The sequence below is a fragment of the Phlebotomus argentipes genome, unplaced genomic scaffold, assembly GCF_947086385.1.
Source record: "Phlebotomus argentipes unplaced genomic scaffold, Phlebotomus argentipes genome assembly contig_2, whole genome shotgun sequence".
NCBI classification, from domain to species: Eukaryota; Metazoa; Arthropoda; class Insecta; order Diptera; family Psychodidae; genus Phlebotomus; species Phlebotomus argentipes.
This window is the reverse complement of record NW_026776162.1, coordinates 415,698-1,513,277: the sequence shown is the minus strand read 5'-3', so window position 1 is coordinate 1,513,277 and position 1,097,580 is coordinate 415,698. Positions and strand designations below refer to the sequence as shown.

The 1,097,580-nt window shown below is 43.0% G+C and overlaps 106 protein-coding genes, 8 long non-coding RNA genes and 1 other non-coding gene across 171 annotated transcripts; 58 read left to right on the top strand and 57 right to left on the bottom strand.

Moving 5' to 3' along the window:
• Positions 1 to 12,246: 12,246 nt before the first annotated feature.
• On the top strand, positions 12,247 to 72,820 carry LOC132263782 (protein couch potato). The gene is made up of 9 exons (XM_059763766.1): positions 12,247 to 12,442; positions 55,718 to 55,795; positions 55,951 to 56,004; positions 56,102 to 56,164; positions 58,734 to 58,878; positions 60,964 to 61,112; positions 63,518 to 63,753; positions 66,604 to 66,832; positions 67,736 to 72,820. The coding sequence occupies exons 1-9, from the start codon at positions 12,350 to 12,352 to the stop codon at positions 67,784 to 67,786; spliced, it is 1,098 nt and encodes a 365-aa protein (XP_059619749.1). The 5' UTR covers positions 12,247 to 12,349; the 3' UTR covers positions 67,787 to 72,820.
• A 2,044-nt stretch (positions 72,821 to 74,864) lies between these two features.
• On the top strand, positions 74,865 to 75,881 carry LOC132264593 (SPRY domain-containing protein 7). Its single transcript, XM_059764842.1, has 2 exons — positions 74,865 to 75,122; positions 75,180 to 75,881. Exons 1-2 carry the CDS (start codon positions 75,020 to 75,022, stop codon positions 75,698 to 75,700), a joined length of 624 nt encoding a protein of 207 aa, XP_059620825.1. The 5' UTR covers positions 74,865 to 75,019; the 3' UTR covers positions 75,701 to 75,881.
• Positions 75,882 to 76,081: 200 nt separating this feature from the next.
• On the bottom strand, positions 76,082 to 83,623 carry LOC132264781 (heparan-sulfate 6-O-sulfotransferase 2). Its single transcript, XM_059765099.1, has 4 exons — positions 83,118 to 83,623; positions 82,760 to 83,008; positions 79,684 to 80,417; positions 76,082 to 79,464 (listed from the first exon to the last, which is right to left on the bottom strand). Exons 1-4 carry the CDS (start codon positions 83,304 to 83,306, stop codon positions 79,329 to 79,331), a joined length of 1,308 nt encoding a protein of 435 aa, XP_059621082.1. The 5' UTR covers positions 83,307 to 83,623; the 3' UTR covers positions 76,082 to 79,328.
• An 8,263-nt stretch (positions 83,624 to 91,886) lies between these two features.
• Positions 91,887 to 121,201, top strand: LOC132263680 (connectin-like). Its single transcript, XM_059763581.1, has 4 exons — positions 91,887 to 92,430; positions 114,319 to 115,174; positions 115,541 to 115,757; positions 119,643 to 121,201. Exons 2-4 carry the CDS (start codon positions 114,326 to 114,328, stop codon positions 120,113 to 120,115), a joined length of 1,539 nt encoding a protein of 512 aa, XP_059619564.1. The 5' UTR covers positions 91,887 to 92,430; positions 114,319 to 114,325; the 3' UTR covers positions 120,116 to 121,201.
• Positions 95,638 to 97,982, bottom strand: LOC132264481 (uncharacterized). The gene is made up of 3 exons (XM_059764709.1): positions 97,640 to 97,982; positions 96,929 to 97,560; positions 95,638 to 96,868 (listed from the first exon to the last, which is right to left on the bottom strand). The coding sequence occupies exons 1-3, from the start codon at positions 97,871 to 97,873 to the stop codon at positions 95,686 to 95,688; spliced, it is 2,049 nt and encodes a 682-aa protein (XP_059620692.1). The 5' UTR covers positions 97,874 to 97,982; the 3' UTR covers positions 95,638 to 95,685.
• Positions 121,202 to 134,744: 13,543 nt separating the features above from the next.
• LOC132264545 (T-related protein) lies at positions 134,745 to 141,617 on the top strand. Of its 4 annotated transcripts, none has more exons than XM_059764787.1 (8): positions 134,745 to 135,295; positions 137,905 to 138,106; positions 138,805 to 138,925; positions 139,088 to 139,231; positions 139,341 to 139,752; positions 139,813 to 139,917; positions 140,299 to 140,659; positions 141,044 to 141,617. In XM_059764787.1, exons 2-8 carry the CDS (start codon positions 137,910 to 137,912, stop codon positions 141,279 to 141,281), a joined length of 1,578 nt encoding a protein of 525 aa, XP_059620770.1. In that variant the 5' UTR covers positions 134,745 to 135,295; positions 137,905 to 137,909; the 3' UTR covers positions 141,282 to 141,617. The 4 variants fall into 4 exon arrangements, with proteins under 4 accessions (XP_059620770.1, XP_059620773.1, XP_059620769.1 ...); XM_059764790.1 differs by having other exon boundaries at positions 134,745 to 135,632; positions 139,353 to 139,752; XM_059764786.1 differs by having other exon boundaries at positions 134,745 to 135,632.
• A 41,028-nt stretch (positions 141,618 to 182,645) lies between these two features.
• On the bottom strand, positions 182,646 to 192,453 carry LOC132264772 (connectin-like). The gene is made up of 3 exons (XM_059765088.1): positions 191,776 to 192,453; positions 191,498 to 191,714; positions 182,646 to 187,491 (listed from the first exon to the last, which is right to left on the bottom strand). Exons 1-3 carry the CDS (start codon positions 192,448 to 192,450, stop codon positions 187,043 to 187,045), a joined length of 1,341 nt encoding a protein of 446 aa, XP_059621071.1. The 5' UTR covers positions 192,451 to 192,453; the 3' UTR covers positions 182,646 to 187,042.
• A 14-nt stretch (positions 192,454 to 192,467) lies between these two features.
• Positions 192,468 to 235,617, bottom strand: LOC132264771 (uncharacterized). The gene is made up of 3 exons (XR_009468547.1): positions 235,150 to 235,617; positions 206,829 to 206,904; positions 192,468 to 192,643 (listed from the first exon to the last, which is right to left on the bottom strand). It is a non-coding gene; the product is annotated as an uncharacterized LOC132264771 (long non-coding RNA).
• A 379-nt stretch (positions 235,618 to 235,996) lies between these two features.
• LOC132263627 (nuclear RNA export factor 2) lies at positions 235,997 to 242,341 on the bottom strand. The gene is made up of 3 exons (XM_059763470.1): positions 241,599 to 242,341; positions 239,719 to 241,502; positions 235,997 to 236,173 (listed from the first exon to the last, which is right to left on the bottom strand). Exons 1-3 carry the CDS (start codon positions 242,244 to 242,246, stop codon positions 236,050 to 236,052), a joined length of 2,556 nt encoding a protein of 851 aa, XP_059619453.1. The 5' UTR covers positions 242,247 to 242,341; the 3' UTR covers positions 235,997 to 236,049.
• A 59-nt stretch (positions 242,342 to 242,400) lies between these two features.
• On the top strand, positions 242,401 to 244,096 carry LOC132263688 (ubiquitin-associated protein 1). The gene is made up of 3 exons (XM_059763594.1): positions 242,401 to 243,681; positions 243,741 to 243,892; positions 243,956 to 244,096. The coding sequence occupies exons 1-3, from the start codon at positions 242,634 to 242,636 to the stop codon at positions 244,079 to 244,081; spliced, it is 1,326 nt and encodes a 441-aa protein (XP_059619577.1). The 5' UTR covers positions 242,401 to 242,633; the 3' UTR covers positions 244,082 to 244,096.
• Positions 244,097 to 244,470: 374 nt separating this feature from the next.
• On the bottom strand, positions 244,471 to 245,734 carry LOC132263746 (ubiquitin-like protein 7). Its single transcript, XM_059763691.1, has 2 exons — positions 245,544 to 245,734; positions 244,471 to 245,482 (listed from the first exon to the last, which is right to left on the bottom strand). Exons 1-2 carry the CDS (start codon positions 245,692 to 245,694, stop codon positions 244,557 to 244,559), a joined length of 1,077 nt encoding a protein of 358 aa, XP_059619674.1. The 5' UTR covers positions 245,695 to 245,734; the 3' UTR covers positions 244,471 to 244,556.
• Positions 245,735 to 245,845: 111 nt separating this feature from the next.
• Positions 245,846 to 248,005, bottom strand: LOC132263651 (ATPase family AAA domain-containing protein 3A homolog). Its single transcript, XM_059763544.1, has 2 exons — positions 247,704 to 248,005; positions 245,846 to 247,626 (listed from the first exon to the last, which is right to left on the bottom strand). The coding sequence occupies exons 1-2, from the start codon at positions 247,900 to 247,902 to the stop codon at positions 246,056 to 246,058; spliced, it is 1,770 nt and encodes a 589-aa protein (XP_059619527.1). The 5' UTR covers positions 247,903 to 248,005; the 3' UTR covers positions 245,846 to 246,055.
• Positions 248,006 to 248,239: 234 nt separating this feature from the next.
• Positions 248,240 to 249,811, bottom strand: LOC132264837 (pre-mRNA-splicing factor 38B-like). The gene is made up of 3 exons (XM_059765165.1): positions 249,623 to 249,811; positions 248,870 to 249,107; positions 248,240 to 248,812 (listed from the first exon to the last, which is right to left on the bottom strand). Exons 1-3 carry the CDS (start codon positions 249,646 to 249,648, stop codon positions 248,240 to 248,242), a joined length of 837 nt encoding a protein of 278 aa, XP_059621148.1. The 5' UTR covers positions 249,649 to 249,811.
• A 198-nt stretch (positions 249,812 to 250,009) lies between these two features.
• Positions 250,010 to 252,098, bottom strand: LOC132263767 (female-specific protein transformer). The gene is made up of 4 exons (XM_059763726.1): positions 251,868 to 252,098; positions 251,645 to 251,796; positions 251,039 to 251,097; positions 250,010 to 250,977 (listed from the first exon to the last, which is right to left on the bottom strand). The coding sequence occupies exons 2-4, from the start codon at positions 251,793 to 251,795 to the stop codon at positions 250,375 to 250,377; spliced, it is 813 nt and encodes a 270-aa protein (XP_059619709.1). The 5' UTR covers position 251,796; positions 251,868 to 252,098; the 3' UTR covers positions 250,010 to 250,374.
• Positions 252,099 to 252,313: 215 nt separating this feature from the next.
• Positions 252,314 to 256,530, top strand: LOC132263610 (uncharacterized). 3 transcript variants are annotated; one of them, XM_059763457.1, is made up of 7 exons: positions 252,314 to 252,687; positions 252,872 to 252,982; positions 253,236 to 253,300; positions 253,370 to 254,287; positions 254,352 to 254,656; positions 254,719 to 255,864; positions 255,925 to 256,530. In XM_059763457.1, exons 3-7 carry the CDS (start codon positions 253,238 to 253,240, stop codon positions 256,049 to 256,051), a joined length of 2,559 nt encoding a protein of 852 aa, XP_059619440.1. In that variant the 5' UTR covers positions 252,314 to 252,687; positions 252,872 to 252,982; positions 253,236 to 253,237; the 3' UTR covers positions 256,052 to 256,530. The 3 variants fall into 3 exon arrangements, with proteins under 3 accessions (XP_059619440.1, XP_059619431.1, XP_059619424.1); XM_059763448.1 differs by lacking the exons at positions 252,314 to 252,687; positions 252,872 to 252,982 and adding an exon at positions 252,994 to 253,167; XM_059763441.1 differs by lacking the exons at positions 252,314 to 252,687; positions 252,872 to 252,982 and adding an exon at positions 252,994 to 253,173.
• A 47-nt stretch (positions 256,531 to 256,577) lies between these two features.
• Positions 256,578 to 258,370, bottom strand: LOC132264549 (polycomb group RING finger protein 3). The gene is made up of 4 exons (XM_059764794.1): positions 258,151 to 258,370; positions 257,750 to 257,902; positions 257,384 to 257,676; positions 256,578 to 257,321 (listed from the first exon to the last, which is right to left on the bottom strand). Exons 1-4 carry the CDS (start codon positions 258,260 to 258,262, stop codon positions 257,196 to 257,198), a joined length of 684 nt encoding a protein of 227 aa, XP_059620777.1. The 5' UTR covers positions 258,263 to 258,370; the 3' UTR covers positions 256,578 to 257,195.
• A 31-nt stretch (positions 258,371 to 258,401) lies between these two features.
• Positions 258,402 to 259,690, bottom strand: LOC132264548 (cyclin-J). The gene is made up of 2 exons (XM_059764793.1): positions 259,498 to 259,690; positions 258,402 to 259,440 (listed from the first exon to the last, which is right to left on the bottom strand). The coding sequence occupies exons 1-2, from the start codon at positions 259,618 to 259,620 to the stop codon at positions 258,481 to 258,483; spliced, it is 1,083 nt and encodes a 360-aa protein (XP_059620776.1). The 5' UTR covers positions 259,621 to 259,690; the 3' UTR covers positions 258,402 to 258,480.
• A 78-nt stretch (positions 259,691 to 259,768) lies between these two features.
• LOC132264547 (ubiquilin-1) lies at positions 259,769 to 262,645 on the top strand. The gene is made up of 4 exons (XM_059764792.1): positions 259,769 to 259,926; positions 260,191 to 261,147; positions 261,209 to 261,665; positions 261,725 to 262,645. The coding sequence occupies exons 1-4, from the start codon at positions 259,837 to 259,839 to the stop codon at positions 261,799 to 261,801; spliced, it is 1,581 nt and encodes a 526-aa protein (XP_059620775.1). The 5' UTR covers positions 259,769 to 259,836; the 3' UTR covers positions 261,802 to 262,645.
• Positions 262,646 to 267,021: 4,376 nt separating this feature from the next.
• Positions 267,022 to 269,575, top strand: LOC132264699 (uncharacterized). Its single transcript, XM_059764984.1, has 4 exons — positions 267,022 to 267,295; positions 267,546 to 267,783; positions 267,846 to 267,931; positions 268,708 to 269,575. Exons 1-4 carry the CDS (start codon positions 267,022 to 267,024, stop codon positions 269,280 to 269,282), a joined length of 1,173 nt encoding a protein of 390 aa, XP_059620967.1. The 3' UTR covers positions 269,283 to 269,575.
• A 1,017-nt stretch (positions 269,576 to 270,592) lies between these two features.
• On the bottom strand, positions 270,593 to 272,962 carry LOC132264836 (titin-like). The gene is made up of 2 exons (XM_059765163.1): positions 270,844 to 272,962; positions 270,593 to 270,771 (listed from the first exon to the last, which is right to left on the bottom strand). Exons 1-2 carry the CDS (start codon positions 272,960 to 272,962, stop codon positions 270,755 to 270,757), a joined length of 2,136 nt encoding a protein of 711 aa, XP_059621146.1. The 3' UTR covers positions 270,593 to 270,754.
• A 3,611-nt stretch (positions 272,963 to 276,573) lies between these two features.
• On the bottom strand, positions 276,574 to 277,564 carry LOC132264835 (uncharacterized). Its single transcript, XM_059765162.1, has 2 exons — positions 277,473 to 277,564; positions 276,574 to 277,402 (listed from the first exon to the last, which is right to left on the bottom strand). Exons 1-2 carry the CDS (start codon positions 277,562 to 277,564, stop codon positions 276,574 to 276,576), a joined length of 921 nt encoding a protein of 306 aa, XP_059621145.1.
• A 495-nt stretch (positions 277,565 to 278,059) lies between these two features.
• LOC132264834 (protein ELYS homolog) lies at positions 278,060 to 285,406 on the top strand. Its single transcript, XM_059765161.1, has 6 exons — positions 278,060 to 278,230; positions 278,335 to 278,458; positions 278,518 to 280,726; positions 280,786 to 282,154; positions 282,211 to 285,098; positions 285,157 to 285,406. The coding sequence occupies exons 1-6, from the start codon at positions 278,149 to 278,151 to the stop codon at positions 285,259 to 285,261; spliced, it is 6,777 nt and encodes a 2,258-aa protein (XP_059621144.1). The 5' UTR covers positions 278,060 to 278,148; the 3' UTR covers positions 285,262 to 285,406.
• Positions 285,407 to 285,438: 32 nt separating this feature from the next.
• On the top strand, positions 285,439 to 287,964 carry LOC132265034 (ATP-binding cassette sub-family F member 2). Of its 2 annotated transcripts, none has more exons than XM_059765440.1 (3): positions 285,439 to 285,512; positions 285,851 to 287,606; positions 287,676 to 287,964. In XM_059765440.1, the coding sequence occupies exons 2-3, from the start codon at positions 285,864 to 285,866 to the stop codon at positions 287,808 to 287,810; spliced, it is 1,878 nt and encodes a 625-aa protein (XP_059621423.1). In that variant the 5' UTR covers positions 285,439 to 285,512; positions 285,851 to 285,863; the 3' UTR covers positions 287,811 to 287,964. The 2 variants fall into 2 exon arrangements, with proteins under 2 accessions (XP_059621423.1, XP_059621422.1); XM_059765439.1 differs by having other exon boundaries at positions 285,444 to 285,605.
• Positions 287,907 to 288,592, bottom strand: LOC132265036 (probable trafficking protein particle complex subunit 2). Its single transcript, XM_059765442.1, has 2 exons — positions 288,381 to 288,592; positions 287,907 to 288,318 (listed from the first exon to the last, which is right to left on the bottom strand). Exons 1-2 carry the CDS (start codon positions 288,468 to 288,470, stop codon positions 287,986 to 287,988), a joined length of 423 nt encoding a protein of 140 aa, XP_059621425.1. The 5' UTR covers positions 288,471 to 288,592; the 3' UTR covers positions 287,907 to 287,985.
• Positions 288,593 to 288,614: 22 nt separating this feature from the next.
• On the top strand, positions 288,615 to 290,650 carry LOC132265035 (cyclin-dependent kinase 7). The gene is made up of 2 exons (XM_059765441.1): positions 288,615 to 288,778; positions 288,857 to 290,650. Exons 1-2 carry the CDS (start codon positions 288,725 to 288,727, stop codon positions 289,820 to 289,822), a joined length of 1,020 nt encoding a protein of 339 aa, XP_059621424.1. The 5' UTR covers positions 288,615 to 288,724; the 3' UTR covers positions 289,823 to 290,650.
• Positions 290,651 to 290,770: 120 nt separating this feature from the next.
• Positions 290,771 to 317,735, bottom strand: LOC132265033 (phospholipid-transporting ATPase ID). Of its 5 annotated transcripts, none has more exons than XM_059765434.1 (17): positions 317,633 to 317,735; positions 304,413 to 305,119; positions 299,224 to 299,282; positions 298,927 to 299,139; positions 297,978 to 298,514; positions 297,680 to 297,898; positions 297,362 to 297,610; positions 296,314 to 296,550; positions 295,461 to 295,751; positions 295,222 to 295,395; positions 294,730 to 295,159; positions 294,515 to 294,665; positions 292,942 to 293,243; positions 292,660 to 292,883; positions 292,267 to 292,596; positions 291,829 to 292,197; positions 290,771 to 291,754 (listed from the first exon to the last, which is right to left on the bottom strand). In XM_059765434.1, the coding sequence occupies exons 2-17, from the start codon at positions 304,444 to 304,446 to the stop codon at positions 291,515 to 291,517; spliced, it is 4,059 nt and encodes a 1,352-aa protein (XP_059621417.1). In that variant the 5' UTR covers positions 304,447 to 305,119; positions 317,633 to 317,735; the 3' UTR covers positions 290,771 to 291,514. The 5 variants fall into 5 exon arrangements, with proteins under 5 accessions (XP_059621417.1, XP_059621416.1, XP_059621420.1 ...); XM_059765433.1 differs by lacking the exon at positions 317,633 to 317,735 and adding an exon at positions 308,292 to 308,753; XM_059765437.1 differs by lacking the exon at positions 317,633 to 317,735 and adding an exon at positions 308,292 to 308,753 and having other exon boundaries at positions 294,554 to 294,665.
• A 53-nt stretch (positions 317,736 to 317,788) lies between these two features.
• LOC132265311 (regulator of nonsense transcripts 1 homolog) lies at positions 317,789 to 322,190 on the top strand. The gene is made up of 4 exons (XM_059765906.1): positions 317,789 to 317,931; positions 317,993 to 318,188; positions 318,262 to 321,375; positions 321,443 to 322,190. The coding sequence occupies exons 2-4, from the start codon at positions 318,018 to 318,020 to the stop codon at positions 321,503 to 321,505; spliced, it is 3,348 nt and encodes a 1,115-aa protein (XP_059621889.1). The 5' UTR covers positions 317,789 to 317,931; positions 317,993 to 318,017; the 3' UTR covers positions 321,506 to 322,190.
• A 101-nt stretch (positions 322,191 to 322,291) lies between these two features.
• LOC132265315 (cell division control protein 45 homolog) lies at positions 322,292 to 324,118 on the top strand. The gene is made up of 2 exons (XM_059765911.1): positions 322,292 to 322,728; positions 322,785 to 324,118. The coding sequence occupies exons 1-2, from the start codon at positions 322,387 to 322,389 to the stop codon at positions 324,111 to 324,113; spliced, it is 1,671 nt and encodes a 556-aa protein (XP_059621894.1). The 5' UTR covers positions 322,292 to 322,386; the 3' UTR covers positions 324,114 to 324,118.
• Positions 324,119 to 324,630: 512 nt separating this feature from the next.
• On the bottom strand, positions 324,631 to 326,745 carry LOC132265312 (zinc finger protein 236-like). The gene is made up of 2 exons (XM_059765907.1): positions 325,236 to 326,745; positions 324,631 to 325,174 (listed from the first exon to the last, which is right to left on the bottom strand). The coding sequence occupies exons 1-2, from the start codon at positions 326,603 to 326,605 to the stop codon at positions 324,634 to 324,636; spliced, it is 1,911 nt and encodes a 636-aa protein (XP_059621890.1). The 5' UTR covers positions 326,606 to 326,745; the 3' UTR covers positions 324,631 to 324,633.
• Positions 326,746 to 326,827: 82 nt separating this feature from the next.
• LOC132265316 (transcription initiation factor TFIID subunit 8) lies at positions 326,828 to 327,886 on the bottom strand. The gene is made up of 2 exons (XM_059765912.1): positions 327,678 to 327,886; positions 326,828 to 327,622 (listed from the first exon to the last, which is right to left on the bottom strand). The coding sequence occupies exons 1-2, from the start codon at positions 327,814 to 327,816 to the stop codon at positions 326,862 to 326,864; spliced, it is 900 nt and encodes a 299-aa protein (XP_059621895.1). The 5' UTR covers positions 327,817 to 327,886; the 3' UTR covers positions 326,828 to 326,861.
• A 10-nt stretch (positions 327,887 to 327,896) lies between these two features.
• Positions 327,897 to 330,035, top strand: LOC132265313 (gastrula zinc finger protein XlCGF57.1-like). Its single transcript, XM_059765909.1, has 2 exons — positions 327,897 to 329,045; positions 329,109 to 330,035. The coding sequence occupies exons 1-2, from the start codon at positions 328,028 to 328,030 to the stop codon at positions 329,924 to 329,926; spliced, it is 1,836 nt and encodes a 611-aa protein (XP_059621892.1). The 5' UTR covers positions 327,897 to 328,027; the 3' UTR covers positions 329,927 to 330,035.
• Positions 330,036 to 330,142: 107 nt separating this feature from the next.
• Positions 330,143 to 332,164, bottom strand: LOC132265314 (probable asparagine synthetase [glutamine-hydrolyzing]). The gene has a single exon (XM_059765910.1). The coding sequence runs from the start codon at positions 332,103 to 332,105 to the stop codon at positions 330,399 to 330,401; it is 1,707 nt and encodes a 568-aa protein (XP_059621893.1). The 5' UTR covers positions 332,106 to 332,164; the 3' UTR covers positions 330,143 to 330,398.
• Positions 332,165 to 333,044: 880 nt separating this feature from the next.
• Positions 333,045 to 391,551, bottom strand: LOC132263774 (protein trachealess). Its single transcript, XM_059763754.1, has 14 exons — positions 391,324 to 391,551; positions 380,650 to 380,682; positions 373,934 to 373,981; positions 345,789 to 346,027; positions 341,702 to 341,778; positions 341,530 to 341,619; positions 338,299 to 338,452; positions 337,767 to 337,888; positions 336,360 to 336,431; positions 335,790 to 335,983; positions 335,620 to 335,726; positions 334,940 to 335,550; positions 334,606 to 334,867; positions 333,045 to 334,529 (listed from the first exon to the last, which is right to left on the bottom strand). Exons 1-14 carry the CDS (start codon positions 391,491 to 391,493, stop codon positions 334,045 to 334,047), a joined length of 2,664 nt encoding a protein of 887 aa, XP_059619737.1. The 5' UTR covers positions 391,494 to 391,551; the 3' UTR covers positions 333,045 to 334,044.
• Positions 391,552 to 392,790: 1,239 nt separating this feature from the next.
• Positions 392,791 to 484,227, bottom strand: LOC132263550 (klarsicht protein). Of its 5 annotated transcripts, none has more exons than XM_059763361.1 (21): positions 483,944 to 484,227; positions 472,565 to 472,631; positions 458,670 to 458,837; positions 446,082 to 446,273; positions 445,873 to 446,017; positions 445,278 to 445,790; positions 444,351 to 444,605; positions 444,127 to 444,288; positions 410,647 to 410,886; positions 408,099 to 408,239; positions 407,372 to 408,037; positions 407,020 to 407,196; positions 406,309 to 406,854; positions 405,577 to 406,240; positions 405,181 to 405,500; positions 403,790 to 403,895; positions 400,784 to 400,953; positions 398,444 to 398,739; positions 397,391 to 397,610; positions 395,639 to 396,036; positions 392,791 to 394,499 (listed from the first exon to the last, which is right to left on the bottom strand). In XM_059763361.1, the coding sequence occupies exons 6-21, from the start codon at positions 445,440 to 445,442 to the stop codon at positions 394,112 to 394,114; spliced, it is 4,914 nt and encodes a 1,637-aa protein (XP_059619344.1). In that variant the 5' UTR covers positions 445,443 to 445,790; positions 445,873 to 446,017; positions 446,082 to 446,273; positions 458,670 to 458,837; positions 472,565 to 472,631; positions 483,944 to 484,227; the 3' UTR covers positions 392,791 to 394,111. The 5 variants fall into 5 exon arrangements, with proteins under 5 accessions (XP_059619344.1, XP_059619353.1, XP_059619362.1 ...); XM_059763370.1 differs by lacking the exon at positions 483,944 to 484,227 and adding an exon at positions 483,328 to 483,403; XM_059763379.1 differs by lacking the exon at positions 458,670 to 458,837.
• Positions 484,228 to 484,330: 103 nt separating this feature from the next.
• Positions 484,331 to 487,254, top strand: LOC132263756 (eukaryotic translation initiation factor 4H-like). 2 transcript variants are annotated; one of them, XM_059763712.1, is made up of 4 exons: positions 484,331 to 484,592; positions 484,828 to 485,327; positions 485,408 to 485,677; positions 486,229 to 487,254. In XM_059763712.1, the coding sequence occupies exons 1-4, from the start codon at positions 484,561 to 484,563 to the stop codon at positions 486,369 to 486,371; spliced, it is 945 nt and encodes a 314-aa protein (XP_059619695.1). In that variant the 5' UTR covers positions 484,331 to 484,560; the 3' UTR covers positions 486,372 to 487,254. The 2 variants fall into 2 exon arrangements, with proteins under 2 accessions (XP_059619695.1, XP_059619685.1); XM_059763702.1 differs by having other exon boundaries at positions 485,396 to 485,677.
• A 1,475-nt stretch (positions 487,255 to 488,729) lies between these two features.
• On the top strand, positions 488,730 to 490,898 carry LOC132263314 (UDP-glucuronic acid decarboxylase 1). The gene is made up of 5 exons (XM_059763018.1): positions 488,730 to 488,928; positions 489,003 to 489,524; positions 489,843 to 490,162; positions 490,450 to 490,716; positions 490,774 to 490,898. The coding sequence occupies exons 1-5, from the start codon at positions 488,868 to 488,870 to the stop codon at positions 490,888 to 490,890; spliced, it is 1,287 nt and encodes a 428-aa protein (XP_059619001.1). The 5' UTR covers positions 488,730 to 488,867; the 3' UTR covers positions 490,891 to 490,898.
• A 396-nt stretch (positions 490,899 to 491,294) lies between these two features.
• On the bottom strand, positions 491,295 to 496,589 carry LOC132264825 (uncharacterized). The gene is made up of 4 exons (XM_059765152.1): positions 496,449 to 496,589; positions 494,715 to 495,498; positions 491,849 to 492,745; positions 491,295 to 491,775 (listed from the first exon to the last, which is right to left on the bottom strand). Exons 1-4 carry the CDS (start codon positions 496,587 to 496,589, stop codon positions 491,312 to 491,314), a joined length of 2,286 nt encoding a protein of 761 aa, XP_059621135.1. The 3' UTR covers positions 491,295 to 491,311.
• Positions 496,590 to 497,376: 787 nt separating this feature from the next.
• On the bottom strand, positions 497,377 to 526,366 carry LOC132265471 (uncharacterized). 7 transcript variants are annotated; one of them, XR_009468578.1, is made up of 11 exons: positions 526,190 to 526,366; positions 511,321 to 512,671; positions 508,610 to 509,939; positions 503,191 to 503,279; positions 502,368 to 502,601; positions 501,583 to 502,309; positions 501,360 to 501,521; positions 501,218 to 501,294; positions 500,610 to 500,896; positions 500,400 to 500,544; positions 499,509 to 499,601 (listed from the first exon to the last, which is right to left on the bottom strand). XR_009468578.1 is itself a non-coding variant. In XM_059766196.1 (10 exons), exons 3-10 carry the CDS (start codon positions 509,936 to 509,938, stop codon positions 499,590 to 499,592), a joined length of 2,655 nt encoding a protein of 884 aa, XP_059622179.1. In that variant the 5' UTR covers position 509,939; positions 511,321 to 512,671; positions 526,190 to 526,366; the 3' UTR covers positions 497,377 to 499,589. The 7 variants fall into 7 exon arrangements, 5 of the variants coding, with proteins under 5 accessions (XP_059622179.1, XP_059622178.1, XP_059622175.1 ...); XM_059766196.1 differs by lacking the exon at positions 500,610 to 500,896 and having other exon boundaries at positions 497,377 to 499,601; positions 500,400 to 500,424; XM_059766195.1 differs by lacking the exons at positions 500,400 to 500,544; positions 500,610 to 500,896 and having other exon boundaries at positions 497,377 to 499,601; positions 511,321 to 511,377; positions 511,768 to 512,671.
• A 94-nt stretch (positions 526,367 to 526,460) lies between these two features.
• Positions 526,461 to 528,057, top strand: LOC132265474 (transcription factor Ouib-like). Its single transcript, XM_059766198.1, has 3 exons — positions 526,461 to 526,702; positions 526,768 to 527,536; positions 527,597 to 528,057. The coding sequence occupies exons 1-3, from the start codon at positions 526,580 to 526,582 to the stop codon at positions 528,055 to 528,057; spliced, it is 1,353 nt and encodes a 450-aa protein (XP_059622181.1). The 5' UTR covers positions 526,461 to 526,579.
• A 10-nt stretch (positions 528,058 to 528,067) lies between these two features.
• Positions 528,068 to 530,382, bottom strand: LOC132265473 (protein O-mannosyl-transferase TMTC4). Its single transcript, XM_059766197.1, has 3 exons — positions 530,238 to 530,382; positions 528,247 to 530,176; positions 528,068 to 528,186 (listed from the first exon to the last, which is right to left on the bottom strand). Exons 1-3 carry the CDS (start codon positions 530,274 to 530,276, stop codon positions 528,068 to 528,070), a joined length of 2,088 nt encoding a protein of 695 aa, XP_059622180.1. The 5' UTR covers positions 530,277 to 530,382.
• Positions 530,383 to 530,528: 146 nt separating this feature from the next.
• LOC132264506 (uncharacterized) lies at positions 530,529 to 532,355 on the top strand. Its single transcript, XM_059764745.1, has 2 exons — positions 530,529 to 531,552; positions 531,614 to 532,355. The coding sequence occupies exons 1-2, from the start codon at positions 530,854 to 530,856 to the stop codon at positions 531,776 to 531,778; spliced, it is 864 nt and encodes a 287-aa protein (XP_059620728.1). The 5' UTR covers positions 530,529 to 530,853; the 3' UTR covers positions 531,779 to 532,355.
• Positions 532,356 to 532,471: 116 nt separating this feature from the next.
• Positions 532,472 to 534,861, bottom strand: LOC132264490 (ESF1 homolog). Its single transcript, XM_059764720.1, has one exon. It carries the CDS (start codon positions 534,788 to 534,790, stop codon positions 532,739 to 532,741), a length of 2,052 nt encoding a protein of 683 aa, XP_059620703.1. The 5' UTR covers positions 534,791 to 534,861; the 3' UTR covers positions 532,472 to 532,738.
• Positions 534,862 to 534,923: 62 nt separating this feature from the next.
• On the bottom strand, positions 534,924 to 536,270 carry LOC132264499 (dnaJ homolog subfamily B member 14-like). Its single transcript, XM_059764733.1, has 4 exons — positions 535,563 to 536,270; positions 535,384 to 535,487; positions 535,156 to 535,319; positions 534,924 to 535,096 (listed from the first exon to the last, which is right to left on the bottom strand). The coding sequence occupies exons 1-4, from the start codon at positions 536,190 to 536,192 to the stop codon at positions 534,978 to 534,980; spliced, it is 1,017 nt and encodes a 338-aa protein (XP_059620716.1). The 5' UTR covers positions 536,193 to 536,270; the 3' UTR covers positions 534,924 to 534,977.
• Positions 536,271 to 536,348: 78 nt separating this feature from the next.
• Positions 536,349 to 541,906, bottom strand: LOC132264775 (BAG family molecular chaperone regulator 3). Of its 5 annotated transcripts, XM_059765091.1 has the most exons (10): positions 541,829 to 541,906; positions 541,110 to 541,233; positions 539,935 to 540,069; positions 539,640 to 539,815; positions 539,052 to 539,345; positions 538,700 to 538,950; positions 538,426 to 538,636; positions 537,638 to 537,871; positions 537,061 to 537,186; positions 536,349 to 536,999 (listed from the first exon to the last, which is right to left on the bottom strand). In XM_059765091.1, the coding sequence occupies exons 1-10, from the start codon at positions 541,900 to 541,902 to the stop codon at positions 536,777 to 536,779; spliced, it is 1,848 nt and encodes a 615-aa protein (XP_059621074.1). In that variant the 5' UTR covers positions 541,903 to 541,906; the 3' UTR covers positions 536,349 to 536,776. The 5 variants fall into 5 exon arrangements, with proteins under 5 accessions (XP_059621074.1, XP_059621076.1, XP_059621077.1 ...); XM_059765093.1 differs by lacking the exon at positions 537,638 to 537,871; XM_059765094.1 differs by lacking the exon at positions 539,052 to 539,345.
• Trnaq-cug (transfer RNA glutamine (anticodon CUG)) lies at positions 539,468 to 539,539 on the top strand. The gene has a single exon. It is a non-coding gene; the product is annotated as a tRNA-Gln (tRNA).
• Positions 541,907 to 541,972: 66 nt separating the features above from the next.
• Positions 541,973 to 546,035, top strand: LOC132264559 (structural maintenance of chromosomes protein 6). Of its 2 annotated transcripts, none has more exons than XM_059764806.1 (4): positions 541,973 to 542,104; positions 542,248 to 542,376; positions 542,465 to 545,589; positions 545,843 to 546,035. In XM_059764806.1, exons 2-4 carry the CDS (start codon positions 542,305 to 542,307, stop codon positions 545,871 to 545,873), a joined length of 3,228 nt encoding a protein of 1,075 aa, XP_059620789.1. In that variant the 5' UTR covers positions 541,973 to 542,104; positions 542,248 to 542,304; the 3' UTR covers positions 545,874 to 546,035. The 2 variants fall into 2 exon arrangements, with proteins under 2 accessions (XP_059620789.1, XP_059620788.1); XM_059764805.1 differs by having other exon boundaries at positions 542,456 to 545,589.
• Positions 546,036 to 546,156: 121 nt separating this feature from the next.
• LOC132264560 (endothelin-converting enzyme homolog) lies at positions 546,157 to 552,249 on the bottom strand. The gene is made up of 9 exons (XM_059764807.1): positions 551,690 to 552,249; positions 549,439 to 549,505; positions 549,217 to 549,311; positions 548,267 to 548,816; positions 547,094 to 548,196; positions 546,983 to 547,031; positions 546,717 to 546,915; positions 546,493 to 546,657; positions 546,157 to 546,434 (listed from the first exon to the last, which is right to left on the bottom strand). The coding sequence occupies exons 1-9, from the start codon at positions 551,742 to 551,744 to the stop codon at positions 546,261 to 546,263; spliced, it is 2,457 nt and encodes an 818-aa protein (XP_059620790.1). The 5' UTR covers positions 551,745 to 552,249; the 3' UTR covers positions 546,157 to 546,260.
• A 3,441-nt stretch (positions 552,250 to 555,690) lies between these two features.
• Positions 555,691 to 557,719, bottom strand: LOC132264824 (vertebrate ancient opsin-like). Its single transcript, XM_059765151.1, is given in 4 exon segments — positions 555,691 to 556,182; positions 556,491 to 556,718; positions 556,951 to 557,083; positions 557,208 to 557,719. Coding segments are annotated over 4 exon segments (1,146 nt in total). The 3' UTR covers positions 555,691 to 555,909.
• A 1,645-nt stretch (positions 557,720 to 559,364) lies between these two features.
• Positions 559,365 to 568,885, top strand: LOC132263508 (UDP-glucosyltransferase 2). Its single transcript, XM_059763296.1, has 8 exons — positions 559,365 to 559,716; positions 564,947 to 565,016; positions 565,083 to 565,150; positions 565,547 to 565,730; positions 566,866 to 567,162; positions 567,760 to 568,186; positions 568,322 to 568,559; positions 568,624 to 568,885. Exons 2-8 carry the CDS (start codon positions 564,948 to 564,950, stop codon positions 568,883 to 568,885), a joined length of 1,545 nt encoding a protein of 514 aa, XP_059619279.1. The 5' UTR covers positions 559,365 to 559,716; position 564,947.
• A 716-nt stretch (positions 568,886 to 569,601) lies between these two features.
• LOC132263498 (sensory neuron membrane protein 1) lies at positions 569,602 to 572,490 on the bottom strand. Its single transcript, XM_059763284.1, has 5 exons — positions 572,325 to 572,490; positions 571,958 to 572,263; positions 571,651 to 571,902; positions 569,932 to 570,614; positions 569,602 to 569,863 (listed from the first exon to the last, which is right to left on the bottom strand). Exons 1-5 carry the CDS (start codon positions 572,442 to 572,444, stop codon positions 569,605 to 569,607), a joined length of 1,620 nt encoding a protein of 539 aa, XP_059619267.1. The 5' UTR covers positions 572,445 to 572,490; the 3' UTR covers positions 569,602 to 569,604.
• A 661-nt stretch (positions 572,491 to 573,151) lies between these two features.
• Positions 573,152 to 573,623, bottom strand: LOC132264823 (cuticle protein LPCP-23-like). The gene is made up of 2 exons (XM_059765150.1): positions 573,615 to 573,623; positions 573,152 to 573,547 (listed from the first exon to the last, which is right to left on the bottom strand). The coding sequence occupies exons 1-2, from the start codon at positions 573,621 to 573,623 to the stop codon at positions 573,152 to 573,154; spliced, it is 405 nt and encodes a 134-aa protein (XP_059621133.1).
• A 1,255-nt stretch (positions 573,624 to 574,878) lies between these two features.
• Positions 574,879 to 575,491, bottom strand: LOC132264820 (uncharacterized). The gene is made up of 2 exons (XM_059765148.1): positions 575,477 to 575,491; positions 574,879 to 575,400 (listed from the first exon to the last, which is right to left on the bottom strand). The coding sequence occupies exons 1-2, from the start codon at positions 575,489 to 575,491 to the stop codon at positions 574,879 to 574,881; spliced, it is 537 nt and encodes a 178-aa protein (XP_059621131.1).
• A 2,791-nt stretch (positions 575,492 to 578,282) lies between these two features.
• Positions 578,283 to 579,138, top strand: LOC132264723 (MAGE-like protein 2). Of its 2 annotated transcripts, XM_059765016.1 has the most exons (3): positions 578,283 to 578,408; positions 578,466 to 578,768; positions 578,828 to 579,138. In XM_059765016.1, exons 1-3 carry the CDS (start codon positions 578,397 to 578,399, stop codon positions 578,981 to 578,983), a joined length of 471 nt encoding a protein of 156 aa, XP_059620999.1. In that variant the 5' UTR covers positions 578,283 to 578,396; the 3' UTR covers positions 578,984 to 579,138. The 2 variants fall into 2 exon arrangements, with proteins under 2 accessions (XP_059620999.1, XP_059620998.1); XM_059765015.1 differs by having other exon boundaries at positions 578,283 to 578,768.
• A 1,139-nt stretch (positions 579,139 to 580,277) lies between these two features.
• Positions 580,278 to 581,085, bottom strand: LOC132264819 (larval cuticle protein A3A-like). The gene is made up of 3 exons (XM_059765147.1): positions 581,074 to 581,085; positions 580,659 to 581,001; positions 580,278 to 580,597 (listed from the first exon to the last, which is right to left on the bottom strand). Exons 1-3 carry the CDS (start codon positions 581,083 to 581,085, stop codon positions 580,278 to 580,280), a joined length of 675 nt encoding a protein of 224 aa, XP_059621130.1.
• A 5,717-nt stretch (positions 581,086 to 586,802) lies between these two features.
• LOC132264818 (organic cation transporter protein-like) lies at positions 586,803 to 588,848 on the top strand. The gene is made up of 3 exons (XM_059765146.1): positions 586,803 to 587,150; positions 587,433 to 588,103; positions 588,162 to 588,848. The coding sequence occupies exons 1-3, from the start codon at positions 586,803 to 586,805 to the stop codon at positions 588,808 to 588,810; spliced, it is 1,668 nt and encodes a 555-aa protein (XP_059621129.1). The 3' UTR covers positions 588,811 to 588,848.
• Positions 588,849 to 588,962: 114 nt separating this feature from the next.
• On the top strand, positions 588,963 to 589,777 carry LOC132264736 (mitochondrial pyruvate carrier 2-like). Its single transcript, XM_059765033.1, has 3 exons — positions 588,963 to 589,167; positions 589,246 to 589,286; positions 589,365 to 589,777. Exons 1-3 carry the CDS (start codon positions 589,080 to 589,082, stop codon positions 589,611 to 589,613), a joined length of 378 nt encoding a protein of 125 aa, XP_059621016.1. The 5' UTR covers positions 588,963 to 589,079; the 3' UTR covers positions 589,614 to 589,777.
• A 2,377-nt stretch (positions 589,778 to 592,154) lies between these two features.
• On the top strand, positions 592,155 to 595,138 carry LOC132264735 (kelch-like protein 18). Its single transcript, XM_059765032.1, has 4 exons — positions 592,155 to 592,541; positions 592,607 to 592,737; positions 592,806 to 593,737; positions 594,307 to 595,138. Exons 1-4 carry the CDS (start codon positions 592,410 to 592,412, stop codon positions 594,825 to 594,827), a joined length of 1,716 nt encoding a protein of 571 aa, XP_059621015.1. The 5' UTR covers positions 592,155 to 592,409; the 3' UTR covers positions 594,828 to 595,138.
• Positions 595,139 to 597,812: 2,674 nt separating this feature from the next.
• Positions 597,813 to 614,316, top strand: LOC132263407 (tachykinins). 3 transcript variants are annotated; one of them, XM_059763177.1, is made up of 7 exons: positions 597,813 to 598,197; positions 610,873 to 611,152; positions 611,561 to 611,672; positions 611,729 to 612,355; positions 612,484 to 612,556; positions 612,644 to 612,745; positions 613,649 to 614,316. In XM_059763177.1, the coding sequence occupies exons 2-7, from the start codon at positions 610,884 to 610,886 to the stop codon at positions 613,669 to 613,671; spliced, it is 1,206 nt and encodes a 401-aa protein (XP_059619160.1). In that variant the 5' UTR covers positions 597,813 to 598,197; positions 610,873 to 610,883; the 3' UTR covers positions 613,672 to 614,316. The 3 variants fall into 3 exon arrangements, with proteins under 3 accessions (XP_059619160.1, XP_059619152.1, XP_059619143.1); XM_059763169.1 differs by having other exon boundaries at positions 612,641 to 612,745; XM_059763160.1 differs by having other exon boundaries at positions 612,484 to 612,745.
• Positions 614,317 to 614,835: 519 nt separating this feature from the next.
• LOC132263391 (anoctamin-4) lies at positions 614,836 to 619,456 on the bottom strand. 3 transcript variants are annotated; one of them, XM_059763140.1, is made up of 6 exons: positions 619,373 to 619,456; positions 618,974 to 619,211; positions 618,786 to 618,869; positions 618,287 to 618,638; positions 617,656 to 617,991; positions 614,836 to 617,586 (listed from the first exon to the last, which is right to left on the bottom strand). In XM_059763140.1, the coding sequence occupies exons 1-6, from the start codon at positions 619,374 to 619,376 to the stop codon at positions 615,496 to 615,498; spliced, it is 3,105 nt and encodes a 1,034-aa protein (XP_059619123.1). In that variant the 5' UTR covers positions 619,377 to 619,456; the 3' UTR covers positions 614,836 to 615,495. The 3 variants fall into 3 exon arrangements, with proteins under 3 accessions (XP_059619123.1, XP_059619116.1, XP_059619130.1); XM_059763133.1 differs by lacking the exon at positions 619,373 to 619,456 and having other exon boundaries at positions 618,974 to 619,292; XM_059763147.1 differs by lacking the exons at positions 618,786 to 618,869; positions 619,373 to 619,456 and having other exon boundaries at positions 618,974 to 619,292.
• Positions 619,457 to 619,478: 22 nt separating this feature from the next.
• LOC132263381 (peptidyl-prolyl cis-trans isomerase NIMA-interacting 4) lies at positions 619,479 to 620,459 on the top strand. Its single transcript, XM_059763120.1, has 2 exons — positions 619,479 to 619,635; positions 619,698 to 620,459. The coding sequence occupies exons 1-2, from the start codon at positions 619,560 to 619,562 to the stop codon at positions 620,009 to 620,011; spliced, it is 390 nt and encodes a 129-aa protein (XP_059619103.1). The 5' UTR covers positions 619,479 to 619,559; the 3' UTR covers positions 620,012 to 620,459.
• Positions 620,146 to 621,250, bottom strand: LOC132263370 (E3 ubiquitin-protein ligase sina-like). The gene is made up of 2 exons (XM_059763109.1): positions 621,139 to 621,250; positions 620,146 to 621,078 (listed from the first exon to the last, which is right to left on the bottom strand). Exons 1-2 carry the CDS (start codon positions 621,172 to 621,174, stop codon positions 620,146 to 620,148), a joined length of 969 nt encoding a protein of 322 aa, XP_059619092.1. The 5' UTR covers positions 621,175 to 621,250.
• A 311-nt stretch (positions 621,251 to 621,561) lies between these two features.
• LOC132265350 (abl interactor 2) lies at positions 621,562 to 627,606 on the top strand. The gene is made up of 5 exons (XM_059765957.1): positions 621,562 to 621,795; positions 623,185 to 623,524; positions 624,469 to 625,194; positions 625,945 to 626,196; positions 627,018 to 627,606. The coding sequence occupies exons 2-5, from the start codon at positions 623,189 to 623,191 to the stop codon at positions 627,123 to 627,125; spliced, it is 1,422 nt and encodes a 473-aa protein (XP_059621940.1). The 5' UTR covers positions 621,562 to 621,795; positions 623,185 to 623,188; the 3' UTR covers positions 627,126 to 627,606.
• A 75-nt stretch (positions 627,607 to 627,681) lies between these two features.
• On the bottom strand, positions 627,682 to 628,169 carry LOC132265351 (uncharacterized). Its single transcript, XM_059765958.1, has 2 exons — positions 627,891 to 628,169; positions 627,682 to 627,828 (listed from the first exon to the last, which is right to left on the bottom strand). The coding sequence occupies exons 1-2, from the start codon at positions 628,050 to 628,052 to the stop codon at positions 627,682 to 627,684; spliced, it is 309 nt and encodes a 102-aa protein (XP_059621941.1). The 5' UTR covers positions 628,053 to 628,169.
• A 262-nt stretch (positions 628,170 to 628,431) lies between these two features.
• Positions 628,432 to 632,200, bottom strand: LOC132265348 (isoleucine--tRNA ligase, cytoplasmic). The gene is made up of 3 exons (XM_059765954.1): positions 631,969 to 632,200; positions 629,804 to 631,908; positions 628,432 to 629,741 (listed from the first exon to the last, which is right to left on the bottom strand). The coding sequence occupies exons 1-3, from the start codon at positions 632,082 to 632,084 to the stop codon at positions 628,510 to 628,512; spliced, it is 3,453 nt and encodes a 1,150-aa protein (XP_059621937.1). The 5' UTR covers positions 632,085 to 632,200; the 3' UTR covers positions 628,432 to 628,509.
• A 68-nt stretch (positions 632,201 to 632,268) lies between these two features.
• On the top strand, positions 632,269 to 635,211 carry LOC132265349 (WD repeat-containing protein 3). The gene is made up of 2 exons (XM_059765955.1): positions 632,269 to 632,604; positions 632,664 to 635,211. Exons 1-2 carry the CDS (start codon positions 632,447 to 632,449, stop codon positions 635,188 to 635,190), a joined length of 2,685 nt encoding a protein of 894 aa, XP_059621938.1. The 5' UTR covers positions 632,269 to 632,446; the 3' UTR covers positions 635,191 to 635,211.
• Positions 635,212 to 635,291: 80 nt separating this feature from the next.
• Positions 635,292 to 639,306, top strand: LOC132265336 (eukaryotic translation initiation factor 2 subunit 3-like). Of its 2 annotated transcripts, XM_059765937.1 has the most exons (4): positions 635,292 to 635,467; positions 635,725 to 635,899; positions 638,022 to 639,132; positions 639,192 to 639,306. In XM_059765937.1, the coding sequence occupies exons 1-4, from the start codon at positions 635,402 to 635,404 to the stop codon at positions 639,262 to 639,264; spliced, it is 1,425 nt and encodes a 474-aa protein (XP_059621920.1). In that variant the 5' UTR covers positions 635,292 to 635,401; the 3' UTR covers positions 639,265 to 639,306. The 2 variants fall into 2 exon arrangements, with proteins under 2 accessions (XP_059621920.1, XP_059621919.1); XM_059765936.1 differs by lacking the exons at positions 638,022 to 639,132; positions 639,192 to 639,306 and adding an exon at positions 636,287 to 637,869.
• Positions 639,307 to 639,397: 91 nt separating this feature from the next.
• Positions 639,398 to 640,376, bottom strand: LOC132265341 (ATP synthase subunit O, mitochondrial). The gene is made up of 2 exons (XM_059765942.1): positions 640,267 to 640,376; positions 639,398 to 640,105 (listed from the first exon to the last, which is right to left on the bottom strand). Exons 1-2 carry the CDS (start codon positions 640,294 to 640,296, stop codon positions 639,503 to 639,505), a joined length of 633 nt encoding a protein of 210 aa, XP_059621925.1. The 5' UTR covers positions 640,297 to 640,376; the 3' UTR covers positions 639,398 to 639,502.
• Positions 640,377 to 641,545, bottom strand: LOC132265340 (G1/S-specific cyclin-E-like). Of its 2 annotated transcripts, none has more exons than XM_059765940.1 (2): positions 641,450 to 641,545; positions 640,377 to 641,367 (listed from the first exon to the last, which is right to left on the bottom strand). In XM_059765940.1, the coding sequence occupies exon 2, from the start codon at positions 641,350 to 641,352 to the stop codon at positions 640,450 to 640,452; it is 903 nt and encodes a 300-aa protein (XP_059621923.1). In that variant the 5' UTR covers positions 641,353 to 641,367; positions 641,450 to 641,545; the 3' UTR covers positions 640,377 to 640,449. The 2 variants fall into 2 exon arrangements, with proteins under 2 accessions (XP_059621923.1, XP_059621924.1); XM_059765941.1 differs by having other exon boundaries at positions 640,377 to 641,361.
• A 106-nt stretch (positions 641,546 to 641,651) lies between these two features.
• Positions 641,652 to 666,490, bottom strand: LOC132265342 (sex-regulated protein janus-A-like). The gene is made up of 3 exons (XM_059765944.1): positions 666,397 to 666,490; positions 666,038 to 666,214; positions 641,652 to 641,955 (listed from the first exon to the last, which is right to left on the bottom strand). Exons 1-3 carry the CDS (start codon positions 666,470 to 666,472, stop codon positions 641,735 to 641,737), a joined length of 474 nt encoding a protein of 157 aa, XP_059621927.1. The 5' UTR covers positions 666,473 to 666,490; the 3' UTR covers positions 641,652 to 641,734.
• LOC132265337 (arrestin homolog) lies at positions 643,001 to 665,645 on the top strand. Its single transcript, XM_059765938.1, has 6 exons — positions 643,001 to 643,790; positions 651,944 to 652,479; positions 653,788 to 654,079; positions 658,883 to 659,266; positions 664,459 to 664,614; positions 664,798 to 665,645. Exons 2-6 carry the CDS (start codon positions 652,376 to 652,378, stop codon positions 665,452 to 665,454), a joined length of 1,593 nt encoding a protein of 530 aa, XP_059621921.1. The 5' UTR covers positions 643,001 to 643,790; positions 651,944 to 652,375; the 3' UTR covers positions 665,455 to 665,645.
• On the top strand, positions 666,477 to 667,770 carry LOC132265338 (geranylgeranyl transferase type-2 subunit beta). Its single transcript, XM_059765939.1, has 3 exons — positions 666,477 to 666,559; positions 666,619 to 667,083; positions 667,157 to 667,770. Exons 1-3 carry the CDS (start codon positions 666,557 to 666,559, stop codon positions 667,685 to 667,687), a joined length of 999 nt encoding a protein of 332 aa, XP_059621922.1. The 5' UTR covers positions 666,477 to 666,556; the 3' UTR covers positions 667,688 to 667,770.
• A 32-nt stretch (positions 667,771 to 667,802) lies between these two features.
• LOC132265460 (transmembrane protein 256-like) lies at positions 667,803 to 669,078 on the top strand. The gene is made up of 3 exons (XM_059766170.1): positions 667,803 to 667,997; positions 668,071 to 668,355; positions 668,414 to 669,078. Exons 1-3 carry the CDS (start codon positions 667,914 to 667,916, stop codon positions 668,555 to 668,557), a joined length of 513 nt encoding a protein of 170 aa, XP_059622153.1. The 5' UTR covers positions 667,803 to 667,913; the 3' UTR covers positions 668,558 to 669,078.
• On the bottom strand, positions 669,047 to 685,252 carry LOC132265459 (E3 ubiquitin-protein ligase TRIP12). The gene is made up of 10 exons (XM_059766169.1): positions 684,913 to 685,252; positions 678,235 to 678,379; positions 677,415 to 678,130; positions 673,081 to 676,471; positions 672,796 to 673,018; positions 672,546 to 672,723; positions 670,942 to 672,477; positions 670,689 to 670,877; positions 670,126 to 670,327; positions 669,047 to 670,064 (listed from the first exon to the last, which is right to left on the bottom strand). Exons 2-10 carry the CDS (start codon positions 678,287 to 678,289, stop codon positions 669,604 to 669,606), a joined length of 6,951 nt encoding a protein of 2,316 aa, XP_059622152.1. The 5' UTR covers positions 678,290 to 678,379; positions 684,913 to 685,252; the 3' UTR covers positions 669,047 to 669,603.
• Positions 685,253 to 685,382: 130 nt separating this feature from the next.
• Positions 685,383 to 686,952, bottom strand: LOC132264644 (zinc finger protein 182). Its single transcript, XM_059764911.1, has 3 exons — positions 686,215 to 686,952; positions 685,941 to 686,138; positions 685,383 to 685,882 (listed from the first exon to the last, which is right to left on the bottom strand). The coding sequence occupies exons 1-3, from the start codon at positions 686,897 to 686,899 to the stop codon at positions 685,428 to 685,430; spliced, it is 1,338 nt and encodes a 445-aa protein (XP_059620894.1). The 5' UTR covers positions 686,900 to 686,952; the 3' UTR covers positions 685,383 to 685,427.
• Positions 686,953 to 687,208: 256 nt separating this feature from the next.
• LOC132264817 (coiled-coil domain-containing protein 39) lies at positions 687,209 to 690,254 on the top strand. The gene is made up of 4 exons (XM_059765145.1): positions 687,209 to 687,427; positions 687,484 to 689,742; positions 689,805 to 689,956; positions 690,032 to 690,254. The coding sequence occupies exons 1-4, from the start codon at positions 687,212 to 687,214 to the stop codon at positions 690,252 to 690,254; spliced, it is 2,850 nt and encodes a 949-aa protein (XP_059621128.1). The 5' UTR covers positions 687,209 to 687,211.
• Positions 690,255 to 690,260: 6 nt separating this feature from the next.
• LOC132264518 (uncharacterized) lies at positions 690,261 to 691,985 on the bottom strand. Its single transcript, XM_059764756.1, has 4 exons — positions 691,843 to 691,985; positions 691,416 to 691,560; positions 691,090 to 691,356; positions 690,261 to 691,026 (listed from the first exon to the last, which is right to left on the bottom strand). Exons 2-4 carry the CDS (start codon positions 691,526 to 691,528, stop codon positions 690,540 to 690,542), a joined length of 867 nt encoding a protein of 288 aa, XP_059620739.1. The 5' UTR covers positions 691,529 to 691,560; positions 691,843 to 691,985; the 3' UTR covers positions 690,261 to 690,539.
• Positions 691,986 to 693,957: 1,972 nt separating this feature from the next.
• LOC132264716 (uncharacterized) lies at positions 693,958 to 694,414 on the bottom strand. The gene is made up of 2 exons (XR_009468541.1): positions 694,252 to 694,414; positions 693,958 to 694,187 (listed from the first exon to the last, which is right to left on the bottom strand). It is a non-coding gene; the product is annotated as an uncharacterized LOC132264716 (long non-coding RNA).
• Positions 694,415 to 698,170: 3,756 nt separating this feature from the next.
• On the bottom strand, positions 698,171 to 698,701 carry LOC132264704 (uncharacterized). Its single transcript, XR_009468540.1, has 2 exons — positions 698,479 to 698,701; positions 698,171 to 698,414 (listed from the first exon to the last, which is right to left on the bottom strand). It is a non-coding gene; the product is annotated as an uncharacterized LOC132264704 (long non-coding RNA).
• Positions 698,702 to 700,641: 1,940 nt separating this feature from the next.
• Positions 700,642 to 701,215, bottom strand: LOC132264615 (uncharacterized). Its single transcript, XR_009468538.1, has 2 exons — positions 700,937 to 701,215; positions 700,642 to 700,872 (listed from the first exon to the last, which is right to left on the bottom strand). It is a non-coding gene; the product is annotated as an uncharacterized LOC132264615 (long non-coding RNA).
• Positions 701,216 to 702,312: 1,097 nt separating this feature from the next.
• On the bottom strand, positions 702,313 to 703,106 carry LOC132264624 (uncharacterized). Its single transcript, XR_009468539.1, has 2 exons — positions 702,621 to 703,106; positions 702,313 to 702,556 (listed from the first exon to the last, which is right to left on the bottom strand). It is a non-coding gene; the product is annotated as an uncharacterized LOC132264624 (long non-coding RNA).
• A 1,925-nt stretch (positions 703,107 to 705,031) lies between these two features.
• On the top strand, positions 705,032 to 705,471 carry LOC132264566 (uncharacterized). The gene is made up of 2 exons (XR_009468535.1): positions 705,032 to 705,178; positions 705,243 to 705,471. It is a non-coding gene; the product is annotated as an uncharacterized LOC132264566 (long non-coding RNA).
• Positions 705,472 to 706,538: 1,067 nt separating this feature from the next.
• LOC132264565 (uncharacterized) lies at positions 706,539 to 706,997 on the top strand. Its single transcript, XR_009468534.1, has 2 exons — positions 706,539 to 706,703; positions 706,768 to 706,997. It is a non-coding gene; the product is annotated as an uncharacterized LOC132264565 (long non-coding RNA).
• A 2,496-nt stretch (positions 706,998 to 709,493) lies between these two features.
• Positions 709,494 to 710,648, top strand: LOC132264592 (uncharacterized). The gene is made up of 3 exons (XR_009468536.1): positions 709,494 to 709,623; positions 709,681 to 710,359; positions 710,424 to 710,648. It is a non-coding gene; the product is annotated as an uncharacterized LOC132264592 (long non-coding RNA).
• Positions 710,649 to 718,821: 8,173 nt separating this feature from the next.
• LOC132264591 (pair-rule protein odd-paired) lies at positions 718,822 to 739,306 on the top strand. 2 transcript variants are annotated; one of them, XM_059764840.1, is made up of 4 exons: positions 718,822 to 718,895; positions 719,024 to 720,066; positions 737,302 to 737,471; positions 738,180 to 739,306. In XM_059764840.1, exons 2-4 carry the CDS (start codon positions 719,166 to 719,168, stop codon positions 738,630 to 738,632), a joined length of 1,524 nt encoding a protein of 507 aa, XP_059620823.1. In that variant the 5' UTR covers positions 718,822 to 718,895; positions 719,024 to 719,165; the 3' UTR covers positions 738,633 to 739,306. The 2 variants fall into 2 exon arrangements, with proteins under 2 accessions (XP_059620823.1, XP_059620822.1); XM_059764839.1 differs by having other exon boundaries at positions 718,861 to 720,066.
• Positions 739,307 to 753,723: 14,417 nt separating this feature from the next.
• LOC132264821 (replication factor C subunit 1) lies at positions 753,724 to 757,140 on the top strand. Its single transcript, XM_059765149.1, has 3 exons — positions 753,724 to 753,878; positions 753,954 to 756,104; positions 756,166 to 757,140. The coding sequence occupies exons 1-3, from the start codon at positions 753,870 to 753,872 to the stop codon at positions 757,084 to 757,086; spliced, it is 3,081 nt and encodes a 1,026-aa protein (XP_059621132.1). The 5' UTR covers positions 753,724 to 753,869; the 3' UTR covers positions 757,087 to 757,140.
• Positions 757,141 to 757,251: 111 nt separating this feature from the next.
• On the top strand, positions 757,252 to 790,964 carry LOC132264099 (FERM, ARHGEF and pleckstrin domain-containing protein 2). Of its 2 annotated transcripts, none has more exons than XM_059764185.1 (15): positions 757,252 to 757,367; positions 760,817 to 761,339; positions 771,545 to 771,652; positions 771,977 to 772,199; positions 772,370 to 772,493; positions 772,597 to 772,840; positions 772,903 to 773,063; positions 773,147 to 773,221; positions 774,702 to 774,814; positions 775,150 to 775,265; positions 775,342 to 775,531; positions 788,809 to 788,955; positions 789,048 to 789,913; positions 789,981 to 790,397; positions 790,460 to 790,964. In XM_059764185.1, the coding sequence occupies exons 2-15, from the start codon at positions 761,148 to 761,150 to the stop codon at positions 790,781 to 790,783; spliced, it is 3,300 nt and encodes a 1,099-aa protein (XP_059620168.1). In that variant the 5' UTR covers positions 757,252 to 757,367; positions 760,817 to 761,147; the 3' UTR covers positions 790,784 to 790,964. The 2 variants fall into 2 exon arrangements, with proteins under 2 accessions (XP_059620168.1, XP_059620158.1); XM_059764175.1 differs by having other exon boundaries at positions 771,974 to 772,199.
• Positions 790,965 to 791,139: 175 nt separating this feature from the next.
• LOC132264160 (charged multivesicular body protein 2a) lies at positions 791,140 to 794,202 on the bottom strand. Of its 2 annotated transcripts, XR_009468526.1 has the most exons (3): positions 793,527 to 794,202; positions 793,109 to 793,468; positions 791,140 to 792,969 (listed from the first exon to the last, which is right to left on the bottom strand). XR_009468526.1 is itself a non-coding variant. In XM_059764265.1 (2 exons), exons 1-2 carry the CDS (start codon positions 794,076 to 794,078, stop codon positions 793,307 to 793,309), a joined length of 714 nt encoding a protein of 237 aa, XP_059620248.1. In that variant the 5' UTR covers positions 794,079 to 794,202; the 3' UTR covers positions 792,981 to 793,306. The 2 variants fall into 2 exon arrangements, 1 of the variants encoding a protein (XP_059620248.1); XM_059764265.1 differs by lacking the exon at positions 791,140 to 792,969 and having other exon boundaries at positions 792,981 to 793,468.
• A 61-nt stretch (positions 794,203 to 794,263) lies between these two features.
• LOC132264152 (protein windbeutel) lies at positions 794,264 to 795,173 on the top strand. Its single transcript, XM_059764254.1, has one exon. It carries the CDS (start codon positions 794,336 to 794,338, stop codon positions 795,107 to 795,109), a length of 774 nt encoding a protein of 257 aa, XP_059620237.1. The 5' UTR covers positions 794,264 to 794,335; the 3' UTR covers positions 795,110 to 795,173.
• A 491-nt stretch (positions 795,174 to 795,664) lies between these two features.
• On the bottom strand, positions 795,665 to 799,912 carry LOC132264126 (uncharacterized). The gene is made up of 5 exons (XM_059764216.1): positions 799,769 to 799,912; positions 797,706 to 799,437; positions 797,492 to 797,635; positions 796,789 to 797,095; positions 795,665 to 796,727 (listed from the first exon to the last, which is right to left on the bottom strand). The coding sequence occupies exons 2-5, from the start codon at positions 799,174 to 799,176 to the stop codon at positions 796,442 to 796,444; spliced, it is 2,208 nt and encodes a 735-aa protein (XP_059620199.1). The 5' UTR covers positions 799,177 to 799,437; positions 799,769 to 799,912; the 3' UTR covers positions 795,665 to 796,441.
• Positions 799,913 to 799,925: 13 nt separating this feature from the next.
• Positions 799,926 to 819,836, top strand: LOC132264142 (small ribosomal subunit protein uS9m). Its single transcript, XM_059764241.1, has 7 exons — positions 799,926 to 800,089; positions 800,164 to 800,370; positions 800,427 to 800,600; positions 800,658 to 800,988; positions 801,055 to 801,170; positions 819,463 to 819,625; positions 819,706 to 819,836. The coding sequence occupies exons 1-7, from the start codon at positions 799,997 to 799,999 to the stop codon at positions 819,795 to 819,797; spliced, it is 1,176 nt and encodes a 391-aa protein (XP_059620224.1). The 5' UTR covers positions 799,926 to 799,996; the 3' UTR covers positions 819,798 to 819,836.
• LOC132264791 (uncharacterized) lies at positions 802,484 to 813,037 on the top strand. Its single transcript, XM_059765114.1, has 4 exons — positions 802,484 to 802,972; positions 803,062 to 805,919; positions 809,225 to 809,360; positions 809,705 to 813,037. The coding sequence occupies exons 1-4, from the start codon at positions 802,845 to 802,847 to the stop codon at positions 812,571 to 812,573; spliced, it is 5,991 nt and encodes a 1,996-aa protein (XP_059621097.1). The 5' UTR covers positions 802,484 to 802,844; the 3' UTR covers positions 812,574 to 813,037.
• LOC132264111 (transient receptor potential channel pyrexia-like) lies at positions 814,861 to 819,292 on the top strand. Of its 2 annotated transcripts, none has more exons than XM_059764196.1 (2): positions 814,861 to 815,465; positions 815,574 to 819,292. In XM_059764196.1, the coding sequence occupies exons 1-2, from the start codon at positions 815,329 to 815,331 to the stop codon at positions 818,416 to 818,418; spliced, it is 2,982 nt and encodes a 993-aa protein (XP_059620179.1). In that variant the 5' UTR covers positions 814,861 to 815,328; the 3' UTR covers positions 818,419 to 819,292. The 2 variants fall into 2 exon arrangements, with proteins under 2 accessions (XP_059620179.1, XP_059620188.1); XM_059764205.1 differs by having other exon boundaries at positions 814,862 to 815,465; positions 815,543 to 819,292.
• Positions 819,823 to 821,467, bottom strand: LOC132264134 (probable arginine--tRNA ligase, mitochondrial). The gene is made up of 2 exons (XM_059764229.1): positions 821,338 to 821,467; positions 819,823 to 821,279 (listed from the first exon to the last, which is right to left on the bottom strand). The coding sequence occupies exons 1-2, from the start codon at positions 821,383 to 821,385 to the stop codon at positions 819,864 to 819,866; spliced, it is 1,464 nt and encodes a 487-aa protein (XP_059620212.1). The 5' UTR covers positions 821,386 to 821,467; the 3' UTR covers positions 819,823 to 819,863.
• A 72-nt stretch (positions 821,468 to 821,539) lies between these two features.
• LOC132265362 (phosphatidylinositol-binding clathrin assembly protein LAP) lies at positions 821,540 to 838,349 on the top strand. 11 transcript variants are annotated; one of them, XM_059765977.1, is made up of 16 exons: positions 821,540 to 822,077; positions 827,978 to 828,120; positions 828,200 to 828,275; positions 828,703 to 828,723; positions 828,965 to 828,991; positions 829,919 to 830,143; positions 830,225 to 830,555; positions 831,372 to 831,489; positions 831,997 to 832,297; positions 832,486 to 832,581; positions 833,188 to 833,244; positions 835,164 to 835,386; positions 835,628 to 835,730; positions 836,139 to 836,228; positions 836,640 to 836,881; positions 836,949 to 838,349. In XM_059765977.1, exons 1-15 carry the CDS (start codon positions 821,954 to 821,956, stop codon positions 836,853 to 836,855), a joined length of 2,151 nt encoding a protein of 716 aa, XP_059621960.1. In that variant the 5' UTR covers positions 821,540 to 821,953; the 3' UTR covers positions 836,856 to 836,881; positions 836,949 to 838,349. The 11 variants fall into 11 exon arrangements, with proteins under 11 accessions (XP_059621960.1, XP_059621964.1, XP_059621957.1 ...); XM_059765981.1 differs by having other exon boundaries at positions 831,324 to 831,489; positions 835,254 to 835,386; XM_059765974.1 differs by having other exon boundaries at positions 831,324 to 831,489.
• A 15,784-nt stretch (positions 838,350 to 854,133) lies between these two features.
• Positions 854,134 to 873,950, top strand: LOC132264812 (uncharacterized). Its single transcript, XM_059765139.1, has 7 exons — positions 854,134 to 854,312; positions 864,733 to 864,784; positions 869,679 to 869,945; positions 870,007 to 870,497; positions 870,557 to 871,021; positions 871,070 to 871,402; positions 871,466 to 873,950. Exons 1-7 carry the CDS (start codon positions 854,134 to 854,136, stop codon positions 873,948 to 873,950), a joined length of 4,272 nt encoding a protein of 1,423 aa, XP_059621122.1.
• Positions 873,951 to 876,779: 2,829 nt separating this feature from the next.
• LOC132264811 (diacylglycerol kinase eta) lies at positions 876,780 to 925,894 on the top strand. Its single transcript, XM_059765138.1, is given in 13 exon segments — positions 876,780 to 876,896; positions 882,777 to 882,887; positions 908,679 to 908,759; positions 916,906 to 917,342; positions 917,833 to 918,238; positions 918,301 to 918,855; positions 918,901 to 919,096; positions 919,188 to 919,416; positions 919,488 to 919,947; positions 920,004 to 920,399; positions 920,459 to 920,647; positions 920,720 to 921,167; positions 921,227 to 925,894. Coding segments are annotated over 13 exon segments (5,121 nt in total). The 3' UTR covers positions 922,723 to 925,894.
• Positions 905,115 to 906,221, bottom strand: LOC132264595 (uncharacterized). Its single transcript, XM_059764844.1, has 3 exons — positions 906,081 to 906,221; positions 905,592 to 905,972; positions 905,115 to 905,525 (listed from the first exon to the last, which is right to left on the bottom strand). Exons 1-3 carry the CDS (start codon positions 906,145 to 906,147, stop codon positions 905,230 to 905,232), a joined length of 744 nt encoding a protein of 247 aa, XP_059620827.1. The 5' UTR covers positions 906,148 to 906,221; the 3' UTR covers positions 905,115 to 905,229.
• Positions 925,895 to 926,015: 121 nt separating the features above from the next.
• Positions 926,016 to 926,969, bottom strand: LOC132264696 (pyridoxine/pyridoxamine 5'-phosphate oxidase-like). The gene is made up of 3 exons (XM_059764982.1): positions 926,864 to 926,969; positions 926,646 to 926,802; positions 926,016 to 926,578 (listed from the first exon to the last, which is right to left on the bottom strand). The coding sequence occupies exons 1-3, from the start codon at positions 926,910 to 926,912 to the stop codon at positions 926,053 to 926,055; spliced, it is 732 nt and encodes a 243-aa protein (XP_059620965.1). The 5' UTR covers positions 926,913 to 926,969; the 3' UTR covers positions 926,016 to 926,052.
• Positions 926,970 to 927,225: 256 nt separating this feature from the next.
• Positions 927,226 to 931,418, top strand: LOC132265022 (GTPase HRas). The gene is made up of 4 exons (XM_059765417.1): positions 927,226 to 927,824; positions 929,211 to 929,351; positions 930,332 to 930,447; positions 930,545 to 931,418. The coding sequence occupies exons 1-4, from the start codon at positions 927,686 to 927,688 to the stop codon at positions 930,719 to 930,721; spliced, it is 573 nt and encodes a 190-aa protein (XP_059621400.1). The 5' UTR covers positions 927,226 to 927,685; the 3' UTR covers positions 930,722 to 931,418.
• A 732-nt stretch (positions 931,419 to 932,150) lies between these two features.
• Positions 932,151 to 933,495, bottom strand: LOC132265021 (large ribosomal subunit protein uL29m). Its single transcript, XM_059765416.1, has 2 exons — positions 933,383 to 933,495; positions 932,151 to 933,309 (listed from the first exon to the last, which is right to left on the bottom strand). Exons 1-2 carry the CDS (start codon positions 933,457 to 933,459, stop codon positions 932,637 to 932,639), a joined length of 750 nt encoding a protein of 249 aa, XP_059621399.1. The 5' UTR covers positions 933,460 to 933,495; the 3' UTR covers positions 932,151 to 932,636.
• Positions 933,496 to 933,625: 130 nt separating this feature from the next.
• LOC132265020 (uncharacterized) lies at positions 933,626 to 934,719 on the bottom strand. Its single transcript, XM_059765414.1, has 2 exons — positions 934,421 to 934,719; positions 933,626 to 934,357 (listed from the first exon to the last, which is right to left on the bottom strand). Exons 1-2 carry the CDS (start codon positions 934,610 to 934,612, stop codon positions 933,626 to 933,628), a joined length of 924 nt encoding a protein of 307 aa, XP_059621397.1. The 5' UTR covers positions 934,613 to 934,719.
• Positions 934,720 to 934,751: 32 nt separating this feature from the next.
• On the top strand, positions 934,752 to 938,385 carry LOC132265019 (exocyst complex component 8). The gene is made up of 2 exons (XM_059765413.1): positions 934,752 to 934,900; positions 934,974 to 938,385. The coding sequence occupies exons 1-2, from the start codon at positions 934,846 to 934,848 to the stop codon at positions 936,974 to 936,976; spliced, it is 2,058 nt and encodes a 685-aa protein (XP_059621396.1). The 5' UTR covers positions 934,752 to 934,845; the 3' UTR covers positions 936,977 to 938,385.
• A 1,002-nt stretch (positions 938,386 to 939,387) lies between these two features.
• Positions 939,388 to 940,285, top strand: LOC132264810 (transcription factor Sp7-like). Its single transcript, XM_059765137.1, has 2 exons — positions 939,388 to 939,449; positions 939,529 to 940,285. The coding sequence occupies exons 1-2, from the start codon at positions 939,388 to 939,390 to the stop codon at positions 940,256 to 940,258; spliced, it is 792 nt and encodes a 263-aa protein (XP_059621120.1). The 3' UTR covers positions 940,259 to 940,285.
• A 736-nt stretch (positions 940,286 to 941,021) lies between these two features.
• LOC132265017 (protein groucho) lies at positions 941,022 to 1,025,526 on the bottom strand. Of its 6 annotated transcripts, none has more exons than XM_059765407.1 (16): positions 1,024,495 to 1,025,526; positions 982,217 to 982,311; positions 981,655 to 981,718; positions 966,432 to 966,476; positions 954,483 to 954,620; positions 953,169 to 953,201; positions 944,055 to 944,258; positions 943,896 to 943,997; positions 943,493 to 943,549; positions 943,110 to 943,307; positions 942,786 to 943,039; positions 942,470 to 942,719; positions 942,152 to 942,410; positions 941,869 to 942,033; positions 941,602 to 941,801; positions 941,022 to 941,517 (listed from the first exon to the last, which is right to left on the bottom strand). In XM_059765407.1, exons 1-16 carry the CDS (start codon positions 1,024,528 to 1,024,530, stop codon positions 941,410 to 941,412), a joined length of 2,208 nt encoding a protein of 735 aa, XP_059621390.1. In that variant the 5' UTR covers positions 1,024,531 to 1,025,526; the 3' UTR covers positions 941,022 to 941,409. The 6 variants fall into 6 exon arrangements, with proteins under 6 accessions (XP_059621390.1, XP_059621391.1, XP_059621393.1 ...); XM_059765408.1 differs by having other exon boundaries at positions 943,110 to 943,304; XM_059765410.1 differs by lacking the exon at positions 1,024,495 to 1,025,526 and adding an exon at positions 983,128 to 983,404 and having other exon boundaries at positions 982,217 to 982,312.
• A 203-nt stretch (positions 1,025,527 to 1,025,729) lies between these two features.
• Positions 1,025,730 to 1,041,713, top strand: LOC132265026 (protein fem-1 homolog CG6966). Its single transcript, XM_059765426.1, has 6 exons — positions 1,025,730 to 1,026,281; positions 1,036,458 to 1,036,818; positions 1,038,734 to 1,038,952; positions 1,039,392 to 1,040,215; positions 1,040,316 to 1,040,555; positions 1,041,043 to 1,041,713. The coding sequence occupies exons 1-6, from the start codon at positions 1,026,195 to 1,026,197 to the stop codon at positions 1,041,226 to 1,041,228; spliced, it is 1,917 nt and encodes a 638-aa protein (XP_059621409.1). The 5' UTR covers positions 1,025,730 to 1,026,194; the 3' UTR covers positions 1,041,229 to 1,041,713.
• On the bottom strand, positions 1,041,707 to 1,042,851 carry LOC132265027 (metaxin-1 homolog). The gene is made up of 2 exons (XM_059765427.1): positions 1,042,707 to 1,042,851; positions 1,041,707 to 1,042,628 (listed from the first exon to the last, which is right to left on the bottom strand). The coding sequence occupies exons 1-2, from the start codon at positions 1,042,782 to 1,042,784 to the stop codon at positions 1,041,726 to 1,041,728; spliced, it is 981 nt and encodes a 326-aa protein (XP_059621410.1). The 5' UTR covers positions 1,042,785 to 1,042,851; the 3' UTR covers positions 1,041,707 to 1,041,725.
• Positions 1,042,852 to 1,042,900: 49 nt separating this feature from the next.
• LOC132265029 (methyl-CpG-binding domain protein 2) lies at positions 1,042,901 to 1,046,152 on the top strand. Its single transcript, XM_059765429.1, has 2 exons — positions 1,042,901 to 1,043,107; positions 1,045,515 to 1,046,152. The coding sequence occupies exons 1-2, from the start codon at positions 1,043,031 to 1,043,033 to the stop codon at positions 1,045,996 to 1,045,998; spliced, it is 561 nt and encodes a 186-aa protein (XP_059621412.1). The 5' UTR covers positions 1,042,901 to 1,043,030; the 3' UTR covers positions 1,045,999 to 1,046,152.
• On the top strand, positions 1,046,088 to 1,047,193 carry LOC132265028 (large ribosomal subunit protein bL19m). The gene is made up of 2 exons (XM_059765428.1): positions 1,046,088 to 1,046,203; positions 1,046,275 to 1,047,193. Exons 1-2 carry the CDS (start codon positions 1,046,146 to 1,046,148, stop codon positions 1,047,138 to 1,047,140), a joined length of 924 nt encoding a protein of 307 aa, XP_059621411.1. The 5' UTR covers positions 1,046,088 to 1,046,145; the 3' UTR covers positions 1,047,141 to 1,047,193.
• On the bottom strand, positions 1,047,184 to 1,053,723 carry LOC132265025 (zinc finger MYM-type protein 4). Of its 2 annotated transcripts, none has more exons than XM_059765423.1 (7): positions 1,051,855 to 1,053,723; positions 1,049,252 to 1,051,789; positions 1,048,607 to 1,048,781; positions 1,048,202 to 1,048,538; positions 1,047,852 to 1,048,109; positions 1,047,682 to 1,047,781; positions 1,047,184 to 1,047,606 (listed from the first exon to the last, which is right to left on the bottom strand). In XM_059765423.1, the coding sequence occupies exons 1-7, from the start codon at positions 1,053,300 to 1,053,302 to the stop codon at positions 1,047,432 to 1,047,434; spliced, it is 5,031 nt and encodes a 1,676-aa protein (XP_059621406.1). In that variant the 5' UTR covers positions 1,053,303 to 1,053,723; the 3' UTR covers positions 1,047,184 to 1,047,431. The 2 variants fall into 2 exon arrangements, with proteins under 2 accessions (XP_059621406.1, XP_059621408.1); XM_059765425.1 differs by having other exon boundaries at positions 1,047,682 to 1,047,778.
• Positions 1,053,724 to 1,054,020: 297 nt separating this feature from the next.
• On the bottom strand, positions 1,054,021 to 1,054,892 carry LOC132265031 (short coiled-coil protein B). 2 transcript variants are annotated; one of them, XM_059765432.1, is made up of 3 exons: positions 1,054,780 to 1,054,892; positions 1,054,594 to 1,054,705; positions 1,054,021 to 1,054,523 (listed from the first exon to the last, which is right to left on the bottom strand). In XM_059765432.1, exons 2-3 carry the CDS (start codon positions 1,054,637 to 1,054,639, stop codon positions 1,054,183 to 1,054,185), a joined length of 387 nt encoding a protein of 128 aa, XP_059621415.1. In that variant the 5' UTR covers positions 1,054,640 to 1,054,705; positions 1,054,780 to 1,054,892; the 3' UTR covers positions 1,054,021 to 1,054,182. The 2 variants fall into 2 exon arrangements, with proteins under 2 accessions (XP_059621415.1, XP_059621414.1); XM_059765431.1 differs by lacking the exon at positions 1,054,780 to 1,054,892 and having other exon boundaries at positions 1,054,594 to 1,054,772.
• Positions 1,054,893 to 1,055,014: 122 nt separating this feature from the next.
• Positions 1,055,015 to 1,058,903, top strand: LOC132265030 (cysteine-rich hydrophobic domain-containing protein 2). The gene is made up of 2 exons (XM_059765430.1): positions 1,055,015 to 1,055,535; positions 1,057,078 to 1,058,903. Exons 1-2 carry the CDS (start codon positions 1,055,414 to 1,055,416, stop codon positions 1,057,454 to 1,057,456), a joined length of 501 nt encoding a protein of 166 aa, XP_059621413.1. The 5' UTR covers positions 1,055,015 to 1,055,413; the 3' UTR covers positions 1,057,457 to 1,058,903.
• A 2,683-nt stretch (positions 1,058,904 to 1,061,586) lies between these two features.
• LOC132264671 (G protein-activated inward rectifier potassium channel 3) lies at positions 1,061,587 to 1,074,804 on the top strand. Of its 2 annotated transcripts, XM_059764948.1 has the most exons (8): positions 1,061,587 to 1,061,996; positions 1,064,611 to 1,064,858; positions 1,071,354 to 1,071,468; positions 1,071,994 to 1,072,524; positions 1,072,614 to 1,072,928; positions 1,072,987 to 1,073,092; positions 1,073,156 to 1,073,401; positions 1,074,486 to 1,074,804. In XM_059764948.1, the coding sequence occupies exons 2-7, from the start codon at positions 1,064,611 to 1,064,613 to the stop codon at positions 1,073,380 to 1,073,382; spliced, it is 1,542 nt and encodes a 513-aa protein (XP_059620931.1). In that variant the 5' UTR covers positions 1,061,587 to 1,061,996; the 3' UTR covers positions 1,073,383 to 1,073,401; positions 1,074,486 to 1,074,804. The 2 variants fall into 2 exon arrangements, with proteins under 2 accessions (XP_059620931.1, XP_059620932.1); XM_059764949.1 differs by lacking the exons at positions 1,061,587 to 1,061,996; positions 1,064,611 to 1,064,858 and adding an exon at positions 1,068,282 to 1,068,622.
• A 543-nt stretch (positions 1,074,805 to 1,075,347) lies between these two features.
• LOC132264808 (G protein-activated inward rectifier potassium channel 3-like) lies at positions 1,075,348 to 1,076,953 on the top strand. The gene is made up of 4 exons (XM_059765130.1): positions 1,075,348 to 1,075,514; positions 1,075,567 to 1,075,841; positions 1,075,910 to 1,076,672; positions 1,076,806 to 1,076,953. Exons 1-4 carry the CDS (start codon positions 1,075,348 to 1,075,350, stop codon positions 1,076,951 to 1,076,953), a joined length of 1,353 nt encoding a protein of 450 aa, XP_059621113.1.
• On the top strand, positions 1,076,742 to 1,079,819 carry LOC132264703 (G protein-activated inward rectifier potassium channel 3-like). 2 transcript variants are annotated; one of them, XM_059764990.1, is made up of 5 exons: positions 1,076,742 to 1,077,138; positions 1,077,836 to 1,078,110; positions 1,078,531 to 1,079,319; positions 1,079,377 to 1,079,503; positions 1,079,583 to 1,079,819. In XM_059764990.1, exons 1-4 carry the CDS (start codon positions 1,076,972 to 1,076,974, stop codon positions 1,079,427 to 1,079,429), a joined length of 1,284 nt encoding a protein of 427 aa, XP_059620973.1. In that variant the 5' UTR covers positions 1,076,742 to 1,076,971; the 3' UTR covers positions 1,079,430 to 1,079,503; positions 1,079,583 to 1,079,819. The 2 variants fall into 2 exon arrangements, with proteins under 2 accessions (XP_059620973.1, XP_059620972.1); XM_059764989.1 differs by having other exon boundaries at positions 1,076,743 to 1,077,138; positions 1,079,377 to 1,079,488.
• A 91-nt stretch (positions 1,079,820 to 1,079,910) lies between these two features.
• Positions 1,079,911 to 1,081,697, top strand: LOC132264702 (G protein-activated inward rectifier potassium channel 3-like). Its single transcript, XM_059764988.1, has 2 exons — positions 1,079,911 to 1,081,130; positions 1,081,189 to 1,081,697. Exons 1-2 carry the CDS (start codon positions 1,080,005 to 1,080,007, stop codon positions 1,081,356 to 1,081,358), a joined length of 1,296 nt encoding a protein of 431 aa, XP_059620971.1. The 5' UTR covers positions 1,079,911 to 1,080,004; the 3' UTR covers positions 1,081,359 to 1,081,697.
• The last annotated feature ends 15,883 nt before the right edge of the window (positions 1,081,698 to 1,097,580 follow it).

Below are 1,097,580 nucleotides of genomic sequence, written 5' to 3'. Positions count from 1 at the left end.
CATTGAAGACACCATTGAGCCTCTGGGACGAATCATATGTGTCTTGGAGAGACAATTGAGGGAGAAAAAAATATACTGAACTACTCAGACTGAGTTGCTGTTACAACCCTCCCACCCAGTTTCGTGGACGCCACATTTTCAGGCTCTAACCTCACCAGCAAAAGTTCACCCGGGTCACGCTGCCAAGGGCACGGCGGAAGCCTCTCTGGCCAGGGAGACTTTGGCGGTGTGGTCACGAGGGATTGAGGAGACAGTGAAAAGCATCAGGATTGCAAAATGAAGTATGATTATCGCTTTCTTCCCCTTATGTACGTACATAGCGAATACGCATTAATGTCACTTTATCAACATGTATGTAGGCATTGCGGAATGTGTTCTTGGAAGCGTTAGCAAGGTAGAATACTGGCGAAAAAACACTGGAATCGACATTTAATTTAGCCTTCACATCGGCTCCGGCCAGGAGGCTGTCATTAAAGGAAGTTGGTGAGTTTAATTTTCGTGTGTACTTCTTCTCAAAATACTCTGTACTCGATGTTTTTATTTATATCCCGCATAAAGAGTAGAGTGACTCACATTTTGGGATGGAATTTAAAGTAATCGGAGTGCTACCATATTTACCAAAATTCGTGGTGAAGCTTTTATTTCAGCTTTCTTCCTCTCGCTTTTCTTATGTGCGTTCATATGTACTTTCTCGTGTATACACACTCATGTGTTCAACAAATACACTATTTTCACTGCGTTTGTGTGAAAATTAATGACTCGCAAGGTGTGGATCGATAAGGCGCCTCGTGAATACGACCACACGTCGTCCTCGAGGTGTCAAAGGGGTCATAGGGTGGAAACGTGTCGATGATACATAATTCACGCTCACTGTGGATAATTGAAAGCCTTGTTGGACTCTCAAAAGTGAGATGAATTCTGTGAAAACGCTCAAGTCGTGTCGTGCTCTTTTATTGATGAACTCCACCTGGCGCCCAGGGGAATGCAGGGGTGTGTGAGTTTGTTGATCGATATTGTTGCGAGGGAATTGATTAAGCACTCTTCCCATATACCAATGAATTTTTGACTTTTATTGTTCAAACCGTGCGAGGCGTTTTTCGTCACGATATCGACTCGAAGCTTTTATTTATTCAAGTGTGCTTCCGCTTCCATGGCAAAGGCAACACAACACCCAAATACAGGCGCGAGGTGCCATGAAATCATATATTCACTCATTGCGTATTTATGATTTTTTCCAGCATTTCATATAATTATACACACGAATAACGAATGCTATTTTTTCTTATGGGAATTTTCGATCCTGCTTGTTTTCTCCGTGCTGTAATCCGTTCTATTATAATTATGCCATGCCGACTCAAGGAGTATTTACGTTTCATTTTTCTCTCGGATAGAAGGAACAGAAAATTTCGAGTTATGTTAATAGCGCAAATACACTTCCCTTATGTACATGCGACATTGCGAGCACAATTTCTCCACAAATATATGCTTTTTAGTAAAATGATATTGCCAATTAAAGTAGGTCTGAAATAATACGATTCGCCTTTAAGAGATTCGATATTTGGAAGGCATTTGCCAATGTAGGAATAAGAGATATATCGAGAGCTTTGGGTAATCCTTTAAATTTTTTCTTATCCTTTCTTCATGTTTTTTTCTACGTAAATTTAGACGCAACTCTTCGATTTGGTTCAAAAAAAATATCATCTGTTTTGATTAAGAATTCATATAAATCGTTCTAAGTAAAGCCGGGTAAACAAGAGAGATTATTAAAGTCGATCAACCAAAGGCTCCTAATCTAGTGCTAAAATCCTGTGAGATTGCATTTAAACCGCCACTATTCAGCCTTGTCCTGGTTCTATTTGTGGGCGACATACGGCGCATTAAAAGATATTAATAACATTTATGTTGGAAGTGTATATCATATTTTTTATTACCATGGATTTTTAGGCATAAATAGAAAGTCACGCAATAAGTTATGTTAAATTTACCCCTAAAATATCAGGGTAAACCATAAACCTTTATAGGTGTGTCATTCTGTATATCTTTATAAATGAGGGAAAACAGAATCAAAGTAGCTTCAAGATCGCGATCTTCAACTGTAATAATTCATTTAGGCATGAATTCTGTGAATTGCGATGTGAAATGGCAAAGCTGTGTTAGCAACGTAGTGCCTTTTATTGCGGTATTCAAATATTCTTAGAAAGAATTGATATAGAAGCTTATTGCCCCTATTAAGTGATGGTTTCCCTCATTGCCACCCAATAAACAGCAACTCTTTATTCAGAATCAAAGAGTCAATTGCCAACTCTATTACGGAAATATATACTGTATGTGCATTTCGGTGTGCCAACGACTATCTGTATATCGAAGAGTCTCTTTACCGCCGATATCTGTTGTTCTCTTTCTCTGCACTTTCTCACCTGAGCGCCTTCCGCAAACACATACAACACAAACACACTTCCAACACGCCGAGCAAGACGTTCGGCTGTGCAGCGGTTCGGCGTTGAGTGCGAGCAAGAGAGTGTGGCTATAGAAACACTGTGTGTGAGAGAGAGACGAGCGTATGAGAGCGCGCACTTACACAGTGTCCACATGAATATTGTATAGGGGCTTCGTAGAGAATATACTCCGTGTTACATTTCTATCCAAAATCCGCCTCGTCTTCCCTATTTCTATATAGTAACCTGCTGTTGTCGATTCAATATTGAAACACCTTTTGTTCCAGCTGACACCGCGCCAGCGCATTTACCCGACAGCACCACCATTTTACAGCCTTGACCGAATTTACGCGATTTATACGCTTCTTAAGGTATTTCAATGCAACTCAAAGCTTTCTACCACCGAATTTACATGTACTAGAGCTGAATCAGAGGTTCTAACAAGTATTTTGGGATATGTAGGACACTTAAGTCGTGAATATTTGCAGCACTCTCTATTACAATTACTCTTCATAATTCCCATGCAGCCATGTACACGAGAAATCTATTGATACACATCAAAATCTATAAAAAAAAAACTCAGTCTCATCCGTTTTTTTAACAATCAAAATTGACGCTTCTGACTTGTCACATCAAGGTGTAACTCAATTGAATGTGACAAACTTTTGCGCGCAGTGCAAAGCCGTGTATAATGGGAAATTGCTCAAAAGCTTTTCCTTGTCGGTGTTTAATTGTTCCACCAATACGCCCCTCAACAGCCTAGAGACGGAGAGGTAATCTTTGTGTTTGATGAGAGGCGAGAGCTTTTCGAGAGCCACACGCTAGAGCGTCATCGCAAGCGAAGTTGCGTGCGACTCACTCATTGCTCTAGGCGCTCTAGCCCTAGAGTGTTGCAACATGGAGAAATTGCGCGAAAGAGACACGCGCTGACTTCTCTTTTCAGTTCTTGAATGTGTCAGTTCTAGCATGAGTGTGTATATGGTGTGCTCTGTCGCACGCCCAGGTGGGAAACGACTCTGGGCATTCTTGCTGACGGCACAGAATCGGAAATTCAGTCTACTGTCAGCAATCGAGGGAATCACAACGCGCACTAAATTTTGCAAACGAATCTACATTGAATTTTTAAACTAAAACTTTACCTGTAGGCAAAAAGGCATAAAGAGTTGAGACTTTCACGCAAATCACTGTTAAGTCTTTAACCGCAGAACAACCAGCAATTTTGAAAAATTCTATGCAAGATCGTGTAAAGAACTTTATCAGTGTCGCACGTTTCAATTTCGCGTGAGAAGCTTTCTTCGTTAACCGCAAATTATTCTTTCCTTTTCGTTTCTTTTCTGGAGAACTTGAGAGTACATTATTCTGCGCAGTGAATATTTTCGACGCTTTAAGAGCCGCAGGAGTTACAAGAAAAGTGTGGAATTGTGTGGGAATATTCTACCTGTGTGAAAAGAATCTGTGTGCTGTGAAAGCTCTCTAACTGCAGGAGAATTAGATGATATTCAAAAGAGGCAGCAATCTCTGAAGAAGCAGTAGGAAAAAATCTGTCGAGAAGGGATTTGCGCAAGTTTGTAGACTCTCTAAATTGTTGGAACTTTTTTTGTATTCAACTCTGTCGTAAAGATCGCTGTGTTCTTAAGTGACAAATATATATAATTTTCACGGATATCACTCACATAAAAGATTACATAACCGTGTGTTCTAATAAGATTTTTACAAGTGATGGAATAAAATTGTGCTTTATTGTAATTTAGCGGTGTGTGAAAGAAAGCGATAGAAGGTTTTTTGTGTTTATTTTCTGAGAACCCAAGTGGAAGAAGAAGAATAAGAACCACAAACCTTCACAGCAATCTGCAAAAGGTGTGTGATCATTTTCTATTAAGCAACTGTGTGAGAAATTGTTCTTAGAATTATGCCTTTTCCCTTGTTCTTTTGTCTCAAGCCCATTATGCTCCCATTTCACACCATAAGATCACAAGAGATGGTCTCTTCATGCTCAGTGTTTGTACTCAGCACGAAGCGATTCTGTGATGAAATCTCGCTTTTTCACTTGCCTCACTAACCGTTCTTTTACATTTGAATGTATGTATCATGTATGCTACATACAGTATGCACGGATTATTCTGCAACAACCCTTGACATTATCTTTCGTGGAACAAAATGTCCAAAGAAATATATTCAGGGAAATTTGCTCCAATTGAGATCTACAGAGATTAGACGATACATATTCCAATTATTCTTCGGCTTTTTTGCATTTTTTTCTCTTTGCTGTGTATTTGAAATAATTATAATAAATAAAATAAGAGTCTCTGAATTGGGTAATATCGCATTAAACACGTATGTAGCATATCTGGTAAGCGAATGAATTAATCATGATATTATCTTCAGCACATTTTTGATGTGAAGCCATAGTACTTTTTTCATATATATTACTTGTTAGAAACCTCTAAATGTGCTCTCTTTGTGAATAAAACGAACGTGGCAAAATAAAGAGCCATAATTTGCAAGTCTTTTGAAAATGATGTTTTTATCCTCAAGAAAGATTTATAGAACTGAGCAACTTTCTCAAATTGATCAACCTAGAGTCGTGTAAAGGTTTATGAACCTTAAACCTTTTGTAGTTCGGGTTAGTAACCTTTGTTGGAACATCGACGATGGATTCTGTAAAAGTTAATAATTCCAGTAAAATATCTAACGGAAACAATCGTAATTGTTCCAGTTCAGTCGAATGTTGTGAAAAAAAAGTAGCACTTTTTCCCTCAGTTTCTCTCAGACTATGAAAATTTTTGCACAAGGCAAATTAATTACTACAAAGAGGAGAAAGAGAAGAAGAAAGAGAGTAGATGTATACACCGAGTACATACATTGCGATTGAGGCAGTAAGGGAAACATGTACAATTCGTAAACTTTATAGCAATGAAAATTCAACATTTTCCAGTGTATTGTACTCATTGTACCTCAGCTCAATCACAACACGAATTGCAATAGTGAAATAAAACAGGCCACGTTCGCATTCTTGCAAGCACAAAAAAACATATTGGAGGCAAAGATTTCAATTAATTTCGATCAAAAAGTCATCTTCCCCAAGAGCATAAGTACAAAACTGGCGCTAATATATCTCGCGTCTCGGGAGTGACCGATGGGAATGTAAAGTATATAAGAAAAGAAGAAAAAAAAAGAGAATTACCAATCAAGAAAAAATGCCTCTCACTCGCTACTCGAAGGGCCGTGTAGCCGAGTAATAAAAAGAGCAATTTCTAAATAAATAAATAATAAAAATAGAGTTATTGTTGTTTCGCATTTTGTGTTGCCAGGGAAACAAATAACACCCGAAACTATTACATTAAATTGGAGTTCTTTTATGCTCAACCACGCACACAACCATGAATTTCACCACCGTCACAGGGCAACGAAAAGTCGAGCTGTTGAGTTCATTGGTGGTGTTCGTATGTGAAACATCAAAAATCTATTTGTAATAGATAATAGGAGTAATTGAGGCAAGACTAGTGATGTTAGTGGATTGGATAGAGTCGAAATAGTATTGTACGTGAGTATCTTTTTTGTTCTCCAGCCTCTATCATCATTATTCCTCTCCTCTTCCGAGTCCGCTGAAATACACGTCGAAGAATGAGTTATTTCAGGTGTTCTCTCGGTGTGCCATATGGTGGTTTGAGAAAACGTACTCAAGTGTGTATAAAACTAACATTGCTTCATGGAAAATTTTTGTGATATTCATATGGGGAGACGATCAATAAGTGTGATAAAAGCTCCCGTGGCTCAAGCGCTGCTAAAATTGAACGCACGAGAGAAACAAGAGAAGAACTGATAATAATACATTGAACTCATAATAGAAGACGTAGCTTTTTTCCCTAACAGACAAATTTGCAGAATCAACACGAAATTGTGAACATCATTGAGCACATTCTACCAACACAATGCATTAGAAGGCGTAATAAAGTTTCCTGCGGAGCACTGAAAGATTATTTGCATGAAGCACATAATGATGTCGGGGACAGACCTTTTCTTTCAGTTGCGTGATGGCGTCTAATTGAAAATGATAATTAAAGTAATTGAAGACGATGGGCTACATTAGATTAACAATAAAATTATTACTCTATTTGACACGATGTTGTACTAGGAGAGTGATTCGCAAATAGGGTGAATTTCTAAATATAACTCCTTTCAACACTCTGCATTATCACATTGAAGGAGAGAGGTTTATTACTCGAAAATGATAATAGCGACACATGACTGTGTTCAATCCCTTCTCACCATTTCTCTGAGAAGCCATCTTTGAGAATGGAGATGTGGAAATGGAATTTGTTGTTATGAGAACACGCGCATTTCACAATGATCCACATAAAAGCAGAAAACATCTTCCGTGATTCTCTTCTGTTTTCTCATCATTTTGCAATAATAAGCTACATTATCTAGGAAACAGAAAATATTCCCTTGCGTACAATAGGCACCTGGAAGTCTTTGTTATAACGATGCTGCTGAGGAGTTATGCGAAATCGACGGAATGGGATAAGATGCGCTCTCAATCATTGGTAAAATCAATACAATGATGTTACCCGATACACTAAAACAATTATTTATTTCTCTGTTGATTAAAACCGCTGTGGATTTCACAGAGATATTTCATACACAATGTACCAAGTGGCTGTACACACATTAATTGACTAGATTGAACGAAAAATATGAACTCATGCGAGATGAACTGGTAAAATCATTGAACTCTGAAGTCAGACAATAATATTTGGCTTTTTTATTCATATGTATATATCTAACGATAATTGCAGATCATTCTCAAGGAAAAAAAAGTTCTTTGAGACACCATTTTTTTTGGTGAATCATGCACGAGCTTTTGATTATAAAACGCAACACGATTCTTGGCTAAATGTCATGATTTATTGAAAATTTGGTGAAAACTAGCAAAATTCATTCAATCCTGAGCTTTCTTATAAGAAGCTCATATAAATATAACTCATTTTTAGGACATTTTGAATACTTTCAGCCCAATTTTGGTCAATAAAACGAAATTCAGTCAAGCCATAATATACGATGTGATTTATTAACGCATGGCTCCCTTTCATACTGACTCGCAGAGAATTCACCCTCAAGCCCCAATTTAACTTCAACACAAATTTACCCATTTTCCGAACGTATTCATACACATTTAATTGCGACAAATTGGTGATATTCAGTTAAACTTTTCCTCTATACAAAAACATCCAATTTCGGAACAAAACCATGCAACACATTAACTTCAGTGTACAGAACCTGATGGAATGAAAAGAATTTTATTTTACTGTGAAAGTCATGCGAAGACGTCTTAGCATAACTATAACTTAACCCAACCTACTCGTAATGTAAGTAGTACAGCATCAATTTTAAAGCATCTCCTACAAAACGCGCCTCATTCGCACTTCGCACGTCGCTTATTATTCCCAGACTTGAACAAATATGTATATACAATACAATCTTTCTTTTTTCACCGCAGACTCATGTGAAAAATTTATGTGAAAATTGCCTTTTGACACGATACAAGTAAAAAAGCCCATTGAAAGTTGTTTGGGAAGAAAAATTTCGTAGAATTGCGGCGTCCATTGTGCCGCCACACTGGTGGAGAAGTTAACTAGCTTTCAATTACAATGGCAAGAATTTCCATCATGGCGGCTGTTTGGAAGTGCCGCAAGTCTTAGTCGGTGTACTGGGCGAGTTGCATAGCTACATCATATTTCTGCCTAACTCGATAACTTTTTATTGGATTGACTATATAGATTGGCAGATATGTATGCCAATGCTTGAGTCTATCCTGTGAAAACTGGTAGATATAAAATCAATATTATATACTCGCAATGCATGTAACTAATGCTAGTGTTCAAGTTTTCCTCGACACCAAACAGAGGGTAGGCAAGAGGAGGAAACCACTCTCAATCTATTTTTCTTACACAACCATAAACACTTTTAGGACATGATTGGAATTGACAAGAAGCTCTCCGTTGGAGATTAGTGTTCATGTGGAGGACTCTCGGGCGCGACAGGGTGGCCAATATCGTAGACGATCAGTTACATATGGAGCCAATTATAATCGTCCTCTGCAGTGGCAACTTTTGCCCAAACCTAAGAGAGAGAATCGTTGCTCGCCTGTGGGCGGGGAGCAATCTCGTTTTGGCTGCCATAGTCGTGAAAATCTCCCTAAGGAGGGCCAAGAGAAGATAACTCGGGGAGTGTAATGAAAATTCTTTCAAGTCTCATTCTCGGCATCATCCACGTGTGTGTGCTGGCAAGACACTTTGCCGCCTCTCCGGAGTGCGAGATCCTAAGAAGTCGGGCAACATTCTGTTGGGCAATAAAAAGCTTCAGCGTGCGAGAGGGAGGGCATAAAGTGTTTGTGTTTATTCTTTTGAAAAAAAAGGGCCCGAGAGTGTGAGTTTTATCGTTGACCCTTCTGCGTGTCACTGCTTCCTTGGGCTGGGAGGTGGGCGGCTGCGTAGGTGGGGGGAAATCAATGGGAACAAGCACGAAATAAAACCATATTTATTCCATTTGGAATGACTCCATCTAGCCCCACTTTCACACCATAGAGAAACCATCATTGGCTATCCAGAAAACCGGAGAGAAAGTGAACCATGAGGAACGAAGATGTGGAGGAAGACCTCATTGCAGTGGAGCTTATCGCACTATTTCGGTCACGTTCCGAGGATACACAGAATATGGCACACACTAGACTCTCCATTCTATGGCATGGCTTTACTGTCAGCTACTCCTTAAGCTTTTACTCGCATTTCGCATTGAACTCTTAAAGTGCTAACGATTTGGGGGCTTTTGATGCGTGTGCAGAAGCGCAAAATGCTTAGATTAGCAATCCTCCCAAATATTTAATTCCATCCTCTTCTTTTACACTCTGCCCCTGGGCACTCTAAGCACTTCTTTCAAGAGCATCCTAGACAAATATGTCTTATTCTGCAGTAAAACTCTTCTTGGGAGCTAAGAAAAGAAGAGAGTTTTGGGATTGTTTATAGAGTATACAAGAAGGAATGCTAACATACAATGTAACGAATATGTGTATCGAATACATAATACGGTATGTAAAGTATTGCGTAAAACCACAATGTACTTACTAATCAAACTATGTGACTTCTCTGTGTGCTTTTATATCAAGATGCTGAGAAAATATTGAATTTCGTAAAAAATCTTACTCTGTCTCTTTAAATTAAGGCAAATTGTATTTCTTTAACACAACACAAGCTGTCAAATGCTCAGTACGAGTCTTAATGTGCTTAAGAAATGGCACAATTCAAAAGAAATGTGTTGGTTAGAGACTTGCACTGTCTCTCAGAGATATATATTGTGTTTGACTATAACTTTTCGGGACGAGTCTGAAACGAAAAGTTATAGCTTAGCAGCTTAGTATTTGTGACCGCGTGAAAGTTTTGTGGGTATTAAAATGACAAAAGTGTTCATCTTCATGCTCACCTTTTGCAGATCAAATAAAAAATATATATCCAGAATTCCTCCGGAATAACTTTCCATAATGAAGTGATATAGGGTAGAATAAATCTGACTACATACATCACGGTGGCAGTTTTTCTTCTCTGTGTGTCAAACAGTCGTAAATCAAATAAATAAAATTCAAGGATCAAATTCTGTTGACCTTTAGAATTCCACTTGTACGGCGCGGTTGACTTTTCTTCCATCCCCGCACGAAGTCTGAATTGAAAAGACCCCCCATTTCACTATGGTTTCTCAATCCCATACCTTTGGAATATACAATTTTGTGTAGCAAATAAAGAAATGCTTCGTCAAGCTACAATTTGACAAATGGAAAATATCCCTCTTGGTGGCACTTTAGAGAGGATGAATTTCGTTGTGGGCAAAATGTGTGACACTGACACGAAACGACGCGACGGCTATTTTCTTTTCCGATGCGAAAGAAAAGGGATGTGTAAAGAAAAGGGTGTCGATGAAGCTGGACTACTTCCTGCGCTCCGTGCTCTCTTGACGGGTGAAGGATGGAAAGAATCGAGAAAGCCCCCGTGGTTAACCACTTTAGCATAGCAGACACATAGTATAAAAAGTTTATGCGAATGAAAAGTTTCCGAAATACGTTATATAACCACTTGAAATCTCAGAGTCAGGTGACAAATGAAGGGGTTAGAGAGAGCTACTCAATTCCATGTTATATGGAAACATTCCGAGGTATATTTTTCAATAGAAGAGAAATGAGGACAAATCATAATTATTCCTTCTTTGCGTGCTAATTGTAGCAATACAGCGACTGGATTCATTAGTTTATGTGAATATTTCATGACATTCCATATTAAGAGGTCACACAATATTAGCTGTGAGATTGTCCCAAAGCAACCCTTCAGCTTCTTGAAAAGCTCTGCTGGCAAATTTCTACAACTCTGCGGAATACCGCAGCTCAAATTATATCTCTTCTCTCAAAATATCTCCCGAGAGTCGTGCACATGTACAGAGACACTTCCAACAAACACAATTTCATCGCGATAATTTGATTTTAATTGAGATCCACGAGATCCAGAGGAGAGGCGAAAAAGACAACATTTGTCATCTAATTATATAGTGTCTGCATGTCCACACAAATTGTGAATTGACGTGGGGACAGAAAGTCGAGAACTAGCCGCCCACGAAGGCATTTTTTCAATTAATCACCAACACATGGAACAGCACCGAGAATGCCCATTTACGCTACTCCATTGTGTTGATATGCATATACTTTTGGTGTGACCATATCGTCATCTTGCACAACCAACTCACTATTCTGATCCGCAACAATAGTAAATTCATATACAGTCAATCTCGAACAGAGAATACCCTTCTCTATTGATTGATGGCTTTTTCAATTATTCCAATTGAAATATCCCATGTATTCCTCCATTTCTTACTAATCAATACATTAAAGCATTCCATGATCTCCGCTCTCTGCGAGCTTCGTGGAATATATCGTATTTTTAATCTTCACTTTTCTCTCTCCTTGTGAATTTTTTGGATCTGTCAATATTGCGTGATTTGGAGAGGAACGGAGCATCCGATTCTTAATAATTTGTTGTATACGGTTGCACTGAATGAACGTAATAGAGTGTATTACTTGTGAATGATTGTATCGAGACAGGTTTTCTCTCGCCCCAGAAGCTGCATGCTGAAGAAATTAGCCAGATGTGTTTCTTAATAAACATCACACGTCACTTTTTGAGGTGGAGGAAGGAATCAGCTGATCTGCTCAATGAGAGTGAAAAATAAAACCAAGTTCTCTCGATGATTTTCTCTCTGTGTTTAAAGTTTTGTCATGTCTCTCTGTATTATTATGTCTGTTCAAGGTGAGAGAGAAACCTGAGTCAGAACTCGGACGTCATGAATTGCTTTTGAGCTCTGTCCTCTTAGTCCAACCAACGCGATCGAGCTCTGTAGCGTGAAGAGTACATCAAATTGAATTAAATGCACGGTGTTGTTTTTTTTTTCTGTGGGCTCTGGGAGTTGTAGGTGGAGACAATCAATGATGGTGTTGATCGAGTAACTGACGTGTGGTTGTTTGTTGTACCTTTGCAGAATCGGCACATGGTGTTCGGTTCAGACACGATTACATAAAAACGATCACCATTTCGTCGTCCGCGGTCAAACGAAGGCCAGCGCCGCCAGTTCCGCCATCGAGCGTACCACAGGTGGTGTTGTCACCTAAGAGACTTCGCCAGACACCCCATCAGATCATCAATTCACCAGTTGGGCCGTTTGCCGTGACGCAAGCACACCTCGTTGTCCACCATCCTCAGCAAGGTATCGTGGGTCAAGTGGCGGCAACGGCAGTTCAGGGGGAGAACCATCAGCTGACGAATCCTACGCAATCGCCTGTAATTCCTTCAGTTCCATTGTCCGCAGAAACAGCAGCAACGATGGAGAATCCGATGGGCCAAATGACGCCGATAGCTCCGCTGGCTCTGTCCCAGAGCATGGACTCCGTCAATACGGCTACTAATGAGGAAGAGGTGAGCCAATCCTATTAACTGATTTATTACTTATTTATTTGTAATATCATTTATTTAATGCCGTGTTGCTTGATGCGTGAAAAAATTACCGGCAAACAATCAAATTAAGTATTTAATCATCTGTGCTGATTCGACGAGGAAATATGTATGTGCGTATGTACACTAATTTGTGGCGTATTCTGGATAATCATACTGAACTGCAGGGGCTGCACCAAACGTTGATATAATAAATGCAAAGGGTCGAAATATTTTACTCGCATATTTGTGCTGCCAGTCGTTTTTAATGGTATTACATCGAGAGAATTGCTAGCAACAAATTTAACTCGCACACTCATTTATGGAGAGGATTATTGTGACAAATTATTGTTATTTATCATGCAATTAGTGGTGAAATTATATTACAAATGTTGTTCAGTTTACATTGAAAAATATCCAGCAAAATCACATTTCAAATTATAGTTGAATGCCGAAGAAACTCAGTGAAAAGCTATGTGCTAATTCTGGCATCGGAAAAATAATTTGAACCTACCATAAAGCACTCCTACTCTCGCAAGTCCGAATGTGGTATGGTTTCAAGAAGTCTTAATTTATCTGATGAGCGATCAATTTACGTTGTATGATCTATACTTGAATTGAACGATGAGAACAATCGCGATTATATGAATGCAAATCAGATTCTCTCTATGCGCCAACATGCTATAATGCTGCTCAAGGTTGCCTTTTAACGTGAGCAACGTATTGTTTCAATTTCTAAGTTGAGGAGTTAATAAATCAATCAATTTTCAATTTCCATTTTGGCTAATAAAGACTTTCATCTTTGAAACGGTTAGACTATGGTTTAACCTAGAATTTTATACAAAAACTCTATTCGTGAGTGAGTTGGCTGGCGTGTCTCTAGAGCCATAAATTCATGTTGGCTACCACAAAAATGAATTTTGCAGTACGCGAGGGAGAGAGAAATAAAAGCAAGATATCTTCCCATCATGTGTGTGTCAATGTTTAAGAAGAAGACAGATAGAATTGCGATCGCGCTGAGACGGAAACAGGGACACGATGAGAAGTGTGCAGAGGAATGAAATAAGAACATGAAGTGTATCTGAAGACATATGAAAGACAAAACAAACCATTGATGAAGTGAAAATTTATCCATCTCCAATGTGAAGTAGGGGATTTATCTTCCCATGAGCGTGAAAATGCTATTTAAATATATTCATATATACAATAATACATACTTCTGCAAAAACATATATACGGTTGCTTATTTTCTATGTTTTTCACCGGCATGTTCTACTATCATTGTTTTAATACTCATGTTACATTGTGACTGTCTTGTCACAATGAGAAACGTGGAAATGTGTGTTACTTATATGTGTTGTATGCCTCTTGGCCATATTATTTCCTCTAAAAAGGTATAAAAACTGAGTGAGAAGATAATTCAAAGAGCAGGACGGACAATTGAACAGGTGAAGAGCACAAACTTCATGAGTTTCATTTGGCAGACGCTGGGGTATTTTAATTTTATATCCGCACCTCTCTTTCTGTCGCACTCAAACACGCTGATGGATTGTAATAATGGAAAAAAAGAAAAAATAGGGGAAAGGAATAAGCCGAGCACCTGACATTGAAACAATATAAAACTCTAACATGAGGGCTTGCTCAATTGTGGAAGAGGAAGGAGCCAGTGGCCAAACTTCGGGTCAGTGATCTTCCCTATACAGACAGAGTAATTCCAAGTGAAATTTCGTATATGCCGTGTGTATCTATGCGCGAATGCATACATACAGCATTAGTGAATGGAATGATTTATTGTACACTTTCAAGTGCTGGGAAGCTTAATTTTTTCCTATAATTCTATTTCTCAAAATTGAATCGGTTTACCTTTTCTTGGGCATTTTAATTTCTCTCCACCTCAAATTTATTCACGTTACGCCCTCTTCCGGAGATATCGTCAATTAGAGTCGCATGAAAATAATTTTTCTCTCTCAATTATTCCCAATTAACAAGTTGATGGTAAGCGTAATTTTTCGCTTTGGGGGAAGAGTGTGCTTAGAAGAGTTTGTTTTCTTCTTTTTTTTATCATTCTGCAATGAATGTTATATGAGATTCAAATGATTAACCAGAAGTACGTATAGAACATGTTTAATACCGTTTTTATTATTCAAATACTAATTAATTTTCATAATGAAAAGAAAGAGTTGATAGAGATAAAACATTTCAAGAGATTTGCAGATAAGCACGTTTGAGAGATGAAGTATTCTCTGTAGAAGAGTCGCTTCTTACACATTTCTCTTTTTTCTTTCTTTTCTTGTCATGCTAAAATGGAGCAAGACATTTCTTTTTAGAGTGTTTCTTCAGTTTTTTTTCTCTTCTTCTTCTTATTTAGTCATTCAATCTCTTTTGGCAAAGCTGCATTGTTTTTATTTTTAACCTGCTCTAAGTTCTCCAGTCTTGGCGTCTTGAAACCAACAAGGGAAGGGTGGTTAAGTAGGGTGGGTGAATTAATCGCATAAAAAATGATAGTGCATAGTTGTGCTAACTCTCTGCAATTTGTCATTGGGATTTATTGGTGCAGCGTGTAATTTGCATTTTAATACGGCTTCCACAAGCAACGTCTGCAGAGAAAGACATATTCATTTAATATGATATTAAAGTTGTGTGAAATATCACACATAGGAGGAATTATAGGACAGTGTACTAATTTTTGGCACTTTTTTCACTGCTTCGGGGGTATTTTTGCAAGCTTTTATTGAGATGTAAATTCTCTTACGCAATATGGCTATAATATTGAGAAACATTCCGACTTAGGGACACAGAAAAGTGCTGTCGTCAATGTGTCATCTGGTAGGCATTAGGCAAATAAACTATAACAGATTTGCGGTATTTCTCGTGCAATTAAATAATAAATGACCTAACAATTAGTGTGATGTTGTATTTTTGCGTACAATTCGACATATTGAACAAGAATGCTGCAATGATTTCCTGTGCAACGGAGAGTGTTTTGAGATCTAAAAGCGTGAGAGATGAGAGCAAAAAAGCTGAAATGACGAATTCGGAGCAATTTCATAATTCCACACGCGAAGAGTGCATTACCAATGTAGCGGGGTTGATGTGAGACGCAATGTGACAAATTTATAAAGGCTAATAGAATGTTTTGAAACCATTCCAAATTATAATAATTATTTTAAATGTCACGATGTATAGTGAATATTCCTGTCTTTCGCAGAGTCACTGAGACTATGTACTGGAAATTTATAAAACTTCATAATATAAAATGTATTTCAATTTTAAATTAATTTTTCAAATTGCATAAAACGAGATTGAGTACGATGGAGTCGCTAAAATATTTGCTATATTTCTGAAATGAAGCGAGAAGCTGTTTTTTTGGCATTACAAAGAATTGAGGTGGAAAATAAAATAAATAAGCAAGTTCTTAGCGAATGTTTGCTTATGTGCTTCAATCAGATTTAATTTATGGAATGTTTTGCACTTTCTCATCATGGGGATGGTGAATTTGCATAGTTATTTTGTTGGTTTGTCTACACCTCTGGAAATTATCCATATATGCTGAATTTTGATTCATGTGCAGAATAATTTCCACTTCAATTCCACTATCACCTCACAAATATATAAACTTTTCACATAATATACATACCTCATGCTTTTGCATTTGCTGCGGCTTCCCTGGTATGATTATTATCATGTTAGTTTCATGTTTAATTTTAATTATATCTGCGCCGTAGAGCGTTGGAGTGAGCGTGAGAAGAGGATAGATATTCTAGAACACATGGATACGCACGTCGTTCAATGATCATTCAGAAAACACCATGAATCGGCCCAGGCGCGATTGTGTGCTGCCAAGCCAGTGATGCCACACCAAGAACCTATCGTGGTGGTGGTAAATTCTGTACAGAGTAGTGTTTTTCGTATTAATTAACTCGAAAATGTCTATGTGCCATCACTGATTAATCGCTTAACCTTTTCTCATAGTCCAATTTTGATGATGCTCCTCGCCAATTATTTTCTCACGTCAGCACAAACTCTTGAATTTACTTCCACCCAGCATCAACTTATTTCACTCCCCAGACAAGCGTCTAAGGATAAATTAGGAGAAGACACGCATATATAATTTTGGATTTGAGATGGTGGTCATGAAGGACTCCCTCCACTTGCCTGAATTTCCGTTATGGAGAAACTTGCAATTTCATTTAATTACATTTAGCGTGAACTTTCACCTTATTCACTCACACCTTCTCATTATTCTCTGTGTGTGTGTCTTTCTCTCACTCAACAATCACTCTACCTCATCAGTGAAATGTTCTTTACCAAATTGAAGGCAACACATGGTCAGAGCTTCCATAGCCGACAGTACATGGCGAAGGCTATGTGCACAGTGCGGATTTTTGCCTAATAAGATCTTTGGAAATTCTCTATATGAGCTGATGGAGTTTCTTTTACCAGCCCACAAAATCCACCATGTTCTGGGCATATGTGGAAGAAGTTCTACCATCTACTGTCGGTTTTATTGAGGGAGACAGGTCAGAGGAGGGAGAGGAAAAAGTACGCTCTTGTAATTCCTCGTACATTGCCATCAGTAAAAATCTATTGGCCTGTACCGACAATTCGTTCTTGTTTGTGTAACTCCGGGTCAATTATTAATCGCTGCAGTCTTCGGTGTGGAGAATTTTTCTTCTTAATTTTATTACCGGAGTTACTCGGCTAGAGAGTCGAAGGACGTGACAAGCAACGAAATGTTGTAAGAGCTTGCTCTGCAATTATCCTAAATTTCACCCTTCTGCCACGAAAGTTGGTGAGAAGTGGATAGATTGTTTCACTGAAGTGAACAAGAAATGTCATATTGTGCATAATGCACACAATACATAGAGTTTAAAGTACAATGCGCTGTTGGTAGGGTGAATTGGAAATAAAACTATGAGCCGCCGATGGCCCAACCCAACCCCATCGTGCATTTAGAATTTCATTGGTTTCGCCGCATGAATACCATTTTCATGGTCCAATGCTCCAATTCTCAGTGCCTAGCCAAAGTGATGGCGCACCTTTTCCGCTTCCTCACCGGATTCTATTCAGAATGCTTTTTTTCCATACACATCTCCGCAACCAGAAGCACATATGTACATTCACATAGGTGTATCGTCCCAGATGATTGCCTCCAAAATCATATTCCGGGATCCACCCAAACTTTGCCAGTGACCGAGAAGAAAGTCACATGCGAAACGTCGACTTTAGCCCGGATCATTCCGTCAAGAGGGTATTTCTCGGGGTTGAAAGCAAATTGCAGAGGAAAGCCTTATGATACCATGGCAGGATATTTGTGTATGGTATTTTCAAGTTTCGAGGGTTCGAAATTCAGTTACCAATCGATTTAGGGTATATGTATGTAATTTTACTCACCGAAAACTTCACACAGAATTAAATTTCAATTGGATGTTGAGCGAAATCCAGTGAATCAGGATAAATTGCATTAAAGATATGGGCAAAGCTCAAAAGACCATCTATGACGGAAAGATACGTGAGAAAGGTGAAGTGGAGAGAATGTCAGGTGATGAAAAATTTAGATGTCTTCTAGTGTGTATCTTAAAATGGAACTTCTGGAGCAGATTAATTTTTTCAAAGTTTTAGATTCTCAACCACAACATTTTAACACACCCAAATCAGCACTACGGTGTGTTGAGTCGCCCTTTTCCTATTTGAAGTCTCTATATTACCAAGTTTCCATATAATCTGCCGTACAGCACAAATCTACACTTATTCACCCCTTGTGAATACATTTGAGAGACGGGAAAGAGAGGAAAATCAGTCATGGAATCGAAAATTAAATCATTTCTATTCAAACACACACACGAGGCTGAAGGAAGTGTTTCGAAGGGGGTTTCTTTTATTGAATTTCCACCCATTTCACTTCCACTTTCATTTCTTTCCGGGAGTAGAAGTTCCTTCCAATTGGAAGGTGGAATTTGCGGGAGTTACAAAGGAGAAATCAACCTAAATTGACACCAACAGTCTCATCAGTTGTTCCGTTTATCTTTCTTCTGCTTTTTTTTCTCGAGAGAATTTATAGGCTATGTGGTTTATTCGTTGGTAGGACAAAAAAAAACATCCCAAGGGAACATTGTCCTGTGTATATGTTTGTTTCTCAGACTGTGTCCTCAAACTCCATAATGAGTAGAAATTCACCATTAATGGGGAATGAGTCTTAATGGAAGGAAAGTCGTTTTCCACCTCTTCTCTCTCTCTCTGACTCAATGCTCGCTCTCTTTCTCACGGTGGAGAATTATCTTGGCTGAAAATATTTATTTCCTCCACTCAATTCTCACGTGAAATTGCTTCCAATCAAATATGCAAGTGGAAGCTGTCGGTAATTGTTTCGTTCGTGTCTCAAGTGAATGGGAGGTGGAGTGAGTCGCATTGTGCTTTGGAGCCACCCACAAAAAGTTCCGCGCGCATGGAATGAGAGAAGAGCAGTGGGAAAAAGGGAATAAGAGAGTGATAAAAACACAATTGCAATTTCTAACTACCATGTTCGTGTTCGCAGTGTTTGTGAGGCAGATTGATTCAATTGGCTCACAGCGGATAAGCTTACAACCCACCTTTTCAGCAGCACTTTTCAACCACCACTGAGAAATTGCCTGACAAAAATACGGGAAATAGCGTCCAAATAGTGATCTTTTATTTCCACTATTCTGTCACTCTAAGGATATCAATCGCCTCTGATCTGTGTGTGTGTGTGTGTGACTGAAATGGTGACACATCAGCATAAGAGGGTAAATCGCGGGAACAGAGTGTTCTGCTTCTTCTCTGTGAAGTTCAAGCAATTGACTTCTCCAGGGGAATAAATGCATGCGTTATTAAAGAGATGAAAATTACTGTGCTTCTTTTGAATGCAGAGTACCTCAGAAGAATTGATGTGTTTTTTTTTGAAGTGAGAAGTTTTGTACTATTTGGTGCATGACACACAACTGGAGCACAGTTTTCATCATGGCAACAATGAAAAGAGATTTAACAACTTTATGCTTCTAGAACTGAAAGCCATGCCACTTCTCAGACTTGGCGGAGCAAAATTCCCACTTTAATGTTATTCACTCAATTATTTATGCATTCAATTGCATATTTATATATGCATTTTTTTAGGCCTCCGCCGTCAAGTTCGTGGCGTTTCTATTCATCTGTCGCGTAAACATTTTTTTCATCGGTTTTTCTTGAGGGTTTATTTGCTACGGCGGCCAATGTGTTGATATTTTTTTATATAGAAAGATGAGCCCAGTTTACCTGAAAAAGCACAGCTTTAAAAAGTTGAAGTCTTTAATTAAGTTAAATTAATCAATTACGAGACAGCGAGAAAACACTTTGAGCTTCTTGGAAATCTTGGAATAATTCATGAAGGGGACTGACTGTTGGATTTAGGAAATTAAGGTGTCAGACCTTCTCAAATGTGTCTTTGGGGTGTCAGCTCTAATTTGATAATTGATGAAATTGATGAAGGATTGACAATTGAGTGTCCACAGGAAGTAAAGTCTTATCCGCACGTAAAGTGGACGAGGGCATAATGAAGTCCCCAGGGAATATGAAAATTTTTAGGTCATCTTCCTCTGTGATAAATTGTCCTTTCTCGTATGGTGAATACTGAAGTAGCGGTTGTTGATTTTCTCCATAAAGATTTTCTCCCTTTTGGCTGGGTATTTAATAAAAAAAGCGGAAGCTTTCACTAAGCTTTTCTCGCGTTTTTTCCCTTCTTATTCTAAAGATGCTCTGTGTGACAAGTGTGGAAAATTATATGTTTCCGTCATTCAACAACTCAATAACACTAACAACGTGTAGCTGTCTTCCCGGAGAGGAATTTTTCCACCCTTTTTATCATTCAGTTACCACCCACAACTTTGCTCCATCCATTTTGCCTCACCCCCCAGATCCCATATTCCTTTTCTCTTTCTGTGTGCACATTTTCCATCCTTCGCATTCGCAACATTCCTCAGCGAAGGACTCTTCCGTCTGTACAGACGCTCCTCAACGTCATGAAGCATTGCTATGGCAGCCATTCTGGGCGCCCCGAGTCAGAGGGGTGGAAAGGATGTTTGCAAAAATGAAAGGAGTTTCAACCTCCGGAGCTGGCAAAATAGTTTGCATTTCGATAAATTTGATTTTGTGCGACGAGGCAAGCAGAGGGAGGAATGATCTTGAGAAATGTATTTTAGTTTCTGAATTTATAATGCAAACTTTCATTTATATTTCACGTGTTACGTATAGAGCGATGTACAAAGATATATCTATATTTATTTGCACAACTATGGCGAGAATACAATGCACTCTAAGAATATTACAAATGTATCTGCGTATTTCCCTGGAAACACATCAAAGCAAGGAAAACTGCACGCCAATATGATTGTTAATTTCAGTTATGCCCTTATGATGGCAAACGAAAGTAGAAATTTATTAATACACTTGGCGTTCGGCGCTTCGCATTTTTGAGGCGTGTATGTTGCTATGAGTGTGACATTTTGAATTATTATTGAAATTGAGTGTAGTTGTATGAGCACTAAGGCTCCAGTGTGAAGAGGAAAGAGATTAATTGAAAGTGATCAATTTATCGCAATGAAATGTATGAATATGCTAAGAGAACGTGTGCATTTGTGTGGAAGCTTCAAATTTGGGGGTCATGCGTAAGTTTAACTGAATATGCAATTGATTTATTTATTGAGATATCCACAAAGATAGACTTATCCACACAAATATTGATGAATATGATCAATCCAGAAGGGCCTGAGCTTCTCAATTGTCGTGAGTGCATTCAATGGCATAGTAAATTAATATTTCGCCAATATTCTCATGTACAGGATGAAGATTCTACCTCTTTCTATACTCATATGCCACTGTCGATCTGTGGTGATAGGATGGTAAAGCGCACAAATTGAATCAGTCAAAGCTGCACAGAATGCAGAGATATTGCCAGAATATGCAGTAATCAGATTATATGTGGTGGTGTCAGCAAAATTGTGTGATTACAGGCCCGAGTGATGTTATGCATCTGGCCATTGAGAATTTTCGCAGTGCTTGGGGATTCGGAGCTTTGTGAATACAGATTGGCCGCGCAGCCACTTTTGGTCGATGAGTGACAAATATTTTGAATTATATTTCACATCAATCTTCCATGCCTGAAGAATATCCCGTGCACTCCATGGCATTTCCCTTGGTCTGTGCTTCTTCCTTCTTCATTTCCTCATTCCCCACCCGCTCATGTCCTACGTTCAATTCCCGCTGGGTGTGTCTGTTCCGAAGGGAAACACTGTCTGGTTTACCGCCTCACAAATGAGGCACAAATAAATTTTCTGCAAAAACAGTGACAATTTGAAATTGAGTTGACGGCAGAATGAGATGGGCAGAGAGAAAAAGCTCATCGTCATTTTATGCTGATGGCACCCCAGAAGAGAGCAACCAGCACAGCAAAATGTGCTCACCAAGCGTACTTCCGGTAGACATTATGTTCAACAATGTGCTTGACAATAATGCACGTAATATATGTTAGTTATTGTTCAACCGGAGAAAAAAATGCGACGCGCCTGAAATGCTATTAAATACCAATTAAGCTCTGATTGTCTAACATTTCATACCACAATTCTTCGAGCGCAGCAACACGTCATGCAAATGTACAGTGATTGAAATACATCAGAACTCAAATAAGCCTTCAGCAGATTTTTTTTTGCTCAAGAATTGCTAGAAATCTCCGTGACACATGATATGGCAGAATTTTTTCTTTATTGCCTTACTAACTTTTCAATTAGGAATAAAAGCTTGCGTCCGTGCATAGCATAATACAAGCCTTATCACGCGTTCTTTTATGTCTGGAATTGAATTTCACATGGAGCAGAAAGATTGCGTAGTATGAGTGCTTATGTATTGTGATATTGTTTCATGCTGAGAGATTTTTATACCCAGCACAGAATTGAGTACAGATAAAGTTTAACATAAAATGGAAATATTTCCAATGACGAATGCTTGAGTAGTTTTGCATCGCATAACTCTTCAAATTTCCTTGTGCTTCTCCCGTCTAAAGTACTTGAGATATCTTTCATGGGACTTTATCCCTCAACTAGCAGACATAAATTTCTCCCGATTTCGTGCTTATAGTGCTTCTGTCAATGTCTGTTGTCTTCCTCACACGCCCAAGACATTCTCTTTCGCCATACTCGTAAAACATTGAACAATCTTCATTTCAATGATAGTGTCCGAACATGCAGATTCTAGCAGATGAAAGTACACGAGATTTTCTACTTGAATGACTTGAAGCAACATGCAGAAATTTTCTCCTAAATTTCCTCGGAAAAAAAGTGTCGAATTTTTCGACAAAACTTTTCCAATATACAAAGTAAAGTTGCAAATTTTTGATCGTGCCACGTAACTAAATTGTTCTTCTTCATTTTCCTTCACTCCAAACATCTTTTGTATCCTTCAGCTTTTTCTCTGGACTTCAATTTTGTTTCGGTTCAATTGCATTTACTATGTAGAATCTACTTGTGCAATATCAATGAAATTTCCACTACTGTTCGGATGAAAAGCTTTAAATATGGCACCGCGCTGTGATAAAGAATAGCAGCAGAACAGAAGAATTGTTATTCACATTTATTTCTTGATTTTATTGTGATGTATTGCAGAAATCAATTTAAAAATTCCTGATTTTCAATTCACAAAGGAAAAAAATTTCATTATCATCGATTCTCTTCATAGAATCCAACAGAAAATAGTGTACATATTGCACATCTTCGAAACCCTTGATGCATACAATCGAGAGCGCCTTCGCGAACCTTTTCTCTGGCAAAAGAGCATGTTCGTATGGTGATTGATGCTCATATCCGAGCCCTCCTGCAATATCTAACAAAGTCTGTCTAGGTGTGCTTGTATTAGCGAGACTTCTCCAGTCCATTATTCACTCACATGTACCCAAAGTTGTGCGGTGATATTCAAGAGTTGGGAGCTCTGCTTGGCTGCCCATGCGAATCGGGCACTTTTTTCGCTCAACAAAAGAGCTCTTCTCTTGAGCACGAAAACCCATAACCAGACCCGGTAATCGACAAATCGTTGATTCTCCCACAAAACTGCACCTCTATCCTGAGATCCATACCATTTTCCCGGGAGTCATTCGTTCTGGTTGAAACAAAGCAACGTACATAACGTCTCCTTATGTTCAATGCTCACACTCATACAATTGACAAAATTCATGGATTTCATGAATTATTGGGTTTTCATATGAAAACTCACACTTTGAAAATTTCGTGCACATTTCCACATGCTGGCGTCAAATGAAAATGCCGCCCTTAATAATAATTCAACCTCGCAACCCACGTTTGCATGTCCGTTGAAATCACTGAAGTTGAAGAACTCTTGATACAACAATATGTATGTAGGTATGAATGAAAATAAACTGCAAAGTCTTTTTAATTTATCTTCTCATTACTCCGAAAATAGAACAGCTATGATTCCATTTCGTCTGTCGGAATATAAGACTTATGTATAAAATGTAAATGATTCATTCGTGTATGTAAAGCAATAACTGGAATTATAGGCAAAAATCAATTAACTCGTGGAATTAGACAGAGAAATTTACCTATGAAATTTCTCGTATAATGTGAAGACGTGTAATGTGAAAGAAAGGAGAGAATATTGTGTACCTTCGCTTTATTTTCTTTAGCGCTTACATCTCAAGTGATCTGTTGTTGATTCTTCTATCGTGTAGCTCTATATGAACGCGAAGAAAAATGCCACAATTCACGAGAGTGAATTGAACACGTCAGAGCAATGGTTGAGGAAGCAGACTGAAAGACGATCGTTTTGATTGTAATGGTGAAGGTGAATTGGAGAAAAAAGAATCGATCAGAGAAAATGAAGAACAAATTGAGCAAACGTGAAATTAACTCTCAAATCATGATCCGATACAAGTCGCATCATTGGCGAAACTCGAGTGGCACGATTTGTATCATCAGAGTTACGAAAAGCATATCTAATTTGACTGGGATATGAGAGCAGTGGAGTGATTTTTAAAAATTAATTATTACATGTATTTTTGTCCACACTCGTCGCTTTTTTTAAATTAACAATTCCTTTCTGTTTCTTCTAGGTAAGTGAAACCTGAACCTGAGATGATTTGCGCAGAGAAGAAATGCTGAGAAAGATAAGATGTTGCAATAATGATGACAGACTTTTACGTTCAAACAACACACAAAATTCTTTCAGGTTAGTTTAGAAGTATGAAACTAACAATGAGGAAAGCAGCATAATAAGCAAAATTTGATTTCACTTCATTTATAAAGTTACTGGTGGTGAGAGTACAAAACAGCGTTATCGCTGCTGTGCACAGTGTTTGCAAAAATTACAGCGATAATTCTTCGCGAATCGCATGTTTTCTGAAGAGGCTCTTAGATGTGATTTTTTTTCACAGCTGCTGTGTTTATGCAGAAATTGAAAATGCTGTTAAAGGAGCAATTGTGTAAAATTGAAAATCATTTCTTTAATATAATAACATTGAATTAAGTGGATAAATTGATGGGAATTATTTTCAAACTAAACTCTGTATTGTATTCTAAGTTTTGCGGAGGAAAATCATATTTCATACAAACATTAACAAGCCAAGAATCTTATCACGTTCCTCGCTCTTTTCTCGTTGTTAATACCAATATCATAAAACACTAAAATATTTTGAAGGTTAGACTTTGTCATATCATCGAAAGAAAAGACAATATAACAAAAGTTTTGAACATTGAATTTACTGGAATTAATAATATAGAAATTTCTGAACTTTGTCAAAGCAAAACCCAAACGATGCTGGAACATGTCTATTCTCAAGCATATCCCGCATTGCTACCAGTAATGCTCTATTTGCAGATGCAAGTTCAAAGTCAGTGACAGGAAGTTGGATTCTCGATAAAGAATTGTTGTTGCTCTCAAACAGTACATGAAATTCACTAATGATTTGAAAAATCAAACTCCCAAAAAAGTTTATAATAATCCAGTGATAAATTGGGTTTAGCAGGAATTGCATTTTTCGTAAATGCTAAGCCGTCGGTGAAGTCATATTAATTGCGTGCTTTAAATTGCTAACTTGCAAAATCAGTGAGCAGAAATTGTGTGCCACTGTGAATGACCACAATTTTTTTTTCTTCATAATAATATCACCACGTCATAATCATTCCGGTTGGAGTAGCATCAAGGCTGTTTGTTTAGCGATTTTTCATTGTTATCCAACTTTTTCTCTCACTTCCTTTTATTCTCACGTGTCTGAGTTATGCAATTTTGCGACCAAAGAAAAGCGCGATGACGAGAAGGAGGCGAAACCAAAGCTGGATGTCTGACAGTTGATACTGACACAGACGTATATTTCCACACATAAGTCACGAATTGTGACAATATTTTCTCTAATGAGACGCACATTGTTAATGACTAAACAGTCAATCAATTCACAATGCCTTGATTATAGGTCAACATTGCGAACATATGTAAGTACTAGACATTCGTCAGTTAATTGGTCTTCCTGTTGTGTGTTTACAACAGTATCACACTAGCTTGGACATCGATAAGCACCTCTTTGCATAGCTTATGTGGGAGTTGGGTTTTTGACGACAGGTCGAAATAAATTCCAGTGAAGCTTCGAATTCTGCCTCTCTGTGCTTTTCTCGTCCTCACGTGAGATTTGCATTTACATTGCGCGAAAGAAGTGTTTAATTTCAATTGGTAATACAATTCGTAGTGTGATAGCTCGTTGGGAAGATTGGGAACTCTATTATTTATTTCCTCCGGTGCTGAATATGGCGGAACAGCGTATTCCTCAACCAATTTGCTACACATTTAATATATCCATTTTTATGCTGCACACAGCGTTTCAAGGCATTCGTATATTGCGTCACGGATTGTCTCTCGTGAGTGAAGCAAAATAAAAACGCCAAGGGAACGACAGTAGCCAAATAATGTATATGTTAAGTTGGGATGAAAGATGTAGCAAGAAAGGGAAATAAAAAATGAGGAGAAATGGAAGCGAGATAAGTGAAAAAATCACTTTTATTATACTATACTCTTCCAGTTGTAATGAAATGCAAATATAAAGGATGTAATTCTGTACATAGGTTTCTATGCACATAACTATGCGAATTATTCACCATCATTCCATGTCCTCTTCATCTGTCGTCTTGTATTTAATTTTGCATTTGATTCTTGTTTGAGAATCTGCATATTTGAAGCATGATGTGCAGCACATCGTTGCTAACCAAAAATTAGAGAAAGTTCTTTTGTCATGCAGTCTTCTTGACTATGGATGAGGTTTGTGATAAAAAATGAAAGCACTTCAAATATGCACATTGAGGTCTTTCAATAAATTCTGTCTATTGAACGAATGAATGCTTGAATAAAAGAATAGGTAATGATATTTTCTTGACAATTATTGAACAAGTCAGTGAAGTATATAAAAATGTGTATTGGAAAACAGTCTGCATTAGTAAATAATATTGCTTCATATATAATATCCAATACTTTTTCCTCTCTTCCTGCCATATTGCAATTGCGTGATATAGGCAAATATTTCTGCTTATTGTTCAGCATGAATGCATCAATATAAGTACATATGTGTATATATATTTTTGAAATTGACGACAGGAAGAATGAGCAATATGTGCTGGCGATGCAAAGTTTGAAAAAGAAATGCTCTTCAATGTGCAATAGTTTTGAAAATGTAAGGTGAATTTGGAATAATTAACTCTATATGCATTTAAATTGAATCCATACCATCATTGTGATCGATTGAGTGGCCTCGTTTCTAGAATCAAAAAATAACTTTGACGTAGAATGAAATATTTCAATCAAAATTTACTTTAAACTCTGCGTTGTGGTTGCCTTCCAGCGATTCAATTTATTTAGATCTGGAGTGCGCGTTCTACTGACAAAGCGAGTTTGACTGTTAAAATGAGATTTGGGTGGTTTTACATCGTGTTGATATACATTAAGTATATACACATGGAATTGACTGAAACTGACGATCAATCAATCAGGCTGAATAAGAATCAATATGAGGTATGTGGTGAGCTTACAGTATGATGAATAATGGATGAAGCGGCAAATACGATATTTGCTATTTCTAATTTAACTAAGTAATGATACGAGAAAAATTTATTTTCCAACTCCGGATTTGTTTGCAGAAAACTTTTATCTTTGCGTTTCCTCGAGGAAAATACTCAAATTCTAGCAATATTATCTTATCTTCCTCGGTTGTTGAATCTATTGCGGAAGTTGAATAGACGTCGGAGCAGAGAAATAAGTAGCACTTTGAAGAAAATATTGAGAAAATGGGTGTAAATGGGAGAAAAATTTCTATATTAAAATTCTTCTTCATCGACACCCGCGTAGTCATTGTGACTCGTTGGAAATATTGCGTTGGAGTAAAAGTTTCTACCAAAGAAAAATTCTATAACTAACTTCTTCATTGATGTCGGGGGAAGTATAAAAATGAAATTCTCCTCACCGTTTGATCATTTTTCTCGCTGTGCAAAAAGGGAGAGCAAAGTCCTCTGTTTGTATCGCTCTATGCTTCTAGCGATTCAGAAGTTGTTAAACTTGTGGCGCCACATCAGAGGGTGGAATTCAACGAGTCAGGTTTCCTCTTTGGTACTTTTCACACTAGAAAGATCCTCAAGTTCTATTCAGCGAAATTCTCTGCTAATTGCGAAAAGGAATTTACGATGCAAATAGTCGCAGAAGAATTCCGCGAATAAAATTGTTTTCAACCACCTCTCAACTCAGAAATATTTCACATCCGCGACTTTGGAAAATTTCATGAAAATCTAGTAGAGGCAAATTATTTGTAGTATTATCGAAATGTTTCAAACATTCTCCCCTCTGCCCAGGTAAATGCTTCAAAGCTCCTTTTTAAACGGATTTATTGAGTAAGAAGCGGATTCAGGGAAAAACATCTCAGTGCACCACTAAACTTACATAAATTCCGACTTTTCGCTGTGTTAACTTTTTTTATTTGCCCTTAACCCTCACTTTGCAGTTCGTGCTTTGTGGCAAAGGAACACACCTACATTTCTCATCCTCCGGCGCTTTTGTGTGTTAGATGAGAAAACCTATCTTTTTGATCATCGTTTGCTTCCACCATTGACACTGCATATCCATGGCTTGTTGTGAAAAATACACACGTTGAAAGCAAAATACACACATTTAAAGTATGTTGATGGGGATGGCGAATAGGGGAGAAAAAGCCCTCGGAAAATTCATGTTATGTGGGGTTACACTGAGATTTTCCGCTTTCAACTGAGCATTCTCGCTGGGATGCTCTTCGCTTGCGAGCTTACATGCGGGTGACTCTGCGAGGGATGATGAAGTGGCAGAAGCGCTTGGAAAATGAAAAGTGTTCATGGGATTTTTCTATTATTATTATTCCCGAAATGGACTTCTTCGTCCATTTTAAATTTGAAAAGGTTGGAAGCTAAAATCACAATCATTTTCACTGGTTTATGTAACGCAAATTTTGATGAATCAATGTTTGAAATGTTTATCTCTAGAAGAAGCGATTTAACTTTTTGCTTCACTCAATTTGTATCACCTTCAGCAATTAATTAATTAACTCACGAGCAAGCACCATTTGCAGCTCACACTTTTAAGAAGGGTTAATTTCACCTTCGACACTTTGGGTCTCTTCGGGTCGAATAATATATGAAAATCATCTCAGGAATTGAGTAATTTCTCAAGCTCAGCCAGACAGATTCTGGAGACACAATTACACAGCAAATTCTTCGCCTAATGATCCGTGCATGAAACTCTAATAGGTTGGGATGTTTAACTCGACATTATTCGTTATAAGAACTGTATAGTATAGAACACATCACATGTGAGCAGATATTCTCTCACTATTTCGGCTTCGAAAGGGTTGGGAGGAGTCGCGAAGAAGGGGTAAAAGCTATTTGACTTCTCATTACATCTGTTGGTCTTGATTTAAATTACTTTTTCATCACTGAGCATTGAGAGATCCCAGAAATATTCTATGAAATTGTTGCAATGCATTCGCAGAGAGTGATTCCAATAAATCCAATATGTTTTTGTCGTGAAGGGTAGAATAGAAGGGTGTTATTATTATTTTTATGGAATTCTACCGCATTTATTCGACACAAGGAAGTGAAGGTTATCTCCGGCTGAAAAGCGATTTACAAAGTTCGCCTGCTGATCCACAGTATTGAGGCAAGTGTAAGATGGATTTTATGACATTCTGCTGATCATATCGGGATTATACTTGGCTTCCTTGACTTTCTCACCCTCAATCTTTGTGCTTCGCCTTATCCCTGCTTACAAATGCATGAATCGAGGTTCAAAATTATGAATTATAATTGGTGATTAAGAAGGGGCGTGAAAGTGTTTTCCATGTACATACTAAATTTCCTTGCGCTTGTATCAACAGAGGGAGAAGGTCAAATTGCGAAGGAGGACAGATCCCAGTGGGGAAAATGATGGCACGAAGAAAGCTTCATCACATAAAAGCTCACAATCCCATCCGTAAATCATGCAACACGAGAGAGATGGTGAATATGTTTTGAGAAATTTTACGATCACTTTCATCACCGTGCCTGTGCTTTGTGTTATACACATACATATTTTTGGCATGACAAAAGTTCAGACTGTGGTCATCACGTCCTCTCATCCTTATTGCCATCAACACCATTATTGCCACATTATTGTGATTACTAAGTAAGTTGAGGCTTGGGTGTGGAGATGAGAAAGCGAGTGGGGAAAGGGAGAGAAAGAGAATAGATTGTATGAAGCTATATCATCAACCCCTTCATCTTAATTTATTTAGACAGTGAAAATGGCGCTGCAGATTTTATACTCATATTCTTCCGACACGAATTAAACCAAAGTATTCCCATGGATTCTCATCATGCAGTATGAATTTATTCGCTTCCCATCTGAAGGTTGTCAGGTTAATAATTACTTAATAAATTAAATTATTTGGGAATAATTATCACGCGTTTCTCAAAATATGCTGAGATTGAAGCGCAAACTAAATGAAAATGATTTTTTAAGGTAAACAAGCAGAAAGCGATTTTTTAGGCGTAGCATGAGATTAATATGAATCAAAATATGTGGATAAAAGCTTTCCAGAAACTTGTTTGTCCGCTCATTCAGCCATTCTGAAGGAAATTATATGTAGTTGGTTTGTTATTTTCGAAAGTTCCGTTCTTCGGTGGTGAATTTCATGGCAAGTTTCATGGCAAAAGCTCGTAAAATCAGCTTTGCGGTTATTCTCTGAAATTGAAATTGATCCATTTTCATTTCGGAAAGGGTCAAAATATTCCAAATCAGAGAACTTTGAGTTAATTTGCAATTGCTCGTTCGACTCCATTTGGACTTCATTCCATATTTTGTCACTCATGTTTGCTGCATTTAAAAACCACACGAAATGGCATCGTTCTGCTAATTGGGATTGGGTGGATGTAGTTTCACTATAGTGAGAAAGCCCTTTTCACTGGGATATTGCGATTAGTGAAATTATCATAGCTAATTATGACGATACGTAATTGAATTTAATGGATTCCGCGTCTGTAATTAATGTACTTTGTACACACTTTTGCGTACCTCTAAAACTCTTTTTCACAAGTCATTAAATTGTTGATACAAATGTGACAATCCAATAAAATGATCCACTAATTAACCTCTGTCAATGTCATTTAATTTTATTCTGTGTAACAAACATTTTCATGTTGTCGTCCGTCATCATTACTTGTTTTTCGTTTGTCCTGTCTTCAATGCAGCCAATATAGTGCTTACAATTTATTCATATCCTACACAGTTGATTGTGGGTTTGGGAATCAATCAAAATAGTCCAAACCAAATATATGAATAAAGTTCTCATCAAATCCAGTGAATTTAAATTGTTATTTATTTTTTGTTACCCCTACTGTGTGTCTCTATATTGAAGTTTTTTTTTTCCTCGCACTTTTTAATGTAAGGAAACACGTAAGTATACTTTAAAAGAGCTTAAGGCAAAATATGGTTGACATGCAAAGTATAGAGGTATCAAATAATAAAACGCGAGTTCAGAATGAGGGTAAATCGTAAAGCAAATAAATTTGAGTACGGAGAAAAAGTCTCATTTTTTTTCATTGACCTAAATTGCTTATGATTGCATAATTTATTGCTTTCATGAGTGATTTGCGCCTTTCTTGAAGGGTGACATGACATAGAAAAATGGAGAAATGGAAGAGTGTGTCCCTTTAAGTCCCTGGAGACTCTTTTTTTCTATCGTGGCAATGACGAAAACAATTTTTTTGCGATGTAGCTTTTTCACTTGCTGGGCGAACATGTGGATAGAGGCTGTTCATCTGATGGATCGCAGAAGTACGAAGGGGCTGCAATGCAGATACTGCTTGTGAAGCAATTTCCATTTCTCATGGACTTTCATCCAATATGGCTCAAGAGGGATTTTGTCATTTTTGAAATCGCGCCTTGGTGTATCTCCAGTCATTCATATCACTCAACTACACCGGCGTGGCGCTTCAACCCTTGTGCATGACCCTCTATGAGTTGTCCTCTCTGTATGGTGAATGGGGGAATATTCCATCTTGCAGCAACCGCATATGGAGTTGTTGATATTCTCTTTTTCCCAATGTCGTTTCAATGGCACTTACCACCACCTGTCCGCGTCACTCCTTCGGAATAAAAAGGCCAGAAAGAAGGGTCAGTTAGCAAAAAATTCTCATGTCTGCTCCCCAAAATGGGTGCTGCAGTGGGCAAGTGAGAAAAAAGCAGCATAGTGATATATGGATCCCAAGAACTCAAACAATCTTTCCCTTTCACGTGTTTCACGTTCTGTCGTGACAGGGAGAAAAGGTGAAAATGTGTGGTGAAGATGAAAAACATTTCCATAGAACGTCAAATAAAAAATATCTCTTGACGTGCATGGAAAGAAGCAAGCTACAGATTGAAATAGGAAAACATGATAAATGTAAAAATCTGACGAAAGAATCTGCGGGGTTTCGTGTGCGCTTGCACTATGTTTAGACGTGTTAAAAGTGGTTATAAGGTAGTTTTTAATGAATTAGACAGACAGTCTGTTTTAGTGTGTGAGATTCTGGTGTACAAGTGTGGGAATTAATGAAATTTTGCCCAATATAAATTTACAGGATCCATTGTGAGTTTGTAAATCACACGTTCTGGGTAGGAGAGGGTTTCTCATTTCAATTTCCGCAGCAATGTGTGAAGACAGGTCCCTTCAGGACGAGCTACGACCCACAGAAGGTGCGAAGGTAGACCATTAGAGTCAATTCCTCGAGTGGCCCACATATTGTTGTGTACTCGGTGGTTGTATGCACAAAGCGTCTCGAGAAGCACCGACTCGCCCCCAGAGATCCCAAACAGCCATGGCGAGCGGCTGAATATTTTATTAAATGTGTTACATTTTGATAGGGTGGAAGGGTGTGTGAGTGTACAATATCGTTGAATTTAGACCGATCTCATGTGTTACCCACTCGTATCGCCGCCCCAAAAGCATACGCTCTCTGTGTGTCTCCACATGGGAAAGTTGCTGTGCATTATTGAGCACTGGTGTTGTACCATTCTTGTTCCACATGCTTCATACTCTCGTGCCTTCTGTATGCCTGCCACATCGACTGCCTATCCACCAGGGAATTTCACTGGGAGCACTTACTGCAGCCGAGGAAGGTGTATTGTACAATTTCTTCATGAATATTTACATTGAAAGTGTTGGGAAAACTCCTTCGTGGGAATGTCAGCCAGGAGACTCTATATAGCTGAGAACTTACATATTAGGAGGGTAGGATAGGGTTGATTTTAAGTGGAATAAGGATAGCTGAGAGAAGAAATATCACGGTTATACTAAAATACGACACCAAAACCACTATAATATTCAATTAATATTATGAAATGCGTCTTGGGAATTTTCCTCTTCACTTTTCTACAATGTAGCGCGTGGTAAATTCCGAATGGCTATACCCCATTTCAATTCCCACGTTTTCGTTGTGAAGGTAGAGATTTTGAATTCGCCGAAATTAATTTATTTGACACAATATTAAAAAGTCTGGGATAATAATTTGCAATTATAGTCGCTGACTGGAATGCTGTGTCAATATCTGAAATGGCTGTTGTGAGAGTTCAAAGATCGAAAACTAACTCGTCTTATTTGTATACTTATACTCAAATAAATATTGAGGTATAAGTGGTGCTAGCAAACTTTGTGCAGAGTGTAAGATGCCGGTGTGATGTTTTGAGAAGATTCTCTTAACTCCAACATCCACCAGGGAGTGTTGAAAAGTTGTCCACAATCTATGTTAGTGTTTGCGTTTTCCTGGAGAAATGAAATTGTCATGTCGGGAATGGGAAAATTGAGGAAAGGGTGTTTTCGGGTTGATGTGGAAGCCAGGAGCAAATAACGTTTTCGGTAAAACTGATGTATGATGAGAATGTATCACGCCCCAGAGGAAATCACAACAGGGATTGTGGGTTCAATCAGTTTGGTGTTTGTTGATGGGAAACTTGGAAAACTGCAAAACTTGAAAATGATTGTAACATAGGTCGATAAAGTGATGCTAAAGGGATTTACCGTGTGAAATACATTACATCACATTCAAAAATGAGCCACGAGCTCCTATCGTAGGGTGAAAAACAGAAGGTGACAAACCTTTCTGAAACGACACTGACACGGAATCCATTTGGAAAATTAAATTTTCCAAAAACACATTATATACACATGCGATACGTATATGAATATGTGTTTGTGTATGGCAGAAGAAATGAGAGCGCCTTTGGAAAAGTCTTCCACGTCAATCCCTCTCAACTTATCACTCTCTCTCCGACGTAAAGTATTATATGCCCCACATCAAAAATACAATAGCGAGCAAATTTGGATATGGCAGTGAAAGAGTGGCCTGAGCGGATAGAGTTAGTGGAAGAGAAACTGGAGACATTGCGATTCCAATTGGTCAGCATATTCTATGCTATCAATTCAAGCTGAAAGAAGGCATTAGGCCGGAGACTTTAAATTATAAAAGTCCCATAGTGTTCTATCACAGAGGCAAAACTTAATTGTGTTGAGTTAGTTGGGAGTCATTATCAAAGAGAAGGGACCAAATTCAAATGTGTTATCCACCTGCTTTTTAGTATATGCCTTATCTATTCAATAGGCTCAGTCATCCTTCGTCATCAGTCCCCTTATAATACAACGGAAAGGTACAGCAGCATGTATGGGTGAATAATATCTACCATCTCTCCTTATCCGTCCAATTAATACCTAATTTATAATTCAGCAACTTCACACTAGAGAGACTCATGCTGGAGAGTTTAATTTTGCCCTTTCATTCCCTCTGGTGAGCTCAGTGGTGCGCTTGTTTCATAAAGTGATTGCAGGGATCAGTAAGTCCATTTTATAATTCATGACGCGCATGAATAAAAAGAATCAAAGGATTTATGTTACAAGTATATACTGTGAATTTGAAGTGTGTGTTATTTTATAGGAAAAAATGCCAGTGAAATAATATTTTTTTGTTGCATTCAGAGGATTTTCAAAAACATCATACATATTGTATGTGTAGCAATTAGTACTAACAAGAAGCTCTAATTAAAATCGACTTTCACGTGATGCATTAAAGGCGATATAATGAATGTTGCCCATGCACATTGAAGGATATATTGGTATGGGTGGCGCGGCATTATTGCTGTTGTGCCTAGTTGCATGCAACTAATGCAACACTCTGTCATCCCTCAAAAGCATACATGAACTTGGTCAGCCGATCCTCACGCAGTCACACATATTACTCTCTTTGTCTCACTTAGGAGTTACCTGGGGCCAACATAGTAATGTGCAGAAAGGGTTGTGGATTTTGGATTGGATAAATCGCCAGAACTCGCTGTCCGCTCGACTGGTTATTGATTGGGGTTATGCATATGTATGTCCATATATGCAGTGTGGGCAGCTCGGTTATCCAGAGAGCGCGTCATTCTGACCATAGAAATCCTCCGACGTTGTCTCATCATGAATTTTTTATGTGTTTGTGTGTGTGAGTGAGGGGTAATGCAAATGTGGGTGTGTGTGTGTGAAAGTGGGTGGGGAATTGTTTTTCGCCCGAAATGACAAATATGCATGGAGAATAATGCGAATTTAATTTAAATTGCACCCGAAAGCTTTCTGGATGCAATTTAGCAAAATCTCATATTTGTGATGCTGTGAATTCACTGTAATAATTAACCACTCTTCATCCATTATTACCTCCTGGAACAGTCACTCTTACTGATGGGATCAATTAAACGATATTCGTATTTCAATATTTCATTACATCGATAATGTAATGTGTGACATCACCAGTATCTTAATGCACTGTGGACTTCAACTTGCACAGACAGGAGGTGAGACTTCAGGGGACAACTCTGGCGCCTGTCTGTCGTGACAATACAGACACCACCCACAATTCAGTCCACATAAATAATAATATACCGTACGACTGAAGGGATAGATTTGTGGAGTTCTCTTCTGTCCTCTTTGCCATATTCAATGGAAAATTGCGGAAAAGAGTGTATTTTCTGGCGATAGCGCAATTGTATTTTTGAATGTGAAACATTCTTGTACAGTACAAAATCCATGGTAATCAAAAATTCTGCAATTGAATTTAATTTTGCGATGTTCTAAGCAAGTCATTTCCGGACTTACCCTCACCTATCTCCTCGTTTTGAGATATTGCGGAAAAATTACCCAACTTTGTAATAACATTTACTAAAGACTTTTTCAACGAGGGAAGAGAAAGAGAAAAAAGTGAACTTTTCCCACGATGTAGCCTAAAGTTGAGGATACTGGTAATGGTGAACTTGTGGTACTACAAAATGGATATGGGATGGATAATGGGACATTTTGAGGGTGTTTTGCGCCATCACCATCACACATGGGCCAGCACTTGAGTCACCTTGTTGGGGCTTATAATGTTCTGAAATTTGCATAATGTGATTATCACACTTTTTTCCTCTATATTAATTCACCACAAGAGCTGGGGACCGCTGAAGTTGGATACTTTCCGCCATCACGAAGAGTTTCCGCGCGTTAAACCACGGGTCGCGAGAGAATATTTAGTTGAAAATCACATTTTATCTCCACTTGCTGGAGTTCAAGAATGATTGTGTACTGCAATGGAAGAATAGGAAACAAATATATACATATTTCATTCTCCTCGTGGAAGTATTGCCAATCCACCCACTTTAGCCCATCAACAAGAATGCAGACAGGATACTTGGCGCCACGAAGCGCATTTATTCACTCCACCCTCGAGTGTGTCCCGGTCTATGGAATAGAAATAGAGGAATGGAAAAGAAAGCGACAGATTCTTCGTCTTTGTAAACTTTTCCTTATACAATATCTAATTTTTTTTAACACTCTTTTTGCAGAAGTTTGTTGGACAAATAGCATAAGAAATCAATATTATAGTTTCGGATCTCATAAATTTTGTGTAATAATATCTAAAAACATAAAAACATTCTGTGTCTTGAATTTTTGGTAATGTGAAACTTGAAATTTTTCACTTCTTCAAGTATATCTAGAGTAAAAAAGCATTTCACACCTTTCGTGATAGATACAAATCGTATTTGCTTATAGCCTATAGAGTGCAATATATAGGTTAAAATGAATGTCACTCTCTCCATCTCCATCTTTCATCGATCAGCAGGCGTGACCCATTAACTGCAAAAGGGTGGGTCATTTGCGATTGGGGATAAAAAAAGGTGGCTTCCGAAAAGGTTGTGTTCACAGAGTAATTTATTTAATGCTCGTTTATACTGCATATTCACCGCCTAGGATTATTGCAGTCTAGCTCACACAACTTGGTGAGGTTCTCCTGTTCTGTTTTCCCATTTAGAGATAGAGACTTAGTTTGAAAATTCACATAACATGACGAGGGAGGATTTTAACTTTTGCAAACAAAGAGAACGGTTAAAAGTGCAAAATGGATAAAATGTCAAGTGCTTTTCCACTCAATCGCCAGTGAATGAATGTGTCAGTTATTGGACAGAAATCTGTGGAAAACAGCAAAATCGCTTTAGATATTATCCCATTGACCGATGGTCAGATCAGTGCACGACAGTCTGCGTTAACACTAATTTTTTGTGACAAGATTAACTCCTGGATAGAGGAGTGATTTAGAGAATTGAACCACTTTACGACATTGAATATATTTTGGCACTTATTTCTCCATTAACTTATCAATTATTAATCCTTCGGTCATGACCTGTTATGCAATACTTTGTGTATTCCACGCAAATGGCAGGCAAAATATAGATTCATCTGTCTGAAGTCTAATGGCACAACGCTGTTCCAGTTCATCTCTATGAATAATTTAGGCGAATGCATCTGAAATAGTTCCGCCACCCTTCACTGTGTTTATTTACTCAAATTTTCCATCCACAACCCACTTCATCTCTCGCCCTTTGCCGTTCACCCCGCCGCAGCGCTATGCAATGCCTCTCACCCGAGCGGAGCATCATTTTCCACCGTTTTCACAATCATCACGTGCAATGTGGCAGTTCTGAAAAACAGTACAGCACCCAAAAAGTAGCTATGCTTGCCACACGTTCGTTCGGTTTTTCTTCCATTTTGCTTAACAAATGTCATGCGATTCTTTTTCGTATTCACCGTGTGTGTATTGTAAATTCACCAATGATCTTAAACTAGACGCTATCTAAACAAATGCTAATTGGGCATATGTACAATGAAATTTATTTAATAGCGACAATGTGGTGTCTTGTTCCGTAATTTTATCAATATTGACATAAACAGCACATAGCAAACATATTAGACATTCAGCGCAACAGCTTCAGTCGCAACTGTAGAGCCCCAATTTAAATAATAACACAGTCACTCATTTTCCTCGGGAAGATGAAGAGATGAAATATTAAAATGTATGTATATAGTCTGATGCTTCTTACAAACTATCCATCGCGCTATTGAAGTGTTGAATGCGAGGGCACATACATAAATTAAGGATGTTGTGTGTGATGTGGGCAAATAATTGTGTCATTCATGCTCAACTGACATGCATTGCATTGACTGTTGTGTGCATATAACTTCCAGTAAATATGGAAGGCAAATACCTTTCGCCTTAATACAGTCATAGAGTGATTCACCCCCGAGAATGGGGATGAACGGTGGCCAAATGGTTGGTTAAACATCAAGCTGATGGGCGTGGGTGTCTGAGAATGTATTTAAATCAATACGGAAACTCTCACGATTCCCTCTGCATATCAATTTCTGCACTCCACGCATTCATATCTCAACAATGTTCTCTGGGGAGTATTAGGCGTCTCCACGGGTGATGCCAACACCTGGCGCCTCCATCACAACTAGCAAGTCTCTCGGAAAATAACTGAATCGTCTCTAATAGCCGGATACGCAGTGCAAATTAGAGTCAGTAGACAAGCCATAGTAGAGGAGGAATTTAGAATCAACTCATTGGCCAATCGAATGTATGGAGGGAGGCACACTTATAAATTTTCCATTTGTCATGCGGCATCCGACAAATCGCCAAAGCATTTCACGTTAATGGTGCATCTGACGTCAATTAAACACACTGTGTGTGATATATTTGTGGAAAAGTCATATGTAAGAACAGGTGTCACATTTGGGTCAATTGCTAAGGCATTTTAGAAAGTGAGTTTGGGAAGAAAGATGTATGACGCGCGAAAGGGAGGGAATGTATTAATTTGAAACGTGGTGGAATAGCTGAAAGATCCCTTGATGTAATAAAATATACATACGTGTATTTAACCTCGTTTATCATTGGCAGAGATACATGTATGTGCATTAGCATGAATAAATCACATTATCTATGCGCCAAGATATCGGTGAGTTTAACTATTGCTTTTGATGCAAAATTCATGGTGGGGACATGAATGAAATTGACAATATGACTCAAAGAGCCCAACATTCATAATTGATTTCATGACAACAGCGAAGAGTCAAGGGATACCTCCCTGTTGACCACACATAGCACTCTCGACTTCTGACAATTCGGCTCTTGTTTTCACATCAGGAACAGACTTTGTGATTAAATTAAAACCCTCCATCAATTTTTGAATTATCTCGCACTGGAAGCATCTAAACCCGGTCTACACACACATATCAAAATTTCGTGAAAAGGCAATGTAACTTTTATCTCTCATTTTCACATAAACTACTTCCTTTCAGGTCGATTACCCCACAACCTTTGGGATGGAGAGGGAGGGCACAAATCGGTTTTTCACATTGGCTGAAGTTAAGATGTGTGCATCGAACTGACTTACATTTACGTATAGGAAAGACCCTTTTCATACACAACCAATGTTATCAATTCACCTTTCTCAGCCATTCCAGCATATATACATAAATACTCAATGTGAAATCCCCAATATCACTTTGGTCCATCAGACACACCTGTCTATCGCTCTGGGGCACGTACTTGAATGGAAAAATATGACTTCCATCCCATATGTAGCATGTTTCTCACATTTTCCGCCGCTCCGTCTTTCCATCGTCCCTGAAAGATTCACCCCAGTCTTTTACAGTTGAATGTGAAAAATACATTTGATAGCATTCCGAATGGGGAATTCAGAAAGAAGTGAATTGAAACATTTTTCTCTCTGTGGCATCCATTTCATGCAAGTGTAATAAAATTTTTTCACCTCTCTCAAAAATGTTCCTCAATCAAGCACAACATGCACTGCACATCAACCAATTTTAAATTTGGCTATATATAGAAGAGAAATTGCCGCATTGTGTTAGCGACACTGGGCGAGTATGAAACTGCGTGAAGGGTAGTTTTGTACAATCACTCAGACTGAAGTATTTCATAAAGAATATTGCGAAAAGCAGGTTCAATTAGGATTTCTTGTAGTGAATGGAAACAGTTATGCTCCATTCCCATGATGATTTGCATAAATCATCAGGAATTTGGATTGTTTGATCGATGGCAATTCAAGCGGTTCGAAATGTTCTCTATTGGTGTCTGATTTCCACCCCTGCGCAAAATTTCTTGCTTGGCTTCGCTCAGGCTATTTTTTGGATGGTGATATGGGTGACACGGTTAAGGCGCAAAGTGCGGAGCTTCGGGAGGGTGGAAAGCAAATGCTGCAAATTGCTAAGCGTCACTTTGAGGGTTGGCGCTGTGGGCTTACCGCGAGCACCGCAAGTATTTCGTAAATGTTTCCAACTCTCTGCAACCATAAATATGTTAAGAATCTTGCACTTTCTCAACACTCTGCTCCCCATGTTACCGCAAATATTCCCATTTCCACGTCGCGGCCCATGAATTGGTGGTATAAATGGGAGACGATTAGAATGACAATCTACGGAATACCTTCTGCACTAATTTGCTCTAAATGCTCTTCACTCGTCGCTGCCATAAATTATACGCTCTGCTCCTTCGGAACATGGTGGATTTTTGCTGAATGTGGACAAAATAATATCCCCACAGAATAACGTAAATAATGAGATCGTTAGATGACGTGATTAATTGTTAAGAGGTCACCCCTGGAGACGCTATTGGGGCGGCGGGGGGACAACTGTCGAGAGCTTCAAGTATTTGCTATTCAGATCCAGTTGACACATTATGTATTAAGTTTTATAGGAAGCAAGGAAAGTCGCCGCACTGATTTCTCGTCGAGGGAATGTTGTATTTATTTACGTGGATGAAGAGCTTCGCCATGAAAATGGTACACCCCAAAATGACTAAGTTAAACACAAGACAACAGAAACCCTCGAGAGCATTTCACCGTCATGGCAAAGATTTATGGATTCGAAGCTTTACCCCGACTCTGGGAGCATCCTTCAAACTTTCAACGTGAGGGATGAAAAACAAGCTGGAATTTCAAATTTGAATTGAGTGAAAATTCCACAGAGAAAGCCCATTCGACAACCATGAAAAATATCTCACTTAGTTTCGCCATTTTCGCTCCCTCCCACCCCATAATTGTTCTCTCCACATCGCGTCAGCCCCTCACGTCAAACTCACAAACGTGCCGCGGATGGCAGATTTTGCAGTGCTGCTCGCAGAGGTTGTGGGAAGAAAAACCCTCCTTCGCGAGGCGACGTGGGTTCGAGAAAGAAATCTCCTATTTATTTACTTATCTCGTTTGACATTTTGGAATTCAGTGCGCAATTATTTCTCATCAACTGAGTTGTTAGAATCATGTTGACTTTGGTCGCATTGTACTATTCCGCACTCCAACCCTCACCATCGCTACATTCCGCGAATTCCTGCACATTTTTCCACACCATCTCGTCCCTGGTGAGCACTCTCAATGTCGCCATGGGAGTTCGAAGAACAGAGGAGGAAAATGGGACGGATAATGAATTACAAGAGGTGGCATCTTTAGCCCTCTCGCTGCTTTAGTGGTGATTTGTGTGCAAAATTTCACCATCTCAATACTCAATATGCCGTCTTAAGTCCTTGCTAACTTCCTTTCAGTACACTCTTTCTCAGCATTTCTATCGATTGAAAGTACATGTACAGTATAATGATACTTTAAACAACATTTTAACGTGACATTTTTACATCTTCTCTTTCCAGGTAATGTAATCCAATACTTTTGAGAGACACTTCCGCCGGAAATGTTCGACTTTCCTCCCTGTCCTTCGTGCTCTCCGTTTTCGTCGTGTGCGAAACACTCGAATCAAAAGTACAAATGGATTATGTGTAAGTCTGTCCAAGTTGTTGACAACAAACTCAATATACCAATCGTCGATGTTCCCAACTGGATAAGCTTTTGCGATGCGAGCTCAGAGTGCTAAGGGAAATAAATGATTGCGTCTCGTAAGTGCTTTAGATTTCCGAAAGCTCCATCATTTCTCGTTGCTGGACACGATGTTGTGGTCAATGGATGACAAACTATAAACATTTTATTATTCCATCATCACTGAGAATTGGATAAACAAGAAAAGTTTAGGGCTTGTGGAAGGGGATGAAAATGGACACACAGATGGAGTCAAATGTTGATTTGAATGCTCCTTAGCATCCTATCAAGTGAACACCTCAATTATTCAAATCATATGTACAATTTGTCTCAAATGTACAGAATAATGGGAAACCCTTGGCTTGTGACAAGCATAATTTCAGACGCTTCATGTGCCTCTACTTCCTCTTGAAATTTACACCCGCACATTAGCATTATTGCAGAGTGTGTCTGAGGGCTGCAGGGAATAGAGGGTGTTAATTTGGGTATGAAGCGACTTGAAAAAAAAATCCGTACTTTATGTGTGTCTCTTTGATGCCCAGTCAACAGAGCAAATTTGCCAGATTTCGTTGATTAAAATTCACCATGCTATGAAACTGAGGCAATAATTAGTCGGATGCTGGACGAGTGAACATCAAATTCAATTGATAACGAGAACAGTCAATGTCAATTTACATACATACATGGGGGGATCCACAGTGTTTGTGTATAGCATTCATGCGCACTGCGCTAGGAAAATGGGAAAAAATTAAATATCCAACATTTGTCGACGACATGGGTGCAAATTATTGAATTGCCTAATTTTTTTCATGCTGTCGCTCTTCTGATGATGATTAAAATTTCAAAAATACACACGTGCTGCTGTAACCGTCGTCCCACACCGCGCTGCTCCGCGATTATGGGCGGCAAGTTTTTCAATGGCGAAAGTCCTCAACCTCCTGTGAAACTGCCGGCAATGCGACAAAGTACTACATTGCCAAATTGACACAGTTGGAGTTGTTACAGTTAATTGAATCACCCTCTGGTGCAAATGCACTCCCTGATTCCGCGTCTGTGAGGTTTTGGTGGGTGGATGAGTTCTGTGTGAAATGAAATTTCTACTGCTGGTTTGTTTTTTTTTGCTGCAATATTTGAACACTACATATGCATATTATTGATTAAAATTCATAGTACATTTTGTACCTTTTCCGCAATTAAATTTGCGACATTCTCTGCAGCAAGGTAACTTGGCTATTGAATGTGTGATTAAATTAATTTGGCATGGGTTATTAGGAAAAACTTTCGTGTTAAATCAGTTTGGGAAAGGTTGTCTCTATTGAAATCACACATAATTGACTGGTGGATTCAACTAACCACAAATGTCTCTCACCCAAGACATTACTGGGAATTTGTAATAAAAGTGGTGGGAATGTGAAATTGGTCATGGCATGTGAGAAAGTTTTACGGAGCATCCTGGCAGGCGTCAAGTCTCTCTTTGGGTAGCATAATGCATTTTCATCATTCATCAAGAGTGATGAAATTCTAATTCTCCGAGCAATATCTGTCCAGGTGTGAATGTGTATAATCCCTATTTCTTACCTCTTGTAAACACAAGTGAAAATTGTCTGCACAACAAACACCTTGTTGGCAAAATCATTCTCTTGGCTCATGTCAGAGGAACAACACAGTATTACCATCGCTTTGGATAAGAGCAGAGGAGAACCAGTGGTTTGTGTTCACTTCAAACGAACCATTTTACACCATCCCATCCCTTCTGATGAATAGCGTCATCATATTCTAAACACAAAACCACGCCACTTGTATGCCACATGTATACTTCCACATATATGTGCTACATATGTATTCTTGTTGGAATAACATTAAAGTCTTTGGCGTGAGGATCAGAGGTTATATGTGTGTGAAGTGGAAATTCAGGGAATGGGAGATGGAAGGGTTTGTCGAGACGATGGAATCCCCAAACCATATCGCATCTTACAGCGGGTGTTGTATGAGACCGAGATGAGAATCAAAATAATACCATGAGAACCAGAAACCAAGTGACAAGACGATGAATGAGAACTTTTGGCGATGCTCTTCCCAGTTGAGGAAGAAAGGTCTGGGCTTTTTACTGCTTGCTTAAGAGAAACTTTCAAGTGTGCACAGCACTTATTTGCCCATACACACTCTGGATAGGCTAAAGTACGCAATGGCTTAAGCATTTCAAGCACATATGTATCAAAATACGTTTGTCGTTTGTATTAAATGTGGGCAAAGCATTTGCTCAATTAAAATCCAAATACCATAAAGACACACATTGAATGCAAAGCTTTATGAACAGGAAGGCATTGTTACCTTGGCTCGGATATATCATTTCAATGTTTGCTTGTATTCAAATTCCTGTTCACTCTGAGTCTACTCCATTACAAATCATTACCATCTTATAGATAGAGTCCATCTTTCTCATATCCTCGAAAGCTTGGCATTCTGGGAGCGCTTGCATTTCCTTATGCTACTCTGAGCATCGATGTTGGCTCACATTTTGTATGTCAAACGATGAATGAACTGTTTGTTTGTACAACATTCATGGCATATAAATCTCCACATTGAGTATCAATTCTGTTCTGGGCTTTCTCAATTTATCCCATCTTTCGCTTCGGAATGTCCGATAACATTTTGACAGCATTTGAAAGTCAGTGTGATTGTCAAAAATATTGCAACGTGTTTGTCGATTTTTTAACATAAGAGTGGAAAAAACGACTGTGGTATAAAATAGCTTCCTATCTACAAATCGAAATTCTTTTGCCACCCCATGAATCCCATCAATTGACTCACCAGAACATAAATGGAGCGAAGTAGGACAAGAGGGAAAAAGAGAGGAGAATAATAATTGAGATTGAGTTGGTGGTTATGTTGTTTTCGCTATTCTACATCCATAGCCAGAGCACAAAAGGTCTTTTGCTTTGGCTACACTTCACGTTGGTGGATGGAAAAATTTATCCTTTTAACGCGTGACTCCCCCATAAATCACAAGACACTTCACTCTCACGGTGACTGTGTGTAATGGAAATTGGCAGATTCTATTCATTTGCACATGCGTCTCTGAAGTGGCGAGGAGACAGTGTTTTAAAATAATATAGCTAGTCCGGGTTGAGTTTTCCGGAGGGAATGCACCATTTTCAACAGTCACTCCCCTTCTTGCCTAATGACTCCATCAGTAAATTCAGAGCCAGTGAAGGAAGATGCTTAAAGGTCAGAGTCTGAGAGCGCCACAGGCAGAATTGAAACGACCCCTGCAAATTTTCAGTGTTGGTTCATCATTGTGATCCGAGTTCAAGGATAGCCTCCGGGGATGTGAATGCAAACTGTGTGTAAAGTGGAGTGTCATCCAGGGTGACTTTCGCCCAGTGCGGAAGAGAGTATATGGCAAACAAGTGGGTTGGCATGAATGAGTTGGGGGCGGCAGACGAATTGACGTGACAATTAGCTTTTCGCAAACATGAGAATAGAGTTGAATACGTGATTTATTTGCACGGGATCCTCTCAATGCTCTCCAAATGCGCCAAATCCATGCTGAGCCGTGAGGAATTTAGCTCGCATCACAGCATTAATTTAATCATGATCCGGTGAAGAGCAAAGCATTAACACTCCTCTTCAATGTAAACAAAATGTGCGCAAAAAAGAATTAAAAAATAGAGAATAGTTGAAACGTACATACAGTGCCAAACCAGAATGCATTCGCAGAAAAATGGGTGGTCATAAAGGTTAAGTGGGTGATTATGCTACAATTGCATGCACGTTTTTTCTCACCCAACTTCATCATATAATGCATGTGCGAAATATAACGAAGTCGAGAATTATTCTGACATCATGAATAATAAATTTGGCATATGAAGTCTATGAAGTTGTTGTTATATTTATTTATACCCATTTTTTGACCGCATCAATAATTGATATTTTAATTGAATGCGAAAATGTGTATTCATTCTGACATGAAACCACTTCAACTGGGAAATCGACACGCAATTTTACATTTACATTCATCCGCACAATGCACTCATATGACACAATATCAAGTTACTTTAATTATTATAAAGTTACCACCGAAAAATGCCACATTTTTGATACTGTCAAAGCACATTGTGCAACATATTGAAAATGTTAAACGATCGTAATAATTTTGTGAGTTTGCAAACGAGACGACGTGTCTTTTGATAGCTGCGCGTCGAGGTCGTGAGTTAAAAATTGAAACGATACGCTTTCAACATACCTATATGACGAACTACCAAGCATTCCACCACCGGAATCTCACCCTTATTTTGCCAGTGAAACAGGCTGAAAGGAAACGTGAAACTTTTAAGTTTCAAACAAACCTCCTCTCGTATATACGCTCCGCACAAAAGCACAAGTATCACCCACCCACCCAAGTTTCATTACGTCTAGTGTATGTTATTTTTCGACGGATACTTGATGATGTTCACGTCATGAGAATATTTCCTAAGACTCTCTTTTTCGCTTCAACAAATTCTCGTGGACCGCTTTGGAAAAGTTAAGTGAATGTAAAGAGAAATACCGCGCGAGAGAAGTTTGATTTTAATTTACCAAATTAATTCATTTAACTTTCTTAGATGGTAAAGTAATCGCAAAACGGAAGGCATCATCATGCTTACTTTCAAAATTGCACACACGTTCATAGAAATGGAATTTATACCTTCCTGGAATATTATCAGTTGCCTTATTGCACAAATGTAGTGCAGAACGTGAACTGCAAGTCAAGCCATTAAAATAATCTCTCTCTCTGTGATTTATTTTCTAAAATTCGAACACTTCAGCATATCTAAGCGATAGCATGCATATGTAATACTAAATTTTACGATATAATGTGTAGAATGTATTTCGCTTTAAGGTTGTACAAAACCCTCTAAATTAGCAAATAATATTTTTCCTCGTTATCCTTAGTAATGTTAGTGATTCAATCCACCGTCCTCCTCGGCTTACACTGTACGTAGTATCCGTGGTACATGTGAGCTATTATCATAAAACCACGCTCCATAGGTGATGCTGAAGGGGCGTGTGTATGTCGGCTGTTGAATTTCAAACAGTCACCCGGATATTGGACATTAAGGATTCTGTACTAGTTCCCAAAAATCAATTTGTTATGCTGCTTTGGTGAGAGCGGATAAAACCTTCCCCGTATACATAATATTCAGTGAAAGCTCATCCACTCAGCTCTTCAATTGCGTACAAAGGAGCAGCATCATATCCGCAATTACCATTTGGCAGTGTCAGTGTACATTGGCGGAGTGAATTGAGCAATTTTAATGGGAATAAACCAATATAAGTAAAGCAAAATTTCGTCCCTAAAATGATGATGCGTTTGTGTGTAATGGCGGAATGTGAACATTAGGAGGCATTCGTGTGGAATGAAGGTCCCTCGAAGGACCTTCGACGGATTACTCATCTCTAATGGGCAAAAACGACCGCCACCTAGGCGATCACCCCAATGTTTTATTTTCACACACGCGGTCAGAAGGGCGTTGAACGTAAGAAAAACTAGACGGCATTTGTGTGACAGCAATTTAATAAATTAATTCGGATGGCCGGTGCGTGAGCACAACATCATCATCGCTGGAAATTGCTCTGGTGGTCGCGTGATAAGACTGTGTATCCTGACCAAAAGCCACCGTCATGAGCTTTATTAATCAAGCATTCTCTTTTTCTTTGAGTATTATTCCTTTCTTGCACATCAACTTACACACGCAGGCATTAAATAGTAATTCCTCGGCCCACGACTGGGTGAAAACAAAATATTTAACATTAAACTTATCCTTAAAAAATGCGGTACAAAGGGTAGCAGTGTTGGTATAATGAAGTAAGATTATTATTTCTCATTATTTATTGTTTGTGCTCGGCTCACGGCGAATAGTATAGTGAAGTAATGGAAGGAGGATGAAAGTGAAGGGAGAGAGAGTGTAGAGTAGATTAATGTTGTTTATGATTCTTAGCTCCAAACACGCGCTTTTCTATATATACATATTTCCTATATATGTATACACATAATGAAATGACGCCAGCGCTTTCACAGAGCTTTTTATACGTACTGCCATATAATTCTCCGGCCCGGCTTGGATGAATTTTCCATGGGAGTTTTGAGCAATTAATTCACTCGCAGGAAAGCCAGTGGAATGGCTGAGGAGAAATAGCCTTGTGTTTATTAAGTGAAAATTAAATAGATTTAATTTAATTAATTTCACCTCCGCACCACACCCCTGAAAGGGGGAACGTGGGGGTGGGGTGAAAGAGAAAAAAAAACTTAGGTCGAGAGGAAGATTGTCGTCGCCATTCAGTTCGGATCGCATTTCCTGGGCCTCTTTCTCACCTACACAAAACAATTTATGCGCCCAACTCCAATTCATCCGCCAAAATGGCCTCTTTTCACAAATTATTGCTTCCACACGAGACGACAAATTTCCCGCTCGCTTGCGAGAAAAACTCCTTATCGCCACATCGGCATAATATCGTATGATTTGGCACTATAAATGTTGTGTTGGCTGTTCTTCTCATGCCACTTCCATTACATCCGCACGTGGCACGGCATTTCTTAATTTTCTTCAAATTTTCTCCCCAATTTCCCACAAGAGAAGTATCGTGTGTGTGTCATTAATAAAAAATCTATAAATTAAGAAAGTCTATATTGCTCCGCTGCGATACTAAAATATTCGGAGAATTATTTAAGTATGTAAATTAGAGTGAATATTTAACTCCGTTTTGGGGTGGATGGTCGAGCTTTTAGCACGCATTCTAATTTATAGATCACGTGATATGACACGAATTTATGGTGGAGCCTCTGCACCCACCGCACGCCATAAGGAACAGGCCAATGAACAGAGTGGGTGGTTTCTTGGGGGAGTGTGGGGGAGAGTAGCGTGTAACTTTCGTGCCTTATAATTTCTACCACCCGAACCATTTGCCATCACCGAGCGTGAAATTCTCAATGACTCGTTCATAATTTACTTTCGCAAGAAAGTTAATACATATATAGTGCGCTGAGCAACCCTGCAGAGCTCCGAACGTACGCTTAATAACTGCATTCTATATGTACATACATGAGTATATACCGTGTTTCAATATTTTATCATTAATTGTTGGCAAGGGAGTATTTCAAAAAATTACCAAAGTATGAGATTTTTGTGCGGAGTCTTTACAACATGCTGTGGAGCAAAAGATAATACAAACTTCTTTTCATAACACTTGACCACCTTAATTTCATCTTATCTGCTGAGCAATTCGCCACAGAACACTTCTGCAACAAAATTTGAGCAACTAGAACAAAAGAGTCTGAAAGAGTGCAGAGTAAAAATTCTGCAAGAACAACTTTTGATAAACAGTTGGCGAGTGACGAAGTTAAATGAAGTGAAAACATTTAGAATGTTAAATTTTTTCCCACGATTTTTCTCGCCCACGCGAAAGTGACAGAGAGACGAATGTGGCTTCGAGGGAAATAATGAGAGTATATCAGAAGTATAATTTCCCATGAAATATGCAACTCGTGCACTTCTCCCACTGTCGAGCTTTTGTACATAGTAAACTTAAATTACATGAGACTCCCCGCTCGATGCCTTCAAGGAGACTTTTGCTCTGTAACAAGACATCTCACTCGGGGTCTCTGGGTGAGACCAGGGGGTTTTATATTAAATTTCTTCCTGACACCCCCGAGCTTCCGTCCGCAGGTTCTACTATAACGTATAATGAAATTGTCTGGGAGGTGATTGCAATTTCACAATGCCTTAACACAGTCAAAACTGTAAATTGCATGAGCATATAGTCCACACTCCGCACTGCATTCAATACTTTCCCATTCAACACGTGGAAAGTGCCCAAGAAATGTCATCGTAGAGTTTGCACACAGACTTAATATTCAACGACAGAATTATTATGCATCACGCACTGACAAATTGCCCATTGAAATTAACGCTACACGCTTTTCTCTATTATGCGCTTTCTTGCATCACATGTGGAGCATGGGCATCGCCCGTTGGGAAATGTTAGACAGAGTAGAGCCATTTTCTATGAGAATCATTAGTATCCTCAATGGTCTGTCTTTATGGTTTTTACGAAGCTTTTAGTGCTCTGTGGGTGAGATCGGACCCGGCTGAGCTCGTTGGAAGACGGCAGAAGTGCATTTACTAAATATCTCTCGCCCCATTTACATTGGAGCCCCTCCAAATGACACGGAGAAGCATCTCGAGCACACTGCAAGAGTCCCATATGGTTTTATGCAACAATTACCGCTCATTTGGGTTTAATCTTCCACATCCAGAATCGTGAGTGAGCAAGAGTTTTAAGTGAGTGCACAAGGATAGGACAAATTCAAGGTTGCCATTGAAAGTTTCGTGCACTTGCGTTTGCAGTATGCATTATGCGTGGTTTTTCTCTGTTTATTTGAAAGCATCATGAAAAGCTGCAGCGCTGAGACTTTCACTCCGCAAACAATAACGGCGAAGAAACTTAAAAAAAAAAATAACCACGATAATACTTCCAACTCTCTCGAGAGGTGGTTAATAATTTGGTAGATTATCGAGTGGATGCTCTTCGCATCCTTTCAGTCCACAACTTTTTTACCCCACACCATCAATCTCTGAAAGCACCGTCGTCGACACCTCGCCGGAATTTTTGCTCATCTTCCTGCCGCTGGAAATTATTAAGCCAGCTCTTTTGGGGCATTTTAGGTGCGGAGTTGTTTCACGGCACAAATGCTTATTAAATATTCAATGCGCTGGATTTTTGAACACGTCCATAAAACTTCCTGGGTGCTTCACTTACATATGCAGCGACTCTCGAATGTAGTCCGCCGGAATTTTTCCTGCTAACGTTGTGAATTTTGAACAAAGCTTTAAATAGTCATATCTCGTGCACTTATTTCACATGGAGAAGTGCTCTTTGTCTTTTAAACATGTGCATAATTATTATATTCCATACATTGCAATTTAAACCAGGCAAGCATTTAAACACATATTAAAATTTATTTGCAGCAGTTGAATCATTTTTTTCTCACTTTTCCTGATGCTCAAGAACAGAAGCAATTCATCCTCACTGAAATGCAGAGTGATGGTGAAGCGCTGGAATAAATCTATGAAAATTTAATCACATTGTAAATTGTGATTAATTTTTCAGAATGATGATTTAGGTGAATTTCCCTGAACACAGATTTTAATACATTTTTCTACGAGGCGTAGAATTATAGGGTAAAACGTCTTCTTTGTTTAATGCTGTCGTGCTTTCGTGAGGTTTCTTCACTCTTCCGCTGTTTGATTATAGAGAATGCATGGTTCTTTCTGAGGAAAGAAATTGCACAAGTGAAATTCTCCTGTCTTTATCTTTTATTCACATGAGAGCCATTTAATGCGGCTTTTGGGAGAATATTCAATGTGAATGTGCTTTTGAATGAATTTGACGTTATTGCGAAATCAGACTCAAGTTGTTCTTAACCTTTTTGGTTGGTTTTCATCAGACATATATAGATGTATACACAAGATATGAGTTCATATATGCACAACCTTTGGCTATTTATAAATAGGATTTCTCTCATACGCCTCGGTGGGTGAAATTTGAAGTGAATTTGAGCAAAATATAAAATATTTTTCAGCGCCGAACCGCAAGAAGGCGGCAGACAAGAGAGAGAAAAGCTCAGTAAAGTGACTTTCCGGTGTCTCGGTGCATTGAGCTTCTCACATCAACAATATCGTATACGAACATACATACATATATTGGGCGAGACGTACGAGCCAAAGGGACTCCGGCACGGCATCGACTTCTTGGTGTGAGATCTATAAATCCCAAACTGAACCGTTTCGTTGGTATGTTGGGGATAAAAGTTTGTGTACTGTGGCGAATACCATGAGTCTCTCGTCATAAATTAGAGCCCAAGAATCTTACGTGTATGTACAAAATTGAGACACAAAACTGCAGTATGTACACAATTGTACATAAACATACAGTCTACATATGTACAATCTGACCGCCCTAAATTCTCTCACTATTTATTAGTATGTTTTGTCCTTTAGTTTTTTTTCCACTAAGGACATTAACGTAATAGGATCTTAACGGAAACTAAGTTAGACACAAGGTTGGGCATTATATTTATACATATTTACACATGAGACTTCGTATGTCACATCTACTATCCGTAACATCCTCATGTGGGTGTGAAAAATCCAGACTCCTTCTTTTGGGGATACAAAAGCAACATCTTGTGTTTTTGCAAGAATACATCTCATAGCGAATGCCAAAATTGTTATATGCGCACATCCATTTAAAGTCTGTGTAAAGTTGTGTTGTTCCAATGGAAAGATCCTATTCCATCCGTGTTTACTCACCTCCTCATCCCTTGGCGAGAACACCGAAGGGACATCCTCTGCCAAGCATGTCGGAATACGAAATATGTGCAAGACAATGGTATCTGAATTGTTCTATATTGACTCACTGAAGGAGTCTTCCCAAGTGGATGTAAAATGTACATATTTTCTTCTTCAACACTGCGGGATTTGCTTTTATGTTAGGCAAGAAGCATCCCCAGTAGTCAAGGGTAGAATATACTTACATGCATTTCTTACTTTACTCTTTCTGATCTGTCACCTTTCACTGTTGCTTTATCCGTCACACTGGGCTCTGGAATAATCTGTTATCGTGCTCTAAAAAGATGAAAATTATGAAGCATATGTACGTCTGAGGTGAAAAGTAGGAAGGAAGCAAACAAAAAGCGTACCCAATGTAGATGGAGTTAATGAGAGGATTTGCCAAACATCTGCATTTTCTATAGGAGACTGGATTAATTCAACTTTCAAGTACGAATGGGGGTTGAAACTAATTTCCACTTCGTGTTACAATTCGTGGTTTTATCACAGCGACGTGCCGTTCTTCTTCCAACTGAATGCAGGGAAATAGCGATGATTCTGAGATTAAATTAAGAGTGAAAAAGACTGTGGAGGAGGAAGAATTTCCAATTAGATTACAAAAATAATAAGAAATTAAGCAGAATTCCTTGATTGTGATTTAAAAATTCACTTTAAGAATCAGAAAAGGCGGCGAGAAGCTATAAAGTGTACAACTTGTAAAATATTTACACTGTCTCCTGCATGGCTTCTTTGACTCTTGAGCATTCACGGTTGATTCACCGCAGAGCAGGTGGGATGGGAGTCGCCCGCCGCCCAAAGAAAAAGTCACGAATAACCCCTGTAGCCATGCAGTGTACAGGATCAGGGTTTTCTTATGTGGTTTATTTGGTGTCGGTATTATATGATCATCGGGAAGGTGACACTCGATCCCATAGTGACTCACTAGAGGGGTTTATAAATACGTGTACACAGCTATGCATCTCACATGTTCAATTCCCCTCTTCTCCGTGCATAGCCGGGTTTATTTTTCCACTTTGTTCGCGATTTATTCCTCTAAATCTCGCATTTCCAAGCCCACATCGAGCAATATCTTGGATTTTCACCGTCTACTTTTCGACCACAGATACAGCACTTAATTAGGATTGTTCATTCTCTCTATAAGATTAAAATATATGCCTACTAAAATCTTCTATGTACATGATGTAAGTTATAGTAGTGTGCATTGAGGTACAGCACATCCGTGTTTGCCACTAGCAACTTTCTCAACCGTAAAATTACTTCCTAATTAAATCTAATTATCATTTATAATTCCAACACATATACACACATAGCCAAAAACTGGCGGATGCTTGCTTATAAATTCATTAAATTCACGTCTGGGATCGTTAATGTGGAAAATTGTACCGATTAACCATTATTGCGCCGTTCGTGTAAGGGAACAATATTGTAAGTCAAATTTCACCACTTTATTTTCCTTATTGATTAGAAACATGCTTAGACGAAGGGACTTTTAAATTATACAAGCACTCAATCTCACAATGTAACAGCTTGTAAGTAGAATTGATTTGTCCAAATGCTAATTTTCTCCCAAAACTCACTCATTCGAAACTGTGGGGCAAAATCTCCTTGAAAATTTCTAAACTCTTCTCGTATCCAATTGCAAGTGTCAGAATGTCAATTGAGAATGTCAAGAGAGCATGACACCCGCCAGAAAAGTTTCTTTTGAGCGAAAGCAGTGAATTTCGCAGCTAAAGAAAGCCAAACATGGAAGTTTGAACGAAATCAATTATTCTTCTATTTAAATGGTAATCTAAGAAATTGTATTCTTATGCAAAATCTAGTTACGTACACTCTGACTCCTCCACCCACTTCACTGACAAATATTATTTGCTGGGAGGAGATAATACACTTACACAGACTGTACTGTGGAAAAAGTATAAAGTACTGAGAAATTGCTGAAAATTCGGGTGAAATGCATGAGAAAGGGAGACTTTCTTCTCAGCTATTTGTATTAACATATTTACATATTCATTAAGACATGCGACAAGCAATTGATTTTCATAAAGTCGTGCGCAGCGAACGCAAAATCCTTTGGGTGTGAGAATTGTATATTGTTAGGGCCATAAAAGGATATTCGCGCGTTTCGTGAGGCACACAAAATAATGTTGTATACTATGTTGATATGGGTGTATTTGACCCCATTGACTTCTATTTTGGATCAATCACATGTAAGCCTGAAATGTGCCAACATTTAATAACATTGTGTGAAAATTTTTCAATATTTAATGTGTACGAATTGTGGCATTTGCAGGAAAAAGATAAAATTATGTACTCATGTAAATTTATTGAAGCACCGCGCTCGTCTCTATTGCCCAAACACATATAGTCAGAATGAAAATGAAGCATGCTCTATCTACGTGGAATCTTCCTGATGCCTCGACATTGTATGTGGAAGAAGAGTTTTTATTTTGCTTTCGAACTGGTGCACAGGTAGATAAATAACCACGCTGGAGTTCAGCCACTTTTCCCAATGGGAAGTTCACCCCGCGCTGAAAAGACGCGGTGAAATTCAATCAATTTTTCAACTTTATGAAAGTACAAACACTTTTCCACGTGTTTCCGATGGCGAAAGATTACTCTCACTGGCAAACTGATTAGTGGGGAACTTTCATCACCATGACAGCTTGAATGTTTTACACTCGGAAATTCCGCAAATAACATCAGTTATAATCCCATTTAATTTTAAACCCCTGACTACATCCTCATTCGCCAATTTAGAATTTTAAATGATTCCACCATTTGATGTGTGGTGAGTGCATAAAACGTTGCATGTTTACCCAGTGCAACTCAACATAAAATATTTTAATGGATGTTATATTGGAAGTTTCGCCAATTTCTAGTACACAACATATACCTGAGGCCACGGTGAAATGTCCAAATTTTAGCACAATTTAATGCTCATGAAAAATGCTTAAATGCATGCGCGTTGCGCAGAATTTCATAAAAAAATACATAAACTTTGTGAATCAAAGGGTCATATTTCAGTTTCAAAGCGAATAAAATGTCATTGAAGGACTGAAAGAAAGTCGAACATGAAAGCGTTTATTGTTTGTCACTCCCAATTAATTTGTATGATTCCATTGAATAACATCAAAACTGTCTTTTGCAGGTCCGAACTCTATTTGTCAGTGGATTACCGATGGATGCAAAGCCAAGAGAATTATACTTGTTATTTAGAGCTTATGAGGTACTAAATTCAATTTATATACTACATTACATTAAAACTAAATTAATTTGAACAATAACATTGATCTGGCTGATGCCTGTCTACTGGCTGGCATAAAATTTATTTAATAGTTGCCATTTAACTTCAAAATTGTGTATTCTGAACTGTTTTTGTAGGGTTACGAGGGGTCTTTACTGAAAGTAACCAGTAAGAATGGGAAGACAGCTTCGGTAAGTGTGAAAAGCTAAGAAGTTTAATCATGTCCACTGTAAAACTACTTATTGTGAACAATTACTCAATTACTACCTGTATACTGCATTTCTTTAGCCGGTTGGTTTCGTCACATTCCACACGAGAGCCGGAGCAGAGGCAGCTAAGCAGGACTTGCAGGTAAAATATTCCATCCTCACCTTCGCAATCATCCTACGAATCACTGAAATCACCATAGACACAATCACATATATACATATTTACCGAAGACTACATTATCAAACCTACATGCCAAAAATGCTAAGAAATAAACCTATAGTTGCAAGACATATGAAACTGAAATCAAGAAAATCCAAATCACTGGGATGTTTTGGTAGATTTTATCATTAATTTGTACCTTTTTCTTTATATTCTAACACTCTAAGTGAGAATAAAGGCGTCTTGAAACACCAAAATGGAAGTAAATCAATGAAAGTGTTTTCACTGTACTTTTGATAGTTATTGTGTGGTAAAAATGTGATAATCCACCAAAGATCAATAAAATATTTTACCATTCCAAATTACGCAGATGAAAATTTTCCAAATTGGCAAAAAATGAGAGAGAAAAAAAAATCATTGACTCAATCCATCTGTCAATATACTTATTAATTAAAATAATTTATGAAACACGTTCATTGAATTTTTCCCTCCACTCATGACAATTATGTGATATTCTATAAAAATGTATCATAATTAATTGATTTTTTGCTGGTTTCACTTATTAGTTGGTGGCACTTTTCAATTCACAGAAATATTTCATTTTAAATACTCTTCCCCTTCCCATCCCACACTCCCCTGTTCCAGTCATTGTGTTTGTGACTTATGGATTTCACAGAAAAAAAATATATTATTGCATAAAGCATTAATTTATTTGACAAATAAAGAGAGAAAAAATCACTTTTAAAATTTTATCCCACATTTCAAATATCAATTAATTTTTTGCCATCTGTCCTCGTGAAATCAGAGGATAAATTGGCTAGATGATAATTAATGGAATCGTGGATGAATCACAGTCAAACTTATACAAATTATAATTGAAAATCCCCTGCAAAGCTCTTTCTCTTCTTCCGAAAGCTCGCGTTTTTACTACCGTTACTGATATTCTCTTTTGTGAGGCTTTTCATTAAATTTAAATCTCATTTTCTATTTAGCCAGAGAGTGAAACACCAAACGAAAATGTTCTCCTTCCACAAGTTTTGCTGGCCAGTAAAAAAGGCATTTTAAATTAGTGAAATTTATGTTGATTTTCGCTCTTTCCCATCGTGTTGTATTCATCAAGGTGGAAAAAAAGGATCTCACAAAAAGTATGATGAAAAGGTATAATCTGCAATCTTTGGGGGGTGAAAACATTGCATTTATGTGATTCGCTTAGACCCTAGAAAGCTGAACTAGCCGATCACATTACACATGCATGTGAAATCCTCGGATATTTGTTTATTTTTCCGTGATATCTCTCAATCCAGGATCTCATGCACTGTCGATTTGCATTTTGCTGGCTGAAAAATGATGACGTGATGAAGGATTTGCGAAATCGCAGCGATTTTATTATTTCGCAGTTTGATTCGCCCTCAACCTCCACACATCCTGGCTTTCCACCTAAACCGCTCATGTTTTATTCCCTCCGCGGCGCGCGTCTCACGTGCACTAGTGTGCACGAATAGTGGGCGACAATTTGATTTTTGATCGATATAATAGAGCATTTAGAAGCTACACACAACCTTGCGTGAAATGCGCTGTGTTGCAGAGAATAAAGTAATACGTTTTTAATGGTGAATCGTGAGTCACCTGACTATGTACACCTGTTTCATGGGTGGTTCAGCCCTCTGTGTCCGTCCCCGAACCTATTTGCCGTCAAAACTTTTATGCTGTCGATGACAAAAGAGGGAAATTATAGTGAGAATGGAAAATTTCTCGTTGGAAATGTTTTTAGGCTACCATTCGCTGTGTGCTGGAAATTGAAAAAAAAATCTGTGGAAATGTATAAAATTAATGAACACAACAGCAAGCCACCCTCGCGAACGGAATGATTGATGAAAGTCCAGCGCCGCGATTTGCTTCTCAAATGAATATTGCATTGAAATTTTCATTCTTGCAGCAACAAATTAATCCAATTTAGCCAATATCCTTTTTATAGGTAGTGGATGTTGGAAATTATGGGTTGTCTTGGGTGTCAAACATCGGGGTAGATACTAAATAATGAAATTGCTAGCTGTGCTGCCCTACAACTACTTACGAAACCATCATCAATTCTCAATCTCGAGGCCAATCGATCCAAACGCCCTCTTCTCTCCTTCCCGGTCGACCGGTTTTCCTCACTTCCATTTTCACTCTACCATATTTTTTCTGTCAGTGGAACTTCCGACAGCATTTGAGCGGAAAAAGAGATCTCACACTACCACTATGATTGTCCATTTTAGTAATGAACTAATAGACTTTCACCCCCTGAGCGAAAATCCACCCAAAAATAGGAATGTGTCAAGACACTCGGAGGAAGAGCAAGAGAAGTGAAAAATGTTGAAGACGAAAATATAAAAAAGAAAGGGGAGAACATACAAATTTTGATGAATTCTTCTCAAGAATTGCGATAAAAGAACCTGTGATGCCTATAAAGTTTCTAATACTGTGGAATGAGATAAAATATATACATATAAACTGAATTTCTCTATTATTTCTGTCACTCACGCACACGATTCACACCAACCAATTGCAGCAAGGTGTTCGCTTTGATCCCGACATGCCCCAAACCATTCGCTTGGAATTCGCCAAGAGTAATACGAAAGTGAGCAAACCAAAACCACAGCCTAATACAGCGACAACAGCCGCACATCCTGCATTGATGCACCCACTTACTGGACGTAAGTACCCCACCGACTTTTCTCGTTTTTTTCTTTTTCCATCATTTGGTTTTTGTATAGAAAGGACACCACAGAATCCACCTATATTTGCCCACCCTACAGAGCAAACTTCTTCACTAGCCTTTAACCTCTTGATTGGCTCATCCCTCACCTGCAGCATATCCTCCGCTACTGCCGATATCTTATGTACAAGTGCATTTCAATAGGGGAATTTGTTATGTGACTCCCACAAGTCAATGACGACAGATATCTTAGAGAGTCGCAATACTGAAAGTGTTGAAGCATAACTTCAACTTAAATTAAATTTCATTTGCTAGAAAGACTTCTCGAAGTAGGGCAATATCTGCGAAAAGGCACTGGTCTACTTTAGCTGTAAATTGTTTTATGATCATACTTGTAAGAACAAAAAGTGAACTTCAGCCAAAACTCATTTTAAGTTACACTATCTTCCAGAAATGCATAATCACTGGCAAGTTTCTGTGTCGTGATTAGGTGACAAACTATCTTGTCTGGATGGATTAGGGTGAAGCTATCTCGGAAATCGACTGAAAACTATTAATTTTATCTCCGGTGCTAAACTTATTTAGTATGTTTGATCATAAAATGAATTACATGCCAAAATTGATAAGTTACTTGCAGTCATTCTTCGAGAATCACCAACATCGAGTGTCAAAGTGACCAATGAGTGACTTCATAAAGGAGTTCCGTTCCGAACGGTTCTTGATTCACGCTATGTGACTGAGATAAGGTTCAGGTGTCGTAATTAAGACAATGGCGAAGGTGACTGACATGTAATTTATCAAGCACGCACATCAGGCCTGAGTTCTTCCTTCCTTGACTACTGTGTACAGAAAAAATGGCTTATATTGCACCCAAAATGCTACATATGTATATGTTCCTAACTGAAAGAAGAGGAGTCACGAGGCAGAGTGTAAATAGCCTTGGTGGTGCTCAACAAACGCATCCCATTCACCCATTGAAATGATATTGCAAGGCAAGATGGCACATTGGAGCTGGTTTGGGTGAAAAGTGATGAAAGGATATGGCGAGAAGTTTTAATTTCTTCGCCACATTTTTACCCCTTCACACTTCCACCATACTTTTTCCTCAGTCCCTGTCTTCTGGCTGAAATATAGCTCAGAGGCAACACTTGTAGCTAAACTGGCGAAGGGAAAAAAAAGTGGAGAAACTGAGGGGGACATGAATCAATTGGCGGCATTGTGGCGTCTCAGCTGCCGACATTTTCCTCGCATTCCCCTTTTTTTGCTCGAAACACTTTGCCATGCTCTCTGATTGTTAGACGCCTCGAGGATGACCCGTCCCTCCACCAACACCTAGACCACAGACGACAAGGACTTTTCTCATTTTCCAAATGCTGACAGTTCCGCACAGGAAAAAAGTTCTTCCCCGCCGTGATGGCCACAATTTGTATCACTTTCGCAAACCGGGGAGAGGAAAGAAAATCATTGCTTAATTGGAATAACTTTGAATTATCTGCGCGAAGTGTTATTACATTTGATTGGGGAATTTGCACTTCCACGCTCCATTGTCTATAAATGCGCTGCATTCCTCTTGCCTATATACTGGAACTATTAGGCATTGATTGAAAATAAACATCGCTCGCGGAATCTACTTTGTAATGTTTTTTTTTTTTAGATGAATCCCCAGTAATCTGTGCAGCACTTAAAAAAAGAAACAAATGTTCCAAATTAACATATTGTGAGTTTTCTTGCTGCAGCAGCTTTGCAATTATTGTGCATAGTTTTCGTGACTCACCCATCCGGAAAAGTGGAAGAGAGGGAAATAAACTTCCAAACTCCTGTCAAAAATTTATTAATAACTTTTTCCACCCGACGAAACAACTCCGAGACTTCTCCAGGTTTGCCTTGCATCAACATATCTCTCGTGCAATCTTCGCCAAAGTGTGAAATCTCCTTCCCCCGTGAGCTTTAATTGCTAGTTGCGTTTGCGAAAGCGCTGGGAGGCACACGAATGGTGTGCAAATGAAGATTTTGTCAGACACAGAGGGATGTCTCGAGTGTCGCAGTGAGAATTTAATTAATATCCGGATTATTTTTGTTGCAGATTTGGGAACACCGTTCTTTCCGGGGGGACCCGAGCTTTGGCACCATCCGCTAGCTTACTCAGCCGCCGCCGCAGCAGCTGAACTACCCGGCGCCGCGGCCCTGCAGCATGCCACGTTGGTTCATCCGGCTCTGCATCCTCAAGTGCCGGTGAGGTCTTACCTTTGACTAAATCCAGAAAAGGTCCTCGAGCAACCAATGCACCAAGTAAGTACTTATTGTGCTGTACCAGAAAAAAAGCTCCCATTTCACACTCATTTCGGTGACTTAAAGTGCACTTCGTCCTGTGTTCAGTGTCACAAGGAAGAATTTACAATATAAAATAGCTGCTTTCGCACTCACGCCACCCACTGCGCAACACATATTGTGGCAAAAAGCCACCACTGAGAGAGAAAATTGTGAAAAAAATGTATTCACTTCCGTTTTTCAATTTGTAAATTTGTATATATTTTGCTCTTTATCAGGTTATATATCTCTTGCACTCGTGGTAAATGCTTTTTATCTACTCTCGGTCTCAGTTTTTTTCCATTTGCTCCATGTACAAAACAAAGGTATGGAGAATCGACAGATTTGTAGAAGGAGAAATGTAGAATATTACAATTTTCTCCTTCTCTGCACTTCAGGAAATGCTCAATAAATGAATATCGAGAAGACTTTTGTTTCATCCCTGGACGAAGAGGATTCTTGAATTATTTCCAGTCAATTTCGCTCAATTAAATTACATGCTTAAATTTAATTTCTTTCAGAATATCAAATACAGAACTTTTACAAAACACGATGGAAGAGTTCATTTAATATTCAATAATGCTCTGTGGGCAATATTTGAATCGATGTTTATCAATTGGCCTTTGGGAAATGAATGAAAATTTCCCCACACGCCATCAAAATGCATTTGTGTGAATATTTAGTGAGCTGTTTGCAATTTGAGTACGCTTTCGGGAGAAGCGAGAATAGAGATTGATGCATTCTTTAGAATTGCAGAAATACTGAAATGATTGTGCGTGCGCAGAGAGCTTTCCTCTGATGTGCAAATGTTTAACAAGCACATAATTGAAATTCATGAAAGGGAATTTTTATAGCCAGTCAATTCGACGCCTCGGCACGCCGTCAATGGGACTGGGGCTTAAGGTGGAGAGCACATAAAATGTCTTTTATGAAACAATCATTGTTCGCGTTGTTGCGGGTGAAATGAAAATGGGTCAACAATTGTGATTATGCAGACTTTTTTTTCCTTTCGTGTCCAGCAATCAATGGACGGCGAATTGGGTGCAGAGCGCGTTGCGAAGGGGAGGAACGGCATATTCAATCGCTATCATTAGTGGAATTATCGTTCCGCTCCGGCCATATGAATGTGGTGAGAAATGGTGAAACATTGACATTTTATCCTTCAATAAATACACACTCTTGTTCGATTCGCCAACAAGAGACGCACGAGGAATGACAGAGAGGAGATATATGAATGTATTGAACACTGAAGGACGAACATGGGTGGAAAAAAAAGATATAGAGATCCCGTCGAAATGGACTCATGGCAAGAAGTAAAATAGCACAAGAGCGAATAAATAAATAGCAAAAATGATTGCGTGTTTCACATCATTGTCGGAGCACCAAAAGGCGTAACATTTGTGATGTAGAACACATGTAAAGTGAATGAGCTTTCAAATGGGAACGCGCAGCGGCCCAGTGTAATTCTGTAGGGGGTTGGAGTGGGATAGGGGGTGTCTAATGGCGGGCTAGAAAGTGATATATTTCATTCTACATTTTCTGTTTGGTACATAGTGTTATAGGCTTTCGAGCACGCATTAGTGGAAATTTGTCACACGCTGAAGAACGACCAGGCGACCCCATTGACCTTTGGAGCTTATTAAAAATACCATTCAGGTGATTCACGTACACAAATACGTTCTGACGTCAAGTACATTGCATTCACGCGATTCACAAATTTGCCAACCTTGCGTTGATCTTATGAACATTTTGTGTCTGTGAAAGGGTGTTGAGAATTGAAAAGAAACAAATATTTTTCAAAATTGTGGCATTAGCTGCACGACTCCTCGGCAGACATTTCAATAGTAGCACCTTCCAGTTTCTCACCTTCTTGAAATATTACGGATTCCTAAGCATTGGAAAGCAGGGAAAAGTGTACTTTCGTAGGAGTGTATTTACGAATTTCTCTGCAGTGCAGAAACAAGTTATTATATATTTCACTTGGGGGCGAAACTATCCACATTCCTCATGGTGGTCCCTCTATATCATGATTTTAATGAAAATTCTAATCCACCTCCCCGCTGTGAGTGGGTAGTATTTTAAAATGAGATACGATTGCAATGGGTCTGGACTGTTGGAAGTACAGCTCAATTCAGGATTTGTCCTCTGAAGGACCATGTTTGACTTTTGCTCATGAAAAAGCAATGTGATGTCATCTCGACCGCATATATGTACGCTCATCTGGGACAGGGGTGGCTATTGTGTGGAACTGGGAGCTTTTGTGCTGGTACTATCCAAGCATGACAATGTTTGCAAAATGATACAATGGTTCTCTATATGTGACTTTGCAGCCTCAAATGCCTATGCCTCATCCAGCAGCTCTTCATCCAGCCTCAATCCATGTCTCAGCTGGTCTCCCGGCCGGCCATTTCTTACCCAGCCCAGCTCTCGCTAGTCCCGTGGGCTCCAGCGGTGGCTCACAGCCACCTAATCCACCCCTCGCCGCTAATGCACCCTGCTCCACGCTGTTCGTCGCGAATCTTGGACAATTTGTCTCCGAGCACGAACTCAAAGAACTCTTCGCTAGGTAAGTTTTATCGCATCTGACACATCCCATTATTATCCCCCGTAATCCCTCGAAAGAGACCATCTAACCAAATAATATCTTTTTGTCATTCTACAATATCTATACTTCCACGCACCTTTATACATATGTGTCACACCCAGTAATGAACTTTTATTTTAATCTCATATGTTATATTGTAAAAGTGATACAAAACATAAAATTTAATGCCGGAATGACTATGAAGCAACAACTCACACCCACACATTCAATAAATTGAACGTTCAATGTAGTAAAAGCACATGTCCTAAAGTCCACCAAGTTTCTTCACTGTTTTTTTTCCATTACACGTATTTGAGGGACGAAATTTTGAAAAAAAAAAATCCACACAATTTGCAGGAAATTTATTCAATCTTAATGTTCTCATATCACGCAAAAGAATTTTTGAGAGTAAAAATAATAGCACATAAGAAATTCCGTAGGAATTTTGACTATAATAAGGGTGATATTAAGATATATACATATTTCTCATAACATTTTATTAATTACACCAGCACAATTGCGGTAACAATTTATTGCTCTAAATTACTTTTATTTCTCCGCGAGACTCCCCAAAAGAACTCCCCAATCATAATATCTTCTTTTTCGCTAGAATAAAAATATACAATTTTAATTTGCATAAAACAATTATACATACCGCTATCCTGAAGGTAATTCTTAATAACTTCCGATATTGCTGTCCCACAGAAAATTCCTAAGGAGAGCAGAAATAGCGTGGGTTTAGTGTGGGAAAAGGTCGCTGGGGTTTTTTGTCGGAAGGGTGGCTTGTGGAATTCCGTGGAATTCACACCAAAATGGAGTCACAGCGAAATAAGTGGTGGTTTAGAATGAAAATTGATGTGACCCAAAAAACTTGGTGCATTTCGTTGAGGTGTAAGCGGTCAGACGTCTTCGTGCTTTTTACCCAATCTTCAGTGTCTTCATACTGCAATGTCACTCAATATATACCGAAGAATTCAGCTTTTCACGTCACATCTAATACAATAAAAGGGGTACTCAGAGCATTTATAACACATTGAGGTACATTCACATTTAAAAGCTCTTTTTTGGAGGGTTTCGACCGAAAATAATCGGCTTTCCAATCGTTTGTTAGAACAAAAACGCTAGTCAATTGTCGAGGGAAAAACATTTATTGACAAAGCAACATTTTCATGGGGTTCATATAAACCAATACAAATACGTTCATGTGTACTCGAAGGACTTCATCTATAGCTTCATCCATGTTTATGATTATTATTATTATATAATTCTTCTCCTCACCCACACGTCCTCTTCAAATGAAAATTTCCATAATGGGAAAAACATGTACCATCAATTTTCACACGTCACGGAAATCACACAATTATATAGCTGTCTCAGGGGAGAACGTGAGAGTGGTGGCAAAAAGCATACCAAATATATTCAAAAAAAAAGAAACCTCTCGCAGAATTGTTTTCTCCTTCTTTCTCCTCTTTTTTGTTCAGTTTTCGCGCGACAAGAAATAGACGAAAGAATGACTCTTTCTCTCTGCAAATTCGCTTTTCTGGCTCACCTCACATTTTCACAACTGAATATATTGAAGGGTAAAAAGCCACGAACGGAACTCGAATAAAAAATACTCATCATTAATAATTTTTCCGTGGAAAAAAATGAGAGTGTGATGCAATCGCTTCATTAGTAACAAAATAATCTCCCATTTCTCACCCACGGCCAATTTTCCATTGTAATTTGCTACTATTTGGATGTGTGATGTTGTATTTTACGCGGAAATTCACATGCTTGTCGTGTGTGAGACTGTTTCTACAGTTACTATGTGCGCCTATAGTGAAATAATATATTTGAAAGCCGCACATCATCATACAACATCACCCTTCAGTCAGTTTTCCGCTCCGAGAAATAATGCCAGATATCTGATGCTCCGCTGGAAAATCAACCCCATTTCAATCACATATTATCGCAAATTTCTATTCTAGATATAGCTCAAAAAATGACTCCACAGAAAATATATATACACTAGATATTGGATTAAAAATCTCGGACGAGAAGACTAATGGATTTCGATTACATTAAATATTGATGAGAAGCATTTTCAGATTCAGTTGAATTCTGCAGTTTCCCTTCGTAACTTTTAATTGATTGACACTTTGAAGAATTGACAGACAAATTGACTACGACCTTTAAACAAATTATTATGGGTTTGTGCTATATATAGAAAAGATGCGAAAGAAAAGCAGGGAAGTGATAAAAGAGAGAGGAAAAGCACGTCCTCATAATGGTTTTCTTTATAAGTCACTGTCACGGATTGACAATTAAGGGTTGGAAAAGAGCGAGAATTTTTCTTTTCATTGTGGTCAACTATGAAGGTGCAAATTTGCTGCCAATGAAATTCATTGATTAGAGTATTAACACATAATTTCCAATGCATTCGTTATTATCCATTATCCGTTGAAATTTAATAAAAAAGCCAATGATGTGTTTGAAGTGTTTAATTGCATTTAAACCTGCATATGATTAATTTTCAATTCGCTACTTTGCATTGTGGTGACATTTCTATTTTGGACCATTCATAATGAATAATAAAACTTATTGTGAAGTCAATTTATATTATATGTTGCCACAATTATTATTAGGCTCCACACACACACACACACACACACACACACACACACACCACAATTATCTAAACACAAAATTCACGAAAACAGTAGGAGATTTGGTGGAAAAGGACTTTAGACAATATCATAAATCTGATAATAGTACCCTAAAGAATCTCTTGAAGATTTAATTTCGTTTCTTTGGATTACTGTGATTTTATTATACTGATATTATGCACAGTTTGCCTGGCTTTTGTCGCCTCCGAATGCACTCAAAAGGTTCACAACCGGGTAGCATTCCCGTAGCATTTGTTGAATTCAAAGATTCCGGCTGCGCAGCCGGCGCTATGGCCGCACTCCAAGGCACCTTCCTTCTGTCATCAGACCGTGGGGCCATTCGTATTGAGTATGCCAAGTCGAAAATGGCCATCACGGACCCGACGGCACCGCAGTTTTATGCATTCAGAGAAGTATGTTTGTTTGTTCGTATGTATTCTTCATTCTTTGTCTTTCATGAATGTTTGGTACACACTCTTCCTCATATTGTGATGTCTCTATATTCACCCATTCACAAATTGCAAGTCAGTGATAATGTATGAGTACCAACTGTGTAAGGTAGAAATATTTCGTAGAACTCCTTCTCGATCTGATTAGCAAAGAGATCGACTTACAGAACTCCTGATGATAGTCTATCAGGAACGAAGTAAGTTGTTGGCCTCAAAGAAGAATCTACACGCATTAGGAAACCCGCAAATAATAAAGTTCCAATAATTACAGCGTTCGAGTTTGAGGGAAAATCTCAACTTCAACTTAATGACTCGTAAAAGTTTTCCCGTTGGAAGTTTCTTTTTTTCCAACCAAACATGTTATTAAATATTTGGTTGAGAATAAATGAAAGCAAAACTTGATAATTCTTCTTTGAAGTCGACACAAAGTGATCCTATTCAGTGTGAATCCTTAACCAGAGTATAAGTAAATAATATGAGATGAGGATATATTTCTCGCACTGTGGATAAAAGTGGATTTGCACTCCTTATCAGCACCTCATCACTGAGTAACTTGTCTTTGAATTCTACATAACAATCTCGTACTAGCTCACTTATCTCACAATCATAGAATTAAATGCATTCAATGTGTTTCCTTTTGATCATTTTCACTGCTTTCACATAGCGAACATGAGAGGTAAAGTCTCATGGAACATGATATATATATATAAATATAAATATAAATATATTTCTTTAAACCTATGAAGATATGTAGTCATTACATATAGTGATCGTCTCTCTTCAGCCTGTGGTTTATTTTATAGTAATATATTTAATATTTCTCTCTCTTCCTCGCCATTGTCACACTAAAATCACACCGTGAATCAGGGGAGCGGGACTGGAAGCAAGAATGGATCATGTAATAGGGAAGAAAAATGAGCGAGACATGAACACGTACTTGATGGCCTCCACCTGACCACCTTCATCGAATGTCTATGCAGTTCCCGTTGCGGCGAGACAAAGACCACCACAGCATCCTCCCCATATACGGGTATGAGGAACAAAAGCACCCCCAATCAGACTCCAATGGGGCCCGCTGGGGCGCTATTGAACTTCGACTGGGGCTTTCCGGAAACGAGTGTACCGTGGGACTATTCCTCAAGCAAAATATCTACAGCAACACCAAAAACAACCCAAATTAATCTAAAGAGACACTCTGTTGTTTACTAACACTCTGTGTTATAAATCTCTTTAACTTATATATCTGAATCCTTCTTTTGTATAATGTTATTTTGCTTATATTATATGAAGAAGGGACAACATGTTAATGGTGTGATCATACCGAAGAGATACAAATAATTGTAATTTTTATGCAATAACATCTTAGCTAATATGATTCAAGATTTTTTTTTTTAAGTATTTAAGTAATATTTTATGAGAAATTTAATATATTTTTTAATTTATTGACAAATACCAGTAAAGATGGGCAGGAAAACCATAAAAAATGCATGTATGAAGCTCTTTAGGCAAGATGAAGCAAAGTCTGAGGGTCAACGTTGCCAGGAAATCGCAAAATTTCTTGAAGGGCTTCGTCTTACACTTGACATTGCGATCAAGTGGATGGACACACTGCTAAGGATGGCAAGGAAGAAACTATCAATCAGCCTCTGAAGGTTGTCATATGATTTGTAGAGGCAAAATTCTTATGAAAAATTAACCTTTTTGTGCTATATGGAAAATGAAAAAAAAAATCCCATGATTTCTACTAAAAAAAAAAACGAAGATATTTATTGAATATGAACGCATCCTGGCAATTTTTATACCATTGACAGTGATGTGTGAGCAGAAAAGACATTATGAATGTAGGTGAGAAGGTCAGAGAGGTTATGAGAGAAGATAAACTTATACATTACCTTAAATTGTCTATTGTATAGCTTAACCAAATGTGCCCTATAATGAAGAACTAAGAAATGAGAGAAAAAGTGTTAATTAAGCAGTCTTTAATGTGTACATTTTTAGTATAGAAGAAAAAAAAACTTTATGATGGGGAAACAGTGAAAAACACCACGAAAGTGGCTCATTTCATAATTTATTTAGAGAAAAAAAAAGTTGCGATTGTAGCATGGCAAGATCCCTAAAAATATATGGTTTCAGAGCTATTGGGAATGTTCATTTTCTTCAAAAAATATTACACCTATTTCTCAAGCACTCCCTCCAATATGACAAAATATATACAACATAAAAACAAATTGACGGATAAAGAGTTTTTAACAATTAATAAAGAAAAAATTAGTGGGGAAAATACAGTGAATGCAAATGAATGGTCAATTCTGTCAATAAATAATATGAAATTTCTGAGCAATAAATTTTAATAAAAAAAATTGTCATATCACTACCACTATTGAGCTCTAAAGAGAGTAATTATTAAGTGTTGTAAGATCTTATCTGAAGAAATTACCTCTAAACCTATCTTCAAATGATTGTATTTTCATTTATTTATTTCACTGTGAGGAAAAAGGAAAGTCTTAGTTCGCTACCAAGAGAATCTCTTAACATAAGAGACATTAGAGCAGTCTAGGAAAAAATAAGCGGGCGGTTAAGGAACAATGTAGAGGTGAAGAATATAAATTCATATTGCATGTTCTTGTTTAAACTCTTTTTTTTTAAGAAAATATTGAGAAAAGCGTTAAATGTAAATAAGTATGAAATTAGTAAGGAAAAAGTGCACCCAGTTGAACTACAGCATTTTATATTAATATTGAAAGATAAACCAATAGAGACGAAATGCTCACTGGATTTCAACACTTTTCTACCCTGAAGAACATCTCAATGGGAAGGAATGAAAATTCCGAGAGCATTTCAGATATTAGAAATGTTTATTATTTAACATTTATAGTACCATGTGCATAGAGAAATGCTTCAACCAAACAAAATAGGGAAGAAATACAAGGAAGAGAATCATGAGATGGAAGTTCCTGAAAGATGATATAAGAGGTATCAACAGGAAAGAAAGAGATGATTTTGTCATGAAGAGTAAAACGAAATAACCAGATTTTAACTCTAGATTGTAAGAAATTATTAGGAAAATTTACTTTTAGAATTGATAAATGTATATCTAGAGCTTATTATCTTCAAAAAAAGAATTTTCTCTATACCTAAAATAAAAGGAATACCTCTTCTTGCGTCTTTCATGCAGAAACCCAAGCAGTTGTGTGTGAGTCCAATTTATTGTTTGGACGCGATAAGACGATTAGGATGATGACTTTTTCAAAAAGCTTACCCGAAACAATATTTAATGTATATTGTATTTAACCAAAGTCTCTTTAGCTTTTAAGTGCTTTTAAAACAGAACATCCCAAAAGTAGTTACTTTTTTACAAACTTTTGGGTGGCAACAATTTTCAGTGGCAGTAAGAAAATGTTTTATTTTTTTTCCTTTTATGACTCTGAGAATAGTTTATTTTTAGTGTCTTAATTTCTTGACATAAGAACATAATCAATGTGAATAGTAATAGACGATATTTAGCAATTTTTCTATTAAGGGCGTTAAGATATATTGGAGTGCAGAAAAATACGTGATGTGATATTTTCATTGAGAGGAGAAGTTAATTGTATAACATAACAACTCAAATCCAAAGACAAACAATTTTCATAAATACACAGTACACGTACATTTTAATGAAAATATTCCATCACACTTTTTAGCAATTATTCGTAGACAGGAAAGTGTATGGTTTAATGGGCAGACGTAAGATAACAATTAAGGAGAAGAGACATATTAATAACAAGATCTTGTAATGGCATAATACATCTATAATAATCCCACTATCCTTAACTTGATGTACTGAAAACAGGAGGGAAAAGTTAGTGTAATGAAGGATGCAGGTGAATATTTTGGGGAAAAATCGCGTGATTAAGAGGATGAAGGAATAAAAATTGGCATCAAATTGCAACAGTTTCACGCTATAAAACACCTTCTCATCTTCAGTTTTATGGGAGGAAACATAAAATTCCTTTCAAGAAAAATTAGATGACGGCAATTAAGTTCGTAAATCCATTTAGAGAGGTGAAAAATATTCTCTACAAACATTTGAAAAATCTACCGGCTGTGTTGGGTCAAGGTTTTCGAGCATACATAATAATGCATCGTTTCTTTATTTCTTACAAAAAAAATTTGTACATTTGCTTCTCGCGTCAAATTTTAATTTTTTCATACAAAAAGCAAGACTGAATAGTAATGCGAAATAATTCAGTTCGTGATAATGATTTGTTTTAATTGATATGTTTTATATGCTGTCATAATTTGATTTTCGAGAAAGTTCAAATTGATTTCTTTTCAACCTTGTCCCAACGTGAAAATATGAACAATATTGTGAAGAAGCGCTTGAAGAGATGACAAATGATTTCCCCTGAAGTAAATAAATAAATAAATGTATCTGACACTAAGAAGAAGAAGAAGAAAGAAGGAAAATGGGAGAAATATAATGTGTAATTAAAGTTTAATCATTCCGTCCAATTCAGTGTGTAGTCGCCGGGTTTTTACACCGGCCAATGATGAATTAATCAATTCAAATTAATTATTATAATAGTCGTAAAAGATGTGAAAGAGATGGAAACCGCTGCATACGTGTGTGTGTATGTTAAATGTAAGGCGTAGAATGGAGGAAAGGTAGTGAAGATGAGATAATGATAAAATATTGTATAATTTAAGAAATATTTAATAACAAGATCAAGGAACTTGTGAAAGAAACACACATGAAATATTAAATAATGGGAACTTCAAAGATACATATCAACTTTTTTGGTTTTAAAAGTTTTTTAAAGAGGAAAATTTGTAAGACAAAAGATGGTGAAATGAATATTTATACACATTATACGATATCTTATATTCTACTTTATGTATTACTGTAACACAAAAGAAAAGAAGAGAAGAAAGAATGAGAAGGATAAAAGAACGATGACAGTAATTTGAAAAAAAAATGAGGGAAAAGAAAAAATTCCAGTGAATTGAGATGGATTTAGCATTATTCTAAAATGAAAAAAAAAATTATAGTGAAAAGTTCCAATATGATAGCGGCAATGTGGATGAGCAAAATTATATGAAATTGTAATGGCAAAAGCGAAAAACAGCGAAGAAATTTCTGAGAAACTATTGCGTGTCATTTTAAACCTATTGTGATACAATCAAGGAAAAAGTAATACACGAAGGAATGCAAAATCTACACCATCATAAGACAGCAACAGTCGAGAAAAAAAATACAAGAAAGGCGAGTAAAAAACACTTGGAAATCACACATAGTTAATATGATATTACCTAACTAAAATGATAGAATAGCGTCTCTGTCAAAGAAGGAGCATTATATAGTGAATAATAATGAATCATTATGGTGAGAAACATTTTTGATGAACAATTGAAACATATCAATTCGTGCCCGATCATATTATGAAATTATTACAACTAATTATACTAAAAGGAAGCCGAGATAGTGAGAGAAAAACAGGATGTGTAAGAGATGGAATAATGAAAATAAATAGATGGAATAGTGAAAAAGCTATTATACAACATATTTATTATTGATAAAAAGAAATCTGTATCTTTTGAACGGCTAAAAATATATATTATTATATAGAATTTAAGCATTGATGTAATTTTGATGAGAAAGAGAAGGAATAAATTAATTATCAGCAGCAACAAAAAAAGAAAAGTAAAAAATGATTAAAGAATCTAGAGAAAACACAACAAAATTATTAAAAAATATATTATATACGAGAGAGACAGCAGTAAAACAATTCATCCAATTCATATACTAAATATTAAATTATGTAATTGACAAGATGGTGAAACATATTTCTTATGAATGATGAAAATATGCTAAATTTTGTTCAAAGATGCATAAATAATGAACAAGAAATCTCATTTAGAAAAAGGCAGACAATTACCAAATGATAAAAATAAAGAAGAAAATGTCAAGTATTCATTGGACTTTTTAATTTCTTTCACCAACTTCTTGAGGTCTTGTCTTGTTCTTTACCAGTTTCTGTACTTGTAGAAGTACTCTGTCAAATATACGACCCCTTTCTTTGTATACGTTGACGATAAAAGTTATAATTCACTGAAATTATTTCAAGGTAATGAGAATACAATATGGCGTTTAAAGTGACAGAAGTAAATAAAAATGAAATATGTACACGTAAGGCTCTCTTGGAAATAAGAACTATTACAATTAAATCAATGATATGAACAAAAAAAAAATGTTTAAAAATATATATTATTATCTTATTGAATTAAAGACGGGAAATGAATCAATTGACATGAACAGAATTTAACATAATAAATAAATGCATGACTGAGGATCATATTTCAGTGCTTAGAAAAATTCTTTTACGACAATCCTTAAGCCGACGAAGAAAGCTTCACTTTTCCCGAAATTTAATTTCTATTATGATAACATTTTGTGAAATGTGATCCTTCTTATTTAATTGAAGAAAAAAAAGGAACAGCAGAACACGTTTTTCAGTGAAAAAACATTTGCGTGTGAATCTTGCGATTATCTACAATTAGTTTATGGTATAAATAAAATACAGCAGTAGTACAATCTGACTTAAGATATTGATTTGTGCAGCAATTAAAAGTATAGCAAAATTAATCTCGTTGGTTCTCTCAATAAAGCAAACCAATGCAATAAATAACGATAAGGGGTGGAAAATTGATAACACGATTCTCCCGAGATAAACCCTTTGTTATCATCATCACACTTGTTTTTTTATTCACCGGAAAAGAAAAATCATTCACGCATTAAATGCAGCACAAAAAGTTTCTCTAACCAAAAAGAAAAAGAATAACAGAAGACTATAATTTTTATTATTGTAATTGCTATAAATTATTTAATTTATCTTAACCTAGTCAAATAAAAAAAAATTAATTACCAAAAGACATCAAGTGACTTATCGCAAAGTATTGTTGTAAAATCATTAATTTGCCAAGGGCAATTCACAGACGAAATGTCAGATTCTGTCAATTTAAATATTCCTAAATTTAATTTAAGAGAGAAGAGAAAAAAAAACAACATTGATTTGTATAATCTGAATTACACGGAAGAGTACTTTGAATGCAACATTTGGTACTTTGAAAATTATTGCTGCTAGAATCATAAACATAAAAAATTAAGGAATAAAATTGATGATTGTAATAACTGACTCAGTTGTTTATATATTTTTCGATTTATTATATTTTCAGCAATTTTTGGGCAACTTTGTCACTTTATTTTCTTTGTCATAATTTTGCAAAAGCACTTCGGCAAAACGTTTTCTTTATTTATCCTTGGTGTGTCGTTTTTTTTTCTTACAGAATCGTTTCTACGTTGCATTGCATTATTTTTCGAAGTAATTCGGATGGTTGATATTTTGAAAAATCTCTATGATAATCCCTAATCTCGTAAAAAAGTGAAAAGTCAGAATAGTGTTATAGGCAAACAAGAAAAGAAGTAAAGTGAAGACAAACGACTACCACAAATTCAATTCAGAACGGAATGGCCTTACATTATTTAAAAAAAAATTCTTTCAATTAATAAGGATGGTATAATAGTAATTGAATTATAAACAAAGTATAAAACGATAAAATAGCGATAATAAATCCAGTCCCTATTGCACGACCGACATGTTAGAAGAACATCAATTACAATTCACACGCGCAATTGAGGATTATTAAACTGTTTATAAAGAAGAAGCAGGTATAGCATTCCAAGAGTAAGAAAAACAAGGCATACATAAAGGTTTATTTGGAGTATGATTGTATTACCTGATAGAAGTACTTTATTCATTAGCTCTATTAACATTGTATAGGGTCCAAAAATGGGGAAATAAAGATATTAACACAAAAACAGTTCCTTTTTTCTAGAATGATTTGATGATTTGTCTGTTTATTCGAGACTCTCGTTAGATTCAACTTTCCCGCCCTTTCTTGCACGATCGCAACCAGTGCCTCTGGTGGCGAGCATTAGCGGCTTTTGTCTTTCGTTAAGTGGCATAACCTCATCTGCAAAGTGAAAAGACAATGTTTTGGGGCTGATTTTCATGCATCTCTGCATATTTTCACCTGTTTTGCACCCCTAGACACCCCGTGGGCGGGCTAAGAGGCATTTTCAGTGATCTCGTGGCATTAGATAGCTTCCGTATGTTTTGTTGTTTGCGCAATTGTTTGGGGGATGCTTTTGCCACTCAGACGGTCACTGTGCGCCCCCGGGAGAACCTCATCCACCTAGACACCACTCACATGGGTAAGCAGACTCACTGAGAGCCCCTTTGTGCGTTGGTAACACGATTTGCTTCTGCAGGCCACGAAGTTGTGATAGTGAAGAACGGCCAGAGAGTCTGCGGTTCGGGCGGCGTCTTGGCCACGGCGCCCCTCGTGCAGTCCAAGTCGTACTTCGAGGTGAAGGTGCAGCAGAGCGGCCACTGGTCCGTGGGTCTGGCCACGCGCAACACAGATCTCAACAGGCCCAGAGGAGGCTTGGACGCCGAGTCGTGGTGCCTGGGGTCGGACAACATCATCTGGCACGGCGATCAGGAGGTGTACCGGCTGCAGGAGAAGCCGCCGGAGGCGGAGCCGAAGGAGGTGGAGACGGGGAGTCTGCCCGCCGAGGGGGACACAATTGGCGTGGCATTCGATCACGTTGAGCTGAATTTCTACCTGAACGGACGGAATCTGGAGGTGCCGATGCTCAATGTCCGGGGAACTGTTTACCCTGCGCTCTTTGTCGACGACGGCGCCGTGCTGGACATCCTCCTGGACAACTTCAGCCACGCGCCGCCGCCGGGCTTCGAGAAGATCATGCTGGAGCAGTCACTCCTCTAGATGACGCCACAATCATCGTGTCACGAGCTTTACCTGTGCATTTCAGCCTCTCTTCACATTCTCTAAACTGCTAAAATCATTTACATCACATTCCTTGACTTTCCTATCAAATTCCTGGCGGGATTCTTAACAACATTGTTAATTGAGTGAGGAAGAGTATTAAATTAAAACTTATTTTATGTGCGTACAACGTGTTTTTACCTCTTGTTCCATCTTCTGAGCGTGCAAGAAAGATATTCTGGCTCTCCATCACTGCAGAAAGTTTCAACACGAGAACTGCTTGCAGAGAAAACACTTGAGATAACACTGCTATTTCAAGGAAAAGCGAGGCAAAGACTTGTTAGGAAGCTGAATTCAGTTGACGATCACAAAAAACACAGGTTTTCTTCAAATTCTTACAATTTATTTACACTTTTATCGTTTTAAAAAGAGGAATTCTTATAGCAAATTGGGTAAAATGATTTGTTTGCTCCAACAAATCTCACTAAAATAAATTTACATCTAATACAATGACTCATCTTTCATTACAATCCATACTAAAAATAACTTTTCATACTTGGAAAGTATATATAAAATTTTATAATATATAAGTATATGTAAATGACCAGAAAATCTTATCGAACATTCATACAATCTTCAGCCAATTGAATCTACACAGACTCAATAGAGAAAAGAAGGAGGGAGACTCTGAATTGGAAGGATAAATTTTCCCATCACGCTTTGTGAGTGCAAAATCGATTAGTCATTTTATTCCCTTGTCAAATTGCGATAAAGAATTTCTTTTCCTCAGCAAAAAAAAACTCACTGATTGAACGCTGTAAGAAAGTGAAATTTTCCGGCATACACAAGAAATGCTTGTACGCGAACTACACAAACTCATTTGAATGCTGTGTTGATTATCAGAAAAATACACTCGCGACGCTCACAAGTCACACGCAAATTTCTAATTATTAATTAAAATGTCAAGTCGAGGTCAGACGGCTGACAAAGTGATTGAATAATTAGGCACAAAATACCATTAACACTGTCATTCACTCATTTTTCAATTAAACCCTCTTTTTTCATACATTTCGCTGACCTGTACAGTCGCATGGCGGTTTTTTTTGCGAACTCTTGCATTTCAATTTCTGATAAGACATCATTTCCCAATCCGTTTTCACAAGTTTTTTCCCCGTCTTTCGGGTCGACACAGGTTATCTAGTCTAAAAATACAATTTTGCAATGTATTTAGAAGAATTCATGACTGCAGAAATCTATGCAAATGTGATGAAAATCAAAAAATTAATCCATGAGCGAGCTTAGTAGACGGAGGAAAAATTACTCAATAATATGCACAAGTTCATGAATATTCTAAATCATAAAGCTCAATAGATTGATTTAATATTAAACTGCCCACGGCTATTTGTGTTCAAACATTTTCACACTTCATAGAGAGATTTTCCTGGAATTGGCGAAACGAGCGAAAATATTTATACGAATAATATTGTGATAAAAAGTAACGTCGATAACAGGGAATGACTGTGTAAATATCGCTTCAAAAGAATTGTGTATATTTATAAAATGATAGTGAGACTTTTATAAATGAGCCTAGAAATTGGCGGGAAGAGTTTGTCACTGGGATTTCAGAGAGACTCAAGTTGTTAGGCAGAGAATCTTCAACCACTTCGCCCTCTTAATAAATTCACAGTCAGTTTGATTCAATTAAGACTTTCATATCGAGTCAATTAGCTGCGATGTGAGAAGCGAATTCTGGGAATGGGCAACGCCGTAATCTTCCCCATCAACATCCGAAGATGCTGTTTGCTCTTGAGAGGCCTAGAGAATGGCGGCAATTGTGTGTTATTGCGGAGAAAGACGCGCCTCAGATCGGAAGCGAGAGTCGCTTTTACACCACGGAACGAATGGCAAAACAAGGGGACGAGAGTTCAAGTGGCATTGCCATAGAATAAACCGCTCTTTTGTCTTCCTTTTTTTTCTCTCTTTGTCATTCAACACGCGCATTTATACGTATTTTTCAGCAGTTGGAGAAATTCACGGATTTTGTGGTAGATTTACTCTTTATGGCAAAAATTAAATTAGTGCAACTGTACGAAGGACACAAAGAGAAGGAAATACACAAGTTGAACCCTCTTATGAATTGCGAGAGTAATTAAAAGAGTATAAAATACGTAAAAAGGGGGATGCAAGAGAGAAGATAAAGCCTTCGGCGAGACCATGATTTTCTCTAATGAGTCTCTTTTAATTGCCATGATTCCAAATTAACCGACTGTAATATTTTCGAGAGGGCGCAAATTTTCAACCTCTAAAATCTCATTCAGTTACAATAATTATATAGAGATGTATTTTGTTTTGCATTTCAGATCTGTTGAATATGTACAACCTATGTATAATTAAAAAAAAATGTTCGCATGTCAAAGGAAATTCATTAAAAAAAAACAAAAAGTTATCTAAAACTACTCATAATCTCATTAATTCTGCATTTCACACTACAATTTGTTTGTTGAACATTGTTCTCAACTCTATAAAACCTTTCTTCTACGTGGTTGTATTTTATTTCATTCACAATATTTTTTGCATTTATTCTCTACAAACTTTCTTTTAAATTTTAATCACCTGATAGAAAATGGTAATGAAATACTCATACTTCTATTCCTACATCTGGCTTCGTACTCCGTTATTATTGTCACCCCTCTAAAAGTATAGCCTACATTAAATCCCAAATGCAACATCACTCAATAATATTATTTGTATAAAGACGTCAATTTGCACACTTTCTTCGTAATTGTTACTGCTCATGGTGAAAAAATATTCTCCTCCTCCTATTGAGTAAATTTCATTCGGTCATCGTTGTTTGCTAGTTATGCTGTTGTTAATCTCACCCAATCTAAATGGCTAATAATAATGGCTGTGATGGAGAGTTGTGCGAAAAGAATTGAGACAAATTGCGCCCAGTATTTATGTCCCACAGAATGCGGTTCAATGCGCCAAAGTGTCTCTCGCATGTGTTATTTAATTTCACATAAAAATAAATGGCAATTTTATGTAGTCAAACACTGGTGGCGATGTTGCTTCAATAAAAGAGGCCTCAATAGGTTCCATTTTCATCATTGTATCAAATTAGTGCTTGTGTGTTTTTCAATATCTCTTCCTACAACTATATTATTACATAGTAACACATCCTCCCATTCATTTGTACACATTCACACTCACTTCGTCGTGTCTCTTGTGTTACTTCCTAACAATATACCTTATAGCAATATGCGTATCAACTGAATATTCTTCGTTCTATTCTCATTATGTATATTTTTACATTACATTATCTTCTTTTTGGCTTGAAAAATATAAATTGAATGAGAAGCTCTCTCTCTCTCTCTCCCTCTCCGTTCATGCAAGCGGACAAATAAACGCCGTCACATAAATTAATGTTGTTCCGGTGCACAGATAGTGTCAAACCATCTTCCGCACACTTCCCATTCAATTCTAAGACGTGATAGTTCAATAAATAGAAATCTACTCTTAAAAAATATACCTTCTCCTCAAAGCTGCTCTCGTTTCGGTGAAGTTGTTAGTCGCCCGATAAAATATCACTGTGGTTGCCACGGAGGTCTGGTGTCAGTAATCACTGCCCTTATTGCTGCTCTGTGCTTGTATCCTCAATATTGCTGTCCCAGTTAAACTCTGTCACACCATTTCGCATTCCTAGGTTGCCCAAGTGTGCAAATCTCACTTCAAAGTCCACATCTTTGGCCTTTAGCTTCTCAAATCTGTGGAATAAAGGTGGAGACAAGAGGCAAATTGAGCCCATTTGTAGAGAGGGTGAAAGCACTTGAACGGGAAAATCCCATAGAGGACATTCAATGTGAGTTTATAAGCACAAATTGGCTAAATGGTTGAAATTGCATGCGGGGACAATCTCTTCCTGTCGCTCTTTGTACGTAAATTCTACTATATATCGCCATGGAGGCTGGCATGACTTCACTCACCTTTGGAAGAGGAGCCTTTTGGCAAAGGCATAGAGTTCAATGTCAAGTGAATTAAGCTGCTCAATTCGCCTCTTCTGCTCCGGGCTCAAATCATTCATTGTCGTCGTCGATACGGTTGTATTGTGCTGCTCAAAGGGTATGGCAAAGCGCAGATTGAATGTCTCCTCGAAGATGTACTGGGAAATCTTCTGATACTCTGTCAGCCCGAAGTACGCCATGGAGGCGAGATTCCTCTTTGCACTCGCCAGCATCACGCGGTCTCGCTCGTCGGCCGGCATTGAGGACTTGTTGTAGCAGCCAACAAGCGCCAAATCCGAAAGCATTCGCGTCTGTCGATTTGCTGCTAAATTGCTTTCGCACGCCGCAAACTCATCCAGCTGCACATCCATCCAGTTCTCCCCAGAATAGCAAGCAGGCAGCTCTGCCGCACTCGCCTGTCTGCCCAGGCACCAGTGACGCGACGTCTTCCACGTCGCGCCGCGCTGGACATGCCTGAACTCACTCAGGTACCGCGCAATCGGCTCCCGCAGCAGTGACACGTAGAAGTAGCGCCTCTTCGTCGTCTCACCCTCATTCTTGTCCAACTCCTGATCCACACAGCTCGTCAGCTCCGTCCAGTCGGCATGAAGGCCACACTTCCAGCCCGTTGAGTAGCGCGAGAACAGCCAAATCTCATTGCGATGCGGCCGAAAGCAGTGGCAGCGCTTTTTTCGCCTTTGACACGTGCACGGACGCTGAAATGAAGAGTCGAAATTCATTAAAACAAAAACAATCCCCCATTTGAGCTCTGGTTAGTCGTGTGAGTTCAGTAACACAATTCTCGCCGGAAAATGCTGATTTCCTCACGCGAGGAATTTCTCTCTCGAACAATAGTCGCATGTCGAGCGCCACAAAATCTGCACACAAGTGCACGCAAAAGTGTTAAGCATTATGCGCGATATTTTGATAGCTAATCAATATTTATTGAATTATTTGTCAAAAATTGAAAACAGGCTGCAAAACAGGGGTGAATGCCATTAAACTTTCACCCCATCAAACCGCTGCGCAGCGTGAAAATTCACCCGAACACCATTTATGGCGCTTCAGACAATTTATTTCACGCTAAGCCTATATAGACAAAGCATCATTACCGCGCTTTCGGCACATTTAACTCGCAAAAAAGGTCCATTGCAGGAGCTCTCTGGACGCCCCAAATGCCAGCAATTACGCCAATCGAGAGGATAATGAGATAACAGAAGAGGTATGAAATGACAGTCCGTTAATTTTTAAGTCCTTCGCGTGGCCCAAATTCACAGCGGATGATGAGATTTTTTCGCAGACGAGAAAAGAGAAGAGTTTGCTTTCAGCAAACCACAATCCTCTTTCACGAATTTCGTACAAAATATTCACTTTGAAGCCTTTTGTAAAAGCTGTTAATGTTTTCTGCTATGAAGAAATACTTCAGTGTTTATTTGTACAAACATAAAATGCACAACTGGAGATTCTACCAAAGGAATTACATTCTTTTCAGCACAAACTTGAGAAACATGGGGTGAAATTTTCGTGATAAAACACCCAATATTTCACCTCATTAGTTGTGTATTTACAATCAAACGTGTCTAGTTCCCCCTCAATCTTGCCCTTGACTCACTTCTCAATCATTAGCAAGTCTAAAGAGAGCGCAATAGAAGGCACAGAAACGTTGGCGTCGCCGTGATTTTGCAATGTATAAATCACTCAGCTTTACCTAAAGTAAACGTTAACACGGCAATTTGACTGAGAATTTCCTTCGGGAAAGCATAGCGTAAGAGCTTCTCCAGCATTTCCCTTTGGAAGTTGGTCAACAACACCAAAACACAAATCAAAACACCCAGAGTGGATGCAATGTAAAGCTCAGCAGAGTTTATGTAACTCATGAGCTGTGGCGCAATTATTCTTAATTCTTCAGAGCGCTTAAAATTAAATAAAGAACGTTATTTTGTTTATTTTACCATGTGATCTAGTAATAAAAAATAGCGCAACATTAATAAATTGGAGCATTTCCCCCGGTGTTCTTCACCACTAATATATATTTATTTTGGGAAAAAGGCAGAAGCGCGCAATGGGAAAATTTCTATATCATCGCCAGGCCGAGTCACAAAAAGATTTACTTTTATCCCAGGAAAGTCAGCATAGATGGCATAAAAAATTCACGTCAACCTCGTGGATTTTCCCGCTAAGGAAAAGACAGAAGCACTGCGGGTGTGCTGAGGAGTGTTAAATTTACTTTTATGACCCTCAATCCCTCCGCCATATACACATCATTTTGAAATGCGGTGAATTTCCATGCGAACCTTCAAGATATTGACATGAGAGTTTATATTATTTCTTCATATCCTCATCTCTCCTTCACACTTTGTCTATTTCTGTCCATAAAGTCACATCGTGTCGATTTGTTTGGTATTCTTTGTGCGCCGAGCCTCTCAATGGGAAATGTGCATTCGGAGAATGCAACCGACGAGCCGCTTCTATTAAAAACCCATTCGTCTTTATCACGCACATTTTCGTCCAAGAGATGCCAAAACTTTAGGCGGTAATTAGTGAAAATTTTACACCTCCCAACGAGGTCAGAGATCACTTGGGAGAATCTTCGCGTGCACTCTGCATTTATCTTCAGCTTTAATGAAGGGGGAAATTGTGAAAATTACACCTAGATTTGCCAGGAAATGCTGAATCCTGGGGCGACGACAAGCGCGCCTTAAAAGAATGGTTGGAGAGACAATAAAAGCCACTCGCGTGAATTACTAAATGCTCCTCTCGCTCTTCCGTGTCTTTCCTCACACTTTGCAGCTGATCATCGGATGTTTTATGGTATTTGTGCCTTGAATTCTAATTTATCATCATGCAGAGCCGCCAGGGAGGCGGGAAAGGAGGCCGCCAAGAGCCACAATCGAGGGTGGAGAATCACTGCAGAGCCCAAAGCCGCACAAGCTCAGCCGTCCAGAGACAGGCAGAGGAGAATTATTTTGCGCTCCAATGATTTGACACCACATGCAAATGAGACTCGCGCCGTTCCCTCTTCTCCAGGGGCCCGTAAATACATCCGCGCGATACTCACTTTGAGGTCCAGGTCACGTACGAGGTGCTTGCCGAAAGATGTGCCGCCGGTCTTCTGGATGTGCAGGAACACCATCACATCGTGCGCGTCCATATCGAATTGGAAGTCGTCGTCATTGAGGACCTCCTCGTAACTCAATCCCGGATTGTTCAGCTGCATCGGCGACTTTCCAATCGAGTTCGCTGCGTCTGACGTGAGTGCGGAGACTTCCGAGCTCATCATCATCTCCTTCTTGGTCAGAGCGCACACCTGAGATGGTAAATATTGACTGCTGAGCATCACAGATTCACGCGAGTCACTCGAAAGTGATATTAGGAACCCCTCGGGAATGGTTAACGCTCAAGACTCGAAATCTTACTTGGTCATTGCAGAAGTATCCGAAGATGACCATTCCGGCGATGGCGAGGAATACGCAGGCAATCACAATGGATCGCTGGCGCGAGCGGGGCTCCATCTTCGTGATTTCGTAGAGTCCCTCGGGCAGAATCAGGGCGAAGTCACTGCCTACTTGAACTGAGACACTCTTCTTCATGTCCAGGGCCACCATAATCGCCCCACGGACGACTCATTTATCCGCACGGGAAGCTGTCCACAGTCACTTTCATGGCACTCCGCGGGCCTCGGCGCGGCTCACGCGTCCGCGGGGCGCTTCGTGAGCGCCAGGCGACGCTCCAGCACTCACACTCGCGCACTCACGAGCTCACTTGGGGCCGTCTGTTTGGTCTATTTGCGTATCGCGACTCAGGACGACGCGGGCTCTGATGTAGGCATCGCTGAAGCCACTGCACAGCACCTCTATAAATAAATACTTTCGGTTTTAATGAGAGAAATGCGACTGCGAGCGTATCAGAACGCAAATGAAGTAAATACGATATGGAGCAAAAGCAGCCTTTGCTTCTGACGTTCCAACGTCAGAATAACCATAATGTCCCTTTCTCTACTCCCAACCGTTTCCTCTAGAGGGCGCTCGGCAAACTCTTGCTCCGGTGTAGCGAAGACAAGCACCGAGAGATGGCGCATGTTAGTTTCGTTAAATTTATCCGAGACACATTTGCCTTTGGAGACTTTCTGGCGGATTTACGAATTTGCAGTTTGGGCGCAAATGATCAAAGATTATATTAATACATATTGTTGTATGTTACTTGAAATTTGAGCTACTTAGTAAGTTTACTTACTACATGGAATTATTTGGTTTAAAGCCAATTTTATAGTCAGAAAGTGATACTTATAAGAAATTGTTTGTGATAGATCAGAAATTCGGCTTCAATAAATCCCCTCACTTAATATTTACATGAATTCTAATCATGTCTTCAATGCCACCTTTCTTTTAATCTCGACAAGTTTCACCTATTTTCCAACAACAAAATCATCATGATATATTTGTGTTTGTGTCGAATCCACAGAAAACATCAAAATGATGTTATAATTTGCTGCCAGAAGCTGTAGAAAGGCTCTATTTTGACAATTATGTTACCTGTAGTTGTAAATATGTGGGAAAACGACTGCGAACCGCCTCAAAACAGGCAGACGAGTATCCCTGAAGGTGCATCATGAGATTCTGTAATTGCTTGCCATGGCAACCAGACAGGGGTGCTTCCTGCAGACGCACAAACAGGGCAGAAGCCACCGGAAATCCGTAAATTGAATTTCTCCCAGCGCGCGTTTCTGAAGCGCGCAAAATTCATGTAACCCCTTCATCATGAGCAATTTCACCCTTGGCAGATTGATTGGCAAAAAAAAGAGAGAAACCACGCCCGGTGGCATTTTCCACTCATTGTCAATGCTGGGGAATTAAGTGTGTGACACACCTACCAATTTGGGATGGAGCTGGAAGAGAACGCACAAAAGATTTTGAGAAAAAATCACTACGAATTGGTCCATTAGGCGAAACTCCCTATGGCAATTTGCATATAGGAGAGAAAGAAGGGGTTTTTCAACTACTTGTCGCCCTTCAATTCAATTGACTTCCCTGTGACGAAGAGTGGCAAAATCATATCTCAGTCTGTGAATTTTTAACGCTAAATTCAATTAAATTAAACGAAGCAAAAAATTACTCATTCGCCACGCTTGAAGAAATCCCGCGCATAAATCTCTGTGCTGAGTTCAAAGTGATCTGCCACTTCTGTTGGGGAAAATCTGTGTCTAGAGAGGATAATTTCACTGGGAAAGTACTGAAAAGTCACAAAATTTCACCACGTCTTTTCTCATATTTCTGACAACGCCGCAGGATTGTTTGTACGGCCGGAAGTTAGAGGTCTGCTTGGTGCTCAACTTGACTTCCGATTATGCCTTCCAAACACACCGTAATCACCGCACTTATTCTCACTTACTGGACGAGGAAGTACTCAAGAAAAACTAGTTGACAGGAATAAAAGAAACTTTCACAATAGAATTCACAATGATTTTCTAGTTTAAACTTTTCTCATATAATTTCCTCGCACTTTGCCTGAAATATCACGTAATTGTGAGTTTTTTCCTGTATATTTATTGCAACGATTAGAGCACTTTTTCATGGCGTTCGCCATCAACGCATACAGTTGTGTACAATTCGCATTATGCTAAAATAATCCCTCGCCTGTCTGTCTTCCTTCCTCGCACAATCACAGGCCGGAAATGGACTTTCTCCACGATAGGAAATTGAAGATTCTGCGTGCATTGCGGCGGCAGATCGGAAAAGCTGATAGTGATTGATTGATTGCGCGGTTGGTGATATGCAACTCTCGAGGGCTCACCTTTTCGCGTAGACCAGCGTGACTGGGAGCCACACCAAGTGGAAGTTTTCTATTTTAATTAAATAATTAACCTTTTGTGGATCCAGCACGTGGAAAAGTCAATGTTCACAATGGGGATTTTGAAGTCTGCAGAGCGGAAGAAAATTGAGGAGGTGCTTTCTCATGGGTCGGCATGAATGGTTAACCTCTTTTGTCTCAAGTACACATCACAACCCTCTCCACGCGGCGAGCCGTCTTTTCTTCAGCGCGCGAATCGCGCCTCACCTCAGCCAGAAAAGTGCGGTTTTATTGTTTACCGCGGAGAGAAAACCCCAGCAAACACGTAAAAAAAGTCTACTTTTTCTGCTCTCCAGCTTGCGCTTAATGGAATTTTTTGGTGTGTCCTCAGGAGCCATTGAACCACGAGGGGTGAAACAGAAACTCAATATCTAGCCGACGGTGAAGTGTGCAAAAAAGTTGCATTGAGTTTGATTATAGTCAATGGAGAAGTGGTTTTGCGGTACATAAACGACATTCACCAATACTTCACTCATGATGCCATAATTTGGATTAAGACAGTGTGGCGAGAGCGAGATGAGTGAGAGGAAGTTTCAGGGACGATAATCATAGTGGAAATCCCTGCGGCAAACACCAACAACATGTATGGCAGCCTGGCTTTCGCCTGTCTTATCCTTCCGGGCATAAAATATTTTTCCAGACATAATATTGACTCACAGACGGATTATCGAGTCAGTGTCTCAGGGTGGGTCCTCCAGGAGGGTTTCTGGTCGATTGATGGGGGAGTTGTGGCTAATCTGGTGGCATTAGCGATTGATTGTGGACAAATTTTCATAGAGCTGCAGAAATCCCCTCGGTAATAGTGGGCTTTTAGCATATGTATTCTGAGAATCACAAGAACGCAATAGAATCCCCTCGGAATAGCATAGCTCTTAGCTCGAAACTCTCTGTCCGCAATTCCCCTCACGAGAGCAGCATAGGGAATATTCATCTAAACATTCCTCCAGAGCGCAGAAACTATGTAATGATGCTTGATCCTCTCCTAATGGTCTCAACTCTCAAATACTTGGCGAATCCCAAAAGTGCTCGCAGCATCGGCAGCAAAAGTGTACTCACTCCCACATATATTAAATTATGTACGAAAAGTCATTAGCAATTATGTAAACAAGCAATTGTTGACATTAGGCATACCTGCCACAAATTAAAATGTTGATTTAATTTTTAATTAAATCCCTGTCTGTAATCAATTTAATTGAATTTCATGAGAACCATGATTTACGAAGTGCAACGCGAATCATTTAGGAGTGTTGCACTTTCATAAAACTTTTTGATTAATTAATGCAACTATGAAACAATAGCGCGATCATGTATGAATATGTGCATAAATATTCTGACTGGAAAAACTGGTAGAAATTCCATTTGTGAATAAGCTGGCACAACTTTTGCTAGTACGCAATAGTAATCTATGCTTATGTGCTATTTGTGAACATACATATGTAATTAGTACAGTTTCTCCAACTGCAATGTTTGTATACACTTGAGTTTCTGATAAAATAATTAGCAAATTTCACCCCCAACATTATTATCATGCCTCAGGCAGCTGTCATCAGCATCATCTACTCTCATTTGCCCTCAATTTCTGCCCGTGGGCAAATGTTTCTGTTAAGTTTAATTCATTTCAGTGCTGTTTTGCGAATGCCAATTATTTCACCGCTCAGCAGTGAATTAGAGAGTGCAGCCTTTGCTCTTTTCCCACCTTCGCAAAATACGTATATTTGGGTGAACCTGTGCTGCCGCATAGAAATGGAAACAGATTCCCGGAAATGTCTGGCGAAAGGCGAATGTGCGTTGATTAATTTTCATCAAACAAGGAAGTCATCCATGTAAATATTTATGATCGGTCCTTGTGTTGGTTCTTTTGTCCCAATTTCGGTGTCATATTGCAAAATATTTGCTAAACCCCCAGCCAACAGCAAACATATTGAGTGGAATACTTCGTGTGCCTGTGCTGATACAAAAGGCGGAGAGGAAATAACACCTAAAATAAAATTGTATTGGCATTATGTATGGGGCGGCACGGGGGACTTTCTAGGGGACTCTGAAGACACAAAGGATTCCGATAGGATCTCAAGTCCCCAAAGCAATTTCCTCTCCACAAGAAAGTATGGTTACATTTCAAATTCGTCTACTATAGAGGGACGAAAAAAGTGTAATGGAAAGTTATTTTTAAAAATACTATATCTCACTTCTTTCTTTCTTTTCAATTGATACAAAACATCCACGCGCGCGTGCAAAATGATTTAGTAGCACGTTAATTCGGTGAAACACGCGACAGCATTTGCTGCAAGAGCTTCCACAACTTTGTAGTCGGCAACGAATGCATCGCAGAACTCCTGTGCAGCAGGTTCTCTGACGTAATTTAACTTGTCATCCATAAATCATACAAAGGGCACTCGCTTCCTGACTGTGTGAACCGTCCTTTCGTGATTGTCCTTAACATTGCATTTCAATTTTCTCCACAGGGATCCTCGGTTTACGCGCAATCAGCCTCCTTTCACGTCTTTGTGTGAAAGCTTTCTGCATTTCACACGCCTCGCTGACATTCCAAATGTGGTGAGATGGAAGAAAATTGAATTCACTTCACGAGACCCTTTTGCGAATTACTCAGGGAACATGTACGCGTCACGGACGTGAAAACAATTAAAAAGCTTTGTACAGGATGCGAATGAGAAAAATGCACAAATTGCATATAAGAAATTCATTAAAACACAGAGAAAGTGTGGATAAGGGGATAAATTACGGGGAAATTTTAATTAAAAATCAACAGAAGATGCCAAAGTCTTCGATTAATTCTCTCAAGCGGTGAATTCTCCTTTTTTCCTACGAAATTCGCTACCGTTTCATCAGTTTTTTCTTCTCCCCATGCAGAAGCTCCTTCGTTTGCTTTCAATATCAATTTGGTGACATACATAGATTGTAATGAATTCTTCAAGAAAAAAATCAAACTGTGAACTGACTTAGGGAGAAAATGTATTGACAAAAAATAGTACAAATTTTCAGCGAAAAATAATAATCCAATTTTACCATTTTAGCGCTACATAGAATGACGAATGTCTGATGCAGAACGTTTTCTAGATCACATTGGAGCTATATAGCTTTTTCCTCCGCGACCAATTCAACGGGGCATCGGAAAAAGCATTGTGCTCTCGGTAAAATAAATGAATTAATTAAATAAACTTGTCCATTACAATGACACATACCATTTTAATTAGATTTTTTAAGCAGGAAAACACACCGCAAACGCGTAAATATACATTATGCACAGTTTATTATTATTTCATTTCTCTTTTACTGAACACACATAAAGGAAAATAGAGTCCCAAAATTAAATAGTGACACGGAAACTTGTGTCGCAAATTTCCTTGCTAAAACTGGGTAATTTTCTTTTGTAAATTCGAGATTTTCAGTTTATTTTTTTATTACTCCGACTAAGAAAATTTTGTCATTAGAATGTATATAAAGAAGAATGTCATTATCATGTGTCCTTTTTAGTCGATAGAAGAGAGGTGCAAATTGTAAGATGTTTTCCCAAAGATAATAAATTCCACACGAAAATAGACACAAATGAAAATGAATGGAAGATGTGTGATGGACGTTGTTTTGCAACATATTTACATAAGGAATTTGGTGAAAAAATGTTATTTAGAGATTTTACATAAATATGCGAGCAAAGAGGATTTGTATTTGTACTACGAGGAAATATGCATGCATTCCTTGAAGATCAAGAGAGGAAGGATATGTAGAATCCCATTAAAATTAACTAAACGGCAGCAGAAACGCGTTTCAATGTATGTTAATTTGAAATTTCAAATTGTTCAGAAACGAGATTAACCGAAACAATTTGTTTCTGAGATTGCGTAATATGTGCTCACGTGCCTTTGAGCGGGAAAGAGAGAGATGTATGAAATGAAGCTCGAGTGTAAGAGCAAAACACGGTGAATAAATTTGTTAATCGTGAGAAAAACAAGTTGATATGTACGGCAATGATAATAATTAGATGGCAGGGAAGCAAGGGATGAAGAAGCGCATTTTCTCATGTTGAACAAACAAGACGCTGTTTCAGTGTAATCCAATTAAAATGTGTGAGTGTGTTTACATATCTATGTGTTTAGTTTAAACAACGTCTGGAGGATTCAAACTTTGAGATTAATATAAGATAATTTTGCTCCGTACTGCCGTACTACTTTTGCGAAACATTGAAATGCGACACAAAGAGGGAGAATGCACAATTCCCGCCTGGGCAAAGAAGTTCAACTCATGAGATTGCACAATTTTCGTTACATACGAGCATAGATTTCATATGGTGACTGACTTCCGCTGAGAAAAATGCGTTTTATGACTTCGTAACAGCAATGGAACAGCAGCACTATCTATTGTAAATTTGCGATTAAATAGTGAATTTGCTCACATTACACTTCCTGTGGTAATTATCCTAATGTTTGCTCGTGAGAAAGCAGATCTGAGGCCACGAGAGCCAGGAAGAGCGCGAGCTTTCAGCATCACATGTCTCTTCATGGAACACACACGATAATTAAACAACCTGCTTTATGATATCAATAAAATTTTAATTACTACACATTCTCCCTGGTTTTAACCCCGAAGTCGGGGTGTAAGCGATATTATTTTGCGGAATATGAGTATGTATACAAGCAATGAGAATGGCAGGTGATATAAAAATGAAAACCACCACACCGTAATACAATTTATGCACCAGACGAAGCACAAATTTTCATTTAACTCCAATTAATGTGGGACATGCACTACATAGTTTCAAGAGTGGCAAGTATTGGGGGCGAACGGGTGAGAAGAAAATGAGGATTATGGACAGGATGAGACAGTGAACCCATTTGCAAGGTGCTGTGTCTGTGGAATATGATGTGCTCTCCCGCTGCAGAATCACTATGTGCACACAGTTTATGTGCATAACACAAAATACCAAAATATTATTGATGTTGCACTAGAATAAACTTTATCTTTCTCCCATGTTTACATCATCCGTGTCTGAAGTTTCCCCAAATTCATGTGCTCTTCAAGCTCTCAACGAGAATTGTCGTCACATCCAAGGGTTAACTCACTAAGCCATTCAACATCGAAGGTCTAATTTACCTCTTTATGCAGCTAATGAAAATTCCCAATTACTCAACTCTCATGTGTCAAGAGAGTAAGATATGTATAATTGACAGTGACTGAGAACAGTATTATTAGCGAAAGTTTTCCTCAATATCATGTTCCGCGTGTTATGTTAAGAAGCTGTTTTAGTGCTGATTACAAACAAAACTTAGGAGAGGAATCACTGTGATTATGCAATTTTTAAAATGGAATTAAAAAAAAGTTTATGAGAAAATCTTCGTGGTTAGTGAGATTTCTTTGAGTATTAAACATGGCTTCATAGAAAGAATTTGCTTAAGGCTGAGAGTTTCTGGGGAAAGAAACAGAGAAATTAAAGAGAATATATAGAGCGGATATTTGATTAAACTAGAAGCTTTTTATTGTCTGCTGAAATTGAGTTTTTTGCATTATTTTGGAGCATCTTTGAAAATCTGAAACACGTGCCTCATTTCCGAGAGCACAATGCCGCGTAATTGTTTTTTTTGTGAATAAATAATCGCGATGAGCGAGTTCAATTAACCCCCAGTCAGCTTCAGTGGGGTTTTAGAATACCGGGCATGATGTACGTTCAATTTACTTGTAATTAACAGATCCGCCAGACCGAGCTCCTGGTGGTAATGGGCAAACTTCAGTGAAACTTGTGTGACAATAAATTCCACTGAAGATAATTAATTTGCCAAGTTGCATTTTGCTGAAACCGAGGTTGAAACCGTTTGTCGAGTTGTCTTCTTGCGGCATCCGCGCGAGCTTTGATGTCAGCAACAGATTGAGTGTGGAGATGGTGGAAAATTTTTAAATATGAACACCGCCAGAGAGTAGCGAAATTCGCAGTGTATGAATTTACCTTTTTGCCTCTGAAATATACGGGGAAATATTTTGGCGGACTCTCTCGCGCTCTCTCCGATTTTGCCGGAGTGGCGCACTTGACTGTCATCCTTCTTCGGATGGGAACTGAAAGTAGGAAATTGTGACGAGTGACCGAAACTTGTTGAGCTCTGCCCAACTGCGCAAACCCCTATTTTTGTGATTTACGGCACAAATTTTCGTTTCGCATAAATGTTTATTTTAGCGAAGCTATCATGGGACACAGCGAGCACGTTCGCTCTCTCTCTCGCTCTCTGTAATCACCCCTTGGACGGGCAGGGAAGGTCTGCGCACTTGCAGAATGGTGGGTAAGAAGCAAGATCGAGGAGCTTTATGATGTCCCAGTTTAGTACTCTCGGAGTGGCGGAAACGGATGGTGTGTAAATTGAGTGCACCACTTGGTGTTAATATCTTGTTCGGCGGGCAATACTGAAATTTGTATTCGGCACTGTCTATACAATTCCCTCTGACGCCGCCACCCGCCGAAATCCTGGTCAGGTTCGCTGGGGTGCGCGATTTTGGGCGGAAGTGAAGTTCATCCCCTTCGCAAACTCGCGTCTGTTCACTCGGTGGCGGGAAAGAATTATGAATTTTTCACTCACCCCGCGGGCGGTAAGTGAGAAGAATATCGACAACCCCTTCCTCATTTGGCGATGGCGCATAAAACCACCAAATTGTGGCGCGTGAAGTAACAGAATATTAAAAAGTGGTCGCTACCGTTGAACTGTGTTGAGACAAGGGGTGGCGAAATTCTCCTAAGTGGCTGTACGTCGAAGCAGCGCAAAGGCAGAACAGTATATAGTGTGGTGCGATTTATCCCGGCAATTAGCACTTATCGCACAGACAGGACAACACCGGGAAATAGGATTTATCTGGAGCGGAAATTAATTGCCAAATACGACTAGTACGGTAGGTTCAACAGCCAATTGAACAATCTACTTTTATTGATTTATTTTTACACATTAGCAAGGCACAAATGCCATTTAATTATGTTTGGCCATTCACACCGAGAAGCTCCTATATACTGACTGCGAAAATGTTTACCAGCATGTTCAGGTGACAGCGAGGCGTCCCACACCGCGCTTCAGCTGTACAAAACTTGGGGGTGGGACTTTTCCACCCTCGACTGCGGGAAAGTTATATTCTCTCTCCGAAATAGACCAATTTGATGTGTTCAAAATCAAATTATATGAATCAGGCACAGCATATTTTCCACTTTCTCACGCGCGGCTGAGGCGGACCTGAAGGATCCACTACAATTTCCAGGGGGTGTGCAAAATGGGATACTGTCAAATCATTCAATGGTCCATTAGGTTGATCGGTTTGTTCGATGGCCAGAAAAAATACATCCCCCATCGATAGCCTCGCTCGCCCTCATGAAAACACCATTGCTGCATTAATTTAATTTACCTCATATTGTTTTATCAGGACATCGTGCTGGCCGATGAGCCGCCCAGATAGTTGTAGGCATGCACATAAATTTTCCCCCAATTCATCCAAACACGCGCGATGCTGGCATTTGAGATTTATGCAAAAATCCACAAACAGGGCCTCGCCATACGCACATCTGCTGAGGAAGCACACCCACGCCCTTGTCTCACACCCATTGATGGGAAAGCCATTTATCAAAATGAGTTTTTTCCCCCGATCAGATGCGTGAGATGCCAGAAACGCAAAGCCGTAGGCTCCAAAGCATATATTAATGGGTCAAGTGGGCATCTTTGATGTGCCAAAGAAACCCTTGACGCACAGGGCATTCCTGAGACTCTTTGTTATTAGTCAAAGTGTGGCTTTCGAATGTGCCTCAAAGGCGCTTTAGCTGCGCCCAATGTGATTCTGCGCAATAGGTTAGAAGAACCGCAACAAGTGGCAATTTTGTAGCTAATATATGTAATTACACACAAAACATATATAATAAAACTCATATTTACTTACATATATATGTGCAGCTAGCGAAAATGTATCATGCCACATATTTGAGTGAAGCTCGAAGGTTCCAGAAAAATATTTCTCATGTAGTAATACAAACAGAATTAATTGATTGCATCCTCGCGAATCCTGCAACTCTTCTCTTCTGTGACACTAATTAAATTCTTGCAAGTGTTGCAAGGATATCTTGTTTCGCTTATTTATTTTCTCAAGACGGATGTCTGGAGTACTGAAAATTCCACCCAGTATTATCCAACTTTTACAAATTACCCTAGATAAGCCACGGCACAATGCTGGGAGATGGAGTAATTTCTCTGGGAAACTATTCTCAAAACGACGAGATAATTCCACAGTAAAGTGCTTTGATTTCTCGGTGTCACTTTCAATTATCCACCTCGACTGTTGACATCTTGTGCGATTCAGGGGAAATGAAGAGTCATATGTTTGTCACCGGAGGGCAATTGATGTATTTTCTCTTATCACTTGGCTGAACAAGGGCGGAGGTTATCTGCCATAAACCACAAACTTCATCAGCTACACCTCTAACCTCATATGTAATTTATTATTGGTTTCCCGATACAAATAGAAAACGGCACCTTTCATCGTCTATCCCACTCCTGACTCGGTTAACTGACACAATATTTCACTTAGCACGCAGAGAAAGCGTACATGTCAGCTGTAAATGGTCCCAAAGAGTGAGAATGTGTCTTCGAGAGCGCAGCAATTGATTGTTCCCCATTCAGGATGGCCCGGTGGTGTTGGAGAAATGAGCATAACTCATTTCTGGGCAATTGCTTTTCTATCTCTAATTGAAAATCTTAATAGCGAAATACTCTCTTTGCAGCCACAACAAGGCCAATCCAGGCCACAATGGCTTCATAGTAGGTAGAAAAGGGAATTGATGTGGGAGAAATGTAGTGATTTTCACCCTACGAGTGTAAATAACAATCTCTTGCTATTCATCAGTGTACGAAGAGTGAAAGAATATCATATACACACGCATGTATACACTTGTGAACCAATTAAGAGCTTTCCAAAGCTCTCTTGGCTGGCTATTGAATTATATTCCACGAGACATTTACACCCAGGTGATCCGCTGAAAATTGTGGGTGGAAATTAAAAGAATATCACCAATAATTAGGTAATTACACAGCTCTAATTACCAATGAATTGGTGCTTTGGAATTTATAGACTAAAGCTCAATTGACACTGATCGTGTGTCAGAGTGTGTAATTTTCCAGCCGCTCACCCCACTTTAGGCGATGAACCTTGGCACAGCACAGAATGGAGTGTGGGTGAACATAAGATTACATTTATGTGTAATGTGAAGCCATGCCCTGACTTGCTTTTAAGCTCTCCGCATCATACCTTGTGTGTATTTAAAATTAAATTATAGTATATCTTACCGGGAGGGTTTTTCGTCGTCGTCCCATCGCTAATTTATGTGCATGGAACGACGTGGAAAGAGAGCAAAAGTTGTACCCTCCGGCGAGGAAGCATTTCAAACAAGAAACTCATACTCCCGAGGGACTTATTTTGCGCCGAAATGAAACATAAATATGTTAATTCACGAAAACTTTTTAATTGTTACTTTTAATCACAATGAAGAACCATATCCTGCATTTTCCCTCTTCTCCCATTCACTCAGAAAGAGAGAGGTATCTCTCTACTTAATATTTAATCAATTTCTCTCACCCAGTGAATGATGTACTTTTGTCACCCTTGAAAAATAAATAAAACTATACAATTGCTTTTGCGGTAGTTTTCCTCGAAGTTATTATTCTCTTGTGCAAACTAAGCACAACACATCAACTCGATTTGTGTCCCTGAAACGCAAATGAGATGGAAAAAAGCTTCTACGGTGTTGCTTCTTCCTTATGATAATGCATAAAGTGATTAAGAAAAGTGGAAGATCCACTTTAAAGATTCAATTGCTCATTTTATACTAAAATCAATATCGTGAGCGCTGTTAATCCCACGACCGCTTCTGCCTGTCTCATTGAATGCGCAAAATAGAGGTGACCAATGGCTGTGCAGAAGTTTTGGATGTCTGCCAAATTCTCTTCAATCGCTATTTTCAATATCGGTTGCCTTTAAATTGCATCTGCTGCGCATTTCAGTCCATTTCTTTTATGCTGTAACGCAAGATTGAATATGAAGACCGTGAGTGAAGGAGTGAAAAATATATTTCCGTGCAAAAATTGATCAATGTATATTTTCTTTTTAATACTATTCCTATTTCTCAACGGGAACTACAATAAAGCTTTTACCGCGCTCTGAAGAGTTGTTGCTACTGCGTCCCGGAGTTTCAGCGATGGAGTCGAGCCTTTCATCATGTAAGAACTTGGCGATGTTGGCTTTTGGATAGGAACTCACGCTGGAGGATGGCATTGAGCATCGCCGTCCATAGATGCACTCTGGCCTCCTTGGTATTTGCTGCCTCGGGTTGCTTCGCGGCGGTGAGCAGAGATGACTGATGTACTTGGAGGCGTGCTGATTGTTCTTCAGGAGGAGCGACTCGATTTCCTGAACCGTGGGCCGATTGTGTGGCGCGTGAGTCAGAGGTGACCATGTGTGCTGATGGTAGTAGAGCGAAGCCATCGGGCCTTGAGTCAGTCTTCTCACAATTTCCGCCCTGACGCCCTGGCCGCGATTATCAGTCTGAGCCTCAAAGCCGGCGATCTCTTCGGCCAGTTTCTGTCGCAGTAATGTGGTGTCCGCCGCCTGGCACGTTTTGTTGTAGTCGCGCGCGATCTTCACGTCGTGCTTCCAGAAGTTGCGGTAGTTTTGTGTGGCGATGGGGGCTACTTCTTTAATGCGCAAGAAGATCACGCCCATCAGGTACACGGAGATCACATTAGTGATGGTGACACACATGCTGATGGATCCCATGATGGCCACCTCGATTGACTGATGATTGGAGTAGTAATTGGTCTTGATGATGGAGTTGTAGCGCTCTCCATCGGCCTCGTAGATCTTGTACAGGCACGCTAGGGCCCACATGAGGCCAGAATTCACGGCTGGAGGCAAGAGTGAGGCTGAAATGGCCACGCCAGCCAGCGAGCCCATGTTCTCTCCCAAGATGCCGATCGCCACGGCGGCCCCTGACGGGAGGGCTATGAGAATACCCACGAGCAGAGAGTGTAGTTCACATCGACTCAGCATTTCCTGCGTGAGACCCTCGCCCAGCCCGTATCGACTGTCGACACTGCAAATTATCATTCCAAAAACGAAACCCACAAGAGTGGCCATCAAGATGCCCAGCAGCTCATTGACAATGCCCAGACGTTGAAGTTTCCTATTCTTGATCACAGTGCCGAAAGTGGCGGCTATTATTGGGCCCATGAGTGGCGAGATGAGCATGCTGGCGGCCAGGAAGAGGGGATTGTCCTCAACAAGTCCGAATCCGGCCAGGATGCTGTAAAAAAAAAAACCACATGTGAGCTTCACAGTAGCATTTCTCCGTGATCAAACTTACGATGCAATGACAATGAGGGAGACAAAATCAAATCGCAGTTCTGCATTGTAGCGCACTTCTTCCACCAGTTGAGCCACATTGAATCGTGCCGTCATGGAAGAGACAAAGCGTTCCCAGGCGCCTTCTTTCTGCATGTCGTCTTCCACAGCGTCATCAGAGTCAGTGGCTGGCGTCGTCGCCGAGGCATTAAAGAAGTAGCACGGCATGAGGGAGAACGTGGAGCCTTCTCGGGTGCCAATTCCCCACTCCAGGAGCGTCTGCTTGATGCGGTCACACTTCTGGCCAATCTCTACAGTGAAGGTCACCTGTATCTTCTGACCGCCGACGAGTTTCGTCCATGTGGCGTTCTCGATCTTCGCGCGCTGCAACAACTCCCGGACAACTGTCTCCATTGGGGAGTTCAAAGGGATGTCCAGAGTAGCCCAATTGGTGCTCTTCATCTTCACGGCTTGAGTGCGCTTTCTCCTCATTGTCGACTTCCGGAAGGACGAGAAGAAGCCCTCAGTGCGACTGGGCAGATTAATTGCCGGCGTATTTGTCTGTGTAGTCTCACCATCCACCCTCAACAGATCTTCCTTTGATGAGATGCTCTCCTCAAGTGCTGCTGACTGGAGACTCTGAATTATATTAGTCTGTGGAGCGTATAAAGGGAAAATAATAATGGCACGGGCAATCTTCTCATCAGTAAGAAGTGACAGGAAATTCTCTTACCGATTCTTTATTGGTTTTATAATCCGGCGCCCGCAAAGGTGTGGACGCTTGAGAGCTTTGCGTCTTCGAGAGCATCTCCTTCTCCTCGGCTTCCGTGGGGAAGCAAATCATGAAATTAAATCCATCCATGGCACGGATTGACAAAGACTGGGATTGCTCACAAAACACTGACGGACGACAAGGCAAAATGGTCTGCAGATTGATGTGAAGTCTAACAGTAATCTCTGTCGGCATTATTCCCGCTCACTTTTCGTGTACACTCAGGCAAAAGAGAGGCAGTGAAAGAATAAATTGAAATATTACACTCACTGATAGGCGATTAATCGTGCTAATCTAGCAGTGGCATTGCATGGGATGCCTGAACTGACCACTCGGCTGTCAGCAATTAACTCTAGATTAACGAAATTAGCCACATAAATCATGCCTCGAGAAAGAGTCGAGAAAGCCTTGTCCAAGTACTCGCCCGGCGCTCTCGCTATGTAATTCAAAAATACATTACACACAATTACATTACGCAATTCATACACACATACAATACATTGCACACGACTCCTTCGAGATTTGTCCAAGTTAGAAAATATCTTATGGCTTTTATTTGAAGTATTTGCAAAGATTGAATTCATTTCATGCCTAGAGATTTTTCATGCGATGACGATGTGGAAAGGAATCTGTTTGATGCTCCGAATACATTTGATCCAACCAATTGTGCGGTTCTGGGAGAGCTTTACTGGGAAGCGCGAGAAAAGCTCCCTTTTCAATTTTCAATCATTCTCACACACCCAGCCGGAACCATATGAGATGAGCCCAGTGGATTTTTTTCCACAGGAAAGTGAAAAAAGAAACAATATTTGGATTTTATTTTCCTCTTTCAGCACTATTCAGAAAAAATACACATTCGACGGTCTATAAAATGCAGTTGCATATAAATGAGATAGAGGTTGGACAGAAAATATCCAGTGTTGGAGTTTTTGCTGTGCGAGAGGTTGGTTTCAGTGGTATATGCAGGATGAAACTGAAAACTGTTCTCTCAGGTCACTTCATTTTCCAGCGTATTTGGATGGAAAATTACACAACAAATCTATAAATAACTGGGTGTGAAAATGGTAAAAATGCTTCAGTAATTTGGGTTTTGGGAATCATGATGTTTTATAAAGCATTTGGCAAAGGCAAAACTAGGGTTTACACTCTTGTAATCCACCCTTAACACTCCTAAATTACAGCATCAATGACAAGATAACACTTATCGAAGTGCTACTGGCTCCATCCAAAGTCCACTCGCATCTTCCTCCCTTTTTCAGTAATCCACACTTTTAAGCATTCCCCAGAGTTCGCATTTATTGACTTAATCCCCAAACCTAAGCACCCCCTTCCGATGACACACACGCAACAAATCTAGTCAAATATTTGCTTCACGCTCCCTCACCCTGTGGCAATCCCAGACCAAGAATTCTCCCTGGGTTGTGGGTCGAAAAGCTCACTCTGTGCTTTAGGCACGTTCCTGTGTCGGAGAAAATCTTTTATATGGAGCTTTTCTTTTTCATCCTCTCTCCTTGTCCTGGAATTATACCCCGAAAATACTGCATGAAACACCTGCAAAATTGCCTCGAGGATTTTCCCATTCCCATGCCCAAACCAACCACCCACGCCAGTCATGCTTTAGTCTTGAAGAATGTATCTTTTGCCTTGCTTACACATTTTCACTTGCATGAGAGTTCCATCAATTCAATCTGCCAGACAAGCTATGTCCAGTCCCGCATGCGTCGCAGGATATTGTCGAAGCCTTCGCAGAGCGAAAAAATCGATGAGAACCTTCATTCGAAAAAAAGGGGAAATTATCTTCTGGCTCAATGGAAGTCTTCAGGTTATTATGCAAATTCATATAGTTTCCCACTAATGCCTATCAATGTGCTCTGCACCATCTGCTTAAGTGGGAATTTGAATTTCATATTAATAGGATGAAATTCACTGGATATAATTCCCTCTTGACCGCCCCACAATATCCCTGGCATCATTATGAGTTATCTTGAGCCATGTGGATTTCGGATGACCAAAAGCGGAGAGGGTCAGAAAAGTGGCTTGGGCGTAAAGTTTTGGCATGTGGCGAAAGTGCGTTCGTGTTTATCTAAGAAGCTTACAACCGGAAGACCATCATTTTGTCATAATGAAATTCTCTTGTGGTTTGCCTCGATGTCTAAGAAATGAGGGGGTTAAGGGGTTGGCGGACGTGGCAAAAAGTAGCCTCACAAAGGAAGCTCATTATTGTTGGCTTTCGTGTTAAATGTGCGGAGGCCGAAAGGATAATAATCTGTTTCTTAGATCAAAATGGACGGACGACAAGGGAACTGGTTGCATCTATTATCCTTCATCGCCCACTTTCCCCATTGAGTTTTTTTTCTCCTGTCCTTCTCAGCTAGAACAAAAACTCTCCCACAAAAATACGAGTCAAGTAGATGGAAAGACGTTCTGCATACAACTTACCCAGAGAAAGCAGAATAAGATGTGAGAGAGATATTGGGAAAAATTGCTAGGAAAACACAGGCCAGTAACTGTTATTTTTATATTGATTCTGACACCCAAAATCTCGATTTTATTTTAACAGATGTTTTTATCGGGCCTTCGTGTTTTAGATTTATGCCGTCGTCCCTCACTTTAGTCGAATGGGGCTGGAAAAAAAGTCGAGGGGCAACCATGTAGAAAGGCCGCCACCCTCTCTTCTGGCCCCCGCCTTGGGATGAAGAATGAAAGGATCTCACGGAAGAAGAGCTTCACTCCGGGAGGAAAATCTTACACGAGGCGATTGAACACCGGGCATGATGTATTGAGGTCTCCTTCAACTTTTTGCCATCAATTCTTTGGGCTAAAAAAGTCAACATGGGAAAAGTGCCTAAAATTATTTATTGAGTCAACATAATAAAATGTCCTAAGATAATATTTGGAAATGGTTACAATCTATTGCCCGGGGTGTTTATATTAACAGACCATGCAATAATCAGAGGTGTAATCGAATAATATGATTCAGGATACACTATGAAAGTGGCAATATTCGGTGTATATTTGATTAAAAAGCATAATATCTTTGAATTTTCCGACGAAATACGACTTGTCATTGCGCATTTAATGATTTTTCGGGAAATATTTAGTACGTCCGGAAGGCAATAAAAGCTTCATTCATATCTGAATTTTATTGTTAAAAGAAACTCCACATAACACATAAAAATTCTCTCTGCTCGTGACTGATGTGTTTAACATGGAGGAAAAATGTTCTTTCAAACCCCAAAAATCCTTTAATGCTGCGTTCACAAATAAGCCCTCCCTTTAAGAGACATCCAGTGCGAAAAAGGCAAAATCCACTCCATATAGACATTCATAAATTCAAGCAATTGTTTATTAAAATTTACATTTATACACGAAATGCAATTTCACATTATTTATATCCACAGTCAAAAGTATCTTCATGGTCTTTCTCTTGCACTGGGTACAATAGAGACGAAATTTATGCCTCGCGTATTCCCATGTGAAATTTACATCTATTTTATGTTCTTGTTTATTATTTGGAAAAATACATAAAAAAAGTATGAACGATCTTCCCCATGTTAATTCTCCCTGCAAGTACTATATGAAGATTTTAATTTCAACACACATTCACGGACAATTACTCCGCACAGACACCAAAGTTGAGAATGAAAGAGCTTTCTCGGGGGTGGAAATCAATAGAAATTTGCACTGCGGCGTTGTTGCTCAGATCCGAGAGTGGGGTGACTACATGAACAAGGAGGTAAGCAATTCTGGGTATGAAGTGATCATGTCTATATTGGTCATTTGAAGCTTCATGGGGTGTAATGGAATATTGTCTTACACATTACTTAAATATTTCACAAGCAATCAATGGCAGAAAGCTCCCAACATTTTTGGGCTCTCCTTTGCTTGCGAGCGGTTTTCTCATGTACCAGTATAATATTGAGGGCCTGACGAAAGGACCAAATGGGCGTATTTATGTGCTGAGATATTGAATAGGAATTCCATGAGAAATGCCACAAAAGCCAGAGGTTTGTCTTTATATTGTTCTGCTCTAATTACACTTCTTCTATTTATTATTTTAATGAAAACTTTAGCTAGATTTCTTGGCATTCCATCCATAAAATTCTCCATCGAAGAAAAACTCGTCTTGGAAACACTCCTTATTCCACTCGTTCTTCCGCACACTATGTACTTTTTGTTGCCACTCATAAATACTACAATTTATCGAATGAAAACCAGCAGATAAAAACTTCACAGAGATATTAACTAAATGATATAGAGACGATCACAAGAGAAACAAAAGTTTTTTCACACATAACGAGCTGTTTTTGTCTATATTATGAGAAAGTGAAATATATTTCTTTATTATTGCAATTTTTTTCAGCGATAGAAATGCCGAATGAATACATTTGTACACTATTATCTTGTATTTGAATGCATCGCAACCACTCTGAAAATCGTATAAAATATCTTGAAAGCTTTATCAATAGCGAATTTCAATCCCTATAAATATGCCATAAATAAATACACGTAGTTCCACAATAAAATGACAAGTATAGCAAATGGATTATTCGTGGATAGAGAATACTTCCGTGACATGAAATTGCGAAAAAAATATCGTATAGAAAAAGAAGACACGAAAGCGAACTCTCATGTCTTGTCGCCCACAAAACATTCATCATTACAAGCATGTCATGTATTGCAAGATAAATCTGATAATGATCTATACACATACAATGGTGTATGTACACAAGTGTTGTTTAGCTTTGGGCGAAGCACGGAAATTCTTCAAACATCGCACCGGGAAAAGGAGTACAACATAAAGTGTGGAATGAATATAATACTTACTGCGTGGTTACTGAATGAAAAGTCTCTAAAAGTCAATTGAAATTGATCACTCAATATTTCTCATAGACTCAAGTGAATTTTCACCTCATCACCCACGTTTTCCTCTTTCATAGCACGTTGGATATTCAACACGCGCTGTCAAAGGACGCGGGGTCAGGATTGAAAGATGAGGATGGCAAAAATTGAGGGTGTTGAAAATTTATGCTCATATATATATTTATGTATTCGGCAGCATTTCGCAATATCGATAGGAGTGAGGAAAGGCTCAGAGTATCGCAAGTGGATGTTGACATCGAATTCAAAGCGAGGATGGCGGAATGGGTTGGCAGAACAACGGAAGTCAGTCGACAGTTCGAACAAACGATAGATGATAAAATCAAAATCCAACCCTCACATCCACTCTGAATTCGTCGCGCTGAGAAAACTCCTTCCATTTCTTTTGATCTTTCACGTGCAGAGCGCATTTCTTGTCTTCTGACTTCAATTAAAATAGCGAGATTTTAATTATTTCCCTTGTGTTCGAATGTAAATATCTAGCAATATTCTTTCTGACTGTGACAAAAAGAATCTGTAGTGATTTCCTCGCCACATAATTTACACTGCGATTTCAACGACACTCGATAAGCTCAAGAGCAGTTTATGAAAAAAATCTGTGATAAATTGAAAATTCTCAACAGATGTGATCACTGGTTTGGATTAATTAATTGATATCGGGATCAACTTTTTTAATTGTATTGAAAATTGTAAATATTTAACTATGCAAAAAGTTCCAAATTTGTTAAACAGATTATCACATGAATTTTATGTTGGATTTTCAAGGATCGAAATTAAATTAATTGAGTTGTCAGATATTCATGAAAAACATGGAAACAGTTTCGCTGAACCTTTTATACAAGAAAACTGTATAAGATTAGCAGTGCTTTTCTCCAGACTTGTGATAAAAATACTTCTCTTTTCAGTTTGGCAAAGATATTTTCAACTTTGCCGTTTTTTCTCTCTTTCAACTTCATCGGTATTATATATAGGAAAATCGAAGCTCTCGCGCTGAGTTCCTTACGAGAAGCTCTGTGAGACAGGATAAATTCTCGTGGATTTATGAATAAGAAGATAAAGAAAAGGAATGTAGTATACTTTCTTGCCTTTGCAATTCACGTCGCTACTGAGTTTTTTCCCCGTTGTGCAAAGGATTCAGCAACATTTATTAATCTCATATCAAAAATTTATTCAAAAGGACGACCACACTTTGACCATCAGCAAATTCCTTCCACATTTCATCCATGCGTCCTTTCATTTTGAACGCTCTAGAATATGGATTGATGATATGTTTTTGACCCAAAACACAGATGAAATAATCTTTCCTCAAAGTGCATTTTCCGGGAAGCCCACATTATGTAGGTCATGCTATAAAACATGTAAAATTGGATGAGGGAATTTGTGTCCTGCCACTGAATTCTTTAGAGTTTTGGCGTTCATCAGCTGATCACACGCTTTGATTTTCACAAAGCGTTTCATATCACTGTAAAAACACATGTGGCATCTGTGGCATTTCCATTGTGATTACATGGCCCAGAAATTTACATAGGAATACATAGAAAGTGGCAAATATGAGAGAGCAAATCTCGTGATTTCGCAAATTGTCCGTCTTTCGGAGTGCCAATTGGAGTTGATTAGACACACAATCTCATCCTATCGCAAACTTTCAGTGGAGGCAGAAAGGCACGAGTTAGCAAATTAGTTGTGAAATTGGTGGAATAATGTATCAAATGGTTTGATTTCTCAAACTCACACTTCATCGTTGCATTTACTCAAGCAATTGACTGCGAAGTAGACCTGTATAAGTACAGCCAATCTCAGATTTCGGTTGAAGATTGCAATTTCTCAACTGTACGTCTTAATGGAATTGGGTCATTTAATTATCGACTAATTGAATTTCGCCCTCCGTGTGGTATTTCTGATATTTCCTCTCTCTCCCCATCGCTTTTCTTGTACGACCCAATTATGACAAATATTTCATAATGGATTCATTTGCTCTTCAATTTTCACTGAATTGCACTTTCTCTGCTCTTTTTCACTCACTCTTCCACTCTCGAGTTTCGCTGCGATGATTTTGTTAAGACAAGAAGCAATGAAGAATTGTGATATAAATTAATTAACAATAACAATATATAGAGTTCAATTGTGATTTCGCCAAGCGATGCAACTTTAAATATAGTACATATACGAGCGTGGAGCGTCCAATGATACAATCTTCTTCAGTAAAAAGTAATTTCCTGTTTTCACTTTGGCCTGCCACCCACTTGGGTGGCACAAACAGCAGCAATTTGACGTCAAATATTCACCGAGATCCATTCGTGGGGCTTAGAATTCCCAAATATTACTACATCAAGCCTTATATTTGCTACTAACATATCAGAAGAGAGGATGTTTACCTTTTTACTGTTATTATTATTTTCGGTGAAAAGTTTTCAAATTCAATTTCGCCTTTAATATCGACAATGTGCCTGTTCGCCGTACTAACTTTTTTCATTGCCTCTCTTGGCTTCTCTTTGACGCTCGCACACCCATTTCAGCATGAAGAAGAATAACAACATATTCTCATTCTACCCTATGTGAAGGGCTACATACAAAAAGCCCTCGTCTTCAAGGATTCTTATCACGGTGTTTGATAAATGACGCGTAGGAAAAAATATTTACTCTTCTTGCAAAAAAAGCACAACAATTTTTTATTCCCAATTTCACACTGAGAATTGTGAAGGGTTATGTTATGTTTTTGACCAAAATGCTATATATACACAAATGTAAGATTATAGTTGAACATCCAATTCAATATAGAGCAAAAAGTTGCATTATTTCTCTTTGTGCTTGAATTCCGCACATAAACTAGCAAAAACACAAAATGGATTTCGCATCATGTTGAACTAAAAGGACTCTTTTCATTCCCTGCTTGGCAGAATAAAGTTGTTCATCATTGTGGCAAATTAAGAATTTCCAACACTATTCAACCCACCTGAGAGGTGAAGCGTGGAAAATGATTTATGTTCCCTTAAACACGAAAGTGGAAAGGGGTTGAGAGTTAAATTACATTTTCTTACAGATGATTCCATTTATGATATTTTCAAGTCGAGGTGCTCTTCTTTTTGTGACACGACACACTCCTTCCATCTAGGAGCTTTTTCCTTGCTCCACAGTCGAGGGAGAGTGAGAGAGAGAGAGAGAAAGATACTGTGCTTTTCGGGTGAAGACAAGTTATCTCAAATGTGCTTCCTTGAATTCCCATTCTCAACGGTTTGGCCTTCACGCAGCATACATTTGTCTTATGATTGATACCCTCGAGCTTTATTTGTTCGTGATGGATCTACATTCATGCGAACTCCTGTCGTCAAGATTTAAGGTGTGCAAGTAGATAGAAGGAGAAAACAGATGGAAAGATTGCCCTTATACTTTAATTTTTAAAATATAAAGTCCATTTATTATGTACATTAGTAAGCACAACACCATGTATTCTTGAATACTTAATTTCTGAAATTTTCGAATGAATAATCATTGGGACAGGCCATTGTGAAATAATAATGAATGTTACGAAACACATCAATTTCTTCAGCCTAATCCCTCCTCACACAGGATGGTCCGAACGAAATTCCTCGCAACGATTTTTTTTTCTTGTATATATCAAGGGTAGAAAAATTAATTTCTTCGCCCTAACCCTGGGTCGCACCCTTCACACTAGATCTTTTGATCCGTCCGTTCAATTTAATTCACGTATACGGCCAGGGTGAAAAATGCCCAAAATCCTTTAAAACGAAAATTGCCACATTTTCTCTTCTCATCTCCTCAGTTTCGTCATTTTTCTTCCAACGTTTCTGTGACACTTTTCTACGATTTCAGATTGTTTTTTCCCCCTCTCTCTCACTCTTCATCCATATCGAGCGCAATCCAATCATTTAAGTGGAAATTTTATGGGTAAAATTTGAAAATGTGAAATTGAATTTCCAACTTGACTGGAATGAATTATTGTTTCATTCGCGGGAATTGAGTCGAGGAGTATTGGTTAATTCCTCTTGCGTTCTGGCCATGGTGGAGTGTTTATTAAGCGAAAAGTGTTTCCTTATTTCTTCATTTACATGGCGGAAAGGCACCGTTTTGAGGTAGACTGGGAGCGAGCCGTGGGAAAAGTTCAAACGATAAATCAGCCCGGAATCACATCATTCCACTTTACCATGCGTCACTCCATTGGCACACGCCATACCTTTTCCCATCAGGCCACCCGCTCAGCCCTTCAAAGACTCTCTGGCACTGTCGCTGGCAACGCAAGAAGGACGGCGAGGAGAGAGGCCATAGGTAAATAAAAAAGAGCAAATGGCCCTAGGTTGTCCGGATCAGGCCATTAGCTGTTTACCGGGGAAATCTGTTGCAATAGCCCGACAATTCGATCAGTTCGAGCATACAGCCTCCGGGACTCAACTCACGTGTGATTCATGCACTCGGATAGTGCTCAGTGGGTGAATATCGCAAAGTAGTTGTCGTCCAACATTTCCAGTCGCTATTATGCCACGATGTTTTGCAGCAAATGCAGAGAGCTGCCCCGAGATATCATTTGTACATATGTACATCGCACAATGGTGTATGATATTTGATATTTTCAATTTGCATACACTCATTTTGCAGCCAAGTGTAAAATTACGGGGAATTTCTCAACATCGTCATGGGGACAATGATATGAACTTGCACATTACAGCCCCAAACAATGTATCTACCCTCAACATCGGTGGATGGCTTACCATAATAGCGCACTCAATTGAAATTTTGTGCTTGTACATCACACTTTCTATTTTCATAAATTTCACAGCTCCTGCATAGAAAGAAAGTATTATTGTGTCATGTGCAATTAAAGCCACTTGGACGGTAAAATTCATCCTCGCCGCATCGCTTAAACTTCACTTCTCTTTTTTGCACATCGTCAATTCATTTCAGAGAGACACACAAGAATATACCACTTTCCCAGGTGCAATTTCTGACCTCTCAAAACTACACAATGCTGAATTGCACCTCACATTGGAAAGGTGAGCGAATTAATTTCTACCTTTCTCTTCGTTTTGTTCTTTATCCTGCCCACGAAAAGAATTGTGATGGAGTTGAAATATATTCAGTTGAAGAGGGAGAATGGGAAGCGTTGTGCTTTGCCACATCGCTTAAGCATGAATGGGAATTCTTTGCCACAGGAAATATTTCAAACTCACTGCACGCCGCGTTGTACCATCGCCATGGAAATCTTTTTGCCTAGACTGGGCGATACAAGGAGGCGAGACAGTGGGCCGCGGCGGAGAAGCTCAGCGGAATGAGTTTAATGGAATTGAACAAAAGGACTTGTGACCGGAAACAGCCTCAAACCTCAAAGCTCTCCCACTTTCGCCTTGGCGCTCGGGAGTTTGCTGTGTGAAGACATCCTCTCCGGGGCTCGGGCGTGCCTCCACTTGACTTTTAACATTATTGCAAATGAGGAAAATAACAAGTAAGTGTACTCGGAAGAGCACGTAGAAGCTTTTTTCCTGCCACGCGGAAGAAATTGCGATGAATTGAGAAAAGCCCCCCCGTTCTTGCATCAATATTTTCTCACAAGATGAACTACTTTGCGTGCCACGGGGATGCCGCCCCACGGGATGTGGCGCAAAATTGTATTTGACGTAAGATAAGGATGCTGAGAGGTCAAGAGAAGTATAAATTTAAATATTTTCGAAGAGGAGCTTCAGTCAAACTGTAGCACATTTTATTCTTTTTTCCCTCAGCCAACCGTCCTATCGTCCTCCATAGGGCATGAAAACATTGTAGGAAGGTAAATTTAATGAGATTTCGATTAAACTCCTTTAGGGCATTCCACTCTCATGATCTCTTCTTTGGCTCATAAGCGCAAAGTCTCGTTCCAGCGCAAAACCCCAGGAGAAAAAAAGAATTAGCAATGGAAAAAAGGATTAATACACCATAGTTGCTTCAACTTAAAACTGGAGCGATTAAAACTTCTGTGTAACTCCATTTAATTATCCTCATGGGGAAGTGAGTTTTAGCGTATTTATGTCCGGAGCTTTACTCTCGTTAGGACTGGAATTGAAATATCTGGCCAGTCGAGCTGTATTTTAGCGAAAAGGCAAATTGTATTTATTACACCCTGAATTATGGCTCGCTCTTCCTTTTTCTCTCTTTCAAGAAAATAATAAACATTTAACGGGTGTTTCAATATTTTATTAAGATGAATACACTGTACACATAGCTATACAAACATGGATATAGCGCTCGCTTGGAAGTATGAGTATCGATGCGCGTAAAGCGAATATAAAACAGTTCGTTTCGACCGATGTGGGTGTTAAGGAGCAAAGAGATACTCTCACTTTCATGATCCTATGGATCCTTTGCATATTTAATAGTAATACAAAGAGGCAAGTTAACTCACAGCTTCCTCTCCGTCTTTAGGTTGATTTTCTCCACTTTTGAGTCTTCTGCACCAACCCAGGCAAACAGCATTGGGGAGTAGCAATCCCATTAAGTTGAAATGAGAAACGAAGTGGGTTGCAACTTATAGTTTAAGATGTTGGCTGGTGGAAAGTCATAAGTTTGAACCTCTTCTCATATATACAGATATGTAAAATTCACTATATGATGTTGTGCTTGAAAGGGTTCGGAGTTTCGCCATATTTTAAAGAGAAAACCGACTTATTATAAAGAAATAGTGTCTTGCGTACATTATTAATTTTTCAATTTTTACAAAAAAATCTCCAACATTCGGTGGCTTGAGTTACTCAGTTAAGACTTTGTAGGAGAAAAGCCCATTGTAATATGTGCGCGGCAATGAGTTGTGAGTGAATTTCGAAAGTAAACCAACCCCAGGAACTGGAAAATATATGAGTTCCTCACTTATTACGTCTAGAGCCCACATATTCCTGTGCTCTCGCCGGGGATAGTATGGGGAAATCACAAGGAAAGAGATGAAGACAGGTTTGGTGAAAATAATGCGGGAAATTTCATTGTCATGACGAGAAAACCTCATGATATAGACAACCCCAATTTGCATAGCTCCAAGTGTGTGCTCGCTGCGAGGAAAAGTTTTGTCATTTTCTCATTTAGACTTTTACTCCATCTGTTCCATAATCGCACAGAGGCGATGCTGTACCTTCGAAATTTCAAGATTCACCAAGACTTACAGATAATTGGATGTACTTGACTTAAGAATGTTGTGCAATTTCACGCAAAAATATACGAATTTCACGTACTCCCCCGGAAAAGGCTCGTTAGCTAGGAAGAACTTACTTTGTGATGGAATGAAAGCTCTCATATCATGTCAGGTTTCAATAAAGCTCCATCAAATCATGACTCGAAGCGAGACGGGGCCGTGCAAATTGGCTGGTGAATTTTTGCGGATTTGAAACACGAAAACCCTGAGTTGGGCTTGGCAAAGCTGAGAGCTTCCGCGCTATATAAGTTCACATACCAAGTTTCAAGTGCCTCGGAATTCGGCATAATGAGAGTCTTACGTAAGCTCTCTATTCTGTGGGAATCTGATAAGAGAATTTTGATGACTCCCCAAACTTGGAGCACGTACAAGAGGAAATGTTCACATATTGAGCTATTTGTGATTTTTTTCGGCATGACTTTCACTGGCTTGAGCATAATTGAACAAGAGAACGGGAAAGAAGTGAAATTTTTGATGTATCGCGAAGAAATTCCTCAAGCGGTAACTCCCAGTATAAAATTCTTGCTGAAATCGTTGGAAAAAAATATTGAACAATTTCATTCAAAGAGTAATTGGCATGAAAGTAAATAATATGCTGAAACATTATATAAATTTTAAACCTCGAACATAATTCAGAGAAGCTTCGGCACATCCAATAGCGAATGTGATATTTGTTGTTCATTCCAGAACGAAAGTTTCTCATCAATTCACAGGAATCTTCGTGTATGCTGGTCGCTATAAATGTGGGCTGCCGCGCCCCATATCATTGACTGTGATTGATTCTAATTAAATTTGGTAATGAGCAAATCCGGGCCCAAGAAACTGATGCACAAATTACATATTTTCCTGGAAAATCCCCTTATTAATTAAATGGAACGCCACTCTGTCGAGTGGTGAATATCCGTATTATTTGTATCTGCCACTGTGTGGCATTCCCACATTGTATACGTTCACTGATAATTCATCACCACTCACCACATGCTCGCCTGAAATGGAAACTCCCGTGGTGCTCAAAGAAGCTCACGCGCAGGTGAGATGTCTGTGGGTTTTCATCATTTCACGCTCTGAGATTTCCTTCGATCTTATTAGTGTGGATAAATTGGAATCAAAAGGCAGAAATCCAAGTGTCACTGTCTATTTACTCACTCATGGCGTGCCCGACTCTCCTGTTTCGGTGTCAGGGTAAGTTTGCTTTGGTTAACGCTACGCTGAATCACAGCTCAATACGTCAAGCCCATACACTATTAAGAATTCTATAACTCATAGAATGTGTGATATTTAATACACAGCCCAGGGAGCATAAAGGCAGGTGAAATTTGAGATGAGGAAAATGAAAATGGCGAAATGCGCTGTGCAAATGTTTGACACCACGAACAATTGTCAATTTTTGCTCGCGCAGAATACTATTTCTCACTGTGTATTTGGGGCGATTGTGTGGAGCGTGTGCTCACTGAGATTGAAATGACGCGGAAGGTTCACGTGACAAATTAGGTGAATTGGATGAGGTACGAAGGTGTCGAGTGTTTACCACTGAATTACATGGAGTTCGCCACAGATGAATTGCCTAAATAAACTTATTTGCACATTGTGGAAAAATCCATTGTAAATTTACACTCATTACTTTTACAATTTAAACAGACACACACAGCGTATTGTGTACCTTCTGCCAACAGGAAAATTATCCTTCTTGTTCACATAAATTATTATATCCAACCATCGCCATCAATCTACCCTTCTCGCTCTCTCACCTCCAGTTCATACACTCTGAGCACTCCTAATGGTGACTCTTATACAGTAAACGACGGGGCTTTTCTCACACTTTTCACCGCACAAAGCACTCCGAAAAAAGGTACGACTATAGCACGGTGTATTTCGTGAGCGGGGAAACTTTCTCATCTTCTATTCCTCATTTGTTGTTTCATCCCATTGTTCAGGGAAAAGACTCTCGCGCGCCAGGGAACTAGACAAGAAATACTAAGCTATGTCTTTACCCACCTCATCGATACAACATACATCTTCATATATATACGCACATGTACATATAGGGCGGAGGCACACAATGGTAACACACTAAGAATGAAGGGAGAGATTCTTTTGTATGATACATCAAAACTTTCTTCAAACTTAACTGCAAAGATCGCTGTCCTACACTCCTAACTATTTATAATGGTGTGTATGGGAGCTAAATATGAGCTCTCTGAACCATTCAACATCGTTTGGAATTCAGTACATGTATGGAGAAGGATTTTCAAACTTCCGCCACAAACTTTTCCACGTCCGTTCTCGATTCACTGAAAATGAGCGTAAATAAATACATGAGGAGCGCCAAGAGAGATTTTCACCCCCTGAAACTCAGTTTGGGAGGGTGAAAGTGCAAGGAAATATGACACACATGCCAATCTTCAGCCATCATGTATCGCAATTGTTGCTATTTGGCTAAGGCATTCGGGCTTACTTACTGCAAAATCTCATTGCAAGAAGATAAAACGGCGGAGAAATAGGTTGTTACGAGCAATTTCATGGTACAACTCAAAAACCTTACCCCCTTTTTGCAACCCTCTTTACACAATATAAATTTTAGCTCGGTTCGTCAGAAATTGCGCAATAAAAACGGTATTGTAATTAATTTTCTTCTGTAATTTCGAAAATTCCTTAAGACGAGGGAGCGAATCCGGTTCCTTCGCGTGAAGAAGCTAAATTTATTCAGTCCTGTTAATTATTTGCATTAAATATTGCCAAATAGTGGCGTACAATTTCCCACATAATTCTTTCTACACCATAAACAAGATTCTCTTGGCGAGAAAATGATGGTGCTGGAAAAGGTGAGAGTGGAAAATTCACGAGCTTTTATCAGCCATATAATATCATACATTCTCCCATATTTATGGTTAGAAGAACTGGTGTGTTTGTTTTGCGCTTGTACTTGCCACAATTAAATATTGAATGTGCTTTACGATTGTTGTATGAATGAGAGCACTTTAATGTTAATGTGGGTGCTCCAAATAGTTTTGTGGCATGTCACGGAGAGCGTTACAGTCCGACGATTCTGGAACCATTTATGCTTTTGTCCGAGTGGCGCGGCTGTCTTCTGCACAAATGCTGTTGGAATTGAAAGCAGACACCTGAATAGGGTGAAACTGGGCGAGCAAGCGAGATTCTCATCTCTCTTTTTTTCCATTATGAAACAATCATAAGCTAAAATATAATTCTAAGAAAATCTACTTGTATTAGCGGAAACTTCTGAATGCTAATGCGAAGCAATTTCGTTTTTCCAATTTGCCCAGTTGGATCCTTTGATCTCATTTGCGAATAAGGGGAGAACGCATAAGACGCAGAGAATTCCGTAGCAAGCGTAGAAGCTGGTAATCCACAAAGACATGAAAATTCTTGATTACTCACCAGTTGAGAGGAGATGAAAAACTCAATGTTTAGCAATGTCACCACGTGAGAAAAAAGGCAAATTATATTTTATGAAATAAAGAGTGTAACGCGTAAGAGTACAAGCACTATCTAATCACTTTTTCAAGGATCTGTTCAGCATTAAGAACAACGCTTGGTTCACTTTCGTATCGCAGGTCCTAGTGTAGAAAGCTTCGAATGAAAAATGGCTACAGGTGCACTTAGCATGGTCGTTAAATACGAGCGCAAAAAGGATGGCAAAAGTGCTGAATGTTGAATTCATCGCAACTTAAAGTCGATGTTTTCTTTAATTGTGCCCATCCATCTGTTATGTAAACCGCGAAGAATCGTGTTCTGAATGAAAACTCCCAGCTTAAAATACTGAACGTAAGATGATGAAAACTCGTCCAGTGAAGATGATCCACTCAAGAGTGGAATGCAAAACTTTTGATTCACTATGCGAATCGCATAAGATTTTCATCATCACTGTGTGGAATAGGTCAATTGATAAAGTTCTGATTGAAGTGTATATACTGTATCGCAATTTTCAAGTTAATTCTATAAAAGTTTCCACTTGTAGACGCTTTAAATTGCAATGTGTGAACATTATTTCACCTCAATTTGCCATGCATCTTTTATTAACCAGCCGTGAATGAGTTTTACACTCACTCCATGGACTCTGACCTGCTATTGATGCTTTAAATTAATTACCCATTCAAAACGAAAGCTCTCCGAGCACAGCGGGGACCTCATGAAAGTCCCCCACACGTGTAAAGTGAGAATTCAACGTAATTAAATATGCTCCTTTTGAATTTTAAATATGAATGTCTGGGTCGAGTCATAAGCTCTTCTCAAGTGAGAAACTCAGTAAAATTCTGTATAATTATGCGCATTTTCAGAGGTAATCTGCCATGGATGCCGGATGCTTACCCCAAAAATTGTCCCTCCGCCGTGGTTTTCCGTAATTTTCCAGTGGAGTGTGTGCATTAGGGTAATTTATTTGTGTACATGCGAGCAAATGGATACGCTTTTAATGATTCTATTGAACCGATTTTAATCAATATTCACCAGTTTGCCTGTTCTTCAATATCCATTGAAATATTCTAAACAATTGCACAGTAAAACAATTATGAATTTAATTAAATAACCTTCTGATGATTGATTACTCATAGAATCTCTCTGTTTTTCATTCCAGGATTAGTATGTGGCTGCCGCAGTTTAGGTGGATCTTGGTGCTGGTGATAAGCTTACGCTTAGTAGATGGAGTGCCAGGGACGAAGACGCTAGCCGGCAAGAGAGCCAAGACATCGGTTTCATCTCAGAGGCCCACGCGAACGCCCATCGTGCCGGATCTGTGCTCCAAGGCGCCGGACATGAAGGTCATTTGCCACTGCAGCAGCGATACTCGTCATCTGGTGACCAAGGCGGATTGCTGGGTCCTGGGATCCGACCTCTCGCGCAAGGACCCCATTTGGGCGGCCTTCTATGCACACACCTCCATCACAGATGTGAAATTCATTGCATTCGCTGCAGGCAATCTGACCTATGTGCCAAGTCGCGCCATCCGGATCCTGTCCATCCTGTCCAAGCTCAGTATCTCATTTACGCAGATCACAGAGATAGACGCCTATGCACTGTCCAACGCTACGCACTTGGCCAAGGTGGAGTTCACCAACAACACACAGCTGCGAACGCTGAGGAGGTTCGCCATTGCCAACCACCCCGTCCTGTTTGATGTCAATTTAGAAGCCAACCAAATTAGCCTGATCGAGGCGCAGGCCCTCGCGAATCTGCCTCATCTGGAAGTAGTGCGATTGGGCTACAACAACATCACTCTCCTGCCCGATGATGTGTTTGACACACTGGGAAAACTCCAAGAACTCCACGTGCAGCATAATCAAATTGCTCAATTGTCTCGGGAGGTCTTCAAGGGCCTGGGAAGTCTCCTCAAACTCGATCTCTCGGCTAACAATCTCACCTTTATAGGAAACACCGTTTTCGCTGAGTTGTGGAGTCTTCAGGAGCTCTCAATGCAAAACAACAAAATTCAGGTAAAGCCCCATTTCTCTAAACGTTCATAAACACCCTTTTCATCGAAAGATGAATGATAGATTCTCTACAAATCGTGTAAATTGCCAAGACAATTGTGAATCTATCCTTTGAGAGTGAATTTGCAGGAAATCATGCACACTACATATTCCATCTCTATTGCATTTTCCCGTGGTGGGCAATTTGCTGTGGTGAAGAAAGAGGATTCTGGGTGGGGAAGGCAAAAAGTTTGACTGTGCTTCGCTCTCAGAGTTCCTCACATTTGCAATGCAGTGACAATTTCGCCTCATGTTGATGGTGTCAAAAGACAGTCGTGCAATTTGCATGCAGTATCATACTTACACTTTCGGATTTGTCTGTGTTTGCAGCAAATATCCGAGAGAGCTTTCGATGGCCTGAACAATCTGCATACACTGCAGCTGCAGCACAATCGTCTGATCGCACTTCACAATGGCATATTCACCGTCGTACCTGCCCTGAATTCCTTGAATTTGCTAGATAATCAACTTGAGACACTCTCTTTTGAGAATCTCCATCCAATCTTTGACAACCTCCTGCGACTCAACAGTGAGCTGAACATCGATGGTGAGTCTTGATCTGATTTCATATGTGATAATTGTGATCCATATCTTCGACAGCATGGTCCTTATTTCCCAGAATTCCTCTATGTGTTCCCATCATTCCTCTGTCTTCACATGCCGAGAAGCTGCAAACTCAATAAGTCGAGAAAAAGTTTCAATTGAATTTGAAAAGAAACTTGGGTGACATAACTCTTTCAGCAAAGGCGCCACTCTCTTCTGCTAGATATCTCCTCTCGAGGGACTTTTCTCCATTTGTAAGGCAATTTTTCCGCACTTTTTCATTAGCCATATCAAAGTCAAACACATTCCCCGTGACTCCTCACTAGGGAAACCTTTATGGTCTAACAGAGAGGTGAGAAAAGAGGAAATGACGTTCTTCGTGGAAAATTTTCAATTTGAACCAAGAGTGAAACTCGTTTCACCCACATTATGCACTCAACGAATTTGCGGTGAGCTTTCAGCCGTGCAAAAGCTTTGAACCATAACTCTCTTCACTCAGGCACTTTAATGTGGCAAAATTGATGGCATATAGCAGTATGAGGTCACTGTTGGCCAGAAGAATGGGCCAAAGGTTACCAGCAGTGAAAGGAAATTGTCAAGTGAAAAATTGTGTGTCTTCGTCCTGTCATTCGGGATCTCCTTTGACTTGGCAAAAATTGTTAGTGCTACACGTGTGTGTATTCTAACTTGATTGTAAAAACTCTTTATCAGTCTCGTGAAAAGGCTCACTGTTACCCTTCCTTCTCGGTGAACAAAGAGTGGTTTAAGCAGCCAAAGCGTATGATAGGTAGAGCGGACGAGAGATTTGTTCTGCCCACTAATGGATGGCTCTACTGGGAAAATTGTGTACAGAAGAGAATTTTTATGGTGACTTGCGGCAATGTTTGGTGAATCGTCAACGTGTAGAAGAGCACGTTCCTCGTGTATTTCGCGAGCAAATGTTATTTGAAGCCCCTTTCCCACCAGAAATACCAGAAATCACCGCCCATGGCCACCCCTCGCACACGACACTATATAAATTTCGCCATATTCGAGCTTTCAGCCACGGCTCTCCATATATACGTACTCTGTACCAGAATATCCCAATAGCTGAATAACATTTCACATGGTAAATGTAATATTTGTAAGAAGAGCAAATCAAGCGTATAGCATGGAAAATTCTCTGTTTCTCCTTTATTTTTTTCCGCCCTCGCCAGGTTTTTTCTGCAAAAAATTACCCCTCACGCCCGCCCAACTCGCACACTGAGTTGGAATATGTATATGCAAAGATCCCTAAATGGCAATGGAGAAATATATTCATACCGCCAAATGCTGGAAAACACGAAGGCGGGGGCGAACAAGTTGGCTTGTTTGGGGTTGTCGAACTGAAAGTGTTCCAAATATCAACTCAAAGGGTGGGAAAAGATCGAATTTCAAAGTTTTCACTACTTGTTTGTGATGTAGATTTCTCAATTGATAGTTTCGTCTTTGAATTTCCCATATGATCATGTATATTGGTGGGTACAAAAAACGCTACATGTAGAATAAAAAATACATTCATTGCATATTTCTGCACTACGTTTTGCATAATACACACTAAACACTTGTTGGCACATGAGGCGAGCTTAAAAGCTTTTACACTCGACAGTACATAAAGCCGCAAAAATACTGATGCAGAAGCACACTCTTGCGAAGGAAACCGGATTTTCCAATATCATAATGAAAAGGTTTTTTTCTTTATGTCTTTTCCTTCCTCCAATTCTGCTTTTTGTCATTCAGCACCTCCATCTTCGAGCGCTCCCTCCCCATGTTTTCGCAATACTTCTTGAGTCAATAAGGGAAGTTCTGTGTGGGGAATAAAATTTCACATATTGAAGTGCGATAGGGGATGAGTTGGAAAAATATCACTCACCATTTTCAATAAGAGAGCACGATTTTTTTCCGGGTAAGAGGATTCAGTCAGGACTGGCTGAATGATAGAGTGTGAGAAAATCAGAGCTAATTATTTTAATCGACAGTTATCGTGGAGTGAGTGAGGAAAATACAATGTTTTTTTTAGACTAAAGTTCAATATGATACCATCATAAATAGACTACAAATACATTTTTTTTTCCAGGGGATTGTCAAAAGTAATAAATTAATCGATTATTGAAGTGCTTGACAACATATCAACTCAAACAGATTGTCAATTCAATGGGATTCTGTAGCATTGCTGACTCTGACACAGCGGCATATGGCGAGGAAAAAATCAATCCCTCTCTGGAGGGGTTTTTCACGAATGCATCAACCAGAGAGACTCAAGGGGTAAATTTTGGCCCAGATTTTCCGCATCAAAAACTTTTCCATTCAACTTTAATGGTCTTATTACTCAGGAGAATAACCTGATCAAATCCATATTTTACACCTTTTGTGAGGCATCACATCTCACGAGAGTGTTGTCTTCAGCTTTTCTCTTTTGCCAGACATTAGCGGGGATTTCACAGTTTACTCTCGATTGGCATGAAAATTTGATTTCATGGGACTTTCGTGTAAAAGGTTTTCAAGCTATGAATTTAAAATGTGACTTTCTATATTTCAAACAAACACCCAATCAGTCGTCTGTGAGCTGTTTTTCCGAGGCGTAATCTAATTAGAGAGGAAAAGCCATATTCATCAGCATTAAAATTTATCACTTGAGAGGGTGTATCTTTTACATTAGCCCCTTGAATTGTTTTCACACATCCACTTACGTTAGTCGCCACCCCTTTGATGGGCTGATTATTAGAGGCGGTGGGAGGGAGAGATATTTGATTGATGAGTGTGGAACGTGTCTATGGCAAAGTACTCTCATGATACCTCTAATGTTTCTCTGCAATTTTCACCTTTCCTCCATTTACCCTCTCATGAGAGAGCGCATGTGAAATCTGAGTTTCCACCCACTCCAGAGCGAGGAATCTCCATAGCTCCCACATTTTGTAATTCACCCAAAATAATAATACATCGCTCGGTGTGGCTTTTGTGAGGAGATTTAGAAATTCTCTCCGGAAGAATGAGTTGGGGTGTCGTACATTGTATTTGTTTTTTCCTCCCCCGCAACCCCGGAACAGCCCTTTTTGTTTCTTGGAAAGCACATCCACTCTCTTTTCAATTTCGTGGATTCGGCAGGAAAAAAGAGTAGGAAATTCCTTATAAGCGATCTCGCCGGGGATTTGAGTTGGATGCTGTGCGCTCTGTTACTCGAATGAGAGCGACGGGCGTATTATTACCTGCCGACAAGAGGAAACCATGCGTGATGCACAAGAGATAGGCATATTGCTTCAAAAGCGCGCCTGTTTGTGGCTTGAGGGTGAATTTTCTCCATGTGAATGAGGATGGCACGATTGCATTTTCGACGGCGGTTTTTTTCAAAACTTTTTCCCTCCCTCATCCACACAAAATACTTTTCCACCCTCGAGACTTGCTTTTTTTCCTTGGGTAGAAAAAAAAACTTTTATCCACCTTTCATCTCGCCCACCCGCACTCACACCCGGGACCTCTTCACCCCCATCGGCCGGAGGAAATATCTCGAGTTACATGCGTTTAATATTTTATTAGAAAGGTACATTGGTGCGCTTCCGAGCATATGCCACGTGGATTCCATCGCCTGGAGCTGAGAGGGTGAGCCAGCGGGGTGTCCCGGGGTGAGATCCTTCTGAAAGGAGAGTAACACGGGTAGATTGAAATTCACCCTCCTGTCATCCACTTTAACCTCTCAAAATTTCCACTCTCCTCCTGCAACGTCGAATCGAAGGCGTGAGACGCGGGCTCAAAGGTGAAAATTTGCAGTTAAATTCCCTTCCCCGATCCAACATTCACCAAATCGCCAGCGACTTCCCCAGAATCTACATAAGCGCATGAATATTTCCTTCTCTTTGAACTTGTCTCATTGCAGAGAACAAATTCATATGCGACTGTCGTCTGGCGTGGATGTTTGATCTGAGGAATAACACAAACAACACGAAGCTGCGACTGTCGCTGCGTGACCTGGAATGCACGTTGGACCCGTCGAGAACATCAATTCAGGTGGTTTCGCGTGGGAAGGCCAAAGACGAGTACTACACAGAGGAGGAAGACACTGTGGAGGCCAACGAGGTGGTGATACCCAAGAGTCATATTGACGATCAGGGACCGCGCGCTGTGCGTCTGCTGAGCCTGAGGAAGAATCAACTGCCGTGCCATCAGGAGCTGCAGTTTCCCACGGAATTGCCCAAACCGCAAGAGTCGATTAAAGTGATCCCGAACGACGAGTTGCAGCAGACAACGTCGAACGCAACAGAAGCACCAGAATTGGCCGCCGGCCTTGCCATCATCATTGTGTCAATCCACATTGTCATGCCACCTCTAATACCATCCGTCATCAATTAACACCCAACATGTCCGTGACCCAGTCGGACGGAGTGAATGTGTGGCAAATCGGATTTAGCGCAGCATTATTATAATCAGTGAATTATATCAAAATGGGGAGAAGTTTCGAGCTCTACTGAGCCATCTAAGTGTCTATCCCTCTCATGACCATTTCCATAAGTCTTTCGCAACCCCTCAAAACCCGAGCCCCAATAGTTGTATGTATGTTCAGACGCAGTGGCGAATGGCGATGATGTTTTCCATCACAGCGCCAGAGTGTTGGTTCATTCCGAGGCATCATCCAATTTACCGCGTTCCCGATTGTCGTTCGAGAATGTGAGGGTGGGTGGGATGTTTAAATATCAATTCGATTTGTTGTTGAATGGCTATGGATGTGATTTCTGGCCGGGATGGTCCCCAAAGTGGTTGTTTACTGACAAACTCCCTATTGCTGTTGCAACATCAACAAATCTTCATACCCAAAGTGTGTCTCCAGTACCGAAGAAAACCCTCGTCTAATGATGCAAAATCCATGAACTTTAGGATTAATCATACAATGCAGTTGTATTCACTCCCTGAGTACTCTTGTGTGGCATCAATTTGGTGAAAAAAAAAATGAATTGACAAAAAGCTCCGCAACATGGTTTCCCAGCCATCAATAACGGAATTCGATGCACAAGAGTACAGGAAATAAATTATAAATTGATGAGAAAAAAAATAAAAAAATAAATGTGAGTGTACCTATAATCAGTATTAATTATTAAGGAAGATAAAAATTGAAATTAAATATTTGTGATTTTAAATTTATAAATAAAAGTAGTAATTATAGTTAAAATATGTAACAGATAAGAGTATACAACATGATCTAAAACCTACCTTGCTTTTTCTCACCCCTTCACATACATATGTATACACAGACGCAGCGAGAAGAAGGAAAAATAAGAAGACCCTTCTGGACGAGGTTAAGCCCTCTTCCGAGGGGTATAATGTGGTGAATTTATGGGACAGCAGAATAAATCGGAGCTTGAAATTGAAATCGATATTCGGCCAGTAAATTATGGGCGAGGGGCATTCAACTTACCAAACTCCTGGCAACACATTCAGAGACACGCCATTTCGGTTCTTGCCGCTCCATCATATTGAATACTCTGCAGAAGGTAAATTATTTAAAATGTGTACTCGTGTCTGTCTCACTCCGCCCCAACCCAGCCGACATTGCCGTATAATGAGGAATGGTGTCATCAAAAATACATCAGAGGCAACTCCAGTGTCCGTTCGGTGAGTAAATTACTCCATCGTGATGGAAAAATGATCAGAGGAGGTGAGACAATTGCACAGAGGTATAAATTTAACTTGGTGCTTCGTGTGTTTATCATTAAGAATTTATAGGGTCGGAATCGCTGCCAAAATCCCACTTAATTCGTCCATGTTCCATCGTGTTGTCTGGCGACTGCAATGGATGCTGAAATGTTGCTTAATGGGTCGAAATCTCCTACTCGAAAGCACGTCAAATCTAATCTGTGCTGCTCCCTTAATGTAAAAATCAATGCAAATATAGCAAAATTAATGTAATAATATGATTCTGTATCGAGTGAATATGCATATTGAATATGCCTGTAGTGTTAAATCACCTCACGTCGGACAGATAATAGCACTTTGTACGCGGTCGTTGTCTGATGGGAAAAGTCTACATTGTGTAATTCTATCAACTCTGTACGCGACACTGGTCGCTAATGGTCCACCCCTAAATCTCTGCAGCTTCAGAGTGGAAGAGAAACTTCCTCGATGGAAATACTGCAGAGATTTTTTGTCGTCCTATGGCGGCTTTTAGTCTGCCTCTGATTTCGTCCATCCACTTTCCGCCCGATCGTGTTTAGCTTTCCCAGCATGTCCCTTCCAGGAAAATGAGCCCGTGCAAACTTCCGTAATTATTTTTTTCGCGTCTCGCTGTGGTGCCTTGAGTTGCGGCGGTACAATTCACTATCAGCCATGGCGGATTAGTGGCGAGAGCCGCACATAGGAGAAAAAATGTCACATATTGAGGGCTGCAGCGCAAAGACAGGCACACAGTGTGCTCACAGAGGGGGTGGCAGGGCGTCAACCCCCGGCCTGTAAGCACAGTGTCGCGTGCTACAAGCTAATCAAGCTAATGCATGACACATCGATTTAATTTATAGACTGTTGCGTTAACATACCGCCAACTTTAGTGTACTCTGTCGCCGTCGATTGGCCTAAATGTGAGGGATGAGTTGGGGCGGTGGAGTCCGTCTCCGATACGAATTCTCCCCACACCGAAACATACAACCTGTTACGGAGATGCATGTTTTCCTCCTGCTGGACTTTCCTCGGTGTAATTTATCGCGGTGAAAAACAATTTATTTATTAAATTATTCATTCGAAAATTGTGCAAAACGCTCAGACAAAAAAGTCATCCACCCTGTCAGGTATGGTTAAAAGAGTAGAAGCTTTCGTGTGGAAATTATAGGACACTGGTGTTATGTAATAAAAGCTCTGTGGAATGAAGTTCTCCGGCAGAAATCGTGGCTCACGCTAAAACCTATGCCGCGTGAGCAATAAAAATTTTATAATTGATCCTAAATTATCCCCTGAATTTCTCACAATTCATACACCGCGTATGATTCGAACTCACGCATTCATCCGAGAGCTTTTCCATGTAATTGCCAGAGTGTCCACTCGTGAATTAAGTGTAATGATACGGGGGTTAATTTCAGATGGGGTGCACCAATGCGAATGAACTCAGCTTTTCAATGGACAAGAGAGGAGGGTGAATTCCGTAAAGAACTTTGCATGATCAGAGAACATTTCTCACAGCATTTGGGAGTATGGTATTTCTGAGGAAAAGCCATTACGCAGATAAATATCCGAAATAATTGCTGCTCATAAGTCACAGCAACAATCAACTGAGAATAGGAATTATTGTTGAGAAGTGAGGGCTAGAGTTCATAAATATTGACCAACCAATCCATTTCGGAAGAGAAATCCATATATTTTCCTTTTAAATAACAGATTTTTATTTATCCGCACCACAATAAATTGTCCACTAATGATTATTGCATCAAAATGAAATTGGAACCGTATTTGGCTACGCTATGGTCTTCAACTTTATCGTTTAACCTTTTTTTCCAAGTACAATAGCGAGGGTTGCTACATGAGATTTAAGGGGAAGAATTCTGATTTGCATTTCTGTCTGGTATGATTTTAGGGAAAAAAGTGACCACAGCTATTCTGAGCTCTGCTCCGGGGCATAATTCTGCCAGAGATGTACAGAAACTGATGATTATGTGCCCTCCTCATAATCCTTTCAGTTTGTCAGCACCAGATCTGGACTGCGAAGTGAACAGAGACGCCCAAGGCTGTCGGCAGGAGACTGAGGAACAACAGCCAATACAGTGAAGGAGAATGAAAGGAAAAATTTAATTAAATTCCTCCACGTACGATAGAGCACATGCAGATACGCAATTATCGAGCCTACGGTAGAAAGCACAAAATTAATCAATCGATAAGTGTTCTATTTAATTAATTATTTCTACACCATTCGCAGGTGAATTGTGTGGCAATTTTTACTCACAGATAAATTAGTCTCTGGAGTGGGAGAGCGCCATAATCATTGATAGAGACCGTAGAGACACTTGAAAGTTAAGTATGGGCACAATTTGTAAGTACAGGCGATATTTTTCCCGCAACTTTAGTATTGTTCGCAGATAAATTTATGTTAAATTACAGATAATCCTTGTTGGAATTAAAAGCTTATCCACTGTATCTCTCAAAATTAGTGGAACTTCTGCAATACATATTTTTTAAAAGTTCCTCGCAACCCTCAATTAATCACCGAGTACTTTTGGCAAAAGTGTTCAAAAATAGCTTCTGCCCAAAAACTCAAAAGGGTTGAAAATTAAAGTCATTGTGGGATATTCCGTTGGGAAATGAGAAAATGGACCGTCCATTAATGTGTGGCACCTCAGGAATTCACCAAAACTGTAATCCCTCTGTGTAAATAAATCTATGGAACTTGCATAAGGAGAGTCACTCGTTTATTTTCACACATTTCCATGATATTACAATATACTAACATCAATGCAAGAAAATTTGGGACTCGGGAGAGACTAAAATTGACGCAAACCACGCCCGTTCCATTGCTCCTCCCACTCGAGAGTTGTCCTCAATCTCAAGGCTTAAAACAGTTTGGCATGATTTTGACTCATGAATATTGGGCGTATTTGAGAATATTATGATTGCCGAGCTGACTTAAGAGGTCGAATTTTATTGGCTTGCCAACGGGCTTCCTCAAATTGCATTGCCAAAATTTTTCTTCAAAATCAATCCTCATGTTCGCATTTTTGACGAGCATAATAAAAGTATTATGGGTGGAAATTTTTACACACACACACCCACATCACGACTTGAGTCCACGGCCATGCGAGAGGAAGCGGTGAATTCAGTGTAACACGATAAGACGGAGGTGATGACCCCATTTTAATGACACTTTCCACTTCACTCCACGGATAAATTCAACCATTTTATATGCGGGGGATCATTTTGTTGAAAACATGAAACTTACCCTTTGCCGGGTGGCCGGAGAGAAAAATATCACATATGTCCATCAGGAAGGGCGATTCGAGTCGTGCCGCAGGAAAACTGCCAGACAATCTAATCATCCTCGGAGGCATGCAAATGTGCCCATTTTCCGGGGTTTCCCATTAAACATTTCACCCTGACGTCTTTTCACACTTCACCCCGTTCCTCCCCATCAACCTCACACCATCGCTTTCGCCCGATCTCCAGGAATTCCCTCCTTTTTTCCATCCACCGCCACTCCTGGCATTACATGAACATCAAAATGCGGCAATATTCGGTTTTGATGCGCCATAAAATAGAAAATTATACATTTGCGTCTCTATCTTCGCTCACACTCACATCACCCACACTATAAAAAGTTGGAATAGGGCTATAAAATTGCCAGAAAACATATTCGCTTTAATTGCTCCTTTCTCTACATTCATCACATCACACAGAACATGCGACAATTCCGCTCTACTTTCAATACTACAACCCATGATGAGCGCCACACACTCTTCAATTTCGTCATGATGATTAAATTACTTGTCCAGCCACCTTTGAGTCATGTCACGTAGAAAATTAAAGATAGACGTCACGTTTTTCATTTTTTAGGGTTAGACCAAAATAGTTTCTTCCTCAACATTTGCACCATACATATATTCAAGGCCGAAGCTCGTGAGATTCCAGGGCAAACATTGGGAAAAATCGAAATATTATTACACAAGTCCAAAATAGCAAATATGACTTTCCCAATCGGTTGCGATCGATTGAAGTGTCGCGCGCTACAAGTAATAAATTTCAATTCTCCTCGTGCGAATCTTTACAGTATCATAACACCCACTTCTCTTGTTCAACAACTGTATCTCGCCTGTGAAATCATCCCCCGGGGCCGCTTCCATGCGCCGCCCCCCTCAGCCCGACGAAAAAGGCGTCAGAGCAGACATTACCGAATCCGCCCTCATGGGAGAGAGTCAAGATATGTATAGCACAAGAAGGGCACAGAGAGAAAAAAACAATAAATTCTGACCCTGTCGATTCCGCACGATTTGTGAATTTTTGTTATTTAATTTTATTGTGACTAGCTTGCAAATTATAATCTTCGGGAGAATCATATTTCACTGTATCTCCGTTTATCCTTGATTGTCTTGGGACTGTACATACTTTACACAATCCACTCAAATGAAAAATTAATAGAAAAGGTTACTTTTCTCAACAAACAGGCAAATACTTATGACACACTTGGCGTATTTCCAGCTGAATTGTCAACTGAAATATTCTGACAGTGTGCCCACTTTCCAGGAATTTCTCCAGCTTAAAAGACATGTCCAATAAATCACTCGGACTAGCAAACTCTCTCGGTTGAGGTGGAAAAAAGCTCCGCTTGAAAACGTTTCAATTATTTGATAGAGTGAAAGGAGGATGAGTAAACAGTGGGTATAAAAGTGAAGACACATTATGGATTCAATGGTGAAGAGGCGACAGAGTAATTAATATGAGGTTTTTCACCTTTCACCCACTTTATAGTATTCGCTGACCAAAATCAGCTACCGTGGGAAAAAGTTTTCTGTTTTCTGTCCACATTTATACCAAGAACTAATTAGGAAACTAATTACGTCACATCACCTACACTCTTATATTTAGAATTTTGTATTTTTAATTGAATTAAACTTGTCGCATGTCCATCGCATATCTCATTACAATCTGAATGCGCAAGGATTACATTCATCAAATATCTACAAGCGTGAGAAGCGTCCGTCTTCTTTAACAAATCATTAAATCATCACGAGAGCGAAGGAAAGACGGCCAAGAATAATTTCTAATAACTTTAATGACGTCCCTATTCAGCTTTCCTCTATTGATGGCATATCCACGAGCGAAGACAGCAAAAAATGAGCCGCGTAACATTTTTTTCTATGGGGCAAAAGTTCTCTTTCATTGGGATCGTCCATTAATTTTATTGAGTCACTGGAGCGAATGGCGTGTATGTTGCGAAGAAGCAAAGCTATCTCAAATAAATTAATTAAAAGAACCTTTTGAATATTGAGATTATTTTAACACTCTATTGAGATAGTGGACAGACTGGGTGGAAAACGGCTTCTGTGCTGTGATTTTGTGTTTATTTTATAGCTCTTCCATGATGGAATATTATTAGTTTTCGCATCAAATTCTCGAGTGAATAGTTGCTCATTTGAGACAAGTTTTACGCATTAAAAGTCTCTCTGTCTCATGGATGATGTACAAACATTGATTTTCTCAAGTGTTCCAGAATTATGTTGTCACTGTTTCGTAGATTTTACCCTCAAACAAGTGGAGCATCATTTGCATGTCATCCATTCATTTCATGGGAAAGTTAGTAAATTAATTGTATACTTTCTGGAATTTTCTCATTTAGAATATTTTAATTGCATGAAATATTTGCCGGACGTTGCTCAGATCAAAGGGATGCGAGGACACATGTATCCGTTCGCTGCAAGGAGTCATTGCTTTGTGGTTTTGCTGAAGGGCCACTAAATGTTTGCATTCATCAAATACCTGACAAACAATGTCTTCCGGAGGCATCTGGAATTCTGAATATGAACGCTCCTGCTCTCCCACCTCATGCGGGCCGACCATGATCCTGATGGAGAGGTCTTGTCGGATGGGAAATGGATGGGCTGTGTTAATCAGAATGGGGCCTAATTGATTTTTGATGAAGGATTCTCCAAATTCAAGTCTCTCTTCCATCCTGGAGATGAATTTTTAATTAATGATGGTAACATTCTCTCATTGATTTTGTCGTCACATTATGTATCCGTCCCCTTTGCTGTTTTGGGCGTCAATTGGCGCACCCGAGAGAGAGAGAGAGCAAATTAATTTGCCAAACGATGAATACCACAAATTCGGCGGCTACGCCAAGTTCCACTTCTCTCCCCCGAAATATAATTATGTCGGGGATTGTCTCACCCGGAGGCCGCCATGGTGAGCTTATCGCGATTGCCAAACCAGAAATGTAACACTGTATATACTGTCGGGTATGATTAAAAGCACGGAGACATTCCCAAATGACGCCCAATGTGGATTTCATGTATGGTTTTGGCTTTTTATGTGGGCCGCCTATCTGTGTCTGTCTCTCCATATCAAGTTCACTCCTTCACACCGCAAGCTCATGAATAATCACCAGCAGAGCACATACGGTGAAGCTTACAAAGCTCCAGAGGGGCAATCAGAGGAGCTTTTTAAGGGCGCTGCGGCAAGACGACAAACTCTCAAAGAGACTTTCAGTGAATGCTATTGATATTCTAATTCACCCAGCCAGCATTTCGCCTCACTCCGTTGTATTCCACACGTTCCACACCATTTGCATTTGGATATCAAAGCACTCACATGTGGTTTTACGATTTCACGAAAAATCATGATGTATGATGTATATATAATGCACTTTGTACAATATTCAGGCCTCGTTCACAGCTTGCCGCTGTAAATCTCGAATAAACAACTAATCGATTCATGCCAGAAAAGTTTCAGTCTCATTGGTTTTTATGTCATCGGAGTTGATAAAGAAGTTGCAAAGCGATTCCAGTGTGTCCGTGAGCAAATGTACCAGACGATGTGGAGAGACGGAAGTGGCTTTTTAGTGATCCCATTTTCGATTTACAACACGCATTACGGTTCACCCTTTTTCTCAACTCCTGCGAGGCAAATACCTTACGATTTTCCCAGTCTGTATGCGGTTTCACGAAATAGAGCAGAGAACGTTCCATGTACAAATTTCACCATTCTTCCGCCCGTCGCATCTGGAATGGGGTGAACATTTGCAAATTTGCTCAGTGATAACAAATTTGTCGATTTCATGTCGGCATTATCGGGCGATACTCATCAAATTGATATTTCCTCGCGATACACAATTCTCTCTGTTGCTTCTGCTGATGCCACTTGAAAATACGGCAGAAAAGCGCCGTAAGAAAAAGCTCAGCATGCGAGGAGCTTTCGCAGAACCGTGCAAATACACGATTCCACATAACAACCCCTTCTTATTCCACGATGAAGTGGCTCTGAGGCACAATTTGTTGATTCGATCGAGATGAGTTGGAATACTTGGTTGGATACATTTTCCCTCTTTTTCACCTGGCAAACTTTCAACGACCATAAATGAAAAATAAACACGTTATGTTTTTACATCGTATACCAATGTTTATTTTGCCACCAACAATTAATATGTGCGTTGATAAAAAAAGATCTATCACCCTCAACGGCTTTTCCGCTCCGCGGACGCTTCGCTGCCATGCAATTCTGTAGCCAGCGCGAACTGTCTGGAGCAAAAAATCATTGCAGAACAAATTACCCAACAATTATATATGTAGGAAGTGGCCTGTAAAAAGAATTAATCACTTAATTCACACGAAAGGGGTAGACAGAAGAACGCGGGAGAATTGAATCGATGGGAGCTTTTAAGCTCTCCCATGATACTTTTTTCTGAGTTGTACTACCGAGTAGATGCATATGTACATCTATAGATTGCTCGCCTTTCATGCCTGAGATAATGCCATATCTCTTCTGAATCCAGGCTATGCTCTTTACGCTGTAGTGAAGTTCCTGCATTTATTAAAGTTTCGAGTGCTCTCGACGAATCTCAGAGAGAAGCACTGTTTCGAATTATTCCAAATTTTGCTTTTATCATAAAATACTGGGTGAAAGCATAAATCGTCAGAAATCGAAAGAGATTTAAATTCTACTTCCTCGTGTAATAAAAACTCACTGAGGCATATTTTCGCTCTCACTATGTTTATTACAGTCATTATTATATGCAAGAGTCGACAAAAAAGTTCCAGGCGTGCTAGTAAGCGTCCGTATTTAGCATCTGAGCAGAGGGTGGGCCATATAAACAGCGTTAGTCAATAATTTCTCCCACTAGACACATAAATCGAAGCATAAGCGAAGAAAATTCACAAAGTTGAATCCTTCCATGTTCGTAGTGTTATTTACATTATGCCTGCTGGCATTTTCCCATTCCAACAAACGTACATGACACGATGTTTGAAGGGAGAAAAGTCAAATACGATTTCAATGCGTCACTTTTCATAATTCATTTCCACGTTTTTTCTCACCACCCCGCAAACACGGCCCACCTCGCGACCCACTAGACACAATTTTCCAAGAGTCAAATTACTTTTTTCATTGCCCTCACCTCGTGTCGAAAAATGAGTCTCTGCGGTGGTGTGGAAAATGAGAAAAAATGCGAAGAAACATTTTCCCACCGAGTCATTCTGGAAACATTTCCAATTACAGAATTATTTTCATTGAGACACTTTGTCACTGAATTAAAATTCAACGGGGACTTTTACGAGTGCGATGAAAACACAAAAAGCTCTTTATGTGTTTAACAGCATCGTTAGAAAAATGAGGGAGGGGAGGGGATTTTCCTGCCCGTCTTCCAGCACGAGTGCTTCCTGTTGGGGAATTTCCCACACTTGTGACCTAACTACTTCTTCAATAAAATAATTTTCACCAACATTTTGCCACCCACGACGCTTTTGCCATTCTCATTGCTTTCTGAGCTTTCGCAACTTGTGATTCAGACGAGAAATTGCGAAGGAAAAAGTCCTACATTTCTCTGTGGAATTCTTTTTCTAATTATTGAATTAATCGTGGAAGAAATTGTCGATTGACACAGAGAGACATTTTGCCGTCGGCATCGGAGTGTGATTTTGATTACATATTATGACTTCGTTTGACTAGTGCCAATGAGTATTGGAAATTGATTTTGCAGACTTATCACATCGAGTGACTTGATAAAATCACCCTTTCAATCTCCAAGAGAATAATGAATGCAATTACTTTGATAGAAATTCTTGCATTCAGCGCTTCTTTCAATATCGCTCGTCAGGGTGTAGTTACTTTGCAAGAAGCACTCGCGAATGGCATTTTCTTCAAAAGACACATACACACACCTTCGAGCAATTCTTTCGCTGCCATCTGTCCTTATTCCCCATGCGCGCTGTCGAACAGTGAATTTTTGCCATAAGATTGCCATGCTTTGATGCATAAAGATAACATCGCTTTGCAGCGTAAAGCAGGAAATAGAAATGGATGTAAAAATTTCCGAAATACCTCTCACCTTCTGTCAGAGTTGAGGCTATGAATATTTAGATAGCGAGATGGCCCCCATGCACGTGAATTTTTGTGGTGCCACGGCTCTAATATGCAATATTTGTGGTGCTCTCGATATAAAAAGCTCCGCATCACATATTTGCATCATCATCGTCGTCATCGTGTCACATCTCGTCGACGTCGATAAAATTTATAGTGCACATCACCCATAAATCCCCCTTGTAATACCATCGCAAAAGGATGACGCCGCCGGGGTGAGTGAAAAGAGAGCGAGAGTGTGAGCTTTCCGCCCGCGAAATACCTTTAAAGGCCTATATGTATAGAATCATTTGGACTTTTGTGAGTCGTGAAAGCAATTAAAAGTTATTTCTCTGGCGATAAGCGAAATGTTTTGTGGGATTTCTGACTATTCCATGTGGCCAAGGGAGTAATTCTCATGCTTCGAATCATGTCGATTGGGGGAGTAAATAGAATATTTATGAGATACAATTTTATTTCACTGGCAACATCCACCCTTTCGCCCTCAAACCCACACACAGCCAGGCACGCTATATTGTGCTGGGCTGGTGGGGCTCCGTAAGTGATTCACTATCTACCCTATGGGGGCCCTTTGAGGACTGAACCTGCAACCCCACCCATGCACGTGACGGTGAAAAGCGCAGAAATTTACGATGGCGATAATACGCAAGGACGCGACAAGGAACAGACCGCAGAGACCATCAATGTGACGAGTTTGAATTGATCGACTTTCATATAAATGCGTTGTAATGTGCGGGCCATTTTTTAGCCGCGTGTATATGGCACACAAATATAATAATATCGTGCATATGAAATTGTGGTTATACGCGCATTCTCATATCAACATGTGCGGGGCGACTTCTTTTGCAATTTATAGCTTCCGTCACAAGGTAAATACCACGCATAGAGTCAATAAATTTTCAGCATTTTCCACTCTCGTCATCCATCCTACTTCGCACAACGCCCCAACCCCAATGTTGGGGGTGGTTGATGGGAAAAAATTGCCCGAGCCACAATCCATCAGTTTCACTTGCAAGCCACCCAGCACGCACCCAGCTTGGATGCACTCTTTTTGTCCATCACTCATGAGCTTTCACCTGCACTGAACAACCCAATAAATCCGACGGTGACTCGCTCTGCTCCTCAGCGCTCCAGGAAAATCCAACTTTGTCGCGGACAATTGCTCAAAAAGCACAGCGATTATGCAGTAAAAATCGCTGGAGGAAATGTTCTATGCAATTTATTAACTCTTCCGTCTTCCTAGCTTGTTCCTCATGCCTGTATTTCGGTGCAATGGACAGGATGTCCATTGGGAATTAACCACGAAAGAATATGAGAGTGTCCTACTCAAATTCCTGAGTAAATGAAGGAACAACACCGACATTTGTAGGCTTCTCTGAGGATGAGAATCTCTGAATTCAATATTCAATTCTATTTCTGAGACTAAAGCCATTCCACTTTGCATTGATAAAGACGGAACTCTATAATACCGAAGAGATTGATTGAATCTCCAGTGAAGCCTGGAGGAAATGGCAAGGAAAAATTATTGTGGAAAACACAGGGAAATTCAATTAAAGTTCAATATAGTTCGTGTGAAGTGAGAGAATGAGAAGAAGGGAGACTTCTTGACCGCAGCGAGAATTGAATGAGTTCAAATGGCTATTGAGTGGGGAAGTGTGCTCAATTGAGACGAGAGCATTTTCCATGAAGTATCCCCAGTATTTTCCTCAATATCACGGCGAGAGAGACAAAGTGGCGGCAAAACTGAGAGTATGTCGAGGAGCAATGGTGAAAGAGAGCACCAGACAGACTCAGTGGCAACTCATGAAAGCCCTACAATTGACTGCGAAGGGAGATTTATGAATTTTCTCCCAATTGTCAGCAATGGGGTGAAAAGTTTCCCCGTCGCTCGCCGCACACTGACCATCCGGGGAAAACACAATTAAAGACGGATACGAACACAGCGTGTGTGTGGGATTCCCTTGTCCACATGCGAAGCACTTCGAGACTCGTCCAGGTGAAAGCTCATTGAGAAAGCAGAGCAAGAAAGAAATATAAATTAATTGAGTGGAAAGGAATTCATGAATCATTCCCAAATTCAGGGAGAAACACTCCTGTGGTCCAGCATGAAAAAGCTCTCCAAGTCTTGTTTTGAGAGTCACCTTCACAAATCACTCCTATTCCATGTTTGACTTTCGTTTGCGAGATTCCTTCCATAACGTGAAAATACTCTGCCAGGACCTTTTTCTCGTTTCAGCATTATAAATAAAGTATGACGTGACATCGCGTCCAAGTGAAATATATACAATTCGAAAATGCGTCTTGTTTCTGGGGCACCTCGATTAGTCTCTAAATTTTGGTGGGGATTCGAGGTTTCCGTGTTGCTGAGATTTGGTGGAAAAAAAATGCGGCAAAATGAGGAAGATTGATTAAATTAAAAGCTGTTATGAGTTATACCTTGGCGGCGGTCTTTGATTTTTAGGCCTCCACCTTTCCTCCGTTTGTCCATGAGTCGCGCACAGTGCAATTTCTCTTCGCCACGAGTGCATATACACTGTGAGAAAATTATTAATTTGTCTCGACATCGCAGTCTCCCCGAAAAGGGATCGTGGCAGGAATGGCTCGAGTGTGTGAGCAAATCATCTCCCACATACGAAGATTGCCTCCACTATGTTGGGTTTTATTTGTTGTGTCAGATACAACCGGAGATGTCCAATAAAAATATTATTGTCGGCACCTTTTGATGCTGGGTGTGCAATAAGAGAACCGAGGCACACACCGATGAATTCTTGGGTAGAACATCTCTACAACAATGAGTTTACCTGGGATGTATAATTTTTCTGGTTTTGCCTTGCCACGGGAGAGCAAAAAATATTTACAGTGTTATTGCTGTGCATTAATTTTTACAACATAGTCCCGAAACCTCTCAAACGCATTAATTCATTGATGTGGTTCCAGGGTCAAAACTCGCCGAGGGGAATCGTGGTCAGGGTGAGAGTGGAAACTCCGAGGCAATTAAAGTCCTTCAGCGGCGGAGGGTGGAAATTCTGGCCTTTAAATCTCGACTTCAACTTTGTCTTACCTTGGTGCTCAAGGAGTCTTGCCAGCCACTTACATAAACAACCTGACCATCTCTGAGCCGCAGAATTTCCCATTTGCACTCCATTTCGAGTGGGAAATGCTGATGAGTTGATGCACTTGAATCACTGACTTCTATAGGGACTCTGCCAGCGTTGAGGGACCTGAGCAGCGTTGCAGAGAATTTTTTCCAGGCACTCAGCTCAAAGATGGAATCTTTGACTCACTGCCATGAGGTAAACACTGCGGCCATCTCAGGACGGCGGCGATGCTTGGGCACAGTCTGAAAGGCGGGACTTGGCCGATTGGACCAGAGGTTGTCTGTGTGAGAGATGTTTGCATAACAAACTTACCTCACAAGAGGCAGCCATCAGTTGAGCAAATACATCGATTTCCTCCTCTTTTTTGCACCTCTCCATGTACCTTTCCAGAGAGATCGTAGGAGAGGTCAACATTGCCATGCCTTTGCCGCACTTTTTATCTTCACGAAACCCAACGTCTTTGAGATGTTGCTGGAAGGATTCCGATGCGGTCCTTCTCTACACGAGCCTCGAGGGCTGTCGAGAAAGCCTGAACACCATAAGTTTGCTAATGGATAGAGTTGTGGGCATCCCAGCATCCGTCGCTGACCTCATCTCATCTCGATGCCGCGCATCTTCAAAGGTGGACCATCCCTGGTGCCCTGACGTCACTCCGTCCACCGACCAATGGTCACGGTGCTGGAGATCGACAATCAGGTAAGAAGATCGTGCGGAGAAAAGATGTGATATACCGAAACAGTGCTCCGGGCAACCTCAGATCGTTCTGTCCAGCCTCCTCCGCGAGCGCCGTCGTCCGTGAGTGGGAATGAGAGGTCCTCTGTTTGCTTAGTCATGAGTGATCTCATGAGGGAGGGAAAAATGGTCGGAGCATCTCTTGGGCAAATTGGACATTAAAGCTGAACTATATTGTTTTGTTCAATTGGCGTTTGAGTGCGAACTTAAGCGCGGCACTTAGCGCTGGTGCATAAAAAAATCTAATAATTGCTTGAATTAACAGAAAAGTGTTTAAATTTCGTCCGGCATTAAAAAGACAATTTTGATGTCATTTTATCCTGATGTGTATTTAACAAAAAAGTGTGCTTTTTTTCTCTCTGTGGAAAATCGTGGTGTATATCAAACATTTGTGGACACAGAGTCAATTGTGGGGACTTTTTGCCTCCGCGACAGTGTGTACATTTTGCAGTGAAGATCACAACTGCTGAATCTCTTATTTCTAATGCAGCAAAATAAGATATTCCCGACAGTTTCCTTTGCGGGGTGACGCGCGTGAAAAGTCATTGGACAATTTGGCGATTTCGCACGACCATCTGGCGCGCGATGGTCTCAATGGTCGCGATAATAGTGTGATGATTGTGGGAAAATAGGTGCTTTTTCACACGACACCCGCGCACTTTGTGTGGTATTTATAAAAGAAAATATTTGACAAACTTGTACTAATTAATTACTGTGTGCTTAAATACATTTTGTGGTGCTTCATGTTGCCATTACCACTTCGGGCACATTAACAGTTTTGCTAATCAAGTCCTAATCGCCTTTATTATGTGATTTATAAACATTGCCATAGCAAATCCTCCCGCTTGCGGCCATTCGTGTGATCAATCAACTCTCAATCTGCACGAAGGGATAACCTCTTGGCTCCTCCTGTGCCAAGTAGACATCGAGAAGTCCTCGCAGAAGCAATAAAACCAATAGCGTATCACATTTTTTTCATCCCTCAGCCGGGCCCACTTGAGTTGGTAAGTGGATTTTGTTCTGCTGATGGATGGTCAATTGAGAGATGAGTTACTTTTTCTCTTAGTGCGAATTTGCCAATTTCATCAATCCGCACTCCCTGAACTTTAATTCACTTTTCCCACTGCCATAAACTCATCCACGGCGTTTAAGATATTTGCTGGTCTTTTACTGTGAGAGAATGGCACAATTTATCAAGGTGTAGAGTTAAGATTCTGAGCTTTCTGCTCTGAGATTCTCATGGAAACCACTTTGGGATGGATTAAAGACAAAGCTTAAAGTCCTAATGCGCATTCCTAATACGAGTTTGTTGAAAATTGTGAGAAACAGGAAAGATATTCGATTAATTCTTGTCCTCTTCTTCAAAATATAAAAGCAGACCTTAAGTCATGAGCTCTAAAGCTGTTACAACACACAATAAGACGCTGAAATTTCTAATTCAGATACATAACCCATCAATATTGTGCCTTTTGAATGCAATACCTGCGAATCATCGCTTTTCTCGTGAATCAGAGGTAAGAAAAGTCTCTCATCGCTTATTGTGTTTTATTGGACCGTCGGTGGAGGCTCCAATGCTGCAAAACACCCGTCTTCAGAGATGCTTTTAATGACTTTATTATTATTGGTGTGAGGAGCTGCCTGAAAATAATTTACCACTCAGCTTCGGTTTTTTTCTGTTCCCTAAAAGAGACCTTTATGGCGGGGCAACAAAATTGTTACTAGCAAGCATTTCGTCTCGAATTTCTTTCTTCTCACCTTCACCGCAATTTCCCATACGAAATACATCACCTTTGCTGTCTTCGGTGACATTTTGGTCGTGGGTCGTCGTGTTTCAACCTTTCCCAGTGCGCGGTGAGATCGCGAATCAATCTGGGCCACAAAATGGTCATACTTCCCATTATCGCCATGTCGCGATGGGCGATAGACAAATTGAAGCTCAAGGCACTCCAGTGGCCACACAGTGAGGTGGAGTAACTCTTGTGCGCTGTGTTGGGCAAAAAAGTGGAGATGTCGGGTGTCGTCAGTGACTCTAGCCGTTGCCCAACAGACCTCCACATACGTCCATTTTACAATAAATATGTACTATGTACACAGAGCGAACGGTTTCCAGGGAATGTATGATTTTAAATATTAAGTCAAGAGTGAAGAAATAAAATAAGACGGAACACAAATGCGTCTCCACATCACTCGGCAAACTGTACACATGATCCATAAACATAAAAGTCACGAATAAATGAGGAAAATAAACAGAATCTTAATAAAGTCCACGGCGTGTGGTAAATGATGTTTTTCTCTTGAATTTATTTTCGATTTTCAGAAATAATTCCCCGATTTTTTGCTGGCCATCGCTGTGGCCGTCTCGCTCTCACGGCCTGGACCGCCAGTCACCACCCATCTCTGTCAATGCTCGGAGAGTGACTGTATTTGATTGTTTCTTAATAATTCAGACACGATTTGTCCACAAACACGGGGCCAGAGCGCGCAAAAACGTCACGCCAGCAAATACAGAAAGTCCCTCGTGCGTCGTGACTCTCTGACTCATGGGGAAATGTTCGCCAGTGTTTGAGGAAAATCTTGCATTCAATTTTTCACTTTGTCACAATTATCAGACCACCAACACCGCTGCACATGTATCTGATTCCGAACACGCAGCAAAAGCTTGAAAGTTAACGCAAAAGTGCAGAAAGTTCTGTCATGAATAAAACATAAAGTGCTCTCTTAATTTAAGAGATTTACCATTAAATGGACTGAATCAACCGCAGTATTGATTTTGAGAGCTGTCCTGGAAAAAAACCCGCGAATTCCCTTGTATGCACATAAATTGTCGCTCTTGTCGTCTTATTTCAATTCTCCCCAGCAAATCCGCTGATTTTACAAACCAGAAGAATGCAATAAAAAATCATCACCAGGATTAGTGAACAAAGAACCAGCAGTAATTCACAGATCTTTGTCTTCCAATACTTTTTACCATTTCCGCGCCATAGCTTAAAAACCCATGTCTGCATACATAATCTCACCGTTTAATATTTGCTGAATAAACAGCATTACAATGGGAGAGAGAGAGAGAAGAGAAGGATGAAGCTTTCCAACCAACTAGAGTGTAAATTTATTAAATATTAGAAAATATGAGAAAACACTCGAGCGCCGAATTTGACGATTTTTGTGTGTGCTTTGGACATTTTTTTTGTGGAAAAAATACTCTCTTCTGCAGTTTAATTGCTAGTGCAATAGCTCAAGCTCTCTTTGCTATAAATTCGTTCTCTTTGGCGCTGGCAGGAGGAATGGCCACATCACATATTTTATCTGCAATTGAGCCCCTCAATGGCGCGAACGGGGGTGCAAGCTCCAGCTCCGGTGGATCACACAGCAATCGCAGTCCGGATATCGAGCGCAACTTGAACGTGACTCTGGACGACCGAGAATTGTGGCTGCGATTCCAAAATCTTACTAATGAAATGATTGTCACGAAGAATGGGAGGTAAGTCTTGCAAGTGATAGAAAATAAATTGTCAAGCAAATTGCATAGGGAAAATGTAAGAAAAGGGAACTGAAATGGATTTTCATGGCAACCTATTTGGCAGCATTGCATAAAAAGAGTAATAAAAAAATCCGATAAACTATAATATGATTGACAATTTTGACTGGGGAAAAATGAAGAGAAAAATTTGAACTAGTAGAAAAGCACGAAAAGCATTAATATTGTTATTTCATTTTGAACTGTGAAACACAGAAAACGGCCGTGAATGTTAGGTAACAAATAAAACAAATATTAGATTAAATGCGAATGTATATTTTCTCATCGCATGGAAGAGAGAGAGTTCGGTCCCGACAAAATGTGTACAATGATAAGAGGAATGGAGGTGGAGCTGAACATCGATAAAAATATCGCGACTGCTAAACAGCTCCCTTTTTGCCATTGACCAAACTATTATTGCATTGTTCTTCTATGGTTGTTAGTAAGGAATTGTTAAATGAACAAAAATACGCGAGGCGTTAATTGATGAAACCAATGCATTTATTTGCCGGGTACTTGGCAGTCTCACTATAATTTCCTTCTTCAATGCCCCGTGGAGAGAAATTATAGCATCATCTAATCAGCGTGAGACTTTTTCACCCACACAGCGCATTTGGCCTATGCGATGTTCACTTCTGAGATATATCTTCCACTCCTTTCAGGCGCATGTTTCCCGTTGTTAAGGTGACTGCAACTGGACTCGATCCGGCTTTTATGTACACAATACTCTTGGAATTCGTGCAGATCGACAATCATCGCTGGAAGTACGTGAATGGCGAATGGGTAAGAGGCACATTGCAATATTACACGGCGTCGTCAATTAGCGACAAATGCAAAAATTCTGCTAATTGGCAAGTCATTCGAATGTTGTTATTTTTGCTTGTTTTCCTTACCGCATAAGCGCAAACACACTCTGCACAGCTCTTTTTCTCACCACTCCAACAGGTGCCCGGCGGAAAAGCAGAAGCACCACCCTCCAATCCCATTTACGTGCACCCCGAGTCGCCCAACTTTGGGGCTCACTGGATGAAAGAGCCCATTTCATTTGCTAAAGTGAAGCTAACCAACAAAACCAATGGCTCTGGACAGGTAGCGTTTTAGTAATTAAATAGAATCTAAAGAGTAATTGAGTCTTGTGCTTTTGAGCAGGAATCACTAGAAAGCGCTTATGGTTAAAATACGTGAAATTGCTTCGAAGAACTCATTGCAGATAATGTTGAACTCCCTCCACAAGTACGAGCCGCGAGTGCACCTAGTCCGAGTAGGCTCTGAGCAGCGTCGCGTCGTGACGTACCCTTTCCCAGAGACGCAATTCATCGCGGTGACTGCTTATCAGAACGAAGAAGTGACGTCGCTCAAGATCAAATACAATCCCTTCGCGAAGGCCTTCCTGGACGCCAAGGAGCGCCCAGATGTGGTGTACTCTCGGGAGAACACCACCTATGGCTGGTTCCTGCCGCACGGATCCTACACGAGTCCGCAGACTCCGATCGCCACGTGTGAGCGATACACGGGCAGAAGCAGTCGAAATGCCCCGTACACAACCCAGCGACCCAGATCCATCACTAACAGCACTTCATCGCCACCGCCGCCGCCGCCTCCAGTTTCAGGTACACTCTTACTCAATTGCCACCCCGAAGATCCCCTTTCACGCACTCTTTGTCATCCAGTTGACAACACTCCGGCGGTTTTCCCGGCGTATCCAACGAGTTGGCCATCAACAAGTACACCCTCTTACTGGAATCCCGGGAATCCCAGCAGCCCCATAGCAGTTGGTGAGTGCATTTCACGCCCCACCGTAATGGGAATGTGCCAAATGGAGTAATTTGCAAAAAAGGGCGAACAATAACGGGTGAAATATACAAATCATCAACTGTAATATTTATTTTTGCATGACACTCGGTATTTACATAAAGGAATTATGCAAATTTTGGGGATGCGCAATATTTTTGGGGGATCCGCATTTCAAAGTGAATTTATCGAATTTATTTTCAATATATAATCGTTACAGTTCAGTGAATTTGCCGTAATGAGGCACGATAAAATATTGATAATTAGGGAAATTGACACTTTTACTGTTGGCTTTCCCACGATAATGCACATTGTAGGCGGTGCAATTGTGGGATCGGCGCAAATGACATGCTTCTCGCTTTCAGCTGTTTCTCAGGCCACTTCGCCCACGCCGTCGGGCGGCTCGCCAGGCTATGTATCATCGCCAGGCAGCTACACCACCCATCACCTCACGCCCCACAATCAATACATCGGCGCGTCGCCCGCCGACGGCTATCAGCCGGCCGGAGGCTCGCCGACGCCCCTGTACACTTCCTCGTACCAAGTGTACCACCCAACGCCGGCCGTGTCGCCGTCTCACCAGCTCTACGGGAATGTCCTCAACGCTCCGACCATCACCAATCTCGGCTACTCCTCCACTTGGCACAGCGGGGGCGATTATGGCGTCTTCCAGAACTCCTACCACTACCAAGCGCCCGAGTATGTGCCTCTAATTGGGGAGCTAGAGTGAGTGTTTGCCAGTATTAAGTAAACAGTGAGCGCAGAGATTGTATATTCTGACATGTTTTCGAATTTCGCGGACTTGTTATCAACAAATTTGGTTAAACATAAATCGAATTAGCCTTCCTTCAAGTGTGTATGTGTATGTATGTCAAGTACATATGCCACTTTTGCAAATTATTTTATGTGAAAAGCTTTCAAAACTCCTAAAGCATGACCCACATTTGTAAAATTATTTCTACTATTCCTTTAAATGTCTTGAACACCGTATTAAATTTCAAACATTTTAGAGAACAACGAAAAAGACACTGCGCTCCTGTACACTTACCATAATCTTGATGGACATATATGTCAGATACATTGTCTGCTTTTTGTGATTTGCACTCCCAGGACGTACCAGCCACCGCCCAGCGATGCTACTCCAGAAACACCCAAGGAAGAGCCACCAATTTATGGCGGAGGAAACCATCACGCGAGTGCAGAGTCTGTCTTGCAGCTCAAATGCGAGAACCACTCACCAGAGAGCGGAAAGACCGATTTGGCCACAGCCAGCTCCACCACTGGAAATCAGGTCCCCACATCCAGCAGCAGCTGGACCCCTCTCACGCCCCCCCAGTCCCACATATGAGACTGCCGTCGTAAGCGCATTATAGAAATCAATTCTCAAATGGAAGTGTCTTCAGTACACAATCTGTGTTGGACGCTGAGGATGCAAAGACCCCTAGAAATCCTCCCTCATCAGCAGCATTGCACGAACGTCCAAGCGCGCCGTGACATTATAGAGCAAAGATAGATGGAGAAAGTTGTACCAATATTGCATATTTGTTTAATGAAATGATATTTAGTAAATGCCGTAATGCAGAATCTGTCACAAAGTTCAATTTGATTGCATGATGATAATTTCAGGGGAGGCATTTCAAATTGAATGCCCTCTTTGAACTCTTTCACAGTACTTTTTTTCACATCCATTGGACGGCAGACTTGCTCATTAGCCTTGTCATTAGCTGCAAAAGTCACTCATGTGAAAGATGAAACCCTAACACAACATACATACATACTCGTGTAAATATATACGATGTTACATGTGTAATAATTAACAATTTTAATTAACTTCTCTCCTGAGTGAGAACGTGATTGAAAGACTCATCACATGGGTGTTTTTTTTTCAGTAAACTTCCAACGATTCTTCCCTACCCAAGACACTATTGAAGCTTTTGCAAGCTCACTCGAGAGGCGCATAAATTGTGATTTCCTCACACACCAAAATACTGCTAATAAGAGAAATCTGATTCATGGGTAGCATACATACATATATCGACCATTCCTCGTTTCTCATTGAGAAACTTTTCCATCAACTCTTCGGAATATTACATCCTTTCTTGTATGACTTTCGCAACATGTCTAATGTTAATAATATTCGAGAGGGAAAGAGAGAGAGAGAGGGACCAAGAGTATTGGATACGATGAGTTGAAGTTTTCTGCACAAACTTCCTTCCGGCTGTTCACCTTGTATGTGAATATGTATGTACAATTCGAAAGCTCTGTGTTTCCCTTTCGAAATTAAACACAAAGCACATTGAAGATGCTCGCTCTTTTCCCATCCACCTCTATATCTTGATTACTGGAGGGTAAATATGCGTTGATGTACTCAAAATTACTTAGAAATATTACTAATAGCATCGCAGAACCAAAGCACAATATGAGCAGTTTTCTCCCAAGAACCGCGGTATGCAAATGGACAAATATCAAGAATGGAACAAATGCAAAAAAGTCAATTGTAAATGCAGAAAAGTGGATTTTGCAGAGCGCATCGAGATTTATGCAAACATAATGCATTACTACATTCTCTCTGGGGATTATTTGAGATCCCCTGGAGCTCTTAAATATTTGACAAAATGTATGTGATTTTTCTACCAACTGTGTCAGCAGCGGCGGAAAAAATGGATGAGCACGGGGTGAAGAATACCCAGCGACTGATCCTCCAGTGTTGAAGGGAGAAAAATTGCATCGCATTTATTATATGGTGGAAAACAGCGTAGCGCGAAGGGGTGTGAGGAATTGGAGCACCAAGGCGAACATGTTCTCTGGGAGCTTCCTCATCAAATTGCTATTTGCATCATGGAGAATAGAACACATTATCTCCCCACCATCCAGCGGACGCGCCCATGGAACTTTTCTCACGTGAAAGTTTATTTATGTATCCACCACCAAACGAAATCTTCCTCGAGAGCAAATTGAAAAGTTCCTCTATGTGCGAGTTAGAGAAAAATCACACCATTTCATATCCTGATAGCTCAACTCTATATGAGAAAAACGAAAGTTATACAGACTAGAGTTGTTTTTCCCCCAGCGCAGAGATATGCTATCCTTTTGAAGAATCAAATTCACCAACTTCTCCGCTTGTTCTTTGTCCCAACTCTGTGTTATGTAGAAAGTTTCTCCCACAATTGTGGTAGAATTGAAATGGTTCAGCAAACACTTAACTATCACTTCAAATGTATTAATTGCAAAATTTCATAAACAAATATTTTGCAAAAAGTGAGAAATCGCTTCGAAATCTCTTATCAGTTCTTCCTTTGCAGCGTGTTTCTTCACAAAGCGCTTCCCCGAGCAGCTCGTCTCTTCTGCACATTTATTCCCACACTTTCCACCCACATCATAGCTGTCAGCGCGAGCTTTTCCGGCAGGGCTCTTGTGTGTAATGTGCGGCCGGGAGGAAAAGTGCGGCTCCTCATCCGTGACTCACCGAAGGCGACACATTGCGTTTGCGATAACTGTCATGTCGCTGAAAGTCGAGGAATATTTTATGAGAGCATGTTGAATGCGCCTCATCAGGGTGTCTTTTGTGAAAGATAAACGCTCCGTGGTGTACTTGAGGGATGCGCCAACAAGTGTTTCCCTGGGAAATGCGAGGGAAAAAATGTTCGTGACTATTTATTCAGAGGCAAATGACGGAAATAACCTCGGAGAGAATGGACGAGGAAGGAGAGACTCTGTGCATATTCGTCTAAAAAATATAAACAAGTAGTCGAGAGTCATTAATTAAAGGAGTCTTCTCTTTATTTATACAATACTCCACATCTCATGGGGTGGAACTGTGTTTGCTCAGGGGCGAAAAGCACCCAGAAACGCTGTTTGCATTTCAAAAGATTAATTGAGGTCTTTTTTGCACTTTCACCGCACTGTCATCCAGTGTGTATTTAAGAAAACGCCTTTATTTCACCTCGAAGTAGTGCACAAAATCATGGCAACTTGCTAGGAAAAGCGTACTAGAGCTTGTATGAAAAGCCATTTTGCAGGTTTACAATCAATTTCCGTTTTTTTTTTGCACAATATACACTCTTTGGGATGGCACAAAGTTACAAATTGCATTAACAATATCTCAAATGAAATCAATTTGTCAGTCCATAAAATCACATCAGTGTGTCCATATTTATTGAGTCCCTTTGATTTCTTTTTCAATAACCCAAATTACACTGTGACTGCTCGGAAATGACAATTCACTTAATTGAACAATTTGGACGCTGCATTTGTCCATTCAATTCTCATACAGGGAATATTCAAGCAAAATACACTTTTCCATTATCGAATTGGACTTTTATGCCTGACTTTATTGCATTGCTGAATTCGTTACGGAAAAGCCTCTTTGAATACATTTTCATATTTGTAAAATGTGACTTTTTTACAGTCCATGAAAATCACACCATTTAATTACTATAGAAATAAATGACAGTTTTGATACGGTTATTGTATTAATTTTTACAATAGGGAAAAGCTCCCTTGAAAGGCCAATTTTTAACAGAAAAAATGTGTATGAAATGATGACATTTTAAATGTGTATAGAGTTACCTTAAAACACACATTTTACACTTTTCAATCGTGGAAAAAATTATTGTTATTTATATTACATTTTGTCACAATATTAACTAGAGATGCTGAATACGCCCATTCAGAGGCCACGCCCACTTGTTAGAAATATTCCATTTATTACACTTCAGGTTCTAAATTGTATTAAAAAGTGTTCATTTCCGTCTGAATTCTAAAAGAGCCTTATCGTTCCCAGACTTAAATACAAGCCTAACAAAACGAATATGCAATTGCTAATTTAAACTAACATAGATAGTATTATGAGCCATAAACATTGTAATTAATTTCAACGTGAGTAATGTGACAATAGCATAAGCATAAAAGTAAATTAACGTGGAGGCGGCGAATAAAATATTATAGAAAACTGTGCGAGCTCGGCGCAATAAATGTGTAGAAGCCCTGGAATGAGGGCTGATGCGGGGTGTGGGTCAAGACACGCATTTCCATGGTTGACACGAAATTCCCCATTGCTGCTCACTAGACGCTCATGGAGTTGTACATAAAATACCAACTCGGGGAGATGGATTGTCCCCAATGTGAGCCACAGACAATTATAATTTAATACATGCGAATCGCATGAATGGCTACTGCGGTGGAAGGAAGCTCGAGGTGAAGCTCACCGGAAATAGCATTAGCAGAACCGGAGTGTGTGTTTTTGGTCGGAAACACTGCTGCTGAAGGATGAATTCCTTCTGGGCCACCCTCACATGGGCATTGCTCGCAAGTACAAACAATTCCCCATTTAATTGTGTGCTCCAGATCAAATGAAAGTACAAATTGTCTGTATGCAGAGTGTCAATATTTGAAAAATTATCCCCGAATGTCCAATGGCAAATCGCTTAGCAAAATTAATTATCGGCCAAGTGGATGTCAGAAGCATATTTATACTGCCCAAGTGTCCTATAACCCACTTCCTGCATTGAATTATTATAAAATTAATTTGCAAAACGTGAAACACATTCGGTAAGCACAGCCTCACACCTCTAATGATTCATATGCGGAAGAGAGCAAATATTCCGGTTAAACTATTTTGGCCGGGATCATTTTTAATTTCTAATTCCTAAAATTCATTATACGGACTTTATTTTTGGACTGTGCAAATATTGAAGTCTATTTACATATTTAGATGGAAATTTGCAGAATATAATTACTCATGTGCACATTTCAAATTCTACAAATTGAACGTACACAGCTATGAAAAGTCAATTAATTAACTTCAACAGCTTTAAGAACAAATTCCCTTGATTCTATACAATGAATACACTTCCATGCAATGGAATCCTTCGTCTCTTTGTAAAGCTGAGAGTATTCTGCAGAACCTGTGAAATGTTGAAAATGTTGTCTTCTGAGACTTGTCGTGTGACTCTACGCTATTTTAGTGAATAAAAAGGAAAGAACTAGTGCAATGAGAGGATCCATTAGACTTAACTTCCAGGTCAATGAATTTTACTCCAAAATATCGACATTGTGCTACCCAATGGTTGGCGTGTCGATGGGAATTTGACAGTTGGAATGTCTTAGAGAAACATCTTGAATTCCAGACATGAAGTGTGCTCAAATGAGCGACAGTAAATATCGACGGAGTTGTTGCATTAAGTCACTGTGCGGATATCTTTGGGGCTGCCTTGCTGTCGAGATGTCGTTGAGCACGCAAATGGACAATTTCTCTTCAGTTGCTCAGCGTCGTTTATTCGAGCTCATTGAGGCACAATACATAAGTCAGAGAGAGGATCCTGTGTGCCGGATACTTATTGGTGACTTTAAGGGCCTCTAAATCACAATATTTATCTACACTCCAAAGCGATTCGCCACTTCAATGAGCCCCGGCGCTCTTTTAAGTATCATACCAAGGAGTACCATCGATGATGAGACCTTCACCTCAAACACCCCTCTTGCGTCCCTCAGTCGCCAGCGGGCGAGAAAATCTGCCGAGGACACCCTCATATTGTGCCACGGCTCAGAGTGGAGTGCCAGAGTGCACAAATGGCTTATAGATTTGGAGGAGATATGAAATATTGAGTCACTTATTGCTTCCGGCAAAGCCACTTGCTATTGTGCAATTTGAATTAATATCATCGACGCCTCCGGGAGGCCTCACCACCCAAGTCACGAGGATTTACATAAAAACGACACTGTATGCGTGCGATATGAGCAATTTCAGCCACCCTCGACATCGTCTGTTATGCCATCTTACAGTCTCTCCTCGCCTGTTGACCGTGTTGCTGGCTCACTGGCATAATCTAATAATGCCACCCATGCAAATATTCATTTAGTTACGTGATTTACAATGGCTTTTTCGAGGTTTCAACCCTCCACGTGCCATAAAGAGGACAAAGAGTCACCGAGGCGGCTCAAATGATCCATAGAAAGATTATATCAACTATGGATGAGTGTCTTTCCGGAAATTCCTTCGATGAAACTTGTGATCGTGATAGAATTTAAAGAAATTCCCACGCAATTTTGTCGAGGCTTTAAGTTTGGAAATGCAAATGAGGCCAAACAAGTTGGGGTTCCCAGGGCAGAAAAAGACGAGTTGGAGGACAAACTTTGTATAGTTGGGAGAAGTGCTCACAAAAGTCTAATAGTCACTGTGTGAATGGCTTCGAAATTCCCTTCCGTGGACGCCCCTCGATGGTTTGTGCGAATGGAAGGGTGGGTGGGTGTGATAAGAAGGGATCACAAATTCAATGACGCACCGAATTTTCACACCCTCAAGAGCAGCACCACGACCACGCGCCGAAGGAGGGCAAAACAAACTGAGTGTGGAGAAGTTTCTTGTTGGAAATGGCATGGAAACGAAACAGCATCGACCTTCTGAATTATTTACTCTTGCAAATGATTTATTGATACTCCAAAGTCGCCCCATCTCAATGTAAAATGGCATGAAACACCATATTTCAGAGGTACATTTTTGCCCAAATGCTCAAGTCATACGCCAGACTACATTACTCCAAACTGTCGCTGCCAAGTGAAGGGGTAACGCAGCAGAACTTATGATGAGTCAGTCAACTACCAGTCAAACCCCACCGTCATATACAACAAGGTATAGTGCGGGATGCTCAGGGTGACGCAAATCGATCTGCGCTTTTGAGATACCGCCACACCCTCCGTTCTCATCCATTTCAGTGATTATCGAGCTCTGAGTCTGGTGGAAAGTTTTGCAATCATTTATGCCAAATGAAAATGACTTGAACGATGAGAAATGATGTCTGCCACATTTCACATGCAAAACATTTGGGAATAAGGCGTGTATGTGAAGCAACTCCGAAGGGGCTAATGGTTCGGCACCGAAATTCAATTTTAACATCCCTCCGGGGAGAAATTTGAGTGATCAAGATGAATTTTGATGATATTCCACCATCTAATGAATTTTCACCATGTCCAGGCATGACAATTGCGCATTAAGACGGAACCTGTTGAATATTCTACCTCAGCACAAAGTAATTTCATCTCCTACAATCAGCGAGCAAATGGAGACATGTTAGAGCCTAAACCGTGCAGCTTCTTTTCACCCAGTAATTGGACGAAGTCGAGGCTCGGAAGCACTGCAGACACACCCCAACTCTCCCACTTGAGCGCGAAAATTGCATCAACCTGCCGTTCGCAGTGTGATTTTTTAATTTAAAATGCCATATTGCAATTATGCCGGCAACACTCTTGCCTCTCCACCCCACGCTTTCATCCCTGTGTGCCGAGAGAGGAAGTCTTGCAGCCCCCATGAGAACACTCTCTACGAGAATTTCCTCTGTTACTTGCGTGCGATAAAAAGTGTGCAGGAGGACTGTGAAATTTATTCAAAGGCAAAGGAGATGCGCCTTCCTCAATGTACTCACCTCCTTGTATAGTGTACACGCCTTGAGTGAACGCATGAGCGACACGAATTTTTATTAAGCACATTAATTTCCCCGTGTTTACCCTCGATAAATATGGTCGAAGGAGGAAATCTTGGCAAAAGAAATATATTGTTATTATGCTAAAATATGCACTGCACGGAGCAATTGAGTTCGTTTAGCACTTGAAAATGAGCCGATGAAGAAGTATCCTGGGGGAAATATTTTAATTGTGTTTTGCATGTTATTATATTCCTCACCCTGTTATCGCGAAAGAGGCAAAATTGAGTGTTTCCTGTCATGGGTGAGGTAAGAATGGTGAAGTGACTTCCTCGGCACGACAAATGGCAGAGGAGTTTGAGCTTTTGCTTTCAGACACTGGCCATGAGATGAATCCAGACGTCTCTCAGCCGGAAACTGCTCAAATTCAATTTGTCCTGAAGCCAGCCCTCTTCTTCGGCGCGCAAAATATATACACCAGCCCTAAAATTGCAATATGTCGAAGTGTTTCGAGCCACGCCCTTTCAATCCTCAGCGAACCCCATGTCAACCGTCGTGGCGTTTGCAAACTGGAAAAAATAGGGATTTCGCTGCAGTATCAAAATTCGTTGACATGTTTGTAGGAATCGTAAAAATTTTTGTTAATTCCATTTTTGTTTCATTTCATCCAGAAACTTTCCTTTCCCTGTGCTTTGCAGAGCATCTAACAATGAAGAACTACACTTCGATGCTTTGTCAAAGCCTACAATGAGAGCAAAAAATTGTTTGAAACATTTGTTTTTCACATCCAGTTTGAAAACTCCTTCATCCCCACCTTTAATCGCTAGCGTTTGGGGTTATTTCAGTGTATTTGTGTTTTGCATAAGGCTCATCCCACGTCATCACAACATTGGTTCAACTAGGAATTTGCCAGAGTGTATCCGACGGATATAAGAGAGCCAATAAAGTTGATATTTGGTGTAGTTTAATCACAATAAACTTTCTGCTACACATTCTATATTCTGACTGTGGGTGTGGCGTGGGTGAAATTCTATGAAAATTTCCCACACATTTTCCCATGATGATTAATTACCTTTCCTCACCCTCAGCACTCCTTTCTCATCTTCATCGCTCCATTATCCATTTCGGAGCCCACAAAAATTATTCAAAATTAATTAAGGCCAATATTGGTGTGCCGTATCATCGGTCAATGTTCAATATAGGTGAATAAATTGCTATGATAAGGCGGGAAGAGGATGATGGCGGTTTGATATCGAAGGATTATGTCATTAGCCTGAGTGAATACTTGAACTTCTCCAATTTCGACAGATGCTCATCGCACCAGACAATGAAGACAATCTTCCTTCATTAGCCGCAATTGGAGCTTCATGATCATCGTCACTGTGCTAACAAGATCCTTAAATCCAGAAATTGTGTCATCAGCTCCGCTCGTTGTCTTCTTTGCTGCCCTTATGATTATGATTTCCATGCGGACATCAAGGATAAACTTGAGCCTCTCCCCTGTCTTTCCATGTAATTTTCAATTCATTCCTTTTTTAATACACCCCTCTTACAATCTAATAAGACATCATGCACAAAAACAAGACAATGAACATTTCCTTTTTCTTCACAAACTCTTGGAGAATAATAGTTCATCACACTAATGACAATCAATATGACTGTATAAAATAACTTAATTCCACAGCGGAAGAAATATGAAATCTTTCATCTGAAGTTGAGTATTCCCTTTGTCTTTATACTTTTTAATTAAAATGGTTAAAGTGGGTTAAAATATAGCTGAAAGAATATCTGCAAAAGTGTCTTATTCACAACTCATCAAGCAAAAATCCCACTGAAAATTTAATTGGTTCTCCCAGTAATTGCTACACACTAATGGAAATTTACGTAACACCCATAAACTTTAACATTCTGGACTGAACAAGAGGACTTATTCAGTTCCTCTGTAACTCCATCTAATTTCCCGTTCCAGTACGAAACTTTCGGTAGTTTATGGTGAGAGCAATTGGGAAGCCATTCTAAATGCATAATGCAAGAAGGCCAGTTTCTCAAATTGCACTCAGTCAATGAAAGATGTCTTCTATTTCGCATAATCTGTAAGTTTGTAAGTAAAAGAACTAAAGTGTAATTAGTAGAGTAATTTATATACTTATAGCATTTTAAAACTCCTGGTTTTATTGACATTTGATGTGTTTCCTGATTTCTTACTATTTTGCCTTGTCAATGTTAAACTGTAGTGAGAAAATTGCTCACGTATCGAATGGAATTAGTAAACGTAAGAGGAAAATCAGCATGAAACTTGCTCTCTCGCTCTACTTGTGTAATAAACTTAACGTTATTGAAACGTTGAGGGAATATGATATAGGAAACAGAAGATTAAGCACAAAATTAAATCATATGCATATGAATGTGCATATTTGTTTATTTACCTACATATGTAACATACATATATTCCTAATAAATAATGATCTTATTTACACATGAGACGGCATTATGGATTCCCTAATGAAATATTGAATTTAAATAGCAAGAATTTCTCTGTCAATTTGTTATCTTAATTTCATTTTCATGAAACTTCCTATCGAATCTCTTCCCATGTTATTCCAGAAGCCAATAAATTATTGCAAATGTCACTGGTAGTTATGAAAATTAATTGCTGTACGGTTTAATGTATATAAATCAGTTTTCCTTATCATCTTCACTGTGATAGCACTTTAAGTGAAGCCACTAAATTTTCATATCCGCTTTATCACTTTCAGAAGGAACAAGTGTCGTGGATAATGAGCAATTCTCATATTCAGATGCTTCAGGGAAATTAATCAAATATTTCTATATAATATTTATAAGAAAAGTGCATAGAAATAGTAATGAAATTTTGTTTTATTGTCTTGTTTACTTTTGTGTAGCACACTTTTTCACCCCATAATGCATTTTCACTCTGATAGAGTAAGTTATTTTCAAATTGAACTCCACACTGCTGCAACTAACAAACTTCAATTCCATTCAATAACAATTTGTTGAAAGGGATGAACGAAAGCACTGAGAGCTGCTAAAACTTAACTCTGAGAGGAGTGCAGTGCTCACACTACTTCATTGAGACTTTATCAATTCACAACTGCTCTAAAATCTCTTGAGCTTTTTACTGACTTTGGGGAGTTTAAAGCTCCTCGTAATGCAATGGACTTAGGGCAATTATTTGCTAGGTCACTCAATATTCTGAATATTTAACGATGAAAGAGAATCGTATAATGTCTATTTTCAAACGTGGTGAAATTGCATTTATTTTGAAGCTACAGCAATTTGAAAAGTTCTCATGCATTTAACAAAGCTGATGGACGAAAAAGCTGCTGCGTGAAACTATACGCTCCCATTTAACTTCTGAACTCCCACACCTGAACCTCAGATGAGGGTGGAAAGTTCCCGCAAAACACCACACACACACACACAGACAAATAATGTGGTGCTTTTTCCTCCGCAGCCATCATCCAAATTGTATTGTCTGCACACAGAAAAAAAACTTATACATCTCGCATTAAAATATATTTCCATTATTTGCTAGCCTCTGCCACAATCCACGTGAAAGCTTTAGGAGTTTCGTGAAAGTTTGCGATACGAGAGTGGAAGTTTTTCCACCCACAACCACCCATCGGCTCACATTCTCATTTCCACGGAAGCTCTTGTCAGAAATGGGCTTTAGGTCTTCGCACATTCCTAATATTTCACGGCAATTTTATCAATTACTCAGTAGCCTTTGTGCAGTGAATATTGCAACGAATTGCCACACCAATGTGTGAAAATCCTTTGAAAATTTTATCACTTGCGAAGCAGTTTCCCAAACATATAGAGAAAAAAACGCTGTACATAAGATTATATATACATTATGTGTAAAAAAAAAAAACAAAATAAAAATATAATCTCGCAATATTTACTCCAATTATTCTGTGAAACTTTTCGCACTTTTCATCAAGACGCTTCTGTATGCGAAGTTTGCAAACAATCCCCATTCCACTGCCTGCGAAAAAAGTTCTGTGGGATTCAGTTTATTATGCAGGTGAATTCAAGAGAAGCGTGTATGGGTCAGAGGACACTCTGTTCGCAAGAAAAAAAAGAAAAGGAGCGAGACCTTCGCGGAAGGCCTGCACAGCCTAGAGTAATTTTATCCATGTTGGGTAAGAATTCTTCACAAGAGTCTTGACCTTTGGCCTTGTTGATCTCATGTCAATATTATCAAAGGTTTAACTATGTTATATGTCTTCAGGTGATAAAAAATGTATAGATTAGATGGTATCCAAGCATACGTGTGACAACGGATTTGGGATTTACTGTACAAATAACGCTGATGCTTCTTTTGTTTATCAATCGATGGCAAAAACACGTCTTAAGACAAAAACTCTCCAGTGTATAGAAAAAGTTTTGCAGCGACGAAAAATTTTACAAGTTTTTTTTCCACATGCCATGAAAATAGTGAGGAGGATGTTTGTTCTGAAATTTTACGCGTGTAGTCACGTTTCCTAGACTTTCGCTGGGAGATTTCTCCGGATGAAGTCAGTGCCAAAGGGATGATAGGACTACAAAAAATAAATGCCACCCCACACGGAGAAATTGCCAAACATGCTCGTGAAGGCATGTCGAAAACAACTGCCATGCGAAACTATTATTTTCCATTCTTCCACCCAATCGCAATCGGATAATTTTCCTCACATTATTTACAATGTGCGATTCGTGACCAATTGGCAGTGATGAAATGTGACTCTTGTGCGTGCGAGGAAGTTGCAGGGCATCACTTTGTCAACATCCTTCCGCCACGAGGGTGAAGATGAAAAGGATGAGTGGGAATGAGAATTGCCTCGGATTTTTGTCAAGTAATTTACGCACTTTGTGTGATATTTACTTCCCCATTTGCTGTATTTCATATGTGATGCCACAGATGAACACCCTCAGGAAGAGCCTTCGATGGCAAGCACGAACGAAGTGTGGCGGAATATAATTCAAGTGAAACGGATGGGAAAAGATTTATATGGCATCTTTATTCTCAACTACATCGAATATATTATAACATTCACATTGTAAAACAATTCAACTTTCACGAGCACGAGAACGGAATGCCGAAGATGGTGGTTAGGCGGCTGCTAAAGTACACTGTGGAGTGCTCGAAATCATTGTAGAAAAATTTCAATCACGCTTGTACTTACGTAATAGTGTTATGCTTTTCATCTTACAAATCTCAGTCTTGGATGGAACTGTGCTTTCCTCGCGAACCAGCGCGAGTTTCCCAGCTGAATATACATAAACTGTGCAAAGGAGTTGAAATAAGAGAGAGCTGCCAAGAGTGGAATGAAGCCAGTCTTTAGGCGAGAATTCTCTGAGCGATTCAGAGAGAGAGGAGGAAATCTTAAATACACATAAAATTGGACTTTTATTTATAGCTAAAAGAGAGCATGTATTTCCACCTAATTTGCACCAAAATGGCATTCCTTTTCATGATTTCTGCTGCAGCAAATTTGAATCAATAATTCATTATTGCCGAAGAGTCGTTGGAAAAGACGTACGATGACAGAATTTCAAGGGGGATCTCTGTTAAGTCAATGGCACAGAGGAATGTTTAGGGTATGCTTTGTTTGTGTGACAGAGTCTCTAAAATAGAAATGTGACTGTAAATTGTTGCACGTTAAATTTGATTTATTGCCATTTATTCCACGAATTGTATTCTGCGAGACAATTTGAAAAGAAGGGTAGAAAGAAAAACAAACTATACGAGCAGAAAATCTCCCATTAAATATGAGAAAGGCTACTATTCAAATGAGTGGAGAGAATATCATGACATGCTTAATTCCTCAGTGGCCAATAAATTATCAAACATATTATCTCCTTCTGATGGCATATCTTCGGGAAACGATCTCAGAATGATGTAGGCGCTTTGCCAAATTACAAAATGTCCTGACATGGTCACTTTCATATCTCCTCATTTGCAAACTTTTTATGGCAATTAGAAAAGAGATTACATTGCTAAATTTGTATAACATTTCATTCCCAAAACTTTCATGTCGAATTACCAGCTGTTTTTCAAACTAAGATAGAGGTTTAACACAATCATGGGACCAAATGACCAACCCTGACAAAACTTTATATGCGCCAATAAAATTGTTACATCATTACAACAATAAACAGCGACCTATTTCTAAAAGGGGGCAAAAAAGCAATAATATTTCCGATATTTATGTGAATTAATATCATTTGATGCTCGCTGCGATATCAAAGAGGTTTTTGGGAGAAACATGTGAATACTTTCGCATGCTTAGTAGTTTCTTAGACTATAGCGAATATAGTTCCGTGTCATGTCTGGAGGTTTTGGAAAGCGAGACGCACATCAGGATGAAATCTCTGATTTCGCCTGTTGAATAAAATATGGTGAAGCAGCGCAGGACGGATATGGTGAGATGGATAAATGTACACCAAGATTTTTCTATCTCTTCATACACTCTCTGGTTATTATTTATATGGATGGGCCCAGGGAGACGGGGAGGAAAAATGTGACGGTGGAAAGTGGATATAAAAGTGAATGAGAAACACCCCAATTTATTTCTTACACGAGCGTCACGGAAAAAATTACATAATCAGATGCTCCACTCTTGAGATTTATTGTGACCGCTCCTTTGCATTTTAATGAGACACCACAATAATTCTATAATGAAGATGTTACGGTGCGTATATTTTCCGGCTCGACAGACGGACGCAGGGTGCTGTGATGGGTGTGGAAGGGCGGTGGGGACTTGGGAAAAGATGAAATTGTGAAAATCGAGCCAAAAATAGGGGCAGTTTGCCGAGTCATCATTATCCAACTATCCATTTCCATCCGCTTTTCCCACACTAAATGGAGGGTCTCTTGCCGCAGGAGATAAAACACATCTGTCCAAAGTTTTATTTTGCATATTATGGTTTATGATGGTGACTATATCATCTGAATTTGCTCCCTCCGGAAACACCTACAACCCACTGTCTGAATTTGTGAACACCCACCCAAAACTACCACGTAATGTCCGAGTGGATAGAGGTGGCCCTCGGCACACAACTTCTGAAGAGCTTTCAGAAATGTATGAAATGTTGATGAATGTTTCATGAGCTCCGACTTCGCCGGCACCGTCAGGACATTTGGCTCTCCTCTCTCTCTCTCCCATCCAGCAATGGAGGATGTAATTTTCGTAAAATTTCATTGCTTTCCCACAAAAATTACCATTCCTACTGCAAATTGGAATTTTTGCCATTCTGGCGTCATTCGTGTGTATTTTCAGGATGAGGTGAGAGATTTCAGTGGAGAATTCCACTGTCACAGTTTCCCAGCTTTCCGCCCACAGGAGGTCAGAGGACAAAAAACTCAGCTTTCCCGTGGAGAATGTGAGCTAAATGAATTTTTTACTTAATTAGAAATTAATGTCTGACACGGAGGTACATTGTGACTGGATAAATCATTTTTGAGCTCAGCTCCAGGAGATCGATATTGTGCAATTTTGACTCCGGACAAACGAGAAACTTGTGGACAAGCCATATATTTGTATTTAGGGGTTGAGAGGACAGAAATATGATGTACATCTGAGGCGAAGGAGAATAACAACCTTTTCATCGGAGTGCCTGGGGCATTTGGGTATAGGGAAGGAGAGAGTGAGGTTTGAGGAATTCCACTAAGATGCTAAAAGCTTTCTGAGCTGTTGTCCATTGAGAGGTGTTGTTGCCTGGCGGAAGAGACTGGAAGAATAAAACCCACCAGAGGTTTGTTACATGTTTCTCCAGCCATGAGATAAGTCTGCTCTGTGTTTGGACCACGTCTTGTGCCTTCCAATCTGTCGGAGTGCATCTCAGTATGAAAGCCAGGGAAATCGTCCTGGCATTGTTGCAAGCCAAATTGGGCCGGGAGAGGGTTGGGGTGGCTGCTGCCCCGAGGATGGGTCAGAGAGATGCACTTGTTTGTATACTAACGAAATTTTTTCTCCCATTAGTCCAAAGTTCAGTGGATTGGAAGAACAAGCGAGCAGTAGGAATCTTTGTGTTCAAATAAGGCGAACGCTGGAAAAGTTATTACTCTGTGTCATGAATAGAATGGAGAAGATGTTCAAGGGAGAATTCTCTCGATAAAGAAAATATTCAATAAATATTGAAGGAGAAATGATTCACATTTCATCTCCATCTTACCATGTCGTCCTTTATCTGCACATCATACTTCCTCAACTTCCCTGTCACAGTCACTACATTGGTGGCTTTCCTGCAGATCAAAGTGGAGTGAGATGGCACAAAAGCACTGACAAATACACGCCGTGAAAGATGAAAGGTCAGGAAAGAAATTACACACACAACAGTCAGATGATGACGTATTGGTCAGAGAATGAGATCTCATAGTCTGTCTTCTGTATTCATCTATATCCCCAGTCAATTGTCAGACTTGGCAAGATTTTGAGCATGTAACACTAATATATTTCACAAAGAAATGTCTCAGTATTTAATGGTCTTTGCATGGACAAAAGCAGCTGTAGTGGGAATTTGCATAAAAGACTTTTTATATCGAAAAAATATGTGACATCACGTAAATCCTTCTTTAATTATGCAGCAAGATACTTTTAAAATGATGTAGGACCATAAAAACACTAATTAGGGTTCCCCATTATGTCGCTTTTTGTTAGTTAATACTTTAGGATTGAATTTATGTTGCTGTTATATTAATTCAGAAGACTCTTAAAGAAATGACAAAGCATCGTTGGATAGGATAAAGTTCTTTTATACGCGTTGTACTGCAATATTTGCAATAATTACTATTAGCCTCATGGTTACTATACTAACTTTTGATCATCACTAACTTGTAAATGCTTGATGTGTGCTAAACAGTAAAGCTGCTGCTTTGAGTTTTGTTAATGAGACAATTTCATAGCAATTGAAAAAAATCACACGATGAAAAGCAACTCCTTTATACAGAAAATTTTCCTGTGACGTGTTTATTTCAATTTAATTTAAACTTTTGCAGAACTCATGGGGAATATGAGCTCTCGACGTGGCAACGTTCCATCCACCCCAGTTCCGTTCTGGAGTGTATGATGCAAAGGTCTGTGGGGTGGTGACGGTGCAGGGGAGAGAAATGGCACACCTGTTTTGTTGGGCAGATGAGGCAAGCTCAGAGTATCATGAATTTGGGCTTTGTGCCTCCCACGCGTAAAATAATGGGGGAGGATGGAGAAATGTGGCGCGTAAATTTTTGCGCGCCACCCCCAAACCCCAGTGAACTTGTAGCTTGACATTGAATATGCTGAAAGTCTCGTTTTTCGCCGTAGCCGCGAAAGGCAAAAGGGAAAGAGAAGGAAATTTGTTGGCAAGACAGACTTTTGCTGGTGCGTGAATGATGAAATTCATGAGAGGAATGTTGACAGACGCTTTGTGTGAATGTGGCGCCCCTTTCATTAAATTGACTGACACACCTACTTTTAAATAAAATCAACGTGAGAGAGAGACAACGCGGGGGGAGCGACTCCACCATGGCAAATGGCATTTTGAGAATCGCGTCATTTCCTGCCACCATCAATTCTGCCTTCATTCCAGCCATTGCCAAGTGATTTCGCTGCAGGAATACCCAATAATTCTGCACAACTGCGACAATTCACCTACATATCTCATCATCCAACCCCCACGATTCATCTGCCGAGAGAAAATGCTGATGCCTACAATGAAGTCGTTTCCTGCCAACATAAGAAGCAGGCAATGGGGATTTACATGCGAATTTCCTCTCCAGCAGAGATTGAATGAAGTATAGTATATAAAAAGGAGCATTATTTGAGGTATTCGCCACAAATGAGATTTCCTTTGTATATTACAATTTGCTGGTTGTGAGATTTTCCCCGACAAGGCTGTTAGAAAAAAAAGCCGAATCCGAAGACCCGCAATGAGAAGCACTCCTATACATATAACAATTTAAATAACTCTCTATGTGAGCTCGTTTCTCCTTGCAACAGAGTCACATCGCTGGGGTTGTGACTCTGGCTGGCGGAGGAAAGGAGCGGAAAATGAGTGGGAAATCGTATGAAGGGAAAAATGTGAATTCCAAACGGGGCAATTTAAATAATTCCAAATTTGCATTTCCCACCCTTTGTAATTGCACACTCAAGCTATGATCGTATCTCGAAGCAAAAGTGCGCCATCCGAATTAAAGAGTTAATAGACTCGTTACCACTGACGTGGCGTCCCCTTCAGTTCCTGCATGGAAAGCAGAAATTGATAAATCATTGACGGAAGATTAACCCTTGCAATGAGATGCAGTTCTCTTAACTTCTCATGAAATAATAATACTAATTTCCGTGTGCGGAAAATGGATATTGGGGCTATTTGTGCAACTCAATTTTACCTCCAGGCCAATCAAGGAAAGTGCCATGAATTTTAATTAAAGGCGATCTGCGAAACAGAGCAGGAAAAGGGCAATAACACCCAAAAAAACACAATGTTTTAGATTCATTGCATTAAAACGAGGTATGGAATAATGGTATTTTTATACAATGCAATTTCTGCTGTTGGAAAAAGGCATTATTTTCAATTTCATTTCATGCGTGAATGAGGCAATTTTGATGAAAAAATCCACATTCAAATTCAAAAGTGCCCCATTTTACCGACAAAGTGATCCAAATTGCATGTCTGAACAACGCAATTTTCATTAAATCCAATGCATATTAAAATTAAAGCTTTACAATGCTTTTTTTTCCACACATAACAAGCATACGGCAGTGACATCAACATGAAGAATGTAATTAATATGAGAGGAAAAAACAGGTAATATTGTGCAGCATTGTGAAATAAAATATCAAAAGTGAATTTGATGAATACCATTAGTTGATTAATGGCGATTGAAAGTAACGAAGTATTTCATCAATTTCAATTTAATCATTCACTTACGTGTGAACATCATCAAACACCATCACGAGCTGCAAGTTAGAATAAATCAGGACCAAACAAGGAGTCACAGAGGTGAAAATCATCACATGCTTGCCATTCAGCCGAGGTGAATATAAATTGACTCTTCGTGTGAGCATTATAGAAATCACGTGGCACTTCTTTCGTCTCGGAAACTTTCCACAAAACTCACTCGAAGGACTTTTGCTATGTACATTGATATCTGCTACGGAGACTTGAACTTGAGACTTCCAGTGAGTAAAATTTATCCACCTGACGACGCACTCACTTCAAGGGTAAATTAAGGCAGAGAGAAAAGTGAGTATTCAAAGAAGTTTTCCCAGGAAAACCCTTAAATACAGTATTCTACAGCTGTCTTAGTTATCACGTGGACATATTTTGCAATACATGAACTTTCAGTACAAGTCACTCAGCTGAATAATTTATGTTGTTCGATCCGATTGCTTGTGGCCGTCTAGAATTTATTTCGCATTAAATGGGAAAATCGACGATGTGTTAAAATAGGATCAAGCATTCATAAACTCACTCAAGCGAGTTCTATGGACTTGCCTTTGCCTTTCCCTACTGTTCGCCAAGAAATTTTACCATTTTCCACCCGTTTTTCCTTGCTTGCACTCTCGATTCAATTTTGCAATAAATTCTGAAACGCTGGCAGACTATCAATACTCTTTATCTCTTCTAGGTTCATTTGCTGCATTTATTCGGCAATTTATTGTTGGCACCCAAAAATACCTCCCTTGCTTGATATCAAAGGGCTGGAATGAGGAACACGTGTTTCTCCGTTACACGAAAGCGTTTAATATTCAAATAGAGTAAGCATTAATTAATATAGATAATTGGTAAAAGTTTAATGTTGCTTAATTCGGACACTCTGGGAAAATTCCTCTCATCTCACAATATATGCATAGATATGAAGTAATAATGTAAGTGATTTCCAAGGGGTTTTTCATTGTGTACACCTTTAGCTGAATCTTCAGATAGCTAATCAAGGATAATGGAGGCTTAGGAGGAGATATTAATTAACACTGTGTTCGTCTTACAAACACCATCACGCTAAATTGCCTCTTTTAGCCAAATTATTTAGAATTTCAGCCTGGCGATAGATATACAAATTGACGATATAAAGAAATCGGCTTTGTCTCTGTTTCAAAAACTCAAGGAGGGCAATAGTTTTGACCTGAATTTTCACTCACGATAAGAAGTTGAAGGTAGATGAGTGGAAGATTGTAAAATTCGCGAGCGTCCTTCTTGTCTGGGTGTGAGAAATGAGTTTGACAAAAGATTTACTCAAAGACAAATATATCCAAAGAAGTGGATGATAACTTCCCCTCTTCCTTCCACCCTCCCCTCTCTCTCTCTCTCCCTCTCTCTCTGGTTCGAAATAGATTGGGCAGCGGCGAGAGGAGATGAAAGAAATTTGGAGTCTTTTCTTCCTTTTGTCTCATCAACCATTCACTTCGCCCACTGTTTGCGTCGTATGACATTCCCCATGAAAGGATCCCTCATTTCCGCTCTCTGAATAATTGACGGCAAACGACTTCAAGAAGAGATAACTTTCAGCATTAAATCCCCCAACTTGTTTTCTCTGTATTCGCCATCAACCCTCTGGAGATGTCTCGGGCTGATTCACCCAAGGATTCACCCGATGCAGCATCCGTGGGGTATTTAGTGTAAAAATGGGACAAGGGCACGAAACATTAGCGAAGTGCTTCGCACTTGTGAAATCCACAACGGAGGCAGAAATAACTTTCTCCTCGTGAAATATCACTGCGAATTTCTTTCTTCAGCCCGAGTGTGAGTCAAATTGAAATTTGCAAATTTGATTACGACGTGCTAAATCCGCAAGATCCGTAATCTGTCGATATTTCCCAGTGTTGGAACCCCTTTTCTGCGGAGAATGCCATAATTGAGAAGCCACAGTGAAAATTGGCACCCCCACGAATCACCCTATCAGAGAGCGCAACCCCAGGAAATTCTGTTTGATTTTTGTCTTATCGACTCTGTATGAGTTTCAGCGTGTTATATGGTTTATCGCTGATGTTTATATTTTGTGGAATCATGTCACGAAAATTCGCTTACACGGCACAAAGGTGAGGGGATGGAAATTCCACCCCTGAGCACACGCAAGGAACTTTGTCAGAAAAAGCTCGTAAGATGAAAATTGGCGCACGCACATGAAAAAGGGGAGAAACTTGCGCATCAATAAATCATACAGAGAGTAAATAATTAAGCAAGAGCCGTGAGTACGATGCGTATATTCTCCGAAATAACTTACCAATGCACGACACGGTGGCTTTCACCGCCCCTTTCTTGTCTCTCGAGACTCCCTTTGACATCGCCACTTTGAGTGGCGAAAAGTTTGCAAATTTTCTATCCCAAGCAGTTTTTTCTTCACCTCCACGACCTCATAATAACATCGTATGCGCAATAAAAGATGGAGTAATATGAAAATTCTTTGGAGAAATTTCATCACTGCCTCGCCTGAATACAAATTTGCGATGAAATGAAAAATAAGGAAGTAAATATTGGCATAAAGGAGCAAAAATCAATAAATTAAATTCATTTACAATTGCAAAAAATTATTAATCTTCAATTGTTGAATTATTTACGCCCTCTGTATATAGAAAGTTTTACATACAACCTTTGCGGTTGAAACATTTTCTTTTTCAAGATTGAGAAAGCGTTCGCATTGAAATTTTTGAGGCAGAAAGTACGCGTAAACTTTTAAATGGCGAAAAGAGAGAGCTTTATGTCAATTCCTGCTTATTCGCCTCTTTTTTACTCTTCACTCAACAATACTTAGCCGTGCGCAGTCTTTTAGTGGAATGAGTTTGTACGCTATTTGTACAGCTCTTTTTTGTCTCCTTCCACGCCGAGAGCACAACTCACCGGAAAAATCCTCTGTGGAGTAGAAAGAAAAGCCCCAACATGAGAAATGTGGGATGGACAGAATGTTGAAAAGTTGTAAATAAAAGAATAACCACAGGTAAAGGGAGACTGTCAAGAAAACTTTCTGTGCAGCAACAATTTATCCGATATGCAGGTGAAGCGTCTACTAACATTTTGCCTGTTGTCCGTCGTACTTCCCGCTGGAAGTGGACAAAAGTTCTGGCTACAAGTTCTTAATTTGTCACTCATTTTTTGCACTTACTTGCATTTACTGGGTCAAATTGCAGAGTGCAGAGTAGTCACTGTATAATTTTGGCTTACACGTTGCGAATGATGAAGTTTTAACTGCACTCAGAGCTCATTAATAATTTATACACCCCGTAAAGACTTCGATCCAGTCGAAATGTTAATTCATGAGGGCTTCTTTTGTGGACTCATGTCGTCATTTCGTGTTACAGGTGAATTGCAGACGATGAGCAGAAGCCCCAAAGTGGAGCTAATACTTCCAAAATTTATTTCTCACTGCTTTTCAGTTCCCCTGCAGAAAAATAATTCCCATCCAGAGCTGTCCGTGTCAGCCTCTCATGGGGATCCTGAGGACAGACAGAGGCATCAGAGCGACGCTTCAGCCTCATTCATATATCATTTCAAAACTGGAAACATCTCATACATACATAGATTACCTTATGGGTCTTCTGTAGACGCTACTTTTCCAAACGAAAAGTGACACAGCCAACGTCCGACATGAATAGTATTTTACGAGAAATGGCTTTCTTGCGGTTTACGAGAGATAAACCATAAATGTGTTGTAGTCCTCAAACTTCCATCCGACACTGTACAAACTGTGGCACCCTCCTGAGCCACCATGAGTATGAAATATTCAATGGAAAATGACATTTGACCCCACTAGGGAATGTTGTCTGCGAAGGCCACATATGTATTACATGTAAAACATTATTACAAAATTGAGTTTAAAAATTGTCTCCTCATCTTTTGGCGCACGGAGTGGAAATGGTGGAAAATGCATTGCTAATGGCAGAATAGGATCACGGCACATAAGATGGTATAAAATATCGCAGAGAACAAACAAAAGAGCGTACAAAATTCATCTTATATAAGTGTGTAATGCACATGGTTTAAAAGGCCTTCACGGTGCATTTTGTCTCGGTATTTACAGGGGAGTTGGAGCAATTTCAATTAAGCACATACATTGCGAGGAAGTAATGCAGTTTGTTAGGGGATTCCAGGTGCGATTCAATCATCAGACGGAAATGAATTGGCGTAAAGCTCAGCTTGGATAATAGCAAGAATCGTAGTTCAGCGACGCAGACTGAGAGCTTTTGGATGGGCTGGATGTGTTCTTGGTGAATGGCGGAGAGCTCATGTATAGATGAAATTCCACGGTAAATTGCACCGCAATTGTTCGTGGAGGCCTTTAGCGCTCGTCCGGACGTGGGGCAGATTGGGGAATGTTTGAGTGTTGTTTGAAGTGGCACAAGTGCTGGTATTGGCGAGTGTAGATTATTGAGGTAACAGGTTGCCACGATATTCGCGCTCAGGAGCCTTACCACCCCAATCCTCCTCTACGGTTTACTCAGCCGCTCGTGTATGCAGCGTCCCACGGCCTGGGTGAGGGTATAAATTATCCAGGCACCCAGACAGCGAGTCCCACTATTCAGTGCACCCCGGACTGCGCCTGGTAACAAGCCCCGGACCGACCGGATGGAGTGAGAGCATGTGAATGTGTAGCTTCTGCATTAGCTTGATTACTCAGTGGCACGCAATAAATTCCCTCGGGAATTCATTCTTGTTTATTTATTTTTTGCCCAAATGCAAAATAACTCCCAATATTTCGCAGTTCACCGAGCCCGAGGACAAGCTCTCTCTCTCTCATGCAATTTTCCGTGCTCTTGCATCCCAAACAATCACAACATATCCCGCAATCATATCTCAATAAAATTGACCTCACAATACAATATCATTCGCTGCAGAATCACCCCAAATGGGAAGATGTTTCCGAGAAAGTGTTTCCACTCTCAGATAATTCAATTAAGTCGCTTCTGCGATTTCTAATTAAATTAAAATTCATTATATTCTCTTTGTGCGATTTCATGCAAACGTCCCACCCTCGACCTTGCCAATATATGGAAATGAGGACACCCAGAGAGCATGGAAATCACATGAAAATTCTCGGTGAATTTTGATTGAGAATTCTCCTCAATTGCTCTCCCTTTTCCTCTTCTAATCTTCAATAGCATGCCTTCAATTTGGCACTGAAGAAATGGCAGCAACATGAATTTTCATGAAGAGAGTTGATAACTTGAGAGTGTTGAGCAAAAAAAATATATGCAATATTTCATTCGAGTCAAGACAATTTGCATGATTTAATAGTCACTTGTTAGAAATTCGACTTGATTTCTGTCATGGACACCTCTTAATCATGCTTCCAATACAGCACAATTGATCGGAAATGCATCCAGAGCAATTACATTATTAACTGTGATTGATAACCAATTGATAATCAATCAATTTGATTGAAATTTGTCCAAATAATTCTATCACTCGTGATGTGTGTAAAATTGAAAAGTGTAGGTTATATATATAATATGTTGAGAATTGGGGTTTATGAAACTGCACTTTGTCATATGCAAACACCATGTCACATTAATATAACACCCATATATTCACCTCTTTGTGTCCCTCTTTATTTGTCATACCCATACAAAAAGGCCTCTATATTGCCTTCTAGGCATTCATCCGTCAAACAACGAGCTGATTAATTAAAATATTCAGACTCCACACGAGGTGCAATAAAGGTTCAGATATTGCCAATTCGCATGTGTAATTAAGGATGAATACCATTCGAATTCATTATTAAGAAACAGACGAAGTTAATGTTTCTCTTTCGCCGATCGGAATGCACTGAAAATCATCAAATACACAGTACAGAAATGGAATAAGGAAAATATAAGGTGATGCAAGAAAATTTGCGATTGTACATTTTTTTCCTTTCATCATTCCGACATTGAAGTTTGTGCCATTTTCTCCGCTTTTGAACTCTTCTTTTCAGCTCCTATCGAGCATAAATCTAACGTCCTTTCTGCTTCATGATTAGATTTTATTTCCCGCTTTTCTCCATTCCTTGTCCTCCTCCATAATTTTGCTCTTCTCCGCTTCCTCTATTCAGTGCTCTGCTTGCGGTGTATTTTTTGCTCCTTCCATCATTCTCGATGCCTCATAACGTAATAATATCAAACCACCATCGGCTGGATTTTTCACTCCCTCATCAATCCTGCAGGAGTCATCATCAGAGCTTTCACTCGCCAAGAATCGCCTTTTGTGCTTCTGCTCTCTCGCAAAGCCATGCTGAAAATGCCTAATTTATTTCCCATTAATTTTTCCTCTGTATTGATTAATTTCAAACAATCAAATATTATTATGCATGTGCGAGCACAAAAAGCTCTTTTATCATCACTCCTCTCTAAATATCTATTCACGTCGACTAATGAGCGGCGACAGTTGAAAAAATTCCTTTTCACTCGTTTAACATTCACACAATTTAGCGAATCATGCGAAAGGCCACAAAATGACGTATTCAACACATGCGATCACCTCGCATTCATCCTTTCTATGGCAGTCGCCAGGAATGACAAAAGGATTTAATTGAGAAACTGTTGCAGTTTGTCAAATTTTCCAGCAAATTCTCCACTGCAGAATTCACGGTAATTACATAGTTTGGGGTCGACGCATTAAATGTATGAGTTTATAGACAGAAAGCTCGTGTTATATGAAGCACATGCATATGCACATAATTGACATACATATTATGAAGGCTTCAGCCAAGCCACTAACAATGGATTTTAGTCGGAAAGTCCGGTCAAGCAAAAGTTTAATTGAATATTATAAAATGAATGGCACTCACTTCGAAAATCCAATTAATTGACCCTCTCACTGCTGCACAAGTCACTTTTTGGCAGGGGCTATTTATCTCCTAATGCAGAGCCAAATTTAATTACTTCACCCTTCAATTGCCACAGGGAATAATATTCCATGTAAATGAAAATATGTATTTTATGCATGACGGTATGGTATATTTAGAAACAGTCTTGCAATAATTAACAGACATATTTTATCGACCCCTAAACATGTCTATAAAACAATGTGCATTTTTCGAGAAGGTCATTAAATTTGTAGAGGGCAAAATTATGAGAGATTATAAAAAAATCAAATGCTATGTAACTTAAAACTATTCATATAAAACAGCGGATAATTGCAAAGTTTCGTTACTCACAATTCCCAAAGCTCTCTTCTTGTGTGCTCAGTTCGGGAAGACTAAGCGTACATATTTTCACCAGAGGGTTCGGGGGAAAATATCATAAATGCTATGTTGTGCTTTCCCAAGCCAACTCTTCTGCCATTGGGTGGCGCGAGAAGCGGGAGTGAGTATGAAAATTGCGAGAATTATACCATCAAATCCAGAATTTCTCATGTCCACATTCTCAAAATATATTCATTTCGGCTCCCATCCACCCACTACTCATCTTCACCCACTGTGTAATCCAAATCCCCCGGAATTTGCTAACATTATGTCCTAAAGCAACAACAAGCAGTAGTAAAATTATGGAACGGCAAAATTTTAAACAATTTCGCTGTCGAAATCATGGAAATGAAAAGACTCACCAAGATTCACTTGACAAAACTTTCCATTCCATTTTCATCACACCGGTGAAAAATTCATGAGAGTGAACATAAAGTTACGCAAGTTCATATAGATTTCCATCTCTTCGACACTTTTCATCCAAGTACATATTTGAAGAGTGCGGAACGAGTGGAGAAAAAAAAGACATACAAAAGAACATTTATGACAATGAGGATGGAAATCAAAGAGATATGAAAGTTCTCCTCCCTCTCAATTGCATACATCTCAATGGGATGCCTCTGCATTTTCAGTATCAAAGCTTCACTTGGTAATGCGGACATCACTGGAAGATTAAGATGAAATTTTGTTGCAATCTCAGAGATTTACAGTTGAATTGCAAAAGGGAAAAACTCGGTATAAAGAGAGAAAATTGCATCAGGAATAATGGAAATTTCTTCATCATACACTATTTCTTTCTCTTGGACCTCAGCATTTCACATTATACACCCTTATCGTGTTCCTTTTGGTGTCTCCTCTGTTTAATTGCAATGTGAATTGATCAACATAAATTTCCCAGGCAACAGCAGCGAAAGCGACAATCAAGTCCTTGGACGGACGGAGCTTTTACACTTGCATTTGAAGAAAATGAGCGAAAAAGGACGCTCCCTGGGCGTATGTCGACAACGTCCCCTCCCATTTCATGTACTGCAGAAAAGATGTCATGTGGAATGCTGCTGGATGGCAGAGCTTTTGCTCCACATGAGCTTTTGCACAATCCATTTTCCGCCAAAGGCGAGGTCAATGCAAAATCATGTGAGTAAATCAGAAAAGAAGTTTCTCGGAAATTTTCTGCATTCAAAAACCCATTTTTGGGACTTTAAACTTTAACTTGTTTGCGGTGACGATGGGCTTAAGAAGTTCATTTATAGTTGTGCCATGTTTTTGCGGCTCGTGAGAAAATTACACAACCCTCAAAGCTCTAACATGGCCACATGAAGTCCCTGAGCTTTTTACTTGCTCCACTCCACATTTTCAAACCAAGAGTTGCTGTGTGGATTTTTTGCACTTCATGTAACCCATAAACAAGCTTTCCCTGGTCACAAGTGCGCATCTTTTCAGCACTCACTGTCGCCCATGTTTCCCAACCCTCAAGTTCCTCATGATGATGACACAGTCGCACAAGATAGAGTTCACGATGAATTAATTTGTGCTCCATTGAGTCGTCTGTCATCTCGACGCCCTGAGACACACGACAAGGGGAGGGCGCACAATGAAAGATTACATTGGAGTGAAGCGCCGGATGAAGCTATAATAATTTTCGATTAAAAATATATAATGTTAAGCAATACAATATAATCTCCAGTTGAGTGGAAAGAACATGAAAGAGAATTAATTCACGTTCCAGCTAAACCACCCCTGGGCTTGGCACTGGCTGGGTCGTATATTGCTGGCAGTGTTCACAGTTGGGGGAGGCAAAGATGATACACAAAACAGTTTCCATTTGTAAGTGTCGCAAACATTTACTCTAGCGGTTGGATTTGGATTGCTTTCGGATATTTCACCACAAACAGACAATGAAGATGGGGTATTTGAGGATTAGTGCGATAACTGCTTTTCAGGAAGTTTTCCCTTGCAAATATCTGCTTGAGAATTTCACCCATCATATTACTCTTATATTTGCCACCACTTCCAGATTCTGTATTCTGAGCTATTCACTTTTGTGTCCGCATGGAAAATTCATCAGTGCGCCCAAACCAGATTAGGGCGGATGGAATGAATTTATGTATCGCAGGTGCACAAATTCACTCAACATTTTAGCATAGGTGCAAAATTTTAATTTACCTCACATGAAATACAGCCAAATTGATGAATTAATGGCAGTGAAATACGTTTGGATCGATGATTGAAATGCTAAACTTTCAGATTTTAATAAACACGTCAGTCCAGATAATTGGTTTTAAAATACGCTCTTAAACAGACATTATTTCCAGTAAATTCAACTGAAACACGTGTAATGGCAGTGAGTGAGACTCTAAGTGGTCAGAGATTGTTTCCAGCTTTCACTGATATTGGAAACTCCCATTGCTGCATCGCCGCTCTGATACCATCAATTTTAATTTGTGCCATATCACTTTCCAGGGGTTTGTTATTCAGCAAAACTCAGTAAAATAATATTTTTCGTTCTTGAATTATGAAAACTGTTAAGGCTGATTTACCTTAAATGTAGAAAAGTAGAGGTTAGAATGTTGTTTGTGCGCCCTGACCAGAATATCCGGCCAGAAGCGACTACAATCCTGCGGATTTCAGCGGGTTTACGTGGCCGTGCACGTTTGCGTGCTAGAGTGAAAAAATTAAGTAAATTCAACACTACACAAGTTTAATTTCACTTTATGTGACATTTCAGGCCAAGTGCTGGACAAAGACTCCAGAATCTTCTTCGCCCGCTCCTGCTGGAGTGTTGTCAGTCCGCGATTGGTCGGCGAGCTAAATGACGCAATCCGGTCTAAATGGTGGCGGGAATTTGAATCAAGTTGCCTCACTTCAGGCGCGGACAAAAACTATCCAGCAAACATGCATTTCATTAATGTACATATCATTTATTTTATTTATTTCCTTTCAGCGGAAGTGAGGAAATTAAATTACTGATAGGAGTAGTGAGACAATTTCAACTAACACTTGACTGACTTCCCTGAATGCAAAATTCAAGTCAAATTTCATTTCAAAATACACTCAGAGAGAGATTGAAATTAAATACATTTCGTGGTGAATGCCTATTCATTTGCAAGTGATATTTTATATTTAATTGCATACCGCGAAAGGCTTTCCAGTGAATATTACTAATTAGGCTTCAACTTAACACATTTCCGATTTCATTATTGATATCGTTTCTTCATTAATTTCGCTTGAAGTCATGATTCTTTGTTCGAAATGATGTCCAAAGGAACTGAAGTTCATTCATTTATATTAGAATATTTGAGCAAATTGTACGAACGCCATTCTATGGAGGAAACTCAACGAGTTTCACTTGATTAATTTTCACTGTTGTCAACATGCAGTGCAGCTAGAAAATTAAGTTAAGTTTTCCCCATACAACTGCAGTGCATTGGAATTTGATTCCTCTGCAGCCGAGCTAGCCAGTTGAGGTGTTCTCGCGTCATCTCCCCCGGGATGGTATCTCTCGAAGAATTGCTTTTTTGCACCTCTATGGCCTCTATCTGTGTCACAGTGACTGAGAGTGCTGGCGGAAAAACTGGGTGAATTCCCACGAGAAGAAAATGAGTTTTCTCCCAGCCGTGTAGGTGGGGGGCGAAAGCGGGTGGAGAGTGCAATTAGAAAAATATGCCAATTTTCATAAATAAATTAGGCAACAACTCGCGTGGTGGAATCTAGCCAAGTGCACAAGGGGATAGAATTACTGCGCTATGCTTTTTTTCATTGCAACTAGCATTTTAATATGTGTTTTCTAATTTTCCGGCGCTCTTATCGTGCATTCTTTTAAACTTTTTCCGCTAGTATCATGGCTTCCCATTTTCTTTGCGACTCTCATTACATTTCATAGAGTGGATTTTGACTGCCTCAAGGACACCATCATCCACGGCTGTATTCCCATGAAAAGCGCCCGCCTAATAAACAAATCATGATTTATTCACTTGGTAGAGACTATAAAATTCACGTCACAGTATATTTCACACCGCTTCCCCTCACTTGCTACTTTGTCGTTCATTTACGAGGGGTGGTTTTGAGGCCCTGTGAGTGTGTGTGTGTGTAAAAATATGATGAGGAAAATGTGTGCAATATTGGAGCTTTGGAAGTCAGGGTCTGAGTGGCTCCAAATGACGCCACAGAGAGGAGCCTCCAAAGGGAGTTCGTGTGTAGATGACAGAAAGTGATACATGCAATGTTGGTTTCTCATAATTATTCGATGAAGGAAAGCGCTCCGCCAAGGGTTGCGTCTCCAGAATACACCTCATCACAACACCACATAGCGAATTACATTTATCTGCTACCACAATTCACTCTTGCTGCGTCTCCTGACGCATTCACCACCACTTTGCTCCCGTACAGAGTTGATGATCACCCAGTTAGATAACGATGGTGGAACTTCTGGAAACTTATTCATTATGGAGTTAAGCGATTTGTCATGAACTTATGACGGCTAATAAGGAATCTGAGAGAAGTCATAAATTAAAATAAAAATGATGCAACTTTCCATTGAAAATGAAAGCTTTCCTGAATGTTGTAAAATCATATCTTTGAGGAGTACTAAATTCAAATGAAATCTCACAAGTTTTCATAGAGAAAACACTTCCTCACTTAAGTATGTTGAAGAAGTGTAAGAACAAATACTCGTTCAATGAGTTTATTGTCTTCTAAACTATATCGAAGTCACTTATAGTGCACAACTTTTGTATGGATGAGTGAGAATTGCGCAAAAAATACTTGGCAAAAGTGCTAGTCGAGTGAGATAACACAGAGTCGGTCTCTGGACACGTCTCTGATCAACTCTGGAATGGTAATATATTGCACGCCTCACCTCCACGTGGAGCAGAAATTATTTATAAAGGATGATATTGCCTGAGGAGTGGTGAGAAGTTCCCTCTTGTTGTGCCCTGAAATGCATGATCTCAGAGCACGAGTGACAACAGGGTAAATTTTCCAGTCGATTTGCTTGGTCGCGAAGGGCTTTCCGCATTGATTTTTTGTTGGAGTCTTTTGTTTTTCATCCCCTCGGATTCCTTGACTGAACCCACCCCTCGTGTAAATCATGTGAGCGTAAATAATTAACAAGGTCACATCGGGTGTGTGTGGAAGTCGAGCACGAAACGCGTTTATGTGCCTTAAATACTTTCCTTGTGGAGTCCTCAACGCCAACAACAATCCAAACCACTCAAGTAAAATGCTCCTTGTTGGGCTGAATTGGATGGCATCGTAAAGGGTGGCTGCGTGTGTCTTCATTGTCAGGCCGGGAGCTGGAGATGGATGAAATCTTTTCTTGCAAACCCACCCACACCCCCTCGCATGGCGAATGATATAGTATGGAGAGGGGTGGGTCGGATAGATTCGTGTTTTAGTGTAGTGTGGTTGGCTGTTGCGTTATTTTCATACCACCCACCCGGCCACCCTCTCGGCCCCAGAAACATTGTTTGCACACGCCAGAGTGATATATGCCGGGGCACTTTGTCTACCGGGTTGCGAGGGTGCGAGGAAGTGGAATGTTCAGGGGGATGAAATTGAGTTGCCACCCTCGGGGCGAGCTCAGGCTCTAGAATCGTATAAATGGAACGAAATGAGATAGCGAGGAAATTGTATAATAGAAATGAAAATTTAATAAAACGGCAATAGAGACACACGGAAGCGGTTATTTAATTCCTCCGCTTGGTCTTCATCAGTGCACTGCATAATATGTATTTGAATATCTCCACCCCCTCGCACACAATCCTCTGGGCCAGCACTGTCGTGTGCATGAAAGCTCCTGATCGGCCCGCGGGGAAATACATGAAAAAGCCAGCAAAATTTAATACATTCAGATATTCTTTTGGGGTAGTTTTTATGCACTCTGGAGGGATTTTTCTGCTACAAAGTGGGGGAGAAATCTGTAATGTACCATAGTAAATTCAGTTTGTGGAGTCTGTTCTTTGATTAATTAGCAATTCTGCATAGACTTTAACATTTAAAACTTAGACATGAAGAGTTGAAATCTCTGAATTCTAAACTTTATCTTGTAAAATTATATGTAGGTGAATCTGAGGTTCGCATGCTCTATTCAATGTATGAGACTTTATCTCCGACTTAAATATGCCACGAGAGAAGAATTATTGTGATGCACCTAAAAGATGGGTGGTTCACCCTCTTATTCTTCCAAACACCCCAGAGAAGTGCGCCGCATCTGATTACACTGTGACTCACTCCCCCGGAGGGATGAACTGCATACTGTGCGGACTGCAGTCCAAGAGGAGATTTCCACGGGAACATCATTCACCGTCGCCAATTTTCATTATCTCCCATGAGGATGCGAAGAGCCTCAAAAGTGGCTCCGAGAATTGTGGGCATTAGGCAAGATTTTGTCACAGAGTGTAAATTGAAAGGGAATATGCGAGGGTGGGCCGTTTCTGCTTATATCCCTTTCTTCACCCCCTTTTTATGTGACACCCCACGCCACAGGCCTCACAAGGAGTGTGAGGATGCTATTGTGCCCCGGATGGCGGAGACAGGAAAAAGAAGGGAGTACGGTAATGTGTTCAAAGTTGGAAAATGAAAAGATGCTCAGAAAAATTCATTTCCGTAATTGTAGACATTTTTCCTCACTCACGTTTCGTCTTTTCCTGCGTCACCGCGGGATCCTTTTCCCCTATTGTCGTGCTGGTATTTCCTATTTCCACCCGACGGAATTTATATTAATGAAAAAAACACTAGCCGTGAGAGGGAATGTTTCACTATTATTTTCGTTTTACATCCAGCCCTCTTCTGAGGTGCAACTTGGTTTTGTTCTTGTTGCACGAAAGTAGATAACAATTAAACTCACTTCAGGCTCTCGCCGCTCTTCTTGCTTGAGTATCTGGGTTACGAGATATAATGTATGTAAGCATATGGCTTCCCAGGTAGTGTGTAAATTTGAAAATAAATATTCATTTAAGCACTACATATAATAAACAAATATCACCCATGAAGTTCACCTCAGCTGCATTGAACCAGACGCCGCATGAACGCAGAGTTCCATGGGGGGAATTGCATGAGGGGAAAAGTTCACCCGACCGCCCTTCGGTACAGGGTTAATGCATGCAGAAAATAGTGCAAGTTGACACGGGCAGAGTTGAGAAGAGCGGCATTTGGAAAATACATAATGAAAATTTATGCTCTCGCTAGAGCCACTGAGCAAGTGACTCTCCTTTTTTCCACTACATTGTTGCTGTGCGGATGGCAACGGAGTCTGTGTTGTTCTATGTTGTTGCATATTCGACATGTTTTTGGTGCTCAAAGTGTCAAGTTTCATACATGAAATGATGTTACTTGCTCTCCCAGCACATGAAAGAAATAGTATAATGGTGTAGTGTGTGCATTATCATATTCATTTATTTATTTTTGAATGTCTTTAGCAATTGTTCTATAAAGTGTTCTGTTTCCTATGAATTTTCCAGGAATATCTTCGAGAAAAAGGCAAATTTTTAATCTACAGACCCCAAGAAAACATATCAGAACTTGACATTCTCATGTGCAAGCTAGCAAGTCATAATATTGCGCCTGAGATTTTGTACATATTCTCATAAGAGTGTGCTTAAGAATTTAATAAAAAATCCACCCTAGTCACTCAACAAATTTGCCGGGTAGTTTGCAAAATGATGCCCATTATGACGGAATATTGCCTGGAATTTGTTGTTCACATGAGGTGAAGCAGCATTCTTCGACACGGAGAATTTCAAAAGCTCTCTCCCCAGGCTCGAGAAAGTTGCACCGTGTCGGTGGCTGGAAAATTAATTACGTCAATGTGTCGAATGAAGACGAGAGGCGAGAATGACTCCTGGGGGATGGAACAGGAGTCACACAACACCTCCGCCAGGACCTCACCGTTGGATGATCACGACGGGATGCGGGAAATAGTTGTGAAACATTCCTGAACTCCCGCCGGGCGTTGAAAATGTGTCTACGGAAATTTTGGGAGCTTCGCTTCTGGGTGCGAAGCGAATTATGCATTAATCTAATATATTCATTAATTGGACTGTGTGTGTAAAGCAAGTTCAAGAGTGGCGGAATTCCGTGATAATCATAATTTACTAGTCACGACCTGGAAGGATGATTTTCCAGCCATGTGATGGTTGCAGTGTCGAGGCATATATGCATGAGAGCCTGCGTCAATATAGCAGATTCTCCGCTCCGTGAATAGATAATTATGTAGATTAGGGAAGTTACAAAATAGCAATTTATACACTTGAACGTTGGGTGTCATTAAGTCAAGAGCCGGCAGTATTTCTTTCAGGTTTAAACGTATCGTCATGAGCTTGCGTCATTCGGGAAAATATGCAATTAATTTTCCCACTATGAGAGTAATTAAATTCATAGAACTTTGGCTTTTACATCAAATTGGATCAATATTTCCAGTTAAGCATTGAAAAAACCAAAAATTATGTGTGAATTTAAGGGAGATTCTATTGAGAAAAGTGACAGACGCAGTAAAGTATATAAATAGAAAAATTCATGGTTATAAAAAGAATTCTCTCTATTTGGGCATATTTTGCATGTAAACTCACTTCATAAATTGCAATGACAATAATTGTTTGTAATGACAAACCCCTAAATATATATCACAGGGGATAAACTAACAGAAAATTGTACAAAAGCAGCAAATATTTGGGACATGACTCCACACCCCATTTTCATTTCATCCACACTCTATGGCAGGGTTGGATATAAAAAAAAGCTCCCCACGTGAAAACCCCCCCCAAAAAAGCTCTATCCATTTGTTGCTGTTTTCTGCGGTATAGATTATTTTTTTCGTCCAGAATCAGCCCACAAAATTCATCGCCATGACGTCGGCAAAATATGAATGTTTATTGAGTGTTTCTGACCCACAAAGCCATCCAGTGGTCAGGAAAAATATCGCCACAAAATCTACAGAGGGTTAAAATAATGCGAAATAATCAAAAACATTGCTAAAAATGCAAAACAAGGAACATCCACACATTCTCTCTGTGTTCATTAGGTGGCTTATTTTAGGGGAGAACGGGTGGCAAAAACATATTCTGACCACCCTTCTGAATTTCCATTATTATTCTCATATTTACGCACATTTGCAAATTCGCATGGAAATCTCCATAATTTTCACCATGAAGAGTGACAGTTGGAGCATGGAATATAAACCCCCAAAACAGTCTCAATAATAACTGTTGTGCTATGTCACTTTTCATGCCATTATACACCCGGCCAGTGCTGATATCAAGGCTAATGTGATACCACGTGTATGCGAGTGGCAGAGATAAATTCAAGATCATATTGTTATAATCAAAATTAAATTGTTGCAACATTCTCACAAGATAATTAAACTGAATTTTCCACAGACATACAGAATTCAGCGAAAGAATGTCCAATTGTTATACAAAGGTACAGCATAATCATCGAGTTTATTCCCAATATTTGTGGCGCATTGACGCCTATAATTAATGATACAATGTGAACCACAATACTTGCAGACTGCATATTTGCATAAATTATCCGTCCTATTACGCATTCTTGCCCAAACACACCCCAAATGGTCATCAATACTGCACCATAAACTCGTCCTTGTCGAGCAATCAGCCCATGCTCGCACCTTTCGCCCGCAGCAAACACTGTGATGGATAGTGCATTTAATCTCACGTGCGTTTTAATTGCAAATTATGTAATTCAATTGCAAATTCCAAACACACCACTAATTGAATCCACTTGCCAACGAGCTACTTTGCGAAGTAACTCATTATGAAGCTCTCGCATACGTCTAAAATTTATATCCGTATTTAAAATCTCTGCTAAAAACCCCTCATTGGGGATTTTGTGCAGCATCGCAAGGGATGGGGAGTGGATGTGTGGGTTCAGCACCACGCCCAAGAATGCAACTTTTAATGATCTCCCAGCATTTTCATTGAAAAATTAATTTCTACTTCGAAATTTTGTGTAGCTTCATAAAAATGCGGATTATGCTTTTCTCCTGCAAATTCAACATAGTGTAATTATTATAAAAATCGTACGTGACAATTTTACCTCATTAGAGCTTTTAACTTCTCGTTTGATAATTCATATCAGGAAGTTTTCAACACATTTGCTCCATCATCCGCTTAATGTAGACAGTTTAAGAACTATACTATACTAGTTTTATTATTTCGCGTCTTCGATTCGCAACTTTATTGATTAGACTCGATTGTGCACGAGTCTTCTAGGATGTCACAATAAGCTCCAGAATAATTCCTACTCAGCTCCAAAATTGACAACACTTCAGATGAGGGATTAAATGGCTCAATCAACTCCCGTTTATGCAATTGATGTTCTCCAGAAAAGCGCAAACTTTTCTCCCATGCGTAAAAGAAATTAATACATACGTGAGCAATAAAATGAAATCCCATGAAGTCGGAAAACTTAGTCCTGCTCGTCGTGCTATTAATATTTATCGTTTTGCACTTGTATGATGAGCGAGTCCACTAAATTCTGTCCATGTCTAAAATAGTGCAATATACATATATTGGTACACGAGGAGACAGAAATTTTAGAAAGTTTTGCCGAGTCGCCTGAATGTGATTTGCTTTGGCAAGGATAAACTCAAATTAGATTTTGGTTAGATTCTATTAATTTTTCTATAGATATTCGTTGCCACAATATTTTCTCCCTATCGTCGTTCGTTCCGTTGGAAAATTCTCGTATCTTGGTTGAGAATGTGGAAAACTGACTATATTATTTTGGAAGTTGTTGGCTGAGATTTGCATTATTTAGTTAGGAAGAAAACTGGTTTAGTTCCTTTTTTCTCACTCTCTGTTTCTCTCTCTTTCTCTCTTCTTTGGCACTTTTGTTATTATTTCACCACCCACTGCAAGCCCACCCTTTTGGCACATTCTCGCATGGAGAGTTTCCCCAAGATTTTCACCGCATGGCAGAAATAAAATTTTACCTCCCTTTTTTATGGCATGACTCAAGAAAAACTCCAGAATTGAGCATGAAAAACGCAGAGATGTGCTTTTCGCATTGTGCACGAAATTGCTGTTCCGCATATCTGTCCCTTCATCAGTGCAATCAAACAGAATTTTTCCATTCTGGCACATCAGAGACCAATTTGAGCGCTATATCGTTAACTTACCGTATTTTTAATGATCTGCAATCCAGGAACGTGAAAGGAGTATGGAAAAGACAAGATGGGAATTTGTGCACGATCTCTAATCCGAAAAATGTGGGACTGAACGTGCTGTGAATTCTCAAATGGCACACATGTTGTTTTAGGGAAATTTCTTCATTGACTTCCCGATTGAATAAAGTCATATATAATTTGCCATAGGTGAAATACCTGACGAGAGACACAGAGAGCATTGGAGAGAAAACCCTCGCGGGAGCATTTCACCCTCAAATTACTGTTTTTTACGATACACAAGGTAAAATAAAGTATTTATGCCCAGTTATTATAAGATTTTATACACCCTTTTGTGTGGCTATAAATTTATATTGACGAGTAGGTTAAGAACGCGAAATGATACAGTAAAAGAAAGTTACTCGCTGAATATGGTTTGTGTGTAAAATTGCGTGAAGCCTTGCTGAGCTGCAGTCAATTGTGATTCTTTGCATCAGAACAGCTACAGTCATTTGAGTTTTTATTGATGAACCAATTCTCTCTAGTGTTCGAATGGAAAATCCATGTTATTTGCAGTTTGATAAATTCAATTTCCATTCAATTAAAGTATTTAGGAATTCGAAATGAATTTTTTGCAGACAATAGCTGTGAATTGAGCTAAATATGTGGGATTCTTTAAACCACACCGCGAACACCTCACCACTCTCAAGCTCTTTTCACTCCCATCAGTTAAGCGGATTGGAGGAGAATATCGACGCGCTGGAGTGTGCAATAAAGGGATATTGCAGCGGAATTGAATTCAATGGATTTCCCTGGGATTCACGTGAATGGATATACGGAAGAGCTGCTATTGGGATGAAGGAATAAAAGCCGGGCACATTACCAAACACTATCTACTTAATCAGCCAGCATTTTATATATTTTTCTGCCAATTAACAAGACCTTCTTTTGCCAGCTGAGGAAAATCCCAACAACTTCCTCTCACAGATAAATCCTTCCACTCGGATTTTTCCACCACTTCCAACAGCATCGGAGAAAAAGTTGTCTTTGGCACTTGGAAATTCCTTGTCGCCCGTTTGAATATTTGCCAAGAAACTTTTTACTCAGCGAGTGCAAAATAGGGGATGAATTGTTTTCAAGTGCGTACTAAAGTCACATTCATACAATACATAAACTTGAGCAGAAGAATAGGTACAAGTGAAAACTTTCCGCATTTAGGATGAAGATTTTCTTCTGCCAACTGAAAAGCCTTGTGTGTCAAGTGGTGTGAGATGTAGTTTGAGGGGTGGTATTTATATTAAATTTATGCTCCCAATGCATCTTACCAATCACTGAGAAAATCTCTCTCACTTCGAGGAATCGTCACTCTAAAATTCTCTAAGATCGTAAATGCTTTGCAACATCTTGCCCCAATCGAGAAGCATTCAAGGCTCAGTTCAATGCAAACGAGATGCTGTATCGCCCAAGCGGAGAACTTGCTCTCCTACACCAGCTGCCCATCGTTCGTATGTAATTTGATAAATTATTCACTACATAAGACGACACAGTTGAGTGCCATAAAAACCGGAGAAGCACTTAATATCACTTCGTCGTCAAAAGGAACGCTCGTTTGGGCGGTAAAAGGAGCGAGACAGAGTCTTCATTTCACTCCACGCTTCGCCCAAAACATCTTCATCACTTGCAATTTTGTGCTTCCATATCACTCGAAGAATTGTTTCAATTGATCTTTTTATGCCTTATCCCTTTTGCTGTCACGACTAAATGACATGCGAAAACTCATGATATATTTTGAATATTTCACCATCAGCTTTCTTTTCCCAATAAATTCCCGTTCGACTTCATATCTGAAATATTATACAGTTCTAAGGAAACTTTTTATTGATGATTTACATGGATTTTATATGACCTTCGTTATTTTTGAGGCAGTTTATTTAAATTTCCGATCAGAAATTAAATACATATTCTATCGATTTTTTTTTATTCCTGAGCAAACTTTCCTCAACTGTGTATCGCAATGAACGAAGAGACGTCACAATCCGTTTTTTTTTGCATCAAAGTTTAACTTCGCACTTATCGTATATACAATTGACACGCCAGAACTTTTCCGAGATGCCAGGACAATTCATCGCAGAGTAATTCTCGTGAGATGTCTGTATGCACTTTTCAGCATAACACAATGCAATCCAAGAGACAGGGTTTACTTCCTCCTTTAGGTAGGAAACATATTTTTCACTCCTTTCCAGCTCTCACACTCAGCGGAAGTTTTTCACCAAACTTGGAGAGACGTTGGCTGAATGTCTCACAAATGAATTTCTCCCATGAATAAATCACATGGGGATGAAATAACAAGAGGAAAATTCGTGATATGCCACTATGGGTGGCAGATGTGAAGCTGAGAAAAATCCACCAGATGATGCCTGTCCACTGAAAAATATCCTCAACCACCCCTGAATTCCACCCTCACGCCCGGCACTCGACGTCTTTTGCGGCGAAATCCATGCAAACGATCACGCAATCATCGCTCAGGAACGCCACTCTCGAGCCATACAATTAAGTGCGATATGGGATGAAAAATTACACGAAATTAACAGACTGTGCGTCCTCTCTTCGCATTTACATAATATTTTATTACTGCCAGCACTATGGATCGCTGCGAGGGTGCGAATGGCTGTGCAAAGCGAATTGAAACTTATCTAGGTTGGGATGAAGATAATTGAGAGGAATTTCACCCACCAGCAATATCAGATAAGCGATTCACACTAAAAGTGTCAGGATGTGAATTCACACTATCGTGTAATTTCGTGGAATTTCCACTCTATTCCACGCTTCTGGATAAAGAATTCCTCACTGAAGGAATTCGCATCCACTATGTATAATGGGCTGAAAACACGGCCTTTGAAGATCGATACATCAGGTAGAAATAGAAAGGGTGAAAAGCCAATTTTCCAGCGAAAGATTGAGGAATTCCATCAAAGCAGCATAAATTATGAAAGGATATTTCATTGATTTGTTTTTACTGATACAAAACGAAGCATTCCTACCTTGCAGTGAGAATAATGACGTGAAGAATTGGCAAAATTAAAGCCATTTCCGCACGTAAATTGTCCACCAGTGATGAAAGATGAATAAAATATGATTGCGTGATCTTAATCCCTCATGATACATCTTGCTTCCTTCCAACTCTGAATGCGAGGGCATTTCATTTCTTTTATTGCTCTCGCCCACCCGCCAAATCGTGGTTCTCACGCTCGCTGTCCACGAAAATGAATACTATAGCAGATATATATAGCAGCAATTGAATGTGCGGGGGTGAGTTTTGCTGAAATGCCACAGTGTGAGCGAGATACGGAATAAAAAAGCGAATGGCCTGAGCGGGAAGCCCATCAAATTATTTTAAATAAACGACGAGCGCCTGTAATTTATGAAAAATAGCCACCCAAAGTCGCCTCCTTAAGTCTCCAATGAGCGTGGCACCTTTTATGAGCTCATTTCGCAGCTGGAGGCGACGCTTCCGGAAGGCGATGCTGTTCTTGGCAATGTCATCAGCTCGGCGGGTGTCACAGAGCGTCTCACCGACCGTGCGAGCGTACGAGGAATTGCATAAAATTTCGATATTTTAATACTTAAGGGATTACCGTTTGTTTTCCTACTCCAGATAAAATATTTCACTCTTCCGGACGCCTTTCAGCATGGGCATGACGCAGGGGAAGAAGCTGGAAAATAATAAAACTCAAATCCGCAGAATTCTCCCTTTTGTAATTCCTCTGGCGCCTTCACTTCAGCATTTTATTGCTGGTCGTTTTTCTGCCCTTCCACGTCCACTTTTTGCACCCAAGCAACATTCCTTTTCCCTATATCATTGATCATCGATTTAAAAGTGAAACATTCCACAAGAGAAAGGATGAAAAATTCCCACCGAAACGCAATAAGGCGATAATCAGAAGCAATTTCCAGGACCCTAGGGCCCTGAAATTGATTGTGAAGAATTGTACATAGGGCGCGATTATAATCATGAGATTGTTTAAAGTGTCAATTGGGATGTTATTTATGACGGGCCGAAGGATAGGCCGGAAAACCGATGGCGTAAATTTAGCATCTATATTTATTGCGTGTCTCTCAAGATAGAAAGAATCTACCTCAAATCTATCAGCTATCTACTATAAAATTTAATGGATCATTGACAATTTCAGTATAATTAAATTTAAGTTCGTATACAAGTCATGACTGTCCATCCAGAGTGCAATGTTAATCATTGAGCAGTTATTTTAAACATTCAGTCTGCAATATCAATTAGCGAAATGCAGTTTTCACCCTTCAATTAAGTAATTATAGTAATTTATAAATTGAACCATATTTAGAGACAAATATATTTCACCTTTCTGCCTTCGGGGACACGATTGAACACAGCCAATTTTTTGTGATAAAAAATATCTGAACACTGCAAAAAGCGAGGGTGATAAATTATGGGCAATTCTGGGTGCGGTAGAAAACACGAAAGACGTATTCAATTGCCCTTACATGGGTAAACATTGACTGTAGTGCAGAAACGCTAAAAGCCACCCGCGCTGGAGCTACGCATTGAGGCTCATTCAGGAGCTATCCATCATTAGATCGCAGCCACGAATCAGAAATCCGGAGTCGAACACGACAATATGGCATGAATCACGGAACAAACATGGGCCACTTGTCTAGATTGAGCGTGGATAAATCATATTTTGTTTATACACACAAGTCAATGAAGGTCGCGTGGGAAGAAGTGCCATCAGAGGGACAATTTTCAAGCTGCAGAAAGGAGCCGAACAACTCCTGTGGTGGAGGAAATTGGAAACCATAATAGCTTCCCTTTTTCTTATCGATTGCCAATTATGTGTGTCGATTTATATGAGCTCCATATCCCACACACATCACCTCCACAGCACAGGCTCCCATTTCTCTGCCACTCACCACTGGATAAATGCACGGAAATTGTGAAAATTTCTACCTGTTTAGCAGCAAATTAATAACAATTAAAGTGACAGCTTGTTGCTTTCACTCTCATTTTCTTCACAAATGTTCCTTTTTATTAGTTCTTTCTTCATGTTTTTTTTTATACAAATTCACGATGATATATGTAGGTACAGTAAGTCAGCTGAAAAATACTCAATGAAATGAATATTAATACCATTATTCAAATTAAGGGTGGTTTTCTATTCTAGCTGTGATTCGCCGTTCCTAAACTCGTGATTACGGAAATTACATTGTATTGTATGCCAAAATGTTCTTAAATATCTTAATAAACTGGTGTTATCAGCTAATTTCATTTATAATTAATCCTTACAGTGAGTGTTAGTATTTAGTTTACCATTCCTTCCTTAATCTTTTTACGCTATGTTTATGTGAGAGTGAACTTGATTGCAGGAAAATTGTCAGTAAAGTAATGGAAATTGTAAGGAGAAATTCGACATTCTTAATTTATAAATAAATATATTTAGAAATAATTGACAAAATTTGTCCATTCTATTATGGATGTGTGTTCTATTAGTTCCAAAAGTTATTCTATTATTCTCATTTTAAGCTACAATTATAGTTTTTCTCTTCAGATATTCATAATTATACTTGACAAAATAGAAACTTATTTATTATGTATGGTATTTTCTCAATATCTCTCCTATTGATTCAGTGATAAAGTGTCCTAATGTATTCATCAATCGATCTCCACATTAAACTTTCATAATATACCTTCACATTCACCTAAAAAAGTTTCCTTTTTGGTCATTTTCACCATCTCTCTGTCGACGTTCTAGAGTGTACACAGATAAAGTAGGAGGAAAAGCACGTCGACTAAAGAGAGAAAAAATGCTTTCCTTACGCAAATTGGGTATAAAAAATATTAGTCATTTGTATCACTCAATTGTACTCACATCAAAATACAACATGACACAATCCTCCTTCCGTTGTGGAAAATATTCACTCCTCTCATCATCCTCTCTTACCCTAATTTAGCACTACCAGTGGCTTATGATATAAGTTATGATCGCTACTAGAATTCTCGTTAGACTACAGCTTATGAAAAGTCATAATGTGATGGCAAATAGCGCAATATTCTATAGACATCCTCTCCTAAATCATTCCTTTTCCCGCTTCTTATGAATAAAACTGATGTGTCGTCACGCAGAATGCTAAACCTTAATTCCATTAACATATACCTTATCGCCTCACTAATGAACTCTTTTTACACTTGACCTATAAAATTATTACGATAGAAATTGATTGCTGAAGAAATTGTGGGCAACTGAAGCGAAAATCTGACACAAATGTCTTCCTTTCTCCACGCAATGCCTCAAATTCCTTCCCCTTTCTCTACACAGACTTTAATTATTTACAAAGTCTCTAATTTACTTTCATAGGTCTGATTTTAATCCATATTTCTTTTCATCATCACTCACATCGTACTGTAATAGGGGAAGTCTTCTATGCTAAACTTATCCCGCTTAATGCATAATATATGTCTAATGCTGTTGCGTGTCTTTTTTTTCAAACTGTCTCTCTTCCTCAATTGATGCACGCGTTCCGAAGAATGCTCGAAGTCGTCTGAGGAAATTGTTAGGATTGCTGTTGTGTGAAATTTTCATATTTTTCCGACAAGACTCACGCAGTGGTATTTAGAAAATTCGTGAAATTTATTACACATCTTATATAGCTCTTTCACCATAATGCCTCACAGTATTTTTCCCCCAATTGACGATATGGGAATAAAAGTGAGGGAAATGAGAACGGAAGGCAACAGACAATTACTATCCGTGCACTCACTGGCATATAATCCCTCACTCTCTTTCTCTCTCTCGGTACAATCACACGGAAATTGTAGCGCATGACAGTACAAAACGGGAAGAGAATCTTTCAGTGAGAGGAAAAAATCTATTAAAGAATTTCCATTCAATTGGTATCGCCGCGTCTTTTATCCATCAGCCACAAGGCTTAATCGCGTGCCACTTTATTTCACTTTCACACTGGGTGAAATTCAATGGAAAATCCGCAGAATGTAGGCGACAGTCGATGAGGAGAAGATATGCAAAATATCAATGAGAATCACCCATCTACAATTTTTTTTCTTCTTCCTCCTCCTCCTCCTTCAAGAGGGGAGACCCCGAATATCACGCACTTTCACTCTCATTCACCCACAATGAATATGTAATGCTTTCATATTTCACCGCCTAACAAGGATCTCCTTGCCATTCACCCTCGCCGAGGTAAAGACACAGCCCAAGGATGTATAGCAGAAGTGAAGAATTCGGTGTGGCGCCAGAGGACAGTGACGACAGTGACACATTTTGGAAAGTTTCGAAAGCCAGCTTAATCGCCGACTAATGATACCTCATGAAGAAGTAAGACTTTCTGCTACAAAAATACATCTTCTCCCCTCCCTTTCCACTTGTGAAGCCGATGAAACACTTCGCTTTTCCATGTGTTTTCGGAAATAACTTGAGCAGCTAAAGTAGGTTGAACTTACTGTGAATAAATTAAATATGAATTACAAGAAAAAGGCTAGAAAGTAAGGGTTTGACAGAATGATTTCATTTAGCGGGAAAAATCGAAGAAATACTCATTATATTAATAGTGTATTCATTGAGATCATTATCAAACGCACAAAGGTATTCACAATAACCTCAGCACGGTTATTATTATTATTCAATGTGCACATGTATTGTATATAAATCAGGAGACACATCAATTATTTTTCAATTTAGGGGCGCGTGCGTTCAGTCAAAGTTTCACTGAATTGTATAGTCTTAAGCGCGACAATTACGCATATATGTAAAGGGAATTACAGTAATAGACAGTGAGTGATCCTTTACCATTCATTAACAAGGGCATCGACACATTTTCCGCCAGACTCTCTGACATTCATAGAAATTCACCACCCTTGCTGCCTTAATAATGACTTTGAAGAGTCCTTTATTCATCTTGCGTATTTTCCTTTCAGCACAGATATCATAAAAATCATATAAAAGGCGTGAGGAAAAAAATCTGGGTCACTCACAATCTAACAATAGATAAAATAAATTGAATTTCATTTCTTCCACTTATCCCCTGACTCACACAGTGACCAAAAGGATTTTCAGTGCACCGCCCATAAGTTACTCTTCAGTCATTATTAATTCCATTCAAGGCATTCACTCTAAATGATTGATTCCTGAGAGCTATTTTTAGGCCAACTCAATAAGGGCGACAACAACCTGTATTCATTGCAAATTCAACTCGAAATTTTCCATCTGCTGAACAATTTTCTCGGAAAATCCTCCGCACTACTTCAGGGCAAACTTGCCAGCCGGAAATTCTCCTTTCACCGCCGCCACAACCCCCAGAGGGTCTCCACCGACGCTGAGGAATAATGATGGTGAAGCTCGGGTAATTATAAATGACATTTCCATGTTTTCCCAAAATCATCGCATGTATGGGCGGGCTTTTGCAGGAACGGAGATGGGAGGATTTGATATTTTGACAAGACATGACGCGTGGTGTTATTGAAAGTATAGTATGTACACATGAGATGAGCATGTTTGCGAAATTAAATCCAAAGCCACAATATTCAAATAGCTCAAGAGATTTTGCAGTCACTAAGTCTTGCTATTCACCCTCTTGCCAGGCTACCAAATAAGACGTAATTTTCCTCAACGGGCCTTTTTCCATCCCCGTAGCGGATTAATTGATGAATTTCTTCTCATTTACATGCATCGCAACTGTCTGTGAAATTGATTGTTTCATTATTTCAATTCCCTTCCTCCTCTATCCCGATAGATCTGTACAATATTCACCATTTCCACGCTTTTGCATCTGTATGGGTAAAATGATGGAAAATGAGTTAAATCCCATACAGTTTTTTTGCGTTCACAGTTTTCTTCACACAGCGACAGAAGCTCATTTTTCATTCATCAACCCAAAGTAGCACAATGTGGATTTCCTTGCTAAATACCTCACTTTTCTAGGTTTCATCCTCACTCGTAATCCCTTTTCGTCTCTGGTGGAAATATAGGGGAGATTTAGTTGAGTGCAATCCTTTTTTTTCATGCTGAAAAAGTGCTGAAACTTAAATTTCTACATACATATATTGAAATATCTACTATTAATTCCAAATTATCTTCTATAGCTTTGATAAATAATTTCCTGGTCAATCATTTTCTCTTCTCCTTTATCCTTTTCGCACACAATACAGATATATTTTTATTTTATAGACTTTTTGGCATATCGCGCATAGATTCATTCCAGTGACAAGAAGCACCATCAGAAGGAAAGATCAGACACATCGACGGAGACAATGCGATAGAGTGACAATGGTCTTGATGGGATGAGCTTTAGATGAAGAATGTCTGAGGACAGTAAAATAATTTAAGTCTACCTACTTGATCAGCGATTACTATGTACAAAGATCAGCTGCAGGTTTGCCGAAGCGGAAATTAGCAGAGCATGGCCACCATTACTGTCTGCAGACTGATAAGCGAGGCGGCCAAGAGTGTCCAGGAAGCGGCGCTCGAGTGGAGCCCCAAGTCAACCATTCCGATGGACTCCCTGGAGAGCGGGACTTCAGTGGGATCGCTCAGCTCCTCTGGACAGGGAAGATTCTCAGCACCGAAGTCCAGAACTTGCACTTTGCGGCCAACATCGATGTCTCGTTGCTCGAAAGCGAAGGTATCGCCCTGATTATCGTAGCCGGCGTCATCGTAGTAGTCTCCATTTCGGTCGTTCTTCTCCTTCACCGTATTCGAAAAGATTTCCTCGGGCACGCTGTTCCTGTCGTACAACATGCAATCCACCTCCTTCAGACTGCGTGCCAGTTCATGGTTTGTCGTGCGATTCTTCAGATCGTAGATCCACATTAGTCGACAGTCACAGACGAATCGGTTATCTGCAGATTGCAAAAGAAAGAAAAACATCAGTCTCTCCCTGCTATTTCGCCGTACAGAACTTTGCGTGCAATATTTCGGGAAATTTATGACCTGCGAGTATCCCTCAATTTGTGCACAGAAGCGGAAACACGGGGAAGGATTAATTGAAAAAAAAAGAGGACAAATATTCTGTAGCGGCAGGAAGCGGGAAAAAAAAACACGATGGGAATTTCACTAATGAGATCGCAGACAAAAATATTACAGCGTGTCCCCGTCCAATTCGTTTGGGTAAAATCCTCTTTCTACTCGCGATGTGGTACTTCATCTTCGTGAAGCTTTTCCGCACACCAAAATGAGCCTTTCCATTTCCTATCCTAACAGCAATATATGAGCATGTATTTTCACAACAATTTCTGGTGTAACTCTCTTGTCCTGCAGGATGAACGGCTTCACCCCGTTTCGCAAGGACGAAGCGCAAGCAAAGGAAGCCGGCAAGGAAAAAGTGAAGCAACTTCTTTGATTGAATTAGAACACGCTTTTGCAACTTTTAATTAGACAAACTCATGAGATTGAGTGAATCGCGAGCTGAGGCGTGCACAGCGAGCATGAGGAGACAATAGACGGCATTTTATCACCTCCCACGCCCCAGCTTTCGTGCGGTGTGAGGAAGGTGAAATGAAGACACCATCGAGCAGCACTTTGCTCGCGCTGCCTGCTTATGCTGCTGGGGGGTGTTCAGCAGCCCACCCCAGAAGATAATTACCATTTGAGACAACGGAGCGACGCTGCCAAGCAAACACTGAGACGGAGAGTTTTCATGGTGTCACACAACTTGATTGACTGATCTTCCGGCGTAAATTTCATGCCACTTGTTACCCTCGGCAACACACAAAATAATTATTATAAATTTTAACAAACTGCAAATGAACCTTTTCACTTCATCTTCCTCAACTTCCATCTGCACTTCACTTCGCTCTCGCGCAACCCGATAAGCATACCCATGAGAAATAAGAGCTTTAAGAATGTGCACAGAGTTGAAGCTCAAGCAGTTGCAGCAAAAAGACATACAATTGCTTGGCTATATAGAGCGAGATTAACTTACTCAAACGCTAGAGTGCTTCTTATTTTGAGCTCTTACAAAATTCTGCAACTTTTTACAACACGAGAAGTCGAATAATTTACGTGTGAAGGAAAGCATTTCAATGAAGTATATTTTTTTAGTATTACTAAACAATCTGCGTTTCAATGTGAGTTCATACGTCACTGAATTTCCTGCTTTAACTTTCTCCACGCCGAGAAGACTTTGCATGTCTTGCAAAACTGTGAATGATGGGAGAAACATCGGGAAGATTACCAGAAACAAACAGCACGATGATGAATTTTAAGAAGAGCATCAGAGCGAATGGTGGAAATTCATTCAAAGTTTGTCCTACATATCCTGTTTAATAAGATATACATGCGGCTTTAGCTGCTCCCTCCACAGTCCCCGAATTGTTGTTGTGCCTCACATGCCTCATCGGAATTGCTTCGTGGCTTTGAGTACTTCCAAAAACACAAACTTCTGACATCATTTTCTACACTTCACTAGCAACATAGGCATGCTGACCAGAAACTCTCGGGAGATGAGAAAATTAATTTGGCATTGTTCTAGGTCAAGTTAGATGCCAAAAGAACTTCAAGTCGCATGAGAAATCTGCATAAACTCACATCGTAAAATCAATTACAAATTTCCAATTAATTTGTTCGCATAAATATCAACCATGCATAACAAAATCGTTTTCGGCGAATATTCTTTGCATAAATTGTAGAGGAAGTGCTTTTTTCGCTTCGAAATTGAAGCATTCTTCTAGCGTTTTATCTTGCCAGAATCTTCCTTGTGAAAATTCCAGAGATCCCCATTGAGATAGGAAAACAGTGCTTTCACCCATTTGAAATGCTGGCAAACGACAGAGAGAAGGAGGGAAAATTGTACTCCGTCTCTTCAACAATTTACAAATTTTCTCCCATCAAATGCTATTGCGGAATGTAATAGTTTCCCGAGGGTGTAATTGAAGTGGAGCATCGAGTTTTTCCTCGAAGGAAATACATATTCTTCAACGAATATCCATTCCACCTTTGGCAAGGCGAGAACGCGAAGCGACGGTCGACAGGGTGGATTTGAACAGAAAATCCCAAAACGCTGAATGGTGAAAATCTTTCAGGAATTCGCCCTGACAGAATATTGTAAGCTATAAAATCGATTACATGAGTCGCCAATCTTCCCATCATCCGCCTTTTTCACTCTGTCTTCATTTCCATGTAACTTTCATGCATGATATCACTTCTCGTTAACCATTTCTCCCGATGTTTCGGTTGATGACTATTTTCTATTCACTTTAAAGTAGACTTGCGAGTTCTGGTGGTTTCTCTTTTTCTTTTTTAATTTCAGCCCTTTGGCAAGTCTCCCAATCTCCCTAATACTCAATTACACAGTGTCCGAGAGTGGCGTTGGCTCCACGCCCAGTGAACTACCCCTTGGCAGCGTCTAGCGGATCAATGCGCGCACTTGGAGGACATAAATTTCAGCGACACCGATGCCAAATCATCAGACGTCCACGTAAATTCGGCAGATAACCCACAGCGGAGCATCAGATACCATGCCTTGCCACGGATGCGGCGGAGCGAAAGGAGCGGCCAACGAAGAGCCGTCCCGAGAGCATTATTATCGCAACGACGTGTCACCCGCAGGTAAGATGCTATCTCTGACGATAAACAGACGGCCTAACGATCCATTCCGGATGTTCACCTTCAGCAACAGTCAATTTTCGTGTCGTCGCCACGGCATGCGAATTGTATGGCAGGCGCACTGCGGGCGATTCCACGCGAGGGAGGGAAAGTTTCAGGGAATTTTCACGAGGGCCATTCCAAACACCCCCGGACGGATGCTCAATCGATCGATTTGTGAAAATTTGCATCTCAAAGAAAAATAGGTAATATCTGTAATGGCGAATGTATACCTACAATTGAGCAGTGGCGCACAGGGGATAAATTACCTCCGGCGCGACTGGCAGGGAATAATTTGAAATCCCATCATCGTCTCCCCTGTCTTTTCCCATTATATGTATTATTTTATATACCTTTTGCTCGTGTAACTTTTCAAAAGTGACTTTTCATTGCTTTTTTTGAACTTTTCAAAACGATCGTTTGACTTGTGAGATTTCAAAAATTTCCTCATCTCCCAATATTTCACGGAACTTTTGCAATATTCTGAAAATATGTAGCTTTCCCGGGTATTTTTCCCACATTCCCAAAGACAATGAGGAGCAAGACAGTTTTTCTTGCCTGTTGTGCGGAGTTGGGGTGGTGAAGGAGCCGAAAGGTGGAAGTAGAAATGAAAGAGAACGGTTGATGAAGAGACCAAAGTAAACACACAATCAGATTGTATCGCAGGAAGATGAGGAGGGAGAAAGAGTTCCCTGAGGACAGGCCAATTAAAATTATAAAATAAACTCATATTGCAATACATAAGCGAAATTTTTGGCCGCATTTTTCCCTTGGAGAAATCCACCCCAAAATCATCCCCTCAGCATTGTTATTGTTTGAACATTTAACACACCACTTGATACACGGTAAGCAAACATTGTCTAGAAACGTGCGGAGATATTATTTCACCCCTTTTGCTGGAGCTTTTTGCGTCCCAGCAAAAACCCATCATGAGGTTGAACTCTTCTGCTATTTGCCGGCAAGCAGAGGTAAATCTCTCGCCCATAAATGGAATTGTCTGGCTGCCCTCAATTAATGTCCACCCCCATTTCAAACGCTCTCTCTCGCCTATGCCAACCTCGCACCCATTTTGCACCATCAACACTTCATTCTCTTGCACTCTCGGCCGCTTTTTTCGACGGCGCGAGAGAGAGAGAGCTTTATTTGTCGCCATGGGCAGCCTGTGAGTGCGACACTGCAATTTTTCATCGTTGCGTGCAAACAATGGGATTCAATTAAAATGGACATGCTGTGGGCAAAGTGGAGAAGAGTTGAGAAACTCACCAGAAATCCCGAGCACGCTGTCAACACCCAGCAGGTTGTCCCAAATGGGAAGGAAGTTGTTGTAAGTGAGCGTTTCCAGTTTATTGTCGTTGAGATAGAGAGACTTTAGGGCCGGCACCACCGTGAAGACGCCCTTCTCCAGTGACACGAGGTGATTGTGGCTCAGCTTGAGCAATTTCAGATTGTTGAGTCCATCGAAGGCCCTTTCGGAGATTTTCTGTTTAAGGGAAAACATACTGAAATTTTTCATACATTTCAAACAACCGCAAATTCTTTACCTCAATGCGATTGCTGTCCAGATACAATTCCTCGAGACTCCACAGCTCGGCGAACACGGTGTCGCCCACAAAGGTGATGTGATTGCCAGAGAGATCGAGCACATTGAGGTTGCCGAGTCCTTTGAACACCTCTCGGCTGAGGATAGCAATCAAGTTGTACTGGAGATAGAGCTCAGTCAATTTGCCCAGGTGGATAAACACCTCATCATGTAGACTCGTGATATTGTTATAGCCCAGAAGCAATCGCTCCAGATTGGGCAGATTGCTGAATGCGTGTCTGTCGATGTCCATGATTTCATTGAACTTCAGATTTATCTCCACGAGGGCGGGAAGGTGGACGAATGCGTGCCTCCGCAGAGCGTACATGCTGCAGTTCTTGAACTCCACCCGCGTAAGATGACTCCTGTTGGATAGCGTATAGCTTCCTATCTCCGGCACCTCAGCATATTGCACGGAGAAGTCCTTCAGATTGGGCAAGTGGTGGATGATTTCCGTTGGAATGTGGGTCAAATTGCCGGGCTTGTACACGCTAAACTTGAGCGTCTCGATGGACGTGTGCGCATAGAAGGCGTCCCAAATGGGGTCCGAGCGCGGCACTTCGGGATTGAAGATCCAGCAATCGGCGCCGAGAAGCTCGCTGTTATTGCCGTGTGTGCAGTGGCACACGAGCTTCATTTTGGGGTTCTTCTCGCACAAATTCACACTGGTCATCGTCGTGGCGGGCGGAGGGAGGGTTGGTCTCTCCCATTTCGCTTCAATGTCCCACTTCACCTCCCTGTCCCTCACCCTGTCCCTGTGTTTACCTTCAATCAGACACGCTCCAATGGCCAAAATGAACACCAGATTCCTCCAACTCCCCATGTTGATCCTGCAAAAACAGAGAAAAGAGCAAATTTTCATGCATATTAATGAATATGAATTTCAACTCGTTCAAAGGGTAAATAAGTCGACTTGACAAGGTAAGATTTTTCTAATACAGAGTCCAAATTTGAAGTGGAAGCAATATAGAATTATATTCTCTAAATCGAACTAAACGAGTTCTCGGTAATGTACTTTATTCAGGCAACTTCTCTATGAGGAAATCACCACTTCTCAAGGCTACATATCACATCGTAACACTCTAGAAACAATTAGACTAATTATAATAGGCCTAACTTTTTAATAACATCAGCAATACAGTAGATGGTGTGTAGATAAACTTTCAGAATCTCTTTGTAATCCCGGGAAAAACTTTATTTTCTCAACTTGTAGTTCGCCAAGAGTGAAGGAGAGAAATGAGAGAATTCTTTCATGAACTTTTTAATCACTCCCGATCCAAGAATCGTATTTCTTTGTTTGCCAAATGGCACGTTTAAGTAATTTTCACGTGTATCGATGCCATTGGTGAGCGGTGAGGAGGGAAATAAAAAGAGTGATGAAAATACATGGGAGAAAATCACACTGTAATTAGGAAAGTTTTTGTCACCCTCTGATTTCCCTAATTGAACAACTCACAGTTCTCCCATGCGAACTCCAATCCTGGGATGCAATTAGAGTTTTCTGAATTATAACGATGTCAGGACGGGGAATTATCATCAATAATTACCCAGTTAGCTCAATTATTGCTCTACACTTTCTCTTATGCCTTCTCTGTGCTTTGCTGGCCTCCCTCTTCGCCACTCATTAATTGTCTTCAAGCAGAAATAATTGCAATAAATTTCCATCTTTTTTCTCCCTGAGCAGACACTCCCGCCGGAGCTTTTATGACTTCCATTACTTTTTAAAGGCACATCGTGAAACATTCTTGCGGAGAAGCGCCCAGGAACGGTGTCACAATGTATTAGTGACGGAGGGAAAAGCGTCTGGAGACATCCACTTATTGAAATTTAAAGTGACGAAAGATGCCTCACTTGAGTGATGCACTGTACTGTATGTAGCAAAACCCACTCTGCCCAATTGACTTCCGTCTCATGTCGCCGCCTCGACATGTCCAAAACGACGTCCATTGGAAGGGAAAAGCCTCACGTTCGGTGGCCTCAAAATGCCTGGCAGGGGATCGTCCTGGAATTACATGGTCTGACACAGCAACAAAACTATACCATTTCAGGGACATGATGAACACTTTTTGCCACCCCACTGCTGAATGCATCCCCAGGGGATTAAGTTTAATATTTTTTCACCAACACGGCAATTGAAAATGCTACTACTTTGAACCAATTGTCAATAGTTTTGCCATCTCCCAAAGTTTACCATTCTGAATATTTCATGCGACGTCTGTCGTGTGCAGTGGATATTATACAGACAGAAGAGGAGCACCATTGCTGGCGAAATTGTGATAGAAAATAGAAATAATGTGAAAATATTTTATTCACTTTGAATTTTTCAGCCGAAGGATTTGCATTTTGCTGCAGAAAATACATATATTACGGCAATATTGCTCGGGAGAGGGGAAAAAATACACTACACAAATTTTCCATTAGTCAACCAATGTACAGAGTAGCTTTTCAGGGTTATTCTGTGTCATACAGCTTTTACGTTCACCCTCGGAAAAAGGATTCAAATCCGTTGTGGGCTTCTTCAAATATTTACGCCTTTTTTTTAGAATATAAATCCTCTGGACGCCACGTGAAAACCATCCCAGTGAAATTAATGATTTCCGCCCTGCATTTTCAATCACGCTGATTTTCACTCTTTCATCTCGAATAAATCAATACGAGAGTGTAGCTAAATTTCCGGTGATATCAAACAGCGAAACGTGTAATGTACAAATTTTACTTCGCGTAATATCACCCAGCAAAGCATGCACAACTCGGCCAATCCCGACGTGGCTTCCGACCCGCTCAAGGCATTTCCTTGCCCCAATTCAAATGTCCTCTGGTGACATATGCAAACGTGCCCTCAGGAGAATAACAGAGAATTGTAATTTGATTTGCAATTCACATTTCGGTGAGAGCCTCCAACATTCTAAATCATCCACTCGCAGTGAAAGTTTCAAAAGTTTAATCTCACAGCCATACTAAGAGTTTTCACTTGGGCTGCCTGCGTGTGTGGGAGTGTGTAAATTTCTCAGAACACCCCTCGTGCCGTCACCCCTGCACACTTTTCACTTTTGTTATGTATGTAATATCCTAATGATATGCTGAATTAAAGCTTTCAGAATTACCTCACTCAAATAACAAAATTACGAGCGTATGGCGAGGTTGTGCCCCGGCGAAACTTTATAGCGCTCACCGAATTCACCATTCCATCATGCATCGTCGAAGTCGACCACCCACTCTCTGCCCAATTCATGCCAAGGGGAGCATAACCTAATTTTACGATCCAGAGTTTTGTTGTGCAAAATTTTCAAATACTCCTGACCACATGCAATCACTTGCTGCTCAATGCAATGCTCCGAAGGTCTGGCAAAATTCATATAAAAGAATTCACACTCAGAGCAGATCTACTCGACTGGCTTCGCCCAGATATTCCCCCCTTGGCGAAAGCCCACGAGCGAGGACTGTGTATGTGTGTGTGTGAGATGGGACGCGAGAGCCCCTCATGTGTGTGATGGTTTAATGTGGAATAATAAGAAGGGATTCTGGGCTGAAAGTTGAGGCTGGCGTGAAATGAGATCTCCACAGAATGGCTCTATTCATTCAGTGTTGAGTACACCGCGGCGGCTCAGTGGGTGGGATGATAAAGCTTCCATGAGGCAAAGTTTCACCGGAAGTTTTCATATTGTACATAGCCCGAATACAGAATAAGGCTTTTCCCCCACATCTCACATACGAAGTTCAACTTATGGGTGTGTGTGTGTGTGTGATTTCAGAGCGAAATGATATGGTATTGAAAGCCTCTCCTGTGCTTAATCCATCTACACTTTGCGATTTTTCACCTCCCACACCGCCCACGTTGGAAAATTTAATCTTACTGAACAAATTAGTCCTCTGCACGAGAAACCCCATTAGAGCGCCAGGCAGCAGTGTTGTGCAGGTGAGGAGCAGCCCCGAAAAGCCTTCGCCTTGACACACTTTTCACCGTCAAGAAGGTGAGATGCTTTCCTTTGATTTCCATCCCAACTTGCGAAAATAACTTTTCCCAGTCATACTCAAAATGTATTCCACTCGTGGTATTTAATCACATGTCATGCGATTCCCTTCAACACATGCTAAGCATTCAACAATTTCGCCACCCTCGCATTTCGGGCCGAGCATAGAGACACTCTGATTGAATGGAATACATATGACGACAGTGCTCAGAGATATTATATATTTACCCGCTCACTCAGATATTCACGAAATTCCATTCAAGCAAAAAGTTTCATTATCGAATTCACGAAAGTTTCATCTATTTCCAGAATTTTCCGTATATTCATTAACTTCCAAGCCATTGCAACAAATACGTCGAATTTTCACCTATTTTGATATTGATAAACTCCAGTTTCGTCTTATACAATTCAATTTGAATAGTAAGATGTGATTCAATGGATTCAAAGGAGAAAAATTGAATTGCATTTCAATAAAATTTCTCAGAAAATATTGACTTCTCCCGCCAATCTTAATAAAGTCTGACTTTTCCTTCAGCATTTCTCATTTTGAGACTAAATATTTAATGAAGATACTCATTAATATTGTAAAATGATAAAGTCTCTGACAAATGTGTGTAAAATTTAATTATAAATTCAACTTTAAAAGCAAACCAATTAAAATGCGATATAACATTGTAAGAGTTCAACGAAAAGGTAATCTTTATGTAGCACAATTTAGTGCAACAGCAACTTGTAGGACCGCCAGCACGTCGAAATGGGGCTCTAAAGTTAATGCAGAGCGAGAAATCCTGTATCGCGAATAAAAATCCACCGAAGGGATAAGTTTTATAGCCAATTTGAAGTAGGTGAAGCGAAAAGGAACGAGCAATTCCACGCGAGAGCTGAGAAAAATCTGTTGTCAATTTAGTCACGTGGAAAACATAGACTTCGGTTTGTGACAAAGTACAAATAATAGGAATCGACTTGAAAATTTCCATCGTCAACAAAGTGTGTCATTAATTCTCAGTTCATGGTCAATCGGCAAAAGAATAATTGCCATTCATCTGAGTTCCTATCCATTCAAGCATCCCCAGCGATAGTGGCTACTTTTGGACACATGAGCAGTGGACGATTCCACTTCAGAGGTCAATTAATGTGGCTACAGGAACAGTCGGAAATTATGGAGAATATCGGACACAGGCACGTCCGAAACTCATTGAGCTGGCGTGCCTTTCCTTTTCATCCGTCCCTGGCCTGGGGAGCACAATCAGCTCGAGAGATATTACCTTAAAGCTCCTTCGCTCCCCTCGCACACACACATCAATTGCCATTCAATTCAAATGGGCTCCAGCTATATTTTAGGGATAAAATAGGTCAATTGTGGATCTCAGAGCCAGCCTCTCTCCGGCTCCCCATTCCTCCTCATCAGCAGGAGAACTTGATAGATTAATATGGATCGGAAGTGAGGGCAAAACAATGCCCGAAAAATACTTTTTCTGCAATAAATTCAATAATAGGGGAGCAGAAATTAAGGGGTTACATCTAAGAGATGAGACTAATCCTCTAATTTCAAGCTTAATATCTTATCTCATAACTCTAGGACATAATGAAAGAATCCCTCGTAACTTAATAGAGTAGTAAAATATAAAATTTTAAATGGTTTTATATACTCCACATTTCACATTTCTTTGCCACACATTTCCACCCTCTAACATTCATTTTATAGCTTCCTCTGAGGAAATTTTCTTCACTCCACTTCCACTTGCGCTTCTGGCGAAAGGACGCAAGATCCTGGTGGAAAATGACAGCTAGCTCTCCGAATGTATTGCTTAAGCAACCACAGAATTATGCCAGACATGCAGTCATCGATTTCTTTTGCATGCCACTTTTTCGGGGTACTTTATCGAAAAATGCTCCACCCACCCAAAAAAGGGGGTGGAACTCAAATAAAGATAGTTTATTTTTGGGAATTTAAAGCGCCGTATTGCGGTAACCCACATTTGCGAATAAATATAAATCTCTGTAAATCTACAAATTATGTTAATACCCCTGACAATACTTTTGCACATTCTGCCATGTAAGCCATCCCACATCGCGACCAATATCGATTCGGTGGGTGGCAAGAGGGGCTTCCAATTTGTACATTTTCATGGCAATTTTAGCGTAAAAATACAATTAAATTAGTTCCATGTTCGACTCTTTTGTGCCACGAGGGCGGGAAAAATTCCCAATACATTTGCACACGTTCTTCCACAGTCAGAGAGCAAGTTTCGCCTCATTGGGTCTTATGCAGACACACTGAAATTGCAACACGTCGTCGGATGTTTTCACGGGGAAATTTTGTGGTACGCTAGAGATGTCTCTATGGCACTATTTTATACCCACTTTCATTCGTGATATAGTTTCTGCGATGTGTATATATTTTGTCTATGTTGGGTGCTAAAGCGTATCTCACTTATCGATCTTGCAGTCACAGCACTTCTGCTCCACCAGCAACCAAGCCAGCAACACACTCTCTCCCTCAACTCACGGACAACGTGCAAAAAAGCCAACACCCCACAATTGTCAGAACCACTTTTTGTCCTCAACTTGTGTACTCTCCTGGCTTGGGATGCAATGATATTTATTTTTGCAGGCAAGGTGGTAAAAACGAGGTGTTGTCACACTTTGGAAGAGCTCGGGAGCTGCGTTTTGCTCCTGCACTTCTTCGGTGCACAAGAATGGATGTGCAACGTAAATAGACAGTCGACATTTAACACTTGCTCCATTCACTTTCGGGTAGTCACAGAAGAGCAGAGATTCCTTATGTAACTCAATCATGTAATCAGCCATTGACGTCGGTGTCACAATAGCAAGCGAATTGTAGTGAAAAATTACTTTTTAACACACTTCTGCGGAACTTCAAGAACGTCTCAAGAATACAGCAATCAATATAAAGCGCTATTTTCCTCCTCTCGTTTGAAAACTGAGCTGCGCTGTGAGGAAAGGATGATGGATGTATATTTGCATAAACAATGAAAGCTCCACACACACAATAAACTTGTTCTCTAGCATACGATGGACACTTTAGCTTCGGCTTGAGCCATTCTGCAATAGCTGAGGAACCCACACAATTACATACCATGAGTGGATAATGATATGCTAACATTAGAAATTACAAAATTTACCGTCCTTTTGAAATGGTAAACAAGTTGCTTGGATGGTTGAAGGGTGAACAAGAAAAGGATGATGTAGTGAAAGAGATTTCATAAGAAAATCCACTGCTATATATTCTCTCCCTTTCACTCTGTTGTTAAATATAAATAATTTAATGCCGGTTCCTTGTCCTCTCGAGAATGGATGAATGGAAAATGGCTAGAAACCCCACTTAGGCAAACAAATCTTCACCAAGGCATCCTCGTCAAGGGTGATGATTGTCAAAGTGGCGAAATTATACAATCTATTCTCTCGGCAATCCTCAATACACGTCCCTTTTCTCTGGGCATTCACACCATCAATTGTTTCAAGATTTATGCCTCTTCACATATGAAATATTTTCCTCAGCCAACCCGGCCTCGGACAATTCCCTTTTCCCACCCCACAACCCCATCTTCGGGAGTGGAGAAAGTTCATGCACCCACTTTGACAATGTAATGCTCAGAGAGAAGTGGCAACATTGTGTGAGTGTTTATGTGATTCTCCGGAGAAACGAAAGGGGTGGTAAATAATATTCATGTCATAATAAAATAAGCACGCGACGATATGAACTCCACGTCTGTCCCTTGATGGCAAAGTGATAATTGTACGTGAAATAAGGCGCATGAATCACGACGTGGAGACACACAAATTCATACGAGATGAACTCCATCAACTTTATATGCCCATCATCTCGACATTGTCTCATCTCTCAAGATTCAATTGAGGTAGAACATGAGAGCGTGTGTGTCACCAATAAATTCCCGCTCTTCTCTAATAGGGGCAATTTTTCACGTTCTTCAGCCACCGTCTCAACATTATTGGATTAGAACTCTTTCGGGTGGTGGGAGGAAAAAATTCAGTCACAGATATAAACCGAGTATTCTCATGCTAAGGCCATTTCGGAAATTTATCGACACGAGTTCTGTAAAGTAGCGGCGCCCAAAGGGTTGGGGAGCAAAGTGTGATGTTAGTGCCAGTAAGATGGATTTAATTTTCAATTCTGTTTTATTGAGGATTATTCCTCTTTATCCAGTGAGAAAATTTATGCGACTTCTTGTTTCAGTCCCTTGAGGCAATTGATTCTGTCTGCAAAATGTGGAACTCTGTGAATTCGTACTTCGACTGCTTTCGCAAAACCCTAAACTTTCGTTCAACTGTCTTGTTGAGTATGTCTGACCCACAGGTTCACAGATTGACAAACTCAAAACTTGTGTAACTTTGACAAAATCTGTACAACATATACACACACTGCACGATCTCTACATTGCCAAATGTCGCTCTCAGCTGAGTGATTTTGCACAAGTGACGATGTTGAACGCTTCAGGACTTCTCCTTATGGCTATGTACATGTACCCAAGTAGTATTGCGATTGTAGATCCAACAGAGAGGCATAGAGAGATCAAGATGATGAGGATTTGCGCCCCTTTCCTCGACACTCTCGACGAGATGAATGACACAAACTTCCACTTTTCATATCTTTTGTTTTCCTACGTGGGCGGCGCTCAAGGGGTGGCACAGTGGGTGGCGTGTGTATGCGGATGTTTGTGAATATGATCACATTCCTCCGTGTATATGGCATCATCAATGCAGTGCCATCCGCAAACTCATATATTTCGGGACGTCTCATCCGCCCTGTGGTCGGGCGGAAGATGCTGAGGACAAGTTGGCAATCAGTGTATGAGAAAGACCACATTTGAGCGGTATGTTGGGGCTGGTGGGTGTCTCGAAAATCCCTCAGAAATGGTATTTCATGTAAGAGATCTTCCTTCTGGGGATTCTGCCATTGTTGTCCTTCCCAGTGTCTCGGGATGTGAATGTGGGCTTGCCCTGGACGGATGGATGGCAACACATAAGCAGCACAACAAATAAATATACACAAGTATCTCTGAGGCGCTTACCTCGGTGTGTTTCGGACTTGGGCGGTGGTGCTGAGGAATTTCGGGTGTGAGGTGAATCATAAGCGACGAATTGTTGTGTTTCTTGGTCTCAGGGATTAGATAATATGTACTGGTATCACAATGCTCGCATCATCCGTGCTCACTCATCTATAGGTCACACCATTGACGGAGAGGAAAGCCTCCCCATGGGGAGAGGCTGGAGTCATGCGGTGGAAGGCTACCCGGCATTAAGGGTGAATGATGGTGTTGTAGTCTGTGCAAACGATTCCATATGGTCACAATTCAGTGAATTTCTCCATCATTGAATAGAAGGGATAAACACAATTGTTGTGATTCCATCCAAGGGTTCTCCTTTGATTCCATCAACATTCAGTTCTCGCCCCCGACAACACTTTCTAAGCACCATCGCTCTTCTGCCACACGAGACAATCTCAAGTGGATAAAGTCCGATGCAGTGATTTTGCGCTACCCACCATTCATATATACTGTTTCATTTTTTCCACATCATTCCCACTTCCAGCCACCGCGTCTTCTGAAGACCAAAGCCATCGACGAGATGCGGAGCGTGGAAATTTGGAAACAGAAGAACGAAGTGCGCTTCATTGATTCTCTTTTTTCGCTTAATCCTCATTTGTATAACAAGTGCCATTGGCTGATGCTTGCAACTGTTTCCTGGCGATAAGGGGTGCAAATTAAGGCGCCTCTTTATGCAAATGCCTTCCATCCAAATATTTATTTTTAACAATTCGTATACACACAGTCTTCGGTAATTCTGACTTGCATGAGTGGTGTGAGAGATAAAAGAAAAGTGTGAGGGTGAATTAATCCTGTCAGAGAAGAAATCCCTCAAAGCGCCACCACTTTTCAATGCACCACAACGCAATGAATACATATATTATATAATGATGCGAAGAAGGGCACAATGGAAGACAATCTCGTGCAGCTTAAGACAAACACGAGTCAGAAGCTGTTGCAGTAAGCGATCGATGAGAAACTGAAATCATCTTGTTACTCACTATGTTACCCATTATTGCTACGTGATCCCCAACATTCGCCTCGTCATTCAACAGTATTAATAACTCTTAGAAATCCCTCCCCAACTCCACCACTTTGTTACCATTGAGACAACTTTAATATAAATTATGTATTGAGTGGAATGTGTAAGGGGGCCACAAGTACATAGAATATTGATTTGCTTTGCTACATATTACGAAACATTTTCCATGTAATGTGCTGTTAAATTGAAACGATTGATTTGTGTCACATGAAACGGAAGTGAAACATAAAAATTTCCTCGGCATTAGTTGCAAATTGAAGTCAAAATTGAAGGGTATATAAAATAGCCATTTCAACATAGAAATATCCATTATAAGCATTTCTCTGCAGAAATCATCACGGAAATGAGCTTTGAGAATGGCAAATTGGGTGTTCACAAAGTGGCAAAATATTCACTCAATTCACTTTCAATGTCAATAGTTTTCCTCAAATATTCCACTCTCTGTCAACATGCTTTCAAATATATTTCAGAAAATTGAAAATTCTGCCTTTAGTTTGCATGGTGCGCACCATCAAACAGATGCTGGGTGTTGGAAGGAAAGCAGCAGCATAAAAAACTGTATTTATTTTCAAACTTAAAAAACATTGTTGTGAAAAAACGTTCCGCTTAAGCAAACTTCCCCGTGAAGCTCATCCGTAAACTCCATTTAACACTCCTTCAACAACAACTCGGGAAAATAATTAAGCAGTAAGGCGATAATAATCTCGCTAATCCCGGATTACATATCAATTCCCTCTCCCATCAACTGTGTTTATTTTCAATCAATTCTCAGAGGCTGTTGAAAACTCTTTCCACAGAAAATGTCTGACACGATGTTTCTGATCTCGAATTGGGACCGGCAAGAGTTGTGGCTTGAAAATGCTGGTGCATGCAGGAAACTTTGCTCTGTCAAGTCGTCAAAGAACACATAGCATCTGCTCAATGAGCATGGCCTTCCGGTGTGCTTCTATTCCATATGCCATTGTGGCTGCATTGAAATGCAGTGCACAAAGTAGAGAAACGATCGCACGAGACGCAACGTATCAATTGAACAGTGATAGGAAAGAAGTGTGATATTTGCGGATTTTATGCTTTGCTCCAAAAATCCTCTTAAAGTTCTGTGCATTAACTGGGGAATTTAAAATAGAATTATGGATGCTTTTGTACCTTCGCCAAAATGTCAAGTCATTCCCTGTCAGAAGAGCCCAAAGCAAAATTGGTCTGGATTGCGATGCTGAGATTAATTGTATTATTGCAGGTCTGACGCGTTGCCATTGCTCTTGCTGCGGCGCGTGCACTGAACAGATTCCAAGTTTCCTCTGCAACATCACTATTGATTGACATGCAGACATGCACATATTTTATAACCCATTCCATCGGTTTCACGTGTATAGAAATCGATTCACAATGTTCTATCTGTGGCTCAGGGAACACGCCAAATCAGGTGGAAAGGGGCGACCCAGTAGCAACTTGATGTGTCACTCCCACCATTGCCAACTCAACATGTAACAATGAACTGGTAATTGGGCTTGTCACAATCCCGATGGTGGATTTTCGAGAAAATTGAGTCTTGATTTGAATAGTGTGTTCCTCTCTGCCTCAGATAGATTTTGACGGCGACAGTAAAATATTCCCTCCAACCCATGGATTCTCCGATGTTTCATTTCCGTCTCATCCACAAAGTGTGCTTCACGCAAAGCACTCCAGCGGCGCGCCAGTGAAAATGATCTTTCCACCATCGAGACAAGCAATAGCGACTAAATCGCCTCTTGTTGTCCTATTTTTCCACCATCTCGAGAAAAACATTACTCGATATGATTGAATCAAAACATACCTGAGACGCCCAGTAACTCCATCCCCGACAACTTCCGTGCCTGTTCCCCTTTTCGCCGCGAGATCTCGTTAAATTCCTCGCGAATTGTGTATTTTTCCAACGAGATTTCCCCAGCAATCATCCCACGAGCAGAGTAATGTCACTCCCGATACGCTTCTTTCGGGGAATTCGGGAAATTCAGCCACCCACTTTCTCTCTCCCCGTCATATTTATTAGCTTCGAGGCCTCGATAATTTTCCATTCGACGTACATACAAAAGAAATTTCCGCAGTCTTTGTTGTAGCTCCATCACATAGCGAAATCGATTATGATTAATTTTTCTCCCATTTTTTTTAATCCACCCCAACATTAGACAACAAAGCGGGATCAACGAGTGGCTGCAATCGCTCTGTGAACTAATTTTTATCCACCCAGACTTTATCCTCTCGCCCTCGTGGATTGCCGCCCAGCCCCAGCGCGGTGGGTGGTAAATTGATTATTTATCGAGGCATGTCCATAAAACACAGGTCGGCGGAAGGAGAGGAAAGGGTGCGCTGTGTGTGGGTGGAATGAGGCGTGCCTCTCGCTCTTTACCGCTGCTTGTAGGGAAATATGCCAAAAAAGATTATCAGAAAATTGTATTTTATCGTGGAAATCTGTTCGCCCGTGGAGAATATTTAGGTCATGAAAATTTGAATATAAAATGCATAAATCATCATCCTGGGGGTCTCTTCTCCCAATGATTTCTGTGTGTGCGAGCTTCCGCTTCAATGGTTGGTGCTCGCGCGTTCTCTACACCTCTCCATGCATAGTAGTAAAAAGCCCAGGAATAACGTGTTGAGGGGATGGCAACTGACACGATCCTGAATCGAAAACACCCAACATTATTAGGGGATTATGCATTTTATCCCGCGAAATCTCTGCACAACCTAAATTGTTTTTTTTTTCACTGTGCAGCGAATTGCTGTCATTTGCGGAACTTGTCCGCCCCGAAGCTCCCACCCTAAATTGAAAACACAACTGCGAGTGCCAGCCTGTCTGAATGTGCTCTCGCAAATACCACAGGAAGTTGTTAAATCTGACAATATTTTGAATATGGTGATGATTTAGAAGTCACACGGGTGACCCGTGAGCCATTTTTTCTCACCCACGCCGAGAAGATGGGGCGCTTCCACTTAAATTGATTTCATTTTTCATGGCACCATTGCCAGCGCCACAGGAGCCGCACGGCATTACTCTTTTCAGTCCCGGCGATGTGCCAGGAAATGCGTATATCTTCCTCCCGTGCGCCTTTATCCCGGCAGGCCTCCACTTTTTTTCAACCACTCTCTGAGTGTGTGATGTGGCTCATTTATCCTCCAGCGGCCACAAGGACTGTGCATATAAAGGGCCCAGAGTGGGTGAGAGAAAGAGAGAAATTTTGGGGATGAAAGAATAGAATATTAGCGAGATTATGGGATTACTGCTGGCACAGTTAAGCTAGAATTATTATTCACTTTATATGATGTTGCCATCTAAACATCCCCCAGTCGCTCCGAATTGTTTCCAAGATTAGTTTAAGTGGTTGTTACAATGGCATATAAATTTGCTCGAGATAATCACGGGGTTTCCTCCTCTTGTTTGTCGGCATTCCCATTCGATTGATGCCCTTCTTCCGTCTTCCTCATATGCACTTCCACAGCATTGGGGCCGTAATTGCTACAATGGAGAAATTAATGTGGGAGGCGAAAAGTGGCGAAACTCTTTTCTCAATTGGACTATCGATTGGCTTTGCCCAATTAACTCTATACTTTCTATCTGATTATCCAGAGGTTTATTATCACAATCATGCATACTTTCAACTCAAACTTTCCTAGAAATTGAAATTAAATCTCACGCATGGTTTTACATCATTTTCGTCATTATTCTTGCAATGATACAAATTAAATAGTGCAAACAAATGCATTGGAAGTTGAAATGCAATTTGAGATATTATGAAAATTTGTTTGGAAATGCGTGAAACCGGCTTTTACCCTCGCATTATGTGTATATACTTTGAAATTGCACAAAAGCACGAATTCCGGAATAGCGCAACACCAACAAATGGACGGTATAATTGAGTATTGAACAAAATAGATAAAAAAAGCACGTGATAAAAGCTCCCATTGACAAATCTCGTGTTGGTTTGGAACAATGAGGTCAAGCGACATTCATCTCTTATCGTGTGTGTTTTCCAACAGGATGCGGAATGGCAAAAAAGCTCTGTCATTCCCACACCAAAAACCACGGTATTATATTTCCAATTAGTATAAAAGCATATTTACAGTTGCATTCTACAAATTCAATCATTTCTTTTCAAATCAAATGATAAATCATTAAATCACCAGAACTTTCAGACATAGTTTGCATTGCACAACTCAAGTAAGCTATGCGGAAACTTTTTTAATTTATATAAATCCACACACGACGTTTGGGGGATTTTTTTCCTGTGTAGGCAAAACAAAATAAAGTTGCTGCGAGAGAAGACGTCTTCGCAGTTCTCCTCCACAAACGAGTTATGTATAGACTTCAATCTTGTTATTAAATTGTAATCCATTTTAATAGTGAATGTGGAAAAAAGAGTGCGGAAAGAAGATCTGAGAAGATGCTCGAGGAGGTGAAACGCTTCAACACGGAAAAAATGCAAGAGAAACTGTGAAAAGAAGTTGAGGAATTACACGAAGATTGTGTTTTTGAGCTCTATCATTTTCCCATTTGCCACGAGTGAGGGATTCAAGGAAAAATACACCCTAGAGAAGTTTCTTTCAAAAGAATTTCCTCTTCACTTTCACGCTCTCTCTCTCTCTCTCACTGGCGCTTTTCACACCCAGAGAATGGGTATGTTTCTTGTGCACCGACATTATACATTTTATTCGCATTAATCAAGTTTCAACAGTATCCCTTTCTATGATAAAAAAAAAGCTGAGCGATTTTGTAATTCTGCCATGATTTTTTCTCCGTATTCATTTTAAACACCCTCGCAATTCTTTCCCAATTCTTCTGCGTGCATGCGAAATAGGAGGAAAAACAACCCCTCAGAATGACAGTAAAAAAACACTGCGTGGAGTTCGTCGAAAAGGGAAAAAATTGCACATGGAGGGAGTGACTAATATTTAATTTTACCTGCAAGATTTGCACAACACTGTGTGGGCTGCGAATCCAATTGCTGGGGATGCCAAATAAATTTAATGTCCGTAATCTGTGGAGGAAATTAGACATAAAACTATTATTATTCTTGTCACCGCGATACCAAATGTGTAAACACAGTGTATTTCATCCGCAAAACCACCTTCGTGCCCAAATTTTCACCCATATTCACTGTATCTGTGACGCCAATCTATCTCCCATAGTGTCAGAATGAATTATGGACAGTTTCGTTGAAATTGAGCATATGTTTTACGGTGGATTGTGCCAATTAAATACACAGTGACTCTTGCAAATCACGTGAATTCATCCACTGATATTTCACGCGGAATCAATCCGATCTGCAGTGTTGTCATGATTTCACCAGATGACACACCGAGAGTGGGACAGAAAATCAATTGTTCATGTGGACTTTTTACACGAGTCACTGGATAAAGTCACCTGGTGGGCGAGATTCCAGGATGGAAGCCCTAAATGTGCCACAAGGGTCACTCATCGAGCAACTGAGGGCCATGCAGGGCAAAAAGTAAGTGTCTGCCTCATTAGAAAATGCCGGGAACAGGGCGAAGGTGTTGTGGGGGGCCCCGGAAGCGGCGTGAGTACCAACAGATGGTCGGTCAGCCGCCATGTGACTCAATTCAATTTGACAGGCAAGACGGCCTCTTTTATGCCTTGCACTCGCTGTTGTCTACCGGCGGCATTATTAATTCCACGCTGAGTCAGCGGGTGGCAAGCAGGAAATGAGGAGAATGAGATTGAAAGTGACTAAGAAATGTTGGCCATTTGAGTCACATTATTCGCAGCGCCGGTGGAATTACAATTAAAAGAGACCACCTGACACAATTCACGGAGGTAAATCTTTGAAGTTGCTGGTCGAAAAGCAATTATGGAATTGAAATTGATATCATATTTAATGCATGCATTATTGGATTCCTTCTTTCTCCAACAGCATGTAAAGAAATGCAAGAAAAAACGATTGCCCGGAACCGATATTCTACACTCACTCACGAAGGTATCGGATTTCACAGAAGAAGAACGATATATGCATTATTCCCGGAATACTCTCAATCAACTCCCTTACCAACTATTTGACTACACAATATCTTTCCTCCGTCCTCAGCCCAAATGGCCCTCCATGGACACGACTGTGCAGCGAAAATGGGTGGCTTGGGAGGGAAAAAGTTTGACTTTGTAATAGAAAACGGGGCCGAGATTTGGGAAAAGTATGCCTTTTGTCCAGTGAGAAATCAATCCGTTTTCCGGACTGGTGAAAAATCTGCTGTGTTTGTTGATTTTGCGCCATTGTACACACACGAGTCCCACGGAGGCGCCAACAAGGAAAGGCCGGAGAGGCGGGAAAATGGAAAATAGGCGACCGGAGACGATTCTCGTGGGCAATAAATCACGCCATTATTGTTAGTGTTTCGTTGATGTCGTGCTGCTTCAATGACTTCCATTCTTTATTTTTATTTGACAGCTGAATGGTGCCATTTTCCGGATTTTTCCCGCCAATCACACTCACACATTCCCACCATTTGAAAGTTAAGGAATTTACCCAGCTGTGAGAGTGCCATAGTCTTTCGTCGAGGGTGATAACAGTACAACTGACACAACTTCTCATTTTCTGTGTTTCTTTTATTGTTCTTAACGTTCCAAGGAGAAGGTAAGAAATCACTCTCATCTCATTGTGGTTGTCATTCATCAACTCTGGCTGAAACGAGCGCTGCTCTTGCTTTAAAGCGCTCTCAATAGTCTGCCACTTAATTTGACTAAAGAGTTGTAAGAGTATTTCCGTGCATAAAGGAGGTAAATTCATCTATACACTGTCTAATTCTCCCGTGGCGTATCTCACGAAGCACCCTTATATCCACTTATGGCAATTTATTAGCGTGGCAGCGAATTGATTTTAAAATTCGACGGAAATGTGTGCGCACCTGTTGTCGGAACTAATCAATACGGGCCCGCGAACTGCTCTCTGCACTTCCTGCAGCAGTGCCACTCAGATGGAGTGGCTTGTTAGAGCTGGGGATGCATCCGCTACAGGGGAGAGAATCCTCCATATTATGGAGAAACCTGGAGTGGCTAAAGTGGTGAAAATTTCCGTAGCATTCACTCAAAGGCATCGGGCGAGGGAATCAATTGAGAGCGCTCAAGTGGAAACTCCACCACCCATATTTCACTCTTTGACTGCTGCACAAACAAGCGAGGGAGGAAAATTGCAAAAATGCAATTTATATAGTGCAAGTCATCGGCTTTGCCATTCGCTCGCCTCCACGTGGCCCAGCAAGATGCCGCGTCACTTCTGCACTGTCATTGCACACCATTGAAAGGGCTGTATTTGTGAATTTGTCCCTTGGGAGCCATGAGAGGAATTAATATGCATGCACACGGGGCATCGAGGTGGACACTTTAATTGTATTTTGATAAACAATTTTCCCAGTCCCGCGAGGCCAATGCGAAATTTTGACTGCCGAAATTGGTCTCAACAGTCAAATTCACACCACTTCGGTATCTCATTTTAATCTGCACTCCGGGTGGGGTGCCAATGTAATTTCCCAGCGGAGAAGAAATCCCTCTCTTTGGCCGATATCAATTCAAGGGAAATTGCATCGTTGGACAAATTTCAGGTCAAAGAGAGGCACACATGCAATGAAACTGCACACCATGGAATTTTTCATTTCCCTCCAATATTGCAGGAAACAATTAACTTTTCAGCGGGACAGCGGAGGGTCTCTGGAATATATGACGAGACTTTTCCCACATACAACCAAACTTCCATCGCACAAACGTATATAGGGCTCCTTCCATGGGAATTCTTCAAATTGTGGCGCGAAAGGAGCAATTTAACATTAATTACGGAGCAATATAGCGGAAAATGTTCTATTGAAGCACATGAAATATTGCAATGTACAATGGATTAAGGCAAAATGGGTGCAATTTATGACATAAAGCAATTACAAGACCACGCTTTTATGTCTTATTTTATAAAAGTTTCTCAACCCCTAAAACACCGGAACATTAGCAAAATGTCTGCAATATATTTCTCCAGAGCGTTTTCATGAATTGATTCGGGAAAAAGACAGAAGCTATATATGTAGCTATTCAGTAAATTTTGTCCATTGCGCAAAACTTGAAATTCTGATCGGTTCTGGAGTTGCCGGCCGCAAAATTTCGTCTGCTGTGCATTGTGCCAATTGAAAATACATCACACATCCAATATTACCTAAGCTCAATCCATGTGCGATTCCCATGGAAGATCGCCCAGAGGCAATTACGACATTCATTGTTGTGTCGTTTCATCTGCAGTTTACGGGTGGTACCAAATCACATTATTGTGCCATTCAGTGCGGAAATCATCCAAGAGGTTCGCATTAGGGTGGCGATTTTCAATTGGAATTGCCAATGATTTATTGGGAAGAGAATGTGCACCACACACGCGGTAAGCCATTCAAATGCGGGGCAACAGAAAAAGAATTGAGGAGAGGCACGAAATCCTCAACAGGATATGACTTGGACTGAATGTGACTGAGCAACAAATACACTTGGCGATGTGCAGAAGAATTGAAGCACTTCCAGTCTCACAAAAAGACTCTCAAATCTCTAGAGGAAGGAAGAGAGTGAATGGGAAAAACTGACCTGCACCAACATTCGAGTCCTCGTCCGAAGGCAATAATAATTCCTGTCGTGACATCTGGCGAGCGATTGAATATGAAAATAAGGAGTTGATTAGGGATGAGGCCATCGAGAGCAAAATTACCAGCCCCTCTTGACTCACTTTAGTTCATCTCTATTGACATCATTTGGCCAGTGGACAAATATCACATGACAGATTCTTAAATAATCATTTACGAATGCGCTGAGCTGAAGTCTCTCACTCGAGGAATGCTCGTCTGGCAATCGTGCACAAAGAGGAAGCGGAGAAAAAATCCGTCTCTTGACTGTGTGCAGGATCAAATGGAGGGATTTACCTGGACATTCGAGAGGGATCAAATGAGCATTGACGATAAAAGAGTGTAATTCTATCGCTCTGCCATTATTTCTCACCATTGGTTCTGCTCTCAGAAATGCATGTGAGAGGTATAAATAGTGAACAAATTGCCATTGCCTCACTTTCAACTTTCCCATCGCATGGCTGTTTGAGTCCCAAACACCCGTGGCAGCATCTGTAGTCCATTGGCAGCTCAAATATATTATTTTCACGAGAATCTCGAAACGCTTCTGCAGAGCAGCATTGCATCCATGGAGAGAAAACTTCTTCAGGGCATGAATGCATCACTCAACTTCTGTTGCTATCAATTAAAATTGTTCATAGAACACGTATAGGTATGTGTGTGTGTGTGTATTCTCGAGATGATTTGAAAATTGGAACCAATTTTCTAGAGTGAACTAATTCGGAGCGCGTCGAATAGGTCTGAGGGTAACATGAGAAGCCGGCTACGACTCTTCATATTCAATATCTCCGGAGGTACTTTTCGCACACAGGAGCAAGCAGGGTCGAGAGGAGGTGGAAACTTTTCAAAGCAAACCCATTATGAGGAGATCGCATGGGAAAGAAGGCCTTTTCATCCTCACAATTTGCCCATCACATGGGCGACTTTATAATTTATATTCAGGTCTTTCATTCAACTACACTAATGCTCTGTCTCCCACAATAAACCTCACACAGTCCCACTCCCATCCAATCAGCCAGGCTCAGGGATTCCCATAAAAACGCCAAGGCGGGAGGAATAAAATCGATACTTGAGCCAGACTTTTGATATGATGTAAAGAGGCACTGAGGGGAATAATGTAATACATTTTCAATACACTGTCACACGATAAATCTTCTCTTGAGCCTCACCTGCACGGCACAAGTAGTAAAATTTGTGGATGGGAAGCCGAAAGTAGAATTCACACACTAAAACAGACTCCTCGTCACAGTGCTCTGTATCCATCCGAAAGCGGATTGAGGGGTGTGTATTAAAAATTCAGCATTTGTGGCCATTCGGCCATCATGTTGGCCCTTAACAAACATAATCCCAATCCACCTTTCCCGCCCATTGAGGCAAATCCCCACATAATTCGCGATAGCGAACAAACTAATTTTTTGCCATCATCTCACATAATCCTTTTTTGCCCTATACGCGTAAAACGGAGCGTCTGCCAACCGCACAGATTCTGCGGCACGGCGAGACCTCGACTTGCAAAGTTTTTCCCAACTTTTTCACCACATCTGTGTGACACCTTCTGTGAACCACTCACTTGGATGCAATAGGTGTAATTACTTCTGAAAATTGCAGTCATTATCCACCCTCTCGGGCGTCTCTGCCAATCCTCGTGTTACACTGTCGTACAAGAATATCTCGTATTCTGACAATCCTTTATCCCTCCTCGAGGCCCACAAATCAACCACATAGCGATAAAGCTCCAGCGAAATCCTAATTCACCTGAATAGCGCTGCCAATAAAAACGTATCAATCCGGCCAAACGATAAATTATAGTTGGACACTTTTGGCAGTGCAGTGTAACTAGCGATGTGAACAAGAGAAGCACCTTTTGCAGAAAGTACTGCTGTTTTTCCCACTTCATAACGCCATTGTCTTGTTCCACCCAATCTCCCGCTGAACCACGAAAATGTGTATTTAAACCACCCAGGGAAGGGGTGTAGTGTGCCGTGGGTGAGACTTTAAATCCAAGAGGATCAGTAATTTGTGTTAGGTTTGACAACACTGCACCTGAGCGCCAAAGTCCACCCGCCGCCACATAACAAATGACTGGCGTCCTCCTGCCACTGCACAGAGATGGGATTGGAAGGCGCATATACAGCGTGCTGCTTCAAATGGGACAAATATAATTATTTACATCACTGGATTTAGCAGGAGTTTGCCTGAGAAGCATCACCTCACACCACATCAATTCCGCCCCTCAATTTTGATCCACCAAAAGCTCCTGCGAAATTATGTATCGCATCCTGGAGTTCTAGCCTCATCCCTGAACATATATCTGGGCAGAGCTCATATATTACACTTGCCACTACAACGCATAAATAATGCCGTTTTGATAATGCTGCTCGTTTTAAATTAATTTGATAAATTGCTCCTTATCTCATTAATGAAGGAATTGCTCTTCATACATTCCCAAGTCGCGAGCCTGTCTCGCTCAGGGAGTGTGCATTAGGGGAGAGACGCAAAAAATAGCGGATACATGTACATATCTGCGCGCGAGAGCGAATTGGATGTGTAGAATGGGCGAAGTATTTAATGGGGGTGAGTCTTTATACGGTGTCGTCAGTGGAAAATTGAATAAGAGAAGCAGGAGGAAGATTTTTCACCAAGAACACACCATAAATTTCCCACCCAGCCAGTGAAATACGACGAAAATAGTCGACAATAAAAATATTTAAGGCACATTTTCCGCATTCACCCAACACGGTACTAAATTGCACTCTACACACAGTCCCAGAGCGCTTCTCCTGTTGTCGGAAGGGACGCCCAGGTTGGGAGATAGCAAGGGGCATTTATGAGGTGAATTCACCGGCGAAAGCTCCATGCATGTATAGAGAGTTATGAGAATATTTTAAATTTTTGCCAAAAATTTCAGCATGCTTCACAAATATGTGCTATGGGTAATTTTGACTCGGTAAATTCCAATTTATTCACATTAACACATTCGCAAACTTTTCCGCACATAGTTGCCCCTTGGAAAGCCCAGGGTTCGCAGGGGTTGTGCGAAAAAAAAACCCTGGCGGATGAGCTTCTAAGTAGAACTATAGTGGATTTTTGTCTTCATTTGTAGCTGTCGCATACGGTGTAAAATCGTAAAATTATATGACAAACAGCCACGAGACACACATATTCCGCCCCTTGGGAGAGCCAAGCGCTTGCCATCTCATCTATCCGCCCGCCATTCGCCGGTTTAACCCATGAAAATAAAACTCACGGAGCTCCTGGGCACACCGGGGCACAAACCATGGAAATTGCGTTATAAACTTTCGCGAATGAGTTGGTTAAAAATTTATCAAATATACAGCGGCGGCGAACAAAAATGCACAAGGGGCTGGTTTTGAATGCGTGAAGAAGAAGTGGAGGTGAGTTGAGGAAAAATTGTGAAAAATTTAATTTTCCACTTTTGTGAGTAGCACAAGTTCCAGCCTCACTCTTTTTTCCGCGCTCTCTCTCTCCTCTCGTGAGGCTCCTCTGCAAGCGCCACCCACTGATTTGCCGCCACCGCATTTTCCCCCCATTGACTACCGCAAGGTGATTGTATTCAACCAGTTATAACAATATAATAAGCATGGAGAATACATGGGTTGTATTCATAGGGAAAACTCAAAAAGGGCTTCATTGTTTTCCCGCGAAACACAGGAATAGATTTATGAATACAACAAAGACCCACCCCTCGGGCGATCCACCCCAGTCTCCATCGCACTACCCCGTGATATGCTCGCAACGAGCGCAGGAGGACCGGGGAAGTATGATGGGAAAATATTTCTCTCTTTCTCTCTATTTTTCTACATATTATAAAAGGAGGAAAACATCTCACTAACGGAAAACATATGAATTTTCTTGTGTTAAAAGAAAACACCTTTTTGTACATATTTGCGAAAAATCACTCAAAACAATAACACGTGAAATTAATAAGTAATGCTTTGGATGTAGTATGGCTGCCAGTGTGGTTTGAAAATCCAATTGATTTTACAATATATTGTTGAAAATTTACCACTGTGGACTTACACAATTTTACTCCTCTTCAAATATTTATGTTGCAATCGACCTGGGTATAATTGTGTTTATGGAAAACATTTAATTTTTAACAAAGCTCATGAGCCAATTTATTGGTCAAACTAAATTAATAACCACATTGATCAAATATGCCAAAGAGCGAACATTTACGCATCAATGCTTAACGAGTTAATTCAACCGGCTTTCCCGTGAGCAATCTGCCAGTATATGTGTATATAGAATATGTGTGTAGCATGAAAGATATTCTAGGCAAGTGCCTGGCCATTCGTACGATATGTAGGTTCTTGCGAAAATGCTGCTGGGTTAAATTGAGAATGCAGGGTGCATGCAGAAGCACTGTATTACGGAAATGGCGATGACCTAATTACAATTTTTACAGCATGTTCCGGGCGAGACTTCATCCCGGGCGGACAATATTGAGAAATATGGCCAATACTGGGAGGATGCCACCCACGATGTCTTGACGATGCATCCCTCCCATGAGCCGTAATATATTTCCGGATGGGATGCACACCATAACTCACTGACACTCCTCGTGCACGCTCAGCAGAATGGCAGTCTGCCGAGTGCGTTTCCCCCTCGCGCAACAACGGAACAAAGCTCCGCATATTGGAGATTGAAAAAAGCTCTCCTCGAACTTTGCTGTCGCGTCGCTGCATGAAATTTTATTATTTCAACTGCCGCCATTGCAAATACCCCCGAGAAGCTGCTGAATATTTACAATTGTTGCTACAAGGGTTAAAAATTTATCTCGCTATTTTTACTACACTTCCTCCAAAGTGTACGGGCGAGGATTGAGGCGAAAAAAGGACGAATTGGTGGGGTTATTGAGACACCAGAAGTATCGAATAAATATTGAATGAAGCACCAAATAAATATCAAGGGTGAAGAGACACAAAACCCATTGGGGGGAGTCTTAAATTTCTCACCCACAATCCTTTATCACCTTCCGAACTCAACTGTGGGCGCCATGAAAAAAGGCATGATTGAAAGACGATCTCACGAGGATTTTTCCCAGAAACTCTCCTTGTCGGCTTGTTTCACTTTTGCACATATAGAAATTTCGGCGGATACAGTCAAATATTGACTGTGTCTATATTTAGACAAAGGGCATTATTGTATAGCTCACGTGTATGCATACATATTGACAGTGTCAAGCGAAGAACGAAGGGTTGTTTTTGCAACTTCTTTCATCTCAAATGATACACAATTTGTGCTGAAATGAAATGTTACATCGCTTCTGTCTCAGAAGTTGTAGAACGTAGAAAAGTGGTTGTTTTATGTCCCGCATTCGTCTATCACATTTCTATTCACATATTGTTATGATGATCCTGACTTGAGGAGCGCAAAATTAAAGAGAATTGCCAAGAAATCATTGAGGGAAATTCCTCACGGCACTCTGTCCCACTGCCAACGCCATCATTTCTATTCTCCACGACCCCATGCGAGGGAGAAAGGAGTCACCGAAGCATACCCTCCTATTTTCCAGAGAGGGAAAGAGAGATGATAAATTCGATTGGCACAACAATCAATTTATTCAGCGAAATGGAAAATATTTTCTCATGCTGTGGTGACTTCCATTGGCACAAACTATGTTATGTGAATTTCATCCCCCGCAATTGCCACGCGGGGGGTGGCAAATAAACAGGCACAAATCGAGGCATCATGAGAAAAAAAAGCCACAAATTTAATCTTAAAGCATATCACTTTAGTTGTATATTCTCTGCCAATTCTAAGAATTTCAGGCTGTGCCGAGGATAAAAAAGACTCGATATGCCGACGTGTTCTATTTTTAGACACATTCCTTCTCCTCTGCTTCACATCTTGCAAATTGCGAAAATTAAAATAAAATTCCCATCACAGCGAAAAAATATAATCTTTTAACTTTACACTCGAGTGATTTTTAAACAATACGCAAAAAGCTTACAGTGTTGCTTTATACACACTCTCGAGAGATTTTCGCGGATTTTCAAATTTATTACAACATTGCTGATCATACTTCACAAATAGAGAATTCTCCACCCGCTCCAGCTCTAAAATATTCGCAATAAAGAGCAAAGTATGGTAAACTTTAGCAACTTTGGCGAAGAGTTGAGCAAATCAAAATTCCTGAAAAGTAAACTCCGTGTATAGTTTGCGCGGAAGGGATCGTTTGCCCAAGGATGAACTATGCTCAGAATGACTTGTGTGTACATCGCACGGAAAATTTATTCAGGATAATTATCCAACCATTTATCAATGTTATTGATGACTTTGTGGATAAAACGGTGGAAAATGTGCAAAATCACGACGCCTGCAACAAATTTAAAGTGTAAATGGGGTAAATTCGCCATCGTCGCTCACAACCGATGCCATATTTTCAATACACACTCTCTCACTTTCCCCGCGTGTGGGATTTTCACACAATCCCCAGCGTGCTCCATCACAGGAGCTCGAGTGGGCGGAGGACATGTGAAAAGATTATTTGCCACTTTGACGTGATGTGCCGAACGAGAGTCCCTGGCAGAAGGGCCCTCAGTCCTCCAGCATCGAGGATATTCCCGAGCAAACACACAAAAGTGCGAGAAGGCGTTTATGATTTCCAATATTAGATGGATTGGCGCCAAAAGGGGAGGCTTTTTCTATCTCCGGTGCCGTCTTTGAAATTTCATGCTTCACAAGATTGAGCAACTTTTCGACCCACAAGCAAAAGATTCTTTCTCACTTAAAGAGGCCCAGGGAAAATCTCATTCAGATCACACAGTGGCGAAAGTAGAAATTTGGGCAGTAAATCCACATCTCTTCATTCCCAACGTCAATAGTTTCCTGGAACTTATGAAATACCACGATGAGACAGACGGAAAATTCATCGTATCTATGCTTAGAGATTTCCCAGAATCTGGGAAAGTCCTACTTGCATTTTCTCTACTGTACATTCATAAGAAGCACCGCTCAAAGTCGCTCCGCGAACCCTCATATGACAGACATAATATTAAATGCCCTTTCAGCTTTGACTTATATCCCTCCATCTCGGGCTGAGCGGAAGATGTACGTGGATCCCCAAACTAGATATGATAGCGACGACTGCCAGGAAATTACAAGGGAGGCAATTCACAATTGCCTTCCTTTGTGCGCGTCTTAACGCCAGAATATGCTCATGCCGAAACGACTCTCGGGAGAAATTCACATAAGGTTAAAAATTCATTATATGGAAATACCATTGAATTTTCCAAATAATTCAACATATTTTCGTATGCAGAGATATATCATGACTTATTAATAAATTTTATTTCCTGCAAAATTCACGTATGACAGCGGCTTGAAATATTCAAGAGAGTGACAAATCAATTTTAATCCTAATTTTGAAATGAGTCAAATGTGCATTTAATTTTTAAATATTACATTACACAAAGATTTAATGAGTTTTTTTTTCTTGTATCAATGGAAAAGTTATTTCCTGACATCTGCCAACAGCCCACACTTGAAATGGGCATTCTGAGTGAATATTCACCATTGCTTCTGCCATTCTGTGTCCTTTTCGTAATGCATGAAATTTTGCTGCCAGCCATGGAATTACTCCAACCATAGGGGGAGCCCATTAAGCTTTCAGTTTGGCAATGACAAGTGCAAAATCGCCAGCCACCCACATTTAAAGTCCCACCCCTTTCGCCCTATGGGTGAAAATCAGCTCACTCTCTCACACACGGTTCGGGCTTTTAAATGTCAGAGGAAATGAATATCATTTGGATTATGTGTCGTTCACTTTTCGACGCTATCAGTGCATTTTTCGGGACGTCCTCATCAATTTACCCACCCCGTGGGGTGCGGCGTGCCGGGGAGCTGCTCCACCATCCGGCCATCTGGGGTGTGAGGGATGAAATTCGATGCGCTGTGCACCAATTTGCGAAATAGCGTGCGCCAGCGATTCCCACACCCAGAAGCATCTCCGCCATAGGAAAAACTCCCTGCATAATCCATGCATTCGAGAGGAGCCACCCGCTGACTCCCTCAGCGTCTGCTTTCAATTTATTTATTAAATATTTCATGCAATCTCTCCCCTCGCCGTGAACTTGGTGCACATTAAATCATTCACTCCTGCCGGTGATACCAGCGATCGTGGTGAGTCAGGAAGTGTTGAATGCAAATTTGCTCAACAATCGCACACATTTACACAATAAAATCCCATCCTCGAAGAAATTCAATTCCATTCACTCACACGGGGAATTATTCACAGCCAGGGGTGATGTTTACTCACAAGGTGTACGCAGATTTGGGGAAAGGAGGAAAAACTCAATGGAAAAATGTTTCCATCTCGAGGAGATGTTTCCAACCGGAAATCTCTGTGTCGCTCTCGGCGAAACTTACTCCCTTACGTGAGGAAAAATATAAATTTAATTTTGTGACAGTTGTAAACCAACAATACGGGTAAAAAGGCATTCTGTACATAAAATATACAAAATTGAAAATATTGTTATATAAAAAGGAGTGTTTACACTAAAGTCATAGTGCGCGAAGACGCAATATTCAGTTCAAGCATAGGTCTTTGATGTACAATATTCCTTACTAAAAGTGTATGGGGAAGCGACGAAGGGTTTCTCCTGCACAAAATGTGTGCCTGAGTTTATGTTAATTAAATCATCTGTGCTCAACATGTATTCCTCTCCATATACCAACCATATTCCCTTCCTCAGCTTCAAAAGAGATTAAAGTGGGATGAAGCAGAGAGTGCACGATGAAAGATAAAAGTCTTTGATTACGATGCCGATGACGGTCCATCAATTTGCAAATGAGCTGAAAAATTCACACACAAAACGTCAAACTGTAGAGAATTCTTTAAGCGCAACACTATCATATTCCACGCGAAGTAAAATCAATCGAAAATGTGGAGTGAGCTGTCATGGTAGCTCGTGAGCTGTATTGAAAGTGTATCCATTCTATATTTATTCTATTAAATGTCTTTGCGAGTGAGCTTGAAGGAAAAGTTCATAAAATTAATAATGAAGAGATCGATCCATTTCATTTAAACTAAAAGTTGAAGTTTTATGTACACTATGTCTCCATTTCTATTGCTTTTTTCTGTGTACATAGGCACCAAGAGACAGCCCTTCTGGTTCACCCCTCGAGACGAGGCGAGCCTTCTATAGTTAAGTAAGTCAGCAAAGTTGTGAAACTTTTATTCCATTCCGTTTCTTCATTTTATCTTCGACCTTAGTGGTATATATTCCTGTTGAAGCTCCTCTTTGTTCTCGCCAACAATTTTGTCTCAGAAAACCATTATAAATATATACTCATGCTCAGTGTATAGATTTGGAGACTCTGGCTGGAGAGCATTTTCAGAAATGATAAAACTTTTATCGTTGATTTACTTTTCCTCTATTTGTAATTCCTCGAATTGTCATCAATTGAGGCAATCAAATTGTCTTATGAAAACAGGGCGGCGCTCATTCTTTTTAAATTAAAAGTTATGGTAATGTTTCCTCAACGCTCCCATTGTCATTTGGCGCGCTTATGAATGTCTCGCTCTCTGTCTTCACGCAATTCAATTGAAAGACCGCACAAAGTCAAACATCTCATGCCATCAGAGCAGAAGAGGCACAGAATAAAAAAGAATGTACCAGAAGGAGTCAATTAATCACGATTAGTACAATCATGAATTTCACTTCTTCTCTGTGGCCCACATGTAAATGACTCCACGCGTACTTTACTGAATATTTCATCTCACAGAGGGAATGATCTTTTCCTCAAACAGACCTTTTTCTCTTCCGCTTTCCCACACACCTCTCGATAGCTATAACGCTTCCTCTTGTTCTGCTTTTACCCTCGACTTTCCTCGCGAGAATTTATTTACCGACTTGTTTATCTGCAAATTACGGGAATTTTGAGACTGTGAGTCATGGAAGCACTGTCAGTGGAAAACTTTATTTTAATGAGCTTTCCATTCCAATTTATTATCATTGGAAACTTTCTCTTGCGAGCTTAATTCTCACGATACACTTTTTAATGCCATTCATATTGTATATAAAATATTTTTACCTCCTCGAGGCGTTAATACAATTTTTTTTCCTATTTTGAAATCAAAACACTTCGAGTGTCTGTTAAATTAGTCAGTGCGAGGAAGCAGAAGTCCGACAAATACCGATCGCATAAAAGCAGATTTAGGAGTTTAGTTTCACAACATTTCGATGTTTTGGTTAATCCCGTTTGACATGACAACTGATTAGATATTGAATTATTAATAATTCTGCTCCTCATCTTGACACTAGCTGATTAATGTTGGTGGTTCGTGGCGACGTCAGAAAGCTCCTCCTTAATTGACCGTTGATGTTTGTCCACTGGCCAATTTGTGTCTCTACGTAAATAGCTGTAGTGATTAATTAAATTCGGGAACAGAGCAAATAAGCAAGTATTTGTGTTTGTCAATATTGCTCTGTACTAATCACTCTCTCCAAGTTTACCTTTCTGTTTGAGAGCACAACATTGTTTTTCTATAACAATTATACCAATAAAAAGTGTCCTTTCAGAGCATTAGTGACAATCAGTTTCTATCGCCACATGTTTACAATGTGTCCGTACTTTTGGCATAAATTGCACACACATTACTACTCTCCATGTCGGATTTACATGTTGTAATCTCTGTGCTTATATTTATGTGATTTTGTACATTTCGCTAATGAGAACGTTCATTTTGGTATTAAATCCTCACCGCTAATCTCGATTTAGAGCCAATTTCAGAGTGGTTTTTCATTCATTCGTAAATTAAAGCATAAAACCAAACATTCCCCAATTTGACAAAATAAGTCAATTCTCTGTTAGCACTTTGGTGAAACGCTCGCCTTTCACATCCTCAATATTGGTACATATATTTACCATAATAACGCTTTCATGTGAATTTATGGCACCAGAGAATGTTTACACTCTGACCATTAATACAGCAAATGTGACTGGGTTTTGCTGTGAGTGACTTCGTTTATTTGAAATCACAAATACGTGGGGTCGGTGTATGTGAGTGGCATTACACGAGGCTTAAATTTTCATCCATTCCTCACTCTTCCTCGTCACTCCTAATGGACGCAGAGCTCTAAGCGCGCGAAATTCGAGCCTCACAGAGGCTGCAAAAATGTTTTGCACAGCATTTTGTGTTGCGGAAACATTTTTCCACTAGACGTTTTGTTGTCTAAAACTTTTCCACTATAGTTTCCCATAGCAGAATTTCTGCAAAATGTAAATATTCAGCGTCGGTTCGGTTACAGTTTTAGCGGCTCTCGGGGAGTTTATTTAAAGCAAATGTGTGGTTTATGAATATTTTTTCCCCTTTCGGGACCGGATTTTTATTCCTCTTCCCACCCATCCAAGGCATATCCTTAATATGTTATGGATAAAACTCCGTCGTGTCCCCCATTCGATGCTGGCTTTCTCGCTTGTATACCTTTTTTTTCGCTTCCAAGCTTGCGAAAAAAATGTACATATACTTTGTATTTAATCCAGGCAAACACGGCTAGAGAATGAGTTATTCCGGTGTTTGAGTGTGTACAATTGAGAAAAATATTACATCCTCATCTTGGATTATCACTGAGCCTCGCCGTTTTTCTTGCTCTACGCCTTTTTTTGTCTATTCAAAGGGTTTCTCGCTGTGCTAGCATTTTTTACTGCATAACAAACCGTCTAATTTCGATGCGATATGTGAAAAGCGGACAAATTTTCACTGATTTTACAGCGAAAGTGCTGAGGAAATCTGAAATTTCGTTGAGTATCGCTGATTGGTGTGAAATGTAAAAGTTTTCTCAATTGCATCATCAGGCGATATACGTGCCATTCCCTTTTCCACACACGCGCTGTCCTGGTGGAATGAACTATTATAGGATGACTCAACTGGACGCAACTCATTAGCAAATGTAATTTCAGGGAATTGCTGAGACTGTCTGTTTCGCCAATGACACATTTCCAGGCCCATAAACTCCGTTCCGATGCAGTAAATTGTTCCTCGCCAATAAACATTCCGCCATGGTTAGCAATATATATCTATGATTTAAGTGTCTTGCAGATACATTTTATTTGAATTGTATCGCAATGGCGAGAACGGAGTTGTATGGTGGATGGCGTAAGTATTTCTTGAGCGAGGGCAAATATTTACTTAATCTCAAATTGTGTGGAGCACGCTTAGTGCAATAAAATTTTACTTTTGAGCAATTAAATGTCGTGGCAGAAATTGCAAATGAAGGAACATTGCCAAGTTAAAGTGGGTGAAAGGAGAAATTGTCTGTGTCTTTGGCTTAATTGCGGCCATAGTGAATAGTCGAGGAAACTGCAAAAAGCTCGCCTCTTGTTTGCTCCCACAATTTCAAGGGTGAATTAATCAACAGCGCAATATTATGTCGTAATTGCCAGCACACGACCATCAGACATGATCGTGGCAAATTGATTAATTCCGCCACTTTGGACAATTCCTCATCTGAAATACACGCTCTCGGTGGACGCCGAATGTTGGCTGTATGCAAATATTGGGATGTACATTACATATTTTGCCTCTGCGTCGCGCGCCCTATTTGAATATTTCCGCAAATAAAATTCCATTTATATGAAATTCACGTGATATTTCATGAAGTGAAAGCTTAATTTCTCATATAAAGAGCCCCTGAATGGGAAACGAAAATCACCCCAAACTGTGAATGTTGACTTGTAAAGAGGGGAAAAGCTCTCTATTAAAATTGTGTGTTTATGTGTAATGAATTCATTTTTGGCTGACTTTTATAGTTGAACTGCAGAAATTTAAGTACTCTTCGGCATATCAATTTTTATATCAACATTTTTCCGCTCCGCTATATTTCATCCATGTAATTGATGTCATTGTTCCTTGATTCATTGGCCTCACTATGTATGTAATTCATTCATTGAGAAACTGTGAGTGCGGAAAGTGTCATAATAAATTCATTTTGCCGCAGTACTGCATTTCAAAAGGGGCGAGCCAGCAATCTGAATGGAAAAGGTGTTAAATGTAAATTCAAGAAATCAGACGATTAAGAGCCTTTCACAGGCAATTTGCCCACAATAAATACTTCGAGATTGCGCCTTAACCAATTTACACGCCAAACCATGACCTCTCCTCTCGCTCTGTCTGTTGTTTCCTGCTCAACCCCAACCCTCGAACGCACGGAGTCTGCATTATTGTTTGCCTCACGAGCACAATTACTAACTGTGGCAGCTGCTGCCACCAGCAAGGGTTCGCAGAGTCTATGTTTGCGCAGAAGAAATCACCAGCCAAGAAATGATATTTTAAAAATTATTCACTGGAAGCACTCTCTCGGCATTGAGCTTGTGCCGAGGGGGTTGGGAAAAAGCTGACGAGGGGATATGGAATTATATGAAAATGCTCGGGGCTTCTCTGTGGTTTTCCGGACATTCAGCACTTCCATTGAGAATATGACGGCACTCGTTGGGAAATTATACAGTACCAATAATAGTCTTATATTAATAAAGGAGAACCCCACATGACTAATACACCACTTGATGCCTTTGGGCCTAGAGACACTCCCCGGAGATGAGAGAGAGCGAGACGAGGCCACTCAGGCCAGATGACGAAATGCCTTCAAGGGATGGTTTTAGCAAAAACTCATCTCACGCCAGAAGCAGACAATGTGACTACAAAGCGTACAAAGCAGAAGTGCAGAGACCGAAATCATTTTAACACACTATACGTATGATACGTGATTAAAGAAGTTGAAAAAAGATTGCCAGAAAATCGAAGAAGCATTGCGCACACACACAAACTTTCCCAATAATCAAAATCATTGCATAGTAATTGTTATTTCCGAGCGAACGGACAGAAAAGCATTTGCTTCTCAAACAACACCATGAATACGTTTCTAATGAGAATTTGCAGAGTCACAAGAGTCTTGGCAACATCCACCCGCATCCTTCCAGATATTCCCACACCACGCATCTCCTCGATATTCCCAGGAGTGTTTGCACGTCGCACAGTAGATGCGAAGAGCTCGCCAAGAGACCGACAGTGGGAGCCATTTGAGCTGGCAAATGGTGAACTCTCCTCTGGGTGTGTGAATCAAACATTAAAATGTGATGAGCGCACTGACGAAATATTTGAAATGAAGTGCAAATGAAAATTGAACCCTGTATCCCCGATGGAGGGTGGAAAGTCATTCGGGGCGTGGGTGGGCAGGGGGAATTGAAGGGGGTGCACGGCCCAGAGACGCCCCATCGTTGACTGTGCGGCCGGGAAAAATACCCACGCCGAGAGTATTGAAGATGGCTGGCCGATTCCTATCAAATATTGATGAGGGGTTGGAAAAAATTAAGATTATACGAGATGGGATCGAGTCTAGTGCGGTGAATTTCGGGCCCGCAGCAAAGGATGGGAGCTTTGCTGAATAATTCCAATAAGTTTACCTTTACACTTATGTGGAAATGCTCATTCTTTTGTCATCCCTGCCCTCCTCCGTGCAATTTCACCCTAGCATTTGAGCACCTCTCCTCTGCTTTTCTCTCTCTCTATAAATATTAAATATTTTCCTTTCCTTCATTATTTCGATTGCCAGACACGAAAGAATGGCGATGGTGGGTAAATATGTGTAGCGCACTCGGGGCATTCCTTTAGTAGCAGCGTCTTGGGAACAAAGGAGCTGCCCCATGACGCCCAACGGGGGTGAAGAAGTGGAATTTATGAAATTTATATCATTTCTACACTACAATATTACTCAGTCGGATTATTATCCTAAATAGAATTCCTGACGCACAGAGACAAACAAATTCTTACGCGCCGAAGATGTTTTACTCCATTAACAGCGTTTGCATTTACTTCCATCCTCATCCCTGCACAGAGGCAAACAAAGAGCGCGCGGACGCGGAGATGCATTTGAATTCTCTCAAAAATGGGAATTCAAGGGAAGTTCGTGGATACTTTATGAGAGATGACGAGGTTAAGACCATCTCTAAACATATCCCCTATTATTTCAGGAAGTCAGGAGGGAAGAAGTAAAACCCACAGCGAAGTTCCACCGTCGAAATTTATCATTCCAACTCTAGACAAGGGAATATACAAAACAATAAAATGCACTCCTTTTCCGTTTTCTTTCCACCCCTGCTGACTATTTCCCTGAACATCACATCCATGATACCGTCTTTATGACTGTCGGGCAGAGAAAAAAAGGCGCACCGGTGGAAAAATCGTGGTGGAATGACGAAAATAGGAATGATAAAAGCCAAAGTACGTTTGGAGCGCACAGAAAAACGACACAATATAAACTTCGATAACCTCTACATATGTTAACACAGCAAATCAATTGGAAAATTGTGTGTTTTGTTTGTGGCACGCACAACCTCATGGCATAAATGGTGGTGGTGAAAAAGAATCCGAGAGAAAGCACGGGGAAAGTCAGACAGATTACATGGAATAATATTGGGAGAGAAAAAAGTCGAATCTATAAACCACAGAGATAAAAGTATGTTTTATTTCAATTCCACGCCACACAGAGGCAACTTGATTCAATTATGCGTCTCCTCCTTTAGACTTCTGATGCACCCTCGCACTGGAGAAATCAATGGAGAAGGTTCGAGAGTCGCGTATGGATGAGATGACGATATATCAGGGCACGAGGAAGTGATACTGAATGTGCAGCATCTCACTGGAGTATAAATTATAATAATTCCGCCTCTATCCCTCTCACAATCTCGCTCAATTAGTTCACAAATCTCGGGTGAAGAGGAAAGGCAAAAAATCACTAATAACCAGCAATAATGATAACATTAGAGAGTGTCAGAAGGAATGGAGGCTGTGCAGAGTGTTGAGGAAAAGGAGTAAAAATAGATTATTTATTTTCTTTTCCATTCATCCCAAACCCAAAACCATCACCCAGACCGGCTCTTTTCAATGCCACGCCGAGATTTCCAGGCAAATCTTGCGTAGGGTAATTATGAGCGTTTCTCTCTCCATTATTTATGGTATAAAACGCCATAAGACCAGAGTCTTTTATCGATAAGTTAACTCATTAAATATAGCCAGAGGGTGGGAGCGAAGGGATTCGTCAACACCAGACAGCCGCTCAAGAATTTATAAATATCCAGCGTGAAAAGTAAATTGATGAATAAATAAATAAAGGCACAATTGTCGCCACAGAATCTCCACAAATTTACTCACACAATGCGGCGAGACCATTCAGAGGTTTTCTTGAGAAGTTTTGTAGCGAGACTGCCACAGAAATGCCATTGAGATGGAGAGGATGAAAAGACTCGTTGAGACCATTGAGATGAGAAATTAAGTGATATTTGAAATGTGCTCAAGTAAATTTTCCAGGTTGAGAACACACACTTGAGACAGTGACCGAGAGCAATGTCTTAATTTCACTTCTTTGTTCGCGAGCGCAGCTGCAGTGGAGCAAAGTTTCGCTTATTTAATTGATTTGCTTGAGTTTCAAATGTTTCAAACTCCCAAGCAGAGCCTCTTCACGTGAAACTTGCGCCTCAGGCGAAGAGGAGCAAATGCAATGGGTTCAGTAGCCATTTGATGAGGAATAAACAGTTTAACCCGAGAGAGTCTTTCGCTGTTTATTACAATCAAAAGAAAATTGCATGAATGTCGCGATGCTGAGCTCTACCCACATAATCATATTTATCATCACATCCACCAGCATTTTGCTCCATCATTTGCGGAGACAGCGCTTAGAGGGGGGAAAGACGCAAATGGGAGATGCAGATGCTGAGAAGTACTGAGCAAGTACAATTGATATGATTTACTTCCCATCAACACACAGCATGTCAGCAACCAACAGTGCACAGCAACTTCAGAGCCTCATCAATCATACCGAGATTTTAAATGGAATTGAAAGCAAAACAGCATTCCTCATCCTACACCCATTTCTCGATGACTTCCCATCCCTTTCACACCCTCACAGGGAATCTCGATCAATTCCACTCTTTCAACTGGTTGAAGGCAACCACCCAAAAACTCCTAGCTTCACCACATTGGACTGAGTGGTAAATCTCAATTGTGGGCCTCAGAGCTCAGATGCCTCGCATTAATTCTACAATTATCTTCTACTTGGCAGGAAATTCAATTTACCCAAAAGACATTTTATTGCTGCCACTGAAAACAATTCTCAACTTCCAGCAATTTGTGCGTCTTTTAATTTAACAGATTGCTCAGAGCATTACCCCGGGGTGGTTAAGTGGGATAACGCCATCAAAATACCACTGCAGAAACGTATTGACGGAAATCACATTGACAGCACAACTCCAGCTCATCTTCTGTGCCATGCAAATTCAACCAAAACTCATTGCACTGCTATAATTTATAAATTGACACAAATCATTTGGAAATTTCTGTTAAAATTACCGTTGATCAATTTGCAATTAATCCAAAATAGAGATATGCTAATGAAATCACAATTCTTTACAGAGATGTCCAATAAATTTTAAACGACCAAATTGACAGTAAAATCGCGGATGAAATGAGAAGTTCATAATTAACGATTCTAAGTTGAAATACCGTCAGAGAATGGTTCGAGAGTTGAGTGGTGAAATTCATTATATCTCTATATGCTCTTAATTGCCACACCCATCCATTGCTGACAAGGTGAAAAGTTGCCCAATAAAAAGTTACCTGTTTTCCACAACACCCGCAACCCACATCCAAGCCCACATTTCATTACAAACACAGGAAACAGTAAAACTTTCAGCTCGGAAGAAAAAAGCGCTTCCATCAGCGAAATACCAAAAAATTCGAAGCGGAATTAGAGGAATGCGAGACTTTAAACCATAAATCCGTGTTTTCCCTTTAAGTCAGTAAATTTTGCTATTAGTTTTCAACACTGGCCACAGTTAAATATCAATTTTGAAAATTTCATTTGACATGGGGAATATTTTAAAAGTTGAAATTAAACGTAAATTGAATAAAACATGATGCAATATAAATGAGCTTTTCACTAAATATGTCCACATTTAATTATTCACTGGCAGTTTTATGTGCTTTTTGAACAAATATCAGTTAATTAAAATAAAGAACCTCAAAATGAATATAATTGGCATCACATCGCGTGAAATATATGATGAATTTTACATAATCCTTGTTCAAAAGTAGATGAATACAAATTTTCTCATTATTTCCTGTCTTTCACTTGAAATTCATTGTACTTCGTTCACACTCTCAAGATTTTTCCTTGATTTAAGCACTGCCTCAACACTCGAGGAAATTCAAGAGTGCAAAAATTGATTTTTATAACTTTTTTTTTTCACAGAAAATAATTAATTCCTGGACATGAGAAAAATTGGTTTTTCCTCGTGCATTTGACATTTTTTCTGTAACATAATCAAGGATTGTCACTACAGCTTTCTGTGGATTAAAAGCAGACTATTCAAATTGAGTTCAATTGAAAATAATGTTTTTACCTCACAATCACGTTATTAAAATATTCAGTAGTCATTTGCCAATTGATAAGACTGATTGCGGGTTGTTTGAATTAAATGCTGTGAATAATAATATGCATGGGGAGAATTATGGATATTTTCATACATAATCACTGTAGTTTTTTTTCAAATTAAGCTCCCGCACCGCAAACACACCCCCGATCTAGTGGTAATTCAGTGAATGTATGTGATTTATTGCCGCGATCCCCAATGGGAAGTGAATGATTGAAAAATACCAATGTTGTCAGTGATTGTGATAATTGAAATCACTAATTTTCAAATAATTCTCTATTCACTGCATTAATAACAAATTGACATTTCCATGCATGAATTTCCCCCACTCGCAGTTCAGTAATGAGTTTGAAAAACCACAATTACTCATCAGTGACACGTATTATGTTATGTTTTATATGCATTTCCGAAGTGGCAAACAATTTAGGTGGGTAATTTCGGTCGCCCCGGGCGCGGTTTTCCTCCACCCAACCTATACATATGCCTGATTTTTCACTCTCATTGTTTTCCCTTCCCTCCGCCCCATATTTGCCGTTAAATTACAACCTGACTATTTATTTAGTGGTATTTCTGCTCTCACTCGTGTGGTATTCTCGTGATGTTATTTATTATTCTAATTGGACTTATTACGACAAACACAATCATATATACAGTTTCGGTGATTTCGGCCCCTAAAATCGTTCTACGCGACCAGTATGGTCAGTGGCGGAGGGAAAAAATATGAATTGATTGGATTACATTAGAGGTCCCTGACTCGCAACGGGGGTTGGTGCTCATCAGGGACTCCCGAGCCACCCCTTGTCTGTGGCTGATGAAATTGTTGATGTGGGGAAATCAATCAGTGTCAATGTGTGGTTCACATAATGAACAAAATTGCTTATCTAATGCATAATGTTGCTGGATAATATAATTCACAATGAGAGAGCCAGCAAGTGACTTTCACGTGATAACAAAATTTAGTGGTTTCATCAGTTTTCTATCAGCAAAGTACCATTTTCCAATACACGTCTCTCACAATTTAACCTATTTTTGAGACAGCTCAGAAAAAAAAGACTGAAGGCGAAATGACTAATTCAGCAGTTCATCAAATGATGAGGGTTGAAAGGCAACAAATAGAATGTATAAAAGATAGGATGTTTTTTTTTAAAGAAACACATTAACCAATGAGAAAAAGTTGAATTACGCGTAAAAAACATCGTGAAATAAAGCAGAAATTCACGTTAATTTAAGGATTTCAAGAGTAATAAACCTCTTATTACAATGCCAATGTGTGAGCGTAAATTCCGTGGCAAAGAAGAAAGGTTTCCAAATGAAAGAAGACTAAAGACACATTCAATTCAATATAATAATATCCTCCAGCTCTACTTAAAGCATGAACATTTTTCCAAAGAGCCTTTCTATTAAGAGATCCTTCGAGGAAAATCTGATGGACAAAAGTATTAGTCACCAGTGACAACGCGGAGCCGAATAGCGTGCTTGGGAATGATGAGAGGAAGCAAACTATCCCTCATGATCCGAAAAAACCAAAGAGGATAAAGTGTGGATGGACTAAAATGGAAAACAAGTGGAAAACGCTTGAGAATCACTATTTCAAAAGCGCGCCAGCACAATATTTTCATCCTCGAGGGGATTTTATTTAAGGGACAAAGCTGTTCAATGAGCTTTCAACTTTAAATAAAATTTCACTCTTATGAAGTGTCAAATTGTATAACAAACACTTTTCTTTGGGTCTCCTCGTCCTTGTGAGGGCGAAGAAAAGGAGTGCGGTTCCGGCACAAGGGAAAAAGGGTCAAAGCTTCGAATTCCCACATCAATAAGGAGCTTCATGTAGTTTTCTTGTCTTGTCCATTTTGTCCCTTTTTTCCCACCAGCGTCATCATCATCATCATCCACCCGAACGAGCGGGTCCACCGGTCAAAAAGGACACTTTTCTCCCTTCAATTCAACTCCCCGACGAGGATAGACTTTTCGCCTCGTATTTTGGTTATTAAAAGCAAAGTTTTCCATCTGTGCCACCTCCCATTCCACCTGCCCCAATTCCCATTGAGACGCACAGAGTCGATGTGGAATTCCGGCCAGGAGACAAGGAGGATGACGTGAAAATCGAGCATGAGGGAAAAAGTTTTCTTCATTCCTTCTCCATTTGACCTGTTTTGCGGGGGGGGGGGGGAAACGGTGAAGTATCTTCGGCCGGGGAAGTGTGAGGAAAATTCCCATCGTGGCAACTAATAGAAAATAATCTGCTATGGTGGGAAATAAAATGTAAAAGTCAGCATTTAAACGATTCCAATTTGCAAGGAAACATCTTTCCAGGAATTTAATGTGCAAAAATAATTAATCCCTCGAAATTTCTGCAAAGAACAGCGCAAAGGTGACTTTTCACAGCGATGAGGGGATTTAGAGAGGAACAGCATAAAGTTGTGTCAAAAACTAATTGGTTTGCTAAGAGAGTAATGCAAAAATTAGAATTAATATCAATACATTCTGCACCAAAACACCTCACGCAGTTTCTCCCTTATTGTGCGCACAACGCATTCCGTCACAGCTATAACAACGGGTGGTTCGACAAACCATACATTGAGACATTCACTCCGGGTGACATTTATCACATCCCTGTTTATCCTTCAGCGCTGATCACTGGGGCGAAAGGAGATGGTAAAAGCGGAATGAAGACCCGGGAATACACATGACAATTTTTACCATTTCTTCTACCTCCATTCACATCTTCCTCCATCATCCCTGTAGCCAGTCGGAGTTTGAGCATATTAAAAATGAAAATGGGGTTTGTGTGAGAAAAATACCAATTTTCTCGTGGTAACGGCAAAGACACAGGATTACCGTGCCCGATGGGGAAGAAATTTCAAATCCCTTTTCTAAAAAGATTCCCTCTCGCTCCATGCCTCTGTGATTTTCCCTCTTTGTCCTTTAGCCTCGGATCTCACCTTTTTTATTACTCCAAACTTTACATTTAGAGACTGCAGAGGCATATTTTCCCCACACGCAAGAGAAGAGAATGGGTGAGTGTAAATCAGGTGGAAAAAGAGACATTTTCGCCGAGGAAAAGCATCGAGAGCCATGATTTTTGGGGCTCTTTTTTCCAGCAAGAGGTGCTAATTAACTTATCACTGGGTGGTTCGTAAAATGAGTTTAGTGTCTAATGAGTAGGATTTCATGGACATCCCCTTTTCACTGTGCGATTGTAAAGAAAATACAAATAGCTGTGCCACCATCGGGAGGGTTGGGCTTGAGATCTGGACCATACGGCTGGCCAATTTTTGGGATAAATGAGTTGTTGATTAATGATGTCTTCATCATCATTTTAATAAATGATGCGTCATTATTTTCAAGCAGCTGCGTCCTGATTGACGATTTTTCTCACGCGGTCATCCCCTGTTTTTTTTGTTCTTTTCTCTTCCCTTGCCAATATCCGAGGCACACAAACACCCAATCATGAACCCTGCCACCACCCTCTTGGCCGCAGGAGATGGAGAAATCATCAGGGACTGTGTAAACTTAAACTTCCTGATTGGGGTCCATATTCCATGGGAAATATGTCAGAAAAAGCAACATTTGATTGACCATTTAAGCAAGGGTTTTCTCTTGATCACTTTCTCACATCCATCCCCTTGTGTCCCCAGACCACCCCCGCGCCCGAGTGTGATTTGTGTTGAGAGGTACATTTTGCTCCCTTTCGTCGTCCCACTATTATCCACACAACATCCATCAAGAGGCTCAAGAGGGCAAAAACAGCTAATGACGGAATCAGTGTTCGGATTTGTTTGGCACTCAAATTAAATTGTTTGACGATCCGCTCGTTTGGCCCCCCGAACGCTTATTATCCGTGGTGGACAGGGCGGGAAGGGTGAAAGTGGCAGAAAGCAAGAGAGTTCTCAGGAAAGTTACGCCGCCCCCCTTGAAAAGGGATGGCAATCGTCACTCCTCCATCCACTTGATGAAGTGATGAATTCCCCTTGTATCCTCTCAAGAATAAGGGTTGGGCATTTTGCAGTGGAAACTACATAAAACATTCCCCAAACACAAGTTACAGCGATGCTGCTCTACTCACATACACCTTCGAAGCGCACAGTATCAAACCGCAACCACAGGGACAGCATTATAGCCATTAGGCAAAGAAATTAAAGTCCCATTTTATTTCCCAGGCAAAAAAAAGCAAACTCTAGCCAAGTTACCAGCAACTCTAGCGATCGATAAGGCCTCGCAATTCATTAGTTGCGTGAAATTTTCGAGACTTGTGAATGTAGCACGACATGAGAGCCACCCTCAAACCCCTTTCGCATTGTCCAAACAGAGCCGGGAGTGAGTCAACATGGCGATTTGATGGGTCAGAGACTCTTTTGATGGCCATTCCGCCCGATGAGGTGTGTTTCATTGCGTTTTATTGCGTCTCCCATTGCCCAGTCGTGTCCTAGGGGGATGGAAAAAGGTCAGAACCCACACACGAAGGGTGGCCCATTTAGCTCAATTTCACACGAATCAAACAATCAAGTAATTATAACTATTGACGAGATTTTCCACTGTCACTCTTCAGCAATCACAAGACGCCCGAGAGACCAGATTGGAAGATTGTCAATCATTGTCCACAGCGCGACGCCAATAAAACGCTCTCGCATTCCTCAGGCCCATGAGGCACATAAAAGCAAGTCAAGTATGAAATTAATTTATCAACATATAAATAATAATGCGTCACCCGCGATGAAAATCCAGAAAATCTCCTACATAAGCAAGCTTTTTCGCTCCTCACCGTTTCGCGCCATAAACAACGGAATTGGGTCTTTGTTGCTTCCTTCTTCCTCGATCGTATAATGCACAATGGTCGGCCTGTCTTTGGCACAGGGGCTAAGAACAGTCCAAGCTGGAGTTTTGATCTCCAGTTTGTAGTATATGAGACAGATATGTTCCATCAAATGAAACGTAAGTTAAAAGTTCTTTTCTGCGTAATTTTCAAAATTATTTCTCTATCTTCAGTATGATAATTGTATAAAAACGTTAATATTCTAACAAAAAGGCAAATTTTTAGCTTTAATTGATCTTCTTGTGCAGTTTTCATCAAATTCCAAGTTATTTTATTGCATGAAACTAAAATTCAGACATTTGAGGAGAAAAAAAAGTGTTATTCATAAATGGTCAAGACATTCAATACCTCTGAATATAAATCGAGAAAGTTTCAATCCAACTAGAATCAGTTGCTTTACAAGAAACTATATCAAAGTTTCGAATTTTTCTAAAAGAAAAAATCCGAATGAAACATTCCTTACCTGAATTTCAATAAACATTACATACGATTTGGCAAAAGCCACCCCCGACTGACAACCTCCACAAATCGCAACTGTGCTGGCGCCCCTCGACGCCGCTGATTCATAACCGAGAAAACGGAGTCTCGGGGGACTTCCTACCCATTGTGTGTAGTTTCTCCCTTTATGATTTTTTATCCACACTTTCACGGCGCACCGGCGGCAATCTGACCGCGTAATGTTGAGTCATTAGAAGCCAATTAAATTGTGAGAATGCCACCAGATTGCGATGGAGCCTTGAGTGGCAGAAAAAATGGATGATGGAAATAAATTGAAAAATTTCCACCCCTCGTCACAATGGAAGACAAATATTGGTGGAGTTGTGAATGGAGAGACTATGCGTGGGCGGACGCTCTCCTTCCGGGAATTGCGAGGTGTGAGAAAGTGTGGGAAAAAGCTCCGGAATCAATTCATACACACACTCACACGCCGGCGAATTTCTCTCGCCCAGAGCGTGGCACAAGTGCGTCATGGGGTGGGAGAGATGCATTGAGAGAAAAATTTTGATACACACACACCCGCCCGATGGGTGGACGGGCGCTGAGAGACGCACAATGAGATTCTCCAAACAATAGAGTAAACGATAACAATAACATCCCCTTCTGTTACACCCACATTGTTGTATTATTACCAATAAATAGTGGCCCGAATCAGAAAATCAATTCAATTTATATTATTTATCGCTCATAAATCATTAGCAGGGGTGGTCAATTGCGGAAAAATGCTTGTGCAGCAGAGTCAAAGAGTGGCAATTCGCCCCCACCCAAGCCCACAATGTAAAGTCAACAATTGCCGGCAATTAGCGCAAATGGCAGGAGTGCCGATTAAATGTAGCGTTAGCATTGATCCCAGCAATTGTCTCACCTGCGAAAGAGCTTCTGGCTGTCCTCAAGTGTTGCCAATTACCCGGGAAAAGGTGTACGAATCCCACACTTGCCTTTTCTCAGCAATTAATTCAACTCACACACACACTGCGGTCCACCTCTTGCTCGAGATGAGTTCTTCAGCGAAGAGGGTGATTTTTCACTGTGCTTCAATGCCCCAGAAATAGAAATTTCCACCCAAGACGCTGTACTGTCTTACGGTGAATTGTGACCGTCAATTGATATTAATTGGGTGCTATTTTTTAAAAAACACTCGCTGACGATGGGCTCAAGTGTTCTGAACGTCCACCATCAATATAAATATCCTCACTGTTAAATTATATCCACTCACTAATTCACACACTTTCACTCTGCCAGGAAATCCAGCGCGTTCCGGGACGCGAACTTTACGTAAAGTGCCTCGAGAGGAGTCGGGAGCGGAGCAACTTGCCTAGTCTGCGCCTCAGAGACAACTGACACGGCTTCCAAATGGTGCATAAAATTGTTGATTCGCCGGAGTCGAGTGGTGCTCCGCCACATATGGCTCTTCCATCCACTATATACAAGGAAACTGTCGGCTCTCTCGCGCGCTCTCTCCCCGTTCGCTCTCGCTCTCTCGTGCGAGTGTGTTTATGAATTGCCGCCGGAGCAAATAAAACTGTTGAGACTCCTGTCAAGGATTCAAACGTGGTTACAAAAGATCACTCGCCATCCCTCAAGACACCCTAACTGCTCTCTCTTTCTCTCTCACTCTTTCTCGCCCTTCCGCTCTCGCGGCTCTCTCGAAGGGGAAAAGTCTGCGCAAGGCGGGCCATTCAACAAGTATCCTCAGAAGTATCCCGAAGAGAGAAACAGGGGAAACACAGTCTTCCACTTCAAAATCCCTTTTAATCCCCTCCACTCAGTGCGATGCATTCTTCGCGGGGTTGGCAATGAAGCCCTTGGCGGGAATCTTGTTCTCCTCATAGAGACTCACAAACACCTCCAGAGCCAGCTTGAAGTCCCAATTCACCCTTGTCAGACACCTGAAACGACCACAACAATCCACTATTAATCTCCACTGAGATTTGGCACAGCAATCTTAATTAATAATGCATATTATTATGGCATACAATAAGCATTGTTACTATTTATGTGTATATTGACACTTCTCGAGATAGTGCGCAAGATAAAGGAAAGCCACTGACCATTGAATTGAAAATTATCAAACAAAGATATCAATTGCTAAAGTAGATTAATCCCGGGAAGTACGTTATATCAAATTTTTGACTTTATTCATTCATTTGATGGGACAAAAATCCAAATGTACATACAATAATCCTTTAGCACTTGTTGGCAGAGGGAAATAATTATTTTTATTATTGATGGAATTATAAGTCCCATTGGAAAGCTTTTCAGTATAGTATAAATATCGTCTATTTTCAACCACTGCGCATCAGTAATATTCCGAATTTTACCTAAGTGATTACCTGCCGCGTAAATACATCTTAAAACCCGCAATTATGGGCCTAAAAGAACTTATTATAATTCTGTCTATCCTTCCGATAGTTTTGTGTGATCTGACATTTGAGACTTACGAGGGATTACTGCACTACCAATCAGATAAAATTGTATTCGTTGGCAAGGAAATGGTAAGATGCCTAATAGATAATTTACAAAATATGTACTGCTGAGTCTAATAACCATTTTTTAGCTTTCTTGGTATCAAGCAGATAAAGAATGCAAGAAGCATCAAATGAGTCTGATTACAATTAGGTCACAAGAGGAAAATAACTTCCTTGTCAATCTTATGAAAGGACGCTGGATAGGAGATTCTAACAGTGCTGGGGAGACAGGACCGTGGATTGGTGCATATGATTATCACGAAGAAGACGGACAATATCTTTGGGTAGAGACTGGAGAGCCCGTCAAATACACTAACTGGGCTCCAGACCAGCCCGACAACTATAATGGTGTTGAGCATTGTGCTCATTTTTGGAAACGTTGGATGTGGAATGATCATCCGTGCACTAATAAACAGTTCTTTATATGTCAGCGAAAATTGAACTAACTTTCAAATTAAGAAAAACATTTCCCCTTAGAGCTGTATAGGTACAATATGAAGAATAAAAATAGCATGACTTTCAAAATATCTATAAGAGTTTCAAACTAAGATTTTCACATTTCCCTGATAATGTACATTTTAATGAAATGCAAAAAGCTCTCTTAATACTTATATAAAGTCGCACTTCTCGAGATATGGCAAGATAAAAGAAATATCTGAAAATAGCCATTACGTTATCGAATGCAAATACAGGGAATCTATTCAGATAATCAAAAAAAAACAACAATTTATCGAATTATTGACTCACATAAATCATTTACTGCGATTAAAATTCCCATTAGAGAGCTTAAAATGTACCAAATCCACTTCTAAACTCCGCCCTACACAATTATATAAAAAAAATTGACTAATCTTCCCCAAGAAGCTTATCAATATAGTATAAATACCTATTTTTTCAACGAGTGCGCATCAGTAATATTCGAAATTTTACGGAACCAAATACTTGTCGTGTTAAGAGTTTTAAAGATCCGCAATCATGAACCTGAAGGGACTTATAATTTTGTCTATCCTACCGATAGTTTTGTGTGATATGACATTTGAATCTAACGATGGATTACTACACTATGGATCAGATAAAGTCATATTTGTTGGCAAGGAATTGGTAAGTAGTGTAATAAATATTGTTTAGAAAATATTACTGAATCTAATTACGATTTTAGCTGACTTGGTATCAAGCCGTCAAAGAATGTGGGAAGCATGAAATGAGTCTGATTTCAATTAGATCGCAAGAGGAAAATAACTTCCTTGTCAATCTTATGAAAGGACGCTGGATAGGAGATTCTAACAGTGCTGGGGAGACAGGACCGTGGATTGGTGCATATGATTATCACGAAGCAGACGGACAATATCTTTGGGTCGAGACTGGAGAGCCTGTCAAATACACTAACTGGGCTCCAGGCGAGCCCAACAACCGCAATGGTGTTGAACATTGTGCTCATTTTAGGCAGCTTTGGATGTGGAACGATTCATTGTGCACTAACTCTAAGAAATACTTTATATGTCAACGAAATTTGAAATAGCCCTCACATTAGGAGAAATATTTTCCTCTTAAAAACTGTATACAATATGAAGAATACAAAAATTGAATGACTTTCTAAATGTCTGTAAGTGCTTTTTAAAATCAAGTTTTCCTTAAACCCATAAAAAAAGGCTTCATCACGAGTCCGTAATAATAAATTTTAATATGAAATCATTGCTTATTTAACTTAAATTTTCCTTAAATTATTAAACACAATACATTACTCAGACTAGGTAGTCTTAATAATCTTCTGCACTGTTTTTTCGTACTGAATTCTACTTTTGTACATAAATTATCTGTTTATAAGCAATTATTTTTTCGATAAGTTGCTTATCACATGCATGAGCAAAATGAATTCAATAATCATGAAAACAAAAGTTTACGTTTTTATTTTGATTAGGGGATTTCCAATAAAATGTGATTTTTTTCATATGACCGAAAAATGCTTATCAGCAGCTGAATACAAATACCGTCTATTTTCAGCAACTTAATGTCAGTTATATTCAGAATATTTTTGGGGAAAGTGCTGTTCAAAGAGCTCTGAGAATCCTCAATCATGGGTCTGAAAGAACTACTAATTCTTTCTATCATACCAATCGTTTTGTGTGAATTGAAATTTCAGACAAACGATGGAATTCTATACTATCAATCAGACAAGATTGTCTACATCGGCAAAAACAGGGTAAGAAATTAGATTCTTGTGGATTTGTGTAATATCACATAGTAACCAATATATGGTAATTACAGCTCAATTGGTTTCAAGCTCAAAGAGAGTGCAAAAAGTATGGAATGAGTCTGGCTTCTGTGCGGTCGGAGAAACAGCAAAATTTACTCGTGGATCTCATCAAAGGATCCTGGATAGCAGAACCGGAGAATGTTGGAGTGTTCGGACCGTGGATTGGTGGATACGGTTACGATGATGATAAGAAGTGGCGCTGGATAGAAACTGGTGAGCTCATGCAGTTCACCCATTGGCTGCCGAATGAACCCAATAGTTATTCAGAATCGGAATTCTGTGTTCACATTAAATACTCAAAGTGGAATGATGCAGAATGCAACGGAGAGAAATACTACATTTGCGAGCGCAATCTCATCCAACAGTGTTGAAGAAAAATTACAAGAGAACATTGATAAAAATTATCACCGAGTAAAGCTGAATAAAATGAATAAATGCTAATCACTTCCTAAAGTTATATTGGATTTGTTAAAAAATTGAGTTTTTTTTTTTCAAACAGCGAACGTCCTTAGATATCCCTTTAAAAATATAATTACTCTTTATCCATTCCGAAGTCCAGTCAAGCGCATTCATATTGTATAAATGCGAAATACCAACTATTTTCGACGACTTATCACCAGTAATATAGACACAATATTGGAAAGGATATTCTGGACATCATTTTGGCAATGGCATCCCTAACGAACATAAGTTAAATTAAAAAAAAACTCACCTTCTGCTCCATCCTGGCTTTAAATTCGTGCATTCACTGTACATGAGGGTGATTTCCTTCTCTTCCTCCTCTGTGATCTCCTTTGGCTTCTCCTGCACTTCTTGTGGCACTTTGAATGCATTCTGTGTCTGGATTATGGTTGGATTGAAGACGTTCAGCTTCTCATTCACAATAAAGTAGCGCACTCCTCCGCCAAATAATCCGCAATCTTCCTCGATTGGGCGCAAAATGAAGGTTCTCGAGAAGCCCAGCGTGAGCTCCTTGTCCAGCAGACTCTGGATCTGCTCCCTGAACATCCCGTACACCGTGATGACGGCCATCTCACTGGTGTAGATCGGCACCTCCACACCGAAGCTTGCACGATCGTGTTCCGTGGGCGGAAGCTTACAGAACGCGTCATAAATTGCACTCCAGCCAACATACACGAGATGATTCTTCTGCCTGTAATTGGCCACGTTCAGGATATTGCGCGAAAGTGTTGTGTAATGTTGCCACTTTTGCCTCTGCATCGTCATCATCTTGATCTTGGTGAAATCCGTGCCCACAGTGACAATGGCACGCTTCGAGTAGAGATCCTTGAGATTCCCACGATGCAACGAGTCATACACACTAAAGTACTGAGTCACAAACTGCGTGACGAAGCTGTAGCAGTCCAGATTGCACACCCAATTTCTGTAGCCGTTCGTCACATCGTCATTCGCCACATCCACGCCGTCGAGCGTCTTCAGGCCAGAGAAAACACCTCGCACGGCGCTGATGTACTGCAAGGAGCTCGTGTACTTCTTGCACAGTGGATTACCATTCAGTTTCAGATTCGTAATGTTCGCACTGTTGATTATAAAGATATCCTCCAGATTGGCAATTTTGTTATTGCTGAGATCCAGCGTCTGGGCGGAGAGCAGCAGCAGCACGTCCTTTATAGATGTGATCTCATTGTCATTCAACAAGATCGTGTTGACACGGGCCGATAAGCGACCCATGCGGCACGCAAAGAGCGTCGTGATGGCCTGCGGATTGCGCAGTTCGTACACAAAATCGTGCTTATCCATCGCAACGGCATAATTGCTGAGATCCAGCGTCATCTTGGCGTCATCCACTCGCTCCTGGAGCGATTTCTCAATCGCCACCTCATACCTAATCACGTCCAGCTTCTTTGTAGCAATGACATTGAGCCGAAACTCCACTTGGAGCGTCACATTCGCCTCTGGAATGGTGAGCGTCATGTTGTTCTGGTATATCTCGTGCATTACGTTGAAAGAGTCGAGCAGATAGAAAGTGTCTGCGCGATCGCCATAGATGTAGTGATATGGGAAGCAATTGCTCTTCACGTTCAGCGCATATAATCCGTTCATGATGTCCCGACGCGAGTAGCAGCCATTGTGAATAATCATCACGAAGTGCCACAAATTGTTGTTGAACTGCATAAAGTTGAGATTGATCCCGGCTTTGCAGTGAACACCAGACGTGGGAAAGTGGAATGTGGGATCGGCCAACTGAACGCACAAGGAATTGTCTGGTGCCGGAACTTTGTTGGAAGACGACGAAGAAGACTGAATTATGGTGTCACTTCGCTTCTCATTGATGGGCATCCGACCCAAGGCATTAATACTAGCCTGGATTCTGTGAGTCTCCGGAATTCCGTGACCTTTCTGAGGTATGAAAATGACAGTGTTATTGCAGCGCTCGACGTTCGGCAGGATATCCTTCACAATCCTTAACTTGTAGTTGCAGCAGAGATTCCTGATTTTCAGCGGTGCCAAAGATTCCAGCGATTCGGCAGGAAACTGAAAAAATGATCGGTAAAAATATCGCAGATTGATATAAATCCAATATAAGGAGGAAATAAGACACGAAAGGAATTTTGCGAATAAAATACTCACAGTATTGTTGGTAATGTCCAAATGCTCGAAGTAAAAATCCTGCAGTATCTGAAGAGGCTTCAAATCCTGCAAGTTGTTCCTGTACAAGCGCATCTCGATGGTGTATGAGAGAGGAATTGAGGAATCCTTGATGAATTTGCACACCTTCTCGAAGTTTCCCGGGAAGGAGAGGCGAAACACGATGTTTTTGAGCTTCTTGTCCTGATCCAAGGCTGATAAATTATACGCGACCTTCTTGCTCATTTCCGTACATCGACTCTTCAGCACTTCCGCCACAATTCTGTCCGGATCTGGATGGCTCATCTCAATCTTCGCCACATTCAAGTAAATCAGGATGTCTCCGGAGCCCCCATTTCCAATAAGCTTCAGCTTGTTGCGCATCAGATCATTTAATGCCCGCACACAATCGCGTATGTAGAATATATACTCGTGCCCAAATTGCCGGAAGTACACAGGGATGAAGGACCCCGTGACGATAGTGGAGAGGGCATCGATTACATCAAACTTCTTCCCCTCGCCGCGCACATCAACTATTATCTTGTGCCAGTAGTTGAACAGGATATCATTCGGATCGAGCTTGAAGGCATCCAAATTGTCCGGCGAGTAGATTTTCTGGAAGGACGTATCCTCCACTATATTTGAGCTCATTCTCACACTCTTACCGTCTGTTTGTTCAGATATTTATCAATTTTCCGGCCAATTTTCCGTGGAAGAAACCCGAGACGCGCGAAGTATAACCTCACTTTTCTCCCGACAAACGTCACTTCGAGTGTCCCAGAGTGTCCCAAAAAGGCCTATGCAGTAAATGTCAGCTGGTTATTGTCAGTGTCTCACCAGAGAACAATTTTTCCACACAGAGAAAATCTGAGAAAAAGGAGTTTTTTGAGTCATAATTGAATTAGAGGGCGAAATCTTCCCTCGCCAAATGTGATAGACATAGTGAGTAAGCGCGTGTAGTTGGAGATAATGCGTTTTCCCTAGTTTTTCCGTGCAATTTCGTGTGTACATAAGCAGAGAGAGAGAAAGAGAAGCAGGATGTCGCAGAGTCCCCCGAACTATATTGACGGGGTTCCCGTGAAGATTTCCGAGAACTACCGGCCCCCGCCCATCATTCACTTGCCACAGCCAACGCGGCATCGCCTAGAGCGACGGGAGCAGCCGACCGTGACGAGGGAGTACGAGTTCACCCTGGAATTGAGTGTTCTGGCCAAGATTGCGGAGTGGCGAACAGCTCGCGACCGGGAGGACACGGTGCGGCGCGAGAGGATGCTGACGCGCGAGCAGGAGCGCCGCAGGATGCTGGAGGAGAGACAGAAGGCTCTGCTGACGCAGGTGTCTTACCCAAGTGCCGAGGACTTGTCCTCGGAGGATGAGCTGCCCGGGGAGACGACCCAGGTGGTCACAGAGAGGCATTCCACGCCCCAGGGCCACTTCAGTCCACCCACGAACTTCGACACAATCCTCATGCCCACAGTGCTGCCGGAGTCCACTTGCCAGGGGACAAAGCGCGCCCCAAAGTCCCCGTACAGCGCCAAGATCAACTACAGTGACTTCGAGAGCGACACTTCCAGTCCCTTCGACAACCTCGAGCTCAAGACAATCAACGATCTGGACATCCTGGCGCAAGTGCTCAAGGGCACAGTCAGTCTTGAGGACACCACCAATGAGAGCACGGAAGCGCCGCAGAATCGCGTGGCGCTGGAAAATGTGCAGAACTCTAACGACAGCTTCGCTCAAACCCTCGCCCAGGTGTCCTACGACATGGACAACATCTCCACGCAAGTGTACGCCACTCCGGCTGTCCAGCAGCCACAGTATCTCAACTACCAGACGGACAACTACGTGTATCCCGCGTATGGGGCGCTCATGAACGGGGGCTACTACTACAGCAGCTACGGGAACCCCAACGCTTTCACAGCCTATCCGCAGCCGCCGCCGCAGCCCGCAGAGAGCGCCCCCGATCGCCTCAAGTCCAAGAGCGTGCCCGACATCGCCCAGGAGCTGAGCAGCGAAGTGCAGAGGCACTCGGAGAAGCGGCGCATCAGGAACAACAGTCAGACTATAGAGAGTCCATGTGAAGACGGTGAGTGCCCTTTGAGACGCTCCTTGGCGGAGGAGTGCTGATGGTTTGCGTGCTTTCAGAGCCGAAGAACACGAGGAAGAGCCACAAGAGTGAAACCTTCACGCAATTATCCAAGTCGTCGCAGAAACTGGCTGCGACTATCAGCACAATGGGATTTCCCCTAGACAGGGTCTCGCGAGTGACTCAGGCGCTGGGGAATGACGACAAGAAGGTGAGCTGTCCAGTGGCCGATAAGGCATCTCTTTGCTAATCGCACGTGTTTCTCCCCCGCCAGATTGTCGATCATCTGATACCACTAAGTGAACTTCTGGATTTGGGATTCGAGGAGGCGAAAATCTCTGAGGCACTCCTAAAGTTTGATAATAACAAGGAACGCGCACTGGATTTCCTTATCTCATAGTGTGAAATCCGGGCTTTTTTCTATACACCCAAAATTATTCAAAGTGCGCATCGCTTATGCTAGTGAACTTTTCGTTCTAATCAAATCATGAGCAGTATTTGTTGTATATTTATTACTCATTTCACACACTTATTATTGTTTCTGTATAATCCAAAAAAAGAAAGAAAGAAGAGAAATTCCTGAATTTCCTTGTGCACTCAAGATTATCTCGCGTGAAAAAGCTGAAAATGCAGCACGATTTGTTAGGATATATATATATTGATGAAAATGAGCGATTTTACTCCTTTCGGGCAACGGGAACTTAAAGCTGAGAGTCTTTTTCTACCAAAAACACTAGTCGTCAGAGGATTATGTGCGGGAAGAGAGGAGCGCAGGGAGGGAGAATGTTGTACATGAGAAAGTCATTCCCAAAATGTGTGGTACTTGACGAGAATATACTGAGCAGCAAGATTAGAATTTCAATTGGCATTTTCTATTACAATTCATCACTGAACACGAGATTGATGGCCGCCTCCACGTCACCGTTGCACACCTGCAGCGCCTGCAGATTCACCCTGTCGTCCAGGAAGCCCATCTCGCGCATCCTCTGCAATTCAGCGGCGAACTGCTGCGCCGGAGGCACTGCCTGGCCCGTGGCTGGAGATTCTGAGGACGCTTGCTGACTCCCAGGCGCGGTGCCGATGCGCGACAGTACGTCATTGAGCATGCTGGTGGAGATGGGCGCAGCTCGAGAACTGGTTGAGGGTCCAGGGGTGGGATTTTGCTCGCCAGACTCGGCGTTCTCGTCCAAATTCCGCTGTGCGATGTTCGAGAGGGAGTTCCGGGATGTGTATTCAGTCGCCAGTGCCAAGGCAGCGCCCAATTGCTGCCGTGTAATGCGTCTTGGGGTGTTCCTGTTCTCGTATGACGTGGCAGGAGAGGGCAGAATGCTGTCTGAACCCGACGAGGAGTCCGACAGCTGATCATCTCCGGCGTAAGCCTCCTGAGGAGTGTCGCTCTTGGCCTTCTCGGCGCCCTTCAGCACTTTCGCGATCATCGGAGCCGCCTCAACGAGAATACTGTAGTTCTCGAGGATCTTCTCGAGATTCTCAGGGTCCTGCATTGAGGACAGAAGGATGGGATCCCGCAGGAAGGCCAGAGCGCCGAGATTGCTGTAGAAGCCTGGAAACTGATCCAACACTTCTTGCAGCACCTCTGGTCGCGAGATGCGCTGGAAGTGGCTGCTGAGGAGTGTCTGGAACTGTGTCACAATCTTCTGTTTCTGCTCCGGCGTAATAGTGGGGCGCTTCGGGGGACTTTTCTGTGGCGCCTTCTGCATTGCATGAATCGTCACACCTGGCTTCACACCTTGACTCTCCAAACTCAATCCATCACAGATTGGTCGTCCGCAGTAGATCAATTCTGCAAGACATTTGCTACAGTTTTATTTCTGCAATTAATTCATTTTAATGGGAAATCTCACCGATATCTTTGGTGGGAATTTTCACCTTCTTGGCCACGGCAATCTTCAGAGAATCACAGTTTAATGATAGAATCACATCATTTACCGCAAATCTCTCATAAGATGCGTAGGTTTCCACGGGGAATCTCAGTCCGACGTACACGGAAACCATTTTCACAGGATTTTCCTTTATTTCACAGTGAAATATGCTTGTTCTTTGTCGGAAAACAACAATGACCCAGCGACTTTTCTCAAATAGGCCTTTACGACAGGCGTAGGTGGCGCCACACTCGAAGTTGTCCCAAAAACAAAATAGGCCTTGATCTACTTTCCCGCGCTTTTTATTACCCGCATTTTTTCCCACTAGCTTTTCCTTATCACTCCGGCATGCACTTTTTGTCTACACTGGGGCAGGTCAGGGACACTCCAGGAGCCACCAGCTGAAGGAAGTTTAATATAAATTTCCCATAGATTCAGCTGCAGATGGCGAATGTTGAGGTTATCGGGAGGAATTTTCCCGTCGCAAACATGGTCTATTGCGGCTGTCCTTTCCCGCCGGTGATGGACTTGTGATCTCCCTTCTCCTGCTCAGACAGCCAAGCCATCTTCTGCCTGTGCTGATGAACAGCCTCTTCGCACTTGTCTAGCACCATCTTCTCTGTCAACACGCCGTCTTCTGAGCAATAGAGTGCCGCCTGCCAGGCAACACCAAGCTTCGAGATCTCTCGTCCGGACATCCCCTCGCAGAGTTTGGCCATTTGGCTGCAAATGGCACCGTAGTCGAACTGCTCCACCTTGAAGCGCCTCTTGCCCACGGCCGCCGGCTCCAGAACGAACTGATCAAAGTAGAGACGCATAAGGCGCTCCCTCTCCTCCAATCCAGGCAGCGTGAACTCCACCATCTCATCCAGGCGATCGTTGATGGCATAGTCAAACTGCTCTGGCGTGTTACTGGCCAGGATCAACATGAACTTGTAGTTTTGCTCACTTGTGCGATACAGGAAAGCGTTTAGGGAAGCTCTCAGGTCCTCTGAGATGCGCTCTGATGATCGCTTCCGCAGAAAGGCATCCGCTTCGTCGACAAACAGCAGCAGACCGCGTCCAGAAGTGTGTGCCCAGTCGAAGACCTTGTGAATCGCCGTCACTCCATCTCTTCCCATGGGCGCCACATCGCCGCCAGTCATTATGGCATAATCCATGCCAGAGTGATTGGCCAACTTTTTCGCGAACATGGTCTTTCCCGTGCCCGGAGGTCCGTGCATCAGGATGTTGCGGTAGAATCCTTTGTTTTGGCGAGTGTTCTTCGTGGCGATGGCAATATCTCTCAGCCTCTCCTCCAGCTTAGGCTCAAGAATCACGCCCTGCAGGGCATCGGCTGGTTTGCTGCGGAAGCGCTTCAGCAGATGTATTGGATGCCGAACGGCCTCCAAAAGCGAGAAGCGAGAAGTCTCTCCCACGAGCGAGGGCTTCCCAATGCGCGCCTCTACGTAGCGCGCAGCCACACCAGTGGCGCCTTTCGCTGAATAAATGCCCAGCGCAAGGAGGGAGAGTCCTCCGGCAGCTGTTGCCACCTTCTGCCAGTCATTCAGCATCGCCTGGGCGCCGGCACCCAGCACAGATCCGGCCGTCTTGATGCCCTCCAGCACTGTGGCGCGATGCTCTTGCGCCTTGAGACGGATCTGCTCGAGATTGATGTCCCTATTCTCCCTGTCTACCTTCGCCTTCGCCCTCAGTTCCGCCTCCAGCAGCTTCAACTTGTTCTTCTCCTTCATCTCAATCTCATGCTCGATCGTGGCGCGGCGCATTGCCTCCTGCTTGGCCACGCTCTCTTCTTGCTTCCGCAGATTCTCATCCTGCACGCGCTGTTGCTGTGCCAGCTGCTCCTCGTACCGCTTCCTCGCCAACTGGTCTTGGTACTGCGCCCGCTGCTGCTGATGCTTCGTCTCCTCCGACAGCAGCTTCCGTCGCTCTTCGTAGTCCACGCGCTTCTGCTCTACCTTGGCAGTCTCAATATGGGCCTCATACTCCTTCGCCTTCACCTGCAGCTCCTGCTGCCGTGTGTTCTCCTGCATCTTGGACAAGTCCAGCGCCGCATGAGCGTGCTCTGCAATGGGATTATGCAACAATGAGGTTATGTTGTGTCTTAAAACTGCCCCGTTTTCCGTCCTAATTCCCACTTACTGGACTTCTCCAGGGTCTTGGCAGCTTCGGCGGCTCTCTCCAGAGCCGAGGAGTCGAATCTGTAGGCCTCCATGGCTTTTCTCTCAGCCCGGCTGAGGCCGAGATCTGGCGCCGGGCCAGCAGCGTTCCCGCCCTGTTCCGGAGGACCTCCATCGCCGGCCGGCGGAGGTTGGCCTCTCGATCCAAAGAACCACGACATTCTGTCGCCTTGCAGGTGAACAACTAGAGAAAAACTTGCGGAAAATTTTTCACGTGTTGCGAAAGCGACTGACAATTGTACACTGCTAGAAAATGGACTACGAACCCCATGCGTACACTGTAATCGCATCTCACACCACGAAAACGTTGAAAAGAAATAAAACGATAAAATACATAAATTTTAGGTCGGAATAAATTTCATTTATTGATTCAATTGAACTCCAGCAAAATCAAGCAACACTTTTAAGACTTTATTTAACTTTATGCGCTTAGCTTGGTGCTTGTTGAGGTGCGAATTTTACAAAATATGCATAATTTATTTTAATAAGTTCGGCAGTTTATGGTTTCTTCGGTGCATTTGCACGGAAGCTTTGCGAGGATGGGAAGGGTGGGAAACAAGGTCGCTGCACTTCAGGCTGCACAGGCTGATCAGAAGACATTCTTGGTCTGGGGAAAAATTCATAGTTATGCGCTCGCACAGTGTTAGATGGGTTTGATGCAAGGGGAAAGGGGGGTCGGCCCTCCTCCCAGCCAGGATCGTAGTACTCATACAAAATGCCATCGCGAACGAAAGGAGGCGGATAAAACGGAATGGGAACTTCGATGGTTTTCGTTCGAACTTCAGTCCGAACAGGAGATCGACTTCTCTCATCTCGTTCCGCACTGCAGCATCTGTCGCAGCATCTGGCCTGCTCCTTAAGCCGCATCCGTTCGCGAACGGGATCCGTGAAGTACGGCACGGGAGACGCAGTCCTTGTTTGTCGCCGCGCAGATCGACGGCTGCGACGTTGTCGACGATCTCGGCTCCGACTTCGCGTCCTTGATCGTTTCCTGCGCGATTCTCTCCTTCTACGTGACGATTTAAAAGATGCCTTCTTCTCTCCATCAGATGCGTCTGTCGCCCAGGAATTCTGAAAAATTCTCAATTAAAATCTGTGTAAATTAAATAAAATCACAGTTCTACTTACTGAAGACGCGGATTTCGATCGCGTCCTGCGGTGCCGTCCCCGACTGTTGTCTCTTCTCTGAGCTTTACTTCCATCTGCTTTCCGGCGCTCCTGATCGGGATGGGTTTCCAAACCGTCGGAAGAACGTTCCCGTGGCTTTGGCCGTTGAGGAGATCGACGAGTCCTGTATTGCTGAGGATAATCCTTGCTCGTCTCACGACTTCGACTCTTTGTTCGTGTGCGCGGAGATTTCTCATGTCTGTTAATATGAATTGAGAAAAAGATGAAAAACTCTGATTACTGAAGATTTCCTCTTTTTTACGCATGTCTCTGAGCTCATTAGCAACATTTTAATCGATAGATCAAACGGTTGATTGAAGAAATCCCAGAAAATGTTGATTGCAGAATTTTTTGTATTATTTGAAGATTCGATTCAATACGAGAAAATAAATTTAAGGTAATAAATGACAAAGGAGGAAAAATATTATACCGAGAATTGTTCACGATTATTGATATAAAAAGATTTGATAATTTTCCTTGAAAATCACTTCACGAAACGCGAAATAATTAATTGTTGATTGAAGACGCCTGCAAAAGGTTGTTGATTGTAGAATTTCAATTCACGTTCAGGATATAAATTATTTATGATAAATATGAGGATAAACATGAATTTCAGAGAAAAATTCATTTTTCCTGTGGAATCTTTAGCAGCAACCCTTAAAGATAAGTGTAAATTCAGCTTTTCCATGAAACAATCAAGAAGCCGTTATTTACCTTTCGTTTTTGGGATTCTTCTCCATTTCTGTCTTCCTGCACTGAAAAACTCGATTCTGCTTTTTATTTAGCGAGTATAGTAAAGTCACTAATAACTACGGAGTGAAATTTGCACAACTTTATGGATCTTTTTGCTGTTTGAAAACAAATTCTGAATTTCTCATGTACGCGCCGCAAGCGTCTGTGCGATAATGAAGATCAAAAAGACGCGCTTCTTGAGGAATTTCCAAGCCTAGCACACCACCAAGCGGTGAACATTTGAGCTAACATCCCAGCTGAACTTCTTCCACCCTTTCTTGCAGATGACAGTCGAGTGAAAATTTCAAAAATTTCCTTTCCTTTAAGAATCTTTTATCATGCAACGCTCATGCAATAATGAACTGATACTTCTGATAAAGATGTATAATTTTATTTCTTTTTATATGGCTTTTGACATATATATTTTGCTCTACCTTAATTTCAGTCGAATCTTTACTTTAAAGCAAACGGTATAAAATAAATCGAAAGAAATAAAAAATTAATTTTTTGGCTAAATGCGTAAAATCTAAAATTTTGATAGACAACCATCGCAATAGTGGTTACTTTTTCGGGTTCTTAAGGAATTTCTTCCCTTGACCAGCAATCTAAAAAAAAATAAAACAGTTAAGATAAAAGTCCTTGGACCATCAACTAATGACTGAATGGTCCGTAGAAAGCATAGCTGTGAGCCTAAAGTAAAGTCCCGCCCTCAGTCCTTACAATTCCTTTAGCATTCAGTGCTGCCTGTGATTTCGCGGGGGAGGGAATCTTTGGAAGGGAGGTGGGGGCATTCCAGGCCTGCTGGAGCGCTGTTGGAACTGATCAAACGGCTCCATCACATAGGGCGAGGGTTGATAGTAGTTGGGCGGTCGCATGGGATGTGGCATCATTGGCCTGGGAGCGTGGCCTGCGGGCCAAGTGGGATCATACCACGGATACATGGAACTCATGGGGCCGTCGGGATAGAACGGCGGATAGACGGGAACGGGGATTTGGATGATTTTCGTGGTTTCTCGAACTGGAGTTCTGCTCCTTCTGCGTCGTCTCTCGCGACTAGAGCTTCTTCTCCGACTCCTGCCCTCATCGCGGTAGCCGTACTTCTGCCTTAGGCGATCCCGCTCACGATTAGGATCCGAGTAATAGGGCACAGACTCACGCGGAGGCGACACGGTCCTTGGCCGTCGCCGTGGAGAAGGTGAGCGTTTTCTGCGCTGCCGATGATCCTCCTGGCTCCTGCTCCGACTCTTTGAGCGTCTCCGATGAGTTTCCTCCCTTTTGCGTGTGGTTCTCAGAGATCTCTTCCTCTCGCCATCAGACTCTTCCGTCTCCGAGGAGCTCTATAGTTATTTATCTTTACCATAAACTTGTAAATGAGTGGCAAAATCAAGTTCTACTCACTGAGGAATCTCTCCTCTTTGAAGCATCTCTACGATGCCGAAAAGATTCTCTGCGATCACCTGTGGGATTTCATTGCACATTTACATACAGACTCTTAGCGAAAAAAGTCCCTGAGATAGCAAAAATTAGAAAAATTTTAGCTGTTTCGTTTACAACGCGAATCTAACCAAAGATTGTTGCTTGAAGAAATCATCAGGAACATGTTGATTGATGAATTTGTTGTTCGAAGAGCAAATTAGTATTTGTCTTGATTGAAGATTGCCTGATTCGCCATTGAAATCCTGCAAATATACAATGAAAAAATTACGGAATTTCTTAACTTACATCAATGCGACTGCACGCGTCTGCATGTTTTTAGCTGCTTCTGCCTCCGCTGGTCAGCATGTTGACTCGTCGGTTTGTCTCCTTGGATCTTCGGATCAGGCATTCTGAGTTGCTTGAAGATTGTTTTCTTAAAGATTCTCTAGACTTGTGAATTTCATCCAAAATCTCAACTATTTCTCAATTGGATTTGGACGATACTCATCAAATCGTTCGCGTGCTTAATCCGCATTACGACTCGTCCGCGTGATTGGTGTTCCTATGTTGCGACTGATAAAAGCATACCCGTCCGTCTGTGTTGCAGGACGTCTCGGGCATCCCGAGAGTTCCGGGCAGTGAAACTGTCCTCCGTTCGCGATGATCCTGGGCGACTTCCATTCTTGATGATGTCATCACGTGTTGATGGATGTCTGCTCGCTTCCCTCTTTGTGGCCATCCTGCCAGATGAATCACGTAATCCTTGTAAAATACAACGTATTTATGGGGAAATTCCACAAGCCATGCTCACCTTTCGCCACTATTTATTTTGCCACTTCTTTGCCTTCCTGCACTGCTGAACTCAATTTCTTCAGCGTCGTAGCACGCTACGTGTACTCACTACCAACTGCACGAGAGGATTGAGATGGGTTTCTGAGTATGTCAGAAGGTAATTACAAATCTCTGTCGCGTCTCGCCTAATTGTTCGGAGAATTCCTTTGATGCACACGCCAGAGCTTCAGCGCCCCCAAGCGGTGAGCATGGAATCCAGCCGACAACCCGGCATACCGAGTCCACACATTACGCATATGAGTACGTGGATACTTTGGGACGATAAAAATTCCGAGAATAAATAGTATTTCATACAAATTCTGGTAATTTTACATAAACACATAAGGAACCGAAGTGATATTCCGCCTAGATTTGCCAATGAAAGTAAGTTGAAGCAACGGCAAAATATTTGCAATAATTTTATGGAGCACCCGAGCGCCTCTACTGCTGGGTGAAACATATGCTTCTGTGACAGTGAAGGTGCGGGTTGTGAAGAACTGAGTGCACATATAAATGCATTTTTCACCACAAAATACTCCAAAAGAATGATCCAATTCTCTACAAAATCGCGCTCAAAGTCCATCAGCTTCGTGTGCAGTGTGAAAGAGTGAAAAATCAGCGATATTAGGTGCACAGTGAGAGATTGAAAAGAGGGTGCCTTTCATGGCCACCAGACTTGTCACACATTCATATTTGCACTTTTTCCCTTCCCCTGAATCTCTGAACTTTTTTCTCTCTCGACGCTATTTATACATCATCGCAGTGATAAATAATCACTTGGGGGACATTTTGTCTGTGTGGTAAGTCAATTTCTGTGCATTATCGGGTCATTTTGGCTCTGCTGACAATGGCGGAGGTGTTTCCGGAAGACTGGGTGGAGAAACGTGGGGATTTCTTGGCCGGGAGGCGCCCTTTCTGCCTCCAATAGCAGCCAGCTTTGACCTAGTGCACGGCTTATTGTTGATTTGTGGCTTTCATTTGCAGATAAGGTCTGTTTCCTCGTAAATTGGGAGAGAGAAAACGCGCTCTTTTGACAAAAGTGCCAAATTCCGTCGCCTCTGGAGATTCTGCGGATCAGCAAAGTGAGACTTCCAGGTCAGTTTGTGTGTGTGTAAATGAGGGCATAGTCTCTGCTGTGTCCCAAGTCCTGTGCTGAGCGATGGAGAATGCTGAGGAATCAAATCGCACGCGCGACCGTGATTCTCTGAGCGTCTCTTTGCGGAATTTCCTCAATGTTGCCTTCCAATCAACAACCGTGGACACATCTGTAGCATCAGAACGTCCAGGTTAATCTCACAACATTGCCAGAAGTGCAGCAATCTCATGCCCTTTGAACTCCTCTCCACAGATATGGACTGTGATCGCCTGTTTGCCGAGCCGATCGACGACGGCATCCCGGATCCGGTGTTCTTGGTGAGTCCCCTCAAAATGCCACTTGACAGAGTCCACGCATGCTGACACGGGGATGTTCTCCACTTTCAGGCCGACTACCAAGCAAACGCGAGACTCAATCATGATCTTATCCAACCGCCGATGTCGAATGTTTACCCAGCATATCAGAATCTGAGTGTAGTTGGGGCCAATTGTGAGATTCTCACATCCGACTCCGTGCCACCGACGTCCATCATGCAGCCGGACTCGTCAACATCCGCCGTCGCTGACTTCTATCGTGATCCCTTTCCACTAGAGTGGTCTCGTTTGACGCCATTCTGCCCGGAACAGAACTTCCCGCCTCAGGAGGAGACAGTCACGGAGTCCGCGGTGAATGTGCGCCGCCGGCGCGCCTCTCCGGACAATACACTGGAGAATCCCACTCCTTGCAAGGTGGCCAACACAAATGCCGGACCTTCGGGCATAAAGTATGAGAACGATGTGTCTCTGGAGGTAAAGAGGGAGCCGTACAGCTGTGCTGAGTGCTTCCCGGAGAACACATCGCGCGACAATGCAGAGAGTCAGAATATGGAAGCGCAGCCCAAAGCAGAGCAGAACAGAGGCGATTCGCCGATAATGTTCTACACAGTGCCGAATACGCAGCCGGGCCCTTCTGGCTTCGTGGCTGAACCTGTGGCTGGACCCAGTGGAGTGCAGAATCATGCGGGCTCGCTGGGCGGAAATACCAAGCACGGCGGTGTGATCCGGAAGATCGGGAGTTGGTATGATGACTCGAGTTGCGATGAATCGGAGAATGAGGGCGAGAGAATGCGCATTCAGCCGTCCTCCTCCTCAAGATCTGTAATTGTGACCAATGAAGCGGCCGTCCAGACAACATCTGACGCCACTCAAGCCACATCTGGCGCTCCTGAATCTGTACCCATTCTCTCAGCTCCTGATCTCTCCCTCGATTGCCTGTACGATTCCAGTGGTGATGAGAGTGATGTGGTGCTCGTCATGCCGGACAATGTGAGTGAGACATTGTTTTTGGATCTTAGTCTATTTTTACTCACTGCTTGGTGTATCTTTGCAGCCTCCAATTGATCTTACGGGTGACTCGGATGAGGAGGATCTGTCTTATGGCATGATTCATCCGGAGCAGATGAGTATGCGTCCCAGAACTGTGGACAGTGGACGAAGAGCACCAGCGAGAGTTCCAGAATATGCCAATTTGCAATCTGGAAGCAGTCAGTCGGGCAGCAATGATGCCCCACCAGCCAGAGTGTTCAATGACTATCCACTGTCTTATTCTATGGGAATGCAGCAGGACGACACTGACTACAATGTGGATTACTACTCGCCAAATAGGCGCCCAACGATGCGTCTGAGGGCTATCCAGTGAGAATTGCACACTCGCAGTTAAAACGAATGAGATTCACAATGATAAATTCTCTTTTCAGACAACGCCTTGACCATTACAGAGCAAAAAAATTTTTGCCTTGTACGCATCTTCCGCTGACCAGTTCCAATGATCCCGTGCTCAGTAACTACAATGAGAGAGAGATTGAGCGTCCGGCGACACCACCGCCGTACATAAGAATCTCTCCGCCATCGCCGCAAGAGTACAACTCACCAAATTCCACCATTTACGTGATTTCTGACTCGGAATCACAGTCATCGAATGTGCTTCGCATCCCAGGCCAGGCGACTACCGAGGATCCACCCAGGAATGCCAATCCGTCGGGCAGCGGATCGAGCTCGTTCAATGTGATGGAGCGACCGGCGAGGACGGGACAGATGGGCGGTGTGGTGTCATCTACTCAGCAGCCCATCATGTCGCCCAGCACGCAGCAACAACCCTCGACTGTGTTGTTCCGGCTGTTCAATCGCTCAAACGGCGTGCAGGGCGGTTGCCATCCGCTGCTCGATCACAGGTACAGTCGCATGGGCACGAGGCAGTCGTCGCCGTACCACAGCAACTGCATCCGCCCGCCGCCGTATGCGCCGCACGAGAATCTGTGGTGTCGCCAGCAGAATACGCAGGAGCTCCACAGACGCCTCATGACGCCCAGCAATTGCGTGAGTGGCCATCGGCAGACGGCGTCGCGTCCACAGTGTGGCTGCAACGAGAGCCGAGGGAGTTTCCTCTATCCGCGCCGCCGCAGGACGTCGTATCCGGCGACGATGGAGCAATCGCAGCCGCCGCAGCAGCAGCAGCAGCAGCAACTCCTGCCGCCCTTCCCCATACGCTCCTATCGCGATCACCGCGTGTGGCAGGAGTTCGTAAGGGCGCGCGAGCGGCACGTGTACCACCACATGTACCACTATCCATCCGATGAGGCGGCCGGGCCGCAGCTGCACGTGAGCATCGGATTGCGGCCCGACAGGGACACGCATCCGCTGCTCTCGCGGCTGAATCAGTTTGTGCGTGTGATCGAGGCGCGCGGCCTGGCGGGCAGCAATCGCGGCGCCACGCAGGAGGTCATCGAGCGCAACACGTTCCCGCACAAGTACAAGCGCGTGCCCAGGTCCACGGATGGCGATGAGGACAACACAGAGAAGTGCACCATCTGTCTTTCTCAGTTTGAGAACGACAATGATGTCAGGTGAGCTGAATGGACATTTCTGCCCATCGCGAAAAGGGTACAATAATGAGATATTTCCAGGCGTCTTCCCTGTATGCACCTCTTCCACATGGACTGCGTGGATCAGTGGCTGGTGACGAACAAGCACTGCCCAATTTGTCGTGTCGACATCGAGACTCACTTGAGCAAGGACATGACTACCATTTGACCGCATCTTCACAATCTATTCTTCCCTGATTAATGCGCCTTTTTGTCTACTCCGCAGAAGAGCGAGAGGAGGAGTGAATTGATCTGCCTTCCATAGTCATGGGATTTTGGAGATTTATCAAAGATTAAGTGTGTTTGTCGTACGTGCGAGTGTGTGTGTGTGTGTGTGTGTGTAAGGAAAAAAGACACGCGGCGAGAGAACGTGGTGTGCGCTATCAAAATGGAACAAATTATGTTAACATGTTAAATTTTCTATGATTTCCTGGAAATGAAAAAAAGTCGATTGCGGAGTGGGAGATTTTGCGGGATGAACATTATTTTTGTTAAGGGGAATATATATCTCTATTTGTTCAACGGGGGAGAGAGAGTATAAGAGTAAAGCACTATATGATTAACGATTTGGGGATGATAAGTGCCATACATATATATATATATATGAAGAATATTTAGAGAACGAAATAAACATTTTCTCCAGATAAACACTGTTTTTTTTACGAATAAAAATGTATTTCTTATATTTAAATCTCTGTACTCGAAACTTTTCCATAATAATTTATATCTTTGTTCTATTAATTAATCCTAACACTTTCTCTTTGTTGTTCTTCTCCACTGTTGTGTGTTCTTCGACATAATCTACATTATTCAATCCTTTTGCACAAAACATATATCTTTTCACGGATCGGGGAATCAGACAAAAACTCACTATTTTCCTTATTAACCATCTCTATAGAAAACTACACTTTCCATTTCTTGTATTGTTCTTCCCATTTTCCACCAGTTTTTTTATCATTTCCATTCAGAGAATTAATTACAGAGAAAGAAAGTCTCAACACGAAAGAAAATCTTATCAAATTGTTCTTCATCCTTTTTCTCTATCTATATGCATATAAAAAAAGAAAGAAAATTACACGAATAATCCTTTTCATAATTGGACACAATCAGGGACACGAATACTTGAAAAATTTATCATAATGCATGAATTCATACAATTACATAATAATTAATAATAGCAATGAAGACATAATGTACAATTTGGGGACACGATAAGGGATGATGACGGGGATTTGAGTGGGATTTCTGGGGGGTGCGGAAATGAGATCTGAGGACGCGGGGGTGCATTAGGAGGGTAGTTTCAAGTGGTGACTCTACAGCTCTATCCTAGGTCTGTACTGCAGCCGAAGGGGCGGATCCCGAAATCGCCATCGCGTGACGTAGACAAATTTGAGGGTGTGATCCTTCCCCAGGAGCTCGTCATTGCACAGAATGTCCACCTGAAACGACGATCGACAGGACATAAAGTCTCCTGCTCGTTAATTCTGTGCCGGATACTCACCTCTCTGTATTTGTCCATCCCATTCAACACCTTCTTGGCCACGAACTTCTTCAGGTGCGTGATTGTGGCCTGAGAGCTGCATCTGATGAAGCGCCTCTTGAGATTCTTCAGATTGTTGCTGATGCACTCCAGACACACGTTCACCTGCTCGTCCTGACGATGGTAGTCGGACTCGGCGTGCGCCTCATTCGCCTTGTCCGTCCCACTCTCCTCCAGTTCATGGTTCTGTGGCAGGTCTTTCGGGCACGGCAGATTTCTCGCCTTGTAGAACTCCCTCTCGCGCCGCATCTCATCTGCAATGCACCGCAGTCGTCGAATTAGCATATAATAGGCAATTTCTGGGCATGGGCTGTGCGAAATACTCACTGTCCTGCAGATTGGGGACCAATTTGTACACAATGTCTTGCATCGTCCGATCGAAGCTGATGTACTGAAGCGGATGTGACTGGTGGATGACATTGCCGCAAGTGGGGCATGTGTTGTTCTCCTCCAAGTGCTTCACCAGGCAACTCTTGCAGACTTCCGGAAAGGAGAATCACCCAGAAAGTGGCATTAGATTGAATTGAAAGTTACATCATGGGAGTCCTTATTAAACATAACCTCAATAACAAATTGTTATTGACATTTTAACACTGATCCACCACTCTCTCTGCCCAGGAAACACTCCAAAACCCTGCCCAAGAGTCCCAGGAAGAGGGATTGCGTGCAATTAGGCCAGGAAGTGGCGTGAAAGTTGGGGAAAAGTGACTAAATATGGGGCCACTTACAAGTGTGGAGGCATTCCGTGACTGTGGTGGCATCGATGAAGTATCCCCGGCAAATTTTGCATGTGATGTGACTATTGAGAGTCTTTAATTTGATTTTCCTCTCCATAATCATATCACACCTAGTTATTGCACTGTTTTTCGCAAAATTTTCTCTCTTGCTGCATGAATTTTGTCAACACCACAAAAAACTCTGTGACGTTTCCATCAGAGGCCTATTCAGCTGTACTAAAAGGCTATTCGTGGCGACTCCGCGCCTTTTATTGAACGAGTAATGTGTAATTCACGAATTTTCACATAATTTACATCATATGGAACAGATAAGACTCTTGCCTACTCATCTACAGACATAGATTCATCACTGGTGCCGTCCAGATCAACGGAAATGCAAGATGAAATGTTTGATTGGTCCACGTCGGACATTTCGAACGAAAGAGGATCGCTCACAGGATCCGGGGATTCCGATGTGGAGAAGTATGCGGAATCCGAAGAGTAGATGACGTCATCAGAGGACACCTGAGGTACTTCATAGAGGGAGATGATCTTTGAGGCGCACTGGATAAGATCAGTCATCCTATACTGGGTGATTTCCGCCAGCAGCGGCGTCCAGATGTCGGACAGATTGAGAATTGTGCGCACAGCAAGGATGCACGCAGCGGCAATTCTCGACGGAATCTCTTGGACCAGCCAGACATCCTCCAGTGTGGCGTCCAGGAGTTGGATCAGCAGTAAGTTGGCATTCTCGAGGTATTTAGTGAAAGCGGTGAATCCAGATGAAACCTTCTGTTCGTCAAAATCTTGGCCCGTGACTAGAGCACAAGCGAAGTAATCCACAAATGTAACCGCTGTGGGAATGACCAGCTTGAAATTCATCATTCGCATAATCGCAAACTCCGCCTGAGCATAGCTCGAGATGCTGGTGGGATTCTTGAGGCCGAGGTACTTATCGAAGTCAGGAATTGTTGGTATTAACGAATCTCTATCCTCCATCTTTGCCGCCAGAATGAGGCAAACTCCAGCAATGAATTTCAGAGCGTGGTGCGGAATGTTGTACTTGTCCACGAACATATCCATCAAGTACACTCCCAAGTGGAGGGCATTCCTGCTCAGGCTCTCATGAGCTGAGATGTGTCTCATTAATGCCAGCAGATAAGATCTCTGCTCCCGGAAGTTGATCGTCTCTGCAAAGTTTCGCATCATGATTGGACGATTCTCTTGTTCAGACACCTTTGTCGCCTCAAAAATATCCTTCTCGTAGTCAATATTCCACCATATCCTCACATTCTCCGGCGCCTGAACAGAAACCGAAAAGATCAGGCAACTTTCTAGGCGAAATGCTACAGTTCTCACCTCATTGAAGGCATCTTTGTACACTTTCCCTCGCTGTGTCATTTGCTTCTTTCGGATCTTCCATATGCGCAACCAATTTCTATGATATTTGTAATGCGACTTTGCAATTCTGCTGCGATGCATTTTTGTTTTGGATTCTTTTCACACTTGCACCAGCCGCACCAGCACGAGAAAACTACGCCATGTTGGAAACGCATGGAGAATGTTTTGGCGGCTTCGCAGTTTTTTCGAACACTTCGCGAATTCTAGCAGTGTTCCGGGAATCTGGGCCTGCGGGTTGCCACACGCGAGGCGGTGTCATCCAATGTCAGACGAAAAATTTTCCTCCACAATTGCACAATGGCGGAGTGTAAGAAAATTACTGTAATTGTGAAGACTCCAAAGGAGAAAAAGAACATTGAGTGTGACGAAAATGCCGACATCAAGGAGGTGAGTAGGCGGACGAGTGATTTTGGCGCGTGGCTGGTGGATTAGTTGAGAAAATGCAATGCCTCTGCCAGCCCTCCGTGATTACAAACAGTTTTTGATTGTGACGTCTGCATGGGCCTTCCAGCCTTCTAGAAGTATCTGCACTCTTGTCGACAGACACCCCGAAGAGCAGTTGGGGGCTCTAGGGAGGGCAGCAAGGGCGTGTGGGGGTGGATTTCGTGGTGTTTCATCAGCTACTGATGCACTGGGATTGTTTCTTTGCAGTTCAAAGCACTCGTGGCGGAGAAGTTCGAGTCAGAACCGGAACTGCTGTGCTTGATTTTCGCCGGGAAGATCATGAAGGACGGGGACACACTGAAGGCGCACAACATCAAGGATGGCATGACGGTGCACCTGGTGATCAAGGCGCCGCCGCGCTCCGAGTCCGAGCAGCAGGCGCCGCGACGTCCGCCGGCCGATGTGAATGCCACGCCGTTTGGACTGAACCAGCTGGGCGGCTTCAGCGGCATGGATGCCCTGGGTGTGGGACAGGGTACCTTCATGGACCTCCAAGCGCGCATGCAGAACGAGATTATGACCAATCCCGAGTTGATGCGCAACATTCTGGACAATCCGCTGGTGCAGCAGATGATGAACAACCCCGATACCATGCGGCAGCTTATCACGTCCAATCCTCAGATGCAGGACTTGATGCAGCGCAATCCGGAGATATCGCATATGCTGAACAATCCTGAGTTGCTGCGCCAGACCATGGAATTAGCGCGCAATCCCTCGATGCTCCAGGAGCTGATGCGAACACATGATCGTGCCATGTCCAATCTCGAGAGCGTGCCCGGCGGCTACTCAGCACTGCAGCGCATCTATCGTGAGATTCAGGAGCCCATGCTGAACGCCACCACGGAGCAATTCTCGCGAAATCCCTTCGCCGGCCTCGTGGACGGCAACACGTCGGGCCCGAATCCGCAGCAGGGCACGGAGAATCGCGAGCCGCTGCCAAATCCCTGGGGTGGCGCTGGCGGACAGCGTCCTGGCGCCGGACAGACGACTGGCAATGCAGCACCAGCGAGTGACGCATCGCCAGGGATTCTGAACTCGCCGGCCATGCAGAGTCTCTTGCAGCAGATGAGCGAGAATCCCGAGCTCATGCAGAACATGATCAATGCGCCCTACACACGTGACATGCTGCGCGCAATGTCTGCCGACCCCAACTTGGCGGCCAATGTGAGTTTGTCCACTAAATGTTTATCATAGCACTGTAATTCACGCTCCCACTCTCTTGCAGATGATCAACCAGAGTCCCCTGTTGGCCAACAATCCACAGCTGCAGGAGCAGATGCGGCAGATGATGCCCAACTTCTTGCAGCGCATGCAGGATCCCGAGGTGCAGTCCATGATGACCAATCCGCAGGCGCTCAATGCCATCCTGCAGATCCAGCAGGGCATGGAGCAACTGCGCGCCGCAGCGCCGGGCCTTGTGGGCTCCATGGGCATTCCACCGCCGCCGCCGGGTGGCATTCCGGACACCACGGCGACGCCCAACTCAACACCCACGACAGGAGTCATACCGCCTAGTCCGACTGCGGCCCACAATCCGCAGCTCTTCAGCGAGTTCATGTCTCGAATGCTAAACGGCATGGCCAGCGGCGCGAATCCCAACCAGCCGCCCGAGGAGAGGTACTCCACGCAACTGGAGCAGCTGACTGCGATGGGATTTGTCAACAGAGAGGCCAATCTTCAAGGTGAGTCGACATGATGTCTTATTGAATTCGAATCTTATTGGATAATTTCTCTCTCGCAGCACTCATTGCAACATTTGGGGACATCAATGCGGCGGTTGAACGACTCCTGGCTCTGGGTCAATTGTCTCTGAGCTAACGCGCTATTCAGAAGACCAGTCAGAGTGACAGTGCAAGAAGAAGTGGGAATAATTGAGAAACTGAGTGTGAGGGAAACCGTACGAAGAAAAGAGGAAACCAAAATTGGAACATATAGCCACTGATAAGAACACAATTTTCTGTCCTATTTGAACATATTTCCGTCTGACGAGTGTTAAATTTTCCTCATTTATTCCCCCCCTCCGCCCTGAAGGAGACATTTCGAGGGTGTTTTAAGTAAAGAATATGGGAAGCAAAAATAACTAATAGCGAAGACATACCCAAATTGCTAAAAAAAGAAGAAGAAGAGATAAACATTTAATGGTTTTTTGTGCACCATTTCATTTGCGTGAAATGCTATAATAAAAATTTCTGTATTTGTCAGTTTGCAACTTCTTGAATGAATCAAAATCTTGTCTGCTTTCTTATTTGCATTATTTTGGAGTTTTAGAGATCTTAATCGAGAAAATTTTATCTTTATCTAAATGAATGATTCACGATAAAATTACCAAATCAAGCGTTAACTTAAATGCAAATTTCATACTTTAGTTATAATTAAACACACAAAATCAAGAAAAGAAATATGAATGTCTGTATTATGAGAAAACAATATTATAACACATGAGAAAAAAAAAACATGCAAATTTATCAGCAAGTAAATGTTAGTTGAAAGATAAAAATAAATTCTTGACAAGTGTGCGCTAGAAAAGAATATAAAAAAAAAACTTGGTATATTGGGACATGATAGTGGAGAAAAAAGGATGAAAAATTACACAATATGATTATGTTATCATTCCAAGAGAATACAAAGAATGAGAGAATATAATCTACATGAGATATTGCAAGATTGTCGCGTATCAATATTCCAACTTTACTCTCAACTCTAGTTTGTTGGCTGGAACATCACAACACTCAGCGTCTCTAGAAAATCTTTTGGAAAATTTAATAAAATATCCTAAAACAAAAATATTGGATAATTGGAGTTTCATATCGCTCTCAAAGGGCGCGAGTATTGAAGAGCTTCTGCAGGTAAATATCTAATGCTGAGATTTTCTCAGAGCCAGGGCGCTGGGAACCTCAGGAGTGCGCGAGAGAGAGAGGCTGGAGAGATTAGGAGAGTCTCTTGCAAGGTGGGAATTTAAAAACCGTTGATACGCGACCCTTTGCGTAAGCCATACAACAAACACATGCAGGAGAGTCGCTATGGAATTTCATAGTCACTTCCAGCAAAATCCACGCTGAACGCAACAGAAGAGGACAGGCATGTGTTGAATAGAAGGAGAGGCCAATTGACTGGGTGAGCGTTGCTTTTAAGACATCGAGTCGCAGCAGTTTATAACCGGTCTGTCTCCGTTGAAGATTGTGGCGTGGATTTGAGACCAACAACAGTCACTCGCGTCCCTGAGGTGGGCTCCACAGAGGCAGGAGGAGAGAGGCTGGACTCCTGAGACTTTGGGAAAGTCATCCTGGGAAAAGCAACCACTGACCAGGTGAGATTTTGTGCGAAAAACACACGAGATTGCGATGAGTATTCGGATGGGAGGAAAATACCTGTTTTCCCCCTGGACGTGGCGTATTCTTCGTTCACCCTTCCGATCATTCTTCATCTTCCCAGACGGGCCCGTGTGTGACGCGAGAATAAATCCAAGAGTAACTCCTCAATCGCACAATTTTTCTGTGGGTGTTGCTCAAACTGAAATGCTTGTCTTTTATGTGTGATCCTCAATCGCACCTCATGACGACTCTTTCTTCACCTTCAAGACTCCGGAATTCTTTGTAAATACAAGTCTCTCTCTTCTTTTTGTCTCTCTCCTTTCAGAGATTGCCAACAGACAAATACCAATCATCGTGAGAGACGCAAAAACAAGAACATACTCCAGTGATCCTCAGGAGTGACTTTGTGAAGGAGAAAATGGCCAAAAGTGTACCTGATCTTTAAGTTTAAAAACGACGACGGTGCGCAGAGAATATCACAAAAGGCAAAGGAGAAAAAGTGATCAAGTGAATTCTTAAACTTTGCTCTGTGTGTGCGTGAATTCTGTGTGCTTCGCGAGAGACGAAAAAGCGCCCCAACAATAAACACACCCGGGAAAAGAGAGCACAAAATGCGATTACATTAAATAGAGATCGAGTGATCATCACCTGGAATGCGGTAAGTGATCATTTCGCCATCCATCTGCGATCAATTGGGCAAAATTGCACACCATTTGCGTGCTTCTCTCCTCAACACTGCAAAAGGTCAAGTCTCTTGAGACTCACTGCACAACATGTGAAAATTCCCATGTGAAACATCCCGAAAAAACACCAGCCAAATGGAATTCCTTTGTAGATCACCGTCTTTCATCGTTGTCACAATAGCGGAAGTATAAGAAATTCCCGAGAGAGAGAAAAAAACACCCTGAAAATGGCAGAATTTGGCGGAAGATGGAAATTCAGTGTTTCTTATCAACATTCCTCAAAGTGTGTCTCTCTTGGGCATCTGGCTTTTTCATTCTCAACATCACACATGAGCCAAGTGTGTGTGTTCAGATTGTGCTGACTTGGATGATCATCGAGTGCCTGAGAATGATGGAAAGGTGGAGAAGAGAACCTAGAACACTAACCGGTTGCCGGTCAAAGATACCAAACACACACTTAATGATCCCACTCTCCTGCCATCGCTTCTTCCTCCCCTCCTCATCCCGACGTGCTGTTGTTTAGTTGTTTGCGCGCGCAATCTTTTGCAATCCGGCGACCGCGATCACTCAAAAACTCTCTCGCATGCGCATCACCCAAAAACCATCACACAAACACTCACGTCAATTGCAATTGAGAGAAATCCCAGACGATTTCCACAGAATTGCTGTGCATTTTCTCCCAAGTGAAATCCCCAAGAAGATGCAATGAAGACAAGCACTTCTGCATGATACCTCAATTTCCGTTGCCTTTCCGTGTCTCCCTTCCTCTCTCTCGCTCTCCATCGAGAAGACCCCCAACAACACTTCATGTGGACTCTTGTGCAGCTTCTGACTTCATTTCACGCAAGACATTTTTCTTTTTCACCGAGGGCGCTCACTAAATTACACTCAATTGGCGATAATCACCTTAATTCACTTCGTGGAATCACCTATTAGGCTCTTAGCTATGATTTAGCCTCAATAGAACAGTTTGGTTTAGCGTCCCATTGAGACAATGAGAAATTAACATTTCCAGAGTGGGCACTTTTTCACCGTCTCGAACATATCTTCGGAGAAGTTAATTGGGTTTCTGGGAGATTATAATATTTCAAGTTCTGGCGCTCTATTCGGAGAAATAAACAGAAATGAGACTTTTCTCTACCTTTTTTCTGATATAATCAATATAATCTGACATTTTGTATGAAGAAATTTTTCCCTTTTCTTTTCTCAAATCTACTTCTGACTCTTGAGCAATGCCTGAACTTTGTTGTTTCACGAATTTTTTCAATTTACTGAAAACAAACCATAAAAATTAAAAGCTCATCCCTTCAAGTGTGCTTCTTTATGTGGACATTTGAATACAGAAAATCAAAGCAAATAGAAGAAAATGTGAGCAAAATAACTTGTGAGTGAGAATGAAACGGGATTTGTGCAATTGCAGATCTAATAACACCATGTCCTCTCTCACTCTGTCCACTTTTCATCTCATTCACTCAACAATTAGTGCAGAAGACATTTTTCATGGATTTCATGCAGAGCTGAGCGGAAGTTTGCAAACATGCTATTTTTCTTCCCTCCTGTGGGAGGTTTCTATATTAAATTCTGCCAAGAATGCATGAAGGCAATCTCTTGCAATTAATCTAGAACATACCGGATATTGAGATGTTGTCTCATTTCTTGCACTGCTTGAGAGAAAGAAAGAATGCTGATGGGAACATTCTCAAGGAAATTCCAGTGAAGTGTGGGTGAGAGAATAAATCAAGAAGTGTAGGAATGAAGAAATTGTCACGGTTTTAATACATCATTGGATGATGAAGGTCTCTCTCTAAAATCACCACTTTTCCGTTATGCATTCGTTACATTTGTTTACACATGAAAAGGTGGTTTTTTTCTGAGGGCAACTTCCTTTCACGCATTTCAGTTATTTCGTCCCATTTTCACTTTTTTCCTCTCCCTCTCGTATTAAACGCTTTACATGCTATATGTGGAGTCACCAGACCACGTCTGGAGATAGTTTCCGCATCGTGTGGCACATTTAAACGCCTCCTTTCTGGTGTCCACTCAATTGCCATTCTTAATATTTCCTACACACGTCCACTTGGAATTCATTATGTTGGAAGGGGTGCACTATTGACCATTCGTAGTCTTCGTGATCATCAATTAGGCAAATCTCCCGAGAATGACCGCAATGAGAAAACAGTTGTACGACGTGGGCTTTTTTCGCATAGTCGCATTCATGAACTATTTGAAGTTGAAACTGGATACACAACTATAATTGCTCGCATGTTGATGCAATTGTCGCCACAATTCACTGTCTTCCACGCTCGGCGGGTTTTTGTGAGCATTGTAAGATAATTGAAGATGACAAACATGCTTATGAAGAAAGTTAAACATTTGCTTGATAGGCTTTTCTGGGTCAAACCTTTTGTCAGAAATTTCCCCCTAAATATTATTCTCGCCTTGCCAATCTGTCGGCAATTTCCAGAGGATCGTCACAGTGAACAGGTGAATAGTATTAAATTATTACCCGTGCTCGCACTGGTTGCCATTGCCCGAGAGTCGTATTCCCTGAAGCAGGTGCTGTTTCTGGCAATTCCCTTATTTCCCTCTTTGGCCAACTGTCTGCACACGTTGACTCCTTCTCGCTCACGCAGCGTTTCACCTGCAGGAGCCCACTCTGGGTGTCTCACTCGCTTCCTCTGCACTTTTCCTAGTTTGGGAAGTTGAATCACCATGGCAGACGGTAATGCAACTCAGCGTTTTGTCTGTCCACGGCCGCGCGACGTCTCTGGAAAAATAGAGAAATAGGAGAAGAAGAAAAGAATTCGCGCGAGTGATTAACTGTGAGACCACGGAATGAAGTATCTTTGAACTCTGTGACCTCGCATCTTGGCTTGATTCACATCGGCATTCTCATTTTCTTCACCTTTCTCCGCTTGCATTGCAGATATTCACCAGTTTACGTGATCAGTGATCAACCACGTGTGGACCCGAGCTTACGGAAGCTCACATCTTTCTCGGCCCATCCCCTCAGAAGATGGTAGTTGTCTCGGCGGCTGGAAGATATGCTGAAGCACATGCCGCCAGGTGCGGGACAATCGCGAACTGCGCGTGGTAACATCACCAGCAGTCGCCCACCGCAGCCCCTCAATGTGAGCGCCCTGTCCACTACGGGGCCGCCGAAGCTCCTCGCCAACGGCGGGCCGCCGCCACGGATGTCCTCCATGATCAACACAACTCCGCTCACGTCCGTCTCCTCCACGAACAACCTCCTCACGAACAACCGCGACCGCATCGGCGCCAGAGAAGCGCTCACGAGTCTGGGATTACTCTGCTTAGGTGAGTCTCCAATTTGCTCTCACTCTCAACTTCCCAATTCTCATCTGTTCAGTGCTCAAGTACTCAACCGATCCAATGACACAATTTCTTGAGAAAGCATTTTGTAAATGTTTTTCCCTGGGCAAAATTCAAATACAATTTAAGCGCAAAGTTTCGCAACAATAACTATGCTGCATAATCACTTTTATGTGACAGCAAAGAAACCACAGATCAATTCAGAGAATAAATGGACTCTTTCTTCTGCACACAGTTTCGCTGCTGCTTGCCCTACTCTCGCTGATTTTCCTGCTGAAAATCTCACCGGGAGGACGCGATCCACTACCGCCACCCGGGCCCACAGCCCCAGAGGACTACGCCATTGTCTACGACGTCACCCTAGCCCTGTGCGCCCTCTCGCTCTCCCTCAACCTCTGCTGTCTCCTCGTCTGTGCCATCCAGTTTCTCTTCGCCGTCAAACTGGTGCGAGCTCCAGCCACAGTCTCGGGACGGTGAGTAGGATTAGTGAAATCCCAAAGCTTGAATGCCACACTAATTCCTCTATTCTTTGCAGTGGCAACAAATACCTTCAGAAATCCAGTGTCAGCAGAGTTTGTGCTGTTGGGGGATTTTTCATATCAATTCCCATATTTTTAACAGGTAAATTCTCAACAAATTGCCTTTAAGAGCGCCACAGAAGAGCCTCGCCATCATAAATCACCCTCAATTCCTTCCGCTTATTGACTCAAAACACCCTGACACCGATAAAAGTGTATCCATATAAATTCCACACAGACTGTGTCCTCATGCGTGCACATGAAATCAGGTAGAATTTTGTCCTCCTTCCTTGAAAAGCCCTAAGATTCTCCCACGGCTTGTCGCCAAGGAAGACTGAAGCGCAATAATATCATTTACAATTTCCGCCCAGTGCATAAAATTATGCACACGGAGAGCTCGTTTTGTGTAGACCGTGGCCTTGTCGAGTGTCTCATGAGATGTTTTCACTGTGCATGGGAAAGTGATTGGAACAGGTCAGTGATCGCAACTGCTTCAGATAATAATAATCACACCCCCGAGGGGATGTTCATTGACGGAGAATTGCACGGTGTATTGCAGGATAAATCAATTTGCCATCTCTCGATCAAGTTGCGCGATCAAGGGCAATTTGGAGCAATCATTCTGAGAGATATTAAAGTGACTCTCGCAGTCATAATTGAAATGTATACTCACTGACTTGAACAGGTTGTTCTTTTGCCCATGATTGCTGTACGGATGAAGAATACTCGCGCAATAGAAACGAGAAAGTGTGAGCCAAGGCTTTACCTTGAGATTTCTGCCGCGATAGAGTTTTTGCAATTCATCAGAGATGTGAAAATTAGAAAAATCAAAACTTAACTGGAAAAGATATGCGACTTTTGTCTTCTTCTTCTCAACAGGTATCATTTTATACACATTCACGCAATTCCACTCGACTCCCGCGATCGTCACGAGCATACTCATTGGCGTGGGCATCGTGTTCTGCGGCGGAGCCATGGTTCACAACGTATTCGTGTGGCAGAAGGAGAAGACGATCTGCGTAAGGCAGCAGGCACCCCTGAATCTCAATCTCACCCTCTCTCCGCCCATCAGTGCAATCACGCCGCCCATGCAGTTTCTCAATCACACCGGCGGCAGTCACCAGACGCCCGTGAGCAATGGCAATCACATCCACCTCAATCACAGCAATCACACGCCGCTCACGCACACGTCGCAACTCAGCCAAGTGACTCCACTCACGCCCGTCACGCTCAATCAGTCCCACCTGTCCAGCTTCAACCACTCCTTCTTGCCGTCCTACGGACTCAGGGCGGCCACAGCAACACCGCCCACGCCCAAAGTGAGCGCCACGGCGGCCCTGCTCGGCGGTCGAGATGCCAGCGGCTCCGTGAGTCCTGGCATGCCCACCGGAAACCTCGACCTCAGCACCGTTACATCAGCAAATTCGCCCCACGAACTCTCAACCCTCGTCTGAGAATCAAATTCCTCAGCCATCCAGTGAGTGGTGATGAGAAAGAGGACACAAATCAGTGAGCATTCTTTATTATCGCGCGCCTCTTCAGTTGTGTACAAAACAGTGTGTATAAAAATGTGTTTTTTATGTAAAAATTCTTTAAAGAGAAACGAACAGAAATTGCCGAGTTGATCTAAACTCACTTTTAACGTAGACACAGGAAGACACTGAATATTACTTTCACTGTACTCTAGGTAATTTATTATTATTTGATATTAGTGTAATCAATTGTATTCATCTTTTCGATAGAAAAACGGATCTAAACGAAAGAGTTTTGATTTCTGGGACTTTGTGGGCAATTCCACTGCTGAATTGGCATTGCTAATCTCCTCTTCCGCTTCTTTCTTAGAGAGAGAACCAGCCGGAACAAAGTGGATCTTGGAATTAGGGCCATAAAGTGCATTGGCCGGCTGACGACGGAATGACGTGGTGAATTGCTCTTCGTACTCAGCAGCCGTCGCAGGATCTGGCTCAGGAACGGAGTGAATTTCCTTCTGCTTCTCCTCATGGACGATATCATCCTCCAAGATTAGATCTCCATAGGCAAATTCCTTGCTGAAGTTCTCTATTCCTGACGTGTCCTTTGGAAATGGCTTGACTATCGGCTGGAAGAATATCTTGGACTTACTATGTTCCTTATCTTTTTGCTGTTCCTTCAGAACATCTGTAAGAAGAGCGATAACTTCACGAAGCAACTTTGCCTTGTCAGAGGTGACACAGCAAGAACAGACGCACATATCCTTGTGGTCTTTGAGCATAAAACCAGCATTTGAAATGCCAGAATCTCCTTTTGTTTCATAATTTTTCGACATAAACTCCGCACTGTTAATTTCACTCAGTTTCTGAATGTTGTCTTCATACGTGTTGAAAATGTTGTTACTTTGTTGCATTCTCTTTTTCCTGACGTAATCCTTACTGCCCGAGAACATGCTCAGAGGGTCCAAAGAGCGATATTTAAGGTTCTTCCTAGATTGAAGTAACAAAAACTTACACTTTCACACAATAAAAGGGACTAAAAAGAAGATTATAATCACTTACAAAGCTTTTTTCTCGAGATTATTAACTTTTTCATCGACTGTTTGATATGATTCCACTGAGAGTAGTCCAGCAGCAACAATGCTTAGAAGAAAGAAGATCTTAAATTTCACTTCGTACATATCAAATATTGTATTGTACTTCACACTCTTTCACCACGAATAAGAAGAAAGAAAATGACTGAAATTATTCGCAAAATAACATTTATATAGACTACTGAATGGCAACATTGCTGATGGAGAAGTTTTAAAATTCCAAAAGTAGGTTTTATTTGCCAAACACAACATTCAACTCAATACACAAATGACTTCTTAACAAATTATGTACAAGGTCACCAAAATTAACATCCTCTGTTGATTACATGAATGAAAATACAGTCATCATCCAGGAAAAGATTATTAGTAGCGTGGTCTTCCTGAAACAAATATTTCATTTTTAATTCCACATATTCATCATAACTAAACTTATTTCATTCAAAGCAACTAACCTTCAACCATTTCCACTTCCTCTTCGTACTCTGGATCTTCGAAAACATTGTAGTTTTTCTTGATATATTCCTGGACTGTTTCCTTGATTCGCTTCTTCTTATCGAACTCTGATTCCTCAGGAATAAAACCAGGATATTTCTTATAAACACGGTAATCAATATCGTCATTCTTGATAGCGGGTTTATATTCCAGATGAGAATACCCATCCTCAGAGTGCGGCAAAATCGGGATATTCTCAGGTTTAACATAAGAAGTAGGTTTGTCATGCCAACTATGAACTGGCGGAAGCATTGCAGATGGTTTCAACATCTCGTGTTCCGAGAATTTCGCGGGAATGGGTTTCACCTCCTCATGATAGACAGGCACACTGGAAACCACCATAGGCTTATGTTCGACGTGATCCTTTATGGGAACTCCGGAGTGACCCTTTGTGGGATGGCTGGGACTCTGGCTCTCGTATTCCTTGACTTGGTAGGGAACAGGGGCTGGTTTCACTGCTGGCTTCTCCATCTCGTGTTCCGGGAATTTCGCAGGAATGGGTTTCACCTCCTCATGATACACAGGCACACTGGAGATCACCAAAGGCTTCTGCCCTACGTGATCCTTTATGGGAACTCCGGAGTGACCCTTTGGGGGATGGCTGGGACTCTGGCTCTCGTATTCCTTGACTTGGTAGGGAACTGGAGCTGGTTTCACTGCTGGCTTCTCCATCTCGTGTTCCGGGAATTTCGCGGGAATGGGTTTCACCTCCTCATGATAGACAGGCACACTGGAGATCACCAAAGGCTTCTGCCCTACGTGATCCTTTATGGGAACTCCGGAGTGACCCTTTGGGGGATGACTTGGACTCTGGCTCTCGTATTCCTTGACTTGGTAGGGAACTGGAGCTGGTTTCACTGCTGGCTTCTCCATCTCGTGTTCCGGGAATTTCGCGGGAATGGGTTTCACCTCCTCATGATAGACAGGCACACTGGAGATCACCAAAGGCTTCTGCCCTACGTGATCCTTTATGGGAACTCCGGAGTGACCCTTTGGGGGATGACTTGGACTCTGGCTCTCGTATTCCTTGACTTGGTAGGGAACTGGAGCTGGTTTCACTGCTGGCTTCTCCATCTCGTGTTCCGAGAATTTCGCGGGAATGGGTTTCACCTCCTCATGATAGACAGGCACACTGGAAACCACCATAGGCTTATGTTCGACGTGATCCTTTATGGGAACTCCGGAGTGACCCTTTGGGGGATGGCTGGGACTCTGGCTCTCGTATTCCTTGACTTGGTAGGGAACTGGAGCTGGTTTCACTGCTGGCTTCTCCATCTCGTGTTCCGGGAATTTCGCGGGAATGGGTTTCACCTCCTCATGATAGACAGTCACACTGGAGATCACCAAAGGCTTCTGCCCTACGTGATCCTTTATGGGAACTCCGGAGTGACCCATGGGAGGGTGGCTGTGACTCTGGCTCTCGTATTCCTTGACTTGGTAGGGAACTGGAGCTGGTTTCACTGCTGGCTTCTCCATCTCGTGTTCCGGGAATTTCGCGGGAATGGGTTTCACCTCCTCATGATACACAGGCACACTGGAGATCACCAAAGGCTTCTGCCCTACGTGATCCTTTATGGGAACTCCGGAGTGACCCTTTGTGGGATGGCTGGGACTCTGGCTCTCGTATTCCTTGACTTGGTAGGGAACTGGGGCTGGTTTCACTGCTGGCTTCTCCATCTCGTGTTCCGGGAATTTCGCAGGAATGGGTTTCACCTCCTCATGATAGACAGGCACACTGGAGATCACCAAAGGCTTCTGCCCTACGTGATCCTTTATGGGAACTCCGGAGTGACCCTTTGGGGGATGACTTGGACTCTGGCTCTCGTATTCCTTGACTTGGTAGGGAACTGGAGCTGGTTTCACTGCTGGCTTCTCCATCTCGTGTTCCGGGAATTTCGCGGGAATGGGTTTCACCTCCTCATGATACACAGGCACACTGGAGATCACCAAAGGCTTCTGCCCTACGTGATCCTTTATGGGAACTCCGGAGTGACCCTTTGGGGGATGACTTGGACTCTGGCTCTCGTATTCCTTGACTTGGTAGGGAACTGGAGCTGGTTTCACTGCTGGCTTCTCCATCTCGTGTTCCGGGAATTTCGCGGAATGGGTTTCACCTCCTCATGATAACAGGCACACTGGAGATCACCAAGGCTTCTGCCCTACGTGATCCTTTATGGGAACTCCGGAGTGACCCCTTGGGAGGGTGGCTGTGACTCTGGCTCTCGTATTCCTTGACTTGGTAGGGAACTGGAGCTGGTTTCACTGCTGGCTTCTCCATCTCGTGTTCCGGGAATTTCGCGGGAATGGGTTTCACTTCCTCATGATAGACAGGCACACTGGAGATCACCAAAGGCTTCTGCCCTACGTGATCCTTTATGGGAACTCCGGAGTGACCCTTTGGGGGATGACTGGGACTCTGGCTCTCGTATTCCTTGACTTGGTAGGGAACTGGAGCTGGTTTCACTGCTGGCTTCTCCATCTCGTGTTCCGGGAATTTCGCGGGAATGGGTTTCACCTCCTCATGATAGACAGGCCACTGGAGATCACCAAAGGCTTCTGCCCTACGTGATCCTTTATGGGAACTCCGGAGTGACCCTTTGGGGGATGGCTGGGACTCTGGCTCTCGTATTCCTTGACTTGGTAGGGAACTGGAGCTGGTTTCACTGCTGGCTTCTCCATCTCGTGTTCCGGGAATTTCGCGGGAATGGGTTTCACCTCCTCATGATACACAGGCAGACTGGAGATCACCAAAGGCTTCTGCCCTACGTGATCCTTTATGGGAACTCCGGAGTGACCCTTTGGGGGATGGCTGGGACTCTGGCTCTCGTATTCCTTAACTTGGTAGGGAACTGGAACTGGTTTCACTGCTGGCTTCTCCATCTCGTGTTCCGGGAATTTCGCAGGAATGGGTTTCACCTCCTCATGATAGACAGGCACACTGGAGATCACCAAAGGCTTCTGCCCTACGTGATCCTTTATGGGAACTCCGGAGTGACCCTTTGGGGGATGACTTGGACTCTGGCTCTCGTATTCCTTGACTTGGTAGGGAACTGGAGCTGGTTTCACTGCTGGCTTCTCCATCTCGTGTTCCGGGAATTTCGCGGGAATGGGTTTCACCTCCTCATGATACACAGGCACACTGGAGATCACCAAAGGCTTCTGCCCTACGTGATCCTTTATGGGAACTGCAGAGTGACCCATGGAAGGGTGGCTGGGACTCTGGCTCTCATATTCCTTGATTTGGTAGGGAACTGGAGCTGGTTTCACTGCTGGCTTCTCCATCTCGTGTTCCGGGAATTTTGCGGGAATGGGTTTCACTTCCTCATGATACACAGGCACACTGGAGATCACCAAAGGCTTCTGCCCTACGTGATCCTTTATGGGAACTCCGGAGTGACCCATGGGAGAGTGGCTGTGACTCTGGCTCTCGTATTCCTTGACTTGGTAAGGAACTGGGGCTGGTTTCACTGCTGGCTTCTCCATCTCGTGTTCCGGGAATTTCGCGGGAATGGGTTTCACCTCCTCATGATACACAGGCACACTGGAGATCACCAAAGGCTTCTGCCCTACGTGATCCTTTATGGGAACTCCGGAGTGACCCTTTGGGGGATGACTTGGACTCTGGCTCTCGTATTCCTTGACTTGGTAGGGAACTGGAGCTGGTTTCACTGCTGGCTTCTCCATCTCGTGTTCCGGGAATTTCGCGGGAATGGGTTTCACCTCCTCATGATAGACAGGCACACTGGAGATCACCAAAGGCTTCTGCCCTACGTGATCCTTTATGGGAACTCCGGAGTGACCCTTTGGGGGATGGCTGGGACTCTGGCTCTCGTATTCCTTGACTTGGTAGGGAACTGGAACTGGTTTCACTGCTGGCTTCTCCATCTCGTGTTCCGGGAATTTCGCGGGAATGGGTTTCACCTCCTCATGATACACAGGCACACTGGAGATTACCAAAGGCTTCTGTCCCACATGATCCTTTATGGGAACTCCGGAGTTACCATGGGAGGGTGGCTGTGACTCTGGCTCTCGTATTCCTTGACTTGGTAAGGAACTGGGCTGGTTTCACTGCTGGCTTCTCCATCTCGTGTTCCGGGAATTTCGCGGGAATGGGTTTCACCTCCTCATGATACACAGGCACACTGGAGATTACCAAAGGCTTCTGTCCCACATGATCCTTTATGGGAACTCCGGAGTGACCCATGGGAGGGTGGCTGTGACTCTGGCTCTCGTATTCCTTGACTTGGTAAGGAACTGGGGCTGGTTTCACTGCTGGCTTCTCCATCTCGTGTTCCGGGAATTTCGCGGGAATGGGTTTCACCTCCTCATGATACACAGGCACACTGGAGATTACCAAAGGCTTCTGTCCCACATGATCCTTTATGGGAACTCCGGAGTGACCCTTGGGAGGGTGGCTGTGACTCTGGCTCTCGTATTCCTTGACTTGGTAAGGAACTGGGGCTGGTTTCACTGCTGGCTTCTCCATCTCGTGTTCCGGGAATTTCGCGGGAATGGGTTTCACTTCCTCATGATACACAGGCACACTGGAGATTACCAAAGGCTTCTGTCCCACATGATCCTTTATGGGAACTCCGGAGTGACTCATGGGAGGGTGGCTGTGACTTTGGCTCTCGTATTCCTTGACTTGGTAAGGAACTGGGGCTGGTTTCACTGCTGGCTTCTCCATCTCATATTCTGGCAAATTGCCAGGAATAGATTTATATTCTGAATGATGGGCTGGACCACTCATAGCTATTGATGGCTTGTGTGAGCCATGTTCTTTTATCGGTACACCGTGATGCCCTGAGACTTTTACTTCATCAGGGATATAAGGGGTACCAATTATAGATGGTTTATGTAATTTTACTGGTAATTCAGCAAATGCCGAATGCTCAAGATTTTTACTGGAATGGACTAAATTCGACAGATGGTTAAACTGTTTTATGATTTCTTCCAAATCTTCCTTTTTGGCACAATTAGAACATCCACATGAATCCTTATGAATTTCTCCAACGTCCGATTGGACTTGTTTCATTAAATAACTGAGCTTTTCCGTTTTTTGACCATCATGAACTACACTATCACAATCACCTTTGCCTCCGACAACTGTGAACAAAACGGAAAGAGGAACTCTCTTTACACGTGCTAATTCTATCAACTCTTCATTATTTACAGGATCATTTGCGTTGTGAAGGGATATCCTAGAAAATAGTAGAATTTTAGACACTGTGTTCCATTAGCACTTCACAACATTTACTAACTCACCTCTCAAAATCAACACTATCCTCATTCCCTCCTAAATTACTTTTGATTGTTGCTAGAATAATCACAAAATTAAGCACTCTTCTCATCTTCAGTTACCTTAGGAGACACTCTCAAGAAATAACTAAAGAGCCCATTTCATACCTCTATTTATAATGATAAAAAGCTGGCTCAAGAAAATTTCCATTGTTTTAAAACTGGTGCACTTTCTCTGCTATTTTTTGAAATATCTTCACAACAGAAACCGCATTCTGCTGTCCAGCCAAATAAAAGCCAAGGACTACATAACACCCTCTGATAATGTATACCTCCGTGACATTGTGTTTTTTTTCCACGTAATATTTATCTTGTAGCTACTATGAATCAACATGTTGTTTAAGTAAAATACACAATGTTTGAAAATTTCTACTTATATTTCCATTAAACAATCAGTAGCTGGTGTGTGTGCTTTCGGCAATAACGCGCTTCTTTGGTATTTTTGTGTAGTATTTTGATCTGATGTAGTCCATAACAGCATCCTTTATCCTCTCTCGTTGATCGTATTCTGACTCGCCAGGACTCAGATCGTGCTCAGAATTAATTCTGTGAATCATGGCCATTTCCTTGATGTCCTGTGGGCTAAATTCCCCGGTGAAGAGTGAGTAGTGAGGATATGCTTCTGTCTCAGGAACCTGTCGGATCTTTGGTTGATTATGTAGATGCTTTTCATATGTGGGCTGGGCGAATGGATATGGATCCCATGGATTGGAAGCAAAAGAGCTAATAAGGCTTGATTTCGCATCTGTGATCCCAGATGCTTTCGCATACTTTCCATTGTTCAGTTCTTCAGAAGACATAGACCATAATTGCTTCCCCATCTTGATCTCTTCCTCTGATTTGTCCACGTTTATCCGACCGTCAAGAGTTGGAGTATATGCTCGACTTGGACGCAGCTTCTCAAAAGGATCTTCATATTGCGTTGCAGGAATTTCCTTTGGTTGTTCCTCAGTTGGAGTCTTTTTCTTGGATTTCTTGCACTTGCAGCTCTTTTTTTCATTTATAATTGTAATCTGTGGGAATTTGGGTGAACCTTGTGAATTCGTATCGCCTGTGTGAATCAGCTTCTTAATCACTTCCTTCCCCTCATTATCATAGCTCATGTCAATGATTTTGGGAGCGTCGGTATTTTTGCTGCTTTGATCATTCTCATAGCTGAGAAAGATCGAAAGTGGATCTCTCTTGAATCGCGTTGGGTCGTCGATCCAATTCAGAAGGTCCCTAGTAAAAAAAAACACAAAATTTAATACTACAGGAGCTGGTGAATTCCATCTCGTGATAGTTGACTTACATTATGAAGGGATCCCAGATGTCGTAGCCATCATCAGCTTCAAGGGCATATCCACTTACCAAGAAGGGTAAGACCAACAGGAGGATCCTCATCTTCACAGAAATCCCAGAAATCACTTCAGAGTTTCCACAACTTCACTTCATAAACATCCAAAGACAGACTGACTCTCCGGCATCATCTTGTATACTTTATACCCGATGAATATTTTGAACATTCATGTGAATTAGAAAATAGGATTTCCGTGTTTTCCCAGGGAAGCACGTTCGCCCCGTGAGAAATTCATCGCAATGGACGAATGGAGGGAAAAGTTTGATAACAATTCATTTATTGTGCTCATATTGAAAAATATTTACTCTATGACTCACCTCGTCTCTCTTTTCGTTTTGATTTCAACTTAATGGTCCATAAATAATTTTTTAAAAGATAATTCCGAGATAATTCACAAGAAATTGCACAGATCACAACAGGATCACAAAAAAATATTTTCTTCTTTCAACAGCCCTTTTGATTGTGGCGTTCCGGAAAAGCGAATAGGCCTCTTTCATGCTTTTTCGACAATGAGGTGAAGAAGAAGAAAAAACCGGGAGAGTATCGTGACGCTTTGCCGTGAGTCTTGTGGATAGTTTTCTCGTGAAATTTAGAGTTTTCCACATGATTTAGGGATTCTGTGCGAAAGATGGAGCTTTCTGTAAAGACTTCTACAAAATTTGGCAATAATGTGTTGTTGGAAGACAGACTTGAAGGGGAAAATGGGTTTGGTAAGTTTTTGGGTAAACTTCCAAAGATGCTGTAAATAAATTTATTTTCTAGTGACTGCCCTTTAATTTTTACACAATTCTCTCATCTTCACTGTTCATTGCAGAGAGACTGAGTGGAATCACCCGAAATGGGAAGCTGTGCTGGCTGGCTAAAGGACCTCTCTTTGAGGTTAGATCTCTGACGACCGGGAGCAAGATTTCTAGATATAACTTCCAAAAGGTCCTCAGGTATGTTTCCTTGTCATTCTTGGCGAAATCATTGGCTGTATATTACGATTTCCTTTCAGATCTTTGACCCTCAGCATTACTTGTGTTACTGAGATCGATGTTCCGGAGGTGAACACTGTCGTACTGGCGATTGGGCTGAAGACTTCTGCCTTTGCTGGCGTTATATGCCTGTATTCAGTGCTCGGATCGCGTCCACTGCAACTAATCAGCATTGACGATGGCATTGAAAGTTGTGCAGGCATTCAGGTGGACCACTTGAGCAATATCCTCTCGACTTTTGACGGATGTCTGGCCGTGGGCACGACTTCTGGTCATGTGGTGCTGATAAATCTCAACTTGATGGTGTTTAAAGTCAGTCTGTTTGCCTACAATCAGCACATTCTGTGCCACATCGATCCCACGCCCTGCATCGTGATTCCTGCAGAGAGCTCAGCCGAAGAGATGGAGATGCTATTTGAGCAAGCTTCCAGAGAGAAGGTCTTCTTTGGCGTCGAGCTGGCCGTGGAAGATGATGCTTCGGCTGTTGTCTCTCTCCTGGATCTGCCGGATCTTGTGATGCTCGTTACGGGATATGTGGACGGGTCGTTGATGCTGTATAATCTTCAGAAGCTGGAGGGAATTCACAAAGCTTTCCCGCCAAAGAGTGATTGTCCATTGATGAAGCTGGCTTTTATGGAGCCCGCTGATGATCCTCGAGGACATGTGTACATCTGGGCGCTGCACACATGGACAAATCTCCCGATTGCCGTGATGCATTCGGTGACTATTGAGCAGAGAACCGACGAAACGAATTCCATGGTGTACAAGTACTTCAAATCCAGCCGACCCTGTCTCACCATGTTGAATTACTCAGAGGAGCTTTACCCGGTGGAGAGCCAGAGCTTCAGCCGCCATTTGACACCTGAAGATCCCATGTCGAGTATTTGCATGCTCTCGTGGGGATCTCAAGACGGCGGAGGGAAGATTCTGATCTTTGACCTGAATCAGTGGTACAAGGAGAAGATGCCAGACTACTTGGAGTGGAATGAGAAAGTGAGCTACCTGGCAATCTTCCCTACGACGGGCGAGCCTGTGCTCAATGTGTGGCTCGATGAGAGTTCAGTGATGACGTTCAATTCCATCCAGCGCCCTGAGGAGCACTTCTATCCCAACTCTCTCACCTTCGACTGTGTCTGTGTGTCAGATATTGGGAGTACTCAATACAACTGGCCAGGACTGCAGAACAGAGTGCTGGAGAACTTTATGACATACGGACCGAAAGCCATTCTGGAGCCCGATGAGTGCTTCAAAGAGATGCTGGAGGCTGTCCTCCTGCCGCAATTCACCGAGTTCAAGCATTCGGAGAACTCTACACTCACGGCCAAAAGAGATCTGCTGCTCTCAATTGCGCTGGAGTACAATTGCGTAGGCATCTTGAGGGAGTGTGCCAAAGTGTGGGCGGACGGAAGTCACCTGGGTCGTCAGCCATTCGAGGGTCTGTCCCTGTCCACGCTGACGGAGTGGATTTGGCAGCGAGTCGGCGCCATTCGGGAGTGCTGTGAGAATCTCTGCGAATCCCTCTTTGATTTCTCAGGCAGACGCCTTGACAGTCGCTCCACGGAGACATTGGCTCACTGCACACGCCAGCTGAGACTCCTGGCAGAGCTCATGGAGATGATCATCAACTTTTGCTCCGAGTACATTCCATACGATGTCAAAGAGACACTCAATGAGCAGCTGAAGATGATGCAAGCCTCGGCTGACTATCACGAAGTGATTCAGTGGCTACACAATATGGGACTCCTGCCAGAGGGAAACTGGTCGTCCTCGTCGAAAGCATGTGAAGCAACTGCCATTCCCTATCCATATCCCATCTTGAGGAGTTTCTACGAGAAGCAGAGGATCAAATTCAGCAATTTGACGAAGAAGGGAACGTACCGCAGTGGAAAGTACAGCGACAGTCTCATCTATATCGACGCGTTCATTGAGGAGGAGTGCTGTGGTGCATTTCTGAGGAGGAAATGGCACGTGAGTGGAGACGATGGTCTCTATCCACTGTCATCCCTCCGCAAAATGACTAACATCTTCCTCCTGAGTGAGATTCCTGTGGAGAACAAGTATGCGCTCTTCATGTATCTGTTCCTGGATCTGGACATGACAATGAAGAATGAGGAGAAGTATGCTGGAATCATTCGGAATCTCATCAAGTTCCCGGCAGTCTTCAAGATGAACACATCAACCATTAAGATAACGCAGGCCTTCTGGAAACTCGATCACGGTGATCTTGAGGTATGACTTCTCACTGTATTTGCAGTGATCCACTTCTCAATGTGTATTTATCCTTTCAGGGCGCTCTTGAAGACTTGGTCTCACCACTCGGCCAGGGAACTTACTTGTCGCAATGGCAGAGGGAATTGCTGATTGAGTGCCTCCTTGTGCAGGACAATCTGTGTCTGGCACTGCGTGCTCTTCAGGCACCAGGACCGCCGATTTCTCCGCTCCTGGAGATGCGAACGCTCTTGTCGAATAAGATGGTCTGCGATGCCTTCCAGCTGCAGAAAAATAGCGGCGATCCCTGCTTCATGTGGGAGTTCTTCAAGCAGTGCTGGGAGTTTAAGCTCTTGGGTCAGATCCTTAGTCTGGCTCTCACAGATGTCGAAGGGGAGATTCTGTGCTTATTCCTGAAGACTACTAATTCAGCTTTGGCCAGCAATCTGCGGTTTACCTATCTACTGCAACGCTCAAAGTACATGGAGGCTCTGGCTCTGTTGGCGGAATTGAAGGAGAAGCAGGGACTGCAAGGGATGTTCGACACAGAGACACCTTGTCTCGTAATGGAGGCATACAATTCAACCATGACGCCGATGGTGCGGGATCTCTCGCAATTGGTGATGAAGCAGCATGGAAAGGTGCAACACAAAATCACCGATCCGGTGCCATTGAGCAGTAGTTTGATCAAAGAGCGTCAGAGCTTGGAAGGCGGGATTTACAACAAGTCGGCGGCCGCCGTTGAGGATGCCACTCTGTCGTGGTTGTTCCAAGCGAAGACCAGCAATAATCTGACCAGTGCACCGTTTGTGCGAAAGCCCATCCAGGAGTTTCTGCTGAAGCCGGAGAGCAAGGTCGTTTATCCACGTGTAATTGAGGGTTCGCAGAAGAGGAAGCTGGAGAGAGAGTCTCCGATGAGTGGAGAAAACGAGGGAGGAGTGAAGAAGTACCGATTAGATGAGCCGTCACGTCATCTCACCACGTTCGTGCAGAAGAGTCGAGCTAGTGAATTTGCAGACAGTATGCACAAGCAGATCAACAAAGTCCAGGAGATTATTAACACTACTCAGAGTGGTTCGACAGTGGCGCAAACATCTCTGAAGTTTTTCGAAGTGGAAACTGCAGTGAAGCCACTTGAGGAGTCAATGGATGTTTCGCCAAAGTCCACATCTTTCTTGGGAGCAACTCCGCGACCATCAATCAGACAAACCACATTTGATCATTCAACGGCTTCTGTTACTTCTGTCCAGGAATCCTCTGTGGATGAATTCTTCTCGCCAAACACTTCGAGAGTGGAGGAGAAATCGTATGAATGGCCAAAAGCAAGGAAATCTCTGCGATCTCTCTCGCCACAAGAGACTAATAAAGAGCCTGAAGTTATGGAGACACATGAGGGAGCGCAGGAAGAAGCTTTGGTGGAGAACAAAGAAGTCGTTGAGATTGTGGAAGGTATCCTTTCTTTTGAAAATTTACTATAGCGTTTTGTTCTGAACTCTCTGTTTTAGTTTCAGGATCTGATCGAGCGGAGATGAGTATTCCTGAGATTGTCATCACCTGTGAAGACGACGAAGTTGCTGAAGAGGCCAAAGAAGAGGAAGTTGTTGAAGTGGCCAAGAAAGAGGAAGCTGTTGAAGAGGCCAAGGAAGATGATCTTGGAGAATCGTCAATGCAGTCTGAGGAGAAGGAAGAGAGTGAGGATGACACTCCGCCGCCACCGAAGAGACTCCTTCTCAATCCAGCCGTGAGGTTTGCCCAGAAGCATTTGCAGAAGATTCTATCCAACACAAGGTCGTCCGATTCGGAAGAGGAGGAAGAAGAGCAGGAGCAACTTGGTAGTGGTGAAGAAGAGGTGGACGAAGAGTCAGCCGAGGAAGGTACAGAAGAAGAGAATGGGGAGGAGATAATTGAGGGAGAAGAGGACGATGATGAGGAGGATGAGAGTGGATCCGAGGACAGTGAGAGTGACGAAGAAGCCGAGCAAGTTGCGAAGGCGTATAAGTTTTTTCATGAAGATGATGATCAGCTAAAGGAGAAATCATCGGGGGAGAGTGATTACATAGTGTCAGATGAGGAAGAGATGCAAGAGGTGGTGCAGAAGTCAGTGCCGATGAGAGTGCCAATTATCAGTGATGAAGTGATTGATATTCTGGATAGTTCTGAGGATGAGGATCGTCATTTTGAACAGGAGGTCAGACACACGGTTGAGGAGACAGATGAACTGAATATTCAGGAAGAGCCACAGGCTCCCAATCAGGAGATCCAGTCGCATGAGTTGTACGCCAATTTGGAGATTGAAGAGGAAGAGTCTCAAGGCTCGAAGGATGCTCTCAACTATGCACTGCTTATTGAGAGCCCTTCTGAAACTCAGGGAGAGTCTAATCAAACGCCTGTGGTGGAGGATATGGTAGAGATGCACAACCAGGCAGTGCTCATGACAACAGTCTCTTCGTACAGTGAGTCATTCGAAGTGAGAGAAGTGAATTCAGCTGAGGAGACGCACAACAGGGCAGTTTTGATGGACACTGTCTTCTCGCCGGCCGATTTGGAGCCAATTGAGGAGGAGCCATCGATGGAAGTGCTGAATACTGGAACGCTTATCACGACGGTTTATCCCAATGAGGTGTCGCAAGGCATGTTTCCCGAAGAGGCGCCGTCAGTGGCTGAAGAATCCACGCTGAATGAGATGGAGAAGGGAATTATCTATGATGAAGAAGATGAGGAAGATATTTCCTTCAAATCTTGCACACAAGTGGAGAGCAAAAGTGACATTCAGGAGGAACGGTCTGAAGTGGATCAAGCGGTGTCTATTCAAGATCACCCTCTGACAATAGAACCAGTGCAGGGAACTTCCAAACTGGAGGAAAACACAGAAACGGTTGAAGGTCCTGAAGGTGAGAAGATGGAGGTATTTGAAGTTATTCCTCCGCCTAAGTTTGCTTATCAGACAACAGAAGAGATTAGTAGTGTACAGGAAGCAGTTGTGGGTGAAGTTGCAGTTAATCTTGTTCAAGAAGAGCGAAAAGAGGTCTTTGAAGTAATTCCTCCCCCGAAATTTGCTTATCTAACAACGCAAGACGACAAGGAGTCTCTTGGACAGTCGAAAGCTGTGAAACTGAGTGTTGACGCCGTTCAAGAAACTCCTGACACAACTTCAGTTGATCTCGAACACCCTGAAGGTCATGATGACCACCAAGAAGCCATGGAAGTTGATCCTTCTCCTGAAACTATTGACCAAGAAATGGAAGTCGATAATGAAAAGATTCAAGAGACTGATAAACCTTCAGACCCTGTGAAATTGGCTGATGACGCCGTCCCGGGAGATCATCATCAGGAAATTCCTGACACGACATCGAAGGAAGTAGAATTGAGTGAAAATCCTGGCCCTTCAAGGGAAAAAGTGGAGGACAAAATCGAGTCAGAAAATGACGAAGTCAAAGTGAGCGGACCAGTGCGAAAGAACAAAGGCAGAGTCGCTTCATCTAGCAAGGGAAGGAAGAGATCGTCATCCACGGAGGAGGTGCAAGCGAAGGAGACCGTAAAAAGAAATACTCGAGCTGCTTCTGTGCCCAAGATGTCTATTATTCCGGAGGAGATTTCTCAGGATGAGACCGTGGACGTGAAGGAGGTTGAGCCGAAGGTGAAGACAACGCGCTCAAGATCCAGGGCTACTTCTGAGAGCAAGGAAATCGCTCCAACGAGAGTGATGACCAGAAGGCGCTCCTCTGTCTTGGAGGAGACTGAGAGTCCTGCAAATCCTCGCAGTACCAGAGCGCGTTCGAAGCCTCCTCAGGAGAATGTGGATAGTCCAGGGCCAGCGTCCAGGATGCGTAGGGCACAAAGTGAGGATCCTGAAGTGAAGAGATCCACTAGAGCACGATCCAAGACGCCATTGGGAACTCCGGAGAAGGAAGAAGCAAAGCGCACCCCGGCGAAGCGCGCACGCTCAAGGCTGGGATCGACTTCCTCTGTTGATGTCCAGGATGATACTCCTTCCAAGAACCTTCGAAGCCGCGCTCGCTCGACTGATCAGGTGAATTCTGAGGATGAATCGAAAGTGGACACAAGTGGTGTGACGAAGAGACGCAATATCAGGGCATCTTCGAAGCAGCCAACGGAGCCAGACATCCAAGAGGAGGATTCTGAGGATGTGCCGGAGTACACTCAGACTCGGCGACTGACTAGGAAGCAACTGGCTCTCATGCAGAAGGTGTCCAAGGCTGCTCCAGCATATCCAGTGAGGAAACTAAGAGGGAGGAAGGCGTCTGCTGCAGGAGATGATAACGGGAGTGACCAGGAGTCAGTCCAGAGCGAGAAGTCCACTCCTGAATCTGTGAAATCAAAGAGCAGTCGCATCAGCAAGTCTTCGCGTGGCAAACGGGCAGCTAGTGTCGAGGTAAAAATCTACCTTTTACTTTCTCCTTTTGGTGTCTAATAAACTTGTTATTTTTTAGTCTACCAAGTCCAGCGTAAGCACTGAAAGCAAGACGCGAGGGCGAAAGGCTGCCAAGGTGTCGGCTGATGATGCTCCAACGCGCTCCCTCAGGACCAGGAAGTAAGCCAGAGAGAAAGCCAGGAGCCAAAGCATCTGAAAAAATTTTCTGTGGGATGAGTTTCTGTATCTGAATTTGAATGAATACTTTATTATGTGACTTGTATCTGAATTTGCCGCCATTAAATTGTTGAACATTCCGAAAGGCCTATTCGAGATTCGGGTTGCCAGATTGTGGATGGCGTGTGGCAGTGACAGAGGGAAAATTCCACAGAATCCACGTGAAAATTTAATATATTTATTTTAGCCAATAATTAGGTAATTCCGCGCAAAGAACTCTTTGTGAAAAGCGTGTTAAGTGTTTCCTGGGTGTCTTGGCCACTGTTTTATATAGTTTTCCTATTCGTAAAGGTACTGTGAGACGCTCTGTTGGATCAATAATTTTTTTCACCAAATTCGGCGTGAAAATTCCATCGATTAGCTCAGAAGTCTTCTTCCCACACATTTTGTGCATCCTGAGCTTCTGATTGTGTGATTGGGGTCAATGAAATTTGGTGGGGTGGTGTGGTTTGAGATCTGAGAGTTGAGAGAGGAGCAAAAGCAACGCCACAAAGGAGAATCCTAACCTAATTTTCTGTCTGTCCGGATCTCTGTAGACTCGTCTGGAGAATGCCGTCTGAAGCGAAGAAACGCGAGGCGCAGCGCAAGAAGGAGGCCGCGAAGAATCGTCAGAAGGCTGGTCAGTCGGGCTCCGGTGGGGCGGACAAGAAGGAGCCCTCGCCGCCGAATGGGAGCACGTCGAATGGCACGGTGACTGAGATGACGGAAGAGGAGCGCCTGTGTGCGAAGTTGGACGAGGAGGCGCGCATCAGCGCGGACGCGAGAGCCTGTACCGGCACCATGGCCCTCCATCCGCGCTCCAGGGACATCAAGCTGGCCAACTTCTCCATCACTTTCTTTGGCTGTGAACTGCTGCAGGACACGATGCTGGAACTCAATTGTGGCCGTCGCTATGGGATCATCGGGCTTAATGGGTGCGGCAAGTCCTCGCTGCTGTCAGTACTGGGGAATCGCGAAGTGCCCATTCCGGATCACATTGACATCTTCCATCTGACGCGCGAGATTCCGGCCAGCACCAAGTCTGCGCTGCAGTGCGTGATGGAGGTGGACGAGGAGCGCATTAAGTTGGAGAAATTAGCCGAAGATCTGGCCCAGTGTGAGGACGATGAGTCCCAGGAGCAATTGATGGATGTGTACGATCGCCTGGATGACATGTCGGCGGACCAGGCGGAGCCGAAAGCAGCTCGCATCCTGCACGGCTTGGGATTCACGAAGGAGATGCAGCAGAAGCCGGCTAAGGACTTCTCTGGTGGCTGGCGGATGAGAATCGCCCTGGCGAGGGCACTGTACGTGAAGCCTCATCTCCTGCTGCTGGACGAGCCGACGAATCACTTGGATCTGGACGCGTGCGTGTGGCTAGAGGAGGAGCTGAAGTCCTACAAGCGAATCCTCATGATAATCTCCCACTCGCAGGACTTTCTCAACGGCGTGTGCACAAACATCATTCATATGACGAAGAAGCGACTCAAGTATTACACTGGCAACTATGAGGCTTTCGTGAAGACGCGCATGGAGTTGCTGGAGAATCAGATGAAGCAGTACAACTGGGAACAGGATCAGATAGCGCACATGAAGAACTACATTGCACGCTTCGGACACGGATCGGCCAAGTTGGCGCGCCAGGCGCAGTCCAAGGAGAAGACGCTGGCTAAGATGGTGGCGCAAGGACTCACGGAGAAGGTGGTGGACGACAAGACGCTCAACTTCTACTTCCCCTCGTGCGGGAAGATTCCGCCGCCCGTAATTATGGTTCAGAATGTGAGCTTCCGCTACAGCGACGCTTCGCCCTACATTTACAAGAATCTTGAGTTTGGCATTGACCTGGACACGCGGATCGCACTGGTGGGACCCAATGGGGCCGGCAAGAGTACGCTGCTGAAATTGTTGTACGGGGATTTGGTGCCGTCGGCGGGCATGATTAGGAAAAATTCCCACTTGCGCATCGCGCGCTACCATCAGCACTTGCATGAGCTGCTGGACTTGGACGTGAGTCCGCTGGAGTACATGATGCGGGCGTTTCCGGAGGTGAAGGAGCGCGAGGAGATGCGTAAGATCATCGGGCGGTATGGGCTGACGGGGCGCCAGCAGATTTGTCCCATGAGGCAGCTGTCGGATGGCCAGAGGTGCCGCGTGGTGTTTGCCTGGCTGGCTTGGCAATCGCCGCATCTGCTGCTCCTGGACGAGCCGACTAATCACTTGGACATGGAGACAATTGACGCGCTGGCGGATGCCATCAATGACTTCGAGGGCGGAATGGTGCTGGTCAGCCACGACTTCAGGCTCATCAATCAGGTGAGTTGACGCTGAATACTCTGGAGAAAGTAGAGAGCAATGACATCACTGTTTTTCTTCACTTTACAGGTGGCCGAGGAAATTTGGGTGTGCGAAAACACAACTGTAACCAAGTGGAAGGGGAACATCCTGGACTACAAGGATCATCTCAAGTCCAAGATCCAGAAGGATGGCGAGAAGCGCGAAGGAAGCCGCAAGAAGTAGATTGCCAGCCGTCTCAAATAACTTGCACATATTCTCTATTTCACCGCTAGATTTTAACCCGTTTCCACGAGGATCTTTGAGAAAACAGGATTATAATTTATTTGGAATAGTGTCACGAGCGCAGATGTTCAATAAATTCCGCTTGGAGTTAGAAGTTGATCAGTTCCCCCAGACCTCAGGAAACCAGGTACTTTCGCCCGAACAGCTGGGCCTTCTTGTCGAACATCGCCGAGCGGATGGGCGTGTTCTTCGTGTAGAAGGGGTTCATGGAGTGCTTAATGTAGCTCTCGTACATCTCCATGAAGAAGGTCTTTATGCCCTCGTCGTTCCGCGTGTCGTGCACCATCAGGAATCTCATGTGACTGGCCGTGACGAAGGCAGAGACGAACCACTGATTGAATTTGTCTATCGACTTGATGTACATGTTGTTGGTCTTCCACTTGTGCTCATCCACAAGATCCAAGGCGGCGTGAGCGATGAATTGATTCAGATGCCGATGATCTTCCTTCTGCAGCGAGTCAAAGAAATCAATTTGATACTGGTTTGGAATAACTCTCACTTCTCGCTTACCTTCTGTTCTTTGTTGGAACTGGCAAACTCCATCTCGAAGATGGGATTGTCATTGTGGCCCACAATGGCAAAATAGTAGTTGCTAGACATTGTTCTTTGAGATTCTCACTGGTTTCCTGGAGACTCCTGACCAGCTGACAAAGTGGGACATCAACAATGATGACAGCGCCACTTTCGTTAAGTTTTGTACGAGTGATTCAGTCGCGACATCTGAATGTGAACACATACAATTGACTTGTCGTCCGGGAGCATCGCATATCCGCATGTTGATGTTCTTGAGAAACTGCCACAGCTTCCTATAAATTGCAGATCTTGTGTGATTAGAGGTGTTTTAGGTAATTGCAATGGAGGTGAGGCAGAATAAGTATGAGAAATTGGACTTTCTGGGCGAGGGTCAGGTGAGAAACCCATTTAATCCCCTGTTGGCAACACCCGAACGAAGTTGATGGAGTTCTTCTCTTCTACTTGCTGTCCAGTTCGCCACAGTGTACAAGGCACGCGATGTGGACACTGATCGCATAGTGGCTGTGAAGAAGATCAAGATTGGCAGTCGCGAGGAGGCGCAGGATGGCATCAACAGGACGGCCTTGAGGGAGATTAAGCTTCTCCTGGAATTACACCATGAGAACGTGATCGGATTGCTCGACGTCTTTGGCCACAAGTCCAACGTATCCCTCGTGTTCGACTTCATGGACACAGACCTGGAGGTGATCATCAAGGATACGGGAATCATGCTCACGCCGGCCCATGTGAAGGCATACATGATCATGACACTGCGCGGCCTGGAGTATCTGCACGAGAATTGGATCCTTCATCGAGATCTGAAGCCCAACAATCTACTGGTGAATGCGGATGGCGTGCTGAAGATTGGCGATTTCGGTCTGGCCAAGTTCTTTGGCTCGCCCAATCGAATAAACACCCATCAAGTGGTCACGCGGTGGTACCGGTGTCCGGAACTGCTGTTTGGCGCCCGGCAGTACGGCACTGGCGTGGACATCTGGGCAGTGGGATGCATTCTGGCGGAATTGCTGCTGCGCATCCCCTTCCTGCCCGGCGACACCGACCTGGATCAGCTCTCGAAGATCTTCCAAGCTCTGGGGACACCCACTGAGGAGAACTGGCCCTCCGTCAACACACTCCCGGACTTCATGCAGTTCAAACCGATGCCCGGGACGCCGCTGAGGCACATTTTCACGGCCGCGGCGGATGATTTGCTGGATCTGGCCGAGAAGCTGCTCGCTCTGTGCCCGGCCAACCGATGCACGTGCACAGAAGCTCTGCAAATGCCTTACTTCACCAACAAACCCGCTCCCACGGTGGGATCCAAGCTGCCCCTGCCGACCTCACTCACGCAGAAGACCGCCGATGAGAAGCCCAACCTCAAGCGGAAGCTCGCCAGTTCAGTCACTGAAGGCAGCGTCCCGAAGAGGCTCCAATTTTGACGACAATACGCTTAAAACCAGTGATTATTCTTGCTATACGGAAATTTATAGAGATGATCATTTGGAGAATTGCTGTTCTCATAGTATTCCACATTGATACTGTTTCAGGAGAAAAAAATAAAACATTCTTACTTCTTGGACATGTTTTTTTTTATCCACCAGAAAATCTCTGTTACAAAAAAACAGGTATAATAAAAAATAAACAGAGAAAAAGAGCAGTAAATTGTTTAAGTACCACTTTCAGTGCATTCAGATATCTCTTAAGTATTTTACGTTATCATCTAAAATATCTAAATTTACCTATAAGTAGTATATTTCTTTTATTTGGTTCGGCATCTAATTTGATTCTCTTGTCATTTATCTCCATTTCCTCCTTCACTTGTTAAAAAGCTACTATTTCTTCATAAATTCACTTTACATATTGGATCGTTCCTGACATGAAAACATGGTGCAATGTTTCATAAATACACTTCTTGATTTTTTTTTTAATTACTCATGGGGTTTTTTGCAGGGCTAATTTACGATGCGTAATATAGTAACTTTCAATAGACTCTCCTACAGATATTCCTTGCAACTTCATTAGTTAATTGGTAACATGGATTAGAGGGGCGCATTTTGCACAAAAAATCGAGAGATATTAGCTCAAAATTGGCTGCTATTTTGACCTCAATCGCACCCCGCCTGGTATATAAATATCCTTTTTTTTTGTAATAAAGAAAAGAAATTTCATCAACATTCATAGAGATTCTCTAAACATGCTCTTCTTAATTTTTGCTTCAATAAATATTCTCTCACTTTCTCACGATGCGCATTTTCGCTAAAAGGCCAAATGTTTCACTTAGAGTACGTTCTTTACATGTTTCTGTTTGTTCATCTTTCAAACCTTGCGTTCCTAATATTGATTTCATATTAAATAAGGAAAATCCTGGCAAATAGAAAATAAAGATCTGTTGAAATTATGTATGTAACATTTAATAATTCCTCACTTATTCTTTAATCGCTTCCGTTTCGCTTATAAAAGAACAACAATTTGCCAAGTAGCATCAACTGTTTTCAATTCCTGAGTAAACACTATTTCGTGTTTGAGAGATATTCTCAAAAAGAAAGGAATTTCTCATTGTTCCTGTTCCTCTTTACAATCAAGTATCATCATCATAAAGAGCAAATACTTCATGTTTTCTCTAATACCTAATAACAACTTATACAAGGCTTCTTCAGAGTGACTTCTATTCTTAAAGGATTTCTCGATTTCTTCTCCTCTCTCTCTCTCTCTCTCGTGAAGGCGTGAAGGGAAATACATTTTTTGTGAGAAGTGTGTGTGTGTGGGTGTGTGAGACTTGACAATAAATAATTCCACATTTCATGTATGCAATATAAAAGGAAAAATATCTATCCTACATCTTCTCCTTTGCCACATAATTCTGTATTTCATTATTAAAAACCACTAGATAGAAAAGTAATGTACAAGTAACAAAAATAAGCTTCTTCAGCGCTTCTCTCACTACAAACTAAAATCACAAAAGAGAGTTTAACCTCGCCATTATATACAGCGATTAACCATAAAGACGATAGAGAAAGTTATTAAGTTCCCCCCTTCAAAATGTGGAGCTCTAGAAAACTACCTCCAATTTCCCATCCCAGAAAGTGTGTGTTTATGTGTGTGTGTGTGTATGTGACAAAGCGTATACAAAACTACAAATTTATGGTATCCAAGTCCTGACAAGGAGCTCGTGGACTAGCGTCGCCGCCGTTGGAACTGCCCGGCAGATTCACATGCTGCTGCTGTTGCTTGCTGTGATTGTTGTGATTCACCGAGTCCTGATGGTTGATCGCGTGCTGCTTCCGACTGCTGCCCAATCCCAGCGGAAAGGCGAAGTCCTGTGGCAGTTTTCGCATAATCTTCCCAGATGTGATAAGTCGCCCAAAGCCCTCCTGCAAGACATCATCACCCAAAAGCATTACCATCCATTCGTGGCAAACACTGGCGAGACGCGAAGTGTACTCACCTGGTGTGCAAATGCATAGCCTGATCGCAGAGATCGTCTTGCTCGTCGCGCTGACGGTGTTCTGAGCACATCTGTCGACTGTCTGGATCGCATCTGGGCCATTCGCTGCTTCAGTCGCACCTTGTCCGACAGACTTGGGTACACATCGACGAAGTAGAAGCGGAACGCCATCACGGGCACCATCAGCATCAGCACAGAGATGAGAGTGGTGAACCAGAACGTGGGCTCCTTCATCGCTTGTGTCAAGGATCCCACATACGGACCGCCAATTACGTAGTTGTAGAAGTAGTCCAGCACAAAGTACGTCACGACGCTGCCCCACACCATGATGTGATTGAACACTGTCCAGTACGAAGTGTCCAGGGCAATCTGCAAGGCAGTGAGTGAAATCCTACTCTCACATTTCCACGAACACAATAAGGAAGTTCATCTTCTTACCTGCGCCGTGTTGTCCAGAATGAGAATGGTCGCCACCACGGAGCCCAGAAGCATGTGATCACTGAGAACGAAGCCATCGGGCGACACTCCATCCTTGTACGTTCCGTAGGGAATGAGAAAGAGGACGAGTGAGCTGAAGATACCGTGCAGAACGCTCCGGATGAATTCGGTGGTGTTGAACAGAGAGTTCATGATTCCAGGCGTGTAGAGTTTGGGATACTCAAGGCTGTTCTTATCCGACACGTCCTGCTCAAAGACACCCAAAGCCAACACTGGGAGTGATGTGTAGAACAGATTGTACACGGAGATGAACATTGGATCGAACACCGTCTAAAAAAAGGCAATTCAGCAGTTTAGTTGAATGACAAATTTCCATCGTATATTGCGTCTAACCTGTGCGCTGAAGCCACAGAAGAAGGCGAACCAGAAATGGCACAAGGTAAAGGCAAAATTCTTGTAGAAAAAATATCGCAGGAATTTGCACATGCGATAGTATGACCATCTGCCGTGGACGAGTAGGAGGCGTTCCAGGTAGCGAAACTGGGCGATCGAGTAGTCACTGGCCAGGACCGCTTGCATTCCCTCCTGACCCGAAATGCCGACACCAATGTGGGCAGCTGCAACAGAAGAATCATTTATCCAGCAAATCAAAGAAATCTTCCCACTCAAACCCACCTTTGATCATTGAAACATCATTAGCGCCATCCCCGATGGCCAAAGTGACGGCATTTTTGGCACGTTTTATCAATTCGATGACCATGGCCTTCTGCAATGGCGTGACACGACAACAGATCACGGCTTTGCAGTTGGACGCAACGTCCAGGAAGCGATCCTCCAGTTCCGGTGACAAACAATGCACCAGAGAGTGTCCATTGATCACAATGGCGAAACCCGTATTCTCATCGAGGTCCGTCGCACCCGTCGAAGTTGCCGCCGGTCCCTTTTCACCCCCATCGAAGATCTGATCGCACTCAGCACTGCAAAGACAACCACACAAACGCCCAATAAGACTCATAAACATACCCACTTCTCAATCTCTCTACAAATTCTCAACAAAAACTAGTGATTTGTGCACGCAAAAAGGAGTTAGTCTAGGCGTTAAGAGAGAGAGAGATAAAACAACAACATCACAAAAAAGTGTCTCTGTGGATTATTAGATCAACAACATAAAATCAACAACACTACAAATCACTCGGATTTGAACAGAAGAAACACAAAAGAGACCAAGGAAAAGATACAACATAGAAAATTATATGAAACACATAGAGAAAAAAAAAACTGTTAAATGATGTATGGAAAAAGTAATATAAAGCCAGAAATTTCTACTTCCTACGAGAACTCACTTTCTTTTCTCTCTAAATACTTTTTTTTGGGCATACCAAGCAGACGAATAGAGAGGACCACAAGGTTTTCCTTTTTCTCATCATCATCATCATAAAGAAATGTAATCTCTAATATTTTCTGCCACTAAATTATTAACACTCTATTTCATTATTCACCACTATTGAAAGGGGGAAAAAGAGCGAAACTACATCACATTTCTCCAAATGGAGGAGAGTTAATAGTACAAGAAGAATATCTTTACCTCAGGGAGAAATTTGTCTTTCTCAGTTTCTATCGACTATATGATTAGATTACCAGGAAGAGATTGTGTTAGAGTACATTGAGGAAAGTGGCAAATTTGTCAGTGTTTTAGGACTTTGTTTCAAGTGCTCTCTGTGAGTTATATTTTGTGTGTCTCGTGTATGGTGTAAATAATAAGTAAAAAAGACTGTTTTCTTCCGCTAATCGCAACATTCCTGATTTTAAATTATATACAAAACTAAGAAAGTAATTTTTTTTCAAATAAAGCTTCCTAAGGACACGAATGCGCTATTGAATGCCTCTTGCGGCATTCAATAGCACAAATATTCGTGTGTTGTTCTACATCGCATATTAAAAGCGCAATAAATCACGTTCTGTTGCATTCTGATTGTTAAATTAAAAATAAACTGTGTTTGTGTGAAGGAGTCTGCAAAGAGCATTCCTGCGAGGTGTTCAATCTCCTGGAATGCTCTTCACCGTAAAGACAGCACACAGAAGGAGATTGAGGAGCGCTGGATATTAATCTACATTGTGGAACTAAAGGAATTTCAGAGCATCTACTGCCACTATCTACTAGTCAGGAGCGAGGGAATTAATTCTGCAAGAGCTAAGAAGAGTCTCTTGATTCGGCAATAAAGTCGTGGTCTTTCGAAGGCCTCTCTACCTGTCTGGTGCGCCCCTATTTCGCTTATTTGAGTCCCACCTAAAAGTGACGACGGAGATTGCGGGTGGAGCTGCATTGTGGCGTAGATTTTCAATGGTCACAGTGGAGTTGTTTCCACCATTTGCAGTGGCGATGTTATTGTGGTAGACGCCTAAAAAGACAGAATTGCACTATAGATTATCATTGCAATGAGGATGAGATCAAGAGTGTCTTACCACCCGGATGATAGGTGTTGATTATCTTGATGGATTCCTTGAACTTCCTGAGTTGCTGCTCCACCTCGTCCAGTGTCACACCGTCCACCACAAACACGTCCACCAGTTCGTCGGTCAGCAATTGGCATGAGTAGCCAATATTGATGGCCGTCTCTTGCTTGTCACCAGTCAGCACCCAAATCTTTATGCCCGCCGTCTGCAGATTGGCAATGGTCTGTGGCACTCCATCCTGCAATTTGTCCTCAATCGCCGTGACGCCCACCAGCATCATGTCACACTCAATCTCCTCATAAATTGCGCCCAATTTGTCCTCTCGCCCGTCCATCGACAGTGCGGCCTCCTGTTGACGTGCTCGCCATCCATTGAAGAACTCCTGATCCAAATACCTCTCGGCCAGCACCAGCGTTCTAAGACCCTCCCCGGCGAACTTCTGCAAAGGCAATCAACAGTCATCGATTCGCTGCCATTCACCACATCCCCCGTTCAACTCACATTCAAATGTTCCTGCGTCCTCGCCTTCATTTCAATCTGATCCGGTCCCAATCTATCGTATATCACATTGTCAGCTCCCTTGCAGAGAAGCAGTATTTTATTGTTGCGTCGAACAATCACGGACATTCGCTTCCTAACATTATTAAAATCTAAAATGCTCAACAACTCGTACTCCTGCAACGACATCATTTCCTCCAATTAAACACTCTCATCTCATTCGAAAGACGCTCAGAACTCACCTCAACGCTCCCTTTGATTTCAATAGTTATCGTATTTGGTGTTCGGTGTTTGAAGACAAAGCCAAAATTCCTCGCCGCCGAGACGAGGGCCGATTCATCGGGACTCTGAGCTTGATACTCAAGACGTCCATTCTTATCCTCAGGCATCACAGTGTGACACAGAGCGAGCAATCGGAAAAATTTGTGCACATTCTCCTCATCAATCTTCACGGCGTCCAACAGATTCTGGTCATACCACTTGAATTCTGGCTCAAACTCAGGATTAAAGGAGAAATCTATGGGATCTGCAACCTGAAATTGCGAAATAAATCATTAGACTTCTTATTAGACAGGCATTTAGACACACACAGCAAGAGTTATTTCTTGTAAGAAGCTAATTTTGACTGTGAATCGATAGAGTTTTGTCGTATTCTGTGCAACTGAAAAGCAAATTGGTCTTCAGAGAGAAACACAAATACAAAAACAGATGTTAAACAGAAATTGTTTGAAGGATAAGATAAATTATATCATTTATTGTTGACTGATTGAAATTGTGCATGGAAAAGTGTGTATATACTTTGTGCATAAATATTTCAGTGTCTTTCATCCTTTCTCTCTCTCTCTCTCTTTCAGATCTATAAATACAATTTCTACAAATTTATTTACAATCAATATTATGAATTATCATTGCATAATTGGGACAATCTACAGAATGGCCATGGAATCGCACATATCTTCACCTTTTCAATCAATCAATTTGTGTATCTCGATTCACAAAAAAATCTTCAGGCAGAAAAATCTCATGATTTTAGAAACAGAAACACAAAGACAAGAAAATTCTCTTGGAGAAAAACAATTCATAATCATGCATTACATGCACTCCCTCGTGGTGATTGAGTCCAGAATTGGGGATTGTGTGCGTAAAAGTGTCGTTTGGATTGTAATTGATTTGCAGAGGCAATTTGGGTTGGTGTGAATGCTGACGATTGTTGTTGTGCACCACATTTGCCGATGCCTTGCGGTACTTGGCCGCCATCCTCGCACCAACAACTTGCGATGCCTTTCGCCCACCGCATGCCACCACAATTGACGCTCCGCCCGCGAATGGGGGCTGCGCGATGTGTGTTGTGAAGGGAGATTGGACCATTTGATTTAATTGGTTATGCCATTGTGTGTCCCAGGACATTAAAACAACACCCAGAGATCGAGTTTTTGTATGTGCAGTGTTGGTGGATCCAAGAAGTGAAGAAAGGAGAGACATTTGTTACATTTGTGTTTGTTTTTTACACAGAGGACAACAAATAACACACACTCTAAAGCCACTCACTATTCTCCTCAAGTTTCCACCCATTCAGCATAAAATCTGTTCTACTTTGTCCACTTATTATAAATAAATAAACAAACTGTCTAATAACGTTTTTCAAAGTGATAAAAAATTAAATTAGATAATTCAACATAAACAAATAGTTAAAAAATATCAATATGAACTACTGCTTATCAAGCTTCTATCAAGAAACGCAAGAAACTATGTATGTACAGTTCAAAATCACTCAAATTCTGCTTTCAATACTTATGCATATTGATTCACAAAGAAATACATTGTAAGGCGAAAAACAAACCATGTAAATTAAGAATAAATCTATTCTAATTGTTGCTATCAACGATAATTACTCCATGTTTTTTTTCTCCCTAACAAAACACAATACAACTCTCCTCTCGATATCAATCTACTGATCAATCTCTCTCTTTCTCTTTCTCTCTATTAACATTCCCTTGAACCAGTGAGAATCAATGAATTTTTTCTCACAATACTAAAAACTAGACTAAAAAAACATCATATCAATTCCACGAACGAGAAACACAACTGAATCGAACTTGTGCATAGAATTAATTGCAGTAAGAAGTGATGTTTTCATACTCACATCAGCCAAATCGACAATTTCACCCGTTCTCGTGTCCACAACATCACCATATGACTTGCCATTGATGCTGCACTTGTTGAACGTCATAATATTCTGCGTGAGTGTCCCTGTCTTGTCTGAGAAGATGTACTGAATCTGTCCCAGCTCCTCATTCAGCGTCGTTGTCCTCGCCTTGGCCGACGTGTTGGTCTTCTTGTGGTGCATCTTCTCGTCCCAATTTATCAGGAATGACTGGGCAAATCTTATTACCTGCAAACGTACACAAATCATTCAGATCTCATTGAATTGTAAACAAGAAAATGCGAACACTCTCTTTACCTCTACTGAAACGTAGAGAGATATTGGCACAACCGTATTTAAAACGATAGCATATGAAAAAAATACTAGTAAACCAATCACGGTGGCTCCTTGAATTGTACCATTGGGAATAATAGACGGCCACGGTAGGTACTTCTGGAAATACTGTCCAACGAGTCCTTCCCATATTGCACAAGCGACGGTACAGAAAGCACAAATGGAGAGGAGAAAAAACACAATCTGCAAGCAATATAGAGAGATGCATTAGATTTGAAGCTTCATAGAAAAAGCACGTGTCCACTCATCACCATATACTTACACCAATAATAATAAAATTGAGTAATCTATCGATGCTTGTACTTTTAAATTTGGTCTTTCCCGAGTTCTGCATCAGCTTCGTATCCTTGCCGGCAAACACTACAACTCCATAGCACCACTGCGTATTCCTGAGGACGCATCCGCGCAGCAGAATCTTCTCATTGTCCAGCGAAAACTTCTGTCCCTTCCACATCAGTGTCCCCTCGAACTTGTTCAGCAGATTATTTGGCGGCTCACACACGATCTCCCCGTTAAACTTCCCCAGCAATTCATCGTGCTGACTCATCTCTGCCGTCTCCACGAGGCACTGCTTGCACTTCAGATTCGTCTCACCATCCAACTCTGCCGTCTCGATGAAGCACAGCCCGTTGGGCTCACTCGATGACAGCAGCAGAATGTCCGCGGCGACAAACTGATTGTTCTCCATCCGGATGATGTCGCCCACTTGCACTCCTGACCATCGCTCATCCACCAGCTTGCCATTTCGCAGTGTCTTCGATTTGCGATTGTTCACATGCGAATCCGACATGTGTCGTTGCTGCCAGAGAAAATCAAGCACACAGACAAAAGGAATCAGTCCACAATGTTTCACCTTCTCATGCAGGATCATAAAACAGATCAGCCTTGAGACTAGAGAAACTTTTAGGGCGCCTCGCGAGCACATTTAAGAGCTCATAAAATTATCCAGTAAAACTTATTGGTTCCTCACAAGTGAAAACAATGTGAAGACATTGTATGGAGAATCCACTAAAAATTTGAGTAAATGTTGAATTTACACGATTTTTCAACTAAAAAACCCAACCCTGGAACGTTTTACTACTCTATCTTTGAGTATTTTATGATTTATCCATTTGCAAAACTCATACCTAATTGCACCGTTTGCATTGTCTGCTTTTATGATTTTTGTTGAGCACATATTTGCTCTCAATTCCATCAAAATATATACTCACAATATCGTCATATGCATCCTTCACCGCTGTCAGCATCAATACACCAATTAGCGGTATCGCCGTGGTTATTGGCGTCAATGATGATATTGCGGGTATCAATTGGAGTACCAAGAGACAGAGGAAATAAAAATTGGCAAGACGTTGAAATTGCTCCAAGAGATTCAATGGTAGAAACGTGAGAAGTGTATATTTGGACGTTTTGATGTAATTATTCTATAAGAGAGGCAAGAAAGAACAAGAAATAAGACGTTGAGAAATCAATCTCTCAACAATGTGTTTAATAATATATGTACTTACAGCGTATTTGAATTGTGAATTGTATTCTCTATCGTTTGCTCGTATTCTACGTTCGTTTTCTGGAAAGACAAGAGAGGAGGGCAGGTGTTAGAGATTTCGGCCTTTTCGTCTTGAAACTTTAACTGCTCATTTGAAGGTGGAGCTCATGAATATGTTATCACGATTGGTGGGGTTTCATCAGCTGTGAGGGAGTTAAAGAATAAATTGCTGTGCGTATGTGTACCGCTAAAGAGAAATGGTCGAAAGTATGATGACACCAGAGATGGTCTCTCCGGTGCTGAACGCCCCTCGCCACTGCCTGCCGACTTGCTGGTGCGCCTGATGACGCCGAGCTTCCCCAGGACAGACACCACGGACATCCTGAGTCGCCCCGGGGGCGGTGGGCCAGTGGACAGAGTTGACGTGGCACTTGGTGGATGCATTCGCGAGTCGCCCGTCCTCTCGCGCTCCTCCTTGGACACTATGCGCCCGGCAAACTTCACCACACCCGCCGGTTCTGGCGAGTAATTGACATCAGACTCGGAAATGTGACCGGCCGCAGCCCCACGCAATGACGTGAGACTCGAGAGGCTGCCACAGCTCTGAGTCTTGGACTTGCGACGACCCATTTTGCGGAATCGTTTCTTGCGACTCGGCGCCGCCGACTGACACGCTCTCAGGTCATCCTCCTCCGTCGTCTCCTCACCGCCGCCTCCACTCCCATCGCCACGGATCTCCAGCACCTCCAACTCCACCGTGTCATCCACAGCCTTCGACGATGAGCTCAGCATTCTCTCGCCCCCGACTCAGGCACTCACGCCCATCACACTTCACACTCACTGCCCTTGTCCCTCGACTCGGGATTCGCGGTACACTTAGTCTGAGCCTCTCTCTAGGAGTCCTGTCATCTCTCTCATTCACTCTGTCACTTCCGTTGCCCCACTGCGCGGTCGATTGCCAGGATGATAATTGAGATTAAGTTCTGAGAATGACTGAAGATTTACACACCATACGGGAGAACCTCTGACGATTTATAAACCTCACTGATAAGCAGTCACAAGGTAATTACAGAGGCTTTAATATTGATTTTCCTAGTAGGCAATTCCAAGTCCACTCATGTCTGCCAGCGTCTGTGCCTCAGTCCGCACGAAGAAATGTATTCATTTGAACTTTCTTCGTCTCTCATTAATATTTCATCAAAAGTTGCGTAACAATTTTCACCGCAATTCATAGCGGCAAATTGCACTGAGCAAAGCTAAAAGTCCTCATCTTGGCCAAAACTTCAATCATGTAATTTCTCTCTTTCTTCACTTTATCTATTTAGTTGAGGGCAAATAACACAATTTCCAAGAATATCTCCTCACAACAAACATATACAAATTACTGCTATCCTCTCTCTAATTCATGCAATTTGAGTGGCGGGGCTCGGCATTTCTTTTACTTATTCATCCCACCTTTCGCCCAAATAATTATAAATTTGATACACTAGCACAGCATTTTTTATATCGTGTCCTTGTTGTTGATACAAAATCCCACCCACACGTGTCAATCACACGTTTGTGTCACGCTTATTTCTCCTTGTTACACATTTACCCCCGCTGAACCCTCAAAGCCATGAACCCTAAAACTCTCCTCTCAAGACAGTCAAGGAAAGATGTAGTCAACGAACAGCAATTGCAACTTTATTGTTGCAAAGACAGATTGAGGAATCATCATTACAAACATGCTTTCCTGTCGCCGCATGTAAAAAGGGTGCATAAGAGTAAGTGAAGCGCTGGAAATCGTCGCACTTTGCTGTATTTCTCACATAAATTTTTCAGTAGGAGATTTATCGAAGGCTATTTATTCAAACCCCTCGTTCGTTATGTTCCTTTCGCTCTGTTTCCCTTCTGAATTTTATTCCTCCACCTGTCCTTCCTCATTGTGTCATGCTAAAACAATGTGTCCAGAGTTGATTAAGTGTGATTATCAGCTTCGCAAAAGTCTGCACTCTATTAAGGATAGCGTGTGTGTGTCCTTATCTCAAAGTCCAAAAAAGCTTGACAAACACACACCACAAATCCATCGTGAAATTTTCTCCCAACAATACAAAAAGCACACATTCTCTCTGTCACACTCACACAATTTCCTCGGGAAAGTGTTTTCGGTGAGTAAAATCGATAGGAAACACGTTCGACTCGCGAGCAACATATTTTTTATATTCATCCACCCCACACGCCCCCCTAATTCCTCAATTTCGTGTCATCATTCTCTCCCAATTCCACCGCCACTGAGCTATTTGGGGGAATTTTTCACACAACATTCCCATCATCCAATGACTTCCTCTCCGCGTTCCTCCTTTCTGTCTCCATTCCCACCAATTGGAAGGGTGAATTTATGCAAGAGGAAAATTACTTCATTCACAGTTCAATAAACTTGTCATGAATGATTTTTCGTCCTCTCACTTTCACATTCATTGTACACAAGGAACTACAGAGTGCCATGAGGATGAGAGTTGAAGGGCGACAATGTCAGGAAATACAACATCATTGTTGCAAAATACAGACACACAAACTTTTTTTTTGGGCGTGTGCCCAAAAACATCTCCCCAAAATGTCCTTGTGCATAAGTAATTCTTCTGTTGTACAGCGGAAGAGAGCGAAAAAGCGAGGGAGTTTGAGGACAATGTGCGTCTCTGCCATAGAAACGGAGAAAATATTGATGTATCTCGCGCGATGAGAGAATAATCTCCTCGTCACGCAGTTTCTCGCATGCCAGACAGCACGCCTGGATGGGAGAAATGGCACTCAACCCTATTAAATAATATAGATTTGATTGCCTCGCTGCTCCATTTGGTCAAGTCAATAATTGTGATTGAATTCACTCTCAGTCTCCACCCGTCATATTTCACCCATTCAACTCTCACACTCCTGAAACGAGAGAGCCCAAAAGTGGGGTGGCAGAGAATTGATGGCCATTACAATTTCCTCGATATTGAGCTAATTGATACGATTTCCACTCAACTTGTGCACACACACACGTCGTTTTCATAAAGAATTTCTCTTACATCTGAGAGAAAGAAACAGTGACGACACAGTTAAAGGTGAAACCTCCGCAAATTCTCTCTGTGGGGGTGTAAAATCGATAAAACAATCCTTAGTAAAGTCTTAGTGTTTCTACCCATCAGACAGAAAGTACCCAAAAGTCTCATATAAAAACTCTATAAGAATCTTCAGTCATTCCCCTTCTAAATCTCATTTTCTGGTACTAAAAACATTCAAATGGACATTCTATCACCACCTCAGAGTTCACAGAAATCCAAAATATTGCACATTTCCACTCAAATTTCCTCCCGTTTCACATCACTTGTGGATTACTAGCAGGAAAATATAGCTCAGAAATTAAGACAGACTCGAAGAGAAATGATTCGGAAAGAAAATTGGTCACTCTGCAGAGACTTCTTGAGACGATACAAACACGAGAGCGTAAGGAAAACTGACAAGACTCTCACTGTCTCTAGCCCTTTTCACTCTGTGGCCTTTCCAGGCTCCCCGAATCACACCACGCGAGTGCACGCACACTCAGCTTTGGGGTTGATTTGGGGAAAATGGAAATTTCACTGACTCATTCGTCACATATGGATTTTTGGGTCACATTCGCTCATCTTACTCATATCAATACAATTCAATTGCTTCACAAGTCTTAACAAACTAGAGAACATTTACTTTGAATTATTCTCATAAAAATTTCGTCAAGTCATGAGTAATTTTTTGAAAAATAATCCAGAAATATCTACCCCTCAATATCCACGTGGACTTCCATCTCAATCACTTGCCATGGAAAGCAAGAGCATGTGAAAGAGACAATGAGATAGTCAGAATTTCCTTGGAAGTTCTTGGAAAGTAAATAAAGTTCCATGCGACTCCGTCACAATTGCGCAAGCTCGTGGAAATGCGAGCAGCCCTTCTCAACTTTCACAGTGCAACTTTACTGAGAACCTTCACCCTGTACTTTGCATACAAGATCAACAAAACACTGTCAACTCAGCAGTGTGAAACTTCACTTTTTCCTGCCGAATATTATTAACTTGTTTACTCTGACACATTCATCAAATTCATTGAGTGACGAGCATCTTGAGAAATTCTCAGAACAGAAAATCTCTCACTATCAATTATTCCCACAAGTGTCTCACACGTTGGAAAAAAAACTTTCAATGGGAGGAGAAAATCAATATGCACGTCTACTGGTATATCGACATTGGAAATTCCTAGCTAAATCAATCGTCCTATTAAATTTCATGACTTATCATTCATCTTTAAGCTGCGATATTATCAAATATGCGAGTTTATGCTTAAGTAATCGAAGTATTTCCGAAATAAATAGTCAAACTCAAGGATTTTAATGCATTGTCAATGCTATACGCTATCGTGAATGATAATGAATTTCACTCAATGTGCATAACTACATAATTTCAACATGTTAAACAAGAAAATCATTTCAAATATCAAGGTGATGGTGTCACTTAAATGTCTCAATTTCACTTTCAAAACACCAAACAATCTGTCCCTAAACTACGTTATGAAATATTCAAAATCTCTTACAAATACATATGAATTAAGTATTAATTCAAGTACCGCACTCTTGACTCAGTTTTCTAATTCAAAATGCGTTGTTTGTTTTGGACACATTCATATTCCGCGCATAGAGCATAAGTTTTGGAAATATTCAAAACACTCTTTCACCTCCGCAGAAGATCATAACCGAGCATAATGCTAATTCTACTGCGTAGTGTTGAAAAGGTCTGTCAGAGTGGAAAATCATCTTCAATCAGTCAATCTCATATACTGTTTAAGTGTTTTGAGAAAAGAAAAGCCACTGAATTATGATGTGGTTTTCACTCTCTCAGACACTCGCTTCACTCGAAATTCGGTGCTATTTAAAAGCCCCCCCATTTTACAATTATCTCTCTCTCTCGTGGTCGCCACGCTTGTTAATTGTATGATGGTTTTTGTGCCGAGAAAATATGGTGAAATTAATTAGAAACAGATATTAAAGACAATGTAATTTGTTTCACTTCATGTTCAAAAATATTCTTGTTTTTATCGCTCAGTCTGTCTGACCGGCGATCAGCACAGTATTTCATAACGAAAGCCTACCAGACTCTTGGACACACACTTCGAGCGGTACAGCACAGCAAAAAAAGAGGATAAAGAGGTGAAGTTTATACTCACGCTGCTGAATTGGAGCCTGAACTTTCTTTCCCATGTTGTGGTTGACGCACTCGAACTCGGTGGGAACTCTGGTGGTTCTTGAATGTCTCTCGTCACAATTGAGGCACGCACTTATTTCTTATTTGTCTTACAGACTACAGCATATGAGGAACTATATTTTTGCAAATTTCTTCACTTCGCCCTAAACACACGAACTTGATCCCACGAGAAGGAAAAAGAAACTAATAGTCCACAAAGTGCACTGCACCAACTGATAGAAAGGGAAATTATATAAGTAAACTCAATCTTCACGCTAAGGACACTTAGTTAAGACACTTGATTGATCGATTGCGTTCTTTGACGTGCACTTTCACAGAGAATCCTTGCACTCAGGCTCTTCTTATGGTCCTCCCACAGTGGTGACATTTGGAACACCCGCACTCACGATCAATTGGCCAACTTGAGGATGGTGGATTCGGTGTGCAGAGTGGCCAATATGTACAGCTTCTTCCTCAGCTCCGCTTTGGCATTCAATGGAATGATTTGTGAACCACGCCTCGTCCCCAATGATCGCGCTGTGACTTTCGTGTGGCTACTCTTGCTCCTCCACAGATGATGTCGTCGCTCGGGATCGAAGCAATAGGCCAATGGCCAATGCTGGATGGGTGGAATTCTCAGTGGATACAACCACCCTTCCATCAGAGATTCAGAAATTCGCCCAAAGGCTCCTGCAAGACACACAAAATCAACACAACAATCAGTTACAATTGATCACGCGCCACAATTGATTTCAATTGAGCAAATTGATATCTCAAATACCATACGAAAAAAGTGTATTGCCAGCAATATTCTCGTGTCATTTGCTTCCAATTACAATAAAACCAACACGTAATTTTTTTCCCTTTATTGATTCCTGGATTGAAAGTAGCGCATTGCTTTATTGACTCTTTTTGCATCACGAGTGCCTCCATTCTATTTTCACACCCATTTAAATACGATATGACCATGAAATTGGGTGATATGCCATCCCTACAATCAGGAACTGCCACCAACTTGTGCTTCGGCGACGGTGTCAGACCATCAGGTGAAATGCAAAAGGATGACCACGACTGCTGGCGACATGTGAAGGTCGTTCGCATGATTTATAATTTACCGTGAAACATGGAAAAGTGGTGGATCGGTGAGAGATTCGGTGTGGAGTGACCGTAACACCTTCCAGAGGTGTGTCTGTTCTTAGAAAGGATTATCGAAAAGCCATTCCCATCTAATTGCTAACATTTACGGACTTTGGGACACATGCAGTGTGGAAATTATTTGGCCAATGACTGGAAAACTTTCAAAACACTTCACTCACTTTGTCTTTCCTTAAAGACTTGGGCAATTATGAGGCAACAAATTAACTCTGAGGACTGTTGAGAATTGAGACTCCCAATAAGAAACTTTCATAATAATGCTCATGAGTTACATTATGTCTGGCGTACTGAAGTATTCAGTGGCTGTTGATAGGAAAATCACATAGCTCGCGGGGAACCTCTGACAGATGCGTAGCTCTTTTTTGCCAATCAACCATCATGTTGCGTCTTTCACTATTTTCAGTCTGAGCCACTGTCTATTACATGCTGCGTGGACAAACAGCCCAAATCTAGTTCATGGTCGTGATCCATTGAAAGTTGCTTTGGTGGGAGAGATTTGGGTCCAAATGAAATATCAAATGGTGCACACAAATTACACTGAAATCACGCGAAAAATTGTACCTCCGGCACAGGAATAAACATGCGAAGCACACACAAAAAATACTTGAGAATATTCCACTCAATTGACTCTCAAACACCCACCTTATTAGATATTCCAACACGATAAGACAGTCATTAGTGATAATTGTGCCCATAAAGAGTAAATATGTGATGTGCTATCAACATTATCAGTCTTATCTGAAAACAATCAAATGCGACAACACGTTTTTTCTCCATTGAGGGCCTCATAATTTCTTATACACAGAATAAACATAAATTGATGAAATTTTCCACCGTAATTTATTGCAGAGGATTTCCATAAGGACGAAGACACTTGATAAAAAAAATCCATGAAAAGACTGCTGATGAATCACAGAAAAAAACCACACGAAACAAACACACACACACTTCATAATGCCAGATGATTTTTGGGTGTGGATGGATGAGAACAGATAAATTGTTCAAATTTTCAGTGAAAAAACAAACTTTGAGAGTTTCACTCTTCGGACTTTGATGACTTTTCAACGAAACTTCTAATTCAATAATTGTTTCTTAGAATAACAAATACACGAAAGAGTTTTGGTGAGGGGAAAAAAACACCAACTTTATATCGACTCAAGAGCATATCAATAAGAAATCCTTTCCTTAAAACCGAATAAAGCAATACTAAGGAATGAATTATCAATCAGACGTGATAAATGCAACTAATAGAAAATTTATTAGCACCAGCCACAGCACTTCTCCAATGCATTTTTTAACAATGTGAAGTGTGTGGTTTTGACTCTCAGTCGTGAGTACTTTATTCCCATGCCTCTTACCACCTTTTGCATTCAATTCTCCGCATCTTCATCATTTCATTGCAACTGCAATTCCCAAGTTAATATTTTATTATGTGAATTTTTGCAGCACTTTCTCAGTCAAACGATCAAATTTATTCATCGGGCACAGCGCAAAGTCTTATTCCCTATTTCAATAATGTTAGTGTCATTAGAGATTGCTACATTCCTTCAACACCACAACACTTGATCTTGCAATTGAAAACATGAGAAAATATTAATGGCTAAAATTGCTTATACAAAAAACATCAATCTTGTCGTGTCAATTACACTTCACGAGGTCATGTATCTCACCAGCTCAGGTGAGAGTGAATGAGAAGTCTCATTAAAATTGATTTGTCTCGCAATTGCAATAGGAAAGCGCTAATTGTGAGAGAATACTCGATATTCGTCGGTTTTGTGTGTTAATTTTGCAATTTATTCATTCCCCGCATTTGTGAGCATGAAAATAGGATCAACAGCTTTTTCCTCACTCGTGAAAATACATTAAGTACACACTTTATGTCTGGTTTGGGCAGAATAAGAAGATGAAAAAAAAGTTATGGTATTTCTTTCACCTCTCTTGTTTATGCTACGAATTCGAGTCTGGGTGATAAAACGACTTGGATGAGAGCAAATAAAATCTCATTTGTTGGGATTTGCACGTTTTCCTGTCAGTAAAGAGATGACAGAATTGTTTAATTTTTGTATGATTTCATCATAACCACATGTATTATACAGCATTCTTCTCCATATCAGACACTGACTCACACGCGACAGGAAATTCCAGAAGATCCCAATCACCTAGTGCCCTTCTCTAGTCACCCAACAATATATGGGACAAGTGCATCGGGGATAATTTAACTGATTACATTACGTACAGCGCAAGCTATCGAAACCTGATCAGCATCAGGAGAAAATTTCCAATAATAATTCATTCAACAATCTAATATACATAACAGCTTTAATATCATATTCCCTGACCATTTGCTGCAATTTTTATTCTTCCCATTTTTTTTTCTTCAAATTATTGCACACAAAGTGAACACAATTTTGTGCCTTTTTGCCATTGTACAACTGACTCTCTATTTCACCTCCAAACCATGAATAACAAATTAGACTCAATGGCACGTTATGCAGAATGCATTACAGAAGGATTAAGTGAATTAAAATATGAATTGCTGCAATTGTTGGCCGTATTGAAAGCCACAGAAATCCTCAAAATACACGCACTCTCGCTATTTTCACTCGATAATGGAGACACACACGTTACTTTTTGCACAGCAAAAATTATATCATGAGGTACTGTTAAGAGACTTTTCAAGAGAATTATATATTAAATCATAACTGACCGATGTGAATAATTTTGCACGATTTTGGCGTGTCTCAAGTGCCCCTCTTCGCCGCTGTCGAAAAGTCCCCAACACATTGGAATTGCGGTGAGAAAGAACGTCACCATTGAATTTCACTTTTTTACAAAATATCCGGATTGTCTTTCTCGCGATGTTAACCAAGATGCTGAATAAAAATGTACATCATTGATAAAGTGTGTGGATACTGTGGCACTTTCTTGCAGGATACACAGACAATTCTAACCAGAATATCACTCTCTACAGTATTTATTATTATTCTTAACAGTTTCTGAGACCGTTTCTGCCGCGTGAACAGGAACAGCAGCAAACAATCGCGCCTTCCGTGCAATCCAACAATCCGCGTCAGACTGATGTCACTCCACACTGATCGAACCGCAACAAGCTCACTCTCTGCCCACCCACCGTCCCGCGCCTCCCCTCCTTCTCACGTCAAAAGCAAAACACCAGAGAGCAAAAAAAACTATACACACAACACTATACAGTGTCCATAAGCTTACAAAATGCCATACTACACAAATCCACCAGGCATTCCATACCATCGTCTCACTCATGCTCACTTGCCTCTGCCATACAACACCTCATATTCCCGGCCTTCTTTTCGCTGCCCTAACTTACAAATCATTGGCACAGCGACGCGACCGCCAAAGCGCCGCGATATCCACAAACACACGCGAGACCCCCAACATGGAGTGTACGAACACCCTAGCAAAAACCTATATTATGATGCAACTGCAAGTTCAAGATTCAATTTCAAATGTTCTGCTTCTCCCTCTATACCTTGCACTTTCGTGGCCACATTCTCACACTCATCTATCATTCAGCGCGGAAGCAATTGAACAGCGAAACATCAAATATTGTATATGTACTTTCAAATGCACATTCCAAGGGGATTTTCTGCACATACTCAGGTCGAATTTCGGTCAGTACAGCAGTCATTTTAACTTTTTCCCATTCAGTCGTAAGAAAAACATATTGTAGATTTTTACATGACCCACTTAAGAAAATACTGATAGCGTTTAGGAATGAATAAACTCTTTGAAGCACTTTTCCGGAGGAGATAAACGATAAAAAAATGTTTGAGCATTCAAATTGGAGTTCAAAATGATAATTTTTGGAGAATTTTTCAAGAATCGAAAAACAAAAATTAGTAAAAATATAAATTTAATATTTTTGCTACGGCAAAAATAGGTAATATAAGTGATCATCTTTCACTAAATCATTCCTATTTGACCGAAGAACTCCCGTGAAAACTCGCTAGATTATCCCCATGTTATTGCCCTCGTATATTTGGGAATCCCACGACAGTATATTTAGGGGGAGCAAAGAGGGTTATAATGGAAAAGCCGACGTATTGCCCTTTTCGTGACACATTTTGTAAGTGTTCATGTTGAACAAGTGAAGGGCACACACGGAGCACCGGGGAATTGAAAAGTTTTATCACTGGGGAAGGGTAGTGCTTTCACCTGGTAATTTCTGATATCACTTCCCACGCACTGTCAGCCCATTTGATGTCGTGACAGTTGAAGTTTTCCTCTCTTTCTCCCTTTTTTCATTCATCGGAAAAGCATTGGTGTATTACACAACTCGGGAATTGAGTGCTAAAGAACGGGAAACCCAGAAGTATGATATAAAAAAAATTCTCACGCATAGCAAAAATCTGCACACGAAAAAGCGGTCAGGTGGGGATCATGTGAAATACAGAGGGAGGTTTTGTTAATAAGTAGGGCAAAAGTTGTCCATGACACACAATCATGGGTATAGAAAAGGGAATAAAGAATTTTCCTCAGCAGAAATCCTTCACACTCTGTGCATTCTCATAGAATTTCCTCGTCTGTGGCCTTCCTGGCGATGGCTAAGAAAATTGCGCCTAATTAGCTTTGTTAATTGATATGATTGCACCTTAATTGGACGCGATGATGCACTTATTATAGGGTTTTACTATTTCTCAGCAGATAGTCTTATCTAATCAACTCTGACCACTCACCATCGGAGTGAGCATTAAAGTTTCTTTTCATGGTATCGCCCAGGTGGATAAAAATAGCAAAAGGACACACAAAGTACCCAGAGCATCTCCCCAATTTTCCCCTACCCCTGCTTTCTTCTCTGCCTTTCTTCCTCCCCGTCAGGATATCTTTTCTTTAATAATGTCAGAAAACGACATTTTCCTCTCTATCGCCAGATAGTTTTTCCACCTTTTATGACCCACCAAGAGGCCTTTAATGATAAATCGATTGAGCTCACCCGATATATTGTTTCATTCATCAACACACCCTTTTCAGCTGTCGAAAACATCATAAGTACTTCCACATTAGCTCATTTTCTTCCACAATTTTCCCTGTCACCACGTCAATGCTCAGTCTTATGACCAGAAAATACCATTATAATCCTCTTATATGTGTGCATATGTATCCATCCTGTGTGTATATAATGAACAGAAAAATGAAGGTGTTTAATGATGCAATTGGGTCGTTGAGTAATTCTTTTTGAATTACACCCGAGTCTAATCGCGATAGAGCAAAAATTGGGAAAAAAGAGAATCTCATTTCTCAACTCTAACCAATCACCATTAGTAACAACAATATTTCTCTTTCTTCCATTGTAAATACTGGTTTCACCATTACTCCGTTCATATGTATAGTGAATTCTAACACAGTTAAAATTTTATCATCCCCTCATGAACATTAATAACAATCGTCGCCCTAACAATTTTCTCAATTTTCATGAGCGGAAAACGAAGATATTGACACTTCCCATCATGGAGAAGACAAACCAAGTATTGTTTAATTTAATTAATCATACACATTACAGTTTCCACATTCGGCGGAAATATAATTTAATTAGGGGTTAATTGCGCTAATAGATATCAATTTACAGGAAATGCCTACACAGAATCCATCAATTATCTACTCTTTTTTTCAACTCGCCAGTCACTCGTGGAAGTTTTGCAAAGATCCCACATAAAATTAGCATATTGAAGAATTCTTTTTTTTCCACTCACTGGAAAACCTCAACTTGTGGTAATAATGTCATGGTGCTGGGTAGAAAATGTTTATGACTAAGAGGAAAAATGACTGCAAGACCGTGCAATAAACATGTGCGGATTTATAGACAATAAATACAATTTACATGGTAATTAATGTAGAGTAGAGTACAGTGTTAAGTGATAAGAAATATCACAAGTCAACAATAGAATTCTTGTGACTTTATGAAAAATAATAGGCATTTTGCTCATATTGTTTTCACGCGTCACTGGCAAAACTCTCAACTATGCAAAGAACTTTTCCACACACTCACGCCCTCTCCTTTGCTTTTTCTCTTATGGTGAAAACGAACGTAAAGGGGTGATACTCAAGACGCCAAAATATTATGGTTAAATTGCTATTTGAATAAATTACACACAGAGTTTCTCAACAGCCACCCAATATCAGCCATATTATGTAAAATTTTACTATGTATGACCCCACATAAGACGCCCCAAATGGACTCCTTCTTTATCGATTGCACGCCACAATTTAGTCCTTTCCCCATCCAGTGGCTCATTCAACCACGACACCAAATCACAAAATCCACAAAATTATTTTCACGACAGAACACACCCTTTTCTAAGCAAGCAAATGCTGAACAGTGGCACACGTGCCACCCCAAAGTGAGTGGGAAGGTGAAGAATAAATCTACAATCTCACCATCATTATACATTAATAACTGTGATGGAGGACTTTCGCTCATATGTTCAATGACGCTCCGTCGCTACTTCTTTCGCATAGTCTTCAGATGTGACAAAATGCAGTTAGGACGAACTTTCGCAGGCCATCGTCATAATAAAGGCACACACGTGAGGATTTTCCATAAGTGGCATTACATGGCGTGATTTCCCAACCTACACGTTTCTCCTTGACCGAACACACACACACTGACCACGATGAAAAGGACAAGGTAATGCGAAACTCACAGCGGAGATTATGAATAAATTGTTAGAACTATGCAGACGATTGCAAAATCCAGCATGGACGAGTCAATGCTGAGCTACATCAAGGGACACAAAGCGCTAGGACAAAAAAAAACCTCAGCTAAAAAGGTGTGGCAGAAGTCATTTCATTCTCGAAATCATGTGGAATCATTTAGAGAAGATTTGGCGACACACCTCAGATCAGATAGCGCAGCCACAGATTATTTGTCATTTTAATTAGTCCAATTTTTTGCCCTCGCACCCAATCTTCATTACTCTGACGTCCTTCGCACAGAACGCTCTTTTCAACAACGCAAATTCCATTCATTCTGCATCTTTCTTCCGCCAAGTCGAAAATCCAAATGACCCAACACATTATTATTCGGCTCTCCCCGCGCACAACTAATATTTGTGAATATACGATTTTTTCCCCACGACGTATAAGCATTTTCTCGCTTCTCTCAAATATGCGTAGCAATTCGTCACGTCCTTGATATTTAATAATTTTGTAGTTCGCATTGTACAACAAGCGCCACCCAAGGAGGTGGAGGAAAGAGAATTAATAATCAAACTGACTTATGTATGTTTTCGATGTTTTCCTTACTCACTGGAACGGAACTTGAGCTTCAATGCATGATTTACATACCAACAAATGAACTCAGTTAATAGTCCAAAACATAAAATTTACTCGCGTCGCGAGCCAATACAGTCTAAATGCCCATCGCGTTGAGATTTGATGGGACAATTAGGAAGGCGCAAAAATGGTTGTTCCATTTTTCGTGTCATCTTCCAATAAGCCTTCCTCATAAAAAGGAGTGAGGAAATGTTTATGGGTTGAACGATAAAAAGCTTTCTCTGTGTCATTTTACGCTCTTTCCATTTAATTAATTCCTCATCTATCGTCTCTACACACTCACACTCCTTTTGTCAGTCCCACCAAATCGCAGTTCAAGGCTCCATCCGCCACAAATTATATAATCCCAAGAACTGATAGTAAATGCCTCGACCTCCACACTTTGTCTGCCACGCATTTTCAGGAGGGTGGGCCAAACAACAAAAAAAAGAACTACGACAACATTAATGACTACTGAAAGGAAATTGTGCGCCAATTTTCTCATTCATCCATTTTCTATTATGTCTTTCCCATTCCTCTCTTCTCTCTCCCCCGCTTCTCTCTGGCTCACTCAAATACGCCTAAGATATCAAATTGTCTCTTCCCGTTTTTGTATATATAATCAATCGATTTGAACGGTGTATTTTTTCGTCCTCCTCAAACACCGAAATCTACAATCTTCTCGAAATTTCGTAGAGAATCACTCCCACTCTCATTCCTTGAGCAGCATTTATGTACACACATAGCAAGAAATAATAGAATATTGGTTGGCATAAAACTGTGAAATGCTGTTGGAATATTTCGTTTCAACTTTCATTAGAATTCGTAAAATAATCAATAAGAACGAAAATTACACAGACAGGCCTTCGATGGGGTTTTCTCTCTCTCTATCAGTCGATTTTCTGGTGCTCGAGTAGAACTTGACATTGAGTAACTTCAATAAATAATAATGAATGGTTAATGCACAACGTGGAAGCAACATTGATTCATCAACATACCAAGAAAGAACTTAATTACAAGTATCAACTATTGATGAGTAATTGTGGTTTTCCTGTTTTTTTCGCTGCATTTCAACCTCCTTAACACCCCCATTCCTCCACCCCAAATCTCTCTTGTCGGCGAAATCCATTAATTCTCTAGATCTTCCGCCCAGATAAATGATTGATTATGTCAATTTTTTTACCTACCAATAAATCTACATAGGTTTATTCTTGTCCAATACACTCCCATTCAATTTCATTTCCCGTCATCCCTCGCAGTATAATAAGTAAAAACGATTCGACTGGTTTTCTGCGTCTTCCAGAAACGATAAAAATTAATTAGTTATATAACTTTTGCTCCTAGTGTATCACTTTTTTTTTCTTCTCGTGAATCACAGTCTGCATTGAGCTTAGAGCGTCTTTTATTGCACACTGATAAAAAGTCTGGTAAATTACAGAAGCGTCCAAAAAAGCACATAGTCACGTTTTCCTCGCCCATTGTTATTTTTGTCCAAATAGTCGAAGGCCCGCGAGGAGCTGAATACATTTCATTGTTTGCGCCTTTCTGTATAATTCATTTTTGCGTTTTTTCCCCCTTCTCTCACTCTCCGAAATGAGCTTTTAAAGTGACACCATCGAAAGTCAACAGGTTGACTTGGAATATTAATGTGATTGCGACAATGTTGAATTTCGAGGCGCATCGCAATACGTCTCGATGGTCAATTGATGGTAACTCTTCAGTTTAGATGAAGATTTTCTTTTATTTTCTATATCAAGTAGGTTTTTTTTCTACTCTGTCATCATGAAATATTTTATGAATCGATGTCACTTGTGGGAACAAGAAACCCTCCAAACAAATAATATTAAACACCATTTCCACCCCGCGCCCAGTCACTCCGCATAATTGCAATAAACTCCAGCGATTATTGCTCTGTCACCAAACAACTTGTCTGTGACATCATTTCCCTTCTTCTCTATTTCTTTATGGCTGCTATTTAGAGCTCACATGGCCCTGAAATTGAATTTTTTGAGACAACACGAAAGACATTGAGGGATTGTGCAAAACTGTACCAATACTACGTCGTCCAATGTGTATTTTCCCCCCGTTTGTTTCTTATGTCGCTTATGCTAAGACCATCAAACAGGTGCGAGAAGAAAAGTCACCTCCTTTCGTGTCCATTCTCTCAAACACCTCTTTGTCAGAATTCTTAAGGTCAAACAGCACGCAACGATGAATTTCTAATTCAAAAGTGGACTTTAGCAAAGCATGGATCATTAATGCTGAATAGAGATATTTGAGTAGCGGTGCAGATATGTGTTATTCAAAAATTAAACATTTGCAGCTTTTCTCTTCGGCTCTGATCATTTTAATAAATTTTCAGCGACAGACCGCATGGAGATGCATAGAAATTGACGGTAATAGCGAGAGAGCAAGAGCATTTGGGATGGTGCCACGTGACTGACATTCCAAAACCCCCCAATGGAGTGAATTGAGTAACATAATCACAAGATAAGTATATATATTTTATATACTGTATATTGAAAATGAAAAAATCAAGTTTCCCCACATTCACTTTTAAAGTCCACCAATGCATCTGCAACACAACAAATGACTGCTGACGAGGCAAACTTAAGCTCCAAGAGGCGAGCAAAACAACAAGAAGAGCCATTCACGTAAGATCACCGTGCGAGATATTAAATTAAGTGGATGGTGAACTCCTCAGCTGTGTTTGTACAAAGTCGCATTCACAGTCTTTGAACAAATGCTCCGTCTATAATACTATATACACACAGACCAATTGGTAGTGGATCCACGTCGAAGCAGCGGAATCTCGGCGTATTTGCACCGTGTACAACAAAACTGTTGGATGTTCAGCGTACACGCCTCTCCTTGGCCACCACAGAACGGTATTCCGTCACGAGTGCACGTGAACTCGCGATCATCGCGCACCGGATTATCGAACAAGGAATTTGATAGTGAATTCCCCGAAGCCAAGGATGTTTCATGCTGTGGATAAGCTACGAGAGGAAATGCCATAATCTCGGCAATATTTATCAGAGAAATGTGCAATGGTGAATTTTCTTGTAAAAAATTTATCTTTCAGTGCTCACTGTAAGCTCGATTTCTCATGAAGAGACTGTTCAACTTGTTGCTTGGGAAGGATATTCACGAATGCTACATAATTCTGAGAATCAATGAGGCGCACATTATAGTCATAAAAGCCCCTCGACACGCATGATTCAATGAGCAACTGCTACAACCATTACATCATCTCCTCCATTCATCAGCTGCGGCCAAAGTGTTGGCGTCATCGCGTTAATTATAAATTTTCATTTAATGTGAGCCTCCCAGAATGTGCACATCTCTCACTCTCTCCCTCTCACAGTACAGTGGCAAGGTGTCAAGGGCTCTTTGTGCCCTGAACACAGATTGATTTCTTCATCATCTCACGCGATGAGATAAATTTTCTCATGCTCATGAGCAAGATCATCTAGTCCATTTTTCCACGACAAAGTGTGTGCATTCTGTGAAACCCATTATTTTATTGTTTTTCCTCTCTGTGCTTTTGGCACAGAGAATAGAAATACCATCGCTTTATGTAAATGATCGTGAGATGAAGCGTACCCACGAAGGCAGGAAAGACAAAGTCACTTCACGAGACATTTAGCATTAGCGTATTGATTCCGCAATGTGTAACTTTCTGGCAGAAGAGATGTGGGAAGTATGCGACAACAGTAGCGAATTGAGAGAATTCAATGGTTAATTGAATATAAATGAAGATTGATGCTGAACTTTGAGACTCTCAATTCGAACAAACTAATGCTTTTGTGACTTCCAGGAAGTGTGAAAGGGAGTCTTTGCTCTAAAGAACTTGAACTGTGTTTTGTACAAGGTTTTGTTGGGAATTGTCTTTGCGTTTAATAGCTTTCAACCTCTAAAAACCAAACAATTAATTAAATTCAGTCAAATTATGATCACCATTATTGTCCTAATTGGCATTCTTAATTTGATATCATGACCAAGACCCCAATTTGGGCGTCAAGATTAAGAACAAGAGATCAAAAAGACAAATAATCTCACGATCCAGATTTAATAATTTTCTTGATATTCGATTATGCACTAAATAGCGCCCCAGCTTAATTTTCTGCGCGAATTCGTCATAAATACACCCCGCAAATGACAGTCATTTTCACGTGAGCAAATAATTGAATACAATTATTTTGCTTCATCTCTTCCGCTCTCGTGGGAAGGACAAATACTCGAGAGTTGGGGAACATCTGCAGAGAGGCAATTTTAATTTTAATTTACCACACATTTTGCCAATTACGCAAACACGTCGTCTTTTTTTCAGGCCAACAATTACACAAAACGTCAGAGAGGGTGGGAGAGTCGCAGCATCAGCAAATTCACTGAATTTTCTCACTTTTCGCCCCGCAGCCACACGAGAAACCCACCACGGACCACGCAGAGGAGTTGTACAGTCAGTATCTTGGGCGAGATTCGGAGAAATAAGCCAGAATCACTGGTTTTGGGTGGGTTTTTTCTCTGGCACGGCCAAAAATAGTTCCCATATTCGCCATTTATTTATGTTCTCGCGCGAATTCCGAAAAACAATGCAACATATGATTTGATCGTGTGCGAGAGCGAGATGACTACACGTGTGCTGACTGTGCAACAGGCGATTCAACTTTCCATGCGCTTTTCGCCCACTTTCACTGCTCTTTCCCGGGATTTTCCACCACCCACTCCCGTGAGATGAAGTAAGGATTACACACTGACCTGTTATTAGAGATTCCAAGTGGAGTATCCAGGATTTTCTCGCGAAATTCACTCCACCACACTTGACACCCAACACACCATCATCGTTGTTTATTTAGCATGAAGTTGGCTGCACATTCACCCACCCACATGGCAACCCCTCAATCGGGTCACACACACTTGCTGGTGGATTCCCGATTCGTCAAACATCGTCATCGCACTTGACGTGAGGAGCGAAAATTTTTGTCCCTGGATGAAAAATCACATTTTCCCAACGAGAAAACTCGAGATTCGCGGAAGAAATCGTCTTTGTGAAACCTGTAAGTATTATCTTGGGTGGGGACGGTGTGCAATGGCTAGAGTGACGGTGGATAATTGCAGGAGAACGCGCAAATAGTTGGCCAGGATGAGTGTGGATACGTACGGACCGAATTCCCAGAGCTTGACTTTTCTGGACACAGAGGAGGATCTTATTGGAGCGGATACGCAGGGCACGGACTTCGATTTTCGGGATTTCACCGTGCCTTCGCAGAGTCAGACGCAGGGATCTCAATTGGACAACTTGGTCGGCGGTCAGGTGGTTTGACAGTTCAATCTCACACACGCGTTCCGGAAAACTGATATTCTCTTTCTTCTCCCCAAATTCACAGGTAAATGGCTTTGGAAAGCGCTTGGAGATCGGCGGCAAAGTGTCCGCATTGGTGTCGGGGATGAACGATCTGCAGTTCGAGGAGGAAGATGACGATGCCTTCCTCTCCAATCAAGATCTTCCGCCGCATGCCTGCAAGTACTGCGGCATCCACGAGCCTAGCACCGTGGTGATGTGCAACATCTGCAAGAAGTGGTTCTGCAACGGACGCGGCAGCACTTCCGGCTCCCACATCGTGAACCACCTGGTGAGGGCGAAGCACCGCGAGGTGACACTGCACAGCGATGGTCCTCTGGGTGAGACAGTGCTGGAGTGCTACTCGTGCGGTGTCCGGAATGTCTTTGTGTTAGGCTTCATTCCCGCCAAGGCGGATTCTGTGGTGGTGCTGCTCTGCCGACAGCCATGCGCCGCCCAGAACAGCCTCAAGGACATGAATTGGGATCAGGAACAGTGGAAGCCGCTGATTGCGGATCGATGCTTCCTCTCCTGGCTCGTGAAGGTGCCCACGGAGCAAGAACAGATGCGAGCGAGACAAATTTCAGCAGCACAGATTAACAAGCTCGAGGAGTTGTGGAAGGACAACGTGGAGGCGACATTTCAGGATTTAGAGAAGCCAGGCATTGATAAGGAACCGGCGCAGGTTCAGTTGCGCTACGACGATGGCTATCAGTACCAGAATGTCTTTGGGCCACTCGTGAAGCTCGAGGCAGACTATGATAAGCGCCTGAAGGAGTCCCAGACGCAGGAGAACATTGAAGTGCGCTGGGACGTGGGACTGAACAAGAAGACCATCGCGTACTTCACGCTGGCCAAGAGTGATGGCGACATGAAGCTGATGCACGGTGATGAGTTGAAGTTGCGCTACGTTGGCGAGCTGCACAAGCCCTGGTTCGGCGTTGGTCATGTGATAAAGGTTCCCGACAACTATGGCGAAGATGTGGGACTGGAGCTGAAGCACAGCCTTCAGGCGCCCACAGAGTGCACTTCCCACTTCTCCGTGGACTTTATCTGGAAGGGTACGTCGTTCGATCGCATGCAAATGGCTCTGAGGAAGTTCGCCGTTGATGATAACTCCGTGTCGAACTACATCTACTCCCGCCTGTTGGGTCATGGACGTCACGATGGATCTGACGAGGTGACATTCCGCTGCACAAATCTTCCCAAGCACTTCAGTGCTCCCAATTTGCCGGATCTGAACAGATCCCAAGTGTATGCTGTGAAGCATGCCGTTCAGCGTCCGCTCAGCCTGATTCAGGGCCCGCCGGGAACTGGAAAGACCGTGACCAGCGCCACGATTGTCTACCAGTTGGTGCGTCAAAATGGAGGACCAGTTCTGGTTTGTGCTCCTTCCAATACGGCTGTGGATCAGCTAACGGAGAAGATCCATCGGACCAATTTGAAAGTGGTGCGCGTGTGTGCCAAGAGTCGCGAGGCCATCGACTCTCCCGTGAGCTTCCTAGCACTACACAATCAGATACGCAACATGGAGAGCAATCTGGAATTGCAGAAACTTCAGCTGCTCAAGGATGAGACGGGTGAATTGAGCTCTTCTGATGAAAAACGCTACAGGACGCTGAAGAAGGCTGCGGAGAGAGAACTTCTGGAGGCAGCTGACGTGATTTGCTGCACTTGCGTGGGTGCTGGAGATCCTCGCTTGGTGCGCATTAAGTTCAACTCCATCTTGATTGATGAGAGCATGCAATCCACGGAGCCCGAGTGCATGGTTCCCGTGGTGCTGGGCGCCAAGCAACTCATCCTGGTGGGCGATCATTGTCAGTTGGGCCCCGTGGTGATGTGCAAGAAGGCCGCCAAGGCGGGTCTGTCGCAGAGTCTCTTCGAGAGGCTGGTGGTGCTGGGAATTCGCCCATTTCGTCTGGAAGTGCAGTACAGGATGCATCCGGAATTGTCGCAGTTCCCGTCCAATTTCTTCTACGAGGGCAGTCTGCAGAATGGCGTGTGTGCGGATGAGCGGAAGTACAAGGTGGAGTTCCCATGGCCACAACCGGACAGGCCGATGTTCTTCCTTGTGACGCAGGGTGCCGAGGAGTTGGCGGGCTCTGGAACGTCATATCTGAATCGCACAGAGGCGTCCAATGTGGAGAAGATCACCACGAGATTCCTGAAGGCAGGCATTCGACCGGATCAGATTGGCATCATCACACCGTACGAGGGCCAAAGGGCTTATCTGGTGCAGTACATGCAATACCAGGGCAGTCTGCACTCGAAGCTATATCAGGAGATCGAGATTGCGAGTGTTGATGCGTTCCAGGGTCGTGAGAAGGACTTCATCATAATGTCGTGTGTGAGATCCAATGAGCACGAGGGCATTGGCTTCCTCAATGATCCGAGGCGATTGAATGTGGCTCTCACGAGGGCCAGATATGGTATCATCATCGTGGGCAATCCTAAGGTGCTCTCGAAGCAGCCACTGTGGAATCATCTTCTGAACTTCTACAAGGAGAAGAAGGTTCTGGTCGAGGGATCGCTTAACAATCTGAAGGAGTCTTTGATACAGTTTGCCAAGCCGAAGAAAATTGTGAACACGCTGAATCCAGGATCGCACTTCATGTCCAATGTTATGTACGATGCCAAGGATGCCATGGCAGCGGGATCGATTTATGACAAGTCCAGCAACTTCTCCATGAATCAATTCCAGCCGAATCAGCAGCCGCCGATTGGCTATGGCGCCATTGGTAGCGGACATTCACGTGGTGGACAAGTGGACATGTTCTCGAGGACGCATGACTCCATCAGCTACATTTCACCCGAGAGGGCGGCCATGAATAACATCCCTGTGCCCGTGGGAATGTTCATGAACATGACGAACATCCCGCCGAGATTCTATCAACACCAGCAGGCGATTCAGGCGGCCAAGCAGGGACGTCGCAAGGGAACACTTCCCAATGGACCGACCGGAATGTCTGTAGCGTCAGGAAGTGCCCGCGTGTCGAAGCCACGCAACTCCAGCCAGGGAGGAGCGCCTCTGACACAGGGCATGTCGCAGGGCATGAGCCAACCGGGCTTCTGTCTCTCGCAGCCGGGAGATCTCTCGCAGGACTACATGGGTGACTACCAATCGCAAATGGATGGAATTCTGAGCCAGGACTATCTCCATGTGAGTAAAGTTGTTGTTTAGGGATGTGTAACTGATTCTAATGGAAATGCTCGTGTGTCCTTTGCAGAGCCAGGGAGCTGATCGCATGAACTTCGGCGGCGTGAACAGTCAGTACACGCAGCCCTACTGATAATGAGTTCCTGAGGCCGGGAGCAGAAGATCAAAAGGATTTCTACATGGTCGTGGTTTAAAAGCATAAACATGAGGATACAAGTGAGCCCGAGAATAGCGAAGAGAATATGAATTAACGCGCGCTGATGAATGTTGACTACCAAAAGTACCATACGAAGATGACGATGAGAGACTGCTGAATCAGGGAACTCAGACAGAGTGGGTGACAACAGGTGTTCGCGGGAACACACGGGAAGCTCGTGAAATGGATGATGAGATGATGCCCGAGATTCAGTGGGACTTGCTGCAGGAGGAGTCCAACACCTTCAACGCGGAAGGATTTACGATATGATGGTCGTCACACCATCGCTAAATGGGCGACATGACTATCGTTGTGAGACGTTAGTTTAACTCCCTATCTCCCCCCAAATCCTTCTACACACTACACGCGAACTATTATTGGATTTATTATTGAGAAATCACGACTGGCACTTCTAAATGGCACATTAATTTCCCACTCTCCGGGGAGATGATGAACCGCAACTTCTCCCACGGTGAATTCTTCTATGCTTACCCCCTTTTAATTTGATCATACCCTCACTTTTTGGCCGATACCCTTGCTGGCAGATTATTCGTAGATCACATGAAATTTTTGTTAATTGAAATCAATGAAATAAAGATGCTTTTCTTTGAACATTAAATAATTTCTTTAAAATCCAGTGTTTGTTCGTTTCTTTCGTCAAGTCGCCATCATCAGGTGAGTTTCTGGGATTTTGGCGGGCTGAGTGACACATAACCTCCAGAAAAAAGTCAGTGGACGATAAATGTTGCATTAGTGTGTTATTTCTTGTCCAGTCTTTTAGCAAATTGACCTCTAAATGAGCCAGTCGTGAGGTGGAGATGTTTATTGACGACCTGGGAAGGGATTTCTACGGTCGCCTGGTGGGGAAGCGCGTCCTGGTCATCGTGAACTACGACATTGATGCCCTTTGTGCCAGTCGCATCCTGCAAGCTCTCTTCCAGAATGACCACATTCTGTACTCGATTGTGCCCATTATGGGCATCTCGGGACTCCAGCGCACGTACACTGAACACAGGGAGGACGCCAAAAACATCCTCCTGGTCAATTGCGGTGGTTGCATTGACATTCTGGAGACGCTGCAACCGGAAGAGGATGCGACTTTCTTCATCTGTGACTCTCACCGTCCCTACGACGTGTGCAACATCTACAACGATGGCCAGGTGAGATTCCTCACGAGTTTCCTGGGCAGCTTCTGATCCTCTATTTTGTTTTTCAGATCAAAATTCTGGGGAAACCGAGTGAAGACGAAGGCATTCCGGAGTTTGAGACCATCTTCAGGGACTCTGACTCTGAGGAGAGTGACAGCGAGAATGAGGATGAGGAGGAGGGCGAACAGATGACTAGGATGCAGAAGTTCGAGGCGAAGATGGAGAAACAGCGTCAGAGGAGAGTTTGGGAGACTGACAGGAATCGCATCATGTTCGAGTACAGTCAATTCAGCTACTATGGCCGCAGTTCGGCTCTGCAGCTCTTCGAGTTGGCGTGGAGGCTGTCCAAGGATTCCCTGGACATCCTCTGGTGGGCCATCGTAGGCGTCACTGAGCAGCTCGTGATGGGGAAGATCGAGAGTGCCGCGTACACGCTGGAATGTAATCAGATTCAGTCTCACGTCTCGCGATTGACCAACAAAGCTTCTGACAACACCATCCAGACTGCCGTGAGGATAACCTTCGAGAACGACCTGCATCTGGCCATGTACAGGCATTGGAGCGTGCAGGATTCTCTGCGTCACTCCATTTACTCCGCCTGCAAGATGCGACTGTGGACGCTACACGGCGAGAAGCGCCTACAGGAGTTGCTGGTGGAAATGGGCTTGCCACTGGTGCAGGCCCGCCAGACCTTCTCCTCGATGGATCTGGTGCTGCGCCAGGAGTTCTACGGGATGATCGAGAAGCTGGCGGAAAAGTACGATCTCACCGATCTCATCTACGGTTCCTTCACACTCCACTACGGCTACCGTCATCGATACAGCGCCGCCGATTATGTGTACTCCCTGCTGGCCAATCTGGAGTCTGTGGGCGCTGATCGGCTGCCGGAGCAGTGCTTCCTCGAGGCCATGGACAGTCTAGAGCGCGTAAACCGCGGCAAACTGCACGGGGGCATTGAACGGGCGAAGCAGCTTCTCGTGGGCATCCTGAGACATGTGCAAGGCCACCTGGAGATGCGGCAGGTGCGCTCGGCCGGTCCCTTCCTCTATTACACCCTCACCGAGGAGAGCAACCTCTTCTGCTGTCCTTACAGCCTCACACTCCTCACCCAGTTCATCCTGCGCGCCCACGTGTCGGCCTCCCGCAGCCGGCGCGCCCCCGACATGCCGCTCGTGGCCAGCTGTCCCGTAGACGTGGAACGAGGTATCTGCCTCATGATCGGCATCCCGCCGACGCGAGAGGATTCACCCAAGAACCTCTTCGGTCGCGCCTTCGAGCAGGCCGCCCTCAAATCCTCCGCCACCATCTCGCCCGACTTCTTCGACACAGCCTGCATCCAGATCAAGCGAGACGATCAGCAGCGCTTCCTGGACGCCCTCACGGTACTGCTAAGTTAATTGCATTTCATAGCTCTACATAGTATAATATAATTCTCATCCTTCGTACATGATCTTTATATAAAAATATTCTGAATTGTTGTTTTGTGTGTATAATATAATGCACTCTACTGACTATTTTTTTTCCTTAACACTCTCGAACCAAAACAGAAGAAGAAAGATCGCAAAAATGCAAATAAAACCTCTCATTCTAAACCACAAAAGTATTTCAAGTTGAGAAATCTTACAAAATATTGCTTAATGTGAGTATAAATTGAGAAATTCACTAAATACAAGATAATTCATCCACTCTCAATTCATAATTCGTCATCTTATGGGGCAAAACACCTCGAAAACCAACACTATAATTCTTAATCGGTAAGTCTTTTCAGGCTCTACGTGAGGCTTGAACGTGGAAATATTCGCTCAAAACACAAGGAAGGAGGGCCAATTGTTGGAATGGACAGTGTGATAAAGTGTTATCATTGCTAAAGCGGGAAAACCCTGGGAATTGGAAACTGACACACTCACCAGAAGAAAATCACACCACGGACATTTGGGGTTCTGGCTGGGGCACGCTCTGCACGACGCCCAGGCGCATGGAGCAATTCGCCATGTGGCGCGAAACTGCAGTTTTGTTCTTGAACGACGAATTGCAGAGCGGACAGACCAGCGGATTCCCGGCATTGCCAAAGGTCAGAGGCCCGTGAACCTTGACATGCTTGGCGCAGTTGCTGGCATCGGAGAAGGGCTTTCCGCACACGTGGCACTTGTGGGGCTTCAGGCCCAAATGGCGGTAAGTGTGTGACTTGAATTCATCCCGCCGGCTGAACTTGCGATGGCAGATGTCACACTCCAGACCCTTGAAGGCGGGATCAGCCAGCTGGTGCCTCGCCATGTGGCGCTTGAGATCGTAAGAGCGATCGAAGGCGCGCGAGCAAACGCTGCACACGTGTGGCTTAGGGATGGGCTCCACGTCCTGTCGATGGCGCCGATTGTGCTTGTACAGATCTCCTGACGACACGAAGCTGAAGGTGCAGCCAGGATGAGTGCACTTGAATGGCTTCACGCCGGTGTGAGTTCTGAAACAATAATTTCGGTTATATTCTCGCGATTCTCAACAAATCATATTGCAATGCGCACCTAACATGTCGCGTTAGATCTCCAGTCGCTGTGAAGGATCGCCCACAGATTGCGCAGGATTTGGACTTCTCCTTCGTGTGAACCCTCATCATGTGCGGTCCCAGAGAGTATCTCCTGGAGAACGCAGCTCCGCAGATCTTGCAAGAGTACTTCTTACCCTCCCCAGAATCTGCACCCTTGCTCGTGTCATTCTTTCCGCTCGCCAAAAACTTCTCCACATTGGCCTCCATTAGTGGCAAGGTGACAACAGTCGAATTGCCAGACATTTGGTCAATTATGGAGATTTCCGTGACCTTCTTCAGCTTCTTGGCTGCGCGAGTTCTCTCCGTTTGACTCTCAGCGATACTCTTTAGCTCCAGTAGTTGCGGAGAGCGCTTGAGATTTCTCTTGGGACGCCCCGGGGCTTCCTTCTCTTCCTCTTGTGATGCCTGCTGTTCCTCTTCGTCATCATCAATCACATCCACAAGATAGGGAGTGTCATCTTCATCATCATCGGCAGCTGCCACGAATCGTGACATGTCAGTCTCATCAAATTCCAGCTTCAGGTCCATTTCGTCACTCTTAGAGCGATCCTCCTCATTAGACGCATCCTGGGAAACTGAGGAACTCGTCTCCTCCTCAGCAAGTCCTAGGATTATCTTTCCTTTTGAAGGCTTTGACTGCTTTCCACGCGATTTCCCGTTGTCCGGACGCTTCTTGATCTTCATCGTGAGCATCCTCGTGGAAGAAACTTCGTAATCCTCCTTGCTGCTCTTCTTGGGCGCCTTTTCAGGCACCTCCTCGTCAATCTGATGAGCTTTCGCCAAGTGTCTCTTGAACCACACATCCATCTTAAAAGTCAATTCACACTTCGGACACTTTAGCTTCTTCACTGTCTCTCTGGACCGCTTCTGGCGCTTCCTCGCCAGAGCGCTGGGCCCATGAAAGAGTTGCTTGTGCGAGTTGAGACTGGACTCGCGGGAGAAGGTGCTGCTGCACTGGTCACACGCGTACACGTTGGCAATCCACCTCCCTGGACTCACTTTGTTCCTCCTCCTCCGCTGTCTCCTCTTCGGCTCACTTTCACCACAATTGTCCTCAATAACAGTCTCTTCTCTCACCGACACTTCGTCCACACAATTCTCAATGCCGCTGTCACTGGAACTCGTGGCGTCCTCCTGCTTCAGGCTGCTCCCGGTCAACTCTCCTGTCTGCTCCTCGTCCTCGGGGAAGATTTCCACTGGCCCCACGTACAGGGTCTGCACTTCATCTCCTATCTCAATGGTGATTTCACTCAGGCTCACCTCCTCGTCCGCATCCAGGACGCGCTTGTTTACACTCTGTTGGACCTCCGTTTTCTCATCTTTGCGCGTCATTGCCGTCACATCCATGCTTCAGTTTCGCCCGCGAGACCATCACACACGCAAGGGTGATCAAATGTACACACTCAAGAAGCGAAAAACAGGTAAATTCTCTGAAAATTGCAGGGAACTCGCGAGATAGGCGTCCACCAGCAACAGGTAGCTGTCAAGATTGTATTGTTTTCCTGCTTCTTATTGGATTCCTCCAGGTGGCGCACTCGCCTTTCGTCCAGTTAGACCAGTTGGAAACGATAAAGCAAAACAGAAAGGGATTTTTGGGATTCTTTTATTCGCTTCCCAGGACTCTGCCCTCTGAGAGCTTCATTCTCTTGGGTACAATTGCTGCCCTCAAATAGGGATTATCAATGTTGGGATTGTTGGCCTGGCTGGGAGTCGGTTCAGCCTCTGTCTCTTCGATTTTCACTTCCTTCGGCTCCTTGACTTCGCCCTCATCATCATCGTCGTCCTCCAGTTCCTTTGCAGGCGCCGCTGGCACGTCTTCTGTCCTATTGGCCACTTGGTAGTGATACTCCAGCTCTTCAAAGTCAAACACTTGGTCGGTGGGATTGAGAGCAGCCAAATAGGAGGGATGTGCAGGCTTGCAGGCAATCAGTGGAAACATGTTGTCCTCCACATTGAATAGACTGTGAATATCACTGGTCTTAGCCAGAAACTTTGTCAGCGCCTTTTCCACGTCCTTCTTCTGCGTGGCCGCTTTCTCCCGGATCGCCTCATACTCTGTCACGGGCTGTTTGTGGGTCGGCGTCCGGATGTAGGCATGAGGATCCGGCAGTGGCGGCAGATGGTTGGGAATGTGCGAAGGATGGGCATTCTTCGTGCCTGCCTGGAGAAGATTCAACTGCTTCTGGGCAGAGACTTGCTGTGGTGAAGGAATTACGTGTCTTCCGTCTCGCCTGGCGAATGCCTCAAGGCCCTGAATGGAGATTCCCATGTTGATAAGGGCTATAACAACGTCTCCAATCACAGGGATTGTACGTCCAGACAACTCGCAGTAGTTTCGGGAAGACTGTCCGATCTCTGAGAGCACTGAAATTACAAGAAATTAGTGGTAATTCAGAGAAAACCATAGGGAAACACTCACAGCTTTGACACATTTCAGAAAGCGTCTCCAAACACTCTTTATCTGCAGAATCAAAGCCCGCCTCGGCAAGTGCGCTAGAAATTGCCATGTAGAGATACTTTCTGCGCGGATCAGGCACGGTAGTCTCTGGTTTTTCCATGGTTTTTCACTCAAAAACTATCCGGAGAAAATCCCACACGCCGATCAAAACAAACAGGACAAGAGACAAACGCAGCAAACTTCACTCTCGTCTAAATGTCATTGTAATTATTTTGTGTCTCGTTGTGTGTTTACAAAGTTTTCCGTAATTTCTCGTTTTCGTCTGAATTTTCCACAAACCTGTGTGAGAAGTGGCCCCCGAGGAGCGCCCCATGTCAATGGAGCCGAGTGCGGTGCAGGACCCCTTCGGTGGGGCGTGTCGGGTGTGCCTGGCGAAGAACACCCAACTCTCGACTCTCTTCGAGGTGTTGATTGTCCGGAAGCTGGGAGAGATGACGCTTTCTGACATGATCTTTCTGCTGTGCGGACTGAAGATCGATGCCAGTGACGGATTGCCGGGAACTGTGTGTGGGAACTGCCGAATGAGCTTGCTGGCGGCCTTTGAGTTTCGTCTGCTGTGTCTGCAGTCTGATGAGGACATGAGGATGCTTTTGTACAAGAAGGAGATGACTGAGGAGGTGCAAACTGTGGTACAGATCGAGGAGCAGCACAATGTGGTTGAGTTGTCACCGGAGATGAAGGAGGAGATGCAAGACGCGGTTGAAGATGAGAGCCAAGACATGAGAGATGATGGGCCTGAAGAGGAAGACACCAAGGAGGAAATAGAGGTCAACGATCTGCCAGAGCTCGTGCCTATTAAGTCCGCAAAGAGGAAACGGAAGAATGCAAAGCGGGAGCACGTCTGTCCTGTGTGCAAGAAGGTTTTTGACAAGGCCTATCGTCTTCTTCGGCATGCCAACATCCACAATGCCGAGGGGAAACCGTTTGAGTGCCCAGAGTGCAAGCAGAGATTCGCTTCTGAGAGCAATCTCGTGCGCCACCAGATCGTCCACTCCAATCTCATCAATGAGACCATGACGATCGTGAATGAGCGGCCAAAGAGCTTCCAGTGCTTCCAGTGCAATCGTGTGTTCCAGAAGCAGGAATCTCTGGCATCGCACATGAAGACGCACAAGGAGAAGATGCAAGAGATAGAATTCAAGTGCGAATACTGCCCCAAGAAGTTCGCCAAGCTGAACTTCCTCACGCGCCATGTCAAGTCACACGAAGAGTGCAAATCACACAAGTGCAACATTTGTGGGAAGACTTTCGCCCTCGGAGGTCTCCTCATTGACCACATCAACAAACACAAGGGACTGAAGCCGCACGTCTGCGAGATCTGCAACAAGAGTAAGGATTGGGGGGATTGAAGAAATCACTGGTGATCTAATTAACGCCTTTCTCAACTTTCAGGCTTCCAGCAATCGTGCACACTGAAAGATCACATGCGAATCCACAGTGGAGACACTCCTTATCTCTGTTCCGAGTGCGGGAAAGCCTTCAACAATGGCAGCAATCTTCGGCAACACCTCATCCGCCATTCGGGCGTGAAGCCTTTCGCCTGCACGCTGTGTCCCAGTCGATTCAGCTGCAAAGGTGGCCTCAAATCCCACTTGACCACGCACTCGGGCCTCAAGCCTTACGTCTGCGACAGCTGTGGCCACTCCTTCACCAAGCCCTACTCTCTGGTGAAGCACAAGAGGATTCACACGGGCGAGCGACCGTACAGCTGCGAAGTGTGCGAAATGCGCTTCAACTCTTCGGATCACGTGAAGCGCCACATGCGAACGCACACGGGCGAGAAGCCCTACAAATGCAAGTTCTGCGAGCGCGCCTTTGCTCAGAGTAACGATCTGGTGAAGCACATGAGATCTCATGTGGGAGATAACACGTATCAGTGCAATCAGTGCACCAGATCTTTCAGGCTCTACAGCGAGCTGAGATTGCACATCCGCGAGCACTTTGTCCAGGGTGAGATCCCGTCAGACGCCTTGGTGCAAAAGTCCAATAGGGGCGTGAATGCGCTTCCTCAAGTGGAGGGCGAGGAGCCGCTCACGCTGAGACTCAACGATGCCCAGACGTTCCTCGTGTCGCCGGAACCGGAGAAGCAGGCTCTTGCCAGTGTCGTTCCGGAAGTCATGCCTCCGTTGACGATCAAGGATCCAGAGAGATTCTACCATCCCACCACCCAAGTGGTTCTCGTAAATCTCCCGCCCGTGCCGAAGGACTGATCGCACATCTGAGTCTCTGGGATAACAAGTGAGCATGTATGATTGTCTTTTATATACAATACCGTGTAAGATATATTTTGCAAGAGAATCTACAATTTGCCATATACAATGAGAGTTTTATATGTAGTATGCTAAGGAATTCCCTTTTGATGATGCCTTGTTTAACCGGTTAATGAAAAAATTTTCCACTGCCTCACAATCTCCGGATGATAATGTTCTGAACTTTTTCTGCCCTCTCTGAATACCATCGTGCAAGATCACCAGCTAATCCAGATGCGACTGGAAATCAGTCAAAATATTGTTCTATTTTTTCCTCCTCGTATCAATGAACTCTCTTCTCTTTCCCTCCAAATATGCTTTTGGGCAGAAGCTCATGGGATTAAGATAAAGCGCCTTGAATGAGGTCAGTTCTATTATGTAATTTTTATTGAATATTAGCGTGATTGTGATAATAAATTTGAAGGAATGAAATTCATGCATGAGCTGCAATGTGGACGGCCTGGGCGCGTCCTGAGGGATCCGCTGAACAGCCCCAGTCCGTGCGCGGCACCCATTTCATGACGGTGTGAGCGAAGGATTCGGCGGGGAAGATCTCCTGAAAGATCTGTCGGTAGAAGAAAGCCTCTTTCGTGACTGGTGTGTTGATGGGGAAGATCTCCTCGGCATTCTCGAGCTCCTGATCGTCCACATGCGCCGCGGAGAAGGATTTGATGGTGTCAATCCATTGGTAGCCCACTCCGTCTGAAAACTGCTCCTTTTGGCGCCACAGCACTTCGTGTGGCAGATAGTTGTCTCTGAAGGCTGCCCTGAGGATGTACTTCTCGATCTTGGGATTTTCCACGGGCTTCCCATTCTCCAGAGTCTTGCGCGAGATCATCTGATCTGTGGCGGCCGGCATTCGATCTTCGGGACGAATGTTCATGGCGAAGTTGACGAACTCCGTGTCCAGGAAGGGCACTCGCAACTCCAAGCCCCACGCCATTGTAGATTTGTTGGCTCGCAGGCAGTCTGCGAGGTGGAGACACCGCACTCTGGTCACCGTTTCTTCGTGGAAATCCCTGGCATTGGGCGCTCGGTGGAAGTAGAGATAGCCGCCGAAGATCTCATCTGCTCCCTCTCCAGAGAGCACCATCTTCAAGCCCTCGCTCTTGATGAAGCGCGAGAGCAGGTACATGGGAATACTGGCGCGAATGGTGGTGATGTCGTAGGACTCGAGGTGGCGAATGATGTCAGGAATGCAGTCCAGTCCGTCCTCGATCGTGAAATAGACTTCAGTGTGATCGCTGTTGATGTAATCCGCCACCATTCGGCTGTACTTGAAGTCTGGTGCACCGCGAAGGCCTACGCTGTAGGTCTTGAGGCGGAAGTTGGGATCTCTCTCACGCATGATCTTCGTCGCGATAGAAGCGATCAGGCTGGAGTCCACTCCGCCCGACAGGAGAGCGCCAAATGGCACGTCACACTGCAAATGCGAGCGCACGGCATTCTCGAGTTTTTTCCTCAGCAGAGTCAAGTTGGACTGGTGAGTGGGAATGGTGGTGATCCACTTGGGAGTGTAGAATTGCTCAAAGACCAGACGATCGGGTGTGCCATGACAAAGTGTGCCCGGCGGGAAGGCTTTCACATCACGGCAAACACCCACGAGACACTTCATCTCACTGGCCACCCAAAGATTGCCCTCCTCATCCTTGCCCAGATACAGCGGAATAATTCCAATGGGATCCCTGGCAATCAGAATACTCTTCTTGGTGCGATCATACAGCACAAAAGTGAACATCCCGGTGATTTGATGCAGAAGGCTACGACCAAAGTCCTCATAGAGTCCAATGATCACATCTGAGTCACTTCTGGGCACGTATGAAGTTTTCCTGCGCCGGGAGATCTCCTTGGCAATTTCCAGGTAGTTGTAAATCTCTCCATTGGCCGCGAGAATCACTTCTCCTGTCGAAGACTTCATGGGTTGGGCGCCAGTTCGGATGCCCAGCAATGCTAGACGTTCCTGCACGATCGCCACTCCGTGTTCAGGCACAAGAACCACTCCCGTATGGTCAGGTCCTCGATGTCTCTGGCAGCCAGACTGTCGATAGACAAACTCTCTGAGGGACTCCTTGCGCCCAGATGCACTCCTGGGCAGCTTGACTGTACCAGTTCTGGAGAAAACCGCAAATATTCCACACATCTTCAAAGTCTTTCACTGCTTTCACTGCACGTCCGAACCCAACGCTTTCTGATGCAACACTGAACATCAACAGAGAGAGACTGGTGTATTTTATAGCTCTCCGATGGCTGATACTCGTGTGGCTAATGACACCGAATTGCTGAGAGCGTAAATAAGAAAATTGAAGGCGCATCCCGCTGATCGAGACCATTAGTCCACACAAAAGCCGGCGACGCTCTTCCCAGTTTTCCTCTCTCTGTATTGTGAGAAAGTGTCTGATGTAATAGTGGACCCGATTTCAGCGATAACGACTTACCTGAATTCCCTCTCCCATCGTCTTTCTTCTCTGCCCTTCCGCTTTTCCTCTTCACGATCAGTGCACGGTTAATTAATTCTGGGGTCGTGTTTTGGCGGGGAAAATAAGATGTTGAGCATTTTGTGCGTGTGTGATCATTGGGGAATTTGGAAGGTTCTGAGGCCCTAAAAAATTCAATTATACCTCATTTATGTGCATCGATGTGGAAAGGAATTTGCATAAATATTCTGAGCCTTATAGATTTAATCAGTTCTCAAGTACTGTATTGGAAAATACAGACTAAAAAGCAGAAAACTTTTAATTAAAATTGCCATTGTGTTGGTAAGTATTCCCGAAAAGCAACTCATGAATTTTCTAGGTCAGTTGTCTCATTATATTCGCCAACATTTCTCAAAATAAAGCATATTCCTTTCGACTCTTGCGAAGCGTGTGTCATTCTTCAAATACGCTGAATATTGATTATGCGCTGACTTCGCAGTAGGAAAAGCTGTAGGAAAAATAATCAAAACATCTCTAAATCATGTTTACAAACTGTTACACGCGACCAACTGATAACGTGGAATTGGTGATTTTTTTCATTCATTGACTGCAGAAAATAAAGAATTACGTGTAGATTTTACTCATAAGTAGAATAATCTTTTATATTATTATGTTCAAGTACAGAAATTTCTCTATGTAATTGTCTTTTTACAAAAATCCCTCCTTATCATTACAAGACCCAAAGAAAAAAGTGTTCAACAGAATCGCTGCTTTATGTGTGTATTTTATTGCACATTATCTTTTAAATTTTTTTCACCTCTTCTAAGTCCTAATCAATAATTTTATTATAGAAACATGAACAAGAAGTAATACTAAGAGTTGGAATTTTTCCTTCTTTCTGAATGTTACATTATTCCATGTCTAATTATCTACTGCTTTTTTTACCATTAATCTAACTTTAATTTTGTCTCTGTCATTTTTTTGGGAAGAAGCTGAAAGTGGAATGGAAAATTTCTGTGAACAATATTTACACACAAATACACATTTTTTCCATCTCTTTGAGACACATTCTATCGCTCGCCCAAATTTACCTTAGAATACTTTAAGGGAAATTGTTCTATGCTAAAGAAAGTACGAGTATTAACTTCCATCAATATCAGAGAGTTGAGAGTTTGTACACAAGTATAAATAAGTCATCGGAAAGTCCATTACAAGTTTTAAGAGAACATTTGCCTTCTCTATGCAGTTTAAGATTAATATGATATGCTTCTATGTCTTCAAGTAACTCCTATAGTTAAGGTATTCTTCCTAATCTACTGATTATAGATCAAATTAAATGTCTTGGAGGATTCTCAAGATAATTACTTTTATAGCCTGTGTCTATACACAATTCTTAAGCTTTATACAATGTAATTTACTGCTCCGCTTCTGCAATTCTCATCTTTCGATGGGGCGCGGGCGGTATCTCGAGGAGGATCGTGAATCGCATCGTAAATTGGCACTGGGAGAGACTGTCAGTATTCCTGTGATCCTCCTCAGACACCCCCGGAAACTCATTCACAACATAGGGAGGATTCTGAGTATTTTCGGGGGAAATCTTCGGGCTCTAGCCTAGAGCGCCTAGAGCGCAGCTTAGAGATCGAGAAAGGAGTGCCGCGGCGGTTTCTACGACGGTGTGGAGTACCAGCCGGCCGCCGGGGCGCCCTTGTGGTAGAGATGGAAGCCTGTGTGATGGGGGAAGTACTGGGATTGATCCAGTGAGCCATACGCCTCGATTGAGTTGGCCGCGGCCGCGTGGTGCATCGCCGCGGCGGCAGAATAGGGCTGCGGCTTCAGGGGCAGAGGAGGGGCCGCCGGATCGGAGGTGGAGTACTGGCTCCTCAGGGCCTCTCCGTAGTCGAATCCCGTCGAGGTGGGATGAATGGCGGGAGCCTTGTTGGCTGCTGGATTGGAGTCTCGTGGCGACACCGACGAGGGCGGCGTCATGGCGTTGTGGTAGTCCATGGAGGCCGGATATCCACCGTAGCTGGAGACGAGATTGCTGAAGGCATCACTGGGCTTCTGAGCGCCGTGGCCGTGCAGCAGGAATTGATTGTCGAAGGAGGATTCGCTGCCTGGAGGAGTAGGAAGAGGGCCCGTCTGGGCTGCGTCTGAAATGTAGGAGTCTTCAATTAGACGATTGGATATCTGCTGGCCAGAGAGATGAAATGCCGTGCCCATTCTCACCTGTGTAGAAGACGCCCGAGGGCGCTGGTCGCGTGGTGGCACGGATGACGCTCTCCCGGTTGGCGTAGAGCTGCCTGAGGAGCGCCGTGGCGGGCATGGGCGAGGTCTGCTGGTGGAAGTGATGGTTGTGATGGCCAATCCACTGGATCGTGCTTCCCTTGTCCTGTTGCTGCTGCTGCTGCTTCAGCAGGGCGTCCGTGCTGAAGTCCGTGGTGGACTGCGCGGGCAGATGCTTCGACATGGCATTCTCCAGGTTCTTCACCTACAATATCGTGAACTGTAACACCCCAAGTGCTCGGCGGCACCTCAGCGGTGTGGCACTCCATGCACTCACCGAGCTCTCGCTGTGTTCCTCCGCGTGCCGATGGCCCTCCGGATTCGCGATGGGCAGCACAGCGGCCGGCGCGGGATCAGTGGGCAGACTCTCCACCTCCTCCGTGCGATGTTTCCGCTTCTGGCCTCGCCTGGGCGCCGGGATGCTCAACAGTGGCGTCGTGGCGTCCTCTGCCGGAGCCACCTTGTCCACAGCGATGGATGTCGCGTTGTTGGGAGCAGTTGCACCTGAGCCAGCATTGGCATGCGTCCGGGCACGGGTTCGCGGCTCAGGTGTTTCGGGCTTGGGGGATTTTTGGGGATCATTGGGGCGATTGGCCGAAGGCCCAGGTTGGCCGTCATTCGAGGGATCTCCGCCTGGCGATCTGGCGCCATTGTCGTTGGTCACCTCCTCGCGCTTTATCGTCTCCATGCCGTTCTCCATCTGGCAGCAATCCAGGATCATGTTGGCGTACTCCTTTGTGCTGATGACGTAATTCACGCAAATTATGTTCTGCTCGTCAGCATTCTTTGAGCTGCAAACAACCGTGGCGCACGTTTGAACCCACGTGAATCCTCCGTTCTTATTCATCAATCGCCAGTAGTGAGTGAGGACTTGTCCTTTATTGATCACTGTTACGGAAGTCAGAGATTACTCAGTTTGAAGAGTTGGAAAACGAGCTAAAGGTTATCTATACTCACAATCAACGTGACATTTTCTAAGTTTATTACCATCCTCAGCATGGCAGAGAGTATACAAGTTCTTCCCAGTTATTTCCTCAGCTGTGTAGTCCAGCAAATCAGAGACTCTGCAAGCGAAAGCAGGTAATTAGAATCATAAGAATTGTTGACCATCTCTAGAAAGCACTCACTTGGGTTCACAATGCGCTATTCGGAAGTCAAAGTTGATCCTCGTGACGAACATGTCGGACTCGAGGCGTATCTCGTGAACTGAGGGCGGCGGGAGGGCAATCGCGAGGGCCACCATGCCCAGAAGAGGCGGTTGTGGCTTCCTTGTGTGCGAGAACGTGTACTGGGGCCTCAGGCGGCAGAGCATAAGAACCACCTGGAAAGAAGAAGATAAGGACGAGCGTGAAGGTGATTTCTCGGAGTCCGTGCAGACATCGTCTAGCTAAGAAGTATGTCCAATTGGAACAGTCAACAACAAACAGCGACTAAACGCTTCATATCATATTCGATACTGATCAATTAACCCAGTCGTGTTTCTCATTCTCAAAACTCATTTCTCCTCACGAGCCGAGAAGGCTCCAGAGGATGACATCGTAAAGAGATGATATTCTCCAGAACAACAGAAAACAATCAGAAGGGAACAAAAGAGTCAAAATAAGAGCGATTCGACAAATTTGGCATTTTTTTTCGATTGATTCTGAACTTGTGGAAAATTCCGATACTTGCACAAAACTGATTTAATTGATACGTACCGAATAGTGGGACGCTGTCGATTTACCAACTTTGCCACTGTTGTGAATTGGCTTATCGGAATCCTCGCTTACCTGCAGATGGAGACCTCTTGTCAGTTTCTGTACAATTTTTCTTCAATACAATAAGAAAAACCTACAATTCAGGGGTTTTTGTACCCCCCCTAAAAACGAACAGCAAATTGAAGAACCGACAATGTTTAGGTGCTTTTGCCTTCTAATTAGATCATTCCAGACACAGCTCAGCACTTTTCAATGCAATTCACACTGCATTCCCCATTGGAGAAGTGCTCCAACTGAGCATTCTCATCCACTTTGGCGCAATTGTGATGTTGAGAATGGGAGAAAAGGTGTGGAAGAGGGGGAAAATCAATATGGTGCAAAAATGGTAATGCAGCGGAAGAGAAAAGGGATGCGCTTGTAAAATTCGTGTGCGGGTGTAAGCAAATTTTTATCGTTGCCTGTAAAATTTTGTTGCAAAGCATTTGCGAGTCAATAAAAATATTTGCAGAGCATTTTATCGACACCCATTTGCCATCATCATTCCGATAAAATGTTGCTCATAGTCATTGTCGAAGTTCTCCTCTAGGAGTTAATGTGTGAGAGAGATTCTGCGAAAGGGTGGACGCTAGGGGTGGAAATTTGAATTTATAAAGTTGCACCATCATCAATCAGTCGCTCTCAGGAGAGCCCCTCGAGTGGGAACGATAAATAAGCCCTACTATACAGCTTCTTGTGCACTTGCTGAATTTTTCTGCAGACCTCCTTCGCCCGGAGAATTTGTGTGACAGCCACATCTGAGCCAGACTCGAGGTCTTTTTGGGCGTCTCGTGGTCGTTTCTTATGCTCCTGCCACCACCTTGTACACCATAGTCGCAATCTACCGCCAAATCTTGCACGTCATAACAATAAAACACCTACTTTACGTTGTTAACTCGTTTCGCCCCGCGCGGACGATGGTAGCCTCGAGGAGCGTTATCCCCGCATTGAAAAACAAACAAACAGTGGAGGAAGTCTCTCTGGATGACTGTGGATCGCCTTTTCGAAACCCACCAGAGCGAATGGGGAAGATAAACAGCCACCGAATCTCGCCCTGAGATCTCGGCTTTCTGGGGAAACTCTCACTCTGGATGTAATTCAATCTCATCCTTCTCGGCTGTGACAAATCTTTTGGCGGGCAAATTTGTCTTGCAACACACTGAGATTGAGTTGTATGATCTCGTGAATTTCAGTAGCAAAAAGACTTTATATTGCTCCTCCATGTCTGTGGCGCAGAGAAAACACATTTGAGAAGAAGAGATGAATATTAAGAATGCCTGAGAATTGCGGCTGAAATCTGCGAAATCTCTCATATGCAGAGTATGACGTTATCCTTTTCGGGACTATAGATTACTCTAGAACTTGTCTTACCCTGTATCCTGACGACTTGAAGTGGCATCCTCGCTTGGTGAGCGTTGACTTCATCCGCACGCAGAAAGCTCTGTCGTATCCCTTGAATGCGCTATTTGAGTTGAGCGTCATTGAAGCGGACACTGCAAAGGAAAATCCATCATTCAATACCTGATATATTAATTCAAATTAATCGCAGTTGATGAGGATGACAATTCCGATCGGGAAGATATCCAAAAACTTGAAAACAACGTGAGAACTCCGCTTGGGCTTTCACATGGGCGCAATAAGATTGAGTCATGATGACGCGATGAGGTGTGAATTACCAGGTTCGGGAAGGAGGTGGAACCCATACCGATCAGCGGCGTGACTAATTTCCAACACTGATGATAGAGTATTTTGGGATCATTGAGTGAAATCATTATAATTTGACCATCTTCCCGATTGCGCGACCTCAATGAGACGGAATCATTTCACGCTCATTTCCAACACGCGATGCAGCGTGAAAGATGACTCCCGGCTAAATACGACTCACCGTCAGGATTATTGGTACCTTGTGAGCCACCGCCCTCGTCAGAGCCGCCCGAGGCCGGAGACGCGAGGCCGCCCTGTCCGGCGGATGCGAGACTCAGTCCAAATTGCTCAGCCACTTCCGCATGATCGCTGTGGTGGACGTAGTCGAATATACTGCTTCCTGTCATTTCCACCTGCAAAGAGAGCGCAAGCGAGGCGATCAGTTTGGCGAAGGCGCGGAGCCCCAAAAGGAATTCGCTATTGACACACTTCATGCCCGCCAATTGAACATCCACAATCAATTGGCCAAGTCGGGCAGCGCGATTGGCTTTTCTGTGTCAATTGACACTCTGTATGCAAAGTCCGTCTTCCCGAGTTATTTTGTTATTTGACTCTTGAGTCAAGACGAAAAAAAGCACCACACATTAAACTTGAAGATTGGGCGCGATGGCCAAGATGGCACCAAAATGACGCCTGGCCTGAATGAGAATCACCTCGCCTGGGAGTGGATGCTTCTCCCTCTCTTGCCCTATGTAACTTTCTCAGGTGTCTCTCGGCATTTCTCAACTGTCGGAATTTTTACTTCTTTTCCCATATGCCGCCCCCGAGATACAACCAAGCCAACAATTATAAATGTGTGATTTTACTCACGTAGCAATTTTATAGATTCACCAGAGAGAAAGACGAATAAACAAAGCATTTCACTGTGTGCCGCGGAGGGCGGTAAAAATTTCTTAAATTGTTCAATAAGGAGAGAAGAAGCCTCTCTTGCTAGACATAAGGCTCAAGAGGCAAGTCATTTAGCGTTCCAGCGCGCTGAATTATCCAGAATTTACCAAAACATGTTCGCAAGACTTGTCGCAAGACAAAAAAATCTCAACTTTCTGAGAAATAATTGTATTATGGCCATTACTATTTGCTAGTCTGTAAACAGCTCATGTGACATGCCCCTGATATCTGCCTTCGACGGTTCAAGTGAATATTTCCCATAAACCGCGAGTGTGCGGGTGGAGGCGGTGAGGCTTTTTCGACGCCTATTTTCATATTAATTCATTCACCAACTGCACAAGCACCCGGTCACGTTCATCCAGTGTGATGTTTTACGATTTCTCATAACACTTTTCTCTCCGCAAGCATAACTCTTCGCGCCGAAGGAGCACCACCAGGCACCTCCATCGCGCGATGGCGTCAGAATTAATTAGTTTAACGGAAAAAAACGACAAGAAGAAAATTTATTGGTGAAACACTGTGTTGCTCTTGTTGGGCAATTCAGCGACCAAAAATAATCAGCAATTGCTCAAAGACAATCGCCTGGGTAATTCTGTATTGTGAAATCATTCAGCTTTTGGGCATATAGTGGTGAATTAATTGTGGTCAAATAAAACAGACATTTGATTAGCAGAAAATTAAATCGCCAGCAAAACTCGCAAAGGAATAAAATATGTACACATTTCGCAATTACTGCCATTTGTCGCATTGATATTGGAGTGGGTAAATTTTTTTTACTCCGTTCGGACGAGAGATAATGACTGCGGAGTGTAAATAGAGGGACACTTTTTTGGGGACTCTCGGGAATGACAAAAAAGAGACAGGCGGAGCTTTAGAGGAGAAAGTTGAGCTTGCTATTGGCCATAAACGGCGGAAATTGTGGGAACACACCATTTGAAGTAAATGAAATTATTCGTGGAAAACGCATGCGTACGACTTTATGCTAGAGCATTTACCTCTGGGCTTTGGTGTACATAAAAGCACAATTGTCGCATGAAGATAAATAGTTGGAATTACAAGGGAAATTTTCTCATAAATATTGCGCGAAATTTGCATGATATCTCTGGCAAAGCTTTTCCGCTCCGCAGGCGATTATCGCCAACATTTTCTCTCTCCGTCGCCTGGTTTTTCCGGGGGGCTTCTTGTGACCCAAAATGCAAATTAGGTGTAATTTTGAGGTGCTCAGTGACTCTGAAGATGTGCAGAAGGGAAAAAAACTGGCGAAGCAAGTGAAATATTTGCTGAAGAGGGTGAAAAATGCCCTCTATAGTTTCCCTCTGACGTTCTGTCGAGTTTTTCGTATTGATTTCTGCACTTGGACTCACGTGTCCTGAATCTCGAATGAGGCAGACGATGGGATAATTAAAAAAGAACCTCCTTTTGTTGCCCAGACCAGTTGGTTGTTAAAAATTTCACCAGATTTTACATCGGACGTTATTTTCACCGAAGCTTCAGAGTAATTTGTCACGCAAATTTTAATATCGATGCGCCATGCGGCTGGAATGACACAAGGGCTGAAGATGAGTCTGTATGATTCGCACGACGATTGTCCGACAAGAAGACCCGCAACATTTTGAACCAGTTTTACTTGAATTTAAATGATTTGAGCAATTTTTCCAAGCTTTCCCCGCTTAAGAGCCTGCAATCATCAACCTATGTTTAATTCAGCAAATCGAAATGGACGAAGTTTACCACATTCTTTGGGCATTCTTCGCCACATGCGAGTGCGAAATAGTTGGTGTTCTCTATCCATTGGGATCCTCAACATTTGGTAATGTATGTACCCCAAAGAATCTATCTCTCATCTCATATGGCAAAGCCCCCAAATGGGTGAATCCACCCCCAAATTCGCATCGGAGTCGCGTCTCTCTTGGCGATAGGGTGGAATTCCAGTCACGTTCGCACCGCTGCGTGCCACCCATTCGTAATTTCCCACCCGAGAGTCCTTCCACTTCCCCTCTCCGCGCCGACGATCCCCCGGCCGCCCCCAAGATGGAATCAACACATCCCAGAGACGCTTTCCGAGGCGAATTTTCCACGGAGCTTCCAATTTCCACTGCTGTATTATGACTTTCTGACGCGAAAGAAGGCGCACACAGGCGAGAAAAATGGGGATGATGGTGGGAAATGTGAGAGCTTTCGGAGAGCGCTTTTAGCATCTCCACCACGGGTGAAAGTCACAGTGAGAATGGGATGAAAATGGAAATTATATTGTACTTCAAAATTCACCGTGGCGTGGAAAATTTCCCTCTGCATCACACATCTTGACGCTGACATTTTCGCTCAAGAAGCTTAGGAGAAAAACTCCGCCACTCTCGATAATTGCAGGCATTTTCCTTGGAAGCTGCTATACATCAATTCACTAGAGATTTCTAGGGAAATTTTCTTGATAAAGATGGTAGGAGCTCGATTTTGTGTGCTTCTATATTAACACTTTCCCCGCGGCGAGAAAGTTAAAGGGAAGAAGAGGATTAATTGGACACAATGGCGGGAGATGACTCACCTGTGATAGTCCTAAGTATATTGAAACTGTTTCCGAAATGTACAAAAATCTACCGTCGGCAGCTACAGCTAATGCAAAACCATCCAGTGACTGTGAATAAGAAAGAACAATGTCCAAATCGCGATTTAAAGCATGTTTTATCGCAAGACTTTTCGCTGATAGATTTAATCACCTGCAGAATGTGAGTCCCTTGGTGTTGCTCAAATAAATCTAAAGCTAATCCCGCTGGTGTTCGCCTCGAGGAAGCACCTGAAACGAAGAAAATGCTTTAGTACTCCTTACATGGTAAAGTGAATAAAATTTTTGCCCATAAAATCACCCCTTAAAATTCCACGCGCTGCCGAAGGCGGAGGTCGAGAATCCCATTTAATCCTGATTGGCTTATTGTGTGTCAATCGACCCCGGAAATAAGACCGATAATAATAATATAAATGAGAAAGTGCTCAAAGGGTTGTGTTTTCATTTCTCCTCGCTCGAGGGTGGCAAATACAAGCGCTTATTGCTTCTCTGCACCTTATTTAGTGGGGTCATGAAGTTCTGGTGCATTGTGCATTAAATGAAAATGACCACAGGCGACACTCTGGGCAATGGACTGTCTGCAATTCTCACCATCTCTGATGGAATAACAAGGGGCTGCTCTTGGTTGATTGTTGATTATTTTCTCGCATTCAAGCATGTCTTTCTTGATGAACCTCTCCAAGAGAATTCATACTAAAGGAATGCCCTAATTTGTCCTCTCTGAATATGCGATTGAGACAATAAATTACAATCGTGCAAATTATTCACGAGACTCGCACAATATTGTGCGATACATAAATTATATGTTCTTTGCATATGATAAATGTCACCATCCCCTAAGTATATCTACGCCCATTCCAAACCCACGAAGAAGAGAGATGAAATATTGGAGATTTCTCGATCGAGGCAATTCATCATTTAATAGCATGATAAATATTTAATTTCGTACCAATATTATCTTTTGGGCAATATATAATAAAAAGAAAGAGACGTGCAATAACGCTCACCCCATAAGCGCTTCTTGCATAAGCGTATAATTCAGTACACACGGGGAAAAGAGTGTAATTTGGTGGAGGAAGGCAGAAATTGCAACAAATGAGAGTAAATTACTAATTTATACAATATGAATTTCCACAAATCCCCATGCATGCAGTTGAATTGAGCATAAAAGAGGCTTCCCTCCTTGCAATTGTTGATGATTGTGTCATAATCATGGATATTTTGCCGCCAAAATGCCACACTGCGAGCAACGCCTCACCCTTCAGGACCAGCTCGAACGCACACCACACAGATCTTTAATCGAATTTCAATGTCTGTGACAGCCAAAGACTCACCCTTCACATCATTGGACTCAATCCTTCATCGAGAAAATGTCAGAGCATTTCCAGGAAAGAGCTTCAAGGTGAAATTTAGTGGAAAGTTTTCGCAATAAGTTAAAATGATGGTTCAGTCCCTCATTCGAAATCAACGATAAATTGTGTCTATGTGAAATGATGGAAGATGCCCCGAAGGAGTGCAACAGAAGCATCTTTCTGATTTATCCAATTTCCACATGACTTGATCTTTTAGAAGTCACCCTGATGGATGATTTCGGGACGATATTTGCATAATTTGCACTCGAAAATCACCCATGACAAGTGACTCCGAGAGGAAAACAATATTGTCAGCGATTTTTCATTTGACTCCCGAAGGCAATGGAGTTGGGATGAGACAGAATCACAATTGTACCTTCTGGAGGAATTCACATGGAAATTGGCATGAATTTGACAGAATTTTCCCTCAACTCAAAACCAAATTCCTATCCCTAATCTCTCAAATGATATCGCGAACAAGAGGAAAACTTCTGACCAGGAAAATCAACCGCAAACATCCTGCCACCACCCAATCATCCCCTTTCCCCACCCTCCTGCCGAGAAGGCAGTGAATCGAACGCGATAAAAGGCGAAAGAGTGGAGGATGGCTCATGTACAAAATGGTTGAAGACGCATTGTTTAAAATTCAGTCAGTGCCCCGTGAAAACAAAAACCCCAACGAAATACTAATGGGCTCCGCATTGTTTCTTCACTGGTATCGCACATATCTTTTGTTGTCCTCTTGTCTCTCAAGCGCAGCTCCCACCAACTTTTCCCTGCGCAACTGACTTATTTGTGAATTTATGATTTTCTCCAGGCTGTTGCCAGTCGGTCCGGATGGGGAGAGAAGTGGCTGGGAGCCAGTGCCACAGGAGGTGCAAGAATTTTCAGTATGGCCAATCGTTTCACCAACAGCTTTGCCTCCCCAACTAGAGAGCTTTGAAAAGTGAGGGGTTCGTCGTAAATGTTTAATTATTTCTTTATTTGATATGTAATAAAACATCCTTGATCGTTGAATACAAAACTGATAAAGTGTTTTTTGAAACTCCAATTCAAAATTAATTATTCGTCATTATACGAGTGCGCAGCTATAATTATTCTCATCACTCAATTAGCATTCACTGACAAATACGTCTTAATCACTTTTCAATGATCATTGACAATATCATCTGAAGAATGCTATTGGAATGGTCATGCGTCCGTGGTGAAACACATTGAAAACTATGCACTTGACACCCCTCGGCCATCGGCGAGGGGCGATTCATTGAGAAACTCACACTCTTGCCATTTCCAGACTGCCTGGAATGAGCAATTATAAGAGAAGCGCAGAGTTTTTCTTCTCCCAAGCATAATTGACATTCTGGCGATGGCATGAGCTTTCAGCCACGTATGCAAATACACACAGAGTGTATAAATCTCCGCAATTGCGAGTCTCTTATTTTGAGAGTAAATCCCGCGGAAATTGATCTATTTGGTCATGTGATTATGGGTGCACGCACATGTCAACAATGTAATAAATTCTGCGGCACAAAAGTGATGACACAATTTGAGTCACCCCTCGACAAACAGGTGCTAATAAAATTAGCAGAGTCACAATTTGATTAATTAGACATTGGCCTACCGATGATACCAAAGAGCCCCTCGCGAAGGGTTCTCTTTCATCCCCGAAAGTGGATTAGCGTGGGACAGAATTTGAATAGCTCTCGGCGAAAGGGTGTGTTCGCCTCAAAGGCAAAATTTTGCCCAAAATACACCCACGTAGAATGTTAATTGGTCGCCGCAAGAGAATTTTCTGTGGAAAGTTTGATTAAATTCGCGCGGGGGCAATTTTGATTAAATATCAACTGCCTGTGATACTCCTTGGAAATAAATCATCCTACTTTGGAGGCAATAAATTGTGAGATATTGCCCATAATATTTCATGTCACATGAGACTGAAACATCTGTTTTGGCGGTTGGACAACTTCCTTGGCCAAGGCGAAAAATCATCCCACACACGTATATGAACAACTCCCCACCGGAAACTCCCCAAGAAAGTCTGTGTGTCCAATTAGACTTTATTTATCTCGCATGTCGAGCGGGGAGAGAAAGAGAATTTTATCATGCCACTCCAAGTCAATTCCTTTGTCCAAATGTTTCTCTTTGCATCATCTCGAGACAGTTCTTCATCCCCCACAGAAGGGAAGACTGATTGACATAATTTGGTAGGAAAATAAATTTTGCACCAAACTCTCTCCTGTGAATGAAAATATTTTGCACTCTCATGGTGAAAAGAGGGGACTTTAAATCTAATTTGGCCCTCTTCTTCATATAATACACACTCACTCACGCCAGGGTTTTTTTTTAGGAATGGGTGTGCAGAACAACCCTTATTGCACCCCGAAACAGCGCGTTATCATCTCAGTTGGACGACAGACAAGCACCCCTGGAACATCATCGTTTTGCCTGTTGTGTCGAAGTGTTGAAATCACATTATGTCGAACATTTTTTGGGGAGTTTCATCCGCCCTACCATCAATGCAACACGGAAAGTGTGTGTAATTCTTGGGCAATTTGGATGTTGATTGCGTTGAGAGGATTCTCATGGATTCCCCAGTCAAATTTATCGTTCATCTATACACTTTCCAACTCTAAAAAGGACCTTGTGCCAAATGTGGAGTGAAATTCTGGCGCAACAATAATTCCCTGATGATTGCGGGTGGAAAATTGTGAGACAGGGGTGGTATTCTGTGTATGAAAATAATGTGGTCAATTAGGAGGTTTTGTGGAAAAGTCGCATTCGTTAAATTTACCTCCCACACCACTGGCTAATTCAATTTATTAGGGCCTCTTTTGGGTTAAATTCAATTGGAAAGTTTAAACGAATTTCTGCGCATTTGTGCGTACTCACCTTTGAGAACTTTACTGCTGGTTGACGCTTCCCGACTCCATGGCGGATCACCAGTGCCTGAAAAGTCTCTCAATTTCAGGTAACTAATTGTCAGTCTTATGATTGATGCCTTGTCCAGTTGGCTGGTGATGGCTGCTGGAAGTGGTAGCATTTTGGCTAATTCATAGAATTCGTAGTTCTCTTTGCCACGGCGGGATCTCGCGGCATCTCGAGACTTCTCCTTCCTCAGCTCCAGAATGCTGTTGTGAGAGAGACAGAGAGATTTTCTTCATTAGTCCCCAAGTCCGGTGTCAAATCAGACGTTTTAGGTCTACACAGTTTTATATAGTATTGTACTTCTAATGAAAATCCCTCCCATTCGCCATCTCGAAATTTATTGGGTAAGAATTGCAAGAGAGAATCTCATGTGCGGTGGAATGTCTGGAGATATGATTCTGGGTGTCAGCTGAATCTGAGAGCGATAAGTCATACGTGTGCCTCTGACTATGAGCCGTGAAATAGCCAGAATAAATCAAAATCGATCCAGAATACGGGTTTGATTTATCGCTGGTGCATGGTCGAAGGCTGTGGGGTTAAAGTCTTCTTTTTCTCTCCTCTATTCTTCTCTGTGCCTTCTCACCATCTAATTCCCAATCTCGCCATCACAAGATGTTCTCTTTCAATTCCTCTCCCGCGTGTTGATTGTGTTTGCCAATGTGGCCAATGAACTTCATCATCATTTGGACAATTGACCGGCACCGAGGGGCCGGGCTGGATTCACAGAAGCCGGAAGTTAATCAAGTGTACATTTGTGTGGATGGCAGAGACACGCACTGAGGCGTTACCATCTGACCGCTGGATTAGAATGGTTTGATTGATCAGCGCGAGATTCCATGTCTTTGTTGCAATTTTAATGCCCCGACTAAACACCCCCAAATTACCCATCCTTCGACGGTCTACTGATTGGAATAAATTCAATACAATCGATTTTTCTCCGGAATTCAAGCCAAAGGGACGTCTCGTCACCCTCGCGCTGTTTGGCCATTTCAGGTGCAGGATTACAAGGAGGATTCTCGCCCATCTGGCCATCTGATGAAAAGGCCGTGCGAGAGCGTAAATTCGATCAAGAGAAGCCACCACAAAAAATTCCACCCCACTTGTGAAATAAAATATCAATTCATATTTCATATGACGGTCATATTTCACTCCTTAAATAAAAGTTGTGTCCCACTGACGGGGGATTTCTCACACCCACCCTCCCGAAGAGGGTGAATTCCACGGCAGACGGACGGCCTCTCGGGGGAATTTCCATGTGAGTTAGTCAGGCAATTTGGTCAATTTGACCCAAAAGAATCACCCTCGGCCAGAGTCACAAAGTTCATGTAAATATTGATGGGTGTCTCTCTCGATGGGAAACTCAAAGTGGACAGGAGACTTCATTGAACATTTTTCTTCACGGCGAAAATTCGTTTTTTGCACTTCGGAAAATTTCCTCTTAAATATTGAAAGTCGAAGGAAAGCTCGCTGGGAGATGAAAAGGCCTCACGAGGGGGACAAAATGGGGCCTGATCGAAATGTTGTGTGCTAATACAATTAAACCTTTGCGAGTCCTCGGGGACACGGAATTCTTTATGGCACTTCCTTTGGCTGTGCGTGCAAGAAAGTGGAAAGTGTCATCTTCATTTCAAGACCCACCAGAGCATGAGCATAACATTTTCTGTCCAGTCAGCTCCCAGGCAGCACTCGGGCTGCAATAAAATCCCTCCCGAGGGACTCTGCGACATCCGAGCGGGTGATGATGACTTGATGGAAGGAAGCCATATCCTTCAAAATTATTGCCGGATAATGCGTTCTCCGGTCCACTCTTCGCCTCACTCTCGCTCCCTCTCCCCCTCATCGTGCAGGAGGACCCAAGTGTGAAGGGTAAATGGAATTTGTTCTGACGAAGGCACAGATGATTGTCTTGCGGGGGAATTACTCCTCAGGCCCCTTTTCACACCCTTCAATCAGCGCGGTCCAGGAGACGATTTACCCACACAGGAGGAATTCCGTGTGCAAGAGCATCTCGGCAATTTGAGCAATCGCGGATATCTCACCGAGCACCGGCGTAATGATGGGTTATTTGGGCTCACCTGGCCGCACAATGCTCATTTGTAATTTCGCACTCGGTGCATCTGTTCCCGCGCAGCGGATCTGTGGGGCCTTTATTAAAGGCCATGATGGGAAATGATGACGAAGAAGTGCGCAAATGTAATCAATTTCATCACCAGAGCGAAATTAAAATTTCCATTTGGGAAAATTCTTCCCACTCATCTGTCTTCAATTGAGTTTCTCGTGAATTGCACGGGGAAAATCACTGGCATTTCATCGATGGTCAGACTTAATGGAAACACACTGTGAATTGATTACTGTGAGAGTCACGAGGAAGAGAAAGTCTATTTAAATATGAATGTACAAAGAGTGACTAAGAAGAGAATGCGAATTCAATCTTCTAAGTTAAGAGATGTTTTGTTAGTCTCCCAAAAACAAAACTGAAGTGAAATGTAGCTCACAATATAAGGAAAAGTGGCGCGAAATAGTGACTCACAGGATAATTAATATCTTTAACGTGTATTTCTACAAGATCACACGATGACGCATTCAGATGTCATTCATATATCAGAGGCGGAAGAACAAGAAAGCCCAAAAGCTCATGATCGTCAAAGAAACCGCCATGATCGCGATAAAACGAGAGTCTGATGAATGAACATGAGGACTCTGCTCGAAAATGCAAAAATATGAATGAAATTTTCACTCAGCTGAAATCTCACGATCCCACTGAGAACCATAAAGACTCTAATTGGCAATTTAATTGTAAAGTACGCGAGGAAATCCAGTTCCTTTTCGACAAAAAACTCATGAGTGAGATTTAACAAAAATACCTGGATTTCTCGAGACTTTCTGGGCTAAATTTCTAACTTTGAGCCAGCGCACAGACAAAAAAGCAAGACAGAAATGTTGAAAAATGTGCCGCAACTGATTTTAATCTGTTGGAAACAAATTTTCTGTCCACTCGCATGGAGAAAAAGATGTGATGAAAGAGCCAAAAACCGCAGTCTTTTTGCCAGCTACTTTTCTTACGTGAACGATATAAATAAAAATAGTGGAAATAATAATATTTCATTGTCTTTTTTCTTGTCTTCAGACACCATTTTTGTGCGGTGGACTGACTGGAAAAATAAAATGATCTTTTTCTCGTGCTTTATCTGAATGCACAGTTTCTCTTTTTGAAACATTAGAAAGAAAATAAGACCATTGACAAATGTGAAACTGGAAAATTTTTGAAGACCTCATTTGAAAAGTATCAAATGAAACTTGCTTCGTTAAACTCCCTCACTTTTGCTATTTTAGTCAGATTTTACCAAACTCTGCGCGAGGGTGGAAAATGTCATCCAATTATCAAAGAAAATCTTTCGTCTGTGGCAAAAAGGGGAGGAAATCCTCCAGGATGCTCCCGTGACTCCTTTTAATTAGCCGTATCGCTCAGAGTCTCCCGGGACAAGTTAATAAATTCGTGTCAGATACCCAAGTGCGATCCCAATAAATACTTAATGGTGTTAATAAGCAAGTATATTCCTGGGCAATTTTAGGGGCGAGCCTCATGAATAATTATGCTATATACGGATCTCTGTCATTTTTGCAATAAGCACAATAATCAGAAAATATTGTGTTTCTCGCCATTCGGGTAGTCATTTCATCAACTCTCTTCTCTCCATCCACGCTCAATTAATGGTGATTTATTTTATTTCAGGTGTGGATTCTCCGTGTCTCGTTGATCAAAATGAGAGATGACTCAACACTTCGAGGTGGCAAATCAACGGACGGAGGCTCTCCAATGCGAGGGCATGAAAAAGGAGTGAGATTTGTGACCAGTAATTAATTCATGGGCCGCTCAGTGGCGATCTTTTTGGGATTCCGGGCGTTCTGATCTAATTTCACGGCCCGTTGATCGATGACGCTGCTCGATCTCCCCACAGTAGCTCCCTTTTTTGTGCGCCCCGCGACGGCTCCCTCAATGATTTGGTGGATTATTGCTGAGGTATGTGATGATATCGAGTGAATGTGAAATGAATTTCCATTGTTACCGTTCGTCAAGAGACACGATTTGCTTGACTTCTAGATGCGAGATCGCACTTCGTCCACATAAAGCCTCTTTAAAGTTCAGTGTGTAAAGTCAGAGCAATTTTATCTCTAAACTAGTCGCAACTCTTTCACCGAAATTGCGCCACTTCGCGGTTCTGAGGTCTGGTCTTTACCACCACATCTCCCCAATTTAATTCATTCTTTGGCGTCTCATGAATGGACTGAGGTGTAGATCAAGGTGAAAAAAGCACGATTTGGGTAAACATGTTTCTCGTTACTTAGACATGGTTTTATTGAAAAATTCTCAGTGAAGAGTTCACATTCCTCGCGGGACAGGTTCGAGTGAAAATGAAAATAACGATTCCATTCATGAGGAAGCCAGTCTCAAAATTGGATCATTCCTGAGAATGAGAGTCTCTAATCTCATTTTCACTCTTCCGCCGATGAAAGAAAGAAAAAAAAACCATAAGTCCCCTCTTATTATCTGCGATGATTCCAAGAGGGAAGATCTCTGGTAAAAGTTGAGTAAATGACTGTCATCAATATTGTAACATAGCGTAGAGTTGAGGACAAAAAGGTTGTCACCTAAAAGAAATTTTCAACAATACTAATTCCATGTTGAGGTATTTTGTCAACATCGCACGGTTAAAGAGGAATTTCGTGCTGAAAATCACTCAATTAGAAGTGATTTCGCCCTTGATGGTCTGATTAATATCACGGAATTAATATCCTGACAGAAGTGATGGGAAATTTTACCGAAATCCCTTTCTACATATTCTCTGCGGGACTAGAAGGGGTGACTCTGGCAATTTCTCGGGATTTTATGCCTATTTTGCCAATAATACCTCTCGCGTATCAGTGTTTAAAATCAGCTCTTGGCTCTTTACATTAAAAATTCCCTCATTGTCACACGATAAATTTATGAGGCTCCTTCCCATATGTTTCAGTCCTTTCACTCTCGGAGATTTTGTGAGTCCCTCGAGAGACTGACCAGCCCTTCTTCGGGGCTGTGTACCGAGGGAGTCCGGCAAAAAAACACATCACGGTTGGGGGAGAGAAAAAACAGCCCCGAGGTAAGGATCTGGCGTTATTGAAATCTTCTATTTGTCCTCGAATCGTTCTGGATGCATTCAAAGTGCTCTTAAGTAGTTTTCCCGGACTTGTCCACACACACACACAGTCTTTGCCAAATGGGGTGGTAAAGAGATTATTGGCCCACTTGAGAGATTCACGAAGTGCGCAAAATTAATTCTCAGACAATTGCCTCTTCGCTCCAATGGTGAAGACAGAGGAGAAAATTGGGAAGAACCACAGGAATTTCTCCTCTTTCGTCCACCAATTTCACGAATAATTTTCCCATGCGACTGAAAATTGTGCCTTTCGATAGGGTTACGCTTAAGTGAATTTTCTGATAGAGTTGCCACAAATTTTTTCGTCCCGTTCATCTTCATGGGAATCTCATGTGAAGATTTCCATGCAAGTTCCGCTTCAGTTGCAGCTTTAAGACACTGGGAGATGTCTCAATTTGTCCCATTCAGACACAATTTGGTTATTAGTTGTTAGACAATCATGCGCGAAGGCAGTTGCATTGCGGAGCACGGATCTTCTCGTCAGCATAGATAGACACTTGAGATGATCAGCACTGCTGCCAATAGCAACGCCTGTGCAGGCCAGAAGGGAGTTAGCTTAACAATATGGATTAATAAAAGCAAAAAATGAAAAGAACTCAGGATTGAAGAAGCATGACAACGTGCCCAGGTTCGATTATCTGCTGATTGGAGTGGATCGCCGAGTTGGGGTGTTGATTGGGCAACTGTTTGTAGGGTACAGCACACAGTTCCTGAGTCGGTACCAACCAGGAGTGTGTGAAGGACGGTCCCGCCATGCTCATCCCGATGGCACCCATGCCCATCGGCGCGCCCGGGACTCCGCCAGGCGCCTGCCGCTGGTATCCTCCGTAATCCATCGCGACAGCCTGGTAGGGCAGCATGATGCAGCCTTCGTCTGCTAATTGACACACTTCTCGTCACTTGGGGGTGTGGGACTGCCCAACTTGGTCAAAGTCTTGCGATTTTTTTTCCCTCGCCTGGTCTTGAAATCACGCGCGCATGTAACACGTACGAGTCCACTGGGGTGCTCACGTCGCCTTGTCAGACACCACACGCGCCAGGCACCCTTCCTACTTAGCGGTAGTGTAGGCAGGGAGAGTCTTCGACAGGGCCCGGGATTCACACGGACGACCACGGAGAGCCTGGGTGGCTCAGCTGATCCGGAGCAGTGGAAAAACAAGGCAGAGGCACACACACTCCCCGACAGGAGACACTTCCGGCCCTCACCCCCAAAGTCTCTCTCTCTCTCAGGGCTCACACGAAGCTGGGCGACTGGGTACGTGCGAAGTGAGACGCGTCACAGGAGTCACTGTTCAAATGGGATAGAGCACCAGTCTTACTATGGTTGTACACTGACCGAATATGAAATCAGCATCACGCGCCGGATTGAGTGTGGCGTTCCGTCTCTGTCGCACCCCAGGCAGGCCGAGTCTGGCAGCACTGCTTCTTGGGTTAAAGCAACTCCGACGAGCATCACCAATGGGCGGGACGTGACTGCTGGATGGCCACGAATAGTATCGCGTACTCCCGATTCATGTGTACGTGATTGGCTTCGAAATGATGCCACGCCTCGACGGGAAAATCGATCAACAAGTTGCTACCCAAGGAGCACGACAGAGAGGGCATCATGTGGGGGATTTTCGCGCGAGTGGGTGGACGGGATCCCGCGCGCGCGACCCGAAGATGGATGGCCCGGCCAACAATGGACGACCAAGGGTGTCTGCCTAGCTCCAGGAGCCGCATCCCCTGCACGCACGGCCCAGGAGAGCCCCAGACGGACCGGGGGTGGCTCTGGAGCACGTTCGCTGGCAGTTGCGTATGCTGGTCGAATTTAAATGGGTGCCTAAAGATGGGGGGTGGACGGGCGGGCGCGCGTGTGTGTGAAAATCATATTCCCAACTGCACGGATTTTTATTTATGAATGAAATGGCACTTTCCCGCACAAATAGACGGAGTGTGTGTGTAGCCAAAGTACGTGAAGAATTTGTGAATTCTGGCCACCACACGTCGGTCACCCAGTCGATTTGTCTGGCGGAGTTCTGCGGGAAAGGGAGAGAGAAAGTCCATCGCCAGGTTTTTCTTCAAACACACGTTGAACAATGAGCGCACGTCTCAATAGTTTGTTCGGAGGCACGGATGGGGCAAAAAGTTTGTGGCCACCGAGAAATGGGCCAAGAGATGAGATGAGATGATGCGCGCAACCAAGGACACCGGACGATCACGACCGCGCCAGTGGCGGGATGGCCAATGAACCTGCTGACCAACTTCCGAAGGGACTCTGCCAGAGTTGAGAAGATGCCTGACCACACGTGCGACCACAGACCCGTGCCAGAGGGAGGGTCAGGTTTCGAGGCACACACGCACTTGAGGTGTCCCAGAGGAGTAGCACGACGCCCTCATTTTCCACACGGTTTACTCCTCAGCGGGACACTAACCTACAACCTCTCTTAGGCGGTGCCTAATTGACTTAAAAGAATACCACTATATGTTGAGCAGGGAAATTCGAAACCACATAATTGTAGGTTCAAATGCATCTTAATATTCCTGCTTTGTGACTTAAATATCTCCCCTCGCAGACGCTGTGGTTCAATCCACAGAAAAACAATTATTCAGGAGCCAAAATGTAATTGTTGTGCCTCATAAAACCCCGTGAAACCACTCCTCCCCTCAAGCCAGAGCCTTCACACCGAACCCTGACCTATAGAGCGACCTGTTTTGCATAATTTGTATTGAATTCATAGTCTTGAAGCGATTAAGAGGCAGAAGGGTTGTGGATCTCCTTTGTGCCACTTGCCACAATCTCTGTCGCTCTGGGATTGGGGTTGAAAAGGGGTCGCTCGTCTCATACACTGTAATTGACTTTATTGTTTTAGGCAAATTTCATTCGACACAGCAAAATCAAGTTAATCAAATATTTCCGTCTCGCTAACATTATTGCTCACAGGATTCGCATACGATCTTCTTCGAAAGCTTGTGATTTAATTTATACTCCAGAATTCGGGATGGAGAAACAAAGCGTTTGGGAGGCTTTAGTTCTGATGTAAAAAGAGAGTTCGGATGTTTTGGCATCAGTGTATAACTCTGTGCGAATAGGGAAAGGAGGTGAGATTGGGATGGGTGATAAGGACAAGAATTACACATGCAACCATTATTATCCTTGTGGGTGCTCCGCTTATGAGATAATCTTGCGTCGTATTTGCTCTATCTCGAATTCACTTAAAGTTCACTCCCAGAAATTACATATCGCACATATTTTAATTCGCCGGGCCTCTCGTATGACACAATAAATTTCTAAATATAGCGGATGTACTAAATTAGAATATCTTAATTTGATCTCTGCCTTGAACTCCCCACACTTCCGCCCCACCGTCGAATCCGGGGATGGCCCTTAAATTAACTGAGAGAGACTCTTTTATTTTGTGCACGCAACAAACAAATTGGCTTAAGTTTGCGCATTCATTTCGGGAAGCCGAAGAAGGGAATTTTTGTGTGTGCGAATCATTAAATATTTATCAGATTTCACCCCATTCTTCGGCCCTCGAGATAGTGCAGATAAATAAATAAAGATTCCGAGAGGACAGATTCGAACAAAAATCGCACAGATTTCCCAATTTTCCCACTTTCCCGATCGCTTCTGTGCCACTCGATGGAAAAATGAATATTTTCCCACCCCCCTGAGGACACCCTCTCGACTCCTTCTGCCACCTCATCGAATATCTGGCAATTTTGGCAAATAATCCCACTGCTTGTTTGCAGTTGGGGCGAGTGTCACCGAAGATTTTGCAAGGTTGGAAAAAATGGCAAGAATTTTTGCACTCGTTAGATTGTTTGCATATAGCGTTAGATGGATTTATCAATTGGGTATTTTCTGACGGTGAAAGTAACTTGCAAAAAAAATTCCCAATCCCGCCATTGAGAATATAAGATTAAAAGAAGCGAACAAGGGTGAGGGTGTGAAAAGGCACTTTTCATTTGCTTCTAAAATCCCACTTGTCACTCTTAATGAAGTTAAATTTCTTTTAGAGCTCCTCGATGGCTTGTTTTTGGTCTAGCGCAGAAAAAAGTCTTCTCAATTGAGCCAATTTGTCTCAATAATTTTCTCGCCCATCCCCCAAAACTCTGCGGCCTTTTGATATTATCAAGTCAATGCATAATTTTTTCATCCCACACATTTGCATATTTTTCAGATCATGAGAGAAAGGCGACGAGGAAAAGTTCAATTTTACTTTGTGCTGGGATTTTTTCCTCATTAGCACAAAATTCCAATGAGTTGAGAATGGGCGGGAGTTGTACCCTTTCGTCGGGGAACGTTGCGCCTCAAATTGACACAACATTTAAAAGTTTTCCTCTGTGGCCGCGAAGGTTCATCTTGCACCTCATTTATTATTCACCACCACATCTCACCAGTGACTTCTTCTGCTGCCCATGGACTTGGTCGAATGTCACCGTTTCCGACATCCTGTCATAAATTCTTCACAAGACACCGCACCTCCAGCAAAGCTACCCAAAAACCCCACGCATGGCGAAGAGAATGGAGTCAAGGATTCATTTGAGTCCAATTCCATCAGAAGCCAATTGAGTCACTCGCGCATATTTTGCCAATGACACTCCCCATCAGTGTATATCCTCAACACTTTTTTTTCCTAACGCCAACTTTTCCACAGAAAAACAGTGCCATAGAAGAGAGAGAGAGAAGTGGAAAAAAACGCTGATGCGAATTATTGATTCAGGTGAGGACTTGCGAGGCACATAAAAGCTCACCAATCGATAGAGATGGGAAGAAAGTCTGTGGGGGACGCTTAGTGGCATTCAATTTCGTAACTCTTAAAATATTACAATGTATTCTCTAGCATTTTGCTCAATAATAAATTAAATTGAAATAATAAAATTGACCAATACGCATGACGTGCTGAAAACTTGCAGTGAATACCAATTTGGATTCCGATTAAGTGATTTCGAGGGGTGAGGCGCTCGACAAATTCAGTCACTTTGCAGAAGTTTGTGCAAGATGATTTGACCATTTGAGCTCCCCTTGATCGCATCGACCTGGAAGACAGTGCGAGGTGTTCAAAAGTGGGAGCAATAATTTTCTCTTGGAAGTGACATCAATCAAAATGCGAAGTTCCTTTTTCACACAAACAATCTCTTGAGAGACTGAAGAGGTGAAGGCGAGCTTGAGGGATGAATGGCACCCTCAATTTCGTCCTTATCGCTTTCATCGCGCTCTGTCCTTTCACTTTACGTGTAATTTTTGATGCGCTCGATTCTCTGGCGAGGATGCGAGGATTCCGGGAGGTGAAGCTATTAAGATTGTAATCATTAATTTCTGATTTAATTTATATGACACTGCGCCAAGGATTTATGTCATAATTCTCAACATCTCCACCCGAGATACCATCGTCCTGTGCCCAAAATTCTCACTCTTCCTCCACTTTTTTTATCGCTGAATTCGTGTGAAAGGGATCTTCCTTTCACTTGACTTTTTTTTCCTCCGCCTTTCCGAGGAAGACACCCTCACCCAAATGGACTCGAAGAGTTCAGAGGGAAATTACTCCGAATGCCAATTCCCTTTCGCATCATTGCAATATGAAAATACTTTCACGGACTATCAATTACCTCAGCATTGGAGAGGGAGTGGCAAGCTTAGGGATGACCAGTGAGCATTTCATGCGAATTATCCTTTGAACGGGAAAATAATCCCGGGACAAAAAAAGCAGAGGAAATCGGGTGAAAATTTCCACCAAGCAAGTTAGACGCATTTTCTAGAGGAAAAAGGGTGTCGTCGCACTCTTCAACCCTCAACAGAATATAAATCTTTTCGATCACATGACTGGACATTGATGACTTGACGGATTTGTGTGATGTGAATGGGAAATATTCTTATTTTCCCATCCTTCATCGATGCTTTTCTCATCTCAAAGGAGTCAAGGAAAAATTCCTCATGGGATTTTCTTTAAAAATTCTCCCTAAGATTCATGCTTTCTACACCAATTAAGATGTTAAGACACACAGAATATTATACTTCTCCACTTCATTCTCACCTTGTATTTATCTCTGCATCTTAATCTTACATCTTTTCTTCATATTCTTTTTGCAGTGCTGACCAAGAATCGCCTCAGAACCGTGTAAAGTCGCTTTGAATGTTCTTTTAGCACATTAAAATACCTCCTGATGCATCATACCAGATAAAGAACGAACATTTTACTGTCGTGAGGACAATTTTGGTCTGCCTAACTTTATTTCCGACAGGATTTCATGAGGATTCATCCCAGAGTGAAAGGTGAAGTTTTACAGCTCCGCAAGCCATAGAGAAATCTAACGTCAACAAAAACAAATCGTAAAATGTGAAAAGTCAAAAGTTCAACAAGCATGAGGACCGAAGTGATGGTGGAAAAAAAACGAACAATAAAACGAAACAGACACAGAACATAAAATTGTGGGACATAATCATTTTGATTTTGCATCATTTTTATGACTCTCATCTCCAGGTAGATCTCCGGAGGAAGAGTTTTAATTTGAAAAAATGGAACCCTCGAGTCCCTTTTAATGCCTTTCTTACCTTCTCGGGGAAATTATGAAATTGACACCATCCTCGCTTTCTTTTCTTTGGCTCTGAGTTCTTCAGGTGTTTATGGACTTGAATGAATGGTTTGGAGACAGCAAACGAGACAGTAGCCACGCGAAGAGATTAATTTAGGAGAAATTTTATTGTAACATCAGAGATGATGATAATCGAGCAATTTCTTTTATTTGTTATGTGTGTCTTCGAAGAAATTAAATGAGATAACGCAGTGGATTTTATTACATTTCACGTGTTTCATCTACTGAATTTATGCAATGCAGAGAATGCTCAAGAACAGAGTTGAGATGAAGGCAGATTAAAAATCTTTACTTTGCAGCGGTTTTCCGACATAGAATCCAATTTAAGACACTGTTCAATGGAGTCTTGGTACAAAAATAATGAAAATTGACTATTGATTTATCTCGAATCTCATCTATACGAGGCCAAATGCCCGATTATCAACTCTATTCCCCGCAGGGCTCTATGGAAAATGACTAAAGTTATGTTCTGAATGGTGTGGCGAGAAGAAGAAAGAAATTATGAATGAGATTTTGTGGGCGAGATTAGGTAGAACAAATGAAATGTTTCAAGATATTTTTTGGCTTCTGGCTCATGAGTGTGTCTCATATGAGCAATTTATTCACTGAGCGTTCTCCATCTCGTATCAACCAAAATTATTTATAGTGGTGCTTTTATACGAAAAGGAAGTCGTTTACAGTTTCTTCTATGTCTTCTTCAGCATATTGTTTTCACGGGAGGCACAATTATTTAAATTAGGACTTAATACCGAGAAAAACATTTTTCTCGATATGTTTTTGTGGTTGGGTTTTTTTTTCTCTGCGTCTAAAGGGGAGAATATAAGGGATTTTCGTTCAGTGGTAAATTATCATTGAATGAACCACCATGAAATTTTATATGGGCGGGAAATCATCAAATTGATCGTCATTTAAGCCTGAAGGAGAGGCGTTTTTACCATTGTGTGGAGTGGGTGAGAGCGCCTTTATGCCCTTTAAATATAGTGGAAAAATAAAACACCCTCGCGCAGTTCTACCTTCTTGTCCCAATAAATTTTACGCCAGAGGCTTCAGTGAGAAATGGCGAGGGTTGTTTGCAAAATTCTTGTTTTACATTTTACAGAAAACACTCCACACCATTTGTTTCGCTGTCTTTTGGCTGTTGTGCGGGTGTGAGGAGCATATTGTGACCATAAATTTAATGATTCCAATATCGAGACCGAAAACAACCCTCTTTATTGGCAAGAGATACTTTCAATCCCTACAATAAGCACAGGTGGTTTTAAAAGACAACATTTGTGCGACAATTTCACGAAAAAATATTGCAAAAGACAGAGAAAGGCGAGCATTTGGTGGCTGGGAAAATCCCGAATTTCCATTTTTTGCCACCCCCTTTCCTCTGTTGTCTCATGGGAGAAAAATCACCACAGAAGAAAATACTCTACCCATCGCTCTGGCAGATGGGGGAAATTTAAATTTCCACCTTCCGCGGCATCACGCTTTTTATTAGGGAATGATGGAGAGAAAATAAAATATTTCCAAATATAAATCTCTTCAGTGTTCCCTTGGGGGTGATACTCAAAACCCAAGGAATGCCGGAGGACTCGAAGAAAGGTGTCTTTCAGACTCGCTTTCAGACAGAGATGAGCACTAAAGCGCGTCGTCCTTCTTTCCGGTGGAAAACAGGCTAATTTCTATGCTCAGCAGAGGAGGGTTGGAAAATATCCACAGTCACCAAGGAAGGGTTGAGGCTAATTTGCAATTTGCATTGTATTAAAAATTGCGTGAAACATATTTTTGTGAATAGCACTATTAGGAGCCAAAGAGGGACACATTTCTCTAATGTCACCCAAACAGCCTCTGTTAATTAAAGTCTCCTCCAATACTTCAACCCCTTGCCTTTTTTCTGCGACCTCTGAGTGGATCTGATGGCGGGGTGGAAAGGTGGCGTAATTCAGGGAATGTGTATTCGCATCTCGAATGGTTTTCGCGTTAAACGACGCAGAACAGGAAAGATATCAGCATAAAAAGACAATTTTAAATCGCTAATAAGACATCCACCCTTCACCTCTAACTTGACTTTTTTTCTATTCCCGCACCCTCACCCCAATTGCCAATTTTCCATCAATTTTTAACCCCTTTTAGCTGGATTTGTACAACATTCTGTTTCTCTGGTGGGAGGCTTAAGGGGGTTTATCACATCTCGCAGATATTGCGGATAGAGAGAGAAGTCAAGGCAAAGCCTCAAAATCTGGGCACAAGAACAGTTTTATGAGCAGCCCTTTGGCATCTCGGTAAGCGATTGCAGCAAAAAAATTGGCAAATAACACACCTCATAAAATTCGACATGCATGCTAAAGTCTTTAACATGTCCCTGGGCGGTACTTTTCCCCGTCGCTCGAGGGTGAAAGCGGTAGAAAAAAGCGCGGGATTTGCTTATGCGGATTGTCAAGTGTGGGTGAGGGAGACTTTTGAATTATGCGCGACCCCCTGGAGAAAATCCCCTCAAGTGCCCAGAGCGAAATTCATCGTTTTATTGTTGAACTTTCTAGACTTAATTGCTCCACCCTCGCGCCTGACTCTGGGCGACCATTAATTCTGGGCGAAAAGAGTTTTCCCGGCATTGTGCGATGCGCTTATGAGATATGGATCTTATGGATGTCTCACGGCGTAAAAAATGAATTCAAACGACCAATTTAGTGTTGCCCTAATTGTTTGATAACTGCCAGTTTGAGCCATTTTGCCAAACATCTCCATTGTTGATCACAATCATGAAGACCATTAAGGAATGATTGAGTGTCTTGAGAAAGGGGTTGTGCTTTAGCATCACGGATCGCCTTAAATTTAAGGAGATTTTTGCGAAAAATGTCTCTCCACCACCATTGATTTCTCCCCTATATATTTCAAGAAGGAAAATCCCTGAGAATAAAAAGTGATTCCGAGTACAAAATATGACATTCCATCATTTGTCTGTGTCCACGGAGGAAAAATGTACCATCGAGATGGATGGAATTAAAAGAATAATTTTGTGATTTTCCTCTGGCCACAGGCGACACAATCCCTCCCGATCGCCCCCTTTTTCCGCCCTCCCAAACATTTATTAGGAGGGATTTCACGAGCAATATTTGACTCTTGACATATTTTTGATGCAATTTATCATCCTCAAACAGTGCGTGGCGACTCTGCCACGAGGAAGGAATCGCATAAGTAGTTTATTTAGAAACGGAAGGTCACCCCCTTTTGGCATCCTTCCACGCATTCTGATGGTCTGAATTATGCAGAGAGGAGTCTCTGCCAAACAATCGCCCGGAGATGATTTCTTGGCGGAAACATCATGAGAAAATTATCTCTGTCTGGAATGAGAATCGAGTCTCAGAGCGATAATAAAAAGAATTCGTAAGAAAGCCTCCTTCGTTCTGCACTGTAAATTACCTGAAGATAAATGGGCGTGAAAATTACACTTGTTTCTACGCTTTCCACTGCCTGAGAGGAAAATGATTAACGAGCCACCCCCCAAACATTCTCAATGGAAGCTTGCCTTACCCTCAAAGCGATGATTTATTTTAAATACAGTTGTCATCGTTTTAATTATGTGCGACAATAGCGAGGGGCTTCGCGGAGTGTGTAAAAGAATTTACCAGTGATAATTTTTTCCAGCGCCTCTTTATTCCGCCCTCAGAGCAAAGAGTCGTGATAAATGACAGGAAAAATATTCCTATGGTACTTTTTCGAGCCATTTCGCACGCAAAAGTGTGAGTTTGTGACGTTTTTGTCAACTCCCAAATTGGTTGAGGGTGAAAAATTGCCTGACTTTATTGCATTTTTTGCCGAAAATATTTGTTTTACACGACACGATGACAAATGCATTCATTGCAATTCCTCTTATTGGTATTTTTACACTCCTTTTTAAGCATTCGATTAGATATTGAAGTGGTAATTGCAGTAAAAAGTGATGTTATAACAGAATTCTCATTGGAGTCGAACAGTTTTGGCGCAAATGCGCCTCGGCTAAAAGTGTCCACGCTGAGTGGTGAATTTTTTGCCTTTCTTCTTGCAACTTCTTTCTCTCTCTTCGCACGGGAAGTTGGGAAGGGAGTGAGTTATTGGCAATTTTTCATGGATCCCGAGGAACTCGCTGTAATTGCAAGTACATCAGAGTCACGTGTGCTTTGGCGAAATGGATACAACACGGAAATAATGGGGAATTTCTTACTCAATTTCATCGCAAGATGATTCCACCTGTTTCGAACACTCTGTTCGTCAAATTCAATTAGTTTTTCACAGCAAGAGCGAACAGAGTATTCTGGGTCAGGATTTCTCATCCAATCAAGAAGTTCTGCTATTCAATTCGGAGCTGCAAATAAATTGAGAAATCGCCACTGATGTCTTATTTATTAGTATACATGCAGCGCGCACCACCAAGAAGTGACACAGTACCTTTCACATGCTCATGACTTTCTGCTTAATAATATTATTAATTTCACACAATGTTCCGGGCACAACAAGTCTCGAATCCCGCTGTGAGATTGACAAATTGACGAAGTGTCCGCGTGGCAAAATGACTGCACAACATAGTGTTTTCAATTTCACGCCACGAAAGAGAGCCTCTCTGACCCAAATCCCTTTCACACAGACTCTGATTAGGTTGTTTCCTCGTGTGAGAAATTAATTGCAGCACTACCAATAAATTACGCTAACTCTGCTGATGGGTGTTGAGGAAGAACTGCGAAATGGACAGTGAAATATGCCGATGCTGCACTTGCGATCGACGTGTGGCCAAAATGCATTTCTTCCTCTTCAGCCAATAGGCTTGCTGCTTTGCATGAAATTTTGAGACTAGAAATAGCTCAATGAAAAAGAAAATCTAAGCAGTAAGTGAATTATCTCACCAGGATTTCGCTGAATTGAAAGTTATCCTTGACACTGTGGCTTTGTGATCTTTTCCAATGTTTCAGCGAAACCTATCATTCCTGGTCAGGTGCAGGCCGACAATGTAAACAGCACTCCAACACATCACTTTAATGGCTCAATAAAGGCTGGGAACTTGCGAGAGGTGGAAAATTCACTTGTATCGTATTTGTTTTCGCGATCTCCGAGTGAGAGGAGATTTTGTCTCTCACCTTTTTTCATATGCGCGTTCGAAGCATTGCCCGCTCATATTTGCCCTCCTTGAACTGCAGGATATAAATAAAGCCGATAGTTGCCGGTCAAAACACAGCGCGCGAGAAAATAATTATTGAAATGGATTATCTCGATTGCGCCTCAACTCCTTATGGGTGCTGTTGGTTGGGGAAGACATTGGAAATCACTGGGTAGAAGTCGTGATTTAACGCCTCAGAGATTCCTCATCTACACACCTTCCTCAAAATGCCATAGCTCTTGGAAATCTGGGCGCGGAGGAAAAGGAATTCAGTTCGCACGCAATTTTTCTTCTCCGCACCGAACTTGCTTGACTCTCTAATTTGCACACTTCTCAGACGAATTAATAATTAAAATTATTACAGATGAGATGTGTGCCCTTTTTTCCATGCCGCCCGACTTATAAAAGAAAAGAGAATGTAAGCGCGTCTGGTTGGAAAAAAACGGGAAAAGTACGATAAATTTTCTCACTGTGCGGAGCTATTAAAAAGTATGAGAGTCGGAGATTGCAATAGTCATAGTGTATGCTCTATCTAATCTTGATTTGACCCTTCTAATAAAAATTCACCCTCCGGGCTTCCACCCTTCGGAAGATGCGCATGTAAAATTCCCTCCAACTATGACCCAAAAGTGGCCATAAAGATAAGATGTGGTCACTCAAATATTCCCTATCTATTCCACGCGATATGGCCTGAAAAAGTGAAAGAAGATTCAACCTTGCCGCAAACTCCCGTGGCAGATGCTACTTGATAGCACCCAAATCGAATTGCTTATTGTTATTATCAGTATTGATGGTCTTTTTTGGCCCTTGCCAACAAATTACTCCTTACGCAAATTCACAGGGTGACTCCGCACGCCTCTCCCCGATCAATTTGCCATCCGAACAAACTCACACAAATTCTCATCACTAGTTGATTAAATAAATTGACATCGATGTTTTTGCCGCTTGTCGATCTCGCCGAGCAGCAAAAACGCTCGCAAGGGAATATTTTGGCGGAAGAATTTGTTAAAACAAGAATTCATCGACTTCCAACGGAGCCCCAAAGACAATGGTTGGGAAAGAGAATTTAATAAGAGATGTGATGCGGTGCTCTTAATAAATTCAACATGTGTCTTTAACAATTAATAATGTAAACTCGTTTCTGTGCGTCACCCTTTCATTTGAATTGCAAAAGTAATTTTCGTATACGAAATAATTCCATTTCACATTTATGATTATTTACCCCGAAACTTTTGTATCTCTTTTCTCTGCCACTCTTTTTTTCTCTTCATCCCGGTTCCAACAACGCATCCTCGGCACTTTTGGGATGTTGGAAAATTGAGAAAGGGAGGTGATGGACTCTTTTTTATTGCGGTCCGATCACACTAAAAAATTCATATTGAACCACACGCAAAAACTCTCAAAGCCGCAGATGGTCGAGCAATCATTTTGAATTATTGATTTGAGAAACTCACAGACATTCAATTCAATGATGGGGTCAAAATTGAGATCCTTTCATAAGAGTTCTTTTAGCATACTCACAGATGAATTAGTCAAGTTACTCACAATTTTCTGGTTCAATTAATTTACAATCAACAATGCTCGTCAGTTTATGAGCTTAAAGTCTGACAAAGCGAGCGAAGCACACACTTATTAAATTATGGGAAATGAAATGGAACAGTTGATCCTGTCGCTTCTCCTGGAGGATTCACCGAAATCGTTCCCACAAGACAGGGAGAAAAGTGCTCTCAAGCCCGTAAAAATTCTATATATCGAGTTATACCCAAAGAATCACATTCAGTATTTATGTTGACCATCGTGGAGGTCAATTCAGATGGAGTAATTTCATTGCGGGGTCGTTCCTTAACCTTTTCCCTGCCCTCGCAACATCTCTGGGCCACCCCGAGATGCAGGAAAGATGGAACTCCTCACTTGGGGAGGGGAATAAAGATGAGATGATGATGATTCCACAGAGGGAGCCCGAGATGATCATCTCTCTGTGAGTGTATTTGGAGGCAAATAAAATGTTTATTGCTCAACCATTGAATGGTTATCGACTGAATAAATGCATTTTCACCAGAACACCACTCTCCAACCCTCAAAAATCACCCCCCACCCCTGCTCGGTGGAATAATTTGGTCATTCCGAGAGATGGGGGTGAATTAAACAAACACACCACATATTTGGGGTCGTAAATCATCGGCCTGTGTGGCGAAATATTGCAATTAATTTCGAATAGAGGAGCAAACAAAGTGTCAACCAATCATTCCCGGGGCTCCAGTGGCCGGATGTGAGCCTCAATCCTGGCCACATGTGGCTTTTATGGCACTCACATTGCGCCCAAAATGCCCTCCCACACATTGCGTATGAAAATTATCCCTCGCCTGAGAGTAATTAGAAGAGACGCAATGTAATTTGTCCCAAAGAGCACACCTTTGTCATAGTCAGAATGACTCCATCAAGGGAAATTGCGGTGAGATTCCTTTTGAGCTCCACAATCGCCTGACAAGACAGCAAAAAAATACGCCAGAGATAAAAAAGCGTATGAATTTCTAATGCTCCATGATCAAACACTTGTGGTTTTTGTGGGATTTGTTATTCTTACTTATTTAGCATCCCCGCGATGATTTTCACACCCGCAAACGCCGAGGGTTGGAATTTGTTTGCGCCCCGATGGAAGGGTGAATTTATAAATTTTCCATGTCCTCAGCAAACACTCGAGGGCTCTTCGGAGATGATTCTCGCAGCGAGAGGATGTGGGAATTGCCAATGTCTTTTGACCTCCTTGGCGCTCATCCTTGTGGTGATCATGATAATGGATTGTGTTAATGTTTACCAATGTAATCCGCTTTTTTATTGTCTCTGGAATCCTTGTGATCATTTTTCAGCCATGTAGACTTTGTCTGCCCTCGAGGCGTCTTCGTGAGCATACTAAAACCCTAATTTTGCTACTGTCCACCAAATGCTCTTGTAAGGGAAGGGGCGAGAGAGAGAGAGAGAGTGAATTCTTGGGGTCTGTAATCTTTTTTTATTACTGCAAAATCCCAATTTTGTATTCAAAGTCTTGCTCATCGCGAACAGTCCACGTCTCACTGGTTTGCGCCACAAAATGTCACATTCGTCACCGAATTTGTCTTCTTAGCTCTTCTCCCATTCTTAGCGCACGCGGCATTTCGCCCAAGAATTCTCCATCATTTCAGCATTCGCCCAAAAATATGTTTATTTAAATGCGTCGCATTTGTTAACCCTTCTTCATCACATCTCCTCACTTATTCCGCCATGCACTTTTCTTTCTCTCTCTCCCTCTTTCTCTATTTTTCAAGTCGTAAATCTTACTTGGTGTGTATTATTAAAAATTCCCTTTGAATTCTTCTATAGCGCCCAACTCACCATTTTTCCCGCCCCATCCATTCGCGCCTGGAAATTCTTTCACTTCTTTCACAATTCCCTTCTCATCCCATGCATAGACATGCCATCGTCCAATGTGGCTCACACAAAAGATGCAAAAATGGAGTGAAATGAACATAAAAATAAAATTAACAGCACTAAAATTTAATTTGAAAACATTAACAATCCGGTGCGCGAGGGTGGATTTTGCGCCATTCTGACACTCTGGGAGGAAATTGTCTCAACACTTAATTTCCTCCGTGTACTGACTTTTTTATGTAAATTCACTTTACACTTGACACCCATTCCATCACTTTGAGAGGGTGTCTTTGTGCTTCAGACTCACTCCTGAGACAATTTGTTTGCCTCTAATCCGCACACTCCGACAGGATTAATTCAAATTCCCCCTTTTCGCGGTCAAATCCCATGAAATATGCTGCATGCACTCAAAACAACCCCTAAATAAGAAACATTTCATGCTTAAAACATGGGTTTACTGTCCGATTTCACGTTTTATTTCACTATCTTGACCCAAAAAGAAGACCTAAGAATTAAACCCACTGTGTTTGCAGCGCAGAAATGCCTCTCTCTGGACCTCCTTGTGAGCTCCTTTGTGGTTAGAAATATCATCATGAGACGGTAATAAAGCTTTCCCACCTTCTGGGCGGTGTACTTTAGCTCTCAGCTCAACACATTTTCAGGCGTTTCACCCCACATGAGCACCTCAAGTGAGGAAAATTGCTGGTGAAGTGCAAAATCTTGTAAGTGAGCCACAGTCACACATCGAAAGACGACTAAGGGCAACATCTTGAGGGATTATATTTATAGGTTATGTTAATTTTAACGAGTTTCCACCCTTGTGGATGGGGAGTGAATCCAAGGAGATTTAGCTGGGTGGAAGGATGACTGATGGAATGATTTCTCGGCTGAGATTTTACCCAGCAATGGTCACAATTTTCTTTAATGATCCGCACTGTGTGTCCTCAATGGCTTAATTAAGGGCTTTGCGATGCTTTTACAGTGGAAAAGTTCCAAGAGACTCAATTAAATTCCTCTAGAGAGACATTTCTGTGATTTTCACTACTCATCTTCGCCCTCTCGGAGATGCGTCAGGAGCCGGAATATCTCGAGTGGGTGGGAATCAATAAGAAAATGTCATCTCGTTTTTTCCTCTTCCACCTCGATATTCATTATTAACATTCTCACACTCTGGCTTCCATCATTTGGAAATGGTGTGTGGATGGAAGAATCTCAGATATCTCGGAGAGACATTCTGGCTAAACCAACCCCGCCATACAATTTCCACCGAGGAAGAAGAGCCCAAGAGGCATCGCCCATAAGGGCGAAGAGACTCTCTCTCTCTCTCTTTCTCTTCTCCTTATTATTCCAAAAGTACAAAATTGAATACGTGACGCTCACATTCAGCCCACACACCCAATTCCACCACCCACAAGAGCTGCCATCCCACCGGAATAGGATTCGAATCCAATCGGATAATTCGGATGCAGTGCTCGTGGCTGACATTTGATTTCCCGGATATGGTATCATCCTCACCAGAGAGTCACTCTCTGCACGGCAGTGTGGGAAGATTGTGGCGCCGAATTCTCAGATGGCACTTAGCCGGAGGTGGGGATTGTGCATATTAAGAATGGCGGGTGGGAAATGAGGGCTGCTAAAGGTGGGAGTGTGTGATCTTATTTGTCATATCATTTATCAGAAATTGGCATCGCAGCACTTCAATGCCATGACTCTCCTTCATTGTCTCGACACAGTGATTTTCTAATGCATAAATTTGCAATCAAATCTCATCTTGACTGAGGATTCAATCGCACAAAATTGGCACCTCCAGCCCTCATTTGGCGGCGCACAACCGCCCGCAAGAGATGGAATTTTTCCCGGGTCGCGCTATTCCCTGCCACTGTCGGGAGGAATTAAAAGGAAAGTATTCGAGGTGGGTTTTTGAGGTGGCTAAAAAATCCAATTATAACCTGCAGCTTCACATTTATAGAAAGCTGGAATATGGGGGAAAATCGCGTGAGGGTTGCTCATTCTATTGCCACATTGTAATTTATAGCAATTAAAATTACACCAATTAAGTTGAGTTTCATCTCAAGAAATCAGAGTTGATCATTCAGGAGTTTGCGAATTGAGTAGATTCAAGAAAGTTCTACTCAAGAAAATCACGCACTTTGTGAAGAGTGTTTAGGTTGGACAAAAATAAATAACGACCTGCTTTTGAGAAGTAACCGCAATTCTAAAATAAAACTACTCTGTAAGATTTTTGTGTCACTCAACAATATTCAAGCTTCTTGAGCATCTGCGTAATTCACGAATCTATGACGATTTTGACACTCTCAACTCCGATTCTTGGAACCACTTGGGAGCTTCTCGGAAGCCGGCGAAATTTTATCTGGAGAAGATCGCAGATGATCAGTGGGCAAAAGGAGATTCCTGAGATAGTCTTTCCGCCACATCGCCAGCCTCTGGCTATCCGCGGGCACGGAAGAGCCGTGGCGGGAACACGCAAAATAAATCTAATATGTAAATGAGTTATGTTTACCGCCGCCGCAGCCAGAGAGTCTCTTGACTGGGCAAGGGCCAGGGGGACGCGAGAAGGTGTGTAAACTCTGTGGCGATGAGTGTAAAAAAGGTAATATAATTGAAAGGCAAATAAATTGAACAAACATTGGTAAATTGGATTGACCTGCTTCTTCCATTTAACTCCCATTTGGCGGTGGCACGACAAGAAAGTCACACAGCTTAAATTAGCCTTTTCTTCGTGCCACTCTCACTCCTGCTTTTAATTGCACACCGAACCGAAAGGATTGGTCAGGGATGCAGCCTCTGCCGTGACCATTGAGGAGGCTGACGAGGAGGATGGCTAACATGACTTTTCAATTCTCCAAGCACGCGATTAAAGTCTACAGACTCCTTTTTTCCTCGAGGGGTGAACCCTCACTTGTTGCTACACTTTTGGGGAGGAATTCCTTCGGGATTAACCCTCGGGGCATCGAGTTTCTTTTTTTTGTGGCACTCCCAAGAATCTTTCTCTCCTATTAATCTGCTTCAACTAATTTACATTTGCTCTTCTACTTTCGTCGCTCAAATGCCCAATTGTCTAGCACACCATTAAGTCGATTTGTTAGGCACTTTTTCCCGACTCACCTTCAGAAGGTCTCTCAGGCAGAGAAGGTGAATGAATGGAAAAAAGTGCTGGCAAATTTGTAGCCGGGAGAAGGCTGAATTTTTCCGCTATAAAATCCACCAGTGTGGGTATAATAAAAATCAACGATTTTAATGAAAGACCAAACATCAACCCCTCGAGGAAGAATGAAGAGGAGGTGAAGGAAAAAATGCCGAAGCCGATCTCCCCTGTGCAGGGCCCTCTTTGGCCCGAGGGTGCGATGCAGAAGGAGGGCACATCCAGGGCTTCAAACTGAGGAGGAAGTGAATGTCAATGGGAGTGCGGAAGACGGAGGATGGGGAATGGGGAAAAAATGAGAAGGTAGCCCAGGAAACAAATGAATAGACACGATTCGATCGGAATGCCAATGAGCTTTTATATGTCGCTTTTCTTCTCCTGCACTTTCTTTGCACAGACTCTTCGCCTCTCCTCGGCTATGCGATGTTCTTTTTCTGCGATGAAGCCAACAACCAAAAAAAAAGGTGAGGAATCGAGAGAGGAGACTTTCTACAAGAATCCACATCAATTTTACATCTTCCTGCTCGTGCTGCAGAGAAGACAAACGTGCATTTATCATGTCATTTTGCATATTATAGGTTTGCCCTAGGAAAAACTGTGCGATGCAGTGGCTAAAATTGGCACGAATGTAAGATTCTTTGCCGAATTGTGTGTCTCATTAGCAAACGGGCATCAGAAACACTCCGCCGTGTCTGGGAAAGGCCAGTTTCTTCCTGGGCCAGAAATTAATCAACCCGTCTTAGCAAATTAAGCAATATGATTTCTTGCACGCGGTGGACTGACGTGAAAAATTCCTACGGCCGGGTGGAACAGGATGCTGGAAGCCTGAGAAGAAGTGCAGTTGAGAGAGTGTCACTGGGAAGCGGGCAAACAGTGCAAGAGAATGCCCTGGCAATTAGTACGATGTCTTAAATGCATTTTTAAGCAAATCTGCGCGTCGCATTTGAGTCCGCGCAGTGACGGAATAAAAAGTCCCCATCCCAACTGGAGACTCCACAAGAAGCCCCCACCTTCTGAGGAGCTCCGCGGGGGCAAAAAGCATTCCCTTTGGCCGCGTAGAATTTCCAGTTTCAAATGATAAATTATTGCCGCGTAGTGAACTAATTAGGTTTAATTAAATGGGGAAGAGATTTTAACGTTTTATTGCCACATGAGCATCGATGACTTTTGCGACTCCGGCACATTGATATTTTATTCAATCGCCGATGACGATAAAAACTCGTTAGGAGCGCTCCGACATCGCGGAGAGAGGAGAATTTCATTAAAAATTGATGAAATGATTAAATAATTTGCTGATGCCACAAGAACTCCTTTTACACGATCACAATTTTCCGGGAGTTTCTTCACCGCCTTTTGCCGATGACTCTCTTTATTTCCTACCAACCGCGACATGCACTTTATGTTAATATGCCAATGGGAATAAATGCGCACACTCGTGGATGCTTTTTTCTTCAATTAGAGAGGAAATTATGAAGATGAGCTTTTTTCTCTCAACACACACACACCAGATTGAAATTCAATTATTCACTGTGACAGAGTTTGATAAATTGTACTGTCAATGCTCACATTAAGTATAGCCATAGATTAAATGTATTTTTGTGATATTTTCCCAATTAAGAAATTTCTGATTTGGCACAAAATCTCATCACCTCGCCATCGTCCACAAGAGTGACACGGGAAAAAAGCCCTTCATCAGACATTCTTGCCATGCGACAAGGTGGAACAATAAAAGATGAATTATAATAATATGATTGGGAGTGTTTTTCCTGGCGAACTTGTGAATTTCTGCTGACAGAAGCCCTCCAGACTTTAGGGGACGAGAGGGCGAGTTGAAAAATATGGAAGATGAAGGACAAAACAGAAGTGAAGAAAACTCAGTGAGATGACATTAAAGTGATGGGTTCTTCTCCGTGCGTTCCGTTTTTTTTCCCTCTCGCTTAATGCATTTTATTCGGTGCATTTCATACCCGCGTTGCTGGATGGCAAAGAAGGGCTTTAGTGTCTCCCGAGAGTTGTGCATCACAACAAAATTTATTGTGTCGATCTGTTATAAAATTTAATTGAACACCACATTAACATTTTACAACAAATGAGCTTTGTTTTTGACGTTTTGCGTTATTGATTGACCTGTTTTCATTCGCAGTTTTTATTGCCCATCGCACCCAATGTGGTGGCACCAGCGCGAATATTCAACAGCCCAGGGATGACAGCCGAGGAGGACAGCGCATCCACAGGGGATCATTCGCCATGCGAACTGACGAAGGCACACACCTGCAGGACAGTGTCTCCGCGTCCATCCCTGCGCGTCTCGCGATCGATCGCGATCGATTGATCTGCTGTGGAATTTCTAGCGGCCCAAGAGTCGTGCATCGCGTTGTATAACAATATATAAAAATTTAATAATATTAATTGTCGCATTTAAAACGACCAAACAGAATGCTCGAAATTCCTCCTCTTTTATACATTTAATGGGAATTGCAGCAGTATTTATTCCCTCATGCTCGTCGCGCTCATCGCCGATGACAATTGAAGGCATATAACATACTCTCTTGAAGCTGAGGGATTACCGCGAGAACAATTCGCGGCGTCGATGATGCCCTTATCGACGGCATTTCGCAAACGTGTTCTCCACCAGCCATCACATAAAAGGAATATCGATGATTTTTATATCGAAATCTCTCAGCATCGGAGACTCTCTTAATAACGCGCGACGGTGGAAATGGCGCGCTTTAAATGTCTCGAAGAATGCTGTTCTTGATGTGAAATGAAGAAATATCATTTTTTGCCCACATTGCGCTCCCCCTCCGTCCACGCATTCCCTCTCTGACAGTGCAACAAAGGGCAACACTTTGCGACATCAGATTACCATTTAACACTTTTCAATTCCTCAGGAGCGATTTATTGAAATTGCCAATTCAACGACACGTGCTTTTTCCGCCTCAGCCTCGGGAGGGTTGCATCAATTTCATTCATTCCAGAAGCTGTATTTCGAATGGTTTTCTATCAGTGCAAATGAGAAATCGATATCCGCTTAGTGACTTCTAGTAAACACAGACGTGTGAGATTGAATTAAGCCATATTCGCCCTGAGACACAGGAATCTCTGCCATGGCGAGACTCCTCACATTAGACGCCCAATCGCGTCCGGGTGGTCTGCGCGAATTCTCTAATTTTCATCTTCGCACTGCCGAGAGACCTCAAGCTCTGTGATTGACTCGTGAGCCCACCGGAGTTTGTCTTTGCAATGCAAATTTCATGTCCTAATTCGTCGGTGTTCCCCGAAGAGGAGATAATTAAGTTTTCTGCGAATTAATTGCCTGTGTGTGTCTTCATTTTCTCATGCGAGTGATAAGAATGCGAAAGAAGATCGCGGGAAATGTCTCCAAGGAATTTCCATGATATCGCCGAGGAGATAGAAGGAAATCACTTGCGAGAATCTCCTGATGGATGCCATAAATAAGCCAATGCTTGGCGGTTTTTTTTACTCGTATTTCTGCTGCATGGCCAGTGTTGTATATATGGCTTCGCTATAGGAGTTTTCTAATTGTTTCATGTTTAGTGATTCTGTGGCGTGCATTTATTATGAAACAATATAGAAATTAGCTGTCATTTGTTGATCGAACATTCATCATAAACAACTTCCAACTAGACGTGATGATCGACTGGAGTTGATGCATAAATTTCACGCGATTCTTTAGCAGGTGCTGGAGAAAGATGGAGATTTCTCAGCATCTCTCTCCATCGCATTCTTCTATGAGGCACCGCAAGAGGCGGAGGAGGAGGCTGACAAGCTGGTAAATCAATGATGGACTATCTAGGAACCTAACGACCCTCTCCAATAAGTTCTGCGGATCGTCGAGAAGGAAGTGTTGCACAAAGATCAATGTTTTGGGGATGAGATGATCCTTAAGTTTACTATTTATCATCCCCCTTGATTGTCTTCGCCTGCCTACATGATTATACATTATGGGTATGATCGGTCGCTCAGCAACGGTTGCACCTTATGCGCTGCCATGGAAGATAACAAATCTGCACTTGAGAGAAAAATTGCAACTTGTTCCATTTTTTCCCATCTCGTGCCCGTATTAATTTTTCATATGGCTCCACTGTGAGCCTGAGCGAGATGGGAGGCCCGGACAAAGGGTCACGGCATAAGATGCTCAAGTGAGATCACTTAGGCCTCTTTCTTGTCTTCCTTCAATCATAACCATTGTGTCTCGATCGCTGATCAATCGCTAATGGAGGTCGATTAGTTCTGCAGTTGCGCCATAGAGCCCGGTCACATTGGATTCCATGGAACGGACAAGACACCGTCTCAAGACAATATGATGGCTCTTCCCTTGAATTGTGACCCGGGCAAAAACGGCGGATAATTAAATTTGCCGAGGCATTGCTCAAATTCTACACGCTCCTCATCCCATGAGGGTAATTTCGAGGGATTCTCCGGGGCATCGAGCACGGTGGCCAATTGCAGAGGGTTGAGAAAAAGTTAACTTATGCAAATGGAAAGCGGAATCGGATGGAAATCCCCGCACTCGTGGCTCGACTCTCAAATCTCTGGCATTATCCCGCAACTGACCACCGACGATGACCACACGGTGTGGCTTACATTCGAGTCCTGTGGCGCGCTTTTGGTCTTTGGTGTGACTTACCGAGCATTGACCGAGGTTGGATTGCCCACGTCGTCCATCGAGGGTTTCCTGCATGGAAGAGAAGAGCAGAGACAGAATTAGTTGATATTCTGCTGTGGCCAAAGTGGAATTAGAGAGCATTCTTGCATTTGATCGACCAGTCCAATGCAAAGTAATAGATTAATGTGAAATTACACGAGGGGTAAATTGGTGGATCCATATCGATGGAGCAGCACTTCTGTGTGGTGAATCGATAAGAAGTGGCACATCATGATCTGAAGAACAGCACCGCAGTTCGGGTTTAATGCCAGCCACACGAGTGAGAGGGATTATTGTGAATGAATTAGGAGAGCGGGTCTGACATCGCACCAACAAATCATGCCACAAATTAACAATTATACACTTGCAGCGGACCAATTGCCAGGGAAGCACACGAGCAACTGGAGATGCAATGAACCCCAATCGAACCAATAATGACAGAGTACTCCATCATTTATCAATTACTGTGCGTGCAATTCACTCTTTCTTACGCTGCCCAGTGGAATTCACTTGCAGATTAGCGCAATTCCTCATCAATTCCTCACAATTCACAATCAATTACACACCACTATTCATCTCTTGCCATCGTCTTCGACCCCTTCGCCAGTGCGTCTCACCCAGCGGAAATTTATTGAATCACAGACACACCTTCTGGAACTTTTCACCTCATGGCAAGGATTCCCGGTCGGTAATTATCACTGGACAGCCTCTTCACTCCATCCAGATGCTTCCTCCGCGGAGTTCACGGCGTGAATGCCACGGTTCTGGCAGCTGATGAGCGTAAGTCGGCAGCCCTCTTGAAAATATGCCCCGAGGGGGTGCAATTGCCTTGTAAGTTTTCAACCCAGAAACACGACACACTTTCCCACCCTCTTCACGCACACAGAACGGAAACATGCCCTCTCTCAGTCATATGCACAACACGCTGGCGATGGAAATCAAGACGATCTGCCGAATTCATCATCAAAATATGATTTTTATGCGGAAAATCCAATCTCGTCTCCACGAGAAGATTATTTTCTAATCTAAATCTTAAGCTCTTCTCTCCACACCCATGGATGGTATAAATTGAGCATGAATCCCCATCTTGATATTTAGTCAATTGGATATTTATACTTAATTACATATTAAAGATAATATGCCTCAAACTGGGAGGGAAATTGTGCCATCTAATTTTTGCACAATCCAACATGAGAGGGTGACTTTCCACCCTCGCCTTTCCTCATTATGTGTGTATGTCTACCATGGGCTGGGCATGTTGAACAAGGGAAGCATTTAACAAAAACGACTACAACGCCTCTGACGACATATAAATCCCTCGCACAAAGAGAGAAAAATTGGCGGGAAACTTCGCCTCACGAGAATGTCAATTAATGCAAAATTTCACACATATTTCTTCCGTCAGCTCCGGGATTTATAAAGCAATTGAAAGTCACTTTCCGAGGGCAATATCTCTCGATTGGGCGAACATCGGAAGAAAAATCACCCCCAACAGGTTGAGTATATCACGGGGCGGAAAAAAGACAGTTCAGTGACTCTGGTGTGGCGGGAAAAAAAGAGAAATGCCTCTCCTCCACCTGGAATAAATCTCAATTTGGGCGCTTTACGACCACCTCGGCGCCCATAAAAAGTACTTATTCAGGAGATGCCACAACCACAGTTGAGCATAATCCTCTGGGTTGACTCAAACCACCCACAGAAAGTGTTTCACATCTCGAGAGAGAATTATTGCCATGCTAGATGAGATAATTAGGTTGCATTTACAGCAGTGAGACTAGCAATTATAGAGGGATGAACTTCTCATAAAACTTTCTATATGACTCATCATTCATAATCTACAATATGTTTTTCCCCGCAACTCTGGACTGTTCGAAATCTCCATGCTGAATTTATTATGTCTATTTTTCAATACACTTGTATTTGTCAGCTTTATTAATCACTCAAGCCCCCATTTTGGCGCATGATGGATGCTGATGTGACATTTTGACACTCTGCCATTCCGCCGATGGACAGACTCCGGAGTTGTATTTGATTATTGAACGTGCACAGCAGCCAAATTCAATCAAATCACTCCATGTGCATTATTCTATTTTGGCATCATCGTCCCCAAATATGGCCACGCCGATCTCAATACATTCGGCATTGATTGAAGGCATGGAGAGCATGGAAAATCCATGTTCACGCACGCAAAATTCCACCCACTTTCTGGGGATGCAGAGGAGCCTCTTCTGAAATATTTATCCGCACTTTGTGCGTCGCATTCTGATCTTCACGACATTCATGTGCTCCTGATGGTGATTTCATGGACCACACAAATCCACCGCCCATCACTCGCTCATCTCTCTCTCGAGCAACCCCCGACGGAGACACACTTCCGCCTCCAGAATCCATCTCCCAGAGACGAATGGTCGCCCTCCATGTGAAGGCTGGGGAAGGTAATACGTTAAGTGGTTTGTGTGTCAATAATTCAATATTATGACTGCATTTCGCCATTCTTCTTCCCATGCGCTATTTTTATATCCTCCGCACAAACACTCTTGGATATTTTGTCTTATTGCTCTTCCCTCTCGTCACACCCGCCCGAGCTGCAATCACTTATTCATGGCAATGGAGCATTGTGTGCCTTTTTGTGTCCTCATCGCATCTCAGCAAATTCAAATGCCTGTTCTTCTCCCTCTCCCGAAAATGCGTGTGTTGAGAGCCAGGGAAAAGGTCCCATAAAACCACCTCACTTTGCCATGATTCACGGAGGAAAAGCCGAGAGAAAAACCATGAGAAAAGTACGACTATACGTAAGAAGAATGGCAGAACCGGTGATCGCGATCATTGGGAGCCTCTCAAGCATGCGAAATTAATGAGTTATTAATTTTGAGCTTTAAGCCATAGTAAATTGGCGTGAAATATTTCTGTAATTTATGCAGTCTGCATATGACTTCTTTCGCATCTATACGTATCATTTTCTTGGAGTTCAAACGTGTCTGCGAAATTCACAACTAATTGCCAACAGGCTGATATATTTCAACGAGTGAGATAATTGTTAGAAAAATATTAATATTATACGCATTATGTATGATAGCCTGTGAGACTTCTCTCTTAACAAATTATAAAATACCAAAACGAAACGGAAGGAAAGCTCACACGGTTACATCACAACATACTTGAGAGCTTATCTGCGCGCACAGAACAAAGTGCGGAGGTCTTTTAAATAAAAAGCCGGCTGATCGGCTTTTTCTCAATTTTCATTTCACGATTTTCAACTGGTGCCCAGAGTTTTCTCTATTTATGGCCATACGGCAACGTGTGGCTCAAAGCGTGCCGTTGGCAGACATTAAAATCATCACGATGGACAGCCAACAAGCTCTTGGCGATGGAAGAAAAAGAAGTGGCGCGTCTCACCAAGTCGCGCCACATCAATTTCATAAATTGTCTGAGAAGTCATTTACTCATAAGATTCAGGATACATTAGCAAAAAAACATCACCGCACAGTGACTCTCTTTTCCTGGCTCCAGAAGCGACTTCCAATTTTCTCGGGAGCTCTTGGCTGCTTAAGGCCATAGCGGCAGCGAGTTTGTCAGGGCAGTTTTGCAAAGAAAAAGAGTGAGATCATTTCTCTATTAGTCTTCCTTGGCGTGCCCAGAGACAAATCTGCCCTCCGCGATTGTTGTCCTCTCGACAATCAAGAAATCTCCCAATCAATCACTCAATCAAATGTCAGGTGAGATTCTCAACAGCATCATTGTGACAATTTCCTTGGGAGAGGAAATTTCACTTAATTGCCCCACCATCGAGGCTCAATGTGCCCTTCGACGTGGAAAAGCCTCGAATTTCCTCCACAGAGACACCCTACCAATTAAAAAGCTGATCGCCGAGAGATTATCGCCGAAGAATCTTCCTCTCCAATCTCGATGGCATCAATCAGTCCATCTTGTGTGTCGAGTAATTGTTCTCCACGGGAAAAGCCAATATCTCGCCGTGGCTCTGGAGAGATCAAGAAATCAATGTGAGACACACTCGGAGATATTTCTGATTAAATGCAGGTAAAAACGGCCTTTAATGATTTGACGAGATAGAGTGAGGCAAAAAAGCGTCCACAAGGGAAAATTCCTTCGCATATACAAATTTCCTCCACGATCTCTTGACATCCGCATCCAGAGAATGAGGGGGATTCGCTGAATGTTGCTGATTTGCTCTCTAGAGCAAAATTATTAATGTATCTCTCGGATTGCAACATGCAGGATTGCGAAGGTGAAGGACCGGTTTTCTGAAAACAATCCTCACGTTTTTTCCCACAGAGTTTCATAGGACTGTAGGACATTCCTTCTGCTTTTTCTTAAATTTCACCATCTTCCTGTGACGAGGAATGTTTTTCCAGTCGCGACTGACTATTTTCCAAGCCTCCGGACATGATGGAACGAGACACTGATGCAGCTGCGCGGTGTGGTGGGGCGTGGGGTGGTTTGTGGAGAGCCCAAATGACGCTGAACAGCAGTCAATTTGACGTGCCGTCCGTGGGCTCTCCTCCGTCTCGCCCCAGCGATCTCTCTAGGCAGACGAGATGTCGCACGGCAGATTGATTTGTGCTCTGGCCCTCAAACTTTGATGCCGCACTCGCCCGATCGTGGCGGAGGAGCGCGAGTGGCAAAAAGAAGAGTGCGCGGGAGCCCTTGAGGGAGGCAGTTATGAAATGAGCATCTCGCTGGGAAGTTTGCCATGGGTGGGAAAATTTATGATGTCAATTATGGGGCGCAATGCTCCGGGGCCGCGGCGGGGTCGGTGTTTTGGGAGCCACTGGGATGCCGGTGGAGTGTCTATCTCTCGTTAAACACCGGGTCGATTGGCATTCGCGTATTGTGTGCAAATTGCGTGTTGGGCTGTTGAATCAAATGGGGAGAGTATATTGGAGTGAAATCTCTTTGACTTCCCTGGGCTTTTTGCGGATCTCTCTGCCAGCATGGCATGAGCGCGCCCTGCTCGTCTCGGGCATCCGTCAATTCTGCCGCATGATCATTTTTGCCGGTAGCCCGTGAGGACTTTGATTGGCCTCAGCCGATTCCTTGTGCTGGATTTTCTTCTCCATCGATCGACGCTCTGGTGTGGGACTGTTTTTTGCGCCCAACACAATGTTGTGTGTGCGGTCAAATTGATACAGAAGTTTTGCTCTTTCGCCTCGGCCAGAAGATGAAACAATGAGGACGTTGGAAATTCCTCAATCGCCTCGCAAATTGCTCACCCAGCAATCTCACCGTCTATGGGGCTAAAAATTCACTCATGGAAATTGAATTCCTCAGCCTCCGCACGTCATTATCCGTCCGCGATATCGCGACGCTGGCAGAGGTGCGGCTCTGAAGAAAATGGAAAAGGACTCTGTGGCCAGCGCGTGGGGAAAAACTAGTCACTCCGCAATCAGCTAATAAACTGTCCCCATCACTGGGAGGCAGTGAGGGTGCGGCAAAAAATTAACTGGAGTAACTTCACACAATATTTCCAAATGAAGTCATTAACTTCCACACCGGAGGAACTTGAGAACGTGTACAGAAAATATTGGAAGACCATAAATGGGACACAGAGATTGGACCACTGGCTGAGACACTCTCGTCTTCTCCAGAAGCTCCGCGGAGAGAATCTCCTGGACACTCTGTGTGTGCCTCATTATCATTTTTCGTGTACACATCACTCAATCTCTCTCACTCTTTTTCCGCGCGGATATCAAAGGCCCAACACCGCGAGAAACTCTTCCTGCCACCGCGGAAAAAAACCAGCTCCTCCACTGCACCACATTTTTGTCCACTCTCTGCCACTGAATTGATTTTCTCTCGTGAGGACGACGCGATCCTCCAGCATCAGATTTGCGCGAGATCGATGAAGATCGCGCGCCCGGATCGCGATGGATTTGGTCATTTTCCAGAATGCAAATTCACAATGTGTCACAGTAGAAAGTCGAGGCTGAGGTGAAATTCATCTCGACTGCCAGAGGAAACAAAAGATTCGCGGAAAGAATGACATGAGCTGCAGCACGAGTCCGGCACATGGTAAATGCCATGAAGCGAGGGGTGAGCAACAACCTGAGACATTATTACAGATATATGTTTGAGGACAGATTTGAGTGAATTCACCATAGATTTGTAATTGAATTTATAGGTTGTCAGGCATAGAGATTGTCGGCAATTGAACAGTAATTAGTTCAAAAAGGGCGCTTCGGAAATTTCAAGGCAATGCAACGTGCGCTGAAAGTTGAACTGACGAACGCTATTAAATTGCATGATTTATTCACCCCTCGGAGAGCCACACTCAGTCTGCCTGGATGTTGGCCACACATAACATACATGTCCAAAGTCACGGGGCAATGATTTACTCAATTCCAAATGCATGCGGGGCTCAATTGTCCTCTCGCGGGGGCACCCAGTGATTACCCTGCGCGTGGGTAAACAAAGGAGCGGCCCCGGAGGCCGTTGGGGGCGGTCGGGGGAGCCTTTCAGCATGCGAGAGGCGCACAGAGTGGACAACAGTGATTGGCCGATATGCAAATTGCAAATTAGTGACAGACATCTCATCCAACAGCGCTCAGGAGCCACGCACGCCAGGGATGCTCGTGCATACGGAATGGGTGGAAATGTAAATCATAATTGAATATGGTTCTCGCCGTGGTCGCGGGGTTGCTGCCCAAAACGCGTCATGAGGGGGAGAGAGAAAGACTCACCTGTCAGTCCAGCACAGGGCATCTTCGCGATATCTGCAAGAAAACAGAGAGGAGAGCCATTATCAGTCTGAAAACCGCATCAATTATTAATTTCTGGCGATGATACAACTGCGGGAGGAAACATCCACAGATATAAATTACACGCCCTTCCTTTTCGGGGCGAGAGAGAGAGATAGCAAAATCATCTCACATAACAATTACCGGATAATTGATGCGATCATACGCGAGCCACCAAAGCGCGTCTTCCAAACCCTCCACCACTTCTTTTTTGAGGCCGAAAGGAGGGCAGACGCAGAGTGAGAAAATTGTATTCTACACACGTCGATGGAGGTGTAGAAAATTTATGTAATTTAACATGTTCACCGCGGAAGGTTCCCTTTGAGTCTTTGCGAAAGTCTGGCCAGTGATCTGCGTGATGGGAAGATTCTGTCTGATTCATCATAGACGGGAGGGAAAATTGCATGCTCCATAGAATAACCACCATTACACGTTTTAGTAACACATCATCAAATTAATTACCGGCATTTACGGGGGATCTTTGCTCTCAATGGCACTTCTCACACGATTAATTGAGATTAGATCGTATGACTAACGGCTGATGATTTAAATTTTAATTGAATTTCCCAAGACAAACAAAGTGTTGTCAAATACGAAACATTACGGTTTTACATGTGTTTCAGCCAGGAAATCCATCAATCAAGCCACTTTGGCATGGGTCCCATAAATCTCCCCATATTTCCCGATCGATTGGTTAATCATGAGTGATTCCTAATCAATTGGCGCTCGCATGACATGAATCTGAAGCAAAGTGCAGGGCAATTGAGAGAGATCAGTGATCATTGCCCAGGAAATATTAGCGTACGTGACTCGTCTCGTGAGGCATTCAATAAAGATCTGCGTGGAAGCATTTAATTAAAATGCATTCGCCGGTTTTAGCTAAAAATGAGCATCGCCCATTGACACTCGGGTTGTAAAATTTAATGCCATTTTACACTTGTATTTACGGCAGTGGCGCTCGCATTTCTCGACGTGTAATTTATCGGCCGAGCATGGTCGGAGGGATACTGCGGGGTGACGCGAAAAGGGCCTCTCATTGTGGATATTTTCGCCGGCATAAGCATCATCATCATCGGATCGGGAGGCGATCCACCATGCAATTTGGCACGGTAATTGCCGCCAGCCGACAACGAGATGCACCCATCGGATAGATCGATTTCTCATTGTGTTTGGGCCAATTTGGGGGCTCGCGCGGAGGCCGAGGGACGAAGTCCAAACGTCCGGGATTAACTCGCGCGCGAGAGAGAGGAAACAAGGTGGGAAAACGGTTATTTGTGACTATAAAAGTGAACTTTTATTGATCATGGCGAAAAATTGATCATTTCGGGCCTTGTTTTCTGGGGCTTTTTAAATTTCTTCCGGCGACTCATTCACCAGGGAGTTTATGTTTGTTTGATCACCGATACGCCGTGGTATTTAGAGAAACACTTGGAGGCATTTTTTTTCACAATGATCTCCCTCATCATCAGGCAGGCGATCAGGCAAATTCAGGGAGCTTCGGTGCCTTGAGGAATTGCCTGGGTTTCTCATATAGAATATGTATAAACAATAAAAACGAACGTCTTAGAGACAATGGCTTTAATTATTCGTATGATGGAAATACCATCATGCGAAGGGTGAAAGACTTCTCAGCACATTTTTGCCATTGACTGTCTGTTGCTCGCCTTAAGAATTCTGGCATATCCTTGCTGGCGAAGATCGCGGCTTTTTTCCCCCTTCTGACGATCATCACTGCACTCGTCACACATTAGTTGATCACAGAAAATTAATTCAATATATTCCTCCTTTTGCCTGGCCAAAAATCCCGGGCTTGGACGAGAGCACCTTCGCCCCTTTTTGCGCCCTCATCGCGCCAGCAACTCCCAATTGGAAGTTGTGAAAGGATGGAGCGCGGAAAAATGTGTCGAGCAGCCAAGAAAACATTCCCCGTCGTCGTGGTTGGACAAGGTTTTCATAACCGCTGAAATGTATGCATGCCATAGAATTTGAGATATCAATCTTTTCGTATTGCGCCCCATTATGACGATTGCACCGGGGATGCTGCACTGATCACAGGAGCGCGATCGAATAACTTATTAATGAGGCGACGAGATCACGGAGAATATGAGTGGCGCGATCAAAAAGTGATCGAACGAATCGAATACTGCATGGCTGATGGCGAAGGCCCCATACCAGAATTTTCATTGCAAAAATGCCTCTGGCTGAATGGGGAATCTCACCGCAGGATAAATATTTCAGAATGCATCAAAATCAAATTTCTCTCTGCACCCTTTCAGCCCCCCTTTTGGCCATTCGATCGAGAGTGAGAGTGACAAAAACTTGTCTTGAATTTCATTTTGGTCTTCAGCGACGCTCTGCAAATGATGACACTCACTTAATTCAATCGATCATTATTATTATTTGTGTGCAGATCGCCGTGCCAATGGGAAAGGTGGTGTCCTGGGGACATTAGCACTCTCTCACGATCGCCGATTACCGCGAGGATCGGCCTAAAAGGCTGTAATACAAATTACAGAGAAATTTCCCAAATGTCTTTCGTACGTGAAAAGGTGCATCCCCAAAATTAGCAACAACTTATTAGCTCACAAGATAAAATGCGCTCTGAATGATCGATCTCGCAGATCACCTTTGCGCAAGAGATGGGAATTTTTTCACCGCCAATTGCTCCAGTAAATTACGGAGAAATTTCTAATTATTTCCACCAGCAATGGACAGAGGAGAGATTCTCGGCAATTTTCCATCCGAAGGTGAATCAATAATAAAAAGGTCGCGCGAGAGAGAGAAAGAAAGAAATGAGGAAAAAATTGCCATGCCGAGATAATTGAAGAGGGCACAAAATTGACGAAATGGGCCTACGCCTTGATATTTGCACGATGCATTGTACTTTTGGGTCGTGCAGCACGCCAAATTGTGCACACACTTTGCACCAATTGTCCTTTAATTGTGCCGGCGCAATGATCACGATCATCGAAAAATGTGTGGATCACAAGTTTGCTTATTTGTTCGCCCATCATCATTTTCGTGGCTCCATCCGCGAGGCCCATGCGCGGCAAAAAGCAGTGAATTTTTCACCAAGATCGTCATTCGATCGCTCGATGGGCGCACCAATATAACAATTTAGTGCAACAAAACATAATGGGTGGAATTTCAACGCGATATTGCGAATCGATCGATCCCTCGATCGACGCATTATTTTTTTTGTTCGCTTATTTGCTCAAGAAGAGGCAGAAAAGAGTGTCTGTATTTTCGGATTGCAAGGGCGATCATCGGGAGAGTGATCGCAGCCAGATGATCCTCAATGGATCGGCGCGATCTCGCGATCGTCACGCGCGTAATCATAGGTGTGATAGAATTTATTTCCTCACATGGGATCGCCGGAGAAATTCCAGATGAGCCAACATTTGATCACTGCCAAAAATTGCGACTCTCAATGCATGAAATGCGAGAGACAATCGATCGACGCAACTTGCGAATTCCGCAAGGTCGATGATTGTGGCTTTTTCAATCTTGTCCAGAAGACGCGCTCGCCGAGAGATCCAAGGAATGAGGAGGAGGAAAAAGTCTGCGCCGGGAAGAAAAGTGCTGCGCGATCTTTTTCATATACAATCTCCACCTCACTCCCCTCGGCCTCTTGCATGATCCTCGCCAGAAAGATGCCCAAGTCAGCCCGAGACAATGCGCGACCGAAGAGAAATGGTGGGCCGCGTTTTTGCCTGAATTATTGCACGAAAGCGCTGTGTACAATTTCAGGTATGATTAATGTAATTAAATTACTTTTTATTTTCACTTGTCCGGACCTCGATCGTGCTTTTCTTCATTTTTCTCGACGGCTTTTTGCCCAACAACACCAGTGACGATGGCAATTTTTGCATCTGTGCACAGCGGATTATTTATGGATGGCAGCCAGGAAAATTCCTCCATTGCCAATTTGATGCCATCGATAATGATTTATATATTTTTTATCAGCCCCACTGATCGAGGTAGCACAAACTTGTGCCTCAGTGGCATGGCTTCTGTTTTCACAATGCTTTTCCGCCATCGGACGATCACACCGCGCGCTTGCGCGTATGCTGATCGCGGCATAGGCTGATGAGGATGCTGTGCTGCGCGACAAACGAGATCACACAGCCAAGTGATCGATGGTTATGATGCCTAATAATTGGATGACAAAGAGTATCGCATGTAATTTCTCAATTTTTAATGCGTCTATCTAATTGAAAGCGCAAACACGTTCGGCATGGCCGATGGAAGGTGCGGAGACACCGTGTTCAATCATTGTGAGTGGCTTAATTAAAAAATCCTCTTCCTTCTCATCTGGTTGCTCCAAATATTCATCATCATTTTTACACGATCGTCCAGTGTTTTTATTTAGCCGCTCCGCTGCCCCTGCTCCCTTCATTATTTATTATATATTGAAATTGCCACCTTTTTCGCCCCGTTGAGATGCATCGAAAGCAAATTGCATATTCGTCCCTCGTTGATCGTCGCGATCAATCAAAAGAACGCGGCGATCACACTGACATTGTCTTTTTCTCTCTGCTCTTCGCTTGCTCACCCTCCTGTTCTGCGTCTCTTCACAAATAGGCACAGTGTATTCCCAAGTTGGGGACCACTCGGCTCATGGAAACCGACAATGGCACAGCAACTTTCGTCAAACAATTTCTGCAAACACACTGCAAGTGCTGTGTGTCTAAAAATCTAATGCTAGTGAGTTAATGGGCGGAGCTTCCAAGTGGGCGGGGCTTCAGAACAGAAGAATTTTTATGCATTTTCCCAGACAGAATGTTAAAAGAAATATGCTCTCATCTCTACCAATGATCTCTCCTTCTCATCACCGATTTCCCCTGCTTCTGTCGCGATCGCCACGGTAGATCAACATACGACGAGGATCACGATCGCGCGTAAATGTAATTTGAGGTGTAAATCATATTTTGCCCATGTCCCGATACGATGTGACAGTGAAAATTAAGATTCTACATGGCACATCGCTACTTATGATAATCGAAAAGCGGCTCTTTGCGTGACACAAACTGATAAATTATGATCACAGTGCCGGGAGATGGACTGATGTTCAGTTACAGTTCGGGTGACGCGTTTCAGAGACCCGTGATCTCTATCAAGGACATGTGCATCGCAGCATTCTCACCATATCGCTGGCACAATATTTGCTTATCACAGGTGAAGAGATCACAGTCTGCACACGGCGCGCGATGGTGGAAGTGACAAACGGCAGGTAATGGACAATAATTAAGAAGCACGATCTTCTTTTGGGGATCTCGGCGTTCCCCGCGAGGATCACTTTGTTCGCTCACATCTTCGCAGCCTTTTTGTGCCCTGTTCGGCGTGTTCTTTCTTTTTTTTTAATGATTTCTTCTGCTCCCATTTCGACTTGGCCAAGTTTGTGCGCGATACATTTGTACGATCGTGATCGATTTGAAAGTAATTTTTCCCTTCGCTGATGGAATCCAGTTCTGTGGTGAGTACCAGGCCCAAGAACAGGCAAAATATGTGTTCGCAACACACTTGGAAATGCTACCACCGGAGACAATTGTGCGTTGGGACACACACAAGACCTGTGGATGGCCGAGGAGGAGATGTGATCACGTCGTCTTTAATCACGCAGAATCATTTCACTCATTTCATAAATGTAATTTGTTGGTGGAATTGCTGTTTCTCGATGCTCTTGCACAGTCCCATGGAGAAATGCGCACATTCTCTTATGCTTTTCGCGAGGGGAGTCGGGAAGCATCTTCATGTCCCGCGCAAACCCCGTGAAACCACTGGCAGCGAGGCAAACAATCGAAAACAGCAGATCGAACATGAGAAAACTCGTCGCGCGTGCACTTCTTCCCAAATACAACAGTACATATATCTCTGCTCCGTGGCCAAAAAGAAGGAAGCCTGAAATGCTGCTTGTGTCCCACCTTCACCTCCTCCATCCGCGCGGGCTTCTGGTAACCAGCAAAAAGCCCCACCGCGAGATCAACAAGCGACATTATTATTTTTAATTACAACATATGCATTGATTATTCCCATATTTGGGGTGCTCATTCGTGGTCACTCTCTCGGACCGTGCCTCACTAATAACACACACCCAAATCAGGGGAACAGGCAGCGGAAAAATGCACTCGGTGCCGTGCGTGAAATTTGGAGCACTTCCACTCTGCGCCGATGATCAAGATGATAAAGCGCGTGAAGGAATCAATTGTATCATTTATTACCGTACAAATTTTTCATGTGAACCACCTTTTGCCGATCTCTCGTCATCTGTGGCCCTCCTAGTTTTGGGGCGCTGGACGTCTGCTGGATATTTTAATCAGACACACGCGTTGGAAACAAATCGTCTCGTCCAGGTGGCCGGACTGGGGACTCTCCTCGGCGTGCATCTCTTATTTCGTATGCTGGCCGCGTCAATCGGGCGTTGAGTGACTGCTGCTGCGCCCTAATGATGCCTCTACGTGCTCCTCCGGAGATGCTCTCGCTTCCGAAGGACGCACCATCACCTGGCGCGGGTGGGTCGCAATTTCGGGCCACTGTCGCCAAATGCGCCCCACCAAGTGCACCCAAACAGCCCACGAAGTGAGCCTGAAGCTGGCCTTTTTCGCCATTTGGCGCAAAATTGATTCAATTGCCAACGTGTGAGACGTGCAAAGAGGTGGAAGATTGTCGAAAGCTCTGCCAGGATTTTTTTCAGACAATCCCGTACACTGCAAGCATTATATTCAGGTATTTGTAAGGACTGTAGTATAATACACCTACTGTAGATTCTAGAAGTAGAATTTTCACGTGTAAAGAAATGCGTTGTCAATCAAAGTAATTTTCAGCAACTCTCTCTTTCTCTCTCAGCTTTTAGATAGAGTTCGAGTTTTAATTGAAAAATATATTGTCTTCTGAAAATATCATGTTCAAGTTCAAGTTCGCAATCAGCGGAACAAAGTTTGCGCTGTTGCTCAAAGTGTACCTATTGCGCGGAAAGCAACTGATCGTAACTATTGCCTCTTTACTGATTTTCCCATCTGATTTCCTCTTGCAAAATGGAAATTTCGAGGTGCTGAGAGGCGCAAGATCGAATCTCTGGTAAGACTCAAGTGTCGGAATAGAGATGTTGGCGCGCTTCTTCAGCGCGTGAGTAATTCGCGCTGCGGATCTCACCGTTGAAATCAATTGGATGATTTTTCCAGCTGCAATTGCGCGCCTCCGTCTGCTGATTGGCGAGTGCATCATCGCGAAAGCCCATTTCACACCGAATCCCTGGGATTGGACCTTATCTGATCACATGCTGCTCTGCTTTTGAGCCCTCAGATCGGCCGTCGGGAGGCGAGTGTGGCTTAATTGCCCACACCTGCACACCCTCGACATCCCGCGGATTGAGACATTTCCGCGGAGAGCCCAGAAGGATTTGGCGGGCATCTTGTGGGACAGAAGGTGCGCGCGAGGCGAGAGTTTCGGCCTCAATCACGGATAAATCTCACGGAGCGTCTCGTCATTAGCCATTGAACTGAGTAATTAAGATAAGGTTAATGGGAAGAGTTTAATGAATCCCGTGCTCTTGTTGAAGCCTCAACAATAAGCACAGTGCAATTTATCGGCTCTTGATTGCGTTAATGAGCAAGGATTTTCCCACTCATCCCATCGCCATGAAGCGCTGCATTTTTCTCACAAATTTCATTCCCAACTGCGCCCGAAAAGTTGCGGGAAAAAGTGGCGCAATTAAATGGCGAGTCGCTTAGCAATATCAATGGTCAAGGTAATTGGCGTATCAGCGGAAGATGGCCGCGTTGGGAAGATGTAAGGTCGAGATGTATTTAATAAATCCATCGAGAGCTGAATTGCTAGAGCGATTACGGATGAGATGAAATTATCCGTCATTCTTTATGTTCGATTCTCTCAATTTTTTCCTTGGCTTTTCTTTTTGACGCATTTACTTCTCTCTTTATGAATCTGGCGCATAAATAGAATTAATCAAACTGTCACAGTTTGTATACTTAGAGGTTAATAATTCAATTTTAATTCTAATCAGAAATTAATACTCTTCTTGGATCGTGCCGTTAAATGGCCACTAAATGCCGCTATTAAGCCCTGAGCAGAGCAATTTTCCATCACCGCCATTCATCTCTGATATAATCCCTACGATAATCTCTAATGCCACTAATTTTCTCGGAGCTTTCAGTGCACTGCAAATCACTCAAATTCATGTAATTTTTTTTGCACTTTTCCACTCACTGGTAAATGTCGGGCTAATTGAAAAAAATCTGCAGAATTTTCCGCAAGAATTCAAAGTGGAAAAATGTAACAAATGACTCAATTAATGCGAAAAATGTCACACTTTTCTGTGCTGCGGCCGAGCCAATTTTCCGACCACACGCAACTCGCGGTGAGCGTTTGAAGGAGTTCAAAATGCACTAATTAGACTTGTGCGCTGGCTCTCGAGCCACATCTCGGCCATTCATTTCTCCATCCTTTTGTCTTTCGCCGCCGCGATGGCTTTCTGGCCGGGAAAACGGCCCGCTTTTCTCCCGGACGAATGAAAGACAGCGCGGACAATGATGGCGAGGGTGATAAATCAGAGGCGAGATTTCGAGAGTGCTCGAATTTGAATATGAATATGGCCATGGGATCGTGCCGGAATCTCTGTGACTCCTGCCCGGGCGTCGCGCGAAGAATGAACGCTCAAATTTCTGCGACTTTTCACGCGCGCCTTCAATGGCTCATTTTTCACACTTCCCATTCAAATTCTCAACGGTGACACATCGATAAGTGTCATATGGACCAAATCTCCGGGTAAATAGCCATATGGCACCCAACATCTTTATAGCATGACAAACACCCCGAGTGCCATTTACATAAAAAGACAGTGATGAGGTGCCATTTTTTACTCCTGGACAACAATGAACACATTCGTCTTGCTCTCACCTCGTTTGCAGCTCAACTTCCAAAGCCAGAGAATCGCTCTCAGTTCAGGGCAATCGATGGCTTTTACGCCAGGATAAATCCCTTGGGGAAAAGTCATTGCATTGCAAAGAACCGTGAATTTATTCAGCCACTAAATGTGTAATTCAGACTTCCCGTTGAAGGTTTGAATAGGTCTAAATAGAGATATTTACTTTACTTTTACACTGAGTGGAAAATGAGTGGAAAAGTTAGAGGAAATGCGAATTAAATTAAAAGAAAAATCATTTACCCATCTTTCGTTGGAAGCTTAAAATAAGTTTCAATCACGAAAACTGTTACACAGAGTAAGCTAATAGACATTTTGTAGAAAAATACAATGCATTTACTCCAATTTCTATTCAACAATGCGGAGAACATCGAGTTTTTAAGCTAACGAGAGACGTGAAATAAATATTCAACTTTTTATAATGCACTTAAGATCAAATGAAAGAAAACTTAACTAACATATCTACGCATAAATTTAGAGTACAAATTTATGCTAGTATCAAAATGATAATCAGGATTAAAATTTGCACAAAACATAATACAAATATCGTGTTAATAAAATTTCAAATATCTTGTAAACTTTGTAAGAAAATGTTTACAAATATCATCTAAAGTACAAGAGTCAATTTGAGCAAAAGCCAAGATCACAATTTAAGGAAAATTTACAGAATGTTCCGTATTGGAATTTTCCTGCTGTGCACGTCTTAAAAAGGTGCCTCGACACCCATTCCCGTCTCTGCTCCTGAGGAACGCGAGCATGAGCACGAGTGGAAAATTCAATTTCAATGCTCCATATTGTGTTGGATGGAAATTTGCATTTCTAACGTATTTTATTGAGTGAAAAAATTAGTCGGAATTCCACCGGCAATTCGCCACCCAAGAAGTGAGTGAAAAGAATGTACAATTGCCTAATTCTTTTTTTTCTCCTCCATCTGTAAATATTCACTCTTTTTCCGACTCGTCACATCCCTTTTCTTCCTCCGAGCTGCTCGTCTTCACCGGAAAAGCACAGCACGCTCAATGGGGTGAAAAAAGCATAGCTTCTCACCCAGTGAAAATTCACCGCATTTTCTCCCTTCCTCCGCATAACTTTTCCTTATCTCTTTTTTTCCCGTTGTTGTATAAATTGTAACAAGCCGGTGGAATTCAGCTCGATTAGTTGAAAATTTAATTAGAAACCCCGCCAATCTTTCGATCGCATTTTCACATAGCAAACGCGCCGCTGTTGGACAGCAAAAAAGCGTCTATCGGGCATTTAATTGAACGCCGCGACTCGTTAATTACTTAATCAAGCAATGAGGTGTCTATAATTTTGTGGTTTTGCCAATTTGCGCCTCTCGCCGATATGGGAAAATGCTCCGAGAGCAGGCTTCAATTAAGCCCCATGAGATTTCCCTGGCGAGTCACTAAATCACTCTCAGATTGACAGTCGAAGACCGTTTTGATCGACATTTCTTCACCGTTCTTCGGCGATGTGATGATCTCTCTTTGGGCGTTGAATGTGCGAAAGGGAGGATTTGATGCAGCCATGCTAAAAGGTGCTAAATGATTTCTAATCAATCTATGTGCTTTTGCTTTGTCAGCATTTTGACCAAATGACAGCGTCGAAAGTGTGCAAAAGTCGTGTTTCTGTCAGCAAACATGGTCGCGCAACGGTCATATTTGAAATGCGCCACTAACCTGTAATACGGGAATCCTTGGGGAACGTGCAAGTCCATCGGCATGCCGTGGTGGCCATGATGGGCTGCCGCGTGCGGGAAGCCGGGATGCTCAGCTCCTGGGCCCATTGCGTGATGGCCCAGCATCGCGGCCCACGGCGATGTGGCGAATCCGCTGCCAGGATGATCCATAGTCACACTGTCCAGAGTTCAGAGTCACACTTGATCCCTCTTTCTCTCCTAAATCTCTACACTGTCACGATTCATTGCACTTTCCGTGGGCACAAGAACACAGTCCGGAACACCGAAATCCAGATGATCAGTTATCTGGCATAGAGACTCTATACGCTGCCTGGCATCCTTTGGGGATGGGTCGCGCTTGACTGCTCTCCCGTCCACCTGATTCGGCCACTTGAGACAAACTACACGAACGCCTCGCTGAAAGCACGTTGGCGACCAGTGGAGCGCTTCGCGGCCCAGATGGTGGCGCCCTTCGTCTTCTGCACACGCCATTCCGCCTCTCGCTCGCTCTGCCGTCGGCCGACGCCGGGAGCGAGCGAGAGGGCGAGCGGTTGCGAAAACGCACACGCGGACGCCTCAACTGGCGCTCCGCGGAGGCTGCCAGAGCGAGATGGAGCTCCAACGCACTCCACAAGTGGCCCCGGAGCGAGCGAGAGGACCGGGGCGCTGGGGTCGGGGACGGCCGGACACGCCTGCAAGGTGGAGAGGAGCCTGCGCTCTGCCCATGGTGGAAATTCCGCTCTCTCTCTTCGGCTTTTCCGCGAGTCGCACGGGAGGTCCTCTCCCTCTCCCGGACGCCGTGAGGGCAGAATATAATCGCTTTTGCTGCACGACAAGAAACGTGACACTGTCATTCTCTGCCTCTCCCGCTCTTTTATCAGCCTCTCTCTCACATTTTTGTGAATTATGACCCCGCTAAAGATCGCGCGCCACGACCGTCAGGTCCCAAAGCGGGATGGCGAAAAAAACACCACCACGTGTATCGCGCCCTCTCGCTCTCGCCCTCGCAATCATGCATGAGGCCAGTCAAAGAGACAATTTATCGGAATTGTTAAGCAATGAAGTTGTTCAGAAGTCGTGTTCTTATGCTCTCTCAATTGTTTTCCCAGTCCACAGCTTCCCTGCCACCCTCACTCGCCGGCCTCAATGACAATTTTATTATATTCCCATCGATCTCGCCCGCAAATTCACATGATTAACGATCTCGTCGGTCGTGAGAATCACCATCGAGCGTATGCTGCATCGGATCGTGATCGCACATGCTCAACTGGATGGCTACTTTTCAGGGGCAATGAAATAAATTTAACCCTTTAAAATCAAATCGATATTCTATGTAATTTTTATTGAGAAACTTACCTCCAATCGCAAGGAATAAAAGATTGCAGATCAAACAAAATCCATGAAATATCCCTGGAAAATTACGACAGCAGAAAGTTCAGCAAAGTAAAAGAATGAGTTTTCCTTCAGAGGAATTCAAAAATTACCTTTATTGCGATAAAAAGTTGAGCTAAAAGTACAAAAAGGTAGATTCTGCGGCTATTCTTACTGGGGAAATGAAAGAAAAGAGAGTTTTACACCTTTCAAAAATGCGGTGATTCAATTCAATTCTAAAATTAGGGTCATTTCAGAAAGTTAAATACAATTTTGATAAACAATAAATTGATTTATATAAAATATTAGTTATTAGTCTAATAATTAATATTTCACGAGAATAGACAGATAGACAGATGCAATAAGATAATAAAAACAAGGAGGGTTAATTCACTGAAAGAGTGGGATTAATCATATTTTCTATTAATATAATAGATATATCTCTAAATATTTCTTCTTTCTCATTTAAATATATTCATCTTTACCATCTAGCTAAGAGCCTTTTTGAGAGTGAAGAATAGAAGAAAATATTCTCTAAGAAAACTAATTCATTCTTTTTCTGTTTATATTTTTTTTATAAAATCTCCCATCTTGGGTGGCAGTTTTTTCCTTTCCTATTCCATCGTAGAAGTCAGTTTCAAAAGATTGATTAAAAAATATACTTAAATTGCTCAAGAGGCACTCATATTAAACGTGTGTGTTGGTCCTTAAGTACTTCATATGTGAAATTGATAAATAAATTTGATAAGATTAATCATGATAAAAATCACCAAACACCCTCTTTTTGTGTTTTTTCTTTTGCTTTTTTTCTCTTCTAATCCTATGGCAAAACTAAGGATATTTCTAAAAAGCAATTTTTATCGTGATATATTTTTTTTTATAAATCATCTTCTCAATTCTCTTTTTCTTCTTTATCTTCTTCGTTGCAATTATTCGTTATATTTTTTAATCTCTATCTCATTAGTTTTGTTGCTCCATTAAGAATTAAGACACTCTAAAGGGTTTCCTTCTAGGGAGAAAAATAGTCTAAAAGTTCTTTAAGGTACTTACGAAATCTACTGGCAATTATGTGTTTGTGTGTGTGGTTTTCATTTGCCAGTTTCATAGCTCAAATGCTGTGCATTTTTCAATTAACTCTATCTTGTCTCAAACTTCATATTAAGAGAAGAAATATATGATAATGTCGGGATTAGGCTAAGAACAAAAATATTGGTAAGAATATTTCTCTTTCTTATTATAAAATATATAACTATAATGGAACTATGTAGGAATATTTCTCTGATATCTAAGGTTATGCGCTCTCGCCGCTTTCTGGCGAGAGATAAGAACACTTTTGAGGGCTGTTAACTCAAGCGTCATGATGAGTGGCATAATATGTACGTATACCTCGATTACGCTGCTCCTGTCAAGGCTCCAGTCTAGATGGGCGGTGGGCCGCGGATGTACTTGAGCTGCGGCGTGAAGCTCATGGAGAAGTTGTTGATGGCATCACAGCAGTGAGGCTCGAGAAAGCACGCGGCGCAGAAGAGAGACACCAAGGCGATCTGCACGGGAATGGCAATCCTGGCCACCCTCCATGCCCACCTCTGCTTCTTCCCCTCGCCCTCGTCCTCTACCTCCTCCAGACACCCACCCGCACCGCCGTCCGGATCATCAGGCTCCCCATCGGCGGTCAACAGAACCGCCCGGCGACCCTTCACCAGCGCCGCAGCATTCTCAATCGTCACCGGCACCGCCGATCGCGCCGCCGATGGACTTCCCACCACGAGACTGCTCTGCGGTGAACGCCTCTTGTTCTTCCGCTTGCTGATGGTGTGAATCCAGCACGGCAATGAGGAGTAATAAAAAAAATCTCATTAGGAAAACTTCCCGCACAAACTTTCCATTCAACAACCACCCACGAGCGAGTGAGAGAGGACATCTGCATGGAAATGAGAAAGAAAACTCATTTTCAATGTAATTAAAGTCGTAAAAAAGACAATTACACTCCGCACTCTTCCAATGTTACGATTCTTCACACCCAACACAGCCAAAGTGAGCACAAGACTGTAAAAATTCATACACATCGCTTTTATGGTGATCCAGTCATGAGAAAGTCTTTCTATTCTCTCTTTCTCGTCCACTTTTGCTGTTGTGTGAAGAAAATTCCTCATCCCACCCCACTTATTTCTCCTCCAGGGACCACCAAAATTGACTTAAGAGACACACCCTATGAGTTATGGCGCACAGAGTTAAAAGTATGGCAAAGACTTGTAAAATTCACGATTGATTAAACTCTGTGTGCGAGGGTGAGAGAAAAATATACTGCAATGACCACTAAAACATCCCTCAATGCATCCAGGAACTAAAATTTTGGGGTGCAGAGCACGGAATGATTCTTTCAAGTGAATACTTAGTTTCAGTCAACTCTTGAAAAACTCTGAAAGTGCTCCAAATATTTCACCTTTGTGGCTTAAACAATTTATCTACACAAGAATGTGAAGGACAAATGCTAGAATTTTGAAAACAAAGCCATAAGATCTCCAATCCAAGATCTCATCAAAGTCTCTTTTTTCTTTCTCCTTCTTTGCTTACCTCACTGAAGCCTTTGACAAAACTAATCAAGAAATAATCAAGAAGTCTTGTAGGCAAATGACTAAAGTAAGTCTCTGGCGAAAACTCCCTCGAGGAGAGAAAGAAAAGTGTGAGATGAATAGAAGAGACATGGTGTGGATGTATGTCGTGTTAATTTTCTTATTAGGATGCAAATAATTTGCCCTGAGAATCTTTTCCATGACCATGAGAAGAGTCTCTCGAGAGGGACTTCCTTCGAGCCACACTCATTTGCATATTCCTCCGCCCCTTCGCATTCCCTTGCAAGGCATCAAGTGACTAAGAAGTGACTCATTTGATTGCTTCATTTAAATTCATTAAATTTCACCAGGATAATTGCCAGGCACACTCACCTTTGACTGGATTTCTTCTTCTGCACCCCAGTCGCCTTGTGACCCTCAGACTCCTCCGAGCTGCCGCCGTGGGACGGCGCCTTCTGCGTCACGGCCGTGGTGCGGACAATCAGCTCACGACAAGTGTCCTGCAGCTGCTTCAATTCGCTCTCGGCCGCCTCCATGCGCCGGAAGATGGACTGCAGAGCAGCCGAGCCGGGCGCCAAGGCGTTCTCCAGCTGCTTCGCCAGCCTCCTCAGCGTCCCGAGACGCCGCTCGCGCTCCGACAGTCCACCATCAGAGCCACAGCCGCCGTCTGAGATGCCGCTATCGGACAAAGAGCCATTCGACGAGGACTTCCCGTGGTACAGAATGGCAGTTGAGGGATGAAGGAAGACACTATCCGACTGGAGCTTGCTCTGCAAGGAGAACATACGGAATCCTTCAAGGCGCCATGCGATTAAATTGCACGCCACAAATCATTCCCTGATCTGACGTCACTGAGACAATTGTGGATAATGGAAATTCTTTTGGGTCGTAAATTTGGATTATGATTTTAATGAAGTCTCCCTCGCATACGCAACACCAAAATTCCGATGCAGTGAAATACGGACGCCTTCTTCTCCCTTAAATTGAAGGCGGAATCATGAGAGTTCTTTAGTCATTGCGAGCGTGTGTGTGTGTGTGTCATTTGAGTCAATTTGAGGGGTGAAAGATCTGCTCTCACCCCTTCTCTAACTCAATATAGCGATGATTTAATCATTGTTGGCCCTTCACATTGGAAACTGTATAACGAAATTATTATATTCCGCCTCCAACATGCACACAAATGACTGTCGATTTGTGCACCAAACGCTGATGAATTCAATGATGAAATGCGAGTGGCGCTGAACCCCTTTTTCCTGCATGACAAATTACCAACACGAAATAGTTGTCATCAACTAATTAATTGGCCTCTCGTATTCATCCCAGGAAACTTCATGCAAGATTGACAGCATTCAACATTCAACGGACAAGGAATTCTCCCTCTGGAGCAAGGGTGAAAAGATAAATTCCTCCCCTGAGTCGAGTGCCATGTCGATTGGAGTGCTTTATTCACTGGTGGCGGGCAAAAGGTAAATTTCCCACTTTGATTTGAATTTATAGTCTGCATTTTTCACTTCTTCCATCCCCTCAATTCCTGAGCACCCACTTGGAATTAAACATTTATTAAATTGGAAATTTATGCACTCTCTTGTTGAGTGTGTGCAATTTTTATCAAAAGAACAACAACACTCAAAGAAATCACCGAAGAGGGTTGAAATGTGGGTGAAAGAGTGAAAGATGATGAGGAAAAAATCGATTTTCAGAGAAACCTACTTTACATGATGCCCAAAATCCTCCTTTTGTCCTGTGGAAATGTATACTATACACACTATGAGGAGTCTCTCACGTCTTTCACCCTCATTCCCGCCCTCCTCGCAGCGCGTTTTGTCATCAAGCCAGACCAAGAACAGTGCAGAAGATTCACAAACTCGCCTTCTCCGCCCGTGAGTGTGTGTTCAGAGAGGCGCTCACGACACTGTTTAAGAGTGACATTTGTGGCCAAGTCACGTGCCATCCCATTCCGCGTCCAACATCGAATGTCGATCCTGCGAAGCACACAGAATTCCCACCCCAAAAACACACTCACACACACAGAGCTTCCCCAAATTTAATATGTTTTTCTCTACCCTTCTTCGCAATCCAGGCCAAGAGGTCACCCAACTCCACTGTGGTTTGTCATCAACTCACCTGAAGAGTCATCTCGACCTTCTCAGAGAGCAACTTCGCCACCTCCTTCACATCATGGGCCAAATCCACTGGCGTTGTGCGTCCGGACTCCAGAGCCCCACGCAATCCCTTGAGGGCGCCCTTGTCCTTGCCCAGCGCCTCCTGAAACTCCACCAGTCCACTCTCCAGCTGCTTCCACGTCTGCAGCGAGCTCACCAAACTCTCCAGCTGCAAATTTATCCTGCAAAGTGAAGAGGGACAATAAAATAAATTATTTTCTCATCTGCCACACAAGTCATCATTCCGGTCAGTTTCTTTTTTCCAAGCTTCTTTTTTCTCTCTCTCTCTCTCTTTTTCTTCTTAGCATAAAAAAGACATCAGGATGGAAATCCTGCAGTGATGGTCATTTTGCAATTTTATTTAATATATCGCCGAGCGCTTGGAACACCCGAGGACGAATGATATGACCATCAATCTGCAAATCTCAATTATGCGGAAGAAGCATGTGGTTTAAATGGAAGAAAGAAAACTTTCTTCATATGGTAGGCATAGTTTCTTTTTACATTCCTCGAGGGGAAGCCCTAAAAGAAAGACTTCATTGCAATAGGGGAAGGTGAACCTACATATTTCGAACTACACAGTATTCCTTTTGAGGTTTTTCTCCGATGTAAGTTTAGTTACACTTTCTTCTCAATTTCTGTGACATTGCTCAGCCCTACTTTGCCCTACAGTTCTTATTCCATGAGGGAATGCCTTCATAGAGAGATTTTCTCTAATATCTTTCCTCTCTCTTACGGCTCCTTCGGACATCAACGGTAAATTACCATAAAATCAACATTACTTCCACTACAAGACCAAATTCAGGCACGCAGTTCGTTATTTGACAGTGGACAAATACAGCGAATAAATAGGAGCAATATTGATGGTGAGTGGAAATTGGAGAAAAACACCCTTCAATTGCATCATGTTGTGCAAACACACCGCGTGTGAAGGAGACTCCTCTCCAATTTCCTCCACATCACAACACTCTTCTTCTCCGGGGAAGCAATAAATTAATATTGATGGTCGACTGACCTGTGATCCGCCTCATCCCATGCGCCGTACATGTCGCTCACGTTGTCCTTGAGCAATGCATGGAGTTCCGTGTCGAAGAACTGCTGAACTCTCTCCTTCTCACCCTCAGGACATGTGATTGTCCTCTCCAGATCCACCGTGGCATCTGTGGCGTCCACGAGTGTAACAGCGCCGAGAATGTGGCTCTGAGCACTGTATTTGCTCATCTCCAGCTCCTGCCTTGTCAGCCAACTGTGCACCGAAGCGTTCAGCTTCAGCATCGTCGATCTGTGACCATGCAATTTCGTCTTCTCCTCCTGCATTTGTGGCAAAATACACACGAATGAGATGCCAGTGATCAGTGAAAATCTCCCACTCAAGCATCACTCTTAGATTGACCACATATTGACCCCATTTTTATGATCCCAAACTCACGTGACTCTTTTGCCAAATTCTCACACCCCGCATTTTCCCGAGATCAGACCGTCTTTCACTCTTCCATTCTCTCGCTCTCTCTCTCTCTCGCTTTTCGTGAGGACACCCAGAAAAAGAATTATAGCAATGATTTTATGGTCAATAAAATCACACTTTGATCAACTTTTTCCATTCAAAATCGCACTACGCTAAGAGATCTTTCCTTTTTCTTCAGGGTGGAACCAATTAATTTTTTTCCCGTCTCTCAGGTCTTCAGGACAATAAATTATCGAGGAAAGGGGAAATAGAGAAAAAGAAGGAGAAGCATGAGGGTGAGTGAAACAATTTAAATCTAATTTTTTTCTCATCCATGAACAAGATCGTTTCATACAACATTTTAACTCTTGTTCCACCCACTCGCTTCACATTCTTATCGCAAGAGTCGCGGAAGAGTTGAATTCCTCACGATTTATCGATCAAGAGCAATAAAGTACACTTTTTCCATTTGTTATGTCATTTTAAGTTTGCATTTGCGAAATTTTTTCATCACTTAAGTGCCAACGATGGTGACCGAAAACTTTCAACTCTATCTTTTGTATTTCCTCGCCATTCTTGCAACTCTGCCCTAAATGTTTACTCGTGCTCTCTCACTAAATGAATAAACCCACCCACTCTCGCACTCCTCCAGGCAAATCCAGAGCTCCAGAGCAGGAGCCATGGCAGAATGGGTGGCAGTCGGTGGATTTTGGCACCCGAACATCGCACAGAGACGAAGACACGTGATGTGAATGAAATATTGTGGAAATATCGATGCAGACATGCTCAGAGTTTTGAATTGTCCTGAATTCATATACAAATTCACTTCACTGGCAATATTACCATTTCAACTCACCCTAACTCTCAATGTTCATCTCTATCTCTCTCACTCTCTCTCTCTCTAAACAACAACAACAAAAAAAAAAACAGACACAAAAAACTCAATCATGCATTTTCACGTGAATCCTCGCTGAATGAAGCATTAAATGTTATAAAACACTGAAGAGAAAAATTATTATGGCATCAAATGAGGAAATTGAGATGAAAAACAAACTGGATCGCCTTCGGAATTGCAGATGAAATTCAATCGTCAATGGCAAGATGAAATTTGAACCAATCATTTCAACTTTGTCTTAAATTTCAACTACAGCGTGAAGCAGGTGCTCTCAATGTGAATTTGTTAAACTTTATAACACACACACTAGATATTTATACTTCGCTCTCCACATTGTCTTTAATACAATTCCAATTGGAATTTAACGCTGAATTATCGACAATGTTTCACGCCCCTTCTTTTCAACCCACCCCAAAACTGACAATCATCATTTCAGTCCTCCGTGTCCCCAAATTTATCTCCTTTCAGACAATTATTTGTCAATCGTAAGTCATAAATAACATCTGACGCTGCAACAGTCATGCTTAATACCCCAAATATGTTAAGGCATGATTGCAGAACTATCACCGGATCTCTCTCAATATAAATGCGAATTGAATAATTCAATCATTTTTCATCATCCTTTCACCAATCAATTGGCAGAAAAGCACATAAAAAAGGTTTAGAGAATCTATTAAATTTGCATATTGATTGAGAATTGAAACGCGAGAAAGAGATAATAAATTTCCTGTGTGAATTTTTTCTTGCTTGAAAAACAATAAAAAATACCACGAAATAAATCGCCTGTGAAATTTAATTGCACGGTGAAATCAGTAAATCACAAAACTTAAGGTCAATGTGTGGTAATTAGGAAGCGTTATTTTTAGTTTGCACTTCCCCCTAAGATTTCACAGAGTTATTTTTAAAACTATTTTCCCAACAATTCACTCAGCCGAGACACTATTCACCACACAATCACTCAGCAGAGACACTCAAGTAACACACAAAATGAAATGATTTATGTCATTGAGACTCACCTGCAACTCCTCAATGGCATCCTGAATAGCGGCCTCAGAGTCCAGGACAAGAGCACGATTCCCAATACGATTGAGAGCACCTTTCAGCACGGACATCTCCTCTTGCAGTTGACGAGCAACTGAGGCGGTTTCACTCCAATTCAGCAGACTTTCCCATGATGAAAGTAATTCTGTGGCGGTTGGAAATTAGATAAAAAAGTGAAAATTAATTAATTGCACGACATATAGACGATAAATATGCTATTGAATCACTGCTGAACTTCATGCCAATGGTGAAAATAATTTATTAGATGCACCTCTTCACGTTCATTCTCAGTTGCAATGCCGATACCTTCTTTTATATCTCAGCACGACCGCTTTTTTGCACGGCGCGTGAGAGAGAGAGAGTCATTAGACATAATTGAAGAGATTGACAATTTAAGGAATTCATGCGCGGATGATTGGGTGATAACGACATAATGATAATTACTGTATTGGCGATTTATTGATTAGACATTTATAGAGAGACTCAATTGAATTCTTGGGAAATTTTGCAGGAACTTTCAAAGAAATGTGCTTCTGCTTTTCCTCCGCACACATTCACGCAGTGAAACATGTTGGTGTGACCCAAACTCATCACCTTTCTCGGCCAGGGTCACTTATTGATTAGCTTTTGTGACTTTTGTGCTATTTTAGCACACAGTGGGCGCGAGACTCTCATGTAAAAGTCACATGAAATGGAGTTGTAAAACAAACACTAACCCTCACTGACATCATCTGTTTGCACAGCGACTTCAACACCCATTTTTCCTTAATGACACCGCACTCACAGTTACACCATTGAAAATCACTTCCTCTCTTTGATAAATATCAGTGGCTTAAGTTCACTTCGGCTCGTGCTTTTTTTCGGCTGTCAGCCGCTAATTTATTCACTGTTTGTCTCAGATTCTATGCGTTGGCAAATAAACTCCTATTGTTTCAACGTCGGTGGTTCTGCATTTGAGTGAATTGTGTATTTATTTTTAACACTCAGTCGCGTTGCTTAGTGACTTCACGAGTGATGTAACAAAACATTCTACCACAGTGAGAACAGAAGAAATATATAATTTGAGAAATTCCCCTCAACTAAACGGAACTGCACTGAAACAGCTGTGATTTGCGCGATTTTCTCCTAAGACGAAAAGTCACTCGTGTATGCAAAGAGTTCACAAATTGCCTCTGATGTTTTGTGTTGTGCAAAAGTTCATTGAGCTCAACTCAGTCACACTTGAGCGGAAAAATTGGCAAGATTTTCAATGTGAAATCTCAAAATGCTGCACCAGCACAGCAATTAACACAGTTTTCTTGCACTTCTTCTCCTCTTCAGCTCTCAATATTTCAATCGCTACTCTAACAAATTCACCGCACTTTGCATACAAAACTCCCCGTTTTGTGTCAATTATAATCAATATACAGAATACAACAGCCCACTTGAGTGCTTTTTTGCCTCTCTTTTGCCGTGTCAAATACCACGACAAGAAAAATTAGCATAGAAATACAGAAGAGAAAAAAGTGGTTGAAAACCACCTTTCCACAAACTCTGCAAAACTATAAAACAATAAAAACATTTAATCACTTTTTCGCGAAGCTTTCACATGTCACAGAAAAAAGGCCTCTCTTGCAATTTCACATTCTTCTTTCCGTCTTTTCTCACTGACTTTTTCCACACTTGTCGCCTAATGCAGAAAACCCTCAGTATAAATAGACCCAAACAAGAGCTATTAATGCCTCGCGAGAGTGCAAAATAAGATCAGTGTCAAGCAATTGGGCGTCCAAACCGCCCGGGAGTTGCTCGTGAACTGATCGCGCACGTTGAGCCACCTTCAAAGTCTCCACACACACATGGCATCCCTCCTCCACTATTTCATAGCGCTTATTAGCGCTATTAATTCAACACGCTCATTTACAATTTACTATTTCTCTTTCATGCCAGCGCTCGAAGGAGTTCACATTTGTGCGACGTGAACTCAAACATTGACCATAACTTCGAAGGTGCGCCAGAGGGGAAAAAAAGAATGTGAACCACATGAGGAAAAGAGAGCAGAAGAAATGCAGGACAGGTGAACAAGAATATCGTCAAGATCCCGTTTCTGTGATGCCCATAAATGCCAATGTGTTACACAATTGCACAAGACTTCATCTCCACGAAACGCGCCTGTTTCACTTACAATATCGTCATAAATCCAACAATTATGCCCACAGACTCATCACAAGCAACATTCTTCCACCCACTCGAGCCGGAAAACAGATGAGAAAAGTCGACATTCAGTCGATTTTTGTGTGGTCAGAGTAGAAAAATTGAGGTTGAAACTATTTTCCTACGTGTAGAAAAATGCTATTGCGATAAGACCGCACTTGAACATTTTATAAGACTTCGTGCGTCTCATGGAATTATGAGAGCGCGACGCTCTACCTCTCAGTGTGCTCTCACTCTCTCCCCGCGTGGCTGTATTGCAGCAATTGAGTATGGGATGGTATTTTTAAAAATAAACACCCAAAGAGACGAACAAGCAAACAAAAAATGTAATTTATTGTGAGAAGGAGGCAAAAAAAGAGTGTTATGAAGAAATCAGTGAAGCGTATGAGATTGTGCACATTTCTTTTCCAAACAAACACCAAGTCAATTGCGATAATAGCGCACTTTTTACACGAAGACACGAAAAGCTCTCTGCGATCGCGATGAAACTAAATGTTGCCAGGAAAGTTGCATGCAACTTAGCCAAGACACCTTCAGTCAAAGTGTAACGAGAAAAAGTGTGATTTTATTGGACTTGTATCACAATTAAAACTTCAGCAAGTGCCTGAGCAGGCAACCGAGAGGCGTGGACGAGAGCCAGAGAAGGAGGCATGCGAGATAGTCCCTCAAGTGCATTGCGAGCGAGAAGAGATCACGATTCCAGTGAAATCTCAGCACTTTCCGCACGAGAATCAAAGTGAATTTGGCGATTGAGGCGGCGCAGCATCGGCCCTGACTGTCGACAGACTTACCTCGTGTCTCCTGGCAGCGCGATGTCGACAGAACCGTCACACTGGGGCCCCGCAGAACTGCCTCCAAGCAGTGTACGTTGTCACGACATGTGGCTATTATTTCCGCCTGCAAAATCAATTACAGAGAGATGAATTAGTCAATGCTGTTGCCACCCGGCGTTCCTCAATTGCTTCATCTTGCTCTCTCCCATACAAATTTCACGGTTACAGAAACACAACAGAGGGTGACCGGATGGCGTCATGCATGTAGGAAAGTTAGGCATTTTAAAATAATAAATATCAGTTCGCATTTTCTCAAAAAACCACTCAAAAGCTTTCACTTTGGAAATGCAACAAAACAAAATTAGAAGATAAAGCAAAAACAACACACAAAATATACATTAAAAATAATAAATAAGTTTCTAAAATTGCATTTCGGTCACGAGATTAGATTAATTAAAAGTCCATTGAACTTAAATATTAAATTTGGTTACAAAAAAATTCCATTGACTGTCCTGCAGCTCTTCATGCGTTCGGTTACTCTTGTGTAAAATACGCCTCCACCCCAAAGCGTTTTACAACTCAACATTTTAATTATCTCAAAGTGAGTTTTGCGGTGAAATTTATTTATTTTTTTTTAGTTTACTTCACACACAATTGCATTGTGACTGAAAAGTCACTCTTAATGGATTAAGTGAGATCTCAGCGGGTAAATATATAAATGTGATGAATTGAAATCATAAAAAAACATCATCCATGACAATTTTATTATGTGCAATAAATTATTAATTTGCTGGCTTTTGATAGAGAAGAGCGAAAGTGATGTGCAAATAGAGAGAAACAAGATTGTACGTACATGCAATGCTTGAAAATTCTCATCACTCTTCAAACAATGGGCAAAGATAAACACTTTGTTCTGCAAAAGTGATACAAATTGCGCGCGAGAAGCAAAAGAAATACAAAAAAAAACCAATTGATAAAATGCTGTGTATTTAATTGTACAAAACAAAAAGTCTCCATCACAGGTTATTATAAAGAAATAATCTCATTGGAATCCCTTCGGTTATAAGTGGAATTTCTCTGTCTCTCTGTCTTCCTTTTACAATATAGTTAATAATACTTGAGAAAACAAATTGCAACTCCGCGAGACTTTCCTCAGAGGTTCACACACGGAAAGCACTCGGGAGTGGCGGGGGTTTTAGTCACCAGAAACACAAGAGATGCAATCTAATGTAGAGCGTGAGGACAAGGAGGAGAATAAGGTACCCGAGAAAGAAAGATCTACCATCGTCCCATGCGACCACCTCACTCTCCCACGAGATCAGCTGCGATTCCCTCCCTCTGCGATATCTACACACTAACTGGGTCCACCTGGAAGCCCTCCTACTCAATCGATAGCAATGCATTCTTACATAGTCTTCCGGACGCAGCAGGTGGCGCCGCACGCGGAGGGCTTCCGTGTGCTCCAAGCGCTGGCGGCTCTGAGACAGCAGATTGCGCATCTCCACCTCGGCCTCTGAGTCACTGCCGCCACTCGAAGACTCCGACGTGGACGACAGTGGGCGGAAGGACCCGCTCAGCCGTCCTCCGCTGCGCCTCTTCGCCGAACTATCGCTCTCCGACTGCTTCCGGCGCATTACAGCATCCGTGGAGCCGCCCAGAGATCCACTCTTGCCATTCTTCGGCGACAGCCTCGACGAGGAGTGTGACGACTCAAAAGACTTTCTCCGATCTGCAAAGAGCACCACAACAAAAGGCACAGTTTTAGTGAAAATTCCCGGGGAATCCGCAAACAAATCGTCAAATACCATCAGAGTAGCGTCTCCTCCTGCGCTCGTACTCAGCATACTCAAGCGCACGACGTCTCCGGATCGCATTACTTTCACTGGCGTGTGCATTTGTCTCCAGCACAGCCGGCGATTTGCAATCCGGTGAACTGAAGAGCTGCTTTCTGTACCGCGGTGGTGACAAGGAGTCCAGATTGTTCGCTGCCGACAGTGAAGACGAGCAACAATCTGACTGAGAGTCCAGAAAGTTCCTGTAATCATCGCCGAACTCCAGCAAACGCCTGGCGGCGTCCGAATCCAGTCCCTCAGAGTAGTTCTCCGAGTTGTACTTTTCCTGGTAATTATCCCACGCCTGTTCTGAGCTCAGATCCTCCGACACGTGCGTCTTCAGCACGTCTATGCAAGCACCATTGTAGTTGGCAAGAGCAGCCAGAGAGCCCAGATTGGGCGCCAACGCTGTGCTAGGGAAGACATTCGTCACAGAGCCAAGGCGGAAGGTTGGCTTCGCCAATCCATCCTCCTCGCTCTCCATCTCCGAACTCGTGGACTTTGTCTGTCTCACCCTCCGCGAGATGGTCAAGAGAGAAAGTTGCTCCTGCACAAAGTTGGACTGCCCGGAAAATGATTCGGACTTCACCAGAGACTTCACAGGTGCTCCATCTGACCCCGAGTCACTCTTCCGACCCTGCAAAGTGCACACACATTATTAATCCACTTTACACTTACACGCCGTGCACAAAACGGGATACTCACAATGGATCGCTTCTTCATGCGGAGTCGCCGGTGTTTCTTCAGTGAGCTCTTGCTGTCGGAATTGCCAATGGAACCGGTTGCCGGACCACCTGGCGTCAAGGGTGCCGAAAGAGTGTGAAGCGCCGACTCACTGATTGAGAACGTGGCCAGCTGATTGTTGATCACCACCGTTCTCTTGCCCATCGTCTGGGTCAACTGGGAGAGACTCGACACTGACCAGGGTCGGTCTGAGTTCCGACGCTTTCCTCGCATCACAACTCGTCCCGACACTGATACACTGCCCGGTGTCACAATCTCAAGCTGTCCCGTCGGCAAGGGTTCGGCCGAGCCTCCAATCACTTCCGTCGATGTGGCCTGAGAGTTGCTGTTCGCCTCGCCGCCCTGCAGGCAAGTGGCCACAGAGTCTGCCAAACCCTCGGATGTGTCCGAGTCACGGGCCGTGATCTCACGGTCGCTCTCCGTGTACTCGCCGGAAGCCTCGCAGTCTGTTGTCGGCACAGAGGGTGGATTGGCCATCACGTCAGTTGGCTGGTGTTCGAGCCACTCCTAGAGGAGAAGACAGAACAGGGCATAAATGCTAAAGAATTAACATTGCACACAAGTCAAAAAGCTTCAGCGTGAGAAGAATAAAATTTGCATCGTGTGATCCGGATGTACTTAGGCAAGAGTTTTGTGAACTTGACATACCACAATTGACTCGATTCCACTCACCTGAACACGCTTTATTTTCGGATTGTGCATCATTTTCTTCTCACACTTGCGACGTGACGAAGAACTTGATGACATCAGCATCACCTCGGCCAGAGCGCTGCACGATTTCTTCGTGGTCTCCTCGCGAATGAGATTCTCAGCATCCAGCACGAGTTGATGGATCGATTCCTTGGAGCACTGCCGGGCGGAAAAAGAGAGAGAAAAAAAAGTTTTCTATGTGCTCTTATCGTGGGACGAAAATAGAGAAACACAAGCATTGCGATAAGATAAGGCAGACTGTGTGTGTGAGTGTGTGAGTTTTGCAAAAATCATGTCCATCTTACTCAATCTCGCAAGTGCGCGCGACTCTCACCTTGATTGCTCGCTTCGTGGTCGATTCCACGACTGGCGTCACACAATCTTGTTTGGCTTCGATTGTGTCAGCTGCACTGGGAATCACTGGCGAGCTAACAAGTGTGTGATTTGGCTCCTCATCGTCATGATGATGATTCCCATTCTGCGTCTCATTATTCTCCTCGGCAGCACCATTATTTGTGTAATACCACTCTTCATCCGTAGACGGTTCACTGGATTTGAACGCTTCACTGCCCGAGAATCCCTTCTGCTCGCCATCCGTGTCCAGGTGGCGAAAGTAGAAAATGGCACAATTCTTCGACTTGCGATTGGATCTGTTGAACTTCGAGATGTCCACCTTGCGTGATCTCTTCTGTGGCGTCTTCGCCTTGGGGCTCTCCTCGGCCACCATCACCTGCGTGACGAGCGTCGTTGTCATCTCTCCAGCATCCACGGTATCCACTGTGTCCATTGTTCCCACAGCCTGATCAACTTTCGCGTCACTCGCTGGAGCTGTCGGCTGCTGCAGCTGAATGTCCGGCAGTGTGAGCGAGGAAAAGGGCGTTCCTGAGTTGCTGTTGGAACTCAGGGAACTAATTGTGGGCTTCTGCGTCACCTCACAATCACTCCCCTCAGAGTCAGCCTCGAATCCGGCCGCCTGAGCTAGAGGATTTCCCCACTCATCCTGCAAGAGCTCAAGTTATCAACTGAACACCATATCCAAGAAATGCTAAGCATATACTCACATCAGAGCGATTCTCATCGTTATCTTGGTAAAGACAGCGCCTGGAGTTGAATCCGCAGATTGAAGATAAGCTGCTCAATCTCGCCTGCTTGGCCACGGGCTCCTCATCAGTGTCTGACTGCGATCTCGAGACGTCCGGACTCTGTCAAAAACACCAAAAACATGAATTCACGAAAATTCTCATGCCATTTATCAGTCGGCAGCACAAATGTTGATTCATGGCAAAAGCAGCGAGAACAAATACGCGATTAATACACCCAGACATACAATTTGAGCCACTCGATTTTAGCATTATTGCGTGCCCTTGCCATTTAGCACCGCAATCATGTATAAATGGGGAGTTATCAGTGCAGAAAGGACGGCACAAAAAGCCACATATTGAGTGAGACCCTCAATGGTTTGTGCCATGAGTGAAAAAAATTCCAATTTCAATCCAATAGACATGAATTCAGCCAGAGATATGTGTAGAGAAAGAGGAAGAAGAGGAAAAAGGTCGAGAAACTTGTGGTGTGATGTGAGAATTCAATCAAAGTCTCTCGCGCCTCACAATTGAGAGACATTAAAGTTTCACTATTAAAATTGAATTCCAATTCTTCGAATAGCCACCTTCCAGACGGAAGGAAAAGAGCTTTTATTTCCCATTGAGCACAGCCAGATACATATTCAATTGCAATGGAGAAGAGAGACTCCATGGCAATTTATTACGTTATACAGAAATTTACGATAAATTCACTCTTTAACTCATTGGGCGACTCTTTTACGGCTCGCCTCTCTCATGCTTGACTCTCTTTGATACCCGTGGGAGTGAAGCTTGTATTTTAAATATATTTCTCTCATTAAAATTAGATAAGAAAAACCTCTTACATGAATTATTTATTACAAATTTTACAGCCTCGCCCAGTAGCCGACAAATCAATCAATTTTCCAGTGAAAATTACCAATTTGCCTAATTAATATCACCGCTGCTGCTCTCGCCAATCGTATTACAAAACAAAGCGGTCGAACATGGAAAAGGCATTTGAGAAAAATTCGCGAATAAACTGTTTATGGGTAGGAAGACAATGTTATATATTTGCCAGAGCTGTAAATGTTACATAAGAAGCATTCGAAAATATCACTCATTATCTCAAATGAATGTTTTTATTGTGGAAAAATTAGTAATTCAGACGATTTTTAATAGCTTCTTGTATATGCTTGTTAAAAATGAAACGGCGCTTTTTTTCTGTCTTCCTTACAATTCACAACCACACTTTGTTCCCTTTTTTATATTTCCTCTTTTCTGTGAGACACATAAATTAGTCGGCAAAACTATACAAGTGTTTTATCATATAATAAATGCAAACTCAATTATCGCGAATAGGGTAATTAATTACGCATTGATTGTGTAAAGAAACAGTGTGTAATCTATTAACACCATTTCTCTCTTTCTCTCAACACATCGACATTACGTCCTCTTTCGCATTCTTGGAAATATATAGTGCAAATAGCCACATAGAAGAGTGAATGTCGCGAAGCATCGAGAATCACCGCGTGCTCGCGGATTGGCAAAGGAAGAGGGAATTGCTGCTCTGTGACCCTAATTCCATAGAAAAAGCCACCCATTAAATTTCACACAAAAAAAGAAACCTTTCCTCTCTCATGCCATTCGAGCCACTAGTCTTGAACCATTGATTAATCTCAAGACACACGCAACAAACAATTGCAAGGTAATTAAATTTCAAGTCTAAATTCGAGACAATTTCGCTTGCAAGGCAGCATTTCTTCAATTCACCTGAACAATTTTCTCTTATCGCGATTCTTGTCGATATTTCGTGTCAATTCTTAGTGGCTATGCTGTCTTCCCTACCTCGCCACAACTCTCCACAATCACAATCGTGTGATCGCGAACCGGAGAAACAGGTAAAATGACGTGTGGTATACCGTAAAGCAGGAGGGCACGAGATTGTATGGGGAGAGAAATGCCTGAGAACCCCCCATTTCTTCGAACAAATTGAATTTACGTGATAATTTTCTCCATGCCAACCATCAGAAGCGTTTCAATTATAAACCACCAGACAGGAATCTGGTTAGACTTCTAGGAAAAATCAACTGATACGATCAAATGATATTGACAAGGCTTCTTCTGCTAAATCATAACTCATCTCAAGATTGAACGCGACGCATAACCAAAGTTCTATGACCCATTTAGTGTGAGATGAACTTAATTATTCCAATGAGAAATAGTTTAGGCGACTCATACCAAGCCTCTGTGAGTTGAATGTCTCGTCACGCGAGCGCAGAAGCGAAACTATCGCAATTTTCTCTTGTATCATCTCTGTCTTTCTCTCGCTGTTCAGATGAAGAAGAACAGCAATGTATACATGTCTCTATTTATAGTGAGCATTAAGTGGCTCGAAAAATTATGATCGAGGAAATCGTCAGAGTGTCTGCGTGTCTTTTCTTTTTTCTTCCTGCACTACAAGGCCTCTGAGACAAATCAATGAATCCCACCCAATAGCCAGTCAATAATCACATCAGCGCATCGACAGAAATAACTTTCAGACACTCACCGGTGATCCTCTCCGGCCCAGTAAACTCTCGAGCATGCACTGAACCTCAAACGCCTTGAGATAGAGCAAGTGATAGCGCCTCTCCAATCCTTTCAGATTCCCATCTCCACGGCGACTGGATGACGAGGCGGGAGATGTGGACTTGTCAGTGGTGACTGCCTCCTCGGACGCCTCCTTCTCAGCTGTTCTGATGCAGGCACCAACAACACGAGCCTGAGACACAATCTCACGGTACAAATCCTGCAAAGAGCCAAGGAGAGAGAGAAACCATAAGTTGTGGATTTACAACATCTCGAGACATCATTCTCCGAATATTTCCGTTTTACTATCACAATTACAAAACGTCTATTTCATTTTTAATCTCCTCAACGTGAATTATGTGTCCACAGAGGCAATAGGAAGGCATTTATTTTTGGACTCCCCGAAGGTCGAAACTTTTAACTTCTACTCCTCCTAATTCCACTTGAAGGCACTCACAACACACACGCAATCGTCCATTGGAAGACAATTGTGAGTGGTGAGTGATCTCATATTCGAACAAGAGATTCAATCAAAAACAAGTGCAGGAAAAAAAATCAATGATCTCCCTATCGTCTTTCACACTCGGCCATCAGTTTCGAAAGCAACATGTGTGTAATTTGCACTGACAGTGGAAATGGTGTGTGAATACCATTTTCGCGAGATTCTGACAAGAGATTTCACATTTGGCAAGGCGTGAACTCCGACTGAGCAATCAATAAAAGTCATAAACTAGACATTGTCGCTCCAAGGGATAGACCCATCACACTTCAGTCGGGATTTTTTCCCCATCGACTTGAAGATGAAGTTAATAGAATTTTCAACCACTCACTTTTTCACGTGCGAAATGCCACAGAGAGAAAGACACACCTCAAAGGAACAAAAACGAGAGACAAAGGAGTCATTTTGGCGTGTGTTTCCTCCTCTCCAGGAATATTCCTCTTACTCTGCCTCGCAGGCAATTTATGGCTAAGACGAAGAGGCTTGGTTGCAATTGTAAGTTCTTTGAGGTGAACACAAAAAATAAAATAATTTCCATTATAAGTGGGATGATAGTTTATTGGATTTGTGCTGTTCTTAGAAGCTACCACACTTTATCAACTCCCTCTGACATTGGGAGAAAAGAACATAAATACTATTAAGTGGAGTCCGTTAATCATTGCGATGCACGCAACACACTAAATGGGATTTTGACTCTATTGCCCACCCACCCAAAAGACAAACTTGCACACGCCGGAGGCAAATGCAACATTTGTAATCAACTCTCTGAGACAACAGCCTCATCTAATGATCCTCTCTATTCTCTTCTCGCGACGGTGCCATTCTGAAACACACCTTCAAAGTGGCGGTGAAAGGCTTGTCTTCGGCGACACAGCGTGTGTAATCAAAAGTGGCCGGAGTTCTTCAGCATCACTCACAGGTAATTAGCTCCCAAATCTGACTTGCTAATTAATATGGTGATGTAAAAAGTGATCCGAAAAAATCCGAGTCAAGGTAGAGAAGTTTATCCGGCGATACTTTCTCGCCCGCCGACAACCACTAATCGCCCCGAGAATGGAGCCTTCACGTGGGTAGTCTCTTGGATTCACTATCAAACTGTCATATTTGGGTGGGTCGTCACTCAGAAGACACACGAAAAATGTCACATGATTTTCACTCTTAAATAGACTTTCTTCGTTAGCGTGGGAGCGAGAAAATTCCATCGTCAGACAACAGATCATAAATAAGGCATACAATTTGTTAAACTCCTCCCGCCTTCTCATCCGCGCCAGCGTCCAGCAATTAGCAATAAAAATTTAATTAAGAACAAAATCACGGGTGTTGTCAACTGGTCTTTTTCGTCAAATAAATTCCATGGCAGAAATTATGCTGATTAATGAGAATTTATAGGCCATTTTGCGCCTCTGTGACGAGTGAATTCCCCTCCAGACACACATCGTGTCCACAAAGTAAAAGCTAAATGCACAAGGAAGAGAGAAATGGGCGGGAAAATGAACTCTTTCGAGCTCACATGCGAATGCATGTAAGAACCGGAAAATATGGACCTCATAATTCAAAAGAAATTCTATTTTAAACCCACCACATAGCTTGTACAAAGGCACCAGCGTAAAATCTGGAATTTGACTTGAACTTCTCCCATTCCAGAAGCACACGAAAACAGAGTATTTCTGTATCAATCTCACTGCTTTCCTTGCATTGCAACTTAACACAACAGTGCAGTTGCTTAATTGTACACAATCTATATCGAAAGAGCTGCACAGAACTTTCCTTTGGGCTATTTTCAAGTGGTGTAATAAATTCTCGAAAGTTTTACCAAACAATTGGCCGTGTGGCTGAGAAGCAATAGACAAAATACATTAAATTACAGTAGTGCGATTTCCCCAGAATGCCGCGTAATTTATCATGAAGGCTCCACTTTTTCTCCCCAATGCATTGAAAAGCCCACAATTGCAAAGCGCGACAAGAGGGAGGAGAACCACAAGAGAGTGATCTTTTTTTCGTCAAAGCGCTGCAAAAGCGCATAGAATAATAATAGTTGTTAAGCTTGTGCCAGCAATGAAGGGGAGGGGGGCGGGCGGGCAAAAAGGTGCAATGCAAAGTGCATTGGTGAACAATTTACCAAGTCCCCAACCATTTGAAGAGAGAACTCAATGGATAATAAATCCCCATTTGATCGCGTATTCGTCGAAGAAGGCAATTGTGTATTTGCAAGGAGAAGCAAAATGGTTGCGGTGCATAATATTTCGGTGGACTTCCCCGCGCATTCATTCCACCCAGCCAAGAAGGCCACACATATTAGAGAGAAGTTGTACAACAGCGAGCAAATGATTCCAAATAAATTTGTTCCATTATTCAATGCACTTCCCCTCGCGCGCCCATTGAATTCACAGGCAAATAGCAAAAGTCAAGTGAGACAGGTTAACAAAATGTTGACTTTTTTCCACTTCTCTTGGGTTGTAAAATAATGTAAGTATATGTATTTATCTCTCTCTCTATCTGTCTAGCATTCACAGCCTGTGCTGTGCGATACAAAGTAAAACCTTTTGGACATATTACCATAAAAGCCATTCGCACACGGAAAATCAATTGCATCCAATAAATCTCCCTTGAGAGACTCATAGGTAAAAGCCCAATGAAAATTGTAACACAATGGCAGAAGAAACAAATGTGCAATTTCGTTGGGATCCCAGCCAAGAAGCCATGATATATACATGCTTAGCGGTATGAAATATCATTGGAAAAATGTTTCCATGTTTCACGTGTTGCATAGAGAAAGTGTGGTAAGTGAGAGACTCTTTTCATTCAGCAGCCAAATACCATCCAATAATAATAACAATAAATGGCAGTGAAATGGAGAGAAGGAAAAGAGCAACAAGAACATGAAAGAATTCACAATGATGAAGCCACAATGCCATACATGGACAGTGATCACGGGTAAATTTCCCATACAAAATACACCGCGCCTGCGACAGAGATATCAGAGCCCGTGAGGATTTCTCGATCTGCCCAAACCATTCAATTGCAAACTGACAAAGAAAGCCCACTTCTGGGTGACAATTAACCATTCACCCGGCGTTGGGTGATCTTTTACCATCGCGCGCCTGGCGGATTATTTATGGTTAGAGAACAATTGGAGAGGCATTATAATGATGGTCACAGATTGCATCTGCAGGCTTTGACAGTAAAATCACTCTCACTGCCATTTTGTTGCGGGAAAAATAGCAAAGTAGACATAATTTTGTCATATCATAAATTTCCACCAAGCGAGACACTTTCCCGAGACCCAAATTTCACCACACAACACATACCGACCAAAACTCACGAGATCATCCTCACGGTTACCAATTAATCTCAACAGTGAACACACAAAACCTCTCACTCTCATTTCAGCGTCTGTGGTCGTCGCGGTGGAAAGTCTCTTCTCTAGACTGTAAACTATTGAAAATTATTGGTGTAATCAAATTAATGTGTACTGGAGGAAAGATGCGACAGATAAAATTAGCATTCCTCACTTCACACACACGGGCCGACACGTTCTCTTCCCAAGTGATTGTATTCCACGATATCAACATCAAAGAATTAGATCATGAATTTCACTTTCATTTCTCATATATCCACTGAAGAGAGCAAGGAAAAAAAACACCCATAATAGCCGGTAAATTGGAAGAGATCGCCTCTCATCGGCGAAAATTTACATAAATCGTTACACAATTTAAATTGTGCCAAATTAGGGAACCCCCATCATCCATGATACAGTTATGAGGTGCATTGAAGAATGTGTGTAATTGTTACGTGAGTGTATCTGAGGAAGTTATCGCAGGACGAACTGTACTGGCTTAAGTGAAGCATGATTGGACGAGATCAAATATTCATCATTGATTTGTGCAGACAGAGGAGAATATTAATGGTATAGATCTAAACTTTCCCAACACAAAGTGCATTGCAACAAGCCAAAATGTCTTACATAACAACATTTTGTCTGCAGGGAAAAATCCTCGTCATCATTGACACGATCCATCAAATGGATTATCGCGCCTTCTTTTACTTCAATTAAATTCCTAATTAAGCTGTTATTTAAGATTTTTTCTCTCTCTCTCTTCTCAACTCTAAACCCACTGACAAAAACTGTGAATCATAAAAGGGCCAATTTCGCTCACGGAAATCCAACAACAATATCAAATATTGCCACAATCCATTTAACCGTCCATTTCCAGTCTCTTTATCTGCCAAGCCACAGATTATTGTTCAGCTACGAATAAAAAAGTAAAAGTGAACAGCATTATTAATTCCTAATAACATTATTTAGAGGAGAGAACACAGCAAGACACTCCAAACTTCAAATGTAGCAATTTCGGTTCATAAAAGTGAGCGAGAGAGACACGGTAAACCTTTAAAATGTCTTGAAAGAAATACACAACACACAAATTAAAAATCTAATTAATACACTCACTTGACGTCTCCCCACATTCATTCATATTGTTTGTCTTCACAAAATTGCGTCCCCTCCTTTTGTGAGTAATTGCAGTGCAAGGCAGAAAAAAGGCCGCTGGAGTTAACAAATTAAAACTTGGCCTTTGTGTTTGTTTCTCCCCAGAGTTGCAATTAATAAATTGAACAGTGAAAGTTCCAAATTATGCTTAATCTGCTTCTTAAGTTTGAGCACAAGCACAAAAAATATATAAAACTCACAAAGAAAATCCAGCTAAATCTAATCCAGTCCAATGTGCGTAGTCGCAAAAATACTTTTCTCTCTCATTCCAATAAAACTGTTCACCACGTTTGTTACAATAAATATTTCTAATGTAATTACAGGGAATCCAATGGAGAAAATCACACACAAGTCAAGTATTGGAAAACCAAATATGCCAGTTTCACTTCCCACCTCTTTTTCCTCCCCAAGACTCACCCGTATACGCACTAGCAACCTGTGTACTATTGGAAATTGTTGCATTTTCACAACATTTTCGCTCACGCATTTTTCTCCGTGAGAAAATGACGAGTCACCGGATAGTGTAAAACTTAGGAAAAAAATGCAGACGGCGAAGAGCTAATAGAGACGTTAATTAATTTCACTGCCTGAATTAATCAGTCGCTGTCACATATTTCCGTAATTAATTGACCGTCTAAGAGTGCAGTGCTCAAGAGTTTGCCTCTCATAAATGATATTCCACAATATTGTTAATGCGTGTTTTTCCATCCCAAACACACTCTTTGTCGCACGTGAAAAACAAGTTCTTTCTCTCTCAACGCGCAGTTGTAATCTTTTCACCAACCTCCACAGAGATCAACTGTAACAAATCACCCAAGAGATGCTTTAAATGTCTTCCCGAGGAAAAAGGGCAGCGTTGATTTCATAATTAATCACCATTAATTTGTTGTCTCGGCCGCAGCAAGAGAGCTAAATGGAGATGATAATTGAAGAAATTCTTCGAATTATGCTTAGAAAAATCTCATCGTGTTTTGTGGTGAAGCATTAACACAAATCTTGCATGTTTATTTACAATAAAACATGCGCGCGGTAAATGCACTGCAAGACGGATGGAATTGTGCAATTCTTCACTTTGACGGAAGTCTCGAAATGTTCTCCTTTCGAACTCAAACTAAGCGGGAAATTTGATGGAAACTTCACAAGAAAACTGAACATAGAAATTCCATTGTAATTTTCCCGGTGCCCAGAAATATACACAGGCAAATAACAGCGCCCAAGACAATAAACAAACATGACTATTTGACCCAAATCCACCATCATTTGATTGTCTGCAGGATGATTTCTCAATTTTTGCCTCCATAATCTCAAAACACCATCGCAGAATGATGGAATTCTAATTTATCTCACGACGTGTGCGCGCGGAGGTAAATTTTGCCAAGTGAAATTGATTTCATGCGATGTTGAGGAGACAAATCAAGAGAAAAAGTTGTGAAATCTCGCCTTTGTGCCGAGAAATACCAAACATTATTCTCTCTCTCAATTGAGACTCCCGTGGTCAAGACAATTTTGCAATATTACCATTTTATATCTGACAAAAAAAAGTGGCACATTCATCACAAAAATCACACTCACTCTCTTGTGATATTTCCAAATGTCCCAATGACAGATAAATTAATTAAATTCTCCAGTCAAACAGCGCGGTTGGTCCATGCTTGAGAGATTTCGCGAAATCAAAACTCAGAGTCAAACAGCCTCGAGCCAACCGATAAAACATCCACATTTGATCAGACTAATTTTGCAGAGTGAAAAATTGTTTCTTCCTCACGGCTTAAAGCGAATGTAAATTATTACGGTCACAATTGCTACCAGCGAATTTTTTCGCATGTAAGCTCTTCAATTGAATCTGATAAGGATTTCTCGCTTAGTCACAAGAGCAAAAAAGAGAGAATTACAGCTATTAAGCCTACCGAATTGGCATAGCCTTTCAAATATGATCCAATAAGATATTGGATTATAGGAGAAATTGCGATCAAATAGCTCTACAATTGAGGACTGAATCCTCAATGCAAAACTCTGAACTTTCCCACACAACGTCTTCGTGTTTTTCGTGGCACAAGAGACAAGAAATTTCGCCATATCTCAGGCACAAAATCTTATACATATATTCCTCCGAAGGGCCTCCAAACACGAGTCATCTTGGGTGAGATGAGAGAGAGAAAATGCGTGTATATGTCTCCTCATGTAAATTTCTTCCTCATCTTTCTTACCGCCCAGCTGCTCACTTATTAATGAGACACCCATCATTTGGCTGAGGGCCCCCGAAGAAAAATTAATGAGAATTACAGAGTAAAGTTAAAAAGTGCCCACCGCAAATTTCCCTTCACTTCCAAGACAAATTTATTTCCTGTGCACGATGATGTCTTATCAAAAAATCCGTGGAAGCTCACACTTTCATTCATTACATTGCATCTCTTTCTCACTCTCATCACCTTGCCAATCCCAATGAGACAATTTTATGTGGATCTTGCGTGTTCTTGGCCATTTTCACAGTGCACATTTCAGATCTACTTTTACATTAAACCCATAGAGAACATTAATGGAAATTCATGTTGAAATTCCCAAAGCCACACCTTTAACTTCATATACGAACTGTTGCTTGTTAACCAAAATCAACAGAGTTGTAATTAAAATGTCTCTCGTTCTTGTTAATTTCTTTTCCATCCCATATTGCTCAATGGCACAAGCACACATTGCTGCTTTTGACCCTTCCGGGCAGATGAAGGGAGTGAAAAAACGCGAGTTCCACCATGAAAATATACGCGGGAGTGAAAGAACTTTCTACTTGCATAACACACATCACCGAAAAATCACAATTAAAGTCACTCAAATTTCCTTTTTCACACAAAATACACACCTCACGAGAATTTCCCTTCTTTGCAATGCACGCAAAAAGAGGCGTGATTTTCGCATCTTTTTTCCCTTCAATGTTACAGCTTATGTACATGAAACTCATTAAGTTCCAAACCACGTGGGAATACGAGTCATGTGAAGAGTGAGATTAATTTCATCAATGTATAGCAAGATTGTATGTTCTCTTCTATTTGGCCGCGTCATATAGAAAACACATATTGAAAGACAGAGACTCACCAAGATGGTCATGATTTATATAAAATTGTAATGTTGAGAGTTCATATAAAAGCAATTCTTGTGGCCGTAACATTTCTTCTCACTTGTATCAAATGTCAGTTTTAATTGATGCCTACCTAAGATGCAAGACAAGCACAACTTTAGCTTCCTGTAAAATTTCATTTGCGCTCTTCTCATCGTGATATGCTCTTTTTCTCATCTTCTCCTGGGATGTGCACAGAGAGAGAGAGAGAGAGAGAATAATAAAAAAGACACATCTTATAGGAGTGAAAGAAGGATGTTGCAAAAGAAGTAAAATGATATGGTGAAAATGTTTTGCCAACAATCCATTAATTAACGCACAATGAAAGCTCCCGACAATGTTCCGATGTACATAAAATTTCACCACGCGTCAAGAACACAAATCTCTCACTCTTCATGCATTTTTCACGCTCCTGAGCATCTTCGTGACGCCTTATCACTGCCCATTTATCACACAAAACACCATACATTTCCCTGAAAATGCAGCCTACAGCCTTTATCTCTCTATGGGAATTATAGAGAAGATGGAAGCTCTGAGAAATCCTTAGGCCACAAAAATGACTTGCCATATGAGATGAGATATTATGAGAAACGTGTTTCCATGAAGGCTCTTTTCAACGCCCAAAAACAACCTCCCACTGGCCAAAAAGGCCGCCAGAGATTCCATGTGAGCGATTGTGGAAAATTGATGGATTATTTGATGCAATTGAAACAAGGTATGAGTGCAAGTAATGCCAGTAACTTGGCATATTTGCAAGACCTTCTCGTCTCTCCAATCCAACCACATGATTATAGACATTTTCTATTCATCCACCTCACCTTATAACGCCCAGAAGTTGGGAATTTTATTGCGCACAATATTATATTATATGTGGAGAGGCAAAAGGAATTCCTTCAGCAACTCTCTATGAGCCACTCTTTTGCACTTCTTATCGCACACGCCATGAATAGTTACAATGCGTGCAAAGCGTATTCAATTTCCACCCTCTGGCCATCGTGGAGAGAATCACAAGTGGCGCGATGTTTATGCCAGCACCCCAATTAGAATCACATGTTTAGAAAGTAAGTATGCAATTTGCAAAGAGTTCTCCTCCTGGGTACATATGTGGAAGGAAGCTCTCGATATACTTTTTCAACCTCCTGCAAAATGATAGGAGAGAAATTCCCGCCAACAGGTGTGTTTTTCTGGTAGCTCGCAAATGGAAATTTCTCTATCAATTTTACCTTCTACACTCTGACTAGAATGTTAGTCATGCAAATTAGTCAACAAGCGACGAGAATCACATCTGAGATCTTATCACAGATTGTCACGAGAAGGAAAATCAAGAGGAAAAATTAATTGAAGCCAAAGTCTTCGGATGGTTTGCGTGTTAAATGCGAAAGTATTGAATGATGTGTCATCCATTCAGGAATGTAAAATATATGACATTGACTAATTGTCTCTCACTCCTTCGTCTTGGGGAAAACGCTTCAATTACCCGCACAAGTCGCAATGTAAATTATTTAAATGACCTCTCACCTCGACTCTCCCACAAAATTCAAGCATTTCTTCGGCCAATTGCCAATTGTTTCCAGATGTACACACACAATTCTTTTCACTCCTCACACCGTAGATCTCTCGGGTGGATGCTTGTGGATAAATTACACAACAACAAAAGAGATGCATTTCAACTCCAACTCCCCCAATATCTCTCCCATATATATCCACATAGAAGACGAGGCCTTAGAATAAAAATGCCCCACACAATAGACACTTTATATTGATTCCACCTCTTTTCTGTCTACGTGATTTTCAATAGATAAACATTTCATTTTCAATTCACTCTCCAGCCATTCTCAATTTGGCGGAATTGTTGCTGCCTCAGTGGACTTTTTTCCCCCTCACTCAGGAAAAACACACACACGATCTGTTGAATGATCGTGGAAGTCCACACGTGCTCCACAGGTCATGATATCTCTCCCTCCCTCTCTATATATATATGCTCAATTCAATTCGCTGTCTCAATATTGAGGTGTTGTGTGAAAAAATCCAGTCAATATTTGTATTTCAAACAGATAAAAGTGCAATGTGGAAAAAGGCTTTTACAAACAAAAGGTGAAAAGAGAGAGAGATTAAAAAGTATCTCAATAACTTGACATGTTGTTACGCACTTTAACGATTATTCTGTGTAATTTACATTTTTACCTCTTGTGCGCCCAAGAAGAAATATTTGAAAAACGTACGACGTACAAAAGACTTTCATCACGATGATGGTGAAAAGAGATTTTCTCGCCCCGATTGCATGAAAGACACGCAGCATTCATGGCATTTTCAATGAGAGTTTAAGTAGAGTTAGATTTTGAATAAATGTGGAAAAATACTGAATTTGACTGTAAAATTAGGAAAGATTGCCCGTGATTTAACAACACCTTCGCCTCTTTGATGTCGTACAGCATGTAAACTTTCAATGTAGCAAGTTTTGTACCTTCGCATACGAGATAAAGAGAGAGAAAGATCAAAAATAGCCCAAAGTACACATCAAATAACATGCCTAATGCGAGGTGTTAACAAATTTCCATTTTGTTAGTGTAGAAAATTAAGGGAAAACCTGCCGATTTGGTGGCGCGATAGACAAGCAAAGATGCAAGAAAATCAACAAATTGAGGAGAACGAATAAACGGTGCAAAATGAAAGTGTGTCGGCCCTCCAAAAGTACACCAGCGCGCGCATTAATATACAAATTTTTTAACCACAAAACATACAGTCAACTTTTACTTCTTCACCCCGAAGCGACACTCAAGTGCAAGACAAATTTGTCCGAAAAATGAGTCTTTTGCAAAATCACCATATAATTCAGCGCGACACACTTCCGGTGATCTCCAACCGCTGCCGTCATCATCATCATCAAAAACCACTGGAAATGCTGGATAATAACACACACAAACCATGTGAAATTCTACATTTGTGTCTTACTATAATTTTCATCAATTATTCCAACAATTGCAGAAAGAGGCGCCATAATATTGCATATATTGTAGAAACTTCAAATATGGTCTAGTCTATCTAAATTATGACTCTCCCCGCGCCAGATTTCAATCGCCGAGCCGCTTTCCCGACCCAACTAAACAGCATGACACTCAAAATACTGGCGAATAGTATGGAAAAAATATACCACCATTTGTCATTCCTCGACTCCATCATTATGTAATTTGACCAATTTTACTACAACACAATTGAATTTTTCCCTTTCAGTCGCAAAGAGGCCACTAAAAGCTCTCCCTCTAAGCTGCAAAAAGAACACATGCAAATTCATTTCCATGTAATTTCACAACTGTAAAATCCCAGTCAGAGTGACTTTGGATCAAGATAAAAAGTGTCGCGGTGAAAAACATGGGCTTTCAATTGTCGATCAGAGATTTGCACTGCAAATGAAACACATTGCATTTTCAAGCATTATAGACAATGTGAGCGAATTAAAGTGCTGATGTTGAAAGGGAGTCCATAAATCTGAGATGGATCATTTCCTGTAAACTTCACCACCAACACTAAAACACTGTGTATTCAGATAATGAGCCGAAGAATTTTCGAGCTACAAAAAAGCTGCACAAAACTTGAGAAAACTTTCGCTTGTCCTCCAGCAAAATCTCCGTACAGAAAATCACTCTTGATTTTCACAAATGTGTATATACATTTGCCAATTTACTCAACTCCCCCTCGTGCCTTTTCCCTCAAATTACTCGTGAGATCAATACACAAGATCTCACTCTCTTCCTTCACCCTCACCCAAGCAATCGCTGGCAATTTGCATAATCAAATACTATATGCATATCGTCTCAATTGCATCTCTCTTTGCGCATTTGAAACCAAACGCCACAAGACAAAATACTCATTTTCACTAATAATGATAATCTCTCTCTCACACTCCGACATTGGGAAATATATTAGAAGGTAAAAGCCTGCAATAAAATCTAGTTCTTCTCCTAAGAGATCATACATTTTATCCCGACACCGCGCGATCGCCAATTTGTGAGCCTCGCCAGCGAAAGAGAGTCATAATAATAATGGGCCTGGCATGAGACACACACACTCGAGAGATCGCGGGAGGTGGAAAAGGTTGGATACTGATGGAAGATAATTATCGTGAAATAATTGAAATAAATCGAATAAATACCGCGGAACTGTTATATTTTGATGAGAGAAATTAGCATCTGTTGAGACACTTGAGAAATATTGCAGTCATTCCCCATTGACCACCCATTATTAATCTCCACATGATATTTCTGTAATGCAGATGACCATAGAGTGTGAGATTATTTGAATTTAGTGAGACTATTTGCATTCTCCTCACTGTATATTGCAACTCAGAGATAATTTATACCTGACATTATCATGAAAGGTACACACACAGGATGCACGATACATCAAAGAGAGTAAAAAATATCACTTTCATTTATCCAATTGTGAGAGAAATTTAAGATAACACTGAGCGTGATAATTATGCACTAAAGTTCAACAATAAAATCTTAATGAGCAACCTTCGGGCAGACAGAACTAGGTCGAAGGCATGCTACTCTTCACCACATGCTCGCCGATTTCACAGTCAAGTTGAACACAAAAGACTCGAAATTTCTACCCCACTTCTCAAAAACATCATTAATATGGTAATTTTTCGGAAAAAACTGTCCCTTTTTATGTCTCAATAAACATTCATCGTCAATCAAGACTCGTAGAAAGTCACTCGCGCAATCCCGATGTGCAAAAAGAGGACGCGCAACTTTGAGGAATTTTCACATGAGCATTTTTTCTTACAATTTCCCCTTTCATTTTCGCCTCAAGGATGCCCTGAGAAATGGTGTTAAACAAGATGCGCGTGAGCTTTTGGAGGGCTGTACACGTGTTTCTGGTAAAACAGACACACAACACTGACAAGAAACATCCGCTTCTCTTTAGCATTTTCACTGATGGCATATTATTGAAATGCGCGTGATCACATTTTTATGAGATCGTTTAACAATATTTTTCGGCACAGAATTGTCATTCTGATGCTTTTCACATCGCTCGCGAGTCATCTCTTTTGCATCTTCCTGTCTCTGTGTGAAACACTTTCACGTTTAGCGTCAAACGACCGGAAATTTCTCATTCAACTGCTGTGATCGTTGTGATACAATATCAAAATCTAGTTGGAATATATAAGTCAAAAACTTGCATTCATTATAATTGGTCTCGCGAGTACAGATCGAATGACAAATCACCGTCAATGTGCAAGAGAAAACGGACATATGGTCAACGAGACTCTCTGTGAATATACAAGACAGGGCAACGTGTCTTGCGAGGGAAATTGTGAAAGAATTATACATTGTACCACTAATTTGTATATGGTGGAAAAATATACAATTTGTGAGGCTGTATATACAAAAGTCTATCCGCGACTCCCTTTCATATAGGGCGTCGTCTCGTAATTGAAAAAGTCTTTTCAAATGTTTATGCATGTTCACGACCTTTTTTCTTCATCTCTCCTCTTATAACATACACCCATTCATTGCGAGACAGGAATAAACCACAGAAATGAGGATTTTCTTTTGCATTCCCATTCTGTTTTAGTAAATCCCATCCCATAACATTACGAAAAATGCAGTTATTCACTGTTGGCCATAAAATGTTACAAAATGAGCCCAAGAAATTGATATAAATTTTATTATTCTTCCTCCTCTCTCTCTGTCTCTCCATCGTCCAGTTCACAATTCAATGGAATTGCACTTGTGATCACTCTTCTTTCACCATCGAGATTTAAACATATGCTTTTGTTTACACAATTGAGAAAAAGAACTCCACAGCATTGTGGCATGTGAGAGAGAGAAAGATCTGACCAATAAAATATGTGAGTAAGAAGTGACTGATTAAAATTATTTTCTCCACCAAAGACCTCATTACACAAGAACTTTTTTTTCTCCTACAATTCCCTCACCACTCTCAAAGCCATATTCTTTGTTCTTTTTAATCACGACTTCCTCTCTTATGCGATGCCCGACCGCGCAAATATACTAATAATAAAAACATGAATCACGTTCTGATCATCAAAATGTTATAAAGCTCTTAAGAGTGATGTAAAAAATTATTATTTTAATATACACACCGCATAGGGCACCACTATTCACCTTCTCACATCTTGATGAATTTCGACATTTTGACATTTATTCGTTATTACTATTTAATAAGCAATATCTCTACTTCGCTTCCAATCTCCTTCTGGCCTGATCATTCTACTGTCATGACGAGTATGCGGCTCAGATGTATGGAGAAGTATGTGAGAAACTGAATAATCTGCTGCATTGCAATCATTTTATAGCTCCACAGCTTTAGCTATATAATCCTCAGAATTACCCAAAAAACACCCAGCATTTTCAGACATAAAACAGTCAATTTTTAATTAGAGATAAAATTATCTCAGTGAGATTTATGGAAGACACAGATAAAAAAAACAAACATTAGTTCTTGTGCAACATATCAAGTCTTCGCGGGAAAAGAGAGAAATACTAGAGCGGAAATTGAGAGCTTTTTTCTCCTCTGTAAATAAAAGCACGCACGTATGTATTGCAACATATAACATTTTTCAATAATTTCCGCATTTTTTCCCACTTGTGCCCCCCTTTTCTTCTCCACCCATGAATGTGCTTCTTTTTTAGCACCACGCAGAGCAAAATGTGGAGAGAAAAAAACGCTCATATCGAACAGATATCAAAGACATGGCAGTATGAATAGCAAAGGTGCGCTAAAAGAGTCATTTTTCATGCTTCGCTGACTCCACTTCAGCTGTTATACATTTCTTCGACAAGGCATTTTGAGTTTGATGTAAAAGTTTTTGGGCAAATACAAATTGAACACACCCCAAAAACATCATTTTACTCACCATTATGCACACAATTCTCGTGACAATATTAGTCGTGTGACATTAAGTAAAGTGTATTGAAATATTGCGTGAAATGTGAATGGCTGTCACAAAAAAGCAACCCAATAGCTGAATTTTACAATATTTCTTAAGGGAAATTTCAACCCTCACCTCACAAATCAATACTAAGGGAATAGATAAAGTTGGAAGGGATAATTTTAATGCTCTTCCACCCTTGATAATTTTGTTGATTTTCCTCGGTAACCACTGGAAAGCGCACTTCAACCTCCACAAAATAATGTACACACACAGAACTTTCGACGCTACACATAATCAGAGATTGTATTACACATTTTGTGTGAGCTCAGAAGTGGAACACCAAATATTTATCGCAAGACCACATCCACATGGGAAAGATAGATAAAAAGTGCAGTTCTGAACAATTTAGGAAGTGCAAGATAAACATCATCGATAGCCGAGTGAGTGTGACAAACACTATTGAGAGGCAAAAAAAAGAAGATGTGAAATGTGAGAGTCACTCGGGATCCAGATGGTGAAGATATTTTATGGCTGGGAAAGTGCACAATTGTGAACTATTCGGAGAGAAGAATACTGGCCAATTTTCGTCCGTGTCTTCAAGCGTTCGAACAATGGAAATTGATTTCCCTTCTTTGGCTTTCAAAGCACTAACCTCTTAAACGATGCCACACACACACAATTGATATTTATAGAGAGATTGCAATTTTTCAACAATTCTTAGCATAATTGGCATCATTTGGATGCCGCTCTTCATTTCGACGCGACTCCCTTTCAACTCCAACACACCTTTGTCCGGATCCGTTAGTGTGACACATGTTCCAGGAAATCAAGACGCATAAAATATAATAATATCAAAACATCTGACCGCGTGTTTCTCTTCTCAAATGTGGGTCTCTCGCAGTGGGCAAATTATGTTCTGTGTGTGAAAAGACACCGCCACGCAGATGAAGTGAAAGAGAGACAGACCCTCCTTATCAATTTCGATCTTCATCTTCCAATTCCAGCCACCAACAATCACTCACCTATCATTTACTCAATATTCATCTCGGATAGGAAAGACCAACAAATAACTTACAAATAACAGTCTCGCCACACACGAGAGGAGCTTAGACTTTGGCTCTACGCACAGTTGATAAAATCTCAATTTAATTTAACTACACACCACAGAGCAAGACGGCGAGGGAAAGGAAAGAAAATACCATTGACGATTTTTCTCCGCATTGTGTGCATCTAATTATGCTAAGAGCGGGAACACCTAGAACAGTGTGTGTGTGTGTGTGTCAGCGGATTTGCAATACAATAAAAGTGGCATTGCAATGCATATTGCCATTGCCACAGTCTTTGCCATTTTCACTAAGTGAAAATGCCTCTCGCGGGTATGATTGACAGGCCAGCAAAAAAACATCGTCTTTTAATGCATCACTAAATATTCTACCATATTGGATGAATTTCCTTTTGTGGCTACACTTTTTTCCGCACTGTATTTTCCATTACTCATTCTTCGTCAACTCTCTTTTCACACCACCATCAAATGCGAGAAGAAGTGAGTTGAATAAAAATCATAGGGCAAAAACGACACTATCGGAACAGTGTCGATTGTCGACCCTTTTTTACCCATTTCCCGGAGAGGTTATTTGATATAATTAATCACAACGAGAAGGAAAAAAACACATGGCAAATGACTGAATTCACTACTTCTGTACACCTTTCATTGATTTTCAATCAACGTGATGCTTCTGTTGGGGCGTCAATTCTCAAAGTCTTTTGCCAGAGGGGAAAAAATGCCGCAACCCATAGCATTTTATGATTAGTCATTCTATGCACAGCGCCATCAAAAGAGAAATTTCAGAATTTCCCCGCGAGTTCTGAGAAGACGTCAAGCGTGAGGTGAAAGACCAGCAGAAAAGGTAAAACACCTAATTTTCTCCATCCACCGCAAACAGAAGGCAATAAACAACAAGAGCTTAGGAAACAAGTCCATGTGCGGAGGAAAAATACTCCACGCAAGAAGTGAGTATAATATCTCAATGACGATGAAGAATTCTGGAGCAATTGAAATTCTCGCCCATGTGAGATAACAATCAAAATGTGAGAGCAAATGAGAAACACGTGAAGAGAAGGTGAGGCTCGAGAGAATATTTTCTCACCGGGTGAAAAAAAAAGGAATTGGGAACGATCTTTGCCAATGAAGAAATCAATTTTGAAGAGGCCTTCATTGTACATATTCATTGCCTCATTTTTCACCATTTCACCACCTAAATTATACTCCTCATCATCTCTCCTTCTCTTTTTGCTTTAATTGCACATTCCCCGGGAATTCTTTCATGGCCCTCTCTCAATCTCACGATTCTTCAAAGGTACTCTTTGCAGACCTTCGCCCGGCACTTACAAATTTGTCTATTTGATTCACGAATTTTTTCACAGAACCTTCATGAAAGTTCAAATAAAAATTTCTTTTCATCAAAGGCTGAACGGTGAAAAAAAAACCTGTGAAAATGGCCACTAAAACATGATGAAGTGACTCAGAAGAAAATAAAAGACGCTGAGTTGAACATTTCTAGCACACTTTTCGTCGTTTTTCCACTTGAACCGCACACAATTTACACAATAAAGTTCATTAAACTTGATCGACCGACACTCCACATCCGACTCTCAATCCATTCACACTCCTCCCGCCCTTCGAGGGCTTTTCAGGGTCTAATCGACTCTCATTTCTGACTCTTCAAACTGACCATGACAGAGTTGGTGGCGTGACACTGCTTAAGACACTTTTCCAGATAACACATGCAGTTATGCCGCAAACGAATTCAAATCAACGATAGGCGATCACCTTGTTTTGCATAATGAAACCCACTGATAACTGTGGGTAACTTTGTTCTGGCAGATTCAATCACTCTACATTCCTGTGTTGTGTCAACTCTGGAACGCATAACGAATTCACTGGCGTCATTCTGTCCCATTACGGCAGGGGAATGACGAAAACTCAATAAAACTGATTAGTGTATTGAGGTATACGAATTTCCCTCAATCGCCGGTTCTATCTAAAAAGGTCACCAACCATACTTGGCACCTTGGTAAATGCCTAATCAATTAACGACATCTTCACAACGGAGTATCACTCAACTGTAGGAATGGCCCATCATCACTTTTGTACAGCTTTTTTCCTTCTCAACTCGACAGTATTTATTTGAGTATAAAATCGGTTAAAATTGAGCTGTTTGAGAACCTCTTAAGTCTTTATCTCTTGACCTCATTGCATATTCCGCCATCACCACCTCGCTTCCCTCGTTTTCCTCACTCAAAACTCAACCACATTGAGAACTAAAGAGACATGAAAAAGACATTTTAATGCGATAAAATTGGAGTGAGAGTAAGTGAAGAGATAATCGAGGAAGGAAAAGGCGAAACATTTCAAAATTTCAACTATTCACCCGCCTTTCCATCGCTTAATTATCAATCGCATTAGTTAATTTTTCAAATGCAAAACATACACACAAACACATTTCACTCTCTGTCTACATATTCACCGCCCTTTTGCCAAGCCTTCGCAAGTGCAATTTAGCCTCCCAAACCTGATTCCAATCACGCCGCCAACAAGAGTGAATTAGAAAATGCCAAGTCAGAGAGTTCCTTCTTTTAATCAAGGTTAATTGGTTTTTCGTTGCAAACAAATTTACTTGTTTAATTGTATATGGAGAAGGTGAAAAAAATATAACCACGCCACACAGCTCTCATTTCACAATTTGGCCACATTTTCCTAATTGACTTGACTTGACTCACAAAACACATTGAAAAGAAATTGGGAGGAAAAGTTGCACTCTCGACATTTTTTTTCTTTCTTTCCTTCTTTCTTTCTGCCAAACAACTTCCTCTCGACCAACAACTCTTCTAATTACCCTCGGCATCACATTTGCACTCACTCTGGAGAGCGGTATGAATCGAAAATAATTCAAATTGAGGTTGAAGAGTAGGTATTTCGTGTGGGTTTTCCACCATCTCGGCAAGCGAGGGAAAAGAAATCAAAAGATGTGAACAGAAGAATCGATTAAAGGAGGGTTTCTGTTGTGAAAGAAGAGCACCCATAATAGAAGGAGGGAAAAATAATGGAGTGAAAACCCACTCCTTCCTATTACCAACTCTTTCACCATCTTCTTCACCTCATTACCTTTAACGTTACAATCATCGTTAAATCTAGAGGCGTATATGTAGTTTTGTTTAAAGAAACCCAGGCGAATATAAAGTGGCGAAAAAAAACACACATACAAGAGTCTTTTGTGTTGATGTTGTCGATGACACTCCAAAAGGAAAATCCACTTCGGGAATCATTATACAATATCGTGTAATTGCGTCATTTGGTGCGACATTAAATTCACAATTGTGAGATCAGCTGACATCCAACGCCGCGCTGGTCAATGCAACAAGTTGTAATTGTCCACTGCATAACGAAGAGCTGCAACTTTGCATAGACATGCACAATTTTTACCTTTTCAGGTGAGGAGGACTCTTATTCACTTTTCACCGCGTATTCAAATCAACCGCACGAGATTTCTCCCCATCCTCATCCAATGCTCATGGATGCATTGAACGCACCGAAGAATATTTCGTGATCGCTTCCAATCTGCAATTCATCTGCCTCCATCATTGGCATTTGAATAAACTCTAGATGGAGCCTTAATTTCCCCAATGCACACACAGTTTCGCCATTCGCCATTGCAAGCGGCATTCATATTCTAACTAAACCCATAAAATTTTATAGTAACTTCAGACTCTCGAGTTGAACTTCTCTGCATTTCCGCGTTCACTGATCCCAATCTAATATAACCTCCACTTACAGTACGCAAATTTGATATTTCACCCAGTCTGTAAACTAAGAAAAGTCCGTCAATACACTACTGAATTTTCCATCTCTGGGCAAAGCTGCCAAGTCATCTCGCAAGAGCAGGTGAAAGACCCACACAAATCATACGAAAGTCGTGCATAAAATTGTCATTGATTCGCGATCGGATGCAGAAAGACAATCATTTCCATTATGTAATTGTTCCCATGCGCTCTGTCTCTCTCCCTCACTCTCTCTACCTTCCTCGGTCGCGACATGCATGATCTTCAACTTCAGGCTCCACTTAATATGCGTAACACGAGACACCCAATTGATCGATGAAATATGCAAATTGTGCACTACTTTATCCATTTGTGAGTAATGTTGATTGAGTACTGGAGACTCTCAATTATATCTCTTCAGTGCGATGCTTTTTGCCCTCTTGCTGTACCGCTTTTCTTGGTTCACACAAAAAAGGCAATAAATACACTCCTCGCTCATCCGCGAGATCTCCCAATTTTTCGAAATTACGCAAAGCCTCCCATAGAGTTGGACGATGATGGCTGAAAAAGTGCCCAAAACGCAAGGTCATGCGAGAAAAAATTAAGCACTGTACAACACCGTTTAAGATATTCACCATACACACATATATAACATGATCTCCATGATTCGTGAGAGATTTGCGTTTATGTGGCAATTATATTCCCCTCCAAATCCATCTCTTTAATATGTAATCCACCTATGTATAATCCCAAGAAAATCTTCCAAGCATCAGACGTGCTGCCCGGCAGCCCCGAAAAAAAACACGCGAAAACAATGTAGGAAGACATGAAGCGAAAATAAAATAATTTGGAAATAATACATCCCCAGCAGAAAATGATAAATTACTTTTTTGGACACCCAAAAAGCTCTCCGCGAGTCGAAGACGGACAAAAAAGCTCCCACCAAAATTAATTGATGATCTCGCGGACAAAAGAACCACAGTCTTGATCGTGTTAAAGCGTCACAATGACACACAACAGGAGGAAGTTGAAGATCTTTTTTTTCCATACATTTCATGCCTGTGCGCAATGTGTATATTTTTGTCATTTTCCATACATATATATTTAACAGAGTGAAAGAAAAAAAAGCACACGAACCTCTTTCACAAAATGCGGCAGCTGTTGATGAAAATTTTTGTGCGAAAGGTGGCAAGAAAAAAGGCTGTAATATTAAATTGCTCGTTGTGCGCACCTCACTTTTTCCCTCTGCGCGAAAACTTAAACCCACCCAAAATATGTATATGCTCAAACCATCATCATACGATCTCGCGAATATTTTTCTCTTTCAATGAAATTGGTGGAATTTGCCAAGTTTCACCTCTTGGCCATTTTCGGTGTCTTCCAGCCATCTTCTCGCGCCCAGTCTGTGATTTTCTCTACCTTGAAATCGTGGCCAAGAAGGAGCCAAAATGCATGCGACGAGAACCTGTTTTATGTTTGCACACTGTGTGATCCACTTCAAAGCTCCCTAAACACACCATCGATCGCGGCGAAGATGAATTCGTGTGAGACAAAAGACGAAGGACGAGGAAGGGCAGAAATGCCTCAAATTCAGGTTTTCTGCCAACATTCGAACGAGTCTCTCAGTGATCGGGTGGTTTAGAGACAGGGCGCAGGACGATGAACTCAAGAGCATCTTGAGGGCAGTGATATTATATTGTGAAAATGACAAAAGCCATTCAAACAAACCCCATATTATCCGCTTTCTGCTGATCTCTCCTTCACATCTAAGCCATTCTTGACGAACCACCCGGCGAATGCCCAAGGACTTTGGCTCATTTTCGCTGTAGCGCGTGCGCCACTGTCTCACCTAATGCACCTGGCCATTTTGCCCTTCCCGTATCTTTTTCTTTCTCTCTCTGTTACCCATAATTTCCGCTGTCCTTTACCGCCTTTGCCAACAAAAATTGCTGCTTTTGGTCACGGTTCACCCAACTCCCCTAGAAATTCAACCACAGAGACAACAAGTCATCAATACAGAACGAACATAATTTCCATACATAAGACTCACAAGCATTTCAAGGGCCTCAGATATGCATGTGCATATTTTCTTCCAGAATTTATGCGAATACACGACAATACAGATTATTTTCTTCCATAACAAAATCCAAGAAGCTCAAATATGATGATGAAGTTGTCTCTATTTTTTTTATCTTTGCAAACAAAGTAATTCGTCTCGTTCGTCATAAATGTTGGTAAATTGTGTCTCTCATATACTCTTTTTTATTCAGGTCATTGTCATCACCCGCTGAGATCATTCATTATCTCTTCTCCCATGGGACGAGCGAACATCACATAAAGCTGTACGTCAGAACATTGCTCTTTTGGAAACCATATTGCAAACTTGAAAGACAGTCTCACTCACTCTCTCTCTCGCTCTCTCTCTTCTCAAGATCCCGTCAACGACAGATTTAGATGTTTTCCGGAAGATTGTCACCACAGTCACAATTCACACCACCATTCAATCTCTCGATTGCCTCCAATTGCATATTCCAAAGACCAATTTTCCCTTAGAGATCAAATGGTAAATTCAATTCTCAACACACTGTCGAGCAATTACAATATTTTATATAATGTGGCTACACTACATGTGAATTATTCCCCATGTTGTTGATGTGCAGAGAAATGATGGAGAATATAAATTAAATCACAAGACGACACACTCTTCCATGCCATGAAATTTATTGAATAGATCTCACTCACTCGCAAGAAAGTCTCTCTAGAGACGGTCCCCAAAGAGTCAATTGTACAAAATCCCACGTTTCGATTCGAATGCCAACAAATACCAGCTCTCTGTCTTCAATTCTAACCAATACCAACTGGCCTTTGAGTTCTTTTCAGTTTTTCCACCGCTTCTCTCATACTCAGCAAAACCGCCAACAAGAAAAGTAGAACCATACAGTATGATATATACAAAGAAATACTTTTCGCTCGTTTTTATCCGCGATTCTCTTCTCGCCCTCTCTCCCTCCCTGGGAGATGTATTAAATAATTCTTCTTTGTGGATAGAGTGTAAAAAATAGATAATTAAAAAGGAGTTCAACATCTGCCCCCTTTTGATTGAAGTCTTCATACACACAACAATGTCTCTCCACGAAGTTAAGAGCAGAAAGACTCTTTGATCAACATGCAGAGAGTGAGAGAAAGAAAAGAAGAGATCGAATGGGATAAATTGCAACAAGTTGGCGAATCCTAATAAGAGTCTCTGCCACTCTTATGCAACTGCAATATATGATATTATATTGTTGTTGGCATCCACAGAGATACTGCCCAAACCACATGCTCTCGCGGATACCAATTACGATGGAGTGAAAGAGCAAGAAAGAACTTCTTGAGTTCCGCATAAACAATTTACTTCAACCTCAACCATGCCATATCTATTCTCTCCATCAACATCCAGCGATTCTTTTTCCTCCATATAATTGCTTATTGCCTTATTAGGGCGGATTTGTCGATTGATAATTTATCATAACTATTGTCCACACACAACCTCTCTCCATCCGTGAACTTTATCTCAGTGCGACACACCATTAAATCCACCATTCCTTCTCACATTCACCAATCATTCATCTTAAATACCGCATACCCGTATATATGCAACTACGAATTTGGTAAAAAGCCATTTTCTAGTGTCTCTATCGCCAATTTCTCATCCCAAATGAATCAATTACCCACTAAACTTCACCAAAAGCCATCGATTAGCATTTAATGGGAAGAAATGGCAAAATTTGCCACTAATCTCTTACCTCTTAAGGTGAAAAACACCGCTCAGAATTGAATATACTTTGTATATCAATGTGAAAATAATGATGATTCGGCCACTTTTGCCTCAGCTTCTCAGGGTGAATCTCTCTTTATTCGCCGAATTGTTGAGCGTAAAAACGTGATAAAACACCACTCGAGGGAATAAAAAACTTAATAAAATTGCATTTAATTGCCACGGCACGTGAGAAAAGCTCTCCTCCTCTTTTTCTTCTTGGACGGATCGTGAAAAGGCCTCCAGAGTCAAATTTTATTTAGACAGCACTTTTAAATCACACTCATATTAACATTGGGAATACGAGAGATATATAGAGAGCGAGACTTCACAAGAGAGTTGAAAATAAATTTTCAATGAACACATTGTACAAATATTCACTAAGAATCATGTCTTCTTCCTCTTCACACACAATTTTCCTCCACGACGACGTTGACAACGACAACACTGAGATGGAAATGTGTGTGATTCTAAATCCGTTTCGGGGAAAAACAGTGAAAAAGTCAGGAGATTAATACTTGAGGGAGCAGAGGCAATTTAAACATACGGAAAATTCCTTTTGGAAAATTATTTTTAACCAATAGATTACTTCTCCCCTCAGTTAAGTCGTCTTCTTCATCACATCACATCCAATCGCCAACACTGTATGTGGCCGAGATGAATCATCATCAGCAGCAGCACTCTTTTGCAAAATCCCTCACACAAGAGACAGTCTCTCAAATTAAAATCACCACATTGGTCTCTCTGTCTATGCTCGCTCTGCTGCTCCCATCCAATTTCGCGTTGCGGACAAAAAAGGCACTATTCCACAATTAAAATGTAAATTGTCTAGGAAACTTATTGTCCACATGAAGACATTGCGCAAAATATGATGGCTCTATGTCTCAGCCGAGTATAACTCAAATTAACAATGTTGTATGATGATTTTTTTGCACATAAAACAATCTCTCGCCTCAGCTTCGTCACCTTGTCACCAAAAAGAGTCACCCAAAAGGAGGCTTAACATGAAACCGCAACAGAACTGGATAAAATATATACTTGTGAATGAGAAAGATAAAAACTGAGAGCGCAAAAATATATCAATCCACTTCCAACGAAGCCTCACATGCAACTAAAACCGTCCAACGAAAATTGCTCTCTTCGGCTCACGGCTCACACAAGAGACGATGAAATCCCAACACGAAAGCCCCTCTCATGCTCACTCACACACTGTTGGAAGCATTAATGCTTCAATATAAAACCGCGCGCGTTCCAACATAAAAACACTGAGAAGAAGAAAAAAGAACCATCAGTACAGGCAACACCCATTTTACGCGATATCTTCCACTAATTTTATTTATAGACATCGCGCGCACATCCTGATTTCCTCTTCTCCATACGAAGAATTCCGTCTCTCTCGTGTCACGAAATCTCGTGACTTCTTGTCAACAATATTCTGTGGAGATGAATGAGGATAAATGTGGAGAAATTTTCATGAGTGCATCTCTCATGAAGATGTGCGCGCATACTCATGAGAGTCCAAAGAGGAATTACACTATATGTTTACTTTGACATTAGCCAGTGAGAATCCAGCTAAAAAATATTTATATGCTTTATTTTGAATAAGAGGGAAATTCTTCAGCGGCACATCGCTCAAGAAGAGCAATGAACTTGAGGTTAAAAATGGATTTTCATATGGCCACAATATTTGACTCCTTTTCTAAAATCAGATGCGCAATGTGCATTTATGAAGAGAGGAAGAGATTGCAAACTCAAGGTGTAGTGGTTGAATTATTCCGATTGATCTGTATATTACGTTGTAAGAAATTGAATAAGCGTCAAAACCCTTATCATATTTCACAATAGACTGCCTTACAACCTGGAAATGACTTAAGCATATATTCCATAATTAATAAACCATTAAGATTTTCTCAAATTCCCCATAAATATCCACACACTGTGTAGATTCTTTTCCTGGATTAGCTTCATAAACTCCCCTGAGCTCGCCTGATTTATGCCTTTTCCCGTGGCATACATCAAAATATCGATTCCAAAACATCGATGAGCTTTAGCGTAAAATTTCCATAAAACACATTTTGGCTTTCGATATGGGGGTTTCACTTTCTTATCGCCCGTTGTCATGGCTATTATCTTTCCAATAATGTATTGTTGCATGAAATAAGATAGGGAATATTACCATACACACGAAGTTAGTCATCAGCAAAATGTACGCAAATTGTGTTACATGACAGAAACACAACGTATGATAAGATATTGCCTTCTCACAGCTCATTTTCACTACGAAAGTTTTATCTCTCATCGCATGTCATCACTTAAGGCAGATTATCCCATTTCAAATGCACCAATTTAGCAACTCCCAAATGAGTTGCCAAACAAAGAGTCACTCTTTGTCCCAGGTTAATTGCAGTGTTAATAGTTTTCCTCGCGAAATCTCTGTTAGAGAGACAATAACACAACTCGTGGAGTTGCCAAAGATTTCTCTTATATGTACAAAGAAACTGGATCAAAAAGATGCTGGCGTAAAAAAAAGCACAACTCCATTTATTAGGCGCACGATGTTGAATAAGAAATAAAAGATGCGCACGAAAAAATATACACAGAACCGTTTGTTCTTTCTCACTCACCATGTTTCTCTTAAGAAGATTATGTGTATATACACACGTTAAAAGAACCATGGCAAAAAGAAGGTCCACAAGAACTGCCGCAAAGTCTCTGGCATTTAGGAAATATCTCACACTCCAAGAGCAAAGTGAGAGCAGGAATCTCAACACACTCGTGACGAAGGAGTGACTGGGAATGGATTTAATACTACTTTGAAAATCGCAACCTCAAAACTCGTCAAACTTTCATTCCACAATTTGATAAATTAAAATTTTTCCACACATCATCTCAAGGACTTTGGCAGAATTTCTGCAATGTTCATACATATGTGTACAAGACAATACCATCTCGATCGTGTGCTCATGAGTCAATAAAGTCGCTCAATAAAGGTAACCTTGTACACTATATAATATTCCCTTCTCCATTTCATTCACTCATTCGCCCCGCCGTCAAGGTATGATTCTACATAGCCTACATATCGGATTCACATAAAACTTTCTGTTCAATTGATAAGAAAAATCCACGAAACAATTTCTCATGTGGAATAGACAGACAGCGATGAAGAATTTCCTCTCGTTAAATACCTTTTGGCCAAATCATCATGCAATTAATTTGCGGAAGTTTGCTGCAAAAATTCTTACCCGGTTATTAAGAAGAATATCATTTCATGCTTTCTCATCCATTCAGCCCTTCGTTTATTGTTACACCCAATTCATTATACCGTTGCTGCAATTAAAATAGCACTTTCAATTTATCCACACTAGCCTCAGACGCTTTTAGTTCGCTTTCTCGCCTTTGACATGATAAATTCATGGCACAGAGCATCAAAGATGAACTCTTTGACTCTCCTTGGCAGCACCAAAAGAGGAGGATTCATCTGAGTCGTGCTAATAAACGGCTGAGTTTCGTCATCATTGGCTTCATACCATTGCACACACTTCATTCAAGAGCTCTTAAATCACTCTCCAAACTAATAAAATCTCTGTCCCATGTGCAAAGTTCGAAAAAAAATGAGACAGAGTGAGAGAAAGACACTTCCAAGGCTGTGCAACATCGAAATTGAAAGGTAAAATAAATGAAAAATCATCTCTCTCTCTCTCGATTATATAGAGAAAAGACGATATGCCATCATAGCACAGAGTGTTTCTGAATTAAGCGGAAATGATTACAACCCGCGTGAGTGAATATATCCTCCGAAAAACATACACACAATATAGCCACAACAATCTCGCATAGTCATTCATCATTAATGTACCGAAATACGTGGAGAAAGACAGAAAAGTGCGGGAAAAAGAGAGACACGATGAAAATTGAAAAAGACAAAAAAGAAGGTACATTTGTAGGTACAACATTACTTATATTAATAGAAAAGCCGCACTGTGCATAATTAATGGCTCGTTTGCATATTATTTACCTTCCATTTATGTAATTAATCTCCACCGTACACACATTGGATACAGTGTCTACAAGATACACTCGCATTTGGCCACACAAAGAACAACCACCGCTACCTTAAGCCCGGCACGAAGAACAATTCCTCATTGGCGAGAGATGAATAGAGAAGTGAAAAAAGAGCCTTTCCTTTCTATGAAAACACACTAAACACACCACTTTTGAAAGTGAAATTAATCTCAGGATTTCTTTCAATTATATCGATCTCCCCTCGAAATCGCTCCTATTGAGCAACAAACCCCCTTTCCCCATGTAACATAATGAGAGACTGATACAAAAAAAAGCATTTGAGACTTTCATTGGCCGCACAGAGACGCATATTTGAAGAATTCACCCAGCAAATCAATTGAATTACAATTTATTGATGGTAATTTCGTGCAATCACCATGAACGCATGGACCTCTTGAGAAAAGGCACTAATTTCATCCATTTATCATCATCCACTTTGATCCCATTTGCAAAGGAGAAAAAAACTATCCCAATCAAGTGTACTGTTCTGAGCTCTTCAGTGATCAAAACTCATGGAGAGATCAATATTGGATTATTTCGTCTGGGAATTTAATGATCATGAGAATTGCTGCTATAACTGTGAGTTCAATAAAGGCCACTGTGAGGCTTCGCGACAATCCCGCCAAGAGACATTCCGAATATCCATAGATTTCTTTAGATTCCCCAGCAGCATTGAGCATGTCGAAGGAACGACAACAATGTTGAGAGAGCAATCATTAGAACTCTTTAACGTCTTTGAGGCCATGAAATGATTTTACACCTTTTCTGCACTCGCCACCTAAATAACCGACTAAACACGTCTATTTTGCCCCACTAAAGGCTTCACTTCTCCACAGACAAACAAAGAGACTCGCGCAGATAATAATACTCTTCCTCAATATACCTTCAACTGATGTAGACACAATCCGACATTCGCCAAGAGTCTATAAAACAATCAAACCATCTTGACCGATAAATGCCTCTTTTATCTGCCACGATTCTCGCATCGAATAAGTCTCTATGGCAAGAGGGGAAATAACTGGGTTAATGTCGCATTTTCCGGCCAACACCTTTACAAGATCGCGCTCTTCATCACGGCGTCTCCCTTTGGGCAAAATTCGTCAAGGTCTCGTGTTGCACACACCTTTTTTCACCGGATCGTCTCTCTGAATCCAGCAAAAACCCAACTCTCAGCCAAAAGGCTGCGCGATCATCATCAAGCAACTTCCGCATTACAAGTTCAAGACAATAAATTTTATGTCTGCCAAAACAGAACCATATGCTCTCAGTCTCCCTTGTAATTTGATTACAAAACTCATTGAACAATCTCCGGTTTCGTGCTCAGCGCGAGGCCCGATTGTAAGAAGTAAACATGCGTGTTTGACTCGATGCGACCAAAAATGGCTTTCAAGTGTGAGAGACTTGGATATGCATTTGACCATATTTGGCAGCAAAGCAAAGACATGGACATTTTCTGTTTGATACTTTCCCGAAATGATAAAAAGGAAAATTGCTCTATCAACCACGATCATCAATTGCGCCCGTTTCTCACGTCCATGCCACACATTTTCACCGCGATCTTTCACATTTTCTAATAATCACACCACCTCCCCGCCAAACACTCTTGCCATTGATGGCAATTTGTGGTTGTCTCTTGCATTTCAACAAAGTGTATACACACAATCCGCCATCCAATGTGACAAATACAAATTTACAAATCGATTTCCTTGTCAATCACACTAAAGTCTCAACTCTCTTTCCGCCTGTGTGCACGAATTCAAGAAAATCACACACCGGTCTAAATTGCTGTTCTAGATTTTCTCTTGTCATTTCCCATCCAACATGATTGCCTTCTTGTCCATTATGCCTTTAACACAACAACCGCACACAATCGCTCAGCGATAAAAATGCAAAACTCTTTTACTCAATTTCAGACGGACATGCGAGTTTTTTTTCTCTCCACCCAGCTTCATTTCACAAGAGGAAGAAAGAGCGAAAGAGCCACGCTTTTTCTCAACCATGCGCAAGAGAAGATAATTGCGGCTGGAAATTCTTTACATCAGCAGCGCGCGCGTTATCTCAATCAAGAGCAATTTTGGCTCTGCGGCTTCTGTAAGATGCATAAAATTCAAATTATCCCTCCCCACAAACTCATTTACCCTATTTGTTCAAAATCAACTCACAATTGAATCGGCAGATCAAACTTTGCGGAAGCTGAAAAAGCTCTTTTTTCTCCACTTCACCTTCACACTATAAATTCCTTCAAAGTCCATTCAATTTTTACTGATCTTTCAACCAATTTGCATTGTTCGTTTGAGGGCAAAAACGCCATACAACAGGTTCAAGGTGAATGATCGTTAAAGTGGTCAATTGAGGGGAAAAAATCTAGTAAATCTAACAACTCGGGAGCACAAAAATCTCTTATATGTATGCGCCTCCCAACAATCAACCCGTAATGCTCTGATGAGATAATGTTTGTAATCACATTGCGCATAGAACGTACATTATGCTCAGTTCTTTCCTTCCTCTCTTTCACCACACATTCTACTTAGCATCCAATAAAATACCACCGCGACACGAGCATTCTCTCCGGATCGCAGAGAGTCCAGTAAAGTGTATAATTAATGGCGATTTCATTTGAATAAATCGCTACAAACAAGCCATTTAGTAAATTTGTCAAGTCAAGTGACTTCTTCATAAGCCACCCTTCCCATTTAAGTCTCCGTCCGCGATCATCGTCTCTGGTCACAAACAAACATTGGATGATCACTCTATAATTTGCTCCCTCTCTCTTTGAAACCTGCACACATCAAAACTTCTTTCTCCTGCCCGACAAGAAAGACTGTGATCGTAAAATGTGAAACATGATAGAGAACATAACAAATCGTAATTATAGAACCGACTTTTCCGGATACAGTCCTTTTTATATCGAGAAAACCGTGATAGACGTCACGCTGTGCGATCGGATATCAATACACTCTTGGCAACTTTTTTTTCTATCTTCTCTCTTAACCGTCATTCTCAATAGAAGAAGCATCATTCATTTGCCACGATTGTATTTTCTTATCCCATGCACAGTCCATATGTATAGCCAAAGTACACATCACACGAGACTCTTGAGAGAAATTCATTAGGCGATAATTCATTTTTACTCGTGATTTAGCACATCTATTAAGTTTAATTATCTCCTATGTGTGCCGCCGATCGCCTATGCCCACGGGAAAGCAAGAAAAAAGATCATTGCTTCGGTGCAGAAAGAGAGGTGGACACAATTGCAATGCCACATAAATGTGAGAGAAGCATGGTGATGAAAAATGAATGCATTTTATTAAATTAGCAAACGATCAGCACTGAGATGTTTTTCATCTCTAATCTAAACTGGCAATCGCGCTTCTCTTTCCCTTCCAGCCATCTTTTTCTCATCTCACACCAACAGTCTTTTTGCATCTCGTCACTACCATCAAAGTTGCAATCATTCAGCAACAATAGATAGGTTAATCTTTATATGAAATTTACAACCATCAAAAGCCACTAATTACTCATTGACTTTATCTCTATTGCCGCTTTGTTGCCATGAATCTTTATAGTGATTGACGCAAAGATCGAGGTTATTTGTGTGATTTTTAAGAATCAACACTCTTTTTGCATCAAAGCCACTCACTCTCTCTCTAATGACTTTCTAATACACCTTAAATATCGACACGAGATAAAATCTTATCACACTCACCGCGCACAAGTCTATCAACTCTGTTTACTGTACATGCAAAAGTTGATCGAAAACTTCATCAACGTTGATTAATGAAATTTATTACTTGGCTCACCCATCGACATTATATGGAGAGTCCGTCAGCATCAAAGAACCTAACAAACCATTCCATTTTGACCCAGCCACCGTTAGGCTCACACACATCCTCTCCGCTTTGCCTCACTCAAGGTAAGAACCTCCTCTCATCCTCAACCACTCAAATCTCCCATATTCTCGCGAATATATGGCGAGCACGAGCGACACAGAAAGAGATCGTGGTACATGTTCAGCGTAAATCAAAATGCACCTCACCATTAGGTGATGGATGCTTAGGTATGGACACCAGAGAGAGGAAATTCTTGCCCACTTTTGTGAGCAATTGCGTGTGTGAAAAGCCCCTCGATAATTCTCATAATCAACACGCGGCATAAGGCAGAAAATTTGACATAAATTCCACACAATGCGTGATCATTTTGAGATTACAAATCCCATATTTGATAAATCTTCCGCATCGACTATGATCTTGAGACTCAATTGCCAAAGACAGACTTGGCGCAATCATTTGATCGATTGAATCACGAAGTGTAATTATCATTTAATTGGTACTCATGGAAAAGAGTCAACCAACAACATTGTATATAAACACGTTTTTCACATACAATTCCACCATAGAGTCGCGTGATATTGACTAAAGAAGTGTCTTCCTCCCTTAAGACACTCTATCACAGCTGATCACGACACATTGGCATTTAAATTCCATCCTCGTTTCCATTAATCCACTTGCAAATTGATTGTTAATAGTTTTATTGGCCACTATTCGTGATATCTCTGTTTGTGACTCTGTGGAAAATGACTCAATTAATTAATCAAGCTTATGTGTTCGCGACATTATCATAAAATTCAAAACATTCTGCAGAAGTCACAACATTTGCACACTTCTCATTGACAACATCACATAAAATCATCAGTGGCAAAGTGATTGGCTATTAACCCACAACATCGTGCGAGTCAGATGAATTTTAGAAAGGAATCCGCAGCAATTTGCTTGCGAAGACATGGAAGAATCGCGGGGAAGGACGGCGATGATCGAGATAATAGATTGTGTTGAGAAGATCACAAAAGCCCAATAAATCACCCATTTGGGTGGCAACTCGTCTCCTCGTGTGGGTTGATCATTCTTCTCTCTCTCACCGACTTTTGCTGCAGACAGCAAAATTCTTTGTGCAGTCTCTCCTCTGCCACCCAACAGTATATTGTTGATTAATGAGTTCAGACTCTGTGGCAGAATCTAATCAACGCACACACATGAGGATCACAGACGCGCGATTCTTGCAGCATCAACCGGAAAAGGGTGACGGTGCAAGAAGCCAGGAAGGAAAATTATGAGATGAACAGATGGTCAGCAAAAATACGGAGAATTGACAAATGAATGCGTGGGCGGATGAAATCTCGATTGTACGGACTTTATAATTATTTCTCACCCGTGAAATCGTGCATTTCCTAAGAATTTCTCACTCACAACAACATGTTATGAACTTTCTTCCTCCCCAACAGTCTAATTTGTGAAAATATTGTTCACCAGCAAAGCCACAGAAAGGTATTTTTATCTCACATGGTGGTCACAATATAAATTAGCATTGGAATTCTTTCAACTCCGAGCCTTTGAGGTCAAGAGAGCTCTAATGATTTTTGTTGCAAAAGAAATACCGACAACTTCATATGTGCAATTGATCCATTTTTCCAATTACCCCATACTGCGAAGAGAAATGTGCCTCTATTGGCGCACAAAAAAGTGGCTTTGAGAGAGAAGATCAAGTGCAGACAAGACAATTTGTCTTCATTTCAGTACATAAAATCTCACTGAAAGGTCACAACTATTCAAGACCACTTTCGGAAGGCGATCTGTGCGGCGCGCGCAATGCTATAAAATACCAAATAAACCAGCAAGCTTTTAAGATCCGCTTCAAATGACTGTAGTACTTCTCTTCACTCAACCAGCACTTTGATCACATGTGATAAAATATCTCCTCGAACTAAATAAAAAGCATGAAAAACTCACCGAGTGTTCTGTCAATCTGTGCTGAAGTTCACCAGGTTTCATCTTCATTGCCTCTGACAATGATGGTGACTTCTCGATGCGATTCTCCATCTCGCGCAACCATCGGCGGAGTCTTCGTGGATCCACCACGGATCCTTGAGACTTTGACGTCTGGAATATTGACTGCAGAGAGAAGCACACTGTCAACCCTCTTGCATACATCATCAAGCAATCTCTTCATCTACCTTCTCGGAACACTCGGCCACCTGTTGATCCGCCAGCTGAGCACTCCCATCGCACTCGCCACGGGCCTCACGACAGCTGTCGATGAGATTGGTGTCCATGATATAGTTGTAGTTGGTCTGCAGAGCCGCCCAGAAGTCATCCTTTCCCGTGCCCGAACCGGCGTTCGTGGCATTGCTATGGAGACTGCAAGAACTGTGACTGTGGCCACTCTCCCAAGATCGCCTCCAAATCTCGCGCTCTGAGTCGCGTTTCTTCTGAAAACCGAGCAAAAAGATAGTTTTAGTACGAGACTTTGTGTCTCGGCTGCAACACAAACTAGTTTTACACAAACTTTATGCCGCAACTGAGGACAATCATCGTGAAACTGAGTGTCTTTGCTCACATTTTAGTACAAAGTTATCGAGTGTTTGATGATTAATCCATAGTCTCTTATTATTAAGAGATGAATGAGAAATAAATATTTGCAGTCTTATTCAGTTTTCTGTAGAAAAACTACACAGAATAATTACTTTGTCCAATAAATCAATGAACAATATGCCAATGAGTGATATCATCTCAACAACCCACAATTGCAAACGCAAATATCGCTTTAAACTCAAAACAAAAAGCCACTTCTGGATCTTAGCGATATGATAATCTAAACAAATTTCCGATGCTATCAAACATTTGATAACCGGAAGACCTGCGGAAATCATAAACTATGCTTTACGACTAGAAAAATTTAAGGTCAATTAAATCTGGATGTATAAAATTCTCAGAAATGGCGACATATATTTCCAGCAAAAGAAAATAATTCCCATCTGTTTTGCCCCTCGCGCCTCATTATACAGAATCCGCGTGGCAGTAAAATCATGCAAAATCAAATAAAAGCGTCATGAATGATGCTAATTAGAATGGCAAATTGGAGTTCACGCAGTATAGCTAACCTTGAGACTATGATAGGGTCTGTCGATGCGGAGTCTCGCCAGTTCGCCACTTTCGTGCTGCCCATTGGGCGGCGGAAGTGACGTCATGGACAAGGAAGGCTTTATGGCACATGTAGATTGTTGCTGTTGACTCGTTTCCACCGCTGGTGGCTTCATGACTGGCATTACAAAGTGGTGATTCTCAGCCTTTTTGCAGAAAACTCTTTTAAATACTCTTCTTCTCGCTTAATGCCACGTATTTTGGCTATTTCTGTCGCTCCTCCATTGCATTCTTCCTCTCAGCGATCTCCTCCTCTGGCTATTTTTGCAATTTCTTCACTACTCAACTTGACGACAACTAACTTCCCGTCTTCCTTTGTTGTCTTCTCGCTGTGCACCGAACAAGCATGAATCACACAGAGGATTTTGTCCTCTGCACCTTCCGCTTCTGATCAACTTGCTAATTGCCAGATGACTATTCTAACAATCTCTATTGACTTTTTCCTTCCCCTTTCTGAAATCCAGCAGAAAGGTCTGCAAATCACAAGTGCCAGAGAGAGAGAGAGAGAGGGAAATTTAATATCAGTTTGCAAGGAATATATGATTTAAAACATACCTAAAGTGTGTCAATTATTTCAAAATCCTCTGATTGGCACTTCTCTCGAGAATTTCCTTGTGCAATTCCTTGCCGAAAACACCACGCCTTGAGCAATAGTCTTCGAAGAGTTATGAATTTTCCTCCGATCGTCGGAAATCTGCAACTATTATACACAATTTTTGATGTGGAAACTGCTCTTTTGCTCTCTGGCGAGACTTTGTAATTACCTCTGCAATGGCTGTCGATTCTTCCAAATGTGAAAAATCCCTTTTTCAGTCTATATGTGTTTTCTCCTGTGCGCAATTATCATAGATGAGAGACACCGATTTGCAGTTCGGTTCTCTTCACCCCGCAACACCCATTGTGCTGCACTTCACGAGGGTTTTCTCCTCCTCCGAACGTCGAGGTCTTTCACCAATCTGAAAGGAGGGAGAAAAGGATTTCATTACGAAACAATTCGAAAACAGTCATTAAGTGCTTTTTTATTCTAAATAAAAACAACAAACATGATAAAGAGGAAGTGCATAAAGTACAAATTTAGAAAATGAGGTTTCAAATTTACGACCAATCTGAAAATTCCTAAACAACCAGAAGAGAAGTAAGCGAGAGAAAGACTTTAATGGAGAAGAAAATACTTGAGGAAAGATTTTTTTTCTCCAACAATCGCCTCTTCCCCAGAAGTTGATGAAGAGGCAAACACATGGCTTTGGGTATTATCAGTGAACGCCAATCGTAAGCCATAAATATTTCATATGTAATTTTCGTCATTGCATAATTCATGCCACATTGCAATTCTTCGATGAACAGTTTAATTGGGAGATGCGTTTTTATGGGCGCTTCATTCAGCGTGAGAGAGAGGGAGAGAGAGGAAGACCCAGAAAAGACGAGATGCACAGAGCAACAAAAGAAGCCACAATCGCGAGAAACCTGTTTACACCGCGCAGATTTGCATGTAAAGCGCGGCATATTTTATCATATTGCAAATTATATTGCTACTTAGCAAATCTCTTTCTCCACCCCAAATATACACACAAGGTGAGTGTGAAAGGGGAGATAAAGTAAACACCGAGATTCTCAAGTGCGCGCACATCTATTGTACAGTTTCCATTCGGTACATTTACTGCTCTTGTGCACTTGTGCATCGATATAACCAGCAACTTTATAGTATTAGAAATGTGTCGAAGTCTGATGAGAGAGAGAAAAAAGCGCAGGGAGAGAAAGAAGAATTGATGGGAAAATGGTGAGATGATCAGTGATAAGGAAAACGAGACTCAGAACGTTCAGTCAATAAATTGCAAAACCACGCGTAAGAACTTTCCATCAAGCCAACGTGCAATCATATTGGGAAAATCATAAACAAGGAAAAGCATGTGAATTTACACACAACGCAACAATAAAGTGTACATTTTCTCTCTATATATTGTTCTAGAAATTATGCAAAGGGAAAACAAGTCCACATGTTTTCTCGCCATATAAGCCTATTGAGGAGGATCTCTTTGTGCATCATAAGTAAAACGGCATCCCAATACGTGTCACACCGCATGCATTTTCCCATTAATTGTTGGGATTATGCGATGATGAAAGGTAGCGCGAGCGATATTAATTCAATTTCCTCAATAAACAACACTATATGTATAGTGTAGCACGATTTGACTGTAACACGTCCAGCAAGAGTGAAAATTCCCAAGCAAATATACACACACCCGATCATTTATTATTATGCATCCACCCACTTTGGTCACCGCACACGATCATGCAATCATGACAATATTCTCTGCCGCACAGATTGCCAATGGGAAAAGAAAATTGTACCCGCGCAACTACCGAAGCAGCTGCGGATGGATAAAATTTGCTCTCTTTCACGCACAAATCACTTTCAATTAAAACTGTGTGATTGCCGGTAGTCAAGAGAGAAAGAAAGACTTTTCCCATTGATTCACAGTCATCCAACTCTTCAATAAAACCCTGTTCCGGTCTATCAAATGGCAAAACTTCTTTTCAACAGAAGGCCTCCTTTGCAAGTGAAAGAAGGTGATCATTGCAAAATCCAATTAAACCTGGCATTTTTTGCGTACATACACCACCATCTCTCTTTCTCTCTCCCCAGGTAATACAATTCAGCAATATTTTCGTTATGAAATAGCACACAACCACCGCTGGATTTAGTGGAAGACAGCAAGAACTCACGGAATGCCTAATGAATCCACTCTCCTTTATGCCAAAGACTCCTCATATGTACACCACACAATGAGCAATTTGTGCTGCTCTTAAGACATTCTCCGCAATTATTTCCGCGAATTTGACAATTTTCCCTCCTCATCATCACCACACACAAACACACTACATGGACTTCATAATCTCCAGAACGATCTTCCTCTGCCACAGAGAGTGCATCCCGTATCCATGGATATAGAATTGGTATTTCATGTACTCAGTGCGAGAGAATTTTTCCTTGTGTATAAAATAAACGCGAAAAATGCTTCTATTTTGCAGACCGCCAGACAAGCACCAGCTGAGACTGCCACACTATAATGTAGTCACTGAACCATGACTCAACACTGTGGCGCGCTTTTGCCAATCCACAGTTTTGCCCAGAATCTCGAATCACATCACTGACCATCCTCTTGTCCCACCCCGGAAGCCATCTCCGCCACACTCTGCCAGTCACCAGCAGAAGAGGCCATCAGCTGGCCAACTATTCACCCACATCGCACACCCGGTGAGGATTCTCACCACAACTCTCAATCCCACTTCCCAGACTTCCCCATAAATATCACTGCGATACTCTGCATTGCATTTCACAGCGTATATTTTATCTCCGAAAGTTACTCTCTGTTGACTTTCCTAACGCCTTTCCGAGATCCGATAAATCAATAGAAATATTATTAACGATTTATGCTAATTTCTTCTTTACAAAATCTCACAGAATTTTACGATCCCGTGTGCAGAAATGCTCTTAAAAAGCAATAAGTATTACATATTAATGGGCTAGAAATGGATTTTGAAAACATATTTCAGGAAGAAATAACAAATCCCATCATCTCAAACATTGTAAGGTGTTTTTATTTCTGTTTTGAAAACTGCGATAATAAGACTGTTTATTGGTCATTTCATCCATATCACTCCCCTTGACCATTCTTCTCTCTAAATTTCTGTCAGGTCATCAACATTGAGATTTCATTATTCAATTATTCTACTCATTGGATTTCTTCCTCCAAGCCATTTGCGCTTGCCCAACAATAGTCATCACTCTCGGACAGATCGGTAAATTCACTCCATCATCCTTCCTCGCACTGGCACACAATGGAATCTCGTTCCTTGCTCTTTGATCTTCACACCACAAACCAACCCGATGAATGACGCGAAGAGCCGGAGAGGGAGAGAGAGAGACCTTTAAGTGACTAACGTGTAAATTGCATTGCAATTTCATTGATCACCTTGCATTTAATTCAATTAGTTCTATTTGCAGCGCGCCCAGACACCTCCATTAGGAGTACAACTTTTGCCAAGTCAATGTAGTCACATTGATACAGTGTTATGGTCAATTGCTGCATTGCGGCTTCTTATGGTCAGTGGCCGACCGAAACCAATTTATTGCATAACCGTGAAGTGCGCGACCTGAGCGTCTTAAGCCGCTCAAAACTTATCCAAAATTTATGTTTCACTCTCAAATTGTTTAAATTGATTGTATACAAGAGATGGCAACCACACGAGACATGGCACATAAAGACAAGTTTTATCGACATTTGATGACTTTTCCTCACACTCTCAAACAGACTGTTTCATTCGATGGCAAGATCAAACAATTAAATATTGTGAGATAAAATATTTGCCTCTTTGACATTGCCCCAACTTATCTCACTCTCTTCGCCCAGAGAGATCAATTTAATTGTTTTGAAATTGAGTCTCCGAGAAACTCTTTGAATTTATGTCTTCTCGCATGACTTCTTGGACTTGCACCTGAGGATGAAAATCACTCATGCCCACTTTTGACGCTGCAAAATGAGAATTGAGCGATTCCAGAGAGAGAAATTTCCCGTGCGCCGTGCGCACAAGCAAAGAAAAGTGCATTAAATCATGTTGAATCAATTGGACAAATAATAATTTAAATTGCTCCCAAAGCCACTCTTATTGACAATCCCACCAACATGTGTGTGCACGACTGCTGTACAAATTTCATCACACAATATAACCAACAATATGTTCCTCCAGAAAGCACATTGCCATCTGACAATAAACACCTTCCGCAGAGAGCTTTCACTGGGGCGTCTCACGATCGTCAAATCAATTATGACATTTTTGGCTTCTGTGACTCTTTGGACAGCTTCTTCATCACCACAAACAATGTGCAGCTCTTACCCAGAACAGCCCACAAACAATTCCACCATCAAGTTTGTGAAGCACTTCGAAATGTGACAAGAGAGAAGGCGCGTTGTGAAAAATGATCCTTTGACACGTGTTTTCTCGCCATCGAAAATTAAATGAAATAGTAGAAAATTATTCGACGTGCCATTTTATGATGAAATCTCTTGAATAAACACACCACAAATTAGAGGAATAAAATAAATTTCCTCATGCACTACATCATCTTGAAAACTACAGCATATTCACATGTTGGTGGCTCTCAATGTATTTTACTATTATTAACTATTGTGGGTGATGCTGCTTCCGAGATGAATCCATCAAATTCACATCATCACAAATCGAGCGTGCGAGCGAAGTCAGAGAGGGAGTGAGAGAGTGGATTTTGTGATAATTCTCCACTTCCTGCCGAATATTATATTCCACGCCGCCACGAACTCTTCCCTCGCAAAATATATATATATCACACCTAAATCTCCTCAATGGGCCTTTTGTGCAGTCGTCGTCGTGCGTTTCCTCCTCAATCGCGCCAAGCGCGATGACACAATTTACCAGTTTTATTACCTTCTTCACTCATTAATACCATTTGTCGCCTCATTTGTTTCAAATTGGACAAATTTATTACACTCCAAGACCGAAATAATGTTCAAAGGTCGATTTTACTCACTTCTATTCAGAATCATAAATGAACGAAAACTATACTCTGAATCTCCCCCAAAAACCTACCAAATAGAAAATCTCTATGTGAATTACGTTATTGCCTTTTTCAAGAAACTCCCCACCTTTTTCGATATAGATATTAAATTTCCACACACAAAAATTCAATTCACGCAATAAGAAGTAAACAGGGTGGATCTTTCATTAACACTTTGTTAATTGCTCTGAAATTCTTGTATATCCAAAGACAAAAGGAAAATCAGACAAACTATTTCAAGAACGGCAATAACGTAAGATCATCGCTGAATTCCAGGTAAATTCATTCTTCTGATCTAGCCTACAATCTTCTGATAACAATTTTCAAGCAGAAAGAATGCTTGTTTGTTTGTCTTTCACCAAGGATCACCCTCTAAACAATGATATTTACCACAAACAATTCCATTCCCTCTCTCGCGATGAGTCACGCCACGTGAAAAATATCCTCAGCAAAACCAGAGCAAATCGCCTTCTATGGCTGTTCTTAGCCTCACCCTTCGTCATAAAAGCCAACAGGGAAAGACACTGCACACAATATAATACGGCATCACGTGCACAAAAGAGAATCAATGGGAATGGCATAAATTACAAGTCCAGTCAATTGTGAATTTCTGTGACCGTGTAATTAAAAGAATACAAGAATTTTGCCGTGGCTGTTTTATCAATAATTTATCACTTTTGCGCCATAATTATTGTTTGTCTTTCGCAACTTACTAAAGCCAATCGTCTTTGTTCTTTTTCCTAATTTGCAGCCGCGGCGCGCGGTGAGCCGGAGGAAAACACTGCGTTAAAGAGTCTCTAAGCTCCAATGGCAACAGCAATGTGTGTGTGCTTGCCTTTGGAATGAAAACCCATTTTATGGACTGTTTATGTTGCTCGCAAGAATGTTCCGTCAACATACAACACAAGACAAATTCGTCCCCCAATTTCATTTCAACCAAATTGAACCACTCCCGCTTGTCCATCTTGATGCAATATGTTGTGACGCATAAGTTTTGGGTCTTCCCATCGCGATCCGCTTCTGATCCCCTCTAGCGATTCAATAGATTCTTAAATGCCCATCGTGACACTTTCTTTGCCCACTCACGTGAGCATCTTGCATATGTGCAATGCTGAGGACTTGCATGTAATATGAATGGGAAAGAAAGAGACTCGCATTCATTCTCGACAGTGACAAATTCATTGCCTTCCTCCTTGTGCAAATGACTAAATTCCCTCCGGTGTTGATTTTAAAGCATTCTATTTATGTCATTCATTCCAGAATATTGTGAATAGTTTTCGCTGTGTGTGCACGAGGAGTTTATTTGCGCATCTCAAGAGATCCACTCCAAGCTGTATTATATGTGCATTTCTTCATTTTATAAAATGCCACTAAAGAAAACTTTTCACTAACCAAATGAATGTCACAACTGTCTCTTCCAAGACAGATTAATAAGAGATTGTCGAGATGCGGACTCTACAGATAAAAGACAAATGATTTCCACTCTCAAAAGCCCTTCAATGCATCCTCATCTGCAATCTACACAACTGACAAACACACCAAATCTACTCTCATCAGGCAAACAAGCCACACAAAACATGAATATCATCGTTGTTCCTTGCGGTATGTTTTCCAACGTGTAGACAAAGACAGGCCCTAAATGAGACGCGATGTACGGAAATTAAGAAAAAAAGAAGAAACTTCTCTCCCATCTCACTCTCAACAGAGAATCCCAAATATTTTCACACTCCAAATGAACACACACAAAATATCAACATTTCATCAACGCCAAAAGTGATCCCCCAAAAAGCGTGCGCCTCAAATGCACTCTGAAGCGCATAGTTTATTATGTTAAAAGATATGCTCTCTTGGGTGGAGATCACCCGATATGAATCTCTCACCCATTAATCATGTAGAAATTCACCCTGAAGGCGTCACTTTGTTCCCAACTTGACGGTAAACACATTTTCGCAGTGTATACACTTCCCATTTGCTCCGCACAGCACACACACCAAAATTGATTTTGATCGAGAAATTGGTAGTGAGTCGATCGTGCCTCAAATTGATATCGATTCCCACTCAAAAAACACTCTGGCAACGCCACTCTGACATAATGTGCAGTATACACAAGAAGGTGAACACAAAATCTTGCCATGAGAGACACGACACGAAAGAGATCAGCCAATATTTCCCAATAACCCACCCAATATTTATTGGTGACACTTCTTTGTTTTCCGCCCCACTGTCGCGCGAAACCGCGTGCAGACATTTTTTCGCCTTTTCTTCTCTCCTCCCAATCAATATAATGTGAAATTGAGGCAGACAACATTAATTACATCACAACTTTAATAACTCACAACTGCATTTCCGCACCATTCAATACACATTACAGCAGAAAAAAGCCGCATAAGACAGAGAAAAAGAGAGAGAGAGAGAGACTTTAGGGAGAAATTTGAACGACACAGAAGACAAGGCGACTCTAGCCAATTAGCCCGTCCGTGTTACAATAGAAGTGAAAACCATTTACTCTCGCAAACGAGTCCAAAATCGCGATAATATATACGACATATACGCGAGGACACGAAAATAATTTCCCCCCGCGCGATCGTGATTATTGTCGCGAGCGCCAACAAAATTTCTGCACACCAACAACACCGCAACTTCTCGATTGATCAACAAGTGGCAAGTCTGCAAATTTCATTCTCTCACCACAGGAGAGGGTGCACAATTTTTCCATCGTCGGTGGCAATTTTCAAATTGCCAACCATTTCGCTCGCCACATGCGAAAGTGAGTGTCTGAAGACTTGCTGTGCCATGTAAAATGCAAGTACCTCCACTAAAGTGTCCTAAAACAGTGTCACACGAGACGAACAACAACTATTTACATTCCACAGTTTATTAAATTCAAGGGGCCGCTCATTGAGAGATTGCATATGGAGAAAATACCTCACAAATCTCACATAATTGATTTGCAATCGTAGCATGTAAGCCTTGTCAACATATTTAATCTGTTGGTCACACTGCATTTCTGCACAAATGGCAGAATTGCAAATTAATAGTCATGTCCTTTTTGAAATATGATACTCATTTGTACTCAGAACTCAGGTTTCCAGTTATTTCACCTCTGGAAGATCTACAGAAGAATGTGGAGGAAAGCCAAGCTCAAGTGCTTGGTCACTTCGAAGGTCCTCGCTGGAAATACTGCAAAGCCCCCCCAACAATGCGCACAGCAGACTTTTTGAAATGTCTACAAAATATATTTAATTGCCTGTTCCTCCAAACCATCTGACAACACAAACCTCGAGGAGAAAGAGAGACATTGAACACTGCGCTTTGTGCGCTTCATGGAAGTTCTCAGTAGCCAAAAAAGCCAACCACAAATGAGCCGTTGAAGTTCCCCAACTATGGCGACAAACTCACTTTCATCACTTCAATTTGTGCGCGAGCTGAAGACATGTCTCATTATGCACACAATATAGAGAGGATTTCCAATAAAATTAAGTAATTCGTGCGATTGCAGGCCTTTTCTTTCAATTTAGACTTTTTCTTACTCAAACGAGCACTTCCTTGATGACTTCTTCCTCCTCATTTGGCACCTTTTACCATGTTTGTCTTGTTGTGCCTGACATAAGACGTTTAGCATATAAGAGTCGGTGAGACCTCAGGGAAGAGATGGCTGCCGGTGATATATTGATTACGTTGGAAGAAAGTTCAACCACAGCTTTTCTTCATCAAACGTGCACACAATTTGTGGGCAGAGAAAATGGTGTGACGAACAACCTCATTGACTTGTGCATTTTGCAGAATTACATATTGTGGAAAAGTCACAAAAGAGAAGCATTGGATGGAGAAAAGATGGGCTTTGTCAACACCCGCATATTGTGTTAATTCACCACCAAATTTCCTCATTTGCTAGATAATGAAATTTCTCTCATACCATGCAATTTGATTAGATTTCCACCTGATAAGAGTGTGGACAACATTGGCTTGTCTCTGCATTCCGCCAAGTGCCGACAAACATCATCATCACCGCAGAGAATTCGTGTGAATGCAGAAAGAGATAAAATGTGTGGAAAGAATTGAAATTTGTAATTCAATATCACCATTAAAAAATAATATTTCTTTTTTTATCTCCTCCTCACCAATTAATCATCGTCATATTTCCACTCATTTCATCTCCGGACATCACACTATCTAAATGAGGGCCATTGCTACTCTTTTTTTTTACAACCTCCACTCTTTTTATTGCCCTTCTTTTTTCGGACAACTCCCTCCTCACACTCAACTCATCAAATAGCAACACTCCCAAAATGCACAGCTTACATCATACATATATCTCTTAATGAACTTCTCTCACAGAGAGTTGACTACGAGCAACACAAATGCCCAAGATAATGGTGAACCCATCTGTAATTGAATATCTTCAGGTTCACGATTAACATTCCAACAATTTTCTACTTACAGCACTACACCGCACGCAAACAAGCATCAATAAATGTTAAATGCTCGAGTTTAAATGGACAAACTGCGGGCCATTTTTTATCACGAGAAGCAAGAAGAAAAAACACAGAGTGAGGGAATTAAGAAATCCCTTTGATGATGCTCGAGGTATGGCTTTCTTCCCAAAAATACACCTATCTTAATTGTCTACTTCCTCATGTCATTAATCAGACGGGAAAATTACTCCATATGAATTAGCACATGTATTGTACCCAGTTAAACTCAATTAATTTGCCCTCCACGCACCGCACTTTACTCTCAATCTAACTAAACACATTGCGCGCGCGCGTGTGAATTGAGAGACAAACACCCAGAAAGTGCGTCCAAAATCCAACTTGGACTTGGAGATGAAAATGTCCAAGTCAAACACAAGCAGTTAAAATTGACATTTAAATGCAATAAACAAATTTTGCTTTCTACCGCCGTAGCTTTTGTTAACGCCTTCACATTTGGTAAAACTACCGTCCTGTTCTTCTCTCTCACACATCTTTTGTGTGCAAATAAAGAGAGGTGAGCAACAATCGATAAATTCATCAACGATTGTCAGAATAGAGACACTCTTCCTTCCAAAAGCCAAAAAACCACAGCATAATCTCTCCCAGAGCTCCCCCTCTTCCATATTCGGACACAACAGTCGCATAACGAGGCAATAAAAGGTGGAATAATAAGGCACTAAAAGAGATACCTTCTCAATCTGGGAAGTAAACAAATAACAATTATAGGGATTCCTCAAAAGGGAGATAATTGTACAATGTCTCTGGGTACTACTTTCTAGATCTGAAATCACTTTTCTTTTGCCAATGTGGTCATTAATCAAGTGAAAAGAAATGAGAATTTCATTGTGGCCACACAAATCAACACGCACGAAGAGTGATCGTGAAACCATTGGGTAGACTTGTGCGGCAATGCGCGGTAAAAACGGCCTATAGCAATCATTTTCTTCATATGCACCTTACCAACCAACGTCGGAAGTGCTTAATCTCTCAATGTGAACGTCCATCCATCTTGGGTGATTATCAATTAACAGAAAATTCTGCACACAACTATGCGCTCTATTCCCAACCAACGCTTCTCTCTTTTTGTACCCACTGGACACACATAAGTGATCGTCATGCTTCTCTCCCACTCTTTGATTGATCTCCACGTTTGCAATATGAGACACATTCCCCTTTTCAACACCTTTCTCACTGTCATTTTTCACTTCCTTCCCCTTTCGCTGAGGATCACTCTATTCTCAAAGCATCTCTTTAAAATTAAAGCATCGCATTTCAACCATCAACTCAATGACTAGAGATGCAAGGAGCGAAAGAGAAACAAGCCCACAAGATCAGTTCGAGATGAAGAAATTTGATCTTCAATTGCAAGCAATCACAATGCTTTTTGTCACGATACCACACACAACAGTGTCCGTTGGCATTCCGAAAGAAATTAATTGTTAATGGTCTAAAACGAGTCGTTTGTGTCGTGAAACACGATATGGTCATTGCTGAAAGCTCCAGCAAAAAAAATCAATCACTTGTTCATCCAACAAATCAGCGAAAATTGACTTCCAACATCTCTCTTCTGTGCCCATATCCCAGACACACCAACAACAAGCGGCAAGACAATAGGCCAGGGCTCTTCCGAGAGCGAAATCTTCTTTCCTCCTGAGCAGCTTTGAGAATGAGAATCACAAGAGGAGCTCGTCTCTTACCTTACTCACCAGTGATCATCGCTTTTGGCGATCAGGTGCCACAGTCGAGAGCAACCAGTCAGCCAGTCTCACTTGGAGGCAACGACGACGGGAAAAGAGTGAGCTCATATCGATCGCAATCTTGTCTTATTGCATATTATGCTGTTTTTCCTCCACAAAAGACCACTTCTTCCCTGGCAAATGATGCACATTGACTTTGTGGCAGACAATGAACTCACAACTTGGTGGTTCTGCCAGGTTTCCCCGTCCTCCTCACCTCACCCGCCTTCTCCACATCAAGCCCAATGCCTTCCGAGAGCTCCTCTTCTTATTTTCTTTCACTTTATTGGCCAAACATACACACGAACACACAGACATTCGACCTGGAGCAGCGCAAACATTTTTGCGCGACAATAAGTCATCCGCAACAATTTGATGATCCAGAAATAATGAATTTTTCAGTCTCTCTCTCTCGATCTTCAGCATTTTTTTTTAATATACCAAGTTACCTTTTGTACGCCCCACAACCGAAACTTCCACCGATTATTCAACAATCAAAGCGATAAATTCATTTTCCGGATTGAGACAGAGACCAGTAGACTCGAGACAGTACAGATGCGAAAGAGAGAACGATAGAAGGCTCGAAGAAGCAATTAACATTTCAATTTCATAAATTTTTCTCTCCTTTTTTGCCCCCAACTCACACACACTTCATGTACACTCTTTAATTTCAATTAGAGACAAAATTGAAATCGACACGATTTTTTCTCTCCCTCTGATTCACGTGGAAATTAAATTAATCGTCAGAGACCTTCATATTTGACCGGTAACAACTTCCAACAAATTAATTTCTCACTATATGCACAACCCGTCTCTCTTTCCCCCATTTGTGGACGCGAAGAACTGAACTTCACATATGAAGCGATCATAAAATACACACATCAATTTGCATATATACCATCCATGTGTTGTGCAGTAAAAGTGGAAAATTGATAACGATCGTGTAAATTAGATACGAATTAGTAGACTCACAATAATTACATGAAAAATCACGCGGTATCGATTTATCGACAAGACCTCATGAAGAAAAAAACCTTTTACTTCAGCCAAGTGGAGGTTTTTATTCCGCCTTGAGAGAGGCTAACATAAAGTTCATCTCCCTAAATGGAGTTTAAGAGACTGATGGTGAGTCAAGAGAGCATCACGCTCATCATCTTCACGTACGAAGACCAATTTTCTCATAGCGCACAAATAGGATTCTCCTCAGCATCTCTCAATCAAGTATGTCCGATCGTCGAAATTGCGGACTCTTTGATCGTGTAACGCACAAGGGACTGCGTGATCACGTAACATTACCAACAAATTGGATGAATCGGCCGGAAAAAGTGTCACTGCTTTTACGGAAACTCTTCAAATAAAAGTAAAAGCTGATCAAGATAATAGACAAGATAGCCCTACATTAGAAGATCATCATGCTAATGTGGAATTTCCGTTTGCAGCGTCCTAACCATGCACTTCCTCTCTCTCTCCACAATTTAAATTCCCTGAAATTTTTCTCACCAGCGTGATGACATCGAAAGTTACTTAATATCAACAATCTCCACTCACCACTCGATCCTAAGATGAATTCTATCTCCTCTTGGCTGCCAAATACACGCGGAACGACGATGCAATTCAGACTCCCACAGTGACCAAAGGGCGATGGAAGAGTGTTATTTTAATCCGTCGACACGACAGTCGTGCCTCAGAGCCCTCGAATGATCATCATGACCAAACCTGGAACGATGATAGATAGTGAAGACTCACTCATATTGCCTCATTGATCATATTCTCAGGACAAATTGCATAATTATATTGCGGTGTGGCAAGAAATGGTGATTAATTAACAAGAGATTCCCCAAGAATCTCTCACCACACTTGAGATTTTCTGCCTATCAAGAGAAAATACCACAGAGATAGATAACTTACACCACACTAAATTAATCAACATCGTGTGCACATGAACTCTGTCTTTCTCAGATCGTTTTTTACGCGTATGCAAATTAATTTATGCTGCACTGACTTTGCCATCTGAGTTGGTTATGGAATGTGCAGCAAAATTGCGTGTCTCCAGCAATTTATTTGCTCTGTGACATACAAATGAGTCTCTTAATAGTCCATTATATTATGAAATTTCATATGCAACATGAAAATATTTTGCTCCATTGCAGCCTCATTGATTTCAATTGGCATTTTTGTCTCTAATTCTAATCCCACACACGCACACGCCATAGGTAAACACACCAAAGAATTCTTTAACAACCAAAAAGGTTCTCTAACCCCCCAACAAATGGGCGCCAATTAGTTACAAGGCAAATAAATCAGTCGGCAATTTACATTCTCCAACACCGCGTCAATGCGCGCGAGTGCGTTTTTTCTTCACAACTAAACTCAACACAACACATATTTGCCCGAGATATTTTGCATGATCTTTTAAATGTCTCAAGCAACGACAGCTCTCGAGGTAATCACCCATGGGAATCATTTAAGGAAATCCACCATAATTGACATGATGTATTTGAAAATCAAATACTCTCTCAGCCATATTCCTTACGTAATAATTATTTGTAAAGTGCTTGTATTGCACAAGAGATCTCAGCAGATTCCAATGTTGAGCTTTTAAAGGGCCATTTAATATATAATGCCATTGCTATGATGTGTGGCAAAAGGTTGAGGATTAATTTGTGGGCATGTGTGAAAAACCACGCGCCAACATCATCAATAACAACTCAGTTTGATCTCATTCTTTCCCATCTGACACCCTCGTTTTCTTACAATCGAAAAAAGCCTCTCCGACTCGCTGGAATTTTAGACAAAAGCCACCGTCGAATTGAGTAAATTGGAGAACCTTGTCATGGATAAATGTAATGCTTTAAATTTAATAATGGACAGAGTTGCAATTACAATAGATGAGCGATAAGAGATACAGAATCTCGCCAATGCCATGCTCTTGTTACTAAATTAACACACTCAACTCCCCCTCGAGCAACCTTCCATTTCCTCTCGACATTTCATTCACCATGCAGCAATGTAAACTTTTCCCTGAAATATAGGAGGAGATAGTCAATCATATTAATTTCAAATAAATTCTCCCTCGCCGCATAAACTCTCCAATTGTGTCCCTGTCTATATCCTGATCAACTCCGCGGCTATTCACTCTCACTGCCGCTGTACTATTTTAATTTATAGCCAACAAGATATAATAATTAGGAGGAATTTAATTGAATTTGTGTACACAACATTCTCTCTCTTTCTCTCTCTCCCTCTCTTTCTGCACTGCACTCAATTCTCATGCAAAGACTCGCGCGACATGGCCAAAGATAAACTTGCAGCGCATAAAGTGAGGTTTATTATTTTAAAATCTTCAACACACTCCCAAGACAGCTCAGCAAATAATAGGCAGAAACCAATAAATTGATCACCATATGGGGAACCACGGCGAAACAGTGAGAGTGTATTTAACCCAGAGGCAAAGTGTACCATTGAAAAATATTCGGTGAAGGGGATGAAGGAAAATGCCGGACAAAAATATCATATTAAATTGGTGTTTTCTATACAATATACCCATATGTTTGTGAGTGTACCTTCTTTTTCCATCTCTATTCGCGATTATCGACAACGACCAATTATTTTCAATAGGCACTCGTAAATTCCGCGACTCAATAAAGAATTTCACTATATCTCTCGGGCAAGAGACTCCTGAGCAGCGCACACACCACACAGTATATTTATGTTTATAGAAAAATAAAGCTCTCTTTAAAGCCCATAATAAGTTTTTGTCCATTAAAGTAGAACATGAAGTGAAAAATCGCCGCTGCTCTTTTTTTCCACCTCAGCAATACACTATCTCAACTATATACACTCATTCTCCCGCACCTGCAAATGTCTGAGCTCTAGCAATTGACTTTCTGTCCCGTTTTCCCAATGTGTTAAACACGCAAATTACACATTATTCGTGCAAAACCACAAAATTTTTATTGTAGACTAACACTGAAAGAAAAAGAAGACAGACAGCCAAAGGCACAATCTGAGATCAGAGCTTAAAACAAATAGCTAATCTGATCCTCTAGGAATTTCACACACACACTCAAGAATTAACCTCACACATAGTTTTCCTAGCATTACAAAAAATTCCACTGGCATTAGCAATACCACGATTTCCTTCCATGACATTTCTCCATATGCATAGAAGTTGTATCTCAAAATCAATAGTTTTCAAACTCTCAATACGTTAATTATTTCAGCATAGTCATTTCCTATTTATCTTCTTGCAGCATATATACACTTCATTTTATACTTTCCAACCATCTCTCAATGTTGACTTTTGCACAATTAAACACAACGCAAGAGCACAAGAAAAATCTACATATAACTCACTCATTCATGCAACATTGCCCAGAAACTCTCAATCACTGGACAACGCACTCGCATCCAGTGTTCGATTTCTCACGACACCGCATTTTAATGATTGAGACTTTTTTTTTGTGTTTCCACAGTCTTAATCGGTATTTTGTGTGCATCGCCAGATTTACGAAGATCATCTCTCTTTAATCCACTGCTCCACTGACATCAAACGCCATCGTGGCAAAGAAAAAACCACAGAGACTCTCCACATGAGACAACATCACTTGCAAAGGAGAAGATTGTGGCGTCCACAATGTGACAAATTAATTAAAATCACCTCTCTACGTGCGGAGAATCATAAAAAGGCCGAGTAATATGACATGATACATGTCCAACCAACAGCTTAACGTGAGACAAAATATTTACAGGGTATTTTCTCTTCCTGGGAATCACTCATCATCGTTTGCAGAGCAAACACAATGGACATTCCTACAATTTTGGACACACAATTAGAACACTTTCGGTCAGGTGAGCCTCTCTGGAAGTCCAAATAGTGACAGGACAAAAAACACAGTGGTCAAGTTGTAAATTTGGAAAGTACGGAAAAATCCATAAATAAAGCACTCACGCTCAAGCAGACCCCCAAGAAGGCCAAACTAATAAATTGGGTGTCATGATTGAGGCGTCTCAATTCAGAGATTTGATAAATTTCTAGGTTAAAACACAATTTCACATGATGTAATTTTTCATCTTCTCATCAAAACCCATCATAAGCAACTTTACAGCAAAATCTCTCCCTCTATTATTATCATTCATTCTACAACACCGAATTCATGAGAGAGCAACAGCCTCAAAAGTCACAGAGGTGATGGTTTAATTTTTTCGGACATGAAAATCTCACAAGTATGGCCCATTAATTGCCTCATGAGAACTCATGTGTTTAATTTGAAAATTGCATTTTAAGAGGTGGCAGAGATAAAATATCACGATCATACTGACATTTAGAACAGACACGCGGGCACACACCTCGAAATCACTCAATTTACCATAATTACTGCTATACGCCCTTAATTATTCCAACAATCTTTCCACACACAGCGCTTGAGTCCATACATCTTTGCTAATTCTACACAGACTACAGTTAAATGTCTCACAGCGAAATTATTAATTTCCCACAATAGGCATGAATTATTAATTTCTTCATCGTGTCCCTCTTTCTCTGTTACTTTTTGCGGAACCGCACTTCATGGGGACACACACTTCCACCCGCCCCACCGCGATTTTGCCCATTTTGCCCTATTTGCTCTGAAGACACAACATGCTAATCCTTTGGACAATACAATAAACCACAGCACAACATCATCAAATTTGCTTATAGAAAGCACTCCTCAATAAATTGTAACTTTATAAGAAAGCATTGGAATATTTTCCAAGTCGATCACGATCTTCTTGCCAGATTATGTGCAAAGCATGCGAGTCTCAATCCTCTCACCCTGCTGACCATAAAGTGCTCCTGATTAATAGTATGCACAAAGTCATGTTCCTCTCCCATTCTTTCACCATTCAATCATCATTGCTGCATTTTTTTTTCTCCTATCCCTTTAGCCCGAAATGCATGGCGCAATATCTCTTTGTGGCACACAAGGAGTCAGTCCTGATGTCTCAAAACCACCCACGACTTGAAGATTACTCTAAATTGCCCATAGACTAACCCATCGCTCTTTATGCCACAGTGAAAAACGTGATTGAATTGCATAAAGGTAACTTCTCTTCCCTTGGGGGTTGTTGTTCAATGGAGCACAGGAAAAGCGACCAAGTGATCTCACAGAGACAATTGCATAATATCCATATAGTGAAGAATGAGCCTCAGGGTGTTTCTCTCACATTCACTCGTGTGTGTGTTTGTGTGGCCCTTTGCTGAGCTAAAAGAAACCTTCCTGATTCTCCCAACATCATGCCAGCAATTCAATCATTATTTTCCCATTACATCTCCTCGGGGAATTGAATATTTTCACGTGTGGCTTTTTTCCCCTCGCCTATCACTTATGGTGATAAAGTTGGAGAATTTCTTCAATTGAGGCCACATTGCCGAGAAGAGATCAATCTCTTATAATGCTGTGCAGATGAAGATGTAAAACCCTCTAATTAAATTAATCATAAATTGACTACACACTTCTTTGTCACCTCCTCATCGTCAATTCTCACGTGGGATCTTTTCACTTTTTACCCATTTTTGGTCATTGATAAATCCATACCCACCCAATCAAGTATAAATCCAATAATTAACTGCGACGGTGGAGATTGAGAAACATCGATTAGGATTGGCTTGAGAGTAAAAATGAGACGATTCAGATAAGAAAAGAAAATGGAATGAATGATCAGTCAAGAGAGCCTCAATATTACTTTCATATGTCAGAGATTTAGTTGTCACGAAGAGTTGATGGTGAAGAAACCAATAAACTCGGTAAATAGACAAACGCAATTTTCAATCCGCCTAGATTGTTTTATTTCTCTCTCCTCCTTGTCGACTCTCTTTTGGTCAAGCAAACGTGAATGGACGAAGAATGAATCATTGAAGGTGAATTTGAGGGGTTCAACAACTGTAGCTGTTGAAATATATCACAGCAAATAAACATTATATAGTATGAATTTGGCCCCTTGCTATGGGTTCTCACCCAAAGACGAGCGGGTATTGAAAGTAAAACGAGGCCCATTCAGATACAACAATTCTTCATTATTGAGGACTATGTGTGTCTCCATTTATTCTTAGGAGATCAAACTCACGTATTTATTATTGATTGTCTCAAGAAAAGGCAGCACAGAATAAGAGAAAGACAATTTGGTCCATGAGATCCCCATATATGAATTGGAAACTCTTGAGAAATCCCCCAGAGAGCGAGAGAGAATCAAATGCATGATGCAGAGTTTGTGTGTGAAAAAAAAACCGAAAGGAATATCATGTTGCAATTGAAACCATAAGTGCACACACAAATACCTCAACTGTGCGGTGAAGACGCAGGGAAAAAAGACTCTTCATCTCTATGTAACGAATTTTTCTTTCGTTCTCCAAACAACAACAACAACATCTCTCTTTCTGACTAAGAATGGCTTGACCTAGTGCGGTGAAAATCCCAAAGTATATTAAATGGAATTGTGTGCATTGTGTGACGCTGTGAAAACAAACCGTGCGTCTGCACTTTCTTATGCACCGCACATATACTCAATTTATGTCCAATAGACATCGCGAATAAGTGGCTAAAAAGACCTTCTCATCGCCACACACAACATAACTATACTAAATTCTACAATAGATCGAGAGACATTTCGAGAGTTGGCCAAACTCTCTTGTTGACACGACGAAATGCGTAAATTGATTCCACCTCAAGGCGCAATGGCACAATATAATAAAATGTACATATGAAGAGTTTCTTCACTGCACTTGCTTCTCCTTTTAACCATGAGAAAATTTTCCCTCTCAATTGATTGCTAAATGCGATAATAATACCCAGGCAAAGACATTCGAGTACTGCGGCATATTTATCAATTCTTCAGCCAACCCGAAAACCCAACCAAGATCTTTCTCTCGCGCTAACCTTTTGCCATATATCTTTTCTCTTGTAGCAAAAACAAGCCAAAAAACACCAATTAATGAAAAAAGCACCTCGTCTCTCCGGCATGTGCCAAATATAATCAACAGCGGATGTAGACACAATAAATCCACTTTGTTTCCTATACACCCAATTCTCCATCGCCTCTCTATCTTCCAATACCTGTGTAATTCAATTAAAATCGTGCCACATGTAGGTGTCAAATTACTAAAAGTACAAAAGTCCATTTAATACACGGCACACAAAAACTTATTCTCTCTAAAATGTTTCAAGCCACAATAGGTTCGCAGTAATCAACAAGTATAGTGTGCCAAATACCACTAAAAGACGACATTCAGTTGCTCAACAGGCTCGTTTTGCCACAATATTTCTTATCAATCCAACAACAATACACAAATTATTCTCCCCCACCTTTTTCCAATTGAGCAATCATGTCATATTATGAATGTAATCCAAGAGAGTCTCTCGAGTCTTATATTGAAAAGCAATTCCATATCCAATTACCAATCCACTCATGGATCACTTGAAAGTCTTAATCGAGAAATCAACAAAACGCATCAACACGAACCCATCCAGCAACTCTGGATAGAAAACCATCAAAAGAGATTTGAGACCACGATTCGTGTAAAACAATTATAAGTGAAATTGTCTCAAGGCGAATAGAATTGCTTTTATTGGTTATATGCACAGTATGGCTGCTTATATCGAAAAATCAAATCAACAAGAGAAATGAATTCTCCTCCACACAATAAACATATACAGTGCGCGACATTCATTTAACAGCATAATAGCAAAAACTAACATGGAAATCAAATAATTTTGCATGTGTAACCATACAAATGCCACGCACTGTATAAAATACTTCTCTCGTCTCTCTAAAAGGTTCGCCAATAAAAACAACAATTCCTTTCCTCTCGGGTGCCAATAATTAATTCCACACCAAAGGACCCATACTATGAGTGGCAGAGAAGGTCAGAAAGTGTTACAAGAGTGAAAAGATATAAAAGGGAAATTCCTTGTGAAGCCATCATTTGTCCAATTGCAACTTCAATTAGAATGACACCGTGAGAGTGCGTTATCTGGGCTAACATATCAAATGGCACCACAAGCAAATGCACAGTAAGAGGAAATATTGACTAATCACCCTCATTCACATCTCTCCTAATGTCTCTCAAGCATGGCATATTGCAAATCTCCATTTCTTCTCTGTCTCTCACTCTCCGGCAAGAATCGTTTTTACTTTTTAACATATTACTCTCGTGAACCAAATGATCTTCACACGACCCAATCGATGTCTTCTCAATCCATTAAACTCTCCTTTTTCATCTATGTGCCACACTTAGACACTTTCTGCATTCATGCAGCCTCTCCTTTCCTTTCTATCTCTCCATATCACACAATCATCCTCCTTGTACACAAATCTTCATCGGCAATTCTTCATATTTGAGACAGAAATGCGCGCCATATTTTTGTTTTTCCACCACGCCACAACTTCACCTCTAAGAAGATGAAATATATTTCATTGTGAAACACCGCGGAGCAATATAAGTAGATGAGGAGAGTTGTCGAGGAAAAAAGACGTCAAGGAGATGTGCGAAGAAAGAGAGATGTGGAAAAGAGAGGGGGAGGCATTTAAAGTTGAAAATTTCAACACATCCCAAAGATACATTGACCAATTTAAACCACATTTTATAAGACATCACACAAAACTTTTAGACACAATATAATCGATTATTAGTGAGATGCCGAGTCTTTTTGCCATTCATAAATAACCAATTGGCACATCATCAATTTTCCTCCTTGCTAATTTCATGCCCAATTGCATTCATCAGCGCGAGAGGATATTGCGATACCGACCAGTGAGATTGTGAGAATTTTTCATACCCATATTAACATTTTGCCAGTTCCGCGCGCGCACTGCCAGAAGATTATGAATGACTATATCTTCAGGTGAGAGAAAATTTCTACGCTATCTCTCTCAATTGTGATTTATCATCCACCCAAAAGGAAAATGTGGATACTTATGCATATCAATTTAAGAAAATAACCAACTCATTTACATCTCTCTTTCTCTCTGGGTGCAAATCTTTCACTTTTTCTGTTATCTCACACATTGTAAGTGCCCCGGCAAACGGCCTATCTCTCCTCCTCCTGCTGTTAATTCTACGGACACCCATTATTAAGAATATAAAACGTGCCACACACTCTGGCCAAGTGCGAAGTTGCAGCCTTATTGCCATTTAAGGTGACTTGCCAACCCGTCGTCCACTAAATGCGCTCACAGGCAAAATATCCACTCCAATATTGATTCTATTGCAAACTTTTCAATTTAAATAAATTCTCTCCCCATTTTCAGCGCTCGAGAGTGCAACAAAACAAATCCATATCTTAAACGGAATAGAATGCAAAGCTGCATTTAGAGACATGCCACGATAAAATGAGCAATTCACACACAATATTGGCAGTATCGCGGCAATATCAATATATGAGAAAATCGTGCACCTCATAATCAAGTTTGATTTGCTTAAGTGAATAATTTTATTTATCTCCACATCTCCCTCTTCTCTTATTTATTTTATACCAAAACCCATACAAGCATATTATATTGACCAGTATAATCTAAAATCAACGAAAAATCCCACTCCTCTTTTGCACTCATAATTCGCAATTCGATCGACTTTCAATTGCATTCCCCGCCTTTTATACCTCTCTTCTTACTTTCTTTCACACATTTTCCTTCTACTCTCCCATATCATCTCTCGTATAGCATTTCTTTAGAAGCCACCGCGCATTTGATCACCAACAGAGATGGAATTCACCGAGATAATTCATCAACTGATTGGCCGATACACTGGTTTTGTTCCGCTCATTGATGAAATTGGCAGATTTGCCTCCCCCCTCAAGGTTGACTTGTCTTATTTTCCATCTCTCAAGACACTCTGTGGGAATCTCGAGAGTGATCACATTATTGCTGGATCGTCTGTAGTTTCACACTAAAAACCTGACTATCCAATTGACCAAAATATAGGGATTCGTGCATAAGTGAATCCATTGGCAAAAATTCAATTTTGCACTTTCAATCCGGAATAAACTTTCACACGATTTGATCTACATTTCACCCTTCGACAGCAAATTCCTTCAGCATTATCGCAATCTCCCATCTACTGCAAATTGTCCTGCACTTTCTCAACTCTGATAAGCCTCTCACGGATTGCAGATGCCATTCAGTCTCTCTCTCTCTCTTTCTCTCTCTCTCTCACTGCCATGTTCATATGGTCAATTTTGCAATTGTGAGCAAGACTCACTGGACTCATTGGTGACCTTAGAGGAAAAACGAGAGATCTGGGTGGAAAATTACATCCAATAATTTCCTTATAAGACTTAATACAACACAATTTCTAATTTGTCGTCGTTTTTTGAGACCCACTTTCCGCCATGATCCAATTTCAGGCACATATTCTCGAGAGATGGCAAATAAGACTATGGCAAGATGATCACGAGTTTGCGAACACTGAAAAATTTGTGCTACACAGAACAAGTGTTTCGCATCCATCCACCAGCACAAGACATCAATTGACCATTCACCCAGTCCATCATCCACCTCATGAGGTCAGAGTTTATCCACAATTTGTCCCCTTTCTCTCCTGCCAATCGGCGACAGTCATTTGCACGCGAGCGCGAGAGTTTTATTTGATTGTCTCTGGCCGAGCAAAGCAATAACATTTTGATGGCAATTTGCCACGGAAATAGATGAGATAATTGCAAAATAAATTGCTCCTCTTTAGGCACTCTTTCAAAATAGACTCCTCTATAAATCTATCATACGAAAAATAGGGGAAAAAAACGAGACGATAACTATAGTACAACTGGAGGCAACAAATTGCCCATTTAAATTTCCTTCTATACGTGCAAAAATGTGCAAAATCACCATTTATATGTGCTCGCACCAGAGCACACCTCTATCAAGTTAAAAAGGAAGGCACAGAGAGAGAGACATGCGAAAAGAGAGCCAACCTGTCAATCACACATTCACATTATTAATCTCCCTCTCATCGTTTTATATTGTACTGTGAATATAAACATAGCCCCTCTGCAAAATATACACACTTTTATATCCCAAACCACATTAACCTTCCAACCAATATTTTCCAATTGAACATTTTAACATCATTCAACACACAACAGCAAAACTCCACATGAGACATCAAACATTTTGCACTGTGCGCGAAACTTGAAAAGCTCACACACAAATCACCAGTCGCTCTTTTTTCCCATATAAATACACTGAGTGACAAAAATAGGGAAGTGTAGAGGCAGAGTGGAATCTCTATTAATTGAGAAAGGAAACGCTGGCTAAAAGTAAGCAAGCAAGCTAAAACTCCTCTATGCACACATCAACAAACGGACGCAGTCTTTATTAACACGAAAATCGATTATCTTTTCAGCACGTGACACAATATCCATAGATTAAATGGCGAATCTCTCATGTGAAGTCTGTCTAACGATTAATTTTTCATACTCTAAAATTAGGTTTGACCACGATCAATGGGTATTAGAATTTTTTTCCGCTTGCGCGTGGATAAAAGTGAAAAAGACAGCCCAGCAGCGATGAGAGTGAAGAACACTCATTTTTTACCAATCATCACACAACAGCCCACATATCTCAATTGAGAGATTTTCCCTATCACAAAAGTGAAAATTTTCATCATCATCCATTGACGAAGATGAAGGTGTTGAAGGCAAAAAGTACGCTTTACAATCACGTCTTTGTAAATCTTTTTTTTTGCTTCACTCTCCGCCGCCACAGAAAATCCACGCCACTTCATTTTGACCATTTTCAGTCATTTCCACTCTCCTTCAACACTCTCTCAACTATGGTGTGTGCCTTAGAATTTATGATATTTTCTCACAAGTGCATAAAAGTGAGCATGAAATACGCCGTTGATGATGGCAAGGAAAAATTATTAATATTGAAATATTCACCATGGGCAGTAAATGTTTGAAAATCAATAGAAATTTAATGGTTATCTTACTCATGCCCAGTGTATAAATTTCTTTGTGCCAAAGATGGAAAAACATTATGGTCTTCTTTCGACACTGTCGTGAAGTACCTTAAAAAAAGACCTCTTATTTCCTCACTCTTTCACTCACTTGCATCCCAATTCAATCAAGAACCACTGCAAATATCTCGCCTGAAAGTGAAATTTTTCCACCAATATGATTTTCAATTAAATTAATAACCACCTATTAATCGTTTCATGCAACTCCATTTCTCACCCATATAAAATCAACATTGTTACGCGCCTTATCGCGGACGATCGACAAATTAATTCGAGTAGGAGGATTACACAAATTAATATTTTAATTAACCAATTACACAGAGCACAGGTGGAAATTTTGGATTTTAGCTCCAAAAACAACAGTGTTTTGTACGAATTTTCGGAACCAAAATCGCGATAAACATACAAACTCATTCCATACGCCAAAGCAATGAACTTAAGTTATGTATTTGGTATGCAAAAATTTTTACCTTAATTACACTCAAACCAAAAAAAACAGACAAAACACATCATCCACCAATTCCTTCAAAGGTAGTAAAACCTAGACCATTAACTTTAATCAGATTTAATGGACAAAATCGGCGAATTTAATTAACTCTTTTTTCCAACACGTCTAAAAATAGTTTTGTTTGCCCACAAACACCAAATAAAAATCGATCACGTCCATCTTCGAAAGTCACAAACCATTCATAATTTTACATCAAAATACAAAAAAATACAGCTAAAGTCGATGGCCAATCTTCGAAATATTATTTGTCCAAAAAACCATCATGCCTGTTAACTGAAAGCTCAAAGTTTGTGCCACAAATGAACAATTTCCGCGTACAAAGTGCCTCAGCGATAAAACGTGTTTTAATTATAACACTCTTAGAAGGCAATTTACTATTCAACGAGTGATCTTCAGGTGGAATTTTTTGTTGTCTCTGTGACAAAACTTGCTAAAAGGTAAACTTGTGTATGAAATTCAAATGAGTCTCTTCAGCCTTGAAGTGTTTCTTGCCTTTTTTCCACCATCTTTGGTGCCGCACTTTGTCAACACAATTCTCGCCAAAGATGTTGATAAAACCAACTTCATCAGCGCATCTGCAATAAATCGCCATTCATGTCATCAATGATGATGTCAAAAGAGATTGAAACTGTGTTGCATTTATCAATGTGAAATCACCAAAAACATTTTATTGAGACAACAATGGAAAATGAAATTGATGTTTCTCAAATGAAAGTTCTTTCCGATCTCCCCCAAGTGTCTGCTTATGGAAAGGCTTTTGCAACATGCCTCAAGTATGTGGCATTGTACGAAAAAAAAACGAGGCACCACACAGCAAAACAATAACACATTCTTCACGGTGGAAGAGAGAAAGATCACATATTGGTATTATGGTGCCAAAGCATCGAAAATATTATACAGATCTCAGCATTTTCAATTGAAAAATTGCACACGAAGGCCAGAATCACCCACACAAAATTGTTCATGTATGATTTATTTTATGCGGAATTGATTGAAATTCGCTCTCTTTCTCTCCATTCTCTCCCCACCCCCCGTCATTGACTTCCTCCTTCTTCTTCTTCTTCTTGGGCCATTTGAATTTCTTATGGTGCATTTTCATCGCATATTGCAAAAGTATACATACAATATTCAACAGAGTGAGAAATTCCATTCCTCCTGATAGAAATCTCCAACTCTTTCCGAAGAGGAAAAGAGAACGGCGTTCCCTTTTCACCGCACATTTCTCTGTCTCTCCCTTTTAACTCTCTCACCTGCTCACAGAATGATTCTTTAATTAAAATTTATGAACTTGAAATGATGATTATAAACTCAACTTCCCGGCAACCCTTTCATTTTTTCCACCTCCTCCTATTCACACACTCACACTTTTCATCTAGCAAATGATCCATCGACCGAAGAGAGACTAGAAAAGACATCTCAAAAGGCAAAACAACTTGAGAAACAGAGTTCTTGAATGAGGCGACGATGGTAGCAAATCATCTTAAACAATTGTAGGTACATCATCATTAACCACACACATACACACTGCTTGCAATCCAAGCAAACAATCTTTCTTCTGCCCACCTCCTCATGTCTTATGCTCTGTAGACACTCATTTGCACCACATATTAATTGCTCAGCACTCCCCAGTGAGTTGTTGATTGTGAAATTGAGCAAAATGCTTCATAAACAAATTAGTGATTAACAAACAGTTAATGTGGCATTCATTAGCGAGACACTTTTTCCAGCAAATTACACACGAGAATAAAACCCATGGTCGCGTATCAAAAAGATTGTCGAGAAATTGTCAGCATTTTTGAAAGAAATGTAACAAAAATGCCAACTCAATTCTCACTTTAATTGCCAAGAAATTGCAGTATGGAATTGAGTGGAATATTATGCCAACTGGCAGAGTCACTTCATTACCAGAAACCATAGATAAAGATTGTGGGAAAATTCACTCACCTTCGCAGCGCACTTCAAACGATGCGAACTCCGTAGAATCTGCACGTTCTTCAAAGTCTTTTCTTCTCTGTAAGAAAAAAAAGAACAAGACTTGTCACGATTCAAGCAATTGGAAGTCATGTAAAATTACAAAATAATCTCATCTCATTTATTGCCGTAATTCTGTTAAACCTTCAGTGGCAAAGTTACCCGGCTTAATCGAAAAATACACTTAAAACAACTTCCTCCCATATAAACAATCACTATTAAGACTCTCTTATGGCCGGCACAAAAGCAAAAGTGGACGAGAAATGAAATGCACTTAAAATTTCCTTCATTGAAAATTCATTATTATAAAACATGTACCATGTTAAGCGTATTATGTAAGCGAAAATGCCTTTTTAATTTTTCTCCACTCCACAAAATTGGGAGAATTCATAATCGAGAAAACATGTGTGATTGCTGATGAGGATTCAACTAACAACAAACCACCAGAGGCACACTTTTTCTGCTCAAATCACCTCTGGATACGGAGAGAGAGTATCTCATGTGAAAATTAGAACAGAATAAATTTACCAAGACCGAGATTCACTGCCAACTAATTGAGGTGAATTAACCACAAATCAGATAGATCACATGAGAAGAAGCTATTTCCTTCTTGCGCGATAGCTTCATAAATTCCAAAATCTACACGAACTTCTTGACATGGGGAAGACATTAAAAGTTCTCCAAGACTGATTTTCAGTTCAGCGATCGAGGATGGAGAAGTAATTCTTTTCGAATAATTTGACAACACAAATGAGTAAATTCTCCATGGTGTTGAATCACAAATGCGCATTCTTAATTAAATTCAACATCCACCACGAAAAAGAATCATTTTCATCGTTCATGTCCAAAAAATCACTTCTCGATGGAGAATTTTTCACAGATTCTTCACAGTTTTTGAAGGGGGAGACAGGGAGAGAGAGAGAGAGAGGAAAGCCAAATGGGAGGAGTAATTATTGTTAAAGAAAAACACGATGCGCGCATCTCTTCACAAATCCCTAAAAACACTTTCAAGTGATTAACACTGAGGTGATAAAGGGCGCCCAAAGTAACGGAGCTCCAATGGAGCCCCACAGATTGCAAGTCAAAATCTACAAAGGTGTGGGAAATGCCTGTGAATATAACTCATAAAAATATTGCCAGTTCTTCCTCTTTTACGATATATTCAAAAACTCTTTGGCGATGCCACACACCGCTGAACTCATATTTCTCCCCACTCTGCATTAGCCCAAAAGTAGCTCATTCTGTCATTTCTAATCTAGCGAAGAGGAAAAAAAGGCTAGAATCTAAATCCATTTTATTGATTTAAGAGGCAGAATCTCTTCACGCAACACACGCATCTCATTCACGCTTCACGGCTTTTCAAGAGATTTGTATATACACGCAGAAATATATTTCTCAGTCAACATAGCGCGCGAGTCACAAGATTTTGGATTAAAACTTCCATGAGGAAGGTTCAAGCAATTTGACTTCATCTTCAATTTTGACCCGTGACAAGTGATGCAATTCTCTCCGTCCTTTGTTCACGATTGCCGACGCAAAATTAATAAATCAAAACAGCATTCACATCTCAAGAAATCTCTTTTTCCCCAAGATTAAAAAGCCATTGAAAGTGAAGAAGACAAAAAGTCATTTAATGGTAAAAATACAGGGTGTGTCAATGCAATTGCAACGAGTGAAAGACGAAAAAAATACGCGGACATTAATGTGCAAAATACTGTGAATGTTCATTTCATTACTCCAACAGAATCCTGCTTTGAACCTTCACAAAATCCCCAAAATCTCATCTTTGGCAGTCCAATTGGCACACACCGTGTCGGCAAGACATTTCCATTCGTTGCAATTTAATCAGGTGTCAGATGAAGAGCTATAAGTAACCGTGACAAATACCTTAAATACAGTTACTCTCTATTTTTACCCATTTTCCTCTCTTCTGCCCAGTCTCATTTCCCTTTACACGCTCTTGAGAAAACACAATTCTACAAAAAACAGCGACATTTTTGTTAAATAATCCGCTGGAGAAACAATTAAAAGATCTCCAAGGTGGAAAAATACCAGCCACTATGGAGAAATTAATGCTCATTTCCCCGAGAAGAAGAAGAAAAAAACCCAGCAAATGAGCCACTCTTCGCGCCCTTTTATGGCCCATTGCCAAAAGAGAAAAAAGGGGTTTCACTCATAATAGTGTTTTGTATTGAAATTATAAGCAATCTTCTCAAAATTATGTATTTATCCCCGCGTCGACACGTGGATTTGGGGAAATTTTATGAATATAATACACGGCTTTTCCATTCCCCATTTATTATGACCTTCTGTGCTCCCCACCAAATGGAACAGGAAAAATAACCACTCATAATTCATAAAGCACAGAAAACTCTATATTGGAGCGACTCCTTAAACGTCCCATTTGCATGTTCCATTTTCCATACAATTTATACCCACTATTCCTTCATATCACGATTGTTATCACGTATTAGGAATTTTTTCCACCAACAGTCAGCTTACATTTTATTTACCCTTCAACCACACTCTCGCTCTCGCTCTGACTTGTGGTCACGCGCCATTGACAGCACACCCAACTCCGATACCATTGGGGTTGTGTCTGCATGCCTTTTCCTTCCCCAGCAGACACGATAATTGTGGTATCGTTTCGGGCATTTCTCCTTCCCCATCTCCTCAAATGTTAGCATTTCCACCCACTTAGTATGAATAATTTATGCGTTTTGTCTGGACAGGAAGAAAATTCAGTGGTAAAGTGAAGAAAAGGCGAAATACAGCATGATTTTGTGAAACACTTCATCTCCTTCGAGGGAGTTGAATTGGTTCCTTTCGTGGCGGAAATTGCCACTGTAATGGTTTTACAGATGAAAAGATGAATTACGACGGGCTTGACCTTCAATGTAGAAGGACTTCAGCGAGGGTGATCGCTTTTTGGAGGTCATTGCCTGCAAGATTTCCCACGAAAGAAGGCTCGTCAGCAGACAAGAAGTGGGTGTGTTTTGAGATATGTGAGGCAGGGTTGAAAGTACATTGATATTTCGTGGAAACTTTCTCACTATCTCCTGTAATTCATCTCCATCGAAACGGTAGGTGTGTGTGCACCAAATTGCATCAAAGGAGGAAATGAAAATAAAGTGTTAATTAATAAATTGAATCAACGCTTAGCAATGCTATAAGATTTTGGTGTTAGATTTGCTGCTATACAAACCTTAAACGGTGGAATATAAATAGAGATTTATCATCGAGATTGCCCACAAGATCTTTCACCACCAATCTTCTTCAAATTGCACAAAACAACCAATCTCTATCCAATGAGGTGGAGAGAAGAGGGAAAAACATACATACAATCTTGCAGGAGAATAGAAAACTTTCATATATCGTGTGGCCAAGGCGCACAACGCATTACATATAGGAATAGTCCAGTGAGATTTTTCAATTCAATGCAAATATAATTTCAATGACTGTTACCCACCCAATAGTCAACTACTGAATGGCATTATTAAAGGCAGGTTACATTCGCACACACAAGCACACATTGCCGAAGAATAAAAATAAGAAAAAGCCCAAGATATGCTGTGTGCCTTCTGTTGATGAAAAACACCGTTAAATTGTGCATCTCATCCCATAACATTCACAGACTGAGACTTCTTGTTACACCTTCCACCTCTTCCTCAAACCCAACAATTTTGTGTTGCACGCAATAGCAAATAGGAGACATGAATTTCTATGCCACTCCATCGCCCATTAATGAAATATCTTTATCTCTGTGTCTCGAAAAATCACATGAAAACCCAGTCAATAAATTCTACCTTTTTTTTCTTTTCAAGAAGCACGACGAAAAAAACCGTTTTAATATCAGACAAAAGTGCAACCTTGCAGTGGTGACAAACACAACTTGGTAATTAATTTCACATTGCCACACAGAAAATCCATGAAAATTCCAGCATACGAGAAAAATTCCTCTGCAGATTTCACCGCTGCTCATTTTCGTGCCCGGAGAATTATCGAGAAAGGCATAACAGATCCGCTATTTTGAGAAATTATGACATTCTGGAGGAAATATACGATAAAAATTCTCTGGGATTCTTTTCTTCTCGCGCGCACCGTCTCTCTAAAATCATCCATTCATTCTCTCAAATGCTCCATGATTCATCCAACACTCACACGTTTTATTCACCCTGCAGTTGATAATCACGTTTTATACGCTCCTCTTCTTTGCCAGTCGATCCTACACACTGTGATTTTCCTATAAACAAAGTGTCACATTACCTTGTCCAGGAAGTTTGTGAGCCACCATACCAGAAACCGCAGAGAATCAAACAATCGCGCCTCCGGAGTCAGCGAGAAATCCACTAATATGGCTAAATACTTTAGCACTTCTCCACGTAATCGTTCTCTTGTGCATGTTTAGCTTCAGGGGCACCTCAAGACGAATTGGTGCACTTCCAGAGCCACACAATAGACAAATCCCCGGAGATGCATCATCAGGGAAGAACCCGGAAGGATTCGCGCACTTCAACCACTTTATATTGCCATGATAAATTAAGAGAACGCCATTAGAGTGGATTTCACATCTTAAATCGTGTCTTTGGATTTTAATTTCCCACCCAAAGTGAATATTAGAGATGAACAGAAAAGAGGACACATGAAAGTCTCTCTCGTGTGACTGTCTTGTTGAAAAGACCAACGCCGCTGAGAGGATTAATGAAGAGGTGTTTAATCGCGATCGAGATCAATGAATATGACACAAAAAGCTCATTTTTAGAAAATAACCAAAAACATTCAATGATCTCTGACTCTGCCATACAATTTATCAGGCCTTTGTATTCTGCATGGCACAATATATGTCTTCCCTCCTGACCTAAGTTCAGCAAAAGACGATAAAAAGCCCGAAACATCAAAGAGTTCTAAAAAAAAATCTCGCAGCACGCAAAATTAACCTTCAACTCTTGTCTCACAATGAGGTAGAGAATCAATTAGAGGAACTCTCACTCGAGTCACTCTATTTATCACAAGACATAATCGACTGTTGGCAACAATCCTCCCTTAGGTTAGCAAGAGCATCCTTCACACTAACCGACTTTATTGACCCAAATATCTTTCTTTTCCTCCTTCAAAATTACACCATCCTCACGCCCACTTTTTCCAAGCACTTTTTCACAACCTCTTAGTGCTGTGCAGACAAAAAGACACAATGTTGAGGAAGGAAAATTGATGACGATGAAATACTTTAACCTCTGTCCTCTTCCCAATAAAGAACACCTCAAACACCGCAACGAGGAGACTCTCCTCCTCGAGATATTCTTGACTTGGCAATTTCATCTGTGTGAAAATGCAGACTTTTCGTGTTGTTAGCACACATCTTATTGATTGGCTCATACTCATTTTCACATCTTCCACTGCACACTTTTCCCATGTGCATCATCACAAGAGGAGCCCAACATCATCCCGGAGAATGAACAAATTGTTTGAACATCGATAGTAGAGAGAGAGAAAGAAGAGTGTATTAGAAAATTGCCCTCAAGAGTGGAGGTTATAGATTACAAACTCTCTCGAAGACTCGGTTACAAAACCATCAAGTCTCTGTCTCTCTCTCTTCTTCAACTTTGCCATTATAGATTTTGCTCTCAATCATTATAAATTCACACTAATATCCATCAATTAGTCTACTCTTAGACCTCACACAAATTGCTGTGGTATTATAAGAGGAGGGAGTGAAATTCTAATGTTCAATTTAGAAAAACCGGCACCAAATTGGCGCTACTTTCTTGCAAAAATCACAGCGCATACACAAATTGCTTGTATGTGAGAAAGAATGGCCAGAATGTGAATCAATTGATGCCCTTGAACATGCCAACAATTGAACCAAGAGTGCTGATGGGAATTTGGGTTAATCATACAGACACCACACACCAACCATTTTCCCCATTCATCATCTTCAAACACCGCGAGGAGAGAGATAACAATTTTTTCCCCCCGTGGAAACTCACGAAATGCCTCCGCGAAAACCGACATGTGAACAATGAAAGCCAGTGTGTATGATATTCATACATAAATTGCAATTTAGAGCAATAAAAGGGCACACAAAGTATAGCTAAATGACCCACTCATTTGGGCACCGCTAAACCATAGTGAAATTTACATAGAAAAGCATACACACTCGGCATTAATAATTAGAATTAGGCAGCGTCATTGCCCACAAAATAATCTCAACATGACACACTTGTTAGCATTATTTGCACTTTGTAATGAAGAAATTGAATATTTGCCGCCTTGTTGTAACTCCACAGATGAAGATCTCCCCACAGTGAAGCGACAACTCTTTACAACTGCAGAATCTCACCCAGTGACGAATGGGAAATGTTGTTGGACTTATACAGGTGAATGCGATTTTAGAATCATCGTGACATGGACATTTTGGCAGCTTACATCCAATCCTTCTTTCTCTCGCTCTTTCTCTCTTTCTCTCTTCAAAATCAACATTTTTTCCTGGGCTTGCAGTTGAGAAAACCCACCCACACAAGTTCCTCAAACATCGCCCAATTGGAAAGGTATAGATAAGATAAACACGCGTAAAGGCTGCGTAATCAGTGGATGTGTGTTGACTTGAGGAATTATTGCGATAACACAGCGCACGAATGCCATGTTATATCAATGAAAAGCAAACATACGCACACTCGACACCCAATGTTAAGAGGAAGAGAGCGAAAAGAGACCATCGAGGCCAAGAAATGCAGAACTGATTGTAAAATACACATATAAAAATTCGAGAGGAAATTACTTCAATCATCTCGATTATCAACTCACAGATAATTTACTTGTACGATCTTTTTTCCTCACGGTACTAAATTTTAGATAAAATATTTGTCAGTTGTATTTCACCTGCGTTATTTGGCCACTCTATTGCATAATATCGCAAGGCACTTCTCGTCGCAATGATGTTCGCCATGGTGACGAAAGTTAAACACGAATTTGACAGACAGGAGAGTTGGAAAACTCTTACATGGCGTTAGTCAAAAAATTATTATTGACATGCTCTTTGGGCGCCTTTTAAAAAATCAACAACAATCAATTAAGCAAGGGACTTGTAATGAAATGAGGTGAAAGAAGGAAAAATTCCTCAATCCCTTTCAAAATTCATCATCAACACACACACACACACACACGAACGCACAAACTCTTGAGAATTTGAGAGAGAGCGAGAGAGAGAGATGTAATCATTGCTCGAGAGCGGAATTCCCTTATGCATTTACAATTCCACATCCAAATGATTTTATTTTAACAATCTATTTACAATGTGTGACATAATTCGTGATGAATTGTAAAGCTCACATGGTGATGTGAGAAAAAAAACAGATCACACAGCTAACATGCTGGATAATTAATCTCATTTTACACCTGGTGACACGACAAAGAGCCAAGGAAGTGTTGAGACGACAAGGAAGACCCGCAGAGAGGTGTCTATTATATGGGAAATCGCACAATTTTTCACGCAATTTGCACCAAATTGACTCAAATCTCTCGACAAAAGCGTCTCTTTCACTCATCTTCTTCTTCACACGAAATACCCAACTGGTCAAATCGCGAATTTCACTCCACTCTACTTGACCAAAGTCTCCCTCTTACTCCCATTCACACCACACAAACCCATCATCATCAGAGATATGTGGCCACAGTGTGAGCAAATCTCGACCGCAGGCCTAAGAAAAGGAGCATCAAGTAGTGTGTCAGTGGAAAAAAAGAGGTGGAATATGGCGAAAAATAATCAAATTGCGAATTAATAGCGTTGCAAATTAGCAAAAATACACAAAACACACTTTTTCCCCTCCGTGCCTTTGGCAGTCCATCATCAACAGACCTCTTTTTGGCAAAAAGAACTTCATTAGAGGCCCCATACACAACAGAGAATCACATCCACACATCCGAATCACACCCGGAAAGGTACAAATTCAAGAGAGTGTGCTTCAGTTAATTTCTCATCTGAATACAAAATCTTTCCATCTCACAACATATTGCGCACAGAGACACGCAGCAAATCGTGCCAAGTGAGGCAAAAAAAGGCGTCTCAAAGAATTTAACTACATACACTAAGTACCCTCAATTTTCACTAAATACTAAATTGAATAATCTCTCCGGTGTAATTTTAACTCTACCGCAAAAGACTCTTTTTTTCATCCATCACCATTCTTGCTCTCTCTCTCCCTCTCACTCTCTTTCATCTTTCACCTCCGCGCGGAGCAAATTTTAGCCAGTTTTTGAACTCACTTAACGCCAAAAGACCTTCCTAATAAGACCACTTTCTCGCATTTTATCATATTTTTCTCCATATTCATAATGAAGGGACACGGCGTGGTGTAAAAAAAATGCATTCTGTGTGTTGGAAAGATGGAGAAGTCATAAGTTGAATGTGGAAAGAGAGTGACAATGATTTTTTTCTCTCCACACACAGTCTTATCTAGTTTGAAAAGCGTTCAATTGAATTTTAAATACACAAACCTCCTCATTCATTCAACTCACTGAACGCCCAAGAGAGGCAGGTCGCAGGCGCACCAGCCATTCTACACTGGAACAAGTCAAGTAGACCTTAAGCAAGACTTGACTTCTTGAGGCCAATAAGGTTCTGACACACGACAGTTCTTTACCTGCTCATATGATATGAATATATAAAAATGGTAAATTGACATGTTCAGAATACTATAAACAGTGACAACTGAATGAATGAATAGTCGTAATATTTGCATTTTTGCACTTCATTCAAAGTGTGTGTTCATTACAAATGAGTATTCTTTACCATAAATTTTAAATGAGCATTTTGTTCTCATAAAATCCAATTGAAAGCACGTTCCTGTTGTAAACTCTACCTAATGTGATTTCACTTCTGCCAATGGAGTCGCTATTGGAGAGGCAGCAGACTCAGAATAGGTAAATTTCGTATTTATGACCATTTCTCAAAATTACCTCCACACTCAGGCGTCATTTTATTTACACTCCAAGCCATTGACAACGTTTTCAAACCCTTCAGTGAACTTTAAACTGTGACTCACTGGCGAAATATGCAGAGAAATGACTCGTGCAATAATTGATTAGTGGCAGTTGCGATTGGATGGTGCGATTGTAGAAGAAATGACACAGTTGAGAGACACTAATCATCATTCACGGGAGCAACAAAATGTTGCATCCATTGGAGAATGATTTAAATGAGTCTCTCTTCAATATGCGAACGGAAGGCAGTGGAGAAAGGTGCTCTTTTCAGATATATTCAACATTTCATTCTGCATTGACATCACACAAGAAGTTGTGCGTTCAACATGAGCAAAAAAGGGAGAAGAAGAGCTGTAATTATGAGAGGAAATATAATATGAAAAACCCTCCCACTTTTGGGAGGTGATTTAGAATCTTTCGCTCGACAAAACTCTCTCATTTGCCTCCGCACGGCGATGAATGACACGGAGAGCCTGAAAACAGGTGCATCGCATTCATCTTTGGCGTGCAAAAATGCCTCATCTTTATGGCCTCTCTCTCTCTCTCGTTCTTCCTTTCTGCCCGGCAATTCGGACTGCCTTCATCACCTGTTCGCAAGTCAGGGACGCAGAGATTCAATGCCTCATCGCACAGATTCCAAAGGCGCAGCCATTTAAGGGAAAGTAAAGTATTTGCACAGTGCAATCGATATAGCGAAAGAGGGTCAATCAATTTCCCTGCCAAAATAGTCACACAATCATTCGGGTGCCAATCAAATTCACAGAAATTGTTTGATATATTTAGAACAACAAACTGGAGGGAAAGAGAGACAAACCTAAAAAAAATTCCACAAGAGCTCGCAAAGACTTGAGATTTAAGAGGAATATACTCTAAAAATAGATAAAATAATCTCCCTCAGAGACAAAACATTCTCAATTCTCACTCACAAGAGGAAATATAATCTGGAAAAATCCCTCCAAATGAAATGTAAAAAATGTCTTTCACTGAGTTTCTCACAAGATCTCTTTCTCAGAAAGTTCACTCGTCAGTTGTTAACCAATTAGTGAATAGATTTAGCAATTCATTGGAAGTCAACTTGATTGTTGGTGTTTCATTTCACATCTTTGTAGGAAACTTTAATAATCAGTTAGCTGATCAAATAAATCGATGATCAGCAAATCGGCAAATTTGTTGTTATCATCTGCATCAAGTGAACATATTAAGAAAATCGGGAGAAACAGGAAAAAGAAAGAGACTTTCTGTGAGCATCTTTATTCCGGATTTGAATAACAAGTTCGTTCTAGTTCAATGTGAGACTCTCTGTCATCAATGTTCCGATCAGAAGCCAATAAGATTGTTAATCCTTTGGGCTAAGAAACATGCCGAATGTGACAAATCCATTCATATTTGAAGTGAAGCACAAAAACTTAGGCCTTGTCGGAAGTTTTGGCACACTTTCGTCAAAACTTTAATACTATATTGTTTCGTTAGTGTAAATAGGAATGTGTGAAATTTCGCATTTGATCTATTTGCACACCAAAAATCTTATGGAAGTGACAAAGTAAACAAATAATAAAACAAATGCACTCGCCAGTTTGTCACTATTCCAGCCAGAGCGAGACAGTCGAGTGCATTTTCTGGCTCACGTGTGCGGATTGAGCGTCAGAAGCCCGGAAAATGCTGAAGACGGAGAATGTGAGTAAGAGGAAATCTGCCCATCAGCTTCCTGCCCGACATGGAGTGAAATTAATTCATAAAATCATTGATCAGTGACTCACATTTTCTCACAGAGTCTCTTTTCTCTCTTTGCACACCGCACAAGATCACTTGGATGTGGTTTGTGGCTTTATGGAAGAATCTCAAGGCGAGACACTCTTGCGCTCACGAGAAGAGAGCATGGAAAGCACCACTCACGAGGGATGCACTTTTGGGAACCGCGAGACGCGCAATGTGACTTCCGTCCGGGTGGCGCGCGAGGCAAAAACTGCCCGCGAGAATCGTGCCATGAAGAGCCGCGACGGCGAGTGGGCCCCACCATCGCGCTCTTGTCCAGAAAGTGACTCAATCCACGCACACACTCGCAATCTTCCCGTCCAACGCGGAGAAATCCGCTCAGATTGCCCACAAATTCGCCGAATTCCGCCTGAATTCCACTGGGGAGCTGTCGCTGAGGGTGTGGAGCCTCCCCGGGGGGTGATTTTGGACAGGCGAAGCAGTTGGATTGGGGTGAAAATACCACTCTTTGGCAGGCAACGCGACACAACTACAAGCGTGGCGCATTCCAAATTCCAAGGCCTCCTCCAGTCTCCACATTACCACTCGATTTTAACACATTTCCCATTAATTTTCCACACTCCTTGCACACTGCGAGAGTCCTCTGACCACTCAACTCACCTCTCGTGTGAAATTTCTGCTAATCCAGGCGGTTTTTCACGGGATTTCCACAAATTTTCACTCACAACACTACACAACGGCTCGCAGACACCATGAAAAAATGAAACTGACAAACCGCAGGGCTACCACTCCTTCGGCAACTCTCCCGTTCCGCCGATATTCCCGATTCACCGTTACATCAAACGATATATCGGCAAGAATAAATACACGCGACAATATTTTTTTATTGCAGGATTCTGAGCAAACTTTAACAGTTATTTCCACTAGTGAGACATCATCGACGTATGAATCAGTAAGTAATATTTCGTGATGAAGAGATCCAGAAAAGTACCGGTATTTAGGGGAATATCGACGATGTGCCATAAAATGCCCATTTGGCCGACTGGCCGACAACATGGCAGCCTTTTATAGGCGGGGGATGCGAATTGACGTTTGTGTGGAAGTCCCGTGAAATTTCGCTCTATTTTCACGTTTTGCGTGTGATTTTGTGGCTAAATTGTGTGCTTTCGTGAAGCGTCACACTTTTCTTCACGTGTGCAAGTAAAAGACTGTGTGCAGGTGGACGCTGAGGGGTGGAAAAGAGACTAGAAGTGGGCACGCAGGTGTAGTTCGGCACAATGGCCGGTAGAGGTGGCTATGATAATCAGAGGTAATTTTCCCCTTGCCAAAATCCTCCAAAATCACGCCTTTTCCACGTGTGTACATCTGCGGGTGGCTGCCGGACAGCAACCTCCGCGGGGGCAGCGTGGCAGGGATGTGCCCGGAAGGGCGGAGAGTGCGCAAATGGGCGTGATGTGATGCACCGTGACGGACACGTTGTCCGCTGAGCGTCTCCGGAAGTGGCCGATAAGATTGGCGCATTGACGGGGCTTTTCTCTTTTCAGGGGCTACGGGGATCGCAAGAAACCCCTGCCCACGGAGCCACCGTATCTCGCCTTTGTGGGCAACCTGCCGCAGGGACTCGTGCAGGGCGACGTGACGAAGATCTTCCAGAACTTCGACGTGAAGAATGTGCGGCTGGTGAAGGACAAGGAGACGGACCACTTCAAGGGCTTCTGCTATGTGGAGTTCGAGACGCTGGACAATCTCGAGCGGGCGCTAGAGCTGGACGGGCGCATTCAGCTGGAGGACTCCACGCAGTTGCTGCGGATCGATGTCGCCGAGCAGAAGAAGTTCGACCGCGGCGGCTTCAAGGGTCGCGGTCCGCCGCGCCAGAGCGGCGGGGGCGGGGGCGGAGGCGGCGGTGGTGGCGGAGGAGGATTCAAGAGCGGCAGCCGAGATGGCGGGCGCGGATTCAATGACGGAGGCTTTGGCGGCCGCAATGACTTCGATCGTCGCGGCGGCGGAGGTGGCGGCGGCGGCCCGGGTGGCCGCCAATTTAGCGGTGAGTTTGTCCACACTGCCAGAAATCGTTGTGCAATCTTTTTAACCAAGCTGCGAGGCTATAATTAGACTCCGTTGCAGATCGCGGGCCGAATCGCGGGCGGTACGGCAACTTCTCTGAGGAAGGCGGCCGCGACGACTGGAATCGCGAGGGTGGACGCGGTTATGGCGAGCGCGGGCGCGACGGGGGCTTCGGTGGCGGCGGCGGCGGCGGCGGCGGCGGCGGCGGAGGCCGAGATGACCGGTATGGAAACTACAGGCGCGGTCACGGCGGCGGCGGTGGCGGCGGATCCAGTGGCCATGACCGCGAGTTCGAGAAGCGGCACGAAGACTTGAAACCCATGCCAATCAGTGAGTACACACTTAATGACTTCCTTCCCTTAGCCGAAGAGTTTGCATTCCGTTCCGGAAGCTAATCTCGGCTGAGTTCTCAACTCTGATCGGTTTTCAATGACTCGTCGCATCACTCTGTGAATGAAGGCATTTACAAGGGCAATGGAGAAATGTTGGCAAAGAAGATAAGCATTGCATTTCCTTAGTTAATGTAAAACTGGGAATTCAGACATCAAATCGTATTGCAACGTTACTGTTGATGTGAAGTTCCAGCTCTTTAACATGAAATAAAGACGAATTTAAGCATTTTTACTAATCATTTGGATGTAAAACGCTTCTGATTGAATTCCATTAATGGCATTTCTTTTCTGCCCTATAGAAAAGAATGAAGAAAACGATCGTCGACACTAAAACTCAAGCTTAGGGCATCAGAACTTTGGCAAGAGAAATGAAATTGTTATGAAAAAATGTTGTGAAATTCACAAATGATGAACGATGCACATGAATTTGGTGGTGCTTTTGAGAGAAGACGAAAGCTAAAAGGTGTTCTTATTTGACAACTATTGTAGATGACGATGGCAGGCCGCGGCTCAAGCTGAATCCGCGCACGGTGAAGGAGCCGATAAACTCCTTGGCAGAGACGAAACAGGCGGCATCAATTTTCGGGAGTGCGCGTCCACGTGAGGAGAAGATGGAGAAGCAGGACGACTAGGTCGACGGTGCAGAGATGCAAGCGGTCTCTCCGGCTGAGGTGACCGCAGTAATAAGAGATAAATTAATGGTAGATGAGCGTGAGATTTAATCCCCCAAATGATATGAGAAAGCGATTCTTTTTGCGATGCGCAGCCACGATAAATTTCCACACAAGTTATTCAGTGAGAGCCGAAGAGGTTTGAATGGTAATAAATATCAGCATAATCACATGAAACTTCAACAGAAACTGCTACACAGAGATAAATGAGAATTTGTAAATGCGATAAAAGGGAGAGAGAGTGAGAGAAAAGGATGCGATTTTGCGAGCTCCACACAGAATAATTCAAAGTTTTCTTGCAAAGTGTTTTAGAGGTGAAGAAAAAGAGATAGAGAAAAGAAAGCAAGTGCGAATTCAATGCGCGATTCAACATTTTCAATGCGAGTGTGAAGATTAAAATATCAAGAGGAGAATCTAACATAGCTGAAAAGCACGTAGAAAATCACAGAGTGAGAAAAGTTAGGGGAAAATTTGATGAAAATATTGAGAGTTTAATATAATTAAAGAGATATTTGTAATATTTAGTAAGTCCAACACAAGCGAGGTGAAAAGTAAAGAATAGTTTTTGTAGTTTGTTGCTGTTTCTGCTCTTAAGTTTATATACAATTCTTTTTTTTTTTCCTATTCGTACTTGATAAATTTGTCTCGACTAAGAATTATACAAATAAGAGTAAAGAGAGAAAGAAAACTTAACAAAGAGGAAATAATTGTATTCAAGCCTATTTTTTCTGTTTATTTGTAAAGAAGAAAAGCAAGAAGACATTTGTAAGGACAATTATTTAAAGAGATTTGCTTTTACAAGAGTTTAAAAAAAAGAAGTAGTCTGACTATAAAAAGAAATATTTAATAAACTGTGGTAAGTTTAGACAAGTAAAGAAGAAGAAAAAAAAACAAGAGTGGAAAGAAAAGCAAAAAAGATAATAGCGAAAAAACACGAATTTACCTTATTTTTGATAAAATATTGCGGAAAAAAGAGAAAAATAAAACATTTGAGAGAATTTCCTCTCAAGAATTCTTTGACTCACACAATAAATTTAACAATAAACGAGCAGAAGAACTCTCGACACAATGAAACTATTATTAAATGTATTCTCTTTCCGACGCTGCGAGTCCACCTAATCGCTGCTCGGCTGCCTCGCGGCGCCCCTCAGCGATTAGGTGGACTCGAAATGGAACACGTCAGATGAACATAGCTTGATATTCTTTCTCTTCTTCTAAGGCGAATGAATTATTTAGATAAATTTTAATTATTATTTATATTACAGCCTCGAGAGAAAATGTTCTTTTCATAACACACTCATTTTCCGTGCAGAAAACAAGGGAAATGTAATTAGGGCGAGAGAAAGAGGCGGAGAAGAAGAATGCAATGATTAACATTAGGAATTATGCTTGCAAAAATCTATCACCCTATTCATCATATTTGCGCAATACAAAGTAGAAATTGTTGAGATGGGATGAGAAGCAGTGCGCTGAACACTTTAATCTCATATTGAATTTGTGTAAATAGTGAAATACCATCCGCAAGGAGGGCACTTTTGACTTGGACATGATAATGCAGACAGTTTTACGCGCGCGCCCTTCAGCTCCCGACTTTTATTGACTATAGAGACTTTTGACCTTTTGCATTAACGTATATTAAACCCATAAAAGGAAAATAATTATACACTGAATGAATAGAATATAAAAAACTATGATAAAAAATCCTCTAAAAAAAAGTTTAAAACCGAAAGAAAATCCATAAAAATGTATTTGTACAAAATCTGTACCTCTAAGTAAAGAAGGAGAAAAAAAACACTTTGATGAATTATAAAGCGTAATAATTATGAATTCTGTAACTCTAATGAATAAAGATATCTTTTTAATTTTATTCTAATGTCTTTTCGACCGGCGAATTTTTTAAAATAAATTTTTCAATTATTTTTGGTTATGAACAGTCGCGCGCGCGCACTAGAGATACTGGAATTAAAGCAGAAGGCATTGAGGTAATGCAGTCTCAACTCTTGAGCGCTGGGATTTTCTCGGCCAGCTTCACCTTTCAGCTTTTCTCGAGGCTTTTCTGACAAACAACGCAAACTTCATTGAAGTATTTTCAAATAAATCTTGACATTCGTGACAATGCCGGTAATTTAAAAGTTTTTCTATTTTAAGAATCATGAATTGATTTTCAAAAAATAGAAATATTAGCAAAAATGAGAAATGATCCCAAACCAATGGAATCTGTCACGAAACTAGTGAATCTATCTATCTATCTTAAACCAATTAAGTGATAAGATTTCCAATCTGCGAGACCACGATGACTTGCAATAACCGCGGAGTTCTGAAAGTGCCGCGCAACGTCAGAGGCTCTGCGATTGGTGCGAGTGTTTTGGAAGAAAGACGAAGAATCGCAAAATGGAAAATTTGGGCATGAAAAGTAGAGGTATAATTGGATAAATATGTGGAGTTAAGAGCAGAATCATGGTATTAACGCGTCGCAAAATGAGACAGTGTCTACTCATAGGAATCATCATAATTCTGAGTGAGTTCTCGGTTAACCTAACAAAACTGCCCTCTGGGCAGCTGGACATTCCTCTAATCCATGCTCCGTTGCAGTGGTCGGCCTGTACAGGTCGTGGGCCAGCACTGTGAGTGTGAAGAAGGGTAGCGCCACGCCGGGGGATGCTGTGGTGGAGGTTCTGTCGGAGCCGCACGCCCAGGAGACAGCGGATTCACTGACGCGCCAGCTGGAGGCCACGAGACGGCGTGTGGCGCAGCTGGAGCGAAAGATCCTCGATCTGGAGACGCGCATCCCCATCAAATATCCGGACGTGAAGTATCTGAACTACAAGAATCGCCGGCGAATCCTCGTAACTGGCGGCGCGGGCTTCGTGGGGTCGCATCTGGTGGATCTGCTCATGATGGAGGGGCACGAGGTGATCGTGGTGGACAATTTCTTCACCGGGCGCAAGCGGAACGTGGAGCACTGGTTCGGTCACGAGAACTTCGAGCTCATCCACCATGACATCGTGAATCCGCTGTTTATCGAAGTGGACGAGATTTATCATCTCGCCAGTCCCGCCTCGCCGCCTCACTACATGTACAATCCCGTGAAGACCATTAAGACCAACACGATGGGTGAGTGTCCGGGAGTCTCCTGGCCCAAATTCACCAACATGTGCGGTAAACATTTCGTCAGTTCCATCACCCATTATCTTATCTGCGCGCTGACAGTAGTCCAAGAAAGCCAATTTACCTACTCAACACAGGGTTGAACAGTGAAACAAGTCCCGAAGTGGACTAACGACATTCCTCCACTGATAAAGAATCACAGCGTGAGATTCAGTTTGATTTACAAGCAATTTGTCGCCTCACTTTCACAATACTTCCTTATCAGACCGTCGGCGTTGTTACGCACTCGTGAGATACACACTGAAACGACTCAATCTTCCGCAGGAACCATAAATGTGTTGGGCTTGGCGAAGCGTGTCGGTGCCAAAGTGCTGATCGCCAGCACGTCCGAGGTTTACGGCGATCCGGACGTGCATCCGCAGCCGGAGACTTACTGGGGCCACGTGAATCCCATCGGGCCGCGCGCGTGCTATGACGAGGGCAAGCGCGTCTCGGAGACGCTGAGCTACGCGTACGCCAAGCAGGAGAACGTGAAGGTGCGCGTGGCCAGGATCTTCAACACCTACGGTCCACGGATGCACATGAACGACGGCCGTGTGGTGTCCAATTTTATTCTCCAGGCGCTGCAGAACGAGTCAATTACAGTGAGTTTCTGGACATTCATTAATTCTTTATACCAATTCAGATATTTCTAAGAATATTTAAAATGTTTTAACCGTTTTAACACCGTAAAACAAAGGAAATGAGAAACAGATCGTAACGTAGTAAAAGCAGAAACAGTTTCATCTATATATTTATTGTGCTACTTAATAAAAAGCACTTTCTTTGCAAAGTTTAACCAGATACTTTCATATGAGAAATATTCTAGTGGGCGTGGAATCCGAATGGGCGGAGCTCAGGGACCTTCTCACTTACTTGCACCTCTTTGCAGATCTACGGGAATGGGAAGCAGACGAGGTCCTTTCAGTACGTCACGGACCTCGTGGATGGCCTGGTGGCACTGATGCACTCAAACTACAGTCAGCCAGTGAACATTGGGAATCCGGTGGAGCACACGATAGAGGAGTTTGCGGAGATTATTCACGATCTCGTGGGTGGGAAGAGTGTGATCAAGCAGATGGCAGCCGTGGAGGACGATCCGCAGCGCCGGAAGCCTGACATCACCAGGGCCAAGAAGTACCTCAACTGGGAACCCAGAGTGAGTTGTCGAGCCTCTTTTCGATTGATTCTCGGGTGACTGATGGGCATTTTTCAGGTCCCGCTGAAGTTGGGCCTCGAGAAGACGATCGAGTACTTCCGCAAGGAATTGGCCAGAACCAATCATCACTCACAGCGCAATGTGTTTGTGCCGCGACACGCTGATGACTCCTAAAACTACTAGTATCTCCGGGGCGGGGCAGGGAGGGGGAGGAGGCGAAAGAGACTGAATAATCTTTCGGCGATCTTCTCACTCGTGGACGACGGAAGGGCGGCCGCGAGGGGGCTTTTCCTCCGCCCGCAGAGACGCCGCGGAGGCGAGGGAGAGATCGTGTGTCGATGTACCTGTTTTGTTAATCTGTATAAATGATGTATATGTAGAGCCAGGAAGTCGTAGGAATTTTACTGTAGCCGTTTTTAGACTTTAATGAAGCAAAGGAGCACACTCTCTCACCTTCCGGAGATCTCGTGCGGCGCACGCCCCGCCGTCGCTGCGAATGATCTTTTTATTGATCCTATTTTTTTTGTCTCGTAGCTTTAAGAGGGAGAGAGAAATTGAATAAAGGCGATCTTGTGAGACGAAGCCAAAGGGGTCTTTAGTAACTCTCGCCACCTGAGCAGATGCAGAGGAAGTAGTTGAGGGTGCGGCGATTCTTCGCGCGAAGCTCCAGCCAGCGAATCTGATTGGGCACGAACATCTCTGGCGGCAGAGGAGGCTTCTCGTCCATCTCCTCGGGATCCGGCCGGAGGTATTGCGGCCCCGGGAGCATGGAGATCACCTCCTCGGGCTTCCGCAGCAAAATTCGCCCCACGCCCTCGCACATCCTCAACACCTCGTGTTTCGCCAGCGCCTCCACGTGCTCCACCGGCACCGCCGTGGACGCCCTGATCCACTCCGCCACGCCGTCGAAGTCCTTGAGTAGATTCAGGGCGCCGCACCGGCTGAACTTGACGCGCCGCGTGTAGATGTGATCCAGCCACGCCTCGCAGATGATCTTGAGCGTGAGGCCCAGGATCTCCATGTCCTTGGTCGCCTCCACGATGGGCAGGTAGATTTGGTCTTCGAGAACGGGACCAAGAGGAGTAGTCAGGAAAGAGACTTCAATGACTAGAAGAGAGATAAAGAGACTCACCCAGGAATGACGACACGTACTCGCTGGCCTTCTCCAGCAGCACATCCGTCTGCCAGAACTTCACTGGCGGGAAGCAGAGACTCAGCGTGGCCAGACTCGTCGTGGAGCACACGGAAGAGAGCACGACGATGCACTGCGCGGCCGTTTGTTTCAGCTTCTCAATGTTAATCTTGATCTCGGACACGAGTTTGGCGCGCAGTGACACGCACACTTGGATGTGCACTTCGAGCGGATCGGGCGGCACGAGCTGTGGCACCCTGAGATCCCTGAGATGCTCCAGACAGGAGCCGACGTCTCGGTGTACCACGCGGAAGAACATCTTCATATTCCAGTCGGCGCACAACGCCTTGGCCTTCTCGGCCGCCCAGAGACGCATCGAGTGGATGGAGTGATCCAGCCTGTGCAGGATGGGGATTTGCTCTACCAGCGGCAGTTCGTTGGGAATCGTGCCCTGGTCGCAGCTGTTGCTGAAAGTGGTCAGTGTGGAGAGCACATCGCACCAGAGACTCCCAGCCACGCTGCCCGCTGTGCGCTGGGCCACCGCGATGGCGTTCTGAGGCAGGAATTCGGGGCAGTGGTCGAAGGAGAAGTCGATGGGCAGCATTGAGGACACGAGCGCCAGCCGGAACTGTCTGTCCCACGTGGTGGTGGTCACGTACATGGTCAGCGTCTCGCCGAGGCCGCGCAGCGTGGACAGAATGGGCTCCGGGGCGTCGTCGGGCTGGATCATGAGCAACCAGTCGCGCAGGTATTTCGTATGGCTGGGCGGCTGACAAGCAAGAGGAGCACTGCTCCACCAGAGAACCACGTGTTCCAGCGTGCTGCCCACTTGCGTCCAGAGATTCCGCGTGCCGCGGTTGATCCACTTCACCATGTCTTCCTTGGAAGATTGCTTGTCTGCAAGACATTTAGAGATTATCTTTCAATTCGGAGAATTTGAGAATGTTTCGTTTAGGGTTTTGAAATTTGGTCCTTAAAATTTGAGGTCTGGAAGGATCTAGGTCTCGATCTAGGTACTTAAGTAATAATTCGTAGGATAGGTCTTGAGACCAGTTCTAATCTATTGAAATAGAGCGGGCTTCACCCAGCTCAATACAAAGTATAGAAAATTCGTGAAGAGGGATGGAAAGACATAAGGCGCCGAGAAGTCTACCAAGTTGAGTGCGAAAATGCGAAGAAATATACTCTATTACGCAAGTGTCTCCTATTCTTCAATGAATATTGGATGCAAATATTGATTAATTATAGGAACATAATTTGCAACAATTAGCTAGATACATTTTCTTCAATAATTAATTTTCAAGGAATCTTCAAGGAAAGTGGCGAAACGTCGGATTAGTTACAAAGTTTCCTTTTGACACTGAAGACGCAAGTATCGAACATGCCTAAGTTCATTGATTGTTACAAAGAGTACCTAAGTTTTGAGCATAACATAATGCTTGGCCTTAGAGCATTGAATGTATCAAAATCTGTGACTTGTGCTGTTAGTCTTTATTTTTGTGTATCAACTTTCGCTGCCTTTTTCATCCCAAATGCAAGATATATGCAACGGATCTTAAGTGCAGGTACATTCATCGCTTGTCTGCAGCTATCAGTCAGGATTTTCTGCTTTCTTCTGCAAGAGAAAGAGCTCAAAAGCATCTTCGAGTGGATTCGAACATTGCACAAGGTTCACGAAAACGAATCGATCGCAGCTTCAGCTGAAGTTCACTTGAAATGGACCTTTTCCGTATCACAAATACTTCTCAGGTATTCAAGCATTGAATATAGAGTATAAATAAAATTGACTAATCCAATCAATGTACTTTGCAGAATATTAATATCAATCTACTCTATTGCAATTTATTCCAACACCGCCTATTTTATGTTCTACGGCGAAATTTTCGCAACTATTCCTGGACTTCAGTTTGAAGAACATGCCTTAAAACACGCTTTCTATCTTAACGAGATCGTTATTTTCACAATCATTATTGTCGAGGTCAGTTTCGCAGATTATCTCTTCTTATCAACTGTATTCTATTCATCTGCAGCTTTGAATATTCTTCACGACATGATCAAGAGACTCGAGCTGGAGGGATTGAGAAGTGATAGAAACTTAAATCAATTCTTAATCTCCATTGATTTGTTTTATCGTGAAACAGTGGGGAAAATTCAAATGTTTATCAACATTTTCTACTACGCAATCATAGCTCAAATTACATCCAGTTTTATCCTATTCTTGTCTACATTTTTCCTCCTTGGACACGGCGGATCTGCATATATTTTCTTCATGTCCTGTCCAGGAATACTCTATCAACTTGCTGCAGTTTGTTTCTGCGGTGAAATAATTTTCTCTAAAACTGAGAGCATCTTTCGCCAAATTTACATGACAAATTGGTACGAAATGAATTTGAAAGATCAGAAATTTATGCTAATGTTAATGCAAGAAACGCAAAATCCTATCGTGCTGAAAGCATTCGAAATGTTTGATGTAAACTTAGTTATGTTTGTGCAGATATTAAAAGCAGCATTTTCTTATTGTACAATTTTGTATTCTTTGATGTAATTCATTTACATGATAAAAAAAAAATAGAGCAAAAGCTTTCTAAAAGTCTCAAAAGTGACTAAAATCAAGTGAACCATGTTGGATGCAATTAAATTTACTGTATTACACAAAAACATATATGTATAATCATGTACACAATTCTGCAATAAATGTATTTCCATATGTTTAAATATTCTAAATAAGATGATAAACAGTAACCCCTCTTTTCTTTGCCAGATTTCGTCATCATAAGCGCATTTTCCTACATGTAATGTAATACTTGTTATCATTGTAAAAATGAGATAATATTATGTGCTTAATTCGAATTCTATTGGCACTTACCAAATGCAGAAGGGCAGAGCTTGAGGCACTTGAGTAGAATGCTTGCCTGGAAGTTCTCCTCATCGCCAATCAGCCTCTCCAGCAGCAGATTCCCCTCCGGCTCCAGCTGTGCGTGGCTCTGCTGCATCTCCAGAGCCAGATTGTCGAAGAACTTCCCCGAGGGATCCTCAGAGTCGCTGGGCGGGATCGTGGCGGCTCTCCTGCTCGGCGAATTGGCGCCACCGAGAGGCGACTGCAAGTGGCTGGTCAGCGCCCTCAGGATCTCCACACTCGACGTGTCTGACTCAGCGCTGGGCACACTCATCTCCACGCGGCAAGTGGCCAGGAGGCATCCGATGAGAGCGAGGCAGCACTGCTCACTGCGTCGCTTGGACAGTGTCTGCAGAATGGCGCCCATGTCGATCTTCCTGGGCTGCGACATGAGCCCGGCGAAGGTGTTGCTGCACACGGCCGCACCCTCGTTCTGTTTGGCGCTCTGGGCCAGTTGCTCAGTGGTGTCGTTGTGCAGAGTGCACAGCAGCAGCGCCCCGTCCAGGATCACGTCCGTGTGATGTGACTCGCCCAGCATCAGCCTGATCATGTGCTGCACGATGAAGATGAGCTGGAAGTGGCGCCTCTTCAGCGTCGCCCGCACAATCGTCGCCTTCCGGCATTGCAGAATCTTGTACGGACTGCGCTCGAAGTTCTTATCCGCCGACGTGGCGGTGAGCCTCAGTAATCTTATCTGATACTGACTGCTGAGGTCAAAGCAGCGCCGCGACTGGTTGAGCAGCTCCTCGAATTCCTACCGAAGAGAAACCCCCCAAAAATTCGCGCTGATATCATTGAACTCGGTCGAGGACTCGCGTTTTGCATGCAATCCCCGCTGACCCACTTTGCCGTGCCTCTTCAGGGCAAGGACAAGGGATGCGCCTGGGCGCTAAGTGATTGAAACTTAATTTCCGACCACACTGCACTTTTGCGGAGCTCCTTATAATGCTCAAGAAAATCACAAGGTGCGCCCTTAATGACTTTTAAACTACCGCGAATTGATTGCAAAGTGCTCATAAATCTTGGCACATTTTCAGTAAGCCAGAGAAAGCTTCCTGCGATACAAAATACATGACATAAATCACTCTTGAAAGCCTCCGGCTTAAAATGACTTGCAAAATTATGCTAATTTCTCATCATCTTAACATATTAATTACATTAAAATTCGCGATGGGTTGATAAACTTCATGAATTTTGTATTCAATAATACAATAAGAGCGACTTTAGAGTTAGAATATTTAGGGAACATATTTTAAATAATTTGAGGCACTCGGCAAAAAAAAGAACCCCGCCCAAATAAATGGAAATGAATTAAATTTAAGGGAAAAAATTGTCTTGAGTGTTTTCTGGATTAAACATTTGGCTTGATTAATGAAAGCAGAAATGCATTTAAGTTGACCGAAACAATTTACCCCTCTTCATAGATTGTTTAATTAGAATTTCTGCATGTTTGCAATTTTCTTTTATACTCTATTAACTCCTTATGAGGTCCGTCAAGACTTTATGCAAACTACGTGACTTGTGAGCAACCGGAAAGACTGTTTGGGAGAAAAATGCACGGCGGAAATGTAAAATTATGCCTGAAGCACTGTTGGCAAGAAGTATTAGCATTCCACTTGGCCCAAATCCATGTTGTCACACAGCACTAAATCCACTTTGAGAGCTCCGCGCGAATATAAATGTGAAATCAATGCTTGCACTTACATAATAATCCGGAAGATCCACATTGATGTCCGTGGCAAACTTCTTGGACAGCACCTTGAAGTCCCTCTCGAGCTGCCTGGTGTTCTCGAAAAGCTTCACAGTGTCCTGATTGTGCTTCGGAATCCATTTGGGAGTGTTCATGGCGCACAAAAGAGGAAGAAGACGTGAAATTAGTACTCTGGAGAGGGTGGAATATTTCTGAGCGCGGCATCCGAATTTATGGCTCGCAGCACTGCAACTGACTCTCGTGACTCGGGCCGGAAAGTGGATAGCGTCAAAATTCGCCCCCCGAATGGTGGCACACAACAGCCACATACTCACACCCCGGCCAGAGGCCAAAAATGTGCATTTCAGTGAAAGTTTCACGGGGGTGGGGAGGATTCTTTCGAGGGATGGGCGAAGGTCACCCAAGGACACGTGTGTGGCTCATGTGTGGATTCCCGTGCTTTACCTCAATGAAAAACTCCTCGTCACTCTCCACAGAGTCGGTCACGGAGTCAGTCATTTCCGCGAATTGGGGGTCAATCCACCTGCCGCCCACTCTCGAATCACACATTCACTGCAGCTCTTCTGCCCACTTGCGACTCTCCGCGCGCACTCTGGCCTGAACTTCAACCTTGATCCATCGATTCCACAACCGCAGGCGGGTAGGTTAGGGACGGCCCGCGGGACAGACAAGGCCGGATGAGCCCGCTGACGTGCGCCTGTTTATTCGAACATCGCCATGGCGATCGCGCGAGTTTCACTTTTAGGCCTTCGTCGACGCCTTTTGTCTTGTCGTCCCGACCAAACTTATCCAATTACCCAAATACCCAGAGACGGTCCTTGAAAGGACACAGAGAGAAAATGAGGGAAAATTAGAGACGCGAAGCTCGCATTTCTCGCTGAAGGAGCGCAGCGATGAAAAGGGCACAAATCTTCAACTCAATTTACTTTCTTGTTCCTCTTTATTATGTCTCCTCATTTAACACAAAATTTAATCAGTATTACAAATTCCACCTTTGTGTTCTTGTCTCTGCTCCTTCTTTAAGTAAAAATGTCTCAAGAGGGACACTTTTTTCGCCACCCACACATAGAAATATTGGGTAATCATTTCACTTTGAGTATGATTTTAACATAGGAAATAAATTTATACATTCTACAAAAATTGTTCAACAGTTTTTCCTCCTAACTAAAAAGAAGAGATGAATTATAACATTAATAATTTAATTATTAGATTCTCTGTATAGTTTGCAATAATAGATTTATCTCTCTTTCGCACTTTCATCTCTGTTCATCCCACAAATAAAAAAGGGGCGGACAAAGTCATACGTAAATTTCTCATTATATAAATTATATATCCTTTAAATAGCACAAATTGATGATTCAAGCTCATGGTTGTACGCTTTCTTTCCTTTCTATACGAAAAAGAAAACATAAATTTATGAAATTAAGAGTTATAAGATAAAAACAATAACTTTAACGTTATATTTTGTAGCTCTTCTACACACAAAATTGTCAAGGATGGGTTTTATCCTTAATTTTTAATGAAACACAAGTAATAAATTAAATGAAAATTACGAAGATTATATGTTAATTTTACTCCTTCTTCCGCACATTTCTTGCCTATAGGATTTTCCTTTACTGTTTTTCGCTCTTGCAATTATTCTCTTAAGAGGTCTATAATTTATTATTAGCACAATAGGACTAGATTATAGTTGCAAATAACTAGAGTTAATTAGTTTTGGTGTATTTGTAAACTTCCTTATCGCTCATCTTGCCATTTCATGTCCCTCTGACTTCCGCCACGTTTGTCTTCAACTCTGTCTCTCTTTCATGCCAAAAATATTTCACTAATTTCTGCAGTTTATAAAAATTGATATACACTTCTCTACGTTCACTCCTAGTGCTTTTTTCTCAAGTAGTTTGTTGAGTTTAGTTCACTGATTTTCCTCTCCGTCTATTACTATGTATTTGTTCTTATTGAATCTATTTTATGTTTTTTTTCTCTAAAATTGTTTGGTTTTTCCTTTACAAAATTATCTACTTCAGTTAAGAGAGATAGAGAGAGAGAGAGAGAGATTCTCAAGCAGACTCCACAATGCTCATTTCATTACTTCTCTTTTCTTGTTCTCAGAAGACTTGTGATTTCATTTTTATTTCCACTTTTTTTCATTGTAAAAATTTCTATATACGGAAAATTTAAGGATCATCAAGATAATACTTTATCAATGCTGCTTTTCATAATCCATACAATTCTCTTATGCAACTTTAAGGTCTAATATTTAATTCCACACTTTCACGTATACAATTAAACGTCCTACACAAAGTGTCATAAGTTATCGCCTAAAATTTCTATATAAAAACGTCCGTTCAATTTACAATTTCTCTTTTCTCCATTCTTCTTCACGTGTACTAAAGATAAACCGAATTTTGGATGAAAATATATTACAATAGAAGATGTTAAGAGGCCCTAAACATACATAAATTGAGCTCAATTCGTATTTTTGCTTTCTACCAGATTAAAGCTCTTGATATTGTTCGCATTGATGGTAAGAAATGAAAAGAGACTCATATTCGAAAAAACAAACTTAGCACCAGGCATTTTGGTTCTTCTCGACTGCGTTTTCAAAATTTGATAAAATGAGCTCTCAAAACTAACTTCTCCGAGACAATTTCTCTTTTCATATCATGGAGTTTATCAAGTTATTATTGTTGCAAAATATCTTTTATCACACACACTAAAATATATATGTATTCACTATTTTGTTCTTCGTCATGCGTAATGCCTAATATTACAACTTAAATTTTCCGCACTATCATTAAATTCGAATTATACCAAATTATTAATTTTATCTCTCTTCAACAGTTTCGCACTGACTTCTCTTTTCACTTCTCTTACTTTCTGCACTCTTTCTACATATGAAATATTTATTATAAGTGGAGAAGCATTCATATAACTAAATGCATTTCATATTCTCAATATACAAGAATATCATCTCTCTTCCACTACTAAAACTTATTTGCAAAATTTGAAGATCACGCCAAAGACACTACAGCACATTTCTCATGACGACTTACTACCATTCATTGATCATGTTGCTCATGCAGTCTTCAAGTTGGGACTCCAAGATGTCAATATTTGATTCATATTCATCTTCTTCATCGTACGAGCTGCAAAAACACAGAGAAAATAGAGGAAATGATTAATTCACAGGGAAGAATACGAGGTAAAGTCATATCTACACATGAAATATTTGATTTCATGAGAAATATCAAAAATGTATTTTATGCTTTCAAGAACTTCGAAGGAAAAACTATCCAACTTTAAACTGCTATAAAGACCAAAGGTATTTTTAAAGCATTCTATTCTGAATTTCTCACAGAATCAATATGTTATACATGTAGATATCACATTAGATACCACATAATTTTACTTTTCAAGAATATATTCTCTATCTATACATGATGATAAATGATACACTTTCTGGATTAAAACTCTGTCTTCTCCAATGAATGAATCGTTAGCGAATGAAGACGCACTGAAGGCATTAAGTATGTTTCGGCTCTTGACGGCATTTTGAAGAGAAAGATAGAGAGATACAGACAGCAAATGCAGACAAAATGCATGATATTGTCAATTCATTTTACCACCTTTTGCGCCACAACACCAATCTTTTATTGTGTGCTCTCCATCAGCGGACAAATAAAAAGCCAATTAAGGTGCGCTTTAGTAGCTCTGATATCGCATCATGTAGAATTTTAGTGACCTCCTCTCAAACTCAATATCTTGCTTACGGACATCGCATGACGTGAGAAATATAGTAATAATGTAAGAAATGCACTTTTATGGCTGAGCGCAAATCAAAGAGAAGAAGAGAAATGACTAAAAACATATACATGAAAGTGAGAAAGAAAATCAAACTCAAAATAAAAATGCAAATTCCTCATGCAAATGGCAAATTTGCTTACCCTTTCGAAACCACAAAGATCCTCCCTTCACCAATATTTGTTTTATAAAATAAAAAAATGAAAATGAAAACAATATAAATCCGTTTAGTGTCTGAAGATAGAATTGCAAATGAACTCTCTTTGTCTTGTAAATATGCGACTTGAGCTGACTCAAAAAAAGAGAAATACAATTATTCTTTTCTTTACTCTCGATTATTTTATATACTGTACCCAAATAAGAAAAGTGTATTTTATCTCGGAGATCAGAACTGATTGAAATGTACTCTGTTAGAGATCAAAAGAATAATAAGAAAAAAAAATATATCAAATGAAAGACAACCAAAAATCCTTCTGTACACAACTTAAACGTACAACATAGAAGGAATCACAGAAGGATGATGAATCCTATCAATCTCTTTTCTGTCATACAAATTTGTTCACAACACAAGTAAATATCGTGTGTTTGGATTCATTTCTAAAGGAAACAAAGGTTTGTGTTGATCTGTTGGATCCACAATCTAAAGTGAAAAACGAAAATGGAAAAATACAAAAAAATAATGTCAATTATTGGCAACAAAACAAAGGCAAAAAATGCACATGTTCCAGGGGGGATAAAAGTACCAAAACATACAAAATGATTAAAACACTCTCTTATCAAGGACATAATTTGTCTTCCTCTGACTCACTTGTGGGCGGGGGAAGAGAGAGTGAATGACAAAGTGAAACAAACGAGGCAAAGGGTGAATTGTACAGCTCACTTTTGGGCGTATTTTGTGGGGGAAGTGGGAAACATCATAAAATTGCTCGCTTGCTCAACTTGCCAAAAAGAAATTACTCACCCTTGTGTGTCTCCACCACCTTCCTCAGCGACCAACAACTCATACTCCTGAGCCGCATAGCGATCCCAGTCGGACATCTGGCCAGAAGAGAGGCAAAGCATGAGTAATTCTAGTGCTAATAAAACACTCAAAGGCTTCTTACATCGTCATTATCGCGAGAAGTGGCAAATGGATCTCTCTGTTCGTGTTCAAGGTACTTCTCGAGATTGAAGAACGTATCGAAGAAGATCGGAGTCATCTTGCACTTCTTCAGATCGCCCAATGTTATGCATCCCGGACGAACTGGCTTTATCATATCCAGCATCTGCGGAGGAAAAGCCACACTAAGCACGTACAGAGGGCAGAACAAAGTGAGAAAATCTCACCTGACAAATGCAGTCTTCAAAGGGCAGCGTCTCAATTCCAATCGACTCCATTCGCTGCTGTTGCTCTTCGTAGAAGTACTCCAGCTCGTACATGGACAGAATGCCATCCCCATCGAGATCCATACACCTGAACCAGTACTCAATGGCCGTGGGATTGGACTTGTCCTCCTCGGACAGCAGGAACCACACGAAGTCCGTGTACGTGATCCGTGGCCCATTGGGGCCCACATTGCGATTCTTGATGCCGCCGCGCGTGACACAGCCCGAGAAGATGCGCTCAATCATTCTGAGCGACAGCGCGTGATCGTTGTGTCGTGCCAAATCATTTTGATCAATGAGCAAATCATGATCACGATCGAGTTCCCAGAATTTACAGTAGATCACATAGAAATGCTCATAGCTGAAGTACGCCATGATCTGATTGATGTCCTCCTCCTCCTCCAGCAGCTGAATCACCTGCAGCAAATTGCTCCGCCTCAGTTCAGACACTGTTATCCTGCCCGACCAGCTTCTGTTCACACTGTAGAAAATCCTCGCGATCACTGTGTGCACGTAGCGAGAGTGAAACTCCGCGGCCTCCTTGAGGAATGCCAGACCCGGATGTGTCTCCACGACGTCCTGCACCAGCGGAGCCAAATCCTCCGGCAAGATGTACTGCCTCGAGCGATTTCCCTTCGACAGGATGTACACAAATCTGGACGTGGAGTCGTGACAACTCAGCGACATGCTGCAAAGCACAGAGAACATCACAATTTGGCAAGTTATAATCGATGAGAGACACTCACTGCTTCCAGAAATCCATAAATTTATAGCCATCGACACAGCCGCTCGGCGTATGTTGTGTGCAGTTGAAGAGTGGCGCTCGCCAGTAAACAGGAAAGCCACAAACTGCCACAATCTGGTGGAATTCATCACGATGGATCTGTGAATTGGGAAATAGATGCACTGTCGCCTGAATGCGCTGCATTGTCGTCTCGACACTGATCTGAGGTGGTGGTTTTCCATTCGGAAAGTGGAATCTGCAAGTGATAAAATAGTTTTAGTGTGTGAATATAAATTAAAATACATCACATTTTAGGCTAATTAATGATCCCCTTGAACACTGACGGGAAGACGCACAAGGCGAAATATAATATCGAAACCCTCCATTATCCAGATGATGAATTATGAATATAAATTGGAGTAGCAATATTTTCACCTATATAGACTACAGACACGGAATATTCAATGAGCAATTGGCATATAACATCAAATTTGCTGACTTTCTCGTACACCTTCAAGGGCGAACGTCAAGAAAAATGCCCTCTTTTTCCGCACGAGCAAGTGAATAATAAAATTTAATGATGAATCATAGAATTTTCTACTCTAAACTCCATGTCTTTTGTGATCTTTTACTGCCATACAGGAGGTGAAAAGGTCAAAAACTTAATTTCCTCTACATTTTCCCAAGCATTCACAAGGAAATTCTGCTATTTTTTGTATATATAGAAAATCAACCGACTGTGGAAGTGAATAAATCCATTTTCACGTGACATTTTGCCACTCTTTCAACGTTCGTCCATCTGCAGAAGAATTTTCACAGCACTTTGCTAGCATTTTCTCTCTCACCTTGGAATATAAACACTCCGAACGGATCCTTTGATATGCCTCTGAAGGGTTGTGTGTGTCTGTTGCGGTTTTGGGAGTGCTGCTTTTGACTGCAAGACAGAAAAAGAGAGACAACAATGAAGTATCATGAATTGACATATCGACTATATTCATCTGTAAAGCACATGTCTTTAGCCTATAAGATTTGAGGTTCTGAATTTATTGCAATAAATAACAAGATTTTTCACCCACACAATCTTCTTATGAGATATGAAATATATTTTCCCATGCTCTCCACATAATTCCAATTTGTCTCACTCACTCGAAATACCAGAAGAGTCAAATCTCTCTCTCTCTTTTCCTTCTACCCCACATAAAAACATATTCAAGGCTTCCCATCAAAGAGATTTTCTCTCGCCCTTTGGCTCTAGACCAGAGAAAAGAGCGATTTTTCGCGCACAGAATCCATGTTAATCAACTGGAGTGGAAGAAAAGGTCACAAATCCCACTCATTTTCATGACCAATAAAATATATTCTCAGCTGTGATGGAAAAAGAGGGGATTTATTGTCAATTTTCCCGATTAATTAACCCTTTAATGGGCATGGATATCAAATGAGATGTATCGACTTGAAAGTCAACACTCTAAACTTCTTTTATCGCCTCGCTTTTGCCATCATTTCTCACTCTCCGCTGTTCTCTCTGCATGGTCGCTGGGCTTCAGAAGGCCCGGTGAAGAAGGAAAAACCTGTTCACTCCATATCTGTGGAAATGGGTCACGGCCAAGAGATCTCATCAGCAATTCTCGTCTGTAATTCACTGCCTTTTGCATTTTTTCTGCACGGTCGAGCGAACACCACCAGCCAAATTCATCAACAGTCACTCTTTTGCGTCACAATCACTCTCCTTCTTACCCTCCCCATGTGAACATTATCAACTCTACACACATTTACACACACTCCAATTTCATGTTTCAAGGCAATTAATATGAAGACAAGAGGTGGAAAACAACACATATCAATTTAGTTATGCGTGAAATTTCTTGTGCTCAGCGTTCTTCACAAGACGAGCTGAAGAGCAGAAGTAAAAGGAGGAAAAAAAATATCAATTTGGCATCAATCATTTGCCAAAATGACAATCAAATTGGCCAAAGAGATCAAAAGATCGCAACTTGACTCTCAATTGTTCCTCCTCACCCACCAACCGATATAAATTTCCGTCGCGACCACAAGACAATCGCCGTGGGATATTAGATGGCAAAATATTTCCTTATTCTCGCATCTTGATGTTCAATCATGTAAATTTTTCGCCAGCCAAAATACACACGGGATTTCATTTTTTTTCTTCTCTTTTCAATTTGAATAATGAATTCATTAGCAATGCCTCGAAGATGAGTCTGGCAAAAAAGACACAGACTCTTACATCATTCATTCTCTCGACCACTTCTCACCCAAAAGGCTATCAAACGGTGTGCTTCTTGAAACACTCCGCGCGCTGTCACACGTCTGTGACCATCCGGAGATTGGACTTTTCGTGATCTCGTGAATAAAATATGGGATAATATTTCACATTGGACAACACCCACAATCGCAAAGCCTCAGACTTCCTGACTGTTCGGAGATTTGCAGCCGAGTGAGAAATGGGAGAAAAAAAATTCACTGTATTGAATGTCACAGAGATATTCCCACATTTAATTCACTTTCAGGCGCCTTTTCATGCGACACTGCCACACAAAAAGTCCGTTTGTCAACAGACAAACCGTGTGCGCTTATGGAAAAAAGAAGTGACAATACCAGAAAGACTCAGGATTTCAATTTCAGGCGCGTGGGATTGAAAAATTTCATTCAATTTGCCAATATCTTCTCAATGACACAGGGTGACAGGCATAAATTTTCGGCTCTTCTCCACTAACCCCATCCTAATATATATTCCGCAAATACGCTGAAGAAATTCAATCATTGAGCAAATTCCACACCGAGAAAATCAACAAGTTTTTGGGGGAAAAAATGGCCCACAAGAGTATTAAACACCCTGCCACAATTTCATTACCTCCCACATCTCAGGCAATAAAGCATCTTCAGCCAGAGGAGATGCAATTTAAAATTGACAATTTACACACACACACATACACACTGCTTGGCAAATATTACCCACTGAAATATAAATGAAATTCGCAATTTATGAAATTCACATATCCAACGTAATTTTCATAAACCATATCAGAAGAGTCTCTAGAGTCATTCCACCCCGTATTTTAATCTCTCTTCTACTCGTGTGACCTTTTGTCCAAGGGAGAATCGAGAGCATTTCACACAGAGTCACATGGGAAGACTTGACACTGTGCCAAGAGAAACCAAAGGAGTGATTTAATTGCAGATCAAGAGAGGACAAAAAACCATTTGACAACACCAATGCAAGGAGGAGAAAATGAGTCAATAAACTTTATTATATGACTGTGACTTGTGATCATTACTTAACGACAGAGCATGTTTGTGTATGAACCGAATTGGGATGAGAGATAATCTTGCACTCTTGCAGAAAATCGTGTAGGCAGTGCGACTGTGATTTCCCTTCCGCCCAATGTCGACTTTCGTGTGATTTCTTCTGCAAGTCACAATAAATCTCCCCATTAATTGAATTGTGGCTTCTATACTCGCTTTTTTCCTCTACACGTACGACAACAAAAGGCGAAATTCTATTGGGGAAATCATTGTTTTGCAACCATATCAAATCCTCAGCAGAATCATTTCGAAAGGGCGTCACAGAAATAGAAGTAATCTCTAAGCTGCAATATCCATAGTCGAAGTGGCTTTCATCAGCGCTCTCGAGGCTCAACGGATACACCAGAAAAAATCAATTAAATCTCTTTCTCTCCATCCCATTTTCACGATGCAATCCATAGTGAGAATATGGGTGTGAATGCGTCTAATGAACTTTAAAGTCCCACTTTAGCGTCTCCTCAGCAACTGTTTAACACGCTGGCATTCCATCGAATGCAATCGAAGGGAAATGCCGGGAAGACAGAGAAAAAAAATCACACAGAGGAATGCAGACAGGAAAAGTACAACAGTATTAATTACAATTTCCTCTACAAAACACGATCAAAGGTAGCAAAAGTTCGGATAATTCACTGTGAGCCAAAGAGAGGAAAGCGGATTAGGAGAGTTGTAATGGAATGAAAATTAATTCCGTTGTTTAGAGATTCTCAAACACTCTGCGAGCTTCCTTCCCTCAAACCCCATGCGAGCATTCCAAATCCCAATGCCATTGGCAGGTCTTTTCAATCACCCAATGCGGCTGTGACTGAAAGGAGCCCATCATTTTTCATTACACACCCCATATAGAGGGATTCCACACTCCGCATGATCTCAATTTGTGGGCCTTTCATGCCGCCCAGACCACGAAAGACAACCCGAGGCTATGGACAATTAAATGCTCAACTTGCGTGGGTGCGAGCCTCAAACGATAGCTTTGTGCTCATGAGCTTGTCTTACATCCAAGAGATGTCATCAATTAGCATAATTAGAATTAACGTGCACGAGAGTCCATTTCCCTTTCGTTTTTCATTAACCACAAACACACACACACATACACTTACACACAATCACGCCAGCAATATCACGCCCAAAAAGAGAGATTTTTCTTCTTTCACAAAACGCGCGCACGACAATAAAATGCTAGGGAGACATAAAGCGATAAAGGGAAAAAGGTACTTTATCAAAGAAGAGAGTATTTTTGGTAAATAAATTTTCACTTTCGCGCTTTTGAAGAAGTTGTTCCCTCTAATACAATTTATTTCCCTTCATTTCCTATTCATATATCCATACATATGTAGCCAATATGTCTCTATATAGGCACAGATATTGTATATTCACACAGCCGAAACATAACTTTATTGGCAAAAAAGCAGAAAGAATCTCATCTAACCATCAACCTCTTGAGCCTTCTGTCGACTTTCCAATGTAATTTTCCCCACACACACAAGCTGTGAAATCATTTCTTGTTCGCCTTTGAACCTCCTAAACTCTCTTTTATCTCCAATTTATCACGATTTAGTGGACTTTTTTGTCACACTGCATGACAATCTGAAGGGCAAGACACGTAATTATAGGAGAAGCAAAACCACTGTCCCAATTTCTCACAGCATCAAGCGCAATTTTGCCCGCCTCGCGCATCTCCTCATCAACATGCCGTGTGTCTTAATTCAACAATCATGTTCATCTCTAACAACAAACATCTTCGTCAGTATGCCGTTCAGAATCTCTAATTCGTGTGAAAATGCCTCTAATCGACAGAGATGAAGCAATGTTGTTCTTTTTTTCCCAATTAATTTGTACTTACAAGTATCAAATGATGACTACAAGACAATCTTCTCTCTTCTGTCTTACTTCGAGAGCCTCACTCACACTCCATAGATGGAAGTATGAGTTGAGAACACTATCTTGACAATATAATTTGACTCATGTCATCGTTTTATGTGGTCACAATTAAAGGGTTAATTTATTTGATAATTACTTAACTCTTGACTTTCATTCCATTTTCCCAGCATTTTCTCTTCTCTCACTCTTCTTCTTATCGACTGCACTTTATCTTGCGGTTAGTTATAAAATTGCCATGAGATTTTTTTGCCTCTCCTCTTGTTTTCTTTTTCTTTAAGAGATGATGATCAATTTTTCAGAGGTGAAATTTCACATTTGCAATCAATATGGAAATAATTAGAGAAAATTCAATTTCACTGATCTCACCCAATCATGATCATCAACTCTGAGGGAAGAATGTGGCAAAAAAGAGCGTCAAGAGCTTTCCCATTTCTGGCAACAATGCGCCAATTGCGGATCTCTTCTTGGGCCTTTTCGCATGTCTTCACCGGCAAGCCATAAATTGCGGTGATCACACGGAAGATTAAGGTGAGGCTCAGAGATCAACGTCATTAGCCAATTAAGATCAACGTCGATTGAGATGTTCGCATGAGGCAATTGAAGGAAAGAACGGCAATACAGAGACTTGAGTGTCAAGGACTCTCATATCAAAGTCCAATACTTGGCACTGTCAAAAGCGCGACAGAGGATGAACAATGAGTGAAAAATCTCGTCCCCCACAGTTCAATCGAAATTCCATCAGAGTTGCAAGAATAGAAAATTGCACTTGCTCCCAATTTGCAAGCTCTCACCTCCCCACCCACCCACTCAACCCCCCGTCCAATTTATTAATTTTAGAGCCGTGCGCGCGCGATTGAGAAAACAATCGTGATCGTGACAATGCGACATTAAGAAACCGATCATGGGAATTGAGCACTCTAGCAATTTGTCTCCTCTGCATTCAATGGCCAAGAAGCCCCGCGCGACTCAATGGAGCTGCGCGACAGTCATTTGATGCCCACCATGCGACGATCGCCCACAAGATCGCCACAATCGCGTAGGTGTGTTCATTGGCAGACTCACCTGAAGCTTCGATGGCTCCTTGGGAGCATTCCTCGGTGGCGCCTTCGATGGACACCGCTCGAAGATCAGCACACGCTCAGCCACGGACCCGCGCGTGAGAAAGGGCCTGATGGGATTCAGCTCCTTTTTCTTCGGCACTGGCGGCTCCGGGAAGTGGTGCGGCAGCACAGCCGCCTCTGTGGTGCGCAGCGTCCGCGGCTTGAACACCTTCACCACGGGCGCTGGAGTGTCCTCCTTGTCCTTCCCAATCACATTGTTGTTATTGTTAAGATGCGGAATCACTGGCTTGGCCGCCGCTGCTGTATTATTCCACACTTTGGCATGAGAGGCATCGATGGGTGGATGTCCGGACAGATCGGAGTTGTTCCACTGTGGCAACTCCCCAGATTGTTGCTGGCCGTCCGTCACGTCCGGACTGAGAGTGGACGTGATGACCTCAGGAAGACTCTTTTCACTGTTCAGCACCGTGCCAGTCTTGAGGGCATTGATGAGGCGCTCCTCCTCGCGCGTCACCTCATCCATGAGGTCGGCCGTCTTCTTCTTCGCCTCCTTGTCCTGCTTCTCCTGCCTCTCTTGCTGCTGCTTCCTCACCAGCGCCACCGCCGTGGACGCTGGTGTGTCATCCTCCACGCGATTCACCTGGCCCGAATTGCCACTTTTTCCCACCACCACGCGATTCTTCAGCGGCCACGAGGGGACGTGATTGATCAAATTGGCGGGCTTAGCTGGTGTCTGTGGCTTCTGCGGACTGGGTTCACGTTCGCGCTTCGCGAGATTCGGCTCAATTGTATCTATCAGCACATCTGGTACATTCTTATTCAGGGCATTTACACCACCACTCGGCTGTGGACTCGGCGTGCGCGCGAATTTTGGCCTCACCACGCTGTTGCTGCCACTGTTACTCTCGAATTTCTGCAATGTGTGCTTTATCGAGCCAATACCAGCTATTGGGGATGGTGATGATGATTTACGTGCGGCCGCTATTCGCGCCTTGTCCTCACTGACAAACGAATTGACCAACTTCTCTAAATTATTGTTCGACATGTCCGGCGCTTGTGCCAACAATTCGGCCACCGGCGACTGTGAATCCCTCCCCTGACGCTGACACGATGATGATGCTGGTGTGAGCGTCTTCCCAAACGCGTCACCGCCCGTGTGACAATTCAATATCTCCGTTGGGGCCAGACCGCGAGCCTTCCACGTCTGATAGATCGCCTCCGCATGATCTGAGATCTGCTTCGCAATTGTCGCTATGTCCTCCTGGCCCTCTGTCGCTGTTGCTGCTGATGGACTCCGCACTGATGAGGACTGCTTAGCAGTAGTTGCCATACTGCAGTAGAGACAAACAGTTTGCATTCGCATTAATTCGTCTGCCCCACAATGCACAACATCACTCATATATTCAGCTTAGTGAGACAGTGTCTGGAGGATCATGGCATGGCAGACGTGTGAGAATGAGTAGCTGCAATTTGGCTGCGCGCGATTGGCACGATCGTGAGTGCTAAACAGTGAGAAATTAAGCTCTAACTCTGTGCTTATTTATTCAAAGCTCCTTTTACGATCTTCTTTCTGATTTAATTAACCCACAACACTCGCAACTTATTTATTTTCCATATCATCTCCTCAACTCGCGTCTTCTCAACACTTCTCATTTCAACCTCATCGGTAAATTCATCCACGTCACTCAGCAAGTCAGCAAAAATTGCACTTGATCACGACCGAACAGATGGAATCTCATACTGAATTATCACACAAGCGGCTTCTTATTGATCAATATCTCTCTACCTTGCTCTCTGGTTTTAGCTAAAAATGACCAAGACTAATTTCACTAATTTAACCCAATTCTCGCTAAACGCATCCAAACGTGTCGTTCTCTCTCTCTTCTGCTCAGTGTGATTACGCAATGCTGAAAACGATCGCGATCATGATAAGTTAAATGACGAAAATTGTTCGCAATTTCATCGGTTATCAATTTCCCAAGCTGGCAAAGCGTGATTTACTTGCTCCAATTGGCTCGCGATTTAGTAATTCTTTTACAGGATTAAAGTAATATTTTATATAATAAATTTTCAGAAGCGCAATAATGAATTTACACACACTCAGAGATAAAGCATTTATCTGAGACATCGTGTGTCATTTTTTCCCCAAACGTAAATCACCTCAAAGTAATTTATTGTTCACCATTTAATTGATTTTCTATTACCACGCGGATTACTAAGCTCTAGTCTAATCCTTCTTCGCCATGGTGGAAAAAGTCACCTCAATAAGCTTTAGGAAGTGGCAATTTGAATAGCACAAAGGCATTCCACAATTGTCCACTTAATTTCTCTCTCTTAGCACTCGACTTTTTTGCTCTATTGTCAATTCTTCTTCAATTTCCTCCTCATTCTCAACAAATCTGTGTCCATTCCGCCTCTGATTATGCTCATCTACTCAGCAATTGTGTCCACAAAAGAGGGAGAGGCACAATTTAAGGAGAAACCTGCGGTTAGTCTTCAATTGTGCCTCCCTTGGGATTGAATTAGTCAATAAAAAAGCAAGCTTAGCGCACGAATTTATCTTCAAAAATTTCCATCAACAATACAGAAAAAAAAATGCTTGGCCGCCAATTAAGGGAAAGTTCATATCGGGGAAGATTAAATTGTCTGAATAGATTAATAATGAGTTAATTAGTATTGAGCATAGAGAGTACAAAATGAGATATTACTTACAGTGTGTGCAATTGTGCGTTTTATAATCTCAATTGTCGGTGTGTTTCTCTCTCTCATCTAATATCGATATGTTAATTTAATTATGCGAGTTGAGTATCTAATTTTCCACTATTATAACTGAGTATTTGTGTGAATATGTGTATCTGTTTCTAAGCTTCTCTCTATCTCTCTCCACCTTCCATTTATAATGCTATTATTACAATCTTCTGGGTACGGATTAGTGATTTGTACTTTGTGATTAAAAGGATTGATTAAATTCCTTATTGTTGGTAATTAATATTCACACCTTTGCCATTTGTGTCCCTCTACAAATGCATCAATTAATGCTTTTTTTCCACCGTCAAGTGTTATCACAATGATTTATCAACATTACAAGCACGGTTATTGTGTGATTCTTTCGAGAGTTTTTGTCTCTGTGATGCTGATCTCGTGTCAATTGTGTAGTACCTTTTTCTCTCTTCTTGTTCTTGGCGGTATCTAGTTTGGCAAAAAGGCCTCTATCTAGAGACAGATTTCTTTAACGGTTATTAGGTTTTTTCTTTCTTCTTTACTGTATATAATTAATTAATTGACACAGAGAAATTAAGAAATCAAAGATTCACTCCGCTAAAACATCAACACAATTCCATCAAGCTCTTCTCGTACATTCTTTAGTTATGCGATTATATTGCATGAAATCCGCTCATATGTGAGAAGACACACACTACGCTGATCTTACAATTCACTCTCACTTCGGTGATCGTCATTAATCCACGAAAATAGATTCTCGAGAGAATACTATGCGACGGTGTATAAAAAACGAAAATATTTTGCGTGATCAATCACAACACAGTAATAGAAATATATGTCTCCTCTTGATCACTCATAGTTCCCCTCTCGCACAACAGTCTTTTCGCCTCTCCGGAGTATTTTTACCACCAATTCCTTTCAACTTCTTCCGCCACACTAAATATATTAGTCACTTTTGATCACATCTTGTCTCAAGACACACGCTCTTGTCCTCATCGACCACTTTGTCGACTGTGGAGAATCCTGAGTTGATTTGTGAGGAGAATTCGAGTGTCTGGGATCTCCGCGCTCCTTTGTCCCTAAAACACACCCCTAAAATAGACGACGAGCGTCTCTCACTGACGGCCGATGACACAGAGTCCCAATCAAACAACTCCTACTTCTGGCTCTCACTTCGTCAGCTCTCAATTGGACTCTCTTACTCGATCCACAGCACTTTCTGAGACACTGACGCGGTGCAGAGAGAAAAGTGCGTGATCCACATTGCCGTCGATCTCGCGCAGCAGCCACAGCAGAGTTTATTGGAGACTTGTGCAGTGCGTTGATATATTTAGAATTTGATCTGAAATAGATAGAGAAGGAGAGAGAGTGAGACAGCGTTGCTTCACACAGCGCCTTATATCGATACATCAACTCCAATGATCGTGTGTGGTTGGAAGGGAGACAAAAAAGAGGAAAACCATGAGAAAAATGGTCTTAATTAGTGCGAAAGAGTTACGAAAAAATGTCATTTTACAAATATAATGTCATGTACATAAATTGACTCGGTGTGATATAATTAAATTCCTTTTCCCTCTCTTTAATGTCTCTCTTCTTGTTTCTTTGCCATCGGCACGTGGTGTGCGGGACACATGAAAGATTAATAATAAAAAACAAAGAACTCTTCATATTTCACGCGTCACTCCTGCCATTTAACCCTCATATTGACTGAGCAATGCAAAAGTTTCAATCCCTAATCAGTCTTTTTGAATTATCCCAATACAAATTATTAATGGTCTTAATGTTTTCTCGGTATCCTGAGAAATCGCCTGACAAAGAGAAAACTCTCTTTCGCGCACTCGAAGCAGGGTTAACAGCATTCTAGACTTGCTACAGAAAGAGAGTCAGCGTGTGTCATTCTAGATGAGGAGCCAGTCTCAATGAGTCAGACGTGAAATATTCCCTCGAGATGCCACTTGATCTTTAATCACGCTAAGGCCATTTAACAATCAAATTGACTCGAAATAAACTTCATTAAACAATTCGCCAAATTGTTTTATTTGAGTTCAAGACATAAATAGACCAAATGCAGTCCATAAATAAAAATGGGATCAATACCGCCAGCCAAGGAAGCCACAACGGTTCATCTCTGACGATGAGAAAAGATCACGTGCAGATGATCATTAAGTGTTTGCACTCTTTTTTTCGGTTCGCCATAAATTGTACACTATTTTGTTATCCATTTGTTCATTTCTTTTCACTACACAAATCAAATGCCTGCACATTCCCCATGACTTTGATTAGCAAAAACGTAAAAAAAAAATTGCAGCATATGGAAAGAGAATGAAATTTAATTATTGTTATTTATGTGTGCACACCACTTTGTTAGGAAATTCCACACACACCCAGTTCTGTTGCAACTCCACGGGCAAAAAGGCATCAGACAAGCTGAAAAATTGTGAATGTTGTACGGTAAAAATTATCATTCAAATCACACATCATCGCGTATATAAAGATCTTACAAGTGAGAAAAGTTCTTCCTCTGCATCCAACAAATCATTATCTAAGAATTAAATAATATCTTTACATACGAGATCCACACACTCGTCACAGTCACATTGGCGGCAGATTCACACAGTGTGTGCAAGAGTTGAACCTCACTGCACACAATTTATTTCCATTTAATCCCATTTCCTCAGCTCGTTTTTCCCTCATCTGTCTTCTGTTGCATGCATGCATATTGCAGAAAATGCCAGAAAAGCCATAACTTGACTGCTTTTGTATTTAGACGGAATATAACAGTGGCAGATCGTGACGATTACCACAGCAATACCGCCAATTCACTCTTTCCTCCGGTCCACGCACAGATGATCCTCGATTGACAAGATCACATGCAAACACCCTCTGGAAAATCCCCCGAAACCACCATTTAATGCTCTTCCCACTCGACTGAATTCGAGGATCGAGGAAGTTTCCGAACAATTCAATGCTCAAGCACACACTAAATCCCCCAAAGGGTTTTCCTGTACACCGCGATCTTGTTGGTGAGCGCATTAAGCAACAATTTGAGCTTCTATACGTGCATTTATGGCTTGAATAGAGAAAGCGTTTCTATTTCACAAAGTGCCTTTTTATTTCGCATTCAACTCGCGGGGCACCAAACTCGATCACTTCACGGCTTACACACTGTTCCTTTGACAAATTATACCCATTCAGTGCACCATTTATCTGCCCTCTGGCCCCCCTTCTCCTCCTCCTCCTCCCCCAGAACCCATTCCATTCAGTGTTGCAAACAAAAAGGTACAAGTATCAATAAACCAGCGCGACAATCTGAGAGACACAATGTAAAACCATCTGGATCAGACAGATGCGAATGTGTCGCTTGTGCCACTGTTTTGTCACCTCGATCACAGCACAAAACAGTCTGACATTCAAAGTGGCACAGAAAAAGGTCATAAGCGAGTGTAACTTTTCCATGGAAAATCCATTTCCCCGCGGCAATATTTTTATACCCAAATTTTCTCTTTTAATTTTCTGCGAATTTTCCACACTCCCTCCATCAGCAAGGCAGCAGCGCAGCATGAGAAACCTCTCATCAACACGTCTTGTGGGATGATACCAAATGGATAGAAAAGTGGCTAACGAAGCAGAATAGTGTAATTTCTTTGGACAGCGACATATACTCATAGACTGATGTCTCGCAACCAACACGGCTTCGGAGATACGAGTTTTTCCTCATAAAAATCTGGCAAGTGGCCAGAAGTGTACAAGAATTCATTTCATTTCATTATAACGACGCAACATCCTCGCAGACATACTATATAGGAAAAGTGAGACACACGGAAAAATGTGAGAGAATGAGAGGAAAATGTACTACAACTGTTCAGCTCAGCCTTTCAGACGGTAATGTCTTGGAAAAGTTCAGCAATATGAGCTAAGTTATTTCACTCCATTAAGCAGGAAACATATTGACATGACCGAAAGTCAATCAATTGATCGTGAGGAAATCAATAAATCGCTCATTTAGCAGTAGTACATTCAAGTGGGCGGGGCAATCAAATAGGCGGAGCATCACCCACAGAGAAACAGTTAAGAAAGACTCTTCTCCTAAGCCGCAAGTGTGCTCCAGACATTGTGTTACACTAAAAAGGCCGTCATGGAGTCAACAATCAGCAGAACTCCAGAAATATGACCAAGAACGCGCCGACAGCAAATACAATTCAAACCTACAAAAGGTCAATTGAAATCAATTGAGAAGTGTTTATTAATTTAATTTAATTTCTTTTTGGCACCCCACTTCTGCCACTCTTGCCATGTTATGGACATTTTCGTGCCTCGCCGAGCAATTCTTTTCCCACTTCGACGCCTAATGTCATTAACACACAAATTCACTCGTGAAAAGGTGATAATGTAGCCACTGAGAAAATACATATAACTGCAGTCAAGTGCAATTCTTTATATGAAAAGCAACAAAGAGGGAACTGTTAATTCAAAATTATGTGTGTGAGAGAAGTGAGAGAAGAAATGTGCTGTGCACACACAAAAATATATTATAAATGTAATTTGATGGATTCTTTGAACCTCTGGAATATGAACAATAGAGTGAAGAATAAATAACTCAAGCTCATATATAATTAATTCAGGAAAGAAGATCAAAATAAATAATGATCCAGCAAATAGAAGAAATACCACACGACCGAGTGTCTTTCGCAGAAGGTGATGAATATTTCTTCATCTACTATTAGCAAATATGAGGAATTTGTCAGTGTATCAATTGAGAAAATTACCTCCATGATCGATTGACTACGATCACGACATATTGGTAAATTTATTCAGTGAGAAGCAAAAGTAAATTTACACTGGCAAAATATGCAAATGAGCCCCCTTGAAAATTCCAGCCAAACCAACACACACGCACAAACAATGCCAAAGCCCATCAGAAATGCATTAAAAAATTCACTATATAGCGAGATCATAGTTTCACGAGTGATTTGTGAAATTGTTCTGAGTCAATTGGAAGCTTCCTCTCCACTAAACTCGCGCTCCAAATGCCCCAAACCCCGAAATAGATGTATATATAATGAGAAAACACATTGCAATAGATGAAATAAATCATTTTTATGACGCCTCTTTTCCATTCCAACTCCTCATAAACACGCGGAAATTTGAGATGAGATAAACAGAAAGCGAAAAATTGTTGTGATTTTCTCGGTCGCTTGAGAACGCGATGGAAAAATGAGCCGAGAACATAGTTTAATGTCTGTTGACACATTTATAATGATTATGACATTTTGTCAATTTCATTCTTAGGCACGCTCATGTATGAAATCCGATCTCTATATAAGAATCCCAGCCAAACATGATCATCTTCTTTCTGTGCTATCTCAATGGCGCGATCACGGGCTGAGGAAGAGAGATGTTGTGGATGCTGGAGAAAAGGAAAACTCATTGATAATTTTGAACATATGGCGTGTGTGGGCGTATGCTTTACAAAAGGCATAAATTCCATAACTACGATCAGCGATCTCACTCGCTTTTTTCTCCCTCTCTCCCTGTCTATCTATTCCTCTTTTGTACTCAATCCCGGCACTTCGCCGCGATCCTCTCATGCATGACAAACATCAACATGCTGTGTAAATATTCAGCATGACATGGAATATGATCAACTGTATATACTTTTATTAGTTCGCTCATATTAATACGGAACCAATAAACCCCATCGATTCTTTCGATACCATTTCACAGCCTTTCCCTCCATGACTCTCTCATATCTTCGGATCTAATTTATTTTTTCACACTCCCCTAAGCATCAACATGCTTTTTCCGTGCGCTCTCGTGAATCTCAATCTCCCCAACTTCCTCCATCCCAACTCGATGCACACTGGATCTTCATCATTCATGATGAATGCACTAGAGTGTGTCACATTTTCATCATGTTCCAGAGCCACACAAATTGTCTGTAAATAAAGTCCCCATTAAATACACATGAAGATCAATAAATCTCCAGACATTTTTTTCCCATCCGCGCCACTTCTTTCCCATTCCAATTCAACTTATGATTTGATTTGTCACTTGAGCAATTCCTCATCGCGGCAACCTTTCTTGTCAAATCCACACAGAATCCGTTGACTTTGTATTGCAACAATGTATCGATTTTGACGCTGCAAAACAAACAACAATGCAATTTACTCAATTTCAATTATTTCCATTGAATCTACAATGAATATAATTGAAAATAAATAAATTACAATTAAATTTGTCCTTTAACAATTTCTGTGTCCGTAATTGAATGACACTTTTGCCTTTTCTTTATGCTGACACCATAAAGAAGAGCCATTATCGTATAAATTTTTGGAAATCTACCAAGAAAATGTACATCGTTAAAGCGCCTTGAACATGCAATGCTTTATAAAGTGAATTTACATCCATTTTAATAGTATTAAAGCCACGTCTGTCATGCTTTTTATATTCCTTTTCAATTCAGCAAAATCAATCATCGATCATTAAAACTCGAAGATTTTTTTTCCAAGACACTAAAAACCACACAAGAATTGTCTTTTGTATGCAAAACAGCGAGATTTTTCTTTTTTTGTCCCTCGCAAATCAATCGCTGTCTGTTTTCGATTGAATTTCACTAAGTCTCAAACTGAAAACACACACGCGGCGCACAAGAATTGGACGAAACTTTTGCAATTTGCCAAGTGATTGCAATCGAGAGCGAAATTTGCCATGTGAGAAAATTTTTCCTCCGAGATGATAAAGCCACAAGAGATATTTAGTCAGAAACATGGTACACAATTTCATAATCTCCTCAATTTACCCAGTGCTGGGGAAAATAAAAAGCATGGGAAGCTGTGTGTACATATCTACACATATACCGCATTCTCATGTTGGACGTGTGTATATTTGAAATGAAGAAAAAAGCAGCAACAGCAGCAGTTTAGACAAAATGTGAGATAGCAATGGAAATATTCATGTAAAATAGAAAATTACATATAAAATTTTTATCTACACTGTTCATCATTTGTCGGTATGCATATATAGTATGTTAATTATTTTCGCTAAAAATAGATAAGAGTCGTTGGGTTTGTGTGTTGTGTATTCAGTGTAAAACCTCTTTTTCCATGGGCCAATTATATTTCCCACCACAAATTCAACGTGTTTTTCCTTCTGCTCAAATAGTCATACACTTGAAGAAATCATTTCCCAACGCGATGTGAAACTTTTCCTTTGAGTTTTCCACGGGTTTTCTTTTTTTCCGGCTCTCGCCGCGAACAACCAACAACTCTAAAATAGACGATAAACATCGCAACAAAACACGTGTAATTAATGTTGCAAAATATCCTCAAAACGATTTCAAATGGTTGGGACGAAAAGTTGGCATCACAAGTGGAAATCTATGAGTTACCAACTCAAATCTTATCTCATATTTCTCAGAAGAGACAAAACTTTCTGTACACATTTGACCTTTTCCTATTGAAATTCGATTGAAAAGGAGAAATAAAACATTTCCTCTTTGATTGCCACTTCAGCGTTAAATGAAACATCCATTCACCCTCCATCGAATGGATATAAATTTTCATTGAATTTCACTGAAATTGGAAGTCGACACACCATAGAGTCTCCTTTAAAATTAAAATAAATAATTTATTGTGGGCGTTTTGCAAAAGCCTCAGCAACCCACGTTGCGTAAATCTCTCTCTCCCTCTCACTCTGTCTATCTCAATATTATTCTTTTGCACAACCATCTTCCTCTCCTCATGCCGTCATCTTTCACCCAACAACAGTCTTTCAACGCTAAATTGTCCCCCTTGCAATTGCCTCTCCTTTTGGTCACATCATCGCACCGAGTGTCACATTTTGCCATGCAATAAATAAATTTCCATCTCTTTCGCATCTCGCGCAAACCCATTCATTAGCTCACAAACTAATGTGCATGAAATTCTAATGCGATCACTCTTATCCCTGGATGCGACACAATGAGCCAAGAGGAAGAATCACGTGCATCCATTTACATTAAATGAATAATTAATTCACCCATTATATTGTGCTCACGGGAATCAATCACTGAATGTACAATGAAAGAAAATTTATGTCAAATGTGCCGAGAATGTCATTGTTGCATTCTATGTACGGATTCTGCACACAAAAAACAGAGACACTCTCTTCCAGCAAAATATCCCATTAAACTGGACAACCTTCTATCGTCTCAGCTAAGAAATTATTTCTCCTCCCTCGCCAATTACATCTCTCTCCCATGTTGTGAGTAAATTAATTTTAATTACACGCCACTTGTTTTAACGCATGATTGATGCCATACTTGTGATCTCTACTCAAAATGTTGTGCAATTGCACAATATAGCTAGAATCTTCCTCTCCACGCGCTTTTATGACCTCCTCGCAGTTCTGGCTTCATGGGAGGAAGAGTTGTTAAGATACACTGCTAATAAAAACTGTATTATCATCAAATATGTTTGTGTGAACTGTCTTTTTTTGGGTGCGACAATTCAGACTTTTACAAGCATTGAGAAAAACAGATAAAGAATACTTCTCGTACACCGTGTCTTGAGCAATTTATTTGAAAAGGCATGTCAACTGGAGAACATGTATACAAATCCCAATTAAAATGTCCAATTTTGAAAAAATCCTTTATATTCTAGACACTAATCAGAGATGTTCAATTATTTTACTCTTAAAGTATTGATATTCCAACACACAAATCTGTTAACTGGATAATTATAAGTTTCAAATAAAAATCGTACAAGATCTGAGTTTTTTTTATATATAAAAAAATACCCATCATAAAATTGTTCTCACCACCTAACAAGTTAATATGTGAAATTTATATTGAATACCCCATACAAAATCTTATCTGTAAGCTTGTATTTTCCAACACACTCTTCACTCTTCGCTCAGTATTAACGCAATTTGAATTTCAAATTGGACAAATGAATCAAATCATCGCCCCTCGAGCGAGCGCCTCACTCCCAATGTAAGCAAACAGTGCCATTGTCCAAAACCTAAGAAGTGTGATAGAAAAGAATTAAAATTCCCTACTCTCCGTGTCTGAAAATATTCAGCACACGACACTTTCATGTCAAAAAGTCTTCGATTTCACATTACAAATTCTCATGCCGCAAGACAATATACAGTTGAAGAAGGAAAAATATCTCCATAGTCGAGGCTAAACGATATACCATTTAAGAGTCCAATGGTGAAAAAATTGAGGTAAACAGATGGTATTTGGAGAATTTAAATATTTAAGACTTGTTCAGTTATCCTAAAATTTTTATTGTTCCAACACAAACAACTCTAATCACATTCTTTCCCATGTTTCTGCCCCATTGCTGTGCCAATGCAGAGAGAAGTCAACAACAGCAAAACTCTGTTTCCAGAGGTGGAATATAATAATATATTTCAAAATGCAAAGCCATAGAGAGAGACATAAATTGCAGGGAAAAAAACGCCACACCGCGGAGAGAGTGAATGAATGGAAAAATGTCTTTCAGAGCAATCTATCATTCGTAGAATATCCCTGCCTGCAACTTAGAGGCATTCGAAAGTTTCACTTGCTCAATATCTCAATACGAGAGTCACTCTATAAATTGTGAAAATTGTGTCTCACACATCACAGTGTTTTTTTTTCTTCCTAGAGGCAGGCAGAAAAAAATTAGAGATCTGGGGATATAGAATACTTTTATATCATCACCGTGAGAGCAAAATTAAAGGTGGTATTACAAATAAATACCTCACACGTAACGAAAATCACTTTTATATACCCCAGGCCAGCGGTGATGATTGTAATAATCTTTTTCTCTCCTTCTACTTGTGCCTCTAATGTTGTTATATTTTTTTTGCTCAATGCCTCTCACTCACACCAGGGCGATTAAAAAATTAAATAATTTTTTTCTCCTCCTGCCGTGTGCCAATAAAAATAGAAAAATATATAATATACACACCAACGAGAGGAGATCACAACACACGGCTTTTTTCTTCCTTCTCGCGCGCACAACTTCTTTTATTATTATTTTGCACAGTCAATTTTTAGTGTAGGAATCCCACCGAAAAAGCCGCGCAATAAATTCTAGCCACTTTGTCGTGTCTCTCAATCTGCATAAAATATTCACATATTATGAATGGTTGTAACGTCATAAAAATTGCAGAATGCTTGCTCTTAGGCGGAGAAGAAAAAACCAGCCACTCTGAGATTAAAATCTCTGCACTCTGCCAATTATTTATCTTAAAACAACCACCATAGGTGCAGGCACTGAGAGACAAACACCATGCGATGCTGAGGAATGCTGCAGCAAGTATTCCAAATGTATATCCTTGATACGGGGTAATCCTGCTTATGTCACAAGTTCACAAACCACACACACACACTCGCACACCCTCTTCACTATTTTCCACCTCCTTTTCTGCATATGAAGTAATCCTCAGGATATGAACTCCGTCTCCAATGTCTTCGCACAACTTCTCTTCCGCGGATTCTGGGTCAAATTACTCTCAAACACCCAAACCGCACACGAAATATACTAATAAACTCTCACGATATAGTGCAGATTGGGAAAAGAAGTTTCTTCACCGACACACGGGAGCACATTTGAACAAATCCAAGTCTCAAGTACAACTGAATGGATGGAATGCACGAATCTCCAACAAAACACACTTCGGGCTCACACCCGTCGACACGAGGCGCAGAGGCCCCAAAACTCACACACAGGCGCCAAGCAGATCCAGAGCCAGTCGACTATGGGAGACCCCACCAAGTTGTCTCCTCGCTTTGGCACCTACAGCTCTCGTGGGCTCTTCTCCGGTGTGCCCCACATTTGGTCCAAGCCGCTCTCCAACACAGCCGCACGCAGCCACCTCCACCGTCCAAATCGCCGCGTAAATCCGTGCTTTTTCCACACACGGATATTATGTATATCACTATATGTAGCTATTGAACATTCCCACCAACACACCGCCGAAGCCGCGAGGCGAGAGATGGGAGTCGACGTGGTCAGCAGTGGAAAATTAACCCATCCAATTGTCCTGTGTATCCAGCAAGATATCAGCTGTTTGCAGAATATTTTATTTGCCCTCTGAGGGCGAAAAGACTCTGATCGGAAGATTGTGTGGGACAAATACGTTCCAATCGGTCGTGGTGGTAAACAAACCAATTGTTATTCCGAATAATATTCGACTGTAGATATTTGGAATCATCTGAAATGAACACTACCCATTCCGTTTGCCAGATTTTCCCGAGAAACTCATTGAAATACACTACGAAAATCCATCGTTAACATGCCAAAAATTTACCAATCCCAATTAATTGAAGCTACAATATATTTTGCAATGGTTTCAGCTGCTGAACACGAAGAAACCCCACAAATATTTCACCAAAAACCATTACATTCAACATAGTAAAATTGATTTTCTTCCATTGAAAAATTCTCCTTTCTCATCTCAATTGGATTAATGCCAGATAGAGAAAGAGGGAGAATTTTCGTTAAACGCAAACACTCAGTCATTCCAAAACACTCCTTTTCACCCAGATTATTGAATTAAGAAGACCGATGAGTTTAGAGTTCTTGGTCCCTTTTTTGCCAAGCATATCAATTTTCACAAATTCCTCCCTGTCCATAATTAATAATTAACTTCCCTCTGTGTCTCTAAAATTATCCCACCACGAGGAGAAATGCCAAATTTACTCCCCAGCAATTTCTTGGCACTTTTGCCAGCTCACATTTCCTCAATCATTTTCCTACACCGAAAATCATTCAGCGATAATTACACAGACGACAGATTACCCCAAATTGCAGAGGTGAACAACCCTTCTTACGCTATTAGAAGCAGAAATATCCGAAACTTCCATTGCGAAGAGCACGAAAATGTTGCCAACCACTGGATAAGCAAGAAGCACAGGTTAAGCGTCTCCCCTTCAATCATCATTTTCACATAGAAGTCCCTAAAGTTCCCCCACGCAAACTTTTCATTTCCTTCCACCTTTCACTGGCTTTTTGGGTGTGTCCAATCCTTAATAGTGGCCACAAGTGCAGCCACGAGAGCAAGACTGCCCACACATCGTGTCCTGAATCTACCTTTCACCATGTTCATCATCGTTAATATTGGCCAGAGGTTATTAGTTGGGGTTGATTGAGAATCCTTTTCCACTTTGAACTCACTTTCTCTCAACTTTCGCACAGACTTCGTGGTGAATTCAATCAATTAATTGCTGATCTCAATTTAGCGATTGCTTGCTTGACTTCCACCCACATTTTACACCTTTACACCTCTTCCCGTGTATCGACTTCGCCCCAATAAATATCAATTTAAACTCTCATCTCGTCATTTTCATATTTTTCACTCCCCCGCCCTGAAACGATATCGCGCGCTAAATTTCATGCTACTCGTCGACATCGTGACACGAATTGGGATGAAGGAGGACCAGGAGGAAGCGAGAAGGTCCTCTCAGTGGGTGGCAAATTGAACCAATGGCACAGTTAGTGTTACTTGGTCGTCACAGAGTTGGAATTGTAGAAGAAAATCCAAGACGAATATTACGAAAATCCGTCCAATTTCAAACTGCATTCACACCTCAACTCTGTCGATGAGGAGGCAAGAAAATTGCGGAAATTCAAGAGTCCCGCTGAGGATGTGGAAATCCCTCAAAATTTCCTCTCATTACAAAGCCTCGCACACATGTTCAAAGTCTCAGCCAAGGACGGAAATTGATTCCATCTTCGCCAAGGAGAAAATTATTTTCCACTCAAACTTTTCCCAACACATTTTCTGCTCTCATTTGGATGAAAGTGTGGCAGAAAGCAGACGAGAGACTCAGACATTTCTTTCCGCCAACTCCATAGAAATAGAACTCCTATCCAAAGTGTGTGGTAAACAGATAGATCAGCACTCAAGGTGAAAAATGACAAAGTCCGCATTTCAAAATTCATCCCGCCACCCATAGAGAAACGAGACAGAGTAAGCAAATGCGGAAATAATTCTTGCTTCACTCAATCTTTTTCACCCTCATAGAAATTGAGAATTGCCGAAATGTTCACACGCTGACAACAGCCGGCAATCTTTCACCCTCATCGCGATGCAGAGTTGAAGATGATGCCACTTTTGAGGGGACGACAAATTCCAAAATTGTCCATAGTCGACAGAAATAAATTGACACATCCCCCAAGATTCAACCCAGACACAAATCCAATTGAGGGCGAGCCAGAAGAAGTAATCCCGATAGGATTAGAAAACACTTGAGAGTACAATTTCACAAAGAATGAGCTTCATTTTAATGTCTTTCATGTTAAAAATTCCCTCTTCAAATTAATCCACGAGAAAGGATAGAGAGAGTGTGATATTCGAAATATCAATAACTCCAAAACTTGAGATTAAATGTTCTCACAACAGTGTAAACAATCAGGATCAAAAGTCCCGTCCATTTACCAAAGATTCTCTTTTCCTTTATACTCACAATGAATAAGAGAGAAACTCTTTATCTCTATGTATATTTTACATAATTCAGACTACATTTTAATCCACCATCAATTGCATAAATAGATTAAAAGAGCACTTTGAATACTTTACAAATTTGCCTTGAAAATTGACTCTGAAAACAGACATTTAATTGAAAATCTGCTGAGAATATCTAGCTCAGAATGTCATAATAAATGTAGTTATAGAAAATAATTACATCCCAGCGATTTAGAGGTGAACACTTGCAGTGAAAGCGCCAGTAATTGCATGTGGAAATGATGGGGAACATTTTAATGAAATCCACAAAGTGTGGAAATATCTGAAAAGGGATGAAATTCGCATAATTGTACGCCAACTAGTGGATGCAAGGCGCATAATGTGAATGAGAAAAATTCCTCAATTGACTCTTTACCACCGAAATCAGATGGGAAAAGCCATAAAGTGACGGCGGAGGGAAGATTTCTGGAGAGGCGAGAGACACTCGTAAAATGTGATGTTTAGCTTCTGCTGCACTATTTTTAGTATCTTCATTCTCTATTTGAGAGCACCACCCATTCGGGCCTCTGTCTCTGCTCTTCGAAATGAAATATTTCTTGTGAGAAAAGCTGTCCGAGAATGGGAGGAAAATCTCAAATGCCTTGTTTCATGGGACATCATCTCGTTCTCGAGACAGCAGCTGAGATTTACCCCGCGAGACTCCTAAAAGTCATCTTGTCACCTTCTCTTGGACGTCCTTCCAAGAGAAGACACGATAGTATCTAGCCTTCACCAAACTCAATTTAAACTTCAGGATTTATTCTCATTTAATTCCACAAACTCTGTCCGCAAATCATAGCAAGCGGCAAAATTGTCCTCGCGCCAGAGACACCCTGTATCCCTTTTTGCCTATTTCGTGAGGCCTGCAATGGTATTTTCATTCCCTTTTCCTCCCATTTTCCACACTCCAGTGGATCCTGCAATTGATTTTACTGTCCTTTCTGCCGTCCCCCGCCCGCCAGGCCACGTAAATAGAACAACTTCTGGGCGACACCGATGAAAAACATGGGAAAAGGACGAGGAAATGCGATGAAGCGACAGGGAAACTCATTACTCGCGCCTGTTTTGGAGTTCACCGGACGGAGACTGACCCTCGATGAGTCCCAAGGGACCCCAAGTAGGCCCTCTCTCTCTTCCTATAGTGAAAAGTGTGCGTGAGAACGGAAAATGCGAGACTTTTCCGTCTCGCGACGAAAATAGTCACGTCGGTCAAGAGTTTAAAGGCACCGCATGTGAAAATAGAACGCGAAAATGGATGAGAATTTGCACATTTTTGCCATTCTCACGCAGAGTGGCAATTTTGTAAATAAATTTCAAGTTTCCGAGGAGACAATAGAGAGTTAGTGAAAGGGTGGAAAATGGCATAGGGAGGAAAACTCACCCTCTCGCGCGAGACTCCTCAGCAGACAGGGGCGCTCTTGACACACTTCAACGCACTTTTCCACGCATTCTCCACTGTGTCGCAATTGGGGGGCACTTGTGGCAATTACTGGAGCACTTTTCCCGGAGATTTGTCCGCTTTTTCACATGGATTTCCACACTTTTTCACTACACAGAGGCTTTTTCACTGTTTCTTGTTCTCCGCAGGGGCGGCAAATGTCTCAGATGGCGCGTCCATCGCCATGGAGAATTGCCGTCTTGGCGTCGCCATATTGGATTTCGCTGCGTGCAAGCCTAATTTTCCTGTCGCGTCAAGCAACCCGAAAATATCTTCAAATTCTGTTTGTCGCTGGTTTGATTGCACTGGGAGTGAGGAAAAGTGGTCAGGAGGATGGAGTGGAACTTGATTTGTCGGATTTGTCTGCAGGACGGCCTCATGACGTCTATTTACGAGGATTTCAACGAGAGTGAAGCGAAAATTTTTGACATTATCATGAAGTGTTGTCCAATTGAGGTATTTTCCGGGCATTTCGTACCGCTTACGGACCTTTGCTGACGAGATTGTTTGTCTCATTCCAGATTCAAGAGGATCAGGACATGCCTGAGCAGATTTGCCAAAAGTGCTACAGCGATTTGAAGGTGGCCTATCGCTTCCGGACGAATGGGGAGAGTTCTCATGCCATTTTACTGTCTCTGCTGAACAAATCGCAGGTGCCAGATACAGAGTATGAGTATTCCATAGAGGAGATTGTTAAGGAGGAGCCTGACGACGAAGAGGAAGCCGAGGAAGAGGAGGAAGTCGATGCGGACGATTCTGTGTTAGTTGATTACGATGAAGAGGAGCAGGAAGTGCTGGTGGAGAAGCCGGATAACGTATTATTGGATGATCTGCTGGAGGATCCACTGCCTGATGACGTGAGAATCTTCGAGGCCGCTAAGAAGGCGGCTTGGGGCGATGAAGCAGACGCACAGCAGGAAGAGATTGACAATCTGGAGAAGGGAATCCTAGTGCAGGGCTATAAACCGGTGCGTCAGGTGGAGTCTGTCAAGCGGCGGATGGCGGAGGAGGCCAAGGGGCATGTCCTCACTGCCGATGGCAGGCATACAATCGAGAAAGTGTCTAAGAAAGTGAGTTCAGAAGGCGCGAAGGCCATCATCGCCATCCGTCCTGTGCCTAAGCCAAAGCCTCCGAAGAGATGTGAGATTTGCGGCAACACCTACAAGTACCAGCACGCCCTAGATGGGCACATGAGACGCCATCGGAATGAGAAGCCCTACGCTTGTGACGTCTGCGGACGTGCCTTCGTGATACCCTTCGAATTGCGGCGTCATATGAGAATTCACACAGGTAAAAAAAGCCCATCTTCCTGTCTGTTTTCCCTTTGATTAACGCAATTTGGCTTAACAGGTGTCAAACCTTACGCTTGTAAGTACTGCGATCGGCGCTTCAGTGACTTCGGATCGAGAATCAAGCACGAGAGAACACACACTGGTGAACGTCCGTACGCCTGCACTTACTGCGGCAAGTCCTTCGCCTATTCCCACGTCCTATCCAGCCACGTGATGATCCACACTGGCGAGAAGCGCTATCAATGCGAGGTGTGCGACAAGAAGTTCACCAAGAGCCATCACCTCAAGGCGCACATGAACATTCACTTGCGTGCCCAAGGAAAAGAGCCCGCGACGAAGCCCAAAGCCAGGAAAACACCGGCAAAGGTCGAGACGTTAGCTGCTGAATCAGTGACTGAGGACGCACAATTCTTCCAAAATGTGGTGTACATGAAGGATGGCGAGGAGGGAACGATAGTTGAGCAGACGGCCGAAGAGGCCGAGGAAGCACAGCAGATTCTCATCATTCAGGAGAACTGAAGTCCTCGCTTTATTGCTGTAGTTTAGACAAGTTCTCACGGACACTGCGCAGATTGGGATCCACTTTGAGGGCTTTCTGATAGAATTCGATCGCCTTTGCACGCTTTCGCCATCGATGGTAGAGAACACCTGTCCGAGGAGAGCATCTGTTAAATTCCATGGTTATTCTGGAGAGAACAGTGAACTCACCGAGATTAGCGTAGTACATGGCATAGTTTGGTCGCAATTTAATCGCCTGGAGGAAGAGTCTTTCAGACTCCTGGAAATCGCCAATTTTACCATAAGCATTTGCACGGGTGAAGAATATTGCTGGATCATCGGGAATGTGCATCAGCGCCAGAGCTGACATCCTAATCACTTCCTCGGTGCGTCCCTCATTGTCCAGCAATGCCAGGATGTTGGCCCAAGCCTTCGCGTGGCGAGGATTCATTGTGATCGCCTCTGACCAGAACTGCTGAGCCATTGTTGTGTTCTTCATCTCAATAAAAAGATTCCCCATATTATACAGACAAGTTGGGTAGTTTTTCCGGTACTTGAGAGCCTTTCGGTAGCTCTGGAGGGATTGATCATACTTCTTCAGTGCTGCTTGGACAATTCCCAGGTTCATCCAGGCCGCTGGGAACTCCTCGAGCAGCTCCAGAGAGCGCATGAGAAGTGTCTCGGCCTTCTGGAACTGTCCGATCTCTCTGTAGAGATTCCCCAGATTCATAATCGCGGATTCATACTCGGGAAAGAGATCTATGGCCTGATGGTAGAATGTGAAAGCCTTGTCTCTCTCTCCGCGATCAGTGGCCAATCGAGCGATGTTGTAGTGAACCTTGGCGTTGTTCGGACACACTCGCAAAGCAGACGAGAAGAGGAGTTCCTCCGAAGTCCACTCTTGTGCTCTGGCTCGCGTCCTGGCGATAAAAATCACTACACAGAAGATCACAGCGATGGAGAGGAGTTTCCTGCACTTGGGCGCAAATTCCCAGAGCCTCTGAACGCTCAGGGCGATCAGGAAGCAATGTCCGAGCGAAGAGATGTACAGCACTCTCTCAGCAATAACGAAGCCCAGCTTCACGATCCCACAAGCCGGCAGGAAAGGTATCACGACCAGAGCGATGGCGAGAATCTGTTGTGCTTTGTGCACGGATGTCCAGATGAGGGCGCAGAGGAATACCCAGAATATCACAATTGGAATGAGTCGCATATCTAACACGGAGTCCACGAGTCTGATGGATCCCAGAGCCCAGTCGAAGCTCAGCCAGTCGGGGCAGAGCAAGAGCCAGTAGTTGAGGGCGTAGAGATACATTTGGCTCAGGGATTTCGTGGACAGACTTTCACTGGCCGCCACAGGATTGTCCATGATCTTGAAGGAGGGACTCTGGAAGTTCATGATCCAGAGCCGGAATATGCACAACAGGATGCACGAGATGATGAGCAGAGCCACTCTGAAGATGACTTCTGGAGGAAGATTCAGGGAAATCCGCCAGTTTTTCACTTTTTGGACAAGATTCGTGTTGAGGATCACTTCACAGGCGACAGCCATGAGAGATATTGTGATGCCATTCTCTTTGAAGAGCAAAGCTATTGTCTGCAGGATGAAGAATCCCAGATAGATCACAAGTCTTGCGGCTGACAATCCTTCGTGAGCCAATTGAGTGTTGTACAGAATGAGAGATGTGAAGAAAATCAGCGCTACGAGTAGTTCAGCGCGTCCCACGATTCCAGAGACCGCTTCTGTGTGCACTGGATGAATGGCGAACATAAAGGCGGCCCCGAAAGCCACCCACTGGTCGTCAATGGAGTGGAAAATGCTGCCCCAGAAGGGCACAATGAGCCAAGTGACTAAGATATGAAGAACCAGGTTGACTAGCTTCATCCGGGCGGCGTTCAGTCCGTACAGCGAGTGTTCCAGGCGGAAGGTTAGTATTGTCAGCGGACGATAGGACTTGTGACTGGATGCATCGGTGATATTGTAGCCCCAGAAGTCATGCCGGAAGATGTCCTGCACGCTAGCTTTCCCCGTGACATCCCAGTTCTTCACAATAGCCACCGTGTCGTCAAAAACGAATTCCCCATCTAAGTGACTACCATAGCAGATGATGCTGGCCAGAGCCAGGAGGATGAATTTGATCTGGAAGTGCCACGAATATTGAGGTTAGCTTCGGCAAAAGGCGTTTTCAGGCCTTTCTCACCGCGATTCCGGGGGGATTTTGATTTGCTGTGGAAGACATTTGAAATCACTGCAATTATCACACATTTTTGCATTCACAGGGAGCCTTTGAGGCTGAGAAAAGCGTGGACAACAGGAGAAGCCTTCTGTTGACGTCTCATTGTTGTTGTTTTGTCTATCGCGAAAATTTTACCGATTGCTTGAGGGTGTGCCAGAGACCAAAGTTTCAGGGGTTTCTTGAAAATTTCACGGATTTTGCGAAGAGAATATCGGTGGAAAAGTCAATCAAATAGCCGCGAAATAGAGGGAAATTTAGGAAAAACTCAGTTCATAAGCGGAATTAGCGACAATACGTGTGGAAATACGAAAGTTTCGAAATATTTCAGGGATGAATTTTTGACCGCACTGAAATTTCCGTGAAATTTCGCGAAACCTCAGCGTGACAGCGCCATCCTTGCAAATGGCTGGCGAAGGCGAAAAGTGAGGATCATTGGGGGACTTTTTGATAAAATTTTCTACCACTGTGAGTAGCTGTGAGTGAGCTGAGATGGTATTTAGGCGTAGGAAGTAGGGCAGAATGCGTAGTGCACTGTAGTTGGTTGCAGAGTGTGCGAATAGAGGCAGAAAAAGAGCGTTCAATGGAGGTGCAGGCGACAGAAGAGGCTGCCCTCACGTCAAATCACACGGATGGCACGAAGAAAAAGCGCCCCAGGCGGCGGAACAAATCAAAGGGGGACGAGGCGGCCAGTGAGGCGGCCCCGGAGACCACAATGGACATCATTCGTGCGTCCGCCAGCGTGGATGAGCTGAGCCAGAAGCTGGAGGAGCGTCTTAACCTAAAACGGAATGGGATCTACAATCATCGCGAGGCGGTGGACTCCAGTGCCGCGGCGGAGCCCCTGGCGAGCTGCAGTGATACGCCCGAGGGCGCAGAGGAGGCCCAGGCGGCTGCGCCGCCCGAGGAGAACCATCGCGAGGAGGAGAGCAGAGTGGCCTGTGATACCGCGCCCCCGGTGGCCGAGGAGCCCCAGGACCCCGCGCTCCCCACCATCGAGTACGAGGAGTACAAGTCCGAGCTGCAGATGCCCGACATCATGCGTCTGATACAGAAGGACCTATCGGAGCCCTACTCCATCTACACGTACAGGTACTTTATCCACAACTGGCCAAAGCTCTGCTTCCTGGCGATGCACGGCGATCGCTGTGTGGGCGCCATCGTGTGCAAGCTCGGCCTCCACCGGCAGACCATCAAGCGGGGCTACATTGCGATGCTGGCCGTGGACAAGGACTATCGGAAGATGAAGATCGGCTCCAGGCTGGTTCAGAAGGCAATCATGGTGAGTTGTCGCTGTGACCAATGTGTTTGCAATTCCTAACGCGGATTTCCCACCCTTGCAGGCGATGCTGAACGACAAGGCTGACGAGGTGGTCCTGGAGACGGAGATCACTAACACGCCGGCGCTTCGTCTGTACGAGAATCTAGGCTTTGTGCGCGACAAGCGACTCTTTCACTACTATCTGTCCGGAGTGGACGCTCTGAGGCTGAAGCTGTGGTTCAGATGAAACCCTTTCGCTGTGCAACGAAGCGAGCCTCATCCTCTAGTCCAGCGTTGTTAAAGGTTTCCCGCCCCCTTAATTTCTTGTTCTCCTTTTTCATTTTTCAATCCTCCTTTGTCACTTACATTTCTTTCATCTATACTGTCCGTTTTTTGAGAGAAAGTGCGTGTGTAAATAGAAGAAAAAAAGATAAGGAACTTGAACTATAATGCTATTTAAAGAAGATGATGAAGAAAAAAAAATCATGAAGAGGAAGTGAGGTAAGATGAAAACTTAAGAAGTCTAGTTATAGAGAATTTCACGTGAAAGAAAAAAAGATCATTTTTCAAACAACTGCCAAAGTTTATTAAAAACAAAAAGGAGATCCTCGGCGTAAGATTTTTAATTGAGAGGGATTTTAAGTGAATTTTGTTGACTTTTTTTCTTTGAACTTAGATAACGAGGAGGAAGAGCGTAGATAGACAAATATGAATACAATTCTTTTTGTAGGAGAACCACTGGGAAGAATCCCACTTTCGCAAAGTCCCTGTCCTCTGGAGAGATGGAAAACATATTAAATTATATTTAAAAGAGAGAGAAGGAAGCGAATACAAAAATTTACTGTGCGTAATGGAAGAATAAGAGAGTGTAGAATCCAATTAATTTGTGTATAATTAAAAACAATTGTGGTGTATACTAATAAGATAATTGCATATAAACTGACGTAGGTTTGAGCTTTCATTTACTTCTTTGTTCACGAGAGACCGCGTTCGTTCTGTCAGGACGAGACTTTTTGGTGGAGAGAAAGAAAAACTATTCTAAATGGAACACATGAACACAAACACGTGAAAATGGTCTGTAAATATCTCCTATATAATAATGATTATGAGACAAAAATACACAGAATGCATAAAAATCCAATGATTGGAAGTGAAAGTCAGAGTGTAGGAAATTAACAGTTTATTTCTTGCAACATCTTTTCCCCCTTCAGTTCTTGTTCTTCACCTTTCTCTTGATACTCTTCACCAGAACCGACACTTCGGCATCCTTCTTGGCCTTCTTGCCATCGCACTCGACGATTGGCTCTTCCTGCTTCCTCTTCAGCTTCTCCCCGATCAATTCCTCCATGGCGCGCGTCTTCTTGAAGCTCGGATGCGTTGGATCAATGTTGAACTCCGGAGTTGTGAACAGAGCCGCGAAGCGCTCATCCTTAAAATCGATACGGAAGTCATCTTCAGCGACCTTGTTTGCCTTCGCCTCTGCGATTTGCGCCTTGGACTTTCTCAGCAGCTTCTTCCTCTTGCGCTTCTTGGACTCCGCCTCAGCCGATTGGATCTTCTTGAGGCTGAAGTGAGCCTTGCCATCATCTTGATCGTCCAGCAGAAGAGCCAGTTCAGCATTCTGCTTCTCCTCCTCTTCCTGGGCTTCTCTCTCTTCAGCTTCGCGTTCTTTTCTCTTCTTCTGCGCTTTCTTAGGATCCTTCAGAGGAGCAAAATTGCCCCCGGCGAATTCTTCAGCAAAGTACGGATCGTTCATGTCGATTCCATCAGGAATATCATCCTCACTCTCTTCCTCAGAATCCTCCTGCTTCTTCTTCAGATCCTCCTTCCGTTTCTTCTGCTTCTGCTGTTTTTTCTCCACGAGACGCTCGAAGGGTGTCAAAGACGATGTCTTCTCATCATCCTCGGACTTGTCTTCATCATCCTTTCCCACCATAATTCCCCAGGAGAACTCTCGTTCAATCTTGTCGCTCTTCTTCCGCTTCTCCTGCTCATTAATCTCACTCAAAAGACTCTTGTACTTGTCTATCGAAGTCTTCTTGTTCTCCTCGTCAGAATCTTCACTCCCAGATGCTTCTTTTCCATCTTCAGTTGCTTCTTCCTCCTCTTCTTCGCTGCTGTACGCGATGAAGCGCTTCAAGTCGTCCTGCGAAACCTCAGTGATCTTCCCTTGAGCCACTTTTTGATTGAACTCCTTCCTGTCCTCACACGTGTCGTCCCAAGTCAGCCTGACCTTTGCATTGTGCAGAGCGGATGTCTGGAAGTGCCTCGGGCGATACTCTTTGAAATTGGGTAGCTTTTCGCAGACATCGTGCGCTTCCTCTTCGAACTCCATGTCGTCCGGAATGAATCGGAGGTCCATTTTCGTGGCTGAACTCTCGTATTCCAGCCCATCACACTCGGCATACAGGAAATCCGCTGTCCGGACGCTGTCGCACTCAATCACCGCATAGAAATACTTGAGTCTGTTGAGCTGATACTCTCTCAGCTTCTCCATGTGATATTCATCTCCCTCCTGATCATCGTCCTTAGATGACCTGGCCTCTGTGCCATCCTCGTCTGCTTCCATTCCCAGCGAGAGCAGCTCTGCAGGACCCTTCAGGTCCTCTTCCTTCATCCTCTCCCTGCCAAACTCAGAAGGATAGACAGAAACCCTCACGATCTTCCCCTCATCAGGAAGAAAGGAACTGCACAGCACCAAAATGTCCACCGCTCTCATCTTATCCCAATCCATATTGCAGGCGGCCAGTCGTTTGGTGGATTCATCCGTCCGGGGAGCGTCATTGTCCAGTTCACCCCAAACATGATCAAAGACAACCTCATCTTCCTCCTCTCCGGATGAGCTCTCATCGTCCGACGAGCTGTCTGTGAGAATCTTCGCTTCGCCACGGGCGTAATCAATGTCCATGTCCTTGAGTCTCTTCTTGATCTTCTTGCCGAGCGGAATGCCAGTCTCCAGCTCGTCATTCTCCTCCTCAGACTCCTCATTTTCCTCCTCCTCCTCGCTCAATGCGTAGTACTTCTTCAGCTGGTCACTTTGATCCTTCTCTACGCGTCTCCCGTACTTATCCACTGAGTACTTGAGGGAAAAACGAGGATCCTTGAACATAGACTTGAAGCGATCATCAATCTTCACTTTTCGCCGCGATTCGGAGATGTTCCGGAAGCGCGGATCATTCACCAAGTGACTAAACCTCGGATCCTGCCATATTTCACTCTGCTGAGAGGCTCCAGCCTCAGATTCCTGGTCTTTTCCCATGATTTGTCGCACTCCTGAAAAACCACAACAAACCCCACATGCACTTTCGAGGTTATGTATGCCAACCGGGAATCAACCGGTTTCCCCCACCATCATTATCTCAGTTTATCCAAGAATCAAAAACGGATGAAAATTTTCAACGAACAGTGGTTTTTTGGCTTCTCCATAAATAAATTCATAATTCTGACTAAAAGGTGTACTTCCCGATGCGATAGAGTGTATCACAGGAGGGCGTCTGCAGTGATTGAGCTTGAGCGAATTGGACTTTATTGCCAAAGTGCTGTGCTCGCGACATCATAGCCTCTTCTGCAAGAAAAGGTATCAAGTTGGCTCAAAGAGTAGACAGGAAAAATCATGAGACTCACTGTAGTGCCGCTCTCTCATGCACATTTTCTTCATTCCAATCAAATATTCCTCCTCCACGGATAGTTCTAATCTGGCCAGAGGTCCTGTATATTCCTCATCGAAGTTGGTTTTCACATAGTAGGAAATTGAGAGTCCAGATGTTTTCCTGGCTATTGGATATTTTCTGCAATTGCAATAAATCTACATTGAGCTTCTCTATGTGTTTATAGGGAATATCCGGCACTCACGACGTCTGCTGGAGACTATAAATTGGATCTGAAGTGAGGAATGTTGACATTAGAGAAACCACTACCAAGACTAGAATGAGGCCAAACGCCAAGCTAGGCTGATTCTGCAGGGAAACAACAAACTGTGAGTATTCTCTAAATCCTCCTTAAACCCCTGAAAATACTTGGAGAATGCTTACATTATCGTGACGATGATTGTGATACCGTCGATGTCCGGAATGTGAGGAGAATCCATCGCCGAAGAACATGTTAAAGAGCTCCTCGGCTGTGGCTTCGGACTCAAATTGGCGATAGTAGTCATGAGTGTGCCTATGACGAGCACTTCCACTGCCCGAGGAGCTCTTTTCCCCATATAAATCATAGGTTTTGCGCTTTTCTGCGTCTGTGAGCACCGCCACGGCATTTCCCACGGCCTTGAAGGCCTCAGCGGCCCCAGGGGCGTTATTCTTATCTGGATGGAGATGTAGGGCGAGTTTCTTGTACGCCTTTCGGATTTCACTGTCCGTGGAATCTTTGGTGACACCCAACATTTCGTAGAAGTTTTTGCACTTTTTCACTTTCTTCACGAGATCTACCTGCTCCTGAGTGTACTTCACCTCCGGCGGTTCCTCCTCCCGCTTTGGTGGCTCATTGTGAGTCGATTCCTCGTCCAGGGAGTCAATCTCCTTGAGCAACTTCTGGGCCTGGAGTGACGGATAGAGTTTCTCGGCTTTCAGTAGGAATTTCCTGGCTTTCTCTAAATTCCCCGCCTTCAGGCTGTAGCACGCGATGTCTATGCACCTTTTGGCCTCATCTCTGTTACCCTCCATGCTTGGAGACTGTCTAGAAAAGTAATTTTCACAAAACCTTCAATGTTTACAATTCCATGGGAGAATTTTTTTCACTTTTGCCCCCCAACTGACTTGGGGCGGCGCCAAGCGGAGTGAAAAGAAATTATGATCTCGCGCCAAAAACAGCCACTTTCGTTCAGTTTTGAGAAAATCCTTTTTTGACCTAGAGATTCATCTATAGATTTATTAACATCATTTATACACAGAGACATGTTATGTTTTTTTATCCTTTAAACTCGAGGTACTTTAACACTCGCCAAAAAAGGGGGGGTTTCATCTCTAAAATGTGGCATGCAATGGAAAAATCCTACGAAAAGGAGAGTGAAAAACTCTCTCGCGGGACTAGAAACCGAGTTATCTCTTAAAATCTTCAACTACAATGGACAAAAGGACACAGCGAGACGCTCAAACAAACATTATTACATTCAATCTCGATTAAATATCCTCCCTCCTGGGCTCTTCCTTCTCACAATCAATCAATCTTTGGCGGACGGTCCACTGAAATGGCTCGGGATTCTCAGAGTGGGTGAATAGAGAGTATTTCTTGCACCATGGACTAGAGATTAGTTGCAGATCACGGAGGCTCCGGCGGGAATGCCCTTGGTTAACTGTGAATAGATGCTACCCTTCGCCAGGCCCGGTCTTGGGCCCTTGCACAGCTCAGCGTTGGCTCCCTTTGGCACGTACGATCGCTCTGAGCGATTCTTCGGATCACTGCCCAGCGCCACTTGCTTCCGACCTGTGGCCAGGTCGGGATTTGCGCCGTTCCACGTCACGTAGTCAACTCTGGAAGATAGAGGAAATCTTTAGACGAGATGCCCAACAGTGCGTCCGGTGCGCGTCTTACAGGAGAAGTTCGTCGTTGGGACCCTTGGATAGCGTGGAATTGGGACCCGATGTCACTGTGCGCGGTGTCAATGACTTGAAGTCCGTCTTCTTGGCCACGTCTGGCTCCTCCTGTGTCTCCACGGCCCTGAAAAAGTCACCCCAAAGCATCTAGTTAGAGCTGAAAAGCAGACAGACATTTCCACAACCACATGACAAGACCATAGCATCCATCTACGGATGCCCTAGAGACTCTAGAGAACACTTGGGTTTGGGTTAAATCATCAGTAGGAGTTTGAGGCTTTGGCAAGCGTGTTAATTAATCATCCAATATTTGAAGATGTTGTGTGTTTTTGGGGAGGGAAGAGAAAAGTGTGAAAAAGAGTGAAAGTGTCACCAAACGAACACAGCCACTGCATTATACATGGTAACATTGAGAGGACATGAGGCGGAAGGATGACCTTCTCGTCCTCCCTCCCACGCCCGCCCCCTAAACAGAGCTCCACATAGCAGACACACACACACGCGCGCGCAAACATCGAGCAAGCAAGACAATTATCCCAATGAAATGTGAAGTTTGTGAGATTTTGCATAAATACTTTGTATGGTCATTCTTGGCTTTGGACCTCGCCTGGCGCCTCTTCGCGCTGCCGATCTCCTCAACGGCCGGCACATCGTCGCTGGACGCCTCCTTGGTGGACGGCGAGGCGGCTGTCGATGAGGATGACGGTGCCGGCGGTGCATCAACACTCTCACACTCTTGCTCTTGTGCAACACTTATTTTATTGCTTATCTCGCCGTGTCTCTTGGCCGACGAAGTGCTGCTGCTTCGGCTGTATACAGTAATTTCAACACAATTGTCAACACAAATTTCGCTTCTTTGCAATGTGAGAGGAGAAAATAAATGAGAGGACTTGTGATGGTAATATGCACGAGAAATGGTCTTAAAACTGCATTTTTCTATTATCTTTTGTCAGCAGTTTTAAGGGAGAAAAAATGGCCATTTCTTGCGTTGATTAGGATGTAAAACCAAAGAATGATTGTGTGTGTATTCAAACAAGGCAAAAAATACTCTTCTGTGATGTGGCGAAGGAGGTAAAACAATGAGAATTATAGCATCCTCACAAGTTCACAAACTCCCTCAACGTGAAATATTAGCAAGAGAGGATAAGAGAAAGGAAAGAAAAGTATTTATCATAGAAGAGATAAAGATCATGCAAATTTCTTTCGAACTCCTTGTTGTGTGTGTGTGCAAAAAGCATATGAAAAAATATGTAATTTACCGAAAAAGGGCTTGAGAAGAAATATTGTGTATAGTTATAAAGTAGAGAGAGAGAGAGAGAGAAAGAAGAATGTGTTCGGGATATTGAGAGCGCGTGTGGTTTACCTCGGAGCTGAAGATGTGGCCTGAACCTCGGCAACCTTCTTCTCCACCTTCGCCGGTGTATTTTCGGTTGCTTTGGCATTCTTGTCGTCCTCCTGCACGACAATATTGAGAATCGCAAGTGCCTTGTCCTCAGAATAATCCACACTCTCCAGCGCCATGGCAATTATCTTCTCCGGAATGTCCTTATACTGCGACTGCAGGCGCACTTTCACTGCAAATGAGAGGAAGATCCTTGTAAATTTGCAGAGACAAAAATTGCATGCGATGCACTTACACTTGGCCTTCTCTTCGCTCGTCTTGAGCTTCGGCGGAAGTTGAGGAGGCGTCGCTCGATCAATTCTGTTCTTAATCTCATTCTTCGCCTCATCCTTCTTGCGCATCGACACTTTGGGAATCGTGGTGTCCTTCTTTTCATATCCCATCTGTGTCAACTCCTCAGACGCCTTCTGCACGTTGTTGTCGGCATTCGCGAGGATGTCCAGCAAGAGGGTTTCCTCTGCCTTCGGGTAAATGCTCTTCAGGTATCTGCAAAAGGGCAGCACGGATTTGCATTAGCACAGCCTTGGAAATCGCGGGGAGTGGAAGAAAAGGGAAATAAGGCGCAATCCAAGAGGAGACTTTGGCACCTAAGCTTCATCTTTGGTGACGAGTGGGGCTTCGGAGAGCTGCGGAAAGCCTCGCCAAAGCGTGGTGATCCATAGCTGCCGCTGGCACAGCTTCCGGGCCGCAGAATTGGGCTGCCAGTCCTCGAGAAGTCCCTGTTGAGTGGCGGCGTCATCTGGAAGATGGCCGTGCAGCCCAGAGCGGTGTTGTGGAAGTGACGATTCGTCGGCGGCGGAGTTGAATAGGGTCCGGGAGTCGTGATGGGATGCTTCTCCACCTGCAGGGCACTAATCACGACCGCCTCGCGATTGTAGTACCTTCGCGCATTTATCCATTTGCAGCGTGCACAGAGTTGATAAGAGTTTAGAAGGGTGATAAAAATTGAATGTGTGCAATGCACTCGCCGAGGCCTCGGCAGAGCGAGAGAGTGCGTCATCGCGGTTCCATGGTGTAATGGTTAGCACTCTGGACTCTGAATCCAGCGATCCGAGTTCAAATCTCGGTGGAACCTTTGTTTTTTCCTACTCTTTATCATCAGCCTTGCGACATATCATTTTGCCACTTCTGTTATCCTCGCAGGAGGATCAAAATTACAAGCAATTTCAACTCACTTCTTCAGAAGCAGGCGAATGTGGGTGTCGCTCACGGTGGGGAACATGGTGTTGATCTTGGCGACTGAAGCCTCTGTGTCCATGGCGGAGTTGGAGAAGGACGTCTCCTGGATGTTGCTACGACTGAAGTGGGCATTGGTGCGCGGAGTGGCGGGACGAGTCACTGGGGACATTTCCTGATCAATGAAGAGACTCATTTAAAATCTTGCATTTCATACATACTGACTGACTACAAATGAATGCGCTCAAAATAAGGGAAAAACAGAATAGCAAGAAGAGGAGAGGAGATACTCACCATTTGCTGAATCTTGGCAGCTAACAGGGGACTCGCGGAGTGACTGTGCACTCCGGACGCGGGTCCCTGGAATGCAGGCTGCACTGCAGGGTAATTGTTTGCAGGGTAAACATGGTAGGGAGATCCATGCAATGGCTACACTCAATAGTGGGAGAAACAGAGAGAGAGAGAGAAAGACAGTCAATTTACATGAACTTTTACAGCTTCACCTACACTTTACTTCCGCCTCGATAGGGTGCCCAAGCAGTGGCTAAGCGACTAAAGATTAAGGGATTCTAAATCGTATTGGCGCTACATTTTGAGACTCATTAGCTCATGAGAATTTTGCTCTATAAAACTCGTTGAAGTTTATCACAACCCATTTCTCGATTTTCTTGGAACAGCAAAAGGAATACTGAAAAAATATACTTTCTCCAAGGGTTCTACTGGCTATTTATTGCTAAAGAAATTATCCCTTTACGACCTGAAAGTGGCGATAAGGGGATTACTGGCTGAAAAGAGTGTTAAGGTATTGGCAAAAGTACCTAAAATTTGTTAATTAGGGGTATTTCCCACATCTGGCGAAAGAACTGAAGCACTCTTCAAGAACAGGATAGAAAAACACACTTCTTATGTAGTGAAATATCCAATGAAAAGGATACTTCTTTCAGGCAAATGCCCTGCTATTTGCATTCAGTTCGTCCATCGGTTCAGAAGTTGTTTGAAAGCCGTCCCGAAGAGTCGTGATTCACGTGAGTAAAATTTGCAAGTCTTTTTTGCAGCGTCTCATGAAAAATTCACATCTCAATTCGCGTTCCATTTGGAGCAAAGAGAGACGTTCCTCTTTAAAGTTTTATGAATTGGTTGCGCATTTCGCCTTCTCATCCTCCCCAAGCGCGCGTCATTGGCTCAATACTGCGGAGGTCGTGACTTTGGCCTTTTTCCCCGGGAATTAGCCACCGATTTCCGGGGAGAGAGGAGAGAGAGCGCGGTCACAGGTCACCCTATATCACCGCTGAAGCCCCTCGCAGTCGCCCTTTGTCCGAATCGGCCCCCCAATTTATTGATTTTGGCTTTTTCCACGCGCACAGAGACACTCACAGGGCGGAGAGGAAGGGGTTTTCCGGGCGAAGTCAGTGTGTGGTGTGATGTGAGACACTTTCCGGGGGCTCCGTGAGGGTGTTGCGTAACATTACCTGCATTGGGATTGATTCGGTGGAGTTGCCGTAATTCGTACCGGTGCCCGTGGACACAGATTGCCGGTGTTTTATCCGGGGATCGTCGAAGGTGGTGGTCTTTGTGATGTAGTTGATGTAGAAACTGCAATGGACCAGACAGACAGCACAGTGGTTAGGATGCGGCGCTGCAGGTGTTGCCCAGTGGGCGATTTAGGCCAGACTGAGAGGAGAGCGAGTCAGGAAGTGTGTCTGCGGAAGGTGCGAAGCTGACTCGGAGTACTCTCGGTGCGCATATAACCTTGAAACACGGAGGATGCAGTTGCCGCCAAATCGATTTTTCACACCCCACCCCACAGAGCGCCTCCTGCGCCCACCCCAGCTTCACATTCCCTCACACTCCCGGACATGGCGACCGTTTATCGATCGGTTTCCACCAGCGCGCGCTCCATGCCCAAAATAACTTCGCCCTAATTCCACGCATTTCACTTCCGGGCGGCCTCATTCTCGCACGGAGTTCAATCCTTCACACCGCAGAGAGTGAATACATGAGATTTTGGTGGCATTTTGATGAGATTCCTCAGGATTGTGGCACAAATCTTCAAGAGCCACAAGTGACAGGATGTAAACAAACTTTTCACATGAGGTTTTGCCAATGAAGACACCTTCGTACCATCCAAACTGCAGCACTTCCTGGTCAATGGGGTCTTGAGGATGATTTTGGAGGCGTGTTTACTTACTATAGCCCAGAATTTGGGTCATATTTCTCATCCCAACCAGGAGGAAGTTTACTCGCATCACTCAAGTCCGTCATTTTTTTCACCACTACCCTACTGCCACTCGCCGCAGTGGGCGCTGGTGGCGCGGAGAAGAGATTTATAGGCGATTGCGAAATAGCCGGTCGGTGTTGCAAATTCTCTGCATTTTGTGGAGTTTTATCAATTTTCAGTGATATTCATTGGTTTATTTGTGGCATGACGAAGAAAGAACCGCATTAGTTTCTTTCAAACAAGAAGGTTTGCCAGGAAGTTTCTTTATAATCGCGAAAATAAGATTATTAGCATCTCTCATTTGACATTCTTTCGCATTCCGTGCTTTTTCGGCTTTATCTTGTGCTGCATTTCTTAATTTTCTTATAATCTTTTCTTTATTTTCACAGACACTGTTTGAGACAGTCATAAGTCATTCCATACAAAGGTGCGTGGTATTATCAAAAATGCCGAAGAGGAGAGGAAAGGCGATTTCAAGCGCGACTTCGGCAAAGAAGTTGCTGCTTGATAATGACAAGGTATTCAAGAAAAGTCCGTCCGGGGACTTTTGGGGAGTTTCTTGTGGGACAGAGTTGGTAATGATGTTCCTGCTTTCAGGAAAACCAGACGGAGAATGTGGAGAGGCTACTGACCGTTGACTCGAAAGATGTTGACAATGATGTGTGCAGCGGAAAGATTCTCTACATCCACCTGAAGAACTTCATGTGCCACGGGAATCTGCGAGTGGACCTGAACAGGCGCTGCAATCTGATTGTGGGCAACAATGGCAGTGGGAAGAGTGCCATCCTCACGGCCGTGATCATTGGCCTGGGAGGGCGAGCGGCCGTCGCCAATCGAAGTACAAACATAAAGCATCTCGTGAAGCGCGATCAAGCGTCGTGCACTATTGAGATTGGAATTTCAAACGACGGGATTGACGCATATGACAAAGAGACCTTTGGGAATAGGATCATAGTGATGCGAAAGATCACGGCAAGTGGCCAGTCCACGTACAAGATCTCCAATGAGAGTGGACAGGAGATTTCGCGTGATCGACACTATCTGGAGAGGTTGCTGTGCTACTTTAACATTCAGATCGATAATCCCGTGTGCATTCTGCATCAGGACGCGGCGAGGAGTTTCCTGAAGGACTGCAATCCGCAGAAAATGTACACGTTCTACATGAAGGCCACGCAGCTGCAGCAGATAATGGACAGATTGCATCAGTGCTTGACTGTGTATCGCAACAACAAGACGGAGTATGACATGATATTGGAGAAGATCATGGAGGACATCAAGCATGTGGATGAATTGAAAGAGAAGCACAAGGAACTCTCATCTGTGGCCACGACGAAGGTACTCATTGGTCAGCTTCGCAAGGAGCTGATCTGGATCAAATACAATGACCAGAGAGCGTTGTACCTCAAGGCTGATGGGGAATTGAAGGATGTGAGGGACACTGTGCAGAAATTGGAGAATATCATGGCCACAAGTTCGTCGCGTGTTGATGAGATTCGGCGAAGGATGCAGAGTATTCGTGAGGAGCAGCAGCTGAAGAAGCAACTCCTGACCCAAATAACAGCACAATATGAGCAAATGCAGCAACAGTATCTGGAAGAGAAGGATGCGGAGAATGTGCAGAAAAAGAGTTATGAGGTGCAGCGACAGAAAACTCAGCGAATTGAGGGAAATATTGCCAAAGTGCAGGAACGTCTGGCAAATGACAATTTTGAGGAGAAAGTGGCTCAACTGAAGCGCGAAAATGAGCAAAAACTGGCGCGATTGAGAGACGAACATATGGAAATGCAGGCCATTTCGTCATCCCTTGATCGTGATACTGATGATGTACGCCGACTGATTGATGAGAACGCAGAGGCATTTAATGCTGCCCAACAGCAGAAGATTCATTTCGAGAGCCAACTGAAGAAGATATCCCAAGAGTGCCTCCAACTGGACATTGAATCGCAGGATGGACTGGGCGTGTACGGTGGTTATATGGCACACTTGCTGAAGGTAATCGAGGCGGCTCACAAGCGTCGAGAGTTCTCCAAATTGCCCAGAGGCCCTTTCGGGCGCTACATCGAAGTGCCATCCGCAAAGTTTCGTACCATCGCTGAGAACATAATTGGTGGCTACATCACGTCGTTCATGGTGAATTCGCACAGCGATCGCAAGGTGCTGGAGAACATCATGAAGAAGATCATTCCGGGTGGAAAGACACCCTCCGTCATTGTCACTGCCTTCGTGAACGATGTGTACAATTATTCTGCCGGAAAGTGCAATGCGCCACCCGGAACACACACTCTGGTGGACGTGCTGCGCGTGAGTGATGCCAATGTGATGAATGCTCTCATAAATTCTCTCAGCATCGAGTCTGTGTTGCTCACAGAGGACGAGGATCTGGCCGTGAGACTCACAGATGGTTCTAATATCCCGAAGAATCTGAAAAAAGTGATTCTGGTGAAGCCATTTCAGGAGTATCTCGTGAAGCCATTCCGTATGTATTCACTGCAAGAGCGTCCTGGAAGGTATATTCAAGTGAATCTGAAGGATGTCAAAGAGAATCTGCTGAAGCGAGAAAAGAGTTTGATGGAAGAGTTCAAAATTGTGGAGAAAAAGTACAAAAAGGTCTCTACGGAGAAGCATAATCTTGAGGTGTTGATTCAGGAGAAAATAACGGAAAAGAGGAAGCTTATTGATAAGCTGAAGAGACTGGAGAGCAGTATCAAAGAGATTGAGAATACAGTGTATCCGACTGAAGATGAGAATGAGGCATTGAAGGAAGAGCACGTGACGCTGACAAATGCCCTCGATAAGGCGCTTAAGCTGATGAAGCGCGAGAAAGAGCAACTGCTGCAGGTGAGGGAGAAATTGGAGGAGTTGCTGAAGCAGAAGGAGAAGATAAAGAGCGATGAGGTGGAGGTATCTCATTCGATTAAGGATCTGGACGCTGAACATGACAAGGAGAACGACAAGATTGCCTCAGTGGAGTATAATTGCAGGGAGAGTGAATCCAAATTGGCGCAGAAGAAGGAGATTGCGGTGTATTTGTCTAAGGAGTTGGAAAAGCTGCAGAAGACAATGGATACAGCATTACAGAGAGCTGAGAAGACTGGTGCGCGCATTGAGACGACTCGATCTGAGGAAACTGTGAATGATTTGATCAAGAAGGGACAAGCTAACATTGTGCACTTGGAGAAGCTGCATGGGAGTCTCGAGGAGCTCACGGAACAGATCGAATGCGCAATAGGACGTCTGGAGAAGGACCAGAAAGTGGGGGAAATACTGAAAGATACGCTCGAGAAGATGAAGCTAATGCAGTACAAACGGCATCAGACTGTGAGCAGGATGAAGTTGCACGTATACGGTCTGGTGAGGCATCACTTCAGCAAGTTGCTGGAATTGCGCGGTTTCGCGGGAGATTTGACTGTAGACTATGAAAGTCAAGAGTTGCGTCTCAAGGTGATTCCACGTGACAATCACATCTCCACCGCCATGGACAGCACTCAGTCGCTCTCGGGTGGCGAGAGATCTTTCACCACGGTGTCTCTGCTGCTGTCGCTGTGGAACTGCGTCAATCATCCATTCTTCCTGCTGGATGAGTACGATGTGTTCACGGATCCGATCAATAGGCAGTACATGACGAATTTGCTGGTGAGACACACGGAGAAGCATCCCTACACGCAGTATGCATTCCTCACGCCACAGGATATGTCCTCGTTGGAGGGCACACCGACTCGCACCATTTTCAGGTGAGTGTGTTTTTGGCGAAATGCTATTGGGAAAATCACACATGGAATATTATTTCCGCGAAAGCCAGACATTCAGTGAACAGATAATCCAATATCACAAACTTATGTTTCGCAGTCTAGCGTTAAATTTGATACAATGAACGTGATTCGGTTGCAAAACATGAATGAATTCACTAATTAGGTTAATCAATTAAGTTCCTATTGTGTTGTGACATGAATTTTAATACAATGTCTTGTATTGTTTTTCTCGCAGAATGACTGATCCCTCGCCTGATCTTCAATGAAAAGAGGGATTCGACATGACTTCTATTCTCAGGACTTCAATATTCCATTCTAAATAGAAGCGCTTTAAGGAGAGGCCTTGAATAATTAATATTACATATTGAAATTCATTTATTACTCAGATCATTCAAATTAATGAAATTAATACATCTTTGTTCAAATAACTACCACATTGTTGTCACAGTCAATGTTTGTTTGCTTTGCTTAATCATTCAATTCACATGGTCGGCAGCACCCTCGTGAAAATGTCAGGAGACTGGAGCCTTTGCAAAAGATATCACAACCAGATTGTACAAGAAGAGGACACTCGAAAAGGCGCCGTGAACAGTGACGATGTGCAGAGTTCACAGAAAACAACATCAATTGTGGGTTGAGTGTATGGCAGAGAATTACCAGAGCCGACAGCGCTCGGATGGATACATTCCTGAGCCCTTCTTGCACTGAAATGCTCTGGCGAACTCTGGGGAGTTGGACAAAACACCATGCAGGCGAATTTTTCCCGGGCAGTGGGAGTCTTCAAGGGCCCACTTCATCGCCACTGTTGTCATTGACTCGCACCAGAGCTGCAAAGAAATATGAGAAAATCAGCGAGAGCTACTCGAGAATTGAGAAGCAACTCACATTTCCATAAGACATGAAGAAGAGTTGATCGTGAGTGTAGTTCTCAAAGCCCGGCAGTAATTCTTCCCTTCCGTTCCTCTCAGTGTACAATTTGTAGGCGTAAAAGGCTTCTCTAAGGCCACCGTTGTCTGCAATGTTCTCCCCCAGCGTCAGCTCACCGTTGATCTGCAAGGAGAGACCATCATGAAACCAGGAAGTCAATTTCTGGAGGGTTCTGTGCTCACGTAATCAGACACTTCGGGGAGGAAGTAGTTGCTGTAGAACTTCACGAAACAGGATGTGCGATTCTCGTACTCGTCAATTGTGCTGTTTGACCACCACTGTCGGATGTTGCCGTTCTTATCAAAGTGCCTCCCGCTGTCGTCATAGCCGTGAGTCAGCTCGTGACCCAGAATTGTGCCGATGGCTCCGTAGTTTAAAGCTCTGCACAGATCAATGGAAATTGGTGAGTATTCGATAAGTTATGATTTGCATGTAAAATCTCACTTACTCAAGTCCCAAATGGTAGAAGGGATACTGAAGTATGGCCAGAGGAATTGCTGTAAGACAAAGAGAGCAAGTTTCAATTCAATGCACAATTAACTTTAGCAAGTCCACTAACTTATGGCATTAGCTTGGAAAGTGTGAAATGCATTCACATTTGTTGGTGAAGTCGCCCAACCGAATTTATTCTCAGTCCGAAACTCCGTCAACTTCTGCAGCATATTCCGGTGGAGGACGTTCAGCATATTGTCCAGGTGGGTGGAATTTGTCACATTGATGCCCTTGTAGAAGTTCACGAGGGTGTTCTTCTCCAGTATCCACTCGGGGAAGCCAATGAGACTCTTCATGGCGGCGGACTTTTCCAGCGTGGCTGCTTTTGTCTCGGCGTCCATCCAACTCGTTGTGGCGACTAAGTTGTTAAACGCCGTCTGGATGAGGTTCAGCATGAGCTCGACATTTGGCTTGGTGCGCTGCAGAAAGCTGCGATCGGCGACAGCGTAACTCACGGCCATTCCCATCAGCTGATTGACTCCGTTGGCGCAGTACAAGGAGCGCGATGTGGAGCCCTCGAGACTCGTGACGGACTTGGCGTACTGATTGTGGAGGCTGCGCATGTTTGTGGTGGTGTGGATGACCAGTTCCTCCACCACAGCCCACCAGATGTACAGCTCAATCTTGGCCAGAGATGTGTTGGTCACGAATTCCGACAGCGTCTGCAGGTAGAGCAGATCTCCGCTGCTCGTCAGCAGTTTGTCCTTCTCCAGATTCAGGTGTACTTCAGGCACGTCCACGAACAAGAGGGAGATATACTTCTCCCACACGGAAAGACCATCATGGGGCGCAATGAACGAGTCCGTGGCGTTTTGCAGCTCAGTCACGGACATGTTAATGATGTCACTCATGGGATCGTTGTTCGCCTTGGACACATTCTCAGCCGCCTGGTCGAGTTTGTAGAGGATTCTCGTGATGTTGAAGATCATCTTGCCGGCTGAGAGGACATCTGCCGCACTCTCTTCGCCCAGTGTGGCGTTTCTGTGATCTACAACAATGTCAGTTATCACATCCGACACGTATTTAGCATAGGCACTGCCGATTAGCGTCTCGTCGTCCTCCTCATCTTCATCGTCCTCCAGGATTACAGACTCGTCACTGCGCGCGCGAACGCCCAGAAACTCAAGACGTCTCCGGATGCGCTGGGCTTTGTTGAGATTGTCGTTGTTGCTAGAACAGGAAGCGGTAAAGGATGTCAAGAGCAAGATTCAAGATGTCGTGTGACAAAGTCGTAACTTACAATGGAATTCCCGTGTCCATCTCAGGCGTTCCGATCACCATGCGATAGACTGACCTGTTCTCCGGATCGGGCATCAGATCGAAGCCCACCATCACATCCATGCCGAAGTATCGCTTGATGGCCGCCACGGATTTGATCCAGTCGAATGAATACGTGCTGTAATCGACGTCTGTGATGTTGAGGATGGTCGGGATGATGGGCAGGTGAAAGAGCTGAAGATACTTCTGGATGGGTTTCAGGCCGATTTTGTCCATCGTCTCAGTGTCCATGCAGGCGGAGAAGATGGTCCGCGTCTGCTGCACTGGCAAGGGCTCATCGGGCGTGCTGTTGGCCTGCAGAAAGGATCTCACCTGGCGCATGATCTTCACTTGCTTCTCATTGAACCAGTCGTTGGTCATGGCGGAATCCGGTCGCGGGTGCTCGTCAGCCCAGTTGCCGCACGTGAACTTGTAGAAGTCCTCACAGGGATCGACTCTCTGGTCCATAGAGAGCTTGAAATTGGCGGCCGCGCGCAGGCATTCAGTCGTCTCGCATATCTTGACAACATGATCTGCAATGGTATATCGTGTGAGGAAGTCGTACGCACAATTGCTATTTTAGAATAACCACTTTGGCAATTATTCAGCCGATAATGGGAATTAATTAGTGTCTCTTTGCACCTCAAATAGTTGCTTGAGCAAATATTCCATCATGAAGAGTGTGTTTTTCAACGCGAAGTCAATAAAAGTTGTGGAGATCTTTTATGGCGTCTTCTTCAAAAAAGCATCGATTGTTTTACGCCTTTTTATGCCTCTGTTTACGGCTACTTTGCAGCTTTTATCATAGTTTTTCTATTTATCTTTCAATTATTCCATGAATTAGCCGGACTTGTTAAGCCGAGATTGCTCATTTACGTGATAATGATAGATTTATGAATATTGCATTCATATTGTGTGTTACTTAACACTCACCTTGGCAGGCCAGTACGATAATTCCGATCAACAGAATAAGAATGACGAAGATCAGGGAGAGGAAGATGATCTTGTGAAAGTACTTCCTTCTGAATCTGGTCGTTGGCACAGTATTTTCGGTTCCATTGTGTTTGGTGGGCAAAAGGAGGGGGAAAAAATAAAATTATAGCTCTATCGATTGCACGACATTCATCGTCATTAGCACTCAAGTTGTTCATTCACCTCGACTGAATGCCTACGGCGTATGGATTGTCCCCAAGTGTTGGATGAACGGCGGCAGTTGATGCTCCTGTAAATGGTTCCCTATCTCGTGTTAATGATCTTGTGATTGGAATACTCAGTGAGTCACACGCAACACAAATCAAATTTGTCCAGGGCAAACAGAACAATACTCGCGAGGGGAATGGATTTTGGTGTACAAATTGCTTGGAGGTGGGAAAAATCACCCACCGAGTGCCCAGGCGACGGAAAATTGTGGCGTGTGCCTCATTTGAGCGTTGACGCCTCGCGGATGGCACGAAAAGGCACTGGTTTGCTCCTCTTCTTTCCCAAAATGAACCGGAATCAGCAGGATAAAGAAGCCGCAAGTTCTTCCGAAGAACACTCACGAAGACTGAATGGCACTTTCTGCACTAGGCCGAAAGCTAGCTTGACCACATAATGTTTATCGATTTGAATAGCGTGCACGAGGAAAAAAAATTCTCTTTGCGGAGAATACAATGAAAAAAAAAAAACGGTTCCAACAAATGAGCTGAATTATTGATATGGCGCCTTTATTGCAATTCTTTTCAGATGATTTCTTCACACCTGCAAATGGAAATTTACAAGATGCATCATCCGCGAGACGATGGGATTTTCCAACAGTTTGTCTTGAGAAACACAACCCGTCAGATAAGGTAAGATAAACAAATATGTATTTCATTTTCTGGCTCTTGAATATTTTATCACATATTCTGAGACGAATTGGGGCACTGTCTTGAGAATGTTCTATTTTCGAGACAATTTCCCTGATTTCCACATTGAAATCCACCCGATAAATGCCAATACACGTGCGATAATTGTTAGCTTTCGATTTGAGATAATTAATTGGCATCCATAACAAGTGGAAATCTAGGCGCAAAAACATCACGAATGATCGTTGATCAATTAATCTCTAGCCGGCGTGTCGTGATCTGCAAAAATGTGCTTTTTTAATCGAAAGACTTGCATTAAATATTCCTCGGAATCACTATAATTGCGCCTGAGCATCTTCATACATTTTAATTTATTTTTTATAATTCCCTGTCATTTTGCAATGATTCTGTAAGAATTTTGTCTACTTGATATTTCCCGAAATTCCTTCTCGGTCAGTTGTTCTCCATACAAAGTGTAGAATTGAACTGACTCATTGTCATAGACATCTAACTGAGGGAAAATGAGTAATGGGACATTACAGAGATCGAGTTTGTATCAAAAAGACCTGTGAGAACTCTGAAAAACCTCTGTATTTCAGAGGGTTTACCCCTATTCTAGTTATTGCAGCTTTTTGTTTACGCATCTCTTTTTTATTTGAACTCATCTTGATAGAATAATATTCCGGAAAACTGACGTTCTCGTCATGAAATATTCATACTTCAATAATTAAATGTGTATTTGCAGAAGAAAGAAATCATGGAGAATTCTCTCGCTGCAAATCTTGAGCACCTATAAAACACTATGATAGTGTTTTATGGACAAATTTTCAGTGTTTTCATATGAAATTCATGACCTTCATTGTACGCTTGAATCATATGCTTTTCCGCAAGAAGGAAACCGCCGTCGCTTTGCAATCCCGTGACTTTCTCAGAATTTCGCTTTACCAAGTTTTCTTCTTCTCTATTATTTATTGACCCCACGTGCCATTTCGTCGCAAAAATCACCAGTGTCTTCCAGTGGCTGAGGAATAAAGCGCAGGCGAAATACATGTCTTCACATCTTTCTTGCAACATAATTTGACAAAATTGGGCGTTTTTTCCTGTGCAGCGGACACAAAAAAAACAAAAATTGCTGTCTTGTGCACGTGGAGTTACGCAAATTAATTAAACGCCTTGCGTGACTGTTCTTCTGCATTTCACCGTGTGGACGTCTTTGCGCAATGTTTTCCAACGTGGAAAAGTCTGTGTGTGTGGAAAGAGATGGCCTAGTGGCGCTCTAACACTGACTTTTAATTGACTGGGTCAGTGAGTAGGAATGCTTTGGTGGGAAGGAAGCAAATCTTTCGGACGTATTTGACTATTAGGAAGTGGATTATGGGCGACGTTGCAGGCTGAATTAATTAGATAGCTCGATGCAGAGAGACATTGAAGCGCCACAAGGTTCACGGAGTGAAGATGATCGTACAGTGTTTTGCGCGTTTCGCACAATAATTAAAGTGATTCTCAGAGTTTCTGTTGCCTTGAACTCATCGGTAGATTGGGGAAGACGCGCGTTACTGATCTGATAAGGCAAAACGTACGTGAGAGTCCATTGTCTGTGGCAGTGGTCCAAACTTTGCTGTCATTGCTGATCATGATGATGACGAATTCGGGCAATCCCGACTAAATGCACCACCCGCTGATTTGTGGTTGTTTGTCTCTCATTAACGCACACAGTTCACTGGTAATATAATACAAAATTGAAGGCACAGCGATACAAAAGAGCCCGATCTGGTCACTGTATCATTGTCACGATGTACACCTGAAGGCACACAAATTGCTACTGATGATTCTTAACAATTCAGCTCTAAAAAGGCTTCTTTTATGGCTGGGACTCGACTAACAATCCGACACACTGTGTAAACGTTATTTATCTTATCAATTCACAGTGAGGCTGAATTAGCGGGCTATTTTGGCGCCAATCCATCTCCGTGTGATTCTGTACGCGGGGAAATCATGGGCAGGAAAATCGCGGTGAGGAAACACTGCGGGGCGAATGGTGGGAAAGAGTTGTTGGGGAAATTCAACAGTGCCGAGCCGGAAGTTGTGGGAGAGTCACTGGACGTGCGAGCCAGCAAATCAACCTCAAGTGACTGAACGGGCGCGAGGAAAATGAAGGCATATCGGCGACTGGGGAGAAGTGAATAGAATCGGATCAGATCGATTTTCCCCATCGATTTTGCCGTGCGCCACGTAATTTCGTTGTCTGACCGTTAAATTGTGTGTATTGTTGGAGTGTGGTTGCGCTGGGTGGGAGGTGAGCACGACAATCAACATTAAGTTCCCTACCCATCAGCGCCCGCGTGTGGGGAAAAAACAGAGGGGGAGTTGTCGCCAGATACCGGCCACTTATTCAGCCCCAAACAGCCGTCGCGATGCACTCCTTGTGAAATATTCACGTGCCACCCATTCGCGGAACTCACATGTGTCTGAGGTCGATGTGGGTTTCGCGACAGACGTACACCGCGAAACTGCCATCCATCTAGGAAATAAGCTCGCTTTATCGTGGGATTCTGCGAAGGTGTGACTCAGTTTCGCCCAGAAGAAGTTTTATGGCCGGTTGGAAAATGTGCTAATTCCGTGCTCTGATGGTGTTTTCCAAATTCAGTTTTTTCCTGTCGTGATTAACTAGATAAGACAGTAAGAACTTGTTTTGTCAATTCACTCAATCAGTAGCGTAGTAATTACCCGTGAGAATTATTGATTATTATTTTAATTATTGTCAACAGTTTTCCTTCCTTCGTACTTCTTGCTTCCACGTTGGAAACATTTTGTAAACGTCTCTGTCAGTAGATGAGATGATAAATGACGAAGTCAATAATAACAAACATTGGTCGCCTAAAACCACTAATTCTCATATCAACGGAAGAATGACCAGCATCTTATAAACTTTATTGTATACTCACAAACAGAAAATTAGTCACAATAAAAAGAATACACAAGTATTTACTCATGTAAACACATTTGCCTGTTTTGATTTTGAAATCAGGTAAATTCAGGAAGACGATTAATGGGCGGAGCTCTAAAGTGGACAGAGCTTTAGATAATTCTAAAACACCTAAAAATGAAGAAACTATCATGCTAAATAAGTTTTTCCTACGCCACTGCATTGCATAGTGATTTGTGGGAATTGATTAAGCGACAAAAACTTTTTGTTGTCTAGAATTTAACTCATAGTCAGTCGCATGTCGTGGAAATCGGGTGAAACTAAAGAGGGGTCTTTAGAGAGCGACCAAGCGTTACGGAAATTTACGTCTGCACGAGAAGATCCTCAATTTGTACACCACTTTGAACCACTTTTCTCCCTTTGACGGTGGAGAATAAATCCTTTCAGACTCACTCTCTCTCCACCTTTGTCACATTTCTGAGAATGCTTTCCTTCACCAGAAATGCATGGCAGAAAATGGATTTGATTGACTTTGATAAGGCTCCTTGTCTTCTCTGGTAATCATGTTTTCTCATACAATATACTTCACATGTTCTAGCAGAGAAGCATTGAAATCAAATGAGACAAAGACATATGATGTAATTTTGACAAAATCTCTCTTGCATAGCGAAAGTGGGGAGGAAAAGTCTTGTTCGATTATATTGGAAAAGTATTGTTTAATTAGTGGCTTTTATTAGAGCACTCTCTGCAGAGGTGAGTATTTTTTTTTTCGCAAGATTTGGGCACGTTGTCATGGGAATCGACAGGTTGTCCTCAGCGTCATCGATGGCTGTTGTGTGTTACCAGGGGGCGAAGTGGGGGCCGACCTGTGCAGAAAAAGCACAAGAAAAGTCAGTTGGGCGTTAAAAATAGAGGTTCGCGCGTCATTTTCGCGCCAGTCACTGGAGTGTGTCTTCTGGGATGAATCTGCTAAGTGGTCGGCAATTGACACTCACTTTGACCACAGCTGGAGCCGCGGCGGGCAGGTAGTTGGGGTAGGGGAGCCCCGGGGCGCTCAAGGGGGCTGCATAGGGATGGTACAGCATCGAGGGTGGATGCGCCACATGAACCTGCAAAGCGATTTTTAATTTGTAACGGACAAATATTGACTTTGCAGCCGCGCAGAAACGCAGACTCTCGTGCCGCTGACGCTCTGTGGACTCATTTGCACCTCACCTGGCTCACGGTGGCGTAGCTCGTGGCAGTGGGAGTCGCATACTTGACAATTGGCGTCGGCTGGTGAAGATACTGGAGCACAGGTGGCATCGCCATGGCGGCTGGCGAGTACTTGAGGAACGTCTGCGGGCCCGTCGGCGCGACGTGCTGCTCCAGCACCACCGGAGCTCCGGCTGCGACTGCCACAAGAGCGCAGAGTATCTGGCGGAAAGTGTGGCAAGAGGTGGATTAGGAAACCCTCTCTATATGCTGTAATTGAGGAAATATGTACGTACCAGAAACTTCATCCTCTCCAAGTTGCTAAATTATTTCACTAATGATGTGTCCGTTCGAGCGAGGAATTGTCTCACAAGTGATGCATTAGTTGTTGCGAAATACTTTTTATACTACTCATAATTGGGCAACTAATTTATCAGTTGAATGCCGTGCGATAATTAAATTCAAGGGACACATTTTTCGCCGCAACGTGAGTTTTCAAAGCACAGCTTCTAGTTTCTTAGCAACTGTCAGTATCTACTGTGGGTTTTAATGAAAACATTCACAAGAGTTTAGCAACATCAGAGCCTTGCAAAGCTCACGAGAGTTTATAATAACTTCTGCATGGGAAAAACTTTACCTCTCTTTTCAAAGAAGAATCAAAGAAAATGTGGCATTTCGTGAGTTGATTAAAGAATATTATATATTTTTACTGACTCTCTAGAGAATACATAACACGAAAATCAATACAAATTGCTGTTAAAGCATTCATGAGCTTCACTGTGAAAAAAGAGAGCTTTTTTGTATCATGGAAATGAGAACGCGATAAAGCTCAATCATTAGAAGTTCATTGGCTACGAAGAGACATGGAGTAAATCAACAAAATGACACTCACAAACCTCACAAAGTTGAATAAACAGACCTTTACGTTAATTGCTTTCTCTCGAATCAGGGCAACGATGTAATGGAAGTGAAATATACGATATTTTGACGCATTGATTGCCTAATACTGGTAATAATTCAATTTCGAGAGGTTTTTTGCTCGACAGCACATAAAATTGGCGTTAAGAATCAATTAACAGTAGAATAATGCCACATAAAGTGCCTCAATTTTGCCATGCTCTTGGCAAAGACTTTAACAAAATGAAAAGATCAACAATTTGTCACCGAAAATTGCCATAAGATTATGCCTTATTCTCACCTCTTTCAGGTTTTACAAGAAAAACTTGTCTCTAGCAAGAAAAATGTTAGCAATGCTTGTCAGCAACTTCACCCTCAGCCAAAATGCAATTAAGACAACTTCTATGGCGTGTTTTCATTGCGATTTAGCTGGAGTATTTCAAGAGCGGCAAATTAACTTATCAAGATATAAATTAATTGACTGAAGCTTCGTCAATGAGAAGCATCTCAAAGCTCGTCAATTATTGCAATTCACATCAGCGAAGCGGTTTGCTTCTTTTAATTAATATCAGGAAAAGCCGGAAGCACGAAAAGGTCTTTCTCTCCACAGTGTAGCTTTTCGTCTTTATTATTTGCAAATGAGTGTGAAGATTTTCTCAATGAATCTTCCGTCAGAACACAAAAGAACAATGCCTTTTAACAGTACAAATGTTTCAATTAACCATCAATGAACTGGTGAAACCGATGAATGTTCAACTTTGAGTCGTTGCTCAATTCGATGGATTAGCAAGTATTCATTCTGTCCTTGGAGTTGATTGCATTCTTGTCGCTGGTGACAATTTCAGACATCTCATAGCAGCTCTGCTCCTGATTCTGTCGCGCTTCGCGGTGCTGTCGTGATCTTTCTGGGATTGCTGTGATCTTGCGTATCTTTCTCTTTAAGTCAATCTGGCAGTACGTCGAATGGTCGCTTGTGCTTCCCGTGGGATTCACAGTGCTTTCAATTGAGGTTTTTGTCACGCTTTGACCAAAGAACTTTGTCCAGGATGCGCGATACTAAAAGCAAATATAACGCTGAATTCAACAAAATTTTCCACTATTGAGCGTTGAAAGAAATGCACTTAAATTTTAAGGCACTTTTTTGGCATTTCAATTAAAGTTTCCATTAAAGTATAAAAGACATTTCAAGTAGCAAAATAAAGTACGAATGACGTCTTTGCTAAGAGGGAAATACAAATCGTATTTTGCGTTGTCTAATGTTATAATTGAATTCATTATACTGAATAATGTTTAATTGAATGCCCTGTTAAATTCTTCCTACGACTGTCAAATAAAGTTCAATTAACGGGTTCCATTTCACTCACCTGAGTGTTCATTCCCACGTAAATTATGGGATTGTAGCATATGCTAGACTTGGCAATTAGTGCTGGCAAAACAGCCATGGCAGGACTGATGATGTCTGGGGACGCGAACTGCTCTATCAGGGCGAATGCCGAGTAGGGCGTCCAGGCGACCAAGAATGCCCCTATCATCACGGCCACCATCCAAGTGAGGCGTTGGGATTTTTGAGTCCTCCGCAGACGCTCTGACTTCTGCCAGAGCAGCATTTTAAATTTTAAATTTCATTTATCTTCAATTTGTTCAGAGATTCATGCATTATTCAGTAGTATTTTTAGTTAAAGGTTTTCTTTCAAATTGTTTAGTGTTTTCTTTTTATAGGGAGGAAATATGTATGTGTTTTGACGAATTATAAACCCCCTTAAAGCAGTGTTTTCAGACGAATTTTTCCATTAATTGCTAAAGGCGATTGCAGAAGCTTCTTACCTGTTTCATCGTGCGGATAATTTTGCTGTAGCTGTAAGAAATGACCATGACTGGCACAATCAGTCCCATGAAGAAGAGGAAGATGATATAGCTGGTGGCATTTGGAGTCTGTGACTCCCAATTTACTGAGCAACTGTGAGAGAAGCAAAGGGAATTCTCAAGTTGTGATGTGCTTTTCTTTTGAGTGGGCAGAAAGGTGCACTTAAGGTACACTGGTATTTTATTATTCTTTAAGGGAAATCTTGAGCGCCATTGACCTGATATTGGCAGCCTCATTCACGTACTGTCCCCAGCCGAAGAGTGGCGGCGACGTGAGCATAAATGAGTAAGTCCAGATGAAAGCTACGGCGGTGATTGCGTGTCTCCGGGTGAGATGACTGGTGGTGAAGGGACAGCTGACGAGGAAGCATCTCTCGTAAGAAAGGACAGTGAGGGTGGTGATGGACCCGATTCCGAGGAAAGCCATTATGAAGCCATAATAAATGCAAAGTGTTTGCCCAAAGATCCACCCTCAGCTTACAGCCGAGGCGAATGTAAATGGATTTCCTAGGATGGACACTGAGAAGTCCGAACAGATGAGGTTGAAGAGGATGATATTCATGGGCGTCCATAGCTTCAGGTCCTTAAACATCATCACAATCACTGTTAGATTAAACGAGAAGCCACAGAAACCGATGATGGCGAGAACAATTGCCGACACATTGTATGCCCACGGCTCCATGAGGAGCTCTCCACTGTCCGTGGTGTCATTGCTGCCTGTCGCACTCATCACTGACCACGCATCAACACTATTAATTGCTCGTTATCCAGGGAATTGAGAGGGAAAGAAAATAAGTTTCTCACTTCATCGGAATTTCAATTAGAATCGGTCAATATTAGTATCACTCTCAGTCTCAAGGGCTTTTTCCCCATAAATTGCAACTACTTGTGGAATAATTGTCCTGGGTGGAAACACAGTTTCAGGACCAACATATCTCCACGAAGGACGAAAGCACACTGAAAGCTCTCCGTGCAAGCGTGACTTTATATGCACAGCATCCCTGTTAAGCGAGACAGGATGAATTTCCAATTTTCCTCCGCTCATCGCATCCTTTCCGCACTTCTCTAGGGATTTCCGTTGCGTACTAATAACTTAGTTGCAGAACTTTTTACAAATATGCGTCAGTAATATATTTTTTGTGCGCACAAATTAAATTATTGAATGAGACACAGCGTAAAAAGTAATATAAATTATATGTATACTTTTTTTTGTATATTTTGCGATAAAAAGAATAAATAATTTAATAACGAGTTAAGCTATAGAAGTTGTGCATATTGTGGCGATTGAGATGCGATTATAATTGAAATGGAAATTGGACTAGTAAAAGTGTGTATGGGGAATAAATGTATATCTGTGATTTTCAATTAAATTGGAAAGTATTAATATTTTACACGTAAAATTTTTTTTTTAAATTTCTGGAAAAATAAATGAAAAACTGTTCGGGTTCAGCGGTATGCATTGAACGCCTTTTGTGGTTTTGAACAGCGCTGAAATATTTTCAATTAACTATAAAGCATGATGATTTTTCGGTCCAATCATGAAAACTGATGAGTAAAATGTTTAGAACTCTTTCGCCGTAGGAAAACTTTAAATTTATACAGTTATAAATGTCAAGAATTTTTCTAGCAAATATTGTTTCAATCGCTCAAATCAAAGAACGTGAAGAATTTTGTGTGAAGCGTTTTTATTAGAATGCATTGAGATGCAGAAATTCATCTCACTCTTCCGAACGCCGTTTCACTCTTGTCAGCCTTGGAAGATTTACAGAATGCATCGACGTTTGCACTGCAATTTATGTTCAAATTGTTGAAATGGATCGTATTGAAAGTGAAGAGCAGATTTCATGTCTTCCACTACTATTCACACAAATTTTAGTGTGCAATTTGATATGGAATCCTTCATTCCTTCTCATGAGTTTTCGCATTATTATTGTGCATATTTCAAAAGCTCTCTTAATATGTGTTTTCTCAAAACCTCTCTTATGCAGAGATGCATTTGCTGTGACTTGCGAGAACGCCTAAATGTGTGCTTGTTGACGATTCATAATGAAAACTTCTCTGGCAAAGCTCTAATTGAAGAAACCTTTCAAAAGCCTCTGCGGTAATGGCACTTCCCGCCAATTTGGCAAAGATTTTATGATTCTACTCTTTGAATTCTGCATAGAAGAGTGACTTAAGAGGCAATAATTTTGTGGAATAGAAGTGGCAATTTGCATGATTGCGAAAGGAATCTTGGAACTTCTTTGGCCACTCGGCTGTGCCCATTGACGGGCAATGCATTCGCACTTTCCCCTACCATGAAGTGCGTCGCTCTTGCTGCGAAAAGCCAAGACGGAGTTAAAGCTCGGCTCACCAGCGAGCGGCGAGTCAGATGCCTTTCGAGCCACCAGCTGGCCACAAGAGCCTCCTGCACGAGATTTCATTGACCAGAGGTTCCATTGGTGTCTCCTGCTGTGTGAGTTCGGTGTTCAGTTGAAGCTGTTGCAGTGCTGTGAAGAGATTTGTGCGATGACCCAAGCAGAATATGCTTAGTGGAAGGCTGCAGTGAGGCCTTTTCGAGACATATTTCGCGTGTGGAACACTGGCCCAGCTTTCCAAGTGAAGTGGCATCTTATCAGAATCGATCGCGCGCCTCTGCAACAAAACTCGCTACACAACAGCACGACAACAATTTGGTTGTTTGGTTTCTTTTCGGGAGAGAAAGTGCAAAAGGCATATTGAATCAGTGTGAGTACATCGGAGTGTGTCTGCATTTTAGTTTTATATTAAATTGGATGTTAAAAGTCATTTGCAATCGTCACCATTTCACCTCTTCATCTCCTCATCTTTGTGTGTGCATCGTGGAGATGAAAATTGCACCTGAAGAGGCGATGATGAGTGTGGATTCTTTTGTGCAATCTTGCTGGCGTCATTCACTTCCCAAAGCGTCTGGGCGGGGAAAAGTGCTGGGAAAATCACTGAGTGGCAAGTCTGGGAGGCCGTTGGGGCACAAGATGCGCGTGCTGATGATGCGAGACATTAGATTAATGTGTGAAGTTAATGTTTACAAGAGAGATTCACAAACTATTCTTTTAGCTGCGCGATAAGTAAATATTTTAGCCATGCCAACCATCAAAATGGGACAGTATAATGTGAGAAATTACAGTGAAATGTAAATGGTATTTTCTCAGATCTCAAGAGTCAATATGAAGATTGTTTATCATGCGCTAATGCATCCTTCAGGACGGTCAATATTGTTGGTAAATTATGGTGTAAATCGGTGATTCCGGAGGAAAGACTGCGTTTTGCAAGAAAAATATCGCTTTCCCGCCTATTTCCAATCATGCCCACACATTACGATTATCTAACTGGTATCTGGAGTTAGAACAGAAATGCCAGTTTCTCCGGCAATATTTGGAATCCCAGCCACTTCCTTCAGCATAAAGGCATAGCAAAGTCCACAATATTTGCCCACAGTAAACACACTTCAGCGCTGCACTCCAACTCGCCACGAGACATTTAATGGGAAAAGAGCGTAACTAAGTCATGAAATTGCATAAAATTGTGATATTGTAAAAGTTTTACGAGTAGGAAAAAAACGCGGTACACGGCCTGTAACAGGTTGTGACGGAGAATTTTGAGCATATCATGATCTTGGTGGACTGTCGTGGAAAAGAAAGTGGGTGGCTCTGCGCCCTTCCGCTCGACTGGGCGTCCTCTGGGGCCGCAGAGGAAGAGCCACGGTGACTAATTTCTTTGACCATCGGCCAGTCCAAGAGACGGCGAGTACACGAGATGCTCAGAGTCAAGTGGCACAAATCAATTGCATAATCCCAAGTCTTGGATGCGAACTGACGCAGAGCGCCGGCGGTGGAATTTGCACAAGAAAAGCGCTCTATGAGTGAATTTGAAAGAGAAATTGAGTCTCTCTGTTGTGTGCTGAAAATGGGAATAGATCTGTGCCACACATTCACTCTCTATGCCATGGAATTTGGCCTGTTGCAGCCACCAAACAGCATTTCTGGTTAAATTGAGGCTGCAAAGCTGTAACAGAGTGTCTGCATGGGATGTTTTGATTGCCGACTTTTAGCACTTCTGCGTGTGAATCACTCTTCGTTCCTTATTGGCCCATAAAGCCACCGGTCTTGGTCGACTGGACAATCCTGAGGCACAATAGAGCGCTTCGAAGACTTGAGAAATTAGAGTGAATTTATTATTGCGAAGGTATATAAAGCATATAAATGGGATTTGTAACTTATTCACAAAATCAATATACTTTCAAATGATTCTCCTCAAAATTCTCTTTGTTAAGCATTTTCGAAAGGCAGATTGATTGACTGAATGCTTTTGAATTCATTAATTTCATGAAATTTTTCATCACTGAAAGATCTTAAAATATTCTTTTCTTTTTCAAATAACTTTTCCTACACAAAACTATATAGACATGAGAATGATTTACGTTGGAACTCTTAAAGGCAACAGATTTCTTCTCCTATAAATTCAACAGTAAGCCCTTAACCAAAAGTGTCAATCACTTTTAATAGCTTGCATGAAATAAAACATTATTGCCCTTGTTATTGCCTCTATAAACTGCTCAGTAAAAGTACTTGTATTCATGTCAATTTTACTGAAAAGCTTATACTTTATGAATTGACCTTAGCACTCGGAATGGAGAAGAAAATGTACAAAAATATTTCTTGCGAATATTACTGGAAATTTCTTCATGAACATCAAGTTCAAGTCCGGACAGTGGAAATATTTCCAAAAGTTGATTAGATAACTTTTCAAATTAAATAAAAAAAAATTCGAGGATATGCAGTTTAAAGTTGGCGATCTTGTAAAAGCGACAAGACTAATTTTATGTTGCAACCCATATTCATTTATGCAAAATCTCCTTAACATGTGATCAATGAACTCGATGGTTATTCAACAGATTTCAACTTTTCTTCGATGGCTGTTTGCCAATGATTAGCACCTCGAATATTCATTCGCGAGCATTGCAAATTTCCTCTGAAATCTATCAGCAGATTTCCTTACCTTAACTTCCCATGAAAGTGTTCAATACGGAACCAATTGTTGGAGTCCGCGAAAGAGTTATGCGCCGAAAACGCCTGACTTTTTCCTCCCTCTCACCAAATTTTCATGCTCTTTTGGCTGAAAACAACAAAGCCACTGACGCGAGATGCTAAGTGAAGAAATTGGACGCCTCCGAGAGGCCAAAACCTGAGGCCCGAAGCTACCCAAAAACCGAGAGCAAAGTAGAAAGTAGATTGGCGCAAGAGGCGCTAATCTGTATCTAATTAAAAGCCCAAATCAGACTGTTGATCACGATTGTGTGGCCAAATCTCCGAAAATCAAATTGAAGAGCGCGCCTGATGGCCAAATCGCGTGGCCGCCGACTGAAGTTCAAGATCAGTTTGATTTCCACTGCTCGGGCCCATTTTCGAGCTACACATATGCAAATCCGGTGAGAAATCTGCGGCGATGCACTATAGATGGGCCCTCGATGAGTCCATGATGAAATGTGAAAGTGCCCATTTCGTCATCGTGTCAGATTTCAAATCAAATAATCACCCAACACGAAAAATATCAAATACTGACCACAAATTGTTACAACAAAGCTCATTATTTCACCATGAGAGAGATTTTCAGGCGCCGCATCTGAGATGAGCTGCTCTTCGACTCTTCTCAACATTCCACTGCACTTTTTGCGCCTTCTCACCTTATCGATTCTCTTACACAATCTCTTCCTCTCCTCTCCGCGTGCCGCTTCAGTATTCGCGAGTATGCACTTTCACCCTCAAATTCTAAATTTCGCAAAAATCCACATACAAAAGAAGAGCGAGAAGAATTGCAAGCAATTTCACTCTCAATACGCGGAATTCCCAATGAAATTGACCAATTCAATGAGTTTCACTTCGAATCAGTTTATTAGCGCGTTTCGGCCTCTCACCCATTCACACTCTCGTGATGTCTTTGCCGGGCAAGAAAGCCAAAAAAAGCGGCGCCCGTCCAGTAGAGAGTGCCCACGAAATTTCCTTGCCCACGAAACGGCGCGGTTGCAAAAGGAAAAGTGCAGCAGAACATCAAAAAACCTGCTCGAAAAATCGAGTCAATTAATAACTAACCCTGACCGCAATCTTCTCACTGCGCCTTAACCCTTTCACTCTCTACCGAATTGCATCTAATGCCACTTGAATAATCACTGATGTCTCTGGATTAGAAAATATAACTGATTGATGGTGTTGTATTGTTTTATTGCAGCATTTTCGTCTGTTTTTTGCTGCTTATAATACATTCCTTCTCAATTTGCCACTGATCTCATGAGAGTGAATTAGATAATTTTACTATGCCAATTCGGAGGCAGAAAAAAGGCGGTAAATAGTCGAGGAAATATGTACAATCTGTCGGATGATTTATTGTGTAATTTCGATGTAATGGAGAAGAAATTTGAGTGAAAAGTGTGAGACTTTTGTGTTGCTTCGATGCTCGTTTTGGTGTCTCCACTCGAGAGGAGGAGTATTGCGACTCAGCAGAATAAAACTATTTCTCGCACCACTGGCAAATCTGGCGATTTGAGATTTATCTTTATGACTCAAGGCTATACCTTTGTTTTTTTTTCCTCTCTTTTCACTTTCAATTTCACCTACAATGTGCTCGAAAAACAGCGACTTAATGAGGTTCGCGATTATTTCCTTTTCACTGCGTATCCGATCATCATATTTTGATTGAAGCGTATTATTTACCATTTTATTGCCACTGAAGATCTTTGGTTCGTGATAAATTCGTCAAAACGCTGGTTCCGGCTGTAAAAACTGTTGAACAGGAAAAGGATCATTTCGAAACTGAAGCAGATGCTCATCTATTTACATTAAATCTTCCTGTCTGGCGGTCTGAATTCGCTGTTTTGCTCTGCCATTGGCACAACATTCGGAAAAAAGGGTGTTGTTGTTTTTTTCTGTATTTTCTCCGGACGGTTTTTGTGATTTATATCGTGTCGTGGTTCTTCATTCACCTGGTAAATTGCTGGCCGAAAATTGCCACACACTCTCGCTTTCTGGTCATCGTCACTCTGCAGGAGAAATTGCAACATAATTTTGCATGCACGGCCAGCATTTTCTGGTCGTGAGTCGCTTTTTAAAGAGGCTCAATTTTGCGCCATCGGGTTTTTTTATCAGTGAAAAATCATATCTCTGCGTAATTTTGAAATTAAAATCATATCTCCTGTTGGTGGTTAATGAGGAATAACAACAGTGTGACGGATGTTTATCGCGGGAAAATGACGGTAAAAGTCCACCGAGTCATTTGGAGGTGAAGACCGCGTCTTTTGCACAACTGCAGCGTCCGTGAAAATCCTCTGCGATTTCCACGAGACTTCACATCGTCTTTTGATGGAAGTGAGACAATTCACGTCTTCTGGCACACATCCAGTTACATTGCGGGCAATTTAACCTGTTACGGCATACCATCGCGCACAAAATAGACAATGAAAGTTGTGTGTTTTTGCTTCTTCTTCGCCCATATTGTTCAACGTCTATTGATTTTGTAATAATTGTAACATTTTAGCCATGTAGTCACGTAATTTACTCAATTCCATCCTCAAGTCTCTCTCTCTCTTTCTCTCTCCCTGTCTGGCTTCCATGTGGGATTTAGTTGACTTCTGACCGAGATTTTCCATCTAAATTTAACAACACACATGTATTTTTTCACTCTTTCTCCCATCGAACAATCACCAAATCTCGGCATTTCCCGCGAGACAGAAAGACCTTCTGTCCGGCGATGGAAAAAGCCTCTCCTTTATTTGCTGGCTGCACTTGAACCAAATGAGCTTGGGAAATATCGAATTTTGCATAAAAGTGTGTCTGGTGAAGATTTGGCCAACCATCAAGGCTGAGAAGCCAAAGCCGCCCACCCACGCAAAATCATGGGAAATCCATCAAAATCTCTGTCATTAATTACACGTTTTGTTCTCTTTCAGCATGCGATTATCCTGGATAATTCTGTCATGGATTCCAATATCATTGACATTGGCTGCGGACATCCTCATGGTAATGTGTGATGCAACAAAGAATGCACACAATATCGCTAATTATGTATTTCTTTTTCTGCCAAAGGTCACAATGGGTGGAACAAAGTCACATAAAGCCATTTTCATGGAGTTGTCCAAAGGGCTCATTCCCAGGTATGTTCAAAGCTAAAACTTTAATCCAATTAACATTGTATTCATCGCGTAATGAAAAATCCACCCGACGTGGATGAAAAAAAATTGGCTGAAAATGAAAATATTTTATTACACGTGTTCTTCGCCCCTTTGACCTCTTTCAGAACCAATTCCACGGAATTCGATATGCATTAAGTAACATGATTTGTTATTAAAGTGTAATAGTCGAACGCAATTAGGTAACAGAAGTAACCGTTTGGAAAAATTCCTGTACATCATCTAATTTGTCAAATGAGAGTGTCAAGAATGAGGCAATATTCTTTTACCTTCCAATTAATTGCGCGTGGAAGCAATTGTGATAGACGAGATCGAGGAAGTGCTCCAATAATCAATAACTTCCCATCTGACCACTTTCAGAGGCCACAACGTCACATTTCTCAATGGATTTCCGGCCGATTCTCTCATCCCCGGTCTGCAGGAGATCACGCCAGCCGGACTCGTGGAGTACATCCAGAACTACACCAACTGGGATCTTCTGGGTGCCAGAATGCGCGGCGACATGCCGATCGGAATCTGGGACGTCATAAGATATCCACACGAGGTAAATTATCCCCGCAAGAAGAGTTATAATGATGCACTCTTATCAGATTTCCTCTGATTTTTTTTGTTTCCTTTGTGTACCTTTTGCGCAATTTCCCTCACAACTTTTCTCAGATTCACACAAATTCCTCCTTCTTTTCACATTTCTTCGCCTGTTCAACAGCGCGAATCACGTGTCATGGTAAATTTGCGGAGTTTTGTGCACTTCAGCGCACGGAATTGTATGTGGTTTTCCTCACTTTCCTTCTAATTCACGACAGATTGTCTGTTGCGATGAATTCCACGGCGGAGATGCGAGTGACAGTCATTGTTAGCAGTTCCACTTCAAGTGCATTTCTAAACGTTCAATATTTTTTATTTGAGTAACATTATTGCGCTTTTCCCATATATGAAATTTCTTCCCATGCTAGAGTTGATGATTTATAGATTGAAATGAAAATAATGGAGCAAATTAGCGTCTTGAACAAATGAAAGAATTATTTCTTTAAATAGAAACGACAATCATTTTAATTTAACAATCTTGGTAATTATGGCTCTTGCATTCTGAGGTGGAAATAGAAGGAAATCGATAGTGATCGATTTAATTGCAGTGTTCTGGCCTTTCCCTTCCGGAAGACCTGAAAGTGACAATTTCACGGTGTTGCTCGCGATCCATTCGATTGACTATCTTCAGTAAATGTATCGCGAAGTGCACGAAAAACGAAACAATTTCAACCAGATCTGAGTAAAGTTCATACTAAATACATATAATGAAAATGTTACACAAACATTACCTTGCTAACAGTATCTTAGCCTTAATATTCCTATGACATTGACTTAATGGGTTAATTGAAAACAATTAATTGCTCTTTATTGAGAATATTAAAATAGTGTCTTTGATTACAAATTCTCTTCTTAACACTCTGATATTTATCAATCATATCATTTCCGATCAAAATCAATATCAAATGCTAATGAGAAATCATTATCGATCGATTTAAATAAAAATAAATTCTACAATTTATTCTTAAAGACTTTCTAGTTTTAGAAACTTTAGTCAATATGCTAAAACTGTTGATAAAATCATATAAAATCACTATGTTGCAAAACCAACATCTTAATCTGCAATCTAACACACTTTGGAAATCTCTCTGCAGTCCTGCGAGGCGATGCTGAGCGATGGCGAAACTAAGGAGCTCCTCAATCGTCACTTTGATCTCGTGATCCTGGACGGAGCCTTTCCAGAGTGCGCCCTTGCCATGGTGCACAAGTATCGCGTGCCCTTCATGTTCGTCAACACGGTGGGCTTCTACACGGGCAGTCTCGCGCTGGCCGGCAATCCCGTGCCCTATTCCGTCACCCCGGCCTTCTACGCTCCCCTGACGGACGACATGACCTTCTGGCAGAGAGCCTTCAACGCTCTGCACTACCTCGTCGTCAGCGTCTTGCATCAGGTGGGTCCTTTTATGGCTCTGACTCACCGCCAGAGATCTAGTTCAGCCGCTTAGTCGAAAAGTGATGTGCCGCCGCGCAATTAGACGGCAATTTCCATAACAGTGTCGCCGGAGCACTCACATTTTCAATGGCATGATCACCAGGTCCGATGCTGGTGGGAAATGAGAAGCGAATTCGTTGGGAAAGTGATCAGAGTTGATCAAAGTGCAGTTCGCTTCTGACGGATTTTAAGATTTGTTGATTGGAAAAAGTGGGCTGATGTCTAGGCAAGCATGATTCTGAGTGTGAGAAACAACTTTTTCCAGAAAAATGCATTTCATTAGTGCAAAACATTGAACTCCTTTTGAGGCGCCGCGGGGGACATCAATCATATGAAGCAGCTCCCAATATTCCATTTGTCTCACACATAATTGCAGATGCGATCTAGTTTATACTCTGACCTTAGATCGATATGACTATTTGGTGGATTGGGGTCATTATTGTGACATTCGCCAAGTGCAATCGGTTTCTCGAGCGCATTCTTAATGCAAAGCCATTAACAGTCGCAATGCTAACGTGTGATTTTGCATAATTTAATCCAATTCTCCACCCCACAGCCGATAATGACTATGGTGGGACGCGTGGCGAGAAGTCACGTCGGTTCTGACATGCCTCATCCCTACGACATGGCCAAGAATGTCAGCTTTATCCTGCAGAACGGCCATCCGAGTGTCTCCTATCCACGACCTTTTCTGCCAAATGTCGCTGAGATCGCGTGCATCCACTGTCGGCCGGCTGTTCCGCTGCCCAGAGACTTGGAGGACTTCATCGCGGGTGCTGGCGAGTCTGGCTTCATCTTCGTTTCCATGGGCTCCTCCGTGAAGGCCGCCAATATGCCTGAACACCTGCGATTGATGTTGGTGCAGACCTTCGCCAGGCTTCCCTACCATGTTCTCTGGAAGTGGGAGGGAGGCACTGCTGGGATGCAAGATCTGCCACCGAATGTGAAGCTGGGCAGGTGGTTGCCTCAACAGGACATCCTCGGTAAGACAATGATTTAATCAAAACTTTCAATCATCCACTTTACTCACTTTATGACGTCTGAGCATGATTTCAATTAGTCTCTCAGATAAAAACAATTTTGATGAGTTCCCGCTGACGAAATCTCCTCTCTTCTAGGTCATCGGAAGCTGAGGGCTTTCGTGACCCACGGAGGACTGCTGAGCATGTACGAAAGTGTGTACCATGGAATCCCGGTGGTCACAATGCCCGTGTTTTGCGATCATGATTCCAACTCTGCCAAGGCCGAGGCGGATGGTTACGCAGTGAAACTTCCACTTGAGACTCTCACTGCGGACAAATTGGTGAAGGCGATAACGCAGGTGATTCATGAGCCCCGCTATAGGAATGCCGCAAAGTAAGACGCAGCTGATCTCCATACAAACTCTCCGGCGCCTATAATCGTGTCTCTTTCTTCGCAGGAAGCGACAGCGTTTGCTGCGCGACCAAAGAAATCCACCACTCGAGACGGCAATTTACTGGATTGAGTACGTTCTCAGGCACGATGGAGCGCCCCACCTGAGGACTCCCGGGCGGAATTTGTCCTGGATCCAATACTACATGCTGGACATGGTGATTGTGTGTCTGGCTATCCTGGCCATCTTCAGGCACCTCCTCAAGCGCATCTCCTGCTCCATTCACGTGCATCCGGCGAGTGAAGTGAGAAAGGAGAAGATCCACTGAGGACTCCTTGCAGTATTTATAATATGTAGCCTTTTGGGTGGGAGACCGTACCAAAAAGTCACCGGAGTGGAATGGGATGGGAATCTAATCTCTCTTCAACTTTACCCTCCCCCTGTCTGATCCCTGCTCTCCTCTCTTTGCCCCAAGCTCTGTAAATAGTTGTCTATTTAGCGTTAATTGTTGTGTAAGTTGTGATGTTTTTTGTATAATATATTATTTGATGGCGAGAACCGAGCGATGATGGATGGTAAAAAAAAGAGATTGATTTACTACACCTTGTGTAACATTTATTTTTGGTCCATTGTCGTCTATCGTGCTGTAAAGGGAGAGGATGGAAATTGTATATCTATTGCCAAGAAGTGCAGCGCTTTTCAACACACTTTGAATTCACTTAAACTATTTAGTGTAGTGCATCGCCCCTCAAGGGATTTTTACCCCTGAAACACTCCCATCACAAAGTATATATCTAGAGATGAGAAAAAGAGAGCATTGATGCATTTGAATATCAATATCATCTTGCATTGAGACATGCACTTTTGCATCCCAGACTCATTCATGTTGCAAAGCAGTGACATAACATGCAGTCGATTATTCAATTAACTCGTAAATGATTAAGACTCAAACTTATAGTGAAGAAATCCCGCTCGGTATTGCACATTTCGCCATCAAGAGCAGAAAGAAAAACCGGCCAGAGAAACTCCCTCGAGAGAGGTGCGCGCTCAGTAGCGTTCTATCTGGTTTTCTATCGTAGACACGGTGATGTTCTTCTGAAAATTACTCAAGCCCGCACCGGGATTTTGCGCCGGCGGAAGCTGCAAGTTGGCGGTTGTCTTTCCTTTCTTCTCGTCTTCGTCCACGGGAGTTACCATAGTTGTGGCTGTAGGATTTCCCTTGGTGAGCACATATCCGGCTGTTCCCCCACCGCAGAGTCCGATAAGCACACAAACCCACCGGATGAGCCAGTTTATCTTCTTCACACTGAAATCAGGAGGAATATAAATGTGAGGATTTCGCACTGGAGAGGACTTCATCAGGGTGATACTCACAGCATGAGGCCATATTTCACCTGATTGGTGAACGTTTTGTTGAGGTACACACTCTCTTCCACCCAGAAGAGTGGGTGAATGTACTCGTCCAGGCGGCTCATGAACTCAATTTCGGGAATGGGCATGAACTGGATGTTGAATTGCATACGCTTGGCCGCCGCGAGCGGAGATCCCGAGAACAGCTCGAACTCGAGGAAGATCTTGTGCTTCTCTGGGTCCGGATGGAGGCCGAGCACCTTCTGCTGCACCGCCGGGTCGGTATCGTAGAAATGCGGCATGGAGCCCAGCATTGGAGCTCCGTTGAGGCACAGTGAGAAGTCTACGATTCCGTACGGTGGACAGCCGTCAGGCGGATCGCGGCAGTAGCAGTGCAGGCTCTCGTCTTTCTTGTGGTCGCCGAAGCTCAGCGAGAAGCGGGATGTCTTGATGCCGGCGTAGGAGGACGGCCGCTCGTATGTGGCCGGCATGGAGCGACAGATGTCCGGCGTGTAGGCCCACACGCCCTGATCCTTGGTCATGAACGGCGGGAAAATTGTGCCCTCCGTGCCCTTGTACTGGTTGCAGTGCTCGTCGTCGTACAGATCCATCTCCTCCTCGCCATCGTACATCACCACCCGCCCAAGATCGTGGATGTTCTTGATGCCACGGTAGACAGTGAAAGTCTTCGTGGGAGTTGCATTTTTCTGCACACGGAAAATTGCCAGTTAGCTGAAAATTACTGGTAAACATCTGGGCGGATTCACGGTGCTTCCCAGTGACAATAAATCCTCCCACATATGCACATCCTCAACCCCATGCACTAATATTGATTGCAGCTGACACTCAAGAGCATGCATTTATTATGCCCACTTTTCCGTGGTGACAATCAATACGACTTTTTCTGCTCTTGACACGATAAAGAATACTAACAACATTCGTTTCTTAATACTTGTGATTTTATACATCGCGATATTGATGATCAATAGCTCGGAAAAGCTCTGCAGTTTCCAATTCATAATATACGTATATCCCTCCATATACATAAGACGAGTAAGACGGGAAAATTTTTAATGAAGTCAAGAACTTCGTAACTGATGGATTATTACTGCTTTTTGCAATATTTTGCACTCTCGGGATTTTAATAATTTAACCCCCTTGGCGAACACCACAGCAACTTTCTTCGAAATTAAAGTTCTGCAGAGATTTCATATTTTATTCCAGGAACATTGCATATTTCAAAATCAGATTGACGAGGAGAATTACCACTCACTAATCTCTTTCAAAATGTGATGCAAGATATTTGTTTATGTTGCATTGCAAGTGAGAGGACATTGATAAGCACCCATTCTGGCTTACTTATGGGAATTTGGTCTCTTGTGACCATTTCGACACGAAATCAGCACAAATTTGAGGTAATGAATACTCAGTCTGGAATTCTCATGGTGTGAAAATGTATAATGGGATAAATATAGTTCACAAACACAAAAGATATGTAAACATGGTGAAATGTAATGTCTAATTGTGCAATGAACGGTAGTGGCTGTAATTGTGCAAACCCATTGCAGCGAATAAAGTGTCTTATCAGAGGATGAGCCAGCCACAGAATTTAAGCATGTATTGATTTCTCGCCAATTAATACCAATTTTGCCTGCGGATAGGTTTCGGAAGGAAACCCGATGACTCTTCTATTTCCCTTTCTAAATTTTTCGGTTGAACTGAATAATTGAATAATTTACTCACCGGGCCGAAAATGGAGAAGAGATACGTCGTATCGTTATATTTGTCAATCGAGGGTTCGGTCTCGAGTGCCGTGCAGACGGCTTTAGCTGCGAATTCTTCAGAAGTGCAATCGATTCCAATCCCATCGAAGAGTAGATCCATCACGCGAACAGGGAAGAAGACCGTCTTCGGCTCATGAAATATGATGTTGATCGCCTCTTTGACCATCGGCAGCATTGGAGCCTTGTCCCTGGCCACGCTCACCGCCATGGCCTGGAAAGTCACACGCAAAGGTAGCGAGAGCTTTTCTCAGACACCGCAAACTTACAAGCAGGAAAATGTGTGGGAACATGATGATCTCGTCTCCTGTGAGGCCCTCGGACTTGGACTGGTCGAAGTGAAAGGTGTCCACGGCGTTGAAGGACACCATGTCAACATCGTCGTGGTCCACCATGTTGATCTTGGTCTTCCTCTCCTGGAAGAAGTACGGGCCGACTTCCTGCAACTTCGGTTTCCTGCCCTGCATCACTTCGTTGGGGTTTGTCACGTTGAAGAGGTACACGCGAAAATCCAGAGGAAATGGGATGTTACTCCACATCCCGCGGATCCTCGAGTTCGGTTTGAGCGCCGTTTGCTGGAAGATTCAAAGGCCCAGATTCCAAAATCTCAGCAAGAAATTTCAAGCAGAAACTCACTGATCGGATGGCTTTTTTGAGCAGGGACGGAAATAAGACCCAGCCAAATATAATACCGAAGATAAAGAGCCCAACACACCAGCCGAGAGTTTTCTTCCAATCCCTGTCCGGCAAACGCATTTTCAGAGCTTGAGATTTGCGTTAGTTTCGCACGAAATTCACACCACGACTGACCAATTCCTGCAATGCACTGACCAGTGCCTCCTGTCCTCGGCGATCTGTGACGAAGACACCCTCAATGGAGTCTTCATTGGTGTGAAGAAGCCTTGAACTCGACTCATGGGAAAATTATGTATGAGCACTCCTGGAGAGGAGCACGAAGGAGTGACGCAAGGTGAGAATCCTGTGCGAAACACTGCAGATGGTCAGTTGGTAGGAGAGGGTGGGCATGAAATCAATTGTGCCTCTAGCGACTTTTCCGCGCTGCATAATTAAAATCCGCGATTGAGAGATTTTCTAATGAAAAAGGGATCAGCACGTGTTTAATTGGACATCGTCATTTAGCGAAATTGCACAAAGAAGTGCTAATTCCTCATCATTTATTCTCATTATTTATTCTCTCGGGTGCAGTGAAAGCACTGAGAAAAAAAGCTTGTAATTAATTTTACTCAATTAGTTGCAATCGAAGAGTGCAAACATTAATTGAACAGGTACATCGTATAGAGATTTATTTCTTCACACTTTCACTATGAATTTGAGTTATAAATTAGGGTACAAGACCATGTTGTCTGTGAAGGGAAGAGTTATGAAGTCACTGGAATTCCCAATAGTTGCCCGGGGATTGAAGTGCTCTGCAAGTCTCTGTAGCTATGCTAGGGTTAAAGGGATCAGCGGCGATGGTAGTAATAGGGCAGGGGGTGGTGGAGGCTAGTTAGGTAAGGATCGTGGTGGTGGTAGAGTGAAGTGTGGCTAACCACAGGCGTCGCATGGGCAACGACTGGAGCAGCATGGACAACAGGAGCGTGCGCCACGATTGGAGTGTGGGCAGCGGCGATGATGGGGGCATGATTGATGGAAGAGGCGACATAGGAGGTGGTGGCATACTTGGCGACAGGCGCGTGATATGCCAGCGGAGCTGCGGCCACGGCGTGATGCACAACGGGCGCGTGAGCGGCGTACACGGGAGCGTGTGCGTATCCTAATGCGTAGGCTCGCTTCGTCTTCATGCCCATGTCGGCGCGGCAAATTGCCGCGAGCACCAGCACGAAGAGCAGCATGAGAACCTGCGAAGGAGCCAAGAAGTCACTCCCAATCTTCCAAAACTGCCCAATTTGCCGCTGAGACACTCACAGACTTCATGATTGATGGACTGACTGTCGATGCACTTTTCACTGGAACAACCGTGATCACTGTAATGACAAATTGGCCACAAAGTGTCTCACCTTATATAGTGACCACGGATTGAGTGCGTGTGACCAAAATGTCGTCTAAGTGGATTGGTCCCACGAACCGCCACCGCCACACACGTCCAAGATCAGCAGAGACAGGGGGTGAACGATCGGACGTGTCTGCAAATGGTCATTTCCACAGGAAATTGCGCAAGACATCCAGACAAGAGTTGCACAAACTGTTGTCACTTCTTGGCTGCAGTAGACACTCTTTAGTCAAAGGCAAAGCGTGCAACGAGAAGCAATTAGAAAATTATGCTGAAAAATGCGGCCTTATCCGCACATAAACACCATAATGATACGAGAAGCATAAATGACTCTCAAGTTCTCCTGACTCTCAATGCCTGCGGTGGAAAATCAGCGAAAGCACGACTTTTCGCATAATTTTATGCTCTTTCTGTGGTTCTGGCATTTCGCAATTATCCGAGCAGTCATAGATTCTATTCACGTCATTTGGCGAAAGGTGTGAGAAATTGGTGATTTGATTCTCTGCAACGCGGTCAATTTTCACGATCAAAGTGGGAAATTGGAACGTGTCCTTCTGACCAACACCTTCGCACGTCCATTTAGTGCATCAGCACCCACAACCGCTCCTGAGAAGTAAAACAGGTGGTGAAAATGGGTGGAAATTCGTGGGAATAGCGAAAATTTTCCCACTTGATCATAATGCATTTCACAGTGAATTATTAAAGACGCCCTTTGGCATTCTGTCCTCCCTCAATTCATATCATTGAAGGTGTAGTAAAACAAGGATGTACAGTTGATGAATTTGAAGTAACATCACTCACAATACAACAAAAATTGGTGATTGATTTTAGAACACTTAATTTTCCAACATTGATTTTGACGCCAAAATTGAGATTTACTCAATAGATATAAGTGTATGATTTTCATGTGATCCAACACAACTTTCAGTAACTGTCTTCACACATGAATTGTGCTGAGGAAATTTAACACATGTGAAAGGATGAGAACCGCACTGAAATATTAAAGAACGTAGTGTACAATTTACATTCAATTCTCCATTGCATAATTGATAAAGTCTGTGCAATACAATAAAGTCGCAAGACATTTTCATCTGAACTTTGGAGACTATGTAAGAATAAAGCAAGTTTTCTTAGATCAATATTTGCTTTATTGAGAGGCGTTTTGGGCAACCGCGAAAACTAGAAGAACTTCAGGGCTGGATGGTATCCTTGATGGTATCCGAATCCAAAGGGCGTCACTGTGTATCGAGGGTAGATTGGGGCGAAGGAGGGCGCGAGATTTGGCGCTGGGACGACTTTGAGGGCTGTCGATGGGAAGTGTGTTTGCGGTAGATAAACAGGCGCTGGAGCAAAGGCGTGAGCCAGAGGATAGGGCGCCAGGTGGAAGGGATAGATGGGCTTGTGGAGAGGATAGGCGAAAGGATATGCGGGAAGAGGGAGAGCCACAGGCCGAGCAATTGGGAGAATAGTTCGAGCCACGTAAGAATGGGCCGGAGCCTGTACAATGGGCGCTGGTGTGGCCGTGGGAGCTGCCACTAGGGCTCCTGACGTGGCCTCATGGTCGTCATGAAGGAGGGAGTCACCGGGAAGTGTTGAGGCTGTGCTGAAGATTGTCTGTCGCTTTTGCTGCTCCCGATCCACCTCATCGTCCTCCTCCGCCAGAATTGGCATCCAGAGGAACGCCAAGACACAACACCACGTCTGGAATTACCCACAAATCACAGCCATCAATCACCACAGCATTTGATGCTTATCACTTCGCCAGAGAAATACTCACAATGAAGCTTTTCATCTCGTCGGTGGTTGCAAAAACTCTAATTTCTCCACCACGATTGTTGTTATCTTTTATATGTGATCTCATGGACAGGAAATGCTCACTGGTGACAAGACGACATCACTAAATTGGAGCATTTTGCTGGACAAACGACTTTCATTGAAGGTGGAAATTTCTCGGCTGCAAAAGGAATGTTGCAGCGGAAGATCTGAGTGGCGGCGCATCCGAAAGGTAGGCAAAAGGGGGCGTGAGAAGATGGGAAAATCCGTTGAAAATTGCATAAGAAGTGCATTTTCCACATGCCTCAATACCCAGAAAAATGCCTTAATTGCTCCCCTCCGAAATCTCCGCTTGAGTAATCCCACAATTCTATGGGAATCGCATTGAATGGAGTTGATTAACAATTGTGTATTAATGATTTTCAGAGAAGGTGACACTGAAGATGCCCAGAAGAGGGAGGCGAGAGGCCAATTTCCTTCCGACTGGGAAGGTGAGCGCACAAGCTGAACATCTGAGATGAACACTTTGAGCGGCATGAAAGACACTGGCGCTGAGGCGAGTCGCAGAACAAGATGAATTGCGCAATTATTGTGCAACTCCAGCGATTATTGCCGTCGCCGAGATTCAGAGACACTCCAGGAGAGATCTGCACATGGAAAGCGATCGCAGATAAATACACCCAATGGGATTAAGTGCGCTTTTCCAGCGGATCACCTCGCGGCCAGCAATTTAAAGCAGAGCGAGATGAGATATGGGAAGAATGCCAGACGGAATTGGGAAACAATTAGAGATATTTTCACACGATACTTTCATATTATGACAACACGCAGATAAAATCGATAAAAAACATATTTGCTAAATATTCATGCTCTGTCGAATGCATAAACTCTCCAATGATACAAATTGCATGGTTTTGAGCTATAGACATGCGGAGGAATTCCTCAAGCATTTTCCAATCGATAAAATGCAATAAAACAAATGATTTAATTCCACGTAATCTCTTAATTTAATTATTGGTATTACCTCTAAGCGTCTCTCTCGCTTTACTTTCATGATTTATCCATTACTGTTCGGCTTTTGCACTGCTTAGACTTGATTGCTGAAAAGTGGCTTAAATGGTAAAAATTAGAAATACTCGAAATGATTGGAATACGCGAATTCTCTAAATTCGCTTATTGGCATTCTTCAATAAATTCCATGAAAAGTAATTAACTTTATCGCGGAGGCGAAAGAAAGTTTGTGTTGGCAAAGCTTTATGGCACTTTGCGTGAAATATTTTTATTGAAACCGATCCGAATGGATCAAGAGACTCACTGGGAGTTTAATTGATACAAACAGATGTGATGCAATTGCTTTCTTCAACTGCAGTGCACCTCAATAAATTTGTCATCTTATACCTTCATATTTCCCCACATGTCGTTCAGCATATCTATTCACCTAATTTCTCTGTCACTCGGAGGCAAATGCGTTCGTTCTGCTTCAGCTCTAGTGGCTGAAAATCTGCATTTAGCATGAGAATTGTTCCAAAAGATCACACAAATGAGTCCCTTTTTCAGTCACTGCACATTGCAAATGTGGAGCTTTTGGCGCACCCGCCAATTAATGAGCAAAAGCACGGCAAGACATGCACACCTCAAATGGGATTCGACAGTGCATGATTGGCCACAATAATAATAAATTTATTTGGCGGGCATAAATCAACGACCACTGATTTGGGATGAAAATGAATTAATGATCAAATGTTTGGCAATGCAGGAGCACGACGCGACCCTCGAAGGATGGCGAGTAATGAAATGCAATTAAGCTGATCGCGAGTCGTTATGTAAAGATTGTACATAATATTTTAAAGAGTGACACATAAATAATCTCACGTGAAACTCGATTTTGAGATCAATCGGGTGTTTTACCATGTGAATCAATTTAAATTGTCAGCAAAACACCAACATTCCTGCTCTTCTAAGTGCTTTATCGCCTCTCCTGCTGATAAAAGGCTATCGTGTGAGAGATCATATGTAATATCACTGCTCCGAGGCAGCAAATTGAATTCCACTCTTGATTGAATATTATGAGAGTTTATTGAATTAAAATCCCCCAATTTGGCCACTGCTTCGGACGCCTTTCTTGGAAAACTCTTGGCGCATAGGCAGCCCCTGAAAATTACTAGATTGGCGCATGTTGAAAGGTAGCAAGTTATCTGGTTTTCTCATTTGGTGCCACACAGCGAGTGTGTCTAATTGAACGCGTGTCTCAATTTGATCACCATCATTGCACGGAAAAGTCTGCCGTGCACGCATTCCATCCATTGCACAGTCTCATCAATTAACACTATGCAGAAGTGCCCAATCGCGTGTTGCACAAGCCGCAGAGAATCCAGGAATTGGAGAAAAAGTGTCTCGCTCGAGGAATGTGTGCTGATCACTGCAAGTGGGCATTTTGCAAGAGACCCTCAACAATGGTCGCATGATCGCGCGGCTACTGTATGTTAAGCACATTGCAATCAAGATCACTGTTTTGCAATGTTGCGACAAAGCGTAGTTTAGCATCTCGGTCATCTCGTAAATTGATCGTCTTCTGGGCAAGATTGAAAGGTTACCCGTGTTCGCGGATTAGGATGAGCTCGCTTGGGGCCGGAAGATCGGGTAGAGCAAGAAACATGCTTCCCTCCCCCAACTGATCGCCGCTATGCAATCACCTTCTAATTCTGCCCCCTCTCGGGCCATCCGTGGGCCTGCACCTGGGCAGAAAAGTGTCTCTCTGGCGCGGTGGGGAGATTCGCATGGCAGAGTATATAAAAGACAAAAAGGCAGCATAATCAATTGCAATCATTACCGCAACATTAGAGACACAAAGTCTGCCTCTATCTCGGTGCAGTTCTGTTTGGGTGCTGTGAGGCCCTTGTGTGTGAACACTCGACGGAAAGATCATGAAGTGTTTGGTAATTAGGCGAATAGAGAAGAGGAAGACGATCATTAACGTGATGCCTTTTTTCAAGTGCTTTGTCGTCTTGTCTCTGGTGGCTCTGGTGGTGGCGACTGAGGAGCAGCCACAGGAAGTGAAGAAGGGAAAACGAGGAATTCTGGACTTTGGCTACGGATACGACGCATTTCCTCCCTATGCTGGGGATTTCGGCCACTTCGATCATGGAATCTACCCGCCAGCTCCCTTACCAGCTCCCTATCCTGGGTGGCTTCCTCACGGCGGAATCCTCGGAGCTCACACGAATACGGTGGTCACGAAGAAAATCGGCTTTCCCGTTCCCGTCCCAGTCGACAGGCACATCCCGTTTCCAGTGAAGGTAGCAAACAACGCATCGCTAACCCCGAGAATGTCAATTAATCTGCGTTTAAATTTCAGGTTCCAGTCGCTGTTCCTGTTCCCTATCCAGTCGTGAAGCACCTGCCGATTCCTATTGTGAAGCACGTTCCGGTTCCCTATCCCAGACCCTATCCAGTGCCTATTGTGGCGAAGCCCCTGCTTCACGATCCCTGGCTCGCGCCCAAGATCTGGTGAAGCCCATCAAAGTAGTGTTTAAACCCTTAACAGTAATCTCATATTCAATGAACCCATAAATTCATGTGCCAAACACTACAAAGTTGACCACAGGAAGAGTTCCGGCTGAGAAGAGACGTTTGTATACCCATGAAGGCAAAGTGGCAATAAAGTACCAAGACGAAAAAGAAGCTTTTCATTGAGGAACAAGTCGCGAAAGACGATGAAATTGTCATGGTGGACAATTTAATTAGACGAACGTGCGTCTCACTTCACTAATTGCCATCTGATCAATTCGCTCAAGAGGGAAAATTGTATGTAATTGAGCAGCTCTGCTATTAAGCTTTTCCCTTTATGATCCTCACACGTGATTGATTATATTCAAATTACTTTATTAGCACCTCAACAGTTCAGTCTACATTGAGGCGATAAATAAACTATTTATTGAGAATTTCCACTGCATATGACATGATAATTGAAATTGCGCAATGCAATGCATTATTCAACATGGTTCAATAAATTTCAATTGGCCTGTAAATATATGGATGCATGTACGTGTCATTTTAAAACGTTTATCTGAATTGGGTAAAAGCGGAAATTGCTTCGCATTTAGGATGAAAATAATATTTTCTTTTAACAAATCCATCATAATAGTGCAATTTGTATGAAGCGGAATCAAATTTATCTTGAATACCTATGCACAAAAGACTGATACATCGCTGGAAAAAGTGATATTAGTGGTATGTATTAATATCAGAAATTATGTTTCACTTTCATTCATGGGGTAAATGATTATTGCGATTATTGATTTTGAATTTAATCAGTAAATGTTCAGTTTGAATTCGATTTAAATCATTGTTTTAAACTCGAAGCTTGCAAGCACACAATGGAATTGCACAAATGACCTTTTCTGTTTGAATAGTTGCCCCGCTGTCCGTGAGAGATCCTTCATTTCAACACATTTCACTACATGATGCAAATGAAAGTCCAGATGTCTTTTCACAATTGAGAATTTTCTTTATTCATCCTGGCAATTTATCAAAGTACAAAAAGGGGAGTCGAAGAACAGTAAGGATAGTCACAACACACGAAGCACATGCAGTCAAGTTCACAGAATAGATACAGGTAGCATACAGACGACAAATACAGGAAAAATAAATTAATTTAAACAAAATTCAACTAGATGCGAAGAGGAAAGAGGAAGGGTAATTTGGACTGTGGCCATCTCTCTCTGTTCTCTCTCTCGTGGCAAATGGTTGGATTTTGCGGGGCGGCCGAAACAGTTGCTGGTACTCTCACGGCTGTCGGATGGCATTTAGTGGTGGTAGTAGGCGGGGGCGGCGTGCACACCGTGGGCGGCGTAGGCCACTGGGGCGGCGTGAACTCCGTGAGCGGCATAGGCCACTGGGGCGGCGTGGACTCCGTGAGCGGCATAGGCGACAGGGGCGGCGATCTTGGCCACTGGGGCAGCATAGGCCACTGGGGCGTGGGTCTTCACGACGGCGGGAGCGGCATAGGCGACTGGGGCGGCGACCTTGGCGACCACGGGGGCGGCGGCCACTTTCACGGCATGGGCAAGGGGCTCACGGTGCACGACGGCGTTGAAACCGTTGTGGGGATCGGCGGTGTATTCGACTGCAAGGGAGAGCGGATTAGGGAGCTGCGGGGCTGAAGCGTGGCAGATGTGTGAACTCACCAGTGCGCTTGGTGCCATCAGGATCGACAAGGGAGTAGGAGCCCTGGACGACATCGCCGCTGCGGGTCTCGTGCTGGCTCTTGGAGTCTCCGGTGAGACCGTCCTGGATGTCGTAGGCGAAGGAGTACTGGGGATTGGGGTCGTATTCCTCGGCGACGGCAACCTTGGCAATGGGAGCAGCAGCCAGGACCTTGGCGGGGGCGGCGTAGGCCAGGGGGGCGGCGTGGGCCAGAGGGGCGGCGTGGGCGGTGTAGGCCACAGCTGGGGCGTGGTGGGCGGTGTAGGCTGGCTGGGCCAGGAGTCCAGCGCGGGCCACGGCGACGAGGGCGCAGAAGGTCAAGAACTACAAGACAAGCACACGGTTAGACGGGCACTGCGGACAGGTGAGTCTCTCTAATCCACTTGAGACACACACCTTGAATGCCATTTTTGTGGGATGACTTGTGGTGTTTCTGATAGCAGAACGACTAAACGACTGTGTCGAATCCATCGCTGGCCCGTCAATTTATACCAAAACTCACTCTTGCACTCCTCCATGGTCTCCGAGCCTCCCAGTTGCCACCACTCTCGCAATTTCGGGCTCATGATGCCCACGGTGTCGAAAAAAATGCCTCGCATTGACGACGTCATTGGTGCAGAAAGATCTCCGCGCGGAACACCTTCCCAGCGCTCACCTGGCCACCCGAGCACCGCATGCAGCATGACTTAAACTAATTTATTCAATTTGTTTATTTATTACCAGTATCCACGATGCACTCGTCAAAGAGACGAGCTTGGGAACAGCGAGAGCGTGGGAAAAGCTCCGCCAGCAAGGACACTTGGTCCATCTTCAGCTCCGCCGAGAGAGCATCCCTGGCGGAGGATCAGCTCGGGGTGGGGAGTCGCCTTTGCGTGATCGCATTGTCTCGCGCGCCACGCGGAATGCGTTGCATAAGAGGAAAGGTGGACTTGAATATTAAGAGCCTCGAATTACATCGACAGTGTGAGGCTTGAGAAAAAAAGTGACCTAATTTTCAACCTCCATCGCTCTGTGTGTCAGCACCGGATGGAGACGCCGGGTACTTTCATTTTCACTCGCGTTGCACCGTCAGCTGCGCCCAAGGGGCCTGTCATTCCGAGAGAGCACTGCTGTGTATTCATGGGAAATTTGGGAAAGTAGTAAAGTCAAGACAGAAAATGTATATTTTATCAGCTTAAGAAGAGTAACAGTTGCAATATTGTGCAAAAGCTTTAGAAAAAAGCACCTTATTCTGGTATGAAGAGCCTCTTGATTTGCCGGTTCTTTTGTTATTCCTTTGCACTTTCTTGTGCACTCCACATGCATGCCCACTTTTCCGCTCAACTTGACGAAAAACGAGATAATTGTCGAGTCTATTATCTTGCCTTTTGTCGATTCATCACCCCAAACACGTTAATTCGATGGACAGGTGAGATTAAAGATGCGAGACACCTTTTATTATGCACAAAAAGCCCACCAAAGTCACTGATCATCTAATTTGTTTGCGCAAAAAAGCCGTCCAATTAAGCTGCAAGTGCGATCTGTTGATCGATCATGATCGAAAGCAGAAATTCACTTGGTATTCATGAAGACAATGGCACTCGGAACACTGCAAATTAACATTACTCTGTGCTCTTTGGGATTATGATTTGCATGCGATTAACCGCGGCGATTGAATCGCGCGCGTGCAAATGACCTAATTTTGGTGTGGCAAGAAAAGTCACAACTGCGGAAATTAATGAGCCGACATAAGATGCCCAGAAAGTCTGGCCTGACATTCTCCCGCCAAAAGTCGCGATGATATCAAAAGTGATCGAGTTTTTTGGGCGTTATCGTTTGTGGACCATTCTTGAAAAATTATGATCGCACTCAACACAAAAAAGCCACCCAATAAACCCAATTGTTCATTTACATATTTGTGCGAGATTTTTGTGATCAATTTCGCAATTTAGAGACAACTTTTTCTGCCATGGCGTGACTCTTTTTTTCATGTGTCGCTCTCTCATGCTAATTCACCTCAACATTACGCCTCAGCATAATCGCTCAAATACACGAAGATCATAGTTTAAAGGTCAATAGTAAAAAGTCACTTGCAACCTTGATCAATCAACGAGGCAAAGGTGGAGTTGCTTCAATAAAACCGCGGAGACGCTGAAGGTGGAGGATTTTGTGGCCATCTGAAGACTGCCCTAAAGGTAAACTTGATGACTTTTACATCATCGTGGATTTGCGGCTATTTGAGATTTTGTGGATCAAGGATTAGGCCGATTTGTTGACAATTTCAGTGAAGTTGTCTGTTCTAAATCTAAATAAATGAGAATTTTGAAATCTGCAAACTCTGAGACATTTGGAGGTTCCTATTTGCATTGAAGCGTACCAACAAAAACGCAAGCATTCGGACAATTATTAATTAAAACATTGATGCCAGTGACATTTGAATTCATCTCGAGAGTCAAGAAAGACCATAAAATCCACTCTGGCGAGTTAGCATGAGTGTAAAAAAGGCCAAAAGTCCGAGTGGGAAAGTATGGGTGTTTGAAGAAGTGAAAATCCCAAGGAAATCAGACCGATTCAAATAACGCGATCACCCTGAGGGATCTTGACGGCGCTCTTCGAGAGCTGGAAGAAGCAATTGCACTCAAGAGGCAACGTGTGATGCAATGGGCCATATGGAGATTACGGATCAATTGGATTCCTGGGCCAGAAAGGTCGCGTTTTATGGAATTTCGCACTCACAAAATCCACTCTTGTGGCTGAGATTTTCTTTTTCTCACCTTCAAGGGAAACATGTTTCACATGAGCGCCAGATCACGGGGCAGGTGAGTGCGAGGCAGAGAAAGAGCACCCAAATCTCGATACATTTCTCGCGCGCGGACGATTCAATGCGAAATGTGATGCAATTTGATCTCGCGGCATCTGCAATTGAACTCATCTCGCGCGATGGTCAGTGGGTCACAGCGAGACGCCTTGGCTGCATCGCACCATCACCAGGTGACGAGCAGAGAGCGTCGATCGCAGAATGTTCACTGACTCCGCGAATGCACTTTCGCGGTGAGTGGGAATTGAGATTCATTCGCGCCATACAGACAAGAAAACACCTTAAATTTTCCACAAATTGTTGAAATAGACAAATATCAACAATTCCATCACTTTCACAAGCTGAATAATGATCAATTCAATTAAACGAGTTTCCAGCAGTTTACGGCGGCGCATGACAATTTTTATGACTCAATGTTGCAACGAGAATATTGAGTAGCACTTTTTGAGTCTTATCTAATTTTCCTGCATATTATACATCGAAAATGCGTGTGGTTTTGTTCTTGTTCATCAACTTTTATTGCTTTACTGAAAATTTATCGACATCTTTTCTTGATTGGGCAGTTAATGTTCTTGTAAATTCGATTCCAAAGCAGCAGTTAATTGAAATAATTGCCAATTCTTTCGATCAACGTGCCTCTGACGTGGACAATTATTCTGGTCATGCGAACAGCTGGAAGGAGTGAATTTTGGAAAGCTCTCGAGCTTCGGGCATCGTTTCCAGAACTCACCTCGACTTGTTCCTTTCACTTTCTTCACGTCTCACTCTTGCTCTCACCTGCGAGAAAAGCCCACACCCCGAAAAGTACATGCGAATTGCGACTCACGGGAGTCTCTCTCATTGTCTTGTCTTGAAATCGCTGTGTTGCCAGCAAATCAGTTCAACACAGAAAATCTGGGCTGTTGTAATGTAAATTCTTACCTCAATTGTCCCCAATGCCAATTGATCTCGAGGTGGATTCTTTGACAAAACTCATTGAACACCATCGCGGGTTAACCCACTTCTCATTGCCTTCCCGCCAAAATTGTCGCACTCCTCGTGCGCGATGTTCCGCAATCGATCGAATGTCTTTCCACGTTGGCCTGAGAAATTGCCTTCAAACCTCATTTAAATTGTACATTTCTTACATTTGACCGACAAAATGCACACGAGAGAGTGATTTAGGCGTTACGCAACATTACATTATCGCTATTCGATAACGCCACGTGACACTTTCCACTCGGGCATTTCTGCATTTATTGCAAGTCTGCGGTTTGTATGAGTAATTCGAGAAGCTTTGCCGATCCGTGTTGAACATTTCTCATGCTCCTGTGTAGACAAGCAGGACAAAAACAAGGTGTCAGACAAGCAGTGACATTGAACTACTGTGGCGAGAAGTCTTGCGAAAGTTTTCTCATAACTTTTATAATCTCCGTCTGGGCGGCTGATGCAAAATTTACCGGGTTTCGACGGGTGTTCCGATAAGTATCTGCGCACGGAGGCTCTTTTTCTCTTCCAATAAATCTCATTTTTTATACCGCACTCATTGATCGCTGTGTATGAAAGAGGAGAAATGAATAAATTAAAATGCCACAACTCAAGGCAAATTTCTCATTGTCTCGCAGGCATTTGAGCATGAAATGTGTGTGAGCTTTTATCGCCAGAAACTATTCAATCAAAAGTGGTGGACCTTTATCTCCAGACAACTCAAATTTGTCATCATGGGAAAATTACCTCACCCGTAAATTGCTTGATTACTATTTTCTCCGTATCAGAACGCAAAGATGGTAATAAAATATTTGCGTGGGCATTGAAAAGAAAATTTCTGCCATAAATTTTCGCCTTTATCCCTGCCTGACCATATTTATTATGTCTTCTGGAAAGCTTCAAGCAAACAGAAACTGCAACAATATTTTATTGTCAAGCTCATTCAAAAGTTCAACAACCACAACGTATTGGAGAGGTTGAAGATCGAGCTGACTTATGATAATAGGGAGTTATGCGTGTGATATCTAGATCAGAACACTGATAAGCATTTGGATTGTTAGGCTTTCCTAGAGCTGAACTTTGCACTCAACTTTAAAAGTAACGCTCAAAAGCTACGCCCACTTGAATGCCCCGCCCATTAATAGAACAGTTCTATCATGATTTGTCGTAATTGATTCAATTTGTCTGAAATATTGCTCTGGTGATATTCACTCATATGATTTATGCTCTTCAGTGTCACGAGCAAGAGCGATAGTTAAATTAATAAGTCCCACATTTCATTACGAAGTCATCAAAGCTCAGAATCACAGCATTGCCGGTGAGTTTCTATACTGCTTGGTCGCAATTTCCGAGAGCGTGCCTGTGATTCACCCGGACAATTGTTGATGTTCGGAAGCACAAGAGACCCAATTTATCTTGGCAGCCACTGTATTTCGAAGGGAATTACGAGATTAGTGGAGGCTGGGAAAAATGTTTCATCCCACCAAAACAGTGCTCAACAAGAGAATTCCTTGTGTGCGCGAAAAGTCAGAAGAGAGATGAGAGTTAAATGAACCACATCATTAATGCAAAACACTCGGGACAACATTGTGGACAGAGTTGCAATTTGATAAGGCAATTCGCAAAAATAAATGTATTTTTCACTTGTTCCCTCCTTCCTGCCTTGCACCGCTTGAAGCACGGGATGACGAATGATGCTCGGCGATGCTGGAGAGTGATAAAAAATTGACGGGCACTTTTTACTCCCTGAATTCGTTCCTGCTGTAGCGCGAAATGTGTCTTTTTTCGCATTAGAGAGGGGGAGTTATCATTTTTTCACCACGACGATTTTGCTGTGCATCATCATTGAATTTATTAGCAAGCACGCGATTTTAGAACACTGTCACTGCTACTCATCCCGCCAAACAGTCATCTCACTGTTCCGAGATCTCTTCCGCAAAAGTGGGCATTTTCCGCATCGACGTGCGCGGTGTGTTGATTATCACTCTTCCGCTCCACTCACCTGTGACCCGAGCCGGTGGCAGAAATTTAAATATTTGCCGTGAGACTCACTTTGATTTGTCGCCTTTTTCGGCTGGAGACAGTGTTTGCCTGTGGATCAGTGATTTTGGCGTGTTCGGGAATCCGTGCGCCGCTCAGCTTCTCTAAAGTGGGTGCAAATTAGTCCCGCGAGCGTCGCGAGAGAGTGTGGCTCTTCTAAAATAAATTTTGGCACAGAGGAGATGCACAAGAGCCAGTGAAAGACCTCTAAAGTGATCACCTTGACTCTCAGTCTCTCGTGTGCGCATGCAAAGTGCCGCCAAATAGAATTAGCCCCGCAGTGAAAGCCACGTGACGGAAGTGCGGAGGCATCGAGAGCGAGATGCCCGATGTGGATAGAATGCTTGAGAAGTGTGGCGACTTCGGTCGCTACCAATTCTTCCTCCTCACGCTCTTCGCCGTGGTGAATGTGCTCACGTCCTGGCACTACTATTCGCAGACCATCATCAGCGTCGTGCCCGATCACTGGTGCTCCACCGAGGCCACACAGAATCTCTCAATCGTGGAGCTGAGAGAGGTGTTCTCCACCTATGACGATCCCTTCTGCTCGCGCATGGTCAACGAGGAGTTTTTCCCCAATATCTGGATGGAAACGACCTCCGAAAGGCGGCGGCAGTGCGAGCACTGGATCTATGATCTTGATTTTGGGTACCAGAGCATGACCAGCGACGTAGGTTCTCTGTAGAATGTCAGATCTAACCAGAATTCTAATCATGACATAGCGATAAGCCGCTCAGTAAAGCTTCCCCATCCAAAAGACAATCGCTATAATGCAGCGGTGACTAAATTGACTTGTCATTTTAATTAATCTATCAGCGATTGTAATTATTTGTGGGATTTACCTGACATTCATTGCTTCCATAAAGATCAGTTAGCGATTAGGATTATGTATTCCCCCTCGAGATCCTCTCATCATTAAAAGCTCATTAGTTATTCCCATTTCTCCTCGCAGCTCAATTGGGTCTGCGAGTCAGCCTGGAAGTCCACTCTCGGACAATCCATGTACTTCATAGGATCCGTGGTGGGAACGCTCATCTTTGGCATTCTGGCGGACAAAATTGGCCGCCTGCCGATCCTCGTCCTGGCCAATTGTGCCGCTCTCCTGGGCAACGGAGCCACGATCTTCTCCACGTCTGTGCCCACGTTCTGCATCTGCCGCTTTATCTCTGGCCTGGCTACGGACAGTAACTTCGTCATGATGTACATCCTCGTGATGGAGTACATCCGGCCGTCGATGCGGACTTTCGGGCTGAACATCTGCATTGGGATCTTCTACTGTTTGGGTTCAATGGTGACTCCATGGATCGCAGTGGCGGTGGGAAATTGGAAAGTTTTCCTAATGGTTACTTCCCTGCCCATCGCCATCATTCCTGGCTTCTACTTCATCCTCCCCGAGAGTGTTCACTGGCTGATTTCCAAGGGAGACGTGGAGGGAGCAATCAACTGCTTTCGTAGAGTGGCTGCATTCAACAGACGCCATCTGGACGAGCAGACCATCCGAGAGTTCAGGAATGAGAACACCAGCGAATCTAATGGATGTCAGAAGAAATCTCAGGCGAATCTTTTCGATCTTTTCAAGACACCGCGCCTGCGGAGGAACACATTTATCCTATTTTTCAAATCGTTAGTAAGGCGAATGTGCACATTGCTCTGGCCAGGGTGTAAAAGTATCTCTTTCCAGAATGGTCATCACACTTTGCTATGACAGCATCTCGAGGAATGTCGAGGGATTGGGCTTGTCACCCTTCATCCTCTTCTCCCTCAGCGCCACAGCCATCTTTCCAGCCTGTCTCGTCCTCTGGGCACTCCAAGACAAGATCGGCCGCAAGGCAATGGCTTCCAGTTCGCTTCTGGTCAGCGGTATTTTCACCACTTGCACGGGTATCGTGTTGGCTTATCAAAGAGGCGCCGCCACTATGTCTGCCACACTCCTGGCCACTCTGGCGGTTATAGGGAGATTTGGGGTTACTGTGGCGTATAATTCCAGTGCTCAGTACGCCACCGAGCTCATCCCCACGTGCGTTCGTGCGCAGGGAGTGAGCGCAGTTCACGTGGCTGGATATGCGGTGACTTTCTTCAGCACATTCATCCTGTATCTGGGACATTATTGCAAGGCTCTGCCAGCTCTAATCCTTGGTGGGTTATCTCTGGCCGGAGCTGTGCTGTGCCTCTTCTTGCCAGAGACGCTCAACAGAACAATCCCAGCCACGATTGAGGAAGGGGAGAGATTCGGCATGGGAGAGCGCGTCCTGCACTTCTCCTGCTTCGAGAAATCCCTTGAGAAATCTACTTCGGATAATACCAGTACAGTTACTACATTAGATACATAGCACATGAGCACCTGAAAATACAATAAAAATATTTTTATGCAAGAATCTTTCGGTGAGCATGCTGATGTCCGTTAAAAGCTTCGTCTGGCAAATATTTGAAATTCGCATGTGTTGACCGCGCCAGCGCTGTCGTCGCCATGTGATTTTTGCGTGACCCTGACATTTTACGATTTGCTTGCCAATAAAATACACACGTAAACTTGAACCGATTTCGAGAGGATTTCTTCTAGTTTTCTCCTAATTTCAGTGGATTTCCTAATTTTCCCGCGATGGCCAGTGCAGTGTACAGAACAATCATCACCACGGCGGACAAATTTGTGCCCCCAAAGCTTGTGCCACTGTGGAATCACGCAGCAGGTGGGTTTTCTCCTACGCAGCGCGTATTTTTTCGCTTTTTCTGCAATTCTGGCTACTGACAGCTCCTCCTCTTTGCAGGACCCAAGACGATCTTCTTCTGGGCACCCGTCTTCAAGTGGGTGAGCACAGCCTTGACCTATAGCGTGCTTGTGTTCTGATTATGCAATCAACTGCTTAACCTGTGCCTCCTATTCTAGGGGCTGGTCATCGCGGGCCTCAGTGACCTCGCCCGGCCGGCGGATCAGCTGTCCGTGGCGCAGTCGGGCTCCCTGTGCGCCACGGGGATCATCTGGTCGCGCTACTCCCTCGTAATCATCCCCAAGAACTGGGGACTCTTCTCCGTGAATCTCTTTGTCGCACTCTCGTCGTCTGTGCAGCTCACGAGGGCGTATCTGTTCAAGAAGGAGCAGGAGAAGAAGCTGGCCGCCCTGGAGGACGCCAAGTGACCCTGAGTCACTCAGTCTAGCCAATGAACTCCATATCTCGATCTGTGTTAAACCCGCGAAGCGGAAGTCGCCCAGAGCGAGGTAAACTTTTTCAGAACACTATTTTTCTAGACTTGATTTATTGACTCAAGAACTGAAGTTGATTAAATTCTCTGTTGACTAAATGGCATTTCACTGCACTTCAGAGACTTTATCTCCACTGAGTGGCTTTTCTTATTGCCTCCGGAGAGGCGAGGGAAGGAGTCTATTTTTATGCACAGATCCGGTGTGAATCCCATGAAAAATCCATGTGTTCGGGGTGATTTTTTCAGTGAGTGAAAAATGAGAGCAAGACACGAGTTCATTCGCCTTCCCCAAATCAATAGTTTCACTGTGACCGAACTTATGTATTCAATGCAGGACAGCAGGTAGTTTTCTTTTTTAAAATCACTCTGTTCTAATATGAAATTTGCGTGAGTGAAATTGCTGATTAACAAACTGTGTGCTTTTCGGTCTCTAAGAGTTTAGAGCCTTTGACTGAGGATTTGTGTCTTTCCAAGCATGAAAACGATGTCTCGCAATTAAATGAATATTAAAATGCAGAGTTTAAATCTTGATATTTCCCTACCAATTTTTCAAAACTAACAAGTTGATTTGGATATCTGAGGCCAGTGGCATTTCTTGGACAAAAACGACAGTGTAAAATGCGCCAAAAGTCTCTGTACTCAGCAATGTGATAATTTTATTGACTAATAAAGCACCAGCAGACAAAAAATAGGTCAAATTTTACTATCTTGATTCCGTGTAGTAAATAAATCTTATCTCTTTCATTAATGCAAATGCACAAACTTTATTGTTTGAGCAATTATAGTCGAATGACCATTTCCTGCAATGTTCTTCGACGTTGCGTGACTGATTTGATTGGGAATTCGTGTCGCTCGGAAGTATTCGATCAAGGCTGACAAGCTCTGAAAAATTGGATGAATTTGTGGCTCTTCGCGGTCCTGCAGATGAACAGAATCTGGTCACAGTGGGAATCTTGTTGCGCACTTTCCAATTAAAAGCCCTCCTAAATTATCTCCAATCAATTTTATTGAGTCAATCCATGTATATTTATTTGGTAGTATAAATACGCGAAACAATATTGAGGAATTATCGTTCTCTAGTGTTTTTCTTCTCTTTTTTCACTCTTCATTTGATGAATGATAGTACAAAGACAGGCGAAGGGAGCGATTTACTATCAAAAACGAAATGTTATCTCCCTTCGTGGAGATACGTTAACAATGTTTAAGTGTCGCTTGGCAAAAATGCAACAAACAGAATTGATTACAATATTTTCGTGCTTATCAAACACACGTCTCACGGTCATGGAAATGAATTGTAACAATTCTTTACAATACAGAAAGAGGCTCACAATCTCAAAGAGGAGGGAAGCAAACAGTTAGGAGCTGCGTTTGGTTCACAAAGAGCGTTCCCATGGCAAAATGTGGGTGCATGGGAACTCTTTTGGTGCCGAGTTGTTTTTTGGTCTGTCTGGGCGTTACCAGAAGCCGGCGGAGAAGCCTCCCGGCGGGACTCTGCCCCTCGTCGATTGCTGCGGCGCTGGCTCGGCTGGAGCCGCTCTGCCGGAGCGGTTCTGTGGCTCCGGCGCCGGCTCGGGGGCGCTCTCGGCCACGGCAGGAGCCTCCATGGGCGCGGCCACGGGCTCAGGAGCCTTCGATGGCGCCTCTTCAGCGCGCACCGACGGATCCGGAGCGCCCATGCAGCCGAACAAGTTGGAGGAGTTCTGCTGATCGTACTTGGGGCGCGGCGGATTGGGGCGCACCTGCTCCTCGCCGCCGAAAGCCAGCACCGACTGGCCGCCCGGGGGCTTGAGGACGCGCGACGAAGAGCGGTCTCCGAAGCCAACAGTCACGTTTGTTGATGTCATCTTGCACCTGTTATGGCGAATATGGAAGAGATTGAGCAAGAAGATCAAACAAAAGGTGTGGTTCGGGCGTCTTCAGTTTTCGCGGTGTCTTCTTGCGAGATTCGATGGGATTTCAGGGGCAAAATATTGTCCGAAAGCTACTTTACCTTTTACAGCGGGTTTCACGACGATCGGACACAAAGAACCAGGGAGAAATGCGAGGAGAAAAATCAATTGAACAGCTACTTTCACCACTGTTTTTTCTGGCCGACGAATGGGCGTCCTGTCAGTTCAGTCGAAAGAGTGTGAGTCGAGACCTTTTTAGGCGGCTCCTCATACCCGCCGCGGCTGAAGAAGTTGTGCGTCTTTTGATTTCTATGCTTTTCCTTCTGCATGGAGAAAAGAAGAAATCGTCGAGCGTATCTTGGGTTTCTTGCAATAGAACGTGGTTGGAAAGAGCATTCTAGAAAATTTTTGCATAAAGGAAAAACCGCGATTTTTGTTGTTTTGCAAAATAGCCACTACATTTGACTTCGGCTCACACTCGCTATATTAGGAGTATATTCAGAGCCCACTCAACAGATGTCGCCATAAACTCTGTGACCAAGGGGACAATCATTTATTGGAAATCTTGTGATTTTTTCTCTTTCTGTGTTCTTTTTCTTAATTGCAATAAGATACCTTAATTCGCGATCACTGAAGCGGTTTAGTTTCCAAAATTACTACTAAAATTTCAGCTATAAAGCACGAATTTTGTTGCAGAAATTCGAGTGCATTTTCCCCGAGAGCAGTAGACCCCTTGAGTGTGCGCCTATAAATTGGCTGTCAAATCCTACTAAACAATTCAGTAGTGTTCAGTTCGCAGCAGTGCATTTTCAGCTGAGATTTTCACGCACTTCTGCAGGGGGATGGACGGAAATGAGGGCAGGAGCGCGGACGACAAGTACGTGTTATTTAAACAGGACGACTTGTTTGCAGAGAGTTTCCCTCTGATGCGAGAGATTCGGCGCCAAGGAAAGCTCTGCGATGTGACACTGAAGGTGGGTGTTTTCCCTGTTTTCCTACCATGTACTGACTCTTTTCTCTTGTCTGTGGGCGTTTTCAGGTGGAGGATCACTCCTTCTCGGCGCACAGGATCGTCTTGAGTGCCACGATTCCCTACTTCTATGCCATGTTCACAAATAACATGGCCGAGAGTCGCATCAAGGAGATCACGATGAAGGAAATCGAGCCACAGTGAGTAGTCACGGGGATTGGGACACCCGGAGAGAGCTGCGGTACGAGGCGCTGCTTTCTCTTTTCAGGGCCCTCGAGAGTCTGATCAACTTCGCCTACAGCGGCACCGTGAAGATCGACAGCCAGAACGTGCAAGGCTTGATGGTGGGCGCGTCGTTTCTGCAGCTGAACAAAGTCCGGGACGCGTGCGCGGACTTCCTCATCTCCAAGTTCTCCGCCCACAACGTCCTGGGCATCCGCTACTTCGCCGACTCTCTCAGCTGTCAGCACCTGCTCTCCGCGGCGGACAAGTTCATTCATCAGTACTTCTACCTCGTGGCGGATTCCGACGAGTTCCTCACGCTGAGCTTCGAGGAGCTGATCGACCTGGTGCGTCGCGATGAGCTCAACGTGCCCTCGGAGGAGAAGATCTTCGAGGCGTGCATGCGGTGGGTGAAGCACGACAGCGGCCGGACGGGGTATCTGCCGCGCGTGCTGGCCAACGTGCGTCTCCCTTTGCTCTCGCCCCAGTTCCTCGCCGACCACGTGGCCACGGAGGAGCTAATCAAGACCTCTCACCAGTGCCGCGACCTGGTGGATGAGGCGAAGGATTGCCACCTGATGCCGGAGAGGCGGGCGCTGGTGCAGAGCTACAGAACGACGCAGCGCCACTACAGCGCCGTGGGGCACATCTACGCCGTGGGCGGCCTCACGAAGTCCGGGGAGTCTGTGAGCACGTGCGAAATCTACAACCCGATCAAGCAGGAGTGGACGATGGGCGAGCCCATGTCGATGCTGCGCTCGCGGGTCGGCGTGGCCGTGACGGGCGGCAGGCTGTACGCCTTCGGGGGCTTCAACGGCACCGAGAGGCTCTCCACGGTGGAGATCTACGACCGGAAGCTGCAGAAGTGGACGCAAGGCCGCTCCATGTTGTGCAAACGGAGCGCCGTCGGTGTAGCTGCCCTCAATGACTTGGTGTACGTGTGCGGCGGCTATGACGGCGTTACATCACTCAACACAGGTGAGAGACTTCTGCAACATCACTCGCCAAGGTCCCTCCCTTTCCTTTGCGCGTGCACACTTTCTGAAATTCTGGTGCAACTGCTCAAATCAATACTCAAAGTCCACATTTTCTCACCGAGCGAGGTCAATTTTTTGGGGAGAAGAGGAAGTCCCAAAGTGCTCTTTATTTATGATTCGTTGGAAATTGGCCATAATTGATTTACCGCCTGGAAATCATTTTCGAGCTCCTTGACCTCAAAATAGCGGCGAGAGGGGCGCGACATTGTGTCATAAACATTAGAGTTTAATTGAATTTGATGGCTTTTGGACAATACTCGAGTGAAAAGGGACAGATAAGGGCATCAAATACGGGAGAAATGATCATGGCACGACAATACGGCCCTCATCTCTACAATTCAGCCATTTAATTGAGCATTTCTTAAGGAGGTTGTGTGTTGCACAAAGCTTAGATGCAATTACAGAGTTCTCATCTCTTTCCTATCATTTCTGGATCCTGTTTAGAACATTTTCCATGCAAGAGTTGTGTGTTTTAAAAGACTGATTTTCCTTCTTTCCTCTGCCTTCCAGTTGAGTGCTACAACCCGAAGAGCGACACTTGGACCACCGTGGCGCCGATGATGAAGTACAGGTCGGCGGGCGGCGTGGCCCCACTCGGACAGTACATCTACGCCCTGGGCGGTCACGATGGTCTATCGATATTCGACTCGGTGGAGCGCTATGATCCGGCGACGAATACGTGGACCAGAGTCAAGCCGATGCTGAATCGCCGGTGTCGCCTTGGCGTCGCGACGCTCAACAACAAGCTGTACGCGTGTGGTGGCTATGACGGCAACACCTTCCTCAGCTCCGTGGAGGTGTATGATCCCGCCAAGGACACGTGGAAGCCGGTGGCGTCGATGAACATGAAGCGCAGCCGGGTGGCGCTGTGTGCCAACATGGGCAAGCTGTGGGCTATCGGGGGCTACAATGGGGAGTCGAACCTCATGTCGATGGAGATCTACTGCCCGGAGAAGGACTCGTGGGTCTTCGATGCCCCCATGTGCGCCCACGGGGGCGGCGTGGGCGTGGGCGTGCTGCCCATGCCCTGAACCCTTTCTTGCTCCAAATGTGATGATTTTAGGACTTTATTTACCTACTCTACGCGATAAGTTTGTCACAAAATGATATGAGATTAAGGTCAGTGGCCCAATTTTTTTTATTTTACCATCCCTCATGGGACCTGTGTTCATCGCCGATGCTGAAAGCTTTCTCATTTTCAAAACCCTTTCTCTGAAGTGTGCGCGCGTGTGTGTCTCACTGTTGAGAGATGAAGTAAGATTGCAACTCCTAGTTTTATGATGAACTGTGTTTATTTAGTTTGATAATTTTGTAGGAGGAGAATATATTATTTGAGATAGCACTTGGGGGAAATTTGTTATTCAAATTCACTGCTCATCCATTTGGCCTTTGCAGCAACTAAATATTCGTGGAGAAAAGAATCAAAGCCGCAGTGATAACAGGAGAGAGGAAAAGCTCTGAATTGGCTTTGACCGAGAGCTTAATTAAATTTCACATTTCACACATCACTCTTCGCCATCTCATCCGAAAGAAGCGCATAAGGGATTGCGTGGCCGGCAATTTCCATCTCCAGCGAGAAAATTGATATGCAAATGACCGCCCAGAGGGTGACATGAGCCAATCTGACCAAATTTGCCTGGGCTTCCGTGTGGAAATGATGTAATTTCAGCGCAATATGAACTTAATTGATTCGTACTTAGGCCCCACTTGGCCATTTCGGCGGTGGAAAACCGCGTTCACTCCGTCTAATTATCGCCCTATGAATAAATAATGAGAAATCCAATTGATGGCAGCGCACTTGTGGCTGTTCAGGAGCGAGTCGCAATTGCCCGCCGGAGTTTTTGGAAAAAGACCTCCGAACAATTCAATTAACACACATTTCAGCTGTATGGCTCGATGGACAGGAAAAGGGGAAAGTTCACGCGAAGAAAAAACTTGTGGAGAGGCTTTAACGAGATTGCCGCAGATTTGTCAGAGATTATCTGAGATCTCCTTCGCCTCATGATGTAATCTGGGTTGTTTACTGAGGATTTGGCGAGTGAATTAATTGTTTCCCTTTTTGAATATGGCTCAATAAGGTGGTTTTTGATGTAAAATTCTCTTTTCTGCTCGTAGATAAGCAGATTTTAATCTGTAATTGCTATTTCGAATGCAACTGTGGACAAAGAACATCTCCAAAAGGGATGACAAACAATTCCCTGGGCGCTTGTTCGCCCACGTTTTCGCTTTGTGACTCAATGGAATTGTCTTGTGGCAGCTAATAGGGCCAGAAATGAGGCAAATAAATAAAATAAATACAACATTAAGGAGAGGGACACAATTGAATTGGTATTTGGGCATGGAGTTCACGTATTCGGTCGCTATTTAATTGGAATTCACGATTTGTGTCATTTCCAGTGACTTCTCTGTGTGGACTTTTAAGAACTCATGAGGACGAGATAAAAGTCTCTGATTTCACATGATAACATTCTCGATATGCCTGCAAATTGCCTCTTGGGCGATTGGGAGGGAATTAAAAGTCTCGCAAAGCGAGAGAGAGAGCGAGAGAAAAGCTTTCGCGAAACCCCGCAAATGTCACGCTACCCGGCGCCTCCACTGCGGAAGGCGCACTCAATCGAGCGAATGGAGGACAGGGAACACGCCAAATCTATTAAAATAGTATCTTTTTACACTCTCAAACACCTCGGCCATATGGCAGGTTAATTCACATTTCATGTCACAGACTTTGCGGATGATAATTGTGTCGTTAATTTATTGTAATTCTCTTCATTTCCCACCAATGCGGCGCAATACGTGCGACTGCGATAACAGATTGCGCCCATGCATTGATAAGAGCTGGCTGATAGTCATCGCACCTCCCATGACTAAACTATCAGCCTCTGAAATCACCCGCCAATTCTAGAATAAAATCACAGAAACTTTGCCAAACCTTGCGAAATACACTCATGACATATTTATCATCACCGCTCAGACTCCTGAGATCCCATTTTGGATTACTTCCAGTACAGAGAACTGCCTAATTGATGACTGACTGTAGAAAACAAATGCAAAATCGCATCAAAACGACTCCTTGCGAGACCATTTTCAGTGACATTATAAATACTTCTCACCTCTCTGAACTCAATTCGGTGATCTTGACCGATTTCCAGACTGCTGCTGAAGTGCAACAAGTTGAATTGCATTGAGGAGGTGAAACCAGTTGGGGAAGCTCTCGTCACAAGGAAACTGGAAAAATTGACTTCAGAGCATCTGACATCAATGAATCATGTAGAATTTGGCCACATGAGCAAACAGCATTGCAAACTGTTATTATTCATTTAACATTTCTACACTGCCTATCAATTTATCAATAAATTGACTTACCCTGCCATAGATTTCAGGTGAAAACCCCCTAGGAAAATCGCAAATACACTAGATAGTTTGCAGAATGAATCATTAATTGAACTCCAAACAGTGGATTGTAAAATAGATGCTTTTCATATCCCATCAATTTATTAGAGTGGATAATGAAGTGGAGCATTCTTTTAACAATTGTTGCTTGTGTAAAATTCACCGACGGAATGGATGGCCGAGAAAGATGTGGAGGCGTGTGCTGACGTCATCATTATCACTGATGAGGTGGCCAAAAGGGCCGCAAAGAACAAATGCAAGGGAAAAGGGGTTGGTTTTTTTTCCACAGAAGGTCTATTAAAAGACTCTCATATGAGTTTCGGACTGATTCGCAATTTTGCAACTTTGCGGAGATGCCTTGCGAAGACCCGAGCGAGGATGTGGAGGTGGGGCGCGCCTCGCTCTGAAGGCTCCATTCACAGATTTTCCCATTTTAGCCCAGGCGATGCGAATGGAACTATCAAACGGAAGTCCCATTGACGACATTGCCGCCAAAAGAGCCGAGATACCATCCTCACTCTCGTTCAATTGTGTGCGTCGGAAAGTGTGCTCAACAGTCCTTTTATCTGTTCTGCGCATGGATTGTCCTATAAAACCAACCACCGTTGGCTCCGCACTCATCAAACCCGCTCTGTCCGCGTTACTTCTTCGCTGTCGCACGAAGAGGTGAGTCCACTGTGGCCCAGGAGTGGTGAAATGTGAATTTGACCAGGAGCGTTCAAGTCTCTTCTCGTTCTGTGCCGCATCTCGGAGACTGTGCCGTTTGTCAATTCTGATCAGCCCACCTGACATTTTGTGTGTGAAAATTGCTGGAGGAGCAGGACATCAACCATCGAAGTTATTGAGAAGGAAAAATCCCAGAGGACACTCCAAAGTATTGTGCGAAACAGTGCGAAAAGTTATATCGCGTTAAATATTTGAGCAAACACGTGTTGAGGAGGAAAAGTTCTTCAGCACCAGCGGCGGAGTTTTTATTGCCGTCACTTCGCATCCCTCGAGAAGCAATCAAAGGTGAGTACATGAAATTGAATCAATCGAGCAACTCAATTACTCATCGATTTGCCGCAAATGCACTGAGCTGAAGTGTCTTAAGGTGCTGAGATGCAAAAAAATGATTTGATTCCACGCCGTCAGGCACAAGTTTAATTCCACGAGAAATTTCCCTCAAATGCACGCCTGACATTGCCATGAAGTGAAACCGACGGAAGACGTTTAACACGACTGATTAATTTATTTCGCCTCCGATCACTTCAGCTAGGATTGAATTTGCATAGAACACATTTGACGACGTTGACGTTCACTTTTCATGAATTTTAATGCATATTTAATTTACATCATGAAAGGTAGAAACCAAATAGAGGCCTTTTATTTCATGTGGCATTCAATTTAACTTTGAGTTATTATTCAATACTCTAACTCAAGTGGTTCTCAAATAGACTTGCGGCTGAATTATGTATGTACAGATATCCTAAATTGTGTGAGATATACAGTGCTTTAAATTAGAGAAGAAAGGCATTTGAAGTATCTTTAGCAACGCTTAGAAACTCTCCTTTCTCCATACGACGAGTTGTAGAGAAAACCGGGGTTTTTCGGTCTGGTAAATTTAAATCACTAATATAAAACCTTTGCTAATTAGCTTGATATGGAAGATTGGAAAAAAGAAAGTTCAGGTTTTTCGTGAGACGCTGCCAAGTCGAACTATTTCTTTCTTTTCACTAATGTTTCGCCATCTTTTGAGCTCTTTGAAGATAAGATTTCATAATTGATTTGGAATAAAGTTGAAGTTCCTGGTGAAATTTCAATCCTGAAATCAGGATGTTTCACTCAAATACACAAATGATTTGCATCAATTTGCATGTCTGTTTTTTGCGTTTCTTGAATCAAATATCTGACAAAGAGTTTTCATATCAATAACAGGAATGAATAGAAAATGCAGTCATGAAGTTTTTCCCATCATTAACACTGTAGAATATTGACTTCTGAGAATATAATTATTAAAAAGCATGTTCGAAACATTTCTGTTCAAGTTTTTGCTTATCTCTGAAGTCTCAGGCTTCATGGAATGGTTTCCAAGATGTTTCAATAACACCAAAAAGAGTTAAAAGTCACTGAATTTTTAAGAAAACCATCATTTTCTCGGAGTTTACAAGAATAGGGAATGAATTGAATGAAATTGAACCGTGCGTTATTCAATGGTTTTCAAGTGTCGAGTTACTCTCCACGATACTCGAAATGATATAAAAATTTCATCACTCGGAATAACACTCTTTCTTGTTATGATTCTTAAATGAAACTCAATAAGAAGTTTTATGGCGAGAAAACTTATAGATTTCAGGAAGTATATATGCTTGTTTATTGCTCTGGCGCTCATTGAAATGATGAAGGAAGCGAAATTACTGGTGAGGTTTATTTGTTTGAATTGAATAATTTTGAAAAATTACATATACATATGAATTTCATTGATGGTTCGAATCATTTGAATGGATTTTATGACACTTTATTAGCATGAGCGTTTTATGGCTGATTATGTGAGTGACAGAAAGCCAGAGTTGGGGGCGAATGGGAATTGATCAGTGAACTGTGAAGAGGCCAAAGTGCGACAAATTTTAGCTCTTGCCGAATCGATTTTATTGTTTTTATTATAAATAGAAGAAGAAGATGCTCCACCCCATCACAATCTTAGCACCAATTTTATCCCATGAGCCCGTCAGGTCGTCCTGTGGCATCATCCACTCTAAATCCACACTGCGGGGGATCTTGGCAATAATCAATGGGGCCGAATCGTATGGGGAGGCATTTTGTGGTCGATTGGATATTGGATGATCCACGATGTGGAAACCTCAGGCTCGCAATTAATCGAATTTTCATTCATTGTCCCTTCGCCAGGGAGGGATTGATAATTTGTTAGAGGGAAAGCTTCTGGCTTTTCGGGTCAGGAATTGAGGAATTGAGTCATTTGTCAGGCGAAATTATCTCAATTAAAGATGGGCCTCTCGAAGACACACAATTTTGAGCAGGGCCAAGTGGTGAAGAAGCCTTTCTGCTCTTGCCGTGCTCTTTTTACTCCCACTCGAGATTCTCTGGGGCGTGCTAAGAGGCGGAAAGAAGTAATTTTTACATCTTCCCTTTTGTAGTTTTTTGAGCTTGAAGGGAATTTCTCACACATGTTGTATGAAAATATGCGGTGTGATTTATTGAACACACCAGGAGGGTTGGAAACAGGTAGCGCGTGAGCTGCAGAATTCAGCAGGGTTCATGGCCGGGAGAGCTTTCGGTGTGTCAATTTGATGAAAAATTCATCAACTATGGTAATGCCAACAACTCCACAGTACGGATAGGAATTTTGCAGAAAATCTCAGCCCTAGAATGGAAGGTCTCTCATGTGTGAGAGACAACATTTATGTACACAAGGTGGCTTTCATATCTTGCATCGTTTTCACAATTTCCTCTTCTTGATCACGCTATCATCGAGCAATATGCATTTCATTACTATCCTGTTAGTCAAGATGGTAATTGGAAAATCACTGTTGGTCTCCATATACTGGGCATGGCTTAATTTAAATTGCAGGAAAATCCCTGTGAACTAAACAGTATTTATCGACAGGAAACTTTGATATCGTGTAGGGAAGTTTCTTAATCGCATTGAGAAAGTCTTTTATATATCTTGCTTTGACTCTCAAGTTGTCTTAGGAGTTGAAGAATAGTCAGTATTCTTCTCGTCGGATGCTTAAATAATGTTATCATTTGGGATGTTGTTGGAGCTGAATAGTTTCGTTAGAACTCAACAGTATAATTCATAACATTGCTATTCGTACTGGGAATAGGTGCAAATTGGGGCAATTACAGAAGTAGATTGAGAGCTCTTTAGTATTCCATAAATATTCACCAACTCCTTCGAGACTTCATCCTCGGATTGGCTTCTTTCTCCTCGTGTTGACACGCAGTGCGCCTTCAAAAGGATACCACCAACTATTGTAATGAAATTAATTGTGATGAATATGTGATTAAAGAGAACTTCCATCAATTTCAGATAACAATCCACCTTCACGTTCGCTCATTGTTTCCCTTTCGCGTGGGTGGCGTGAAAAAATTGACTTGGATTCCTTCTTTGTCATGCAGATGAAGCCTATAGGCCTTATTGATAAACATGGAATGAACAATGGGTGCGATATTGTTGCTGCATTCCCTCTATCAACGCGGTGAGAAAGTCCAGAGCCTCTCCATGCCCACATACTTTACTATATTTATCCAGTAATTATGTGTCTTAATTATGGACACACTCCGAGTTGGCATTTTCATCATCATCATGCTTGTGAGCCTGAACAGGGGATGTCGTTGAGAATAATTCACTCAATGGGCCTCTTATTAAATGAATTTCCGCTGTTCATCAGGATACACACAATTATTTTCCCCCGTGAGCGCAACCACACGGGGCAGTGGGTGAAAAATTATCAAATATCATTTTCCTCCCTATTTACGGCCTATTCACTGCCTGTGGCGGTCAATGTGCTTCGCACTAAAGCTCATAAACCATCCCAGAGAGCAGAACACCCTAATCGACTCATTTTGTGCCCACATGAAGGAAGTTGGTAGTGAATACACAGCCAGGAAAAAAAAGGAGTAATGAAGTGACCATGCAAAAGGGGACTCCTCGCCCAGTTGGTGGTTGAAATAACACAGAGAATAATTAAAAGCACGATGGCAAAAAATTCTAATAACACACGGGTTGCAATGGGGAGATATTTCTCATTCGCCACTCCATTTCCCACGCCACCGATGGTGAATGACCAGAAAAGCCTTTCCTTTAGCTACTTTTCATCGATGCTCACAAATAGTATCGCTTTTTACCAGGAATATCAATTTCCTATTACCCAATATTTCGAATGCACGTAAAGCATACTATCGAATAGATGTGCGTCACATTAATACGGGATATAGCAAAGATAGTGTTGTATTTGTGCCATATGCAAAAATGCGGAGCATTTGGCATTATCGGTCACGCCATCAGAAAAGGTTGAGGGTAATGAGTGTCTATTTATTTGGTCACATCTTTCAATCACAGCCGAGGAGGATGTCTCCCAAGGGTGCCCATTTAACAGCAATATCTGCATCCATCACGTTTATTGGGCAGTTTATCACAGCGTGTCCTAATCATGGGCACTTCTGACAAACTTCTGCTCTCCGTCATCGAGTCGTGGAGAGGAGAACGCGTGGGATAATTGAAATTCATCTCACAGGTGGAACAGTGGCGCGAAATTAAAATAAACAGCAATGCCCAAAAAGGCTCCACTGAGTGTAATTCCATGGGATTACACGCTTGTGGTATGAAGCATTGTTATACTTCGCGTGGCCCCCAGAGGAGATGCTGGACAGGGGCAAGAAGAATATAGGAAACAGCCAAAATAAGCGTATTACTCTGGGTGCTTGTTGGCTGGACAATTGGGAAGGGAAATAGGAAGTGAATTGTGTATACAAAAGCATCTATTTGGCTGTTGGTACCCAGGATGCAAAGATTACACCAACCATTTCCTCTTCCTCTCGGATGTTTGCCACCCGAAAAATTGTCCCCAACATTAATATCTGTCGCCACTTGTTGAAAGTAGCGGGAAAAGTCGAGGGTCTCTCATCGCATGGTTTTTCTTTTAAAACCATCTAATTTCATGCTCATTTTGAAAGCTTTTTAGGCTTGTATTACAGAGCAAAATTTTTGCCCATAATATATAATATATTTTATTGGAAATGTATATAGTAAAGCTCTGACCCACTTTCCTCGCAAACTCTCACTTTCCACCACATCGGAAATCGCATCTTCGCTTTGACGGTCTTTGGATGAAGCCAAATGGGTGGGAAATTGATATGTAGATTATTCACATTTTTGCAATTACTTTATTGCACTCAATCCAGCGGAAGAGTATTGAATTGAGTCGTGAGACGACTCTGAATGGGACTATTAGCAGTATATTGAGTGTATTTTCTGCCTTCTTCAGCACTCGACCAATTTATTTGTCATCTTTGTTTACTGACGACAATCCTTCTCCCCCTTCATATCAGCCAAAATGTTCATGGCAAACAATCTTAATTTGTTGCGACTGGTGCGATGGAGCCGCCGGGTGACTGCCAACCTCCTGAATGTGCGGGGCGCAAAAGTGCGTGTTTATCCTACAAAGGGCAATATAGTTGATGAACATTTTTCTGCCTAAGGCCAAAAGAGCTCAACGGCATGTAAATCATACAGGATATCATGTAGGTCGATATTGATGCTAAACTTTCCATTTCCTCGAGGACAATCCACAGCAAAAATGTGTGTGAGTCATGTTTATCAATTATTGATATTTATTTATACGGATGCAATTCTGTGTTCCGACCGCTGGCAGTGTTCACCATTGTTTATTTATCATGTTTCGGCTGGAAATCTTGATGGATGACGACAGAAGTTTTATCCTGGTGGGATTTTGATGAATGGATGAAAGTTTCAAGCTCGCTTTCAAGCGATAATATCCCTTAAATATCAAATTCAATATATTCAACTTGTGGGTGGCTCGCGAGAAATGCCTTTAATTGGAAATTAATAAACAATTTTGCAATTTCATCTCTTTCCCACTCGAAACGGTGAATTTAATATTGATGATGGTTAACATGTTTTGGAAGTTAATATAATATTTTTGCTAGACTCATATTGCGAAAGGCTGAAGTTCATTTTTTAATATTTAACTTGCCATGATCATTTATTCCTGTCAAATGTGAAACATTTTCAATCACTTAATAAATATTTAAAATATGCATTTTTTGGACACACGAATAAAAGTTTACTTTCATTTTTACCTTTTTATCATTAATGAATTTGAAACATCAGAGAGAATTGGTGATCGAATTCTGCGATTTTGTCCTTCATTACAGGGTTGATGGTATAATTAATATGATACTTCAAAGAGTTTAATATCTGAATATTAGATGCCTAAAAATGATTTTTAACTCACTCTTTCCTCCTCTTGAATAAATGCAACTGAAAATCATTTTACTATCGATCAGAAACAAATAGTAATGAAATAGGATGTTGTGTGAATTTTATTGTGCTAAAGGTTATTGTATTCGGGGGTATAAAATCTCTCCTGTTGGACACAGGCAATGAAAAGGTGAATCTATTGGCTAAGAGCCAGACGAATATTATTCAACAGGCCGACAATGCAAACTTATAGGGAAATCCTGACTGCAATTGCGAAAGATGATCTGAAAGCCCGGGTTTATTGGGAAAACTGATGAATGGAGAAAATAATGCCACTCAATTTTACAAACAGTCCAAAGAACAAAGACCGTGATTGTATGAGTCAAAACTAATTAAGAGATTTCTCTATTACAAGGAAATAATTGCTAATCCCTTAGAACAAAAGCACACATTTATTAAATAACACAAATTGTAATATATTTTGTGCTACTAAAGATTTGAATCATGTAATGCAAAAAGTATTCAAAAAATCACACTTTAATGCCATTTTTAGGAATCCGAAATGACCCAATGACTTTGGGTAATCAGGGAAATATTCCAGAAGCAAATTTAAATGTGAAACGCGTGGAAAGAATATTGTTCTCAATTTCTAAAGTTTCGAATGTAAATGGGTTTAAGAGTGGCTCCGGGGATATTAATTGTTTAATTGTGACATTAGTAAAAATTATATCTCACGTTGGCCCTTCCTTTTCCGACACCTTTCTCCCCCGCATAGACTTTTTCACGCTGCATTTGCGTTGGGCGGGAAGTGAATTGAGAAAGTTTTACGTACTTCGTGGCGGGGTTGAAGAAGTTAGTCTGAGGAATTTTTCCCTCATGATATCTCAAACTTCTTCAGTGCCTTTTCATCCTTTTGCGCGTCGCTCTTTCTTTAGCAGCCCTTCTGGACGATGTGCGATGTTTATTTTTTGCATGCAGGAATGTTTATGTCAGACTATATTTTGTGAGAATGAAAACATAAAGACACATACATATGTATTTTATAGACGGGCGGAGAAATCATCCGCCCACTTCACGGACAGAACAAGCGCTCACTATTGTGTGCTTTTACATTTTTAATGGCATGTCCTTCCTACTCCCGTAAACTTGCAACATTTCCTCCGGGATTCTGCACACGAATGCCATGAGTGGTTGAGAAGTGAGGCTTGGCTTCTCCGGTATTCATTAATTCTATCTTACAAGTGGTTTACAATCCCTTTCACTCAAGCTTGGAAGGGGAAATTTCCCTCTGCGAAAAATTCTTTTAGCAGATTTGATAGTTTATTAGTCAACATTCACGAAATTCTTCCCACAAAAATCTAATCATTCAAGCATTCACTTGAGATTAGACGTGGAGGAAAAATTCCTCAAAACGACTAACGAACTCCTGCGCCCTAGAAGAGGTCCATCTGCCAGGGATGAAGCTTGGAAAGGGCCGCAATTTAGAGTGACAGTAGAGTTTTGGCAATTTTGCCTTCGTGAAATATTCAAGCATCACACACACGACAGTGACTTTTGAGAACAATAATTCTGTTGCACAGTGAATAATTCATTGAGCTTCTAATAAAACATCAAAGAGTTATCCACTTAACACCAGATGAATTTTTCAGCGCTCCCCTCAGCTTGAACCTCCAAACTACCCCCCGAAAATGTATTGAGTTCACACGCCTGAGGGTTCTGAGCATCTTGTGGTGGGATGCGAATAAAAGTTCACTCAGCACGGATGAATAAATGAGGAGGAATTATGCAAATTTTCTGGTGACCCGAAACTTTCTTCTTCTCAATTAGACACTAATTTTACAAATCAACACACTTGTTCACGCTTTATTTCACTTCTCGCACTGCTGAATGTCAATCGTAATCGAATTTAGAAATGAGAGTTTTCACAATTTTAAACTATACTAATTTTAAGCTTTGGCCACATTGAAATATATTTGGAGAAAGCAAGTCAAATATTATGTTTACTAGTTACTGACTCGAATGAAGAATAAAGACACAAAGAAATGTGTTAACACTAGCATTCTGTTCGTGTCTAATTACCTTGTGTTGCAATTCTTTTCTCCCAGCACTAATTGTCTGTGCTTTCCGCAAATAATTCACCCTCCTGTGTTGCCCAGAGATTGTCCACAATTGCTCATTGGCCCGAGGGACAGACTCTGCAGTCAAAGGCATTGCACCTTCAGTGCTAATGTGCTAATTATGAGAAGGAAAAATCCTCCCACCAAAAGGTCAAGAAAGCTCCGAATTCAGTGCAGTAATAAATTCAGGAAAATATGCAAATTGGACAGGGAGAGTGTTTGCAAATGTGCTTTAGGCATCGTTTTATTAGGGGAATTTCACTTGCGAAATGGAAGATATTGTGAGAATTAGAATGTTTGAGAATAATAATTTTAGAGGGTGTAATTTCTCTGCTTCGTGAAAGACCACTGGGGTCGAGCAATAACATAGTTAAGAAAGAATTATTCTTTTGACATTTGAAAAACAGATCTTAATATGATTTTGGTCCATGTTTCTAGTCTGCAAATGATCTTTTCTATTGGAAATGGGTGCGAAGTTTTGTTTAATATGCCCCTGCCTTTGAGCTTAGATAAGTATGTCCTTATATTTCATACGCCAACATGACTCAGTATGTAAAAATTAATAATTGATGCCACCACATAAATGCAATTAGCCAGGGAAGTCAGAAAGAGGAAATGAACAGCAAATCTGTTAATGACACTAAAAGCTGATCCTTCTCAGTAAAATATGCAAAAACAAACTGCTGGAAATGGTAAATGCACGGAGGCGTAAAATATGATAGTACGGATGGAAATTATCATTTGAGTAGTCGTATCTCTAAGACACTTTCCGCGGTGAATCAATTTCACACGCGGCACTTGCCGATAATCCGCACGTTCTCGGGCTTGACTTTGCCAAAACGTGGGTGCGCGCTCCTTGGGTTCAACTCACTAATTTGCCGCATTAGTTTTCACTTTCGCAAGAGGTGTAAACTCTTAATAATCCACAGGAGAACTTCCACATGTGACGGGTTGTGTTGAATGGCAATTTAATGCAAATTTCCCGGGCGCGGAGGTTGCTGTAAAGCCAAGAACAAGAGACTTCATCTAATATTCATAAATGGTGCCATTAACATATTGTGGAGCGAAAGAATTCAGCCAATTTGGGGTGGTTATCAAAGGAAAGCGAGTCTCCGAGGGTGAAAGTGAGAAATGCGTCTCTGGTGAGATGGCCAGAAACACCCACTCGGGAGTTGTATTCTCTTGTTTGGGGCCATCAAGAAAATCAGAAAACTTTTCTCCGCGGCGATCAGACCACTTGCACCTGATTCCCTTCTTGACACATCCCAGTTGGTAATTAGCGCGAGAAGTGGAGCAGCAGCCCTTCAGCATGGCAGAAACACATTTCAATTTAATTGGGCAGGAAATCTGTCGACGGCTGAGTGACAATTTGAGAAGCGTTCATAGTGTAATTCACGAAAGCGCATATTTTATATCGCCCCACGTGAAAATTCGCGGAAAAAAGGCAAAGTGAAGGAGCTCCAGGAAATATTTCGCGACTTATATCTCATACGTGCCTCACAAGAGTGAGCATAGACTGTGGCGAGATGAAAGATAGCGAAACTCATCCAATTAGCTATATTTCATGATTTCAACCCTGCGATTCCGCCCTATCGAACCGCTTGATCTGCGCCCACCCTGCAAGCACCCACGCGACTCCTCCCGGCGCGAGTGCAGAAGGATGCAGAGATCAGGCGGATGGCGAGGGAGGCCAGAGATGCTGCGACAAGAAACTTTGCTTATTTAATTTGCGTGATGCTGCGCGCTGATGTGTGCTCGCGAGGGTAAAAATGAAATTTGCAAGAGATTGTGTATCGTAAAGTTTGATTTTTCCTCTCCACCCAGGTTGAGGAGAGCTTAAAAGCCAAACGACAAGACAATATATTTAGTTTTCATCTTTACACACTCTCCAGCACGGGTTGGGTGGAGATTTTTCTAAATAAATTTCCACACAATGTGGCATGTTGGTGTGCTACTCCGGAGGCTGACGGTTGGGTGGAAATTATTACGATGAAAAATCCATTCCCCAAGTGGTAAATAATTTCAAATTAGAGTAACTAGTTCATGGGAGGGTGCTTTGGAAGCGCACAACAGAGGAAGAGAACAACAAGGGAGAACAAATAGCTCAACAGTGTTATAAAGCTGTTGCTAATTAATTTATCGAAGAGGTTTAATGCATAATAAATTAATAACAAGCTGCAGGGTTGCTCGTACAATTCACTTCTGCGATCAGCTAGAAAAGTCCGAGGGATGCAAATCATCACGAGTTTTTAACACTTTATTGCAAGTGTAGGTAAGTATAGTCACGAGCGTTAGCCAAGTGTTCAATATATGGCCATTTCACAGCCCCTCGTTGGCTTATAAATCACTTTAAAATTGCGGTGATGGTGAAAATATAGGTAAGAGAGTGCAAAAATCAACGGGAAAATGGTTAACAAATCGAATTTCTGTGTTGCCAAACTATGGAGAGGCCACTAAATATTCCACCAAGGGTAACCTTATAGAATGCGGAGTGGAAATCTCTCAGAAGCGATGCAACAAGTGGATGTGCAGCAAAAATCCCAAACTCAAACCCCTGGAAAACCCTTCGTTGACACAGATTATCTGAGATGGAAACGAATGGCGCAGGGAAGCCGTGAATCCCATGACGTGTAGGGAGGAGTCATCACAAAAAGCTAGCCTTTCACCTTTGCTTTCTATTGATTGGATATTTAATTATCCTAGCCATCCTGGCAGTTTTTGTTAGTTTACAGTTTACTATGTGTTCACCGTGCTTTTTTTCCTTGAGGACATGAAGCTTTGAATTCAATCAATAAAAATCACGCGCGTTTGTGTGCTTTTCATATACTTGCCAGCCAGCTGCCAATAAAGTTTCACCGTCAATTGTTAGTTGAACGGTTGAAAACAGGCAGTGTTGTTTGATAAATATAAATCTAACTACCTCTTTGAATACTTGCAGAGAACTTTTGATTTATTTATTGAGAGCAGGAAATTCTTTTCACAATACATATGAAAGAATCGCACAAATGGGATTTTCCGTGCCAATACAAAACATCTTCAATGGATTTCATGTGACGAGAAAAACACAGCGGAGCTTTTCTTGAGAGCTTTGAGTGCTTTTCGTCTGGCATAGAAACAGTCTCAAATTGTAGATCGCACTCGAATGATCCTTGTCGCTCTGGCATTTGAATTTTAATTACAATTCCGTAGCAATCAATTCGCGTGAAGCTCTAAAGTGCAAATGAACGCATCTGGGCGGAAAACTCAAAGTACGACACTTCAATCAGTGCCTCTGAAAAATTCAATGAAACAATACGAGTTTAGTTACGTGGAAGGAATTTTTGCATACATTGGAATATACATTTTTTTATGCACTGTCTTTGCTCCTGGGAAGTTTGTTTCACACGAGATCACTTTTATGTTTCTCTCTATGGTCTCATCAGTGAGATTTTCCCTGAATAATGCATCAATATTTGGCACTTTTTGAAATATGATTATTGTTTTGCCGAGGGTGCGCGAAGGGAGAGTCCTGTGGTGGGTTTCATGGGATGAAAGAATCATTTTACAGTCGCTCAAACCAACCATAAATTCGCTCCTCGATTTTACGATTTTTCTCAATGAAATGAAGGCAAAGAGAGGGAGTTTTTCTGTCCAAGGGAGTGGTAAAAAACTCCATGATGGAAGAGAGGCTGTGGCAATGATTGAATAATCAGAACATGTGAATTTTTGATAAGTCTGGTGAAAGAAATGGCGTTGGTGGGGAACAATGGGAACAAAGAAAATTCAGAAAGCTGTGTTTATCATTCTCAAACTTAAAAATCTACAATATCCCTGAGCCATTCCGGAAGCTACGTCCTCAAGTTTCCGCTCATTCGTGGAATCGCTTCTGACAGTGTTTGATTTGCATTGTATTTTGGGGAGATCTCTGACCTCTCGTCCATCTTCAGGGCGGCTGACCTTTCCGCCCAGAGTTCGCCAAAGTGGAGAGTTCATGATCAGTCTCGCTGATAAATATTTGCCGAGGAACAGTATGTGTGTGTGTGTGGCAAGATGCTGGAGAAGTTCTTGAGAAATTTCACCCTCAACCATATCCCATGTCTTATGATGAATATCTCAAGTGGCAGAAGGAGGGCTGTTTCGGCAATCACCTCACGTACTGTATGGAAATTCACTGGTAATCTCATAGCGCAAACAATATTTGATTTAGTCGAATGATACAGAGGACACACTACATTGTATCGCGAGCTGAAGTTTCACGCCGTGCAAGAAATTAGAGCTGATGAGAACTTGACATTCGCAGTGTTTTTGGCCAGAAGGTATTCCCCATATTCCTTCGCAAGTAAATACAGTCGCTGTAGAATTTACGACTCGAGAGATCCTGAAATATTTGCTCAAGAATCCATAAAACATTTCACTCGTGCACAATCATGTGGTGCGGGAAGAGCGGCAGTGGGTGGCAAATGTTTATTGTTATTCTCTATGATATTTGCATAAATGGTCAATGTCACAATCACCGATCGCCTTGGGCGGAAATCGCTTGCTGTTGTTTTAATCCTGAGCAAATATTTGCAAAAAATTTGCTCTCATACACTTTTCATCCTGAGCGATGAGTTTGATTAATTTTCACAGTCGCTTCCGGTATTACAGATCCGACAAATATGCGCACCCTCTCAACGAGTGTTCTGGTCCTCGTGATCTGCTGCTGTTCACCGCTCTTCCTAGTCGTGCCAACGAATGCCGAAGAGGCGCCGCACAGACGCGATCCCATCGGCTTCCAGGGCGTCCGGGGCAGAAGAAGTGCCACGGACGTGCCTCCCACATCCATCTCGCACATCTCCATGTCCCAATCGCCAGCCCCGGACCAGGAGGAGGATGAGCAGCCCAACACACCTCCAGTGACCACAAATGAGGTCAGCGGATACATTAGGTGAGTGAAAAAAGTCGTAGAATTAGCGGTGAGTGAAAATGAGGAGCAATAATAATTTTACCGACGGAATAAAGTGACTTGAAAAAGAAGATTGATTGAAAAGTAGTTAAAAGTGTAATTTGGAGTGCTCTTACTCGTCACTAGTTGAATTCACCCAGAATTGACAGAGGAGCGACATTTGCAGAACTTTATGCTGAGGAAACTCATTCAATTCTCCAACTTGCCTTATTACAATTATTAAATATTAATAAGGCGTGTAATGTAGTCTCCATTTAGGGGATGAGATGGGGACTTTTTGGGGAAGGGAAAGAGTAAGAATGCTAAGAATAGATTGGAATTGAGTGGCAATATGACAAGATTTTGGGGACGATGTGCTCCCACACAGTTCATTCTTTTTCCTATCAACAGGGGATTACCGGTGCTGTCACTGGTAAAGCGAGCCCCAGTCGGATTCATGGGCATGCGAGGCAAGAAGGACTCTGAGGTGGTCACCGTGGATGAGGCGCCGATGGACATTGAGGTGAGAAATCCGCCCGCGACAGGCAATCAAATACTAAAAATTGGATGGACTTTCAGGAGCCCAGAGACAAGAAGTTGTTCCTCAACTTACCTTTTCGCTACATCCCGAAGCGCGCTCCGTCAGGCTTTATGGGAATGCGTGGGAAGAAGTTCTCCTTCGACTCCTACAAGCGAGCTCCATCTGGCTTCTTGGGGATGCGTGGCAAGAAAGAGAGTGACCACGTCTGGCCACCACTGGAGGATCTTCAAGTAGAGGAGGAACTTATGCACAGCGAGCCTGTGGATGAGGAGGAGCAGTTGAATCAAATCTACACGAAGCTGGACCAGGAGCGGGAATTGCTGGCGCGGTTGAGCGAAATGTATGGCCTACATTTGTGGGATGATGAGAAGCGGGCGCCCGCGAATGGCTTCTTTGGCATGAGAGGCAAGAAGTTCTCCTTCGACGACTCAGTGGACAAGCGCGCTCCCATGGGATTTCAAGGAATGCGAGGCAAGAAGTGGTCCGATTTGGCTGAGGAGGAGACAGTGGGATTTGACGAGGAGATGGAGAAGAGAGCGCCCCAGATGGGATTCCACGGGATGCGCGGGAAGAAGGACGTGACGGATGTGCTGCTGAGCGAGAGTTCGGAGAAGAGAGCCCCAGCAGCTGGATTCTTCGGGATGAGAGGAAAGAAGCAGCCAGGAGTGAGTATGACTTGTCTGTCTCTGCAATAATAATTTAAAACCCCTCCTATGCGACATCATCTGCAAAGACACTAATGTGCCTTGCAGACAAGAAGTTAAAGAGCAGATACAATTTGCATCACTTGCAGTTCCGCGTCACCGCCGACCGAAGAAACTTGTTTGGCATCATGAAATCCAAGAAGGGCCCCTACGAATTCCGCGGTAAGTTTGTTGGTGTCAGAGGCAAGAAAATCCCCGCTGGGAGTGCACTGAATAAATTAATCACGGAATTGGATGAACTCCAAGCAGACGGTGGCTTTCTGCAGCCGGCACAGCTGGTGGAGAGCGAGGAGGCGCCCATCAAGCGGGTTCCCAGTGGATTCATGGGGATGCGCGGCAAGAAGTGGTCAGGTGAGTGAACTCCCACACCCCTCTGGATAACCCTCGCAAATCTCATTTGGCATGGCCATCGCGTGCGACATCAATTAAAGCCTCCCCCGTGAGAATGTGGGTGGATTTATGGGGATTGTCTAGTGGCAGGAAGGATCTTCGCATTGTGGCAATTATCGCCCCAATAAAATTCCCATCTGCTCTGTTCTCCACGTAATCACAACTCCTGGAAATCTCAAGTGGTCATTCTCGGGGCGGTGAAAACTGTTTTGAATTTCCGCATAAGTGCCCGCATTGCCCTCGAAGACCCTGAAAAGGGTCCAGAAGGCATTCGTTCTGGAGATTTCGTGTGCATGAAAACGTCTGCACAAGATACAATAAATTGTCCTCTTTGGCACGTACAATGGCCCTGTGTGTGATATCATCTCCGCCGCGTGTGTGTGCGGAATGACTGGGGGCCACAGTCTTGCTTCCTTGAGGACTGATGGGGTGCGTGGGTGGAGAAGAGCAGGTGGAAGCTTCGCTGTAATTTCATTACACGTCACACGATCAAAATCACAGTGGAAGTCGAACTAAATGGCTGCCGCAGACGTAAATTTCTCCCTCGACCCCTTTCCTAGCCAGCAGAGAGGCAAAAAAATTTATAGGAGTCTCGAAACAAGTGACAGGACATCCTTATTATGAACAGGAAGTGCACAGGGAAATAGAAAATAAAGTTTGTACCCCCTCATAAGTAGGAATGATGAGGAATTTGATGAACAGCCCTTGAAAAATATATAGTGGAATATTTTCAAATTTCTCCATTTGTCATACTGTCCTGCATGACACCATCAGTCCGTGTACTTTGGGAAAGGAGCCTGCAAAGTAAAAATCACATGTGGCGAGGGACAAAAATAACGCAGTACTTTGTGTCTTTACCTGCAGATTCGCCCGCAAATGAGCAGTAAATTGGACATTAAAGGGCAATGAAAAGAGTGAGAAATACCCAGCAGCAATTCTTCAAAATTCCCCAAGACATCCCTTCTCTCTTCACTGAACAATCTTCGAGAGGACTTCGCATTCCACGACCGAAACACACCCTGGCAAAAACCATTAATTATTCTCTTACTGATTAAAACTAAAATACAAGAGCGTGGCATTCAATTGAGGAGGATTTCTTGCGGCGAGGATGGATAAATTATGCATGGTGCGAGGCACAGAAGTCGTTTAAAAGTCAATGTAAAATAAGAGAAAAAGTATTAATAAATATATTTGCATTATATTTTTAGTGAGGGAAGAGAAAAATCTATATATATAAAATTGAAGAAGAGAAATCTGCAACTTTCCTAATTGTTGAGAGGTGAGAGAGAAAGTGGTGAAAGATATAAGATTAATGTAAAATGTTACTATAATAAACTGACAAGAGAATGAAGGGGAGAAAACTATTAATATTTAAATACTTCCTGCAGCAAAAGAGGTTAAAAATGCATATTTATATTTAAAGAGCATTAAAAATTAAATCTAACTTATTCCGTTTGAAGATTATCTAGTCACTTAAGTTCACTTCTTGCTTCATCTTCTTAGAGAAAGAGAGAGAGAGGGAGAGACAGAGAGAAAGAGAGGGAGAGAGAGAAATGGATATAATTAAAACTGGTGAAAAAATTATTATTATAGAACATATCAAAGTGAAATAAAATAAAATATTAAAATCAATGCATTATGAATTTCAGGGTTTAACTATTATGACTCACCGTCCATTTTCCGCGTTACTTGAGAGCTATTCAGCGGCGCTATCGTGATATCAGCGATAGGAAGAGCCGATTAATGGAGTGTTTTCAGCAGGTGACAAAGCTTCTCGCACCCCCGAAATTGGGCGCCAGAAAGCGAGTGGCAGACAAGAAGATAAGGCGCAAAGAGACAAGTGGATCAAGTGGAAAGGCTCGATAATCGTTTAAGGGTAAAGCTTCTTTATGGCCTGTCCTCGCCAGTCGCCTCGTGAGACATCCACACACTCGACGTGGATTCTTGATTAAAACATCCCCAGCCGCCACTGGAAAATGGCCAATTTTCCACTCATAAACTTTCCCCCCAAATTTTATCACCGCCGCTTAAAGAAAACACTCGTTTTCGGGTTCTTCACAAATTTAATAAAAAGTACTACACAAATTTATATGAATAACATTTCGTAAAATATATGCACTAGAGTTCAATGAAGTGAGAATTACTTGTCCTTAAGGTTAAATTTCACAATTTTCTTTGGCGAATATTTTCATATGTTAAACAAAACACAACACCAAATATTACGTAAGATAAATAAACATGAACAGAGTCAGGAGGAATAACCATACTTTAATAGTAACACATTCGATAAATTTAGACATTCTCAATAGGCACAATATTCCTCCACACATTTCCTATCCTTATTCTCTATACAATTATTTTATGTCTTCATTTGATCATGGATAACATTTTTGCCTTCACAATAAACACAGAGATTCAAAAAAAGTCCCCGGAGATTAGAACAGCCGGCAAAAATAAACATTTACTTTACGATTCATTTGACATTAAAGCTAGCTTTAAATTCTCTGTGCAAAATAGGAGATTCTTCGATTGCACTAAATTGGAGAAAAAACACAATCAGCAAATTGAGGTAAAAATATTCGATTTCTTCACTTCAGTCTCTTAAGGATGAAGCTTCTTCACAACGCAAAATCACAAAATAAATGATTAAATTAATGAAGTGGGAAAACCCTTGTATAAGCCTAACTAAAGAGCAATGAGTATATCAATTACTAAAGTGACACCGGTTCAATGCTTTCCTCTCTCTTTTGTGATGATCTCACGTATCCCGGAGCGACAGGATTGTCTGGCCCGTGAATAACCAAATCCAGTTGAGCCGCTGATAGCTTAGTATTCATCAGCTGCTCAATTTGCTCCATCTTGATAAAATTAGCCGACGGATTTGAGTCTCTAAAGGTGGCTCTTGGCGCGTTGACGTCGCAACACTTCTCATTCCTCGCGCGAATCGTCTCTTGTTTGATGATGATCTCATTAGTGATGTACGCCTCGCGGCGAATCTGATCCCTGAGTTCGCACGGCATGTCTGGGATGCACCAGCGCACGAGAATCATCACCAGAGCCACGATGTTTTCAAACACCACCACAAAAGCCAACCTCGCGGCCAGGATGTGCCAATACATGGACGTCTTCTCGTAGCGCTTCGATGACCACGGAGGCTCGCGATAGTCAGGATACCGGCAGATTGTCACGTTGTATTCTGTCATTTGCGGTTCGCTTCCCGCCTGCAAATGTCGTGTGTCGAAGTACGCTAGAGAATAATTCATGTAACCTCCCAAGGACCCATCCGGAGACACTACCACTTGGTACACAAGTCTGGGGATGAAGTCCGATGTAAATGCGATGATGAAGCCATTCGTGATGACGCTCAGCTTCCCAATACAGTCGAGGATTCTGTACCAAATGCCAATGTCTCTCACTCTCTGAGACACAGGACGACGGTGGTAAGTCAGGAGCTTCTTGGCATCCAGTCTCATCTCCAGGACGTTGTTGATCAGGGCGAAGAAGGGTGCCAGCGGAAAGGCGGCCACGAAAATCGTGGCAAAACCGTACTGCAGAACCATCTCGAGGTACTCAGGGAAGAGACTTCTAGATCCCCATTGAACCAGCTTCAGATCTCTCAGCCATCGCTTCGCTCCTCCTTTCATCGACCACCCACTCTTGAGTTTGGATCCCGAAACCTTAAGGACGTTGAGCCAGCGATAGAATTGTGGCAGAAGCATCTCCAGGATACTATTCATCGTCTGCTTTCCCACCATTATTATGGCCAGCTGAATGCAGAGCTCCATCAAGCATCCTCCAAAGCCACACTCTTCCTGGCGAAAGTTGAAGAACCTATTGTAGTCTCCTGGATAGCCGATAAACTTCCCCTTGAAGAAAGCGATGTAAAAGATAGAAGCGTAATAGTTGACAAATTGGAGCAAATAGATTTTGAGCGTCAGTGAGTCATCAAACTCCGTCTGTGTCCTCAATAATTCCAGCTCGGTGAGATATTCCGCCACAAATGTGTACATCCAGTTGAATAGGATGATCAGACAGAGATTGATGCTCGCCGCTGTGGCAGTGGTGAAGAGAATAGCTCCGGAATTTGTCACACTGTCGCCGTAGACGCTGAGAGCCGCGAGCACTGACATCCTGTAGAGCACCACAGCCAGAACAGCGGCGACTGCCAGTGCGACGAGAAGCATCACAATGGAGAAGCTGAGGATCGTGGCGGGGAGTTTCACTCGCCAGAAAGGCACTTGAGGCTCCATTTGATTCGTCACAACATTCACTGTTCGGCGTCTCACGTGATTCAGTCTGGCGAGGTATTGCGGCCTTGGATGCTCCTCATGGATGTCAAATCCCGTCAAGTCCCACCTGTGCGTGATTTCGGCTGAGTACCTCTTCCACAATTCGAGGAACAGCGTCGCCCAGAAGGACATGAAGATGGCAAAGAACACCGTGGTGGGATTGTCGAAGAGATATGTAACTCTGGCGTGGAGACAAGTCTCCTTGAGGTCCCAATAATCGCACCAATGGTCACAGAGTGGACACATCTTCACATCCATGCTGCTGCCACAAATATCGCGGCTCACCTGGTAACTGTCCATTGTACGCCATGAGTAGATGAAGCAGGCGACTCCCACAATTGACGCCAGCAACAACATGTACGTGTAGAATCCCAACCAAGCAAAGTACAGGCCAATCTTCACGCCGAAGTACTCCTTGATGTAGTCCAGAGGCTGATATCGATACCACTTCGACACGGCGGCCCATTCTGTGTACAGTAAGTGCCTCGTGCTTCCGGGAACATTAACTTCTCCCTAAAAAGCGACAATTACACATCAATACTCTGCTGACTTCTCGGAGAAGTGTTAATTGACAATACTTACGTCGTGAAGCGGGTAAGCGGCAATGTAAACCTCATCAGATATCAGGCGATCAATGCCAAAGGCATAGTCATCAGCCTCTTCGGTGGTGAAGCGTTTTCTGTCCAGAATGAACTGCACGATTCTCGATCTCACGGCGGCTGAGAAGAAACACGGTTGCTGCACATCAAATAGATACTCTTTGTCTCTGCTGTAGACGGCAGTGAATCGATGGGAAATTGGCGGGAAGTGTGTTTCGTCAACCAGGAAGCTCTTCACAAATGACCCCCACAAACCATTGAGTTGGTTCAGAAAGGAAGGCTGAGACGATTTCTTGATCATTTCTGTTAGTCCAGGAATCTGGAAAGGAAGCATCAAATAGTCAATTAATTTTTCTGGTTACAATATTAAAAATGAAACGGAGGAAAGCTAGAATATTAGAGCGTGTAAAGCAGGAAGAAACGAAATTGTATTAGCCCACAAAGGTAAACCTTCAGGTAAAACTCTCTGACCTTGCGCGTGAGATACTGAGCAGCATTCTTTGAAATTGATCTTTTCAATGGCTTATTGTGAACTGTGCAAAGGGACTGAAAAGTATAATCGCGAACATAAATCAAAAAAACAAAACTAAATGTGACGATGAACACAGACTCACTTCTCTCATGGGCATTCGCAGCTTCAGGATCTCGCTGTATCTCCTCAGCACCTCCACTGGCGCGTGGATTTTCGTGAAGAACAGCTCATCCTCCACGGACTCCATCTCAAGTTCCAGACCATCATTTACGAGATTCTCCTCGAAGATCGTTCGCTTCTTCAGCCTCTGCTCCTCCACTGCGGCCACCTCAGGACTCGAGCTCTTCCACACTAGCACGAAGTCCACTGAGCGTCTGCCATCGGCGAAATACAGGCTCTCGCTGGCGGCCTTCTTGTTGTCGAAGGGATTCCGCGGGCAATCACAGTCTGTTGATGTGTCTTTGGTCATGTCAACTTTCTCAGGCGTTGCGTCACTGAAAAACAAAGCGGGTTTCCCAGTCATTGCGTGCAACAAGTCAAGGTGACGCAAAATCAGCAGCAGCGTGAAAAGAAAAGCAATTTCTTGGCGCGATTGCAGGACAGCAAAGGACTTGCTGGACACAGAAAGCCTCTTCACTTACTCGTCGCTGGTTATCTTGTCGCTGTCCTCTTCCACTCTGGCCAAGAGTCTGTGGCGCAATCTTCTCTCATCCAGCTCACAATCGCTAATTAAGATAATTCACATTACAGACTCACACGCTCTTTCCGCTATGTGACCATGAGTCATGCGAAAACCCAACATCTGGTTCACTAATGCAATGAAACTTACTTCCCCGTCTCCATCTCCTTGGTGTCCTCGTCCTCACGGTCGTACAGGCTGGCCACGGACATGGCGTTGAGATCCCTGGCAGTGATCGCCCCACTGTCCGGCTTCAGCCTCCCGGACCAGAACAGCCGTTCAGAGTCCAGCGACTCGTTATCTCGCTGCCGCGGCGGATTCACATCCAACACCACACTCGAGTCCGGACTCTGTGACCTCTGGCACCGATCATCGTCGCCACCGGGGTCTGAAGAATGGTGGAAAACCATGCGAAAGATAAAGGAAAATTTCACTATTGACTAAAATTAGCACTTCACAATCCCTTTGCTGTCCAGACTCTAATTCCTTGGACACTCAAACGAGACTGCAAACACTGGTGATGGGTAGCAATTTTGAGTGGAAACTCACCCATTTACTGAGTATTTTCACGGAAATTCCTCCACAATTCTCCGCACATTATTTTCCCGACGACGACGACTTGCGACTGTGTGCGTGAGTGACTTTCGGAGCTTTTCGGAAAAAGCTCACATAACCCAACTTTGGGCGGAAAATAAAAACAAACATTGCGGTTCGTGGAATTGCACAAATCACAGAAATGCCACCCAAAAAGGATGGTAACAAAGGAAAACAGAGTGGGAAAGGCGGCGCAAGTGGCGGAGATGGGGACAAAGGTAAAATTGGTGTGAAAAGTATTTAAATTGTTGGTAAACTGTCAGTGTTTGTGTATCAACAGGTCAGAAGGAGAAGAAAGGCGGAAATTCCGTGAAGGTGAGGCACATCCTGTGCGAGAAGCAGGGTAAAGTCCTCGAGGCCATGGAGAAACTGAAGGCCGGTCAGAAGTTTCCAGACGTGGCAGCTGCTTATAGTGAGGACAAGGCGCGCCAGGGTGGTGACTTGGGCTGGCAGATCCGAGGCAGCATGGTTGGACCGTTTCAAGACGCTGCCTTCGCCCTCCCTGTGTCCACTGTGGCCAATCCCGTGTACACAGATCCTCCGGTGAAGACGAAGTTTGGCTACCACATAATTATGGTGGAGGGTAAGAAATAAAGGCTTTCAATTTTTGCGTAATGTCTAATTTCATAGGAAATAACATGAAATCTGAAGGTAACGTGTGGTCCGGGAAGTAAATCGGCAATTTGGTGATGCCAGAACTACCGCTTGAAATTCAGCAAGTCAGTTAATCAGTAAGAGTCATCGTCACTTGTAGAGTCGTCAACTCGAACAAACTCAGTCAAGGTGTATTTTTGGCGAGGAGCATCAGTTTGGCTCCTATTGAGGCTAACAAATCCCTGCATGTGAAAATTGCAGTATGAGTCTGCTTTCACGATTAATGATAGGCATTCTCTGGCATCCTCAATTTGTGCCACAGTGGATCGGCTTCCGTGCACAATGTCATGGTATGTCGCTTTCATATTGTTGATTTGAACTTGGAGATATGAGTAGAAGAGCGATGCTTCTGCGTTTGAGCATGCACCCTGAATCCAGGCAGTCATTCTTATATCTCTGGTGTTCAGTTTCTCCACGCGGATTATTAAGAAAAATATGCCGAACTCAGTGAGCAGAGCAAAGCGATGTCCGACGCACAAGCGATCGAGAGTGAAATAGGACTTGCTGAGGTAGGCTGTCGCCGTGAGACGCCTCACGTTTGAATCGTGCCTGGTGAGTAAGTGGTTCTCCAGAGAGTTAAGCGGCATTGTCATTCGGCAGTACTGCATTCTGCACACCGTTCGCTCACTATTTCCAGGACTCGATGTGACCTGCGGAGGTGTAACTTGCGCCGCTTGTGACGATGATGCATTTCCAGTAACAGCATTGGCGTCAGGAACGTTATTAATTATTTGGGAGGCTGGGCGGGCCATTTTGCGAATTGTGGCAGCATCAGATACATCCTTCACAGCATCTTCCGGAGAGCATTGCAGTTGGCTAAGCTCCGTCATGATATCCTCTAGTGTGTAATTGCGGGTACCATTGTATCTGGCACAGCATTGGGGACACTGATTCAGTCTCCCGTGACAGTTTTGGCACACAGAATGTCCAGATTGGCACTGCATGATGTGGGAGGTGTACTTCTCATAGCAAACAGGGCATGAGAACACCCGGTCAACAAAAGTACTCTGTGGAAGTGGAAAATCCGTCATTTGCCACGGTCTTTCGCCTCCTGAGGATGCACTTACATTCGATTGTGACTGTGTGGATTCAGTGGCCCCCATTGTGAGGTGTAAGAGCCGGAAAGGGTGAAAAAACTAGAGAAAAAAGGAAGAATTGCAAAGTGCAAATAAAAAGCTGACTATGCTTTCACGCTTTCAATTTCAAATACCTCTTTTACGTGGCGCTGGTGGCGCTCATGATGCCAATCAGCTGTTTCCGGCGAATCTTGGCGCGTAAAGGTATTTTCTGCAATTCCACTAGACCTTATTATGCTGCCACCACGAAATTAAAGAAAACCACCCACAGAAATTTCGCACACAAGTCTTGAGTTTGATCTTGAGGAATGCTTATCAAAAATATTGCTTTCTTTGTCTTTTTTGTTTGGCTGTGTTTCCTGTGTTCACTCACTTGACGAAGGAGCGCTGTCGTCGCGACTCGTCCAACGGATTTCAATCTCAGCTGACTTCACGTTCTTGAGTCAGATCGTCATAAAAAAGTGCGAGCTTTGTGGTGCGGAATTTTTTCTCTCGTCAATTTTCCGTGTTTTTCCACTATTGTCGTGTATAAAATAGTTGTAAAACGGACAATCGGTGTCGAGTGCAGTGGGTGGTGAAGTTGTTTTGTATGTAATAGCGTGGGCAAGGCGAGGAGATTGCTGAGAAATCGAGACCCTCCAGGCACAGGTTGGTGTCGCCCCTCCGGACGACATTCGCGGAAAATTGCTGCGAAATACCACCACTATTTACCATTGGGACTATTAATAACCCACCCCGACGAGTGTGCGGAGAAAGTGGCGCAATAGAGAGGATTCCATCTGTTGCGCCACTGCTGAGGTGCTCCGCCAATGGGGGACACCTTTCAGGGCAAGTGGAGACAATGTACAAATTGCTGCCTCAAATTGCCCCTCATTGAAACACACACGAGCATTGTGTCGAAAGTGGAAGTGTTTTTGCCTTCTTCTTTTATTGAATAAGAGGCGGAAACCTCCAAGTAATTGCGAGAAAACCGAGTGTGTGTCCACTCTGCCGCGGACAGTGATTTCCACTGCACTGCGAAGGGCTTGCAGATCGACTCGCTATCTTGTCGGGGATTAGAGGGCAAAGATGTGGGCTAGAAGTGTTGAGATTCATCTCCCAAGGCTGAGCCCCAGAAAAGTCGTATTAAATTGAGCGATTCTCAATGAAATCGACAGCAACATCGCTCGAACTGTTCACAGTTGGATGAGCGAGAGATTGATTCCATATCTCAAACTGTTTAGTGGGTTAATGAGAAAACTCAGCGGATTACAATAAATTCATTCATTGTTTCTCATTTGATTTTCAACGCATGACACGCCGAGAGAGCGAAAATATTCGCCCAGAGATCGGGTTACATCAGAGAGTCTGGCATTTGGGTGATGCGAAAACAGCCCATCGAGAAAAGTGCACTGAAAGTGTGGCGCAAAAACGCAGCTTTTCACGCCCATTCATTGCTTGCTATCAGGGGAAAAATGCGGCGTTGTGGGAGGGCAACAAACTGTGGGAGAGGTCGCGAGGCCACCGAGGGCAGGGAATTTATGCAAATTGGCAAAAAGAGGCAGAAGAAAATGCTTCTCAGGTTCGGTTCAATGTATTTTGGAGGGAAAATTCACTTTTGCCAGTACAAACATTGATTTTTTCCAGCCAATTCACTGATGGTTTTCATGATAGGAATTTCCTTCGTGCTTATCATGGCGGCAAGGAAACGCAGAGGCAAAATACTTCCTCTCTTTTCTCTTGTTTATCAACACTGTGGAAGATTGTGGCAAATTTATTAAGAGTTTATTATCTAGTCTTTCTAGCCTAAGAATTGTTTGAATTCTCGCGACGCATTTTACATTGAACTGGATTTTAATAGATAAGATAGGCATGTGCTCATGTTTGTCGATTAATCACGGTTTTATCAGTGTCTCTGGCTTGGATTTTCAATTGATATCACTTTTCACACAAGTCAATCGCTCAGGTGTTAACTGCAAAGGAATTCCCTGTTAATAAATCAAAGGCAAAGTGAGGAAGCGATGTAATCTCCTGTTTTCTCTCCTTCCTGATTTGCAGAAGCATGACGATTCCGTCACGACCGGCTCCGGCTCCACCGCAGCAGCGTTCATCGACAGCGTCACAGCTGCGCTACACGCCCACAACGGACTGGGATGACTCGCCATTCGACATGGCAACCAGCGCAGCGTCGGGAGCGAGTCAGGGAGTTGGACGGAAGGTTCCGCCGCCACGGCCGCCGCCGCCAAAAGCCACGAAACCGCCCCTGAAGAAGAGCGGTCAGCCGCAATCAGTGAACATCCTGTCCAATCTGTTTGGCGCCACGGGACGCAGGGCCAAGACGCCGCCCACGAAGGCAACGGGGCCTCACATTGGGGCGCTCAAGTTACCACCGCCAAAGGTGAGGTTTCGTTCGCAGAGAGGCAAAATTACTGCTTGTTGAAACAGTTGAATTTCCTATAAAAACGACTAGAACGAAACGAGATAGTGTAAAAGAGGTTCTTTCGCGAGTTGCGAAGGGTTTGTGCGCATGAAAAGCGTGGGAAGAGCTTATCGAAAGCTCTGTAGTATTCAACTCTGATCTTTCCAGTCTATTTTTGACTGCAGCTGTGAAATTGTGGCTGAATGGAATTCTTCTGAAACCACTTATCACAATGAATGGGAACTTTAAATAGACTCCCTCACCTTTTAGTGGAATCCTGACAGAATCAATAATGACTCAGTCTCGTTGCTCGCCTTTTATGTGGCGTTGATTAAAGAGACCTCAGCGTACAGTGCAGTCATTGAGTTTTGAGTTTTGGGTGCGAAAGTGAGAAGGAGAAGAAAAAAACGAGGAAATAAAATATAAATATTTTGCTGTTTGTAAAGCAATATGTACGGCAATTAGCGAAAAAAGGTGAAATATAAATTTTTCTCGTGCGTTCACGTCAGCGAAAGTCTTTGTGTTTCTTCAAAACACCTCCGATTGGAGGGCATTTAAAAGTAAAATTTAGGAAGAGTGGTTAAAGAGATAAACGTTAATATTACATTGCTGTAAATTTGAGGCTGCTTTCTTGATGATACATACATAGATTCCGTGTCATGTAACTAAAGTGTTGTATGGTGTGTTAATCTCTGTTTGTTTTTATGTATTTTCCACTTTATGGGCTTTTTTCTCTCTGTTTTCTTACGTAAAATTCACGCTCTTGAGCTCTACAGAAAATATATTTTGGTATTATTATTATTATTGTGACGCATCATAAAGCTGTGTGTGCGCTCTGATAAAGAGAATGTCGTCAGATGTGTAGTGTGTGTGTGTTGATTTTGTGAGGACTCTATCAACTGAATGTCTGGTGTGTCTTGCAGATTCTGCCACCGCCAACAACGAAGCATCAATCAGCAACCAGTGACGTACAACTAATTGACTTCAATTCTCCGCCAAGTTCGCCGACATTCACCCAAAAATCCAACAGCGATTGCGTGAGTGTGGACAGCTTCAGCTCTGATTCCAACTATTCGCCCAACAACGGACACTCGTCGCAGGCTGAGAGCGGCTTCGAGGATGACTTCACCGCGGTGGATGTGTTGCAGAGCAACAGGGACGCGTGGGGAGACACCGCTGATCCCTTCACCTCGCCGCCAGTCAGTCAAAACTATGTGGGACCAAAAATTCGTCCGCCAGTAGCACAAAAGCCCGTCCATCTGGCGGGTTCGTCTTCCTTCTTTGCGCCCAGCATCACAGGAAGTCAGCCAGCGAGGGGCGGCGGAGGCGCTAAGTTCGACGATCCACTGTGCAACGGCAAGACTCTCGTGGCTCCAACACCTGTCGCCACCGCACCGACTATCATTAAGCCCAGCATCGCGCCGAAGCCGAGCGCTTTGGGTAGCAAATCGGGCGGCAGCGTGGCGAAACTCAAGGGAGTCTTCCAGCAGGACAGCCTCGAGGATCCGTGTCCCTCGCCGCCTATGCCAACGTGTCCGCCGCCTCCGCCCCCGCCAGCCTGCTACCTCGACGACACTGAGGAGACGGCGAGCTACGGCGTCGCTCTGTACACGTTCGAGACGGAAGAAGTCGGAGACTTGAACTTTAGAGTGAGTAGGAATTATGTCTTCAACATCACGCTAAGCAAATCTCTTTGCTGAACACCGTGGCGTTCTCAAACATCTGCGAAATTGAGATTCAGCGAGAGGAATTCTTCCCAGTGATCTCAACTGTCTACAGAGACAGTTAAAGAAGTTCTGTTGCTTCACGATAACATATAGAAAGTTGTATAAATTTTTATCATTAGCATAGTTTTTGCATTTTGACCTTATGCAAAATAGAACGGGAAAAATACTGATGGCATAAGTCACCTTTCAGTAAATGTTTATAGAGAGTTGTATCTCAGTTGATTCTATATCGATTGTGATCATCTTATCGCCAAAAGGTGTGTGTTGAACCACAATTTGGAATGTTCTACGCTGAAAATTCGAAGATAAATGCGTGCTTTGTTATCACGCACTTCAATTTATCATCATTAAATCGTGGTTGTGATCAAAATTCCTACCACAAAAGCGTGACTTAAGACGCGACTTTTGATGCATTCTCGATAGTTGGTTGACAAGATCTGAATTTTAAATAGCTTTTTGTGTATTGTTTTTATTGATTTTCATTTTGTTAATGAAAATCTTTGATGGTTAAGCTCTCGTGAAATCGCAAAAACCGAAATTCTGTAACACAACACAGATTGGCGAATTGATTCGATTTTTATTCACCGATACAATTAACCTCTGACCAGAGACTGAAATTGATTGAAATTGAGATTGAAAGCTAAAGTTATTAACGTCCTTCTTTTTTGCTAGGAAAACGAGAAAATCTATCTGCTGAGGCAAATCGACGCCGAGTGGATGTACGGAAGGAACAAGCGGGGCTGTGAGGGAATGTTTCCGATTAACTTCATTGAAATTCGTGTGCCACTGAAGGAAGAGGTGCCACAGAAGCCGCAGACAAATGGCCATGCGGCGGGCAAGAGTGTGACTGGCGGCAGTTGTGCGCGGAAAGCGAGGGTGCTGTTCGACTTCACGGCGGAAATGCCAGAAGATCTTACCATAAGGGTGAGTTTCTATTGACTTGCTTTAGTCACAAGGACAGCGCATGTGTTGGGAGTCACACTTGAGCGATTGGCGATCTTTTTCATGAAATGCACACAACAGTTTTGCTGTTGGCGGCATTTAAATGAGTGCTATTGTGTACGCGGAGAGAAATTGGGTCACAATGCAAAATAATCTTCGTTCTAGAACCATTTTGTCGCATTGATTCAACTCGAGAGTTTCTTGCTCTGCGCCAAGTGAAGAGTGTTCGTCAAGATCTCGTGCTAATTAAGGGGATAATTAAATTATTTTACAGTGTGATGCAATTTCGGTGGAATATTGGAAGATTGAACTATCGCAAAATTGTTCATCTTCTTGGAAAATTGATTCATCAGAGGGATTAAATGCGTGTTCAGTGAAAGAAAAACGCTGTATTATGACTTGTAATTGCTAATATGGCAACTCAAGTGTGTGTTTGCTATTGAAAATGTGAATTATGGGAATTTCTTTTTACTTTATTCCACTGTTTCTTCACGATTCAATTAGCGAGTCAGCCTTCAAATATTGCCATTCTTTTTGTACAGTAAATGTTTTTTTTCTGCAGAAAAATTGAAAAGTTGAATTTCAGAAGCTCGTGCGAGACCTTTTAGGTCAAACACGAGGCAAGAGAGATGAGTTGAAATTGCTTATCAGAGGTCGTCAATTGGAATTTGCTAGTCTCGCGCTGTAGAATTTGCAATTGTTATCCCACGGTATTGATTTTAATGGGAGCAAAGCCCCTTCGAGTGAATGCAAGTCTGCTCGCTCATTCATTGATTGTCTGGTTTTGTTTGTTCCTTTTGCAGGAGGGCGAAATGGTGGATGTTCTGCGCGAAATAAACTGCGAGTGGCTGTTTGGCACCATCAGAAATCGCACAGGTCAATTTCCAGCGAATTTTGTCGAATTTATCTAAGAGAAGAGCACACAAAATTGCCTTAAAACATCACCTTGGCGAAAAGAGGTCAGATATGATAAAATGGAATTGATATAGAAGAGGAATAATTACTGAAATTGTCATTAGGATATAACGGTAGGACAACTTTTTACAATTTACAAATTATCAATATACAGATTGTAGATGTAGTGCAGATGGGGTTTTTCCCTTTTTCGAGGAGGACAGAAACAAGGAAATTGCAAGAGAGAAAAATCTCTAAAAAACTTTCTATACAGTTTTATTACCTTGCTAAGGAATCATTGTAATGTATTAAGCATATAATTGAGATAGAAATAATCTAAATGTGATTGAGATCTGTTCTGGATTTAGTATTGAGCGTCTTCCGACGATGTCTTCGCGGACTCGAAGGAACGAAGCACGAGGATTCTGTGTGTAAATATTTGACTATACAACACTATCGATGATATCCAATCAAAGTGAAACATATTTATTTGTAAAATTAACTATATATCGAAGAAAATACACGTGAGTCGGTTGAGAACCATCAATGAGCGTCTTTCTCTGCCCGCGAGCTCTAGAGCTCCGTGTGGTGGGATGGGAATTTCTTGAGGATCGCGTGGTAGAGATTGTAGAAGGCGTACACGGACACCGAGACAATCACACACAGAGCGCCCCCGAAGGCGACGCTGAGGAACGTGCCGTCGATGATTCCGGTGCCGCACTGAAAAGAAGACATTCCCGTCAGTCTCTCTGGTAATATCTCACTCACCAGGATCCACTCACTCTCTGTGGCTGCGTCCAGAAGTCCTCTCGTGGGTTCTTCGACTGGTGAGCCTTTCGCTCCGACATAATCTGCTTCATGGTGCTGAGGCGCTCTCGCAACACTTCTACAGACTCCGTGGACAAGTCGTCGCCCTCGGGAATGTTTTCTGGGTATTGAGACATTTTTCACAGGTCAAAAGCACTGATGAATGCCTTGAGCATCACCAATAAACGCACTCCCAACCCTAATTGCTCACTCTCGCGGGAGATGAGAGGGCAGAGTTATTGATTTTCCACAGGCAAAGTGACCTGAATCCACTCACGACGCAGGACAGGGAAATTGTGTGATTTCACCATGGATTTTTACCGCAGAACTAGTATTTCTACCAGTGCAAATCACAAAAATTTAGTACTATGTTTTAAAATGCGATAAACACATTTTCCACATTTATTTGGCAGAAGCTGTCCTGCATTCAAGACACCTTTCCAGTCACCGAGTGACTGTGGATGCGCAGACGAGCGCTGCAGCGAGCCCTCCCCCGGAAACCCCAAAAGCCAACCCTTGTAATGCAAATAGGAAAGGTGTATTTCATCGAATTACATAAATTAATTATATCAAGAGACGGAGAGGCGTCGAAATTCATTTCTCAATGCTGATGATTTTACCGCTGGCAGCCAGCGGATCGGCCAGGTCGCGTCCTTGCAGGCGAATCTTGAACGGCAGGTCATAAATGCCAAACAGATTGGCAATCTCCTCCCTCAGCTTCTCCAGCGAGATGGTCTCTCGACGTCCGTTCTGGAGGAAGATGACGCCCGTGTCGCAACGACCGTAGCGCGGTCGAAAGCCCACGAGCTGAATCTTGGCACTGGGCGCCTGCACTTCGCCACTGGGATTCACAATTCTCAGCATCAGCTGAGCCGCCTTGATGTCTGACGTCTCACTGATAATCTCCGGGAATTGGCTCGAAGCCTTGAGATCATCCACCTGGAATTTGCTCTTAATGGTCGTCTCGATGAACTTGTTGTACTCTCTGGCCACCTTCTCCACTGTCCCTTCGGGATCGCGCAGCACGGAGTAGTAAACGTGCACCTGATCCGTCTGCACCAAGTGTGCCTTCTTCTTCAGCTTCTGCACACGATTAATTATCTCCCTGGCCAATCCCTCCTCCTGCAATTCCGCACTGGGATTCGTGTCCAACAAGATGAGCACATTGTTATCCGTCTGAGCCTCATACTTCTGATCACTGTCGTGCTTCTCCGCCACTTGCACCAAGAATCGCAACTCCTCCACTTCAATGCGATGGCCCAGCAACTCAAAATACTCCCTCTTAATGCCCTCCTGGATCTCCTGATCTGACAGCGTGCGAATAGCCTGCGTGATCTCCTTAAAGTTCATCTTCAGCCTCTGTCCAAGAGCTCTGAAGTCCGGTTCTGCCTTCATTGACACTCCATACTTCTCCCTGTCGCTACTCAAGATCATCTTTCGCACATTCAACTCGCTCGTGATGAACTCCTCAAGAGCCTTGATGTCCTCCAGGAACTCCTCGTTCTGGTGGATCACAACAATTTCCGGCAACGGATACTTCATTGGGATGGTCTTGCGATCACGCAGGATACGACCCAATTCAATAACGCTTTGCATCCTGCTCACGCTGCGCTCAATCTTCGGATCAATGCGAGCCTTCTTGGCCTGCGGCATCATCTGGTAGTGAACACTTCCATTAGACGCCTCTTCGGGATCCAGCTCCTTCAGCTTCTGGTACATGAAGTCTGTCAAGAAGGGCGTGAACGGTGCCATCATCTTCACCATCGTCACAAGGATGTCATAGAGTGTGTTGAGGGACACCAGGCAATCATCCTTCCCAAATTCACCTGGAAAAATAACACAATTTCATTAACAGATCTCCCAAAAAGCTGCTTTTGCAGTCACTCACCCTTTAGACGCCTCCTGTTGAGCCTCACATACCAATTGGTGAGCTGATCAATGAACTTCGTGAGCCTTGGCACCACTGTGTACAGCCGATAGGCCTTCATCTCCGCCGCCAAGAAGTCCAGCAGACTCTCCTTGTACGAGATTATCCAAATATCCATGACATTATCGGCCTTTCGAGTGCTGCTGTAGATAAAATCCACGCCGTCCTCCTTCTTCAGGCGCTCAATGTTCTGGTACAGGAACCTGAAGGCGTTGTACCACGGCAGAAAGACATCCTTCACAATGTCACGCACTCCTTCCTCCTTGAAGCGCAGATTCTCCGCCCGCACAACTGGTGAATTGATAAGATAGAGTCGCAGAGCATCGGCACCGTATTTGTGCACCACCTCCATTGGGTCCGGATAGTTCTTCTTCCTCTTGGACATCTTTTGGCCATCGGCAGCCAGTACAAGTCCATTGGCGATAAGATTCTTGAAGGGCGCTTTGTCGAAAAGCGCCGTCGAGATCACGAGCAGCGTGTAGAACCAGCCTCTGGTCTGATCAATGCCTTCGGCAATGAAGTCAGCTGGGAATCTCATATCGAAGTCCTCAGAATTCTCAAATGGATAGTGCAGCTGAGCGAAAGGCATGGATCCCGACTCGAACCAGCAATCGAACACCTCATCAATGCGCCTCAGAGGCTTTCCACCCGGCCTTTTAGACGGTATCTCAATGGCATCCACAATTTCACGATGGAGATCAGTCACGCGCACTCCGGACTCCTGATACAGCTCATCAATACTGCCCACGACTACAATTTCCCCCTCGTCATTGAGCCAGATGGGAATCGGCGTGCCCCAGTAGCGATTGCGACTCACCGCCCAGTCGCGGGCGCTTCTGAGCCAGTTGCCGAAGCGCTTCTCCTTCACGAAGTCCGGCACCCAGTAAGTGTGCGAGCTGGCATTCAGCAGCCTCTCCGACATGTGCTCCACGCGGATGAACCAGGACGGCACGGCCTTGTAGATCAAGGGAGTGTCCGAGCGCCAGCAGAACGGATAGTTGTGCTTAGTCTGACTGGCGTGGTACAGTCTGCCCATCTTCTTCAGCAACGCGATGATGTTCTTGTCCGCATCCTTCACATACTGTCCCACGAAATCCTTCACTTCGGCGGTGAATCTCCCGCTGGCGTCCACTGGACAGATTATCTCCTGGTCTCGCGTTATCACACCATTCGCCAAGCAAACACGGTAATCGTCCTCGCCAAAGTATGGTGCCTGGTGGACGACACCCGTGCCAGACTCCTCAGTGACGTACGTGTCCATGAGCACCCGAAAGGCGACTTCCTTGCACTTCTCGAAGTAGTCAAAGAGCGGCTTGTAGCGCAATCCGACGAGTTTCTTTCCAGGAAACTTTTCGAGAATCTCATAGCATTTTGTGGTCTTGAAGACCGCCTCGAGACGAGCTTCCATTAGAATTATTACCTTGCCGGACGACACTTCCTTCACCTTCACGTACTCCAGATCGGGATGCACACAGAGAGACAGATTCGAGGGCAGTGTCCAGGGCGTGGTGGTCCAGCCGATCAGCATGGCGTTGTCGGGATCATCGACAATCGGGAAAGTCACTGTGACTGCCGGATCCACGACTTCCTTGTAGTTCTGACCAGATTCGAAGTTCGAGAGGGGAGTTGTGCAGGCCGTTGAGTAGGGCATCACCTTCACTCCCTTGTACACCATCCCCTTCTGGTAGAGCTGCTTGAACACCCACCACAGACTCTCCATGTACGTGGGATAGAGGGTCTTGTAGTCATTCTTGAAGTCTATCCACCTGCCCATCCGTCCGATGATCTGCTCCCATTCGTTGGCGAAGCGCATCACGATCTTCCTGCACTCATCGTTGTACTTCTTGATGCCCAGCTTCTGCACATCCTCTGGCGTCCGGATGCCCAGCAACTTGTCGATCTCATACTCTATCGGCAGTCCATGGCAATCCCACCCGAAGCGCCTGTCCACGTGGTAGCCCTGCTGGTGAGCATAACGTGTCACCACGTCTTTTATCGTGCCCGCCAGAATGTGCCCGTAGTGAGGCAGGCCCGTGGCAAATGGGGGCCCATCGTAAAACGTGTACCTGCAAGAAATCCACCCCGTAAATCCAAGAAAATGGCGAAAAACTACAAATATGTCTTACTTCGGTTTCTTCTTCGATTGCTGCAAACACTTCTCGAAGCACTTCTCCTTCTTCCAATACGCCAGGATATTCTCCTCTTCCTGCGGGAAATCTATCGTTTCCGGCACGCGCTCCATTGCATCACTTTTTGCTGACGTCCGCTGCAACCGACTCACTGTACTTTCCCTGGATTAATGATGCAATCTCAGCGAGATTTTACCTGGATCAGCCAGTCTAGAATTTTTCTCCGGACTCAATTGACAACCGGAAAGGTATTGGCGCATAACCTCACTTCTGCACGTTGTATTTCGGAACGAATCCGGAGAGGTGTGTTTACTTCTGGAGGAGCATCGGGTTTTCGCAAATTCTCAGGGAAATACCCCAGAATCCATTGATTTTCCACATTGAAGAGGTTCTAGAAAGTGCTTGTCGGAATAACTGATAAAAGTGCGGCAGTGAAGTGAGTGGAATCTTCGACTTTCGGGAATTTTTCTGAGGGATGGGCATCACTAAACAGTATCTCGCCTTCAAGCCCGCTGGGGCCTTCAATATCATCGCGAGTTCTCGCCCAAATACTTCCTTTGTCACATTCAAGGGTGTCCAGGGCAGATGCGTTGCTGTAGGAGGAGCAGAAAAACTCCTCATTTGGGATCTAAGGTTAGATTTATCTTCTCCAGATTATATTAGTTTCCTTCACTAACTTGCTCTTCTTCCAGGATTGGTGAGAAAGTCCTCGAGATCACTAATGAGAAGCACGAAGTTACAGTGCTTCGGCCCAGTCCGGATAATCTTCACATCGCCGTGGGATATGCCGATGGCTCAGTTCAGATCTTCGAGATGGACTCCCGGCAGTCCGTGGGTTCTTTCGTGGTTCACAGAAGTGCTGTGAGTTGTCTGCGATACGACACAACGGGAATGAAGCTTCTGACTGGAGGATTGGACACAGATCTTGTGGTTCTGGACATTGTGGCTGAGGCGGGATTGTGTCGTTTGAGTGGCCATCGAGGCCCAATATCTGATGCTCACTTCCTGGACGCCTCAGGCAGGATTGTGGTGTCTTGTTCGAAGGACACTCACATAAAATTCTGGGACATTGAGACGCAGAATTGCTTCAAGACTCTGGTTGATCACACGACAGAAGTCTGGGGACTGGCGATCCTCCGTGGAGGCTTTCTCATCAGTGGATCATCCGAGCCAACTCTCAACGTGTACCGCGTGACTCCGAATACGCCCGAAGAGACGATAAATGAGAGCGAAGCCATGAATCCCATTCAGGTGAAACTCCTGGGTGTGATTCCGCGAGCAGGAAAGGGCCGAACTGTGACTCTGGCGAGTGATCAGGAGGGCAGTGTGTTGGCCTGCCATGGAACAGATAATCAAGTGGAGTTATTCTACTTTTGCAGTCCAGCTGAAGCACTCAAGCGTCTCTCGAAGCGCCTCAAGAAGCTCTCAATGGACGCTGGTCAGGAGAAGAACGAAGTGAGTCTGTTTGACGAAGTCAAGAAACTGCCCAGCATCAGGACACAGTGCAAAATCCGCGGATTGGATCTTCTGATGGGCGTGAATGGCGAGTTGAGAATCGTTGTGAGCTCAGCGAGTAATTTTATTCGACTGTTTTCAGTGAATGTCAAACAGAAGAACACCGAAGCACAGGAGATTCGCTCACTGACTCACATTGGCCATCACACAGAGATCAGGAGTGTGGCCTTCAGTTCTGACAGTCTGGCCATTGCCACAGGAAGCGGTGACACGCTGAAAGTATGGAGTCAGGAGTCTCTGAAGTGCATCCGAACGGTGGAAACTGGGGCCATTCTGTGCTGTCTCTTCGTACCGGGAGATCGCCACGTGCTGCTGGGATTGAAGAGTGGAGAGCTGATGATTGTCAACATTGTTGTGGGAACGATAGTGGAGACAATTCCTGCCCATGAGAAGGAATTGTGGTCGATCTGCTCGATGCCAGACTTGAAGGGCTGTGTGTCTGCCGGAGGCGACAAAACGGTCAAGATGTGGAGTTACGAGTTGATTCAGGATCCAGAGAGTAAATCGCAGGTTCTCTCACTGATGCACAGAAACACTCTGAAGCTGGAAGAGGCAATAATGTGCGTGAGAATATCTCCGGACAACAAATTCATCGCTTGCGCCCTTCTAGATTCCACCGTGAAGATCTTCTTCCGAGACACGCTCAAGTTCTACTTATCTCTATATGGCCACAAATTGCCTGTGACTTCGATGGACATCTCACACGATTCAAGCCTAATTGTGACGGGATCAGGAGACAGGAATGTGAAGGTGTGGGGAATGGACTTTGGCGACTGCCACAAATCCCTCTTCGCTCACGACGACAGCGTCCTGGCAGTGCAGTTCATTCCACAGACGCACATGTTCTTCTCCTGTGGCAAAGATGGGAAGATCAAGGAATGGGACGCGGACACTTTCGAGAGGATCTCCACGCTTTCTGGTCACCACGTGGGAGAGGCGAACGCTCTGGCTGTGAGTCCCAATGGGATGTTCGTGGTCACGGCGGGAACTGATCGCGTGGTGAGACTATTTGAGAAGACAGACGAGCCCATCGTCCTGGAGGATGCTCAAGAGGAGGAAAGGGAGGAGATCGAGAACAGAATCTTGGCCACTGGAGACGAGTCTACTGTTCCAGGAATGCCAGGCCTCAAGCTACCCTCTAAGAAGACCGTGGGTGCGGAAAAGGGAGCGGAATCCATTCTCGAGTGCCTGGAAATTGGTGGCCAATTTGATGTCAGCGAGGACAAGGAACTGCATCCTCTCATGAAGGCTTTCGACGTTGCGACCTCTTCAGACTTCCTCCTTGTCACACTGTCTCACATCCGACCCAGTGACCTTGAGGAGTCTCTCCTGTTGCTCCCATTCACCTCAGTTTGTGACATCATCCGTCGGATTCACGTCCTGGCGGAGAAGAGAAGGGATCAAACTGAGCTGATTTGCAAAGTGGTGCTCTTCCTCTTCCGCATCCACCAGAAGCCCATCGTAGCGAATCACGTGCTGTACCGCGATATCAAGAAGATGATCAGGAAGCTGCAGGAAGTTGTGCAAGAGCTCAGGGATATGATTGGGATGAATTATTACGGTCTCAGAATGATGCAGAGGCAAATTGAGGAGAGCGAAGGTGTGGAGCTGTTCAAGGAAATCACGAAGAAGCGTCAGGAGAAGGATAAGCGACGGAAAGCGGATATGATCAGGAAACGAGCTCGAAATCCCGAGGAAGTTTAGAGAGGAAATAAAGAATATTTTTGATGCAAAACGGCAGATTTTGAAAACTCCGTGACGCTAGACCGCCGCGAAGCGCGCGCCATCAGTGGCGAGAGTAGATGTCACTGGCGGCGGCGATCGGCCATTTTTCACATACCGTGACTGCAAGTGACTTGTCGCTCTTCACAATTGATAGTTTCCCCGTGCTATTTCTGTGCTGAACACGACCAGGATGGCAACAACTGAAGGACAAACAACCGGGCAGCCAAATCTACATAAACAGGATCTGTCGCAGTTGGTAAGTTGTGCGGAAAGTGCATCAGAAGTGCGGGGCACTCTCCCTCCATTGAAGGCGTTGTTGGCATATTTTGCACGTGGCATTTTTACGGATAAATGGGAAAGTACCCACTCGGGGCAGTGTTGGGCCTCAATAGGGGGTGCTGGGGGAGCCAGGGATGCAGAGTGTGCATCTGGGGGAGGAGATTGTGCGATGCTGATGCAATAGATGTGGGTAAAAGTGAGGTTATGACTGATTGTTTGGTGTCTCCTTTGCAGGATATCACAAAACTCACGCCTCTGTCGCCGGAAGTGATCTCCAGGCAAGCTACCATAAACATCGGCACGATCGGACATGTAGCTCACGGCAAGTCGACAGTGGTGAAGGCGATTTCTGGCGTACAGACTGTTCGATTCAAGAATGAACTGGAGAGGAATATCACCATCAAATTGGGTGAGTGGACAAAACCTGTCCGGAAACCTTTAATCGTGTCTTCTCTTTGTAGAGTATCTCTAGTGATAATTTAGTTCCCCTTTTCTCGTGCTCTCACACACACTCTGTATCTCTCTCAGAATGCAAGCACAAGAAAGTGTTTGGGAATCAAATGCGCAAATTGTGGCACAAATTCTGGTCGCTGGAATAAGAAAGGAGGCGCCACTAAAGGACTTTTGTAGTCAGTTTTTTTGATTTGTTACAATTTTGGAAATTGGCTTGTGTTGTTTTTGTTTGCCTTTGTTGCCCAATTTGTGGATACAAAAGATTCCTTTTAGTGGTGCTGTAAAATGCCCGTGAAGAAAAGATGGCAAAGGAAGTAATTCCGCGACTTGTTTGTGTTTACAGAGCGCATATCGAATGAAAGAATCAGAGATTTGACCACATCACCAAACAAATTGAGGCATTTCCTCAAGGAAAATTTCCCAGAGTGCCTGAATGAGGAGAATGGCAAGAGGCGAAGATCGCGATCGAGCAGCCTGAGCGACTGCTCATCCGTCAAGAGGATGAGATGGAGTGACTCTCCGTATATAAATGGCAAGGCACACCGCGGGGTGCTGAAGGAGGTGAATGCGAGGAAGAAGACACACGAGAAGTCTTCGTACGCCGTCGAGGCGATCCGCAGGATAAATGTTATCGGCAAAGTGCCACATTTTCACATAAAGTGGATTGGATACAGTGAGAAGGTGAACACGTGGGAGCCTCTGGATCACGTGAGGTCCTGTTCGGTGTTCGAGGAGTGGATGGACGCGGAGTTGTCGGTGAAGAAGGATGTGATTGAGGTGGTGGTGAAGGAGATCCAGGAGAGTGCCGAGACAGAGGAGACCAAAGAGCCAAAGAAAGAGACCATAATGGTGAAATTAGCCAAGTACGATGGACCACTTCTGGACAGTTATCTCCTTTTGCTGGCACTGTATCGTCTCACTGGTACGCGCGATGCGCGGCTCACGCGGCACATGACGGCCGTGGTGAGGCGTCAATTGGAATTGAGGAGTCTCTTCGGTCAGCGTCAGGAGCAACTGAGAGCACTCAGGGAGTGGGAAGATGAGCTAAATCGAGCGGATCCCTCTCGTGGGATTTATGTGGAGAACGAAGTTGACCTCGAGATGCCGCCAACGGATTTCCACTACGTCAACAAGTGCTTCGCCGGGGCAAATATCACAATTCCGGATGATCCATTGATTGGGTGTGAATGCGAGGATGGATGCAATGGCAGGACGAAGTGCTGCGGCAAGATGTCGGGATCATCGCTGTTTGCGTACCAGAAGAAGCGCCTGCGGCTGCCCGAAGGCGTGCCCATCTACGAGTGCAACCGGAGGTGCAGGTGTGGCGAGGAATGCCACAATCGTGTCATTCAGAATGGTCGCAAGTTTCGTCTGTGCATCTTCAAGACAAACGACGGACGCGGATGGGGCGTGAAGACCATGGAGACTCTGTATCCTGGACAGTTTATCGGCGAGTACGTGGGCGAGATCATCACGCACGATGAGGCGGAGACGAGGGGAGAGATCTATGATAAGAAGGGCATCACTTATCTGTTTGATCTGGACTTCAACAGGGCGGATCAGCCGTATTCCGTGGACGCCATAGAGTATGGCAATGCGACACACTTCATCAACCACTCTTGCGTACCTAATTGCGGTGTTTGGGCAGTGTATGTGGACTGTTTGGACCCCAATTTGCCACATTTGTGCCTTTTCGCACTCCGGAAAATCCCGGCTGGCGAGGAGCTGAGCTTTGATTACATTAAGGGCGTGTCTGGAGAGGGAAAACAGCTGGGAAAGTGTCTCTGTGGGGCGAAAGAGTGCCGTCAATTTGTCTTCTAAGTACATATCAATATCACCAAGTGTTCAAATTAATCATCTGAGAGAAAGAGAGAGAGAGAGAGAGAGAGAGAAATTTGGGAACAATTATTAGTGTTTCCCACTGAGAGCGTATTGTACTGTAAATTTAAAGGAATATGTAATAAGCATAGGCAATCTGATAAATACAAATGAAGCTGTGCGAGATTTTGGCTAGGTTTACTCGAATGATCGCAAGAATGTTGTAGGAAAGAAGTGACATTTTTCGGTGTCTCTTCCAGGTTACGCCAATGCGAAGATCTACAAGTGCGACAACCCGAAATGCCTGCGCCCGACGTGCTTCATCTCTGGCAGTTCCGGCAAGGATGATAGCTTCCCTTGTCTGCGGCCAGCATGCACGGGTCGCTTCCAGCTGGTGCGCCACGTGAGCTTCGTCGATTGCCCTGGTCACGACATTCTCATGGCCACGATGCTTAACGGAGCCGCCGTGATGGACGCCGCACTGCTTCTGATTGCCGGGAACGAGTCCTGTCCGCAGCCGCAGACATCTGAGCACTTGGCAGCTATTGAGATCATGAAGCTGAAGCAGATCGTGATTCTGCAGAACAAGATTGACTTGGTGAAGGAGAGCCAGGCGAAGGAGCAATACGAGCAGATCACGAAGTTTGTCCAGGGCACAGTGGCAGAGGGAGCGCCCATAATTCCCATCTCGGCACAGCTCAAGTACAACATTGAGGTGCTGTGCGAGTACATCACCAAGAAGATTCCCATCCCGCAGCGCAACTTCACGGATCCGCCGCGTCTCATTGTCATTCGGTCGTTCGATGTGAACAAGCCGGGCTGTGAGGTGAATGACTTGAAGGGCGGCGTGGCCGGAGGCTCAATTCTGCGCGGTGTGCTGAAGGTGGGCCAGGAGATTGAGGTGCGTCCTGGCCTGGTGAGCAAAGATGCCGATGGCAAGCTCACGTGTCGGCCCATCTTCTCCAAGATTGTGTCGCTGTTCGCCGAGCAGAATGAGCTGCAATTCGCCGTGCCGGGCGGACTTATTGGTGTGGGCACGAAAATCGAGCCGACACTCTGTCGAGCGGATCGTCTGGTGGGTCAGGTGCTGGGCGCCGTGGGTGCTCTGCCGGACATCTTCATCGAGCTGGAGTTCTCGTACTATCTGCTGAAGAGGCTGCTCGGCGTGCGCACGGAGGGCGACAAGAAGGGCGCCAAGGTGCAGAAGCTGGCTCGCTCTGAGATTCTCTTGGTCAACATTGGCTCTCTCAGCACTGGCGGTCGCGTGACCGCCACGAAGGCTGATTTGGCCAAGATCACACTCACGAATCCCGTGTGCACGGAAATCGGCGAGAAGATCGCCCTTAGTCGGCGCGTGGAGAAGCATTGGCGGTAAGTTTTTCGGTTCTCACCCAAGAATTGTCCTAAATTCTCTCCTCTCCTCCTTGCAGTCTCATTGGATGGGGCCAGATTCGCGGTGGTAGGACAATTCAACCAATTCTTCCGGAAAACAGAGGAAAGTAGTTCCCCAACAGGTATTAATAAAAAGCGCCTCCACAATGAACTCCTGCAGCGTCAAGACGAGTAACATAGAGAGAATGTTATGTTCTTTTACGATAATTTATAGGAGAGAATGCAATTTGGTGAAATTATTGGATTTTCCTTCTTTTTCAATATTATTACATTTATTACCAATAAATTTTCATGTACACCTCACAAGGTCTTCTGGGAGACGAAACTACTGAGTGCGCACAGAGACCGCTTAGCAGGGCAGACTGATGAGGTCTGTGTACTTCTTCACCTTCGTGGAGATGCTCATGTCCACGTACTTGTCGCCGATGGACACAACGAGGCCGCCCAGGATCGTGGGGTCCACTTTGGAGGTCAACAGAATCGTCTCGTTGGGCTTCAGGAAAGCCTTCAGGGCGGTCTCGAGTTGCTTCCGCTGGGCGTCGTCCATGGGCTTCGCCGTGGTCACCTCGCATACCACCTCACCTCGGTGGGCAGCCATGATGGTCTTGAAGGCGTTGATCACGCCGTCCAGACGCTTCAGGCGCCCATTCTCAGCCATCAACTCCAGCAAATTGGACGTGGCATCGGCAAGTTTGGCCTGCCTTGCGGTCTCCTTGAGAGCCGCGGCCAAGTCACGCTTCTGGGCGATGGGACTGGACAGGCTCTCCTTGACGGTTGGATTCCCCCGGACAGCCGCCTGGATCTGCACGAGATCCTTCTCCACGGCCTCCAACTGCTTCAGCTTCGTGGCCGCCGAGTACAAGGCAGTGGCATATCTGCCTTCCACCCCAAACAGCTGCACTGGAGGCTTCACCATCTGCGCCACCGGGGCCGATGTGCTCAGGCTGCGAGCCTGGAAAGTCAGGGAATCATTGGAAGATTACATAATTCGATTGGAGGTTAGGCGAGGTGAGAAGTGAAAATTCTCATTCGCCATCCACTTTCGGGACTCTTTTCCGCCACGAAAGGCTACTTGAGGATTGTCTTGAGAGATTGGTGTGGAAAATAACTTACAATCATGCTGAGTTTCGTCGCTGCAGCCATTTTTCCAATCACACAATTTTCCAATAAACCCACAGAACGTCAATCGGCAATGCTGTCACTATGCTGTGAGTCGTTCGCCGGGCTCTTGGGCGTTCGCCGCGAATTCGCCATAAGAAACTGAATCTGCTTTCAGCACAATAATTAGCGATTTATTTACATCATCTTCAGCATTTCAATACTCTGAAGCATCTTCTCCTTGGCTTGCTTGAAATCCAATACCTTCTTCTCCAGTTCTATGCATTTCTCATCCTTCTTGAGCAGCATGCGAATCAGCTCCTCCTTTGAGTATTGCCAATAGCCAGAACAGAGGAGCTCCTCATCGACATCTTCCAGATCGTCCTCCGTCTGGGTCTTTGCATCATGATACACCCTTTCCTCGAAGTCATAGTCCTCTGTTTCCTCGTCGTCAATTAATACGGACTCTTCGGGTATTTCGTGTCTCTCAGCAACTGCACACTGCTTTTTGCTCTTTTGCGAGGAAATGTCCAAATTCCTCCTCTTCTGACTCTTTGGCTCATCACCCAAGTCCTCCTCCTCTTCCACCACAATATAATACTCTCCTCGCTCGTTAGACTTCAGCTTTCTCACCACATCGACGCTCTTTCCGTCATTCATTGCCTCGTAAACGGCTTCGTCTTCCTCATCAAACTCCTCCAGCTCTTGCTGCTCATCCGCCTGTTCTTGCTCAATCTCCTCAATGGTCATGCTCTTGTGGTCAATGATATTCACATGCAATGCATTTTTGTCCCTCGCCGCATCCTTCATCTCAATGGCAATCTCGAAAGTCTTATCCTTGAGCGGAGGCGACCAGAAACTCGTAACGAGCTTCGGCAGAGCCGTCTTGTTCAAGTGCCTGGACTCGATATTCCTGTAGTCCTTCTTCTCGAAGTGCAGCGTGCACACCGTGTGCTTCTCCATCAGCATTTCAACGTCCTTGCCCTGCAAGGCTAGAGCTTCCTGCCACTCTCTCGCTCGCGCTGCATCCTTGGGAAATCGATGCGCCAAATGCGTCAAGTCCGACGATAAACAGCCCTCCACGGCACACACTCTCACCATCGCTGCTGCCTGCGCCTGGAAGACAGGACAATGCTACAGTATTGGCACCTAGAAATTACCTAGCAGTTGAATTTGAAGACATCTTTTCTTCACCTACCTCTTTCGTCTAGCACACAATAAAAATGCTCAACACTCTCTGACACGCAGAACGCCCCTCGGTGTTCCGGAGCAAGTGACAACTGCCAGAGGGCGCTGGTGCCGACAACGCGCCTTTCCGGAATGCGCGCCCAAAATCATCTTCGTCAAGGGATAAAAATAGCGAAAATAGTCAGCAAATGGTGTAAATAAAACACATCAGCTACAATTGAATGAGATCTCTCTCACACGTGCTGTTCATTAGAGCGTTCGATAAAGTAGAAATACCGGAGAACATGTGCACCACTTAGTATTCATCACTTTCAGACACCTCAATCTTGTAATTGGGATATTTGGTGAGGAGTAACTTCTTCGCCTCGTGGTGATCCGCTTTGCCAAATCCCTGAGAGTAGCTGAAGATTCTGATGTGCTTCAGATCCGGCCGATGCTCTATCTTGCCACCGCCCAAGCATTCGGAATCTAATCCCAGCGGTTGAAGTGATCCGCTCACTTCATCGTAGATATCAGCTGAGGAAGATTAATTAAATGCACCATGAGAATGGGTTGTTCTGTGATGCTTCAAAGGTGGTGTGCTTTACATAATCAGATTATAACAGAGATGGGAAAGCTACAGACACTAAATAATCTATATGATTATTAGGAAAATACCTGGAAACCAAATATCATTGATTGATTAATATAGAACCGAATAGTATTTTAGTAATGAAAAATGCGCAATTAGACTAGAATAATATTGTTTTAAAAATTTGCTCAAAATCCCTTTATCAACATGATAAATTAAATTTTATGAAATCATGATCTGAACGTATTACAATGCATATTTGCTTGAAAATCACGCTTTTATTCTCGGCTTGAGATGGATATTAAAATTCATAATCAAGATTATATGTTGTATCATAACTTTCTACGAATAAAACTTTTAAATTATAGAGAAAAATGTCGCTAAAAAACGAGATAGAAACGTGTTATGAGCCAGTAGGAAATTTCCCTTGAGTGCAGCGTGACATTTTCCTCGTTGGCAATGCAAAATTCCTTCAAATGCATACAACTTCCACCGGGAATTGCAGCATAAAAGTTCTCTGGTTCAGACTTAACCCCAGTGACGTAGACAATGGGGTGTAGAGAATGGCAAAGCGACGGTTAATGGAGTGAGAAAATCCCGTGAAATGACGATGATGTGAAGGAAGAGGAGCAAGATTGACAGTCTATGGGAGCATCTGGCAAAATTCTCAGTGCAACAGTGTTTCAGACTCAACTCAGACATTCATAATGCTATCACGAAATAAATTTGTGCCACAAAATAGAGAGGATTTTTTCTCTCTCTTTCTCTCTCTTCTCCATACCTTGTTGCTTTCGCCTTCCCACAGCACAAGTACGTGGAAATGTATAGTTTGGCGGAAAGCTGAGAGAAGCGTTGAGAGAGAGAGAGAAAACTTGTGCGCGAAGGGGATGAAAATTGTAAAGCTTCACACTTTGTACATTTGGTTTAGGACTTTGAGCACGACTGGAACTTCCAGGCATCGCTCAGCAAAGCCAGTGCTTCAGTTCCACTCGAGACTCCGTGGCGGAATGTTGTGCGAATTTTCCCGCTCGATCGGTCTCTGGCAAGAGTGATTCTCTCCCACTGTGAAAATCCCTCCACAGGTGCGCGAAACCCAACACGGATTTTCCCTCTACGCCAGGCAGAAAAGCGAATTCCACTTCAGTGATTTAGCAGAAAAAAAACCTTCTTGTGTGTGTGAATAATTTAAACGCTATTTTCCACACCACCTTTTCTCACATGTTCTCAACACCATCGTCACAAAACGAAGGGAAGAACGAGCATTTAAATACCCGAAAACCCTGATTTTTTCCATCCACCCAACCAGTGCCAAAAAATCGACAAATTTCTCTTCTCTCAGGAGCCTAATACCATATACATATTTTGTGCCACTCGCCGACTTGCTAAATGGACTAATTTCAAATTCAATCGACACTCATGCAAATGCTTCAAATTGAATTTAAATATAGGGCGGAGAAAAAAAGCATATTTCGAAGGTACTTTTCATATCCCACTCAGGATATCTTCCGCTCCACCGCAGAACCGATATTTCCATCTCCACAGCGCAGAAGAGACGGCAAAATCGGAGGGAAATTAATAGAAAATCAGTGTTGAGTGTGAGAAGTCGTAGACTCAGAGCTTTTCCGTAACAAACATTTATTAATAGCCATAATATCGAGTGAGTGAGAGCGGAAGGCGCACGAAAAAGGACCTTCGGACGTGCGGCGGTCGATTTAAATCTCAACATAGAACAAGCACTAAATTGAGATTTTGTGTCAATCAACGGCAGGTGGTGAAAGAGGTAAATTTAGGTGTACGCCACACACTCGCACGTCCCGAAGGCGCACATTCCCTCATTCACAACATTTATCATGATCACCCAATCGATGATAGCGCATTGCCATCGCAATTGTGCTGCACTGGCACAGAGTATAGACGTTTCATGATTTCAGCAACCGTCATCGAGTACTCGTTGATAGCGCGATAGCAGAACAGTAAATTAGGCAATCGCCCCCACTCCACAGTGGCCCCAGAGACATGCCAGATAAGGATTATCTCAGTCTCATCATTTCCAAATCTCTTTTGTGTTATTAAAGGAAAATGCCTTATTATGACATTGTTTGGATCAAGATCTCGCAATCTTCCTTAATCCGGCGTCTCTGAAAATCCATTGAAAACGATTTATGAAATTATCCTAAACACACACACGTTATAAATATTGAAGTTGTTGTTCTTTCGAAGTCTCAAAGAATATTTACAGTACATTTCCCTTTAATCCATTAAGGTCGACTGTATGAAATTATGGATTGCACGGGGAAATGCTCCGCAATTTTTCACTGTTTAAAAAGGTTAACCATTCTCAAAGGATTTATAAAAGATGCATTTAATTGAATTTTTTTCTCCATTAACTGTAATTGAAAGTGAGTACACAATGCATTTTTACCCGGAATTTCAATTTCCAACTTTCATTGGCATCGTACATTCCTGCCGTTTGACCTTTAAAGTCAAATATAAATGAATTTCCCCGACTTACCAACCGGAAGCCAATTAAAGAATGTAGTAAAAATAAACAATTTCAACAATTTTCGGCTACAGATCCATCAGGGCAGAATTGCATTATTCAATACGCTGAATACCCAATCTCGGGGAGCAACACAACGATTCGATACATAGCTTTAGCAGAGCTTTCACTTCATATTGTCGATCTTGATGGATTATCGCAACTATGAGTGCGCAAGCTATGAAATTACCTCCAGCTCTGGTCCATTTGTGAGGACGAGAGGAACATGTGCAAAACAGAACAGTTCGCTGGCTAACAAATTATTACAGGAGAAATGTACAAATTAATTAGCTTACATTATATCAGCAAGTTTCTCTCGCATCCACCAACCAATCATATCTGTACGAGTGGATGTAGGCCCAAAAACGACACCCATCATCAATGTTAAATTAAGTACAACCACACCAAATGATGATGGGAGCCCCTCGATACTGACGAATTGCCCTACACACGTTTCATGTCCAATTAATTTTCCCCTAAATTAGATTATATCGCCACATCTTTCCCCCCATCTTCACCCTTCCTTGCTGTGACTATCATATAGAATCTCAGCTGGACTCACAATGCTTAGTTTTCAATCTGATGAATCCAAAACAATGGCATTCCTTGTCAATACACGCGATGGCTTCTTCTCCATTGCTTAATCAATCCCAAAACTTATATTCACTCCTAATTCTGTTACCGCAGAAATATCATGTTTTTGGCGTTTCAAACTCTCGAACTTTTGGTAAACAAAATGGGAGAGAATGGAACAGTTTTAGAAAGTAATTTGAGATTTGACTTTCATAACAACAAATATAGGTTCGATTGAGGCCCGAGAAATTTTCCCATGAAAAGAGTTAACTTCAGTCCTTTCAATGTAAATACGTCAATAATGTCCCAATTTTCTCCACCTTTCTCTACCAGCTGAAAAGCGAATTGCCGGTGAACACAAACACCCGACCAGAGGGAAATCATTACTAAACCATCTCTTGTGAATTTAATCAGTGAACCAGAATATCTAATTTGGACTTTTTGATTTCATTTTTCACTCCACCGTCACACCCGCAAGAAAAACACGCAAACACGAGACAAGAAGTGAATATAGAAGCGCGGAAGGCAAAAACGGAAAAAAGTTAAGCCCAATTTTTAACTACAAGAAACGCTGAGGTTTTTTTTTATATCCATATTCGAGGGTAAAACGCTCGAGCTTTTGGATGGGGAAGAAAAAACCATTCCGAAAAATCTTCCCTGAATACTGTTGACTTTAGGAGCGGAAAGAAGCCCTTTATAATTCATCTCTGACCACTTTGGAGATCCACTGTGAAAAAATTGCATGAAAATTTATGAAGAACTCTTCTTCTACAAATCTACATATATAGGATTAATAGATACACAGCGCACAAGACAAAGGGATTCTGCGGTACTACAAGAAAGGGGTGGAAATCTGTCTCCCACCAGAGGCAAAGCCTCCTCACAGCAAAACCTCTCCATCAAATTCACAAGAATCTTCCCGAAGTGTCTGTAAGTTTGAAACCTCAAATCCTCCGTTCTCAAACTGGGCGGAATTACACCTTTGCTAATTGACATCACTAAAGACATGACGGAAATTTAATCAAACATTCTACTCAACTTTAAAATGCCAAAGAAAGGAAATTCCACAACAAAGCACTCCTGCTGGCAGCCTAAATAGTCATCTGCCAACTATTACAGAATTCAAGAGAAAAGCTTTCAGTCATTTTGTGAGCACAGAGTGAAAGAGAGTGAATTACATTCATTCGACCAAAACATTTCCTGGATTTTCATTAAGGCGACAGATTAGGAGATTTCCACCCGTTTTGAGGAAAGCCATAGATTATTTATACAGCACAAAAGACTGTTTTATTCACTAGGAAAATGAACTCTTCTGTGGATCTTTTGCGATTGAATTGGCAGAATGGGTAAATGAAGGTTGTGTGTCTGTAAAGTACATAAAAAATAAATACTCTATCGAAGAGTTTGAAGCAACAGGCAATTCAGCAGGGCAATTCTACACACAGGCCTCAATTCCACCCACGCCATTGCCATTTACACATGTTGAGTTGTTAAAATGTTTTAAACTGATAATTTAGCGCTTCTGCCACAGTGATTTCCACTGAAAACTCGGAAAACGGTCACGTGTAATATCTCAATAATTAACAAAATAAATTCCAAATGATATTTTTCATGCACAGTAATATGAGGAGAGAGCTGCAATTATATTTGATGATGAAAAGCCTTTGTGAATGCAAAAACTCAGAACAAGGTGGAAATATCAAATATCCCTTTCACACACCAAAATCAATATAATCACATTCCAATTTCCAAAAATTTGTGCAATTCGTTCAGTGAATTTTCATATATTCCTCTCCATAGAACAAAGCACACCCGTTAAATTATGTCAATCAATATTTTTGGTTTGGAAGGCACATGAGAAGAAGGACTTTGTATATTTGTATGTTATACCAGAACAAGGGCAATAAGACGTAGTTCAATTCCAACACGTGTAGATTGTATAAATAAATAAGCAAGGGGATTTTGTTCTCAATCTACAATTTACTCTATATGTTGTGTGTGCATTTACTTTGGACTGTGCCACCCTTACGCTCACTGCCCTCGATATGAGTGCGCATTTAAAGCAAAATAGAGAATCACAGCTAGGGTTTTGGGTGGCAAAAAGAAGCTCCGCTCTAGAACAAAACAATCTTCACTTGCCACTAACAAACATCCTCATTATCCTCTTCACCACCCCATCTCACTGTTCACATCCCTGAAAGGCTATTCTATCCTGTTTCAACTTCCAACCCATAACAAGTTTACGATGAACAGCACAGAAGAATGCAAAAAGTCCTTCCGGACATTATTATAAAGTTCCTCGTGTGAGTGACAAATGGAGAGAAACAATTAAATTTTCATGAAACCCATCTTCCATTTACCGTAGCGACAATATCTCAACGCAGCATCGGCTTTTCCTTGCGTCACACATGTCCGCGATAATATTGATAACAACTACGCGACATGGCACATGAGCAGCTTTCACGCTTCATTTTTGTCCACTCCCATTAATGCAAAAAGCCCCATCAGATATGCAATTTCCCATGAGCTGTACACTTTTGAGTGGACATTTTTTTTTTGCTACCTACTGATCCGACAACCTCATCAATTCCTCTTTCATCGTCCAGCGAGGCATAGAGCGAACAAGATGAAATGACATAGCATATGAGGGTAGTTTCAGTGCACTAGAGTTTATTGTGTTTAAGGACACTGAACAGAATCACTCATTAAAATATGACCACTTTGTGCAGAGATTGTAAAACTTTTCCAACTATTTGTTGCATGAGATCTATGCTAGTGATATCTGTTATATTCTCCACCCTCTTAATGCAATTAAAGGGAAGTGAAAAGCCTGAGGAGTTGCAATAAATTACGTGGTAATCCACATGAATTTCTCTATGCAGTAGTGATAGGAAGAGGAATGCAATGAATATTCGCAGATAAGGAAAGGATGTATATGCATTTAACTTCCCTATTAGCATTGATAAAAGCGCCTTTTCCTCACCGTCACTTCGCAAAAGTTCAAGTGCATTTTGGCATAGGTCTTTGTAGCAATCCATCTACGACAACTCATTTATTTTTTGATCATGTATTCTAGTCGCGAAGGCCGTGACCTTTACGGACACTTCTCTCATCAGAGATATCCTTTTTATAGATGAAATAGGTCAATGAATGCATCAAGATCGATACATCGTGATATGGCGCTAGATTATATTTCAATTCACCCCCCTTTTAGTGTGTACCATCGTAAAATCCGTGATTTTTTCTCTCCTTCTTTCGCCAAGAATAAATTTATTATCCCACCACACAAGAAGCAAGAGAAGCAGCGTCTTGAGCGGAACAATGGATACACTTCAAGTTGCAAAAATTGGTAGCATTTCACTCTCTGCAAAAGGGGAAGAAAACTATATACACACACAGTGAAGTGCAAATATTGAAAGAAGGACATACAAATAGCAGAGATTGAGAGCTTTCATCTCCACCCACAATTTTTGCGCCATGCCAAGAGAGCGAGCCATCTATTTTCCCATCCATGCCATTGCTACAATTGTATTTTAGATTTTTCATCAGCCATCAATTTTCCCTTGGGAAGAAGAATGGAGTTCTCGTGGAGCTCTTTCACGATTATAGGGTCACAAAGGTGAATGGAAAGGATATCAACACTATTTCCAGAGGAACTTTTTCAATGGCTCATAACCCTGACCTCTTCCTATACCTTTTCCATTTAGCAAGTTTCCGTTCTTTTTTCTGCCACCCTCTTTTTCCCCGGCCGCTTGTTTTCTATCGCAATCAACTAACTTTCTTACGCCGAAAGCTCAATGGACAGCATGAACTTCACTGTCCATCGAGTGCATTTGCTAGAAAAATTTAAAGACTCCGCAGAGGTCAGTGATGTGATGTGGAAAGTAGATGAGCGTGGCTGATGAGAAAATCTTCATGGAAGTGATCACTCTTTCCTGGAGTCCATTCTCAAGTATGAAAGTTCAATTTCCTGCCCTCATCGGCGCGAAAGCGTGAGCAGTCGGGGTCGTACAAGCAAACGCCATATAGAATCCCCACAGTCACGGCATCAGTGTAGCATTTTATCCATGTTGGACACTTGTTGCAGTGACACGCTGTGCCCCAAAATGGAAATCCCTACATTACAGATATCTCTCCCCAACACAAATCCACCCATCCTCGCGCGCCAACATATTATTTGTGGTCTTGCGGCGTGACATGGGAATTTATTTTCAATGCAACAAGCCCAACTGTATCCGCTGGTTACTATTTCGCTTCCACTATTTATTAGTAAATTGTATGTACACTGATATCGATTTCCCATTAAATCCCATTGAAAGTTTTCACTGTGTCGAAGCGGAAAAGGAGACTCTCTCCACGTCTTTGCACACAGTCTTCAATGTTCCGATTGGAAGAGTAAATTTCATTTGGATATAAGGTTTGTATTCTCCTTTAACTTCCTCTACGATACTCAAGGCATTTATCCACCACCCCTATATATCGACCCACCTGGCGCCTCCACTGCGAATACATCACAATACATAAACATTTTCATGTTACGTGTGAACGGAAAATGGGTGAGGATACTTTCAAGAAAATGAAGCCAAGTATTAAATTATTAAAAGGAAAATGTTGTGAAGCATTCGAGGAGAGAAAATAAGAAAGCTTCATCAATATATTAGAGGCGATATGAAGAGTATTGGCTCGGAGGTGAATTGAAACCACCGGAAAATTGAGAGATTTCGCAAAAGGGGTTCCACAAACGAGAGCCACCCCTATATCAATTTGCTATTTTTAGCCGCAAAAATGCTCTTAAGACACTCTATTTTATTCCCTCAATCACACAAGACCTCCACTCAATGATTGAACACACAGCCAGCAAATTATCTTGAGTGACTTTCACGCCATCAGTACAAATTCTCAATATCGCAATTGAATTCTCTGTCATGAAGTGTATTCATCAAAAAATTCAGCCTCTACATGATTCGAATCAGTGACTATTCATACGCTTCAATTGCAAGTCATTCGACTATAAAATACAATCAGAAACTAATAAAGAAAATTGCTCCGCAAAAGCACACTTTTTGATTAAATATCACCCGTCAATGCAACTCACATCTGAGAAGTGTGTTAAAAAAACAAATGTCAATCTCGCCACCCTTTCAGAAATGTACATAATTTCAAACAAGAGTGACTCGGATGTCAAAGAGTGTGAGATATGCTGTAATTCAACATGAAATCCGATATTTTTGTGCCATTGGAGCTCCTCGCGCCCAGGGCTATTTCCTCTTTTCCACACGCCTTGCTTTGTTGTATGACTATTGAGGCTTTTCCTGTTAGGTCAATTTTTCCCATCGTCATTGCTATTCTTGAGGCGAAAACTTATCTGCGCGAGGATAAAAGTCTGCAGAGGAAAACGAATGAGAGTAGAGTCTGATGAGAAAAACAAATGAAATTGAAACAATTCTGTAATTTTCATATTATTTGCCTTCATCGCAAGTCTGCAAATCTATTTAATTATGTCACTCCGGATGGGAAGAAGTGAGGGAAGGAAAATATCGTGGTTTGTGAGAAAATAAGGAAAAAAAGAGAGAAAATATAATGTAATACTCTTTACATTTTCACAGCGGCTTTAATAAAACTTCTCGTTAACTGCTACAGAGCTTTTCAAGGAATTCAACGCTCTTCGCGACGTCACTGAATTTCGGTCAAAGAAAGTTCTCCTAATAGTTTTTCCACTCGAGAATTAATTATTAACACATTTGCTCATGCAATGGGAGAGTAATTGACTGAAAGTTAGCTAATGATACCGAGGGAGAGTTGAGTGAAAATAGCCACCTGAATAATTTCCCCTGAGGAACAACTTCTCCTCTCTGACCAATGTGTCTCCGACCTTTGACACTTTTCCCCCGAACACGCTGCATAAAGCATTTGTAAGTTGTAATACTTTCACCCAGCATTAAATAATGTGTCCTGACAGGAAATCTCCCGCCCCATTCGACCCCTTCAATTGTCACCCACCATCGAGTTTCTTTCATTTATTCACCCATTCCGCATCTCATGTATTTTCATACAAATCCCCACACTTCTCCTGTGCTTTCTGAATTAATGATTTCCACTCGCTATACTCACAATAGCAACGCCCATGGACACCCTGAAATAACTATGCACTCGACAACACCTGGGAATTCTCCATTTAAAAGAGCGTCCCATCCTTCCAATTACATATGCGCCATTTTTTCCCATCTCCGTTGATACCTACATACATATTTCATACAACTTTCACACTTGTCATCGTGCTTTGCTCAAGCCTCGGACATCTCACTTGACTTCTGTATAATTTTCACACTCCAGAGTTGGCAGAAGTGTAGACGAGAAGAAAAACAAAGTCCTGCAATCCAATCATAATGAAAATAATATACTTAAAACCTCAGTTTCCTTCAATGTACACGCTTCAGGAAGTTTTAATTAGACTCTTAGTATTATGCCGAGAATATATTGAATAATACCAGAACAATTAAGTGTTTTTGCCAGACTTCCTCGCTTTGCAATCCTCTTAATTATATAGTCTCCTTTTCTTCAACCGACGTCAAGAAATACAATGTCCGCATTTTTCATAGAAGTTCTACTTGAATTCATTATCATATTTCATTAACATAAAGTGTCTCATTTTACAACCCAGGTAAACATGCAGTAAATAGGATTGAACGCGATGTCTTTAACACTTCACGAGTGAAATGTTTACTCAAAAAGCTCACCTTCGCACAGCATCTAAACAAATCTGATAAAGTGCATACCAAATCAATATTAAATACGCTATTTTTTCACCCATTCTTTTGTAGTGCTCCGACGTCTGGCAGGTGAAATACGACGACACATTGCTATCCACACAATGTCGGATAAATGTGAGTGCCAGTTTATAAGATGGTCGGCAAAGCATGTCGAGTGAGACGCAAAGGCCATATGCAAGAACGACTCCCGCCCACAGAAAGCAGCGCCTGCGAGGGAAAGTGTTACAGAAGGAGGTGTGAAGAAAAAATAGACGAGATGTGAAGTCAAAAGTGCTCCAAGTATGAAAATACAACAATATACTAAATAAAATATCTTCTCAGCGCGCGGGAAACAAAAACACACCAGGAAAAGTTAGAAGATAGAGAGAGAAAAGCTGTGCAAATAGCAAGAAAATACTATACGCATAGTCTTTTCTTCGACCGTGTGTTCGTGTGTACGATAAAATTAACCATAAACACCAATCTTCTTCACCACGAGCGTGTATGGTGAAAAAAATGTGCTCCACATCATCAGACACAACTGACGATGAACATGGCATTTCGTCGGCACCACCCGCCCCCGCGGCCGCACCAGTTGAGACCACCAGGTAAATCTCTCCATTTTCAATTAAATTCATTGGGTGTCCACACTTTTCCCTCCCCCAGGCAGATACAGAGCCACACACAAATACACCCCATGGAGTTTTCCATTCACAAGAAGTCGTGCAAATTTAATTTTCCCACCTCGCCGCCGAAAGGCTTTCAGGGCACCAGATATTCGCTGATTGAAATTAATATAAAATATACAAGTATATACAAAATATCTCTCACCGACGCAAGGCGAGCTCGCGGGATGTTTAATGAAAATCAGCCACATTGAAAGCAATAGTTAAATACCATAAAATACTGCGGTGCTATCAATCAATAGCATTTTCATCATCACAACCGCTTCATTGCTCTTGTTCCCAATTATACACATTATTAAAATATGTTCTTCCCATTCACACTATCAATAAACATCATACAGACACTCAATTGTTTGTGTAAATTTACCGCAGAGTGTGAAAATAATTAAATATTTGGAGTTTCAATGTTACTACACACAAAAGACATTCCATTCTCCAGCTTATTTACCAATAAGTCTTCTCAGAATCATCACAGACAAGAACGATGAAAAAACCATGTTGATTCTCTAAAATTAGCTAACAATTTCTTCCTCTCTCTTGCTGATGAACTGCAAATTTTACACCAACCCCACATTTGACGACTATTGAAAAATCAATATATTCTTGAAAATATTGCGAATCAAACGCCATCAGAAAGCAACATCATTCGCGTGGCGAATCATTCATAACGCAGAGGTAAAAAAAAACCATGTGGAAAATGTTTTGCGTAACATTGTCAATGTTGTTAAAAATATATGAAAATGTATAAAATAAACACACTAATTAATCCTTATTTATGTAGAAAGGTAGGATTTGCAGATGTGTTCAGTAAAAAGCTCCATATGAGCCCAAAAGTTGCACGATGGGAACTCAGTTTTCGGCATGAAATATGCAATTAATCCCTAAATTGACATTTTCACTCGCAAAAGCACTGATCTCTCTGAAATCATAAAACCCAGTTCATTTCGTGTCAGAAATGTGCAAGGAATGCAAAAGACCAGCACTAAAGTGAGAAAACCCATAAATCTTCCTAGACAGATTATGGTTTGCAAAGATGAAAATGAATATTTTACTGTGTATAACATATAAATTTTACCATTGAATAATTCACTGAACTCATTAAAAAGTTGTATATGCTCATTTAGTGGTATTCTTAATTGCAATGAAAGTCTCATCTGCACCGTGAATATTTCCACAAGTAACAACAACTTTTGCTATTCTGTGGCATTTTACATCGCATCCATTTTGCAGAGTGTACAAGAAAACCTCATCAAATGCCATGATTACCCTGTATCTGGCCTCACGCGAGATGATCCACAGAATGGGGAGCGTTGAACCACTGCGTGGCGTTCTGTATGCCGATCCCAAGTTTGTGTCCGGCTTCAGGATATTCGGCCAACTCACGCTCACCTTCCGCTATGGCCGCGACGACGAGGAGGTGATGGGATTGCGCTTCTGCAACGAAGCCATCATTGCCCTGAAGCAAATTTGTCCGCAAGTCGAGACGGACGGTGATCGCAAGGAGGATTTATCACCTCTGCAGGTAAATGTCAATGTTGCCATAACAGCTCTAGAATTACACCTCTGAGTGTAGGTATTCCATTCTATTTACCACACGCCATGTATGAGCATTATCCCTCATCATCCCCCTCTTCATGCGTCTCAACAAATTCCCTCATATCTCCCAAAATATCACTCTTCGTGTGGAAAAAATGTGTGTAGGAATTATTCAGGGGGTAGTTAACTCATGAGATATGGAGAGCAATTTGTTTCAATTCAGGAGGAAAAAATAGCTGATAAAGTCACAGTCTTGCCACTTTTCTCAATTTCAATAAAATATTGAACAGCAATAGCACAACACTTGTAAAAGATTACACTTTGCCCCATTCTTAAAGCAATTCACTGCTTTCCGCCGAAAAATTCACGCAAACACAGTGGCGTAGCGTGAGCTTTAGTTCTTTAATTTGAGAAAGCTTTTCGCCTTTTATCCTTAGACACGCCGCACTGGGTGATAAGTGGATAATCTTTAATTACATCTCATGTAGTCAAATGAAGTCAGTAAAATAAGATTAAGCTGTGCATTTAAACTTCACAATAGGACCAATTTGACGGCAGTGTCGTAAAGTATGAATTCTGCGCTCGCAGGCAGATGAAATACACCCCATTCTGTGCTTGAAGTGGAAGTCTTGGCAGCATGATTAAAGGCATTTAAGGTGTAGGGAAATATCTCGGTGGATCACCCCCTGGAGAGACATTCAGCCCATGAATGATGGAGACACACGTTCAGTGTAATGACAAGGAGCACAAAAAGAGGATTCCAATGTTATTGAACTCCTTCTCCTCAGCGTCTCATCTCTATCTATTTCCACATAGTCTTCAATCCCTTTTATAGCCCTTTAGCACTGGGCCAGTTCAAGAAAAAAAACACGTAAAAATGTGTGATAATGTTGATTTAATAGACGTGATAAAATGTGATTTTTTCTCTCCATCTGAGAGAAAGCCGCATGTGAAAGTGAGGAAAAAACAGATTTTTCCTCTTGGCATTCTTCATAGATTTCCCATGAAACTCACACCCCCTCGAAAGCTATATAGAAAGCGAAGAAGAATGAGTCAAATGGGATTAAAGTGAAGATTCAGTCGCTCACAGTGATAGTGGCATATAAAAAGTGTGTCAGTAAAACATTATCCCTCGGTTTCAGCACCAAACCATCCATCCTTCAGCTGACTTCCCCAGAGAAAGAGTGAAATGTAGTGGTAAAAGACAGTGAAAGTCGCGTGTGAATGCCAAGAAATCGCTTCTCTCTTGATTGCGCAAGTAATAAACATTGACGCCTATGAGTCACAGAGGCGCATAACGACTCAAAATATGATAGTATAAACAACGAAAATTCACACACAGCAGGACTCAAATGAAAATGTATAGTTTTTTCCACTGAAATCCAACAGTCGTGACACGAGATAAAATGTTTTTCCATCGCATTTTCACCCACCAGAGGAAATAAAGTCTGATTTTTGGGTGTGAAAAATGTGTGAGAAAAAAGACACTGAAGCTTTTGTTATATGATGGAATTTAGAGAGGGTGAAAAATGACTCTTTCAATTCTCCACACACTTCATATATCACATATGCATATAATATTTGCAGAGTTGGAGCAAAAGTCACGTTTTAAGAGAGGAGAATTGATAATTTCCCAAATTGATACCCCACGAAATCCCTTCCGAGCGATAAATTTTTAACTGAGCGTGAAGGAATCAGACCAAATACATGTTGAGATTATGATAAAATCCACAAAAGAGAATTTATGAATATATGTAAATCCAATGTGCAAAGCTCGAGGTCGAAATAAACCATGTCAGCTTACAATTTGAGTGATTTAGTCGATATGATACAGAAACTGTAATGAGAATAACCATTTCCCCAAAACCACAATAGGTGGAAATGCTCATACAAGAGGAACAGAAGGACTTAAAGTGAACAGTCAAAACACAAGTCTTTGTCTCTTGTTAAATATCACCCAAAACGACACTGGGAGAACTTTCCTCTTTATCAGCATAATGATTTCCTCATCCGGAAGCATCATACTCATCTCTGTACACACATATACAAAATTTCAAGGGCCAACAAGAGTCGTTGGTTTGGGGTCAGGATGTGGGAAATTATCCGACAAGGCAAAGTACAGGCGGAAAATCTTTCAAGCAATTCAAGAGCTCGCACACTTTTCCGTTTCCACCTTCTCTCCCAAGTGAAACATGCTTAAAGCTGCCAACTACTTGACACCACTCACTCCCTCGTGCACATCCTTTGACTCCTGTAGCCACACGGAGAGGCCTTTCGCAAGCAGAATCACCCCCGGCACACCGCCCCATCCTCATTCAGCATCCGCCCGACATGCGAGACATGGGGTAAATGAGTGCGAATTCCAGGGAAGGAAAGTTATTGTAGAAGCAAGAAGAGAGGCACTTTATGTGGAAATGCGTGATGCTTAACACTTCTTGTATCCCATTCTCATTCAAAATTCATACCTCACACACACTCTTCGAGCCAATTGTTGGGGATTTTCAGTAGAAAAGCTGCCGCAATTTCGCCGTGTGGCCCCCATAACAGTAAAAGAGTCGCACAGCCTCCCTCACGCCCTCGGTCAGATGACGAGAGGATCAATTAATGTAATTAAAATTGAAGTGGATGGAGTGGCATAACTCGACTGCTATATTTTACATTCCACTCGCCGCGCCCGCCAAAAAAGTTGTCAAGCATCCATTTATAATTGGTGCACATATAATTCCACCCCTCAATGTTTCTTTTTTATACCTCCGGATGATGTTAGTCATTATTTTTTCGTGACCTAATTTCCTACCCTCGTGTACTTCATTCTCTCCACCCCACATTCCCATATCATCTTCATACTTTCCACCACACAATTTGCAGTTGATCTCTTCCACTTCTCTCTTGCTCGCCTCCATCGTATTGTGTACTCTAGGTACTCTCCCAAATGCGTCCTATTCTTTTGTGCGTATTAAAGCACGCAAAGTGAAAGTATTCCCCTCGAGGGACTCAAAGAAAGCTCTCCACGGAAATTCCTATAGTGTTGAGAAGAAAATGAAGAAGCTCAAGCAAAAATATCTAAAATACCATCAATTTCCTATTCTACAAATTGTGTGAGAGGGAAAATTTGGTAACTTTCACAGCCACCATTAAACATCTCACACGCGAGAAACCATCATAAACAGAGAATATTCATTAACAATTAAACACCTTCTCATTCTTCCGCTGTGCAAGATGTTGATTTTTCCCTCTTCACCATCATAAATTCTTCGTGGAAATTAATTATTGAGTGAGCCGGAAATCATTTTTGGAGGGTGTTTATTAAATTTTCAAGGTAAAATCACATTTAAGGCATTTAATTAACCGATTGTAAATTAATTAGGACACTAATTCACCATTTTCTCCAACAAATGAGCACCCTATTTATCGCACATTCCCTTTCAGCAATCCCTACACAATCACCTCATCTTTATTGCCATCTCCTCGCGTCAATCTGTCTTATTTGCACATTATAAATGCCATAAAGCGCGTCCCGCGCGAGTCAATAATTTGTGTGAGTAATTGCAAATAAATCCCGGGAATGCCAAGAAATCCACTTACTAATGTTGTACAACATCACAGCTACAGATTTTCCCAACATGAGCAAAACAAGGAAAGTATCCAATGAATTTTTCCTCATGATAAAATTTCACGAAACTCTCGGAACATCTCGTTGGCAATATTGTAAGCTATAGATGTAGATTAATTCCATTACGAATATATCGTGCTTCTTTACTCCCTCACACTACGCGGGCAAGAACAAAAAAAATATTTTTATGGTGTTTGAAGGGAGGCTGAGCCGAAGGAAAATGTCTTATTTTCGCACAGACAAGAGCACAATCTCCCCATCTTTTCTCATACACGCTGGAGAGCACATGAGAAGGAATTCTTGTCCAATTTCCATTCTCCTTACATATGTGGCAAAATATTTCTCGATATATGTCGCCATAGCATTGAAGAATCATTTAATCCGGCCAGTATTATACATAGAATCATGAGGATGAGGACAAAATGAAAGCTTCCAGCATGGTGAGCGTATCGTAAAAAATTTACGACGAATCTGTAAAACAGGATCATTTGCAAACGAATTTTCTTCTGTCTCATCATACTGCCTATCGCCTCTTTATTTCTTTGATCATTAAAAGCATTGATAAACACACGCTTTGCTCAATTTTATGATGAACTGGGCTTTTGCGGCCAATTGGGAATGTGGCACACTAAATTTAAGTTTATCAATTTAAAGAATTAACATAACTGTCAAAATCAAATTCTAAACATTATAGCAGTTGTATGAATTCCGAAAGTTCAAAACAGGAATTACATTCTGTCTTTCAATGGCCTGAACATCTTCTCATTATTGGATGAATAATGGGTAAAGTGGTTAATATTCAAATAGTTTGTATACATTTAGTAATACTCCCGTTATTCGATATCACGACATTGACTTTTACAGTCAATGACAAAGAGAAGATGTGATGTTTAATCATATCTCCTTAAGATATACTCACAGATTCGTATCCACACAGCTTATATTTTATTTATGAGCTGGAATTTTGGGGATAAACACAAGACATGGCAAACACGGTTAAACGCTATGAATAAGTTGTGTTTCCAACTCGCAATCTCTGCGGTGTTGAAGAATGAAGCAAGTGAATTGAAAGCTATCAAATAACATGCCTTCTTCCTTGTGTTTGCCAAATCCACTGAGGAAATTTGTCCTTTGAAGATTAAAATCAAATGTAATTGATTTTCATTAATCAACCAGGAGGCCCTCGTGGAGCGCCTCGGCGCTGGCGCCCATCCCTTCACGTTGGAGGTGGGAATCGCTCCACCCAGTGTTCAATTAATTCCCGCCAAGAGGTATACCGGCGCCCCAATTGGCACGCACTACGATGTCCGCGTCTTCATCGCGGACCCCCACGTGGACGAGAGCGTGAAGAGGCGCTCGTCTGTGCGGATGGGCGTCCGACTGATCCATCGCGTCTCGGAGGATGCAAAGTGCCACCAGCCACCGTCTGTGTGCACCACACCCTCGAAGGCCTCCCTGCCGCGCTGCCTCCGGCTTCGACTCAGTCAGAAGGCATTCAAATCACGTCAGGACTCCACCGACACCGAACCCTGCACCGGGGATCAATGGACGGGCATTGAGGTGAGTTGAGAGACACCTTGAATTTTACATTCAGGCGAAATTGAACCAATTACTAATCCCCATGTAATCCATTAAACAAAGTTTCACCCTTGTGACAAACCATCCTTTCTTGCGCAAACTTTTCGCATCACCTCCACCCCCACACTCAGGTTGGCGAGGAGCAACATAAATAAATTGTTTCTGTGTGGGAATGAGGAGAAAATTTTCACCACAAATGGATTGATCTGATTGACGGTTTTGGTTGGTTTCATATTCCTCACTTATACTTCCTACTTCCTCTCACAGCGACCCTCGACGGGAGATAGATATGCCCCCCCCCCCCCCTCCACCTCCTCTCAGTCCAGCAATTTCCCCGGGAAATCTCTCACAAACTGATAAATGTACCGAGTTTCCTCCCAAAAAACAAACAGGGTGATTCCAGAGCAAATATCGACATTGATTCCAATCCGCTCTGGAAATTAATTGAAGAAACTGCTAAGCTTAATTTGAAACGTGACGGACAAGATATCGCATCTCTATAATTCATAACTTGTATCATGTTGTGTTTCACAGAACTTGTGTAAATTCCCCCAAAATCTCCCAACCATAAACAATCCTCAAGTAGAATTTGTTCTGATAATCCCTCGAGGATTCACCTTTTGACCCCATTCGCGCAACATTGAGCAAAAATCCTCAGCAAACTAGAGTCATCCTGTTGAAAACGAAAGGGTTTCCAGCCAGTCAGCCAGCCTGAGTCAGTGATGTGCGGTTCACCCACCAGGGAGTTAATTGAGACAAATAGTCAGGCCATTATGAGACTATTCAACTATCTATAAATTATCTCACACCCACAAGATAACCTAGCGAAGAAGGGACGGCTAAGCAATCTCCGAATGCTGTCGAATTGGAATTTCCCTCTCGGTAAATTTGCACATTCAAGCGATTCATCAAAGAATTTCTGCACTGTAACTTTCTTATTTGCACTCATGATATTTTACCCGTATACATTTAATGAAAAGAAGAGAACTTTGCTCGTGAAACTTCATGTGCATTTCCCAGGAATACACTTTATATTAGCACAACTTTCAGCTCAAATCTTTTCTCATTAGTGGAGATGCTAAAAGGATATCTTATAAATTATTTCAAGTACTAATTGAAAGGTGGAATTGATTAAGAATTTGCTAATGAGGAACTCTCGATTTTCTCATAATTATTTTTGCACATCCTTGAAAGTATGTCTCCTCTCGATAAGTCTGTCAATAAATTGCAATTTTCTCTTGTATCCAGTCGACGCCATTCTTCAGCCACAAAGGAAACAATAGAGAGTGCTGTGTATTCTGCCATTTTGCTGCGCTCACCAGAAAATTTTTCACAAAATCAAGGACTTTCCCCTCGAGAAGATCTCAATGTCAACAAGACAAGTGTTCTTGTGACACCACGAAACTGTAATTCGCGAATTATACGAGCAAAAGTGGATTCTGAGAAACATGAGAAGCCATTGCCCAAAGAGAAGAGACTCTCGTGCACAACTTTCAAGTCCATTCGTCTTGTGCGCGCCTTCCCAGAATTTTCCACCAATGTGACTTTTGCAATTTATACCTCGTATATTGTAAATTTTTCATCCCCTCGCAATTGTAATCCACCCTCAAAACGTCACCGAAGCCAAATGATTAGTGGGAAGTTAACAATGAGGCACATTTAGCAGAAAAGTCGCACAATGCGAATTCCCACAAGTAGGAATTTTCGCATTTCACCCACACAATTGTCGCCTCATCGCACATCGCGAAAAGGTCCTCAATGTCACCGCCATGCAGCAAATCAGTAATTTGTTGATTTTCATACGGCCAAAAGGCACCAACACCGCCACTGGGCGAGTAGTTGGTGGGGCCAGTGTGAGAACATTGTTGGATTTCAAATTAAAAAGTTAAATTAGGAAGGGATGGTGAGCAGTGGGCTTAATTAAATCTCAGAATTCATCTCAAATTAAGAGATTTACTCCCTCACACCATCCCAGCAGCAATATTTTCATTTACAATCTCATGAAAATTCGCCCTCGACGCCACGAGGCGCGTCTTCTGATGCTCATTGAATTTCTCTGCTCGTGCACTTGTATATCTGTCTATTTTTGGAGGGACACGACGAAGTGATTTGGTATTATTTCGCCTCGAGGGCGAATAGAGAAGGAAAATACAAGGAAAAAAGATGGGAAGGGGTGAATTTGAAAAGATACATAGAAGGACAGTGAGCTTTTGAAGCTCTCACACTCCGCACGAGTGCAAAAAAAGCCACCCAGAGATTTGTTCATCTCAATATGAAAACTCCTGCTTTTCTCTCTCTATCTCATCGTTTGTATACTGCAAAAATAGATATGACACGGGAGATGATTTTCATGGGATTCTCATCCCTCCGCCTCGTGTGGGAGCATACAAAAATGTTGAATGTCTCTTTGGTATTCCGCTCCATTTCTCAGGGTCAATGATTGCCACTTTGTGCCATACGTAAATGTCACAGCGGAGCAAGAAATCGCTGTAAGAGATTCCCTTCTTTGCAATACACACACACACACACATTCCCCCTCTTCCCCAAATCTCATAATTCTAGACTTCGTCATTTGATTTTCCCTTTTTCAATTGACGACCTTCACTGTGAGCATTTGACGACGATGAGTTCAATTGTGACTTCCTCAACAATCCCCATTCACGATGGCGAAGAGATGAGCAAAAGGAGTCCAAGAGAGGGAAAAATTATAATTTACTTTCAAAGTTCAAAGGGGAGAATCTCGTGCTGACAAGAACCTCTCGCCATCTCATAGAAAGGGAAGGATAAATCATTGAAAAATTCCACTATACATTCAATCTTTATGTTGAAGCTCCCACTTTACACTTTAATAAACCAACTCAAACTTTATTTTTACGAATTTCACCTCACAAAAGTAACAACTTCTTTCTTAAGAAAACTCTCAAACTACACATTCACGTTCTGAGAATCTCTCATGCATTCCTAGAATTTATCGAAACTTCTAGTGTATGAAGAATTTTTCAGGTTAAATGAAAATGTAGAGCTTTCAAAACATTATTTTCGCCACAGTGGAGCAAAAATACGAGGTACTACATTTCTGAAGGATCTACGTTTTGAAAAGACTGTTTTAAATGGATGTTTTGTGTACACACCGTGAACTCTTTTCTACTCTCTATGGAATTCATGGAACACTGCAGCTCTTTCAGAACGTTTATTGTTTCTGTTTAAATAAATACTTCATCAGCGAGAGAAGTTTTACCGAAAATAAACGTACAAATAAGTCCCATATTTTCTCCCACTCGTCGCCAAATCTATGAATTATAAGTACAAACGATATTCTCTACAGACCGAAAATAGATCTGCCCACTTAAAAGTTCAGCTCGTTTGCATTTATAACGTTGAACTTTTATATACTCAACCGCGAGGAAAGCCTTTCAATTTTCCAGGTCTTTTGGAGCAATTATATTTGCAATTGAAGCTGAAATTTCTATTTAAAGCTTTTTCAATATCACATATATGGCTTTTTGAGCTATTTCTAGCATAGCATCGACATCAATAATTTATTGGCAACCAAATTGAAAATCACTACATTAAACATTGATAAAGTCAAACCGAATAGTAATGATTGTGCAAATATGTAATGTAATATGTCAAGATATATTTAGTGGAAACATAATTATATCAAACACACTTTTCATTATGGTAATCAAAAGTGATTTTGGTTCAAAATATCACATATTTTCCTCACACTTTGTGTGCTTTTTACTTTGACTATCAGTACAAAAAAAAAATCTAGGACTTGTTTGAACAGAGTTTCATCTTACCCGAGAAATGGAAAGAAAATGAGGAAAGAGGGAAAATCTTCGTGGGAGTTTAGAAAATATATGTATATAAAAATAAATCCCGAAGCGTGTTTGATGTTTACACAATAAGTATAATTCGGCAGTTTGCAAAAGTGGAGACCAGAGAAAAGGGACTCACCGGGATACCATTTTGCGGTTAAGAGATTTCCTCTGCAAATCCCACCATTTCATCCCCACGAAAATGGAAATCTGAGAAATTTCAACCTAAAAATATGCCGTGAAAGCCGTGAAATGTAACTGAAGGAAGCAATCAGAAAATAATTAAGAAATCCCAAGGATTAGCCTTGCCACGAACACGGATGAAAATTAAAATGAATCACCGGGCCAAGAACGGACTAAGTCCCACGTGTGTGCATCATTTTAACTTTTATCGTTGCATTAAATTCCACATCAACGCCAAATAGGTCGATATGGACGAAAGGGGAGATCATAAAAACACCTTCAATATGAGGAGAACCGCACGCAATAATCCGTCAGTGTTTTCATAATAAACAACCCACGAGGAAAAATCCAATTTGTACTTTAAATCTCGCCTCCTCCGTCGGCCCGCAATCCTTGCCACACTGAAAAGGTTCCTCGCATTTGTTCCACCTTTTTCTCCCTTCAACCGCGCCAAAGTTGCTCCACATCTATTCGTTCCACGTGGAAGCGACGCAGAATTACTAAACAAATTTTCCTGTTAGTGCGGCAAAATGTTATTTAGTGTAGAGAAGAGCAAGGAAAGGAGAGAGAAAAAAAAGCGAATCATGATGAAGGCGAACGATAGGCAAATTCAGCTCATGGAAAAGGGTGATTTTTCTCTTTGCAAACCAGCAGCATCGCTTTAATGTGATGATCCTCACTTGATCCCATTATCTGTGAAACACTTGATATGATGAGCAAATTCACTCTCATTGCCTTAATGAATAAATTTCCTGTTTACTCCACCGAAAAAAAAAACCGAACGACTCCCTTTAAGGCTTGGGTCAATCATTTCCATAACAAATTCTTACCCATCACCTCGAAATCGAGTGTGAGAGGTGTTGTTTTCCCGTTTAAATGGTGTTATTGTTGCATTTCGCTGGTTGGGCTTCTCACAGCCACCAAATGTAAGACATTCACGTGTCTGCGGGTGGCTGGAGTGTATACATTATTCATTTTAATTAAAACTTCACAGCACAGCAGAAAAGTGAGACAGACTCTCAATGGATCCTGGAATTATATACACAGTGGAAGCAAGTGGATTTACATGTCTCACATTGAATGTCTATCCTCACACCCTGAACTCAATTTCCTCCTCCCGAGCAATATATCTCAAGTGTCTTTCGTCTTTTATTCGCATTCGCCTTCCAGGGACCGCACGGTGCAGTTGACAAACCATTTTTGTGGGCAGAAGGACGAGTGAGTCTCAAAGCGGCACTCAATAAATCTGTTTATCGGCATGGCGAACAAGTTTCAGCAACTGTGGATGTTCACAATGAGAGTCGCAAGATTGTCCGGAAGATTCGGGTAAATTGAACACACAATTGACTTTCCACAGACTTGGAAAATGTGTCTCTGAGATGTGCAAACTGCACTTCAAGAAGACACACTTCACTGCAGAATCACTGTAGAATTTCCTGAATTTCCACACTCTCAGCATCAAATTTCCTCCCATATCGACCTAATCTTCCACCTCATCCCTCTCTGCAGGTCTTTGTCGTGCAGCACGTTGACGTGTGCATGTTCAGCAATGGGAAATTCAAGAACGTCGTGGCCGATTGCAGCATATCGGATCAGATAGCGCCGGGTGAGACTTACCACAAGACCTTCCATCTCATCCCCATGCGCGGTCCCACGAAGAACTGGCTGGCTGTGGAGAGCTCCCTGCAGGCGGGCAGCTTCGGCAGCAACATGGGCAACCGCAACGGGCAGTACACAGTCATCCCGGCGGCCGGCGAGAGCACCATCCAGCAGGAGATCGCCTCCAGCGCCCCGCGCGCGCAGCACCAGACGCCAGAGGAGCGCAACGTCTTCGCCATCTATGTGTCTTACTACGTGAAGGTGAAGCTGGCGCTGAGCGGCATGGGCGGAGAGTTGTCTCTCAAACTGCCCTTCACGCTCGGCTACGCCGACAGTGACCCAGACGACGACAAGACCACCAAGAAGCATTACTCCAGCATCATGGAGGAGGACTTTGAGCAGATCAGCGAACCCGCCCTCCAGAGGAGGAACTCAGCGGGCGCCATTCCGGGGTGCAGCAGCAAAAAGACATCCGAATCAGAGGAAATTGGTGCTGTTGTTAGTGTTACCGAAGCCCAAGTGCATCAATCGAGCAGTATAGAGACTAATAAGAACCCTATTGTATAGACTTGTGCGTTCATAAAGAGCATTTTAAACGTATAGCCAAAAGATTATCTTGTCCTTTAATGTGCCAAAGTCTGTCCTTTCTGCCTCTGCCCGCATACGAATGGAACACAGAGGAGGGATTATATGCACATATAATCACAAATCAGAGAAGACCATCCAATCAGCATGTTCCGTTGATTGCAAGGTACTGAATTAGTCTAATTAAGAATACATGATAATAATGATTGTTCGTATGTTATATCATAAAGGGAATTCATATTAGCAAAGCATGTTCCTTATCAATCAAACTAATGCAATATTAGTGTTAATGACTTTCTGAGAATCTCTATCTCTACACAGCTATACTGGCATTGGCAATGCTTCCCCATATGACGCATTATTTCAATTATTCAATCATCCTAAAGATATGATAAGAAAAATAATCAAAATTTTCGAACGTTCGTTGAACTGATACTTAGATATTCAAATTTTCAAACAGTAGATTCTTTTCGGAAAGTCGTGGGTTGGTAAAAATTGGTAAATTTCCGTAAACTTCGTTCCTCTAAGGGAATTCTGGATGCAAGAATAGAGAAGAGGGACTCACAGTGATAGGGAGATCTCTGGAATCCTCTAACGATCAGCTTGCTAGGCTCAGTTCCATCCGCTTGCTCCTTGCCATACACCTTGATGAGGATATACTTGAATCTGCCCTCGTCGATTCGCACAGTTTCCACAGCATCAAGCTTCGCGTCCACCATCCTTGTCAACCCTCGAGTTACAGCTGAAGAGAAAAATAGAGTAAAATGTAAGGAATTTTCCAGGAAAGTCAGGAATCCGTGTGCTTTTCCATACTCGACGATTTCACAAGGCCGATTGAATAATAAGATGATGCTAAGTGATATTTGACCAAATTGTTTGCTGTAAAACTGGGATTATTGCAGAAATAGGGCAATCAGTGCTTACTTCCTGCTAGATTCCTGGAGAGAAGGAGTAAATTCCGCTGACACCGGAATCCAGACAATGCCGCCGCAAGTGCCATCTGCCGCTGACAGCTGAAGTTGAGACAGTGCGGTTAGGTGAGTCAGGGATTTTGAGTCAACAAAGAGGAGGAGAATCCTGGAAAATGGTAAGAAACAGCCAATTGAGAGCTGAATGATCACTGAAATGTGGCTTCCTGCTTTGCAGACGTTTGTTGTGAATGACGTGAAACTCTCTCCGGACACCAGAAGCCTCCTCTTCGATAAGCACGTCGAGTACATTTCCAACTACGGCAAGGACAAGAGCGAGTATGAGTATCACATGACGGAGTTCCTCAGGATGTCCGGCATCTATTGGGGCGTCACTGCACTGGACCTCATGGGAGAGTTGGACAAGATCGACAGGGACACCGTGGTGGAGTTTGTGAGGAAGTGCCAATGTCCAGTGACGGGCGGAATTGCTGCCTGCGATGGACACGATCCGCACATTCTCTACACGCTGAGTGCTGTGCAGATCCTCTGCATCTACGATTGCCTCCACGAGATTGACACGGAGGCCGTGGTGAAGTATGTGCAGAGCCTCCAACAGCCGGACGGGAGTTTCTTCGGTGACAAATGGGGAGAAGTCGACACGAGATTCTCCTTCTGCGCAGTGGCCACTCTCGCCCTCTTGGTGTGTATTCCCATTTCCTGTCCGGAGGAGAATGTATGGTCTGATTTTATTAATTCCCAATTTACATATGCAGCACAAGCTGGACGTGATTGATCTTCCCAAAGCTGTGGATTTCGTGATGTCTTGCTGCAATCCAGACGGTGGTTTTGGCTCCAAGCCCAATGCCGAGAGTCACGCTGGGCTGATGTACTGTTGCGTGGGCTTTCTCTCCATCACCAATCAACTGCACCGGCTGGAGTGCGACAAGGTGGCTTGGTGGCTCTGTGAGAGACAACTTCCAAGCGGAGGCCTCAATGGACGCCCCGAGAAGCTGCCTGACGTCTGCTATTCGTGGTGGGTCCTCGCCTCCCTGTCCATCATAGGACGTCTCCACTGGATCAGTGCCGAGAAGCTGGAGCAGTTCATCCTCTCTTGCCAGGACAATGAGACCGGAGGCTTCAGTGACCGCACTGGCAATCTTCCGGACATCTTTCACACGCTCTTCGGTTTGGGCGCTCTGTCGCTCCTGGGCAGTGACCAGCTGAAGAAGGTCAATCCCACTCTGTGCATGCCCGAATATGTGATTCAAAAGCTTGGCCTGAAGCCCCAAAGTCTGCTTGTGTAGTGCCGGAAGTCCTCCACACACATTCCGTTCGACGCAAAAAGTGTCTATGTTTAATTTATGAATAAAATAGAAAAAGAGCGGGATTCTATGTTTTGTTATCCGGAAATCTGTCAAATCTTGGTCAAATCCCGTTCAAGTGACTGGCTGATTTTTTCCTGGTGGATATCGCACTGATCACGGATACTTCTCTGCCCAGTCGACAGGTAATCAGCTCAGGTAGCTTCTAATGGATGCCCTCAATTATGTTTTTGTGACCAATCCCGTGAGCAAGGGAGTTTGGTCAGGTTTGGATGCGGTGGCTAAAAGTGTGGTTAGTAGACTTCCCCTGCCCGCTTCTGGGACTTCTCTGCGGGACACTCTAACTGTTCTGCTTCTCCTTGAAGGGATTGAAGCCCAAGATCACGCAGATGCAATCGGTGGCCACACAGATGTCGTCCGTGAGTCCTCTGTGGAAGCTGGCCGGCAAGAATCTGTACATAGTGCGATTAGCCGGCCTCAGTGGAGCTTCAGCGGTCGTCCTGGGTGCCTATGGAGCTCACCGGAACTGGGAAGCTTATGACGAGAAGGAGGCCGAAGCCCAGAGGAAAGCCTTCGACACGGCGAATCGCTACCACCTGATGCACACTCTCGCCCTCATGTCCATTCCCATTGTCCGGCGTCCCGTTTTGGTGAGACTCCCTTCCGCCCAAAGCCACGATATACAGACTAATTCCTGCTCTCTTTCAGACTGCATCGCTCTTCCTCACCGGCATGAGTCTCTTCTGCGGCACTCTGTACTATCGTTCCCTGACCGGCAGTCAGCGCCTCAAGAAGTTAGCGCCCATTGGCGGCTCCTGTCTCATCCTGGCCTGGCTCTCCATGATTTTCTAAATCCGTACGCCCCCATCAGGACCCAGTAACAACACTCCAGGCTGATTAAACAAAATGTTTATTCGTGAAATAATGTTTCAAATAGTTTTCTTTTCCTTGGATATTGAAATTTTGATATAATCCATGATTTTTATAATGTAATATTTACGTAGATTTAGATTAGTAAAACGAGATCAAAGCTCGAATTTATTTCTTCAATGTTGTTTTTTTTTTGTGTATTGTTCCCATCCGAGAAAATCAATCAATCGTGGTGGGATTTTCTCAGATGATTCCTTCCTTTCCTTTCCTTAAACACTACATCTTGGGACACAGTAATTCTTCCTCTTCTCATTACACATTATACTTTATATATTCATTAATATTTTGTACAAGGGACATGATTAATTAAAAAAAAAAACATGTGAAAGTAAAGATCGACAAATGGATGCTGAACTTGACTTAAAATCGGAAAAATAGAGGTAAAACATAATCGACTAATTTCTTTCACTCCTACATCTGCATTTCTCTTTATATCTCCATTATTAATTATTACTTAGTATTTTATATAAAATCACAAAATTCTCCCTCACATCATCATTATTTCATCAAAACATTTCCCTTTAGTCACTATTACATCTGCGTGTAAATTGAATTATTCCTCATCACGTTCCTTTTTCTCCTCTCTCCGTTTCACTTATTAGAATTTATTTTGGCTCTTTTACACCTCTGATTTCTCTTCTTCTTCTCTTTCCCTATATGTATAGGTATTATCCTAACATTCGTGTCTTTTCTCTCTCTTTCACTGCATTTTGACTCGGAAATCAATTAAATGGTTATTTAATGCCAAAAATACAGTCAAAAGAAAATTGCACACTTGAATTCTGAGCAATGCAAGGTCATCAATCGTATAGATTTGGGAATTTTCACTCACGCGCTTTTTGTGTCCGAAGGCGAAAACTTATCATAAGTAGAGGATTAACCACAAATGAGAATTGTCGGACTAGAATATTTTCCCTTCCTTTCCGCACTCTCTCTTACTCCCTTTCTCACTCTCTCTCTCTCTCTGTTTAGGACAGATGGAACGACATGCTTCCCTCGCTGGCCGCCGTCCGCAGTTTGCTCCGCATCACATCGCGACTGCTGTAATCCGGCAACTTGAGGTAGTTCACGCACGTCATCACGGACGGCAGGTAGTCATCCGGATTCTGGTTGCTATCCAGCGTCTTTCGCACGATCGTCAGCGCCGGCGTGAGCGCCTTGAAGCCGCCCGTGGGCAGCCGTGGACTGCCCGTGACAAACTGCAGAAACAGTCGCTGCTCTTCGCGTCCGTACGAATTGAGAATCTCATAGAAGTACTGAATTGCCTTCGAATCCTGCGTGAAGCCATGATCCGTGCGGCAGCTCTCTTGCAGCATTCGCACGTCCCACTTCAGCACACCCTGAGCCGCGCCAGAGCCACAGAACACATTCTCCAGCTCCTCCGGATAGAACATCCGCAGGCGGTGCGACGGGAAGACGCTGTCGAATCCTAGGGTGAAAGAGACTCGTTTGTGTCTAATGAACTTGCAATTAACTCTGATGGAACTCACCTTCTCTGAGTGCCTCAAACTGCCTCTGGACACCCTCAACTTGGAACCAGAACGACACGAGAGCGATGTACTGATGGAGATTGTGAATTGTCACGGGAATATCTCGTCCGCCGCGACGAAGTTCGATATTTGCATAGCCTGGCAGCACAAAATCCAGTCCAAGATCAGCAATTGGACAACCATCAAGGTCCAAAATTTCAATCTGTTGGCAAAAGAAAAGCCATTAAATTCAATTTATACAGTGAAACAAAATGAAAAGTCCAATTAAGTGCTTCCACTTCTCCAAATGACTCGTAAAAAAGCTCCTCATTAGAAAAGAAATTGCTCAGAAAACACAATTAAGGCAATGCATTTAATTGCAATGTTTGCCGAGGAGCAAAAAAACACATAAGAGAAAATCAATTTGTTCGGAAAATCCACTCACAATGTGGATTATTATTAGAATGAAAAACATTCTTCGGATTCTGTATCTTAAAATACATACACACACATTCAGTGTGCGGATTGAATGGGATTTCCCGGAATTTTCGCCCCCATTTAACGAGAAAGCTTAATTATCTCACCTTTTCAGTCTTCTCCATGGCATCGAGAGAGGTCGATTGAAGGAGTAAATCTCTCTGTCGGACAATCTCCTGGAGACGCACCAGAGTTGTCTGTACTTCTGGCGCTATTTGAGCCAAATCCTGCAGATTCAGAGCATTCTCCTCACCCAGAAGCCATCGATAGAAGGGAATGGAGAACGGAAGATCCAACTGCAAGTGCAGAGACAACAAATTATTATCCATGCAACAGTACAGAGACACAAATTAAACTCACCATTCTACTGTCCATGACAGCTTTGGCCATAAACTTCCCGAGGAAGCGGAATTTTCCCTTCACGCGGTTGATCTGCTGCTGCTTCGCCGTCTTGCCGAGCGGAATAGGAAACAGTCCGTACGGAGCATTGACGTATGTCACAGCCGGCGAGTGCGGCAATGGCGATCCCATGCGATTCTCCTCGCCAGTTCCACTCTGATGATGGCCATGAGACGAGGGCTCTGTATCGCCCAGCATCTGATCTGACTGCTCAATCAGCATATTCAGACTGCCCTCGCTGCTGATCACCGCCGCCACGCCACTGCTGCTCAACTGTGAAGACTCATCCTCAATCTGATTCAGTCCAGACTTCACAACATCCGCAATGGTTGACGATTGCTGCTTGTAGCTATCACTGCCATTCCACAGGCTCAAATCACAGCGCTGCAACTCTGTCGATACCAGAGCATAGAACTCCAGTGTGGGTCCAAGACCCGTGCCCACTTCGTTCTCATACTGAATCTCCAGCAGGGCTTTCGAGTGGCCAAAGTCCTGAATGATCATCTCCGCCTGCTTCAGAATGTCCTCACGCGCAATGGCGCGCTTTCGACGATCCAGTCGCGGTGTCACACGCTCAGAAGTGTCTCCAGTGTTGAGATCCGGCGTCGTGTCCAGGAGACGCTGAAGAGCACGATCACGATCAAATGACACAGCGTAGAAGAGCAGATGGCGGGTCTCGAAGGGGAACAAATATGGACACACCATGGCGATCTGCTGAAGCCACTGTGGCAAATTGCCCGTCATTATCACAAGGGGATCCTGCAGCTGACGATTCGCCTTGGCCGTGATCTTCGAATGCACAAACTCTGACTGTGGAATGATATTCATATGCACAACGCCACTGTACAAATGTGTCCAGTGACGATTCAGCGCATTCACGATCCGAAGCATGCACAGAGCGTCCAGTGAGGCGTCCTGCACCGTCACCACGTCCGCCGGCAGCGATGTCACGAGGAATGCCGTGAGAGGCGATGAGATCATGGGTACAGTTCCCTCTGTCCAGAATTCCGTCTTCTTCCTGCTCAATTTTGCAGCCGAACTCTTGCCACTCTTCTTCGAACTGCCACTGCTGCCACTCTTGTTGCTGCCCACCGCCGGATCATCCTCCATCGGACGATAGTAGATTGTGTGCTGCTGCACCCAAATACTCGCATTCCCAATTGGCGTCTCTGTATCCGTGTCAGTCTCTGACTGATCATTCACAAGCGGCGAGAACTGCTTCACCGCTTGATACACGGTCATGTTGTAGGGCAGAACGTGTTCGCCGATGAGAAACTGAAGTTTATGCTTAAAGCCACCCTGAGACATCACAACCGCTGCCACATTGTCATCAATGTCCTCCTCAGAATCCTCCTCTGAATCCACACGAATTCCACCATAGCCACGCACCACTAAATACCTCTCGATGGCCTGCACAAGTGCCAGTGGATCAATCTTCACCGTGCCGCCCTTCCATTGGCGCAAATTCGTGCAGTCCGGATGCCTCTGAAGATTGCACTGCAAAGACATTTCACACATTAACACCCAAAACTCTCTGAATGTCTCTCAACAATCCTCAATCTCACCTTTAGCTGATGTGTGTTGAAGAACTTAAGGGCACTTGTGTTTGATCTCCCTCCAACTCCAGCCGGAAAATCGTGCACTTTCACCGGAAATTGCTCCAGTTGTGTGACACAACCATTCAATTTAGCTACGAAAGCACTAAATGACACTGGATTGATTGTGGCAAGTGGACCACAGAATCTACAAAGACAATGAAGAAGAGACATCATTAGAAATCCGCCAAAAGATGCAATTGAAATGATAAGAACTCACCCAGGATCAAGTGGCAAACCAGCAAATACGTGCAGGAATGCTCTCAGTCTATCGTCTCTGGACACAATTCCCTGATCGGCCGCCATGAAATTGAGCATGGCCTTTATCAAACCCGAGTAGTTCACTTCAAATGGCGAAATGTCACTCTCAATGAGGATCCTCTGAAGCTCATGCAGTGCCTCAATGCACTCTCCAGCATTTCCGTTCAGCTTCACAATCACATCTGCAAGATAAGATACAGCCTTTCAGCATTCTGTCAAATCGATGTCACATCCCTAAACTCACCTGAAAGACGCGCCAGCACCATTGAGGCCGAGTGAATGGAGCCAGAAGCCTCCTGTTCGGCGTATCTCTGCACAAATGAGATGGCCTGCTCGCGAATCCACTGCCTGGCCTTCTCACGATTGCCCGCTGCAATCAAGTTGGAGTTTGACGGACTCTTGCTGAGCGTGCTAGAAGAGCTGGAGTCTTTGGTGAAGGATCCATGGCTCGTCTGGCGTCCCCAGCGAGCCGGATTGAGTGACGCCAAAAATGAGGTGGTCTTGGAAGATCCGCCGAATCTTGATCTGGACGACGAGGAGCTCGATGGCGTGTTGCGTCCACTCGATCCAAGAGTTGTGGCCTTGTTGAAGAGCTCCTGCATCACCGATGATTGCGTCACAGCGGCCGGAGCCGAAGTGGATGTTGTGTCATCCTGACGAGACTTCGACGAGCGACTTCCTCCCTGAGGTTTTCGCTTCGGTGGCACTTTCCGCTTGAGTATGTCCGTCATTTTGGACTGCACTCCAGGCGTCTGCGTCTGACTGCGATCCACAATGCCCGAGTCGGTGAGATTGAGCAATTCACTGTGATTCTGCGACACATGCTGAATGGACGTGTTGCTGGCGGAGCTGGAGTCCGTGCTCATGGGAATCGGAGTGCTGCTGTTGTAAATGGACGTGAACAGAAGACTGCCATTGTGCGGAGACACCGCCGATGTGGACATTCCTGAGACTGTGTGACAGTCCAACTGAAGACTGGTCGACATGAGACTTGAAGACGCTGCCCGACCACCACTTGAGCCACTTCCGCTGGACATTGACATGTGATTGCTCGTGCCAGGCAGACTCACTGCCTGTCCCACAGCCGTGCCACTCGTCGATGGCATGGAGATGCTCATCTTCGGCGTGATGATCATCGTCCCACTCAAATTCTTCACATGCTGCGTGTTGTTGGCAATCTTTGACGTCGACGCCTCAAAGTCAAAAGCATTATTGTGAAGTCCACTAGCACTCGCCGGCGCACTCACACTGCCGGGATTTGTTATGAGCTTTGGTGACGGATTGGCGCAGATGGGAATGGTCGGATCGGCCAATTGGTGGATTTGGTGCATGACACCTTCACGGCGAAAGTGTACGCCAAACACCTCGGGGAGCTTCTGCATGAGTATCTCGGCCATCTGAAGGGCGCCCACGACAATCCTCAAGTCATTCGACGCCATCATGCCGGCAATGTGTGACGAGACAATCTGATTCTTCAGCACATCCTTCAGCAAGTCCGCATTCGCGAAAAACACCATCCTGAGAAGAGCGCGCAAGCACTTATATCGCACTGCCGGTCCGGCGGATGAACTGTACACTTCGTACAGCACAGAGAAGAGATTCTTCACAAATTCCGCCGCCAGGCCGCGCTCCTCCTTCAGACACGCTATCCGGGCATCACGATAGGCACTCGGTGGCCTCATGGCGAGATTCATTGTTCCCGTGAAGCCCACCAAATCGCTCGCATTCGTCTGAATATCGTGTGACACGGCCGTCAAGTGTTCATTGCTCGTCTGGTTGATTTTCCTCTGCACCGGCCTCGTGGTGCCAGTGTCCTCGTTGATCTGCTGCATCGAGTGGAAGTCAATTGTGTAGGTCCTGCCGAGGGCACTGAGGCTAATCTCATCATCACTGTTGAGATGAGCCGCCTCAATCATTCGCGAATCGATGGCTGAGTAACTGTGCCACACACCTCGATCATCACGCCATTGCCACTGAATCTGATCCTGATTCCCTCCAGTTGAGCGCTCAAGGAAGATATCCACAGCGAAGATACCATCCGTGGGCAGACGAGGCATCAGTTCTCCAATCAAACACGTAATCTCATACAGTTCAGACGGACTTCTGGCCACGAGTTCCACCTCTCCGGCGGAAATCGGATCGACACTGCCCGTCAGAAGGTAGAGAAGTGTTGAAGCAATGTCATGCTTGAGCAGTGTTATGGCGAGATCTGGACAATTGGCACACATGACACTCAACATCCGCACGACATTTGTAAAGGTGCCCGAATTGAGCACTGGCGGTGTCACCACCAGCAATTGCTGGCAATTCTTCAGCAACTCCATGCTGGCGATCTCTTGCAGCTTCGCCGAATCATGCTGGAAACTATCCACCAATCTGTAAAACACACTGCACACACTCTCCACGCACTTCTTGTCCTGCTGCGCCAGCAAGCGCGCCAGTAACGGCAAGGAATCACTAACAAAGTGAAATTCCTCTGTGTGAAGATTCAGACAGCAATTTGCAGTTATGGCCAGAGCGGCACGTTGAGCATTGATGGAGAAGAAATCGAGATATGTTAGGCACGCCGCCACTCCGCTCGCCTGCAGAATAGACTTGTTGTGTCTCCTCGAGAGAATCTCCAGCGCCGTGAGACTCTGCTCCGCCACATCCATGCACTGAATCACTTGGAGCTTCTCCAGAAACACTGGAATCGCATCCACGACGGTGGCTGAGGATCTGGGCAGCGCCTCCAGCATGTAGGCCAGTGCACGGCAGGCATTGTTCATGATGTCAAAGTTGTGCTCCATCCTGAGCAGTGTGATCAAGGCGGGAACCACTTGCTTGATGGGGAAGCCCGCCAAAGTGTCCTCATTGCCCATCACCAGCATTTGACACATCTCAATGGCCGCCTGCAGCTGTTGGCTCTCATCCTGCGACTGCAAGCCTTGCAGCAATTGCTGCGCCTTCGACGAACTATTCGCCCCCATTGATCGATGGAGTAGATGATGCATCCTCGGACCCAGTGCTCCAAATAAGTGCGGCGGCACTCCGCGGGCCTCCAGCAGGGCCTGAAGACGACCCACCTCGCTGTCGTCACTCTCTGAATCGGGATGCGGTGGCATTTGGCCACTCGTGGCACTCGTATTGGCGGCACTCGATGAACTGGCACTGCTTGTTGTGGGCTGCGTGAGCAAATGCATATTTGTGGTATCTGTCAGTCCACTCCCTGACGCCCCCGAGGCGCTCGATGACGTCGACATGAGACTACTCTTGTGCAACTTCACCGTGGGATTCCCATCCCTCTGTCCACCTTCGCTGGCCATCGCTTGTGACGTAGACGCTCCTGAATGGTTGTCAAAAGCACTCTGTTGCCCACCAGAAACACCCTGGCCGGCCGAATTGTGATGATGATGGTGCGAGTGATGATGGCGCGCGGATGAGCCACTTGTCACCACAGTGGACGATGCCCCAGCACCACCAGCACCTGCTCCACCACTCAAGTACTTCGACGTCGAGGCGCTGCCGATGTTGTTCTGCTGATGTGTTACTCCCGCCGTGCCACGACTATGGGAGCTCACACAGGAACCCGTCGTTGCTGCTTGCGATGAGCCCTTGCCACGAGAACTGCGTTTTAGCAGGCTTGGTGGGTGCCCCTGTAATTACAACCAAAAAATCAATGTTAGAAAACAATGAAAACCACACGGAAATCAAATATGGACAACACATTCTTCTTCCTCTCCTGTTCTTTTTTTTTATCCCTCACAGAGCCCCAGAGTGAATGTAAATTTCCACTCGCTCTCACTCTGTGTGTGTGTCTCTTCTGCTCTAAAGCCTCGGTTTGTGAAAATAGGGGAATTTTTCCTTCTACCCATTGGCAACACACCCTCTCAATACGCCACGATGCAATTGAATTAAGGGGTTGTTGATCGTTATTCTCTCCTCGTCCCACACGCAAACGGTCGTTGACCGATTTCACACACAGTCAGCGTCAATTTCCCACCCCCTCGCAAATCTCATCCGCCGGAGGCTGACATTCATCAATTCCACTGAGATTGACTTTCAAAGAAGCTTTTCCCGGAAAATATTTCAACTTATTTACACTCTGACCTCATAATAAAATCACACGACAACTTCTGTTTTTCCACTCAATTCATTCTCCAAAACATTGCATTCTTCGTAGTTTTTTTTTTGTGTGAAAAATATAAACTTCTACTTTGAAGTTAATTAACTCTAAGTGCAGAAAATATATGGAGACAAAATGCTTTTGTATTCCATGGAAGAAGTTTCTTTGTTCCACTCTTTGTAGAACAGCAAAATAATATTATTCACACTGCGCTTTTACACCTGTGCAAGCTTACGTTGCAATTCGCCCCGTTCAATGTTACTCTCTTCAAATGAGACATGCCACTAACTTTACATCTTTTCAGGTATAATTTTTGTGTCACTTTATCAACTTCCTGGAAGATTCGCTACACATTTTGTGATGAATCATTGATTTTTCAACTGTCTCGCTATCGCAAAATCTCCCATTTTGTCGATAACACAGACACACAGAACCAAGTGAATCATCAGCGAGAGGCAATATTTGGGCCTTACCTGCGACTCGGATTGATGATGCTGGGGCTCCCGACCACTGCTGCCTCGCGCTAAACGTGCCCCCAGGTTCGGGGCTTTGCTGCTGCCACTCGATTCCGGATTTTGCTGTTGCTGATGGTGATCTCGTGTGTCAGACAACTTGAGACGCTTACTAAAGTGTCCACTGCCACCACTCGATCCACCACTCTGTGACACTGTCGATGTCTGCTGATTGTGTGGATCGAACACAACAAAATTGCACACAGAGTCCACAGACGAGAATGAGAACGATGATGACGATGACGAATTACCAGCGGCGTCCTCGTCAACTGTCGTCAGAGTTGCTCCTCCACGTGTCCTCTTCGCGCGTCGCACTTCCTGACTGTCACAACTCTTCGCACCGTTCTCACTAATGGTGGGCAAAATCTCTACACGCCTCTTCTTTCCACCGGACGATGACGACGACTCCTGGGCACTGTCTGGCCAAATGTGATCGAAATTCGTCCTCGATCGCGTCCTATGTGCGATACAATCGCTGGATCTCTTGCTAGACTTCACAATCTCTTCGTCTTGTGAGTAATCTTCACTGCTCTCTCCCCTCACTGACGCCTCACAGCCACGGAGTCTCGAACGTGTTCTGTGCGCTATGCAATCCGGAGAGGGTGGTCTATTGGTCAAGTTGGCACGATGACGTCTCAAGCGGGTATTTCTCTGTTCCTCTGTTGATGAATTATTGGCTATGGGAGGAAGACAGAAGATATGTTAAGTCTCATATTATTGTTATCGCCAAAAGTAAACACACATACGAAATACACATTTTTCCAGCATACAACTAACTCACCAGTATGCCCCTCCGTCACTGCAGAGAGCGATTGATTTCTTACGGAATCGGCCATAGACGACACTTCGGTGTCCACTGTCCATCAAACATGCCCTACGCAAATTGCGGGGTCTTTTGCGCCTTTTACGAACTGTTGAATTCCAATCTGCAAAATGACAAAAATAAACGCAAAGCATTAGTCAGCACTCACTCTCTCCATATATGTTGTTATGCGAAGAGAGGAAGAAAAGGTCATAAGAAATCTCATGCACTTTGACACTCAACATCATCTCCTCTCTCTCTCTCTGTAAAAAATCACAGTGTCGCCTCAAAATATCAAGATTCACAGCACACAACATCAGAAACGGACAGAATTTCATCAGCGTCCATTGAGTGAAATATATATAAATCACAAGTTTAAAATTGGGACCCAACTTTGCTCACTTCACTCACACACTTTTTCGCCCATCTCTCTCTCTCTCTCTCGCTCCCATTCTACATTTCATCGCATTTTTTCCTCTCCCTCATCTTCTGCCCATCATTCTCATTTGGGGAGATTAAAAACTTCATGGCAAGTCCAGACTCTTTTTCATCTTCTCTCTCTCTCAACTCTACATTCTCATTCATTTTCGACCGCGCTTTGTTATTGTTTTTATACATTTTTTCCTCTCTTCTCCATGTCTTTCTCTCCTCAGTTTCACATCTCTTTGCAAAATGAAAATTCATTTTTCCCTTTTCTCACCAATCACCACAAAGTTGAGCGAGAAAAGAAGCGCTCAGTCGGCTGTCTTCTCTCTCAATGTTAGTGACCCACACAAATCACACACGATTACAGTTATCAACAAAAGACAAGAATGCCTCTTTGTGCATCAACTGCCAGGATGCACAATTTCATGGTGTCTTTGTCGTCGTCCAGTCAGCGTCTCTACCTGAAAATTCCATCATCCTGGCCAGAAGCACAACACTTTGCGCAGTTCGATGTCCCCAATTAGAGCAATTAGATCGAGATTTCTCAAATTTCAGCACACACACACACATAATGCGAAAGGCACTGGAGTAGAACAGCCAGAGAATAAGGAACTCCCCTCAGCATTTGGCTTCGCTTTAACCTACCTCAGCCTCTCCTAAAAGTCTCCGGCTCTTGTGTTAGCCATACGATCAATATTTTTCTGCCCTCCAAACACATTCTCACAGCCAACAATGGGAAAAGACCAGCCCTTCGAAATGTTGAGAAATATAGAAACAGAATTTTCCACTTTTCACCATACTAAATTGCTCAGTTACAATTCTCACGGAATATCTCTGTATATTTTCCCTCTGTTCACGGGTGTGTGTGTGTGTGTTGAATGCGGAAAATATTTTTCAAGTCACGAAGGAAGAGAGAAAAAAAGCTTCAATATTTATGTCAGAAAAATTCTTGCCTTTGCCTTCCCAACTTCACAGCCAACCCAACACTCTGCGTTGAATTGATTCGAGAGAGTGCCTTTGGAAACTTCATCTCGCCTCCCAGAAAAACTTATCTCCTCTTCCACCGTCTCTCTCCTCTCCTGGCCATCAAGCGCAGTCCCTTCGCAGCATCGCGTCATGGCAGAAGAATGCCAGGTGTGTCCTTCGAACCCACCCTCAAACACATTCTTCTCATCGTGCCACAATTAGACTATTTCCCACTCAAAATTCAGTAGCAGAAGAATTGATTTTCGCAACAATCACTGGAGAAAGAGTCAGAATTGAGATTTTTCTCTTCACTTGCGTCACACGAGTGGGCGAATCCTTTTTCTTTTCCCCCGACAAAGGAAGACAGCCACCCAAAAGAAGACTGATCTCATTCAGTAATATAGCGTGTGAATCTCTTCAGGGAAATTTCAGTCACAACATTCTCAATGATTTTTCCTTTCCTCCTTCACAATTCCAAAGCCAATTTTCTTTTGCCCTCCACTCTTCCAACACCAATATCTCAACCACCACACAGTTTCACTCTTATAGATTTCTTCGTCTTCTCTTAACAACTCTTGATAGAAATCATCCACAAATCTCACCACATTTCCAACCCCAGAGACTTTTTCTTCTTCTTCTCTCTCTCTCTATCTGTCTGTTTCTCTTTCTCTGCACACACAGTTGAGATATCTAGAGGGAAAATTGTGCCTCATCTTTCACTTTCTCACCCACACACATTTTTTTCTCACACTCTCTTCTAATATCATCATCAACCCAAATTGAAATAATCAACTCGTATGTCTCACACTTTACATATTCTTCTTTTTCACTTCACCCAAATTGTCTCAAGTGCGTTTTCGATTTCAATTAATTAACCATATATTCTCGCTACAATGGCGCTCTCTCAACCATCTGTTCCTGCGCCTATGCCGGAGATACTGGAGATTAGACAGCCCGAAAAGGGGTCCCGAGCACATTCACTCTGCATATTGTTATCTCACCCTCCATTTGAGACTCTCTTAACTTCTCCCCCACCCCGCCAACAGTCCATGCAAGCAACATTCATCCTCCATCAGAGACAGACACAAAAAGATATCAACACTGTTCTTTTTTTCGGTACTCTGCATGGGAGAAAAAGAATCAATTGCTCCGCGTTATCAATTCCTTGTCTACTCCAATGCGAAGACAATGCAGTGTAAATCAGACGTCATATCGCGACAAAGGATTTAACATAAGAGCATTTTCCGGGTGGCAAGAAGGTAAATAAACCACTGAGATTTGCCAAAGTCATGTGAGATTACACTCAACAGCCCAGGAAGTGTTGAAATACACCTCTAAATCGATTCGCTAAAACTGTTTATTCGTCCAATCTTACTTTTTTTGCCGCTGTGCGACGAATTCTGTACACAAAAGTCGATTACGAATGAAACTTTGAGAGCACCTCAAGCACGCGCAATGTCTCTTCAAGTCCAAGAACATGCGTGAACATCTAAAATTTCACCCAAGAGAGCCAGAGTTGATATGAATAACATTTTCGACTTGGTATAGATTTAATAACGTTTGACGAACTGGACAAGAAATTCTACAGAAACAATTGATTTCACATTTCGTGATTGTTCGTTAGAAACTAGATTTGAACAGATGCTGAATTCATGAAGAAGTGATTATTATCTAATCTAACTAATCTGTACAATTTCCACGTCAATTTCCCAAGAATTTAATAGATTCCTAATTTAGTTGAAGTTCTGGAAAATGGAATAGTACAAGTGTGAATATCATTACACAGAATACTTTGTCTAGACAGTGCTAAGAAACCTCCTTTGTCTCCACTTTTCTCTTGCAAAATAATGAGAGGCTTTGAGATCTCTAATTTGTAAGTGATCTAGAATCCCCGTAAATTCACGAAATTACAGGGTAAATCCTTCAAATTCCCTCTCAACTCTGAGGAGACACAAAGAAGTTGTAAGTCTGTTTTTAGGGCTCACACGAGAGTGTGACACTTTCGGGTTCACGCAGTGTGTGAAACACTTTTGCATTGGGCAAAAGGGTCTCTCTCTCGCTCTCCCGACACATGTGTTCCTTCGACAGTCGCGTCACAGTCCCAACACAGTGTGTTTCGCGTATAATTTTGAATGCTGCGTATGGTTGGGAAAATTTCATGTCTGGCAGAGTATCAGACACACCATCAATTGGGGTCAGTAACCCCTTATAACTTACAAAGTAATCTCCTTCGTTACACACTTTGCCAACCACTGTCTCACTCCGCACTTCTTTTCCGCCCTTGCACCTCTCTCACTCTCACTCCCTTCCGCGTGAGGTGAATTCGATGGCGTTTTTGTCCTCACTCTCCCCTTAATTTGTGCAAAAACCCGCCCGTGTCGCCCCACAGAGCATCACGCACAACCTCAAAATCCACTCCTCGCTGGCCAGTTTCCCCGTCAACATCGTCAACATCCCGGATTTGCGGCAACTTTCAACCCTCCTGTTTCCCAAGGACCAGAATCACATTCGTGCCATTGTCTTCCACTCGCCAGTCCAGCAGCCAAGCCTCTCTTGTGACCAGCACACGCTTGTCTGTGTATCGATGGACTTGCTTCAAGGCCTTCTCCACCTCCTTTGGACTCTTCTTCCTCCACTTTACACTCTTCCACGCTCTCCAAGATGGACTTTAGGTCGGCATCGGCAAGTTGAATGACTTGTTTTCAGTTTTTTCTCTTTTTTTCCTTCCACCAACATCGAAATCTCACCATATTTTTCATGGGATACCTTCAGGCAGCAGAATGGCTCAACTAAGAGAAGGTAATGAAGAAGACACCCAAAAACGACCTCTCTACACACAAAACACCTTTCAAGCAAGATCACAAACTTTGCTGGAAATTGGCAAAGGAGCATGAAACTGACAAGGGGTTGTTCTTTCCAACTTCTCATGCTTTCAAGAAACTCCCTTGTCACACACACACACACGCGCGCGCGTTTGCATGCAGGCAAACTATACAAGTTTTCCTTCGACAGGATGAAAGAAGAGAAAACAAAGATCATCTCGAAAAGGGGACTTTTTGTACTTCGTCTTAAACACACTCCTGTAAATCCTGCCATCAGCAGAGATTCTCTCAAACTTCTTCCACTCTGAGATACTTTTCAAGAGAATTGCAAATTCAAATGCGACATTTTCCTAGATGAAAGAAAATGGTGAAATTGGTAAAGTTCACTCAATGTTTTGGTGTATTTCCTCTCTTCCACAGAACCAACTGTTAGACACACTCGAGAGTGGCGAAATAGAGAGAATTTTATCAGTTAATTTTCACACAATTTCCCAACATCACCAATACAACACTTCAAGTATCTTTGGCTTGAACAAAGCTAAGCGATTCTCTACACTTTAGCATGTAATCAAAGACAACAAGCACAGAATGTCTTACGAGAGTCCGTCAGTGTCTTAACAGTCTTCATGTTAGTATAAATTTAAAAAAATAACTCGCTTCGAGGCAGCATTAGAATTTCACAAGATCGGTAAATCGAATGAGGCAAGAGAAGCCAAAGTTCGAATGATTCATGTTCTAGAGAACTTTAGGAAAAAAACGTGGAATTGATCACAACTGGGAATCGTTACAAAATGAGGGCATTTCAGGAATGTGCTAATTTTAGCACACCAAAAACGTCAACAACATCCAAAGATTACACGTCAATTCCCAACTGAGGCCTCTCAATGCCGTTCAATGTGGGTTTTTTGCAATCAGGAAAAGGGTAATAAAATTGGTTGAGATAGGAAAATTGTCACAAATTTTGAGACATCGATAAACTAAAGCCATTTTCCTCGCCGCCCTCCGAATTCTCTTCCACTTCCTGGAAGACAATTTCCACATCGATCAAATTAAATATTTAGTGAAAAGAGAGTGATTTCGGGAGGAAAATTCACCGGCCAGTCAATGAGTCACTAGCCGGAAAGTTCCTGAATAATTTCACACTGTCTGACCCTTGTGAGGATCTCACCTCGGTTCTTGGAAAAACGTTCGACTTTCCGAGAAAAGCAAATGACGAATGTTTTTTCTCTCTCTGTGGCTAAAATGGGGCCTGTGTGGAAAATCGACACATTTCACCACTCACCCGCAGAGAATGCATTCGTCCAGGAGACATCTGTTGCCAGGACTCTCAGGGTGTCTCACCAAATCACACTTCCTTGGAATTTCCAATGCGAAGAAACTATTTTATCATCAGGAAATTTCAGACATTTTTGTCTGCAACGTTCTGATACGCAAAAGCTGTCAAGTCCTCCAAAAACTACCTTCGCAACGCCACCAGCACAACCTACAGACCCAGTTTTCGCAGGAAAATGCCTCACTGACTCAAGATTCTGTGGAAAACCCGAGGAAATTACACACTTTTGAGAAATATTTCAGGGCCATTTCTGGCTAAAAGTCTTCGGCACGACAAACTTCACACTCTCATACTCTTCGGGAAATCTCATATTGCGAGACACTGTTTTTTCACCCACGAAATTGGCAACTTTTCCATCGAAGGCCACCCGTATTTCATCACCAATCAATCATGCTGATACTTACGATATCACCACACGCTTCTTGGGGGACAATTTCCACGGGAAAACCAGGAAAAATGGCACTTTCTGCGGGGTGGAAAAAACGTAACAAAGACAGGGCCCCACTCAACACCGTGAAGTTGGCAGCAAATCCCAACGGGACACCAGAGCGACAGAGGCGCCACCACATTTCCTTCTCCGCTCTCGCTCTCGCACACGCCGCACATGCCGCACGCCGTCTCGCTCGCGCACACCATTGGCGTGCGCTTGTGTGCGTGTGCCAAGGAAAAATAAACACCCTCGAAAGATGGCCCAAAAATTGTCTGCAATTTTCACGGGGAAAATGCGGATGGAGGACACGGTGAATGCGTGCCATTGACGCGGAAATGTCGCGAGCATGTTGGCGGTGGTGATGTTGCAAAATGCCTCATTTACATAACTCAAGGACGGCATACAAATTTTATTTTCTCCACATAATCGCAGAGAATGAAAACAAAATGGCGGTGATGAGAAAAATTTTCAATCACTTTTGGGGCGCTTTTCTCCCCATTCGGCACCGATTTTTCACAGAAATTCTGCACTGACGGAACATGTGGTTCCTCATGTGCCGCTTTTCGTGGCTTTTCCGGTGGAATTTTGGGCGTAAACCACCATTTTGTGGTGATTTCCCATCCACGAGGTCATTTGTGGAAAATTTTCTACAATTTCATCTGGTGCGTCAAAATACATACCGTATGCTATGTTCTTGGCTTTTTCCGTCCACGCAGGCAATTGAGATGAAGTGTTGAGTGTTTGGGATTGTCTCTGCACTTTGTTCACTTTGTCTCTACGCAGCAATTTTCTCACTCTCCGTCACGAAACAACACTCTGAGAAAAATCAATACAGGTCGAGCATTTTTGTCCCAAATCTCGCACCACACGTGAAATTTGTCCTTTCACACACTCCACCGCTACTTCGATGTCCCTGGATTATTCACTTTTCCACTCTGATCGCCCATGCGATCCATTTTTCCTCGCACACTAGCAGCACTGCGACTTCTTTGGCTAGACGATGCGAATGCAGGAAGTTTCAGGTCGACTGACCAAAATCAGCTGGCCAGCGTGGCGCTGTTGTCGGTGAGCGGATCTGGCAGCGACCCCACAAATAAACCTCCTCGCCGCGTCTGCAGCTGGCTCCGTGGAGTGTCTGAGGACAATAGTGTATTCAAAATATTCTATAATTCATCCGGTAAAAATCAGCCCAACTTCACAAATTCCCATCATCGTACAGCAATTGCTTGAGGGAGTCCTCATTGATTGTCTCCATGTGCTCGGGTGAGTAGAGACAGAGATTCTGGAATTTCTCAGAAGGACTGGCTGCATTTTCTCCCGCGAAAATCTCCTCCGGACACGTCTCACTGAGCCCCATTTTGTCGCAGGACTCCTTCACAATCTCATCTATGGATTGGCTAATGAGATCACCGCTGCCATCGAACGAGAGATCCGTATCAGCGGCTGTTAGCGCGGAGTTCTGCAGCAGCTTCTGCAGCAAATCTCCAGACTGCCGGATCACAGTTCCTGGCGGCTGTGCTGGACACTTGTGTGTCCTCTGAGAGACTTTGTAGCGGAAGCTCTTGGCACAAGCGGTGCACTTGTACGGCATGGCGCCCGTGTGGATCCTCCGGTGGACGAGACAAGATACTCTCTGTCTGAAGGATTTGCCTGCAAATATATTTGAATGTAACGATTGACTGCGGATTTGTAACTGATGATTTCTCACCGCACGTTTCGCAGCTGAAAGGCTTCTCGCCACTGTGAATCCGCTCGTGATTGTGGAGCGTGGACAACTCCTTAAAGGCTCTGCCGCAGGTGGAGCAGACATGCGGCTTCTCATCGCTGTGGTAGAGCAAGTGCTTGTGATAGGATTGCTGGAACGTGAAAGCCTTGCCGCAGATTGTGCACGAATAGGGCATTTCTCCTGGAAGAAGAGAGAGAAAGAGAGAGAGACATTGAAGTAGTTTTCCAATAGATTGCAAAAATTCAAGGGAATTTACCTGTGTGGAGGCGTTTGTGTTTCTTCAGGAAGTACTTTGTGGTGAATGACTTCGCGCAGATGTCGCACTCCCATGACTTGGCCGGTTCGGGCGTCTGCGGCGGATTCGGGAGACACTCTGACGGAGTGACCAGAGTCGTGGGCGCCGAGAACGCGGCATCGGGCGGAGTATTTACTTTATTCGGTGGCTCCTCGGTTAATTTTAGCCTTTCAGTGAGTCGTTTCGCCTCTGGCTCATGCTCAATGCCGCAGAGATGCACAACACGCAGATGAACTCGCAGAGATCCTTTCATCTTGAACGTCTTTTGACACAGATGGCACTGGAACTTCGCCTCCTGGGCCTCCCTGGGTGATGATCTGTGCATGAGATTCTGGTGGATCTGCAGCAGATTCGCATCCCTGAAGGTGCACGAACAGATGTCGCACTGTGGAGGCGCGATCTGCACGTCCACAGTCACTGTGGCGGTACCCTGGGGCTCCTCCTTGACCGCCTCGATAGCTGAGAGAGTGTCGATGGTGTGGCTGAAGAGGTGAATAGTCAACTTGTCCAGTCCGAGCAGCACTTCACTGCACACGGGACACATGAGCGGATGATTGGCCACCTTCACCAGACTGATCCTCAGGGCGTCGACACTCTCGAAATTGGGCTGGCAGCACAGAGGACAGGGAAGCACCTTGGAGCACATTTCGAGAAGGGAAAGGATCACAGGCACTGTCAACTTCCACGCGATACAATGAGATTTTAACTGCGAAAAATGCCCACTGCGCGTTCGGAAAATCTACACAAGAGCGCCCAAAATAGCCCAGTGACGCGACACTCGTGCTTCTCGTGCGTACTCACGAGAGTGGCGAGGAATTTAGAGAAATAGAGCAAGTTTGCGGGCCTCTGGAGGTGGGAAAAGCGCGCCAAGAAATCCCTAGCAACCAATTGTTTTCCGCCCAGACAAAATCGACCCAACTTTCAGTGGGACTTTCAGGAATTCCTGGGCCAGGCAGAGATGGAGAATCCAATTGTGATGGTGCTGGAAAAGATGGGCTGGGACGGGATGAGTATCCCTGTGGCCAGTGAGGAGAACCGTCAGCTCATGGAGGAGATCAACGGGTTGATAAGGGAGAAAGACGCGAAAGGTGTGAGAGTTCAGGATGAGGATGTGAGACTGAAGAGCCTTAGGGCTCACTTTCATCACTCAGAGCAGGAAGTCGTGGAGAATCTGGTGAGAAAGAGAGAAATGTTCCTGTGAAGAACATGCTAAAGCTCTTGTCTTTGCAGAAACTGTTGAATGGGCAGCGAGTTCATCTGGAAAATGAGAATCACTGGCTGAAGTTGAATGAGAATGAGGATTCGCATCTTCAGAGGGATATCAAGACGTCATATCAAGATTTAAATGACGTGAACGATCGCCAAGAGATCACACAGAAGGATCTGAATCGGATGAAGCGCAGCATTGATCACTTTGAGGGGCAGATTTCATGGATCAGGGAAGCTCTGAAGGAGTGGAATGAAGTGACTGCCCGTGGCGAGGCTACCAACAAACTAATTGAGCGCTACTGTAAACAGGACGCCTCCCGGGCCAACACTCTTGAAGCAAAGAGGCATCTTTTGCAGCGCAACATTGTCAAGCAGCGGGAGAGACTTGTTGCGTGCGAGGAACAGCAAAAGTCCCTGGAGATGGTGCTGGAGAGAACGGCTCAGCTGTACCAACAGGGAAATGCCGAGAGGAGGACTCTGATAGCCACATGGAAGGAGGCTTGCCTGCAGATGAGCCAGCGCGAGAGGGAGATTGAAGAAGCCGAGCGGGATCTGCAGTACACGCGTGAGATCACGAAGAAGAAGGAAAAACGATCAGAGGATCTCTCGGGAAACCTAGAGAGTCACGCTGCCAAGGCAGGAGAGATTCAGCAAGAGATTGCAGAGCTCAATGTGAAGATCTCCGATGACAGGAGTCGTCTGACGAATCTCACCGATGCTCTGGCACTGAAAGTCAGCGAAATGGAGAGTCTGCGGAAGTCCCTGGTGTCCATGAGTCAGGAGTTGCAGAGACAGCGCCAGAAGAATCGCCAGTGGCTGAGTGAGAAGAACACGAAGGAGAACCTCCTGATTGACTGGCAGAACATTTATGAGGATCTCTCGAAGCGCCACGAGGCTTTCAGGAGCAAGAAGTACAATGCCGACGAGAGATTGAGACAACTCGAGGAGCTGTACGAAGTGGAGGAGAAGAACATCAAGATCCTCTCTGGGGAGACCAACAAGCTCACCACGGCCATCTTCAAGACCCAACAGCACCTCAGTGAGCTCCAGGGCGAGGAGAAGGTGCGCGACATGGAGATTCAGGGCCTCGAGGGGACAATAAAGCGGATGAGGGCGTTTGCCAGGAGCCAAACGACTGAGATTGGCCGGCAGACAGCCATTCTCTATCACCTGGACTTTGAGATTCAGCAAACTCTGGCGCGCATTGACAACATGAGCGGAAAGTCTGTGGAATTGGACACGGATTGTGTGGAGAAAATCCAGCAACAGGAGGAAATCCTGGCCAGGAAGAAGAGAACTCATCTTCTCTTGCAATCCCAAATCAACAACATTGAGGAGAGTCGCAAGAGACTGGATTATGTCTTCAACTGCGACGCCCAGGAGTTGGAAAGACTTGCTAGTCGCCTCAAGGAGACACAGCTGAGGTGTGAGAGTGGCGAGAAGAGCATCCGTCATGTGACTGTGGCAAACCAAGAGAAGCTGGTGGAGCAGAGCATTCTCAAGATGAAGGTGCAGCAATTCGAGAGACAACTAGAGAATCAATCTGAGAGGAGATTCAACTTCGAAAGGCATCGTTTGGGACTCGAAGCGGCCATCAATCAACGCTTCCTGGACATTGAGGCGCACAAGAAGCTGCTCTGGGCCAAGAAAAAGCATTTCAGTGACGAGAGACAGCATCTCAGGGCAGAAGTTGGTGACAGAAGTGTGAAGATTGAGACCCTGAAGAAGAGATATCAACTGATTGAAGACGTCTTGAGGCGAAATGAGGACGGCAGTGCAATGACTCCCATTCAGATTCGCATTAGAGCGGCCCAGGAGAAGCAGATCCTGCTCAAGGAGGGCAATGAACTCAACGCTAAGGTCCTGAAGGCCGAGGCGGACATCAAAGCCATGGAGAACACAGTGAGACTCGTGAATCTGGCCAATGAGAACTATAAGAGGAACTTCGTGACTGTTGAGGAAGACAGTCCTTTCTTGCAGGAGTTGGAGAACCTCCAGGATGCGTACTTTCAGGCAGTGAGGAAGCTCAAGAACCTCCGCGGGAATTTGGTGTTTAAATCTGACCAATTGGAGACATTGAATGGCCAGAAAGAGCATCTCGAAAGGGAACTTGAGGAAGTGTCTCGAGAAAAGGGCGATCGAAATGACGTTCTGATGAAAGTGCACAAGGAACTTCTTGAGCAAAAGGTGAAGCTCCATCGAGCTGAGCGGGAGATGAAACAGGCCTTCAAGGCGGCCAAACTGAAGATCAATGATTCCGACTTCCTCACCATTCAAGAGGTGATTTTTTCTAGCATAAGTAAAATATTATCAAGATAAACTCACCGAGTCGCTCTTTTCAGCGTGACTTCACTGCCCGGGAGTTGGAGGAGCAGAACTCATCGGCTCTGCAGCAATTGGCGGATCTCGTGGAGGCGAATCCTGGCCTGGGACCAGCGGTGTCTAAGTATCTCCTGGACAAGGGCCTCTCGATGCCCACAAGTCGCGCTAAGAGGTGAGAAAGAGTGTCTTTAGTCGAGTTGCATTAGCCAATAATTCATTTGATACTGTCTTCGTCTGCCTCCGGAAGCCAAACATCCTGGAAGAGTGATCGATCGGACAACATTGACTACCAGACAGTCAAGCCAATCTCAATCGGCTCCCCAGCGTCCTCTGTTTCGGGCAAAAGCGCAGTCGCCGGACCGGCAATCGTCATGATAGACTTCCCAGAGAGTGTGGACACCCAGGCGAAAGCAACGGTGTCCAGGAAGTCCTCCTCCAAGTGTTCAGCCCAGTCGCGCAATCAAAACTAGACCGTCTCTCTAGATACTTGTTCAAATTTCTATTCAGAAATTCCTTATGTACATTATGTGTGGATTTATTGTGTGAAGGCGCAACTTCGGCCCCTTGTGATCATATTTCCGGTAAAATTCTGCGCTGCCGCTGAACATAAAATCTCTTGAGCATCCCAATGATGGGCCCTCTTGTGTGGTGTCGAGAGTAAAAAAATAAATTATCACAAATAATATTGAGAGACCTTATATCGCGAGATTAGCTTAGATACTATTGAATTCTCCCTCGTGGCCGAGGAGTGGGCTCTAGAGCGCCTTGCCGGCCCTCCTGGTGGTGCGTCTCAGCGGCGGATCGGTGTTCCGCTCCGTGGATTTTCGCTTGCTGCGCAACGAATAGCCACTCGTTGCGGAAGCTGTGGAATTTCTGTTCAGCTCAGTCTGCAGCTTCTTGGCCAGCTCAAAGTCTCTCCTCTCCTGCTCCTCCGTCTCCTGGACAGTCGCAAGTTTCCCATTGGCGCGCGTCTTCCGTGTCACTTCGACCACCTTACGGGCAGTGCTGCGCGTCACTCTGGCCACCTTGGGCGGCACGGATTCCTCCTCAGCCGCCTTTCTCTTGCGCGAGGAAGCTTTCGTGCCACTGCCAGTGGGAGTCTTAAAAGGCGCAAAAGCACGAAAGGCAGAAGCCACCTTCGACGGTTTGAACTGTTTCTTTCCCTGAAGCGTCGGAAGTGTCTTCTCCTTGCGTGGCGGATGCTTTATTGCTGTCGGAATCTTTGGCAGCTTCCGGAAGAGCCTGTTCCCCACAAAAACCCCATCATTAACCCACTGAATGGAAGACAAACAGCATGAGACTCACCAGTTCGTCTGGAGGGTGATCGGGCATGGCCTGATGGGGCGGAAGTAGCACAGTTCCGCCTCCAGGCTGTCCGTGCTGGCCCTGTGCAGGTCTGGGACTTTGTGATGCTTCGTGGGCGCAACCGTCCTCAGTTCTGTGTTCGGTGTGGCGGCTTTGGAGAGGATGGCACGCTGGACAGTTTGCTTGAGCAACTCCGTGCCACGATTCAGGTGCACCGCAAACGACTTCATCAGACTGTAGCGACTGGAGGCGGACGAAATGGGAATACTGCACAGAAAAGTACCTCAATCAGCATGTCGCATGGGAGAGAAAATCAACTCCAGTACCTTTCATTCGACGTGGACTTGCTGCTCAGACTAGTTCTGGAGGAGGAAATGTTGCTCAGACGCGGCGAAGCGTAGGAGTACGAAGAGGACTGACTCGGCCCGGCGAGAAGCATCCTTCTCAGTCTCTGTTGAACATCTAATGAATCTGCCGGGGAGGAAAATCAGGGGATTACTGAAAAATTTAGGAACGCCGGTTTCTGGCAACTTGACATCTCTGCCCACTGAAATTAGGTTAACTGTCCACAATCTGAATCGTCAGAAACCTCTTCAGCACCTCACACGCAACTCTCTGATTGCCAAAGGAAGCGAATTTCTCAAGGTATCCCTGAGAAAGTTGATAAAATTGGGCAAAAGTAGTCAACAAAGGGAGATAATTATGTCAAACTTTCCCCCCGTTTTTCCCTGCCAATTCTCCTTTGGTACTCACTCTATATCCGTGAAATGTTTCCTCGGGGTTTCCTCACACCGACGCGCGTGCCAAGTATCTGAGATGGCTGGTCAGGATGCCCAGCCAAGCCAATTAATCTCCGCGTATTTTTTATCCAAGGAAAATAAACAAGTGCCAAATTTGACAGCAGAATTGTTGTTGCGTTCCACACGGGTCCAACAATTTCCACATAGACGACAGAGCCATCTGCGCAGCGACACTCAGTATGAATTCAAATCTTCTTCAACGATTTTCATTCTCTGATAGTCCTTTTTCACAGTCCAGAGACCTTTATGCTGCTTTCGAGCATGATTAGTGCCTTGTTTGGGGGCAGAGTGAGTGCAAATCTTCAGAGGAGTCAGTCAGTTGGAAGAATGGACGAGGGATCGTGCTTTATTCCCACGAACAAAGGATTGATCCTCTCAAGAGTCTTCGCTCGAGGGAACGGTAGAGAGTCATTTAATCGCAACATCGCTTATATTTGCCACTCTTCGCCATGGCATTTCCATAACAAATGTGATCAGGGTAAAGGGTTCAGCAGCAATTTGCCGGAGGCAACTCTCGAGAGTCCTCCATTTTCCACTGGATCGCGTGGAGAGGCGCAATTTGTTTCCGCGGCGAGGACAAAGAGACGGTTCTTCAGAGTCTCTCGAGTGCGCATGGTTCCCGTCAAGACGGCCCCCATTCCGTCCGTTGGAGTGGCTTCACCATTGGCTGGGAATCTGCCGGAGAAACCACGCCTCGCGCTAGCGTTGATAAATTGAATTGAATTGTCTCGGTGTCTGAAATCGCGTGACAAACAGTTTCTCAGTGAATTTCTCAATATGGCACAAATCATCTTCCTCGGCAGCAAAGGACTTGAAGAGCGACATCTGTTGACGAAATTGATAAAGATTCACTAGATTAGCTAATTATGCGATCATTTTTATTCGTTTGATGCTTGATACAAATCTCAATGATTTGATTATAATTTAACATTCCGTGTGACTCATCGCTTCTTAGATCGCTCAGATCCATTGAGAAGAAATTCCTCCATTCAATAAATCCTTCCTTTGAATTTCTTCATTAGTAGCCGATCGATAATGAGTTAGAAAATAAATAAAGCCACGCATTGGAATAACAATCCATAGCGACATGGTTAAATTCCCGATCCCACGAGCAGCTGAAGATTAAATTATGTTTCAATATTTCCCACAATTATCGAAATTCTCCACGAGCTTTTTCTCCACTTCTCCAGACCATAGGAAATCCGTCCATCGCACTAGGATTCTTTCACTCCATTGATTTGATCATCGAAATTATTCGATGAATTTATGATTTAATTATTCCGCCGAGTCTCCCTTTGTTGTGCACCTCGTAAATTGCCATCAAATTTGACATCGAATTCGTGGGACACAAGAACATCTCATTCACTTTGGGCTCCGCCAGAGATCATAAAGGGGATTTGTTGTCAATCACCTCATTACCGATCCCCGCGATCGTCCGCTCCGCGCCTCGTCCACAGTCATCGACTCTGTCAGGCACCGAAGGGGACACTCTGCGGGAATTTCGCTTCAGAATCCAAATATTATTGTTATTATTTAGACACCAAATAAATATTTGTCCAATTTGTATGTTAAATGATATGGTGTGATTTGAAATAGACGCCTTTCGGGGCTTTTTACGATATTACCTTCTCTCTCTCTCTTTTTTCGCCTCGCCAGCGCACATGTAGCATAAAATATTATGAAAATCCCGTTTAACACAAATTTGTGGACAGTTGAGTCGCCATGGGACGTCCCCAAAAGAGCCTCAAACAATTCCAGGGACTGAAATCACACCACAATCTCTTCTTTTGATACGCCACAATCTAACAATTTCGTTGCACTACAAAGAACCTCATGACAATTTCCTCTCGATGATGTGTTATTTACGGCTGAGAAATTCTCACATGAGTGAGAAAATTCCGATGGACAATTGAAAATCAGTCAAGCAAAGATCCAAAACCTGTCGATTTGCTCGAATTCCCAACATTTTAATCAAGAAATGCTGAAAAGGAGAAAAATTTGCAACAGTTACATGTGGGATTAAAAAGGGTTTTCCAATTAAAGGCGCAGGAATTAAAAAAAATAAACATTCAGTTTTCTGATACCTAATAATTTTATTTCCCCATTTTCTGGTCTTACGAATTTGGAATGATTTCAAACGATTGTCTCAATTTTCTGTATATTTTTCAGCTTCTTTTTCAGTTTAGTAATGGTATCCATAACCATAATGGCCATAGTTGGGGACTGGCAGAGGAGCGGCGTAAGGAGACGGGAAAGGAGCAGGAACTGGCTCAGGAGCAGCGAAGGCGGTGGCAACGGCTGAAATCAAAGAAAACACAGAAATTAGTCTTCATCCCTTTGAGAAAATTTTAAAGAAACCTACCCAGGACGACGAGGAGGGCGAAGAACAGGAACTTCATCATTTTGGATTGATTTGGATTGCTTCAGTTGACTTCTCAAACTGACTATGCCAATTGAGGAAAAACCTTCAGAATTTATACACAAATTGTCGTGCAAATTGATAATAAAACTGTTGATGCTGTTTAGCAGCCATCAGATAAGCATGTGGATAGTTTAATTTGCCAATAAACTCAAGCTCGAACTCAAGGATTATCGACTGGTAACAAGTGGCAAATTCCATGTGAATGCAAAATCGTAAAAGTCCCACAAAATGCCTCATCAGCAGCCATAAAATTTCGTGTCACGCGTCGCGCTTCCTCTGTCCCTAATCACTGGGTGGCAAGTGTGAATTTCCGCGGCGAGTGTCTGGCGTGCCAACGAGGCTCACGATAAGGCTGAGCAATTGAACATTGAGCCGTTGTCACCACCTGGAGACTGCCGAGACCGAATTGCATGGTGGGAATTAATTGGCGCTCTTTCGCGCGCGGCGCAGAAGGCATGAAAATGGGTCACGCTGGCAAATGATTGTGGAGTGCTGGAGTGACGGAAGAGGCGGCATAATGCTCAATCCACGAGTTGAGTGCATTTTTTGCGCCTCCTGCGCCTCCCTATTGTCCGGACAGGCCATCCAGGAGAGCGCCTCGTGAGGAGGCCAAACAAGCTCGCGACGGGAGATGTCAGTGGCACGCCTCGGGGCGTCATCACCCCCCTCGGCACTCGTCAAAGGTGGTCTACCGAAAAATTGCGCAAAAATAAAGGAGATTATGAAAATGCAAGCAATTGCTTAATGAAGTCGTACTTCTGTGGCCAACAGATTTTTGCACGCCGTCGGAGGCGTTTTGAATTCGGCGCCAAAAACGGCAGGTTAGGGATTGACTATCCAGGGAAATTTAAGAGTACAAAGCGTCCTAGAGTCATTGACTCTCGGTCGTGACATTCTTTAATACCATCGCGGGAGATATTATTCAAAATCTCCAATTTCTTCTTCATTCTTCACAGATCTAGCGAAAATCGTAGGTTGACTTGAATAGAATTAAATCCACTTCCAAGGCTTTAAATTCAATAAAATTACTGATAAAAAAGATTTGCAGATTCTAAGTAAATAAGAGTGCCTTTCCTTATGCATTTTGAATCTTTTCGATAAACTCGTCGTGAAAAAACTGACTTCTTTTAGACAATATATGGAAGTTTATATGAAAAATTGCGAATCTTTCAAATTTCTTAGCACTCAACAATCAACCCTAAATCCTCTCTAAATGGTTCCGCGAAAGGGGTTAATTTGAAAGCCCAACGACTGGTTGATGCTCGAATCGCAAACTTGTGAACCTGAACAGCGTGAAAAGTGACACAGCACGCGCTTGAGATGCTGGGAAGTCACTCGAGAATGCACAATTAACGTTCTAAAGGGAAGACAAGGGAGTCAAAGCGAGTGACGTGGTTTTACGATTTTCAGATGTGGTCGAGGAAATAGATTCTTCCAGACGATAGAGGCCTGGAGAATGTTATGAGAAATTATTCATTATCCCCGAGAGACAGATGTTCAATCACACACTCCTTTTGTCCGGGACAACAAAGCCATCAAGAGAGTGGAGAGAAGATGGTAATCTATGCAGAAGCCGCAAAATGGACCTCTCGAGAGTGATGCTTATCATTCATTAGGAGGCAATTGTGGCCGTCTTCTGTGGCGATGCATTTGAGGAAATCACTTAGTCGAGCAGCAAAATTATATCAGCAATCGATTTCGTGCGATATTTTTCCCTGCCTAATCAATGCCAATTGATGGTGTGTTTGAGGAGTGGAGAAAAATCCGCTGATTCATGAGTAATAACACGGAATTGCTGAAGAAGCAATTCGAACGCGGTGAAATTGATTTCTCTGCGGCTTTTCGCGGCCGCTCAGCACAAAAGAGCCCGTGAAGCGAAATTTCAATAAAAACTCTCCACGCGGGCAAATTTGTATACGTGGGGATTTTCCGGAAAGCACGCCGCACGTTTCATTTGTCAAGGAATTTTATTGATGCGATGAGGATCAAATGTTGAAGCCACTCTATCAAAAGCACCCTCGAAAAATTGTTCACGCCGTGTGAAGTTTATTCAGTGGAATTTTTCTTCGTCAACCCCTTTCTTATCGCTCCCACGAGCATCCCCGGAGGGTGAAAATGCGCCCTCCTCGTTTGGGGAGTTGAGTTTTCCAGCGGCGCTGAAAAATGGAAACCCAGCTGTGAGACGAGTGTTTTCTCTTGTGTATTTTCTCATTTGTTCATTCCTCTGGCTCTCGCCGGAGCCACAGTGGCTGCTGGAAATATTGCGCCACCCCGGCCGCCCCGTGGGGGTGAGGGAAGCCCGGGTAATCAAATATAATAAATTTCCCAATTTACAACCCTCTTCGCCGCTGAGGAGAGCTCCCATCCACCCAGGGAAGAACTAACATTTTTCACAATTTTCCTCTCCCTCCGCCTTTGCCCCCTCTTCCACTCGTCAAAGAGATGGGCAAGAATGTCGAATGGAAAGTGAGTGAGATAACCACTAATTGGCGTCAATTAATATCAATGCTTCAGTTTCATTGGATCAATTTTTGTAAACTTAATTGTCTCAGAAATCATCCCACTCACACCAATTCCACGACTAACATTTGCATTTGCATTATAAATCAGTTGAATGGAAACATTTGAGAACGTGAGATTTGATATTTAGGCGAAAAGAGGAATTGTGCATTGAATCACTGAATTTTTCAGCGAATTTCCTCTCTTTTCATTCTCATTTCTTAGCATTTTTAATAAATTAAATTCCCAAATGCACAGGTTCACTCTTCCTCTCTCCGCTTGTCGCGTCTTTTGGCGCAAAAGGAGGATGAAATTTCAATTTTAACAAATTTATCGTTGGCAGACAAAGCACCAGAAATTGCCAAGCCCACGCAATCAGTGTTGAAGCAACTGCATTAATTTTTATATTAATTTCATATCTGAAGTTTTACTTGTGTCTTTTTGGGCCTCGGCAGCCGACATCCGTGCATGTCTGGGAAGAGTGGGCCAATTTGGAGTTTTTGGGAAGAGATTCGCTTCTGAATTTCATCCCGAAAGAGCATCATCTTGCGCAGAAGGATCGCCAAGACGCGCTCTGGCTCTCTCACTCTGGCCAACACAATAAATTATCACAAATAATTGGCCAATATTTCATGTAGTGCGTGTATTTGGTTTCCCCCACGGATCCCAATGGCTGAGAAAGGGAGAAAGAAGAGTGGTATAATAAAGAAAATGTTTCACTGGCTCTTCGTGTATCGGAAGGGAGGCGAACTTGGGCATAAAATGGCAAGAGAACGTCATCTTTGTGGTGGAGAGCCAGTAAATAAACGGCGGCAATTTATAGGACATTGTTGTTGGAGCACTCAAAATGTTTGGAGCAATGTTATGCTTCTCCTCCTCGTCCAGAAGCAGCCAACTTCCCAATAAATATGACGACACATCGCGTCATAGTTCAAGCGGCAGGGAATCCTGATCAATTTCGAGCACAGTGGGAGACCATCTGCAATATCATGTGGAAGTAGCGCGAGCCGAGAGAATCCTGACATTAAATACATCCACGTACGGAGAGCTCCTCACTTCCTCGTCATCCTCCAAGGCTCTGGCCTCTCATCCCAGCGTCTATCGATAATTCCCTTCAGATTGGCAAAGTGGAAGACGGAAATGCCATTTATACCCCCTGAAGTACTCAATATTGGGCCAATTTACACCGTCCCAATGAAATCAGGGGCGAAAGTGTGACTGATCCCAACTCAATTTAATCACTAGCACGACGCTTTCGAACCCAAATTGCGCAGGGGAGAAAAAAGAGCATGACTGAGAAGACAAGAAGAGAAAATCGCATCAAATTAGAATAATCCAGGTGTCGATTAAAAGAATATACTTAATTTAATGCAAATTTTGATTTATTTTGCCATTGAAACCTTCAAGAAGATAATTTTCGCCGACAAAACTGCAATTCTGAAGATCACCGCGCCGATTGAATCCTTGGGAGTCATTAGCTTAGTAGTATCCATAACCCTTGCCGTATCCATAACCGCCATAGCCATATCCGTGCTGGGGAGCTGGCAGAGGGGCGGCGAAGGGACGGGGAGCTGGCTCAGGAGCAGCGAAGGCGGTGGCAACGGCTGAAATCAAAGAAAACACAAGGATTAGCTTTGATTCCTTTGAGAAAACCCAGAGGAAACTCACCCAGGACGACGAGGAGGGCGAAGAACAGGAACTTCATCATTTTGGATTGATTTGGATTGCTTCAGTTGACTTCTCAAACTGACTATGCCAATTGAGGAAAACTCCCGAGTATTTATACTCAAATTGTCGTGATGTAACAATATTTTCCTGCTCTGGAAAAGTACAGAAAACAGTCGTGATGCGTTTGCAGAAAACTTTGTCGTTGTGCACTTTAATTCTTTCGTTTCTAAGATAGTTTTGTTTCCATGCTATTTCCGCGTTTAAAGAGTAATTTTGTGAAATACTTCAGCTTCTGGGAAATCTTATACTCTGGAATAAGAATTTTTTTTATAACTTTACGAGGTTTCTAAGAAAGAGACCTCGTACCTTATTTTGAACTACGTAGTTTATTATAATTTTCAACATAGCCTACTTGACGACAAATTTCACGATAATCGTGAATTACAGCTTATCTCAATCGTGGTAAGTATAAAAGTCAAGTTGGATATTGCAATCCTCTCAACAGTTTGGCGTGAATTCCGGAGTTCTAAACAAGTTGTTCTCAAAGTTACCATGGCTCGTTTTGGATTCGGGCAAATTTTCGTTTTTGGATTCATCCTTGGGCTGTTTTCGATGGCAATTGGATTCATGAACGAAGGCAACACTTTTATCCTAAGCGGTATTTGTAATGAAATATCGTCAACCGCATTTTGCCCGCTGAATCAGCAGTTGAGCACACCACTCGGAAGATGCTGCCCATACTACCAGAAGTATTGCTGTAAAAATCTGTTCAGCATAGGATGCATAAGCATCATGCTTAATATTACTAAAGGTCTCGAATGCATGGATATTACTTGAGGACCATTGGAAACCAGACGACAACTTCAGATTTGGCATCATCGTTTGTACTTCGAGTTTCGTGTTATTATTAATCTGTTGTTATAATAAAATTATGATTATAATACAAAAGGGTCAAATTTAATATTGAAATTTTATTTTAAAAAGAACTGTAATAAAATGGAAAAAATCAATCTCGCCTGCTCTTCCCAGATTCTTCAATTTAAAGTTTATTTTACGTAGCGCTTCTCAGACTAACGGCTAAGAACAAAGCTTGAGAGCAATTCTTAAAGGCTTGAATCAAAAATTTTTATTACAAAATTCTGGAGATATGTAAATATCCCAAAACGTTTATTTCAATTTTCATCATAGTTATTATAAATAGAGAGCCTTACTTGGCAACAAATTTCACGATAATCGTGAATTGCAATTTATCTCAATCGTGGTGAGTATAAAAACTCAAGTTGGATATTGCAATCATCACACAAGTGTGGCGTTTTCAAAGTTCTGTTGTTCCCAAAGTTGCCATGGCTCGTTTCGTATTTGGACATCTTTTCATCTTTGGACTTATCCTTGGACAGTTTTCAATGGCGATTGGACACAAAGATCTAAGCGACACCTTCGTCCTAACCGGCATTTGTAATGAAATATCAAGTCAATATTGCGCGCTGCATACGCAGTTGAACACTCCACTGGCAAACTGCTGCGCGCTGTACCACAAAATCTGCTGTAAAAATCTGTTTAGCACAGAGTGCATTGGCATCATGCTTAATCTTGCTAAAGGTGTCGATTGCTTGACTGAGTAGAAGATGACGTTACTCTTTCAATTTCGTGTTAGAAATATGTATTATCAAACAACTCAATAAAAAGAAAAAAAAATGAACAATCACCTGCTTTTTTCAGTTTCTGGATTATCTAAAGCATAATTCTCATAATGTGTTAGTTTTAATTTGAAGTTTAATTCAAGTGTAAATCATAAAGTTTTCAAAAATATAATTTCAACCCAAACTATAATAATTCTTCGTTCAATTAATTGATTGCGTAAATTTATAGATATCTAACATAATCAAAATAATTTCTAAAAGAACACTAGCATCACCAGTCGCATCTTGATGAAATTCTGATGTTTTTAAAAAGCGCTGAGGTTTTGCAAAGGGTTTATAATTAAGAATAGAGATGAATTGATGCTGACATTTGATGCTACATATACACAATTATTGCAATTTTTACAGAGATTAAATTTCTTACTTTTATTTCAAAAATGAAAGCAAGAGAAACACAAACCACGAACCAAAAGTGAAGATGACGGCAGACACAATTAAGCTTTATGATAATAAAAAGAATAAATTTCTTTTGCAGTGCAAGATATATTTCTGGGATTTTATGGCATTTCACCCATTTTACAATGAATCAGAAGAGTTTGCGGCATTCATCGTATTGGCTGGGTTCGTCATCGGTCTTCGGCTTAGTAGTATCCGTAGTATCCATAGGGGTAGTAATATCCGCCCTGGGGAGCTGGAAGAGGAGCGGGGAATGGAGCAGGAGCTGGCTCAGGAGCAGCGAAGGCGGTGGCAACGGCTGAAAGCAGAGAAAACACAAGGATTAACCTCACTTCCTTTGAGAAGATCTTAAAGAAACTCACCCAGGACGACGAGGAGGGCGAAGAACAGGAACTTCATCATTTTGGATTGATTTGGATTGCTTCAGTTGACTTCTCAAACTGACTATGCCAATTGAGGAAAACTCCCGAGTATTTATACTCAAATTGTCGTGATGTGAGAAACTTTTTCTGCTCTGGAAAAGTACCGAAAACAGTCGTGATGGGTTTGCAGAAAACTCTGTTGTTAAGCATGAATGTGTCATGGTTTTATTTCGTTTCCACGGTTTCAAAATTCTGTTCCCTCGGCAACAAGTGATCGAAATCGCGAGTCAGTGACGAGGAAAATGTGCCGTTTTGCTGGCTCTCTTTGTTCGCGATCACGGCCAGGAGAAGAATGGACCCCGTAATCAGTGGCTTTGATATAGGGGAGTCACAGTGATTGCCAGTTTAGAGGTGCAGCTCTGAAAGTCTTTTCTGCACCACTGCGTCATGTAATTTCACGATTGAGAAAAGTCTCTGAAAGGATTCTGGCATTGATTTTGCGTCTTTTCTCCGTCCCGAAACGCAATGTCTCGACGTCCAACTGAAATTCTCATATTGATTCCAATCGTGCGAGATGTGCGAATGCTCATAGTCTGTAATTATTCTATTGGAATATTCGACGGCGAGTCGGTGCAAGGAAGCGGCGCACAATTGGTGGCAGAATAAGGGAGAGAGTCAAGGTGAATAGGACCAGGGGAATGCCTAACCGTCAGAAATTCGACACCGGATGCTGAAACAATGAATTCCGCCAGAATTGCAGGAGATTTTTCATGCCTTTTCACCCCGGCCGACAATTGCTCGGCTACGTGCTAATTATTCTTGACATTTTCACGTTAAGCGATGCCTTGCGATTCTGCCGCGCAATTGAAGTCACTCTGGCAGTCAAATTGAACCACGAAATGGGCGTTGATCGGGGTGATTCTGTTTACATTCACTGCGATGCTATTCCCACGGCTCGTCTCTGTTGTGCTCTTTTGGCGGAAAAACTGCCAAAAGGAGGACGGTTTGGGGGAATTTGCATTTAACGGCTTTCCATTCATCTCACACAGAGGCTGCGGAAATCAACGGCGTGGATATTTTCACAGATGGGAGGTGAAATTTGTTTAACATAACAACTTATGGAAGAAAAATTGTGCTTTTCAAGTAATTTACACAAAGATTTAATTTTGTATCATTGTTTCGAGAATTTTACATAGAATTGAGCTAAGCAAAAATTTTGTTATGACTTTAAGCTGAACTTTGGAAATTTAACCAAACTATTTTTAACATTACGAAATGTAGTAAAGCTGTCGTTAAACATTGCCAAATTCTCTAATCGATGTTTATTTTAAGAGAGGAAAAATTGCTCACAATCTTGCATTAAGAAAAGAATATGATTATTTTAGTGCAAATTTTGATTTATTTTGCCATTGAAACATTCAACAAGATAGTTTTCGCCGACAAAACTGCTATTCTGAAGATCACCGCGCCGATTGAATCCTTGGGAGTCATTAGCTTAGTAGTATCCATAGCCCTTGCCGTATCCATAACCGCCATAGCCATATCCGTGCTGGGGAGCTGGCAGAGGGGCGGCGAAGGGACGGGGAGCTGGCTCAGGAGCAGCGAAGGCGGTGGCAACGGCTGAAATCAAAGAAAACACAAGGATTAGCTTTGATTCCTTTGAGAAAACCCAGAGGAAACTCACCCAGGACGACGAGGAGGGCGAAGAACAGGAACTTCATCATTTTGGATTGATTTGGATTGCTTCAGTTGACTTCTCAAACTGACTATGCCAATTGAGGAAAACTCCCGAGTATTTATACGGAAAATGGGCACATTTTCTGACCACAAATCGTGACCGGGAGACAAGTGGCAGCTTCATTCACGACTTTTCCTCAGAACTTACCTGACAACGCATGGCAGACTGGACGGGAAGTGTTGTATTTGTATCCAATTGATTATCGAGGAATTTCCACGTTTTGTAGGGAATTGAGCCCACCGGGGGACTTTTCGATTAGACTCGTGGAAGATCCACTTGAGTATTTGGGTGGCTATAAATCAGGGAAAGAATCGGGTGATGACAACAAAGAGATGCGTTCATCGAGACGAAATCGGCGAGTGTGAGAGTCTTTCTTCCAATCGGAATTAGTCCATGGCAGACAATTGTGATCCTCGGCCCTCCGCCTTGACTCTATGCCACCTCTTCAGACACTCCCGAAGAGAGATGATGAAAAACCGCGTCATTCCGGGGAAGAAAAAGTGCGTGAGGGGAATAAGAGCGCGCCGCAACGTATAATCTAATAGTTGGAAACATACAAATAAAATTGGTATGAAAGGGTGCTTCGCCCCGGGCGATTGGCCCCCTGCAAACAGAATTACAACATGAATATCCTTTCATTGGTGCCCTGTCGGGGGGAATCTGCTGCCACTTATTGTTTATCCTGGAACAGTTTCTGCCGCGCGCTCCCTTCTGAGCCACTCGAGCTCGCATATTGGGTGTTCCGCGTATCGAAAAAATGCATCAACTACTCTCACATAATACACCCAGAAGCTATTAAACTACTATAATTATCCACAACTCGATGGAAATGGAGGAAGAGATCCGATGGTCGGGAAAAGGTTCCACAAAAGTCAACGGGGGAGAAGCCATTCAATTGAGCCACACAAAAAGTCCATTGAAAATTTTCTCCATGGAAAGGATAATTTCATTTCCGCCAATGAGTTTCATAATTAATTTCATCGCGGCGGAACAGATATTTCCTCAGAGTGTGGGAGTGAAAATTTCTCATGCGATGCCGATAAATTACACGTCAGTTCGTATTGATTTTCTTTTTATTTCAGAGCTTTTCTCTTCTCTACAATATGTAGGGACTATTTGTTTATTAATTATTAAACCATGGTCGATAGAATGAAGACGAAGGACACCAGATTGCATTTTGCTATCGGAGGATTCACCAAAGCAATGATCAAAGCTGAGGAAAAGACAAACAAATGTAAGATCATTGGCAAGTGCTAATATCAGAGCAAAGATGAAGTGAAGATATACGAATGTCTTGGCAACTAATGTCTAAGGAAACCTAAGTCGTATTTATACGGAAAGTGTGTCAGTTGCTAAGCAAGAATCGTGACCAAGAAACAACACTCTTCAACCCTCAAGAGCCAACGTAAGAATGTGGATTGCATGGAGATTTTGCGCGTTAACTTGACTTGGCGAAACGACGTGTGAATATTGGGATTGTGAATAAATTGCCCCTAAAATATGGCACATAAAGTGCCATCGGTGCGACATAAAAATGGCACGAAGCTCCTCCGTGGCGAGGAAGGTTGCGAAACACGTGTAATTAAATGTCGTGGCGTAATTTAGGTGCACAACAAGAGTCACCCAATGAGACACGATGACAATGGGTTGTTCAATAAGAGTGGCCCGGCCGTGTCGCCAAGTGGAGAGTAAATGAAGTTATCATGTTCCATATTGACTCAATGGCAGCGCATGAAAGCGACCACCTTCTGTGCTCCATATGAGGGGTGGAAAGCCAGGGGGTGGAGGCCAATATCGGGCGAAATGAGGTCGCACACGAGTAATTTAATTAGATGCCAATGCGGCTGAGACGACTCGTGTGGAATGAGGAAAATTCCCTGGGATGCGCTTCAGATCAAACGGCGTGAATCTCATTTTGATGGACAATAGGTGAGATGGGAACAAAGGGTTAATTTCAATTGAACGCCCGTTTGACTCTTCCGCGGCTTTCCCCGACCACCAGGCAAATCCTCAGGCTTCCGATGATGAATCTCCGAGCTCCGCCATCGAGTGTGATCTCTCGGACGCCCAAATCAAAAACTCTGCGGGCGCTCACCAACTTCAATCACAACAATTGATACACTAAAGATCAATCGATCGGATCGATTCCTTTGTCCATCTGTGTGTGTCTCTCCCAATGCCGACAATTCAACTCCGCCGCACATCTCAGGTGCGATTCCTCGCCTTTGGCACTGGCGTAATTACAGAAAATTAGATTTGATTTCTGTATTACGACCATTACGACACTTTGGCCGGCAACACCAAGAATTCCTCGCTCGAAACCACATTCGTCATGGCAACAAAGTCTTCCTGGCGATTCTGTGATAAGAGAATCACGACAATTTGAGTATAAATACTCAGGAGTTTTCCTCAATTGACATAGTCAGTTTGAGAAGTCAACTGAAGCAATCCAAATCAATCCAAAATGATGAAGTTCCTGTTCTTCGCCCTCCTCGTCGTCCTGGGTGAGTTTCCTCGGGATTTTCTTAAAGGAAGCGAGGTTAATCTTTGTGTTTTCTCTGCTTTCAGCCGTTGCCACCGCCTTCGCTGCTCCTGAGCCAGCTCCAGGTCCAGCTCCATTCCCTGCTCCTCTGCCAGCTCCCCAGGGTGGATATTACCCCTATGGATACTATGGATACTACTAAACCTGGAGCCAAGGACGCGACGTTAAGACGAACTATTTGACCACTCTTAAATGAAAACTTTCAAAATTGTTTAAATCTCAGAAAATGAATAAATATGTACATTGAAGAATGAATTTAATTGTTTTATTACACACGAAAAACTCGTTTTTTTTTATTTTAGCCGTATTTTCGGCTGTTTAATGCTTCATCTTTTTCGAGAGTTGCGAGCTATATGACAGAGAATTCACTTATAACTACAAATAGATTTAAAATTTATTACTGTAGCATAAAAAATTATTTAAATAAAAAAAATTAAGGTTCAAATAATCAATTTATAATGAAATAAAAGATAAAAATTAATCTTCAAAAATCTCATTTTCACAACAGAGTTTTTGATATTGATAAATGCGATCCTTTCTGTACTTTTCCGCAACAAAAATTTACGCTTCACGAGTAATTCTGTTCAAAAAGCACGGTTTATGAGACTAAAAAAGCTCTATTCTGTTCAAACGATTATACTGAAAATTATCTTCACATAAGATGTGTAAATCCAAAGCGGACAATGTAACTTTATGAAGAAGTTATATTCAAAAACATAAAACTCTACACCAACTATTATTAGGATTCGATATCATTTCTAATTTCATGATCATATTAAAGATATTATCATATTAAAGATGAGCTGTTAATGGTTATTAAGTACTTTTTGGTAGAAAGATTTACTGGCTTGTGGCAAAATAAAAGAATTTTCTGGAATTTCTTATCTTTGCAATTTGATTCTAGTTTTAATTCTCATCAATTCCATTATGATCAAACCTAGAACTGTAAGTAAATTGGATGACAAGTTGGCATGTTAAAGTAAACTTAATGCATTCTTTAAGATGCATATTTTGATACAATTAGTTGGCGTTTGATTTCTATGTTACGAAAAAATTAAATATTTTACACTTTGGCTTCAGAAATTAATCATAAATTAAAATTGTGGGTAGAAATTTGATTGTGTCAGCTAAATTATTAGGGTAATTTTCACGAACTGTTGGTAAGAATTCTTTTCGTTGTCAGTACTTTAATTTTTATTGTGATAAGCGGCATTTCTAAATTAGTTTCCATGGCAGCATGGATACAAATTCGGTCAGAAACTCAGAAAATTTCAGTGCATAACAACCGAGTTATGCACTGCAAACGCATCACGACTGTTTTCTGTACTTTTCCAGAGCAGGAAAATATTGTCACATCACGACAATTTGAGTATAAATACTCGGGAGTTTTCTTCAATTGGCATAGTCAGTTTGAGAAGTCAACTGAAGCAATCCAAATCAATCCAAAATGATGAAGTTCCTGTTCTTCGCTCTCCTCGTCGTGCTGGGTGAGATTCCTTGGGACTTTCTCAAAGGAAGCGAAGCTAATCTCTGTGTTTTCTCTGTTTTCAGCTGTTGCCACCGCCTTCGCTGCTCCTGAGCCAGCTCCCCGTCCCTTCGCCGCCCCTCTGCCAGCTCCCCAGCACGGATATGGCTATGGCGGTTATGGATACGGCAAGGGCTATGGATATTACTAAGTTGACAACCCGAAACACCCCAATCTATACGATGAAATGCCGCAACTTCTTTTGATTCTGTCAAAAATGAAATCCCAAAAATACACTTTGCATTAAAAAACTTAAGCAAGCCTGGTTTTATTTAGTGGAGCTGTTGAGGGTTAAAATATCATTAATCTGAAGATTTTTGCTCTTTGGTTAAAAGTGTCTCAATGTTTTCTTGTATGTCATTTTTTGCTTCTTCGTGGAAAATGACCCGAACTTCCTTTTTTTGCTCATTTCAGTTCAAAGTGAGTCATTTGTGTAACAAGTATTCCGTTTTCCTCTTTCGGTAATAAATCAGCCTGAGTAAATTGAGGCGGAAGACTAATTTAATGTCCCTGGAAAGCCTGAATCACCCCTTTTCCTTTGCACACGGTCTAATGCAAGAGGGTGTGGGTGAGAAATGAACCTCTCAAGTTGTGTGAGAAAACATTTCCAGATAATTAAATGAGAATATCATCGCATCCACTTGTTATGTTACATAAATTGCGCCGAGTCTCTCTGCCCAACAATCCTCACTCCAGTTCGTCCAAATGATGCTCTTTTCGTAGCGCTTCCATTTGTGGTGAATGAGAAAAATTGGCACTCATTACAATTCAATTGAATTCTCTCAGCTCCCCCACTGGCGCAAACAATCGCCCAGAATCCGTGAGTCAAAATCTGGTGTGCGGATGCTGAGTGCGGATTGTATTAATCAACTTGTTGAACCCGCACAATCCTCAAGTGGATTATCCTCCAAATTATCGCTGTAATTTCTTTCAATTGACGACAACATGAACTACACGATGATGACTCGCCTCTCGCTTAATCAAATGCCATTTATATATGATGAAGGGGAAGATGGCCAAAGTGCTCCTGCTTCATTAATTTCTCTCCTCCGCCCCAACAAACGAGTTCATCTCCTGGAAGACGCAGCTCAGAAGGAAGACACAAGGACTGTAATAAATATGTCATTTGACAATGTATAATGCAATTTATTCTCCGTCTCACCCTGACATGGTTCCCGTGAAGGGACAACCCTCAACTATGTGTGATCTATGACAAAAATATGTGCAGTTTCCGGTAATATTGCACGCGCCTTCTGTGCGGGAGGCTCATGAGGGCTGAGGAGAGGCGCAAAAGCAAACAATTCTATTCAACTCAAGGGCCGTCCCAGTCTCGGAATTGTCGTCTCCATTTCACTCACTTGTCTTCTGATGAAGAAGTTTCGCATCTCAAAGGAATTCCATTCAAAGATCCAATTCAATGCAAACTAATGCAAAAAAGCACTCTCGTAGTTTGAAGACGTTTCAAGAATTGTCTAACATCAAAAACTCCATTTAATTGCTACACATGCAGAATATTATCTTCGAAACGTGCTCATTTTTTCACACTGTGGCAAGAGCTCATTTGCAAAGTGACTGGCTTTAGTTTTATCGATGTTTTCTCAAGTCACGTCTCGTCTGACAAATTTGAACGCGAAACATGAGGGCTTTTCCCACCTCACTACAAAAACAATGCTTGTGTCTATCATCAGATAAGTCGCCGAAAAGGAAAAACAACAACATTTTTCACAACTTAATCACAAACAGAAGATAGTGTGTGTGTGTGCGCTAGCAAAACCACCATGCGGAGTGAAAGTCATAAATAACGCGGCATTTTAATTAAAACGTCGTTAATTTTATTATTTACCACAGCAAATGTAATATGAAGAATTATGTGTAGCAGTTTAATTTTCGCTGTAATTTAATTAAAATGACTCGCAACAGAACCGAGCTACCGATTTATGTTATGGACGCGAGAGGAATAAGAAAATGCTACATTTTCCCCAGTATGCCTATGAAATGTAATTTGTGAAACAGGCGCCTCGAGCGAATAAATATACTGGCGAGAGAGAGTGAAGGAATCGCGGGTGATACACTGTGGAATTCGCGGGCAATATAAATTAATTCTCGATAAAAGTTAATTTGTGGTCCCGACTTCAACTTTATTAATGGCATCGCGAGAGTAACACTGTGACTGGGATTCCTTAGCGGCGAGGCGGTCAATTTTGGCAGCTTGATTTCTCACAGTGTAGCGCGATTCTCCATCGAGGCAAACAAATTATGATTATGCAGTTCTCTCTCGTTGGGCAGAAACATCGAAAACTTGCCATTGAACATCTCCACGGAGGCGCTCAATCTGGGAAGTTGGATGTTCTCTTAGGGAATTGCAAGAAATTAATAAATCATTAGCTGACTACGCGCGAGTGGGCGTTCGAGGCTCTCCATCGTGGATCATCTTCGGGAATCGGAATGAGTATTTAATAAAATGCAAATTCAAATGAAGCATCGCCGTCTCATTCGCGAGAGCGCGACCAAAAAAGCGAAAACAGGCGCATGTTACCATAATAAAATTAATTTACAACACAGCAAATACACATTGGAAGTCACGGAAATTATTCGTGTATTTTTCCCATATTTTTTCCCCACATTATCTTTGCCCATGAGCCGTGCATTCCAGCTCTCGAAATGAGAATTCACGACAGAGAAAGATTTTATTTCAAATACGTGATTTAGTGGCACAATTCACAATATTTGACGCATTTCTCGCTGTGTGTGCGTCAATATATAAATGGTGAAAAACATTGAGTGATTTGCTGCAGTTTCAACCCATTTCACTTAGTTAATCTCGAGCTTTTCTGAGATGCTGAACAAACTTCTGATTCTAGTCGCAATCATGGCGATTTTCTGTGAGTGATTATTGATCAATTTGTGCAAATAATAATTTTCTTCTCCTACTATTGCAGGTTTGTACGAACTTGATGCCTTCCCTTGGCCCGACCCAGGAAAGTACTGCTCTCACACCAATTGGTACTACATGCAGCTCTTCTGCAATTACACCCAAATTGACATGTGAAAAGTAAAAATCAAATATTCATTGGTGCATTTGTAAAATAAAAGATCAAATTGAATTTATTGTTAACACCTAATTGCAATTCTTTAGATATATTTGGAGTGTTTCAGTTGACTTTCCAAACTGACTGTGCCAATTGAGGAGAACTCAGGACTATTTATACGGATAGTGGTTCTAGTTGCTTCCTAAAATCGTGATGGAAAGAAAAATTACAGCCTGACGACAGTTTTCCCAATTCTTGTATCCAACTGAATTTATCAGAAAATTTCTGGTATCCAAAAGAACATGGGAAATTTGTTAGATTTCTCTCAGCAACTGAATTTACTTCTTAATCATGAAGTTCTCTTGTTTCCACCTCACGGTTTTTTCTAATCAATTTTCGGGGAAAATTGTCGTCAAGGTTAGCATTTGTCTCTCAGTCACGATTTTAGGACAGCAGATTGGAAATTTTCCCGTATAAATACTCGGGAGTTTTCCTCAATTGGCATAGTCAGTTTGAGAAGTCAACTGAAGCACTCCAAATCAATCCAAAATGATGAAGTTCCTGTTCTTCGCCCTCCTCGTCGTCCTGGGTGAGTTTCTTTAAGATCTTCTCAAAGGAAGTGAGGTTAATCTTTGTGTTTTCTCTGCTTTCAGCCGTTGCCACCGCCTTCGCTGCTCCTGAGCCAGCTCCTGCTCCTCTGCCAGCTCCCCAGGGTGGATATTACCCCTATGGATACTATTCATACTATCCATACTATGGATACTACTAAACCTGGAACCAAAGACCCAACGAATAAGATGAAATATTCGACCACTTTTGAATGAAAACTTTTAAAATTGTTCAAATATCAGGAAATGAATAAACAGATAAAGCATTAATCTGAGTTTCTGAATTATGGATTTTCAACAACAAGAATTTGATATTTCTGATGAATAAAGTTTTTGAGAATTGTTGAAATATTTGCTTGGAACTGAACCCATAAATTTGAGCACTTCCTTCGGGGATTTCGGGCACGAGCTCGTAACTCTTGTACTTAATGGTCAGTTTAATATCTCGGTCTGGGGAGTTTTTTGCTGTCCGCCAGGATGACCGGAGCCAGATGGTGATCTCGTGGCAAAAGTCAGCATCCCTGCGTGGTGTTTGTGGTCCGGCAAAGGACTCGCGCGCGGCAGGTTCCTCGAACAGTGCATCTCAATTTGCCGGATCCGAGCATGCACAAATCGACCCCCAGGTGAGGGTGCAATTGGACTTTTATCTTGAAGGATATCGCCAACAATGGAATCTCTGCATGTCTGCAAACACTAATGTTGCATCCTTGGCATGGAGGCGCATTCAATGGAAAGGCGGCAGATGGTGATCACGGAGATTTCTCTTCTCTCGAGCCGTCTGAGGCACTTTTTTCCTGGTAAGTGAGACAATTTCTATTTATCTTGACCAGAAGAGATGCGGAGACACACCTTTTATGTGTGCATTCCATTGGGTGAAACATATACGCCAGGAATTCTGTCATTTGTATCGTGTAATAATATCGTTATTAGACCTTAAATGACTTTTGAAACTCTGCGGGATGTCCAAGGAATTTCGGTTATGGGTTCATTCTTGTGGTACATTATGTGTGTTGTGCTCCATTTAGCCACAATAATTTCACGCCTCCACCCATATTTCCACACCAATCTCCAATTTCATTGCAATTTTGGCCTATTTGTTTATTTGTCCCCCGTTTTCCGGGGTATATTTAACACAAAGTGCAAAGATATTGCAATAATTGAATTTTATTCAATCTGAAAGGATTGAGGAAGTGCTCGAGTGTGCAAAAATTGCGCAGCAAATTGCCCTTTATTGACTCAACCACCACTAAAATCTCCAATTCAATTTATATTAATTGAATTTTAATGGATTATGCGCGCATTTTGTTGCCTGGCCTTTTGTTGTTCGGATGAAAAACCTTCATCTATTCACTGGGCGGTGGTTTGAAGGCAGTGAAAAGACTCGCACAAGCGCAACGCGCAACAATGCCCAGAATCAGAGAAAGAAGTTGATATGGGGGATGATAATTTTTTCCGGCCATCGAAAAGAAGGCTCTCGATATGAAATATGGTGAAAAGTACAACTGTATCTTCTCGCCGCTCAGGACTGTGCTGTTCAAAATTCACTCCTCCGGAGGATATTTTACAGCGCACAACTGAGAGAGCGGAAAATTTTTGACTGCAGTTGTACAACAATTGTATGACAACATGAAAAATGATCTTTTTATGATGTGCAATCGCTTAGAGAGATTCTTAATATACTCCCAATGATATCTTTTATATTATTACGAAAAATGTATTTCTCTCTACCTTCATTGTTGGCCATAAGAGAGTCGATTGGAGAAAATTCGTTCGCCACAGAGTGTTGAGAAAAGAGCGCAAAAGAGTGTTTATAATGTGTTACTTTGAATCATTTATCAAGGAGGGAGAGCGGCAAAAAAAGTGATTGAATTAAGAGACCGCATGAAAGGATGGGCTGTGAATGAAAGAAAATAAGACGATTATTGAGGTACAGATTTTCTGTTGTGCCACACAATAATGCGAATAATTTTGATAAATTAAAATTGCTACACTTTTTTGCGCGCTCGCGTCTCTTTGGGGATCAATAGAATTTTTGCCTATAAATAATTTCGGACACTTAATTGCAGAATTATTCCCAATTACAGCGCGTCTCTCGGTGTTGGTGGCTGCGAAATTACATAAAGGAGATTGTCTGAGATTATAGGTGAGATGTGGTGGAAAAAAGAGGTGCGATTGGGAAGAGAAAATCGACGCGGAATGTGGGGAATTCGCTTGAGTAATTTCTTCACGAATTTCTTGTTCAATTTCGCGATAGAGTTGCTGGTATTGGGAGAAAATTGATTGTTCACAAAATATTGTTGCTGTCACAAATTTCCTATTGAATGGGGAGTTTTGATGCCCTCATACTGAGCCTTCTTGTGGAGATTGTGCGCCTCGTGTGGAGTGAAAAAGATATCCATCAATATTATTGAATAATTCCCGTAACTTTGTGTTCCACTCTCCATGTCTCTTGCCTCATATCTCATCTGATCCTTTTCAGCTGATGTGTTTTTCCCAAGTGGAAAATTTACATGTTAAATTGAAATCTTGTTCTCTTCCTATTTCTCCTTTATTAAATGACCATTTAATAATTTTATTCTTTCTCTCTCTCGTCGCTATTGTGATTAACCCTTTTATTTATGACCATAAACCTTTTTATGCTAATTAAATGTTTTATCTGTATTTTTATTGGACTAACTTGCCTGTCCAATTTGTTGTAGATTATTAATTTTAATTCATTAATTCCACACAAGCTGTATATTTCTTCTCGTCGTTCTTCCAGCCACTTTCCTAATGAAATGAGCATAAGGAAGACATTCATCGGTGTGAGATTGTAGAAAGAAGACTCAAAGCTAATATAAAGATTAGGAATTTCAAATTTCCGCGCAACTTTTTTGAAATAATCACACCGCAAATGGTTTTTTCCGTGGTCTTTTCATCGAAACGTTTCACAACACCTGAGTTTATCAATATGTTTGTATATTTCATTCCTGTGAAGAAGTGACGCGATCGTCAGAGACAAACGAACGAAATTTGAATAATTTTTCGATCAGAAACATCTAAAAAAAATATATAAGTGGGGAAGAGAGTTAAGAAGGAGGAGAAGTATAACCTAATTAGAATAAAATGCTTAAGAAGTTTGTCGTCGTGCACGTTTGAGGGGATATTAATAATAAATAATTTGTCACCGCGGCCCAAGAATGAAGATGATGATGACAATAAATAATGGGAGAAAATGGGATCTGAACCGTTTGATGCTGGCAAGATTTCGGTCTTGATTGTGTGTTGGGAATTCGATAGGGATCCCTGGTGGAGTCACGAGTGGGGGAACGAGATAAGAATCTCTCTTTCTCCCCGAAGAAAGGCCCTCGATGACGATCATTCGGCACATCTTTGTCTCTGTCAGCATCCACACTGAGGCATTATTCAAAATATGTCGTAATATCGCCGGCTTTTATATGATTTTGAGACAGTCGTAAAGAATTTTTCTCCTTTTCTATCTTCCACAGACAGAAAATTTAACCAGCGCAATCACTGGCATTTCATTTGATTTAATTTGGTGAAATTATAATAAATTATCGTGTGACGACTGTCTTTTATCCCTCTCACACCTTTAGTTTAGGTTGCAGTGATGATAAAATTTCCAATTATTCAAGAATTTTTCAGATCTGGGTCTCTTAACTTAAGAGGTTGACTTTGCAAATTTTTGAGAATCATGTTCAGTGGACCACAAAAATTCATTAAGCCACAGATTTCAGCAAGGTTATTAGACTATAACTTTGATTTGAAATGTTTAATTTTACGCTCTTGGGCTTATTAGAAAATTATAGAAAAATGCTGCAAAACTTTCTACATTTTTGATACATTCTTCTTGATTCACAAATCGCGCGTTAATTGTCAAGGTTTCTCTAGAATCACTACGTCACTGTGTGCGAGTTTGGAGAATGTGTCGTGTTGAACAAGATTTGACGATGTTTTAAGGCAGGAGAAATAAAAATTCTTCAACTGCTGATGGATATCTCAAACACGGGACAAATCACTGTCGGACTGCGCGCAGGCAAGAGATTTGGCCGTTGTGGCTGATTTATCAAAATGTGTGGCACACGACACCTTGTCTCCAGAAGGAATTCATTTAACACACGATCATCTCGTAAATCCCCCTCCCATTCGCTTGGGCGCAGATGAGAAAGAAGAGCGTCTCATGTGACTCCTGATTCTGATCTGCCTCTCTCTCGCCCAAAATCCCACAGGCTCTCGAGTGGGAATAATTAGATGAAGAGACCAGGCATTATTGACGTCTTATCAGATGAACATGACAAAAAAGGCCTCTTAAGTGGCGCTTCGTGATCATGTCACCAAAAGTTTCGTTGTCGTTTTATTCTCCTTCTCCGTGATCTTCTCACTATTCGCCGTGTGTTTTTACACACTTCTCCAAATTGTCATTTTATGCCTTTTTTGCAGGGCGCAAGAATGCAAACGACGGAATTGCGAAAACTCACAACTCGCTGGGTGGGAATTTTCGTCAAGATGAACCATTAGATAATGATCAATTTTCTCACACGCGAGAGTGTCTTTGCCAAGAGACGGTTAATTGAAAAAAAAGAGGCCGAGAAAAAACGGTCAGAGAAAAAGAAAAGTTGTTCCCTTGAAGTGGTCATTTTTCAAATATTGAAATTGATTGATTTTTTCAACAATTCCTTGGCAGGTTATGAAAAATTAAAAGACGTTTAACAATTCCTTTCTGTCCAAATTTTTTTCTATGTCTCACATAAACTCTTTTTCTCATGCCTCTCGATTTTTTTTTAAATACCTGCACGGACTTTTTCTCTCCACATATCCCAATATATTTTATGAAACTGTGCACAAGTGAAATAGTATAAAACATTTTGACTGTGAGAGATCAATTAATTAATATCATAGAACGAATGTATGGATAATTTTTTATCAATCACTCGGCGATTCAGTGATTGTGTTTACGGTTTCTGAGGGTAAAACAATCACGAGTGATTGTTCGGCGCGTCGCGGGAAAAACAACGTGAAAATTTACCAAACAATTAATTAGGTGAATAATTCGCGTAGCTAATTGAGAATTTGTAACTGCTTACTGGACAGTAAGTGCTAGAGATTAATTGCCACATGTTGGGATCGATGCAGTAGCCAGCCTCCTTTTGAAACTAATCTTTTCCCATAAGTCTTTCACGGAGAGGAGAGAAATGATTGCCGGGCGAGAGCACAAAAAAATCATCCTCAATGTGATTAGTTTGGACTTGGGATGAGCGCGCGAGAGAGCAAAAAGACGTGCGGTAAAAACAATTTATGAGTTATTTATTTACATTAGGAAGAGAATATCTTCTCTAGACGGCACAGTCGAGAGCGCGAGCGAGATGGCATGGAAAAAAGGAACGTTTAAGAGATATGGTAAAAGGTTAAAGCACAAATTGAAAGAATGTACCCAAGAAATATTTGTGTGAGGGGGCAAAAGAATAATGGATTGTGTTCATCAAATGTTGGGATAATTAATAACTGGTGTGCACATATTTGACTTTCGAAGCACTAAATAAAATATTGTGGGGCAATTGGTGGGGCAGCATTGGCGAGGAGGCGCAGAAGAAGCCATAGCAAGCCATCAAATGACGGCCAGGGATTATTTATCATACACCAATTCATTACCACGAGAGTTGCGTAGAGTCTTGATGAGGAGCCGAGACGCAAAGTCGCGCCAGCAAATCCAGAAGCTGCTCTGCCTCCCTCGGGGAGCTGGGATTAAAACCGATCCCCCGGGAACAATGATTCGACAATCTCTCAATTCCGGATTAGGCGCAAACTGGAGAGTGACAAAAGCGTCGACCGAATGAGGGAGATTAGCTTTATCGCGCAGCCAAGAGGAAATCCCAAATATTTAGACATTCAATGGGATCAGCAGAGAACTCGTGTAATCTCTCAGGTACAGCACGGCAAAAAGATGCTTCGTGTTTACGGATGAGCGGTGCTCTATGGCTCATCCCAGAAGGTGTTTGCCATGGGATCTCTCGAGATAAGAGTGGCGATTAAAATTGAATTAAATCCACCACCTGACAAATGGAAATATTCACATTTCAATCACACATTCCAAATACATCTCTGCTGGACATGTTTACATCGGACAACCGCTGCGCTCAAGAAAGATGGAGTTATTTATAAAAGAGAGTAAAGGGTAACAAAAAAACGCGATACGTGGCTCTCCTCCGTGGCTCCCAATGTAATTTATGGACACCAAATTCAAATCGAATTCAAACCAATTCTTCAACGCGCTTTTGATTTGTGATTCCAATCGTCTCCCTCGCGCACACTCAATGAAGTTCTCTCATCAATTTATATCCCGCCATCCGGATGCTCTTGTGGCTACCCAAAGAAACACCCCCTGTCACGGGCCCCAAATCAACGGACAATTGCATCGAGGCATGGGAAAGACGAAGACCACCAAGACAAAGTAATATTATTCTCTGGCGTTCAATTAGATGCCTCAATACATTAATTTTCGTACTCAAAGAGAGCGATTTGAAGCGAGATCCCTCAAAGATATTGGCTGGAAAATGCCTGGACATTTGGATCAAAATTATCAGTTTAATTGATGGATAAAAAACACTCTTTTTCTGGTGTAGTAAACCCAAAGATACTAAGAAGTGTGAGAAATCTCGTTTGTGTTTCATAAAAAAACATCATCAAAATCATCATAAAAAATTTGGAGAATTGTTTTATTTTTGGCACAATTGAGTGATTTTATTAGATATTTAAGCAGAAAATATCATTAAACAAATGACAGTGAGACAAAGACAAATAATTTTATTTCTATTTCGTTGATGATTAACCCTTTTTGTATCGCAAAAGCATTAGAGAAAAACTTGGCATTTCTACACGAGTGAAACCAATAAATTTGCAAGCCAAGAAAAAAGCCATAGGCAATATTTTATATTTTCCTTCCAATTCTCTGCAACTTTTAGCAATATATTCAAGTCAAGAAGTTTTCTCCCTCCGCAGAGGCCAAGAAGTCAAGGCGAGTGAAAAAAGCCAAGAGTTTCACTAATGTTCATAGTTGTAAATTATTTAGGTTTTTGTGTGCAAGCAGAAATAGTTGGAATTTGTTACTTGTAAAGCCTGTAAAGGCATAAAATGAAGTCAAAAGGGATGCTATAAAGCAATTGACTTTTCGTACTCCATTTGGGACTGTTTGCCTGGAATTCTGGCCTCACTTTTTGCCGGGCTTCTGGCCGGTTCTGGGGAAATAAAACTGCCCGAGCGCAGTTTTGTATTCCCGCAAAGTATACTGTAGTTCACTTCATGCATTTGGCCTTTCATTGAACTGGATTATTCGGTGATTTATTCATGTCTCGTGTGCGATTGCAGAGCGGGCAGTCGTCAGTTGACCAGAGACACTCCATTGATGTCTGTCGCTTTTATTTACTGACCACTCTCGCGAGGAGTGTTTTTCTCGCCACGCCAAGACTCCAGCGATCGCGATCGCGTCGATTTTGTGCACTGACAAGTGATTTTCGTCACGATTTATTGGACTTTTGCACAAACTCCGGGCTGACCGAAGCCCGGCAGTTTGACAATGGTTTGGTGGGTAATTATGAGTGTTTATTGCGTGTTTGCAAAGGATTTCTCGGAAAGTTGTGATCTTTGGGCAAATATTGTTTTCTTTGGGTCTGCAGGACCACCTTATGATGTTATTCTTGTCCCTCACAGTCGGCCAGGAGCAAGGATTAACAATTTTACGGGCCCTGAATGGTGGCAAGAGAGGGATTAAAAAGTCAATTGCTGGGGTAATTGGTGTTGTGTGACCAGCAGGAGGCTCAACCGTCTCTGGCATCTCTCCTGAGCTTGACCTGGCCCAGGTCGACTGATGGCCCTTGCGAGATGATCGCGCGCGCAAAACGCGGGAGCGCAGAGATTAGAGGGCTTCCAATCGCGCAACGGAAGCTGCGAGCGCCGCCCTGGTGGGAGTGCGAGCAATCCGGGGGAATCTCGTGTTGGTGCGTCTCCGACACCAACCATGGCACTTCTTGTCGCCGCGCCCACTGGCGCGATGCGCAGTTGGGCACCTCTTGTCGAATCACCAGGCTTGCTGTGTTTCTGGATCACGAGCTCATGAGGATGCCCACTTGGAATGCTTCACCCCATCTCCGCGTGGGGGCTGACTGGGGTCCGTGGCCAGTTGCCACCTTCATTTTGCTCCCCGACATGCTTCTTGTGCGTATTCTCCGGACCATCCTCGTCATCTCTCTCTGTCGCACCACTCTGCTCATCTCGCTCACCCCGAGACGACTCCTAATCACCGTCTCGCTCGTGGCGACGGTCATCGGGCAACCCGAGGCACGCAAGTCAGAATATAACCGACGAGCACGTGAGCTGGAGCGAGACGACCATGCGGCTGCGGTGTGTTCCGCCCCTTCGCGGTATTCGAGTCACGGAGTCGAGTCGTTGGTTGCCTTGGCGCTGTGAGCTCACTATGGGACATGGTTTCCTGTAGTGAGGTCAAATCTTGATAGAATTTGAGACGTTAGTCCCGCTGCGATTGTCGTATTGGAAGCACCATGTTGCTGCTTCCCACAAGCTAAACGGTCGCGACATTTCTGTTATTCCGTACAAATCCGCTCGAATCCCTGGTGAATATTCTCTGACTCAAGTGGTACTCGATGGGCAACCATGACTTGACTCCCTGACTCTGGTGTGCAGTGTTTGTGTAAGATTTGCGATCACGCTTAGGGAGGATATAGGACTGAAGTGAGAAATCTACCCAAGGACTGAATGATAGTGAAGTGGTGAAAGATGATGATGAATGCATTTATGGACACGGGAGCGTCGGCTCACCATCTGGCCACGTACGGGCTGAAGATGTCGCCAACGGGACTGGGCCAGGAAGCGGCCGCTGGCATGGCGGGAGCGCCCCCAATGAACGAAATGCCCTCGTCCGCGAGCCAGCACTATCAGAATACCGCCGCGGCGGGCTACCCGCCGCACCATCCCACGCACATGAGCCACCTGAATGGCCAGAACTCCCTGTACCCCAGGGACTTCCTCCTGCGGCGCGACAATGAGTACATCCCGCCCGGAGGTGCGAGTCAGGCTGCTGATCCCATGCTCTTCCCATCCATCCACCACCCGCACCCATCGATGCACGACAACCTCAACCACCACCCCGTGGGTCAGCATCACTTCCATCAGCACCAGATGCGGATGGGCATCGCCCCGGACTACTCGCATCCGGCCTACCATCATCCGCACCAGGGCAACTTCCCGTCGGTGCACCACCACAACCTGGCCAACTTGCCCATGAACACCCAGCCGGGCGCCTTCATCCGCTACATGCGCCACCACCAGCCCTCGGCCATCAAGCAGGAGATGACGTGTCTCTGGGTGGATCCGGAGACACCCATGCTCCACCAGAGCTCGGCCCCTGGCAGAAAGACCTGCGGCAAGACCTTCAACTCCATGCAGGACATCGTGACGCACCTCACGGTGGAGCACGTCGGCGGCCCCGAGTGCACCACGCACGCCTGCTTCTGGATGGGCTGCACGCGCAACGGGCGCCCCTTCAAAGCCAAGTATAAGCTCGTCAATCACATCCGCGTGCACACGGGCGAGAAGCCCTTCCCGTGTCCCTATCACGGCTGCGGCAAAGTCTTCGCGCGCTCCGAGAACCTCAAGATCCACAAGCGGACACATACTGGTGAGTCTTATCATGGCCGATCAGCTTCCCATGCCCCTATCATGACACTCATGAGAAATTGCCTTGTGATTCCTGGAAGGGACCAGGAACATCTGTCTTGCTTCTCTCAGACTCACTCTCCCGACGGCCGAGCGAATCTCATTGATATTCCGCCGATGATCCCCCATTCATCCCAGCTCGGGTCGTCATTTCGCCAACACCCAGGGTCAGTTGGGGGCGGGTGAAGGGCTCGTAAAGCTCCAAGGGTCGCTTTATTGCTCATGAAGTCACGACTGTTGCCCTCAATTCACCCCCGAGAATGCGAGAGTGTGATTGATCCATATGAATGTGATTCCGAGTGTGAAAAAGAGTGGTGACTCGATATCAATATAGGGCATCGAGACGCGTCTTTCTCGCATCTTACGATGCACGAAGAGTTGGATAAATCATTCCCCGAAATAGCAGATAAATTCTCAATGTTGTGACTCTGTCCCCTAATGCTCAGGGTATGTTTATACTCACACACTTCACACTTATTAAATCATCTGGCGGAGATTCATCACACAATCCGATCCTCGTTCCGCACTCATTTATCGAGGTGATTGCCAATTGATCTTGAGGCTTTTTGTCCCCCATGAAGTCCTTACAGCAAAGAGAGTGTCTCGAGGATGAAAAATGAAACTGTGAGGATCCCTTGAGGCTCTCCTCAACAATGAGTGTCGCTGAGGAGTGAGAAGGAAGGAGAAATTGCCAGAGTCCTTTTAAAAATCTATTGTTTGCATCATAAATTCACGTCCTTTCTGTCCCGTTCAACTTCTTCGTGGTATTTCATGTGAATATGAAGTATTTTGTGCATCGTTTTTCATCATTTTCAGACGATCCTTCCTCTCCTGACTCTGTCGGTTAGGCGGAAGAAAAAAAAGCAGAGCGTGCAGAGTATGAGATGGTCTAACAAGGCTCATTGTTCCCGGAAAATATTTGGTACTTTTTTTCTGCTCTGTGCCTTCTCTCCTTTCACACAGCCATTTTTTGGGCCAAATTCCCCATTTTTTCCTATATGTGTGTGTGTGTTGCGTTGCAAAGGACGCAAAATTTATGATTTCACGAGAAGTTGAAGGAGTCAGACAAAAAGTCTTGACTCTTGCACTGTGTGGCGATGGATTGAGGACAAGAGAGGAGGGCGAGAGTCGCGCGCGAAAAGGAGCTGACAAAGATGCAATCATCTTCCTGCTGTGAGATGTAAATTTTAATTACTTCCGACTCATTTGATTGCTCCTGGGCGGATTTCTCGTGTCGCGCTTTTTGTTCCCATGCCCGCTGATCTCTTGACACCCTAAATCACTGCCGAAGAGAGGGTGTCAAATGTGAAATTGGAACCAATTCCCAGCTCACCATATCCTCCAACACGCCCTTTGGCACGAATCTCTCCATATGCGGTGTGCAAACAGACGATGATGTAAAGGATACGCCTTGTTCGCGAATAAAAGATTCATCCATCCACCGATACCGAGGGTGGGAAAGCCAGAGGTCTCGGGAAAAAATGATGATGTTACCTTTCTTGATATGTGGCCGCCTCAAATGGCTCGGCTATTACAGGGCGAAAAAGGAGTGAGCGAGAAATGGAGAAGTTAAAGAGGCCTCAGAGTGTGAAATGTAGGCGGTTCTGGGGCGCAAAATCATCCAATATTATCAGGCGATGAGGATGATCGTGCGATGTGTGGAGATAAAGCGAAGTGGGAATATTAGGATCCCTCAGGGCGATGGCAATTATGCGCGAAAATTGTTTTCTCCGGCCGCAGCACAGCATTCAGTAGCACTCGTGGAGGCTCACCTTTGTTTATTTTCTCCATCGCTGATGAGATGCAGAAATTATGCGAATTTATGGCTGTAGCGGTAGAGTTGAAAGCATTGTCTAGTTTTGTAGATAAGGGATTAAGCGATGAGTGATTTATGGCAGTCAATAAAAGAAAGATGCCAAATTTCATGCTATTTCTCTGATGGTGAAGTCCTCAAAAATCTCCAATTTCGACACAATTCAGTGTGATGACGAATTTAGCAAAAATAAATCAATACAAAAAGCAAGGATTTTCACAGTTACAAACTCAATGAATGTGGCAAATATTAAATGAACTTTTTTCTTTACTCCTGGACAACAGAGAAAAACAACAAATCCTGTCTTTACGTCCTGACACAAAATAAATAAAATAAAAGCCGTATTAGCATTTAATTGATTTCACAGATTTATCTGAGATAGTTTCGTCTGAATCACTTCAACTCTGCTTTCTCCATCTAACTCGTGCATTTCACGTTAAACTACATAATGCTTCAGACTATCACGTGTAATTACTTCACATTGCACACTTTCTCAGCCCCATTTCTGGGATATTTGGTGCAATTATGCGGCGGGGAAGACAATTTCAGTACATTTACAACTGCAGCTCCCGAGTGAATTGTGCAATCGTCAATTAATGGTGAAGTGCGGAGATTTTATAACTCGCAATGTTTATTTACCAACTCTTAACTCATCGATTGGGGCACGCGGGTGAGAAACACTCACTCTCGCGGCCATATATCGATCAGTGGCTTGTCAATTGGAGCTGTGCCCATCTGCATATGCCAAGATGAATCACTAAGCAATTGGCGTGTGTTTAACATTTTTCACGCATTGGGGAATTGGAGAATTTATTCCTAACAAGATGAATTTGTCGACAATTAATCAAATGCCACGGGCTCCATCATGAGTCGGTGGGTGATGATGGGGATGCCATTGGGGTATCTCTTTAATTATCTAAACAGTGACAAAGAATATGGACTTGTGGGGGGAAATTGATGTGCAATTGGGTGTAAATATTTGATCGCTTCGCGTCTCGGGCTGGAATGTGTGGCGCGGGTGGAGGAATTGATGAATTTCTCCCATGTGAACATCTGTTTGTTTGATTGTTATTCCAGCGAGGCTGGGTTCTGTAAACAGCTCAAGAACTTCTGTGCTGCGGCGGGATTGGGGTGCCTCTGTGGCTGGCTGAGGTGCGTTTTCTTCGAGTGCTCTCGGGCAATTAAGTATGTGTAAATCCCACTCTTTATGGCCATTTCCCGCGTGACACTCTCGAGTGGGCCACGTGCCTCGGCGGAGGATGATTTGGCCCTTCTCGAGGGCACTTGACTCCCTGTTTTCCAGGCCCAATTCCCAGTCCTGTGACCGGCGACTAATCGAATTTCACAGAACACCTCCTCCCACCGCTCGAGCGATGATCGTTTAATTTCACTCCATTCCCAGTGTGTCTGCGAGCGAAATCTCAGGTATATTTCGTGAAAAATCATCTAAATTGAAAATGTCATATTTTATAATTCTCTCTTGCTTGACCATTTCGAGAAACTGAAACCATATATAATGCCATGGGTTTTCGGGAATGGGAGAGTGGCTGTGAGGTGTGCGAGAGAGGGATGCAATATTGGGTCTCGATGCTGACGGTGGAAGATGTGCGGTCGGAGAGGTAAAAAGAAGACAACAGGAGAGAGACAAGAATCCAAAAGATGAAAGTTAAAAGTCACCTTTTCGATCATATCTGTTTGTGTTGCATTCAGCATTCCAACAATTTTTTCCTCCTCTCCGCCACATCTTCCCTCTGCTCACAGCTCACAGATTAGATTTTTAGATTATGTTATTTTTGTTGTTTGTAAAACACCCGGAAAAAAAAGTCAAGAGATCGACTTGGTGGTGGTGGGGAAAAAAAACAGACTGAAACTCCTTGTTTTCTTGTCGTGTTACAATTTTCTGTGAATCACCAGAAGAAGGATGGTCAGGGAGTTCCATCCAATTTACCTCTCAGGCGATAATCTCGCCTTTGATGGACAAAGTGGAGACGAGACAAAAAGTGAACTCATTAATTGACTGTGTGGGTGATGAGCTATTTGGGGGGTTCCTTGAATTCCTCACTGACACGTGAAGACACACAGTGCAGACGAGGGACTGCAAGAATTGAATATTGCAAAGAGGATTCTATAAAAATTAGCACATTTTTTGGGCATTGAAATTTCCAAATCACTTTTACTGTTGCCAAAGAGACGAGAAACACCTTGCCAATTCTTCATAGTGCTCTAATCTCTTGTTAAGTAGCCTTCACACACGTTTCTCTCCATTCCTCTGCCATATCGGAGTACAAGAGAGGCTTCTTCTGCAGCACACACAGACCAGATTATCCGAACTGCTTTTGATTTGGGATCACTCTTGAATAATGCTGAAGAGCTGAAAGGCAGCTCGACAAAAAGTCCGCTTTGAACTCCTGAGAAAACACTCCTTATTGTTGATGCACGTGAAAAATCCCTTTATGAGTCCTTCAACTTCTTTCATCTGGCGTGTCCTTGTTTTCCACTTGAGTTTTTCAGTCCTCTCTCTCTCTCTCTTGAGACATTCTTGCAATTCCCGAAGAGGTTTTTGTCGCTTCGATGGCTCTTGAGTGCACTTCAGAGCATCATTTACCGCTAATATTCATAAATATTGGTAGATTTTCAATTATGATAGAGTTTATTGGTCGTTTGCGTGGGTCGACGTGAGGGAAATATTGTGAAAAGTGACTGTAAATTGAGAGACAAAATTGCCATGTGCGAGAAGGAATTATCCAACATTTTCGATATAATTCAAAGAGGTGGCATTACAGTTTAATGGCTCGGGCGAATATTTGTTCCGGTAGAGCAGAAACACGACAATTTTCACTCGACAAACACACAATATATATGTAGTAAATGCTTTTTTGTCAACGTCCACATCGTTAACATAAAATGCAGAAGATGGCAAATATCCAAGAGAACGCGCGCAAAATAATGCTTTTTCGTGGTGTATTTGCTCACGCGCGGTTCACATTTGAAGCCAAGAGGAGCATTTCAAATGAGATGTCCGAATTATATTTTATTGTTGAACCATCAATGTTTTATGGGACAATATTTTCCTCCTTCTCGTGTGGCATTGCCTCATATTTTCGCCCAAAAACACGCTAGACACTAAAAGTGCAATAATCGTACGTTATTGTAATTTTGGACAAAGTCCCTGTGCTCAAGTTGGGGAGCCGGGGGTGGATCATCCGATATGTTTATGGACGGGAAAGCCAGGAAATTTGTCCATTCGGACTGTTAAAGTTAAATCAATGTGATTAATGGGCTGGGTGGCTTCGGAGAGTCTCTCTCTCTCTTGTGGTCCGGGGGTGGGTTTCAATTACATTTTGGGGCAGTGGGCGGTTGTATTTCAATTGTCTATCCGCCCCATTCCCACGTCTGTCTTCAGTGCTGTCTTCATGGAGAGATGCACTTGACAATTGCAGAGCTCTAGCATCAAAAGCCCAGCAGATTGATTTCATTCTCTCCTAATTTATCTCTTCACTTAAGGATGGTAATTAGATTTCTGTGGAATCTGTGCAATAAATGGGAGGGATTTCTGACGGCACAGAAGGGAAGCAGTTGTAAAAGTTGAATAATTGCGAAATGTTCGTGTCTTCAGAGCCAGGAGACTTTGGAAGCACGAAAGGAGATCCTTAAAAGTTCGCACAAGCACTATAATTTCATTCCACCAAGTAACAATTTAAGTAATAGCAAACAAGTATTTAATAATAGCAAAAGTGTGATATTATACCACTCAGAATTACACCAAATTGCATTCATAAATCGACAATGAAACGTTATTATAATTTCTACAATTGGTTTCCTTCTGTGCAGCGCATTTGAAATTCTCGATGTCAGACATCAAATCAATATTAATCATTCGTATAATTTCATGCTCGAAGCTGCAATTCATTTTCTGGACAAATTCATCCATCTTTTAGGCCCTCGCGGTGAAAAATTGCGTCCAGTGTTTAGACAAACAACCCCTATGTACAACTCAGAGAGAGAGAGAGAGTCTGTTTTTTTATTTATTAGACAACACACGAGACGGGATATTTTACAAATAAATGAACAGATGACAGTGAAAATAAATCCATACAAATGGAGGATGCCGATCTTTTGTTGGTTGGCGGGTAGTCGTTCCACCCCTCGGCCCTCGAGTGCCCCGGAAAATTTAAATAGTGCAGAAAGATGAGAAAAAAAACTGTCTGTATTTAGCAATTATGCCCGTGAAGGGCTGGGTGAAGATGAGCGAATAGGGCAATTTAGCACCCCTTTTCGGGGAGGGAAGAGCGACTGTATGTTTGTGTATCAACGCCATCATCAGAGATGATATTGTACGGGTGAAGTAGGGCAGATGATATGGTGGCAATGCGAATGAGGGGCGAGAGTGAGACATTAATAACTATCTGGTGCGATTTTGGGCTCTTCTCCGGCCGAGGGTTACACGCTGGGGTTGTTGTTTGCAAACGAAGAGATGAGAGGTAAATCCTCTCATCGGGACACCATGAAAGGAAGGTTATTGTGCGGTGAGAGAGATAGAGACGGTCCTGGGTGGAAATGGAAGATTCTATAATGACAATATTGCATAATAGATCACCGTAGGATGGGTGTATTAGGCGAGGGATTAAGTGGCAGGAAGAGGATCAAAATAGTTCTTTTGCTCTCACTTTCTCTCTCTCGGTGATTTTCTCTAAGGACCATTTTGGAATGCTCGTTCAGCTCCAAGCATTTCATATGTAGTTAATTATTTAAATTTGTACGATGAATGCTGATGAGATTAAATCTTGTCTCCATTTGATGGAAATTTATAACCGCAAGAAGTCCAATGAGGAAGAAAAATTCTTGGCTAGTGTTATTGATGGTTGGCGCCATTCTTGTCTCTCATCTCCAATCTCCACCAAAAGGGTTCAATCTCGCGGCCATGCAACAACATCTACCCAATGTTGATTCTTATGAGATACATTTCCTCCATTCTTCATTGGATTCTCTCCTGGCGTTTCGGCCTCTTCTAATTGATTTATTTCAATACACACCACAACATTTCTCAATTAGTGAATTAATCGAAAGTTTATTGCTCTATTTGGATGTTTATTTCCACGTTGAACTCATTTTCCTCTTTTTTCCGCTTGTGCTCTCCAGCCAGAAAATTTCTCCATTATGTGTTTCGCCAATGATGGTGAGATAAAATTTTCAGAGACTGTTTAATTAAATTCCCACAACAATTAACGAGTAGGATTTATCAGTGATCGCTAATCGTAAATTTACTCTACGAAATAATTAGCTAGGCGCAATTATTTTATTTCAGCTCTATAAAAGAAAATGAGCTGATTTTATGGGCGAATTAATAAGGTGATAATTTCCCTTGCGTCTGTTTTACGACCAGTTATATTTTCAAATTGTAGCTAAAATAGTCCTCGAAACCGTTGATCGTTACACACAATATTTTGAGTGTATATTTTCACCCATAATATCCGCACAGTTTCTACGTGAATGCCCTAATTTCAGTTCAATTGATATAAATATTGGCAAACTTTCACAAAAGTCCCCATTGTTCGGGCCAAGGACTTGGGGTGGGATTTCGAAGCCAGGAAGCAATGGAGAAGTTGTAGGGAAAGAAGAAAGGACGCGAGATTGCGGAGGGAATTTTGAGGGCAACGGCATTCATGGCACTTCATCAAGTATACCAAATGGTTTTTGTTGCGTAATTCTCCTGTAAATAATTCCTCAAATATATTTTTTCATCGCCATTTCTTCCATTCTTGCGCACACCCTCGCAATGCGGTTGGAGTCTGTGTGAATGCGAAGATGTCTTTTTCATGGGGGATTTATTTAAAAATCCCTCCAAGACGATCGCGAAAATCAACTGAGATCATCTCCCCAGCTTGAGGGAGAATCTCCCATTTAACAATTTTACACTTGACTGAAGGCATTTGACTACTGAGAAATAGTCGAGGGACATTTGAGAGCACGCACAGTGAAAATATTTCCTTGACATTGTGAAGCACAATATTTTCTCTCTCCTGGCAGCAATTTGTTTCTCAGACTATCAAATTTCACCTCATAAAAGGCTGTTCCTCCGCGTCTTCAGCAGCACTCTCCTTGTCTCAATTGAAAGATGCATGAGTGCGCGGGGAGAGATCGCTTAAGTTCCTACTTTGTGCCTCAATTGCATAGTTTCTGGTTTCAATATTTACGCGCTGAAGCCTTCTGTGGCCTGACGAACGGTCCTTTTCACCGATTTTGTCGAGCAAACAGCAAATCTAGGAATGCCCTTCATGAGGCCAAATGATCTGCGCAGATATTCAGGTATTTATCCATGTAAATGCCGAGCTAGAGTTGAGGTGTTTCTAGATGAAAGTATAAAGGATAAAGTGTAGTAATTTCTTTTCGTACTTCCGAGTTGCCAATTGCACCTAATCAATGTGGTTTCTGGAGACAAATCTTGCTGTATCATGATCTATGGGCAAGTTGTGCGCTCAACTCTGTCCCAGTCACGCAGATGAGTCCTCCGTGGACAGTTGTATTTGGGTAATTCATCATGGAACAGTGACGGAGGTGAGTTCTTCCCGCGAAATCTCATATGAGAAATGGTTATTCAAGCGTGATGTGTTACAAGTTGTCATAATTTTGATAGCCTCCCAATTTTTCTCGTGTACACATTTTATAGTGCCTAGAGTTTGGTCAGATGAAGATGGCATTCGATTCCTCTTCCACAAATTGTGTGCCCCGCTTTTTATTTATTTAGAGAGAGGAGAGTATGATTTCTTGGATGTCTCTTTTCGTGTGATCTTCCTTTTGCCCAGATATCCAACGTCTTCTCCATGCGGAGCAAGAGAAGCGTGTGTGCGGAGTGTTTTGCTCATCGTGTTCTTATTTCACTCCCTCGGGGCAATATTCAAATCGCCTTCGAATCATTTTTAAACTGGCACCGGAGAATTTCTTGTATGAGAACACACTATAAGCATTTTTTTGTGTGCCGTGTGTGAAATCCTTCCCAAGGCATTTATCTCATGTCTGGCCGATGGAATGGCACGAGTTGCTGAATTCCTGGCATTCCCCAATTGCTGCCTCCGCTTCTGAGATTCACAATTGTCTCACACCTTCCAGGTATTTTGTTTACCTTTTATTGGCCCTTTGTCACACTTCTCCCACCCTCACGAGAGGAAATCAGTCCACTTGCGGTTTCGCCCCGCAACCGCAGTGTCTCTGGCGGGCAGTTTATTAAATCTCACCCACACTCACCTGGCCAGGTGAGACTCTCTGCCCTCCCTTGAGCCCAGTCGCGTCTCCACGGCCGGAGAATCCATGCCCAGAATGCTCGTGTGAGATGGAGAGCGTGTGTGGAGGAGAAAAAAAGGCGACTGATGAAGAATGAAACCTGCGAGCTTGTTCGTGCGTTATAAATTCCTTGAATATTTTAATATTCATATTATTATTAATTTCAAATATATCTCTTCCAGTTCAGAGTTTGTCTTAATAAATTGTCTACCACAGGTTGGAACAAGAAGTTGTGTCGTTCCTCTCCTTTTTTCCACTCTTAAACTCCCAATCTTGCCACATTCTGGCTCCGAGAAGCAATTGGGAGTCTTTCAAAATACACTTTTTCCAAACAACAGTTCGGGGAGAACTCTTTGCAGCTCTTTGAAGGCAGCAGTATATCTTTCCACCGAATCTCGTGGAATGATTAGTTGGTGCTCAGTCGCTTAGTGTTGAATAAATTTGCTTCACCACGGCGAGAGATAACGACGATATAGACTATGGCGGAGACGGAATAGATTGTGAATTATACGAAGTGGACAAATGATTGTGGATTCCATCAATTTTCCCATCGTAAAGCTCATGAGATGCGCGGGGAGATGTGATAAGGAGAGGCTGTGCTGTTGCCCTCCGGGGGGATTTCATGTTAGATTGACCAAATTGCCCAGCGCGAGGAGATATTCTAATATATACTTCCCGTGATTTTATGTTATTTGCCGAGAGAGAGCCAAAAGCACAAAATCGTAAATTAAATTTCACATTATTGCAAAAATATTATTTGTGTTTATTGTACATTCAATATGGGTACAATACTTGAAAAGGTGGCTCCTTTCCTTCGCCGGATGGCGTCTCCGGAGGGGGAGGAGGCAGACTGTTGTTGGCTCCATCATCATCTCTCCGGAGTGTCCAATACAAAACAGTTAAAGAGGGGATTATCACACTGCGCCATGAAGATGATGATGGCATAAAGAAAGAGAATTTAATTTCTTGTACAATTCATTCGCGACAATCCCGAGATGTTTACAATAAAGACTCATAAAATATGTGATTATCCATTCGATAATGACTGTGTTGAATTGTTGCCATCGCGAGATTCGCCCTCTCGTGCGGAATCTATCCGCTTCACCCGGCTTTTTCGACACTCCGCCACAATTTTTACTCTTTCCGCATTTTCCACATCAAACTATTCATCGCGCCACGAGTTTCTTGTTCGACGCCGAAGGTGGAATTCCTCTTCCTCCGCGTGCCATATGGAGATTTTTCTGCAAATTCCGCAAATGCTCATAGTTTCTGGCATCTGACAAATACATATGAAATCTGATACAATCCATCGATGAATGTTAAACCATTTTCTTCGCACCTTTTTTGCCAAAAACTCGTCACACTGCTCCGCTAACCTTTCCTAATTTGTCACAGAGTGTCTTTTAATTTTTACGTGAATCAATTCACAAATTATTTATGTCTGTCGTTGAGTAATCAATAACACAACTTCATTGTCTTCTCTGCGCCATTGGAGTTGTGCGCCACAAAAATGACGGGGTAAAGAAGATGTTTCACGACACGTGTGACTCCACTCGCAGAAACCACAGTTTTCCTCATCTCTCGACACGTGATAATTAATGCAAATACGCACGTTGTGCAAGCTTTTGAGCTGTGCCACTATTAATCATTCACAGCGGAGAATTTCCTTATCAACTCGCGTCATCTTGCTGTCCACTCGCCTATTTTTCAGTGAGTTGAATTAAACTATAGCAATTTTTCTGCAAATAATTCAATTAGCAATGCCTGAGAGATGGGGAAAATTGAAAAAAAATGAATGGAGAAGAAGGTTAATTTAAAGTTCTATGCTAGACAATCACTCCGGCTAAAGACTGAGGAAGTTTCTTGCCAGGTTTGAGAGACGTTCGGGGCGGAGATGAAATTTTCATCCACCACGAAATACACGTCAGTGGCAGACGCACAAATACAATTTCAGGGCGTTTGGATGAGAAGGGATTTGGGATGTCAAGGGAGCTTTTCCCTCCCCAAGCGCACGAGATACATATCTAAATCCATTGGGTGCGTTTATCTGTGGGCTTTTCCAACCACCCACACCGCCAGAAACTGTGCGCCCCTCGCGCCCCAGGCCAACCCAATGAAAATGAACAAATCCACACACACACACACACACGGAGGGCCCGAGATTTTCCCTTCTGTTGCGGGGTTGGAACATTTTGGGAATTGTAGAAATGCTATTAAGGGCAAAACAGGGGTTAGACAATGATGGATAGCATATGCTCAACTTCTAAATAATAATCACAAATCACAGGAGATATTTTTCCACCCCTGTGTGGAAATTCGATTTTTCCCGGGGGTGGAAAATGAAAAATTAAATTGTCTTTCAAGGGAAAAAGTTCTCTTTTTCGTCGCTCTGGAGTTACAATTAACATTTCCACCATTCACTTTTTCATTTCCCGCACTTTCGGTCGCCAAACCTGCTTTTTTGGGGGTGGTTTCGTGGGTGTGGCGGTCGTTTATATACTTTTGGCCTTTTCCTCCTGTCGACGACCCTCAGGGAGGAATTTTCACTCCTCCGTCAGCACAATCTGTCCAATTATTTGTAAAGCATGGAAAGAAATCAATGTCTGATTGCGCAAGAACATGTCCCATTTTCCCATAAATATTTATATGTAATTTAATAAAAAGCCGCCACGGAGACACTTTTATGCTCGTGCGAGAATAAAAGTAGCAATTCTGTCCCATTATTTATTGAATTACAAGTAGCCATAACATTAATACAATCCAGCCTACAATTTACTAGAATCACCCGACTAATTCTCCGCCACAAAAGCCATTCTTGCTCTTTTGAACTATTTCAAAAGTAACTTCAACTTATGGAAAATCCATGTGGAGAATTTATGATAATAATATTACCATGAAATCGTTTATTAACGCCTCCATTCTTTTGCCAGATCTTGAAGGTTGACTTTTCTCATGGCGATTCTGATGAAAATTGTCAACGTTTGATAAACGGTCTGTGCAGGAAAAATGTCTGGTGAAGTTGAATTTTTGTGGAATTAACTCCACAATCGATTTCCACCGCAATTAAATGGGATTTTATTGAATTTTATACACCCAATCCAGCCAATAAATTCGAGACTCTTTCGCCCTGTCGTGGTAATTAATTATTCACGTGATTTTACTATCGATCCATGAGTTTGGAGCAGAGATAGTGTCTCTAATTGCGTTTTATTGTCTGTGGCGATGATCGGGCGGAAAAAGCGAGCATCGCCACAAAAAAGGGTCCCTGATAATGATGTTCAAATCCGTGTCTAACACATATAAAACTATAAAATCGACGACATTAATCATTTTATGTAAATGCCATGAGAGAAGTCGAGTGTTTGGTGGAAAATTAAAAATGTTAATTATGGCGATTTGGAAGATGCGTGTGAGCACATTGAAAAATCAGTCCGATGGGCTGTTGTTTTCCCTCCTTTTCAATTAGATAATGGCTCATTCTTTCCATTTTGCATTTCAGCGTGAGTGCACGCTCAATCTCAAGTTGCTCTGTGGCCTCTCTTTGCGCACAGAGCAACTCATTTTCGTTTGGATGTTGTTTTGAATGAAATTGCTTGTTTCCGCGTTTGATTAATGATTGTATTTAATAAGCGTAGTTCCCGTCAACAAATTAACGAATTGTGCTTTCATTCACTCGCCCGAAGACAAGAAATAATTATCAAATCATGATTCACTCGCAGCTTCTTGAAAATTGCTGCCGCGCGGAGCTTTATTGGCGTGTTTGTCTGGGCGTTCATTGAGAAAAGCTCATCAGACGTTTCAGTTGATGGATAATCAAGGTGAAAATTATGTGTTAAATTTTGCCTGGAGCAACGGAAATCTCCTGCTGGAAAATCCATTAATTGCACAGCATTAACGCGAGGAATCCCGCTAATGCAATTTTGACACATTGTGAGACCGCTCTGGAGAACTTCCTAAAAATACATCCCAAATTCCCAAGCAAGAGGCGCGCAGAGAGTTGAAAGTGGAGGAGGAAATATATTTTTCCACATTGCGCTTGGCGTGTGTTACATTTGCTGATGGTGCATGTAAATAAATAAACATTTGAGCCTTTTGCGCTTTAAATGTGACAAATGGTGCATTTATTATCCCCACATAGAGATGTGCATCACCCACAGGGGGCGACAAAGTGGATTGTCACACATTGTATTCAAAAAAGTTCGAGAGAAGCCACACAGGCCCTGACTGTCCGTCCGAGAGGATGGCGAGGTGCAAGAGAAGAGCCGGAGAATCTCGTCAGATGACTCAATTATAATCACTTCTTTACTGCCAATACACAAATTGTGGCGGATGGTTTTGAATTCCATCGGCAATGTCCAAACACACCTTCCAGATGCACGGGCGGTAAATGGAATTGATGCAAACACTCCTCATTAGCCATTCTCTCCACCCTCATCCCCAAGGAGCCCCCCAATAAAGTGGCTTGATTTGCAGATTTGCCTCCTCCGAGCGGCATAAATTGAATGCCCTCTGAGAAATCACATGGGAAATTTATGAGGTAGACTCGCATGGCAAGAGCCGGAGAGGAACAATATCACAAAAATTCCTGCATCTCCTTCTTCCCTGCGCAGATGCTGAATGTGGGGAAGAAGAACTGCCTCGAATTATGTTTGGAATTATTGTAATTTTCCACCACGGAGCACGACTTTGTCGAAGCAAATTTTTTCACGAGTTACACCACGAGAATATTCGTGACAGTCATTTTGAAAAATTATTACAACTCCCGTCATATTGCAATATTGCTGCCTCTCAAGTGCACCTTCCACTTCACCGTGAGCCAATCATTTTTCACGCTCTCCCCCCGAAATTCTCCTCGGCAAATTCTTCAGCTGATCCGAAAACGTGATGTTAGAAAATATGCGCTGAAGGGTGAGGCTCAATTAGTGTGGACTTTTCATTAAGGAATGCTAAGTGAAAAAATGCCTTGGCCTTAAGATGAAGTTGTGTGAATGGCGAAAGTTGCAGTCGAATTTGTAAAAGGATTTTCAAGAAAACAACAAATAGCAAATAAACGATAAAAGAAGCCATTTTTCTTCATTCAATCTCAATTCAATGCATCTAAATTCGTATAGAAAGTGTCCAAATTCGAGAAACTATGTTTTAAATTAGAGCTGGTTTGACCTTTATCCAGTGCGTTGAGCCATAAAATATGAGAGGAGTGGAATATATTGATCACATGGCAGCTAGGATATAACAAATCCCATTTCCAAATGTTATCGGATTAGAAATCTTCGCGCTCTCCTTTACGAGGATGAAATAGGACTGCGTTCCAACCCATTAATAATGTTTATTTTATACGTGAAATTTATCACTTTATAAATTTCTTAAAACTCCTCCGCCTCAAGCCCTTCGAGGGTGAACCGAGGGAGGGTCCTTTGTTGCTGGGCATCCATTGTTCGTCCACCCTCGAGAGTCTCTCGCTCTCGGAAGGACACCGGCGCACACAAAAAGGGCCAAGTCAATAATTCTTGGGCCGCATGAAAGGCGTTGCTCTGGAGGACCAATTCGTGGAATCGCTATTCCCTGTCCCTTTAACTTCGTCACGCACTTCAGGTGCGAGTTGTACGCATTTTTGGCGGCTCGTCATGGCAATGCTGCGCGCGCTATCAATATTTTGATCAACGCGCGAATTGCGGCGTCAATGAAAATGCACCGTACAATTTATCGTATGAATTTCTGCCATTTGCTGGCCATTCGCGAGCTTCAATGGGATAAATTGCCATCGAGCGATTGGTTTTCTGAGCCCAATAGCTCAATTCGAGTCCCAGGCCTCTTCCCTTGTGCGCTGAGAAACTGCAAATGGGAGGTGGAGAAGCAAGAGTCTTCGCGTTGTGTATATGTGTGAAAAATTTACGATCTCAGTGTAACAAGTTGTCTTGTCTCATGTTCAACTTCTCCCATGGAAAATATGAGAATTGCCTCGCGAAACATGGGCTCGAGGCCAAGATATTGGCGCGAAGGAGCGAATTTGGGGTGGAAATTATTTATTCCTCTTCTCACAAGGATTTTTCACATGTTTCCGCCCTAATAAGCTTCCTCTCAACACGATTTTTGCCATCCGTCCGTCACAGTGGTAAAGATGAAGTGTTGAGGAAATGTGGCTCAATTGCCAAAGCACTGCAGAGTTTGTCCCTGGTGACTTTACACACTTTCCATAACACAGATCTACGAATTATGCTCAGCAGAGATGATCGATGATCGAGAATCCCGGATTGTGTGCGAAGCGAAGGAACAAGACGGAGTCAATCGATCGAGTGAATTCCAATAAATAACTTGTTATATTTCTCTCTCCACCATCAATTTCACGATATAATGGCTGCAGTCGAGAAATGAAAGCATATAACACACTCAAGGTGGAATTTCCATTTTCATTCATAATCTAATAATTTGTATTTTTGAGCAAATCGCAACCATTCTGGCTGTCTCCATTTATTCACGCCCGTCCTCGCAATTGCCACGGAGAATTCTGTGGAAAATTCTTGTGGTGAATTGCCAGGTATGGAAATTCCTCACGCAGAACTCCTGCCCGGCGAAGAAGAAATGTTTGGGGTGTTGTTTTACAACACGTGTGAATATCTTAATGGACATTCCTTGCGTGCTTCCCGTATTGTTGCAGCGCGATTGAGTTGGAGGTGAAATACTCCTGAATTGACTCCAGAAATTGTGTGGATAGAAACCCACAAGGTTTCCGGACAGATTCTGGTCCAGGTGAGAGGCTGAAAAAAATTACGACTCTCTAGAGCGCGGCGGAGGGACAAAAAACGAAGACGGTGTGTTTCTGGATGGCTTGAGAATTGGTGAGAGAGCGAAACAGAGACTACATAAAAATTTATAGACATATTTTATTAATATTAAAACACGATGTCGTGTCCACAAAAATCGCCGGAGAATAGAATGAGGGAAAAATTAAAACGATTAAAGCCATAAATTATTCTTAAATGATTTGACAATATTTTATCTTTTTCTGATTTTTCTCCCTCTCCATTTTTCCACATTTTTCTCTCTGTCTCCCAATCCCGCTCGTCCTTTTTTCGTCTATTGATCTCGCAAGATGTGCGCCCAAAGGGATGACGATCGCATGATCTCTCCACAGTGAGGCTGTCTTTGATAAATAGTCTGAGAGTGATTTTTCAAATCGCACCCCGTGAAAGAGAAAAGGACTGAAAATGGTTTTCCCAATTCTTGGAAAGTCTGAGAGATTCAATTAATTTGTTCTCTTCTGATCACGATCTGACGATGGATATCTGTTGAATTAATCTTGAGTCTCTTCGACAAATTTGTGAGACATTCTCAAGCGATTCGGGCGATTTTGGCAAGAGATCACGAGGGTAATACTGCTGTCAAGTCCAATTGGCAGGAGTCGTCACCTTTTTTCCCTGCTTCTCTCCTTTCGAGACATGGCAGGAATCCCTGGAAAAATTTCAAAAATGTTCCAACCTTCCCAAATGATTTATGGGGCGTTTTTGGAGAAACACACGTTGTCTTTTTTTCCCAAACTTTCTGTGTATCTCTGGGCATTTCTTATTTTTTCTCCACACACATCGCGTGGTTTTGCTCTGAGAATTGGAGAAAAAAAAGCAGAGCAGAGAAGTGAAAAAAAATGACATTGAACCTTGTGTCCACTTTCAGCAAAAAACGACGCCCTCCATATTTTGCTGACTCCTCTGACTATTTGCTTGGACGATATATTCTTCTGGACTTTCAATTAAATCTGGAGTTTGTGTGTGGCGAGGAAAAGAGTTGAGACTCAGTCCCGGAGGAGCATAAAACGATAAAAATGGTTTTTATTGAGTGAATTTCTGTTTTGAGGTGAAAAGAAAAGGAAATATTCAACAGAGAACCTTGACTCTCTCGCCTCATTTTTTATGGCACATCCTCATGCCAATTTTATTTGTTTATGCCTCCTCACGAGTCCCTGAGTCTGTGCGCATTTCTTGGACGACGAGGAAGAGGCGCATTTATGGCCCTCAAATGAGGGGATCAAGCGAGTGTTCTGTCTTGACTGATTGCTCCCCAATAAATTGCCCAATTTATTCTCACCTTCTGCCTTTCTCTCTCTCTCGCCAGGTGAGAAGCCGTTCAAGTGTGAGCACGAGGGATGCGACAGGAGATTTGCCAATTCATCAGACCGGAAGAAGCACTCCCACGTTCACACCTCGGACAAGCCGTACAATTGCCGCGTGAACGGATGCGACAAGTCCTACACGCATCCTTCGTCCCTCAGGAAGCACATGAAGGTAAGGCATAAAGTTGTAAGCGTTGAATTGTTCTCTCGAACATCTTTATTGACGCGTTCAGTGCGATTAAGGGGAGTCCAATTGATGAGATTTGCTTAACCCTTTCACGGTCTCTGAATTTTATAATTCTGATTGAATTGTTTACGTCAACAAAGCCGTAAGCTTTATGATTGACACAAGAAGTTCTGCAATGCAGAACATTGACAAAAATTCGTTCCTAGCATTTCATTCATCTCTTCAGTCATGTCCAAACAGTAAAAGAAGCTTACAAAACGCTCGAATAAAGTATTTATTTTCTCCAAATCATTCTCAAAACAATTAAAATTACTTATTTTAATGCTTCGATCAGATTTCCGTGAAGGAATTCGTGTAAGTCACATGCCAGTGACGAACATAACGTGATTGATCTCCCAGCGATATAGAGTGATCTTGTAAAGAGCGTTTAAGAGACTGTTTAAAAATCAATCTCCTCGAGAGCCCAATAAAAGGGATCATTGTTGACTGAAGAGATAAATGTCGAGTGTGTAAAATCCATAAAAACATCCAATTTATCCACCTTCTTGTGCTCCTCTTTTCATCCCATCATGCCGTGAAGGCAAACAAATTCGTCTCGATCACGATGGCGGGACGCTGCATGGCCAAGGATCTCTCCTCCTGAAGAGCGTGGAGAATGGCGGAAACTGAGTGTAATGTGTGTTTGTCTTGCAGGTGCACGGCAGTTTGGGGGAGAAGTCACCGTCCCACGCGTATGATAGTGACGGTGAGGAGTCCAGCTCGTCCAGCGTGATCACGGGCGGCACGCAGACACCGCCGACACGACTGGCGGCGGACAAGCTGCTGACGCCGTCGTCGATCAAGTCGGAGGGCCATGGACACAATCTGGGCCATCATCCGCTGCACAGCAACAACAACAACAGCAAACCGCCGCCGCCGCCGGCGCCGTACGGGCCGCTGGCGCCCCACCAGACACCGCCCGTGTCCTCGGCGTCGTCCATGCTGGTGGGCCACCAGCACCACCTGCTGTACCACCACTCGCAGCACCCCAACGACTGGTACCACCATCATCACTCGCCCAACGCGCCCGCCGCTGACACCATGACACACCTCAACCACTTCAGCCACCACCACCTCGTGCACCACGGCGCCGCCACGGCGTACTGATCGGCCTAGCCTGGGTAGAGCCTAGCGATTCTGTCCACTAGGAGAAAGTCGGCCACCGCGTGGATTTTTTCTAGTGTCCTGAAGAGCTTGAAGACACCGATTTGTGCCTCTGCTTGACATCGCTCTGGAAGAAAGGACAAAGAATTCGTAGAAAAGTTAGCTTTTATCGACAAAGTATCAAAACAAGAAAAAAAATTTTAGGGCTTCTGTGGACAAAATGACGATTTTCGCTCGATTTTAGATGATAAACTTGAGTCACTCTCTATCTTGGAAGTAATGACGATTTAGGAAATTTGCATTAAATATCAATCACCCCTCCAAAGTTCATATGACGAGTTGAGACCCACGAGATTATGTATGATTTTCTGCCTGCCCCACGCTAGTGGTTATAGAGCATTGACAAGATATTAATTTATTGCAAGTGTGATAAAATAAAATATGTAAATAGGATGAATAGTAATTTTAATTTTATTGTATGTTGACCAGTGAGGTAATTATGGCTTCACTCCGCATGTTCGCAAACTGAAAATTCTGTCGAAAATTCAATTAATTCACCCCCAAAAACAATAGGAGAGCGTCACGAGACACAAAAGGACAAGTCATGTGAGAAAATAGGATGAATAATGGGAGTTTAACTATAAATGAAATTTATTGTAAATTGTAATGTTGTAAATAACAATTGAAAATAATTGAAGAATTAAAGTATTGTGAATGTATTATACATGAAATATATTATTATTATATAAATCCGCCTCGCAAGACTTTCTCGCGCGATCTGTTTTCCCATCAGCCCCAAAGTCCCTCCTTCGGCGCATTGGCGAACGGGAGCACGAGGAGCAGCTCTTGCACGGCTCCGCGCGGTAATTGATGGCGTTCGCTGGACTGCACACAGACGACTACCTCTCCCCATATGGGAAAATGGCAATGTGGAGCAGAGCTATTTCTCATTTTCCCAGCAGCCACGCAGCCGAATGCAACAGACTCCAATCAAAGCGATCGATTCATAATTAATAATAATTCGTTCCGTCAATGGTTCTTGGCTATTTGTGGAGAGGTTATTTTATGAATTTATGGAGCACCGCGGAATGCAACGTGGTGCACAAATCCAATTTATCTGGACGTGGAATTTATGACGCACACGAGAGAGAGAGACGCTCTGGAAAACTGGAGACACTCTGGCTTTCACGGTCTTCCTGATATTCAACTCTGTACGTGATTGATCTTTTTGCAGCTCCGCGAGAGAAACAGCTTATAATTGTAAACTTCATGCCTGTGGAAACCATCCATATGGATGACGTCCCAATAAAGTCAAATAATAATAATAACAGCTTATATTAATTAATTGGAAGTTGTCGCAACAGATGCATGACTGTTTTCAGAGACTTGACTCACTATCCGGTTCGAAGGACCAGACAATTCTCGATGAATCACAGGGGAAAATGTAAGCGAGCGGCTTATCAAGCTCATTTTCTTTAATTAGAGTCTTGATTAGAGTTTGTCGGAAAAGTAATTTTGTGTAATAGCTATTCTTTTGAATAAATTTCTGCTAGGCAATAATGATTTTCCACAATTTCATGCTCTTGCATGCTGAAAAGTAGAGCCAAGACTCATTTTTCACGTCGTCTATTTATACAGAAAGAATATTTTAGTTAATAATTCATGACGATTGTTCACTGAATATTATAAAGCTCAATGTTTACGATAGCCACTGGCTTTTCTCTATACATAAACACTGTGTGTGAAAATACAGTTCCTCATCCAATTATTTCATCTCACGCCATCGTTTTGGTGTTGATTTAAGCGGCAATGAAATTGTCTGATTATGCAATGCAATTAGAGAAATGTTCCAAAATCATCTGATTCCTATCGCATTAATTCCACATAAAGTTTAGAGAATGAATGTTTTTTCTCGTGTTTTGACCACACATTGTCGGTTTCGCATCACTCTTCAACTTTGACTCCTTCTGATCGAGTTTCACCCCACGATTTTGGGTGCGCGATCGCGAGAACTGACCGACAAGGCGATCACAGAATCGCGAGACATATTGAGAAAATTTATTATTTTCCTCTTGCACGCTTTTTATTTCCTAATTAGAAATTTATTAGTTGAACGACTCCGTCGAGAGAGCAGAAAGCCAACATCGTGTTTCACGATAATAATCTTACGCTTGTCAAAATGGATTTGTGTCGAACGAATGAGGAAAACTCGAAGGTATATGAGAGAAAAAAAAAGAGCTGCTCATGAATCATTTGCTGAGACTTTCCGCAACTCGCGCAAGAGTCGATTTTGGGCTGTAGAAGTAAATAAAAATGCGGTGATCAATAAATTGGGCCATCAATCAGGCAGGTGATCAGCGCGAGGTGTGCATAAATATTTGGGCATTGCGGCTGCTGATTGAATAATTCCTGGGAAAATCCTTTGCTGTCCAAATAAACTTGTGCCTAGGAAAAGTCAAGTGGCACCCAATAAATCAGCGCGCGGGCGAATTGCCCAAGAAAGCGCGCCAATAATTCAATCAGTGTGGAAGAATCTCGCGGGCCTCCAGAGCATCTTGCCCAATTCACACTCTGTTTACCTCCGGCCATGAGGGCAGGTGAGTAAGTGAGATGGGGCGCTGAGCTGTCCGCCTCTCGGGCGGCAGAAGAGCACCTCTAGCGCGACTCCGCGTGCCACTGAAACGCCTCCCGCGCGAAAGAAGGCGGAATTCACTTTCACACGCGACAGGTGCAAGTCTGTGGACAAGATCAGTCGCGGATCGACGGCGCTAATTGCAACTGACAGATATTCCTGCATATCTCGCGCCTCAATCGCTCCTCAGGACACTTGTTGCGACAATCAATCACGCGAGATCGATGCTGATTGTCACCTCAGCACCAGAACACCTCCAAAAGAGGCCTTCGCAGCGCAGAGAAGAAACTCTTTCCACGCCAGAGCAGTATCCGAAGCATCGGGAGATTCTCACAAATTTATAGACAAGCATCGTGAAGTGTATAAAATAATAAATTTATATTCATAAAAACCGTTTGGGAATAAAAATCGTTTTTATATCGGCAGGAAGATTTCTCGCGTGGATTTATTGAGAGTTGTTGGTGCTTCGCTCGCCTGACCATTTTGTTGGTTTTATACTCAATAATCTTGATTATTGTACTTTTTGAACATTTGCCTTTATCTCCAGTTCATATCAGCTGATTCCCCATTTTATACACCGAGTCTGCGAGTCTCTGTGTCTTTATTTTAATATCTCCACTCTCCCCACCACACTTCCAGTTCAAACAATGTGCCAAAACACAGTCGAGCCTCAAATTACAAGTTTGATCAACTTTGCCACATTCAAAATGCTTTTGCGCGTTCTTCTGCCACAACTATCGGCAAATACACGAGATTAGAATCATAAAATGTAGCTCTTTTTAGACACTGAAAAGGGTCCTGTATTATTCCTGCCATGTTTAACTGAAGAAACAGAAATGTCTTCACATCGAGGACTCTCTGTGCTCTTATCCGTTGCTCGTGAAAATGTGAGCGAATCGGAATATAATTCATGATTTCGTGGCCTTTTTGTTTTATCATCTCTCGACTCTCAGTATAATTCATATTTTACTCTCGCTCATATTTGTATATATGGAGGCATAAAAAGTCTAAACGTTCCTGCTGAACAGCCGTTTCTTCAGGTGGAACGCCCGTGTTTCACATGCGTGTGAATATGGAGGTGGATGTGCAGAGTGACGCGATGAGCCGGAGTGGAATTGATTCAATTGTGAAAATTGAAATGGTCCCGATGACATGAGGGCAGCCCAACCTCATCCGCGAGGTGGGAAAAGTGTGTGATAAACGATTCATGTGTGTGGATCTCGTCTGGCGTGCTCATTTGCATGAATTTTGGGAGTTGCTGAAAGAAGCTCCGCCGCCACCCCCTCGCGAGCGGACAAAAGGCACAAAAGACACGGGAATGAAAACAGTTAAAAATAAATTTGTCATATTTATATGGCGATGGAAGAGATGAGAGAGAAAATTATGAAAGAATTCTCGTGGAGTGAATTTATTGTCCAAGAATTATGTGAGTCGATAACACTCATTCATTCATTCTCCGCGATCCATTCATGCGACTTCTCTTTTTTCCTCCTTGTTTTTCCATACCAAAAACGCCACAAATGAGAAAAATGTTTAATTATTTCCGCTGTAAATGCCTAATTTATTAACATCGCGCCCGACACTCGCTCTTTGCCAAAATATATTAATATATTTCGGTGCTGGCAATGGAAAGATGATCCACACTCGCGCACGAGATGCCCGTGAAACGGTGTAAGGTATCAATTTGATGGAATTATCGGGAGAGGATTTGAATATGTTAGTCTCAATTGGCTCATTATCGGAACTCACATTGGTGATTAATGCGATCAAAACGGGCAACTTTCCGGATTTGCCTCGAATTACGGCCACGTGACGTCTGACTTCTGCGCTAGGATAGAATTTGGAGGCACTTTTGGAATTTCTCCTCGACACAATAATATCAATATCGAATTTCGGGCCCACTTTCTGGGTGCCGAAAAGCCCCAAGAAAGGCGGGAGGGAAGAAAAACACAAGTGAAGAAAAATAGCGGTTGGAGAGGCCCAAAAAGTGTCCAGACACAGAAATAAAATTTATTATTGTATGAGACAGGCTGGACTTTATAAATATTCAAAATTCCAATAAGAAGTAATAATAAGCAATAAAAGAAATATCCCCTGAAAAATTTCTTCGAAACCTCGCTTCTCTTCTTGCCCCATCGAAAGCAATGGCCAAAGAGAGATGAATAAATTCCCGAAAAATGCGATTAAGGCCGTGTCCCGGTGGCGGAGGGATGGAAAATGAGGGAAAGACAAAAAAGTTGCGCGTCTGTGTTGTAGTTTTTCTTTTATTTCAGCTCCTCTATCCTTGTATTCTTCCTTTTTTTCATCTGCGCATCCAATATTGTCTCTCTTCTCTCATGGGGAGAGATTCTCTATGGGCTCTGGAAGATTGGGACAAAAAGGCGACACTCTATGGAGGAGATTGTGATTGGAGTCTCTTGTGTTTTAATGTCATTAAAAATTAAATAGTTCTCCAACTTTAATCCCCTCACGAACGCGCGCGCACCAAATTAAATTTCACTCTGCGCGATCGTCATCGAGAGGAAGATTTATTAACTAACGTTGAAATTTTATTGTTATTGCTCGTGGCTCATAGAGTTACGAATAAAAATATGATTGATTGCCAGTCAGTGGTTGTTACTTTTTCGGGCATGTGAGGAGAGCACGAGGAGAGAGGCCAAAGGACACCCGCGACGCTAGTTTCAGCCAATTTGACAGGGACAGTGAATTAATTTTCCACATTTTGTCCAACCGCCAGCCAAGCTCGCCTAATAAATAAACCATAAGGCCTACTTTCCACTCTTCTCCGTCCAAAGTGCGCTCCGCCAAGGGGATCCCTTTTGGGGGTCCTTCCTCTCCGCTTTTTTTCCGCACACGTCGCCTTTGATTCCGCGGCGCCACGTTCCACAGATTTCTCGGGCACACTTCGAGAGGAATCCTCAATCTATCATCGCGCACGGATGAAAATTTAGCATCGGCGAACGAATGAAATATGGGAAATCTCTCACGAGATTATATCTCACTCAATTGGAATTCTTGGGCAAATTAGACATGCTGTTGATGATCACTAATGAATTTAATTTATATTCAAAATTATTCATTTGAGACACAAAAACAGCCAATAAAATAAAAATTTCCCTGCATTTCTCACATTTCAAATGGCAGAAAGGCCATTAACAGGAGATGTTAATGATGGGATCTCTCATATTTTTCGTACTCTTAAGTCATTCGCCACACACTGCAAAATTCAGCATTTCGCAAAACACTGTTAACGCCTCAAAAGTGGACAGTTTGAATATTTTAATATAAATTCAATTAACCAATAATAGCCTCCAGGGGAATTTACAATTCCGAAGGAGCGGAAAATCCTCAAGGGATTCCTGAGGAATGGCATAAATATATTGGGAGAGCTTTCAAGGGCGAATGCCTTATCTAAAAGCGTCCTTTTTTTACTCCCTCGAGCGCTCTCTCTCTGAAAAATGTGCTGCAAACAGCAATTTTTCACTCGACAATAGAGTGAATTTTTCTCAGTCTCACCCCAGAACACTTCCGTCACGTTTTCTCCTCAGAAGCTAACCGGAAATTATATACACATTCACGATATTCTGTCATTTTTATTTATTCATTCCCCAATCGTTCACCGCCCCACAAAGGGAATATCGAGCGGAAGTGTGGGAGGCTGAGGGAGTGAAAGCTCCGCCGGAAGAGGGAATAGAGTCATTTCAGCAAAATATACTCTCTCGCAATCTTCGCTCCTTTGTATCCTCGAAAGAGTGTCCCTCGAAGATGGAATGGGCGCGAAGCCTTGAGGGTGGAATAATGATGATTTTCTCTCAAATTTTTCGCCTCGTTTGAGCTTCAAACCGGAACGAGAGCTTCTCTCTCTTCATCCTTCGCCGATTCGGCTAAAAGTTTCGTCCTTCGCAAGAAAAATATATCTCGCTGGGGAATTTACATCTGTTTCCACTTTTGCCACCATCTTCAGGGTGGCTCTTCCACCCTGTTTTGCAGCCCTCTCGCACGCCCACCCCCTCAATGGAGTATTGATTTGTGGCGACGAGCTGAAACTTTCTTCCTCAGCACTTTTACCCTCGACACTCGCGCGGATTCGCTACTTCTTCGCCCTCTGCCGCGTCCCCATTGGCGTCTTCCCTCAGCGAGACGCTGAAGGGAAAACTTAGAACGAGTTTTCAGGCATGAAGAGCCGTATTTTGCTGCTGTGACGGCTGAAATCCATCCAACGCATGAAAAACCATAAATCTTATTAAACTTTTGGTTTTTAGAGATTAACCGAACGATTTTCTCATGTGAAGCCAAAAGATTCTGTTCGATTTTATCAATATAAGTTTGATCTATTGGATCGAGTATTTATTTAATGAGTTAGTTAGCTAACTAAACTAAATTATCCGTCCTACGGAGAGACGCTTTCGCAGAATTCGGATGCTGCTCGTGCGCTCACCAGAGGCAGTGTGTCTCATTTCATCTGTGGAAATGGCTCTTCATTTCCCACAACAAATTCAGCAGCCAAGGGAAGAGTTTGTGTCGAAAATGAGATTCCATCTGGCTTGCCGGAGTCTGTGAGGCCCTGCCAGGGCGAGGGTTGGGTTTATTGCGTAAAGTGTCACGGGCAGAAGCCTCCCGTGTGTGCGCACTCGACAATTTTCGGGAGGGTGGAAAATCCTGTGCTGCTGCTGCGGACAGGTGGAGTGAGCACGATAATAGCTAGCACAGATAACATTCGAGTTGATGTAAATGCGGGGCCGGCGTGCACACCTCGAAATGTGTCTCCAGTTCCGTGTCTTTCCCTCCACGGAAAATCTCACCCTCGGTGCGATGTCACTCCCGCCCCGCCCATACAATTAAATATCATCATTTCTCCATGGAATCTCATCGGCAATCGAATAGCGCTCACACACGCGCGAAGGGTGGAAAAAAGTGACTCCTCCAATGTCGATGATAATGATGGGATATGAAATGGGATGTTGTGCGGGAAAAGTGGTTCAGACTTCGTGTTTCTGACAGCGTCGTGACGTCGTCATCCCGGAGGAATATTTCCATTGTGACGGTGAAATTGCACAGAAGATATATACTTTTCCTTCTCCCCCCAGGCAGCCACCCTTCGACGCACCACCCACTCGCTGGCGAAACGTGCCAATTATGCAAATAGTGGGAAATTTCTGCCAGGAGAATTACGATGTGAGTGGCCGCGATGGCCAACGAGCAAGGAATTCGTGAATTGTGATCCATTCCAACACACTTCCATAAGTCTCTGGTCGACGATTCCGTGGAAGCGTGCAACCAGAAGGTATTGGAATTGGTGGAATTCCATGATGGAATCTCACCAGTGATATTTTCGATAGAGAAAGGTGATAAAATCTTGTGCGCAACTTCAACATGTCTATTATTCGCGTTTGAATTTCTATTTGTCTCTCTCAGCATTTTCGTGAGGTCATGAAATTCTGATGAAAGATTAGCACACAGTCGAAAAGTACATGCGAGACTCGGGAATATCCACTTGTTCCCCAAATGGAGGAAAGCATGGCCGAAAGTTTGAAAAATGCAAAAGCTTAACTTCTCTCAGCTCCCTAAAACGTGCCTCAAAATGGGAAGAAAACTTCGTGACTCCAAATTTATCTTCTATATTGATTGATTTTTCTATTTTGTCTCTGCCAAGATAAACAGAGTTGTGAGAGCGGTTTTTTCGCCCGGCACATTTTGCTGGGTGAATCAACGTGGAAAACAACAATCGGGTGAGTGGCAACCGAAAAAAGACATGGAGTCTGGTGAAAAACCACACAACAAAACAACCACCCACCTGCTGGGTGGACAGTGGTCGAATTTCTTCGCTGTCTCACTTCTTTTTTGCCGCCCCGGCGATAAAAAGCAGCGCCAGAAAATGGGACAGTCTTCGGGTCGCACTTCTGGGGAGGAGAGACAGAGTGAGACTTCCTGCTGGCCAGTGCGGGAATTTGATTGACGCCGAGGTGGATGGAAAAAATAACTATTTCACACCTGACCAGAGGTGCGAGAAGAGCCCGCGATGGCTCGATGAGGTGTTAATCAGAGGCAATTGGCCGTGGGGCAAAAATTAGCACCGCAATCAATTGATGAGGCAACGGAATTCAATTAGTGCGGCCGATAGAGTCACATGGCTTCCACCCCAAAGGCCCAGATCCGCGATGCCCGCGAGGAGTCTCGTGGGCCCAATTATAAAATGCCGCGAGCAATGAAATTTTTGACCTACGTGCCATTAATAATTCATTTGGGGCTCAGCTCCAAACTGAGCATTGCATGCGCAAAAGTCGGGACAGTTTTTTGCGACTATGATTGAATTAATGATTGGAAGTAGAGCGAATACATACATTGAAATTATTTCGGTGTTACTTGAAGTCGCCGTTGCGGCGACTTCTGGGAATCTCGAGCGTCACTGACGGCAACCCGAGCGTAAACGGGGCGAACACGAGAGTCAACGAAGGATAAGCGTCAGCATTCGCTTAGAGGACAAAATGTAGAAACCGCGTAGGAATATTATTTGATTGTTTCATTCGCTAACATTCGGACATTGCTTTTTATTTCTTAAATAAAACTTAACTTGGGTACAGATGGTAGAAAGAATAAAAATAACCATATGTTCGAGAATGCCATGTTTGAAGACTTCGTGGGACTTCTGTAGGACATTTCCGGAAAGAATTCGTTGCAGGGATAACAATTACCGCAGTCAAAATTTTCCGAGAGCGTCACATTCTTGCACATAGCGTCATATTGAGAAGAGACGCTAAAATGTGCAGTTGTGAAAAATTCTTCAAGCGACAGATCAACGGAGAAATGGCTAGTGCTGGGTTATCCTACAACTTGAGAAAGCGCACCAGAGAAGTTCCTGTGGAAGCTGTGGAATACGCGAGTAAGAATGGTAAGAAGGACGCTTTTGAAACTCAGGACGCAAATGACGCCAAAGGAGAAATCGACGCCGAGAAGTCAATTTCCACATTGAATGATGACTGCCTCTTTTCCGTCTTCACTCACCTGAACATCTTTGAATTGATAAAGATGGAAATGGTGTGCAGAAGATTCTACGCTGTTGCTCAGATGGCTTACAGAAGCATACGTTCGTTGGATTATTACGCGATACAGAAGCAACTGGTGGAGGAATCAGACAAAACTATCTCGATGGCTTTAGCGAAGGGAATCTCGGCAAAAGTGTGTTCTTACGTTCGAGAGCTACGAATCCCAGATTTATTTTCCGACGCATCTCGTCCTTATCTGCACAACATGAACATGATTTCCAAAGATTTCACTAATTTACGATCCTTGCGGATGAGCTTCCCGCTTACGGTGAACCTAACCGATGCGGGATTGAAGTTACGCACAACTCAGATGTTTACCAAAATGTTCGTGAATCTCAGGACGATCAAGCTTGAAAATTGTGATCTTACAGATGACATTGAAGTGTGTCTTCGAGAGGCGAAGCATTTGGAGGTTCTCAGTCTCACCCGTAACAAAGAAATAACCGGAAAGTGTTTGAGGGTTTTGCGTAATATTAAAGAGATCAATCTGAGTCTTTGCCATAAGCTAAAACTATCTTACTTTACGCAATTTTGTGAGCAAAATCCTCAACTCAAGACTCTCAAACTCGGTGGATACATTTTCAAATTCTTGAATGTTGTGGAAAGGCATTTGATACGCCTAGAGAACCTTCACCTTATAGTCATAAGCACTGACTTAAAATTGTTAGGACATTTGCCCTATCTAAAAATTCTGACTCTTGCTTTATTTTATATAACCCCTATAATTCCTTATCTGAACGATATAGATCCCTTATTGTTTAAAGCAGCCGCCTGGCACACACTGGAGGATGTGACGTATTCTCATGGTGATTTTACAGAATCCACTTTGCTAGCGCTCTGTGCCTTCACCAATTTGAAAGTACTTAGGATAACTAATCCTTATAGTTTCACTGATGAGGATCTGATTCAGTTGGCATCTTCCATAAATATACAGCGTCTCCAAGAACTTCATTTTAAGGAATGCCCTTATATCAGCGATCACAGTGTACTGAATATAATTAAAAAGTGTCCATTGCTGAAACGTATCAGTATAAACGAAGGAGATGGAAGAAGCTTGGTTAATGGAACTTTTATCTCTGAGATCCTGCCATTTCTTGAGGAGAGATCGACAATGTTGGAAATAAGTGTGACAGAAAGGATTTGGGATAATATCCCATTGGATGTTCGAGATAAGATTAGTAGTAACTTCAAATTAAAGTTATTTCATTACTTTTAGTTTTAAATGTAGAGAAATTTGTAATCATAGAATAAACTCTTGACTTGTATGTAAAAATACTTTGTCATTACAATTAATACTGTCGGATTTTAAACATTTTGCTCCCTGATTTCTTAGATTTCGATGTAGAAGTTGTCCAGATGTTTTGAACTCCATGCTTTGTCCTGGGAAAAAAGTCTCTCTCTCTCTCTGGCGCAATATCATTTGGAGGAGCCTTCGCATAAATCTCTCCTGCTTGTGCTCATGTGCCCAGGTAATATCAATATCAAACAGCCGATGTGCGGTAGGTTTGAGGCCACAGCGAAAGACTTGTCGCAATGTGATGGAGGAGCTGCTGAGCAAAAAGAGGCCATGGCACGAATTAATTGCTCGCCATAGAGGAAAAATTGTCCGCAATCTAAGCCCCATTGAGGGGCTCCATCAAAGAGCCGCGTTGGTGTCAGGGAAAAACTGGGCAGTGCGGAATCACCATTGCAATGGAATTTCTCTCGCGCTGCCGTCCATCATCCCAAAACAGGGGCTGCAGATCGCGGCAATTAAGCGCGGAATCTTCGTGCTCGAGATGACAGGCGAGTCTCAGGTGCAAAAACTCCCGCGAGAGCCGCCATGGAGGCGATGTCGTCATAGATACACACACACAATGTAGTGCCATCGCCATTTTCCACGGCACGCAGAAGCCACCCTCCCGGGGTGTCCTCCCCATCGTCGGCACAAAGGGAGCGTCGGGACGGGCGCGCGCGAAGGCATCAAAAGCGCGCGCAAAATTGTGCGTGAAAACACAAACAACAAAGGGACTCCCTTTCGTCTGTGTATGTGCTTTGGGGGGGTTGTTAAACCCTCTTTGCTGCCAACAGTGGAAGCCAGGCGAATATGTGCACATGAAAGTTGGGTGTAGAAATCCCTTCACACCACACAATTCCTCTGTGTCACACTGTATTTCGCGTTTTCCCTCGCAATCGCCTTTCTCCACGTAATGTATTTATGCAGAAAAAAGTCCTAGCCAGGCAACAAAAGGGAAAATGCGCAAAGTTATAGTGGAAAATAAAAATAGAAGTCTCTCCGTGGGTGCGATAAGGATGAAAAAGTGCTATATATGGCACAGAGGGATGAAAAACAACCCTCCCGGTGGGCCTTGATGGGGGCCCGTGTTTTTTTCGCACAGCCCCACACAGTGAAAATGAGTTGCGGAGAAAGTGCGAGACGGATTGAGTTGTTTCACGGCACAAAACACCTGTCTTCACTCCCAAACAGTCCCTTTTTCAGCTTCACTCAAATGCCATTCAATGCAAATTTCTGCGTGTTTCCACCGTTGGAATTTTGATTAACTCCACACTTGGCATGCACAATAAATTCCCTCAATTGCTCTCCATTACTTTTTGCTGCCGCGCACCCAGTGTGGCCCTTCGCCTCCTTGGAGATGCCCGGGGATGCCGTCTTCCTGCGTGCGCCCAGCCATCGGAAGAGACGTTGCGACTACATCGAGAGTCTCTCCTCCGGGGTAATTAAGTTCACCCATAAATCACTCACACTCGGATTTCCACCGCAAGGAGGGTGCGAAGAGGAGGACTTTTTTGACGGAAGACAACACATTATTGATGTGGTTTGGGGTGGAAAACTTCTGCACTGATCCTTTTTTGCGCCACGTGCCAGCGTCATTTCAGTGGGATGTGTCGAAAAGGATGCGCGCCGGGTGAGTTTATTGAGAGTGAAATTATTCATTGTCTGCCCTTTGTGTCAATATTGGACTGAAGACTCTTGACTCCGGGCCATTGAGGCCCTCTTGCAGATGGTAAAAGTCAGGGATCAACCGATTATCGGTTGTGGGCGAGCTTGAGGGCAGTATTGATTTTTGATTATCTCGCAATGAGAGGAAGATTCACTTGATATTCTGACTGAATCATGACGCAATTGATAAAGTGTGAATTAATGGAAGAATATTTTTTGGATTACACTTTAATAGTTACATTGTGTTGTTTTTGAAACCTGAAAAATATGTTGATGTACGAACCTTTATCTACATTTTCTTCTACAAAGCAACTCTTTATTTACTCAGTCATATAATTACACCTCTTCGCTTTGCTTACACAAAACTCCAGGATCATAATTTTCTCCCCAATTTACCCTTTATCAATGGCCGTAAAAGAGACTCGCAACGACATTCACACTCAAAATATTTATGGACATTAGGAGAAATGCGTGATGAGTCTGAAGGTGAGACGCTCACTGAGGGAGAAGAAATTAAAATATAAATCATAAATTAGCGCAACAAAAGGCTTTTGTTGCGCCACGATCGCGAGCACCCTCGTGATCGTGTGCGCCTCTTTGTCTGGCCTCTGGCACCTGTCCTTTCTCCCATTTTCCATCGTCGGCAGGATTTTCCCTGGATGGCTTTTCCCGGGGCGGCGAAAAACACCTGTTCGTGTCTCAGGGAAGCGCGCAAGACTGGGTGAGAGATGGACGAAGAGTGGCGATGATTTTTGATAAATGATTCCACCTCAGCGCGAGTGGAGATGATGGACGATAATTTATCGTGTTTTATCTATTATTTATCTATTGGGCATTTTACTCCAAAAAATCGCATTCGAAACGGTGTGTGTGCAATGGAAGATGTATAAATTCACATCCAAATTGATCTCCAAGTGTTGCCCAACCACCCAAAATTGTATTGAAATGTGTGTTGTTTCTCTTGCTCCTCTCCCTGGAACCCAGAGAAAGAGGATGGTGGAAAAAATTATTATTCATTGTGTTATATCGCCTAATGATTTTTTGCCCAATGTCTGATTTTTTCTTGCTCCACTCGGATTCGGGGAAGGAGAAAAGAGCAGAGAGAGAGAGAGAGATGTTGAGAGAAAAAGGGAGATTGTTGTGTATTGTTCAAACAACAAAAAAGAATGCGGACATGATTAATCTATCGATGATATTTGGTGAGATGTTTTCAGTAGATTACGCGAGCCAGAAATTGTCTTGAAGGCTCCTTCAGAGTTCTCGATCTTCTTCAAATCTCTCACCTGAACGACGTCTTCAGTCCATCTCAGCGGAGATTATCGAAATTCACCTGGATTTATCTCAATTTATCTCGCGCGATCATGCCTAATGTGGGAAAAAGGCTTTCACTCGAATCCATAAGTCGCAAGATTGCGTCGTTGGGAGCCTGATTCCCGAGGGAGGATCCAAGAGTGATCCTCAATTGATGAATGGTTCTTTATTCAGCATTTTATTGCTCCCCATTTCCAGGAAGATCGCGCGGAATTTCGAGGGCGAGCGCCAAATTCCCCAGAGACTCGTCATCGCGCTTCTCCTCGAGAGTGTGAGTATCGATTTAATAACATTTCGCTTAAATCCACTAATTTGATATTCAAACGCTCTGTGCTCGGGACTTTATTAATTTTTCATGCGATTCACAATTGTGCGAGGAGGAAAATTTAATTTCGGCGCGGTTTCGACCCTCCGTTCGAGATTTTCGCTCATGGCTTTTTCGGGAGGGTGTGAACGTCTCGGGAAAAGGGTGAGGCGCCCTCGGGAGGGTTGCAAAACCAAACCAGAAGTTTAATTAAATGTAAATGATTACTGTTTTGTGTTTGTATTGAGATTTGTGGGTGTTTCTCTCGCTGTCCCTGATATATGATGTTTTCCATGGGATTTCTTTGCTCACTGAGCGCGCAAGGGACTTAATTTGACGGATGATAATCGAGAGTAGTCAATTACACCTCTAATAACTGTGCAGGACGACAGGAGGGATGCAGATAAACACATCAAATCGATTCCACTGTGCTTTAATCAAAAGCAGATTATCAGGGAATTATTCAAATTGCCAATCCTAAAACATGCCTAACAAATAGCGTCAAATAGTGTCTCTTCTATTAAATTTCTACGTTTTTCTGCCTTCTCATGGCATTTTAATCAATTCCATCAAGCCCACGTCACCCCATATCAATCAGGAACGGAGGAGAATTGCGCCGAGGCTCCACTGAATTGGGAGGGAAATAATGAGTATGGCATGGGGAAAGAGTTTTGTTTCAAAGAGAGTCTCGCACACAAATTAATTAGGCCGCTTTTTAGATTGTTCATTACCTAAATCACGAACTCAGGCAGACTAAAGTTGTTCGTTGCATTTCAAACAAAAGGGGAGTTCTGAAATTCACCTCTTTAGGGTCTGGTGTGTGCTTGCCTAGGATCCCGCAGTGTGGCGCTGCTTCTCACCACTTTGATGGCGATTTTGTGAGTTCACGGATTGTTTTGGTTTTCCTCACAATTGCGCCACTCTTTTGCTGGATATTTTTATTAAGTTTTATAGTGTATGTGTATAGATAAGGTTGCCTGTGATCTCTGGATTGAAAATTTGCGTGAAAATGCCCAGGGTAAGACGAACTTTCGCAGTTTTTGAACTAACCTAAGTTTTTCTCGTGACCTTCGCCTTTGGCTTCTTTTCACAGGATATAAGATCATATTTCTCAGCGAGTTCCAAGTCGTCAAGCAGTGTGAAGACGTCTAGCAAAGATGCACAGTCCAAGCCATCGAAATCTTCCACGAGTAGTGCGAAGAAGAAGACTTTTGTGGTGTCAAGCGATGATGAAATTCCTCCAACTCCGGACGCTCCGCGAGTGAAGAAGCATGAAAGTTCTAAAGGACATTCCAAGCGGCGGAGGGTTTTTGACTCTGACGATGAGAAGGAGGTGAAGAAGAGCAGCAAGCCCGATCTGAAGAAGCTGAAGAAGGAACCCGAAGTGCCGAAAAAAGTGGTGAAATCTCTGGGTGAGATCTTTAATGACAAACCTGTGGAAATGGTTTTAAAAAAGCAGAAAACTCCAAAGAAATCTGCGGCGGTGGCTTTCCCATCTGATGACGAGTTTGATGATTTTGCTAAGAACTTCGTGGATGGTGATGAGAAGCCCAAGAAAACCAAAACTCCGCGGAAATCAGATAAGGACAAAGAGAAGAAAACACCCAAGAAAGAACCAACTGAAAGTGATTTTCATTCAGATGAGGAATTCTTAAGGACTGTAAAGGCCTTGGATGAAGTCAATGGGAAGCATAAGACGCCCAAGAAGACCCCGAAGAAGAATCTCGAGAATGAAAAGGAGAAATCCTCGGAGAAAGTGAAGAAGGAACCAAAATCGGCTGAAAAGTCTTCAAACTCTGTGGAAAAGATCTCAAAAGCGGTTGAAAAGCCTTCAAAATCTGCTGAAAAGACAACAAAGCCGGTAGAAAAGCCTCCAAAATCTGCTGAAAAGATTAGAAAACCTGTTGAAAAGAGTCCAAAACCTGCTGACAAAGCACGTAAAGAGGAGACCAAGGAGTCTAAAGAAGTTCCTCCTGAAGACAAGAAGAAACTGGCGGGGATTTTGTACCAGAAATTCAAGAATCGCTCGTCCTGCATCGATCCGGGTAGCAAGGAAGTGCCAGAAGGCGCTCCCGATTGCTTAGCCGGACTGAGCTTCATAATCACTGGCATTCTGGAGTCGTTGCAGCGCGAAGAGGCCACACAGTTGATTAAGGATCTCGGCGGGCGAGTGATGGCGTCGGTGTCGAAGAAGACTGATTACGTGGTCCTCGGAGAGGAGGCTGGACCAGCAAAGCTCAAAAAGATAGAGGAGTTTGGCACGAAGAAGCTGAGCGAAGATGGGTTGTTTGACTTGATCAGGCAAAAGAGTGTTGGGAAGATACAAGTAGGTGCAGGACTTGGTGCAGGATGTGTGAAGAGAAAGGCCGATAAATCTCCTGATGTTGGCGGAAAGAAGGGAAGACTGGCAGAAGAAGCGTTTCCAGCAAAGAAGAGCGAGCTCAATGTGACTGGAGACGTTGGTGGAAAGCTTCCGTGGGTGGACAAGTACGCTCCAGTGAGTTCCAAGCACATCATAGGGCAGCAAGGAGCCGCCAGTAACATGGTGAAGCTGACCAATTGGCTCTCAAAGTGGTACTCAAACCACGACGGGAAGAAGAAGCTCCAGCGCCCAAGTCCCTGGGCGAAGTCTGACGACGGGGCGTTCTTTAAAGCTGCCCTGCTGTCTGGACCGCCGGGAGTTGGCAAAACCACCACAGCTTCTCTTGTTTGCCGCGAGCTGGGCTTCGACGTGGTGGAATTTAATGCGTCCGACACGAGATCCAAGCGCCTGCTGAAGGAGCAGGTTTCCGAGTTGCTATCCAACAAGTCCCTCTTCGGCTTCTGCCACAACGCCAAGGTGGCTGTGTCCAAGAAGCACGTCCTGCTCATGGACGAGGTGGACGGAATGGCGGGAAACGAGGATCGAGGTGGCATCCAGGAGTTGATAGCGCTCATCAAGGACAGTTCTGTGCCCATTGTTTGCATGTGTAACGATCGGAATGCCCAGAAAATGCGCTCTCTGGTGAACTATTGCTACGACCTGCGCTTCCAGAGGCCAAGGGCGGAGCAGATCAAGGGAGCTATGATGTCGGTGTGCTTCAAGGAGAAGCTGAAATTGGCTCCAGGAGTGCTGGATGAGATCATCGCGTCCACAAATCACGATGTTCGACAGACACTCAACATTCTGTCGATGCTGAATGCCAAGAAGGATGACCAAGGCACGCAAACTGGTGGCCAAAACTCCAAGAAGGATCTCAAGCTGGTGAGAAGAGATTTTCTGGGTTTTGTTTTCCTGAGATTCAAGTGATTTCTGGCTATTTTAGGGTCCTTGGGACGTCGTGCGGAAAGTCTTCTCGGCCGAGGAGCAGAGGAAGATGTCCATTCAGGACAGGAGTGATCTCTTCTTCCATGACTACAGTCTGGGGCCGCTCTTTGTTCAGGAAAACTATCTCTCAGTGTCGCCCAGAGGCGACAAGAGGGCAGCTATATTGAAGGTAGCGGAAGCTGCAGATTGCCTGAGCATGGGTGATTTGGTTGATCGACGGATTCGGTCGAATATGGCGTGGTCTTTGCTACCCACGCAAGCGATCTTCAGTTCAGTTCTTCCGGGGTATTTTATGCAGGGCTTCTTCACTGGCCAGATCGAATTTCCCGGATGGCTGGGAAAGAACTCAAAGAGGAACAAGAAATTCCGCCTGGCGCAGGAGATCAATGACCACATCAGAATTACTGCCTCCGGATCGCGTGAATCCGTGTGTCTGGATTATGCTCCAAATATCCTGGCGGCGATTTCTGCGCCGCTGAAGCAGAAGGGTGCCGAAGGAGTGCCGGAAGCTGTGAATGTGATGAAGGAGTATCGCCTGCTGAGGGAGGACATTGAGGGTTTGGTGGAGTTATCGGTGTTCCCAGGAAAGAAGAGCCCGCTGGATGGAATCGATGGGAAGGTGAAGGCTGCCTTGACGAGAATGTACAACAAGGAAGTTTGTCCCTTCGTTTATTCCGCCAATGCGGCGACAAAGAAGAAAAAGGCCGGCGCTGGCGATGCTGAAGACGGATTGCTGAATGAGGATGGCGAGGAAGTGGCACAACAGTCTGAGGAGGAAGAAGAGGACGATAAGATTGACAATGATGTCCTGATAAAGGCCAAGAAGAAGGCGCCTGCGAAGAAAGAACCCGCAGAATCCACATCTAAAGGCAAGAAGGCGCCCTCGACATCGAAAGGAGGGAGATCGAAGAAGAAGTGAAATCACATCACAAATTATACATAATGCTTTTGAGAATAAATTCCACGTGTTGAATGCAAAAGTTGGAGATGTGTTCGTCATTTTCGGCCCTGTTCTGCGGATTTGATTCATCTTATAGGATCCGCGGTGCGTGTCTGCGCTGGAGAGTCTGGCAACTCCAGTGGCATCAGGCAACTCGTGTAGTTTTGATTCCTGACAGCGGGCGTGGTGCAAATTTTCCCGAATTTCCGTGGAAAAACTGTGCAAAAAGTGGCAAAAACACTTGGAGGAGCGACAAGAATGTGAGTACTCACGAATTCACGTGCGGGACGGCGTGTGCGTGTGCAGGAAAGTGGTGAAAAAGGCAAAAACAGCGAGGCCCATTGGCTGCGACATCGAATTTTTCTGGCTGTCCGGAGGTGGGGGCTTTTCTCGCAGATTTTCCCCTGGCGCTCGGGGGGTGGGCTCCAGAAATGGGTCACGAAGTTCCCTAAACTCGAATGGGAAGGGCGAGCATTTTCGCTGACTGTGTGGTCCAGTTTGGGCAGTGCATTCTTGGTAGTTTCATTGATTTTCCGGGCGTTTTTCCGCGGTGGGCGCGCATTGTTTGGCTCCCGAAAGGGGCGCCCCAGAGCGGACGCGAGTGTGTATTGTGCGGAACAAAGGCCAGATGATGAGGCGCACACGGTGAGGAAAAAAGTGGGTCGCTTTCAGGTTCAACGAGTTTTGTGTCTTTGGACTCTGTCAACCGCTCCGGATCGCTCTCGAAGACACTCTCGGCATCCACCCACAGAGCGGAGACGGAGAAAATGGTGCAGAGGGCCCGTGTGTGGCTCCGCGGTATTAATTATTAATTTGTGCGACACTCCCATGTGGCCAGAAGCGCCCGCGACGCTCCACGAGGAGCAGGTAAACAGCTAATGGGCAGAGAGAGAGACAAGGCAGAAGCGCAGAGAACACAGTCCTGGCTGAATAAGTAATTAATCATCGACCTGGCCAGGAGGCGCGCGAGGGGCGCAGAGGCTGGAGAATGTATGCAAGTGCGTTTGCGTCGTCGCGCTCTCGCCGAGAATGCTCTCCAGGAGACGCGTGTGGAAGACCAGCGACTCCGCGTCTCAATTTGCATATTCCATCAGTTGCACTTTGGCCAGTCACGGAGGCGCAGCTGAGCGGTGCAATTTGTAGAGTTTGATCAATCTCCCCACTTTGGTCAGGTACTTGAGAATCCCTCCCGAAAAGCCCAACGAGAATCAGAGAAAGAAATACCCGGAATTGTTGTATATTTTTCGTACAAATGTGGCACAGAGTTTGCAAGTCTATGGCAAGAAAAAGTTCCTCGGTATTCACATCGTCTTATCTCATACCACAATGTTGCAAAAGACGTGGCGAATGTTGGGAAAAGGCGGGCATGGAGAAAAAGTGACGCGAAATTGATAAAAAGACATCAAGAGTTCACGCACACACTCGTGCTCAAGCAAACACACGAAAAGTGAGGGCCGGAGAGTCCACACAGAGATTTGTGAGACAATCCCAAAAAAGCGTTCCTTCGCATGCGAGAGGAGTGAATTTGATGATAAAAGTGTGAAGGAAGCGCAAGTTAATAAACAAAGTGATGGTTGGGAGTTGAAGACTGGAAGATATCTTGAAAATGTGCGGCTCGTAGTGTAAATAAATTGATGGGGAGAAAAAATAGTCTGGAGCAGATGCTCTAGGTGCAGGTTCATCTTGCGCTCCCTTTGGCAGGGGCGCGCATATGAAACTCCCGTTCAGTTCCCCCAACTCCTGCTGGAGTCTATTTTTGGCGCCTCCAGAAATGAATTTACTCCTTCCAACGTCATTGCTCCAATGCACACCCTTTGGGCAACTTTCCAGGGGGTTCATCAGCTCAATTCACCACTCATTCAACCCTTCATTGCATTCCACAGTTGGAGATGCACAAAAGCTAGAATATTGAAGCGAATATGAACGAAATAATCGTCCTCTTCAATGGCTCATACTCGTTCCGATTTCTGTGGTTAATCTCAAATTGTCAATTATGCGTGAATTCTTACATTGAGGATTCACTCCTGAATCGATTTATGTGTTTTCTGGTTCTTCTATAAATAGGTTTGATCGAGAATCTCTTGAAATGTGACCTTTTTGTTGAATCAAAGTTGATGAACCCTTTCGCTTTTGCCTCTTTCATGCTGTTTCCTGTGGCATCGGGTGGTGGAATTGCGCCCGTGATGCTGTAGAATGGGTGGCAGATGAGATTGAAAAATGTGTACCCGAAGAAACACCGGCAGCGATGATAAAAAGCGAAGCGCGAGGAGGAGAAAAAAACAGAGAGAGAGAGAGAGGGAGACAGAAAAGAATGGGAGAAGGGAAATCATGCAGAAGCCTTTGCGTGATTTGGATGCCTTTCGCAAGGGGAGACCAAAAGGTATCCCTGGGTCATTGTGTATTATTTTTCCGTGAGGCGTGAATTGGAGCAGAATTTGTCCTCTGGAATGCGTGCTAATGAGTTCACAAGATGGGGTCAGGTTGAGTCTTTTTTTGCTTTATTGAAATGGAACAGTGATAAGGGGATGTAATTGCACCTCTCTGCGGAGATAAGGAGTTTTTCTGAGAAGTGTGGCAAGAAGTGTCGGATTGTGTGTTGTCAGCAATCAATTGCTGGTGGCGTTTTGTGCAGTGTCAGCAAAAATCAGCAGTCAATCTGTCTGCAATTAAGTGCTGAATGGGCTTCAGTGGGAGATTGAATGGTAGAGGCGTTGTTGGAGATCAAAAGTGCACTCTCGAGAGGCACTGGAGCTTGTGGTGATCGATAAGGAAGCGGCGCGATACGGGATAGGAATGCAAATGAGAAATGCGACGGTGGTGAATTGTTCCTAATTTATTGGGTTGGGATATTAATTGAAAGCTCCGCCATATGGTCCTATATATCTCTCGTTTAATATTACAAGCGCTCGCTCGTCGTCTGATTGCTTGAGATTGTGTTAAATAATGCAAGATGGAGCGAGTCTCGACATGTCAAAATCCAACTTCTAATTAGAATATAAAGGAGCGCGAGGAGAGGCAGAAGGAGAAGGCAATAAAATGTTTGAGGGCGGATTTATGTGGGTGAAAATTGTGAGTGAAATCTGAAAATTGGGCCACTGAAAGCATTGCTCAATTATAATCGTGATGTTGCGGTTTTCAATGGGGACTTAATTAATATTGGTGATGAATTCACGGGACAAATCAATTGGGTGTTTCAGTGGTTTATTTGCTGCGGCGTGTGTGACTCTGAGATGTCAGACGGATTCGCTTAGCTGGTTCCCTGACGCGCGGGGAGATGCGCTGAAAAATCAAAAGACGCGCAAGAAATGTGGGGGAGAGAAAAAGTCACTGAATTTATAAACACATTTGTTGACGTTGTATTTGATTTGGAAAAAGAGTGAGAAAATGTTTTTTATGCCTCTTTTTCCTCCACTCTTCCTGTCTCATAATCGAGCGATGATGGCATCGTGAAAATGGTGCCTTCGCTGTGTCTCTTCATTCGGGGGTTGAGGAAATGTCGTTGATGGGACTTTTTCTCGGTCACTGTGTATTCGCTCTGCTGATAAGGATTGAGGAAGCGTAATTGATGTGATTATTCATGTGGCTATGATTGAAGAAATGTGCGCGTTTGCGTGTGTGTGTGTGTGTTGAAGATGTTCAATTGAATTATATTGAATAGATCACAATAATGTAGCATTAATTCCATTTCTCTGTCTGTCTTTCTTTTCAGATGACACAGTTCTTTTGACCCACGACTCTGCTTCAATTGCACTTAGTCGGCTTCTTCTTCACTTTTTTTTATTTGGTCTCATTGCCGCTTCGCTCGTAGTTTCGTCAAAGAGCAGCAGTCTGCCAGAGTGGAGCTTGCGAGAGAGAGAGCAAGAGCGTTGTCTGATGTGGCCCTGATTGAATTCTCCATCTGCTAGTGCTCCATTCTGGGACACAGAGTGTGTATGTGAACTTTGATGTGCCAAAAATTGACGTGAAAGTCCAATTTCCCCGCGTGTCGTCGTGAAGAAATAGCAGAAGGAAGAGAGCGAGAGAGAGAGAGTGAAGTGAAGATGTCACTAGATTCCATGGGACCCAACAAGGCAGGACGCTCGGGCGTTCCCGGCGGACGGATGACCCACTCACTCAGCACTCCATCGGGTGTCGATGGAACGCCGCCGACCATCACGCATCATCGCGGCGGGAAGAAGCTCGCCATCCGCGTGCAAATGCTCGATGATTCTGTCACCATGTTTCAAGTCCAGGTGAGTTGGTGAAAATACTCCAAGATCGACAGCAAAGTGCAGGCTTTTTTTAATTGCAATATATCACTCAAGATTACGCAGTGGCTTTACAGTTTAGAGAGACTTTTGCACAATTTACTTTACGACGTAACCAGAAATGAGTGAGCAGATAAGCAATGAATACTAGGTAAAATACCTGATCAATTTAACGTTTCTCTATCACTTGACTTCTCTCAACTCTGTTCGTCATTCAATCTAATTACTAAGCGTGGGTTTCCAAGGGAAATGTGACGTTATAATGTGATTATTATTTGAGTTTTGAGAAATTCACCTCTCGCTGTGGTGTTTTGTTATATTGAATTTTGAGAGATGCAGACGTACATTTTGGAGAGGAGACTTTACTCTCAATAGAGACCAGAATGTGTGGGTTGCAAACCCGTTTTCGAGCGGTGTGTGTGCGGTATTAAATCACGAGATGTGAGAGAAACCACGAGACAGAGTGCAATGCGACTGAAGTGGATGGTTGAAGATGATGAGCAGAGAAGTCAGCAGTGGAGAAATGTAAAAGTTCTCAATTCAAGCACTTGTGAAATGTGCTGAAATGCATTAAAAAGAGTTGAGAACAAGAGGAATATTTCACCCTTGCACAAAAGAAGTTCTTTCCTTCGTTCTGAGTTGAGATTTGAGGGGGTTTTAATTAGCGCGGTGACAAATAGTCAGAGTTACAGGGAAATAATAATTGAAGTGGCGTCAAAGTGAGTGAGAACTTGACTGTCTGGTCATTTTGGGTTGATGTTTATTGACGAAAGAGTTGCTGTTAAGAATTGCTTGAGTCAATATTTGATAGATTTTCAGGGGACATCTTCTGGTGTCCAGTTTGAAATGTGTTCAACACTATTTAATATTTCACTGTGTTCTTGTTGATCTTCCTCAACACGGTTTTCTCTGAGTTCCAAAATGATGATGAAGGATGATTGTTTGTGAAATGTTAACCCTTGCCCGAAAGTTTTCTCATTTATTAGATGGAAAATGATTACTGCAAATTTTGATTGATACCTTCAAAGGGACACTCTTCATATAAGTAAGTCAGCTCTTGATTACACTGCACGGCGACAGAGAGGTGTTAAAAAGTTTCTCAGCACTTCCCAATTGATAGTGAAAGTGCAATGAACTGCCATTAATGATGAATGGTGATGTAATTTATGAATATGACGCACTTATCGATCCTTTTAATTTATTAGTCAACATTGAGAAGTGTGAAACAATGTAAACATATCCTTGAGCGTGAAAACAATGTTATGGCATTTATTGAGTCAATTGACTGATAAAAAATTCACGTCCACGGTTTTTATGGGACGTTTATGGGGATTCATCAATTATTCTTCAAGCATAAATGCCAGCGGCGCGAAGTGAAAATAGTGGTGTGTATTTTGACAATTTCTCAATGTGCCTGAGAGGGAAATCGATATTATTGAGTGGGTGGGAAAATTAACGCGAAATTGCCTCTCTCGCAACGAGAAGTGACAGTAAATTGTGAGTTTCCTTTCCTTTATCAGCTGTAGTGATGATGATATGACTCTATGGATTGTGTGTATTTAGCCAGAGTGTGTCTTGTAATTGGATTCAACTCGGAATAATTGCTGCTCACTAACAATTGTTTGTGTAACATAAAATTTGAATAGTGAAACTCAAATATTGGTGTCTTGATTGCAAATAAATCAAATGATTCACTCGTAATTTGGTGGTTTGTAAGCCAATTTCGGATGCACACTCTATGAGGGACTTGTCAGAGTGCAACTTTGGACAAAGAAGAGAAATTGTTTGTTGTCTTTGAAGGCGTGAAAATGTGATGAGCATTTCAATTTTGTTTATTCGTCTGGTGAGATGTGAAGAGAAGGAGGTTGAGAAGGAAGATGAATGCACAGAGTGTATTAGTTTCAATTATAGTTAATTTAGTTGAGAAATATTTCTTGCAATTCAATTGCTACAAATCGGTTTATATATTTGCTGAGAGAAGTGCTCTTATTTCATTGTGTGTGGGATGAAAAGGAAGGTGTCTCTTGTCGTTATGACGTGGAGATGAAGTTTGTCAGTGGATTGAAGTTTTTACATGAAAATTATACGAGGGAAAAACATGTTTAACAAGTTTCTCTGAAAGTTTTCTAACTTTTTCCATATAAATTTGCACGATTTCGTCGTGACGTCAATGAGAAAATTGTTGATGTCTCTCTTGAGAAAATACATATTTATTGATATTATTCATAGCATTCGTTTGATTGGAGTGTTTGCAATCAATCCCAGATAATTTCGGCGAATGTCTTTCTTGTCATGACTGTGTACATTTCTGCCTTGGCCACGTCCAAATTGTTCGCCGCATTGTGGATGATAATGTCAATTCTGTAATTCCCAGCTGGCAGGGCGGTTGGAAATTTTTCTGGGTCAAATACGTAGTCATGGATGTAGTAATTTGTCCCCTGTGTGGTCAAGAATGTGTCTCTTGAGATTATGAGATGACAACACAAATGGAGGGTTTCATTTACCTTCTTGAATGGACATCCTTCGCCATAATTTGAGTAATGTTTGAATTTCTTCCATATGATATCGATAACAAGGGCGGGTTTTCCCTCGAGAATATACCCACAAAAGTCCTCCGTGACGTCGATGAGAAAACGCCTCCAGGTTGTGGTGAATTTGTAGTTGATACTTATTTTAATTGTGGGATTAATGATATCGTGGTTGGGAATGTAGTCGAATTGGATGAGGGTTGTTGTGCGATTTATGAGATTGACTGAACATGTTAAGTTGGCATAATTTTCTATGAGATTCATGCAGAGGAACTTCTTCACGACAACATCGTAGCCCTGAAATTGTAGGTCAGTTTCAGTGATTACACTAGTAAAGCAAATTTGCACAATTCTCACCACTGCTCCGGATGAAGAGCCAATCGATAGGAGAAGAATCAGGCCAAATGTGTAACTGCTGAGAGACATGGTGGAAAAGTGGAGGAATTTTTGGCAAATCTACTGGATAAATCCTTTATAATATCTGGTCATTAAGATGTAATGTCGATAGTGGGGAAAACTAATGGGCAGATAATGCTTTATAGTCTTTGGATTTATGGCTCAGTCAGTGGATACCTCATTACTCGTTTTATGTGCGGCTCTTTGTTGGGGGGAAGCTATACAAGAAAGTATCTATTTGTCGGAGAGAATTTCATTCAACAATGCAACCACTATGAAGACTATGAAATTTGATATACTCATCAATTACTCTCAGCGATCATTAAGGAAAGATGTTAGTTTTCACGGTAAACACAGAGGAGATGTAAAGACTGTGGATTCATGCGAAGAATTTGCATTTAAATTCATTTAGTAAATTCCTTTCTGTTTTCCAATTATGCACTGATTTGAAGAATGCTTGCAGAAAATGGGGGAAAACACACAAAACTTCTGTTTGTAATTGATTCAGGAGGGAACAATTGTGTCGTGAAAACTTTCTTGTATTCACACTCATGTGAAGTTTGAGATGAGAAATTATTTCCTTTTACTTCAATTCTCTGTCCTTAAGATGGGGGGAAATCTCTTGTGAAATTGAATAAGGGATTTGTTGAAAGACTTCACAGTGTTAGGCAAAGTTTTTGGTGATGATAAAACTCATGCTAATGAGAGGAGTTTAAGACAAAACTACACACACAGGTTAAAGTGTAGCGTGTGTGATGTTATCAAGATTTTGCCCAATTTGCTTTGAATATTCATAAGAGACGGTGAGATTTATGAATGTTCCTCTTGACACTTTTAGTGGCAGAACATTTATTAGCCAAATTCTAAGTATTTCATGCAAGATGGACTCTATTGTTCGACTAAATAGTCAGGGTAATCGATTATAAATACATTATCGTGCCAATTGTGGTAAATACAAGGGACAAATGAGTGATTTTTAGAAATTCACTACAATAGTTGAGAGTCATCAGCACCTCATTAAGATGGATTACAATGATATTTGCATTTGAATAGTGTATAAATAGTTTCGCGTCTGACACTCAATTGAAGCACAATTCGGAGCGATTTCAAGGGCCACACACCGCATAGTTTATTTAGTGCACACATAAAACTCTGTAAATATGCAGTGAAGAATATAGCATAATGTGTTTTGTCTAATTCCATTGAATGTCCGCCATGGGTTTTCTCTTGATAACGGTGAATATTTGAACGTTGAGAATGTCCTTTTTGTCCAAGCTATTGTGTATAATCACATCAATGCGATAATCTCCAGTGGGCAAAGCAGGTGGAAATTGTGAAGAGTCAAAGATGTAATCCTTAACATACCATGTTTTTCCCTGGCAGGGCAGAAAGATCAAGATTTGTAGTCTGCTTTTGGCAGGAAAAAAAAACATGTGGGTGAGTTACCTTGGTAAAAGGACAGCCCTCGGCAAAGTTGGAAGCCTCGTTGAGTGTCTTCCAGATGAGATTAATAACTGGCGCGGGTTTTCCATTCTTAGTAAATCCACAAAAGTCCTCGGCCACGTCAATAAGGAACTTTCTGTACTGTGTGAAGCGGTAGTAGAAAGTGACTTTGATGATGGGATCGACCAATTCGTGATGAAAAGTTGCATTGACGTGAAGGAAGCTCGTTGTGCGATTTTTCAAATTCACCGCGCAAGACACATCGCCATAGTCCTTTTCCAAATCAATGCAATTAAGTCGCTTCACAATTAAGTCGTACATTGTCTGAAAGTTTAATGAAATCGCAAGGCAGAGGGAGAGAGAATTGTTTGGGGACTTTAGCGAAAATTTGTGGTTCTTTTAACTCACCGGAGCGGCGAATGTGCCGAGGAAGAGGCAGAAAATTAAGATGAAACTTATACGCTTGAAAGTCATGGTTATAGTGGAAAATTTCAATGGGTGCAAAGAGATGCAGAGTACGGAAAACTTTTATTCCATTCACCAATGAATCTGATAAAATTTGGCTCAGCATTTTGGGTGGGCAATTTGGGATGATGTGCTGTCTGTGAAATTGTTTTAAATTGGTTCAATTTCATCCAATTCCTCATACAGAAATTAGTTGTAAAAGCTCTGAATTGGAATCTTAAATCATTTGTGTCACTGAACCGTGGAACCAAAACTCACACTGTGCTGTGTTGTTTTCCTAATCCCATGAAATGTCTGCTTCGAGTTTCCTTCGAACAGAGACGAAAATCTGTGCCAATATTATTGGAAGGTTATTATCAATTTCATTGAGAACAGTTATGTCAATGCGATAGTCGCCTGCTGGTAATGCTGGGGGTAATTTTGAAGAATCAAAGATGTAATCTTTTACGTAATATTTGTTTCCCTGAAAGATATACTCGGAACTTTTACTCTGTTGGGTTAATTGTGCGGCTAATATTACCTCGACAAAGGGACATCCAGTGTTGAAATTGCTATTATATTTAAGGCTGGACCAAATGAGATTCATCACTGGACCTTGTTTTGAGCCTTTTATGAATGCGCAAAAGTCCTCAGTCACGTCAATGAGGAATTTCCGATATACGGTGAATCGATAATAAAGTGTAATTCGGACCAAGGGATAAATCTCGCGAACTGGAATGTAGGCAATTTGGATGAGAGTTGTGGTGCGATTCTTCAGGTTCACAGAGCAATTGAACGTTCCATAGTCCTTCGCCAATTCAATGCAGTCGAGTCTCTTCACGACCATATCGTACATTCCCTGCAAATGTATAAACACGAAGATGTAAACTTGAGAAAAATCAATTAAATGTGTTTCTTATTGACTAAAAACTCACAGATTGCGTTGTGTAGTGCAGAAAGGGCACAGCGAGCAAGAGATAAAATGTGACCTGCTTGAGAGTCATGATTGAAATGAATAGTTTAACTGCCAAACTAATAAAACTCTTCTTCCTGCCATGAATATTAAATGGTTTATTATTATCTGATGATTTTTTGTGGCTACTTAATCGCTTTTCAGTTGCTCGTAATGGAGAAAATCGTTAAAGACGTCTCTGTTGTCTGAATTATAAACAAATATGTTTATTCTTTTCATTTAAAGAATTTGCGCAATGGTTTTTGCTAAATTTTCTTCTGAATTACACCGTGAAAATCCATTTAAGCAGAGATAGAAATTTAATTAATTATTTCAGAAGCAAATGAAATACTTTTACACCACATTCTGAACCTTTGAAATTGGCCATTTGTTTGAATGCTGGAGATGACTTAATTGAAGTATTGCCAATGCTCAAATGGTCGATATTTGGTGAATTTTTATTCGCTCTGCAAAGCGTGCGATGTTGAGCATCAAATCTTGAGCAAATAGTCCTTGGGCAAATATTTGAATATTTTCTTTGCAAATAAAAACTGGTATCTCTTTTATTGGATTGTACAGAAGTCATGGGACATGGCGACATGGTCAACTTCAGTTCCAGATGAGTTCAGCAATGGACTTCCTTCGGATGTGGGCGAGGATTTGCACAAGAGCTATAGTTTCATTGGCAGCCCGATCCGTGAGGCCGATGTCAATGCGATAATCTCCACTTGGCAATATTGGGGGGAAGGATGACATGTCCATGGCGTAATCCTTGATGTAGTATCTGTGGTCCTGAAAGGTGGAAAGTGTGCATTTTTCGGGGGTTTTGCGGGAAGAGCTGCTTGAGTGTGTGTGCCTACCTTTTGGAAGGGGCATCCTTGGCCGAAGTTTGAGGCATCCTTAAGGGATGGCCAGAAGAAGTTGATGGTTCTGGCGGGTTTTCCCTCGCGTATGAAGGCGCAGAAGTCCTCAGTGACATCGAGAAGGAAGCTGCGATAAGTGGTGTAGCGATAGAAGAAGGCAATCCTGACCAGAGGGTTGAATTCTCTGATGGCCGAGAAGTTGAGTTGAATGTGTGACACTGACGGACTCACTTCATTAACGGCACAATTGATGTTCCCGAAAAGTCCGCTGTCGGTGCAATTAATGCTGTCCATGCGAAGGTCGTAGATGGACTTCTAAAAAAGTAATCTCGCTCGTTTTATGGACTTTCGCTGTCTTTCTCATTAAACTCTGTATACAATACTAACCTTTCCATCGGAAAAGTAGACGAGATTGAAGCCGAAAATGACGAGAACGAATGTGATCTGTTTGAAATTCATCCTTTTCCACGAAATGTTTGCTCTGGCATTGAAAGTATAGAGAGAAGAGCAATAAAATAGATGATTTTCCTACATTTCACCATTGAGATTTATTGAATGGAAAAGAGAGAAAGAAATGTTTTCTCGCAAAATTGCTGAAATGGTTGTATTTTCTCGGATGACATTACTTGCTGCAAATTCCACTTGAGTGCTTTTTCATGTTGTATTATTTCTCTGTTAATTGTATGTTTCAATTAACAAAGAATTTCCAAAAATAGTCAATCAGACAATTTTTCAGCGACTTTCCATAATTAAATTAATTTAGATGAGCCTCAATTGGATTTCATGGTGTGATTCTGACAATTTTTGGTTCGCAACCGAGTTTGTGTTTTCATGAAGACAAGAAGTTTAATTGAGAGGAGTTGAGTGATCTTTTAGACAGAGAGAGAGAGAAAGATGGGAATGTTGCATAGAAGAGCGGAGGAAAAAAAATTGTCAACGGTTCAAGTTTCCATATTTGGTGGGTTAATTTTCAAACATATGGCAAGAAAATGTCCACGTACGGATTGGAATGTTGGTCGTTTCTAGCTTAGAGTGAAAATTCATTTAGAACCTTCTTTTGACTTTGGGTGGAAATGTAAGTATTCGAAATATCTCAATATTTCTCCAAAAATTGCGGGACAGTATTTTTTCTCTTTATGAATGCGATAAAATCTGCCATCATCAATTTAAGCGATGGGTTATTAAGTGTAATTTTTATATAAATCCTTATCACAATGAAATCGCTTAATTGGTGTCGAGAGTACTATAATTTTCTCGCTTTGCCTATATAAATTGAACGCAAATGCGGGAGGTCAATTTAGTTGAAATTTATTTCCAACCCAGAGAAAAGCTGTGAATGTTCACAAATTGTTAATCGTCACGGAAGAGATGCTCTCGAAATTTCAACTAAAACCCCTTCTGGGATTTTGTGAAGAGACTTGACAGAGAAAATGCATGGAAAATTGCCTCTAGTCATGCTTCTGTGGTGATGCTGGTGAGAACAATGTGCCAGAGAGATTGTGAGACAATTTGCAATGGGGAGAATTTTTGCTCAATTGTTGAATATCTTCCATTAAAGTTTCTATCTCTCTTTTCAACGTTTTATTCTCAGTATTTAATTGCTATGTGAGATTTTCTATATTGAATGTTGATACTTGTGTTTATTGTGGAGTGCCTTAAGGGGAAATATTGATTTTGCAAACATGAGAGAAAAGATATTCATTTGATGTTAGGCAAAAATTTTTGGTGGAAATTCTTGTTATTTCATCGAAGTTAGGACAATTTGGTAATTTTAGGCATTTATTTAGCTTCTGGCTAAATTATCTTAAGAAAATACTCCTTGTGTAAACAGAGAATTTGAATTTTAGAATGCACGAGGCATCAATCAATAAAATTCCCATTAGTCTTGCCGGCAGTCGATGTGACAGATCCTCTATAGCTAGCCGCAATGGTATTACAATATTTCCATTTCACTCTGATGCTCATTCATCGCATTGTCGTAAATGCCAATGAATATGCGAGGAGTGAAGAGAGGAAAACTCCCCACGGAAATATCTAATAAATCGCTTTTTAATTTACGATCATTTCTTGTGGTTGAGAACCCGATAAAAAGAATACAAAATGTGTAAACATTTTGTTGCCTTGTTAAACATTCCATTTAGCGTGTCGATTTATGGAGTGTGTGAGAAAAATTGGAGGAAAGTGAATGAAATATCAATGAAGTTATTTTACTTGATTCACACTTCTTTTACTTATGGCGCGAGGAAAAGGGCGTGAAAAGGAGGATTGACTTAAGTGAAGTGAGATCAAAGAGAGACAGTGAGACAGATTTTTACTGCCGATGCACTGCTTGAAATGATTTCATTCTGGTTGTGAAAATATTTTCTTTGTGCCCCTTGATAAATTTGGTGCTTAAAATGCGATTCATCTTCTTGAGAGTGATGTCGGAATGTAAATTTGAGAGAACGACAGAGAGTGAGAGAGAGAGAATTGAGCGTTTTTAGCGAGTCAAAATACGATTTTCAATTCGAAATTCACTGCTTTCTCTCTGAATCATATTTGGAATATGATATTTTGGAGTTTATCCTGAAGAATGCACATAAATTTGAAATGTTAAGCGAAATAGGAAGAAATTGAATACTTCAGTGATAAGATTATTTGTAGTTCAGCACTGCAGAGAAGATAAAGAGAGCGTGTGTATATCAATGAATACACAAAACTTTGTTGATAAACACCAAAAATATGTGAAGCACTTCACCTCTTTGACCACTTTTGGTATCGTGTAATATGAAATCTAATTCAAAATGAATTAGTGGCACTTGTGACTTGTTTCTTTTTTTTAACATTAAGAATTTCTTTTAATTAGACTTGTACGCGACATGCGAGGTTCAATTTGAGGAGATTCCACATGAAAATCGATATAAAGAGAACGAGTATTGAATTGCTCGTGACATTCATTTTATATACAGAATTTCCAATGTATGCAATAAACATTTTATGAATTCCATTGCGTTTATTTGACTGCCAGTTTTGCCGCTTTTTTCTCTTCTGCACATCTTGAGTGTGTTTCGCTTTATTTTCCAATATCAGCAAATTGAATGGGAAGAATTTGGCCTGAATTTAATATGTGGGATAAATTCTGAAACTCACCTCTTTCAGTATAGAGTAAAATCAATGGTGGATGTGAAGAGAAAATTCACAATTGTTGCAGGGTGAAATTCAAACACTTTACGTCTCTGGGAGCAACTTTCCGTATTTGATGGGATGTGGCAAAGAGTAGCAGTGTTATGTGGATAGAATAGGAGATTTATTGTATAAATTTATGACAAGAGACAACTTTAGTCGACACTGAACAAACAAAGAGTAGCACCTGATGTGGATGATTCCTCATCTTTCACCTCCTATATATGCTAGTTGCCTTTTCCAGTAAAATTGCAATTGCACCAGCATTAATGCTGGCGGCTGAGAATTTAATTAAATCATCCACTCGGTGTGATTGACCGCGAATCGGCGATAGTGTGATATGGCCTGTGAGTGTGCTCTTTTTGCTAATGCTGCTCCCGTTTTTCTTTTATCTCGCCACAGGCTAAAGCTTTGGGAAAAGTGCTTTTCGAGCAGGTATGCCGACAACTCAATCTACTGGAGGCGGACTACTTCGGTCTGGAGTATCAGGAGCCTGGATCCCACACGAAAGTATGTATCTTTGGGAGTTGATGAGTGATTAAAGTAGAATTTAATACTATAGCTTGCAACTAAATAACTCTAGTATTTGATTTTGCAATTCAAAAAAAGGAAAGAATTGAAATTCAAAATTATATTGGAAACATTTCTCCGCACTCTTTAAGAGTTGTGGCAATATTTAAAGTGACTGAATGTGATTTAATATCTCTGACTACTGTCTGTATATATATAAAAGGATTTCAATTTGAGTGGGGAATATTTATAGCTTTATTCACTCCTCATCGCTTTTTAATTTCCCTCTTGAACTTTTTCCTCCCACTCGCGAATACAAAGCAGTATTGGTTGGATTTGGAGAAGCCACTGAATCGTCAAGTGGGATTATCCCTGATTGATCCGGTGCTGCGATTCTGTGTGAAATTCTACACGCCAGATCCTGCACAGCTGGAGGAGGAATACACCAGATTTCTGTTCTGTTTGCAAGTCAAACGGGACTTGGCCACTGGGATATTGCAGTGCAACGACAATACGGCAGCTCTGATGGCCAGCTACATTGTTCAAGGTGCACAATTTATTGATATTGATTGTCATGTGTGGTGGCACTTTTTTATATGTGTCAGAAGAGAAATGCAGTGGATGTGATGTGGAAAAATTTATGGATGCTTTTAGGAGAGCAGGAGGAGTTTTTCATAGAGAGTCGCACTAAGTGGCATTAATTTATCTCTCCTGCAGCTTCCTGTGGGGATTATGTCGTGGAGGACTACCCGGATCACACCTACTTGTCTTCCTATCGATTTGTACCACATCAGGATGGGTCAATGCAGAGGAAAATCATGGAGAATCACAAGAAGCACTTGTAAGTACCAGTAAAACGATGATGTTATGGCTGTGCGGTGGCAACATTTGGCGGGAAGATGTAATGATATTTGCAAAAATACACCACAATTTTCTATTTTTAGCGGACAATCACCGGCTGAGGCGGATCTCAATTTGCTGGAAACAGCGAGGCGATGCGAGCTGTATGGCATGAAGATGCACCAGGCGAAAGACATTGAGGGTGTTCCACTAAATTTATCCGTGGCTCACATGGGCATTGCCGTTTTCCAAGGCATCACGCGAATCAATACGTTCTCATGGGCGAAAATTAGGAAAATATCATTCAAGCGGAAACGTTTCTTAGTCAAATTGCATCCGGAGGGTTATGTGAGTTGTACCACATTGGCAATGATGCTTGCGAGTTATGCACAGTGACTTTCTATTTATAGGGCTACTACAAGGATACCGTGGAGTTCTTCTTCGAGGGGCGAAACGAGTGCAAGAACTTCTGGAAGAAATGTGTGGAGAATCACGGATTTTTTCGTTGCTCAATGGTGCAAAGTCTACCAAGGCGGAAAGCCAGAGTTCTCTCGCGTGGCAGTTCATTTCGGTAGTCTTATTTTTATCATCATCATGTGCAAAAACGAAGTTGAATTTTAATGTGTGGCTGTTTCTCTTTCTTCGCAATTTTAGATACAGTGGAAAAACCCAGAAGCAAGTTATTGAATTTGTTCGAGACAATTATGTCAAGCGGCAAACGTTTCAGAGGTAAATGAGAGATTCTTAGCATTCATCATCATGTTTCTTTTTTGTTCTTCGTTTATTCTTGACTTTTGTTCTGTACATTTTTTACAGTTATGATATTTTGTTCGCCTTTTGGTTAGTTTAATCAATGGGTTTCAGTTTTTTCTCTCTATTCCTTACAATATTGGCTTCCCTAATGTTTTGAAAGTTATGGTTTGATTCTTAACCTCGTGACCCTCTAAAGTGAACGATCTTGTCAATCAACCCGTAAGACGTGTTTGCTATATAGAAAGAAACCAATGGCTGTTCTTTTGTTAGTGAGAAAGCTTAAGAACAAGTAATGAGACAGTAAGTTTGAGAAAGTTGACTTCCCAAAGTATTATAACACCTTTCACGATTGATATTCCATGAAATCATTAGTTGTGAGTTTTGTTATAATGTTTAAAAATAGTTATTTAGTGTAAAATTGAGTTTTTTTTTCATTTTGTCTCTTCTAATCTGTTGAGTTATTATTGTTTATCTGGCTTATATTTTTTGTACCTCTTATTTGGACTGTCTTGACTGAGATTGAGGAGAGAGAGCTGGTAGAAAAGAGAAGAGGATTAGGGGTTAATTTCCCGAGTTGAACTCCAATTCTATTAATGTAAATACATTTTGCAAGGCAAAAAGTCATAAATAGGAGAGAAAGATACATAAAATACAATTCCGTAGTGTTTTCATTCGCATCCAGAGAAACTTTTATGGTCTGTTATAACCAAAGAAAGCGATGAAGAAAATTTATGGCAATTTTTTATCTTTCATTTAGTCTATGAAGCTTTTTTTTTATCTCCAACAGAATAGTTTTTAGCCATTCTCCCTCCTTTCTATGCCGCATAAATATTCATATTTCCACGCGCAACAAAGTGACGATTTTGCAATATGAATATTTATTAATTGTAACTACATTATTAATACAGTAAAGAACATGAACTATATATGCTTTTTTGCAAAACATAGAGCAAGAGAGAGAGATAGCGAGAAAAGTTTTTATATACATCTAGCGTGTTATTTGGGTCATTAAACTTCTCTTAAACATTTTTTATTTCATGTAAATTAGATAACTTTTGTTGTGACTTTTTCATTACCATCATTACTTGTACATTTAATTAAGCATTTCCACATGCATTCATTTCTCTTATCAATAATCCGAGCTAAGCCAGTATTGATGGGTGGAGGAATTGCGAAAAAATTGGATGCAAATTCGTCAATCTCTGTGGCTGTGGAAAAGCCAGAGGAATTTAGAGTAGCATGACCGATAAGAGGCACGATTCTGAGCTGTGGTGGGGAAAACAACAAGGAAAAAAGTAGAACGCAGAGAATTGTATATCACTGGAAAATTAGCCAATATGTTAGAGAATTTATGAGCACAGCTTAAAAACAAACATAGAGGAATGACGAGAGATGGTGCAAAAAGAAGTGGTCACAAGATTAGGGTGACATCCTCTTGTCTTTTCTTGTCTCGCAGGTCTCAGTCCTTTCGTCAGGGTACTCTCAACTCTGGTAATAGAAGTCAATCGCACACTTCTTGCAATGTGAATTCCAGCATTTCAGCTCATCCCTTGCTACCCATAGAGACTGGTTGGTATTTTTCATTGATTTTATTTATTTGGTGTCTCCTAATTTACCCTTAAAAATGTCTCACATGCCCTCAGTTTTCTTTTCATCCCCTCCACACACTTTCATTTTGGATATCAGTGACCAAATCACTATGTAAATATTATATTGCCAAAGAGTTCATTTTTCTTCAGTTCTTTTTACTCTTCTTTTCAAACAATAATTGATGTAAATATGGTTTTTGTTTTCGGTAGAGTGTAAGAAAAATGACGACAGAAGGTGGAGAGAAGAAAGGGTGGGATTTTGACTGATGTGCATTTTGCTGATTGCCATTGTTCTTGTCTCGTTTGTGCCAACAGCGGAATGGGATTTTCGCAATCAGAGCAGCGCCTTGACGACGCCTTCTCAGATGAGGAAGGGAGTGGATTCCTTGGCTCGCCGACAAGACAGTCCTATCGACCACACGCGATCTCAAGTACGTATACTCTATATTTGAACGATGAAATTGCTCATTGAACACCTTTTCTCCTCCCACATTGTGGCACTTTCAGGTCACAGCAGCCCAGGTGGAGACCTATCAGATGAAGACTTTTGCGGCGGAATCTCCACAAGTTCAGGACCACCTGGACTCGAGTCGCTCTGTATCTCCGGGGGGCACTTGGACTTCACCGCACCACCACTACAACAACAATATCCACGCAGCCGATCGGGCTCGTGCACATCAAGACGGTCACAGTTCAGGTGAGCCACTCAAATCCCTCACGTCTTCGCCCTTCTCGTTATTGCCTTCAGTTGCAGGGCTTTAGGGTGATCCTGAGTGTCTTAAATTAAGATCCTTTAGCTCATTAGAGGCTACTAGATGTGTCAGAGATAAGCTAACCGATAGTATTTCAACTTTATAATGCTTATTATTCATTGTTTAAGCACAGATGTGTAATTCCGTGATTAGTAAGACACTCAGGAACACTCCAGGCTCAGTTGTTATCTTCGTTAATCATTTTCCACCACTTATCGGGAAAAACCGTGGTTTTTAAGTTAAGTAATTCTTTATTTGGGGAGTGAGAGAGGAAGAAAAAGCGCCTGGAGAGGCGAATGGTGAGGGTGGAATTTATTGTCTTCCATTCCGCCATGGATTTTTTCTTTGTGATTATACTTCTTGCTCTTGGGCAATTGTTCTCGTCAAGAGAAGTATTCTTTTCTTATGTGTTGACTCTTATTTTCTTTATTCACGCTAATTTGTAGTCATATTTTTTGGTCGAATATCCTGTTTTTCGTTGTTCCTTCTTCACCGAGGGGTGAAGAAATATGAAAGTCAGATGATTGATAATAATTTTCTTTGGTGTGCGCGCACATGGTTGATAAACAAAACGAAAACACAATGAAATGGGTTTGGATGTGTGGCGCGCTGTGCAGGCTTGAGCCATCACTATGCCCTTGCGTCGCCCAAATGTCAGCGTCGCAGCAGCAAATACATCTCGGAGGAAGCCAGCAGTTCTATGGGGGAGGAGATGGTCTCGTCTATCAGCCAGGAGAGTGTTGTCCTTTCGGACACACGCACGCAGCGTTCAACGGTCCCAGCCTATGCCATCCCAGCCCATTATAGCAATACGTATTCGATGTCTAAGTCCTGCAGCACCGCCACTGATGACACTGACAATGTTATTTACACAGACATTAATGATCTATATGGGAGGAGGTTTGGGGGGCAGGCTCCCAACAAGGGTAGTGCTATAAGTCAATTTAAAGGGGGTGTCGCGGCGACGACGGCATCGGTTAATCGGGCGGATGATCTGTACGCCACTGTCAACCGCAAGACGAAGACGATTAATAGAATAAATGCGGCCGAAGCTGCGGCGGCTGATGCTGCTGCGGCGGAGAAGAGGCGCAAATCCGATGAATTCCTCGGTGACACGTCCCGAGGGTATGCCAATGTGAGTCGCCTGACCAATGGTCAGGTGGACTTCTATGCTAATCGATACACCAACGACAGTGGTGAGTATTACACGCACGAGGGGCGAAAGAAGACTCCTGTGGATGGTGAGAAGGGCGCCATTGAGACAGTTCAGAACTACGATTTTAGTGCCAGGCACTCATTGGGTAACATTGGAACGAACTACGATCTGTATTTGGCACCAAAGTCGGCAGATTCGGACTTTGAGGGTTCAATTTTGGGCAAGAAGAACTCCTCTGAGCGCTTGGAGTACGAACTCTCCAGTGCCAATCTCTACTCAACGCTGCAATACAAGACATTCGATGGTGGGGATACAGGAAAGGACTCTTGGCTGAAGAGTGCATCCTGCAAGGAGCTCTACGACTGCAACTTCGAGGAGTCTGGTGAGGCGAAACGCAAAGCCCTCGATTTCTCCTATATCAACGCATTTGATAGGGAGTTCTTGTCTTCAGATCGTATCGATTCGCCGATAACACGCTATGATGATGCCAATAGATCGCTGTATGTGAACAAGAACCACTCAGTGGATGTCAATGGGGAGTTTCCGATCCTGGAGTCGAAGGTATACTCTTCGAGTTATCCTGGAAGCACTTACAACACCGTCGATCACGCCAATCGACGTGGACAATACTATCAACATCAGTTTGACTTTGGATCTCATGATGATGTTTCTCACGATAGCTATGAACTCCTCGAGAAGTCCGATGATGAACTCTATGCGCGAATTAAGAATGACCATTCAGAGCCTCACTCTCGATCGTGTTCTCTCGATTCTGGCAACTACATTCCAACTGACGACGAGAGTGTGAGCGAGTCTGCATTCCTCAAGTATCGTAATGGTGAGATAAAGAGTCGAAGTGTGGCTGATATAATGGACGATTTGTTCCTCAACGAAGATCCGCGGGATTTGCCACGAGAGAAGCTCTGCGTGAAGTCCGATGGGAGTTTCTATAACAAGATAAAGCATCAAATAGGATCGAGAACATCGAGTCAGGAGTCTCGCAGTGACTACTATGAATCGAAGATATCAAAGAGCAGTGATTCCAGTAAGAAATCAAAGGACAGTGTTTATCACACGGACAGCAAGAAGTCCAGAGAAACGCTGAAGAGCAAACACTCTGATCGATCAGACTATAATTCCCGAGCATCGAGTCAGGAGAGCAAGGAATCCTTTGGCGATGGTTTGCTGAAGAACTACGAAATGCCCACAACGACTGGGAAGAAGATTAAGAATCTGGGGAAGAAATTGGCCAATCAATATGAGAGGAATTCGAGTCAGGAGTCGAAGAGTGACTATTACGATGCTAAAATGTCTTTGCCGAGTTTGGAGAGATCCTCTGTTGACGGAAGTGAGGATGTGGACAGCGATCGCGGTGGTTATAGCAAGATAAAAGTGAAGAGTCACGATAGTCTTCTGTCTGAGATGAAATCTGGCAATTACTACAATTCACAAAGCAATTATTCTACATTCCCGAGCAATAAGACACACAAAACATCTCATGTTCACTCAATCAGTCTGCAGAATGTTGAGATTGAGAGGAATACGCGTTCGTATTCTTACAGATCTAATGAAAATACACCAATTTGTCATGCAGAAAATCAAGCCACTCAAACTCAGAATCTGTGGTCCAAAGCTGTCGAGGATGAGAGTGATGATCTGGACAAAGAGGGAAGTTCATTTGACAGAGAGTTTAGAAGAAAGTCCGATAGTGACAACATCTTTAGCTTTGACAAAGACAAGATTGAATCTTTGACTCAATCTTCCATGGATTCCACAACAGCCCCAGAAGTGAATAAAAGAAGTCCCGAATACCCTTTGACGCCTGAACTCATGTCAGAATTCGACAAATTGAAGATTGATTCACCTCATGTGATCAATGTGAAGTCAACAAGGAAGGAAGAATTGATGGCAAAAACACACTTTGAGGAGTATAATCCGAAAATGATATTGGATTCTGTTTCTCATGGAACGGGATCATCAAATCCACTGACTTACATTCATCCAACAGTGGAGAGGACTAAGAGTGATCCCAATTCTTTGGCCAATCGATCACGTCTTGGGTCAAACTCCAGACGTCACGTTCTGATGCATCAGAAGTCTATTGATTTGACACCAGCCGACTCGAGCGATGAAGAGTACTTCTACAAACAGATTCCGAGTGCTCCTCCGCTTTGTCAGAGTCACAGGAGTCACTTTGAGATTCCTAAGAGCTATGATGTTCCAGTTGCAGCGTCGGACATCCCGAAGTCCGGCTTTGAGATGCCCAGCAGCTTTTTCAAGGAGTATGAAAAGAGGCATGGAAAGGTGGTGAAGGAGGATATTCCCTATGTTTTGCACAAGAGGCATGTGATGAATGGCACTGCTCCGTCGCCAGGCGATGGAAAATTCCTGAAACATCAGAAGCCGAAGAGTCCAAAGTCGCCTAAGTCACCAAGATCACCCAAATCGCCGAAAACTATGGATGGAAAGGATGTGGTGAAAGATAGAAAGCAGGATCTCTTGTCTGCAGACATACTGCCAGACCTACTGGACAGTATTGAAATAGAGGGTGGGAAAGGTTTTCTTTTCACTCAAAATATCGATCTCTCTAAGGTCGATCCGGTGACTCTGGAGGTCGACAAGACTTCTCCAATTATTCAAATGTCCAGCCCAAAGAGGGACATTACGAGGAAACTCGATCCAAAGATGCTGGAAGCGCTGAACAGCAAATTGTCGCAGATTGAGAGTGATTCGGGAAGCACTGAGAGCTTTGCTCGAGAAGCTAAAGCACTAAAGGCGGGAGAAGTGAAGTTGCCTGAATCATTTTACCAAATGGAACCGCCAGTTGTGACGAAGAAGGATATTTCAATAGCCAAGAGACTGCTGAAACCTCGAATTGCTCCGAAAGCTGGAAAGCAACATGTGAAGGGGAAGAATAAGGCCAAGATTAGGATTACGTCCTTCAGTTCGGATGATGAGAGTTTAGATTCTGATGATGTGTTCGGATCGACAGAAGCCACGCCGACCAAACTGGAGTTTTCACCTCCGCAATCAAGGAAGGAGATTGAACCTATTCTGAAGCTGGAACAGGATCGTATTATAAATGCCTGGGGACGTGGACAGACGATGAGTTCCACTGAAATTGAGGGATCGCCTCCGCAGCAACGTCGTTTGGCTGATCTGGAGAGTCGATATCACACGCATGCGTCTATTGATCCTTCCTATCAGAATGCATCTGAGTTGAGACGAATCTCAGAGCGATCAATCTCAATTCCCAGCTCCGAGGAAGAAGGCACGGTGACTAAGAGGACGGAGACAACTCAAGTTTACCACATGACTGAGACGATTCCTTCTCCGATTCTGGAGAGTTGTGAATTCTTGCGGACCGATGATGAGGTTTATGAGACATGCAAGGAGGACAGAGACAATGAGGACGATTTGGCGTACACTCTGATCACCAAGAAGGATTTTTCCAAGGCTGACTCCAAGGCAAGGGCAAAACTTATTGAAGAATTCATTGATTCATCCATTGTGATGAGATCTAAAGGTCACGCACCTATTCTCTTTGCTCATGCTAGGCTTAATTTGTCTGAGGGATCGGCATTTGCGTCTTTGCAACGTCAGAAGGCGACACAAGAGAGTCCAGATTCCGGGAGAAGAGCAAAGAGTCTGGATACTCCAGTTATTTCTCTGCACAGACTTCCGCCGATGAATGCTTTCTCTTCCAAGGATGACACTGTGGGGTTCGAAGAGGAGGCTGAGATTCTGGAGGAGAAACCCTTGAGCAGAGAAATAACTGTACGAGATGATGACGATGTGGCTGAAAGTGTTCAATCCTGTGTGGAATCTCTTCCATCGGCCAAGAGTCGTCCGAAAACCAGCCAAGGGAACTTTGACATCCTGAAGAAAATTCTTATTGACGAGGAAGAGAGAGAAATGCTGGACAGACTCAGGTACATTGAGAGAATCGCTTTGCAGGGGGTGAAGATAAAGGAGAAGCGTAAGTCAAAGTTGAAACTGAGGAGTGGTGATCACTTGATCTTGGACATACCCAAATACCGATTTGATCCTTTCAGTTCGGGCAACAGCTCACGAAAGACATCGCCGGGAGTGAGTCGAGCCAGCAGTGTTGAGAGCACTGGAAGGGCGAAGAAGAAGCCGGACAGTTTGGCATTGAAATCAACTGGAACGCCTCGCAAGTCGGCAACAAAGTCTCGATCGGTAGAAGCGACAAAGACGAGAATTTCCGGAGTGTTGACAAATCAGAAATCCTTACCAGATATTAAGAAGTCTGGCTCTAGAGAAAAGCTTTTGGCGCCTCGAGATGATGGAGTGAAACGGGCAAAAAGTCAAGAGTCTGTGAAGAGGAACAATTCGAAGGAGAAGCCCAGAAGGTTGAGCAAGGATAAGAGTCGATCTCAGGAGGAGAATGAAATTGACATCGCGAAGCGCAAAGAACGTCAACAAAAGTTGTATGAATCTGCCATGAAACAGACTATAAATCTGTTGAGTCCTGTGAAAGACTCCTTGCCGGCTTTTCCTGCACCCGAGGACAAAATTTCGGTGAAAACAGAAGGCGATAAGATAATAATTGAGACAGAAATAAGGAGCAAAGCCGAAGATCATGTCTTTATAGCCAAATCACCGAAGAAACTCGACACTTCTCTTGTGAAGTTCAGTCGTAGTTTCGACGATACGACGAAAACCACAGAGAAATTGGATAAGGCTAACAGGAGTTTTGAGGACAGAAATAAATCTATGGAGGAGGCTTCTGATAAGTCAGATATTGGCGAGGATTTTGTCCTAAAATCACCGAGGAAAATCATGAGAAGCCAGGAATTGAAGAGACAAATAGAAGGGTCGGTTGTGCATAAGAAGTTTGAGGGGAAGAGTAAGAGTTTGGAGAAGAAGTCTGAACAAATCCATCAATATTTGGATATTGAGACAAAGACACGAAGTCTGGACAAGAATTTTGAGCTGCACACGCCATCGCCGGAAGTTGAGGTACCCAGAAAGAAGATAGTTCAAGTAGATGTTCATCGAGGTGCCAAAGCTGAGTCTTCTGATAGCGATAGACAGAGGAAATCCACTGACAGTAGCGAGAGCAAGTCAACAAGCACCACTACCAAGTCCTGGACATCACTGGATGAGAGCAGAATCTCTAGTGGGAGGCAAGACAAGAGTGGTGAAAGAAGATCTCTCTCGCAAACGGATGAATTGCCTGAAGAACTTGATATGCAAGCGATTATTTCTGAGCGAAGAAACTTGGATCTACTCAAAAGACAATCACTGCCATCTGAAGATGCCAAGGATAATGACGACAAATCTCCTGGTCCGCTGTCAAAGGTCAACAGTGAAGAGGAATCTCTGACTAGTGTGAGTGAAATAAAAGCTCCAAATCTTCCCCATCGAGTGCCAACTATTGAATGTGAAGAGCCATCAATCGAGGAGGATCTGGATGAGGAAAAGACTCTCAGGGCGGAAAAAGAGAGTACTCTGCTGAAGCTCAGCCTAGAGAGGAGTCGAAGTGATGAGACAGCATCTTGGAAGACCATTGAATGTGAAGAATATGTGGGAAGTGTGGCAACTGATGCGTCTGATATATCAAAAGCATCAACTTTGAAAGGAGATCCTTCTCTTCAGATGCAAAACACTTTGGAAGATGCTAGAGATTCGAACTTTCTCGAACCTGAAGACTTTGATATGAATATTATTGTGACGCCACCTGACTCGAGTCCTCTTGTGGAGAGAATGCCTCTTCCTGGGACTCCGCGTGATGATAAAAAGTCAGATGTGTCGAAGAGGCGAAGTGACATATTGCGGATAAATGTTGAGAGATCGAGAAGTTCAGACACTGGCTCATCCTGGACGAGTGGGGAGAAGGATACAAGTCCAGTCAGAGGCGAGGGACGTGACAAGGGGTCCATGGATGAGGAATCAAGTGTGAGTTGCTCTATTTCACGTCCCATGGGTATTTCACAAGACAATTTTGATCTAACAGATCAACAGAGGTGTAAAGAACTTCGTGATGCAATGCTGAAGAAGGAAGCAGAGCAGCAACAAGAGACTATAAGAACACCCACGCGTGAGAGGAAGGCCTCGACACCGACTCTTGAGAAACAGAGTCCAATAGACTTGGAATCGGGATCAGAACTGGATCAGGATCCGATTGAGATGAAGATTGATCAAATATTGGCTAGAGATGACAGTGTGGAGTCCACTTCTGAGGCTGGAAATAGCAGGATTAGAATAATCAAGACGTCAGCGGACAATGTGCACAAGAAACTGTGCAGAATGTCTGGTGAGGGCAGTCGTTCGCCAGACAGAAGTTCAGGAGCAGATGTAAAGAAATTAGTGGCGACTCGTCTGTCGAGTAGCAATGGAAAAAGTTCATTGGAGAGCAAGTCAAGTATGGAATCGAAGGGATCAATTAGTGTGGAGTCTAAAGGATCCTTCGAGACGGAAAGTAGTTCAGGATCTCTGGGAATTGCGCAGAGAAGAGGAGAGTTGGGCCAAAAGGAGCAGCAATCCACGTGGAAACCCTTCCCAATTGAGAGCTCAGGGAGTTCGAGTATCGAAGAGAACTGGGCGCCTCCTGACCAAGAGAGTTATGAAAAATACGATGTGTCTATTCAACGAGGAGTGGATGATCTGTCATCGTTCAAGCCTGCCCTGGAGAAAAAGGAATCTTCTCCGGATGAGATGAAGGAGAGTGACTCTAGTGCTCAAGACGACTTGAGTGACTTCACGACGAATTTTGGCTATCCGGCAATGACAACTGGTTTGGGATTGAGTATCAATCCCACTGATATCTTGGGCTACGGAACGTCCTTTGCTCTTGGCAGAACTCTCTCGAGAATCTCTGAGAGGAGCACAAATTCTGAAAAATCCAGCATGGAGGATGATCTCAGCAAGGCGTCAGCTGATGAATCTGTGGTTTCCACAGATCATCAGACGAGCTTCAGCTCTGATCCTCCGAGTAATACAAATTTGGCATATATTTCTGATGCTGATCGACGCACCAGTGCTGAGATGCCGGACATTCCCTGTGATTCAGCCACAGTGGATCGCTTGTCCGATATCTATGCAGCTGGAGGGGGAGGAAGCTCTTCCTCCAGTGGTAGACAGACAGGACGATTTGCGGCGACGAATGTGGAGGATGAGAGAGTGAAGGCGGGACAACGACCAACCTTGCTGGACTTCTCCAATGCCGGGAGTCAGGATTCTGAGGACTGGCCTCTGCCGGAGATTCCCTACGATCACGTGCCAGTGGGTAAGGTACCAGTGACTGACAATCGTCCACTTCCGAAGACATTCGGATGGCGACATAGCATGTCAATGCAGTCGCAAGACTCTGAGAATTGGCCCTCGCCGCCAGACAGTGGCGATCTGGAGACTCCTATTGTGGAGAGCGTTGAGACATTCTATTTGAGTGAACCGCAGAGTGCGACTCAAGTGATGGTGGACTCCTTTACGGATCACACTCCGGATGATCACGATGACAGTGAGAATAGGACACTAAATGAAGAAGATCAGCTATCCAAGGACTTGCAGAAATCACCAACAATCTCTGTGGTGCTTCCCTATGAAGAGACAGCCTATATGACTGCAGAAGATTACTCTAGTGAACCTGTGACTTGTCTGAGCAGCACTTTTGGCACAGCCTCGTGTCTCAGGAGCACGATCGAGACGTGCAGTTCGAGGAATACTTTCACCTCGTCGAAGGATATTCATCCCAGCGACAAAGTGATAATTTCACAGCCAACAAGAACACCTCAGAATCAGAGTCCAAATTCTTTGGACGATGACTTTGGACTGGCAGATGATGTCTTTGGTCCGGGAACGGTGAAAATTGAGATTTCTCCAGATGATACTCGCTTATCGGACATTCTGACGGATAAAATATCGAGGGGATCAAATAATTCAGACACTTCGCTTGATGACATCCTGTCAGGATCGACTTATTTGGAGGAAACCGTGAGGAGGAATCTTGAACCACGACTCAGCAGTGGTTCGTGCAAGAAATGCAGCCACAGCAGTCATTCGGAGGAAGAGACAAGTTCTCTGGGCACAGATTTGGATGGGACTGTGAAGATGGGTCTTCAGCAGAAGAAATGCACTCACAGCTCGCACTCTGAGGACACTTCTATTGGACTGAGCATCTCAGAATGGTCCACAGGAACGAACACAGTGCGGCAATATGCTAATCTATCGGGAAGTGATAGTTTATCTGCAGTTTCTAATCACTCAACAGGAGCGAGGAGTGAAAAGTCTAATCACACCAAGTCCAGTGTGAGTTCTATCAATAAATCCACAGAGAGTCTGAATGAGAAGAGTGCGAGTTTGTCTGGGAGCAAGAGTAAGTTCTCTTGTGATAATGCATCAGCTGAAGGTGCCAAATATGAAGTGTTTTCCAATTCTGAAATCTCTTCAGGCACAACGAAGAGCGATGATACCACTCTGACTCTCACAGAGATGGCACAGTCCATCACTGAGTGGTCGACGAGCAGTAGCAAGACACTTGTTGGCGGTGTAGAATACCCCGACTATGCGACGGAGTACAAAATGGACAAGAAAACGCTCTCCATTGAATACATGCCGCTGAAACCGCCTAAAGTTGTGAAGAAGCAATCGCCTCCGACCGATGAAAAGGATGTGGGAAGGTTGAAAAGCAGTCCGCCGGAGGAAAAGCCCCAGAAAGTGGGTTATCCGCCGCCGAGGATTGTTGATATGGAGGCAAAACCTCATTTCCGGAAGGCTGTTGCAGACTCTTCAGTGGCATCGAAGAGGAAGGCGCTGGAATTGATGTCGCAGCGATATCAGAGTCAGGACATTGCTTCTGAGAGTGAGAATCTTCCACGTGTTCTCGCCCCTGTTGAGGAACAGCCAGAAAGTGGCGGAGGCTTGAAGGCCCTCTTGTCCCGTGAACCCAGTCCTTTCGACAAGCCCCTGATAAAGCATCACAGTTACGATGACAAGACTCTGTCTAAGAGTCAGATTCGCGAGTATAAGTCCTCTAAGGTGAGGCAGAGTCAATCATTCCACGAACACATGATCGAATCTGCTGAGTTTCCCAAAATCGAAGAGGAGAAACTCAGTTCGTCAACCACAACGCACAACAGTGAGACAACGAGTACGGATAATTCATCACCCATGCCATCTCGTCCTGGGAAGTTGGTTCAGTGCTCACCGTACTACTCAAGTAGCTTGAGCTCGGAATCACCGCCCATTCAGGTGCTGCAGAAGCCGCCGAGGAAGTCTTCAGGGCCGCGCGTGATGCCCAAGAGTCCTCCGAGTGGCAATGACACGGACAGCTCTCTGGACTTCCGTCAGCAGGATCCGAAGTTCAGGACTCGGGGTTATAGGAAGCGCAAGCAGGTGCCGGCGAAGAGGACTCGTCTGGATCGGGTGCCCTTGGAGCAGCAAGAGAGTTCAGAATGCTCTGAAGGATATTTCCAGGAGGTGGATTCGGGTAGCTCGGATATGTCGAAGCGGGAATATTGTGAGCATGAGTATGTGAGGTATTTTGAGGAGGAACCAGATGTTGGTGTTCCCGAAGAGGATGAGGAGGAATATGTGCGATATGAGTCGTATCCCGGCACAAGTTTCTCCACGAGGTTTGAGAGTCTCGACATGACTGAAGGGAATGTGGATGAGATGGGTTTCCCGAAGTACGATCGCTTGGGACACATCACGAAGCCCATGTACAGGCCACAAGAGCATCCGGCGACTTCCTCCACGCCTCCGATTAAACCTCAGCGTCAGAGGAAGCGCCAGCTGAGGCGAGAGGACTCTAATGCTGGCATTCCAGAGCCCAGTACATCACGTCGGCGGCCCGAATATGCGCTCGAGGGTGTGAGTCCGGAAGTTCCCTTCCCAGAGGACATTTACTACTCGAGCGAGGACAGCTTTGCCGCCGGATTCTCCACCCAGATTCACGTGCAACGAAAAGTTGAACTGCCATATCCGGACTTTTTGTCCGATCACGAAGATATCGTGGATTATCCGCGTGTCCAGCCGCCAACGAGTCAGTCTGGGGAGTCGGAGAAGAGCTACGATGGATCGGAGTTTGACATGCGAACTGTGCCGCCTCCGATGTTTCTCGGCGACTCTGAGGACTTGAGTGACAACTAGACATCCCACCATTCCCAACGAGCATCCCCAGATTCACTAATCCAAGACTGAACAACCCTTCCATTCGGACACATTCCCCATTCCCTGGCTTTCCCCCGCTCGACAATGTGGCTGAAGCGCCTTTATTCTATTCCATCGTCTTCAGAGAAAAGAAAAGGATCGTGAAGAAGGTTAGGAATTATGTGACGACAGAGCCAAATTCTCTATCAGTATTAAGATTTTCTTACAAACACATCGTTCAATGCCAAGCATTTAAATCTGCACACAAGAAAAAAAGAAAAACGAGTCATTTAAGAGAGTATTTTATGGTAGTGTGAAAAGTTCTCTCAAATAGTTGATAAACACCACTTTTTCCCTGTCACTATCAAGAGCTATATATATATATATATATATAATTAGAAGAACATAGTAAGAAGAAGGATGGGATTTATTGAGAGCTGCAATGATGAGACTCGGTTTAATGTGTGGTTTAAGAATACGACGTGAGTGTTGAATTCAGATATTTTTCATGTTTTTACCATTTTGTTATAGAAATTATACAAAGAATATACACACACCTAATATTAACCTCATAATGTTTATTAAAAAAAAAGAATCGAGAGAGAAAACGTAGTTTGAGCAAGATATTAAAATACTTTATGAGAAGAATATAAGAAATAGTTGGTAGAAATACAATGAAATGCGATGAAGGAAAAAGCGAAGTGGTATTTAAAGAAAAAAAATATAAGAAATGGAATGCATTTAAAAAAATATTTATAATAATAGCTAAAATATTTAGTGAAAATGTAATTGTTAAAACATATTTCTTCCATTTCAATGTGTCAAATTTTTTCTCTTAATTTGATATGAATTGGCCTACAATTTTCAAATGAATTGCATCAAAGATAAGGAAGAGAAGTAAAAAAGAAAAAATGGCAAAAGACGTGTTTTTGTGTGTGTGTGTCGAATCAAAAATTTCGGTTTGAAATGCTTCTTCACTAAAAGATTATTCTGTGTCAAATATAATTTATAGGGATTTTCCAAAAGACACCAAACCAAATAAGAGTTATTATAGCTATTGAAAAGAGACAAGAATAGTGCCAATTAGATGATGCAAAATTTATACCTGTTATTGCAATCAATCAGTGAATATAAATGAAATTGAATCAATATTGTTGTTTAGAGATGGATATTTTAAAAGGATATAAATTATTGAGTACAAATTGTTTGGGGAGATCGGAAAAGCGTTGATGGAAGAATCAAAGATTCTCTTTTTTGTTGATATTTATCACCTTCACACCTTTTTATTGTGGATAATCTATGCCTTTCCCCGGAGAGGAATAAAAAGACGGGAGTAGAGATATGAGAAATTCAAAAGAAAATATTATATATAATCACCCAGAGTCATTATTAAGTCATTAACTATTATATAGGAAATTATCTCGTGTTAATTGGATAAACAGAAGTATAGAGCATGAATTTAAGATGATGAATAACGGATGGATAAAGGAAAAGTATTTGAAATCTACCATATAATAAAATCTTCCACATAATAAAATCGTATGGAAAAAACGAATTTCACTGTAATTTTTACATGTTTTCCTTTGAGTTTTTGCATTATTTTTACACTGATTTTTCAAAAAGTTTATCAGACTTGCAAATGGTGGATTTTTAAGAGTAAGTTTTGAACGATTTTTCCTCAAATGTTCAATGTACATATTTTTTCTAAGATGATCGCATGATTTGTTAATAGTATTTCTATATGATTTTTTTTATTGTATGTTTATAGTTTTACTGTTAATAAGGTTTTCAACATGATCGAGATGGATTCGGTTTTTATTTCAGCACATTTGACATTATGTGGAATTCTTAATTGATATTTTTTCAGTTTTTCAGTAGCTTAGAGATAGTTTGTTCTTGTAAAATACACTTATTGAAAGGCATTGTTCATTAACTTGTAATCCTTGCTTGCAGACACTTACCACGGAATCAACGGAAACGTGTCGCTGGATCGCCGAGGTGAAGTTCCGCAGTTCACTAATCGCTACGATTTGTCTCTGGGATCGGATAAATCCTCATCTTTGTCGCATTCTGAGAGAGACACTGGCAGTTATGACATCAGTGAGTATCCATGATTCAAAAACATACTTTTTCTGTAATATCGAAAAGCTGTCGTGTTGTTTTCATTGACGAAATGATCGATTTTTTTGCAGAGCAAGCGGAAATCCGAGTGAAGATTGAAGAGGAGAATGCCAACTATGTGAATGCTAACAACAATTCCCGACACACGAACGGTGGAAGTGGAAGCAATTCGGCCACGCTGGAGTCTCAAGATGGTGGGGAGGCGCGCAGGAAGCGCTGGCCCACAGATAAGGCATACTTCCTGGCCAAGGAACTCCTGATGACAGAGCGCACATACAAGCGCGACCTGGACGTCCTCAATACGTGGTTCCGTGAGGAATTGTCGCCGGACGATGTGGAGGCCATGCAGCCGCTGTTTCAACTCCTGGAGGCCATGATTCAGCACCACGGCGTCTTCCTGCGTGACCTGGAACATCGGCTGGTGTTGTGGGAGGGCCGCGGAACGCACGAGACTCACAGGATTGGAGATGTGATGCTGAAGAACATGGTGGTGTTGCCTCTGTATGAGGAGTACTTGGAGGCGCACCGAGATGTTCTGCATCACCTTGTGGACGCATTTGATCACGACGAGCGCTTCCAGCAAGTGTACAGGGAGTTTGAGCAGCAGAAGGTGTGCTACGTGCCGGTTGGGTATCTCCTGCTGAAGCCCTTCCATCGGCTGCTGCACTATCAATTGCTGCTGGATCGTCTGTTGGACCACTATGGAGATGATCACTTCGACCGGACAGATTGCCACGGGGCGCTGATGATGCTGGGACGCACGACGGACACGGTGAACAGTTTGCTGCCGGACAGTGAGAATTACGTGCTGCTGTGTGAGCTGCAGAGGGATTTGCTGGGCTTCGATCAGCTGGTACAGCCCGGTCGGAAGCTCATCAGGCAAGGGTGTTTGCTGAAACATTCCAAGAGAGGACTTCAGCAGAGGATGTTCTTCCTGGTGAGTTGAGTACTGTACGGTTCCTGGTCAGAGAGTCAGCGTCAATTAATTGCTTTCTCCATTTCAGTTCTCAGATGTTCTGCTGTACGCCAGCAAGAGCCAAGTGAACCAGACATTCAAGATTTTGGGGCATGTTCCGCTGCGATCGCTGCTCACGGAGAATGCGGAGCACAACGCCTTTGTGATCTTCGGTGGCCAGCGAGCGATAACTGTGAGTGCCGGCACGACGGCCGAGAAGACACTCTGGCTGGCTGAACTGGCCAAGGCGTCCACAGATGCCAAGATGCGTCCGCATGTTCAGCTTGCGATGGGATCTCTGAAGAACTGCAGCTCTTCCGAGGAGGGATTGGAGACGTGTGGCCTGAATGCTGGCGGAGCCGCGGCGCCGGGGAAGACGCCGCCGTCGCGCAGTAACACTTCTCTGCACGTGTGCTGGCATCGTGGAGCCACGGTGGGTCTTCAGGATCACCTCGTGGCGGCGAATGTGAGTTGATTTGTCGTGGCACTGTATTGGGCGGAAGTGATGATCCTTGGCTGTCTTTCCAGAACCAACTGTCGGGTTTCTTGCTGCGCAAATTCAAAAACAGCTCCGGATGGCAGAAGCTGTGGGTCGTCTTCACGTCATTCTGCCTGTACTTCTACAAGAGCTACCAGGACGAATTCGCGCTGGCCAGTTTGCCGCTCTTGGGCTACACAGTGGGTCCGCCGGGTGTGCAGGATGCCTTGCAGAAGGACTTCGTCTTCAAGCTGTCGTTCAAGAATCACGTGTACTTCTTCCGTGCCGAGAGCGAGCACACCTACAACAGGTGGCTGGAGGTCCTGCGGAGCACGACCCAAACGCAGGACTTTAAGAACTTATCGAATAATTGAGAGATGAGCCGCAGTGGCTGATAAATTGTAATTAGTTTTATCTTCTGTCCCGGTAGAAAGTCACATAGAAGAGGATAATGAACAAATGTCCAGATGGTTGATACTTTTTAATAAGATGATACAACTTTTAATGTATGATCCTTCCATATATTTTAGCAAAGAAAAAATGTCTTTTAACATGGCCACACCGTGTTTCATTGGGATAGAGATCTTTATTCAAGAAACAAATCGAGAATTGGAGCTTGAGAAACTGGCACGACTCGCTGTGCGCGGCGAAAGGCATCTTCAGACCCACTGAGACTGCTCGAGCTGAACTTTAGTCGAGTTGCACAGCCAGGAAGTCGACTGCCGGCCACAGCATGGGCCTCCAATCCGCCAAACATGTCCGCGGAACGCTGTTCTTCTTGAGCGCGCGTGCGCTGATTTCCACGTCGGAGAGATGCTTCAGCACTGCTCTGCACGCTGCCCACGTTCACTTGATCACTCCTGCCCAGGCTCAGATCCTTCGCCATCAGGACTATGCCATTTTTGCTCACTGGTAACGCAAACACAATCAGAACGACTTTCTTGCGCGGAAACTTGGCAAAAACACGCGAGGATTCACACAATTCCACTTGTTCCTTCCTGTTCCAGAGGTGCAAAGTGCGTAAATTGCACAGGATCGCGTGCCTGGAGTGGAAAATTGACTCAAAACACTGAATTTGGGCACTTTTCATCGAGTGAGAAAAAGCTTCTAGAAAATGTTCTAGAAGGATCGACGAAAACTGATCCGCGATCGCAGTATTGTTGCAAAACTGCCCGTCGCCAGGGTTACGGCTCGCTCGCAAAGCGCTCATTGGCTCTCGGCGTGCTCGGCTCGTTCGGGTCGGCCGAGGGTATAAATATCAGTGCAGTTCTGAAAAATTCTCAGTCGTACAGTGAAGAGCGAAGAGAAGAGACGTGAAAATAGCGTGAAAAACAAAAACCCGAAATAATAGTTGAAAAGAAGCAAATATGGAAAACATTGAACAAATTATGATTACGCCGATTATTTTTTGCAATCTATATTATATAGAAGTTGGTTTCGATGGCCAAAACTGGCATTTCTGGCCATATTATTCTGTTGATCAGGTGCAGTATTTTTACCATTACTAATTTCGATACTTGAAAAGTGCTAAATTATGGTGAAAACTCAAATTAATGTGTAAAATTGTTAAAAAACCTGTGTATAAAGTAAAATTTCAGTGAATAATAGTGAAAACGTATAATGAAAATTGTAAAGAAGAGTCAAAAATGTAAATAAAAAATTGTAATGAGAGTGAAAAATGTAAAATATTGTGTAGAAGAATGTAAAAAAGATTGAAAAATGTAAGTGAAAATTGTAAAAAGAGTGAAAAATGTAAAATATTGTGAAGAAGAATGTAAAAAAGATTGAAAAATGTAAGTGAAAATTGTAAAAAGAGTGAAAAATGTAAAATATTGTGAAGAAGAGTGTAAGAAGGAGTGAAGAAATGTGAAATATTGTGTGAAAACTATAAAAGAGTGAAGAATGTTAAAATAATAGTGTAATAAGAGTGAAGAGTGTAGCAAAATAAGAAAATCAGGTTATAAAACAATAAAATTGGTGACGTGGTTCATTGTGAACTGCGATCATTAAATTATTGTGAATAAAGTTTGGTGATATTGTGGTGTGGCGTGTAAAGCCCGTGAAAATTCCTGTGATATATAATAATATAATAAAAAATGAAAAAATTAATAATAAAAAATCCAAGTGATAAATTGCTCTAATTGAATTTAATATATAAGATTTTGATACTGTCTTTCTTTTTTTTTCAGATGCGGCCAGATCTATCGGACGAGGCGATAATAAAGTAATTAAAGGCAAAATAATCTTGTGGCATCTTTCTGGGGACACTTGAACTGATAGGGAGGGACTCCTAATAAAACATTTTAGTTGCTCATCAGAACACACGTTTAATTCATCTTCTTACCACAAATTTCATACATTTTTAATAAATTATTGAATTTAAAAAGACAAAACTTATGTATTTTTCTTATGTAACTTAATTATTATAATAAATGATTGCTGATTAATTTCATAGTCTCGTCTTTATTACCCTTGAAATGATAAATAAATACTTCGCATGTCTTCTGAAGGTTTGCACAATTATAAGGCTGCGTGCTGAGAATGTGTCGAACTGGCGGCACTGTTGGATGAGGCAAGGAAAGAAGTCCAGGAAAAAATAATTTCGTATATTTTTAATAAATTATTAAATTGAAAGTGACAAAATTTTTGTACTTCTTTCTAATATTAACCAATAATATTCCTCTTTCTCAATTACTTACTTCCGACTGGTGAAATAGATAGAACCTCCAGATTTTCTTGAATTGTTTTTGGGTATAAAAACTTGCAGATGACTATAAACTAGTATTTATTATAGCAAATAATGTACAGATCAGAAGGAAAGGAGTAACAAAGGGGAAAGTAACGCTGATACAAAAATAAGACCTCCCGGGAGGTTCTGAGATGGACGACTGAGGTTCTTACTCTCGTCTCAGATTGTCGAGACGAGCCTGGAGATCGGCATCTGCATCAGAAACCGGCGAGGACGTGCCTCCTCCGCCTGTAGCCCCACCGCCAGCGGCAGCGCCCACAGCCGCTGCTTGAGGTTGCTTCATTCCGGTCACAGTTAGCGATCCGGAAGCCTTCAAAGAAACGTCAAAGAGTGAGATTCTGATGAACTTTCAGAGCTGAATGTCTCACCTGGGGCAATCCTGAGAGTTGATCGTTGAGCTGCAGACCCAATTCATCCAGCACTTGAGCCACCACCGCGTCAGACTCCTCCTCGTCTCCCTCGTCCTCCATGGCATCGTCAATCGCATCGTTTATCATCTCCTCCTTCATGTCCATCATCTCCGACTGTCGCTCGAAGTCGTGGAGGATCTTCTGGATTTGTGGCAGGTTGAGTTGCTTATTCATGTTCTGCATAGCCTTCGTGACGCCCTTCATGGCCTGTGCCATGGTGTTTTGGGACTTCAGCGTCTGAATCTTCAGCGACACAGCTTGAATGTTGGCCTTCATGAGCATGAACTTCTTCACATAGCGTCGCGTCCGCACCAGATCCTTCGCCATGATCTTCACGGCGTCCATCTGACCCTCCTTGGCAAGCTTCTTGATGTCCGCAATCACTTTCTTCTCCTGCTGCTCCATCTTCATCTTCTCCCTGTCCAGGTCGCGCATGGCTTTGTTTAAGGCACGCTGGTTCTTGCGCAGCATCTCCTCCGGAGTCATCTTCTTGCCGAACAGCCACTCCATCCTTGGGGCTTTTCACGGGGAACAGAGAAAGGGAGAAATCACAGAGTGAACTGCAGAGATGAGTCACTGTTTTGATGGAAGTCACCGCGGCCACACTGAAGTTTCTGCGAACAAAAACTGACAGCCACCTAGGATTTCCCCATAATTTCCCCTCGATTTTACCGGTTCACAGCAAAACTTCCGGACGCAATCGTTGACAACTTCACAGTATTTTGGTAGACACGCCGGCATCTGTGGGAACTCCCAGGAAATCCAGAATGCACTTCAAGGATCTCTTCCTAGTGGCCCTGGTGGCTTTGTGGGCAGTGTCCCGAGTGGCGGAGGCGTGCAAAGGTTGTGTGGAATTGGACGAAATCACCTTCGATAAGTTAATCCGCCGCTTTCCGGTGACCGTGGTGAAGTTCGACGTGGCCTATCCGTACGGAAACAACCACGAAGCGTTCTCCAGCTTCGCCCTGGACGTTGCAGACGTGGATGATTTGCTGGTGGGTCTGGTGGGCATCAAGGACTATGGGGAGAAGGACAATGCAGAACTGGGGAAACTCTATAAGGCGACTGAGAAGGATTTGCCGGTGATTAAGCTGATTAAGCGGGATGATCCCAGGAAGTGGATTGACTACAAACCATCCGCCCTGACGGTGTCTGCCGAGGATCTGAAGGCGTTCGTGCGAGACAACTCTGATCTCTATATTGGCCTCGCCGGGTGTCTGCAGGAGTTCGATCAACTGGCGGGAAGATTCATGGACGCTCTCGCTGTGGACGAGAAGAGCGCCCAGGAGGTGCTGCAGGATGCCCAGGAGGAGGAGAAGAAGTTCAACGGCGAGGAGAATTCCGGGCGAATGTACATCGCCATCATGCAGAGGATCCTGGAGAAGGGAGCGGAGTTCATAGCGTCCGAGAGGGAGCGAGTGAAGAGTCTGCAGGGAAAGAAAGTCTCAGCCGGCAAGAAGGTCCTCCTGGAGCATCGAATGAACATCCTGGCGGCCTTCAAGGCCACCGCCAGCGCTTCCTCAGACAAGTCTGAATTGTAGAACTGAGAAAGCTCCTGAGATTCCGTAAGTTTAGTCACAAAAATATCATTAATTCCTGTCCAGTATCGACTTTCTCTCTTCAGAAAACTCTTGTATCTGTGTATTAAGTTGGAGTGCAATTTATGTGATTCTTTTTGCTCAAACAAGCCAATAAACCATAGATTAGCCAGTAACAAAACACCCAGTCTTTCGTTATGGCCTGTATTTATGCTCTTGCGCTTTAATGTGTGAACAAAAGTGGGGAATATATCAGCTTATTTCTTCCTGTACCTCACAATCAATTTTCATCCTTCAACTTTACAACTTAACATCTCGGGGAGATTTTCCAGTGACAATTTTTTTTTTTTTACTAATTCAAGCCATATATCATTTAAGTTACCTTCACAAAGAAATGCCCGAATGTTTTACAAAATACTCTCTTCTTTTTTTGCTAATCGTTGGGATTATTTTCAAGTTTTAATGCTTTTTTTATTTAGGTTTTTACTGGTTTTGTAATTTTTTTTTGTATATCTTTTATAGTTTTTTTATGGATCTTCTTCTTTCTCTCTCTCTCTCTTTTCTCTACAATGAAAGCTCAATGTTTTACTCATAGAAACCATGACTTATGGATTTTTTCCTCGCTCTTTGTTCCCATTCACATAATAATATTAGTAATATCTCCGTTCAAAACTGCTAATCACAGCCTTTGTCTCTTTTTCTATCAAAGTGCCTTCACGTGCGCTTTCCAATAGTTGATATTCAGCGTTAAATATTGAAAAAATTTTGATGATAAATTTCGTGAAAAGGCACCTCAACTACACTCAATGTTCTTTTTTCGCTTATACGAACTTATAATACTACTAACTTACAAAGTCTTCTCTATCGTCTTATTATAGAGTTTCACAGAAACATTTACACTACAATATCTCGATTTCTTCTTCTGCCCTCCTTTTATGAGAACAAAAAACTCTCTCTTTTTCGCTCGATTCGTGTGACAATAAGAAAATACTAAGTTTGGCGCTTTGCGACTAGTTGAGCCTAACAATTTATCAATTTCTCTCAGCATTTCTGATTCAATCTTCAATTTCTCCCTCTCAAAATGGAGAACTTCCTCTGAATTTGCTCCCTCCTCTCTTCATCTCCTCTGTCTTCTATCGCTATCGCCAATGAGAAATACTGAATGTTTACGTTTTTTTCTTCTTCCTTGAGCTCATCTTCCTCCACTCCCCCATTTTCTCACCTGAACCCATTTTTTGTTTATCTTTGCGTATGGGAGATGCATAGCTCAGTGACATTTTGTGGTGGTCAGTCTTCTTCTCCTTCTTCCCATCGGAGAAAACACCCTCACGACCCTTATTGGTTGATCATGGAGTGAAATGGGTAGCCGTAGAGTGGCTTAAAGATGGCATTGAGATCCATTGTTGCCTCCAGTGTTCGCCAAGACAGCAGAAAAATGAACTTGATCTTCTCAAACACATCACTATCGTACACCGAGCGCGCCGTGTTGGTGAGATCAAAGGGCTCCTCAATGCACAAATGCTTCCACTGATGCGGATCATTCTTGGGACTTCGCTGCATCCGACAGAAGTCAATCGATAAGCACGATGCCGTTCGCACAGATATTGCATATTGAGAATAACTGCAAAGAGACACACAAAATCAACTTCCATCATCCGAAAGTCCAGCTCAGTTCCACTCACTCGAATGTGCTGTAGTAGCGCAGAAATTGCAAGAAGAGCTCCCCGAGTGTCTGCTGATTGGCCGAAATGAATGACTTCATCTGCTCATTGATGTTTATCGTCCGAAGATCGCGAGTCACATTGAATTTTTCCGGATGCATGTCATGGAGGCACGGCAGAATGATGGGATTCACTCCAACTTGCAGGAAGTGGATCACCATGAGGACTAAGGAGTAGCTCGAGATGGTGGAATTCTTCGCGTTGTTTATGCAGTGATGCTGAGCCCACATCTTCACCACCAAAACCAGCGGTCGGACGCGCCAATCCACTGAAAGAGACAGATTATAATTTATTACAGATTTAAACAGACGAATAATTAGCAAAATCATACATTTAGAGGAGATTAAAATTAACTTCTTTTAATTTTCAGTGAAGTTATACAGAAATATCTTTTGTGTATGACGAATTTTCCCCAAAAGAAGTGGCTAAATTGATGATAATTTCCTCTAAACATTCGTCTATTTGTGCAAAAATTCGAAGGACAGCGAAAAAGTTGAGATCAACTTGAGATAATCGAAACTTTCTCGTGACACACAGACTCAACAACAATCATCAGTCACGAGAGTTTTGTCTCCAATAAATTGATAAGGGATTCTCTCAGTCGCAACAAAGCCAAAGCGCACATGTGATCAATAAAGAGGACTAATCAAGAGAGATTACTCACTGTTTGAATACCAGTACAACAAGTTAGTGTTGCGAATGCCAACGCAATTGTTGTAGTTCAAGTCCACCTCGATGTGATTCTCTGCATCACGGAAGCGCAGGATTGGTACTTTAGCTTCAATCAGATGGAACATTTCGTATTTTTCTGCAAAGAAGTGGAGCACAAGACAGCAAAAATGATGAGACACTTGTGGATATCACATTTTTCCACTCACTGTTCATGGCCAAAAAATTCTGAAGTCCCGACAAAGTGACAATCGCCTCCATTCGTGGCTCCATATCAATTCTGCTCTTCGCCACGAGGCACATGTCCACATCCGATGCGTCCGCTCCGAAGCCCGTCATGGTGGAGCCCACGAGGTACAGGCCAACGCTGGGATATGCTGTGCGAATGTCAATGAAGAGGCTCTTCCACAGGTTCATCTTCTTCACGTACGTCTCCTCTGACTGCTGCGCCACCATGAATCGATTCCACACCATCTGCGACAGATTGTCCCACTGTCCGCCTGTCAGGAGAGCCTTCGGCATCGTCTTGGTCATCACCAAGTGCGCACGAGCAATAAAGTGATCCGGTGGTGTCTCTACAAAGCGCTTCCGTCGATGCTGCATCCCTGAATTGACACCGCGACGATTCTCCGGCGGTGACACCAAGCCAGAGAACTTCTTCCGCAGATATCCGTCCATCTCGTGGTTGATCAGCGGCGTGGGCTCGGGGAAGATGTAGTTGTACGAGCCATTGTGATTGACGTACGGCATCAATTCGTACGTGTAGCCCGCTGAAGTGGACGACGACTCATCCGTGTTGCCGCTGCTCAGCGAGCTCTGGCTGCTGGTCACACACCGCATGGGGTGCTGCATCACATCACCCAATTGGTAGGAGTTTGAGGAGAAATCGAAGAAGAAGTCATTGGTGGGAACAAATGCCTGGACTTGTTGCGAGCAATCCGACTCGTAGCCATTGCGGCTGGGCAGCTGCGCCTCCTTGGAGATGGTCATCAGTTGGGTGAGCTCTAGCGCGTTGGGCAGGATGGGCGAATTGAGAGTGGGCGTCATTGCGGGCGGACTCTCAGACTTGAGACTCGGCGTGGGCGATCGACTGTTGTTGATCTGCTGATCGGCATATCGATTGTGCGCCCTCGAGTAGTCCTGCTGCTGACCACTCCACTGCGGCTTCGGGAATACACACGTGCACGATCCCCAGCCATTGCAGTGCAGCCTGTGCTCCGCCGTGGCCCTGCTGGGGCCTCTGCCGCCATCTCTGTGCTGATAGTGTGGCCCGCGGCCGTGATACTGACCCCTGTTGTAGTGCTGCTGGTGGTGGAACTTGGGCGTCTGCATCTGCTCGTCCCTGGTCGCCTCCGTGGGCACTCGCGCGCCTGAACTGCCCTGCTGACGTCCCGTGCCTGCGTAGCTCGCCCTTTTGTTATTCCTCTCGTCTACTGAGATCTCAATCACAGGCGACAAGTCTTGATGGCGATTCTGATATCCACGACGATTTGGTGCGTTGCTCGGATTGCACTGAAACCTTCTCTTGTTTCCACCATTGGCCATATTGTGCTCATTAGACACATTGCGACGCTTCGCCTGCGCCCCGTTAGGGCGGTTCTGCCTCTGGCCGGCGCCTCTCTGCTCCTGCGGATCGCCCTTCAACTCCAACACGATCTCATTCCGGGTGGAGTACATCATGCCGTACGCACACACTTGGCAATCTCGGCACACAATTGGGATCTACAATTACGCCTCACGATGTCTCAGACTCTCGGCGTGTTCTTTGGGGACGACACAAACAGTTAACTACACTCTTCACCAGCTCCCGAAGCTCTTCCGGATGTCACCAATAGTGCTGGACATCACTCTTTTCTGTCTCTCTATTCCCTCGATTCTTCCGTGTTACCTGCTCGATGAATAATGTGCGGTGATCCTTGCTTCGGTGCTCAGCATCTGACTCTGCAAGGAATCGGAGGTGTGAATTAGGCCAAGGGCACCGCCAAACTGACCGGCAGAGGAGAATTTGTCCCTGATGCGACTATTGTTAGCCCACAGAGTGATTGCCCAAGAACAGTTATGTAAAACCAACTGTTTTATCTCTGATAAGCAATCATTTTTGCACAACAATGCGACACTAAACGAGTTCTTTGCCGCCAAAATCACACGAAGCCATTGTCGGTGGGCTCGGCCAATCCTCCGCGCGAGGAGCACCCTCGGAGAAAAGTCCACTTTCTCCACTCAAATGAACCCGCCCCGCGACGATACAACTGATTTTCACATATTCACTCACCATGAATCAACTTTCCGCTGTTTCATTTCACAAAATCTCTCTGTGGCGGTGGTGAATTTCTGACGAAAAATGATGTGCACAGCCCGAAGAATTCACTTCGCCATGCTTACCGGCTGTCAGCGCGTCTGGAGAACCGTTGCGGTAAACCGGTCCGGAATTTTCGAAACTCCGCGAGCGAGCGAGCGTGTGTGTGTGTGTGCGTGAGCCGCTAGGCAGGAGTGAAAAATAATGGCAAAAATGCCCTTTTTGCGAGCAATTAATCACTTAAACAGTGTGGGAGTACTCAACAACTTGCCCTGCATTTTGTTCACCCAAGCATCCGTGAGTGCCTTTGATTTTTCATCTGAAAAGGAGCAGATGTGTTTTCTAACCTAAATCTTCCATGTCTGGATCAGAGGAGATGGTCTTCCGAGGTCACTGTTATGGCTTTTCCTGCACTGCGCCGCGAGACCTCCAGTCGGGCTATGAAGGCGTATCTGGACAGGGCGCGAGAGCATGAGGAGTTCATGAAGAATCAGGAGTTGGAGTACGCTCTGGGTAAGAGACACCTGGCCAACATGATGGGAGAGGATCCAGAGACGTTTACGCAAGAGGATGTGGATGTAAGTCGTCCGGATGATGATTCTTCTTATTTGAAATTAACTTATATCCACCGTAGAATGCTATTCGGTATCTATTCCCGTCGGGACTGCACTCTAAGAAAGCGCGGCCGATGATGAAGCCTCCGGAAGAGGTGTTCCCCGTGCGGAAGGCGGCGGAGTTCGACGAGACAGGACGTCCGCATCACAGCATGTTCTACACTGGGAGGCCAAACTACTTCCAGACTCTCTACGTGAGTTTTCATGCCTTCGTCAAACCAATTTCTTTTGACACTGCGTCTCTTTCGCAGGACATTGCTGAGCATATTATTCAATTGAACGCGTATGAGGATGAAATGATCCGGAAGCGTGTGGAAGCGGATCCCAATCTGAAGCTGGTCCTCACATCGTCCATGTGGTTGCCCAAGGAGGAGTTTGAGGACATGTTGCTGGAGAAGATCCTCGATCTGGAGTACACAAACTTTGTCAATGCCATTGAGCGCCTTGCGGACTTGCCCTACTCTTATCGCATCCGGGACTTTATTGAGAAGTATCGGAAGCCTCTCACCGCCAAGACAGACATAACTAGTATTCCACAGCCGCAGATGGACTCAAATGGGCGGCAATTTGTAACGACAAACTGTGAGTTGAGCAAGCAAAACCACTCTGAACCAGATTATCTCACAATTCTGTCACTGATTCTTGCAGTCTGTAAGAGGAAGACCGCACGTGCCAATGTGACGGTGAGAAAGCCAGGTGCGGGCGCTATAACAATCAATGGCAGCGACTTGAGATACTTCAGCTATGATCAATGCCGCGAACAGGTAAGCGGACTTTGTCTCTGTCTTATTGTCCAAACACAGCGCCAGACTCTATATTTACACTTTGGCACCCACTCACGAGAGAGTGCGGCTGATTTACAAGATCACAGTATCTCTCCTCTTAGCCATTTGTGGTGGAATTTGCGTCAATTGCGCCCATCTCGCCAAATTCTGCCGCACACAATTGCGAACCTAATTGTTCCTCTTTTGAATGCGATAAATGATGCAGTGTGGCACACAATATTGTCTTCCCGTCATCTTTTGCGTAATTTATTCACATGCAAATTAATGGAAATGGAAATTTCTGGGAATTTTGTGAAAGCGCACGAGTCACTCGATGGCATGTTTATTCTTCTTTCATGAGGATGTTTTTGCTGGGCCAACCCCTTAAACAAAAAAAAGGCTGTGGCCAAGACAATGCGATAGAATTAGAGACAATGAGAAATTTTCCCTGGGATTTGTTGAGTTTGTGAGTCAAACATTGCAATTTTCCCTGGGTTCACAGCGACATTTTGCGTGTTTTGTCAATGAAAACCTGCGAAAAATATTGTGACCAGACAGTTTAGAAATTGCGGGACGCCGCATAGTTTTATCAGTGTGAATTATTTGCATGATTCGAGAAAAATATGTTACTACAGAGTCTGGCTGCGTATTAAGTTTGAGTTTGTTTAATGTTCTTATCACGTTTTGGAATTCATCATTCATAGTACTCACAATAGTAATTGCGTATTCGTCAAGGTTTTGCTGTGAATCTTGGGCGTTTGGAGGGCTCAATTGGTCTTCCTGCTGCTCTGGCAGTTCGGCTACTGTAGCGAAAAGCAGAGATCTGCTGGAACTGGGCGTGTTTGGGCTACATTGAGCGATGTGTCGGCTCTCTTTGTCCTATTTCAGCAACAATGGGAAGTAACACATGTTCCGGATTCACTGTCCATTCACTGGTTTGTGGCTAGCACGAAAGAGCTGAACGAGACGGCAGGATGAGGAAGTGATTCGATACATGAATTCTATGATTCCGCGTATTTCCTTTTGTCCCTCTGGCATGCGCTTAATTGTGGGCTTTATCAGGCTCACTCACTGGAGTCGACTGCAATTAATTTATTATATGAGTTCACGTGCGAAATATGTGCATCTCTTGGTGGGGGAGGAATTTTCTTAGGCATTTTCACTGGGAACATGAACATTGACGATATGGAGGGATTGTTGCTTCATCAATTATTTAATTGTGTGTGGCTCTATTTGAATAACCCACGAGCAATTACAATATTTATTTGTGGCAGAGCGTCACTAAGTGGTGTAGTAAAATGATATCTCTCGTGAGATTTTCTCATTTTCTTGGGCGTTCATTTAAATGAACATCGCCACCACTCACATTGTCATAATTTGTGGTGGAAAAATGCTCTTACTCGCATTTGAAGTGGGTTGAGATATATGAAATTATATTGTCATTTAAGAACTCTGTGTATAGTGTGTGATATAATGAGAGAAGGTGATGGAGATGAAGGAAAAAACTTGGTGGAATTGCTCCTCAATGATGGATGTTTTATGGATCTGCAAATATAAGATAAATTTGCATGGAATTCGCGATGAAAAAGCCACCTATCCTGCCCATTATCAGTCAGTTGAGGCTGGAAATTCTTGGGGTGATATACAGGTGTGCAAAGTCTCTGACTATGCGAGATGGAAAATTTGGGGTTCAAGGAAGGAGTGGTGAGACCGAAAAGGGAACGCTTCATCAGAGGTTCTTCGACTACATCGACGGAGAATGGAGAGACGGAGACCACGCCGTTAACAACGCAGAATAGCAGGTATGGGAAGATTGCTTGCGTGGGTCACAGAGGGATTTCCCGCACTATAAGATAGCCTAATAAGAATTCTGGGGAAATTTCCTTTGCAGACTCAGATCGGCGGCTCCTCATTTGCGTCTCAAATGGCGAAACTTGTCTTTGGCCGTGATGGAGGCGCAGCTGGCGACTCCGGATCGCTGTGACTACATGGAAGTGGGTCAGTCGCCACCAGCGGAATTTGCGCCGAGTGTTTATGAGGCCCTTGAGGAGCCCAGTGTTCAGATAACAGTGCAAGTATGCAACGATACCATACGTGAGAACCTTCTGGAGGAGATGAAGATGAATAATGGGCGTCTGAAGTTGTTTGAAGATGTGGAAAGTGGAGTGATTACGGCGGAAAATATTCAGGAAGCTCTGGAGGGATCTAGCAAGATGGAGCTAAATCTCTGCTTCCTCTGGGCGACATTTCTGAAGCGTCATGATTTGCTTGAGGGACTCCTTCAAGTGGGAGCGGAGCTGAATTTTGCCGACCGTACAGGAATTTCTGCCCTCCATCTCGCCGCTTTCAGTGGATGTGTGAAGTGTGCGAACTTTCTTATCTCGCGCGGTGTAGATGTGAATTTCCAGACGGGCCCCTACACGCCACTCCACTGTGCGGCATTTGGCAACTCATCAGAAACCGCTAATGTGTTGATTGAGAATGGGGGAGATCTCTCTGTAAATACTAAAAAGGAAAACAATGAGGAATCCCTCTTGCACTGCGCCGTGCGAGCAAATTCTGTGGATTGTGTTAAGCTTTTTATCTCTCATGGGGCGGATGTGAATGCTGTGAAGCCAAGCGGGACAAATCCCATCCATTTGGCGGCGGATCTTGGACTGGTGAAGTGTCTGAAGGCTCTGCTCAACAGTCCAGATGCTGATCCGAATCTGAGAATTGGTAGCAGTGTGAAGGAATCGACAGCTCTTCATTTGGCCGCTGATGATGGCAAAGCTGAGTGCGTGAGCTTACTGCTGGCCAAGGGCGCAGATGCAAAGTTGAAGAACCATCGCGGTCTCACGGCACTCCACTTGGCTGCCAGGACGACGAGTTTGAAGTGTGTAGAGCAATTGTTGCGTGTGGGAGGAGCTGATCCCAATGCCCTGGACTTTGATCACAGAACTCCTCTTCATGGAGCCATCGGAAAAACTCAGTCTTCCTTCAGAATTCTGGAAACTCTGATCGCCTGGGGCGCAAATGTCAATCAGCAGGATATTTATGGCTTCACAGCGCTCCATCTGGCCGCTCTTGATGGCCTCTCGGACTGTGTTGAGACGCTGATCTTCCATGGAGCCGATGTGACGATAAAGACGAAGAAGGGTACACCGGCTCTCAACATGATCGTGAGGAAAACGCCAACTTCTCTCAAGATGATAAGCCACAAACTAGATCGTGCCATCACACTTCACACTCACAAAGTGGCGAACAATCGTGAAATGGAGCTTGAGTTGGATTTTGGACCTCTTCTGCAACACTGTCATCCTCGAGAGATCAGCTATTTGAAGAAGATCGTGGAGGAGAATCACAAGGAGATTCTACAGCATCCGCTATGCACAGCATTCCTGTATTTGAAGTGGAAAAAAATCAGGAAGTACTACATTGCCAGGCTGATCTTCTGCTTCATCCACATCTTCTTCTTCAGTCTGTACGTTCTCACGGCCTTGGCGCACAATTGCTACAATAGCACGAAGGACATGGAAGAGGCAGCGCTGATTCAGGCATTGGAAATGTGCCAAAAGCAGTCAATGTTCGGTGACATGCTGAGGAATAATCCTTTTATGATGGAAGTACAATGGTGGGTTCTCGCGGCACTCACACTCGTGGAGATCGTCCGGAAGCTAGGTGGGATTAGTGGCTACTCGACAACGAAGCAATATCTCACCTCTTTTGATAATCTCATCGAGTGGTTCGTGATTGGGAGTGTTTTTGTCACGTCTTACGTCTATACTCAACGAACTTACTTCTGGCAAAATCACGTTGGAGCCTTTGCAATCCTATTGGGATGGACGAATCTGATGCTGATGGTGGGACAACTGCCCTTCTTCGGTGTTTATGTGGCGATGTACACGAAAGTTCAAACGGAATTCGCTAAGCTCTTCATGGCGTACTTCTTTGTCCTGATTGGCTTCACCATCAGCTTCTGCATCATCTTCCCGGACAGTCCGTACTTCCCGAATCCCTTTCTGGGATTTATTATTGTGCTGATCTTGATGACAGGCGAGATAGACATCAGCATGCTGACGAATGAGCCTGATGGAAAGGATCCACCTGTGTTGCTGGAGATCAGTGCTCAGATCACATTCATACTGTTCCTCTTCTTCATCACCATTATTCTAATGAATCTCTTGGTGGGTGTTGCCGTCAATGACATTGAAGCGCTGAAAGAGTCTGCTGAGCTCTCAAAACTCGTGCGTCAGACAGAGTTGATCTCCTACATAGAGTCTGCCCTTTTCAATAAATACCTCCCGAAGTGGCTGCAGAAGTTTGTGCATGAATCTGCGATGGTATCGCCGCACGCCTTCCGGGCGATTTTGTGTGTGAAACCCCAGAATCCGGGGGAGAAGCGTCTGCCGCGGGAGATTCTCGATGAGGCCCTCGAAGTGGGGAAGCAGCGCAAAGATCTGGATCACACGCTGTCGAATCAGGGCTCGGACATATCCCTGAATTCCAGCTTCAAGCGCAAGGGCAGTCGACGCAGTGGACGTGTTCTGGAGCGTCAAGAGTCGGTTTGTCCATCGCTTCATCGCGTGGACAGTCCGAGCAGTGAAGTGACCAAGAAAATGGAAGACAATGCTGAGAAGATTGATATATTGTCGAATGAAGTGAAGGAATTAAAGGCGATACTCCATCAGAATCACTCAACGCTCGAGCACTTGTTGTTTGTCATGACGAAGAGTCACGAGAGCATGCGAAAAAAGTCAATAAAGAAAGGTAGAATCTCGGATTAAGTGCTCTACCGGCCACCACTTCCTCTTCTGCATGTGAAGTGCCTGCCATCGAGATATCGCCCAAGCACTTGAGCTTGACTCAAATATTCTCTGGGAAGCATTTATTCAATTGATGTCGGTTATGTATATTTGCATGAGAGATGTACAATAATTGTCAAAAGAGATGCTGAGCGATAACTATATTACTTTGTACACAGATGTGCTAATTAAATGTACCTAACGAGCACTAAGATATTTTTATCACATTCAGATTGACGACACAAATGGATTTTTTCTGCTTCAGTCGATTTTGCAGTGTTTGGAAAACTGCTAAAACGAAGCTTCCCACAATGTGATAAATCACCGGAACTTACCATCGATGACGATAGATAGTTATTGTTTGTGAGAATAATGAATAGGTGTCTCTCTATATATGTATCGCAGTCTCTACATTATTTTTCCACTTGTGTTCATGTCAATATTCACGGGAAAATTTTTTATCAATGATATTTTAGTCTGTTTTTTTTACTGCGACACATGAAAATCGTCATCGTGTTTTAAAGTACACGAGCTTTCGCAGAAAAAGCGAGAGAGCAATGAAGTATTTCCTTTGCATGATTTTCCAGATTAACGATCGGTCGTTCTGAGTCTGTAATAAAATGATGTTTTCTTACTCTTCACAATATGAGTTTGTTGAACAGAGCAATATAGAAAAAAAGAGCGCGTTTCCCAACAATCACTCTTATGTATCTACATATTCAATGGTTTTCTGATGTGGGAAAATTTTTATCTTTATACTCTGATTTGATGCGTAGTCTAATGGTTTCGGGAGAATTATCATTCTAGCGATCATCGGAGATTTCACTGAAACCTCAATTGAGGATGATTGTAGTGCGTCGAAATTACTTTCTCTGTGCTTGTGGTAATTGAGATTTCGACACTATAGCCTCATTTTTGTGATCATACATTCAAATGTACCGGCAAAACACATAAAAGGTCGCTGAATTATTAATATGATGATATTAAAATTTGCGCGTAACCGTTTGATATTGCAATGAAAATGTCTCAAAGGCAGTCGAATGGAATTTTCTGGGTACAGGACTATTAGTAATGATTGCATGAAAGAGCAATTAATGCGTAGCGAGCAAATGACAGAGAACAATAAATGCATTAATGGAATTTGGGAGGTGAAACATAGGCAAGTGAACGAGTAAAACTGGATTATTAACATGGGTAAATTGCCATCGAGAAGTGTGATACAGTCTTGCGGCGTGTGGATTGCGGCAGTCATCATTTTTGTGCCACCCATCGAAATGAGAAGAGAAGAAAGTTACTTAATAGCAAAGGCATTCCAAATGGTGCACCAAAGTTTCACAATTTGGCGACCAAGAGTGGTGCGCGTGTATCACAATTTTCTGCAAAATGTGCAATGGGTGACCCGTTATTGTGAAATATAATTTGTATAAAAGAGATTTATCTTATGCACTTTTGCGAGAGAGGCACCTTTAATAGGCGGGAAAAAGAGATTATTATTGGATGTGTATAATTGGCGTGTGTGTGAGCAGGAAAATTGAGCAAGAAGCTGCTGAGTAACAGAGGAGATCTTGCGGAAATTGCACGCGTGTGATCTTATTTAGGACACGCACTTTCAACCATCAAGAGACATTCTCTTTTGGTTGGCCAATAAATGCATAACTTATCTGTATTTGGTATTTTTTCCGTGTTCCAAAATTCCCCAAAACCATACAGTGATTATGCCTGGGCTCTTCAGTGTCAAGTTTACAATGTCTGGACGTATGGAAAAATAATGTCTTGTGTGACAAAAGAAATGCCCAATCTCTTGGTCGACTTGTTGTTGTGTGTTGAGGCTTTTCGGCCGAAAAATTTGTACACAATCTACAACACGGTATAATAAAAGAGCATATTTAACGTTGCGTGAAAAAATTCACCGCATTTAGAAGCGTTAAAAAATGATTATGAATTACAAAGTGGATGCTTCAAAGTGACGACCTTGTTGGTGAATACATATTTTCACAAGTGATGATGAACAATAAAGGAATCTAACAAATTTTAATCTAAGAAATTAATCTCGTGAATAAAGAGTTCATTTTACAACCATATTCCTAATATGCAAAGATATGCTTATAAAAAAAGAAGTTAGGAAATATTGCACAAGAGTCAAAATCGTGGGACATGCAGTGTATTATGGTCCATTGAATTGGGCGTCAAGTGTCTCTGCTCTGCATAAATACGTCTCTTTCTGAGAATCATCCAAAAGGAGGTGTTAAGCTAACATGCGCGGATGTTTTTTTTAAATGCTGGGGATTTTCGATGGCGAGTCGCAGTGCAAAAGAAGCAGGCAATAAGACGAAATCAGTAAAAGCTTTATTACACCTGAATTTGTGGGCAATTTTATTGGTGATGTTCGTGTGTTGAGTGATTCTTCTTCAACACAAACACCAGTATGGCTTGGTTTGGGGAAAAACAGAGACATACATATAAAATACCAGAAGACTTGAGTTGGCCCCAAAATTGTGAGAAGCGGAAATTTTGTGATACTATCCATATTCACCTACACGGTTTGTTTGTGATCATCGCATTGTCCATTTGGCGCGATCACTCTCAGAGTCGCACACAGAGAGGAGAAGAGAGAGAGAGATTTGCAAAAATTTTCGGCTGCGACATTGTGGAAATTGATTGTCTACCTCTCTCAGGTGAGTTAATGATCCCGCCAGAGTGAGAGAGAGACGTCGAGGCACGGGTCACAAGAGCCCTCCTTAGTGACTACATAAAGTGCCGGGCAAAGAGGGATTTATCTGAATTGTAATTGAGGGATAATCCGAAGAGGACGACTCATTGGCTGATAACATAAGCACAAGGGATCTTATGTCTGATTAAGCGTCTTTTAGCTTCGGAGCAATTTTATCTATATAAGGATTAGATTATGGAATGTACGCCTATATTTGCCCCTTTGCCTCCACAAAGCCCCACGAGAGAGTGTTTCACATTTGAGCTGGCGAGAGAGTGTGTGAGAGGGAGCTCTGGACTGAAGTGGTAGTCTAATGTGTCTGTGATCTCCAGTATTCGGTGTTCAGTTGGAAGCGAACAGTGCTCTTGGTCGGAAGCATAATTCCCAACAGCAGACATCGTAGTGAAGTCAATTTGATAGAGTCTCTGCAGAAGAAGTCTCTCAACAGTGAAGAATTCTGCACATTAGTTTTCTTGTACAGAGTGTTGTGAATGCTATGAGAGTGATTTTATGACAGTGTTGTAACCACGCACGAAGGAGAGCGATCAGCCATTGAGAAGAAGATATTGAGACCATGGATAATCCTGCTTTTAGTGATGCCACGGCGATCAATCGCCAAAAGATGAGGAGATTCTCGAGAGCGGCGAGTGTGGCAATGGACAATGAAGCATCACCCTTTTCGCCAACATCGCCAAGGTGTGTGATTTTTGCTCGGGTGTGATCTTTCAACCGTGCTAGTCGCAATTAATTGCTCGATTAAAGATCACCGATCGCCGGAGTTGATTTGATTATTGTGGGGCTTACATATGTATGTACGAAGATGCTAATGCGCGGCGTGAGTCAGTGCTGTAAAAGGGCAAGTTCATGTTGGGAACAATAGGCAAAAGAGAGTTATGCGAAAATGTTTCCTATGTTATTTTCACTATCTCAAGATCATGATCAGTACGGCGAATACACACAGTAATCAAATCAATTTTGACGGTGATCGAACGAGGAAACGCAGCGAGATTATTAATGTGATTCTGGGATTTTTGCGATAGGTTCAAGACCGTGGCGCCGGCTATGATGGTGCGCTGGCGGAATGATCCTCAGGGAATGATGGAGGATCAGGCGGAGGGATTTGAGTACATGGAAGTGGGCCCATCGCCGCCGGCAGAGAGTGCGCCCAGCATGTACGACAGCTTCGAGGAGCCCAGCACTGAGTTGAGCGTGCAGATATGCAGTGAGACAATTCGCGGGAATCTTCTGGATCAGATGAAGACGTGCAATGGTCGCGTGAAGTTGCTGGAGGACATTGAGCAGCGCAATATCACCACGGAGAATGTGGTGGAGTCTTTCGCGACTACGGTGAAAATAGAGAGGAACATTGCGTTTCTGTGGGCGGCCTATCTGAAGCGCTGGGATCTGCTGGAGGGACTCCTTCAGGCAGGAGCTGATCTGCAGTACACGGACCCAAATGGCATTTCGGCACTTCATTTGGCGGCTTTCAGTGGATGTGTGAGATGCACGGCTTTTTTGATATCGTGCGGAATTGATGTGAATCTGCAAACGAAATGCTACACGCCTCTTCACTGTGCTGCATTTGGGAATTCCCCAGAGACAGCAAAAATGCTCATCAATAGCGGCGCCAATATTGCAACGGTGACGGCAAAGCAAGACTGCGAAGAGTCTCTCCTGCACTGTGCCGTCCGGGCGAATGCTGTGGACTGCGTGAGGCTGTTCATGGCTGAGGGGGCGGATGTCAACTCCCTGAAGCCCAACGGGACAAATCCCATCCACTTGGCTGCATATCTGGGTCATGTGCAATGCCTAGAGGCATTGCTAGAATCAAAGTCGGCAGATGTGAACATTAAGAATTGCATCCGCGACAAAGAGTCCACGGCACTTCATTTGGCGGCGGACGAGGGAAATGTGGAGTGTGTGAATATACTCCTGACCAAGGGATCTGATGTGAAGATGAGGAATCATCGTGGCTTCACACCACTTCACTTGTCGGCTCGATCAGCGAGTCTGGAGTGCTGCGAGTCCCTTCTGCGAACGGGCAATGCAGATCCCAATGCTGAGGACTTCGACCACAGAACAGCCCTTCATGCGGCCATTGGAAAGTCCGATCAAGCCCTTGATATCCTAGAGACGCTAATTGCCTGGGGTGCAAATATCAATCACAAGGATGTGTATGGATTCACAGCTCTTCATCTCGCGGCCCTCGATGGCCTGGCACAGTGTGTGGAGGTGTTAATTTTCCACGGAGCCGATGTGACTACAAAATCCAAAAAAGGCACCTCAGCTCTCAATGTAATTACCCGCAAGACACCTGCATCGCTTCAGATGATTAGTCAAAAGCTCGATGCCGCGATCACGTGCCACCAAAGTCACGATACGGCAAATCGCGAGGTGGAACTAGAACTGGACTTCCGCCAACTGTTGCAGTATTGTCATCCGCGTGAGATTAGTTCGTTGAATACATTCGTGGATGAGGGCCAGAAGGAGTTCCTGCAGCATCCTCTGTGCAGTGCCTTCCTGTACATCAAGTGGGGAAAGATCCGCAAGTACTACATCGGGCGCCTGGTCTTCTGCTTCATGTTTGTCCTCTTTCTCACACTTTACGTGCTCACGGCGCTGGCTCACAATTGCTACAACAGCAGCAAGGAGATGGAGGAGGAGATTCAGGAGCAGGAACTGTGCCAGAAGCAATCAATACTGGGGAATATGCTGCGGAATAATCCCTTTGTGATTGAGATGCAGTGGTGGGTGCTCGTTGCCATAACAATAGTGGAAATTTTCCGTAAACTCTGTGGTATCAGTGGATTCTCCTCATTTCGACAGTATGTGACACAATTTGAGAATCTTATCGAATGGTTCGTGATCGTGAGTGTCTTTGTCATTTCCTATATTTACACGCATCGCACGTACACTTGGCAAAATCACATTGGAGCCTTCGCGGTGCTCCTGGGATGGACAAATCTCATGCTGATGATTGGCCAGCTGCCCGTATTTGGGGCTTATGTGGCGATGTACACAAAGGTACAGGGAGAGTTTGCTAAACTATTTATGGCGTACTCTTGCATGCTAATTGGCTTCACAATTAGCTTCTGTGTGATCTTCCCGTCATCATCGCTGTTTGCTAATCCATTTATGGGATTTATTTCTGTACTGGTGCTGATGATTGGCGAGCAAGATCTCTCCCTTCTGACCAATGATCCAGATGACAAGGATCCGCCGTTTTTGCTGGAGATCAGCGCTCAGATTACTTTTGTGCTGTTTCTGCTGTTCGTCACAGTGATCCTGATGAATTTGCTGGTAGGAATCGCCGTGCACGATATTCAGGCGCTAAAGGTGTCAGCTGAACTCTCAAAGCTCGTGCGTCAGACCAAACTTATCTCCTACATAGAATCTGCCCTCTTCAACGGTTATTTACCTTGCTGGCTGAGGAGATTGCTCCATAATACTGCTCTCGTCTCGCCTCAGGCTTATCGTGTGGTTCTATGTGTAAAACCCCTGAATCCGGGCGAGAAGCGTCTCCCTCGTGACATTCTCAAGGCGGCATATGAGGTGGGGCGCCAGAGGAAGCACTTCGGCCACACCATCTCGGCGAGGAACTCCACGGCGACGTACTTCTCGTACAAGAACCCTATGAAGATCGACAACAAGCTATCAGAGGTGAAGATGACGGAGAATAACAATGCCATCCGATCCGGAGAGTCAGATTGTGGCTTCGAGACGGAGAGTATTTGCACGCTGACGACGAAAGTGGAAGAGAATGCTGAGAAGATTGAGATCCTCACGAATGAGGTGAAGGAGCTTAAGGCGATTCTGCATCAGAATCATGCACTTATTGACCAGATGATGACACTCGTGTCGAAGAATCAGCACAACAGCAATCACAAGAGTCACCATGGGAAGAAGTGATTGATTGTGGGATGATAGAGTGGAGAGACATCCAATTCAATGGCCCAGAGACTGATTTCTCTTTTTCTCTCACACATCTTCTTGCATGCGCGCGGGATTTACCACAAGAGTCTCACCTCCTTTTGGGCACAGAGACGTGGCTTCGGCCGAAGGAGAGGTGAGAGGATGCGGCGCAGAGGAAGAAGATGGAGGTGGAAGAAATAAGGTACATGAAAGATGTTGGACTTCAACATTTTAATTTATATTAATGTGATACGATGGAATGTAATATTTTATTCTTAAACAAAAATGAAAGAAAGAAAGATTGTAAAATCTCTGTGAGGAGTTTCTTTTTTTCTCTCCTGAAGACGCTGAAAACAGGACGAAAGAGATTTTGCCAAAATTGTGTGTATTTTATTGCTGATCGTGTCGAATGGAGAGAGAGAGAATTTATTAATTGTATTGATAAATGCTAATTTTTCGCTGTGTTAGGGGTAAGTGGGGCAGCTTCAGATTCAAAATGCTGTTCCAACTTTAGGATTTTTTCTTGAAAAATCGGCTGAATATATTGAAATAATCACAACGCTCAAATAAGCTCTTGTCTGTTGAGCTTCAGAAAATGCCTTTCATTGGGCATTAAAACTGATCCTTTTTCCTCTAAAAGAGGAATGAAAATAACATTGTAATTTATCTGAAACTGCCCCGCACGGGGATGTTTCGGATTGCTCTGGGGCAGCTTCAGATTTTCACTGATATTTACCATAAATTCCATTGTGGAATTGTAGAATCGCGGACAAATGATCACTTTGGTTTCTATTCTACACACTGAAACTGTTTAATTCCCTAAAAATCGCCTTTAAAGTAATATTTTCGCGACTTTTCTGGACCCTTGCACGCACTGTCAAAATGTCTGAGCGAAAAGCAAGTTGCCCGTCATTTTTCCTGTATCGCAACGCCACCATGCGTGAGTGGTGGCAACTTCAGTGCCACCACAAATCAAATCAGTGCAAATCAGTGTTTTTCGCGTGTATTTTCTCACTTTTCCACTAAGAAGTCGTTTAACGTGATGAAGCAATGCAGCACAGAACGGCACTTTGTGAAAAATCTTCAATATTTGCCACAAGAAAATTTCGACCGTGATGTTGCGTCAGACTGTCAGAGCGCGCTGTTGTCAGTCCGTGGCGATCCGAAGCTGCCCCGTGTGCAGTGTTTGTGCATTTTCCACCACCCACTGAAAAGGCCGTGCCAAGGAGGAAAAGTTCGGGCATATTTAGAATCTCTACTTAATTCTCAATAACCTTTGATTGTGTTTCACGCGAATTGTGGCTTTTTTAATGGAGAAAACACGCAATCAATTCGGCAGCAAAATTCTAGTTTGTGAGTGATTTTCAATTTTCACTTATTTTATCTAAACAGTCAAGGCAATCCTGTGCAAATTTTCGTCAATTGTAGTCCTTAAGGACTACAAACATTGTGTGAAGACCAGGAATTTATTCATGCAAAAATCTCTGAGAAAATTAAGAAATCTGAAGCTGCCCGTTAATTGTATTGATAAATGCTAATTTTTCGCTGTGTTACCTTTGTATATTTGCGCGATGACACTGGAGGAAATTATATAACAGAAATGATGTTGAGTAAATTTACACTGTACAATTGCATTAATTACTCCCATATGCAAATAAAGACATTTTTTTTCAATATATAGAATAAGATTTTGCCTCTGTTAAGTACATATTTATTCAACCGAAGATTATGTTAAGGAATTTTTCTTTTCTCGTGTCTCGTTGAGTGGTTGACTTTGCGCAGAGAAAAAGTCCACAAGTTGTAAATTTTGTGCTGCATCACATGGCTGAATTAACATTCCCACGACACTTTTTCCTTTTCTGTTTTCTTTGCCAAAAGACCTGAGTGACACGCGGTCTCGCCACACTGCCAAATATTTGCTGGTAGATTTTGCACGCGAACGTATGACATACGCGGGCATTGCAACAAATTAGACAATGTATTACATTTCCATTTGGACGTGCGCGAGCGCGCGCGCGCGGATTCCCCAACAATTGATCAGCATATACAGATTTGTACAAGATCAGTGAGTGACGCACAGAGTCTCACTCGTGGTCTGGAGCGGCCGAGCCAATTGGCAATGTGTGACAACGACGAAATGCGGGGGAGTGTTTGTTGAAGAAAAAAAAAGTGAAAATCCATGGAGATTTCTCGATGATCGCACGCGCGATTTATTTGGCGCAATATAACTGATTTGTAGCGAGTTCAAAAGAACTTTCCATGAGCATATCTACTCGAGACAGTGACACTCAAATTCAGCCAAACAAATATGTATTCTGTATAGTCTTGAGAAGTCGAGAGGCTGGCTCTCGGAAGTGACTTTCTGTGGAGTGCATTTTCTCCAGTCAGCGATTGTGTCTCGCGCCGTGGAGTTGTGTGGCCAACGCGACGTCTCCTCTCATATCGTCCAGTGTGTGACTCTCCTGTTCTTCCCCTCCACGAACTTATGTATATCAGTGATAACAATTGTCTCTAACAATTCAATAATCACAGCCTCAAGTTGATTGCCATATATTAAAGCTGGAGAGAGCGAGGTGGGGAGAGAACATCTTGTAGTGGCGACTTGAGTCAGTCTGTTGAGGAGTACCGAAGTGAGAAGATCAGAGATTTTCACGGTTTCGAGCAGACATTGTGGCCACCAGCAGAAGATCAAGTGTGATGTGATCTTGTCTGTGATCTCGTGATCCAGATCCAAAGCGCCTATAGTCTGTTGATGAAGTGTCACAGTGTGAGGATAATGGAAAATTCTGGACACAAAGAGTCAGTGATCAAGCCTAAGCGACGACGATCTTCGCGGGCAGCGAGCATTGCTGTGGAGAATGAGCACATTCCCCTATCCATGTCGCCACGGTGAGGGTCTATATTGGCTATTGTAGATGAGGAATAGTTCTGGAGGGAGTTGTATTGTAGCATGGTTGTGTCTCAAGGGTGCATCTCTTTTCCCTTCTCGGTGGACAGCTTCAAGACCATGGCGCCGCAGATGATGGTGCGCTGGCGCAACGATCCACAGGCCATGCTGGAAGAGCAGTATCCGTCGGAGGGATTTGAGTACATGGAAGTGGGCCCATCGCCGCCGGCAGAGAGTGCGCCCAGCATGTATGACAGCTTCGAGGAGCCCAGCACGGAGTTGAGCGTGCAGATATGCAGTGACACGCTGAGGATAAGTCTGCTGGAGCAGATGAAGGTTACGAGTGGGCGACTGAAGTTGCTGGAGGACATTGAACAGAAGAGGATTCTCAATACGGACGTGGTGGATATCTTCGCGACGGCCACGAAGGTGGAGAGAAACCTGAGCTTCCTCTGGGCGGCCTATCTGAAGCGTTGGGATCTGCTGGAGGAGTTCATCGACACTGGGGCTGATGTGAATTTCAGTGATATCAATGGAATATCAGCACTCCACTTGGCGGCTTTCAGTGGCTGTGTGAAGTGTACAAAGTTCCTCGTGAATCGCGGTGTTGATGTGAATTTACAGACAAAGTGCTACACGCCGCTTCACTGTGCCGCCTTTGGGAATAGCGTGGAAGCGGCCAGTGTCCTGCTTCAGCACGGCGCGTCGGTGGACGTGAACACGAGGAGGCAACATCTCACGCATAGCTATGAGGAATCCTTGCTGCATTGCGCCGTGCGGGCGAATGCCGTGGATTGTGTGAAGCTCTTCATCTCGCATGGCGCGGATGTGAATAGTGTCAGGTCAAATGGGATGAATCCCATTCATTTGGCGGCAGATCTTGGTCATGTGCAGTGTTTGGAAGCGCTACTTGGGGCGAAGAATGTGGATCCCAACATAAGGATTTGCATTCGCGAGAAAGAATCCACGGCGCTTCATTTGGCGGCAGATGAGGGTAATGTGGAGTGTGTGACTCTTCTCCTGACCAAAGGAGCGGATGCCAAATTGAAGAATCATCGGGGATTTACTCCTCTGCACTTGGCCGCTCGTGCCGCGAGTCTGGAATGTTGCGATGTGCTGTTAAGACTTGGCGGAGCGGATCCCAATGCTGAGGATTTCGATGAGAGAACACCTCTTCATGCTGGGATAGGCAAGTCAGAGACAGCCTTTGACATTCTGGAGACTCTGATAGCTTGGGGAGCGAATGTGAACCATCAGGATGTGTATGGATTCACAGCCCTTCATTTGGCAGCTCTTGATGGGTTGGCGCAGTGTGTTGAGATGTTGATTTTTCACGGTGCCGATGTGTCTACAAAGTCCAAAAAGGGCACTTCAGCCCTCAATGTGATCACACGAAAGACCCCAGCTTCTCTGGCGATGGTCACGCACAAATTGGACGCAGCAATTACTCTCCATCATAGCCAGGATACAGCCAATCGTGAGGTTGAACTGGAGCTGGACTTCCGTCAACTTCTCCACCTTTCCTATCCCAGAGAGATTAGCTACCTGAACACATTCGTGGACGAGGGCCAGAAGGAGTTCCTGCAGCATCCTCTGTGCAGTGCCTTCCTGTACATCAAGTGGGGAAAGATCCGCAAGTACTACATCGGGCGCCTGGTCTTCTGCTTCATGTTTGTCCTCTTTCTCACACTTTACGTGCTCACGGCGCTGGCTCACAATTGCTACAACGGAAGTAAAGACATGGAGGAGACAATCCAAGAGCAAGAGCTTTGCCAGAAGCAGTCAATACTCGGCGATATGCTGCGCAATAATCCTTTTGTAATGGAAATGCAGTGGTGGGTGCTCGTGGCGATCACTATCTTTGAGATATTTCGCAAACTCTTCGGTATCACCGGATATTCCTCCTTCCGTCATTACGTCACCCAAGCGGAAAATATAATTGAGTGGTTCGTGATTACCAGTGTCTTTGTCATTTCCTACATTTACACGAACCGCACATACACCTGGCAGAATCACATTGGAGCCTTCGCGGTGCTCCTGGGATGGACAAATCTCATGCTGATGATTGGCCAGCTGCCCGTATTTGGGGCTTATGTGGCGATGTACACAAAGGTACAGGGAGAGTTTGCTAAACTATTTATGGCGTACTCTTGCATGCTGGTGGGATTTACCATCAGTTTCTGCGTGATCTTCCCATCATCGTCATCATTTGCCAATCCCTTTATGGGATTCATCACAGTTCTGGTGATGATGACTGGTGAACAGGACCTGGAACTCCTAATAAATGATCCAGATGGGAAAGATCCGCCGTTTTTGCTGGAGATCAGTGCTCAGATTACTTTTGTGCTGTTTCTGCTGTTCGTCACAGTGATCTTGATGAATTTGCTGGTGGGAATTGCCGTACACGACATCCAGGGACTGAAGAAGACCGCCGGATTGTCGAAGCTTGTGCGTCAAACGAAACTAATCTCCTACATAGAATCTGCCCTGTTCAATGGATATTTGCCAACATGGCTGAGGAATCTTCTGCACTACACAGCTCTTGTCTCGCCACAGGCTTATCGCGTTGTGATGTGCGTAAAGCCACTGAATCCGGGTGAGAAGCGCCTGCCCAGAGATATTCTCAATGCAGCCTACGAAGTGGGTCGCCAGAGGAAGCACTTTGGCCACACGATCGCCCCCAGAAGCACCTCAGCCACGTATTTCTCGTACAAGAACAAGTTCGATAACAATAACAGTGCCATCGTGGAGAGATCAACGGATTCTGACTATGGCTTCGAGACGGAGAGCATTTGCACGCTGACCACGAAGATTGAGGAGAATGCTGAGAAGATCGAGGCTCTGACCAAAGAGATTAAGGAATTGAAAACGATAATTCAGCACAGCCATTCGTCAATTGATCAACTTCTGCAAATCATTCACAATTATCAGAAGAATAATAGAAAGTGCGTGTAATTTACAAGCGATATATTTGGTATTCTATTTGTATTGTTATTGTGATATTAATTTAATATGTTACCAAAACGTGTTATATTTGCCACATGAAGTAGACAAAGTGTAGATCTATTAAATGGCCTGGAAAAAGCGCGTGTTTTTGGTGGAAAATGTGGATCATCTGGGATGATTCATAGGCACTTGTCTCATCGTCTCTAACTGTCTCAAGGCTTAATAGGGCTGTTTTTTGCTCTCCCGCGGGATGGATTTTCTGTGTCAGCGGTGGAATTTGACGGAGTCTCTCATGTGGAGCGTGGCGTTGAGACAATGGCGCACAATTGACTCCACCGTTTGCCGCGGAAATGATTGTTGAATGAGTAATTTCGCACCACAATGAACTCCTCAATGGGGCAGTGAACAGTTGCGATCGATGAAGATGCAGCAGATTTAATTGTTTTGACAGTGAATACGAGGTATTAATTAGTATTTTGTCAATGCTTTCTCAAGCTGACAAAATATACTTAAAATGTGATGTGAAAGTATAAGAGAAATGCTGCAATTCCGAAGGGCCATTTTTCGTTGGTCATGTGCAATGTTGTGTGAGCAGAAAAGGCGAAAAACTTTCTTCTCTTCAGAGCCACATTTTGCGCGCTCCACAAAATGCCAATTCGTGGGACACGCCGCTGGATACTCAGTGTGTTGGTGAGGAGAGAATTCAGTGTGACGATCATTGAGTTGGGAGTTTTTAGAAGTTTTCAACATTCAAGGTAACGAGTTCAATTACAAAATGTTATTCAATTCAATTGAGTCTTTTGTACTCCGGGATGCCAGTTGTGAGTCCCACTCCATTATCAGAAGCGACGCTATAGAGTGTCTCCTGATTAGTTTATTGTTGGTGTGGAGAGACTTTGCCACGGGATTCTTCAATTTTCGCTGTGCCGTTGTGCACCCAAATGGAATGTTTTCTCACTATAGCCAAACACGATGATATACTGTACTTGGACTTCCGATCCCCTTTTAAGAGATCGAGCTATTTCTGACATTTTTTTGTCGCCCTCTTTCCAGGTCATCTTCCCGCTGATCTTCACGGACATGCTGGACAAAGTGGACGTGGAGGCGACGGTGTGGGGTGGCGGAATGTCTGGCCAGGCGGGAGCCATTCGCCTGGGCATCTCGCAGAGCCTGCGAAGCTTTGTCAGTGCTGAGATGGTGGAAGAAATGCGACTCGGTAATTGCGCCTCTCCTACGCAGAGAAGTTCACTGCGAAGTTCACAACTCATTGATCACCCTATTTATCTCTTGTTGCAGCTGGACTCCTACAGCTCGACTATCGCACGCGTGAGCGCAAGAAACCGGGTCAGGAGGGTGCTCGGCGCAAGTTCACATGGAAGAAGAGATAAATTAGTGACAGAGAGAAAGAGAATAACAGTTGATTAGTCAATCTACGCCACTTCTGGCTCTTTTATTCACATCCGCTCAAGAGGTGTGAGTCCGAGAATCCTCATGCCGCGCGCCAGAGTTTTCCGGGCTGTGTTGAAGATCAGCAATCGCTGACGCTGCAGCTCTACGCTCGGTTCCTGCTTCACGCGAGCCGTTTTCAGGCATCGACTCACAGTGTTGCAGAGGTCAAATAAGTACTTGACGAGAATGCAAGCCTCCAGTGAGTCTCGCGTACTCGCTAGAACCGCAGGAAAGCGATCAATTTCCTGCACAACTTCCTGGCACTTTGTATGGGGAAGGAGTTCTGGGTTCAGTGATTCATCCGCTTGCACCCCGGTGTTCATGGCGAGACTGTACAGACGACAGTGAGTATACTGAAGCTTTATTCCTGTATCTCCGTCCGTTTGCAGGGCGTGTTTCCAGTCGAAAGTGTAGTCCTTTGCGCGGCGTTGCTTCAAATCATTCACAATCACAGCTGAAATGCCAAGGATATCTGACGTCTTGTCAGTCGAATCCTCAAGATTGACTCTCGTTGTGGAAGATTTCATTTGCTTCTCTTTCATGATATCTCGCGCTTCATCGAGAATTTCCTCCAGGAACACAACGCTGCCCTTTCGTGTGCTCATCCCTCGAATGCGGCCGAATTTCACATGACTGAGATGCCTGTCGATTCCCACTTTTTGCGCCACATGGAACAATGCCTTGAAGTGATCAGTCTGGGCAGTGTCAACAATGTAATACAAGTGGGAGAAATTGTGCTTCTGTTTCCGATCCAGCATAGCTGCAATATCTCTAGCGAGATAAAGTGTTGTCCCATCACTCTTCACAACGGCTACGTATCTGTCACCCATCTCGATCACTTCCTTGCCACTTGGATCCTTCATGATTATCTCCTTGTCTCGCAAATCACTGAGAACACCTTCAATATTTCGTCTGCAGTACATTGATTCCCAGTCGTACTGGTCAAAATGCACTCCCAGACGACTGTATGCTTTCTGCAGTTCATTTACTGTGTAGTCTCGGTAGAGATTCCATCTTGTGAGATCATCAGAATCCTCAAGTTCCATTCTCGAGAAGATTTCTCTGGCATTCTCTGCGATTTGTGCGTCTTCTTTGCCCTTCTGATTGGCGGCCACGTATGCTTGGTAGAGAAGCTTGATGGGATCATTTTTCAACTGCTCCTCGGAGAGCTTAAGCATCTCCACGCCGAGTTTGAGGTAGCCAAATTGTGTGCCCCAATCGCCAAGGTAATTTATTCTCACCACAGACTGTTGGAAGTCCTCAAAGAGATTTGCCACAAAGTTGCCGATGATGGTGGATCGCAGATGTCCTACATGGAAGGGTTTAGCGATGTTGGGGGAGCTGAATTCCACCAGAATCTTCCCGGGTGACACTCCCGCCATGCACAGTGTTCGCGATGTGAGCAGGAAAACATTGTGCGCCTGTGGATGAGGGGAGGTAATTATTTTGAGCGGTGCACGAAAATCTGATGCTCCAGACCTTGAGGTGTGGTGTGAGGCAGGTAAGGCGCTGTATTTTGTTCCACATGTCTGGAAAAAGAGTTAGGAATTGGAGGTGGATTTATGCACACGAGTTGGTTGACATTACCAATGCAGCGACGAGCGCCTCTGGTGGCGAATAGGTGCGGCGAGATTAATCGATGAGTCGATTTTCTTGGCCGACAGTGGTCGACTTTGTCAGTCGACGGTCGGCCAGTGAGGTACGTTGCTGTGGGAGGAAAAGCAGTCGCGTTTCGGCAGTGTTTTCAGCACCAGGAGGAACTCCTGGACGAGCTCGTTGAGTGTGGGAGACTGAGGGAAGGAGCCCAGTGTGGTAGAAAGTGCGGGGGCGCCCGTGGCGAGTGGGTGAAGAAAAGCGCCATTTCCAGAGATATTTCTCATACTCCTCTGTGTGTGCGTGTTGGAATGGAAAGATACGAGTGTGGTGTGAAAATCAAGTGAGAGACTTTCCGTGAACTCAGCCGGCAACAGTGTGCCCCACTTGGGCGTTCACCACCCAGTGCGCTTCGCGTCCGGACCGCTGAGTCATCGAGAGAGCCTGCGAAGAGGAAGGGTGCTGCTGGTGGACAAGAGTGACTTGGGACTTTTGCTGAGAAATGGCGTCGCTCAATGACAGACTGCTCGCGGCTCGGCACAGTTTGGCCGGGCAGGGCCTCGCCAAGTCCGTGTGCAAAGCCACCACCGAGGAGATGATTGGGCCCAAGAAGAAGCACTTAGACTGTGAGTATTGTGGGGCGCGCTCGACACAGGACACCATGTGGCGCCCTCCGTGGCACGTCCTTGAGAGAGAGTTTGGGAAAAGTCGGTCAGCGAATCGATAGAAAAGTCGCCTGCACGGCTGTCTCGCTCCCACACCCAGACTCCGTTCCGCGCTTTTCCAGCTGGCCGCCCTGCTCGGGGAGTCCAGTGACCAGGAGTGGTTGACGGCATTCCCCAGAGAAGCCCTGACACGCGGTCACTTTTGATGGCTTCCGAGTCTCTCTCTCGCTCCCAGAGGCGAAGAAACAGGTTTTCTGTGGCCGTCGCCTCGCTGGGTGTGTGCGGAGAAGAGTCTCTGATATGTTTGCACTGCGGGAACATACGATTCTCTCCCCAAATATCCACACAATCGCCGTCAACATTTTTCTGTCTGACGCCAAACCACCTTCTACGCAACATAGAATCGCCTCGGCTCTGCCTCTACGTCGGGGGGCGCGCGCTGACGTCATTGGCGAAAGGTCAGAGTAAGGAGAGCGCGAGGGAGAGGAGTCAGAGGGACGTGTAGAAATGCGAAGGGCCAAGGGGATCTGATCTGTGCGCTGAGAGGTGAAGGAACTGGCGTCTAGATTTCTGCCCCTTGTCTTGCCTCATAAAACTCAGAACAATGGGTCATGTTGCGAGATTTGTGCTCTTTCGGAAAATCCAATGGGAAAAAGAGATTTCCAAGCCACAGCAGCATTGGCGGCGGAAAATCTTACATGAACATAATTGAATGGGTGTTTGCAAATTGAATCCAACTAGACAGTCTTATCAGGTGCAATAATATTGGCATTTTCAAGTGCTTTATCAGTTTATCATGATTGAATCATGATTTTTCGCCCCTCTCTGTCACACTCATTTAGGTCGTGTGGCGCGGAGGTCATAAAATACGACTCAATATTGTTGGCAATTTACCGAAATATCACCACAATTTGGGAAGCTAGCGAAAGGCACAAACTTTGCATTGATTTTTCCGACGAGAAAGAGTACAGATGGCTGAGAAATGAGAGATGCAGAGATGTGTGTGTGTGTGTGAGAAATGTTGGAAATTCCTCGGAAGAGGAGCTCATCAGAGCGGAAAATCTGTCTGATGATCTCTGATCGGAAAGTGTTTGAATGCAACTAATTGCGGGCATTAAATTTCGTGTGGTGATTCCACAGCCATGGATTTTCTGGGTTTGCAAATTGAGTCAATTTGCCACACGATGGCAAAGATTTTCCCGGCGCATGCGTTGTGCTGTGGCGAACTTCTGGCACGAAGTGTTGTGGGTGAAAGGAGAGATTCACAGGGAGGGAAAACATTAGTCAGATTGGTGAGATGTGCGAGGAATTTGGGGGATTAGACGCGGGGCATGGAAGATGGGTAAAGAGTAGACGTGGATTACGTGAATTTTTGAACACAGAGTCTCTCCTGGCGGAGAAGCAGACGTGAATGGATGAAATTATTTCTGCATGAATTGACGGGGTCTGAGAGAGTGAGAGGCCTGAGAAGATTTCTGATGATGAGAGAATATGCCTGGTGAGAGAAATAGACAAAGACTTGTGAGGTCAAGGTTGTTCTTCGCCGTGTCGTCTTGTTTTTCTCCCACACAATGCTCTGAATGTGTTGTTGGAAAATTCCTCACAAAAGGATTCTGCCTACCTGAGACTGGGGATTGATTTCAGGCTTCCTGTCCAGGTCGATTACCTCAGAATTCCACTTTACAATATATTTGGTTTCGTCTATGTGTTTGCTGACATTCAAATTTTCAAACATTCCTCTTCACAGTGAGAGGAGTTAGAGGAAAAAGCGAGTGTTTTATTAGCATTTGAAAAGAGGGGTGAGCTAGAGAATTAATTAGTGACTCCTGTTCCTCTTTTGATTCTCATTCACAAACATTTTTTTTACGGGAGAGAAACGTGAGGGAAAAGAGAAAATTGTGATGGAAAACAACAATGTGTCATTCACATTGCGATTATAACAAATTACAGTGTCTTTGATTTAAATGAGAACACTGAAGCTGATCAAACTATTTTCTATTCTAAATTGTAAATGTAATTAATACAAACCAAAGTCATCAAGCTTAAATCGCAAAGGAAGAACTGAAACGGATTGTTGTTTCACAAATTTTTTGTAGTGTCCGAAAAATTTCTTAGCTACTGTATATTTTTTCATCTCTTTAGAAAAATTGTATTTCTCTTCTCGCGTGCTGGTGATACAATTTAATTTTTATCACTTTCATGGTGACACTTTTACACATATGAAAAGCGCACTGCCATTGTACAATTGTTGGACGCTATTTTAAACGTAGAAGGCAATCAGAGTTGTTGATGATTTGGTTTTGAGATGCTTTTCAGTCCTTTATGTGGTGAGAAAAATTTTCCACATACACTTAATCAACTCTGTGGTGGATAGAATTGTGCGTATGACTAAATGATGATACACATATTCAGTGTGTTTCGCACTCTATTTCATTCTTACATTTTATTTATTAGATTTGTGTGTTAAGAGAAGGCAGAAAGAGAGACAAAGAGGGGGAAGAGAGAGAGAGAGATGGAGTGAAATGTAACAAACCGGAAGCACTTGACCATTGAGAAGATGTTACTGTGTGCTTGCGATATATATATATATGTAGATATATAAGAAAATGTGAAGAGGGAATCAACAAGGTGTAATTGAATTGTTTAGAAGTCAATTGAAATCGCGGTGGTGTGTTGGTTGGTTAACATACCGAAAGAGTCGAAAGCGATACGGAACGGAGATTCTCTGAATTCCCTCTTCTGAATTTGCCATCAATTTACTGTGCCGAAGGTTCTTGGCGCAATGGCAAGAGAGCGACTCTTCCAGTGATTGATTGGTTAATTAAAAATTTGTCTCCACTCTTCTGAATAATTGATTGATTTCTACTGAGTTTTCATAGCACATTTTGGTGTGGATGAAGGAGTTTGTGTTCATATTCTCTCCGCACAGTGTTTGTTTATTGCTTTGCAATTATAATATGTTGCTGAAGAATTATATTGCTTCAAGTGACTTTTGTGAAACTCCGTGAAAATGAATTATGCAGGAAGGCTGAGGAGAAGGAATTTGTTCTTTTTCTCTTTCATTCTCAATGGAAAAATTCATCATTTCGTATAGAAATGACCATTTGTTGGGCACAGTGAAACGCCGAGAGGCCCTAAATTGTCCAATAACATTTTCTTTTCACTGTTTCTGATGTGAATCGGAGCGAAAAACAGTCCTAATCCCTTGGTGATGTGGTGTTTGTTTTTCTCTGTGCGAAACAACTCGATGTTCTTTATGAATAAAATCTCCTCCATTCACAGCCTCTGTCGCGACTTTTCCTTGCTGATTATATATCAATTGCTAGGGTTCACGAGAAGTCAATTTTTTATTTACTGTAGCGCTGCCGAGAATCGTGTGTTAGGTCTTCGAGGGAGGAAGGAAGGAGACCGCGCGAGTATGTGAGGAAAATTTACTGACTGTTACTGGTGTTTATCAGTCTTTCAACCTTGACTGCGTCAAGTGCTTCACGAGGGCGACATGGGCTAAGGAATTATAATTGGATATCTATATTGGGCCAAGATATTACACTCGTATGGTTGTGACGACAGCGCGCACAAACAGAGCACAGAAGAGAAGAGAGAGAGAGAGAGAAGTTGGTGAAAAAAGGGGCGAAGATTGAGTGCAATCAGAGCACAGAATATTGTGAATGGAGGAGGCGCAGAAAAAATTCGCGCCAGACTCTTTAAATTCCTGATAATCCCAAAAGTCGCACAGCGTTTGTGTCTGCAGAGAGTGAACAAAATGTGAAAAAAAAACGCGGAGAAAACAGAACGCGATAAGGCGGCCCTCATGAGATGCATTAGCGGGTAAAAAATATTCCCAAAACAGCATGAATTTGAGATTAATTTTTGTAATTGAAATTTAATCATCAGTGGGTGGTTTTTTGCTGTTCATGTGCTCTATTTCGGTGTTGTCTGTTTCTCTGGGAGTTGGTTTGTTGGGTTGAAATGGTGGAGAAAGTGTGAAAGGAAATAATATTTGGGGAGTAAAATGAGACACAGCACACAGAATTGTAGGGAAAAGACTATTTTTGGAGTCCTATTCGTGCGCAATTTCTCAATTCTGGGCCTTTTTCGTTTTGGACTTCCACGTAGCATAATGTGGGTGGAATTTTGGGTAATTTCATCTATTGAAATGAAACAGTGGTTAAGAGAATATGGAGAAATTTTATTGACTGTAAATGAAAGATTATGAGATAAATTTTCTATGATAGTTTCCGGTGGTTTGACCGAAAATCCCAATGGAAGAAAGAGGGAAAGAAAGAGAGAAGTCACTGGACGGTGGAGAGAGAGTCAAAGAGGCGTAGCTTAAGTCATACACAATCGATACAGCTGCCGATGGTTATTTTGCAGAGATGGAATTCTCGAGGAATCTCGTTTCTTCTTGGCACCGTTGTCACAACTCGATATCGTGCATTCAATCTGTTATTAATTCTTGAGAATTGAGATGCGCGCGAGTGCTTCATGATCAATTTGCAACATTGAATTACAGAATTGTTCGCCTATCGCGAAGGGAAAATGAATAAATTTCAGGCCAATTGTAAAATGGTATGACTCATCATCCGTATCATCATTTGGATTCTATCAATAATTGATTTTACATCCACAGCTTGTGGTGTTAAATTATGACCAAAAAAAACTGGTATTCACTGTGTTCTACTTTGTATGAGAATCTGCCAAACTGGTGGCATTTTCAGTGAATTTTATGGTTGAGAAAACCGTATAAAATTTTTATACAAAAGTCTCTGGCACTCGTGATTGGCTCGATAAGCTACACACTCTGGGTCTCTTTGAAATGGTTGGCATTTGCATTAAAATGATATCGCTTTTGCATCCATAAATGAGCGAATTGCGAATGTTTCTGCAGGGGAAATGGTGCAAATGGAATGAATATTTATTTCGATTTATGTCTTCATCAGTGGCTGAAAATGCATTTTGAATTATTAATTGTGTAATCAATCCACACGTTCTTGACCTTTGGGCATTGGCATTAGATTTCGTGGCCTCCTTCTATCGTATTGTGCTTTGAGTTAAACAGGAATTTGTGGGCGTTTTTCGCCCTATTCTGCTCTCTTATCTGAAGCAACAGTGACTAGAGAATGTTGGTTGGAAGCACACGACGTACAATGTTTTAATTTGATTGTGTGCGACAATCAATGACGAATTGCGAGACAATGAGGAAAAGTCTTGGGTGTACTGTCAACGAAAACACATAATTATCATAACATGTTTTTTTGTGGCTTTCTCACACCAGAAAGAATGTGTCACAAATGGAAAAGAAATGAAAAATAAGACAAGGTCGTTATTTTGGCGACAAGGAAAAAGGTTCCAAACTTGTCGTTCTTGCATTAATCTGACTCAACAAATTCGAGCGACCGTCAAAGAGTTGATGAGAAAGTCTCAAATGTACTTTTATTCTGATTTTTCTTGGCATTCTCGCTTGTCTTGTTGATGGAAAATTGCTAAGCCGGTGTGTATGTGTGTGTGTGTGTGTGTGTGTGAATGTTTAGAGAGAAAACATGAAAAATCAATGAAAATTGTAGTGTTGGTATTTTGAGAAATGAAGGAGGATGTTTTTCTCAAAACATATGACGATGTGTATTTAAAAGTGAGCGAGAAAGCGACTTCCAATGAAGATGTGAGTGTGCTATTTTGGGATTCTTTATGCATTTTCTTTATACAGGAAAGAAGGAGAGTTTCGGAGTGTATTTTCCATTCGTTGTGCCATTTTCTCTTCTCGTCTGAAGACTTTTCCCAAATGTATAAACATTTACATTTTAAATGGGCGTTTTGTACAAATTGATGTTAACATATTTTTTTTTCTTCCACTTCCATTACAGATTTAGTACACTGTACCAATGAGCCGAATGTGTCAATACCGCATTTGGCTAATTTACTCATTGAAAGATCACAAAATACCAATTGGGTGGTGGTCTATAAAGCTCTCATCACAGTCCATCATTTACTGGCATATGGAAATGAGGTGATAAATATAGTCATAAGCTAATCTTTATGCGCGTTTGGCAACTAATGAACGATATTTTCTTCTTTATCTCTTGCAGAGATTCATGCAATATTTAGCATCAAGTAATTCAACATTTAATTTAAGCAATTTCCTCGATAAAGGAGGTGTTCAAGGTGAATAGACAAACTTTATTCGCGAGACTATTCCTTCTTTCTGTACAATGCAAATTGAGTTTATCTGCTGCCTATACTAAAAGTGTTCTCGGAACATTTCTGTGATTTTATTGTTTCTCACTTGTTTCCGGCTAAAACTTACCTCACCATGTTTTTTTTTTTCTTTACTATTTATTCTCTGTACACAAAGAAGATAACATAATAATTTGTAATTGAGGTGATTGGTGAGATTTTTTTGTTAGTTCACTCAAATTTCCACTGTGCATATTGAATGTGATGTTATTATTGTCAATTTTATACTTTTTTTACTAATATTCAAACTAATGCAAACCTTTCTCTCTTTGTCCAAAATTGCAACATACTAAAAACCAAACCAAATATTGCAAAATAAAAATATCCGCTACAATAACCTAACCAAAACCTAAAGGAGCTGTTGGAGCACGCATTGGTAAGTTGGATGGATTTGAATTGTATAAAAGCTCGTCTCGTTTAAGAAAGCAAAATCACTTGAAATTTCCCAAAAGAAAAAAAAAATTGAGTGGCAAAGTAAATATTTGCACGAAAAGTGGCGCGCGAAGTACAGTCAAATTGCCGGCTGGAATTTGATGAAAATGACGGCCGTGTGTTTGCAATATAGCGGGATGTATACGAAGTAGAGAAGATGGATAATAATGATGGAACATTTTCAGATTTATCTTCAAGGGATAGTAGCATTGGTATGTCTTCACAAGTATTCTCATTGAGATTCTTCTCTCTTCTTTTTCTTTGCCACATATATGCAAACTATGTTACTCAAGTTCCTGCCATGATTTCTTTCGCTCTCTTTCCGCATAATTTCCTTAGACTTGACTTTAGTTGTGATTTATATTTCACAAGTTGAATCACTTCGCGAAGACACTCAACGGCATTGGAGAAAAGAAAAAAGAAGTATACAGTGATAATCTTATGTATACTGTCATTGTGTAAATAAAATAGTTTCGAGGCTATTTATAGCGAAAATTCTCGCTAAAATTAGTTGTGAAAAATGTAGGAACTTTTATGCACAACCAAGTGTTCGATTTGGAGTGATTCAATTTGTGTGTTATATAAAATGTTTGAAATTTGCGAAAAGAGATTAATGAATGATTACTGCCGATTGAGTTAACGATATTTGGCTAATTTCATATTATATTGTTTGTAGAGGGAAACCTAAATACATACATACATATATCTATATTTTTTGACTAGAAATGCGTGATATTTTTCTGTATACATCCTGCATATTTAAAGTGAAAGTGTCTGACATTTTTTTCTTACCTCTTCTGTAGTTATTATTTAATTTTACATGAAGTGTATACTTCTTCTGCGACTCCGTCTAATTTTATTTATAATGGTAAAATTATTCTGAGACGAAGATGAGGTGAAGAGAGAGAGCAAGAGGCTTTTAAAGATGGTTGTTATGAAAGAGAGTTGAGTAACTCCTGTGAAAGAGACAGTTACTTAAATATTTATATGCGCTCTGTATTGAACGAGAGAGTTGTGAATATATTTTGATATTTTGTATAGTTTTCGTTTTCCCTGTGTTTTGAGTCTTTGAATGGATTGCGCTGAATTTGTCTTTAATTTGTATTGAATTGCCTTTCTTCTCTGGCATTCTCTTGAAGGATACGATATGTCGCCCTTTATTCGGCGATATGCAAAATACTTAAACGAGAAGGCATTGTCCTACCGTACAGTGGCCTTTGACTTCTGCAAGATGAAGCGTGGCAAGGAGGAGGGCACCATCAGGACAATGAATGCTGACAAATTGCTGAAGACTCTGCCGGTGCTTCAGGCGCAGCTTGATGCTCTCCTCGAGTTTGACTGCACAGCGAATGACCTGACAAATGGTGAGTTGGTGTTGTGAGCATGTCTCGCATGCACTCTCATTGTCTGACCCTTTTTTTCTTTCGAATATGCGCTTCTTACAGGTGTTATCAGTATGTGCTTCACGCTACTCTTTCGCGATCTTATTCGACTGTTTGCATGCTACAATGATGGCATTATAAATCTGCTGGAGAAATACTTTGACATGAACAAGAAGCAGTGTCGCGATGCTCTGGACTTGTACAAGAAGTTCCTGGTGCGGATGGATCGCGTTGGGGAGTTCCTGAAGGTGGCGGAGAATATGGGCATTGATAAGGGTGAATTGCCGGACTTGACGAAGGCGCCCAGCTCTCTATTGGACGCCTTGGAGGGCCATTTGGCGTTCTTGGAGGGCAAGAAGGGCTCAGCCGCCAATACACCCACTCAGACAGCGAGGTACACACTTACTTTATTCTCTTTCCATCTCGCAACACACGTTTTTATGCACATTGCTCGTGAAGTCAAGTCTAGACATACCTTTAGTCATACATTTGTATATCATTTATCTGAAAGTAGAGCACAATTGTGGCATTATATATTTTTTCATTAGAGAATAGTGATGTAATATCTAGCCTAGTGATATTCACAATAGTAATAATTTTCTTTTATTTCTCTTTTTTTCTTCCCGATTTGTTTTCTTCTCCTCAACCTCGACAAATCTCTCAACCTGTGTTCTCCCTTCACGTGAACGAAACATCCTATATATTGTGTGTGTGCAATTTGCTTAAAAAAACTTTTCTGTGTGTAACTTTATTGTTAAACTCTTGGTGTAAATTTGCGTATTCATTTTGTTGGTCAACCGTGTAAATTGAACGATATTTTTTGTGTAAACAATTTTGACGATATATTTTTTTTAAAATTTAATTTTGTAACACCGCTTGAAACGTTACTTTTACCTCTTTATTTGACCATTTAATGTTTTTTTTTCCTCTTTGTCACACTTTTGCTGCTGAAAATACTATGTTGATTGTTTAATTTCCTTTTATTCCCTGTGTTGCTGGTATTTGTAAACTCTGCCAACACACACTTTCACAATATATATGTTTTTCTGTGAACAATTGCTCCCTATCACACCTCAAATCCACCCCCGCCAAATTCACCATCACGGCCAACACACGAATACACGGCACACAATACAATCAACAACAAAAAATGATTGTGTAGCAACCAAAAGAACGTAAAGAGTGGTGTGTCTGCCCTCTCTTCTACCAGTTCATCGTTTGGAACGGCTGCAGCGTCGGCACGATTTGATAATCACACAAATGGGATCGATGAGGCGCTCAAGGCCCAGGCGCTGGCGGAAGAGGAAGCCGCAATGAACCAGTACAAGGTGTGTTGCTCCCTCAACCTTTTGACCATAGCTGGAAACAGAACCCTATTGCTGCCCTTTTCGCAGTGCCTTGCTGTGCGAATCGCCGGCTTTACTCTGTGAGCGATTGATAAAGTCGTTGCGAAAAGGGTCAATTGTTGACCTGGTGCAAGTTTCAGCACATTAAAAATATAATTTCTTCAATTTTTTTAGTTCATTTGAGAAAGATCGCGAAACTATCCAATGATATTCAAAAGAAGGACTTTTCGAGAGGGATTTTCCGTATTTTTGATGATCTTAGGCTCATTTAAAGATCTTTCGCATTGCTATAATTAAAGCAATGACAATCAATTTAATATAATTCGCTAAAAGATATCCACATTTCGAGAATTAAGTAATTGAATTGAAGTTTTGACAATATTAGGATTTCATTGGGCAAATTTTTGAACTAAATTGAGTTAAATTTGCCGCATTTCACATTATTAATCTGCTTTTATTAACTTATCAATGTCCTTTTCCTGCTTACAGTCGAAAGTTTCGTCACCCGGTGGCCCCAATTCATCCACAAATCCCTTCCTATCATCACCACCGGCCACACAGACGTCAGCCCCGATTGTGGATCTGTTCGGGGGCTCGCCGAGTGGCGAGGGCGCGGCGAAGGCGAGTGAAGCCATTCCTTCAGCATCGTCCAAGGCCTCGGATGATCTACTCCAGTTGGGCAATCCCTTCGCTGACATCTTCTCGGCACCGCCAACTGCCACCACGGCGGCTCCTGTGGTGCCCGGCATGGCCCAGCAAGCGCCCGCTGGCAATATGTGGATGAGCAATGGTGAGACAGGCATTTTCCATTTGCCCGCAATTTCTCGGATTTTATTTGTCAATCTCATTCGTGGAAGAATTATGTGTGAAACATCAAAAATTATTCTGATATGAATCACACATTCTATATGCTGTGGTTATCGGGAAAAAATATCAGCATTAACATGTGTCTTGTCTGTGTGCTGTTTCCCACATTAGGATTCAATGGAACAGCTGGCGCTGCTCCACAAGGAGGCAACACATTCGTCTCGGACAGCAATTTCTCCTCAGTGTTTGGATCAACAGAACCTGCTGGTGAGTATCGTGAGGAGGAGATTGCGAAGAATAACATAGAGATCATCACTCACGTGATTATTTTGAGTGCAGTGTGAGAATCACAGCATTATATCTTTTCCTTTTCTAACCCACGAAGAAGAGTGAATTAATTTCCATCGTAAGGCATATAATAATGTATATCCCTCGACCCCGCTCTTGCAAAAGCCAATGATATTATAAATATGGGAGTAATTTCTAACTTGATATGCGGTAGTGCATGAAAGTTTGAATATGACAAAGAGAGACTGTTATAACCTTAGGAGAAGTTTGCTCAGGATAATGTTTTACAATGATAACGATATATATGGATTTAAATGAAAAGTAATGCACGTGGGATAATCATGTTGAAGCATTTCCCTCCACATAGAAGACCTTTGAGTTTTTGACCCGACCACAGAACCCCTGAGTTGAGACAAAAAGAGGATCCTCTTGGAACTGGTAGAGAGAATTTCAGGAATGTGCTTCTTTCTCATCATTTTCTTCTTCTTTCATCTTCCCCATCCTGAACACTGTGTTGAAAATGGACGAAATGATATCCTCTGGCACGCACGTAATCTCTCCCGCGATGGTTATCGTTGCACGCAGCCATGGAGAATCCCTTCATGCTGGGCGACGGTGGAGCGGCGATGGGCCAGAAGCAAGGTGATGATCTGGGTGTGAGTGGTGGAGGTGGTGGTGTGGGTGGAGGGCAGGCGCAGGCTGGCAGAGCGACTGGTCCACCCGGACGCCCGCCGCCGCCGGGAACAGCCTCGCCGGCCAAGAGTGCTTTTGACGATCTCAATGACACCATCCGCATGGCGTTGGGCACGGAGTCGCCCGCGAAGGTGGCCGCAGCTCAGTCGCAAATGCCAGCCATGCCGCCGTCTTCCGCTGTGGCGTCCGGATATCCTGGTGGAGCAGCTGTCTTTGCGTCGCCCGCTAAGCAGCCACTTGTCCAAGGAGGTCTCGTTGTTTCGTTGCTTTTGTTGCTTGCTCAATGTCCTTGTCTGTGTTTCTTGTCCATTTCATCCATTTTTTTCTTTATCTATCGTGCATCTATTAGTAGATTTCGGACTTTATTTTGCGCTCCATCGTTTGAGGTACTCATGTGTTTTCCACTTGTTGGAATTGGAGGAAGAGAAATCATTCATCATCATCGTGCTTCTTTTTCTCATCACTTTTCGCACTGTTTCCTAGTGCTTTTCTCGAGAGGGACAAATAGAGAAAGAGAGAGAGTTTGAGGATGAGAAGGAATTAAGTTACTGCTGCTCAATTGGCTTTTCATTATTATCAACTTATCTCTCGTCATTCTATGATTTACTCCACAATTCATCCTCTTTTCCTCTTTGATTTTTTTTCTTACAACACTGAACAACAGAAGTGCTCTTAAGACATTGAGATAGAGATTCTTTTAAAGTTGTCTCTCTTTAATATGATTTGTGTTATGTGAAAATGCTTTTACAATGCTTATCCCAGTTGTTGAAATGCTTTTAACATATACACAATTAGAGAAGTAAGAGCGAGAGAGGTTAGTAGATATAGAGTCTCTTAATTAGTATATGGTAGTTTTTTTCTGGCAGAAGAATGATGACATACATAGCAGTGAGAGAAAGAGAGAGGATTCATTAGCTTCTGTAGGCACTCTTTAGCCATTGTTGGGTCACAGATAAATTACACACACGTATTGCGGGTTAGAAGTAAAATTTCATTAATTTTTGTCACATTGCGAGAGGTTGGGAGAGTTGAGATAACAACTATTCTTCTTTTGTGCACCACAAACATCTATTCACCATGTTATATGTTTCGTTATTATGTTCTTTTTCTTACTTTAGTCACTAAAATGATGTCATCACTCATGGTTTATTTGTTTATTTAGAACATATATGAATAACACTTTATAATCACAATCATACCTCATTTTTTTCTCAAGTCTCTAACATTCTTAGTGTTGTTTATTTTTAGATGAAAGCCATAGAAAGAAGGATTTTTTTTTTAAAATTATTAACCCTATTAAAGTCCTCATTTAACATGTGGGTTTGGTTGTTTTGTCCATATTTAGTGAAATTCGACTAGATTATATTATATATAAATATATTTGTTTCCCTTTGATTTAATTTTATTTGACTAACAAGAACACACATATTAATGGAATATTTCTATTTTCTCTTTTTCCCTCCCTTCTCGTCATCCGCCCACAAAATAATGAACATGACAAAATCTACCCTGGCACATACAAACACAACACCACACAACACAACACATCATCATGCTAAAAAAATGAATGTATCCACACCACCAAAAACCCCCTCGAACAAAATACCATCGTCATCGTGGACGTGGGGGTGCATTGAAATTGGGTGGTGCGTGAATTAACCATCACAATGTATACTGTGTAAAATATATAAAACCCCGCGCCTCATACATTCTGGTGGGGTTGGCATTGGGATGGTACTTGGCATATTACATATAAATCCATATGAATTGAATGGACTACGGAATAATCCGCCCACACACGCCCAAAATTGCGCTGGTGATGAAATGTGACATGACAAAAAATACGCATCCGCCGCATATGCAAAAAGGGTTCGATGCACTGGGGGACGTACTAAAACCGGGCACTCTCGGTGGTGCAGCTGGTCTCACGGCTCAAACAAGTGGTCTCCCATCTGCAGGTCCACAGGCGGCTGGCCAGGCGGCTCAGCCCACGTCGGCGACAGGCAAAGTGCTCACCGGCGACCTGGACAGCTCCTTGGCATCTCTCGCTGAAAATCTCACCATCAACAAGAGCGCCTCGGCTCAAGTGAAGTGAGTATAGAGATTGAGATGCAATCCTGATTGAATTAAGCACTGCTGAAGTTAGTTTGTTGTGAAAGGAGAGTAACTAAGTAAAGTGGTTTTACCATCAACTAGAGGGAGAATTTAATGAGAAGGGACTAAGATTAGTGGTCAGGATAATATAATTCGCAATCCTGTCTGTCACATCCCTAATTGACCGCCTAAGCTAATCAGGGCGAAAGCTGGCTAACTTTCTTCTCTAATCTCTCAGGGGCGGCATGCAGTGGAACTCCCCGAAGAATGCGGCAAAGCCGGGGGCAAATTGGACACCACAGCCAATGGCGGCGACAACTGGAGCAGGATATCGTCCAATGGTGAGTGCTAGTACTGTTTATATTGCTCGCTATGCACTTTTGAGACAACTCCCTGGAGAGAGTCTTGCCATGGAATGGAGAGGGAGAGAGAGAGAGACACACACTACAATATAAGGCACTGTAAATTGTATTTACTTATAATTTTTCTAACGACTCTAATTTTCTCAATGAAGAAGAAAAGAGAACATTTTGATTTGCAAAGAGAATTTTTTTTCTTCTACTGTAAATAATTCTTTACTTTATGACTTCACATTAATTCTCTGTCTTATTTAGTTTTATATATAATCTCACTTTCTCTTCTAATACAAATTTTGTTGTTGTTGTGATTTGAAAGTTAAACATTTTGGTTGCATTTTCCGCGAATTTTTTTTTCTTTTTCTTTTCGGTTATTATGTTTATGTGTGGTAGGCGCAAGGCATGCCAGTTCCTCCAAGTCCCAGCACAATACATCCGTTAGTACACGCTCCTTTTCCCGCTATGACACCGTTCCTGAATCAGGTAAGATCAGAGACATTGTGGAGATGATTAACTCTCTCCTATATTGTCGTGTGTCATAGTTTGTTGTTGTTGTTTTTCTTTCTGTGAATGTTTTCTTGGAAAAAGAGCGAAGAGACAAAAAAGTGCGGTGCTGGAAATCTCTCTATTTATCTCTGTGTATCGTTCTCCTTCTTTTTGGATGGTGATTTGTGTCATGCATTTTATCGGATGAACTCGATTATCTTGCTACTTGTGCGTGCTTCAGTGCGATAAAATGCGACTGACAGTATTATGTTGTTGTTGTTGTCTGTTGTGAATCTTTTCTACACATGTTCTTATCTGTATCTGTTGGTGTTGGGATTGAGGGTGGATTTGCGCGTTGTGACTTGCTGGAGGCGCTGGATTGTGATTCGTGCTCTCTTGTCTTTGCAGCAGGGAATGGCGCCCATGAGACCACCGATGATGGGGGCTCCGATGGCGGGTGCGATGCCGGGAATGATGCCAGGACAGCCTGGCATGGCGGGAATGATGGCACAGCCACAGGCGCCGGGCATGATGGTGCCTCAGGGACAGGTGGCTCCCACTCAGGCTCCCACTGGAGTTCCTCAGCAGGCCAATGTCCAGCTTGATCCATTTGGAGCCCTCTAAAGGGGGTGTCCTGACTCAAATCACAGGTGAGTTCTGTCACATCCAGACAAGAGGCCAAATCAATATTGATGCAACATTCTTCCATCTTTGCAGTTAATTATTTATTCGTCCGGGTTCGAGAAAGGAATGCAACTCAATTTTTCTTGGAAATAACGAGAGCCAGAGAGAACAGAGCGAGAGAGAATAGAAAATTCTCTAGAAGAGAAAGTAGAATCTAAGTTCTTGTTGAAACAAAACAAAAAAAAAATCATTGAACATCTCTATACAGCAAATTTAGAATCCACTTAGAGAGGGACTTTCATTTGATATGGATTTAGGGATACGTTCGAAACGAATTTCTGTGCATAGGATGCAAATTGCATCAAGATTTTTCCTTTGCCTCATTGTTACGTAATTTTTCTTGTACATTCATCACCGCGTGGAATTGTGGAGGGAGAATTCTTGTTGAGACCACCAAAAGAAGATAGAAGAAAGGTGAAGAGAAATGTTAGTAAAAATCATCATTCCAGTAATTTTACTTCAGCAAAAGCGATAGTGAAGAGCAACGTTTTATCTTTTCTCTGCAGAAAACATTAAATAAATGAAAAAAAGATGGTCATTCAGTATTTAATAGTGAGGATGTAATTTAAGAGGATGTATAATCTTTTCTGTAGAACGTAGTTGAAGTCGATTGGCACACAGAGTAGTTGACGATAAGGGAGATGTGAATGAGTTAGAGATAATTGTGCCATTTTGCAGTGGAGCGCTAAAGATATGCATAATTGTGAGACTGCAAAAGATTTGTCTGTTTAATCGAATACTGACTCTTTTGTGATTTAGTTTTTCATCGATGGTGTTATATTTTTTGGGAAGACAAACACACGCGATAGAGAAATGGCAAAACAGAACATGGTTTAACAACGTCATTTGTTGATGCATGAATTAATTATTTATTTTCGCATTCTCTTAATTCACAAGCATGAAGGAAAAAAAATTGTAAAGATGTAAACTGCTAAAAAGTAAAAGAAGAAGATATTTAATGATGCAAAATGTTCCTCGACAATAAATTTATCAAAAAAAAAAAATGAAATGAAATGAATCACACACAAGAGAGAAAGAAGCTATAATTGAAGGGAATTTTCAGTGGATGGAAGAAGAAACACTGAAATATGAATTGAAATAATTGATATGGATTATTAGGAAGTGGTTAAAGAATGACTAAAATATTCTTATTGACTTTGATTGAATCATAGTGAGAAATAGTGAATGAAGTAATTTACTCTAAGTTAATTATACATACGAAAATTGTATATAAATGATTTATTATATATATTTTTCTATTATTTTTTCCACCCTCTCCCGCAAGAATTATTTTCGAGGAATATTTATAGAGATGAATATATATTATTTTTTACGTTTAATTATTGAAATTGTAGAGAGACAAAGAAATTTATTGAAGAGATAAAATAAATAAAAAAATATGTATATGGACTATAAATATTATATATATATATATATGAAAAAAGTATGGAAATGAGAAAACATGAAAAAGTAAAGATGCAAATATAACGTATTTTATGTTAACGTGTTGCAAGAAGAAGAAGGAAAGGGAGAAGAAAAAGTTATTACGTAGATTACGCAAATTTATTCATTGCATTAATTACTGAAAAAAATTATATCAAATATAAATACAAGATGAAGAGATATGAAATATATATTATATATAGTATATATATTGACAATGTGTTACGTAAAATACAAAAGGGAGCGATTAAGGGCAGATGCATGGAGTCAGTTGAGAACACAGAGAATGGCAGTGGATGAAAGAAAGCCTGTGCAGATGATGAGGCGGGAGAGATGCTTGGAGACCTCATGAAAATCACATGTGTAAAATATAGTGACAAAGGAAGGAGGCGCGCGAGGACGCTTCTCTCGGGAGGAAATTGTGAGAGAGGAGTTTCAATGGAAGGGAAAATTGAAATATATAAATGTAGCTTGAATCAAAACAATGGAGTGTCTTTGCTCTAGAGCGCTCTAGCCTAGAGCGGTGGCCTAAATTCAGGAGAAAAATGCAGGGTTTTGTTTCTGTTTCAAAGCTTGTCTCAAGGCTTTCCTTTATTCATGGAGTCAAGCAATTGTGCTTCCAGAGATTCTATGGGAAGAATTTCTTTATCTTTTGGATGTAGGCGCTGATCTCGCCATGATGATCATGAAGATGACCAGGAAAGTCGATGTGCTTGTGAAAATCAGTTGGCACTCCAGAAGGAATCCCTGGCTTGTCGGGAATCAAATCGTGCAAACTCTCGTGCTCAATAGGAATTTCTGCATGTTTCACAACGTGATCCACATGATAGTGTTCCTCTAGTGGCACATCGGCTGCGTAAGGGACTGCTTTGAGGGCGTATTCCTCTTCCTTGGTGATATCGTGGTCGAAGTGTGGCACTGGGATGATCGGGCTGTCATCAACAATAGGGATGTGGGTGTCGTAATGTGATTTCAACTCATGCACGGGCGCTGGCTCAAAGGGAATCTCTGGAATCACACCAGCCGCGGCGGCGGCGAGAACGCTGAGGAGCACCAGAAGTGTGGAAGTCATGCTGTCTAACTGATGCCATCTCCGGCTGATCGTGCATTTTTATTCTGAGCTGTGAGTGGCGTGAGTTTGTCATTTCTGCACGTTCGCTGGACGCTTGGCGCGATAGGCACGTTTCGCTTATCACTGGCACTCGATTTGAGCTCTTTTGCGCATTCCAGGAAATCTGAGACGTGAATCTGATCAAGGAGAAAGTTGTCTCACAAGCAGATTCAATCACCGTGCTCCAATGACAGTTTATGAAGTCGAATTCCTTGAAGGTGTTCTAGAGATTCTCGTGAATTTGACTCTTAACATTAGGAAAATATCTGCCATCGACTCATGTTCATCTGCATGTTTAAGTCATTTTTAATTGCTCGCTTCTCGTGACGTCCTTTTATCAATTTTGCTGAGATATTCCCATTTATTGGCTGTGCTGTCGCCGCGAGCAGAGACATTTGAGCGCATCGGGAGTGAGAGAGACACGAATGCGGCGATGCATGGTTGCGTGCGACGTCACATGCGACTGAGTGGGTGAGAAAGGCCGCTAGAGGTCTGGGAAGAGCACGAGAATGTCGTAATCGACTTAGCATCTTCGTTCACACGTCGTGGACAGTGACCAGAGATTGCCCGCGAGGAGTGTCCACAAGATCGTGCAATTTCCCCTCGAGAGCGAGAGAGAGGATGATCAACTTTCTCGCGCGCGCGCGATTCTGGCGGAGTCACGCAGTGAGACATTTGATGATTTACGAGAAGAGGATTTGGAGCAAACGAGGAGAAATTCCCTAATTAAGTATGCACGCCGAAATGAGAGCCTGGCCGGCAACAATTGGGCAGAAAACCTGTAATCTGGCGACCATCGCAGCATCACGAGTTGCACTGACGAGGTGGCCATAAAGAGGCCGGCAGATGATTGCTCGCGCCAGCAATCGCGATATGCTCAATCTCCCGGGAAAATTATTTATAATTATTGCGAAACGTCCAGCTCAATTCCTGCGCCCGGAATCATCCGCGAATGGGGAAATCCTCCGGCGGTTGCTCCATCGCTGGCGAAATCCCGCCGTCGCTATCAGGACAATCGCGCGGGCGTTGGGAAATCGCACGACGGAAGGCTTCCGGACGCCACACAGAACGCAGAGTTGCGCCTCAGCGGCTCAAATTATAGACTCCAGATGAATTACTTAATTACTTCTGCAAGATTGTACTTCGGAAATTTCTTGTGAGAGCGATACACTTTCGCAAGAATATTCTGCAAGAAATTTCATGAACAATTCCCCATAGAGCTGGGAAGCTGGCGCGATTTTCACCTTATTGGCAATTTTTCCCGCAATTCAGCCAGCTAATTTCCTCCGAGATTTTTTTTTCTACTATTGTGCACATACTTTTCTGGTGCACAAGAACTTTTTGGCGCCGGCGTGAAGTCCGCGCGATCGGTCCAATTCTGCTGGGCGCGCACATTTTGCAATGGAGTAATTGCCAGTGAAAACGAAAGCCACTTTCTTCGTCCAGGAAATGCAAATCTCGAGCACGATGATCCCGGGACAATTGGTGTCGCCTGCAATCTCCTGACCTCAGTCGGCGACCCCGTCGTGAATCGCTGAAGCGTCCAGAAATGCCGTGCCTGCAGATCTCCCATCAATTTGCCGGACGCGTGATCTCCGAGTGATCGCTCAGAAGCCCACGCGGCGCATCGCGGGTGATCATTAGGGACGATGGAGTCCATCTAATTATTCCCAAAGTGATAAAATGATTGATGGCGAATGCATTGCGCCCCGAGATTAAATAATCCCATAATCGAATCAATTTATCCAGACATTATCTAATACGCTCCACGCCTGGCATTTGCAGCAGGCCATGTCGTGAGACTATTGAATAAAATCCTCAGACAGGGCAGACAAATTGATCTTCTCCGCGATGGAACTGAACATCGGACTGGGCGACGCCGGAGGAAGAGCTTCGTGGTCGAAGCAGGATAAAATCGCCCTGTGGCAGGACTTCGTGAAGCTGCAGGACCGAGGACTCTCCGTGGAGCGCCACGAGCAGTCCATCGAGAAGTGGTTCGTCCGAGATGAGATTCAGAAGAGGCGCAAGATCGTGAAGAAGAAACAGAAGGCGATCTTCAGAGTGTGGCGAACGCAAGATCTGCGCAATTGCGACATTCTCAAGAATCTTCCGGCCAATTTGCAACACATTCAGTCTCGCGAGCATGAAGATATCGTGAAAATGATGAGAAGTGCAGTGCTAGAGCTCAAGTATAACAGAAATCTAGTGCAAAATCGGAAATTAGAGCTCAGAAACACTCTTTCGGCTGTTGAGTTTGATCTTCAGATGATACTCAAGAACAAGGGAAGTCATCCCAAGATGAATATCGCAGCGAGAAGATCATATGTTAAATTTCAGGTAAATGCCATCTAAATCACTCATCATAATCTTTCGTTCTTATCAATTCCGTGGTGTTCCAGGATGTTTCTACACTCATCAAAGCTGCCCAATTTGTCAATGTGTCGTACAAGAAAATGATCAATCAGCTGGAAAAGGACAATCGTAAAGCCAAATATGATTTGCTTCGTCTGCAAGATGATATGGTGGAAATGCAATTTCATACGCAAGAAGTGGAGATCATTAAGAAGGATTGCTTTGAGCGACTGTCCTTCTTCAAGAGCGAGTTCAATCGTCGCTACACAGCCATTCACGATGGGCTGGAAAGTCACTGGCAGCGACATTCCGAGATGAAAGACCAGCACGCAGAGCTGATGCGTAAATGTGAACTGGAGATAGCAAACCAGGTAGCCGTGAGAGAAGCGTGACCTCCAAACCACCACCCTCGCGGCTCTCGCGTGCGACTCATTTTCTGCACGCACAGCACGCATCGTGATACTTAGCACTGAAAGTGCTGAATTGGGTGTGGTTTGGAGTGTGTGCGTGCGCTTAGAATGAACGGTAATTTTGTGAATGTTTTGCGTTAATGCCATTTTCCTTTGCCCAAAGCTCGTCCAGCAGCCGCAGAGCCCAGATCAGAAGATGAATGAGACAATTGAAGAGCTGAAGGTTCGTGTGGAGGAAGCACAGCTAAAGATAAGATCACTGCAGAATGCAACGCGATGCCTTAAGCTGGGAGACATTGAAGCCAGGTAATAGGAAAGAGCACAATTGCTCCATTTCCTCTCACACTCTCGCCATCATTATGGGTGTGCTGTGGGTGAAAATCATGCTTCTTTCCTCTTGCATGCACTTGGCTCATCATCGCGTTTCTGGGCAATCTCTCAAAATCTGCCTGATGCGCGCACGCCCCACCAGATTGAGGCACCAACTTCCGGAAGCTGGGAAGCTCACGGCCGATCGCGAACGTCTTCGGGAAGCCCGTGTGTCACTCATCGCGAGGCGGAAGGAACTTGAGGCGCAGCACGACAGCTATGTACACAAGATTGACGTGGAATATCAATCAGGAGATGGCAAAATTGACGAACTGCGTCAGAAGATCGCGGCGAAGAGAGTTGAACAGCTGAAGAGCTGCAAGGAGGTGGAGAAAGTGATGAAGAGGAAGAATAAGCTGATCTCGCGTCTCAGGGCGCTGAAGTTCTTCCTCAAGGATGATGATAAGTTGACTCTTCTGGGAGATGAAATCGATCCTGGGAGGGACAATGAACTGGATGATCATGGTGAAGCTATGAAGCTTGTTGAGGACATTCTGGAGCGGTATGAAATTCTTGTGGACAAGTTTAACTTTAATTTGCCCGAGGAGGAAGTCATCAAGTGTGAGCATAAGTATCAAGATAAAATCCTCAAAGCGAATTCTCCCGGACGATTGAACAAACTGGAAATCATGATCAGAAAAGCTGAGAAGACGTTATCGGAAAATAGTAAGCAACTTCTCATGAACTCAAGAGAACACATAAAACATCTTCTAAACCATCTTTTTCTTCTCTCACAGTTGACAACGTGAAATTCGACACTTCTGACGTGCCGACGAGGAAGGACATTAAGAGGATGAGCCGTGATATTGTGGTGCAGCAGAAGACAGAATAACTAATGCCTTCTTAGTAAATAAAATTACTCAATACGATGAGTCAATCTCACCTCATTTAGCAAAGTGCTACGGTTTTGTTCTGCAACTGCAGCTTAATTTGTCGTCGCCTAATTAATCTGGTGAGGTGTTATGCCGAAAAAGAGTCATATTTTTCTTGACATGGCGTGCAAACTTCAGCTAATTAAAATATATATTATAAAATGCACAAATGAAGGAAATTCTTCCACATTTTGTCTCTCAAAGTTTCACAGAATTCTTCTCACAGGCAGTATGATCATTTCTCAATGAAATTCTTCCCTCAATGTTGCACCACACACACAAATATATCAGAGAGAAAATTCCGCGATGGAATGTGGAATAACTTAAGAGTCTTTTAGATAATCAGAGAGATCATCTGTGCAGATCGTTGATTGATCTCTATGATTTTGATCGCCTTTTCGGGATGATCGCAACGATGAATTAGCGAGAAAGGGACTTTCACTGATCGTGACATCAATTGATATGCGGGATCGTGCTTGTGGAATTCCTCCCGATTCACCTCTCAATTGACCAATGACACGGTGGAAAAAAGATATGGGAATTCTCTCTTTGCGGAAGCTTCTGCACCATAAATTTCCCGTGCGATCGTCCAGGTGATTCACCTTCTCAGTGACACTAAATCAATTTTCTCCCAAGCTCTCAAAGTGATCCTGTTCGATGGCTTTTCGCACACTGAAAAACCCCACCGCAGATTTGAAGGGATTGCATAAGTTGGAGCTGAAAATTTATTGCCCGAAGAAACGAAGACAAACGCACTCAAATCAAGTCAAGGGAAAGACGAGACGTTGAAATATATTTTGGTGCTGATGAGGATAGAAATATATTTCAATGAAAACGAATTGTTTTGAATTGTTTGGCGATTTGCATGCATAACGAGGGCAAGATGGGAAAGACAGAGAGAGGGAGAGTGAAAAGCCTGAGCGCAGAATAAAATAAGAAATTGGGCAATTTCTCTCATGAAGAAGACAATATAATATGGAATTTTACGCGATGTGGTAAGTCTCTCTTGGGTCAATTGTGGTCTCGCGACGTCAATTTATAGATCTCTTGCCCTTGCACCATTAAAGCGAGGTGCGCGCCCCAATTCCTGCGGCCCCCCGCGAACATCACCCAAACAATCGTCTTGGCGAGACAATTAAATCGCCTCTTTCATGAGCGCAATGACACATTTACACGGCGGCTCGTGCAAGAAGAAATGCCTGTGATCTCTCATTCACCTGTCAACTTTTTCGGGTTCTCTCGTCAACGTGAGACTTTTGCCACCGAGACTCTGTCGTGGCACAATAAAATGATAGTCAAATGACGGAGGATTTGAATAACTTGACACTTTTGTGGCTCCCAAGCAATATCACACACGACACACACGTTCCCAATTTGCATTCGGTTGCACCTCTTGTAATCTCACGGGGAAATCGCGCGCCTTTTGCGCGCCTGGCTCACAATTGTCGTGGGTGGATGGTCTTGTTCGGCTCCTGAAGGCACCGCGCGCACCACGTGTGAAAGACACCGCGAAATGGTCAAGGAGACCATTTAGTGGCATGAATGGAAAATTGTGTATGGTTTGTGATCTTGCGAGCATGCTTGAGAGAGAAAAAGTGTTTCAGAAGGCGCACTATGGTCAGATAATTAATTTTTGCCAAGTGACTAATGAGATTCTCGCGGTGACGCGCGGCAGGGAGAAGTCCAGGGAGGCCTGAGAAGAGATGAAGAGAAAAAAAACACACCTGCCCAGCGTCCCTGGAATCTCGTGATTTGCTCTTGGCGCCTCAATTGAGGAGAAACATGATCGTGAAGTGGCGATAAAAGTGCTTAAAGATTCCCATTGTTCTTCTCACTTGACTCTTTGCCACACAAATCACATTTATTATTAATTGCTGTTTTAATTAAACACTAATTTATGAATTTTTCTCCCTCACAAGCTAAACACTGAATGAATGCCAATTTGAAGGTTCTGATCTTGTTCTGCGTCTCTTGGCCGACCTGTGAAATGTCAGACAATGCCGAGGCGTCGCTTTTGCAATCGCGCACGTCTGGCAATTTCACTCATTATCTCTGAAATGAATTGTCTTAGATTTGAGCTGTGGCGAAGTCAGAATGTCATCTTCGCTGAGCGTGTAAAATGATCTCTTAGCAACTCTACAGAAAAAGTGTGTGGAAAATAATTATTTACCTAACCATTGTCCGAGAAATGCAAAAAGCCTTTCCCTTTCAGAACTATCATGATCGCTGAAGGAGGAGAAAAAGTCTCCCAAGATGGTTTGAATGGGAGAGGAATTCAAAGCTTGTTAATTTGATTATTACACCTCAAAAGGCTCGTCATTTTACTACTGAAGATACTCTTTATTCACCAAAATATCTGCCTTTAAATTCTTTTTCACAGGAAAGCATTATTCTATTATTTCTTATTAACATTAAAAAGTCTATATTTGAATCAAACAACTTGCGAAGAATTTGACTTAAGCCTGCCAAGCCCTGTTAACTATGCTTTCAAGATGTGTAATGACGAGCCTCTGGAGTTTTTGTCTCAAAATGCTCACAAGAGAGTTCAAGAAACAAATTGCAGCACTAATTGAACTTATTTCCACTACAACTTTTCACATCCGGCCTCTCGAGAGTCTGATTGCGAATCTTCGCGGCGCTGAAAGATGATAAGTGCGAGACGCTCAATCAAATCTCACGTGAGATTGAAACGGATAATTGTGAATGGGTGGAGATTACAGGTGATGGAGAAATGGGCGAAACTCGGGCGAGAAAGAGGTGTTTTTTGCGCAAGAAAAGGTGACAAAAACACCTCACAATGTGCTGGGTGTCATCCACGGTACATCTCCGCGATTAGGCACAGGTAAATTTTCATCATATTTTATTGTTAATTTCGTGCGGTGTGATGAGCATGATGGAAATTGCCGCGATGTGCGCGCAAGATAGTGGCGATGCGTCTCATCTTGATGAGATTACATAAATCGCATTAGAGGATGATGGTATGGAACAAAAGTGATTTTTCTCTTTTGCAGAGCCACAACAGCTCGAAATGGCTACATTTTGGCCAAGTTAATAACCCGGCGAGGCGCTCTTTTTTCTCCCATCTCGCCGGACAATCGCCCCCAGAGAGTCAGGAAATGGTGTGTTTTCTTGCAAGCGCCAGAAATTTATTTTCACCGACACACAGTCTCACTGTGAGTCGTCACAACTCTTTTGTCGGGTCGCACGAATTAGTTCCGTAATTTGAATATGGGAGAATTGTAAATTCATCTTAATTTCGTGTCATGTTTATCTCCCCAACTTCTTCACTTTTGCATTTTGTGCGGGTGGCCAAAGAGAGCTGCACAGTCCTTCTGCGACTGTGCAGAAGCCATTTCCTGGAATATCAAGCGTCTCACACAGACTTTTTCCACCTTCTATCGTGCTGCGAGGAAGGTGAAGAAGGAGTGTTGTGGAGAAAAAAAAGAATCGAGATGCATTGGAAGGCGTCACAAATCGCCACAGTCACGGATTGGCGTTGCTGCAATACACCAAAGTGATCTTTATAATGCACAAATTGCTTTCTATTAAATTGCCAACCTTCTCCCAGGCTTTTGCCAAAGTTGTGCGCGCCCAGGAGGGAGGCTGAGCCGTGTGGTTTTCACCTTCCGAGGTGAAGAACAAACACAGCAAATTTTTGCATATCAGCTACAGAATTCCAGATAAGCGATCGTGATCACACTGGTGAATATCGCAAGTCAATTAACAACACGTTGGACGCGCTTTTTGGCGCGTCAAATGGCGAGAAATCGAATTTTCCGCCATGCGCGATCACGGGTTAAGTCGTGAAAGTCCGGGGGTGTATCGCTTGGGAAATCTACAGATCCCACGTGCGATCGGGGGGCGCGAGTTTTAATGGAGATTGCGTGGGTCTCATGCGAAAAGACAGTGGCAACTTTCAGCGCTTAATTGCGTCCCCTCGACAAAATGCAACTGCGCGTTGTCTTCCTGGAGTGAAAGATTCTTTTCATTTGTTTCTTTATTGCCAGCAATCTGTATTATTATTACAATCAGCTTTCTTGTTGAATTGAAATTTTGACAGAAAAAGGGATTCCAATTTTGAAACCCCACACAGAGACTTTACATATAATTAAAGAGGTCTGAGGGCTTTATGCGCCTAAGTCTTCTATGCTCGCCAAGGTCTATAGCAAGATTGCCTGCAGCATCATTAGGGTGAGAGAGAAGTCGTTCCCTGTAGTTTCTGCTGAGTTTCTTTATCTCGTCGGAGACCGTGGGCATGCAGAGGGAGTGAAAGATGGAATTTATGTGATGTGCGTTAATTGAATTGTGAATTGCTGCTATGGTTCCTCCGCAATGCGATCTCTTTCGACAAAAATCCCGCGCCACCAACACCCAGAGCGAATGGATGTGCGGAATTGCAAATTGAATCTTCAGCACGTACTTGCACAGAATAGATACAAGAAATTCTCCACGGATGATCTTTGCACGCAGAAAACAAACATCATCGCGTCTGGCAATTAGTGGAAATTCTTCAAATTGCATCGCGGCATTGTTTTCACTCGAGAAAACCGGCGAGATCAAGAAATGGTTAACCTTTGGGCTGAAAAACAGCTACAATCTATAATGGGGTTCAATGTTCAGTTTGCAATTTCGCATTTCATTTTGCCAATGCGAGAAGAAATGGGCAAAAATTATCGCTTTGCATGCATTCTTCATTGGCACCTTGACCAATTTATGCCACCTCTTTCTCCCAATAGCCAATTTCTTTCCCACACGCGGTCTCTGCGCTGCTTCGATTTGATCGTCCCTGCGTGAGACTGCTTGGCCACTTTTTCATCTCGCCACCCGTGGAAAGACGTCTTCCACAATGAGCACCACGGATCATTGATTAATTTCTTCCAACGCCATTTGATTAACAAGACAGTGAGAAGAATCAATACAACTTTTTTTCCACGTCACTCATGATGAAATAGAAATAGAAATGTGACATTTCAAGGTTTTCCCCGAATGCATTTGGAAGAAATCTATAGTGATTTTTTTGTTTACTCTCCATTTGCATGGTATTTCCTTGATAACTGTGTTTTTTCTCGCTTCTCAGCAAATACTCGTGTAAAGTTAAAAAGGTGATAGAGCATCCAAAAAAAGACCAAAAATGTATTCTGTGGCATTTCAAAACAAATCTGCGGTGAGTTATAAATGGGATTTTATCTCGAGTGACGCAAGAAAAACATTAATTCTATTACTTGAGGGGGAAATCATGGAAAAAAGCAGTCATGAATTGGTCCACAATTCAAGCAAAATATCAAGATTTCTGTGTGATTTTTGTATTGACATTATACGAGCGTGGTATGAAATTGTATCACCACGATTTTTGCTGATAAAACTCTTTCACTGGCTATTGCAGCGAATGCGAACCTCCAACTCCATATTCAACTCTTCTTACCTTCGCCTGAGCACACTTTTTCCCCACACAGTTCGTCTTGAAAGTCACATCAGTGTGAGATAAAAAATTAACTCATTTTGCATTAAAATTATGATTGAGTGCACGCGGCTTTTTGCAACATCTTCAGCCAACGATGTTATGGGAATATACTCACAGAGACTCGGGATGGCATAACATGGCCACAACGGCGAAGGCAGCGTGAAGAAGATTCGTGAAAAAGGCAGAGTGTATAAAACAATATTATATTACAATTGTGTCTCGAAAAATGATGAATTGTGTGACTGGCTTTATATACTCTCATTTTCACTCTCCTGTGCGGCTCTTTCTATTTCACCTCCAGAAGAAGAGTCTGCTTGTGTGCGTGTGTGGAGAAGAAGAAAATGAAGACCTCAGATGATCATACCGCAACTTAACGGCTCTCCTATCGCCAAAATTCCACTCCGGTGCCCATGTGAGACAGTGTATATAATTATTTAATTGCTCTTTATGCAAAATGCATGACACAATCACCAGAAAATCGGATGTGATCACGAACTGTGTGACGCGTTTGTACGGTGAAGAAAGGGGGAGAGATGTGTTTTTGCATATATATATATTTCCTACTAAATAGCATGGCATTTTAATTGCTGATACCCCACAATTTTCCACCCAAAAATATCGACATCATTGCAAAATTAATTGCACCACAGTTGAGGATGGAAATTAATTCAATTAACCTTTTCATCATTTTCGGTGCCATTGGGAGGCAATTGCAAAGTCTCCGGCAGCGCTCTTTTATCTTCCTCCCCACCCAATTATTAACTGGAGACAAGAGTACTCACAGACCTTTTGAATCTCAATCAGTGTTTCGCGAAATGATTGGAAATGTTACTGCCAACAATGTATATGAGCATGGATTTCGGACAAAATTTACATAAACATCTGGAATCCAATAAAAAACAAATCCACGGTGTGAATAAAATGAAGTATTTTCTATGGTCCAAATGAATCCGAAGAAAGACTTTTACCAGTAATTATTGTAATTTGTCTTCAGGAGAATACAGAGAAGAGAGGAAGAATAGAGTAAGTATTAGAAGGCGGAGTTTCTGACTTCTAAGGAAGCAAATAGTCTTAGGAATTCTTTAGAAATCACATTAAGCACTGGATGAATATTGAATTTTACTAATCTACTTGAAAATACGTTCAAAGTCACGATGTAGAGAAGTGATAAGCAATCGCGATGCTTGATCAATTGGCCAGGATGAGGGTGAAAAGTTCAATTCTTTCAAATCAATGGAAATTAACACACATTGCTCATTGTTGATCCACAATTGGAGCCCCGATTTGTGTTTGGGATATTTGCCTGGCGAGAATAAACAAAAGATAAAAATCTCCCCGGCACATAATACACCAAATACACACCATATGAGGATTGCATCAATCGTGAATTGAATTGCCTTGCAATATTCATCGCAGTTAGTTAATAATAGCAATTAAAGCAGCAGCAGCATCCAGCTGAAGAAAGACCCAATTGAGGTGGTGGAGAAGAGAAAGAAATATGGAATTCAGTTTGCTTAAGTAATTATTAATTTTTTCCCCTTCTCAGTGGCACAAGAAAATCTGCGAGATGGAGGAAGATTGACCTCATTGGCAAAAGGTATATCTCTCTTTATGCTTCTCTCGCATCAGACGGCTTATTTGTCAATAATATTGAAAATTCACCAAATGATCAATGGCCTATCTCGCAGTGGCAAAAACAGAGATGAAACCTCCTTTTGCACTAACCTTCCCAATTGACTATTTCACAATATATCCATTGGCACAATTAGTATAAAGTACCTTTTTTCATCGGATTTCCTGATCGGGAATTACTTAATAATTACTCTGTGTCGCTGCCACATTGAAATTTCATCTCTGGTGGCATTTATCCGAGGTATTTCGGATGGAGAATGGCCACTTTGACAAAGAGCAAACATCGCAAATTCACCCATAATAGAGTGAATGAAGAAGACACTTAAAGACAGCCTTTTGATCACTCCTCTGATCAAACATGACATTAATATGGCCCCTGAAAGAAACCAATTGAATTGAAATATTGTGAGAGACTTTTGGCGAAAAAATGGCCCGAAGATGGGAGAGATTCTGTGGTGAGCCTTAAAAGGTTCACAGTAGTCGTGATTCTCAGATTAGTTAATTGGTATTGAGGCTTAGGATTAGTGCTGAGTTACAATATGAAGCCATTTACAAATTTGAACACTTGAAGACGAACAATATCGACGAATTCATGGGAGGAATCTCATCTGAACATTGTTGTGAAATCTCATTGATATTGGTGAGGATTTATCTGTTCGACTCCTTCTCATATCTCCACGATGTAATCCCATGACGCGGTACTATTAATCCGGAAAGGCGATCATCAATTACCTAATAAGCCAATCAATATTGGCAAAAGTCTAGCTCTGGGCTGGTCCATGGGTGAAAAAATCCAATCAACATAAATCACTTTACATCATCTCTCTTTTCTTCTCGCATTTCTTCTCTGCCTTCATGTCCTCCTTAGCATTTGGCGGGACCATCATCGTCTTCAGTGTGTCACGAAATCGAAATTGCAATCAAATGATCGCCACCGAGAGAAAAATCCATCATCCTCGGGACTCGGGCTAATCTGCCTGGGTGTTTTTGGAGAGTTTGATGAACTGTGCGGTGATTTGGCCAAAATACAATAATTAAATAATCGACGTTGCGCTGCCATTACCCAACCGGCCTCTCTGGAAGACATGGGATTGTTTGGTGATGAACTTTGTTGATGAGAAATGGCCAAATTTCCACCAAGATCTCTATCTCAAATTTCTTTATAAACGCGAAATACTATTTAAACATCAGCAGAGTTTAAGATAGATGGAATTAATTTATATTTTTGCACATAATAGCCGGGTCGCCCTGGGTGAATTACGATCTCTTCACGCAAAGTGGATCTCTTTTCAGCCAAGTGATCGGCGTCGTGGCCACGGAGGCCAGAACGGGCTAATTAAAATTTGAAATTGCAGATAATTCTACAGATCCGAGGCAGACGATCGCGAAGATCGCGGCCGGTGTGGCGTAAGAGAGCGCCAAGTGAAAGAGATCGAGAGACAATTGAAGTATTTAAATGAATTTGCTGGCTTACGAGCTGGAGCATTGCATGAATATTTCAGTGTTTCTCCCCGACTTGCAGTCAATTAAAAGTCGATCGTTTTGATTAGATGATTAGGCTTTTGTATAAGCAATTGGGTGGTTAGCATGCAATTTCTCCCGATGGGCTCTGCAGAGACGCGATCAAATGACTTCCGGACAATCACTTTTTTCCGCGATTGAGGGAACGAGTGAAGAGGGCGAACTAGCGTTTGTCGAATTCTAACTGGAAGATGATCACAGCCATGCCGAAGAGGAGCAGATCGCATCGTGAAATAATCACAAGTATCTCACTCTTGAGAAGTGTTATTATAACACGTCATAGTGGAGTGAAAAAAATTTATAAGCCACAAGAGAGATACCAAAAATCACTTCATTTTTCCCATATTGCGTTACCCACAGACTGTGCAAAATCACCCACAAAGACAATGTGTAATTAATTCACTCAATGAATGTGCAAGATTCTTATATTTTACCATATAGTGGAGGAGAGACTTTGGAGCCATATTATCACACATCCATTATATAATTGACTTTTACAATAGCGGCAAACGATGAAATTTATCATTTTATAACTTCTTCATCTCAATATCTGCATTAGCGTACAATGGTCTTCTCAAACTCATGCTGGATTCCAGCTCAAGCTCTCCATACTGACGACGACCTCCGATTTATGCAGATGAAATTCAATGAACTTTTCTAATGATGGTGTCTGCCGTTGAGTGCCAATGAGAAGAAAATTCCATCTTCGTGATCTCGTGGAAATTCCATCATTTTCACCCATCTCTCTCTCTCTCTCTCTCTTTCTCTCCATCTCTCATTCGTGCAATTAATCACTTATGTGTATTGCTCTGATCGAGGCGCCGTGCCTCGCATTTGCAGCCTCGTGATCTTGTTAGAATTTGCAGAATTTTCCCTGACCAGCTTATTGGCATGTGATGAATTTCATCTGCCATAAGTACCCTAATTAATTGCTTTATTAGGTGAATTTTCCGAAAGCCACTGCGTCTGAGACTATTTACTTTTACAAGGCTTTACAAGCCTATATTCTTTTATTGTTATTGGAGTGAAAGAAAAAGTCTTTCTTGCTTTGTGCATCTGGGAAATTGCCTGAGGGCCAGTGAATAACTAAAAATGTATTTATCTCGAGAGCACCTTGAAGCCTTCAAGTTTAAATTAGGACCGGAGGTTCTTGGAATATGTGTGATTTTAAACTAAAAAGCAGAAAAACATTCCCACTGATTGTTTTTCTCTCTCTTGGGAAATTTAATAACACTGGCGGTGACAATAAATGATTAAATTAGCGAATGGACAATTGACAAAACTAGAGGACAATTTAGCCCTCGCAAATATTTCGCAATTACTTATCCGGATATTATCTCTTTGCCTCTTGATAATCTCCAAGTGGTTCTTGTATGTTTGCCAGTCATGCAAATTTCATCCACAAAAGTGGGGAAACCCGTGAACTTAGCAAAATTACGCAATTAATTGATGATTTGTTCAAATCAAAACACTGTTTAAATTGCAATAATAACACTTCCCATACTAATGCTAATAAGAAAAACAACATGAAGACCTCATAAAATATCACAAACGGACCATTTCAAACTTGAGTGTCTATTCAAATGAATTATGATATAATGTAATGTATACCATGAGATATTCAACGGTGGCAAATGAATTAAGTGAATATCATTTGATTTGAAAGTTACACCTTTCTCCGGGTGTAAAACTTAATATACTCGAGCACGTGTGGACAATCTTCGAGTTGGGGTGAATTCTCTGTGGTCTTCTTGATTAAAGTTCTACCGGGAAGTCGTAAACTCTCTGCAGATTGTTTTAATATAATTAGCACCTTTGAGCGAACTTGTGGAAGTCGCGAGATTAGTTCTCCTGTTGGTGCATCGAATCGGATGCAAATGAGACGTGGCGATTGATGAAGAATGGCAAAAGGTGTCTTTGGCTGCGCGGTAGAAAGTGGCCGGGCCACGAAGATGCGCCCAGCGGGGGCGGCGAGGTGGCAGAAGCCACTCGACGGCCGATAGATCACCAGCAAAGCGGCGGCAGTGGAAGAAATGGAGAGTGAAAAATGATTCCCAGGGAAAATTGGCGACTTGGCGTTCTCCGGCGAGCGCGCGATCTTGGGAATGAAAGTGAGTGGGGATCCCACGGTGGCCCCACTGCAGAAAGGCGCACAGCCGAGGCGCGTGTGGAGGAGAAGCTTTTCGCCGTTGAACCCATCGTCTGGGGGGATAACTTCTCAGGTCCGTGAGTCTTGATCGCAACTATTGAGCCACACGCTGCTACATTCAAATGTGGATTTCACTCGTGGCCAGACGTGTTCCTCCTCAGTGTGCCGTAGTGGAAAATCAAGAGTCACCAGTGGGTATAGACTAGAAATTTTCCCATCGCTTGTTCACTTGAACAACAATTCCCCGCGCTGGTTTCGTCTCTTTGCAAATTCGATAGAGTGGTGTTTCTCGCGGGAATTCTGTTGTTTAATTCTTGCATTTGTGCTATTACCACCTTTGCGCTGAGCAATTGCAAGAAGTCGTAATTTTCGCGAGAGAGTGAGCAATTTCAAAGTGGCAATCGCGAATTACAATATTCAATTGAACAACCCATAAATTATATCCAACTCGAACTGTGTGCGCCAGGATATAGCAAGGAGGATCGCCGCCTGTGGAATACTTAACACTTACCAGAGAGGAGTCACTCAGCAAGTGGTATTATATGTGCTTCTGAGGACGCTCAGACTCCCTGACACATCTGTTGCCTGGCTGTATCGTGAAATGGTGAGTGGATCTGCTCCGTGAGCCATCCCGTGGGCATATTGAATTGAGATAGACATAAGAAGGGAAAATGTCAAGAGCACAGAGATTAAACGGCGCGATAGTGAAACCTTCCTATTAAAAGTTTAGCCACCAGAACTCCGTTCTTGCGCCGATGGCTTAACATTTTTAATAACGAGCGCGACTCTTGACATTTTCGCATAGCGCAACTTCAAATGATCTTCCCAAGATGGCTTTTGTCTGGCCGCCCAGAAGAAATTGCCGAGCACATCAAATTGCCGTCTGTCGTTTTTGCCCCCTTGCAATCCTTCAATTTTTCTGAAGCACACCTCAAATACACACCGCACTTTCCAGTGCTCCCGCCAAAGAAAGAGAGACACATAACACAAAACAGCGTCGAAAGACTTGTTGAAGATGAGGGAAGGCCGAAGCCACACACACATCTCGTTAGAAATTGTAATCCGGAACTGTGCAATTTAATTTATGAACACTCTTTTTTCGTATACACGCGAATGAACATGAAACATTTGAGAAGAAGAAGTGTTTGTCTTTTCCCACCTCTCGAAGACAAGCATCGCGCGGCCACTTGAGAATCTTCAATTTCGCTATGGGATGTTGAACCGAACTTATGTAATGCAACTTGTTTGTCACATCGATGGCACTTTGGTGCGCGTTTGACCAGCATTTTGCCTCTCGCATAGTTTCATGTTAATTGTCGCATTTCCAAATGAGCTCGAAAACCCGTTTAACGTTACGAGGGAGTCGCGCTGGCAATGGCCTTGTGAACTTCTTGGCAATTCCTTCGATGGTGATTGTTGTCCAACTACCTGAAGACTTTTTCTTCGCGGCGTCATGATAATTCGGCATGTGAATTTCCTGCTTCCCCGTGATCTGTCGAGGAATGATGTGCTGTGGCCAAATGACTCATAAATCGCCATAGCGAGACACTAATGTTGTGCCATGCATCACACTGGAAATGATCCTCTGCCATAAGTTGCGCACATTATGCGGAAAAGTCGTTAGCAAATACTCAAAATTATTGTTGACGTTGACAGAAAATCACAGAAAGTGCGCGAAGTTCAAATGCACAGCATGTGAATTTATGGGCATCGACTGTATCCGTCAATCTCTTGTGTGTACTTTGCATTTAATGCATTCTTTCTGGTGGCTTTTGAGGAAGCGAAATTTCCATAGTAATAACACGAAATGGCCAGTCAGCATCTATTGTCCGACCATCGGGCAAAAGAACAGTCAAATATCATCACGGAGGAACAATATGAATATTTTTGCCATTTCTCCACCCGCGCACTATTGACGCTCAATTCAACAGCGAGTGATCAGCTGATTAAGAGTTGGGCGAGAAGAAAGAGTTCTTCTTTGGCGGATGAAAGTGAAATTTTACCAGCATATCACCTTCATTTCCTACATCAATTGTGCATCAAATTTGCCAATCGCCGTGAGACAATCCCCAATATTCATCCCAAGCCATACAGAGTGTTGGCATTTTCGGCCACTCGGACTCACCACGATTGTCCAAATAGAAAGGGAGATTTCATATTAAGTAATTCAGAGCAGAGCCATTATAATAAAATAAATGATGAGATTCTTTTCGATGGACAATCGGAGAGGCAAAAAGGCCGCGTACAAATTATATAATCGCATCTCTCATTGCGATGTATATAAATTGTTGTGTCCACGAGAGACATGCAGTGTAAAAGGTAAACATTCTAATTTGCGGAAAATTGGTGTGATCGCGCGCAAGATACAGAAAGATCATCTGCTCTGGAAGAGTTTGTGGTGACAGATTTAGGAGTGTGCGTTATTTTCACTGGAAAATCATGTCAAGAGTATTTGCAATGGATAAACAATGCAGTGGCCAGAAGCTAGAGCAAACACGGCAATTTCCTAAGCAATTTAATTCACGGCGTTTGATCTTAATGAATGCAATCATCGTAAAAAGTGTAATACAAGAACTGTTGAATGCAAAGGAGATCAGCAACAGCGCCAAATGGGTGTCATTAGCTCGCACTCTTGGGATCTGCTCTCCTCAGGTGAGATCATGTCACTGCACCACGAAATTCTCCCACGAGGTGTCCCAAGAGCTGTGCAAGACAAAAAGCCAGGAGAGAGAGAGAGATCGCGATCACCCGCGTGCCAATAGAACAACAAGAGTGTGATTAGTGCGATCGTCTCGAGAGATCGCGCAGTTTATCCGGGACTGATCTCATTGCTGCACTTTTCTCACATTACCAGTGCAAAAGTCATCGCGCTCTAGCAATCTCTTACCCTCGATCGCGAATATTGTTCAACAATCAATCACCCAGTCGGAGGGGAAATATTTTGATGAGCGCGCGCGATTGATAGGGCCAGATTGCGCGCTCCTCGCGGAATTTCGAGAGGTGAGATCACCGCTCAAGATCACTTTTGTCCTCCTGCCAGAGAATATGCTGCACATATTGACTTTTCCCACAAGCTTCACGTTCTTGGCGGCGACAAATCGTCGAATTCGTGGCCAAGAGTCACATGAAGTGACCTAATAATTAGTCACAATCTCAATACGCGATCATCCCAATGTTTGAATAATAGAGTCATGATCCTCAAATATTAACCATCTTCATCTGCGCCATGCCAATTGTAACTACTTCACGAATTTGTCGTGTCTCCGCAGTTCCACAGTCGCGATGCCGTAACCGTGTCTCTGTGGCATTTTACGGCTCTTTTTGTCCATCCACGTCTTATCGCAATTAAAAGTAAATCATTTTAGCAGCAATTTTTCTCTCCCTCTCTCTCGTGCTTTGCCAAATTACTGTTTTCCGTAATAACTGTGAGAAAAGGCGCCACAGAGGGGCGGGGAGAGGCATTAAAACTCACTTAAAAACCTTCTGTTTTTTTTCTCTCCCTGTGGACCGCGTGATCCTCCTCCTAAATCACCGTCCGAAAATTTCCTCAGTGCGCCAGACAATAACGAGACAGGCATGAAATTAATGTGACATTTGAATTTTCTTTTGTTGCTGGCAGCGGACAAAAAAGATTTTAGGAGATGATCATTGTTCGGCAAGGTTGTTCACGGGGAAATAAATTTTATTGCAGCAATTTCAGTCATAAAATGGCAACAAATGTACAAAATGATCAGCATGTAAATTTGATCCACTGGTACGTGATCGTATTTGATCATCGCTGTGGCGATCATTAATTCTTTCAATGAATTTCCAAGCGAGTTGCAATATCGAAAATCACGATCTCCCGATGAACTGGCCAACTGGAGAGCAGACAAGCGCTTCACTCTCTCGAAAAATTGGTGCAATTGATGGCGGCCAGCAAATTTTCATGCTGTTGGCCTCTTGGTCACTTTTTTTCCGCATCGCGCGCGATCTTGCATCCAAAAGTGGAGTCAATTGAACAGAAGCGTTCCAGTTGTGCGGAGAAAAAAGTGCGCAGGGAGCAAAAAATGAGTGATCGTATATCGATTGCACATAAGTGGCTGTGCCAGGAGATTGTAATGGGTAATGTGATGAAAATGATCAATAAATTCAAGCGAGAATGATCTCGCCTCAGGCCGAATTGCGATAATAGATCAATTGGAGGCGCACAGCTCATTCATTAAGTTGGGGTGAGGAAAAAAGACGATCACACCGGCAAGAAGATCGGCAATAACTCACTCGTGGGCAATCATAATTGGAACGCATATGCGGCATTTGAAGATCAGGGAATTATTCTGTCCGCAGTCACGATTAATGGTGTGAATTCTGCGAGCGCCGGCAAAAGGTTGCCGGAGATCAATTTGAAATGACAAATTTCCTCACTATGCAGACAATTCAATTCGGGCCGAAATGAAAAGATCATCGCAGTCAATGCAGAAACAGTCCGCGCCTGTCCGCGGATCGAATTTTCACAGCAACAGAAAAGGGGAAAAACGGCGACATGGCGGCCACGAAGAAGGGGAAATTTGTGTTGGATTTGTAATTGTTTAGAGAGATTTGCTGGTGCGATCACCATCGTGAGAAGTTTTTTGAGGCAAAACACCTAGAAAACAGCAACAATGCACACCAAATTGCTGGTTGAGGAGAGAGAAAAAATATCCAACTCTTACTCCCTCGCACTCGCGAGATAAATACTCGATCTCGAGTGTGTTGCTTATCCGCGATGAAAGGAAAAGTGCCTGAGTTCTGGCGGGTGTCTCAACCGCCAAAGGGTTTACAGTCTCTTTTTTCTGTCTCACGTGTAATTAAATCATTTTGTGCCACCCGCGAGCAGTGCGAAGCTCGCGGAATCGCCGCCGTGATCTTTCTCTGGTGATGTGCCAACAGTGCTGGAGATGCGCGGCCGCCAGGGAAAAGAGGTGCATGAAAAATGATGGGTGAGAGATGTGTTGCTATAAAGGGTGACGAAATCAGTGCAATTTTTCTCATATTTTTAATTTTAAATCGCACACACGCCGCAGTCCAGATGTTGGATACACCGAATTATGCCACACTTCTTCGCTTTTCATGCCTCATCAGAGTCTCGAATCTCTTCTTGTTGTGCATTATTATAAAATCGCACTGAGATCACTGCTTTTAGCCAAGTCTGCCTCTCTCTCGCTCTGCAACCGCCAAGATAGATCACTTTTCGCTATTCACTCTTAGAAACACACACACTGAGTGACAGAAGGTTAGAGGCGCGAGATGAGTTGACACTCTAAATTGGTGGGTAAAGCAGGAAAACCTCCTCAAAAAAAAACCGCAAAATCTGCTATTTGTCTTAAGAGTTTGCGTTAATTTATCATGTTTCTAAATTAGAGGTCAAGCTCTCAGTGGCGCAATGAGTGATGCAAGTAACAACGAAAATATTTGCTGTCTCTGAGGTGACTCCTAAAATATCAATTAAAGGGTCAAAAAGTCACCTAACCTAAATTTTAGTCCTTGTTTTACTTCTTGTTTTACTATAATTTTCATTGGTAAAGTGTTCTTCAATTCTTGTATGATAACTAGACATTGGTCGAAATAAATTTCAACCTCAAATCATAAAATAAATGAAATGCAACCGAATTCTTTCCTGAAGTCCTTTAAAAGTGAATTAAATTGTCACAATTTTATTGCTTTTGTAGCATTTCATCAGTCATGACGTGAGATTTAGCCTTGCTTTTTTCTGAAGAAGGAATTGCCAAGAACTGCCTTTATAGTCTTCATGTTTTACTGAATTACAGGTTTCTCCTGAGATTTTCAATGCTTCTGACTTCTCTTTTATTATCAGTCCTCCACAACTGTGTCAAACCATTTGCCACACAGTGTATTTTGCCTTGTGCATCGCACTTCACTTTCATTTTCTGTGAATCTCGCTTGTTGATACAAATGAGATGAAGCACCTTTAACAATATTATTGTGCTGATGCGTTGCCTTACTTGATACAAAGTTGTCTTCTTTTTCTCCCAAGTCAATATCTCTTGAGTGGCGCGATTGAGGTGAAGAATTCATGCAGAATCTGGGTCTCTTGCTCAACTTTATGTCTCATTTTTTTCTCCATCATTTATTATTAATTTTGCAATCTGGCGATGCATCGCGAAGACGACTGACTTCTTTGCTGTTCATTTTTCCGCTTAACTCACCATCGAGTGCTCTCGATGTTGAGAAGGTCACGAACATTGTGTCTCATTGACGATCACTTCCATGATAAAATTAACCATCGGCAGAGTGCTGCAGAAAAAACAGACGGCAACTCACTGACCTTCTGACGCGTGAGCATACTGAAGACTGAAAAATCCTCCGGAGGAGACGCAAAAAAGACAACGGTGTTGATCACGATCCAAGAAGTGAGGAAAAAATGCCCACCTCCTCCGTGTCGACGGTAAATCCTCTTGCGATTGAGCAAAACATCACACGTAACGGCCGCGGAGAGTGTTTTTGGTATGCTCTATAAAGGTAAACCAGAACGAGATCAATTGCTCTTTAGGAAAAATCGGAGCAACTATTTCTTTCTTTAATTTTTGTTGGGTGACATCGTAAAAAAAGACACTCGCGAGTGGTGCTCTCGTGCGTTTGCCATTCAAGGGAATCGAGATGCTAATTAAGTGTGATTCGACAGAGTTGAAATGCATGCAATTTTACATCTCCTCATGATTGAGTTTCTAAAGCCAAACAACAGCCTAAGTGCACTTCTCTTAATGCCTCGCGCACCCTCCCACAATTTCTCGTTAATACAATTTAAATATTATTTTTTTATGCTCTGCGCAATTATAATTTTGTTGGCGTCTTAAGTGTGGCTGAAACAATGGAATGAGTTGGAAATTTAATTTTAACCTGGCAAATAACATGAATGACGTCCTCTCAATTAATTAAAAGTATATCCATGGATTTTTTCTCACCTTATTTCTGGTTAGCTCTTTAATCATTTCAGCTTCTCAATGAAATCGTCTTTCTCCCTTCCAGAGAGCGCGTGTGGCTTTTTTTTACATAACCACACACATAGTCTCGCTCTCAAATCCACTTTTCACTTTTTATACACCGCAATTCTTCTGGGCGCACAGCCGAGAAACGATCAGCGGTCGATTTGTGCGCAAGATGAGAGTATGAAATTTGTATTGTTATTTGCTTTGGCTGATTATGTATTTTGCCGGGTAATTAAAATCATACCCAAAGACATGACGGAGAAATAGGAGCTTTGTTTGCACTTTTCGCGCAATAAATCCATAAAAATATATACTATTTTCCATGTCACGGCGCGGCGTTTGGTGGGGTGGCGAGAAAAGAATGCAAATGTGCGCGATTTTGTGAAAGAAAAGGATTAAGCAAAGCATATTTCGCATAACACATGAGCATTTGAGGAAATTTTTTTCTTTGCCCAACGCCACGATCTCGTTTCGGGTGGCCAAGAGAGTGACGTGGGTGGATTTGAGTGTTTGATTAAAATGGCAAGATCGTGAAGATGAATTCTGTCCATCAATTCCGGAGGCAATGCATCTCGCATGACATCGAAAATTGCAGCGAATGATTTAAATCGTCCCACAATGCTAACCCATTGCGCTGCGGCCACTGAGATTCGGTGAAAGATGTGAAAATGTCATGAGGAATTTTCTCCTCTGGCATCAAACTCATGTGTTTGCATGCAATCGCGCAAACACCAAATTGTGGGTCAGACACGATCACGCTGATCGGGAGATGAGCGCAATCAACGTCATATCTGCGCCCAAATGGAATCCAATAAATCTGCCTCGAGACGATGGCGAGTCGGAGGAAATCGAAAGTCTTTTTTTTCCTCCATCATCTCATGTTCGATCGACACTCGTCATTTTCATCTAATTGCATATTTCTACAGTGAATAAATTATTTATGCCACAATTGTCTATTTTAATCAGCAATTAACCGCATCCACTCGCGGAGAAGAATATACACACATCTCTTTGGTAGATAAAGAAATATATACACACTTAGAGGCACTCTCTTCTCTCTCACCCAACTTCGCCTTCAATGGAAGAAACTGAAATTTATTTAATAAATTGCAAAGCTCACAGAACCCGAGGCTGTGTGAACAAGATGGGAATCGCATTTGATTATTTTTCCAACTAATAAATTAGCTATTTACAGCTAAGTTACTATTATTATTGGGCGACTGTGGCGAAGAGGGGGCCAAAGGCCGAGAATCGTGCGCGGGTCCAGTACGCTGATCCATTGTGTCAGATGTTTTCTTGGCCCCAAAGTTATTAGAACACGCGTCCTTGACCAATGAGATGAATTTTATCAATTTTAATCCCACGGCTGCATTCAGACGCCGCACAAAATGTCAACCTCACCAGCGATCCGTTAAATATTTATTAGCCCAGCGAGCGAATTTCAATACAAAGTCTCCAGAAGAAACAACGCCCCATTTCTTGTCACCATCGCGCCAGCAGTTGTCGATTGATCACTGCTGATCGGAGCGTGATTTGGGGATTTCGCCGGCAAAAGTGGGCTGATCGGAGGCGCCTAAGCGCGCATTCCTTCTCCAGGTGTCAAACAATCCGCCGGATTATATGGAAATTGGAGAATTGTCCTCCCGGATCGGTGAAGGTGAGAAGAATGTTGCGTCGGCAATTAAATCAATTAATGTGCGAATTGCTCAATGGGTGAATTGTTCCCCCCATTCGTCGCGTATTAATGCAAATTTTCAATTGCTCTTGCACGTCTCTGTCTCCCATCCGATAAACATATGTTCGGCCATTCTTCTGCGTGGCGTTTTCGGCCAGGCAGCCAAGAAAAATGAGGGAGGAGGAGCATTGCTCAATCCCTTGTTTGCCATGTTTACCAGAGAGGCGCACTCCTGAGTGAAAATTGAGACCTCAGGCAACAATAATGCCAAAGAATTCTTCTATGCAACTTCGCGTGCACCTCAAGGTTGCCCATTGTGATCACAGTGGTAAAGAGGCAGGGAAGTCAGGAAATATCCGCGACCAAATCCCCGCCACTCATATGGGCTAATTAATTTTCACATCTCTCTCTCAGCACTCTCATTACGGCGGTGCACTTTTCGCGCATCTTCGATGCACACAAACTGATTAATTACCGGAAACATTGTGGATGATGCCTAATAGAGACGGAATCAATTTATCACACCAAAACACGAAGATCCAGCAAAACGAAGCTCTCCAATGAAAGTTATAATACCTCATGATTTATATTTCGTGAAATTCTTGCCACTTCTTCTCCGATTATTTTCTCTCACTCTCTGATCATCATTCACGAGCGGGTAACAAGAATGGCGAAAAACAAACATTGAAGCACATTCTGGTGAACCCTGAATGAGCAAGAGCTTTTGAATTCCATTTGCACTGTTTGGAGATCTTTCGAATGAAAATGTCATGGAAATTTTCAACAGGTGATGAATGGCATTTCCTTTTGCTAAACTCCGTGGCGCAGATTTCAAATGTATATAGTCAATTTTAGACTCCCTGCACTCTCAATTAGTCACAGTTCTTACTCTGGTTTATAGCAGAGTCGATTCGCTTCCTGGTTGTGTTAGGTTTTTGCCCAAATTGCATCATAAATCGGCCAGAGACTGTTTTTATCACGTGCTGAACTTGGAGTCTTCTGCCCGCCTTCTGTCCAACTTTCGCAATTGCCCCGCAATACACAAGCTTCAATTACCTGCAATGGATGTCTTTCACTGGACGCTGGCTTTTTGTGATCTTCCCATCTCACTGTCCCTGCATCGGCGGCATCGAACTGTTTTACAAAATATTCCAATTCAATTTAGCGCTATTGTTGAGCAACATCCCGTTCTCTCCCGTCGACTCCGCGGCAGCTGCAACTCTCACAAAATTTCTCGTCTCCACCAGGGCAAGATAGAGTGTTTGGACTGGGAATTGCGTGATATATTTCCGAATGGGCTCCTCTTAGCAAAATAGTCGGTTATGTTGGACTATAGCTCACCTCACATTATCGCGCCAATTTGGGCGATTTGAGTGGCTCGTATGATGGCTCATTGGAGTGTTTTGGGGCGCATGGCAGAAAGAGAGACGTTTAAATTACAATCCACCACAATTACTCATTGTCGATGCAATTAGAGGGAATTTCGCGATGGAGCAACAAGAGGTGAGAAAGATTGAAAGGAAATTCCCCTCCCCACGATGACTTACACCTCGTGAAAACACTACCGTGTGTGTCTCTCTTCGATCGTCCAAAATGTACACATTTGCAGAGGCGCTCTTGGGATTCATCCAAATTGATGGTCAGGCAATCTATTAGGCGTGTTTTGTATAGTCGAAGAGTGTTAGATAATCGCGCCAGAAGTGTACACGTCTCGTCTTGTGCAATAATATTTCCCTCCTGGTGATTTCATCCATCTCCCCATTTATTTCAAATAGGCAAACCACCAATTTCTTCATATATGCAATATCGCAATTAATTTCACTACTGTCACACTGACTCACTTCTTCTTCTTTGCAGGATGTCAGCAACAAAATGTGCCGAACGAGGCGGAAACTTCTGCTCTATGTTGGTGAGTATGCCAGACATCATTCAAGTGGTTCTTCTTGGCAAATTGCCCGCACATTTTGCACACAAATCAATCTTCATGATGAGTGTCCTCCAAGTGTTTAGCATTTTTCATCCTCATCGCGTGCCTTTCCAAAAAGTTCACACACACATTTTTCGACAGTGAAAAATGAAAAATATTTACTGGCAAAACAATCATTTTTAAACTGTGATTTTTTTCTTTAGTTATATTTAAGTGTATAATTTTCGTGAGTGAAAAAAGGCAGAAATAATTGCAAATTGCCACGTAAATTGAATTATTTTGCTTCTTTGCATTTTTTGCCTTTCAGAATAATTTTCTTTGCCACCCAAATTACACGCATTTCACTGGTGGAAAAGGTCACCTTTCTCTATTTTCCTTCTCTGGCATCATCTGGGTCAATCTGCATGATGCTAAAGAGGTCCATAGACAAGGTGACAGAAGCTGAAAGAGAGCCTCGTTGTTGGACAAAAAAGTCCACGAGTGTGTTGAAAACAATCCGTTGACATTTAAAAGAGAAGTCGCATGCAACTTTTTGGACATTCTCGAGGGCGCAAATGAAGAGAAACCAGTCTGTCAATCGCGCGATCTCATTTTCCATCTCGAGCACCTAACCTTTTAATTATGCTGCTTTTTGGGTCGCACACATGCAATTGCTCATATTTCACGGATAATTCCCACAAATCACAACAAAATGACTAATTGGGAATTTTCGAGCGAAACCACAACCTCACGAAGTGGCTGGAATCCGGCTGATGAATTGGGCACAAGAGAAGAAGGGCGCGCGATGGTGGTGTTTTTTCTGCTTTCTAGCCCACCAGAGAGCATCGTAAATTGAGATTCCATATCGGCCGCCGCGATAAATCGCATTGAGAGGCACTGGCTGTGGAGAGATGGACAGGCGATGAGGATTGCTGAAATCTTGCCAGGGGTTATTGCTCAATACCCCATCGTCACTCATTCTCGGATGGATTCTTCTCTCCCTCCGCGAAGCACGCACATTTCTCGGTCAGCTGGGGTGGGAACAATCGATGTGACCTTGTGCTTTTCGACACGCTGAGGAGCTCCCGAAATCCCCAAGTCATTTCCATACAACGGGCGCGATGTCACTCCAAGACACTCCTCACTCCTCATATTGTTGCGAGAATATGACAAATGAACATCAGCACTTCCTGGAGTTGCTTTTGCGGTGTAATGCGAGTTTTAAACAAGATCATGCTTCATGCATTGCCAAAATCTTGTTAACACTATGACTAATTTTCCCCACGTGTTATGGACGTCTATATTTAGAGCTCTCTTCCACTCACGCCTGACATGACCATAAATGTGTGGAAGAATAAATCTTCCCAAACGAGCCGCATTGAATTCTATCAAATTTTCCTCCACATGACTTTCCTTTTCATGCCAGTTGAACAAACATGCAATCCTAAGCGATTACCTTGCCATTATATCCAACATAGATGTGAGAAGAAGTCTTCATCTACTAGCAACACCATCGTTTCGAGTTTAGAAAACCTGAATAGGAATGGAAAGAAGTTAAACTCATTGAGGTTGAACAGTGGCTTTTTTCAGGCGAGTGGCTTCTCACAAAATTCCCACAGTTTGGCTCCTCGTCAGCTGAAAAAATGTTTACTTCTGTGGCAAGAAGGCTAATTTTCCGATAATTGCCACCCGTCGAAGCTACTTTGGCAATTGCACATCGGGCACAATTGATAGACCCCCCAATTGGTATTAGTGGCCCGAAATGGTTGGGCAAACATCAATGGCAATTTGGCCAAGTTTGTGGGTGGCTTCACTACCGATTCTCAGCTTTTTATGAAATCCCCTCATCAATGAAGTCGTCCAGGGGAGAAATTTCAATCACGATTAAATATTTTTCAATATGTGGCGATTCAATTGAAGGTTCCATTGGATTTCATGCTAATTTTTAATGGTCTCGCGCGCGCAGTGATCTTGTGTTGATATTTCCCAGAACTGATGATTGAAAAGGAGGCTAAAACCTTCCTCCTAATTGATTACACTTCATGAGATGACTTCATAACAAAATGTTCCGCACAACGGCAAATGATTTATAAATGTCTTGTGCGTGATATTCCGATTATGGCAGCGCGGAGATATCGCGAGAGAGGGAGAAAGATGGGATCAGTAGGAAAAAATCCATTAACTAATTCGAACGGCGTTTGCGGCATTAATACCGCTCTTTATCTCGAATTATATCCAATACGATATGTATGTTGGGGAATCAGAAAGCTCATGAGAAGCGCGATAATCATGCTGGCTGAGTGGCAGACGATGCAGCAAGTGCGAGGCGAAATGATGGGAAAAGAAATTGAAACTGAAAATCGGGTTCGTCGCTTATTTTGTTGATGTCTTTTGTATTTAAAGCAATTTTCTTCTATTAAAAACTCATCCTCCGACTGTTATGCATGTGTGTGACTCCGTAGATGATGTGAAAGTGAATTTTTTGTCTCTCCAGCCACTTTGATATTAAGTAACACTTATTGCGATTTTTCAGGTATTTTTTTCATCATCACCTTCGTGCCTTGTTACGGGTCAAAGGTAAGTTAAATTTGACTTACTTGATTGTGGCGAGATCATGGGTGAGAGAGAGATTGTGGGATGAGAACAGAGTATCACTCGGTGGACGATGCGATGGTGTTACATGCCATGTGATTTATGATTAGACATTTTTCTCGCTGGTGGAATTCCTCAAACAAACTCTGACACTGGGTGAGATTCAATTGTACATGGAGATTGCAATAGACAAGAAGTGAAATAATAATGGCAGGGAGTGAAAGAGGAGATGAAGGGAAAAATGAAGAGACTTTTACTGCTCTTTTGATCGCTATTTCCGGAGAAATTCCAAAATTCCGCTTCAAATCACGAATTTCTGTTGCGCCTTTTTAATTCTTCGCTCTCCCCCGCCAATTTTGCCCACGAACGTGGAATTTTTGCATCTCTCACCCAACCACACTCTTCCTCACCTCGTTTGCACTTATTCAGTTTTGTTTTTTCAACTCTAATGAAATTGGTGTAATGACTGTAATTATGAAAACAGCATCTGTCTGATGCACAAGCATTCCGATCTAGGAAAAAATCACCCACAGCCCCGCGTGAGGAATGATGGTGATTCAGCGGCTTCCACAGATAGTCTTGCGACGGTACTTTGAGGTGCACCATAATTTCCCCACATGTGACGATTGAGAATGCAGATTTGTTTTGGCTGCATTTGCGAAGAAAGCATCCAATTTCCATCATTGGACTCTCCTTCCTAAAGGTTATGCCTCGCAAATTGCACGGCAGTGAGACAATGTCTTGGGAGATCCATTGAGCTTCACGGTGGATTTTCACCACGGCAAGGGCTCAGACGAGAGTCGTCACTCTTTAATCCGCCCAACTAGCGCAACATCAGAAAAAAGATATGTACATAAGTTTTCATTTATCGTGACACGCTCTTCGTGTTGTGTGCAGTTCGTTCAATTTCCACGGAGAAATCCGTGGCACTTCTTCTGATTGCAATCGAAATTCCATGTCGCGAGACTCCTCTTGGGACTCTGAAAACGTGAAACAAGTCTCTCGCATATTGTTTTCCCAAAACAGACGAGCGCAGACATTATATATGAGCATTGAAAATGGCAATGGTATAGCGAGAGGAGATGAGTATGGAGACGACCGCGAATGACGGTGAAATGTGATTAATTTGGTATTGAAATTCAATTTCTTCTCCGCCAGCCACAATGTTGTTGTATTTGCTGTGCCCGATGACACAGCGGATAATATATATTTGAGTCGAGGAGACAACAATAATTTAATATGACTCTGTGCATTAGGGAAGTTCATGTCACACGATTAGAAATTAAAGAGACATTGTTTGCGCTTTCGGGCAAAAAACAGGTCACGATGAGACCTTCGTCCTACCATTGTGGGCATAATTTACGCTCACTTGTTCACATCACTGAGGCGAAAATTTGCCGCACAAGTGTAATAAATCACAAGGTGGGTGTGCAGAGTGAACTGAGAAATTCATATCAGTTGCATGCAACTCGCCGTGAAATTTCCTCGCAGTGAATCCCGCCTATGATAAATTGTCTCTATCTCTTGGACTACCGCTACTCTTTGCGATGCCATCAATTTGGCATCGCATCTCAGGAAGTCGGCGGAGAGAGACCTTTCGCGGCAATTGCGTGACTGAAGAAGCCCATAATGGCCTTTTAATTGAAGGTAAATTGCAATGTGGTGTTGAAATCAATTACCCGCCCTGTGTTGGTGGAATCTGCTCTGTGGAGCGCATAATTGACCTGGTCCACTGCGCTCTCACGCATCACCCATTGTCTTCGCGGGCGGCCCTGTCCAAATTGAGAAATTATGAATCACTTTGTGAAAGAGTCCTCCTGACCACGGGCCCAGTTCCTCACACCTTTCTTCTGAGCCCTCAGCCGCACACTCTGGCCACATGGATTTCCACATCGCGCGAAGAAGCTCTCTTGTGAATCTTGGCCATTGTGAATTGAAAAGAAATTTCATGGATTTTCGCAACCCAGCCCCACCGAATGCACTCCGCTTCTTCCCTCTTCCACGACCTGCTCTTGCCACGCGAGAAATGTGAGAAAATTGCACACAAGAGATTCTGGAGAATGGAAAATTCAGTGCCTCAGTTACGCGCTGGCGGTGATTAAAGTGTGTCGAAAAAAAAGGTATCACTCCAATGCAAATTGCTACAAATTTCCCTCGACTCTCTCACCCACAAGCATCCTCTGCAGACTCCACAGAAGTTGGGCGCGTGTGATGCAAGGCGGCTGCAATTGAAGCACATAATAGTGCAAAAGTGCAGCAATGCATGACTCAATACTGACTCCGGTTCTCTTTTTCCCATGCCCAGCTAACTCGACCATCAGCCAGTCTGATAGCGAGACGAGCGGGCGCCACACAATATGCGGAGCACCTGGAGAGCAGTTCTGAGGAGCGCAAGAGGCACGGGATCAGCAAGCGCTTGGTGACCGGCGAAGATGGCGAGTACGACGCGTATCAGGGCGTGCTGGGGCGCGCGGGCATCGACTTCCCCGTCCTGCCCGGCATTCCCAAGACCACCTTCAACTGCAAATCCGTGGGCAATGGCTACTTCGCCGACTTAGAGACTGAGTGCCAGGTAAGACTGCTTCTCGAGCTGCTTCTCACGATGCTCATCTCGCCTTTCTCCCGCCCTCAAGGTCTTCCACATCTGCGATGACGGTCGCAAGATCTCCTTCCTCTGCCCCAATGGCACGATTTTTCGGCAGACGGACCTCATCTGCGATTGGTGGTTCAAGGTGAACTGCGCCGCATCGCCCAGCCAGTACGCCGAGAGTGCCGAAACCCTGGCCAGATCGCAGAACAGACGCTCGTCCGCGCCGTCGCGTCTGCAGATACTCACCGAGACGGAGCCGCGCAATGAGACCGAAGCCGAAGTGGGAAAGGGTGAACTCAAAGTGACGAAACTGCCTGTCGCCTCGCGAAAGAGTTACAAGGAGTCACGCGTGAGGGCAGGACCCACGAAGCTACGATCTCGCCAATACGCCAGCTTTGAGTACAGTTCACAGCAAGACGGATCGAACGAGAGCTACGACTTTGAGGACTTCATCGTGCCGCGCAGAAGACCGAACTACAGGACTCGCGTGCCCGTTCGTCTGGTTTCTCATCCTGACTTTGATCATATTTACAGGTCAGTCTCAGTATTAATTGCCGAAGATTCCTTCTGCAAGTCTATAATTCTTATTGTAGGATCAATTACCGCGGACCTCCACTGACCTTCCGAGTGGATCCCGCTTCCAAGGAGAGTCAGGAATTCGCCGAGAGCGCATCCTTCCTCAAGACACGCAACACCTTCAACGGATACACCTACCAGCAACCCGATAAGAGGGTGAAGCTCAACAATGGCGAAGCAGAAACCACCCTTCCGCCCACTTACGTGCCCACAGACACCACAGTTCCCAATCCAGTGCAGCACCGGGGAACAGCGGTGTACTCCACGCCCAACAGCATCCAGGATGAGGTGAAGTATACCACCCAAGCGCCCATAGACAGCCGCAAAGTCAACAAGTACACCACAGCGCGGAGACTCGAGTCTTCCCGGACAACGCCATATTACACCCCAACAGTGCCAACAGTTTCTAGCCGTTCCCAGTTTGACTCCTCCCGCCAAGTGTCCACAATCTCTCCAGCTCCATCCACAACCACCACCGCAGCGTCCCTGCAGCAGAATCCCATCCACGTGCCCGAGGCGGAGACAGAGAGAGAGCACGCCATGGAGATGATGAAGACACTCAAGGAGTTGGACTTGGTGACATCCACACCGACAATTCCCACTCCTGCGGATGCGGAGAGGAGCAGCATTGGCCAGAGACTTGGTCTGCAGATTCCCCCATCATCCGGCCCAGAAACTCTGCACTCTCTAGCCTTGTACTTCGCCACAGCCATGGACAATATCACGAAGAGCTTCCCCACTGAGAGATCGGCTTCATTCACAGATGGCACAACCACGAGTGCTGAGGCAGTGACAGAGAGCAGAGGCATTTCTGGAGCTCTGCTGCGAGATGAAACTGTGAACAACTACGAGAAACTATTCCAGTACGAGAGATGCATTCATTTATGTTAGATTGACGATACTACAAACAGACTCTTTCTTTGCAGGCCACCACAACCGGAGACAACCACTCTTCCGCCCACAACTGAGCTTCCTGATCTCACTACGCCTGATCTGCTTTCTCGACTGGCTTCGATTCCCTTGGCAGAGAGCAATGATTTGGAGGGTCAACACTCCAAGAATCCTGTCGTGTCAGCAGCTGGAACGCAGCAGATCCGGGAACTGGCTCAAGTCTTCACGCACGCTTTGTCCGCATATCTCCACGATCCGATCATGTTCAGGAAAGTCTTGTCTGAGATCCGACCCACAGAACCGCCTCCGCCATCCGTGGAAACGAACGAAGTGGTTTCCAACAGATTCGGTCGCACCGAAGACTTTGATAAGCGTGATAATCAAATCAGCACACAAGGAGTGACTTATTTGCCGACCACGCCATCAACCACGACGACAACTGAAGGCCTGGAAATCCTGGATTTCTCAGATGTGACTATTTCCACGAAGAGGGACTTCACGAATGAACCATTGACACCATCCAGCGTAACAGATTCCCCAGAAAAGGACAAGAGCTCCGCATTTGACCTGTCGAAGACTCCAGGCTCTAACTTGGTGTCTGAGAATCTCGAGCGATCAGCCAGCAAATACTATCAGAGCCATAATGGTCAGAACAATGATGAAGACAATGAGATCCCGACTACCACTGAGAATCAACTTGCGGCCGAAATCAATGGGGAACTCACCATCTCAACCATTTTCCCATACTTGCAAGGAGACAGTCATGAGAATGAGGGCAATTTCACTCTTGACGAAAACAGTTATTTCCCAGTTGATTCCGGCGAGGCGAAGAGGAATGTGAGTTCATCCAAGCCGTACGGATTTGATGTGATCGGACAGTTGCGAGTGGAGAATCTTGTGACATCAACCTCAGCTCCTGTACCTGCCAATCGATGGGGATCCGAAGTCACTACTGATTCTCCCTTCTCCACAGCCTTTCCAGTGACTCTTTCTTCCGAATTGACTCCACCGGCAAAGCAGGACAGTGCAACGAATGGCCATCAGAAGCCCAGCATACTAATCCTGCCACCTGTGAAGCTAGAAGACGAGGAGAACTTGCAGAGAGCTCAGAGTCAATCCTTGGTGGCGTCAGGAAATCAACTTCTTGGAGATCGCAAAGGCAAGGCGCAAAAGCAATCCACGGAATCTCCAATCTCGACTACAATCGGATATGAATCGACAACTTCTGAGCCAAGATTTGACTTCAGTCACACAAGTGGCGAGTCCGTTTCCACGACATTCGCGCCTCTGGCTCAATTGAAGGGACATTACATTACTAAGGCCCTGCCTGACACCACAACTCCAGGATCCACGCCCGAAGTGGCCACGACAACGGATTTCCCGGACGTCGGGAAGTTCAGCCCTAATCCTTGGTCAACGCTGGCGTACACGATCTTCCTGGATCCGCTCACAATTAACGATGGTCTGATGAATTCCGCAGAGGAAGAGTCCACGGCGGAGAATGGAAGGCTGGTGAATGGATTGACCAGGACTACAGTGCCCTACACAGGAGAACTCACGACCGAGGCCACAAGTACAAAGTTCGGACTGCGGAACTCCTTCGATGATGATCTGCAGAGTGTGAGAAATGAGACCTCAAATGTGAAAGATGCCATGAAACGCCGTGCCAATGAGATGTTTGGCGGTCTCAATGAGACTTCCGTCAACTCCCTGATGAATGTCATGAAGAAGGCGGACAGCAACAAGACGGTGAGACGCCTGATCCTGCTCCTCATTCAGACCTGCGACGAAGACTACACGAAGACTGTGGAGGAGTCGCGGAAGGCCCTCCTGGACGCCCTCATTGGCATGGACCACAATGACATTGAAGATAACATCCAGATACTCACCACGAATCAACTCCGTGGCCGAGGAAGCAGAAAGATTCGCCTCCAGACGGCCAATGGCCAGAATGTGATTGTCGACAGCAGCACTTCTTCAGTTCCTATCACCACATATCGCAGAGTTGTTCCCGCGGAGACCATCTCAACCACTTCCAGCACAACGCAAGCTCCCCCCACGACGACGGAAGTTCCCGAGACGACAACTGTCCTGCCAGAAACCACCACGAGACGCATAAGTGGACGGTTTCAGGCGGACGAAGCCATCTCGGCGGAGACTTTGAGCACCTTTGACGATTTCGGTCGCCGCACAACTCCTCTTCAGTCATACACTAGCACCACGGAGGCGCCTGAGGAAGCCACCACGATCTTCCCAATCTACTACCACTCTAGCGAGGTCACCACGCGCTCTGCACCCGCCAAGGCACCCTCCACCACAACCTCCACCACCACATCCCGTCCCATCGCTCCGCGGGTGCACATATCCAACGACAAGGACACCAAGAGAGTGGGCAAGAGCCTGGAGCAGCTCCTCGGCCAGCAGTCCATCAACACAGTCCAGCACAAGCGATCGGACGAGCGCGCCCTGGAGCTCCTGAAGTCCCTGTACGCTCTCGCCGCCAAGTGGGGCCGACGATAAAACTCTCGCAACGTCTCCTGGACGCACCTCGTCTATGTGAATAATCCTCCTGTGCGTGTGGGTGAATCTGCAAAATGTCTGTGTTGCGTGACTGCTGTGCGTGAATGAGGAGGTCTTCTATCGATATTTATAACGCAATTCCTTCACATCCCGTTGCCATTTTCATCCCTGCTTGCACGCCTTTCGATCCTCATCCTGGTTCCCGGATTGTGACCAACCTGCTTTCGGTGCTGGAAATGAGACGCTTCTAACAATTCACTTCCCACTTCACATCAGCATATTGAGCTACTGCATCATTGAGAACGCATAACAATGGAATTGTCCTATACCTACATGACATATATAGCAAATTAGGAGGAAAGATACTGAGAGTGTAGAATTTATAATATGATATTCTTGTTGTTAAGGGCACTTCGGCCCGCGACTTTTCGCGCCGCGAATGCCTTTTCCCTGAGACACACAGTGAGTGAATGAACGGTGGATGAGAGTCTTTGAATTCTGGAGTCTGAATCAATAAGCAAAAAAGAGCTAGAGTGAAATATACTTTGAGATTTTTTTCTGTGTAACCTTCAATAACAGAATTAGAATTCTTGTTCTAGTAATTTTCTCGTGTAAGTGCATGTTAAGGAAAAAAAGGAGAAAAAAAAGTTAAGCGATGGAAATTGAAGCGGAATTATTTTTAAAAAGTAATTATTTTATGTATAAATAATCAATTACAAATTTGTGTATATAAAACATGAGAGAAATATAATATTAATGATTTTCTTTTATTGATCACGCGACTTTCCATCAAACGCCATAATTGGTCTTCTCAAGTGAATCGGAAGTGTTAATTGAATTTTCCCTATACTCTTGCCTGTGAGAGACATTTTCCAGCTTCGCAGGACTATAAATAGGAGCTTCGCGCGCCATAGCACGAAATGTGACCAATTCCAGACAAAAGTCATACGCACAGACACCAAAAATATATTCGCAAGTAATTGATCGAGTTATCATCTGTCGATGGGGGCTAAAATTGTCACTGCGTCACACACTCACATCCCTCGGGAGGGTGTCTCTCGAGCGTCATGCCTCCGCCCCGGGCGCCACACTACGAAAATGGAGGGAAGCAAATTCAATTAGGACACGAGGTTTCTGCTCTAAAGTGGAGGCGAGCCTCGTGACAATGTAGTTTTTCATTGACTGCCGCGAGAGTGGCGGGAGGATTCTTGATCTACATTTATAGACGACGATATCCGCCTTAGTGGCTCCATTTCCTGTCACTCCGTGAGACACTATAAATAACCCGAGTGGCGCGGTGGTGAGAAAAGAAATGTGAGTAACCTTTTCACCCTCGAAAGCTTTTACTTTTAACACCAACAGCACACCAAAGTGCTCTCGAGGAGACCAAGTCCCACGCCCAGAGGGAGGGACAATTAATTGATTTAAATGCACAAGGGAATTTCTTTTGTCGTGAAAAGTTCATGTATTGCGTCAGTGTTGAAGTGAAAAGGAAATGGAATGGGAAATGGGAATCTAGGCCGCAGGAAAAGTTGCGAAATTCCACGAAGAAGGAGATAAAAATAGTAGAGGATTTCCTGTTTGACAGGTAAAATGTTATGACTTTAAATAGGAAAAGTGATTAGGGCTGAAAGGTTTCACTTATGATTCTCCAAGCACGTTTTCTTATAGCATTTGCGATTGTCAGGAGACGTTTATGACGTCAGAATCCCCATTCAAATGATTCACATTGAGGGTATTGAATAAATCTGGGCATATCTTTTCGAAAGCTGTACGAATAGGGGCTATAAGGAAGTTTTGTCTGCACACTTAAACTTAAGTAAATTCAGAAGTAATGACGTATATTGATTTGTCTCAGAAATTGATCAACTAAAATTTACAAATGTGTGTTCATCAGTGCTCTTTAATACACATATAATCATTATTTCTCGTATACTCAAGCCAACGGGTTTTCCTGAAAATGGTGATGTCAATTGATTCGTCTGCTCTGTGTGGAGAAAGAAGCGATCAGGCACGACAGAAGGGTGAATGTGCGAGAGGAAATTCAGAGAAAGCACGATATCACACCCAAACCCCCACTGGGTGTCCGATGAAAAATCTCCCACCTTTTGCATGCTATGTAGTAAATAGCGAGCGCGTGCTGGAGCTCCTCTGGCCATCCCTGTTCCACTCACGGGGTTGCCAAGGAGTCCTCCGTGGCGGGGTATGCGAGTGTAAACAATGGGGGGAGAGACCTGACAATGTGTGTCTGGCGATCAGGCGCACCGAGTCGCGTCTCCTGCGTGAATTCCCCTGAAAGCTTCCACCACTCCTCGCCATGAGGGGTGATCCGTGGCAGCGAAGACCCGATGGAACTGGAGAGGGCCAGAGTAGCGCGACAGGCAGAACAAACATGGCGCTCTGGGTGGATGAAAAGCATCTCTCCCTGCGGCCACTTGAGGCCAGTGCTCGTGCCTAAGGACGGTTGCTGTACGGGTCACGTGGACCACTGACCCACGGCGGAGACGGTGAAGTGACAGGTGATGAGCCAGTCGTGAGAGCGCCGAGACACTCAGTGAAAAAACGGTTTCATTCCCGCAATCAGCGCTTAGAGGAGCGTCTTTGGGGAGAAGCGGCAAAGCGGCGGAAAAGTGCTTTCCACCCCCCGTGCGTGCCTATGCCGTGAAGTCGTGCGCGTGTGTATTTGACCCAATGACACCAGACAAAATACAGCCGAATGCGTGGCCGCGGCTCGGCCTCTGCGACTACACGACCGCGATATTAGTGCTATAAATTAGATTGCGGGCGAACTCCGCATAGCAGGACACAGGCATCGTGCTGGACGCGAAGATGGACACGGTGGCGAGTGGCTGTGGTGCCGAAGAGTCTTCCGAGAGCGACAATGAAACTGAGCCGGCTCGCATCTTCCACAGGAGGCTGTCCACCAAGAAGGAGATCCCCAACTCCGTGAGTATATATCGATATAGAGATTTTCGTGTCCTCTTTGAGCCCCTTCGTCATTCGATATTAAACAACCCCATCCCACGGAGGCACGCAGACCCTCCTTTAAGGACATGCCATTTCCACAGATGGCGAGGCAGGATTTGGAAATGTTCGGCAAGATTACTGAAAAATTCATACTGGACTGATTTGGGGATTTTGATTAGGACACGCTCCTGGAATATGAAATTACTCAAAGGTTTAAAATTAAGTTCTGTGCGGCCTTTGGGTGATGAGCACACTTTATAAGATAAAAGCGAAGGTCGCATCTCATTAAATTTTGGGAATTGTATTCTGGGCAATTTTGAATTAATTGATTCCATTGCTCACCTTCAACAGGTGTCGATATCCATTTACTCTGGAGAGATTGTTTGTCTAAATGAACTGAGAGCTGAATTACCCAATTTCCCACTCGACTGGTTAATAAACACAGGATAATTTTCTTTGAAATTTAGAAATCTGTCTAAAATAACCCCATCTCTTTGACCCGAATTTTTCATTTCCGCTGTTAAATGAAACATTCTATTTTTATATAATTAAAATTTGAATGAGTAAAGTTTCCTGGGTCGTGTAGAAAAAGTCGGCATTCCGTCAGAAATTGCGGTGAAATCCATTTGATGGCCCGAGGGAAAGTTTCAGGAAATTATAGGAGAACCTTTCACAAGTATCCATGCAACTTTCATAGTCTCGTCCGTCAGCTATCGTCTGCGTGTTTATATGAAACGAATAACCATTTCATGCTATATCGTTATTGAGTGCGACCGTGGGGCGCGTGAGGATGAGTCCCAACCGGGAGTGGGAATCCGGTGTGGAGGGAAAAAAAGAGTAACGAAAAGAAGAAAAGTGTGTCACCGCACACAAAATCGATTTTTGCGCTTTTTTGCTCCTTTTCTTCTCAACCACACGCTTCTGTGGTGGGGAATTTCTCACCCAGTTCAAATTATTTGTACAGCGAATTACATATCCAACGGGACGCGCCACCCAGCCACCCACCGCACACCCTATTTGAGCAGCATTATTGTCGAAAACCACGCAAATAGAGAGCGCGAATTGCTGGGGAAAGTAGGCAAATATTTGCACTTGTAGGACGCCCGGCGGAGCCTCCGAAGTGTCAGGGCTGAAGAGAGGTGACACCCCACTTTGGGGAGGAATCACGGCGCTTGTCGAATTCTCACCCACCGCCGAGTGCCACATTTCGGTGTCCCTCAAGCCTGACCTTTTCCCTTCCTGTGCATGTGCCTTCGCTCCCGAGCGTCTGCTTTCCCGCCCTTCAGCGGGCCGCACGAAGGAGAGCCCCCGAAGGTGGCCGCCGAGGGGGTGGATTATGGTAATTGAGGGTGGTTACACCCGTCAGAAGAATGGCATCACTCGCCTGGCGCAATCAGATAAGAATGAGTGATATACGGAATGCTTGTTGCGTTTGCCTCAGCCTCACCTTCCGCGGCCACTGGGAATAGAGGAGCATTGAAAAATTGCAGCGCATGGATGGATCTGTCTGTTTGTGGAGAAAAACCACATACTTTCAATACTCCTTTCTCAGCGATTATACCATCGCGACGGCCCGGAAAACCTCCCATCCACTTCCTCCTCTAACTTGGAATGTTTCACTTATCAGCTCGGGAGCAAGGCCAAGCTGGTGGGGCGGGAGTGTGGGAGAAAACCCGATAAGAAAGATGAAAAGACCGAAATGGTTTCCCAAGGAAGACTCTTCCATGTACACATTTTCCTTCATATATTTGTCATGATGGAGAGTGAGAGAATATAATTTCCTCTTCAATCACAAACTTTGAATCGCGATATTCCCACAATATTCCCAAGGAAAGTTGACGACAGAGAAAACTTATCACTCACACCCCTTCAGGCATTTCCGTCCAAGAGCCCCGGCGTACACCTCATTGTTCTTTTCCGCACATTGCGCGCTCAGCCAAGGAGGGAAATTGCGGAAGACCCGAGATAGTGGAGGGCAAAACAAAAGGCAGATGGTTCTACTATATAGGGAAACATGGAGGTATTTTTCTTTTCACACAAATTAGAGGAATTTCTTAATAACACCACACTTCTTCGGGGTGGATTTTCTGGGTGGGTGGCTGGGGGAAAAAGAGAGGAAGTACTTAGTGGAATTTCACTCTTGAGGATGCGAATGAGTTCCTCCCAAAGGATGTACACATGCAAGAAAAATGGGGTGGAAGTCCGAAGATGTTGAGCAACTTTAATCCCCTGCAAAATTAGCCTTTCAGCTACTTCACTCTGAGCAGAGACCCACCCTTCCATTTCCATTTTCACACACGAAGAACCCCAAGACACAATCAGAAGCTCGAGGGGGTTTCGACTGCCGAGAAAGTGTTTTATGTTTCCTGTGAAATGGTCTGTTAAGACTTTTCACCTCCCCGGCCGCCCGTCCCCAGCGGTGCGCCTGGTAAAATCGCCAATCACCCCACCCGGGCGGATGGTTAACATGAAACTATACTTTCGCCCCAGCGCCGAGGCTTGGCAGGGGGTAAAAAGCTCTGGGGTTCAAGGGAAGCGAAAGAGGATAATGATAATTACAACAATATACACACTCCATACCCACTTTAATTATGCTCCCCATTTCCATATTCCCACCCTCCTCAGATGCTCTCCTTGTTCAACGTCCTCACGATGGATTTTCCACTAGTTTGTGTGTGTGCGGCAAACATTTTAGCTTTTACTACCACTTTATACGTCATTCAAGAACAGTTTTGATGCCCTTTTCACTGTCCTCACCGTTCACATTCCACCCCACAATGGGTGGCCAACTCTTGGTCAGTGTTCTTGTGGATACACTTTCCTCCCAGCCTGATTTCTATACCGTAGAAAATTTTCGTGCTCGCATTGTTCGCACATAAAAAATGGGTTCGTGCTTAGCTATACATTTTAATGGGACGAATATAATCTCCGTGCATTCTTCTTCTATACAAGCTAAATTATTCAGCAAAAGACGTACAGAGTTGAGGGATTTCCCAGCCTGAATTCCAGAATTAATTTTCTGTACAAATTGAAAAATGGCAGAGAAAAACACGGATAAAGACGACTGTACAAGGTGAGGGGAGTTATTTTAAAATTTCTCCCCTCACCCAAAATAGAATCAATTATATCGAGCTTAGTGCGTTTGATGAGAGTCTTGATTTTCGTACAATGCGGGAAAATCCTCAGTTTTTCTACGTGTAGAAAATTCAAATGTCCATTTTGCAGACACGGTCTTATATACCCAAGAGAAGGGTAAACGGAGAATGCGTCTTTCTATCAAGAATCATTATCATATCCCATCCCTTTTTGGCTTGAATGGCAATTTTCATCCATGGAAATGAGGTGGTGAAGATGAGATTTGTGTTTTGTCGGGGACCGCACACAAAAGACGCTTTACTTTTGAGGGTGTGGGAAATATTCTTCATCTGCTCGGGTGTAAAATGAGTCAAGATAAAATTGACAATGGGAATTGTTTCACAGCATCCGATAAATTTTATGTTTATCCGCATTTACGTTGAGCAAAATTTATTGCGTCAACTCTTCGGATGTCGTAAAAATTTGGCGAGGATATTTCAAAATTAATAAATCATCCCCCATCCATTTGGATTATAGATCCTGGCTGCTACAGTTGAACCTTTTCCGCCCAAATTCACGTGCGCCTCACACCACAAAAACCATTTGGAATGCCTTCGTGGTTTTGCGGGTGCGTTTGTCAGAGAATTCGTGTGAGGATAAATCAATAAAATGTGTACGGAAAGCATGATCGATTACCATCTCACCTGCGCCCCAAAAATGTGCTTCATCTTCTCAATCGCTGTTGTCTCTCTCAATGTCCAATTCAGTCTTCAATGAGGGAAAAAAATCTCCCCATTGGAATTCACTGTCAGTCTCTGCGGGGTGACAATGCAGTGCATCGGACATAAGCAAGGATTTCGTTCTGTTCTCATCAGCAAATTCGTCCTGAAAGACTTCCCAGTCACTCTCTCTTGCTCTCAAGCCAAAGTGGCGCAACAGAGGGGAAGGATAGCTCACACTGTGGAGATTTTAATCATTTTAATTGAATTCCCCACAGTTGTGCATCCTCCCCTTTCCCCCCATGAAATATTCATAATTTTCCAACACGATATAGAGAAATCTCTGTGTTCGATTCCACTCTGAATTTACATGCGATTAATCATCTGAGGGAGAGAGAAGAGAGGCTGATAATTGGGGAATTTTCCGCTCAACTTGACCTAAATTCCACGAGGGATTTATTTTCGGGGTGCTAAAGCTCCCTAATTCGTATGTAAACGCCATTGCAGTGGGGAAAAATGGGTCTAATTTGATATATATTATTACTCATGAGCCTCAGAATATATGAACAACGCGCCCTGAGAGAGAGACAGACATTCTCTGATGATTTGCCTCACTCACATTGTGTGGTATCTTTTTTGGTGGAAAAGCGCCTCGTCGCTTTCATGGGCAATTAGGCAGATTGCCTTACAACAGAATGTATAGCGCCTGAGGGCGCTTTGAGAGCGGCTTTAGATTCTAATACACCAAGTGCCGATGCAACTAACGAGCTTTTCGGGAAAACACAGAACGATGCTGGGTGTGAGATGAAATCCCCATCGCACCCAGTGAAAAAGGCACCACTTTATCATGGTAAATAGAGACGTGGCACGAGTGAAGAATTTTGGTGGCGCGCTTCGAAATATGGGACACCGCACCCCTAAAATGGCTAAAAGATAAAAATGGACGAGCGAAAAGCTCAGGCTGATGTGCGAACTCCTTATGCTCCGGCCGATTAGGCACAAATCCCTGCAAGATCCCGCCAGATGAGGATGTTAAAATATTTGAATTCATAAATTGAATTTCAATTAAAAACGGCTCAGAGCCCGCTTCCCATGGAAATTCTTATTGGTACGAGGGATTTGTGTATTTATTTCGAGGAGATTACTCGTTTCGCGAACCTTATGCATGGAGTTTTCGATGATTTGATGATTATTTAAATGCATGGGAGAGCGCGCTGGAAAATTTTCCGCATAGATTTCTGTGTCATCTCTTCTGTGTGCCTCAACACGGCGTGACTTCAAATATACATTTCCATCGCGGTGCGATGGATTGAACAACGCCTAGTAAACATCGAGGGTGAGTGGGCGCACTTAAGACCCACCCCACGGAATGTCTCGTTAGTTCGTGCTTCCGGCTCACGGCAATATTGCTCCGCATTTGTGTATTTGTACGCTATAGCGTTGCCACATAATGTAAATGCGAGCATTTTACGCCAAAGTCTCCGCACTGGTACATAATAGTAAAGCCGAGGCACTGCTCGAGCTCCTCGCTCTCGTCCCAGCGCCACTCTGTTGTCCCTGTCGAGGTGTCGTTCCGCTTCGTTATGTAGTACACAAGCGCCACAACAGGTGCTTTCTCTCCCCCTCACTTTTCCTCAGTCGTCCTGGGGAAAAGGAGTGGAGAAACTAAAGCTCCGTTCACAACCGTCACCGCAAGCTCTCGCTCTCCCTCTCTCAGTCACTCTCTCCGCTCTCAAAGCTCTCTGCGAAGTGGGAGGCACTTAAGCTGGCCCGGCTCTGGCGGGATGAGAGACTTAATGGTTAGTCTTCATCAAGGAAGCTCATCAGATGGGGAAAGGCGCAGATTTTCCTATGAAATTGCAAGGCAACAGAGCCGCAAATTTGCATTTTTCAGCAATAAATCTACTCGGTTCCTATGGAAATTTTTGAATTTTGTGAGAAAAAGCGTATAACAATTAGCCTCCTGCCCGAAGGACTTTCCGCGGAAAACAATGTGAAAAAGCACCCTTGTCGCAATTAACCTTACCTTGAGGTATTTATTCTTTTGTCTGCCTCTCGTCTGTAGGTCGCCACGAAAGAGGGTTTCCTCATGAAACAGACGTGGTCCTTTCAGCGCTGGCGTCGACGCTTCTTCCGCCTTAAAGGTCACAAATTGTACTACGCCAAGGATTCCAAGGTGAGTGGCATTGCATAATTACAGATCCACCTGGCCAAATCCTTCCTATCACACTGCGGTGAGCACTGATTAAATCACAAAGAGTGACTGTGGATAAAATTCCATTAAACAAACAACAATGGCCCAACCCATCGCTCACATACATAATCCGCGATATTTCACCTGCAATTTACCCAGTCACTGGATTATTCAACGCTTTCCTCCCGCTGAATAAATGGCAGAAGTGACTGGTGATTTTTAATTGAAGTGGAAAATTCTCACTTCCATCAATTTGCTGTCGAGCCTATGGATGAAGATTGATTGTTCAGAGTGCTCTGGTACATCAGCTATAGTGCAGGATTAAAATAAAAAAAAACACCTACACATATAATTCACTTTTGTATGGTTTAAACATGCAAATGGATTTCAGTTGCAGTGGTTTTATGATCCATATATAGAAACCTTTGGCATATCCAGCACTTTCTATAGTGTAAATATGGAATTGCACTGTAATTTTAACTCTGCGGCCTTTTATCCTTTCATCCCTTTCACATCCACATACTGACATCCACGCAACGTAGTGTTGTTAATTAATTTACTAGCGATTTGCATAAAATTCTCTAGATGACGTATTTGCAAACTTTCTCGTAGTTTACTTTCGTCAAAGGACAATTTGTCCACAAGTTGCAAAACACGCAAGGTCCAATGGTTATTCATAGGAATCCCCAGACGCGGAATGTCACTGCAAAAGGCCATTGACTGCCTGGAAAAAAAATCCTCACTTTCATCCTGGCACGACTTGATGGGGAATTAATTAAAATTAATTAAAATTAGATAAAGTAATTAAAAGTTTGCCAATAGTGTCATTCAACTTGTTGCTCACTGTGACAGTGACGATCTTCTGGGAGTTGCTTTGGCATCATGAACTGTCCGGAGCTCACGTGAAACTTTACAATAATATCGCACATAAATTAATCACATTTTCCTCCACTCGGACCAAGATTCTGCCGCCGAAGTTGGGCGATCGGAGCGATGAAAAGCGGGAAAATGGAATGAAATTACGTCCAAATGAGTGGATAACAAGTGAAATGTAAATTTGATATTTGCCCGCGTGAAGAAGATGCGAGAATTTTTTTTTCTTTCAGCACCCAAAAGAGGAGCTTCGCTGAAAATAAACAACATTTCGCCATTCCGAATTTCGTGCGCGGATAGGAAAAAGGAGGAGTGGAAAACTTGAGAAATAATACAGAAACTCCCTCCAGTGAAGATTGAATTTCACATTAATCAAAATGACGAGACTTCTCAAGATCCTCTTTCACTCCACTCAAGAGCTCGTGTCTAAATTTGTGTGGAGAAAAAGTTCTCCTCCACTTGTGTTTTAATTTTCCCCATTGTCGAATCCTCGACTCTCACTTCCGGCACCTTTTTTTTGCATGCGCGCCGCGACCTCAGGGAAAAGCGAGGGAAAAGCAATGATGTCGATGGCAAAATTAACTCTCAAGTTGCGAATATAGCCAGAAATGATCATGTACATTGCCATTGGCGAAGCAGCGGAAAAGTGCGACAAAAACAAACAATTTGTGGCTTTTGAACTGAATTTCCTCACGTCACAACAATAAACCGAACTAAATATAATGCAGCCAGCGAGAATGTGGAAGTTTCGCATCATTTGTTTGCTTTAAATCTCAATGTATAATTTCAATTTAATCACAAGGTTACCTTTTCTGTTTGAGACACACCAGCAAGAGCCAGACTGCGCCTCACCGTCAGGCGATACTTTGTCGAGGAAAACTGACAATTAACCTTGTGGTTGGTCTTCGTCTTTCTCCGCCGTGCCCAACAGTCGACGCTGGGGAGTCGCAACCCCCGAGGGCTGATAAGTACACGCACGTGCTGAGCAGTAACATCAGTGATTAGGGAATTCATGGAATATTTTGCTTAATGTCGCAAGATTAAGTGGAATTTCGGAATCTTCCACTTAATCACCTGTTCTGTGTATGAGAGAAAAAGCTCTCTCCCTCTTTAGCAACAAGGCAGGGAATCACTGATACTCCATCATTATCCCATTCGGCATTTTACTCTATCATAAAGAATCTATATTGAAAGACACTTAAGCGCCAAACTCGCCATTTGTTCCCACAATAAAGGATCTATCAAAGTTTTAGCTGCACTTCGCCACCCCTCGTGAGGCCACCCTCAACCAGACAGTGACGAGAGCAACAGTGGAAAGCCATAAAGCGACTCTCCGCAAACCACCCTCTAATCCACCCCTAGAGAGGAGCTGTGTAACGCGCCAAGTTGCAATTATCGCCTTATTACAAGCTCCACTATTGACTGCGAGCCACGATGGATACACGGGGGTAAATGAAAAACACCACAGGACATCCCCATTTCACCCGTCCAGCCAACACCAACCCCGTCTGGCTGTTGCAGGAATTTTTCAATAACGCCAATGAGATGATGTTGGGTGGATGTCATGCAATTACCAGCAATTTTGCACTCAAAATTCACTTTGTTGTCTTGCAGTCTTTTATGACTCTGGCTGCAACAATTCTCCCATGAGATTGAGGCTCCATTAAATGCTCCCCTTCGCTGCACCCTGTCTCGTGGCAAAAGAAACCAACTGGATGCGGTTTCACTTGGGGAATTCATCAAAACAGAACAATTCTTGCGAATTGATTAAAAATTCTCCCCCGAATTAGCTAATTAAGCGTCTGTTTTCGAAGGATAACACGCACAGGAGGGCAATTTTTCACGATGACGCGGAAAATGATCCGAAATCGAGGAAGTTTAATCAAATTGGCCCAGGAAGTTGGTGTTTATATGGTGATGTCCGAGAGAGAGAGAGAGCCTTGAAATTGACGTGCCAGGGCAAAATGCCGCCCTCCGGAGAAGAATGTTATTAATGGAAGATGAAATTTCACATGGTAATGAGAGGAGAGCTGAAATTAATTGGATTCTTTGTTGTTTTTTCCCTCCCAAAGTGCGCACAAGGCACTTTGCACAAACTTTCTCCACTCGGAGGCGCTATCTTCAAATATTTGAACGCACTGCGAGTTTGCAAACTTTCACTACACTTCATTATCCTTGCTGCCTGCCTATACCCCCAATTTCACCCTCGTCTGCTTCCTGGGGGCCGCTGGAGTGTCTGTGTGGGGAGGCATGATTCGCCCTAATGAACGAAAATCATTTGAATTGTCTCCTCTGGGAGGCTCTTGCAAAATCTCTGCACAGACACTGTCTGTCAAGCTCGTGCCTCCCAAAGTATGGGAAGAATTTCTGGAAATAGTAAGAATCATATGTGTCTTCCGCATAATGTTTAACTTTCCAGCAAGAATAAATATTTCAGTAGCAAAATCAATCTCCATCCTCGGGGTGTTTGTTGACTCTTTGGAAAATCTCAATAGTCTCACAACCCATAAACTCCGTTGAAAGGGTGAAGTTGGGTTGAGGGAGATACAATTCTGGAAGGTGTGATGTTTATGCGGAATATCGAAGCACAGGACAATGCTCGTGAGATGTTTGCGGCGTTTGCGGTCAGTTCTGAATGTGACAGACTTGATTTGAAGATGAAATGCACTAAAGGCACATCGACCTTGTCCGCAAATTAGCTTATCATGATGTTCACATGAGAAATCATGACTTTCGGATGATAAAGTTAGAGCATACAAATTACTGTTCAAATTACGAAAAGTTCCTAATTGCGTTTTCCTTTTCCATGTAATAATTTGATTTTCAATCTTGATATTCCAAACTCTTTGGTTTCTAAAGTTTTGCATGAACTATTTTAAACGAAATTATATAAAATTAGTTTGACCCATTTACATGAAATATGCTACATCTGAACTTGCACAATTATTTTCCTAGCCAACTACGGAAAAAAAAACTCTAATTTTCACAATTTTTCAACAAAAAAGAACGGAAAAGTGTCATTCCAACATATCTGGTAGACAAAAACAATTAGAAACTTCTTCGGTATTTTAGCATAGAGAACAATTCCATTTTAGCGTCTCGATGCAGATCTGCAAACAATTCGTTAAGCCTCCATTTGGAGAGAATTGGCAGAGAATTTCTGTGTTGACACAATTCGTTGTCAGGATTGGAGTGCACTTTTGCCGGATTCAATTCTTGTGCTCAATAATTAATTCGACAGATTTACTTGAGCGGCAAATTATATGCTGAGTCCGAATGCCTCGGAATATTCTCACGGGAGATTCTCTCGAATTTTCTCACGGTGGGTGGCCTCTCGTGGGGTGGCGAGCAAGGTGGACCCGCGTGAGAGCGCGCATGTGAGAAAACCGAGAGCGAGAGAGCGGAGAGAGCGCAAGTGGAAAAGGCGAGAGCGGCTCTCCTGGCTATGAGTTTCCATGTGGGAAATCGACGGCGAGAGCACGAGGCTCTTCTTTGGCGCTGGATTTTCCTCTACAAAACCAGACGGCGCGCTCGATGTGTCGTCAGTTGGACTGCGAACGCCAAGCGGCTCCAAGCATCAGAACAGACCGACGAGAGCATCCACGCATCCGCTGTTTTGGCCCTGCAACAACTTACCTTTTGCTGTGTTGTGTGTCAAAGTTGAAGGGACACTCTGTCCGCCACATTTTGCCTGAACTTTTTGAGTGTTGAGTGTGATCTTCAAGAGCAATTCCCGACTAAGAGCAATACACCACTTTCCCGATCCGCGCGTCCTGTATTTTCCCACACCCCGAATCTCCCTTTTTATACTCTTTCTACTCACATTAAGCTCTCTCCTCCTCCTCTTCCTCCCCGGCCGCAATGCTTAAGCACCATCAGCTTCTGTATCCAAACAGGTAATTTCATACCTTGTTTTCGTACATGATCCAACCCGCACTGCATCACTTCGCCCATGTAGACACGTACTACAAGAACGTCAATTAGACAGTCAGCACTTTCATGTTATATTCATTAGGGGATTGTTTATTCCGGGCCCGATGCGAACATTGTAAATAATCGATTTGCCAAGAGTCGCAGGAGAAATTAAATTCGAAATTTCCATACTTCAAAGAAAGGCACATAATTGAAAATTCAGTTCACAAAACCGCAAACCGTGTAATAATTCAATTTGAGATCGCATACAATGAGTGCTGGGATGCAGAGCGGCGCTGGCAAAATGATAAATGCACGACATGGCGATGCTGAGTGTGTGTGATTCAGAGACATCCATGCTAATTACCGTGCTCTATCATCATGTGCTCAGTCCAATTTACCCCCTGGCATGCAATGTCGTCGCCACAAAAAGACTGCAAGTGCGGCCAGTGCATTTTGGTCGCGTGAGCGCGAAAATGTGTGTGTTTTGGTGGGAAATTTCTATGTCAAATGAGGTTATTAGCACCGCGAAGGCGTCGGAAGCGAATGTGAAAATTAAAATCGGGACACTCGATGGGTGTTAAAATAAGAAAGCCACGATTCTATTTCTGCGCTCCATTGGCTAAAAATAAACCCGCTCATGATCTGCTATTGCACATTTACAGTCCAGTTGTGTGATTTCACAACTGCGATATTGGGAGAATTTTCTTTTGATTCAAGCCCAGCGCCATATGCTCTTCCTCTCCGCACACTGTTAACCTATCATGCTGATCATCTCGCCAACACTAACCATATCCTCACGTTGTTTTCCTAGCACAGAAAAAACGCACAATTTACATGGCAATGCGGGGTGGATTAGCCAAGCACACCGGATGGCAAGTGAAATTGGGTTAAGGTGTCTATACTTTCTATTTAATAAGCGTCAGCGGCAAAAAATGAGTTCAAATATATATTTTGTATATTATATATAAAGTGAACTTGAATATAGAACGCAATTTCCCAAAAGTTTGAATCACTTTTCTTCACTGTGCACTGATGGAAGACAAATTCTTGGGGGAATTCTGAGGTTGATGCTCTGCCTCGAAATTGATTATGTCGATTGGCAACGTCCATCGTCCTCTGTGGCAAATGGAAATTCAACTTTCCAATATATATATTGCCAGCGCATGGAAAACAATTTCACTGTGCTCCCATGTGACGTCAAACGACTCATATGCGGAGTTCAATTGAATGCGGCGTGGAATTTGCTCAATACCCGAGCACAATGCGCCCCTATTGGATGTATCAGAAGCGAATAATCTGGCCACAGAATGCGGGAACTCTCACCACCAGACCACTCCTATCTATTAGTGGTAGATCAAGTGAAATTCCCAGCTTCTTGCGTCCTTCCGCCCTGCATTTGCTCCACTGACTCCATTATTATTGCTCACAGCGAATCAATACATTTCTGGGATTGTGCTGAAATATCGCCCCTGCCACCTGAAGGTCGTGTCCCGTTCTCAAAAATAGGTCCTGACCTCATTAGGCACTCTTGCATAATCCTCTGCTCCAACTGCAGCCTTGCGCCTGCCGAAGCCACAAATGCTTCGGTGGGAAGAAATCACAATCACACTTGTGAGGTGGGAAAAGATTATTACTAACCTGTTCCTCCACTAAATTAAGCGATAGCTTATCAATATATTGATTGGCAAAGTTTTCTAATCCAATCATATAGAAGCAATTAGACAGTAGAACCATCAACTTCGACACCCCAGAGTCGAATGATACAGTTGTGTGCTTGTGACCTGAAAGTTGTTTGCTCTCCTGAGAAATTGTGGACTAATCACGAATTACCACCTCGTATGAGGTCAATATATTAGGCTTCTTTCGTTCCCTCTTCAAAATCCCACAGGTGATAATTGGCGTCGGTGATTTGTGGTCTCTCATGCGAATAACTGTGCAGAAACATATCTAAATCATCGAGTGTATGTGGATTTATGTTGTTATCACACTGAATGCCAGCAACGCAACTGTTTTTCCCATTCCCTTCCACCCACCGCACAATGATCCAATTAACGCACATTAAAAGTTGTGTGACGTAGATTAATTAATTTCACGGCAACAAGGCGGCAAATCACAATATCAGGCCCCTTGAGATACTTCCTTATCACAATAATTGTGTCAAATTACATTTCTCTCTCTCAATGAACGACAACAATTCCCCCGTGTTGCTGATATTTCTGTCTTACGACAAGAGACATTCATCGAGTATTTATCACTTTACACCCCCCCATCGAAAGGGTGCTTATTTTGGGATCATCCCCTTCTCGCCCACGATGATATAGTGACAAGGAAATCCACAGCGACATAATGGCATTTCAATAATCAAAATGACAAAAGTCCTGCTGAGGTCACACGTGATCTATTACCTTATTCTAACGCAATCCTGACGCAACAACACAAAGTGGCCACATTCACACTTGTGTGTGTGTCTTCTTTACGTGGATCTTCAGTGTGAGAGATGAAAGTGCTTCGCATTGGCATTTGACAGACAATTCGGGGTCAAAGAGTATCGAATAAACAACATCCGAGGGTGTGTTTCCATCAATGTTCTCCACCCTTCTCTGTCGCACTGCATTTCCAAGGAGTGGCTCAACTGTGTTTTCCTCCGCAATCTCACCTTATTTCGTGCCACAATCTCACTGAGAGAAGTGATATTGCAAAGTGCCGGGACAAACACGATTGCCTACAAATAATCCCCGGCGAAAAAATTGGCGCCACAGATGGAATATAAGTCTTTAATCGCGTGACATTGAGAGCTATTTTTGAAATTGCGCCTAGTCCACACAATATTGGGCCATAAATCTCGTGGGAATCCCGTAATCCGACTGAATGATTCATGCAAAAGTACCGGTAATGTACACTGAGATTCCCCAAAAAGCTCAGCCCTTAAACATACATGAGTGGTCATGGGAAATCCTGGGAAATCTGTAGGAGTATATGCTGCAATATAATCATCAATTTATGTGTATTACACAATTTCACTCTCCAGACAGTGATACCCCAATTGCTGTACGGAAGTTCATCGGAAATGATGAGTTCCATGGAAGAGGATGGGATAATCCGCTCATTGCGTATTGGAATATTAATTTGTCAATTTCATATCCTCTGGTAAGAGGATTTGAAATTATTCAGATGAGCATCACAAAGCCTCAATTGATTGTGTTATGTGAAGGCGAAGAAGGAATTCTTTGAACTTTATCATATTAATGGGTTATTCGTTAATAAAAATCATCCAATGTAAACGCACGAGATTGGATGAGATTTTCGGGAATTTTTCTTGCCATTGATTGTAAATACATCAAAATACACTCAATTATCATTGGTGGGTTTCTCAGGAACTCTCTCGGTGACGGTTCAAAGATAAATACTGTCATCGAGTGCTTAAAATGCTTTTGCTGAATAATTGAACGGTGAGACGTTTCCATGGCGAGAGGCACTCGTCTCAGGGTGATTATCTTAAGAGCAAAGGGATGGTGGGTATCAAGGCAATGTGCGCGGTGTTTGAGGGTTGGAAGTTAATAATGAAAAGTCTGTCTTTTTGCCCTGAATGCGCGAGTTACATTAAGTTACTATAATCACTTTATTGCGGCTTTCATCGTGAGCGCGTGTACAGTTATGGCGTGAGTGTTATGCCGCTCGAATGCACGTGCAAATTGCAAACTCTGCTCGCGGGGAGAAAATGCGTTTTTAATGATGTTCGCCAAAGACGAATACAACTTTTGCCAACGCAACTTCGTCAGGGGGTGGAAGAGGGAAATTTGATTAGAGACGTATGAGTTGCGACACATCGTAAAATATTCAAAGTGCTTGCCATGATAATGCCATAAAGATCCTCTCGATTCCTCTGCGGTGAGTTGTCTTGGGAGTGGCAAAGTGTCTCATGGCACATATCATTGATTGGGTAAATTACCTCGTAATTCTCCGGGAATTGACTGCTCCGCACTGTTCTTCTTTCTTGTCTCCCGGAGAAGCTCGAGATCTCAGCTGGAGCGACGACCAGAGTGCGGGACAAACAATGGGCCGAGGGACGGCGATAAAGTGCTTCAGCCCCAAACATTGGCCACCCTCTTGAAAATAAAACACACAGCAAGTGCCGAGACGTGCTTTCCATCCCTCTCGACGGCGCAATAAAGTCAGCATCAGCCATGGAGTCGAATCCCGGGCACTTCCTTTCTCGGAGCTTTAATTGAAAAGCGATCGCCGCAGACTCAAGTCCACGCCGAAGTTCCACGGGGGCGGAGAACCACCTGTCACGGGCATTGATGTGGAAAATCACGAAATGTGAATCGTGATTCTGGAAAATATGACGTCAACGGGTTATTGATTTCTGCGGCGATTTTCCCTCTCCTGTGCACTCCCAAAGATTGAAATCTGTTCATTATTGCGGCTGTAAAAATGAACGGCAGCATTATTTGCTCAATTTAGGAATTAATACCTCTGCACAGCTTCTTCATCTTCAAATTTTCACCCCTCATTTGCATTTCTCTCGCAGCCTTCGTGCCACAGAGTCTACAGATATTGCTACCAAGTGGGGAAAGCCTCACTTCTCGGCTATTTGCAAAGTGTCCCGAGACATTGGTTGACTTCACAATCATAATTATCATATGCAAGCACAGTCTCGGCGAGGCTCTTAAAGTGTATCTCCTCCTTCGGCCGTGATGAAGCTTCTGGTGTGGGAAATAAAAAATTTACAACCACCCCCACAGGGGGTATTTTTTGTCTTTATCCCAACACATAGGGAAAAAGTTCCATGAGCAAGAGAAACAAAGCGAGAGAAAAATTGAGTCACGGCTTGTAAAATTCCAATTTTATGGAAGCACAGTGTGTTTTTATATGTAGCTTTAGGGGCTACACTGACTTTAGATGATGGTATTATTTGGGAAGATGGCGAAGAGGTTGAAAATTGAATTTGATACCACGAAGATATGGAGATCGCAAGACCACAGAGCATCTATTCTTGTCCCATTTTCTCGGACAAATTTTCCAATTGAATTTCCCCCAAGCAGCTTAATTCCATCCCTCTCCTTTTCTCATTATCGACGTCATTGCTTTTAGTGGCACGTGGAACAAGAAAATTGTCTCATATACTCATTTACTTTCCCCGAGAAGGAGCTTGGATCAAATTTAAATTACATCGAAGCGACAACACTCCTTTGTTGCCACGGAGGACAAACGGTAAATGCTGTGTACCTTTTTACCGAGAAAATTGAATATATATTTGCCTCTTTTCATGGAGAAGAGTTCATGCAGAAAATACCCGAGATTTCTTGTGTGCGACTCTTGACAAATTCGCTAAAACTCCCGCGGGGACTGAGGAATTTTCCTAATTAAGTCTTCCTGAAAAATCCACATGAGCGAGGAAGTAGAGAAGTTTGTGAAATTACCCTTTTTGAAACAATGTGGCTTCTCAATGGGACATTTTCAGCAAATTTCCACCACGAGGCATTTCATCATCTGACTTCTGTGTAAATTTGACGAGCGTGTTTATACTTATAGCATAAGTTTGGAAGTTCTTTCATGCGACTGAAGGAATAAATGGGACACTTATGCACTAATCACTCCTAAAATCACACACCCGCAAATTGATTAATCCTGTCATGGTCGCATTTGCATCAAATGGTATGTAATTTTCGCATGGATTGCCATGCTTTGATTCCTCGTCACTCCCAGTGTGGTTTCGACCGCATCACCAGCCCCATGATGTGTGGCGATGCCTGGGAAAGGCTCGTGGGGCAAACGAGCTTCCGCTCCGCCCAACTGCCGACCGGCCTTCCACTGAATAAATTCATGAGGGAAATAATAAAAAATGCCCGTGCTCGCTCTCTCATTAATATTTCACAATCTCTTGGATGTATCATGAAAAGCCCCTAAAAATTCTCGGAAAAAGTCATTCGCTCACGGTTTTGGACTCCACAGGACGTTTTCCAGTGTCAGGACATTAATCACATCTCATGCATTTTATTAACATTCACTGTATTAGCGATGCTACTTTAGGAAAAATTAATTAAAATCAAGATTAAAATTAAATTCACCCCAATGAATCAAGTTGCGAGGTGAACGCTTTCGCGAGGCGTCCAGGTGAAAATTGGTTCCTCGTGGCGTGCGAGACTGAGAAAATGCGTGACGTGTTGATGCTGCCGGAGGGCGTCTGGGAAAATTGATGACGACACCGACCCGAGCGTCCTGAGAAGAAACACTCATGTTTATCCAAAAACACCACCCATCTCTCGACCCTCCCGCTAAAGATTGCGCCACGCATCAATTGCCTGAGAAGCGCTGAGAAATTTCCATAATTCCACTAACTCCTCTCACACAGTCTTCACACTCGACAAGAGGAAGTTCGACGAAAGAAAAATAAACCATTTGCATCTCAGCGTCACGCGTTGCTTTGGAATTTTATTGGGTATGAGGAAATTCCATGAACGCTTCTGCTCAACAGTCTTAATAAAAGCCCAAGAGGGATTTCGAAGAAATGCTCACCATCAACCCAAAACTTCCATGCTAGAAGTGCTTTCTTAAATGTTTAGAAGAATAGATTAATAATCCGATGATAGGTCAATTTGTCAATAAGACAAATAGAAGGAAAAAAAACTCTTCGATGAAATTTAATGAGTCGCAAAATTGCTCATCACGAGCGGAGAAACATTTCGGCAACTTAAATATTTACTTGCCCCTCTTTTGTGATAGTCCCAAAAACTATTTTTAAACGCAATTGTGACGCCGAAGACGCAATGATTCGTAGTATTTTCCCACTTTTGGCTGTTTTGCTCTCATTTGCCTCGCGTTTCAGCTTCATATGGCCGCTGGTTGCAGTGTATTTGTGAGAATAACAACTCCTTCCTCGTGACACTTCACATTTGCCCACCTAATTATTCTGCCACCCCTTCGTGGGAGGGAAGACATTCGAATATTAATACATGTGACAAATTGATTTTTCCATGCGCACCACAGAACAATGATAACGACGCAATTCCCCGGCTAATCACATTAATTCCGCGGGAGGTCCCACACCTCTCCTCTGACCGACACAAGGTGCCAAAGGAATTCATAATTACAAATGCGCGCCCTTTTTGCAGCTCCGCGCAAGTTCGAAGGGTGACTCGCAGATAGACGGTCTAATTGTCAATCCCTGTTCAAATATTTAATTGTTTAGTTTGCCAGACCGTGGAATTTCGACACGTCGAGCGCGTGGGTCGAAGAGGTGCGATTATATGGCATGGAATATTCCGACGACATTCACAGAAGAGACACTTTCAGTAATTCCATTTTGCCTGGACGTCATCCTCTGCGCCACACAGTTACAATTATCCTCGACATTTCTGCAACAATAACCGCTTGCCTAGCGTTGAAAGTGATGTTATATATTCATCAGGAGATTCCACAGTGTCACAATGGAGCGAAAAATGAAAATAGAAAAGCTTTTGTGAATTTAATGGATTTTTAGCAGATCAGAATCTCCAGAATTGCTATTTATTCGGTGATTTGATTTCGGGAAAATCGATTTCTACCAACTATCTACTGTAATACACTATATTTGAGTCCTTGGGGAAAAATTTTCCCATCTGAGAGTGTATTTTGAGGTAAATCTGCGTGACACAATGCATAACATTTTACATAAATTTCGCGAAAATTGCGTCATACGTCAGCGACGTTGGCATTTCGGGAGTGAAAAATGCGGAAGAAAGTGGAGGGTGAAAAGGCGCGAAGAGTGCGTTAAATTGCTTTTACTCCCAACCATGAAAATCTGGTGTGGAAGAGAGTGTCGTTTTGAGGTGAAATGAAATTCATTGCGCATTAAATTTGCAATTATTCACCCTTCCACCCACACTTGAAGGCACTCACGGAGGCAAAAATAGAGCTGTAACTAACTTTTCGCCTTTCGAAATGAAATCCAGTGAGTGTTGTTGTTCATTTTTACTGCGTTCGCTCCCTTCATAATTCAATTCTCATCTTGACAATAAGGTCATGTGTTTTTTCTCTACAACCGCCATCCAGAGAATGAAAAGCGCGTCACACAACTGAACACCTCGGAAAAGTGCTGCGCCACTCTGTTGAGGAATTGATATTGAGTGATTTTCATGGAGAGGAAATTAAATGCACTTAGAGGCTATCAAGCATCGCGTGACGTCAGTGAGGAAAACACACTGCAATTGGATTATCCTGAAATTCGATGATGCAATAACGGGACGAGTGAGGGCGTATTTTCCCACCCGGTCTTTTGAAATAACACGCCAAACGGAAGACGGGGTGTAATTGGCTTTCAGGGAGATTTTCTGAGGTGCGATAAGAGCCATTCAAGGTGACGCTTGATGGCTTGCATTTGCGGCTTCTGATGCTACATGAGCATCAATCTCGCGTGGGCAAATTAGGTGTGTTGCCTCGAGGCATCCACACAATAGCATCCTGCGTAAGGCGGGGTGAAAAAACAGGAGATTCCCCAAATGAGAGCGAGACTTTTCAGTCGCACAAATCACTTCCCGTTTAAGGTACAATTTCGCCCGTTCTTGGCCATAAAACCCACAAAATTGCCAGCTGAATGGTGAAACGTGGTGAGATAAAATGCCACGGAGATGTGCAAAATGTGCGCTATCATCCTCGAGACTCAGGGTGGGCTAAAATTTCAAACACACTCATTTAATTGATATGGAAATTATGACAGCTTTTCATGATTAAACGACATTATATTGTGCCGTGTCTCGGGGAATTTCGCTGCTGAACACCAACTAAAATTAATGTCTCAACATAAATTTCAACTAAAATTGAGCCCACCCCTGAAATTGTGGCTGAAATATCATCTTTCTCAAGTCAAGTTCATTGGACTTTTTTTCCTCTTTGCCATCTCCTGTGTATTGTGCACGCTTTCTCCAGGAGGCAATATCGTGCGGAGCCCGTCATACATGGCAAGCACGGAGATTGACGTCACGAACAGACCAAATATCTGCGTCTGCTGAATTCTAGGATTTCACCGGATAAATTGTAAAATCTTTTCAGAACTGGATTCTGCAGGAGTGATGAAAAAAAAACCTTTGCGCATTTGGAGATTTTCATGATCGGCGTTCTGCCAGCAGAACTTGCAATCCAATTAACTCTGTTTTTCCTGAAGAAAAGGCTCCGCACACTTGGCCCGAAATATTTGGCGATGAAGCGTGCAAACATACTATGAAACGTGAAGGGAAATTACATTGGAGAAGAAGAAGCCTTTCAATCCTTAAAGACGCTTAAGAGTTATGAGAGATTTTTATTTCTCTTGCCATTCTTCGCACAAAGCTTTATTGTTATTCCTCCTTTTTTCCCTTTTCATGCACACACTCACAAACAAGACTTGAGAATAGGAATTGGAGGGAGGGGGGAATGGATTTGGCAGGGGGATGAAATGTTTTTCATAAAATGCGTGTCGCACACTTCCGCCTCTTTGGCCGGGAGGAGTTCTGAGGAAAGTACAATATTGCCTGGTAATGTCCGAGCTGAGAGCTTCCGGCGAGCACTCAACTTGCCTACATATGTAATGATGACGCGCCACTTGAACTTTCAACACGAACTGCGACACCTAATTGAATTAGACGCCCAGGGAAAATTCCATTCCGGAGAACAATTCATTCAATTAGACACAAACGAGAAGCGATCCCCAGAGCTCACAGACAAAGTGGAACACGTCACTGTCTCTCACCCCCAAAAATGCCACCAGCGCAGGGTGTATTATTTAGCAGTCAGCCTCCCCGATGAAACTTTGATAAAGTCGCGCGGGAGATGCTTTTAATACACTCATGACCCCCTCTCGGGAGTGACGGCAGATGGTGGGGGGAAAAGTGGCATCGATGACGTCAGATGTTCATTTTCGTTTGGCACCATAGGGTGAGAGTATATATTCGCCAATTCTTCCCTATGGCTTCTCGCAGTCAGAAAGTTTTGATTAAACTTTAAATACAAACGAGAGTCTCGTCTTATTGACGTCGCCGAAACTCTCAGCACTCCAAAACCTCAACCGCTGAGGAGATGGAAAAGGGTTACAATGTCCCCAGAGTGGCAATTGGCAAATATCCAGATGGAGGAAAAACTTTATCCATCCTCCAGTTGCCGTGGGAAACCCTTCAGAGTCACCCAGATTGAGTGCTATGAGGAAAATCATGCACAGCCAATCCTTTTCACCGGATCTCCAATCTTTCGACATCCTCAGGATGGCAAACAATCAACTCGGATGTGATGTGGCGAAGAAGAAGGTTGTGAAAAAGGATGAAGAGGTCGATTTTGGATTCTGAGAACTTTCCCAGAAATTTCCCCATCGTTGGCTGAACACTTTCTCTCATGAAAATCACCATGTAACCCAAAAACACACATGCTTTTAATTGGGTTTCAAGTTGGGGGTTGACGTTTTTCCACCAAAGTCATCTCTTTTCTCTTTCCCCACACTGGGAAAAACATCAGGGGTTGGAAAAGGTCACTACCCATGAAGACCCAGTGAAATGGTAAAATTTTCCTGACCTCAGCATTGTGCAAAGGAGCCATAAATTCATCCAATCGACGCAAGATTTCCTCTTATATGGGCCACAAAGTGTCTGTCGCCGATATAATCACAATCATCCGGCGTTTAGTGTCAAAGTGTGGATCGCCGTGAGGGTGGAAAAGAATGTAGGAAACGCAAAAAGCTCTCGCACAGTGAGAAACGCAATTCGCTTCATTGATTTACTGGCATCAGCACATTATCCTAATTATCGGAAACTTTCTTCTTTCGCACACATCACCGGTCCCAGAGGAGAAATGGTAATCATCTGTTCTGTCTCAGTCCCAAAAACACACGTGCCGGAAAGGGATTCCCTCCAATTGACCTTTTCCTATCCCCGCAATTCACGTGCCAATGAGGAATTTTCACACTTTGCCTAGAGATGTAAACTGTTATGAATGCCCTTCATTAGCGCTCCATTGGCAAGGCCAAATACGGTGATTTTGCCTAAATTTTCATGAAAAATTTCAAGTGACTTTTCAAGTCTGATTTGAATTTGTCCGGAAACTTTTGAACCGTACCAAATTAACAAAGTTAGACAAAGATTTTTGAGTATGAATATCGTGAATATGAGTAAAATCAAGAGCAAAACTTTGAACTCTGTCAAGTGGAAATGCCAACATAAGAATGATTAATTTAATTACGTATATAGAAATTCTGTGAAGCAAGTTTAACTTTCAAAAGTCTCTTTATCATCGTTTTCTACTAAGAAGACTCCTTTTGCGCCTTTGTATTCATGTGAAAATAACTCTTTCCACCTGAAGCTTCAGCAAAAACTTGAAGAATTTTCACACCATCGAGAAAGCGACTGATGTATTCCGGTGAAAAATTGCCACAGCGGAATGTCAATTTAATGAGAACGGTCATTAGAGGTGGAACTTCAATCGTTTGGCATCTGCTGTGATTTCCGCCAAAAGTTTCCGTGGCGGTAAAAGCGCAAAACGTGGAATATTTTGTCATTTTCCAGTCTCGAGAGCTTTTCGCGAGCACACCCATGGAAATTTGTCAGAGGAAACTTTTCTTTTTAATGTAAATCCCCGCCTGAAAACATCCCTCAGCACAGATGTGACACACACACACACACACACAATTTCGGGCGAAAGCGTGTGCCTGAGGTCAGGGGGTGAATGGGGGGTAAACCACCCCACGACGGATAAAGACTTTTTACGCAAGTTTTTATTTCCCTTCACACAACTGTGTGACTTTCAAAGAGACACAAATTCACTTTTCTCAAATATTTTCCACTCGACGAATTTCCATCTTCCAGACCATCATGATGATCATGGGTGAGACGCTCTAATCCCGCCACCCTCAAACTCTGGTTGAGAATATTTTTCTGGATTATTTGCTGAATAAATACATTTGAAGTTGCGAAGATGTGTTGCTCACTTTATGTATCTGATCGGGTGGAATGCTAAAAGCTTTCCCTGGTTTTAGGGCTTTGGCTTCTTGTCCGCATCCACAATTCAAACGATGCGGTCTTTCAGCATTACGGAGAAGATGGTCAGTGATTGAGGTTGGTGAGAAATCGCATAAGATGAAGAATTAATCACACGAAAGTCTGCGCACTCACTTTTACTTTCTCTCGGTCTTCCTCTTTCCGCACAAATACCCAATTTATTGGTGCCATTAGAATGATATGGAAGAACACTCCCAGCGATAAACATGGGGATTTATTTCCTATTCTTCCCACTGACATTCAATACACGATGTGCGACGCTGAAAGTACACGAGGAACGTGAACAAATTTTCACAGCTTCCGCAACCCCCAGAAAGGGTTTGGCGGAAGGATAAAATGTCAAGGAGAAGGAGAGTCATCTCGCACACGAAAGTAGGTCATTTGCAGTGGGAAAAGGTGGAGCTCGTATGAAAACTACTTCCACTTATCATTGAACTTGTCACAAAATTGATGATGATTCACCAGACAATTTGGAAAAGAGTGGTTTCAGTACTGTGAATAGCGCTGGAATAGAGAAGTGTGAGCTGAGGACGAGCATTATTTTCTTGGAGTGTCCTCTCGTTGAGTTCTTTTGTTGTGACATCGTCACAAGGGCTTTGTATCCGACTGAATCCGACGTCACCATAATCAAACAGCAAACAGATTATGTTTGTGAATACTGAAAAGGATAATGTGAATCTGTGGATTGCATAGGCACGTCCTGTGCCGCTGCACAGAAGAATGTTCCCAAATTGCAAAGAAAAGCCCACCCTCTGGCGGCGTCATTGTCACTTCCGTCGTGGCGTTTATCTCGAGGATGAGGCCACATTGCGGATATTGGAGTGGATGGGAAATTCCACAGCGGCACGCAGAGATACGACAATGTTGTGAGTCGATAAAGTTTTTTGCCTGTTAAGCCCCCAATCCCAAAGCTTTCATGCCCAACAAGGATGTGCGATAAAGTTGCTGCGAGAATGTTTATTACCAAACTTTGTCAATGAATCTCAATTTCACAATTTCATTGAGTGCGAGGATTTTTCCCAAATAGCATAGCTCTCACAAAATGTGCACATTTTCCAGATTTGCCAGAGTGCGGAGGGTTTGAGGGTGGCTCATGGACTGCTAAGGAGATGAAAATCTATTTGTGAATTGCCTGAAAACCCGCATGACCATTGATTCTCTTTTAATTTCTTCCGAATACCGAAGCAGGTGTTTCGTGAATTGAATTCTCATGGCTTCAATTCATCATCGAGCACCACCTACTCGTTCTTGTGCATGGGGGAAATTCACTGGGTTGCCTCCCAGGGAAATCAGAATAATCCCTCTAATCCCATATCGCCAGCGTGGGTGGTTTTTCTCAGAAATTATATCTTTGCTAATCCGGGGGTGCGCAGGATCTGTAAAAAAGGGTATAAAATCGCCCAGTCTTGTTCATTTTGTGTATTTGTGTGACACAAAATCATGGGAAAAGTCGGGGAGACATTTTATACCTTCCCTTCTCGGAAATTCCTCGAAAAAGCGTTCCGAGAACGTGTTCTGAATCCAACTCGATAACCTCAGGCTCGTGTGACCACACAGAGTGAACGCTTTTTTCACTGGGTATTTCTTTGTCGTTCCACTGTAAGCGTAGGTAAACGCGAAGGTATAAAAATCCTGGTAAAAGTTTAATTTTATTCACCGCTTATTGTGACAGAGGTATGACAGAGTGATACCTCAACATGGCTCATCCCTCGGGAGGATGATTTCCTACCGCGGTTATGGCAAGAATAATACACAAAAGATCTCACCATTCACTCGTCTCGTTAGCATCTTCCACCATCTCTGCAATTTTCTGCTGCGAATTACTTTCCCCTAGAGTTGGGGGTGGAAAGAGATTTCGTGGAAGTCTAATTTTCGTGAGGCCCACGCTGCGAAATCCACTAACATAATGGATAACACGCGGGGTGGGGAAATAAGGCAGCCCAGTGCAGAGTTGTGGCAGATAATTGCTTGCCATGTCACCGAGCAGAGACAATAATCGACCTCTGACCCAATTTTTGTGGTTTGTCTCAGGCAGGAAGTATCATCCAAAGGCGGATTGTGAGTAGGGGTGCACCTGTGGTGAGGGAAATTCAATTCTCACCGCATTTATATCCATAAAAACGGAGATAATTCCACTTGATATACAGACATACGCAATTTATGGACGATAGAAGCGTCTTTTGTCGGAGGGATTTTGCCAAAGAGCTGAGAATCTCGTAATTCAGCCTGGCAGATTTACCTGGGAAAGAGGGAAATTTCCCACACACGCACATTTGGTCGACACGAGAAAGTAAATTCAGTCGCAAATCTCTATTTCTCTCCGCCACGGGCTCATCTCCACAGGGAGACACAGGATGCGCACCCGGCCTTTCCCTCCGCCGGGGCCCGTGCCGATTCAATACACGCTGGGACAAATACAGCGGAAATATTTATGAGTTTACCACGCACTGAGACACATTAATCTTTCATATAATGGAGGGGCTGAAAAGCCCAAGGTGAGGAAACTGCTGGAGCTCGCAGTCCTGCTGCTCCAGCGAGGAAAATGTGTAGCAGTCACGGTTATGGTTTGGGGGGATGAGTCTTGTTTTCGACCTCTTTTTATGTGATCAACATCAATGGGTTGTTATCATATGCCGTGTGTTGTGATACCCGCACAACTCCAAATGAAAGCTCATAACAATTTCTCTTGCCTTCATACATTTTGCAGAGCATCTCTAAAGGCAACTTTGAGTCTCCTGCAGATAAGATGAAAATTATTTCAATAGCATGCATTGATGTAAGAGGATTTTCAAGGTATTTTTCAATGCTCGCCCCCAAAGTTTCACATAGCTTCCACAAATGCCACAAAAGGCATAATTGAAATGAGATTCTCTATTTGCCACAGTCTTATGTAAATCCGAAGAGGACAAAAATGAATCGCATTTAAGAGATGAGGAATTAGTCTACTGGTTGGTAAATATCCGAACCCCTTTGGCGAAAATCCCGTCGGTTGCGAGAAGGAGAGCGAAAGGAAGAAGTATCCCCTGACCTTTATTTATTTAGTACAATCTCCCTATCGCTTCGCACTCTGTTGCCTTCTGCTAGACGCTGAATTGCCTGGGCTTGTGCGTGATTGACACGCCGCCGGAGGGGGATGAAGAATTGGGTGAGAAAAAATGCGGAGAAATAGTATCTTTCGATTGATGGCGTCATCTCTGGTCTTACGTCGTCATCTGCGAAAGGGAGTTTGAGGACCACCCAAACAAACGAGATAACGATTCGGCCAATAAAAGGGATCCCTTTCCGCTCCCCCCCAAAAGGTATGGCAGTGCTCTTAACGCTCACGGATTCGTGACGCACCGATAAACTTCAATGTGAATAGGAATCAATCAACTTGGAAAGTATTTAACTGCGAAGTTGGGGGGTTTCAATTTAATTTTCTCATCTCTCGAGTAAATCGACAATTCGGCTGTGACTTTGGGCAGACAATATGTGTTGCTGAGGTGGGTAAAAATTAAATATCGAGTCATAAATTTCAGCGCCGACTCTCTGTTTATACGCTTCAAGTGTTTTCCCTCGGAAATTTCCATTGATACCATGAGAGTGAATGTTTCATTAATTACCCTCGAGGACTGCAGTGAGGAAATGAATGACGGAAATAAAAGTCCTTGTAGCCATAAAAAGTCCTAGTCAACGAGAGATGTGTTTGGGAAACCCTCTTCACTCCACGAAACATTAACTCCTCAACATCTATTTGGGGGTTTCTTCACCCCCAAAACCAGTGGCAATGAACTCCGGCTAAAGCTTCACATTATAGCCATAAGCCCAGTGGCAATTTTTCATCTCATCATGATTTATTGGCCGCACTGAGACACTCTCACAACAAACAACCCTCCGCGCGCGGCGCCCCAAGAAATGGCACCGCATTAGAGCCAAAGATATTCACAAGCGGAGTCTTCAGCTCTGATTATGGGGTGCGATAGTAAAAGTTGGGGATCAAAAATCTCTCGTGCTTGTTTACGCTAAAATTTAGTGCTCTCTCCGCTTTCGGAGCAAAAAGTGAGATATTCCTTTTTTACGATTTGGATAATTCCGTCTCTCAGAGTTTCCTCAATGTGTATTTTCGCATGAGAAATTCAAATTCTATCAATTTCATTGGGGATCCGATGCCTCGGCTGGGCCCCCCATAAATTTCCGTCCGCACCTCTGCCTCGCTTCTCTGGCCCCGAAATGATTGCGTCAGTAAATAATCTCTCCGACCCCGCGCTGTCTTGGAGGCGGAAAATTGTGTGGCATTGCCCTCTCGGAGTTTGGCATATTAACTGCAGAGCGACAAATCCGAAAATACCATTTAACTGCTTGCCGTGTGTTTATCGCATTTGTTGCTCATGCAGAAATTAAAAGCAATTCCATGTTGAGACGAGAGGCCCGTAATCCCAAATGGGTTTTCATTTCATCGAATATAATGGCGAATTAATGTCTAATTTTCTGAACTCCAAGGCGCACATCTTGTGTGCCGCGCGGCGGCTTGCCACAATTACCCCGCAAAAGACGAATGGCAGGGCAATTGAGCAGGGGCTCAAGTCTCTTTTTTCGCCGCACAGAGTGATAAGATAATAAATCTTTTATGTGCTCACTACGTCACGATTCCCATCTTTGGCTCTGCGCTGATGGAGAGATCTGCAAGGTGACGCAGTGTGAGTCCAAGAGGCACGACCATAAATACGTCTTTGCTGTAGTCAGTGTCCCCTGGCCGGAATGAATTACTAAAGCGGTCTGTTATGAGTGCTTTTGCGGCCACGTCTCGAGTGTGGCGCAAGTTGATGGAGCGATGTTTGTACTTATCCGGCAAAAGTAAGGGTTCTTCGTCAGACAAGAAACACCTCTCAAGTGGGTGGAATAATGAGCTTCACTTCTCCGGCTGTAATTATAGCGAGAACATTTCCATAGTCACTCCACTCTGAGGCGCAGCGCGAAGACCACCCTTTGGCAAATACTCTAGCCTAGCCTCAGCCTCACACCCAGGTGCAATCCAGGGAAGCAGTATGTGCGAAGGATATAACAAATAGTAGAACGCGTCACTTGATAAATTAATTGCTTTGATTAATCATGACTCAAATGCAAAGTGATTCTGAGAAATGATAATTACCACTCACGCAGCATCACGCTTTTACCCATACAATTTCCAGCATACCTTTCGCCATACCTATGATTCATGTAAGAGCTCTTGAGTGATGATTAGACACTCAAAATTACAGGGAAGAGCATAAATCTTTTGAACTCGAGGGGGAGGCTTCCATTACATGGGTAATCATCGTAATTGTTACATCAAAATGCCCATACCGACGTTCACCAGGCTCGATAGAGGAGCGATGCGAGACGGCAAAGGGGGCGGGACGATTGGAAAATATTCGCATTCTCGAGTGTAAAATTGCAGAAATTCTTCAATGGCTCATTCTTTCATTTATTCAAGGAAGACCATGGACTCCCATGGACACAGCATAAAGTGAGAGATATAGAAATTGCTCAGTCATCGAGCTGTGCGAATTCCTCGTGATGGACTAGAGTAGGAGATACCGTGCAGGAATGCGGAGTGTAACGCTATTGGCGACAGACGTTAGAAGAGGGTCAAAGAACTTGCGTGTCTCCTTTAGCAGATCATTTCGATTCTGTGCAATGTATTCGTTGACAAATTCCAGGGCGATTCTGTTGAGTTCTGGATCTGGCACGAGGCCTTCAATGTATGTCCTGAGCGTCTTCACTTTTGGCACCAAGTCAATGTGATTGACTCTAATGTAGTCCTCACCATTTGAGCTCTCCTTCTTTGCGCGAATCTTCAATGTTCCCGTCAGGCCGGCTGTTGAGAGAAAACACCCAAGGGAATTAAGACTTTGGAGAATTCCTCAACAGTTACTCAACTTACTGGCAGTCACATTGAAGTCACCCTTCGAGCCTAGAGCCATGCCATTAATCGCACCATGTCCTCGATACTTTGCCTCAATGAACACTCTCGGCACCATGATATCGATGTGGAATTTCCATTCGTCGGCTGTGATCTGAGATCTCACCTTTTTGATTTGAGTGTCACCAAAGCCGTAGCACGTGCCCTTCTTCAGCGTGAATGTCAGCTTTGTCTGGGCTGTGTTGTACTCAAAAGGCAGACCATCAAAGGGGATCGGATCGATAGAGCCGAAGCCTGTGCTTCCGCCTCCGTTCCTCATCAGTGGCAAGAGCCTCTGCAGTTGCTCCTGAATGCAGTCGTTCCTCTGCGGATCATTCTCCGTGCAAGGTGTGACGCCATCGGCTGAAATGCAACCAAACATTGATGATCATGACCCACTCGCTAAACACCCAGAGAATGTATTTTCACTTCAACTACCGCGCAACGTGTTCAAATAGATTCAAGACTTACGTAGTCTCTGACAGAAGACGGCGATGACACTGGAGAAGACGACAAATGTCCAAAAGGTGAACCTCATTATCACACCCACAATATTTACCGAAAAACTTTGAGTCTAGTGCGATCCACTCACTCACGGCGCGTCTTTAGCAAACTCGTGGTTTTCCCGGGGAGACCCCGTATTTATAGGAGGCATTCTTGTTCAATAGACTCCGTCAGTCGGCCAGAATGTCAGTGGTGGGTAAAATACTGCGGAGTGGACTGTGTTTTACCGGGGTTCCGCGGAGGTTCACCTTGAGCACATCTCGTTCTGATGATAAATGTATGAGCGCATTCAAATGACGAACTGTAGACGCGGATAAGTGATGAGGAGGAGAAGAGCGACATGACAATTGTCACCGCAGAATTTCCATTTCAATCAGATTGTGACGCCACTGAAATGCGTGATTCATTGACCGAATGCAGCACGCGGAATCCAATCTGCAGTCATCTTCCCGCCCCGATCTGATAAATTCCGCCGCGTGTGGCTTCCTCCTTCCGCCGCATTTATCCATGACCTTCCTCACCACGAATAAAATCATGCACACACGAAAAAACGAAGACTCTGCGTTAATTTAATTTTTCCTCGGCATCGTAAAAGAGAAACAGGTTTATTCGGGCTCATATTTATTCCATCCAATAATCATCTCATGACCGTGACTTTGAATATATTTGCTCGGTCGACCATAAAATTTCTCACTCTCTCGCCGGTTGGAAAGTCATTATTTGTGTGTCTCTGGCGCTCTTTTCGTCTGTTGACACTACCTGCAATTCTCTTCCCGATTAAATCATCCTCAGACTCAGCAAATATGTGTTTACTCTGCCGCAACACAAATGCTCATTTTCTTCAACAAGTGAGGAGAAGCGTGTTCTGAGAAATGTTTGGCAAATCCAATCAATTTTCTGAGAACGCCACACTTCCCATTGACCGTCGCGCCCCATAAAGTGGATTTAATGGCTTTTAATTCGCCGTTCCACGCGTGAAGAGGACATGGAAGGAAACCAGCTAAATGAGCACTGTGCCGCCCGAGGGTTGGGGCGCCTCATAAAAGCGGGTGAAACTGGGAGTGTATTGCGCAGAGTTCATATGACTGACGATTAAAAAGTCAAGGCCTCGGATTCACCACTAAAGGTGTACTTTGCTGGGGAAAGGCCTCAAACTTCACCCTGGAGAGGCTGCTCACTAGCAAATATAGACACAAAACTGTATTAAATACCATGTCGCTTTATATGCCGAAGCTTTCCCACTCGGCGAAAGAAATTGTGGATTGTGGGAGTGAAATGTGTGATAGTTTGACAATGAACAACCCCTACGATATGCCTGGGAATATTTTATGGATGTTTGGTGAGGACACAAAGTCAATTACCATTTTTTCTCCTTTGTGTTCTTCGGAGGAATTTTCCTCTCGTGCTGTTTCATTGGGGGGAAAGACAGAGTCATCAGAGGCAGGTCAATGTCATGGGAATAGGGGTTGCTTGGCTGGGGGATGTATCGCAAGGTGAAGGATAAAGACCACAATAAAAGCCGGTGTGCAATACGTTCATCATTGCTTTATAACGGGGTATTTCCTCGTCAATTCCCGGGGCAATATATCGCTCGCCGGCTCTGATGAATCCTCTGCCAAGGAGGGTTATATTGGAAAAGAAAATGAATTATTCAGGCTGTATTGGGAGTGAGTTGGAGGACACTTTTAGGATAATTTATGGCATTACTCCAGAGCCAGAAGAGAGAGAAAAAAGCATGAGAGTTAAGTGGGAGAAAACTTATGCATGTCACGTAAGGCAGGTAATTTAAATTGAAAAGTCAAATGGAAAAAAGTGAGAGAGTCACACTTGGGGAATTTTCATCATAAACACACTTACTTGCCTGGAGGTGATACTTTCTCAAGCTAGAAATGTCTGGAGCAATGATGGAGCTCTGCATTTACCACGGGTGAATGCCATAAGACATTTGCGCAAATATTTCCAAATGATAAATTGCCGCTTCAGTATTCATCTCATTGATATTCACTTTCCTCACCCTTCATGTGCCGTCAGACTCATTTGATGAAGCTGAACGGAATGCGAGACAAGATGCGAGGAAAAGGTGAGAACACCTTTTTCCAATTCCCATCCAACAGTCATCCCTCGTGCGTCATCGAATATTCTAATGAAAATTGGCTCAAGTCTGTTTACATTTCCTCACTTCGGGAGATTCGTATCGCCTATCCGCCAGTGACCCTTCAGAATTGATTCCTCACTGTGGTTCCTCCCTGTGATAAATGGGGGAGTCAACGAGCCAAGGATACGAGCTTTGTGAGGAGTCCAAGGCAATGCCTCAGAAAAGGATGTCCATCACGGCGCGCGAGGCAGTTCAATAAATCATAAAAAGTGACTAGCCAGTCAGAACATCAACAGAAGCACTCACCATAATCGTAGAGCCATTTCCCCTCGGCAATACATTTTTTTCCTACTTGTCCTTTTGTGGAAAATTTCGAGGTTGACTAGAGTAGATGAAGAGAAGAAGAAGAAAAAAATTGTCAGACACGCACAAAACTAATCAAATATTTCTATTGTTGTGCTCTTTTGCAGAGTGAAGTCTTCGATGAAATCGATTTATCAAACCTCTCCTTCGCTGAGTGCAGCACCAAAAACATAAATCACAGTTTTCAGGTAAGAAAATTTCACCCTCAACACTTAATTATTCACTCACGGAATTGGGTGGGAGGTGAGAAAGATTCAGATGATGCCACCCACGCGATGAGAAGAATGTTTCAATGGAAAAATCACGAGGCAATGGAGTGAAAAATGATTTGAGAAGAGGACATTGATTGATTTTGGACTACTGTGAAATTGATAGCCTGATAATTTCCCAGTCGGCGATCGATTTACACATCACTGACCAATTTCCCTTCAGCCGATTTTCCTAATGCTCAATTTATCATGCTTCTATACGTCAATGTCGGACTTAATACAGCCAGAATTCGGACATTTGGGCGCTTGCAATTATCCTATTAGAGCAGAAATAACTGCAGGCAAGATTGAATCACTAATTAAGTACACACCTTTATCAGCCACAGAGCTCATATTGTGCCAGCAAATGAGGTGGAAAAGTATAAGTTGTGAAAAATTACTGTGGAAATCGAGCGAAACGACAAGCACCAGGCGTCCCCATCGTGGCAGTGAGGACGCCTGGTGGCTTCGCTGATGAATTGTATTTCGATGTTGGCGACACAAAAGGCATTATTTAATGGATGGATATTGGTTTTAAATTACATCCTCATGATTTATTGTATTGAGATGTCCCTCATTTCTCCGCCAAGCACGACATTTTTTACAACACGCGCCTCAATGTTGCGAATGCCTGAGAGCGTAAAGGGAAAAATATCGCATTTTCCATGTTATGAAGGGTGACAAAGAAATTGAGAGGGTGAGTGGGAAAAAATGCCTCGTCTAAATATTACGTTTGTGGAAAATTAATGGGGTTTTAAGGACCTTCGCGAGGCTCCTGTGGCGCTCGAGAAGAAAATTAATGTATTGTATAAGGAAGAGGATCTCGCCCGGCAAAATCTCAACTTTCTCAGGCGGTTGAGCGCCCAAAGAGTCGACGGAAAAAAAGTGAAGACGTCATTAATCAAATGAAAATCCATTTAAAAAATTTTCCTCCCATGGGTGGAATTCACATTGTAATCATCAGGAGGGCCTTCTTGTGACTTTTCACTTTTCCAACTTGGGCGCCCCTGAAAATGATCCGCCATGCTGGGGAAATGGAGCCAAATTCAATTCTCGATTTGGGGGAGAAAATTCCTGGCCGAAAGATAAAAGAATTTCTGGTCAATTATCTGTGGTTTGCCACACAGGGCTTGATTCCCCAGCCACCCTCAAGTTCTCGATGACGACAGCAACTTTTTGGCCACTCGATGCCGTCTTTTCTCCACCCCTCCAAAAGGTAAAATTCTTTAGGGTTGAACGTGAGCTCGAGTGTAAATTGCGCTATCTCTAAATTGCCTGCGACGCTCTGTTCATGCGGAATATAATCGTCAATTGCTGTATTAATTTTCTACCTAACATAGAGAATCCAATGAAATTCCTTGTGGTGAAGGAAAATTCATAATTTCATTGATAAGTAAAACAAAACGTGACCTTTATACTTTTTCGGCAACGTCATCACGAAATTCTCCTCCCAAAATACATCAATTTCGTACTCACGTATCTTTGGTGAACACTTTATTTCTCTCTCGTCATGATTTGGTTGTTATTTTTACTGGCCTCACCAGGACAGGAACTGGTCACGGTCCTTTTAGGATATGTTTACATCAGATTTTCTTGCACATTCATTAAGACATGCTTCATAAATTGATAGTAAAAATAGATTGGAAATATTTTCATTGCTGGATATCACAAATGCAGAAATTACACTGTATTAAATCGAAGTTGATATTAATTGCGCAAATATGCTGCTGAGTATGACAAACAGTTTGAAAAGCTACATTAGAAAACACTTAAAAGCTCCCCAATTGGAATGTATCATATTTATATTTCCACGCTCTTCGGTGACTCATAAATTTCATCTATGCAAATATTTTTGTGTACATCACCAAATATGATTAATTGATTCTCCGTTTGAGGTCACTCTCAGTGTACTTTCGTGCAGAGAGCTTCTGTGAATGCGAATTGAAATTTCCACCCTCGTTCGTCATCAATTTTCATATGGTATTTTTTGCATAATCCCCTAAAAGCACATTTTGGTTTGGAAATGGCAAAAAAGCGGCCGTAAAACAAAGACATAATGTGGGGAGAGAGAGAGAGGGGGGAAAAAACACCGGTAAAATATACGCGAAAGGGGTGGAATTTTTATATTGATTGTGCGAATTTGTGGACTGAGGTTCTCCCCGCATATTTACAGCCATCTTCCTCGGTGTACAGCCCATAAAAAGGATCTGTGCGGAAAACATACGCGAAATTGGACAGTGAATGTTCCTCGAATATCAATTGGGCGTGCCGTGAGAGAGAGTAATAATATTTTTTAGAGCATAAAGCACGTAATTGTCGATTATCCTTGGGAAAGAGGGTAATGAAGTTTTCATCCTCTCGCGCAGCGCTCTGAAAGTGTTGATGGGGTTGTATGGAAGACAATGTACGAAGAAGGACAAGGCCGTGGCTACGGGAAAATGTATAGTATTTAATTATTACAGATGTGCCAGAAAATTCCTCGCATGACCTACATTTAACCCAACACCGCACTGGAAATCCTATGAGTGAACCGTCAAAAGGCGAAATTTACAACCTCAGCGTGGTTTCGTACTACAAACCTCTCCCAATTTGGTTTTCTGCCTCATCATGCGAAAGGAGCATATTAATTTGATATGCCAATGAGGAGAGTATTTGTGTTTATGTCCCTCTTCAGAATACAACCAAACAGTGGAAAACTGGCAGACTTGCTGAAGTGTAATTTAAAAATTCAATACCTATACTTGAAAAGTTTGTAACACGTTGTCTTTTGGGCTCAGTTTCTTCTCCAAGAAAAGTTTAAATAAACATTTTGTCGAGATGCACCCTATTCTTAGACGCCGTCTGACCTTGTTTGCATGTTCTTTTCCAATGAACAACTGCTCTTGAGTGCAGAGAAGCGTCAACGTCACAAGTGCTATCAATCCAATTGAGACGAATGCACGTTTTTCTGATATTGGAAATGCATAACGGAGTTTTGCATAAATATTGAAAAATTTATTTATTCAGCTTCTTTCCATCGCCCCGCTTTATGCTGGCATCTCGAGAGAAGCAGTATTTTCGCACTGTACGTGCTCTTTTCCTACATTTTCTGCATTATTCTTCCCTCATCCTGGGCTGAAGTGCGGTTCCTAACTGTGTACTTTATTGGTTTTGCCTCTGTGCAATCGCAAATAAAGAAAGAGCACAGTAAATGAATTCACAGGTGGTGGTGCTGCAGAGACTGTTTTGGAGATAGTGAAGACGTGAGGACTGTAGGGAAATCAGCAGTGCAGGTGACTCAGGTGGATTTCCCCCTTTTAGTAGTTCCACTGATTGTGCTCATGATGGAGTCCTTTATCCACTATGTGACGAGGGAAGTGTATTTGGTTAGAAAAACTCTGCTTTCCTCTCAGTTTCCACCAGAGGTTGGGGCCAGTGGCTTCGGGCTGTAAGTGTAGTTAATGGAAATGAGTGTAACACCTGTGTTCCTCCACCCTTGGGTCTGAATGAGCGCAGAGTTTAACCACCCCCACCCATCGATGGTGCGACGTCTCTGCGTAGAAAGTGCTAATGCTAATCCATCTTACGTGGAGTTTGTGTACAAATTATAAAATATGCCGTGGAGATAGAATCACACCCCAAAACGACCCCAACTCTCGATCCATGGGAAAATCCTCGAACATGAGAAGGTATTTCATTTAGACGAGACGCATTTTTGCGTGGAAAAATTTCACCTGAAAAATTTGTGTCGTACCTGAAGTAGGGAAATTGTTTGAGTGCTTGCGTGAGTGAATAAGAATTCTCTCATCCCCGCGCACTTTTGCGAGAGATGGAAAATTGCGTTTACATGCGGAGTGAGGCACGGAAAGAGATGTATTTTTTCTCAGTCATCAGTGCTGAAAATTATTGCAGGGAAACATGGCATGAATTCACATCCTCGACAGGCTGAATGGATGATTTAGGAACGTGTATGCTGTAAGTAAGAGCCTTCTCAAGTGCCACGGAATGTTCATGCCGAGTGAAGTCTAGTGCCGAGCACACTTTACGTCACACCTGTCGGGAAAAGGTGTAAAAGCGAGACACTCCCGAAGTCAAGATTATCAAATTTAATTCCTCCTCGCGGATGGGGAAAAATCCACGGCTCTCAGCCTTTTGATCTCCCAGCAAATAATCGTGAACCCTCGAGATGTTCTGCGCCGCGAATTCGCTGAAAAATAAGCCCATCCCAAACACGTGATGTTGATCCTAAAATAACAGATTTGCACCTGAAAATCTGGGCATATATTCATACATAAAACATCATCCCTCTCGCAATCGATAGTCAGAGTGAGCGAGGGAAACTAACTTTGCGAATAACCGGCTGAGTGTAAAAGTTTAATTACATTTTAATTCACCATGGGAGTTGATTGCATCACAATGTGCGGAGATAACACACAAATGTTATCCTCGACCCAAAAGAGGGAAGTTCACGTTGAAGCAAACCATGAATATTCCGCGCAAGGTCAAAATCTTTCAGCATTGCCTCACCGTTCCATAAACAATGAGCCAATTCAATTGCAGGTAGAAAATGTTCTTTCAGAGCAAAGCTTGTTTCGCAGAATCCCATTCCGCACTTTGCGAGAGGTCTTCGTCTTTAATTTGATAACGGATGCCTTTGAAAATTGTTGTTGTCTTGTTAAATTTTCATACAATTTTCCTGGAATATCCTATAGACAAAAAATTGCTATATTTCCGTTTCATAAAACTTCTTTTCAGTTTGCAATTGGAAAATTTTATTATAGGCAATATTCAGAGAATAAATAGAAAAAAAACCGTGATAAGCAAGTGCCAAGACTAGCTTACATGTACATACTAGCTTAGATGTACATAACTCGAAAGATGACCTTGGTTTTTTATCTAAATTCTAGATAGATATATTGTAAGCGGAAGGGATATAGAGAGAGTTAGGAAAGTGCAGGACAGAGGACCGAAAAATCTTTGCAGTCGCCGGGAATCGAACTCCGGCCATTCGGCGTGGGAATTTGGTGAGGGCATTTTAGACCACACGGCCACCAAAGCTCTTACATTATTATTAAATATGAAATAAAAGTCAAAACAATCAAGCTGAATATTTAATATTTGCGACAGAACTTTTCATTCTACAAGCTATCAGTAATATCGATTCGTTCACATGACGTCAGCGTCAACTCATTATTTGAAGTTCTTGCAGAGCTCAATATAGAGAAAATGAGGCCGAGGCGCAAGTCTAACTGCTTAAATAATATAATATTCACTTGCTTATAGCAAACAAAGTTGCGTTGTAAGAAATCGCCAATTTCATGATCTGAACGAATGCATTAAAGTTAACGTCGTACATTCCGGCTGCTTTTAGTCCGAAATCCTTTTGCGCCATCGCTAGGAGGAGAAGAAACATCTTCTGATCCTTCATGCTTAATTCGTACCAATTTGTGAGATAAAGAGTCTCCGAAAGTCGCTCGGTTTTCATCTTGATAAATTCGCCAAACAAACACAGAAGTAAAATTTGGAAAATTCCGGCAATACAGAATAAATATGCTGCAATCTGATCGTTTTCCTTTCGCAAGAAGACAAACATAACGATCAAGAGCAAAGTACTGTTCGTGACCTGAACAAATGCTGTCTTTTGAATGGCATCGTTGAACATATTCACTTTTTCTATAACATAATTATGGCGAATGATGATAATTTTGACATAATTCGGAATTTCCTTTACTTTCTTGTCGATCAGTATCATGTAATCGTTGAGAATGTTCAGAGCGGCCATTATTTGAACACCAATGAAAATTATTGCTAAGTCAGCCGTAATTACAGTAAACACACTAAATGATAGCAAGATGATTTCCATGATGTAGATGACTTCGTTAGGAATTGTGTTTGGGTCAAGAATTTGCATAAACAACCCGAAGTCACTTTTAGGTGTCATCATAGCTGTAGCAGCAATAACACTTACGAAGAACAATCGAAATCCCCATCTGAAAGAATTTTAATACAAATAAATGCAATTAACACATTCTGCCAAACTTACGTGGTCAAAATCTTCCAAATATTGAGAGATTGGATCAAATGCCTTTCAAAAACAAGCTGAAGATCCAAATCAGTTTCTTGTTCGTTGTAGAGAGACTCAATCCAGTTCATTAGTTTGAAGTAATGCTGACGTTTAATGAGGCCAAGAATGAGTTTTGAAACAATTTGCACGAAACCGAGAAAAAACAAAATTGTCGTAAGCAGATCCACATTCAATTCCATTGATAGTGAGTTGAACAGGCGATTGCCTGTAAATTTCAGTGCAAGAAAAGGACATGGCATCAAAAATATGATTAGAAGTCGATTTTTCCACGGCCCAGAAAAGACGTTGATTGTTAAAGCCGAGATTTGGAAATCGAACACTGGTTTTTCACAGTAGAACTTCTCCATTTGCTTGGAAACTTTCATATTGCGATCTCAAGCGAAAATCCTTCCGCAAAGTTTGACTGTTGCACTTAAACTGAAAATCGACCTGAAGCCAAGCAAATTATATTTGCATACAGTTGAAGACAAGCACTGGCTCGGCATGTGCTTTCATGGTAGACGAGATTCTCTTGGTGACCAACTCAATTTCAAAGTGAACTAAGGTGACCCGGCAAATATAAACAAACAGTTTCATATGCGTAAACGCCACATTTTTGGCGCTATGACATACGTTTCAGTGAGTAACGATGTAGCAGAAAGTTTTTAGTATAAGCAGAACATAAAAACATTCAAGAAATTAAGTTGAAAAATGGCGTAGAGAATAAACAAACATGGCGCAACTACATTTCGCTGTTCCCTAAATCCACGAAACGCTCCTTCACGCTTAGTTTTTGAATTCGTCAAAGTTGTCCTTTCTCACCGACCGCAGTTAATAGCTATGATGTAAATTCCAGTTTCTAAGTGTGTTCATTTTCACATATGATTTTTAAATATTTAATGAATATTGTCATTATAAATTGGCTGTGATCGTCTAGTGGTCGGGACCCCTCGTTGTGTGTGTGCATTATGAATTATGCAAATGCAATAACCAAGGAAATAAGGGACAAACAGATTCGTAATACGCATAGTTGGTTAACACTTTTCATTGCGCTAACTTTTAGCTTCATTGATTTTTCACTTTTCAAAGAATTGTTGACAGTGTGTATCAATTGTATGTATGCAATAACCATTCCTCAAAGCTTATCCGTTAAATATGACAGTCTAGCAGTTCGGTGATCTTGCTGAAAAAATTATAATTGAGTTCAGCGTTTGAGATATCAAATCGTGTTGAAATGCACAAGAGAATAGTTAGCTGTTCTTAATACACAGTAAAAACAGGAAAAGAAATTCGCAAGTTTGTAAAATTTTCATAGAGTAATAATTTGTTTAAGCAGTTTTATTTCAAGTATATTTTCAATCACAGTTCCATTATTACCTCCTGATTAATAAAAAGGCAATTGCTTCGAGAATATGATGTAACTTGTAATGCAATGTAATAGTGAAAAAAAGTATGTATAGTAGCAAGTTTGAATCCCAGTCAAATAGAAATTCATTTCAATTGTAATTGAGTTGAATTGCAATGCTACGTCAAACTTAAATACGGTGCATAGTTAATTTGGGGGTAAATAGATATGGACAATTCCAAACGACAGAACAGGGAATTGTATTCAACTTTTGAACAACATACACATGTGGTTCTTGTGGTTTACAATATTCCTTTGTGAACCAACGATCCTTTCGTACGTAACATTTGGGGCGACTAATTACATACAATTATTATAAAAATTCTCTCTTCACAGTTATATTAATTAAGAGTTTATTGTAAACCAACAAAAATCTCGAAATACATAAATATTTGCCGCAGCTTCCGTCGCCCAAACTCATTAGTGCAATAATTAACGATTGAGAGCTCTTCAATTGTAGAATTTCGCATTTCCATCCGCGCGTTGGTAAATATTTGCATGTTGGTCGAATCATGCACACCAAAAGTGGAATGCTCTGTGATATTCGCAATTATTGATTTCCACTCTAACGGGTTACCAGCTGGACCCCGCGGGCAAAGGTCACATGCATAATTTGCTCCCGCATTTCTGTTTTGCAGGTCATCACACCGACTCGGAGTCTCGTGCTGTGTGCAGAATCGCGACGTGAGATGGAGGACTGGCTGGCAGCACTGAAGGCCGCCTCGGCCCAGGACTTCTTCGAGCCAGGCCCTTCGGACCCGGACTTCCTCTCCAACCACCACCACTGGTACGCCACGTCGCACGCCCGGCCCACATACTGCAATGTGTGTCGCGAAGCGCTGTCCGGAGTCACGTCTCACGGCCTGTCGTGCGAGGTGTGCAAGTGGAAAGTGCACAAGCGGTGCGCGGCCAAAGCCATCGCCAATTGCAAGTGGACAACACTGGCCAGCGTGGGGAAGGACATCATCGAGGATCACGACGGCAATATCCTCATGCCGCATCAGTGGATGGAGGGTAATCTTCCGGTGGCGGCAACGTGCGCTGTGTGCAAGAAAACGTGTGGCTCGGTGCTCAGGTGAGTCTCAATCCGTCGTGATTTATGGCCTATTCTCGCCTCTATTCTAGGGAGAATTTACATTCAGTCCAGGGGGATTGGGCAAAATTAAACCTTTCTCGGGAACATATCGATTATCCTTGGAGAATGAACATATTGCTGTCTCGAGAGAAATACTTTTCTCACCAAGTGCACTCAATGCAAATCGAGCAATCATTATGCACACCACAAGCGCTCTCGTCCCTCGCATGAACCAACGAATCAGACAAAATGTTATCCCTTGAGAACATGAGAAAATTCTTGTCTTCAATACCCCAAAGAATTTCACTTCAGACAAATTTATTGACTGACTTTTGTGCTATTGTGTGGTTAGTGTATTAGAAATTGGCTTTTCATCTCTGCTCTTTTGTCGCGTTATCCCATCGTGAGAGCAAATTCTCCGACAAAAGCACAATGCTTTAAAGTTGTTCAGAAGAAGCGGGAGTTTAGGGTTTTTTTTACGACTTTTCAGATTGCAGGATTGGAGATGTTTGTGGTGTCGCGCCACTGTTCACACGGCTTGTCGGCCCAACATGCAGATGACTTGCCCCCTGGGCCCAGTCCGCGTGTCTGTGGTGCCACCAACGGCTCTCCACTCGGTCGGCGTGGACGAGGCCTGGGATGTGGTGAAGCCTCATGGAAGCTTCTCGCCACTCCTTGTCTTCGTCAACTCCAAGTCTGGCGATAATCAAGGCGTGAAGTTCCTGCGACGCTTCAAGCAGCTCCTCAATCCCGCACAGGTGTTTGATCTCATCTCCACGGGTCCCGGCCTGGGACTGCGCCTCTTCCGCCACTTTGACCCCTTCCGGATCCTCGTATGCTCCGGGGACGGATCCGTGGGATGGGTGCTCAGCGAGATCGATCGTCTGGACATGAATGTGAGTAGCAAGTACTGGTGTGAGGTGCGCGACAGATCATTGGATGGTGGCTTTACTTCCAGAAGCAATGCCAGATTGCGGTTCTTCCACTGGGAACCGGGAATGACCTGGCCCGAGTGTTGGGCTGGGGCTCATCATGTGACGATGACACGCATCTGCCGCAGCTCGTGGAGCGCTACGAGAGAGCCAGCACGAAGATGCTGGACCGATGGAGTGTGATGGTGTTCGAGAGGGCCATCGGAGGCATGCGAACGCCCAAGATGTCCATCTCGAACCACCCCGATCCGTACCTCAGCAATGTGGAGGAGACCACAACTTGGCATCTCCAGGCCCTCCTCGAGACGGAGGACTTGCAAGTGATAATAGCCGCCACGAAGGATCTCTGCGACACAGTCAATACCCTGCTGGCCAGGATCGCGGACTGCGTTCGCAGTGACGAACAGTTGGGCATCAAGTGTGATATTCTGCGACACAAGCTCGTGATGCTGCTCGACACGCTCCAGGAGGAGGAGAGTGGCATCCACGGGGATGATGACCTCGTGCGGACTCTCAATGACATCGCCAAGAGGAGCCTGGCAGAGAGACGCCCCAGCACGTGAGTATTTCATGTGATTGAAGTGATTTTCCATCGTGACAAATGTCCCACGTGCAGGTGTGAAAAGGTAACATTCGAGAAGACAGAAAAGGATAAACTCAATACAAAGGAGCGCCGCAGCCGGCAGAAGCTGTGCGAGAAGGAGGCTCTCATATCACGTGCCAACAGCCTTAAGCGGGCCGTGAGTAATATAGTGAAGCATTCCGAGCGGATCAAACCGCGATACTTCCGGCGACTCTCCACGCAGGCCGACAGCTTAAAAAGTGAGCACGAAATGCCTTTAGATAGGATAGTTCAATGTTATCCTGCATATATGTTGGAACAAATGTCTTAAATGTTTGCATGTTCTTTCAGTCCATACGCCCTCATTTGAGTCGTCCCCCTGCCCTTCCCCCTCATTCCAAATACCACCCATCAATATTATCTCACCCACGGTCTCGATGACCCACCTCTCTTGCATATCTCCACTGCCAGATTTACGGCGCGACTCCACCGATGAGTACTTCTTCAACACTCTCAGTATCCCAGTGCCCAAGCAGTTTGCCGACAACGGCAGTCGCCGTAGTTCAGGGATCCCAGAGAGGTAACCATATCCATGTCCCAGAGCCTGTATCAAGTCAAATCTAACATATAATTCCTTCCCTTCGCACTCAGTATCCAAGAGCTGGAGGAAGCCAGTAGCAACACAGAGAAACTTTTCCCATTGTGCAAGCTAGATGAGAGACGAAGGTCCTCATCGACATCACCACAGACCCTCAAACCGCCCTCGATCGAGGTGAAGAGTGACTTCCTCACCGTTGATTCCATTCCCGAGCGATTTCCCGCGGAACAGAGGCCATCCTTCGATGGCGCCGCCTCTGACGCATTCGCTGTGGAGTCTATCATAGTACCCAGTATTGTTGTCCCCGACAAACCCATCAGCAATGTGTACACGAGTGATAATATGACCATCATCGACACAGACGCACCAGACAGGTCATCCTCGGAGGATTTGCCCGGGGAGGCCAGTGATGTACTTTCGGCCATTAGCAACGAGGAGTGCAGCGTGACCTCTGAGATCCTGGATAAACCACCCGATGCGGATCCTCAGGGCTTCGTCGCGGAGCAGATTCAGGTAATAGCTTGACGATTTCTACTGAATCAGTGTGAAGCTAAGCAGCGCTGTTGCAGGATCTCGAGTCCGATCGAATATGCCACATCGATTCGCCGGAAACGAGTGATACAACGGACGCTCTCCATGGTGAGAGCCTGATGGATGACATAAGCTCAGTGCTAGGTCAGGACATTCTAGGTGCTCTGCAAGACAACACCATCACAGAGGACACCACGACGCTGTGTGCTCTTGAGAAGCCTAGGAAGAGATCACTGAAGAAGAAGCTCTCTTCCAACGGGAAGACAGTTCACGAAACGGTGTCTGAGGAGAAGGAGAACAAGCCCGAAGATCAGCCTTTCGGGTATGAAAACATGGTCTTCACCATTGACCACCGGAAGGAGGACAAACCCATCCGATACTGTAGCCTAGCGCAATTTGTCGAGGGTAACGACATTGCAAGGAAGAGTTTCAAGGTAGAGAACTGAGAGTAGGTGTGATGTAAGGATGTTAATAATAGTGTATGTCGTTGCAGAGACCGAAAACTGCAAGTGCCTCAAAAAGCAAGTCAGAACCACAGGAGAGTGGTGACAATTTAGACACAATCAAAATCCAAATACAGGGATCACATTCCGATCTTTCAGACACAGAGACCTTTAAGAAGCCGGACACGAGGCGCCACATCAGCTTCGATGAGTCGTGCAAGAAGGAGTCAGCCGATCAAGTACTGTACAATGAGTATTACATCAACCAACTGCTCTCTGACGACCCATTGTTCTGCTTTGAACAATTCCAGAGATCATCACCCTACTTTCCCAAGGTAAGTGTAGTCGTGGAGCCCCCTTCCCCGGCAATTACTAATGAGCTCCGAGTGCAGCGCTCCGCCGAGATTCGTCGTCATTCCAGTCACTCTCCTAGTCTAACGAACAATGTTCGCGAATACGAGCGAGAGCGCGATCGTCGCCACTCGGGCTACAATCCCAACCTCCTGGGCTTGGATCAGGAGCACATGCGCTTCCTCAGCTGCTCTCCGGCGGCATCGCGCCGCATCAGCTGCGGAAGTTTGTACAAGCCCAACGAAGCCCTGCCCATTGGCCTGTCCAAGGCGAACCTACTGGGCAGTACGGCGGCAGGGGTGGATGGGAAGGACGAGAAGGATGACAAGAGCAAGCAGGATAAGGACGATCAGAAGATGAAGAGGCTTCCCATCATCAATCCACTCGTGCGATTGCCTTCCTGGCCAAGTAAATCATACTAATTCTCTCTCTCTTATTTCTTTCTATTCATGTTGTGTGTTCTGTAGATGTTACCAGCGGCACTGGATTCATTTCCAAGTGTCTCCTGGCCAATGCTGATACTCTCTGTGCAGCAGTCTCGCCACTGATGGATCCCGACGAGACTCTACTCGAGGGATTCTACGAGAAGTGCGTGATGAACAATTATTTCGGCATCGGGATCGACGCGAAGATCTCGCTTGACTTCCACAACAAGCGCGAGGAACATCCAGAGAAGTGCCGATCGCGGGCTAAGAATTACATGTGGTACGGCGTGCTGGGGTCCAAGCAGTGGCTCCAGAAGACTTACAAGAACCTGGAGCAGCGAGTGCAACTCGAGTGCGATGGCCAGAGGATTCCATTGCCGTCTCTCCAGGGAATCGTGGTGCTCAATATTCCCAGTTTCATGGGCGGTACTAATTTTTGGGGTGGCAAGAAGGAGAACGATTGCTTCCTGGCGCCGAGCTTCGATGACAGGATCCTGGAAGTGGTGGCAGTGTTCGGATCGGTTCAGATGGCGGCATCGAGGCTGATAAATCTGCAGCATCACCGGATTGCGCAGTGTCAGAGTGTGCAGATCAACATCTTGGGTGATGAGGACATGCCGATCCAGGTTGACGGCGAGGCTTGGCTTCAACCCCCTGGGATGATAAGGATTATTCACAAGAACCGCTGTCAGATGCTCTGTCGGAATAGGAATCTGGAAATCTCGCTGAAGAGCTGGCAGGAGAAGCAGCGACAGCACAGCATCAGCATCGCCAGGGAGCAAACATCCACCACGTCAGATATTGGAGTGGGATCTGACCAATTCCTCTCCGAGCGGGAGTCTTATCTCCTGCTCAACTTCATCGAAGTGTCCTCATCGCTAGTGAAGTGGGTGAAGTTCCTCATCATCAGTCACCCGTCGCTTCAGCACGAACTCTATGCTGTGGCTTGTCGAACATCTGAAGCCCTGGAGGCGATTCATCCCAATGGGAAGATCATAGACGGTCCCAATCTGCGGTCACAGTTGGCAGAGGTTGTGACGTGCTCCAGGCATCTCTACGAGGAGACGTGTGATCTCTTGCGAGCTCGCGGGTCGAGCCTAATCCTGAGGGAGGATCTCGAGACGAAGCTGAGCGTCTCACTGGCCAACATGGAGATGGAGCTGCGCAAGTGCACCATCCACAAGGATGGCAAGGCAAAGCCGAAGGCCTACCTAAATGTCCTGGCGCCAAACTACGACACCGACCACGGTCGGAAGAAGTCGAAGCCCTTCTGGCTGCGCTTCCGCAGCCGCGACAGCACCCCCAATACCAGGGATCTCCACACCAGGGACACCGTGTCCACGTGGGGCGTCACGGAAGTGACCACGTGGCTGGAGGCGATGCAGCTGGCCGAGTACGTGGAGAGCTTCTCGCGCAACGACATCCGCGGCAAGGAGCTGCTCACTCTGGGCAGGCGGGATCTCAAGGATCTGGGCGTGACGAAGGTGGGCCACGTGAAGAGGATCCTGCAGGCCATCAAGGACCTCAGTGGCGCCTAAGAAGACCTCCCTTTTCACATCTCATCCCTCGATATAACATTGTAGAGAGAATTTCCGCGAGTAGAGATTATATTTTCTATATATCTATACATAATAATATACATAATGTTAGGCAAGTGCAGAGATACCATTTTAGATTAAGTGGAACCTCAATTGTGAATGGATAATCCCAGAGATGACATATATTTAGGTAAAGAAAGAAGATGATCTTAGATTTTACGGATTTTACCAACAATTAATTGCAATTTGATGTAGTTTTTATCCCACATTACATGAGTGAATATATTCTAAATTACCAAGCAATTGAGAAAAAAATTAATATTTCCTCCCTTATCTCTCAAGACAAAACATTCAAGCATGACAAGTTATATTCTTCAAAATATACAATCGTAAGGAATTAAAAATAATCTTGTGTAGAATGTAAAAGAAAGAATTTCAATTAGGCGCTATAAGAGTTATTTTCCGAGACGTTGCAACAACAAATTGAACATTGAGCCCCACATGGAAAAGGAACAATGTAATTTTTCCGCAAGTCCTCTGCCAATCTCTCTCCATTGGACATATCACGAAAAATTATATTGTTTGGCAACGAAGAGACACGATTTGTTCACGCTATAAGACACCCACAGAGTTAATAAGATTAAATTGTTAAGTAGATAAAAATTGAAATTTAATTGTAGTGTTTAGTTTAGCAGAGAAAATCAACATTGAAATAACATGTTAAGGAAGAAGGAATATTCCTAATACTGCGATATACATAAATAATCAAATTAAGAATTTGAGTAAGTTGAGCAAGTTGAGTGAGGAAATCGCAGTGATTTCCAGAGCAGGAAAAGACGTTTTCAACGAATTTTATTTTTCTAAATATTCTTTTAACATATCACGAGCAAAGTTCCTCGATTGGCCCATCGTGAGAACTTTGACGCGAGAGAGAAAGTTAAAGATATTGGCCACATTCTCTTTGAGTGCTCTTCTTCACGCAAGGCGGGCCGTTTACGCGCCGACAGTGTACACAGACGCCGTGCACAGTGTTTATTTTTACTAAAGAGTATTACTAAGACAAACCCTACCGAAAAAATTGCCCACCAATTGAGTCCATCAGTGGAAATTACTGGACATCAGCGCTCGCGGTGTACATTGTCAGGCATGAAAACGCTCGTTCTTGCCACTCTTCCCAATACTTGCGTATAAAATTAACTTCCTGCGAATTTTCTGGGGCTGTAGCAATTTTCCTTTGGTCTCTGCACACCTCATTTGTCTTCAGCGACACTCGGCGAATCTGAGAAATGTATATGAAAACAAGAAGCCGAGACAGAGATCATTTGCGAAGGAGAAAAATAAACACACGCACTCTTTTGAAATTTCGGCTACTGAAGAAAAAGCCAAAAAGTAGAAGTGGCGGAAAAAAAATGTGAGGAGACATAAAGAGTAATTGAGATAAAATGCCTTTTGACGTGCTGCTGAGCATGGATAGAAGAGAGAAGATGAAGAAACTAATTAAAAAGAATATTTTGCCTAGAAGATATTTTCCTATTTTCCTTTATGCTCCCAATTTTTTATTGGCACACACCTTTTTACAATCAAAAACCGGAGAATTTGCTCTCAAACATTCCACGAATATGAGAATTTTACGTTTATACGCAAAGTGCGTAAGATAATGTAATTCCACACCACACTCACCAATTATTTCCATCTCCTTCTCAGCTCCCTTTTTGCGAGGACCAAAAAGCAACGAAATTTACATTTTGCTTTATTTACACATCCTTTTGCGTACACGCAGTGGCTTTGTACATGACAATGGGTAGCAGATATGGTCTTGCATATTGTGCTGTACAACATGCTAATCTCCACCGCATTACGGGTAAAAGTGGCACAGTCCTGAACTTAGTGAAGATTTCATTGCCAGTCCGCAGGCACACTCTCAAGTTGTTTATTAGCTTGTCCCCATGAAGTATAGTAATTCAATTTAATAGTTACGCATGTGTGAATCGACACAATTGTATTATCTTTTGGCTAGAGATTTGTTCGAGCGAGATTTTATTTGGATTTCATGTGAATTATTCGATGGGAAGAGAATAACACTCAATATTCTCTCCCATTTCCTTGTTTCAGCGACACAAAACCTGAGCAGTGATGTTATATTATATGAAAAAGTCTTTTGTGCAATGTAAAACGGAAATTCTGCAGCTTTATGAACAGGGCAATTTTATTTACATTCGTCTCTGGCAAATTCTCACATTCCTGTTCACTCAAATGCCTTATTTATTATTTGTATGATGGCAAAAAAATCTCCCATTTCTCCGATTTCCTCAAAGCATCGCACTGAATATATGATACTTTATGAATGTTTTTAATGATTTCCCGAGAAAATTGCCCTGCTATGCTGCAGCAAAGCCAATATACAGTACATGAAGTACGACTTTTGTTCATGGAGAATCCACAGGAAATGTATAGAATAGAATAGCGAGTAATTTGATGGCACTGAATCCTTGAGAAGATATTGTGTGAATGTGTTCTGTAATACAGCCTTTATTGTTCAATTTCCCACGTTAGACTATATGATAAAGAGAAGAAGAATTCCACCTTCCTTTTCCGCATTGTGAAGTTAAAGATCTATCTCTAAATTTAAACCAAGACTGCTGAATAGTGTAAAACTGTGATATTTTTGCAGTCACCTCTCTTTAGACATGGAAAATAAGATGAAAAAAAAAATTGTGAGATGAGTAATATTTGAGGAGCGTGAGCAACAAGATGTCTATAATACCTTTCATGGAACCAAAAGAATATGTGAGAAAGAGATGATAAAATATGTATAATGTACCCAAATTGCCATTTAATGTTAAACAAACACCCCATTTGAGAGAAAAAATCAACAGATGAAGAATATTATTATACTTGACTTCTAGAAAATGTTTCCTAAAAACCGAGATAATCTTTCTGAGAGCAATACAGTTTGTGTATAGCGAAGAAGAATCCGCGAAGCCACAAAGGTAGCTTATAAATTATGTATTAATTCAAATGATTACTGTTGTATGGAAGAAGCATTGCTAATTTATCCAACATCTTGATCTCGTCCAATTTCTGTGAGCATCATTCTTTCACATCTCTTTTCTTCCCCTCCCCGTGAGAGTTAAATACACAAAATCCACCATATTTTGTTCTTCAAGCAATATTGCAGTGTTTTTTTTATTGTCTCGTCGGAATTATACACTCTCTCATCGTCTAAAGTCTATTTATAGACGCACTCCTTATCAGATAATTCAACATTTGAGTGGCTCTTGTTGTGAGATAATGTTGGAAGACAGTGAATTTTGGCAGAATGACTAGAAATTAGGGAGCGAGACGCTCAAAAACCCACCCATTTTCGCCCTGTTTCGTCAACACGCCGTCAACTTCCTTCTCCACGCCTGCAGATCGTCTGAACACTATGCGGTCATGCAGTCTGTTGGACTGCCCCTGCCAGAACTCGAACAGCTGCGGCTTCACCAGATATCCGCCCCAGTTTGGCATGGGCACCTTTCCTCCCGCCGCCTCGGTTTCCTTCTTCACGCCTTCCATCAGTTCGTCCAGATGCGCCCGACTGGGCACTCTGCGACTCTGCTGACTGATGGATGCGCTCATCTGGCTGTCCACAGGCCTGGAGCGGAAGTACTCTTCAGACTCTTCCTGTGTAACCTTGGAAACCACTCCCTCGACGCGAATCTGCCGCTTGTGGGCGAACCAGTAGAAATTCAGGGCCACCTTCGGATTCTCCAGCATATCCCTGGCCTTATTACTCTCGTAGTTGGTAAAGAACGTGATTCCATCGTCTGTGTAGCCCTTCATCAGCACATATCGTGATCTCGGCTGCCCATTTCTGTCCGAGAGACAAGAAATCTCATAAAATTTCCATAATTTCTATCCAAAACCAAGTTAAAACACACTTGTCCACGGTAGAGAGGCACATCGCGTTGGGCTCATTGACAGCCGGATCCTTGAGAAGCTCTTCAAACCACTCCCGGAATAGCGAAAAGGGTTCCTTCTTCACGAGGCTGTCTTCCTTGAAGGCTTCACTTCGCTCCATGTATTTGTATCGCAAGGCTGCAGGAAAGTAGAGTTAGGCAAGTGAATAAGGTAGTTGATGGCACAGGGAAGCACTTACACGAGATTCCTGGAGTAGCCATGGCCGAAAACTGCCTGAAAAATCGCATAGAAGTGGTAAACAAAAAATGCCTGAGCGATCCACTTGACAACAAAATATATATACGCATGACAGCGCGTGACGTCATTACTTGCGAACTCGTCGTGCGGCTGAACTGTTATACAGTGGATATATTTCTCTAAGGGAATCATTCTGCAATTCTTGCAATTTCAGTGGCATTTTCTGGTATTTTCACTTGCTTTATTCGCGCATTGTCTGAATAAAATTTAGAAAATACATGAATTCGCGGTTTTTGTTTGAAAAATATCCCATCTGGGGTTGCTGAGATATTCCTGCAGATGGCTCTTGAGGCGACTTCGCCGCTGGGGAAATTGCAGGGCGAACAGTGGCAAATCGATGGTCGGGCTTGTCGCGACATTTTCCGCAAAATACCCGTGAAAAGTGGATCAAAATTGATGCTGGCGACTCGAGAGCAATCTAGAGTCCACTCGGGAGTGTACAGTGCGTGTTAAAGTGCGTGAGTGCGTGGCGAATAGAGCTGCGAGAGTGCTTAGAATTTGTCCTTTTGGCCTCCCTTTTCCGCCCATTTTGGCCAATTTGTTGCATTCGCGGCTGCGGGAGAGTGAGTGGAGTCGGATCGCGAGAGGGAGCAAAGTCCCCAAGAGTCACTCTCCACAACCAGGCGTGTCTGTTGAGGCTGAAGCGCCCCCGGTGGCAGCGAGAGTGTCCACGAGGAGCGCCACGGGCGAGCCCCCATCGGACGGGCGACTGAGGTGACTTTCCGGATCGTGAGGGCCGCGCAGGAGGACAGAGAGGGCCAAGATGACGGAATACAAATTGGTGGTGGTGGGCGCTGGCGGTGTCGGCAAGTCCGCCCTCACCATCCAGCTGATCCAGAATCACTTCGTGGACGAGTACGATCCCACAATTGAGGACTCGTACAGGAAGCAAGTGGTCATCGGTGAGTAATTTTCCGCAGAATTCGCCCCAAAGTGCGTGTGACTGCGCCATTTGTCTCTTTCGGCCGTGTGGCGCCATCAAAATGGGCAGATTGTTGCTCCTCCGCGCCGTCCTGGCCCACCCCCGGCGCCCCCGGCCGCGCCCCGCGCTTCCCGGCCGCGCAAGAGGCTCGCTGGGCGACAAGAGGAGCCGCGGACAGCGTGACTCCCGTGGGTTTTGGGCTGTTTTGTTTGCCAAGAGAATCCGCCCTTGTTGGCCACGGCTCGCTCTCGCCGTCTCTGTCAGATCCACAATTGGGATTGATTAGTGGCCAGAGTTCATCATCCCGCGGCCACGTCGTGTCGTCCCTCTTCCCCACTATGAATCACGCACTCCATCGCTCCGCGACAACCTCCATCTCTCTCCGTCACTCCCGTGCGCTCTCCGGCTCTCCGCCAAGAGAGCGCTTTCCACCGACTTTTCTCGAGGCTGACTCAATGTCAAGTCGCGGGATGCTGATTTTCCTCCCCAAAACCCATCACCAGCCCTACTCTGGGGCCTCAGAACTTGTCTGTGCACCGCAAGGTTTGTACGATTTCTTCTCAGGTGTTTCAACTTGCAGTGTGAGTGCCAAATGGCTGTCTTTGTACGCGAAGAGAGCAAGATTAGCTCTGGCTGTAGAATTTACATTACGTCTTTGGCTCTCAGGACACCTCAGTTTTGAAGTAAATCAACTACAAAGGCTTTCCCAAAGTCATTGCAATTTTGTTTAGGGTTTCTCGCATAAGAGAACTGCGATTGACAAATTTCTGAAGAAGAAATTGCTTTAAATTTACCAACTTCTTTATAAATACAAATGGTTTCTTTCTACTGGGATATTCCTTTATATCTGCAATCGTCATGGTATTAGACTAGATTAGACTTTCCAGCGACGGCCTTCTTATTTTCTTATCCCATCAATTACGCCTAATTGATTGATATCACCGAAAGCGATCTGCTTCTTCGCAGCTGAGAATATTAGCTGAAAATGATCTTCCGTTGAATCCTAAAGGAATTTATTTTACCTCAATATTTAGGTAATTTCTGAGTTGCTGAAAAATCCTTCCCAGATGACTGAATTTGTTGTTTAGGGGCAAATCTCATCAGCAAACATCACAAAATGGGAATTAAAATTTGGCACTACAATTTTATATGCATTTCCAATGTTTTCTTGACCAGAGCTGAGAGTTCAGCAGCTTTTTGAGAACATTCTTTCAGATGGAATGCGGTGAATGTGATTCAGTTAGTTTGGCGATGCTGAAATCTCTCTTTACTGCTTCTCAAAATCATGATTCATCACTCGAAGACCAATTACTGTTGCGGGAGAAGCTTACAGGACGACTGATCGCTGACTTTGTGCTCTTTGCAGATGGCGAAACGTGCCTCTTGGACATCCTGGACACGGCCGGCCAAGAGGAGTACTCGGCGATGAGGGATCAGTACATGCGAACGGGCGAGGGATTCCTCCTTGTCTTTGCAGTCAACAGTGCCAAAAGCTTCGAGGATATAGGTGAGAAAATGGGAGAGGGGGAATTGGGCGGTGGGAAAAGTGTGGGTAAAATGAATTTCAATTTGGCGGTTTTTCTATTCAAGTTTCGCGATAAGGCGCTTTTTATTGTTTTCACGGTCTTTCAGTGGCGTTTATATTTGTCCGGTATCGCGCGCGCACTTGAATATCATGTGTGTGACTTTGCGCGCGTGAGTGTGTGAGGATTTTATAGATGGGTTTCCGATATGGGTCACCAATTTTTCCCCCCTTCATTTTTATATTCTCTTGTATTGGGAATTGGAGGGAATTTATTGAGTCACCTCGATGGAGAATGCCGCACTTTTCCTCGAAATCATCCCAGAGTGATTGCGGGCAATCTTGATCTCGCGATGATTGTGTTTATTGACAGGCCCAAAGAGTGAGAGTGAGTTTTGGGTGCGCGTGAGTGAATGTGGAATTCATGGGAATTCTCTTTTCTCTATTCTTAGATTCTTGCATCAATAATATTTTGGCATATCAGGAAGATGGGAGAAAGAGAGTGTGCGGAGAGAATGGCTGGGCATTGGGGCTTATCTGTTGGCTTTGGAATTTGTGTCTCTGAGCAGCTGAGATGATTTTTTAACTCTGTCATACATTAATTGATGATAATACAGTGTTTATGTTACTTGTCGGGCGCCCTGAGCGATTGTTATCAATTTATTGCGATTAATAGTTTGTGTGTTGCCTGAGACAATTTTCCATTGCATTGTTGGGAATTAAGTTGCTTGTCTTGCCAATCTTGACTTTGAATGACTGCGCGGGGAATATTATTGGTGAGATTAATGTGTTTATTGATTTAAATCTTAAATATTTGCTTTGTTTCAACATTGGAATAATAAATTTATTGAATGAGGAAAAACGATGAGAGAGAGAAATAACAAATATTAACCATCTGATGGGGAGGAAATGGAGGAGGTGATATGTTATATTTCTAAAGAGAGCTTCTCCTCGTGTCGTTGCAGGAACATATCGTGAGCAAATAAAGCGCGTGAAGGATGCCGAAGAAGTGCCGATGGTGTTGGTGGGGAACAAATGTGATTTGCAGGCATGGGCCGTTGACATGAGCCAAGCGAGAGATGTAAGAAAGGAGTTGTCTTTGTACATTGCACAATTGCGTCTAATGTTTCACTGTGCTTCTTTGTTGTCTCTCTCTTCACTGTCTCTGCAAAATTTAGGTGGCCAAACAGTACGGAATCCCATTTGTGGAGACTTCAGCCAAGACGAGGATGGGCGTCGATGATGCTTTCTACACGCTCGTGCGTGAGATTCGCAAAGACAAGGAGCAGCGGAAGAAGAAGAGCAAAAATCCCAAAAATGGATCTCATCGTCGCTTCAAGTGTGTTCTGCTTTAATTCAACAAGAAAAAAAAAATCCTCCACAACTCAGAAAAAGTGTCTAGTTCACAGTTACGAGCCAATGTTTTAAGAGCGTCTCTTTTAAAAAAGAAAAAAAAAGAAAGAAAAGGGAAACACATGTGTAGCGCAGTTTCTTTTCTTCTGATTGTGTGCACGAGTGCGGGAGGGTGGAATGTTTAGGTTTTCATGTCGTGTGTGGTTCTATTATTCTGTAAACACGACGAATGAGAGTGAAGTTTCTCTCTTGGGAGGAATAGAAATTTGACTTTTTAACTTTGTATAGAGCAAATGTCAGAGAGAGAGAGAGAGAAACACACCCAGTTTAATTGTGGACGTTTGTTTTTTAAAGGGCTGGGGGGTGGGGGAGGAAAGGCAGTGAGCGAGTAGAGAGGGAAAAGGATGGGGAAAAGTAGAGAAAAAAAACATAGTGGATCAATTTGTCACATGTGTAATAAGTAATGATAAGTTTAAAGTATTTTAATTGTCCAACGAGTAGATTTAAACGATTTTAAGGGTAGCAGAATTGGCCGGAGGCGCTGAAAGAGAGAAGAGGGCGTGATAGAGGCAAGATTACAAGATTTTCTGTGTATAAAGTATTAAAAGTGTGAGAGAAAAGAGGCGAAGATGCTGGAACGAGCGAGAAAGTTAATTAAATGTGCCCCCCATTATTTTGAGGAGAGAGAGAGAGAGAGAAAGAAGAAGAAGAAAAAGAGCAGACACAAAGACAAAAGTGGAGAAAAATGCTCTGTGAAGTGAAATAGTTTATGCAAATCCGCGCCATCACGTGTGGATTGACTTGGCAAGAAAGAGAAATATTGTAAAAGAATGTGAGACATTTCTTTCAATTAATTGCTAATTGAGTGGATTTCATGTTGCTGGGCTTTTTAGCATTTTTCTCAGCTCCTCAATGGAAGGAAATTAATGCTAATAGAATCTAGCCAGAGAGATTTTTTCACACTTTCACTATCGCTGTAAAAGAGAAGAAGAAGAAGAAGAGAAAAAATGAGGGAGAAATTGCATTGAAACTAATACTAAAAAGGAAGCAAAACTTTGTCACGAGAAAGAGAAAAAAGAGCGGTGAAAAAAAGAATGCAGAAGAAAGTCTCTTTCTTATAAAATAAAACATAAGCTATTTAAAGTGCCAGAAAAATTGAGAAAACTAGACATAGAGAAATGATGGAAGTTGAATTGAAGATGAAGAGAATTCCCCAAGAAAATGAGAAGGAGAGAAACAACTAAATGAAAAATTAGACGGAGGAAAATGTTATCAAGACATTATAAATAGATGATGAGAGGGAGAAGAGAGGAAATATTAAAGGTAGTAAAATTAAGAGAAAATAAAAGATTTCTGGAGAATCGAAGCTGATAAAAAATTGATTATAGAGATGAAGAAGATATATTAAAAAGTAGAGTAGTATTTTTATTAAAAAAAAAAGAGAAGATAAAAGAGAAGAATAATTACAAGGATTGTATAGAGAATATTATTAACTAAAAGTTAATCTTTTCAATTTTTCATACACCTAATTTTTAACTCTTCTACGCACAGAATAGAGGTGATTTTTAATTTTTTTTTTCCTTTCCTCAGGAGCCAACCATTTTATTCTCTTTTTAATGTAAATACACAAAATCAGAGACAGAAAAAAATCCAGTGGAAAAGCACAAACGCGAAGAATCATCGCTTGAAAGGCTTTATTGGGAAAAGATCTTGTGAGGCAAGAGAAAGAGTTGAGATTTCGAGAAGAAGAAAAACATAATAAAATGCTATGGATAGTTTATGTTTTACGATATATATATTTGTATAATGATATTAATCGTTGTAATGCAAATATTATGAAAAAAAGTGAATAAAATGATAAATTTCTAATCAAATCCTCGTTTATTCAGCTTCAGAATCTATACAAAATGCTTCCATTCAGTTGGAATTTGGGACGAAATGACCGCGACAGAGATCTTTCTCCAGGAGTTTATCGATGTCCACGTCCGGATACTTCTCGGCCAGCATCTTCTTGTCCATATTGGGGAAGCGCCTCAGCAATTTCATCACGTGGTTGCGGTTCCTGTTCCTCTCCTTCGTCCTCGCGATAGTTTCCTGCTCTTTGAGCTTCAGCAGGAAGTCTCTCGTGTCCTCCGGCACTCTCTCCACAAGTGGCAGTGTCTCCTTCGTCTTCGGCGTGGCGTACTCTTTCAACATCACCTCCTTCTTCAGCCCCAGCACGTCCGTGATCTCCGCCGAGGGCCGCTCGCCGGTCTCGCCAGTCTCCAGCAAGTGATATGCTTTGTTGCGCTCCCGGACAACCACTTCCAGGTTCTCCATCGATAACTTCACCTTGTCCACGCGCTCCGGACTGGGGAACAGCTCCACCTCCTCCTTGCACTCGTGCTCCATCGTCATAAGCATGTTGCGCTCCTTCAGGAGCACATACCAGAGCTTGTGGAGGTCAGCATTTGACTTTATCCTCAGCTCATCCTTTGTCCACGCTCGCCCGCATTTCACATCCATTTCACCCCAATTCTTCTTATCATCAAAGAACTCCATGAGATCTCGCCGGGAGCTCGTTGTGTGAATCCCGAGGCATCCCAGAATCCTGCAGCAGAGAGACGCAAAGTAACCAATGTGGTTCACAGAACACTTCCCCTGGAGTAACCTATCAAACTCACCTAGTGGACTTCCCAGCACTCCCAGGAATTCCGCTGAGCCACCGAGACTGGCTAGCAACTCGCACGAGACAATTCATCAGCTCTACACTTAAAATTACTCTTTATTTCTAATAGAAATTCATCCAAAACCTCCAAAACAAATTTGGATTGCCGGATGTCAAAAATATAATGTCGTAGAGGGCAGCACGAGCGCAGTGATGCCGATCCATTGCATCGAACCTATTGTGCTTCCCGGACACGATTTCAATCCTGGAACTTCTTCTTCTTCCCCTCAAACTTTCCTATGGTGGCCTTCTGCTTCTTCTTCGCCTCCCACGAGGGATGAACTGCTCCATTCGTCTTCTTCTCCTTGTCAACTCCCTTCTTAAAGGGCTTGTCAGGCTTCCCAGGGGCTTTTCCGGAAAACTGTGGCTTTGGTGGCTTTGCATTTCCATTCCATGCCTTCTTGGGACCTGCCTTCGCCTTTTGGATCTTCTTAGACTTGGCATTCATGTGCAGAACCTTGTCACTCTTGTCCTGCTTCTTCTGCTTTATCGTGAATTTTGGCGATTCGCCTTCATCGTCGCCGCCAGAATCTTTTCGCTCCTTTTTGAGCTGTTTTTTCGGTTTCTTAGGCTGCTTGGGAGAAGCAGTCTTTGCATCCTCATCATTCTGTTTGACTGGAGTGTCTTCCAAGTCCTTTTTTCCCTTCTTCTTGGCGCTACGCAGGCTTTGTTCATTCATTTTGCTGATTTTCTTCTGCTGTGCCTGCTTTTTCTTGCCCATCGTCAGAAGCTTTTCCTTCCACTCCGCGTCGTCGTCCTTCAGGTTCAGCGCTTCCTTGTTCTTCTTGATGATATTCCGCAGGAATTCATTGTTGTAGATCAGCTTGGCAATCGCCCTGTCCAGCGGAGTAGCATTCACATTAGCCATTGTGCTCTCCGGCTTGCCTGAGTAGCTGAAGATCTTCTTCACATTGTCAACTTGATCGATTTTCTGGAAAAATACCAACAATTCAAGTCACCCTCCTGACGAAAGATATAAACGCATATCTTATACCTTCAGAACTGCAATTTCCTCGACGAATTTCTGGATTTTCGTAGTCAATTTCTTGTTTTCCGGGTTCTTTTTCTTTCCCACCTCGAAACTCTTGATCTTCCTCGTGAGCTTGTGAATCGTCCTGGTCTTCGCCTTGCCCACATTTCCGCGCAAGTTGATTATACAGGTGTTCAGTTGATCTTTATCCACCATTTTCGTGACTATTCAGGTAATTTAGCCAGCTATTTACACAGAAATGTTGAGAAATCCTCGCAAGTTCCAATGCGTGGCGTCCACTTAACCTAACCTCAAAGGAACATGTGTTTGGGCTGCGTATCAAATCCAGGTTGCGGCGGAATTCTTCTTTTTCTTCCTTACTTAGTCGCGTTTGTGGAGTTCGAGGGGGCGAAAAACAAAATTGTTTCTCGTGAAATTATCCAGGAAAAATGCCTGAATCCTCCAACACAGTGTTCGACACGAAGGGCTTCAAGGCGGAGGACCGTAAGTAGCTGCTAGAGATTGAGACTCTCATTACATAACGGTGCAATATGATTACTTTGATTTTCTGCCACAGATGTCCGAGGGCTTGTCCAGGAGTGCGTCGGCGGTCCTGAACTGCTTCAGCGGAAGGCAAAGATCCAGACGTACAGTGATCAGACGTCCACAGCCCTCAAGAAGCACGTGTACGACAACTACATGAAGTTCATCGACACGGCGAAGGAGATTTCGCAGCTGGAGTCTGAGATGTATCAACTTTCCCACATTCTCATTGAGCAGAGGAATCTGCTGGGCACTCTCCGGGAGAGCCACGTGGTGGATGACCCACGGAAAGTGTTGCTGGACGGCGATGGCTCCGGTGACAAGGAGGCTGGCCCTCGAAGTCTGGACGCAAAAGCGAATGAAGAGACACAGAATCGCAACACTGTTGCTCTGATCCGGGAGTCCCTGAGCGGCTATTCGGGAGTGCTGGACAACAAAACCTTTGTCCACGAAGGAGGTCTCATTGAGTTGGACTCCAATGACTATCGGCCAATCTGTCGCACGTACTTCTTCCTCTTCAGCGACACTCTGATTGTGGCGAAGGTGAAGCATGACAAGAATCTGGAGTTTCTGGCTGAGTATGAATCAAAGAAGCTGGCCGTGATCAACATCCGAGATTTGGACGGCGTGAGGAATGCCATTAACATCATCACGCCGGACGGGAGTCGCATCTTCCAGTGTATCAGTCCGTCGGCCAAGGCGGAGTGGATTGAGAAGTTCGAGGTGAGCATGAAGGGTCATCAGCGTCACCGGAAAGGCCCTGCCCCGGCGCCCCCGATGGCAGTGAGACAGAAATCGATTGTGGACACTGTGAGTCTGTCCAGCGACGCCACGCTGAGTCCCACAACTGAGCACACTCCGCTCATCTTCGCGCCGGATTGGCTGTCTTCAGCTCCGGAGGAGATCCAGGCATTGATTGCCCAGCGCCACTTCGAAGACACCCTGGCATTGCTGCAGAAGTGTGAGGAATACCTTGCCAGGGATAGTGCATTTCATGGGGCGGCGGAAATGAGGGAGAAGATGAAAAATCTGAAGGCTTCTCTCGTGAGTGTTCTGCTGCTGGAATTGTCGGCCAGTCAGAGCAGGAGTCTTCAGGCGGCTCTCAGATCCGCGCGGCGGCCGCTGAAGCTGCTGGCGGAGATGCGAAAGGCCAGGGAAGCGTGTGGAGCCCTCCTCGGCGTCTGCACGACGGCCATTCGCACAGCTCAGCGTCAGGCGAGGAGGAACAACTTGGGCGTGGCTGAGATCTTCTTCTGCGACCTGGCGCAGGTGGTAGCGGAGTTTGTGGGTGCGTTCGGCACCCAGGCTGCCTGCACGGCGAGCCTGGTGGTGTGGTGTCACCAGGAGCTGCAGTACTTCGCGTCGCAGCTCATCAAGCACTACTTGGGCAAGGGAACGGACCTGGAGGCCGTGGCGAACTGCGTGGAACTCGTGCGAGTGCCCTGTGGCCGGCTCACAGAGATCGGCCTGGACGTGGGCTATCACATAGAGGGGCTGCTGAGGCCCACGCTCGAGGGATTGCTGGCGGAGGCGAAGGAGCGCCTGATTGGGGCTACGCAGCGCATCGAAGACAACTGGCAGCCCTGCAATCTGCGCACAAAGCAAGCCCTGAGGAGCACTATGAAGGAGTTCGAGGCGTTCGGCATCAGTCTGAAGCCTCTGGTTACGGGCGACACGTTCATCAGCCTCACGCAGTCCACGGTGAACTTCTGCCGGCAGTTCTTCGTCACCACGCTGAGCTGCGCCACTCTGGCCAAGTATGAGACGCTGAAGCAGGATGCCGAGGTGTTGGTGAAGGAGCTGTTCGTGGCACAATTCGGCCTCAAGGCTGATCCGTCTGCGGCGATCGACTTGAACTTCGTCAGCCGCAATAAGCAGTTTCTCGTGGACAGAGTGCTGCCGGCGGCAATCGCGCTCTTCGAGAGCACCAGCGGCAGATCCTGCGAACTCCTGCCCGAGCTGAAAGCCTTGGCGACCAAGACGGGCAATGCGCCGAAACCCAAGCCGCGCAGCATCTACCAAACGGACGTTCTGTAGAGTGCCAGCAGTTCGACACATTCTCAGCACGCAGCCTTATAATTGTGCAAACCTTCAGAAGACACGCGAAGTATTTATTTATCATTTCAAGGGTAATAAAGACGAGACTATGAAATTAATCAGCAATCATTTATTATAATAATTAAGTTACATAAGAAAAATACATAAGTTTTGTCTTTTTAAATTCAACAATTTATTAAAAATGTATGAAATTTGTGGTAAGAAGATGAATTAAACGAGTGTTCTGATGAGCAACTAAAATGTTTTATTAGGAGTCCCTCCCTATCAGTTCAAGTGTCCTTAGAAAGATGCCACAAGATTATTTTGCCTTTAATTATTTTATTATCACCTCGTCCGATAGATCTGGCCGCATCTGAAAAAAAAGAAAGACAGTATCAAAATCTTATATATTAAATTCAATTAGAGCAATTTATCACTTGGATTTTTTATTATTAATTTTTTTCTTTTTTTATTATATTATTATATATCACAGGAATTTTCACGGGCTTTACACGCCACACCACAATATCACCAAACTTTATTCACAATAATTTAATGATCGCAGTTCACAATGAACCACGTCACCAATTTTATTGTTTTATAACCTGATTTTCTTATTTTGCTACACTCTTCACTCTTATTACACTATTATTTTAACATTCTTCACTCTATTATAGTTTTCACACAATATTTCACATTTCTTCACTCCTTTTTACATTCTTCTACACTATTTTTTACATTTTTCACTCTTTTTACAATTTTCACTTACATTTTTCAATCTTTTTTACATTCTTCTACACTATTTTTTACATTTTTCACTCTTTTTACAATTTTCACTTACATTTTTCAATCTTTTTTTACATTCTTCTACACAATATTTTACATTTTTCACTCTCATTACAATTTTTTATTTACATTTTTGACTCTTCTTTACAATTTTCATTATACGTTTTCACTATTATTCACTAAAATTTTACTTTATACACAGGATTTTTAACAATTTTACACATTAATTTGAGTTTTCACCATAATTTAGCACTTTTCAAGTATCAAAATTAGTAATGGTAAAAATACTGCACCTGATCAACAGAATAATATGGCCAGAAATGCCAGTTTTGGCCATCGAAACCAACTTCTATATAATATAGATTGCAAAAAATAATCGGCGTAATCATAATTTGTTCCATGTTTTCCATATTTGCTTCTTTTCAACTATTATTTCGGGTTTTTGTTTTTCACGCTATTTTCACGTCTCTTCTCTTCGCTCTTCACTGTACGACTGAGAATTTTTCAGAACTGCACTGATATTTATACCCTCGGCCGACCCGAACGAGCCGAGCACGCCGAGAGCCAATGAGCGCTTTGCGAGCGAGCCGTAACCCTGGCGACGGGCAGTTTTGCAACAATACTGCGATCGCGGATCAGTTTTCGTCGATCCTTCTAGAACATTTTCTAGAAGCTTTTTCTCACTCGATGAAAAGTGCCCAAATTCAGTGTTTTGAGTCAATTTTCCACTCCAGGCACGCGATCCTGTGCAATTTACGTACTTTGCACCTCTGGAACAGGAAGGAACAAGTGGAATTGTGTGAATCCTCGCGTGTTTTTGCCAAGTTTCCGCGCCAGAAAGTCGTTTTGATTGTGTTTGCGTTACCAGTGAGCAAAAATGGCATAGTCCTGATGGCGAAGGATCTGAGCCTGGGCAGGAGTGATCAAGTGAACGTGGGCAGCGTGCAGAGCAGTGCTGAAGCGTCTCTCCGACGTGGAAATCAGACATACATTGCGCGGCGTGAAGGCTTGAAAAGAGGCAGAAACCTCCCGGAATTGGCCGAAATAGCATTGGAGAGTTGGCTGGCTGCGTCCTGGATCTGTCCAACATGAAGGAAGACATGCAGATTGATAGCAATGCTTCCGGCAATCATCGCGAAGAGAAATCTTGCAATCCGGGAGACAGAAGCGGATAAGACATCAACTCTGTGAGATGGTGAAGTGCCTCAGAAGTTTCTGGGACTGCATTGAATCCTGTGGCGATGGCAGATTATCTGGAGGCATCTTTGCGACCAGGAATTCATTCTGGTTTCCTTAAATTGATAAGCCGGAAGAATTCCTCCGAATAAGGCAAATATAATCGTAGAATTACTTGTAAAATCACGCAAAACTGCGAAACGAAAAGTGGCATGGAAAATCCCAATCGAGACTTACGCAGATTGTGATAAAGAGTGAGCGCCTAATCACCGGAAGCCAGCGTGCATCTGGTTTCTTTTGGGCGACCACCAGAGAGATAGACAGCGGCTCTGGATACAGAGGGACAGATCATTAATGAATTCTCTCTACTCGATCGCTTTTTCTCTCACTCCTTCATTCAGCAAATCGTGATGCTGCACAAGAGCGAAATTTGTGAGGCGACATTGTAAATGCGTGGACAGCCGATAAATTTGTCTGTCGAGCGACCAGAAGCCAGAGAAATTCGATCCTGGCAATGTGAAATGGAACAGAGATCGACCGAGGCTTCTGGACAGATAAGTCCAGTCACCATTTGTGTGTCGTTCGTCGAGCATGGAGGACTTCTTCGCCACGGGTTTCCATCAGTTCTACACGGAGTTCCAGGATGTGGCCGAGGATGAGGAATTGGGCATGTGGGATGATCCTCTCTTCACGCCCATCGCATACACGCCACCAGAGCCGCCAGAGGCCACGGTGCAGAGTGTGCCTGGCCAGGAGGCCTTCAGCAGCTGGAGCGCCGAGGACTCCTGCAAATTCGACTGGGAATTGAATCTGGAGCAGCTTCTGCTGGACGACTGCTCGCCCATGCTCACGCCACTGCCCGAGAAGACGCCTCTGTGCTCGGACTCATGCGATGAGTTCCTCAAGGAGAGCTCGGAGAACCTCAAGCTGAGCTGTGCGCGGCAGGAGGAGAAGATCTTCCGCTGCTCCTTCGCGTCATGTGGCAAGTCATACGCCAAGGCGGCACATCTGAAGGCCCACGTGCGACGGCATCTCGGCGACAAGCCCTACGCTTGCGTGTGGCCCAACTGCTCCTGGCGCTTCTCGCGCTCTGACGAGCTGGCGAGACACCGCAGGAGTCACTCAGGCGTGAAACCCTACAACTGCGACTACTGCCCGAAGTCCTTCGCCAGATCCGATCACCTGGCCAAGCACAGACGCGTGCACGAGCGGAAGATCCTCTCTGGGAAGGTGAAGGGCGTCTGGCGCGCTCTGCCGCCCGCCAAGCCCGGCCGGAAGCCCAAAAAACCACCGTCAGCATCGCCAGATTTGCTTATGTGATCCGCGCCAAGTGTTCAGTTCGTTCAGTTACTGTGAGATTGTCAATAAAATTGATGCTTTTCTCTTTTGCTCATTTAATTATGTTATTTATGTTACATTGTACATTTAAAAAGAATATTCTCTTATACTCTTATCGACTTATCTATTATACTTTCTCTTGAATATAGTGAGTTTTTTTTCACCCCTTCTTCACACTCTTCTTCTAAGACCAAATACATTAAAATCCTCTTGCAATTATCTCCATCCGTGGCTTCTCTCCCACCACTTTTTCTCTCTGTCTCTAAAAATAAAACTTTATCCTCAATACTAGTTTTTTTTTCTTTAATTTACGGATTAATTTCAAAACAATTCTGTTCTAAATGGTAAATCCATCGAGTTTTTTTTTGTCCTCCTCGTCACTTCTGTGTGATTTTTCTCCACAATGTTCGCAACATTCAGCATTTCACAATCTCTGGGGAATACCGAACTCCTTTACACACTTATGCGAACGTTTATTAATTACACTTAATTAGTATGATTCAATTTACGTGTGCGACATTACAGTTACATAATGATTCCTTATGTGGCGCCTATATTTTAGCCTTAACCTACGGGTTTAGCATCAACTCACTGCTGTACTTTAAATTACATATCCTTGCAATTCTCTCAAATACGCCTCGAAATCTCGCTCTGCACGCGCAGAGGAATTCTCTCTCATCCCTCCTGGCTCGTGTCACACCCTTCAAGATCATCTACATATATTTTGTGTGTTTTCTTTTCTTTAATATATATATATAATTCCATTTATACTTGTACGAATGTGCTATTAATTTGTGGATTTATCACATGTGCATTAAATTCACATTACTATACTTATACAAATTTCCACTCTTATCATCTGCGTGTTTTACTGTTAAATTCCTTAAACACTAGAGCCAATCATTCTCCAAAAGTACATTCCTACAGTTACAGAATAATTTCTTTTCACCACTTTCTCTCCGCCCACATAATTAACGTCAAATATATTTCTACACAATTTTTTTCTTTCTTCTTCCTTCTTCTTCAGAGAGAGTCCACAATATTTCTCTCATCAAATGTCCAGATTTTTCTCCTGCTTGTCACCTTCCTTAAGTCAGTCTTCGGTGTGTCGATAGAAGTGATTCTGTTTCTACTTAGTAGATCACTTCATAGACTGTGGCCTTCTTGTCTCCCGATCCGGTCACGATGTACTTATCATCAGTGGAAATGTCGCAACTCAGAACCGACGACGTTTCCTTCGACTGTATGAGAAAAACAGACAGAGAGAGAGAAAATCTTCAGTCTTGGCAATTGATCCATAAATCACAAAATATATTCTCTCTCACCTGGAATATACTGGCTCCGTATGGCGTGCGCCAAGCATTCAGCAGGTTATCTTTGCCGGTTGAGACGAACCACTTACCACACGTGGCAAATCTGAGCGACAGAACGCAACTCTCGTGCAGATGCAACTGGTATTTGTCCGTTTTCGACGCATGGAGCACTTCAACGTGCGAATTCTCCATGCCAACTGCCAGCCATTCACCTGCAAAATGGGGAGAACAGCGTGAGCTTCTGTCCAGCCACGGCGGACGAAGGAGATGCGAGCTCACCTGTCGGACAATACCCAAGGGAGAAGATCTGTGAACTGAAGTCGTGCTGCTGCAACTGTCGTCCCTCTCGCAAGTCCCACGATCGCACTGTGTTATCCAATCCACCAGTCCACAGGCGGCTGCCATCGGGACTGATATCGATGCAAGAAGCTCCATCCGTGTGTCCTGCGAAGCGAGAGAATAAAGTCTCAGCAGTTGCATAAGAAATTCCACGCCAAATGGCTATTTTTCAATTTTAGGGAAAAATACAGAATCCCAGGAGAAATTCAGGGATTCAACTTGCCTTGGAATTGCCTGACCAGCGTCTGATTGTGCAGATCCCACACGGCGATGTTGCCGTCGCTGCAGCACGAGAAGCACACTTTGGAGTCCGGGCTGATGGCCAGGGCGTAGCACGCGGGCGCGGCCGAGGTCAGTTCCGCCTTGATGCGCGGCGTCGGACTCGCCAGGTCCCAGATGGACAAATTGGACGCCTCGCCGCCCACAATAAGGGTCCGGCCGTCCGGGAGGAGTTTCACTGATCGAATGTAATTGTCGCGTTGCTGCAAGAGAGCCAGAGATTAGCACTGGTCAGCATGCGACAAGCATGGTGAGGACTTACCAAGCAGTCCAGCTGGCTGACGGGCGTTTTGCTGACGGGCTGGGAGATGTCCCACACCTTCACGCAACCCTTGCCGCCCGTGTAGACGTACTTGGTGGGATTGGAGATGGTCACGGCGCAGACCACTTCACCGTGAGAGAGCGTGTTGATCTGGCGGGCGTGTCGGGGAATCCCGGAGCCAACGAGAGCGTCCGCCGGGAAGGGCACGGGCTGCAGCGTTCCCTCGCCGTTCATGTGGAAGGAGTAGGCACTGAAAGCAGAGGCAGAAAGAGTCATTCAGCCGCACTCGAGGGACATTCGGATTGCAAGCACTCACGGCTTTCCTCCGGTGATGGCGCCGGGAATGGGAATGCCGTTGGTCCGCACGTGGCCGTGCGGATCGAAGGGCATCGGTGGGCGTCCGTACGCCGGATCCGGTGGCGGACGCTGATACGGATCCGCAGGCCTCTGATATGGCGACGGTGGATAGCCAGCCGGAGCGGGAGGAACGTTGGACTTGGGCGTTCCGGCCACGGCCGCATTGGGTGTCGTGGATCGCGCCTTGCCGCCCGGCGTTCCCGGCTTTTCGAGCTGCGCACAACAAAGAGAACACATTTAGCATTTGCTCCACTGGAAATGAAGAGATTATAGCCAAGCTTACATCCTTAGTCTTGAGATTTGGTGTTGAACGTGACGAGCTCGAGCCCGATCTCGATGGTGGACGCTCCTGACTCGATGGCTTTGAACTGCTGCCCGCCTTGTCCGGACGATCACCATTCAATCCAATACTGTCCCGATCACGATCCCTCGACTCTATGGACGCGTGATCGCCGTTTGGTCTCGGCGAAGGCGATTCCTGCTTGAAAGAAAATCACCGTCAGCACATTTTGCACCCCTTACTTCATCTCTGCAGAGATAATTCTTTAATTTTCGGGCGGAAAATTGGACAATTGCATCGTGATTTGTGCTCTTTTTTTCTCTTTCCATCTGGTTTGTGCTCTTTCAGTGACAGAGACACACATACACGCACTCACGACAACTCACCATTTCATTGGCGACGTCCACAACTAAATCCTGATCGCTTTTCTCACCATCACTCTCCTGGAAAACATAATAAGAAGAGAAAACGCAAAATCAAATAAAATGAGAGAAAATCAAACTAACTAAAGACTCCAACGGAAAAACAGAGTTGTGAAAATTCAATGATACTCAAAACAGAAATAATGTGAAAGAAAGAAAAAAAAGAGAGAAAAAATCATGTGAAAATGAGTTCAGGAGACGTAGCGAAGGAGAAATATTGAGACGATGATCTTCATCATTGATCTTGTGCCTCTCTCTACACACACAAATCGCTATAGAAGCCGCCCGAAAACTAAATCATCTCAATGCAGTTGTGGTAAAGATCTTCAGTTCCCAGGAAAGTAGAGACTCTTCCACGGCTACTTACATGCGTTAGCTTGTCCTCCTTTCGCCTTTTGGCGTCCGCTTCCATATCAAGAGGTGTTCGCGGACGATACTTTTCCCTTTCACCCGGTGACACGGAGTTTCTCTGCAAGACAGATGCGTTAAGCCACGCCCACTCGAGTGCCCCGCCCTCAAAACTCACCAAGCGCTCCTCTGCTGCAGGTCCAAGTGGGACTTTGATGTCCTCCCTGTGGAGATCCTGAGGAGCCTTGAGCAGACCTTGTGGACCGCCATGCGGAAGCCCAATGGGACCCCCAAACGCCCCCAGAGGACCCGCCAGGGCAGCTCCGAGAGACGGAATCGGCTGCGGCGGAGCACCTGGCAGTTGTTGAGCATGGATTTGTTGCTGCAAGAGAGGAAACGTAGGAAGAATGCTTAGTGAATTCCTCCGCAAATCAGCTCTGATTGTGTCTTGTCAATGGCATTTGGACATAATCATATAATGGATGGTTGATATGAGAGGAGCAGGAGGACTTTAGAAGTAGTCAATATAACCATGCGGATGCCAACTAAATACAAGTCACAGTGCATAGCAGATTACGTGTACATTGCAATAAAATACTTTCCGACCCTCGAATACATGATAGATAATGGAATATATCGCATTACTGTGTGTGAGATAAACCACCGAAGCCGTGATGAATTGATACCGCAAGCATGCACAAGCCACAATCAAGGAGAGAAATTAGTCAGGCATAGACACTATAATATTGCAATGATGTGGACAGATTAAAAGTCATGATATTTGATTTCGGAGTCCCTCGCAAAGCTTCCCTTTGGCTAATGAGAGGAGGCGCTCCTGGAATCATTGACGCATGATTTGTAATGCAACCCTTGGATTAATCTCTTGAGGGTGGATTAAGGGTGACTAATTTATGTACTCACTCTTCCACCCTCTTTGCTTCCCCTTCCCCCACCACACCTCATCCAGTGAGTGCAAACAACCATCACCTTTCAGGGCTCATGAACATTGTCAAGGGATTCGGAAAGGGGTTGAAATTTCGATTGTAATCAATTGTGTTGCTTCAACAGATTCCTCCCTCATGGCGCCCCCAATAAAAATGGGTGGCACGAGAAGTCAAGGGAAATTGTTAATAAAATTTCAGAGACATTCTGTCCTTCACAACCCCTCTAAATATCCCCACCCCCTCTCCGTTGCCGGGACTTTTCGGGGGATGACGAGCGAAAGAATCAAAGTGGAAATTGTGATAAAAATCACCCTCTCTTCTCCACGAGATCCACCCTCTTTTCCTGACCATTGGCTTCACGTACACTGGCCTTTTGCGAAAATGGCACATTTCCACCCCTTATTGTCACCATTTATCTCAACACGAGCGACAGGGCGGAGGCTCAAGTCACAATTTCTCAATTTGTGACGCGCATCGCAAGGCAAATATTTGGCAAAAAGCTATCGTCGTCGTCGCACGGTTGCAGAGAAATAATGAAAATTAACATCCCAACCTTTTTCAACCCCTCGCGCGGACACAAAAGTATTCCTTCCCCGACAGTGGCAATAATTATTATTTCAAATGAATTTGCTCTCTCTCTCGCGCGCGCTTTCGCCGTGTGGGTGGGAAATGGCAATTTGGAATAAGTAATTCGCCTCTATTACCCACCCATTGCTCTCACCCCAGCCGCCATTATTCACCCTCATCGCCGCCTGATGGTTGAGTTTTCGCTGTTTTGTGCCTTTTTAATTAACACTTCACAGTCCCTCTTCTCCGCACCACTCATCGTGAATGGCAGAGAATCCCCAGGAGAATGACAACAATTTCCGCTCGGGAAAATTTTCAAACATGATACCCCGGGCATGAAGAGATAAATTCTCGATTTAGCACATAAAATCACTCTCGGGGGTGGCAAAAAATCCCGCACTCTGTATGTGTGTGTGTGTGGAAAGGAAGAGGAAATCGAATTTCAATCCATTCTCTTTTCCCACCGCCTCCCCAATGGACCGAAATCACATTGAATGATTCCTCCTCAGGATGTCTATTGTGGCCTTTTCCCACTGTCAATCCTTTCCTCTCATCCTGACAATCACTTTCGGCTTGAATGGCAAAAAAGGATAACCACTAGAGCGTTGGAGGTGGATTGTTTAGCTTCTTGAGCTATGATCGGATTCGTTTTGTAAAACCTCCACGTCTGGGAACATACAAAATTTTAGAAAATTGAGATAAAGGCAATTTCCCTGCTTAGCTTGCAATGTGATGTGATTTCTGGGATCATCTTCAACTGTTGAAGATTCAATTTGAAGTCTTACACGTTGATGCAATAATTAAACGTCGTTTCCAAAGATTTCCTCCAATAATTTTGTAATTGGGATCAAATACTGATTGGACACACCAGAAAAGAGCTGTGATGTGAAATCCCAATTTCTAATTCAATCTAATCCCACATTCTACTCTACAGTGACGAACTGCACAGTTTTAAGTGCTCTTACAGAAGGACAAACCTCATTGAATTTTTAAAACCCCTTTTTAACGGATGCCACTTAGCAAACTCCATGTGAATGTCACTCCTCATTTCCTCTGTGAGCACACTTTCACCCTCAGTTTTCCAACTCTTCTGACACGGTGCATAAATGCAATTTATGTAGTTGAAAAGGACATCTGTTTCCACTCTAATTGCTGACTTACACAGCCAAAAAACAAGGTCAATCATTGATTGCATTGCGTCCTTTTCATTGGTAACCCTCCTTTTGCTATAGCCAAATCTCAATAAATTTTGCTAAACGATCTCTCAATTTTTCCCCATAAATTATTTTCCAATATAATAAATAAATCAACTATTCAAGAGCTTCGAAATGCAATGTGTGTGTGTGTCCTATTGGAAACATCCTCTCAGCCTCCTGGCGTTTTAGTATAACTTTGCGGCCTGAAAATCTCCAATGTTGTACACAAGCAAAGGCGAAAGAGGGAGAGAGAATGAAATTTATACAGACACAGTACATTTGATTTAGCACTCAATTTACACCCCTCATGAATTTATTATACGGCATTTCCTCCCTCCAAATTTCACACAAACTCTCTCTCTTTCCCACCCCCACACACATTTTCAGTGTAACACATATTTTCTCTTCAATACCATCGCCCCTCAGCTTCGCTCTGGGGCAATTTATCTCCACTGAATGGTGTTCAGGGCATCACCAAAGTGCCCTTCCACACAATTCCCGCCTCGCTTTTTTCTACCCCGCCACACTGTGTGTGTGCGTCTATGCGAAGTGTCAGGCAAAAATATTGAGACAATGTCCAGATAATTGATACAATAGCGCTCTCCGCCGCTCGGGCTGAAGTGACGTGTGACAATAAATAAAATTAAATTTTTAATCAAATTCCTATCGATTCTGTCACATTTGCCTAACCGGGCGCAACGTAAAAATCCCATTGAATCATATTTCTCCACCCCGCGCGCGGGGGTGCAACAACACACTGTGAGGCAACAGAGGTACAACGCAAAAAAGATAGGCATATAAAACACCCCATTACTGTATAAATTACCCACCGATGCGGCCCTCTGTTGCACTCCGTCGAGTGCACACCACCCACCGAGGGTGGCGGGGCGATAATAGCCCAACTAACGTGAAATAGTGCGGCGAATTGGGTGTTTGTCCCTCCCTCAGCCCCATCTCCGGCATCCCCGGCGACCCCCAGTGTACATATTGCATTAAATGTATGTCCGTGCCGAGAGTGGGCACAACGGGTGGGTGGTTTTCGGTGTAAACCGCATTGTTATTCAGCTGTGTGCTCATATGTAAATTGGGATGTGGTTTACACACATTTCAATAAATTGCTACAAGGCTATGGGGTTGTGCTCCATCCCGCAGCATCGCAGCACAGAGCTTTTCACTGGTGAAGCACCCTCAACATCCGACCACTGATCCATCGTGAGGTCATCGTCATGAATCACTCAGGGTGATTGAATTTATTGGCAAAGAAAAGCATCGCATCTAATTGGATTTCAAGCTCACCAAGTTCGAAACTCAACAGTTTGCTCAACAGTCTTTTAACACACAATTTAGCTGTGATACATTCAATGTTTTCTATTGCGTTTGTATTCCCGTAGGAAAAAAAGAGTCAAATTTAATTTGAATTGTAAACAAACAAAAATTCCACCCTCATCCATCAATTTGCCAGACAACACGAAACTCTATATGGTTGAAAAGTGCGTGGTGTTATGTGCAAATCCCACCCGAATGGCAATTGAAATTCATTTCACACCCTGAAACAATCTGAAACAAATTATAGCGCGAAATGGTGGGTTCGCCCCACCCGCCGAAAAAGCATTGTCCCTTGCGCACATTTGGGCGCTATACGCGCTCTGTGCACCATTAAAATGTACACCACAAAACTGGATTTGAAAATTGCCATAATATGGTGTGAATTAATTAATTTCCAATAAATGACGCGAATAATTGGGGGGACTTCATTATGCGACATGAATGCATGTATTTGCTCTGTTTCACACTGTTTATAGTTCATTCACCACCCCCACACTGTATATAGCAATTATACCCTCTCCTTCGCCCTGCTCACACCCCCTGAAAAACTTTCTCTCACCGCAGAAATACAGGCACGCCAGAGAGTGTACATTGAATCAAAAATACCACCCACTCAACACTCAATGGGGGTTATTTTAAATTCACTCCACCATTATTGTATATTATTTGTGTATCTACACAAATGTTTTGTGCTCCATGTACACACAGTGCCAAATTTGGGGAGAAATTGTTTTCAGCGCGCCGGGCTGCCGAAAAGGGGTGCAGAGGGGGCGTGTGATATCGTGACAGTGGAGCAAAAAGCAAATTATACACAAGAACCAAATGTACACACATATTCGCAAGTGTTCGTATGCGAGTGTGGTTTGTTGGGTGCCGAATAAAGCGAATTTCGTGGTTGGGGTTTTAATTTCGCGCATAATAATAATAATAACAACAGCGAAACAGGCAGCAGCATCACCACAATCATTCCCACCATTCATCCACATCGCCACCACCGCGCGCCCCAGTCGATGGAGTCTGTGTTCATTCACAGAACACCACAAAATGCCCCGGCGAGGCGCCTCTCGTCCAGCTCACGCGGGTGGTGTGGGACTTGTGGAGTTATTTTAAATTAAATATCGTTATACTGAGAGAGAATCTGATATTGGTGTTCAATTGATGGAATTTTTTTTCCACTCAATATATGTACATGGCGGTTTGGCTGGGTCTGCGATAGCATCATTTCAATTTCAAACAATTTTTTACCAGACACCGAACCACCTCCGCTTCCCCATTCTGTGTTCGTGGAAATAAATTACCTATCATCACAGTGTACATAATAATTTATAATAAAGCACAGATTGTGTCAAAAATTCAACCAGACTTTACGGTGAAACCCGAGATACTTTAAAAATAGAAAAAGCCATGTCTTAAGCCTTTATCTCATTCGAGAAGCTTCACAAAATACAGAGTAAAGTAAGTAAAAATTTAGAAGTTTAATGTTGTCTTGATTTCTCGTAAGTTGAGACACTTTTGCCTTGAAGACAATCAGTAAAAGTATTAAGAAAGATTTAGTTTAAACAATTGAAACCACTAATAAGTATCATTAAAACTTTAGGAAGATTAATTCTGATATTTTTCTATTTTTTCACACCATAGTGTGACTTCATTGACTGGTAGTTTATCAAATTGAGAAAGTCCATTAATCAAGAAAAATTCAGTTTGCACTTCAAACACCCCTCGAATTTCGTTGTAAGTAGATTTACAAACAGCAAAAAGGGGTCAAATTGGTAAGATCAACACGAGCGGAGACTTTTTCGCCACCCTTTCTGGTCACCTTCACTCCCACCGCCAAACATGGCATATTTTGCAGCAATTTACACTAATTATACAGTGATGGAAGGGCATCATTTACAACCCCTACATTTTCATTTGCCATTTCCGTCCCCTTTTTGCCATCATCGTCTCTGCATCGTCGAGTCAAATAACAAGAAATCACGGCACTCAAATGGAGAGTCAGAGAGAAAGAGAGCTGAGAATGGTAAAATTTCCCACCCCATCACAGTTGTTCGTTTATTGTTTCACCCCTCTTATGGAAAGGGAGACGTATTTGCGAGTGTATAACTAAATTGTAATCTCGCCAAATGTTCAGCGCGCGAGTCAAGCTCACAACACTAAACAACCCCTAATCTATTCGTCATGGCAGCCACGGTGGAAAGAACCCCCGACAGTACAGTAAATAATGTTGGCAACCGGCAAAACTACCCACCCCAGCGCACATCCAGACACAATCCCATGACGCTGGGTGATGGGATTCAGGGGCGGGTGAAGCGAAAGCCAGTAAATATTCCAAAATTTCCACATACACACACACAGCACATATTCTCACATGCTGAGTGGGTCTATTGAGCCGCTGGCTTCAGTGTTGCTGAAATTGGATTGTGCAGCTCACAGAATCTCTCACCCTCAACCGAGGAGAGGAGTTGAATAACGCTTGAATAAACCACCCTATTTGACGTCGCATGGCGGAAAGTGCGGAGGGTTGCTTGCTAATATGCGACAGCAGCAGCAACACAACAATTTTATTGTTCCGCCACGAGGGATTTGTCGAAGTATGGTGAATACTGAGACACCCTCCAACTGCCAAATTTCAGCTTCAACCCCCATTTTGCCACACTACTCTAAAATCCCCACAGGAAGAGAACATTTCACCCGCCACAGCCCATGTTGGTGTTGCTCTGTTGTGCTGTGTTTTCCATTTTGCGAAAAGCACCCAGAGTTGCATCGTATAGCAAGCATTTCATATCACAAGATATTGCCTCTGTTTTTGTAATCACTAAACTACAGCCTCGACAACTCCACACCAATATATATATATATGGTGTGAAATGCATATGGGAAAATAGGAAAAGAGCTGTCAGTGGAATAAAACTATTTCATTTTCCAACCCAGAACGAATATATGGAAAATTGACGTGGATTAACTTAAATTGATGCAAGTTTGCAAGCAAAACATTTTCACATGTGAAATTGTTGCATTCCAATTCAAGGAGAAACTTTCCGTGGAAAATGTTGTAAATACACTATTGCATATACATATACATGACAAAAGTCAAGGAGGGGAGAAAACATTTTCGAAATTACCACAAAATTTCAACAATAATTGGACAGATGTTGCAATCTCACACTCAGCGAGAGAAAAGTCACACAATTAGCGTCCCTCTGGATAATGTTTACTCCTCATTCTCATATTTGCCCCTCAGCGTCAGGGGTTGGAAATAAATGGTGAGAGATTACAATCAATAACGAGGGGATAAATTGTATTAACACAAGGAGGGTGCCTTGTATAAGGACTGCGACGGAGAAAAAAATTGAAAGTGAAAATTAATTATCGATATGTGTATGGGAAGAAAGGAAAAGCCCCGGAAAACTGCTGAGAGATGATTACGCTATATTTCTATACATATTCATCTCTGTTGATCATTGCAATAGACACGCAGATCAAAATCATTCACCCTCGCAAAAGAAGCTTAGCACTCTTCTTCTCTCTTCATGTCCACATTGCAAAAACATTATATTTCGCCCGGAATTCATGTGGGAGCGAATATTGGATGGGTTGATGAATATGAGAGTGCACAAGAGGGTGGAAAATTGACAAGCATGAAAAATATCATGCGGAGAATGAGCGAAATGAATAGGGATCGCGCGTCTCTCTAAACCATCAAATAATGTGTACATGGCGCGCACACACACACAATTCACTTTGGGGGTGAATTAAATAACGGAAATCTCGTGTCTCACTCCATTTATATCAAGCAAAACAACCCCTCGTTTCTACTTCAATCTCCATACAATTACCAACACAATAGACAAGAGCTGTGCTCACTGAAACGCACAGTTGAGTATCATTTTGACCATCTTCTCCCCCAGTGAATTCCTCTTCCTCGCAAATTGTCAGAAACTCAACTCCTCAACACATAAAGGAAAGAAGTATCCATCCTATTGTGCTCTCTCTTCCCCCTCCCCCTCTCGTGGCATTGTAAATTTCCACTGCAAAACGAGATGATTTTCAATTGGCACGAGTACACAAATTGTAATAGAGTAATCCGAATGATATTCGGATATAGCTCTTCAATTGCTACAAATTGTGGTTTTCCACCCTCACACCCCAACAACGCATTTCATATACACATACATTTCAATGAGATCGCCAGTCATACACAATGCTCAACCCCAAAATGCAATCTATTCTGGCGCTGGTTACACAATATATTTACCACCCTCTAATTTTCTATTACACACAAATACATTCGCTATTGTGAATAATTCACAAACATTAGCACAAACAAAGCATCGTGGTTCTTGTGGGGAGCATTTCAATTTTAAATCCAAAACACAAACATGCAATTACTATTAATTTTACCCAACCTATGCGCCAGATTATGGCAAAGAGGAGTCTTTATTTGATATACCGGTTGATTTTAAACTGCTTTTTCTCTTCATTTAAGCCGCATTCGTATTCGTGCCAGAATAAATCACGCGCAAAGTGGCAAAAGGAGTTTCTTGTGATGGATAAAAATGAGCAATGTGACGATGATAACGGAGAACATGAGGAAGCCTAAGAGAAATAGCTAACAATGGACCATAAAAGCAAGCAACATCTGCTTTAATGCTCATCGTATTTTTCATCATTTTCTCATACAGCGCAAAAGAAATTAATGCATAGCGCAAAATGTGTGTATGAGGTCAAATGTCCACCTCAAAAACATGGATATAATGAGAGAGAGAAAGAGAGAGAGAGAGAGATAGTGTTTAATTGAAACCCATTTGCTGCAAATTCAGCCACTTTCAATGGGGGTTAATTTAATTTCATTCCTCTTCTATTGCTGTGAAATTTCAATTATATTTTTACAATGTGATTTTATGTATTATACCTCATGTTGAGGGGTTAATCGAAAATTCACGCTGTCCAAACAACTAATAAATGCGATACACTTTAGAGAACAACCCAATTTACAAAAAAAAGACAGACACATTAATGAGAAATAATAAACACCATTCAATGTGTTATTTATATCGGCAATATAGTTATTATGTAATTAATTTCGATTGCATTGCGATAATGAATTATGGAAGGTTTGATTTTTGGTAGGAGTACAGATAAAAAAAAAACAACGACAAAGAAATTTAAAGAAAAATAACACTGAATGATGACGTGAAGACAAAACTTTAAGATTTTGATTTGATTTTTTTTTGTTTTGGAAAAAGAAATCGCACTTACGATAAGTTGCTGAAGTCCCTGTTGATGCTGCTGCTGCAAATATTACAAAGAAAGAAAAGAACCGCGATTTTAATACAAGACACTCTCTTCAAAAGTAGTAAGATTTCAGTTTTGGTCAATCTCTGTCTCTGTTCAAAATCACACAAGAATGCAGAAGAAATAAAGTAAATCAACTTGCAGTAATTGTCAAAAACTAGAAAATAAATGCCAAAGATAATAAAAAAAGAGAAATAAAACGTGAGGATAAAATAAACACGTTCAACTATTGTAAATATATATATCTAAATATTCGAATGGTGGGAATAATTGAAATAGATTACAGAACAAAATTATCATAGAAAATATATATGTATATATCACGACTGTCTAGTGTCAACAAGAAAACACGGCAACAAAGGGAGTGAGGGGAGAAATTCAGCTGATACAAAACATGGGGGAAATAATATTGTATTAAAAAAAATAAATGCAATAAAAGGGATGGTGGAGAGACTAATAAAAAAGAATGAAACGTGATTAAAATAAGGAAATTGTGTGAGTGTACATAATAAATTTATTATCAGGGAGAAAAATCTCAACCCTCATTCACCACCTCCATCATCCCGTACCTTTTCCTCGTCCCGTCTCTCTCGCTCCTTTCCCCACAAGGCATCTCTTCACCTCCACTCTTTTGCTCGACGCTCACCTCTTCTAACCGAGGGTGAAATTTACTCCTTAGCTATTTATTGTATTTCATGCCATTTTCATCCCTCAAACCCACCCCAGCGTCGCATTACACAAATTGCAGGGACTTTTACAACAAAGAATGCCGCCCACACTCGCGCTGAGGCGCCCCAGTGGGGTGTGCGATGGGCGCGCTCTGGTTTGGTGGAGAGAATGTTGAAATAGAAAATTTCCACCCACCCCCGCGCACAGATTCCCCGGCAGAGGGTGAAGCAGCGAAGGCAGGAAAAAATTGTGAGAAGAAAAATGCTCGAGATACAGCGTGAGGAGGCATAAGAAGTGGGGAGGCTCTGTCTCAGCGCCCCATCCACACACCTCTCCACTATGTATCCTGCATCTTCATCCCCTGGACACATCATTCCTGCGAGTCCCCGGGAAATTGGGGTGACGGAGGAGGAGCGGAGAGATGAGGAGGAGAAAGTCAGAGAAAAACTTTATGTACATAGAGAGAGAGAGAGAGAGCTTATGGCGGGTGTCTGGAGGGAAAAAAGTGTGTGTGCTTTTTGCGTGGGAGGAGAGAGAATATAACCACCCCTTGGAAATTTAAGTGGCAACCACACAACACTGGCGTCCCACAGAAGGGCCACCACTTACCCCAATTATTGCATTCAGCTCAGGCACGGTAATTTGTTTGGCCCTCTCCACCGCCTGGATGACCTGCTGCTGGTGCTCTTGGGCCAGAAACGGTAGCAGTTGATTAATTAGGGCATTTAGGCGCTTCACTATTTCCGTCTGCAAAAAAGAGAACACGACACAGGAGTTACACAAGTTGAATGTGATAAAAGAGGGGGACTGCCACCCCCAGAGGGTAAATAATTGTATACAAGTCAAACAGAGAGTCTCCTTTCGCTGTGCGAGGAAACGGGAAAAAGGCGTGAAATGTGGCTTCACTCGCAATATTATCATTTATTTTCATTTGCATATCTCTTTCACACCTCAATCGCCCCCCTTTTCGCCGTCAATTTTGCCACGCTAGAAACTTCCCATATCACAATTGTGGCTAATAAACATTTACACACTGAAAAATGCCAATCACACACGTGGAAATTTCACAAATATACATTTCACCATTCAGCGTCAAAATCAAAAATTCAGTCCAACAGGCTAATTTATTTGCGCGTCCGGCAGAGAATAAAACATGAAGTGTTTTAATATACCCGTTGTAAACAAATTGACTAAAGTGCCCAAAAAGTTTAAAGAGCCATTTATATTGGGATCACATTAAAAAGACATGAAAGTGGCAAACAGTTTAATGTATAAACATCAAATCAAAAATATGTGGATGCGAAATCGCAAAATCACACCAAATTCCACTCATGCTTGCACCTCATTAAATTGCCAGTGTGTGCGCGCCATGGGAAAATTGCTATCAATTTATTGTTTTTGTGAAATTTATATGGATGGCATGTTATCATTGGTGGCCGCGCCATCCTCCACACCTCTCGGGACACACAGACAGTCAGTCTGTGATACGCGGCGGCCCCATTAAGTTGGTAAGCACACAGAGCATATCAAACTTTTCATGTGTGTCATTAATTAATATGAGACAAATTATTTAATCACATATTATTTCACATGCCACATTATTGGCTGGCGCCAAAATCACTTCCCACCCGTGAATTTAATGCGACATAACAATCACATCATCAGTCAGGACTGAGGGGCGGTGGGAGGGTGGCGTCAAATCGGCTGGGACGCCCGAGTTAAATGAGCAAAGTGTGAGCGCTCGGATGATAATGACTATGATGATGGGTTAGTTTAATCAAGCCACAAAATTTACACTCCAACCCCACGAGCTTGGCTCCATAATAAAACCTCACGGTGTCAATAAAACACCATTATTGCGCTCTTCATCCACAATTTCTCCACCAATTTAGCTTTGTTATATCATTTCCTCACCACCTCCCCCACTCGCGACCGCCCACGCGCGAAATTTATTTTGCAATTTCAACCAAGCGTCGTGTATTAAATTAAATCAAATTATTAACGAGACATAATTAATTGCAGTACATTGTCAATATTATTTTAATGATAATTTATACTCCTACGCTGTATAATGCAGTAGGCATGAATATTAATAACAATAAATATGCAATATAATAGCCAAAGATCAAGTGGATGGACAATACACACCAATTATTTATTGGCCCTCTCCCTCCATAATAACCCCATATGATGATGATAGCGATTATTGGAGCACATTGAAACAATTTACCACTAAATCATTCCATCTCCTCTTCATTCCATCGTCCTCACCCATGCCGCACACACACACACTCTTCAGCCAGCCCATTATCCACTGAGGGATGAAAACTTTCAGCTATGGAGAGATTCAATTTGAACATCTACACACCCACCTAACTTGAAGAATTTCCCCAGACGATGGATAGAGAAATTTGTACTTAAACTTACACGCCACTTCCAAGTGATGAGCTTTGAGCAATCGAGACGCCTTTCTCAATTTCTCCAAGGATAAACTTGGAGAAATCTTTAGTGATTCAAGCAACTTTTTGTACATCATTTTAACTGCCATGATGAGCTTTATTACTCCAAACACTTCAATTACACAATCGGATTTTATACTGCATTTAATCCGACTTCATGTAATTCAAGGCGGTCCGATTAGTTGTAAAGTTAAATTGTGCTCAAAATTACTCTTTTCAATATATCGGATTGCTCACAATATCGCTTTCGCATCGAAAATACTCATTCAGGTGAAAGGCAAATACTAACGTCAAAACCAATGGTGAAACTTGCATGAATTGGGTGGCAGACGACTTCCCATTTCCACTCGGCTGGGGGTTGCTTTTTGAGGGTGGTGTGATAGAACGAAAAGTTAGACGAGAATTCCACTTACTAAACCGACACACGTATTCAGTTAATGACGGTGACGCGCAGTTCCGTTTGAGCAGCTCACATAAACATCTCCTCTCTGTCGTCTGTTCAATTCGGGCGCTCTTTTGCCTCTGCACCCGCGCATTTCTGCATGCCCCCACTGCTCTCCATAGGCATGCCTTTTCGGCAATGTATGAGCACAACATACATATATATATGTCAATCTCTACACTCCTCTGTGCGATCCAATTCAAGAGAAACCCACTTCAGACACACCAAAGTGAGTTATACGACTTTTTCCGCTTTTTCCATTTCATCATTCACCATTCCACCACCCCCCAACGACCGCACGGGGAAAGGAGGCAGGTTGGGGTGAACACGAGTGAGGAAAACACTCTCTTTTTTCCACACTTTTCCCACTCATTCTCAACATACACACACCAGGCACGACAGCTCGGAAAAACATACACGCGGGAAAATCCCCATGATGGGGAGAGAGAGAGAGTGAGTAGAAAAAAGGCGCGATGGCATCAGAGAGCAACTCGGGTGAAATGCGAATGGGGTGGGGGAGTGAAAGAGAAAACTCTCACCCACCCACCCAATACACAACATATCATCATACACACCATCCCCACATGCAGATGTGAAGGGTGAAAATTGGGGTAAACAGAGACGCATTGGTGGATTTTCCCGCCTTTTTAACCCTTCACCATGTCGCACAAAGCACACATTCAGTGGCAAAAACTCCCGGTGTGGACTGAGGAAGATGGATATTATGTCAAATATCTCTGTTACTTTTCTTCCCTTCCGCATGTAACCCCATTTTTCTCCATCCTCGTGGGGGTGAACGAGTGCAAATAAAAAATAACCAAGAATTTCCCAACAATTTAGTGGAAGGACAGCAGCAAAAAGTGTGGATTTTGACGAAGAAATTCAACCCACGTTCGGGATTTATCCATCTGACTAAAAATCGATGTCACCCTGCTTTATACGTTTCTCCACCCTCCGCTTGGTTTATATCCTTCGTGAAGGGTCGTCAAGTTGTTCGATGAAAGAAGAAGAGAAAAAAAATCAGGGATGAGTAAAAAAGTGCCATAAAGCACTTTTTTTTGGTGGGGAGATTATTTGACTTCCCGCGGGAATGAATTGCTTATAGCAATTTATTGGCGAATCTCACTTCAATTTGCGAGTGGGAGGCTTTATGTGTAAATCATATATCCCTCATACTTGGCATTACTTCCTCCATAATGACACTAAAGATACAACAGAAGGAGGGTTGTGTGGAAAATGATGAAGAAAGTGGAGATGAGAAAAATGTCTAACAACCCACAAAGTCGCACAATAAATAATATTTTCTCAGTGGGTATAAGGGATAAAGACGGAGGTGGAAAAGTGAAAGATATGGGAGGTGAAAGATGAGGTACTCTTTTTCCCATTTTATCCCATTCACACCCTCACACCCCGTGGGAAGTGTGCGCTTTACCAGAGGGGTGTAAAACAAGCATCTCGCACACCCGAAAAAGACTCCACAGCCACACATCCCTCCACTCCGCTCGTCATGCGATGATACAAGGAACACACAACACACACCACCCGAAAAACCCCTTCGGAGAATTCCACTGGAGAACAAGGAGGACACGAGTATATAAGTAAGTTTGTGTTCAGAGGCAGCAGAGGGAAAATTCGCTCGGGGGCTCGATGGGGTGGCGCAATGTGGGTTGAGGCAGGCGAAAGCTGTAAATGATCTGCGCATTTAGGTTTGTTGACTGTGCCAAAACCACCATCTACCACTTTGGGGAATTTTCCACCCTCTCACCGCATACTTTGCCAGTGCACAGTCGACTCATTTGTTCGGGCGCGTGCAGAGCATTGTTGAACTTTAAACTTTGCCGTCTTCTCTCACTCTCTTCCCCTCTCTCTTTCTCACTCTCTGGCCGTCCTTTAATGGAGAGAATGACAAAAGGTGAAGAAATTCATGCTCTACCCCCCACAATCCCCATCCACATACACTCTTTTTTCACCACTCAGCACTCCAATCATTCATTCATTCTCACCACCCCTCCCAATCATATCATCTTCCTCGCCGCACAGCGAGTGAAAAGCTTCCAATTTATTTTCTTTTGTTATAACACAGAGAACGTGTTTTTTTGCCCCCATCATCCACCCCATCATCTTTGTCACTCTGTACAGACATCAAATGCGAGGGTAACATCGCACATCCTCGCCCGCCCTCTCGATGCTCCATTGCCACTCGTTCTCGTCACTGTGCTGCTCCCTTTCCTTGCTTTATGGTTTTTTCATATTTTTCCATTTGTCTTCTCCCACTCACCCAGCTCAAACAATTCATCCTCTCCATCTATTTTCCACCCATTCCCCAGTCCCAGAATGAAAGGAGCTCAGAGATTCTCCACACAATCCACTTTTGTTGCCTTCCATGTCACTCCCCATTCCGCCCCACATCAACCCACTCTGACCCATAAGAATTCCATCCACTTCTTCATCGCCTGCCGGGCGCTTTTTCACGCCCCCTCCACACGCTCCCCGCCTTCGATGAATTGCTGAGCAATAGAGATGCCAAGCATGGTGAAAGATCCCGAGTATAAGCCATAAACGGGATAATTGATTTTATGTGGTGGCAAACGAAGCGCCTTATGGAATTCCATCCTACAAATTTTCTCCCCCGTCCGCCCGCCCTCATGGCAAAAAACACACCCGCCTTGTACATACTTCAGCAAACATCATTCGGAGATATAAATTCCATTTAATAAATAAGATGACAATTTCTCTCCCTCCTCGAGCGGCGGCGCTCTCTTAAGAACTTGTGGGGGTGTTTTCTTGGGGTGATTTTCCTCGAGATTGATATTAACACAGACACCAGAGATGGGCTATGCGCACCCGGGGGAGGGCGAAGCAGTGGCCAACTTCTAGACACTGTCTGGTTATAGCATAAAAGGGTTCATGATAGCGACGCTTTGCATAAAGATATAAATTTCAATATTGAAAAGTGCTTATGCTGCATGTTTGTCATCGATAGACGAAAAAATATCGATGAAAGAGAGCAAAACATCCCCCAAAAGCACTCCCTGAATCCCACCCTGTCGGTGGCGAGACACTTCGACACGGATCAGAGGGAGAAAATTGAATTCAGATCGAGATGACACTGTAGCAAGTGATGCTGTTAGTGAAATTGCGGCTTCCTCTTTTCATGATGACGCCGTCATTGAGGACGATGAGGCCATTGAGGGAAAAACAGACAGGGTGGGTGCGACCCGAGATGCCGGGTGGGAAGATTGAGAAATGTATAGGAGAATTCTGTGTGAAATCTCTGACTATCTCTTCTCGCCCATGGAAAAAAATCTCTTCCCTCTGTTATATACAAAATTCATCACCACGAAAATTCTCTTTCTCTCCCCCGCCCACCCCCATTTATATCCTCCCCTCACCCAGCATCACCATCGTCTTTTCGCCTTCATCCATCCACTTCTGAGGGCGCGTGGAGTGGGAGCGCTGTTGCTGGTGTATTTGAGAGAATGTCGACCGACACGGGTGAGGGGTTTGTTTTACGAACAGATTTTCAAAGAAGCGACATCATCCCCTCAAGGATTCACTCCTCGCCACTTTCCCTCTTTATATTCCTTCATCGTCTGGCGAAGGCAACCATCCCCTCGGCCCCTCGGTGCGCCCGCTCTGCCCCACCGCCGCCCCCGGAAAAGAAATGGGGAGTGATGTGGCAAATAAAATATTGATGTGATGGAAAAAGTATACACTTCATCGGATGTGAACATACACGAATGATGAGGGTGGGAAAACATTCCATGTACCAGAGAGTCAAAATCAAATCGCTCCAGGAGCATCGGAGTCAAGAAAAGGTTGAGAAAAGGGGCAAATAGAGCAGCAGTGTGACAAGATAGGGAAGATATAAAAAGCTCCCGCGCAGAAGATAAAACATTAAACCCTGTGCCATCATTGAGAGTGATTCTATATTATTTTTTTTCGCTCATACATGTGTATGGGAGGAATCCCTGTTTGGTCACCCTCTTGCTTGTCTGTTTGTATCAAATGATGGCATAAAGTGGACCTTTAAGGGCTTCCACCCACACCGCATGGGTGGTGAGATAACGGAGAGAAACCAAACCCGGGCATCTCACATATGTGATCAAATAAAAATGGGAAGCAATAAATTTCCGATTGTTTCTATGTTCCAGTTCACTGAATTATTTACAAGGTTCAGGGAGAATGAGAGAAAGAGGAAAAATACACCCGGCACGGTGGAAGGCATGGAAAAAATACACACACACACAGGGAAGAAAGACAAGAGGAAAATTCTATGGGTGTTTTTCCTCTATTTTTCTCAATCCCACCCACACACATTTTTCTACATCTTTCACACAGAATTTCCACATTATTTCATGCATGATAGCAACTCTGCGTCCAGAGATGGGAAGAGGATGAAAAATAAGTGATGAGAATATTAGTATCTCATTTCTCTTTTCTCCCACATTTCCCACCCCATCGCGCCCGGCAATTCCATTTAGTGATGATTGTATGTGTATAGAGTTATGTAATTCATCCTCCCTCGCATACAAATTCATGACATTTATGTGTCACTTCATCGCTATACTTTCAAAATGTAATCATGGTGAAGGGCGCGCGCGAGGGATGAAAAGTGACAGAATGGCGCGAAAATTTCACCATCACGAATTTTCCCATCTCACGGGGATAATTCAAGCAGACACGAGCTGTGCGGTGTTTTATTTATACATCTTCATTTCGAGAGGACTGCGAGTTAAGTGTGAACTCACACTTGGCAAGAGGAACATGGAAAATTGGTTAGAGGAAGAAAAAGGAGAAAAAAAATGTGCAAAAATACCAGCGGAAAACTCCATTGATTTTATGATTGAGGATATATGGAAGGCAATAAAAGTACGACCCTGGTGTCTCTCAGCATTTTGCTCTGCTTTAACCGAATAAACCGCTTCACGTAATATCATGGCTCTTTTCCGTCTTTATACATTTGCTCACACCATTTCCCTATTCCATTTCTGGGGTGAAAGTCGTCGAAATTGCCTCCTCACATCCCTCAGGCTCAATTTCCACCTCACCCAAGAGTGGAGCAGCCATGGAACAGAACACACCATTAAATAAATGTTGAATGTACACGCTGGGGAGAGAAAAGATCGCAGTTGAGTTCACTCAATTCTCATTTCTCCTCTCTCACTCACTTGCAGTCTGTTTTTCTCATTTCATCCACCCCCACACACACCCGAACCCACCTCAGCCATAACCCCAAACACTTCTACACACAAGTGAGCTTTCACTCCTCTAATATACAAACCATAGTATTAAGTGTACGGCGAGTAGAGGGAAAAGCTCAATGCTTGGCAATGAGAACTTCCACCGCAACAACCACCCATTCCAGTGCCAAATAGAAAACTGCTCCACTCAGTCGCAGCCAGTAGCAATGTTGGTGTGGTGGAAAAGCAAATGCCTGGTGTGATGTTATTTCGTCGACAACTCCAACTTCATCCACCCCAACAGCCATTGCTTCCAAACCTGAGAGACAGAGAAACTCTCGTACACACATATTGGCTGCAAAACTCATGTAGTCCCCAAACCTGGCGCTCAACCTTACACACTCCAACGCATATACTCTCAGAATCCTCGGTTGCACATTACAGCTCTATGTGGTATTCTTATACGTGCATATAGTATTCCACTCAGCCATGGTTATCCCATTCGCCTCACACCCATGCCCACGCTGTGTCACATTGCACCATCAAAAGCTCACAACTCAGGCAAGAGAAAATGGGAGTGAAAGAGACCAAGTTCAACCTCAATGACATGTTCACCCGGAGCCGCAATTCAAGGGGTTGATCAGCAAGGAAAAATAAGAGCAACTCAGAAATGGGCGGAGCATACGAGTGGGAGGAGATTACGTTAAAGAAAGACTGCAATTCAATTAAATTAAAGTCTTGCCAACGCTCAGAAATACTAACCATCGCAGTAACAAGTGTTTAGAGATGTTTCAACTCAACTCAAATTTCCTGCATTCTCACCTTAATTAAAGTTCAGGAGGTTAAGTGAGCAAAGAGAAATTCAACTTATTACCCTTTAGAAATGCATTCCAAGCCCTCTAGACATGGTAAATACCATGCAAGTTCTCTCTGGCCTTCTGTGGTTTCAATAAGCGAAAGACTGTGGCACCCATACTTTCTCCCTTAGACCAACCAGACAAACAAGGATCACATTGGGTGTAAGAGAGACGCAGAAAATCCCACAGAGAGCACTCTCGCTTCCACGTGACATTGGCAAATTGACGAGAAGGGTTGCGGAGCGGACACTGTTTGAATTAAGATGAAAATTGAGAGAAAAAGATGTGCTGAGTGAAGGGAGTGAACCCGAGAAAATTTACCTAATTTCATTTCAAACTCTCCCCCCTTTCGTTCTCTCATCATGGCATTATTAAAATCCCACCACCGCCAGCGTCAACCGTCCCCCAAATGCTGCTCTGGCGGGAGAAACATTTCCCAAGGAGGGAAAAGCCATATAATCGACTCATCCTTTTCCTGCCACCCCACCCGAGAATGTACAAGAGCCAAGAGGGTGTTTTGTCGCAAATACATTTATTTCCTCCAACACCACAAACCATGAGTATTTCGGGGGTTGGAGGCGACATGGTTAGAGGCAATTTCAGGTTCAACAGGGACTGTTAATGTGGAATTACTCGCCACCACCCCCTCAGAGCGCACGAACTAGGGTTGCCGGGTGATTTCCTCATCTCACCCAACCACCACACTCGAGCCCCTTAAATGATTCCGCACTGGCACTGATGTTGGGGAGATTGCCGGGCGAGAGTGGGTGGGTGAACAACGAGTCGGAACGGAATGATTATCGTCAACAAAAACGGAAAATTTACGATAAATCCCACTGACTTAGTGGATTGGATGGATGGAAAATAAATTACATCGGGTGGTTATGTACAGGAAATTTTATATACTTTCGCCACCACTCCAATGTCATACAATTTTGTGTTGAGGGGTGATGAGAAGAGGGATCGAAGAAGAATGGCTGGAACTTCGGAGAGAAGACATAGACTTTTGCCATCTCTTCCATGGGGTGAAGGAAAATTTGCGTGGGCGAGGAAAATCGCAGAGTGGAACTTTTTGGGGTTGAACGGATGGTTGATTCTGGTTGTGTTGTGATTCATGCCCACACCATCACTTCCTCATCTTCTCGTCTCATCATCAGCCAAATGGATGGATTATTTTAGACTCTGTCGAGTTTATTTAACCTAACCCACTGCTTCTCGGTCCCCAAAAAGCATACACCTTTTTTGTCACCATCACTTCAAGCCACCCCTCCCAGAGACTCACCACCCGAGGCAAAGTCGCTCTACCTGGCGAAGATGAAAACTTCCACAGTGCGTCTGCGAGACTGTGGCGGTGAGGAAATTTATATTATCTAATCTTCATCACAATTTGACACTCTTCCACCCTGTCAACTGGGAATTTTCTACTTCAAGTCGTCTTGAGGGGGATAAAATTTTATTTGTACGTCACCTCCTTGCGTCCTTCCGCCCCGCCAAACGGCGCAAACCCCAGTGGGAGCATTGAAAGTGACGCGCGTGTATAGAATTTTCGTCAACATCGTGGGGGTGAATTTTAATTTTCTGATGAGACGAGAAAATTACCATGGAAAATCTGCTTCTTCACCACCACCCGTTGAGGTGCGCAAAAAAAGGGAGCCTGTACAGAGGGTAAGGACAGAGCAATGTGAGTATATTTTGTAGAAAGTCACTTCAGATGCTGCAGAGCGTGACCATAAAATCACGGCTGTCCCTATCACCTCGCCGGAGAATGGTTAAATTTGAGTGAGATGAACAAGGGTGGCGTGAAACCACCCTCTCTTCTATTCCCCCACACAATGGAGATTACAGCATTTCATTAGTGAGTTACTAATTAAAAAATATTATTAATGATGGACTTAGAGCTGAGCTGAAATTTTTTTAATCGATTTTTCACCACCCTCATTCTTTTCACGTGCCCTTCCTTCCATATCATCCTCCATTCCGCCATCCCCTCGCGCCACATGCATAAATTAACAATCACCCCCGCGAGAGGGCGGGCGGAGTATTAAATAATTAATAGCGAATATACCCGAGTGCGGGGGAGAGTTGGGAAAAATATTTTAATTTATACAGAAGTTTATTGAGTGAATTGGGGTTGTGCGCTATTTTTTCTCTGTACACATATTATAACAAGGGGAGTAAATGTCATACTCGTGATGCTCCTATATTCACATGCTTTTAATTCATCCCCTTCACACTCGCAAAAACCACTTTTTGGGCGGTATTTTATTTTTCATTTGGCCTCTCTCCTGGACGATCTCTCTCCCCAGTTCGTGGAGGATGAAATTTTTATTCCACTCATCCGTTCATTTATACACACACGCCCGTGTATTTTTTGGGGGTGGCAGCGGGTGTATATCGCCAATGTGGGTAGGAAATGAGTTGATGTATTATTGAGGAATGATGGCAAAGTGAATGGGGCAAAATCGTGGCCAGTGCCGGGCTTTTTTTGCCTTCACTCCAATGCCCAGAGTGGAAAATGCAAAAACTGCCGAGGATACCAGAGCGCATGGGATTGAGCTGATGGAAAAAAGGCTGCTGTCGTTTTATTTTCATGTTGATGCTGGTGTGGTCCTCTTCGCCAACAACACCATCATGTATCCCAACTGCCAGCAAAAACATCCACACTGGGGCTCCACCGCCGAAAAAGGGTGAGAAAGAAACGTTAACACCCTACCGAAAAAAAAGAGTCGAGGAACTCCACTCTGGCGAATGAAATGCATTTTTGAGATGGCTGATATGTTATCTCTCTTTCTCTCTCTCTCTCTCTGTTCGGAAATCCCATTTCCCAGCGAGTGAGGAAAAGTGTCCGGAAAAATTGGAAATGATCTCTTGAAACATTGCACAAAAACCCAACCAACACTGTCAATTCACTCTCCAACTTGTGCAAAATATTGTGAAATATTGCGAAAAATATAACAACTCTCACACACTGTCTCTCATATGGATTTTTCACAATCCACCCTCTCTCTCTCTGTGACATGTCCCCACCACATATACAATTCCCAGCATGTATTCCACCCAAAAAATCCTAAAATAAAAGTATGAAACTTTCCCATGGACATACAGAGAATGTTGAGTGTAAAAAGTGCTCATATGATTTCAATCCTCTCACATCCATTGACTCAGGCAGGCTTCGCGGTGCTTGCGAGAGTGAACGTTGTTGGGCATTTCTAACGCCCTCGTGAACAAGAGGCAAAAAAAATTACTAGGAAAAATGCAACAAGATTTTTTGCCTCCCATTTCACATGTCCTCGTCGCGTTTTTAATCCGACGTACATGCATTTGTACATTATCAAATAGACGAGACCATATTCCAAATCGCACTCACTCACATTCATGCCCTTTTTCTCCATTTTAACCCTTGAGCAGCGCATCACGTCGCAGTTTTTGGCTACACTTGGAAACATCTTTGTCTTTGTCTCTAATATCTGCTAATATCAAATTAATGTTATTACAATTGGGATTATTATTAAGCAGAGAGTTAATTCTCACATTCGCCAACATTTACAGTGCAATACGAGTGTCACCGTCAGACATTTAGTGATTATTGCCAACAAAGAGAATATTAATTGACTCACCTGTTTGTGCATCTCCACATTCAATCCATAAGACATCTCATAGTACTGCAAAGAGAAGCCAAAGAACACACATTAATAATGCAATTGTCAGTTGAGACAAATTAAAAATAAAACGCCAGATAAATTCTTTCACCCTCGGATAAATTTTCAAATTTTCGCACATTGTTGCTGTGCGCAAAAAAGGCTCGACGGGTGGATAAATTTTTCAATGTACAAGGGGGGAGAAAATAAATACATAAATATGTATAAAGAGGGATGAAATCTGTTCAATTATTCAATTTCCCATTAAAAGGAACATCCTATGGTGGAAAAAAAACCGTCGACCGCCTCCCATACACTTTTCCACCCCATTTTCATTTTCAGTCGCTCGCCTCCCCCTCACTCCAGGCCGCACTGGCGAGAAAAAAAAACCCTCCATCCAGCAGATTCTGTGCAGAGGGTTGAAAAATAGCAAAACACTGGCAAGCACTCTGTCCAGGGTTGAGGGAAGTTTCTGTGTTTTGTCTCACGTGTTCACCCCTTGGAGATTTTTGCCGCCACTTTTAGCTCTTCACCCCACCATTTTTTGTCACTCAGAAGCTCCACCGGCTTTTTCATCATGAGGGAAAATTCTCACCCTCTCCCCTCTCACATTCTTTCTTTTTTATTGTGTTTGTGTGCGCTTTGCACATATTTTGTCGTTGCTAGGCTGTCATGTTATTTCTGGTGTGGCTGAATTTCCACAATTTTCTCTACACCCTCACAATTCTCATCCCCCCCCCAAACTCACCAGAGGGTGAGTGTGCAGAAAATCCCGTAAAAGAGACTCCACATGCTTCGTTTAGGAGGCAAAAAAAAAACTCCCCACACTTTGGCGTCCGCAGACGACTATTGTGACTTTATATCTGCGCTATTTTATAATGTCGTCGTCAGTGGAAAATTTTCCATTCAGTAGTGTGAGAACATGGAAAAGGCGGTCGGGTGGGTTTGTGTGCTCCTGCTGAGGACCCGAGGAAAAAAGGGCCATGGCGATGCCAGCAAAAAAAAGGAGGTTTGGAGAAGCTACAAGATGAATAGCGACGCAACAACTTTGTTCACTTTCTCGCTCCATAGAAATCATCCTCCCCATTTTCATCTTGCCACTTCTCCCCCACCTCCCCCCTCTAAAATACCCCATGCGATGCTCCCTCCGTCAGTGGAAAAATCCTCTTCTCCTTTCCACATTTCACCGCTCCTTCCGTCAATTTATACTTTTTCACACTCCTTCGCCAGCAAGTGCGCGCAACCCACTTCAATTGAATTCACTCAATCCCACCCAAAACACCCCCACATTTGCTCATTGAGAGCACACAGAAAGAGCTTGAGGGTGGAAAGAATTACACTGCAAAAAAGTGTAAAATGTCATTGGCAATTTTCAACCCACATGAGACAATCAATTATTGTCATTTTACAATTACCCCCGCATGTTTGACGTTCATTTCAGCACCCCCGGTGTGCCACCCTCTCGTGCCGGGGCATTTCAGCAACCCCTCATGAGCGTCTGTGTGTGCTTTTTTGTTATTCACAAACACACACAGGGAGGAATATCAATTAGACTGATTTTTATTACCATGGCCTTTTTTCCATTTCAAATGCCATTAACTTCATATTCAACCCAATCGATATTTTATTAATATTTTATTTCTCTCGTTTTTTTTTGTACGAAAAGGGAAATGCTGTATTTTTTCTCATGTAAATTCATGAGCAGCTTTTACAGTGCTGCGATGCAGAAATTTGCAAAAAAGAGTAGAACAGGAAAAACCGCCCACAAAACGAGTACGAAACGTACAAAGAACACAAGATTTCGAAATGATGAGCCCTTCAGAGATTGTCTTAATTTTATTTAATTGCCGATTCTTCCCTTCAATTTCCCTCTCTCCAGAGGGAATTTCATGAGCTGTGCGCTCTTCCCTTAATAAAATCTCTTGATCCACGTAAAATAGTTAAATTACACATTCACAGATGCCAGAATGATGGTGTCTCTCCCAGAGGAGACAATGGGGAGAAAGCACTGTGTAACAGCCCGAGGGAGTACATCCGAGAGGCAAGATGAAAATCCCTGAACGTGGGCGGCAAAAGCAAAGGGAGGAAAACACGGAAAGTATAGTTGAATATAATCCCTCAACTATTCAGACCTCATGTTTGGGGGTGAATTCTGTCTGGTGAGAGGCTCTTTATACGCTGGGCTGGCTTCACCCACACCCAAATCCACCCACTTGCCGTCTAATGTTACGTGTAGACACGTTTTATATAAAGTTTTCTCCCTTCTTGCACTATATAATGTGTGTATGTGGCCCATGTAGAAAACGACGACTTATACAACCTCATCAAATAACCCCCGCTCCCTTCGCCACCCACAGCCATCTATCCAGACCCTATTCAGTGGCAGGTGAATAAGTGAATTAATCTGTGCCATGAAGATCATCACCAACTTTGTGACGTGGCGGCGTCGGTGTTGGCTGAATTAAATTACACACCGAGGGTGTACATGAGGAAATTACGGGTTCAATCCCTACAATTAGGAGAGTGAGTCAATGAATGAGTAAAGCGAGGAGAGTGAGAGGACCAGGAGCAAATCAAGAGATTCAATATGTGGGTGCGCTCTCTGTGCTGTGTATCTGCCCCATCATCCGGCCCTCAATTCGCACACACTTTTGTGTGTGTGCGCAAAGATATACAAAAGCACACCCAGAAAACCCCTCTCAAACCCCTCACGCAGAACACTGAATGGGTGGTGCGGAATCTCTTAGCATCACGTACAATTTTCACCTTGTGAATTTGCCAGTGAAATGGGATTCCACCAAAATGTTGGGGGTGAAATTGCAAGGAAATTATTTTCATCACGTTATAGCTGGAAATTTTCCTAATTATTTCATTCTATTGCTCACTTGTGTGAGACGAAAGCAGGAAACAATTTCTCAAGAAATGTGCCACTGATATTCCCTCTAACTAGATAATAACTCTATATAATCTTCTCAATATTTTAGTCTAACAACAATATTTTCACCACTATTTTTTACCTCAGTGCACTAAATACATTTTATAAAACCAATTAGCCATTAAGAACTAATTCAAGTCAATTACCCTTGTTCGACTTAACCGTAATTATCCATTGTAGGCTCACTCAATATGTATGATTGTTCAACAAATTCCATTGAAAGCAAGCCACCAAAAATGTTAGAGGGTTCAATTGAAAGAGAATGCGCATAAATTAACCACCAGTGGGGGCAATTTCACCCCGTGGATATTAAAATGATTTCCCGTTGTGTACATTAAACCATCTCAATCGATATGGAAAGTCAGCATTTTGTGAATAATTAAATTAGTCTCCCTACAGCACGAACAATTATTAACTCGTAACACTATTTAATTTCATATCGCCGCATTTTGAACACGATATTCTAACCATTTCACCCCCCCATTCAATTTCTACCTTTTCAGGCCTCCGCCCCACACCCCCACTACTGATGATGTGGAGTCTCGACCACCCTTGCGGTAAACCCCGGGGCCGTGGACGTATAGAGTATAATTATTGTAACCGTGGTGCGGTGGATACAATATTGAGTGTGTGGTGTGTGAATTGTTGTGTCGAAGCTCATAATTCAAATCGAACATACATATTCTGAAGAGCTCAAAGCCACCCATTTTCGCGCCCATTTTCATTCAATAGTTCCTCTCTTATGCTGTGCAGAGAACAACAATACATCAAACCACCCCCCATAGTTGCCACCGCACACGTCAATGGGTGAGGCTTTTTCCTTCGCACACACAGAGAAACTAAATAATACCCATACTTCTCCCCCCGCCGCCATTTATATCAAATATACTTTATTGCAGTACACCACACGTCCTTCATATCCAGAGCAAGTGATAGAGCTCATTCTGACAACTAAAACACACCCATTTACGACATGTTTGTGTATTTAGTGCCAACGTCTCACCCTTCACCCCGCCCGAGTGTGTGGCACTGTAGCACCTCAGACAAATACCCACCCACACCCCAACGGAGCGCCCTGGCCGCCCACATAACAATTCTATTCACTCAGTCACCCACTTTATATGTCGACTAATTCGTTGATATACATCACGTCATTTAATATGCAGCAGCAACATCTATACCGTAATTTTCAAGCTCCACCAGCACACCAGTGCCACTAATATAATGGCAACACGACAAAGAATGGCTATGGAAGGTGGTATAGTAAACGTTCGAGCGGGAACTGATGTGAAACTCACTCCCTCGGGCCAACCATCTTTTATGAAATATAATAATACTGATGGGGTTGCCGCTCTCTCCATACACACATGTAATACCCTTCGCACATATTGCAGCCACCCCCCAAAAGACCGTGCTGTAGAGCAGAGAAAGTGTGTGCGAGGAGGGAAGTTCAAGTCCCACCGCCGAAATAACAAAGGCACAACTATTATTTGGTGTATGTGTGGTGAAATGAGCGGTGGAACAAGAACTAATTCCAACAGTTGCCGGAAACACTTTTGGAGTAGGTAGATTACTCGAAAACGATGTTCACACACACACCCAACATCTTTGAATTTGTCGACAAGAGATTTTATGTTAATTTACTGTTTTATTCTCCGTACTTTCTTCACCCACTTTGGCGCGCACTCGAAATAGGGAGAGCGCGTAATTAAGTGATTTCATTGTTCGCCCCAATTACTGATGACATTTTCCCAAGAAAAGCACCGCACAACTGGTAATTGTACCACTAAAACCCTCCACAGGGGACTTTCCGGGGGTTCAAGTAATTACAGATTGTGGCTTGAGTTTGTGGAAGGAAGAAAGTTATTTCCAAGATATGCCCATGAAAACTATATGAAGAAGTCCTAATTAAACAACTGTCAATTGTCAATTAAAAAAAAAAATATCCTTCTAACAAAACAATTTCCAGAATATAAGAACTTTTTTCTGAAATTATATGACATTTTGATACATTTCTCTCCAATTTGAGGTCAATATTGAAGCCGATTTCCATGTTGGCTCTTTTCACATTTCAAAAGATCCTCAACAAAGTGAAAAAAGCAATCAGAAATTTCTCAGAATTCCCGCCCATTTTCAATTTTGCTAGGGCGGGAGGAGAAAATTGTGTTTGGGTTGATGTGGCATGAAATGTTCTTCTCTCAAACAATGTCAAATATCACATGACATACTGTCCATACAAGCCCCTCACGCCCCACATGAGCTTGTGAAACTGAAAATTCAACCCCCACCCACTCGCTCTCGCTCTCTCACGCCTAACTCTGTGGGCAATCTCGTCCAACAACCCCAATTCACTCACCCTGATGATGTAGCAATTTATATTTATCTCCCAATCCACCATCACCACTTCCATTCCATTTTAGGCCACAAATAGACTCACCCACACCCTCGGCTCCGGCCATCCCACATACCCACTCGGCAGTGTCATCCTCACATCCACTCTCCACCGGGGCGCAGCCCTCATTTCGCCAGAGAGACACAGCGGATCCTTACACCCAAATATTTCATGGGGCAAAATGTGGTGGAACATCCTGAAAATGTCCGGTGATTTGAAGTGTCGCCCCAAACCCACTCTTCCGCCCCCCGCCAGTCTCTCATATCTCGGCCGAGGGTGAAATTTTAGAATCTCCACTCTCTCCCACGTCAATTCAACCCTTGGTGGATTCCTCTCCTCATCGTCCCGAACCCCATTTATGGGTCTGTCAAATAATTGGCAACCCTTGCTCTGTGAACAACACAATATCCCTCGGGAGGTTTTCCAAGCCCACGCGCAAAATACACGCCCCACACCCCACTTCATACATTTCCTATTATTGTCCATACTATAATACACACTATATCGTCCACCCATATCAACGATGATGATGATGCTCTGCGTTGCTCAGGCTATTATTATTAGAGAGACACAATATTAATTACAGTGTGTATTATTCAATGGTAAATTTGATTGGGGATTTAGTTGCCGATGCACAGAATTGAAGGGTCGCCTCTAACCCAGTGAAATTGTATTAGATTTGAGGGGTTGATTGCTTCACATATATCGCACAACCTATGCCTATCACCCTTTGTTGCTGCCTGTGCGAGTGTGTGTGTGTGTGTGTCTATGCTTGCGAGGGTGGGAAAACAAGAAATTCCATCGCATATCGCATTTATCATCGCACAAATTCACAGTATAAACCCATGGGTTTAGAGATGGAAGTTCACTACACTCACTACACTACACCCACCCCTCCTCCTCCTCGGCCTGTGACGATGCTATCGTGCACCCCAAATGGTGCGGGGCAGGATGGCAATGTTGAGAAACATGAAATTAGATTTAAATTACACTCTCATCCTCAAATCCACATTTCACACAAAATGGCAAATTATACATTTAAGTCTATGTTTGTTGCCTCTATTTTCCAACCCCCTTTCGTGCTGTACTGGTTCAGGCATCGCTTAGGTAAGTGCCGTGCCGCCCCATGGCATTGGGGGGTAAATAGCTTCTTCGCCACGCTGAAAGGGTTACGAATTTCAAACATTCTCATTGAGTGTGATAATTACATTGAAATTGAAATTCTAACCCTTTCATCTCCTCGCATTTCGCCCTGGAATTCTTCGACAAGGCGATGAAGATGATAATTCCTTCTGCTGCTTGTGTGTGAGATTATTCAGTGGACAATAGAAAAACCTCCCCTTTATCTACTCCAAAATATTTATCACAACAATGGCGAAAATTAGTTATCACGCGACCGGTGAGGAAAATACGACGAGACAAACTTTCCAATTAACACTGAGTGAATTTTCACTCAGTGAGTATTTTTCGCTTTTGTGTGTGTCTCACTGTGTGCGATATGGTGAAAACACCACCAGACCAGCAGCAAGAGCAACCAACCATCCCCAATTTAATTACACAACCCCCGTCTTTTTGCCGGCTGCACACTCACTTTAGCGCGAAGCATGTGCGCGCACTCTTCAACCCCTTTTTCTTTTCACCATCGTGTCGAAAAACCACATAAACTTTTAATTATTTTCCACACCCACAAGCACAAGAAGAGTCTCTCGGGTGCTTCCATAAAATTGCATCTCAACCCCCACAATCCCATTCCCCGAAACCACATTTACTCAACGGCAAAAGTATCCCCACACCCCCTGAAATACTTATCCATGCGGAGTCGCGCTCAGAATTATCTTCGTCGGCGAAAACCCACAAGCATCCAACCCCACGTATTTGTTGCTTCAGCCATTTTACACCCAGCATCCTCTTCATCACCATCAGACCAAGTTCACCTCGCTCCCACCCATCCCCATCGCCCCGCAATGAATCTCATGTTCACCCAACCTTCTGTATGTTGTCTTGTGTGAGTTCTAAAATCCTCAAGTTATCCCCATTATGTGTACATATTTTATGTGTGATGAGCTTCCTTCACCTCGAAAGAAAATTCCACACCGCACACCTTCCCTCCTGCGCTCCTCCCTTCGCTCCTCGTTGTGCCATGACTGAGGTTATTTCTGAGAAAACCACCCCAGAAACTCCTCAAACCTCAGCGCGCGCCCTTGGGAGAAAAGGTAGAAACCCTCAAATTACTATATAGATACGAATGTGTGGTGAAATTTGAATTTTGTCTCTTAATTACACACTCCACACTCTCTTTTGCTTTGGCTTCAAAAACCCAACCACTCACTCAGTGTCTCTCATGGTTTCGCCTTCTCGAAAGGGGAAGAGCGAGACAGAGAGAGAGAGAGAGAGAGAGAGTTGAATCCACCCACCCCCGGTCGTGCACACACAATCCCACCCACAATCCTCCACCCGGTTGAATTTCAAAGGTATGGAGAACAGTGGTGGTGAAGTGTACAAGATTGAGGGAAGCGCAAAGTGAGAAAGGAGATACACAACGGGGGTTGACTTTAATTGGTATAATACCATCGGGGATTGTTTCCACTTCCAAAATGTGCGGTGTCTGTGTATACTTTGAAGCGCCTCGGCACAGTTCGAGGGTGGAAAACAGTATATAAATAAATAATTTGGTTACTAAGTGGTGACGTCATTTAGATTGTTAATTAATGAGTGGAAATTGTGCCCCTCCTTCGGCCTCACGCCGCTCGGCATCCCCTTTTCCCAGTCGCGTCACACTTTTCCAATCTATTGTCAGATTTGTTTTTTCAACCCTGAAAATTGTCTCGCGCGGAACCTTCCGCTTTTCACCATTTTCTACACCACCGTGGCGTCAATTTAAAATAAATGTACATACGTACAGTACATAACTACCCGCCCAGTGATGCGGTGCTGCTGAAGTGGGTGACTTTTTAGATGGCACAGTATATTTGTACACAAGAGCGTGGAAGTATATACAAAACCGGGGATTTATCAAATGCATAAATTAAAATAAATTTAACCCTCGGTGCCTTTTTCCACCATCTCATGTTTCTTCATCTTCAAACAACCACTTCACACCCGCGCGCGCGCTTGTTTGTGCAGATAAGACGCACGGAGTGAGAGAAGCCATACAAGTTGTGCGAGATGGATTTTCATGCTTTACACCCACTCAGAATCATACCCTCAACCAAAGTGCTCTGCATACAATTCATCTTCGGGGTACATAGAAAATTTACACACAGAAAAATTCACTGCGATCATCACAGTAGTGATGATTCTGATACTTTTTTCCACTCCCCACCGTTGATCTCCTCCTGAGATCATCAATCAACCACCAAACCATTTATTCACCCCTTCCCAGGAGCTTCGCTACCCTCAAAAAGAATACAAAAAACATCCCCAAATGCGATTCAACTCCCCCTCTTTCAACCCCATATCGAGCGCTCTTAGAGGGTGGAAATGAAAAATATCCTCAGCAGGTTATTTGTAGAGCGAAAAAACCGCTTGTGAGGTTTAATTTCAAATTAGTGAGCGGCAAAGAAGCAAAAGTGCTTTATAATGAACTCAATCACTGCTCAGCTTAGTGACAAATAAATTGTAGAAAATTGTGCACAAGAAAGGCAACCCCGAGATGTATGGATATAAAAATGCTCGTGAATACCAAAAGGAATAAAATAATATTTCTCTGATTTCAACCCTTGAATATAAATTACTTCAAATACGAAATACATCTTCCACTCCGCTTTGCCACCCCTTCGTCGCCATCCAACAAGCACAGCAAAGTCCTCAAGCATATGTGTATTTTCCACGATACAGCATTTGTGATGATTGTAGAGAAGGAAAACACAGAGTAGAGGGAAAAAATTGAGAAGCTAAGGAGGAAATCACAGATGGTATGAGGTGGAAAAATGATGAAAATTTTCCCTGCAGCATAAGGATGAGTGGGGTGGGTGGGAAGGGGCAGAGAAGGGAGGGAATTGCGAAGAGGAAAATCCCAGACATTCTCCTCACATTCGCATCATCATCTCATAAGACGCTCACTCACACTCCACACACATAAGCAATCCAAGAGAAGAACCCAGTGGCAGCCAAAAGAAATGAAAATTTATAATATTATTACGATTTCGAGCTCGTTTCGCCTTTCACTCATTCTTCACCATCCTCACACCATATCACGTCATCCCTCATGGCTTTGCACATATTCTCATGGGGATATATAGTATACACTTTACATCTCATCCCTCCGCACAACACATCTTCGCCTCTCCCTCTCTCTCTCTCTCTTTCCCGCCCATCGACGTGCAACGGGGAGAGGAAACAGATGAAAATCTATGTCGGAAACGCGATTCACACCAGAAAAAGATTGTGAACCCATGAGAGACAGAGCACGAGAGAATTACAACTGTGCTGAGAATCTACTTGAGAAATCCTCCACCATCCATTTATGTGAAGAATTGTGGATGCGAGTTGCCTTTCATCTCGGGGTGGATTTATCTCTCTCTCTCTTTCTCCATCCGCCCGCAAGTTCAATTCACATGACGATGGGGCGCAACCCAATGTGGGTGGCCAATTGTGTATAAACGAACTTTCAGCACCATCGAGTGCGGAAAAGCAAAGCAAAGAAGGAAGAAAGAAAAAAACACCCCCGAAATATGAGAAGATTCTCTGCAGAGAAAAAACCCTTTCCACCCACAAACATCCAGTGCTTTGACACAATGTTGAGCAATAGACTCATACACATGTGGATTCAGTTTTCCTCCCTTGTTGTTGGTATTTGAGGTATTATTATTCCGCAACACGAAGTGTGTCGAAAGTACACAAAAGAATATAATTTAGATCAAAAGCCAATATAATTCAATATCCATCGTTAATCGATTTATTGGCGTCATTTCACACTCGTTCACCCTCAGCTATTAGTATGCTCAAGCCCTCCGCCATTTGGTGTGGGCGAAAACTCCCCTATTCCAGCTATGTAGATAAACTCCCCAGCACATACAGCACCGTCTCGATTGTCTCACACCCAAATAGCTCTGGCACCGCACACACACTGTAATTTGCAAAACGACACACTACAATATTTAACACGACAAAATCAACTCTCACCCCCAACACGAGACAGCACGGGTTGGGTTCTCCGAGAGACTGGGACCCGAAGGTGGCACATTTTGTACACAATAAACCAGTTGGGGTTAGTTTATTATTACTATAGTAGCAAACTGTTGTTACCAAGGCGGGTATAAAGCATTGCGGTTTGACACGGCACCTTCCACAACTGAAAATCTCCGACCCGTCGCCACCCCCTGTGCAGAGGGGGATCACCACAAGGGCGCACACCCCCGCCAGTGGTTGAGGGTAGTTGTAGAAAATGGAGAGCTTTTGTGGTGTGAACGTATTAAGGGCAGACGAGAATTCACTCTCTTTCGCCACCTCTCCTCACATTCTCCACGCTGAACAAATACATTGGATGAAATTCACATTCAGTTTGTACGAAGATGATGAGGAGCAGAGCGGAAGGGTTGAAATGGCCACCCACACTCGAGGAATTCTCTCCATGTTTTCCACAAGAGGTGGAAATTGCATTGCGCTGCAAAAAATGGCATGAGAGTTGGAAAATGCATTTGACGGGTTAGAAAATATTTCCTCTTTCACAAACATTCCTCCTTTCGCTCTTTCTCTCTCTCTCCATCACACTCCACGTCACACAATGTGTGTAAGTCGATATTCTTAACAACTGAACTTTATGTGGATATTTATTTATAAGATGACTTTCATGGTTTTGATAATAATAAACACGCTCCAGGGTGAAAAAGTACAGCGATTTTGTGAAGAATTTTCCACATGAGTTGTATGAAATTATTAAACGTACAAAATTCACAGAGAGACGAAGATTCGCAGTGAATGTTTAGCAATTTGGTTGTTTTCGATAAGAGCATCTAAGAGGAAAAACCGCATGGATTGATTTTGCCACCTACATAATTGTTTAACACACATATACAGTTCACACAGTCGGTTCGGATGAGAGTCAATTTGAAAAGTCCGCAATTTATGATCCCCATGGTATCGCTCCGTCAAAGCTCACCCCATTGGGAGAGCCTCAGCCTCCCCATTCGAGACCACTTTCAATCCAATTTCCGACCAATCTGAACAATTTTGTGTTCCACTTTGGCCAGTGGCTGGGTTTGGGGAAGTGAGGGTGGGCAGATGTGAGATAGAATTTCCCTTGTCACATGCCCCACGTCATGTGGGAGGGTGAGAAGTGAACAAAGTGGGTGAATTTCACTTTATACACTCGAGTATCTGCCCGCACTTGCCTTGGCACAACCGCACACACACACACACCATGGAGCCACTTTATCATTTTCCACCCTATAGTTTCTCCCAGACTCTTCTTCAGCACCTCATCCAGTGCTTGGGGTTTGGGTGAGGTCTGACTACAGAGCGCAGTATATATTCCGGTGGTAATTTGAGAATATCACTCCCTCCTGTGAGTGCAATTGCAGTCAACTTTGTGTGAGCTTGAGTCAACCATACAGCGCTTTTCTCCTCACCTTGCATCTCACATTGCACCAAACACACTGCAATTCAATTCGACACCACATACCAGAGCTCCATCGTGCACAAAAGCACCCCAGCCCCAGCCTTTGGAGCTTTACACCAATGAAGTGATGCTGTGCCATACAGAAAATGGCATAATAATACTCCACATTCATTTCACGATTTTCCGGAATTCTCAGTTATGCCCGCTCCCAGCACATTTCCACCCCCCACACCCAGCGCTCCGCCTTCTCGTGGCATGTGAAAAGCTCCTGCAACATCACACAATCCTCTCCACCCACACCGGAGCTCTGTGACCCTCTCTTCCCAACCACATTCCACCGCCGTTTACACCCCCAACCCTCGCCCGCCCACGTCATCAGCATCGTCGTCGTATCTGGTTATTATGAAGTGAGCAAATAGCAAGAGAATATCACGACAATATGATGATTATTATACCTACAACAATGTCTGGTGTGTAAATCTATTGCACATTCATACCGACTTGCCATCGCTCCCTGTCTCCACTCTGTCTCTCCGAGCACGAGGGTGATAAAAGACACTTGAGAAAGGTTTCCCATTTCTTGCTCCATCTTCTTCTGCTCTCTCTCTCTTTTCCTCGCTCTCGCCAGATTGTTGGCAACTCTTGTCATTCCCACCGCAAAATGTCATTCTTCTGCTCTCATAGAAATTCCACATTACAAACTTGAAGGGTTGCACCAAAAGTGGGCGGAAAGAACCCCACAAAAATTTATCACCGTCTCTTCACATTAGCAGCAACAAAAAAATTGACCCAAAATTCACAAATGCACGCAACAATATGACTTTATCAACTTAAAACGCGATAAAAACTCACACCAGTTCACAAGATAATTGCCTGAGAAAATAAATACTAAACAAACATCGATAAAGCCGTCCAAGTCGAGAAATTACATACTGAAAAAAAGCACCGACGTGATCGGGAAGTGATAGATAAATCTTAAAATTTCATTATCCATGAGTAAAATATTATCTACACACGATCGTGTGCTCGAGTGAAGGCACAAATTTTGCAGTGTCAGAATCATTTTTTCATCTCTCTTCACTCCTCATCTCTCATGATTATTAAATATTCTTTATGCAGTGTGTTGTTTCTCATCTTTTGTAGTCCTCTTGATCTCTCCCCATCTCGCTCTCACAGAAATGATTGTTGGCTTTATTGCCAAGATCCATGATCATATCATAATCATAAAACATTACAGTCGAACGCGTTGCTGGCCGCGCTTCGTTTGTCCCACGGGGAAATAGCGTATAATGACGGAGGGAAAGAGTGCAGAAGAAGCACGTGATAGAATAAGAGGAGATAACCCATAAAATCACAACAAAATGATGATGACGATACAAATCACACGCAGATAATCGATCCGTGACCGAATATTAAATTATTTTTAATGTATTCAGATATCAAATTGATTTTTATTATTGCCATCTCTCTTCCTTTCGTGTGTGCTTCCCTTCTTTTTCACTTCTTTTTCACAATCCATCGACGTTGCACACAGACACACCTCCTCATCTCTCTCTCTCTCCTTCTCTTTAAGGAATTACACCCAAATTGAGATCCCCCAGAGTGGGAGTCGAGAGGCCAACGAGAATGAGGAGTTATTGTGTTGTTCTCTTGTGTGAAAATTACCAAGTAAATCTTGTCCTCTAACGCCTGTGGGGCACATCTTGTGCAAAAGAGGAGACACATTTATTGTCATTAAATTAATCCTCAGCACACGACCACCCAAGCTCTTGTCATTCCTCATTGTCATCTACATTTTCATCGTGCACAACACACACCCTCTTCAAAAACTGCAGCGCGTTTCGCTGCTGAGGAAATCGACGTGTGTTTTTCTGAATTAATCAACATGATTGCTCACCCTCAGCACGCGTCCTCCGTTGATTATTGTGTTAGTGGCAATTATATTGTGCAGAAGAGAGCCCACGTGTCCAACACGCGCCACCCCCACCCACGATTGTGGTCATTTCATTTCAAAACTGCGCGCAATCCTTCCGCCCACGCGCAATTTCAAGTCTCTTCAGCTGTATTAAGAAATTACACGGAGCTTCGCGCCTGAATAAGTCGCATTTATCCCACGAATAGAATACCTATTTTGCCATATTTCCCATGAGAGAGCATTTGAAGGGGTGTAATTTCTGTCAAATATTTCTCAAATATTATATCACATCAAGTAATAAAATTGGGTTAGAAATCTGAACAATTAACTGCAAAATGCTTCAAACTTCCACGTAAAGTTATTTCACCCTCATTTCCTTCACTGTAGAGTCATGCTCCTATTAATTGCAGCAAAAGTCCTGCAGACAGTTCTCCCCCTTGTGCTACACATACTATCATCCCCTCCTCAGTGTCTCCACAACCGCACATGTTATTTGTCAACTTTCCATCCATGAAATGCAACACTTCTGTTCAGTTTCCCTCTGGATGGGTCGGAATCCACCATCTAGCTGTACAATAGCAGAATGGGGAGGAGAGAGAAAAAAAAAAAACCACTATATGTGACTTTTCTCGTGGAGGAAAATGTCTATGCATACATAGAGTACAATTTCCCAGCAACTTTTCACTCTCATTGTATCTCTTGCACGAGCAAATGTTATACAGAGCCATGGGAGGAAAAGTGCCTGGAAAAATTTGACATTGCAGCCTGGGATATGAGAGAAGGGTTGGTCGGAAAATAGTGAATGTGCGGGAAGACTGAGAAAATTTGGTATTCCATCCTACACAGCCACAGAATGGAATTGCATAAAACATTTGCTCTCTATCTATACTTCGTTTTTATTCAAACGCGCGAGAGGTAACCAAACCCCCCGGAAAAGTACACACACACAGACCTCCAACCCCTCCCTCCCCCTCCACATTTTCACCATCTACTCTCGCTCAGTATTATATTTAAACGCGGAGAATAGTTCGCGCATGGAGGACAAAAAAAATTCGGGATTTTCTCCGCGAATTTTCCCTCCGTGAATATTTTTTCAATTCCATTCCGTGTGTTTGTATTTTATTGAAAATTTCATATTTCCTCCATGGTACACATTTTGGTAAATTCACACAGTTTTCAATACACTTTTTCCACACATACACACCCCAAATCTAGGGAAAAATTCAACAGAAAAAAGTTATTTTGCTTTCTGCACTAAAAATCTCAAAATTATTTGAACAACTGCAGAGGCAAAACTGTGTAAAAACTAACCCAACATGGATTAATAATTTTGAAAGGAAGAAATCCTACCATAGCTGGTAGAATTTAGAGAAATATTGTATAGTATAAATTTGCACTCACCATAACATAATGCCTCTGCATCTCTGTCTTCTCGCCAGCCAATTTCTCACATTCCAATTTCAATCTGTAATTTATTAGAAAATTAGACAAAACAGTGAATTAGCCATAACATTAGGTAACATAAATCAAAAAACGAAGCGTGAATAATAAAGTTAAGTCAAGCGTCCCCCCATTTTATATATTGCACCAGACCAATTTTACTATTATATTTCACTTCAACATCACCGTTCTTCTTTTGTCTTTTCCATCTCTTCACGTTCGCCTTCATCACACCACAATTTGTATATATCGTGTACATCTATTCTCGATGGTGAGAAAAAGGCTTTGGTGGAATTGTGAATAAGAGAAAAAGAAGTGTAGATGTAGAATAAAAGGGAAATGCATGGTGTGAACATAAGAAATAAAGTTGTAAATTGTGGTTGATGTTGAGATTCTTGCCATATTGAGATCACTTGCAAGGCGAAATGTTTGCCAACTGTGGTGCTCATGAGACTTTCTTTTTCCCCCCTCCCCCAACACACTAAATGCATGGCCAGTGTTTATATATTCTGACTTCACTTACGTGTGATATTGTGCTTGTAGAAAATTAAATTCCTCCTTTATCCGCTCCAGTGTGTCGGCTATTGTGAATTTTATGGGTCCTTGAGGCGGTGGTCCCTGTAAGGAGAAAATCACAAGATGAGTGGAGGAAAATTCACTGCGCGATGGGGGAAAATGTTAATTTAAACCATCCTCCTCGGTTCTGTACCCATCATTTCCACTTAATCTCTACATTATATCAAGGCGGACGGAAGAAACTTCGCCCCCACCCCATCCGCTTTGGGGTGATTTTTTCTGCTCACGATTTAATTAACACGCTTCCTCCACAGTGAAGAAATTACTCAACAATTACCCCTCCAACACAAACAGCAACTTTTCCAACCCCTCTCCCCACGCCCCACACACCTCATCAACCCTCAGCACACCATTATTATTTGCTCCCTTTTCTATTTGCACGTTTTCTGTGGTGAACGATCAACTTATGGTCCACACACCACCCCCTCGGGGAAGAGTGTCTTTTGCTCCCTTGTGGAAAATTCCAATTTCCACCCTCAAGTGGGCGCCTCTCGCCTTTCACTATATGCAAATGTACAGCGCCGGGAAAACTCTCAAGAGTTGTCCTCACAAATAACCAAGCACACGCGGAGTGTGGGCGGTTTCGCGGGTGTAGAGAAAGAATTCACCGTCACTAAATTCACCATCTCATTCGCTCGCGCTGAATAAATTACACTTCGGTTTAATTAATTTAATGGAAGAGAGTCGCCCCTGTTTGCCATAAAACCACCCCCACAGCATCACCTTTCCCGCGACTTCAACCCCTCCCCCTTTCCGTTGGCCGCGGAAAAAACTTTTTCCCCACTTAATATTTTAATTGAAGACGCGCTGTGCCCTTCTTTCTCTCGCCTAAGTAAAAATCCATGAATTTTACTTTCCATTTCTCCACGATATGGCAGAAAAAGCGTCTCTTTGCCTCACTCGCACTCACAAACCAGATTCTTAATGTGATTCACAGTGACCAAGAGTACATTTAGCACTCTTGTATCCCCGCACAAGACACAACACTCCGAAGCACTTCAGTATCATTGAATGCCTTGTATCTCTACTCAGCATCTCACACTCAATGGAATGTGTCTCAGTCCGCCCAAAGAATCTCAACAGCGAGACCAGAGAACGTGCACAGGGTGGAAACACATCCTTATCCGTTCATCCCTCAACTCTAAACTGAAGGAAACTTCATTATGTTGGCGCTCTTTTGCTACAGAAAAGCCACCGCACGATGTGTCTGTGTGCCAAGAGAGAAAATTGTACACAGTCGAGCCGGGGGAGAAGGTTCAATTTGCCCAAACCCCAATGCACACTGTGCATCATCCACTTCTGCCATCGCCACCGTTTGCCACCACAGGAGAGAGCGGAAGAGCGATACTGCTGCCTGTCGGACAGAGAGAGACAGTGCGAGGGTATATAATCTGTGAACCCACAATCATCCCCTATTTAAGCTATACACATCCAGCCACCAGCATTCAGCCACACTGTGTACATATTCCACTTCTCCCCGCATACAATTTTCCGACCCATCTCACTCTCTCTCTCTCGCTCACTCTCTCACGCTCTCGTTCTCTCGCTCTCACTCTCTCGCAACCCCAAGAGAGAGAGACAGAGGGGATGAAAAACTCAATCCCACAACAGCTTAGCCTCCTCCTCTCTCGCCGCCCGAAGAGAGGACAAAGAGAGATAAACATATGTCCCATTCCGGAGAAAAAAAGCAGAGAGATAACTCTCCCAGCGATACTCTCCAATTCGCCCCCTTCCAGACCCCCCTTGACACTGACAGGGTGTCTGCAGGAGCATCGCCATGGAGCGAGAGCCAGAGAGAGAGAGAGAGGAAACATGAATTCACCGTGTATGTGAACTAACTCAATTTCACCCATACGACACAAGTGGTGGGTGACTTTTGGATGGTGAATTGGAGGTTAAAGAGCCAAGAGGGATGTTTCACTTACGATGTTGTCCTACACCATATACAGGGTGAAAACCACACTTACACACTGACCACATACCTCGTCCTTGCTCTGTAAAACGATGATGGGTTTCTGAGGTTTTGCCCTCATCTCACCCACACGCCACCTTGTCTCCCCCACCCATTTAAAAACAGACATAAAACCATTCCTCAGCCAACCCCACAGGATGCAGACTCACACTTCGGACTTACCACTTCAATTTAACCCTATCTCTGACAGTTTTCCCACACCACACACACGCCAACATCCATTTTCGCCCACTTCCCGCCACCCACCCACTCACTCTCTCTCTCTCTTTGGTCAAGATAATAACGTGATAATACCTCACATGGTCTGAGGTGGAAAATAGAATAATTAATAAGACTATTTGGAAGTTGCAAAATTCACAAGAATTTATTATATAGCAACAAAGAGTGGTTGGGAGGCAACCCTTGTACACTAATTATTCCGGAGATTATTAAAATTTTCCCCATAAAATTACACCATATTCCAGCTCACTGAGGAAAACGAATGTGGCGCAGAGAGAGCAAGGGGTGTGAAACACTCTAAACTTTTCATCGCTTCAGTTTAACCTAACACCTCACTTCGCTTCGTATAATTTTCACCATTCTACTTCGGCGAAATTTGCATGAATTAGTCAACAAACTTCAAGAAAGAAAGGATTTCGCGTGCAACGTTGCTTGAAAACATTCTTCGTCTATGTCGCTACTGAATTGCTAAAATTCACTTGCTTTGAAAGCTTCTGTATGGATTTCCTTTTGTATACAGAAAAATATGAACCAACTGAAGTGATTCCAAACAATGAACCGTCAGAGTATTTGTGATTGACTTTTACTCCCATTCTGATCATCAAATTACTCTTCCTGTTTCACCACCAATTCACAGCACGAGTCACAGGAGCAGGAAAAGCACCCCAGCAATCTCTCTCCACCGTCAAATAAATCGCCCTCCGGCAATATTATTACCTGTCGGATGTGTACTCGGCAGCGAGGGTGAGTTTTTACTATATCATATGGCAGTGGTGGTATCCTAATCCGATTTCCCAGCGGAGCAGCTGTTCAGTTAATTAATATATTACACGCTGTAAACACACATTACGATACTGGGTGGGTTTTGTGAGCATCACTCGAAAATTCAACATTCCCCCTCAACCCCATCGCGCGCCTGTATCCATCATTAGGGCGCAACTCGTGTGAGTATACTATATGTGTGCCTTTTATGCTATCAAAAGCAATTCATACGCCCTTAAACAATTTCATTTCATCAGACCCAAGCACACACACACTAATTTCCTAATCTCCCCATATATTCGCTGAATAAAAATACCACCCCCAAACCATCTCAGATGGGGTGAATTAACTGGTGAAAATTCATTGAGTAACTCACCCCCGGGCGTGCGGAAAATCACCCCGTGGCGCACTCGGGGTGGGATGAAAGACACATTCACGAGGTTGGAAAATGGATGGGTACAAAACGGTGATTGTGGTGGGTGGAAAAGGAAAAGGTGGGAAATTTATTAGCGGAGCACTTTCTCACATTGTCAGACAAATCACGAGAATGTTTCAAGAGGGAGGAATTTGTGTGCAATTTCATGCTCACACAATGGGAAAATGTTCTCGTTGGTAATTTGTTAAATATCACCCACACACACACACACAAATATCCACCGTGCTTTTCTCACACCCACTCTCAGCCATCAATCTCATTTTGCATAAATTCACCCCCAGCCAAACAAGATGATCGGGCTTCGTGATGAATTGTGAACATAAGTGAGAAGAATTGCATGATTTTATTAATTGTCAAGCTTGCCACCCACAGAAGAGTGAAGAAATGTCGAGAGATTTCGGTGGGAATTCTCCTTGTGATCCACACGAGCTCACCATACTGACCATAAAGTCAAAATAGAAAGCAATTTGAAAACACATTTCACTTTAGCGGCAATAAAAGTCCCTCGAAGGGTGAAATATAGTGTTGAGGGGTGAATACATCAAAAGAGGACACCCCCGAATGGCCAGAGAAATAAAATAGAAAATGCCATTGACAAAAAATAGCCGAATATGGGGTTTATTTGGGAGCTCTGGCGCACACACATTCAGTGTGAGTGTGAAATATAATACCGATGGAATATAAAAAGGCATCCCCATATCGAATCTTGTCCAGCCTCGCAACCCCTCTCTCGACTATATGCAATCAACTATATCTTTGTCTATCACATTTCACTCTCACACACGATGCTCCGGCCCTCGATCCCTCGAGACTTTTATATGCTGCCCGGCTACTTTCCATTCCATCATGTCCGGATGGACGGTGGCTTCGGATGTCGCACGCAGCAAAAAAGATATGTCACGGCGGAGTGAATGAGACAAAATATGTCACAGGAATGATAGGGTGAAAAGCTCTGCACCCATGCGAAAGAATATAAAATAAAGAGAAGCTCAACCCACCCAATTTTCCCTTGTTCACTTTTGCTCAATCTCATCTTCCAACAGAGGAATATTGCAAAGGATAGAAAAGGAGCTGCGATGCAAATTTATACTCAAGTTATTATCTTAAAAATTAACCGAAGGATTGAATATGTGTAGCAGGAAAATTTACCACAATTATCGAAGCTATTTCGTTGGAAGAAGCGCCAAAGAGCATCCCACGAAAGTTATCAGCCTTCGATGTACAGATTTCGCATAGATTTTTCCTCCCTTTTGTGCTTGAAGGATGATGGCAAATTCTACTCCCCATCGTCCTCTCGTATTTTCCAGCATTGCTGTCTCTGAGAATATTTTTCCTCATCGACACACGAAAGCATCATCGGATCATGGTTTTGTGTGTCTAACTGTATGGATTTTTTGATTTATTCCATTGATTCCCACCCACAGTCGCTTCCCACCGAGATCATGCGAAGGGACGCCAAAGCCGAGAGCCCGCTTCAAGCATCCCAAGCCGCGAGAGGGTGGCGAAATATTTTATGGATGATGGAAAAAAATCGTTCAACCAAAATAGATGGATTGTGTGTGTATGAGATATTCGCGGAGCTTTCGCTACTGTCACGCATTCGCACTATCCCTCAGCTACAGTCAAAGAACTCCATCAGAAAATTACATCATGACGGAGAATAAAAAACAGACGTTTCGTTTGAATTTAATGCTCACACCCCTAACATATAACATATAAAAATACACACCCACGTGAGGGAAAATGAAATGGCGAAAAGACGTCTAAAGCCATGTATGCGAAAAATGTGAATTTTCTCTCTTTTTGCGTGTTGAATTCAAAATTGACTGAATTGAATTTATTTGAATTGAAAACAAACTCTCAAAAAATTCATCATATTTCTCTCACATGCATGAGAACTTCACTCCAAACTGGACTGAATGACTGAGTGACTTAAAAAGCTACGTTCTCCCTCACAAAAATCAAAACTTTTGTCATGCTTCTCTTCTGTGAAAATTGGAAAACTAACTCCTCAATACGTATATACACACAGTGGAATAAAAACTCACACAACACACAATCCTCACAATTCTGAGCAGATCAAGCCTGAAATGATTTTTTCCGTCTATTTCACACTCAGTGCAGCAACCACTCTCTGAGGCACCCCCAAAACACCCTAAAAGAATAAACTCCATTGGAACTCGAAGAGCATCCAAGTGAAAACCACCCCATCAACAATTTTCTCTATATGTGAAAACACACAAAAGTTCCAACTACAAATCACATTACATACTCATCCCACTCTCCAAGTGAAAAGTTTCCAATTGTTGAAGAAACACACTTACACACACACACGCCCAGATTCTCTGAGGTTTTCCCATCCATAGTGTGAAAGAAGTAAAAATGCGGGGGTGAATAGAGCTAAAGTATATTGCAAATAAACGAGGGAAAAGACAGACACACTCTCGCTCCCCAAATCCGCATCGCAAACCATTCCCCGTGCAGGGGTGCTTCATTTTTTAAAGCCATCAAACTGTGTGAATCACATACATCTCCAAAACCACCCTCAGAGCTCGACAGAACAACCCCAGGGCGATGGAGAAGAGCTATAAATAAATGTATTCTGCTGTCTGTGGAGACAAGAGTCGAGTGTGAAGGAAATAAAAGCACCACAGATGATTGAGAAAAGAGCATCTGAGGCAGAAGATTTGACGAACATACACTTGATGGAGTTGGTTAAATCTGGAATAGACTGCAATATATGATGCTTAACTCTTGCAAGATGATGCAAAAAGGCTTACCAATCAGCACTTGATGTCAAGTAGATAAAAATTTGTTAATAGTGAGAACTATTCAAAACACAAAATTATATAAAATGACGACAGAAGATTCAATTAGGAAATTGTGGATAATATTCTGTGAATTTTCCAGGAGAGTGTTACATCAAGAATGTTTCATTATTGTTAATTAATCCCATTTCTTCTCAGTGTTATCCACAGTATAATATAACAAAGTGTCGGAAAATGATTTCAGTGGAACTTTGCTCTTGAATTTTCATCCACCCAACACTTTATTCTCCAGCAAATTCATACCATCGAGCTTCTCTCAACTACTGCCGCTTTGGATACTCTTCTCAGCTCCTTTTTTCCGCTTCACGTGCTCCACAAACCCAACATAACACTGAAAGTCTGGTACTCGTCTCCGCACAGCGAATTCACGAAAATTGCAGCGAGTGCAGCTGCGGAAAAAAAAGCTGGGATGTGTTGAGCTCCCCAGTGAAACTCGGAGAAATGTTTGTGTATCACACAATCGAGGGGTGTCAGTGTGGGGAGCATGAAACCACCCTCAGCTTCTTTTCCACTCGCTCTCTCTCTCTCACTCTCTGCACAACACACTACAGCGCACCCCTATCACGGTATGTTGCCTCAACCGAGCAGTTAACCAGTCATCTACCACACCACCCAGCACACCCCACAAACTCATTCAAGCTTCAAGAGACTTGCACATACATTTATCTTTTTTTTGCGCCCCTCTCGTGCGCTTTTCAGCTCTGTGGGGCGACGCCGTGTGGCATGGGTGAAAGCGGAAAAGCAGAGAGCGACCTTCCGCCCAATCGCCCACCCTCACACCCCCCCCGTTCTCGGGCCATGGAAGCTCTGCTCTCAGCACAGGAAGTGTTCTTCACAGAGAGTTACATGTATTAGATCACAATGGGTGGTGTGAGAGGGCAAAGATGCTGAATGGGAATCAATAAAAAAGCTCCCTGGCATTTTATTTTCCTCACTCCCCTTTTCTGCTCAATATGAGAAAGTAAATATGAGAGTTTTCCTCAATATTTTCCAACCCACACACATACATACACACACCAATCATATTATTCCGGGAAAATCCGGGTGAAATGTTGAGAATAGCAAGAATAAAATATAATATTGCTCAGAGTGAAAGGCAAGGAGGAGAATTACACGAATTTGGGTTAATTTGTTAATACTGTGGATCAAATAACACTTCATCCAGGTTGTTTCTCCACTATTTTCTGGCATTTTTGTTAATTCAATTTCATCACCAGTTTTTTTTCGGCTATATTTGTATTATTTCTCAATTAACACCTCACCGAAAAAAAGGCTGATGCGTGCACTATTTTGGCTCGCCTATATGAGAGTATATATTTGTGTCTCATATGATGAAGAACAATCTTCACACTCCACGAGGCGTCTCTTGAACGCGCTTATAAAAATGAAAACGTCAATGTATCAATATTGACACAAGAATTCCATACCACGCCACCGACAAATTCATCTCGAAACCACCAAAATTCAATATTTACACTCAACACACAATACATTCACTTAATAATAATAATACATAACAAAATGCCCAGATACTCCTAAATTATTTCTACAAATAATCCCACTATATCTGACTTCTCCTCCCAATATTTCATTTGCCTTTTCATTTGAACAACCGTCGAGGCGAAGCCAGAGCCAAAGAGGCGGACACACAAAAAAAACCATATGAACAAATTACCGCGTAAATTGTTCTTCACGACATATGAAGCGGCAACAAATTGAAATATTTCATATTGCGCCTCATGTGAATTATATTTTTCCACAGAAAAAAAATATTGTGTTGAACAATCGATTGTGTGTGGATTGTGTGACATAATTTCATTTTGGGTGGTAATTAGAAAATTTATCGTCTCACTCTTGAGAGACACCAACTATAATGCGCATATGTAAGTAGGTGAATACATATCATGTCTCCAGTAGCGTCGCACTCACCCTCCCATCCCACTTAAATATTTGTGCACAACTCCAATTATCTGCCAAAGTGTAGAATAATCGATCTTATGTGTATTACCCACATCAAACAAGCTCTAAATCGAACCCACCCACTGCCGATGTGTATCAGCCCAATTCTCGAAAGCACCCCAAACCACCCTCGGCACACACACACGCCCGCTATAGAGACATGATAAGCTGTCTGGGTTTTGGGGGTGGCGGAGCGATTGACAGGAGGGCGAATGGCAAATTCCAAACATAACAAGACCCATATACAATTTCCTCTTTTCCCCATCGTCATCGTTCTCCCATTTCCTATCATCATCCGCTCCCGCCCGAGTCCCATTTATATACATTTCACCCTCATTCAAACCCACGCCCGCCCCATTCTACACTTGACACCCCCAGTAAGTGTGTTGTATAAGTGAATTTTGTATCTCACTTCGGTGGAGAAATCCTCCATGCATTCCACAAAATTCCTCTCTTATCATTTAACCCTCGCCCGCCAATTCAACCTCTTGTGCTTCCGCCTTCGACACCACAAAATTCACCCCCCATTCAGAGCCATATGCACAGCCATAGAGAGCAACTCCCGAGGGGCCCTCAGTATCAGCCGCCCCCGAGGAGGAATTAGAATGTCAAAATAAGTGCAATCAATTGGGACGTGTTTATGCTCACTAATCGCTCACCACACTCGATTTAATCGGGAATTGTGGGATCGCATAGAAAAATCATGAGTTGCCCGCCCCTCAGCGCTCTGCCAATAATTTTGAATCCGCCGTTATACACTCACTTAAAATCTGCACATCACCGTCGTCATGAACCATATCATCATCCCTCATTCACATCGAGCGCCACCCCACCCACTTGGCACACGAGATGAACGAGCGCGGAAGCATCCTGGTATGATGAGATCGGCGGTTCAATGTTAGCAACCAACATGATGAGAACAATAAAGCATTACGGGGTTTTGGATGCTTCAGTTTTCGCCATCATCGCTTGGGCGTCATCGATGTGCTCCAATGAATTTGTTGATAATTCCAATTGGAAACCCCGAGCACAGTAGAATCCCACCAGCACCACAACCTCACCCCCGAATATCACCTAAAATCCATGGACGAGAAGCTTATGAGAGACGAAATCTCTGATAAATTCACATCCTCGGATGTGATTGAATATTTCCCACATACGCTTTGTTTACATGCTCTAAAATCTGAGTTTTGCTCGACTTGAGACGAGTATCAAACAGTGTGGGCGGGGCATACGAAAGGGCGCGGCTTTTTTCACTACTCAAACGTGTCAATTTTGTCTTATAATGAGATTTTCTTCCTCGAATTCACAATCTAATCCTCATATTTTCACTTCCACAGGAATTCCCATTGATTTCCCTCTCATTTTTCACGAATTCTTTATAACATAGAGTGCGAATGATGAAGGAATTTTGTGATTTTTCCAGTCACTTGACATTTTTTCCACCCCATCGTAACTCTATATACACTTATTGTATGTGAAATATATATTGGAAGAAGAAATATTCATGATACAATTTTTATGCTTTCCACTGTGTGAGTATATCTCAACCCCTCGATGGAGTGTGGCAAAGTGGTAAAATTCTCAATATTTTTTCTCACACCCCATCACAACCAATAAATAATTTCACATTGTATCCACATTTAACCCCGTCAAACATTGAAAATATCGCCCGCTAATGGATGACAACACGACACAGTTTATGTTTTAACAACAAAATCGCGTGCCTACGGTTCTCCACCCAATCCACAGCGCCCTATATAGATATGCGGTGGGGCTGGGGGGTCATATATGTAGACATTTTCCGTTGAAATACCACAAAATAGCACAAAAGTGCTGTAGGCACCCTATTGAAGGAAAACCATCACGTCCGGGGCACTTTTCACCAATATAGGGTGACACCGAAAACTGTCCTCGATTGCGGAAGCGACACATCGCCAGAGACCGTCTCATTATACATGTTTCTGCTGGAATTCCACCCAGGGTGTCAACAGGAATTCACCACCGTCCACCACCCCCACACCAAGGGATGCCCGAGGAGACGAGGACGACGACGACGACGATGAGAAAATTGAGGTCAAACATTGTACATTTATAGTCGAGTGACTTGTGTAACACACTGTGTTAATGTTGGTAAGTGCGGAAGCCACCACCATTGAATTCTTCGAGCAAGACCCACACTCTCGAGGCGAGTCCCGAGGATGGGCAATTGCTTAATGGAATGAGCCCGTAGAATGGGTTGGAAATGACTTTGATGACAACAACAACAACCGAGCCACCTCCTTTGTCATCAATTTCTCTTCTTTCTGCCCTCAATTCTCTCTCATTTGACTCGCCCCGTCTCTCTCTCTCGGCATTTTCTTGGCACACTGATTTTCCCGCCTCGTCTTCATCATTTAACCCCCCTCACACCACCACCGGCACCACCGCCTCAACGGTCTGGCGAAACTCATCCATCTATTCGAACCAAGTCAAACCCACCCACAGTCGGAATGAAGACAAGCCGTGTCGACACCACACTTCGTTTCTGCTTCATCAATTTCATACAAAACCCACCCCCACGCGCGCACACACCACACGAAGATGCCTTCGTCCACACAGCATCACTGCCAACCAATTTCCCCAACCGACAGACTTTGGGGGATGGCTGATCTTCACAAATTCACTTTCATCCCCCGCACCTCACGTCCCCGATCTCAGCTGGAGATGTGGATTTTTCGCCACCCTCGCCGAGGCGCAGCGATGGGAAAAGAATCCACTCGGATCCCCCTGTCTATCAGCCTCAAATCGGATTACAGGGGTGGCGGAGATTCTCTGTATTCCCCGCATTCACTCCCACCGGCGCGATATCGATGCTACCGATGCGGGATGTGAACGAGAACACACCCAAGGACTCGGAAAAGCCCTCAATGATTAATAATTCGATGATAATCAATAAGGGGGTTCCATCCCCTTCACCACACTCCCTCTGCTCAGCATGTCTCATTCGGGATTTGGATTGCAGGTTTCCACAAAGTCCTCCGAACAAGTCTGCGAAACAATGCAATTGATATTTGAAAATCCCCTCAGGAAAATCAATTAACCCTCAAGTGATATTACAATTATTACACGCCCAAAATTTACCCCCATTTTCCTTATTCTCAATTTGTTTTGTCAATATTGGAGAGAATTCAGTGATTCGCTTTTACTGTCGCTGATGTGATAAAATGTCTCCATGAGTCAATTTTCATGAGTAACACGACGATGGGTTAACTGAAAATCCCATAAAGTCAGAACAGCGCACACACATCCGGAAGTTCAAAGTATGCTCTTAAAGTCTTGTTGAGTGGTGAAATTATACAATTACAATACCGCCCTTTTTGCCACTGAATGCACAATCGAGCAATAAAAGCTCGCCCGAGTGAGAAGACTTAAATTAAACGAGAACAGGGATTTTAATTTTTACCATTCATCCCCAAAAACACTCCATCTACTCATTTTGCCCCTTCAGAATCGTCGGCAGGAGTTGAGTTTTTCCGCCTCTCCCCCACCAGCCCCAACTTGTGTATATGCCTCCTTTTTTTCAGCGGGAGCCATCGTGCGCAAAGCACAATTCTCCTCGTTCTGCGTTTAATGAAATTATGCTGGGGCTGAATGAAAAATTGATAAATTCACCGCGCCGCTCTGAATAAAAAAAAAAATAATACACCATGAAAAAAAAGAGAGAAAAACCACACACAATGGCAGCCATAGGGTGGTTGAGGTCTCTCCATCCCCTCCGCTTTTTATATTCACCCCCCACACCGTGCACAGCCACAAAAAACCGACAAAAAAGGTATGTTTGAAATATAATTTTGCACACACCAAAATAACAGAGGCACAACAAAAAAAGCGCTTCCTCAATGGGATGGGGGGCAGTTGGTGTGGTGGTGACGATATTTTTTTTCGGGGGTCTGCCTCCACACGCCACCCCTTTTTCTCTCTGTGTTTGCCAGAGCTTTTTCCACCGGAATGAGGGTGGAAAAATAACATTTGTGGGGCAGAGATTAACCAATAAATAAATATGTGAATATTTAGGGGTGACGTGGTGGAAAATTGAAACAATTAACAAATAATTGTTAAATCCCATTATTGATTTCACCCCTCGACATGCCCTTTTTTCAAACTCCATCAATTTTTGTCTGGCATCACCTCTCTCCCCCGGCGCACAACACACCCCCTAACAGCCCCATATATATGGGGATGCCCGGTCACATTTTGTTGACTCCCTTCAATTTCAATATAATTTAATTATGGAGAGATTTTTTTGCAGTCACTGGGAAGTCCCTTTCATGTCCATGCCCGGAGGGCTTATCATTTCTGCACGCCCAAAAGGGTGACACTCACGAGAGCGGCGGCCACAAAATGCAAATAAAAACCGTACCAGAAAGGGATATATATTTTTCATTCGACAGCGAGTAAAAAATTAATTGAATTCTCTATATATTCATTTGCGCACCCTCCACACGTAGTCACATCAATTGGGGAAAACAATTTTATCGGACGCACTCACTCTCGGAGGAGGAACAGAAATCTCTTTTGGGGTGTCCGACAAAACCACTAAAGTCTCATAAGTAATTTATGCATGGCGCACAGTCATTTGACTTCATTTATTATTATTATACAACACACCACCACCTTCAGCACACTCCTAATCATCGAAAGCCTATGAGAAGTGCCCTCATCCCAGCAGCCCGGCTTGAGGGTCACCGCCACACTTCATTGTTTCCCGCCCCATCGGCCCAACCCCCATTCTCACGCCGCCCCAGGGCCAGCCCGGACCCGGTGAGTGTTTAGAGGTGAAGAGAGTGTGTGAGGTGCCTCATGAATAAATGCTTTCCGTCGGTGACTGACACGCAACCCCATAAAATACACCAATTCTCTCGCCCTCTTGTTGGATACACAATTTTGTATGGTGCCATGAATACCTATACAATTTTGGGGTCGGGCTAGGGATTGCGAGTGGGGTTTGGGTGTGTGTGCTTTTCCAACCCAACCACAAATTGTACATGCAGGACTTGATTTTATCAAGCTAATCGCAATAATTGAACAATTTCACCATTATTTTCTCTCAACATACAAACACCCTTGCTTGGAAAAAAATAAATAAATTCATATTTCCACTCCCCACATCGTAAAGAGTGGGAAAATGTGGAACAAAAGAGTAAATCAGCACGTGAATCTAGTGAAATCTAAATGCTCCTTTTTTCTCCATTTCTGACGCTGAATTAATTACATCATTATACTTAATAATATTGAATCACACCAGAAAAGCAGGCCATTCGACAGTGACCGGAAAATATTGTCTGCACGGTGGTTTGAGTGGCAACCAAACTCCATTAGCAAAGTCATCCCTTTCACACCCACTCACCCTCAGCACAGCCCCTAAATGGTGTGACAGTGAGAGGGAGTTTGAGGTGGCAAAAAGCTGAAGAACAACCATGAAATTCTGGACCATTTCTTCCAGCCATAAATTCACGTGCCACCCACACCCAACACATTTGCCCTCTTCCACCTCGGCGACGCCACAAAATCGCGCCCTGTGCGCAAATTTTTCTCGACCAGCGTGGCATACTTAAGGTCTTCCTCCCCAACCGAACAGAGAAGATGGCGATGAAGCATTTTCCGGGGAGGGTTGGAAATTGAGCAGATTTCATCTGGGGATTTTACCCGCACTTCTCTGGGCGCGAAATAAATTTTTAATTGATTGCCATGGCCAAAGTTGGCATCATTTTCTCTCCCTCTTTTTGCACACATTTCGCACATAATGAGCCAAATTAACTCCCTCCGCCCCCTCGCACAACCCCCGCATTTCCACACTCCGCCATCATATTGTCGATGTACATCAGGCAAAGGGATAAGCCAGCAACAAAAAAAAACCACCCTCGCGCCTACACTCTCTTCCGTGTGAAGAACGAGGAGGATAATTGAAATTGTACAACACACAGGAGGGGAAGAAGTTCATGAATAATCAATTGATTGTATGAGGAGGAAATATTTAAAATACCTCAGCATTGGGAGGGAAAAAGTGCCAAATTTGCAGATACAGTGATTTGTTTGCCACACAACAGGCAAAGGCTCCCAACAAGGGTAGAGATTGCCATGATTGGGAGGTTGAATTTTTCCACCCGCACACATCAGTGCAGAGCACCGCCATATGGAGATGTGCTGCGAAACAAATCGGCATGTATCAAGCGATTCTCGTCGCTTTGGGTGCACTCGACCAAATATACAGCGATCAATTCCCAAGAGAGCTGTGATACAAGTTCGTGTGTGGGTGGCAAATCGATTTAGTTGGAGATTTTCCACCAATGCACCCCGGATCGGCATTAAAAGTTCACCCTAAAATACACCAAACACACTCCCTCATCGACTATTTCCTCACGACTGGCGAATATGCAGAAAAGATTCCAACTATTCATCATTGTCCATTGGCGCAATAGGGACAAAAAAAAAGTCACATGTAAAGCACCAATTGAGGCAATATTTCACAATTCGAGAGGATACTCATGAAAATTGTTATTCAACCGAACACACATCACCAAATTTGTGTGTTCACCCTCCAATTTTCTCTCTCTCTATGTGTTGTGTGTATCCCTTTATCCACCCTTTTCCCTGACACACACCTCCGGCCACCCCAACCGCAAAATATACTTGGTAGTTGTCGTCCTCTCAATATGTTATTGCACACAATTTATTCAACCGACTGCGATTCCCTCTGTGTGTGCCCTCTGGGAAATTTTGTCTCCCACTTCCCTCCCATTGGCATTGCGGAAAAGCCTGCAATTGAGGCTCGTCTGTCTATCAGGGCTAATAAAATTTCTCTATACATACGCCTATGTGTGGCTAAATATAGAAATGCCAAATACTCCTCTGCCAATACATCATCATATATTGAGACTGATTTCCTCCAAATGAACAGAATATCATCAGGGGGCCGAACAAGGGTGATTTTTGAATAAATTATTAGATTATCCCGTCCGAAGAGCCCCATTGAGAGTTGTCAAAGTGAAACTACAAGCGTCAGGAGATACTTAATAGTAAATTTAGGGGCGGAGCATGCGAGTGGGAGGAGTCAATCTTATATATTCATATTATAACAGATTAGAGCAGAAAGTCATAATCATTAGTATTCTGCATCAGAAACTATCACTGTGACCGTCTGAGTCCTCTAACTCAATGTCACGGAGAGAGAATCATCCCTTCAACCCCTGGGCGTATGAGAATAAATTTACGGATTGGAGGGTTTGTATTTACAACCCTCGGCAGTCACCGTTGAGTACACACATGGCACTCTTCGCCATGAAAGAGGGGCGCTTCAGTGTACCGGCGTGTACAAAATAAACATCAAAGATTATGTGTACTTAGCGCGACTCACTGAATAATATGACGCGACTCGGTCACACGCTATTATCATATTTGTGTGATATGAATCTCATTCTCACCCTCCCCCGCCTTTCTCCCCCCACTCCCTCTCTCTCTCCCACTCTCTCGCCCCGCCATCATGACAATCATGGGCACCCGAGCGTTTTCTAGGGGAAGCCCAAATGTGACGATGGGGTTGTTATTCTGATGGGGGTCGAATGCGCTCGGTACACACACACGGCGCCTAAATAAACTCAACAATGTAAGGAAAATATTAGAGGGTGAGAATGATAATATAATGTTCCATTTAATCCTCATTCACTCTAACACACCGACTGACTGACCCTCACAAATTTTCCACTTCCAACCCTCATGGCTCTTCGTTGAATTAATTCAATTTCACAATGTGCCGCTTTTTTACTCACTCTCTCTCTCCCTCTTTTCTCTACCCCCCTTCAAATACACACTTTTGTTAGTCTCTCAATTTGATTCAACCATTTGTTCCAATTGAATATCTCTCATAAGGAGAGAAATCCCACTTCCTCTCTCACCCCAAATATTGTCCATTGGATTTATCAACTGATAGAATTTACCAGTATTTACCAGCCAGAAAAAAATAAACAGAAAAATTCACTCACACAAACTTCTCGTTTATCTATCCACAATTTTGTCTCCTCCTCTTCATCCCCATCGTCGGTGAAAAGCAATTCGGGCCGCCCAATTTTATTTCATCCCCCTTGGGAGGTTTGAGTGAATGCTTCTCGCCCACCCCCTCTTTGTCGAGAACGCGCCAGGGTGAATGATTTGGGAGATGTGGGCATCTCTGTCGATGAGGGTTTGAGTGCCATATATGTGGACAGATTGGGCGAAATTTGCCAAGGGTGTGAGGGCAAAAATACCGGATGGAGCAACTGTTTTGGACAACAAAACGAGGAGAATGCTTGGAAGCACAGACAAAATACAATTTCACCTACTGCTACACTCACAAAGAATCAACTAAAATATCATAGACTATTTCGGAATCCGCTGCACACAATATAACAGGGTATAAATTCCACCCTAAACCGCTAACGGATAAAAAGAGAAGCTCTTTTTCCCTCCGTACACACTCACTCCGGGAAATAAACTCTTGCAGCGACACACTCTATGCCAAAAAAGTCGAGAAAGGGAAAACACAGAGAGTGAATAAATAGGAAGAGGCGAAATAAAATTGAAAATAAAATCGTTCAGAAAACCACCTTCTAAACTCATTCTTCTTCATGTTCTGCAATTTCCAATAAAACAGCCTTCTCCCACCCCCGCCAAACCCCACACACGAACACCAAGAGTCATGTGGGTGAAAAGCTGATCTGACAATATCTAGAGAGGCATGAACATTCAGCGCATCGCCCCATCGGAATTTTATTCTCAGTCCCTCTCCACCCCCTGACACACACCCCAAAATGTGGGTGGGCGAAAAGAGGTCTGCAGTGGAAAATCTGGTGGAAAAAGGGAGGATATTTGTGCAGTGAATTGAAGCCAATTGGATTTTGCTTTTTATTTCGTGTTCCCTCCACGAGATAGATTTTTCTGTTTTTGCACACTTCACTTGGTAAATATATCCGTCTATTTTACTTCAACACCCAAAAATAAAATAAAAAAAAATCACACCGACCGGCTTAGCGGAGGAAAAACTGTTCACACAATACCAGTGGACATATAATCTACACCCAAAATAAACAAGGGTCTCACGGTGTAATCTAAAAATAAATGATTGATTGATTGGCCAAAGTGATGCATCAAATTCTTGCAATTTCGCCCCTGCAATTCGGCCAAATATTGTGCTCAAAACGGCCACGAAATCTTCCCGAAAATCCCGTGAGAAGGAAGCATTTTGTGAAATAATTTAATTAATCCTCGCGCTCAATTGACAATGAGTGTCCCATTTAGGAAATACACCATCATGTTGAATAATAAATAAAAGAGTCGCGCTCCATGGCAATAAATCACAATTAAAAGTTCTTCACTTTGCCACATTTACCACCCTTGAAATATCGACTTCACCCCCTCGCAACACGCTATATATTCTCGAAAGACCCACACAGTATTTCGTGGTTCGATTCTCGCTCATCAAATTCTCATTTCCTCAAACCGTTTCCACGCTTTCGCTCATTCTCCCTCTCTCTCTCTCTCTCACTTTCTCGCCACCCCCCGAAAAAGGAGACCGAGAAAAAAATACACACAGTAGACAAAACCGCCTCGAACATACCATAATTCATTTAGACAGGGTGGCTCTCTCGTTGGAGACCAATTCAATCGTTAAACACCCCAACCATTGTTCACCCTCACTTGAGATATTTCACACATATTGGGTGGGTTTTCCTCCAAGACCATCACCGAACAGACATAGAGATGAACATGAGCACAAGTTGTCTCTTCACCCCACAAAAATTCCCAGGGAAATTCAATGGAGAGACGGTGGAAAATCGAAGAAAAGCCACGAGAGGAGAAAATGGAGTATTTTTCCTTTTCATTCACACCCACCCTTCGTAACATGGAAAATCTCCTCTCGAGAAAATCCTCCGGAATCACAAAAAAAAACCCCGCACCCCTCGCCATCTTCGACACGAGTGAGAGAGAAAGAGCGAAAGCTCAATGAACTGAACTGAAGATTTATTTCACTGAGAACGTATCATATCTTTTATGGCCCATCTCACACTCTTCAGCCAGCGCAAAAGTGTCTCGGAAGCAGCGCGCGCTCCTCTTCTTCACCTTCCCCAAAAACATAATTCCCTCTCTCACAGCGTGTGGAGGAATTTCACCATTTTATTCCCTCCACTCTCTGTTTTGTAATAAAATATTGAGGTATTGAATTGAAGTTCCATCGTCACAATCAATATCAGGCACCTCACACCCCCAGAGAATCGGGGAAAAACACTAAATTTGCTGCCATTCTCAAGCATGTCCGCCCCTCTTCACACACAACACACACAACACACACGGAAAAACGTATATATATATTTTTTTCCCTTGCAATAAATCCACAATCTATCTTTCTTGTCTGGCGTTGTATCCAATTTGCAGTGAGAAGACACACACTCGACAAACTCCCCACTCGAGAGTGGGTGAGAGTTTATTGATTACAGAACAATTAATAAATCAAAAGTCAACATTTCTGACTAATTGAACTTCAAATTATTGCGTAACATTTTCACACAGTCAATGAAGGACAATTGGCCACTCCAATTCACATATTTCACACTCTTGTGAACACGCTTATCGCGTAATACAGTTCAAAAATCAATGGGCAAATTCATATCAGATCATTGACCACAAAAGTGAAATAGAGGTGAATATTCTAGGAAAGCATTTGCAAATGCAATCGAACAGAGAAAAATATTCTCCACAAGCAGCAGAATTCCATAATTTCTCTCAGTGCATCTCAGAATAAATCATTTGATCTTGAATAAAGTCACGACAAATATGAGCAACAAAGGCGATTAGGCGTCTCTTGGATCATTTCCCATTATATACCTCCTCTTGTCTAGCATAAATTGTACTTATCACAAAGTATACCAGCAATTTCTATTGTACAACTGATAATTAATCAATCATTGTGATTAGTTGAATGTCCTACAGACAATTGACATACATTATGCCGTGCAAAATTTAACCCATTCACTGTCAATTGTCTGCACGCCTTTCTTCCCACCCAGCAACTTTCCCGCAATTCATGTACAGGAAAATTGCTCTCTCTCTCACTCGACTATTTGTTTGTTGAAGTTGTACACACTCGGAGAGTGTAATTTTTGCTATAATTAGCCGGTATTTTATGAGACACAAGCATCATATGGGAAATGCTTGAGACACACACTCAGCCAGTGTGTACTTCAGCAGAAAAATCTCTTGATATGTGTGATGACGCCAACGTCAGTGCGACGTCGCTGTGCTGAAGTGAGTTCAGGTGTGACAGAGAAGTGAAATATAAATTGCAATTATGAGCACATTATAAACGGTTGATTGTTTTTCGCGGCGTTCGCGTATGAACGAGCGTAATTATTGCACTCAACTAACGCGTTTAAGTGGAATTAAGTGCCTCTACACATAATCATTTTTTTACACACTCACCTCACTTTTTTTCTCGTGTAAGTCGTAACATCTCTCTTCCTTCGCTCTTTACTCCCTCTGCACATGACTTAAAACAAGAGAGACACGCTGAAATCACTACCGCACAAGCAAAAGGAGTGAGAAAAGTGTGGAAGAAATCCCGCGCGCGAGTGTTTTGCAAAGCGCCACAATTCGAGGGGAAACACGCCGCGAAGCATTGCAAATTGTCGTGGCCATTGCAAAATATTGCAATTTATAATTCTTATATAATCCACCTCTTGTACTAATGGCAATATTTCGTCAATTGCATTTCACTTAAAGTGGGCAATTTTTGAAAGTGCATGCGAAACAACATTATGAATTCATCCGCATTAACACCATCGGTGGCGATTTGAAATAGGCTTGGAATTTCACCCATTTAACCAATGCATGCTTAATAGGTGGTCGCAATGGTGTGAATAATTGGCCTCTAATAACCACATCAATCAATCGCACTCTCGCTATCAAGCTCTGCCTGGGGATTTTGCCAAGTTCTTGGCTCTTGTGTCGCATTGTCAACGAGAGATCTTCACCCCTCGAACCTAAGTCACACTCAACACTGGGCGCGGATTACAAACAATTCACCGCGACGTCAACAAAGTGCGAGTAGACGCATTAAATGATTTCTTTCTCTCTCTATCTCTGTGGTGAGTATAAGAAGAGGATTTGAATCTTGACAGGAATAAAATCCAATTGACCTACTTCATGTACATAAACTGGCTCATTTTTTACATGCACGACGCACTCAGTGCGCCTCGAGATGTAATTATTGGTATCCAATCAATTTCGACATGATATTTTTAAACTCATCAAAAAGCCTCTTGAGCAAACACTTACAATTCCATTAAAGCGTGTCTATTGACGAGTCATGGAATTTCTACACACATGATCAAGAGGCCAGGCTTGTGGCGAGGCGAGAAGAGGGCTCACATGAGGACCACTTAACACCCAGTGGAAATGGCTCACTTTAGCGTAAATTCAGACTATGGGCGATGGTATAATATCAAAGTAATTTTCACTGTGTGCGCTGCCACTCTCCGTCCAAATGATGCCCAGAGGCGACTCAGCCATTAAAATCAGTAAATATCAAATTACACACTCTTCTCCGCTTTTATTTGATATTCATCACCAAGTTGTCGGGTAATTGCTCGTGAGTGTCATCTTATTGAAAAGTCAGCACGTCGCCTTGTCAGCGATTGTGATCAATTGAGTGTTAAGAAAGTGGCGGTGTAAAACCACATTTTCTCACTTTCAGCCATCCAGGCAACGACAAACCACCTTCCATATAATTATCATCGTGAGATTTGCCAACAGATTCCTTCATGTGTGGCTTCTTTTTGCCACCTCTCTCTCTATTGTCAATTTAAACAGTTTTGCTGTACACGAAGATCAGAGGGGAAAAAACCACAAATAAAATCACTGCCATTGTATATAAAGTTCATAAAAAAAGAGCCCCAGTATCGACAACGAAAGGAAGTTGCAGATGGGAAGAATGTGGAATGGCACAAAAACCATCCCCATTGTGTAATTTTTCACATCAACAAACTAAATAGTATAGATATTACCCTCTCATCGCAAGCCACTCTCGAGAGGATGGGAGACAACAAGAGAGGCAGTGAAGAAAAATACAATTCTTTCTACTACATTATCGTTCCGTTTGGTCGATGGCTTATTTACACAAATGGCTTCCTATTCACACCAGTAAATAGATATTTTATTCTATGTCTCTGGCTGCCGCTTATGCTGATGGGTGACTCTTTAATCCTCCCCTCGCCGCCCACTAGAGACACACACACAAATTGCGACAGACACATAAGGCATGAAACGCGAGTGAACAGCACTAACAAGACATCCAAAATAGTCAACAAAATGTGTCGTCTCCCGAAGAAAGAATTCACGACCATTTCGCCAAACAGACAACAAGATAGATGAGAAAAAAACACAGTCAAGATGTGAGAGGAGAAAGCAAAATGATTTCTTACTTTTGTAAAGCTCAACCAAACTCGTGTCCAAAACTCATGAATAGTTGCCACAAATTGAGACATGATCACATGAAACATCGTGAAATCAAATACCCAACTATACAATTGTGGAGTATAACATTAATTTTCGTATCAAATGAGCAGATAAATGAATAATAAAACGGTATTCATGAACGTGAGTGAGATGATTTGGATAAAAATTACGGGAACATGTGAACAAGTCAAAAGTGGGTGTGGCATTTTATTGGGCGGAGCTTCATTGATTCCTCTCCAAAAACAAAATACAGTCTATCCTCCAGTTTTCTGACATCACAAAACCTTTTGCATTCTCACTGTGTATTCTTCTCAGTGTGAACAATTATCCTGCGTGTGAAGTGCGACAGTGCTCAATGATCGTGTCCACACGCAGTGCGTCAAATTCCGAGAAAGCAAATATTTACCTGTCAAATGCCTGTCAAATTATGTCAAAATCATATTATACCGCTCCTAGATTCACCCGACAAGAGAGACTCAATTCTCGCTCTCGCTCCCCATCAATTTCCAGTTGTGTGTGACTTGGGAGAAAAAAAAAGATAGTGAGAAGCAGGAAAAGTGAAGCGAAAGAAGAGCAACTTGTGTGCTCTCAGGCGGAAAAATATTTCACTTTGAATGTTGGAATTTGTTTCTCCCAATGGGGAAAACATACGGCACATCAAGTGTTCACAAACTCCTCATGTTATGTTACCACTCTAATGACGACAACCGATGATGATTGTGGATGATACAGTGTGTTCCTGTATCGAAATACCATTCTTTTTCTCCTCTCCGCCTCACTCTCTTTCCCACTCTCTCGGGCATCATCAACACCACACACTTCAAACAATTGTGTATACACAAGAAATAGAAACCATAAATAAATTCATAGCCATACATATGCTTTAACAATATCAAATAAAATTATTTTTATTATAAAATGAAATCAACATTCTTCTCTCTTCACTTTTTTTTCTGCGCCTCTCTCAACCGCTCAACGATATAATACTCTTTTTTCTCCACATACACTATTCAACTCTTGCATGTACAATTTATTATTTGATGTTTTATTGCCTCCCTACTGTTTTCATCGCGCGCAAGAGAGTCAATTGTGGGGCCACACACTCTCGCGTATGGAGTGAAAATGGGTAAATAGCAAAAAAATACCAGCAATTTCAAATATTGTTAGATATAAAACCTCTTGAGTAACAAATATAAATATAAGGAACAAAAAAGCTCACCCAGCAACACAATGGCAATAAAGTGAATCAATTTGCAATGCGCTATTTCCATCGTAAATCCATTCGATTTGTTAAATATCAAATTAATTTCTCAATTATTTTGTACTTTGCCAACACACACTCAAGTGCACGCGGTCGTGCGAGGAGGATAATCAAAAATGAATAATTGAGGAATTGAGTGTGCATGGAAAAAACGCCAATTGTCGATGCGAAGAAGAGGCTACACACGGATGACTTGTACGGAGAGTTGTGCAGATGAAAAAGATCTTCAAACTCTCTGTCCATTGTTGAATTTCTTGCTCATTCCACTCGCTCTCCACACTTAACATGCTCTTCTCATGTGAACGATGAACAAGAACATACAAAAATCCAATCTTGAGCAATCATTCCTTCTCTCGATGCTGTTCTTTCGCCTCCTCAGCCTCCCCACAGCACTCACACACTCCTCACTCCCAACTGCCATACGAGATTAATTCTTGGTCATCTCTCCTTCACTTTGATTCTTTTGTGGTATTTTGTATTATGTCTGATTATTTTATTTGTTCCCCTTTTGTATTTCCTCCTCAAAATCACCTCCACCTCTTCAATCGCTTGTCTTGTATCTCTTGTGCGCTCCTGAACTCAACTCGCCACACACAAGACCGTCGTTTCCATCGTCTCACCCCACAAACCAACACGTTTTGCTACGCACGACCTTCGATGGATATCCAACTCTGCGCGACCCAGCAAAAAAGACCCCCACGAGGATCCCCACAGTCTTGACGCATCAATTGGAAGAACAACACGAGATCCTACACTGTGTATACAACACCAAATAGAGTGAAATTCATCTTCAGCGCGCCAAACCATCATTTTCCACAATCACAGAGGGAAGAAAAATGAGCGGCGCACACATCCAGGAAGTGGACGTGAAATGACGAGAAAATGAAGCCGCCGACGAGAGATGATATGGAAAACACTTAGTGGAATTTACGAAAAGTGGAGATTTTTTTCGTCTGTCAAGAAAACTTTCCTCCTTCAATCTCACCATGTAATTTTCTGTGAGACATTTTCATGTTTTCCATCTTCCTCTCTCCACATCTCACCCCCAAATGCGCCTCATCATTTCATTCCATTTCAGCTCTTCGCCACCGAAAGCTCCTCTCCATCCCATTCCCGAACATTCGTCTGATCCTGGCATTTTTATGTCTCAATGTTTTTCCAACTTCTCTTTTTCTCCCTTCTCTTCGCCCCCCTTAATTTATCCCTCGTCATCATTTCAATGCGACTCTTTTCGGCAAAGGGACATTGATAGAGAAAATGCTTCGACATTAGCTCTAAAACTCTTCGAAATCTGTATTTTTTCCCACCCACAATATGTCTTAGACATTTCACAAAACTCTTAACTCAATGACAAAATACACTCGGTTCTGCCTTTCTCTCATTTCAATCCACTCCATTTGCTCCCCTTTTCTCCTCCTGTTTCACCATTTTTTTTTACAGTGTGATTCTCCATCCCGAGACGCCTTTAATTCAATCTCTTCTCACACCTCAAGATGCGCGCGCGTTTCTTCTTCCTCTCTCGCGAAGAGCGCACATCCGCCAGCGCTAAATACTATAATAACAAAACAACCAACAGTATATTAATGACAGCACGATTTTTAATATTTCCATCATGTGAACGGCGTGGATTGAGGAATTCGCGGTGGATTTTTTCTTCATCCCGCATCTCTCACTTCTCTTTTTACCACACTGCTCTCCTCTATCACTCTGTATACTCGCGTTCTTCTCTTTTTTTCATCGCGGGCGCGCTTTTTTCATCCCGCCTCTTGTTCGGTCTCTCCTCACATTCACGGAGCAGCGCGTTTGAAACATCATAAATTCTTTGTAGTAAAAGTTGTACGATGTAAATACCGACTTTTTGCTCTTTTTCCGCCCCATGCTCACTCTCTCATCCCACCTTCCTTCCTTAGGCCTCGCACCATCGCTCCTCAACAGTTTTGCTAACACCCGAACTATGAGTTATATAGAAAACCACTGGGTAATTACCATTTGTTTAATATGGCGCTAGTTCGGGTCTCTTTCCTCTCTTTCTCTCTCTTCATCATCATCATCCACTTTATGATTGTGGATTCTCTGTCGTTTTATTGTTATTCTCGAAATTTTTCCACCTCCTCCTCCTCGTCCTGCCCACTTCAGATCACCCCGCATGACAGGGAACTGTTGGTGTGTCCAGTTGGACGGAGAGAAATACCACGAGAGATAATAAATATACAAGACACACAAGGAGCCCAACAGCAAAAAATCACCCAAGAAGGCAGCCACATGAGGATGAGGAGAATAGAAACGATTACCAAGATTACTTCTCATTCAGATTTATGATTATATTTCTGCTATTTTATTGTAGAAAACCCAAGTGAGAGCGAGAGAGAGAATGACACACGCAAAAACTGAGAAACCAACCTAGCAAAATAGTGAAATATCAGGGAAAATTATCAAGCAATTCACCATTGAAATGCTTAGAGTTGAGCATCTCCTCGAGGAGAGACGGAAGTGCTTCTCGTGATTACTATCTAGAATTCAAATTAATAATCAGTTTGTGTGTGTTTTGTCCGAAATTGAGCAATTAAACTCAATTTCTGTTAGATCGTTTTGATTGAAAAATGCCCCACACGCATTCGCAGAAACTCAGTGCCATGAATAAATACGGGACAGGTGATAAAATTCACTGAAACATACACATATTTCCAGTTGGAACCCATAAATTATGTAATTTTCATTTATTTCCCAACAATGGACACCAGAATGTCTTCATTTTGAGAAAAGAGAACTCACTGGCAATAATTGTGGACGAAAAGATGTAGTGAGAATTTCAACAAAAGCCACAAGATGGAAAATCTTTATACTCAAAAGCCCAGAACTGTGATCTCTCCTTTTTTCTCTCTCATTGTCGTGTGAATGGGAGAAAATCCCTCATTGTTGAACCAGTTTTACTTGTTAAACAAAATGCTACTAACTTGACTTTTCTCCACGGCAAACAATTGGTGGTATAAGTCTTTCAGCGGTTGAGCATCAACAGAAACACACCGCCATTATCTCTCCCATGCCAAATGTGTTAGCTAATCTTCCCGGAACATTTTTCCCACCACTAATGATTTTAATTGCCGCAGCGGCGACAAATTGGTTTTGTCTTAATGCAAATCGCACGATGACATTTGGAGCGAATATATGGACAGAAACACGAAGTTGCAACACAGTGAATTCCTCTCAAACTTCACAGTCAATCATAGCTGATGATTGTGATCTATTTGATCATCGGTTTTATACCTAATTAGTGTATGAATTAATATCCCAGAAAAGCGAAATATTATACAAAGCCAGACTGAATTGAACATACAATAACAGTCCACTCAACAAAATGTGTACATCGCATTTAATTTGAATTGCAAATTGACTGGCTCAAATCTCCCAATGTTGGAATTCACTGATGGCGCGCCGAGGAGAGCAAAGCATAAGGAAAAAGAGAAGTGTGATGGAGAAAAAGAATAAAATTGAATGGAAGAGGATGATGAAAAAATATCAAGAGAGCTCTTTTTCCATTCCCCTCCCCGCGACCGTCTCACCCCTGCGCCACACACTATAAATGATGCTGTAAATTGGTCAAAGATCTAATCATCTTAATAGTTTCTTCTCTTATTTCTCCACTTCGCTCGCTGTGTTCACTGTGTGTGTCCTTCGACATTTTACCATCACTTTGTGCTTCATCAGCTCTCCCTAAACATCCAATTCGCCATGTAATTTTTCCCCATATTGCAACCAGTGGAAAAACAATCAACTACCGGTCAAATGGGTTCAAATCTCACGACAAAGCGCGCGCGATCAACAAGGCAGCTTAAGAGAGTGACTCGAATTAATTCACATCATCGTGTGTGTACCTCGCTGGGCGAGAGGAACAAGACAAAATGATACAAAAGTGTAATTAAATTTAACACGATTTGATTGAATTAATTTACAGTGAAACCTCGATATTGTGTGAAATCACTTTAGGGAGTTCAGCAAACGGGAAAAGTTCTCAATTGAGGATGAAGAACACTGTGCGCAATATCCAAAGCCTCTGCACTTTGGGATCATCTTTTGCTCATCCACTGTGTCTTGTGGAGATGATTGTCTCGCCTCTGTGAGACGAAGAATTGGATTTGTATGGTGAAAAAGAACCACCACATCGTTTCCCATCATCTTCATCAACTTCTCTCTCTCTCTCTCTCGATTCTTGTTCAGCGCTTTTGCCTCCCTTTGCATCTCTCCATCATCTCTCCTTCTCCTCCTCCTCCTCCTCCTCCTCAGATGGTGTATTTAAATACATGTACAACTCCTATATCATTGAGACATAATCTTTTACATGTTGGATAGATCGTCGCAATCTCCTGGCCAACAATGCGCGGCATGAAGTGGGAATGAAGAGGGAAGATAAATAATTGTAAATATTATAAAGTTAAACGTGAATTCTCACTCAACAAACCGAGAATATTTCATGTGTATATGAAGATTTATACTTTTGGAAGCGCAGAGCGAGAGAGAGAAACAATGCGCGATGCGAGAGGCAAAAACAAACTCAACCCAAGACATGCCGGAGTGAGAGAAGGTGAGATAACGATGAAACAAGACCGAAAAACAAATGAAACAATTGATATGCTTCGTCAACGAACCGTGAAATGTATGACTCCTTGTAATTGTAGATTTTTACAAGACAGCCACATTAAATCGATATGGCTTCTCTCTTTCTCTCCTCTCATTCACCTTCTTTTTTTTCTTACCCTCATCTCTTCCTCATTCCTTCATAGCCAATGCTGCGCCACGCTATTATTCACCAACTCTTCCCGCCACACTATGTACTTAACTCACCCACCGCCCCGAAAAAAGAGACACCCACTCTCGAAATGCACCCAGTGATTTACTCACTGAGTCTCGCACTCCTTCAATTGCGACAGAGATTGTATTTCAAAATGTTGCACTATTCCAGTTCTGTGGAACCGCAAAACAAATTCAATTCTCAGCACGACACCCGGAAAATTCCCCGCCCGCCAATCCCCAGAAATTTCCCACCAACACACACACACACACACACCATCCCAGAGTCTGAGGAGAACCGGAGAAAAGCATTTCCACGGACTTCAAGTCCATTAACGTTTTCTCCTTTCGGCACAACTCTTCTCTCTCGCTTTTCTCACTTTTTTTTCACCTCCACACCTTCTCCTTTCGTCTCTATAACTCATATTTTTACTTATACATCATACACATATATACTGAGAAAACCCCATAATTAAGAAAATCTAATTAAAATCGTGTTATAATTCATTTATGTTGTGCCTCTAAGTGAAAAAGAGCCGCACGAATACATAAATCTCAATTAGACACGATCTTTCTCTCCTTCCCACTTGGCGCTCTCCATAGCATTGCTCTCCTTCCACCAACTAAACCCATATTCCTTATATGCTTTTCATGCCAAAAATTAATTGTGCCACACATTTCTACCATTCTTTTTTTTTCACCCCCTCAATACACACTCACACACTTCAAACGCACCCTCGCGCACTCCTCATTAACAATCTTCCGTGCTGTGGCGCAAAAATTACTCTCTATACTTCACAATTTATTAACCCGTGAAAAGTGTTGAAATATTAATTTGTTGTGCACTTTCCATCTCATTCACTTCGCCTTTTATCTTCACCACATCTCACGCTTTAATTTATGTCTTGGCAGAGATATTTTGACAATTTTTGCGCTAGTTAATTTGCTATTTATTTTTCCGCCACCAGCACAAATTTGCACTCGTCTCTCATCCGCATCGTGATGATCATCTTTGAGGAAGTGGAGCCCAGAGAGCCAAAACACTCTTCAGCACATTCTCCGGAGACTTCCATTGAGTTTAACGATCACGACGCTCGTGGCTCAATTACTGTGGAAAATTTCCTCAAAAACTGTAGTTTTTTTTCGGCTCTTGCTCTTCTCCTCGGATCAATTAATTCCTATGACATAAATTAATTGGCCCAGTCTGTGACCTACACACGACGCACACTCGCGAGATCCGCCATTTGAGGTTAAAAGGTGTTGACCGAGAGTGTTAGATTCGATAAATAAAAGCGCCATGTTCACAAATTACTGTCGTCAGAGGATAAATATTTTAGAAAGAGATTCTCAGTGTTTACACAACCTTGAAATTTTTCTTAACTTCTGCCAAATATTTGTACCGAAAAGTCTTCTTAAACAACCAATTGTCAAATCATCGTGAAAGCCAATAACAGGCGTATGTATAAACCGAAACTTTTTTTTTCTTTCATCGAGAAATCCATAAGAGATGGGAGGAAAAAAGTATACAAGACATATTTAAATTAATTGAGAGAGAGAAAAAAAGAAGAAATGAGTGGTTCTTTTTTCGACTGGCCTCTCATTCGGGACAGTAAAGCTCAATTTGGTGGCCGAAAAGTGGCAGTAAATAAAATGAGATGAAAGAGCTGTTAGTCAAAAATATTTCAGAGCAACGATCTTCTTTATCGCACAATGTCGTCATGGGACATAAGGAGGGAAGGCAGAGAGCAAAAGAAGCATCTTTGCATGAGCAAATTGTAAATTTGTCATACTCTCACACTGTGTTGGTGGATGAAAGTGCCAAAGGGAGGAGATTGTGTCACATTATCTACTAACTTGCTGAAAAAAGGCACAAAGTATTGCTCCAACACCCTCTCGCTCTCTCCCTCTGTCTGTCTCTTCTTAGGGCGGAGAGAGAAAAGTCAGTGAAATCTCGTGACATAAATATTTGAGACTTTCCATGTGTGACAACTTCTTTTTCCCCAAACCCACAAAGCCGGAGGGGCTTTGAATTTTTGTTAACCAAGAACACCACCCACATTTCCACTCACACCCCGTGTGAAATGAGAACAGAGTGTGCCTGAGAGAAAATTTCCCGAGTCACTTGCACTTCCCTCAGACCATCTTTTGTGATCTTTTATGGAAATTTTCACGGTGAAGGAAAAAACAACGATGCCTAGCGGAGTGATAAAAAGAGGTATATACATTCTCTGAATCCCTCTTTCAGTCTCACCCGCGCCGAATTGAAAAGTTACGCCATAAGAAACGTGAAATTCCCTCCATCACTTTTCCAGGGCGAAATGGCAGGAGTTTCGGAATGAAAAGGAAGCTATGAATCATAATTGCACACAGAGAAAAAGAAGTGTATATTCCCGTTGAAATACAACATCTCTCTCCCAATATGGAGCGAAGAACTCCACTTTTCCACCCAAAGTGGATGCTGTATCTGTCCACCCCTCTCTTCTCCAACTTTCCCCCGCACTCTCAACTTCTTCACAGACTTCTCGGGACATGTTGGATTCATTTTATTCTGTCCTCACTATCAAATGATCCAATGATGCCATCAAAATTCACCTTTAGTCTCTTTTCTCAGTCTCATTTTCTCTTAAGACTCTGTGCATTCACACGACTCCACGTGGAGTCTCTCGTCAATCCCATACTCGCTCTTCCTCTCTCTCTCTCTCTGCCCCTCTCTCTCTCTCACTCTCCTTCTTCATCTCGAAAAACTTCAACTCTAGCATTTATTATATGGTGAGTATCTCCGTCGCTTTTGCCTCACAAATTCAATTCCATTTCCATTTCACACAAATGTACTCGACTCGTTTTCTCTATCTCTCTCTCCTCTCCTTCCTTCCCATCCCCTCGCGCCCCGTCACATCTCCTCACCTCCTCTCCGCACACCATCTTCCTTACATTAGTCATATTTTGTGTTATGCTCAAGATTTTCCACATCGCGCGCCATCGAGCGAGCGAGTGGGACGACGAGAGGTATATTAACAAAATTGATCATGTATTAACGCTCTAGCTGTTCATATTACCATGTGCTCTCATGGTTCATGCAAGAAGAAGAAGAAGGAAGGGAGAAAAAACCGACCATTTCACATATTATTGTACACCCAGAGCTCATATACACAAACTCCGTCTGCCATACAGAAAAAGATCTCTCAAACATACTGAAGAATGGGAAGAGTGAAAAAATAAATAAAACATGCCTGTTTTGTTCGATGCATCGATAGATTACTCGTGTATATTTTTTCCATCTTCCCTTTTTTTGCTATTTTTCCCCATACTATACACTTTCAGCCTCTCTTTTTCTCCTCCAATCTTCACCATTTTTAGCATCCTTTATCTCCATTCTTCCATTCACTTGCACCGTCGTGATCTCCACTTTTTATCAATAAGAACTGCGATGATGAACAAAAAATCATTTATGCCATTACACACACCATAGAAAAGATATTGGAAAAAATTAAGGCCAATAGCCATTATGCAAATTACCACCCAGAGATGAAAATTTAGCTGAAACACTCTCTTCGTCATGCCTCATGTGTTTGTGAGACACAATTAGACAGTGAAAGAATGACAAAATAATTAAAGTCAATCAGACAATTTTCCTGCTCACAGTGTCACACGAATCTTCTTGCTTACATCAGCAGAAATCCCCTCTTTTGCTCTTGCCGCTCTTGCTTAACTCACCATTTGGTGCCAGAAGTGGGGTGTCTCACCATATCTGATCACACAGTGGCCGACAGTGAAATAAACCACTGAATTTGCTCAGAAAACTGCCCAGAAATTCAATCTCACAATCACATCAATGGCATTCATTTAAATTTGCAATGCTTTATTTCATCGGAATCAACTGTAGATGAAAGCCGTTAACAGTGGCAAGTCTGTAAAAATCTTCTAAACTGACAAGATAATTCCAATAATCTGACAACTCAGCCTTAATGCCAAGATAATCTTATTAGAATAATCCAAGCTGTGTGTGTCTCTGCGAATTGCTGTCTATGGTGTGGAATAAATTGAAAATCTACATTAAATAGTGTCAATGGATTAAATTTATCTTGCAAAACTTTTTATTCCGCACACACCACTCGAGTGATTGTGTGGCATTTGCAAGTGAAAATACATATAGACAATTTATTGAGCGACAAGAGTGCAGAAAAAGCCTTAAAAGGCTTGTTTTGCATCAAATGACAAATTTATTTAGATTCCTCCACTCATTCTCACTCTTTATCTCTCTCTCTCTCTCTCCCTCCGCCACTTATATTGCACCCAACCTATAAATCTTGAACATCATCTGACAGTTAATAAATTGAGAGGAATGCTATATGGTAAAGGAAAAAGAATGGTAAGGCAAATACATCCAGAAGAGGCTTCCTTCTTTCTTTTTTGCCCATCGCGCGCTGTCGTCTTGGTGGAAGATGGGCGAGTTTGCTGGCCTTTTGTCTGCTTTTATTTCTAAATCATTAGTTCCTTATCTCCTCAATCAATGTTGCAGAGTCACTGGCAATGTGCAAGAAGAGGAATCGAGAATACTGACATAGATTAACGCTCAAATCCACCGTCGATCCATGAATAGTAATTGAGTAATTATCGATTAGCACATGTAGAAAATTAATTTATTGATTATATTTTCTACCATAAGGAAATTGCCTAACAGTGAATTCGTGTGCTTGTGCCAGGAAACAACAAAGCAGTGTATTTTCTCTCCTCCCATAAAATCCACCATCTCGCAATGAGCACAAATTGACGATAGAGTCGAAGGTATGACGGAGGTAAATAAACATAATTATGTAGTCATACATTTGAATTTGTTCACGATGCAGTCACACCGTGCGCAATTAATCATCCATGTGCAAATCACACTCACCAAAGTGTTATTAAGTACACCTCTAACACCAGAAATCACCTGAGGCCGCCGCCTTTAAACTTCATCAGCATCTTAAATATGTATTTCTGATTTTGCTCACACCAAAAATCCTCCATAATTGCGCCAGCAACAAAAAATGCCTCTCGGGATTAATGCAATAAAATTCATTGAAATTCCTGGGGTGAAAATTCACCCCAGAAGAGCTTCTTCTTCTCGCCCATCTTTCTCTCCCCTCACTAAATTTTTTTTCTTCCTCCTCTTTCATCGCCACCAGTAAAAGGAGCGAAATAGATTTTTTGAGTGTGTCTCTCTCGTAAAAAACATAACACACAGAACACTCAAGTCACAAAGCGAATTTACATAATAAAAACGTCGAAATAAACCCTCCCCGCAAATAAACCAAGTCAAGGGTAAATCATCCTTTTCTTCCTCATCTGCCATCATTTTCATTTTATTTCCCATCCCAGGGGAGAGAGAGACCCCCTCAATTTTCCCTTCTTCTCTCGCCCCTCAAACCAGACCATTCAAATTTCAAATCATCCCCAAAAACAGCTTCAGACATTGCCATCACCCCTCCTTGACTCCCGGCCTTTTTATGCTTGCTCTTGTGTATATCCTGAAATGCTTCTGCCGCCTTCTCAATTTCCTTTATACGCCGTGGCGCAGCGAGAGAGTGAGAAGGAAGGGAAATGCTGGAGAGGAAAAATATAAAAGACACCCGAATGGTCACAAGTAAATTGGTAAGATTTTATTTTCTATGCGACTCTCTGTGCCTTTCGCCTCACATTCCTCTTGCCGCCTTCCAGGAAGAGATGGTGAGCCAAGCCAGAAAAAACATCAACACAAGAATCCAAAATAGGGATAAAATGGAAATAAGTTGAACGGCAAATTTCTCATTTTTCCCTATATACACACACACACCCTTCGTCTATTCACCTCATCCCCTATTTAGGGTAGAAAAGACGCTCAACTTGAGCACCACCATGGCCTGTGACTTTCTGGAAGATTCCCTCAGAGAGGCGAAGAAAGAGAAGAAAAGGCAATAACACCATGCATAACAAAGGGTTAACAATTTCTCTCTCCCAAGAAGTCATACTAAATGATTATGTTGCTTGAGGAAGACCACGATTCTAACATTAACTTCTTCACTCTCGGTCTCATGCCTCGAGAGAGTTTGTCTTCTTGTGAAATTTGCCTTCCAATTCTCGCACAAGAGCACACCTCGTGTCTGTGCTTGTGTGTGCATAGAATTTGGCAAAAGAAAGAGCCGTGAGGTGTTGCTTGTGTTTCTTCTCAACATCCCAAAAACAGAAGAGAGACATTGAGGAATTTCCATGTGTTTTGTGTATTTAACTTTAAGGTAGCCACAAAGTTAAACATTCTGTTCAAACAAGGAGTTATTTCGCCTCTCTTTTCTTCGGATTAACCTTACAACAGCACGCCTTCATCCGCGTACATTGAGAGTGTATCATTGCATGAAAGAAACAGTGTTTGCCAAAAAACACTGGGCGAATAAAATTAAATAATGAAATCAATATTTGACTCTCTCTCTCATTGCGCCTCAGTGCTGCTGAAAAACAAGCCTAAGAACAGCTACCACGGGAAAAAGAACAGCATCGAGAAAATGATTGGGGGAGAATCCCTATTCACAACCCCGTAATAATGTGCAAATATATATAGTGTGGAGATTCAACCACAGCACTCATCCGCATTACATCTAATCAAATACCACACAATTTCCACATTTTCATTTCAATTCCCTATAGCAAATCCAATCAGGGAAAATCAAAGCACTTAATTGGCTATCCATGACTCACCCCAGCACGCCCTGTTCGCCCCACCCTCACTGAACACAGTCATTTGCACTGAATTTCCAAGCGAATTCCATCCCCATTTCATCTTTTTCGCCCATTGAATCTCCAATTGCCACCCTCTCTTGTGCAGTAACATTTCCCCCAACCACCAGTCGCTCTTCTAGCATTCACAAGTGAACAACCGTCCATTGCCCCAAAACATCCAAAACTGGGGGGTGTTGCGAAAAAAGGCGACACCGAAGAGCACAAGAGAGAGAGCGAAGCTTGGAAGTTGAGGGTTGTAAAATAAAATTGGCTACAAAACCAACCCTTGTGACTTGGCCAGAGGGGCAGGGAATCTCCTCTCCAATAGGGGACGCACGAGCTGCTCGAATTTGGAATCCTCATTTGCTGATTTCCACGTCAGAATAGTGTTAAGAATTACACTTACTTTGCACGATCTTTAAAGTTTCCCACATTTGCATGAATATTCCTTGCACAGTCAAACAAAGTCTTTCACAGATCCTTAAATGCCCCACGCTCCCCTACGGAGATTTAGATCGCACACAGAGACATCCACTCTGGGTTTCATTGAAAACACTCAAACCAATCACACACCATATTGAGCCCCGAAGAGCAAACGAGAATCTTGACCATTTTTCACAATCCTCCCACATCCACTTTTTTTTCTCTCTTCTCACCCACCAACAATGGACGATTTCCCTGCGATGAACACTCAACCACAGCGAACCACCACCCAAAAATCAATATGGTTTCCGTTCCAGCCACTCCAAAATAGATTTTATTTCACGTGGAGCTCCGGGGAGGGTGAAAGTTCACCGAGGAGGCGCAATATATTGAGATTCCCCCTGGTGGAAGACCCACGGAAAATCCCCCGAGAGAGGGAGCGAGAGAATGAGGAGATCAGCAAATGCGGGGATGGAAAAAAGGGACACACAGGAGGAAAGTGAGAAAATTTTATTGAGACCACATTTACTCCCCGTTTTGCTCTCTGTGGAAGGGAGAGAGAGAAAAAGTTGTCAACCATGGCGATTAGTTATAAATTTCACCCTTCAGTACAGTGAGAGCCCAACTCAAAAACACCACCCCCTAAAAAACCACTCTTACATTTTTTGTGCAGAGGAAAAAAAAGTCGAGGATGTCAGGAATTTTTTTTCTCTCTGTTTCAACTAAAAAGTTTGTGGTGATGTCAAGAGGACGAAAGGAGGGTGAGAAAAGGGGTCAAATTGTGTTAAATCCAATAAAATACAGAGTATTTCCATTTTGGGTCGTCCTCTTTCCTCTCTATCTCCATCTCTGATGCTATTTTTGCAAGGCAGGGTGATGAAAAAAAATTCCCAGGGATTCTTGAGGAGGCCAAGAGAACTTAAAGTCAACAAGTCATTAGGAAGGCCTGAGATCTCAATAAAATAATAAAAATTTCAAGGTTGACAAGTCAAGACAGGGTGGCTAATAAATCCAGAATATATGGTCAAGTCAATTTGCCTCCCCTATTCATCACAGCTCAGCGGGCATGAGCATCGACGAGGACGCTTCGGAGCGGAACCACATATAATAAGGCGAAATGAGATATGAGCCAATGCAATTACCAACCCCTTTGTGATGGACGCAGGCGACTTGAATGAAGGGTGTCGTCTCCATGTCAAATACCCGTGTTTGCAGGCGACAGATGCTGAAAATTACCATAATATAAGGTGACCATGAGCCACCCCCGGACAGTACATATCACACCCCATTCCCACTCGACCGAGCCACACAAACAAATATTTGTTTCTCCCCCACCACCAGCCGACCGAATTCGGCATAATTTAGAGGAAGTGAAAACAACAAACCCTACCTTTAGCATGCTACCAAAGTCAAAATCCCTTTTCCACCCTCTCCACGCACACACAAAGTGAAAAATTCAGCCAAGGAGAAAAATAATAATAGAAAATGGCCCCAATATCTTTCCTTTTCATCTACACTCATAGAAAGTATATCGCCTCTTGGCGGTGGTCTCGACGAGACCTTCTGCTGCCACTCCACCGCGCCAGACCTCAATCTTGAATGCCAAATTAGGTGGGTGGGATTTCTTTGTCTACCCCCCGAACGAGCATCGGGAGAAAGAACCATTTCCATCTCGCACAGTCTTTGAAAGTCAAGTAGATACACCTCAACTCTCACCCATAAAGTATGCAAACTGCATGGCGACAATCTGTCAGAATGGGGCGGGGCATGCAAGTGGGCGGAGCCTCTTAAACCACTTTAAAACACTTCTCCAGTGCCTCAACTCTCCTTCAAAGGACTGTAGTTGAGGAATTGCGTGCCTCGCCACCCCCCAGAGAGTGGTAATGATGAAAAGTGTCAACGTGACGGTTACAGCAAAACACTCTGTCTCACCTTCTCCCCACCCCACCCCAGGGGCTAAAGGGTGGGGCATTTTGAGCGACACGAAAGTGATGGTTTTAGTAGCTCAACAGCCCAAAACGAGTTGAACGAGAATAAAATACCGAAAAAATGTCGGGTTCTCAAATATACTAGCTGGGATTTTTTTTTCCTCCATTCAAACTCTCCCTCTTTTTTTTCTCCCGCCAAACAGTAGGGAAAAATCGCACACCTTCCTCGCCCCAAAACTTTGATGGCGATGATGGAATGTCGAATCGAATTGGGGCGGTGGCTTCAGTATTTGTGTGTGTGTGTGTTTTTTTTCCTCCACCCCACACAAAACCACCCTACGATGGTATGAGCTCGTGCTATGAATTTGAATATACCCCAGCCCACACTACAGATGTTGCCATTGTGGGTGGCAGACGATGGGTGGCTCTTCTCCCTCCCCCGAAGTGTATCGAATGTGTGTTTTTCTGTATATTTTATCACGAATACACCCCCTTTCCACCCACAATTCCCAGTGTATGGTGGGTGGCAGAATGGGTGAATGGACGCCAATAATAGGCTTCCCGCGTTTATTGATGAATTCACCACCGCCTTCACCTCTTCGCTCTCTCACTTTCCTCCCACGCACTCTCATCCCGTGTCTATAAATATTTTTTTTCTGAAATTTATTAAATTACCCCCACACGAGGGGAAAATATTTCGTCGAGTCAACGAATCAATTTAATTTCACCCTCAAGAATGCACACTTCTTCGCATAGAATTGACAAAATCACGTTTAATCACTGTGTCAAGGCAAAAATTCCTCGCTGTAAAACTTTCCCGAGGAGAAGAAGAAAAAAAAAACACAGTCTCGCACCCTCACAAAAAAAACCGTCTTTTGCGTCGCTTTTCTTGTGCTTCTTTTTTCACTCCTTCCCAACACCCGAAAAAAACTCTTTCCTTCACTAATCCACCTTCCAATGTTTATTAGTGTTTGCTTTGGTATGTAAATATTTGCATTTTAGTCAAATATCTTGCTCTAACGTAACATAAAAACCGTTTATTGGAGTTCCTTCGCCCCTTCAGACTCTCTTTTTTTATTTTTCAGCACACAATATTATAATCCACACACATACAATATATAGCAGCAACAACAACAAAAAAACAACTCCGTACAAATTTGCCATATTCTCTCCACTATATTTACCTTTACGCCAAGTTGAAGAAACAAAAGTTCAAGAGGGGAAAAAAACTTTGGATAAATTCTCACTGTGCTTTTGTGTCTCTTCAGCACGCCACTGTCTTATCTGCCAAAAAATTTAATTGCTCCCCCCGCCCAGCTGACAATTCTAATTCAAATACCACAAATGTTTCTTCACCTTCCTTTCATTGTGTGTCTTCATCGTCATTGACCTCCTGAGAATTTCTCTCTCTCGCTCACAGTCAATCTTCCACCCAAAACGCGCAAACTGACTGTCTTCGTGTATTCTTTTAGCAGTGCCAAAGCACTTGATCACTATCTTTTGGACACTCTCTGTCACACCTTTCTCTCCTTTGAGCTTTACTTTGGAAAGTTCATTAAAAATTCCCAAAGATCTCTATCTGGCGTGTTAGTGGAAAAACTCCCTAGGAAAAAGATTATCTTATTCTAATGTCGAAATTTTCGAAATATTGAAATTTTTCATTCCACATCCATGCCTCTTTTAGGCAAGATTATTGCAGTACTGATAAACAGACAGATGAGAAATGTGTGTGAAAATCTACAATGATCCATAAAAAAGACAAGCTTCTCACAATGCGTCATTTTCACACGGGGTGAAATCAATATTATTTCACCCTCTTTTATCACTTGTGTCATCCCCTCGGGGTGAAATTTTCACCCATATCGCCATCCTCGGGCCACAGAGAGAAGCTCAGGCCGGGGAAACGTGAAAAGCCAAGGAAGACGGCAGAGAGTGTGAGCGAAAGAGAGGCACATTAATGCGGAATACCAGAAGGAAAAATATATAACATGAAAACGATGATGATGGGCTGTGCCAAAAATAATAAAGTGTCAATATCGCTCACGATGCCACACATTCAACTTCACCACCGCCTGTTAACATAATATTTAGATTGCCTATAGAGAAGACGCGCGCGCTCTTTGCTCGCCATTGAGGAAAATACAGTGTGATGGTGGAAATTTTGGCATGCCGAAAGAGCCAAAAGGCGCGCGAAACTGGTCATCGTCTTGGGCGAAGCGCGCGTCAATTTATTGACTTTAGTGTTGAGCAAATTGATGGCTTTTCGGCCTTCCATGCAGGCAATCAAAAGATCTCTTTTCACACAAGTCGCGCTCGATGTGCGTTTTATTGCACACCAAAATGAGGACAGAGAATCGCGCGCGCGTTGTGCTAATGGGAAATATTGTGTAGAGATGAGAGGAAATTCTCACCCCTATATTTCAGGGAAAAAAAGAGGGAAGTTGAGATGAAAGAAGTAAAAATTTTAGAGGCATCAGCAAAAAGTGGAGGAATTTCATTCTTTCATTTTTTTTTGTTGCTCTGTGCGCCTCTTTGAGAGCCTTCCTGGGATTTCCTTTTTCAGCCGCCACTCCTCGTGTGACACCGCACAGAAGAGCGAGGATTTTACGATCATTCCATGGGGTGAAGAACAAAACCCGGGTAAACAATCGTACAAATTCACCTTCGACCTCTTTTCACGAGAAATTCTCTCCCAATATAAAGTGTCCTCCTGTGAGCCAGGCAATTGTGCGATGGCAAAAAGCTAAAGGATCTCCCAAATGCCTCTACAATGGCCAACATTTGAGGTCACTTTGAGTTTGTGTACCTTTTTACAGGCGAATTGCTGGGAGTTTGTCAGTCAAATAGTAGCGTCAACATGCAAAATTGTAATAATTTCCGTAATTGCAATTTCATGTTAAATGAGACAGATTTATGGTGAAATCCACTTTAACGCAGTTGGAGAGTATCTATGACGGAAATGTTATATCAATTTCAAGCCAATTTGCCATTATGTGTCCGCCAGGCGGCACAGCGTTCGCGCACTCTTTTGCATTTTCAACAAAATTTCAAATTAATCTGAGCGCAAATAAACTCAACACACACTCCCAAATTGACGATATTACGGGCGCACGAGGGATATAAACAAAAACACTTTTCAATTGCCTTTTCACACTCACTCCATTGAGGCGCGCTCAGCCTTTTTATGGACTGTAGGCCGGATTATCATTTAGATAAGCGTCACTTTTTTCTCTGTCCATATTAAAGCATTATCATTTTTGGAGTGATGAAATTTATTGCAAATGACGAAACTTCGTCGAAGTGTTTTTGTTCAATAACCTTACTTTATTTTTGTTCTGCAATCTTCCAAAATTGTTTAAAAGAGACTTTTTCAAAAAGCTATTGAGAATTTGTAAGAAAAATTCTTGCAAAATCCAAACACTTTTGTGAAGCTCTGGATTCTCTCCAAGTGTAAAAGAAAACATATAATGGTAGGAATAAATTGAAAAATTACCAAAACGTGTACGTTTCTCGCTTTGCTCTCCTCCAAAAACCATCACAAATTGACTTTCACTCAAATCCCTTCTAAAGATCACTCACAGTGAGGAATTCAGAGCCCCAAGTGAAACTCCCCCGCCATTGAAGTAATCCAGAACGCCTTGTGTCTCCCATGCATCTTCCAACACATTTTGCGTCTCTAAATTGTCGAGTTAATCTCCCGGAGAGCGGCTGAGAAAAAAACAACATTTATGGAAAATATCCGTGAGCGCGGCAGAAAAAAGAATCAATAAAACTTTGAAGCCCGCGGCAGCCAAGGAGTATGTATTTTTGTTGTTTGTTGGGGTTCTCGTACAGGAGGCGACATCGTCTATTTGAGGTTAGGTTTTAGCGAAAAATTCGACCGTTATTTCGATCATACTATTTTTCATCGTGACTTCTTTTCGCGCGAAGTCACAATAAACCAACTGTTCATTCATTTCGCACGTTCTAATTGTCAATTTTCTGTGCAAAAGTTGAAGAAAAATGAATTGCAGTGTAATTGGCTGTGAGAATATCCAGGGATGTAATCCCCACGTCTCCTTCCACCAACTCCCACACCACGAGAGTGAGAAGGTGGTGAGGAAGTGGAGGAAAATCTTGAAGAAGTCGTCAGGTATTGAGAAGAAGATCATCAGAGTGTGCTCTGACCACTTCCTGCCTGACGATTTCCACCCCACTTCCCGAGCTCTGCAGGGAGAGTGGAAGTGCAGAAGGAGATTGAAGAAGGGAGGTAATGATTTATATACAATGCAGGTTGTTCTTTTTTATTATTTCATCTATAATAATTTTCAGTTTTCCCGACGAAAGTTGGGACATCTCCAGAGCTGAGCCGGGCTCATCCAGAGGCGAGTCTGGACCTCATCCAATCTCTCAACCCAGAGATTGCAATTCTATGTAAGTTTCAGAATAGAAATATGTGTAAATTGATTGACTTAAATGTGCTCTCGTATTTCACAGGGGATCATTCCTACGCAAAGATCATGCCCTGCGGTAATGGAGATGAGTTTGAGGAGAGAACTGCAGTCTTGAGAGACGAGGATGAAGAGCTGAATGATGTGATCCGCGATGAAGCCGGAAGTGACAAAGAATCGGAAGTAGACATGCTCTTCGACAACACAATCGAAATTATTTCGGATTATGAGGAGACAGTGGAAGATCAATCGATTGATAAGTTATTTTTTTTTATAATATTCAATAACTCTATATGGATTTCATTAATTTTTGCGAGAAAGTTGAATTTTACTTCCAAGATTCCACGATTTTCATCTCACTTTTAAAGTGAAAAAAAAATGTTCTAAGAGACACGTGTGAATTTATTAATGAAAATGTGGACTGCAGCAGATATTCAAAAGATGTCTTAAATACTTATGTGAAGCAGAGAATTAGAAACAAAATAATTTACCAAAATAATCACTTAATTGAGAAGGAGAGAAGGGCGAATATGTATAGGAAAAAAGGGTGGGCGGCTTCACAGGAGCAAAAGAAAATACAAACATTCACAACTTGAATAAAATAATGAAAATCCGTGAAAAAAAGAATTGTTTAAATTTAAATTCCCGCGAATTCACTTCACCGCGAAACACAAATTTAACTATACATCTTCTTCTTCTTAAAATGGTCGCTTGTCGCCTCCTGTACGAGAACCCCAACAAACAACAAAAATACATACTCCTTGCGCGGCAGCGAATTAAAATAAACAAAATAGAGCAAATTGAGGGGGCATTTTTGCTCGTCGTCTTTCTGACTCTCTATCGTTCTCCTCCTCTGGGCCAGATTTATGTGCGATCATCGCGCGCACAAACTTTGGCGCCCAGTGGGAAGAAACCGCGAGGATGGTTTTTGTGGGTGATGCTCAAATGGAATTAATTGAATTGACTTACCGCTGCCGGTGGATGTCGAGCCGGTGTCGGATACATGACTAATTGCTCAAATCGCTGTCTTGCTTTTCACGCAAAAAAAGAAAACTCGTTCTTCAGCTGGCGGTCCACGGAATCACACCACAAGCCGGGCACTCTTGCAATCGCCGATGATCACTGATATCCTTAGATTCTCTTCTAATCGCGAAAATCGTCCCTCTTCTGTCGATTTCTCTTCAGGATTTCGACACACACGCGCGCGATAATTTCTCCGCGCCTTCAGTGAATTGAATTTTCTCTAGGCGGCGCCAGTGTACTCAATAAATATCCGATAAAATTTCTCACTCTCTCCGCGCTCTCTCGCTCCTCGTCACACACAATTCTCACCCTCTCGCTCTATCGGCTGCGGTGCCACAATTAATTGAAAACGCAGAGAGTGGCCCGAGAGAGAGAATTTGATTCAATTAATTCGGTATTAATTGCTGACCAGGGGAAAATTGGGGAAAAGCCATTTGACGTTTAGCATCCAAGATGGTCGAGAGAGCGACCGCGTCTGCTCTGTCTCACTCTCACGCACGCCCTTCACTACTATCTGTCTCACTCTCACGAGCAGCTGTCAACTGCATCAATTTCCAGTGGAGAGAGAGAGAAATTGATGGTGGGGGATGCTTTCTTGTCGGGAAAGCCGCCCAAAAGACACTCTCCGGCTGGAGTCTTGCGTTTTTCGCCACTGAAAATCACTCTCGTCACCACTGAGCCACTTGCACTGGTGATTTTCCTGGCATTTTTCACTGTCTCACTCTTGCTCTCGTTCTCTCCCTCTTGCTCTCTCTCTGAGAGACTTTTCACATTGCCGCTGTCACTGGCGGAAGAAAGAGATTCGCGGCGGGAAAAGTCGGAGATTTTCTTCCGGCACACAGCAGAACGATGACACGCAGAAACAGTGTGGGAAATTGCTGGGAAATCCAAAGCAGAGCACTGGGAAATGCCTCTGAGACGGTGCTTTAACTGGATGGTGTTCTCAGTCGAAGACAACGTGACACACAGGCAACCTTCTGCAGCGCACTCAATTCATCGACTGACGATGCTGCGTGGACGTCAGAAATGGCCACCGCGCGAGCCTTCCAGTGCCATAAAATCACCATAGCGACCGGCGTGAAGTGCAGCGCGAACGCGCGCAGGGCCGCCAACGTGGCCAACATGGCCGCCGCACCCGCGAAGAGCCGCGGAGAGCGAGAGAGACACGGCAGTCGCTCGCCATCGCTACAGCAAACAACACCCGAGCAAGAGTTCCTCCGCAAAGTGTGTGCCGTCTCTTGGCAGAAAAGTCCTTTATTCAGTTCACCGCCTGTGCCATTGATTGGGTGGAGTTTTCTGGGCAGGAAACGCCGAAAGTCTGTAGATAATTGTGGGGTCGCGAGTGCTTTTTTTTCGTTCTTCTGCCTCCGCCTGTCTCGCGAGGGCGCCTCCGCGAGAAGAGTGAGAGCGAGAGAAAGGACATCCTGTGCACGACAAGGACAGAGAGAGAGAGACATCGTCCCGCGGAAACCTGTCACTGGCGCACTGTCAAAATAGTGCTGCGACGATTCTTCCCCAGGAAATCGATAATGAATCCCACGGGAGGCTCCCGCTAGGCTTCCCAGTGACGAGTGAGTGTGTTTTGGGTCAGAGAGACGCTCGCAAAGGCGCCCCCGGGCCGTCAAGTGAAGGTGGAATTTAGGTGAATGCCTTGTGAGACTGCAACTGCCATGGATTACAAAGAAGTGTTTGTCTTCAATGCGGCCCGCGATGGCAATTTGGTGTCGCTGAAGGTGAGTTCACACAGGGCTCCCGAGGGTGTGGGCCGTGTGCGCGCCTCTCCAGAGGTCTTTGTTCCCCAACAGCTGTGGGACGGAGCGCAGACGGGTTTCGCTCTGTGCCTCTCGAAAAACTTTCCCAAGAACTTGTGCACGCAGTGGCGTAGCCGCTGAGTGTAACTGTGAGGCGCCCCAGAGCACAGCTAGGCTCCGTGGCCACGGCTCTTGGGATCATTGCTCGAGACACTCACAGATGCTTCGTGGAAGTGAGTCACTCTTTCCCCGAAATTTATTCATCCTCTCAACTTCATTCCGTATGCAAAAGAACGCGCGGCAAATCAACACTTCCAGATGCTGCTAAGATTGGGTCTATTTTGCATAATTCAAGTCACTTGTTTACTACGGATCTTCAGTGAAAAATGGCCGTTTCTGTAAATTTGCAGTTCACAGCATGAGAATCTCGGCCCTAATGGTAAATATTTGCAGGACACTTGGCCACTCACGCGGCTGTGCCTTTATCATCACCTATCAGCTCCTGCACTGGCGAGATATTCGTGCACAAAATGCCCACAGAGAGAGAGAGAATTTATTCATCAGCAGTGCCTAATTTACACTGGTGATGCCATAAAATTGTCAGTTTCGCAATTTATCTCTGCGTGTATGCTCCTCCCCATCACACTGATAAGGCCTCTCATGTGTCTCCTTATCGATTATCGTGGCTCACACCGCAAGAATTGTCTCTTAATAAAGTATATTCGCAATAAAAATCGCCAAGGTTGCACGTGCACTTGATGGCAGTTTTCCCATTTGCATTTCCATTGCAAAGACGCGCTGGAATACAAACAACCGGTTCTCTGTCTGTGAGACTGCAATTCCGCTAAAATTGATATAATCCACACACTGTGGAAGATGCTAATCTCCGTGGTGAACTTCTGAGCATCGCAACTTGGTCGTGTTTCTCTCAATCAACTGATTAAGTCGATGCGGAGTCTCCTTTTTCGCTGGGAATCCGCCAATGTTTGTTGGCCAATTCTGCTATTGAGATTGAAGAGCAGAGCTGAAGATTGTAGATTGGAAAAAAAACCATCAGTTTCAACAAGACTTGTTGCTGTTGATCGTCATCTCTGATCTAGAAACTTTCCACTCTCCCTTTATTCAATTCACTTTGAGTCTGATGTGAAAAGATTGCGATAGAATTTTTGCTTTGTGATATTTTGTTGCCTTTGTTGGGCGAGGAAAAGGCTCGTGTGAATAAAAAAGTGAGAGAAAATATTGACCTTCACAGATACATCACTATCTAATTATGAGCCGTGTGTATTTATTCGCGTGAACGCTAAACTTTCTTACATGCTGTGCACATTATCAGCAAAGATTGCTATCACGGCGAAGTCTCTTTGTGTACAGCTAGTTACTGACTAATCAGCACATGTGGCGCACATTTTGACGTCTTTGTAGGTGCACTTGTGAGGCGGAAAAGTGGCTCACTTGCTCTCGAATCGCGACTTGTAATTGATATTTGCGTGCTTGGGATTTTTTCCCACGCACAATGCGATGACAAATGGGATGTGAAGAAAAGATGCTCAAAGAGGGAAGAAAGTGTTGTTGTTTTTCTCTATCTTGTGTTTTTTTTGGTTGAAACTGAAAATATGTAATATTTGCGGGCAGAAAGAGAGAGAGAGAAAAAAGTGAAGAAAATTTGAAATTTGGAGCGCGAATGAGTTTTGCTGTTAGATAAATCGGACGTTGTTACGGTAATTCGCGAGATACACTCTTTTTCAGTCGCTAATCCGCCAAACAATAAAACAATTCACAATTATGCAATTTTTCCTCTTTTTATCCACAACTTCTCTCATTTTTCTGCCATATATACTGACAAAAAAAGCACCGCGCGAATGAGAAAAATGTGTGTTTGTGTGTGAAGCCAAATGGCGAAAAAAGAAGAAAGTGTCTGGTAAAGACTGTTCAGTCTGAGTATTACATATTGTGGAGTGTATTTAATTTTTTGTTACACTCTACTTATGTATTTTTGAAATGTTGAACTTCTTACTGTGTCTAATTAAGCCCACAGACACATAACATCGCACTTTTCGCCGCGAGAGTCAATGGAATTGTATCGCATTATCAGGACGCGAGGAATTTGTAAATACTGGACAAATTATTGCGGAATTTATTATTGTGTGATTTATCTTTTTTGTTGTCCAAATTGGGAAGACGAAAATAAATCAGGCGATTTTGTTGTGCAATGTCAGGAAATGCAGAAATATTATTATGATATTTTGTGTCACACTAAATGGTGAAAATTTCCAATAAAAATCTTTCTTCCATGCATTAATATCTCATGGTCTCTTGTATATACTTAATTCGTCACTTAATTGCTTCTCAATCTGTTGAATATGAAGCCAATTATAATATAATTCACATGCGCGAAGTGTGTTTGCAATTTGCTGACTTCCTCATTTCTTTGGGGAGTGATTTTTTTTCTTTCATTCGAGGGAGAAAATCTTGCGCAATTGTGGATCTTTTGGCCAGAGATCATGTGTTTCTCGGTCAATTGGCCAATACTCCCGCCATTGTAGGTGAATAAGACGCAATTTCATAATGATTTCTGACCTATTTCTGGCAATTTGAATGCGTACACAGGTGAGAAATTCAGCGCACCACAATTGTTTATTAGCCTTTCAAATATAAAGCTGTTGGATAATGATTTTCTTCTGGCGGTTTTTCCATGATATCTGTGTCTGTTCTTCTTCTGTAGAGGAAAACAATCTGGTATCAAATTGATTCCCTCTCAAATTCGATTACGTTCAATGTATGAAATTGCGAAAAATTTCGTCTGATTCCAGTTGAATCTCTCATATACATTGTGATCACCTCTTTTTTGCTTTCGTGCTTGTGAAATCACTTAGCGGAGCACAAATTAATTGCAATTTTATTGCCATTCTGTGTCCAATCACATTGATTTTTGTGACTGTGCACAAACCACTAATTATCTGGGTATAACAAGGAAGTTTTGTCAGTGCGAAAGAGAGGGAAAAAAGAGTGTGTTTATGATAAAAATATCACTAGAGGCATAATTTTATCAATTCTAAATTTACAACACTAACCGATGAAATACTTTTTCCCTGTAAATATTGTTAGTTTTGGGGGATTTTTGCCGGTTGTGCGTCTCGATGGACGCCATCGAAGTGAGATTCTCTCATGTTGTGTGATGTGCCAAGTTTTTGCCTCCTTTTTGCCCTCCGCGCGCTGCAAAAACGAGAGAGATTGTGTCGCTGTGAAGGAGAGGAAATTTCTGGTGGCGAAACATTGTCTGGCCAGACGCCAAGACTTGCCAGAAAATCTCATGTTGTATAGTTTCGACTGAGAGTGAATTGTGTATAGAATAAATAAATGGATGTGGAGTATAGAAACGACAAGGTGATAAACAATCTCATGTGGTTGGAGTTGGAAAAGTGGATGATGAGAATAGTTTTCTCTCTGTAGACAGAGTTTCAAGAAAATATCCTTGACACTGCGCTGGGAAAAGCGCTGGAGACTTTTCTGCACAATCAAATGTTGCAAAGTGATCTTGAGGCGCTCAAGTACTCAATGAACTTGCTATATGGATTATGTGGGCTTCGAATGGGGACAGAGAGTGAAAGAGAGAGAGAGAAGAGGAAACAATAATGAGGAATTCTTGGAAAGAAGGGAGAGAAAATTGTCCAATTTAGCAGTTCAATGAACGAGGCGCATCTCCAAATGAACGATTAGGGCTCAAGACATTTTCAATGTTAGAAGGTTTCTCCCAAGGGTCAAATTAAAATCCCATTTACATACCCATCGTGTTTACAACGTTTATGCTAAATGTGTGCGCATCATTGTGGGTTTCTCGGGTGATTGACATTGTGGAGGAAAAGTGTAATTCTAGAGGCTAATGAGAATGTACGAAAAAATCGCGGTAATTTCCTAGAATTGAATCATTACAATGTATTTTCTGATTTATAGTGCCTTCATTTGAAAAGTCAGGATTATATTGTATTAGAATTTATGTTAAACTGTTGGCAAAACAGTTTTATGTGTCAAAAGCACAATATATCATTTGTCAACTTTAAAATCAACTCTCAGACGAAATGTTTTCAAGCACATAACATTGATAAAGACTCGCCATGCTAAGATCAGGTGAGATTCTCCGGCAAACATTAGGAAAATCTGTGAAATATCCTAAATAAACAATCTCTTGTCTCTATTTTGCTTTGCTCTTGATTTTGAAGCCACGAAACTATCTAAATTTTATTATTATTGACCCTGAGATGTAATTAAATGTGAGAAAATCAATAAGAAAGCGAATGCCACAAATCGATATCACTTATTTAACGTGATTGGCGCTCTCTTGCATCTCATTTCCCAATTTCGCAATATTCATTTTTTTACGATTCCACACAGAATTGAATATCTCTGGCACAGAAATGGCATGATTAAGGTTAAATTGCAATGAAATCGATAGTTTTGCTCAAATTTATTCAAATTCCAAATCCATGAACTTGATTGGGAATGTTATGAATTTGTTTCAAGACGCATTTTATTATGCTAATGTTCGTGGAGTATTTCCAAATATTTCAAATAGACTTTTTGGACAGTGTGACATTCAGTTCATGAGGTTTTGTGTGCTGTGACAAAGCGTCGGTGAGACCTTTAGTCTGAGAATATCGAGGCATGAGGAAGAAATCCTTCAATTGACCTACAATTGTGGGTGTGTTGGAACTTTCTCTAATGACTCTCTCGCGACGGAATTGAGAACTCGACGTGAAATGCGGACGCGACGAGTGGACAATTAAGTGGGCTCAATCCAGAAGTGGCCCTAATTATGGGTGCTGGTTTGAAGTCACACAAGAGTGCTCCAGAAAGTCGGGAGGGAAGTTTGGCTGGGGGAGAAGGGGGAGGAGGCCCAGAAGAGAGCCGAAAATAGGCCTCGCGCGTGGGTGAAGAAGCCATTAAGATGTGATGGCCGATGACGTGAGATGCAGCGTGCGTGAGTGTGTCTCATTGAGTTTATATATTATCGTGTGGTTGAAGGAAATAATCGCGATATTTCATAAGACGCGCGAGCGCAAGTTGTTAAATTGGGAAAGTGATTCCAAATCTGCATGCGTCGATGATTGCACAACTTTCCCAAAGTGTGCGCCAGCTGAAAAAAAGTCTTCAGGTTGAACTCGGGCGAAAGTGAAATTGAATCAACGAATGAACTCTGCGCGCCATCGCTGGAGGAATTGAGGCCAAGGTTTTGGAATTTAAAGCACTATGCTAATATTTACTTGACCAACTATTGGATGGAATTTTTTTCTTCTTCTGTCTATTAGCGTGCCTGCAAGACATCAAGACTAATTGTGCGTGTTTATAATTGATTTTCCGACATGGGCGCTTCTTTTGTCTTCTTAGCGAGAGAGAAAGAAACAGGGAGGAAATGAAATCACGCACAGTGAATGTACAACATCAGTAGAGCTCGGGGCGTGATTATATATTGAAGTGTCGTGAACCAATTTGATGTCTTTGACTCTCTTTGCAGAAGAGTGAACAGCTGAAATTTGCTGTGCCAAGTCGTAAGTCGCAAAGATTAGTGCGTGAAATCACAGGCAAAATGGTTGAGCATGAAAAAGAATGACTCGCGGTATGAAAAATTCCATAAAGTCAGCGTGCGCGTATTTTCTGTGAGGAATTTGCCAATATAAGAGTGGCTGAGTTGGAAACCAGTTGGCAGAAACTTGCATTATTAGCAACGGCAAAAGGGAGACGCGAAGCTGGGCAAAAATCTCAATGGGTTTCAATGTGCAGAGTCTCTGTGCTGAGTGTGGAAAACCTGTGTGTCCGCGTGTAAGTGGATTTAATTGGTGCGACAGCGAAGTGGAAGAGATAAAAGAGCGCCAAGAGGAAGAAGCTTTGTGTCGTCCGGTTTTGGGAAAGGTCATGGTGACCGTGAATATGTGAGGCTTCCACTGCCGGCCAAATTGTCGGCGCGAGAATGTTGGTTGTGCGAGCACTGCACAAATGTATAAATTGCATTATACATTTTGTCTGATACACAAAAGTGACTTTGTTGGGAAATCTCAGATGAGGCACAAAAGATGATAAATCCCGCGGGATTTCATGATGATGATGATGAAAAAGAGCTTCCTGGGAAGAGAGGGTAAATAAAGAAATCCCACCGTCTGACCGTGACTCATGATGTTTAACACAGAGATGTGTTTCGTCACCAAAAAAGAGCACCTGAATGAGTGAGGAATGAGTTAATTAACAAAGCATATTCGACGCAATTACAACATTGCCGTGGCTCACACAAATCAGCTGTTTTTGAGGGCGAGACTCTCAACATCAACACAATTGAGCATGAAAGACAAACAATGGAGCTTCAGGTCTAAGCCTTAGTGAGTTAGACATGTTCTGGTGGAAAACAAGAAGCGCACCCACACACAAAGTTCGCCATACAAATTAGCACATCATTAATAATTCATTGTGGGGAGTTCGCACTCACATCTCGCACTTGATCAGTCTTCTTGTGTGTATGGAATGGCGATTTTTCAGCTGATGGAGAGACTGCGAGACGACTATTTAAGGTGGTCAACGCCAATTTTGACCAGCGTCGCCAGAAAAGTCCAGGGAGACTCGTAAATATTTGACACGGCGATGCCATCGACAGACTGTGGAAAATGTCAATCGAGACGCGCGTAAACATCACCAAAAGCAATTGCTAATCGATCTGATTGCACATTGAGCGCTTGGACTTGTCGTGGGTGGTCCTGGAATCCGCCGAGCACCTTGCCAAAAGGGGAGAATCATCCCATGGCACGATACACTCGAATCCATCAAAATTGTATTGAAGTCTCTCTCTCTCTCCCTCTCGACTGACCTGAATTTCCGAATTGCTTTTCCGAAGCTCATGCCTTTCGCTTTTCGTCAGTACATTTCCATTGATTTCTGACAAAAATGCCAGGCCAGGAAAAACCCCATCATAATCACTTCCACGTTCCTGTTCATCTTCTTCCTGCATTGCCAAAAAATGCTATTAGGCAAACATAAAAACTTATGCGATTCCGCAAATGTTGAAGGCGCGAAAGAATGCAAAAACTATACGATTGTTCAAGTGCGATAAGATGTGTGTGCGAAAAGTGTTGTCGATGTTATCACACAATCACTGAATGCTTATGCTCAGCAAAATTGTGTGCAAAAAGTGTTGTTGTACAGCATGAAGCGCGGCATTTATTTTGGGAATCGTAATGTGTGAAAAGTATGTTAAATGTTGACCCGTCACTTTATCGATGATATTCCCTCATCCAAATCATGACATACAGAGCATAATTTGGGCCTTGTGGCGGCGGGTCTGGGGGAGGGCAATATAAAACGATGAGAGATGAAATGTAGAACGCAATTGTCGACAAGAGAGAAAAAAGCATAAACAAATGCTGAGAGAGAAAATGTGCCTATAGTTAAATTGAACACCGCGAAGCTCTTCTTGTTTCCCCATCACGCGATCTTTGTGGGGGGAGAATTTGATGTTGGCGCGAGATTGAGGGAATATTATGTGTTTCATGTTGACTATCAATAGTTGTGCGAACAAGAAGAAAAAACATATCGGAGAATATGAGCCAAAGGAGGAGGAGGAGGGGGAGTGTAATTGAGAAAATAAGTTCTCTCGCACACGATGTCTAAATGCGAAAATTTATCAGGGAAGCGATATTAAGAGACGTCGAGTAAACATACAAATGAAATGTAACCTTGGGAGCTTTTTCTCTCTCTGGTGATTCCGCCACTGTCCTTCGAATCAATTCGCGATTTATTGAAATGAAGAGTGAATATCGCTCTCCCATCTGGCTTCTCTCTAATGGCAATTTAATTGTGCCTTTGATATTTGGATCGCAGGCTTTTCTTATCACCATATTGCAAAATATGCGAGTGTGTATTCTTGCCTTTGCGTGCGATTCTATTGTTAGAGGATTATGACTTCACAATTTCCTACCTGGCATTTCCTCAACCCACTTCGCGCCTTGCGTTTGCTCAAGCGGTGTTTTGTTGAGACACAATTAAGGAATGCGAAGGATAATCGTGACAAGTGTAGAAAGACAATTGATACTGTCTCTGTGTGTTGCTGGCGCTTTGTCTGCACAACGAGGAAGGAAGACACTGGGCTTTGTGACGACAATCCACACCCTCAGGCTCGCGGAAGATTCGAGTGCAGTGATTAATAGGATCAATTTGCTACAATCACTCTGCATAAATGCAATCTGGTGACGTCTCCGTGAGAAGTGGAGTGACGATCGGAAGCCTTCAACGTGTTCCAGTGCGAAAACAAGCGTTTCTCACTGTGTTGTGATTTGCAAAGAGAGTTGATCTTGAACACTGACAAACCAGAAGTCAATAGAGACCAAGAGAAGCGAGGGAAGGAGCTGGAATTATGAGCACTTTTCCCAAATAAATAAGACAAAGCGCCAAGTTTTGGCTGCCACGCCCCTTCGAATGCCCCGCCCATTTAGGAACTGTCTTTTTGCTCGGATATTCCAGTCAGATTTTCCTAGAAATCTGATCATTAATAGCGTCTCTTACTCTATGTTTTACTCGTGTGTGCAACTCACAGTTGAGAAAGATTATTAATAGTCGTTTATGGTGGGATAATGACGCCATTGAGCATAATTAACTGCTTCTCAGAGCGACACAATCGAGAGGTAAGACGCGCGCGATGTATTGAAAAGTGTCTGCGAGAAGTTATCGTGTTCTTATATGGTAATGGCAAGTTCTGGATCGCATACATTCAATGGGAGAATTGATTATGATCTCGCTGTGTTTCCTCCTCCGTGAATTGAACCCTTTTGGCTCGCCATTGTTTTGGGCCATAAAGAATTTGATACAGAAAATTACATTGATTCGCCATGTAATGTCGTCAAGGTGTATTTAATGCGGTTGAATTGGTCTATAATTGAGTGACTTAATGGGATTCAAAAAGAGTGGCGGCGCTCAAGTGAGGGAGTCTCTCTCTCTCTCTCCTTCTCTCTGTGGTGATGTGCCAAAGAGTGACATTGTGATGCGGGACACATGATGTGAAGAGATTTCGTGCAAAAATTGTCACAAACATGTCAAATAAATATTTAAGTTTGCTCTAACATGCGCGCACACATTACACCACCCGACTTACTAACACAATTTCCTAGCGATGGTGGGTAATTAAATAAATTGAGCCGAGGCAATTGAATGAGACGTTGAGAAACGCCGCATAGCGCGTCGAAAGAGAGCGATTTGAGAGGAGAAATTGATTAGGAAAGTTTGCACGGCTCAATGTGGTGTGCTTTGGTGGCTTCACAGAGCCTCGCGCTCCCCTATTGAGAAGCAATGCCGGTCTATTTCTGTCTCTGTGTGGATCGGCAAAGTTCTATGCCGCAAGATTTGCCAATGTGGTGTTCTCCACGTTGGCTTTTCCGGTGTATTTTCGGATGCAGCCACATGTCAAGGCGTCAAAACTAATAATAAAGTAATTGTCTAATCAGGAAGTGATTGCAGTGAATGAGCACGGCGCACATGGCAGAGTGAATATGAGATGAGATCTGAGCGCGGAAATTTACTGTACTTATTATGAAGAAAATTCGCTGAATGTGTGCGCGACTGAGAGTCAACGTCTCTTTCTTTGCGCCGTGAATTTGCTGCATGAAATGAAATATTACACTTGTATCTGTCGCTCATGATAATATATTATTTCTCCTGGCTCTTCTCGAAGAAAAGAAGAAGAAGAAGAAGAAGAAGAAGAAGAGAATTCTCAGGAAAGTGAGAGAAGAGAAGGTCATCACCGCGGGGGGTGAATTGCGATCGCGAGCAATTGTGTCCAATGTCAGGAAGATCTGACCGAAGGAAAGGTGACGAACCACCTTTTCTTTTCGCGCCGTCTCGCTTTCCAGCTGCTGAAGAACTGTTGTGGTCGTCTTGTGGTTTCTGCGGTGACTGGGGAAGGTGAGAGATGAAGTCGTGCAATCTCATTTTCCGTTGCGTCACTGAAGACAACACGTGAACAAATACGAGGCTCACCTGGCGGGTGAAGGTTTCCACCGCAGCTTAATGTGTGTATGCTTTTCCTCTTTCTGCTGTGTGTAACTCGCGCGATGACGTTGAATGTTTTGAGGTTGTGCACATGAGATGATGTCAAATAAGGAAGCTAATTGTTCTCTTTCTGTCTTCCAGAGATTCCTCAACGGGAAGAATCAAGTGGAGATCGACGCTCTGGTGTCGGCCAAGACTGGCGGCTCCACGCCGCTCGTGATTGCCTGTCGCAATGGCCACTACGACGTGGTGCAGTATCTATTCCAGAAGTGTCACGTGGATGTGGAGCAGTCGGGCATTGTCACGTTCGACGGCGAGACGATCGATGGGGCGCCGCCGCTGTGGTGCGCCGCGGCGGCCGGCCACGACCACATCGTGAAGCTACTGATGAAGCACGGCGCCAACGTGAACAGCACGACGAGAACCAATTCCACGCCACTCAGAGCCGCGTGCTTCGATGGCCACTACAATATCGTCACGTATCTAGTCTCACACGGAGCTGGTGAGTGTCCAACGCAGCCTTAAGCGCGATCACTGCTGGTTTTATTGGTCGTAACTGAGCGATAAAGGGTTTCTTGGTGGGTTTTTCTTATTGGCACAGAGTTGTGATACTGCGTGAAATTGCGCTTACACAACATCTTTTCTTCCACACAGCAATTAAGGGATGTGAAATCTGGAGTTTCACACTGTTTATGGCGTTTAATGATATCAATTAAGCAAAGCAATCTGATAAGTTGCTAAACATGGCATCGAATTGTTTGTTTATATATTCTTTTAATGGTAGTTTTTTTTATTAAAAATTCTCTCGAAGCATGAAAATGGATGCTTTAACGAGATGTTATAGTCAAATATAAACTGCATTTTGAAGATTCAAGTCCTTGTTTGAAGCTTCTTTGTGCTTTAATCTATAAAGTCTGTTACGTTAAGCAAGAAGAGCTTCTAAGATGACGTGATTTTGCTAATTTTGCATTTAAATCCGATGGGAATTGTGCCTTTGAACCATAGAAGTTTAGGATTTCAGTCAACAGGCTTAATGAATAACGATTCAGCGCTTGTATTTTTTATGTTAAGCATGACATTCTCAAAGAAATCTCACTTGTGAACTAATCCTTATCACAGATTTATTTATATTGAACTAACGAGACTACAAAAGCTCAAGTTTAAAATGTTATTTAATGCCCACATTTAAATATATGATCTCCATTAATAAAGCTGACACTGACTTGTTGAACATTTTTATAAATACACTGAAGTTGCGATGAAAGTCACCATAAGGATTATTTTCGCGAGAAAAAGAACAGTTTCTTTTGCGAGAATCAGCATTGCGTCTAAAAATAGCTCTTACTTCCTCGATATTTTCCTTATTTACTTTTTTTCTCTCGCCATTTGATTTGTTATAACGAAGAGGAAATTCTACTAATTTTAGCTGTAAAAATGAAATCTTCTTCCGAATATTCATTGTGTGTTTTCTTTGAGCGCGCGCGCGCGGGAAAAAATGCCAATTGATTCTATTTGTATTTATGCTTTGGATTCCCTTTAGTTTTTTTCCCACAAATTTTCATATTATATCTCTGTTTGTTTTCAAATCGTTTTCACGCTAAAGTACTTACTTTTCTTGTGCTTGTGTGCGAATCTCATGTGTTATTCATAAGGTGCGCGTAAGATTTTCTTCAGCTGATTTTGAGATACTTTAGCAAGAGTTTTTTTCTCTTCTCTCTTAATGCTTCCGCATTGATGATCGTCCAGCGCTTGCGATGCGCTTCCAAACGACAACTGAATAATTTATGGGTGTTTTGTGTTGAGTCGAATCTGGCGCGGAAAGAGCATTTTTGGGATGTTCAATCGACATAAACAATTTGCCGACAATTGAAACCTTGAATTCTCTGTTTTGGGGTTATTCAACTTCCGATCGATGCTTTTCGCCGCTTTTTCCACGATCCAGAAGAGCATTTTCTGCTGTGGTTTTCTTCCTTCTTCCACGAGGAAAATGTTCGTGCAAATTGATGAGATTAGAAGGCGATCAATTAGGATAATGAAGAAGGAATTGATTGAGATCTTCTTACAATGAATAATTCAGATGGTTTTTTTGTACTTCTTCTTCAATGTGTTGAGAACAGTATTTATGAGAGATTTGAGACACTTTCAATGAACCATTCAGTGTGTTGTACCTTGAAAAGTCAGCGACAAATTGAGAGAGAAAAAATACGAATGCTGATTTATTATTGGGTTTGTTTTAAATATGAGCGAGAGATTAAAATGCGGCAGAATTCCAGTGTGACCTAAAATGAAATCACACACGAGACTCTTTCCTACATGATGTAAGTCACTTGAATCATTTCGCGATGCCCGGCAGTGACTTTTCTCCCTCATTTGCATACATTGTGCTAAAGACTTTTCCTCCTTGGTGTTTCTGGCAGATATTGAGGTGGCAAATCGACATGGGCACACATGCTTGATGATCGCGTGCTACAAGGGTCACTTTAACATCGCGCAGTACTTGCTGGATCTGAAGGCGAATGTGAACAGGAGGACAGTGAAGGGCAACACGGCGTTGCACGATTGCGCAGAGTCCGGATCGCTGGAGATTCTGCAGCTTCTGCTCAAGCACGGCGCGACAATGGACGTAGATTCTTACGGTGAGTCTTTGATTTTTCCGCTTCTGATGTGTACATTCGAGCCTTTGGCAGCTGAACTTTAACCCCGCGACGCTTCATGATCGTCCTTGGCGGTGGTTCATCACAATCACTGGCATCTTCCCAGAGAATCGGTGGCGTTTCTCGCTTCCTTTTCCGCTCTGGATGGAGATTTTTCAGATGATTTTGATCGTTCATGATTTTATCAGACGATAATTTTGTTTCCTAATGGCAAACTGTGATTAAATAGAGCTTTAATAGTCGATAAATTGAGCAAGAGAGCATAAAATTGAAGTCAAATGTCGCCAAAGTATCAAATTTGTCGTCATTTTGAACACCTTTGAAACACAGTTTCCACTTGAACCATGATTTGGGAAAGAATGGAGCAAAAGGAGCATAGTTTGACCATTGATTTCTTATTGTTTGCTGTGATTCTCTGCAGGAATGACACCATTGCTGGCCGCCAGCGTGACTGGACATGTTGCCATTGTGGAGCACCTCATCAGTTTGCCATACGTGAGCCGGCAGGACCGCATCGCGGCGCTGGAACTGCTTGGAGCGACGTTTGTGGACAAGAAGCGTGACATGCTGACTGCGCTGTCGTTCTGGCGCCGCGCCCTGGAGAATCGCTACGAACAGGAGCCGCACATGGCCAAGCCGGCCGACGTGAAGCCCGTGGCGGCGTACGATTTCGTGCGTGAGGTGTCTGACATTGCGGCGCTGGAGGATCTGGTGATGGATCCGGATGAGATGCGAATGCAGGCGCTGGTGATCAGGGAGAGGATCCTGGGGCCGGCGCATCCGGACACCAGCTACTACATCCGCTATCGGGGGGCGATCTACGCCGACGCGGGGCGCTTCGACAGGTGCATCGAGCTGTGGACGTACGCACTGACGATGCAGCAGAGCATCCTGGAGCCGCTAAGTCCCATGACGCAGTCTTCCCTGCTGTCCTTCGCCGAGCTATTCAGTTACATGCTGGGCGAGGCGGGCCGGCCGGTGACGAGGGGGCGCGTGGTGCCGCCCATCAACACGGACGACATGCTGCTGGTGTTCGACAAGGCGGTGCACGAGGTGAAGTTAGGACAGAAGATGATCGCCGCGCTGCCGGAGAAGGAGAGAGACACAGCGGCGCTCAGCAGAGCCCTCGTTAGTGCCCTCCATCTGGCGTGCCATCTCGCCAGGCTGCTCAGTGACGATGTCGAGTGTTCGGACAAGGTTCGGCAGCAAGTCCTGAAAGCTCTTTACGATCTCGTTAGTCTCAAGGTAAGCACACAAGATGACATAAGCCGCGGAGAGTGTGAGAGAGTGCGAAGAACTCTCGAGTGGCGACAAGAGTCTCAACGCCGATTCACCGTTATTCCAGGTGATCATCCGCTCGGGGAGAACAGCGCTGCATTTGGCGTGCTATCGCGAGGCGGCTCTCGTGGGGCGCTATCCGGCGTGCCAGTTCCCTTCGCCGCAGCTGACGAAGGCGCTGCTGCAAGTGGGCGCAGATCCCAATGCCAAAGACGAAGCCGGGAATACGCCACTGCATCTTGCCGCCCTCGCGCGCCCCTGTCCAGCCAGCCTGGCGCAGACTCTCGTGGATCACGGAGCACACTTGGTGAGTGGCTGCAGGCGAGATTTTACTCATTTTCCCCGCTTAATTGCACAGATGAGAATGTGTAATTGTGGAAATTAGCGCTTTAGCAGAGGAAGAAACGTTTCCCATGAATCGATTGATTGGCATTGATGAACAGTGGTGGAAGCTTGAGTAGACGCAGTGATTGTTTGATTGTTGGTTCTATTCTGTTCATTGAATGTGTTTGAACTCTTGAAATCTAAACCACTGATAAGTGGGATTTAAGTGAGAATAGATCTTAGTTTTTCCTTTGGAACACTTTATGCTAATTTTCACCTGTTTGCTCTGTTTTTATATACAATAATCACTCGATATCGATCAGAATAACACCCGTTTATGGGCGGAGCATCTGAATGGGAGGAGCTTCGATGAAATCTGTCATTATTCAAGCGCAAAATCATATACCAAATCATTATTTTCACTGATTTATATAGTTCTTTAATCACTCTACTTGTCCACTTCCTTGCAGGACGCAAAGAATGCCGATGGGGACACATTCGAGAGTCTGCTTCAGGGACAGCAACTGCGCGAGCTGGTGAATCCCGTGCGGCATACGACGCTCAAGTGTCTGGCCGCGAGGACGATCCAGAAGCACAAGATTGCGTACAGGGACGAAGTGCCTCGGGCGCTCAATGAGTTCATCGAGTGCCACTGAAGCGAGGGGCGGACAGACGGACAGCTGTGGATGCTGCCGAGGGAGTTCCTCTCAGCGCTTGCGGCGTAAACGGGGAGGAAGCTCAGACGGAAATCTCACGTGTTTGTCGTGGTGACGAGAGTGCTGTGGACGTTCAGCGGGCATTTTTCGCATAGCCGAAGGTTGAGATGCAGACGTGTTCATTAGGCGAATTGATTGAAATTTCTTTGGTGGTGCAGTGAAAACTGTGGAGAGCTTTTCTCGTGTCTCGTTATGAGCAAGAATATCAATTTATCCTGGATTTGTAATGGCATTGATTCCCAACTGTTTCCCAACGGTGGGTTTCTTAAGGTAATTTTTGTGATATGTAATTTCATTGATTTAGAGAGAGAGAAAGCGAGAAAGGACGGAATCGAAGGATATTTCAACAAGACTTTATGTAACAAAATCATTGATGCTATTCAAACTAAGGACATTACAATATAGAGTGTACTTTTAGCAATGAACTAGAGTCTCTTTTACTCTCCTTCGTCCTCGTCCTCGTCCTCATCGTCGAAGTCCATTGATTCGTGCGGGATCGACTCCCGGGAAATCTCGACGATGCCCACCGAGAGCGAGAAGGCGATCATTGAGACCAGAGCCACGAGTCCGGCGATGATCTGAAGCTTCAGGTTGCTCTCCTCCTCCTCTCCTGGTGCCTTTGCCTTGGATTTGTGGCCCTGTGATCCGCTGGCGGCGGAAATCTTCACGCCACTGTCAAAAGTCAGTCCCTCAAAGTACGTCTTCGTGATTCTCGTCACGAAATCCACGAGATTCCTGCACTCTCTGATGTGTCCTGCCAAGGGATTGAAGTTCTGTGGATAGTGCAGCAGGAGAGCCAAGTAGCTGTACAGGATGACATCGAATTCCGACGGGGAAGCCCCAAAGAACCACTTCCGGTCGCTGAGCTGGGCAGAAATCTCATTGACGAACTTCTTCGCGTCGACAATGAGCGCTCGCGTGAGGTGCTCTTCTGGCGGAATGCCGCTCTTGATGGAGAAGCCACACTGCACCTGCAGGTACTTCTCCGCCAGCTTCAGATATTGTCCTGGCTTGAAGAAGCTCAGCGGGAAGGGACTCCGCTTCGCATAGAGGAATCTCGTGGCCTCCGCACTCTCCGTTGTGCCCCACATCGTGTAGACTAAGTAGCTGTGCAGTTTACTCTTGGCGTGCTGGATATAGGCGCTCGAGAGACTCCTGTCCTCCTCTTTCAAGTCCTTGTTTACATCCAATCCCTTCCCCAGGAAGTGCTTCGATATCTTCTTGTAGCTGTTAATCTTCTGCCCACCATCGCTGATGTAGGGCAGAAAGCCGGTGGGGGAGAAGAATGTGCTGCCTCTGGTGTTGATCTCCGCTGGGACGTCCAGGAACTTCATTAGAGTCTGTTTTTGTCCGGAAGATACCCACGAAAATTGAGGTTAGTTCATTTCACACAGAATATCTCACGAAATACGCCTTACCAGAACTTGGAGACACTCCAGATCGACAGACGCGAGTCCCCATTCTCCTCTGTACACGTGCAAAGTGGTGTCACTCATTTAGATCAGTCCAAAGACGGTAATTACACGATTTCTGGGAAAATTTCCAGCTGCCGAACGAGAAGGTCTGCTTTCTTTTCCGCGAGGCGTCGCCACCGGCCAACTCGTCGAAAGTTTGACGTTTCGTGTTTTGTTTTGTGTTTTCATGGCTTGAGTCTGGGTGAGAAAATTGCATTTTTCCGTGGCTTTCCTGCACCACTCGGTCCAGTATTTGCGTGAACCTGCCCCAAAGCATCCCCGCCGACGATGAATATCTCAATTGAGCGCAAGAAGCCCGAAATGTCAACGCTGCAGCGCGACAAGGTGGACGTGTACTACATCAGGTACTTGTTTGGGTGATTGGGGGCCCGTCTGCGACTGGTGGAGAGCTTGTGTCCCCATTTCATCTCTCATCCTCCTCGCTGACGTGCATTTGTTGCCTCTGTGTAGCCCCGCTGCCGGTGGAGCGCCCTCAGCAGCCGCTAAGAAGGTGACTCCGCAGCTCGGCCGGCCCTTGGGGGCCCCCGGAGACGCCATGGATCTGTCTCCGGGCGTCGCCGAGAGCCACCCAGTGCGCGCCCCCCTGTCGCATTCACTGATTCAGCGCTCTCTGGGCGTCAAGCGCAAACTGCCGGACAATCTGCCGCCCGGCCAATCGCGCCATCCATTCCCGGACTACAGGTAGCCCTCCGCTGGCCACCGCTGCTGCCCTTAGTTCGCAGACCTCTCTTTCTCTCTCCCTTCTCTCTGTCGACTTCCCGAGAGCCCGCGGGCTCTAGTATATATCGGACGATTTTAAATTCCCTCCGCTGTGCTCGCAATTGGCCGTTGAAATTGTTGTTGGGGTGGCAAAAGAGGGACAAATTGTGGGTGGAAAAGAGCAGCAAAAGCACACAGATTGGCACAATTCGCGATATATACTAAAATCCATCCTTTCCGGTAATTATTTGTTATCATTTCAGTGGAAATCACTTTATTTCATCCGTTTTTGTTGAGTTTTTCTCAAGTTTTTCTAGAGAAAGGATTTTCGAGAGGGGTTTGTCAGTCCACAAAATCATGTCCCTAATCTGAATCTCATATTTTATTATTCAAATATTATAATTTGAAAAGAATTCCATTCACATAATGCAGAAAATATCGTGAAAAATAACTTAAATGACTTTTTCAAACAAATATTTCCTGGATGTTCTTATTATGATGCAAATATTTGTAAAACACAAAATTTAAGTATTTAGAATGATTTGGACTTTATTCAGTAAGGAAATTAAAAAAAATAACATACAATTCCGTTAGAATTTTCTGACATAAATCAATCAATTGAGCACATTTCTTGAAATATTGTGGTTAATATTCCTCTAAATACCGCAATTCACAACTTTCTGTAACCCAAGGAATTGTAAGCAATGTATTCTTCGTCAAATTTCTTCAAAAATTCCCTGTATTCCACTTCTGAAATTTTGGGATGACGAATTGTGCCTCCGAAACACTCTAAAAGACACTCTTTAGGCACAAATTCATAAAGACTTTCCAGATCATTGCCGTGAAAGTGGAGAATATCATTGATTTCTTTCGGTAGAAATGGTTTCACGATCCTATAAAGGATGTTTATGTACATATTTTGATTGACGTAGTGAATTCCCTTTACCGAAACCGGCAAAACATTGCTTATCAGACGAATAATGAGCTTCATGAGGCTCAGCGTGATGTGCTTGAAGTGTTTGTAGGAAAATCCTTTGAAATCGATTACGGTAACGAATCCGTTCACTTGACTTTCGGGCTCCATCAAGAGTCCTTCGCCGATGACGAACATCGCCGCAATGAGTTCCATTGGCAGCACATCGGGATTCCAAGCCTCAGCCTGCGCCATGATGACTCTGTGGCCGTGTTGAGTCTTCAAAGGGGACAAGATGACGGCGTTCATGGCAAAAATGCTAGCGCATTCCGACGGAATGACGTTTTGAAAGAGTTGCGGGAATTCGTTCTTGAACTTGAAATAGTTCTTCACGAGATTAAGAGCTTCAGAAACGTCAAATTTGCGGGCTCGCAGGAATTTGAGCAGGAAATTTGTGTTTTCATGTGGAATTATTAGAGTTTTATCATCTGAAAAGACATTAAAAGCCATTTTAGACTTGTAAGAGAGGGGAAAAGTGTGAGAAAAGCACTTTGAATCAGTTGACTGAGTTCTTTTAGGGCTCTTTTCTTCACGTCTGGTGTTTCATTGAGTTCCCTTTCGGCTTTTCTCTGTGTTTCCTCACTTAAATACCTCACGTCGATTTTTAAAGAGAAATTATCTTTTCTGAATACGGGAAAGTCTTCAAGATCTGTCAAGAACACTGAGTTTTTCCTCTGAATTTGCGGCATTTTACACTAATCACTGTTTTCACTGGGAGTTCAATGGAAATTGATGAAATTCTAAATCATTAATGTGTATTTATATGGAATTTTTCTAAATTTTATGCATAACAAACACAATGGGTCAGAAATTTGAATAAAATGTTTAACAGTGCGCTTTGGTGACCCTTAAAATGATAATGATTGATTAGCAAACAAACAAAGCGTGTCGCAAAAATTATGTGAAATTATAATTAGTGACATGAGTTTGTGGGTTGACAAACCCCTTGGCATTGATTTTGTCGTCTCATTCGCATGTTTGTCCATTTATTGCGGCATTTCCCGCTGGTTTTCTGGCGAAACTAATGCATTTGTCTTGTATTTGCTCTCTGGATCTTCTGGATCATCTGGCGGCTGCAGCCGAGGCGGGATGCGGACTGACGTGTCTCTGGTGCCGCCGATCAGGCAGACGGCGTCGATCTTCAAGCAGCCGGTGACGGTGTTCAAGACGCAGGAGAGCAAGGTGAAGTCTGAGCTGAAGCACGGCGTGCAGGAGCGGCCGAAGCAGCTGTTCTGGGAGAAGAGACTGGAGGGCCTGCGGGCGTGCGACGTGGATGGGCACGAGTTCACGGCGATCGAGATGAACAAGGGACTGAAGCCGGTGGGGCCGAATGTGACGGAGACGACGCTGCTGCAGTCCATCGCCACATCCCTGCACGTGTCCAATCACTCAGTCACCGGCCAGACAGCCTCCAGATCCGCGCTGGCGGCCAATCCGGGTGTGTTTCTCAACGCCGACCAGCCCCTGATGTACTCCTACAACATCAGCGAGGAGGACATCCGGCGGCAGGAGGACAGAGTGTCGTCGGCGCGGAAGAAATTGCAGGAAATGCTGAAGAATTGATTTGGCGGGAGATGCTCCGCCAGCGCCATCTCGCGGAATTGGCGAGAAGGTGTGGTGGAGATGTGAAAATAAGACCAGAGAGGAGATCGCGGATTTCTTAATTTTATCATAAAATAGTGTAGTTTTATGCTCAAATAAAGGGTAATCATGAATATTTCATCCCGGCTTCACCGGTCAATCTATCAGTGTCTGGTTGTGTGCGAGAGTAAGTGGATTTTGGGGGTGAGCTGTGGCCACTTAACCTCACTCTGTTGTTTTTCTTTCGGCTTCCGACAGGAAATAAGGGCTCCTATCCGCGTTTCATCGTGAAACCCAAGAATTCGCGGTGGTTTGACAAAGCCCCCAAGCCGTTCTTCGATGTGCACGACCCGAAGAATCGCGTGGTGAACAGTCTGATTCCGCCAAACTTCCGGCATGTCTACCCGGAATTCCTGCCGGATCCGAACATCGAGTACCGGAACACGCTGATGGAGAAGCTGCAGCGGACGGACATGCTGAAGCGCAGGCGACAGATTGACATCCCTGAGTTCTACGTGGGATCCGTGATGGCGGTGACGTCGTCGGATCCGCACGCCGCCGGCAAGACGAGTCGCTTCGTGGGCATTTGCATTGATCGCTACTTCACGGGTATCCGATCGGCCTTCATCCTGCGCAACGTGATCGATCACCAGGGCATCGAGGTGGACTTTCAGATGTACGATCCCACCATCCAGAAGATCGAGGTGCTGCGCCTGGAGAAGCGACTGGACGACAAACTCCTCTACCTGCGCGACTGTCTGCCGGAGTTCTCCACGTTCGACATGGACATGGAGCCTGAGCTGTTGCCAGACGGCGCCGAGGTGCCGGTGAATCCGCTGAAGGCTATCCTGAAGCCACGACCGTGGCTAGAGAGGTGGGAGAGGCAGGAGCTGAAGGGCATCGCCAACATCATGGAGTATCTCAACCCGAAGCGCATCCGGAAGTGGCACGCAAGACTGGAGCCGTGGGAGAAGTACGACCTGATGAAGCAGTACCGCAAGACGATCCCCGAGGAGGAGCAGAACGCCGTGTACTCCGAGGTGTACACGGAATTGCACCAGCTGGAGCTCATGCGGAAGAAGATGAAGCGCAAGAAGGTCTTCCATCGGCCAAAGAAGGCCTAAAGCGTGGCCATTTGTAGTGTCGAGAGCGGAAATAAAGTCCTCATTCTATTTCATTCTGTCTCATTTTATTATTAAATTGTAATTATTACTTCAACTTCTTCCTTACGTTAAAGTCCATCATAAATGAAAGTTTTCATCTCTTCTACCATTCTCTCCTTTTGTTTTACAACATCAAAATATTCCACAGACAGTCACTCCTCAATTTCATCCTTTCTCTCTCTCTCTCTCTGTCCTAGTTTCCTCTTCACTTCCTCCTCTGAAATATGGCTACAGTTCTTCTCGGAGACTCGCTTAGCTCGTGAGGAGCGCAATGTTGATCTCCTTCACCATCTTCACGCGATGCAGCATCTTCGTGAGTGACTCACGGCCGAGCGCTTGCGTTGAATACCACACGGGCGAGTCTGGCACGCACGAGCGCTCCGGCTGCAGGTAGAAGATATCATTTCGTGTCTTGACGCTCTCGGGACTGCAAAGAGTAGAGAGAATTGTGTATTTAGCGCACGTTCTGCCCAGTCTTCGATTTCCTGCATTATTTACTCACCATTTGGATAAATAGAACTCGTAGAGCTTCACAGGACATCGAAGCGGATTTTGTTCATTTTCCTGCTGCTCGTAAACTCTCTTCTTGCGATTGTTGCCTTCTGCACAAGAGACACAGAATGTCATTTTCCACCCCCACAAAAGCACGACAAACTGAATTAAGAGACTCACCGTTCGCTTGAGGTGGATAAAACCTGAGTAAGACATTCCTGGATCCCGGCAACTTGGCCGCGCCTGGCGCATTGGGATTCCTCTTCCAGTGCTTCATGATGTGCGAAAATGAGAGCTCCATGTGCTCCTCCACAGTGGTGAGATTGAAGTGCTTCGTGTTGAAGAACATGAGGGTGCTCAACAGAACATGAGGCGAATGGGCGCCCAATTGTTTGCACTCCCACAAGTGCTCCTCCTCCACACGAGTCACGATGTACTCTGCACACAAAGAGAGAGAGAAACAGCTTGAGAAACATCTCTTAAACACACACACAAACACACACGCAATTGACAAAGTCTTGACCACTCACGAGAATCATTGTAGAGAACTGAGAACTTTCTCGCCACCTCGTCGAGACAATCGGTGAATTTCTCATAGTACGGATCAGTGAAGATGTTGTCAATTCGATTGTTCTCGTACAGATACTGCTGAATGCCCAGCACAAGGTAGTAAATTGTATCCGGCGCATATTCACTGCCGTTCGGCTTCCTCACTTCCTTCACAAACAGACACAGCGAGTAGTTCAGCTCGTCCGCCGTGAGTTGCAGCAAATCCGACTTGAAGGGCTTTCGCCTCAGCGTGCTCTTCTCCAGGTCAGCATTCTTCGACAGCACCCACTGCTTCCAGGCATTCACGCCGAACGTGTACTGCAAAGAAGACAGGCACAGAATCAGCACAGCACAAAGGAAAATCCTCCACAACTTCGCGAACAAACCTTCAAGCACATGTTCGCGTCCGGTTTCTCCGCCGGCTCCCTTGGCGGTTCCGGCTGCGGCGGCGTCGGCACGACGTTCTCATTCCGCCGCTGACGCTTCACAGGCGCCGGTCGAGTGTTCCTCGAGGCGGGCGTGGCGCGTTTCCGGCCTCTTCCGACTGCCATCTCAGCTTGTCTGCTCATGAAATATGGATTGGGGGTGGATTAGAAACAGAGCTGCTAAGTGTCTCACTTATGTAGATGAAAGATAAAATTCTCAACATTTATATTAAGTGCTTTGGAGGGTAATTTTTCGTTGATTGCGAATTAAGAATAAACTAATTAACTATTTTCAGATGTTGTTTGCGCCAAATGAAAGCCATTTCAATAATACAATAGACAATAAAGCGTGGCTTGAAATACAAATTTGGCCACAGTGGCCACAAAGCGTTTTGTTAGTGTTAAGTAGAAATTTCAGTCATGAAAATCACTGTTTATGAACTCATATACAAGACAATTTGGCAAGATTCAATCTCAATCTTCTTGGTGAATCTAGTGTTAAATCATCCCCATCTAGACACACTTCAACTCTGATGGGACGCCTCCAGTAAGCCGCAACAAATCCCCACAGGAAAGCCTTGGAAAATCAATATGAGAGTCACTCACCTCTGCTGCTCCATCAGCATGAGATGGTGCTGATGCAGAGTGTTGTGCTGCTCGATGACACTCTCGCCGAGGTGCTGCGGATGGGCGCCGGGCGTGATTGTGTTGGCCGTCATCGCCGACTCGAGATCCACCGGGGGCTCCTCGTACTCCGTGGCCATCTTCAGGGCCATCTGCAGCATGTCCTCGCCGAAGGCATTGCCCGTCTCAATGTTCTCCTGCGCGAACGCGTCCTCGGGCGCCTCCTCGGCGTCCGACTCCGAGTCGCTGTCCGCCTTCTTCTTGTCGCCCGCCACCATCTCGGCCATCATCAGCAGCTCCGCCTCGAAGGGGTCCGTTGGCATCTTGTCCTGGATCTTCTTGATCTCCTTCATAATGCCCGCCGCGGAGTTGCGCGTCGTTGGCACGAAGATGGGCACGGGAATTGGGATGGGGATGGGAATTGGCACCGGCACGGGCATCGAGTACATGTGCATGGGCGAGGGAACGTACATGGGCACAGGAATCGGGATGACGATCTTCCTCTGCAGGTGATCGTCCGTCTGGCACTCGGCCTCCTCCGTCTTCGGGCGGCACGTGATGCTCTTGGACACGTGCAGCGGCTTGCAAGACGTCGCCATGTTGGCCACGGGCTTCGGCGGCGGCGCCACAGTGACCACCTGGGTCTTGTGCTCCACGCGCGCCGGCGGCGCCGGCTGCGCCACCGTCTGCACAGACTTCGAAGACGACGACACACGGATTGTCGGCCGTGCTGGGGCGACACGAGCCGCCGACAGTGGCGGCGTTGGAGGACGCAAGTGGGACAATTCTGTGCGCTGCAGAACAACTCTGGGCTGCGCCTCGATGAATCGCGTGAAGTCATTGCTCAGCGAGGCGTCATTGTTGGCCGGGAGGCTGTTCTTGGGCGGGCGTCCACGGGTGCGCGTCACCATCGGCGACAGAGATGTGACCTTTGCGATTACAGGTACAGACGGTTGGGCGTTCTTGGGCGTTGCCGCGCTCTTGGACGCCGGAGCCGAGGCTTTGGCAGTCGCTTGAGATGTGTCACCCTGCGGAGTGGCCTTCTGGCCCGACGACGACTTCACGCGCTTCGGCAGGCCCGCCGGCACCGGTCGCGCGTCGTCCTCCGGCGAACTGAGCGTGAGCGGTCGCTTCCCGAATTGACTCTGAAACGCCATCACGCACTGGTACGTGCAGAAGTTCCTCATCGACCCATCCGACATGGTCAAGTGATACTGCGGCGCGCCCTTGGACGAGCAATTGTCGCACACACCCTTCTTCCCGGGAATCGTGAGCTTCGGCATGTCGTACATCGCGAGACATGATGTGGAGCAGAAGAGACTGGATTTGCCACCAGAACCGCGTCTCAGCATGTCAAAGTTGTACTTTTTCACTTTGCACCACGCGCACGGCACAATCTTGCGATTCTGCACAATGTAGAGATTGAAGCAGATCTTCGAGCAGAAGATGTTCGGCGTAAAGTCCTCATAGATGGTGAATGAGACGCTGCCCTTGCGCTCAAAGTACTTATTGCACAACTTGCACTGATCCGCCGTGAGATTGTTGACAAAACTAAATGCGGAGAAGCAGGCATTGCAGCACAGCTTGAATGTCACACCGTCCATGATCACCTCCTTGCGCACCGGCTTCTTGTTCCTGCACACACCACAATCCGCCACCGTGTGGCGCTTCTTGCCCATCACCACCGTCAGGAAGCCATCCTTGCACTCGTTCGAGCAGAAGTCCTTGAATTGCGTGGGTCCAATCGCCGCCAGGATGCCCGTCTTGTCCACCATGTTCTCATGGCAGTACGAGCACATCTTCAGCCCCTTCTTGAACACCGCCAGACACGATGTTTGGCAGAACTGCCGGATCTGATAGCCGAAGCGCACGCAGTACTTCCCAATGCTCGCCGTCGGCGTCGCCATGCCACACAAACTGCAGCTGCCCAGCATCATGCCCTGGTAGGATTGCAGGCACGTCTCATTGCAGTAGTCCATCGTCTCCCAGATGATGCTCTTCTCATTGGGCGTCACCTGGCTGAAGCACTGCACACAGACGCGCAGGAAGCTCTGCTCTCGCTCAATTCTCGCCTGCTCCACCTCCTCAGGCGTCCTGGCCACCAACTGTGACGAATCGGGCCCAAAAGTCTCCAGATCCCCCTGAACTGGGGCAGAATTGGAGATCACAGTGGCCGAGCCGCCACTCTCCTTCGGCAAATCCCTCACTCTCACCGTCGTGGCGCGTCTCTTCAGCCTGAAGCGATCCGGCTGCTCCAGTAGCAGCAGATTCACACAATCCTCCTGACACAGGAAGAACTCATCCTCATCCTGGCGAAACACGAATCGGCACGCCTTGTCGTCTGTGCATTGATAGCACTTCCTCATCTCCTCATCATCGCTCACCGGAACATCCTCAATCAAATACTTCCTCCGAATAACGACACACTTCTGCTCCGTCTGCAGCACAATGAACGCATTGAGACACGGCTGGTCGCACAGGAAGCTGTACTCCGCATTGGCCGTCTTCCTGAAGCGATATCTGCCGAGAGACAACAACAGAGAATCAACCCAGAGATCACATCGTGAACCAATCCCACCACTTACTTGCATAATTTGATGGTGCTGCACTGAGCGCACGTCTTTCCCGTCTCCAGAATGATGTAAATGGACAACTTCTGGCGCTGCACCGTGAATTCCGTGCCCTCGTTGGCCTTCCTGAACTCCTCCACGCACTCCAGGGCGCACAGACTCTTTGGCTCGCCCTCCTGCAGCACGGAGAAGGCGCAATTCAGCGACTTCTTGCACTGCACACACTCCACAGGCTCCTTGGTCGCCTGCGCCTCCTCGCGAATCTCATTTGCCGCCAGCGTCGTGGCTTCCGCTGCCTCCATGCCGACATCGTGCTGCGCAGAGGAGTCCTCGTGTGTCACATCATTCTCATCCGGCTGCCCCTCGGCGTTCACGCCCTCCTCCTCGGGGCCAGCCTCCTCTGCCTGCCGATTCTCCTCACTCCCGTCATCATCCGCCCTCTCCTCCTCCTGCGCCTTCTCTGCCGCTTCCTGGGCCAACAGTGCCTCCCTCTCGGCCTCAGAGATCTCTCGCTCCTCATCCGGAATGAGACACACCTCCTCATCGCCACCGCCTTCGTCCTCCTCCGCAGGCGCTTCGTCCGCATTCTCATCGTGTCTCTCCTCATCAGCTTCATCCGCAGCCGCTGTCGCATCATCGGCAGGAGGCTCATCATCCTCGAACTCCATTCTCTGCACACTGTCCGGCTGTTCGACAGTGTCCTCAAGCGGCGCCGGCGACTTTCTCGCCTCCTCGTGCAGAGAATCGAAGAGATCATCGCTTTGGCTCTTCTCTTGATCCCGATTCCCCTCTACCGCCTCTTGCTCTCGCGCTGGCGGCTCCTCCGCTGCCGTCGCTTCATCCCCTGACTTGTGGGCTTCATCGCCCGACTTGTGTGTCTCCTCGTCTCCGGAATTCGCCGTCTCCATTGGCGTCGGCGATTGACTGGCGCCATCGACACTCTCACAGTTCTCCGCGGTGTCCATTGGCTCTTCTTCGGGCTCTGCCGAGGCGAAAGGATCGTCCTCTTGCAGCTGCCTCAGCTGCTCTGCCTTCTCCTCTTCCGTCTGCGGCACTCCCTCGGCCACATTCACCTCCTCCGACGCATGTAAATCCTCCTGAGTGTTGTCCTCGGAAGTGTCTTTCATCTCCACGTCATTAGACGTCTCCACACTCTGCGGAGCGGCGTCCTGCGAAGTCTCAGCCTCCGCAGGCTGCTGCTCCTCCTCCTGAGACTCCTCTTCCACCCCCTCCGCATTCACTACAGCATCCACGTTATTTGCCTGCTCCTTTGGACTCTCCTCAGGCGGCGCCGCTTCCGCTTCCTGCTCCTCCTCGGCCGTGTGCTTCCCATCCACATTATTCAGCTGCTGCTCCACCACGGCCTCCTTCTCTGGCTCCTTCTGAGGCTCCACTGACTCAACCACCTCCGCCGGAGTGTCCATTGCCGCGCTCTCGAGCGGCTGCCGATCTTCTTCTTCCATCAAACGTCAACCGCGCTGCTCCGCCGGGCAAAGGGGGCGCCAGTGGCGCAGGAGTCTCGCGGACGCAGCCGCGCAAGTCTCTCCACGGATATCCTGTGCGGAACCGGACTCGAGGCGGTTCCACGAGCTGCGTTGGGGGTGTGCGAGACTATTTATTTTCACAATGGCCGCTACAGCCAGATGGCGCGCTAAAGAGGACGCTCTCCCTGCACCCAATTGTTTTCCGCCCCCTGCGCACTAAATACACTCGCCACCGCGCACTTTTTATCACAATCTCACTCCACGCGCTCACGCGACACACTTGCGAACACTTTTCCACTGGGATCTGCGATATCTCTCAGGAAAAATGCATTTTTCCAACAAGCGACTACCCCAATGAGATAATGGCGGCTATGATGTTGTCAGAACTAACCGATGGCAGCGCCGCGAGTGTGCTCGACGTGTCAACTTGGAGAAAAATTTTCCATTTTTTTCATGGCTCTTTGTAGTTCTTTATTCAATTCTTCGCACCTTTTCAACCCACATTTCACATTATTTTATTCATGACCCACGAAACTCTGAGAATAGCATACATTTTTCCGATGAAAAGACTGAATTAATCGCCCCTTGGCAAAGTCATTATGACTTTCCCCGTTGAAGAAGTAGATGGCAAGGAATCTTATTAGACTCGTCCATGGGAAACTTCTTATCTGATCAAATCAAATCAGTTTTCATCCCATTTTCGTGTTAATCTTCTGTATTTAAGCGTGATTATTGTAAATTGTACAGTAATAAAACTTAATTATCGCAGGGCGTGACAGAGAGCGCGATTCTTTAGAAGCATAATGAGTAAATCGATCTCTTTGGTGTGTTGAGGAAAATTAGTCCGGGAGTATTTCGTCTACTTCTTCTTGGGATTGGCGCTGGGCGTGGTGGATTGAAACACCGACGAGGCAGACATTAGGTTCTCAATGTACTGGCCTAGCACCTGGTTCTCTGATCGCAGCTTCAGGTTCTCCTCCTTCACGCTGTCCACGCGCTGGGAGAGATCATCGAGGGTGTTCTGCAGCTCCAGAACTTGCGTGATGAGACGCGCCTTCTCCTCGTGCTCGTCCGGAGAGAGGTCTTGCTCCTCCAGGCTGTGCGACGGAGGTGGACTAGAGCTGAAGGTGCTGGGCAGTGAGTCCAGAGAGCGCCCATTCACCATGTTCCTGGGCAGCGACTCGTCGTCGTTGATGATGACTGGAAGTGAAAATGTGGGGGTGGAATTTTATGCAATTTCTCGGGCTTCACTTGACTTGTCCGCGCGCACCTTGAGAATCTTCATCCGCCAGTGGAATGTCGTCGGTAGAGGACATTTTTTATCACCTAAATCTTTGCGATTCGAGGAAATTTGTGTGTAAAAACAAAGGTGGAAAAAGTGACTGCAAGAGAGCGACAGATTTTCCAATAACAATCGACTCAGCGTAGACCGGACAAATCTGCAGAGGATTCTTACGAAATCGCTGTTTTCCTTCACATGTGTTTTTGCGCGGAAAACATTTTTTCCTAAATTCAGAGGTTATTGCTGGCTATTAGATGTGAAAAGTCTTCAATTCTCGTGTACGTGAAAAGCTGGAAATCGTGAGAAAACATCATAAATTAAGGCGCTGAACGCCACCTTGCGGAATAATTTGGCGAACTGAGCGACAAATTTGGGGGTGTTTAGGGTTGCCCGAGTGGGATTGGCTGAGCTGTCAGTGTGGAGGCTTCGTAAAACGCCACAAAGAGAGTGAAAATTGAGCATTTTCTCAGTGATTTCGTGCCAGAGTCGCGATAAAATGACGACAAAGAGGCCACGGAGGCTCACGAGGACACTGTGATGTAGTGTGAATCGCGGAAATCTGCCTGTGAACGCCGCGAGAGCTCTGTTGACTTTCTTGTTTTGGGTGACCTTCTGCCCCCGATTTTTCACCTTTCCCGCGCCCCCACACGCTTAAGCGGTACTCCAGACTGTCCAGTGGGGCCCACCTGAAGTGTCCGTGCAGTGGATGGGCAGGCCGGCCATGTCTGTCCCTGCGTAGCGCCCACTTCTTCTGCCCTTTGTCAGTGTGACAGCGTTCCTCGAGGCGCCCCCGCGACTGTCCTGCAAGATGGCCGACTTTGACGCGATCTACGAGGAGGAGGAGATCATCGACGACAACCTGGAGGACCAGATGCACGCCACACTGGTCCCGGAACCCATTGTGATCCGCGGTGCTGGGAATATGACAGTGTGAGTATCGCGGGATGACCCAGGCTGGTCGCGCGTGGCCCCAAAATAACACCAAGTCCGTCGAGTGGGGATTCTTTGTGATGCATCCAATTCCGTTCCCATTATCATGCCGCACATTTCTGGCATTTCTCGTGCTTATTGTGCCACACAAAGCATTGCAAACACTCTTGTTTTCCACCTTCTCGGGAGGCGCGCACTCGAGTGCGTTTCGTAAGGTGTCTCTTCTGCGTTGATTTGAAAGAAAAAGCCATCAGGCGAATACACAATCTCGCTCATTGTTACTTCCGAAGATAAATTACGCATGAAATTACAGTGGAATTGCGATGCGAATGCGACTGAAGCCACAGAAAACAGCGTTTAGCTTCTTGTACGCATTGAGATCCTTTATTTGCTTGCTAATTTTCGATTGTTTGCTGTGACTTTTCTATCCTCTGAATCGAATCTGGCAAAACACACAGAAAAAGGATTTTTCAATTCGCTCTCGTTGTTTGTGTATGAAATGGACAAAAATACCACTTTTGCCATTTCTCTCTTGAAAACGACGCGCACGAGATTGTAAATTAGCGAGTTTTGCCTTTCGCAAAGCTGCACAAATACATAATAAAGATCGAGATAAAGGTGCAGAGAAAGAGAAATAGAAAGAGAGTGAATGATTCTACTGAGAATTGAGGAAAAGTGTTTCACAGGCACAATCTTCGTGTGCGTGATTCATGGCATGTGGCTTGAAACTGCACAAGTTTACCTGTTTTGTGACTCGCTCTTTGTTTTGGGAAGAAATCTTTCTCCGCCAGTCTAATTGGTTCGGCAATGTTCTGACGCAAGCAATCCAATTAGAATACAGCTCACGAAAAATGCGTAATTGTCGAAAATTTATATAAACACGAACTTGATGAAGATCACTTGATGGAGAGTGTTTTCCGGATGTTGCAACTGAATTTTTACTCTGGCAAGCACATAAATGGGGGTGGTGGAGATGAATGTGGTGTAAATAGGTGTAAATGAACTCTGCGCAATGCCCCAAATAAACAAGAATGCAAAAGAGAATTCGGCACATTGTCAAATGAGCATGTTTTTGGCCAAAAGAGTGAATTTATACGATTGTCGTTCTGTGCATTTAAGTTGGTTCACACTCAATGCTCAGGGAAAATGGGTGTTCAGAAACCTAGAGGGGTTGGAAAAGCTCTTCTCCACCACTTGAGCACCAAGAACATCAATTAAGTGTTATTAGTAAACGTATTATTTCTTTGAAGAAGTAATAATAGACTTAAGTTTGCCTCGAAAATCAACGTGAAGAGGTTTTGAGATTGAGAATATTCGATAATAATTTAACAATTCATAGAAGAACGCTAGAGTACAAGACACGTGCTTCATTTTGACTTCCACTGACCCAAATTCAGAGCAAATTCTCGAGGAAATCTCCTGCAAATATGCACAAGAAATCCCCAGAGCGACGGCTGATGAGGTCGAGTGTTGCGAAAGAGTGCTTTTATCGCGCCATTGTCTCGAGTGTATAGAAAGAGTGACTTTGTCCTGTCGTTGCAGATTCGGCCTGAGCAATCGCTTCAACAGCGAATTCCCGTCCGGGCTGGTGTCGCGCGTGGCGCCGGAGGAGTTTAAGGCCACGATTGGGCGGATCAACGCCGTGCTGAAGAAGACCCTGCCGATGAACGTGAAGTGGCTGTTCTGCGGCTGCATGTGCTGCTGCTGCACGCTGGGATGCTCTCTCTGGCCTGTGATATGCCTCAGCAAGCGCACGCAGAACACGCTGGACAAGCTGCTGGAGTGGGAGAACAGCCATCTGTACCAGAAGCTGGGCCTGCATTGGCGCCTCACGAAGCAGCAGTGCGACTCCAACTCCATGATGGAGTACGTGCTGCTGATAGAGTTCATACCCAAGATACCCATCTATCGGCCAGACTAGGCGCTTCTGATGCCCACGATACCAATGCTGAGAGACGTGTACATATGTAGTTAAAGGACAGTGGAGGATTATTGCGCCCAATTGACAATAGAGAGAGAGAGAGAAGAGAGATTTTAGGCGAAGGAGAGCGAATTGACGAATGGATCACGAATGCCTTGTAGTGACACGATAATTAGTGCAAGAAAAAAAAATCTCTTTTTGGCAAAATTACGATGAAGAGAAGAAGTCTCGTTTTACCATATGTAATCAATTCATTATCACACATTAACGCTAATTGATTGTTCTCAGATGCTCCCTTGGATAAGCGGAGTGTTTTCACGCAAAGCTGAAGAGCTGTCGATTGAATTATCCCACAGAGAGTAGGCAAAATTGCGGGCGATGCACATGATTAAGTGAGGAAATTGCGAATAGTTGAGTTGAGGAAAATTTTGTTCTCAAAACAAGGAACAGTAAATTTGAATTGAAGAGTTTTATGGAATATTTTTGATTATAGTGTTAATTGCAGAGGTTGGAAGAGGAGGAGGAGTGGAATGAAAAGGGAGGGCAGAAAAGTGGAAAGAGATACGATGAGAATTATATTGTGTTAGATTGAAGAGAAGAGATTTAAGTGAAGAGTGGATTGTTAAATATCATTTTTACAAACATTATAGTTTACTGATTGAGGCTGACTAATTGCTAATCGAAACACTATATTTGTAGCACACAATGGAGAAAAACTATATTGAGGAAGAAAGAAGCTTGATTTATACTATTTTTCTATATATTGATTATTTCTCTTAGTTAATATATCGATTCTAGAATTTGTTCTCTTTTATACGTGATGAGAAGAAGATGAAAAAAACCATTTTTTTTTGTAGTTGACGTTGAACTGGACAATTTCTGTTGACGAACACAAGTCAAATGATATATCACCGCCAGTGTAGAATTACGTTGAAGAGAGGAATCTGAAAAATATCACTTTTGATTAATGATAAATTTTACTCTGTATTGAATTTCATTGAACGACCCTGTAAATAGTGGCTGACTAATAAGAAACTTGTTGAATTGGAAGTTTTGCTTTAATGAATGGGGGAGAAAAGAGTGGAATGTATACATTGTAAGAGGAGAATTAAATATGAAAAAATATTGCCTTTACACAAGAGCGAAAATCCCACAAATACACCGATTATGACTTACAAAACAAATCAAGGGAGGGAGATAAGGGAGAAAGAGCGCGCAAGGAGGCATAAATGAATGTGAATCTTGAGATGTGGGGAGAGTAAGAATGAGAGAGAAATAGTGTGTTTGAGTGGCATTTTGCGAAAAGGGAAAGAGAGTGTGAAGTAAATATACTGTGGACGAGATTACGCTGAGGAAAGGGAGAAACAGTGAGAAATGGTGTAAAAAGTGCGCATTTTATATTAATTATGCAATTATCACTTAATAAATGTAATAATGAGATAAAAGAGCACTTTTGATTGTCGATGTGACGCGATCGAAGCGCTTGTGGTTGAGCATTTTGTGATCACTCTTTATCTCCGCTCGTGCTTTTCTCCTGCTCTGCATTTTCGCCCCTGTTCAGGCCTCCCGACACATCTCAATATTGCTCCACTCGAATTTCGCCCGCTGAGAAGAGCAGTTGATTAAATATTTGGCCGAGACAAGTGTACATGATCACGATTGTTTATTTGCCTATGGACTGATTGTGCTCCACTCTCTCTCTAGTCAGCATATTCCTGAATATTCCAATTATCTGCACTCAAATATATACAGTTTTTCGATTTGCACTTGCAAACATTGTTCAATTAGTCTGAATTATTGCCGATTCTATTTAGAGTGCAGTTCCTGTTGGCTATTCTACACAGGAAATCAGTTCTCAATCACTTCATTAGAAATGCTGATGTCTCTAAAGTGTCTAATAATGATCTGGTTTTCTAAATAGGTCAACTATTTTGGAACATTTCGGTTCTTTGACGTTCTGAGCAAATCCCAAGACAGTTCGTGTTGATAAAGATCAATTCAATGGATCTATTTAAAAGTCTGTTGTGTCTGTTGAAGACATCAAATATTTCAAGATCAAGCTTTCTTGCTCTTAATTTAATTATTTTTGCAATCCAAAATTTTCTCTCTGTTGTCTTTTGAGGTCTAAAAACCATGAAATTTCATTTATCGATCCTTTGAATTTGAATTTTATCACTCATAATCAGGATAACGATGAAATGTTTCACTTCACAAAATTTGTAACTTTTGAAAAACGGGAAAATTGTCTCTTTTTGGCAAACTAAAAATATCTAAAAGTGCGTCTTGCGTACGCAAAGATGACCGGTTTCTTTAAAAGCGGATGCAAATTTTCATTTCTCAAGTTTCTCAACATATTTAACAGTGATAAGACGTTTCGCTTTACATGGATTAGATTAGATTAGAAATGGGGGTGGTACAAGAAATCTTGCTCCACGGCATCCAGGCCATCTGACGGGCCCTTTATGCATCCCCAGGAAAATTTTCCCATTTAAGGGCCAAGACCCAAAGCTAACCAGTCATCCCCATCCCCAGTTACCTTTCAGACGGTAACAGCTTTGGCCTGTGACTTTCATTGATATCTTATTTTTATTTATGTCGTCCCTCTCCCCCCGGTTATCCTCTGATTTTTTCCCAATCAGAGGGCAAGGCTTTCAAAGTGAGCCAGTCAAATTCACAGACTAGCAGAGCTTGGCCTTGGGCGTGTTTGCAGACGATATCGCTATTTACAAGCGACACCAGTCTGGTAGTGTGCCCATCTATAAGTAAGGACAGATGCGAAATACACTTCCACAGAAGTTTCTACTTCAGTTGGAACATTTAACAGCAACCTTAATTGGGCTGGAATTTTATATTTGCCATTGAAGGGCTTAATATTTTTCGCATCTGTTGTGTTCGATCATTTGCAAGTGATGGGGATCGAACACACGACCGTGATGTCCTCAGTCTGGTTCTCTACCGACTGCACCACGGCCGCCCTGACTTCGCTTTACATAAACATGCATCAGATAGTTTTTATTTGCATGTTATTAAAGTGCTGCAAAATATTTTCGTCGACAATTTTCACGAGAAACTTGAGATGGGGAGAAAAAAGAGACATTTTGGATGAATCATAATTCTTGAAATTACGAGCACAAATCGTAATGAGATCTCAGCTCGACGATGACTTTGCAAAAATTCATACAGCCTTTCTTTGTCTCAGTGCACAAAAACTCAACTGCGCGGAATTCCTCTTCGCGAAATGTGCCGTTGTTGGGTTGGAGGAGCGCTTGGAAATTGAGTTGATTTTGCAGTGAAATCGTCAAATTGTATGAATTTCATTCACCTGAAGCCCGAAAATAGTTCATATTTCACCGTTGCTGTCTTTGTCGTGTGACTTTGTGCGGTGAAAAATTCGCAATTACCGCCATGCAAGGGGGCGTTGAGTACTTTCGGCGTCTCTTTGGGGCCCTCTGCCCACCTCTGGGGTGAATCACACGCAAATGAGAGTCGCAACCTGTTTGCCTGCAACCCACGATCGCGCGCTCAATCGTGTGCGATGTCGCCGAACCGATTTGAACTAGATGAGACTGATTTTCTGTGGATTTCCATGGGCGAGCGCGCGCATTGGAAGAAATTTTAAAAGTGCCTCATTTGTATACTGGAAAGCCGCGCAATCCGCACACCGCATGAGCTGAATGTGAGTGGTTTGACGAAAAAAAAACTTGATTTCTTCTCCATCATCGGAGGGTTGTGGTGTGCGTGTGTTTTTCCACTCATTTTTGCCATCTCTTTGTCTGGGCGAACATGCGTCTATTGTTCCGCAGCACCACCTCACGAGGGAGAGGGTTCTCACCTTTCTCGTGTGCGCGCGATGACGCAGAAAAGCGCGAGGGATTCTGCGTTGCGCGCCGAGGGGAAGTGTTGTGGCAAAGTATGCGGATGTCGCGTGCAACTCAAGGATCACTTCCATGCGCGGCGTGGATCACCTCAGCAGCTGCTGCTCCTGCCCAGCTCTGGCTCCTCACTGAGACACCGTCATGTTGTCTGCAGTTGTGTGGTGATGCAGGAACCTCATTTGAGCAACTGGTCGCCCGACTTTGTTTACTCGTCGCGCGCTCGCTCGGGGTCTCACATGCTCTAGTCACACTGCGAATGCTCAGTTTATTCTTGAGCGCCGAACATTGAAAACGGTCGCGATTTCAGCTCTCCAACATTCAGCAAAACACCCGAGAAATCCCACTGTCCAGAGTGCGGATGTCGGACCAGTGAAATCATAGTGAAATATGCACAAGTTGCTCGCGATGTGATTCAATTCTGCGGTGGAAAAGTTCAACAAAGAACAACCTATCGCGATTAGTGACTATTTATCACTAATTATCCTGCAATTACTACCCATTTGTTTGTTTTAAACGTGAAGTTGCAATTGACAGAGGGAGAAAAACAGTGTCACTGCGAAGAAGTGTTGCGAGGAAAAGACAGCATTTCTGCATTAAAAATATCACGCGCTCGCGAGTGGAGACGTGGAAATACCTCAAAACCATCGAGAGGCAGTTAATCGGAGGTGAGTGGAGGGAAAACTCCTATGGAAATTCACGCACAAACTATCGAGCGCCGGAAACACTATTGGGAACATGCAGAGGCGCAGACTTAGCGGAAAGATGGGCAGATTTGGGGGGATTTTCCAAAAAAATTGAACAGCCAAAAGTTCAGATGTTTGCCAAACTGCGCTCTGAATGCCACACATTATAGTTTATGTTTTTGCAATATGACTGATTATTACAAGTCAACAAGGTGGTAGAAAAACACTCTGAAATTCATTCAGTTTTTAGCGGGAAAGCTGAACGGGAAATACACAAAAAGAAGGGTTTATTAGCAGTGTGACGATTTTGCGAAAAGTGTAGATCCATGAATTGAATTTCAGTGAAGGATCAAAAAAAAAAGAAAAAGCGCAGAAAGACAATTTAATGCAATTTGAGAATTCGTCCAATTAATAGGAAATTTAAAGATAGAATGCTTGATTGCGAGCGATTTCTTGCATATTGCTGACGAAGGAATGAAAACCAATGAAATCACAGTGACATTTTCTTGAAATGCTGACAATGCAATCACACGAAATAAGAAATAAACACTGAGAAGAATAAATATTATTTTGTAATATGAAATTTTATCCCCTTGGTCATGATTTTGCTACCTTTCTTTCGAGATTCTGAGTCATAACTTAATGTTTATGACATTTTCTTATATTCCGAATACTTTTTAGACAAAATTCATTCTTTTTACATCATGTTGAAGCTTTTTTCCTGCTTTTTTGCATAAAAAGCTAGTAAAATTGTTCAGAATTAATATTCAAAATCCCATTTTTAGTTTAGTTCTGTCTTGAATTCAATAAATGCTGTAATTAAGAACTGAAGCATTCTAAATAGCCTCGTTCTCATTTTCTTGCCATCATTTTCAGTTCAATGACCGAGGTTTTCAGAGTAAATTCAGGCAAAAAATTGTAATATTCCACTCAAATTCAATCAATGACGAAAAGCTCTGTGAAAATACTGCAGAACAGTCGCTCTATATACTCTCGATATCGCTCAGCAACGTGACTTTCATCCCAGTGCACAATCGGGACGCAAAAATGGTGAAACTAGAATCCACCACAAAAATCCAGGCCTGCAGAGACAAAGTGTAGCTCACTGGCAAATGCTTTCCGCGAGCGGAGAAAGATCGCATTGCCGCGGAGGCAGAAAAAAGGCTCACTATCAGCTGCTGGACGAGATAAATTGACAGCATATGAAAATATTGCGTCTGGCACTGATGTTTTCAAACTGGCGATTTGAAGAGTGAACCATAGCGCGATAGTGTGAAGATGGCGATATGAATAGTAAAAAAGTGATAATTTATGTGTGAAATTCCATTTGGAATTCACTCGCAAATCTCGCCCACAATTCGTGTGTCGCATTGTCGTTTTATTTGAGCATCATCACGTGAGATTAACCCTAATTGTTCTTCCACCTCGTATTTTCAGAGGAATTAATTGAACAATGTGTGGTAGTCATGATTAGATAATTAGATAATATCCTCAATTACGCTAATAAGTTGCTGAGACTCGCCTCGAGATTGATTGGTGTGTCAACGAGAAAAAGTCCCGGCATTTTGCTATATTTTAAGATAAATAATTGATATTTAACTTTAATTAAGAGCGGAGAGAATTATTTATTTTCATACCGCTCAAAGGCCACACCATGAGATTCTGGAACATGTCAGAAAATTTCAGTGTCTTTTCCATAGTCAACACTTCTCGAGAGACCCTTGGAAGGTTAATTGATGCATTTAAATGCAGATATGGGTGGAAAAAACAGCGGAATGGGAAACTTTTCATTGAAATCGATGAAATTTTGCTCTATTACAAGTGCTAATGTGGCTAAATTGACGGCGAAAATTCATATCATAGCAATTTACGATTCGTGATCATTACTTAATGAGGTGGAAATCAGTGTAAAAAACACTGCGTGACTCACCAAGACTGATTTCGCGGGGATCGTCGTTCTGGCAATGTTTCGTTTGTGCAGAGAATATTCTCATAAATCCCACAATTTCACCTCCACGATTTTTATTTGTTTTCTTACTGTCATCGTCAAAACACAAATCTCACTTAAAGTCGAGTGAATATATAATGATGAGGCGATATTTGGATTGCGCGGAGTGAGAAAAAACGCGCGATCGCGCGGAGTCAAGGCTCTCTCAAATCGCATTGATCGGACCCTTGAAGTGTGTTGAGGACACTTTGCGGCCCATTTTGGGCAAAAATGCGGAAGAGAGCATTTGTGGCATTTCTCTGCCAAGGCGCGTCCAGACAGATGATCGCAAGATCCCACACGAGATTCACTAATCACGAGGCGCCGTGAGAAATCCCAACGGGGGCCAACGGAATATCTCTTGACATTGCTTCTTGAAAAATCCACGCAATTAAGCAGCATCTGCTGGTGATTAACGACGTCGTGAAAATTGTTAATTGATCGACTTGGGTGAGATTTCTTCGCGCGCGCGGCACTTGAGGAAACTTTTTCGCTCTCGCGCGGAGACCCAATAAAATCGGGCGAGCAAATAAACCGCGAAAAAATAAACACACCCGCAGATGAGTCAATAAATCAGTCGCGCGATAATGCATTGCCGCCGAATTGCAGATGACGAAGATCATGGATGAGCGCCGGCCGCCGGAGTCGCCGGGCGACTTGGCGTGGACGAAGCTGCTGGACGACAGCAACACGCCAGGAGCGGTGATCGTGAAGATCGACGACAGCCAGAAGGAGAGCCCCACATCCTCGGACCCTCCGCAGATCGGCGGCCGCAGGCAGTCCATCCTGGGCGCCTTCCAGCGCCAAATCCGGCTCTCGCTGAAAGCCGTGAGCGACTCTCCAGGACCGATCACAAGGTGAGAAAATCCACATTCAGACGCTGCAGCTGCAGAGTTCTAGGAAGCAATCCAGGCTAAATATAACCCGCCAATTTCACCGCTCAATTTTATATTTGAACAGCGGGAAATTGCGTGGGCGCGAGTGTCAGTTTATGCACCCGCGGAGATCTTTTCTCCTGCGATGTTTGTATTTGTTCCGCGAAATAACAACTCCTGCCTCGTGTCACTGGCGGCGGAAGAGCTTCTGACGTGGGCAAGGAGAGGTTTCACTCTCTGAACACTAACAATCGCCGAGGATATAATGTTTCAGAATTCATTTTCAATTTTTACGACATGTTTTTCACTCTCGTGAATGAGAGACAGATGGAAAGTATCGTGGAATCTTTGACTTTCTCTCGCACACTGTGATTGAAATTTAAGGAATTTTCGGTAGTCTTGGAAGTTCATCTTGAAATTCCTGGCATATTTGAGAGAAAAACAAAAAAATATCCTTGTAATTTATTCACCAAAGCGCTTTATCTGATGAAATATATCAATTTCCTTGTCCGCACCTTCCGAAAATCTGCGTATAACTTACGATTAAATAAAATTCATCACATATTAGAAGTCATAAAATAACTATAAAATCCAAAAATTTGCATAACTTTGTCTGGACTGAAATAAAGTTTCAGATTATAAGATGAGATAGTGTTGATAAGGCAAAGTTTCCAATAATATTGATTCGATGTTTTGAATTTTTGGGGTGAGAATCATAAAAAGTCATCACTTGCAATGACATTCTACTACAAACATGTTCAGCGACGGACAGATTAAAAACCTATTAACACGCAACCAGTCACACCGGTCGCAGAATTTGTAGTCACAGAAGAGCAATATGATTTTTCCCCCAGAATTCTTATGGAAAAATTACAGCAAAGTTACTAATGATTACAATAATTATCATTATAATTATCATGGTTTTCCTGGCGAGCTTTACATCGTGAAAACTTAGAAATATTGAAGGTTTTACTTGAAGTTTTCCACCTTCTGGAAAATCTCAGAAGTTCAGCAACACAAACTACTGAAAAAGATGAATTTAATTGCAAAAAGGACAGTGCTTTGTTGAATCACTTGTGTTCAGCCATAAGCGCTCCTTTCAATGTCCTTTTCCCTTGATTTCTGGCCTTTTAGTCTTCCACTTCTGTTTCCACGTGTCGTGAATTTCGCCTGAAACTTTGCCTCCTAAGCAAGAGTGTCAAGGAGGCCTTCTCATGCTGCCCAGCATCGTTTTGTGTACCCAACTCACGGTCGAGGAGAGGCAACACAGACGAGACAATCAAGCCTTTACAGCGCATCCATTTGGCCTCAGCAGGGATCCAGGGTGACGTCATGTGCTGGTGCTGGACATTAAGAATGTATCAGGGAATTTACATCGAGACGAAGATGCCATTCGGCGGCTTGGAGTGGGCGCGTGTGCGGTGGGTCAAATGCGGGGGCGGAAGATGAATTTTTGGGGGGATTTTTACGACGATGACACACAAACTCATTAAAAATTCACATCCTCACAGTGCTCTGGGTTTTCTCTAAATCTCCTCTGCATTGCACAATCGAGAGTGTCTTGAATTTTCAGCAGCTCGCATTGCACAATGCCTGGCTATAAGTTGGTTGTCGATGGGCGCACGGAGTCAAGGTGGTCGTGCAAGGTGTAGTGAGATGAAAAAAAGATCAAAGCTCTTTTGCATAATCACGCACCGTGGAACTAATCAATGTGGATCACACCGAGATCCGGCCAATTTTCCCGCCATTCTGACACATGGAAAACACAATCTCTGCGACGTTGGAAATTTCATGGAGAAAATCACACTTTACTAGAACAAGGTTCTCTGCCATAAACTAATAAGCTGCCCAATGTTGATGCGATGGAAATGGACTTAATTGGGTTTTTAATTGTTGATTTGTCCCTTTTCACGCTCCTATCGCTCTCCAGCCCGAGGATACGCATTTGCAATTATAATCACGCCCCACGAAGTGATTCTTAATTGCATTTTCTAGCCATTGCCGTCACTTTTTTTTGCCAGTCGCTGCGACACTGTCTCTCCATGAGTTGTCTCGGGTGAGAAATTGCACGGAAAATTTTTCCTGCGGCCTCCAAAAGGATCATGCAAGACGCACCGCGAGATGCGAATCGCTTCGGCGAGTGAAAGGCCGCGATAAGAGCGAAGAGATTCTATTAATACGCACCCATTTGACCGATACCAATAATAGACTATTGCTATAAATGATTTTTCAAACGCACAATTCGGGATGAACGCGTCCACAAATAAATCTAAAGTATGTCTTCAGTGTTGCCGAATTACATGCTATGCTGGCTTTAAATGATTTCGTTAACGACTGTAAACAGAGGCGTGCAATTAAACAGAGCCTCAGCTATTATTTACTCATGGATCTTCATTGTGAAAAATTCCCGCTTGATCTCTTCATCATTTGTGGCAGGATTATGATGGGCTTAGATATGTTTTACTTATGCAATTGTACGTCTGGCGCGTCTGATCCAAATATTTGAAGGCTTTGTCAATAAGATGTTCTGCAAATGAAGGTCGTATTTGCTCTGCTGAAGCGCTTGAGGACGTCGCGCTGGTGTCTCAGGATGTGTCGAGTGCAAAAAAGCTGTAATTCTCTTCTGATATTAATAAAGTCATGCACAAAATACACACACTCAATAAATAAAAGCGCGGCGTGGAATTCGGTTGACGATGTGTGATTTGAGGAATGTGATTGATTGCTTGTGAGGAATTTTCATGTACGCAGAGATTTTCTAAAACGGAGCTTGTGATGTCCTAATTTTCAAGTTGGCGAAAAGCATGACAAAGTCATTGAAAATAACACAATCTGCACACCGCGCATTTTCCACTGAATGCATCATACAAAGTGAAAAGTCGTGACGACAGAACATTTCCCTTTCTTCGGCGTGACTCATGCTGCGGAAGAATTGAGTTTTTTTTCCAAGGAAAAGGCTGCCAATTGAGAGATGCTGAAGGTTCTAGGCATCAGGGCCTCATCATCGCGTGGGCACAAAGAGTGTTTATTTTTACCCTCTCGGTGTGAAACTCATGATTTTTCCAGTTGAGAAATTTCTCTTTTTTCATCTGGCTGACACATAATTTCGCACTGTGTAACCTCCTTTTGGGTGTCAACACCCTCGAAATTGATTTCTAGCCGACGCCATGCGTCACTAAAGAATCGACAGTTAAGTGGATTTAAATTGCAGTCGCGTGCAACTCGACTATCTGATTGTGTGCAACTGACGGGCCAAATGCGTAAAAGAGATGCAGCGAGACGAAATTAGTCATTTAGATTTAAATATATGAAGTTCACCCGTGATGCAGATAATTCATCATCGAGTGTGAAAGGAACAGAGTATCGATATTTCATAGCAGATCTCGTAATTGGTGCAGTTTGGCTCTGAATTGCTGCGTGAACAGTTCCCATTTGACCCATCTCAGTGTCTCAGTGGAAGTTACATTGTCGCTCATGACTTTCTCAGGCACTCTATCACTGTGTCGAAGGTGTTTCCGCCCGATGTCCATAGACTGGGCGTCGAATTGCTCGCGAGAGTGCTAAAATTAGGCGCGTCGCGGATTGTTTCGGTGATCCAGAGAAGAGACGGTGAAGTGTGATTTGATGGTGCTGGCGAGTCTCAAGAGCACCATGTCTGCATTGAAGCGATGCCTCAGCCAACTGTCCATGATAGTGTTTCGGGCGGAATCCTCTGGGGAGCCAGCCTGGCGCGAGGAGTGTCTCAAGTAAAGAATCTACCCCTGATCCCGACGCTGCCTTATCATTAATCAGCTGTTTGAGTGCCATCAAATCCGATTTAATTATAATCCCCTCTCGCAATGCACCGAACCTCTTCTCTCTCCGTCTTTGACACATTGCCATGATCAGCGGTAAAGCAGAGATAGTGCATGAGGGTGTATTTTTAGACGCAAGTGTTATGCGTAATCTTCAGTCTCGCGTGGTCTCTTGCTGGCAGGGAGAAAATCACATCAGTGTGCCGATCGTTAAAATGGGCAGGCAATTAACACGATTCTAGTTGCAGTCCAAGTTCGCCTAAAATCATTAAATTCTGCAAAGCTTAATTGTCCACTTTCTGAGCTTTATGACTCACCGTCTGACCTTTCATTCGAGAAATCAGGTGGTTCAGCTGTGCAACTGGTAATTTCTTTTAAATGTTATGCATTAATTACATCGGGGTTAATTTAATAAATCGCGTCAGTTCCACTGGACAATAAAGTAATGGAGATAATTAGAAAAAAGTTGAACTATTAAAGACTAATTTTGCATAACCGAGAATATACTTATTGCTTACTGAGTTGTGGTTTAACAATTGCAATATTTTATGCAGAATTTTTACCTACAAAACCTACTGGAATTCATTTTGATATTAGCTGATGGAACTGACGAAGTGTCGCGTGCTCAAGTTAATGTGCAGTCAAAGCAAAACGTCCCAAAATCATTATTTGTTTGCCCTTCAGAGTTTTTCTGGATTCTTTGTCTCTTGAGTGGCTCCCAAAAGATTCAGCTAATTGTTCTCTCTCTCTTGTGATCACTGATGAGGAAATCTCACTCTAGAATATATTTCCAATGTGATAATAGAGAGGGGGAGAGAGAAAAAAATGTATTTTTGGCGAAAAGTGGCAAAACAAGAAATGCTCTTATCACACTCTCGTCATTATCGCTCCTTGAGTATCTCATTGCCAACTTAATGACCCGTTTTTCAGCGTTCAGTGGCTCTCACTTGCTCCCACTGCCCTGGTAATCGGCGAGAGTGCATAATAGAGACCACAAAGTGGAGACTCTGAGTCGAATAATTTGTTTATCTTGGTGGCGAGGATCAATGGAAAGGCAAACGCAAGCAATATAAATTGAATATTTTGGCATATAATTGTTTATTTGAAAGCATCTCAAGTCAGTCAAATAAGCGCGCACACACACACACATGGCCAGATTTGCCCCGCAATCGCGCTCTTGCGGTGAAAATGAAGGCGTTTCCAAGCTAATTGTCGTCCACGCACATGCCGAAAACTGCGTGTGAAAAGTCTAAACAGTTTTAGGTGCTCTCCTGCTTGATGTATTATGGGAAAATATTGGCGGGGCGGCGGGAGGAAAAGGTGTTAAAAATAGATCTGGCCATTTTTACCCACTCTCGCAAGTTATTGACAAAGCATTTGGACACATTTTCCCGGCGCGGCGTTCCGCGATGAGTCTCTCTTGGCACGGCCTTTCGGCAGTGAGTCGTGGATTCAAGATCATGCGATCATCAATTAAAGAACTTGAAGAGCTCATCGCGAATCAATCATTTTTGGCGGAGGTTGCTGAACTGCACATCGCACTTCTTGCACAATCGCCACGACGCACTTGATGGCCCATTTATTGGTGTCATCGTGAAGGAAATCACTTATTAAAATCTCATCCCACGATCACGAGATGAGCCGCAATGTGACATGGCAAAAAGCGAGGCACAATTAGAGCAAAAAGTCTCTAAATTACATTTCGTGTTGGACAATCTGTCTCTCTTTGTATCACTTGAAGAAATCATTGTCATTTGCCCACATCCACACGCCAAAGAGGACGAAGATCACTTTCGTGCGACGCTCTGATGGCTCAATTTCATGTAAATTGGATGGTGTGTCCTAGTCTCCGAGGCGGTTATTTGTCTGCTTAATAAGTGGCACAGGCATTTAAATACTCCGAGAGGAATTTTCCCTCCCAACGACTCTAAGGCGAAACAAAAACACCGCCGAATGCGAAACCCCTGGTCAGATAACCGGCAAGGACAATTCGTTTCGCATTGAGATTTAAATATAGGAATTTTTTTTTCGTATGCTCGCCGCGCGACTTTTTGCAACATTTTCTTCCTCATTCTGCGGAGGTGTGGGTGAAAAGTCGTCCATCTGGGAAAAGTCTCCGCAACCATGAAGAGAGAAGGCACGACAGAAATACACAATAGTGTAAATATCTATTTGTGATTGTTTCAATATGTACATTTTAATGATCCATTTTGGTGTGTGTTTTGATCCATGGATGCCCGATCTTCATGACCACCTCCGCAATTCCCACCCAAACCACCCACCGTCGAGCATATGCTGCACTACGGCGCGAAATTGATTATTTCACGATGGCGCTTTTTTCACGCGAAAATCCATCCACATCCGCGGGAAGTAAACAATTTTGCCCACTTTTCAAAGTCACTTCATCCCGGCCTTGTACCAAAAATCCACTCATTTTCCCCATCATCAATTTTCCCTAACCGTTCAACTTTTTCTCCATATATTGCGAAACACTTTGGCTATATTTATCGTGTGACGTTTTGAGAGAAAAAAAAATAACATTCTCTATTCATATTGTCGCGTCACTTATCATGGGAAAACAAGAGAATATTCCATAATAGTAATTAGTCGTGTACAAATTAGCTCTCTCTAGATACACTTAAACTATGAAACGAGGTGATGAGGGAAATTATGCTATTTTCAGATATCGTCAGACACGATTCTCATCGAGACGCGTGAGGAAACGTGTAATTTTCAAGCACGGGGACTGCAATGTCGTCCAGGGGAATGTGGCCAAGCGTAGACGTCGATACATGCAGGTGAGTGGCTCAGAACATTCACCAAATGCTGGAGCACAGAGTATGAAAATGTCAAGATAAACTGCTTAGGGAAAATTCTCGCAAGCTCCGCCCATTTGAAAAGCCCGCCTAACAAAGTTGCAAGCGATATTCAATAGTTTCCAGAACGGACGCAAAAAGACTATTGGCAAATAAATTGGCTCAAAGTTCGCAAAAATCCCACTTCTTATTCTAAAGTCCGTAAAATGAATATTACAGCTTTGACCTTCCCAGGTGAAATGATCTGTGAATAATGCAAATAACAAGGCAAATAACATAATGTTAATTGCTTTCGAAATATTAAGGAAGATCACATTTGCCACTTTGCTATTCAAACAGTGTAAATTACTTTTCTAATGCATTCTAAAGAGCGTCAATAAGAGCTCTCAGATCTTTTTTAATGATCTCACCATGCGAATATATACCGAAATTTATCTATGCGAGAAAGGAGTGGAGCAACTCGGAGCCTCGTGAGTTCTGTTGTGTAAATATTTCCTCTGTTTGCAGGATATTTTCACCACGCTCGTGGATGCCCAGTGGAGGTGGACGCTGCTGGTGTTTGCGCTGAGCTTTCTGCTGTCTTGGACGGCTTTCGGGATTATCTGGTGGCTGATAGCATACACACACGGCGACCTGGATCATCTGGAGCCGCAAGATCCGAATGTGCAGCTCATTCACAACAAATCCACGAATCCGTGTGTCACAGAAATCTACGGCTTCACCAGCTGCTTCCTCTTCTCCGTGGAGACGCAGCACACCATCGGCTATGGGAATCGCTACATCACCGAGGAGTGTCCCGAAGCCATCTTCATCATGTGCCTGCAGAGTATTATGGGTGTCTTCATACAGGCATTTATGGTTGGAATAGTGTTCGCCAAGCTGTCCCGACCCAAGAAACGTGCACAGACGCTTCTCTTCTCGCGAAATGCCGTCATTTGCCATCGCGACGGCGTGCCCTGTCTCATGTTCCGTGTCGGCGACATGAGAAAGAGCCACATCATCGAGGCACATGTCAGGGCACAGATTATCAGGAAGAAGGTGAGTCGGTTGCCCATTTGAATTGTCTTCTCTTAACTTTGAGATGCGACTGCATAACTGCTGGCGCTAACGCTCCGTCTCTCAAATAGGTGACCAAAGAGAACGAGGTGCTTCCATTCTACCAGCAAGAGATGCTGGTGGGCGCTGATGGGCGCGAGGATCGCCTGATGTTCATCTGGCCCACGACAATCGTGCACAGGATCGACAAGCACAGTCCCCTGTACGCCCTGTCGGCGCAGGATATGCTGAAGGAGCGCTTCGAAATCGTCGTGATGCTCGAGGGTGTGGTGGAGTCAACGGGCATGACCACCCAGGCCAGGAGCAGTTACCTCCCGTCGGAGATTCTCTGGGGGCATCGCTTCGAGCACGTGGTCGCCTTCCGCAAGGAGACGGGAGAGTATGAGGTGAATGTCCCCATTTCAGGGCGATTGCAACTATAACTCATGCCTCTCCCATTCGCAGGTGGATTACACGCTCTTCAACAACACCTACGAGGTGGATACACCCCTGTGCAGTGCCAAGCAGCTCGATGAACTGCGTGCAGAGTTGAACACACCAAATGGCTTAGGTAGGGCACGATGGCAAATCGATATTCACGTGGACGAATTCTAATCGCACCCTTTGACTGCAGAGCGCCTCTGTTCGTCGGGCCTCCTGCCGCGCGTATCATCCGCAGCGTCCCTGGATCCAGCCAGTGAGGAGTCCGGCGACTCCGGTCGCCTGCAGATACGCTCGTGCTCTGTGCCAAACGGAATCCCCATCACGGACCACCATCAGATGAATGGGCAGAAGAAGACAACGTCCGGACGGCGACTGTCCGTGAAGCAGGAGGCGGTTCCTGTGGATTCAATGTGCTGATATTTGCTCAATACCTTAGGTGAGTGACCCTCAATTGTGGAATCACGAGCGCTGTTGAGTTGAGCCTCTAATCCCCAAAATAAGCTATACAAATACACCTGAAAATCGAAGGAGGATTGCATTTTGCGGGCAGTTTATAACGATATAAGAGAAAAAGTGTGTTTTGGCCTAGATTTGAACTCACTATTCAAATAACAGCTACAATTAATTAATTAAATTTTCAAGAGTAATAATATTTAATGTCACAATTATCTTATCTGCTCAATAATAGCAATAATTAATGAGCTTTTAGAACAATTATGTAATTTCAACGCATAATTATCGGTCTGGATTTTCACAACTTCTCATCTATGTGCCCCGCTCTGCCCTATACAAATATAGTTAAGCAAATCCAGCTTCAGGCCTTATGAAATTAAATAATCCAAGCGCAAGTGAATTGGAATAGAATTGGCGGGAGAATTCTGAGCACGCAGAATGAAACGTGCAATTGTGCGACTGTCGCACAGTGAATTACTGCACTAATTAATAATTAATTTTTTCCGCGTCAGCGGAGATGTGAATCAAGGTCTAGGTGAATTTTGCTCTCTTCCCTTTCATTCATGTGTGGCTCATCAATGGACAGTGACGCCACACGCACACACACGGTCAAAATTGGGTTACTCGTTGGTGACAATTTGGATAATTTATACTTCCCATGCAGCGCAATTCAGAAGATTGTGGAATGCAAAAATGCCTGGTCGTGACCAGGGATTAGCAATTCATGAGACATGCTGAAAATCATGCCATCTAATTGATGGCAATTTGTCACTCCTTGAGATATTGCGCGCGCGGCGGGAGAGCTTTTCGGGAGGAACGCGATTCACTCGCACGATTGAGATCATCCTCAAACTGGTACGAGGCTACCAGTTAATGCCTGAGCTTGCGATTTTCCGCGGTGAAGCTCAAAGGTTGCGCGCATCTGGATTTGGTGTAATAAAAAAATTAGACTTGTCCTATTGAGGCTCATGATTGGGGTCTATTAGAGTGCTCACTCCAGTCGCTCAGTGGTCGCAAAGGCTGGAGCATCGCGGCGATCGCTAAAAGGTCATTCTCTCTCTCCGCAGGTGTAAGATTAAAGCCAATTTTCCAGCCAGGTGGTGACTCAGTGTGAATTTCCTTCGCGAGAGAAACGTTAGTGCTTTATACACTTTTCTCTCTAAGAACAATTAATGTGATTCAATCTGAAAGAATTTACTACGATAGGGATTTGCTAGCCAATTTCATATACTCGCACGCAATGAGGAATCTCAAGAAGGTGTCGAAGACAGTGCTAGAGAGGAAGTTATACCTAAATTGATATATGTATGTATCTATTCCATAGGAAGAGAAGGTGTTAGAGAACAGAGAGAGAAACGTATGTGAAGAGTTTAACATTATACCGTAGATTTAGTGCGTAAGAGAGAAAGATATTTTTTGCCTTTTTCACTTCTTACCATTTTAAGAATAGAGCCTTATGTAAGAGAATAAAATTGCGAAATATTTGGACACATTAATTGGTGCAGTTAATTAATTGCCGCGAACTGCGGGTCAAGTGAGATCTGTGTGGCACGCGATGGAGGTGAAGTTGTTCGTGGACTCGCTGAGGTTCAACCATGAGGATCAGAGGCCAAGGGTGGACAAAGTGGAGCGGAAGCCGCCGAAGCGGAACTTCTCGGCGCCCGTGGGGGTGATCGAGGAGGAGCCAGACTCCCTGGAGACGGTCATCAGCAATCCGTCGCTCCTCCCGCTCACCATCGTGCCGACGCACGCCAGCGGACTCAGCCGCCTCGGGCGCTGCGGCAGCCAAAAGTGAGTAAATCACCCAGAGACCATTTCACACCTCATGCTTCGATGGGGGGCGATTGGCGCTAATGCGCGCGACAAATAATGTGGGAGATTTTCGGGGGCCTCGCGCGCGTTTCGCATCTGCCGCAGCAGTGGTCCGCGATGACTTCTACCGAAGCAGCGGGTGACTTGAGGTGTGACGATCGGGATTTGCTGCCACGCGAGGCCAAGTCCAAGAAGAACGTCTCGATTAACAATGAGACCTCTGCGTCACCCGGTGGTCACGTTTACTCCACCCTGCGAACGCCCAACGGGACAGTTCTGCGCCGGTGAGTAATGGCCAGTGTGCTCCGGATTGTGGATTACGCAACGCCTTTGCAGGTGCCACTTTCGCCTGGGGGACTTCAAGTCCCACAAGAAGAGGTGCGTGCTCAAGAATGGGACCTGCAATGTCATCATTTCGCACGTCCGCAGGAGGAATTTCACCTTCTTCCTGGGCGATATGTTCACCACACTTGTCGAGTCGAAGTGGAGATGGACTCTGCTGATCTTCTCCATGAGCTTCATCGCCTCTTGGATGGCATTCGCTCTGCTGTGGTGGTTGATCTGCCACACTCACGGTGACTTTGAGCCCTTTCACCTTCCCGATAAGCAAGGTATGCCCTCCAAATCACTTCACTCTCAATCCGACGGCCTAACGATGCGTTCTTCATCCCCGAATCAGAGCAGTTCAAGTGGACTCCCTGTGTCTACAACTTGTACGACTTCCGCTCGTGTTTCCTGTTCTCCATCGAGACCCAGACCACGATTGGTTACGGCGTGAGGACGACCACTGAAGAGTGTCCCGAAGCGATCTTCCTCATGTGTTTGCAATCGATCTTCGGGGTCATAACGCAAGCCTTCATGGTCGGCGTGGCGTTCGCAAAGATGGCTCACAAGGGCAATCGTTCCCAGATCTTCCTCTTCTCCAAGTTCGCCGTGATCAGCCAGAGAGAGGGCAATCTCTGCCTCATGCTGCGCATGGCGGACATCCGAAAGAGTCGCATCACCAACGTCAGCATCAGGGCTGTTCTCTTGCGCTCACGAATCTCAGCCGAGGGTGAGAAGTTGGAGGAGTTCCAGGATGAGCTGAAGCTCCAGATTGACGAATCCTCTTCCACTGGCATCTTTCTCATGTGGCCAGCTGTGCTGTTCCATCGCATTGACTCCTCTTCGCCACTCTACAGCCTCACCCCGGGAACACTCATGCGCGATCGCTTCGAGATCGTGATCATCATCGAGGCCACGATTGAATCCACGGGACTCACCATTCAAACCCGCACGAGCTTTCTGAACAGCGAAATCCTCTGGGGTCACAGATTCGACTCCATTCTCTTCTACAATCGCGAATTCCAGTGCTACGACGTCGACTATTCCCGCTTCAATGAGACCTTCGAGGTGGAAACTCCCCTATGTTCCGCTGAGGAAATCGACGAGTTCCTGAACTTGTGAGAACGGATAATAAATGCCCGTGTTTGTCTGGTTGATTCGCAGTTTGCTCCCGCGATGGTCTCAATAGCACATTATAAGCAATTAACACCTTGTTGTTTGCCAGCGACACTCTCTGTGTGGGATCACAAGATCACCGAGCGCGGAGAGAGATCAACTCCTGTGCGCCCAGCGTCGAACACCTGCCAATCAGTCTGTGTCGAGCCATCGACGAAGTCACAGCGCCGGCTATCAAGTGGGTAGCAATTGCTTGTCCGCATTATCAGGAGATTATCAGTGACCTGCCGAAATCTCAGTGATGAAGACGGACTCCGTGAGCGATCAGTCGCTCCTCTCCTCACCCTGGGATCACCATCTGCCGCACATCGTCATCTCCACGCAGAGCGATCTCACGCCATCGCCCTGCTCCCTGTCGCCAGGCACGCCCAACACCCCTTGCAGGACCCCAAATGGATCCATCAGAAGGTATCTCAATTGCTGCACACAGCCCAGAATTACTTCAACCTTGGTATTGAGACTCGTTGCTGCTCATTTGCATTTCCTACCCACACACAATGCAGTCGCGCTGTTGCACAGACTTCCGGAAGCATTCAGTGTGCGCTAATCTGCATCTTTCATCTTGCATTTCTCACCTCCCAGCTTTGCGCAAGATGTGTGTCTCTACCATTGACGAGTGATCGAAAAACAAGACTATTTCTGTCCAGTGACAATGTAACTTGAAGGCGAATCTTCGAGTGTGTGTGTTTACCTTATCACCACGACCGCGAAAGTCTTATCACACCTGAGCACACACACGCTGAGGGGGATCTTATTTGGGGATTGAGAGGCCCTGAAGTCTTCTCACGATTCATTCACTCCCAAAGTGTCACTGAATGACCATCGAATCTCTGGAAAATTGCAGTTTCCAGTCCCTGAAAGTCCCACCCGAAATGCTCTGTCCAAAGTCTTCCCCAAAATTGCACCGCACACACTCTCAAGCAACTCTTGTGGCTCTGGTGGGTGTTTCCCTCACGAAACTTCCGCAGTCTTGTGCGAAAAGTCGATCGTGGGCCACGATGCGACTCAATTTGAGCAATGTGACCGAGCTCCTCGACAATGAGTGAGTCACGGTGTGGGTTAAGGAACAGTGTCACTGACGGTGTGATCTCTCTTCCTGCTGCAGAAGCCGCAATTTCCGCCCAGGGACCACGAGGCGCTTCCGCAGGCGAGCAGTGTTTAAGCACGGCGAGGTGAATGTGATTCAGTCGAAGCTGAGCAGGAGGAAGCTGAGATTCCTGCAGGATATCTTCACTACGCTCGTCGACACGCAGTGGCGATGGACTCTGCTGATCTTCGCGCTCAGCTTCATCCTCTCGTGGCTGGGCTTCGCCGTGATCTGGTGGCTCATCTGCTTCACACACGGAGACTTGGAAGCGTCACACTTGCCACCAAACCAAGGTGAGAATGATAAGGCGCGCTGATAAACTTTCGGGGAATTAGCTAATCTACTACAACTGACCCATGCAGCACATTTCTGACTGTTCGCAGTCGTAATTACTCTTCTGCGATCTCTTGGCACAATCATTCAAATTTACCCAATTTTTCTGATTCAGAATCTAGAACTTCTATAGAAAGAACGCTTAGAATATTCGTAAAGCAATTCTATGTGGAATTGCATGCACGCTTGAAATAATGTGTGTAATTTCGCACAGTCACGACGTCACGCCAACCTTATTTAGCTAATATCAAAACAAGTATTAAAATGGAAAGTCGGTGAATGTGACAACATCCTCGTAAAATTAGGGTATTTGCAAAATGCTCAGCTTTATCTCGAGCTTATCTCTTATCACCTAAATAAAATTTCTCCGACTTTTCCAGAGGAGAACAATTGGACTCCGTGCGTGTACAACATCTTCTCCTTCGCCTCGTGCTTCCTCTTCTCGATTGAGACTCAGCACACAATCGGCTATGGCTTCCGGACGACCACTGAAGAGTGTCCAGAGGCGATCTTCATGATGTGCATGCAGTCGATTTATGGCGTAATGACACAGGCGTTCATGGTGGGAATTGTCTTCGCCAAGATGACTAGACCGAAGCACAGATCCCAGACTCTGCTCTTCTCCAAGAACGCCGTCATTTGTCAGCGAGATGGAGAGCTGTGTCTGATGTTCAGGGTGGGAGACATGAGGAAGAGTCACATCATTGGCGCGAATATCAGAGCGCAGTTGATTAAGTGTCGCACCACGAAGGAGGGCGAATTCTTCCAGCAATTCCAGACAGAACTGGCTGTGGGCACGGACGGATGCGCCTCGGATCTGTTCTTCATCTGGCCAATGATTGTTGTGCACAAGATCGACGAGGAGTCGCCTTTCTACACGATGTCCGCGTCGGATATGCTGCAGGAGCGCTTCGAGATCGTCGTGATTCTGGAAGGCACTGTCGAGTCTACGGGCCAGAGCACTCAGACGCGATCCAGCTATCTGAATACTGAGATCCTCTGGGGACACCGCTTCGAGTCTGTGGTGTCGTACAACAAGGAGCGACAGAGCTACGAGGTGGACTACAGGCGGTTCAATGAAACAGTCCAGGTGGACACGCCGCTGTGCTCTGCCAAGGAACTCTCGGAGTTCTGCAAGTACCAGGAAGACATTGGCAGCGCGACGAAAGGTGAGCACGTGGAGCTTTTTGTGCCTCCGTGTCCGTAAATTTGCTCTTTTATCACAGAGGATGGGCCACGCTTTCATTTGGGACACCCAACAGATCAGACGGACGCTTAGAGCACGTGAACAGTCTTCAAGATGCTTTTCCACACGCGAATCTCTCTCTCAATCATCTTGTATGTTGTCTCTCAGTGTGTTTTTTTGCTTTACGCTGTCATACACAGTGATCATGAGTGATACATTAGTAACTTTTTGCTTTCTCCTCCGCAGAATTCCATTGCGGCATTGGCGGAGCATCACCGATATTGTCACAAAAGCCGCGGCTGCCGCTGCTGATGGAGAATCTTCGGCAGCTGCCGCAAGCACGCTCTCAGTCGCACAGTCATCTGCCCAGGACGCGCCACTTCGATACAGATTCCATACGATCGCATCCAGAGTAGGGCGAACGCCATGAGCATCTCTCTTGACTATCTTGTGATCATGACTTCAATAAACACACTCAATCTGGTCACTGTCTCCTCGCTGGGCTCTGCCGAGGCTGCCACGGCGGCTGTAAATTAGTCTGTCGCGCACACATCGCGATAAGGTGATAAAACATCCCCGAGATTATTCGCTAATCCCACTCAGTGGCAGATTCCTACCACCATCAGCTCTCTGCGTCAGCGCGTCAGTCTCTTTGCGCGCTCGTGAAGATGAGTCCAAGTGCCAGGAGTGATAAGTCCAATCAGGAGGAGCGGCTTCTCAGCGCCAGCAAAGGACATCGTCCTTCAGTGGCCATTCGTCGCCAGAGACCCAGAGCAATCCTCAAGTCCGGCGACTGCAATGTCTTGCAGGAGAATCTCAGTCACCACCAGCTGAAATTCCTGCAGGACATCTTCACCACGCTCGTGGATTTGCAGTGGCGCCTCGTTCTGCTTATCTTCGCGCTCAGCTTCCTGCTTTCGTGGCTGTTCTTTGCCTTCATGTTCTGGCTCATTTCCCTCACTCACGGCGATCTCGATGAAATGCACCTGCCGCCGCTGCAGGAGGCGAATGGCTGGAGACCTTGCATCCTCAATATCTACTCCTTCACTTCCTGCTTCCTCTTCTCGCTGGAATCCCAGCACACGATCGGTTATGGTGTTCGCGCGACGACGGAAGAATGCCCAGAAGCTGTCTTTGTCACGTGCATGCAAGCGATTTGTGGAGTTCTTGTGCAGGCTTTCATGGCGGGAATTGTGTTCGCAAAGCTCACGCGACCGAAGAGTCGCTGTCAGACGCTCCTGTTCTCCCGGAGTGCGCTAATCAGCCAGCGAGATGGAGAGCTGTGTCTGATGTTTAGAGTGGGAGACATGAGGAAGAGCCACATAATTGGAGCGAATATCAGAGCGCAGCTGATCCACACGAGAGTCACTCCTGAGGGCGAAAGAATCAAGCAATACCACACGGAACTCGAGCTGAAGATGGACGATTGTGACTCAAATCTCTTCCTGATCTGGCCAGTGATCGTCACACACAAAATTAACGCTGACTCTCCACTGTTCAATCTTTCTCCCTTCGACATTATGCAAGATCAGTTCGAGATCCTGGTCTTCCTTGAGGGAACCATTGAGTCAACTGGACAGAGCACTCAGGCAAGAACCAGTTATCTGAACACTGAGATTCTCTGGGGCTATCGCTTCCAGGAGATTGTGAATTTCAGCCAAGAGAGTCGAGTGTTTGAAGTGGATTATTCGAAATTCAACGAGATCATCCCGGTCGACACTCCCTTCCCATCGCCAATGTCGGCTCCAATGGAGGAATTCTACCAGAGCCCATCGGAGATCTACCAGACAATAAGTGAGTAGAGTCACAGCACTGAGAATACCTTTGATGAACCGATAATCCTTTCCTCCAGGCGGCATTCCGGAGACTCCGCAACCAATTCCCAATCCGATGCATCTGCAGCTCAACAATCTCGACCACTTCATCACCAAGTTCCGCTCTCAGTCGAACTACCACATCTTCAAGGGGTCGCGACGTCCTCTCGAGTCCGTGCAGTCTCATCCGGGCATCTGTCCAGTATGACCAGGCGCCTCCACTGGCCCAGCCGAGACACACTTCTCGCCCGATTGGGAACCGGAACGCGCACAGGTGGAGCGAGAACGTTATCTCTCAAATTCTTTTTGCCACAATTTTTTGCCCAGAGCGCAGAAGAGGAAAATAAGAGCAAGTCAAGATGGCCTACATACACTTATTTGGTATTAAAATCAGTGCAAAAATTGTAATCCGCTCTTAATTGTGTGTATAACATTTCGCGGAAAGAATCTCGTGCGATGTGAGTGAGAGAGTGAGAGAGAGAGACAAGAGACGAAATATTGAAAGAGTTATAATTTCCTGCCATGTAAGGGAATTAATAATTAATTTAATGCAATTTCGGACTTTTTGGCGTCTCACTGCAGTGGCGTGTTTTTCTTAGATCGCCGATTGTCTTTTTTGTCCCGCGCACCGTACAATTCCACCCAGCAAACAAGGTGGAATTGTTGAGGAGATCCCAGCCAGAGATAAATCACTTCAGCGACGGTAATTACATTTAGTTGTAAATCAAGTCAATATTGGAGTCAATTTGGAGGAGTTGGTGCCGCGCATAAAAGTGATCTCGATTCCTCAAAACTCGTCCAATTTTTGCCACGCCAATTTCCTCAACTTGGTGACATTTAAGCGGCCGGTGATCAGTCTTGGCGATCTTAATGAGATGCCTTTAATCGACGTATCAGCACAAGATCGTCCATTATCGCGGTCAGCACGTGACCAAATTTAACGAGCCAACTGCGGAGGATGATGGCAAGAAACGAGGGTGGGAGTTGAGCCGGTGGTCAATTGGATTAGCTAGATAAACACTGGGATAAATGTTTGATGAGATATTTTATGATTAGAGGTCGCATTGAGAGAAGATCACCTGAGCAAGCAGCTGAGATTCTGGTAATGCAGGCAGAAGGCAGTAAACTGTGTTTAGAATAAGACAATCAAGGGGTGAAGTGAACTGGTTTTCAGCAGCTTTTCAAGTTCAGTGGAATACTGAAGTCCGTTTTATTGTCTTGGATTTAATTTTCTCCGTTGTTCTGTTTCTCGTGAATTCTCGCTAGTATTTTGCAATTCTAGAATCTGAACTTCAGAGAACAAATTATCAACATTTTCATGAGAATAACGATTCAGAGATTTAATTTTTATTAATTGCTGAAGTCGAGTTCTGTTTCTATGCTTTTTCCGAACCGATTTACATCACGTTTTTACCAAGAGACTTGCTCATATCTTACAATTCGGGTTTCAAGTTTAATAAAAGTCCTTCTAAATCTTACTGTTGAAAATTTCATTAGAAAAAGAAACGTTGAATTTCATAAAATCCACGCATTTTCCCGTTAAAAGTCGTTCCAAAAACATAATTCTTTAAACATTAGCAAGAATATGGAGATTATTTTCAGTTTTAGACATTCAATTACAAGCTCTTCACCCCTTGTTATTGCTGTTGTTCAAACTTATTGCATCCCGATAACGACGACGGACGGCATAATTGCAGAAGCATTACTCGCAAACTGCCGCCCATCAACATTGCTGTTCCTGATGGCCGCGACTGGAACGTGTGCTGCAGAGTGTCTCTCCGGCGGACTAGTTTGGTGTAATTGGGATTCAATGGAGTGATCATGTCCGTGGCTGATGGCTTCGCTCTCTGGGCGCGCAGAACAAGTTCCAGGTTAATAATGCAAAATTTGCCAAATTACAATTTGTGTGCGCGAAGAAAAGTCACAGTAATTTACCGATAAGCTAATTTCGGCGCTGATCGATTAATTTGTATAGATGCGAAGAAAATCTCCTCTGCCCAGATACATCTCATTATGGTCACAATTAGATGATACTCGCGTGTTGGGTTTCCTGCCAATTAAATGCCAAAACATCTTTTTCACCGTCTTTTTCTCCGAAGAAGCCGAGAAAAAAAGTCTGTCCACAACTAATAAGGCCGATTATCACACTTTGTTTGGACTCTTTTCATCTGAAATTTTGGTCTGACGATGCCTTTTGGAGACATTTATTGCAGAATTTTAATTAAACAATATATAGTAGAGCTTTTGGTGGGACTTCCAAGAGAGTATTAAAAATTTTATTTCCCCATAATTTAATTAGAGATTATTTTCTGTCCATCCTAATAAAATCAGAATCTGTATCTCATTCCGGAGGTGATTAAATTGTCCAAGTTGGCGGACATTCGGCGTCTCTCTTGTGCCTGAAGAATTGACGCTTTGGCACTGTTATCAGGCACACCATTCCATCAATGGGACACTCATTATCTCAGTTCTCTTCCTCCGCTGCTCTGCACATCGCGATCTGCCTGGCAGTGTGTTTGATGGTGAATTAAATAAATAATTAATGATGGTCCAGAGCGGTTTAGAATTTAAATACCAAATCAAATTAAATGGCTCTCGTTTTTTTCACCATCGCCATTCGGCATTTTCATTCCTGATCGATGCGACAAATCGATGACAATAAAAAGCACATAATCGGGGCTTTTTGTCTTCCTCACCACATTCCTCCGTCATCATATCTCAGCAAGACATTTTACCGTTTTATGAAAGCTCCGCCGCGATCACTCCTTCCCGCTCTCACGCACGCGGCGCGCTTCCCCGTGTCATCTTCGAGAGTGCTGCGGACTGAACATTATTATTGAAATTGCTCTGCTAAAAGTGTAGTCAAGTTTTAACACCATGTTTCTCCTTATATGGCCATAAAAATGGGCTATTTCTGATTTATTTCCTCAATTTGTGTCAGTTTCAGATGAAAAAGTGTTTATTAGATCTCAGAAGAGTTCATGCACTTGGGCAAATGGGGCGGAGAGACGGATCCTCCTCGCCCATGGCCGGGAATGATCAATTGGCAAAGTGCGTGGACAAAGTGCTTCTGAGCCCAGGGTTAATCGAGCCGCGCAAATCCGCGACTGAACTATTTCACACCGATCATCAATAAGTCTAAGTGCGCCACAAGACGCCACCCATTCCGCCATGGAGCCCGATTTCTTCCGCAGGGCTTTCTTCGGGATGGGAAAATTAATGAGGGCCGCAATGCAACTTGATCTACCTTGTGACTGCTGGGCGTCTCTTGTCTTTTTTTCTGCTCTCCTCCAAATGATCTCCATGGCAAATGTGTGGGGCATGGCCACAAGTCAGAGTTCTGCAGATGGTGCCTTTGCCCACGAGGGGACGCGAGAGAGGGGCAGAAAAAAACGAGAGCACAGAATACAAAGTGTAATTAACTCAGAGGTCAAAATGAGCCAAAAAATCCTTTTGATCTTCCCTCCCGGCTTGTCTGAAGCCCCTCGCCTCCTGTCGCTTCTCATTAGAGTCAATCCATGCGGCCAGAAACATTGTATCGCGCAGAGTTTCGCAATTAAAATATTTCTGCACTTGCCAAATTAACAACTTCGCAGTCAGTTTTCAGCTTGATTTACATTTAAATGCTCAATGATTCCGATTACGCGAGTCGTGGAATAATTATCTGTCTTTCTTATGACGTATCCCTATGTTTTGTCTCATTTGTCAGTGGGAAGTACGTGTGACTGTCGTAGGATTTGTCCCTCGATGCATCACTCTGTCAAGCGTTTGAGCGTTTTCAGACACACTTTACACAAAGTTACGCTCAACTGGCTTAAAATGAGTATCAGCTTCTCATTGTCCTCACGGAGGCTTTTCCCCCACAGACCAATAAAAATGATATCTGTCTTATTATGTAAAGAAAATGCAAGAAGACATTACTGTAAAATATATATCATAAAGTCATAAAACACTCTGAATTCGTCATAAATTAATTTTGTGGCTAATTTTTGGTAGTAAAATGTTCCTCTTTTATACCTTCATCTTCCATGTCATCCCAAAATGTATCCACAATGTTGCTATTCATCATCGCACATATCTTTTTCCCTCGGCAATGATCATAAACTATTGGGAAACTGCGTGGTGCAGAGCTGTTGTGCAATAGGCTGGGTGAGATAAAAAGGTGGAAAAGCGAGTGAGGAAAGCACACGCGCATCTTGTTCTTGTATGCAGAATTCAGATGATCTCAGATGTGAGAGTCAATCTGACCGCAAAATGTCATCCGGGAATCACATGAAAATCAGCTGCGCCCCAGAGTAATTGGCCAAGATTTGCAGGTAAATTGGCGCTGAGGAGTCTTTGATATTGTCAGATTTTATCAAAATTCAATCTTATACAGTTTCTCTTTGGCTGATGATTGCGATTTTTCGAGTGGTCGCATAAAAAAATCCAATCAACATGATTTAGTTGCACTTTTCCGCGTGCAACTAATTCTGGGCTGAGCGGAAGAGGGTTCGAGTGTGGGCCCGAAAAGTGCAGGAAAGTTTCAACTGTCATGGCTTTCACTCGCGCCGAAATACCAGAAGTCGCGAAAGGTGAGGTATTTATTGGCCCATCGAGGGCGGAGAGTCCATCAAGGCGGACTGCGCGAGATGGCTGACAAGGAAAGTTTATCTCTGCAATGGCATGATGATGAACCCTAAACCGTAAAGTCACATTATGAGAAAATCCAAAGATTGGTGGACCACACAAGAGCGGCGCCTTTTTGCACGTCGTTGCATAAGAATCCATCGTCGAGTGGCTCATAAGAGGCACCATAAATTTCGGCAACGAACCACCGCGTGCGGAATTGAAGACAAAGAGTGTTGCAAGCGAAAGAATTTCTTAAGTGCTTTCAATCTGGCCGGTGTGCACACAAAAAAGGGCATCACTTGTGATCCACACCGAAGGGATCTCCGGCTGACGTAGTTTCGCCCCATCGAGCATAGATTTCAATCTGCCGCCCCCGTTTCGGCATCACCTTAATGACCGCGCAGCGCAATAATTTGCAATTTGCACACTTCATTCCGCGGATGGACTTCTGGGTGATGCTTCTTATCGCGGCGCACTCCTTTCGCGCCTTGGCGAGGCAATTTGGGCGGAGGATAATGAGTTTTCTCCTCTTTGTTTGACGGCCAACAAAAGCCCAACGTCATTTTTCGCCCCAGCAACGCCCCATTCACGATGAAACTTATCGTGTTTTGACTTTGCTACTTTATTCAATTTTTCCTCTTTGGTCACATTAACTTGCAGATTCTTCGTTTTTTCTTCGCCGTGTGCGCCAACATGAGGTGGATGTGAAAAGTGGCTGAGAAGAGTTTGAGAGATGGAGATGGCCTCAGTTCATCCTACATAGGAGTTTTATATGCATTGAGGTTTTGGCAGAGAGATTATGTCGCTGATTTTTATACTCTCGGCCCGCAAGAGGCGCGCAACTGCGCAGATCAGCAGCGACGGCGAGGAGAGCATTGCTTAGGGACTTTGAGTGATTCACCCCTAAGCCTGAGACACATTGTAAACAGAATTTTCGTTGCTCATGTCTTCTCTGTCTCATCCTCGATGTTTTCTCCCTGAGCTCAATGTGGAATTTTGGACAGTAATTGCAGAGTAGTGTCGTGTTCAAAAGCGCCGTTTTACCAGAAATCTGAGATGCTTTTGTGCTCATGTGTGGACTTCTTTTTGCCTCCACCACGCAGCATCTTTCTCTGCCTCACTCCCTTCGCCGAGAGTGGATTATCCTGATGGTGAGTTCACGGTGATCGGGTAAAAGTGACCGTGATGCTGATGTGGTGGGGCAGAAGAGACAAAAGAGAGGGAGATTTGCACGGGCAAAAAGCCGCCAAAAACTTTCATTCTTAATTGAGAGAGACAAAATGGGTGGACCAAAGCGTGTGTTGGGGCTCCAAAGGGGGGCTCGAAGCACTGCTTGTATCGATCAATGTCCACATGGGAAGGCGCGCACATCTCGTCTCTCCTATACAAGAAGCGTGAACATCATCTGGGATGAACATGAAATGTGCAAATTTCCATAAAAGCATCTCGTGTGTCGCTCACATCTTGTTTTCTTTCTGGACCACGGCGCACGTTGCGGCTGAGGTACAAATGAAGAAGACACGGCGGGGAAAAAATGAGGAATTTCCACGGAGCGGATCAAGAAGAGAGACAGCGAGATCTAGTGTCAGGTCATCGGCAGAATTTATGACATTGCGCATCATTGTCGAGTCGAGAGAGGGCCCGCGTGGCTGCATTGTTAAATATATCAAGTGGATACACGGGGTAGCCTCTAACCCGCCAGCACGAGTCTGGGATGAAATAGCACGCATGGCAGGTCGCTGGCTTCCGCGCGCGATGCTCACTGCATTGCAGATCGTGGTGCACTTGTGCGGCCTCCTTCCGCGTGGAGCCTCTTCCCCGGCGCGAATCACCACATAAATTAGCCACAAACTCACTCCCATGGTGACACGTCCGCGACGGACTTCGTGCCACCTTCCTCACACATTATTGCCACTATTAAAATCCCATATTTATACACTCAAATTCACAAAAAGACTTTTCTCACCTCAGGCCAAGGGCGGGCCTGTTTGAAAGTCTTGTACATTTCGAATCAGTTCTCGAAGCTCACCCGACGGAGGCTCATTTAAGCTACAATTTACCGGAATTGTCTTAAGTGTCTGCATTGGCAAAAGTCCCAGAGAGATATATAAGATATTGACAACAGCAAGTCGGGAATTGGTACATTAATAGTCATTTTCATTATTGTTATTGCTAAGTTAATGCTCCGGACGATGGGATTATAAGTGTTCTCCAATGTTTTGAGACAATTAAACTCAACAGAGAAATCCTGTTAAGTGTGCTTTATACTGAAGGTGACATAATGGAGGTGTGTTATGTTGGGATATATAATTGTATGCATCTATTTGACTTCATGAGAAGTTGCGATGGAATTGGTGCCACTTTTGGATGTTAAACAATTAGATCAGACTCTAGATTTCACCGCACAAAACCATGAATTGAACTCAAGTAACGAGCAATTCGAGAAAATCGAACACTTTACTTAAATGTCATAACTTCAGCTCTATTGGTGTACACTGCTTGAGGAGCAGTGTTCCTCCGTTGCGCGCCTGAAGTATTCGATAAATCTCCTAGTTTTTGCTAGACACACGCGCAAATTTTTTCCCGATGCCGAAAGATAAGTCAGAAGAAATTCAATAATGCCCTCTCGCGTTGCCTGATAAATTGTTCCCAATTTCCGGTGTATTGAGCAAGACAGAGCCGCGGGTCTTCGGTGTCATAGAGACAAAGTCTGCTGGTCAAATTTGTGCAGAATATCCAACGCAGCAACAAAAGAGGCAGCGAAATGAGAAAATGAGAGAAAGAACAAATGAAACACGACGATGAAATACAATTTTCGAGAGGAATTTTAATGCGTGACTCCATGATGGATCAGAGATGGTGAGGCGGCCCCAAAAACAACAGAGCGCGAGGGGGTTTTTCTCCTTCGCGGCTCCAACCGTTCCAACATAAATAACGTCGTTTTGCCCGTATTGATTATACTTGACATCTCTTAGCAATTTAACAACCACTTTGGATGTCAGCTAGTGCCAAAATGATCGCACCGCGATCATGTGAGCACCAGAGGGGCGCAAGTCGAGATGGAGAGAGATGTCCGCTGAGGAGAAAGACTTTCTGATATGAAAAAGTGAGTGCCGCAATCGATTGCATGCGATCCGGGCAAATAATATTTGTGTGTAAAATGCCAAATTACAGGTTAACGGTTACACTTTAAAATTATAAAATGCTACGCTATATTGGGCACATAAATTTCCCCCTGGCACCGTAGGGCCCGTCTTAATTAAATACCTGCAGCTCTTACCACTCGCGGGCCCGTAGAGTCGCGCTGGAAGTCGATCGCGGAATGGTTTATGGGGTACCAAATTGTGCGTAAGTACCAACGTCCCGGCGAGGGAAAAAATGGTGTGAGAGACATGGAAAAAAAGGTCTCAAGTGTCTACAATGTTAACACGATATGATGAAGAGCAACATAAATTCTTCACCAATATTCTTCATAAATTATGCAGCCAACACTCCAGAGGAGATTTTTATATGCTTCACACATCATCTTCTCCACCTTAATGGGTGCATTATACATTATGGATGGATGTCTTGACTCTTGAGTGCACCTCATGTTGTTGGGCCCCCAAAAAAAGTGCGCTCGGCGCAATTGCATACTGTCGTGCATGTATTTTTCATGATTGGAACTTTCATTGTGGGCAAGGAAATCTCATTTCACTGTCTCTCGATTATCTCTCTCTCTCACGGCGCAATCCCAAATGAGCTGCGCGATCATTGGCTTACGCGCAGGAAAGGCAAATAAAGATCCAAGGATCGTGATCTTATCTCTGGATGATTTTTCACTCTTGTACTTCTCGGCCGCGCTCACAGATCAATCGATCTTCCTCGATGGCCCCAATGTGACGTCGGCGAGGGCAAAAAAGGGCATCTCTGGGGCGCATGATGTCTTTAATGTCTCAATTGACTTTTCGCGCGGCCAAATGGAAAGTTGCCCAAAAAGTGATCCTGGCATCATGATAATAAGCACATTCGGGCGACCGCCGCTAAAGACATCGGTGGGACGGATGTGCAGATCACGAAAGAGCGACGCCACAATCAGAGAAACAACCAGAGAAATATAATTAAAGGAGTGAAAAATGCGCATCCGGAGAGAAATTATCGCGCAATTAGGGCCAGGGCAGTGCCATTGGTAATCATGAGGTTTCTCCTGGTGATCTCTCACTCCCAAGGTGTTTAATCAGTGCGCCCAAGAGATTCCACCCAGAGTGCACACAAGCAGTGAACCTCTATCAGGAATGAGAAATGCGATGCGCACCCGAATGAAGTCATTATAAATCGATGGGAGGCTTGAAGAGGAGAGATCTCTTCGCATTGCCTGGCTCCGGGCAATATTTGAGATCGGGTCATTGTAATGTATAATATTCGCATTACTCTCCACTCAGTTTGCGCATCCAAAAATCAACCACTTATGTGCCCACCTTCTCTCCCTCCCCAGACATGCAGGAGGAAATTCCGCGAATTTTTTCCAGCAAATTGCTTTAATAACCACTTCAGAGGATATCCCACACTCTCTCGCCAATTCCTCATAAGGCTCATTAGAAATGCAAGTGCACTTCATGAGTGATAAACATTCCAGCGAATCTCAAATGCCAGCAATGTTCTCAGTAATAAAGCCAACGCGTTCGGCGTAATTCCTCTCTGACTCAATCCGCGATCTATTCCAGGTGGCCGCGCAACTCTGTTCGAATGCCACCCGCTCTTGGCGGTGGTCCAAGAAATGGCCGAAAAAGCAAGCTAATGACGATGGGTGTACAGATTGTCATTTATCACGTGAGAGAGAAACAGTTATTAATCAATTTCCTCCCTATTTATTGAGGGGGGAAAAGCGTGTGTACCTTCTAAATGTTTGCCACGGCAAAAAAAGAGTAGCCGAACGGGCGAAATTTGCATGCGGAGGACTTACAAGAATGGCCAGAGATTTTTCATGCCCACCAACACGCGCACAGTGCCTTAATATCTGCCTAATTACGAGATACTCTTACATATGTTAATACAAACTAGCTCTTTTGCTAAATTACTCAACAGCGATACGCGCGAGGCGGCAAAAAAATTAATCACATTTTTTCACCACAAGGTTATTCAATTTTATTTTAAAGAGATCTCTTTTTTTTCAGCCACACGCTGTCGAAGCTATTTAAAAATTTATAATTGTTAAAGAATTTTTTCGACAGTGGCGCCAAGACTCTTGATGTGCGTATAAATTGGCAATTGAATTGCACGAGCAGCAACTCTATCAACTTTTGGGGGCTGCCATTCTGATGGCTTCCTGATGGAGACAGAATAGAATTCTGTGTGCAGAAACATTTCAGCATGTAGGAAATGTCCGTGAGTGGAGTGTCGGACCAGAAAAGCCATAAAACCCGAAGAGACTTCAGCGCAGAAGAAATCATTAAAATCTAAACGCGCTCAGCGAGTCTCTCGCGAGAGACGACATGATGGCTTACGTCAAGATTGTCGTCATTTCTTGGCTGCTTAAAATGCCATTATGTGATTTGTAGTATTAATAAATTCATTTTATCCACCAATTGCCAATCAATTATGCGCTCTGGCACAAAACTCCGGCAACAATATAGCTGCGCGATGTTGGAGACAAGCATCAAGAGAGAATCGTGTCTCTATTCAATCCGATAATGCAATAATTAATGATCAGCCGATTGTGATGCATTAGATTTCCATCTGAGTTGATGGTGGAAAAATCTCTGGCATGCTGCAAATGATGAGAGTCTGTGAGTCTCAACTTACACTTCCCAGTGCGCGATTTATCGAATTTCACTTTTAGGAGATCATCAATTTCCTATGCAAATTGGATCTTTGTCCAGTGTTTTTTGCCCTCCTCGCGCCGCGATATTCATCAAAATTATCTTAGCGCGCTTATACACATATCTAAGCATTTTTTTGCTCCTCACATTCGGATTTGTTTTGCCTCTTGAGCCAACAAGTTTCACTGGCGATCGAGTTTCAAATTTCTCGAATCCTTGCCGATGGCAATGTGCACACTTGAAATAGTTCCAGTGGCGTTTTTACCATTGATGGCGATGCCGCGCAGGAGCATAAAAACAGCACTACATGTGCGCCTGAGACGACTTTTTGCTGGTCGCCCAGATATCCTCCCATGCGCCCAGACACCACCCAAAAGCGTTTCGCGTATCTGACAATGTGTCAAGATATCGAGCCGCGGATAGAAACTTTTTGGGAAAAATCAAGTTATTTCTTCACGCGAGACTGACAGCAAAATTGAGCCTCGCGTCTTCTCCATGGCACCATCGTGCGAGAAAATGAATATATTATGCAAATAATCTAATTTTATGCACGGTTGTGCCATAAGTTCTGCATAAGAGTTTCTAATCTTCAGCAGAGACTGCGGATCAGGAAGTACAATGTGTTATAATAATAGCTCAATAACATGTAGAATATTTGAAGGAAGGTTTGAGAAGTTGTTGTTGTTCACAAATTCCTTCTATCACTCATGCTTTCTATAACGTCCGGTTTGCAGGACAGAAAAAACTCTGTTTCTCACAAGCTTTCTTACGCTGTGTATTTGGTTGCAGCAGAGTTAGAGCAATGTCTTGTGGTTTCACGCCAGAATCCATGGCTCAACTGGACATCCAGAGAGGCATGACACAAAAATCTGCAAATGACTCATTAATTATAATGTCAAAATATGAGTTTTTAATCTATCATTAATAATAATAAGTATAACTGTGAAAAGGAGGTGGGAAACGATGTGTGTGTGTGGCGAAAAAAAAACATTCCTCGTCTCTGCACTGGAGGAGAGACAAAGTTGCGTAAGTTGCATGCAATTACCGAACGCACAAAACACCGAAATCATGTTTTAGCTCATCGATATAAAAAAATGTTTAGCACGATATTTCCACACCATCCTCAACTTCTTTTGTCATGTCTATCGCTGAACTTGTCTTCATCATTTGTCATGTAATAATTTTTGTGTCGATGGCCAAGAAGAGGCTTGAAGCAAAGTGGTGACAGAGTGTAACAAAAGACGCCAGAAAAAGTGACGATGTCGCGATTGTATAGAAGCGGAAACGATGAGTTTTCATCTTTTCCAAACTCTCCGCGAATGCCCACAATGGAGAGGAGAATTTTTGTCGCGTGCTTTTCATCTGTGGCTCTCTTTTTTCTTGTGGGATCCACCCTCTCCCGCCCACTTCAGCGTCAATTGAACAGCAAATTGTAGAATTTCTCCGGCGAAATTGGCTGTTGTGCGGTGTCACCAAAATTCCTGGGTCATGAGGCAAGACTTGTGGTTTCACTTGGTACAATTTGACGATGTCCACGAGCAAAATGGCAAGATAAACATTCAACTTGAAGCACCTTTGACCCAATTTGTGCCTCGGGACCACAAGAAATTTGGCTGTTTGCCGAGAACTCGCTGATATGGTGAGTGAATGGAGAGGCGCGCAAAGTGGAAGAGTCTCTCGTGGTCGCCCTGAGAATCTCAGCGAGCACAGCCGCGGCAGGACACTTGCTGAAATGCGTCGCCACGATCTGAAAGCTCAGGAACTGACCGATTTCGCCTGTTGCGCTCATCGACAATTTGGGACTTTTCTCATTTTAATTGGCTTCTCATGTTAAGTCTCCTTCTTTTCTCCTCTTTTCGCGATACGAGCGCGCGTTTTTTTGCATGATTTTTTCGCCGTGGTTTCTCATGGTTGGTGGAGGAAGTAAAATAATCCCAAAATTGATTCTGGGCTTCGCTTTCTTTGTTGCGCTACACTTTTTCGCCTTCGCGGTTAAATCGGGCTGTTTTAGGCACCAAAAGAAGCCCCACATCTCGCATGATATAAAAGAAATTGCGCGCAGAGAGTTTTACAGCACCCAAGAAGATATTTAAATTACATTTTATTCCATGTTGTATATTTTTGAGCTAAAATGTATTGCGCGCGAGAAGCGATACGTTGGAGGTCGTGGGGAAAATGCCAATTCTCAAATGTACGCGAATGAAAAGTCCCATGCCAGAGGAAGGATGAAAGTCTTGAATGTGATTTCATTTTTTTTATTACAATTTATGCCATCTTCTCCGTGATGCTCGTGTGTTTTGCCATGGAGTATTTATTATTCGCCGCCAGTGTGCGAAGTGATCTTTTGTATGGCCAGATGCCTAATTATGACTCAATCATAAATTGAATAATAAAAAGTCGCGTGACGACAAAATGCTCTAATGCCACAGAGAATCCGGTGGGAAAATTGCGCCTCCGTTGCCCAGAATCCACAATGAGTGTGTGTGTCTGTGGAGAAGAAATCGAGAGCATCCCGAGAGAGTGATGTGGCCATCAGAGAAATTGAGAGGAGGGCTCTAATGAAGCAATTAGGAAATTAAGTAATTGGCCGCGGAGTAATTTCGCGAGGTGGCAGTGTCACAAAGATCGATTGGATGATGCGCTGGCCTGGGCGCAGGACGAGGAAAATTGTGGGTTACGGCCGTGCGATTTGATGCCAATATTTGACGGGTAATTAATTTTAATTGGCCACGGTGCGAGGATTCCCTTCGCGCTCTCGCCAATTTGAGTGACGCATAATTTGGAAATTTATCATCGAAGCCCTTCCTTTGATGTCCATCTTCGTTGATTTATTCCGCGCGTCTCGCGCCCGAAAATGCCGAGACACTGATTGGAGGTGTGTGATAAAGATTGTGGGTCACACAGTCCCAGAGGAAATTGGTTTCGTCGCCGGTGAAACAGATCAAACAATGACCAAGCACGAATTCAGCATCTCAGATGGAAATTCATAATGTTATATGGGCTCTCTTGTGGTTTTCTGGAGCACTGCCAACAAAAAGGCCCGATGAAGTGTAGAAGAAAAGATTGGAGAATGTTGCCAGAGCTTTGCAGGTTGATTTCCATTTATTGTCTTCTCAGGGGGTTTGATTATAGACCTCATGGTCTGCGAAGGTACTTTGGCCGGTGAGTCGCGTCGGTGACCTAAATTTGCCAAGTTTCTCTGGCGAAGCAGAAGCGGACCTCTGTTGCCAGCACGGGAAATTCCACCGAGGCGACAATGACGAAGGTGCATTGTGACCTCTCAAAGGACACCCAGCCAAGTGAGTGCAATTCGTGAAAATTCCAAGATCACGGAAACCTTCACACCATCTCAGTTCCGGTCGCCGACAGCCTCCAGCCACCTTCATTGTTCGTGAGCCAATGAACCAACTCCGGGGCTGCCAAATCGCAATTCAGCGTTGTCCAAATTGTTCTGCGCCCGCGTGGAATTCATTAGCATGGCAAGGTTGGCCGATTTGTTGGCGCAAGAAGTGCCTTCGACTGGAGAAGAATGTTCTGCATTTGTGGTATTTATACACAAATTGCCGACTTTGCTTTAATTAAAAAGATCCATTCTAATTGCCAACACTCTGATCTCCATCGATCTCTGGGCTGACCTAACATGTGTCTCGTGAACTTGAGGTTCTGTCTAGGTTGCTGAGCTTGCAGAAGTTCGATTTCACAGACTTGTTCCTTCTTTTGCCAAACATTCCACTTATTAGCCCCGTGCGGAGTCCCAAATAGAGCAGTAAATTGCTCGGCATTTTGCGAAATAATTATAAATGCTGTAAGGCAAGGGAGGGTCTTTGTGAACAGGGTTACTTTTACACGATGACGAGCAGTTCTTCCTGTTTTGCTCTCTGCCAAAACATGAATATTTATTAAAGAATAAAACACTTCATATAAATCATTATATCCTTACCTGAAAGTTGCTTATTTATGCTCTAAATGATCAGCATTCATGGTAAAATCATAGCAAACAACTCACATATTTGTGAAATAAACAAATTCTCCAACTGCTCTTGAAACTAATCGTTAAATTCGCGCACAAGACATTAAATTACTGCCCAAGATCGCCCTGTTGTCTCCTATCTGTGGTGTTGTTGTGCCAATTTAACTTAATTCTCGGGGGTTTCTCTCGCTCTCGCGAGTTCGCAGCGAGACAGTTGGGTGAGACCTGAGAAGAAAAACTACAATAAAGTATAATAATAAAATAATCACACCGATGAGACGGAGTCTTAAATGACTTTATCGGTGTTGTCGAGGACCTTCCTGGTTTGCTCCACGTCTCGCTCTCCCTCGTCCACGCTGTGTGTATTTCTTCATCATCCCGCGATCGCGAGGAGCATCGCGGTCCCTCGTCTGGATGATGAAGAGATGCGAATTTATACTTGCAGCATAATTATTATGCGTATTTAATGACTGCATCGTTACCCACATACCACTTACCCGGGCACATAATAAAATGCGTGTTATGTGAAAATAAAGCCACTGCAGGAAGGTATTTAGGAGCTGTTGGGCGAATGGGACCCGGTGGCGTGGGGTCGGGGGTGCTCCGGTGTGTATTAAGTTGTTGCCATGAGTCTCGTGAGCCCAATCTCATGGGCAATTTCGCCTTCTTTCGGGGCGGATATGGAGTGCAAACAGCATATTCCGCCGGTGCCTCTCCGCTGTGGCGAATTAATCACTATTATCATCATCATCAGCAACCCGCCGGCAAGATTTGGCCATCGATGGGCCGAGGGAAGATTCACTTTGGGCCGCGGCGGAGGCGGAGGATGGGTACATCGATCGTCACTGCGGCGATCATTAATAACACATTTTGTTAGCTTTTTGTCGCTCTTATTTTTTCACTGTTTGCATATTTTCGTCATTTCGCTTGATTTATTAATCACCATCCGTGGCTGGAATGGCTGCACCGTTCCCGGCAAATAAGGGCATGTACCTGATTAAAATCAAAAATTAAGAAATTACTTTTTAATGACAAATAATCACACACCGTATAAATTTTCACCCGTCGTCATCTTTCCTGCCCTGAGAGAGTGTCTTCCCTCCACTTTGTGGCTCTGCACACACAAACCATCCGCCAGATGATTGAGACACTCATGCAAAAATCACGATGGAGGATGAGAGCAGATAATTTTTGTATTATAAGCGATATTTTATGCTGCTGGGTGGAATTGTGTGCACAGAAAAACGGCCCACAGATCGCCTCATGGAACCGCCGCATGGAGAGTGAGAAAAAATTTATGCTCTTCTGCCCGCGATGCCTTTTTTTGCCCACCACCACCTCATCTGTGCCTGAGCATCAAGCGCGGGAATTAATTTTGCTGCTCGGAACTTGGACAAGTGCTTATTAAATTATTAATAAAAATTCAAGACTTTATGCCCTGACTGCATTGAGTGATGGGGAGTGAAAAAAAAGAGCTTCCAAACGTATTATGAGGGGCTTTTCTCAATGCTCAGCGCCAAATCGAGAGCCACGGAAGGCAGCATAATGCAAAAAAGCCGTCGAGAGATCAAGACATGTATTCCAGCACGGAAATCTCAAGGTGTTCCGCGGCGTGTGACATTGTCAATGGGAGTTTTGGTGGGAACTCGAGTCGCGCGATTATCGCGTCAATTGTGAGGGCATTTAACGAATTGCTGATTACACTTCCCATCTAATGATTCTGTCCCTAATGCTCATCGTGGCCCGTTAAGAGCCATCCAAGAACTGCAAGACATCCACAGACTCAGGCCGACGACCATCCGGAAGCTGCCACAAAGTGTCGCGCTCTGTTTGCCATGATAAATCACACGGCAAATTCGGTGCTTGTTTTGGGGAATTTTCGCACACAGCGCTAATCCGTCATCTTTTGTGCCCTCCTCGCCGTACATGGCAAATTACACTCTGCTCCCCTCTTGCAGTGGGCCAAATTGAAAAGGAATTCAATAATTTATCCACCACCTGCTGTTTGTGATATTTCATGCCTCAATGGTGTGCTGCAAGATTTAATTCTC

Coding starts and splice junctions, on each gene's coding strand:
- LOC132263782 (XM_059763766.1), top strand. CDS start 12,350: ATGGAGAATCCGATGGGCCAAATGACGCCGATAGCTCCGCTGGCTCTG. Junction 61,113..63,517: donor CTCTGCATCCTCAAGTGCCG/GTGAGGTCTTAC, acceptor GTGACTTTGCAG/CCTCAAATGCCTATGCCTCA. Junction 66,833..67,735: donor AGTTTTATGCATTCAGAGAA/GTATGTTTGTTT, acceptor ACCGTGAATCAG/GGGAGCGGGACTGGAAGCAA.
- LOC132264593 (XM_059764842.1), top strand. CDS start 75,020: ATGTTTTGTTGTTTGCGCAATTGTTTGGGGGATGCTTTTGCCACTCAG. Junction 75,123..75,179: donor CCTAGACACCACTCACATGG/GTAAGCAGACTC, acceptor TTGCTTCTGCAG/GCCACGAAGTTGTGATAGTG.
- LOC132264781 (XM_059765099.1), bottom strand. CDS start 83,306: ATGGTGGCCCTGGACATGAAGAAGAGTGTCTCAGTTCAAGTAGGCAGT. Junction 83,009..83,117: donor GATACTTCTGCAATGACCAA/GTAAGATTTCGA, acceptor TTACCATCTCAG/GTGTGCGCTCTGACCAAGAA. Junction 80,418..82,759: donor TACGTGACCTGGACCTCAAA/GTGAGTATCGCG, acceptor TCTTCATTTCAG/CGTCCGTGCACGTGTCAAAG.
- LOC132264481 (XM_059764709.1), bottom strand. CDS start 97,873: ATGCCGACAGAGATTACTGTTAGACTTCACATCAATCTGCAGACCATT. Junction 97,561..97,639: donor ATAAAACCAATAAAGAATCG/GTAAGAGAATTT, acceptor TACGCTCCACAG/ACTAATATAATTCAGAGTCT. Junction 96,869..96,928: donor TCCCTCATTGTCATTGCATC/GTAAGTTTGATC, acceptor TTTTTTTTACAG/CATCCTGGCCGGATTCGGAC.
- LOC132263680 (XM_059763581.1), top strand. CDS start 114,326: ATGTGGCTGCCGCAGTTTAGGTGGATCTTGGTGCTGGTGATAAGCTTA. Junction 115,175..115,540: donor TGCAAAACAACAAAATTCAG/GTAAAGCCCCAT, acceptor CTGTGTTTGCAG/CAAATATCCGAGAGAGCTTT. Junction 115,758..119,642: donor CAGTGAGCTGAACATCGATG/GTGAGTCTTGAT, acceptor GTCTCATTGCAG/AGAACAAATTCATATGCGAC.
- LOC132264545 (XM_059764787.1), top strand. CDS start 137,910: ATGGCCACATCACATATTTTATCTGCAATTGAGCCCCTCAATGGCGCG. Junction 138,926..139,087: donor AGTACGTGAATGGCGAATGG/GTAAGAGGCACA, acceptor CCACTCCAACAG/GTGCCCGGCGGAAAAGCAGA. Junction 139,232..139,340: donor AAACCAATGGCTCTGGACAG/GTAGCGTTTTAG, acceptor ATTGCTTCGAAG/AACTCATTGCAGATAATGTT.
- LOC132264772 (XM_059765088.1), bottom strand. CDS start 192,450: ATGAAGCTCGTGTGCCACTGCACACACGGCAATAACAGCGAGCTTCTC. Junction 191,715..191,775: donor TGGACAGCAATCGCATTGAG/GTAAAGAATTTG, acceptor TCCCTTAAACAG/AAAATCTCCGAAAGGGCCTT. Junction 187,492..191,497: donor CAGCGTGCTCGGGATTTCTG/GTGAGTTTCTCA, acceptor TGCAATCTGCAG/ATAACCGATTCGTCTGTGAC.
- LOC132263627 (XM_059763470.1), bottom strand. CDS start 242,246: ATGAGCTCAAATATAGTGGAGGATACGTCCTTCCAGAAAATCTACTCG. Junction 241,503..241,598: donor TGGACATTACCAACAATACT/GTGAGTATTTTA, acceptor TCATTTTTTCAG/TTTCCTGCCGAATCGCTGGA. Junction 236,174..239,718: donor AAGCCAGGATGGAGCAGAAG/GTGAGTTTTTTT, acceptor TGGTCGTTTCAG/GTGTCTGACAAGGGTGAATT.
- LOC132263688 (XM_059763594.1), top strand. CDS start 242,634: ATGTCGCAGAGTCCCCCGAACTATATTGACGGGGTTCCCGTGAAGATT. Junction 243,682..243,740: donor AGAGAGTCCATGTGAAGACG/GTGAGTGCCCTT, acceptor GCGTGCTTTCAG/AGCCGAAGAACACGAGGAAG. Junction 243,893..243,955: donor TGGGGAATGACGACAAGAAG/GTGAGCTGTCCA, acceptor CTCCCCCGCCAG/ATTGTCGATCATCTGATACC.
- LOC132263746 (XM_059763691.1), bottom strand. CDS start 245,694: ATGGTTTCCGTGTACGTCGGACTGAGATTCCCCGTGGAAACCTACGCA. Junction 245,483..245,543: donor AATTCCCACCAAAGATATCG/GTGAGATTTCCC, acceptor AATGTCTTGCAG/AATTGATCTACTGCGGACGA.
- LOC132263651 (XM_059763544.1), bottom strand. CDS start 247,902: ATGTCGTGGTTCTTTGGATCGAGAGGCCAACCTCCGCCGGCCGGCGAT. Junction 247,627..247,703: donor CAAGACCCTGGAGAAGTCCA/GTAAGTGGGAAT, acceptor ATCCCATTGCAG/AGCACGCTCATGCGGCGCTG.
- LOC132264837 (XM_059765165.1), bottom strand. CDS start 249,648: ATGGAGAAGAATCCCAAAAACGAAAG. Junction 249,108..249,622: donor AAGAATCCCAAAAACGAAAG/GTAAATAACGGC, acceptor TCATATTAACAG/ACATGAGAAATCTCCGCGCA. Junction 248,813..248,869: donor GATCGAAATCCGCGTCTTCA/GTAAGTAGAACT, acceptor AGAATTTTTCAG/AATTCCTGGGCGACAGACGC.
- LOC132263767 (XM_059763726.1), bottom strand. CDS start 251,795: ATGGCCACAAAGAGGGAAGCGAGCAGACATCCATCAACACGTGATGAC. Junction 251,098..251,644: donor CCTGCAACACAGACGGACGG/GTATGCTTTTAT, acceptor GAAATCCCACAG/GTGATCGCAGAGAATCTTTT. Junction 250,978..251,038: donor CAAAGAGGAGAGATTCCTCA/GTGAGTAGAACT, acceptor AAATAACTATAG/AGCTCCTCGGAGACGGAAGA.
- LOC132263610 (XM_059763441.1), top strand. CDS start 253,047: ATGGAGAATGCTGAGGAATCAAATCGCACGCGCGACCGTGATTCTCTG. Junction 253,174..253,235: donor TGTAGCATCAGAACGTCCAG/GTTAATCTCACA, acceptor TCCTCTCCACAG/ATATGGACTGTGATCGCCTG. Junction 254,657..254,718: donor ATGCGTCTGAGGGCTATCCA/GTGAGAATTGCA, acceptor TTCTCTTTTCAG/ACAACGCCTTGACCATTACA.
- LOC132264549 (XM_059764794.1), bottom strand. CDS start 258,262: ATGATTATGGAGAGGAAAATCAAATTAAAGACTCTCAATAGTCACATC. Junction 257,677..257,749: donor GGTCCCCAATCTGCAGGACA/GTGAGTATTTCG, acceptor GGTGCATTGCAG/ATGAGATGCGGCGCGAGAGG. Junction 257,322..257,383: donor GGATGGACAAATACAGAGAG/GTGAGTATCCGG, acceptor TCGTCGTTTCAG/GTGGACATTCTGTGCAATGA.
- LOC132264548 (XM_059764793.1), bottom strand. CDS start 259,620: ATGCATCGCAGCAGAATTGCAAAGTCGCATTACAAATATCATAGAAAT. Junction 259,441..259,497: donor ACAAAGATGCCTTCAATGAG/GTGAGAACTGTA, acceptor GTTTCTGTTCAG/GCGCCGGAGAATGTGAGGAT.
- LOC132264547 (XM_059764792.1), top strand. CDS start 259,837: ATGGCGGAGTGTAAGAAAATTACTGTAATTGTGAAGACTCCAAAGGAG. Junction 259,927..260,190: donor AAAATGCCGACATCAAGGAG/GTGAGTAGGCGG, acceptor GTTTCTTTGCAG/TTCAAAGCACTCGTGGCGGA. Junction 261,148..261,208: donor ACCCCAACTTGGCGGCCAAT/GTGAGTTTGTCC, acceptor ACTCTCTTGCAG/ATGATCAACCAGAGTCCCCT.
- LOC132264699 (XM_059764984.1), top strand. CDS start 267,022: ATGCTGAAGCACATGCCGCCAGGTGCGGGACAATCGCGAACTGCGCGT. Junction 267,784..267,845: donor CCAGCCACAGTCTCGGGACG/GTGAGTAGGATT, acceptor TATTCTTTGCAG/TGGCAACAAATACCTTCAGA. Junction 267,932..268,707: donor AATTCCCATATTTTTAACAG/GTAAATTCTCAA, acceptor TCTTCTCAACAG/GTATCATTTTATACACATTC.
- LOC132264836 (XM_059765163.1), bottom strand. CDS start 272,962: ATGGAGAAGCCAGCAGTGAAACCAGCTCCAGTTCCCTACCAAGTCAAG.
- LOC132264835 (XM_059765162.1), bottom strand. CDS start 277,564: ATGAGGATCCTCCTGTTGGTCTTACCCTTCTTGGTAAGTGGATATGCC. Junction 277,403..277,472: donor ATCTGGGATCCCTTCATAAT/GTAAGTCAACTA, acceptor TTTTTTTACTAG/GGACCTTCTGAATTGGATCG.
- LOC132264834 (XM_059765161.1), top strand. CDS start 278,149: ATGGAGCTTTCTGTAAAGACTTCTACAAAATTTGGCAATAATGTGTTG. Junction 278,459..278,517: donor AACTTCCAAAAGGTCCTCAG/GTATGTTTCCTT, acceptor ATTTCCTTTCAG/ATCTTTGACCCTCAGCATTA. Junction 282,155..282,210: donor AGTCGTTGAGATTGTGGAAG/GTATCCTTTCTT, acceptor TCTCTGTTTTAG/TTTCAGGATCTGATCGAGCG.
- LOC132265034 (XM_059765440.1), top strand. CDS start 285,864: ATGCCGTCTGAAGCGAAGAAACGCGAGGCGCAGCGCAAGAAGGAGGCC. Junction 287,607..287,675: donor ACTTCAGGCTCATCAATCAG/GTGAGTTGACGC, acceptor TTCACTTTACAG/GTGGCCGAGGAAATTTGGGT.
- LOC132265036 (XM_059765442.1), bottom strand. CDS start 288,470: ATGTCTAGCAACTACTATTTTGCCATTGTGGGCCACAATGACAATCCC. Junction 288,319..288,380: donor GTTCCAACAAAGAACAGAAG/GTAAGCGAGAAG, acceptor GACTCGCTGCAG/AAGGAAGATCATCGGCATCT.
- LOC132265035 (XM_059765441.1), top strand. CDS start 288,725: ATGGAGGTGAGGCAGAATAAGTATGAGAAATTGGACTTTCTGGGCGAG. Junction 288,779..288,856: donor ACTTTCTGGGCGAGGGTCAG/GTGAGAAACCCA, acceptor CTTGCTGTCCAG/TTCGCCACAGTGTACAAGGC.
- LOC132265033 (XM_059765434.1), bottom strand. CDS start 304,446: ATGGGAAAGAAAGTTCAGGCTCCAATTCAGCAGC. Junction 295,752..296,313: donor ATCACCACGAGGGAGTGCAT/GTAATGCATGAT, acceptor TCGCAATTTCAG/GTTGCAGATCCCATAGATTT. Junction 292,198..292,266: donor TTCTGGACAACACGGCGCAG/GTAAGAAGATGA, acceptor ACTGCCTTGCAG/ATTGCCCTGGACACTTCGTA.
- LOC132265311 (XM_059765906.1), top strand. CDS start 318,018: ATGAGTGTGGATACGTACGGACCGAATTCCCAGAGCTTGACTTTTCTG. Junction 318,189..318,261: donor ACAACTTGGTCGGCGGTCAG/GTGGTTTGACAG, acceptor CCAAATTCACAG/GTAAATGGCTTTGGAAAGCG. Junction 321,376..321,442: donor TGAGCCAGGACTATCTCCAT/GTGAGTAAAGTT, acceptor TGTCCTTTGCAG/AGCCAGGGAGCTGATCGCAT.
- LOC132265315 (XM_059765911.1), top strand. CDS start 322,387: ATGTTTATTGACGACCTGGGAAGGGATTTCTACGGTCGCCTGGTGGGG. Junction 322,729..322,784: donor ACATCTACAACGATGGCCAG/GTGAGATTCCTC, acceptor TTTGTTTTTCAG/ATCAAAATTCTGGGGAAACC.
- LOC132265312 (XM_059765907.1), bottom strand. CDS start 326,605: ATGGATGTGACGGCAATGACGCGCAAAGATGAGAAAACGGAGGTCCAA. Junction 325,175..325,235: donor GATCTAACGCGACATGTTAG/GTGCGCATTGCA, acceptor TTATTGTTTCAG/AACTCACACCGGCGTGAAGC.
- LOC132265316 (XM_059765912.1), bottom strand. CDS start 327,816: ATGGAAAAACCAGAGACTACCGTGCCTGATCCGCGCAGAAAGTATCTC. Junction 327,623..327,677: donor TTCTGAAATGTGTCAAAGCT/GTGAGTGTTTCC, acceptor TTGTAATTTCAG/TGCTCTCAGAGATCGGACAG.
- LOC132265313 (XM_059765909.1), top strand. CDS start 328,028: ATGTCAATGGAGCCGAGTGCGGTGCAGGACCCCTTCGGTGGGGCGTGT. Junction 329,046..329,108: donor CTGCGAGATCTGCAACAAGA/GTAAGGATTGGG, acceptor CTCAACTTTCAG/GCTTCCAGCAATCGTGCACA.
- LOC132265314 (XM_059765910.1), bottom strand. CDS start 332,105: ATGTGTGGAATATTTGCGGTTTTCTCCAGAACTGGTACAGTCAAGCTG.
- LOC132263774 (XM_059763754.1), bottom strand. CDS start 391,493: ATGGATCATCCTGGCAGCGGATTCGCCACATCGCCGTGGGCCGCGATG. Junction 341,620..341,701: donor AAGGGACTCACATTCTGCAG/GTGATTAAATCT, acceptor TCTTATTCACAG/TCACTGGATGGTTTTGCATT. Junction 335,984..336,359: donor CGACAGCGTCCCACTATTCG/GTACGTATCAAT, acceptor TCTTCTTTCCAG/GTGGTTCTTATGCTCTGCCG.
- LOC132263550 (XM_059763361.1), bottom strand. CDS start 445,442: ATGCCAGTCATGAAGCCACCAGCGGTGGAAACGAGTCAACAGCAACAA. Junction 406,241..406,308: donor GCATGAAGAAGCGATCCATT/GTGAGTATCCCG, acceptor TGCACTTTGCAG/GGTCGGAAGAGTGACTCGGG. Junction 394,500..395,638: donor AAGAAGAAATCCAGTCAAAG/GTGAGTGTGCCT, acceptor TCACACCATCAG/CAAGCGGAAGAACAAGAGGC.
- LOC132263756 (XM_059763702.1), top strand. CDS start 484,561: ATGGCCGGTAGAGGTGGCTATGATAATCAGAG. Junction 484,593..484,827: donor GGTGGCTATGATAATCAGAG/GTAATTTTCCCC, acceptor TTCTCTTTTCAG/GGGCTACGGGGATCGCAAGA. Junction 485,328..485,395: donor GGGTGGCCGCCAATTTAGCG/GTGAGTTTGTCC, acceptor GGCTATAATTAG/ACTCCGTTGCAGATCGCGGG.
- LOC132263314 (XM_059763018.1), top strand. CDS start 488,868: ATGGTATTAACGCGTCGCAAAATGAGACAGTGTCTACTCATAGGAATC. Junction 488,929..489,002: donor AGGAATCATCATAATTCTGA/GTGAGTTCTCGG, acceptor GCTCCGTTGCAG/TGGTCGGCCTGTACAGGTCG. Junction 490,163..490,449: donor TGCAGAACGAGTCAATTACA/GTGAGTTTCTGG, acceptor ACCTCTTTGCAG/ATCTACGGGAATGGGAAGCA.
- LOC132264825 (XM_059765152.1), bottom strand. CDS start 496,589: ATGAACACTCCCAAATGGATTCCGAAGCACAATCAGGACACTGTGAAG. Junction 495,499..496,448: donor TGGATCTTCCGGATTATTAT/GTAAGTGCAAGC, acceptor TCTCTTCGGTAG/GAATTCGAGGAGCTGCTCAA. Junction 492,746..494,714: donor GCTCTGCCCTTCTGCATTTG/GTAAGTGCCAAT, acceptor AATGTCTTGCAG/ACAAGCAATCTTCCAAGGAA.
- LOC132265471 (XM_059766192.1), bottom strand. CDS start 509,938: ATGGCAACTACTGCTAAGCAGTCCTCATCAGTGCGGAGTCCATCAGCA. Junction 503,280..508,609: donor AGGAGCCATCGAAGCTTCAG/GTGAGTCTGCCA, acceptor TCTGTCTTGCAG/TCAAAAGCAGCACTCCCAAA. Junction 501,295..501,359: donor CTTCTCGCGATAATGACGAT/GTAAGAAGCCTT, acceptor TCTTCTGGCCAG/ATGTCCGACTGGGATCGCTA.
- LOC132265474 (XM_059766198.1), top strand. CDS start 526,580: ATGGAGTGGAACTTGATTTGTCGGATTTGTCTGCAGGACGGCCTCATG. Junction 526,703..526,767: donor TGAAGTGTTGTCCAATTGAG/GTATTTTCCGGG, acceptor GTCTCATTCCAG/ATTCAAGAGGATCAGGACAT. Junction 527,537..527,596: donor TCATATGAGAATTCACACAG/GTAAAAAAAGCC, acceptor TTGGCTTAACAG/GTGTCAAACCTTACGCTTGT.
- LOC132265473 (XM_059766197.1), bottom strand. CDS start 530,276: ATGTCTTCCACAGCAAATCAAAATCCCCCCGGAATCGCG. Junction 530,177..530,237: donor AAAATCCCCCCGGAATCGCG/GTGAGAAAGGCC, acceptor TGGCACTTCCAG/ATCAAATTCATCCTCCTGGC. Junction 528,187..528,246: donor CATGTACTACGCTAATCTCG/GTGAGTTCACTG, acceptor CTCCTCGGACAG/GTGTTCTCTACCATCGATGG.
- LOC132264506 (XM_059764745.1), top strand. CDS start 530,854: ATGGAGGTGCAGGCGACAGAAGAGGCTGCCCTCACGTCAAATCACACG. Junction 531,553..531,613: donor TGGTTCAGAAGGCAATCATG/GTGAGTTGTCGC, acceptor CCACCCTTGCAG/GCGATGCTGAACGACAAGGC.
- LOC132264490 (XM_059764720.1), bottom strand. CDS start 534,790: ATGGGAAAAGACCAGGAATCTGAGGCTGGAGCCTCTCAGCAGAGTGAA.
- LOC132264499 (XM_059764733.1), bottom strand. CDS start 536,192: ATGGAGGGTAACAGAGATGAGGCCAAAAGGTGCATAGACATCGCGTGC. Junction 535,320..535,383: donor TATAGTCTCCAGCAGACGTC/GTGAGTGCCGGA, acceptor TTGCAATTGCAG/AAAATATCCAATAGCCAGGA. Junction 535,097..535,155: donor CATGAGAGAGCGGCACTACA/GTGAGTCTCATG, acceptor CTTTTCTTGCAG/AAGAGGCTATGATGTCGCGA.
- LOC132264775 (XM_059765091.1), bottom strand. CDS start 541,902: ATGACGGACTTGAGTGATGCGAGTAAACTTCCTCCTGGTTGGGATGAG. Junction 537,872..538,425: donor GCCACATCTTCAGCTCCGAG/GTAAACCACACG, acceptor TACTGTATACAG/CCGAAGCAGCAGCACTTCGT. Junction 537,000..537,060: donor CCCAACGACGAACTTCTCCT/GTAAGACGCGCA, acceptor TCTATCTTCCAG/AGTTGACTACGTGACGTGGA.
- LOC132264559 (XM_059764805.1), top strand. CDS start 542,305: ATGCCGAAGAGGAGAGGAAAGGCGATTTCAAGCGCGACTTCGGCAAAG. Junction 542,377..542,455: donor TGCTGCTTGATAATGACAAG/GTATTCAAGAAA, acceptor TCCTGCTTTCAG/GAAAACCAGACGGAGAATGT. Junction 545,590..545,842: donor CCGACTCGCACCATTTTCAG/GTGAGTGTGTTT, acceptor TTTTTCTCGCAG/AATGACTGATCCCTCGCCTG.
- LOC132264560 (XM_059764807.1), bottom strand. CDS start 551,744: ATGATCAGCAATGACAGCAAAGTTTGGACCACTGCCACAGACAATGGA. Junction 548,817..549,216: donor TATCGTACTGGCCTGCCAAG/GTGAGTGTTAAG, acceptor ATACCATTGCAG/ATCATGTTGTCAAGATATGC. Junction 546,435..546,492: donor TCTTCATGTCTTATGGAAAT/GTGAGTTGCTTC, acceptor ATTTCTTTGCAG/CTCTGGTGCGAGTCAATGAC.
- LOC132263508 (XM_059763296.1), top strand. CDS start 564,948: ATGCGATTATCCTGGATAATTCTGTCATGGATTCCAATATCATTGACA. Junction 565,151..565,546: donor TCCAAAGGGCTCATTCCCAG/GTATGTTCAAAG, acceptor GACCACTTTCAG/AGGCCACAACGTCACATTTC. Junction 567,163..567,759: donor TCGTCAGCGTCTTGCATCAG/GTGGGTCCTTTT, acceptor TCCACCCCACAG/CCGATAATGACTATGGTGGG.
- LOC132263498 (XM_059763284.1), bottom strand. CDS start 572,444: ATGCGTTTGCCGGACAGGGATTGGAAGAAAACTCTCGGCTGGTGTGTT. Junction 571,903..571,957: donor TCCCACACATTTTCCTGCTT/GTAAGTTTGCGG, acceptor GTGACTTTCCAG/GCCATGGCGGTGAGCGTGGC. Junction 569,864..569,931: donor GTGAAATATGGCCTCATGCT/GTGAGTATCACC, acceptor TCCTGATTTCAG/TGTGAAGAAGATAAACTGGC.
- LOC132264723 (XM_059765015.1), top strand. CDS start 578,397: ATGAAGTGTTTGGTAATTAGGCGAATAGAGAAGAGGAAGACGATCATT. Junction 578,769..578,827: donor ACATCCCGTTTCCAGTGAAG/GTAGCAAACAAC, acceptor TTTAAATTTCAG/GTTCCAGTCGCTGTTCCTGT.
- LOC132264819 (XM_059765147.1), bottom strand. Junction 580,598..580,658: donor TGATGGCACCAAGCGCACTG/GTGAGTTCACAC, acceptor TCTCCCTTGCAG/TCGAATACACCGCCGATCCC.
- LOC132264818 (XM_059765146.1), top strand. CDS start 586,803: ATGCCCGATGTGGATAGAATGCTTGAGAAGTGTGGCGACTTCGGTCGC. Junction 587,151..587,432: donor ACCAGAGCATGACCAGCGAC/GTAGGTTCTCTG, acceptor TTCTCCTCGCAG/CTCAATTGGGTCTGCGAGTC. Junction 588,104..588,161: donor TTTATCCTATTTTTCAAATC/GTTAGTAAGGCG, acceptor ATCTCTTTCCAG/AATGGTCATCACACTTTGCT.
- LOC132264736 (XM_059765033.1), top strand. CDS start 589,080: ATGGCCAGTGCAGTGTACAGAACAATCATCACCACGGCGGACAAATTT. Junction 589,168..589,245: donor ACTGTGGAATCACGCAGCAG/GTGGGTTTTCTC, acceptor TCCTCTTTGCAG/GACCCAAGACGATCTTCTTC. Junction 589,287..589,364: donor GGGCACCCGTCTTCAAGTGG/GTGAGCACAGCC, acceptor CTCCTATTCTAG/GGGCTGGTCATCGCGGGCCT.
- LOC132264735 (XM_059765032.1), top strand. CDS start 592,410: ATGGACGGAAATGAGGGCAGGAGCGCGGACGACAAGTACGTGTTATTT. Junction 592,542..592,606: donor TCTGCGATGTGACACTGAAG/GTGGGTGTTTTC, acceptor GGGCGTTTTCAG/GTGGAGGATCACTCCTTCTC. Junction 592,738..592,805: donor ATGAAGGAAATCGAGCCACA/GTGAGTAGTCAC, acceptor TTCTCTTTTCAG/GGCCCTCGAGAGTCTGATCA.
- LOC132263407 (XM_059763160.1), top strand. CDS start 610,884: ATGCGCACCCTCTCAACGAGTGTTCTGGTCCTCGTGATCTGCTGCTGT. Junction 611,673..611,728: donor AGGCGCCGATGGACATTGAG/GTGAGAAATCCG, acceptor ATGGACTTTCAG/GAGCCCAGAGACAAGAAGTT. Junction 612,356..612,483: donor GAGGAAAGAAGCAGCCAGGA/GTGAGTATGACT, acceptor CATCACTTGCAG/TTCCGCGTCACCGCCGACCG.
- LOC132263391 (XM_059763133.1), bottom strand. CDS start 619,233: ATGGTTTTCCACCATTCTTCAGACCCCGGTGGCGACGATGATCGGTGC. Junction 618,639..618,785: donor GACAAGATAACCAGCGACGA/GTAAGTGAAGAG, acceptor TTTGTTTTTCAG/TGACGCAACGCCTGAGAAAG. Junction 617,992..618,286: donor TGCGAATGCCCATGAGAGAA/GTGAGTCTGTGT, acceptor CTTCCTTTCCAG/ATTCCTGGACTAACAGAAAT.
- LOC132263381 (XM_059763120.1), top strand. CDS start 619,560: ATGCCACCCAAAAAGGATGGTAACAAAGGAAAACAGAGTGGGAAAGGC. Junction 619,636..619,697: donor TGGCGGAGATGGGGACAAAG/GTAAAATTGGTG, acceptor GTGTATCAACAG/GTCAGAAGGAGAAGAAAGGC.
- LOC132263370 (XM_059763109.1), bottom strand. CDS start 621,174: ATGGGGGCCACTGAATCCACACAGTCACAATCGAAT. Junction 621,079..621,138: donor CCACACAGTCACAATCGAAT/GTAAGTGCATCC, acceptor CCACTTCCACAG/AGTACTTTTGTTGACCGGGT.
- LOC132265350 (XM_059765957.1), top strand. CDS start 623,189: ATGACGATTCCGTCACGACCGGCTCCGGCTCCACCGCAGCAGCGTTCA. Junction 625,195..625,944: donor TCGGAGACTTGAACTTTAGA/GTGAGTAGGAAT, acceptor CTTTTTTGCTAG/GAAAACGAGAAAATCTATCT. Junction 626,197..627,017: donor CAGAAGATCTTACCATAAGG/GTGAGTTTCTAT, acceptor TTCCTTTTGCAG/GAGGGCGAAATGGTGGATGT.
- LOC132265351 (XM_059765958.1), bottom strand. CDS start 628,052: ATGTCTCAATACCCAGAAAACATTCCCGAGGGCGACGACTTGTCCACG. Junction 627,829..627,890: donor TCTGGACGCAGCCACAGAGA/GTGAGTGGATCC, acceptor TCTTCTTTTCAG/TGCGGCACCGGAATCATCGA.
- LOC132265348 (XM_059765954.1), bottom strand. CDS start 632,084: ATGGAGCGCGTGCCGGAAACGATAGATTTCCCGCAGGAAGAGGAGAAT. Junction 631,909..631,968: donor CAATCGAAGAAGAAACCGAA/GTAAGACATATT, acceptor GATTTCTTGCAG/GTACACGTTTTACGATGGGC. Junction 629,742..629,803: donor CAACAGGAGGCGTCTAAAGG/GTGAGTGACTGC, acceptor TTATTTTTCCAG/GTGAATTTGGGAAGGATGAT.
- LOC132265349 (XM_059765955.1), top strand. CDS start 632,447: ATGGGCATCACTAAACAGTATCTCGCCTTCAAGCCCGCTGGGGCCTTC. Junction 632,605..632,663: donor CTCCTCATTTGGGATCTAAG/GTTAGATTTATC, acceptor CTCTTCTTCCAG/GATTGGTGAGAAAGTCCTCG.
- LOC132265336 (XM_059765936.1), top strand. CDS start 635,402: ATGGCAACAACTGAAGGACAAACAACCGGGCAGCCAAATCTACATAAA. Junction 635,468..635,724: donor AACAGGATCTGTCGCAGTTG/GTAAGTTGTGCG, acceptor TCTCCTTTGCAG/GATATCACAAAACTCACGCC. Junction 635,900..636,286: donor GAATATCACCATCAAATTGG/GTGAGTGGACAA, acceptor TTGTGTTTACAG/AGCGCATATCGAATGAAAGA.
- LOC132265341 (XM_059765942.1), bottom strand. CDS start 640,296: ATGGCTGCAGCGACGAAACTCAGCATGATT. Junction 640,106..640,266: donor CGACGAAACTCAGCATGATT/GTAAGTTATTTT, acceptor CTGACTTTCCAG/GCTCGCAGCCTGAGCACATC.
- LOC132265340 (XM_059765940.1), bottom strand. CDS start 641,352: ATGGTGAGAGTGTGTGCCGTGGAGGGCTGTTTATCGTCGGACTTGACG.
- LOC132265337 (XM_059765938.1), top strand. CDS start 652,376: ATGGTGAAAAAAATGTGCTCCACATCATCAGACACAACTGACGATGAA. Junction 654,080..658,882: donor AGGATTTATCACCTCTGCAG/GTAAATGTCAAT, acceptor TTAATCAACCAG/GAGGCCCTCGTGGAGCGCCT. Junction 659,267..664,458: donor ATCAATGGACGGGCATTGAG/GTGAGTTGAGAG, acceptor TTCGCCTTCCAG/GGACCGCACGGTGCAGTTGA.
- LOC132265342 (XM_059765944.1), bottom strand. CDS start 666,472: ATGGCACTTGCGGCGGCATTGTCTGGATTCCGGTGTCAGCGGAATTTA. Junction 666,215..666,396: donor CTCCAGGAATCTAGCAGGAA/GTAAGCACTGAT, acceptor TTTTCTCTTCAG/CTGTAACTCGAGGGTTGACA. Junction 641,956..666,037: donor CCAGAGATCTCCCTATCACT/GTGAGTCCCTCT, acceptor AATCTTCCTCAG/CTGATATCTACGATGAAGTG.
- LOC132265338 (XM_059765939.1), top strand. Junction 667,084..667,156: donor TGGCCACTCTCGCCCTCTTG/GTGTGTATTCCC, acceptor TTACATATGCAG/CACAAGCTGGACGTGATTGA.
- LOC132265460 (XM_059766170.1), top strand. CDS start 667,914: ATGGATGCCCTCAATTATGTTTTTGTGACCAATCCCGTGAGCAAGGGA. Junction 667,998..668,070: donor ATGCGGTGGCTAAAAGTGTG/GTTAGTAGACTT, acceptor TTCTCCTTGAAG/GGATTGAAGCCCAAGATCAC. Junction 668,356..668,413: donor TTGTCCGGCGTCCCGTTTTG/GTGAGACTCCCT, acceptor GCTCTCTTTCAG/ACTGCATCGCTCTTCCTCAC.
- LOC132265459 (XM_059766169.1), bottom strand. CDS start 678,289: ATGGCCGATTCCGTAAGAAATCAATCGCTCTCTGCAGTGACGGAGGGG. Junction 678,131..678,234: donor AGTGACGGAGGGGCATACTG/GTGAGTTAGTTG, acceptor TTCCTCCCATAG/CCAATAATTCATCAACAGAG. Junction 673,019..673,080: donor GGTGCTGGCGCGTCTTTCAG/GTGAGTTTAGGG, acceptor CTTATCTTGCAG/ATGTGATTGTGAAGCTGAAC.
- LOC132264644 (XM_059764911.1), bottom strand. CDS start 686,899: ATGTGCTCCAAGGTGCTTCCCTGTCCTCTGTGCTGCCAGCCCAATTTC. Junction 686,139..686,214: donor ACACAAACGCCTCCACACAG/GTAAATTCCCTT, acceptor CTCTTCTTCCAG/GAGAAATGCCCTATTCGTGC. Junction 685,883..685,940: donor TTTCAGCTGCGAAACGTGCG/GTGAGAAATCAT, acceptor ATATATTTGCAG/GCAAATCCTTCAGACAGAGA.
- LOC132264817 (XM_059765145.1), top strand. CDS start 687,212: ATGGAGAATCCAATTGTGATGGTGCTGGAAAAGATGGGCTGGGACGGG. Junction 687,428..687,483: donor AGGAAGTCGTGGAGAATCTG/GTGAGAAAGAGA, acceptor TTGTCTTTGCAG/AAACTGTTGAATGGGCAGCG. Junction 689,743..689,804: donor ACTTCCTCACCATTCAAGAG/GTGATTTTTTCT, acceptor CGCTCTTTTCAG/CGTGACTTCACTGCCCGGGA.
- LOC132264518 (XM_059764756.1), bottom strand. CDS start 691,528: ATGCTTCTCGCCGGGCCGAGTCAGTCCTCTTCGTACTCCTACGCTTCG. Junction 691,357..691,415: donor AAGTCCACGTCGAATGAAAG/GTACTGGAGTTG, acceptor TTTTCTGTGCAG/TATTCCCATTTCGTCCGCCT. Junction 691,027..691,089: donor ATCACCCTCCAGACGAACTG/GTGAGTCTCATG, acceptor TGTGGGGAACAG/GCTCTTCCGGAAGCTGCCAA.
- LOC132264591 (XM_059764840.1), top strand. CDS start 719,166: ATGATGATGAATGCATTTATGGACACGGGAGCGTCGGCTCACCATCTG. Junction 720,067..737,301: donor CCACAAGCGGACACATACTG/GTGAGTCTTATC, acceptor CTCTCTCGCCAG/GTGAGAAGCCGTTCAAGTGT. Junction 737,472..738,179: donor CCCTCAGGAAGCACATGAAG/GTAAGGCATAAA, acceptor TTTGTCTTGCAG/GTGCACGGCAGTTTGGGGGA.
- LOC132264821 (XM_059765149.1), top strand. Junction 756,105..756,165: donor CCAAGAAGGATCTCAAGCTG/GTGAGAAGAGAT, acceptor TGGCTATTTTAG/GGTCCTTGGGACGTCGTGCG.
- LOC132264099 (XM_059764175.1), top strand. CDS start 761,148: ATGTCACTAGATTCCATGGGACCCAACAAGGCAGGACGCTCGGGCGTT. Junction 773,064..773,146: donor TCGCGTGGCAGTTCATTTCG/GTAGTCTTATTT, acceptor TCGCAATTTTAG/ATACAGTGGAAAAACCCAGA. Junction 773,222..774,701: donor AAGCGGCAAACGTTTCAGAG/GTAAATGAGAGA, acceptor CTTGTCTCGCAG/GTCTCAGTCCTTTCGTCAGG.
- LOC132264160 (XM_059764265.1), bottom strand. CDS start 794,078: ATGGAGTGGCTGTTCGGCAAGAAGATGACTCCGGAGGAGATGCTGCGC. Junction 793,469..793,526: donor AACTCTCAGGATTGCCCCAG/GTGAGACATTCA, acceptor GTTTCTTTGAAG/GCTTCCGGATCGCTAACTGT.
- LOC132264152 (XM_059764254.1), top strand. CDS start 794,336: ATGCACTTCAAGGATCTCTTCCTAGTGGCCCTGGTGGCTTTGTGGGCA.
- LOC132264126 (XM_059764216.1), bottom strand. CDS start 799,176: ATGATGTACTCCACCCGGAATGAGATCGTGTTGGAGTTGAAGGGCGAT. Junction 797,636..797,705: donor GAATTTTTTGGCCATGAACA/GTGAGTGGAAAA, acceptor ACTTCTTTGCAG/AAAAATACGAAATGTTCCAT. Junction 796,728..796,788: donor CGCTACTACAGCACATTCGA/GTGAGTGGAACT, acceptor GTCTCTTTGCAG/TTATTCTCAATATGCAATAT.
- LOC132264142 (XM_059764241.1), top strand. CDS start 799,997: ATGGCAAAAATGCCCTTTTTGCGAGCAATTAATCACTTAAACAGTGTG. Junction 800,090..800,163: donor TTTTGTTCACCCAAGCATCC/GTGAGTGCCTTT, acceptor TGTCTGGATCAG/AGGAGATGGTCTTCCGAGGT. Junction 800,601..800,657: donor ACTACTTCCAGACTCTCTAC/GTGAGTTTTCAT, acceptor TCTCTTTCGCAG/GACATTGCTGAGCATATTAT.
- LOC132264791 (XM_059765114.1), top strand. CDS start 802,845: ATGGAAAATTTGGGGTTCAAGGAAGGAGTGGTGAGACCGAAAAGGGAA. Junction 802,973..803,061: donor TTAACAACGCAGAATAGCAG/GTATGGGAAGAT, acceptor TTTCCTTTGCAG/ACTCAGATCGGCGGCTCCTC. Junction 805,920..809,224: donor AAAAAAGTCAATAAAGAAAG/GTAGAATCTCGG, acceptor GCCATTGAGAAG/AAGATATTGAGACCATGGAT.
- LOC132264111 (XM_059764196.1), top strand. CDS start 815,329: ATGAAGTGTCACAGTGTGAGGATAATGGAAAATTCTGGACACAAAGAG. Junction 815,466..815,573: donor CCCCTATCCATGTCGCCACG/GTGAGGGTCTAT, acceptor CTCGGTGGACAG/CTTCAAGACCATGGCGCCGC.
- LOC132264134 (XM_059764229.1), bottom strand. CDS start 821,385: ATGTGGAACAAAATACAGCGCCTTACCTGCCTCACACCACACCTCAAG. Junction 821,280..821,337: donor GCCTCACACCACACCTCAAG/GTCTGGAGCATC, acceptor CCTCATCCACAG/GCGCACAATGTTTTCCTGCT.
- LOC132265362 (XM_059765974.1), top strand. CDS start 821,954: ATGGCGTCGCTCAATGACAGACTGCTCGCGGCTCGGCACAGTTTGGCC. Junction 835,731..836,138: donor GAGCAGGATATCGTCCAATG/GTGAGTGCTAGT, acceptor TATGTGTGGTAG/GCGCAAGGCATGCCAGTTCC. Junction 836,229..836,639: donor TGACACCGTTCCTGAATCAG/GTAAGATCAGAG, acceptor TTGTCTTTGCAG/CAGGGAATGGCGCCCATGAG.
- LOC132264812 (XM_059765139.1), top strand. CDS start 854,134: ATGATTCCCAGGGAAAATTGGCGACTTGGCGTTCTCCGGCGAGCGCGC. Junction 864,785..869,678: donor GAAACTTCTGCTCTATGTTG/GTGAGTATGCCA, acceptor TCCCATGCCCAG/CTAACTCGACCATCAGCCAG. Junction 870,498..870,556: donor GACTTTGATCATATTTACAG/GTCAGTCTCAGT, acceptor TTCTTATTGTAG/GATCAATTACCGCGGACCTC.
- LOC132264595 (XM_059764844.1), bottom strand. CDS start 906,147: ATGAGGTTCACCTTTTGGACATTTGTCGTCTTCTCCAGTGTCATCGCC. Junction 905,973..906,080: donor CGTCTTCTGTCAGAGACTAC/GTAAGTCTTGAA, acceptor GTTGCATTTCAG/CCGATGGCGTCACACCTTGC. Junction 905,526..905,591: donor TGACTTCAATGTGACTGCCA/GTAAGTTGAGTA, acceptor TTCTCTCAACAG/CCGGCCTGACGGGAACATTG.
- LOC132264696 (XM_059764982.1), bottom strand. CDS start 926,912: ATGCGATTTTTCAGGCAGTTTTCGGCCATGGCTACTCCAGGAATCTCG. Junction 926,803..926,863: donor GGCTACTCCAGGAATCTCGT/GTAAGTGCTTCC, acceptor ACTTTCCTGCAG/CCTTGCGATACAAATACATG. Junction 926,579..926,645: donor TGCCTCTCTACCGTGGACAA/GTGTGTTTTAAC, acceptor TCTCTCGGACAG/AAATGGGCAGCCGAGATCAC.
- LOC132265022 (XM_059765417.1), top strand. CDS start 927,686: ATGACGGAATACAAATTGGTGGTGGTGGGCGCTGGCGGTGTCGGCAAG. Junction 927,825..929,210: donor CAGGAAGCAAGTGGTCATCG/GTGAGTAATTTT, acceptor TGCTCTTTGCAG/ATGGCGAAACGTGCCTCTTG. Junction 930,448..930,544: donor ACATGAGCCAAGCGAGAGAT/GTAAGAAAGGAG, acceptor TGCAAAATTTAG/GTGGCCAAACAGTACGGAAT.
- LOC132265021 (XM_059765416.1), bottom strand. CDS start 933,459: ATGAATTGTCTCGTGCGAGTTGCTAGCCAGTCTCGGTGGCTCAGCGGA. Junction 933,310..933,382: donor AGTGCTGGGAAGTCCACTAG/GTGAGTTTGATA, acceptor TCTCTGCTGCAG/GATTCTGGGATGCCTCGGGA.
- LOC132265020 (XM_059765414.1), bottom strand. CDS start 934,612: ATGGTGGATAAAGATCAACTGAACACCTGTATAATCAACTTGCGCGGA. Junction 934,358..934,420: donor AGGAAATTGCAGTTCTGAAG/GTATAAGATATG, acceptor GTATTTTTCCAG/AAAATCGATCAAGTTGACAA.
- LOC132265019 (XM_059765413.1), top strand. CDS start 934,846: ATGCCTGAATCCTCCAACACAGTGTTCGACACGAAGGGCTTCAAGGCG. Junction 934,901..934,973: donor GGGCTTCAAGGCGGAGGACC/GTAAGTAGCTGC, acceptor TTTCTGCCACAG/ATGTCCGAGGGCTTGTCCAG.
- LOC132264810 (XM_059765137.1), top strand. CDS start 939,388: ATGCGTGGACAGCCGATAAATTTGTCTGTCGAGCGACCAGAAGCCAGA. Junction 939,450..939,528: donor GCCAGAGAAATTCGATCCTG/GCAATGTGAAAT, acceptor TCGTTCGTCGAG/CATGGAGGACTTCTTCGCCA.
- LOC132265017 (XM_059765407.1), bottom strand. CDS start 1,024,530: ATGTATCCGACACCGGCTCGACATCCACCGGCAGCG. Junction 953,202..954,482: donor AGCTGAATGCAATAATTGGG/GTAAGTGGTGGC, acceptor TAATATTTGCAG/CAGCAGCATCAACAGGGACT. Junction 942,034..942,151: donor GCTGGTCAGGCAATTCCAAG/GCAAGTTGAATC, acceptor CTCGCTTCGCAG/GACACACGGATGGAGCTTCT.
- LOC132265026 (XM_059765426.1), top strand. CDS start 1,026,195: ATGCCTTGTGAGACTGCAACTGCCATGGATTACAAAGAAGTGTTTGTC. Junction 1,026,282..1,036,457: donor GCAATTTGGTGTCGCTGAAG/GTGAGTTCACAC, acceptor TCTGTCTTCCAG/AGATTCCTCAACGGGAAGAA. Junction 1,038,953..1,039,391: donor AATGGACGTAGATTCTTACG/GTGAGTCTTTGA, acceptor GATTCTCTGCAG/GAATGACACCATTGCTGGCC.
- LOC132265027 (XM_059765427.1), bottom strand. CDS start 1,042,784: ATGAGTGACACCACTTTGCACGTGTACAGAGGAGAATGGGGACTCGCG. Junction 1,042,629..1,042,706: donor TGGAGTGTCTCCAAGTTCTG/GTAAGGCGTATT, acceptor GGACAAAAACAG/ACTCTAATGAAGTTCCTGGA.
- LOC132265029 (XM_059765429.1), top strand. CDS start 1,043,031: ATGAATATCTCAATTGAGCGCAAGAAGCCCGAAATGTCAACGCTGCAG. Junction 1,043,108..1,045,514: donor GTGGACGTGTACTACATCAG/GTACTTGTTTGG, acceptor TGGCGGCTGCAG/CCGAGGCGGGATGCGGACTG.
- LOC132265028 (XM_059765428.1), top strand. CDS start 1,046,146: ATGAATATTTCATCCCGGCTTCACCGGTCAATCTATCAGTGTCTGGTT. Junction 1,046,204..1,046,274: donor GTGTCTGGTTGTGTGCGAGA/GTAAGTGGATTT, acceptor GGCTTCCGACAG/GAAATAAGGGCTCCTATCCG.
- LOC132265025 (XM_059765423.1), bottom strand. CDS start 1,053,302: ATGGAAGAAGAAGATCGGCAGCCGCTCGAGAGCGCGGCAATGGACACT. Junction 1,048,539..1,048,606: donor ACGCGAACATGTGCTTGAAG/GTTTGTTCGCGA, acceptor TCTTCTTTGCAG/TACACGTTCGGCGTGAATGC. Junction 1,047,607..1,047,681: donor GAGTTCTATTTATCCAAATG/GTGAGTAAATAA, acceptor TACTCTTTGCAG/TCCCGAGAGCGTCAAGACAC.
- LOC132265031 (XM_059765432.1), bottom strand. CDS start 1,054,639: ATGTCCTCTACCGACGACATTCCACTGGCGGATGAAGATTCTCAAG. Junction 1,054,524..1,054,593: donor GGCGGATGAAGATTCTCAAG/GTGCGCGCGGAC, acceptor TTTCACTTCCAG/TCATCATCAACGACGACGAG.
- LOC132265030 (XM_059765430.1), top strand. CDS start 1,055,414: ATGGCCGACTTTGACGCGATCTACGAGGAGGAGGAGATCATCGACGAC. Junction 1,055,536..1,057,077: donor GGTGCTGGGAATATGACAGT/GTGAGTATCGCG, acceptor CTGTCGTTGCAG/ATTCGGCCTGAGCAATCGCT.
- LOC132264671 (XM_059764948.1), top strand. CDS start 1,064,611: ATGACGAAGATCATGGATGAGCGCCGGCCGCCGGAGTCGCCGGGCGAC. Junction 1,072,525..1,072,613: donor CACAGATTATCAGGAAGAAG/GTGAGTCGGTTG, acceptor TCTCTCAAATAG/GTGACCAAAGAGAACGAGGT. Junction 1,073,093..1,073,155: donor GAACACACCAAATGGCTTAG/GTAGGGCACGAT, acceptor CTTTGACTGCAG/AGCGCCTCTGTTCGTCGGGC.
- LOC132264808 (XM_059765130.1), top strand. CDS start 1,075,348: ATGACTTCTACCGAAGCAGCGGGTGACTTGAGGTGTGACGATCGGGAT. Junction 1,075,515..1,075,566: donor AACGGGACAGTTCTGCGCCG/GTGAGTAATGGC, acceptor ACGCCTTTGCAG/GTGCCACTTTCGCCTGGGGG. Junction 1,075,842..1,075,909: donor TCACCTTCCCGATAAGCAAG/GTATGCCCTCCA, acceptor TCCCCGAATCAG/AGCAGTTCAAGTGGACTCCC.
- LOC132264703 (XM_059764990.1), top strand. CDS start 1,076,972: ATGAAGACGGACTCCGTGAGCGATCAGTCGCTCCTCTCCTCACCCTGG. Junction 1,078,111..1,078,530: donor ACACTTGCCACCAAACCAAG/GTGAGAATGATA, acceptor CGACTTTTCCAG/AGGAGAACAATTGGACTCCG. Junction 1,079,320..1,079,376: donor CATTGGCAGCGCGACGAAAG/GTGAGCACGTGG, acceptor CTTTTATCACAG/AGGATGGGCCACGCTTTCAT.
- LOC132264702 (XM_059764988.1), top strand. CDS start 1,080,005: ATGAGTCCAAGTGCCAGGAGTGATAAGTCCAATCAGGAGGAGCGGCTT. Junction 1,081,131..1,081,188: donor GGAGATCTACCAGACAATAA/GTGAGTAGAGTC, acceptor CCTTTCCTCCAG/GCGGCATTCCGGAGACTCCG.